This window comes from Oryctolagus cuniculus, chromosome 13, assembly GCF_964237555.1.
Source record: "Oryctolagus cuniculus chromosome 13, mOryCun1.1, whole genome shotgun sequence".
NCBI classification, from domain to species: domain Eukaryota; kingdom Metazoa; phylum Chordata; class Mammalia; order Lagomorpha; family Leporidae; genus Oryctolagus; species Oryctolagus cuniculus.
In genome coordinates, this window is record NC_091444.1 from 13,434,214 (window position 1) to 14,298,796 (window position 864,583).

Sequence of the window (864,583 nt, forward strand, 5' to 3'; positions counted from 1 at the left end):
CAGTTTGGCCCAGCACCAGCCCCTGAAGGCATCTGGGTACTGAAACAGTGGATGGCAGCTCTTTCTATCTTTCAAATGAATAAATAATAATAATAATAATGTTTTAAGACAAATAAAACATTACAGGTATGTCCCATTTCCTGAAGCTGATAGGAAAAAGCAACCTGGGGCCAGCATTCTGATGCAGAGGTTTAAAACACCATTTGTGATTCCAGGATGTAATATCAGAATGGTGGTTAGAGTCCCAGCTCTCCACTTCATTCACTGCTAATGTGACTCGGAAGGCGCAGATGATGGTCTAAGTACCGGGGCACCTGCCACCCACGTGGGAAACCCAGGAGAAATTCCTGGCTCCTGGCTTTAGCCTGGCTCAGCGCTGTTGTGGCCATTATGGGAGTGAACCACCAGATGGAAGATCTCTATCATATTGTTTTTCAAATAAATATTAAAAAAAAAAAAGTAAAGAAAAATAAAAGACAACCTATATAAAGGATGTAATAGTTGCTATTCTAGTCTTCCAGCCCCTGCGACTCTGCAAGGGTTATTGTATGAACATCGCTGCTCCAAGTACATCACCAGCAGTTCCTATATTCTAAAATTCAGAATTTTTCCACATTATCTAAAAGTGCTGGGTAAAGATGTTATTTTAAGGAAAAAGGAAGTAAAACTAAGAGCAAGTGACCTCTGCAGGCTTTTGGCTGTCACTACTACTTAGTGTTTATTTCACTCCCATACATAATAAAATTAAAGGCTTTGTCAGTAGATGGTGCTCTTCCATAGGCCCACCAATCAAGAACAGGTAACACTTTGTAGGCAACTCAGTTTTGGGGAAAAATACTCTTAGACTCCTATCACAGTAAAAAGATACAAAGTTATATTTCTTTGTTTCTTCTTGTTACACAAGGGGAAAATTAGATTATAATGCATATAAATCTTTGTCAATCTGATAATACATTTTCACATAAATATGGCATACTGATTTTCCTATCCTATTATTGTATGTATCTGTTATTTTATGGGAATGGCATTCATAATTTTTATTATGAAAATTTTATATACTGGAATATATAAAATTGATAGTACACACTGCTTAAATAATAGTATTAATCATTTAAGTGCAGGTTAAGAATGAGAACATAAACGTATCTTTTTTAAGGACTTATTTATTTGAAAGGCAGAGATACAGAAAGAGAAGCAGGGAGAGAGGTCTTCCATCTGCTGGTTACTCCACAAAGGGCTGCAAAGGCTGGAGTTGGACTAGGCCAGAGCCAGGACCTTCTTCCAGGTCTCGTATTTGGGTATAAGGGACCAAGTATGCAGGCCATCTTCCGCTGCTTTCCCAGGCACATTAGCAGGGAGCTGAATGGGAAGTGGAGCAGCCGGGAATTGAACTAACACCCATACGGGATGCCAGCACTGCAGACAGAGGCTAAACCTTCTATACCACAGTGTTGGCCCCACATTACTGTATCTAAACTACATCTATATGCTGGCTCTTTCCTAATTTCATCCTCCTCACTTCTTCTCCAAAGTATGTTTATGTTAAACATTTCCTTTTTTTTTTTGACAGGCAGAGTGGACAGTGAGAGAGAGAGACAGAGAGAAAGGTCTTCCTTTGCCGTTGGTTCACCCTCCAATGGCCGCCGCACCGCGCTGATCCGAAGGCAGGAGCCAGGTGCTTATCCTGGTCTCCCATGGGGTGCAGGGCCCAAGGACTTGGGCCATCCTCCACTGCACTCCCGGGCCACAGCAGAGAGCTGGCCTGGAAGAGGGGCAACTGGGACAGAATCCAGCGCCCCAACTGGGACTAGAACCCGGTGTTGCCGGCGCCGGCCAAGCATTTCCTTTTGTTTCATATATGCAGATACATAGACATAAATAAAAACAATGTTTTGGATGTTTTGAAAGGCTGAGAAGCAAGCATAAACCTAACAATAGCACCACAAATAAAAGAGCCTAGAAGATAATATAAACACCGTTGCTAGATCAATATCAAGCTGCAGCTGCCTAAGAGTTAACAAGAGACTTTTTTGACAAGCCAATGGGTAAAGTTATGCATTAATACCAGAAACCACTGGGTTCTCCCAGTGGGAGCAACCGACAGAGGTATAGTAGACTGACAGAAGTACAGTCAAAGTGAGTAAGCTTACTTAATATGACATAGCCCTAATTCTCATAGATGGCTCAAGAAAGAACATTTTTGTAAAATGAAATGAGTATCATCAGTTCAGTCAACCAGAAGAGTAGAACAAGTAGGAACCTCACTAGCACACACTTCCTAAACAGGGAGAGTACAGATAAGAAGGCAGATTCACTACAGCATTCTGTTCACCGGATATGCACTGGGTCACACTACTACCAGTGTGGACTACACACTCCTTATGCTGCACATCTGACAATTTGGGACCGACTCTCACCATCCTATAATGAATTGGCTTTCTTCTCTCCCATGTTAGAACTATTTCCTGTAGCCCATCTTCTCTTTATGGCTTTATTCTCCTTTTGGTTCAGTAACTTCATGACTAAGACTAGATTAGGGGCCGGCGCTGTGGCATGCTGGCATCCTATATAGGCACCGGTTTGAGTCCCAGCTGCTCCACTTCCAGTCTAGCTCTCTGCTGTGGCCTGGGAAAGCAGTGGAAGATGGCCCAAGATTGGGTCCTTGCACCCACATGGGAGACCCAGAAGAAGCTCCTGGCTTTGGATTGCCGTAGCTCCAGCTGTTGCAGCCATCTGGGGAGTGAATCAGAGGATGAAAGATCTCTCTTTCTCTCTCTCTCTCTCAGTCTCTGCCTCTCTGCAACTTTGCCTTTCAAATAAATTAATTAATTAATTAAAAAAAGACTACATTAAAGGGTAATTTGTTGACAACATGAAAATGGCTTTAGAGCCTGGCATGATGTAGCGGATAAAGCTGCCTACTGTGACACCGGCATCCAATATCAGCCATGGTTCAAATCCTGGCTGCTTCACTTCCTATTCAGCTCCCTGCTAATGCACCTGGGAAAGCAGTGGAGGATGGCCCGAGAGCTTGGGACCCTGCCACCTCTGTGGGAGATTCAGATGGAGTTCCAGGCTACTGGCCATTGTGGCAATTTGAGGAGTAAACCAACGGAAAAAGATTCATTTCTCTGTCTCTCTCTGTAACTCTGCCTTCCAAATAAATAAATCTTTTAGAAAACGGCTTTATTCTGTCCTCATACTTGATTGTGTTAATTTGAGAACAGAATTCTATTGTGGAGAATATTCTTTCAGAATTTCGAAGGTACTGCTGCATCTAGTGCTACTATTGAGAAGGTACACATAGGCCAGCGCTGTGGCTTAGTGGGTTGATGCCCTGGCCTGAAGCGCCAGCATCCCATGTGGGTGCCCATTCGAGACCCAGCTGCTCCACTTCCGATCTGCTATGGCCTGGGAAAGCAGTAGAAGACGGCCCAAGTCCTTGGATCCCTACACCCGCCTGAGAGACCTGGAGGAAGCTCCTGGCTCCTGGCTTCGGATCTACGCAGCTCCGGCCACTGCGGCCAACTGGGGAGTGAACCAGTGGATGGAAGACCTCTCTCTCTCTCTCTGCCTCTCCTCTCTCTGTGTAACTCTGACTTTCAAATAAATAAATAAATCTTTAAAAAAAAATAAAAGAGAAGGTACACATAATTCTACTCAACGTATGTGACTTTTTCCCTCTCTAGAAACATGTTTGTCCCATGTACTGAAATGTACTGACATATCTTGGGACAAGTTTCTTTTCATCTAATTTATCTAAGCATATGAATTGTCTTTTTTAAAAAATTATCTATTTTATTTGAAAGGCAGAGTTACAAAAAGAGAGACAGAGAGAGACACAGATCTTCCATCCGCTAGTTCACCTCTCAAATGGCTACAAAGGCTGGAGCTGGGCCAAACTGAAGCCAGAAGCCAGGAGCTTCTTCCAGGTCTCCCATGTCGGTGAAGGGGCCCAAGCATTTGGCCCTTTTCCTCTGCTTTCCCAGGCCCATTAGCAGGGATCTAGATGGGAAGTAGAACAGCCCTGAATTGTAATGGTACCCATACGAGATGCCAGCTTCACAGGCAGAGACTTAAATTGCTACACCACAGCTCCAGCCCTTGAACTGTCATTTCCAACTGGCAACTCATGTCCTTCAGTTCTGAAAATCTTGAATTATTTCAACAATTTTCCCCCTCCATTTTATCTGTATTTTCTTTCTCAAACACGTATTATTCAGATGCTGGTCTAGTCCTTTAATGTTCTGATCTTTATTTTACATTTCTGCATATTTTTGCTCTGGTTTTGTCCTTCAACTAGGTCTATACTCTGGCCTTCATTCTTTCAGTATCTGAGAGCTCTTTTTTTTTTTTTAATTTGAATGATTCTCTTGCTTAGTGGATTCTGTATCTTCAATTGGGAAAAATAGTAATTGTTTATTTCTTATTGTTTTCTTCTTCCTTTATATTCATTTTCCTTGAAGAGTGTGTGTATGTGTGTGTGTGTTGGAATCTATTTCCCCAAGTTTTTCCACTGCCCTGTAATCCTTGCCTCTCTGGCTCATGAGTTTAACAGTAACAGGTTAAAGGATGGACAGGAAGGTCAAAGAACACAAACGGTTCTTGGTGACTGCTTTACTGTAGGTGTTCTGGGTGTGTCACTAGTTATGGAATATATATGACCTTAGACTGTTTTCAGGGAATAGTCTTCTAACCTGCTACCGGAAGAGTAAAATATAAAAGCCAAGATGTTGGCCAGGATAAGGCCTGGCTCACTGCTGTCAGCATTCACAATGCATTTGATCATGTAACAGCACGGCACATGCCAGTCCAACTTTCTGTTGGGAGAAGGAAAGGGCAGGTATGCAGAAGCAATGGCATGTGTGATGGCAGGAGGGAATCCAATGAGGCGACCTCTGTAAGCTTTTACTCTAGAGCTCCTTGTTCTGCCTTTCCTTCACCCCAGTATCCAGAAGTATCTGATACTGCCAGTTCTCAGACCTTTTATGGATTCTGCAAGGTAAACCGAATTCTCATTTTTTCACCACTGCCACTTTCAATTGTATTTTGTAGATCTGATAAGTCAGTTAAAACTCATCCATATGCATTTTAGCTTCCAAACTTGTGTCATTCTTGTCACCTTTCTACTCACCTTGTCTTCACTGCCTTTAAAAAACAACACAACAAAAAGTTGAGGCAGGTGGTACAGTGGGTTAAGCCATGGGACACCCGAATCCCTTATCAGACTACCAGTTCAAGTCCCAGGTACTCTGCTTCTCATTCAGGTAACTGATAATGTGCCTGGGAAGCAGTGGAAGATGGTTCAAGTATGGAAGATCTCTCTGTCTCTATTTGCTGTCTTTCAAAAAGAGAGTATCACTTTAAAGTCAAAAACCAATTCACTTATTTTTAGTGGGATTTCAGAAAGAAATAAAATGATGTGTATGTTACCTACAAATACTTTCTCCATATTATTTTCTAGAATATTTAATATAAATCCTTTTTCCTTATATTTCAAACTGAAGCATAATTCAGGTATTTTGTATCTTGCATTAACTGAACCCTTATAACTTATATTTGCTAATTACCTCTACATAACACTATTGGGATTTTTCTGGGTAGGCAGATGATTCTTTACCTTTCTCTTACTGATTTTCCACAGATAAAGCAAGTCCATTTTCTTTTTCCACCATGAGTACATTCTATATGGCGTTTCAAATTTCCAGTGTCATTAAACTGGCGGCCACATATATCACATGGAAAAGGACCTTAAACAAAAAATAATGTTCAGTTAAAGTTTACACATTTACTAAATTAAATTTATAGGTATGTCATAATTTTATGCCTAATACTATTAGTTCATATATCAAAAGGCACTATAATTATTTGTTTATAGCTTCCTCTTCCCTTCCAGACTATTTATTCCTAGAAGGCAGATTATAATCATTTCTGTATCTCTAGAGGCAAATATAAGGCTTGGCATCTGATACACAAGATAAATGCTCAATAAGTTAATAAAGTAATGTGTTAATAAATTAATAATAATCATTTGCATACTTTGAAGAAAATAAAACTGCCAAAATGAGCTTATAACATTAATTTATTAACTTACTCAGCACTTACTATATGCCTGAGTTAATTTAAACAGCCAATTTCTAGTTTGAAATCATACTGGAACAAAGTAGAAATCACTACATATTAAATTTCTGAGAAAATGAGGTAATGAGAAACTTTGGAAAAATAAAGAGAGGACTTACTATTGAACTCATGGTTTGGCAATACATTTCTGTCCCTAATTACAACAAATTTTTAGTGACTCTGAGTAGACTGAAAATACTGAGCCATACTTCTGCTTAACCTTATAAAATTAAACCCAGATGTCTCATACTAATATCGACATGAGCAGTATTCTGAATTTCAACATGATTTTACCAAAGAAGCAACTGAAGAGAAGATAGAGTTCAACTGAATAGCAAACTACAAGGAAGATGAATGATGTGTAAGGAAGAAGCACAGTACATGCAGTTCCAGGAATCTGTCTATTTGGAAGAACATGTCTCTGAATTTGGAAGAATAAACTGCATAAGGACTTCTAATAAAGAATTAATCATAACAGCACAATGAAAAGACAATGAGAAATGTGCATACTGGAATTCAGAAATATACCTATCCATAAGCAAAACTGCTTACTACAGTAGGTTTGGGGAAAGTTCAACAGAGGATCTCTAAACGCATTTCATATTAAGTATCTTTAATATATTCTTATTTAAAATGTCAAAGATTTCAATTTCCATGGGATAGGAATCTTTTACCAATTTGTTAACTCACTCAACAAATATTTATTCTTAACGCCTATCTATCACTGTTTTAAGTACCATGAGAAATCCTTCTATCTTAACCCAATCAAAAAAGCCTCCAAGAAGTTGCAAAAAGGAGTATTTGCAGAATTGACGATAAACAGGTGAAGTCAGTAAGAATGCCAAGATGAGCATGTTAACAGGAAATGTGTGTAGGTGAAGAGTGAGATATTTACTAATAAAACTTTTTATAAACTAATAACTATATGTACAGCTGAGGACTCCTATAAAAGAAATGGAGCATTCTCTTTCACGTTGCTACTTATCAGAATTTTTCACAGAAATTAACAACTATTGTGCTTCCTTATATTGGCTATTCAGTTTTACATGCAGCAAAGGCTCTTTGAACCTTTATTTATGAAGCTAAGTTGTGAATTCACACTAAAGCCAATCTTCACGAAACTCTCCAGGTAGATTAGAATCATAACTTATGACTTTTTAAAGCCAATCTATAACATTTACATTTATAAATACTGATATATAAAAGATCTCTTAAATGTACTACTTATATAACTTTCCTTCTGACTTAACAACATATAATCCTAAAGTAGGTGGTACAAGTATGACTTTGAATGACCTAAATCAGTAGCCCTCAAACTGTGATATCTAAGTCAAGTGCACCAAAATCACCTGGGAATTTGTTGGAAATGAAAATTTGGGAGACATACCTCAAGCTTCCTGAATCACATATTCTAGGGATGGGACATGGCAATCTATTTTTGTTGTTGTTTTCTCTGATCTGTTTAAGAATCAGAGAGAGAGAGAGGGAGAGAGGGAGGGAGGGAGGGAGGGAGGGAGGGAGGGAGGGAGGGAGAGAGGAAGAGAGGGAGAGAGGGAGAGAGAGAGAGAAAGAGAGAGTGTTCCCATCGGCTGGTTCACTCCCCAAATACATACAATGACAAGGCTGGGTCAAGGCCAAGGCTGGAGGCCAGGATCACAATCAAGGTATCTCTGACTTGGGTAATAAGAGCTCAACTATTTGAGCCTACTATTGCCTCTCCAGGTCACGAATTAAATCCAGGTATTCAGATATGGGATGCAGGTATCTTAAGCTCTGGGGCAAATGTACAGCCTAGCAATTTGTTTTTTAATAAGCTCTCCAAGTATTGTAATGGACACCAATTTTGTGAATCATTTACAGAGATTCAAGGAAACAGATGCTTATGAACTGGAATGCAAAAGAAATGAAATACATAAATTCATATAAAAACAGGACATCATGGTTCTGGTGCTGTGGCGTAGCAGGTTGACGCTGTCTGCAGTGCCGGCATCCCACAAGGGTGCCAGTTCAAGCCTCACCTCCCTGCTAACATGCCTGAGAAAGCAGAGGAAGACGGCCCAAGTTCCTGGGTCCCTATACCTACACAGGAGACTCAGAAGTTCCTGGCTTCCACCTGGCCCAGCCCCGGCAGTTGTGGCTTTTTGAGGAGAGAACCAGCAGATGGAAGATCTCGCTCTCCATAACTATGACTTTAATATAAACAAATCAATCTTTTTTAAAAAAATCACATCATTAAATATTGTTAAATATCATTACTAAAATATTGCTTTGAATATTATATATATGTGTATGTTTGAGTACTATAAAATATTTATTGTAATATTCTATTTGATTCTATTTGGCCTAAAATGCAAAATCACCATTTTATTTCACAAATGGTATTTCTTAAAGGTATTAAAAATAATAATACTAAAAATGATGACATATTCAGAGAAGGGGAATGCAAATGATGTCTGGCTCCAGACCTGGTACTTTTACACAATCTCACATAATCCTCACAATCCTGTTCTACCCTACCATCAAGGAACCTGGAGCTCTGTGAGGCTGATCCTTTATCACACAACAGGTATTTAATCAGATGTAGAAAACAAGCCTGTCTATGAAGTCTTCTACTTCCATTTCCACTTCATGCTTTTTCTTTTACTAATTGTCAATCCAACCTAATAAACATCAACTCATTAAAAATTATACAAATTACCTAATCATTTGTGAAATAGTCGAGTGGGTTCAGCATTATAATGTAATGATTTATTTACTTGTTTGATTACCCAATGCACTGTAATTATTTTGGCAGGAATGGTGTCCCTAGATTCTAACCCAGATGTTAGGTATCACAATGTTAGGTATTTTCAGTTAATATATACGACCCTGAACATCACATTCCTTGGGTATTTTCCTCAGGAAGCTTTAGTTAACTAAAGGTGAGCTAAGCTTTATCACCTGACATTCTGGACCACCATTCATACCACCTCTCCTTACTGAACACTGGAGCATGATAGAAAAATGAATAATCTTTTAATAAGTCATAAAAGTCTTCTAGTTCAACCACTTCTCAGGAATGTCCTCTTCAACAACATTAAGCTGATCAACAGTTCAGTATATGTGTACTTTCACTAATGGGAAAGTAAATACTGTGCAAGACAAGTTATTTTAATTTGTAAGTTCTAAAACTTAAAAAGGACATAGAAGGAAGTATGTTAATAAAAAAACATCATACTTTGCTATGATGTTTCCACAAGACAGGACACAAATATTATCTACAGTTTTCATTTCAAAAGGGAAAAAGCCAGGGCTGGCACTGTGGTGCAATGGGTTAACGTCCTGGCCTGAAGCGCCGGCATCCCATATGGGCACCAGTTTGAGACTCGGCTGATCCACTTCCAATCCAGCTCTCTGCTATGGCCTTGGAAAGCAGTAGAAGATGGCCCAATTCCTTGGGCCCTTGCACCCATGTGAGAGACCCGGAGGAGGCTCCTAGCTCCTGACTTCAGATCGGTGCAACTCCAGCTGTTGCGGCCAACTGGGGAGTGAACCAGCGAATGGAAGGAAGATCTCTCTCTCTCTCTCTCTCTCTCTCTCCCTCCCTCCCTCCCTCCTCTCTGTGTAACTCTGACTTTCAAATGAAAAAAAAAAAAAAAGGGAAAAAGCCCACAAATTCTCCAATAAAAACTATTTTTCCTGGAACTAAAGTCTAAAGAACTTCCTCACATGCAACATGCAGTCATCAACATGTGTCCAACAACAGTTTTGGTAAAATCTGTTATTATATGATGGTTTCTTATAAATGCTGACATGAAGCTCCATAAAAGAACAGCTTAGGGTTAGTCCTGAAAGATAAGTAAGCTTCCAGCATTTATTAGCCTTTATACCAGAATTAAGAAAGATTTAGTATCCCCCTGTTGCACAATAGAGCCTTGGAAGTGTTTGAAAACAGCTACTTTATCTCCCTTTACCAAACAAAATATTTCAAGGTCCTTCAAACTTTTTCACATGACATAAATTTAAGACTCTATATGATTCATTCTTATATATTTTTCAGTATCAATATTAAATGGGGGGGCTGGCGCTGTGGCATAGGGAGTAAAGCCGCAGCCTGCAGTGCTGGCATCCCATATGGGCACCAGTTTGAGTCCTGGCTGCTCCACTTCCGATTCAGCTCTCTGCTGTCGCCTGGGAAAGCAGTCGAAGATGGCCCAAGTCCTTGGGCCCCTGCACCTGCATGGGAGATCCAGAAGAAGGTCCTGGCTCCTTGCTTTGGATTGGCATAGCTCCAGCTGTTGTAGCCAACTGGGGAGTGAACCAGCAGATGGAAGACCTCTCTCTCTCTGCCTCTCCTCTCTCTGTGTAACTCCAACTTTCAAATAAATAAATGAATCTTTAAACAAAAATATTAAATGAGGTATTCAGAAATAAATGTAATTTTCCAGATCAATTCAAAATCAGACTATTACCTTGTCTGATTCTGAAAGACATACCTGTATTAATATAGTCTGAAACTAAATTGGTTTTTGTTGGTATCACATTATTCATTCATACTGGGCCTAAACAGCCTCTGCTTCTGTCCTGGGCAGGCAACCAGACAGTTAAGCTCCTGGTGGAAAGCCCCCTCCCATATCAGAATGCCTGGGCTGAGGCACTGGCTCTGCTCTCAATTCCAGCTTCCTGCCATTGTGCATCCTGGGAAACTGGAGGTGATGACATAAGTATTTTGGTACCTACCAACTATGTGAGAGAACCAAATGGAATTCCTAACTCTTAGCTTCAGCCTGGCTCAGTCCCAGCCTTTGCAAGTACCTGGAGAATAAACTAGTGGATGGGAGCTCTGTTTCTCTCTCCATCTTTCTGCTCTCAGTTAAATAAACACACTTAAAAATATAATTTAAAAAGCCCATGCTATTAAGCCCATCTGTACAATAAGGAATTTGGTTTTTCTACCATTTTATTGTTCCTCAAGACCCAATGAATAAAAATCGGATCATTCTGCTAGGTTTGCAACTTGTATTTATTCTTAATTAATTTTAATCTATTCTGTTTTGACTTACTGTATGCCACTTTTATTTTTTACATTTTGATTTTCTGGTATATTAAATACTAAATACCCCTGCTAGTTTTATGGCATCTATAAATTCCATAAACATGCAGTTTTTATTTTTACCAAAGTGGTTAATAAACGCATTGCACAGGAAAGGGAGAAGGCTTCTACTTGAAATAACAATAATTCATTATTGAGATTAACTCTCATAAATTTGCCAGACTACAAGCCTCTAACATAGCTGCAGCAATAGGGAGAGAATTACTCAAACGAAATACTGAATTTCAAGTATACCAAGATTATTATATTTCCTGAAAAATGAAGTTTTTTTCCAAAACAAATATGCTCCATCAAAAACTCTCAAGCCTACCCAAAAATCAACTGTGGGTAACTGACATACTTGTCATCAAATTAATAGAATGTTCATCTCTAGAATTTGCAGTATGTATTATATATAGTTCTTCTCCCAATCTATATGACTTAATCTGCCTAAGCCAAACACCTAAGTTCACCAAGTGTGGCTCAGTAACTCCTGCACATTAAATATTTAGGTAGAAATCTAACAAAAGAAGCACAGGCTCAATATAAAGAAAATGACGAAATTATTTAAAAAGCAAAGAACTAAATAAATGAGGAGATATTTCACGTTCATGGATAGAAAGAATCAATGTCATCAGGATGCTAGTTCTTCCCAAATTCATCTATAGGTTTAATGCAATCTAGAACAAATCCCCAGAAAATTATCTTCTGCTGATCCACATATTGATTTTAAAGTTTATATGAAAGGCAAAATATTCAGAAAACACAACACAATATTGAAAGAGAACAAAGTTGGAGAACTGATGCTATCTGACTTCAAGATTTACTATGAAGTTAGAGTAATCAGACAGAACAAACAGATCAATGGAATAGAATAAAAAGTCCAGAAATAAAGCTACAATAATTGTCAACTTATGTTTTTGAATATGTATTTTTCATTAATTTCCATGTATAATTGTACATATTAATGGAGTACAGTGTAGTAGTTCAATATTGATAAATGTGTAATGATCAACAAAATAAGCATACATATCACCTCAATTATTTATCATTTCTTTGTGCTGGGAATATTCAAAATTCTCATTACTAGCTATCTTGAAATATACAACTAATTGTTATCAAACATAGTTACCCTTTTCTCTAGAACATCAGAAATTATTCCTCCTATCCAACTATACCTCTGTAACTGTAAACCATCCTTTCTTCATGCCTCCCTTCCCCACACCCTCCCATGCTCTGGTGTCTACTATTCTACTTTCTACTTCTGTGCGATCAACTTTTTGGATTCTACTTATAGGTGAGAACGTGACGTATTGGTCTTCCTGTGCCTGACTTCTTTCACTTAACATAATGTCTTCCACTTCCATCCATGCTGCTGTTCACTACAGAATTCCATTCCTTTTTATGACTGAATAATATTCCATTGTACATACATGTACATACATCTCTGTATGTAAGTATGGATTCATATTCCATGACATGTGTGTGACCTTCCAGGTCTCCTTATGGGTTCAGGGGCCCAAGGACTTGGACCATCCCCTGCTGCTTTCCTAGGCACATTAGCAGCAAGCTAGATCGGAAGTGGAGCAGCTAGCACTTGAACCAGTACCCATATGGTATGCTGGTACTGCAGGTGTGGCTTTACCCACTATGCCACAGTGCCAGCCCCAATATATTATCATTTTGACACACTGATTTCATTTCTTTTGGATACATCCAACAGAGGGACTGTTGGATCATAACAGCAAATGTTTTTCATAATGACTGCACTAATTTACATTCTTACTAACAGTGTATAAAAGAGCTACCTTTTCTCAGCATCTCTGCCAGTTTTTGTTATTTTTCTGTCTTTTGGTTAACTGATCTTTGACAAAGTGAAGGCAACATAATGGAGCAAAGAAAGTCTTTCCGACAAATGGTGCTGGGGCAACCGGGCAACCAAATGCAAAACAAACAAAAAGACAACTGAGCCTAAACCTAGACCTATATCCTTTGCAAAAATACACTCAAAATGGACCATGGACTTTAACGTAAAATGGAAAACTATAAAACTCTTAGAAGTTAATGCGAGCAAAAATCTAGATTTTTGTGTTTGTCAAGGAGGCAAACATATGAAAGAAATAGCTGACAAGACATATTAAAATTTAAAATTTGTTTTGAGAGACACTGTTAAGATAAAGATAAGTCAGAGATTAAGAGAATAGTTAGACATTTATTACAATGGCCAAAATTCACAGTTCAACAACACCAAATACTGACAAGGGCAAAAGAATGACAAGAATTGTCTTTCATTGCTGATGAGAATGCAAAATGGTACAGTCACAGTCACTTCGGTAGAGTGTTCAGTGGATTTATACAAACCAATTACCATCCAATTAAGCCTTCACAGTCCCAGTTACCTAAACAAAGGAAAACTAATGTGCACATAAAATCCTGCACACAAATGTTACAGCAATTTTAATCATAATTGCCAACACCTGGAAGCAAGCAAGATGTCCTTTAGGAGATGAATGGTTAAACACTAATCTATCCAGTCAATTAAATATTATTTAGCACCAAAAACAAATAATAGCATGACATGAAAAGACATGGAGGAACCTTAAGTGCATATTTCAAGTGAAAGAAGTCAATCTGAAAAATAATTAATGATTCCAATTATCTGAAATTCTGGAAAGGGCAAAACCAAGAGAGTAAAAAGATTATTTACTAACCACCAGAGGATGGAGTTAGGGGTGGAGGTGGGGAACGAACAAGGAAGCACAGTAAATTTTTAAGGCAGTGAAAAATACTCTGAATGATACTATAATGGTGGATACCCGTCATTACACATTTTTCCAAACTCAAAGAATGTACAATACCATGAGTGAATCCTAATGTAAACTAAGGACTTTGGGTGTTAATGATGTGTCAATATAGGCTGGTCATCTATAATAAATGTACCACTCTGCTGGAGGATGTTGGTAACACACTATGCATGTACAGAGCCAGAGAGCGTAGTACAGGATTTTTTGCTGTGAACCTAAAACTAATCTAAAAAATGAAATCTTTTAAAAGAAAAAGAGTAGTTCAACAGTAGCAGCATGGTGTGATAATCAAAAATTCCCATGACTACTTAAGAAAAAGGAAGCTGCTTACCCAGATGGAACTTTTCTTGATGCTTCAACCGTGCAAAGCGTGATTTGAAATGTTCTTCACAATATGTACACTTAAAAGGTTTATCTTGAGAATGCAGGATCATATGTTCCTCCAAGTGTGGTCTTCGAGTAAAAGATTTCTTACAAATCTAAATGAAAATGCATATAAAGTAAGAGAACCTGGATTAAGTATTAAAATAAAAAGCTCATTAGCAAAACAAAACAAAAAAAAACCCAAAAATGTAAGTAAAAATAATTACCAAACAGAAAATTTACCCAAAGTATACTGGAATTCTAATTGGGCAAGAAAATAAATCCTGGAGGAATTATATTAAGGAATTATTTTAAAATAGTACTAAAGATAGCTGATTTTCAACTCATTACATTTCTTTTTTTTTTTTTTTTTTTTAAAGACTGATTTTTCTATTTTAAAGGTGGAGTTACAGAAAGAGGGTGAGACAGAGACAATGAGATCTTCCATCTGATTCCCCAAATAGCCAAACAGCAGGGATGAGGCCTGGCTGAAGCCAGCAGCCTGGAATTCCATCTGGGTTTCCCACAAGGGTGTTAGGGACCCAAGCACTTGGGCCATATTTTGCTGCTTTTCCAGGTGCATTAGCAGGAAGCTGGATCAGAAGTGGAGCAGCCAGGACTCTACTCATATGGAATGCTAGCATCAAAGGTGATGGCTTAACCTGCTGCACCACAATGGCAGCCCCAACTCCTTACATTTCTAACAGGCCAACTTAATAATCTTTCTATCTTAATTCTAGTATCCATGTTTATATATATAGATATATATACATAATATATATATATACACACACATACATGCAACATATACATATATATACATAAGTATATTTAATTTTTTAAATTTCAAAGGTGAAACTAAGAGAGACAGAAAGAGATCCCCATTTGCAACAGCTGGGGCTGGGACAGGCTGAAGCCAAGAGTCAGAAATCCAATCCAGGTCTCACACACGCGTGGCAGGCACCCAAGTACTTGAGTCATTCACTACCTGCTGCCTTCCAGGATGCACACTGGCAAGACATCAGAATCGTAAGTTCCACATGGAATACAGGCATCCACATGGAATACAGGCATCCCAAGCAGCATCTCAAAACATCGTACAAAATGCCTGCTTCAAAATCTGCTTGAAATAATTTATGTATCAGTAATATAAAGTTTCATTATTGTTGCCATATATTTTCTTAGGAATATGAATAAGAAATCACAGAAAAACCATTACAAAATTTATCTCTTAAAGCAGTCAGAAGGAAGAAACAAATTTTAAAGAAATTTTACCTACATTTGATTTTACAACAAAGTGGAAGAGGCCACTATAACAACAACAATATAGCCTGTACTGTAAACCAGGAACAACACTACAGAATTCCTTGATTCTTTAACTTGGTTCTCACAATCATCCCATGAGGTAGACATCAGATTGTCATCATTTATAGCTGAGGATGGTGAAACTTAACAAGATGTCTCCTTATGTGGATTCAAATAATTAATAATCAACTTCAATTTCAAGAAGCTTAAATGAGAGAAGAGTGAAAATTTTGCTGTTTATATAAACTGAAACTTTGGAATAAAGGAAAGTGATAGTTGGTGCCCCTTTAAACAATATTCACTAAATATTGAAAAAAAAATACTTTAAGTGTATGGTAGAATAAAGATGTCCACAAATTCTTTGCTATTCCCCCACTGAAAAATAGAAGTCTAATCCTCTCCCCTTATTCTGTTCTGCTTATGATTTTTCTGACCAATATGATGTTGCAGAAGGGATATTCTAGGACGTCTGGGCTAGGCCACAAAAAGCCTTCTAGTCTTTGCCTTTCTTGGCTCACTCACCCATGGAACCTATCTGCCATACTAGAAGGAAGCATAAGTAGCTTCAAAATGGAGAATTCAGGCTCTTGGTCAACAGTCCCTGCTGAGATCCTAGTCATCAGCTAATACCAATTTGCCAGCCACTGGGAAGTGGCCCCAAACCAGACCAGATCATTCACCAGCAGAGAACAGAGTGGCATCAAATTACACTAGGTAGAACAACAGAAATACCTAACAAAGCTTTGACTCAAATTCAGAGTTTTGACCCATCAAAAGGGTGAGACAGAAAAAAAAAAAAAAGGCTGTTTAAAGCCACTAAATTCTGAGCTGCTTTGTCATAAAGCAATCAACAATCAGACATGGAGAGGAAATTCTAAAGTTTTACACTCTGATCAGCAAATTCAGTTTACCAACACAACTATAAATCCATGGTATATTTATTTCCACAAAAGAACTAAGATTTCCACTTCTCAGGCCCATCATCTAAAAACTACCCTATTTTAGGCTCAACTAACCAAAAAAATAAAAATCATGATAACATTGTATAAAAAGATGTGAATGGAATGGGAGAAGGAGCAGGAGATGGGAGGGGTGTGAGTGGGAGGGAACTTATGCTGGGGAAAAAGCCATTGTAATCCATAAAATGTACTTTGGAAATTATACTTACTAAATAAAAGTTAAAAAAAAAAAAACATTTGAGGAGTGAAGTAGAGTGGAAAAATCCCTCTCTGTCTGTCTTAATAAGTAAATGAAAATTTTAAAACAGTGATATGTCCTAAGTTTATCACTTTAGAACCTATACTTTACTTTCCCAAAAGGCAACATTACATTTACTTTGGTTTTCTACCACAAATTTAAAACTCTTACATCGCATTTCCAACTTTCACTCTTGGTCTTCTTGATGGAAATAAATTCTTGTGCATTTTCAGGATGAAATCTATCAAAGGGGAAAAAAAACCACATTGATCAGGAACAACTGTATTAGTTAACTTGGTATTCCATATGAATAGTTATTATAAGAATCAGATACTGGTTCTTTTCTTAAAATGACAGGCACACATGAGTTCCTTAAGACTACAGGTACCATTATCATTTTAAAAATTTATAATAATTATATCTAAGTTTATGAATAAGAAAGTTTAGTCATATTTTCAATGCATTTAGGAACCTAGTTATGTACAGATAATCTACAAAGTAATTCACTTGATTAGTTTTAGTCCAGATTTCTGTAAATTTAATTTTAGAATATGCAACATTGCACTAAATTTTCTTTCACAAACATTTGCATATATTAAAAAAGGCTGAATATAAGAAATAAATTTTCAAGATTTCTCAAACCATATATTTGACTAGATACATTTGCCAAAACCCAAGACAGAAAACAGGATAATCAAATGACAGAGGACTTCAAAAAGTCTGTGGAAATACGGAATTGAAAGGTAAGTTTATTTTGGTGCAAAAATTTCTGAAATTCATACATACTTTTCTCTTTTTTTTTATTTTTAATGAAATTTTTTTTTTGATAGGCAGAGTGGACAGTGAGAGAGAGAGACAGAGAGACAGAGAGAAAGGTCTTCCTTTGCCATTGGTTCACCCTCCAATGGCCGCCACGGCCGGCGAGCTGCAGCCGGTGCACCGCGCTGATCCAATGGCAGGAGCCAGGTGCTTCTCCTGGTCTCCCATGGGGTGCAGGGCCCAAGCACTTGGGCCATCCTCCACTGCACTCCCTGGCCACAGCAGAGAGCTGGCCTGGAAGAGGGGCAACTGGGACAGAATCCGGCGCCCCTACTTTTCTCTTAATACGCTTTTTCCATGAACCTTTTAAAAGCCCCTTACATCTTAAACATTTATATTATTGACTATTTTCTTGCTTCAATGTGGAAAAAAACTTTATCTCAATTGCATGAATAAAAAAATAAACTAACACTCAATGTTCTTTTCTTAATCTGTAGTCTCTGCAAAATGTTAACCAATGAAAGAGCTGGAGAGAAGCACTCTGCGTTTTTATCTTACTATATTATTTAAATTACAAAGTACAATACACTTTATTATGGAAGCAAGATAATACTTGCCTCTTAACATGCTTGGCTAAAGTCTTCTTGCTTGCATGAAGTTTATTACAATAAGGGCACTTGTGCTCCTTCTTATGAAAGTCTGTTTCACTACTGTGCTTCTTTCTGTGAACAGTTAGGTTAGACTTTGTTGAATAGCGCTGGTGACAAATATCACACTCAAAGGGCTTCTCACCTGTGTGAACACGAGTGTGGCTCTCATATTTGCCTACAGAAAGAGAGAAATTAAAATTAAATTCAGTGCACTTGCAATACGGTAAGTAAAATTTGAGAAAATAAAATCTCATGATTCAGCAAAGTTAATATACATACACAAACTAGAAAAAAGTTTATTTAAAGTTCTAAATCTGCTAAGTCTTAATGACTTACTGCTTTAAGCTTATTGCTCAAAACATACTTGTTTTAAAAAAACTAGGTCATTCAAGAAAAAAATTACTCGTGTTCATATAATTTAAAAATTATTTGGTTTGGAGAAATTTTCTGAAAACTGTTGGCAAATTCTATGCAGTTAAAACTTTTAAAGTATATATTTAAATTAAAATTAATCTTTAGCAAAAAAAAACTACTCATCATTTAAGACTTACTTTCATATTTTTTCCACTGTGTATATCCATGAATTGAAAGAATTTTTCAGATTTGATAATCCTTTTAAAAAATCATAAAAAATGTAAAATAATTTGCTTATATATTTTATAATATATTTTTCATTTCTTCTCATAGAAGGTAAGGTTATGGTAAGGGGACCAAAAATCTAGAATACTGTGTAAAACTTATACTTCACATTAATCCATTTATATAAGACTTTTCCAACTTATAAAAAATTAAGAAACAAGTAAATAAATTGTATTTGGTGACATGCTTATTAACAGTAATAACTGGGAAATAATATAAGCAGTACCCAAGAAGGCAAGAAAAGGTGAACAGGTATAATAGATAGATATTCAGAGTCATACTTGAGGTGAGATTTACATTATAGTATGAAAAGTCCTGTCCAAATGTTATAGGTATTTCCAAAAGAAAGAAAGAATTAATTTTAATATAAGTACTTCAAAGAGAAGTGTTATCATTTTAATAAAGGAAATCCTTTAAAAAAGGACATTTTGTCTTTTCATCTGCATTCTAATTTTGAATAAAAATCTTTACATCATTATTCAGAATACAAACTGCCACATTCCAGAAGTAGAATAGCTATCACATATAGCACATATCCTAGCACAGTATTCTCGATCCACACAATTTGGTTATGAATCCTGGGTTTTCAAATAGCAGGCTCTACGACCTTGGATAAGTAAACTATGCCTCAACTGGGATAATAGTATTTGCCTTATAGACCAGTTATAAGAATAAACAAATCCACAAACACAAAGCACTTTATAATAGTGCTAGACAAATAAGCTCTAGCAGAAACTGCAATGAATGACACTTTCAAATAAGAGTAAGAAAAACTGAAAAAAACACTATCCCGATGAAGATTAAAACCCTGCTTTGTCCTGCAAAACAAATGCATAAATAGTTTTTTCTTCAGGCTAAAACTAATGTAAAAGTATACCATTATAGAATACACTTAATGAAAAGCTAAATCTTGTATTTATCATGAAAATTAGAAAAAATCCAAAATATTCCAAGGTCACTGAGAGAAATGATAACCAAAATTACTTGTCTAACTGGGGCTGGCGCTGTTGCATAGTAGGCTAAGCCTTCGCCTGTGGTGCTGGCATCCCATGTGGGTGCTGGTTCATGTCCCAGTTGCTCCTCTTCAGATCCAGCTCTCTGCTTTGGCCAGCGAATGCAGTAGAAGATGGTCCAAGTACTTGGGCCCCTGCACCCACGTGGGAGACCTGGAAAAAGCTCCTGTCTCCTGGCTTTGGATAGGCCCAGCTCCAGCCATTGTGGTCATCAGGGAGTGAACTAGCAGATGGAAGACCCTTCTGCCTCTCCCTCTCTGTCTGTAACTCTTAACTCTCAAATAAATACCTTTTTAAAAAAATTACTTCTCTACTTAATATGGACACACTAATTCACTAGTTATAACTATATATAACTGAATTTAATAAGTAGTATTGTATTACTCAAAAATCAATGACATTGCACTTATCTCATAAACTGAGGAAAGAAAACCAAGGATTTTTTGTTATGTTTTTTTTTTTTTAATGGGGTGAAGGGGAAGGATACCAATCATAAGCAGAGAAAAAAAAGTATGAGATAGAATCTATTAGGTATTTAGGTATAGATCATACAAATAATGGTCTATGCAAATTTTTAAATGGATGTAGCCAGAACACTCAGGCATTATTTGTGAACTCTGTATCTGAGTTAGTAACACTTCATGGAGTTGTGAATAAATTATATGCAAAAAACTTAAAACATCTCAGCACATAATAAGCAGTAACAAATATTAGTCATTATTATTTTCATATGCATGACTAGTCACAGTACAAACACACAAGTAAATACAAATCTGAAGGAGTGGGCATTTGGTGCAGCAAATGCTGCTGTGGATACCACATCCCATATCACAGTGCCTGGGAATGAGTCTTGCCCCTGCTTCTAATCTAGTTTCTTGCTAGTGCACACTCTGCGAGGCGCAGTTGATGGCTCCAACTTTGGTACCTGCCACCCACATGGGTGATCTGGATTGTCAGATCTGGCTTTCATCTGGCCCTGCCCTAGTCATCACAGCCACTTGGGAAGTGAACCAGAGGACAGAAGATCTCTCTCTTTGTGTGTGTCTCCTTCTCTTGCTATAATTCTGCCTTTCAAATACACAAAAATAAATCTTAAAAAATATTAAGAAAAAGCAATTATTAATTGAAAAAGCAAAAATTAGATAAACCATTATAATAAATTCAGTAAGGAGACCAATGAAAATATGGAAACTTTAATAATTCATTATGCCATTAAGAATCTCTAAAGTGAAACAATTTTTACTAAGTTTTAAAGTCAAACTGTATGCACACGGGAATTATAGGCTCTGTTACATCCATGGATTAGAATTTCTGAATAATTATAGAACAGACAATTTCAAAGGGAATGCTGGACTCAGAAAGGCCAGGCAGAGATTTAGGGACTAGCAAGAACAAAGAACAAAAAGTTTTAAGCCCTTAAATCAATTGGTAGGGTTTATGTCTGTGTGTAACTACTAATCAGTAGAAAGAGTAAACATCTGTATCTACTTCTCCATTTTTATGGCATGGAGAATTCAATAATTATGCATAAATCAAAATGTTCACTTCAACCTATCAAAGTCTCAATCATATTCTGATTGTCAACAGAAAACACAAAGTACTAAGACATTCCATCCAGAGCATTTTTCTGAACTGAATCCTAATACAAACTGTGTCTCAAACTAAAGATATTTTCATAGTAACAAATTTGACACTGTGGGACCCACATCATGGTACCGCCTTTGACACTGGTATTCCCTATCAGAGGGCAGTTCCAGTCCCGCTCTGCCTTTTTTTTTTTTTTTTTTTTTTTTTTGACAGGCAGAGTTAGACAGCGAGAGAGAGAGAGAGAGAGAGAGAGAGAGAGAGAGAGAGAGAGAGAGGTCTTCCTTTCATTGGTTCACCCCCCAAATGGCCCGAAGCCAGGAGCCAGGTGCTTCTCCTGGTCTCCCACGCGGGTGCAGGGCCCAATCACCTGCGCCATCCTCCACTGCCTTCCTGGGCCACAGCAGAGAGCTGGACCGGAAGAAGAGCAACCAGGACAGAACCAGTGCCCTAACCAGGATCAGAACCCGGGGTGCTGGCGCTGCAGGCAGAGGATTAGCCTAGTGAGCCGCGGCGCCGACCCCGGCTCTGCTTCTGATCCAGCTCAATGCTAACATGCCTGGGAAGGCAGCAGATGGCATCTTGGGTACTTAGGTCCCTTCCTGACTCCTGGCTTCAGCCTGGCCCAGATCTGGCTGATGTGGCCATTTGGGGAGTAAACCAACAGGTGGAAGATCTCTCTTTTTTTCTCTCCCCCTCTGTCATTTAGCCTTTTAAGTAAATAAACAAATTATTTTAAAAAAATGAACTCTTGCTTCAGAACTTATTCACTTACACAGATCATACAAATTATCACTATTCACCTTTGTAGGAAGTTTCTAAAAAGAGAAACATCAGCACCAAGTAATTTCATTATAAATCTGATATTGCTAAATCTTAAATTCTATTAGAATCTATTCATACAACACACCCAAAAGAACACATAACTAAAATATTTGGCCTTAAGAACTGTTGTAGTGTTTACTAAAAACTAGGCTGAATCCATCAGAATGGAGTAAGGAGTCACATTTTTAAAAACGTACAAAACATTTTCTATCTCTAGAAGACAGTATGAATTTAATTGAAGGAAAGATTTTAGTTCATTGTAGGATCAATGGAAAAAATAAGTTATCCACATTTTCTCTCACCACATCTGTCATCTCACTATTTTGCCTTTCTACCCACTAGGTTTCTGGTATAAGGGGAAAGGTCAAGGGACTCTTATTTGCATGAGAATTGTCTGAGAAAAGGACAGCTGGTAGCCTAAGAAAAAATATAACTGGATCAAGAATCTCACTCAAAGCAATTATCAAATACATGAGAAAGATTAAAGATCCAAAGGAATGAAATCAAATTAGTAGATTATACAGGGCTCAAGTTATTATTCACCCATTTATTACTATTCACCTCTCCTAAGGCCACTCCTAGGCAGCCAAGTTAAACTTGTTTCTTGTGGGCCCAATGTAAAGTCAGATACCAACCTTTCAACTTAGTTCAAGTAAACAAGCACTTGCTGAAAACATCTCTGAAATAACCTTAAAATGGTTACTATCCAATAGTATGATGCATAAACTTTAAGCTCACAATCTTAACACAGATAACCACCACCAAAAATCTGGGTAAATGCCTTTAAGTCCTATAAAAGGAATGTGTGTGGTATAAGGAGAGGTAGTTACCAAACATTTAGAATTTTTCTTCTATATATTCTTTTCATTCTACCCATCACCAGTTCGTGTAGTCACCATCCAGTGTAGCTCTGCTCTACCTTAATCCCACATACCATCCCCTACATCACACATCTTCCTACCTCAGGCCATATTGTCCTTCTAGTTGTTTGCTACATGTTCACTCTTGTCTCCCTGGCTCTTTTCTTACTTTCTTTTTCCGATTTTCTTCTTGGCATTGAAGCCGGCATGATTTTTCTAAAACTCATGGAGGCTATTATTTCCTTTCCACAGCTTCTATCACTAACTGTGTAAAATCGCAACTATTCTGTTTAACATATAAAACATTAAAAAAAAAAAAATCCGACTCCCTCTTACCTGCCAATCTTCACCTGGTCATTTTCATTATGCCTCCTTGCCCGCCATGAAATTTCCGGAATATAACATATCTCAACGCTTTTTCACACGTTCACTCTTCTGCCTTATAAATTCCCCTCTATGCTTTCAATCTCAGCTCAAGTACTACCTGCCCTACAAAGGCTCTGAATCGTTAGTCCTCTGTATAGTTCTTGAAAAATTTTCTTCAGTGTACTAAAATTGTGCTTTGGCATGTACTCATTCAACAAATTCTAAAATTCTTGAGGCAAAATAATGTTAGATTAATAAATAAGAGCAGTTACCACACCTCAAACACCTAAATTTCATGTAATATTTTTAGTGACACACTAGAACTATCCCCCCCCCAAAAAAACTCAGGCAGTCTGACATCAACATAGCTCATGCTTTTTAAGCAGTGTAAGACACAGATAGATGGACAGACAGATAGATATGCTAATGTAATGGACATGAGAACGTACTAAAGAAAACTAAGCAAAAGTGACAAAGCAAGGGAGTGATATGGGGTAAGGGAGGTGGGAATAAAAATACTCTTTGTAAATAGACTTGGTATGGTAGACTGGAAACAAACCTATTATGTTACCTATTGGTTCTCTCAATTATCTACAATGAGCTTGGCAAGAAGGTTGTTCAATGCCTTTCTTCCAGTGATCAGCAACTAATCTTGAGCTGTGTTTCCACAAACTGTGTGTTTCTGAGACATTAAGTGTCCCGTGGTAAAATGATTTGAGGAAATGCTAGGTGAAGCAAAATTTCGAATTCTTTATTAGTGAACTTGGCAGAATGAGAATTATATTGTTTTCCCAATGTCACTTGAAAACAGAACCCCTCTCTCATAAAGCATCTCACATTCCTCAGGTTCAGTGAGACAGTTTGAGATCTATGTGCTGAACCTACGCAATGTCATTTGTGAACTCACCCCTGCTCACTCATCTCCAAATCAAATTAGGTCAATTAAGAGAATACAGGAAGTATGTGCTGGGTACAAATTTTAAGAAGTTGAATCTACTAGAAAGATGAAATGTTCTCAGGTACCTCAATCCAAAAAAGCTTTTGATTCCTTTCCACTACAAATACCCTCCTTGTGTCTGTTTATAATGCTAGAACAGCATTTACAGAGCCTGACTTATGAGGGTACTTCAAAAAGTTCATGGAAAAATAGAAGTAAAAGATGTTTATTTTGATGCAAAAAATGTTTGAGAGCCATGTGTAGTTTTTCAGATGAATTTTCCATGAACTTGCTGAATACCCCAAATACATATGCTCTTCCAAGTGACTAAGTTACTCAAAAAGTTATTTCATTCATTTTGTATAGAGCTTCAAAACAAAAATATTAATAATTACTGGACTTTTAAAAGTATTTTGAATCAGAAAAAAAATATTCAAAAAGCATTATAAAAAACAAAAGTTACCACTATGTCATAGTGTGCACTTAGCATATTTTGGTAACAAACAATTACTAATATATTATAAAATGAATTTCCACCTATAATAAGTAACTCAATACTGCAAGACACAAGGATATATGGTAAAGTGTGTAAGTAATTTTACAAAGTCAGATTGCACTACTATGTTCTTTTCATCACCGTATGTGGTAGAATACATTTCACAATTTTTAACTTCAATTTACATGGATATAGCCTAATTACTGCAGCTAAGTCCACCTTAAAATGGTTCATAGAAAATACTTCTAAACGCTACTAGGAAATACTAGACAACTTGAAATTAAATAAACACTAACACAAAACTTCAGGTTACAGACTACATTACTATATACTTTCAACTAATAGGGTAAAATCAATTTATTCATGATTTTTAATAATTAGTACTAGCAATTAGGTCACTTCCTAAAGACTCTACTTAAAGAATTAGATTACACTCAGTACAACTTAATTCTTCACTATCTATCAGTCTAATCTAAAACAGCCCAATTATAACTGTGGCAAATACTGGAAAATTAATGGCACAAGTATTTATAACTCATATATTACCCTTAACAAGGGGAACAGCATACAAATAAACTAAATATAGTATGATTTAATTCAATCTTTTATGACTCAAAAACATAGCACTTATCTCACAAATTTAATTGGCACATAAACCAAAGCTCTGTATGATAATAACTGATACTCTGGATTCTCTCATACCAAAGACATGAACTAATGATCTTTCATCTACTGTTGGGACATAAGAAAGATAAAAATAAGAGGCCAATATAAATATTTAAAATGAATTACTAAATCACAGCAAATTTAAAATAACAGGATATACTATGTAACGAAAACCAAAGCATTCTCCTTACTTAATCAGTCTTTTCAAAAGTTACTTTCAGAGTTTAGCTTTTAATTATCACCTTTAAAATATCCATGAAAAGTAAAATTAATGGTGGAAAACAAGCTCTGTTCCTTTCTTACCTATTCGGTCAAATGTTTTATCACATTTAGGACACTGCAGTATTTTTTTGTTACTGTTCTGAATGACTACTGGAGTCAAGCCCTCGTGAATATTTCCCACAGAATCACCAGCCTCAGGTTCCTCTTCTGCATCCTGATGCTCTTTTTCACTCTGGTCTTCAATGTCAGAGTATTCATCTGACATCTCCTCCTCTAGCTCATCTTCCTCAGCGTTATATTCACTTCCAGGGTCCTCAGAATCATTTTGCTCTGACTTCTCCTTATCAAAAGTTTCTTGATTCAAATTGTCTGACCCATCACCACTTTCTTGTTCATCATCACTGGTGTCATCAAATTTAACTGGACACTTTCGATTCCTTTTTGATCTTCTTGTGGAAAAACTTCTCTCCAGCATTTTTAACCCATGTTTTTTTCCTAATAACAGAGACCTATGTGTTTTAGCCAAATGATTCTCTAAAGACTTTTTATAACAAAAATGTCTACTACAGAATTTGCACTGATGATTATTTGATAGTCGTCCAGTTAATTCATTGAGTGTTTCTTCTGATGACTTCTCAGTTAGCTCTGACTGAAAAGCAGCAACATTTTCGTTATTCAGCAACTTTACTGCATCTATAATGTCCAGAAATTTTGCAGCCTCTAAAACAAGAGGTATTTCATATTTGTACACAAAAAATTCTGATGTGTAAAGAAATTCAAGCAAATGCTGAAAAACCGAATGTGTTACGTGATCCAGGGTGACAACATCAGTGCTTGGATTTTTGCTTAAACAGGCGTGAAAATAGCTACTGCCGACAGCAACGACTACTTTATGTGCACTAAATTCTTTTCCTTCCACTATGATGAGCAAATCACAGAAAGATGGTTGCTTCTGCCTATCATCATTTAAATACTTCAGCAAATTCTTATTATACTGCAAAGAACTCAAAAGCTTTCTCTGATCTGGAGAGGGAGGGAACTCCTGGTAGCAGTGAAGAGCCTCAGGGGTTGGTCTTTCTGCGGAATGTGTGTAGCTCACTGGGTCGCACTCCACTGCCACATTGCCTTCTGCAGAATCTTTATGATAGCCTAGATGGATCTTCTCGTCAAGATCTGAAGTAACCTTTCTCCTTTTCTTCATTGCAGTACAGCAATTCCAGAACAAGAAATTTCATAAGTGTCTTATGAGATTTATAAATGAAAACTAGATTGTCTTGGGTAACAGCTTCTGGAGGGGCGTGCCCAAGGGTTTCATGGTCTGCAAAAAAAAAAAAAAAAAGTCAAAGAGCCAGGTAAAAGAACCGCGGCAAAGCAACCCAGGCCGGTCCACGGCGCTGGCCAGCCGAGCCTCTCGAAACGATACCTACATTATGATAAAAATCACAGCCGACACTCATTCGTGGCTGATTTTGGGGCGGAGAACAAGGAGGGCCGGGTCAGAAAAGACGGCCAACAAAAGAATAATTTTAAAGACAGCCCGAGCGCACCTTCCAGGCCTGATTTATGAAGAGAGTTGGCAAAATCGGGCAGATGAGGGAGCTCCTCCCAAGACCCTCGATGGTGCAGGCTGAGGGGGGCTGCAGTCGTAGTTTGGGGGCTCCGGGATGGTGACAATAAGGCCGTGGCGGTCGCGAAATCGAGTCTCCCCAAGAACGGGGCTTTTCCCAGGCGGGCTTGGCACAGCTCCTCAGGGAGAGGGAGCGGAGCTCAGCCAAAACCGCCCGGCGGGGAGACGGCCCCAGGAGGGGCGCGGAGCGAGAGAGAAGCGGGGTCACCCGCAGAAACGACCCAAGGCAGTGCCAGAGCCTGCCCAGGCCCTGGCCGGGCGGAGGACGCACTCGCCGCCGACGAACCCGCTACCCTTCCCACCCCGTCTCCCCGGGCGGACGCCCCGCAAGTCCATTACCGGGAACACACGGCTCCCCCGCTGGCCGCCGGCCGCCGAGCTCCACTCCCAGCGCGCTCGCTCGAGCGCCTACCCACTTCCGGGTTCAGCCCCCCACCTCACCCCCTCCCCTCCCCGCGCCCCGCCGCCCGCACTGCCACCGAACACGTCAACGGCGCGCGCAGCCTCCCAGCCGCCCGGAGAGAGGCGCGCGGCCCTGCGCCTGGCGGTGCGCATGCGCGCGCACCCGTCCTGGCGCACGCGCCGTCAGTCTTCCTTGCTGCCCTGGAGACCGTGTCCGCGGCCGCAATCCGTTACTCCGGGTTTTCGCGGTGCCTTGGTGGCCTACTGGGACCGCGCGGGGGAATGCACGCTTCGAGGAGGGGGAGCGTCAAAGAGGGGAGGTCTGGGGGGCAGCTTGGGAGACACTGACCGGGGCGCTGCGGCGCTGAAGGCTCTGGTCGTCGCGGGCGTGGAGTTTGTAGGCAAATGGCAACCGCCGGAGGCCGTCCCGGCTGAGGCGCTGCTGATGTTGACGTCGTTTTCTGTTATTTTTCCCTTTTTCAAACAGGTTGAAGCGCGGTTGTTCCTCAGATGGTTTTGCTTTTTCTTTTTTTTTTTAATTTTTATTATTATTTTTACTGAACGCAGAAAACGTACATAGCAGTAGGACAGAAGAGGACGCCAAAGCAAAACGGACAGAAACACCCGCGCGGACGACGCCAGGAGCCCGTGTCTGAGATGGGCGTTTCTCACAGCCCCGGGCGGCCGTGATGGTGGCGGTCTCAGGACCACACCGTGAAGAGTAAAGTCGACTTTACAGACCTAAGATATACGGCCAAATAGGGCCGCTGGCGGAATTGGAGAAACCACCCACCGTTTCCCCTGCCCACCCGTCACTTGCCAACGGAGCTGGAAATGTGGAAGGGCCACCGTCTGCGAGGGAGAACTAGGGGGCGACAGTCTCCTGCAGAGGGAGCGAGAATTGAGTGAAACTTGCTTGCCTCAGATTTTCCTGGGAGTTAAAAGCTGTAGGAATTCTCATGACAATTCTTAGCAAAACAAAAAAAACAAACAAACAAAACAACAACATAGATTGGGAAAAGGATTCCTATCACCTGTGTGACTCATCAAGCTAAAACTGGCCACACTGAGAAGAGTAAATGTGTAAATGTTCAAAGAACATATCAAGTATTTTGATAAACAAAGCCTGCACATACTGGGATTATCAAAGGTGGAAAATAATGCTATATTTAAAGAAATAAATTGAAGAAAACACAAGCAGATAAAAAGGATAATTTAGAAGTGAACACACACGCAATTGTCTAAGTTCTTAATAAAACAGGCTGCAATAAGATTGAAAATAAATTCGAAGAAATAGAAAAAATAACAAGAACAAGTAATGAAATAGTGAACTGTTCAATAAGGAGAAATAATAGAGCAAGAAGAAATATGCTTTTGCTATCATTTGAACATGATTTGACTCCCAACTAATGTTGGACTTTAAACCCCAAAGTAATTATAGTAAAAGGGTGGAAACCTAATCCCATCAGAGTGTTTAGGAGGTGAACTCAGTCGAAGGTCCTTAGGTCATTGAGGGTGAAAAGTGGTTCTCTGGAGAGCATTGGTATATAAGCCAAGCTGGGTCCATACCCACTCTGCTCCCTGGCTGACTGATTTTCTGTCAGTGTTCTTCAGTTCTCTGTCCACCACCCTGGCCGGAGACCAAATCAGTGGAGCTGCCTAATCTTGGAAAGAACCTCTGAAAGTGTGAGCTAACTAATCCTTTCATTGGTTTCCTCAGGTATTTTGTTATTGTGACAAAAGCTGACTGATGCCAAAAAATAAAATCTGTGCTGCTATAACAAAATACCACAGACTGAGTGATTCATAAACAAAAGAAATGTATTTCTCACAGTTCTGGAGCCTGGGAAGTCCCAAGGTCAAGGCCCAGACTTTCAGTGTCTGGTGAGGACTTTTTGCTGTATTCTCACATAGTAGAAGCAGTGAAGGCCGTGTCCTAATGTGGAGGAACGACACAAAAGGATGTAAGCTAATTGCCTTGTTAAGGCACTGATTCACTCGCCAGAGCAGAGCCATTATAACTTAATCACTTTCAAAAAGGATGCCTGCTTAAAGCCACCACAAAAGGAATTGTTTCAGGGTAGAAATTTAGGGGGACATTCAGGCTATGATAAATGCCATATCAATGTTGTAAAGATATCTCTGAATTAATCTAAGATAGATCCAATTTTTTTTCAAGAGATAATGCTAAGAAAATAAGGAAAGCCACAGATTGGGAGAAGACATTTGACAAAGATATGGGTATATCTAGTAAAGAATTTATATCTATATTTTTTCAAATGAACTCATTGAGCTAATGAACATATGGGAAGATATTTTTAATTTGCATCTTGAGAGTATTACCACTATATGTCCATCAGAGTAATTTGATTTATGAAAACGCAATATCAAGGGTTGACGATGTGGAACAACTGAAAATTTCATACACTTCTTGTGGGAATATAAAACAATACAAGCACTTTGGAAAAGACAAATACTTTTTAAAAATGTTAAGCTTAGACCATACAAACTAGTCATTCCATCCTTATCAAAGAGAAAGGAAATGGTATATGCACACAGTCTTAACATACAAAAGTTCATAGCAGGTTTACTTGTATAATATCCAAACACCAAAAGCAATCAAAGTGAATGGATAAGCAGTGGTGTTCAAATGGAATATTACTACTTAACAATTAAAAAAAGAACGGTGCTAATGATGGAAGTAACAAAGGAGTCTCAAAATAGCTTTGCTGAGAAAAAGAGAAAAGGGATACATTATATGTGATCAAAACTATAAGTTACAACAGAATTCTAATCGGTTTGCTGTTTGGTGACAGCTAGAGGTAGAAGTAGGGAGGAGTCCTAAATTATAAAAGAACAACAACAAAAAAAACTTTTGTTCACTATTTTGATTGTTAATTGTTTCACAAGGATATATGTATGTCATTAACAGATCAAATCATACACTTTATGTATGTGTAGAATATTGTAGAACAAGCCTAAATAAAACCATTAAGAAATTCACAAAGGCACATGAACAGAGATAAACAATGAAGTAGAATACAAAATAGAAAATTCAGAAATCCATATCATAGAAAATTTTCCTATATAAAAGAAAACTTCAAATATGTGCATCTCAACAGATCAAAATAAATTCCAAGTGGATCAAATATTTTCATCTAAAAATTGAAACCATAAAAGTACTATAGCAAAGCACAAACTTTTAAATAATGGCAAAATAGGAAAGGTCTCTATGAAACAGAATTCAGAAGCAATTAAGGGGAAAAATTGTTAAATCAACCATATAAATTTTTTTAAAAATTTGCATGGAGGAGTTCCAGTATCAGTAATGGTGTGTTAAGTGATTCAAACCAATCTCCTGCTGAGAACAGCTAGGACAAAATGTTTTTAAACAAGAACTTCTGCTTTGAATGCATGGGAGAACTATGAAGGCTGTGTGATAGGAATTATAATGCTATGATCTGCAAGAAAAAAGCACAAAGCGATGATTCTGGCATTTGGGGTGAAAACAATATTACTAATGCCTGTGAGGTTAACAAAAAACGTGAAAGGCAAGAAATGTCAAATGGAATTGCATTTCCAGCATCTTGGGTTTTCTGTGTTGAACGGACTAATTTATGCAATTTTAGTAACAGGGGTAATTGTATCTCTGGAATGACTACTAAAATTTAAAGAATGTTTAATAAATGACCTATTAAAGGAGAGAAATGGAACGTTGGAAAAAGAATCTGAAAGAAGACTTGGAAGAAGTAACAGCATATAGGACATCTAGGGAGGGGGAAAAAAAGCAAGATTATAGATTTAACTCCAAATGTACAGGCAGATGGTTAGTCTTGTATTTAGGACACTTGCTACCCACATGGAGTGCCATCTCTGGCTATGGACTCCAGTTTCCTGGCTAATACAGACCCCAGGAAGCAGCACTGATGGCTCAAGTAGTTGGGTTCCTTCTTACCATGTTCAAAATATGTGTGCCTATAATAAATGAGTTATTTATTTATAAATTTTATTTGTATATACAAATGTTTATATTCATTATATACTGCTTTTATAATTATATTAAAATATTAGTAATTTTTATGCTCAATATATAAACATGTTAATGACAAAAACATAAATTAAGAATCTCAAATGTTTGGAAATGTATTAATATATGGGTAACCCATAGGTAATTAGCTTATAAACAAAAGAAAATAACTGTAATGGAGATTAGAAAATATTTTTAACAGAATAAAAATTTTCAAATATATGTTAAAACAAGTGTCTATCCCTAAAGCCATGTTTAGGCCGGCGCCACGGCTCACTAGGCTAATCCTCCACCTTGCGGTGCCAGCACACTGGGTTCTAGTCCCAGTCGGGGCACTGGATTCTGTCCCGGTTGCCCCTCTTCCAGGCCAGCTCTCTGCTATGGCCAGGGAGTGCAGTAGAGGATGGCCCAAGTGCTTGGGCCCTGCACCCCATGGGAGACCAGGATAAGTACCTGGCTCCTGCCATCGGATCAGCGTGGTGCGCTGGCCATGGCGCGCTGGCCGTGGCGGCCGTTGGAGGGTGAACCAACCAAAAAGGAAGACCTTTCTCTCTGTCTCTCTCTCTCACTGTCCACTCTGCCTGTCAAAAAAAAAAAAAAAAAAAAAAAAAAAAAAGCCATGTTTAAAGGGCAATTTTAACTTAAAAGTCACATAGCAGAAATGGAGAAAAGCTGACAATATTTGAGCTAGGCAGTCATTCAAGAAATTATTGGGGAGAATAAAAACTCCAAAGAGTGTAGAAGAATGGCAACAAAAAAGCACAGGCATCAATAAAATTAGAAACAGCTGTTTAATAGAGAGGTTCAAGAGTATTTTATAGGAATAGAAAACTAATAAAACTGATAGATCCATCGAAAGACTTCTCTTCCTATGTGCCATTTATTGAGCTATTCTCTATTCCAACCCACCCTCCAGGACCCTGCATTATGAAGCTGGGGCTGGAATTCATCTTCATGGTCTGGCCCCCTGTTAGATTCTGCCAATGGAAGAAAATAGAGCTGGAAATAAGGAAAATGGGTAAGTTCCATCCTGTTTGATTCCTGGTCCTATCAGTTTTCCCAGCCTCCTCCTTCACCCTGGCAGGTAGCTGCAATTAAACACAACTGGCACATTTTCAAACTCTTACATAACCATTCTCATGCCCTCAGAAACAGCAGCTGTAACAGGCACTGCTCTCCACGATTTGGGTATCAAGTCGTCGCATTCCTCCTCCAAGCTCAGAAAGTGAACATGAGCTAACCGTTGTCCCCTCACAAAGACCTGAGTTTCAACCCTGAGAGGCCCCTTTAGTGTTTTTTTGCCCTTTCAGTTCTTTGAAATTTAGTCATGAAGCACTTATATTAAAAAACCTCTGATGAAGATAACTAATAGGATTTCTCTTCACTGGGTTGTGGTTAAAACAACCTAAGAAGACTAATTAAAAAAGAAATAACTGCTCAGAATGAAAAATATGACATTATTATGGAAACTATAAAAATAAAAAGATAATAAAATAATATATTTTAAAAGGTCATGCCAATATAATGGAAAATTTGTTTGAAATTGGCATATTCCTAAAAAAAGCTCAACTTTCTCAAATTCACCCAGATAGGGATAGGAAAGATAAATTGTTCCATACATATTAAAGAAAATGAACCTACAGATCAAAACTCCCCTAGAAAGGAATACCAGGCCTGCATGGATTTACATAAAAATCCTCTAAAATGTATAAGGGAAAAAATGATCAATAAGTCTTACAAAAACTATTCCAGAGATGATAAAAAAGATAGTGTTTTCCATATCACTTTGTGATGCCACTATAACCTTGATGATAAACCCAACAAAGATATTATAAGAAAGGAAAAGTATAGAATAATATTTTATGTACATAAATACAAATACCAACAAATCAAATAAGCAGTAAAATAATAAAAAAGTATATAAAAGCATAATATGTTTTTGATCAAGTCGAGTTTATTCCAGGAATACTTGGTTTGTAATTTGAAAAAATCAGTTGTAATTAAATAATAAAATAAGAGGGGAAAGGCATACAAATTTCTCAGGAAATTCAAAAGTAACTTTTGATGAAGTTTAATAATGCTTTGAAAACTACTTAAAATACAATAGAGGGAAATGTCTTTAATCAGATAAATATTATCTTCAAAATATCTATGTGTACTTACTGTCCAAATTAATTAGCAATCATAACTAATTAAGGGGAAAATAGATGACTATCAGCAAGAAATGCTATTCTAGTATGCTGTTGAAGTCTCTGATTTGTATTTGACAACCTTCAATTAGTCTATTTATTCAAAAATATTCATTTACTTATTGCCAGAATCTAAGCATTTTACTAGTCAATTATGATCTTGTGTTAAGTGGGGTTAGTATAGTTCCCGTCTGAAAACTTTTTATCTGAATTTGCATTTGGACAAAAATGTCCCATAGAAGCAAAGGGTTAACAGCTGATTTGTTGTTTTCTCCATCTTCCAGCTACCTAGAGATTTGACCCTTCACTGAATTCTTTTCATCCTACCTCAAGGTACTTACACGGGAACAGAGATAAATGAAAGTCTGGCCAAAGATACTATGTTCTAGACCAACTACCTTTTCTAAGTAATTGTTATTGAAAATATGCTGGTATACTGACAAGACTCCAACATTGATGGCATCTTGAAACTTTCCCATTATTTTAGTCATACATCATTTATGTTAATGGTATGTGACGATAAAGAATATAACAGTTTAATCCACCAGAACCTATATCTACATTTTTCCTTATAATGGTAATATTTACTTTGATTTTGATACCCTTGAATTACCTGTTAGGTTTTACTTAATTCTATAAGCCAAGAATTGAAATATTTCAAAAGTTCTTAGACTTAATAGCGTGCTCTTTTTTCCCCCCTCTGACCTTCTGAATGTACAGTTTCCTTTCCTTAGAATATTCTTCCTTCAATATGTTATCACTTGACCTCCAGTTTGGTGAAGTTCCATTAATATTTTAGATTCAGATAGTTTTAGATTAGGCATTTTCTCCTGGGAGAAACCTACAATGCTCTATTTATTTTCTGTCACAACATTATATTTCTTATATTGCATGGTTGCTTGGCTAGCTCACATATAGCACTAAAAAGTATATCTTTGAGGACAGGAGGCATATTAATCCCATTGTTACTGTAATCTTAATTACTAATAAAATGTCTAGATTCTGATAAGTCAATAAATACTAATGGATAAATAACCTAGTTAGAGATTGTCAGGTATATGTTATTGAAAAGCCAAAAGGGTACCATAATACTCTTTCTTGCTGAATTTGAGCTCCTGTTTTACCTTTAAGCTAATGTAACATCTAAAGTTTTACATTAGTGGGATCAAAATTTACCATAAATCCTGATGTGATATTTACTCTTGCTACTGACTAGTTATGATTCAAAGTGATACAAAGTCTGTTTATTTGAAGTAGGACAATGACAGTTTTATAAAACAGGGACTCAGATGTCATAGCAGTCAAGAGATTAACAGTGATCTGTGCTGAGGCCAAAACTGGAGGGCCTACAGGCTCCTTGAGGGTGCTCTGTGAGTGTCAGCTGCCATACATCAGGAATGAGGGCAGCTTCTAGTGATTTGGGAGAAAGACATTTACTCTCTGATCTTTAGAGCAAAACCAAGTAAGGAAGGCATAGTTGTAAGGTGGCATTCAAGCTCTTCATCTCATAAAACTGTCATAAAGAAAAATACAATGGGAAGAATCACCATGTTCTTAAAGTTATGTAATCATGAAATGTACGAAGCTTGTATTCTTCAAATAAAAGGTTTCTTGGGGAAAAATAATGCCACCTTGATGGGATTGAATTGGAATCCCCTGGCATGTTTCTAACTCTACCATTTGGGGCAAGTCCGATTGAGCATGTGCCAAACTGTACATCTCCTCCCTCTCTTATTCCCACTCTTATATTTAACAGGGATCACTTGACAGTCAGGACAAAGGCAAAAAAAAAAAAAAAAACCTAAATGAAAGATCTCTATGAGTGAGATCCCAGCGGAAAGAATGGGCCATCAAAGAAAGAGGTACCGTTCTCTGAAGGGAGGAGAGAACTTCCACTTTGACTATGACCTTGTCTAAATAAGATCAGAGTTGGTGAACTCAAAAGGATTCCATAGCCTTGGCAACTCATGACAAGAGCCTAGGGTAAATACTGATTCCATAAACAAGAGTGTCAATTATTATTAAGTCAACAATAGGAGTCACTGTGTACTTGCTCCTTATGTAGGATCTCTGTCCTAATGTGTTCTACAGTGTGAATTAATGCTATAACTAATACTCAAACAGTACTTTACACTTTGTGTTTATGCGTGGGTGCAAACTGTTGAAATTTTTACTTAATATATACTAAATCAATCTTCTGTAATTAAAGATAATTGAAAATGAATCTTGATGTGAATGGGATGGGAGAGGGAGTGGGAGATGGGATGGTTGCGGGTGGGAGGGAAGGTATGTGGGGGGGGAAGCCACTGTAATCCAAAAGCTGTACTTAGGAAATTTATATTTATTAAATAAAAGTTAAAAAATATTGAATAAATGGAATAATGCAAAATACAGTGTCTTCAAAAAAATCTGACCCAGAGGCGAATGTTTGGCCCAATGGTTAACATGTTGATCAACATGTCCAAATCTTATATAGGAGTACCTGGGTTCAAGTATGGGTTCCACTCCTGATTCTAGTTTCCTGCTAATGCATACTCTGGGAAGCAACATATAGTAGTTCTAATAGTTTGGTGTCTGCCACTTCTGTGGGAGACCTAGATTGAGTATCTGGCTCCCAGCTTTGGACTGCTCTAGCCACAGCAATTGTGGGTATTTGGAGAAGTGAACAAGAGCATGGGAGCTTGTTTTCTCTCTCCCTCTGTCTCTCTGTCTACCTCCCCAATCAATGAATCCATTAGTCAATAAACAAGTTATTCTTAAAAATATGACTCATAGAATCGAAAATGAATCTTGATGTGAATGGAAGCGGAGAGGGAGTGGGAGAGGGGAGGGTTGCGGGTGGGAGGGACGTTATGGGGGGGAAGCCATTGTAATCCATAAGCTGTACTTTGGAAATTTATATTCATTAAATAAAAGTTAAAAAAAAGACTCATAATTTCATTTGAAACAATAATCTCCAATATGACTAATATTAACCATGTGCTCTGTGATACTACTTTAAGTTTATTGGCTCTTTTAATCTTCACAAAATACCATGAAGTAGGTATTCACCATTCTTTTAAAGATTTATTTATTTGAAAGAGTTACAGAGAGAGAGAAGGAGTGGTAGAGAAACATAGAGAGAAAGATAGAGAAGTCTTCCATCCACTGGTCCACTCATCAATTGGCTGCAATGGCCAGAGCTGTGCTGATCCAAGTCCAGGAGCCAGGAGCTTCCTCTGGGTCTCCCATGTGGGTGCACAGGCCAAGGACTTGGGCCATCTACCGCTGCTTTTCCAGGCCATAGCAGAGAGCTGGATTAGAAGTAGAGCCGCCGGGATATGAACCAGTGCCCACATAGGATGCTGGCACTGCAGGCAGTGGCTTCACCTGCTACACCACAGCGCCAGCCTCCTTCACCATTTATTAGGTATTATGTTTACCTTGCTAGATGTCTGTACCTCATTTTCCTGATTTGAAAAACAGAATGTTAGTAATAGTGCTTACATCATATGGAACTTAAATAAGTGATTCATGAGTCCCTGAAAACAGTGTCTAGTGCAAGGAACATTCTCCATAAAGCTAATCTTTCATTGTGATCACTGTTTCCTACACAACTGCTACTGTAAACAGCTGTTATTATTGCCACTTCATAGATGAGGCAAAAAGATTGGGAAAGTTGCCTAAGGCATATCACACAGCTGCTGAGTACCACAGTAAGAATTCAAATGCCAGTCTTTCCACACTGTTCTTACTTTTGCTATGATGTCTGAATTATTTCCATTTGACTTTAAGATACACACCAAAATTCTGAACAAAACCTTTACAATTCAAACTCCAGTTTTCTCCAAATCACCCATCATGCTTCCCTCTCTGTTGCTCCAGCCACAATGGCTTTCATCACTTCTTACAAATCTTCTCTCAAAAGATGATGGTGTAGCATCCCCTCTGTTTGTGGCATTCACACACTCACATATTTTCATTCTTTTTGATATCTGAGTTCATCTCTTCTTTAGGGAAAGTTTGTTAACTTCTCTGAGTAGGCTAATCACCCTGTTATCTGCTCTCATAAACCACCTGCCTCTCTTTCTAGCACTTAATATTTTAGTTTATTTTTATTTTAATTTTTGATAGTGAGAGTGGACAGTGAGAGAGAGAGAGACAGAGAGAAAGGTCTTCCTTTGCCGTTGGTTCACCCTCCAATGGCCACTGTGGCTGGTGCACTGTGGCCGGCTCACCACGCTGATCCAAAGCCAGGAGCCAGGTGCTTCTCCTGGTCTCCCATGGGGTGCAGGGCCCAAGCACTTTGGGCCATCCTCCACTGCACTCCCGGGCCATAGCAGAGAGCTGGACTGGAAGAGGAGCAACCGGGACAGAATCCGGCACCCCAACCGGGACTAGAACCCGGTGTGCTGGCACTGCAGGCGGAAGATTAGTCTATTGAGCCACGGCGCCGGCCAATATTTTAGTTTATTAATGCATCTTTTGATAAATATGTTTCCTCCACTTGACATGAGAGACACTCTGCATTGTGAATGTGACCTATTTAAAAGATGAAGTAAAATGGGTAAAGAAAAGAGTAAAAAGGACATAGTAACAGGTTAAAGAGTAAAAGCAGTAAGATGAAAGCTTAGAAAGTGGGGAGTTACGACTTTAAGAAAAGGAAAAAGTAGAAACTAAGTAAAATGAAGAAAATTTATAAGTAAGTAAAGTAAATAAATAATGTAAAGGAAGTAGAGATAAAACTTGCACTCGACAATACAAAAATGTTGAATTGGGATGAGGAAGGCATTCAAGGGGACAAGAACACACTGTCCCCAGCAGTGCCTGCCTAGGCTGGTTCCAGATGGGAGCTTCCCAAGCGAGGTGATATCAGATCAAAGGAAGTGAGGGAGTGGGAAGGGTGCCAGAATTAGGCCATGGGCTATAAGAGCTTTAGGAAATGAAGATAAATATTGTGTGTGTATGTGGTGGTGATGGGGTGGTCAGTAAAAGACTTAGATTGATTTACTAAGGACAGCAAATGTTTGGCAAAGTGGTAACACAAGATGAAAATATCATTTCTTAACAAAATTCTTTATAAGGAAGACACCTGTAAGTCCTTAAAAGAACATATTGAGGAATAATTAAGAGACAGTCTCAGTTGGACTACCAGACATTCATTTTGCTTACAGTGTGCCAGGTATATAAAAGAAACATCAGAGCAGACTTCCTTAGGAGAACAGAGAACATTTTGAATGGCCATGCTGTGGTGGAGAGAGGAAAGCCAGAGAAGTGGATATTTCTGGGAAACAGAGACATTAGAAAGAGACCTCAGGATAGGTGATGCCTGTGCCTGAGTTGACAGAGAGTCACTGATTCATAGCAAGCAGAAATAGAGCAAGGGGTCAATATCTGTAGAATTTTGTGGACGGAGTTCAGTTTTGGAGTCAGGTTGATTTGTATTCAAAACATACCTCATCATTAAGAGTTGGCTCTTAATATTTTTCAGACTAAAGTGAAAAACACAGATGTGGTCAGTGTTTCAGTTCTTTTGGAAAAATAATTTTACTAATATTAACATTGCTTACACTGGAAAAAAGTACAAACTGTGTTTTGAAGTAGCATGAAATATTTGCCTGATTTTTTTTAAAATAAAAACATTTCTTGCTTATAGGCTATTGCAGTGGTCTATACCTTCATGATTGTCACAGTCTATACTCATTTTCCTTTGTCAGCAGGAGGAGTTCAGTATAAACAAATAAATAAATCTGGGACCCAGAAGCAGCTTATTTTGGTTACTATAAAAAGGGAGGGGGAGATGAATCGATGTATCTAAGCACTGAGCATTGATCCTGTCACGTGGCTCAAAAGTGTTTTTTTTACTTTTGTATTCCTCCTCTGTTCAATTTAGGACAGGATTCTATGATGCTTCAATTTTGTTTAACTGGTTTTTAAAAGCCTTTGTAATATTGAGCAACTACAGATCTTTCCAACCCAAACCTTAGTCCATTATAATACAAATGAAAGTTGTTTATATAGCAACACAATCCATTCATATAAAGAGGTATTGCTATATCTAATATATTTATTTTTTATTTTTGTTTTTGACAGGCAGAGTGGACAGTGAGAGAGAGAAACAGAGAGAAAGGTCTTCCTTTGCCGTTGGTTCACCCTCCAATGGCCGCTGCAGCCAGCACGCTGTGGCCGGTGCACCGCGCTGATCCGAAGCCAGGAGCCAGGTGCTTCTCCTGGTCTCCCATGCGGGTGCAGGGCCCAAGCACTTGGGCCATCCTCCACTGCACTCCCGGGCCACAGCAGAGAGCTGAACTGGAAGAGGAGCGACTGGGACAGAATCCGGCACCCCAACGGGGACTAAAACCCGATGTGCCAGCGCCACACGGCGGAGGATGAGCCTATTGAGCCACGGCGCCGACCTAATATATTTCTATACTAAATACATAATCCAGTATATATTATTTTAGAAAATATTTAATATATGCATATTTATATGGTCCAGTTTTGTCTTTTACTTTTCTTTTCAAAAAGCTACCTTAAAACTCTTTTACTTTTCTAACATTTAACCTCTCATTCACATTACAGAATTGGAATCCAGGAAGTATAATTTGTATTCAATAGGGATAAACATTAGTTCACATAAAACATAATAACATTTTTAAACATTTTAGGCAGGAGGCTTTGACTGTATCAAAGCTGAGATGCAGAAACACAAAATTTTTATGGATAAGTATTTTTTCCACTGGAGGGTGCAATTTGTCAGCATATCAAGATTTTCACAGTTCCCTTAATGAGTATAAATAATATCAGAGACCTGTTTATTTCCCAGATACTAACATAGAATGATGAGGATAGTTCATGAAACTTTAAATGAAACCTTACCAATAGAAATCTGGGCTTTATTCCACAATAAATTTAGAATTTGATTAGGATCAGGTGATTTATAAACTGAGCATAATCTAATTTTATTTCCTTTTTGGTACCATGTATAAACTTCTTGACTACTAACATTGCAAAAATGTATGCTAACAATTCATGAATAAGAATAAATACAGCCGGCACCGTGGCTCAGTAAGCTAATCCTCCACCTTGGTGCCAGCACACCGGGTTCTAGTCCCAGTCAGGGCGCTGGATTCTGTCCCGGTTGCCCCTCTTCCAGGCCAGCTCTCTGCCATGGCCCAGGAGTGCAGTGGAGGATGGCCCAAGTGCTTGGCCCCTGCACCCCATGGGAGACCAGGAGAAGCACCTGGCTCCTGCCTTTGGATCAGCGCGGTGCGCCTGCCACAGCAGCCATTGGAGGGTGAACCAATGGAAAAGGAAGACCTTTCTCTCTGTCTCTCTCTCTCACTGTCCACTCAGCCTGTCCAAAAAAAAAAAAAAAAAAAAAAAAGATTTTATTTATCTATTTCTTTAAAAGAGTTACAGAGAAGAGAGAGCTTCCATCCCAAGTGGCTGCAATGACAGGGGCTGGGCCAGGCCCAGGCCGGCTGCTCCACTTCCAATCCAGCTCCCTGCTAATGCGCCTGGGAAGGCAGCAGGAAATGGCCCAAATACTTGGATCCCCAAACGTATTGGTTGGCCCCACATCCCATCCACCTCCCTGCCAATGCTCTTGGGAAAGTAGCTAGGGCCCCTGCATCCACGTGGGAGACCCAGAAGAAGCTCATGGCTCTTGACCCAGCCCTGGCCGTTGCAGCCATTTGGGGAATGAACCAGTGAGTGGAAGGCCTGTGTGTGTGTGTGTGTGTGTGTGTCTCCCTCTCTCTCTCTCTGTAACTCTGCCTTTCAAATAAATAAAATAAATATTTAAAAAAATTTATTATAGCCTGAGGCAGGTGTTGTGGTTCAGGGGGTTGAGCCTGTGCTTGGGACACCTGCTTCCCATACCAGAGAACCTGGGGTCAAATCTAACCTCCCCGTCCAATCTGGCTTCTTGGTAATAACGTGCACCTGGGGGGCAGCAGAAATAATGGCTTCAGTGCTTGGGTCCCTGCCACCCACTCGGGAGACCAGGATGCAGCTCATGGCTCCTGGCTTCCACCTGGTTCCTGGCTGCTGTGGGCATTTGGAAAATGAACCAGTGGGTGAAAGATCTCTCTCTGTCTCTGTCTCTCTCCCTCTGGGGATGACGCTTGGTGTGGCGAGTAAAGCCGCTGCCTGTAGTACTGACAACTGACATCTAATGTGGGCACTGGTTCTAGTCCCGGCTGCTCCACTTCCGATCCAGCTCTCTGCTGTGGCCTGGGAAAGCAGTAGAAGATGGCCCAAGTCCTTGGGCCCCTGCACCCACGTGGGAGACCTGGAGGAAGCTCCTGGCCCCAGGCTTCAGATCAGCCCAGCTCTGACCATTGAGGGCATCTGGGGAGTAAACCAGCAGATGAAAGACCTCTCTCTCTCTCTCTCTCTCTCTCTATGCCTCTCTCTCTCTCTGCCTCTCTGTAACTGCCTTTCAAATAAATTTTTTTTTAAATCTCTCCTCCTTCTCCTTATCCCACTCCCTCTCCCTCTCTGTCACTCTGCCTTTCAAATAAATAAAAATAAATATATTTTAAATAAACAGAAAGATGGTGCCAGTGACGTGGGGAGGAGCCTGGCAGGGTGTGGGGACCCAGGCCTGGCTGCCCTGTCCTCCCGGGGCGTCTCCCGGAGTCCCCTCTTCCCAGCATCTGCAGAAACCCCGCAACGGGCACGTGTGATGTTTCCGCCCCCGGCAGCCCATCCCGGTCTCCGCACACGCAGTTCTTTTAGGACTGGTCACATAGGCCCCTCCTGCCCGGCAAGCACCAGAACCACAGGCCCGCTGGGGGGAAGCAGGTGCTCAGATGAAGCATGCGGTCTGGGCGCGGCCTAGACCCAGCGCGCCTCCCTTGCCAGCTAACTCACTGCCAGCATTCAGAGAGCCAGGCTCCCGGACGCTGGCCAAGCGCCCGCCTTGCAGGCGGTCCTATCTAAGGACAGCAGTCCCGGGCCAGTGATGTCAGCTCCTACACAACCCCTTCCGTCCTTTTCCCCCAGCAATTTAGCATTGAAGGAACTGTGTTGCTTGTCTACACAGACTGTCCCACAGTGTGGATTTAGTTGGTCGTATCCCTGGAATGTCCCTTTACATTTCCCCTCACCTCTTGTAATCCCTGTAAGTGAGTAGTTCTAGAAGCAATCAGATTCTAGATCCCTCCTCTCATTAGGGGCTGCGAAAGGATAATATCGTAATTTGATGGGTTTACTTCTATTAATAATTATTTGCTTTGCTTCTATACAAAGCAAGCTTACTGTGTGGTTCAGTTCCTACGTGAAAGGCAGCTTAGATATTCCTCTCCCCAGTTTTCAAGATGACGAGTTGGTTTTCTTAGGAACCTCCAAGGGTGACTGATGAGCTTTTTTCTAAGCATGATTTTACAGCCTCGTGGGTTTAAGCGTAGCCGGTGTGTTTCTCTCCATTGTGTTCGTGTGTGTTTGGCGCTCAGGCTGCCCCACCCTCAGCCAGGAGAAGCCCCCTCAGCATCGCGGAGCCCCTGTGCCGCTGACTGCGGGGCCCCCACAGCTCTCTCCAGGCCTTAGCTCAGATGCCTGAGCCTGCGCCCGGTGTCACACGTTTCTCCTGGGAGTCCCCCTCCCGTTCAGTGGGGAACAGAGCCGGAGCCAGAGGGTGGTCCTTGCTTCCAGGCCTTCTCGGATTCAAAGCCAAGAGTTACGCTCTTACTGTCTCCTATTGGGTTTTGCCCTTGTTTATTTTCAAGAATATTTCAAGTTTTTTTTTTTAAAAAAAAAGAGCTCCCCTTCATATTCGGAAGAGAGAATTGTCACTTCCCAGTTTCTACCCTGCTTGTTTTATTTGACTCCCCCTGGTTTTATATTTGTATGTCGTATGCTCCACACTTTGACTCGTTGTGGCATTAACATAATCATCATTCGCCTTATCCTAAACTATATGTCATCGTTTCCAAACAGCAGTAACAATACTGATCCACTGAGTCAGCTAAAGTCAGCCGGCTGCCTTCTTCCAGGTCTTCCGCCCACAGGTATATTGTGCTAGGGCTGCACATCAGGTTCCGTGAAGCCATCAAGCCACTTTGCTTTTGCGTAGTTGTGCTCCCAACAGGCCTAGGCAGGGAGAATGGGCTCCCTCCCTCTCCGCCCCTCTCTGTAGGGACCCTGGCACAGCATGTCACCCCCCACCCTGCCCCCATTTCCTCTGGGGTGCCCTCCAGTGTTCACACCCAGCTTGGAAGTTTCTTGGCCATCAGGAAGTGGAGTCTGGCTTCCGGAGGTGCCCAGGCCCTCACCTGGTTCCCTCCCGCCTCCCCCCCAACCAGGGGATTGCAGGCACAGACGTGGCAAAGGAAGCCTCGGACATCATCCTCACCGACAACAACTTCACCAGCATCGTCAAGACCGTGATGTGGGGGCGGAACGTCTACGACAGCATCTCCAAGTTCCTGCAGTTCCAGCTCACTGTCAGCGTGGTGGCCGTGATCGTGGCCTTCACGGGCGCATACATCACTCAGGTGAGTGGGGCCTGGGGTGGGCTCAGATGAGGGAGACAAGGCAGGGGCCGGGGAGTGCGCCGTACACCGGGCGTCCCCACGATGTCGGAGCTCCCGGGCCGACTGTCTCCAGTGAAGGTAAACTGTCCACCCTTCATAGCTCTGATGTGTTGACCAGCACCGTGGGCACCAACACGAGAGTGCACCATGTCCGTTCTACAAGAACTGCCGTGCCAGGGCGGAGTCGCCAGCCCCATCTGCGGCCCGGAGGTTAGGTGCATTTCTACAGCACGGCCAGATTGGAAGTCCAGGTGGACAGTGGGAACGAGGCCACCCAGCTGGAGGGCGGAAGGGGGTCTCCTGAGTGGGCAGGGGCCGCTCCTGGGGCAAGCTGAAGGGACCGCACCTTCCTCCCACCAGGACTCCCCGCTGAAAGCCGTGCAGATGCTGTGGGTGAACCTGATCACGGACACTTTCGCCTCGCTGGCCCTGGCCACCGAGCCCCCCACCGACGCACTGCTGAGGCGGCGCCCCACGGCCGCAACAAGCCCCTGATCTCGCGGACCATAATGAAGAACATCCTGGGCCACGCCGTCTATCAGCTCGCCGTCATCTTTTTCCTGGTCTTTGCTGGTGAGCCAGGGCCGGGGGCTGGGGCAGCGGTGGGGGTGCTGGAGGGAGATGGAGGCCAAGAATGGCCCCTGGAAAGAGGGTGACACAGATCCGGAGTGATGGCGTCACCTGCTGAGCACTGCCTGCCTTGCCGCTGCCCAGCGCACTGAAGAATTTCACAAGGGTGGGTTTTTATACCTTTCCATCTCGCAAGAACACTGTGGCTCAGGTCATACAGACGATGAGTCTAGGACGAGTCTGTAGGGGCCCTAAAATGCAAAACTATGTCAGCCCTACTGTGGTCGGCTTCATTTTCACCAGAAGGCAGATAGATACAATGGAACAAACGAGAAGATCCAGGCAGGCAGGCTGAGTGCAGGGCTGGCTGTTAAAGTAGGCAGGAGCCAGGACGGCTCAGCTGCTGCCCACCTGGGGTGCACACGAGCCATGAGCTCCCTGGGTAGCCATGCCAGCGTGTTCTCACTCAGCCTGCCCTCGACCGTTAGGTGAGAAGTTCTTCCACATCGACAGTGGGAGGAAGGCCCCGCTCCAGTCGCTGCCCAGCCAGCACTACACCATCATCTTCAGAACCTTCGTGCTGATGCAGCTCTTCAACAAGATCAACTCCCGCAAGATCCAGGGCGAGAGGAACGCGTTCGCCGGCATCTACCACAACCTCATCTTCTGCTCGGTGGTCCTGGGCACGTTCATCAGCCAGGTGAGGGCCCATCGGGAGTGGGGCGGGGGGCGGGGACCACAGGCTGGGAGCCAGGACACCCTAAGTACTTCGGAGAGGGAGTAAGGGAGCAGCTGGTGGGGCTGCGGCCGCAGGACAAGCACTTGGGGCTCCCAGTTAACCTCCTCTCGCACCTTGCTCTAGAACGGGAGCCCAGTGTGCCCAGTGCTCCAGCCCAAGGCAACGTGTTGCATGCAAATAAGACAAGATTTATCCTTTCGTTACCTTCCTAAGTACACGTCCATTCCACAAAGTGACCAGGGGACAGTCAGGCTGTTTTACCCACCTCCGTGCCTCCTGGCAACGTAGCGTGCGTGTAAGCAAGGTGTAGGCTTCCTCCTTGCCCTCTGGGGGTACCAGGGACTGGGAGCCCCCTGTCCAGCCACAGCCTCAGCAGGGTCCCTCCCTCGCTGCCCCCCCTCCACGCTGTGCACTCTCCTGGTCGCCCACTGGCTTTAGCCCCAGGACGCCCCCATGCCCCTGCTCTGACCTTACAGGAGTCAAGAGCACAACACGTGTGCCTGCCTGCCCGTCCAGCTGCTCTGTGGACTCTCCCTGCCTCCCCTCTCCCCACCTCCCCGCCTCCCCACTTCCCCTTCCAGGCTTCCCTCTCCTCCCTCAGTGAGCCAACCAGAACTCCCGGCGAGGGCAGGGGGAGCCATGGCGTCTGGGGCCTTGTCTAGAGGGCCGCGGCTCTCTGTTCTAGGTTCTCCTTGTGGAATTTGGGGGCAAGCCCTTCAGCTGCACAAAGCTCAGCCTGTCGCAGTGGCTGTGGTGTCTCTTCTTTGGGATCTGAGAACTCCTGTGGGGCCGGGTGAGTAGCCGCGTGCCTTCCCCACGCGTTTGCACGGCCTGCAGACCCCTCTCCTCTGTGTGAGACTGGACCAGCACCCGCAGGGTCTCCCAGCTCCCCTCAGCCTCCCCTCCCCTCTCCTCACCCAAGTCCTCAAGTCCCCTCCGTCTTCCGGGGTAAGAGCATCAGGGGCCACATGTCGGAAACTCCAGGCCTCCTCTCTAACCGAGCTTGGGCACAGGCAGATCCCTTAGCTTCGCTAAGGCGGGCGTGGGACTTTGCGGTGGAACTCAGCTGTAGAAAAACGAAGGGTCTGGGGCCACATTTGATGCAGCCCACCTGCCATATCAGATCACCCGGCTTCAAGGCCTGGCTCCGCTTCCGCCAGTGCTCGCCCTGGGAGGCCGCGCATGATGGCCCAGGTACCTGGACCCCTGCCACCCAAGAGGGAGACTTGGATGGAGTTCCAGGCTCCTGGCTTAAGCCCTGCGTTGCCCGACTGGTTGCACACATTTGGGGAGTGAAACAGTGCATAGAAGAGATATCTCTCTTTCTCTGTCAAATAAACGATATTTTTTAAAAAAAAGATTGATTTATTTATTTGAAAGAGTTACAGAGAGAGAGGGAGCGAGATCCTCCATCCACTGGTTCACTCCCCCAGATAGCCACAGTGGCCAGGGCTGGGCCAGACTGAAGCCCGCAGCCAGGAGCTTCTTCCATGGCTCCCATATAGGTGGCAGGGGCCCAACACCTGGGCCATCTTCCTCTGCTTTTCCCAGGCCATTAGCAGGGAAGCTGGGTCAGAAGTGGAACTACCGAGACAGGAAGCTGCGTCCATGTGGGATGCTGGTGCGGCAGGCGATGGCTTTCACCCCCTGCTCCATAACACCGCACCCAGTCCTTGTGGTTTCTAATCGAGGCTCTTAGGAGTAGGAGAGTTCTTCCTCTGTGTGTATTGGAACACAGCAGCGGCCCGGGCCCCAGGCTGCCCTGCTGCCGGCCCCTTGTGTCGCTCCCTTGCTGCCGGTCCCCCGTGGGGCCACCCCCGGGCCTTGATGCCACGCAGCAGCTTTCCTACGGAAGCCCCCAGCCTCTTCCAGCATCGCAACACAAAGCCCAAGTGTTCCTCCCTCTCAGCACGTGGTGCCAGCGCCACCTGCCCACGCCCCCAGCTCGCCCAGTGACTTGTTCTGAGTCGCACATAGTCTGTTCGGGCGCTGCACGCCGTGGAAGCGTGGAGTACCCCCTCCCCGAGGCTGACCACACAGGCTGCAGTGGGAGTGGGAACCCAGAAGATCCTTCTCACCCAGGCCTTTTCCCTGCGCCTTGTCCTTGGGCATACCACGTGCCCAGCTCCTCCCACATCCTCTCTCCCCCGGCTCATCACCACCCATGGGCCGGCCCCCAGGAGGTGGCCCCCACGAGGTGACGGCTCTTCTCGTCCTCAGATCATCTCTGCGATACCCACGCAATCCCTGAAGTTCCTGAAGGAGGCAGGGCACAGCACCACCAAGGAGGAGATCAGCAAGGACGCCGAGGGGCTGGATGCGATCGACCACGCCGAGATGGAGCTGCGCCCAGGCCAGATCCTCTGGTTCCGGGGCCTGAACCGGATCCAGACCCAGGTACTCCGCTCGTGGTCTCTGCTTGCCCCGGGGGAGGACACCACCCCATGCTGGGAGAGGGTGGCGGGCGGCCGGCATCTCTCCCTGGGCCATGGCAGCCCCAGCTCCCGAGCTCCAGGACAGAGATGGGGGTTTCTGCGTGGGCAGCCGTGGGAGGCAGGGAGTCCGGGGGCCTGGGCCCTGGGACCTTGTCTGCCAAGCCTGCGAGCTGCGGGCTGGGGCTCGAGTGCTCTCTGCCGCCCTCTGTTGGATGGGCAAGCTTCCTGCAAGCACTGGACCAGACCCCAGGGTAGAAACTGGGCAGTGTCCCTGCCCCTGCGGAGGGGGAAGTTAGATCCTGGGCCAGCATCCCCCGCAGGCTGCGTGGTGCCCCCGCGCTGCCGTTACGGGAATCGCCGTTCTCTGGAGGGAGCTCAGGAAAACCAACTCATGCCCTGACCTCCCACTCAGACCTCCCGCCCTGTGACAGCAGCGTCCCCACGCCCCAGCGTCTCTTGCAGGATTCCAGCTTGCTTCTCCAAAAGGAAGAAGCTGTCAGTTCTTCAAACCTCTTCCCTTTTTGCCATTTCTGAAGTGGGATTAGGAAGCGGCTCCTGCTGCTGCTCCCAAGACCCTGCCTGTCACCTCGGAGTGGCTTCTTTCCCGCCACCTTCCACGCAGCAGCCGAGGCTGCCTTCTGGATCGGGCTGGTCCATTCCGCCTCTCCCTGTCGTCACCTCACACACCTTATTGTGCCGATCCCAAGGTTCCCCATCTTGGGCCTGTCTCCCTCTGCTGATATAAAAAATCACGCTCAGCCTCGAAACTGGCCTTGCAGTTGGCTCAGAGAGGTCCCCGGTGCGGCCTGCCTCCCAGCAGATGCAAACATCTAGCCACACACCCAGCAGGACCGGGCCTCCCACGGGCAAGACCGCGGATGGGGAAGTGGACGAGGGCCGGGAAGGGAGCCCTGCGGCTGCTCTCCCCTCACTTGAGTCCTCCTCCCAGAGAGGGGCACCCCAGCAGGACCTGCACAGGCCCCTGGGGGTGTGCACGGTTCCTACCGCAGCCGCCAGCTGCCGAGTCCGTCAAGTGCCCCTAGAACCTGGTGCCCGCGGCTCTCATCTCTGCCCCCCATGCTTTTGCAGGGGTCTACTCTTTTCCAAAATAACCTTTCTTTGCTTTTCTTCCCTTCAGGAACACACGCCTCCTCTTCCATTGCGTGGTTGTTTTCCTAACTAGGAGCCCTTCACGGCAGTGCCTCCTCGCTCCCTCCTTGCCCGTCTCCTCTCCCGGGGGGCTAAGGCCCCCGGGTCCTCCTCTCCCTCCACTGCCAGCCTCTGTCCCCTTGACCGTGCACCTCTCTGTCTGGTGGCACTGGCTGCCTGGCTTTGGCCTACGACCTTTCTCTGTTGGAGCACCAGGCAGTCTGGGACACAGAAACAACCGGCCAGGGATGCTGCAGTGACCACAGCCATGCCACCCCCTCGGGCACCTGCCCCTGTGAGCAGCTGTGTGTCCCCTTGTGGCTCCAAACCCTTGGCCCCAGGAGGGTGCTAACAGGATCCCTGCCAGCCAGCTGCTTCTCACTGTCGTGGTCCTGCAACCCCTGGCGACTGGAGGTGGTGCCAAGCTGTTATCCAGTCCTGGTTCTAGATTATTCTCCCTGAACTCTGAAAGCTCTAGAAAGCAGAAGTTTTGAGAAACTTAAGGGCTAGAGTCTTGGGAAGGTGAGCTGGTGTCCAGTTTCACTGTCGAGGTTGGGACTCAGCTGCCCGAATGAGTACTGAGTTAGGGGGTCTCTGCAGCACCCTCCCCCCCCCTTGGAACTGGAACCTCCCCTGTGCCAGACCTGCCCTCCCGCAGTTCCCTGGAATCCGAATCCAGAAACCAACCCAGAACATTTCACGGCTTCTCAGGAAGCTTCATAAATGCAAAAATACTTCAAAAAGTTTGTGGAAAGTGGAATTAAAAGGTAACGTTTATTTTGGTGCAAAAAATCTTGTTATCCATGCATCATGGTTTTTTCATCATTTGCATTTTCCATGAGCTTTTTGAAGACCCCCCCCCCCTGCTGCCATGAGAACAACCCTTTGGTCACAAGGTGCCCGCTCTCTGGCCTCCACTCCCGGGGAGGTGCGGCGGGCGAGAGAGGCAGCACCCTTCCCCATGCCCCGGTAGATGACCCTGGGCGTTAGGCGTGTGGGCGCGCCAGGCACGATTCCTGCAGGTGCACGACAGAGCAGGGACTTCCCTCTGGTTTGTGCCTTGTTCCCTCCGGTCAGGGGTGACCACGGCAGATCAAGGCCATTGTTGGGAAGCGAATGCGTTCACTGCCCTGCCCATGAGGAGACGTTGGCACAGGCCTGGAGCCTCGGCTGCCACACCCCGGGCTAACTGCTGGACGCTCAGGAACTCCAGCGCCTTCCCTGGCCACAGGCACATGGGCCCTGTCCCCCTCAGCCTGGGGAAAGGGATCCCAGGAGACTCCGTAATCCCAGGAGTCTCGGGTTCGGGCGCCTTTCCACTCCGGCCGCCTCTTTACGGCCTGCCACACCCCCTGGGTTTTTTCCTGAAACACGTGAGTTATTTCCCTGGAGAACCTGCAAACAGAGGCTGCGGTTGACTTGGTGCAGGTGCTAGGTCAGGACGATGTGCAGGCTCCAGGCCCTGCCTAGCGCAAGGAGGGCTGGAGTCGGGGCAGCCCGCTTTGAGCTCTGAAGACGCAAGGACACCTGCACACTTCAGATGCCCAGCACTGCCGGGCTCTGAGTCCTGAGGGGGATTTGGCTCCATGGTAACCGTTCCTTAACTGAAGTGCCATATGCAATGAGCACCTCCCTCCCCTCATCACTGCTGTGTGTGAGCCCCTCTCCTTCTCTCTCTCTCTCTCTCTCTCTCTCTCTCTCTCTCTAGCTCCTGTGCCCTCCCCAGCCCCCCACCGCCCGCCCTCGCTCTCCTACCCTCTCTCTGACTGTGGAGCAAAGCTGTCTCACTCTCTGATTCTTTGCAGATCGAAGTAATTAACACATTCCAGACGGGAGCCTCTATTAAGGGAGTCCTAAGGCACCGGACCATGGGGCAGCACCTTGACGTAAAACTGGGTCCTAGCTCGTCCTATGTATCGGTTGCGCCAGTCAGAACCTCCCCCACCACTTCTGTCGCTGCTGCCGCGTCATCTCCTGCTGTGGGCAGTGAGTGAGAGTCTCTTACGATGCATGATTTGCTAAGATGACCACAAGAGAGCACGCGGCCTCCGCCCTAACCCACCGTGGTTAGCTTTTCCTTTTGGTTTTTCCCTTTGACCTTTGACCCAAGGGAAGAAAAGACAAAAGTCCCACTCTAAAACCAGGCTGTGTGCCCTTTGATTATTATTTTTCAATGTTGAAAAGCTATTAAACCTTAAGCATTTTAAAGACCAGAATCCTGTTTTCCGCCTGTGCCTCTGCATCGCTTGTTTCTTCCTTTCCTTGTGTTTTTGTTTTGCTTTGCCTCTTTGTTTTCTTTGTGTTGTTTTCGGGGTTTTTTGGTTTTTGTCTCTTGCTTTGTTTGGCTATGTCACTGCTCCTCTACTCCTTTTGAGTCTAAACTCTCCCTCCTAAGCTCAGACGCAAGGTGAGGCTGAGTGGACACCCAGGAAGTCTGTTCACTTGAGGGTGACGCGGGGATCACTTGAGGAGGGGCACGCAGAGAGCCACCCTGCCCGCCCCTGGGTTTTGACCACTGCACCTGCTGTAGCCCAGCCAGTACTGGGCTTGCTCAGACAGCCCTCCTGCTGGCACGCCCCTGGCAGCCAGAGGCAGTAGCCTGGCAGCAGCCAGACAGCCATAGCGGGGCAGGTAGCTCAAGGTGGAGGGTCCCGGACCTTTTACCTTGCAGGGCCCATAAATAAAGCAAGCTCTCGCTTTAAGAATCTACTGGCTCACTTCTGGGCAGGTGGAATGATCAAAACAACGTGTTTTACGTCATCGACTAAGCTGTTTTTTTTAGGAGTTTCTGAAGAGCAGCCCTTTTGCTTCTCCTCTCCTCTGTTCGATTGCTTCGCCGGTAGCCAGCCCTTCCTGTTTCGTTTGCACGTGCAGTCTAGGAGCCGCTCTGCCAGCCAGCCTGGCGCTGCAATGCCATCCGCTCTCGGGCTCAGAGCAGGTGGTCCCGGTGGTAGATTGTCAGATCCTGGCTGACGCTGTGCTCTCCTCTTCCTGGTCACTGGGCCTTTTCCCGGAGGGGAACGCAGGAAGGCAGCCAGCTCTTCCCCGACAGGGCCATGAAGGAGTTTTTCGGTACTAAGTCCCGCGTGGGTCTTCCCAGATCTGCGTGTCGAGTCGAGTCCGCTCCTTCGGCCACCCCGCCCAGCCCCGTGCCCAACCCCGGCACAGAGCCGCAGGAAGAGCCTTTGCATTGTCTGTGGCTTGCCACATTATGAACCGGGCAGGTTGACCAGAGTTGGATTCGTTTAGATTTTTGAGCCAACCATAAGTGTTCTGGTGTCAGACTTGTGGGGGTGGGGCTTGACAGAGACACGTGCTGCGTCCACAGGCCCAAAGGCAGGCAAGAAAGAACAAGAGAAGTATCAGCCTGCAAGTATCCAAGAGCCTCCCCCTCGGGCCTCCCACGTTCCTGTCTTAATCCCGCCTCTCTTCCGCATTTGCTCTCCCTGCTAACTGTTCCTTCCCTCTCTGGCGGGAAGGGTGAGTGTCGGGAGACTGAGCGGGAGGGAGCCCGCGTGCTGGCTCCAGTAGACGCCTGGAGCACAGGCAGGCCGCCCCGGCCTTCCTCCTGGGAAGTGGGGGAAGTCAGGGTCAGGCATTTTCCCATTCCGGATCTTACTGGTTGGAATATCTGTCCCACCCTCACGGGACGGCTGTGCAGGGCCTCCCTCTCCAGGGAGAGCACAGGCCTTTCCTTCCCTGCTTTCTGGAAAGGAAGCAGAAAGCAGCCGAATTCCAGCCGAGGAAGGGGGGTCTCCATCTGACCCCAGAGAGTGCCCGGGCACTGCTCGGGGCTCCTGGGACAGGAGCAGGAGTTGTCTTCAAGGAGCCCCCTTCCCGAATGAGCAGGGAGGGCGGGGGATTGGCTCAGTGGGCAGGACTCAGAGCTTGCACGATGACCGCCTGCTGCGTTAGCCCTGTCCTGCCTCCACTGCTGTCCCCGCACCACACACCATGCTGCAGGGAGTGTGGGGACCTGGGGCGGTGATGTCCCATGGGCGTCCCCTTCTCTCCTGTCGCCGGCCAGGTGGGGGCCCTAGCTCTCTGACGCTCAGCTTCCCTTACAGGTGCCTGGTGTCCCTTTAGATCCCCGAAGGTCTGCAGTCTAGGCTGGATGGCTCTTCCTTGTTCCCCCAAAAGCCTCTCCTATCTTTTCCATCTGATCATCCCCAAATCACTTTTTATCTCCTATAACAATGCTTGGCCACCCAGCAGGTGAGAGGAAAAGCCAGCAAGCAGGACTCCAGACCCTCTTCCCAACCCCAGTTTGTTTAAAAGTCTGTTTTCCACAATGGATTCCCATGGACTTGTCTCAGGAAGGTCTCACCTGCGTCTAAAACAGAAGTAGGAAGTCTGACGTCACTGACGCTGAGGGCGCACACCGTCCTGTAGTGCTCCCCCTAGAGGTTCTGAGATCCCAAAAGCAGATGAGCAGGGCGGGCTGCACTTCTGCAGCAGGTGGGAGTGCTGGGGCCTGTCCATCTGCCCGGGTAGCCCCCCGGGGCCAAGAGAGAAGGCGTTGGTTTGGGCCCACCTGACCCCACTTGCCTCGCTCTAAGATCTGATGTGGAGCCGTGGGAAGCGGGAGCTTGCTGGACGCCAGTGGAGCTTCCACTCCCCCGGCTCACCGGGATCCGGAGCAGAGGCATCGTGCAGGTACAGTCCACCCTCGGGTGCACAGCAGGAATCCTAGGAGGGCGGAAACGTGGGTCCTCAGTCCTGTGCAGTCAGGGGCGCATGTGGCCCGGTTCCTTGAGTCTTCCTAGCAGAGGTGTTAAGCTGCTTGATCCCACTGAGTGGCAAGAAGTCCTTGCCACGTCCCTGCTGAGTGGGGCTGCAGGCCGTGGTGGGGCGAGGAAGAGCAGAAAACTTAGCCAGTGGACGTGCAGTTTCTCCAGGGAGGAGGGACCAATCGTACTGACGGTGAGCCTTCTTTGCCCAGTATTCTGTAAGGTTCTACACAGTGGCAGAAAGCCCTAGGACAGGAGATTCAGCTAATTTATTTGGCTTTCTTTTTAAAAGATTTATTTTCCTTATTTGAAAGATAGAGTTAGAGAGGGAGAAACACAGAGAGAAAAGTCTTCCATCTGCTGGTTTGCTCCCAAAACAGCCACAACAGCCAGAGCTGGACCAGGCTGAAACCAGGAGCTTCTTCCAGGTCTCCCACGAGGGTGGAGCACTTGGTGCATCTCCTGCTCCCCCAAGTGCATTAGCAGGAAGTGGGATCAGAAATGGAGCAGCCCGGGACTCGAACCAGCGCCCATACGGGATGCCAGCATTGCAGGTGGCAGCTTAGCCCGCTAACGCCACAGCGCCGGCCCCCGGGCTGACTGTGCTCTGCTGGCTCCTCCATACTCTTAGGTCCTCTCCATGAGTGTGCTCTGTCTGAGCAGCAGCAGAAGGAGAGAGATGCCCTGCCCCAGTGTTCAGCACTTCGCCCCGCCCCGCCCCAGCCTCAGCAGCTTCCCCTGCAGAGGAGACCAGGATCAGCCACCTCCCCGCAGCTACAACTGCCCTGAGACCACGCCCCTCCAGGTTCTCTGGCATCCAGTCCTCTCCCCCTTCCCTGATTCTCCCAGCCCAGGCTCAGAGAGAGGGAGGAAGAGTGAGCGAGCGAGCTACAGGTGAGGACAGCGGAGCTGCCCAAGGAGCAGATCCTGGTCCCGGACATCAGTCCACTCAGCTTCTCCCTCTGGACCCTGGAGTGACCGAGTCCCTTCCTGTCGGTGCAGGAGGACAAAGGCTGACGCGGGCTGGTGCAGTCCCCTTGTCCGCCCTCTTGGATGCGCCACTGGCGTGCAGCACAGCTTCCTGGGCATCCTCTCTGTCTCTCGCGAGCCCCATCGTCTCCCTCCCCCTGGCTTGTTTCTGTTTTTAGTGCTGTGTCTGTTGAGAGACTAGAGAGGACTGGGGTACATCGCGTGGAGCTGCACCGTTCTCCCTCCTGGCCCCGTAGAAACCTCGGTGTAGTTGCACAGGCAGGGAGGCTTCCTTGAGGAAGGGTCCTGTGGGAGAGGGGCTGCCGAGGTCACCTGCTGTTGCCAGGCTACCTTCTGCCTCTTCTTTTTTTTTTTTTTTTTGACAGGCAGAGTGGACAGTGAGAGAGACAGAGAGAAAGGTCTTCCTTTTGCCGTTGGTTCACCCTCCAATGGCCGCCACGGCCGGCGCGCTGTGACCAGCACGTTACTGGAGCCAGGTGCTTCCCCTGGTCTCCCATGCGGGTGCAGGGCCCAAAGACTCGGGCCATCCTCCACTGCACTCCCTGGCTACAGCAGAGAGCTGGCCTGGAAGAGGGGCAACCAGGACAGAATCCGGCGCCCCGACGGGGACTAGAACCCGGTGTGCCGGCGCCGCAAGGCAGAGGATTAGCCTAGTGAGCCGGGGCGCTGGCCTACCTTCTGCTTCTAAACTGCCATCTGGCGGGGCAGAGGAGGCACCAGCGCAGGGGGAGCGCGGCCTCCGCTGGGGCGCCTGCAAACATCCGGGAGAGCTACCATGGGCCTGAGTCCTCGCCTCGTCCTCACGGGATGGAGAAGGGGGAGCTGGGGGTGCCCCGGCCCCTGGCTGGACTTGGATTTCGAGAACCAGGAGCTGGCGGGCCTTCGGAGCAGGCTCCCGGGCGCTCCTCCTGGGGGCAACTGCTGCTTTCAAAGCCATCAGCCAAGGGTTGGGCGAGTGAGCATCCAGAAGCCTTGAGGGAGCCCCCGGGCCCTTGCAGCAGGACCCCAGAGCACCTGCCCACAGGGACCAGAAGCCCCGCACTTCCGGGGCCTGGGGGCCGGCCCGCGCATCCCCTTTGGCTCTCCGGTCTGCCTCTTACCCGTGCCCCATTGTTCATCTGGTCTCTGAGACGATCCCAGCCTTTCTCAAATATTCTTACCTTGAAAGATGTGTATCCAGAGTGGGGGAGCCTGTGGCATTGACCGACTCACAGGGGGCAAAAGGTCGACCCCGCAGCGCCCCCTTGCCCTAGCCTTCCTCCTGCAGGCCCCCCCCCCCCGCCCCGCCCTGAGCCCCCTGCCAGCAGTGGGTGCGGCTGCCACGGGGGAGAGCCCGGTGCCTTTTCTCCCCAGCGCTGCCCTCCCCACCTGCCCCTCAGGAGCTGGGGGCTTTTGCGAGGGGGTGTCTCAAGTGTTCCTCCCTGGGACAGGTGGGGGCACATGAGAGGGGGCCCCCGACTTCATTCCCGTCCCCTGTAATAAATGAAGCCCACTCCCCTCCCCCCGAGAGCGATGGGAAGAAAGTGGAGGGGGCTCGAGGGCGTGTGAATCCCGCTGGGGGAGGAGGTGACCTGAGCCGCCTGCTCCAGCCCTTCCCAGACCCCTGCTCCCTCTCCCCACTCTCCTGCGCTGTCTGTCGAAGGCGGGACCAGCAAGGAAGCCACGCCCACTGCACCCCCCCCCCCGCCCCGCCCCGCCCCGCTGCAGAATCCATCCTAGTAGGGAAGAGAAAAAGCACACTTGGCTTTGGTTTTGTGCAGGTTCCGTGCTTCAGCGATTTTTCTCTGTCTTCAGTACCCACAGGGGGATAATAAACAGCTCACCCAAGGTGTAAGGTGTTCACATAAATATTTATTAAGTACATCGGAAGATTTAATTCTGAATTCTGTCAAGTCTTTTATTACCTCAGATCATTCTAAAAAGCAAGCCAATAAGAAGCTCGGGGCTCCTCCTCGACCATTTCTGCTCCTGAGACTCGTGCCTGACAGGTGACCCGGGAGAGCTCATGTCTAGGTTTTTAAAGTCAATGGTTTCTGTGTGTGTGTGTGTGTGTGCGTGTGCTAGTTTCCATAGGAGAGAAAATACAGAAATATTATGCAAAAAAACATATAGTCTTCTTTAGTTTAGAAATTGATATTTTTGAGTCAGCCATATGTCTTGTATTTGAAGGATTCACAATCCAGTGCCGTCACGGAACCCGGTGGAAGGAAGTGCGCACCTAGCTCTTGACACGAGGGGTGACCTCATGTCTCTGCCGTTGGTTTCAGAGCCAGCGCACTGTATTTCCTTTCGCCAAACAGCCATCCTTGTACTTAGGGGGAAAAAATCTGTCGGGTTCTAGACTTTTTTAATATAAATTTTGTTGATATGGAATGAAGTAAGTTTCAGTGTTTATGTGCATGTTGTTTTTTTTTTTTTTTATGTAAGTTTTTTCTATTGAGTTTCAGCGATCCAATTGGCAGTGAGCAGATATGGCACAAGTTGCTAACACTTCTCCCCAAAATGGCGCTTTGGGTTTGAAAGGGTCTGACGGGGAGGGGAGAAAGTGCCATCCTCGCATCCTCTCCCGTGAGCTTAGGGAGCCCGGGCTGGCCGGGAGGAGCGCAGCCTGGCCCGCACAAGCCACAGGCTCCTGGCAGCCGGCCGTTAGAGCCCGGACCTTCTGCCCGAGGTGTGTTTCTCAGAGAATGGCAGGCAAAGTGCTCCCCAGGCCAGCACCACCTCCCAGTCCCTAGGATGCTCCGGTCTGGGGTCCGCTGCTTTTTATGGCTCTCTCACTTCCTGTTCCCCTGGGAGTTTTCCACGAGTGAGTCTTTGTGCGCGCACCTGATTTGAGGCTCCTTCCCTCCCCTAGAAAGGTTTTGTGCTTTGTGCTGGGTCGGGGACAGCGGGCTCAGCCTCAGGGCAGCAGTGACTGGTCCTGGCCCAGGGCTGAGCCCTTCCCGTAGGGGTCCCCCATCTTTGAGGGGTCCAGGGAGGCTTCATTACTTGGCTTTCTTCCCCCAGAGTGTCAAGAGGGGAGAGTCTGCCCAGTTCAGTCTGAGCGATTCCCTCACTGCCCAAAACCCAGCGAGGCTGGGCACACTCGCATGCCCCCTCCTGGGACCATCCCCCTCGGCGCACTTCCTCACCTGTCCCATGTGGGGACCACATGGAGGCCATGGTGCTGAGGAACGCCCCAGAGTAGACCAGGCCCTCGGTTCCGCGTGGCTCCATGCCAGTCCTGTTGCCCTCCCACCCCTGCCATCGGGCCTGCTGTTCCAGGAGGCGGAGGGAGATGAGCCCCCCGTGCCCAGTCGGCCCGGGGCTCCTGTCTTGTCCGTGTGTGTGTGTGTGTGTGTGTATGCCACGTGTGCATATGCCCTATGTCCATGCCAACCTGTGTGCGTGTGCTCTTGGAATGCACACACAGGTAGAAACTTGGAGTTCCACCTTGTCCTTTTTGTTAGCTAGTAGAACAAGCGCTGGTATTTTTGTACAAAAGAGAAAAACACAAGGTTGACTCTTGTGGCCTGCATGACACAAACAAAGGACGTGTGCCCAGTGTTTGCAGTTCAACTGCAGCTCAGCACCGGCCTGTATCGCATCTTGGTATCTTTAAGCTCTGTGGACAATATTTCGCATGTATTTATATGGTTCTTGGGGTGGGAGGGGGGTGCTATATATTGGCAGATGTGCCATTCAAGTGTGGTGTTCCACTGAGAAGGGAAGAAGAGCAAAGGAGTTTTCAAAGGGATTTTTTTTTTTTTTTTTTGGAACAAATAATTCTTGCTGATGAGCAGAAACCAGTACTGCCATGCACTGAGAATAAAGGCCCGTGCCCACTTGTAACTGCGCTGTCCTCCCTGTGTCACCGTCTCTGGGTACGGCCACCGCTCGTCGAAGTTGAGGAGGGAACTGCCCTAGCCACCCCATCAGAGCAGGTGCAGGCCTCGGCCTGTCGCTGGGCACGCACGGCCCTGGCTGCCACCCTCGTTGTTTTGTAGATTGGGCTCGGCTCTGCCCGCGTGGTTAGAAGCCATGTCTGGGAGCAGGGACGCCGGAGCTTCTGGAAAGGTAGGGGCGAGGCGGTCTGGGCAGGCCTGCCTCTCTTTGTCCGTCGCGCCCTGGCTCTGATGCAGCATGACGGGCCCAGGTGACAGCTGCCTCCTGGAAGGTCATCTGTGCTCCGCCTTCCTGTAGCTGTCACCCAGGCGCACAGTCAGGTCGCCGCTCTGCTTTGAAACATCAGAGACAGGAAAGGGCCGTGTCCGCCCCCTCCAGCTCTTTTAGGAAAGGACCCCTGTGAGGCCTTGTCCCCGCTGGCACGGTGCCTGCTCCTCTTCTTCACACCAAGGGCTGGGATAGAAAATAAATAAATAAATAAATAAATAAATAAAGCTACAGGCAAAAGTAAAAATTTTTGTGAAAACGAGCTGGGGTTTATTTGCTCCCAGGAGTTGCAAAATCATCACAGACAGAACTAAGGTCCTTTCTGCTGAAGCCCCGCCCTGTGTCTTCCGCTCTCAATGCCGCCTGTCTCCGTTGGGCCTCAGTCTGTGCCTCTCGGCTCTGCCAAACAGAGGCTCCCACGGCTCCCCGCCTCCTGACCCCAGCACGGGATGTGGAAGCCTCGGGAGTATCCCGGGAGCCAGCGCCCGGCGCAGCGGGTTAGACCTCCGCCGCCTGCAACACCAGCATCCCAGACCAGAGCACCGGTTTGAGTCCCGGCTGCTCTGCTTCTGGTACAGCTTCCTGCCGATGTACCTGGGAAAGCAAATACCTGGGCCCTTGCCACCCACCTGGGAGACCCGGGTGGACTTCCTGGCTTCCGCCTGGCACAGCTCTGGCTGTTAGCAACCATTCAGGGAGTGAACCAGCAGATGGAAACTCTTTGTCACTCTGCCCTTCAAATAAATTTTTTTTTCCAAAAAAGTATTCTAGCAGAAACAACCATACCCCTAAGACTAGTTCAATGGACAGTCAAATCCACTCGTGGGGGCGGTCATTTGGCACAGGGGTTAAGACACTGCTTAAGGCAGCCACACCCAAGCCTGGATCTGCTTCCTTCCCTGGGAGGCAGCAGGTAATGGCTCAGGAACCTGGGTCCCTGCCCACCATGTGGGAGACTCCGATGGAGCTCCAGGCTCCTAGCTGTTGCCTGGCCCAGCCCTGGTTGGTGCAGGTGTTTGGGGAGTGAACCAGCAGATGGAAGATCTCTGTCTTTCCCTCCCTTTCAAATAAAAACTTTTAAACAATTTGTGAATTACAAAAAAGAAGGCCAACTTGGCCCCTCGGCCAGTGGCCAGTCCTGTGTGTGAAGGAAGGAACATGCCCCCCCCCCCCCCCGCTCACATGTAAATGAACGGGTGTGGCTCTGTGCTGATAAAATAAAAAAACAGGCAGTGGGCCGGATTTAGCCCACACACGATAATTTTTGCTGACTCTGGGATGGAATAAAAAGGCCCCAACATATTTTAATGAGCGTTCTAGGTGATAATAGTGTAGGATTACAATATTTGAAGAAGCAATGATCAAGCATCGGTTGAATATGATCATATTTATGAGATCTGATTTATCCCGATTGACAAGTAAAATTTCACTTGTTGATCTATCATCACTGATAGCTTTGGGATCCGCAAGGAGGGAAGGCCTACACTTCCGGGAATGGAGAGGCCTACTTCCGGGGAAGAAAGTCCTTGTCAAGGTCCCTGCGGGTGCCTAAAGGTCAACCAATGAGGATCAGACCCGCCTCAACCTTTAACCCTCACGCCCTGAATCTATAAAAGGAGCTCTCCCAATCTCTGATGCGTGACTTCCCTGGCCCCCGCTCTGTTGGGACCGGGGAACCTCACCTGGGAGCGGAACCCCAGTAAAAGCCTGTGAATTAATTGATTCGTCTGCCTGGGAAGATTTGTTGCGTGCCGGACACCTTACAATCATGAGACTGTAAAACACAAAAGATAAATAATTTTAAAGTAAACCCAAAAGGTAGGTTTCCTTCAGGGTAGCTAACTCATGGTTGCTTTTGCAACATTAACAATTAAAGACAAACAGTGAAATCATATCTTCAGAATGCTGAGAAACTGTGGGGCCCCATGGGCTGGCCAGCCGTGGGGCCTTCATGTCAAGGTCGGTCTGATAGCTGTTGCTGTGTTTTTATCACAAGGCTAGTTTTGGTAGGGCAATGCTTTCCAACGGTCCGGACTTTCCAGAGGAACTGAGCCTGTCTCGTAAACAAGATGGCACTGAGGACTATGCAGTGAGCCTGCCTGCTGAGTGACACCTCATCTGATTGGCCCAAGGACGCGTGCACACTGCATGAACAAACAGCGGATTGGAGTGTTCCGTGCATGGACTTGAGCCCACTTGCAATTGGCCGGATTTTGTATATAAGCTGTGTGCCCAGGAAGGAGGGGTCCTTTTTTCATCTCCTCTCTTCCTCCCTCCATTCTTTCTCTGTCGCTGTTATTTTCTTAATAAAAGTCTACTGAAGACCGATTAGCTGCGAGCAGCATTGTTCCTTTGCAGGCAAGTGTGGGGAGCAACTGGGAGTAACTCGGACTAGACTGAGTTACTGGAATTAAGACTTATTCTATGCATCTGCTCTCCCACAATATGGCACTGGGAGAGGAGGAAACAGCTTCTACACAGCTGCCTCCAGTTCAACCAATAAACTGTAGGACCTGCTCCTGATTGGAGGAGAGCAGCGTACTCGGCGTGTGGGTAGCAGAGTTGGGATTGGTGGAAGAGGACTATAAAGGAGGAGAGAGACAACATGCACAGGGAACATCTACCTGAGGAACACCTGTGCAGCCCCCGAGAGAGCCGGCCGGTGGTGTGCTGCTCCCCCGCGGAAGTGGGGAAAGTGGCTAGGGGGAACCGCCCTTCCACGGAGGTGGAAGGGACGGTAGCCAACCCGGGAAGAACCAGCAGCAAACCCGGGGAGGGCCGAGCAGACAAAAGAACAGCGCAGGGTTTAGTGTCGTTCCTCCATAAAGAGGGGGAGCGACATAATGGTGCCGTGACTCGGATAGGAAGCCTAGGCAGGGTTTAGTGTCGTTCCTCCACGAAGACGGGGAGCGACAGGCAAGGAAGGTACAAGAAACATCACTGCTAAATACAAAATTCTACCATCAGGAAACACCTCTTCAAGAATGTAGGCCGAATAAAGCCGTCTGCAGGCAAACAAAAGCAGAGGTTTCTATCAAAAGAATCCGCACAGAAGAAACTTCTGAGAGAGAGAGAGTTCAAGAAGAATAAAAATAAAAGGAAGGGCACAGATTCAAGTAGGAATGGTGAGCGACTCAAACAGTAAGCGTAGAGCGAATCTGAGTGCTGAGAGTGGAGAAAATGCAAATGACAGTGTCTAATTTGTGTGGGGATAAATATGAAGCTGCAATTAAAATCTTTGGTAACTACAGTATCTACGTTGGAAGGCAGATAATCAGAGTTTAAGTATATTGAGATCGTTATTGTTTGGGAAGAGGTTAAAGATATTGATTATCTGGGTCGGCCGGTGCTGTGGCACAGCAGGGTAAGCTGTTAGGAAAAGGGAGCCCTTGTCTCCTCACACAGGGTACCAAAATGTTAGGAAAAGAGGTGCAGAACAGAGAGGAGGCAGTGTATGAATTTACAGCCAGACCAAATTTATTCAGAGAAAATAAATCCGTAGAGTGGGTGATCAGCTGCCTGCCCACTGATGGAGCACGTGGCAGAAGGCTCTGACCCCCGGGGGCCGGGCCTTTTTAAGGAGGGCTAGGGCTGGGGCTGGGGCTGGGGCTGGGGGTGGAGGGCAGCAGGTGGAGGGGAATTCCTGGAACTGGGTGGGGCCTTGGGAACCAGGGAAAGAATGCAGGGTGGGGTATGAAGGCAATAGGGTATGAGACCCAATTGAGATTCAAGGGCAAGGAATACATTCCACTGCTTATCTATGTTTTGGGCAATGAGCAAAAATGTCCTTGTTCCATCATAAGCCACCACCTGCAGCACCATCATCCCATAAGGGCTCTGGCTGAGTCCTGGCTGCTCCACTTCTGATCCAGCTCCCTGCTAATGTGCCTGGGAAAGCAGCGGAAGGTGGCCCAAGTCCCTGAGCCCCTGTCACCCACGTGAGAGACCCAGAGGGAGCTCCTGACTCCTAGCTTCAGCCTGGCCCAGCCCCAGTCATGGCAGCCATATGGGGACTAACCCAGTGGATGGAAGACTGATCTGTCCCTGACTTTCAAATAAATAAAGAAATAGATCTTTTCTAAAGAAAGAGATATTGATCATCAGGAGTCTTTAAGTTACATATACATGTTAAGATTTCTAGGCAGACACTAACAAACTAGCTACCATGTCATTTCCAAACTCACAGAAAGGGAGGAAAAAGAAAACACAAATGAATAGGAAATGGGGAACTTTAATAATAAACTTTAAGAATATGATAGAGGAAACAAGAATTGCTACCTTGTCACTTTGCATCAATAATCTTCATAATTTCATGTAAAATAGGTGAGAGAGGCAGACACAAAGCAGGCAGTAAAAACTGTAGGTTCTATCACTACTTTAACTGTACCTAAAACAAGACTGGAGCTTATACAGGCTACTCACACTCATTTGTTTATTTTTGAAGATTTACTTATTTGAAAGGCAGAGAGACAGAGAAAAGAGTGATCCTCCACCCACTGGTTCAGTTCCCAGATGACTGCAACAGCTGGAGCTGGGCCAGGCTGAAGCCAGGAGCCGGGAACGTTATGCAGGTCTCCCACATGAGTGGCAGGGGCCGAGCACTGGGGCCATCTTCTGCTGTTTTCCAAGGTGCATTAGCAGGGAGTTGGATCAGAAGCCGAGCAACCAGGACTTGAACAGGTGCTCTAATATGGGATGCCAGCATTGCAAGTGGTGGTTTAACCTGCCACACCACAACACCAGCCCCGCCATTCATATTTGTTGAAGAATAAATTAAATGGGTGAAAGTATTGATTCCAATATAAAGATGATCAGGTCGAGGTTCTGCTAAAGAAGAAAAGAGCGTGTCAGGACGCGGCTGAGGCTCACCTGCTGTATTTGGGGACTTTGTGGTTCTGAGCAGAATTCCACAGCACTTTTAAAAGTTTGTGGAAACTGTAATTAAAAGATTACAGTATTTTAGTGCCAAAAAAACCTGACTTGAAATCCATTCATTCAGGGGTCTTAAAGAAGAACATGAAAAGACATAGTATGAAAAAATTGCATGGATTTTTAAAAAAAATGTTGCACCAAAATAAACCTATCTTTCTGGGGGCAACACTATGGCACAGTGGGTTAAGCTGCTGCCTGCAATGCTGACATCGCATGTGGGTGCTGGTTCGAACCCCAGCCACATCACTTCTGATCCCTCTCCCTGCTAATGGCCTGGGAAGCAGCAGATGACCCAAGTGCTTGGGCCCCTGCACTCACGTGGGAGACCCAGAAGAGGCTCCTGGCTTTGGCCTATTGTAGCCATTTGGGGAGTGAACCAGCAGATGAAGAGATCTCTCTCTGTAACTCTTCATAATAAACAAATTTTAAAAAAAAACTATCATTCCATTTTCCCATGACCTTTTGAAGTCCCCCTGTGTATTTTGCCCACTCAGCTTTCACATCTGTAAAAATAAGGTGGATGACGACACAGAATAGTGCCCCTTAAATGCTGGGTGACCACAGGGGCCCAGACACAGAGCTTGGACCATATCCGGGTATCTGTAATGCAACTGCAGCCTCTGCCCTCTGCCGCGAACCTTCTGACCCGCAAGCCCATCCCTCACCTGGACTGAACCTGTGAAATGGGCTGACTGGGAGCATCCAGGAATAACAGGTATTCTAATGGGAGCTTGCTGGCTGGGGCACGTGGGTTAGCAAGTATCTCAGGATCTCATGGAATTGGGGCTGTTATTGTCCCCCCTTTATCAGTGCCAGGGTTGAGGAGCAGAGGCGCTGTCTTCCCCAGTGCCACACAGGTGTGCCATATATGGTGACTGGTCCCTGGGCAAGGGCACCTCAAAGGCAGTGCTATGGGGAAAGGGTGGCCTGTGCCCAGTTAGGGTTTGGATTCTGGCTCTGCTTCCCACTGTGCGACTGTAGAGGAGACACACAACCAGCTTTGCCTTCTGTTATATGGGAGTGGTCTGACTCATTTCCTCAAGGTTGTTGGGAAGGTCAAGTGGAATCACAGGTGAGGGGCTCGAAAAACCTGCAGAATGCATCCTGGATCTTGGGCTCGGAAGGCCTCAGCTGTCCCTGCTCTGGCCAGGCGCCTGTGCGCTCTGTTTGGATGACGCGGCAACCGTGGGAGAGTGGGCAGATGAAAGCTGACCTCCTGCACCCGCTCCCTGCCTGCCCTCTGCCCACTCCCTGCCACCCAGGCTCACTACACTGTGTTCAGAAAGCCCGGGCTGCCTCCCTTCCCCTGCCCGCTGCGCCTGGCCAGGTCACCTGTTGAGCTGTTTGCTGTGGACTCGCAGCCCTGACCTCACCTCCGTGCTGCTGGCCGCTGCTCCGTGACCACGACAGGCTGAGCCCCTTTCCTCCCCCACCCCGTCGTCCCTGCCTGTCGCAGTACTGCACATCCAGTTGCTCTCCTTCCTCCTCCTCTTATTGTGATGAAGTCTACCAGGAATGAACTTGACCCCAGGAATGAACTTGACCCCATCAGGCATGTTAAGTACATTCACTGTTGTGCATCATCTTCCCAAACAGACACTCTGTGCCCATTAAACGGCAGCCCCCATTTCCCCCTCCCGCCAGCCCTGTACCCTCTGAGTTGCCCTATCCCAGGTCATTCATATACATGGGATTAATGGTGTTTGTCCTTTTGTGTCCAGCACATTTCATGTTTTCAAAGGCCATCCGTGTCGTAGCAGATGCCAGAATTTCCTTTGTCTGTTCATCTGCCCGTGGAGCTCTCTTTTCTCCTATTCACTCACTCATTCACTTTATTTGAAAGCAGAGAGAGAGAGAGAGAAATAGACCTAACATCTGCTAGTTCACTCCCCAAATATGCCCAACTGCCTGGGCTGGGCCAGGCCCAAGTCAGGAGCCAGGAACTCCCATCTGGGTCTCCCCTGTGGGTAGCAGGGAACCCACTACTTGGGCAGTCACCTGCTGCCTGCCAGGGTGCACGACAGCAAGGAGCTGGGTTGGAAGCGGAGGTGGGACTTGTCCCAGGCACCCTGAGGTGGGATGTGGATATCCCAGTCAGCGGCTCACCCCGCTAACCACGATGCCTGCCCAGCTCTCCTCTCTTGAATCAAACTTCCAGGGTGGGCGTTTGGCCCAGCAATTAGACACCACTTGGAACACCTGTGTCCCATATCAGAGTGCCTGTGTCCAGCTCTACTTCCTGCTGATGCACCCCCTGGGAGGTAGCAGGGGACGGCTCACTGACCCCCTGCTGCCTAGGTGGGAGGCATGGACTAGGCTTCGGCCTGGCCCAGCATTGGGGGAACTGAGGGCATTTGGGGAATGAACCAGCAGATGGAAGTTTCTCTCTCTCTCTCTCTCCCTCTCCCTTTCTCCCTCTCTCCCTCTCTCCCTCTCCCTCCCTTTCAGAATAAATAAAGGAATAGACTGGATCAGATGTGTTTGGGCATTATCATAATGTGCAGTAATAGGGAGAGAAGCGCCTCCTTGCCTGAGGCAGGTGCTGAAAAGATCACTGTGGGGCGGCGTGGCTTGCAGGGCATGTGGGGTGGGGGGATGTAGGCGCCTGTGCTGTTTGTGAAGCCGCCTGAGGCTGCCTCTGCTCCCGGGGCTCCTCCCTCACAGAGGTCTCCTGTGCTGGGCAAAGGTGGCCACTGGGACCTCAGCCTTGCCTCCGCCTGCCTTCCCCCTGGATCCCCTGCTCTCCGCGCTGTAGGATCTGGAGACAGAGAGCAGCCGCCTTCCCTGTGTTTATACTTTGGGGGCTTTGTTTGTTTTGGTTTCTGTATTGTTGCCCTGGCTTGGATGCACTTCAGTGCTTCTGTAGGCACTGGGCTATAACCTAAGGCCTTCTTCACGCGGGTGTGTCCGCCTTCTTTAATTAGACTGGGGTGGCCTGGGACTTCCCCCGGGAAAAGGCCTTCGCCCTCCCCTTCTGTTTGGTCTCCTTTGTTCCTCTTCTTCTCTGCCCCTCAGTCCACCAGGAGCTGCACTGCAGCCACCTCTGTCTACACCACAATCTGTACCTCCAAGGCGTCCCAGTGGAAGACAATGATACACACACTTAGCGTGTCTCATCGTCGACGCTGGGAGGAAGTAGGAGAAGCCGTAGGAATCCTCTGAGCTCATCGGGACAGGAATTCCCCCGTAGCAGTGGCCTGGGTGGGCCTGCAGGGATCTGCTTCACACAGGTTGCTCCTTTGTTCTCTCAGTGCCGCTTAACTCTGCCTGCACATGGGACCTCGGTGCAGGGAGCCTGTCTCAGATTCGTCCTGGCTCCTCCTGTGGTGGCAGGGCCTTCGCCGAGTGAGTCATTCCACCTTTATGTGTTATAAAATCTGTCGAAGGAATGATAGCGTCAGAGCTCTTACAGGGGCGTCACGAAGATCAAACAGCAGAGCCCCGGAAACTGAGTTCTTAACACAGCCTCCGCCTCCTTTCATGAACTCCGCCTTCTGCTTGGTCTTGCTGACGGCGGCTTAACCGGGGGCCTCAGGCAGACGGATTCCCCAGATCCTTGGAAATCTGTGAATGGCAAATGCCTGGGCTAAAGCTGAGAGAGAGTGAGAGAGAGAGAGAGAGAGAGAATCTCCCATCTGCTGGCTCACTCCTTAGGTGGCTGCAACAGCCAGCGCTGAGCCAGGCCAAAACCTGGAACTTCACCTGGATTTCACACTTCATTGGCCTGGGCTCAGGCACTTGGGCCAACTTCCACTGCTTTCCCGGGCTGGGGAGCTGGAGCAGAAGTGGAGCAGCCGGGACGAGATCCAGCACCCGTTTGGGATGTGGGCATTGTAGGTGGTGGCTTTACCTGCTGCGCCATGACCCTGGCCCCCAATCTGCATGCTCAGGAAGATGGATTGGGAAGGACTTGGGGACCTTGTGAGGTGCAGGAGCTTGGCCAGCAATGGGCAGCCCTGGCCCCGTGGGCAGAGCTCAGGTGGGCCCGGGCTGGGGGCTCATGGCGACGCTGATTTGGCAGACTCAGCCCTGCTTCCCCCGCACCCCTGGCCACACTGGGTGGGCTTCCGGTTTTCTTCCTTAGCTATTTCTTAGGCCGTAGTGACTGAGGCGGCTGTGCCAAGCTGACAGCCAAGTGCGGCTGCGAGCCCATAGGCACCTTTTCCTGGGTTATGGAAGGATGAACATAGCCCAGGGCTGCCACGCTCATCCAGCAAAATGTAGAGAGGATTTTGTCTCCCAGCCACCTCCTTACAGGCCACACTCCCCGCCGCGCGCGCACACACACACACACACACACACAATGGTATAGCAACTCTGGAAAAACCTAAGGAAGCTCCCGTTGGCTCAGGGTACAGGGCTGAGCCCACTGCAGGGTGCGAGTGAGTGGCCTCCTGCAGCAGGTGAGGTCGCTGGGCTGCAGGGTTCTTTCCAGAGCCATTGAACACACGCAGGTGAGCGAGTCAGGGAGGTCTCTGGCCCTCTGCTCACGCTGCACTCAGACTTCCTGCGTGCTTTGCTTCTGCTCTGTCCTGCCTGTCTGGACTGCACAGCGTCTCTGTGCAGTGCCCAGCACAGTGTGTGACACGTACTTAAGTATAAGTTCAGGGCGGTTGTATTAGACTTTTCCCAAAGCCCCCTCCAAGGCTGATTCTTGGCCTTTGATGAGTTGTTTGATATAATCAGTAGGAAAAGCAGGGGACCTGCTTCCTAAAAAGGCCAGGAACTTATTAGCTAGTGCGTTTATTAGTGACGAAACTCTGATGCGTTAGGTTTGACTGCCTCCTAGCCTGTGGCCGTCCAAGGCTGACCCCACTCTGCCCTGAGAAGGTGGCAGGCCATAAATGGAATGTAACCTGCAGTGGTGCCCAAGTTGCTGCTTCTGGGCATAGCAGAGTCCTGAGCGGCTTGGTCTCCCTGCCATCTCCAGGAGGAGCCACACTGGCACCAGCTCAGCAGGGAGCCTCCAGGGGGGCTCTCGTGCTCTGCTGAGAGCTGTCCTTGAATCTGAGTCGGAAAGGGAATTCCTTGGCGACAGCGCCTGCGGGGAGGACTTGGTAGCACGTTGGCACTTCCCGCTGTTCCACTCGCCCATTTGGAACAAGAGCTGAAAGGGACCTGACCAGGGAGGGAATGGGCAGCGGGACAGCCTCCGTCCTGGGGAGAACGGCACCTCCACACATCACTTCTGGGGTTCCTGACTCACCTGCCTTCTTGCAGGCAAACCTCAGAGCCTTTGGAGGCCCATGGCTTTTCCCAAAGCAGCTTGGCTTGGGCCTCTAGGTTTGGTTGGGTGGGCTTTGGATTAAATAGGACCTGATCATCCTGCCGATGGGGCCTTCCACCCCGTGCTCCCCAGGGGGAGCGGGAACTGTGCAGACTGTCCGATTCCTTCCCGCGCTGCGTACCCTGTTCTTAGTTCTGTGGAGCCCAGCCCAGCCCAGCCCACCCCTTCTTAGGGCCAAGCCTCGTGCTTGGTCTCTTGGAAACCATGGCTACCGTCTTGGAAGCTCCTATGCCAGAGCTGTGCACTCACACCTGCACGCTCTCCAGCACGTGTCCCCAGAAGCAGGACAGCAGCCTCCGCCTGCTCAGAGCTGCTACAAGGAGAAGGTTCAGAGACCCAGCCCCTAGGGGATCCTCTCCCGAGCCGGGTAGCAGTGGTGTCTGCTGGGAGTCCGGGCTGGGGTCTATACCCGGCTTCCTTCTGCTCCCTGCCTCTCCCCCATCTCACTGTCACTTCGACGGCTGCTGGCGGAGGTGGGTATCTTTTGGCGTGCGCCAGCTTTTTTTCTTCTCTTCGCCTTGACATGTTTGTCCTCCTTGCTCTGGCGCTACTTTTTAAAGCCCCGAGTTGGGAGTCCAGGGAGCTACAGTGAGTAACTGCAGGAGCCCAGGGGAAGAATCCCACAGCCTTAGATGGTGAAGTTCCCATGGCTTCCCTGCCCGGGGCTGCCTCCCCCATGAAGCAGAGGCCTCTGTGTCTCGGGCTGGCCCTGGAGGAGGGAGGAGAGGGAGCAGGCCGGCCTGTCCTCAGCTTCCCCTTGGCTCTGACCACCCTCCACTCCCCCACCCGCTCCCACTTGAACAGGATTGTCCTCTGGTGAGAGGCATCTTGCTAATTTGGAACAGCTGGTGGGGGGGGGTGGAACAACTGTTCATACTATGCTGGGAGCTTGGCTGAGGGTCCCAGATCCTGCCTTTTGTTTTCCATCCTCAGGAATCTTCTCCTACGCCTCCCCTTCTCTGTTACGGCTCCTCACCTCTGGGTCCGCACTGTGAGAAATTTGCCTCTGCTTCAAGCCGAGTTAGATGCTGCATAAATCCATGGATAGCCATGGTTTCCAAGAGACCAAGCACGAGGCTTGGCCCTAAGAAGGGGTGGGCTGGGCTGGGCTGGGCTCCACAGAATGAAGAACAGGGTACGCAGCGCGGGAAGGAATCGGACAGTCTGCACAGTTCCCGCTCCCCCTGGGGAGCACGGGGTGGAAGGCCCCATCGGCAGGATGATCAGCTGGCCAACTTCTGCAGAAGCAAATGTAAGAGGGAAGCGGGGCTTTCGGGCTTGAGCGAAGGGTGCTGGGTCCCGGCCCGGGCGGTGCCTGTGGTCGGCGGCCGTCCTCTGTCCTGCCAGCGGCTCGGGAGCCGGTTGGTGCGGGCGGCGGGATGACCTGAGGCGTGACGCGCCAGCCGGACCATGGTCCACCTGACTGCCCTCCTCTGCAAGGCCTACCGTGGGGGCCACTTAACCATCCGCCTGGCCCTGGGTGGCTGCGCCAACCGCCCCTTCTACTGCATTGTGGCTGCTCACAACAAGTGCCCCAGGGATGGCCGTTTCGTGGAGCAGCTGGGTTCCTATGATCCACTGCCCAACAATCATGGAGAAAAGCTCGTTGCCCTCAACCTAGACCGGATCCGGCATTGGATTGGCTGCAGGGCCCACCTCTCTAAGCCTATGGAAAAGCTTCTGGGTCTTGCTGGCTTTTTCCCTCTGCATCCTATGACGATCACAAATGCTGAGAGACTGCGAAGGAAGCGAGCGAATGAAGTCCTTTTGGCTTCTCAGGAAACAGAGACAAAGTCTACAGAAACAGAAGCAAGCTGATTTCAGTGAGCATAGCAGTGAGAACAAGGTCAAGGTTCTCTTAAAACACTTGTGCACAACTCTTTATTTTGTTAGATTTGAAGGTCAATAAATGAAGTTTTCTGGAAAAAAAAAAAAAAGGAAGCAAATGTAAGAGAAATAGCATGCGAGGGCCGCGGTGGCTTGGCTCAGCTGGGTGAGGATGCCCCTTGCCGCCCCTCCTCGGCTCCCTCTGAGTCCTTGGGTATTGTGGTGGGAGGAGTTAGGAGGCTGCACCCAGGGAGTTGGATTTTAGCCTGGTATACGTGTGCCCTACCCAAGTTCCGTAGGCTCAGCACGGGGCCGAGGTGGGACGTCAGCGCCATCTTGCAGCGTGTGGTTGGATAGGTCTGGCTTTTCGTGTCCCACTCTTGCTCAGTCAGCCTCCTTGGGAACCAGGGTCAGATGGTAGCCTGGGGTATCTGCGCCACCTGCTTGGTCTCCCAGCCCCTTCCTCCTCCTTCAGGCCACTCCCCTATTCATGCTGTACTGGGAGCTTGGCTGAGCGTCCCAGATCCTGCCTTTTGTTTTCCATCCTCAGGAATCTTCTCCTACGCCTCCCCTTCTCTGTTACGGCTCCTCACCTCTGGGTCCGCACCGTGAGAAATTTGCCTCTGCTTCAAGCCGAGTTAGATGCTGCATAAATCCATGGGTAGCCAGGTGAGCTCCAGATGGCCTTGGGAGAAGGTAAATGGACTCTGTGTGCCTCGGGATTATCATCCAGGACCCCAGGGACACAGAAGGGCTCTGTGCTGCTACCAGCCAGGGTGGCCCCACACGGCCCGGCTCGCATATCCTTGCTCCTTCTGCTATTAGAGCCAGTGGGCCTGGGGCAGAGCTGATTGCTTGTAGAAATAGAATCGCAGGTAAGGAGAACTAAATCCCATCCAATTACGCCGTCCCCGGAGGGCGGTAAAAGAGCATGTGAGAGAGAGACAGGTTAGAGTGTGGGGTAGGGATGTAGATGGACCCCAAAGATTAAAGCTGGGAGCTTGGGAATGTGGTGTGGAGAGAAACGAGAAGAAGCAGTTCCGTGCTTCAGAAATAAAATAATATGGAAAAAGTCTTTTCCTGCCACTTCTGCAGCCCTCCTCGCCACCACGGCCGCCACGCCGCGGCTCTCCCAGGTTTCTCCTCCAAGGCGTCGCAGTAATAGTGAGATACTAGGAGGGGTGGTGGTTAGAATGGACGGAGATTCCCTTGCCTCTTCCTCTCTGCTCCTCGGCCAGCCCCACTGCACCCCCAGCCCTTTCAGTCCACCAATGTCAGGGCCCACAGAATGGCAGGGGCTGGGGATGGAGTGAGTGCCGGAGGAATGGTGCCACGCCTAACCGGGGCATGCGGCAGCTGGAGCCCTGCCTGGGACTTCCATACTCTTCCTCCCCTTGGAGACAGGAGCAGAGAAGGGCGGCGCCGTCACAGATTCCACACGTTGGGCAGGTGCTGGGGCTGGGGCTAGGACAGAGAGGAGATCCCACCTTTCTGCTCACTTGGAAGACAAATCCATAGCGCCCTCCCCTGAAAGGCTCTGTCAACAGTGGCCAGCTGGGCTGAGTCAGCCCTCACCTGCCCTTTTTCTGTCTCCACAATGGGCCTGCAGCCGCCACCAAGAATCCAAGCCTATCTAAATAGGTGCTCTTTATATATAGCTCGTGGTTCCTGGAAGCTTGCTCTGCCTCAGCCTTCCGAAACACGCCTGTGTCTCTTTGTCGTCTTACGTATCCCCAAGTCACGAGTGGCCGTTTAGCTTGAGTTCATACTGGGAAGAGAAGCCCTGGTTCTCTGGAGTGCTGATGGGCCGGTAGCTGGTGTCTTGCTCTCAGCCTACTCCCAGCTGTCCACGACTGCCCGCCCTGTCCCCCGGGTCCTCCCACAGGGGCTGGGGCGCTGATGGCAGTCAGCTTGCCAGGTTTAGAAATGATGCCTGCTCTGCTCTTTTGACCTCAAGGTGCTGCCAAGGCTGATTTCTGTCCCAAGACCTGATTTTTTCCAGCAAGTCTTTATCAGCTAGCTGGGGCTGTCAGTTAGGCCTTTGACCTCTCCTGAGGTGGCAAAAGAGAGTCGGCAGCATCTCCAGGCTCGCGTCCCTGTGGGGTTGTTGTCCATATACTTTCTCAGCCGTGCTGGCACGGGGGAGATACTCAGCTATCACAGGAGATGGGAAGAACTAGACGGGTCTGTGGGATTTGCTCTTCAACACTGCCCTAACTTTATCTGTAACTGGTTGGTGGTGGGAGGGTTATTTTGTTTTGTTTTGTTTTGCAGAGGGAGCTGGAATTAGATGGGGAGAGAGGGACAACAAAGTCCCCCCATGTCTTTTGGATTGCAGCCAGCTGCTTCTGCAAGGTCACTCTCTCTTCCACACTGTTTAGTGATTGACATCCTAGAGCACATTTGTCAAGTCAGGACACACTTTCAGCTTTGGGGTCTGTGTGTGTGTGTGCATGTGTACACGTGACAGAATGTGTGTGTACGAGTATCATAGCCACATGCGCTGGTGACTTTTTTTTTTTATTTAAAGATTTATTTATTTGAAAGGCAGAGTAACAGGCGGAGAGAGAGAGAGAGAGAGGGAGGTCTTCCACCCACTGCTTCACTCCCCAAATGGTCACAATGGCTGGAGCTGCGCTGATCCAAAGCCAGGAGCCAGGAGCTTCCTCCAGGTCTCCCAGGCAGGTGCAAGGGCCCAAGGACTTGGGCCATCTTCTACTGCTTTCCCAGGCCATAGCAGAGTGCTGGATCGGAAGAGGAGCAGCCAGGACTCAAACCGGCGCTCATATGGGATGCTGGCACTGCAGGGGCATCTCTACCCACTACACCACAGCGCTGGCCCCGGGCTGGTGACTTCTGTTCTCTTGTTCTTCAGCTGACATGGCCTGGAGCCCAGTTCATGTTTTCTTATTGCTTTGATTTTCAGCTAGGTAGGAGAGCGGACAAGGCAGAGGGCGTGGCGCCTCTGATCACCCCTACCTCCTTTGCCAGAACCACTCCAACGAGCCAAGTGACAGAGCTGTGGAGACAGGCTGTGTCCAGGGAGACCCAACCTTCCTTTCAGTGGCCCTTCAGCCTCTGAACCTTGCACGCAGGCCCCTGTTGCTGGCCAGGGGTCCTCACCACCCTGACTACCATCTGAAAGTCGTGCACCTGTACCCTTTGCCCCCGCTCCCTGAGGAGGGGAATTGGATGAGTGCCCTCTGCAGGTGTGGAGGAAATGGGCCCCTCCAGTGTGCCCTCGGGGTTGTCCCCCATGAGCCTGGAGCCCGGGTGGCACTGCTGCCCACAGGAGGTGGTCCTCTCCCTGAAGGGGAGCAGATGAGCAGGAGCGTGGGAGGGAGGCTGCTGGCTGCGGGGAGCAGATGAGGTGAGCGTTGGCCCTTAGGGAGCCGCACAGAGGCGGGTCTGGCTCCAGAGTGACCAGGCCTCTGTGGCCCAGGGCCACACCTTCCCAGACTCCTCACCCACTCTCCCCTTCCCGGCTCGGCCGGAAGCTCCGTTTTCTGGCTATCCATTCTTTTCGTTCCTGAGAAAGTTGTGGTAGCTGAGTTTTTTTTTTTTTTTTTTTTTTTAGCTTTTTAGGGGATTGGGAAAGGAAAACTCTAAAAGTAAAATAATAAAAAACAGCCCACTGTGCCATGATAGGCACATAAATAGCTTCCCCGGTAGCCAGGCTGCACACTCACTTTGCCATAGCAACCTAGAACGAGTGTTTATAACAGCCTGTCGACCGGCTGGAAAACAGCAGCTGCCGCAGTCTGCAACCCTTCTCGGGCAGCTGCCCTGGCCTTGGCCCTGGCCTGGGGGCAGTGGGTGGGCGCTCCCTGGAATGGTGAGGGGGTGGGGGATGAATGGGCGGGGCTGGCCCTCTGCTGGGGGTGGGGATGGCAGACTTGCAGGGGCCGGGCAGTAACATCTGGGGAGCTGTGAGTGAGCTGTGGTGTCGGGTTTCTATTCTCCCTCACTTGTGTGCTGCCTCTCCTCCTTCTGAGCTCCCTGAACCTGAACGGGGCCTGGGTGTCCCTGAGATCCTCGCGAGGCAGCCGGCTTTAACTTCCTGAAGCACTCCGGGCTTCTGCCGCGGTCTGTTCCGTGACCGCCTCTCCCATGTGTTTGCCCAGACTGGCAGGCGGGCTGTCCATGGGAAGCACTGGGGTCCCCCTGGGGAGGCAGGGACCAGCCTCCAGGAGGGTGGAGGGAGAGGGAAGAGGGGAGGGGAGAAGCGCGGAGAGCTTGCTGTGCCTTCCGCCTGCAGCCCCTACGGACAGGGTGCTAGCTGCTGGGCTGGGGCTCTGCCCTGGGCTTGGAGAGCCTCACGGGGCTGAGCGCAGAAATGCTGAGCTCTGATCTGCAGTGCTGGCAAAGCGGGAGACCGGGAGCGTAGGCTCCTCTTGTTTAGGAACCTGTAGGCAGGCCCATCCCCAGGCCTCTTGGGGCTTTCACCAGCCCTGCAGGAGATGCCCACTCTGATGCCCCCTGCAGGTGCAAGGGAGCATGACCAGCCCCCTTTCTAGAGCCCTGGGCTGGGGCTGGCATTGTGGCACGATGGATTAAGCCACCACCTCTGACACTGGCAATCCGTATCAGAGCACCAGTTCTAGTCCTGGCTGCTCTACTTCTGATCCAGCTCTCTGCTACTGCCCCTGGGAAGGCAGCAGATGACAGCTCAAGTGCTTGAGTGCCTGCCACCCACGTAGGAGACCCAGATGGGATTCCTGGCTCCTGACTTCAGCCTGGCCCAACTTCTGTTGTTGCAGACACTTGGGGAGTGAACCAGCAGGTGGAAGATCTCTGCCCACCTTTCAAATAACTAAGTACATCTAGAATAATAATAATTAAAAAAAAGCCTTGGGCTGGCACCAAGGCTCCTGTCTGTGGAGTGTGACCCAGGAGGAGGCCCTGTGGGCAGAGAGGTGATGAGCTATTAGGGAGTGGCCCTGGCGCTTGCCCTCAGTGAACACCAGCTTCTCAGCGTGGAGCCCTTGCTCGTTTTCTGTGATGTCCAGGAAAGTCAGGCTGAGCAAAGCCTGGAACAGGCAGAAGTGGGGAGGGGTCTCTGTCCTTTGATAGGTGAGCCTGTCATGGAGTCAGAACAGTCATGGGCGCGGCCAGGTGGGATGGCCAGGTGCGACAGCCTGTGTAGGCTGGTGTTTTCCTGCTTCCTGTCCTGCTGAGCCCCTGGGGACAGAGCAGCTGCCTGGGCCCTCCCTGGTGGGGGATGAGCTGTGGCCTCCCGGGGCTGAGGTCTGGGAGCAAGCAGGTCCTGCCTCCCACAGCCAGGGGAGAGTGACCCTCCTCTCGCTCTCCTGGAGCAGGACACAACTCCTCTGAAATTTGTTTCTAAACATAACCCAGGATGCCGTCCAGCTGCTAAAAAGCCCCTTTGTTCCCTTGGAACCGAAACGTGGAAAAACCACAGCCGCCCCAAGAAAGGCAATCTGTGTAGCCTGAGGGCGTGCCCACACGGAGGGCGCGCGCCGCTGCCCAGGCTGGGCGTCCTGTCTGTGGCCCGTGGCTTCCTGTCCCAGTTCCGAGCAGAGAGGAGCTGATGCCCTCGCTGGCCCTCCTCCTGAGCTCTGCCCCTCATCGGGCCAGGGAGCAGGGGGAGCCTGCCAGCGCCCCTCGCATGAAGCGCCCACTGCCACCTGAAGTCAGCTCCTGGCCTCACCCTGTCCGACTGTCTGAGCTTTGCCTGCTGTGAGCACCCCATGTCCCCTCTGAGTCACAGGACGATTAGTGGTGACCCACGCCTCTCAGAGGATCTGGAAGAGGGTGCCTTCCCCGAGGCCCTGGGCCGCAGGGACTGCCCATGTCATCTTGATGACATCGACGCTGTCCTAGGACGGAGACCCGGGGGTGACGTTGCCCTCCGGGGATGGTTCCTACTTCCTCCCTACTCATGCCATGGAGCTTCCTGGGTCTCTGATGTGGGCTGGATCTTTTTTTTTTTTTTAAAAAAAGATTTGTCTATTTACTTGAAAGGTAGTTGCAGAGGGAGGGAGGGAGGGAGGGGAGGAGAGAGAGAGGGAGAGAGGGAGAGAGAGAATCTTCCATCTGCTGTTTCACTCCCCAAAAGGCCGCAATGACTGGAGCTATTGGAGCTGGGCCAAACTGAAGCCAGGAGCCAGGAGTTCACCCAGGTCTCTCATGTGAGTGCAGGGGCCCTAGGACTTGGCCATCCTCCGCTGCTTCCCCAGGAGCATTAGCAGGGAGCTGGATTCCTAGTGGAGCAGCCGGGACTTAAACCGGCGCTGTGGGCTGCGGCTTAACCCCCGTGGGCTGGATCTTGCCAGGTCGTATGGGCAGGGGCTGGCTGGCAGGCTTGCGTGTACCCTCTGAGGGCTTGTCCTTCTCCCTGCCTCCTGCAGGCGTCTGGTCACAGCTGATGAGCCCCGCAGCAGCTGTCACAGCATGTCGTCGACACTGTGGAGCTGTCAGCCTCATGTCACATTTCCTTTTTGCTTTCTTGATCCTCAGGTGCAGAGCGAGTCCCATTGTGAATTCGTAGCCAGCGAGTGCCATTGTGTGAGGCCCTTCCTTTGCCTCCTGTTTCTGTTCCCTTCTCTGCCCGTGGACAGCAGGCTAGTGTGCTACTGATCGCAATACGTCCTTTAAAATCCATGGCACTGCTTTAGATGCATGTGTTTTTTTTTGACAGGTAGATTTTTTTTTTTTTTTGACAGGTAGAGTTATAGACAGTGAGAGAGAGAGACAGAGAGAAAGGTCTTCCTTCCGTTGGTTCACTCCCCAAATGGCCGCCACGGCCGGAGCTGCGCCGATCCAAAGCCAGGAGCCGGGTACTTCCTCCCAGTCTCCCATGTGGGTGCAGGGACCCAAGCACTTGGGCCATCCTCCACTGCCTTCCCAGACCACAGCAGAGAGCTGGACTGGAAGAGGAGCAACCGGGACTAGTACCTGGTGCCCCAACCGGGACTAGAACCCGGGGTGCCAGCACCACAGGCGGAGATTAGCCAAGTGAGCCACGGCGCCGGCCTGATGCGTGTGTCTTTAATTGATATAAATACAAGCCAGTTTTCCGCCACTAGGCACTGTGTTCTTGAGATCACAGTACTATCACGTGTGTGTCGACTCTTGTTTCTAACTGTTGCATGATATCGCGTGCTATCTAGCTTCATGTTTTACCTGTCCAGCATGGGGAAAGTGCATCCCCGGGGGCTTCCAACTTCCTGTCACCCCAAAGAATGCACAGTGAGCATCCTTGCCCCTGCTCCTTTTCGGGCCCTGTGCAAGCGTTTCTTTGAGGATTGCATACAGGAGTGGATCGCTGGGTCAAGGGTGTGCATAGGCTTGACCTACTGGGGAGCACCAGGTGGCTGTGGGGCGGGGCGATGAATTCGGGATCCCCGTGGCCCAGGGGTTCAGCATGACCCATTTTCTCCAGCTAGATGCTTTGATTCTGGTACAACATCTCTGCTGCTGAACTGAAGCTGCCCTTAGGGTAGCAGACTTGGGGAGGGGGAGAGGGAGAGGGAAGGAGCCTCCTGCCTGGGAACCACCTGCTAGCAGGAAGCAGCCTGCCCTTTTCTGTATGTAAGAAATAAGTGCCTGGAGCTGGCGCTGTGGTGCAGCGGGTTAACGCCCTGGCCTGCAGTGCCTGCATCCCATATGGGCGCCCGTTCTAGTCCTGGCTGCTCCTCCTCCAATCGAGCTCTCTGCTGTGGCCTGGGAGGGCAGTGGAGGATGGCCCAAGTCCTTGGGCCCCTGCACCCCATGGGAGACCTGGAAGAAGCTCCTGGCTCCTGGCTTCGGATTGGCTCAGCTCTAGCCGTTGCAGCCATCTGGGGAGTGAACCAGCAGATGGAAGACCTCTCTCTCTCTGCCTCTCTCTATAACTCTGTCTTTCAAATAAATAAAATGAATCTTTAAAAACAAAACAAAAAAGCAAGTGCCCACCCAGAGACTCGCGTGTAGGAACCAGCTGAGCATCAGCACCCCGTTCCCGGGCCAGGCCCCAGCGCGCCATCCTGTGGTCAGGGCACGGGCCTGGCTTGGGTGCCGCAGCCCCCACTTGGCTTCCTGGCGAGGGTGTGGCTGCTGAACGATGATGACAAACGATGCCACCCACCTCCTGAACTTTCGCCAACGCACTGAGCCTCTGACCTTCTTCCCATGCCTGCACAGGGCCCCGTGGCCTGGAGAAGGGCGTGTGCTCTGCTCTGCTGCCAGCCAGCAGGCCTGGGAGGAGCAGTCAGGGCGAGGCAGGCACGGCGGGGGCGGGCAAGAGCCGGGGGCCGCAGTGAGGGTGGCTGCTCTGCCCGAGTGACGGGAATCGGCCGGGGTGGCTCTAGGAAACAAGGGGTCTGTAATGAGGGGAGTGGAGCGACCCCTGTGTGGGGTTCCTGCCTTCCGTGAGAGGGGCCGGCCAGGGAAGGCTCAGGCCGGGCAGCCTGCTGTGGACAGGGCGTGGCCGTTGTAGAAGCGTGGGAGTGCTTGAGAGAGGAGCAAGTATAACCACCCCAGGTGATGCACAGGAAATAGCCCTGCTGGAGTAGGGGCGAGCACCTGGGGCACACAGGGTTGCAAGGCCAGGGCTGCGAGGTGAGAGTGGAGGAAACGCTCACCCCCTCTCCCAGGCTCTCCTGCTGGGGTCAGTGCAGAGCTTAGTACCTCTGGCTGGGGTGGGGGGACGAGAGAGGGCAGGGTGTGCGCCCTGATCACCTGGGTCTAGCTCTGCTCCCACCTGGGTGGTCCCCTGACCTATTGCAGAGCCTTTTAGGGGTCAAGTGCGAAGGGCCCGTGGGGTTATGTGGACCCTCCCATCAAGGTGTAGGAAGCAAATGCACGGCTTGGTTTCCATCTTCCTGCAACACTGTTTCTTGTACTGGAGGCAGGTCAGCTTGGGATTTGGGTGAGGGCACAAATCCTCTCTCTGAACCTGTCTGTCCCTGCTATACTGGGAATGTGGGGTGGGCGTTGTGGTGCAGTGGGTTAAACCTCGTCCCATGTCAGAGGGGCAGCTTGAGTCCCAGTTCCCCTGCTTCTCACTTGCTCCCTGCTGACGCACCCTGGAAGGCAGTAGATTTGGGCTCAAGTGCTTGGGTCCCTACCACCCATGTGGGAGGCCTCTCTCTGTAACTCTGGGTGGGGTTCCAGGTGCCTGATTTTGGCCTGGTCCAGCCCTGGCTCTGGTGGGCATTTGGGGAGTGAACCACTGAATGGAAGAACTCTCTCACCTTTTCTCTTTTTCTTTGTCCTCTGCCTTTCAAGTAGAAGAAAATAAGTAAACACATTTTTTTTTGACAGGCAGAGTTAGTGAGAGACAGAGAGAAAGGTCTTCCTTCTGTTGGTTCACCCCACAAATGGCCACTACAGCCGGCGCACTGCACCGATCCGAAGCCAGGAGCCAGGTGCTTCCTGCTGGTCTCCCGTGCGGGTGCAGGGCCCAAGCACTTGGGCCATCCTCCACTGCCTCCCCAGGTGCATGAGCAGGGAGCTGGATCAGAAGGAGAGCAGCTGGGGCTCAGATCCACGCTCATGTGGGTGCTGATGTCACAGGCAGCGGCTTAACCCCACTGCAGCACAACACTGGCCCCAAACTTTTTTTTTAAAGTGAGAACGTTCTTCTAGGGTTGGTCATTGGTGAGGATTCAGTGAAACGGGACAAGTGTTCAGAAAGTTCATGAAAAACCTATGTGTGAATTTCAAAAAAAAAAAAATTCTTAACTAAAATAAACTTAGCTTTTACTTCCATTTTGCCATGAACCTTTTGAAATACCCTCATCTATGCAATAATGATGGCAGGTATTGCACTTGGACCAACCAGTATGTTAGGTAGCAACACACACACACACATACACACACACACAATTTCTAGTTTTTACATCAAGTGCCTACTGTGGCACCTGGCGCATAGTGGGTGCTCAGCACGACAGGCCTCACATCCCACCCCTCTGCAGGGAGGGAGAGGTAGGACTTCTGGAGAGGAGCGAGGCTCTGGGTGAGAAACAAGGCGAGAAGTGTGCTGAGGGCCCGACCCTTGCTCCGTGTTGCAGGGTGCTGGGTCTCCCTCCCCGAGGTCTCCCTGCCACTCTCACCTCCTCCTCGGCGGTGGCCAGCGTGTCCTCCGAGTGCTGCCAGTCTGCTCCTGGGCAGAGGCCCTCAGCGCCAGGAGCACAGGGCAGGGTGGGACTGAGCGGCCCCCGCCTGCAGCCCGGAGGCCAGGGCTGACCGGAGCCACTTAGTATTCCAGGCAGGTCTGTCTGCAGCGCTGCACCAGCCTGCAGCCCTCGCCCCCGGCCCCCCCTGTTGCTGTCTCCCCTGCCTCCCACCACAGTCAGTAGGTGCCGGTGGAGGGGGAGATCCGTGGCGTGGGCTCCGCTCCTGTAGTCAGCTGTGCCTGCGTCTGCTACAGGGAGATGCCCTTTGCTTCTCCCCGGCTGGGGGCCAGTGTCCTCCTTAGCACCCTGGGGAGCATCCATGAGCAAGGGACTCCTTGGACAGAACTGCAGGGACAGGGTCGCACTGTCGATGACTTGCTGGCACAGGGCGTGACGCTCTAGTCTAGGGAGCCCAGCTGCAGGCTGGGCTGTCGGGAAGGGCAGGGTCTGGGTCGTGGGCATCTCGGGAGTGGATGAAAGCGGCACGGGGGCTGTTCTGCTCTCCCGGGTCCAGGACTGGCATAGCTGATTCCGAGAGAGAGAAAGGAAGGGCAAGAGCTGGCTCCTCCTCTCAGTGGGGGTGGGGAATCTCCCGTGCCCTAGAGGTGCCAGCATCGGAAAGGGCCTCTTAGGTGTTTGTCAGAGAACGCAGGGGTCCAGACTCAGGGGAGAAGTGAAGCGGCACACGGATGGCGTGGGGCAGTCACAGCCGCTGACTTGCCAAAGACCAGCCCACTTTTCTTTTAAGATATATTTATTTATTTGAAAGAGTGACAGAGAGAGAGGTCTTCCATTCACTGGTTCACTCCCCAGATGGTCACAACTGCCAGGACTGCGCCAGGCCAAAGCCAGGAGCTGCTTCCGGGTCTCCCACACGGGTGCAGGGGTCCAAATGCTTGGACCATCTTCCACTGCTTTCCCAGAAGCATTAACATGGAGCGAGATTGGAAGTGGAGCAACCGGCACTCAACAGCGCCTGCATGGGATGCGGGTGCTGCTGGCTGCGGCTTTACCCACTGTGCAACAAGACCAGCCCCCAAGACCAGACCACTTTTGATCTCCGTGGAGCTGTTTTCCCCTGTAACATGGGGGTCCCCGCAGTCCTCCCTAGAATTCACACGGCATTGCCTTCCCATGCCGTCTGGGATGACATCTCTCAACTTTGGAAGGAAAACCTTAAAATGGGCTTGTGGGCAGACAGCATCACGTGGGGACGCAGTGTCCTCCCTGGGGGGGCAAATGCTAGAAACAGGGAGTGAGCACATACCTCGCCCGCCCGGAACGCCCAGGCCGAGGGACTGACCCGGCCTGGTGTTCCCCGGCATCCAGCCTGGCCTGGCTCGGGCAGCGGCGCCGCCGTGAGTGTCTGCGGATTGCTCTTGGGCAGTTGCCTGATAAGGTCAGGGGCCAGGCAGTGGCCGGCAGTGGCGGGGGATGCACATCCAGCTGGGCTCAGAGCGCGCAGGGAAGCCTGGGCAGTGACGGGGACTCCTGCAGAGCCCACCCTGCGCCCAGCCCGGCCATGCGCCGACCCTGCTGTGTGTGCTGACCTACTGTGTGTGGGCCCCTGCGTCAGCCCGGAGCTGCCACATTCCTCGCTGTCTCCGCGTGTGGAGCCCCACCCGTTTGCACCTTAGGTGACTTCCCCGTCACCTGCCTTTGTGCGTGGAGGGCCCTCTCCTCTCTGGTGGCCAGAGGGACCCAGACCCTGTCAGTTCTTTTCCTCTAGTGACCCAGTGGTGACTGTGAACGGATCTGCCTTGGGATTTTTCCCCTTCCTGGAGTCGGGGGGAGGGGAGGGAGTGGGAGCTGCCCTGCTGAGCGAGCGGGGGCGGCACATGAGCATGCAGGGACCGCCCTCTGCTTGTAGGTAACAGCGGCTGGAGAGCAGGCCAAGCTTTGTCCCCGCCCTTGAGCGTCCTGAGCTGGACCCTGGGCACCTTTCCTCAGAGAATCCCCAGCCCCATTTCTGCCGGTAGCCTCATTCAGCGAAGGCTGGGGCTCCTCTTCCCCCTGCATTCGAGTTGGGAGGACCTGAGCTGCAGGGAGGCAAGTGTTCACTTAGAGGTGCCTGGGAGGCAGTGCACCCAGCTCTGATGCGCTGCTGGACCATCAACCAAAGAAGCTTAAATGAGGGCCTACTGTGTGCAGGCTCTCCTCCAGGCACAGGGCACAGAGCAGCCAGCGAGAGAGACCAAACCTTTCTCTGGGGGCCTCGGCCGTGGCAGCCATTTGGGGAGTCTGTCTGGGCGTCCTGCAAGCTCTGAGTCCTGCCCACTGAGCCAACCCCCCGCCCTCCCTGCGCATTCGGGAAGGGGGCTCCTTGAGGACAACTCCTGCTCCTGTCCCAGGAGCCCCGAGCAGTGCCCGGGCACTCTCTGGGGTCAGATGGAGACCCCCTTCCTCGGCTGGAATTCGGCTGCTTTCTGCTTCCTTTCCAGAAAGCAGGGGAGGAAAGGCCCGGGCTCTCCCTGGAGAGGGAGGCCCTGCACAGCCGTCCCGTGAGGGTGGGACGGATATTCGAACCAGTTCAAGATCTGGAATGGGAAAATGCCTGACCCTGACTTCCCGGACTTCCCAGGAGGAAGGCCGGGGCGGCCTGCCTGTGCTCCAGGGGTCTACTGGAGCCAGCACGCAGGCTCCCTCCCACTCAGTCTTCGGACACTCACCCTGCTGCGTAGCATCAAGGCCTGGGGGTGGCCCCACGGGGGACCGGCAGAAGGGAGCGACACAAGGGCCGGCAGCAGAGCAGCCTGGGGCCCGGGCCGCTGCTGTGTTCCAATACACACAGAGGAAGAACTCTTCCACTCCTAAGAGCCTCGATTAGAAACCACAAGGACTGGGTGCGGTGTTATGGAGCAGGGGGTAAAAGCCATCGCCTGCCACACCAGCATCCCACATGGACGCAGCTTCCTGTCTCGGTAGCTCCACTTCTGACCCCGCTTCCCTGCTAATGGCCTGGGAAAAGCAGAGGAAGATGGCCCAGGTGTTGGGCCCCTGCCACCTAGATGGGAGCCATGGAAGAAGCTCCTGGCTGCGGGCTTCAGTCTGGCCCAGCCCTGGCCACTGTGGCTATCTGGGGGAGTGAACCAGTGGATGGAGGATCTCACTCCCTCTCTCTCTGTAACTATTTCAAATAAATGAATCAATCTCTTTTTTTTTGTTTCTTTGTTTAATATCATTTATTTGAAAGAAAGAGAAAGAGAGATATCTCTTCTATGCACTGTTTCACTCCCCAAATGTGTGCAACCAGTCGGGCAGGGCAGGGCTCAAGCCAGGAGCCTGGAACTCCATCCAAGTCTCCCTCTTGGGTGGCAGGGGTCCAGGTACCTGGGCCATCATCCATGGCCTCCCAGGGCGAGCACTGGCCGGAAGTGGAGCCAGGCCTTGAAGCCGGGTGCTCTGATATGGCAGGTGGACTGCACCAAACGCAGCCCCAGACCCTTCGTTTTTCTACAGCTGAGTTCTACCGCAAAGTCCCACGCCCGCCTCAGGAAGCTCAGGGATCTGCCTGTGCCCAAGCATGGTTAGAGGGGAGGCCAGGAGATTTCGACGCGCGGCCTCCGATGCTTTCACCCCGGAAGACGGAGGGGATTCGAGGACTTGGATGAGGAGAGGGGAGGGGAGGCTGAGGGAAGCTGGGAGCTCCCGCGGGTGCTCGTCCCGTCTCACACAGAGGAGAGGGGTCTGCTGGCCGTGCAAACGCGTGGGGAAGGCACGTGGCTACTCACCTGGCCCCACAGGAGTTCTCCGATCCCAAAGAAGAGACACCACAGCCACTGCGACAGGCTGAGCTTTGTGCAGCTGAAGGGCTTGCCCCCAAATTCCACAAGGAGAACCTAGAACAGAGAGCGGGCGGCCCTCTAGGCAGGGCCCCAGACGCCAGGGCTCCCCCTGCCCTCGCCAGGAGTTCTGGTTGGCTCGCTGAGGGAGGAGAGGGAAGCCTGGAAGGGGAGGTGGGGAGGCGGGGAGGTGGGGAGAGGGGAGGCAGGGAGAGTCCACAGAGCAGCTGGACCGGCAGGCAGGCACACATGCTGTGCTCGTGACTCCTGTAAGGTCAGAGCAGGGGCATGGGGGCGTCCTGGGGCTAAAGCCGGTGGGCGACCAGGAGAGTGCACAGCATGGAGGGGGGGCAGTGAGGGAGGGACCCTGCTGAGGCTGTGGCTGGACAGGGGGCTCCCAGTTCCTGGTACCCCCAGAGGGCAAGGAGGAAGCCTACACCTTGCTCGCACGCACGCTACGTTGCCAGGAGGCACGGAGGTGGGCTGGAACAGCCTGACTGTCCCCTGGTCACTCTGTGGAATGGACGTGTACTTAGGAAGGTAACGAAAGGATAAATCTTGTCTTATTTGCATGCAACACGTTGCCTTGCGCTGGAGCACTGGGCACACTGGGCTCCCGTTCTAGAGCAAGGTGCGCGTGGAGGTAAACTGGGAGCCCCAAGTGCTTGTCCTGTGGCCGCAGCCCCACCAGCTGCTCCCTTACTCCCTCTCCGAAGTACTTAGGGCGTCCTGGCTCCCAGCCTGTGGTCCCCGCCCCCGCCCGGCTCCCGATGGGCCCTCACCTGGCTGATGAACGTGCCCAGGACCACCGAGCAGAAGATGAGGTTGTGGTAGATGCCGGCGAACACGTTCCTCTCGCCCTGGATCTTGCGGGAGTTGATCTCATTGAAGAGCTGCATCAGCATGAAGGTTCTGAAGATGATGGTGTAGTGCTGGCTGGGCAGCGACTGGAGCGGGGCCTTCCTCCCACTGTTGATGTGGAAGAACTCCTCACCTATGGGGCGAGGGCAGGCTGAGTGAGAACACGCTGGCATGGCTACCCAGGGAGCTCATGGCTCGTGTGCACCCCAGGTGGGCAGCAGCTGAGCCGTCCTGGCTCCTGCCTACTTTAACAGCCAGCCCTGCACTCAGCCTGCCTGCCTGGATCTTCTCGTTTGTTCCATTGTATCTATCTGCCTTCTGGTGAAAATGAAGCCGACCACAGTAGGGCTGACATAGTTTTGCATTTTAGGGCCCCTACAGACTCGTCCTAGACTCATCGTCTGTATGACCTGAGCCACAGTGTTCTTGCGAGATGGAAAGGTATAAAAACCCACCCTTGTGAAATTCTTCAGTGCGCAGGGCAGCGGCAATGCAGGCAGTGCTCAGCAGGTGGCGCCATCACTCCGGATCTGTGTCACCCTCTTTCCAGGGGCCATTCTTGGCCTCCATCTCCCTCCAGCACCCCCACCGCTGCCCCAGCCCCCGGCCCTGGCTCACCAGCAAAGACCAGGAAAAAGATGACAGTGAGCCGATAGACGGCGTGGCCCAGGATGTTCTTCATTATGGTCCGCGAGATCAGGGGCTTGTTGCGGCCGTGGGGCGCCTCCTCAGCAGCGCGTCAGTGGGGGGCTCGGTGGCCAGGGCCAGCGAGGCGAAAGTGTCCATGATCAGGTTCACCCACAGCATCTGCACGGCTTTCAGCGGGGAGTCCTGGTGGGAGGAAGGTGCGGTCCCTTCAGCTTGCCCCAGGAGCGGCCCCTGCGCACGCAGGAGACCCCCTTCCGCCCTCGAGCTGGGTGGCCTCGCTCCCACTGTCCACCTAGACTTCCAATCTGGCCGTGCTGTAGAAATGCACCTAACCTCCGGGCCGCAGATGGGGCCGGTGACTCCGCCCTGGCACGGCAGTTCTTGTAGAACGGACATGGTGCACCCTCGTGTTGGTGCCCACGGTGCTGGTCAACACATCAGAGCTATGAAGGGTGGACAGTTTATCTTCACTGGAGACAGTCGGCCCGGGAGCTCCGACATCGTGGGGACGCCCGGTGTACAGCGTGCTCCCCGGCCCCTGCCTTGTCTCCCTCATCTGAGCCCACCGCAGGCCCCACTCACCTGAGTGATGCAGGCGCCCGTGAAGGCCACGATCACGGCCACCACGTTGACGGTGAGCTGGAACTGCAGGAACTTGGAGATGCTGTCGTAGACGTTCCGCCCCCACATCACGGTCTTGACGATGCTGGTGAAGTTGTCGTCAGTGAGGATGATGTCCGAGGCTTCCTTTGCCACGTCTGTGCCTGCAATCCTCTGGGTGGGGGGGGAGGCGGGAGGGAACCCAGTGAGGGCCTGGGCACCTCCGGAAGCCAGACTCCACTTCCTGATGGCCAAGAAACTTCCAAGCTGGGTGTGAACACTGGAGGGCACCCCAGAGGAAACGGGGGGGTGGGGTGGGGGGTGACAAGCTGTGCCAGGGTCCCTACAGAGAGGGGCCGAGGGGCCGAGAGGGAGGGAGCCCATTCTCCCTGCCTAGGCCTGTTGGGAGCACAACTACGCAAAAGCAAAGTGGCTCGCTGGCTTTACGGAACCTGATGTGCAGCCCTAGCACAATATACCTGTGGGGGGAAGACCTGGAAGAAGGCAGCCAGCTGGCTTTAGCTGAGTCAGTGGATCAGTATTGTTACTGCTGTTTGGAAACGATGACATGCATTTTAGGATGAAGCGAATGATGATTATGTTAATGCCACGACGAGTCAAAGTGTGGAGGGTATGACATACAAATATAAAACCAGGGGGAGTCAAATAAAACAAGCAGGGTAGAAACTGGGAAGTGAGAATTCTCTGTTCCGAATGTGAAGGAGAGCTTGTTGGTTTTTTTTTTTTTTTTTTTAACTTGAAATATTCTTGAAAATAAACAAGGGCAAAACCCAACAGGACACAGTAAGAGCGTAACTCTTGGCTTTGCCTCCGAGAAGGCCTGGAAGCAAGGAACACCCTCTGGCTCCGGCTCTGTTCCCCACTGAATGGGACGGGGACTCCCAGGAGAAGCGTGTGACGCCAGGCGCAGGCTCAGGCATCTGAGCTAAGGCCTGGAGAGAGCTGTGGGGGCCCCGCAGTCAGCGGCACAGGGGCTCTGCGATGCTGAGGGGGCTTCTCCTGGCTGAGGGTGGGGCAGCCTGAGCGCCAAACACACACGAACACAATGGAGAGAAACACACCGGCTACGCTTAAACCCACGAGGCTGTAAAATCATGCTTAGAAAAAAGCTCATCAGTCACCCTTGGAGGTTCCTAAGAAAACCAATTTGTCATCTTAAACTGGGGAGAGGAATATCTAAGCTGCCTTTCATGTAGGAACTGAACCACACAGTAAGCTTGCTTCGTATAGAAGCAAAGCAAATAGTTATTAATAGAAGTAAACCCATCAAATTAAGATATTATCCTTTTGCAGCCCCTAATGAGAGGAGGGATCTAGAATCTGATTGCTTCTAGAACTACTCACTTACAGGGATTACAAGAGGTGAGGGGAAATGTAAAGGGACATTCCAGGGATACGACCAACTAAATCCACACTGTGGGACAGCCTCTGTAGACAAGCAACACAGTTCCTTCAACGCTGAATCGCTGGGGGAAAAGGACGGAAGGGGTTGTGTAGGAGCTGACATCACTGGCCCGGGACTGCTGTCCTTAGATAGGCCCGTCTGCAAGGCGGGCGCTTGGCCGGCGTCCGGGAGCCTGGCTCTCTGAATGCTGGCAGTGAATTAGCTGGCAAGGGAGGCCCGCTGGGTCTAGGCCGCGCCCAGACCGCATGCTTCATCTGAGCACCTGCTTCCCCCCTGGGGACCTGTGGTTCTGGTGCTTGCTGGGCAGGAGGGGCCTATGTGACCAGTCCTAAAAGAACTACGTGTGCGGAGACCGGGATGGGCTGCCGGGGGCGGGAACATCACACGCGCACGTTGCGGGGTTTCTGCAGATGGCAGGAAGAGGGACCCCGGGAGGACAGCGCAGCCAGGCCTGGGTCCCCACACCCTGCCAGGCTCCTCCCCACGTCACTGTCACCATCTTTCTGTTTATTTAAGATTTATTTATTTTTATTTATTTGAAAGGCAGAGTGACAGAGAGGGAGAGGGAGTGGGATAAGGAGAGGGAGGAGAGATTTTTTTAAAAAAAGATTTATTTATTCAAAAGGCAGTTACAGAGAGGCAGAAAGAGAGAGAGAGAGAGAGAGAGGTCTTTCATCTGCTGGTTTACTCCCCAGATGCCCTCAATGGTCAGAGCTGGGCTGATCTGAAGCCTGGGGCCAGGAGCTTCCTCCAGGTCTCCCACGTGGGTGCAGGGGCCCAAGGACTTGGGCCATCTTCTACTGCTTTCCCAGGCCATAGCAGAGAGCTGGATCGGAAGTGGAGCAGCCAGGACTAGAATCAGTGCCCACATAGGATGTCAGTTGTCAGTACTACAGGCAGCGGCTTTACTCGCCACACCAAGCGTCATCCCCAGAGGGAGAGAGACAGAGACAGAGAGAGATCTCTCACCCACTGGTTCATTTTCCAAATGCCCACAGCAGCCAGGAACCAGGTGGAAGCCAGGAGCCATGAGCTGCATCCTGGTCTCCCGAGCGGGTGGCAGGGACCCAAGCACTGAAGCCATTATTTCTGCTGCCCCCCAGGGTGCACGTTATTACCAAGAAGCCAGAGAGGACGGGGAGGTTAGATTTGATCCCAGGTTCTCTGGTATGGGAAGCAGGTGTCCCAAGCACAGGCTCAACCCCCTGAACCACAACACCTGCCTCAGGCTATAATAAATTTTTTAAAATATTTATTTATTTGAAAGGCAGAGTTGGGGGGGGGGGAGACACACACACACACACACACACACACAGGTTCATTCCACTCACTGGTTCATTCCCCAAATGGCTGGGTCAAGAGCCAGGAGCTTCTTCTGGGTCTCCCAGGGGGTGGAGGGACCCAAGCCCTTGGGTCGACCTCTGCTCACTCAGGTGCATTAGCAGGGATCTGGATCAGAAGTGGAGCAGCTGGGACTCAAACCAAGCCCTTATGGGGTGCTGGCATCGCAGGCGGTGGTTGTACCCACTGCGCCACAGTGCCGGCCCCTGCAGTAAATCTTAACTACGAGTACAACCATATGCTGAGTCCTAATGAGTACATGAATACAAGAGTTGTCTTCAGGACGCTCGACACAGGATTCCACAGGATTGGTGGTTCTCAACTTTTGAGTGCATCAGAATCAACGAGAGGGCTTTTATAGACACATATTTCTGGGGCCAGGGTTGTGGCACAGCACATTAAGCCACTGCCTGCAATGCTGGTGGTTCGAGTCCCGGCTGCTCCACTTCCAATCCAGCTCCCTGCTAATGCACCTGGGAAGGCAGCAGGCAATGGCCCAAACACTTGGATCCCTGCCACACACATGGGAGAAAAGGATGGAGATCCTGGCTCCTGGCTTCAGCCTGGCCAGGACCTGGCTGTTGCGGCCATTGAGGGAGAGAACCAGCAGATGGAAGCTGTAGACTGAGACGTGAGTGATGATATTTACTGGATTGTGATTTGGACAAATAAACTACAAAAACAACACTTAGGAGCCAGCTGGGGCAACGCGAGCAGACTGGCCACGTGATAGTAAGGGTCAGTCTTGCTAGGCAATAACGGCGTTATCTTTCCTTTAGACACATTTTATGGACACACACTCATCATGAAGGGACATGGTCTGGAATTTTTATGGATGAAATGACACTGATGTGTTGGCTTGGCTTCAAAATAGTAAGTAATCTGGGAGCAGGCTGCTGGCCTCGGAGCTGCACCGGCCGGTCCCCCAGCAGAGCACCTCTGGCTCCCGAGTCCGGCTTCCTGCAAAGCAGACCCTGGAAGGCTCGACGGACCGCCTGGCTGCTGCCACCTGTGTGGGAGACCTAAACGGGGCTCCTAGGGCCCAGCTGTGGCCTCATCCAGCCCTTGTTGGTGCAGGCATCTGAGAGTGAACCAGAGGACGGGTTTTCTTGCTCTGCCTCTCAAAGTAAATAAACAACAACAACGATAATAAAAACCTCAGGTGTGGACAGTGGAAGTGGGTGGCACTGGCCACATGTGGATCGTTGAAGCTGCCAGACAGATATGGGGGTTCGCTAGCAAACTCTGCTTTTCGGCGCACGCTCACACGGAACACGGCTGTAGCCCGGCACACGGCACATGCTCACACGGAACACAGCGGCAGCCCGGGCACGCGGCTCACGCTCACATGGAGCACGGCTGTAGCCCGGGCACGCGGCGCATGCTCACACGGAACACGGCTGCAGCCCGGGCACACGGCACATGCTCACACGGAACATGGCGGCAGCCCGGGCACGCGGCTCACGCTCACACGGAACACGGCTGCAGCCCGGGCACACGGCGCATGCTCACACGGAACACGGCTGTAGCCCGGGCACGCAGCTCACGCTCACACGGAACACGGCTGCAGCCCGGGCACGCGGCTCATGCTCACATGGAACACGGCTGCAGCCCAGGCACACGGCGCATGCTCACACGGAACACGGCTGCAGCCCAGGCACACGGCGCATGCTCACACGGAACACGGCTGCAGCCCGGGCACGCGGCTCACGCTCACATGGAACACGGCGGCAGCCCGGGCACACGGCGCATGCTCACACGGAACATGGCCTTTCTATAGTCTGCCCAGGCGGACATCACCATGTTTCAGTTGCTCTTGCTGTCCCGGGTCACGATCCCCCGTGACTTCCCTGCCTGTCCCTGATCCGTCAAGCCTGGCGGGTCTCCCGTCACACGTGTTAGCAGTGGCCAGGTAGGTGGGTGGGAGAGACGTAGTCAGGGGAAGGAGCACACAGAAGAACAGGAAGCAGCTGGCCACCGGAAGCGTGTCCCTGCCTCCCGACGGGGACGGTGGCTTGCCATGGGACAGGGACACCGCGCTGACCTTACCATGGCAAAACCAACGTCTGCCTTCTTGAGGGCTGGCCCATCATTTGTGCCATCACCGGTGACAGCCACCACCTGCCGCTGGTCCCCAACGGTGCTGTCAATGATGCCTGAAAAGCAGACACGCGCCCCGGTGAGCTCGAGGCTGCCTGGCGGCTTCCACCCGGCGCTGCCTCCCCGCCCCCGCCCCCGCACGCCCCTCTCCAGCCTCTCTCCCTTCCCCCTGCTGGAAGGAACCTCCCAGGGCTGTCAGCTGCGGCTGGGAAAGGCTGTCCTTTGCCGAGAGGAGAACAACACGGGAAGGATTTGAAGGCAGACAGCTGGGAGTCGCCTGCACCACTCTCCCCCACGAGTGGGCAGGCCGGGAGGGGTCCTGTCTCCTCGGCCTCACACGTCCCTTGTTGTATCCCAGAAGTGGCCCTGCCCTGATCCGTTCCCAGGGCTACCAGCAAACAAGACGTGAGCAGGCTTCAAAAACCCAACACAGCCGCAGGATCTGGCCACCGATCTTTGGCTGCTTGCTCTCCCCATCCGCCTGGTGCTCTCGGGACAGGACACAGCCCCCTCCTGCCTGTGGCCGCCGGCACCAGCTCACCTTTCACCAGCGTGTGCTTGTCTGTGGGCGAGGACCAGGCCAGGACCCGAAGCTTGGGCCAGATCTTGTCCAGCTTCTCTTGTTCTACCTGCCAACGCCAGACACACCGTGGCTCAGCCAAACACGCAAAGCCACCTGGGAAGATCTGTCTGTGCCACACACACTGAGCTCTGAGAGATCTGGGGCAGACAGGGAGCGCTTCTCCCGGCCCTGGAGGAGGTGACGCCAACTTAGTCTCCAAGGACAGAGCTATGGATGGCGGCCGCCGGGGTCAGCTGCTGGCTCTGGTGGCTACAGTGCTGCTTCGGGGTCTTAGGTTTGATTTCTACATAGACCAGGAAGCTTTGTTCTGCTCCACACCTGGGCCACGGCCTCTCACAGCCTGAGCCACTGGGGGCCACATGGCAGGGGCGACGGAAGAAGCCGAAAGACACAAAAAGTTGGCTTGTGAGCGATGCCAACAAGAAGGAAGACAATGGCCTGTTTTGACAAGTGAGTGGCTCTGGGAGAGAGGGACACTGGACGTGAGTTTAGAAACTGGCCGCCTTCTCCCAGTGCCCCTGATGCCTCAGGCTGGTGCCTCCCACCCAGGACCCACCTCCAGCCCAGCCTTCGCCCCCAGGGAGGCCTAGGTGCCTCCCACCCAGGACCCACCTCCAGCCCAGCCTTTGCCCCCAGGGAGGCCCAGGTGCCTCCCACCCAGGACCCACCTCTCCCTTTTCATTGCGAATGAGTCGGTTGAATTCTTTGCCTTCTAAGCACAGGAAGTCATGGCCAGGTGTCAGGATGCCACATTTGGTGGCGATGGCTCGGGCTGTGTTGACATTGTCCCCGGTCACCATTCTGACAGTGGTGCCAGCTCGCTTGCATTTGGCGATAGCTTCTGGGACCTGTGGGGGAGTGAGGAAAGGAGAGGTGGAGGTGGCAGCAGTGGCCTCTGGTGCCTCCAGTGTGGACAGCAGAGAGGCCGCGGACACGCACTGCCCCGGGCATGGGCTAAGTGTGGGTACTGCTACATCCGGGGTTTCCTCACTTCCGTCCACCCACGACGGTCACATTGGGATGGGCCCTCTTGTGCCAGGAGATGAAGGGGAAGTTTGCGGGGCAGGGGTACAAGCTCACCCTTGCACTTACAATCCGGGCTCCTCGGCAGGGCAGAGATGGCATCGGAGACCACCCAGCAGCTATCTGTCCCACACCCTGACCCACTGAGCCATGCTCACCCCCTCAACCCTTTGCACGATCCCCTCTCACATCCCTGGGCCACGCCAGCGAGGCTCCGTCTGCCTGAACCTGCCGGCAGCCCAGACGTCATCAGCTCCCTAGGAGCCCGGAGAGCGCTCAGCGCCCAGGGGATGTGCACCATAGGGGTGTTGGCTGAAAGGTGGTGGCAGAAGTCAAGGCTGGTGTTCCAGCTGATTGCACCAATGGCGTGTCTGCTGATAGCTCCACTTCTCCCTGACTCGCACGCCATAAACCCCAGAGTGCTGCCTCCCATCCCCCACCACCCCAGAGCAGCTCTGGGGAACTGGAAGCCCCGAAACACCTCCCGTTGTAGGCGAGAGGCAGCCGATCACCCACATCTTGCTTCCCACTAGGTCACGGCTGGGCCTGCACATGGTCCCCACCACCCTGCCCCAGGCCAGGCCAGCGCCTCACCTCTGGGCGCACGGGGTCCTTGATGCCCACGACGGCGATGCAGGTGAGCTCGGTGAGGACCTCGGCCTCGTTGTCCCAGGAGGTCTCGGTGTCGTCGAAGTCCCGGTAGGCTATGCAGATGGTGCGTAGCTCCTCGCAGGCCATGGGTTCGATGACGCTGCACACCATGTCGTCGCGGTCCTTATTCTTGAATGGGACCGCCTCCCCCTTCTTGTCCAGGATCCGATTGCACCTGGGGAGGCGCAGGGTCAGGAGGCGCCCCCCCCCCCACTCCAGGCTGCTGCCATCCCCGCCAGGCGCTCTGGCCGCTCGGCTTTATTCCTAATGACACCGCTTCGCTCGGCTTTATTCCTAATGACACCGCTTCATGGCCAAAGAGCTCCTCTAGCCGCCACCCTCTTTTCAAGGCGTCCAGGATGCGTGTGTGTGGGGCAGTGCCCGGGGGGCAGGAGCTGTGACTCTCCCGCATCATCTGTGCTCTTGTTTTTTTGTTCAAAGATTTATTTATTTATTTGAAAGGCAGAGTTACAGAGAGGCAGTGGTGGGGTGGGGACAGTTTGTGGGGGTGGAGAGGAAGTCTGGTTCACTCCCTAAATGGCCACAATGACTGGAGCTATGTGGATCCAAAGTCAGGAGCCAGGAGCTTCTTCCAGGCCAGGTCTCCCACGTGGGTGCAGGGGCCCAGGGACTTGGGCCATCTTCTACTGCTATCCCAGGCCATAGCAGAGAGCTGGATTGGAAGTGGAGCAGCCGGGTCTCGAACCGGCGCCCATATGGGATGCCGGCACTTCAGGTGGGCGGCTTTACCCTCTATGCCACAACACCGATGCCATCACCCATTCTTACTATATGGGAGGGCACATCTGAGTCGCCAGGGGATCACCTGCTCTTTGGAACCTCTTAAAACTACCCCAACTTTTTCAGTTCCTGCGATCAGAAGACTGCTCGGTGCTTAGGGGGCTGCTGCATGAGGACATGTGTGTGAAGAGAAGGTACCTGAAGCCCACTTGGGCACTGGCTGGTTCAGACCAGCTGGCCCCACATCCAAGCAGGGTCAGCTTTCCATGGCTTATGGACATCTGGTCCTTGTCACCTTTTAAGTTAATGCAACTTGGGCCGGTGCTGTGGCGTAGTGGGTAAAGCTGCTGCCTTCAGTGCCAGCATCCCATACAGGCACCGGTTTGAGTCCGGGCTGTTCCTCTTCCGATCCAGCTCTCTGCTGTGTGAAAAGCAGTGGAAGATGGGCCCAAGTCCTTGGGCCCCTACACCTGCGTGGGAGACCCAGAAGAAGCTCCTGGTTCCTGGCTTCAGATTGGCCCAGCTCCGGCTGTTGAGGCCATTCGGGGAGTGAACCAGCGGATGGAAGACCTCTCTCTCTGTCTCTCTGCCCCTGTAACTCTGCTTTCCAAATAAATTAATTAATCCTCAAAACAAAACAAAAGCACGCAACTTTTCTTCATCAGAATCACAGACGGGTGTGACAGGGAATGATTTCCACCACAGGCCGTGTGCACGGCACCTCACCGGCACAGTGTCGTTTCGGGAGAGCGTTCCTCTCCCTGGGTTCGGATGGCGAGCTGGAGGCTTCGCTGTCTAGGGTGCATCCTGGCCGTGCCACTGTTGGCTGTCATCACCCTGAGCAAGCTGAACTCCCCTGGGCCTGGCTTCTCCCCTGCACAGAACAGGTCAGAACTGGCCCTGACCTCACTAGGGTGAGGACTGAAGGCCACGGGCCACGCAGAGTGTGGGAAAGCAACGGCTGGCCGAGTAAATGCCAGCAGGCTCGCGGGGCTGTGCGGGGCCGTGCGGGGCCGGGGGAGGGAGGCAGGGGGCGGTGCTCACCTGCGCAGCATGATCTCCGAGGCGCCCTTGCTGTACATGCGGAAGCCGCTGGCGGGCTTCCGGACGACCGTGCTCATGGACTTGCGCACTGAGTTGAAGGTGTACACCTTGTAGAGCTGCTCCTCGGGCACCTCGTTGCGCACCGCCTGGTAGTCCTGCTTCAGATCTGCGACAAAGCCAAGCAGAGCACACTCGGTCTTGTTGCCCACCTGCCGCGGCAGGCCTCCCTCCTTCTCCGGAGGCTGAGGGAGAGAGAACACACAGGGCACCGTTGAAGACGCCGCCGGCCGGGGCTGGAGCACCAGGCAGGGGAAGACCTCCCCTGCAAATCTTGCACGATCACACCCGGAGTGTGGGGGCGAGGAGTGGGGCGGCTGCGGTGGTGACGGGGGTGGGGGGGTCTTTGTGTTTCCGAGAGCACGCAGCACGGTGGTCAGGAGTGAGCCTGATTCCAGGGCCATCCGGGATTTCCCAGCTGGCTCTAGCTCGTGTCTCACCCTGTGTGGCTCTTATTCCCACACCCGCCCTTTGCTTCTGAAGTGCGGAATTTACTGATAGGTCCGATCCTGCTGCCAGCGTGAGTCCCTCCCGAGAGACACTGCCTACACGTGGCTGCTGGGCTCTAGGTTTTGACGGCTCCTCCTCAGTGCTCCAGCTACCGCCCCCATGTGGCGCCCCCCATCCCTAGTGTGCACGTGGAGGAAGGACTTACCAGGATCTTGGATGTGTAAGCGCTGTTGATGGCAATGCCGTTGACAGTGAGGTCCAGGACCTTGGGCAGGAAGACGTCCAGGCTGCGCACCTGGTGGTAGTGGGCGCCCCCGATGTAGGCCTGCACCACGGTCATGTGGTTCATGGTCAGCGTGCTGGTCTTGTCGGAGCAGATGGCCCTGGCGTTGCCCATCGTCTCACAGGCGTCCAGGTGCCGCACCAGGTTGTTGTCTTTCATCATTTTCTGCAAAGGGGAAGAGACGGGAGGTGGCTGACCGGACTCTCCCGGATACAGACCCAGGGGCGCTGCCTGGCCAGGTTCCCGCCCGGAAACCTGTTGACTCTCTTAGGATCCTGCTGGGTTATTTACATGCTGATGCAACCAACTGAGACGCCCACCGTGGCAGAGGGCTGGGGCCAGTCCTCCCACCAGGGGCTCACGACTCCCTCCCCTTGTGTCCGGTCGGCCCTGCCGCACCTTTACAGAGTAGGCCAGGGAGATGGTGACGGCCAGCGCAGCCTCTCGGGCACGGCCACCACCAGCACGGTGACGCCGATGATGAAGAACTTGACAAAGTACTGGATATAGACGGGGGTGCACTCGGCAAGCCACGGTCTGCGCTGGATCACGAAGTTGTCGATCACGAAGTACAGGATCAGGATGACGACGGTCACGACGGACATGATGAGACCTGTGCGGGGAGACGGGTCACGGGAGGCTCCAGGGCGCCGGCGCCAGCCATGGCCTCGGCTGCCACTTCAAGGACATCACAGCGGGAGGGGGAGGCCCCCGCTCTAAAAGACACAGGCTCCTGTCTCAGTGCTGCTGGCTTCTGTTCTCTGGCCACGCTCCTCGCTCAAATACGGGGCTTGGTCTGCCTCCTGGAGCAGCCTTCCACAGGACCCACTCCACCCCACCTGAGACCGCCACACTTCCCCTAACAACGTGCTGACCGTGTCTGTCCACTGCCTGGCAGCTCGGCGACTCCGACTTCTCCCCCACCTGCCTGTGAGTGCTGGGGTGCTAGCCCATTCCTGGTGCAAATGAAGCCCTTGGGCAGTGCCTTTGACCATGCAAACGTTTGTACAGCGCCCACCTGTGGCCAGGCCAGGCCCTCCCTGCAGCTCTGGGACGCAGGTGACTGTTAGCCCCTTTTTAAAGAAAGTAAGGCTGGATGGTCTGCCGTACTGATGCTGGTGAGTGACGGTTTCCCGGGATGTGGGTGGCCCCAAGCCCACAGGGATGGTTGATCACCTCGCACACGGAGGTCCCTGCAAGAACTCGCTGAGGGTCAGCCAGCAGCTGGCCGCTCTGAGCGCCGGAGGGGCCACCATCAGGGCCCACCTGTGCCCGGCGGGGGCACAGATCTGGGGAACGCTCTGCTGTAAACCGTGCTGGGTCTGGGCTCTACTGTCCCGAGCCCTGACGGGACTCCGGGGCCCCAGAGCAGGGCTCGCGTGAGCAGTTCGACTCCAGCACATTCCTGGTACCCTGCTGGGTTAGGGAGGGGGCTGAAGGGAGGAACCCGGCCGCCGAGGGTGAGGGTGCAGAGTTTCGGGGGGGGGTGCTTGCTCTGCAAGGGGTGGGAGGCACAGCACCTGCCCACTCTATTCCTGGCCATGATTGAGTTTCGTCCCTGGAGAAGAATAAGCCTGTGCCGGGCTCAGTGATGTCCTGCTGTTCGTCTCATCCACGGCAGTCAGAACCACAGCGCCAGGACAAAAGGAGGGGTGAGGCCGGGACCGCGCAACAGAACCTCCCATGATGCTTAGCACGCTTTCTCTTTGCGCTGCTGGCTATGTGCGACCACTGGCCAAGTGAAACGTGGCCTACTGTGACCGAGGGACTGAGCTTTTGCCTTTTTCATTTTAATCCATCCCAGTGGACATAGTCACAGGTGGCTGGTGGTTGCTGTGGCCTATGCCACGGGTCCAGTGGAACATGGCTCCCCAGGCTCATGCAGAAGCTTAAACCCTGAAGCCTCACGTAAGCAGTGAACGGGTCACTGATGATGGGGGCCCAGCAGGTGGGGGCCACCCGGGAGGGAGTTCTCAGGGGCAGGGTTGGTTATCTCAGCCCAGTCGGCCCAGCTTCTCGGCTCACCATGTGACCGCACCTGCACACCCACTCTGCCCCGGCCTGCCTCCCCCTGACCTTGAGCTGTGACCCTCCAAACTGTGAGATCCGCCGCCTCCTGCCCCACACGCTGCTCTCGGTGAGTCATACAAAGCTGACCCGGTGCGCCTGGTGAGCCGGCAGCAGGGGGGAGGCCCGGTGGAGGCAGACCCGCCGCACAGGCGCCTCAGCGAGAGCCCCATGCGAACAGCACACACAGAGGTGTGCCCGATGGGAGGGCGGGCTCAGAAAACGAACTCCTTCTTCTCCCTCCCCCCACTGGCCCTGCCCCCCACTGCTGAAAGAAGGTGGGGGGACAGAGGCAGAGAGCGCACACACAAGGCTGGTGTGGGGGAAGCCACCTGCTCACCCTGCACTCAGAAGTGCATTAGGCGACCTCCGGACAGGGCCCCTCCGACCCTGCCCTCTTCCTCTAGCGTGTCCGCTGCCCCGGGCTCTGCCACGTGCTGCAGCTGCTGCTCGAGGGAACAGCTGAACTTCTGCCCACGGCAGCCTCTCCTCGCCTTTGGGACGTGGAAGCCAACACAGGGCAGGAGAGCAGGCGTCTGTCTGCCTTCCCCTGAGGGCCGCTGGCCTCACACACGGGGAGACGCTGCTCTCTCAGAAAGCTCAGGGGGTGTCCAAGGCGCGGCAGAGACAGGGCCCCAGCCAGTCAGACCCCACCCGGCTCACTGGCTTTCCTGATCTGGTCGGCCAGGTGCCTCGGCTTGCCCTGCAGCACCGAATTCTCCTTCTTGTGCACCTTGCTGGCCTTCTTGTCCTTGTCCTCGTTGTCAGGCCCCTCCTGGTTGTTGAGTGGCTGGATCTCCAGGGCCACGCTGTCCTGGTCTTTGCTAGGGTGCACAAACAGGACACGTGAGCGGGCAGGGGGGCAGTATGGAGCAAGGGGCAGGCAGGCAGGAAGGGGACAGCCCCCAGTGTCCTGACGTCTGCTCTGACCACGCCCGGCCTGTGCTGGACACGGAACCTGCCGTCAACCCCCTATTAGGGCCCGGGGGTGAGCGTCTAAGCACTGGAGCGGGGGTGCTTGAGGGTCTTGGATTTCTTTTCCAGAAGCAGCTTCCTGGCAGCCCCTCAGAGCCCCAGGCCAGGTTGAGTCCAGCAAGGCCATGCATTGCGGCCCTGAGTGCCGATGTCAGTAGCCATCCTGCCTGGAACCCAGGGCTTAACATCTCAGACCCTGGATTATCTTCCAGCTCCTCGTATGAGCAGATGGAGGGGGGAAGGAGGACCCCTCCCTGCCCTGCCTGACCAAGGCCCCCCCGGGGGGTCCGTGTTTTGGGGGAGAGGGAAGTCGCTGGTGTGAGGGGTGTCCCTGGAGTAAGAGAAAGCCGGGACTAAGACGGACGCGGAAATAAACGCACTTTGCTTTTAAAAGAAGAGCAAAGGAAAACCAGCAAAGACGGACAGCTGTGTTTGGCCCTGGTTCTCCAATGCAATGCTTTTTATTTCTTTTTCTTTTTCTTTTTTTTTTTTTTTTTTTTGACAGGCAGAGTGGACAGTGAGAGAGAGAGACAGAGAGAAAGGTCTTCCTTTGCCGTTGGTTCACCCTCCAATGGCCGCCGCTGCAGCCGGCGCACCGCACTGATCCTGGCAGGAGCCAGGAGCCAGGTGCTTTTTCCTGGTCTCCCATGGGGTGCAGGGCCCAAGCACCTGGGCCATCCTCCACTGCACTCCCTGGCCACAGCAGAGAGCTGGCCTGGAAGAGGGGCAACCGGGACAGAATCCGGCGCCCCAACCGGGACTAGAACCCGGTGTGCCGGCGCCGCAAGGTGGAGGATTAGCCTATTGAGCCACGGCGCCGGCTCGCAATGCTTTTTATTTCTAAAGACGACGGTGACGTGGGGCACAGAGGAAAGCAACCCCGCCCCTGGCGCTGTGGTCCCTGCGTGGCTCAGCCCGCACTGACGCCAACCCGCCAGACACATTGTCACGCCCACACACACCACGGAGACACGGTGCAAACACGGCGACCGCAAGAGACACACAGCAGACCAGGAGGAAGACAGCCTGGAGAGAACGCAGAGCGAGGTGGGGGGAGGCTGTAGCCCAGCGCCCCTCGGAGACCAGCAGAGAAGCCCCCGGTGAGGAAGCCAGCAAGAGGAGGGTGCAGGGACTGCCCACCCCGACTCCCTCCACCGGGAGGACCCTGGAAGTCTCCCGACTCCAAAAGGATGGCCCTTGGTGTTTAAAAAGAAAATCCAGCTGAGGGCGATGAAGCAGAGTTAGGCACCCGGGAAAGAGCAGATGCTCCCGGTGCCGGGTGAGACCTCGACGTGAGGCTCCAGGAGCCAACAGAGGGCGCTCTTGCCGCATCTTAGATTGAGCCTGGGCGCCTCCCCACCCCATCTCTGCACCTTCCTCTGGGTGAGGCGTCTGGGCCGCAGCAGCAGGTAACAGGTGTATGAAGAGGGGAAGGGAGAAGGCGGATGGCCTGAGAGGTCTGGTTTGAGCGTGGACAGGTAGAAATGGCAGATGAGTGTGTGGAGAGGTTACCTTTGTTGCGATTTTCAGGGACTCCTTGTTTTTTACCTGTTTGAACTAGAAAGAACAAAGTGGGGTGGAGACCCAAAGTGGCCAGGAAGAGATCCTCTGTCCAGCCGGCTGGCCTTGCTCCGAGCCCAGAAAGGCGCCAGCCACGGGGCTGGGGGGAAGACGGGTCACAGCCGGGCCTTCGTTTGATCCCCATGGACGCGGCGGCTGTCCCGGAGCCTGGGGACACTGACCAGCAAGGTCACAGCCCAGCCACCTGCTCCGGGAGTGTGCCCGGGCTGAGTCGCACCGCTTGGGAAAACGGGGGCGGCAGGGTGTCGGGGAGAGGGGTGTGAGCGAGCGGTCTGCGCGGATGGTGGCGGCCCGGGGGGTGGGGGGTGAGGGTGCAGGAAGCTTCCTCCTTATCCGTGTGGTGGGTGCAGGAAGACATGGTCTCTCCGGAAAGCAGTGGGCTGCCCTGAGCGGCTCCGGCCTCTGCCCGAGAGAACTCTTCCTCCTCCTGCGATTCCTTCCAAGACCGGCCTAACCTCGCGGGGCCTCTGCGTCCGCTCTCCCACTGACAGCCCCTGGATCGCCCTGCCCGCCCCAGGGAGACAGCGCGGGCAGGAGGACGACGCGGGGTGGGTGCTGGGCCCACAGGGCCTGGCCGGCTCACCTGGGCAGGCTCGAGCACCCGTCCCTTTCCGACCCAGCCAAGGCCCGACGGCAGCCTGCCCTGGGCGCCCAGCGCCAGGAGCTGGCGTCCATCAGAGCGGGGCTCTTCCCGCCAGGCGTCCGTCCAGATGAGCCCCTCACTCTGAGCCCCCCTCCCCCGGGGAGGCCCCTTACCTTTCTTCTTCTTCTCCTCCTCGTCATCCTCACTGGCCTTCAGCAGAGTGAAGATGATCCCGGCCTGCGAGTTGACACCCACAGCGGTCACCACCATCCGGCCAGAGCCTTCCTTGACGTGGAGTTGGGCTTCCAGATCCAGCCACCACGTGGTACCAGACACCCACGGCCCACCACGTTAGTAACGCCCACGAGACACAGAGCACCCGCAGGAGGCAGACGGAGGCGACCCGGAGGGTGCGGGATGGAGCCCCAGGAAGGGGCAGGGTCTGGACCCGCCCCAGGCAGGGGTCCTACCTGAGGGCAGCCTGGGGTCTTTGTCCAGGGACTTCCCGACGTGGTTGGATGTTGCAGGTGATTTCTCAACAATGTTGCAGTGGATTTGTTTCTGAGAGTAGCAGCGTGGTGGGGGCAAGAGGCGCGGAGTCACCACACAGACCCCGGGAGTCGGGTGAAAGCAGGCTTGAGGCGAGCAGCCCGCAGACTCGTTTATTTCAGTTGGTACAACATATGTATAAATACACATACATAGTGTGTGTCTGTGCAATGTAATGTACATGCATCTGGTATAACATAAGTGTTCAATGTTAATTTTACTGCACTGCAAATTACACTTGTTTGGAGGAAAACTTGTTTTTGTTAAATGTTTTTTTTTTTTTTTTTTTTTTTTTTTTTTTTTTTTGACAGGCAGAGTGGACAGTGAGAGAGAGAGACAGAGAGAAAGGTCTTCCTTTTTGTTTGGTTCACCCTCCAATGGCCGCTGCAGCCGGCGCATCGCGCTGATCCGAAGCCAGGAGCCAGGTGCTTCTCCTGGTCTCCCATGGGGTGCAGGGCCCAAGCACTTGGGCCATCCTCCACTGCACTCCCAGGCCATAGCAGACCGGGACTAGAACCCGGTTTGCAGGCGCTGCAAGGCGGAGGATTAGCCTATTGAGCCATGGCCGGCATAACATCTTATATAGCCAAGACCAGCCAATCTAGTCAAGGGGCGGTCTATGCCCCAACCAATCACAACCTGTTGCCAGGCAGCTTCCAAAGCCATCCAATCACAGCCTGTTGCCAGGCAGTTTCCAAAGCCATTCAATCACAGCCTGTTGCCAGGCAGTTTCCAAAGCCATCCAATCACAGCCTGTTGCCGGGCAATTTCAAATCCATCCAATCACAGCCTGTTGCCAGATAGTTTCCAAAGCCGTCCAATCACAGCCTGTTGCCAGGCAGTTTCAAATCCATCCAATCACAGCCTGTTGCCAGGTGGGTTTCAAAGCCATTCTTGAGTAACTGCCTCTGCTTGCCAGTGGCCACCTTGGCATGGCCTTCTCATGCCACCACAGTCGGACTCCCAGGTGAGAGAGCTCTCGTCAATCTTCAGGTCATTCCCCTGGATCAAGACTCCGGCAGCAGGTCACCTGGCGCGCACAGGGAGCAGTGACGGAGCGGGAGCGAGGGCGGGGGCCGCCCCCAGCGCCTCGGCGCCCGCTCAGCCCTCCGATCACCAGGGAGCACCGGAGCCCCTCCGAGCCAGCTTCAGCTCTGTGCAGAGCAGGACAAGACCCCTGCCTGCAGTGGGCGACCCCAGCTCCCGCCGCTCTCCCTGTACCTTCCCAGGCCTGAGACTCACGGCGCTGGCCCCCTCGCTAGAGTGTTTTTAAGTCTGCACTACTTGAAAACCGTGAGTAGCTGGCTTTTTTAGTCTCAAGTCTTAGATATTTGAGGCCAAAAGAAAACCCAAAGAGCTCACCATCATGTAATTTCCCAGGCCGAGTCCCCTAGATACTGACTTCTCTCTATCCTTTGGAGTTTTCTGGTGTTTGTTTTGTATGTAATGTTGTTGTAATGTAGCAGAATGAATAAATAGGCGAAAGTATATTTACTTGATTTTTCTGGAAGAAGTCACCATTTTTTTAAATTATTAAGTGATCAAAAAAGAGGTCAAAAGAAGAATAAAATTTCATGCCACATGAGATTTTATAAAATTCAGAATTCAGTGTTTACAAAAATTTTGAAGAAATATAGTTCCATACATTAATTTACAAATTGTCTCCAGCTGCTTTTGTGCCAGAGTGGCTGAGATGGAATAATGATATCAGACACTACGTGGCACACAAAGCCTAAATATTTATTATCTGATCTCTTACATTAAGTTTGCTGAGCCCTGGCTTGTATTGTGGATTGAATTATTAATCTCTTATTAACAGAGCTTAAACTTCTTATTTGGTGTAGCATTATTAAGCCTTTTTACTGTAGTGTAAATGTAAACAATATTATCTAAAAAGTAAAAACAGGAAGAAAAGGTGAGAGAGGGAGTGTCGGGAAGAGACAGGGGAGGGATGGAGGGAATATCATTATATTATTAGAATTATATCTATGAAAAATATTGAATCTGTTAAAACTAATTACAATTTTAAAATAAAATTCTAACAACAAAAAATAAAAAATATTTTATTAACAGAGCTGAGTGTGGTCATTCTCAATCAAACTATGAATTCAGACAGACTCTACTCTGTTTTAGGCCCTGGTGGATGCAGATTTGATTATGGTCAGAAAACTACCTAGTACCCATCTTTGATTTGCAACAAAATTTATTTCATCAATTCTAAGTACTAATCCCTCCCACACACATTTTAACCTTTCTGATCCCCCATCAACACTTTGTCATAGTTTAATTGGTAAATAGTTTTGTTCTTTTTTAGTGATATGTAAATTAATATGTACTTTATAATTGATGATGTCTTAGATTAACTGGAAACTGTAATTCATTCAGAACAATAGTGAATATATTCTTGCTTTGATAGAAACATATGATTTTGGGTAAATGTACCCACATCCCACATGAGAGTGCCAGTAAAACCCAGTACCGAATCTTGACTCCAGCTTCCTGCTATTGCAGGGGAAGCAGCAGTAATGGTTCAAGTGATTGGGTTTCTGCCTCCCATGTGGGAAACCTGGATTGAGATCCTGCCTCCCAGCTTCTGCCTGTCCCAGGACTGGCTGTTGAGGACATCCGGGGAGTGAATCTACAGATGGGCTCACTCTCTCTTTCTGTGTGTGTGTGTCTGTCTGTCTCTGTGCCTTGAAATTGATATGATATACGTACACACACACATATACACATAGTTTTTAGTCTTTTTTTTTTTTTTTTGAAAGGCAGAGTGGACAGTGAGAGAGAGAGAGAGAGAGAGAGAAAGGTCTTCCTTTGCCGTTGGTTCATCCTCCAATGGCCGCTGCGGCCGGCGTGCTGCGGCAGGCGCATTGCACTGATCCGAAGCCAGGAGCCAGGTGCTTCTGCTGGTCTCCCATGCAGGTGCAGGGCCCAGGCACTTGGGCCATCCTCCACTGCACTCCCGGGCCACAGCAGAGAGCTGGACTGGAAGAGGAGCAACCAGGACAGAATCCGGCACCCCGACCGGGACTAGAACCCGGTTTGCCAGCGCCGCAGGCGGAGGATTAGCCTATTAAGCCGCGGTGCCGGCCAGCTTTTAGTCTTAAACCGTGAGATACTTGTTTTTTGTCAAATAACTTTTCCTTAGACATTGATTTCAAATTAACTCTTTTTACTTTTGGTTAGGGAAAAAGCTTTTTTATTCATTGTTTTTTCAATTAAAATTTTTCGGTGAAAATTTGCTACCAATACTCTTACATATTTTTCTTCTGTCAAAATGTTTCTCAAGAAGCCTGAATGTGTCAAAAATATTCTTACTATGATTATAAATGTTTTTATATATTTGTAACTTCTGTTGGCATGTTAGAACGGTATAACTAAGGTTGTCTATATCTTAATGTTAATCGGTTCTAATACTAAGTCTCATAAATAGCAAGTCTACAACAGAATTTGGAAGGCATGATGCAAGCAGGAAAAATAACTACCCCAAACCAATGGAACTATTTCCTGCTTATCTAACCTTTCAAGGGCACTTAGCAGTTAGAAGAAGATCATAAGCACAGACAGATTTCATGATTAGAAGGTTCATTAGTAAGAAAGTACAGAATACTAATCACAAGACTTTCATTTGCACTGACAAGGTCTGACCTAGCTAGCATTCATCAGTGACAGTGGAATTGCTCCCTGGTGGTATCAGCCACAGGGAAAGCAGAGAAAACATGTTCTTCATGAAAGAATTCATCAAAAGTAAGCAGGACTGCATCACACACCATTGCTTCCAGAGCTCCCCAGAGAGTAGCTAGCATCTTCTCTGAATCCGTTTGTTTGGTCTGTAAAATTCAAAATGCTCAGGGGAACTTTGCATGTTAAAGTAAGTTTAAACTTTGGAACCCTGGAACAACCATCACACGAATCTGAACCTTAAACAATCTAATGGACCATGAGTAGGTGCTTTGGTCAATTCAAATCCATAGCTATAGGTAGCAATCATGGATGACATAAGTAAATATTTCCATTTAAATATTGTGACACCAAAAAGATTACTATGTTACTATTAATTGAAATTACAAATTTTAAATCTGGAAGGGGATTTTTATATTTCAATTATACATGTAAATTTAATGACTCTTTTTTCAAATGTGATAATTTTCAACATCATCTAAAAGCATTTTACAAAGAATAATTGAGTTGTGCTAGGTGTTGTACAGGACAAAACCAAGCACTGTCAGTTTTCCCATCTGCAGAGAACTTACTGCTAATTTGTAATGAATTAGCAAATATACAAAGTAAGAGATAACTGTGTAGAAGCACAAATTTCTCAGACTAGATAATGAATCTCTTCTGAAAAAGAGCATTCTGTCTTTCTCTCTTCATTTTTCTCTCCTTCTTTATAAATAACTATTATAGTTATAAACCTCAAAGTTTAAAAAGAAAAGTGTGTATGTTACAGATCAAACAGGGTTTGCCTCCACAAACTCATGCAGACATTGAAACCTCAAAGTCTAACTTAGTGGTTGAAGGATTAGGGTAGCAGCTTGATCCAATTGTGGTGTCTGATGGTGGAGCCTTTGACAAGTGATTGAATTGGACTAGTTTGACAGGTCGAAGCCCTGTGATGGTCTCATGGTGGCTTTCAAAAGAGAGACACATGAATATGGAGGAAGTGTGTGTTCCTTGTGCTTCTCTGCTTCCTAGCTCACATGTGAACATCCACCTGTCTCTCTACCATCCCCAGCCTCCCCAGATGTCTGAACCAATGAGAGCACCTGGTCTGGACTGTGATTCACCAAACTCTGAGCTGAATAAACTTTCTTCCTTCTTAAGAAACTCCCTTCAGGCATTTTAGTTAAAGTAATAGAAAGCTGACTAATACAGTACAAGAAGGCACACTCTGAAAAACCTCTAATTTACCTGTCTCACAGTCACCCAAATTTTCTTGCTACAGTGAAATAAGGTTGGTTTTCCTTTTTCAATTCTTGCAATATTTTTTAAAGATTTATTTATTTGTTTGAGAGGCAGAATTACAGAGAGAGAGAGAAAGAGAGAGAGGGAGAGAGAGAGAGAGAGAGAGATCTTCCATCTGTTGGTTCACTCCCCAGATGGCCACAAAGGCTGGAGCTGAGCTGCTCCAAAGTCGGGGGCCAGGAGCTTCTTCTGGGACTCCCATGTGGGTGCAGGGACCCGAACACTTGGGCCGTGTTCTACTGTTTTCCCAGGCCATAAGCAGAGAGCTGGATTGGAAGAAGAGCAGCCAGAACATGAACCAGCACCCATATGGGATGCTGGTGCTACAGGTGGAGGCTTAGCCCATTATGTCACAGCTTGGCCCCTGCAATATTTCATAAATTAAAGAATACATATAGTACTTCCTTTCTGTAACATAAATGGTGCAAACACACCATACATACCATTTTCAGGTTGTTTTTTGAAAGTAAGAGTTACAGAGAGGGAGAGACAGACAGTGGTATTCCATCCACTGGTTCACTACCAAGATAGCAACATCTACTGGGGCTGGGCAAGGCCAAAGCCAGGAGCCAGATGCTTCTTTCGGGTCTCCCACGTGGGTGCAGGGGCCAAAGCACTTGGACCATCTTCCACTGTCTTCCCAGGCACATTATCAGGGAGCTGGATTGGAAATTGGAACAGCCAGGACAGGAACCAGCACCCACATGGGTATCCCATGCGGGTATTGCGGCTACACCACAATATCAGCCCCCTCACATTGCTTTGTTATATTTTTAATAATATCACGATATCTTCATGATCAAGTTTATGAAGATATTATTTATCTTTCTTGATAGATATTATTTAACTTTTTTATCTATTAAATATTCACGTTAGACATTTTAACCAGTTTCCTTTTGATGAACATACAAGCTTTTCTAAACTTTTATGACTACAGTGAAATCATGAAAGATCTTGCATACAGAACATACATGTTTCAATTTAGGAAAGATTGATACAAATATATTCATTTAGTGGATATTTCTGAGTGAAGGAGAGCAAGAGCTCTCCTTAGATAGTATAGGGATATAAACTTCAGGGTGGTTTGTACAGTAATAAAGGTATGATAAGGGTATGAGAGAAAATAGTATGGAACTACTGAACTTAACGAAAAGTAATGAAAACGGTGTTTTAAAGAATGTTCTGAGTATAAGATCTTTCTCCTGGCACCCTGTAGTTGCCTGGAATTTTGGAAAAAAAAAAGATGTTTGATACTTTCTAGGTAGAATAAAGCTCATTTTGTGATAGATTTAAGTAGGCAAATGGCTACATAAGGGAATGCAAAGTAGTAGAAAATTAGGGCCTACATTTTTGGAGACTAATTTAGATGAGAGAATCTGGCTAGTACCTGATAATAAATGTCAGGAAAAACTCAGAGTGGAAAAACCCATCAAAAGCAGAGTTGGTAAAATTATTTGGTGAATTTTGATTCTAGGGAACAGGCTACATGATGTTTTCCCCAGATATACTCTGTTGTGAGTTTGTGAATTGTGATGAACATTTATGAGCACCATGTACTTCTGTCTATCTAGAGAAACATAATTACATTTTTTTTGTCATATGTGGTACTACTATTTTTTCAGTTTTTCATTTGCTTTTCAGTTAGTTCAAATATATTAACATTTTTCTTTATAATATTCATTTTGGTATTAGTTGTAGAGTTTGTAAACTTTATAAGGTTTGTAAATTCCCTCTAAATCACATAGTCACATCTATATCCTATTTCATGTCATTTATTACTTTTTATTTTTTATTTAAATCATTCATCCATTAAAACTTTACCTTGATACATAGTGTGAGGCAGGGCAAAATCTTTCGAAGACCATTTTCAATCCTCCTGTGGCATTGTTTTCTTATGTTTCCAAATTAATTCAGTGAATTCATTTCATCTCTGTTTTTTAATAAATTAAATATTTTCCTAATTTTAAAGACAGTACCAGTCTCTTTTTAGATAAATAACATTTTCATAAGACTGATTCCCCCTCTTTTTACTCATTTTTGAATATGAATGGTTGGTATTTTTTTTTTAACTCCATGATTAGTTTATTTTGAGCTCTCTTTCCATGGCTACATTCTGTTATGTCACTTTCAGATTTTATGTAGGAGGGTTGGTTTACACAAGTTATTACCATTTGGGTGATTTAGCAACATTTGGGCTTTGAAAGAAGGCTTATGTAGTTAGAGCAAAGGGACACTATATTTGCTCTCTCTTGAATCTGTTGATATATAAGATAACTGAATACTAGCTTTCCTATCTAATGTGTTTTTAAACCCAGCTTCCATTATGGACAGATCTGTGGCTCTTACATCCTTCCAAAGGGAATAGCCTGCTGTCTCAAGGATGAACTGCACCTCTTTAACAGGTAGCCCTGTCTCTCTCTCTCTCTCTCTCTCTCTCTCTCTCTCTCTCTCTCTCTCTCTTTCTCTTTGTGTGTGTGTGTGTGTGTGTGTGTGTGTGGTGTTATTGTTTTGGCTATGATATGATTTTTCTTTCCTTTGGGTCTCCTGCCAGAGCTTCTTTTGATGCCACTGATCTGCATAAATGTTTTCAAATGAAATGATTTCCACCTGTCTTCCATTCTGCCCAGCTGGAAATCTGACCTCTATGTTGAAATTTTAAATGATTTCCCTAAAATATCACTATAGCACCATTTATAAAACTACCAAAAGACAAACTTCATGCTGTTTTTCACATAGTATTTTATCAGAGAAATAGTACAGTGACTAAGTGCATCAATTCTTTATATAAACTGATTTGCTTTCATAGTTCTGCATGAACATTGTGGAACTTTGGGAGATACACCTAATTTCTCTGTTTTGGTATAATATCATGTGCCAGGTGCTTCTCAACTTATGATGGGAGTTATGTTCTAATAAACCTACTGTATGTTGAACATACTATAAGCCAAAATGTATTTGATATAGCTAACCTACTAAACATCATAGCAACACAACGCATTGTAGAGTGTTCTTGGTATCCCTATGTGATCATGTGGCTGCCTGGGAGCTGAGGTTCACTGCCACTGCTTGAAATCAAGAGTGTCTTACCACATATGTCTGTCCCAGGGAAAAATCAAACTCCAAAATTCGAAATATAGTTTTTACTGCGTGAGTAATGTTTTTTCACCAACGTAAAGCCTAAAAATAGAACATTGGGGGCTTTCTATAATTGCCTGATATATAAGAACATGTTATTTAATAAATAATTATCTAATTAATGAAGTTAAAAAGATAGTATGATATTTCAGGACTGGTTGACATCAAAGCTTGAGTTGTTTTGTTTTAAAAGATTTATTTATTTATTTATTTGCTAGAGTTGGGGGGGTTAGAGAGAGAGAGAGAGAGATCGAGATCTTCCACCTCTGGTTCATTCTCCAAATGCTTGCAAGAGCCAAAGCTGGGTCAGACCAAAGCTAGGAGACAGAAACTCCATCTGGGTTCCCCACACAGGTGAAAGAAACTGTTACTTGTGCTATCCTCTACTACCCTCCTAGATGTAATAGCAGGAAGCTGAAAAGTGGAACATCCAGGACTCAGACTGACACTCTGATTTGGGATGCTGGCATCACAAGCAGTGGCTTAACACAGCTTAAGAATGTAGGCCCCAAAACTTGAGCTTTTAATGATCTTTCTTCAAAGTATCTCCTTTACTTTTGCTTTGGCAAATGATACCACTTTGTCTAGGCTGGGAGTGGCACATATTGACTATCTCTTGTGTCCTTTAATTTAAGAGTTAATCATTATGTCAGAAATTTCTTAAAATTTACCCCACAGAGCTTTCTTTCCTGTTGCACATGCATGTGTGTTTCGTGTGTGTGTGTGCTCAAATCATTTCACTTGGGGCCAGCATTGTAGCATAATGGGTTAAGATGCCACCTGCAATGCTGGCTTCCCATATGGTGCTGGTTCTAGTGTCAGATGCTCTACTTCTGATCTAGCTCCCTGCTAATATGCCTGGGAAAGCAGCGGATGATGGCAAGTGCTTGGGCCCCTGCACCCACGTGGAAGTACTGCATGAAGCTTCTAGCTCCTCTCTTTAGCTGGCCCAGCACTGGCCAACACTGCCATTTAGGGAGTGAACCAGTGGATGGAAGATTCTCTCTCTCTCTCTCTGTCTCTGTCTCTCTCTCTATGTACACACACACACACACACACACACATCACCCTCTCCTTCGCAGTAACTCTGCCTTTCAAATAAATGAGATAAATCATTAAAAACAAATAAATAAAGCATTTCAGTTACATAGGAGAGTTAGATTATCTTCCTAGTTTATTCAATACTCTCTTGTGCTTATATTTTTCTCCTATTCATGATCCTTTGTTAGTTACCAGAACTTGAATTAAGTTAATACCTAGAGCTACTCATGTTTTTAGATGATTCTGATTTCTTTACTTATAGTAGTGAAATCTTTCTGGGTATAACTCATAGTGAACTTAGTCATCCACAGTTTATTCATACTAAATCAGAAGTCAGCATGCTTTTTCTGAAAAGGGCAAGGAAATAAATGTTCTAATCTCTACAGGCCATATTGACTCTGTTTCAAATGCTTCATCATTGTAGTATGAATGTAGTCATAGGTAATATGTACATGAACTAACATGGTTGTACTCAAATAAAACTATTTATGAGCTCATAAATTTTATTTTCATGTATTTATGTGCCATGAAATATTAGTCTAATTTTATCACTATTTAAAATAGAAAAATCATGCTTAGTTTCAGGGTTTTAAAAAATTTATTTTATTTATTTGAAAGGCAGAATTACAGAGAAGGGGAGGCAGAAAGAGAAATCTTCCGTCTGCTAGTTCACTCCTCAAATGGCCGCAACAGTTCAGGGCTGGGCCAGGCTGGAGTCAGGAGTTTCATGTGGGTCTCCCATGTGAGTGCAGGGGCCCAAGGAGTTGGGCCATCCTCGGTTGCTTTCCCAGTTGCATTATCAGGGAGCTAGATCAGAAGTGGAGCAGCCTGGATATGAACTGGCACCCATATGGGATGTGTGTGTCACAGGGGTGGCTTTACCATGCCAGCCCCTAGTTTTCAGGCTTCAAATAGGCTACTGAGTGTGTTCTACATACCACAGATTGCACTCTGCCCAGCCCACCCCACCCTAGTTGCCTGTAATCCTTATTATCCTGCTTATCCTGTTTTATCCCTCATAACATACCTAGAATTACCCTTCTTAAATTTAAACCGCTAATCCGATATCACTCCTGTACTAGTCGAGTTCTCCAGAGAAAAAGAGCCAGTTGGAGACTGCATATGTTATGGGAATTGGCTTATGTGAGTATGGAGGAGAAGCGCCATGATGTGACTGTAGCAAGCCGGAGTACCCAGAGAGCAAGTGGTATAATTCAGATCAAACTAAATGGCCCAAGAACCAGGAGCTCTGATGAGCAAGAGTGACAGAAGATGGGTGTTTCCACTCAGAGTGACTTTGTCTTTCTGTTCTTTGTGAGTTCTCGGTGGATGCCCACCCAAATTACCGAGAACAATCTTCCTTGTTCAGTCTATTGATTCAAACACTGTTCTCTTCCTGGGAGCCCAGCTCTGCTCCTGATTTCAGCTTCCTGCTAATGTACACTCTGGAAGACTGGCAGGTAGTGGCTCAGGTAGTTGGGTCCCCACCTGTTATGTGAAAGACCTAGATTGAGTTCCCGGCCCTGGTGTTGGCCTGGTCCAGCCCAAGCCACTGCAGATATTTGAAGATCTCTCTCTCTCTCTCTCTCTCTCTCTCTCTCTCTTTCTCTCTAACAAAATGAAAATAAATAAATAAGAATCTAAAACTGATTTATGGATATTGGTAGTGGTCCTGTTTCTAATTAATATAAATTCCTACTCAGAAATTAAAGTGTCTAAGGCCTTTTTACTCTCTATGCTCATTCAATTATCACCACCACAGAAAAGCAGAAACAGGAACACAATCATTCCTGGTCTAAAGCCTTTAGTTCCCTATAGTATTTTATCCCCATTTTTTGCTATAAATAATGATTGCATAGAATTTGTGTGAACATTCCTCCTGACAAAGTAGGACAAAACAGTACAAAGGCATCCATGGGCTGTTCTGCTCTTGGAAGAGCCTGAGTTGATGTCCCAGGTGAATAATCACAAGGTACAAAAGCTTGCTGAATTTCTGGGAAGCTTTTTATCAAATGCACGTGCTGGTCTCTCTTCCCATGAACTACATTTGTATCTATAAATAAATGTATCTAGCCTCTCTGTGGAACAGGAGAAGATATATGAAACTGGGAGGCTGAAGAGGGTAGCGTGTAGTTTGAATCAATCACTGACCAAAGCCCTCTCACACCAGCACCCCTGGAACATTTGGAGGTCTGAGGACATTTCTGTACCAGGTGCTTATTACTCAAAAAAAAAAAAAAAAAAAAAAAACAAAACCTTTTCAAGATCTAGCTTTATCTCACTGGGTTTACTTGTAAGTGGCAATAAAAACTATCAGCACACATCACTCTTAGTATTTCTTTAGGACCTTGATAGCTTTTGTCAATTGAAACACTACCTCAAAACTTCTAACCCACTAAGAAAAAACTCAGAAGAATTTTAGAGCAAATTTTTTATTTACCAAATGATTCTTTGCTTTGCCATTTCGGGGGTGAACTAACGGAAAGGAAGACCTTTCTCTCTGTATCTCTCTCTCTCTCTCTCTCTCTCTCTCTCTCTCTCTCACTGTCTAAATCTGCCTGTCAGAAAAAAAGAACACATATTTCCTTTAAACTTTTACATAACTCAGCAACATACATACATTTTTAACATTTCCAATAATCTTGTGGAGAAACTTTTTTCAACAGGGACAAATTGTTTTACACTCCTCAATGTACAATGATTTGTCTAATTGGATTTTGTTGTTTAAATTTAAAAGCCTGTTGAAGATACTCAACCCTATTATGAGTTCTTAATTACATTTTTTTCCTTAGAAATATAATGAGCATTTCCTTGTTTTCATTGTCTGTATCCGTTCCTGCACTTGATAGCAGTGTCCTAAATTCTCTGGGGAGCTGTCACTTTTCCATGTGGCATAGTTTTGTACTACTTCACTGCAAATACAGGCAGGTCACTCTGATTCTCCCTGCACTTCAACAGAAAAATAGGAAAAACCGTAAGAATTCACCAATTTGAGTTTGGATTGTCCTGATGAAATTATGAATGATTCTTTTTGTCTTGACTGTGCACCACCATGGTTGCATTCTGTTTAAACCTGTTACCTTCTCGTCTGTTCTATCCTTAAGTGTTCTTCGTTTCTTAAGGTGACATGCCACTTTTAATGTAAGAACTCTAAATGCTTAGATATAAATTTAGCCAAGGGAAATATTTTTCAAGAGTCAAAATCTTTCAACTGTGCACATTCTGGTTGGAAATGAGTGTTAATAATTGAAACAAGGATCCTGCAACTGAATGTATCTGATTACTGGCAAATGGGGCCAGTTTTGCAGAAACGAGGGCTCTTCTCCTCTTCTTTCTGTCAATCAATGGCCTAACTCTGGCTTGCTCAGCTACAGTCATTAAGCAACTTCAAACCAGAGGCTCACTGTTATAGAACTGCTGGCACTTCTATTCAATGGTAAAAACTGGGAATTGGAATATTGCTCTAGATTCTTGTTCACTTTAATTCCTATTGTTTTTTCTTTTTTTTTAAGCAAATTTGATCTTTTGTGCACCTGGGCTTGCTGATTTTTCTTCCCCTTCTGGGCCAGGGTCTAGTTCAGCAGCCTGGAGTTCCCTAAGAGTATCATGATTATGTCATTATTCTCTTCATTGTGATATACACCCAGTGCCTTGCAATATGACTAGCTGAAGTTCTCTTATTTTTTATTTTTCTATTTTTATTGATTTGAAGGGTAGAGTGACAGAAAGGGAGAGGAAGAAGGAGAGGGAGAGGGAATGAGAGAGAGAGGTGTCTTCCATTCACTAGTTCACTTCCCATATGACTGCAACAGCCAGGAATGGGCCAGGCCAAAGCCAGAAGCCTGGAGCTTCTTCCCGGTCTCCCATGTGGGTGCAGGGTCCTGAGCACTCGGGCCATGCTCTGCTGCTTTCTCTTGTGTGTCAGTAGGAAGCTGAATCTGAAGTGGAGCAGCAGGGGCTCAAGCTGGCACCCCTTTGGGATGCCTGCATTACAAACAGCAGATTAACCCACTATGCCCCAGCTGAAGTTCTCTTCTAAATGGACCAACTTGGAATCTCTGGACTCCAGGCATTTTTTATTCCTTATTTAGCACTACCACCACAGGATACCAAGTACCATATAATTTGACAAAAACATATGCTCTGCTGTGTATTTTATTTGTCCATCCCCTATGTTTCTGCAGATGCTTTTCATAGCAAAATCTTCTTATGTATGTAACAATAAACTTAAAATTTCATCCTTTAAAATTTTCACATGCCTAGCATTGAGACTTGAAATAACTTCATATTTCTTTGATTCTACTGTTTTCATTAAATATCCCAGTTGGCGAAACTCAAATCCCGGGAATCATCCTGGATCCTCTCCCTCCCACAGTCTCCACTTTCAGTCAATAGCTGAGTCATCTCAGAATTTCACGAGCTGATCCCTCTTTTTGAAAGTCTCCAGTACCCCAATGCAGGCTCTTGCATCTCTAACTGGAAAACTCTAACCTCCTAACTTGATTCTGCTTCCAACTGCTTTCTTTCAAAGCTGTCTTCTTCATGGAAGAATGATCATCAATTTATATACCTTGTTTGACTTTCTGTTTAAAATTTGAATGGTCTTGGGAATTGCTGAAGCAGGTTGGCTGCATCAGAATTCCCTGGGAATATTTAAAATGCAGATTCCTGGCCCTACTCCAGAGATCCTAATTCAAAATTGCCAAGTTTGGAACTTCTCTACCTGATTGTGTTCAAATTGCTTACCTTGCCTCTTCATGACTTGTTCACTGTTTTCCTGCTGAGCTTCATTTCTTATCATTCACTAATGTTCAATCTACGTACAGATTATCTATATGTAGATCCCTATACTCATGATAACATCTCATGCTCCCATACTTGCCTTATGGAATTCTCTTAGCCTAGACTCTAGAACATCCCCATTTCTCCTTTGATGTAGCATAGCTGAATAGGAAGTAGAAACTTAGTAAGTGTATGATAAATTGTTAACATTAACTAACTGAAATCACTATCTCTTTAATTCATTAACACATAAAAACCAGTATGTTTTCATGTTAGGTTACTAAAATAGTGAATCAACATTTTAAAGAAAAGTCAAAATTATGGGAAATATCCATAGCACCATTATCATGTGGCAAATGGTTCCATGCTGAACTTTTAAGGGTATTTAGTTTCAATAAACTCTTCTATCCTGAAATCTCTTGGTATATAAACACAGAACATTTACTGTCATACATTTATGCTTAAAAGAATGAGAAATCAAGAGGGCACAACCTTTCAAGTTTTCAGATACCCAAAGGAAAATGGAGAGACCAATACTTGATGCCTTGCTCTGTTTTCAAAACAAAACAACCACTGTCAACATCTCAAGCATTGGAGCTGGAGGAGATAGGGCAGATTTAATATTGTTTCAGTCTGATGTTGCATAAGTACCTAGTACTGACTTGGACTGTTTCAAAAACAGAGATCAGGATAACAACTCTTTAACTTACTGCAGAATAATGCAAGGAGAGTGAGAAAGTATCAGCTATTTTCTATTTAGGTCATTCTTATTAGTGTTCAATGTCCTATAATACCATATATAAAATGTGTACAAATGGAACACCTTAAAAATTCATGGAAATTCATATTATGAAAAATGTGTAGATATATTTAAATTTTTTTCATGAAAATAGACACATTTATTTTATTTTTTTAAACTTTTATTTAATGAATATAAATTTCCAAAGTACAGCTTATGGATTACAATAGCTTCCCCCCCATAACATCCCTCCCACCCGCAACCCTCCCCTTTCCCACTCCCTCTCCCCTTCCATTCACATCAAGATTCATTTTCGTTTCTCTTTATATACAGAAGATCAGTTTAGCATACATTAAGTAAAGATTTCAACAGTTTGCTCCCACACAGAAACATAAAGTGAAAAATACTGTTTGAGTACTAGTTATAGCATTAAATCTCAATGTACAGCACACTAAGGACAAAGATCCTACATGCGGAGTAAATGCACAGTGACACCTGTTGTTGACTTAACAAATTGACACTCTTGTTTATGGCATCAGTAATCACCCTAGGCTCTTGTCATGAGCTGCCAAGGCTATGGAAGCCCCCTGAGTTCACTGACTCTGATAATTTTTAGACAAGGCCATGGTCAAAGTGGAAGTTCTCTCCTCCCTTCGGAGAAAGGTACCTCCTTCTTTGATGACCCGTTCTTTCCACTGGGATCTCACTTGCGGAGATCTTTCATTTAGTTTTTTTTTTTTCCCCAGAGTGTCTTGGCTTTCCATGCCTGAAATACTCTCATGGGCTTTTCAGCTGGATCTGCATGCCTTAAGGGCTGATCTGAGGCCAGAGTGCTATTTAGGACATCTGCCATTCTATGGGTCTGCTGTGTATCTCACTTCCCATGTTGGATCATTCTCTCCCTTTTTATTCTATCAGCTAGTATTTGCAGACACTAGTCTTGTTTATTTGATCCCTTTGGCTCTTAGTCCTATAATTATGATCAATTGTGAACAGAAATTGATCACTGGGACTAGTGAGATGGCATTGGTACATGCCACCTTGATGGGATTGAATTGGAATCCCCTGGTATGTTTCTAACTGTACTGTTTGAGGTAAGTCAGCTTGAGCAAGTCCTGAATTGCACATCTCTTCCCTCTCTTATTCCCACTCATATTTAACAGTGATCACTTTTCAGTTAAGTTTCAGCACTTAAGAAGAATTGTGTATTGATTACAGTATTCAACCAAAAGTATTAAGTAGAACAAACAAAAAGAATACTAAGAGGGATAACATATCAAGTTGCTCATCAGCAGTCAGGGTGAGGGCTGATCAAGTCACCATTTCTCATAGTGTTCATTTCACTTTAACAGGTTTCCTTTTTGGTGCTCAGTTAGTTGTCACCTATCAAGAAGAACAAGTGGTATTTGTCCCTTTGGGATTGGCTTATTTCACTCAGCATAATGTTTTCCAGGCTGGCGCTGTGGCTCAATAGGCTAATCCTCCACCTAGCGGCGCCGGCACCCCGGGTTCTAGTCCCGGTTGGGGCACCGGATTCTGTCCCGGTTGCCCCTCTTCCAGGCCAGCTCTCTGCTGTGGCCAGGGAGTGCAGTGGAGGATGGCCCAAGTCCTTGGGCCCTGCACCCCATGGGAGACCAGGAGAAGCACCTGGCTCCTGGCTTCGGATCAGTGCGGTGCGCTGGCCGCAGCACGCCAGCCGTGGCGGCCATTGGAGGGTGAACCAACGGCAAAGGAAGACCTTTCTCTCTGTCTCTCTCTCTCTCACTGTCCACTCTGCCTGTCAAAAAAAAAATAGACACATTTAAATCCATTTTTTTGTGAGCTGTTTGAAGTACTCTTATATTGTATGATCACCCTGATAATGTGTATATTCTCTCTCTCTTCTCTTCTACCTATTGCATTATAGTTATCCCCAACTTTTAGTCTCTTTTATAAGATTCTTTACATTTTCCCACGTAAAGCCCTTTCCGCTTTTATTTTCTCTTTAACACAAAAGAAAATTTCCTGTCAGGGTCATCAGTGACTTCCTTGTCTCCAAAATAACAGTCAGTGCTCAGTTGTCATCTCACTTGACTTGTCAGTAGTAGATGACCCAGTTAATCACTCAGTTCTTAGAGACATATTTTATTCTCTTTCTGTTCATTGGTTGATTCATCTCAGTGTTGTTCTTCCAGATGTACTGACCTAGTAACCTAGGTGGGATGCAGGTTAATCCTTGCTGTTCATTTTTTTTTTTTTCACTACTCTTACCCCATAAGTGTTGTCATCTCTCCAAATAGCTTTAGATACCATAATTATACACATTTATATATCTAACCCAGTATTTTCTCATAAGGTCCTGACTAATATATGCAACTATTTATTTGACATATCTATTTGTTTATTTAATAGGCTACCAAAAACTTAACATGTAAAATCTATAATCTTGCTTTTTTTTTGATGGCCAGTGAAGGGTACCAAATAGAAGAAGCTATATGTAATGAAGTTCTAACCATTTTGAAGAAACTGTTAATATGTAATTTTTTTTTTACTTTGAGCAAGAGATTGCTTTGTTTTTACTTTCGGGCTTAAGACCCCAACATAGCTCCATTATCATGATTCTTGTTAGGGCAGATATTCCCATGTGTTACATCTGATATCCTCATGATTGCAAGTTTCTAGCTTGATGCTTAGTGTTAAGCTGTGTGAACTCACCCTTAGGCAGGTTACCTTCCTTGTGTGAATAATGATTCCTATTAGTCTTATCTCAGTGTCCCCTTGATTTATCTACTCATAAACCAATATTTCATTTTTTTCTTTTTGTTAAATTGAACTGAATCTGGCCTAAAACTGTCTCTTACTTAGCAAACTGCAATTTAAGTATGTAAACATTATGTAACCTAAGAGTCTATTCTTGTAACAAATAGCTGCATCCCAGCCAACCACAGCAGATGAGCTTCAACAAATCAAATCACATTCATATAAGGCAAATAACGTATCACATCATGCTCATTAAGACAAATAGCCATCTATAATCAACAAGGTTATTTCTGTGTATTACTTCTTTTCCCTTTCTGTATATTCCCCCTGCTCACATTACTGGATGAAGCTCCATGAACCTCTCTTGGTTCTGAATTCTGCCTAATCCATAAATTGTTTACTCAAATAAACTCTGTTGAATTCAATTTGTCTAATTTCTTTTTTTGTTAGTAAAAAAAATACCACTGTTCCTCAGGAGTATAGACAAAGGGCTATAAACAATAACCAAATCTCAAAATGTCAACTTCACTCATATACTTTGCATTTTTTGTATTCTATATGCTAGTTACCATGAATGACAGGAAACATGATATTTGTCTTTTTGGGATTAACTTATTTTACAGAGCATAATGGCCTCTTGTTGCATTTAGTTTGTTGTGAAAGACAAGATTCCAATCTTTTTTATGGCTGAGTAGTATTCTGTCATGTATACATACCACATTTTCTTTTATCCAGTCATCACTTGATACATATTTGAATCATTTCCATATCTTAGCTTTTGGAAATTAAACTGCTATGTACATGGGGGTACAAACTATTCTTTCATATACTGATTTTATTTCCTTTGGGTAAATTCCCTGGAGTGGGATGCCTGGATCATGTGGCAGGTCTATTTTCATGTTTCTGAGGAATCAACATACTGTCTTCCAAAATGGTTGTGCTACTTTACATTGCTGCACATTTTGTATTAGGGTGCCTTATTCTCCACATCCTCACCAGCATTTGTTATTTTTTGATTTTTGGATAATAGCCATTCTAACTAGGGTGAGGTGAAATTAAGTGTGGTTTTTATTTGCATTTCCTTGATACCTAAGACCTGAAACCAACAATTTACTAGAGGAAATCATGGAGGAACCACTGCAAGACTCAGACTTCTTGGATAAGACCCCAGAAGCATAGACAATAAAAGCAAAAGTAGAAAAATGAGATTACATTAATCTAAGAAGCTTCTGCACAGAAAAGGAATAATCAACAAAGTGAAGAAGCAATGAACAGAATAGAAGAATATATTTGTAAACTATACACCTGATAAAGGATTGATATCCAGAATATTTAAGAAGCTGAAGAAACACAACAACCACAAAACAAAAATCCAGTTAGGAAATGGGCCAAGGATATGAACACACATTATTCAAAGTATGAAACACAAATGGCCAACAGACACATGCAAAGATGTTCATGATCACTTTGTCTAAAATCTAACTTCTTTCTCTTTCTTTCAATTACTGTCAGATTTTTCCCATAATTTTGTACTTTCTGTTCATTCCAAAATGGAACCTATATCTGTGCACTGTGGTAGTTTGAATTTCCAGTTTTCATTGATAATTCTCTTTCACCCACATTTCGTTTAAGCATTCAGAGCCAACGAAAGAACTGGAATTGGTCCTCTCACATGAAGCCAAATATAAGTAGTGTCTGTCCCAAGAGAATATTTCACTTTTTGCTTTTGACCTCACTAATGTATCTCTGTAAATGTTACATTTTGTCCTTATGTGTGTGTGTGTGTGTGTGTGTGTATGTATATATGTATTTCATTGTGTTTGATTTAGTGGTGGAGGTGGCTGTTGTTACTTATCTGGGAATCTTTATTATGATCTTCATTTCTTTTTAAAAAATATTTATTAATTTTATTTGAAATGCAGAGTTATGGAGAGGCAGAGGGAAAGAGAGAGAGAGAGAGAGAGAGAGAGAGAAAAGAAAGAGAGAGAGACATCTTCCATCAGCTGATTCACTCAAGAGATGGCTGCAGTGGCCAGAGCTACGCCAATCCAAAGCCAGGAGCCAGGAGCTTCTCCAGGTTTCCCATGCAGATTCAGGGGCCCAAGGACTTGGGCCATCTTCTGCTGCTTTCCCAGGCCGTAGCAGAGAGCTGGATTGGAAGTGGAGCAGCTGGGACTCGAACTGGTGCCCATATGAGATGCTGGCACTGCAGCCAGTGTGCCACTGCAGCACTGTGCCACAGCACTGGTCCCTGTTCTTCATTTCAGGAAATGACATTACTAATAGCCCCAAAGCCAAAGCTGGATAAAAGTTACAGCTTTCTTGTTCCCATTTTCTCTACACAGTTCCTTTAGATCTATCTAGTTTGCTGCTGTCTTTTTTTTTTTTTTTTTTTTTTTTGTCATCCTCACTCTCTCTGATTTGGTTCAGTTCCTCATCATCTCTCTGGTGTACAACAACAGTATCCTTCTCACTGATTTACATGCTTCCCATCTGTCCTTTTCCAACCACTGTCATGTTCACTGCTGTTATCCTTCTAAGCACAAATTTGATTATCCAATTACTTAAAACTTATTAATGATTTCTATTTCTCATACTGAAAGTGAAATTACCTTGATTTTGTGAATTTGCTTAAACTTATCTCTGACATCTTTTCTTCATACCCATGTTTCTGCAATATCCTAATATTTGTTCTTCCTTAATCAGCCAACGTGCTTTATTTCTCTATTTCTATATGCAATTTATTTTCTTGAATTGCCCTTAAACTCCACTCTCCCCCTATTTTTGTTATACTCTATGTTATTTGAAGCTACTATAATAAAATATCTTAGAATTAATAATTCATACATAATAAAATTATTTCTTACTATTCTGGAGGCTGGAAATTTGATCAAGGCACATGCAGTATTTGGTGAGGGCCTGTTCTTCACAGATGACATCTTCATTGTGTCTTCATACAGTGGAAAAGGCAGGCAGTCTCCTTTTGGGGTCTTTTACATGGGTACTACTCCCATTTGTGAACCAGGAACCCTTATAATCCCCTAAACGGATCTGCCTCTTAAACCTATCACATCAGGGATTATGTTTCTTTTTTTATTTGTTTGTTTGTTTATTAAGGTATACAAATTTCATAAATATGACTTTAGGAATATGGTTATTCTTCCACCATACCTGCCTTCTCACCCACATTCCCACACCCCTCCTCCTCCCTCTTCCCTTCCCATTCCCATTTTATATTAAGATTCATTTTCAATTTGTACACAGAAGACCAACTCTATAAGAAGTAAATATTTCAACAATATGCACACAGATGCACACAAAACTTCTTGAGAACTAGTTTTTCAGTTAACTCAATACAACTCATTGAGGACAGAGGTCCTGCATGGGGAGTTAGTGCACAGTGACTCCTGTTGTTAATTTTACAATGAGCACTTTTATGTATGATGTTAGTGATCACCAGAGGCTCTTGACATGAGCTGCTTAGGCTATGCAAGCCTTTTGAATCCACAAACTCTGTCAGTGTTTATATAAGGCCATAAGCAAAGTAGAAGTTCTCTTTTCCTTTAGAGAAAAGTACATCCTTCTTTGATGGCCACATCTTTCCACTAGGGTCTGACTCACAGAGGTCCTTCATGTAGGACATTTTTTTTGGCCACAGTATCTTGGCTTTCCATGTCTGAAATGCTCTCACAGGCTTTTCAGCCAGACCAAGGAAGCCTTAAGGGCTGATTCTGTGGTCAGTGTTACATAAAGTGATTGTCATTCTATGAGTCTGCTCTGTGGACTACTATGGATTAAGTTTCAGTATATGAATTTTGGAGGGATACATTCAGACCATAGCATTCTCATACTTGTGCTTAAAATGTCAATTTAAATATTACAACTTTTGTGAAGAATTCCCTGTCTAGCTCCAAGTCTGACATATCGTTGTCGTTAACTCATTTGTTTAAGGACTATATTCCCTTGAATTTCTATATTCAGGCTTATTGTATACTGTTCCTACATCATTCTTTGTATAGTATGTTCTCCCAACTCCTCCTTGCCTTTGATAGTTTTGTGTTTGGAAGCATTAATTTTCTTTGTTTCTTTTATTGTGACATAACTAAAAACACCCTAAGAGAAAGTTTCCCAATACTATCACAATCCTACTCCTGGAGCTATTAACTGTATCTCCAGTTTATCATTTGTTCTCATGTTGTCCACTTGTTAGCCTTGAGGCCCTTATAGGAGACTTTTACAGTACAGATGGAAGGCCAAGTTGGTTCACTATGTAAAATTTCCAGAATGAGATTGCTGCAAAGGGCATGAAGGGAAACAAAATAATAGTGATAGAAAGGGAGACTATAAAGTATTATAGAAATAATGTTCCAGAAATTAATGAGGAGGCCATGGCCCAAACACTACCGCTAACTCACCCAATGACTCTGAATAATTGCTATTCAATTATCTCAATTCTTAACTGACAAAATGAAGGAAATAAAGCTGTGGATTACTCCTGTCTCTGCAATCTGAAATTATTTATGCTAATTATTCAACTGCTCAAATTAATTATTTGCATATTAGGAGAATTTTATTTATTTATTTATTTATTTATTTATTTATTTTTTGACAGGCAGAATGGACAGTGAGAGAGAGAGACAGAGAGAAAAGTCTTCCTTTTCCGTTGGTTCAGCCCCCAATGGCTGCTGCGGCCGGCGCACTGCGCTGATCCGAAGCCAGGAGCCAGGTGCTTCTCCTGGTCTCCCATCCGGCACCCCGACCGGGACTAGAACCTGGGGTGCCGGCGCCGCAGGTGGAGGATTAGCCTAGTGAGCTGTGGTGCCGGCCCAAGAGAATTTTTAAAAATACAATTGTTATGAAATCTGCAAAAGACACATTTTTTATTTTTTATTTACTGAAGGGCAGAGTTAACACACACACATACATGCACGTACACACACACACACAGACACACACCCAGAGATCTTCCATCTGCTGGTTCACTCCACCAAATGGCTGTGATGGCTAGAGCAGGGCCAGGTGGAAGCCAGGAGCCAGGAACTTCATCCAGGTTCTCACATGTGGGTGCAAGGACCAAGGATTTGGACCATCTTCCACTGCTTTCCCTTGTACAGCAGCAGGGAGCAGGATTGGAAGTGGAGCAGCCAGGACAAACTGGCACCCATATTTGGATGCTGATGTTACAGGCTGCAGCTTAACACATTATGTCACAATGCTGGCAACAAGACAAATGACTTGAAATGGATAAACTCCCCCTGGAGCAGGGAAAAGTCTCTCTCTGACCATCAATGTATTATAGCTCACTTTAGATACATGGGCAAAATGTCTGTTATAAAATTAAACATCTGACAGAACTCTAGAGTTTTATATAAGTCTGATCATGTAAGTTGCATTTTAAGTGCAACAAGTGACCAGTTTTAACTAAGGCTGCATCTTAGCAGTGACACCAGTAAGACAAAAGGGCATCCCAATGTATATTTCCATGAAGGGTCCAAGAATAGTATAATTTTAAGAACTTGAATTTAATCTAAAAAAGTGTCATATTTAAAATAAGTATATTTTAAGAAATAAACAAACATGCTTGTATTCCAGAAATCCCAGATGATATAATACTATGAGCACGGTATTAAATGGGCCCTGGGTTTATGGATGAAAAACTTTCCATGGAATGGTCTCCAGAAATAAACCCAGCATCTCCAGAACTCTGTCCATTTTACGCAGCAGCTTAATTTTTCTTCTCTGTTGGCCTTACCTTATCAACAACAGAAATCCTACTGAGTTGTGAGAGTAGATTTTACGAACAGAAGCATTTAATAGTCTGTGAATTGTGTTCTGAAACTAAATGTGACCATATAGAAATAAAGGATTTCATTTTACATTTTATGTATTTGTTTTTTAAAATTTATTTTAGGATTTCTTTTAAAGATTGCCAGATGGTCAAAATTGTGTGTTCAAGATAGTTACCAGAAATAAACTCCTCTATTAAAAGTGATAAAAGACTCTAAGCTACTGCAGGCCCTTCAAGGAGGCAAGGTTAAGGGAAAAGGATGGGTAGAAGAGTCCGGTGTGGGGGATGAATCCAGTCCAGTTTGAAAAAAAATCTGCACCAGGTTTGAAAACCCACCCCACCCTCCTGGGTAAGTAGGATGCTAAGAAGCACAACTGCTGTGAGTCTAAGTCTGTGTTCTCTGTGAAGGAGCTCTGGGAGGGTGGGACAGAGATGGCACCCAGGGGCTCTGAGGCACCCACATCTTCCTGAGGCAGACAGGAGGCAGGAGCCTGACTGTGGTCAGACCACCAGCAGCACACCAGAGCCCATGGCGCTTAAGCAAACTAGCTGCCTTCTCATCTTCTACCTCAGTTTCTCACTGCTCCTCTACATACAAAGTAAGCCTTTTCCGTTTATTGAACTTTCAGCACTTTGCCTGGCTGATTTCCAGCTTATTAAATCTCCCGCTTAATAATTTGTATTGTTCCATGTTCTACAATGCTACAGTGCTCAAAAAAGTTTTTATTTCCTTTTTGTGTAAGATTCTAGTGTTAGATACATCAGTGTTATCACTCAATATAAACAGCTTTATGATGCTATGATTTCTAATAGGCATTGAGTTATAGAAAAATATTTTCTTTAACCAGTTTAGTGGTGAGCAGGAGAACAAAATGGCCATGTAGAAAAGACAATATTTTGTTGTATTTACACTTTTACAAAATAAATTTGTCGCTTTATAATGGATATCTTTTGTGAAGGAAGTTATTCGTAAGTGGTATTGCATTTTGTTCTCACATACTGTGTATTTATGTTCACTTTCAAAAACTGTGTCTCGCAACATTTTTTTCTCATAATCTCAGAAATAGCCGCAATGTTTCCCAAAGGATAAGTGTTCAAAATGTCTCTTTTGTCAGAGAAATGGGCTTCTGTCACTATGTGCTTTTGTTTCATAAATGAAGATACTATTTTCCACAGACTGCCCCGAATAGAAACAAGAGCAATGTTTCTGGGATAATCTTGTCAGATGTATGACAGGGAGGAAAATCAGAGGAGACCAGACGGCCTCAGCTGGGTGTTTATGAGGACAGTAGCTATTGAACACGTTCACAAGGAAGACAGGGAGAATGTGTGCCCATCAAAAGGGCTGTGTGATTTGTGTTTGTTGAATCTGAATATCAATAAGGCAAAGCATAGAGCAGCTGCTGTTGAGCAGGATGACTTGGCATTAGCACAGTGTTTTGCAATCTGGGTCACCTTCTGTGGCTGCCCCTGTGAGACTGTGATTTGCACAATTGATAGCTGATTATATATCAGCTATTGGCTGAATACAGGGGTAGATGCTATCACTACATGGCTGAGGACAAGTACAGACAAACCAAGGCAAACCTGGCAATACACATGCACACATAGGATTTTTTTTTCTGAGATACATTTGCAAAAGAATTGTTATTTAAGTAGTTATTCACCTTCCTTGAAACTTCTGGTGGGCCCCATGCAGTAGGAATTTGGAAAGAGAAGTGTTGTGTTGAGCTGTGTACGTACAAGTGGGAAGAGAGTAAAAGAAATAAGACACATAAAATGAATAGTGAAATGAGTTTGTGATGTGTTTATAGCAGTTTTGTCATTTCAGTGCAAGGTTTGTCAAAATTCCTAGAGTTTGCTTTTAAAGAGATTAATATGTAACCTGAAAAGCATAAATTTCTTTTTTAAGGAAATGATGGCAATGAACTGATAATTATGTACATAATTTTTTTCTCTGTGGATGATTTTGCTGATAGACTCTCTAAAATATTCTGTAATCATTTGATATATTCTTCCACACAATATTTTATTATTTTTATAAAATAGAATTTGATGCCATTTTTAAGGAGGGCACAAATTAATTTGAGTTATTTTATTTGCTGGTAAGACAATATGATATTACCCTTCCAATAAAAGCACTTAGTTGAGACTTTTTTAATGTGTTTTGAAGCCTGACTTAAAAACTTTCAGAAACCTGATATCAGCCTTTATTTCTATTCTCATCATTGAGTATTGTTGACATAAGTCCTATGCTCCAGCCAGATGAATACATATTTAATAGTAAAAATGACTCCCATGTTAAACCCTTTATATGTGCTACATTCCGTATAATTCTTACAACAACCCATAAGATAGATACAACCACACCCACTGCATTTTACAGAATGGGAAGTCAAGACTCAAGTCGCTAGACCAATGTGTCTCAAACTTTAATGCACACAGAGAGCAGGAATGCTTGTCTAAGACACAGCCTTTCAGTCCAGCTCCACATATTTCTTGTGTGTAGAGGGGATCTTAGGCGCCTACCATTTAATGAGATCTCGGTTTCAAGTGCAAGTGATCATGAACTCTGAACTACAGAGTCTTCATAGAGAACTCCCCAGAGTGATGGTAGGGATCATCAAAATAGTTAAATATAAACATATCTATCTCGTCAAAGAGATCATTTTGGAGAAAAGGTCAGCACCCATTTTATGAGTGTTATGTTGTTGTGTTCCTAACCACCCTGTCAAGTAGAACTTATCAATACTCCATTCTGCGGATGAAGACACTGAGCACATAGAGGCTTATTAACTTACCCAAGGCCACACGACCAGTGAATCATGAAACTGAGACTTGAACTTAGTTTAGCTCTAGAGTCTGTGTTCTTAGCTTCTATGTCCTGACTCACAGTCCAGTCCAGCTCTCTGCTGTGGCCCAGGAGGGCAGTGGAGGATGTCCCAACGCACTCGTATGGGAGACCAGGGAGAAGCACCTGGCTCCTGGCTTCGGATCGGCACAGTGTGCCGACCATACTAGCCATTTGGGGAGTGAACAAATGGAAGACCTTTCTCTCTGTCTCTCTCTCTCTCACTGTCTATAACTCTACCTGTCAACTAAATAAATAAAAAATAAGAGCTCTAATTTTTTGCTTTTGATGTTGTAGAAGAAAATTTTATTGGTGTTAGACTGTCCTGTGGTCCATTATTTTGGGGATATTTTAAATAATGAGAGAATTTTATAAATAAAAACCTTGATATAAGAATCTGTTGTGAAGAGTTTTAAAGATCCTTCCATGTCAGAACAACCATGAATTAGAAATGTGACTTATAGCTGTATTACACTATTATTTTGCAACTTACTTTGAAGATAATTTGAATATTTCAAATGTAAATGCCACCTCTAGATTAATTTGAATGCAATTATTTTTAATCCCCAACCAAATCAGGGCCATAGCATGGAAATGAAATGTGGTTTGGCAAAATTATTATCAGAGTTATTTGAACAACTTCAGAGTTTGAAGTGCAGTCTAGTCTTCTAGAACCCACTATGAAGCACCTGAATTTGACTGGAGTTATTTTAGATAATATTTTTTCTAGTCTACCCAAAATTATAAAGAACAAATAGAATCTGCAAAAGTAAAAAATCTAATATCAGTGCCATTATCAAGAAATAATTGAGTTTACTGAAAAGAACAGAGAAGGTTGATGTTATTCATTATGGAGTGATCACCTACTCTTATTTAAATTCCACGTATATAGAAACATTTAAAACTTTGATGTTCACTGTACAATTTAATATCCTCAAAGCAATATGAGAAAAAGATATCTTTGCTTCTTCATAATTAACACAAGTATCTGGGCCGGTGCTGTGGCTCACTAGGCTAATCCTCCACCTGTGGTGCCGGCACCCCAGGTTCTAGTCCCGGTTGGGGCGCCAGTTCTGTCCCGGTTGCTCCTCTTCCAGTCCAGCTCTCTGCTGTGGCCCAAGAGTACAGTGGAGGATGGCCTAGGTCCTTGGGCCCTGCACCCACATGGGAGACCAGGGGGAAGCACCAGGCTCCTGGCTTCGGATCGGCACAGCGTGCCGGCTCAACACACCAGCCATGGCGGCCACTTTGGGGGTGAACCAATGGAAAAAGGAAGACCTTTTTCTCTGTCTCTCTCTTTCTTACTGTCTAACTCTGCCTGTCAAAATATAAAAAAATAAAATTAAAAAAACACAAGTATCTCATCATCTTAGAGTGAAGAAGTCTCTACCTTATGAAATTTACCCACATTTTTCCAGAATAATTAAATTTAACTTCTTTTTCAAGATATTTTCCTTAGGAAAATTGGATTTTTCTGGAGAATTACATACTTTTATCATTTTGTGATTCGAACAAATAATCATTCATGATCTTACAACATCAAATTTTGAAATTTAAGTAGACAAGAAAAGTCAGAATTTTTAGTTTTATTTTCATTTTTATTGCTGATTTGTCAGGAAACTCTTTAGGGCCCAGTTTTTTCCTTTGATAAATGACAGTGAGAGGATTATTCATCCCCTTACACCATTCTTGATTCACAATAGATTAAACCCCACTGTCTATACTTATATTGCCCTTTACATTTTTCTTCTATGGTTGTATCAAAGTTCGAAAGCATGATGATTTATGTTTTACCTATGAGATCATAGAACATGCCTGTAGGACTCTTTGGCGTTTTAATTTTATTTTATCTTCTTCATTTTTTATTTGGGAGCAAGAGAGCAAGAGGGAGAGAAAATCTTCAATTCTCTGGTTTACTCCCTAAATTCTTACAACAGTTGGGGCTGGGCCAGGCCATAGCCAGAGTTCTGGAATTCCATTTGGGTCTCCTACATGGCAGAGACCCAAGTACTTGAGCCATCATCTGCTGCCTATCAGAGTGAGCGTTGGTAGGAAGCTTGAATTGGAAGCAGAGTTGGGATTTAAACCTGGACACTCTGGTATGGAATGTAGGTTTCCTAAATTGGGTGTTAACCACTGTGACAAATGCCGACTTTGAACCCTCAGTCCCCTGGGTGTTTTACTAACATACATATCCTAAGTCAATGAGTAGCTACTTCATAACTCAGGGTAGTAACTCAAGGAATAGTTATTAAATGAATAAATTAGTAACAGAATTTTTATAGGACTTTAAATAAGGTTCATTTTTCCTAATGACATTTTTAAAATTATTTTTAAAATTCACACGTTGTTTAACTTTTGTAGCACACTTTAGTATTTTATAATGGTTTAAAATTTACAGAAAAATTGAAAAGATAGTTCAGAGGGATCCCATATTCTCATATCCATTTCCCTGATCGCTGGCATCTTGCATTTGTGTGGTAGATTTGTTCCAATTCGTGACTGAGTATTGCTACATGATTATTAACTATTGTTCAGTTTGTCCAGATTTCCTTAGATTTTACCTAATATCCTTGTCCTAGTCCAATGTCCTAATCAGGATATCATATTGTATTTAGTTTCATATATCCCTGGATTCCTCTTGGCAATGGCAGTTTTAAAGTGGTTTACTCTTTGTGCTGTAAAGAATGTCCCATTGTACAGATGTACCATAGTTTATCCACCCACCTACTGAAGGGAGTCTTAGTGTCAAGTTTTAGATTAGCCTCCTAGGCTGTAACAAAGCACCACAAACATTGTGGCTTCAAACAACAGATATTGATTCTCTTGTCGTCCTGGAGGCTGGAAACCTGAAATCAAGCATTCACAGAGCCTGTCTCCCTTGCCAGGAGATGCCGGTAGGAATTGTCACTTGTCTGTCTCTAGCTTCTGGTGGTGGCCTTCCACCCTTGGTGTCTTTTGCTTGGAAGCTGCATTATTGTGGTCTCTGTTATCTCATGATGCTCTCCCTTGACCTGTCTGTGTCTCTTCTGCCCATCATATAAGGACATCAGTCATATTGGTTTAGGGCCCACCCTAACAACATCTTCTTAATGTGATTACATCTGCAAAGACCCTCATTATAAATAAGGTCACATTCACAGGTACTGAGAGTGTGCCCATAGTGTTTGAGGTTCTACAAGGTGTCTAACATAAAAAGAATGGGCTGATTAAAGCAGAATAAACTAAGAGTGTGCCAGGGGTTTCAGTATCATGTCTGTAACATATGTACAATAATTCTAAGAACTAGCTATTCTGAAGACCATGAAGACTATTGAGGCACAAGATAGCTTAAGTGATGTACCCTAAAACACAAGGTGATACAGTTGAGATTTAATTCAAAGTCTGTTAGTTTCTAAGCCTCATACAGGCTCAGAAAATCCAAAAGTTAAACATGCAGCAATTTTCCAAGCTAGGTATTAAAATATTGGTGGTGTGAATTCAGACAATGCAGAAGTAACTGCATCACAGAATTTTACAAATTCTACAAATCAGAATTTTTATGTATTGTTTTTAGAAAAAACTAAATCTGTATAATACTAATTATTCCTAGATAATACTCATTTCCCTTTCAAATTTCTTCAAATTCAAAATGTTTATAACTTCAACTGCCATACCATTCTCTATGACCAAAATCTTCAGGGGCAAGAATTGCTGCTATGTACCCTAGAATAACCTTGTCATGTAGTCTTTCCAGTTCTCTGCATAATTTTCCCAATAATTCTCAGATGGATGATTCTTTTCTCTAAACTTGTTTGAACCTTTTAAATAGGTATGTATTAGGGAAATTAGTGAGTGCAGGATGCTAACAAGGCTGATCTTATGGGTTCAGCTTAGTACAGTTCGATTTGCTATACAGGTAATCTAGCTAAAATAATCATGTCTAATTGGATGGTCTCAAATTTGTAGTGTTGAACAAAAGGAGACAAAATGTAATTAGTTCTTGAGAAATTAAGCTTCCCTACTGGACAAATCCGATTTGGGTTAGAGGCAATGTTTTTCACACAGGTAATGCATTACTATGATTTTCTATCTGCCTTTAATCTTAGTTATCAATTAAACTTTATTTTTATGTAATTGAAGAAAAGTAAAATACTTTTACTTACCATTAATTTTTTAAATAAGTAGGATTAATAAATGCAGTTTCTAATTCTGGTGCAGCAATATTTTTTTGTGCATGCATAAATGCATCAAGGAAAATCTCTATGGTTCTAATTGTTCACTTTTTTCAAAAAATTTCATTTTAGCTATACAAATTTCATGTATTTCTTATATACAGATTCAAGAATATAGTGATAATTTTTACCCTACCCTCCCTCTCACCCACACTCCCATCCTTTTCCATTCTCTATCTCTTATTCAAATTCTCATTTTTTGCAAATATATATTTTCACTTAAATTTATACTCATAAGATTAACCCTGCACTAAATAAAGAGTTCAACAGATAGTATGAAGGAAAAAAAAAAAACACTGTTCCTCAACAGTTGAGACAAGAGCTATTAAAAATCATTGAATTTTGGCCAGCGCCATGGCTCACTTGGTTAGTCCTCCACCTGCAGCGACGGCACCCCGGGTTCTAGTCCCAGTCGGGGTGCCAGATTCTGTCCCAGTTGCTCCTCTTCCAGTCCAGCTCTCTGCTGTGGCCCGGGAAGGCAGTGGAGGATGGCCCAAGTGCTTGGGCCCCTGCAACCGCATGGGAAACCAGGGGGAAGCACCTGGCTTCTAGCTTCGGATCGGTACAGTGCGCCCACCGCAGTGCGTTGGCCTTAGCGGCCATTTGGGGAGTGAACCAACGGAAGGGAGACCTTTCTCTCTGTCTCTCTCACTGTGTAACTCTGCCTGTCAAAAAAAATCATTGAATTTCAAAATAACCATTTCACTCTAATACGTTACATTTTAGGTGCTCTATTAGCTACCACAGATCATGGAAAATATATGATATCTGCCCTTTTGGGACTGGCTTATTTCACCAAGTATAATATGGTTTTCAGTTGCATCCATTTTGTTGCAAAAGATAGTATTTCATTTTTTAACCAATGAGTAATATTCCATAGTGTGTATATATATATATATATATATATACCATAATCTATCCGGTCTTCAGTTGATGGACATCTGGGTTGATTCCACATTTTAGCTATTGTGAATAGAGCTGCAATGAACATGGGGGTACAGATGATTCTTTCATATGCTAATTTCTTTTCATTTGGGTAAATTCCTAGGAGTGGGATGGCTAGGTCATATGGTAGGTCTATATTCAGATTCCTGAGGTATGTCCATACTGTCTTTCACAGTAATGGCACCAATTTGCATTCACACCAACAGTGGATTAGGGTAGCTTTTCCCCCACATCCTTGCCAGCATTTGTTGTTTGTTGATTTCTGTATGAGAACCTTTCTAACAGGGGTGAGGTGAAACCTCATTGTGGTTTGATTTGCATGTCCCTGATGGCTAGTGATCTTTAGTCTTTTTTTAAGTGTCTGTTGACCATTTGGATTTCATCTCTTGAAAAATGCCAGTTCAGGTCTTTTGCCCATTTCTTAATAAGATTGTTTATTTTATTGTTGTTGAGCTTCTTGAGCTCTTTATAGATTCTGGATATTAATCCTTTAGCAGTTGCATAGTTTGAAAATATTTTCTGTAGGTTGCCTCTTCACTTTGCTGAGTGTTTTTTATTTTTTGCAGTGCAGAAGCTCCTAAGCTGGATTTCCTCTCATTTGTCAATTTTGACCGATTGCTTGTGCTTTTGGGGTCTTTGCAAAAAGACTTTGCCTGTACCAATGTCTTAAAGAATTTCTCCTTTGTTCTCTAGTAATCTTATAGTATTGGGTCATAGTTTTAGGAGTTTGATCCATTTTGAGTAGATTTTTGTGTAAGGTGTAAGGTAGGGGTCTTGTTTCATACTTTTGCACATGGAGATCCAGTTTTCCCAACACCATTTGTTGAAGAAATTGTCCTTGCTCCAAGGATTGATTTTAGCTCCTTTGTCAAAGATGAGTTTGTTTTGGATGAGCAGATTGATTTCTGGTGTTTCTATTCTGTTACATTGGTCTACAAAACTATTTTTGTGCCAGTACCAGGCTGTTTTGATTATTACTTCCCTGCAGTATGTCTTGAAATCTGGTATTGGGATGCCTTCAGCTTTGTTTTAGTTATACATAAGATTGCTTTAGCTGTTTGGGGTTTCCTGTGTTTTTGCATGAATTTTGACATTGTTTTTTCTATATCTGAGAAGAATGTCATTGGTATTTTGATTGGTATCACTTTGAATCTGTAAATTGCTTTAAGTAGTATGGCAATTTTGATGATACTGATTTTCCAATCCATGAACATGGAGGATTTTTCCATTTTTAATGTCTTCTTCTATTTATTTAATATTTAATAAATTTCACCATAGAGATCTTTGCAATATATTTAATTATTTTATATCTATTTTGAATTGCATTATCTCAGAAGTTCTTTCTCAGCTATGGCATTGTCTATGTGTGCAATGACTGTTGATTTCTGTATGTTAATTTTATACCCATGGCCGGCGCCGCGGCTCACTAGGCTAATCCTCCACCTAGTGGCGCCAGCACACCGGGTTCTAGTCCCGGTCGGGGCGCCGGATTCTGTCCCGGTTGCCCCTCTTCCAGGCCAGCCCTCTGCTGTGGCCAGGGAGTGCAGTGGAGGATGGCCCAGGTGCTTGGGCCCTGCACCCCATGGGAGACCAGGAAAAGCACCTGGCTCCTGGCTCCTGCCATTGGATCAGCGCGGTGCGCCGGCCGCAGCGCGCCGGCCGCGGTGGCCATTGGAGGGTGAACCAACGGCAAAGGAAGACCTTTCTCTCTGTCTCTCTCTCTCACTGTCCACTCTGCCTGTCCAAAAAAAAAAAAAATTTATATCCTGCCACTTTGCCAAACACTTTTATGAGTTCCAATAGTCTCTTAATGGAGTCTTTTATATCCCCTATATAAAGAATCATATCATCTGCAAATAGGGATAGCTTGACTTCCTCCTTCCCAATTTGTATCCCTTTGATTTCTTTTTCTTGCCTAATGGCTCTGGTTAAAACATCCAGGACTATATTGAATAGTAATTGCCAGAGTGGGCATCCTTATCTGGTTGTGGATCTTAGTGGGAAGGCTTCCAACTTTATGATTCAATAGGATGCTGGCTGTGAGTTTGTCATGTATTGCCTTGATTATGTTGCGAAATGTTCTTTTTATACCCAATATGCTTAAGGTTTTCATCATGAAAGGGTATTGTATTGTATCAGATGCTTTCTCTGCATCAATTGAGATAATCATATGGTTTTTTGTTCTTCAATTTGTTAATGTGATGTATCACATTGATTGATTTGTGAATGTTGAACCATCCCTGCATTGCAGGGATAAATTCCACTTTTTTCCAGGTGAATGAACTTTCTGATGTGCTGTTGTATTTGATTGACTAGTATTTTGTTGAAGATTTGGCATCTATATTCTTTAGGGAAATTGGTCTGTAGTTCTCCTCTTTTGTATCTTTTCAAGCTTAGGAATTAAGGTGATGTTGATTTCATGGAAGGAGTTTGGGTGGATTCGCTCCTTTTCAATTGTTTGGATAGCTGGAGAAGAATTGGAGTTAGTTCTTTAAATGTCTGGTAGAATTCTATCCATTTCTTCTAGGTTTCCTAATCTTTTGGCATATAGTTCTTTGTAGTAATTTCTGATGATTCTTTTTATTTCTGTAGTATCTGTTGTCACATTTTATTTTTCATTTTTTAACTTTTGTTTAATAAATATAAATTTCCAAAGTGCAATGTATGGATTATAATGCCCCCCCATAAGCACACTCCCACCCACAACCATCCCATCTCCCACTCCCTCTCCCATCCCATTCACATCAAGATTCATTTTCAATTATCTTTAATTACAGAAAATCAATTTAGTATATAACTAGGTAAAAATTTCAACATTCTGCACCCACACAGAAACACAAAGTATAAAGTACTGTTTGAGTACTAGTTATACCATTAATTCACATAGTACAACACATTAAGGACAGAGATCCTACATGGGGAGTAAGTGCACAGTGACTCCTATTGTTGACTTAACAGTTGACACTCTTATTTAAGACGTCAGTAATCACCCTAGGCTCTTGTCATGAGTTGCTAAGGCTATGGAAGCATCTTGAGTTCACCAACTCTGATCATATTTAGACAAGGCCATAGTCAAAGTGGAAGTTCTCTCCTCCCTTCAGAGAAAGGTACCTCCTTCTTTGATGGCCCATTCTTTTTGTTGTGATCTCACAGAGATCTTTCATTTAGGTCATTTTTTTCATTTTTAATTCATTGATTTGGGTCTTCTCCCTTTTTTTTTGTTTAGTTGGCCAATGTTGTGTAAATTTTGTTTCTTTTTCAAAAAATCAGCTCTTCATTTTGCTGGGATTATTGTATAAGACTTTGAACCTTCATTGTAGAAGGACTAAGGTATGGTCATGATGTTGGTTGCTGAAATAGATTGATGGTGAAGGCTATTTCAGTGTAAGTTTGTCATTCATCTGTGAAGGATCATTCATATCAACACCAAAGACCCTCTTTATTAGGAAGTAATAAAGTAAATGAGGTTGCGGGCTGTGGGAAGTAGAAAGGGAAAGGTTGTATTTCTCCAAAGGCACAGAGAATTGTGTAAGAAAATGGTAACTAAATTACTTTCCATAATAAATCATATGAATTTTAGGGCCAGATGATAGCAATATAAATAGCAGATGAGAAAAGATATTGTACAACTTGGCAAAACACTTCAGGCTCCAGGAAAAATAGCCAGTGAAATATCACTTTCAGTGTGTTGTACAAAAGACCTAGGTATGGGAATGTTAAATTCTTTATTTTAACTCATCTATGCTTCTGCTTATAAAGTTTCTGTCTCTCAAAACTTCAGTAAGATTCTATTACTTTTATACCCTTGTGGGTGGAGTGATAGAAAATGGTAAAAATGAGCTCTAAATGGATATATGGACTCATATTTGCCTTTCTGCTGACACCAATGATCTGGAAACAAGAGTTTTTGAGAAAGCTCAATCTAGAAGTCTAATATGGTAATCAACAGTGAGGTGAGAGGTAGTCCATGGTGTGTTGAAATGTTGTGTGCAAAGGTAGAATATAGTTGATTGACTCAGATGATGACACTCCTTCTCCCATTTCATCAGGAGGGATAGAAGGAAGGCAGGAAGGGGAGAAATGGAGGGAGAAAAGAAGGGAGGAGGCAGGCCAGGCCAGAGGAAACACATGCTCTGGTTAAGTAATGAAAGAGAATCCTTTAGGTAGAATGGAAACTTTCTCAGTATATCTTAATTTTTAACAATCACCAATTAATTTTAATTTTGGTTATTATTTGAATTTGAGCAGAATAGTTCCTTTTTATAAATATTTTTGGACTGGACTGTATGTTGTCAAGACTTCTAAACTAGTATTATGGAGTCATCATGTCTCCTCTGACACAAATTTCACTTGAGAAAATATAGGCCTGCCCCTGCTCTCATTGTAGTGCAGCACAATTCCTAGCTTCTCAGCTCCTTCATGCTCCTTACAGAGTTTTTTTTTTAATTAATTTATTTATTTGAAAGTCAGAGTTACACAGAGGGAGAAGGTGAGGCAGAGAGAGGTCTTCTATCTGCTGACTCACTTCCCAATTGGCCGCAACAGCAGGAGCTGCACTGATAGGAAGCCAGGAGCCATGAGCTTCTTCCTGGTCTCCCACATGGGTGCAGGGGTCCAACCAGTTGGGCCATCTTTCACTGCTTTCCCAGGCCACAGCAGAGAGCTGGATCAGAAGTGGAGCAGCTGGGCCTCAAACTGGCGCCCATATGGGATGCCAGCACTGCAGGCAATGGCATGAACATGATTGCTTGTTTTCTACAGAGCAAGGAGGAAGACTTCCTCTCAAAGGGGGTGTGTTTTTCCAACAGCAATAGCAACAACTTAGTTCATTGAGGATCAAGTGTTTGGAATTGTGTATGTTTAGTCAGACTCTGACAAAGCACCTGCTCTACTTACAAATAGTGCCATTATCCTCATACCAGTTAAGTGATTTGACCAAGTTGTTACTCCTATTAAAGCCACTTTACATATCTTGATAACTGCAAGTCTTAAAAAACAAAACATGTACTGATTGATCACTTGGAAATTTATCTCTGTTATAATGTAGAATGTTTTGGACTTTTTACCCTAATTATCCTAATTATTAAAGGACATATGTGTAATAGAACATAAATTTTGAAGCATATTTGTGTGTAATATAATATGGTTTTTTAAAATTAATATTCATGAGTAGTATAGGTTATTAGTGCTTGAAGAGAACTGAGTTCTTGAATGAACTTTAAATGTATTCTACAGCCCTCTGATTGTATGAAGAAATACTGATATGGTTCTCATGTTTGCATTATAATTTTATAAATTTTTATTTATGTCTGTAAGGCAAGTGCATATAATTATCAGAAATAATGGATATTTAATTTGGTTATTTAAGCATTTGACTCATTTATCTTCAGTTCAAGGTAAAAGGATAATTATTTTTAATTCTATTAATTTCTACTACATAAAATGTTGGGTATTTATTTCACAACAGAAAAAGAAAATTCTTAAAATAAACTTGGTTGAAAATTTAAATAATGCATAACATTTATATGCCTTTATGAAATTCCAAAAATTCGTATTTGTGTATATATTTGTGAATCACAATACAGATGAAAAGGATAAGTAAAATGAATTTCTGGGATATGGCCTGACTCAACAAAGTTTATTAGGAAATCAAATATAATATCACATATTATATTTTTAAAATAAGGGGGGCAGAATTTGAGAATAAAGGGCTAAGTTCTATCAGCCTTAAGGTGGGAATACATAGGTGGTTCTGGCTTTTGGAATTGTATAATAGCATTACCTTACTGTGACCAGGCTAGTGTTTTGCCCCAAGTAGGCCACAGCAGCACCAAAATTTTCGCTTCAGAGTTTGTCATTTTGTGAGTTAAGACTCACCCAGAAGTTTGCTGAATAAAAGACAGTTTCACAATAAACCCTCAATCCATCAATATAGATTTGCTTTCATTCTTAAAGTAAGGACTTTGAGCAACAACACCTAAAATAAATCAACTGTGGAGAGTTTGTCTTCAAGTATTTGAAATTGATTATGGTGGGTGATACAATACAGTCTCTTACTCTGCAGCAGGCTGTACACATTGGCTTCTCATTGTGAGGAAGCTGGATGCCAAGAAAAGAAGATGTCAGAAGCGTCACAAGGCAAAACTCAGAATCAGACTTACAGAGATGAAAACTACACTGTGGGACATGAAAAGTACATTTAAAAGAACAAATGGGCAAATTGTATATTGAGGACAAAATTAATGAATTGAAGACCTACTAATAGAAACTATCTAAACCAACCACAAAGAGAAAAGTAAATTTGAAGGATAAAGCAAAGTAGAGCAAACAAACCACATAGATACCAAGCCAACATCGACAACAACAAAACACAAAGCATAGTTTGTGGGGTCAAAAAACTTTACATACTCATGACAAGAGCCTAGGGTGATTACTGATGCCATAAACAAGAGTGTCAATTTGTTAAGTCAACAACAGGAGTCACTGTGCACTTACTCCTCATGTAGGATCTCTGTCCTTAATGTGCTGTACATTGTGATTTAATGCTATAACTAGTACTCAAACAGTATTTTTCACTTTGTGTTTCTATGTGGGTGCAAACTGTTGAAATCTTTACTTAATGTATGCTAAACTGATCTTCTGTATATAAAGAGAATTGAAAATGAATCTTGATGTGAATGGAAGGGGAGAGGGAGCGGGAAAGGGGAGGGTTGCGGGTGGGAGGGACGTTATGGTGGGGAAGCCATTGTAATCCATAATCTGTACTTTGGAAATTTATATTCATTAAATAAAAGTTAAAAAAAAAGACCTTTACATGTTCTAATATATGTGTAACTGGACTCCTGAAGAAGGAGATGAGGAAGAAAAAAATCTGAAAAGTAAATGCCAGACTTCTTTAAAGTGGATGAAAACTGAACTCACAGATCAAAACAGGTCCACAAATCCCAAGTATGAGAGACATAAAGAAAACAATACCAAGGCACATCACAACAAAATTGATCAAAATCAACGATACAGAGAATATCCTAAAGGCAGCCAAAAGAGGGAAAAATACAACTCACAAAAGGACCATGACCAGAAGGACAGCAGATTTCTTCCTGGGTCAATAAGTAATTCGTACAACATTTGATGGAAGTTGATTATATCATACCACTTGTGTTAAGTATTTATATGAAAGGCAGAGTGACAGAAAGTGTCTTCAGTCTGCTGGCTCATGCTCCAAATGTCCACAAAGCCATGGATGGGCCAGGTTGAAGCCAGGAGCCAGGAATTCCATCTGGGTCTCCCATGTGGGTGGCAGAGACCAAAGTACTTGAGGCATCATCTGTTGCCTCCCATGGTATGCCTCAGCAGGAAGCTGCATGAGAAGCTGATGTGGGAATCAATCTTGCAGATTCCAATATTGGATATGCATGTTCCAAGGTTAAACCTAACCCACTGCACCAGGTACCTACTGCACCAGGTATGAGGACTGCTGATTTTGTGTCACTGAATTGGACAATTATTCTGCATTTAGATTTGTTTCTCTTAACTACCATACTTAAACAATCCATAGACTGGTCAATGTAGTCACCATTGTGTCATTCCATACAAAATTGTTTCTGTCCTTTCCCACTGCTGTTTACATTGAAAATATTATTGGTGGTTGATATTATAGTTTAGTTCATAGGTTTCAAAATGTTAGGATAAGATTCCTACTAGATAAGGAAAAAATGGCTCTCAACCAGTGTGGTGGGTATCAGAACCCTCAATGATCGCCCCCAACCCCACTCATATCCTTGTGAAATCCCTTGTTCTTGAGTGTGGGCCAAACTTAGTAACTCGTTATTCAAGAATAAAACATGGCAAAAGTAGTGAGATATCTCTTAAGAGATTATATTACAAAAAGACTGTGGCTTCCATCTTGGGTACTTTGTCTTTTTCTCCTGCTTGTTTGCTTGCTCTGAGGAAAGCTAGCTGTTATACTGTGATCTTCTTTGTGGAGAGAATTCCATGGCAAAGAACTGAGGCCTCAAGCCAACAGCCAGTGAGGAACAGAGACCCTCAATCTCATGGAAAACAGAGAGCCAAATTCTGTCCTCACACTTTAGTTCTAGTCAACAGAATGAGTACAACATCATGAGAGATCCGATTCAGAGGTTTCCAACCAAGCTGTTGCTAGATTCTTGACCCCCAAGAAGCTTCAGATTAATAAATCTTTGTTGTTTTATTTTATTGGGGGTGGCTTGTTATGAAATGGTAGATAACTGACAGACAGCCCAGCATTGAGGAACTCTGTGTAAGTTGAGAATATGAAGAGAGAGGGCTCAGATGTTTTCTTTTTAATTAATTAATTGTTAAAGTATTTGAGAGGCAAGCACACACACTCATACAGAGAGAGAAAAAGAGAGAGAGAGAGAGAGAGAGAGAGAGAGAGAGGTCTCATGCTGATTCACTCCTTAGATGCCTCAGACGGCTGGGTCTGAGCCTGTCCAAAGACAGGAACCTGTAGTTCAATCCAGGTCACCCATGTGTGCAAGAACCCATTTTGCTGCCTTCTATTCTAGAGACAAGCTCCGTGACTTCCAAGGAAGGCTGTAGGTTACCTAATATTCTTCAAAGCATTTCTTTTCTGATTCAGACAGTCAGAGTGCATTCTGTGCTTGGAAACAAAAATCCTTTTTCAGCTAAGTTGTGACTTATTGAGTGTTCCATTATTTCCCCCACTGACTTGTTCTAATACGTGTGCACGCATCTGTAGTTCTAAATGAAGTCTATCTCTTCTCTTTTCTTCTTTTGTGCGCCCCTATACCAATGCCATACCACATTAATTACCATAAATTGTCAGTACTCCATTTATCCATTTCTAAAACTGTGAAGCTAAAAATATTTTACGTGGTTGGCAAATGGATGTGGCCAATTATCTTTATAATTCTATCTGCTTTTGTTCTTTTCACACTTTGTTCTATGTGCATACCAGTTCTTAATTATTATATATTTCTGGCAAACTACCTTATAATTATTCCATTTTCTTTCTAATGATGTCTTTTTACTATGAGACTGTTCTCTTCTCTATCACCCAACCAGACACTGCTGATGCATATGATGATATTATGATGATTTTCAACCCTTCCTTTGTGTTTTCTGATAATCTCATTTTCCTGTGCTTCTCATAGATTTAAATAAGTTTTGTTTCATTTGATTCATTCAGTATTTCTCAGTATTTCTGAGTATTTGCTATGTAGGATTTTTAGGCTTACATACACTTTCTCTCTCATTAAACATGGATGCTAATTATCAATACATTAAAGACACCCATTTTGTGTGCATGGCTCTCTGGCAGTAAATGCAAATGCATTTTTAATTGTAATGGACCCTCATTAAGAAAGAATCTTCTTTAAAATAAATGCTTTTCTTTTTTAAAAAATTTATTTATTTGAAAGGCAGATGTAAAGATCAAGAGATCGCGAGATCTTCCATCACTGGTTCACTACCACAATGGCCACAACAGCTGGTTCTGGACCAGGTAAAAGCCAGGAGCTAGAGATTCTTCCAGGTCTCCAACAACATGGGTTCAGGAACCCAAGGACTTGGGGCCATCTTCCACTGTTTTCCCAGGTGCATTAGCAGGGAGCTGGGTTGAAAGTGGAGCAGCTGGGACTCAAACCAGAGCCCATATAGGATGCTAGCATCACAGGCAGTGGCTTTGCCATTATGCCACAATGCCAGTCCCAATAAACACTTTTCAAAATGGACAAATACATTGTGGACATTTATAATCTCTCTCCCTCTCGCTATTGCTATCTCTTTTTTTTTACATACTTGGCATTTTTAAATGCTATTCCAAATTTGCAGATTCTACACATTTACATTTGTTACACCTGCCACTCTGCCTTCCAAATAAATACAAATTAATTAAGAAACATTTAAGGGCTGGCTCAGTGGCACAGCGGGTTAAAGCCCTGGCCTGTAGCATCAGCTTCCTGTATGAGCACTGGTTTGAGTTCCAGCTGCTCTATTTCCCATCCAGCTCCCTACTAATGTGCGTGGGAAAACAGCAGAACATGCCTAAGTGCTTGGACCCCTGAACCCATGTGGGAGATCTGGAAGAAGCTCCTGGCTCCTGGTTCAGATCAGCTCAGTTCTGGCTGTTGTGGGCATTTGGGGAGTGAACCAGCGGATGGAAGACCTCTCTGTCTCTCTGTCTTTACCCCTCTGTATAATTCTGTCTTTCAAATAAATTTTAAAAAAAAATTTTAAATTTCATTCAGTTGACTTTTGTTTTAACAGTCATAAGAGCTTCATGACACTGTTGGCTATTAATGTATGATATTTTCATTCTATATAAAAGCAGAATTACCTACAGAACTTATAACTATTTTGGGAAGCCTCATATATTGGTTTATTGGTTTGTTTCAGTTCTTAGAGTTCTTAGCATGCAAGTGCTAAATACAGCACACTTCTGGATGCTTGTTTTTATTCATTTAAACTTTAGGTCACATATATATATTTATGTGCATTATTCAATCACACATGTGTATATCTAATATTTTCAAGTTTCATCCTATTCTGGTTATTGTGGCCATTTGGGGAATAAACCAGAGGATGGAAGATCCACAATAGCTGGGACAAGGCCAGACTGTATCTAAGAGCAAAGAGCTTCATCCTGTCTCCCACATGGGTGGCAGAAGCTGAAGTACTTGCTGCTTTCCCAGGCTCATTAGTAGGGAGATGGATCAGAAGTGGAGCAGGGCCAGCACCGCGGCTCACTAGGCTAACCCTCTGCCTTGCGGCGCCGGCACACCGGGTTCTAGTCCCGGTCGGGGCACCGGATTCTGTCCCGGTTGCCCCTCTTCCAGGCCAGCTCTCTGCTGTGGCCCGGGAGTGCAGTGGAGGATGGCCCAGGTGCTTGGGCCCTGCACCCCCTGGGAGACCAGGAGAAGCACCTGGCTCCTGCCTTCGGATCAGCTCAGTGCGCCGGCTGTGAAAAAAAAGTGGAGCAGCCTGAACTTGAACTGTCTCACATAAGGGAAGCCAGTGTTGCAGGCAGTGGCTTAACCTGCTGTACCACAGTGCCAGCCCCTGGGTTTAGGTTAAATTGAGTCTTTCAGGAGGAGTGATTTTTCATAAATGGTGTGAATGATATGTGCTGATACTTACAAAACTATGAACATCTTTCAATATGCTGGCAGGCTTCAGGATTCTCAGTCCCTTTTTCAGTGGTCTGTAGATCCTGTCTGGGTACCTTCTAGGCTTGAGTGATGCTGTCACTGGATTGTGTCATCAAAATCTGAATCCTAGACAAGCAAGGTGAAAACCAAAGCAATAAATCCGAAGAGCAAGGCTCAGAAAGAGCAAGACTCAGAAGTGAAACAGGGGCAGCTTTCAGTCTGGGCTCTCCAGCCAGTGAGAACTGCTAAACTATAGATATCACCAGGCCTGATGGTGTGTCTTTTCACAGGACAAAGATGTGTGGCAATGCAGAATTTCTAGATTAAAGTGTGGGACCAGACACAAAAGAACTCAGTAGCACTGAGGTGCACACCTCATCATGGCAAACTGCGTAGCATGTATTTTCCTGATAACGCAGTGACTCCATCCCAAGCCTTCTTATCTGTAGCACAGCATTGCGTCATAGCTGCTGTGTGTCTGGGCAGCTTTAGTTTAGTCACCTGCCCTTCTTCTGCCAGTATGACTAGGATTTGTTGAGGAAGATATTTGTTGGACTGTATTGATTCTGAATTAGATTTTCTTTCAAGTGTGACATGTGATTGGTGATCTAACCTTATTTCTGTCTGAGACCTGGTGTACCTCGGATGATCTTAATAAAGTACTGTGTCTTTATAAAGACAAAAGTCAGGTGTATCGTGAGATGCACGCTGTGTAGCTGAAAGGCAAGCTGCTTTCCTCTCTGCTGCTATTTCTAAGAAAGAAGGCTTCTAAACTCTTCTGATACTTTTTTTTTTTCTTCAGTCAAGATACCATCCTTCATTAATATATTTTATGAGCAGAAGAGGGTTTTAAAAGTGTGAGCACCAGACTGAAAAAATTGGAGTTCTAGGACTGCTAAACTACATACTAGAAAATACAGATTGTTTAATCTCTCGGAATGTTTCTCCATGCAAAAGGGGGACGTAAATAATGTTCATAGATAGAGTAACAAGAAACACATTTGCACAGCAGAGAACAGCATGGGTTCTAGATAACTGCTGGGATTCAACGTGCCGCCTCTATTTTACAGATGTTTGACACCAGAATTCCCGTTACATGACTCAGTTTCCTCATCTGTAAGACAGGAATAATGATGGTACTTATGCTACTTTTTTAAAAAGATTTATTTATTTATTTGAAAGGCAGATTTACAGAGACAGAGAGACAGAGAGAGAGAAAGAGAGACAGAGAGAGAGAGAGGTCTTCCATCTGCTGGTTCACTTCCCAGATGACTGCAACAGCTGGAGCTGCGCCGATCTGAAGCCAGGAGCCAGGAGCTTCCTCTAGGTTTCCCACACGGGTGCAGGAGCCCGAGGACTTGGGCCATCCTCTGCTGCTTTCCCAGGCCATAGCAGAGAGCTGGATTGGAAGTGGAGCATCTGGGACTCAAACTGGCACCACATGGGATGCTGGCACTGCAGGCGACGGCTTTACTACGTTACAACGCTGGCCCCACACTACTGTTTTTAAGATGCTTAACTAGCAACATAATGGCAAATGATTTAGAACATATGCCTGCCTCATAGTAATCACTAAATTTTAATTTCTATTTATATTACCCAATTGGATCACTGAATATCATGTTTTCTTCTTTCAAAATTGCCTTCCCAAATATTCTGAATTTAGTTGTATCTCTGGAAAAGAGAAGAGTGACAGGCATCAAAAGCGAATCTAAGCCATTTAACATTGAGACTCCATTCATTTGACATTGGACCCAAGGCTTTTGAGAACTGATCTCTAAGGAATCCAGTCTCCCCTTTGATTGACTTCTCTCTTTATTCTCCAATTCCATTAGGTGAGTTGTTTTGATCACCTCAGTATTTGGATCTTCTTTTTCAAAAGGATTTATTTGTTTATTTATTTGAAAAGCAGGGAGAGAGAGAGAATGAGAGAGGGGGAGAGAAAGAAAGAGGGGATGAGAGAGAGAGAGAGAGAGAGAGCCGTCCATCCACTGGTTCCCTCCCCAAATGGAGGGCTGCCCAGGCTTAACAGAAGCCAGTAACTCCATCCTGGTCTCCCACGAGTGGAAGAGGCTCAAGTACTTGGGCCATTTTCTACTGCCTTTCCAGGATACATTAGCAGGAAACTGGATCATAGTGGAATAGTTGGTATTCAAACTGGCATTCCAATATGGGATGCCAGCACTGCTAGTGGTGGCTTAACCTGCTGTGCCACAACATTGGCCCCAGTATCTGACTCATCAAATCCTGAACTCTAGCGTCTGGGTCCTGTGGCTTGTTTCTCTGCAGCAAATACATGGACCATCTGATATGTCACCACATATGTGCCATGATCTCAATTCTATCCTCTGTTTGCACTCTGACCAATTCCTAATATGCAAGCTGCAGTCCTTGTCTTCAAGTGGTTTTCTTAATGTTGGTTATCTGTCCCTGATTGTATCTTTCTAGACTATAAAAATACAAGCTGTGCCATGACACAGGTATGAAATGTCGTAGGGAGTTAGAGTCTACAGGACTTGGTGATTATTTAAATGTGATGGGAAAAGGAAAAGATGGAATCAAGGATGACCCTCAGGATTCAGGTCAGCTTTGTGCCCAGCACTCCCATTAACTTCTAACCGGAGCATGGAATTTTGTAGGGAGCTGGATTGGAAGTAGAACAGCCGGGACTCAAATCATTGCTCACATGGATACCGGCATCACAGGTGATAGCCAGAGTCATTGTGCCACAATGTCAGCCACAAATTTCTCATCTTTAATGATGTTATACCATGAAAAAGCATGTTGTATGTCATTCACTTGGTCTGCAGAATCCTATATATCCATTGTCATTCATTTACTAAAATGAATACCAGTTCCAAATGAATAGGACAATTATTGCTAAGAAGAGAAGACTTTATATTCATTTTTCCTGTTAATTGTTACTTTGAAGAGTTATACTATTAACAGTGCCACTGTTAAACATTGTTCAGAAATATCTTTAATCTAGCTTTTTTTTTTCTCCTCCACATCTCCATCAAGTAGCAATTTGGATAAGCATTATCATCCTTAGATGAAATATGATGAAGTTCATACCCTAAGAAAATAAGGGACCTCTCTTTTCTAGATTGATGATGGAGCCAAAACCAAAACTCAGATATTTTGATTCATGCTATCCTTGGATAAATTATATATCATTTTTGATTTCTCATAAATATTTTAGCTAAATTTATTTTTGTTTTTACTGTAACATTAAAAGAGAATATTATAGGAGTGGACACATGTACTTAGCCACTAGCTACGATGCTGATTAAGAAGCTCACATGAGGCCGGCACCGTGGCTCACTTGGTTAATCCTCCGCCTGTGGCGCCAACATCCCATATGGGTGCTGGGTTCTAGTCCCGATTGCTCCTCTTCCAGGCCAGCTCTCTGCTGTGGCCCGGGAGGGCAGTGGAGGATGGCCCAAGCGCTTGGCCCCCTGCACCCGCATGGGAGACCAGGAGGAGGTACGTGGCTCCTGGCTTCGGATTGGTGCAGTGCTGGCCATAACGGCCATTTGGGGAGTGAACCAACAGAAAGAAGACCTTTCTCTCTGTCTCTCTCTCTCACTGTCTATAACTCTACCTGTCAAATAAATAAATAAATAAAGGAGCTCGCATGAAGAAATAAACAAAATGGAAACAGAAAAAGCTGATAGAAAAGATCAACAAAATCAAGAGTTGGTTTGTTGAAAGAAATAAACAAAAGTAGATACTATTGGCCCTACTAATGAAAAGAAAAAGGGGGGAGGGGAAACCCAAATTAATAAAATCAGAGATGAAAAAAGGACATATTACAGTGGATACCACAGAAATAAAAAGAATCATCAGGACTTACTATAAACAGTTATGTGCCAACAAATTGGAAAGTCTAGAAGAAATGGATATGTTTCTGGACAATCTACCAAAACTGAGTCATGAATATATAGAAAACCTAAGTAGACCAATAACTAAGATGGAGATTGAATCAGTAATAAAGACCCTCCCCAAAAGAAAAGCCCAAGACTTGATGGCTTTACTGCTAAATGCTACCAAACTTTTAAAGGAGAACTAATTCCAATTCTCCTCAAACTATTCAAAATAATTGAAAAGGAGGGAATCTTCCCAGTATCCTACTAGGAGGCCAGAATTACCTGAATTCCAAAACCAGAAAAAGATCTAACAAAGAAAGAGAACTAGATGCAAAGGTCCTCAACAAAATACTAGATAAACAAATCCTACAACACATTAGAAAGATCACTCACCCAGACCAAATGGGATTTATCCCTGGTATACAGAGATGGGTCAACATATATAAGTCAATAAATGTGATACATCACATTAATAAGCTGAAGAATAAAAGCCATATGTTTATCTCAATAGATGCAGAGAAAGCATTTGATAAAATACAACTTCATTTCATGATAAAGACCTTAAACAAACTGAATATAGAAGGTACATACCTCAACGCAATCAAGGCAATATATGGCAAACACACAGCCATCATGATACTGAATGGTGAAAAGCTGAAAGCATTTCTGCTAAGATCCAGAACACACAAGGATACCTACTGTCACTACTATCATGATATTGAATGGTGAAAAGCTGAAAGCATTTCTGCTAAGATCCAGAACACACAAGGATACCTACTGTCACTATTGTATTCAATAGAGTTCTGGAAGTTTTTAGCCAGAGCCATTAGTTAAGAAAAAGAAATCGAATACAAATGGGCAAAGAGGAAGTCAAATTATCCCTGTTGGCAGATGATATGATTCTATACATAAAGGAACCAAAAGACACACTACATTAAGAGATTATTGGAACTCATAAGAGATTTTGGCAATGTTGCAGGGTGTAAAATCAACACACAAAAATCAATAGCCTTTGCATACACAACAATACTGTGGCTGAGAAAAAAGTTATAAGATCAGTACCATTTACAATAGCTACAAAAAATCTGAATAACTTGGGATAAATTTAATTAAAGATATGAAAGATCTCTACAATGAGAATTACAAAATTTTAAAGAAAGAAATAGAAGACACAAAAAATTGAAAATTCTTCCATGCTCATGGATCGGAAGAATTAGTATCATCAAAATACCCATACTACCCAAAGCAATTAACAGATTCAATGTGATCTCAATCAAAATACCAAAGAGGTTCTTCTTGGATCTGAAAAAAATGACCCTAAAATTCATGTGGAATCACAAAAGATCCTGAATAGCTAAAGCAATCTTAAATAATAAAGATAAAGCTGGAGGCATCACAATATCTGATTTCAAGATATAATATAGGGCAGTTATAATCAAAACAGCTTGGTATTGGTGCAAGATTAGACATAATGATAATTTGAACAGACTGGAGACCATAGAAATAACTCCACACATGTACAATCAACTAATTTTTGACACACAAGATAAAATCAGTCCTTTGAGAAAGGAGAGTCTCTTCAACAAATGGTGGTGGGAGAATTGGATCTCTGAATGCATAAGAATGAAACAAGATCCCTACTTTGTATCATATACAAAAATCACTCACAATCAGGGATCTAATCCTAAAATCTGAAACCATCAAATTACTAATGGAAAACGTAGGGAAAATGCTGCACAACATTGGCTTAGGCAAAGATTTCAGGATAAGACCCCAGAAACATAGGCAACAAAGGAAAAAATACACAAATAGGGTTACATCAAGCTATAAAACTTCTGCACACCAAAGGAAACACTTAACAACAAGGCAACTGACAGGATCGGAAACAATATTAGTCATACATGTGATAAAGGATTAATATCCAGAATTTATAATGAACTCAAGAAACTCAATAACAACCAAACAAGCAATCTGGTTAAGAAATGGGCTAAGGATATGAACAGGAATTTTTCAAAAGATGAAATACAAATGGCCAACAGACACATAGAAAGATGCACAGGATTACTAGACATCAGGGAAATGCAAATGAAAACTACAATGAAGTTTCACCTCATCTCAGTTACAATGGCTATCATAAAAAATTCAAAAAATAACAAATTCTGGTGAGGATGAGGAGAAAAAGGTACCTCAATACACTGTTGGTGAGAATGTAAACTAGTACACCCATAATGAAAGATAGTATGGAGATCCCTCAGAAATCTGAATATAGACCTACCATATGACCCAGCCATTCCACTCCTGGGAATTTACCCAAATGGAATGAAATCAGTATATGAGAGTTGTCTGTACTCCCATTTTTACAGCAGCCCAGCACATGATAGCTAAGATATAGAATTAATCCAGATGCCCATCAACTGATGACTGGATAAAGAAATTGTGGTATACATACTTGATGGAATACTATTCAGCTATAAAAAGAATTAAATCCTGTTTTTCATAGCAAAATGCATTCAACTGGAAACCATTATTGTTACAGAAATAAGCCAGTCCCCAGAAGACAAACACTGTATTTTCCATACGTTGTGGTAACTAATATACAGAGTACAAAAAAACTAATGCATATGAGCAAAAATTACATTTTGAGATTTGATTAATGTTTATAGTCCTTGTTTATAATCTTGAGGAACAGTGGTTTTTCTACTTGCTATGTTGAATTCTTTGTTTAGTGGAGGTTTAAGCTTGTGATTATAAAGAAAATTGGAAGTATGTCACTGTAAAAATTAAAAGAAAAATAAGAATAAAAGGAGGAGGGAGAGTGGGAATAAAGGAGGGAGGGAAGTATGGTGGGAAGTATTATTATGCTCTTAAATCTGTATATATGAAATAAAAATATGTTATTGAAAAAATTAGAGGAAAAAAGGAAGAAGAGTGGTTCGAGGGAATGAGGAGGGGAAGCAAGTATGTTTATCTTCTTAGAATTGTATCTATGGAATATATGAAATCTATTATATTTATGTTAATAAAAATTTTTAGAAAAAGAAACCATGTCCCACATTGGAGTACCAGAGTTCAATAACAGGCTTTGGCTCTCGACTTTAGCTATCTGCTGATGCAAGCCCTGGGATTCATCTATGATGGCTTAAGTGACTGGGTCCCTGCCACCCATGTAGGAAACCTCAGTTGAGTTCTTACTTTTCTTTCTCTCTCTGTGTGTGTCTCAACCAAAAAAAAGGAAAAAGTCTATGTACTTAACTATAGTTTCTAAAGGAAACTTTTGGGGTTAGGATAGCAACTCACACCCATGTATACATGCATACACATACACATAAACACACATGTATACATATGGGATGAAGGAGAGAGAGCGAGCGGGAAGAGGTGCAATTACCTACATGAATGACTGCTAATCATCTGCAAGTTTGCATCAAGTTTACTTCACAACTTTTATCTTGGACTAACTACTGTGGCACCTGAAGAATTATTTTTTTTTCCAGTCAGCTTCTTAATGGCTTTGATTGTTAGTACTAACAATAGGTAAACCCCTTACTTTCATCTTAAACTTAAAAACAGTCAGATACTTCACATCCTTGTGAATATTTGCCCAATTTGCAAGGTTTATATCTTAAAGAATATGATACAGACAGATATAATGAAGGTGCTGTGCTACTCATTTCAGAAACTTTTGTTTGGTATCTAATAAGAAAGAAAACCAAGAACTAAGCAAACCCTCAATGTTTTCAGCTCAATTCTGGAAATAACTTCATTGCTGAATTATAGAAAGTGAAACCAAAATGAATGAATGCAAAAAGGAAGTGCAGTGCATAGTCTGCTTGTTAGTGAAGAGTGTCTGAGAGTGGACGTCAGGGAATGTGAGCAGAGGGCAGGAAAGAACCAGCACAGCAGACCCAAGGACATGTCTCAGAGCAGGGAGATTCAGACTGGTATACAGCAGGCCATGCAGTCCAAATGTAGGGGGATGATGGCTCTCAGGCTGTCTGAAGGACGTTAAATTGTTGAAGAAGTCATGCAAAATTCCCAGCCACTGGTGAGGAGAAATCAGGAGAAAACAAGGGCATATTTGAAGCATTAGAAATGAGAATCATCTCAATTTCCTGTCCCAGTTTTGGGAAAACCTTATCTCACAGTGGCCAATCCACGCTACCCAATACATAAAAGGCGTGGTGCTGGGAGACAGAGTAAATTTTCGGAGACTGAGACGCTGTCGTATCCAGATGGTAGCAGGCTATATTTTTAATACAGTATTGTGTGGAGCAACCAGGCTCTGGAAAGGGAATTTTGTGCTTGTTCAAGACTTGGGCATAGAAACCTCAAGGGAAAAGGATAAAAGAAGAAAGAGAAATTGGTCATTTGCTGAATTCATTTGCACTGAAAGGAAAATCACACAGAAAGGCGTGATGTAAACACCCAAACTCAAATAGAGCCAAGTCTTACTCAGTGCTTTCTTGCCATCAACAGTCATTTTCTCTGTGAACAAAAGCTCCCAGGTGCTCATTTCTAAAGCAGGGCAAATGGTATTAGCTATTACAACTCAACGAATGATCTGTATTCCAGTCACATCGTGTTGCCAGTTTGTTTCTTGGCAGCACACTGAAAAAAATAAACTTGATTTTTATGGTAAGGCCACTTTTTTCTATTACTGAAAAAAATACAAGTTGGGTGTAAAAATTTGGGTCCTTTTACCTTTATTTTATTTGTTCCATTCAAATTTTTTCTTTTGAGTCTGAGTATTACCTAAAGGCAAAAAACAACAAAAATCTAAATTCTATTAAGCATTTTTGTTGCCGTGTAGTTTACACACATTATCTTACTCTAAAGGTTTCATTTTACTTAGTTCTCATAATGCTGAGTAGTGAAAGCTTTAAGTCCAGAGACAGAATTGCAGGGTTCGAGTTGCAGACCTATTTCTAAGAAGTCGAAACCTGCATCAAATTATTGTCTTGGTCACTCATTTTCATAACTGTGAATGACAATGTTGAAAATTACTTCACAGCTTTGGTGTACAGGTGAAATTCCATTAGTTTATCAATATTTACTAACCAAATAATGGATAGAAACACTATGTGAGGCCCTGCAGATACAAAGGAAAATAAGTTATGGTTTTAGCCAATGAGGTCTTGAATGTGATAGGGAGACAAAAATGTGTGTAAATAACATTAGAGAAAAAGACAGGAATTGCAAGAGCAAAGAGAAGATCAGCATGCATGTGACTCAATTATATTCAACCCAGTGGATGTGCAATAAATACAGATTTTTTCCTTTCATTTAAAATGTTTAAAAGATTTATTTGTTATATTTGGTCAGAGTCACAGGAGCCCGTGCTATGACATAGCAGGTAAAGCTGCAGCCTGCAATGCCAGCATCCCATATGGGCACCAGTTCGAGTCCCAGCTCCCCACTAATGCACCTGGGAAAGCAGGGAAGGTGGCCTATGTGCTTGGTCCCCTGCACCCCATGTTAGGGACCCGGAAGAAGCTCCTGGCTCCTAGGTCCGGGTTGGCCCAGCTCTGGCCATTGTGGCCATTTGGGGAGTGAACTAGTGGATGGAAGACCTCTTTCTCTCAGTCTCTGTCTCTCTCTCTCTGTCTGTAACTGTGCCTTTCAAATAAATAGATAATATTTATTGAGTCCACATGGCTTTCCAGTACATTTTTAAAAACCTCACAGAGATGAGTTCATTTCATCTTTGCAATAATCTCTTGATGTATATAAAGATTTATATATATTATATCTATTATATAGCATATAAATATATTAATATATGATTTTAAAATATAGAAATGTATTTTATACATTTATATATTTATATATAGATATATAAAGAAACTCAGAGTTACAGAGCAAGAGGGAGAAACAGAGAGAGAGTGATCTTCCTTCTTCTGGTTCATTCTCCAGATGGCAGCAATGGCTAGGGCTAGGGCAGACTGAAGCCAGGAGCCAGGAGCTTCTTCCAGGTCTCTCATATGTGTGCAGGGGCCCAAGCACTTGGGCCGTCTTCTGCTGTTTTTTCCAGGCCATTTGTGGGAGTGGATTGGAAGTAAAGCAGCCAGGAAATGAACCAACAAAATCTAGAATGCTGACATTGCAGGCAGCAGCTTTACCTACTATGTCATTATTCTGGCCTCTTTAAATTATTTTAAGATTTAAAAACAAAGAGCAAACATTTCCATGAACTACTACTGGCGGGTGGATGGCTTACACTTATAGATGACAGTTGCTTGTTAATCTAACAGAACTTGAGGAAATGTGGTTCAGTGGGAAGGGGACCTAGAGATTTTATTGGCTGCTGGTCCATCTTAATTGCATGAAATGGGAACTTTCTGAATCCTCTCTACCTGGCCCTTCCCCCTTACCAACTACATGATCTTGAGCAAATTACCTTAACTCTCTGTTCTATTTCTCATCTTTAAATTGGGAATAACATTAACTTCTACATCATGAGGTCATTGCAAAGATGAAATGAGCTCATCTCTATGAGGTTATTAAAAATGTACTGGAAAGCCATGTGGACTCAATAAATATTATCTATTATTGCCAATGTCATCTTTAATGTAATTATCACTGTGCTATGGCATTTTTTTTTGTAAAATAAGTAGCATAGTAAAATTCATCCCTTAATTATACTGTGAGGATTACATTTTAGCACACCTGATAAAACAGGGCCTCAGCGAATGTGAACTATTCTGATGACAGTGATTACTAAGAAAAATACTTCCTTATATATTTAGCATTTCACAATAAATATTTGCATAACTATATAAAGCTAAAAACATACAAGCATTCAAAACATAATTGTGGGTGTACAGATATGTGATATATATGTATATGTATTTTATATATTCAATGGTGCTCACAATTACACAGAGATAAACAGGTGAGATTGTTCTATTTCCAGCATTATTCAAGTTTCATGGTTCTTTCATTAGAGTTCTATGCACTTCCAGACATGATGTGTGAATGTCCTAGAGTGTTTTTGTGACACATATAAGTTCCTAGTGGATAGTGGACTAGCAAGGTGCTTCTCTTTAGTGGTTTCTGCATGCCTGTCTTTTGTTTCTTCCATTGCTTTCCTCCCTCCTTAAGAATAGCACTGGAATTCATACATTTTGAGACAATTTGAGGAAGTTAGTAGGCATGCCAGCCAAGTTTAATGAAGAGATTATAGTCTGTGTTCAGACTGGAGTTTTTAAGGACATGAATATAGGTCCTCCATTTCTACTCTCTCCCTGCTTCTGAGCAATTGCTGGGTGGAGGGCTCCTTGGGTGTGGAATTCCTGAGAATCCTCCAGGGACTTTATCAGCACAGTGTTATCAGACCTAAAAGCTCTGTGGGTTCAGGGCATAGGAAAGTCCCCAAAACTGCCCCCAGCAGATGGCTTGAACCCAGGGGCAATACTTTAAATATGAAAATTCTGATCTTGCTTTCAAGGCCATCATAGCTGGTTCCTGCTCTAGTCTTGTAATGTCAACATTTTTTTTTTAAAAGATTTATTTATTTGTTTGAAAGTCAGAGGTACAGAGAGTGAGAGAGACAGAGATGGAGAGATCTTTCATAGCTGGTTCACTCCCCAATGGGCATAACGACTAGGGCTGGGCCAGGCCAAAGCCATGAGTCTGGAATTCCATCCAGATCTCCCATGTGGGTGGCAGGGGCCCAAGCACTGGACCATCTTTTACTGCTTTCCTAGGGACAGTAGCAGGGAGCTGGATTGGAAGTGGAGCAATCAGAACCTGAACTGGCACCCATATGAGATGCCAACATCACAGGGTGTGGTTAACCTGCTGTGCCACAATTCCAGCCCCCATTCTCCATAAACTTTTTAAAGTACCTCCATATATACCTATATACTTTTTTTTTTTGTCAGGCAGAGTGGATAGTGAGAGAGAGAGAGACAGAGAGAAAGGTCTTCCTTTTGCCATTGGTTCACCCTCCAATGGCCGCCACGGCTGGCGCGCTGCGGCCAGCGCACCGTGCCAATCCGAAGCCAGGAGCCACGTGCTTCTCCTGATCTCCCATGGGGTGCAGGGCCCAAGCACTTGGGCCATCCTCCACTGCCTTCCCGGGCCACAGCAGAGAGCTGGCCTGGAAGAGGGGCAACTGGGACAGAATCCGGTGCCCTGACCAGGACTAGAACCCGGTGTGCCAGCGCCGCTAGGTGGAGGATTAGCCTATTGAGCTGCGGCGCCGGCCTACCTATATACTTTTATTTATAATATATTTAGTATATACTTATATGTATATTAAAGTAGATGCATTTACACAAAAATTCAGGGACAAAAATGAAGTCAACTTCTACAACTCACTACTCTAATCCTGTAAAGAGGTAATCCAGAGTTTTAGATCTGATTTTTAAAAAAATTCCTTGATGATTTGCAAAAAGTCCTCCATCAGGTCTTCAAGAAGATGGATATGAATTCCTTCGATTGCTCAGAACTTAGTGTTTCTTGCCTTTGGCTCCCTAGCATCGAGTAAATATCTCTATGACCTCCCACTCTGTCTTACTTATCTGTATTTCTTTTTCCTTCTCAACACAGGATCTGTTAATACAGTAAAGCCATGTATTTTTTTTTGTATCCCTATTCTTAACTCAGAGTAAGTAAGATGCTTTTTGCAAGTGTGTTAGATTTTTGGGCAATCATTCTGCCTATTACAGAAAGTATGAATGATTGCATTCCAATTATATTACATTCCTAATAAAAATAATGTTTTATTTTTTAAACTGATTATATCTAGTTTGAAGGTAAGGACAATTTCTTTAATTGATAAACATTATTATTCACATACTTCATGCATGCATTGTTTTTCTATATTGAATACTAAACAACAAAATTAAAATTTAAAAAAGAAAGCAATGCACCTTATATTCACTTTGACATTAAAATACTAGAAAAATGCTGGTATAAAAAACCAAAAGTATAAATATTGAATGAAAAAATCCTTTAGATGAGACTTAATCTAACTCTGAAGTATTAAGCACAATGTTAAGAAAATGCCCATTGATTTTGACACCATTCTTTTATAAACTCTAGAAGCTATTTGTTGACTCTGGCTTAAATTGAGAAAATTTAGCAATTCATAAAAGAAAATATTGTTTTTAAACTCAGTGTTGAATGTTAAGTGGAAAAAGCATAAATTAAAAATATGTTTACATGAATCATATATTCCTTGATCTCTATACAGACATAGAATTTTTCAAATTTTTAGTGAGTTAAAATCCACTTACAATGAAATACATAGATAGTAAGTATGTAATTCAATGAGTTTTCACAAATACAAACCTTCATATAAGCAACACTACAATGAAGATAATAGAATAGTTCCATGACTCCAAAATTTTCCCACACACTTGCTTCTAGTCCATCTCTACCTCCCACACATAATTGTTTTTATGATTAGTTTTGTCTATGAACTTTCCATGCAAATAAAAATGCAGAAGAAAAGGATAACCATAATAATTTTCTTCTGATGTCATTTCCCTTCAGCCTGAACAATTGGATATGCTGGTTACTGACTTATTCCTTCAGCTTTGGTTATCTGAACATTTATTTTTCTCTGTCTCATACTCTCTCAGTTTATTTGAAAGATATTAAAGATAGAGACACAGAGAGATCTTTTTTTAAAAAGATTTATTTATTTATTTGAAAGTTAGAGTTACACACAGAGAGAAGGAAAAGCAGAGAGAGAGAGAGAGAGAGAGAGAGAGAATGAGAAATCGTCCATCCTCTGGTTCACTCCCCAGTTGGCCCCAATGCCTGGAGCTGTGCCAGTCCAGAGCGAGGAGCTTCCTCTGGGTCTCACAGGTGGGTGCAGAAGCCCAAGAACTTCGGCTATCTTCCATTGCTTTCCCACACCATAGCAGAGAGCTGGATGGGAAGTGAAGCGGCCTTTACAAGAGCCAGTGCCCATATGGGATGCTGGCACTGCAGACGGCGGCTCTACCCACTATTCCACAGCGCCGGCACCAGAGAGATCTTTTATCCGCTGATTCACTCTCCAAGTGTCCACAACAGCCAGACCTGAACCAGACTGAAGCCAAGAATTCAGAACCCAGAACTCAGTCTGGGTCTCACACCTGGGTGTCAGAGATCCAAGTACCTGAACTATTGCTGCCTCCCAGAGTCTCTGTGTCAGCAGGAACCTGGATCAGAAGCAGAGGAGCCTTTTCTCCACCCACAGCTTAATAACTCCGTGAAGAGGCGGCACCGCTGCTCAGTAGGCTAATCCTCCGCCTGCGGCACCAGCACCCCGGGTTCTAGTCCCGATTGTGGCGCCGGTTCTGTCCTGGTTGCTCCTCTTCCAGTTAAGCTCTCTGCTGTGGCCCAAGTGCTTGGGCCCTGCACCCACATGGGAGACCAGGAGAAGCGCCTGGTTCCTGGCTTCAGATGTAGCGGCCATTTGTGGGGGTGAACCAGCAGAAGGAAGACCTTTATCTCTGTCTCTCTCTCTCACTCTCCAACTCTGCCTGTCAAAAAATAAATAAATAACTCACTCCATGAAGAAATCCCAGGAAATCATAGTTGTATTTTGTGTGTTTTAATTATTTTAAAAGACCCATACTTTTTCACTGTGTTCAATGCCTGAAAATATTTAACCTTATATAATCCCATCTTGACTTAGTTGTCTACATAAGAAGGGCAAGTCCCATACCAGCTACTCTGCCTTGGCCAAAAATAGACTTTTATGAAAGGCAGCTGTCTTTTAAAATTATTGAACACTTGCTAGGAACTTAACAGAAAAGTAAATTGGTTAAATGATGTGTCTGGAGTAAAGAAACAGGAAATTTGAGAATAGATAAGAAAAGTGTGTGCAGTATCAGTGATCACAGTATGATCATTTATGTTGGCTTGAATAATCACACAAAAGTATTTCGCACCTACTTAGCCAATCAAAAGAACCAAACTAGTTTTCAATCACAATATGTTGAATATTTTATGTATTCTTACGTTCAGCACTGTTGTAGAAATACACACTGCTGATTATTTTATCATAACTGTTTTGGAAAAAGCCTGGAATTTGTATATAAGTAGGATGTCAACACAATTCATCCAAAGACACAATTTCAGAGAATTTTTCTCAGTTCCAAAACTATGCATTTAAAAAACCAAAATAAACATATGGAAAGAAAAAAAATTGCTGAGGGTTACAAAAATGCACACATGTGGAAAAAAGTATCAGAAGCAACATTTAGCTTATTTAGACCCCCTATGAGTGGAATTAGTCTTTATGACTAATTCAGACAATAAAATGAAATGAAGAAGCATTTGCATCAACTTCCGTATCTGAATGCCTGCTTAGGTTTTTCTGAATGTTTTTAACTAAAAATATCCTTCAAGTGCTGTGAGTTCAGTTATTCAGTTTTTCAAAGTATCTTGATCTGATTTGAGTAATTAATTAGATGCACTTTTATTTTTGTTTTGGGTGTACACTGAGTATCCTGGAAATGACAAACACTTATTTTAATAATCTAAGTCATTTATATTCAAATAAAATGTTTAGAAAGTGATAATTGTTCCTATACCAGACACTCTAAAAGGATGATCTTGGTAGTGAGCTGAGGCAAACAGCAGATTATATTGTTTATCCCGATTTCATGTGTTTGAATATTAGCTATTGATTCACAGCATTGTTCTACTCAATGAATTCTTGCTATCATTTTTTATCTAAGGAAGAAACCTGGGGGGGGGGCATTGCGGCACAGCAGATTAAATACTGCTTTTTATACCTGCATCCCATATTGGAGTGCCAATTTGAGTTCTGGCTGCTCTGTATCTGATCGAACTTCCTGCTAATTCATTCTGAGAGGGAGCAGGTGATGGCTCAAGAGCTTTGGCCCTTGGCATCATTAAAGGAGACTTTGATGGAGTTCCTGGCTCCTGGTCCTCTGACCTGGCCCAACCCTGGCTTTTTTGGCCATTTAGGGAATGAACTGAGAAGATCTCTCATTTTTCTCTCCTTGTTTCTCTCTTTCTGTCTTTGTCACTGCCTTTCAAGTAGATGAAAAATAGAAAAATTTTTTTTAAAAGAGAAGGAAACTTTGATACATCTAAGATATTCTTTGAGGTAGGAGGAGTTTCAGGTTATCATTGTCATCAAATTCATTGTGTCATTTTTTTATCACATGAACTCTGGGTCAAAAAACTCTGGTTTCAAACTATTTCAAAATTAGATTTACATATGAGTCTGTTAGAATATAAGAATTAAAAAGCATATTATCCAGTTAACAAATTTTCTAGTTATTAACACACAAGGCAAATCAATACAAAGAGATGAAGAAGTCTGAGGAAATGAATATTTTGAAATGCAAATCATATTTAATTTATAAGCAGTTGGTCATTTTCACAAAAAAATTTCAAATTTAATGCCATATTAGAATTTTAATTAATTGAATGCCTTTGAAGACATGAATGAAATTATGATATCAAAATGTGACTTTTCAAATATGATGCTATATTACAATCTAATAATGTAATAAATCATCAATACAAAATTATTTTATGTATTTAATTTAATTTATACAAAAGTATATTATTGGGAAATTCTATGAAATGTCTAACGATGACTTTAATATTATGAGAATATTTTTACTTATAATTTTTAACATACCCAGTTTGATTTTGAACAAATAGAGATTTGATCACCAATTTAAGAATTGGTTAGGTTATCTATTAGTTTATATTCTCTGAAAAGTATAAACAAAATAGCATAGATGTATTTATTTCTTGCAGCATATGTTCCCTCCCTCCCTCCTTCCTTCTCCCCTTTTCTTCCTACCCTTCCTCCCTCTTTCCTTCCTTCCCTTTTTTACCCTTCCTCCTTCTTTCCTTCCCTTTTTTACCCTCCCTCCCTCTTCCCTCCTCCTCTCCTTCATTCCTTCATTCCTTTCTTTCCTTTTCCTTCCCTCTCAAATTAGTTACTCCCCTGTCAACCCCACAGTGTTTCCAGCAACATAGAAGCATTTAAAAGCGCAACTTTCTTGGGGAGGAGGAGATTATGGCAAATGGATTAAATAAAACAACCCAGCACCTAAGCTTTTGGTGGTTACCATAGCAATAATCATGATGGGGGATTTTTCAGCCGCAAGTGGTTTCTATAACAACATGATAGGGTGCTTAGAAATAGACCTGAAGTAAATAGATTCCACAAGGGTCTCTTAACCCCTTTTATACCACAGGATTAGTATCCTCTTGGAGGGTAAATATTAGTCGACTTATTTTATAAAAGTCTTGAAAATATTGCTTTTATTTTTGTAAAGATTAAGCAGTTAATTATTCTGTGACTATTCAGCTTTTGTGGATAGGGTCTTAGCTCTTTCATTTCTGGAAATAGCTGATAGCATCCTCACTCCTGCTTCTGCACATGAAGTTGAAATAGTCTTAAAGCTTTATCTTTCACAGGACTCATCAAACATGAGGGACCTACTTGAATAGTCCACATTATCAATTCTATTAACTCTCATGGATCACCCAAGGCTCTTGCTTTAGAAAAACTGTGCACATGCTATTATTGTACCTCTTGGGCATTCCTGGAGGTGAGTGTCTTTTTTGCCCTAACTGATAGAGCACAGATATTCATCCATTGTTATGTTATTCAGTGTGCTTCAAATTAGGCACAGTGCCTATTTAACTTATAATTCACTAGATACTATGATAGAAGTTAGTTAGAATTTTTCTGAATTTTCTAAGATTTAATAGTGAAAAATGACAAGAAAACAAAGGCTCCCATTTCATTCATAAGCATCATTCCAGAACCCTTGTCAGTGAAGAGCAAGGCAATATGCAAGAGACTTGTGATACAAGAGCAAGAAATTGTTCAAGAGACAGAAATATGGAAGGCTCAAGTTCAGTCAGTTACACTTAGGGAGACAGGAATTAAGCTTGCTGGTTCAGTACAATAATGAATTATTGATTAGCAACTGTATGCTGGATACTGGAGGTATACACAATAATTACAAATGGACTTTATTTTAAAAACTAAGTTATTCAAATAAAATGCTTTGTGTTACTAGACAAGTCATAAATTCACTTACTAAATTCATTGACTTAAAATTAATAGAGTGTATGATTGAATTTATTCTTGTCTTTTCCTCCATTAATCTCCCGAGCGTTTTAAGTGTAAAGGCAGAGCCATAATTGAGAAAGGCTGATTTTCTCTAATGTATGGAATGTAACGATAGAGCTAGCGTTTACTTGTGTTCTTTTCTATTCCGTTACGCTGCCAATTCTAATATGAGATATTCTCCTCCAAGTCTAAGAAGGGTATCAGCATCTGTGCATCTCTGTTTTCAAACAGGACTGCAATATTTTCACTTCCTTAGTGTTTCCTGCTCAGTGATGGAGTCTCAGAATTCTTTACACAGGCACTTGCCTTAGCCTTCTGGGGTCGAGTTTGCTAGATGGGTCCCTAAGCGATCAAGACTTATTTTCCATGTGTGTCATGTGGCTGTGCAGATGAGCTGAGGCTTGTCTGCGTATACCAAGGTCTTGCTCAGAACTGCGTGTGCCCGAGCACGCTGGGCAAGGAGCCATTCACAAACTCTTCAAAATCTTATCCAGACCAAAGGCACAGTGGTGCTGTAGCTGTTGTGCTCAGTGCCATGTGGCTTTATCTGATAAAGAAGAAAATGAAATATATTTACAGTGTCTTCTAAGCTTTCCAGTAACCACAGCAACCTGGGTTTTCCCAAAATTTGCTCTACAACTTGCAGTGACCTGAGAGAAATAAATCATTCCTTTTCTGTTCAAGTGTAGTGAACCATGAAGTGAACAAAACAAATTCCTCTGGGGTAAAACCAATTAACCAGTAAAGGCAACAATTAGCATGTATTTATTGGTGGTTTGGGAAGTAGCATTAAAAGTGTGATCAAAATTGAAAATGTAGATCATAGACACAGGCATTCTGAAGAAATAGGTCCTAAACTTAAATAATTTATTTGATAACTGTAAAGGCAAATCTTCATATATATGAAACAACAATTTAGAAAATATATAGATAAGTATAAAAAATCATGTCTTAATAATGAAAAGTTCTGTGGCTGCAACAAGAATGCAAAATTATGGGCAATAAGAGTAGGCATTTAGCTTAGCAGTTATAATGTCCATTTTCCATATTGGAGTGCCTGGGTTCAAATACTAGCTCTGGCCAGATTCAGGTCAGACACTGTGCTTAGGTGTTAGGCTACATAAACAGCACCCAGAGGCTTTGAGAACCTCTGAGAGACAAAGAATTATCTGGACTAGCAGCCCTTGATTTCATATGTGAAGACATTGCAGATCAGAAATTGTATGTTAAAGCACTTAGCAAAATTCCTATTATATATGGGTACAGAGTTCTTAAGATATATTCATAAGAATATTTCTAGGTAAGGCCATGGGCCTTGTAATGAGAAATTAATACTAGAATAAGGATATTGAGGACAGGTTACACCAATGAACTTCGCCCATAAACAATCTTCTGAACTAGAATAAAGAATTCGTGTTGTGGAGAGTGAGTTAATGTGAGTTAATTGTGGTAAGTATGAATTTGACGATTTTGCTGATGATGGACTTGTACATCTTATACATCTTGTACATCTTAAAACTCCAAAAACCGAAAAGCTCTCTTTCCAGCCTTGTACAGTCTCATTTCCCTTGCATTTATTCAGTCATGCACTTGGTAAGGATGCACTTACAAAGCACCAACCATGTATGCATTATTCTGCTGGTCAATAGACAGGTAACAAGATCTACGCTCTTTGGGCCCTGCATTCTAAAGAAAGGCAAATAACAGTTGGCAAAAAATGAGTTTATGCCTGATTTTTACAAGGAAATTTATGTATATTATCTCTTTTGTTCTTAGCAATCGTAATGATAGTCAGCAGCAACAGTAATAATGCCTGAAAATGCTCACTTTGTACCAAGCACTGTTAGGCATTTTACTACATCAATTTAATCATCACAACAACTCTATGGGATAGTTGTCATTACAAAAACGGAAACTGAGGAACCTAGGTATTATTCTGATAAAGCTCACATAGTCAGCAGTAGGGTCAGGATTTAAATGCAACCTCTGGAGCCCATGCTCTTTCCCACTGTGCCATATATGAGGGACGTTCAAGAAGGTTGTAGAAAAGGGAGTTAAAAGATGAAGTTATTCTGGTGCAAAAAACATTGAAATCCATTCATAAAAGGGTTTGCCAAATGCATGTCATGAAAAAACTAAATAGTTTTCAAAGCATTTTACACCAAAATACGTTTGCTTCCTAATAGTCTATTTCTAAAATTCCATTTCTTTTTTTTTTAAGATTTATTTTATTTATCTGACAGGCAGAGTTACAGTGAGAGGTAGAAACAGAGAGAGAGGTCTTCCAGCCGCTGGTTCACTCCGCAGATGGCCGCAATGGCCGGAGCTGCGCCAATCCGAAGCCAGGAGCCATGAGCTTCTTCTGGGTCTCCAACGTGGGTGCAGGGGCCCAAGGACTTGGGCCATCTTCTACTGCTTTCCTAGGCCCTAGCAGAGAGCTGGTGGGAAGAGGAGCAACCGGGACTAGAACCGGCGCCCATATGGGATGCCGGCGCTTCAGGCCAGGGCGTTAACCTGCTGTGAGCCATAGCGCCAGCCCCTAAAATTCCATTTCTCCATGAACTTTCTGCAATACCTTCATATTATCTCCCTTTAAAAATGAAGGAACTGAGGGTCATTGGCAATGATTTTCCTAAAGCCACAGAATAGTACAGAGCAGGGCTAAAATTTAAATTTCTGATGGACCGTAAAATTGTGCTGTTCCCATTGCTTTAAATTAGCCTAAGTATTTGGACCGCATGTACAGAAATAACTGTATATAAGACAGCAAATACCTATTTTTTTAGATGCCTTAGAAATGCACAGGAAAGGAATGGCTTTAAAGAGCTCCTCTACATCTTATTTTTACTGTTCCATGTGGATTCTGTCCTACAGTACATCAAAGCAAGTGATTTAACTGATGATTTGTTCTGTGTGATTTTATCAAAAGAGGCCAAAGCAAGAATTTCACAGCAAGGCTTAAATGAGAGTTCAGGTTTTCTTGCTCGCTCATTCATTATTCAACAAATGTCTATTGACTGCCGACCCTGTGAAAGCCATCATGGCTCTGTCCAGAATAAAGATGTGCCCTCTGGTACCAACCCTGAAATGAAATGAAATTTTACTTTCTACAGAAATCAGCCTAGAGCCAATTAAGAAAAACACTTTGTTTTTATAAACTAACTTCTTAGACATGGACACTTGGACTATTTCTTTCTTTCTTTCTTTCTTTTTTTTTTTTTTTTTTTGACAAGGCAGAGTGGGCAGTGAGAGAGAGACAGAGAGAAAGGTCTTCCTTTTGCCATTGGTTCACCCTCCAACGGCCGCCGTGGCCAGAGCGCTGCGGCCAGTGCACCGCGCTGATCCGAAGGCAGGAGCCAGGTGCTTCTCCTGGTCTCCCATGGGGTGCAGGGCCCAAGCACTTGGGCCATCCTCCACTGCCCTCCCAGGACATAGCAGAGAGCTGGCCTGGAAGGGGGGCAACCGGGGCAGAATCCGCCGCCCTGACCGGGACTAGAACCCGGTGTGCCGGTGCCGCTAGGTGGAGGATTAGCCTATTGAGCCGCGGCACCGGCCAACACTTGGACTACTTCTAGAGCTATTGGTTATACCTTCTATTCCTCTTCAGCATCATTCCATTAGTAAGTATTTATTAAATCTTCTGTATGACATTTTTCCATAGAGAAATATCAGAGACCATTCATTGGATGTGTGGGGGAATGTCGAATTTTATGTTCACAAGTCCTTTATTATTTCCCACTTTTATTTTGGCAAAATTAGGCTGAATGTATAGTGAAGGTAGGATTAAAATAGAAGGCAATATGCTTTTTCATATTTAAAATTTTTATTTTTTTATTTTTTGAAAGGCCAAGAGAGACAGAAACACACACACACACACACACACACACACACACACACACTGAGAGAGAGAGAGGAGATTCCATCTGCTGGTTTACTCACCAGATGCCCACAACAGCTGAGTCCAAGTCAGAAACCTGACTACATCTGGATCTCCCACATGGTGACAGGGACCTAAGTGCTTCATGCCTCCCAAAGTGTGCAATAGCAGGAAGCTGGAATGGAGAGTGGAGCCAAGATTTGAACTCAGACACCCCAATATGGCATGTGGGCCTCTCTAGAGATGGCTTAATCACTTTGTTAAAAGCCCCCCCTTGCCTTGCTAAATTGAAAAACCTTCTCCAAGCCACACATACCACAGCTGAAATATTTTCTTTCTACCCCTAGCCATGACTTCCCTCTAGTCCCAGCGCATCTCCCAGTAGTTTGAGTGAAAAATAAACACAGAAAATCCAAGGCCCAGAGTGATGCACCTAACTGTGACTCCTACCATGTGTGTTCCTTGGGAGGACACAGGAATTGCTCAGCATAGCTCAACATGACCCAAGGTAAAAAGAGGTACTTTATCCAGATAGGAACAGCCATAATAGTTCCACCCACTCCTCCATCCTTACCTCCTACTGACACAGGATAAATTTGATTCTTGAAGTTATTATCAGTAAGAGAGACCTAGAGTCAGAGATGATTAGAGAGCTATAAAATTAGTTTAGTAAATCTTAAGACAAGATTTAACATAGTCATAATAAGATATCTAAATAAAAAATAAAATGAAGGATCAATACAGACACATAAACATTTATATGTACAATTTTTAGAGGAAAGAGAGACTTTTTTAAAGACTTATTTATTTGTTAGAGTTACAGAGAAAGAGGGAAAGACAGAGAGATCTTTTAAAAATATTTAATTATTTATTTGAAAAGCAGAGTTACACAGAGAGGAGAGACAGAAAGGGAGAGAGATTTTCCCATCTGCTGGTTCACTCTCCATACGACCACGATGGCTGGAGCTAGGCCAGACCAAAGCCAGGAGTCAACAGATTCTTCCAGGTCTTCCACGTGAGTACAGGAGCACAAGCATTTGGGCCATCCTCCACTGATTTCCCAGGTACATTAGCAGGGAGCTGGATTAGAAGCAGAGCAGCTGGTAATCAAACTGGTGCCCATATGGGATGCTGACATTGCAGGAGGTGGCTTTACCTGCTATACCATGGTACCAGCCACTATATGTACATTTTTATGGGCATACTTTACCAGAAAAGGGTGTCCTTAAGGTAAGAACCATGGATTTGACAATGAATACAAAGTATCCATTGAGCATTGTTTATGAACAAATAGATGTTAAAGACAGTATAAAGATAAAACAGGGGGCCAGCGCCATGGCACAGTAGGTTAATCCTCTGCCTGCAGCACCGGCATCCCATATAGGCGGCAGGTTCTAGTTCCAGCTGCTCCTCTCCCCATCCAGCTCTCTGCAGTGGCCTGGAAAAGCCATGGAGGATGGCCCAAGTGCTTGGGCCCTGCACCCACATGGGAGACCAGGAAGAGGCTCCTGGCTCCAAGCTTTGGATCGGCATAGCTCCGGCCGTTGTGGCCATTTGGGGAGTGAACCAACGGAAGAAAGACCTTTCTCTCTGTCTCTCCCTCTCACTGTCTGTAACTCTACCTCTCAAATAAATAATTTTTTTTTAAAAAAAGATAAAACAGATTCTGAACAGGCAAATCCTTGTCACAACTGTCATAAGCCAACTGTCATGAGTCAAGACTTAAGTGGATCTCAGATTTTATGGAAGGGATATGTGTCATGTATTGTGTTAGAGCCTTCATAGACTGTCAATGGAAGGGTGTATTTGAGCTTGTTGTTTTGGTTCCAAAAACAAAATTACTGGGAGAGTGTTGTGGCATAGCAGGTAAAGCCACCACCTGCAATACTGGCATCCCATATGGGCACCCATTACAGTCCCGGCTGCTCCACTTCTGTTCCATCTCCCTGCTCATACGCCTGGGGAAAAGCAGTGAAAGATAGCCCAACTACTTGGCTCCTGCTACCCACATGGAAAACCTAGAATAAACTCTTGGCTCCTGGCTTCTGCCAGGATGTGATCCAATGAATGGAAGATTCTCTATCTCTCCCTTAAAAATAAATAAATAAATCTTTTTAAAAAATCAAGGAAAGAGGAATGCATACTATTTACAACAATCTTGCTCTGTTTCATTCATCTGCATTAGTACATTTGAGAGTATAATTAAGCTAAATTATCAATAAGACCATTTTTTCAAGAATTTTAATTATTAAAAAATACACATGCAAATAAATAATCAAGTTAATTTTTACTTCTTAGTGAACAAACAAATAAACAAAAACCCACTTAATTAATTTAGCCCTAGAAATCCCTAAGAGCAAGCATTGACATAATCACCTTTGATCATTACTTAAAATATTTTATTTTCTGGGGCAGGTGTTTTGCAAAACAGTCAAAATGCCACTTAAGATGCCCACGCCCATGTCAGAGTGCCTGAGTTTGAGTCTGGCTTCCGGCTAATGGAAACCTTGGGAAATACAGAAATGCTTAAGTAGTTGGGTTCCTGCCACCCACATGGGAGACTTGACTTGAGACTGGGACCCTTGCTGCAGTCTGACCTAGCCTAGGCTGTTGCAGGTTTTTGGAGAAGAAGTCAAAGAATAGGAAATATTTTCTGTCTGTCTCTGTCTGCTTTTCAAGTAAAGTAAAAATACATAAATTAAATGCATACATATTTTATTTTCTGCCATTTACAAACTGCTATCCTTAAGCTCCAGGACTCCTTGTTCCTCTCCACGGGAGTCAGGAGGCGAGACTCACTCAGCTGAAAGAGCTCCCCCTGTCCTTTACCCCCAGTAGGTCTACCTTCTGGGTCTTTAAATTGGAATTCCTCTCAATCTTTTTCTTAGAGGATTCTGCTACTCTTTCAAAGAAAAGAGAAAGGGAGGGAGGGAGGGCAGGAAGGAAAGAAGAAAGGAAGGAAAGAAGGAAGGAAGGAAAGAAGGAAGGAAAGAAGGAAGGAAAGAAGGAAGGATGGAAGGAAGGAAGGAAGGAAAGTAGGAAGGAAAGAAAGAAAAAAGGAAGGGAGAGAGAAGAAGACAAGAAAATTACATCTAAAACCCACTAATGTAGAACTTCCTATATTAGCCAGCAGATGGCACACTTTACTGCTAGGAAACAATTTTGCAGTCAATGTAGATCTGAAAATTACAATTCACATCCAGTAAAATTTCCTGTTTATAAAAGTCTCTTATGAAAACTGGAAACAAAATTCTCTATGGACTTCTCCCTGGCAATTAAATTTCTATTATAAATTTAATAACCCTATTAAGTTTCTGATGTCTTCTAGTAAGTCTTGTTCTAAAGGTGTTACTATGAATATTATTTGATTGTTCACTCAGGTACTGACAATCTGGTACCGACAATCTGCTAGATATAATTAAATATATGATGTGTATGTTTTCAACTATGGGTACAGAAATTAGAATAATCATAATCCATACTTTGCAACACTATCATCATTAGTCTTTGCATAGCGTACTTTTACCATACTCGTTGATTAATTAGCTGAATAATAAGGTAAATTACAGTTCCTTTTTATGTTTGAAAAATAAAAATTTCTTTTCATCAGATTATTGGTTGTCATGTACAGTCAACTGTTGCATCAGTCACTAAAATCCATTTCATGGGCTGCATTCCTTAGAGCAGCTGTTGGTGTCTCAGCTGTGGACACACCTGCAAGCCTATGTAGAAAATGGTGGCAAGGACAACAGTCACCTTAGGGGAGACACAGTAAGAGAATACAGCTGATGGATGATCTGATCTGGACTAGTACTAAAAACCATTCAAACTGCACTCAGAGACAAATTGATGAGAAGCAGGGTGTGTGACCAAAGCATAAATCTATCTACTTTGCTTTAAATATATTTTTAGAAAATTCATTTTATAATGCTTTGTCTTTTGGGAGGCAGAATTACAGAGAGAAAGAGATCTTCCATCCACTGGTTCACGCCCCAAAATGGTCATAACAGCTAGGTCTGGGCCACATGAGCGGGGCTGGAAGTGGAACAGCTGGGTCTTGAATCTGCACACTGATATGGGATGCTGGCTTTGCAAATGGCAGTGTAACTTGCTGCACCACCATGTGGACCCCTCTGTAATGCTTTAAAAGTCCCAAAGGATTGTAAAGGAAGCAGAGATAAGCCCTCATTTTAAAGATTTATTCACTTGAAAAGGAGGGAAATAGAGATCTTCCTTCTGCTGGATCACTCCCCAAGTGGCCACGACAGTAGGGGCTGGACCAGGTTGAAGCCAAAAGGGGCCAGGAACTCCGTATGGGTCTCCCACTTGGATGATAAGTACTCAAGGACTTGAGCCATCATCTACTGTTTCCGGTGCATATTAACGTGCATCTGGACTGAAGGTGGAGCAGCCAGAACTTGAAGTGCCACTCAGAAATGGGATGCAGCATCATGGTGGCTCCTGCCTCTGAAATATTCCTTTTATTGCCCCAGTTCCTGCTTCTTCCTCCCAATGTGCATTCTCCAGAATTGACTACTTAAGAATTTCTTGCTATTTCTTCTGTTTTTTTTTATTTGTTTTTCAAAATAATAGTGGTTTCTTTTTTCAGATTTCAATGTTGACATAAACTATGGGAAGCCTACTATTGTAAAACTAGATTTAACTCTCTTGCACTTCTAAAACACACACATACACACACACACACAGAATTCTACTTCTCTCAATAGTAGGTCTATATTTTATTTATAGTTACAGTTGTTATAATGTATTGGTTTCTTCAATTATATATTGATTTCACATTACTCATTACTTTTTATTCATTTCAATTACACATGTTGACTTCACTTACTTTATTGTTTAAATTTCAGCTTTCCCTAGAATTACTAGCGGTGAAGTTTGTTTTGCTTTGCTTTTCAAAATGATCTGTTTAGTGTTCTATTACCTTTATCTGGGACTCTGTCCAGCTTTCTTCTTGGAGACATCCTTGTTGGAGGTCTGCTACAGCACGTGCTTCAGCTGCCAGACATAGAGGGCCACCAGATCTTGGACTTGTAACCTTCAGATAAGAGCCAAAATAAACCTTCTTACTTCCAAAGAAGCTCTGCTTGGGCATTTTAGCTGTAGTAATGAAAATCTGACTAAAACTAAAAGATTGCACTTTAGGATCACAAAAAAGGCAAAGATGCCCACTCTCACTGCTTCCTTCTACAGAGCATTGGAAGTCTTAGCTACAGTCATCTGATCAGAAACGTAAGTAAAATACCTCCAAATAGGGAAATAAGTGAAAAAAAGCTGTGGGATATTATTTTTGGTTAGTGGGGCCAATGGTTTATCAATTTTATTTACTCTTTCAAAACATCAGCTCTTCCTTTCACTAATCTTTTGCATGTTTTTAATTTCGGTTTTGGGGCCAGCGCCATGGTGCAGTAGGTTAATCTTCCACCTGTGGTGCCGGCATCCCATATGGTTGCTGGTTCAGGTCCTGGCTGCTCCACTTCCAATCCAGCTCTCTACTATGGCCTGGGAAAGCAGCAGAAGAAGGCCCAAGTCCTTGGGTGCCTGCACCTGCTTGTGACACCAGGAAGAAGTTCCTGGCTCCCGGCTTTTGATTGGTGCAGTTCCGGCCTTGAGGCCATTTGGGGAGTGAACCATTGGATGGAGGACTTCTCTCTCTGTCTCTCCCTTCCTCTGCCTCTCTGTAACTCTGCCTTTCAAATAAGTAAATAAATCTTTAATTTCAATTTTGTTTATTTCTTTTCTAATTTTCATTTTTTCCTTCTTCCAATTTTTTTTCTAGATTTTGAGATTCATTGTTAGATCATTTACCTGATGAATTTCCAGTTTCTTGATGTAGATACTAACTAATTGCTAAAAATTTCCTCTTGACACTGCCTTTGCTATATCCAAGGAGTAGTTAATATGTTGTGTTGTCATCTTCAATCATTTCTGGAAATTTTCTGATTTCCCTTTGATTTCTTCTATCCTGCTCATTAAGGAACATGTTTGTGTATTTTCTAGGTTTTCTTGTGTTGTTAATTCCCAGTTTCATGCCACTGTGGTCAGAAAAGCTACATGGTACAATTTCATTTTCGTTTAATTTGTTGAGACTTGTTTTATGGCCTAGCATATGGTCTATCCTAGACAATGTTCCACACACTGATGAAAAGAACATATATTATGCAGCTATGGGATATAACAGTCTGTACATATCTACCAGGTCCACTTGGTCTGTAATGTAGATTAGCTCTGTTGTTTCTTTTTAGATATTTTGTCTGGTCCGTCTTTCCACTGATGTAAGTGGGATGTTAAAATCCTTCAGTATTATTGTATTGGAGCCTATGTCTCCCTTTAGATCCAGTAACATTTGGTTTAAGTAGCAGGATGCCCTAGCATTAGATGCTTATACATTAACTATAGTCCCATCTTTCTGTTGAACTGATTATTTAATTATTACATAATGCCTTTCTTTGTCTCTTAACAGATTTTGCTTTAAAGTCTATTTTGTCTGATATTATAATAGCTATTCCTGCTCATTTTTCATGTCTGTTTGCATGGAAGATCTTTTTCCATTCTTTGACTTTCAGCTTGGGTGTATCTTTGTTGCTGAGGTGTGTTTCCTGTAGGCAGCATACAGATAGGTATATATGCATTTCTTGGTATGTATACTGTAATTCAATATAATGTTAAAAATATTTTAAGCCAAAGGGTGAAATCTTCATGGCATTAGATTTGGCAATGGTTTCTCGAATATGACACCAAAAACACAGACCACAAAAGCAAAAATGGACAGATACTTCATAAATCTCAACAACTTCTGCATAGCAAAGGGAAAACTTAAAAAATGGAGCAGGCATTTGACACAGCAGTTAAGGTGCCACTTGGAACAGCCACAATTCATATCAGAGTGCATAGGTCAAGTCCTGACTCCACTTCTGATTCCAGTTGCCTGCTCATGGATGCCCTGGGAAGCAGCAAATGATGGCTCCAGTTCTTAGTTCCCTGACATTCTCATGGGAGTGTAATGGAATCAATGGAGTGGAAAGCGATTAAGATCTCAGCTAATTATGATACAAGGGTAGAGATATTATGTACCCTTGAGGTAGGGCAATGTAGGTGTATTGCTGCTGTCTTTCTAGCTGAAAGTAAACAGTTTCTGGTCTTTGATAACAGATATCAAAAATACTTGGTTTTTTTTAACCAGGCTTAAAACAAGGTTGAGTCATTTTCTTTAGTGGAGTTGCTTAAAAGGAAGTAAATATAAGAAAATAATGTATTAGATGAAACCACATAAAAAGTTTCCAGACTTTACTACATCGATTTCCTTGCCACAGGATTTAAAATGTTAACAGTAAAATGTACATAATTACAAACTGTTGCCGTGAAGATAAGAAATACTATTTGTGATATACCAGGCACAATTAGTGCATAGCATAACATGTTCAGTGAATAGTCAGAATTGCGTTTTTTATTCTTTCATTTTCTTTATTATTTTTTGAGCATAAAGTGGTGGTTGCAATAAAGCAGTCACAAACCAAGTTGTACTATTCATGTAAATGTTAGTTTCAATTTAACGATGAACTCAGAGATGGTTTTATTGCTCATCTCCTGGTATTCCACAAAACCTTCCATGAAAGAATGTGAATTTCTGGTCTGTGTGTATAGGAAGGCCGAACAGCTGCTTCAGTTTGTCCCATTGCTTGATCAGTGCCTGGGAAGAGATATGGAAGAGATCATCATCTCAACCCAACCATTTTTGTTGTGAGCAACTATAGGGGAAGTTTTGATAAATGAGAAATTAAAGCTCATCATGAGACTGTAATCAACTGGACATTTCATTAATGCGTGTATTTGAAGTGGCACAAGAGTCAGAAAGAAAGAAATTCCTTAATCTTATCCTCAACTGTTGTAAATTTAATTTTAATTTTTTTTTACTTCCTTGTAGATTCCTTTTGCAATGAAAATGTCACCAGGTGCCTCTCAAATTCTTGCCCAAACAATTCTACCTGCAAGAGTTTTCCACAAGACAGTTGCCCTTGTTCAGATGTAACCGACAGTTTGGACAAAGACTGTGACGATGTGAAAGATCCTTGCTCCTCCAATCCCTGTCAAGGAAGTGCCACTTGTCTCACCACCCCTGGAGGAAGAGGCTTCCTCTGCAGATGTCCTCCAGGGTACAGCGGGACAACCTGTGAAACTTCCACTGGTTCCTGTGGCGTGAGCTCCTGCCAAAATGGAGGTATTTGCCACCAGGGCCCTGTACAACCCACCTGCATCTGCCCTGCTGGATATGCCGGAAGATTCTGTGAAACAGATGAAGATGAGTGTGCCTCGAGCCCGTGCCACAATGGGGCAATGTGCCAGGATGGAGTTGATGGCTACTCCTGCTTCTGTGTGCCAGGATATCAAGGCAAGCACTGTGACTTGGAAGTGGATGAATGTGCCTCGGGGCCCTGCAAGAATGAAGCCATGTGCCTCAACGAGATTGGAAGATACGTGTGCATCTGCCCCCATGATTACTCCGGTAAGTGCTCACTCCTCAGTCCCAGATAATGTAATTAGCTTTCTCATCTTCAACGTGGTGAAGTAGAGGTGATATTTTTTGTACCATTCAATCGTTTATGAAAATGGCCAAGTTATTGACAGGAATCAATCACTTGATAGAAAATCACTTGATAGAAAACTTCCTGAGCTACTACAAAATCCATTGACTCCACTCTAAGTGATTGTCTACCATTGCTGTTTTAAGTGGGGTGCTACATGATTTGAAGCTTAGATTCTGGTTTCTTAAGGCTAAATCGTATTCCATTATTTTACATAGCACCTTTTTAAAATCCATTCACCTGCTGATGGATATTTACGTTGTTTCCATATCTTGTATATTGTGAATAGAGCTGTATTGAACATAGGAGTGCAAACATCTCTTCAGCATCCTGATTTCACTTCTATTGAGTATATACTCAGTACTGGCATTGCTGAATCATGTGGTAATTAGTCTTTTAAGGGGCCTCTATAGTGTTTTCTAAAATCACTATCTAACTAATGTTCCCACCAACAGTATGCAAGCGTTCCCCTTTCTCTATATCCTCAAAAATACTTGTAAGGTGATATCTCATTGTGGTTTTATTTTGCATAGCTCTGGTGCCTAGAGAGGTTGAGCAATTTTCTCATGTATTTCTTTGCTGTTTGTAGTCTATCATTTGAAACAACATGGATGAATCTAGAGGTCACTGTATTAAGTGAAAAAAGCCAGGCACAGTATAAGGTACACTTATGCATGTAAGTGTACTCTCACTTACATGTGGAGTCTAAAATAGTCAAGCTTGTAGAATTAGAGTAGAATGTTGATTACCAGATGCTATTGGGGGAGGGTGAATAAAGAAAAGGAGAACAGTGGCCAACAAGTGTAGAGTCACAGTAAGGAGAAATAGGTTCTGATGTTTTATTGCAAAACATGGGGGCTCTAGCTAATAGAAATGTATCATATATTTAAAAAGAACCATGAGAGAGGATTTCAAATATTTTCACTGCAAAAAAATGATAAATATTTGAGGTGATAGATATACTAATTAGCTTGACTTGTTCATTCTAACCTACACATGTACAGAAATATCACACTATGCCCTACAAATATATACAATTTTTATTTGTCAATTAAAAATAGAATAAAGCCTTAAAATACATTTAGCTTTAGTTTAGAGTTAATGAATTACTTGGAGACTAGCAGGCTTCCAGGACTGAAAATTTCAGGTTTCTGCATTGGAATATACTCCTTTCCTCCTACCTCAACTCTGCCTTCTAACACCCAAAGCCTGACATAGCACCGTACTTGGAAGGCAGTCTACCAACTGGTTTCCAGGACGAAAGTGCATGTGTGATCAGTGAAGGAATACCATGTCTAAAAGAGTATGGAAAATCAGATAAATCGTCACTTTATTAAGAAATAAGCCATCTCTTTCATTTCTTGACAAGAGAAAACAAGAATGCATCATATTTTTCTATTATTTATAAGTCAGTTCCTCGTGGAGGTCAAGTCTTTATGATGACCATCTCTCTTCATCTGCCTTACTTTTTGGACTTTCCATGTACTTGCAAGGGGGCAACTGACCCCATCCATGCTTTCTCACATTCATACTGCTCATCACTCTCCTGGTTTCCTGACTCCTATCACTGAGACGTCACTCACATTAATACCATTTTCCTTGTATCATTTGCCACTTTTGCAGTTGCCTGTGATATTTGGCTTTCAATTTGCCTTATCTCATCCCTTTCATACATACCTTTTTATTTTTTTCCCAAGTTTGTTATGAAATATAATTATATGGAAAGTACTCCTCTTCAAAATTTGCATGAGAATTTCTCAACATTATTTTGCTCATATAATACTAACATTATGGAATATTTTTAAAAATAGACATATATCTTTGTTGTTGTGTTAAATTTCTTCCCTTTTCCACATACCTCACCTATAACCAATCTTCAAAATCTGTTGTTTTGGCATCTAAGTTATCTTCCAAAATGAGTTAATTCATTCTGTTCTCAGTGCTTTGGCTCAGCACTTCCTCACCTTCTGTGTGTAACACCATGCTACCTCTCGAATTCTCCACTTCAGCCTTTACCTTCTCCAAGTTCTGAACACTGCCTTTGGAATAATATCTCTAAAACAGATCTGTGCCACAACCTTCTGAAGAACCTTGAGATCTCCCTACTACACAGAGTATAATTTTAGGTTTTCATTGAAAGGCCACCACAGTTTGTTTCTGACATTAGCCATATCTCTACACACCATCCCACCAAGGCATTCTATTTCCTCAAATCAATCATATTCATTTTAAAAAGTTATTTATTTGTTTTCATTTTATTTGGAAGGAGAGAGAGAGAGAGAGAGAGAGAGAGAGAGAGAGAGAGAGAGAAATATCTTCCATCTGCTTGTTCTGTTCCTAAATGCCCAGAATACCCAGGGCTGGGACAGAGTGAAGCCAGGAGATTGGAATTCAATCCACCTCTCCAATGTGGGTGGATTGAAATACCTCAGCCATCATCTGTCGCCTCCCCGAGTACACACTGAATTAGAAGCATAGCCAGGACTTCAATCAGGCATTCTGATGTAGATGCAAATGTCCCGGTCAGTTACGGTCAGTTACTTAACCACTGTGCCAAGCAGCTGCCCTATATGCCAAATGCCCACCCCAACTTTATTTTTATTCAAGGATTTCCTTCCCCTTTACAATGTTCGCTCTACGAAGCTGTCCTCTGCTTCCATGTCCTAGTTCAAGTATCACCTAACTTAAGAAGCATGTCCAGGCTCCTTTTCAGCTGTAATAATACTTTCACATTGCTGCAGTAATTATACACACTAAGTCCAAGCTAGTTGCAGTTTATTGAAGGACTTCTTATATCCTGTTTTTGTCTCCCCTGATTAAAATATTAGTTTCTGAAATACAGATATCCTCCCTTGTTTGTATTCTTTAATTTTTCAATATGCTTTTGATGTCAGTTATGTGCCCATGTGCTACGAGGAGATACTCTTCCTCAAAGAGCCCCACTCAATGTTTGTGAACAATGGTTGCTTAATAAATTATTACTAGGTTGTTCCAATTTTAAAACTTTTTTATGCATTTCTGGGCACATTGCCTGGTAATGATACTGAGGAAGCTGGGCATTAAGCTATTTTAATTTACCTTTTTTATTGCTCTGTTTACTTTTTGATGGGAGAATGCTTATTAAATGAAAATTATCTTATCAAGTACTATTTAATTACCAACACTATTCTAACCATTATGGGGAATACTAAAAGGAGTTTAGAAAACAATATTCATATATAGAAAGCTCCTGGTTTAAGTGCCATACTATTGCTCTCCATTTTCTTCAGGGTTGCAACAATTGAATTTCCAATAAATATATTTTTGATTTAAATTTTAGAAATAAGTTTCTATGGGACTGGTTTTGGATTGTTATTGATTATAATGGCCACATTTAAAATCCATCATAGTTCAGTAAGAGTATTTCCTATTTTCTGTTGCATTTTCAATGTTATAAATAATTATTAAAATGAATAGATGTGAGAACAAATTTATGTTTCAGCCATTTTAACTAAAGTATTCTTCTGAAGTAGTCCTTTAAGTGCAAACACGCAGCTTGGAAAATAGTTTATAGTGTGTGCATTTTCTTTATATTTTAATTTAGCTGAATTATAATGAGTCCTTTCAGTGGTCTAAATGTAGGCATACAGGACAGCAAGGTATAATCCAAATGAGAAATATAGTAAAATACCATCATAAGGCATTTCACTCTACAATGAATTTATTTGTACCGTGGGTTATATCATATCTCTCCTGGGCCCAGTGATGGTGGCCCTTTCTCACTATTACACTCCATATCCACGATGAGCATGCCTTCCTTGTTATCGTGGTATTGTTCCCTATTTGACTATATTCTTCCCTTGTTTTCTAAGAAATCAGCTTAATTTTATTATTTAGGTTTTCGGTTGACATATATGACACTCACTTGCAAATAGAATTTAGATGAGAGACTCATAAAGCAGTAAGAATCAGGTCTGTTATTAGCTTGGTGGGCTTGCTCAGGTACAAAGGTGCAATTGTAGGCTTGCTCACCTGACCTCTGCGTTGTGGTAGCTCATCCGTGGTTCTCAGCCCTGACTACTCATTAGCAGAGAGAGGTGACGATTCCAGTTTCTAGCTAGGACTGGGACTCAGACATTAAGTGCATGTGAGATTAATTTGGAAACTTTTCATGTACTGCACCATCATTTAAACATACAAGGAGGTTTGCCTACTGCCTTGCTATCCCAGGATTACTAGTGTTTGTGGCAGCTCATGTCAATTAATAAGAACCCCAAAGAAGGTCTACGGGACCAAGGGAAAAGTCGACACTGAGAGGGGGAGAAAAACACCCTCGGCAATCAGCTTGGATGTACCGGAGAGCCCCTACTCAGTCTCGCCTCCGGCTGAACCCTGGAAACTGGATTGCAATGACCTAGCTGTTGGGTGCTCTGTCCGGATTCAGAGCGATCATAAAGAACTTGGCTTACGGGAAAAAGCCCACGTTCCTCTGAGCAGATCAGCAAGAAACGGTGATAAATTGAAAAAGACATGCAGATAGGAGGGGAAAAAGAACTGCAGCCCACGGACGGCACCATGTGAATTCTCCTCTGTGCACTTCACTGTGCATCAGGAGCGGTGATTCATGAACTGCAGAGATGAGCTCAGAGGGAGCCGCTGGACCGCCCTGAGCATGGGCTGTGCGTCAGCGAAGCACCCGCTGAAGCCGAGAGCCAGTGGCCGTACTTCTTAGTGACAACGTGACCAGCTCTGAGCACGTGACTGCTTTCCATTCAAGCTGATGAGATGAATCCTTGTGTAATCGAGGTCTTCCTTAAATGAGTTAGATTGATCAATGTACATTTTCCATATTAAGATGCCCGTAAGATTAGAAAGACAGGCCTGTAAGAAGATAGTGAAAGGCCACTTGGTGAATGACAAAGCAAATCCGTGTGGGAAGTTATCTTATTTCCTCTATTACAAATGAATCTTTGGTACCAAACTAATCTTTTTAAAAATATGAAAAAAAACAAGATTAAATTTAATTTTAATGTACATCTCTATTTCAGAAATAAAATATATTAAAAATAAATTCATAGTCAAGAAAATGTATTAGTTCATGGAGACTAGTGCATGGAGGCCAGTTAGTACATGAATGTTAGTTATAAGGCCATTGCAAATATTCAGGGTGTAAGACATTAGGACCTGCCTGGCCTGGGAGAGTGAACTTGGCCATGAAGAGTCACTAGGAAGCAAATTCACTGAACATTGATCAAGGCCAGGATATTTTCTAACTTGTTTTATTCTAGGAAAACTTGAAATCTCTAATATGAAAAAAGATTCATTAAAAATTGAATTGCCACTTCTAACTTAATAAACTTATGGCATAGGTCACAATGCCTCTTCAACTTTAGTATCATCGGACTCACATGGGTAGCTTCTTATTAAAACACAGTTTGATTCAGTGGATCTGAGGTGGGATCCAAGAGCGTTAATTTGGAACAAGTTTCCATGCGATGCCTGTGCTGCTGGGTCCCGGGCCATACTTTGAGAAGCCACAGGGGACAGTTATCTGGATTTGCTTGCAATACCCTTGGCTCTTATTCTTGAGAACCTGAGACAAGAAAGACAATTCAATAAAAGGTAGGCTTTTACATAAAGCACTCACTGCTAGTAACTGTCCTATATATGTGGTGCTATGGTTGGAATATTTGCCCCTCCAAAATACACGTATTAGTAACTTAATCGCCAGTTCCACAGTTTTGGGAGGTGTCTATTGGCAGGCATTTAAGTTGGATTAATGCCATAATAAAAGGGCTTTCTGTAGAGGGTTAACCCCCTTCCATTCTTCTGCCTTGTGAAGAACGGCTTCCCCTCTGGAGGATGCAGTATGCGAGGTACCACCTTTAGTGCAGGAACCAGGCCCTAAACAGACACCAAAACCAGCACACTGATCTCCATTTTTCCAACCTTCAGGGAAACAAAGTTCTAGTTTCATAAATTACCCAACCTTAGATATTCTGTTACAACAGCACAAATGAACTAAGACTCATGATATGGATAAAAATTATTTATTGAATTTGTTATCATTAATTTGTTCAACACATATATATTAAGTGCCTGTAATGGATCAGGAATTAGTCTATATTCTGCAAATACAGGAGTAAAGAATAGTAATGAAAAAGAGGGAAGAGATAGATGTGTATAATGTTAAGTAAGCAATAGAAAACATAATAGGTGGTGATAACTGAGGTAAAGGAAAGTAAAACAAAAAGGGGACTCAGAGATTGAATTTCAGATAGAATGACCAGAGAAGGCTTCATTATGAATAAAGTTAAGGAGGTGAGGAAGGAAGCAAAGCAAATGTGCTGTGGAATAACATTCCAGGCAGAGAAACAGTAGAAGCAAAGTCCCTGAGATAATGGAAACATTTACTTGTGGATAATTGGTTTCATGACTCCCTGTGGGTACCAGAATCTGTAAAAACTCAAATCCATTCTATAAAATTGGTATAATATTTGCGTATATCTATGGATATCTTTCATATACTTTAAATCACCTATAAAATACCTTTAATACCTAATACAATGTAAGTTCTATGTAAACACTTGATATACTCTGGGAATAATAAGAGTCTGTACAATATTTAATAGATATGCAACTTTTTCAAATATTGTTAATCTATAGTTGGTTTAATTCATGGATGTGGAACCATGGATATGGAGAGCTGACTGTGCTTGGAATGTTTAAAAAACAGCAGTAAAGTTGGTGTGACTGGAGCAAACCCACACAGAGGAGAGGTCAGAGAGACAGTAGAGGCAGACTGTGTGGGGAAACTCGGAGTCCTTTGCAAGGACTTTGGCTTTTACTCCAAGTGAGATGGTAACTTCTCGGAGACTTTTGAGCAGAAGACCGAAATGATTTCACCCATATTTTTGACAAGATCACTCTACTTGCTTCATCAAAGATACACTGAAGGGAATGATTAGGGAGGAATGATGGTGTTCAATGGAAATTAACACAATAACACAAATGGATTGTTTTGTACAGAGCAGAGTGAAATAAGTTTCAAATTTTAACAATAACACCTCCTCTGCTTAGGATTTTAGCGAGAAATGAACACTGTAGGTTCATGGATCATGCAAACAAAATGAAAACATGCCTGCCTCAGTCTGCTCTCTACTGCCCTCTGATGGCAATGTCTAGACTATTCAGAACAGCTCTTTAGAAAGCTTATAGCAAGAATGTGATCTTCCTTAGTATTTATACCAACCATGTTGTCATGCAATATCTTTCATACGCACGGCTGAAACTAATCCCACCTGCCTTAAGTAACTTATGGTTAGTCATTTAAAATTTCCTATCATGACTTCTACTATTTTATACTTTTCTTGAGCCTTCTTCAATAGCCCCCATTCATTCTGATGCTTAAATCTAGGAGGTATGATGTTTCTAACTGACACTGTCATTATAACAGAATGTTTGTGAAAACCATAATTTGAGTATTAGAAAATGTAAAGATTTAAATCTAGACTTGATATTCTTTCTTCTAATATGTTTTGTTCAACTAAATCACTTTGGTGGTATCTATTACAAATCATGGATAATTTAATGGTAATGAAGGGTAATTTGTGGAAAACAAAGCTATTATGTATTATGAAATATAATCTTATTTCATCAGAAATATTATAATTATTTTATAAAAGGAAAATGTGTTTCTACCTGCTCTTAATTATGAAGTTGTTTTTGTGGTGTCATACAAAGAACATTAAACCCTTACTCAAGCTTTTTTTCAGAACCAGAGTCATTTGAAATAGTTTTTATGAAGATGTGAAGTTTCTGGCTTTGGAGAAACATTTGTTTAATAAATGTATAAGGTATCAAATGTTATTCATTCATTAAATATTTATACAGGCAATGCACTGGTCACTGTGCTGAGCCTTGGAGATGCACAGATGACTAAGACAAAATTTATGCTGACAAAGCATTCATGTTTATTCAGGGAGCAGATATGTAAACAGAAATTACAGTCTGTGAATAGAGTATTGAGGAAGCACAAAGGAAGGACCCAGTAGTGTGGCATGGAATCAGGAAATGCCTTCCAGAAAAAATGGCCTGTTCTTAGAGCAAAATTCACCTCTTTCAGGATGTGAAACTGGAACTCTTATCCACTGACTACATTTATTATTCTTAGTGGAATAATAACGGCATGTTGAATACCATGGCAGAAGGGCTGCAGCGGTGTCATGAAAGGCATGGCTACAGTGTGAATGTGTCTTCCCAAATCCTTATGTTGAAATCCTAACCCTGAGGTGATGGCATTAGGAAGTGAGTCTTTGAGAGTTGACTATGTCATTGGGGTGCAGTTCTGGAATTGGATTTGTGACCTTATAGAGAGATCCAAAATGGAGGCCTGGCCCCCTCTGCCACATGAGGACACCACAAGATGTGTGTGAGTGACTGCCGCTTCCCATTGTCCTGTCTCACTATCAATAGTGGGTGTGTGCAGATCTGAACGTGAAGACAAGGAACAGCAGAATACCTAGTAATATGAAGACTGGATGTAGTGGAAACATTATGGAATTTAAGGCGCAAAACAGGGTTCCTGTCCCAGCTTTGGAGTGTTCTAGTAATGTGGTTTTGATGAATAACAATAGTTCTGAGCTTCTATTTCCACACTCTAACATAAGCACGATTATATGACCAACCTCTTGGTCATGGTCAAGCTCAAGAAATAATTTAGTGAAAATTTTTCATAAACTCCTTAAGCTATGAAAGTGCTCATTGTCAGTATTACTGACAGGTTCAGTAGGACTTTGTTATCTCAACGTGACTATAATTTCTATAAATACTAAATTAATTTTCTTGGCAAATAATCTTCAGTTACTGTTTTTGGAAGAATAAACATAGACCTTTTCTTCATAAAACATTACCTTGAAATTAAGTAGCTTCTAATGAGCCACTAGTTGGAGTAAATCACAAACTGGCTTTATATTAAAAAGTAGTATTTTACAACCCTAAAGAAAAATGAATATTAAAAAATGTTTATGAAAAAGGACCACTGAAGCACATAGTAGCATATCACATTTGAACAATAGATTCCTATGGAAATAACAAGTGTTTTTTTCCTGTACCAAATACTTTTGGTGTAGCAGATACTCTTACAAGCACTTTAAAAGATATTTAATTATAATAATAATGATGATCCTATGAGGTAGTTACAATCATTGTTCTCATTTTACAGAGAAGGAGGTTGAAATAGGGAATGGTTAAGAAACTTCTTCAAAGTCACATCGCTAATCTAGGTGGCTATGCTATGTTCTCAATCCAAAATGTTTGGCCCGGGAATTTGAGTTTTAGCCATTCTATGTGCTGCCTTTCTAAACTAATTATTTAAAAATAATGCAAAACATTGACCAGTGCATTGTAGGATTCCAATGAAAGTACATTTAACAACAACTTTGTTCTAAAAATGACTTAATTATTTCTACAGACTCAAAAGCAACAAGCTGTGTGTGCAACAATTCTTTATAAGTAACAGCTGTTCTGCTTTGTGCACCTTCCCACAAACATACCTAATATTAATATTGATTACAATTAGCAGGAAAATTATTTTGGGTAATCTAACACTTGACAAGTGCTTTGGTAAATAAAGCATTACCAAATAGCTAAAATATTAACACTTTGCTGAAACGTATCTGTTGTTCTGTGCTTTTTTTAAAAGGTGTGAACTGTGAATTGGAGATTGATGAATGTTGGTCCCAGCCCTGTCTAAATGGTGCAACTTGTCGGGATGCTCTGGGTACTTATTTCTGTGACTGTGCCCCTGGATTCCAAGGAGACAGCTGTGAGCTCAACGTGGACGAGTGTGCCAGTCAGCCATGTCTCCATGGAGGACTATGTATGGATGGTGGAAACAGGTATGTCTTCTTCTATAATGGGGCAATTGGCTTAGAGGGAACTCACTGGCCAGAAACTAGGAAGGCACCTGAGAAAATCTCTGGGAAAATGAAATCAAAGGATATTTATTTTGGTGTGAAAAATTTCTGAAATCCATGTACCAGTTTTCCATATTATACATTTTCCGTGAACAAATATTGTATCATTTTGGCAAAATTAGAAATAGCAGATCTCCAGCCTAAATAATGAAAAGTTGAGACCCAAGTTTGGTGAATAGGGAAGAGGCTCACTGACCTCAACTACAGAGATTCCAGAAAAACAAAGAAAGACCACATTCCCAGGGGACTGACTGAGGGAAATATTGAGGGGAGAATGGTCAGAACAGAACAGAGATGCCATTGAGCAATGAAGAGAGAGAACAGACATGCAGCTAGTATGTCCCTACCCTGCCAGTGACTCCTGCATATTCAGGGCTGGTGCCCGACTGGCGAGCACCATCTTCCTGGTAAAGTGAGAGAAGATGCCACAGCCTTTGCAGCTGACAGCTTTCACTGAGGGAGAATTTCATGGTCCTCATGGGGGAACCAGCATGGAGCTGAGCAACTACTTTAATCTGTGAAGGGAGAGACCATACTGCTTCTCTCCTCTCCCCAAATCATAGCACCAGTCTGAATTCACTGAAGCCACCTTTGTCCTGACTTGGGGAATGGTAGGCAGCTCATGTCAGGGATGGGGTGGCTTGCAAGATGGAGAGAGAAATCCCTGCAGCCTGTGACTGTGAGAGTTCTGGCATAAGCCACAAAGCTGAGGAGTGAGTACACAAGTTGTGGCTGGGTTCCTGTGCCTGGTCTAACTACAGAAACTCAATTTCCTGCGCACTGAGAGTAGATCTCATGGAGAGTTTGGGGGACACATCACAGAGTGGGTCAGTGTTCTCTATGGTTCACATGCATGGGGTATGCAGGCACTGTGGACTACCTTTAGACTGTGAATCAGCTGGTTCACTTTGGCAGGGAGAAGGGCTGGGATTATGAACACATAGCCCTTCTATTTACTGACTATAGCCAGAGGTGCTATGCTCATACTACTTGGATGTCACTCCAGACACTTGGCCTACCCACAAATGATGACTAGAGGTCCCTGTCCCTACATAGCACACACCCCTGGAAATCCAGTATAAGTCTCAGGCACTCTATTGATCCAGAGAGGCACATTTCCAAGAATAAAACCTTCAATCCATAATAATAGTAAAAACAATTCTCCCAGAGGATATAACAAGTAATCTCCAGACGTATAAGTAGCAATGTAGAAATATAAGAAACATGGTCAAGGAAGGCAATATGACTGTCCAAAAAGAATGCATAATACGTTAATATTGGACTTTGAAGAAGGGGAGAGTGATGAGATGTTTGAAAAGGAATTCAAATGAATGATTGTAAGGTTACTCAAAAACACAGAGAAACAGGTACATGAAATAAAGAACTCTATACATGACATAGATGAGAAAGTCTGCAAAGATGGATACTGAAGAAAAATCAGACAGAAATATTAGAAATAAAGTATTCAATAAGTCAAATAAAAATGCAGTGGAAAGCATTAATAGCAGACTTGGTGAGTCAGAAAAAAGAATATCTGATCTAGAAGACTGGTCTTTTGAAATGTCTCAGTCTGACAATTAAAGAAGAATAAAATGGAAGGACCAAACAAAAATTTGGGGTCTATGGGATACTATCAAATGACCAAACATGTGAGTCTTAGGAGTTTCTGAAGGAATGGAAAAAAAGGACTTTGAAAACTTATTTAGTGAAATCATAGAAAATTCCTCCAATTTGGAGAAAGATGCAGACATCCAAATACAAGAAGCACATAAAACCCCAAATAGGCATGATCAGAAAAGATCCTCACCACAGTACATTATGTGAAACTTTAAAGTAAAACACAATGAGAATTTCCTAAAATATACTATAGAGAAAGGCCAGATCATTTTAAAGGATCTCCCATCAGATTAATAGCTGATTTCTTAACAGAAACCCTACAGGCCAGGAGAGAATGGAGAGATACAGTCCAAGTCCTAAAAGAAAAACCTCCCAACTCAGAATAATTTACCCAGAGAAGCTCCCATTCATAAGTGAAGATGTAATAAAGACCTTCCAAGACAAGTGAAATTGAACGACTGTTACCAGCTGGCCAGACTTACAAATGATACTTAAACATGTGCTACACATAGAAACAGAGCAATGTTAAGGGAAAAGTTTATGGCTATAAATGTCTACATACAAAAATTAGACATATGAAATAAATGATCTAAAACTGTGTCTCAAAGACTAGAAAACAAGAATAAACCAAACCCAAAATTGGTAGAAGGAAATAAAAATTAAAAATTAAAGAAATCACAAAGTGAAATATATTATTTGAGTACTCGTTATAGCATTAAATCTCAATGCACAGCACATTAAGGACAGAGATCCTACATGAGGAGTAAGTGCACAGTGACTCCTGTTGTTGACTTTACCAATTGACACTCCTGTCTATGGCATCAGTAATCTCCCTATGCTCCAGTCATGAGTTTCCAAGGCTATGGAAGCCCTCTGAGTTCTCCGACTCTTATCTTGTTTAGACAAGGTCATAGTCAAAGTGGAGGTTCTCTCCTCCCTTCAGGATCTCTGTCCTTAATGTGCTGTGCATTGAGATTTAATGCTATAACGAATACTCAAATAATATATTTCACTTTGTGTTTCTATGGGGGTGCAAACTGTTGAAATCTTTACTTAATGCATACTAAACTGATCCTCTGTAAAAAAAAAAAAAAAAGAAAAAAAAAGAAAAGAAAAGAAAAGAAACTATCAACTCCCAACTTGACTCTCACTGGGATTAAACATGACAATAGGTCTGATCTGATTTCATCATCATTAAAAAAAAATCATCTATTATTTTTCACTTTATGTTTCTGTGTGGGAGCAAACTGTTGAAATCCTTACTTAATGTATACTAAGCTGATCTTCTGTATATTAAGATAATCAAAAATGAATCTTGATGTGAATGGAAGGGGAGAGGGAGTGGGAAAGGGGAGGGTTGTGGGTGGGAGGGACGGTATGGGGGGGAAGCCATAGTAATCCATTATTCGTACTTTGGAAACGTATATTCATTAAATAAAAGTTAAAAAAAAATTAAAGAAATCAATAAAATAGAAATAAGAAATTGTACAAACTGTGCAAAAGGTCAGTGAAATGAAGAGCTGAGTTTAAAAAAAATAAAATAAAATTGAGGGGTTGGCATTGTGGCATAGCAGGTTAGGCCACCACCTGCAATGTAGGCATCAATATGGGCACCAGTTTGTGTCCCAGTTGCTCAACTTCCATTCTAGCCCGCTGCTAATGTGCCTGGGAAGGCAGTGGAGGATGGCCCATATAGGAGACCTGAATGAAGCTCTTGGCTTCTAGCATTGACCTGGCCCAGCCTGGGGTCATTGCGGTTATTTGGGAAGTGAGCCAGTGGATGGAAGATCTTTCTCTCTCTCTCTGTAACCCTGCTTCTCAAGTGAATAAATACATCTTAAATAAATAGATAAATTTAAAAAATTGATAAACTATAGGCCCAACCAACCAACCAAAAAGGGGAGAAAACCCAAATTAACAAATTCAGAGATGAAAAAGGAGATATTAAAACTGATACCACAGAAAAACAATCACTAGAAATTATTGCAGATGTCTATTTGTCAACACATTAGAAAAATCTAGAAGAAATAGACTTATGGACACACACACACATCTACTAAATTTTAGGCATGAAAACATAAAAAATCTGAATAGACCGATAATCAAGGGTGAGATTGAATCAGGAATAAAGGACCTCCCAATAAAGAAAAGCCTGGGACCAGATGGCTTTACTGCTGAACTTTACCAAATTTTTATGGAAGAACTAATCTCAGTTCTCCTTGAACTATTAAAAAAATGAAGAATTCAAACTCATTCTAAGAGGCTAGCATTATCTTAATTCCAAAACTAGAAAAAAATACAACAAGAGAACTATAGACCAATTTCCCTGAGGTACTTAGATGCAAAACTCCTCAACAAAATACCATCACATTGAATCCAGAAACACATCAGAAAGATCATTTCACTCCAAGTGGGATTTATCCCAGGGATGCAGGGATAGTACAATATATTCAAATCAATAAATCCTTTCAAAATAACAATTTTTTAAAAATTTGAAATAGAAGGAACATACCACAACAGAATCAAGACAACATACAACAAACCCACTTCCATCATCATATTGAACATAGAAAAGCTCTAAGTATTTCCACTAAGATTCAGAACTGGACAAAGACACCCACTCTCACCACTACTATTCAGTATAGTTCTGGAAATTCAATCCTGAGGCTATTAAGAAATAAAAAGAAGAAAAATTCATAACAAATACAATTTCATTCATAGCAAACAAAATTTCAAAGTAAATCATTCTCAAAAAGAGAACAGTAAAGACACATGTTCTTCGGATATAGCCTACAAAATAATAGGATTTTACGTGGAGTGAGGTGCTTGCACACTTCTTTTGTAAACTGTCTTGTCTCTTGTTGTACCAAAACAATGCTCCATAGGGATGTGTCAGTTCCTGGCGACAGGTATTTGGCCAGCATAGAGACATACAGACCAGAATGGATTTTTCTAGGCAAGACCTCCAGAGGAAAAGAAATAGGCTCTCCCACACATGTTTTAATATCACCAGAAAGCATCAGGACAGAAATTGCACAAGGCTTTTTATTTCTTTTTTGAAATGTCAATCAAAAAACTTGCAAACCTTGCCACCTTTTATTCTCATTTGGATGTGCCATGAATAATTGCTATATTTTCTCATTATCTCTCTTGTTATCTAAATTTTGAGAAGATAATCACAAAGTTGACCAATCTTACTGACTTTATTTTTTCACAATAAAAATTAACATATTTGCCATGAAGGAAAGTCAGGAACTATACTCATAAACAGGTTCTTACAGACCCAATGATTTGAATGAAGTTTCTAATTCCATGAACCGAGGTCCACTAGCCAGCCAGCTGAGCCCTGGTGGACAGGGCTATTGTTGGTGAGATCTTCCATATTGTATTTTTAATTAAGAAAAATATGGAATAAACAATTGGAATAATGATTTCTAACTAGAAATTAATATGAATATTATAGTCCTTTGGTAACATTTGTTATTTCCTTAGTAAGACCTAATATCTGCATTTGGTGGTCTGTACATGATTTTACATTCTTAGGGATACCATCCCCAAGATTCTCATTTTATCTATGCTGAGAGTGCAGATCTATGTTTTACATTCAAACTCCTTGAAGAGACCCCACCTAAATTAAAAGACCCCTCTGAATAAATTTTCCCCATCAAATTTGTATTTGAGAGCTGTCAGATAATCTCACTCAATCAATGAATAATTAGAAGTGGCAAGATCAAAATGTTCTTGTAACTTGAAAATAGAAGGACATTGTAAGTGGTTGTTTGAGGGCTTTTCCCGAGTTTTTTATAATCTATTGTTTCATTTTTCATAAGGGACCTTATTAGTGGGCTCCGTCTATAAAAGAGTGTCAGGATGATATAAATCAATCTCTACCATCTTGAAAAATATTAAGTTTTATTTAGTTCTATTTGGTATCAATGTGTTCAGTACCTTGAGGTCCTTGAGATACTGTGTGTAATATTTAAATGTATGTGCGTTTCATTATCACAGTAACCCTGGGAGGATGTAGGTACTATTATCTTCAATTTATGGTTGAATAAATTGAAGTAAATAATTATGATTTCCAAATAATTTTGCATGAAGCTCTGTTATAATTTTTAAAATAATGATTAAATGTTAATATGGAAACATGTAATACTGTCGGACTATACAGATAATTCCTCAGAGTTTGAGGTAAATATTAAGATTATGCACTGGGTTTCAGATAGATGGACAGATAAAGATATAGGATAAAGATATTTGATTCCAATGTGACCAAGAGTTGACATGAAAATCTCATTTACTCTGCAGCTATACCTGTAATTGCATGGGTAGTGGATACACAGGGACACACTGTGAGACCTTGTTGCCTCTGTGTTGGTCAAAACCTTGTCACAATAATGCTACATGTGAGGACAATGTTGACAACTACATTTGTCACTGCTGGCCTGGTAAGTGACAAAATGCTTTTTGCCATTTATTATTATTATTACTTAAAATAGAAACAACTTGGTCATAGAAAATGAAACTAAAAATTCTCGTTGTTAAAGATTTAAAACCAATCCTTTCTTCTAATCATCGTTGCTCAATTGTATTCTCCAGTGCCTTCACATACTTAGGGACGCATTATGCACTATCTAAAGAACATTACCAAACAGAGGAGGAAAAAATCAACCAAATATGAATCATAACTAGAAATTAGACTTAAGTGTTCAGGTGATACATGAACCAAAAGAAAGCGATATATAACCCTTAGGTTACAAACCATCTGTCAGTATTGACATTAATCTTGGTAAACACCCTGTTTGACCAATTGTTTAAGCTAATTTTTTTTTTTTTGACAGGCAGTTAGACAATGAGAGAGAGAGAGACAGAGAGAAAGGACTTCCTTTTCCGTTGGTTCACCCCTCAAATGGCTAGTATGGTCAGCACGCTGCGCCGATCCAAAGCCAGGAGCCAGGTGCTTCCTCCTGGTCTCCCATGCGGGTACAGGGCCCAAGCACTTGGCCCATCCTCCACTGCCTTCCCGGGCCACAGCAGAGAGCTGGACTGGAAGAGGCGCAACTGGGACAGAATATGGTGCCCCAACCGGGACTAGAACCTGGGGTGTCAGCACCGCAGGTGAAGGATTAGCCTAGTGAGCCGCGGTGCCGGCTTAAGCTAATTCTTAAGAGGATTTCATTGATACGAATGAAACAAATATACACACCAATTCTCTCTTCTTTTTTTGTTCCTTGATGGTGAAATAATCAGTTTAAGAGTTTTCAAAGTCTAGCTGTATATACCTACTGACAATCTTCCTCCCTCTTTCCATTCATTTTTCATCTAAGGACAGTACTAGGATTGACTAAGAATCATGGAAACTTGAGTCAATCCAATCAGTCATAGTTTCTACTTGAAAAACATCCCATTGCTATTCCATTATTCTCTGGTTGAATACATTTTACATGTGAAAAGAAACCCTAAAAATGCAATTCTGCAGCTTGGAAATCTCTATATGCCATGTCTTTTACTTCCAGATAATGATTGGGGAATATTTGCTGTCTTTTGGCCATCAACTTGACTTAAATACTGAAAATTCTCCAAAGGATACTGCTCACATTGTTGTCAGCAGCCAACATTAATGAGAGGTCTCCACTAAGAGGCAGATTTGAAGGAAATGCTTTGGGAGTAGAATAAGTTCATTATTACCAGAGGGAACTTGAGGGAGTTACCTCTTACTATCAACTCTTCGTTTGCATAGCAGGGACCAAATGCCATACTTGTAGTATTGTTGTGGGAGGTAAAATTATAAAAACAGAGCTTAGCACATATCAAGTACTCTCTTCCCCCAGAAAAAAAGATAATGATTAGTATATGCCAGTTTCTGTTCTCAGGGAGGGAATTATTTTTGAGAAGTTGTTTCTGTTCCACAGAGGGTTTGTAACAGAGTTAGGCAGTCCACAAGATCTTTCTTAGGAAACAAAACAACAAAACTCTGTTTGCTCCAGTCACTCATGAATTCAATCATTAAAGCCATGTGGGTTTCAATGCCTGGTCCCTTATTCTAAGGAGATTAACTCCTGAAAATGGGAAAAACAATGTGTACAGTACAATTTTTGGTATAATAAGAAGCTATAATAACTTACACAAAAAGGGAATAAATGGAGAAGTACAGGATGGCTTACCCAAAGTGACACCATTTTAGAAAGCTTGAAAGATGACTTACCACATACCAGAAATGCACTCCTTAGCAGCGTAACTTTGTACAAGTTCCTTTACTGCTCTGAGCCCACTTTCATCATCTGCAAAGCAAATATGATGATAATAGTATCTACCTCATAGAGTTGTTTGTATATCAACCCAGTTATACATCTATAAACCTGCTGGCCCAGCCTGCACCACAGTAAGCATCTGATAAGTGTTAACCGGTTACCAAAATTAGGAGATTGGCTATTTTGGGCTTTCTGGCTAGCACATAGATGCCTACAGTAGCACCTATTTAAAGAAGCAAGAGAGGAAGAATAAGGAAATAAGCAAGAAAGGGTCTCAGGCACACAGAGGAAAGAGTGTGTCCAATCATTAAACTTGGAGTGATTGTTAAAAAATACTATGTAGAGCTGGTGGTGGGCAGATGGAAATGGGAAGTAAAACCAAAGCCAGATCACAAAGCTACTTGTCTGCCTTGCCAAGTCTGGGACATGGTAGTAACATATCTGCTATGTTGATTTAAAAATCTCTCTCTAGGAGGCAGATGTTGTGGTACAGTGGGGTAAGCTGCTGTTTGAGATGCCCACATCCCATATCAGAGTGCCAGTTCAGGAGGCAGCTACTTTGCTTCTGACCCAGCTATCTGATAGTGCACCTGGGAATCAGCAGATGATGGGCTTGAGTTCCTGCCTATCACATGAGAGACCCAGATGGAGTTCCTGGCTCCTGGTTTTAGCTTGTGCTGACCCTGGCAATTGTGGGCATCTGGGGAGTGATGGAGCTCTCTCTCTCTCTCTCTCTCTGAGAGAGAGACTCTGCCTTTCAAACACATAAATACATAAATTTTAAAATCTGGCAGTTTTGTAGGAGGTGATAAAGGAAAATAAAAAGTAAAATCAGTAACCTAGTGAGAAGATTCAATGGTCTCTGTTAAACAGAGATGTACCTGTTTTCCAGAACTAGGGACGTGCTGGTGCAGGTCTAGTAGAAGAAGGATGGATAGTCACGAGCATCATGGAGCAGGTGGAAATGATGTGCAGACGCAGACTTAGGACATTTCTGCCTCTGGGTATCTCACTTAGCTCACTAAATTTCAAAACATCTTTGTATCTGATTCTCACAGTTGTATATAAAGAGGTTATTTAACACTACAAACTTCTGTATGATCTAAAAAAGAAGAATATTTCCTTGGATCATGAAACTACTGCCTCAGAATGCAATAGCAAGAATCCATTACTATAATTGCAGGTTCTCATTTCAAATGTAATTAATTACAAGAAGTGTCAGTCACCTTTAAATGCTTATCTTGAAAGTTTTTCTGATTCCCAGATGTGATTGGATTTGTTTAAAACAAACAAACAAAGATAGTATAAGAACCCTGGAGACTTGATTCAGTACCATATTGCTTCATTGTACAGTTTTACAGAAAATTTTGTAACTATTGACTATGGCCTTGACTGGAGGAGTCTATTTATATATATGGTTAAAGAGAACAGAAAATAAAATCCCCACAGGGCTTCAGTGGTGGGGACAGAACTTGCAAGACCATAAATCAGAAACTTCCTAACGTTCACAATTGGAATGAGATAATGTATGAGCTAGAAAAGCAAAAAAGGATTTATGATGGTTCTAAATTAACCTGGCTTGTGTATGAGTCTTGAGTCTTACAATGAGAAGAAAATTAAAAATAATCCAAACTTTTCTCAATAAACCTACTGTAGCACAACAAATCCAACTTATAAAATCTGATTGTAGCAACTACTATTTAGTGAATACTTGTGTAACCTTAAATATGTAATAAAGTACTTAAAAAGAAGTTCAAGTTGAAGAGACTCTCAAGGGTCCTTTCAAGAATCACTACACAGGATTGTGAGGGTCTCTATCTGGTAGGTTCTTTTGATCTTTTTTATAAACTGGGTTTCTTCTTTAGATGGTTAAGAAAAGTTCAAGAGTAATGTGTGACAAATACAGAATTTATATTATGGCTATTATTTGACATTTTAAGTTCACATTATACTCCCAAGATTTGCTTAGGAATGGTGAATTCTCTGGTTTATCTGCTAAACCCAGGTTTAAAGTCTAACTTGCTTCATTTTCAACAAATATCTAGTACTATTTGGTTCTTATTCAGTCAGTGTTTGAGGGTCTGCCTCTTACATATTGCTCAGCATATGTTGGTAAATAAAGTAAACACAGTCCGTGACCTGTGAAGCTTATTGCCTGCTAAAAGAGGCAGCTACACACAGAAATAAGTGTGCAGTTGAAAGTTATTGTCAAAGGAATGAAGGAAAAGAATTGGGACATGACAGAAAACAAGGGGACCATTTAAAAATGTTTGTTTATTTGAAAGGCAGAGTGAAATAATCAATAGATGATAGATAAACAGATCAATTGGCAAAGCTCATCAATACCCACAACCTTTAGGCAAAGCTCATTAATGCCTCTTTCTCATAATGGAAAGATATTTTGCATATACGTACATCTCTCAATGTCTCACATAATAATATGACAATAATAGTTGATCCTATTGTCTGTCAGCATTATCTTAGCATCCTAATAAAGTTTACATTTTGGGTCTAGCATTGCACACATTATATAATAGTCTTAGAAATAACTCAAAAAGGGAAAAGATATGAAATGATCAAGAAAAACATTCAAAAATGTCAAACTCAATAATAAACTGGAAAAATTGTGAACTAAAAGAGATTATTTCTTATTTAACTAACTGATAAAAAAAAAAACCTCTGTATTTGGTGATAGCAATGTCATAAGGGTTTGGAGCCACATGCACATTCACTACTGGTAATAGGTAAATGGTACAACTGCTTTAATGACATAGCCACTCCATTGACCATATTACATTTCCTGTAACTCAGCAATTCCACTTCTCTCTGTAAACCTTACAGTTATTATACTCAAACACTTGCATAAGCAGGCATATATAATGGTATTAATTGCACCTTTGCACCTGTGTAATAGACAAAATATATAAAGCCAATAAGAGGATGATAAAAACTATGGCACACCCATATGTGGAATGGTTGGCAGTAGTCAAAAATTAAAAGTTAGGTATGTCTCTAACATGGATAGATCATCCAAGGGAATTAAAAAAGCAGACTGCGGAAGGATGCATATATAAAGCAATTCCAGTGATGTTAAAACACACACAATGATAATAGAACTGTTTACTACAGGTACCCGTGCATGTAAAAGCAAAGAGACAGAGGGAGGTGTTGTGGCGTAACGGATTAAGCCTTGTCCTGCAATGCCAGCATCCCATATGGTTGCCAGTTTGAGTTCCAGCTGCTCCACTTCCCATTCGGCTCCTTGCTAATGCACCTGGGGAAGCAGCAGAAGATGACCCAAGTCCTTGGGCCCCTGTACTTACATGGGAGACCTGGGTAGCTCCTGGCTCCTGGCTGCAGCCTGGACCAGCCCTGGCTAGTGTGGTCATTTGGAGAGTGATTCAGCAATGGATGATCTTCCTATTTCCCTGTCTCTCTGTGTAACTCTCTCTTTCAAATAAATAAGTCTTTTTAAAAAAATAAAAGTAAAGAAATAGTCTGGGCATAGAGCTTTCTTTTATAGTTAATATTTTATTTTTTTTTATAAAGTGGTAAATCCCTTGCTTTATTTTTACTTTCTTTTTGTTCCTGGCCCTCATATCATTATCTAACTAAATATATGTAAATATAAGATGTTTATTATTCAGCTTCACTGAGTGTTAGGAAATAACTATTTAGTACTACTGTGAGTTTCAGTAGTAGAATTTAGGATTGCCTATGTGGATACTGCTGACAACTCTGCTATTTTCTTGGAAAATATTTTATTGTTTTCTTGGAAAAAATTTTAAAAATTGGAGTATTTGCAAAACTGGTCAAAATATTTGAGTTAAATCAAGATTTTCCAGAAGTCTCATCTTATTTCAAGCCTTATTATTCAAATCTTTTAATGCTTATTTTGGTGCAAAAATTTGTGCAATCCGTGTGTGTAGCAAGCTGTAAAGATTTCGAAGACCCCTCGGATACTGGTCAAAAGTGTACAAGTGATTCCACTGTTGCTATGCGTTACCAGGTGGGCGGCCCCTGACCAGCTCCCCCTGCCAGCTGCTGGAGGGCGGGCAATGATGGCAGCACAGTGGTCAGCCTCCTGTCAGGCACAGGCGGTACTGTGTAAGAGCTTTCACTCAGAGCATCCCTGGACGTCTGTCCCGCAGGATACACAGGTGCGCAGTGTGAGACCGACGTCAATGAATGCAGCAGTAACCCCTGCCGGCCGACCGGGGACTGCGTGGAGCTGTCCTCGGAGCAGCAATACGGACGCGTGGCTGGGCTGCCGTCCTCCTTCAGCTACGGCGAGGCCGCAGGCTATGTTTGTGCCTGCCATTCCGGATTCACAGGTGAGGCCCAGGAGGTGGGAAACGACTTCCTGGCATTTTGTGACCCGTGCCTTTCCACTGTTGCTGTGGTGCGCAGGGTCCCCCTTGTGGTCATGAAAAATGAGTGTGTTTCCTCAAATTTCGAGGAGCAGGATAGAAGAAAAGAAAAAAGCCACAAGAGGCTACCCTGGAAACTGAGTCGCATCTAAATGCTTTACCTTCCAAACACAAAATCTCAGAGTGTTTTGTTCTCAAATTTGGTGATGATGTTAAATTTTATATGCCACTCGAATTTGCTAGAGAAAGTTGTGTGCTTTTGTTTACACTGGAGGCAATTATCTACTGCAAGTAAGCACCAGCTACTTTGTAGCCAAAGTTGTTCAATATATTTCATGTAAATCACTCTAGCTTTGTTTTGTAGCCTTCCTACTCTAAAACCCAGAGGAAATTTGTGTGTCTGCTTCCCAGTGATTAGGTGTGTTGTATCTACTTCATTTCAGAAAATTTGAGGCAGGGTCGGATTTGTTCATGAGTAGCAACATACCCACACTGGCATAGATATCAATGAGGAAAGTAATCACAATCTTGACTTCTATCTTTATATGTGATATGTCTTTATCAGTAGATTAAGGGAAAATTGGGAAAATAGATAAGGAAAATTTCGTTTATGATTGGGGACTTATTTTTTAAATTATTAAGTGTTGCTTTTAGTTTTAAAATTGAATAATTTTTAACATTTTGCCACATTCACTTCAACTGTGGGCATTATGCATGTGCATTTATACTATTTTTATTGCAAACAGATACATTAATATCACAAAGTGTGGGACTTCTGAGAAAAGTAAATGAAGAATAGGAATAAAAAAGAAGCAAATAACATCTAGAACTCCCTTTGTTTTGTTTTAGTTTGGATCTTTGACTCGTGGCAGTATTTGTTGTAAGGTTGCTATAGAAGATGTTTATTTCCTTTTTCACTGTCCTTTCACATAGAAAAAAAAAACCTCTCCGTGTCAATATCATGATAAGTGATATTTTCCCTGAACAGCTTCTAGCTTGCATGCCTTTTCCCTACATGTTTAAAAGTCAGGCTAATAAATCTTGATAAATGGTAAAGAGTGTGAAATAAATCTTGTAATGCATCATATTTCCCAGCCATGTAGGCTGCTAGAAATGAGCATAGGGTCTGCAAACATGTTGGTCTCTCTGGAATATGTCCACGTATTTACCCTACTCCTGGGAATATTTGAATTTCCTGTCTCTGTTTCTTACTATTTCCTCTCTTTTTCTTATTTCTTCCTAAATTATTTGATTTTGGTATAGTGTATGCATTTTTGTCAGCTGCTTTAAATTCTCCTTGTAACAAGGTTGGGGAGTTATAAATTGTTTTTTTAAATATTGAGTTTAAGGTTATAAAGAGGGGAATTCTATCAAAGTCGAGGCTGTTGTTAATATTGCTTCATTAAATAAAAGAACACAGTGACCAATGGACTTGCAAACCCAAACAGGAGAGGCTGTAGAATGTTCTAGAAAGTGTGTTGCCTTGATTTATGAATTGCTATCAAGAAACACTTTAGAAGTATAGACGCCCTGGCTGCTCCCAGATCTCTGCAGTGTGTTTTTCACTCATGTGAATCCCAAAAATGGGTTCCCGCCATCCACTGTCCTTCAAATGGTGATCCGGGGTGCTGGGCTCTTCTTTTTCCCTTTTCCCCCTCTCTTCAAAGGGAGGTTTCAGAATTTACCTTGCTTATCTGCAGCAAGGCACTAGGAAGGAAGGAAAATGGAACGTTGCACCTGAGGGTTATTGGGTCAAACCTTACAAGATCTCTTTGATCTGCTTTCTGTGGGTCGAAATTGAGCCACACAACTATACTTAATTCAGCAAAGGCTGGAAAATCTAGATTTACTGTGTACTTAAATAAAGAGAAGGTAGGCTTTGTGGACAGTTATCCAAACAGATTCAATGCAAGCTGCAAAATCCCCATGGGAAACAGGATTAAAAGATAAGTTTATTTTCAAAGAATTTTGAAACCCACTTTTATATAATGTGCATTTTTTGTGAACTTATTGAAGATCCCTCATAACTAGAATTGAAGTGTGTTTCCTGTAAACAGCACAGTAAAAAGATGTTGTTGAGCCATGCCTTCTACTTACTCAGTCTGCCTTTTAATTGGTATATTTAGAGTATTTACCTCTATTTAATTTTTAATACATTAAAGCTTATCTGTCATATTATTATTTGTTTCATTTCATTTCTTTTTTAAAAACTTTTATTTAATGAGTATAAATTTCCAAAGTACAGAATATGGATTACAATGGCTTCCCCCCCATAACGTCCCTCCCACCCGCAACCCTCCCCTTTCCTACTCCCTCTCCCCTCATCATTTTTACATTTCTCTTTTCTTGACTTCTTGTGAGTTACTTGACTATTTTTTAGGATTTCATCTTGCTTTATTTAGTGTTTTTGGAGATACTGCCTTTTGTAATTTGCATACTATTTAGTTTAGGTATGATTTATCACAGCCTGTGGGTATCAACATTGTACCATTTTGAGTGAATTATAGAAATTTTACTTCAATTGAGGTCCTCTGAGACTCCCCATTTAAAGATATCGTTGTCTTGAAGATCAGATGTAGTATTATAATTTTTATTTTAATAGCTAGATATGATTCAGAGAACTATTGAAGAGAAAGATAGTTTATTGTCTTTTAGCTGTATTTCTGCTTTTTCCATTCAATTTTTTTCTATCTTTATGTGCTTTAAGATTCTTTTGTTCTTTTCTTCTTTTTAAAGATTTTCCTTAGCCATGCTTTATGAGTAGGCATGCTAGTGGCAATTTCTATTAGTTTTTCTTTGTCTGAGAAAATCTCTATTGCCATTTATTCCTGAAGGATAGTTTGTTAAATATAGAATTTGTGGTTGACAGTTCTTTTCTTTCAGCATTTGAAAAATTCCATGCCACTTCCTTCTGCACTCCACTGCTTCAAATGAGAAATTCGCTGTCATGGAAATTGGCATTCCCTATAGGAAATGATGAATATGTCATTTCTCTCTGGCTTCTTTCAGTACTTCCTTCTTTGTGTTTAGTTTTTGGAGGTTTATTTATGATGTACCTTGGTGTTTGCTTATTTGGTTTTATTCTATTTGGGATTTATTCAGTTTTTCAAATCTGTAGATTTGGATGTTTTGCCAAATTGGGGAAATTCTCAGCAATATTTCTTTGAATATTTTTTCTGCTCCACTCACTTCTGGACTCTGATCATATGGATTTGGGTTCTTTTGTTATTTTTCCACAGATTCATGATGTTCTGATTAAAGGTCTATTTTCTCTCTATTTCATAGATTGGGCAACTTCAACTGAACATCAAAGTCACTAATTCCATCCTTTTTCATATCCTCTCTCCTATAATGCACATCTCTCCTATAAGCCTATTTCTTAAATTGTTTTTTATTAATTCCATAACTTCCATTTTGTTCTTTGGATAGCACCTATTTCCTTGATAGTATTTTCTATTTTTCTTTCATCTCAAGGAAATTTGTATTTTTTTATTAAATCATCTTTATAATGTTTGCTTTATATAATTCCAACATTTGATTCATCTCAATATTGACATTAGTTAATATTTTCTCATTCAAACTTCAGATTCTTGTTACAATAAATGACTCACAATTAGTATGCTCATCATTTTGGATATTATTTAGGAGATTCTGAGTCTGGCTTTAATTTTTAATTTAGCAGTCAATCACCATTTTTAGGTTTGGGTAACCGGTCCTGGCTTACTTACTTACTGTGAATCCATGGAACAGTTAATCTTCAGAGACTTTGCAGTGTCGTGTTGGTGCATTTGCTGTGATGGGCTTCTCCCTGCCTCCAGGGAAGGAAAGATGTCCCAGCATGTCCTAGGTTGGGGAAGAGAGCCTCCGCAGCAGAGGGGGTAAGCGCTCCTCTTCCTCTGGTTGCTTTTGATTAATAGGACTCTGGTTAACGCCCCTTGCCAGTTCTTTCAGCACTCCCCATGTGTTGTAGGCCTGACTTGGAGAAGGAATGAACCTTCTCTTTCTTCTGTTGCTCACTAGGAGTGAGCAAACATCAAGGCCAGGGCACCTTCTTAAGTTGTGCTGGAGGTTGTCAGGTACCCTGATGCGTTATTGCTCTTCTAGTCTGCAGAATTCTCGCCAGCTCATCTTTGCCTCCTAACTCTTGGAGTTCTCTTGGATTTTTGTCTGGGGGTAGTTAGTGGTGGGACTTGGTGGGGAAGAACAAGAAGAGAGACGAGAACACCATCTTGCCCACACTGGAAGTTCCATTGTGACAGCTTTAAAAAACACTTAAATGTTGTAGCATAAGATAGTTACTTTCATGAATGGCTTTAGGTAGAAAAGCAGGTGCTAACTTTCTCTTCATTTACCCTATAGCCATGAAAACACAAACATCATTTAATATAATCCATAAGATGAATGTATGTATTATTAATGATTAGTAAAGAATTTACTACTTCCTTTGCCTCCCTCTTCATCGTGTATGGTTGGACATTTATCTTTATTTTATCTCTAGTTGTTATATATCCATTTTATATTTTTTCAGATGGAAAAAGCGCAACTTATTTTTCACAGACTGTGTATATTCTCATGAAAAATGTGGTTTTGTATAGTGTTTTAATGACAAAGCTATATTCAAAGAAACCATTCAAGTTGTTAAATATGCATACAATCCACTGCCTGTTTTTAAAATTATACTGAAGAATGTGTTTATTAGTCTTAACTATGTGTGTAATCATCTTCTCTATTAAGACTATTTACACATGTAATTAAATTATTTAACTTTTTAATAAATAACAAAAGTGTCACCTAACAGAGCAAAAAATTAATTCAGAGTCTCAGAAGATAATACTCAGGACAATAGAAAGAGCTTGAGACCATAGAAAGTGAGAAATGGTAAAACCAAGGGCACACAGAGGCAGAGAACCCTAATGGGAAGAACCGAGGCCCCCTGAAAAAGGATTAGTTTTTATTCAGATTTTCCTCTGGGATCCTCAGCAGGGAAAACAAGGTAGCACAGCTCAGAGAAGGCAAAATCTCAACCAATTCTATAATGAAGAGAAGTCTACAAACACGTTTAGTTATATTAGTAATTAGAATAATGGTTACTATTTTCTAATTCCCTAAAATCATTAAACATTTTCTATGGCAAAATATCTTCACATCCTGTCCTGTTTGTGACCATATCTGCAACGCTCAACTTAAAATGAAAGTGGAGATCAATACATTTACTTAAAACCATACTTGCAAAAAAAAAGCTTATCTATAATTGGAGAAGACTTTAGTTGAATAACACTGTTGAGTTCATTCCAAAATCAGTAAATTATCTTTATTTTGTATGACCACCCTTGACTGCTGCTAACAAGAATGTTGGCTGCTTCTCTCTATTATGTTTTAGCTTTTTAGTTTGGGGCACTGTGCTCAGTTCTGGGGATGTAACAATGAAAATACATAGCTTCTTCCCAAAGGAAACTGGAAGAGCGTGAGGGAAAAGAAGCACAAATAACAAGACAATGTGATAATTGTGGAGCCATAAAAAAGCACAATGAGACCCATCAGTAAAGATCTACTGATGCTATTTATGCCAGATAGAGTTCAGTGGAAATTATTGGAAACAAAATGTTTGGAAAAGTTAGCATTTTTAAAACAAATGATCATATTACTTCTGAAAATTATAAAAGGATCCCATGACCTGTATACTTGCCCTTGAACCATCCTGTTCTAAGCAACGAAGCAAAATTGGAAAGAACTGAGTAATGTTTTTAATGTTCACTTTTTCTCTCTGTTTATCAAACTGTGGTTATGATAACTCCTTGAACAAGTTTCCAAATTGTTTTGTAAGCCAAGTCCAATTTTCAGTTCTGACTTTCACTCACCAACTCCAATTAGCATTTATTCTAAGAGGAACACCATCACTGGGATCTGGAATGCTACGCTGGTGCCTCTGAGGCTGAGAGTTTGTTCTGTTTCACCCATCTGCTCTGTGTGTGCAAAGAACTGAGTGCAGCAGGGGATCCTGCAAAGTCCTGGCTTCAAACCTCAGGCAGAAATAGCGGGGTTCTTAACAATAAACACCCCGGCGTGAGCCACCTGGCAAAGCGATGCACACAAGGCTCTCGTTCTCAGGTTCATCCGCCTCCAGCACAATGTTGCTAAAAATGAAGTGTGAGTTTTCCTTGAAAACTAAATCCTGTCACTTTACCTAAAGCCAACTGAAATAGCCATATGAAGCCAAACGTGCATCATCCAAAATTTCATGTAGTCGTGAAGCAATGAGACCTATGGAACTGTCAATATCCCTTGTCTGAAGAGAAATGTTCAATAGAATTTGTTCACTTGCTGACTTAACACTTTAGGAGATACATTTATTTCTTATTTACAATTTCAAATTTGAGAATATAGATCCCAAATAATGTAAACATATAATTTGAAACACATCTAAAATTATACCTCAGAAAGATCAAACTTCGCTTCCATATGTATTTATTTAATAAAATATTTACTAGTATCTTGATAGATTCATCTAATTCATTCACCTTTGCCTTTACCATGCATATTAACTTTTATAAATGAAACTATTCATAGTATGTATTACTTTTGATAATTTTTATTGTGCTATGTAAGTTACAATAATTAGGATAGGTGATAACCTTCTTATATGTAGATTAATTTTGAAAATCATGTTTATTCATTGCTTACTACCAACTTCTACAAAGGTATTATAGCTAGTAGGGAAATTGAAAGGCAGTGATTAGGAAGACAAAATACAGACCAGAACAGAGATGAATGTGCTATGAGACCTTCACGGCAGAGATAGCCATGGTATGAAGGGCCTTGGCTGCTTTGTCAGGTGAGCATTCCTTTGTTGACTTGAAGTGAGAAAAGCTAGGGAAAAGTTCTTGAGTGAACAACCAGCAGACAGATGCCAAGTCTCGAATTCAAGTCTACTTGTCAAAAAGTCTTGGAACAACAACAACAAAAAGTTGTCTAAAACAAAATAATAAGAGTTATAAAATCATCTCACTGTCGTACCTTGGATGCTGTCCTTGTGACTTGGAAGGTGTGAATGGTAGGTCTTCATACCAGGATTCTTTTCCTGCAAGAGGGGTGGGCCACCCATATGCAGAAGAGCCTTAATGAAAGTGGTATTTTCTGATAATATCCAGCTGTGTGTTAAAGTAAGATGGTGAAGAAAATGTTCAGAAAAGATGTTGAAGATCACGGGAATAGTGTCCACCATAGCCTATACGGCAAGTTCTCACACAATATGGCCAACCATGTTTCTGCCTCTCCTGAGCATGCTCATCACAGTCAATTGTGCATCTGCTGTTCATAAGGATGCCTAAGACCACCCAAAGTTGTCTGTAAGCATACAAATGTTTATGAAGGACAGCACTCGTGACTTCTTCCTGACCCAAAGATTAGGTTATTGCTGGTATTGTTTGATCACAGTCTGTCCTCTGACATTAACACAGAAGATATTTCAGAAATCTTATACGACAAACACAATCATCTGAAACTTCAGTTCTCAGCAACTCAGGTACCATCCAAAGGAAAGCACCCAAAACCTAAGACTAATCAACACTCTCTTATAGAAGCATTGAATACCTCTTTCCCAAAAGAAATTCTGTGGCCTACTGTTGGAAAAACTCACCCCTCCTTCTAGAGTAGCTCTTCTCATCTGTCTCTAGTCATTGTTTAAGCAACAGTTCCAGAAGAGGTGTAATCAGGTTTGCTTAAACTTCCCCTAAAGTCCATCAGGAACAATTTCACCATGATTTACGAGTCTGCTTACCTCAGTAACTCACAGAAGTCCCAGAATCCCAGGTAAACCATCAAGCCTTGGTCTCTTCCTCCCAGATTCTTTCGCCATTCCCTTAGTTCATGCAATTTGCCATTCCTTTCTGAACTTCCCACTATCTATATTGATGATCTCAAGACTTATACCCTAGTTACCAATATCCTCACATTCTATGACTATTTACTTCACCTACTTGCTTAAGGTTAAACCTAGCTATATCTTTAGGACACTATTTCTTTTGCAACTCTCTCAAACAGTGTCATATATTCTTACAAATTCTGCATCTGACTTATATGAAATGTCTTTTCACTTCATTGCTGCATCTTGGCAGTTAATCTTCCCTCTTCATTCAAAGTCCCAATTCATTTTGAAGCAAAAGTCCCTGGACAATGCAGATTATTACTTCTCCTTTTTCTATTATTCTTCCTAACTTCTGGTACCTTTTCCTCAGTCATTGGATATTTTAATGTCTTACTCTTACCATCATTCTTGGGATTTCCAACCCATGTAGAAGATCTGCATAAACACCGTTATCTTCCTTCTTTTCATGACCTTGTTTAAAAGGACTTTGTCCACCATCCCACCGCTTCTGTCCACTCCTTTAATCCCAACCAGACCTTATTACCATCATAATCTCAGTAGAAACCTCACTTAATCCTGTTCTCAGCCACTGCCTCTATTTTCCCAGTTCACTTATGCTCCAACACTTTTTTTCATTACACCTAAGTTTGTAGTCTTAAACATTTTTCTTTAGTCATTGTCTCACTTACCTTCTGCTTGGGCTGAGATTCCATGGTCCAGCATTGTAACTGCCCCTTGCATATACCCTCAGTTCCCCTGATTGTGTCTCCCTCCATTATACTCACCTAGCAAAAGCACAATTATGATTAAACCTAACTGTCTACCTTCTCACTTTTAAACAATTTGAATGTAGCTATTGAAAAATTCACAAGCCACACACTGAGCTGAGTGTCACTTTAAATGTATGATCCCAAATCACCAGGGGGCATTTAGCACTAGACAACAATCCTTTTATAGCTGTACTTCCTAAGATGACATTTTTAAAATTTTGTTTTTCTTCCAACTTCCAACATCCCTCTGTTGATATCAAGTTTCTAATTTTTCTCAGGGAAAAGAATTATCTTATCTTGCCTCCACCCAAATTTCTGGTATTTGATTTTGCAAGCTCTTATGATAACTTGTTACTCCTCTATGAATTCAAGCAGCAAACATAAAACTCTGGGGTTAGAAAAGAAAGTGCAGCTTTCTTTTTCATGAGCATTGGATTTATATCAATTAATCTTGACTCAGTTTCCATAACATTGATACTGTATGGATCCAGATGGTACTGCACAGTCAGGTTTGTGTCACAACTAAGGATCACTGAGTTGGGGGATTCCTGTTTTTATAGCAAGAGCAAGAAAGCTGGTCTTTTTCCCAGGGAGACACTACTTTATCCTTGAAAGTTACTCACTGCAAAACAAGCCCCAAGAAATGGTCAAGGTAAGGAGCAGTGGGGGCTGTGCATTCTTGGCATTCCCAGCAAGGAAGTACAAGAATGTGCAGGGCCTATGATGGATTATCTCTTCCAGCTCTGTCTTTTCCACCTGTCTTCGGCTGACGTTGAATATTCATACAAATGTGTCACCCTGCTTCTGACTGGTGGAGACCGGGATTAAATCTATCCAATTTGCCTAATACAATTTGCATTTAGTTAAGGATACTACCTAGACAACTCTCAGCAACAGGATGAAGTCAATTTGTAGTACAGACTTCCATTCTACTGACTATGGTCCTGGACTCAGCAAACTGCAGAAGTGTCCTAGGGACACTAGAAGGCCTTATTGTTGCTCCCCCTCTTCGTGGAGGAACGACACAGGACCCTGCGCTGTTCTTTTGTCTGCTCGGCCCTTCCTGGGTTTGCTGCTGGTCCTTCCTGGGTTGGCTGCCGATCCTTCCACCTCTGTGGAAGGGCGGTGCCCCCTGCCACTTTCCCCACTTCCGTGGGGGAGCAGCACACCGCCTGCCGGCTCTCTCGGGGGCTGCTCAGATGTTCCTTCAGATAGATGCTCCTGGTGCATGTTGTCTCTCTCCTCCTTTATAGTCCTCTTCCACCAACCCCAACTCTGCTACCCACACGCCAAGTACGCTGCTCTCCTCCAATCAGGAGCAGGATCAGCTCCTGCAGGTCATCACTCAAGTTGGTGAGAGGCAGCTGCGTAGAAGTTGTTTACTCCCTTCTCAGCGCCATATTGTGGGAGAGCAGATGCATAGAATAAGTCTTAATTCCAGTAACTTAGTCTAGTCCGAGTTGCTCCCAACAGTTCCCCCTTTCTTTTTATTTTTTGGCGTTGATACGTGGCACACACTCTGCTCTACTTGCTAGAGTTGCCCACAGGTGCTTACAAGCCCTACCAATCAGGCAAACTGAATCCGAGTCCTCTCTTCGCCATGTTGTGAGGAGGTTTTTAGGCGCTGATGCGTGCCTGTGTTCGGTGCCCTGCATGCATGCTCTACTCGAGCTGCCTGCAAGTGCTTATCGCCTTAATCAGGCAGACCGAATCCAAGCCCTCCCATTGCCGTCTTGTGGGGAGACTTATTGGTGTTGATAACGTGCCTGTCTTCAGTGACCTGCAGCGGCTAAGCTGCTAGCCGCCCGCAGGTGCTCATCGCCTTACTAATCAGGCAGACCGAACCCAAGCCCTCTCATTGCCATGTTGTGGGGAGGCCTTATTTCTCTCTATTTCTCTACCTCTGGGCATTCCTATTTCTCCTATTTTACTTCTATCTGCCAGCATTCCTATTTCTCTCATTTTACTTCTAAACTTCTGTTTCTCTTATCCCTGTGGCTTCCCGGCGCCCGCCCCGAAGCAGCTTCTTGGCGCCTCGCCCGCGGCAGCTTCCTGGCTCTGCGCAGCTTCAGCCCGCGCTTATCTTATCTGCGCGGCTTCCCGGCTTCGCGCGCGCTCTGCGGTCTCTGCGCCCCTTTGCGCCCGCACCACGGCCCCGCACTTCCTATCTACTCGCGCCCCGTGCGCTCTCTCCGCTTGTGCCCCACGCACTTTCTCTGCACGCGGCGGCTTCCGCGAATCACAGCCTAGCTCACGTTTCCGCCATCGGTTGGTTTAGTTTTCAGTCTAAGTTCCCCGGGCTAACCTGACGAAATCCAACCTAGCTTACGTCTCCGCCTTTCGGTTTGGCTTCCCCGGGCTAATCTGATGGATTCTAACCTAACTTACGTCTCCGCCTCTGGTTTTAGTTTTTCACCTTTTGTTCCCTGGGCTAACTTGATGAATCCCAACCTAGCTTATGTCTCCGCTTCGGCCTGCCCCCGCGGCTTCATTTTCCCTAACATATTTTTCTCTACCTGGTATGTTTCCTAACTTTTCTTCCAACAATATTTCTCTCTCATTTCCCTGGCTTCTCCCCACAGTCCGTATCCGAGTCTAAGTTTCTTCTAGCTTTCACTTTCACTTTTAACCATAGATTTCTCCTAACTTCCCCGCCATAGTCCGTATCTGAGTCTATGTTTCTTCCAGCTTTCACTTTCGCTTTCAATCCTAACTTCTTCCTGCACTTTTTCCGTCCGGCTTTTCCCTACACTCTTTGCTAGTCTCTCTCTCCGGTATTTTCCCACTTCTTCCCGCTTCTTCCCTCCTAGGTTTCCTATCCGAGTCACGGCACCATTATGTCACCTAGGCTTCCTATCCGAGTCACGGCACCACTATCCCTCCTAGGCTTCATATCTGAGTCATGGCACCATTATGTCCCTCCCCCTCTTTGTGGAGGAATGACACAGGACCCTGCGCTGTTCTTTTGTCTGCTTGGTCCTTCCCGGGTTGGCTGCCGATCCTTCCACCTCTGTGGAAGGGCGGTGCCCCCTGCCACTTTCCCCACTTCCGTGGGGGAGCGGCACACCACCTGCCGGCTCTCTCGGGGGCTGCTCAGATGTTCCTTCAGATAGATGCTCCTGGTGCATGTTGTCTCTCTCCTCCTATATAGTCCTCTTCCACCAACCCCAACTCTGCTACCCACACGCCGAGTACGCTGCTCTCCTCCAATCAGGAGCAGGATCAGCTCCTGCACGTCATCACTCAAGTTGGCGAGAGGCAGCTGCGTAGAAGTGTTTACTCCCTTCTCAGCGCCATATTGTGGGAGAGCAGATGCATAGAATAAGTCTTAATTCCAGTAACTTAGTCTAGTCTAAGTTGTTCCCCACACTTATTTCAGCAGTGACAATGTAGTCTAAAGCCAGTCTATTATTCATCTGACCCATGCCAGTGTTTACATTGGTTTAGACTGGCCTACTGATATTCAATGTCATTACTGATGATTATAGGGTCAATAGGTGAGCAGTCCTATCCCCTAAAAGAGATGCTCCTCCATATACAAACATATCACACAAAGTGGTCTACTTCAGTGCAGTTTGGAATTTGTTGTTAAACTTGATTTAGACCACTACAATGTTGGTGTGATCAATTTGATATACTGAGCAGCGTCACTGAATAGTTGTAGCTTTGATTGCCCTCTGTGGCAACACCCAAAGCTGCAGAGACATCAGGATAATCATATAAATTTACTTCATTAAGATCGAAGCAAGCGTGTCAAGTCTCTGGATATGTAGATGATTCAGAAGAGGCTAGTTTCAGCAACTGCCATTGGTGGTGTCGGGCATAGCAGGTAGTTTAGGATGAGCCAAGTCCACACTTAGTTTTCTGTTTTACCAGGTGGACAGGCATAACAAATCCTGCAGTGAGTTTTAATTGTCAGATATAGCTGCTCTTAGATTCAGCTAGGACCTATGATTGCTTTGTCAACCTGCAGTGCCGAATCTAAATGACAAGATGACATGCATTGGCTCCCTCCACTGAAATCCTCAGGTCTAAAATATTCTTTCCTCAAGTAGTGCAATTTTTCTGCTTCCATGGCACTGGAACTGGTGCGTCCCATCCTAGAAACTAAAGTTTGCCTTTCCTCTAATCATCTGCTTGTACCAGTTCCTTGCAAGCAGAGAGGTCAGCTGTGAACAGGAAAATTTCATTGAAAAAGTATTTACCAAGATCTATTATATTTTGCAGCTTAGTCCACTTGGGTCACAAAGAGAACACTGTGTGAATACCATATCCAATCAATTGGCCATTACACTTATGATCTAGGACCATGTTAATAATGAATCCAAGTAGCTGAATTAGAAATAAGTTTGAAACTTAATATCCCATTCAGATGAAGCTGCCATGCCGAGTTTGCAAACAAGGTAGCATTGGAATTTTCATTAGGGGAAAAAAATACACTTTTTTGCCTTGAATGGTCAAGGCAAAAGCTATAAAATTTGAAAACAGATTTTTATAACCCTTTCCCCTTTCATCTTGATTGTTACTGAGGAGACGGCCAACAGTAAATAAACCTTTTGTGGACATAGTTAATTTAATCTCATAATGATTTTGGTCTGCCTAAAATTCCAGATGGAATAGAAAGGTCTTCGTTGTGGACATCATTTGTCTGAGCTTTGAATACTACTTGACTAGGTAGCCTCCAGCACATTGCCTTTTGGCAGGAGCCATGAGGCTTGCTGCCATATTGCTATGTTATTTCCTTTCCTCATCCCTCTCAAAGGAAAACTAGCCACAATCAAGACTCCATTTTGGGCTGCTTGTTTCAGTCCTATACCCTGTTATTCAATTCCAGGCTGATTCACAGGTAGGGCAATGGGGTTCCTTTGCTTCATCCTATCATCCTCATTTGAATGAAAGTCTATAGATTTTTCTCCTACCTCTGCATCCATACTGAAGGAACCTTGACATTTTTCTACAAGAAAGCCATGTCTGTCAGCCTCTCATTTTTGTTGCTTAACCATCGGGTCTGTTTTAGTTTTACACTATTTCTAAACTAACGAGTTACTTTGTTACTATTTCATGAATATTGTCAGAGACAAAGGACTCTATTACCCATAGCACAGCAAGCTGCAGGACCATTCTCTTCATGTAGGTTCCCTTTCATGAAGTCTTACAAGGTGTTTGAAATAGGCCAATTCACAATAGTTAAGATATGGAAATCAATCCAGATGTCCATCAACTGATGACTGGATAAAGAAATTATGGTATATATACATTATGGAATACTACTCAGCTATAAACATAATTAAATCCTGTCTTTTGCAACAAAATGGATGTAACTGTAAAACATTATACTTAGTTAAATAGTCAGCCTCCAAAAGGCAAATACCATATGTTTTCCCTTATCTGTGGTAACTAACAGAGTACCAAAATGTAATGTATACAAGTCAAATTGACATTTTGGGATTTGATGATTTTTTTAATAGCCCTTGTGTCTACAGTTGAGGAACAATATTTTTCCCTTATTACTATTGTTGAACACTTTACTTAGTGTAAGGTTAATAAGTACAAAGTAAACTGAAAGCATATCATTGTAAAAATTAAGAAAAGAGGCCGGCGCCGCGGCTCTCCGCCTTGCGGCGCCAGCACACCGAGTTCTAGTCCCGGTCGGGGTGCCGGATTCTGTCCCGGTTGCCCCTCTTCCAGGCCAGCTCTCTGCTGTGGCCAGGGAGTGCAGTGGAGGATGGCCCAAGTACTTGGGCCCTGCACCCCATGGGAGACCAGGATAAGTACCTGGCTCCTGCCATCGGATCAGCGCGGTGCGCCTGCCACAGCGCGTCAGCCGCAGCGGCCATTGGAGGGTGAACGAACGGCAAAAGGAAGACCTTTCTCTCTGTCTCTCTCTTTCTCACTGTCCACTCTGCCTGTCAAAAAATTAAAAAAATTAAAAAAAATTAAGAAAAGGAATAAGGAAGGAAGAGAATGGGTGGGAGCATTGCAGGTAGGGAGGGTAGGGTAGGAAGTATCACTATGTTTCTAAATCTGCATATATGAAATACATGAAATTTATATACCTTAAATAAAATTTTTGAAAAGGAAATAGGCTGATGTTTGATATGAATGTAGTGGATTTGCAACAGAGATGTGGTAAAATAGCTTAAAGGATCTAATGTTTTCACAGCAAGCAGTAAGCTAACCTACTTTTTGTCCCAAGGTAAGTTGCAACCTCATCCTCAAATATTTCATGCTGCAAAAACCAACCCAGAGAAATGGCCTAGGTAAATTTTGGTTAGTTAGGGGCTTGCATTCTTGCCTGTTTACTCAACAAGAATTTGCAATGATACTCAATGCCAGTGGCACATTGACTCTCCCAATATCTACCTGTTTACCTGTCACTCACTCACTTGCCACATCCCAACACCTGCACATAATTTACCTACTTTCCTAATGCAACACTCCCACCGAAAGTTTTCCATTTATGTAACAGATTCTGTTCCTTCTCCTTGACTCAGGGAACTTGTCTTTAGCAATTATTTCTTCTAGATATTGAACCATTGCTTTCCCATGCTACCCTAAATCATTCTGATTAGTTTTCCTATCTCCCCTCTAAGAAAAAGATGCTCCCTGGAGTGCTTACGCTCTTCTAGTTATTACCCACTTCCTTATTTCAGCTTCTCCAAAGAGATGTCTATATGTATTACTGTCTTTGCTTTCTCACATTCAATCAACCATCTCCAATTAGGATGTTCTTACTTCTATGGTGAAAACTTCCTTATCAATAATTTTCATTTTGCAACTTTGAAGCTTATTTTTCAGTCCTTATCTTATTAGTCCTCTCAGTGTTGTTCTTATCATTACTATCTCCCACCATCTATACAGGATTTCTTTATAATTTCTTAACAACTCTCTCCTTTTCGTCCTAGTCAGTTTCATTCTAATGGCAGCATATCCTGTATTTTCCAATTTCTAATAATGAAGTCCCCTAGAATTCAGTCTTCACACATTATTTTAAGTCTTCATTCATTTCCTGGGAAATCATATGTTACCTCTTGACTTTAAATTTCTAAAAGTTATTTAAAACATCTAAATTCTTATCTCCAGCCTTGGGTTTCCTTCCTGAACCTTTCCATTTAGATGACTAAAATGATTTTTCAGACATTATGCTCCTCAAACAAAACTTTCTATTTTCTAACCTCATGAATTCCCAAACAAAATTCAAGCTGCAGCAAAACAAGCAAAAGCAAAAACCTATGAAACAATAACAGAAAGACTTCTTATTCTTCCCCATCTCAGTAAATGGTAAGAACATAGTCACCAAGTTGGTCGCATCACAAATTGAAAATAATGTTTGATTTTTCTTCAATATTATAAATCATATTCATCTACTAATTGGTGACTTATCCTTCAAGAATTCCAAGCATGGCCATGCTTCTCAATCTTTCCCATTTCTACTCTAGGGCAAGACACTGCCATGTTTCTCTTTGGTTACAATAGCCTGACTTTTTGGTGTGCATTCACTCCTAGCTCCCTAAGTCAGTTTCTTGCACATTGATTGGAGTAAATTTCAGTGATCATATGAGTCTTCCATGCAAACAATCCATGTGACCACATCATATTCTGAACAAAAGCCATATTTCTTAACAACTCTACAAGCCCTACTATGGTCTGCTCTTGGTTTTCCCCTCCAGATTCACTTCCTGACTCCTCATTCTCTTTACTCTAGCTAGACTTAGTTATTGAAATTATATGACCAACATCTTGGCCAAACTTCTTCTTTGTCTGGAGGACTCCAAATCTTTGCACAATAGTTCCTTTACCTATTCTAGATCTTTGTTCAAATACTATTTTTCTAGAAGGTTTTCCAGACCTTGCTAAATAAAATGACACCTCTTTCTGATACTTACACCATGTGCTATTTCCTTACTATAACTAATTTCTTCATGTTACTGTTTACTGTCTGGTCTTATGCATGTGTGTGTGTGTGTGTGCATGTATGTGTGTTTGTGCAAACACACAAATACACAATTTCTGCTTAGTTTTAATTCTATCTCATCCTGATAGAATTGTTTACTATTAAAGAAGTTTTGAGTATCTTGTTGACTACTGTAGCTTCAGGGACTAACACAGTGTCATGTCCATAATAAGCAGCCTAACAAATATTTGTTGAATATAAAAATGTTGAAATCGCTCAGGCAGAGGAGCTTCGGTCGAATCTCAGGACTCAGTGCCAAGTATTGATCACCAAACCACAGGTAAAGTTTTACCCTTAGCAGCTAAAATCTTTAAGGAGCTTTAGAAAGATTCTGTCATTCTCTGGGACAAGGTATAATTAGTTGAGGCTCAGAATTCTTACTCTAATTTTAGTCTATGCCAATTTTGACAAATTAAGTTTTCTGTGCCCAGTGACACATCATAATTTGAAAAATGTGTTCTCCTTTTTTCTGATTGATCTTCAATTTTCAGGAGCATCTAACACCTCATCTTTAGTTTCTCAGTTCTACTTTCTTCCATTTCAAGAATTTGAAGATTTACAAAGAAAATCTCAAATCTATTATATCTTTTTATTTTTGTGAGAAGACCTTTTATTAAAAATGAAATCCCTTAGGATTTCATTTACCCCACTGTTATTATTTCATGATTTCTTTTTTATGGATCATGTCAAATCTGCAGAAGTTATTATTTTGCAAATGATTAGAATCATTTGTGCATTAAAGTATGATACTGATTACACAGCTGAAGGCAAATTTGGCCTAACTAAATGGCTGCTGTTACCCCTGGCACTATCTTTGAGTCAAGTGTGAGTTTTCAGTTCATTAGATTGTGACAAAGTAGTTCTACCAATTAGATATTTCAGTAGAGCTGCCCTCCTTTAATTAGCTTCTCCAGGCAGAACCACTAGGTTTTGTTAACAAATAACATTGTTTTTTCCATTTTGACATCCTAGTTTATCTCCTGTAGCATAGGGAAGAGGGGAGAGTCAGGTGCTAGATAAGATAAAACTATGTATGAGTAGGACCTTTTCAATACTCTTGAAACCCCAGTACTTTCCAAGTGTCACACAATGACTTTAGTCAGGTGTTGAAGTTTCTAAATATTCATTCAAAGCAAAGTTTTCTCCTGGCTACAAAGTGAATTTTTATTTAAATCAGATTCACTGCTTAGAACAAGATGTATCTATTATTGAACTCTTCCATGTAGTTATGGCTGTCTTACAGATACACATTAATCTGATTTACTCCTATCTTTCTCCATTTTTTTTTCTGACTCACTCACTCACTCACCCTTGCTTTCAGTTATAATGGATCATAATAAATACACTGTATGAAGGATTATCACATCTAAAACTATCCAACTCTTCCTGATGAAAAGGGAAGAAAACTCACTTTTGATGTCTCAGGCATGCCTCAGTGTTCACGTAAGGCTCATTTTCAATCCTTCTCATGGTATTCTGATCTGAATATGAGAGTCTGAATAAAGCATTTTCTAAGCATTAGATACACCCTTTCATATATGTTTATTACCTTCAATAAACTGTCTTAAAAATTGCTCTTCTCAAAGTAGCAGCTTACCAAGGGGCTGGCATTGTGGCATGGTAGGTTAAGCCATTTCCTGTGATGCCAGAATTGCATGTGGGTAACAGTTCAACATATGCTACTAGAGTAGGCATTTGATACAGTGGTGAAGACACTGGTTGGGAAGCCCACATTCCATGTCGAAGTGCCTGAGTTCAAGCCCCAGCTCCACTTCCAATTCTGGCTTCTTGCTAGTATGAACATTGGGAAGCATCAGATGATGGCTTAAGTACTTGGGTCCCTGCCACCCATGTGGGAAACCTCTTTTGATTTGCTGGATCTTGGCTTTGGTCTGGTCAGGCTCTGTCTACTGCAGGCATTTAGGGAATGAACCAGTGGATAGAAGATTTCTCTCTGTCCCCACCTCTCTGCCTTTCAAGTGAAAATAAATAAATAAATAAATGCTACTTTCTTTTGAAGGAGGCAAATAGTACCAGTGTAGGTGGTAACGGAGGAGAAATTTAGTTCAATAGAGGAATAATCTTCAAATAATTAGAACAGCTTGTAAATGAACAAGCATCCTTATGAGAAACAATTCTAGAATTATTTATAAATAGGAAGGCTGAGATCCTGCATTGAGTGTTACATTGGAATGTATGACTTCTTGGGTTCTTTCCTACTAATATGTATGTAAAATGAACTCTGAAGACTAATGTCCTAGAGGAAATTATAAACGTGTGTAATTAAACTCCACTTTCTAATTATCAGTGAAGATGACTTTAGAGAATCCTTAAAAATGATTTGTCAAGCTCATTGAGTAAGTACTTTAAAAAAGAGGGGAGGGCAAGAGGATTGGGGGGAATTAGGGGAGTGAGGGAAGTGTGGTTGTCTTCTTGGAACTGTACCTATGGAATGCATACAGTCTGTTCTCTTTTTTATATTAATTAAAAATAAAAAATTTAAAAGCCTAAAAAAAGAATGATAGAATAAGCTTTTTAATTTCTCTATTCATAAAATATTTTATTATAATTTAAGATCAGAATAAGTTTCAGAAAATAAAATGTTTATGTTCAAGTCTGTTCCTTCGCTTGAGTGAACTTTGGCAAATAGTAAAATGCCTCTTGCTAGTAGTACTAACATAATTTTATTTAAATATAAAATTGTTGCCTAGATAACTGTGTGCCTCAAATTCCACAACAGAATTAAGATTTCATCTTTCATGGGAAAGTTTGTGTCTTTGATATCCTTCAGTGTATGTACACCTCATTTTTTATTTAAATATTTTCATTGCTTTGATGATTTAGTAAACAGAAAAACTGCAAATGAATATAAAAATGGCCTAATTTTCCATTTAACACCTGGGTCCTGCAAAGCTCAGGGTGATTAAACTGCAGACAACATTCCTTTTGAGTCACCTATGAGACTAATGTTCTAAAATATCATCAAAAGTTTGTGCAAAGAGAATTGTTTTGAGGTGGGAGGTTAAACAGAGGCCAGGGCCTCAAATTTATCTATTTCTTTGAGTGTTTTAACCAATGATCTGGCCAAAATCCAGCACCATTCATTATATCTTGTCTGTCTCAGTCACCCTTGAAATTTTAATAAGGCCCTGTATTTCTTGTCTTAACCCACTTTCATAATATTTCTTGGAGCAGCCATCCAGCTGTGGTCATTCACTTTAGAAGTAGCTGGATTTATCTAGCAGCTCAGGGCATCTCTGTATCTCTTGTTCCCCCACAGAAGCAGGAAGAAGCTCAGGGAATTTGTTCCAGTGAAAGATTTGAATAGCTTAGACAAATAGGCAAGAAAATCCAAATGAGATAATCCAATTTCACCAGCATTTCTCATAGTGCACTCATTAGGAAAAATGATAGAAGCAAGCCCCAGACAAGCACTTAACTTCAGCCGTAGTTAATTCTGTTAAAGCCCCCAAAGGTAAAATACTACAAGAAATGAAAACACTAGGAAGCTTTACCCCAAGATACTCCCCAGATCATCTGAAGCCTGTTTTGCCTTTGAACCCTCACAGTGGGCTCTTGTGTGCTTTGATCCATCCTGTCTGAGCACATCACCATGCCAGGCTACACAAAGCGACCCAGCAGGATGGACAAGGCCCAGGAGCCAGCACGAGAAGCGTGTGTCTGGTGCATCTCTCCTCCTAGCACTGTCCTTGGTGGTGAGGACTACTTAGCACACAAAGCATGTCTGTAAAAGCCGTGGGGAAGGGGACCAAAATCCTCAGATCCTTCCTGTTCTTCGTGAAGGATATGTTTCCTTCTGTGATCCCAATATCTTGTCTGACAACTTTTCCTACTTGAATTATTACTCTTAGATCCTGAAAAATCCCTCATTGATATCATCTCTGTGAATGTTCATTTGAGCAATGGTTCTCCGGGGCCTTCAGCCACCTTCTATTAAACGTGTCCCTCATCCTGGTTTATTCTCTTCTTCTTTTACTATTTTAGCCTGTTCAATCATTGTGCATTGGAGAAATAAGAGAATTTTCAGAAATATGTTTTAATACAGAAATAAGAGGGCCGGCGCCGCGGCTCACTAGGCTAATCCTCCGCCTAGCGGCGCCGGCACACCGGGTTCTAGTCCCGGTCGGGGCGCCGGATTCTGTCCCGGTTGCCCCTCTTCCAGGCCAGCCCTCTGCTGTGGCCAGGGAGTGCAGTGGAGGATGGCGCAGGTGCTTGGGCCCTGCACCCCATGGGAGACCAGGAAAAGCACCTGGCTCCTGGCTCCTGCCATCGGATCAGCGCGGTGCGCCGGCCGCAGCGCGCCAGCCGCGGCGGCCATTGGAGGGTGAACCAACGGCAAAGGAAGACCTTTCTCTCTATCTCTCTCTCTCACTGTCCACTCTGCCTGTCAAAAAAAAAAAAAATACAGAAATAAGAGGACCCTAGAACATATCTGGACATCCTTCAATTTCTCAGGCTATCTGCATAATCACCATCTCCTCCATACATCACAGGGAAATTTAGATTATAATGAACATGCTGATGTATAAATATAATCTTCTGATTTCACTTGTTCAGAATGAAAAACTGTGTCCTTCTGGTTTTTATAGTGATATCTCACAATGCACGATTCAGGCATCAACTCAATCTGTATATATGCAGCTAAAAATGTTTCCTTAATAATCCTAAGAATTTTTGTTCTTTGTGATAAATCTAGCAGAAATGCACATTTTTAATTTGGTCACACTAAAAAATGATTAAAGACTCAAGGGGTTATATATATAGCCTTTGATTTGTCTCATGGCAGCATAACTCATTGCAATGATGATGATGAGTATTATTCCTCTCTTAAATTAATATGAGAACTTTCCACAGCAGCTTAACTAACATGAAAAATTTAAGAAATTTACACACTGATTGGCAAAGTCAACTACATACCAACCAGTGAGATAGTTGAACTCCTTGAAAATGTTCTGCACTCTTTAATGGGATGGAGCCAAGTAATTTATGGGCTACAGGGAGAGAATTCTTCCCTGCAAATGTGTTTGATGCTTTCCAAATGGCTCTCCTCCTTCAGGCCATAGGAAGTTTGGTCCCAGATGTAATTTTCAAATGTGTGTGGTGCACCTAACTGTGTGCTTGGCTTTTCTTTTTATTTAGCAAAGTGAAGTGAACCTGTCATGTTGATTGGGAGTATGGACCATGGAGCTGGATTTCTTAGTATAAAAGCAAGTTATTTTCTCAGTTCCTCCATTTCTTCATCTACCAAATATGAACAGTAACTGTAATCTAACTTACAGAGTGGCTATAAATGGAATAAATTAGTTAACTTATCCAAAACACTTAGAACAACACATCATGCTGAAAAAGGACTATATGGGATTTGCCATCATTTCTTGGGTGCAGGCGTTGTGGGCTGCTGATCATATTTCCAATACTTTATACCATGCCTGGAGCAGACTTACTAACTGGTAAAATATGTGAAAAATCAGTGATGAATGAATGCAGTGAAAAAATGTTGCTTCTTTTAATGAAACATAGGCATTTCAGTTTAATAACTTGTATAATAACTTATTTATTCATTGGAACAAGAAAGTATATCTCAGGATACATCCTATAATGATTATTCAAAAATGGCAAGATATTTTTGAAAGAAACATTTGTGTTTAAAGTAGCCTGCTTTAAGAATCAAGAGAATCTGGGGCCAGTGCTGTGGTGTAGCAGATAAAGCCACTGCCTGTGGTGCTGGCATCACATACGGGTACCAGCTTGAGTCTTGGCTGCTCCACTTCCAGTCTACTGCTCCTGGGAAAGCAGCTGAAAAAGGCCCAATACTTGGGCCCCTGCACCCACATAGAAGACCCAGAAGAAGCTCCTGGCTCCTGGCTCCTGGCTCCTGGCTCCTGGCTCCTGGCTCCTGGCTCCTGGCTCAGGATCGCTCTAGCTTCAGCGATTGTGGCCATTTGGGGAGTGAACCAGTGGATAGAAAATCTCTATGTCTCCTGCTGTCTCTTTTGATAACTCTGCCTTTCAAATAAATAAATAAATAAATAACAGAATCAAGTGAATCTATGTATCAATTCATCAATCAGAAGCTATAAACTAGAATATATGTCAAAAACCAAATTGTTACTGAAAATGAAAATCAGATACCTACATATATATGCAGATGTACAACAAAAAAATTGTGATCATGCATTCAACAAATATGTATTACATGTAAACTTTGTGCCAAGCACTGCTGCATGCCCTGAACCTATTAAATAACTGCCTTTGCCCTTGTGTAACTTACATTCTAGAGAAGGTGAGAGACAAGAAAGGTGAGTACGTAAGAATTCAGAGCACTCATTGCAGCTTTTAAACCTCACTAATCTCTCAAGATGAGGTTTTTCTCCAAGTCAACCATCCTATATATTATAAATGTTCTTCTATAACAGAAGTTCAAAGCTGGCTTCTGTCTTCAGGACTCTTAAGGCTAAAGCGGTTTGGGACAGAACTCTGATATGAGGGCAGAACTCTGGACCTGGGTTCCAGAGTCATTCAATGACCTAACTGGGTCCAAAATCACATTTTGACAATTCTTGGTGCTCCTATGCTATTCTGTTGCTGTCCCCAGCTCACCCTGAATCTCTGCACCTCCCTAGCCTGTGCAGGAACTGGATCTTCAGTAGTCAACACCTGAGATAACAATAACAGCTGTGAAGTTTCCCTATGAACACAACACAAATGGTTGATATTTGGGAAAGCTATTACTGGAGATTTCCCAGGCTTCACTTCTGAAATGTCACATCATCTCAGACACAAGGCGCTCTGACCTACCACCCTTTCTGTGTTCTGCCTCTTACAACTGCTCTACGTGACATGGATCAGCATAGAGGAGTCTTGCAGGACAGATGATATACAGAATTTCTACATTCAGTATTTCTTCTATGTACAGAATTTCTCTATTTCCAATAGAATCGCTGTTTAAGTTCCTCTTTGTAAAATTGTCCCATATTCCTTATACAAAGACCGTTTTTATAAATTTCAAACTTGTATTTATGAAATGCATGAAATTTGTATACCTTATATAAAGGTTTCTGGAAGAAAATAAATACATAAATAAATAAATGAATGAATAAATAAGTAAATGCATTTCAGCGTTTTCAGTGGAAAGAAATCTCTTTTGCCAAACTGATAGGCTGCTTCCTTCTATTGAACAATATAGACTGAACAAACTCTGATATTTCTCTTTTCGTCTTGGCTGCCATGAAATACAGAGTTCTTTTTTTATCTCTCTGAAGTCAGTAGGTTTCCTGAGCTTTGGCGTTCAGGAACATTTACTCTCCCCTGGATACATCTTCACGCTGCTAAATTGCCCTTGTCTGCATATTTTTTATTTTGTTTTACTGACTACCAATGTAATTGGAATTTTACTTCTCAGCATAAGCTGCCAAGTATCCTTTTGGCAAATAGAAAGAGAATGTACTTGTATAAGCAAAGAAATACTTCTGAATGATGGCACCTGACTCTTAATACCAATAGAAGTTTGTATAAACAGGGGCTGGTGCTGTGGTGTAGTGGGCTAGGCCTCTGCCTGTGGCCCCAGCATCCCATATGGGTGCCAGTTAATGTCCTGGCTACTCTTCCGATCCAGCTCTCTGCTAATGGCCTGGGCAAGCAGTGGAGGATGGCCCAAGTGCTTCAGTCCCTGCACCCATGTGGGAGAACAGAGGAGGCTCCTGGCTCCTAGCTTTGGATCCGCCCAGCTCTGGCCATTGGAGCCATTTGGGGAGTGAACCAGCAGATGGAAGACCTTTCTGTCTGTCTCTCCCTCACTAAGTTTGTAACTCTGTCTCTCAAATAAGTAAATAAAAATTTTTTTAAAAGAGTATATAAACAGACTCAAGTAAACCTTATGGAGAAATCACAAATTGAGGCCCTTAGGCCAGGTATGGCTTATTTAGTAGTTCTAATCCTTTTAGAACAAAATTATTTATCAATATTTGAAAGTTAGATTTCAAATACAGACCTGGATTTCTGGTTTCTCTTAAATAAAAGTAATGGCTTACAGTAATGAAGTGCTTATCTGACAGCAAGGGACTCACTTGCCACCCTTGCCTCAGTAGTTGAACCAAAACAAAGCACGCCTCTCCTCTTGGGACACACACCTGGTATTTGTGGCATTTCAGTTTATGACCCTGGCCTTAATTCTGAGTTGGGATCCTATTATCTTGAGGTGGTGGCTACATCTTCAATTTATTTTCTCCTTTCTGTAGGTTTAGTCGTTGCTTGAAGTTAATTATTGCTGATGAGTCCCACAGGTCCCGAGAGCTTCCTGTGAAGTCCTCTACATTGACCATAAAATGCAAAAATGAGAGCTGACATACATTTCACTGTTGGGCAGCTCTACCAGCACTTTTACCTAAATTATTCCCCAAAGCATTTCACACTTAATTGTTTAGCACTTGTGGGTAATAAGGACATGAATGACCACATTTGCATATTTATATTGCTCATTTGCCCTGGGTGCAGTCCTCAATGTTTGCAAAAGATGAGCGCACCACCTGTTCTCTGTCAGTTATCCTTTCTCTTGTTAAAGATTCTTGGAGAGAAAAAAGTAAAGATAAACTAATCTCCTTTGTTAAAAGTGGAGAGACTTTTAATCCGATGGGACTTGCTCTGCTCTTCAGAGGGTGAGCAGGGGCCTTTGAAGGATTTCCTATCTGCAGAGTTTCCAAGGGGGAAACTCAGTTACTCAGCTAAGCTCATTAATTCAGGTAACTTGTTTCTAAAAAGAGAATTTTCCTCTGAAATGCTGAGATTGGAGGCCCCCCACCCCACATCACAGCTTCCAGCCTCTCAGACAAACTTACTGTGAATTCTTTGTACAATGTATTGAATTTTAATTGTACAGTTTACATTACATTTGTTAAAATTGCTATTGATTTTCAAATAGTAATTTTTTAAATAAAGTTGAGGATTGTTTTTTTCCAAAACAATATATTTTAGGTGTAAATAGATAAGCATTTGGGATTTTCGTTGCAATTCTAGCAAAATTGTATGCCTATAATATTGGACATTGAATTGTAGACGAGGAAGTAAGATTTCTAGCTTTCCTTCCTTCCTCTCAGGTCTTTCTTTTTATATCCCTTTACTCTCCAGGGTGCCAAATTGAACAGGTTATTTATAAGAATAATAATCATTATAAACTAGAATGTATACATTATTACACTATTAAAATATACCATCATTGTCATTACAATTGTCATTATTATTGCAATTTTTAGACCACCTTTCATTCTCCTATACTGCAGTGGACAGTAGAGAGAAAATGTGTAAAAAAAAAGACCGCTTAGAGGCAGAAGCACGTTTATAAAATATCTCCAGAATTCCTATTAGCTAATATTCATATTAATCACTTCTGTATGAAAAAATCAATAACATGTATGGTTCTCTTATTTTTAGTGACCCAAAGAAGTGTTGATTGCTTTTTAAAAAGGTGTTGCCACAATCGGTAATAATTGGGAAAAAATATTCTCTTAGGACTTGAAATTTTAATTGAGTTAGATTTGGTTATCTTGATTCTTCTCTGAAAGGAACTATCAATTTTCCAGCAGGATTATTGACCTAAAGCAATTTGCAGAATAAATTCTAGCATTCACATGTTCATTTTACCCCCACTAGTAAGAGAATGTTTTAAGAATGTGGAGTCTGAAATAGGTGACCTGGGTTTAAAGACCAGCCATTGCTACATTCTTGCTGAGTAACTCAGAACAGAGTACTTAATCACTCCTGCTATAGTCGATCTAATAAAGATCAAATGATGTGATCAGTGCAAAGCTCCTAAAACAACTGTGGCAAAAAATGAAGGGCTGTGTAAATATTTATAATTATTAGTTGATATATAAATATGTGTGAATATTTGCTATTATTATTTGACATCTTTGCATCTCTTCTCGTGCTGTTTAGAGCTTAGAAGCTGTTTTGTGAGATCCCAATTACCAATCTCTCTGTCAATTACTTATTTATTTATTTATTTGAAAGGCAGAGTTACAGGGCGAGAGAGACATGGAGGGAAAGGGAGAGAGAGGGACCTTCCATCTGCTGTTTCACTCCCCAGATAGCTGCAAGGGCCGGGACTGTGCCAGGCCGAGGCCAGGGATGCAGAGCTTCTTCCAGGTCTCCCAAGTGGGTGCAGGGGCCCAAGCACTAGGCCCATCTTCTGCGGCTTTCTCAGGCTCATTAGCAAGGAGCTGGATCAGAAGCGGAATGGCCAAGTCTCCAACTGGCAGCCATATGGAATGCTGCTGTCGCAATGCCAGCCCCTCTCAGTCAGTTTAGTTTCACACTCTAGGCAAAGGAGGCTTGGTGCACCAGATATCTTGCAAATCAAAACAACAATAACAGCAACTTTGAACTTCCTTTAATAATGGGTATCATTAAAGAATGTGGAAGTAGCAGCAGATGGGACTGAGAAAGGGAAGAGGAGATGCTAGAAAGGAAATTAAGTCACCACATTAGAAATACATCTGTAAAAATGTGCTTTAAATAACCAATAAGAAAGAACATTATAAACATGCATGGTTGCCCAGAGGAGACAAATTGCTGAATAGACCACAACTATCTTGCCACATGCCCTCACTTGGTATAAGGAGTAGGCACAATGCTTATACGTAAATTTGATACAATGCCCTAGCAAAGGAGGTTGCACTTGGCTGCTGAGATTCTCCTGAGCAGAAGATAGACTAGCAGGGCCAGAGAGCACACTTGAATGTTTTTCATAGCTCAAGTTTGTTCAGCTACTCCCAGGTCCAAGAACTAACTCAACAAACAAGCAGATGCTGAGGCCAGGCGTACTGGATTCCCTTCACCAAACACAAGATGACCTTGTTTGGTTTACCCACAAGGTTCCACTGCCAACACATAAAATGCAGTAAGTATAAAAAGAAAGTTTTAATTTAAGAACAGGAACCTTTTGAATGGTAGATAGGAAAATAGCAAATCAAAACATTTTAAATGCCGCCCCCACCACGCCCCATAAATAGGACAGTCGAAGAGAACCTCTACTTGCTAATCTGATCTCTTTTAAATGGATAGATTATCTGTTAAAACTATCATTTTCTGGCTTGGGCCCTTAAGAATATTTTGTAATAGGTCTTAACAATGAGGTTATACAAACATAGTCACCCGGCAACTGCAGATCCATATACTTTGGGACAAAATAAAAAAAAAAATTGCTAAGAATTGTTGAAATACTTTCCCAGGAAACTATTTCTCCAGGCATGAGTTGGAGGAAGAAACAGTTTCATAACAGACAGCACAAAGTAGGACATGCCAATCGCAATTAGAAAAAGCAAGGGAATTCACCTACAGACCAGAAACACGATTCCTTTTATGGCATATTAGAAACACCCAATCTTTCTCAATAGTGGTATTAATCAAACAGCTAACATTCTGAAATTCCCTTAAGAGGCTGTTGCAGTGGAAACAAATTTCCTTCTAGTGTGGTATCCTCAGGAAAAAAACCCTTATAAAATCATTTGCCTTCTTGGCCTGTCCACCCTCTATAATAACTATTGATCCCACAGGCTAATTTCAACCAACTTTGATGGAGGGCCAAAGGGTCTACCGCTACACGGAGCCTCATAAATTTCTTGCGGTTTCTTCTGATCCCTTCCGAAGAGTTGTTTAATGGTATCATTTTGAAGAGTATAAAAAAGCAAACCAAGTTTCTGCTGTGAAGTTGTCAGTGTAATGGAAGATGATTGCATCAGAAGAAGTTCAAATGGAAAAAGAATGTTTGTAGTTGCCTTGTAGTTTGCTGTTAACAAGCAAAGTGAGCACCATATATAACTCCACAGACTGGCAGGCATCCTCACTTCTGATAGCTGCATCCTGAAACTTCCTAATAAATTCTACTCTTGGGTTTTGAACATTCAAGTGACTGACTTCTTGTTTATTGGAGCTGAACCTAACCAGGGCTCAGAAATGTATTGCCAGAATTGAAAGGCTTTCTGGGAGCCGCTGGTGAGTTAGGCTGTGGGTGAAACACACAAGAATTTGGAAACAGGTCAAGAAGGAAGCCATAGACTCTCCCACAGAAGCACATACCAGGGTGACTACTCATGTTTAAGTCTAGGATAGAGACAGCCGAGAGAGCAGGACTGGATGTCATAGGGGATTGGCCTATATGGCTTGCAGCTGAAACTGGGAAGTCCCAGGGCAAAAGCCTGTTTTATTTTGAGAAATGTATTCAAGAAGCTATGAGAAATTAGGGAGAAGCCGCATTGAGAACTCACAAGATGGATGTAGGATTTAGCATCCCACAGGGCCTGAATTCCAGGGAAAAGGGAACTCCAGACACACATTGGTTTCTCATCATATGCAAGGAGACATATCAGCATGGTGCTGTTAGGAGCTGAGGTCCTTGGGTTCTTCCTCTATTCTTGTTCAGCACCTGAGGTGCTGATTGTTCACTCTGGTGATCAGGCAAATAAGCAAAACACACATATATACACACAGTTATAATGCATATTATATATATACATACATGTTACATAAATATAACACACATATACATGTATATATGTGCACACATATATATAATTCTCCACTTGGAAATAAAATCCTTTACATCTTTATCTAGCTCAGACCTCACCAACTGCATGGCTAGATGTGAAAACCTGTAGGTTAGCAGGATTATAATTTTAAACACCTGGAAAAAGGCTAGGGCTGGATAGAAACTGACACTCTGAAGATAACTCAAAGAATTCATTTCCAGAATTTTCATATTCCAACCTTTTTACTTGTACATACTCTGGGAAGTAAATCTATAGGTTGCACAGAAAACATACAGAATTAGAATTGTTTAAGGATAATGTAAAATAATTAATGTCAACTTGAGAATTGGACAGATCATGATGCATATATTTAAGTTTGGGGAGAAAATGGTTCAGATGAACCCAAATACATTTTCATGCTAATATTTGCAGTTTTTCCAGTCAGGGAAAATAATTTCTCATGGTACCATTACTAAGTATTCATTTTTCAGACTCTGCTAGTGATATTGTTGACCCCAAGAAAGGAATCAAGGAACTAAAAGGGAAAAGATAAACAGCATGAATTGGTTTTTTCATGAAACTGCTATTTCATAAAATATGAAACATGAAAGTATGGAACTCTAAAGCCTCACTTAAATGAATCAATAAGAGTACAGAGAGCTTATTATAAAATATCTCCTAAAAATACTGCAGAATCAAATATAAGATGTGCAACTGGATAGAAATTTCAGACCTTCAGTGGACCAGTCAAGCTGTCCTCACAAGGAAATTAAGCGTTGTTTGAAATTAAAAAGTCTAGGGGCCGGCGCTGTGGCGCAGTGGGTTAACACCCTGGCCTGAAGCATCGGCATCCCTATGGCGCCTGATCTAGTCCTGGCTGCTCCTCTTCCAATCCAGCTCTCTGCTATGGCCCGGGAAAGCAGTAGAAGATGGCCCAAGTCCTTGGGTCCTACACCCACATGGGAGACCTGGAAGAAGCTCCTGGCTCCTGGCTTCAGATCGGCGCAGCTCCGGCCATTGTGGCCAATTGAGGAATGAACCATCGGATTGAAGACCTCTCTCTCTCTGCCTCTCCTCTCTCTGTGTAACTCTGACTTTCAAATAAATAAATAAATCTTAAATAAAGAAATTAAAAAGTCTAACAGAGATGGGAAAATTCATTTTCTAAAACTGCCACAACAGTAGCTATGAAGAGAATCAGATTACAAACACAGGCTGCTTTTAAATTTGGCACCTGAAGAAATAACATCCAGGGAAAGACACTGTTTCCTAGGGAACATACGTGTATGTGTGTGGATAAAAGTATGTACTTTGTGGCAGTGTCCAAATCGTAAACTAGATGATCAGATTGAGGCTTTATTTTACAACATAAATATAGTTAGGGCTGTAAACTATTAAACAGGACTTTGTTTCCACAGAGTTAAAATGTACAGGCAGGGCGAGTATTTGGCAAAGGAGTTAAGATGTCAGCTGGGATGCCTTCATTGCCATATGAAAATACCTGAGGGGGCTGGCACCGTGGCATAGGAGGCTAAGCCTTCGCCTAAACAGCTGGCATCCCATATGAGTGCCGGTTCAAATCCTGGCTGCTCCTCTTCTGATCCAGCTCTCTGCTGTGGCCTGGAAAAGCAATGAAATATGGCCCAAGTGCTTGGGCCCCTTCACCTGCCTGAGAGACCTAGAAGAAGCTCCTAGTCTCTGGTTTTGGATTGGCCCAGCTCCGGCCATTGCGACCATTTGAGGATTGAGTCAGCAAATGGAAGATCTTTCTCTCTGTCTGTCTCTCCCTCTCTCTGCCTGTAACTCTACATCTCAAATAAATAAATAAAATCTTTTTGCTTTAGAAACCTTTTATTTAAGTTATACAAACTTCATGCATTTTATAAATACAACTTTAGGAACATAATGATAGTGATTCTTCCCACTGTAACCACTGTCTCACCCCTACTCCTATCCCTCTTCATCTTCCTTCTCCTATGCCCATTCTTATTTTTTACTACTTAATTTCAATTAACTTCATACACAGAATATTAACCCTATACTAAATGAAGAGTTCAACAAATAGTATTTTAAAAAAACTGTTCTTCAATAATTTTTTTATTTCTCTTTTGATTCCTTCTATGACACGCTGTTAATTCAGGAGCACATTGTTCAGTCTCCATGTATTGCATACATTCTAGAGATTCTTGAGTTGTTGATTTCCAGCTTCATTCCATAGTGGTCAGAGAAGATGCATGGTATGATTTTGAATTTTTGAATTTGCTGAGACTTGCTTTATGGCCTAGCATGTGGTCAATCCTAGAGAAAGTTCCATGCACTGGTGAGAATGCATATTCTGCAACTGTAGGATGGAAAGTTCTGTAGATATCCATTAGGTCCATTTGTTCTGTAGTCTCAATTAACTCTGTTGTTTCCTTGTTGATTTTCTGTATGGTTGATCTGTCCATTGCTGAATGTAGGGTATTGAAGTCCCTCATTATAATTGTTTTGGAGTCTATGTCTCCCTTTAGATCCATTACTTTTAAATAGCCAGGTGCCCTGTAATTGGGTGTGTATACATTTATTATAGTCACATCTTGCTGTTGAATTGATCCCTTAATCATTACATAGCGCCCTTCTTTGTCTCTTTTAACAGGTTTTGTATTAAAGTCTATTTTGTTTGATATTAGGATGTATACAGCACCAGCTCTTCTTTGGTTTCTGTTAGTATGGAATATCTTTTTCCATCCTTTCACTTTCAGTCTGCATATTTCTTTGTTTTGATGAGATGTGTTTCTTGTAGCCAACAAATAGATGGTTTTTATTTTTTAATCTGTTTAGCCTGTCTGTATCTTTTAATTAGAGTTGAGGCCATTTACATTCAAGGTGACTATTGATAAGTAACAACTTGGCCCTGCCATTTTTTCATAAATATTCCTATTGTTTACTTTGGATTTCCTTTTTACTTTTACTGGGAAATTTTTTGCCTTCACCTTTCACAGTGATGACCATGTTTCTGTGTTTCTGTGTCCAGCACATCCTTAAGCATCTTTTCTAAGGCAGGATGGATAGTGACAAATTCTTTCAATTTCTGTTTGTTATGGAAGGGCTTTATTTCACTTTCATTCCTAAATGAGAGTTTTGCTGGGTACAGTTTTCTGGGTTGACAGTTTTTCTGTTAAAACTTGGAATATATCTCTCCATCCTCTCCTAGCCTATAGGGTTTCTGATGAGAAGTCGGATGTGAGTCTAATTAGAGATCCTCTGAAAGTAATGTAGCATTTCTCTCAGGCACATTTTAAAATCTTTTCTTTATGTTTTACTGTGGAGAATTTGACTACATTGTATGGTGGTGAAGATCTTTTCTGGTCATGTCTAATAGGAGTTCTATATGCTTCCTGTACTTGGAAGTCTCTCTTTCCCCAAATTGGGAAAGTTTTCTGTAATTATTTCTCTAAAAAGGCCTTCTAATCCACTCTCTCTTTCCATGCCTTCAGGAACTCCAAAGACCCATATGTTAGGTCGTTTGATAGTAACCCATAGATCTCCAACACTGTTATTTAGTTTTCTAATTTCTTCTTATTATTATTATTTTTTTTTTTTGGTCTGACTATGAAATTTCCAGAGATTTGACTTCTAACTCAGATGTTCTTCCTTTTGCCTCACCAAGTCTGTTGCTAAGGCTTTTCACTGCATTTTTTATTTGTTCTTTTGAATTCTTCACTTTCAATATTTCATTTTGATTTTTCTTTAAAATCTCAATTTCATGGGAAAGATTTTATTTCATGTCATGTACGGATTTCTTTAGTTGGTGGTTTTGCTTCTGATTACTTCTAAGTAATCCTATGATCAATTTCTTCAATTCCATTTCTGGCATTTCTTCAATCTCTTCCTTTTCACATTCTTGTATTTAAGTGTTGCTGTGTTCCTTTGGGGCCGTCACGTTGTCTTCCTTATTCTGGTTTTTTGAATTGCTGCTTTTATTTTTAGGCATTTGTGGAGATACTTGCTGTTTTGTTTTGTTTTGTTTTTTCCTGTGATGGTTTTTATCTTTGGACTATGCCTCTGTGGCTTAGTGGAGTGTCTTCTTTCAGTGAATACCCTGAGGCATGTGCTGGATGTGACCAGGAAGCTCTGTGCTCCAGGGTGAGGGGAGTGTCCAAGGTGACTTCCAAATTGGACACCCAAATTTTTTAATCAGAGGGGATGTTTGTTCAGCTCCGTTGACATAGTCTCACACTCATCTCCTCTCCTTCAAGGACACAAATGCCTGGGTACTAGCCACAGGGGGTCCAATATTCATCCACATTGCCATAAGAACCACACAAAGGATCCATGCAGGCCTTGGTGTGAGCAGAGATCCTACAACAATGACCCTCACCAGGGAATCAGGAAGCCTTGAGCATGTGGAGCCACCCACAGTGACTGCCCCAAGACCCAGCCACACCCTTCATCTTCCCATGTAGCCACAGTGTTTTCACAGCTCTAGCACACAAAACTTCCATAGTCAGGAGCACCCAGCCCCCTGTCAATTCTCCCAGACAGACTCAGGAGTCTCGTCTTGGCTGGTTGCTGGGCCCACAAACACTAGCTGGTGCAGCAGTTATGTATGTCCAAAATGGTGCCTGCTCACTCTGCTGGTGCTGGGTGGTCAGGGAGAGAGAAATGTCCCCACCTTTTCCCCTCTAGGTTAGCAGGTATACTGTCTTCCTCAGGGCTCCGAGCCAGATTCAAGGCAGGCTCTTCTCGAAGCTTTATCATCAGTGGCTTGGGCTGCTCTGCTCTCCAAAGCTGGTGCTGAGGCTCTTGGCTGCTGGGGTCCTCACCTGTGCATGTCCACACCTCCCTTGTAGGTCCACAATGTCTCTCTAATTTGTGTGGAGTTAATTCTGTCGTTTTCTTCCTAACTCTTCCTGGAGAGTGCACTCTCTCCATGTTTTTTACACTATCTTCCCCTAGACCAGAGCAGTAAGCTCCCTCCTTATTCCACCATCTCGGTGCCTCTCCTCCAGGCCATTATCATTCCCTGTGATCTCAACCTGCAACGCTGGGCTGACTTCTTTCTTGAATGCTAGTCTCCAGAGAAGATGAATTCTATGTAGGTTTATTGAGGAACAGTAGTAGGTTAGATCCAGATGTAGAAACTAAAATCTTTTTTTTTCTGTCAAATTAGTTTTATTTCAAATTGAGGAAACATATTTTGAAAAAGCACTTTCACTTTTTTTGTTTTTTGTTTTTATTGTATTTTGATATATTCCTGAATGTTTGCGACATTTTCCAAAGACATTTCAAAGTATTATTCATATAATCTAAATATAAATCTGCCTACAAGCTACAATAAGAAACTAATACATCATAATAGCAAAATTAAGAAATATATAAAAATAATACATAAATGTTCTATATTTCTGAGTATAAAAATGCTAAGAATATTTAATTCTTATCAAATCTAAAGTTTTTTTCTGTATTTATTTATTTTTTTAACTTTTATTTAGCAAATATAAATTTCCAAAGTACAGCTTATGGATTACAATGAGTTCCCCCCTATAACTTCCCTCCCATCTGCAACCCTCCTAACTCCTGCTCCCTCTCCCATTCCATTCACATCAAGATTCATTTGCAATTATCTTTATATACAGAAGATCAATTTAGTATATATTAAGTAAAGATTTCATCAGTTTGCACCCACACAGAACATAAAGTGTAAAATACTGTTTCAGTACTAGTTATACCATTAATTCACATTGAACAACACATTAAGGACAGAGATCCTACATGAAGAGTAAGTGCACAGTGACTCCTGTTGTTGAGTTAACAAATTGACACTCTTGTTTATGGCATCAGTAATCACCCTAGGCTCTTGTCATGAGTTGCCAAGGCTATGGAAGCCTTTTGAGTTCACCGACTTCAATCTTATTTAGACAAGGTCATAGTCAAAGTGGAAGTTCACTCCTCCCTTCAGAGAAAGGTACCTCCTTCTTTCATGGCCCGTTCTTTCCACTGGGATCTCACTCACAGTGATCTTTCATTTAGTTTTTTTTTTTTTTTTTTTTTTTTCCAGAGTGTCTTGGCTTTCCATGCCTAAAATACTCTCATGGGCTCTTCAGCCAGATCCGAATGCCTTAAGGGCTAATTCTGAGGCCAGGGTGCTGTTTAGGACATCCACCATTCTATGAGTCTGCTGTGTATCCCGCTTCCCATGTTGGATGGTTCTCTCCCTTTTTTATTCTATCAGTATTAGCAGACACTAGTCTTGTTTTTGTGATCCCTTTGACTCTTAGACCTATCAGTATGATCAATTGTGAACTGAAATTGATCACTTGAATTAGTGAGATGGCTTTGGTACATGCCACCTTGATGGGATTGTATTGGAATCCCCTGGCACATATCTAACTCTACCATTTGGGTCAAGTCCAATTGAGCATGTGCCAAACTGTACATCTCCTCCCTCTCTTATTCTCACTCTTATATTTAACAGAGATCACTTTTCAGTTAAATTTAAACACCTAAGAATAATTGTGTGTTAATTACGGAGTATTAAGTAGAACAACAAAAAAATACTAAAAGGGATAAAGTATTACGTTGTACATCAACAGTCAGGACAGGGGCCAGTCAAGTCACTCTTTCTCATAGTGTCCATTTCCTTTCAACAGGTTTCCTTTTTGGTGCTCGGTTAGTTGTCACTGATTAGGGAGAACATATGATATTTGTCGCTCTGGGACTGGCTTATTTCACTCAGTACTCTATAGAATACTATACAGCAGTAAAAAACATTGAAATCCGGTCATTTGCAACAAAATGGAGGAATCTGGAAAACATCATGCTGAAGGAAATAAAATCTTAAAAAAAAAAAAAAAAGAATATCTGAGTTCGAATCCCAGCTCTGCTCCTGACCTCAGCTTCCTGCTATACACACCCTGGGAGGTAGCAGAGTTTCTGTCAGCCACCTTAGAGAGCTGAATTGGACTCCTTCCTCCCAGATTCAGCTGGGGTCCAGTTTACCACCAATGAAGATCTGGGAAACAGCAGTGATGGCTCAAGTCACTGGGCTCCTGCCACCTATTTGGGAGACCTGGATTAGTTCCTAGCCATTTGTGTATTGAACTAGTGGATGGAACCTCTCTCTGTCTATCTCTTTCTCTCTTTGTGTAATTTTTAAAAATCCACAATAATGCTCCCAAGATCAATTTTGAAATCCCACTATGTTCTCACTACATATAAAAAATGATTAGACAGCCTTTCTTAAAATTTCCACAAAATATATGATTTTGGTGGTATTTTATGCCTCCAAAATATATATGTTATAGATATTATGAAAGTAATTATTTTCATACCAATTAGTATAATAAATTGTAATTTGCATTAATTCTTTGTAATTATCTACCATAGTTAATATAATCACATCATAATCAGTATGATAACTCAATCAAATGATAGAATTATTAAATGAATGTCACTGAAAAAGTCAAATAACTAATGTCTATTTTGTTTGTTGCCATTCCTTTTCAAAGACTGTTTCCTGATTTCAGTTTTATTGGAATCACTTTCAGCATAGGGCCCCATTTCTGGTCAATAACAGGTTTAACTGTCAGTTTCTGTTTCTCCAGATGTAGAGATAACATTTTTATTCAGTGGGGAGTCTAAGCCATTCACAGAAATTCCATACCAGGAGAGCAAATATATTTGGTTAAAATGAGATGAAATATCTTCAAATCATATCTCTATGCTTTATGTCTTGGTTAGTTCCTAAGGCAACTAGAGAAATAAATAACTCTGATTTACTAAGCAATCAAACAACATTGTTTACACCATTTAGTTTTCATATCAACCCTGGGGTGTACTTACTGTTATCAGCTTTGTAGCGGGAAGGAAGATTGGGCCCCAGAGGTTAAGTAACTTGCCTGAGGCTACAGTTTCCACATGAGGCTGGAATTTGAACACTGCTGCTAATGGATGTCTCTGGAGCATATGCAGCAGAAAAACTATTCCAGTTCCTTCATTTAAAATGATCTAATAAATTTTATGCAAACCAACCTTCCTCAAAATGATTGGTGAATGCAGTAATTTTTCTAAGAGTTTCTTCTGACCCCCAAGTAATGTATGTTCTGTCTGAAACTATTGGAAGCTCTGACATTTTTTGTACATGGAAGCAGTAAACAAATTATTCATAAGATAGAAATATTTTCCCACCTTAAGTGCTCGCCTGTGGTGTGTTGCCTAGAAGATTGTAAGACATGTACTGAAGCAGTGTAAACATGAACAGAGACTATCTGGAAGCAAAGTCCCTTGTTGGGACAGGAGAGAAATATTGTATAAAAATAAATGAGGTGATTCCGCAAGTTCCACCCAGATTCCATCCAGCTCCGTTTTTAAAATCTTTCAGGAGCCGCAGGTCTCCTCTCTGTTCCAGCCCCTCCTCCATGCCCTGATGCCCCCTGCCTCCTTTGGCTGGCAGAGTCCTGTGGGTTCCGCACTCATTCCCAACACTCATACACGTGCAACTGGGATGAGCTTTCTGTTCTTCACCAGACACCAAATAATTACACGGTAAAAATGGGGTTTCGCTGATGGTTCAGAGATTAGGTAAAGAGATCCTATGTTCTTGATACCCACCCCCGCCTGGGATATGGAAACCTGAATGAGGAGACAAAACAGCATGGATGTTGCTTGCCTTCAAGTTGAGTTGCCATGTGAGGGAAATACTAAGTTTGTGTAATGTAGACAGCAACACAGAAGGACCTGGACAAATAGGGTAAGCCCATAGAGAAAACCAAATCAGAGAAAAATGGAGAGAGAGAGAGAGAGAGAGAGAGAGAGCGCAAAGCTTCGCGACATTATATTCGGGTAGGTGATGAACAAGTGGACAACCTGGACCAGAAATTTGAGTCATGAACACATACTGCTACCGACAGCAGGTTCTTTGGCTCACTTGCAAATAGAAATTGACAAGAGGCCAATGTGCAACCGACAAGGATTATTGGGAGCTTATGCTTAAATATAGGGACACAGCAGCTGGTTCCTTGCCAAGAGCCACAGGAGTTTTATGGGGCTGGGAAAACATGGTGCTCCCCTCAGCACATAGCACTTAAATCTGCACCCGGCCCAGAGTTCTGAATCATCCTGGGCACACAACACCTCAGTTTGTATTCAGCTTAGTGTTTTGCAGAGGGGCTATTGGGTTTTTTGTTTGCTTGCTTGTTTGTTCACATAACTCACTTAGAATGGCAGCGTTGCTTGCTGTCACCATCCGTAGAAGGTAATATATGGGTCACATTGCACTATTCTGGATATACAGTTGGGTAAGTCCCTAACACGGCAGTAGGGAGTCTTTTGCGGTTTGGGTCCAGATACTCCTGATATGGAGCTGGAGGTGGACACAGTCAGGTCAGGAGATTGACACATGTCAGGACAGGCAGGGCTTTGACTGAGGCCTGCTTCTATCATGTCTCATTGCCTCTTCCCTCCTTTAGCCTGTTACTGCCCCCAGAATTCCTCAGCCTGTGTTCAGTCATTTTGGCGTCACCATGTGGTTGCAGGTGTCTTGGCACATCCAAGTAGACCTACACATTCCAAGTATGAAGTCCAGAACTTAACCACATCTTGAAGGTCCTGGGCCCTACGTGCCAGCTGGATCTTGAGAAAAATTAGAGACAACTCTGTGTTTTCTAGATACATCCTCTGCCACTTCCGAAATGCCTGACTTGGTCCCACTTTATTACTCTCTGTCCTACAGTAATCCAATTTCTGTTTCCATCACTTTGCTAAGACTGATTTTGCCAAGGTCAGCAATAACAGCAACTTATCTTCAGTTCTGATATTTGACTCCTCACAGCATTTATTATCATCAGTAACTTATTCCTTGGAATATTTTCTCCCTTGTCTTTCACAATGTTTCTCTCTCCCAATCATGTTTTGTTAGAGGTTAATCAACCCCTACATATTGATGTTCACAGCTTTCACCTTCAGCCTATTTTTCTTTGCTATTTACCTATGAGTCATTTATGCTAAATATTACACTGAGCATTTTAAGGAAGAAAGTTGGCTTTGCATTTGGAAGACAGTAGATCATTTTTTAAAGATTTTTAAAAAAGATTTACTTATTTTGAAAGTCAGAGTTACACAGAGAGAGATGGAGAGGCAGAGAGAGAAAAAGAGGTCTTACATCCACTGGTTCATTCCCCAATTGGCCGCAATGGCTGGAGCTGCACCGATCCAAAGCCAGGAGCCAGGAGCTTCCTCCAGGTCTCCCACGTGGGTGAAGGGGCCCAAGGACTCGGGCCATCTTCCACTGCTTACACAGGCCATAGCAGAGAGCTAGATCAGAAGTGGAGCAGCCAGATCTCGAACCAGCACCCATATGGGATGCTGGCACTGCAGGCGGCAGCTTTACCTGCTATGCCGCAGCACCGGCCCCAGGAGGATAGATCTTAAAAAGGCAAAATTGAAGGAAAGAAAGCATGTTGTGAGACTACATAGATAACTGATAAAGATGCAGACTGGCTATAAATAAAGATACAGACTAGGTATAAATAGTGGCGATGTCTTTAGAAGATAGAATCAACAGAACTTAGTGAAACATTAAACACAGCTAGGGATGAATAAGCATGTTTATAATCAGTTTATACCATCTGACCCATACTGAAGTCATTCAACAAGTTAGCAAATGTAGGCGATGGCAGAAGATTTTGGAATAAACTGCTTATTTCAGATTAGAAAATATTGAATTTGATAAGACTGTCAAGAAAATAGTTAAAGAAATAGTTTTGTGTCCAGAGAAGGCGTCAAGGCACTATGCATATAATTCCCTTGGTATGATATTCTGCAAAGGAGGAAATTGCAAGGAATGTCCCCAAGAGGTGGGATTAGGGAATTACATTGGTAGATACCTATGTAGAAATACATATGTATACACATATACATCATACATTATATATGTGATATATATTTATGGGTATATCTATTTTTTATGAGTCAGAAAGCACTTAAGACTCCATGACTTTATTTCTTCTTTTTTGAGATTTTACTTATTTATTTGAGTGTCAGAGCTACAGAGGGAGGAGAGAGAGATTTTCTATTCACTGGTCCACTCCCCAGATGGCAGCAGTGTCCAGAGGTGGGCTGGTCTGAAGCTGAGAGCAAGGAGGTTCCTCCAGCCCTCCCACATGGGTGCAGGAGCCCAAGGACCTGGGCCATCCTCTGCTGCCTTCCCAGGAAACTGGAGCTGGGAGCTGGATCAGAAGTGGAGCAGCCAAGATTCGAACCAGCGCCCACACAAGATGCCGGCACAGCAGGAGGCTGCCCAAGCTGCAGTGCCACAGTGTTGGCCCCAAAGCTCTATGTCTTTCTGCAAAATGCTTTCTCCCCTTGTGATGCCCTTTTTATCATCTGTCACCTTCAGGACACGATTCAGAAGTCATCTCCTGGAGAATCCTTCCTTGCTCTGCCTCCTGCAGTATCCATCCCCCAGCTCTTTGATGCATTTCTTTTCCGCATTTATGACAACTCTGACATAGGTTGCACTTAGGATTCCTTACTACAACTGTTGATTACTTTAGTTGTTACTTTCCCACAAAACAATGGCAGCCCGAGCTGTCTTTCCAACTCAGTGCTTGTGACAGTGACGGCTTTACCGGAAATGGTGAAACAGGAAGCCAGCGCAATGGAACCGGGAAGAACATGTTCAGAGAAACAAAGGAATCTGCATTCTGACTGTATTAGTCTGCTTGTTTGGCTAGATTCTTTCATCTCTTTGGGTTTAGCTTTCTATAAAATGGATCTTACAATGCTGCTTTCCTTGGAGAGTTACTGTGATGTATTAGTTATCTACTGCTGCGTTGCAAATTATCCCAAGACTCTGAGCTAAAACAAAGTAATTGATTACCCACAGACCACGCGGGACATGGACTGATTGGGGTTTTCTATCTCAGGATCTCTCACGTGGCCTCAGACAGGGTGTTGACTGGGGATGCAGTCTCATCTGAAGGCTCCACCTGAAGCTCACACCTGTGGTTGGCAGATTCTAATTCCTTGAAGATGGTTCGACTGAAGGCCTCAGGTCCTTGATGGCAGTGGGCTGTAACAATACAAGTTTATCCAAAGTCAGAGAGAGAAAGTCTTCTGGCAAGACATAAGTCATGATCTTTTGTGACGTAATCATGAAAGTGACATTGTGTGCCCCTGACTGCATACTACTCAAGGGAAGAGGATTGCCCAAAGGTGTGAATGCCAGGCGATGACCACCGCGGCGGCCACTTAGAAGGCTGCCTATCACACCTGAGGGGTAGGTCAATCAAACTACACATTCAGCCGAGGGCCTAAGACACAGCAAGTGCTCAAACAGCTACTTTAATTTGATGGGTAAATGAAAGATGCATGGATGGTCCTGCAGTGAACCCGAGTTACAGCTAGATGGCAGTGCAGCCTTCGCGGCGCTCGGTAGTGAAGGTGGGGTTGAAGATAGAACAGGCACCCGCGAGCAGAACCAGAGTTCAGAGCATTTTTCAACTGAGGAAACAAAGACACATTTTTAAAATCAGAAATATTAAAGTCCTAACTGAACCTGTTTTGAGTCTCTATTGCTCTTACAAAACCTATTCTGTGTTTTTCCTCCAGAATAAATGATAAAATATTCAAACAAAACAAAAAGCTCACCCCTCACTTTGCTGAACAAGGTTTCAGAGCTGTTTGTCCTGCCCGGATTTAAGTTTGCTTTTTCTTTTAATATTGGATCTTAGAAACTTAGAAGCATTTGTATGTCTGTTTTTGAAGTAAAATATCTATTAAATTTTTCTAAAAGTGCAGCAAACTTATTGCTGAAAACCTGGAAAATTCAGAAAAGAAAGAAATTAAAAGCAATTCTAATACCACACAGAAACAATTTGATATATTTCTTCTGCTGCTTTCCTCTCTCTCTCTCTCTCTCTTCCCACTCCCCCTAGTATGTCTCCCCCTCTTTCCTCCTTCCCACCCTCCCTGGAAAGGGGAAGAGGGAGGGAGAGAGACAGAGAAACAGACACAAACTCACACTGAAATTGAAATTATGTTTTATATACACATGTGTGTGTGTGTGTATATATATATATATATATATATATATATATATAGCTTTGCATCCTGTTTTAATCACAAAATTATATAAGCATTTCTGCATTTGCTGAAACAGTTGTAAAAATATAATTCTGGTAACTATATAGCTCTTAAGAAAATCTCTGGTTTTGTAAATCAGAGGTAAAATTTAAATGAACCAGTCTGATGAATGAAATGAATGAACGGACAGAGACCAAATGATAACTCTGCCTCTCCCAGCCACCAGCACTGCATGCGTACTCAACCTTCCTTAGATCAGCTTCCTAATATGTAAATATTATGTTTATATAATATTTATATTATATAAACTACCTTTCAGAGTTGTCAAAAGGATAAAATGATCTGATGGTCAGGGCCTAATACAGTAGCTCAGTTTTAGCTGTTACATAATAAGTATCCCATTTTGTTTGCAAACAACTTCTATCTAGTAGCTACAATATTGTTTCATCTCTTATCAAAATGATTAAATCTGATGACAAACCTCAAAAGAAATTATGTGTTAGGATCAGTAAGTGTGTAATTAGGTATAAGTAAATATTTAATAATATTGGATGCTATTAAATTATTAGCTTCCAGATTTTACCCACCATTCTAAGAGAATTTCATTTCTAGAAATGGCATCAGATTTTTTTTTTTTTTTTTTTGAGAGGCAGAGTAGACAGTGAGAGAGAGAGACAGACACTGCTGCGGCCGGTGCACCACGCTGATCCAAAGCCAGGAGCCAGGTGCTTCTCCTGGTCTCCCATGGGGTGCAGGGCCCAAGCACTTGGGCCATCCTCCACTGCACTCCCTGGCCACAGCAGAGAGCTGGACTGGAAGAGGGGCAACCGGGACAGAATCCGGAGCCCCGACCAGGACTAGAACCCGGGTGCCGGCGCCACAGGTGGAGGATTAGCCCATTGAGCCGTGGCGCTGGCCAAGGATCAGATTTTATCAAACTGATATTTAACGTCTACTAAAACAATCATGGCTTGTTATTACATGGATGGACACTACTGACACATTTTCTAGTATGAAATAATGCATTATTTTATTCACTTTACTAATTAAATTTATGTGCACTGGTGTTTAATAAATAGTATACATGCACATCACTTATTTCATCTTGTTAATAAAAGCTGTATATGTTCAAATATTTTTTATTTTTCCTACCTGTCAAAATGCCATTATTGTGGACCTGCTCATTTCTTACTATATCTAATAATTGTTCAATTTATTAAAGACTTTCTTCTACATTTTTTCTATATATATTTTAAAGAGTTTGAATTTGTCTTTAATAAGATCATACCTAGATGTCTTTTATCACATTTGGAATTTATTGCACTTTAAAAATCTAACATTTAGTGTTGTCAATTTTGGAAAATTCTCAGCTCTTGTATCTTTCACTCTTCCTTTTTATTACTTTCTCTCTTACCTTTTGATTAGACAGATGTTCATCCATACTATTCCGTCTCCCAAGTCTCTTATCTGCTCTTTTTAAATCTCCTTTTGTCTTTAGCTACACATTGAAATTTTCTTTGTCTCCTTGTCTTTGGCTATTCCATTATTTAATTCACAATGGATTTCTTACTCCAATAAGTATATTTTTTATTTCTAGAAATTCGTATATTTTTAAACTTTTGAAAATCCTTTAATAGTTTGTCTTATTTCTAAATTCTTTTTATTTTAATATAATATGTGATTCTTAAGTATTTGTAATCTTCGTTGTATTTATAATAATTTGTAATAACTTGTTCTGATTCATAATTATAATTCTTTGCTTTCTCACATATTCAGTTTTTTTTTTTTTTTATCATTTGCTCAAACTCCTTTGGATTTTATCTTGAGAATTAATTGAAGTTTGAGCCCAAATTCTTGCAGAAGGTTTCCCTTTCTTTTCTGGGTGACTAGGATCCACTTGAAATTTTTGGCATGTCTTTCTTTTTTTAAGTCACACATTAGCATGAATCAGGATTGACACAAAAGTGTGTGTTAGTAATTCTCAGGAGAAATTTATTTACTTTTATTGACTACAGCCAAGACAAACATCTATCACCACAAACTCACACCATTAAGTAACATTTTAAGAAATCTGTTATAGCTACTAAGGGTATACAATGAGCAGATCACAACTAAATACAGATTTGCAGTTTTAGAATTGACTCCTCCTCTTTGTAACTCACAACTCATGTTCCCTGATATCCTCAGCTTGATTAAAACTGAAGCTCTAGTTAAGACCATCAGGACTCATAGATATTGCAATGCACCATCAGCTTGCACATGGTTTTATGAGGTATGCTTTATATTTTCATCTGGCATTATATGTACTATCTCAGAAGCTTTTTTTTTTCATCTCTAGTATACAAACTTGTCAGTGGAAGTTAGATATTTATGCTATAAAATTTTTCAGTGTAAAATCTCCTTCTTCCTGCTTCATAGTTTTTACTTTGTAATCTGCTTTGTCTGAGTTGAGTAATTTTCCACCCAGGATTGTTGTTGTTTAATAATATGAACTGACTCATATTTTTAAACTTTCTGCTTATAACACAATTTTTTTCTTTTTTTCTTAAATAATATTGTAATGTATTTATAAATACATTATATTCTCAAGGTCACAGAAAATGCATCACAATTCTACGACAACATTCTCATAAATTTTTACGTTAATGAGATATTATTACAAACAGAACTGATTGAATGTAGTTCATAGATACAATTATAAGAATACAATGATACATCCCTTCCTTCCTTCCTTCTTTCTTTCTTTCCTTCCTTCTTTCTTTCTTTCCTTCTTTCTTTCTTAATATTTGTGATAACATATTTTCAATTTACATTGTAGTCAAAGGCTTAATACTCCACTAAATAAAAAGTCCAACAAATAAAAAAGTAAGAAGACCATAGTTCAGCGGGAATGTAAAAGGAAAGGCCTAAATACAATAATCAAATGAAAAGAAATCCATTTCACTCATATACAGTAAATTTTAAAATAACCACCGATCATTAAAACTATATATTGATTAGACAAAGATATAAGATATAAAACAAAGTTTTGCAAAGCTATGTTTGCAGCAATACTGATAAAACAGGCATTTCTTTCCATTTTTAGTTTTTGTTTCTTGATTTTTTCTATTTTTCTTTTTAAATTCTACTTATAAGGGAGAACATGCATTATTTGTCTTTCTGTGTCTGTTTTATTTCACTCAACATGGCGTTCTCCAGTTGCACCCATTTTGATGTCAATGGTAGAACTTCATGTTCTTTTTGTAGTTGAATAATATTCTATTATATAGATTTTTTTTTCTTTATCCATTCATCTGCTGATGAACACTTTGGTTTATTCTATATTTTGGCTATTGTGAACAGTGCTGCTATAAACAGGTATCTTTTTGATACAGGGTGTTCATGTCTTTTGAGTATAAACCCAGTGATGGGATTGCTGGATCATATGGAAAGTCTGTTTCTGGATTTTTAAGAAATCTCCATACTGTTTTCCATATTGGCTGCCCTAATTCACATTCCTATCAACAGTGTAGAGGAGTTCTCCTTTCCCCATCTTTTTGCCAGAATTTGTTATTCTGTCTTTTGGATAATAGCCATTTTGACACAAATGAGGTCATATCTCATTGTGGCTTCAATTTGCATTTTCTGATAGCTAGTGACGTGAAGTTGAGCATGTTTTCATTTATTTTATTTGTTGGCTGTTTGCTTTTCTTTTTTTTTTTTTTTTTTTTTTTTTTTTTTTTTTTTTTTTCCTCAGGCAGAGTGGACAGTGAGAGAGAGAGACATTGAGAAAGGTCTTTCTTTGCCATTGGTTCACCCTCCAATGGCTGCTGCGCTGATCTGAAGCCAGGAGCCAGGTGCTTCTCCTGGTCCCCCATGGGGTGCAGGGCCCAAGCACTTGGGCCATCCTCCACTGCATTCCTGGGCCACAGCAGAGAGCTGGCCTGGAAGAGGGGCAACTGGGACAGAATCCGGCTCCCCGTCCGGGACTAGAACCTGGGGTGCGGGCGCAGCAGGCGGAGGATTAGCCTAGTGAGCCGCAGCGCCAGCCTGCATTTCTTCTTTTGTAAGCTGCCTATTGAGGTCCTTTGTCTGCTTTCTCACTGGTCCTTTGTCTGCTTTCTCACTTTTTTTGCTGCTGAGTTTTTTGAGTTGCTGATATAAATTCTAGATATTAATCCCTTGTCAGCTAGGTTAAGCTTGCAAATATTTTTTGCCATTCTGTTGGATTTCCACTATAATGATAGTGTCCTTTGTTGTATAGAAGCTTTTGAGTTTGGTATAGTTTTATTTGTTTAGATTTGCCTTTGTTGCCTGTGCTTTGGGGGTCTTATCCAAGAAGTCATCACTTACACCAATCCCTTGAGTGTTTTCCCTACATTTTCTTCCAGCAACCTCACAACTGCAGATCTTAAATTTAGGTCTTTGGTCCATCTTGAGTTGATACTTGTATATGATGAGAGATGCAGACCCAATTACTTTCTTCTATATGCATACATCTAGCTTTGTCAGCATCGTTTATTGAAGAGATTATCTTTTCTCCAATATATGGTTTGGGCATTTTTTGTCAAAAATCATTTGCCTCTATGTACACGGATTCATTTTTTAGTTTCTATCCTGATCCATTGATCTATGTGTCAGTTTTTATGCCAGTAAAATGCTGTTTTCATTACTGCAGCTCTGTAGTATGCTTTGAAGTCAAGCATTGTGATGCCTTCACTTAATTTTTTTTTTTTTTTTTTTTTTGGCTCAGAATCACTTTGGCTATTTCAGGTCTTTTGTGAGTCCATATGATTTTTTTTTTAATTTTTTTTTTTTGACAGGCAGAGTGGACAGTGAGAGAGAGAGAGACAGAGAGAAAGGTCTTCCTTTTGCCGTTGGTTCACCCTCCAATGGCCGCCGCGGCCGGAGCGCTGTGGCCGGCGCATCGCGCTGATCCGAAGGCAGGAGCCAGGTGCTTTTCCTGGTCTCCCATGCAGGTGCAGGGCCCAAGGACTTGGGCCATCCTCCACTGCACTCCTGGGCCATAGCAGAGAGCTGGCCTGGAAGAGGGGCAACCGGGACAGAATCTGGTGCCCAGACCGGGACTAGAACCTGGTGTGCCGGCGCCGCAAGGCGGAGGATTAGCCTATTGAGCCACGGCACTGACCTAAATTTATATCTAAATATTTGACTTGGAGGGAGATTGTTGTGAGTGGGATTTCTTTCCTGATTTCTCTTTTGATCAGTTCATAATCAGTGTATTAAAAAGCCAATTTTTTGTGTATTATTTTGTAATCTGAAATTTTACTGGGTTAGTTTCTCAGTTCTAACTGCTTTTTTAAAACATATTTATTTATTTATTTGTTTATTTATTTGAAAGTCAGAGTTACACAGAGTGGGGGGCACACATACACACACACAAACACACACAGAGGGGAGGGGGGGTAAAGAAAAAGAGAGACTCTTCCATCTGCTAGTTTACTCCCCAGATGGCCACAACAGCTGGGACTAAGCCAGGCTGAAGCCAGTAGCCAGCAGTTTCATCTGAATGGCAGTGTCCCAAGCACTTGGGTCGACCTCCCCTGCTTTTCCCAGGCCATTAGCAGGGGGTTCTATAGGAAGTGGGACATGTGCTGGTGCTCATATGGGATGCTGGTATTGCAGGCAGTGACATTACAGCTCTGCCACAAGCCTGGACCCTCTAACAGCCTTTTGGTGGAATGTTTAGGTTTTTCCCATGTACAACGTCATATCATCTGCAAACATGGATATTTTGATTTCCTCTTTTCCAATTTTGATGTCTTTTATTTCTTTCTCTTCCCTAACTCTTGCTAACACATCTAATACTATACTGAATTAGAGAGGTGAAGGTGGTCATCCTCTTCTTGTTCCAATATGAGGGGAAATGCTTTCAGTTTTCCCCTATCCAGTGTAATATTGGCTATTGGTTTCTCATAGACAGCCTTCGTGATTTTGAGGTTATGTTCTTCTATGCCTAATTTGTGGAGGGTTTTCTTTTATCATGATGGGATAATCTTAGCAAATGATTTCTCTGCATCTATTAAGACTAGCATACAGTTTCTGTTTTTCATTCTGTTGATGTGATTTATGACATTTATTGATCTGTGAATGTTAAACCATCCTTAAATCTCTGGGATAAATCACACTTGATGGTGATGTGTGATCTTTCTGATATGGTTTTGGTGTCAGTTTGCTAACATTTTATTGAGAGTCTTGGCATCCATGTTCAGTAAGGATATAGAGCTGTAGTTTTCTTTTCATACTGTGTCTTTGTTTGGTTTTGGTATAAGAGTGATGCTGGCCTCATAAAAATAGGTGGGCAGAGTTCCATCCTGCTCAGTATTTTGGAATCATTTGAAAGGTATTGGAGTTAGTTCCTCTTTAAATGTTTTATAGCATTCAGTAGTAAAGCCGTCAGGTCCTGGACTTTTCCTTGGTGGAAGACTTTTGATTAACGCTTCATTCTTATTGCTTGTTATGGGACTGTAGATTGGTTATAGCTTCATGACTTAATCTTCATAGATTGTATATCATTATATATTACATATACAGGAATTTTTTCATTTTTTAGAGGTTTCCAGTTTATTAACATGTAGTTTTTCATATGTCTTCAGAATACATATCACATGATCTTTTGTATATCAATGGTGTTGGTTGTAATTTCTCCTTTTCATGTGTAATTTTATTAATTTTTTTCTTTATTAGTCTGGCTAACCATTTGCCTATTTTGCTTATCTTCTTAAAAAACTAGCTGCTTGTTGGCTGGCACCGCGGCTCAATGGGCTAATCTCCGCCTTGCGGCGCCCACACACGGGGTTCTAGTCCCGGTCGGGGTGCCAGATTCTGTCCCGGTTGCCCCTCTTCCAGGCCAGCTCTCTGCTGTGGCCCGGGAGTGCAGTGGATGACGGCCCAAGTGCTTGGGCCCTGCACCCCATGGGAGACCAGGAGAAGCACCTGGCTCCTGGCTTTGGATCAGCATGGTGCACCGGCCACGGCAGCCATTGGAGGGTGAACCAATGGCAAAGGAAGACCTTTCTCTCTGTCTCTCTCTCTCTCACTGTCCACTCTGCCTGTCCAAAAAAAAAAAAAAACAAAAACCAAACAAACAAAAACAAACAAACAAAAAAAAAACACTAGCAGTTTGTTTTGTTGATCTTTTGTATTTTTTTAGTTTCATTTTCATCCATTTTCGTGCTGATCCTTATTATTTCTCACCTTTGCTGACTTGGGGTTTGGTTTATTCTTGCTTTTCTGTCTTTGGGATACATTATTAGATCACTTGAGGCATTTCTCTTTTTTAATGTAAGTAAAATGCTATAAATTTCCCTTTTAATACTGCTTTTGATATATCCCACAGGTTTTGATGTGTTTTCATTTTCACTTATTTCAAGAAAGTTTATGATTATCTTTTTAATTTCTTTTTTTTTTTAAGATTTATTTATTTTAAAGATAGAGTTACAGAGGCAGAAACAGAGAGAGAGAAAGAGATCTTTCATCTGCTGGTTCACTCCCCGAGTGTCCACAACAGCCAGAGCTGTGCCAATCCAAAGCTAGGAGCTTCGTCCGGGTCTCCCACATGGGTGCAGGGGCCCAAAGACTTGGCTCATCTACTGCTTTCCTAGGCCATAGTAGAGAGCTGGATTAGAAGTGGAGCAGCCAGGACTCGAACTGGTGCCCATATGAGATGCTGGATCTGTGGGTAGTGGCTTTATCTGTTATGTCACAGCACCAGCTCCTACAATTTTAATTTCTACAATGACCCATTAACCATTCAGTACCATGTTGTTTAGCTTCCATTTGCTGCAAATGTTCTATTCTTATTGTTGACTTCTAGGTTTATTCCTTTGTGGTCTGAGAACATACATGGTATGATTTCAATCTTTTAAAATTTACTGAGTATTAATTTGTGGCACAATATATGGGTCTATCCTAGAAAATGTTCCATGTGCTAGTAAGAAGAATGTGTATTCTGTAGTTGTTGGGTGAAAAGTCTTGTAAATGCCTGTTAGGTCCCTTTGCTCAGCAATATGGTATAACTCCAATACAGCTTTATTGATTTTCTGTCTGGATGATCTGTCCATCGATGAGAGGGGTGTTGAAGACATCACTACTATTGTATTGAAGTGTTTCTTTCATTTAGATCTAATAGTATTTGCTATTTATGCCTGAAAGGTCTTTTGTTTAGTGCTTATACATTTTTGATTGTTATATCTTCTTGCTGAATCAATCCTTTTATCAACATATAATGTCCTTCTTTGTGTCCTTTTACAGTTTTTGATTTAAAGTCTGTTTTATCTGATATGGAGATAGTCACTTCTCATTGTTGCTTTCTATTTGCCTGGTTTTTTTCTAGCCCTTTACTTTTGGTCTATTTGTATCTTTATTTGTGAAGTGATTTTCTTGTAGGCGGCATATAGTGGGTTCTTGATTTTTTTATCATTCAGCCAACCTAAATCTTTTGGCTGGGGGATTTAGTCTATTTACAGTCAAGGTTAGTATTGATAGAGCTAATACCTGTCATTTTGTTGATTGACTATTGATTAAACCTGTTCTATTAGCCAGTTTGGTATTGTCATGTATTTTCATGGTCCTTACTTCTACTGTAGGGCTCCCTTCAGAATTTCTTCTAAGGCTGGTCTGGTGGTGGTGAATTCTCCCAGTTTTTGCACATAAGAGCAGAAACTTCTTCACCTCCAAAGGATAGCTTCCCTTGATGTAGTATTCTTGGTTAGAATTTTTTTCTTTTTAGACCTTGAATATGTCATCCCACTCTCTTCTGGCATGTAGGGTTTCTGCTGAGAAGTCTGCTGTTAGTCTAACTGACTTTCCTTTATATGTAATTTGACACTTTTCTCTTACTGTTTTTAGGATTCTCTCCTTGTCTTTAACTTTTTTTAAAAGGTTTATTTATTTATTTGAAAGACAGAATTACAGAGAGACAGGAGCAGAGAGGGAGAGAGAGGTCTTCCATCCACTGGTTCACTCCCCAAATGGCCACAATGGCTGGAGCTTCCTCCAGGTCTCTCACGTGGGTATAGGGGCCCAAGGACTTGGACCATTTCCTACTGCTTCCCCAGGCCATAGCAGAGAGCTGGATCAGAAGTGGAGCAACTGGGACTTGAACAGGAATCCATATGGGATGCCGGCACTGCAGGCAGTGGCTTTACCCACTACAACACAGCGCTGGCCTCAGTCCTTAAGTTTTGGCAATTTGATGCAGTATACCTTGGAGAAGATCTTTGTTGGTTGAGTCTGCTGAGTCCATTGAGTTTCCTGTACCTGGGTGTCCAGATTTCAACCTACTCTTACTACTATTTAGTTTACCAGATTCTCAAAGCCTTTTTTCCTTCTAGTCTCCTTGAGGAAGCCCTGTAATGTGCATCTTTGGTCCAATATTTCAGGTAGACTTTCTTCATTTTTTTGAAGTTCTTTTCGCTTTAACTGATTGGGTTATTTCAAAAGTGTTATCCTCCAAATCTGAAGTTTTTTCCTTCACTTGGTCTATTGTGCTGCTGAAGCTCTCAAATATTCTGTTTCACTAATTGAAGTTTTCATCTCCAAAATTTTATTTGATTCTTCTCAATGATTTCTCAGTGGATTTACATTCATGTTACCTATTGATATTTTCATTTCTTTTGGCTTTCTATTTAAGCTATAAGAACTATGTGTCCGCATTCCACAGTTTTCCTCCAGATCAGGATCTAATTCTGGAAAACTACTGTGCTCTTTTGGAGGTGTCACTCTGCTTTGCTTCTTCATGTTTCCTCTGTTCTTACACTGACATTTATGGATCTAGCATTATAGTTCCTTCTTCGTGAAGCAGGTTTTATTGGAAAAGAGTTTATGGTTTATATGGAATATAGAGTATGACTTGGCTTGTTGCTTTGGCTTTGGTTCTAAGTAAGCCCAGAATTGTAACCTCTGAGTGATTTCCTTTGCCTTATTCAGTCAGCTGTATCTATAAGTGACACAGTGGTCTAGTCTCAGCAGTTTGTAGAGGCAGAAGTGTGACTTTGAGGTGAATGTGGGCTTCCTGTGGTATATATCTTCAGCCTCCAGGGAGTTTGGTGTCAGTCACACTATATAGTGTGATAACCAGGGCCTTGATCTTGGTGCTGAGGGACGCAAAAGGAGCTGTCCCCTTGTCCCACGGTCAAGCCTGAGTGATGCTTGGGCTTGTGGAACAAATAATTGTGGCTCTAGGAGTATGTACTGCTGGTTGACCCTTCTTCAGGTCCTTTTGGGAGACTAAAACTAGTAGTACTGGAGTTTGTAACACCAACAGCCCTAGTCCCAGGACTGGGGGGTGCAAACTTACTCTGCTCCTGTCCTGCAGGGTGAATACAAGATATACAGGAGGCTTTTCACTGGCAAAGAGGAGGAATACAGACAGGATCTTCCCTAGATTCCAGTGTGTTTGAGTACATTAGTATTGATCATAACAGTCCTGGTGTTGCAGGGTACAATGAGATTGTTACCCAGATTTCCCAGGGTGGGAACCAGGTCTTGGGGATAGGGCAACCACCTGTCCAAAGCAGAGCAATGCAGATAGAGCACTCCAGATACAACAAGTGCAAAATACAACAAAGATTATAATCCCAACATCAACAGTCCCAATTCTGTGCAATGCACGGTTAAAGCAGTCTTCATTTCTCAGTGCATAAAGGATATTGCTAAAGTTTGTACCTGTGAGCTAGGAGGTATGGAGGGAACTTCCTCAGGATGAGTCCAGATGCTTTATGGGCTGTTGCTGGTGCCAGCCCCAAACAGCTGAGGGAGACCCCCCCATTCACATAGAGTGAGTGAGCACAGTTCCAGGGCTTCTGCTCAAAATTCCCACAGTTTCAGGATACAGGGGTATGCTTTCCACTTGGTAAGTTGTCCTGACTCATGATCTGGTTGCTTCTGGAAGCAATGGGACAGAGATCAGCTGCATGACTCTACACAACCAATTGAGTCTGACACTTTGTGGAAGTGAGGGGTGGGGAGGAGGTAATGTGGCTTCCCTTTTCAGAGCCAAGTAGTTGCTCAGATCCCAATCAGATCCCCAGCCTGGAGTTAAAATCAGTGGGGGTGCTGTAGAATTCTCTCTCAGTTAAAGCTGCAGGTGGCATGACACGCACTTCTTATAAATTGCCTTGACTTGGGAAGATGGCATTTCCCAGCCTGCAGTTGGCTGGGTCACTTGACTAGGCACAACAATGTGACTGTCCTCTTTCCTCAGTGTCCCACGTAATCTCTGCTGTATTCTCTCAGTTCTCCATGGAAAATTTTTACCACGTTTCCCTCTGGAAACACAGTCCTTCCTTTGTTTTTTTTTGTGGATGATGTCAGTGCAGCTTCTCACTCTTCAGCCATCTTGGATTTCCCTTTTTTCGTGGGAGTAGAGTAGACCTAGACAAGTTGCTATGACACAACTTTTAAATCTCTGTGTTTTAATTGTAAGCTTAACCATTTATATTTATTTTCATAATGCTTCTTTTGTTTTGTTTCCACTTTTTCATTTTCTGGTTTGCTGATTGTTGTATGTATTTTTCTTTTTATATTATTATTCTGTGGACTTTTATCTTCACCAATGTTTTGGAATTTATGTGCCTTATTTTTATCCAATTATTTTAAATTTAGATTTTAAATAATTTCTCTAATAATCGAAGTCAAAATTAAATCATGCCACTATTCAAGACAAGGATCTCACAGTTTATACTGAAGCTGCAGCTCTCTATGAAAGCTTGATCTTTGGTGCATAATCATGAGTTTGGGAACAGATCATTATCACACAATTATTTTTATGTTCAAAATTTTATGTTTGAAATATTTTATGTTTCAAAATTTCATTTTGAAAAATAACTTTGGATAATTATGACATATTTTATGATCTCTTTTTTCAAAATTATTTATAGATAACTTTAGAATGAACTTGTATTAGTGCTTATGTCCAATTCTTGAACAATCTGCCCTCTAATCTTTTTCAAAGCCAGGAGCCAGAAACTCCATTGGATTCTCTCACAAGGGTGTCAGGAATCCTAGTTCTTGGACTATTATCTGCTGTCTTCCCAAGCACATAAGGAGGAAGTTGAGTTGGAAGTAAAGGAGCCAGGACTCTAATTGGACTTTGATATGGATTGCGGGCATATAAATGGCACCTTAACCTGCTGTGCCATAATGCCCATCCCCACAGTTGATTATTTTCATCACTTTCTAGATAAATGTTTTTTCATTAACACTGACTGAAATATAGTCATTCATTTTTATCTGCAGTCTCAAATCTTATTCAGCTGGAAAAAAATAAACATATTATTAGTCTTTGAAGTTGCTTTGATTTCTCTCTGAGATATACTTAAAATATTAAAGTCCAGTTTCCTATTTGCTAGTCCTTTTGTTTCTAGAAGAGCTTCTCCGTTTTCTTCTCTTATCACACATAGGATTTTTAAATATTTTGTTTAGTAAAGTACAATAAATAAAAATAAAATAAATCAAACCTTAGTATGTAGTTCAATGAAGTCTCACCAACTAAACATATCTGCGTAAGCAACTCTTAGATCATGTATATTTCATTATTTGCAGGACAAATTTTTCATTTTTCTGTCTCCAATACAGATTTTAATAGCACTATTGCAATTCTAGTTTTAGTTTATCCTTATTTTTATGACATTAATCTGTATTTCCTAATCTCACCCTGTTGCCTTCTCATTTTACCCTTTTTTCCTTACATCTTTTTACTTCATTTCCATAGAAACCCACTTTTTATGCCTATTATTATGAATATAGTGCAGTCTAAAAGGTTCTTCATGCTCCTTTATTAATCACATTTTGGCCTTTTTCCCTTTAGTTTTTTAGAGTTACATTCCCTTTCTTTTGTGGAGCACTAAGGATGCATAATGGACACACACACACACACACACACAATATATGTTTGTCCTACCACCATGCATTCTCTCTGTACTCCTTCCTAAAAGAACTCTGAGTCTTTAATATCCTTTTTTCCCAGATGCCATGCACATTAGAATAAGCTGATTCCACTCAGTTCCAAAGAATAACCCTGGTCCCTCCTCCTTCCATTTAGAAAAGGAAATGAGCAAGGTTTTGCTGATGGCTTCTAGGATAGTTCTCATTTTTTTTTTTTTCTCAAGGAAAACCTATCAGAAACTAGTGAGTGTGAAATCATGTACATAAAGTGCCACTTGCAGCCATTCTGTAACTGTGAAAATAGGCTTTGGTGAAACAGAGCAAAGAGATGGTAGATACCTGAGTTTTTGACCTTGATGAGTCTTGAAGTCAAACAGCCCTGATGTCTTTCTTTAACACATGTTACAATTTACAAGTGTCACTTGTTTTCTGTAGTTTGAGGCCAAATCATCCTAACTCATACATGACTACCATCTGATGTTGGATGTGGTGAGTTTCTCTCTCTCTGTTTCTCTCTTGCTCATCTGTTTCCTTAGCAACTGCAAAGCCACACTCTGTGTTTGCCAACAGAATAAATGTATGATCTGTCATTGGTCTTGTTCATTGACTACCCTGGGGCATAGTCAAAGCCCCAACTCAGGTGTCTATAGGAAGACAATACCTACTCTCTTTCTTGTAGTTAACAACCATCTGTTCTTTTTTTTTTTTTTTTCTTCCAGGCAGAGTTAGACAGTGAGAGAGACAGAGAGAGAGTTATAGACAGTGAGAGAGAAACAGAGGAAAGTCTTCCTTCCGTTGGTTCACTCCCCTAATGGCCACTCCTTATCAGACAGGAGAAGCCTGGCTGGTTTCGCCCCGCCTTAGAGGAAGGACGTTTATCAGGTAGAAGGGGCAGGACCTCCTGGAAGGTCATCAGGATCCGGGCAGGGCAGGACGTTTGAAATGCAGATACTGGCTGCACCTGGAAGGTTATCTGGACGACTTTGAGATGAGGATGCTGGACCACTGTAGATGTCAATTCCTTAAGCCTTTGTCACACACACATAAGCTCATTTCTGACTTCCTACCTAATAGCTTGTCAATTAATATATGAAAAGCAATTTAAAAAAAGCCAAGTCAGTGTTTGCGTGCTACAACATGCCAAAATTTTTTTTAACCTTAAGAATGTACTAAGGTCAAAAGCAAAAAAATGATTAGAACAAAAGACAAAATGTGGAGGGAAATTCTTTATTCTATATTTAATATGTTCTTTCTATTTTATGAAGAGCATAATGGAATTTATTGAGCTAATGTGCAGAATATGTTGAGATACAGGGTAAGTTAGAGACTTCAGGTTTGGGTCAAATTGCGATGTTAAAAACATATTTTGGTGAAGTGTTTCCAGCCTTCTATCAAGAAATCAAATAACCAAGAGCCCAGTTCCTGAACTACATTGGTAGATAAAATGGGAATCTTTCCATCATTCAGGGCTTCTTGGCCTTTTTTGGACTAAGTGGCCCTTTGAATTTCTTATGAAATATTTTTTAAAAGATTTATTTTATTTATTTGAAAGACAGAGTTACAGAGAGAGGTAGAGACAGAGAGAGAGAGAGGTCTTCTGTCCTATGGTTCACTCCCTAGATGGCCGCAACCATATAGGATGCTGGTGCTTCAGGCCAGGGTGTTAACCTGCTGCACCACAACAATGTTTAGCCCCATTGCTAAAATATTAACCCAGGTCTGTGGAGCGCCATTATCAGAACTTCCTGGGAGTGCTTATAAAATGCAGTGTCTGGGTCCAGGATAGATTTGCGGAATCAGAGCTTCTAGGGATACGCCTTAACAACCTACATTTTTAAACATACTTTGCCCGACACAAAGAGTTTCTTACTCTATTAAATTTTAAGTAGTCTGTATTGTAAACCCTCTCAAGAAAAACACAGTAACAATAAATCACAAAATGCCAATATCCCTTTTGAAATGATTTTTAAATTTGTATTATCCATCTGTGTATACTTCAGACATCTGTGAATGCCGGGTTCCTAACTCTAGTGTTGTGTGAAGACTTCAGTTGTCTTTCAATGCAGTAGCCTCATCTTTATGCAGGATAGAGTGAATACACATCTATTTCATTTAGGAAATGGGTGACAGTATCACACACATTTCATCAAAGATATACTCAATATATTATACTATCTATTACTGTATAGTACTGTGAACATTATATAATACTGTGTATAACATACAGTTCTGTTATGTAATTCTAGAAAGTAAAGACGGAAGGCAGTATTTACACTTCACGGTCTTCCAGCACAGTTGAAGAAAGGAAATCACAAATATTGAACAATCAGTAGTAACAATGTGATGCAGTCCCTGCTGGCCTGAGCTGGGCTAAGCCTCCGATGTTCAAGGACAAACAAGTGAGAGACCCAAGTGAAGGCTTCCCAATAGGGTTAAGTACCCACTGAGCTGACCCCAGAAAATAGGATTTTGAATAAGTAGAGAAAGAGAGAGACAGATAGAAAGACAAAGGAAAAGACAGAGGAAGCGTTGAAAGTGTGTTAATTTTTATACTACTAAGAATGTCTTAATATAGACTATGTATGTACTGGCAGTGGAAAGTAATTCTGGGAGATAAATAAAAGCCAGATTGTAGAGGGCCTTGAATGTCATACTTTACCAAGTCAGTAATTTACTTGGCCTTTGACATCATTTTTGTACTGTGCACAAGAAAATGTTAATAAATTTGTGAGAAATGACAACCAGTGCTGCTAAGGAATGCAAAGCCGATTCTTACCACGGCACAGAGAAAGAAAACAGTACTTGGAATAACAACACATCCAACCCAATACGAAGCCGATTTCTGTAATTCACCACAACTTAAGTGTTTAATCATTCACTTTTGACAAGAGGGAAAAAAGAACTAAGCAAAAGCAGAGTCGTTTCTGATGATTTACTGATCAAAGCCAATTAGGATAGCTCTGGTTGAACGGGGTTGAGTTTCTCTGAAATTACTTTTCAAAGTAATGTCAACAAGACTGAGCATGTGCAATGCTGCACTTTCTGTGTGTTAGTCCATAAAGTAACTAAAAATCAGCTACCTACATTCACTGAGCTTCAAAGTGTGACTTTTGAAGTGCAAAACAAGCATATTGGAGAACTGAGATGTGAAGCTTTCTACAGCTATTTTGTCTTTCGTTTGAAGATATTAGAATACTTTTCACACAATGGACTGAATGAAATCTTCCTCTGGGCTCAGTATTTTTCATCTGCGCTACCATATGCTACTGAAAAATAGAAGGTCTAGAGAGTGTTTGTATATGTGTCTCATATCACAATTTAAATATGTGTAAAAGTAAAGAACAAAGGAGTGCATACATGGTTATGCTGTACACAAGTAAGCAATCTTAATATCCAAACAAATCACCAACAATCACGCCACATTTTTCTGATATCATTAAAGACTGGAGTGGCCCACATAAAAGAGCTTTCAACATAAAACATTTTTACAATTATTATCAGTAATTTCTTTTTAAGCATTTCAGATTAAAATATTTCAAATATGCATTACATACTTTCTTGCATTTCTGGATTTTAATATTGCATGCAACTTAATTTTTTATTGATAACTTTTATTTTTGATTATTGTCCTATGCTGTTTAGAAAGTGATTTTACTCTCATTTTCTATGATTCCAAACTTCTATATTTTTAATGATATCTTATGCTAGCTCAGTGTGTGATTTTCCTCAGAGGCAATGTGCTGTATAGAAAACACTCATTTCAGGAATTAGACAAAATGATGCCAACCACAGCTTTGCTCAGTTTTGCCACCTGTGAAATGAAGGTAGGATGCACTGAAATGAGTGACACCCACATAGGTGAAGCCCTCACCAGGATATATGACCCAGGCGGGGAACTTGGTTGGTGTTACTTTCTGTCCACTCACATTCAATGTGAAGTTGTCAGTTGGCATTTCTTATTGTGGAAATTCACATGGAAGACCCCCTTTCTTTTCTTTTCCTTTTTTTTTTTTTTTTTTTTTTTTTTTTTTTTTTTGACAGGCAGAGTGGTCAGTGAGAGAGAGAAACAGAGAGAAAGGTCTTCCTTTTGCCGTTGGTTCACCCTCCAATGGCCGCCACGGCTGGCGCATCGTGCTGATCCGATGGCAGGAGCCAGGTACTTATCCTGGTCTCCCATGGGGTGCAGGGCCCAAGCACTTGGGCCATCCTCCACTGCCTTCCCGGGCCACAGCAGAGAGCTGGCCTGGAAGAGGGGCAACCGGGACAGAATCCGGCGCCCCGACTGGGACTAGAACCCGGTGTGCCGGCGCTGCAAGGTGGAGGATTAGCCTATTGAGCCGCGGTGCCGGCCGCCTTTCTTTTTTGATGATTCTATTCCAGTGAAGCTGAGATATTTGATAAACAAGCTTATTTAATTGAGTTTAAGATAATAATGAATTTGGGCCTGACAGTTCATCAGTTTATAATCTCTGTCTGTAAGCACAGAAGCACTTTGAATAACTTTTGGCTGTTGATTATGTTCAGAGTTGAGATTACCGTAAACTGACTTCAAATATTCATAGGCAAATGTACTTGAGAGACAAGCTTATTTTGATGCACAAAAAATGAAATCTATGCACAGTTTTTTCATATACATATTTTCTTGAGCTTTGTGAAGGCTGTTTGTATAGTGAATGCCATTCAAGAACATGAGATTTAACTGTAATCTACATGGGGAAACTGTGGATATCATAAAACCTTAGTATCCTCTTAAGTAAGTAAAATTAGAGAAGACAAATGATGGCAGGACCAGTGGCATTTATAAGTTCCTATTGTGACCTGGAACTACATGGTTCAAACAATTCCTCTTGCACGCCCTACAGAAGCCCTCCCGGGATGCTATTCCTTCTCTTTTCACAGATGTGAGAAACTGACAGGATGGGGAAGCTGCTGGGTCTTACTTTATTCAGTATGTTCCCACTTAGAGAATTCTTTACTTATATTGTTTAATTAAAATTATACATGAAATACATTCTTACTTAGAAATTACGACAAGGTCTCAGGCGGAAGAATTGATGGGGCACTGAACTCCGAAACTCACCTTTTCTTAAAATCCCATTGCAGCATCCGTGCCGAATGGCAGCCCTTTCTGCATTCGCGCATCTCCAGTGTCAGGAAACATAACTCTCTCCTGAGACAGCTGACTCTGTGAGTGATCAGCATCGACCGCTGTACTCGGCATAATGAGCACACACCCCGCGTCGGGTGGCATCTCGCCGTTTGTGCCAGCCTTCACTGGTGGGAATAAATTAAACAGTTTCAGGGCATGGACCTTCAAGTTCACATAGACCCTTCAGATGTGCCCTGGCATCTGCTCTTCTCTTGGTTATAAATATCCTCACTTCCTTCAAGAATTTCTCTAATGACATCCTTTTAAGTAAACTCACTTTCATATTAGCTTTCCTGAATGCAATGTGTATCTTTTATCTCTTCCTCCTAAGTTAAAAAATCTCTTATAAAATCTGAGGTTAGAGAGAGATTGTCATTTCCTTTGCCCCACATACTGTCGTCCTCCATAACAGCCCCAATGCCATCCACATTTTGGAAGCCACACCACTGTAAATCTGGATTTCGAAACAAGTTGGGATAATAAATAGGTTAAATAGATGATAGATATATAGACAATAAATCATAAACTGCCTTATATTCTGTAAGTATTAATGTTAATTACTGATATTTGTTTATTATTAGTTGAAATCCAATGTTTCCGTCTGGTAAGCTATGTCTCTTTCAGCCAGTTTTGTAGTTAAGTCTCAAGTGAAAGGAGTTAACTATTCTCAGCCTAGGAAAATCTGTTTTCTTTGGTTGCCACAAGAACCTTGGCTTATTTGCTTTGTGCCTGTTCTATTCTATTCTATTACTTCTGTCCTATCCTGTTTCTCTAACCCTCATTCATTTCTCCCCTCCTTATAAAATCATTGCAATATACTATATATATAAACTGATTTTCATATAATCATATGTCTTGTTATGGTTTGTTTATATGTACATATATATGTATATGGCATTCTAAATTTCTCATTTTTTTCTGCCTTCTTCTATTTGATACCATATTATTGAGCTCTGTCCACAGGTATCCATATAGATCTACTTCTAACTTTAGAATATGTATCCACAATGTAAATGTCATAATTTTTTTAAATCCATGTCCCTACTCTATATCCTGTTTTTATACACCATCCCTAGGTTGATTTGTTTGCATTTTAATAAAATTTAAGGACAGAATGAACAAATTTACATTTCTTTTGCTGACAAAATTCTTTTAAAAGTCCATGATTGGGGCCGGCGCTGTAGCGTAGCAGGGAAAGCTGCCGTCTACAGTGCCGACATCCCATATGGGTGCCGGGTTGAGTCCAGGCTGCTCCACTTCTAATACAGCTCTCTGCTATGGCCTGGGAAAGCAGTAAAAGATGGCCCAAGTACTTGGGCCCCTGCACCCACATGGGAGACCTGGAAGAAGCTCCTGGCTCCTGGCTTCGGATTGGCGCAGCTCCAGCCGATGCAGCCATCTGGGGAGTGAAACAGCGGATAGAAGACCTCTCTCTCTCTCTCTCCCCCTCTCTCCCTCTCTCTCTGCCTCTGCTTCTCTATAACTCTGCCTTCAAATAAATAAATAAATGTTAAATAAAATAAAATAATAAAAGTCCATGATTCATGCCTGTCAGTGTCTTTTTGGATCCTGACAACCACAACATCATCAGTAACAAAGACAATACCTGATCAAAGATCAAATATTTAGGAAAAATGCCTTCTGTATTTTTATTTAATTTATTCCCTAATGCAATCCACAGAAAAAATATTGAAACTAGTTTGAATGACTAGTATCCTCTAAGCACTGAATTATCTCATTTTGTCAGCAGAAAAATAATTATCTCATAAGCATTATTATGCCCACATATATCAAGAAAGAAGAAAATATCTGAAAGATGCTTGTTAGTTTTCCACAGTCCTCATAGCCTAGTAATAAACAGGTCATTTGAAAACCAGTTTTGTCTGACTCCCTGTTTCTGTTTATTCCACTTCATTACCCTGTCTCCCTGAGAACTACTAGAAACTCCTCCACAAACTGATCCATAGATCAGAACTCTGGGTGTGCCGTGTCTCTTCATCATCCCACCATCACTATCTAACCCCCACGTGTTAACTATTGCTTTAGGTCCAAAGGCCCTTTGGTTCAGCATTCCCCACTGCTCTAAACTTGGCCAGACTGTGTGGCCCATGATGTAGGATTCTGTCTGCTTTGGCGCAATATCATGTCTCCATATACTTAAACAATGGCAGGCAAAGTGGGGTTTCAGTAAAGAAGAGTTAAGAAGAACGAATGAAGAAATGCAGTATTAAATCCGTTCTGTCTTATCACCTGGCTTCCATCACAGCTTGTCTGACCTTTGGTAGACTTAGATAGACTCAGATAAGGCATTCACGACTACCTCCTGGTACAGTTAGCACCCCCCCCCTCCCCCCCAGGAACCATTTCCACCTTTTTAGAGGCTTCCAAGAATCAGGATCTCCACCGCAGGAAATTGCTCTAATGATGAACTGTTTAGGCACAATGGTCCTTCTGGGAGCCTTAGATGACCTCGCAGCTGCCCTTCTGCCTACGTGAGAATTCCACAGGCCTCCAGTCCCCCTCTGAGAAAATGTGAAGGGATAAAAAAGAGTCAAGCACCAACTACTCAAATACCTCACATAGTCATTCTGTTCTGTTGCACGAAATTAAATGCAATTGGATTTGAAGCAAGTAGCACAGTTATTCTTTCATTGAGGGTGGAATTTTCAATCTGAGCGCACAACACACGAGCAGTTGTCCCTCAGTATCCACAGGAGATTGGTTCCAGGAACCCCTGGATAGAAAACTCTGCAGATGCTTGAGTGTCTCATGCAGAATGGAAGAGTATTTGCACATAGCCTGTGAAATCCTCCTGTAGACTTTCAAGCAGCTCTAGATACCTCTAATGTCTAGCACAGTGTAAATCTACGTATATTGCTTTAGACTGTATTATTCAGTAAATAATAACAAGGCAAAAAGGTTTTTACATATTCTGTACAGACACAGTTTAAAATGTGTGTTTTGGATCAGGCTGAGTCCCCAGATGTGGAACCTGCAGGGACTGCGGGCAAAACGCAGCTCTCACCTCAGTCTCTCTGACGAATACTTCTGCTCTTTTTCCTTAACTTTTCTCTCCCTTACATTCTCTGCATAGACATTCAATAGAGTTGAAGTGGCCATGAATTTCTGATCCATTATTCAAAAGCAAAACAGAAAAAAGATAACACCAAAACCCAGCATTTTCATTGTGAAGAGAGAAGAAACCATGCCCTGATCTTCTATAATAGGAAAAACATTGTTCTTAAAAGGTGTTATACTTCTTCTTATTGCTCCAATTAAGTGAATTCTAGTAGTTGTCTTATTAGACTGTTAATAAATTTTCCTGAATTGGCCAAAATGCCAGTCTGTACTTTGATTTCTCAAAACTGATTTTTCCAAGATAATGGAGTCCATGTCAGTGTTGCAATACTGTGAGCTTCCATTAGTGTGGCATAAAAGGGGGAAGTGCCACGTGCAAAGCAGGGAGAGGATCTAAGAATATAAAGTCGGTCTGGTAAGCAGCACAGATGAGACTTACAGTAAGCCTCACTGATCCTGCTTGGGGAGGGGAAATGAGTCAAAAATAAGTCCTCACACTCGCTACCTGAGCAGAAGAAGGTGGCATTGAAAGACGAGCTTACACTATCAGAGATGGCACAAAATCGTCAGAATCTTGCGCTGTCAATCCTGTAGATGTTTGGATGGACATCTCTTTTCTTTTCCCCCTAAGAAAATGTTTGGAACCTGGACACGTGGTTTTCCCATTTTAATGGCAATGTTCATAGGTAACTCATTCTTTTATTACTACTTATATAAGCTAATAGATATGTTATCAGAGTGTTAAAGGTGTTTATTTAACAATATTTAATGCTGTAACATATTATTATTGAATGAAAAGAAAAACTTTTGAGTACACTAAAGTGGATATACTCATGCTTTGAGTCCTTGGCTTTTACATTTAATTTCCTCTTAGATTTCTCAGTATAAAAATAAAGAAAACACCCAAGTTGATTAAAACAGATCAAAATGAAACTTACTTATTAGTATATAAGTCTGTGTAGTACTTTCAACTAAATATTTCACTACCCATGCCTTTTAACAAAGTGAGAACAATGCAAAAGTCAAAAGTCATTCTCATAGCCAATGACATTAATATTTAAAACATAAAGCCCATCTATACCTGTGTTTTTGTTATTCATTAATATGAGTGCTTTTCATAAAGTTCATGAAAATGTGAACTTTGAAAAAACTATACATGTATTACAAAATTTTTAGACTAAAATAAACATCTTTTAACTAAAATTTTCCATGAACTTTTGAAGGAAACTTGTATAACCTATTTTGATGAATTTTCAAAATATACTAGCAGAAATGATTACTTTTGAAACACAATATGATAATAGAATTAGATACCCTAATGAATTTTGGAAAAATAAAACAAAGTGATAGTTTTTATTTACTTAAGTGAATTGACTTCACATAAAAAAGAGTAAACTTTAAGTAATACACCTCATACTGTAAACACTTGGACATAAACAATCATTTCATAGTTAACTAAAATACCTAATTAAGAAGAATGAATGTCACAGGTAATCCTACAATATTGACTAATCCTTTTATCTTGATTGACAGCAGATCCTGTTTTTACCATGCCAAATAACCAATACAAATATTTCAATGTTTTTTCCAACTGTTAATGAAAATATTTGACCTTATTTTACAATGGAGATGTCAATAAACTTTTTTAAAAGTCAGTATGAGTACCATAAATAGTATAAATCATGGTTTATCATACATAACTATGTTTTTCATTCTTCAGACTTTTGATGCTAATATAGGCTTTTTTGCCTTCTTTTTAATGATGGTCAAATTTAAAACTAGCCTCCCTGTTTATATTTAAAGAAAGGACATAATCAAATTGCTAGCATTTATTTTGTGAGAGATCAAATGCATAAATTTTAGGAATTATAAGAAAAAATACAGCAAGCAAATAGTAAAAAAGTGCTTTCATGTATAATTTTTGTGGGACAAAGATAAATAAAAGAAGGATACAGTAAATTATAAGGAAGTTAGAGTCCTTTTTCAGGCCCTCATAGTTTTACGTGTGGGCAATTTTAATAGCTGGCTTGCTGATCTTCCTCTCTCTGTTGCTACTTGTTTCTGTCTGTGTTACATATTCCTGTGGGACAGATCTTTATTTGAAATCACGTTGGTCTTTTATTCAACAATCACCCATTGCTTCCCACTGCCAGAAAAATAAATAAGTAAATCAATAAAAATGAAATAAATTAGTAAAAAACTTGTAAGTTCCCAGACCTTCTGCAGTCTAGCTACTTCTTACCTCTAACTTGGTTTTCCGACATAAATCCTCCACGCCAATCAGATCACAAAACTCATTGTCAACTCCCTATGTCTCGGGCTTTTTTGCAGGAAAACATTTTGTTTATATGCTGACTTAGGCATGCAGTGACCTCTTTATCAATGTGATCTGTACTTGAAAAGCTGGTGCATTGAGCTCTGTCCCCACAAGACCTTCCCAGCCCATCCCTAAGTGGTATGATTTTCCAGGCGCTTCGCAGCAGCTGTTACTTCAGTAGTTCACCGCGTAGATAGAGTCCACAACATACTGCATAGTGATAGCTCTTCAGCCTTGCTCTTAGTCAGTCGCTTAATGTTTCACAAATGGTCTTACTCCATTAAACGCATTGAAGGAGAACTAGGTACTACTCCATGCTATCCACAGTACTTTATACATTATAGATATATAATCAGCATTCGTTTATTTAATTTACAAAATTGAGTTATCTGTAAAGATTTATCATTCTCTCTCATTCCAAGTCTTCTCCTTAAACTGCTAAATATGCTGTGATATTGCCAAACTTGGATCCTCACATACTGCTTACATTCTGTGGGAACCTGCTATATACAAAGAATCTTCACAGACATTTCTCATTCCATTGTATTGTAAGCATACCGAGGTCAGGTCTGTACTTTTTTCTTCACATCTCACATAGCATTCTGTGAGGGTGTGATACAGAGTAGATGTTTTGTAAATTTGAAAGAATGGTAAATTGAAGTTTCAATGAAGGGGTCAAGCTGTGGTTGCTGTCAGGCACCAAAGTTAATTATGAATAATATCAAAATGCAGAATGTCAAAATGCAAATAATGGGCTTCAGGCTTTTGACCAGCTGACACTGCTTTCAGGGTTCTGTGGAAATTCTTGAGGGCAGTTTCCAGCAGTGGATCTGTAAAGAGATTGCCTTGGAGAGACTGACCTCTGTGTTCAGTTGCAGCCTACCTCTGATTTAGAGTTGGCAGGTATGATCCAGTCCCAAGCAACATGAAAGTAGCTTCAGAGACAACTCCAGTGTCACCTAAACTTGGGAAGCGGAGGAGAGGAAGCTGTGGCAAGGCAGGTTGGATTTTTCAGCTGCTTGAGGAGTCTTCAGATGCAGGAGGATGACACCTAACCTGAGAGAGCGAAGGAATAGGAAACAAGGGAGAAATCATTTAGGTCTTCCTTCAGGACAGCCTGAAGTTGGCTTTGCCGAGAAAAAAGTTTGCATTCTAAATTGCATTGACACTTTTGATCATTATGTGTGATGGGATATTCTATTTACTACATGTTTGTAAAAATATTTATTTATCTGAAAAGCTGAGCAACCAAGAGAGACTCTTTCATCTGCTGGTTCACTCTCCAAATGGCTATAACAGCCAGGTCCATGCCAGGCCAGAACTAGGAGCCAGGAACTCCATCCTGGTTTCTCACATGGGCAGCTGGGGCCCCAGCAGTTAGGCCACCCTACCAATGCCTTCCCTGGCGCATTAGCAGGAAGTTGAGTGGGAAGCAGAGTAACCGGGACTTGACTCAGCTCTCTCAGATATGATGCCGGCATTGTTAGCAGTGGCTTAACATGATTTTTTTTTTATTTTTTATTTTTTTATTTTTGACAGGCAGAGTGGACAGTGAGAGAGAGAGAGACATAGAGAAAGGTCTTCCTTTTGCCATTGGTTCACCCTCCAATGGCCGCCACGGCTGGTGTGCTGCGGCCGGCGCACCGCGCTGATCCGAAGCCAGGAGCCAGGTGTTTTTTCTGGTCTCCCATGCGGGTGCAGGGCCCAAGCACTTGGGCCATCCTCCACTGCACTCCTGGGCCACAGCAGAGGGCTGGCCTGGAAGAGGGGCAACCGGGACAGAATCCGGTGCCCCGACTGGGACTAGAACCCGGTGTGCCGGTGCCTCAAGGCGGAGGATTAGCCTAGTGAGCCACGGCACCGGCCTGCACTATAGGTTTTTAAGAGTGATGATGACACTATTTTTGAAATGTGAGCAGAAAAGTCATGAGATCTTCTGGAGATTTTAATCTAGATGCAAGGAAATTCTTCTCACTAATTCTTACCTCACAAGTTGTCCAATATTCCTCTTAACTGCTTGACACAAGTGAATGTAACTTGTTCAAGATCACACAGTCTTGCTGGAATTCAGATCCAGTGTGATCCATATAGGAGCTTTTTGATTAAGTCTTAAATTAGACATAAAGGTAAATGGGAAAGCCAATATAATACATGAGAATACTCTAAATTATCAATATAATTTAATACTCTAAATTTCAAATACAATAAATGAAAATACTCTAAATTATCAATTAAAAATAGAGTTTCAGATTGTATTTTAAAATCCTAGTTAATTTAAGGTCGAATTGCAGAAGCGCTCTTTCTAAACCTCCACTTTCGTTAAAAGGAACTGGAATATAGACCCTGGAAATCTTAGAAAGTCGTGGTGAGCATGAATATAAACATATAGAAGAAGGTGTGGGGAGAACCCAGAAAGAGCTATGCATTTGTCAGTTTTTGTTTTCACTATTCATTTGAATGCTGTTGGAAAAGCTCATTCTTCTCACCTTGATGAAGTCAATCCTAATAATTCGGTTATTGGATATTAGATATACTTCTTTGATTTGGAAGTAAGGAAAAGACTAAATGACAGTGAAGTCAAAACTATAAGCAGGAGCTTGTTACGGAATAGATGTCACCATTCATGGTAGAATTCCATGTTAGGAGCAAACGCCTCCCTTTCACTGTAGAAGCACTCCATGGTGAGAGCCTTCTACCAGCCTTACATACTGCAGACATTTGTTTAAGGAGTTGTGGGGAACTATAAATATGACAGAAGACAAAATCTTTATTCCTGGGGCTAGTGTTGTGACATAGCAAGTAAAGCTGCCACCTGCAACACCTGCATCCCATATGGGCACTGGTTTGAGACTGGCTGCTCCACTTCCAATCCAGCTCCCTGCTAATGTACCTGGGAGAGCAATGGAAGATGGCTCAAGTGCTTAGGCCCCTGACACCCATGTGGGAGACCCAGAAGAAGTGCCTGCTTTCTGCCTTCAGTCTGGCCCAGCCCTGGCTGTGGTGGCCATTTAGGGAGTGAATTAGCAGATGGAAGATCTCTTTCTATCTCTTTCTGTGTTTCTTCCTCTCTCTAATTTTGCCTTTCAAATACATAAGCAAATCTTTTTTTTTTTTTTAATAATCATTGTTTCCAAGTAGAATACAGTGAAATTAGCCATGCAGGGCATAACTGGGAAAGGAGCCCTCAAGCAAATCACATATGTCTAGCATTACCACTAGAACAGTCTTTCCTTTTTTGTCCCATTTTTATGATATCCAGTGCTGCGTGTGTGTGTGTGTGTGTGTGTGACACTTCAAGTTACTCACTGGATTTGGCATGTTATTTCTAAGAGAAAAATTCAAAGCCTGCCATGACGCGGGTCTCTTCACAATAGTTGTGGAGTAACATCATCCATTTCAGTTTTCCTCAAACACTATTTACATTCTGCTCCCTTACACTCCTAAACTTGAGTTAGCCCTGCACTTCTGCAAGGTTATGCGTGAAAATTATATGAAAACTCCTTTTCCGATCTATTTGTTATATGTGTAATTATAACTTAGTCTTTATTTGTTTAACAGGAATACACTGTGAAGAAGACATCGACGAATGCTCTTCAAATCCTTGTCAAAATGGTGGTACTTGTGAGAACTTGCCTGGGAATTATATCTGCCGATGCCCATTTGATAATCTTTCTGGAATCTTTTATGGAGGAGAGAACTGTTCTGACGTGCTCCTGGGCTGTGCCCACCACCACTGCCGAAATAATGGCATATGCATTCCCCACTTCCAAGATGGCCAGCACGGATTCAGCTGCCTCTGTCCATCTGGCTATACAGGGTCCCTGTGTGAAATCATCACCACATTTTCGTTTGAGGGCAATGGCTTCCTGTGGGTCACAAGTGGTTCAGATCCCCCCGTGGACTCCGTGTGCACCATAGCCCTCAGGTTTCAGACTGTTCAGCCAACCACACTTCTGCTTTTCCGAGGCCACGGGGACGTGTTTGTCAAGCTGGCGCTTCTGAAAGGCTATGTTCACTTGTTAGTCCAAGTCCGTAATCAGTCCAAGGTGCTTCTGTACATTCCCCACAACACCAGCGATGGGGAGTGGCATCCCGTGGAGGCCACGTTTGCAGAGGACGTGACTCTTATCTTAAAGGACAGCTCCTGCAAAGACGAATGCATCGCTACAGCTCCATCTCCATTTCTAAGTCATCAGTCAATCTGTGCTTCACACGACTCCTTTCTGGGTGGTTTCCCAGTGGGCGCCACCAACAGGACCATCGCCCTGCTGAACATCTCTGATATAGCGCCCACACCTTCCTTTGTAGGCTGTCTCCAAGACATTAAAATCGATTTGCATCACATCACCCTGGAGAACATTGCACAGGGCTCTTCACCGAATGTCAAGGCAGGCTGTGTGAGAAAGGACTGGTGTGAAAATCAACCTTGTCAAAACAGAGGACACTGCACCAACCTGTGGCTTAGTTACCAGTGTGATTGCTACAGGCCCTACACAGGCCCCGACTGTCTGAGAGGTGAGAGAAGGCTGGGTGCCCAGGAGCGCCCTGCCGCAGAGCAGAGCAGTCACAGTAGAAACAGCCGGCCGGCTACTGTCCGTTACAAAATATAATGACCCCTCAGGACGTCCGCTGCTGGTTGCCACTGTTGAGGACAAGGAAGAGGGCAGCGATATGCATTAATTAATTTTGAGTGGATTCATAGGACATGAGTTTCACTCATGCAGAGAGCTAAATAAGCACGTAGCTCCTAACCAAATGAATTTGAAGCTTGTCAATGCTATGTACTGGCATAGTATCTTGTGCACAGTAGTTTCTCAGTAAATATTCACTTCCTTCCACTTTTTCAAGTATGTAATTCATACTTGCTCCAAAATCATGCTTAAGTTTAGTGCATTTATAAATCTTATCTTATTCACACTATCTTTTTTGGAATTGCATTGGAGAAAACGGATATTCTTCGTAGGTTTTTTCTTTCTTTTAAATATTTATTTATTTGAAAATCAGAGTTACCTAGAGAGAGAAGGAGAGGCAGAGAGAGAGAGAGAGAGGTCTTCCATCCACTGGTTCACTCCCCAGTTGGCCACAATGGCTGGAGCTGCACTAATTGGAAGCTAGGAGCCAGGAGCTTCCTCCAGGTCTCCCACACGGGTCCCAAGGACTTAGGCCATCTTCTCTTGCTTTCTCAGGCCATAGCAGAGAGCTGGATGGGAAGTGGAGCAGCCAGCTCTCGAACTGGCACCCATATGGATGCCAGCACTGCAGGCGGCCGCTTTACCTGCTACACCACAGTGCCGTCCCCCTTCTTAGGTGTTTTAAGAAAAAAAAGGATGAGGGGAGGGAGGGGAAGGAGTTAGAGAGGGAGAAGGGGAAAGAAGGAAAAGAAGGAAGAAGGGAGGGGAGGGAGGGAGAAAGGCATGAAGGAGGGAAGCAAGGGAGGGAGAGAGGAAGGAAGGGAGAAAGGAAAGAAAGAAAGATAACAACAGTAACACTTGGTAGATGCCATAAACAAGTTACCTAATTTCTCTACCTAATCACAGTGTGCAATGTACTTCAAAATCCTTAATTTTCAACAACATTTCAAAGATTGCTGTTGATAGTGAGCAATGCATACCTGTTTCTTTTAATTATTATTATCATGCACTAAAAAAATCTGTGAGGTAATTGTTACAGACTGCTTTGAAGTTGAGCTGTAATTTATTCCAAGATTTCAGAGTAAGCTGAAATAGGACAACATCTGGTAAATAGTCTTCCCTGTTTTATATGAAGTAAAATTAAAACCAGTCTTAGCCAAGCCCTGGGCCATGTTCAGATGGCTAAGAATTATTAGAAACTATTCACGGGTTTCCCCCCACGACAGCATTCATTACAAATCGTGGCCCTGTTTGACAATGAGGTATGGCATCTCGTAGCTCCATGTAATATTTTAAGTGGAGTGGCAAGTTGGTTAGTGATTTTTTTAAGGGAGAAAAGGGGAAATTATGCTGAGGCAATGTTCACTTTTTTTGAAGAAAAATTTAATTGACCTAAGGCAATATTTTTACTACATATACAAAATAACAAACAGATGCGGATTCATTTTGACCGGCTTCCAGATGCAGTGACCCATGAGGTTAGTACTGACCATGGAGATGCTGACTGTCCTAGCAAATAGACTGAGGGGATTCAATCCAGTGGCTTCTGGCTTGCTTTATTTTTTATCCAACTTGGGAAAATAATTAACTTTTTTTAAACCAAGTTGCTGAATTGGTTACCCACTACATCCCCATTTCCTTATACCCCATGCTACGTGGAATTGCTTAATCCACAAGAAAATGTTTGGCTTCAAATGATTACTTTAGAGGGAGGGAGTTCTGTAAGATCTTTTTTTTTCCCTCAAAAATTCTCTGTATATTTTTAAGGAAAAATTATATTTTTCATGTCACCTCCTAGCCAAAAATTAGAATACTCTGTATGTGTGGTTATCTATGAGAAATTTTTCTGTGGAGTTTATTCCTACTACAAAAAAAATGCTAAGAAGCAGTCATGAGAACAGGGAGTCTTTCTGTCATTGCACATGTATATTCAAAAGAGCAGCAATGCACTGAAAAAAAAAGGCAAGCTTCACCCAATTTGTGGTTTTGCTCAGTGTTCCACAATCATGATACACATTGCAATAAACAAGCAGACTAGGCACAGGATTTCCTTGGTTGGCTAAACACAAAAGACACAGAGATTTCCAAAGTGATCTTTTTAAAAAAATTTATATAATCTCTCAATGAGGAGAGTTCTGAGAAAGATTTCCCTAAGTTCAATTCCCAGTCTGTCTATAAGGTTATCTCAGCACTATCTTTTATCCGTAGCTTGCTTGGATTATAGAGTTTCCAAGATAATTGTCCAGAATAAATGCATCATGTACCCCTTGTCCCTTGGACAGCATTTGATTCATAAAACCCATTTAGATATGTCTGCTCTTCAGGCCTGTGCTCCGTCTTTGAGAATTTTAGCATTTTAGAATTACATTTCTTTAGGATAGAAGGCACTTCATTCCATGACTAACTTTTTTGCACCATTGTCCCAAACTCCAGTTTAACCACCAGGAATGGAGAATTTCACTTGTCTTAATAAAAATCTCACAGATGCTTTCTCCTTATATTTAGCTATGATCTGTCCCTGAATTTTATTCATGGACCATTTTGTAATTATTGAAGACACACAAATTAAAAAAAAAAGTTAGACTGTCTTCCTCTTGAAAATATTTAAATATTTAAGAAAAGTGTCTGGAACCATCCAAGCTGCATATTCCAAGGTGTACCCTAAGACATAGTTTCAGATACTTCATCAACTGCCTGCTTGTGTTGGAATAAACGTGCTAATCCACATTCCTTCTAAAATGTGGTGGTGCCTGAATGTACTTGAAGACTCAGCTGCACAGAACCCTAAACTCCCTCATTCTACATAATGGTCTTCTCTTTTGGTAGCCTCATTTCACGACTGCCTCACTTTGAGTCATTGTCACTCATGCCAAAGCCCTGTTTCTCTCACCGTAAACCTATGAAGACATATTTAGATCTAAGCACCTTTTGTTCATTCTTACTAAATTTCATCTTGTAGAAACCCATCAATAATTAAAGCTGGTCAGAATTATTTCTCACCAGTATATGCTGTCCCTCTTCATGACACAACACATATGGAGCCATACCTTCCATGTCCACAACCTTGTCATGTGTGGCTTCAGGTGTTTTTAAAATCATGTCACAAATCGTACACTCTGACTGTGTGTGATTTCTGAAGAATAGGACTGCTGGAGAGTCAAGCTTCTGAGAAAAAAATACAGAACAGCCCTGCATTCTGTCTTTTAATCTGGATCCACAAAGTGAGGCTGCAGGCGTCTTGGGGTGACCTGCAGTCCCCTACCACCCCTGAGGTTGAGTGATTCAGTGCAAATCCTCAAACCTCACCAACTTCAAGAGCCCGATTTTCTTATGAAGCATTTTATCTCACACGAGAGTGCTGCCGTACATTCAGAGATGTTAACCCCTTCAAAGGGTTATTTTATCTAACAGTATGCTTTGAAAGCTACCTGCAGTTGCCTGGAGCAGGTGGTCTCCAAATGCAGATTCAAAACGCAGTGTTCCTGTAGGAAAGCAAGTGTGAGATCTGAAAATGTCGCCTTTTATTCAGGAGGCCTTCAAACGCAGATAGCTGCTTCAGCAAGTTTCACCATAATTCAGCTCAACTAAAATATGTCTTACGTCTGCCCAAGCCTTAACTGGACTATGTGATGACATTCAAACATGCTGTAATATCATCCTTTTTCTGGTTGAGCCTGGGATGTAAAAATGTGAGGACAGAAATATCATCTGGACATTGCTGTTGCCAAGGTCATCATTGATGTTCCATTTCTCCAGTGTCTTAAGACTCAGGTTTTGGACCTCTTGTTTTCTGTCCAAATATTCACTCTCACAGCAACCTCATAAAGTCTTATGGCATTACTTAGTTTATCTACAATGACAAATTATTACTGTCGCTCCCCCTCTTCGTGGAGGAGCAACACAGGACCCTGCGCTGTTCTTTCGTCTGCTCGGCCCTCCCCGGGTTTGCTGCTGGTTCTTCCCGGGTTAGCTACTATCCCTTCCACCTCCGTGGAAGGGCAGTTCCCCCTAGCCACATTCCCCACTTCCGCAGGGGAGCGGCACACCGCCGGCCGGCTCTTCTCGGGGGCTGCACAGGTGTTCCCTCAGCTAGATGTTCCCCATAGATGTTCCCGGTGCATGCCGTTTCTCTCCTCCTTTATAGTCCTTCTCTGCCAATCCCAACTCGGCTGCCCACACGCCGAGTACGCTGCTCTCCAATCAGGAGCAAGTCCTACAGTTAATTGGTTGAACTGGAGGCAGCTGTGCGGAAGCTGTTTACTTCTCTCCCAGCGCCATATTGTGGGAGAGCAGATGCATAGAATAAGTCTTAATTCGAGTAACTTAGTCTAGTCCGGATTGCTCCCCACAATTACGGCTAACACAGAACATGTTTCCTGAACCTCTGTGTCAACTGACTACTAGTCAGTTCCACCTGGGTCACTAATAGGGCATCCCAATTTAGTTTGGACCTGTACTTCTCAAAATAATCTCCAGTGTTCTTCCCATCTCTGCAAACAAGAATTCAGACATTTAACTGCTTGGGTCAAAAACCTCTGAGATGAACTTGTACCAGAGAATTGTATTCGTTCTACCATCAAATGTTTTGAGGGGCATCATTCAGCCTAAAGTTTAAGATACCAGTTAAGATGTCTGCAACCCATGTTAGAGTGCCTGGGTTCAATCACGGCTCTAGCTCCTGATCCCAGCTCCCTGTTAATGAAGATCTTGGGAAGTAGTGGTAATGGCTTAAATAATTGAGTTCCTGCCACTCACATAGGAGTCCTGGGTTGAGTTTCTAGCCATCTGGGTGCCTTTTTTTTAGAGGAGGGGTGCCATTGCACATTAGTATGAGTGAACCAGCAGATGGGAGCTCACTTGCGCACTCTCTCTGCCTCTTAAATAAATACATAATTAAAATTAAAATACATACATTTTTGAAAAGCCTTTTCCTGCTCACTGACTCCATGATACCTATGATCCAAGCTATCATTATTTCCCTCTTGAATTACTATAATAATGTGCCCACTTTCATTGGATTTTTGCTCCAATGTCACCTTTTCAGGGTTCTTCACTAATTATTATTTTAAAAATAAAAAACTCACAATTCTAGTCCTGCTCCCAAATCCCCCTGTTCCCTTCCTCTACCTGATTTACTTTATACTAATGAATTCTCACCTCCTGACATATTATATAATTTCCTTCCTTGTCTGTATCTGATGTGTCTCCTCCAACTAGGAGGTAAGTTTTAGGCAGATAGGAATTTTTGCTCTTATATATCCTCAATGTTTTAAAATGTCACATTGCCCTGTTACACATCGCAAGAGTTCTGTTGAGGTGAGGCACATGTCAATAGTATGGCCACATCAGTGTAGTCCTAACTCCTCTAAGGACAGAAAACACTGGGTGGGCTCATTACTCAGCTTTGCTCCCTACTACTCCTTTGTCTCTTATGCCTCTCTACTCCCAACCATTGCAATAGAAGGAGGCAGCTTCTTTGTTCCACTGCTTGCCTCTCATTATGTGAAGTGTCATACACAAAGTGGTTTTGCCAATCTAATTCTTGATTTCTGTCCTTTCCTAAAAATAATTTGGTTTAAAGACCTGTTTGCTTCAGCATGCCTCCAAAGAGCAAGGATAATGATTGCTTGAATGGTCTGTTGATAGATGTCATATCTGTAATATGTTGCTCTTGCCCAAATATGTCTTCCCCCAATTTGGAGTGTAGGTATGCCTGTTGTTCTACCGTCTGAACCCATCTTTTTCTCCTTTGTGATCAACGGGCCTCAACTATTAACTACAAACTGAAATGATATCACTTGGGGGATAAAACAAACTCGGATGTTCAGAAAATGAGTCCAAACTGTTATTCCATGGAATAACCCTGTCCCATGTATGTATTTATACAAGTGAACAGATGTTCATCTCCCATTCCTTCTTACTTTTGAGTCATAAGATGTTTTTTCTTTTGTTTCTCATCTTCGACCTGGACTCTGAAGAGTATGTAGCAGGCAGATTCGGCCAGGATGACTCAACTGGATATGCTGTCTTTAATCTTGATGAGAGTCCCGGAGAGAACTTCAGCATCTCTATGTTTATCCGAACTCATCGACCATCAGGCTTGATTCTAGCTTTGGAAAACAGCACTTATCAATATATCCGTGTCTGGCTGGAACATGGCAGACTAGCAATGCTGACCCCAAACTCTCCCAAATTAGTAGTAAAATTTGTTCTTAGTGATGGAAATGTCCATCTTATATCTTTGAAAATCCAGCCAAATAAAATTGAACTCTATCAGTCTTCACAAAACCTCGCATTTATTTCTACTCCTACATGGAAAATCCAACGAGGGGATGTGATCTACGTTGGCGGCCTGCCTAGCAGACAAGAGACTGAAGTTAGTGGTGGGTTCTTCAAAGGATGCATCCAAGACATACGATTAAACCACCAAAATCTGGAATTCTTCCCAAATTCAACGAACAATACTTCCCGCAACCCAGTTCTTGTCAACGTGACCCAAGGATGTAGTGGAGACAACATCTGCAAGGTAGGATTATTCATACCAACTACAGTGTGCTGTAAGACGAAACTTATTTCACTAAACTCATGACTCATGAAAGTAATTCTGAAGACAATGTAACTGACCCACCAGTAATAGAATAATGTTTCATCTCTATTTTCACAGCAAAGCTGGGGGATACACCTCGATGCCTAATAATGTGACCTTGATTTTATGGCATCAGGGTTGATTTAGCCAACCCCAAAGAACTCTAGCTGCAGACTTCTAGCCCTACAATTAAATTACTTAGCAATAATAATATATTAGCTTCTAAGCTTTTAAATTTATTTATTTACTTGTCTATTTACTTATTTATTTATTGAAAGGCAAAGAGCCAAAGAGAGAGTCATATGGAGGGACTGAGACAGACACAGAGAGATTGCCAGTCCGCTGGATCACTCCCTAAATGTCAGCAACAGCAGGGGCTGGACCAGGATAAGCCAGGAGCCCAAACTCAGTCTGGGTCTCCTTCATGGGTATCAGGATCCGAAGTATTTAGGCCATCACCTGCTGCCTCCTAGGATGCATATTAGCTGGAAATTGGAATTGGAATCAGAGAGAAGACTCAGCCCCAGGCACTCTGATGTGGGATGAAGGTATCCCAATGGCATCTTGAACAACCTGTAACTCCTAAACTCCTAATGGCATCCCTGAGGTTTAACTGAATTAACTCTTCTTGTAGGATACCTTTAGCTTCATCTAAGATGACCAGCTACTGTTGTTATAAACTTTTATTAAGTCAACAGGAAAAAAAATCTGGGCAATAACTTCTTGCAGTAGTTGGAGTTCAAATCCTCTGAAATATAACTTCTCAGAGCCCATGTTTTACTTGACATATTTTGTGTGCCATAAATTCCACATGACCTTTCAAAGGAAGGAAGTAAACATTTTAGGTTAAACATTTTTTGAGCTTCGGTTCTTGCAATATACTAGACTTGGTTTTAAATACATAAAAATGGAGGCAGGTGTGGTGGCACAGCAGGTTAAAGCCCAGGCCTGCAGTGACAGCATCCCATATGGGCACTGGTTCCACTTCTAATCCACTTCTGATCCAGCTCCCTGCTAATGCACCTGGGAAAACAGATGGCCCAAGTGCATGGGCCCCTCCACCCATGTGGAAAAACTGGAAGAATCTCCTGGTCCCTGGTCTCAGATCAGCTTAGCTCCAGCCATTGTAGACATTTGGGGAGTGAACCAGCAGATGGAAGACCTCTCTCTCTGTCTCTACCTCTCTCTGTAACCATGCCTTTCAAATTAAATAAATAAATACAAATGAATCATTACAACATTGCTATAAGAATACTTCCACTGCCCCAGGCTCTGTTTTCCATGGATTATTCCATTCATTTCTGTTGAAGGGCTATTGTATAAGGCAGACATTATTACTGTTCTTATTGACATTATTTACAGATGTAAAAGACCAAGGTTTAGAAAGATTCTATAAACTAAATCACTATTAGTGGTAGATATGGGATAAATAAAGTTTGGGCTCTAAGAAGTGTCCTCTTAAATACTTTTATTTTGAATATTTTTGTGAGTGGCCATGTGAGGACTCAAATACTAGTGATCTGTCTGATGCAGAAGCAGAGTAACTTTTGGGTGGGCCATCAAGGACCAGTGCAAAGGATCGGGTACCCACCTTCTGCATTTCATTTCTTGATGGGATATTGGACAAGTAGAGGGCCTCTGCTCCCTCACCTGTGGAAACTGGAGTAGTGATCTCTACCCCAAAAGATTGATTAGTACGTGTAAAATTGCCGAGGCATTTGTAAATTACAGATAACATTGTCATTCTTCACAAATCCTTGTGTTACAGATGAATTTTTTGTATTTTCTATCTGGCTCATCCTCCCCACTCTCTGTCTCTCATTTACCCTCTCCCCCCTCCATCCTGATTTCCTAGAAAGGAGTTGACATTGGTAGTAGGTGGTTTTCTTCTGTTCAATTAAAAATGGATATTGAAATGATAAAATGTAAAGATTTAGGGAAATCAGCACCTAAAAATAACAGAGAATGTGATGTCACCTCTTCATATCAAAGTGCCGGGATGTTCTTATACTTTTGATTTTCTTTCCATTCAGTCCAAGCCCTGTCACAATGGAGGCATCTGCTACCCACTGTGGGATGACTTCTCTTGCTCCTGTCCGGCACACACAACTGGCAAGGCCTGCGAGCAGGTGCACTGGTGCCTACTCAGCCCGTGTGCTCCTGCAGCCCAGTGCCAGGTGGTATCTCAGGGATTTGAGTGTAAGTAGAGTGTACACCTACCACTCTCCCAGTGAAATGGGGCATTCGGCTGTTCCCAGAGGAAACTCAGAAAGAGCATACAGACAAGGCCTGCTCATGAGACTGGCGGTTGTCACTCACACGTGAGCAGTGACATAGGCCCAGTATTTGCAGAGGAATAAACAGCACTGGCCTATTGTCTCCTCCTGCCTCTGGGTGTCTGGATGGGAAGCAGATGTCATAGCTATGCACAACCCAGACCCGTGATCACGTAACACTGATTTCCAAGGAAAGCATGGATGAGCCACTGTCCTCATCATCTGGAGCTCCCCTCCCTGTGAAATGGCCATCTCGGCAGGTTTCCCCGAGGTCTTCCTGTGACCTTGTGTGTGAAGAGTGCGGCACAGCCGGCCCTCGGCTGGGGGTTGCTGAGTGTGTCCCTCGTTGTGAACGGTTCTCCTGCCCATCTTCACTCCCACAGGACACAACTTCCCAAATCCAACTTCCTTCCAAATCCCACGGGAATCCTGTAGTTGGCGCGCAGAGCCCTGCCCTAACCACACTGCTCGCATGGTCTGTCCTCTCTCCTGCTTCCCAGCGTCCTCTGTCCCGTCTATTGGCAGCTCCTTAGGTCAGCACTGAATTCTGAACTCTTCCTTTACTCAAAGACTTTGCCCCTAATTTTTTCTCCAGCACCACCAATTTTTCCATCCACATGTAAACATGCTACTAAGTTTCCTCACCAAAAAAAAAAAAAAAGAAAAGAAAAAAAGAAAAAAGAAAAGAAAAAGAAAAGAAAAAAAATTTGTTTGCCTTGATTTCCCTCACCTCCATCCCCAGAGCTGCCATCCCACACAGTGAGGAAAATAGAACCCTCTGCGGAGCTGTCCTCAAAATGCCTCCTGTGTCCGACCCCATTCTCACCGGGACGGGTGAGGCTGCAGCACAACACCCACACCCCTGTGCCTTCACCCAGAGCTTCAGGGTGGTCTTCTTCATCTACTCAGGTTTCTACCCACATGCCCTCGCCTCTGGCTTCATTTTTCTCAACATCCCTTGCCATTCCTTGGTATTTTGTTCCAGTCGTATGTGTGTATGTTTGTCATCAATTTTCTCACTAGAATGTGAGTTTCTCAAGGCAAAGAGAGTTTCTATGTGGTTTCTCACATTGCATTTAACCCTTGGAATACTATACAAAGTGGGTAAGGTGTGAGTAAATATTTGTTAAGGGAATAAGTTCATTATTACTTGCCTTTGAATGTACTGAATATTTTCACTTAACTGCTCTAGATATGAAGTACAAAATCTGCAAAAGTGCGTAAATTGCATTAGGAAACACTGCACTAAAATAATGGAATGGGCCGTGCCATGGCTCACTAGGCTAATCCTCCGCCTTGCAGAGCTGGCACACTAGGTTCTAGTCCCAGTTGGGGCGCCAGATTCTATCCCAGTTGCTCCTCTTCCAGGCCAGCTCTCTGCTGTGGCCAGGGAGTGCAGTGGAGGATGGCCCAAGTACTTGGGCCCTGCACCTCATGGGAGACCAGGATAAGTACCTGGCTTCTGCCATCGGATCAGCGTGGTGCGCTGGCCACAGCGCTCCGGCCGCGGCAGCCATTGGAGGGTGAATCAACGCCAAAGGAAGACCTTTCACTCTGTCTCTCTCTCTCACTGTCCACTCTGCCTATCAAAAAAAAATATATATATATATATAATGGAATGGAATTGGAGGATAGAATGACTTGATATCAGTAGTAACATCTTATTTACTCTGGGTCCCAAATTGACTGAGGAAAGAGAAAAATATATTTACTCTTATACTTCTATATTTTAAAAAAACATTAAAGAGTCCTATATTGAGTACATTGCACTGTTTATATACTTGGGGAAATTTTCTTTTTTTTAAAGATTTTATTTATTTATATGACAGAGTTACAGACAGTGAGTGGGAGAGACAGAGAGAAAGGTCTTCCTTCCATTGGTTCACTCGCCAAATGGCTGCAATGGCCGGAGCTGTGCTGATCCGAAGCCAGGAGCCAGGTGCTTCTTCCTGGTATTCCACGTAGGTGCAGGGCCCAAGTACTTGGGCCATCTTCTACTACCTTCCCAGGCCACAGCAGAGAGCTGGATTGGAAGTGGTGCAGCAGGGACTCGAACCGGCGCCCATATAGGAGGATGCTGGCACTGCAGGCGGAGGATCAAGTTACCGGGCCACTGCACCAGCACCTTGGGGAAATTTTCTAGAAGACTTTGTGGACATTTATATCTCATATTTAAGAAATGTGAGCTATGCGTACATACAATACATGATTACTTGGCATAAGGAATGTAATCTAGTTTCTAATATGGCACAGGAATTTAATCACGATCTTCCCAACATTATGTCTCTGAACTACTTACTTAAAATAATTTAGTAATTATTAATTTTATTGTTAATCTTTTGATAGAAATACCAAAGTTGTTAGTTCCAGGTGCATTCCACAGAGAGGTTCAAACCATTTTGTACATTTTCACAGGGAAAAAAGAGTAGGGTTTCTTTCCTTTTTTAAAAATAATTTATTTATTTATTTATTTGAGAGACAGAGTAACAAACATAGAGAGGGAGAGACAGAAAGAGAGGTCTTCCACCCACTGGTTCACTACCCAAATGGCTGCAATGGTGATCTGAAACCAAGAGCTTCTTCCTGGTCTCCCACATGGGTACAGGGGCCCAAGCACTTAAGCCATCTTCCAGTGCTTTCCCAGGCCACACCAGTGGGCTGGATTGGAAAAGGAGCAGCCAGGACTTGAACCAGGGCCCATATGGGATGCTGGCACCACAAGCAGGGGCTTAACCTACTATGTCACAGCACCAGCCCCAAGAGTAGGATTTCTAAACACAGAGCAGCCCTAGAACAACAGCCCTGCTGTACACCTCTCTTCAGTCTACACAGAAAGTACTGTGGGCTCTGGACACACACAGGTCAAAAAGAAGCAGAGTGAATGTCTACTGCTATCACAGTGCTGCTGCAGAAAGAGCCTGGCCCTGGCATCCAGAAGAGTCCTAGTAGCATTCTTTTGAAAGCCTGACTTATCTTAGTGAAAAGAAAAAAAAACGAATTGGAGATCCACAGTAAGAATTGTAAATCAGTTTCTTAATTGACAGATGTGAACCCCAGAATCTACTTTTGCCGTTTTGCATAACTTTAATTTTATGTGGTCTTACAACACTGTTGTATTTCCTTTTCAAATGAAGTATATTGAGACCAGAGTTGACCCAGCTGCACACTCTCAAAGGTCAGGCTCGTCCTTCATCCTGCGTCCCCCGTGAGGACCTCAGTCATTCCTCTCCGTGTCCTACCATGGTTTAAAGCATGACTTACACACTGACACCTCACTCGAGAGACCAGCGTGTTTATTACATCAAAGCTCCCTGAAGAGGCCGGCGCCGTGGCTCACTAGGCTAATCCTCTGCCTAGCGGCGCCGGCATACCGGGTTCTAGTCCTGGTTGGGGCACCGGATTCTGTCCCGGTTGCCCCTCTTCCAGGCCAGGGAGTGCAGTGGAGGATGGCCCAAGTGCTTGGGCCCTGCACCCCATGGGAGACCAGGAGAGGCACCTGGCTCCTGGCTCCTGCCATCGGATCAGCGTGGTGCGCCAGCCGCAGTGCGCCGGCCACGGTGGCCATTGGAGGGTGAACCAACAGCAAAGGAAGACCTTTCTCTCTGTCTCTCTCTCTCACTGTCCACTCTGCCTGTCAAAAAAATTAAAAAAATAAAAAATAAAAAAATAAAGTGTATTTCCTTATTAAAAAAAAAAAAAAAAAAGCTCCCTGAAGAAAAGACAGAGTATAAATGTGGTTGTGTGTGTGGTTTGTACTCGGATCTCTAGAAGGGAGCTCAGGCTCTCAGCAGTGGTAGTAAAACGGGTCTCTGAAGCAATTTAGCCAGTATTTTTCCTTCCAGTGTTGGACAGCCAAGGGCAGTTGTCATTTTAGTATTGACTTAAAAGCATATAATGGGCCAGCGCCGCGGCTCACTAGACTAATCCTCCGCCTTGCAGCGCCGGCACACCGGGTTCTAGTCCCAGTCGGGGCGCCGGATTCTGTCCCGGTTGCCCCTCTTCCAGGCCAGCTCTCTGCTGTGGCCAGGGAGTGCAGTGGAGGATGGCCCAAGTACTTGGGCCCTGCACCTCATGGGAGACCAGGATAAGTACCTGGCTCCTGCCATCGGATCAGCATGGTGCGCCAGCCGTGGCGGCCATTGGAGGGTGAACCAACGGCAAAGGAAGACCTTTCTCTCTGTCTCTCTCTCTCACTGTCCACTCTACCTTCAAAAAAAAAAATTTAAAAAAAGCATATAATGAGACACTTGCTGTTATTTCATTCTCTAAACTCCAATTTCTCCTTAATTTTCCATTCCAAATCAAGTGAAATTTTAATCCCATCAACCAATACACTTGAATAAAAACACTTGGATGATATGTTTTCCTCTTGCTGTGGTTTCTAATCATTATCTCACTCTCCAAAATAAAGGATGGAAGTTACTTTTGTAGACTATTCATTTCATAATTTTCCTGAGCACTTACTGTATGCCATACAATATTCCAGGCATAGTGCTTTGAGGCAAACCTAAACAGAGAAGATCCTGGAGTCTCACCAAGTTCGTGTTCCAAGCTGAAAGATAGTTAAGGGGCCTGCCCACAAATAAATAATTCTCACATAATTTCATATGATAATATGAGCCATGAAGGAAATAAAAGAGAGGATGGGCTGGAGAGCGGATGCAGGGAAGAAGGTGTTTTAACCTGGGGAGGCAGAGGAGAACTTCTTAGAGGATGTAGCACGTGGACAGGTATCAACATCAAGGTCGGGTCAGGTACGGAAAGATCTGGGGGCAGAATAATGCAGGCCTAAGTCACAGCAAGTGTAAAAGGCCTGGGTTGGGAGCAAGTCTGGTGTCTTCAAGGCATGGCAAGCAACTTCTCTGGCAGTGGCATGTAAAGGAAGAAGATGTGTAGAAACTGAAGTTGGGCAGTTAGCCAGGAATCAGAGCAATGGACTCTTGTGGGTGGTATTTGGAATCAAGATTTATTTCTTTACATGATGAAGACTAATGGAGGTCTCTTGGGCTTAGGAGAGGTTGTGCTATGGATCTGCAGAGTCATAGAAATAAGGACACCAAGAAATAATTAGCCAACATGATAGCTGATGGTGGTTGGGTGCAGTAGCCGACAAATAAGGAATTACAGTTTTATAAGGTCAATTGCTATTGAAAAATGGAACAAAATGAGAACAAAATTGACCACTGGATTGAACAACACCCAGGTTATTGTGACCTTGAGATGGGTTTCAGTGAAGTGACTGGGACAAAAGCCTGAATGGCCTGTGTTAAAGAGAAAATTGGAGATAAGAAAATGGAGACTATAAGAAAATAAAACGATGATGAAAAGTTTTGCTGGTAATGAGAACAGAGAAATAAGAAAGCAGCCAGGTGGGAGGGCAGTGATTTTGGGACTTGTGTATATTTTCACTTTTTAGGATGGGGACAATTAAGCACATTGTTGTACCGATGAGACAAACCAAAGGGGAAGGGGGGTCGTGCAGGACAGAAAAGGGATGAACATAGGAACAATGGCTTAAAGAGGTGAAAATGAACAGGAACCAGTGCTGAGCTGAAAGGGTTGACCTTGAATGAAAGTAAGGACAGTACATCCATCAGATCAGGATGGAAGTGGAGTGGATCCTGACACTGCAGGGACAGATTTGCTGAGAGCTGAGACCATTCTTATTTTTCCTGTTTCCTCGTGATGGTGTTGTGCATGGTCGCGCACTGAGGCAAGATTAGTTGTCTTAAGAGATAGTACTGAGTTAATGATCTTGTGGAGTGTGAAAAACCCTTTTTGCAGAGAAATGCCGTAAGATTGCCCCAAAATGCTGGGCTCACATGTAATACGTGTGCATAAAATGAAAGCGATTAATGTGTTTGTGTATTTTTACCCCAACTCCCTGAAACTACCTGGATATGGGAACAGAGCCGGTAGCTTGGTGCATAATTGGAGTTTGCCAGAAGAATGATCAGTCATTTGGAATGCTGATTTTAAATGCCAACAGGACAGCTTAATCAGAAGCCAGACTCCACTGCTGCCATGCTGTGTCACCATAGCTGGATTTGTAATTTTTTTTTCTGCTCAATCTCTTTATGTGTAAAGTAGGTAATCAGTGGTTTTTTGTGGGAGGAAATTCAAACTAAAAATTGTTGTGCATTAGTATTTCAATGGGAAAAGTATATGGTCTATATGGTCGGGATTTTAGTATCAGATCATCTAGGTTTGACACTTTGGCTATATTATTTATCAATTACATGACCATGGGCAAATTACTTAACACCATAAGTCTCAATTCCTTCTTCATAAAATGAGGATAACAATAATAATAATAACACCTATGATCAAGAGTGTTGGGTTAGAAATAATATAAAAGCAGCTAGCAGGGTCCTAGCTTACATCAAACAATCAATGCCTCGTGTCATTAACACAACATCATTATTATTAGTGGAAGTAATTAAGCAAACATTCTCAATATAACAAATTTGTTCATTAACATTTCTTTCTTCCTAGGTATTGCAAATGCTGTTTTTAGTGAACAAAGTGGTGAAATACTATTCAAAAGCAACGGGAACATTTCCAGAGAACTCACCAATATCACATTTGGTTTTAGGACAAGAGATGCAAATGTACAAATATTGCATGCAGAAAAAGAGCCTGAATTTCTTAATGTTAGTATCCAAGAGTCTAGATTATTCTTTCAGTTACAGAGTGGCAACAGTATTGATCTGCTGAGTCTGACAAGTGTGCAGCCTGTGAACGATGGCACATGGCACCAAGTGACCCTTTCTATGGCAAACCCACTGGCCCAGGCCTCCAGGTGGCACATGGAAGTGGACAACCAAGCACCTTTTGCAACCAGTTCAATTGCCACTGGAAACCTCAACTTTTTGAAGGATAATACAGACATCCGTGTGGGTGGCCCAGCTATTGACAGCATGAAGGGCATGCAAGGGTGCCTAAGTACAATTGAAATTGGAGGCATTTATCTCTCTTACTTTGAAAATGGCCAAGGTTTCCCTCCTAAACCTCAGAAGGAGCAGTTTCTCAAAATCTCCAGAAATCCAGTGGCTACAGGCTGTTTGCAGTTAAATGCCTGCAACCCCAACCCCTGTTTGCATGGAGGAAACTGTGAAGACGTCTATTACTCTTATCACTGCTACTGTCCCTTGGGATGGTCAGGGACACACTGTGAACTCAACGTTGACGAATGTTTTTCCAGTCCCTGTATCCATGGCAACTGCTCTGACCAGCTGGCAGCCTACCACTGCAGGTGTGAGCCTGGATATACCGGTGTGAACTGTGAAGTGCATATAGACAACTGCCAGGGCCATCAGTGTGCAAATGGAGCCACCTGCATTAGTGAGACTGATGGCTATTCTTGCCAGTGTTCAGAAAATTTTACAGGAAAATTTTGCAGGTGAGTATAAAGTCCCTTTGAACTTCGGTCTTTGAAGCTATGCCCTCCATTCTCCTCATCACATAGGAAAGTTCTTCCCTCTAGGTAAACAAAAGTACTGTGCTGAAGAGGGCTAACACTGGTCTTGCAAAGATAGAACCTCTCTTACTGGGATGTACTAGGGTAAGAATGCCAGGGTTTCAATCAGACGTCAGGCAAGATGTTTTCTTAGTCGTGTTTGTTAGAATATATCTTAGGAGCAAGAGCGCCCAAGTTTGACAGCCTTAAGGCCTCGGGAAACAAATATGTTGACAATAAATCCAAAGGCTGGATTTTAGTATTGTTAGGGAAGATATGAGTTCCACTGCTAAAATAGCCCTCTGGGTTATTTCAGGCAGGTAAATATTGTCAGATCCTGAAAAGACCACATTAAAGTACAGTGTTCAAAAGGTGAAATTAGACTCTCAGACAAATATAAGATGAACATGTTTGGATGATTTTATCATTAATTAATGAGGGGCATAGTAAGATATAAGGATATAATTGTTTAAAAGACAATCTAAAGGATATGTGTGTATGTGTGTATGTATGTGTGTGTGGACATGTGTATGTGTATGCATGTGTGTTTGTGTGTAAAGACAAGAATAGGAAATGCAGAACTATTTGATTTACTATCAAGTAAACAAATCAGTGTTTAAAATCTTTTCCAGAATGTGACAATGGAATTGTACGCAAAATTCATTTGCATTAGTATCATTTCCTACAACTTACAAAGTTGTACAGATGTTACTTCCTCTGAGGTAAAGGACTCCTTTGCCAACATAACTGGCCTGTTTAAAAGTAAGAGAAATTCAGGATGAAAATCAGTATTCCACAGTGACTTTGGATAAGTAAAATAAGCGTGTATGCCCTAGTAGCTAGTTCACCAGAATGTTTTTCTGCCTACTTCATCAAAGTCAAGTTCTCAAAGACTGAACTTCTCAAAAGTACCTACTAATGAGATTCAGAAATTATTTATTGAAGCTAAGATGTATATAAAGCTTCATATTTGCATTGCTAATTGACCTCTTTCAAAGCTGGTTGACATTTTCGGCTCTTTTGAAAGTCCTTATGATATCTCTTTAAAATAGAATTGATTAGTTCTGGTGAGAAGAGATTCACCATCATATAGTCTCCTTTCTCCGTTTTAGCTACAGCACACACAGCAGGACAAAATTCAATTCCCTTCACATTTCCTGAAGACTTATGATGCATATCTTACCGTGCACATGTGCAGTGTGGGTCAAAGGTCATTCTTAAAATCCTGTAAACACCAGTCTTTTCAAGCCACTGGATTTGCCTGCAAGAAGTTCTGCTTAGCTTCTAATGATGTGTTCTGCATTGTGTTAAGGATTCTTTACTATGTACCATTGTGTGGCTATCCAAGAGAGCCATACTCTGAATTCACACGCAGCTCCTATTGAGGGCTCTGCACAACCTCCCGGAGAGCATTTGGCTTGCATTCTGCGGCACTATGAATCATTAGATAGGAAGCAGCAAGTCTTGGCAGGGTAACTGCAGTTCAGCTCTGAAAGCCAACAGAGAAATCACATGAGTGCTTGGGTACCAGAGTGTTGTCCTTGCTTTCCTGGCCTTTATAGAGATGCAGTTTTCCTATGGCCTTTGTTGATTTATTGGCAAAGCGGCAGCAAATCTAGCGATAGTATGTCCCTTCCCAGCACTAAATTTATTGCCATCCCATGGCATAGATCTTATCTCACGAATAAAAACTGCGTAGAAGTGCAAGATGGATAGCCGTGCTTGTTACACACCCTGCAGCAGGAGCCTTCTGCGGGAGAAAGTGAGTCCTGTATAATGCAGTGCAATTACGCATTTGTCGCTCCTCCAGCCTGGGAACTTAATTAGCTTGGCATCGACTGCATATATGAACTTTGCAAAACGTTTCCTTGAATGAAACGAACAAGACGAACAGCTGTGGCTGTCCTTTTATCTCTCTAGACACAGCAGATTACCCTCGGTGGTCTGTGGGAATGAGAAGACAAACCACACTTGCTACAACGGAGGCAACTGCACAGAGCTGCAGGCGGAGTTCAAATGTACTTGCCGGCCCGGTTTTACTGGAGAATGGTGAGTCACACTAGATCTTGATGGAGGAGAATTCTGGGTAAAGAACAGAAAGTTCGTTTTCTCCTGTGCTTTTTCATCTCAGTTCCCATAGGAAAATCTAGGCTGACATGTGGGTCCAGGCAGAGTCAAACAATAAAAAAGAAGAAAAATGACAGTGTAGGTCAAAGTAGAGAACACTTTATCAGCCAAGACTTCTAATAGGGAAACATGGTTTTTAAACAGTATAGTGTAATTGCTATTTTTCTTTCTTGCAAGTACTTCAAGATTCACAGTCCCCACCCAACCCCCATTAACTCTTAACACATGATACAAACACAACTGCTCTTGAAGTAAAATAAATTCACTGAAAGGATCGCCTGCTAGAATTACCCACAAGCCCAAGTCTATCCTCCTTACCCATAGGATGCTCCCTTCCACAGAGAAACCTTTCAGCTCTTCTTTACCCACTGCAGGAGCTGTCAAGGGATACAACCTAAGACCTGCAACAAATGCAGGTGAATCTGGATATGCCTTTGACTAGTAGCAGGTGAGGACAAGGGAGAAAGTGCCTGCTCCACATCTGTGTTCCCCAAACAGTTACAAACCAGGGCTCCACTGGGTAATGATATTGCATACATAGATAATAGCAAACCATCTATTTAGCACTGTGTCATGCACCTTTCAAATATCACCTAATTCTTATTGCTCTGCAAGGCTTTATTATTTTTTATTATTTCTTATTTTAAGATTTTATTTTTTCTATTTTGCATATGAACCGAGGCTGAGAGGGTACGTGACAGATTAGATGCCAGTCAAAATGTATGCTTTGGTAGGATTAAAGCCTCTGCTTATCTATAGGATATGCAGACACAACTACATGAATAAATTTTGCTCACTACAATTAAAAGAAAATGGAAAAAGTGCTTCTCCATTTCGTATGTCATCCTGGGTAAGATGTGTTGGTCTCTAATCAAATGTCCTACATTGAACAAATTAAATAAGTTAGTCAAACACATTTGTCAGAGATTTTGACTGACTTATTTTTTCCTATAAAAATAGGTGGTAAAATGATGAGTATATTGCAGTTCATTGTAATTACAGTTTGAATCGACTTGAGTTTCCCTTTTTCAGCTGGCTCTTTTGGCATCACAGATGAGCTCTTTTGCCGATTTTATGAAACAGCAGGGAATTTGGGTATCACTGCCTTTTCCCCTTATAGCAGTCAGTGACCAACCTTTCCTTCACAGCCTGCCATCCCTGGTTGGCTTCCAGTGGCCCCTGCAGTCCACGTGTATTTGCATGGAAGGGAGAGAGCCCTCAGTTACATTCTACTTTCCGTCACATCAATTTCTCCCATGCAATTTATTAGCTCAGAGCCTACACAGCTGGCCTCCATTTCCATATAACTTCAAAATATTGCAGATATTTTCTTGCTCTAAATTTTGAACAATTCCTTAACTTGTTTTACATGCTGGTTGTTTCCTGGCTTAACCTCACTTTTTCTGCTTAACAGCGCTATATACAGCACTCAAGCGAAGTCTTGGATTATTTTTCTTTGCTTAGACATAGTCACTATTTGTAACAAATGTTTCTCTTCCTTCTGATATTTATTAATTTAAAAATTTGGTATTTAAAATCAAATTATTGATTTGGAACATAGAAAGTAAAGGAAGTTCAGAGTTTTCTTTCCTCTCACAGGAGAATTTTCCTTGGCATAAACTTCTCTGGTGCAAAATAGCTTCTAGAACAGTGAACCTGTGTTCCGTAGATTCTGCATTTTCAGAGTTCTTAATGATGCACTATTAATTCCCTGGATGCTCATGGACTTATTTTGACTCTCTGTTAACTGACCCCTAGTGAAAGTTCCAAAGACACTTATTATGCACGTGTATATGTTGCTCACTGTTTAGTTCAAAAGAGAAATAGGTGAGAAAGTGAGAAGGTATAGCCAGATGAAGACTAGCACACATTGTGCAATCGCCCAAGGCCCAGGGAAGTGAAACATCCACAGAATCCAAGAATATTGAGAAACTATCCTGTAATAAACTGCCTTCTCTCCTGCCCGGTTAATCCTCCACCTGAGTGTTGTCCTGGCGGGTTCTGAGTGATGGATGGTGTGAGCACTGCAGCCCACCCAGGACACTGAGTGCTTGGCAAGCTCCCTCAAGTTGTCAAGTTTTGCTCAGATCTAATCAGGGAAGTCTCCTTCCAGCCCAGAAGCATAAGCCAAAAAAGGAAAATAGAATGTCTCAGCTATGCTTGGTATTCAACAGGATAAGGAGTTGTTTTTCTTGGAAGATGTTTTCTTTTTCCTTTATACCTTCAGTGGATCCCTCCTTCTCACTACCTCATCCCCTTTCAATTGGAGCCTTGTGATTAGTCTCCATTCCAGACCTGCAAGCTTCACTTTTTAGAAGGTGAGAGAAAGAGTAGGGGGAAAAAAATCAAGATTATTTATATCAAGCTTCAACATTATAAGTTAATCTATGAGATTCTGCAAGCTAAGATTTTTGTATGAATTTCCTAGAATAAAAGAGATACCTCACTTATTGCTGTATCTCTAGGTCTTAACAGAGTGGCACATGGTGAGTGGTAAGTGGTCCATAACTACGAGGGCACTTCAGAAACTTCATGGAAAATGAAATTAAAAAATAAGTTCATTTTGGTGCAAAAATTTCTGAAATCTATGCAGTTTGTTAATAGTATGGATTTCCCCATAAACTTTTTGAAAATCATTCATATGGATGGATTTCAAAATATTTTACACCAAAAGAAATGTGTCTTCTTATTCCTTTTTCAATAATTTTTTTAAAGTACTGTCATATCTACCGACTGAGTGGTTGATGAATTAGTCAGCAAATTTACAGAAAAACAAGTTGTTGGTAGAAAATTGGGTGAAAAGTGATCATGTTCCAAGGAAAAGGAAAACTTCAGTTTATCTTCGAATTGCTGTTTCTTGTTTTGAAAAAAATGTGGAGTTTGAGAGTGATTTCATCAAAATATTCAGCATTAATGCTTAGTCACTGGAAAACAGATTTATTAGAATCTAATTGCCTACTTTGCTTCAGTTAAGAAAATAGGCTTTCAAGGAAAAGCAATTCAAAATCTCCTGCAAACAGACCATTTCTGTGTGTCTGTTTTTGGTGGATTTCTCCACTTCACCCACGGGCTCACTCAGATGCAGGAGACTCCTCAGTGTTCTGCACACTTCAAGTTGGCAAAATACAGCCTTCGCGTCAAGAATTTGGTGCACTGGTTGCTGGCGATTCCCACATTTCATATTGGAGTGCTGGGTTCCAGTCTCAGTGCTGCTCCTGAGTTCCACTTCCTGCTGATGCCCATCCCGGGAGGCAGCAGTGAGGGCTAAGTACTGCGTCCCTGCCACCCATGTGGGAGACCTGGCTTGGGTTCTGGCTCCTGGCGCTGCAGTGAACATTTGAGGAGTGAACCAACAGACAGGAGATTTCTCTCTCTGTCTCCTCTCTCTCTCTCTCTCTCTCTCTCTCTCTGTGTGTGTGTCTGTCTGCCTTTCAAATAAGTAAAACAAGCTTATTTAAAAGGCATCTTTGCTCTCATGGTTCCTGTATGCACCTAATAAATTCAACATTTACAAGGTGGCAAACCAGCAACACACTTGAGGGAGGAACTGGGTTGTGCATGGCCCAGCTTTCTCCTGGTTTATAAATATTTGCACCTGTTTCTCATTCTAATTCATTCTATGTGTGCACAAATTATTTCTATTAAAACCAAAATTTGGGAAGGGAATCTTAAGGAACAACTCCCACATTATCAAGTGCCTATAAATTGTGCGGGAACTGGTAGATAAGACTGTGCTGTTCTTGGTACATGAGAAAAGGTTTTTTCTCTCCCCACTTCCAGTGCATTCACTCAACAGGGCTTCTGCTGTTTCTGCTTGCTTGCCAGGTGTGAAAAGGACATCGACGAGTGTGCCTCTGACCCGTGCTTCCACGGAGGCCTGTGCCGAGACTTACACGGCAGGTTCCAGTGCATCTGTGACGTGGCCTTCGCTGGGGAACGCTGCGAGCTGGACGTAAGCGGCCTCTCCTTTTATGTGTCTCTCCTCCTCTGGCAGAACCTCTTTCAGCTCCTTTCGTACCTCATCCTGCGCATGAACGATGAGCCCGTGGTTGAGTGGGGTGAGCAGGAAGATTATTAGCATACTTTGAACTTTCCTAAATGTAAAAGCCATTGGACTGCTTTAACTCATTTTGAATCTCTTTTTAAAAGACAAATAACAAGCCATCTTAAAAAATGAAAATAAGTTCAAAGCCTGTTTTAAACATACCACAAGTACTTTGTGTGTATATAGAATATTTTCCTATCCTAACTTTAAATATGAAAAATTATCATTCTTCACATAGAAATGTCTTATTATTGAGGGCATTTACTGAAAATCTATTATCTTTCCAAACACTTCCACATTTGAACAGCTACTGCAGTGAAAATTAATGAATTACTCCTCTCCCACCACACCCATGTATGTGGGTACGTTCGTTTTCTAAATTGCTGTCATTCATTACGATCCCATTTTCATTTATGCACTTCATTCTCGTCTGCATTAATGATGTGAGAATCTGGAAATTACTACAGATTGCTTTTATATCTAGCTGTTTGTTTACAAGGCTATTCAAATTACTCATTGCCAATTCTCTGATATGTGATCATTATATAAAGAGAAAGCAAGGACTTCCATCACTAAACATGTAGGAAAAGAGTGATCTACTGTCAGCGCTCAGACTGTGCTTCACAAAGCCTTCTGTCATCAAACAAAGCAGCATGTAACCCTTTCTCTTTTTCTTTTTCCTGAAATAGTTTTACATTTCCTAACAACTAGACAAATTTTTTGTTAATTCCTTATAAATTTACAGGTTTTTAGCTTTTCTATCAAGTGGGCTAACTGGAATTGCTTTTTAACATATTAATGAAAAGTAAGGACTGAAGTTTATGCATATGCTGAAAAGCATATATTCTGAAACTGAAAGTTTATTGAAAGTGTATTTTTCTATAATTTTCCAGTAAATTTATCCTCTTCAGGTCATTAAAAAGTCATAAAAACACAATGCCTGTCATAATCAAACATTTTTTCAAACATATACCTCAATTAATGGATGTACATAATATATCCACAAGACATGCAGAAATTAATATATCTTGCTTTAGTAGAGATTGTAATGTAAAAACTGGAAAAAGTATATTTTCTAATGTTTTTATTAACTTCAGAAGCATAATATCGTTTATATTAAACATTTTTGTGTGGTTGGTGTAGTTGTATGCCTTCAGAGGAGGCACCATTTGTGTTCAGGTAAAGGGAAAATACATTGATCCTATGAATTCAGAATGCAACTAAAATAATTGGCTGCTGAATGTCGTTTTGCAAGTGTGTCTATGTCTTTAGGAGCTGCCCTGGTTTGAAAATGTGAACATCATATTCGATACTCATTTAGCCCTAATTTCTTTAAGAAAGCCTTTATTTCTGTGGAAATGACCAAGGTAAACCTAAATCTACTATTCAAACAGAAGAACAAAATAACACTACTGAAGCAAAGAAAATGCATTCCATTTTGCTGTGCAATGGCAATAGATTTTATACAGCAAATGCATATGCTACAAAGTGCTGGCAGGTATTCCAAACTGGGAGCAGCTAATTTTGAAGTCTTTCCTCCATACTCGTCCATCTGCCTCACATCTAAGGCTACAGGTGCCATGCTGCTGCTTCTAATGGTCTCCTCCAAAGCGAGACTCGGGACAAAAGATTTGGGCTAACCCTTCCCAGCAATATTTGCTTTCAGAAGTACTTGCAATAAGGATGAAATAGATGATAGCCAAAGACTATAGGGATCATTTTCTCATTCATACCCTTTTAGGTGTAGAGTAATCATGTCCTTACAGTCCATTCCAAACATAAACTGCTCTCCACCAAATACGTTGTAAAAATATTCACTCATATCGTCTTCTTTTGTATAGTCCTCATGATTCTGTTGTCACTGCAGTTGTTAGTTGCTTTTCTATTTTCCAATTATCTTATCATGAGATATCTGACTTAATAGAAAATACTCTCTTTTATCTTTATTCTCTGTATTTTCAGCTGCATTGTATGCGACTATGGCTTCTATACATTTGCACAGAGAAATAAAATCTTTGTTTCTGCATTTTCTATTTGTCATCCTCTGATGATACCTATCTTCATTTGCTTTGATAGTGACTTGCATGGTAAGATATCCACAAGCCAGGCGTGTGTGTGTGTGTGTGTGTGTGTGTGTGTGTGCTGTGATCCCTTTCCACAGATGTAAACACCTGTGGCATCAAGTAAACACCTGTGGCATCAAGGTCAAGGGCCCAAGTACTTTTCCTCCTTGCAAGTAATCCTATAGTTAGAATTGCTGACAACCCTAATTGCTCTCAGTATTGGCTTATGTCATCCCTGCCAAAGCTAGCCATAGTTCACCTCGCCCTAAGGAAGAGCAACCTCTCATCCAAGTGACAGAAATTCACACAAACTCCTCTGGACCTAGCTCCTGAAGCAGGGCCTGTGTTTACTTGAATAAAAACTGGCTTCATTTTGCTCATTTTTCATGTTAACATCTGCACTAAACAGGGAAATGTTTAGCTCTGGGGCATGGCTCTTCATCCCTTGAGTGTGTGTACAAGAGGGGTGGTTCCTATCACCTCCCTTTTTGGAGAATGGGGAAGTAAAGAGAACTGACAAGTTTAGAGGAATTCAGTGCTTTCATAGTGTGGACAGGCAACTGAATTCAGTGAACACTACTGAGAACTTACACTGGGCCAGGGACTGTGCTGAGACCTTTATAAGTACATACTCTTCGAATTATGGTTTTTTTTTTTTTTTAAGAATACCAGGTCTCAAAATATCTCATCTCCTAAGCTCTTTGATAAATTTTGTTGAAAGACCCTTTGTCCAGTTCTGTGTTTTAAAATAGAAGTTACTCAGCTTTAATTTTTGCAAAATTAAAAGTGATACTTTTTCTGGAAATGGTGCTATTGGAGTTTAGAGATTTAGGTTGGATACCAGGAGGAAAAAGAACTCCGTTTCTCAATGGCCAGTATTATGGACTCATACAGACTCTATTTCATGTCTGCATTTTTTACTTATTCAGCAAATGCTTAATGAATGCCCACTAGTGTCGTGGCCTATGCTAGGATCTGGGAGTACAGCTACAAAGTTGACATGATGTTCGCTCCCCACTAGCTGGCCGGCTCATAGAAGACGTGGCTAAACAGAAAGGACAGATTGTGGATGGGCGTTAGGGTGGATCTTAGCACCAACGTGCCTAGAGCTTAAAGGTGGATATAGAAGGTCTAGGAGGTTTCGTAAAGCATCGGCTGAGATTCCGGGGTAAACGGAAGCCAGGCCGTGGAAGGAGGAGCCAGGGCAGTGGAGGTGATTCAGGTGGGAGGGGTGCAGAGGAGGGGCAGTGTGCCCGGGGCAGGAAAGGCCTGAGATTCTGGTGCGACTGAGGCCGTGCAAGCTCACAGAGGGAGCCCTGGTCAGCCATGCACAGACTTCGGTTTTCATCCTAAGAGCCACGGAGCACCTTTGAAGGGCTTCAGACAGCAAAGGGGTATGATCCCATGTGCACTTCTGAAAGACCACCTGGGCTTCTCCTGAGAGGATGGATTCAAAGAAAGGCAAAACTGGGCTGAGAAAGGTGCACTTAGGAGGCGGTTGCAATAAGACAGACACGAGGAAAGAAAGTCTTCACCACCTTAATTTGTCAAAAATGAGGTGGACAGGGGACTCGATGAACAAAGTTTGAGGCTGTAAGAACTTGTGATTATTTGCAAGAGAGTATACTAGGTCTGAGGGCATGATATGTTAAATTTGGTGAATATTATTTTTAAAATTGTTGATTGGATAAGTGAATGAATGTAAGTCTCTATGTGAGACCCAAATTATTAATTCCTCAGTCTGGAATTCATGAAATGATATCTGGGCTGGTATATAAATCTGGGATTCATATTACAGCTTTGTCAAGTTTCGTATTCCATTCTCCATATGTGACACATTTGTATTATTGGTCTACTTCTCTGTTAACAACATTGCCTCAAACACAGCAACTTATTATCTCCCAATTTCTGTGGAACAGGCACCGAGGCTCAGCTTTGCTGCCTCCTCCACTGAAAACGTCATCAGGTTGCAAGCTGTTAAGTTGTCAGCCAGGAATGTGGTCACAGCTGAGGCTCAACAGGGCAAGAATCCACCTCCAGGTGTACAGAGGTTGATGGTGGAGTCTGGTTCCCTGTGGCTGTGGACTGACCATTTCAGTTGCTTTGCAACCGTGGACCAGAGGCAGCTCTCGACTCCAAGAGCCAGCTCCAGTTCCTTGCCACATGGGGTTCCCCAACCTGACTACTTCCTGCTTCCAAAACAGAAATGGACAGAAAGATTCCAGCAAGATGAACATTCCATCCTTATGCAACACAGTTGTGTAATCAGGCACATGTAATCACGTATCTCACGTTACCTGTATCAGGGTCTGTTGGTTGGAGGTCACAGTTCCCAGCCACACTCCAGGGCAGAGGGTCACACAGGATTAAACAGCAGGCAGGGAGGCCACGTCTGTCTGTCACAGCATTTCTCCTTCTCTCCCACTCACTCCCTGTAACTGCGTTCTGTCTATGTTCCTCAGATCCGGCCTCCAAGCACCAACAGTCCATCTGGTGGATTTTAAATTTGCATTACTTTTAAAATTCCTAGACATTTTTAACCGCCTTACGCATCGACTTTTCTGTTTGCATCTTGTTTGTTTTTTTCATTCTAATGGTTTTTCCTTATTTTACTTTTTGTACTTAGGAAACTATGAATAGTCTTCTCAGACTGCTCCGATACCTCAAGCTCCTGGAGGTCTCATCCTCCTATTTTTGTTTCTGCTGAGTTCTGACAGCTTTTCCCTGGGTGGTTTGCAATTTTTGTGAGTGGACACACTTTAAGAGAATTTTTTTCCTGTGGGAGTCTTTGTGTTCTGAGCTGCAGAAATGTCCCTGACTATAGTCTTGGCTGTAGTCTTTTGCTGGACAGTCAGGAGTTTCATCAGGCAGTGCTGGGTTTTGGGGATTCCCATAGCATGTAGAGATTGAAATTTGTCTCCCAGTCGATTTTCTGGAAGCCTTTCATAAATACGACCCAAACTGCGTCTCCAGCCTCATCTCTTACCTGTGTGCTCACAAACTCCACTCCTGCCACACAGCACTTCTCTCCTCCCTCACAGCTTTCTCACATCTTGTCACAGCCCTTCATTTATGTTTGGATCATCCCTCCTTGCAGGCCCTTCTCTTCCCTGCCTGGCAAACTCTGTCTTTCCTAAAATCCTGAAGCTGATTGGATACCCCAGGGATCCTGCCCCTGACAGGTGCAGGAAAATCTTACTGTTTTGTTCCTGATCTTCCCTTCCGGTTTGACCTTTCCTGGTGCATGCTGTTTGGTAAGTTAATCAGCCATGTCTGCAAGCAAAAACCACATTCAACAATAAACCTCGCAAGAGCAGAGACCATTTAGCACATCTGTACAACAGCTTTACAGATGTTTGTAAAGGAATCATCTCCTACAGTAGCACGTGGAGTTCATAAGTAATTACAACATTTTCTGAATTGAATATTTAGATTTTAATAAGGATAAATATTTCAGGATGAGGCTTGCCAGGATATACTAACTGAGAAAACACTTAGTAACTAAGTGAGAAAATGTAGGATTTTTGGTTATACAAATAAGAATTTATTCCTAGTGGCACAGCAAGATCAGAAGAGCAGTGATTACATCAGCTTGCATTTAGTGTCCCTTTAGCTATATCAATGCAGTTATAATAGTTGCTTTAAAATCTGCATGCTAATTCCAACCCCTGGGTCATCTTGTGATTGGTCTCCACTGATAAAACTTTCTCTTGCATGTGGTCTCATTTTCCTGTTTCTTTGTCTAGTGATTTTAGACGACATCCTGGGTGTTGTAGATTGTATGCTGCCAAGACTATGAACTATTTTCTGTTCCCCCAAAACTATTATTCTGTTTTGGCAAGGAATCAATTAACTGAATCAAACTCACAACTCTGTAGCAGTCCCCGTGGTGTATCACAGCTGGATTCCTGTTCCATTGCTTACAGTCCACCCCACACATGCGTATCTCAGGGGTTGGCTATGGATTTCAGCAGACTTCGTTTTCAGAGTTTGAGACCCCACCCCTGTAGCTCTCTTTCCAGATTGTCGCCTCGCTTTTTAGCTGCAGTTGTGGACCCCGCCTCTTCCCACATTCTCTAGGACTAAGACTGCAACTTTCTCTCCTAGTTTTAACCAATGTGGTGTTGACTGAGGGCTGCACTCAAAAAAAGGGATCACCCAGTGCCCTCTGCTTTTGTGGTATAAATTCCCCTACAGTTTAATGAATACTTTTGCTTTTTCACCCATGTTATTTTGTTATTGTTTCTGGATTTTATACTTGTTCTCTATTCAAGGGTTGGTCTAATAGGAACTACTTTGTTGTTTCCAAAAGTGGAAACTGTAATTTTACGTAGGGTATCTTAGGATGCATGAACTTAAGAATTTTGTCCCAGAACAAGGGATGTAATTTTCCTTCTGATTTCAACATGGACCAGGTCACTTTAAAAGAGCAAGATTTACTTCTGGACACTAGATTCAAAGGAGAACAATTGGTGCCAGGATCTACAGCAAGGTGTTATAGGAACAGTGTAAGGCTAAAGGGATGCTTTTCCTGGGAAGAGAGGACTTAAGGAAATCATTAAACTTCCTCCACATTCTTCCATGACCATCCCGAGAATACACAAGCAATTTTGTGCGATATAGAAATAAGACAAAGGGGTTGAATCTGTCAGATTTCAAGTCAGTAAGAGAAAGCAAATTAACATCAGAGCTATTCCATAATGTAATGAGTTGATCTGCACCTAAGTGAACTCCCATCCCTGGGAGCACTTCTATAGAATCCGAGTGACAATATGTCAGAAATACTGTGGTAAATACTTGTTTACTGATTGAAAGAGACACATGCACCTTACTATTTTTAAGCATCTATGCTTAGCTAATTTAGCAGAACTGGTATGAAGTTTCTCAAGTTTATGGCGTGCATTAATCATGGTAGCAGAATTATGGAATGGACTAAGAATGACATTTGCATTTCTTTCAGTTGAAAAAGTATAGTGTAGAAGGATACGTAGTTGGCCTTTTGGAGAAAGGGAGGATTGGGAAGGATAAATCCGAGTTTCTCAGATCATGAATACCTTGGACCTTGTTTTATTGGAGAAAGTTTTGAGGATGAGAAATCTCCCTCAGAATGTATTTGTAGATACACTGATTTATTATGCTGCTTCATCTGAAGTTGAAAATCTAACACTACCAGCTCTGCCCCATTTACCACCTGAAAGGCACCTTTATCGTTCAGGGCAAGGTTAGGCTGAATCTGGACACGTTTCCTGTGCTTCACAGGTGTACACAAGCTCTTCTGAGCAAATCTCCAGGTCTGCGTGGCCTCCTTATCAATTATGTCCAGACACGACCTCCAAAAGAATAAAGGCACACAGCCAGAAAAAATGCAGAAGCTGGGACAGTTCATTTGCATAGTGTTTTTCATTTTAAATCATATGGTAAAACAATCATGCTAGAAAAATCCCTGTATAAATTGGAGATCTCCCTTATTGGAAGACTGAGTAAATGCTCTTTCAACTACTACACTGAAATACTTGATACCAAAATATTAGATTGAATCACATGAACCTACATATATTTGACATTTTTACTTATTTACGAAAATGACAATTTCACATGATTCGATCTATTATATAATAAATGCCTGATAGATACAGGAAGCTGCTCCTAAATTTTGAGTTATTAATGCAGACCAGAGAAAGAACATGTTTAAAGGATTTCAAGAATCATATAAACCAACTTATTTATATAAAAGATGATGCAAAAAATCAAGGTCTTGGAGATCAAATGACTTACTTAAGCTATCTGATGATTCAGGTCTCCCAGTGCACAGTTCAGTTCTTCCCACTGAGCTAACCTTACACAGTGGACTCCCTATCACACTGGCCTGTGAGTGTGAACGAGATTCTCAGAATACTTGAGAGCTCTTCACAGTTCCGACATACATGACCCTGTGTAAAGAATAAAAATATGTAAAGCCAACACCGTCACAATATTCATCAGAATGTGATCTCAGTCGATGACATAAAAGGTAACTTAAAGCAGGTACCATCTCTGAAGCATCATGAAAAATGTGAATTATAATTATACAGTCCTAAGATCTTAGAGGGCATAGGGGATAAGACTGAGTCTGGTTTGATTTTGTAATTGAAAACTGAGATGAGTGAAGCTTTCATTTCAAATGATATTAATATATATTCACAGTAACCTTCTGAGATGAATATCATAATGCCCATTTTATAGATAAGGAAAATGAAATTTAGAAGGGTTAGGTGTCTCGGCCACAGTCTCACAGAAAATAGGTATCAGAACAAGGTTCAGACCTGGCAGTGTCTAATTCCAAGCCACATGTCTGTTAGTATGCAACACTCACTTTAGCCGCAAGTGGTACAAATCAGTTTCTGAATAAGTTACTCACATCAGCTTGTGACTTAATAAGAGACATGCTTTGCTATAAACTTTCTCATGTGGAGTTCAGAAAAATAAATATTATGAGACTAACCAAATTATAAAATTTTCCTATTTCTACCACCAAAATAATTACCATGAAAAGTAGGAAAAAATAGATGCTACAGTTGAAAAAGGGAATAAATGGCATGCAAGTCACACATATGCTATGCTGTTTTAATGTAAAAGGGCATCCCCTATCTGAAATCTAGTGTTTTTTTTCTCTTATAATAACTCTGAGAGGCATTTAATAAAATAAAGATCACTAGCTATATTTATTATTATATTTAAAGCTTTAAAGGTTGGCTGAATTGCTTATGGCCAAATACTCAGGAAGTTTTAGATCTTGGCTTTAATCAGGTTTTCCGGTTTCAAACCTAATGCTTAAGAAAGGGTTGGGATCTATCAGGTCCTAGAAAAGGGATCATGGAATAAACTAGCAGGGTTCCTCAGCAATTGGGGTCCCCAAAACATGGCCAACAAAATTGAGTCATCATCAAGCATGGCTTGGAAAACCAAATAGGAGTTCTTTTACAATTCAGCCCTAAAACTTTGCTCCTATAGGCTAGTTGCCTCATCTCTGAAAGGAAACAACACAGATGGAGATGAAATGGGGGGAAATAAAATTTAAAAGAAAAAAAAAACAACAGAGGGAGAGGATTTGAGGTATGGGCAGACTCATGTCCGCCAGTCTAAATTGAAGGAGCATATGGATGGTGGATTGAGGGAACCCACTGAGTAAGCCCCATAATTCCAGGATGCGGGCATTCACTGAGTGAGACCTAGAAATCCCAGCAAGTGATAGGAAATTCACCTTCACACAGTAAAAGAATAAGCTGATAAAACTCATTAACCCACGAGTTAAAGCAGAAGATAAAAATTAACTCTGCGAGGACTTGGAGTCATTTGTGAATGACAGAGAAATAAATGGTTTCTGAGAGGGTTAGAGTTATGCCTAATCATGAAAGCTGATGTCAAGGACAAGGCTGACTGGCCCACATCCTCAGGCTTTTGTTGCAAACCAAGCACTGGCCAATGGCACAGTAGTCTTCCTCTGTATGGCAATCGCTTTGTGCTCTGAATTTGGCCTGCAGGAAAGAGGCACCCAGAATGACATTCTCTTCAAATTATAATTTAAAAAAGCACTGTCACTTATCACTGAGTTTCTACTAATTAGCATTCAGGAGGGAATAAATATAGCACTAGACATTTCTCCAAAAAAAGATGTACACATGGCCAACAGATACATGAAAAGATGCTCAACATCACTAATCATCAGGGAAATGCAAATCAAAACCACAATGAGATATGACTTCACACATGTTAGGATGGCTAGTATCAAAAGATGAAATAAAATAAAAGATAGCAAATGCTGGTGAGAATATGGATAAATTGTAGTCTTTGTTTTCTATTGGTGGGAATATAAAGTGGTGCAGCCATTATGGAAAATAGAATGAAGTTTTCCCAAAAATTTAAGGATATAACTATGATATGATTCAACAATACCAGACGGGGGTATTGAAATCAAGAGATCAAAGACATAGCTGCATTGTCATGTTTGTTTAGCATTATTCGTAATAGTCAAGATACAGAAATAACCTAAATGCCTATTGAAGAATGAATGGAAAATAAGTCATATTGTAGACATGTAATGAAATATTATTACTACAACCTTTAAAAAATGAAAGCTTGATGTGCTACAATATGGATGAACTTGGAGGACATTATTACACTAAGTGAAATTAGCCAATCACAGAAGGACAAATCTTGCATGATTCCTCTTTCATGAGGAGTTTAATAAAATTCATAGAAGCAGAGAGCAGAGTGGTGGTTGCCAGAATTGGGAGAAAGAAAGAGAGAGTTGCTGTTGAATTAGCATAGATTTTTGGTCACATGGATAATTTCTGGAGATTCATTGTACAACATGTTGCCTGCAGTTAACGGTACTCTTTTGTGTATTGAAAATTTGTTAAGAGGCTAGATCTCATGTTAAGTGTTCTTAGAACCATCAAAAAAAGTCACTTCAGAGGAGTTAAAAACATTTCACATGGAGAAAAAAATAAGCAACAGTTTTGAAATGTTATTTTGATGCACTATCCGGCACTGAAATCATGTCTGATTGAGCTCACTAATCTCTTTTCCTTTCATCTTTTCACACATTATTAAGATTTCTGCTTCACCAAGTATAATTAATGCTTTTCATTTCTTAATGTGGGGTCATTGCTGCAGGCTTCAGAGAAGTCATGTAACACAGACTTCCACCTTCAGAACATATTTTTCATGTGTCCAAAATAGAACGGTAACCGGCTATATACAGACTGGAGCTCTGGATGGTAGATGCAACCAACTGAGCTGGCGCTAAGCCATAGACAACCATGGGAAATAATCAGGTTGATGTTGCCACTGAGTTGACTAGCTAACCAAATCATACAGCATTTTTGTTACATGTCAAATCAATTTCATCATCTATCACAACCTCCCTGAAATGATTCCTGCCTTGCTTCAATACCAGGCTTATGGCAACCAGTGGTTTAAATAATGTGTTTATTCATTCACCCACCATTTATCCAGGGCTTACTCCAAGCAAGACTCTGAACCAGGCATAGTAAACAGACAAAATTTGCACAATACATTTGTTCCTGACTTGAAAGAGCTTGGGTAAGAGAACTGAGTCCACAGTTCCACACAAAGAGTTCTCCAGTTTGGAAATCAAGAAGATACTTGAAATGTGCTTGTTATTATTTTTTATTATCCAAACTGGGATAGTTTGAGAGTGAAAGGGACACTATTAATATTTAAACTAGGATAGCAGCCTAAATTGATATTGTTGTGGCCAAACTGGTATGCTTCCCACAGTTGTGACCACCCTTAAGAATGCATGTGTTGTATTTCACTTAGTAACTTGATACACTTCAATTCTCATCAAAATACAGTTGAAGTCTAACAGCTCATTCCAGAAACCAAGTCTACATGTTTCAAGTCAATTAATATAGGCCAAATCGCTCAAAGCACATGATAAAATTGATTACACTTTTGAAAGCTATTGTTTTCTTGATTTATTTCAGTTTTTACTCAAGGAGAACTTTGACATCAGTTCCATGTATTAAAAATAGGGTTGTGATCATCCAATCTGACTGCTAGTATGCAACTAAATACCATAAAATGTTCTAGTTTAGCATAATATAAATTTAGCTCCTCTTCATTTTAATTTTCAAGATTGGAGGGTCTATTTATTAAGAATTATTTTTCTTCAAGAATTAGATTACCTTTAGGAAATGAAGATCTAGCTTATTGAATCTGTTTGAATCTTTTTTGTGGGAACAAATTGATGGTATGTAGAAAATCAGATTCACTGCAGGAAGTTAGTATTTGGCCAAGTCAAGATTATCTGACTTGAAACTGATCCTACTTTAACATTATTTCTACTTAAAATTTTTAAGACTCATAGATTTGTTCATGGATTGTACACATATAATCTTCCTAACCTTCATAAAACTAGAAAAGGTTCTTTATTTCTAAAAGATTATATAAAGACTATAGCTATTATCTTTCCCTCAAAGTATAATTACTGAAACACAGATTTGTTTGCTGTAACCTATAGAAATTTATTGGGACCTAAATGTACACAGGAAGGAAGCAATATATTAATTATAAAATCTGAAAACAAAAAGACTATTTATAATGAAATGTATTTGGTCATTTGGAAAGTGCAATGGAATTTATTTTAATTCAGTTCCATAAGTAGCTATGTATACATGTTTCCTCTGTCCAGCCGCATCCACGATTGTTTGATAATCCTGTGCTGTTAACAAGACAATTTTATCACAGAAAACTGATATGCTTCTATACTTACTATTCAAATGGGCAGATTACCTTTAATACCTGACAAATGACTGAAGTCACCTTGATTCCTGAAGCTCAGGAAAAAGAAAAACATTTTAAAACAAATATGTCCCTGGAAATTTTTCAATAGCCAGCACCATGTTAGGTATATAGTAGATACAAATATTAACTAACTGACTGATACAAAGGAATGAGGCAAGTTCAAAGAGGCAGTTGTTGAGGTAAGTTCAAAGAGACAGTTTCTATCTCTGAGAAGCGTGTGTGTATGCGTGTGTGTGTGTGCGTGTGTGTGCTTTCCAGTTCAGGAGCTGGCACACAAACTTTCAGATTCTGAAGTGTGCAACATTGTAGGGTGCTTCATTTGTCTGCCCATCCTCCATCCTAAAAGGAAGATAGAGAAAATATCTGTTTATTTTTATCACTTCAGTGGCTGGCAGCCACGTCTGGCAGAGTCATGCATCAGTACCTACTGAAGGAATAAAAGAATGGATAAAGGAATGAATAGCGGGTGATGGTCACCAAAGAAGAAGTGATAACATATCCAGGAGTGAGGATGGCACAAAAAAGTTGAAGATAATTTGATCCAGGACTTAATGAACGAACAGGAATCTTCTTAGGAAAACCAAAATCATACTTTCCCTTTTCATGTTTTTTGATTTTGTGTGTTACTTAATTGTTAGATTGTTTATTCATGAAGAAATTCATTGACAAGGAAAATAGTGTGCCTGTCAGCAAAGAGAGCTCAGAAGGCCCCTGGTTTTACTTATCGTTAAGAGCCACAGTGTGTTTATAATTATAATTAGCCTTGGTTGATATTGGATCTTCATTATATAATTACATTTTTATCTTTGTGAGGAAAGAGAAAGGAAAACCTGCAGAACAATTGTGAAACCCATAGACTTCCTTAGGGTTCACTGAGCAGGCTTACGGAGAAGAGAAAAGGATGGAATTTAAGGCACTGGCCCTGAACGAGAACCAACATCGAGAGAGATCGTTGGAGAGGCCTGAAGCAATGAGAGAGCAAAATACCTCACAGAAAAATCAGCGATGCTGGAAGAAATGGGTCTCAGGGATAGAGCCGGAAGGGTTCCCAAGTAGAAAGAGTCTACAGCAGACACAGGAGCCCAGGGACCCAGTGGGAGATTTCTGCATTTGCCCCAAATGTGTGCCATTATTAAGGCTAAAACTTATCAATTTTCACAAACCTAATTGTCAGACAAGCCTGACGAAGAACGTTCCAAATGTTTGCCCCTCTCCAAATTCAGTTGAGCCTGAAGGGTTTGTGCTGTTCACTCCCACCTCATCATTGCCAACTCATCCTCCCTCTAAGCCACCTTCATCTGTGGTAACTACTCCCCGTGGGATAAGCTGACATTCTGGACTTCTAGGCTAGAAATTCAATGTTTTCTCTTTCATAAGTCCCATGACAGTGCTGATCGCTGCTGGAGTCAGAGCCTTCTGCACACTGCCTGCAACTAAAGAGTGCCAGCATCTTCCCTAAACAACCATTTCCTCCTCATCTCTGTATGTCTGGGTAGGACAACGCAAGAGGAAGAAGGGTGGGAGTAACTGAAGCATAATCTATAAAACCTGCTGTGATAATTTCAAGGAAGCTATAAAATAGTTGTAGAGAAAGAAGAAACTACAAAACATACCCCCAACTAATCAATCCCTAGCTTTTGTTACTGAGTAATAAGCACAGTATAAATTCAAGGAAGTCTGATCACCATGGAATATATTGCAAGAGGGGAAGTTTTCATGGAGGGCATGGGAATTAAACTAGGGAATGAAATATGAGGAAGATTATTTATAGGATTGAAAAAGGGAAAGCATTCAAGACAGAAACAAATGCTATGAGTGAAGACAGGACTGTGGGGAAAGGGCTGAGGTAGGTGCAAAACAGATACCAGACAAGCCCAGTTGCAACAGGCGGAGTGCTGGAAAGTAATGAGATGTGAGAGCGAATGAATTAAGGGCAAGGGCTAGACTGTGGATGAAATCGCCAAAGCTCCTGAGAAAACCCAGCATCCAGCCAAGAAGGAAGCCATTCCATAGTTTTGTGATTTAGTTATGTGCCATGTCTTCCTCTGCCTTGTTTCCTATCTGTTGTGATTATGCCTTGGCTGCGTACCACAATACCATGAACTGGCAGCTGGTGATCCACAGAAGTGCCTTTCTCACAGATCTGAAGGCTGGGAAGTCCAAGCTCAAGGGAACAGTTGATTCAGCGCCTGTTGAGGGCCTGCATCCTGTTCCATTGATGGTATCTTCTCTCTGTGTCCTCTCATGGGAGAAGGGACACTCCTGTGGGCTCCACTGTCATGACCAATCCCCTTTCAAAGCTCCTATCTCCTAATAGTATCCCATAGACTTAGAGTTCAACCTAGGAATTTGACAAGGAGAGGACACAAGACCTTACACCAAAATGGTAGCTTCTTTAATGATGTTTATCATCGAACTCCCTAGTGATATATTATAGACTTATTCTTCCATATTGGGACAGAAAACAATACATATTGTTCATTGTTCTAGAGTTTTTTAAATAATTCTATGCAGACAGGAAGTTTTCATTGAGCAGGATTTTTTGGGAGTTTGGGATTTTTTTAAGCGAACTTATTAAATAATATTCTTTGGCCCAAGTTTTAGTTTCTGCTCATTAAAACTTTTCTCTAGGCATAGTTATGCACTAAGTCTTGCCGTAAGCTCTTTTTCAAAGTTCCATCTGAATCTTTGTAAAGTTCTTATTCATTAATTAAGGATTTTCAGACCCACAATCATCTCCCTATTTCTCTCAAAGGACCAAAAACATGTTTTGGTCTGGGAAGGTTTGCGTATAATCAGATTAAGTCTCCCTTCGGTAAAAACTGAGCAAATTCCCTGGATCAGTACCAGAAAAAAAAAAGCAAGAAAGAAAGAAAAGAAACTATGGTGCAAATAGCCTGATGTTATTGTTCATCATCTAAAAGTTCATAAAACTAACCAACTGCATTTAGTTGGCTTAAAAAATATGCTAATTATGTAGATCAATACACATTGTTTCCTATACTGAGCAGTAGAAGGGTTTCAATATTTCTGATCAGTGCAACCTATTTTCAGAGCTAAGTCAGATGATGAAAAAAGACCTTTAACTGCCCAAGGGGAGTCAGCCCAGTGCACAAGAAACCACTCCAGCACAGTCACATGACTGATGTTCTTAGGGCCTCTTTCCATCAAGAACTGTGCCTTCCCCGTCAACATGTGACACCTCATTTCATTCCTATCAGCAGTACTCTCTTTATCTCCGCTTTACGGATGCAAGAATTGAAGCCCAAAGAAGTTGTCAGTTTGTCTAACATAAAATCCTCATTGTTTTTCCCCTCTCATATATAATCCTACATTTCTAACTTGTAAAATGCAACATTTAAAGATTATTTTTAAGCAGATCACCCCATTCTAGAAATGTTAGCATTTCTTAACTGTTTTAAAATAGGTACCTTGACCTATCATAGTTTAGAAAAACACAAGCTTGTCATGAAACCAACTACGTTGAGGGAACTCTGTGGAATTTTCTTTCCAGGGGGCAAATGAGGAATGCAAATGAGAAAGCGATTGTAATTCTATGGCCCTAGTGGCTTCCAGTGTCTATTTATTTTTACCATTCAGTCCTGTGAATGTTAAAGATAATCACAGCTGGCAATATGCAAATTATCTTAATTTGCAGTGTCTTCAGGTTAAAGGTTATATGTGTTTGGCTGGTATGACTGCATTGCCACTTCATTACCAAAATGGATGCTCTTAAATTATAGAAACCAACATAAGCACCTTGACTTAAAAAAATGTATTTGCAGAACCCTAAGTAATGGCATCGAGCTTCACTCTCACCTTGTGAGGTGAGCTGTAGCGTTGCAGCTTCTGGGTGCAGCTGTGCATTATTAGTCTTCTGCTTTGAAACAGAAATGGAATATTTCACAGAACGCCACCAGGGCACTGCTCCTTGCGGGGAAAAACGTGAGCACCTTTGTAAGAGCCACTCTGCAATGCAAAGGGCCTGGGGTGGATTATGGAGCTGTTGAGGTGATGCTCATGGACATAATGGCGAAGCATCTGAGTGGCTACCTCTTCAAATGAGATGTTCTCTGAGGGACAGCGCTGTGTGTTAACGCACATAGTTCCATGCGTGAGAACGGGACTTAGCAGGGACATCATCCTTGGCTCAAGTCCCCTTTAAAGATCTCTTCACTTTTGACTTATTCCGGTGATCACAGAGATCATAGCAGTAATAATTATCAGCTCCTAATCCACTCTCTTGGTTCAGAATGAGGCGGTCTAGATCAGGCTTGATATACGAACCTATAGAACCTTCTCTTCTCCCTGGCAGAAGTCCCAGGGCCCCTGGCTGCACCAGGAACTGCTCATGGATTGTGTTGATGAAAATCACATTTGCTTTACCTGTCAGCTCATTTGTCAGTTCCAAAGAACCTTGAACATCTATGAAATGCCTTGGACTCTGAACTTAACTGGGAGAAAAAAAAAGATTTTATTTATTTTAAAGGAAGAGATATGGAGAGAGAGAGAGGGAGAGACACAGAGATCTTCCATCTGTTGGTTCACTCCCCAGATGGCTGCAATAGCCAGAGGTAGGACGATCGAAAGCCAGGAGCCAGGAGCCAGGAACTCCTTCAGGATCTCCCACATGGGTACAGAGGCTTGCGCCCTTGGGCTGTTTTCACTGCTTTCCCAGGCACATTAGCAGGGAGCTGGATCAGAAGTGGAGCAGCTGGAACTCAAATCGGCACCCACATGGAATGCTGGCACTGCTGACAGCAACTTAACTCTGTGCCACAGCACTGATCTCATGTTATGTTCTTTGAATACAGCTTTCCAAATACAGAAAGTCATGGTCTTGTAATCATACATCGAGACAAGAGTCTATCAGGCCATGAATTGTAGGAGCCCTTGACAGAGAACATGCCAATTAGAATGTTTGCTACACAGATTAAAAACTACGTTCTTTAAAGAAAGTATATTCATATATAAAGGGAACATATTTAATGTATTTCATAGACAGAATATGCGCTTACATTTAAAAGTCGTGAGGCTCTTTAACATTGTACACATGTGTAACGTTATCTGTCTTGGCGGTGTGCCTGATAGTGTGGGATGACCGTGTTGCGTCTGACGCTTTCCAGGGAGTGATGTGCCATGTCTGTGCAACCGAACAGTCCACGCGTGTTTTAGAGGCTGCTGTATCACTGTGCTCAGCAGCTGGCATTTACTGAATTCAGGCAAATTCTACTTCGTGTAATCTATAAACAGTAATGCTCCTATACTTTATACATAGTGAAATACGTGTGCGTGTGTTCACATAAATTATCTTCAGGCAATTTTTTTTACATTGCATCTGTAAAAAAAATGGGAGCTTTTAAACTTTGTGTCTCAGAGCAAATACAGCTGCAGTTCTCCACCTGTGGGAAATGTCAATCCTTCTGGCAGTGGATAAAATGTGAAAGGCTTCCTTAGTTTGGCCCTAAATGTTCCCCTTTGTCCTAAAAATGTTATGGAATCCTTTAGGCAGGCAGAGGCAAAGGAACCCACATCGTCTGGGGAGCTGGAACTCGTGTTGAAGGATTAGCTACCTTTACTAAGAAATTAGGAAATAGATGAAGAATTTTTAATTATGCACCATTTCAAACTTTCTATCAAAGTCAAATTGTGCTGATGTTAGTCAAACCTAATCTAGGCATCGATTCAAGAACCTGCTGATGGAGTGAAAATACACGGAAACTTGTTAACAAGAAGTACAATTATCTACATCTCAGCAAATAATGCCAGAGTGTCATGTAATATGCTGAGCTCAGGCAGTCCTCAGCCAATCAGCATTTGTCTTTGCTTCACCGTTAATATTTACAGTTGGAAGCAATACATGGCTGCAATCGAAGTGCTGCACCTAAAAGGGGAGTTGTTGGCTTGATACCTTGTTTTCTGACACTGTGAAGCACTGAAACAGCTACCTTCTTAGCCATCGCCTGATAGCACTGTGCTGAAACTGGAGGGTAGCACATGGCTGTTTTGTAGAAGCAGCAACCCTGGGAGATTTTCTGCATCATTTAGTTGTTTTATTTCTTCATAGACATGCTGAGTGTTAAAAGCATGGGACTGGAAGTTGTGAATGATGAGTTCTTTCCTTTGTTCTCCAGCTGAATTGTTCAGGGTCTGTGCAGGGGCTGACTAGACAGCTTATATCCAGTCCTCTATTGTGAGCTGCGCACCTTAGAACTCACGAACGAAACTCTTGAGCCCATATACCTTTTTTAAAAAAAATTTATTTGTCTTTTATTTATTTGGAAGGCAGAGAATGGGGGAGAGAGAGAGAGAGAGAGAGAGATATTCACAGAGACAAAGAGAGACGGAGAAATCTTCCATCCACTGGCTCCCTCCTGAAATGCCTGCTCCAGCCTGAGTTGGGCCAGGCTGAATCCAGGAGTCCGGAACTCAATGCAGGTCTCCCACACAAGTGGGAGGGGCCCAAGTGCTTGAGCCATCATCTGCTACCTCCCAGGGTGCACATTAGCAGGAAGCCAGAATTGAGAATGAAGCTGGGACTAGAACCAAATATTCCTTTATGGGCTGTGTGTGCCCAAATGATGTCTCAACCACCTGTACCAAATGTATGCTCCCAGCATACTTCACTGAAGCTTTTTTCTCCCATGCAAAACCCTAAAAAATTAAGCAAACATTGGTAAGCAGAGAAGCGTGACTGGTGGTGTAAGCAGCGGGCATCATAAGGGACCTGCAATATAAAATAACGATTATTACTCTTCCCTCAGTGTGTAAATATGCCAACTACAGGTAACAGCTGAAATTATGGGGTAGATTTGGGGTTGCATCTATATAGTGTGCTACATATGATGCAGCTGTGTGCAGTAACTGAACTGGGATATTGGTCATTGGGATACCATGTCTGTTGTTTACTAGCTACTGATCCCGTACAAATTCTTGAATCATCTTTTTAACAAAGACAGTGAACTCCATATCATTATATTATTGTGAAAATTAGAATGAGATAGATGTAAAATGCCGGAACCCTATTGCAACTTCAGCTTGTAAGCACTTCTCCCTCTTTTCCTGTGTACCATCTTCTCATCTCAAAGTATTTTTACAGGCAATCCTATTCTAGAAAACGAGGTAGACATGGGAAAGAGTGCACGCATAATCAAAGACCTTGGTATCTAAGGTTGAAGTAACCTGAAGCTAGGATAGGAACCCTTGAAAACAGTTGTAAATACATTTTGTTCAAAGAGAACAATGAAACCATTTGATGGGAGACCACTTCCGAGAACCACTTTAAGAACAGATCTCCCTCTCCTGTAGCACGGTTTCTGCTCAGGTCCTGCCCTTGCAGGACGGGGGCTGAGCGAGCCCTGTCCCGCTCTCTCTGTGGCCTCCTCCCGCGTTGCTGCGTCTACCTCGCGGCAGATGGCTTCCTTTCACACCCAGCACTGTCAGTGGAATGTAAATGCATCTCCTCGCAACACTGAAAATACCAGGCTGAGTGTTTAATCTGCGCTGTGCAAGCAGGATGACCCTGAAAAGAACACGAGCACGAGATCGCGCGGAGAGTTGGCATCAATCTTTGTCAACAGGAGCGGGGAGGGCTCTTCAAGCCTGGCGACTAATCACGCGTTCTCCCTGCGGCTCCTCACTCCGCCCCGCCCTCGAGGGCAAGCAGTCTAAATGGTGATTGAACAGAAAAGTTATAGGCCCAGGGGAAATATTTTTTAAAGGGGTGGGGGAGTGTTATTCTGGGGTGTGGGAACAGAAGAAGGAGTTGTTCTGTGCCACAAAATTGAGGAGGCTTAGTTTACAGTTTGAGTTCTCAATGTTAGGTCTCTTTGGGAGTTAATAAATTTCCCTGTTTCAGATCCTTGAGGTTAGTAAGCAGAATATACTTTTAGTAATTACTTGAAGTTCTGAAAAAAGTATGTAAATAATTTAAATGTCAATATGACAAAGAAAATGAGAAAATACAGTGATCATCAAGGAGTATCTAGAAAACAATCCCTTGGACTTTGAGAATGTTAACAGAATTATAGAACTAAATGTAGGAGCTCTTTAGCTAGGTTATCTCAGTTCTTGTGTATGCCTCTGAGCAAGGGTAGGAAACTGAGAACGCAATCTTCATTTTATTAAAATGTCCAGTGACTTAAGAATCTTTATATCGTTTGTCATTTAAGTTTTTGTACCAAAGGAACAGAGTTCATGGCCCTTCTAGCTCCCATTCTTTTTTGGCTCAAGATCTCCAAGACTATTATTTCTAAAGGGGAGAGAGAGATTTGGAATATCAAAATGACTATGGGGCCGGCGCCGCAGCTCACTAGGCTAATCCTCCGCCTTGCGGCGCCGGCACACCGGGTTCTAGTCCCGGTCGGGGCGCCGGATTCTGTCCCGGTTGCCCCTCTTCCAGGCCAGCTCTCTGCTGTGGCCAGGGAGTGCAGTGGAGGATGGCCCAAGTGCTTGGGCCCTGCACCCCATGGGAGACCAGGAGAAGCACCTGGCTCCTGGCTCCTGCCATCGGATCAGCGCGGTGCGCCGGCCGCAGCGCGCCGGCCGCGGTGGCCATTGGAGGGTGAACCAACGGCAAAAGGAAGACCTTTCTCTCTGTCTCTCTCTCTCACTGTCCACTCTGCCGGTCAAAAAAAAAAAACAAAAAAAAACAAAAAAACAAAACAAAACAAAAAAAAAGACTATGTGTATATCACGTAGACTTAGAGCTCCAAAAGTATGAAAAACTCAGCTATGTTATCTGATCTAATTTCATGATAAGCTATCAAACTCTGTGCTAAATTGATACACAGCGTGATTTTTGTTTGGTAGCATTTTTAAACAAATAGGAAAGTGTTGTTAGGCCGCATTTGGGTCCCCTCCAAGAGGCATGCTCTGGACTGCCCAGTACTAATATAAACAACCACCTCCCAACCCCAACCCCCTGCCAGTTGTGATGTTGAGAATTTAGGGGGACTGTTACTTAAACCTCAGGCTTTGCGGTATTTCTAAATCCTTCTCATCTTAAATTGTATTGACTTTCGCCAAATGGCTCGCCTGGCATTTGACAGCCCAGCTTCTGAAAGGATGCTTTAGTTCGAGAACTAGATGCTTTTTCAGTAAAGCCTGAGAGTTTCATTCTTTGCTGATTGCCAGATACCTTGGTGTTTTCAGTTACTACAAGTGCACGGAGTTTCGTGGTGCTCACCGCAGATCTGCCCGGCCTCCTGGCTTCCCAGGGTCCCTCCGTAGGGTTGCACCAAATCTCCAACTGCTTCCTAGGGAGAAGGCTGTGCGGTGCAAGCCATCCCCTAAAAGCACCGTATGTGTCTTTCATCTTGCAGGCAGAGTTCGAAACTTAAAGTCTGCTAATTTGATGTAAACTGACAGTGACAACAGAAATAGCTACTTCTGAGATTATTTAAGAGAAAGTGTGGGCTATAGACATTCATCAACGAAACAAGAAGAAAAGGTTTTCATTTCTGTGTTTGCCTTTTAAAATAAGAATAGAGTAAATGGCACAATAGATTATATAAACAAGGACTTCAATGACAAGTTGTCAGAGTTAAAGTAATATATTTTACATGGGTGACTTGACGCCACACTTTATCACCTACACAAGGGGAAGCCAATTTGAGTCTGGTCAATAAAATACACCCTCTAGAGTTAGGCCCAAGGCAAAGCTGACACGGTGTGGCAGAGCCTGGTGATTTGGCATCGACTTCGACTGGGACACAGCAGGAGTTGGCACTGCCCCCATCTGGGGTATGTCCGACACCTAAGCTCTATGTGATGAATAAACACTTTCCCAGGTATATCAGAAGCCACGATACACTTAGTGCTGCCCTGCTGCAGTTCATGCTCCAGTAATTTAATGCAGGTCCATGGTATAAGTAGGGCTAGTGATCCCAAAGCTGGATTTACTGCAGGCTCACAACTGTTGAAAATTAAACTACATGTGCTGCAAGTTAGGGGCTACTAGGGTATCTCATTATAGGGGGCTATTTTTTCAGAGGTTGGAATCTTTACTGAATTACTGAGGGACTTATTTGAATGTGGACTGGGACCAAATAATTTTCTGATAAGTTGGCCATAAATCCTCAGTAAAAATAAGCTTGGTGTTCTCAACATATCTATTGGCTTTTTGATCATTTTTATGGCTTTCCGTTTGCTGGTCAAATTATCCTTATACCCTCCTAAAGCTCCTCTGACATGGATTAAGTCAACATAAACCAATAAACATTCATTACTTTGGCAACTGGTTTTGATTTGAGGGCAATAAATATGATGACACGGACTAGATTACCTCTGCCAGAGGACTATGTGAGAAGCCGCAGGATGGCGGAGACTGGGCCTCGTTTTCCTCCGTAATGTGAGAAGGCATCCACAGCAGCACTCAATGAGCTGAGTAAAGTTGGAGAAAGGAAAGGAATCTGACTGAGAAAGAGCCAAGGTGTGGCTTTTAGGTTAAGAATGGTGACGCCAGTGAGTCGCAAGAAAGTCCGTGAGTACCCAGTGTGCCTGATTCTGTGCTAGGCACTAGCAGGCTGGGGTAGGGCCAGATATGTGGGTGCACTAGCATGTGATGTGCTCCATATCCTAATGTCCTGCAGGGAGATACAGTCATCGATGGGAACAAGATTTATTTGCAACTCTGGTTGTTTATAGAGCTGCCCTGACTCTCAGGCTGCACCATTAAAGAGTGAATCTTCTAAACACAATGATTATGCCATTCCAACCCACATCTTCAGGATTTAATATACTGTCTGAAACTTTGAAGGCATTCAGAGAAAATTTATGTAGTGAGTGAATGTGTGAATAAATACATGAATGAATTTTACCACTGATGAATGCTCTGGGCTATATAGAGTTCTTATTATGGCTGGAGAAAATTTAATAATGCAAGAAGCAGAGCACTGAGCATTGCAAGTGTGTGATTCAATCATCAGTCACTTTGTGCAAAGCACTGCGGTGTTTATCATCGGAAAGTTCCAGGGATAAACAGAGAATTTGGCTCAGTTCATAATGAGCGACAGCAACACATTCAAGAGCATACTCCATGCCATGCGGTTCTGAGGTTCGTGCTTGCCCTGGACGCTGCTTTAGACGACATGGGTGGGGGGGTGAGTCCTAATGTGTATTGCTCAGCATCTCATTCCAATATGAGCTATCTGAGGCAGAGTGACTGTACAGAAGAGTTTGTGTGTGATCATTGTTCTGGAGGTTCACAGTCCAAGATCAGGCAGGTCTCACTGGTTTCTTTGGCCTCTCCTGGTGCCATTCGTGCTGGTGGAGTTCCAAGGTGGCCCAGGGCCTCACATGGCAAGAGACCAGTGTGGGGAGGAACTCTGACTAGACTGTTACTGGAATTAAGACTTATTCTATACATCTGCTCTCCCACAATATGGCGCTGGGAGAAGGGAGAAACAGCTTCTACGCAGCTGCCTCCAGTTCAACCAATAAGCAGCAGGACCTGCTCCTGATTGGAGGAGAGCAGCGTACTCGGCGTGTGGGTAGCAGAGTTGGGATTGGTGGAAGAGGACTATAAAGGAGGAGAGAGACAACATGCACCAGGAACATCTATCCGAATAACACCTGTGCAGTTCCCGAGAGAGCCGGCCGGCGGTGTGCCGCTCCCCCGCAGAAGTGGGGAAAGTGGCAGGGGGAACCGCCCTTCCACGGAGGTGGAAGGGACGGTAGCCAACCCGGGAAGAACCAGCAGCAAACCCGGGGAGGGTCGAGCAGACAAAAGAACAGCGCAGGGTCCTGTGTCGTTCCTCCGCGAAGAGGGGGAGCGACAGACCAGGAACATGCATAATTCTCTGTATGTCCCTGTCACCCTGTGGTCTCTCTCTTTCTTCTTATAAAGTTAACAGGATTCAATTATGGAGGCTCCACTTTCATGGCATAATCTGATTTTACTCATTTCCCAGGCACCTTTAAACAGTACCATCGGATTAAGCTTTACCCTCTTAGTACGATTAACTATGACTTTGGGTTAAGACTCTTTGAGGGCCCAATCATGTTCAATCCATAGCATGCGGACTTGCTGGGGGAGTCTTTGCCAAGGGCAGACAATTTGAGCAGCGCTGTAAAGACAGGAGAAATGTGACTGAGTAAATCCCACATTCCAAGACAGAGAACACGCACTCGCAGGAGCAGACGACTCCTGCTGGGGAGGCAGCAGGTAAAGAGGGTTGCTTGTTGGGAAGCAGGAGCTAGCTGGGCTGTCACTGACAATAACTCTCACGAGGAAATGGGGGCCCATTGATAAAGGGTCTTAAATTAGCAATTTAAGGTTATTTCCATGAACTTCCAAATCAGGTAAGCAGGGTCATTCCTTTTCCTGTAGAGTTAGATGAGGGGAAGAGAGTATGGCTACATGACAATTTAATTAACTATGTGAAAGACAGTTATTACATAGCCCAGGATTCTTTTCTTTTTTAAAAAAGCATTTACTTTTATTTTCTATGAAAATCAGAGGGACAGAGATAGCGAGAGGTCTTCCATGCACTAGCTCACTCTGCAAATGCTTGAACAGCCAGGGCTGGGCCAGGCAGGAGCCAGAACCCAGCACTGCATCTGGATCTCAGACATGGGTGCCAGGGCCCACCACGTGCTTGAGCTGCCTCCCAGGGTGTGCCTGAGCAGGAAGTGGAATCAGAAGGAGAGGAGCCAGGACTTGAACAAGGCCCTCTGATATGCAATGCAAATGAGAGCAGCTACAGGAAATGCCCACCCTTATCCCAGGATTCTGACTGTGGGAACGCAGCAGAGAGAAATTTCAGCAGCGTGGTGGGGAAGCTGATATCAATGAGTGCGGCTATAGATGGTGAAGAAGAGCGCCCTGATGGAAAACTGCAAATGTTAGCAGCTCACGGTGCTGAGTGACTTACATCTTCTGGGTTGCTAGTTAGTAACCACCATTTCCTAAACTGAAGAGAAGATATAAACGGAGATGGAATGTGCTTTTCGAAAACCAAAATGGACCAAGAAAATGCCCTGTGATTAACCTAGCTGAGCCAAGAGACTAATTCACTTGCAGACATCAAGACAAGGAATTGCAGACCCTTGGCTGGCAAGAGCAGGGGCCATGAGGCTCATTCCTGGGTCTCCAGCCGGCCTTCTGCTGATACAAAGGATGTGATCAATACTTATTAGTCAAAAGCAGGAATAAAAGTGGCCCTTTCTGAACTGTGTCACAGCACATTCCCAGATGTCAGTATCATTGACCTCTGGCCATAAAAGTCAACAGGAGGAAACTTGTATTGCTTGGGCTGATGTGTGAAAGGCTACTGATTTACACTGGAACAGACTTCCAGAATGTATCTTTAGGCTGGATTGGTTTGTTTTTCCTCTCTCTCTTTCTGACGTATCCAAAGGAAGTTTCCACAGTAGCTGCTTCAGTGCAAAGTCCTCACGATGACCCCTTTCAGGCTGTCAGTCCTGCACTGCGCGATCTCAGCCCAGCACGGGACCGCCCCAACCAGCACCATGGCAAGGAACTGTAACTGTGAGGTGAGACTGATTGAGAAAGACACTGTGTTGGGCTCTTTTCTTTCTATGAGGAACTTCAAATGCTGTCATTTTCAGTCTGAGCCCTTGGAGGGGACAGGAGCTCATCATCGTGGTCCTCCCAGCCATCCCAGCCAGAGCTTGCATGTCGTCTACAAGATGGGGCCAAGGGGAAAAACACTTAGTGCGCAGTTTAGATTCCCTTCTCTGGGCTGGTCCCAAGGGTCTGCGGCTCCTTGGCAAGGTGCCCCGGGGGCACCCCTACACACAGCCGTCCTTTCTTCAGCTCCCGAAACCACTTGTTTCCTAAAAGAAGTCTCTGGCAAAATGCCCCCCTCTCTGTGCCAGGACACTGCCTAGGCCCTCTCTTTTAGCTTTTTGGTGACTGATTTTCTCCCTCCTAACTGTAAAGTAGACAGTGTATTTATGGTTGGAAATTGGCTACTGTGTCAGTATTAATTTTAAAAACAGAGTTCTGGCACGTGTTCAATATTACTATGGAAACAGCTGTTCCTAACAATTCACTGATAAGATATAGTTCAAGGACGCAACTCTGTGTGGGAGATTTTCACCATCCACCGAGTTGAGGATCTACTTGTTGTGATAGTAATTCACGAGAACTGCTCTCCAGAGTCTTAGAATGTGGGATATTCCCCCCCACCCTTTTTTAATTTGATGAATCAAAATTAGAGAGATGTCTTTGTTTTACCTTCAGTATGCATTTGGAAGGTAAGTATTCAGCTGGCATTTTAAAAATGTTTAAAGTAATTTTTCCAATAATCATTAATTCTCAGAATAGTCTTAATTGGTTTCTCATGTAACACTAAGCATACACACACACATATTTCAGAAACTCACATATTGAACATTACCTGCAGTCAACTTGCATATTCAAACATTCTAACTTCCCATCTTAAATTGTCTCCACTCATTTCTACAAAACCAATGAATAACTGAATTCCGAGAAGATCTCAGAGTAATTCACTCCACTGAAAGGTTTGCCAAGAGGCACTTTTTACCCCCAGTGTTACCACTGGTGTTAACCACAAGCATACTTCTGCCCAGCAGGTATGAGAGAACGAACCTAAAGGTCAGTAATAGTAACAATATCAACGCTTGAATTTCTTCACTGGAAGGGAAAACCTGAGAGTTTTCCTTGGAAAAGGAGCAGGAAAGTTTCTCAAAAACTCCTGTTATGTGGCACGTTTTCCCAGGCTCCTTCTTTTCTGCTCATCGGCTCTACATTCTTCCCAGAGATGTCATTGGCCCTAAATACTACCACACGCAGCTGTTGATGGTGAGGACAGAAATTGTGTCATTTCTTTTCCTTTTAAGACTAGCCAGCTCATTTTGCATTTTCAAGATTAGATGAACTGTTCAGCAAACACTTAGTGAGGGAACAGTTGATCCCAAGGGACCCACATTGCACAACCTCCTGCCAGCTATACATCAGTGCAGTGACGGTGGGAATGGAATGGCCCTCAGGATGTTCAAGTTGGGCTCTGCCTGCTGACATTCCACACAAGTAGATTGCAGAGGTTCAGAAATCCAGGCAGGGCCATGAAATCAGCCAGGGAAGGGTCACTCTGGATGGCCAGAAACCAGAGCGACAACCTGGAGCTGTGTGTGATATTAGTTCTGGCATTCTTTGAATGTGGACAAATTCAAAAACAAAACAAATACAACACAGCTACTATCAACCACATCTGCCACATAGAATTCATTCAATAAACAAAGATCTTTGTAGCTCCCCTTCCCTCCTGCTAACACGGGATCACGCTGTATGTCGGGACAGATAGCCAAGAGCTTCCTCAGTCTGCCTCAGGACCACTTCTGCCTACACTGGTGGAACCAAGGAAAGACAGTGGGGACTCCAGCATATTGGATTTGCTAACGTGGACTTGAGTGATGGATCCAGCTCTCATCCTGTGCCCACGCACCACAAGAAACCCTGTATACCTCAGAATGCTGCATCCTTGGAACAATTCTAAGACATGGAAATCATTGTTCCTGTTCCCAGGTGAGGAAATGGCATGTATAGGCCAAGTACACAAAGCAAGTTGAGAAACTGGATAAATCCATTTCTGTCTGCTTAGCAAGTATGTGCTGTTTCCAGCATCCCTCAGTAATACTGCAAGGTGCGAAGGGAGTTCTAGTTTATCTTTCATAAACAAACAGAATTAGGGACCATGATAGATGGTATGTTGATGGCCGCTAATATTTTTACATCGCATGTAACATGTGCATTTTTTAAAAGTTCGCATAATGAATGAATACAGATTGCAGCACAACTTTTTTTTAGAAAAATAATTGTGCCTGGTGTTTGTGACTGACGTAGAGTATGTCTTTTCAGGAAAATGTTGTTTGAAAGTGCAATATCAGAACCTCAACTCTCCCAAACAGATCTGGCCTGAAATCTCATCCCATCAGCAGTTCATATGTCACAGTGGCCTCCATTATCAAAAGATCCATCCCAGTGTTGTATATTTTAAGCACAGCTAAAGAATAGCAGAGCAGAACAAGCCTTTCAACCATGGGGATTCAAAAGCAAGGGCCCTGTAGAGGTGATTTCAAAACCCTACTCACTCGGCTTCACTCCAGAGCTTAATGACGCGCCCTATGTGATACAGTCAGGGGAACTGTTTCATCCAAACCTTTCTACGAGGCTTGGAATTGCAAAGTTAGGTTTGTAGGTTGGCTCCTTCCATAATGCTGCAAGGTGCGGAGGGAATTCTAGTTTATCTTTCATAAACAAACAGAATTAGGGATCACCATAGATGGTATATTGATGGCTGCTAATATTTTTACATATTGAGAACTTACAATAGACCAGGCTTTTGTGGGTTTCGCATTCATTGTGTTTTAGCCCTGCCCTTTTAAACAGATGTTAATATCCAGTTTTGAGGAGATGGATATGGGTCACTGAGAGGTCAGTGTTCATACAAGTGAGGGCAGCAACAAGCAGCCAGCTCCGCCCGGCCTCTGAAGTGGAACTCTTGACCTTTTCCTTACACAGCCAGGGCTGGCAGAGGTGGGCCCGAGTCCCGTGCCTTGAATTTCTCTTTCACGCTCACCACATTTTCAAGGACAGCAAAGCAACTGTAGGCAAGTGCCTTGGCTCCTCACAGGTTACAGGGAACAGATCAGCCCTCGGTTCTACCAAAACAGTGGAACCTCAAGTCCCTTTCACTCTCGAGTTGCATTGGAGCCCATGAGAGGGTCTGCGTGGTCGAAGCTTCCCCAGTGTAGTCAGTCTCTGTCCAAGTGAGGTGAAAACAGCCCAGAAAAGTTAAAAAATAAACAGGGGCAAACCAAATGATTCCTCCCTTGTTGGTGTACGTGTGGATGCTCCCAACTCACTCTTCCAGGAGAACAGCCATTTCTTCCCCAAGATAACACAATTTGCTGAACAGATTAAATCACACGTAGGAATAAGGGTGTGTGTTATCTGAAGGTCCCCAGATAATACCAAGGGTTTTTGCTGGTTAGAGTCCATCTGCCCTCTGGGTCCCAGACGTTTGAGCTTTCAAGGCCAAATCTGTGGCTCTGTTCAGTTTCCCAGCCCAGAGTTATCTTTGTTGATACAAGATGTAATTACTCACAAAAGCATGAGCACAGAGTATGGATGGGGAATGCTCCTTCTAGTCGGGGTAAGCTAATTTTCTCAAAAACTACTGAATTCTACAAAACTCTTGATTGTTTTACTCTGAAAGCTCCAGGCACTGGAGGATGAAAGCTGTCATGACCCAGAACTTTTCACAGTAAAATGAATATGGAGAAAGAGAGGAGTAATTATTTCCAACTTTCTACAGTGTCACATCCTCTAAGGTTTTATGGGCATCAGAATCTGGCTTTTCCCAAACCCAGACCATAATCCTTCTATGCCATCCTGCTTCTCCTTCGTGTACCCAATCTATGAATCCTGTCCCAGGCCACAGCATCCTCCGATGTGGAATCAGCAGCCATCTTCAGTTTTCCTCTGCTCCCCGCCATCCCCACACAGTCTGGCACAGAGTGAGGCCTGCCTCAGCGTTCTCACTCTGCCATTCTTCTTCAAATCTCATTTCTTGCCTAAATTTAGATGTAGGTCCTTTCCAATCATGACAAGCAAGGTAAACTCTTTTTTCTACCTCCAGTGTCTTACCCACTCTCTCCCTCTCCCATCTCTCACCCTCTCACACATCTACAGTGTCATGCTCTTCCTTAAATATCATCACTGGCTCCCAATTGACTACGGGACAAAAATCTCAATTTAGTGTGACATCAAATTTCTTGACAATATTTGTCTCCTTTACAGATATATATTCACAACTCTTAATTCTATCCCAATTATACTTTGGATCATAACTTTGTGCCCACTGAGTGCTCCCCAAATTCTAAGGACTTTTGTATCACTTTGTCTTTTTATTTCAAATTCTTTCATCAAAATGGAATTTCTTTCTTGGGATGTAAATGCACCATCATGCTTCATGCCTCATTCCAATCTTATCCCACTCACACTTTGTTGTTGTTGTTTTTGAGATTTATTTATCTATTTGAATGGTAGAGTTACACAGAGAGAGAGAGAGAAAGAGAAAGAAAGAGAGATTTTTCCATCCACTAATTCACTCTCCAAATGGCCACAATGGCCAGAGCTGGGCTGATCTGAAGCCAGGAGCCAGGAGCTTCTTCTGGGTCTCCCCACCATTGGTGCAGAAGCCCAGACAGCTGCTTTCCCAGGCACATTAGCAGGGAGCAAGACAGGAAGAGGAGCAGCCAGGACTCCAACAGGTGCCCACATGCGATGCCAGCACTGCAGGTGGCAGCTTTACCCATCACACCACAGCACCGGCCTCCTACCTACACTTCTATACAACTATTTATGATAGCATCATAATAATACTTTTAATGCATTAGGATTTTTTGTGTGTGATCACGTGCATGTCTCCTTTTTTCCTATCCCCAGGATCTATTTTTTTTTTTGTATTTTTATGTCCTAGCTCAGTAAGTGCTCATAGCAAATAATCAGTGAGCATTATTAAATGAATTAAAAGACTGAGCTCATAGTAGATTCAAGATAGCAATATAAATACATTTACCGTATTGTGTTCATTGTAAAAGGATTAAATCAAGACATGGGAAATAAGCAAAGAGTAAGAATAGCATGGGTATTTAAACCCTCTAGAATGTTAAGTGAAGATTCCCATAGCAATAGGAGATCGGTTTGTAATGGGACATGAGTCATTTGCAATACAACTAAGAAGGTAAAATGATTTATTCCTGCTTTCACTCCAACAGAAATATTTCTATGAAAATTGGTTAACAAACTCAAGTAGCAACTGCTCCCTCCTGTCTTTAATAGTTCTGTGCAACTCAACTGCAGTTTGATGTTGCCCGTGGCTAAACTGGCACAGTTCAAGCTTGTCGAAGAGCTTTGCAAGCACACTGGAATACGCATTAAACAAACTCGTGTGTAGCAGTGACACCCCTGAGAGTCAGGATCTAGCTCCTCCTCTGATGCCCTACCTGCAGCTTTCTGTCACTAGATGTCTGGGTTCAGCATTGAGCTCACGTATTTTTACAACCATTCAATTGTCACATCAAATACATGTCAAAGGGATGACTTTGGAAACTTCCTCCAAGACCAGCACATCACAGTCCCTCAGGATCTTTATCAGATTTGACTAATTTAATTTGCTTCCTTCACCCCCTGCATCCCACAAAAAGAACTGTAAAGTAACTATTTCTGCAGCCCCAAACCAGGACTTCCAGCAAGGGAGGGAAGAGACCATGAATAATATATTAGAACTATTATCTATGCCGTGTCATCCTTTGCCCGTGATGTCCACACGAATGATCTCAGTACTGAGTTCCCACCGTGCCTAATTCATGCCACACTTTCTGATTATATATGGTAGATGATAGATGTATGACCACTTTCACCTGACAAGGCACAAAGGAAACCTGGCTTTCCTACAGTACCTTGGTCTTTCTACAGAGGGGGCTGGGACCAGCTTGCTCTGGTGGGTCTTCCTCCCAGGGTAGTTCCGTTGTGCTAAATGTTTACCTTTGCTCTACAATTCACTGCCCAATTATTTCAATCCTTCCAGCTGGCAGATGGCTTGATTTCTGACATGTTCACCGCCGTTGGCTCAGTGACGTTTGCCTTGTTGCTGATCCTCTTGCTAGCCGCCCTTGCTTCTGTCGTTGCCTCCAGCAGAAGAGCAACTCGGGGAACCTACAGCCCAAGCCGTCAGGAGAAGGACAGCTCTCGAGTGGAAATGTGGTGCAGGACGGCACCCCCTTCGATTGAACGGCTGATTTAGGGGCTTTGTGTGCCTTTGAGAGCGAGATGCACGTGCTGTGAACAAGATGACTGTCCTGGAGGGTCTTTGTTCCTCACCTGGAGATATTCATGTACAACTGGATTATCCTGGAAATGGGACAAGGATTCTCTTGAGCGTCTTGAAGCCTTTCACAGTGGTTCAACTTGACACCATTGTTTTATTAACATTATGTTAGCCAATCACAAAGCAACATTTGTGCCAATAATCTCTGATGAGCAAAAACATCTTCCAGGGAACACTATCTTCTGAGAAAGGCTCCAGTGGCTGTAGTTTAAACACTTTACAACCTGGGGATAATGTTTTAGGATGCCCTTCAGTAGGCAACTGCCACCTTTTCTTACAAAGAAACAATGGCGGGAGGGCCAGAATACCTTTTACACTCCCTCTTATCATGTGTTGAAAGCTTTTTTAGTTGTATTCCTGTGATGAAATGGACACTTTTGTCCTTCAATCATTGATCCAGAGAAAACCATAGGAATGACCTTTGGCTTAAAAAGTGACCCACCAGCAACAAATAAAAATTGAAATGTTTTTATTCTCCTTTCTGAGAATTTTTTGCATTTTGAAACATTACGTGGGATAAAACTCTAGAGGCATTTGAAGAATCTGCTTACAAATTAGATCTTTTAACTAAATTAGCTCAGTTACATTTAAAGTCATTGCTTTTTGTAAAAAGGTTGTGTGAGGTCAAATTTTTTCCTAGATAGAAATCAAGAGAGTAGGAAAACTCAGATATTCAATAGTGAAAGATCAAGCTCTCTCCTTCCAAATGCTTTTTAATAAATCAGTTTTAAACAATGACATTGCCTAAAGGTAAGAGCCCCAGAGTGAGGTGAATTCACTTTAAATGTATGTGTGCCAAGCTATCTCTGAGTATGGAGAGAAAATACTGGGCCTTAGATTTATATATTTTACTACACATTATTGCTTACATTCCAGACATATTTTTGAATTGCATATATATAGTAGAACTTAAATAAAGTTTTAAAATACATGCATTTGTATTTTGGGCACATGCTTGAAGCTTTTCATTACAAAATTATAAAGATTACTTATCTATTTGAAAGGCAGAGTGACAGAGAGAGAGGGACAGACAGAAAGAGAATCTTGCATCGGCTGGCTACACTCCAAATGCCTGCAAGCAGCCAAGGCTGAGCCTAGTAAAAGCCAGGAGTCAAGAACTCTGTCTGGGTCTCCCACCTAGGGGGCAGGAACCCAAGTACTTGGGCCGTCATCTGCTGCCTCCCAGGGACATTCACAGGAAGCTGGACCAGAAGAGGAGGAGCTGGGACTTGATCTCTGGCATTCTGATGTGGGATGCGGGAATCCCAAGCAGCAGCTTAACCCTCAGAGCCACAGCCCCCGTGCATAATGACATGGATTTTTAAATCTGGTGTAGCCTAACCCACCATTCTCAACCACGCTAGAACATCGTTCCAGCAACGTCCCCAGTCTCCTCCACATCACTAGTCTTCCCACTGCACTGGCCTCTTCCCATTAGCACGGAACATGATGCTGATGTCTTTCATTGCCGACATCTCTCTCCCATTTCTCAAGCCCCCCTTTCAACAAAACATCTATAAAAGTTTCATATATTCTCTGTCTCCCCTACTTCTCCTCTCCCCTCGTGAATTCAAACTAACTTGTCTATTCTTTCCATCACTCGGTGATGCCCATATTATCAAACACAGTGACCAGCCCATTCTTCAGCTTACCCAGCCTTTCAGAGGAAGTTGAACCAATTATCAGTTCTCCTGAAATGCTTTCCATGTGACAGGACCCCATTCAATCCTGACTTCCCTTTAAATTCAATGTCTATGCCCTCTCAATTGCTTTTCTGGTTTCTCATCACTGTGAACTCAGTTTTTATCCATACATTTATCATCACCCATTAGACCACATATCTTTTTGCTATTTTCTCAGAGCAGGATTTAAGGTATAAGAAGAAAAGAGCTCTGTTTTGTTCTTTCTGTGCAATATCTTTTGCCTAGAACAAGCCTAATTCATGCTGAAAACACAGTATTTTGGGGATAAATGAACATATCATGAATGAATGCTGCTCAAACTTGTACCTGCCACCAGCAAAATCCCAAAATATCCAGCATTTGTGTGGGCTGACATAGAATGTTTTGGCTACTAATCTCTTTGTAGTGGATCTAGGGTCTTAATCTATGGCTTTCCCTCCATACTAATATTGCTATTGAGTGCAAATTCAAGGAGCTGGGTGTTTCTGGATGTCCACATGTAGAGCATGTCATGAGACACATTCATTTTTGCATCCCATTGGAGTTACAACTTTCTTAAATGAGGTTTATAGAGAAATGGTAAAAGAGCTTTTGCTGAATGGAAAAAATAAGTAGCTGAGTTTACAAAACACAAGCTAAAAATATAGAGAGTATGTGTTGATCCTATTAGGATGATCCATGTAGGATGAAAGAGGTAGATATCAAAAGGAATACATTAAGTTTGGAAATGATGTCAAGAGGCCAGCACTGTGGCATAGTGGATAAAGCTGCTGCCTGCAGTGCCAGCATTCCATAGGGGTGCTAGTTCAAGTCCCGACTGCTCCACTTCCGATGCTGCTCTCTGCTGTGGCCTAGGAAAGCAGTAGAATATGGCCCAACTCCTTGGGTCCCTGCACCCATGTGGGAGACCCAGAAAAAGCTCCTGACTCCTAGCTTTGGACTGGTGCAGCTCCAGCCATTGTGGCTAATTGGGGAGTGAACCAGTGGATGGAAGACCTCCCTCTCTCTCTCTGCCTATGTAACTCTTTCAAATAAATAAATAAATTTTTTAAAAAAAGAAAAAAGAAATAATGTCAAATTAAACAGGCTCTTCTTAGTTTAGGATTCTGCATGGGAATCATATACAATTGAATCAAAAAATGAATGCATGCAACATGAATAAATGAAGGGTTGTATGTGGACACTGAAAACACATACATGATAAGGAGGTAACTTACAGGATTCCAAGGTGAGCCAAATATCTGCATCTTTGGACAAGTTAAATATTCAACATCTTATTCTAGGAATACTTCAAAATTAGCCCTATGCAACATTTGTATGGAATTGTCCTTATTTTATTTTTTTGATAGGCAGAGTTAGACAGTGAGAGAGAGAGAGAGAGACAGAGAGAAAGGTCTTCCTTTTTCCATTGGTTCACCCCCCAAATGACCGCTATGGTCGGCTTGCTGCACCAATCCGAAGCCAGGAGCCAGGTGTTTCTTCTCCTGGTCTCCCATGTGGGTGCAGGGCCCAAGCACTTGGGCCATCCGCCACTGCCTTCCTGGGCCACAGCAGAGAGCTGGACTGAAAGAGGAGCAACTGGGACAGAATCCAGCGCTCTGATCGGGACTAGAACTCAGGGTGCTGGCGCCGCAGGCGGAGGATTAGCCTAGTGAACCACGGTGCCGGCCTGGAATTGTCTTTAACAAGCTAGAGCTCATGTTGAGTAGACAAGTATAGTATTTGCATGACCAATGTGAGTGCAATTTTCAGATCAAGTGTATTTTTATTTTTGACAGGCAGAGTGGACAGTGAGGGAGAGAGAAAGAGAGAAAGGTCTTCTTTTTCCATTGGTTCACCCCCCCAATGGCCGCTGTGGCCGGCGCGCTGTAGCCGGTGCACCGCGCTGATCCGAAGGCAGGAGCCAAGTGCTTCTCCTGGTCTCCCATGGGGTGCAGGGCCCAAGCACTTGGGCCATCCTCCGCTGCACTCCCGGGCCACAGCAGAGAGCTGGCCTGGAAGAGGGGCAACTGGGACAGAATCCGGTGCCCCAACCGAGACTAGAACCCGGTGTGTGGGCACCGCAGGCGGAGGATTAGCCTAGTGAGCCGCGGTGCTGGCCTTCAAGTATATTTTTGCAATGTATGATGAGATTGGTTTCAGCAACCCTGATCAAAGGCAGCAACAATTCTACTTGTTCTCATTTGCAATGCCACATTGCCACCTGTCCCATCAGGAGGTAGAATCTGTCTACCTTCCTCATGAATTGGGGCTGCCTTTGTGACTTGCTCAGGCCCCCAGAATGCAAAGGAATTGGTTCTGGGTCACTTACAGGCCAGATGAAAGAGGCCAGCAACTTCTGTCTTCTGTCTCTTGGAAGGTGACTCTAAGATTGCCTGACTCTGAAGAAACCTGGAATGAAACATCGTGTGGAGACAGAGGCCCAGTCATGCCAGCTGCATTCAGCTGTGCCGACTGAGTCTGGTTCCCACCACCCTACCCACTGGATGCAGTCACATAGCAACCCATCAGAGACCAGCAAAGGAATAACACAGAGAACTCATCAAATCTTGAGAAATACTAAATTGCCGTAAGCCACTGAAGGTTAGCATGGTTTGTTATGTACTGGCAATGACAGATAACTGAGACCTAATTGTCAATGAGGCAACTTAAGAAGATGGCAGGAAGGTACTTCCCTGCTTCTCATTTCATTGCATCCATAACTGCTGCTCTGCTCTGGGAATTGTCGATTATACAGCAATGGCTGGCACAGTAGCAATAAGGCAAATCCATGCATCTATGCATAGTGTTTCCATAGCATGCATTTTCTATGAATTTTTAAAAGATATTTCCCATGTGTGGATTTCAAATTTTTTTGCACCAAAATAAACATATCTTTAATTCCATTTTCCATGAATTTTTGGAAGTTCCCTGATATATTTGATTTCTCTCTGAGTGGCAAATAAAGGTGAGAATCCATTAAACCTAAGACTGGGTTCAGGTAGCATTGTGGGTCACAGGCTGCTAGTGCAGTGGCTGCGGCTCGGGGTTGGGTGTGAGGTGGACGCAGCTGGCCTGCTTCCTGCCCTGGGTGGACCCTGGCCCTGCAGCCCATGCAAAAGGTGCATCTGGTGTGTGTTTACGAGTGACAAGAAGGCTCCTTCAAGTGGTTTCTCATGTGGCTTCTATAGTCACTGAAGTGCAGAGAAGCAGGAAATGACAAATGACTGAACTTAAATCAACTGTCAAATCTGCCACTATTTACTCCTTAAATTACTTATTTAATAGGCCCTCATAGTTATCTTGTAAGACACAGAGGCAGGTATGGTCCTAGAGACTGGCTCTGGTTAGCTGTAATTACTGTTACCACCAGTGAGTACCAGTGGCAGTAATGGAAGAGTAATAGCGGCAGGATGTAGTAGAACTAGAAGGATGCTAGAATTGACAGTCATGCTTGTGATGAGGAGGATGTGGGGGTGGCACCATCCTCAGAGCTCTTACATTCCTCTTACCACCCCCACCTACATTATGTCCCCCTCAAGCCGCACAACAACCCTTAGCAGGAAGAGCTTTTATTTTGTTTTGAGAACCTTTGCAGAAAAGAAGCATAAGTTTAAATGCCTAATTGGCCGTATCCAGGTGACCTGAGCTTAATCTGAAAAATGGGACTCCCTCCTCTCTAGTACAAGTATTTTATGATACTTCATAGGGTAAACTGATAACTGCAGTAAACACACACTATTCAGCACAGACTCTCATGATGCAGGTAAAGTCCAGGGGCAGCAGGTAAGTGATAAAGAGAGACAACGTTGTAATCGCATCCACACTTCTACCTCCTACTCTGTGTGCCAAACAAACCTAGTAGGCCACTGGTCTCTTTCTTCCCAGCCATCCCATGATGTACCTGTGAAAGAAGCAGGCTTCTTGCAGGGAAAGATACTTTCACATCATCCCTGTACCTCCGCATTGACCCAAAATGGACATTTCACCTGCTGAAGAAATTACTCCTTCTGTAAGACTAAAGTCAACTGTACATACTACTTGCATCTTCCCAACTAAATTGTCAGAAAGTAAATCAAAAGGTCTCATGTCTCTCAGATTTTCAAGTAACTGATGATACAGAATTTTTTACAAAACTGTTTGCTTTACAGAAATGATGGAGGAAGAAAAGGGAGAGGGAGAGGGAGAGGGAGAGGGAGAGGGGGAAAGGGAGATGAAGAGGGAGAGGGAGGCAGCCCCGCCTTTTGTGATTACTCCTTAAAGCTCTTGTTAAAGAAATGCAGTCATCTATCACCAACAGCAAGCGAGATTGGCTCATGTGTAGGCTTTCAATCATTTTTCCGGCGATGATTGCCAAGCCAACTTTCACCTGGTTTTCACCTGGTTTTATGCTGAGTGGGAGTGGGGAGCAGAAAAAGAATGATTCAAACCATGAAGCTTACCTTAATTCTAGAGTGAATGTAACTTTTCAAATTTCAACCTGCTTCCAGTACAAGTGCAATTTTCACTGCCACGCATTGCACTGATAGTGATGACAAAAATGCATGCTTCCAATTTAAACCCATTCTTCTGCGATTTGGTGCCTGGGTTTTGCTTTATGTGGTTTCAGACACCTGGGAACAACATCCATCAAATATATTCAATAGTGCTTGCGTGAGGACAGCTGCTCTGAATGTCAGCCACAGGGGCTTCCAGTGTGTGGGGCAGTAAACTCCCCTTGAAAATTGCTTTCAAGTCTAGGTCCCACAGCTCTAAATGCAGCACAGTATGGTCCTAGAGACTGGCTCTGGTTAGCTGTAATTACTGTTACCACCAATGAGTACCAGTGGAGGAGGTACCAAGCATGAGGAGGCCCTCATGCTTTGCAGCTTGAGGATCCGAACTCAAAACTGAAGCTCATTCATGACTATAATAGGGCAAACCCTAAAGAGAAACAGCTATAAGCATACTTTAAAAACTTATGGAAAGGATTCAAGATCACTGAACGGTGATTAGCTTCAGTGTCATCAACCAAAGATTCCAGAAAAACAAAGGAAGGACTGTGTTCCCAGGGGACTGATTGAGAGAACTTTTTAGTGGAGAACTGACAGAACCAGAGACTTTGTAGGGCAGCGAGGAGAGCAGACAGACACCCCAATAACATTGGCCATGCTGCCAGCCACTCCTGCATCTACACTCCAGGTTCCCAGCTGGGAAACACCATCTTTCAAGAGAGAAGGTGCGAAGGTGCCACCACCCTTGACCCCTGCTTCAGGAGCTGACTATGGTCCAAGCAACTACATTGCTCCAAAAAGGGAACCACACTGCGTCCTTTCTCTCCCCTCAAACCAAAGCTCCAGACTCAGTTTTCTATGGTAGAGCCACTATTGAACTCTGTTCTGATTCAGGGGACAGCACCTGTCCTGCTGCTACCAGAAGCCACCAGAGTCATAGATAGGGTAATTCACAGGGCAAAGAACACATCCTCTGACCCTATGACTGTGGGAGTCTGGCACATGGGGACAGATCTCTATGGGGTCAAGCACTACAGGTGCTATGGACAGTGTGTGTGCCTGGGTGGGTGAAGTGCTCTGTCACTGTGATCTTGCTCTAATCAGCTAGTTCACCCCAGTACAGTGGAAAGCTGGGACTCTGAACACATCAGTTGGTTCCAACATCCCCTACCCCCAATAACTGTGTGCAGAAGGGCCCAATTATGCCCATCTTGAATGTCACTCTGGACTCCTGCCCCATACAGAAAACAGTGGCTGGAGCTTCCTGGTCCCACCAAGTACATACCCCTGAAACTCAAGTATAAGTCTTAATCACTCAACTGAGCCCCACAGGCACATTCCATGAATAAAGATTTTTTTTAAATGCTCCAGAAAAGATAGAAAAAAATATATTCCCCAGATGTGCAAAAATCAACGTAGCAAAACAAGAAACATGGACAAGGACGGCAATATGACTTCACAAAATGAACATAATAATATATTAATTTTGTACTGTGAAGAAGGGGAGATTGAAGAAATGAAAGAAAATAATTCAAAGGCATGATTGTAAGGTTACTCAATCCAATCTAGAATACTTTACACAATGAAGCTCTCATTCATAATGAAGGTGAAATAAACATCTTCCAAGACAACCAAAAATGGAAAGAATTTGTCACCACCCAGGCAACCTTATACATAGTACTTAAGGATACACTACGCATACAAACAGAGAAGAACAAACAGCATCCTGAAAGAATGGGAGAGCAGAAAACCTCCTGGTAAAAGAAGAAAGGAAATTCAAAACAAATGACAGGAATATTGATAGAGAAGTGTCAGGACTAAGTCATTGCTTATCAATAATAACTGAATTTAAATAGACTAAATTGACAAATTAAAAGATAAAGACTTGCTGAATGGACAAAAAAAACCCATCTGTATATATGCTGCCCACAGGAAACATAATTCACCAATTAAGATACAGAAAGAAGGAGAAGGGATTAAAAAAAGATTTTCCATGCATATATAAATCAAAAGTAAGTGAGAGTAGCTATACTTATATCAAACAAAATAGAGCAGGGACAAAAGCTGTTAAAAGAGATAAAGAAGGTCATTATGTAATGATTAAGGGATCAACAAGAATATTTGACTACCATAAATGTATACGCACCCAATACTAGGATACCCAGTTTTATAAAGCAAATGTTAATGGACTTAAAGGGAGGCATAAGCTGCAACACAATGGTAGTAATGGGAGACTTCAACATCCTACATTCATCAATGAACAAATCAACCACACAAAAAAATCGACAAAGAAACAACAGAACTAGTCTATACTATTGACCAAATGGACCTGATAGATTTGCACAGAACATTCTATTCCATAGCCACATAATACACATTTTTAAAATCCATTCATGGAACATTCTATAGGACAGGTTATCTACAAGATGCTAAAATAAGTTTCAACAAATAAAACAAAAAATTGAAATCATAGTATCTTTTTTGAAACCAATGGAATTAAGCTGGTAATTAACACTATAAGAAACTCTAGAAAATACATAAACAAATGGAGGCTGAACAACATGCTCCTAAATAAACAGTGATAGAAAACAAAATGGAAATTTAAAAAATTCCTTGCAATGAATGAAAATGAAAACACAACGTATCAAAACTTATGGGGTAAAGCAACAGTAGAGTTAAGAGGAGAATTTATAGTAATTAGTGCCTATATAAAAAAAACTAGAATGGTATCAGATAAAATGATCTAACAGTGCATCTGAAGGACCTAGAAAAATAAGAATGAATCCACTTCAAAGTTATTAGAAAGAAAGAAATAATAAGAATCCAAAAAGAAATAAACAAAATAGAATTAAAAATCTATACAAAAGATCTTTGAAATTAAGAGCTGGTTTTCTGAAAAAATAAACAAAATTGATAAACCATTGGCATAAATAACTAAGGAAAAAGGGAGAAGACCATATAATAAAAGCATAAATGAAATAGGAGGTGTTGCAACTAATACCACAGAAATTCAAGGAATCATTAGGAAGTATTATTAAAAAAAAAAAAAAAAACTATGTGTCAACAAATTGGAAACTCTAAAAGAAATGGATAGATATCTGGACACATATAAATTGAGGTACAAAGACATACAAAATCTGAGAGGACTAATAACCAAAGGTGAGATTGAATCAGCAATAAAGAACCTCCCAACAAAGAAAAGATAGAGTAGATTGCTTTATTGCTGAACTCTACCAAATTTTAAGTTAGAACTAATCCCAATTCTTCTTTATTCAAAACAATTGAAGGGATGGGGACTCTCTTAACTCATTCTATGAGAACGGAATTATCTTAATTCCAAAACCAGAAAATGATACAATAACTAAAAAAAGAGAACTATGGACCATATCCCTGATGAACATAGATGCAAAAATCATCAACAAAATACAAGCAAGTCAAATCCAACAACATATGAAAAATATAATCCATGCAGATCAAGTGAGATATACTCCAGTGATGCAGAGATGGTTCAACACACACAAATCAATAAATGTGATATATTACATCAACAGAATAAAGTATAAATATCATATAATTATCCCAATAGACACGGAAAAAGCATTTAATAAAATACAGCATCCTTTCATGATAAAAAAACTGTTGGAAATTGGGTAAAGAACATACCCAACACAATAAAGGCAATATATGACAGATCAACATCCAAAATCATATGGAATTAGAGGAAAGCTAGAAACCTTTCCACTAAGAACCAGAAACGGACAAGGATGCACACTTTCACCACTATTATTCAATACCATTTTGGGAGTTTAATCCAGAGTCACTAGGCAAGAAAAATAAATCAAAGGAATTCAAATTTTAAGGGAGGAATCAAATTATCCCTGTTTGCAGATGACATGATTCTTTATTAGAGGAACCAATAAACTCCACTATGAGACTATTAGAACACAAGAGAGTTTGGCAATGTTGCAGGATGTAAAATCAACCCACCAAATTCAATAGCATTCTTACACACTAACAATGTTCTGGCTGACAATGAACTCCTAAAATCAATCCCATTCATGGTAGTTCCAAAAAAGTTTAAATACCTTGGGATAAATTTTAACCAAGGATGTCGAAAATTTCTACAATGCAAATCATAAAACATTAATAAAAGGAATAGAAGAAGACACAAAACATGGAAAAAGATCTTCCATATTCATGGATTAGAAGAATTAATATCTTCAAAATGTCCATACTATAAAAAACAATTTACAGATTCAAAGAAATCCCAAAATTCCAAGAACTAGAACAGAACTAGAAAAAAAGTCCTAAAATTTATATGGAAACACAAATGATTTCAAATAACCAAAAGATCAGAGGCATCACAATACCAGATATCAAAACATATTACATGGCTGTAACCATGTAATTATAACCAAAAAAGCCTTGTACTGGCACAAAAATAGACATGTTGACCAATGGAAGAGAATAGAAACCACAGAAATTAACCCACACATCTACAGCAAACTAATCTTTGACAAACAAGCAAAAACCATTCCTTGGAGAAAGGACAACCTCTTCAACAAGTAGTGTTGGGAAAACTAGACTTCCACATGCAGAAGTTTGAAACAAGACCCCTACCTTACACCCTACACAAAAATCAACTCACAGTGGTCCAGCATTTAAATATAAGACCTGAAACCAACGAACTCCTAGAGATAAACACAGGGGAAATGGTGAAAGACATTAGCTGATGCAAAGACTTCTTGGATGCGAGTCTAGATGCACAGGCAATAAAAGCAAATATAGACAAATGGGATTACATCAAACTAAGACGCTTCTACACAGCAAAGGAAACAAGTAACAAAGTGAAGATGCAACTAACAGAACGGGAGAAAATATTTGCAAACTATGCATCCAATAAAGGATATATATCCAGAATATATAAGGAGGTCAAGAAACTCAACAACAACAAAATAAACAAGCTAGTTAACAAATGGATAAAGGATATGAACTGAAATTTTTCAAAAGATGAAATATAAATGGCCAACAGACACATAACAAAATGTTCAATAAGGCTCACTAACCATCAGGGAAATGAAAATAAAAACCATGAAAATGTATCATGCTACTCCAGTGAGAATGTCTATTATCCAAACATCAAAAACTAACAAATACTGGTGATGTTGTAGAGAAAAGAGTGTCCTAATATACAGTTGGTAGGAATGCAAATTGTACAACTGTTATAGAAGACAGTACAGATTCCTCAGGAAACAAAAAGAAACCTAGCATATGACCAAGCTATTCTGTCCCTGGGAATATATACAAAGGAAATGAAATCAGTATATGAAAGAGATACCTGCACTTCTGTGTTTATAGTAGCTCAATTCACAATAGCAAAGATATGAAATCCACCTGGGTGTCTATCAACTGATGACTGAATAAAGAAAATATAGCATATATACACAATGGAATGTGACTCAGCTACAAAAAAAAAATGAAATCCTGACATTTGCAACAAAATGTATACAAGTGGAGATCATTATGCTAAGCGAAATAAGTCAGCCTCAGAATGACAAATACCATGTTTCTCTAATGAAAATTAATATAAAATTAATATAAAAATATGTGGCCATTGTATCATTGCTTAGTTACAGGTAATGCTTCACTGAATCAGCTATGTAAATGGCAATGCCGTTCTCCCCCCACAATATGATAATTGTCATGAATCGCTCATTCTGTGATATTAATTTGTTCTCTACAAAACATATGTATTCATTTAAGGTATAATTTTTTTTTCTTTTTTTTCAACTTCTATTTAATAAATATAAATTTCCAAAGTACAACATTTGAATTATAGTGGCTTTTCCCCCCGATAACCTTCCTCCCACCTGCAACCATCCCATCTCCCACTCCCTCTCCCATCCCATTCTTCATCACGATTCATCGATTTAGTATATACTAAGATTTTAACAGACTGTACCCATGAAGACACACAAAGTACAGAGTACTGTTTGAGTAGTAGCTTTACTGTTAATTTGCATAGTATAACACATTAAGGACAGAGGTCCTACATGGGGAGCAGGTGCACAGTGACTCCTGTTGTTGATTTAACAATTGACACTCTTATTTATGGTGTCAGTAATCAGCCAAGGCTCTTGACATGAGCTGCCAAGGCTATGGAAGCCTCTTAAGTTCATCAACTCTGATTTTATTTAGACAAGGCCATAGTCAAAGTGGAAGTTCTCTCCTCCCTTCAGAGAAAGGTACTGCCTTCTTTGATGGCCTGTTCTTCCTGCTAGGATCTCACTCACAGAGATCTTTCATTTAGGTCTTTTTTTTTTTTGCCACAGTGTGTTGGCTTTCCATGCCTGTGAAATTCTCATGGGCTTTTTAGCCAGATCTGAATGCCTTTAGGGCCGATTCTGAGGCCAGAGTGCTGTTTAGGGAATTTGCCATTCTATGAGTCTGCTGTGTATCCTGCTCCCCAAGTAGGATCATTCTCTCCTTTTTAATTTTATTAATTATTATTTGCAGACACTGGTCTTATTTATGTAATCCATTTGGCACTTAATCCTATCTTTTTGATCAATTATGATCTTAAATTGATCACTTTAACAAGTAAGATGGCATTGCTACATGCCACCTTGATGGGATTGAATTGGAATCCCCTGGCATGTTTCTAGCTCTACCATTAGGGGTAAGTCTGAGTGAGCATGTGCCAAACTGCACATCTCTTCCCTCTCTTATTCCCATTTTTATATTTAACAGGGATCACTTTTCAGTTAAATTTAAATGACTAAGAATAATTATGTGTTAATTAAGGAGTTCAACCAATGGTATAAGCAGAACAAAAAAATACTAAAAGGAATAAAATAGTAAGTTGTTCCTTGACAGTACAAGAGCTGATCAAGTCGTTGTTTCTCATAGTGTCCATTTCACTTCAACAGGCTTCCTTTTAGGTGCTCAGTTAGTTGTCACAGATCAGGGAGAACATATGACATTTGTCCCTTTGGGACTGGCTTATTTCACTCAGCATGATGTTTTCCAGATTCATCCATTTTGTTGCAAATGACTGGATTTCACTTTTTTTATTGCTGTGTAGTATTCTATAAGGTACATATTCCATAATTTCTTTATCCAGTCTTCTGTTGATGGGCATTTAAGTTGATTCCATGTCTTAGCTATTGTGAATTGAGCTGCAATAAACATTGAGGTGCAGAAAGGCTCTTTTACTTGCCAATTTAATTTCCTTTGGGTAAATTCCAAGGAGTGGGATGGCTGGGTTGAATGGTAGGGTTATATTCAGGTTTCTGAGCAATCTCCAAGCTGACTTCCATAGTGGCTTTACCAGTTTGCCTTCCCACCAGCAGTGGATTAGTGTCCCTTTTTCCCCACATCCTTGCCAGCATCTGTTGTTAGTTGATTTCTCTATGTAAGCCATTCTAAGCAGGCTGAGGTTTAACCTCATTGTAGTTTTGATTTGCATTTCCCTGATGACTAGTGATCCTGAAGATTTTTTCATGTGTATGTTGGCCATTTGGATTTCCTCTTTTAAAAAATATCTATTTAGGTCCTTGGTCCATCTCTTAAGTGGACTGTTTGTTTTGTTGTTGTGGAGTTTCTGATCTCTGTAGATTCTGGTTATCAATCCTTTATCAGTTGCATAATTTGCAAATATTTTTTCCCATTCTATTGGTTGCCTCTTCACTTTCCTGACTGTTTCTTTTGCAGTACAGAAACATCTCAATTTGATATAATCCCAACTGTTAATTTTGGCTTTGACTGTCTGTGCCTCTGGGATCTTTTCCAAGAAGTCTTTGCCTGTGCCTATATCTTGCAGGGTTTCCCAAATGTTCTCTAATAATTTGATGGTGTCAGGTCGTAGATTTAGATCTTTAATCCATGTTGAGTGGATTTTTGTGTAAGGTGTAAGGAGGGGTCTTGCTTCATACTTCTGCATTGGAAATCCAATTTTCCCAGCACCATTTATTGAATAGACTGTCCTTACTCCAGGGATTGGTTTTAGATCCTTGATCAAATATAAGTTGGCTGTAGATGTTTGGATTGATTTCTGGTGTTTCTATTCTGTTCCATTGGTCTATCCATCTGTTTCTGTACCAGTACCATGCTGTTTTGATAACAACTGCCCTGTAGTATGTCCTGAAATCTGATATTGTGATGCCTCCAGCCTTTGTTTTTGTTGTACAAGATTGCTTTAGCTATTCGAGGTCTCCTGTGTCTCCATATGAATTTCAGCATCATTTTTTCCAGATCTGAGAAGAACATCTTTGGTATTTTGATTGGTGTTGCATTGAATGTATAAATTGCTTTTGGGAGAATGGACCTTTTGATGATATTGATTCTTCCAATCCATGAGCGTGGAAGATTTTTCCATTTTTTGGTATACTCTTCTATTTCTTTCTTTAAGGTTTTGTAATTCTCATCATAGAGATCTTTGACATCCTTGGTTAAGTTTATTCCAAGGTATTTGATTGTTTTTGTAGCTATTGTGAATGCGATTTATCTTAGAAGTTCTTTCTCAGCTGTGGCATTGCCTGTGTACACAAAGGCTGTTGATTTTTGTGCATTGATTTTATATCCTGCTAGTTTGCCAAACTCTTCTATGAGTTCCAGTAGTCTCTTAGTAGAGTTCTTTGGATCCCCTAAATAAAGAATCATATCATCTGCAAAGAGGGATGGTTTGAGTTCTTCCTTCCCAATTTGTATCCCTTTAATTTCTTTCGCTTGCATAATGGCTCCAGCTAAAACTTTCAGTATTATATTGAACAGCAGTGGTGAGAGTGGGCATCCCTGTCTGGTACCAGATCTCAGTGGAAATTCTTCCAACTTTTCCCCAAAGATGCTGGCCATGGGTTTTTTATAAATTGCTTTGATTATATTGAGGAATGTTCCTTCTATACCCAATTTGCTTAGTGTTTTCATCATGAAAGGGTGTTGTATTTTATCAAATGCTTTCTCTGCCTCTAATGAAATAATCATATGATTTTTCTCCTACAGTTTGTTAATGTGGTGTATCACATGCTTGATTTGCGAACGTTAAACCATCCCTGCATACCAAGGATAAATCCCACTTGGTCTGGGTGGATGATCTTTCTGATGTGTTGTTGCATTCTATTGAACAGAATTTTATTGAGGATTTTTGCATCTATGTTCATCAGGGAAATTGGTCTGTAATTTTCTTTCTCTGCTGCATCTTTTTCAGGTTTAGGGATTAAAGTGATGCTGGCTTAATAGAAAGAATTTGGGAGGATTCATTCTTTTTTGATTGTTCTGAATAGCTTGAGAAGAATTGGAGTTAGTTCTTTAAATGTCCGGAGGAATTCAGCAGTGAAGCCATCAGGTCCTGGGCTTTTCTTTGTTGGGAAGGCCTTTATTACTAATTCAATTTATGACTCGGTTCTGGGTCTGTTTAGGTTTTCTATGTCTTCATGGTTCATTTTAGGTAGGTTGTATGTGTCCAGGATTCTTTCTACAACTGATAGATTTCCCTGTTTGCTGGCATACAACTCTTTGTAGTAATTTCTGATGACTCTTTTTATTTCTGTGGTGTCTGTTGTTACATTTCCTTTTTCATCTCTGATTTAATTGATTTGGATCTTTTCTTTTTTTAGTTAGTTGGGACAATGGTGTGTCAATTTTGTTTATTTTTTCAAAAAACCAGCCAGCTCTTCATTTGGCTGATCTTTTGTAATTTTTTTTTGATTCAACTCTGTTGATTTCATCTCTAATTTCAATTATTTCTCTTCTCCTACTAGTTTTGGATCTGTTTTGCTGCAGTTTTTCAAGATCCTTGAGATGCATTGATAGCTCATTTATTTGGTGCCTTTCCAATTTCTTGTGTGGGCATCTATTGCTATAAGCTTTCCTCTTAACACTGCTTTTGCTGTATCCCATATGTTTTGATATGTTGTATTGTTATCCTCATTTACTTCCAGAAAGTTTTTGATTTCTCTTTTGATTTCTTCTATGACCCAGTGTTCATTCAGGAGTACGTTGTTCAGTCTCCATGTGTTTGTATATGTTATAGGGATTCCTGAGTTGCTAATTTCCAGTTTCATTCCGCTGTGGTCTGAGAAGCTGCATGGTATGATTTCAATTCTTTTGAATTTGCTGAGACTTGCTGTATGGCCTAGTATGTGGTCAATCCTAGAGTAGGCTCCATGTACTGCTGAGAAGAATGTGTATTCTTTAAGTGTAGGTTGAAAAGTTCTGTAGATATCTGTTAGATCCATTTGGTCTATAGTGTCGATTAAATCTGCTGTTTCCTTGTTGATCTTCCGTCTGGTTGATCTGTCTATTGCTAAAAGTGGAGTGTTGAAGTTTTTGCGTTTGTTGTTTGGCATTGTGGAGATATATTCTTCTTCTTCTTCTTCTTCTTCTTCTTCTTCTTCTTCTTCTTCTTCTTCTTCTTCTTCTTTTTTCCTGCTGTGGTGGCTTTTCTCATTATACATGACTCTAGATTAAGTGGACTGTCTGCTTTTGGTGAATCTCTAGAGGCTTGTGGTGGGTGTGGCCAGAGAGCTCTATTCAGTTCTTCAAGGTTAAGGGTCTGCCAAAAGTGACACACTCAGGTTTGGCGTGGTAAATCTTCTCTCTCTCTCTCTCTCTCTCTCTCTCTCCCTCTCTCTTTTTTTATTCAGAAAGGAAGTAATTCTGCTCAGCTGAGCTCTTCTCCTTGATGGCAATCAGTGCCTGAGCGCTAGCCCCAGTGAGTATATTTGCTCTGTCCCAAGGACCACACAAAGATCTGTGCAGTTCTCATTGTAAGCTCAGATTCCCCTGCAATGTCTCTCACCAGGTAGCCAAGGCTGCCTGAGTTTGTGCGTCTCCCACTGAGACCACTCATGTCTCAGCCACACCATGAGTTCTCCCACACACCCTCAGTTTTTTTTTTTTTTTTTTCACAGTCCCGGTTCATAAGCTCCACACATTCACCAGGTCTTAGTCTCCTGTTATTGCTCCCACCAGAGTCAGGTTTTTCTGCTTGGCTGAGGGCAGGTGCAGCCCTGAGCTGGTGTAGCTGTTACATATGTCCAAAATGTCGCCTGCTGTATTGTCTCACTCGCCTTTGTAAGGTGTGTGGAGAAAGAGAATCGTGTCCGTACCATCCGTTTTATTTTTTTCTCTCCTCTAGTTAGGCTGGTGTACTTTCCCCCATGGGGCTTCAAGCCTCGTTCCCTCTAGGCTCTTCCTGCCACTTTTCTGCCAGTGTCTCGGGCTCCTGAGGGTCTGAGGTTTAACCTCTTTCCAGTGCTGGTGCGAAGGAGAAGATTCTCAGCAGCTGGGCTCCTGAGCTGTGGGCGCCCATGTCCTCCACATAGATCCACATGTCCCTCTAATTCTGGAAGAGTTTCCTCTGCAGTTTTTCCCCTAACTCTTCCCTGAGACTACAACTATCTTTTCCTGGATTATCAGTGAGTTCCCTCACTATTCCACCATCTTGGAGCCCCCAGGTATAAATTTTAATTGAATGTTGCAAAATATTAAAGCATTGTAAAATAAAAACAAGTATTATCAGTTTGAATATTACTGAACCATTTTTGAATAGAATAAAAGGCCAAAAAATTAGAACAAATATTGACTCTGGGTGATGTGGGGTGTCAATGTTGACTGGGTCATAAAGAAACTTTTTGGAAAGACAAAATATTCAATATTTTAATAGCTGTGGTTACATATTGTGTAAACTGTTGTCAAATTTCATTGACCTAAATACCTGAGATTTATGTTTTCTTTAAGAAAGTCAAATTCTGATAAAACCAGGAGGCATTGGTCACACCTAGAAAGTCAGAGCCACTAAGAACACCCAGGGGAGGGTCAGGGCAGACAGTGAGGGGTAACAGCCACGGTAAACCACGGAAGCTCTGCCTGCCGGCTCTTGTCCACAGCCACCAGCTCAAGGAGTTTGACTTCTACCACCTCACACAACGGTGAGGCCTTCGTTTAGTAAATACAGTATCAGAGAAAGGGATTTCTCTCCACCCAGAAAATATCAGGACTACTTGCTCGAAGGGACTAGGAATTCTTTCAGAAGCAGTATCACATAACCGGGAAGCACTGTTGAAACCCAGGCACGTTTTCCTGTACCCCATCCCTGCAAACCAAAACCACATCCTGGGATGTGGGGGGAATGAGCAACAACAACCATTTAGTCGTCCATAAGCCAGCCTCAAGAGCCATTTCCTTTTCGTTTTGCAACTCAAAGCCCATGTTTCCCATTGCTCATCCAAAAAATTTGAGAACCAAATAAGTTGATAAGTGGTGTTTGGAATATGGCAGTAGATAAGGCAAATGGCTACCAATTATAGCCCCAGGGACCATGAGTAATAGGAAGCCTTAAAAGCTTAAAGATCTTGGCTACAAGTGGTAAACTAGGATGACTTCCGTGATCTTTGGGCATTCAAGTTGATTAGTTTTTCCACGTGTGAGAGGAAGGCTGAGATGGTCAGCATCTATCTACTGGAGGCTATATGGTTGGTATTGAAGGAGCTCCTATGGGGAAGATTCCCCTAGGGTAAAGCTTGAAGACTTGGCACTGTTTCTTCCCACCAGGCGTTTTGTGCTTCTTGATCCTGTAGGCGTCCCAGAGACCTCAGGGTCACTGTGGGAGCTGTTTCCCTGGGGGGACTGGACTTGTTGCACTTCTCTCAGTTCCCTTTCCAGCGCGGCTATCTTGAACTTTTCCAAGTTCAGCTGCTTCTGGAGCTCTTCCGCTTTCCCCAGGGACGGCCGCAGAACTCGGTTTTTGACCAGAATGGCCGCAGAAGGTCTCTTTTCTGGATCAGGATGGATCATTTCCTTAAGCAGATCTTGGAAGTCTTCAGAGAGTTTCTGAGGGATGTCTGGAAGGTTACCCTCGCGGATGTGATGCCACGCATCTTTAAAGAAAAGAACTGAATTTGGACCCTAAAAGTTCATGGGAAATAGAATTTAACGATAAATTTATGCTGGTACAGAAAAAATGAAATCACACACACATTTTTGTCATACTATGCATTTTTCATGAACTCTTTGAATATTCCTCATATACATGTTATTAAAAGTCTCCAAAGTATATGGCTCCAGAGCACTGTTTTGACTCCACCCCTCATGTCATATATTTGGACATGTCATTAGTCAATTCATTTTGCTACGTGTGCGACATCCAACTTCATATATTAACAAAAGCCTTTTTTTTTTGACAGGCAGAGTTAGACAGTGAGAGAGAGACAGAGAGAAAGGTCTTCCTTTTCCGTTGGTTCACCCCTCAAATGGCTGCTATGGCCGGTGTGCTGTGCTGATCTGAAGCCAGGAGCCAGGGGTTTCCTCCTTATTATAGGAGGCAGGCATCCACCAAATAACTTCCAGTCAGCTTTCCCATAACAGAGATTGCTAAAAAAAATATTCTTTTTTGTAAAGGCAGTCCTTTTCTAACAGCTGCCTTTTTTCTGAGAGAGAAAGACAGAGCTCTAGCACTTCCACTTGCTGGTTCTGTCACAAATGCCCCATCAGCAGGGGCTGGGCCATAGCTGAAGCCAGAAACCAGGAACACAAGCCAGAAGGCCCACTCAGGTGATAGAAATCCAATCATCAAAGTCATCAGGGCCGCCTCCCAGCATTGGTGCATTGCTGCATTAGTGGTAGGCAGGAGTCAGAAGCTAGAGCTTGGGATTCTACTCAGGGGCTCAGATGTGGAATGTGGACATGTCAACTGCTGGGGTAAATGCCTGCTCCATTCTAAGACACACTCTAAAAATAAATGCTCTACCTTTGAATAAGTTGGGGGACTGTTTAGTTTTTCAAAAATATAAAGACTTAAACACCAACCATGAAGAGTAGGTTTAATCTGAAAGTATTTTTTCATAAAGAAAAATACTGTGAAGCCTAATTTTAATCTTAAGAGTTTAAGACTTAATAAGAGCTTTCTTTAACTGAATTTCTAAAATTATTACATTTCTTAGGTTCAGATTATAGACAACCCCACATGAGCTCAGGCTCAAATTTTCCTAGAACTTGCTCTTTTTCTAATGCATTGATGTTTCATTCTCAGTCAGGCAGAAAGAAACTAGAGCCTCTCTTGACTAGTGAGCTGAATGGACACTGATTCCAACTCAGCCTCCCTCTGATGCCAAATACTGATTTAATTCAAATATTGAATCTGCAGTACAAGACTTGTGCCCCAACCTGAAGAGGGCCATGGCTAATCAATTTTTTAATTATAGGCTATTTGTTTGAAGCGTCTAATGGCCATGTTCACTGATGAGAGGAAACACCAATTATACTGTTTTATTTAGCAATTATGACACTGGTAAAAGCAGAGGAATTGTCATGGGAAAAAAAGAATAAAGAAAACATCATTTACAAATAGAGGGTAAAATGGGATAGTGTCATCCTAATTGATAGAGGCTACCTTAAATCATTTGAAATGAAATACAAATTAATTATACCACCTCTCCCTTAAAGAATTGGCCACACATAGCCCCAGGAAAAAATTGCATATATTTAGATTTACTGGGGTACCAATGATATATGTGGATATTGTTCTGACTTTCTGAAAGCATTTCAGCAGACTTAACATCTGCCCCTAGAGTTACTGCACTAGGAATGAGAATATTATAACAGACCCATAGGTTTCATAAAAATAGATGCAGTGTTGCCTTACATAGTTAAAATCTGTATAAAAGCTATTCACTGTTTAAATAATATCCACAGATTATTTTAAAAGGAATGAGTGGGTCTCCTCTCATCAGATATTTGTTTCTAAGTTCTTTGATTGAGAAGTACATACTGGAGATAAAAGACATTTCAGGATGTCAAATCAATTCACAGTTCAAACTTCTAAGTAGATCCTGTTCTTGTTCATGAACGAATTTGGCCAAAATTAACCACTTTCTATGAAAGTCTGCTGATAAGAGGCTAGGCAAACACACTTCCCATCTTTAATCAATTATTTAGACAAAGTAAAAGTGGATTTGGGGATGCTGATTATGGTTCATCGTAGTTCCAGTTAGATATATGAAAAAGCTCAGTTTTTAAAGTCAATTTATTGTCTCACAAGACTATTACAATTCTCTCGGCTGCCATGAAATGCCAGTCAGGATGCAAAGAGTCATTGGAAAGTCCCAGTTCTCAGGGTTGATGCTTATAACCGAGCCAGTATCATCCCTCTACACAAACAGCTCTCCTTGTTAAAACACATTGTGGCCATTCAATATTTGAAGCAATAATTAAGTAGAGCAGGTAGTAATAAAAGTGAGCTTTCTAACCAGCTGTATTTAATCAATGCTTAATTTAATCCAACTGGGTGCTGTAACTTCTGTTTCCCACTGCGTTTCTAAGTGGCATCCTCTTTTCCAGGTCATACTCCCCTGCGGCTTATTAGGGAAAGCCTCATTAATTCCAAGTCCCATCCAGTCCTTCTGAGACTTCAACCCATGCAATGTTCTTGGTGAGACGTCCATTTTTCTCATCTTAATGAGAAATTTTTAACAACCTCTACTCTCCTCTTTTAAGACAGTAAGATACAGGATACAGGACACCACCCACTGGTCCCCCTGGGATGCCTAGTATTGGAGGGTAGAGAAGCCTGGACATTCTATTACTGAAGTCCATTGGAGTTCCCTAGCGTGAGCTGGCTTTTGTAGGTGCCTGGTTCTTGTTAGGAATGGCAGCCTCCAGGCCCCACTGGCGGCCTGCAGGAGCTCCCATCAGCCATTCTCTCAGTGGGGGTGTCCCCTGATCCCATAATGGGCCAGCAGGGACTGTTTCACTCAGTATTGTTCCCCTCCCCTGACCTCACAGAGCTGTTTCTCCTGAGCTCCCATGGAGCACTAATAGGGCCACGTAGTTTCCAATGCTCAAGTCAGTTCGGCCTCCACCATTGTCATACTCAGCCCTCCTCAGAGTCCCCCCTCAGTTCCAGACCACCTATCCCAAGCAAACAATCTATACCCTTGGAGAAGTCAAGCAAAGCTCTCTACCTGTTCCATGGCATGGCCCAGTCTCAGGACTCACAGAAGAGCCTTGCTACCCCAGCATTCTTCATGGTAGCTCTCATGGAAGCCCATGTAGCTCTCACTAATGGCCTGCACAAGTGATGCTGAAAAGCCAAAAAGTGCCATCTGCACATGGATGTCTTTGGGAAGCTTTGGCCATTGTGCCATAATATATCTTATTATATATCAGTTCCTCCATCCAAGTTAAATTCTATGCCTTCAACTTCATCACCTTTTGTGACCTGGGAAGACAAGTGGGAACGAGCTTTCTCTTTCATTATTGACTTTGCAGAGTTTTCAGTTTTGAGTTTCAAATCCTGTCCATCATTTTCTCACTGCTTCGTCTGTCTAAAACTGAGCTAGCTCATGATTTCTGGATCTCTCCCTAAATTCTATAACTCTGTCCACTGCCCATCAGGTCACTGAAATTGAATTAAACTCAGACACAGACACAGGGTGCTCACTGTAAGGTCCCCTTTTCTAACACTAACTCCTGAGTCATTCCTTTGCTGACCAACAGTTTTAAGTACAACAGACTCTGCAGGCTCTTAGCACTTGCTTGTCTTAGGTAATGTTGTTCAAAACCCAAGTTTTCTGATCCATTCAAGCATATCTGGAACATATAAACCTCATTAAAACAGCTAAAGTATGATCACACTTCCTCACATTCATTCTAAGCAGCAAACCTGTTGGTTCATTCACATATATTTTGCTGATATAAAAGATATTGGAGGCCGGCACCGCGGCTCACTAGGCTAATCCTCCGCCTGCGGTGCCGACACACTAGGTTCTAGTCCCGGTCGGGGCGTCGGATTCTGTCCCGGTTGCTCCTCTTCCAGGCCAGCTCTCTGCTGTTGCCCGGGAGTGCAGTGGAGGATGGTGCAAGTGCTTGGGTCCTGCACCCCATGGGAGACCAGGAGAAGCACCTGGCTCCTGCCTTTGGATCAGCGCATCGCGCCGGCCACATAGGCCATTGAGGGGTGAACCACCAACGGCAAAGGAAGACCTTTCTCTCTGTCTCTCTCTCTCACTGTCCACTCTGCCGGTCAAAAAAAAAAAAAAAAAAAAAAAGAGAGAGAGATATTGGAGTAACAATATAATGAAATTTCTTCATTTGGTGTCAAGTACAATAAAATTAATTATAATAAGATATATTATTGGGGGCCGGTGCTGTGACATAGTAGGCTATGCCTCTGCCAGCAGCATAGGTATCCCATACAGTGCCAGTGCCAGTGCCTGTTCTGGTTGCTCATCTTCTGATCCAGCTCTCTGCTAATGGCCTGGGAAAGCATTGGAAGATGGCCCAAGTGGTTGTTCCCCTGCACCTTCGTGGGGGACCCAGAAGAGTTCCTGGCTCTTGGATTCAGATCAGCCCAGCTCTGGCCATTGCAGCCATTTTGAAAGTGAACAACCAGATGGAAGACCTCTCTCTCTGTCTCTCCCACTCTCTGTAACCCTTCTTCTCAAATAAATAAATCTTAAACAAACAAACAAAAAGACATGTTATCTGAAATTTCATCTGGGAGGAGAAATAGTGGTGATAGAGATTATCCAAAACAAATAGAGGACACAGACATTTCTGGAAGAACTAAAGAAGAAAGAAGTTTTTAATGTGCAGGACAACAGAGCAGCAGTGTTGGCTGAAGTAAGTGGGTACCTGCCACACCCATGGGAGACCTGGCTTGCCTCCTGGTTGCCAGCTTTAGCCCTGGCCTGGCCTCAGCCCTGCCCTGGCTGTAAAAGGCATTTGGGAAGTAAACCAGCAGAGAGCCACTTATTTGGGTCTCCCTTTCAAATAAATACACAAATAATTTTTTTAATAACAATAATTTACTCATTTAATCAGTCAGGGGTATCAGAAAATATTGATCCTTGGGTATGCAGATCTCTTAAAAGAGTAACAATAATCTCTTAAAGATATCAATATTTCCCTATACTTTGAGAACATTTACCTATAACTCACACAGAAATTACTACAGGGTTTTAACCTTTAGAAAGAAGTTCCTGACTGCTTTCTTGTGCTTTAATCCCTCACATTTCCAGCATAACATCTCAAATTGAGGCTTTTACTAAACTACTGCTAAACCCAACATGATTTCTTTTCATTTTGGGCTTTGCATTTATAATTAGATATAAAGTAGGCCATTTCCAAAGGAAAGACAGTTTCTTCTTCATGTTTATGGAGGCTTAACCAAAAGGAGTAAGATCATTCCAAAGCTGGCATCTTGAACCAGTGATGTATTCTGCTCAATTTCATTCAACACTAGGCTTCTAAGAATCAGCTCTGACTCTGAGGCCATGTTAAGAGCTGAGGACCCCAAGATGAACAAAACAAGTTTCGTATTTTCAAGGGATTAAGCCCGAAGAGGTTAGACTGGCTATCAGGATCAGTGCAGAAATCAGTTTAATCCTTGTTCATGAAAATTAGTCACTGACTTTAGTTTTTCCTCTGATTTCTAACAGATCTGGTGGGAGCAATAGACACAAATTCGATGTTTATTTGAGCTTCTTGGTGATATGAGGTGAAGGGAGTGGACAGATAAATAAACATCACAAAACAATGGGGTAACTGTGACAGAAATTGTACCAAGAGGTTACAGTTTACCAGGAAGGTGGGGGATGACAAAGTAAGGTTATAGTCCTGCGAAGTTTTAGCTTCACTCAACTCAACATATTCAGAAAATGGGTCACTTATCCACTGTGGATTTCTGGAATCCCATCCTGTCCAAAATATGGACAATGCTTCCTTCAGTCTCTGAACATGGTTCCTGATTGGCAGTCTCAAGCTTATGTGTCTTGAAGTTGTAAAGCAGCAAAGTTTCTGCATGTGATTCACTTCTCTAAATCATCTTCAATGGGAGCTGATTTCCCGTTCTGAAATGCATCTACAGAATGACTTTACTTTTACCTCTGTAGCGTATCAGAGTCACCACTTGTATGGACTGTGTTTCAGGATTTGTTAGTTTGGGAGTTCTGGGCTGTGTGCTTGTATACAGAATTTACATATACAATATGTAATTCGAAACCACATGAAACAAATGCTCATTTGATCTGTCTGAGTAGTAGTTTTACCGTTAATTCTCATAGTTTTCAACCCAGATCCCCAGGCAGACAAAAGGGTGCTTTGCTATTCCTCTGGATCAGGGAGCAGAATTGTTCTAGTACCAACTTGATAGACCAGCCATTACTTTAAAGGCCTTAATTTCTTGTACACACCTTTGTTGGCAATTGCTGTGGTGGAGTGAGTGAAGCTGCCACCCACAGTGCCAGTATCCCTTATGGGCACTCGTGTGAGTCCCGACTGCTCCACTTCCAATCCAACTCTCTGCTATGGCCTGGGAAAGTGTTGAAGATGGATTAAGTCCTTGGGCCCCTGCACCCATGTGGGAGACCCAGAAGATGCTCCTGGCTCCTGGCTTCAGATTGGCACAGTTCCGGCTGTTGTAGCCATTTTGGGGAGTGGATGGAATACTCTCTCTCTCTGTCTCTCTCTGTCTGTCTCTCTTTCTTTCTCTCTCTCTGTCTCTGCTTCTGCCTCTCTGTAACTCTGCCTTTCAAATCAATAATTAAATCTTTTAAAAAATGAAATTGAATGTTTATAATGAGACTAAGTGCCAAAGGAGAACTAACCATAAGGGATACATTTGTCTATGGAGGAGATAAGTGTTCTCACTAAAGATTCACTGCGATATTAACTGATCTTCCTCTGTAAACAATAAGAACTCTGGACATAATCTATGAATTAGTGGTTTCAGATGTATGACAACAGGCAGCCAAGGACTTGGATCATGAGAGCAAACAAGCACAGAAAGCCCTTCAGTTCCATAGACTTAGTGCCTGGTGGCCGCCCTTAAGGCTACAGCAATGCAAGCGGGACCCAGTCACAGCCTGGTATTCTCCCTGAGTGGAAGAGACGGACTGAATGTGAAGAGGCCACAGCAGCTAGAATTTGTGAAGTAGATGAACTAGATCTGCACAACTGTGTGAGGGAACTATCTGAGACCACGAAAGGACTGCAGGAGAAAAGAGAACCACTCCACGATCTCACACGGAGTTGTGAACAGCCTGTGTTCTTGTCAGAGTGGAAATATCTCTCAATATGGTGACACTGAGACGAGTTCTCCAGTTGACATTAACTCAGCAGAAGGCCCATTGCAATAAAGTTTACTCTCAGTCCACAGTTACACAACTTGTAAGCTTTGGAGGACCATCACAAGTTGTAAACTATTTAACTGTGTCTCCAAATAAATTTTTAAGGTTCTTTAAAAGAAATTCTAATATCCAATAATAATTAGTAACAAAATATTAATGAATCCTCAAAAAGGAAAATAGGCCACTTGACCATATTTTAAAAAATCAATAGAAACAGGTAAAGAAAGGGCAGAAATATATATGGAGATAAGGACCATTAAACAGCTCGCACAAGTCTGCAAACAGGTTACAGTGAGAAAATACATTTGAAGATATTAAAAAAACCCAGTTTGTATTTTTGGAGAAAATTATGATACCTTAAACTGGAATATACTGGATATCATTAATGAGTGATCATGACAGTCTTAAAAGCAGCCAAAGATAAAAGACACTACCTACAAGGTATGGTTTACAGCAGAATTCTTTAACAATCTATGCAAGCCAGAAGACTATGGAATGAGATATTAAGGTGCTAGAAGGAAAAATAACTACTAACTTGCAATAAATTCTTCTAAAATTGGATGAAAAAAATGCTAAAATAATGTTTTAGAATAATTGTTGAGATCATTAATTGTCAACAAACCTGTACCACAATGAAAGAATAAAGGAATTTCTTTAGGTAGAAAGAAAAATTATGTATATGCAAATAACAATCTACAGAAGGAGTACAGAGAAGTGGTAATTAAGTTAGCATATTTAATAGACTCTTCTTGTTTATTAATGTCTTTGGAAGTAATTGTTTCAAGCAAAATAAGTGTGTTTTAAATATACAAAATATTTGGATGTAAGATAAATGACAAGAGTACTATAAACAGAATTAAGAATTTGATGTATATTGATTTCAGGTTCTTACACTATATGTGAAATAATATATTTTGAAGAAAAACTCTGATATGTTAATGATACATATTTTAAGCCCTAAACAAAATTTGAAAAAGGGATATGTCATAAAGTATGAGTCAATCCAGAAGCAGACAGAAGACAGGAAAATGACATAAAAAAACAGGTTGAACAATAGAAACACAGTAAATTTAAACTCATTCATAACAATTATTACACTAAATAAAAAATGTAAAACAACTGAGTGGAAGGCGAAGATCATCAGGTTGCACCAAAAAGGAAAATTTTGAAATTCTGATTTGAGTTCCAGGCTCCCAAGTGTGGTTCTGGCCGAACTGCAGTCATTGAGGGCATTTGGGGAGCTAACAAGCAGATGGGAGCTCTTGGCCCCTGTCTCTCTCTCCCAAATAATGTAATTTTAAAATTCTTAGCATTTTATTCCAGACTGGTTTTAAATATATAAAACAGAAACTGTGAGGTAGTAACAAAGAGTTTCCATATGCCTCTCACAAAATTAAAAATGAGTTAATTGCAATAGATCAAAATCATACTTCTATTAACTTAAAAAATATATGGAATTTTCATATAAAATAACACTGATGAGTGTTATCAAAGCAACTTGCAAATTATACAAGAATGGGGGCCGGCACTGTGACACAGCAGGCTAAAGCCCCAGGGAGCTGTGGCACAGCAGGTTAAAGCCCCAGCCTACAGTGCCTACATCCCATATACTGCTGATTGAGTCCTGGCTGCTCCACTTCCAATGCAGCTCCCTGCTAATGTGCCTGGGAAAGCAGCAGAGGATGGCCCACGTTCTCGGGCCCCTGCACCCACATGCGATTCCAGGAAGAAGCACCTGGCTCCTGGCTTCAGATTGGCGCAGTTCCGGCCGTTGTGGCCACTTGGGAAGTGAACCAACGGAAGGAAGACCTTTCTCTCTCTCTCTCTCTCTATCTCTATCTCTATCTCTCTCACTGTCTGTAGCTCTTCCTGTTAAATAAATAAAAAATCTTTAAAAAATAATTTTGATACCTCCATCACAATTTCCAAGAAAAGCATTTATTTTTATACTGAATGATCCTTTGTTGCATGTGTTTAATCACCCATGTCTTAACTTTAATTATTATTTGGTGAGAAATATTGGTTAGCTTTTTTCTGGCAGAAGAGTTTAAGTCGCTAATTGCAAGTCTTTATCAGTTGTCATTTGCTTAGAAATTCAAAGAATTGTTTTAAAGTTTTTCAATAAGAACATCCCTTGTATCAGAAGCCTGTAAGACACAAAGCAGAGCATTTCTCCCTAACATCTGTTTCACAAATCAGAATTTTTGCCTGATGGATTGTGTCTAATTTTGCCATTTATCAAACCTTAGAAATCTTGGCTCTTCCTTTAATCATATTTTCAGTATATCAGGGGGAGCTGAATGACATGCTAAATGGATAGTATCATTTTTTTTTCTTTCCCAAAATCAGTGCCTACATTAAAAACTGGAGTTACACAAAGTAATTTGCAAATTTTAAGTATTGTTTTTAATTATAGAAATGTTTAAATGGTATTACTCTGAAAGAACACAACTATGAAACACTCTCTATATTTATAGCAGGCTTGATTTTAAAACAACAAACTAGAAAACTGAAGAAAGTAATTTGACTTGAAGGATGGTTTTGAACATGAGGAAACCAAAACTGAAACCAGACATTTGTAGATCTGAGAAATCTTTAAAAGCTCACGGAAGATACGTATTATGAAAAAACTACTCATGGATTTTAATTTTTTGTACTAAAATATCTTTTTTATTTCATTTTCCACGGACATTTAAGTTCCCTCGTTTTCTGTTTAGATGTTTTCACCAGCTTTGGGTGTCAGCACAGTGGCTCCAAACTGAAAACCTCACCCGTTATTCCTTTCTTTTCAGTCAGGATGGATCTGTCCAAGCACACGCCTTCACTTACCACGCCCAGTGCATGGGCAGTGAGCCCTTCCCCAGGTCTTCCACACACACAAGCAAAGCCAAGAGGAGGAGGAAGAAGAGCAAGAAACCTCAGAGCACATGCATACGAAAGAGAACATGTACATATTAGGAAGAGCTGGAAAGTGTGACAAACTAGAAAAGCAAAAGAAAAGGAAGCTAAATATTAACTTAATCTTTGGAATTGTATCAAGAAATTCTGTACTCAAGGTTTGAAAAAGAAAACCTCACATAGCATATTTCATCAAAAACAGGCTGTCCAATACTTGGAGACAGAAAAGTTGCACGGGGAGTGTGAGTTAGGCATGCCCTTCTGCTTACAACGCGGGGGCTGAAATCAGACTGTAGGTTGACATCCCAGATCATCAAAGGCTGCCATGGGACCTGGTGGGTATCGTTGGTCTTGTTTGTACCTTCGTTTCTTCATCATTACACAGGGCTAATTTCAGTATGAAGGACTAATTGCAGAAACCTTAGGAGCATGGATCAGGCGTCTGTTAGTTTTGTTAAGTAATCCAGGTGACTCTAATGGAAAACTAGATTTGGGAACCAGTGGGTTAGATAACACCTAAGATTTTGTAGTTAGAGTTATATACTCCTAAATCATGAATTCAAACCAAGGTGGGCAGTTAGGAATATTTTCTATCCTTCAAATTGTGTGGCAGCCACATGGACATAGAAATTTCAATTCTTCATTGTAAAAACAGACACTTTTATTTTACATATTAATGCAAAAAGAGCCAGAGAAGCTATATAATAAATTGAAATCAATGGCAGGGCCTGGGAAAGTTTGTTCACTTGGAACCTTCCACAATACACTATTTTATTTTTGTGCTATTAATGCTATATTTTCCATGCATGGGCAAATTTCTGTATGTCCTGTGATTCATTCTGTTTTTTCCAGGCAATGAAATTGTTGGGCTCATTACATAATACTCTAAATAGGGTATTTCTGTTCATTTACACCTAACAATCCAAGTGGGCTCTGTCGCTCCCCCTCTTCGTGGAGGAATGACACATGACCCTGCCTAGGCTTCATATCCGAGTCACGGCACCATTATGTCGCTCCCCGTCTTCGTGGAGGAACGACACAGGACCCTGCACTGTTCTTTTGTCTGCTCGGCCCTTCCCGGGTTTCCTGCTGGTTCTTCCCGGGTTGGCTACCGTCCCTTCCACCTCCGTGGAAGGGCGGTTCCCCCTGCCACTTTCCCCACTTCCGCGGGGGAGCGGCACACCGCCGGCCGGCTCTCTCGGGGGCTGCTCAGGTGTTCCTTCAGATAGATGTTCCTGGTGCATGTTGTCTCTCTCCTCCTTTATAGTCCTCTTCCACCAATCCCAACTCTGCTACCCACACGCCGAGTACGCTGCTCTCCTCCAATCAGGAGCAGGTCCTACAGTTTATTGGTTGAATTGGAGGCAGCTGTGTAGAAGCTGTTTCCTCCTCTCCCAGCGCCATATTGTGGGAGAGCAGATGCATAGAATAAGTCTTAATTCGAGTAACAGTCTAGTCCGAGTTGCTCCCCACAGATCCCCCTTTCTTTTTATTTTTGGCGTTGATACACGCCTGTCTTCGGTGCCCCGCGGCACACACTCTGCTCTGCTTGCTAGAGTTGCCCACAGGTGCTTACAAGCCCTACCAATCAGGCAAACCGAATCCGGGTCCTCTCTTCGCCGTGTTGTGAGGAGGTTTTTAGGCGCTGATGCGTGCCTGTGTTCGGTGCCCTGCAGCGCATGCTCTGCTCTGCTAGAACTGCCTGCAGGTGCTTACAAGCCCTATCAGTCAGGCAAACCGAATCCAAGCCTTCTCATTGCCGTATTGTGGGGAGACTTATTGGTGTTGATAACGTGGCTGTCTTCGGTGACCTGCAGCCGCCAGCAGGTGCTTATCGTCTTACTAATCAGGCAGACCGAATCCAAGCTCTCTCATTGCCATGTTGTGGGGAGGCCTTATTTTTCTGTTTCTCTATCTCCGGGCATTCCTATTTCTCCTATTTTACTTCTATCTGCCAGCATTCCTATTTCTCTCTTTTTACTTCTAAACTTCTGTTTCTCTTATCCCCGCGGCTTCCCGGCACCCGCCCCGAGGCTGCTTCTTGGCGCCTCACCCCAAGGCGGCTTCCCGGCTCTGTGCCGCTTCCCAGCTTCGCGCGCTCAGCGGTCTCTGCGCATCTTTGCGCCCGCACCACGGCCTTCGCGCCAGCCCCGCGTTCTCTCTATTAGCGCCCTGTGCACTCTCCCCATTCGTGCCCCGCGCGCTCTCTCTGCGCACGGCAGCTTCCGCGAATCACACAGCCTAGCTTACGTTTCCACCACCGGTATTCAGTCTAAGTTCCCCGGGCTAACCTGGCGAATTCAACCTAGTTCACGTCTGCGCCTTTCGGTTTGGCTTCCCGTCTTTTGCTCCCCGGGCTAATCTGACGGATTCCAACCTGGCTTACGCGTCCGCCTCTAGTTTTAGCTTTTTGCCTTTTGCTCCCCAGGCTGACTTGAAGAATCCCAAGCTAGCTTACGTCTCCGCCTCAGCCTGCCCCCACGGCTTCATCCTCCCTAACATATTTTTCTCTACCCGGTATGTTTCCTAACTTTTCTTCCAACAATATTCCCCTCTCACTTCTCCTGGCTTCTCCCCACAGTCCGTATCCGAGTCTAAGTTTCTTCTAGGTTTCACTTTCGCTTTTGACCTTAGAGATTTCTCCCAGCTTCCCCCCGTAGTCCGTATCCGAGTCTATGCCTAGGCTTTCGATAGCTTCTTCCGGCACCTTTTCCGTCCGGCTTTTCCCTAGGCTCTTTGCTAGTCTCTCTCTCCGGTATTTTCCCACTTCTTCCCGTTTCTTCCCTCCTAGGTTTCCTATCCTAGTCACGGCACCATTATGTCGCTCCCCCTCTTCGTGGAGGAACGACACTAAACCCTGCCTAGGCTTCATATCCAAGTCACGGCACCATTATGTCACTCCCCCTCTTCGTGGAGGAATGACACATGACCCTGCCTAGGCTTCATATCCGAGTCACGGCACCATTATGTCGCTCCCCGTCTTCGTGGAGGAACGACACAGGACCCTGCGCTGTTCTTTTGTCTGCTCGGCCCTTCCCGGGTTTCCTGCTGGTTCTTCCCGGGTTGGCTACCGTCCCTTCCACCTCCGTGGAAGGGCGGTTCCCCCTGCCACTTTCCCCACTTCCGCGGGGGAGCGGCACACCGCCGGCCGGCTCTCTCGGGGGCTGCTCAGGTGTTCCTTCAGATAGATGTTCCTGGTGCATGTTGTCTCTCTCCTCCTTTATAGTCCTCTTCCACCAATCCCAACTCTGCTACCCACACGCCGAGTACGCTGCTCTCCTCCAATCAGGAGCAGGTCCTACAGTTTATTGGTTGAATTGGAGGCAGCTGTGTAGAAGCTGTTTCCTCCTCTCCCAGCGCCATATTGTGGGAGAGCAGATGCATAGAATAAGTCTTAATTCGAGTAACAGTCTAGTCCGAGTTGCTCCCCACAGGCTCCACTTCTGCATTTGTAAAATTAAGATATGAACATCTTTCTTGGAGAAACAGACCAATCCCAGGGAAGGTGGCAGGGACAATGTTAAAACCAAAGGGTGAGCCAGTGAGTGAGTGAGTGAGAGAGATACTGCTGAGCCCTGCAACTGCAAGAACAATATCTCTTTTCTTATTGTCAAACTTCTGCAGCTTCTAATGAAACAAGAAAGGTTCAGCATATTATTCCCAGAAATCTGGTACCCCACAAAATAGGCTGCGCTTATTTCCGTTAGAACCAGCTGTTACAGATGGAACCCTCACTGCCTCGAATGAGAACTTCACCCTTATGGTCCCTGGAAGATTCTTACATCTGCACTTGACTATATTTTGTCCCCATCTCCAAACATTAAAAGAGAGTCAATAGACACAGTTTTTTGACTTGGATAGTCCTGCTCTGATGTAATTTGTGATAGTCTAACTACTTATCTGTTCTCCTAGGAATTCACAGCCTAATACATTCAGTTAACTATACACAAAAGAAATAGTATCTGTCAGAATGTGTCAGAGGCATCTAGTCCTCTATTCCTGCTGCGCAGTTACAAAGCCAAGAGATGGGGGGAGTAGGTTCCTCCTGGCAGTTCTTGGGACGCTGCAAGACCTGGCCAGTTACCAAAGAAGAGTCAGCACCACGTGAGATTTGATCGTGACCACTTTTATTTTGTAAGTGCATTGTCGGGTACTTTATGGTCATGTAGAATTCATCCAAAGTTTATTTTTTGCATATCTTAAAAATTCTCAAAGCAATACTTTTATATACAATGTCTTCCCCATAGTAGTCAACTTTGGAGATAATTGATACTGTAGCCTCAAGGATGCAAGAACAATGAAGCAAATCTCAATGCTGGATGGGGTGCCACAGACAGCTGTTACCATGTCAAGCAAAAAGCTCAAGATTTTCAGTCCTTTGACACAGCTCTTCACCTACAACAAAATAAATAAGGTTTGGAAAGTTCACTGTTGAACTCCTCATGGGCTTTATGCATTCTAAGTTGTAGAACTCATGCAGCTCAGTGGTTGCTGTTGGAGGCACAACTATAAGGACTAAATCATACCAGATTTGAGAAATCTAGGTTTGGTGAATGATGACTAAATGGCTCTCAAAATACTCTGTGGAAGTTACACTGTCTGAAGGGTGGTGACGTGAAGCATGGGGTGCATTTATCATGCACAGTGTTCTAAACCTGTCCTGTCCTAAACATTGAATGGCTAACCCAAGAGTGGATTCGTTCATGGATCTCAATAAAGCTCTCATCTGAGAACTGAGATAGCACAGTGATGAAGGGACAGCTTCATCGTATCAAAGAGGTAAGCATTTCTGACTCTGCAACCTTTTAAGATAAAAAAAGATTGCATATTTTCAGTTACTTCATTTAACGAAAGCGGCTTGAAAAAAACATAGTCTTCTGCATATAAAGCATTCCATTAACATTACTGTTCAGTACCTTGTTTTATTTTTTTGGTATATTTGCATCCAGAACTACAGATTTTCCACAGTGCTTTCTGCCTCATTCAAGTATAATAAAAAGTATAAATCTATAGAAGCTCTAAGGTTAAACAAACTGTACATCATACAAAAATTAACTTAATTTACAGACAGTTAAAAAGTATTGGCAATGCCCTTTATAAATCTTAGCAAAGATTCATCACAAAGGATAGTACAATCAACATATGTGGTCATCATCATACAAATGCCATATGGATTGATGTGGTGCAGAACTGTGCATTTGTTAAATGTACAGGTGTAGAGTCAGCACTTTGTACCATACACGTCTTTTAAGGTAACAGTATTGTCAACACTAATCTAAGGTACAGGATTTTCTTATTGCATATTTACTGTTGCTGAGGCAATTAGTTATGATACCATGATGCAATATCCATAATTATTTTAAATAAAAACATTTCTTCTGGTAACAATATAAAGAATACATTTTCTTTCCTACAATCAAACAGAATGTTGCTACATACAGTTTTACACAAATACTGAAAAACATGACCTTAAGGCATCTGCCAGAGAAGCAGATGTGCAAATCCACCCAAACTAAATTATACTAGAAAAAATATTGCACAAAATCCTATTATTTTCAAAATAAAAGATGTTCCTGTCTAAATGTACACAATTCCCTATTTCTAGGCCAAATCATAATATTAACTGATTTGTTCAAAATCATTCCGCCTCTTAAAGAAGGGCTAAGAAACAAACACTAACAATGTTCCTGGGCTTGACACAGGGATGATGTTAGTACTGACACAGGGTTGGTAAAAATTACTTCCCACATTAAGAAGTGCTTCGTGGAAAAATGTGATTGGAAAATTCATTTCACATTTCTAATTTTATGTTCTGATTTGCAAATGTCTTCTCAGATTCAGAGTCTTTCACGTCCAGCAAAATGGAATTCACACTAGAAAATTTATTCCTGAAAATAATCAATCTTTTCCTGAAGGCAGAAATAGAGAGTGAAGGTCTGACTGTGGGAATATTCACAGCTTTCTCCTCTTGGTCAGGAGCCTACTTCTTCACCTTATTTAAGAAAACAGCAGATTCAGTAGCATTCCTGGGTCCCAGCATTAGGATAGTACCACAGAATTCTCATAACAGTACTGTCATGCATTTGAAAAGGGTGAAAAGAATGTTTCAAGATGAAAATATTAAACACTGGAGTCTGATCCACACCTTTGGTGATGCCTAAATGGAGCTATGTGGCCTAAGGACTGCCAAGGAGCAAGACTCCTTGCACAGAGGGCCCTGCGCAGCCCGGTCATGGAACAAGGAATCAGAGAAGCAAGGACACCCAGCTCCCACGAGGTCCTCTGAGTCTGTCCCCTGAAGGCGGATATCGATCGTAGCAGCATTCTTATACTTAGCATGATTATTGAGAAGTTAATACAATTAGATATGGTACTACAGTTCTCCACTTAGAGAGCATACTCCAAATTAAGCAGTTTATAAACATCTTTTTTTTTTTTTTTTGGTGTTAGAATCTTGGGCTAATAACTTGAAGCCAAGTACCTCATCATTATTGCCATCATTATTGTTGTTATTATTACTTTAATAGAGACTTGCAATTCCTTTTCCTCTTCATTGATTCCTTCAAAGTAGGGACTGTAGCAGTTATTTTATTTTCCCACATCCTCAGTTACGCTACCTTCAAGATGACTTTACAAGAAGTAAATAAATATTCTGTGAATGGGTTATTGTTTAATCAGGGAAAGTCACGTTATATTTTGGTGCCTTTCTACGATATGCTAAAGCAGGTAACCATCAACATATACTACCTCAGCCACATTTTCACTTATGGAACCCAAAGCCCCTCACTCACCCTCTACTTCTCTATTCCCTCAACTACAATGGGTACAAAACCTGGGGGCAGAAGGACAAACGCTGGCGAGTTCAAGAATCATGAGTTGCAGAAAATACTATGTACCAAAGGAAGTCTTAGTGGTCCGACAATTCCGCTATAGAACAGGTATTGCTTCTTTGTAAGATAACTTCTAACAGTAGGACAGCTTATAAATATTTAGCTTAGTTTCAACAGAAAATATGGGCATGGTAGAAAATAAGATTAACACTTTTGCTTGCTTGTTTCAGGACTTACCCTAACTCTACTGCATTCTCCACCATGATACTGTGAAATTCAGTTTATGAGCAGACTTCAAATACTCAAAGGTTTAATGCTTTAAATACTAATATATGCTACTAGTCTTCTGGATTTTTTTCAAGAATAATACACAGGGCTTTTGTTTTTAATGTAGAATAAAATAGTTGAATCTGCATGTTAAAGTAAGGCACAAATTGCTCTAAAATACCATGAGACAATTAGGTTGTGAGTGGCTACATATTCTTAAACCAAAATAGTATCACAACCAAACATCTTATGAGGTGATTAAAAAATAGCAAAAGAACTTAGATTTCTGAGGCCATGTGTCTATTAGGCATTTAATGGACTAAATCCCAAGTCTGGTCAATGCTAAACTCTTGAATATCTCATTCCTGAGACTATGAGTTGTGAAGAGAGAAGAAACGGTTCATTTCAAACCTCAGATTAAATGTTGTTTTACATTCTGTTCACAAATTATGAAAGAATATTTGCCAAGCAGATTAACAACCACTAACCTTTTTCCCTTCTCACTTAAAACTGTAAATTATATACTTTGGTTAAGCAAATTGGAATTTTGAAATGAGCAGATAAAGGCAAACTTTGACAAGAACCTTGAATCTTACTTCTGTGTTTAAAAATAAAGATTAAACATTTTTCCCCCAAGTATACACAAAAGCCATCCTTAAAAGGAAACTAGTGTTTCTCTTCCTTTATAATCACAAATAAATCATTGTCCCAAATAAAACATGTTTGTTTAGATTTCAGAATGTAGTTTTTAAAAATTATGCCAATTTTTTTAAAAGACTGACTTGAACAGATATTTTTAAGTAATGTTTTCAACAAACCCCCTTCCAGGACTTTAACTCATATTCTTTGAGTAAACATTTTAGTGGTACAATCTTACTGGGGTTCTTGAGTAGTTTCTCAAACACCCTTTCTCTAAATATAATATTTTTAAAATATTCATGAATGTGGATGGACAGAGCAGATACACTGGCATACATATAACAGACTAACCATAACACACCAATCATAACATCACTAGGGTTTCTTTTCCTTACTACACCTGGCAATGTAGCCTATCATGAAGCAATCTTAATTCCTTCCCGAGGAATTCTGAAGCTTAATAGTGAATTTCAGGGAGAAAACACAAAATCTCATACAGAATTCCACTCCATTCACACAGACACCCCTCTGCCCTGACGGAGGGGAGGCACGCTGCCTGCTTCTGACACGTGGGCTGCCTGCTCAGAGCGGTTCCTTACCCAGGCTCCATCAGGCGATGCAGAGGGGAAGAGTGACTGGATAACAGGGGAACCTGATGAACACCACCTCGGTCAGTGGCCAACGTCAACACCAACACTCACAGATCACTTAGGCAGAGCGCACCCCAGACATGAGGTGATAGAAATGGCACTGCACTTCTCTGATCTTCCTACTTCAAAAGTATAATCTCAGTCTAATCTTGAGAAAAATATCAGACAGATTCTAAGAGAGAGGTACCCCACAGATACAGCTGACCAGCACTCCTCAAAACTGTCATGGTCATCAAGGAAACAAGGAATGGACGTCTGGGACATTGCCAAAGCCAAGAGGGCTGAGTCTATGTGACGACTTCATGGAATGTGCTGCCCAGGAGGAGATCCAGGAGCAGAACACGGCATCGGGGGACACCTAATGAAAGCTCAGTGATGTGCGGTTCACCTGTGTTGGTTCAGCAATGGAGGCAAATGAGCAAAAGGAAGGCGAGAAGCTGGTGAGAGAGCAGCCGCTGCAAGGAGGGGCGGCTCTGGGACCTCAGCACTACCTTGTGGGCTTTTTCTTTTTCTTCCATAAATCTAAGAACTTCTAAAATACAAAGCGAATTATTTAAAAAATTACATTGGGGATAATGACATGAAGCATTTTGGCAAACAATTATCAGTTAAGAGACAAGACGTGAACTTTCTTATCTGGAGAGTTTATGTCGCATTGGCTTTTTAGAGGTGGGCCCGGACCCCTACTTACAAAGGCTAAAAGAGAGACTGTGAACCTTTCCTAAGTGTCTCATTTGTAAACAGAAGTCATTAACTTCACATTGTAATTCAGCACTTCATACATTTCACTGAGTGACAGGTAAGTTTATACCTTTATACTTTTTGGAAAACATGGCTGCAGAGTCCTAATGTAAGCAAATTAAATATTTCCATAGGAGAGCTTTTCAACCTTGCAAAATGAATTTTGACCTTGATTCCATGAATAGAAAAAGGCATTATTGCTCTTTAGAACATTAATAACTCATCTTTCAAACTTCACATGTAATTTCATAAGTTATTTAAGTATGCTCAATATAGCTTTATGATTAAGGCAATTAGTGGGCTAACAGTTTCATCAGCTTCAGGCTAGTTTTGATCAGTTCATGCCCAACCAGATTAGTACAATACAGTAGCCACTGGTTATGCATAAGGGTTATATATGCATACTTAGTTTAAATAAAATGACTGGCATTAAGCACCAAATGCTGGGAAATCATATGTTCAATACATAGTTTCAACAAACACACAAACTAGTACCTGATTTCATAGCACAGTAGAAGAATTTGCTTTACACTTAAAAATTAATGGATAACACGTATCCATGAGATGAGTAAGTGGGGGAATACATGTTCCGAACACACACACACACACAAAATTAAATAGTAAGAGTTGCCATTCCTACAAATAATTCTGCTTACTCTACAGATTACATGGAATCCCCAAACACCTACGTAGAAGAAGCTTAGATGCAAACGACTGACCCTTGATTGGTGATTTAAGCTTGGTTTCCACTTGTATTTTCCTCTGAAGTGCGTGAGCCCTGTTGGATGTCAGACGTCATGTGACATAAGGACACGACTTCGTGGAGCAGTCCACTTTCTTCCGAAGTCTCTTTGGCTTCTTTTCCTTCTTTCTCCCAAGGAACAAAAGTAGATGGACGTCGCCCAATGCTGGGTGCAAGTGGATCATCGGAAATCTGGGGTAGTGTTTCCTTCTCTGTTCTTCCCTGATCAGTTTGGGAAACATCAGGCAGAGCTGGCTGGGGATCCGAGCCTGACGTGGCCGCTGGCTTCCCCGCCGTGGCAGGGCCACTCACGCTGTGCGCATTCTCCTCTTTCAGGATGAACAGAGACTCTGCCAGACCGCTGGAGGAGACCCGCTTCCGCGGGGAGGGAGGCAGCTGCTTGCCATGGAGGGCGCTGTCGTCCTGTCCCAGATGCCAGCCTGCTTGATCACCAGAACCCCCACACAGGAGGGACAGGTTGTTCTCACTGGGAGCGTTGGATTTATTCTGAGAGAAGAAACAGGAAATTCAGAAAATTTCTAACAAAATGAAAGCATTCGGCTTTCTATGTTGAAATCAACGTTAATATCGTTCAAGGCTGGCAACCTGAAGCTCCTCCCAGAGGGACTCCAGCATTGACAGTGAATTTAACATCCCCAAATGGCAAGGTTGACAGGAATGCAATGGCATGGGCAAACGAAATCCTAAAATTCATGCAAAGTTCTGCAGTCTCCTGCAATCATACCATGGTTGCCACCAATCATACTTTCACTGTGTGTTTAAAGTATTCAGAACAATTTGTCTAAAACATTGTTCATTTTTGAAATAACAGAATGAAAAAAAAATTTGAATGGATACAGTTATTCAATTTCTTGAAAACCCAGAAAATAAAGGGGAAAATGGGAACATTTTGGATTTTAAAAATCTGAGAAAACACCTATAAAATTAGTTCATAAGAAAATATTGCAAAAAAAAAAAAGAAAAGAAAATATTGCATGACAGAAGATTTCCAATTACTGACAATAACCACTAGAACAGGATAAAGTGAAGGGGAAAGGCTGGACTTGCATTACTAGTAACAATTCTTAGTGATTACCTGTTACCGTATTTTGTGGTTTTGACACCTGTTTAGAGGTTAAGTGCTTCTACTAACTAAGATTGTAAGATCAGGTGATCACCGCAATGGCAAGACTGTCTTTATTTAATTGCAGAAACTGAGAGGTCTACTCACAGTAGGTTTGTAATCAATATCATCCATTGATTTAAAGAAATCCAAGCTCTTGGCGGCTGCCAGCTTTCCTTGATCTGAACTGTGAGTGCTCAAAGTATCAAGGATCTCGCCTAGTAAGTCCATTTCCCCTGAGTAAGGAATCTTTTCTCTCATGTCAGCAGAGTCGTCGCTTTCATAAAAATAAGCAGGAGCCTCTTCGCCATCTTCAGAAGATAACCTGGAGGAAAACAGACACGTAGTAGCAGGTGTGTAACCAGCAGCCTCTCACCAATCCCCTTCAACCAATGAGAGTGTTTTAAAATCCAAACAGTATTTCCGTGCAGCAACAAGAAAGTCGACAATTGGCTTGTAGGCAAGACCTCTGCACACCGATGCTGTGCTAATCCACATACTTGGGATTCTAAACATACAATTAGCTTATGGCATCGCATCACCTGGAAGAAGCAGCAGGGCCTTTCCTCCAGTCTAATTCTGTGGGACTTGGGAACTTGGCCTTGGAACTATGAGACTGCACACTCGGAAAGTTTGCTGTAGCCCACATTCACTTTCAGTGTTTTTATATGGCGTTCCTTTCCTTTATTCACTTACTTTTAGAGAGGAGTACATATTCCTTTTTCTGGTAGACTTAATGGAGAAAAAGGAATGTATTTTTTTTTATATATTCATATATCTTGAAACTGCCAAACTTTTGACTTATACTATTATTTCTACAGTTGATGTTTGATACTTTGTAATAAATTTTCCCCTTCTGATAGTACCCTGGGCTCCTCCCAGATCCAGTGTGTTTCAGCTGTGGCTGCTCATCCTTCCTGATGGCACCCTGCGCTTTTCAGCATGAGGGTGACAGCCTAACTTGGGCGGCTCCTGTCACTCCTTTACCACCGCCCCAGGGATCCTGTCTGATACGCGGCCTTTCGGGAAGAAGGCACCTCTGCGCTGTCTGGCTTCCCTGTCCAAGGAGCATCCCCCGAGGATTCTGAGCAGCACTGGGCCTTTTCCCGCATACCGCAGGCAAGCAAGCAGCACCCGAGCTCCTGCGTGCGGCGTGCGTGTTGCTGGAGACCACTCTGCAGCTCCCAGCTCCGCCCTTGGGTCACACCCTTCGCAGGACGCGGCAGTCACTACTTACTTGCTGGCTCTCTCAATGTCATCCTCAGCATCACAGAGAGCACCATCCAGGCTCTTGAGGGGCCGTTCTAAGTGAGCCTGGAGGGAGAAACTGGCAGTGAATTGGACTGTACTCTGAAGTCAGTGTCTTCAGCAAAGAACAAGGTGATTTCCTAAGGGACACGTTTAAAAGAAACATGCACTCGGCGTTTCTGCATGTTATCCAGGAATCTGACAGACTGGGACAGGAAGACAAGCAGGGCATCAGGCGATGTTTCTCTCAACATTTACTGGAATAAATTAATTCAATCAATAAATGATAATTAATAAATGAATTTGCATATGCACAGGGCAGCCACAAGCTCTCAGTCCCTGATTTAGGGATACTTGCTTTATCATCAAGCACCCCCATGGCGGGCCCTATCGCTTACTTTGAACAACTATTGCTTTGGTCCCAACCCACTCTCTCATCCCACCCAAGCATTTTAGAACAGTGCTTTCCTCACCTTAAAATGCATATGAATCAGAGTCATGTAAAAATGCAGTTTCTGGTTCTGGGCTTTGGGCCTGAATTTCTGCATTCCTAACAAGGTCTTGGATGAAGTCAGTGCTGCTGGATCTGGGAGTGACACTTCGAACAGCACCCCAGTCCTAGACAACCTATCATTTCACCTGGAAGTACTTCATTATGTATTTTTAACAAGGATTTTTTTAAACACAACATTAATATCATGATCATACCTAGCAAATTAACAGTTGTTTGGTAATCTTAAATTACTCAGGCCATATTAATATTTTCCTCAAAATGTTTTAAATCATTTGTTTGTATCCAAATCCCAAAAAGGTTGATCTGTGGTTGATGTCTTTCACTTCTCGCTGGGAAAACTGTGGGTTCCACCTTCCCACTCCCTTAGACCGGCAGTGCCTTTAGCGCGGTGTTCTATCCTCATTTCCTATAAACTGGCAGCTTCACCTGGAGGCTTAGTTAGACTCAACTTATGTTCGCTTTTCCTTAGTTTTTTTTTTTTTTTTTAAGATTTATCTACTTATTTTAAAGTCAGAGTTACACAGAGAGAGGAGAGGCTGAGAGAGAGAAAGAGAGAAAGAGAGAAAGAGAGACAGAGAGAGAGAGAGAGAGAGAGAGAGAGAGAGAGTCTTCCATCCGATGGTTCACTCCCCAGTTGGCCGCAATGGCTGGAGATGTGCCGATCCAAAGACAGGAGCCAGGAGCTTCTTCCAGGTCTCTCACACGGGTGCAGGGGCCCAAGGACTTGGGCCTTCTACTGCTTTCCCAGACCATAGCAGAGAGCTGGATCGGAAGTGGAGCAGCTGGGACTAGAATCGGTGCCCATGTAGGATGCTGGCGCTTCAGGCCAGGACATTAACCCGTTGTGCCACAGCATCAGCCCCTCCTTAGTTTTTGGCAAGAATATGCCACAGGTGTTGACACATGCTCTTTTACTACATCCATCAGTAGGTACATAATGATTAGATAGCTCATTTTTGTTGGTACTAGGATTGGCTATTAGCTTCAGGTGCAGTTGGCAGATCCATTCATTACAAATTTCCTTATCAATGTCTCAGGATAGTTTTAGCATCCTATGATAACCACTGGCTAAAGCCATGATTTCCTTAGGGACTTTTCTGATAGCATTCCTTCTGTATCTATCTGCTGGCATTCTGTGGGTTTGAGGAATGTTATTAACCATTTGGCTTTCCTGAAATGCGGTGTGAATAGAGGCGCAGGATGAACCTTTGATTCTTTTCAGAGTTAAGAGGTTGTGACCTAAAATCTCCAAAGCTAAGCCAGGAGGGTTTTTTTTTTTTTTTTTTAAAGCATTATTTGTACATGTTTGGTGTGACTCAATCAAAGAATCCAATGGTAGGGAGGGAGCACAGGTGAAATTGGAACCAAAATAAGATTGACCAATGTTTACAAGTGTTGAAGCGACATGAAACGTATTTGGGGATTTTCATAAGCGTCTCTTTACTTCTGCATATGTTTATAATCTATTTTTAATGACTCTGTCATTGATTGGTGGCAACCCTCCCAAAGTGACTCCCACATCCTTGACACGACCTTAGGAACTCTTCAGTAGGCATCTTGCTTTTGGCATTTATTATGTCTTTTCAATTCATCTGCACATTTCCTGCATCAGACCTGGAATGAGGCATTCGTTCTAAGAATGCTGGCTCCACTCTGTGGGAACTTACAGGCCGGAGTCTGGCTGCAAACCACTCTTTTGAGGGGGCAGCAGCAAACTTGAATTTGGACACTTCAAGCATGCCTGTGAAGTCTTGGGATTCAGATCTCCCAGTCTAGATAACTGTCTTCTTTTGCTGCAGTCATAAAGAAATTTCTAGAACCTATAGGAGTGATCCCTCCTCCAGCCTCTTAATGCCACTGCTCTTGAGCGGCAGCAAGGAAGGAGTGCAGGGAAATGTCCTTGTCCCCCACAGGGGATGTGCAGTAAGCGCCCCACAGTGCAGTGATAAGAAATGTACTTGGGATCTACAACTGCAGCAGCACTTTACTGTAAGTTTAAAGGACATGAGTTAAATAAAAATTTGCAAAATGACCTGGGGTAGGGGGAGGGAAACACCACTCACACCATCATTTCTTTGGGAAGAATATATTCCACCTCCTTCCTCCAAAACTCACAAATTACATTACAATCCTTTATTCTAAGGACAGGTCATTATCATTACACTGAATGCTGAGTGTGCTTAGCATTATGCCAGTTAGTGGATCTTGTATTTAATGTCTTTGCTTAAAAATGAAGCAAAACAAAAACCAGACAAGACTGTTAAGGAGTTAAGAATTTATGTTGCTATTTGTTAACATCATTACAATTTAACATCTAATTTCAAAAGATGAGCCAATCAATGCATGACAACATTTAAATCTGTAGGGGACTTATCGAAGTGCTGTTGACCAGGGCTAGGTTCTAGGAATACAGAGTCAACCCCCTGACATTTGGCAGCTCAGAGTCTAATGAACCCCACAAGAAATCTGGAGGTAAACTCAAGAGAGGCTTTATAAGTTGCCCAAAGTCACAACCTTAACCAAAATAGGACCAGAAAAGAGAGCTGATGTCATTCTCTGTTTTGTTCTGTTACAAATCTCCCCACCCCCACCTTATTCATTTTCTCGCCCAAAAGTTAGTCTACAGTTGTCGCCAAGTTTGTAAATCTGAAAATCCAGGGGGGTGGGGTGGGGTGGGGAGAGAGAAACAGAGACAGAGACAGGGAGTTCTTCTACCTGCTAGTTCACTCCCCCGATGCACCCAGCAGTCAGGGCTGGGCCAAGCTGAAGTCAGAAGCTTGGAACTCAATCAGGGTCTCCTATGTGTTTGCAGGGACTCAAGTACTTGAGCCACCATCTACGATCTTGGTGGTTATGTCAGGGGTTCTAGATCATATATTATGATAAAAATGCTTTTGATCCTTGGAAAATCTCCATTGTACACTTATTACTGTTAAAATTTATATCTGCAAGTAGAATATTTTCAAAAAAATCCCTTGGAATGGTATGCATATTTTAACAATATGGATTATTCCAATCCATAAACACAGAATGTCTTTCCCTTCCTTTGTGTCCTCTTCAATTTCTTTCATCAAAGATTTACAGTTTTCATCGTAGAGATCTTTCATCTCTTTGGTTAAAATTATTCCCAGATATTTTGTTTCTTTTTAGCTATTGGGAATGGGATTGCTTTCTTGATTTCTTTTCCAGATGATTTACTTTTAGTGCATAACAACACTTTGACTCTTTTTACATAGCAACTTTGCTGAATTTGTTTATTAGTTCTAAAGGCTTTTTGGTGGAGTCTTTGAGATTTTCCATACATAAAACCATGTCATCTGCAACAGTGACAAGTTGACCTCCTCCTTTCCAGTCTGGATGCCATTTAACTTCATTTTCTTGCCCTGTTGCTCTAGGTAGAACTTCCAGTAGTATGTTGAATCAAAATGGTGAAAGTGGGTAGCCTTGTCTTGTTCCAGAGGATAAAGAGAAAGCCTTTAGTTTTTTCCCATTTGATGTGATGTTAGTGGTTGCCTTACTATGCAGTCTTATTATGTTAAAGTGTGTTCCTTTGATACATAGTTTGGTCAAGTTTTTATCATGGGGGATGATGAATTTTATAATGGCTTTTGTGCATCTACTGAGATGATCACGATTTGGGTCCTTCATTCTGTTGATGTGCTATACCACAATTATTCATTGTGTATGTTGAACTATCCTTGCATCCCTAGATGAATCCCACTTCATCATAGTGAATTATCCTTTTGCTTTGACTTCTTGTACCTCTCCCTGCCCAAGTGGCTGCCAGCTGCCATTTAAGCCACATCAAACAACTGCTTATTCCCACACAGAATTGCTGTCACTCCACTGTACATAAGGTACCCTTTATCATAAGTTCCTTTCTCTTCTTTTTCTGGAAAAATTCTGTTTGTATTCTTCAGCATCTAGCGCAGATATAACATCTGTCAACTTGCTCTGTTCCTGATGTGCTGTCCTGTGTGCCGTGTACCTGGCTGACCCCAGGAGAACGTGTCTGCCAGCACCACTACCTGCAGAGCTCTCCAGAGTGGGGTCTGCATTTCCTACTCCTTGTGCCCTTTGTGACCTGCTGTATGCCTTCCCAGCCGGGAAGGCAGTAGTGTGGATATAAGAGGAGCTTAGTGGTGTGTGTAGATTAAAGAGATGCTAACTATTCAGAGAAAAATGAGACGTAGCTGCTGTGTTACTCTTGGGGAGTGGATAGTACAGCTTTCAGTAAGTTCTCAATGAATATTTGTTGAAGGAAGGAAAAAGGATAAATGGCATTCTGTTGTCCTTCATCCATCAGGTCCTGTACTACACTCGATCTTAGCCAAAAGGCCGAGAAGCAATTCATCCATCAGGTCCTGCAAGCCCAATATCTGCCCCTCCTCATTGTGTGCCATGCGTTCTACCCATGACCTTTATTCAGGCCCTTCTATCTGCCCTGATTCATCCCACCACAGGACCTTTGCACACCATGGTTCCTCAACCTGAAAGGCTCTTCTGTTTATCCTTGTTACCGTCTCCACTGCCTGTCCATCATACATACCTTTCTTCATTTAATAATGTGCAGTAACAGACTACCCCATATCTGAGCCTCTATTAACCTTCCTTGTGAAATGCTGGTCTCTAAACAGCCTACAGATTAATCTCAAATGCAAACCTTCTCGTGATAGACCCCTATTGAAATAAATCCTTCAATGGCTCCTTACAATTTACCTTTGCTAGGAGGAATCTGGCTAAGGCAACCTCTCTGGAGACTTCACCTGCCACACGGAAGTTGGCCCCAACAACCCCAAACCATCTCATGGTTCTGTGGTTCTCGTGTCTCCTGCCTCTGTTCCACTCATATGCTGATCAGTTACATCTTCTGCCTCTTTTCCACTCATATGCTGATCTGTTTCCAGAACTTCTCCCTCCCAGGCTCCTTCTCTCTTTCTAGTCATCCTTCACACCTTGGCACAGGAGTTCCTCTTTCAGGAAACGCACCCTCAGTCACCAATCCATTCACATGTCCCCCCCATGCATTCCAGGAACACCTCTATGAACCACCATCACGAGGTCTACCTCGTACCGTACAGGAGGCACTTGAAGACATTTCCTTGCTAATTTATCTCTAATGCGTTTAGAATGTAGTATACTGTGTTGTCCCCAGCAGTTCCAGAACAATTTTAAGAGACTCTGAAAGCAGCACAATGCTTATGGGGTGTCCTATCACTGTGAATGTTGTCTGAAAGGTCCTGTGGAGTTATCCCACACAGCACTGTTCATCTTTCAGTCTTTATCTTGCCAGGGTATAACTGGACACTACAGCCAAGGACTGATTTGGAGTGGTTAAGACAAGCACTCGTACAGAACGAAGGTTGTATTTATGAATATACTTATAATTGTTGTATTTATGCATATACTTATAATTCTAGTCCAATATTTCTTATGAAGACCTCCAGAAGTAAATTCTGTGGCCCTACCTGTTCAGAGGCTGCATGGCTCTAGATTTACAAATAAATTCAAGAAGGCTTGTGTGTTCAGTTATCTTTTTTGTTTTTCCAACATAAATAATCAGACTGAATCTAATGAGAACAGCCTTCTTTTTGTGACCAAGAATAACCTTTGAGATAATTCTGATCACAAGTGGGAAGAATATAAAGAAAATTCTAAAAGACCCAGAAGAGAAATACTTCCTTTCACTCCTTTCAGGGAAATAGTGGGTGCAATTGGGAACTTTTTCCCCAGGACTTTCTGTACCATTCATGATTTCATTAGAGCTCTGTAGAATCAGATTTTATGGAGGATTTCTAGTTAATTCAAATACTTCTTGTCCACTGAGATGCAAGGAAATTTGGTCTAGCAGAGATGTAGTTACTATGAGACAGATACACATCAGTGGTGTATCTGTTGCCTTTTCCGTATTTGTGCCTGCCTGTGTGTCTATTCTTTGGATTGTCTTGAACCATCTTACATGTTCCTTTACTAATCAATGAGCTAAATAAAGCATGACTCACAATTTTACTCTTTCATGTAGAATTATTCTTCTGAGTAGCCAGTTAATGTTTTCTGAATAAATGAATATCTGCATACTGTAGCAGGTAGTTTCTATTGAACACTGAGTGAACTAATTGATAAGAAAATATAAAATTTAAAGAAAATATACCAACAAATTGACACAAGGCACAGAGAGAATCATGTTTGCTCATCAGGAGTTAAGGAAATGCCAACTGTGTAACAGGCACTAGGCCATATGCTAGGATACAGTGATGACCAAGAGCAGGGTTCCATGCCCTCATGGACATTATATTCTAGCAAAGGAGTCATGAATTAAATTAAATATTCTTACAAACAAGCACAAAAGTTAGGACTGACATTAACTTTTACTAAGCTGTTATAAAAGCACTTAACAGAAATTCGACCTAGTTTGAGAGATTAAGGAAAGTTCTTTCCCTAAAAGTCGTCTGAGTTTAGCTTTGAAAGATGCTGTTAATATGTGATGAGAATATATAACAATATGTGCAGTGGTTCCATGGTGAGACAATTAGGACAAATAAAAGGGAAGGGAAGACAACTACTGGTGCACTGTGGATTAGAACTTGTGTCTGTTGGTGCATGGGAGTCTATACACGGACCCATTAAGACTTGCAATTGCCCTTTTGATCACTAGATGGCAGATATATACTAAGAAGGCAAAAGGCTGGATAAATTAAAATTCATGGGGGTTTACCGAGAGGTTGAGGAGATGAGAAATCTAGCAGGGAAATGTGAGATAAGAACTTGGTAGGGGGAAGGCAGGCAGGCAATAGACCCAAGACCTGCAAGTTCAAATAATGAAGGCCAACAGACAGCCCTTTAATCAACAAGTGCCTCTGAGGACCCACTGAAGCTGTTCTGTTCACCCCCTGAAATAAGGCAGCAGCCACATCTCAGATCTATCTCTCTGTACTTTCAGTTCTTTTAGTATTTCTTCAGTCTACAAATATGCACTGAGTACCTACTGTATGCATGCGACTGTCTTTCATGATGTGAGGCATACAAAAGAAATGAAAAAGATGCTCCTCCTTCTCAAAACATTTCAAAAATGGAGTGAAAATACTGAACTACTATTGTACATATTAATGCAGGTACAGATGAAAGCCTCTTATTCCCCACTGTGTGAATGTAACTGACTCAACTTTTTTGATCATACAGGAAAACTTATATAAATGATTAATCACAATTAATGTCAAATAATTACATCAAACCAATGATAATTAAAGTCAATTATAACACCACCAATAATGGAAAAGTAGGTCCAGTCAGCACACTAACATTTTTAACAATACAGAAATGTGACCACAAGCCATAAGCAATATAGGTGAAACAAGGATGTGCAAAGTTTCTGAAGCGCACAGGTCTGCTAAGCCACAACATCCCACAAGCTAATGCAGAGGCTGTGAAAATGAGCAATGCTCTTGGGAGCTGGTATTACACAAAACAGGGGACATATTTGGATGTAAAACGTATCATAAGAAAACAAAGTAAGTAAACTTTTATATCACTTTGATATAAAGAATTAAAAATGACATGAGGAACTGGATGTCACATGTCCTCAACCAGATTCCTACTAGGTTCTCAAATGCGAACAATTGTATAATGAAATTTAGGTGTGTAAAAATGTGAGTACACATCTAGCATGTGTGAAAATTCATGAAGTAAACACTCTTCTTAAAAGTGGGGAAAAGTGCTAAGAGTGAAAAAAATACCAAATTAATGAAAAAGAAGGTCATTAACATGGAATGAAATTCATCAAAGATATCCTAGTGGAGAAGCTGCCACTATAGCTATTACTTAGTATTACTGAATTAATAAATAGGCTGAGAAAAAACAATAGGTAAAAGTGTTTTACATAAAACAAAAAATATAAGAACCAGAAAGTGACAGAGATAGAAGGACTGTGTTACAAAACCATAGAACTTAATGTTTGCAGAGACCTCATGAATTAAGCTGACTTAGCCACAACAAGCAAGATAAATGCATCCTTCATGCTACTGAGGCTTCCAGGCCGTGTTTATCAGACAGTGGATGGTGAACAGTACTCCCCTGATGCACCAGGGAGCCGGGTCAGCTTGCAGTTACCATTCTCATCAGCAGATGGCAGAGAAATACTACGAAGGCAAAACACTGGATGAGTTTAAATTCTTAGGAGGTTATGGGTGGGGTGGAGGATAAGGGATAGGGGCAGATGAGTGAGAAAATACAGGATTTTGGAAATCATAAAATGAAGATGTTTGCACCTATGAATTTTTTGAAAGTAGGTACAATCTGTGCACCCATTTTAGAGTTAAGGCATCTGAAATCCAGAAGTGTTCACTTTCTTACTCAAGTCTACAGTAAACCCTTGGCCTTACGCATTTTGCAGGCTCACACGAAAATACATGCATGAAATAACAGCAGAATTATACAGCATTACAATGACACATCTCAGAGATGTAAAATTTGAAATGAGCTTTAAAAACACAGGTGTTTTAATTGTGGGGGTGGTAACTGAAACACAGGGCTAAGTGATAAATCCCTGAGGGATCCGTATTTCATAGACTCAACTTTACTTCATTTAAACCCTAAAGCAAACTTTAGCGAACATCTTCCCTACTTTACATGTCAGGGAGCCAAGGGCTTAGCACAGTGCAGTGCCCTGGCTAGTTGAGGCGACTAGCAGTGACACAGCTGAGACTAACCCGCGTGTTCTGACCACGCGGATGGCAATGCTCATCACCACAGCTGTGGTAGATGCAGAACTCCCCAGAGACGCATGAGAACCAAACATCCGAGAGAGACTTCCTAGCACTGGCAAGTGAGCCGCATCTCGGGGCAGGTGGCAGCTGCAGAAGGACACGAGAGCCAATGTTCTAGGCAGAGGAAGTGTCAGCGTGACGGGGACAAGAAAGGAACACAAATACACTGAAAACAAGTCAAAGGAGGAAACTGGAAGGATTAGCAAGGTAGGTATGCGGCGAAATCTGAGGATGTCGGCTGATGGGGGCTCTTATCCCTTGGCTAAAGAAAACAAGATTTCATAGAAGCATGAAAGTCATATTCTTGAGCAGGAGCATGCTATGTGAGACCGAATCAGCAGGGAAGACTTCCAAGTGGCCCGACTCAGCCAGCGACCCTTGTTCCAATGCTCCCATTTTCTTTTTCATCTTCACTCACTCCACTCTCTGCCACTTAGCTGTCACCTGTGCACGCCCCTTTAGAAACACAGTATTTCATTCAAAGTCCACCCCTATCTTACCAAGTCCTTGAGATCAAGAATCATATCCTTTATTGCTCTTGTTTCTAATCCACTTCCATTTAAAATGCAGAGAATTGCTAGAGAATATTACTCTCACCTTAACAATAATAAAAAAAAAAAAGCTGGCTAGTCCTTCAAAAATCTTAATTGTTCTTGACCCTATCACACAGCTGAGCTGCAAGGCAACCAAGTGAACGGAATTGCATACATTACAAGGCCTCCAAGGGGAGAGAGAGACAGGATCGATTTCACCCTTGGCAAAGCACAGGAAAGAGGCAGCTGCTGTGTGAGCAGGTACGAAGAAATCTACTGAAACTTTAATAAAGCCTTAAAGGCCATGTGTGGGCTAGCATGTCGGTCTGGAACAGCCAAGAGTCACAAAGACAAGATGGGTATGACCTCACATGCTCTCTGCCACATATAAATTCCTCTAATGTACCTGCTAAGTCAGGCAATGTTATCACCCAGTGCTCATGAAAAAGACTGGGGACAGAGACTGAACGGAGCTCCCCTTGATTGTTCAGGTCTGCAGAAGGTACAGGCTACTGCGCAGGGACAAGCAGGAAGCTTCAAGTACTTTTCTAGAAAATTCATTTCAGTGAAACAAAAGCCTGAAATTGGCAACAAATTCATTCCCAGACTGATGGAAGCATCAGCTCTCTCTGCTCTGGGAAGGGACAAGAAACTCTCAAGCACAGCATCCAACACGGAGAGGAAATGGAGCTCTACCAGTGCTGGGCAGGGGCAGGTTATCCTCGCCCAACACCAGACCAGTCACAGATATAACAAAGAGCCAGGTGGAGAGGGGAAGGCACAGGAGCTAGATGGACCAGGGCACAGAAAATCCTTCAGGCTAAGGTCAATGAGCAGCTGAGTTTCACTGCTGTGGAGGGTAGAAAACATGGGAGAGACCCTCCCCCCATGAGTATACGGCACAAGTGCACAGGGACTTCCACTAGAGCAGGGTGAGAGCAACACTGAGCAAACCTTCTGGTACCTCCACTCCAAGCACAAGGTAATAGCAGCCGACTGCAGATAATGACAGAAACAACAAAGTCCAAATCCAGACAGACCTCTGCTTGGCTCAGTCCCTTACACTAAAATGTTAATGTAAGAACAGTCTCGCCCATTTCTGGGGGAAACACTACTGAAATTTTCTACATAGGAGGCTCCCACATTCAGTTAAGAATTATCAGACATGAAAAAGATCAGGGGAAAAGGGAGGGACACGCATACTTGAATGGATGGGGTAAAGCAGAGAGGGCATCTATTCTAGACAAAATCATTTTTTAGCAATGATATAAACGACGAGGAATTCTTGTGATGGGCTCATCACCAGATGAGGAAAGAACCACTGAACTTCAAGACAGGCCAAATAAAGTTTATCCAAATGAAACACAAAGAGAAAAGAGGGCAGGAAAAATGGAACAAAGAAAAAAAATCAACAAATAAAAAACAGAACAAAGCATCCAAGAACAGAGGAATCCATCACCCAGCCCACTTGCTTCGGTTTCCAGTATGTGGCTGGCACTTATTAGTTCTGTGTGACAGCTTGTTATGGCCGTTGATAGAATGGAAGCAACATCACCCAACATATATGAAACTTCTAATGGGTGTTAGAAGAAAAATTCTTATAACTACACCAGCTCTAATCTCCTCCATAACTCTACGGAGGAAGACTTAACTATTATCATCTTACAGATCTGAAGGCTAAAGAGAATAAGAAAATTGCTCAAGTTCACAAACCACTCAAGTGGCAGAGCAAGAGCCCCTCAAGGTCTGTTTACATTAACAGCCCCAGGGTTTCTCTATTTAGTAAGGAGTGTGAGGGTCAAGTAGTCAAAGGGGAAAGTTAATTTAAAAAGGTCACTGAAGGAAAAGTCTTGATTGTAAACAATGGTTCTTCCCTAAGAGGAGATAAGTGATCCTGAAAACCGCAGATGGACAGAACTACCACACAGTCGGTGTCCAGAGAGTTGGTGTTGAATTGACTCAGGTGAACTCTCTATTATGGGGTGTCCAACTCGACCATCTGGTGCCACTAACTGCAACAGTGGAAGTTTTTTTAATTTGGCTGGGGTCTGTTATAGACTTTATAGAAATTCCCTCACTAGAGTTTAGAGACAGAACCTCAGAAATCAGAGCTGGGGCCTGTGCTGTGTTGTAGTGGGTAAAGCCACTGCCTGCAACACCGGTATCCCATATGGGCGCTGGTTTGAGTTCTGGCTGATCCACTTCTGATTCAGCTCCTTGCTAATGACCTAGGGAAAAGCAGTGGAAGATGACCCAGGTACTTGGGCCCTTGCCACCCACATGGGAAACCCTGAGGAAGCTTCTGGCTCCTGACTTCTGCTTGCCCAGCCCTGGCCATTGTGGCCATCAGACGAATGAAACAGTGGATGAAAGATTCTCATTCTCATTCTCTCTCTCTCTCTCTCTCTCTCTCTCTCTGTGTGTGTGTGTGTGTGTGTGTGTGTAAGTGTGTTTGTATCTGTTTCTCCCTTTCTCTGTAACACTTTCAAATAAATAAGCTTCAGAAAAAAAAAAACACAAAAAAAGAAATTGGAGCTGACCATTTTAGAGTCTTTTCACTAAGGATAAATTAGGAATTTATTGGTAAAATACTGCATCAAAATCATCCCCAGAAGAATTCAAATTCTCGGTTGTTGATCAGACACTATAGAAAACCCCACCCAACAGCAGCACTCTCTCAGGCATTCTAAGACTGTCTCCCGCTGAAGCTAGTAACAGGTGGAAAGAGATATTACCATTTGCCTGTGTTTGATGCAACACAGCTGTGAACTGTTAACACTTGTAAACCAACTTTTAAGGAATACTCAAGTCAAGTGATCATATCCATTATATTATCTAAAATATGTCACCCAATTATTTTTCTGGTCTTTAATATTCTGAAATGTAAATTTCACCAAAGGTTTCGCATTAATTTTTCAGAACCAAGAGATTACTGATTGAGGTAGATACAAGGAGTTTCATAAGACTGTTACATAGTATTCTCAGAGCAAAAATAAACCTGTAACTCTGATAGATGGCAAGTTATTTACAATTTCACATATTTGTTGGCAGAGTTTCTATGTAAACATTTAAAAAAGTTCCCTGAGGGGCCGGTTCTGTGGCACAGTGGGTTAACACCCTGGTCTGAAGTGCCAGCATCCCATATGGGCGCTGGTTCGAGACCCTGCTGCTCCTCTTCCCATCCACCTCTCTGCTATGGCCTGGGAAAGCAGTAGAAGATGGTCCAAGTCCTTGGGCCCCTGCACCCATGTGAGAGACCCAGAAGAAGCTCCTGGCGTTGGATCAGCACAGTTCCGGTCATTGTGGCCAATTGGAGAGTGAACCGTTGGATGGAAGATACCTCTCTCTCTCCCTCTCTCTCTCTCTCTCTCTCTCTCTCTGCCTTTCCTCTCTCTCTGTGTAACTCTTTCAAGTAAATAAATAAATCTTTAAAAAAAAGTTCCTTGAAACTTTTCAAGTCCACTGTATTTTCAATGAAACCAGAGAATGTGAATCCTTGAACTAACATTAAGATGATTTTTCTAGTTGATATAAATAATTTAATAGTCAGCATTAACAGAACCAGGTAGCCAATAATTTTGATAAATTATCTTTTCCAAAAGCATACAACTAAGGATTAAAACTATCTGATTAATAACTATAGCTCCATTTTACTTCTCAGATGTATGAACATATAATGGAGAGAAATGTATGTGTGTGTGCGTGGTGTGTGAATGTGTGTGTGTTGTGTGTGTAATGATTAAAATGATTACGTGTTAAATGTGGCAAGATTCTTAATAGAAACTACAATTATATTTTGGTCTCAGAACCAAATAATATTCATTTGCTAAAGTTTTGGTAACAAATGTCAAAGACACTGATAAAGGCAGCAAGGGAACAGTCTTGTGCAAAATGACTAGTATCACACCGGAATGTCAGAAAAACCATGAAGAATTTTCAGAGAAGGCTGCAAACACGGTAGTCCTGTTTTGTAATAGGCATGAGCGTAGAAGCTAAGTTAGGATACTTATGCACTATGCTAAGTATTTTCTGTTGTATTTGGAAATATAACAATTGGCAACTGGTAGCAATGCAGTTCCAATTATAACGTGATTCTATTATATTCCTGTAGTTATCCATCTATTGACACTTCTGGCAATTTCTCTCTCTTGAAGGACAATAATGGGCAGCAACAATTACTCCACAAAGACAAGACTGGTTTTCCCATTCATCTGCATTAGCATTGATCTCTAACAAACTTTAACAGCAGTTGTATACACGAAACCAGAGAAAATCATCATTTCTGTATACTATGAGGCCCATTTAACTGTATACAGGGGATGTTTCCTGTTCCCTTTTTTAATTTGTAAGAGCTCTTAAAAACTAAATAAATGTTTCAAAAGCACCCATTTTTAGTATAAAAATTCTTTTACTGGGCAGGACACAGGAGGAAGAATATAAGTGACGTGATGACTACTGTGAAGTCCAGGGTGGTGATGCTGGATTTGTCTTGGTTTCAAGATGACATGGCCATTTGTGACACAAATTTGAATACGTAAAATTATAACACTAGAAAGGGACATGACAATTTTAAAATGTCTCAAAATATATATAAATAAGATCTTCCAATATGTATTTTAATATACTAAGTATTATTGTTCAACAGTTAACCATTTTCAAAATGAAGTCTCAGCCAGTTCCTAAAAGGAATTGGTTTTGAATTATTCCTTTAATAACATCCTTGGACAATTTTATGACAATATAATGTCTCAATGTATTCTATTGTGTTACTAGAAAAGCTACCACAAAGGTGCTTTAATTTTGTGTTGGCTATCTTCTGTTAAGGAAAGTACTGAAAATGGCCACTAGAGGGCAGCATTGCAATCCATAACTGACAATTTTTTTGCAAACAGACTTAACTACAAACAAATTTGACATCTTGGAAATTAACAGTATTTCAACAGAGAAGTAACATAGAAAATGATTTTTTCAAGTTGGTAATATAGTGCCCATATTTTTCAAAGTAGAATCAAAATACCAATTTTTTGAATTACTGGCATTACTATCAATTTGACTAAACAACTATGTGAAAGAATGACCATGGGATGGTCACTGCTAAAATGTGTTTTCATTTAGGCAGTATTTTTAATGGGCAGTTGCTAATGGACACACATTCACTTAACTTATTTTAAAGAGTTTTATCATTTCAAACTTTCTAACAGATTTTATTACTTTAATCCAATATTTTAATACTTGGTAACAACAGTGTCCTCAACAAAGAACAAAATTTAACAAAGTGCTAAAATTATAAAATTAAAATATTGTTTCTTGTAATGTTTTGATTAAATGTATTTGTCTTGTTTTGTAAGGCTTACTTGACAAAATAATTCAGCATTCTTTACAATTATCTATTTCTATTTCTATCACTCCCATTTCAGGTCACAATTATCTTTCTCACCTTGTGATTTACAATCACTTTTTTCTTGGTCAGAAACACATGGCCGCTTCCCTCAGCAAACAGGGACTATGCCTTTTTTTCCTAATAAATCAAAGTTACTCAATGGATTACATTTTTCCCAAAGATCCTAACCAGTATACCATTTCCTGAAATCTATTCTATCATCTCAGCAAAAAAATCACTGTCTTTAATTACATTCATTTTACTCCTGGAGTCTGCCAAATTCCTATTAAGGAAAGTTTGTCATAAATATGTTGCATGAACCATAACCTTGTTGGTGTGGATATCCCATTTTTTATTATATTTAAGAACTAAGTAATTTAGGATATTGTACATTTTTATCTTTTCTTATAAGTTTCAAAGAAAATTCCATTTGAAGCATTTTAAAAAAATGAGTGGTCATACTTTTAAAAAGTTGTTAACCTACTGAAATTTCATTAGGTACTTATACAACTAAATAATAGTTTGAAATGTTACTTACAAATCTTTGCATTCTAAAAAAGTGTATTTATGTTTTGGGCATATTTTTAAGGGATGAAAATATCAACTTTAAAATGAGAGTCAAGCTATTGTATCATATACCACAGATGCATTAGAATGATGTATAAACTATAAAATACATAAAGACCTTCAAGACAGCAGTTTCATTTTTAAGTGTGCATATCACCTTCAATAATGAATACAAATGGAAACACAGATATTTTATAATGTAACCATCTTTCTTATTAGTACACTGCAAAGGTAACAACTCATATCTCAAACTATTAGTCTGTGTATGGTTACATGAAATAATAGAGTAAGTATCCACCAGTTTCTCTTATTAGTAGAAATTATGACCATTAAACATATTTCTATTTGTACACACTGTGTTTGGGTTAAAGTCTTGACTACATGCCAAGTGTGAGTATATGTCAACAGTCACACATCACAGACAAATGAAAAATAACCTTCCATTCATATTTTCTCAAATTGCTTTTACATAATTAACTGGATAGCTTGAAAATCTGAGTGAATCACCATTTGTTCTAGACATGAAATAGTTAAAAGTGATATGTGAGCCAGGATTTTAATAGGGCTTAACAACAAAAAGCTTCAACCCTCCACTTTCACTAGATTTGTTGCAGTGACTTTGCCTTGCTTAGGGCCATCCATCTGTTAATGTTGACTGGTAATACAGCTAAGCGCTCGAGCTTGTTCACTGGTATATGTGTGTAGGTGTGCATGTGTCTCATGAAGGCACACACACACATGCACAATATAATTACTAGCTTCAGCCAAGAAATGATAATACTATTAAAAATGGAACAGGATCATAGATTTATTTAAAGATCTTACTATTAGAAAATTCTAATAAATGTTTACAAGTAAATATTTTTAAACATAAGTTCAGATGGCAGACTTAGGAGTCGAAATATTGTTCACTTAAGTCTTCATTTCTACAGTAAAACTGATGAAAGAAGCTAAGGATGTGGTCAGGATTAAAGCTGCTTTGCACCATGACCAGTGGCAGTATTCTCTCTGGACCCAACCATCCCTGTTTTCAATAAAACCAGAGGAGAATCCTTTCCCTGGAGTCCTGTTAGGCTGGGGCTGCTGTTGGAACTGTCATCTCCACACAAAAGGGAACAGGGTTGGGTTTTACAAATGTGAAGCCTAATTGGGAGATCTTCATGGCTGTCCCCTTGACATTTATTTAAGCCTCATCAACAAAACGGGAAGTAACCATACTAATTAGCACACCAGCACACAAATTGCTATTTGCTGGGGGTGGACTGCAGGTTCACAATCTATTACAAAAATAAGCTAAGCAATGGGACACGGGCTTAAAACAAAACACATTTAGACCTTTTTAAAAATTTCCAGTAGTACCCAGATTATAAAACCTTACTTTTAAAATTCCTAGAATTCAAATTAGCATAAACCATTTTCATTTTTAAAAATCAGATGAAAATAAAGTCTTTCTTTGACAAGTCTAGGTGGAAACTGGAAATGTGACGTTCTTTACACAGCTGAGATTCACTTCTGAAATGCACTAATCAAATGGATTAGGATGGCAAGAGAACAGTTCACATTCTTTACTCAGACCATTTTACTGACAATAAAATGACATTCTCAAGGTCTTATGAGCCTATAACTAAGAGATTTCTCAGTACAGTAAGGTGCATATTTCTTTTCAAATCATATACTGAGATCTACAGTCACCCCTACTTAAAGTGAACCAGGATAAGTTGGGGGCTCTCTGTTGCTTTAGAGTCAGGACAAAAGAAAGTCAGATGGTGCCATTGTTAAAAGACACATGGAGGGATCGGTGCTGTGGCATAGCCGGCAAAGCCACCATGTGCAGTGCCAACATCCCATATGGGCGTCGGGGCGAGTCCCAGCTGCTTCACATCCGATCCAGCTCTCTGCTGTGGCCTGGGAAAGCAATAGAAGATGGCCCAAGTGTTTGGGACCCTGCACCCACATGGGAGATCTGGAAGAAGCTTCTGGCTCCTGGCTTTGGATCAGCGCAGCTCTGACTGTTGTGGCCATCTGGGGAGTGACCCAGCAGATGGAAGATCTTTATCTCTTTCTCTCTCTCTCTCTCTCTCTCTCAACCTCTCTATAATTCTGCCTTTGAAATAAATAAATAAATAAATAAATAAGTCTTTTATAAAAACACACACATGGAGCCCAAGCAGTATGTATACATACAAATGAAGAGCCACCAACTGTGCTATTATGTTTTACACATGTTTTATCTCTGAAGCCAACAGCGTCCTAGGAAAATGACACGTATTGTTATTGCCATTTTACAAATGTGGAAAGCAAGGTCTGGGGATATTTTGTTTGGCTCCATGTTGACTGTTGATGTCTTTTCCAAGTCAAGTTGTGCCTGGCTGTGCCCTCCACAGCCTTGTCTCTGACTCCCCCGCCTTCCCAAGCATACCACCCTATGCAAAGGCTGGGCAGTACTGCATGGGGACCCAAGATCTGGAGTCAGTCCATTGGCCTCTGAAGTCCTGCTCTATTTAATACCTGTAGAACACTGGGAATATTTCTTAATCGTTAGGTTCACTGTTTCTAAATCTGAAAAATAGGGATAACGATTGGATTGCTGAGAGTTTAAAATGAGCCACATAATTCTCTCTCTCTCTCTCTCTCTCTCTCTCTCTCTCTCTCTCTCTCTCTCTCTCTCACACACACACACACACACACACAGCCGGCTGTCCCGAAAACTGTCCATCTTCCCTAGGTACTCCAAGGCTTCCTCCAGTACCCTTTCATAAGTTCAATTCCATAAACCTTGAGGTTGGCAACTGGTAGTAAGAGCGCGTGAATCACCTGGTCAGCAAGTTCCAAGGCCCCTACAGAACACTGCTTCCAGGTAATTAAATTTACCACATGGCGACTCTTTTAGGAGAATTTGCTTATCTGATGAATCAGATGGTTGATGGGACCTAGAACAAGGCTCCTCTTGGCACATTTATGCTGAAAAACTGAGGTGACTCTTCCATTTTCATGAGCTTTACAGAAGGAAGAAATGAGTGTATTTTACACATTTTACTTACTTATCTATCTATCTACCTATTTATTTATTTATTGCTGATTCAACTCCCCCGTGCAAGCTTGGTCAACACTGAGGAAACCAAACCATGCTGGATGGAGAGAATAATGAATCTGATCATTCTGAATAATAAAAACTACATAAAAGAGACCAAAAACAAAAACCCCAACTTTTTTCCCCTAAAACAGAGATCTTTGCCTCTATTGGCTGTCTCTACTGGGGACCTCAACCAGAATGTGAACTCACAGGACGTCATATTCACCTGTGCACACACAGGCTCTACCTCACTTCCTAAAGTGGGCAACTTCTGAGTGACCTCAACACAAAAACAAAAGAAAACCTTGTTTTGACTGTTAAGCAAGGGAGTGGGCTTAACAACTTCTTATTACACTTACTTTCTCTCTGCCTTAAGTATTACCTAACAAAGCTTAATCTTTGTCTATGATTCTTTTGTAAATGGCCAAATTATGAATCAATAATTTCCCTAAATATTTATTGATTCTGACTTTAACCACATCTTACAACTTCTAGAAATACTTAGATATTTAATTGAAAATCTTAATATGTTCATATTTGGAGAACTGGGGGTAAGAGGACTCACTAATTTGGTAAATAGCAAAAAATAGTAATGTTCCTGCCTCCAGTATCAACTTTCTCTCTTCCATAACATAACAGATTATATTCAATTGAATCAATGGAACTGGATTCTCTGCAGAAAGTGAATCAAGGCTATTTCTTCATTATCAGACTGCAGAGAAAAGGTGGTAGCCAGTGGCCGATCCCTCCTGATTTCTTTGTGCAACATGCAAACTGTGGATTGTACCCTTTTTTAAAACTTGTGTTAAATGGCTCAACTCTCATGTGGGAACTAATGATAATCATAAATTTACCAAGTTTCAGATTTATTGGCAAAGACCAATCCTTTAGGAAATCACAACTATAGATTTTTTGGGGGGTTTTTGCAAAGATGATTTTTTCACAAATAGCATCATAAGGCAATGGGAAGTAGTTGGTATGAGACACTGTCATGGTCCCTGAAGCCTCTTCTCTGAGAACTGCTTCCCTTGCTCACTCTTCTCACTTGACTGCCATCCCAGTGTCCTCGGTAATGTGGTTCTCCCCCTGCTGCTCCAGTTGGAGTTCACTGAACCAAGGATAAGCTCTGGTCCAAGGGAACCAACTGTATTCTTCCCAAGTAATTAGATTTTCAAATGAATTGTCCATTTATAGTACCTGCTTCAACTGGAAGCCTACAAAAGGTCTATCAGGGCACAGAGAAACAGAGAAAACCAGTCTACAGAATGCACAAAGAATAAACAAGAAATCACTCAGGTGCTGATAGAGGAGCTGGGGTAGAGAGGAAGACAGAAGGGGAAGGAGAGGGAGAGGGAGAAGGGAGAGGAGGGGAGGACAGGGAGAGGGGAGAGGAAGAGAATGAGATGGACAGGGAGAGGAGAGAGAAGGAGAGGGACAGAGAGAGAAGAGGGAAGGGGGACAGGGAGAGGAGAAAAGGCGAGGTGGGAAGGGAGGGGAGGAGAAAGAAGGTGATGCTCTCCTCTGATTTTTCTTCCAATCTTATGAGAGGCCTACATACATTTTAGTATTCAGATGTTCCAAGAAATACCTGTATCCTCATGCTAAATATCCTAAATTATTATTTAATTTATGTGAGTTTGCTAATACCATAAATCACTACAAAAGTAAGTAGATAATTCAAATCAAGGACTAGATGACAATTCAATTTGAATACTGCATGCTCTGGTTTTACTAATATGCTGCTGGCCACAAACTGGCTTTCATTTCAGAGCAATATAACTATCAGCTCAAAGAAGTAAAATTAGTATTGAGATAAAGCATGGTTTCTAGGAGCCTTGCAGTGCATAAAATTCAAAGGCAGAAGGAGCAGGAAAAACAATTGTGAGAGGGCTAAAAATTTAACTCTTTGATAAGTATAGATGTGAGCTGAAAATAAAATGATCAAATTCATTTAGCGGAAACAGTGGGTAGGCATTTAGCCTAACAGTTAAGACATGAATGCCCCACCTCAGGGCACTTGGATTCAATTCCCAGCTCCAACTTCTGCTTCCAGCTTCCTGCCAATGAAGACCCTGAGAGGACACAGTGATGGCTCAAGTACTTGGGTTCCTGCCACTCACATGGAAGACCTGGATTGAGGCGCCAGTCCCTGGCTCTGACCCCGACCTTGCTATCACAGCCATTTAAGTGAATGAGCCAATGTCTTTCTTTGTCTTTCAAAACATGCATAAGAAAACAATCAAAATATTAAATTATAGATAAATATTATGAGGTAAAAATTATTGAACATTTGAACCTTAAAAATTTTAGCTGTTGGATGGGTATCTGGCATACTGGTTAGAATGCCACTTGGGAGACCTGCACCCCCCATCAGAATGCCTGGATTGGAATCTCAGCTTTATTCCTGATTCCAGCTTACTACTAATACCCACCCTGGGAAGCAGCAGGCTCAAACAGTTCGGTCCCTGCCCCCAAAGTGGGAGACCTAGATGGAGTTCCCTGTTTCCACCTTCTGTGCATCACAGCCCTGGCTTTTGCTGGCTTTTGCTGGCATTTGGGGAGTGAACCAGCAGATGGGAGATCTTTGTCTCTGCCTGTTTGTAGGTATGTGTTCCTGCTTTCAAATTTAAAAAAATTCTTAAATTTAAACAGCTGTTAAAATACATATATACATATATATACCAATTGATATAATGGGAAACATGTACAGAAAGAAACATATATAATGGGCATATGTATTTCCTGAAGCTCAGATATTTATCCCTTGAAAATTTAAGATTATTTTTGAAATACTATTAACATCTGCATCATAATTCTAAATATGTCAGGTTTAACAAATTCATATACACCAAGTAGGAATATATGTTAGAATTCTTTATATAATAAACTCTATTTCTCCCAATTCTTGTTAGTTATCATTTCTCTCACATCTACTTGAAAATCATAAAACGCTGACAAATAGAGATAACAGAATTAACGATATTGTAATAAGTGAAGGCCCTAAGAATTCAGAGTATGTTACAATGCATGAAACCTATTATCTCAAAGGGTTTTCTGTAACCTAATAAAATTTTCTCTGTCAGAGGATCTGTAGCTAATAATATTGTATTGTATTCTGGAAATTTTCTAGAGGAGTAGATTTTAGGTGCTCTTACCACACCAATAAATAAATAAATAAATAAATAAGTAGCTCTGAGGTGATGGATATGCTAATTTTCTTGAGTTTAGTAATAACTTTATGTCATACATGAAAATCAAAACATCATGTTGTATACCTTTGAACACAATACAAAATAAATTTTGTTTCTGGTAATTAATACAAAAAGTTAGTAATTTATTTGGTACTAAATTATAATAGAAATTCCACATCATAATAAAGAAAAGATAGATTTAAAAATTAAAATATGAGGAGCTGAAACTAGTTCTCTTAATGTTGCCATTATGAAAGGCATTGCTCTGATTTAAATGATTTCTTTTCATCTTAAAGTTTGAAACAGTAACAGAAGTAAGAAGGTACTCATAGGCAACAAAAATCTCATTTTATTCACATAAAATCTAATCAGTGTGGTATAAATAAGCTAAATGTGTTAACAGAAAGACAATATATATTTTTCAAAAGCTTTTAGGATGTTAAAGCTTGAGAACAGACAAGAATTGAACCTAACTAATTATGAGGGAAAAAAAAAAAGAAAAATCAATGGCAAATCCATCATTAGTTTACAAGTTAACACATGTTCTCCAGTTAACAGCAGTGGCCAGAAAAGGTTTCTACACTCACGCCATAATTACTTTATTGAAGGGCTTACTTGTTTACATCACACAATCAACCATTACCACCATGCTATAATGAGGCAATTCTAACCTATAAAAACACTGGCTGAATACATGGGACATCAGAGAGGCGTATTTTACCAAAGTAGTCCAGTGAGGGCAGAGACTTTCTGTTTCTCCTTCTAGATAATCCTTGGTATCAAGAAAAGTGCCTGGCACCCAGTAGGTAGGTACTGAATGACAGAATGAGTTTTCTGTACAGTTTCACAGGCGCTTTCCCACTGTTAAATACCACAATGGTTGGAATCCTGGGTCCCTCCAGAAGCCATGTTGGAAGCGTATTCCAACTGTTAACAGTACTTAGACATAGGATTTTTTTTTTTTTTTTTTTTTTGACAGGCAGAGTGGACAGTGAGAGAGAGAGACAGAGTGAAAGGTCTTCCTTTGCCGTTGGTTCACCCTCCAATGGCCGCTGCTGCCAGCACATCGCGCTGATCCAAAGGCAGGAGCCAGGTGCTTCTCCTGGTCTCCCATGGGGTGCAGGGCCCAAGCACTTGGGCCATCCTCCACTGCACTCCCGGGCTGTAGCAGAGAGCTGGCCTGGAAGAGGGGCAACCGGGACAGAATCCGGTGCCCCGACTGGGACTAGAACCTGGTGTGCGGGCGCCGCTAGGCGGAGGATTAGCCTAGTGAGCTTTGGTGCCGGCCTAGACATAGGATCTTTAAAGAGGGGATTAGGCCTTGAATGCCCCACCCTCGTGGTATAAAAGAGCAAGCTGGGTCCTCTCTTATTCTCCCTACCTTCTGCCTTCCACCATGGGATGATATAGAAAGAGGGCACTTGCTAGAGAGGCCAGTGCTTTGATCTTAGACTCCCCAGCCACTAGATATGTGAAAGATACAGTTCTGTTCTTTATAAATCACCCAGTCTCAGGCATTCTGTTGCAGCAGCACAGAATGCCTAAAACAAAGACACACAGAGGCGCTTTATTGTGACGTTTCTGCATTGCTTGCCCAGCCGGGAGGCCCGGTGAGCACTGGAGATGAGATTTTGTCCTCTGCTACTCTATGAGACTTAACACAAGTGATTTACCACTCTAGTTACCAACTTTGTCATCCGTAAACCTATGATAAATGAATCTTTGCAGCTACTGACAGTTGTATCACTTTTTAACTATAATCTACTTAAGAATTCATTTTTAAAGCTAATTTTCTAAGGCGACTTAAAATACTATTTGAAAAACACATATTTTGCTTTGTTAACCTTCAGAAGCATACTTACTGCACTAAACTGGAGACACACAGCTATGCTTCTGAACACTGCCGCCGGGACAACTTTCGGAGTAGCATCAGCAAGTGAGCATAAGCTTTCAACGTTTACGGCAGAAAAAGACACGCAGAGGTCTGCAGTTTACGGCAGTCAGACTCCCAATTCTTTGGTTTTACAATGGTGAGAAAGCAATATGCTTTCAGTAGAAACTGTGCATTAAATTCTGAATGTTGGTCTTTTTTAGGGTTAGTGGTATGTGGAACAATATTCCCTCGAGAAACCAGAGTTCCCAGACAGCCATGTGATCTGGAGTGCAAGCGACCAAAACTACACAGTGCCCTGTGCTGCCAAAGTTAGAACGCTCGGGAGGGCAGTGTGCTAAACGCGTTTTTGACATATTTTCAGTTTACATGCATTGTAAGTTGAGGAGCATCTGTGTTCTGTGTTCATCCTCTAATTTCTATAGACTATTTTAATGGTTATATTCCCATGGATGGATGAGTTTCATTTTATTTTCGTCATACAGGAAACTGCACATTTCTTGTTCATCAACAAGCTGTTTACACTCTATGAAAATCATACATTTAATTCTCTCTTCCCTCATTGTAACTAGAAACTCTATGAGGACATGACTTAAGGTACAGATTGTGTATCCCTTATCTGAAATGTCTGGTACCAAAAGTATTTCAGATTTCAGGAGCTTTGGGATTTTGGAATATTTGCATATACATAATGAAGTATCTTGGGGATAGGCCCACGACTAAAAATGAAGTTCACTTACGTTTCATATACACTGAACATGCATAGCCTGAAGGTGATTTTAAACCTTATTTATAGGGCACCTGCACTTGGACTGTGATGCAGCATAGAGGTCGGGTGTGCAATTTTCTACTCGTGGCATCATGTCGGCTCTCAAAAATTCATGGATTTGGGAGCACTTCAGATGAAGCTGACATCCAGAGCACAGTTTCTCAATCCCCTTACAGCATTCCAGATTCCACTGGCTCCTCTCCTTGACCAAAATGCAGGTTTTCTTTTATAAGGTGGAAAAACTTGGGTCCAAAATTATTGATTGTAATTATATAATTAAAAAGTGGAGGTAAAAAGGGTAAGCGATCTTACCTGCGCAAGCTTACGCTTTTGTAGGTTTTCTCCCTTCTCACCATGTAATGTGTAAACTGGTGTATACTGCACAGAACCAGAACAGGTACCATAATCTTCCTCATTTTCCTACACATGACAAAATATGCAAATAATTATTTAAAAATACTCCTTTTATTGCTACAGTTATTTGATTACCAAAGTATCTCACATGCATGCAAACAATAATACTGAGTTTAAAGGATCTATGTAGAGAGAAGATTCATTTTTCTATAATATGAATTAATCACCCCCAAAATAATCTTTGATTATTATGAATAACTGAGATAAAGTTTATATGAAGATAATATGCTCTTCATTACTACATTGGCAATTTGAAGTAGTATGTTTTCTCTAAAGGTAAAAAATTCAAAATATAATAATTGTTAATAAAATCTGTAGAGATCTAATGCTTAATCAACTCAAACACACCCATAAGTATACACATACATATTTATATGCCTGCAATATTTCTAGAATCAAACACAAATTTTCATACATAGTCTTTTGTAAATTAGCAACATTCTTTAATTTAAAATAATCACTGTCAGAAAGAGTCTATGAAAGCAAATGATAGCATTTCTGGATTCGTTCTACAACAAAATATCTTTTAAAAATATTTCCCATCTTGAAGCAAGAACTTCAATTGTGATATCAAGGCAATCAACTTTATGAAACCATACATCCTGTTAAAGCAGCTTTGAAGACCTCCACATTCTCTGATAAAACATGCAAACAGTAGAGAGAGTATTCAGGGGATGCATACAGAATGGCAGGGTTGCCAGCAGGACTGTTTTGAAAAACACATTCTTGAACAAAGGGATAAGCATATTTCAAAGTCACTAAAAACATAAAACTCATATGATTTGTAAAGCCTAAGCTTCAGACTAACACGAGGATCCAGGTAAAACGAAGAGGAGAGGAGAACGCACCTTATGCTTTAGCTTACTCTTCACTTCCTTCAGGCCCAGCTTCGCATGATTTTTTGCCTAAAAAATGATAATAAATGTGTCCAGGTCAGGGCGGTTCTATAACCATATAAAGAGTAAGTATATAAATATCACATTTAACTGCAGTTGCTAAAACTCCTGTTATATAGAGAAAAAATTGTAATATTCACTGTATTTTCAGGAATACCATACCCGTTACTACCCTCTTAGACCTAAGTGAGTTGGTGAAAACATGGTTAGTTTTCATTTGCAAACAAATATCATACAGAGGGTAACATGAGCAGTTTTGCCTCCTCAGCTCTAAAGAAAACAAGGAGAATTCACCAGATTAGTCACAGCCACTCTTAGTTTGGAACTGTGCCAAACACAGAGAAGTGACAGCACGACCCAGCAGCAAGTTGTTTGAGAAAAGAAACTCAAGCAACTTTCCAAAGCATTATGAAAGTGCTTCTACAAGTAGAAACATATTTTATTAGCAGGACAGTCTTAACGTTATGGTTGTTTCATATACAGTCTTGCTGGTAAACATCAAAAGTCATTTAACAATTTAAAGGCTATTCTCATGTTTCACCTGGAAGCCAGCTCCAGCCTTTCAGGGTGGTCGTGCTATGAACTGCGTGGGGCATAACTCATCTAAAGATAACTAGGAGCAGGCATTTGATGCAGCAGTTGAGATGCAAGTCGAGACACCCATATCCACAGCGGAGTGCCCGGGTGCCTTGGTCTGATCTTGGCTCCTCCTCAATCCCAGATTCTAGCCAATGCGCACTCTGGAACCCAGCAGGGGACAGATCTCCGCCACATACTGGGAGACTACACTGAGTTCCTGGCTGCTGGTCCAGTCTGGTCCACTCCCACTGTAGAGGACACTGGAGGGACTGAACCAGAGGATGGAAGAGCTCTCTGTCTCTGTCTCTTTGCCTTTCAAATAAATAATAAATAAATAAATGTTTCTTTAAATCTAGCTTTTGCTCCACTTAAATTCCCAAACACAGTAGCCAAAGTAAAATGAGGAGAGGAAAGGAAACCACATGTGTTTTGTGTTTTCTAATTATATGACTGTATACTGGGTGTTTAGAGTATATTATCTCATTTAGTTACAACAACTCTATGAGATTAGTATTACAATTTTTTTAAAAAGATTTATTTACTTGAAAGTCAGACACAGAGAGAGAAGGAGAGGCAGAGAGAGTGAGAGAGGTCTTCCATCCACTGGTTCACTCCCCAATTGGCTGCAATGGCCGGAGCTGCGCCAGTCCGAAGCCAGGAGCCAGGAGCTTCCTCTGGGTCTCCCACGCTGATGCAGGGACCCAAAGACTTGGGCCATCTTCTACTGCTTTCCCAGAGAGCTGGATGGGAAGCGGAGCAGCCGGGACTCAAACTGGTGCCCATATGGGATGCCGGCACTGCAAGTGGCAGCTTTAACCACTACGCCACAGAGCTGGGCCCAGTATTACAATTGTTATCACATCCTACAAGTAAGGAAGGTGACTCAAGAAAAATAAGTCTGTAAAGTCCAGATTCAAGTCCAGGTTTATTTAATTATAAAGTTCAACTTCCTTTATCAAAGAAGAGGAGCAATTAAGTTTCCAAAAAGACATATACTGAATTTAAGCTTTACCAAAAAGAAGACCTCCGGATCCTCAGTATTGACACAGAACCTGGGTACGTGCAGACTCAAGACTCTGAATGGAAAGCCCTTGTCCCTAGGTAACCATCCTGCTTTCCCTGAGGTCCTCTAGGAGGGGAAATACATGTCTTTCCCAAGCTCCTGAAGGGGGAGGCTCTTATCTCTTCTCTACAAGTTTCTCTGGTATCCAGGACACTATCTGGCATATATCAAATGCATCAGAAATATCCTGAACTGAACTACATAACTATTAATTGTTCATGAATCAAAACCAAATCATATTATACATGGCAAAAGAAAATCAGATAAGTTAATTATATAACTCATGGTTCTTAAAAATTGGTAAAATATTTTCAAATCAATTATTTTATTTGTAAAGAACTGACTTGAAGAGTTCTATATTGATCTCTGTATTTTCATTAGGTACAAATGGTAGATTACCAGACAAAATGCTGCAGCTACCATCTCCTAGAATTTTTATCTATCCTTGCTTTGCTCACATTTGACCATTTTTCTAGTTTACCTAGATATCTTCTAATCCATCTGATGACACTAATCTTTCAGATGCTCCTTAATGTATATAGTTGAATCTACTGTTAGGTTTTGTAATTCATGCACTGATTCACTTAAATATGTATTGTGCTAAATGGAGTACAGGTTTTTACCCAGCCTTTTCAACTTACAAGCTGAACTCAGTAACAAGTACTCTACAAAAATGCACCAAGAAAATGACTTTGACTAATACTTTAAGATACAAAGTCCTAGCAAAAAAACATGACATAAAAACCTTTTAGCAAAATCCAATATGCATTTCCCTTGGTTGTAATTATTAGACGCACAAGACAGTGTGTGTGTCAGCTCTGCTTTGCTTTACATCATCTGCAAGTACAGAAAAGCACAAGTACAGAAAGCACAAAAAATTCTAAGCACAGAGATAAGTATAGAAATGTTATAAACACAGAACAAGCTCATAATTTACTTCTACAAGCACATATTCAGTACTTATGCACAGAGCAGAGATAGGGACACAAATACAGGACCAGGGCAGTATCTCCTTTCCAGTACCCATTGTGACCCCAGCTCTAACTGCAATGATGAGTACTAGGCCTTGTCCACGATAGGCACACAAATAATTTTGAATGACTGAAAAAGTGGCAAACACATGGCTCCTACTTTTTAAAAGTTCACCATTTTTAGAAAATCAAGGTAAATCAATTCTATTAAACTCACACAACAGAATTTTAGAGTTCTGTTCATAGCAGTTTGTGGCCAAAGGAGAAATTTTAGCATAGAGAGTTTAGGAAACGAGCAGGTACAACTATGGATATCACAAAATGACTTATTTACCTTCCTCATACCTCAACTGCTGTATGACATGATCACAAGGCAAGTGACAAAAGTGAACAGGGCTGGGCATTTATCATAGTGGTTAGGACACAGGTTGAGGCTCTTGCATCTTTTGTCAGAGTACCTGGTTCACTGTGTGGCTTCACTCCTGATTCTAGCTTCCTGCTGATGCTGACCCTGGGGGCAGCCATGATGACTCAATAGCTGGACCCCTGACAGCCACATGGGAAACCTAAATTGAGTTCCTAGCTCCTGGCTTTGGCCCTGAATCAGGCCATTGCTGGCATTTGGGGAGTGAACCAGTAAGTGAGAACTTTATGTCTGTCTGTCTCTGTGCCTCTCCAATAAATAATTAAAAAAAATTTTTAAAGGTAATTAAGTATATTCTAAAGACCTTGAGTTGCCTGAAATCCATTTAATGAATACTTCTAAAAGCAGAATTTTTAAAAAGTATATTAATTTCCTTTTATTTAAAATGGACAAAGACATAGAGAGATCTTCCATGTGCTAGTTCATTCCCCAAATGCCTGCAATAGCCACAGGTAGAACAGGCCAAAGCCAGGAGCTGGGAACTCAATCTGAATCTCCCACGTGTTTGAGTGAGCTGTCACCTGGTGCCTCCCGCCGTGTGCATCTGCAGTACACAGGGATCGTAAGTGGAGCTGCTACCTGAATCCGGGCACTCTGATAGGGTATAGAGGGTTCCAAGTGCTGTCTGAATTGCTATGGCAAGTTCCTGTTTCAGAATTTTAGATTTGGAGTGATTTTATTGCCTTTCAGAGAAGGTTTTAGAATAAAAGCACCTATAGATTAGGATAAATTTTTAAATAACGAATAAGGTTTTGAATATGCGTGATTTATTGTGATTTCTGAAAAACATGAATGAGATAAAGGAGAGAAAGCACACGTTTGGCAAAACAATGTAATTTCTCTGAGACTGAGGAACTTCGAGTGCTCACTCCAGGAATAAAATGAGGGACTGTTATCTATGAATCTTCTTAAGAATATTAAATGAATATGGGAACATGGCTCAACATTAGTTTGGTTTTTCACATGGCAGATGTGTGCTATTTCACTGTGAAAAAAATCTCTTCAAAATCTTATCCTAAATCAACCTACCAGATGGTGATCTACTCAGAGAGGTTCCGAAGCAAAGTTGGAAAAAACCAAACAGACAGCAGAGGCAGGTATTTCGAAGGCAAAATGATTAACTCTTCCTAGTTTGCTTTTTTGATGAAATTTCAGAAAGTTTGGAATTTGGTAAATTGTGAGTCAACTCTGTAGCCTAGCTTCCCTACCTGAAATGTAACCTTTGAAATATTTTTTTTAAACAGAACGTGTAGCAGTATGGATGAGGGAACTTCAAAAACTTGTGGAAAATGGAACTAAAAGTATGAGTTTATTTTGGTGTAAAACATTTTACACGCAAAAACTTTTTTTTTAAAGTGGAAAATGTGAATTATGAAAAAATTATGTATGAACTTAAAAACTGTTTTGTCTCAAAATAACTTCATACCTCTAGTCATTTTTCCACAGACTTTTTGAAGAAGCCTTAAATATCACAATTACAAGTCAAGGAAAGCACGTAAGTTCTAAACTTTCATTAAAATATATTTTATTTTTAACTCCCTCACAACAATTCATTTATTGAGAAAGAATTTAAAAATAAATTGTTACAAGATCCAAACTACTGCTCTGAATATTTTTAGAAATACAGACTAGGGGACAGTGTTATAGCGTGGCAGCATCCCATATGAGTGCCCACTCAAGTTCCAGGAGCTCTGCTTCCAGTCCAGCTCCCTGCTAACGCGCCTGGGAAGGCCGTGGAGGACGGTCCCCGTACCTGGGCCCCTGCTGCCCGCACGGGAGGTCAGGTGGTGTTCCAGGCTCCTGGCCTGGCAGGGCCCATCCTGGCTGTCACAGCTATTTGGAAGTGCACCAGCAAATGGACAAGATCTCTCTGTCTCTCTGTGTCGCTCCCTCTTTGATACTCTGCCTTTCATATAATAAACAAAAATAAATCTTTTAAAAATCTAGAGTATTTGTGACTTATGGAATTTAAGAAAAAAGTCAGTTAACACCACATATTAGCTTCTTGAGAGAAGCTCAGCTAGTGCAAGGCAGACTTGTACACAGGCGAAACAGGTGCTGAAACCGAGCTCCCTTAGTCCTGTGGGGCACAGAAACAGATATGTGAACGCTTTAGGCGGGGTCGGCAGAGCTTTTTTCAGGAGAACTAAGGCCTAAGCTCAGTCTGACAGGATGAACTGGTGTCTATCAGGTGCATAAAGGCCAAGAAATGGATGTTCCAAGCAATAGGAATGGCTTGAGCAAGCATCAGAGTGCAACAGACAGCATCACACATCCCTGGAAAGGGAAAAATAGACCAGGACACAGGAGAGGCAGGTCTTAGCTGTCACATTAAAGAGATTTTTTAATTTATTTATTGATACTGTTGTCATTATTAATATCTTATAAGTCCCTGAGAATCACAGAATAATTTTAATTGAAGAGAATCAATGCGTCTTTAGTGGAAGACATTTTGCTTGTATCTTTCTATTCCTACTTGAGCCTCAGGTACATAAGAATTTAAAATATGCTGTTAAATGAAAGAATCAGGACCCAGCATTGTGGCATAGCAGGTAAAGTCATTGTAATATCAGCATCCCATATGGGCACTGGTTTGAGACCCGGTTGCTCCACTTCCAATCCAGCTTCCTGCTAATGCACCTAGGAAAGCAGCAGAAAATGGCTCAAGTGCTTGGGCTCCTGTACCCACGTGGGAGACCCAGAGAAGGCTCCAGGCTCCTGGCTTCAGCCTGGCCCAAACACAGCCATTGCGGCCACTGAATGAATAAACCAGAAGATGGAAGATCTCTCTCTCTCTCTCTCTCTGTCTCTCCCTCTCTCTCTCTCTCTATGACTCTGCCTTTCAAACAAATAAATAAATCTTTTTAAAAAGAAAGAGAGAGAGGGAGAGGGAGAGGGAGAAAGGGAGAGGGAGAGGGAGAGGGAGAGGGAGAGGGAGAGAGAGAGAGAGAGAAAGAGCAAGCAGATAAGTTTATTTAAAACAATGAAGGAATAGAATTTTACAAAATATAATTGCATCATATATTGTTTCAATTGGCTGTACAATGTGGTTGATATACTAAGAAAAAAAATGAAGTATTTTTAGAGTGCACAAAGGAAGCATCTTCTCTGTGCAATAATTGTAATAAAGGACTTTGGTCAATATTAACTCTCAATTTAAAAAAAATCCATTTTTTATAGGGAAACAGAAAATATTCTGAACTCATAGGTCTATCATCTGGGAAGATATTCTATCATTTTATCAATAGAACTTTTAAATATCAAAAGAACACTTACAAATTTATATGCTGTCCGTACAGCAGGTGTTGCTTTGGTCATTGCTGTGTTGAACAGTGCACCTCCTTTCTGCAAAAGAAAAACAGAAATATTTTTTCTAAAACTTTTAGCCCAAGTACCCTGAAAACAAAAACCTGGGCTGCCACTGTAGAACAGCAGGTTAAGCTGCTGCCTGAGATGCCAGCACCCACATGGGCAATGGTTGGAGTCCTGGCTGCTCTATTTCCATTCACTAATTCACTAGGAAAGCTGCAGCAAAAGACCCAAGTACTTGCGCCATTGCCACCCATGCTGGAGACCAGCATGAAGCTCCTGGCTCCTGGATTTGGCCTGATTCAGCCCTGGTCATTGTGGCCATCTGGAGAATAAACCAGCAGATGGGCGATTCGCTCTCTCTCTGTCTCTCTGTCTCTCTGTCTCTCTCTCTCCTTCCCTCCCTCTACCCCACCATGTGTGTGTCTGACACAGAAGATCTCTCTCTATAATACTGAATTTCAGGCCGGTGCTGCGGCTCACTAGGCTAATCCTCCGCCTTGCAGTGCCAGCACACCGGGTTCTAGTCCTGGTTGGGGCGCCGGATTCTGTCCCGGTTGCCCCTCTTCCAGGCCAGCTCTCTGCTGTGGCCCGGGAGTGCAGTGGAGGATGGCCCAAGTGCTTGGGCCCTGCACCCCATGGGAGACCAGGATAAGTACCTGGCTCCTGCCATTGCATTAGCATGGTGTGCTGGCCGCGGCGGCCATTGGAGGGTGAACCAACGGCAAAGGAAGACCTTTCTCTCTGTCTCTCACTCTCACTGTCCACTCTGCCTGTCAAAGAAAAAAATACTGAATTTCAAATAAATAAATAAATAAATCTTTTTTAAAAAAGTAATATTACAGAAACTATAAAATCCCCATCAAATCCTACTACTGTACCTAATTCCTTATTCTAGGATATAAGGTGACAGGGAAATCTTGCTTTTCAAAACAAGCCATTTATGTCGGGACAAATGCTTTCCATTTTAAACTTAATTTTATGAATATCAACAAACTAAGCATAATATAAAAATATTTAAGGTATGAGAAGATACACAAGCATTTTCAATGTTACAAAAGTAACGTAAGTATAAATAGCATGCTGTCGCTGAACGTTTCTATGCTCCATCTTGGAAGGACAGTAATTACCTTTACTGTGTGCACCCATTGTTGGTATGACCTCGGGTTCCCTGAAACAGACAAAATTTAGATGCAAGGAAAATGGATAAAAATAAATTCATAAGCCAAAATTCATCAACAACTGGTATTTCCTGGCAATTTTTAATTTTATTTTATTTAGTAGGCAAATTATCAATGCTATTAATGAAGCACTGGTATTATAAGAACTAATAAATGGCTCTAATTCTTAGGAACATTTTTTAAATAGACGTTTTTTCTTCATTCATACATGAAGCTAATATATTATCTTCTTTCATTTTAACATTAGCTTCAGAAGGTGAAACATAACTTCTCTTTTGAAATACTACATTATTATGCTTTTAGCACTGATTTTTTAATATCTTATGCTTATGTTGTTTTATAAAAGTTTGCCTCTTTTACACAGTTAGGTTCTCTTTAAAACAGTATTTCAGGCTGGCGCCACGGCTCACTAGGCTAATCCTCCACCTAACGGCTCTGGCACACCGGGTTCTAGTCCCGGTCGGGGCAACGGATTCTGTCCCGGTTGCCCCTCTTCCAGGCCAGCTCTCTGCTGTGGCCAGGGAGTGCAGTGGAGGATGGCCCAAGTGCTTGGGCCCCGCACCCCATGGGAGACCAGGAGAAGCACCTGGCTCCTGCCTTCGGATAGGCGCGGTGCGCTGGCCGCAGCGCGCCGGCTGCAGCGGCCATTGGAGAGTGAACCAACGGCAAAAGGAAGACCTTTCTCTCTCTCTCTCTCTCTCTCTCTCACTGTCCACTCTGCCTGTAAAAAAAACAAAAAAACAAAAAAACAAACAGTATTTCAAGTACATAAGAAAATATTTAAAACTAGAAGGAAATTTAGAAATACAAGGAACCTCAGGATAAAAAAATTATTATTAAATTATTACTAACACATATTAATAGCTAACAGTTAAATTGTAAGATATTCTCTACTTGTCAACTTAGATATTTGAAAGATATTATCCCAGGAAATGTGAAGCAAGTCCAGAGTTGAGTCTCTGGAGTACCATCATTATTAAAAAGCTCAAATGCTGCCAAAACTGCAATAATAAAATCTGATAATCAACATATTTGATTCCAAATAAAAATAGTCTAGTCAAATCAACATGTTTGATTCCAAATAAAAATAGTCTAGTCAATAAGATATCAGAAGGCAAAAAAGAAACACAAACAAAAATAATGTAATCTTTCTTGTCAGCTGATTTGTTAGATGTCAATGATCTCCCTTGCTCAGATATTTAAGTATTCCCTAAATCATAAGAGTGAAGTCACAATAAAAAACAGTCTTTGGTGGCTACTCTGGCACTATCCAGTACCAAGGACTCCTAGAACAGATAGTGCTTTCCTCTTGTTTGTGTGTGTGGGGTTTAAAAAAAAAAGCATCACCTTGCTGATACAAAAGGGAGGCAGAAGGAGCCTTGTCCAAGTTTCCTGCCTTTGCATCAGGAGTCAACACCAAGCAAAAAGTGTCCTATCTCTAGATTCACTTCAATAATCAAAACCTTTCGCTAATTTAAAAAAGAAATAACACATATTCTGGAAAACATCTCTTACTACCCTGCACTGCATTGGCACCTTTTCCAGAGGAAGAAATACAAAGGAAAACAATACTTTTACTTATCTTACGAAATGTCTTATATGACTTAAATGTATTATAAATGTCTACTAATACTGGTCTTTAGTTATCTTATGAAATGTCTCTCTTATGAAAATGTATCTCCCTAAAATAACCTAAGGAAAAATAAGCTGCATTGTTTATGTGTTTCAGGTAGTATTTGGCATGATCAAATTTTTGAAATTATATCTCTCTTGAAAAATGATGAAAAATTCCAAATTGTCTTATCAATTTATGTGAAAATACTTCCCCTTTTAATATTCAGATAATTTGACCTGAATTTAAGAAAAGTTGTATTGCAAATGAAAATAAATACAAATATATTCTTAATTATCTAATTCTTTAGTTGCTTTTTCAAAAACAATCAAATGTGTTTCTCTAATATACTCTTTGCACTACTCATGTCCTCTCTTATTGCCTTGTAACCTTTATGGTTTCTTCCTGTTACACATTTCTGGTATTTTTTTCCCCCATTTTCCTCTTAAGTTAAGGTTGAAAGTTCTGCAAAGATCTCATGAAAGAAATAAGATGTATTTCCCTAACAGTCTTGACTGCAAGGACTCAGTTCATGAGACAGAAAACAGTTTTTTTAAAGTCTGCTTGCATTCAGAGTCTTTAACCATGGTTTTTAAATTCAGACATGAACATAGATGTTCTATATCTTGTTGTTCTTCATTATGCATTTTAATTAGAACCACAATAATTATGAAGTTCCACACACTCATATTCATTTTATAATAAGCATAATTGTTACCAGCAGAAATGGTGTACAAACTACCACTGCAATGGTGAGAAAACAGATAAAACTCTGAAATTCCCTAACTATTTTCGATTAAAGGAACATAATATTTTTTTTTTTGACAGGCAGAGTGGACAGTGAGAGAGAGAGATGGAGAGAAAGGTCTTCCTTTGCCATTGGTTCACCCTCCAATGGCCACTGCGGCTGGTGCGCTGCGGCCGGCGCACCGCACTGATCCAAAGGCAGGAGCCAGGTGCTTCTCCTGGTCTCCCATGGGGTGCAAGGCCCAAGCACTTGGGCCATCCTCCACTGCACTCCCGGGCCACAGCAGACAGCTGGCCTGGAAGAGGGGCAACCGGGACAGAATCCGTTGCCCCTACCGGGACTAGAACCCAGTGTGCCGGTGCCGCAAGGCGGAGGATTAGCCTAGTGAGCCACGGCGCCGGGCCATAATTGTTTCTCTTCTACCTTTTTGGGGGCTCTATGTGTGAAAAATACATGAGACAGAGACAGGAACTTTGCTTTTAGTTAATCAGAGTAGGGAATGCTTGGGGACTCTTCTTGTTGACTGGATGCTTTTCATTGAGAAGATCTCTTACTTTAAGAGAGCAATGCATTGTAGTTATTAAAGCAAGAGTCTTGAAGTCTGGTAGACATATGTTGAGTTCAGAACCTGGCCATTACATCTGTGTGACCCTGAGAGAATTAAGCTGAGTGCCCCAACACAAATGGGGTAATCCAACTGCCTCATTGGGTGCTGGATGGATTAAATGAGACAGAATCTGTAGAGTCTTGGGAGAGTTTTCTGTCACAGAAGAGCTTTTCTAATACTATGAGAAAATTATGACCAAGAACAGTTCACTTTTTCGAAGAAGAGGTCTAAATCTTGACATATATTTTATTTCACAATTTTCGGCTAGGTGACAAGTTTTGGAGTTGATCTTTAGGAACTATTATTGGAAATATGACAGTCTTATACGAACACACACACACACACACACACACACACACACCCCTAAAGATAGCTATCTTCTAATTAGCAGTTAAAAGAAAATCTCTAGGGGCCAGTGTTGTTGCACAGCCGGTTAAGTTGTCAGCATCCCATGTGGGTGCTGGTTTGAGACTCAGCTGCACCAATTCCAATCCAGCTCCCTGCTAATGTGTCTGGGAAAGCAGCAGAAGATGGCCCAAGTGCTTGGGCCCCTGCACCCACGTGAGAGACCTGATTCTTGCTTCAGCCTGGCCTAGCCCTGGCAATTGCAGCCATTTGGGGACTGAACCAGCAAATGGAAGATCCTTCTGTTGCTTCTTCTCTCTCTGTAACTCTGCTTTTCCTATAAGTGAATAAAAACATCTTTTTTAAAAAACAGAACATTACTGATCTTTAATTAGACTATTCATGTTTTTATTTAAAATCCTAGTTTTACTCTATCTTCTTCTAAGAATAATCTCTGTGTATCCATAAAATAATCTAAAATACAACTAAAATAATAGTATTTGACAGGTATAATTTTAAGGTACTTTCTTGCTGTACGGATATTAATACTTGTTAAACTAGAAAAGCTACCTACCTCTATTCTATAACAAAAGTATCTGGTCCAATGGTTAAGACCACAGGATTTAACTGTATAAAAGGATCATAGTTCTACCCCATTACTGTCACAGATGTCATCTTCAATTCTACAAAAGCTACTAGCCCCACAGGTCATAAAGATAATGAGACAGCAGTTATGTAAATACTCAATAGATGCCTCAAGCAATTTGTCCATGAGCTGCCACTATTTTGCTTGTCTGAGTTTGTAAAAAAAGCATTACTTTAACACAAAAGCACCATTGAAGGTAAATTTTTTTCCAGAAGCTGAGAAAAGCAAGAAGCTGAATGATCTTGCTGAGTCAAGTAAACTAACTTTTTTTTCCCCAAGTCAATGCTTTCAATTAAATTTTGTAGTTATCCAAATAAAATTCTACAACTCCTAAGTTCATTTACACCTCTTTTAATGAACCAAATATCTCAATCAACCATCTCAATACCTTCTGTATGCTTTAGAAAAAAAATTCTTTTAATTTGAAAGGCAGAGGCACACACACACACACACACACAGAAAGAGAGAGAGAATCTCTCATTCACTAGATCACTCCTCAAATGTCAGAGAGCGAGAGAGAGAGAGAGAGAGAGAGAGAGAGAATCTCTCATTCACTAGATCACTCCTCAAATGTCCAAAACAGCTGGGGCTGGGCTAGGCCAAATCCAGGAGCCAAGAACTCCACTCGGATCTCTCATGTAGGCAGCAGCAACCCAAAAACTTGAGCAGTCAACTTGCTACCTCCCTGGGCGCATATCAGCAGGAAGCTGGAATCTGGAGCAGAGGCAGGATCTGAATCCAGGCACTCCCAAATGGGATGTGGGCATCTCAACTACTCTCTGGTTTTTATACTTTTAAGATATGAAAAGGAATCTCATTGAAGAATCAAACTAAATTTTGTGAAATCTGTAGGTAAGTACTTCTTAGTTTCTGTCTTTTTGTGCTTTATTACTCAATTCTAACAACTATTTATTCACATATGCACTAATTTTTCTCTTCACAACAAACCTACAAAGAGGTAAAGATCATACTATTCTATCAGGTCAACAATGAACATATCAAGTTATAGAGGACAGAAATCTTTGTTTATTTAGTTTACCCAGTATCTAGAACAGTGCCTAGGACATGGTAAACTCTCAGTAAATAGAGGTTGAATGGGTGAAAAAGATATTTCAAAGACTCAAGCAAAATTCTCTGCAAGTCAAACAATGCATTAGGAAAACAGTAAACAGAATATCAACTTATAAATCAGTAATTTCCTAGGTCATTATAACACTGAACATTTATATTTGAAGGACTAGGTTTATTTATGGAATGGTAAACTTAAAATTTTCCTGATGCTGCAGTGTTCTACACTGTAAAAAAGGCCAGGACTTCTGTGTAACACACTTATTTTAAATGTAGAATGAGCTATGGTGCTCAAACTTTTTTTTTTTTTTTTTTTGGATTATTGTATTCTCCTACTTCAGTCGTAATTTCAAGTAATGGCTACAACTAGTCACTTTCTGGAAGATTAGTACTGTTTAGAAGGAAAGATGTGAATTCATTGGATCTCTGTGTTTTTTATCTCCAGCAACATTGATAGATTGTCCAAGCCAATAGCTACTGATTCATGAGCTCATGTTAAAGCCTCTGTAACAGATATATCAAGCAAAATAAATTAATATCACAATTCTTAAGGTGAGAAAATATACTGAAGATATTACACATTCAGGAGAAAACAGTTGTTTGTGAAAGAGATTATATCAGACACAAGTGCAAAAATCAAGCATGACTGTTACTCAGAAATTCAATAACCACACTTTACCTCCACAAAAGCCTCCTGAAGTAATCTCTTCTTCAAATACATCAGAAAACCCCCTTCCTGCATTTAGTTTTGCTAGTCGACCATCAATAAACTGAAATTAAAAAGTTTCATGTTAGTTTGTTATTTGTTCCTCCAAGCTTACATTTCTACTTATAAAAATATCACTAGTAGGGCCGTAGCTGCGGCTCACTAGGCTAATCCTCTGCCTGCGGCGCTGGCACACCGGGTTCTAGTCCCGGTCGGGGCGCCGGATTCTGTCCCGGTTGCCCCTCTTCCAGGCCAGCTCTCTGCTGTGGCCAGGGAGTGCAGTGGAGGATGGCCCAGGTGCTTGGGCCCTGCACCCCATGGGAGACCAGGAGAAGCACCTGGCTCCTGCCTTTGGATCAGCGTGGTGCGCCGGCCGCAGCGCGCTGGCCGCGGTGGCCATTGGAGGGTGAACCAACGGCAAAGGAAGACCTTTCTCTCTGTCTCTCTCTCTCACTGTCCACTCTGCCTGCCAAAAACAAACAAACAAACAAACAAAAATATCACTAGTAGACTATCTCATGCCCAGCACACATGTACTGATACATGGTGTAGAGACACAAACACAATAAGAAAATTCTCAAACAATGGAAAGCAAGTGTTCAGTGAAAAGCAGTTAACCAGTGAAACCACAACTGTACAGAACAGACCCTAGCTTTGTTCAGAGGAAACCACAGAGTACAGCAGTAAAGGGCACCAGCTCCCACAGGCTGCTCTGCCCACAATCTCTGGAGAGGCTGTGCATAAGAGGCCCCATTGCCTTGTGAGGCCATTGGGATGCGTCCTCTCTCACAAGACCCATTTCCCCAATAATTCAGTCACTGAACAATAGAATAAATATGACTCTCACAATAACTGATGAATCAGAATTACTATTATTAACTTAAATAAGTAAACACATAGTGATTTGACATGCATATGGCTATCATAAACAGTATTTTTCCATGTTCTTAATAAAGATATTGGAGTGGGAAACAAAAGCTATCATAAACACCTGGAGATCTTTTTCAAAAAGGAGCTGCCCTGGAGAGTATCTCCCTTCACCTGCTCTGCCCCATTCCTACTTGTTTAATATACACAGCCTGGTGGTATCTACACTGGCCACGACAAATATCCCTGAGTATTTTTATATGAACAACCCTAAGTGAAGATCAATGACATGTTCTATGTACATATGTATTACTAGAATGAGGTTACTCCTTAGATTCTCGATCTGTGGCATTTGTAACGTGATGAGTTGAGGTCACTCCATTCATTGTGAAGGTGAAGTATCTTTACAAATAAAGATATAGGAGCCAGCAGACGTGGCTGCCTGCAGTGCCTGCATCCCATGTGGGTGCCAGTTTGAGTCATGGCTGCTCCACTTCTGATCTAGCTCTCTGCTCTGGCCTGGGAAAGCAGTTGAGGATGGCCCAAGTCCTTGGGCCCCTGGAGACAAGTGGGAGACCAGGAAGAAGCTCCAGGATCCTGGCTTTGGATGGGCCCACGTCCGGCTGTTGAGGCCATTTGGGGAGTGAACCAGAAGATGGAGAACCTCTCTCCATCCCCCCATCTGTCTCTCTGCCTCTGCGTCTCTGTGACTCTGTCTTTCAAATAAATTAATTAATCTTAAAGAAAAGAATAAAGATGTGTAAGAGGCAGGGGCTAAAAGGAAAGATTTAGTTGCTTTTTGCAGGGTAGATTTGAAGATGTGAGGAATTAATACAAAATGTTCATTTTACCCTGGAATTAATGAACCTTGACCTCAATATTTTTACTCTTGAATATTAATATTTAAATGGATTAAAGTAGCTTGATTTTAAAAAACAAAAAAATCTCACACTTTGCCTTAGTTTTCTGTTTGAAAGGTTAATGGGCAAACTAATTAGGAGGAGCTGTATAGAGCAACACAATATTCCCCAGGTAATAATTTGAGATAATTAATAGCAGAAAGTTATTCCAGTTATAAAATTTTGAGGCAAAAATCTCTTACTAAAATTAAGAAAAAAATGGCAAATTGATCAATAGATTCCAATTCAAAATCAGGTTTAACCACCTTTTCATTACCATAGATGGTTTTTGACAATAATGTGAGGTAGGGTTATATAAACATAGCATCAAAAGACAGAAGTCTTGACTTTTTTAGACCATGGGTTGTCTTTCATAAAACCAAGAACTCTTTGAGAATAGATGCCAAAGATTATCCACTTTTATCCCCTCACTGTCACTAGCCTGCAAAAGGACTCCACAAGTATAAATGAATATGGGGTCTGGGACACAAAGGGCCTGCATCATGACTCTGCCAGCTGACTAGTTGAAGATACTCAGCAACTTATCTCTGAGACTCTGTTTCCCCTTCTAAAAATTGGGGATATAATAAAAACACTGAGGGTTTGAGAGCTAATTAAAATGATATAAAGTTCCTACATTGCGACACAGAATTAAAGCTAAATTATAAAGTTCACTTTCCCTATTACCACCACTTTTTCCATCTCTATCAATCTGTGAATTTCCTAGGGGAGAGATTACTGTCTTTTTCATGTATGCATCTGTATACATTTTGAATTGGATAAATGTTGTTGAAAGACTGAAATCTGTTGAAATAACTGAAATAATGCTAGATATCATAAACTTTTACCTGGTTTTAGGGTTGAGTAATTATAATGCACACAATTAACTAATTCTATCTTGAGATCAAAGCTAGTAATTTATAATGCTGGTGTTCTTGTTATACAATATAAGTGATTAATCTGAAAATAAGGATTTTGACATTCATACAAAATTTTCACTTGCACACATTTTCAACAGCATTATAAATCAAATTAAGTGTATAATTTGATGAACTATCATTTTTTAAAAATAAGGTGGCAGTAAAATGATAAATACAAAGTAATACATTACTGACAAATAGAAAAAGTTAAGGTATCCTTTTAAATATGCTTTAAAAGATTAAAACTAAAGACTTTTTAAAAGGTTTTCATCTTCGTGTTTACTGGAAATAATCCATCAATTTTATTAAATGAGTGGAGAAGTTCAAGTCTAAGAAGAGATAAATCCCAAACTATTTACTGAGTATGCATTTTTGAGCGTGAGTAACTACTTTTTGTTACTCAACCAGTGATTTGAGCCAATAGAAATTAATCACTTGGTACATGCCATGTGTTATCAGTGACTCTGCAAACAATCCTGTCAGTGACAATCAGAGACTGACTAATGTACAAACTGAACGAAAACGTTTGTTCTTAAAATGAAAGATTGGTTTTGTGTACACACACACACATCTATTATAAATACCTACACACAAATATGGATATCCACGAATAAGCATAAAAGCAGCATTAATGGAGAAGGTTGAGAACAGTTCCCCTAACTCCTTTGTCTATTTGTGATTCAGTAACAACTTCCCTCTCCCTGCGCCAACTCCCAAGTGTAGCTGGTTCAGGGCCATACCACTCTAGTAACTGGAGCTTTTCAGAGTAAACGAAAGTGATAAGAACATTTTTAGCTACTGCTACACAGGAAGAATTTTGAACTAAAAAAAAAAAGCTCTGTTGGAAAACCTATCATTCTAGACTATAATGTGCCCTATCATTCTGCTTGATTAATACTTACCTATATTATTTAGCAATGAATACCCTTAGGTAATTGGAAGACATTTGTTTTAGAAGAATTAGTTTGTCATTGTAAAAACGACAAGAGTAGCATTGTTGCTGTTGCTGTTGTTGTTGTTGTTTTTGACAGGCAGAGTTAGACAGCGAGCGAGACAGAGGGAAAGGTCTTCCTTTTCCGTTGGTTCACCCCACAAATGGCCGCTACAGCAGGTGCATTGCACTGATCTGAAGCCAGGAGCCAGGTGCTTCCTCCTGGTCTCTCGTGCGGGTACAGGGCCCAAGCACTTGGGCCATCCTCCACTGCCCTCCTGGGCCACAGCAGAGAGCTGGACTGGAAGAGGAGCAAATAGGACAGAATCTGGTGCCCCAACTGGGACTAGAACTCAGGGTGCCAGTGCTGCAGGTGGAGGATTAGCCAAATGAGCCATGGTGCCAGCCAGAGTAGCATTGTTAATAACAATTAAAGTGACACAGATATACAATTTGGTTGCAAATAGATTTTTAAAACTTGTGTTAAGATGACAAACGTTTACATAAATCTTAATATTTTTCTTTTTATTCAAAAAGAAAAATAAAAATTAGAAATAAATATACTAATGACACAAGAACATAAATAATTTGAAATCTCACAAAAATTCATGAATATAATTCCACAGTGAGGATTGTAAAATTTTATTATAAAGTTGATTTTTAAATGAGAATATATAATATTTTTTTTTGACAGGCAGAGTGGACAGTGAGAGAGAGAGACAGAGAGAAAGGTCTTCCTTTTGCCGTTGGTTCACCCTCCAATGGCCGCCACGCCGGCGCACTGCCCGGTATGCCGGCACCGCAAGGCGGAGGATTAGCCTAGTGAGCTGCGGCACCGGCTAAATCTTTTAAGAGAAGAAGAATTAAGAAGCAGAACATCTGGGACTCAAACTGGCACCCCAATATGGGATGCTGGCTTAAATTATTTAATGTCTGAAAGTTCATTTATTCTTGGAAGTGTATTGTTGTCCCGTCAGTGTTATTTTATTAGTTCTAATAATAAATTGCACCAAAGGGCTCTTCATAGTCTTCGATGTGTTTTTCTGTTCATCATGCTGTGGTAATATAATTTAATATATCAAGGCCTCACTGACATCTGATTATTTAATTTCTGAAATGGCATAAAAATGACATATTTTTCTATTTATTCATATACTTAATATTCCTGGTTTGGGCTCTTAACTGACCTACTGTATTCCCATGTGTTATAGCAGTTTGTGTTTATCTGTAACCACTAACTGAATTCAGCCCTGCAATTAGCTGGCATCTATAAATATCTGTTGATTTAATTTATTGTAACACATTAGTGGAAGTTTCACTAACCTGTCAGGGTTAACTGAAAACTTATAAGAAAATATTTAAATTAGACTACTTATTAATTTTTTTGCCCAAAGCATTATATGGAAAAGTGAATTTTAAAGATTCGTCTGAAATTAATGTATTTTAAGAGCAATTTTTAACTGAATTTTTTTCCTTCAATTTTCTCAAGACTTCTGGTTTTAAATACTATATTTTCCCTAGTTCTGGAGACTGCAGGATCATTAATTTAGCTATCTTTGTACCACAGAAGTGTTTCTAATATGAGATCTCTCTTTGAGATATGTGATTTTTCCTCCAGGCTGAAGAAGGGGTTTAGGGGTGCACATTTGTCTCCTGTGTTGCCCGAGTATCTCTGCTGCTGTGTCAGCTCAAGCTACAGCGTGCTGTCCTCCTCCCCAGTTTGACCCTCTTCCCCCAGGTTTTTTTTTTGTGAGCTGTTTTTTAAATCAAATATTTTTTTAAAGATCATAATTCTGAAATTCAATTACTGTCTTCCCGAGAGTTTTCATGGATTGATTGCAATTAAATGTTTATGTAACAAATGTCTAGACTATTAAAAGCATTAAAACACTGATAATAGCCTAACTCGCTTTAACTTTTTAAATTAAATATTGTAAATGTACTGATAGGTGAATGATTGAATAACTGTGAAAATCATATAACTTATCTAGTTGAGGAAATTTATAATGTTCTTTATAATTTTTGGAAAGACATTTGCTATCAAGTCTATTCTTTATATCACAATTTCAAGCATTCATTTGATATGTGATCATATTTTCAAAATCAATTTAAATGGTGAATGTTAATGTTCATATAGCAATATTGCTTCATATGAAGTGTACTTAAAGAAACATAATTTCTTTAAATTGACTCAATTTCCTATTAAGATGACTATTTGAAGACAAAAATACTTTGGGAAACCCTGGTGATAAAAATATCAGGGAAAAGGCCTGCGCTGTAGCACAGCAGGTTAAAACTGCAGCCTGCAGCACCAGCATCCCATATGGACACTGGTTCAAGTCTCAGCTGCTCCACTTCTCATCCAGCTCACTGCTATGGCCTGGGAAAGCAGTAGAAGATGGCCCAAGTCTTTGGGCACCTGCACCCATGTGGGAGACCCAGAAGAGGCCCTGGCTCCTAACTTCAGATCAGCTCAGCTCTGGCCATAGTGGTCATTTGGGGAGTGAACCAGCAAAATAGAAGATCTCTCTCTCTCTCTCTCTCTCTCTAGATCTACCTCTCTCTGTAACTCTTTCAAATAAATTAAAAAAAAAAAATATATATATATATAAATAAATATCAGGGAAAAGAGCAGAAGCAGTTTTACCTCTTGAAAACACTTTTGTAAACAGTTATACTACTGTAAGATCACATTTTTTGCAATTGTTGACTTGGAGGGAGTTAAGAGCATTGGCCTTAAGAATTATATATAATTGATCTTAAGAATTATATATTCTCGGCTGGTGCCGCGGCTCACTAGGCTAATCCTCCGCCTTGCGGCGCCGGCACAGCGGGTTCTAGTCCAGGTCGGGGTGCCGCATTCTGTCCCGGTTGCCCCTCTTCCAGGCCAGCTCTCTGCTGTGGCCCGGGAGTGCAGTGGAGGATGGCCCAAGTGCTTGGGCCCTGCACCCCATGGGAGACCAGGAGAAGCACCTGGCTCCTGCCATCGGATCAGCGCAGTGCACTTGAGTGTGAACCAATGGCAAAGGAAGACCTTTCTCTCTCTCACTGTCCACTCTGCCTGTCAAAAAAAAAAAAAATTATTTATTTACCTGAAAGGCAGAGTTACAGAGAAGGAGAGGGAAGAGACAGGGATCTTCTATCTGCTGGATCACTCCCTAAATTGCTACAACTACCTGGGTGGGCTAGGCCAGGCTGAAGCCAGGAGCCTGGAATTCCATCCAAGTCTCCCATATCAGTGGCAGGATCCCAAGTACTTCTGCTGCTTTCCCAGATGTGTTAACAGAGAGCTGGATCAGAAGTGGAGCAGTGGGGCTCCTATATGATGCTGGTATCGCAGGCTATGGCTTAAGCCACTGTACCACTAACACTGCCCTCTTACCACCCCACCTCCCCACTCCAACTTGCTCCACTTCTGATTCAGATCTATCCCAGACCTGGTTGTTGTGGCCATTTGGGGAGTGAGCTAGTGGATGGAATATCAAGCTCTGGATTGATATCTTTCTCTCTCTCTGTCACTCTGCCTTACAAATAACTATATATTTTTTTTTTTTTTTAGACAGGCAGAGTGGACAGTGGGAGAGAGAGACAAAGGTCTTCCTTTTCCGTTAGTTCACCCCCCAATAGTAATTTGCCAAAGAATTTAATCTGTTCAAATTAAATGATCAGACCCAAAATTAAACTAACTGAAACATTCCATAAATACTTAATTGAAGGTTTGATATATTACAGATATTGTACTACCTGCCTTAAATACAGAAATAAATGAAATAGGCAAACATCTATGGCCGGAAGAGGAAGGGATGCATGAAATAAGAAACAAAATAAATTATGCAGCACATTAGAAGCTAATGAGTGACAGAAAATAGAACAGATTTACATCAGGGAGGTTGGAGAGTGTGAGGCAAGGAATTTTCTGTTTTAAATGCATGTTCAGGGTAGGTCTCACGAAGATGCCATTTGAGCAAAGATTTTAAAGCAATGAGGAAGCTTCATGAGAGAAAAAGATTCTGGGCACAAGGGCAACCAGAGAAAATAACTGTGCTTAGCTAGGAACAGTCAGTTCCAAGTGTCTGGAGAAAATTTAATCACCATGATGACTATTCTCACTCTAAATTAATAATCTCCAACCTCAAACAGGAAGTGAACAATGCCAACAATTCTATTTTTGTCCATTCACCCTCTCCACTTATTTCATGGTTTCGTATCTTCTCTCCCCTTAAATGTCCAACCTTTACTCTCACTGTTTCTCAGTTGATGATCTTGCTTCCTAATTTCACTAAAATCAAAAACCCTGAAGCAAACAAAAGAATTCTCTTAAGCTCTAAGTGCCACATTTACCTCTTTTCTCCATCTGTGATCTCATTCTCTGCCCGAACCCTGCTAAACATGAGCTGTCTGTGCTCTGCAGAAAGACCAACTTCTCCTCCCTTCTCCTGGCTAAAGGCTTCTCTCTCAGCAAGGTCTTCCCAACAGTCTTCCCACTGGACATCACTGACTTTTCCAGCCAAGGCCATTTCTGTTTCTCTTTATGATCACACTCGAAAAAACTATCAGTGCTTTTGTCTACATGACTTTTCCTCTCATGTTTTGATCACATTTTGTCCCTCATCACTTCACAAAATAGCATTTTCTTTTTTGACAGGCAGAGTGAACAGTGAGAGAGAGAGAGAGAGACAGAGAGAAAGGTCTTCCTTTTCCATTGGTTCATCCTCCAATGGCCGCTGCGGCCAGCGCACTGTGGCCGGTGCACCGCGCTGATCCAAAACCAGGAGCAGGTGCTTCTCCTGGTCTCCCATGGGGTGCAGGGCCCAGGGACTTGGGCCATCCTCCACTGCACTCCCGGGCCACAGCAGAGAGCTGGCCTGGAAGAGGGGCAACTGGGACAGAATCCGGCGTCCCGACCAGGACTAGAACCCGGTGTGCCGGCGCCGCAGGCAGAGGATTAGCCTATTGAGCCACAACGCCAGCCACAAAATAGCTTTTTCTGAGGCTACCATATTCCTTTGTTCCCAAATTCAGTGGGAGATCTCTAGTCTTTATTTTAACTAATCTGTTGTGAGCACTTGACAGTGTTTTTCCCTCCCTTCTAGGTATTTTTTCGTGACTTAGCTGTTTAAGTCCTCTCCTGATTTCTGTGCTACCTCATGCTCTTCTTTGATAGTTTGTAGCCCCAGAACCTCTTGTCATTTCTATTCATACTCACTACTCTGACAATCTTACCTGGTCTCCAATCTGATGGCTTTAAATACCATCTTGACCCCAAATTTATAATCCAATATAATTTTCTCCTCTGATTCATTTACTCATTTTCCTAATCAATATCTTACATGGATGTCTAATAGATATCAAATTCTAACATACTATGTTCTTCTGCTCACAATCTCCACTTCAGTCAAATAACAGCTAGATCCTTCCAGTTTTCCAGATGAGAAATCATGGATTCAGCCATGATCTCTCTTTTTCAAACTGTACATTAAGTACCTCAGAATATCCACTGGTTTATCATGAAACTGGATCCATCATCTGCCCACATCATATTTTCCATTAATCATTTCCAAGCTGCTACCCATCATCTGTAGATTACAGCAACAGTCTCCTAAACTTCATTTGTCTCTGCTTCTATTTTAGCTCATACCTTCGGGTACTGTTTAATTGCCACGTTATCCATGCAGTCTATACTGATGATACTAGTTGAAACTGCAATCCCACCCTTATCTCTGGTAGCCCCATTTACCTTATCTGTTTCACAGTACTTAGCACCATTGAACGTCTTTATAATTCATTTCTTATATTTACTGTCTATCTCCCTCCCATTAAAAATAAAAGCCTCACAACGTCAGAGACTCTCTTCTGCTTGTTCTTTGATGCGCCCCATCCAGGGATATACAGTAAGTATCCCACCCATGCATATACAGTAATTGCTCAAATTATGTTTTAGAAACAGGGAATGAAAAAGGAATACTTGAATAAGTGTTTCTAAAAGTTTAGTGTGCTTTTTAAAAATAATATTTCATTAATAATGTAGGTTCCCAGGCCTTCTGATTCAGTGATATTTGATGATGACATTCAAGATTATGCATGTTTAACAAGCTCTCCACATAACTCTAATGCAAGTGGCTTGAGACCATACTTGGACAAACATTGCCTGAGGTACAACTTGAAATTGGTGAACAACGTAGGCTGAAAAAAAATACATCCTTTGTCCTAATAAGTTATCTCCCCTTGTTCATGCCTTCTTTTCTGCCATTAACTCACCAAAGACACCACATCTTCCTTATGTCACATTTTATTTTTATTCTTTTTTTAGGATTTATGTATTTATTTGAAAGTCAGAGGTACAGAGAAGGTGAGGTGAGGCAGAGTCAGACAGAGAGAAAAGAGAGACAGAGAGAGGTCCTCCATCGGGTGGTTCACTCCCTCAAATGGGTGCAAAGACCAGGGCTGGGCCAGGCCAAAGCCAGGTGCATCTTCCGGGTCTCCCATGTGGTGCAGGGGCCGAAGGACTCAGGCCATTTTCCACTGCTTTCCCAGGTGTATTAGCAGGCAGCTGGATTGGCAGTGGAGCAGCCAGGACTGTAACCAGTACCCGTATGGTATGACAGCGCTGCAGGCAGTGGTTTTACCCACTACACCATGATGTCAGCCCCTATTTTTACTCTTTCACCATATTAAGAATTATGTACTGGGGCTGGCACTGTGGCACAGTAGGTTACTCCTCTGCCTGTGGCGCCAGTATCCCTTATGGGTGCTGGTTCTAGTCCCGGCTGCTCTTCTTCCCATTCAGCTCTTTGTTATGGTCTGGGATAGCAGTTGAAGATGGCCCAAGTCTTTGGGTCTCTGCACCCACGTGGGAGACCCATAAGAAGCTCCTGGCTCCTGGCTTCAGATTGGCGCAGCTCCGGCCATTGTAGCCATTTGAGCAGTGAACCAGCGGACAGAAGACCTTTCTCTCTGTCTCTCCCTCTCATTGTCTGTAACTCTACCTCTCAAATAAATAAATAAGTCTTAAAAAAAAAAAAAAGAATATGTACTTGATGCAATTACCATCTCCCATCCATTCATATCAAGTGTTTTCCAACACTCCAAAATTGCTGAATCTTTATTACTAGTAATGCATTTGTTGATCTTAGCTATGGATTATATGCTATGAATAACTATCATGAAAATGATTAATAGGAAAATGCAGAAATTTATAGCATTTATTATTTATGGTAAAAGCTTTTAAAATCCTTCAGCATCTAACATAAAAGGAACACATTTGGCTTTTGTCCCACTCCTTTTATCCAACATCTTACAAAGTCAGGGAAAAGTGGGTCATGGCATAAAATACAGAGTAGGTTCAGGATCTCACTGAATATCCACTTACATACATTACACCACTATGAGACTTCAAGTTTAAAATTGGAAACACCATTCAATTTAAAATACAGTAACACTTGAGCGCCTATAACTTTTGTATTTTGAATTAATTTCATTATACTAAATTTTCTAAATTCTTCCTCTCATAAACTGTCAGAACATTTTCAGGCCTATTCTTTATAACAGGGATTCACTCAGCAGCTCTAACTTCATTTCTTTGTTTCTCAGCAATATTAAGTGCCTGGTATGCATAGATATCAGGATACAAAAACACAGTGTAATCCTTGTTGTTACAGAGCCCACAATTCAAGAAGGAGATAAACAAATCAATAACTATTCAAATTCTAAATTCTAAAAGGAGAGAAATTAATGAAAGTATAGTAGGTCAAGAATCTGCAAAAGGGACATCTGAGCTGAGTCTAAAAGAATGACCAATTTGGGAGACAGAGAAAGAAAATACTCAAAGCAGAAGAAAAATCATAAGCACACATGCATTTTTTCAATCACGTATTCCTAGAGGGACAATAAATCTTAATGGTTGCCTAGATCCAAATACTGGCTCAACTGCATAGTAACTGCTATATAAACTGTCAACAAGTTATTTAACTGCTCAGTAAACTGGAGTGTAACATGAAAAGTGGCAGTAATAAAGTATTAATGACATGAATAGTCTTGAGATTAAACTAGACTAGATAACGCATTCAATTGCCCAGCAGGGATGGGCTAGCAAGGATGGATCAAGACTGCTCCAGGGCCAGTGCCGAGGCTCACTTGGTTAATCCTCCACCTGTGGTGCCGGCATCCCATATGGGCACCGGGTTCTAGCCCCTGTTGCTCCTCTTACAGTGCAGCTCTCTGCTGTGGCTTGGGAAGGTAGTGCCCCAGTGCTTGGGCCCTGCACCCGCATGGGGGACCAGGAAGAAGCACCTGGCTCCTGGCTTCAGATCAGTGCAGTGCCGGCTATAGCGGCCATTTGGGGGTGAACCAATGGAAGGAAGACCTTTCTCTCTGTCTCTCCCTCTCATTGTCTGTAAGTCTACCTGTCAAAAAAAAAAAAAAAAAAAAAAAAAAAAAAAAGACTACTCCAGTGACCACCCTCCTCACAGAGACAACAATTACAGAACTATTTAAGTTGTCTCACAAGAGCTATGGAGGCCAGGTAAGAGACCACAGTGCATGGTCTGAGTACAGTTGTAAGAAAAGTTACACTGCAGAAAGCAGGACAGAAAGTGTTGCCCATATCACCCCTCCCCAACTCCAAGTGGCACAGACTGGAGAGAGACTCCTTACCTCACTTGGAAGAAGGAGAGGCAAGGAAGTCTAGTCCTTAGACTTGAATGTTAGTGTCATGTTTATTGCAACAAAATGCATAGTAATACAGGGGCTCAGGACCCCATGGCCCCTGCTCCACCCCCAACTTCCAGACTGATTATTTGTTCCTTTCAAAGCCAAGCAGCTAGGGGATCCTTTTCCTAACTTCCAACAGAAAGCATAGCAACAAAAGTAAGAAAACAGAGGAGGGCCAGAGAGGGAGCTCAAGACCTTGCTATGTGGAGCTCAGAGTCAGCTTACCTCCATGAGACACAGTACCTGTTGAAACTCAAAGGCCACTACTCCCAGTAGAATGCTCCCATTTGAAGTCTTCAGACTTGTCTCAGCATCAAGGAGAGACCTGCACTCCAGCAGGATGTACTCATAATAGCATATATCACCATCTGTGGGCCTAGTGGGCATCCCAAGACTCTTTAGGACCCAGTGACTATAAGACCTAGGTGTAACCCACTCTACTGCCAGTGTTGATGGTGGAGCTGCCTTTATTGCCCTCCTCCAACATTGGGCAGACAGCAAGGAACCACAGGACTATGTCTTGGGACTCAGTGCCAGGCTGGGAAAGCCAAGCACAGGGAAGATCCCATGGGTCCCTTTCCCTAGGTGAGTATTTGTGAAAGGAGTATATAGATTTGTTCCAGTGTCAGGCAAGGACCTGCACCCTCATTGGATGGATTTGTTCAGTGTGAATCACTACCAGCCTCACATAAACCTGGCATGCTCTCTTAAGATTTCACAAGGCCAAATGACTGTGAGATCCTTGTGAACAATGCAGTGCCTGGCCGGGTTTCCTCTATCACCTTTCTTACAAGCACAGACAGACAAGAAGTAACTATTTTGGGACTGAGTTCTAGGTTGATAAAACCCAACACAGAGCAGATCCTAATGGTCCCTGTCTCTGTGTTAGTGCCTGCAAATGGAGCCCTTGGACTTGCTTTGGCATCAAATGAAGTTCAGTGGCCCAGCTGATCAGTCTTGTACCCCAGCCAGCAACACTAGTGGCTGGAAGAACAGCATCAGGTAGTGAGTCAACACTCAGCAGCAGACAGACTCAACAGAGTAGGCTTTGATCCTTCCCCCAGGTTGTGTTCTTCGTGAACTGTGAGTTCCAAATGCAATCTACCATCATGACATTGGTATCCATAGGGTTAGGCATCTGGACCTATCCCAGTTCCAGAGACTGCAGGGATGGCCTACTCCCTTTATAGGTACCTTCCTATTTCATTATGAACAACACACTTACTATAGATCTGAGAGAAATCTGACATGGGAATAGAACTCAAACAATGAAAATGCCAACAGCATGCCTGTAGCAAATCTTGACATAGAGGGGTATCTAGTACTGAAATATCAGAAGTGTCCACAAGTTCAGAGAAAATAATTAGAGCCACAAAGCCAGATAACTAATGTTTCAATGCACATATGACATTGTATACCAAGAAATGTCAAAAACTTCCAGGGAACCATAACCTAACTTAAGGAACTAAACAAAGTGCCAGAAAACCACCATCTAGGAATTGAAATTTTCAAATGTTCAGATGAAGATTCCAAAGCAGTTGTTTTAGGAAACTCAACAAATGTCAAGAGAACACAGAAAACAATTTAATACTCTAAAAGAGAGGCTTGACAGAGAGATGGAAATATTTAAAATCAAACAGAAATCCTTCAAATGAAAAGTACACTAAGCAAAATTAAAAACATAACAGCATCAATAGTCAACAGATTAAGCAGATGAATCAGTGAGCTTAAAGACAGACTATTTGAAAACACACAGTTAGAGAAGGAAAAGTAAAAATGAATCCACGGGAATGAAGAAAGCTGATGGGAAATTTGGGACAGCATGAAAAGAGAAAACATCCAAGTTACTAAGGGAACAACAGAAAGCATATTCAAAGAAATAACAAAAAACTTCCAAAAGCTACAGAAAGATACAACTACACAGGTACAGGAAGGTCAACGGTCACCAGTAAGCTTCAATGAAACCAAGTCTACTCCAGGATAAAGATAAAGCAAAGACTCTTAAAGCTACAGAAGAAAAGAAATTAATAAAACATGCAAGGGTCATCATTCATCTGACTGCAGGATTCTCAACAGAAACTTTACGGACAGGAGAGAGTGGGATGAGACTTCCACAGGACTGAAGAGGAAAATGCCAACCAGGAATGCCGTAACTAGTAAACTTGTTCTTCAAACTAAAAGGAAAGGGTATATGTAAGAAGAAAATATCAGAAGGCAGAATAATCATTGGTAAGAGTAATTATACAAATTCAGAATGCATTAATATTGCACATATAGTGCTAAACCATTTCTTTAGTGTGAAGTCTTAAAACCAAAACAAAGTTAGTAACTGTTAAAACGCTAAGAGACAGACAATATAGAAAGAGGTAAATGTGACATCAAAAATTCAAAATGTGGTAGAGAGCTGAAGTGCTTAGACAGCAGTTAAGATGCCAATTGAGTGTCTGCATCCTTTATCAGAGCACCTGGGCTCAAGCCATAGCTCTGCTCTGGATTCCAGCTTCCTGCTAATGCACAGCCTGGGAGGAAGTAGTTGATTGTTCAAGTAGGGAGTTCCTGCCATCCATGTGAGGGACATGGATTGAGGTCCTTGTTCCTGACTATAGCCTGGGCAAGCCCTGGCTGTTGTGGGCACTTGGAGAGTGAATCAGCAGAATGGAAATGTGTGTGTGTGTGCATGTTGTGAGTCTGTTGTGAGTCTTTCTCTGTCACCATCTCTCAAATACATAAAATTAATTTTTAAAATTCAAAATTTGGGGAAGACTGGAGTACAAGTTTACCACTAAACATTTAAAGAAGAAATAATATCAATCCTCCTAAAATTATTTCAAAAAATGGGAAAGGAGGGAATTCTTCCAATTTTATCCCATGAAGCCAACAATACCTTGATACCAAAACTAGAAAAAACACAACAGAAAAAGAAAGCTACAGGTCAATCTCCTTAATGAACATACATTCTCAAGATCTGCAAAGATATTCAACAAAACATTAGCAAACAAAATGCTATAGTACATTATAAATACTATTTACCAAGATGAAGTGAGATTCAAGCCAGGAATAGAATGATGGTTGAACACACACAAATCAATTAACACGACACACCATATCAACAACAGAATGAAGGACCAAAATCTATGATCATCTCCCTAGGTCCAGGAAAGACATTTGATAAAATTCAACATCCCTTCATGATAAAAACTCTGAACAAAGTAGGTATAGAAGGAATATACATAAGAAGCCAACTGCTAATATCATACAGAATGGGAGAAAGTTCAAGGTTTTCTCAGATATCTAACAAGATAAGGATGATCATTTTCATCACCCTTATTCAACATAGTTCTTTATGTCCTCATCACAGCAATTGGACAACAGAGAGAAATAAAGATCAACCAAATAAGAAAGTAGGAAATCAAAGTGTCACTGTCTTTAAACATCAGCCTACTTTGCATCACATTCTAAGACTCCAGCCTAGTTATTAATTGTTGATGTGGCATCTTGTCAGATACTTAAAGATTTTTTAAATTTATTTTTCAATTTAATACGGTAAAGATAAGAGGGGGCAGGCAGATAGTAGAGATGCCCACAGCGAATGGGACTGACCGGGCTGATGCCAGGAGCCAGGAAATTAATATATTCCCACACAAGTAGCAGGGACCTAAACACTTGAGCCATCACTGCTGCCTTCCAGGGTTCACATTAGCAGGAAGCTTGAGTCACAGCCAGAGTTGGGTATCAAGCCCAGGTATCCCAACATAGGACACCGGTGTTTTAACTGACATCTTAACAATTAGTCTAAATATCAACCCTTAGATTATTTTAGAAAAAAATCAATGTAAAGAGAAAGAAGTCAAAGTATACCACTACAGAATCATCAAATCATGATAGAAGACTGAAAGGGAGAAAGAAAAAGGGAAAAGATCTACAAAAACCATCAGAAAACAATAAATGGCACGAGTAAGTCTTTACCTAGGAATAATTTATTAATTTCTCAAATGTAAATAAATTACATTCTCCAACTAAAGGACAAAGAATGACTAAATGAATAAAGAAAAGACTTGTCTATAAGCAGTATACAATTAACTCACTTCAACTTTAAGAAGACACATGGCTTGAAAGTAAAGACAACACTTATTCCATGTAAATGAAAAAAGAAAGTAGGGGTAGCTATACTTAACATCAAATAAAATAGACTTCAAGTAAAAACTGTAAGAACATACAAAGGTCACAATAAAATGATAAGAGGGGGTGATTCTTCAAGAGGATAAAACAATGGTGAATATATGTGCATCTACTAACAGAGCACCTAAATCTATAAAGAAAATATTGACTGACTGACAGATAAGATAGAAAAGAAAGAAGTGTTTTTTGTTTGTTTGTTTGTTTGACAGGCAGAGTGGACAGTGAGAGAGAGAGACAGAGAGAAAGGTCTTCTTTTTCCATTGGTTCACCCCCCCATTGGCTGCTGCAGCCAGCACGCTGTGGCCAGTGCACCGCGCGGATGCAAAACCAGGAGCCAGGTGCTTCTCCTGGTCTCCCATGCAGGTGCAGGACCCAAGCACTTGGGCCATCCTCCACTGCACTCCCAGGCCACAGCAGAGAGTTGGCCTGGAAGAGGAGCAACCGGGACAGAATCTGGTGTCCTGACCAGGACTAGAACCCGGTATGTGGGCGCCGCAGGTGGAGGATTAGCCTATTGAGCCGCGGCGCCAGCCAAGAAAGAAGTTATGCGCCAGCCAAGAAAGAAGTTATTAATGGCAACAAAATTATAAAAGTATTTCACTTCATTCTTCCATTTCAACAATGGATAGATCATTCAAAGAGAAAATCAATAAGGAAATACTGGACTTTGACTATACTTTAGACCAAATGAACCTAAAAGACATATATAAAACATTCCATACTAAAGCAGTAGAATACACATTGTTCTCTAGTGTACACTAATCATATGCTGGGCCACAAAGTCTTAAAGATTTTTAGAATACTGAAATCATATCAAATGATTTCTCTGACTATAGTAGAATAAAACTAGAAATCAGTAGGAGGAATAAAATTTGAAAAGTCATAAATATGAATAAAATAAATACCATTCCTGGACAACAAAGGAGTCAAAGAAGAAATCAAGAGAGAAACTGAAAATGCCCTGACATAAATGAAAATGGCAATCCAAGATGTCAAAATGTATGAGATGCAAAAAAAAGCAATTCTAAAAGAGAATTTGCATATCTCAAAACTGACTCTTTCTTTGACTTAAATATTACTTTTTCAGTAATTCCTTTTCTAATAACTCAATCTACACTAGCCATCTTGACAGTATCTCATATCCTCTGAACTTTTCACTTGATGATATTTTTTCTTATTTATTTATTTTTAAAGATTAATTTATTTATTTGAAAGGCAGAGTTACAGAGAAGAGAGGGAGAGAGAGAGGCATCTTCCATTCACTGTTCACTCCCCAAACGGCTACGATAGCCAAGGCTGGGCCAGGCTGAAGCCAGGAAACTGGAACTCCATCCAGGTCTTCTATGTGGGTGGCAGGGGCACAAGCACATGGCTCATTGTCTATTGCTTTCCCAGCTGCACTAGCCAGGAGCTGTATTGGAAGTGTAGCAGTAGCTGGGACTTGAGCCAATGCTCACCTGGGATGCCAGTATGGCAAGTGGAAGCTTAACATGCTAAGTCACAATTCCAGCCCCTTTATTCATTACTGTTAACCTATTCCCTTCACTAGAAATATTAACTCTAAGAAAAATTATATGGGTTAAATATCAACTGCTCAAGGTAGTAGAACCTGACACAAAAGAAATAATACATAATTGCTGGAGTGGATGAACACATAAAATGCCTCCAACATAATACAGAAAGAGGAGTTAAGACTTAGTGAGGGAGAGGGCAATCAAGGAAGGCTTTCAGGAGGTGAAGGGAGATATGAAAAAGAGATAAACTGCACTATACAGTGTAAATGTTAGAATTCATGGCATGAACATAGAACTAAGGGAATAGAAAGGATAGAAGAATGGGCACAAAGGTTGACATCTGAACAGGCTATGGAGGAATGACACAAAGCACATACTGGGATATGGGGTAGCATATGCAAAGCCTTACATGGGAGAGAGATATTTGAAGGACTATTCAGAGGGATTGGATATTACAAGATGTAGGAAACTGGGCAAGGATCAGAAGCCTAGAAAGAAACCAGGCTCCTTACACGGCATGATACTTAGAGAAAAGCAGCAGAACCAAGATATCCACCACACCTTCCGGATCCCAGCCAAGACTTCACAGAGCGACAAGCACCACTGTGACAAACAATTGTGTGTCTAGAAACCCAAAACCAGAGCATGAAAATGGTAAACTCAATTGGAATCTTAATTTTACTTAAAGATGAAGATGGGAGAAGGGTAATTTAAAATGTAATTCATTTAAAATGCCTTCACTTTAAAATAAACACTGCTCTATTGCAGTACAGAAGGCACAATGTACATGGATGGTTTGGGAAGATGCAGACAGCTTCTTAAAGTGTGCTGGTCAGTGGATTTCGACAGCTGCCTCCCCATACTTTTATAAAAGCTCTTTTCTGGGCCGGCACTGTGACGCAGTGGGTTAACGCCCTGGCCTGAAGTGCCGGCATTCCATATGGGCTCTGGTTCTAGTCCCGGCTGCTCCACTTCTGATCCAGCTCTCTGCTATGGCCTGGGAAATCAGCAGAAGATGGCCCAAGTCCTTGGGTCCCTGTAGCCGTGTGGGAGACCTGGAGGAGGCTTCTGGCTCCTGGCTCCTGGCTTCAGATTGGCCCAGGTCTGGCTGTTGCAGCCAATTGGGGAATGAACCATCAGATGGAAGACCTCTTTCTCGCTGTCTCTGCCTCTCCTCTCTCTGTGTAACTCTGACTTTCAAATAAAAATAAATAAATCTTTAAGAAAAATATGTATTTTCAAAACTGTTTTTTAAAAAAAGCTCTTTTCTAACATGAGGAGCATTTTTTTGGAAGGAAAAGTTTGAGAAAAGCACATTTGGATTGCTTTATGGAAGTCAGGAAACATTGGAGGAACACTAGAAGAAATTTACCCAATTTGTATCTCCCTACCATTTTCTACCCCAATAAAGATACAATTTGGACAGGCAGAGCTATTTTGGCAAAAAAATCTGAGTTCACTCTAACACAAGTTTCTTTACAAAAAGCTAGGTTTCTGGTGAAGAGGGCTTACAATCACCAAAATCACACGGATGTATAGTTTTAATTTAGGCTCGTGCATTAACATGCTAAATTCAGTCATGATACTCAGCCATGGGAAATGTATAGTAAAGTGAGAAGAAACTTCAGTTCTACGGGCTTTAATGACAAACAATATACACAAGAAAATTGTTTCCTACACTGTGTTAATGTGGTATGAGGTAAAGGTAAGAGACCTGACAATAGTGGCTTAAGTCTTTGTAAAGCTTCTTGCTGAAAAATGATGGTGATGTCAGAGTTGTGGATTTAAGGATCTGTTTCTGGGATTCCTTCCAAATCCATTATCTAGAGAGGAATTCTTCTAAATGGAACCTACTATCACACGACTAAGTTTTGTTTATTTCCAGTATCATGGAATGTGAGAGTCAAAGACAACTCAAACTTAGTGATCATTTAGTCACACTCACATTGCAGATGCAGAAACTGAGGCCCAAACAAGAAGTCAACTGTCAATGAAAATAGCTTTTTACTGGCTAACCTAGAACACTAAAAATATCTATGTATTCACACAACACTTAAGTTCAATATTTAAGTTAAACATTAACAACTTAAATAATTCATAGTTAAAATAATAATGATAAAACAAGGACAGCTGGTAACTGATGTTCTGTCAAGGGAATCAGCAAACTGAGGGAATCTAGATGGATGGGTGTTGATCAAAGGGCAGAAAGTTTCGGTCAGAGTCAGTTTTCTGGATCTATTGTATAGTATGGTAAGCATAATTAATAAAAGGTATTATATATTTAAAATTGCTAAACAGATTTTATTTTAAAAATGTTAATTTTAATTTTTATTTAGTTTTTAACAGATTCAAAGTGCTACTAAGAACATACTGATATTCCCTTCCTCCTCTCCACTTCTCCTCCTCTCTCCCTCCCACTCTTCTTTCTCCCTCAAGGAATAGATTTTAAATCTTACTATAACACAATAGTTGCATGAGATAATAAGTATATCTAACTTTTGTCATGAATGGCTATTAAGATTTTTCTTCTATAATCAGTGACAATAATTAATTACATTAATAGATTTTTACGAGCATTTGCTATTTCCTTTCTCTGAGAAATGTAACCTGCCCATGAAGTAGTAACTTTTATATATTTTGCTATAATGGGTTGCAAATATTTATTTAAAATTTTGCATGTTGGTTTATGAGTAAGACTGGCCTGTAATGTTCTCTTCTCATCCTGCCTTAGGCTTTGGAATCAAGATTATTCTAGCTTTATAAAATTAACTGGAAATTGTTTCCCTTTTGACATATTTAAAACAGGAATATTTTTGGAATTTGAACTGGAACCATTTGATTCTTGAACATGTGGCAGAACCTTCCTACCTTACACAAAGCATACAGTCAATACTGTTTCATTCACATATTTAGTGCTTCTTTGGCTCTTTCTCCTTCTTTGCATCTAAGACCTTCCATCCTGTATCTTATGTTTGAAAAAAATTTCAGGGCCAGCATTGTGGCAAAGCAGGTAAAGCTGTCACCTGTGATGCTGGCATCACATATGAGCACCAATTCAAGTCCTAGTTGCTCCACTTCCAATCCAGGACAATCTTCTTTATTTATAGCCAAATGATGAGAGGCTTTAATTATATCTGTAGAATCCCTTCACAGCAAAACCTAAATTAGCATTTGACTAAATAGTGGGTGTGGTGGCCTGCCCAAGTAGATACATCAATAAAACTAACAAAAGAAGCAAATTCATTTTTATGGGAAAATGTCTTCATGTCACTCTTATAATTGAAAGTAGTTTTAGTTGACATAGGCACACTGAAGGCATCATGCCAGTATCTTCTGCAATCCATAGTTGCTGATGTGAAGTCAGATGTTACTACACTACTTTTTTGAAGTAATCATTTTAAAAACTTCCTCTTTCATTAATGTTTTAGAGCTGAATAAACTGTGTGTGTATGTAGCTTTTTATTTATTCAGTTTGGGAATGCTGGACTGTTTTTTAATTTATTTATTTACTTGAGAGGTAAGTTAGAGAAGGAGAGACAGAGAAAGAGGTCCCCCATTTGCTGGTTCACTCCCCAAATGGCCGCAACAGCCAGAGCTGGGCAATCTGAAGCCAACAGCCAGGAGCTTCCTCTGGGTCTCCCATGAAGGTGCAAGGGGCCGGAGCACTTAGGCCATTCTCCACTGCTTTTCCAGGCCATCATCAGGAGCTGGATTGTGAGTAGAGCAGCCAGGACCTGAACTGGTGCCCATATGGGATGGTGGCACCACAGGCGGATGCCCAACCTACAGCACTGGTCCCTATCGGACTTCTTAAATTTGTAAAATGGTGTATTTTATTAGCTCTGACACTATCTTTTTAGCTATTGTCTCTGCTCCATTTTTTGTTCTCACCTATTAACTGATTACAGGGATGTCTGGCATCATTACTCTATACTCCATGTCTATTAACCTCCTAAAATTTCTATTTCTTGGGCTCTCAATATCATATGCTAGATAATCTTTTTCAGATGCACCTTCATCTCAGAAAATCTCCCTTTACCTAGATATGATGTGTAGTCGATATGCTTCCTTTACTCAGGCTTATTGCTTGATTCTTAAAACAGGTTTTGTATTCTTTAAAGCTGCTATACCCTGAACATCACTAAAACTTGTTTCTTCTTTCTTTCAACATACTAAACATGGGTATTTTATAATCTATTTATTTATTTTTAATATTTTTTGGACAGGCAGAGTGGACAGTGAGAGAGACAGAGAAAGGGCTTCCTTTTCCATTGGTTCACTCCCCAATGGCGCTGCGGCCGGCACACCGTGCTGATCCAAAGCCAGGAGCCAGGTGCTTCTCCTGGTCTCCCATGCGGGTGCAGAGCCCAAGCACTTGGGCCATCCTCCACTGCACTCCCTGGCCACAGCAGAGAGCTGGCCTGGAAGAAGAGCAACCAGGACAGAATCTGGCACCCCGACCAGGACTAGAATCCGGGATGCCGCCACCGCAGGTGGAGGATTAGCCTATTGAGCTGTGGCGCCGGCCACAATCTATTTCTTTAGAATTCCATATTTCAAGTCTCTGTGAATCAATTTTTATCTTTGTTTCTGTTGGCTCTAATTCATGATTTGTTTCTTTGGTGTTTAATGTTTTTAATTAATTAACTTATATAAAGGGAACAGATTTCAAGTATTTCTCATACACAGTTTTAAGGACATAGTGATACTCCCTGCTCCCTTCCACAGGCCTCTTCCTTCCTTTTTCTTTTAATTTTTTCAATGTAATACTTTCAATTCATTTCATGATCACAAGCTTAATATTACACTAAAGAGAGAATTTAACAATCTTTAAGTAGAAAATGATCCTCAGGAGTATAGACAAAGGCTATAAATAATAATCAAATCTCAAGATGTCAATTTCACTTAGAAACATTATTTTCTTCTGTACTCTGTATATTAGTTACCACCAATCAGAGAAAACATGATATTTGTGTTTTTTAGGACTGGCTTATTTCACTAAGCATAATGATCTCTAATTTCATCCATTTTGCTACAAAATACAGGATTTGATTCTTTTTATTGCTGAGTAGTATTACATAGTGTACACATACCATATTTTAATTATCCAATCATCAGTTGATGGACATTTAGGTTGATTCTATATCTAAACTATTTTGAATTGAGCTGTTATAAACATGAGAATACAAATAAATTTCACAAGCTGATTTCATTTCCTTGGGTAAATTCCAAGTAGTGAGATGGCTGGGTCATACAATAGATCTATTTTCAGATTTCTGAGGAATCTCCATACTGTTTTTCATTTTCCCACCAAAGTATATTAGGGTACCATTTTCTTTTTTGGGACTGGCTTATTTCACTAAGTATATTGTTTTCCAGCTGCATCCATTTTGTTGCAAGCAACATGATTTCATTTTTATCCACTGTGTAGTATTCCATGGTGTATATATACCCTAGTTTCTTTATCCAGTCTTCAGTTGACAGATATGAGTTGATTCCATATCTTAGCTCTTGTGAACTGAGCTGCTATAAACATGCAGTACATATCACTCTTTCATATGCTGATTTTATTTCCCTTTGGTAAATTCCCTGGAATGGAATGGTGGATCATATGGTAGGTCTATATTCAGATTTCTGAAGTATCTCCATACTATCTTCCACAGTGGCTATACCAGTTTACATTCCTAGCAGCAATGGATTAGGGTACCTTTTTTCCTACGTTCTTGCCAGCATTTGATGTTTGTTGATTTCTGTATGAAAGCCATTTTAACATGAGTGAGGTGAAACCTCAATATGGTTTTGATTTGTATTTCCCTGATAGCTAGTGATCCTGAGCATTATTTTCATGTGTCTCTAGACCATTTGTAATTCCTCTTTTAAAAAAATGCCTGTTCAAGTCCTTTGCTCATTTCTTAACTGGATTGTTTGTTTTACTGTTGTTGAGTTTCTTGAGCTCTTTATAGGTTCTCCATATTAATCCTTTATCAGCCACATAGTTTGCAAATATCTTCAGCCATTCTGTCGGTTGCCTCTTCACTTTGCTGAGTGTTTCTTCTGCACTACAGAAGCTTCCCAATTTGATGTAGTCCCATGTGCCAATTTTGGCTTTGATTGCTTGTGCCTCTGGGGTCTTTTCCAAGAAGCCTTTGCCAATGCCAATGTCTTGCATGGCTTCCCCAATGTTCTCTAGTAATTTGATGATATAAGGTCACAGATTTAGATCTTTGATCCATTTTGAGTGGATTTTTGTTTAAGTTGTAAGGTACTTCTGTATGCTGAGATCCAGTTTTCCCAGCGCTATTTGTTGAAGAGACTGTCCTTGCTCCAGGGATTGACTGTAACTCCCTTGTCAAAGATAAGTTGGTTGCAGATGCATGGGTTGGTTTCTGGTGTTTCTATTCTGTTCCATTGGTCTAGCATCTGTTTTTGTACCAGTATCAGAATGTTTGATTATAAATGCCTTATAGTATGTCTTGAGGTCTGCTATTATGATGCCTCTGGCTTTGCTTTTGTTGTTTAAGATTATTTTAGCTATTGCAGGTCTCCTGTATTTCCATATGAATTTCAGCACCATTTTTCTAGATCTGGGGAGAATGCCCTTGGTATTTTCACTGGTATTACACTGAATCTGTATACTGCTTTTGGTAGCATGGACATTTTGATGACATTGATTCTTCCAATCCATGAACATGGAAGATTTTTCCATTCTTTGGTGTCTTCTATTCCTTTCTTTAATATTTTGTAAATTTTATTGCAGAGGTCTTTGATGTCATTGGTTAAATTGATTCCAAGGTATTTAACTGTTTTATGGTATTGTGAATCAGATTGATCTTAGAAGTTCTGTCTCAGCCATGGCATTGTCTGTGTATATAAAGGCTACAAATATTTGTATGTTAATTTTATATGCTGCCACTTTACCAAACTCTTTTATGAGTTCCAATAGTCTCTTAGTGGAGTCTTTTGGATCCCCTATATATATCTTCATGTCATCTACAAATAGGGGTAGTTTGATTTCCTCCAGTCCCACAAGTATCCCTTTTATTTCTTTTTCTTTCTTTTTTTTTTTTTTTTTTTTTTTTGGACATGCAGAGTGGACAGTGAGAGAGAAAGAGAGACAGAGAGAAACGTCTTCCTTTTGCCGTTGGTTCACCCTCCAATGGCCGCCGCAGCCGGTGCGCTGCGGCCGGTGCACCGCGCTGATCCAATGGCAGGAGCAAGGTACTTATCCTGGTCTCCCATGGGGTGCAGGGCCCAAGTACTTGGGCCATCCTCCACTGCACTCCCTGGCCACAGCAAAGAGCTGGCCTGGAAGAGGGGCAACCGGGACAGACTCCGGCACCCCGACCGGGACTAGAACCCAGTGTGCCGGCGCCGCAAGGCAAAGGATTAGCCTATTGAGCCGCGGCGCCGGCCTTGATTTCTTTTTCTTACTTAATGTCTCTGGCTAACATTTTCAGAACTATATTGAATAGTAACAGTGAGAGTGGGCATCCTTGTCTGGTTCTAGATCTTTGTGGAAATGCTTCCAGCTTTTCCAAGTTCAAAAGGATGTTGGCTGTGGGCTTGTCATATATTGTTTTAATTTTGTTGAAGTATGTTCCTGCTATACCCAATTTGCTGAAAGTTTACCATGAACAAATGTTGTATTTCATCAAATGTTTTCTCTGCATATATGCAATTGATATGGTTTTTGTTCTTCAATTTTTTAATGTGATATATGATGTTTATTAATATGTGTATGTTGAACCACCCCTGCAGTCTGATAACAAATCCTACTTGGTTCTGCGTGGATGATCCTTTTGGTGTGTTTTGGGATTCAATTAGTATTTTGTTGCAGTTTTTGAAACTGTGTTCATCAGAGATGTTAGTCTTGAGTTCTCTTTCTTTGTATCTTTTTCTGGTTTAGGAATTGGGGTGACGCTGGCTTCATGGAAGGATTCTGGGAGGATTCCCTCTGTTCCAATTGTTTTGAATAGTTTGAGAAGAACTGGAATTAGTTCTGCTTTAAAATTTTGGTAGAATTCAGCAGTGAAGTTATCCAGCCCTGGTGTTATCTTTGTTGGAATTGTCTTTACTACTGATTCAACCCTTGTCTTGGTTACTGGTTTTTTAGGTTTTCTATGTCTTCTGTGTCACATATCTGGTTAAGTTCTACATGTGTAGAAATCTATCCATTTCTTCTAGTTTTTCCAATTTGTTGGCAATTAGCTGTTTGTAGTAAAATCTGATGACTCTTTTTATTTCTGTAGTAACATTTTTATTTCTTTAGCAATATATAGAGATATTCCTTTGTAATATCTTTTTTCATCTCTGATTTTATTGATTTTTGGTCTTCTCCATTTTTAGTTGGATCATAGTTTTATCAATTTTTAATTTTTTTTTCAAGAAGCCAGCTCTTCATTTCACTGGTCTTTTGTATGGTTTTCTTGATTTCAATTTTGTTTATTCATTTATTTTTTTTTTTTTTTGACAGGCAGAGTGGACAGTGAGAGAGAGAGAGACAGAGAGAAAGGTCTTCCTTTGCTGTTGGTTCACCCTCCAATGGCTGCAGCGGCCGGCGCGCTGTGGCCGGCGTGCTGTGGCTGGCACACCGTGCCTATCCGAAGGCAGGAGCCAGGTGCTTCTCCTGGTCTCCCACGCAGGTGCAGGACCCAAGCACTTGGGCCATCCTCCACTGCACTCCCTGGCCACAGCAGAGAGCTGGCCTGGAAGAGGGGCAAGCGGGACAGAATCCGGCGCCCCGACCGGGACTAGAACCCAGAGTGCCAGTGCCGCAGGTGGAGGATTAGCCTATTGAGCCACGGCTCTGGACAATTTTATTTCTTATGTAAATTGTATTATTTCTTTCCTCCTACTAACTTTGGCTTTTTTTTTTTCTTGTTTTTCTAGGTCCTCGATATGCATTGTTAGATCATTTATTTGATGTCTTTCCAATTTCTTGAATGTGGGTACTAATTACTATAAACTTTCCTCTTAACACTGCTTTTGCTGTATCACATAAGTTTTGATATGTTGTGTTGTCATCTACATTTGTTTTTAGGAATTTATTTAATTTTTATTTTTGATTTGTTCTATGATTCATTGTTCAATCAGAAGCATGTTTTTCAGTCTCCTTGTGTTTGCATATTTTTTACAATTTCTTATTTTGTTAATTTATAGCTTAATTCCATCATGGTCAAAAAGATACATGGAACATTTTAAGTTTTTTCTTGAATCTGATGATACTTGTTTTATGGTCTACTACATGATCTGTCCTAGAGAATGTTCCATGCAGTGATGAAAGGAATGTGTATTTTGTACCTTGGGATGAAATGCCCTGTTATATCAATTATATCCATTTGGTCAACAGTGTAGATTAGCTCTGTTGTTCCTTTGTTGATTTTTTTGTCTATCCACTGATGAAAGTGTGGTGGTGAAATCCTCCATTATTATTTCATTGGAGCATATGTCTCCCTTTAGATCCACTAACTTTTGTTTAAAATAGCCCAGTGCCCTAGCATTGGTACATGTACATTTACTATAGTCACATCTTCCTGTTATATTGATCCCTTAATCATTACATAATGCCATTCTTTGTCTCTTTTAACAGTGAGATTTCCCTTTGGAATTTTAGCTGGAATTCTTTGATGTCTGGATGAAAGTGGGCTGCTCTAGGAGAAATGAGCTTGCTTCTTCCTGGGGTATGGCGGCAGGAGCAGTTTAGGATTACTTTCAACTTGGCTTGAGTTTTATCAGACCAAGTCAGAAATTATTAATCCAGGTTTCAAGTTACTGCGGAGTTTGGCATGTGATTACTTCTTAATGACTTTTGTTCCTTCCTTTCCATGTAGTATTAATGGACTGGAGCTAAGAGTTTCTTTATAGATTCCCAGGAAATAGGTTACAGGAAGGTATATCTTTTTATTTTGTTTACTTTTACACTAAATCTTCCCAGATTCATGGGATTTAGGTCTCATATTACATTTTTCATCTTGGAAAGTGAGTTACTGGCCACTGTCTTCTGTGCCCCTCCCCCCAAGAAATATTTTTTAAAAATTATTTATTCAATAGGGAGAGACAGACAGACACAGGCAGAGAGCACTCTCATATGATGGTTCACTCCCCAAATGTCTACAGTGGCCAGGTGTGCGCAGGGGCAAAGTCATCACAAGAACCCCTTTCATCAGCTGCTGCCTTCCAGGGTGTGCATTAGCAGGAAGCTAGAGTCAGGAGCTAGAGCCGGGAATTAAACCTAGGCACTCTAATGCAGAGTACATTATCTTAGGCTAAACACCTGTACAAAACGAAAGTTTTTTAAATCCTGCATTTTAAAATGTTTCAGAACACAATTATCTCTGAATCCTACCTTATCATAATATCAGAAATAAAGCTCACTTTTATTCTTTCTTTAAGAATATACATGTGCTCCTGGATCCAAGTCCTGTCGATTTTGAAACACAAGTGCTGGTAAGTATGGAGAGAACCTAAGTAGTTCTAGAACTAAAATAGATTAGACAATCATAGTCACAAATAAGAATCACTGATACCTAATGAATATTTCAATATTCTTTCAGCCATGTCAGCAGCACCTCTGAGGACTCATTGTTGTTAACACTTATTTAGCAATTGATTCTTTTTTAGAAGTTTGTGAAACTTTGTCAACAAGACTCTTTTAAATCCTTTCAGGGCTCTCTTCAAGTATCATTTTCCTTAAAGTAATAAATTGATACTGAGTTTTAGAAGAAGGTTTGTTAGTATACGTAAAGCCATCCAAGTCGGCCATATAATGGGTTCTCATTTGTTAGACCATTTCCATATTTTATAGTCAGCCTTTTCCTTTTTAATCAAGTTATACTTTTTAAATCTCATATATTTTACTTTTAAATGTAATTTCTCTCACAATGAGGCAGAAACTAAAAACTACTGAGCGTCTACAGAGAGCCAGGCACTATGCTGAGAGTGTATGCATGTTAATTCACATGAACTTTTTCACAGATTGGTGAGGTAGCTGGTAGGATTTCTATTTTAAAGAAAAAGAAACATGTACTTATGAACAAACTGCTGTTAAATGATAAAATTAAGCTTTAACCTAATCTGCATTACTCCTAAAAAATTAAGGCCTTTGTAAGCATGCAAAAAAAAATCTACTCTGTTTAACTAATTTTATCAAATGGTAAGAATTTAGTTAAATAATTTCTTGAAAAAGCAAAGTAACAAGTTAGATATTCTACCCCTCCTCCCCCATTCCTGGTTTAATCCTTCAGTCCTGTGTAATTTGCTCTTCCCAGCTCAGCTCTGATAATGAGGTGGTACAATCTCTTCTTGATAGATAAAAATACAAAATATGTACTAACACTACACTCAGCAGACAAGCAGTGGGTGACTAGCATGGTTCTGAACTGTGCTATACTTGGGCACTTACAATGTGCCATCACGTGATTCTCCTAGCAATCCTGAGAAGTCATTCCATCTATGCTGGAGACCTCAGGACAGGAGTTCCAAAAGTGGCCCAGATGTTGAAAAATTCACAAGATATCTCTGATTCTGAAATCTATGTCCCATGGTTCTGGGGATAAGATGACTCTAAGCCTTTCCTTAAGGTAAAACTCCACTTACTAAAAGCTAAGTTCCCAGTGAGTATTTTCAAATTTCATATCTTTTAACTTCTTTGGAATATAGACAGTAACATTAATTTGTTGCCATGTTGATTTCTTTACTGACCTAATTTGAAGGTTACCTTAAGTTATATGGTTTCATTCCTTCTAACAGTCTAAAGAAATTTCTATTAGATTGCCAGCTTCTTAAAAGCATTACTGAGCTTTTTAAATTCATGTCTGTATCTTGGCCCCAAGCACAGTTTATGACATAATATAGGTCTTCATTAAATGCTAAATTCTCATAGCTAATGGCGCTTAAAATTTTCATGTGGAATAAGAAAAGCAAGTGTCAAAAACTGAATGTAAATTTGTAAATAGATACTAAGACAACCCAATTTAAGGCACTTCTGATGGTCATACAGTGGGATGAAATTTGCAGTGCATCTAAAATTTCTGAATTCTGATGTCAGGCTACTGCCTTTTTGAAGTGGTAGTTACATTTTCTTAGCTAAAAATAAGGATACACAATATAATTATGAATTTTTTATGAATTTTGAATTGATGATTATAAAAAGTATCTTACAAAGCTTAAAAAGCTAAATATTCATTGAAAAATTATATTATAAGCAGGATAACCCTGAGATTGTCTAATAAAAGAGTTTACCATGTCAATCCACTGTTACAAAACAACTGTTTCTAAGATGCCCTATATAAAACTAGTAACGTTGCCTTTTTTTTCTTGTGAATGCTCAGTGAGAATTTCCTCAGTGAGATCTTAAGTTTAACAACTTTTAATGAGGAATGATTATATAATAATATATTATAATTATTTTATATTTCACATTATTTATTCATGTTTTATAATAACATTATTGCATACTATTTCTATAGTAGCTATAGAGTTGTAAAACAAAGAAAAATTCCTGAAACTCTAGGTAAGATCATAGTAAGAGCTTAGACACAGTTTTACAGTGATAGAAATGCGTGCTATGACAAAGTTCTGTTACAGGAAAAAATGTGGAGGTCCGCTCTCACCTGCTTAAAAAGTTGGAGGTTCACTGCAGTTTCCAAGAACTGTTTCATCACACTTGAACGGTGCTTCACAAAACTCTCCTCACAGAAAGTGATGGGCTCACCCTAGACAGAAATAACAATTTTCAGGGCATCAATAAAAGTTCAGTCAGGGAAAACCATGCTCCTTAAAGAGGCACACGGACTGTTACAGAGAAAGTGTAAGACACAGAACCAGTGAACACATAATAATAGGATTGCAGATGAGTACAAATATTCCTCCACTGGAAACTCTCTACTATAGCTTCTGTGCTAATTATTATCAATTAGCGTTCTAAAGGTTGTTAGTTATGTAGAGAAAAATACTCTTCAAATTTAAAGCTATATTTCCAACTGAAAAGTTCAGACTTCCTATGCTATAAACAAGCACTTCTTCAGATTGAGGGAGTGGTAGGGAGGGGATAGAAAATTTCAAAGCAAGGAAAAATGGATGAGACTAAAGTCTATCTATGTTTTCTCAAGAATTACATATAATGTACTTATTAGCAAGCTGAATTAAGCTGGACGAACTGTACTCGTTAAGCTTTGAGCAATTTATTCTACTCTTTCAAGACTTGGAGTAAAGAGAAAACTCAAATTGGCTATTCATCCATTTGTGATTACACAAACCACAGTAGGGCTTTGAACTAACCTTCAAATGATTAACAGCTTGTTTACAAAGAATCACTAATAACAGAAGACAAACTCCTGATGCATCAGAATTTTCCTTTAAGGAAAGAAACTAAGCTTGATTAATAATGATTTGAAGTTTTTTATACTCCAGAAGTCTTGATTTGAGAAATACAGATATAATGGACAAAGAAGGATTCAAAACAATGGACTTCAAGATTTCTGGATTAATGATCAGATGATGATATATATCATTTATTGGAGACTGGAAATATATTAAGAAAACCTAGTGAAAAAAATGATAAAAATAAATTTTGGCATGTCTTAAGTCATATTCTAAGCAACACCTGAGACAGATTCTTTTTCAACTAATTTGTTGGAGGATATTGTCCAGGAAAACGGTAGTAAAGGAATAGGACAGGGCAGGGGAAGAAAGCCAAGCAAGCACATGATTGCAACTGGAGATTAGCAAAAACCTAATTTCATGGGAAAGCATGAACTGTACTACAGAGCTGATCCCCACATGAGGCAAGAAGGCCAGCCAGTTAATGCTCATACCATTGGCCATGGTCTTCCTTGGTGGAAGAGATGGAGGGAGAAGGGGAATGAACACAGTGTTCTTCCCAGTTAAGCACTTCCATTTAGCCAAGGGCAATTCAATGAAAAGGGCACCAGTCAGTACAGTGGTCTGGGCTGGGCATCAACAACATCTACTACAGCATGGAGAAAGGCAAAGTGTTTGAGGAGCACGTGGAGATATACAGCACACAGCTAAAATCTCAACTAGACAATTTTTCATTTGATAAGTACTTAAGAATTAACTGTATAGAACTGAGTATTAACATTAAGGTGATCACACTGCCTACACAGAAGGATTTATGCATCTGAGCAATATTCATCTCTAACCTAGTTGTTACTGTGCTTTTTGCTGATAGAAAAAGTAGGTAAATAAATGTGATCTGGTGGAGACAAAGAATAATCAGGCATAAACATAAAACAACAGAAAAGAATAACTTCATGAGAGAATTCTGACACAAGAGAAAACGAACCACATATTTTGCTCCATGGAACAGTGAGAAGGCAACAGAAAGTAATCAAAACCAAAATCATTTCAGTAGAACATCAAACAAAGAAACATAAAAAGATGACAGGAAACCTAATTTCTGTAAACAGACTTTCTAGAAAGGAAGCACCAACAGCATTTTCCATTATATTTAAATGCTAACAAGTAATACTGCCATTACATTAGAGAAGGCTTGGTAACATATAAGGTACTACACAAAGAAGCTTGCTAGGTGGTCTGTAATTAGTAATGGCAAAAACATCAACATTCATACTTAATTTACCTTTTAAAACATATAAATTGGAGGAGAAAAGACTATTATCTGTAGAATACTGTTACACAGTAATTTGCATAGTGACTAACAAATGGGAAGGGAAAGAGCCATGTGCTAGGATTGGAACGTTACTTTTACCCAGTGGTATCCAAATACAGCTCTCCAGCTGATTGGAGGAGACAAATGACTTGGCCCATGTCATGCACGTGATGTAACCCACAAAGCCTTGGATTATATTTAATAGAAAGAAGCTACTTCTCTCTCCTCTGCCACCTTTTCTTTCTTTGACACTTAAGAGTCAACTTGAAAAAAGTTCATGGAAAATGGAATTACAAGATAAACATTAAAAATAAAAACTTTACTTCTCTGCATAATCTCCATCAAGATCAAGACAATAGTGTAAGCAATGGCACCAGCAGTTTAGTCCACCCTTAAAGAAGCGAAGGTCCTAGAAAGTTAACTATGTCAATGCATTCTTTTTCACATTGTCAACTGAAAGAAATGGGTGCCCTTGAAAGATTTTTTTAAATTAGGAAACTAAAAGAAGTCAGAATGAGAAAAGGGGGACTATAAGGTGGATACCTAATGACTTCCCAGCCAAACTCCTGCAACCCTGCTTGTGTTAAATGGGAGGAAAGAGCAGGAGAGGGAAGACTCTGGTGAAAATTTGCTAGGCATTTCTGCTACAGCTTTTGCCAACCTTCCCAAAAGACGCTCCTAATTGGTGGATGTTATTGTGCTTTAGCCTTCAACAAAGTCAGCAAGTACAATGTATAGACCATCCCCAGGAAACTCCATCATGACCATTAGTTACTCTTTATGGGTCTGCCTTTGGCTTTAGCTGGACCACTACTACCTTTTAGTAGCCACCACTTTGATCTTGCTGTTTTCGGGACTGTATGGGGAAAAAACATGTTTGTTCTATTGTTTCAATTCTTAGGAGGAAGGCTTCAGGAAATAGAACCAACATGTTTTAAATTTCCACCGAAAGCTCTGGTGTTGTCTGCAGCTGATCAGAGTACAACTGTTTGGGTACTTTTCAAGCAGAAGTTTTCAGTCAGAATTGTATAAGCTGTACCAACTGAGATGTCTGTGTTCTTGACAATTATTTCTTCTGTTAATCAGCATTCTTTCCTACTCATGGCACAAACATAACTCATGTTTTCTTTGCAAGTTGGTAGGGATTGTCTGCCACTACAGGCTCCGTCTTCAACCTCATCTTGTTCCTTCTTAAAATATGCTATCTGGGGCCAGCACTGTGGCACAGCAGGTTAAGCTGCTGCCTGAAATGCTAGTGTCCCATATCAGAGAACTAGTTCAAGTCCCTGCTGCTCCTTTTGATTCCAGCTGCCTAGTAATACCCCCTGGGAAAGCAGCAGCAAGATCCCCAAGTATTTGTGTCCCTGCCACCCACATGGGAGACCGAGATGGGGTTCTAGGATCCTAGCATGGGCCAGGCCCAGTCCTGTCCATTGTGGCCATTTGGGGAGTGAACCAGTGGATCAAAGATCACTTTTTCTGTTTCTACCTCTCTCTCTCCCAATCTGCCTTTCAAATAAATAGTTCAATATTGGTCCATAGTTACCATACACTTTTGTAAAGCATTAATGATTTCACCATTATTACACATAAGCATCACCATCAATTTTATGTTTCTTCTTGCCTCAGTTTGTTCTTGCTTCAATTTTAACAGTTCATGTTGGTCTGATCCGAGTTCTTTTCAAACTGCTGTCTAATTCTTAGTAGCTCAAACCATATGCTGTGTAGACATGCTATAACATGTTAGTAGTTTATTTTGGTGCCAAAAAAGTTTAAATCCAAGTACAATTTATTCGTAATCCACATTTTACATGAAGTTCTTGAAGATTCCTCCTATTTTTCCAGCTTGTAATAAGAGTTAATTTTATATATCTTATCTGCGAACTCTGTATGTCTGGAACTAAATTCTTATTCATCTTTGCATTCCCTATAGTAGCCAACACAGTACCTCACATTTTAAATGTTCAGTAAGTTATCAGTTATTATTTGAATTATATTTACAGAATAATTCAATCACAAGTAGACTATGGATGAAATACAGCTGTTTTTCTACCCTAATATTATGTCAGCTTCAGAATTATTATCATTGCTGTTTTAATATAACAATTTTGTTTGTTTTTGGCACTGGATTTCATTCAACTTCTATATTATACTCCAAAATGGAAAATTTTGCAAGAATAGGAAAATACTTATAACATTGACTAGATCTTATGCTATAAAGATGTGACTGACTAATAGAGTCCACACTGAAAAAAAATGAAGTATTAGGAAGAATGACACTGTACAAAAATGTGAAATATAATCCAAAACACCAACATTAAGCTCATTCAACTCCTTAATGCACCTGGACTTCATAGGTAATATCACCATTACATAAGGAAGATAAACAAAGTAGGCAAAAACAGCTGCATACTGACAGCTTCTTTGAATTTTAAAATCTCTGAAAGACACTGTCTTGGGAATATTCAGGTATGTGCAGTTTGTCACAAAAATAATAAACTGTTACTCATATTATAATATTATAGAGCAGTTTTCTTCCAAGTGTCTCAATGTTATTATTATGTAAGGTATACGAAGTCTACTTTAGTAACCAAGAAAACAATTACTTTCTTCCACACTACAGCATGATGTCACTAAGAAAAAAGCCTCATATTCAAACTGTACATATTAATCATTAGCAGGAAAATCTTCTCTTTGTAAATATTATACTATTTTATCCCAAAGTTACTAGATCTGTCTTGAAAAAAATATAGCTACTTACCAATATTATATTTGTCTATGACTCATCAACTTAAGATGAGAAAGAAACCTGACTTTTCTAAATTGGACATAGCAGCTTCTAGCATTTTGGCTAAGTTTGAACACTTAGAAAAAATTAAGATTACATATTAATTTTGTACATACTATGAAAACAATACATTTTTCCCATAATTCAAGAAAGCAAGAAAAGCACTCTCTATTCTCATGAAACATATTACCAATGACATAAATATGAAAACTTTAGTATCAAAGATCTATCCTGGCTGTCTTATAGCTATGGAGAATTTTTGCTGAAGCAACTCAGCAAAAATCTCATCCTGTTAACTGAAAAAAAGAGCAAAAAGTGGCATCAAAGCACCTTTTTTTTCGGTCAAAAAGCCAGATGTATGCAAAATATTTCTTTAGTAGCAACTATTTCCAAAGTCAAAAGATCCACCTGTACTTGAGCATGGATAATGAGAAGAAGGGATGTCTAAACTCTTTTTGTAACCATAAAAATCTGAGAAGTGAGTATGTGCTGCTTTTCAAGTTAGATTTTTAAAACTATCAAGTTGACAGTTACAAATTTCTTAAATGGAAGTGTGATGCCAAGACTTAGTGACCAGCCTCTTAACTTATAGATGCCAATCCTGTGTTTAAATTGCTTGAGTTTATCTGATAGAATTAAGAAAGAGAGAACAATCCAACATGGGAAGCGGGATACATAGCAGACTCATAGAATGGCAGATGTCCTAAACAGCACTGTGGCCTCAGAATCAGCCCTTAAGGCATTCGGATCTAGCTGAAGAGCCCATGAGAGTATTTTAGGCATGGAAAGCCAAGATACTCTGGCAAAAAAAAAAAAAAAAAAAAACAACAACAACAACTAAATGAAAGATCTCTGTGAGTGAGATCCCAGTGGAAAGAATGGGCCATCAAAGAAGGAGGTACCTTTCTCTGAAGGGAGGAGAGAACTTCCACTGTAACTATTACCTTGTCTAAATAAGATTGGAGTTGGTGAACTCAAAATGCTTCCATAGCCTTGGCAACTCAAGACAAGAGCCTCAGGTGATTACTGACGCCATAAACAAGAGCGTCAATTTGTTAAGCCAACAACAGGAGTCACTGTGCACTTACTCCTCATGTAGGATCTCTGTCCTTAATGTTCTGTACACTGTAATTTAATGCTATAACTATTACTCAAACAGTATTTTACACTTTGTGTCTCTGTGTGGGTGCAAACTGTTGAAATCTTTACTTAATTTATACTAAATTGATCTTCTGTATATAAAGATAATTGAAAATGAATCTTGGCCGGCGCCGTGGCTCAACAGGCTAATCCTCCACCTTGCGGCACAGGCACACCGGGTTCTAGTCCCATTCGGGGCGCCGGATTCTGTCCCGGTTGCCCCTCTTCCAGGCCAGCTCTCTGCTGTGGTCCAGGAGTGCAGTGGAGGATGGCCCAAGTGCTTGGGCCCTGCACCCCATGGGAGACCAGGAGAAGCACCTGGCTCCTGCCTTCGGATCAGCGCGGTGCGCCGGCCGCAGTGTGCCAGCCGTGGCAGCCATTGGAGGGTGAACCAACAGCAAAGGAAGATCTTTCTCTCTGTCTCTCTCTCTCACTGTCCACTCTGCCTGTCAAAAAAAAAAAAAAAAAAAAAAAAGAATCTTGATGTGAATGGAATGGGAGAGGGAGCAGGAGTTGGGAAGGTTGAGGGCGGGAGGGAAGTTATGGGGGGGGAAAAGCCATTGTAATCCATAAGCTGTACTTTGGAAATTTATATTTATTAAATAAAAGTTTAAAAAATTGCTTGAGTTTAATCACTAAGTACAACAATATTAATTACTGATAATGTTTTAAATGAATATAATACAAAAAAGTCTGAAAAACAAATCTTCCAATTTGTCAAACTGAAGCCCTGATTACTAAGCAATCTTTATTTTGAAATGATTTATTTTATCCATTATCAAGGCTCAAAGCAGCCCAGACAATCTTGGGTGACCCTAAGCATTCACAGGAAGAAGCCTGAGTATTACGTCTAGGTTCTACAGATAATCAACTGTATGCTTTTGATACACTAAGTAATACTTGAGTATTGGCATTAATTATTGGTTAAAAAAAGTTGACTTTTATTTTTAATAATTTGTGACACAAATGATACACAAAGGTATAACTAAAGACTTTATTAATTATTTAAAGTAATCCTCTTTTCTGGAGATCAAAGGAGAAACACCTTCTTAGTTAGGCTAAAGCAATTTTCCTTATCAAACTTACTACTTCTAAAATTTCATTTCAATAATAATAGCTAACATATAGAGAACATTTACATCAGGTACTACTCTTTGTACATTATGTGAAATTATTTTACTGTGTAACACAACCCAGAAATATCATTGCCTTTTTGACGTTCTGTTGTTGTTTACAAATGAGGAAACTAAAATATGAATAGGCTAATTTGCCCAAAGTCATACAACTACTCTGTCAGGAGGCGAGCTGGAATCCTGTGTGCTTACCACTTTTCTTTATTTAGCACATTAGACATTTCTTTTGGATTTATTTATTTATTCATAAGGCAGCATGTCAGAGAGAAAGGGAAGACAGAGAGAGAGATCTCCCATCTGCTTGTTTACTTCCCAAAAGCCTTGTACCTTCAGGTCATCTATCAGTGGCCAACCCGCAGGCTGCTACTTACTGGGGTCCTTTACTCCTCTCTTCAGGTGAGACTGGAACTTCCCTACATTTGGTCTTCTCAACTCCGATCTAAGGCAAATGCTGCAATCAAAGGGATCTTTCTGATACACAACAGTGACACTTCATCACCATGACAAATGATTTTAAACAATAAATAAAGTTAAAACTCCGCAGACTGATACAGAAACACCAGTTATGACTGGTTCTACCAGCTTTTACATGAGTGAATCATAAGCTCTTTTGGTCCTTGTCTTTGAGAGCATGCTGAAAGACATGGGCACTCTTGCCATAAAAATGCACATATTCAATAGGTGTCTCCCGGGTCTCCTCTGTTTCTGAGGAATTCATAAGTATAATTCTCTTTTCCCATTTTCTGAGGTCATTTTCTTTACTTTTACCACAGAAGAAACAACTACAACAGACTCCATCACCATGAACTCCTGGAGGGCACAAGCTTAATCTTCTTGATTTCTCCCTCTGTCCAGTCACCCCAGAGAAGGCCTATCATAGCAGTGCTCACCACATCTGTCCCTCAAATTGTAGACCCAATACCCACAACACATCTTAGCAGAGTAAGAAATACTTTCTTGTATAGTGAAGTGCTACTACTTTAGATTATATGTTATAGAGGGGAGAAAAATCAGGCAAATCAAACCTTCCTTTCAATACCATATATTCATTCTTGCTGTTTGCAGTAATGAGACAAAGAAGGAACAAGATGAATTAGAAGACTGGAGAGAAGAGGATGAATTAGATTTAGCAGTGCCAGTTTCCCCAGGTAAACAAAAATCAACAGAAATATGCAGCACAAATGCCAAATCAGTTCTCCAATTCATATATATTACATACGATAAGACAGATCGTATATAATATATATGCCACCTGTTGTTTAAGAAGATTTTCAAGATTTTTCATATTAAATTTAGTCTTTCTATAAGTGTACATCAAATGTCTTTGAGGCAGCAAGGGAAATTTCTCCTGTGTTCTCTGAAGGGTCACAGAAATGCACTGATAATAGGCAAATGGATAGGAGAATGGCATGCAACTTTATTGAATGGGCACAAGTGCATGGAAGCCATATGCCATACAAAACTCAGAGTCAGATGATTGAAGCTGAAACATCCTCTCTATATGAGACAGGAAAATGAGAGGCGCTACAGACAATTTTAGAGAGGTAATGATTTTTAGGAGAAATGAATCAGCATCAAAAAGAGATAGCAGCCCGGGACACATTCCTCCCTGCTCTGGGGAAGGTGAGGGGCATTAATTCCCTGAGCAAGAGCTGTCTTGTGATTGCCAATAAAGCCTCCTGGGCAGTCTCTGGTGCAGTCCTCAAAAGAATCAAGAGCACTCTGTTTGCAATGGGGACAACTTGTCGTTTCTTCTCTTCTCTGGCAGTGAAACATCTTTGCTTATTTGGTGAGATTCCACTACACTTGTTCTCCTTCTGCAAACGGAACTGTCTTCAGTCAGATACGGGAACTTCAGAGAAAGCCTTGACCCAAGTCGTTGAGAGACAGATGGGGCTTGGGGAGGTGGTGAAAGTCAGAGGGGCCTCAGCTCTGAGACTGCTTCCCCATCTCAGTGTGCCAAAGCATCACACTTAAGGCTACAATTTAGAGTCCCAACAGCTTCCAGTTACCATCATTTAGATTTGAAGATACAGGTGTTCAAGAAATATATCTTCAGAGTACATGAAATGATAACAGAGGCAAATCAGAACAGAAGCATGCCACACTGGAGCAAGTGAAGGTCTTGCTCACCTTCACTTGCTGGGAAACTTAGCAAAGTAAGTTAAACTCTATGAGTACCATTTTCATCATGTTTAAAAGAAAAAGAGTAGGATTTTGAAGGCTTGTAAAGATAGATGATAGAATTTACCTGAAAAATATATGAATGTCTGGCATTAAATAGGTACTCAATGGTCAGTTAAAGTTTAATAGTAATGAAAAATTATGAACTTCAGTAAACATATAAGTAATACAACAGCATGTAAAAAGGAGAGGAAAAGTGTTAAAGATAATAAACATAACTAATTCATAGTAAGGGTCAGTAGGAACGACAGGTTCAAGAATCAGGAAGGAACTAGATGGCCATTAAAACTGAGAAAGATAAAAGACCTACAGGGAAGAAAGAACATTAAAAATAAGGGTTTAGAAGGTTGAGAAACTTGGGACATTTGGAGCCTCGGGCAGAACTGTCTGAACTGAGGTCAAAGTTCAGGAAAAAAGTGAAATAAGACAGTGTACCCTTGTGAGGGCCTTGAATGCCAGGTGATCAGATGGCCCCTGAGACTATGGCCAGTCACAGGCCTAATCTACATTTTTAATGCTGCCAAATGTAAGGGACATAATTGATCATTTTTATGCATATAAACAATCATAAACTTTAAAAATTAATGTCTAGTGAAGTAATTCATTTCCATTAAAAACCGTTTATTAATTTTTCCTTTTCAATTGTATTATAATAGCTAAAGGATAGTACTGAAATATATAAATGTGTTTAAATATTTGTGAAAAAATAAAATTAAATGGTAAATTTATTTTGGTGCAAAAATTTTAAATTTCTAAAAGCTCTTCCATAATACATTTTTCTATGAAATTCTGAACGACCCTTGTGTTTACAAAAAGGTCAAAACCATGAAATAACTGTAAGTTCTATAATTGGTCTCCATTTTTTACACCTCTCAAAAAACACATTATGATATGTCTATTATGTAAATGACCAGTGAAAGTTCTAAAATAAAAAATAAGCATTTTAATAAATATGAAAGAAGGTAATCTATAAAGATATCAGCTTTAAAAGTGTTCTAACCACAAATGAATGAATCTCTAAAAACTACCTCTTTTCCAAATAAGTAAACAACAAACTGTCAAACACATTCAGTGAACTTTAAAAAGTAAGGTTTTAATTCAAAAACTGAGTCAGAAGAAATGTAAAGGTATACAAAATGAAATACTATCTCTTAGCTCCCAAAATACACTTGCAGTGCCAAAGAGAGTGAGAGAGAGAGAAACATCAAATATATTTTATACTGTAGATAAGCTAACACATTTATAAAAAGATGTGATAAATAAAAAGGAAACATCCTATGATGAAATTATATATTTTCCACAGATATTGGAAATTCTGCTTTCCAGATGCTTTAGAAAGAGACTGAAAACCTTACACCTCCCATTTGCATAATGAAACTCAAAATAGGAGAAAAATAAGCTATAAAATCCATAATAATTAATGTTGAAATGAGATTTTAATAATTTTACGCAGCCCCTAACACACTAACAAAATTTCAATCATTTAAGAAAATGTTCTTTCGGCTGGCACCGTGGCTCAATAGGCTAATCCTCCACCTGTGGCACCGGCACACCGGGTTCTAGTCCCGGTCGGGGCGCCAGATTCTGCCCTGGTTGCCCCTCTTCCAGGCCAGCTCTCTGCTGTGGCCAGGGAGTGCAGTGGAGGATGGCCCAAGTGCTTGGGCCCTGCATCTGCATGGGAGACCAGGAGAAGCACCTGGCTCCTGGCTTCGGATCGGATCAGCGCAGTACACCGGCTGCAGCACTCTGGCCGCAGCGGCCACTGGAGAGTGAACCAACAGAAAAGGAAGACCTTTCTCTCTGTCTCTGTCTCTCTCTCACTGTCCACTCTGCCTGTCAAAAAAAAAAAAAAAAAAAAAAAAAAAGAAAATGTTCTTTTAACTCCAGTTTGCTCCTTTCCTCAAATCTGAAATCCTTCACAAATTTTAAAAGGAACATGAAAGAAAGATTTAGCTTACAAAGAATTAGTAAATATGGCAAAATTGAAGAAAAGTGATCTTATTTTCTCTCCTGTACTATAAATTTGCAATCAATTTTTTCTCTAATTACTTCCTTAAACAAAACTAATCACTATACTTATCCTTTACACTTATTTTTACATTTTAATTGAATATGAAATATGCTGTACTGTAATATGGATGCTTGGTTTTCTGGTCTTTTAAAATATGAGGTCCTTATGACAAGGAAAACTTTTTAAATACTCCCTTATGTGAGATATGCATACTATGAACAGGACTATGATTTCTATAACTCTTTAGAAATATACACCATATTTCAAGAAGATTAGCATGTAAACTTAGTCATCTGTGATTATCTAGCGAGGGGAGCTGATATACTCGCACATTTTAAGGACTCCGTCCAATAACTCAATAACTCTTTAGAGGTATAACAGCCACTGAGTAGGAATCATTAATTCTGTAGTCAGTTTAGAAAGGATATACTCATTTACATTTGTCTGGTACTTCATAGTTTATACCAGGGTTTATACAACAACCCTGAAAGACAGGAAAAGTTTAAGAAGTCTCATTTTACAAATAAGAAGACAAAAGTGTAGAGACTAAGGAAATAGTAATCAAATTCCTATGAAATAGTAGGTCTTATAACTAATTCAAAGTTTGTATCCCTTACAACTTATTAATCTGGTCATGGAAGAATAGTATAATAATGTCCATAAAATGAGCCTAACATCCTTTAACCTGTAATTCAGACAGAAAACCAAACACATTTTGATTTATCCCTTTTTAGACCATCTAAAAGCTTGGCTACAGTTCTATCACAATAATCACCTCTCAGGTATGAAATAAGAAAAGTAAAAAAGTAAAATGAGCTAATATGCTAAATAGATAAACCCACTTTAGAAAATATTATGAATCAGGATGACAACAAATTTACAAGTATTGAAAAACTTTCAAGTTTTCTGAACTTTCACTTTATACTTGTTATTTCTAAACACATTAATGAATTAAACTGGTGAATTTCTTTATGATCTTAACAAGATGATATAAGTGCTTTTAAATGAATTAACATAATTCTTTATTATTAAGAGGTAAATATTCCACTTTTAGAACATTAATGTGATATGAAAAGAATGTGGGAAACATTAATTAAAGATAACTAAGATAACAAAAACACAGTCAAAAGACTGAAAACGTAACATGTTGTAAAGTACATTATGTCGGATTTTAAAAGATCATCACAAGACTTTCCGAAGGTGTGATATTAAAATGATGGTTTCTTTTTCTACCTCATTCAAAAAGCCATAAAAAAATTAAAGTACTGATGAAATAAAATGCTTACAGGTTTGTATCTCAGCGCATCTCTGTAGGATCCAAACAAAGCAGCCTGTGCCCTGAGAAAGGCCCTAGCTACTCCATCACCAGTAGCTGTAGACTGCTTCTTCAGTTTATTTTTCAAGGCCGAGACCTGCATGACAGAGAGGAACAGTTAAATTAACACCTCAGAAATTGGTACAGCGAGGTACGAACCCAATCAGCAGGCAAACCACAGTGTCTGCAGGTCAGCCAAAAATCCATCCTCCTCCCTGATAGCTTATCTTTTTAACTGCCGCGAGCACCTGCTGGTCTGTTAATTGAAAGGAAAGCAGGAGAAGATAGTAACATGCTAATGCAAATTGGTTTATGCTCTCTTTTTTTTCCCAAGGCCTCTTGACATAAATAAGCTTTAATTATTTTACTGTAAACTGCTCGTGAGCCACTTTTCTGCAGATTTTTAGCGATTACAACATGTGTCTACTTGTTTTGAGATGAGGTTGGTTGGGTATCGTTCATTTCTGCTACATAAGGTTATTTGCTATGGGTCCTTCAGGATCTCTCACCACTTTTATTTTTGGAAGCCTCATTTTCATATGTAACTTTCTAGTCATTAGTTAAGTAGCATTTTTATTATAAGATTAGAAGGGGGGAGAGGAGGTAAATTAATTGAGACCATACCATGAGTGGAGATTGATGTTATGCAAAGATACACTGTCTCTTTTCATCTTCACAACAGCCTTCTATGAAAAGCATTTATATTTCCATTTATGAGTGAAGAAAAGGGGCACAAAGATGGGAGTTAATCTGCCCTCACTGTGTGGCTAATAAGTAGTGAAGCAGTAATTTAAAGTCAGTTTCGTCCAGTTTTTTCCACTTCCACATGCTGGGTTTGAGTTCAGTTTCATTGCCTCATGCACCAGTAATTATATTAAAGTACTAATATTTTTAAGTCAAAGAAAAGCATTATTTAGGAATTTGCATAATTTTTAAAGGCACTAACTTCGTTACAATTGTCTACACACTTTCTATCCTTTAATTACAAGTGCTCTGCATCTTTTTATGAATAGACCTCATCTAGATGAATTTTTAAATGAGATCATACTCCAGAAATAAACTCTTATTTTTCAAGGTGAGCAGGACACATAAAGTGTTCCTATACATTCAATTCACTTCCTTTCACACAAATTATAAAACTACAGTTTGTATGCTTAAAACTAGTGACTATTTACAAGTTGTGTAACAAATCTGTTTTCTTAAGAAAAAAACTCATTAAATTCTTGTTGAATGGATCCTTTAAAAGAGCATGCTCTGATCCTTATGAAACTACTAGATAATAAAATAATGTCATTTCTCTTTTACATACAGATGCAGGAAGGAATGTTTTTATTTCCTCATGCAAATAGTCTGACTACTCTTGTAGATGATAATTGTAATTGAAGTGTCAACCTAATTAACAACTAAACTTTGAATAATGCTAATGAGAAATGAACACAGCATCAGAGGAAAGACCAGCGCTACAGGTGATAAACCTTCACAGTAGTGACATTTTCTAGTGTAAAGTCACAGTTACTGTGATCTGATCAAAGAAACAGACCCCCATTGGGTCCAATTATAACCATAGTTTTGAAAAAATTATTGAGTTATGATGTTGATAATCTATGCAGAAAGGCCTTTGCAGTATAGGTCTTTTCCCCATAGCTGTGATCTTTTCAATTTATATCCAAGCTCCATAGATTCAGATAAAAGTTTAGAGCCTAATTCATTTAGGCCACAGACTGCAAAAACCAGAATTCATTTAAAAGAAAGTTAGGTACCCATATATTCAAACAATAATACAGTTAAAGAATGCAAAAATAAATCTTATGACAATACCTCCTATTCTCATTTGTAATAATGCTATTTTTTTAAGTTTCACATGCCTTTAAAGAAAAAATACAGGGATGACTACCAATACATGTGTTTAATGGCTACCTCCCCAAAAAGGATGATGATGGAAGGAACGTATCTTCAGTCTTTGAAAGTATTACAAAATTAAATGGTTGGGTTTTTTTATAAATTTACTTTGAAAAATAAAAAACAACTTTAAAACTAATGCCTTATTAGCTTTGCAAAAGAAAATTTCTCTAAGTGTATTTCTTGTAAAATTTAATAATTTTGCCTTAATTCAGCTCAATTGCCCAAAAGTCAAGGACACTGTATCTGTATGATAATTATAACACACACTCATAGAGTGAAGACATGTCCTTAGCCTTTATTATATCATAATATCATAATTGCTGCTTTAAGTTTTCTGGAGGCCTGATCACATTTCCACAAGCCCTTCCTAATCAAATCATAAATTTGCAGCCTTCATTTATAAAATTAGTCACTCAGTGATAGTTCTGAGCTCCCCGTGGATATGTAGGAAATAGGAAAGAAAAACCAAATATTTGTTCTAGACTATTCTGTACATTTATTGACATGAACATTTGAATCACAACTTCTCCAAACTGAAGTTTAAGTGTAAAACAGATATCATATTTAAGAGATTTATTACAATAAGATAAAATAAAACAGCTCAATAACTCTGTATTTATTACACATGGAAACATCATTTTGAATGTAGGGTTAAAAATATATCATTAATTTTAACCTATTTCTTTTAACTTTTTAATATGCCTGCTAAAATACTTAAAATTAATATGTGGCTCATACTATATTTCTATCACACGGTGCTACTGTACATGAACATACTATGTATGAGTATTCTCTTTGAAATAAATAGATGAAACTAATACTACGTAGCAAAAAATATGCTTTTGCTATTTCTACATCAATCTAACTTTCACAAAGGGCATTAACAGAGCTCTCCCTTGACTCATGTTGGTGGGCTTCCAGTGTCATAAAGTGAGGGTGTTTCCCTCTCAGAGACCAGAAGAGCAGATAGAGGAACTGTGTTTCTATGTGCCAAAATGAACGTCCAAAAATAAAAAAAATGTTTTTAAAAATCAGCTTTAGACATAAGGATACTATCTAACATAAAATGATGCATCGACTTTTTGGTTTTCTTGGCCTTTACATCACTGGAGTAAATTATCACCAGTTACCATTGCCCTCTGCAATGCTAATTAGCTTTTAGCAGTTTTTATCCATTAAAGAGAGAGAGAGGGAGAGAGGTCATCTTTCTGTACCTTTTCAATACCTGCTCTGAGAAACATTATTTTCTGCCTTACATTCCAAACTTCTAGGTTCAGTTATTAAATAAATGTGCATCTTCCCATGATTCACAAAGCTTAGACTCACATCATCCAACTATAAATTCAGAAAAGCATTTGGAACCACAGTGAGATGGTTATCACCACACAATCTTAGTAACACAAAAGGTATCACTTGTTTTCTCTTCTTATTCTTATGAAAGTATGCTGGTCTCACCCTCCAGTAGCTAAGGATTACTGATTTTATTGTTCTTAGACAGTCTTCAACCTGTGAATGATCTATTTTTAGTCTAAGTAGGTATTAGACTTGACCAAAAAAACCAGTCAACTGGCAAAAAGAAACTTCAGAAGTACACGCAATTTCATCGCTCTTATCCAAGGTTGAAATTCCTTTCATACAAGGGGAACCTGGCCCTCTGCGCAGCCCTGTGCGGAGAGGACAGCCTGGATTTCAGCACAGTGGGAGTGTACTGCAGCAGGAATAACACTGCCGGCCCCTCCCCACTACCCTCTTAGCCCTGCAGTGACTATGAACGAGGGAAGGAATTACATAAGTAAACAGAGCAAGTAGGTATAAATTAAGAGTGCAATCGATGTGCACTTAGTCTGAGTAATGAAGTAATTATGCCAACCGGGAGTAAGTCAGGAAGCTCCTGCATAGAAGGGGGATGAGTTTTCAGAGAAGTGACAGATTTTACTCTTCTATATGCATCTTGCAATAAAAATTTATTAATTACCACAGAAGACATTCCCCCCTACAATGAGCTCCACTAGCCCACAAAAGGCTGGCTTGAGTTTACAGACTTGTAAGAATAGCATCTCCGGGCTGTGGCTGTGGCTTAGCGAGTGAGGCCACCGCCTGCAGTGCCAGCATTCCATTGGGCTCCGGTTGGAGACCCAGCCACTCCACTACTGATCCATCTCTCTGCTATGGCCTGGGAAGGCAGTGGAAGACGGCCTAGATCCTTGGGCACCTGCACCCACGTGGAAGACCTGGAGGAAGCTCCTGGCTCCTCGCCTTGGATTGGTGTAGCTCCAGCTCTTGTGGCCATCTGGGGAGTGAACCAGTGGTTGGAAGACATCTCTCTCTCTCTCTCTCTCTCTCTCTCTCTGCCTTATGCCTCTCTGTAACTGTGCCTTTCAAATAAATAAATAAATAAATCTTTAAAAAAAATGAATAGCATCTCAGCTGGTTTCACTTTAGCTTCTAAGTAGCATAGATGGTTGTCAGTCTACCAGCAGCTCCTCTCCCTTTGGTAAGGAAATCCTGAATGTCGACAGGTATATGGTTAATCCGACTCTACCCCAACACCCCCTGAGGCTTGATGTGGCCATATTACTGGGTTCACCTAAACTGAAAGTGAACTGAAGAACATGATCACTTTCAGGCTGCATCCCTAACAGGGATATGAGAACCCTCCCCTGAATTATTGCCTTACTTCAGGGGCAAGGTATACAAACAATAGTAAGGCACCTACCTTAAATCTAGAGAATGTTATTTGCTGAGGATAGCAGAGTTGCCCCATACATAGCTCTGGATGACTTTCCCCTGACTTATGACACAATAGAAAAATAAACTTCAGTTCTGATCTAAGAATGGGTGTTTTGCTCTAACAGCAGCTGAGCTTGTAGCCTATTAATATACCACCCACCACAGAAACAAACAGAAGAAAAAGACATATAAGGGATATGAGATAAGAATATTGACCAAGCTTCTGATTGTTTCCACAGTTTCTCACAGTTGTGCACCTGAAATCCAATCCCCAGCGCAACTAGTGGAGCATCACGCTCCTTGCTGGAACGTAAGAAACAAACATCAGGCCGGCAGCCTTTACTGCGAGACTGGTGCAGGGGAACACTTGGGCTCTCAGGAGTCTGTGCATCATCACACGAGACAATCCCTTGCTGCACCACAGAGACACACACTTTGTCACACTTTTTCTCCCTGCATCAACTGCCCCGGAACAGGCCCATCCTACTTAGTCAACCTTAATCTAAACTAGGATTCCCCTTGTTTCTCTTTTCACTGTACCCTGACTCTTTTCTTTAAAATTTGTAATACTAAATCAATGTTTCACACCATATAAGCTCCACAAAATCAAGGTTCACCACTGTATGAGTATATCCAGCTCTTAGCATAATAAAGACATATAATAGGTGCTTGATAAATACTACTAATGATTTAATGAGTCAATGAATTAACAACCTCTTCCAGGCACACTTCTGCATTTATTGCTCTAGTTTACCCAATCAGAATATCTGCCATAGGCCCCAGGAAAATAATTTATTTAAAAGTTCATGAAACTATTATGGTATCAGGAAGATTTGGGAACCACTAATGTGACAAAGCTCAGTATTACACACACAACAAAGATTCTCAAATATACAACAATCAAGAATATAAAGGACAAGAATTGGAAGTAATGTTAAAGGCCAAAATCAAGGTTTACATTCTATTTAAAAACATTACCAGTAGGAAAAGAGAGAAGCATGCTGTTAAGATAATATGTGGAGTGGGGGAAGGGCCAGGCATTGGAGAAAAGGCTAGGTAATTTAGTTGGAAATGAAAAGCCATGAGAAAGCCATGGAACTTCATGAGCACTTAAAATCACTAAAAGTAACAAACGATAAATCAACTTTAGAATGGCAGAAGTACAGGGACATAAAAGGGGATTACCAAAGCCTGGATCATTGTGGGAGGGACCGATCCTCTTATTCAGCTGAGAGAAAAATAACAAAAATGTTTTCAATGTTTGGAAGCATAGTTCAGATTTTGGATTTTTGGTTGTGTTCTTTGGTTTAGTTTGCTTTGGTATTTAAAGCATATGTTTTTAAAATATACTTCAAGAAAGCATAGGAAAAGTAGCAAAAATCTGTAATAGCTTGCCTGAAAACAAAAAAATCTGTTTTGAAAGTAATCACATCTCTGAAAGAAGCTATTTAAAAACTGGTGAGTTCCCACAGATGCTCCGGGTGCAGACACACAATGAAATCTCTCACAACCGGGCTTCCCTTACCAGAGATAGGAAAGAAAAGTCTGCACTAACAAGTAAAAAAACTATATTTTCAATATGCTTCCAGGATTCTTTTTGTTATTATAAATAACGAAGGAAAATATTCTCATAAAATATTCTAGGGAGTAACTGTTAACAGGGACATTAAAAAGCAAACTTCCATTACAAAAGATAAAAAGGGTGTAATTATATTTGCTTTCAACAATCATTTATTGATCACGTACTATGTACAAAGCACTGACTGGAACTATGTGGTGAGGGCAATGCACTATGTGATGCCTGAATTCCAGCAGCCAGGGACTGAGAGTAAGGACATGACTGCTTCTCCAGGGACAAAATGAAAGCAGTATTTGTCTCTTGGAATCTGCTCCATGAGCTCAATAAAATTTCCAAATAATTCTAGATGCCAAATTAAATTGTGTTATCTTTTCTAACCCTCCAACTCTAGAAATTAGTTAGGGACTTCAACTTACACTAAGACTTAGAGTAGAGCTCTGGCAAACCTGGAACTAATAGCAAAGTCTCTGGGGCCTTCTTTTTCTTTAGAACATCTATTGTGACAATGTAACATGTTCAACCTTCATGTTGGATTAGGGGAAATATTCAGTGAATTAAGTAGATCTATTGATAATCTGCAAGGTTTTAAGAACTGCTTGCTTTTATGTTTTAATAATTTTTTGAAAAGTTGATTTAAAAATTATCTGAAATTGCCAATTCTTTTCCAAACTAATTCCCAAATAAAAGAATTCTACTGAATGTATATATACAAAAATCTTTGAAGGTCAAAGTTTTGGGGGTTTTCTCTGCTTCTTTAGGTTTTCTATAACTTTATTGATTCAGAATAATTTTTGTCTTTCCTTTTCCTATTACAATAAAACAAGTAACATACTTCTTCATACAACAATTGAAAGCTTCACTATAATTTGCCTAAGGTTTTATATAAAACCATTTTACAATGAGGTATTTCTAATGTCTTGGTAATTAAAATTGTTTTATACTAAACACAGTTATCCTGTAACATTCTGTGGTCTACAATAAATTGTACAAGGACTTAAGTCCACAATATTTTTTATACACTCTTATGTTATTATAACATAATTATTATAACATAATATTATATAACATTTTCATCTTCATAGAAGATGAAAATGAAGTTTTCAAAACAGTGCTGAAAAACCTAATTCAAATCAAATAAATCATGTTACTATTTTTTTAACAAGATGAGAATGGCAACTAAGCTCGTAGTTAGAGTTACTCATTACACTGCACATCACGTTTACATGGGAGGAACTAGGTTTTAGTGCTCAGGGTGTAGGTCTGCAAATCATCCTATATGAACTAAAGTTCTAGAAACAGCATCAACAGGATACTTTCTATGTTGATTTCCTTATCCACAAGAATTTTAAAAACATTGCCCTACCTCATAGAATATTATATTTTTGCAATCTAATGAATTATAATCATTTAAAAACAATAAAACCAATACAGAGCAAAATTCACCTTCCTATTGTAATGAGTATTCTAATGTATGTAACTTTCAAATGTCAACTCCAACCTCATTTATAGGAATTAGTTTATAATTTTTAATTCAATATTCATGGGGATAGATTTCCTACATCTTACTTTAATTTTAATCATCAAATAATTTTCTAATAATTGTTACCCTATTTATTAATTTTGAAATAACAACTTTCCAAATTATTTTTAAAATGATAAAATTAAAATGAACAATAATGCCTTAGAAATACAACAGTGCAACTTTTTTGGTAATTAAAACTAAATGTGTGTGTGTGTGTGTGTGTGTGTATATATATATTTGGAATAGGAAGTTTCAAAACTGCATTTTTTAAATTAAAATGAACTCAATTGAGATTTCAAATGTTCTATTTCATTCACTTGGTTCTTTTTGCCATTGCTCATAAAAATAATACAATAGAACTAATTTTGGTTACTTAACCCTAAAACTTATTTTCTTACTTCAAAACACTCATGCTACATGTTTCAAGATGCCTATTTGGTATAGCCACTAAAAAAAAAAAAAAAAAAAAGAAACAGTCACAACATATACAGACAAAAACTACAGAAGTATAGTTTAATGGATCTACTGCTTTTTAAAGTGACCATATGTAATAATCAATATTGTTAAAATAACTCCCAATAAATATTTGTTTTCTTTTCTTTTAATGATCCAAATGTATAGTGAAATGATGAAATCGAAAAACAAGTGTTCTTGTCAGAAGACAGGAAGAGAGGGTTTTTCCCCCCTCCTTTAAGGAAAACAAAGGATTCCTGAAAGCTCTGCCCTGATTTATTTCTCCAATTTTAAATACCTTAAGAGTAGCGGAACTGCTACTGGCATGGTAGTATTTCTAACAGTCAATAAATCTAAAATATTATGTGTGAATATTGGAATGAAGCCATTAAGAAGATTACAGCATGCAACACAGCAGAGGGTCCACAGGAAAAAAGAACTAGTAATTCAGGACAACTGTGACCACTGACCTTTGAACAGCCAAGACCACTGGTCAATCTGACACAATAATAGAGTGCACATGCATAGAAAGTCATCTAGCCTGCAAGGATAATTTAAATGCTTTGGTGAATGATTTTAAAAGGCCTTCCATTTAAATCTCAGTTTGCTTATTAAACAATCAAACAATACCAATAGTAATATTTTTCAGGCTTTACTTATATTTAATTAATTCAAACCACACAAAAAATCCAGTAAACTATTTGTAATTTTAATCCATGTCCTTTAAAACACTTACTATTGTAAAATATGATGTGACACTTCATCATATTTCCTCCAGAACTACAAGAGATAGTTTTGGAAAACTGATGAAAAGCTAAATTTATCAGAGATGGATTAAACCACCTAAAATATTTTTAGAAAATTTCTAGAACTTACTAAATGGTCTGGATCCATATCAGAGCTATTTTGGGGTGTCCATTCTTCAGATCTAGCTATAAGTGTGTGGCCCTTAATTTCAAGCATACATATAACCTATTTATACCATCTTACAGTGTTCCTTTCTTTATATGTTCAGTATATCGATTACACTTACAGTACTATTTATGAGCCATCTACAAGATGGTCCCTTTTATCACTTAATATGTTTAGACTTCTACATTATGTTAATACTACCTAACTTCTCCACCTACTTAAATGTTTTAATTAGCAAACTGATTTGGTTACAAATATAGTACTTCAATTAAAAAAGAATCACCCATCAAAAAGTGAAATTTCAAAAATTTTGCTGAATCATCTCAGAGAAGCTGACTAGAAAAATTTTAATATTATATCCAGAAAGCCTGGTCTTTCTCTTTCCTTCTCTTTCTCTTCCTTCTTTTTGTTTCTTTTTAATAAACAATCCTTTCTCTTTAGGGCACTAACATTAGAAATACAGGCATAAAAGAAAAGTATTCTCAAAAGTTGATTTTGTTTTCATAATTATTTCTCTATCTAGTGGGGAATATTCTGACGGGTTTCTAAATGGGTGATTTTAATCATTCCTAGAACTTTCTGAAAAATTTTATAATGAGGCCATATAGTAATAACGAGCTGAAAAGATAACATAATTGTTCATTGGCCTGAGCTTGTACTTGCTCATACATGCATAAATTTTACTACTATAAGGTAAAGTAGTTCAATTCAGCATGCTTCAAGGACAGCAAGTATTTTCGGTTAGGTATGAGCATAAATAACCTGGTTTCAACTTGAAAATCATATTTTTGCTATCAATAGCCATAAGAACAACAAATGCTAGTATTGCAATATTTTTTCTGAGTTTGGGATTCTTAAATCCATTTTCTCAAATTCCTTAATAACGGCTTTTAAAGTACTTTTAATACTACAGAAAAGCATATTTTGAAAGTTCTTTATTTCCCAATTTTAATATCCTTTAAAAGAATGAATGCTTTGATTTCTTTAAAAAGTTGAGGTATTTTTAACTCAGAATTATGTTTAAAAGGTAGTTTTAAGTAGCCATTAAAATACACAAGGACAGAGCACCAGCTCGAGTTTTTACTCTGCATTAAGAAACACAAATGCCAAGAATGCACTTTTGGAGACTATTTAACGTGAAATACAGAATATGTCCCTTTATAAGCTGCACACACACACACACACACACACACACAAACCCTCTGCAAGATCAAAGACCAGAAGAGAGCTGGCACTTAATTTATCAGCCTTTACAGACAAAAGACAGTTTTCGTCATTTCAAAAGGATCAGATGTCTTTTATGACAAACTGGTTTGCAGTTTAATTTACAAATAGAATTCTAAGTAAGCAGTCTTTGCTCTGCCAAAGCAAATGACAAACAGTGTAGGTTTTCATTCTCGCAGCCCTCAGCAGGATAGAAAAGATTAAAATAAAACTGAAATAATTTAGAGAAAACAAATAAATGTTTCAGAAAGTTGAGTGAGATCAAAGCCAGAATTTTCTGACCCCAACTGTACAAGCATTTCTTATTATATTGACCAGTGCCATCAGATCATTAATTAAAAGGAAAAGCGCTGGCAGGTGGCAGGGAAGCAAAAGCCGATAATTGGCCCCCTTCTTCTTCTTGCCTTCAAAAACTCTCTCATTCTTTTGCAAGACATGCCACCAGGCAGACAGAAATGCCTACTTTGTAATATAATGATTAAGATGAGATGAAGAGACTTACATTTAAAGAAACTCTGCCTAATGAATGCAACTAGCTTTTTAATTATGATTCTACTTTTCCAATATGGAATATGTTTCATTCAAATATCAACTGCCAAAAGGTAAAAAATATTAAAAATAGAATCTATATTGATTCCTCTCACACCCCTTGCACACACCCAACCCTTTTATTTCAGATAAAAAGTAGAAAAAGAATAACTCTTAGTAATTCAAGAGTCCAGGAAAACACATATATGTTCACTGTGAAATACCCTTCAGACTTACCACATCACTTGGTAAGTTGTTCAAGTCATTAAATGGTGATTCTAAAGTGTTTGTGTCAACATTTAACATAACCACATCTTCCAATGACTTATTTTTCACTCTCTGTTTAAAAACACAATTTTGAGAAAAGTATTAGAATATTTTCCTTATAAAACTATTATGAGCTTGGAAACACACATTATTTTAACACATTAAATTTGAGAAAAGAAAAAAGGGAGAGATTCTTACATTTTAAAGAACATACACATCTTTACCTTATGAAAACGCCTGACTAAAACCCACTAAAAACAGTTGGTAAAAATGCTTAAAATAGAATATTTGCTCCTCTAATCTTTAATTAATTTAACTGCCAAAGAAATACCGTAAGTCTTACTATGAAATAGGCAGTTCTATCAAACTTAATTGAATTAAATCCCATGCTAAAGAGATTTGTGCCCAGCTTTATACCTACTGTGGGATAAATCACACTACCTGGATAACACAAGTCAACATCTATGGATACCATATTAAACTACGTTTTACAGCAATACATTTTTTCTCTTTGTTTCCATACCATCAACATTGAGGTTGATACCTTAAATTTGAATGAGAAATAGAAAGGATAGTAATATGGAATTTGTTAGTAATATTCCTCAAATGAATGTCAAGAGAAAGAATCAAATTTAATGGCCTATCAGATTTGACTAACTTGTCTTGTTTGAAAGTTGTCAAAACAGTGACATTATCTCGATATGTTCAAATGTGACAGTAAATTAAAATTTTACCAAAATTTTTAACCCTAAATAAAGAAACTACTTACAGTTCATTTTTCCCAATTAAACTAACATGTATCCTAAAACAAAGCATATCATTCTATTAGTCTTCAAAAAATTATACCAAATATTATTCCTCAGTGATGAGTAAAGTGCTCATTAGTGAAAACATATCCATGAATTCAGAATTCCATCACTATATAGGTCGACTAGTAGATCAATAATTAATTATAACGTAGTATTCTAAGTGCCATTCTCATATAATAGTCATTTTCTAAATTATGACTCAAATATCATAAAGTTTACATTGGCCATGACAATTGCTTTTTACTCAGTCATGACTAGAATTTCTCTGATCCATCTAGAATTTAAAATATCTGCACTTTAGTGTTGAATATGTTAGGGAAATATGCGTGGAAATTTCTGTGTATTAAGAAAACCATTATGCCTCCAAAGTATGCAGTCTCAGAAGGACAAAGAATTCTAAATATCTATCCTGTTGAAGACATTATAGTTGTTATAAAGCAAAACGTAGAAGATGGTCACATAAAATGTTAACAAAGAATCACTTACAGTGATAATATTAATGCAACAGCAAAAACATACAAATATACTAATTTCTTTCAATGTATATACATATACATAAAAATATTTTAACAAATAAAAATGTGGTAATCTTTAAATTATAATAGCAACCTGTAGGCAAAAACATTTATATTCATGGAATTTATACGGAAAATACATTATGATTTTGATATACATCTTCAGTTTTAATTTTCTCTTATGACAGAAATTATAAAGACAACGCAGGAAATTAATGTATTTTCTAAGGAGTGAAATGAATTAGTTCAAATATCTGAGGACAATAGCCATGTTCCCTCAAGACATCTTGTGAACAAACTAACAATAAACTTTAAATAGAGGAAATTGGTATTAATATGAGATGTGTATATTTTTAAGGTTGCTCTTAACTTTTAAAATGTCTGATAATAGCTGAACATTAAATTTTGACTACTCAATAACAATAGAAAATGTATTAATCTCCAATCAATAAACTGAGCCTCTAACATGACAATTCTACATAAACAAACAAAAGAATAGTATGTAATTTAAATATTTTTAAACAAAATTTACATTAGTGTCTACATTTTACTGATTTCTTTCTCTCCACTTCAGGTTTTAGCTACTTTTTAAATTTCCTTTTTTTAAAAAAAAAAATAGTTATTTGAGAGGAGAGTTACAGAGAAAGGGAGAGATATAAAGAAAGGTTTCCATCCAGTTGGTTCACTCCCCAAACAGCCACAAAGCCAGAGCTGTGCCTATCCAAAACCAGGAGCCTGGAGTTTCTTTCGGGTCTCCTGCAAGGGTGCAGAGGCCCAAGCACTTGGGCCACCTTCTGCTGTTTTCCCAGACCATTAGAAGAGAGCTAGATTGGGAGAGGAGCAGCCAGGCATGAACCAGTGTCCACATGGAATGCCAGCACCGCAGGCAGAAGCTTAGCCTGCTATGACACAGCTCCAGCTCCAGGCTTTAGCTATTTTTAATGCACCTTTGTCTCATATTTTATCTCATAAAATTAAGAGATATAACATTAAGAGTAAGAAAATATGGGAGTGCGTGTATGGATCAGTGGTTAAACTGCCACTTGCGGTGCGGGTATCCCGTATTGGAGTACCCGGGTTTGATTTCTGGCTCCATTCACAATCCAGTTTTCTGTCAATGAGCGTCCTCGGAATCAGCAGGTGATGGCTCAGGTTGGACCTCTGCTTACCTAACTTGGAGACCCTGATTAGTTCCTGGCTACTGGTTTTGGCCTGGTCCAGCCCTGGCTGTTGTGGGCATTTGGAGAGTGAACCAGCAGATGGAAGATCTCTGTCTGCCTGTCTACCTTTCTACACCTGCTTTTCAAATAAAATGAAAGTAAATAAATAAATTGTTTAAAAAGTGATAAAATATGAAAAAATTACTTGCTTTTTTCCTTTAAAAATAAGAAAATACTACTGAAAATAAACTGAAAGGATATTATTAAGACCAAGAGTAAAAGTTGTTAAAGTTGGGAAGTCCTTCTCACACCTTCTCCATCCTTTCCATATAATGCAGCTACAAATATACAATATTGCATACTAATGCAAAGAAATGACACAGTGGGGATCAGCACTGTGGTGCAGTGGGTTGAAGCCCCGGCCTGCAGTGCTGATATGCTGTATGGTTGTCAGTTCAGGTGCTGGTGCTCCACTTCCCATCCAGTTCTCTACTATGGCCTGGGAAAGCATCAGAAGATGGTACAAGTCCTTGGGCCTCTGCACCCCCATGGGAGACCTGGAAGAAGCTCCTGGCTCCTGACTTCAGATCGGCTCAGCTCCAGCCATTGTGGTCATTTGGGGAATGAATCAGTGAATGGAAGACCTCTCCCTGTGTCTACCCCTCTCTCTATCACTCTGTCTTTCAAATAAATAAAACAAATCTTAAAAAAAAAAAAGAGGAAAGAATGAAAGAAATGACACAGTGGCTGCAATCATATTATTTTTTGAAATCGCTCCAACATTTTATTTAGAGTCCTTTATTTATTAAAACAAATAAGACAACCCTTACATTTAAAGCATCTACTAATTTATTCCTATTTCCATACATGACCAAATCTGTTTTGAATTCATCCCTAAAATCTAGTTTTCAAGGAGAACAAAATTATCTTACCTTTTCTTATAGAAGCAAATTTAAATTTTAGAAAGACATTTCTAGCCAATTTTTATTCAAATATACATAAAAATAACTGAAAGATTTCAAAGAACATTAATTTCATATTTTCAAACAACTAAAATCTACTGAAACTGTCTTAGCCAAGAGAGATAAAAGAATATTTTGATTCTTCCTATAAAAGCAAAAAGAAAAAACAAAAGTGGTTGCAATTCCCAAACAATATGAAGAAAACTGGTCAGCCCAGTTTCACTTATTAAATATGTTAATAGTTATTTCCACATTTTCTTTCTTTTTTTTTTAGATTTAAAAGCAAGATTTATTAGAGTCACAGACCTCCCGTCAGAGTGGCATGGAGGGTGCTCCAAGGGAGGCAGAACCCGAAGGGGCTGGTGGTAGTGGGTTTTCTAAGCACAATTTTGGAGAAGAAAAAAACTTGACAATCAGCTACGAGGCGGGGACAAAACCCATCAAAAGACCTGATTTACAATCTTTTATCCTACTTTGCTTGCTTGTGATAAAATAAACAGTTTGATGATTTTTATAAAATAAAAAGGCACAATACAAATTCAAGTGAAAAAATCTACTACTGACAACATAAGAATGGAACTGCAGGATGTACATCATCTTAGAATAGATGAAGAAAAAACTCCTCAAAGTTATCCAACTGGTTTAAAGGAGTTCCTAAAGTTTCTAGTGCACCTTCTCCTGCTAAACCAAGTAAAACTTACCAATAAGATACTTGGATAAGTCCAGAGCAGGAAAAGTACAGATGTCAGTAAATTTAATCATGATTCTAAATATTCTCATTTAATAACAGGAGCCAATTTAAAGTCAGAACCTACTTTTTCTCCAAGGCAATAATTTCAGGAATAAATAATTCTTAGCTTTGCCCTTTAAAAAAGTACTAGTTTTCTTTATATGTCCAAAAAAAATGCAGTAAATGTAATTGAATATTTAAAACACGCACCCCTTCTATGGTACTTAGGAAAAGCTACCCAACCCAGACTTCAGTAGTAAAGCCAAATTAAACCTACTAAAGAAATTCATTAAAATGTATCCTTTACTAATGATTAAACAAATTTTAAAATCTTGCCTGAGGCATACTGCAAAAGAAAAAAGTATTCAACTCTAGATCACAGGTAGAATTTCACAAACCATGCATTTTATAGGGACATGACTCTCTCACAATACGATACTCAAGAGTTTGAAAATCTATCATCAGAATCTTTGACTAAAGTAAGGACTTGTAGTAGATACAGTGACAGCACCTAATAAGAAAACAAAACTTAACTAATTTAGCTTGCTCATCAGTAGCTGGGTTAAAGTGCAATCTGTATAACTGGCAAACAGAGAAATTCATTAAAATAAAACTGAAATCATCTAACATAATTATGTTTTTCCATGGACCCAAGTCTTTTGTTTTCATGAAAGTCTTTGGCTTGATTTTTTAGATGCTAATCTTACAAATTCTCTCTACAAATCTTACTGATTTCTAGTTGAAGATGCGTAAAGCTCAGGATGTTTCACTACAAGGATAACTTGAGTGACAAAATCATTTTGGAATGATGTGATGAGAATGGAAAAATAATACTAAATTTTATATCCTTCATCAAGATTGGAAACTAAACTGTAAAAAAACTATATTCTCATAAAAAAGGTTTATGACTAGCATATTAACCACATTTTTGAAAAAGCAGACTGATAAATTGGAGCATAATGAAGTTTTTAAAGTGTTTCTCTTTATGAATCATAACTATGGTAAATTTTGACTTTCAAAATACCAAGGTCTTCAAAAAATGCATGGAAATGCTGTTTTGAAGAAAACTGTGAATGGATTTCTAAAATTTTTTGTACCAAAATAAACGTATCTTTATTTCCACTTTTTAATGAACTTTCTGAGTAGCCTCTGAGAAGCCTGAAAGAGAGATAAAAGATCTCAAATTGCCACAAAAAAAAAAACTGGTTTATGAAGAACTAAGATTTTGAGAATTTAAATTTAACCACATGACTTCCACCAAATATAACCTATTCTCTAGGGTTTCACACCACTGAAAAGGGTAATTTAGTACAGTAATTAAATGAGACCATTTTAATGTTACCTTTTTATAAATGATCATTTCTGTATACTCTGAATATGAAGTCAGCCATTGCTTGGTAATACTCAATTAATATTCTTTCAAACAAAACAGTTTTAACTATTATTTTTATGAGCTAATTTTATCACTATGTACTATGACAAATCTGAAAAATACTCACCTCTATGAGGCTGGAGTGTATTCCAATCAGGTATGGCATTGGTGCACTAAATTAAAAATACATATGTATAGATTCATATATTTAATTAAAACTCAAACAAGAATGTAAGTAATCCAAAAGTTTAAAAAAAATTAAATGTATTAAATTCTCAATTCCAGTAGTACAATGCATGACAGACAATAAAATTTATTCAACATATAAAACTTACATTAATCTCAGAGGCCATTAATATGTTTAAATTAAGATTAGTTTCTATAAAAAATAAATCAAACCCATTTCTAATTAAATCAAGAGTTATTAATGCCTAAGAACAAATTTTTAAGAACTTCACAGTGTAGGTCATAGTGCAAGTTAAATCTTTCCAATGTACCTCACAGCAGGTATATCCTAAAAGATTATCAAATTTATTAACATTTTTTTGTGAATCTTTTTATTCAACTAAATTATTATTTCTATGACTCTCTTAATAAGTCTTCACTGATCATACCTAGCATGTCATCCAATATCTACCGAGTCGGTCAGTGAGTCAAGCCAGCCAGCAAACATTTGCTGAGACTTACTGTGTGGTGGGCATTGTAAAGGTGTAAAAACAAACAAGTTCCTCCCCACTGGGCTGTCTTTCCCCTCAGGTATCTTATTTTTAGTTAAATTTTGTAAATTCAGGTTCACTTTTATCTTTATAAATAAAATTTTTAATAAAACACAAAACATTCAAAGTATAAGAAAGATTTTGCATTAATTCAATACATGATATTTGGAACATGTCAGATTTGGGGACGGGGCTTCAGAACAATAACAAACAATATAGATAAAATATAATCCTTGGTGAATATTATTAACCAACAGAAAATACGGATAGTAAATAATTTTAACATAGAAAATCAGAATCACTATTAATTTCAGAAATATTTCTTATGAAATGCAAGAAGGAAATTACTCACCTTCTCATGTCATTCCTAAAATATTTTCTAACAGTAAAATATGAGCATTGATAAATGTCTACAGAGGTGGTAAAGTTATGTGAATAAATGGTATTTTAAAGTAAGACTTTTTGGCAATTATTTTATAGACACTGTTATGCTCTATTAACAAACCTTTTCCATTAATGCAAACAGATAATCCTCTTTTTGAAAGGATTTGCATAATTTTCTAAACATCACTGTCATTATTAGAACAGAGCTGCCCAAACTTCTGTGTGTTCACTTTGCTATTGAGAACCAGTTAATAGATAAAACCTCAATGACCACCCAAAAAGATCGATAGATCTGAAAGTGACCTCAAACACTTCCAAATTTCTTTTAAAATGACTAAACACTAAACTGTTTATTCAGAATTCACAAAAGAACAGTTAAAATTCTGTTTTTACTCTTTATTAACCTGTACATTCTAGGTTATTATCTCTAACTGTATTAGATTCCCAGTTATCTTTGTCTTTTGTGGCTTTGTTCCTTCCTATTTCTTTTATTTCTATGCAAAAGACCATCTGGAATTGATTTGATATTCTGGATATTCCATTCTACTGAAAGTTGAGAACTATTTATAGGTCTTGATATCCTTAAGACCTAACAGATTTTCTAACCTTCAAAAGGAAACAGGAGGAACAACTGTGGACTGTTCAACTTGTACTTAAATAAAGGAAGGCCAGTTACTGCCCTAGTTCAAGTTCTCATCCCTGGAATTCCTTCTGGGACTCCACTGAATACATAAAATGTAAGTCACTAACTAGTTTTGGATCCATGACAAGATTTGGACAACTTTGACAAAACAGGCAACCTTGAAGATCTGAAATATATTACGCATTCTCTACAACTAAAATAGAATAACACAATTGAAGTCCATGTTCAAACTTCCAATCTGCCCCTACATTAGGTTATTCTCCCCACAGGTTTGTAATAAAGAAAGCTATATCTCAAATATCAAAGCATAGTTTAACAGATGTGTGTTTCTTAATCAAAGTAATAAAATAACAATTATTGTAGTCCATCACACAGATTTGGGTTGATAACTAAGATTATATAACTTAGAGTTTGGTAAAATTAGAATCCTAACTGCTATTATTCATTTTGAAATCCTGGGAAACATATCTAGAAAAATGCCTTTATAATCTTATGAAAGCTACTTATCTTCTGAAATATAAAAAGGTTATAGAAAGTATTAAGTTAGAATAAAAAATTGAATGAAAAGCTCTGATCCAGAACTTTATTTAATAAAGAAATCCGAAATTTTGTATGAGATTCCTGGGCCTATCTATGTATTTTTCACACACTAATTTCTGACAAAATTTAAAATGTATAGCTGTTTGAACTTTAAACATTAATCGAGAGTATAATTGCCTAAAACAATTACAATGTTTTACAGTATATGGAGTTGAATCAGTACTTATTTCTTTCTCGCAATAACTGGATTGTGTACACCCCTAATAAGAAATAAACTGAATCTCATGAAAAGCAGTTTTGCAACCTTAGCTGAGATTTTCTAATTAGATGTAGGGTATTACTAAGTCAGGAAGAGATCCTTGGAAACACAAATGTTTTATCATCCATGTGCAAAACTGCCCCACATCTCTCTGTCAATGAAGTTATTTTCCAGATAGTCTACAGAACACCTATGACTGTTGCTGCTTCTTCTTGGTATTAATTAATCTTTACTCAAAAGCTGTCTCTTTTTATCTTCTTACAAAGAGACCACCCATAACATAGATGAATGCAGCAGTCTATTTGGCTATCTAAAGAATATAATTCTCCATTTTTTAAAACCTATTCTCTTAGAATTACATGGAAATAAGGGTTAGACAAATAGCTAAAATAAAACGAATGACTTAACCATTCCCTGAACAAATAATAAGTGATTGTAATTTTACTGGTCCTTTGGTTACAGTACCTCTGTGTCCATGTCCTCAGTAGGTTAAGAGTACCCAGCATTATTATAGATATGTCTCATTAAGTACTCTTATTTTGATTGATTAAGGGAAGAATATAGATGCCGTCATTGCCACTGAGAAGCCTTCCCCATCCGTGGTTCTTTTGTATGCTTCTGTACAGTGCTTATAGAGCTGCAGCATCCTCTTTGCTTTGTGTGTGCACGTAAGCATGTATATCTGTGTGTGTATTTCCCTGTGAATGCTGCAAGGGCAAGCCCTAACTCTTATTCATTACACTACATATTAAAGGCTTAGCAAATAAATGTTCATCAAATGTTAGATGGATGGATGGATGGATGGATGGACCAACAACAGAGCAAGGCTTCATCAGTGGACCAAGATGCGATATTCTCCCACGGTCACAAGATGGCATCATGGCTCTCCAGACTCTACCATGCCAGAACCACCAGGGGCAAAAACAGAAACGCTTTGTGGAACTAGTATTACTTCCAAATTTGGAAAGTTCCAGTCACTTGAAGAATTAGCAGAAGTATAACTATTGCTTTCAAACCTTCCTGGTGCTATTTGGTGCTATTTTGAATTGGAATTTAAAAATTTCTCAAAGACCAGGCGATTGAAGAGACAATTTGTATTATTTTTCTGCCTTTTGCATACAGATCAGTATGACTCTAAATTCACAGCTGCAAAGGGAAGCAGACCATCTTCACTAGGAAATAGTTCAGTTCATGAATTTTTCTAAAAATGGAGGATGATTGCCAGTGTCTTGGATGACCATTTCTAAAAAAGAAAGTTTAAAGTGCCCATTTCCTGGGACAGCAGTCGCGGTGACATCAAGGTTTAGGAAGTTTCAGGCAACTAACTCCTTGTCGAAGTAAAACTGCTCTCCTCTCTGGACCAGAGACTGTCTGGCATGGAGGCTGTTAGAACTCATCCTAAAGGCTATTTCAGATGTTAGAAATCAGAAGGGAAATTCCAGGGATTGAAATATGGAACAAACATCGTTACAGTGGAAGCAACAGAAAAAAGAAGGGATTTGACAGAAGGGATAGAAAATATCAGAAAGACAGCTCTGGAGAGAATTAGTGCACAACTGCTTGTGTTATAAAAATAGTTTCTAAATGATATTTTAGTTCTCTGTCATTCATTACAGAGAACTGAATTTAAAGGTATGTTACCTCTGAAGAGGTTAGAATGTTTTAACAGACACATTAAGATGGAACTAACATTATAAATGAGAAAACATAACCCTAAACCTCATAATTAGAATTGTTAGTTCTTGACCCATTAACTTGATCTATATTTTAAAACATCATATGTTCACAGATTTTCAAATACTTTCATTAAAATGTCTAAAAAATAAGTTTCAAATACTGAACACTATGTGCAAAGATCTGCATATGTTAACAAGAATAAATCATAGTCCTTGCCTTCAAAGATGCTAAAGCATTGTGGCATTGACCAATTTTGTTGGTAAAAGAAAAATTATTAAATGAATGACAAAGCAGCCTCTTTACAGATATAACTTTATGATAGAACTAAACTGAACTCTCATAGTTTGACAATGGTTCCTCTTTTCTGGTTTTCCAAGAACAGAACAGCAGTAACTGGGTATTCACTTCACAGCATTACCAATACTATTACCATGCTGTGGAAACCCACAAAATATTAGTAGGCCAATTAGTAGGCTATTTGGCCAAATACACTTGTCATTATAATCACTTGTTCTGAACAGGTTAGTCACACAAAGTTAATAGAAAACACCTATATAAAAACTTAAGACATTTTAACCCTTAAATAGTTTAAAATGATCTGTCTCTCATGCAATAAGGACACTGAAATATTCTCAAAGAATATTAGTTGTAATACAACCAAATATATTAAGATCCAAGTGATTTCCTTCTGAGTGACTACGTGTGCACATACATGGTTTGGAGAGGGAAACCCCATCAAACTACTGAAGACTCAGGCCACACCTCTGAAGATACCATTTCAACCCCAGGCCTGAGGAAGGTCCCCAGGCTGCCTCTCAGAAGTCAAATTCATGTATAGTTTCACTGTAACTACACAGACTCTTCCAGAGGAAGGGAGCTAGCAGGGTTCTGGAGGCCTGATGGATTCCAATGGGCAGAGATCACCCGGCCTCGTCTCTACTGCCACGGCGCTCTTCAGAATCACTCCCAGTACCTTCGCTGCCGCTTTCTGTAGTGACTGAAGGCTGAGACTTTGACTTAAGCCAGAAACTCGGGAAATGTTGTACTGAAGGCAACTCCTTCGCCAGTATTGGAATTCAGAACGCTGCTGACGAGAGGGCTAAAGGAAAATGTGCCTGAGGAAAAAGTCACAAAAGCCTGGTTTCCAGCCGACTCGTGGACAGCCTTGGCTGCTGACACCTTGGATGCTAGGTTCTCTGACACCTTATGTGCTACACAATTTTCCTAACCACAAACTAAGATTATGCTTGTCTCTATTCATGCAATTATAGTTGCCTAATGACTGCAGAAGAAAATAACAGAATCTAAGAACTCTGTTTGCCAAAAACAAATGCTGTTTGCTCCATTTGCAAAGAACTACTCTGTCCTTCATGAATGCATTCTTCAATGTTATGAATCTCTATGTCAAGTATATGTGATTTCTTCCTTATGTACACCAAATTCAGGTATTTGCGTTCCTCTAACAATGAATCTGGATTGTAAGGAGTCTGGCAGAAGCCAGCTTACCAGCAGTAGTCGAGCAGGTGTGGAGGAAGCACAGGGATGTATATGTGCTGCCAGTACATGGGGTACAGCAGAGCAGCGGATCCATGCAGACAGGCAGTTAACTAAAAGTTGTAAAAGGATAACAACAATAAGTAGCTGCCCTCCCTCCAAAAACAAAGGTATTGTTCAAGTTATCAAAGATGAATTATAATCATAAAATAATGTATGTAATGACATAAATCATTTTGTCTTGTCCCATTCTACATGTAAAGACTGTTGTCCGAGAGACATGCCCCCCCCCCAAATATATAAACAGCAAAAATAACTTCTTGGAAATCACATGCAGGTAGCTAATAGTTATCTGAAAATACAGAGCTCAGGGGTGAACCTCAGAACATAGATAAAAGTAAAACTGAAAAAATAGGTGAGCAGCTTAGAAAATATTGCAGGAAATTACAATTTGTGCAGCACAGTTTTCGCATCACTCAGATTAATATAACACGATTAAATATGGAAAGGAAGAGAGGCTGAAAGCTCCTGAGGGATATCATTAGGGCAAATTGCCAAAGAATGAAACATGAGCCAGTCAGGAGAGTCTGGAAGCTGCAGTAATACCAGGGGACTTGAATGTTCGACAGTTGGAGCTTCAGTAATGTGTGAACTGCAGGTTATGGTATCAAGAGACTCTGTTCACTGACACATAGAATGTCACTATTGACCAGCAAACTGCCCAAGCTTGACAGCTGGGCTATAGGAAGCCAAGTATATCATAATTTCATATTTAAACTGTGCATTCCAGATTAACATTTTGTTTCCTAGCTTTTTATCACAACAGCTGCAATTGCATTGTTGCTATTTTAAAGGTAATTGCCATTTTAATTGTTTTGTTTTGGCAAGCAGTTAATTAAACATTTTTTAATCCTTAACAAAGAGTTATCATTTTTTTCTTGTCTCCTACTGATCCTCATCAGAATTCTTATAATGTAACTTTTTTTCCATTACAAACTGTACTTCTGTAGGTCTAAAGTAAATTTTAGCATGTAAAGCATGAATTAAATAAGCATTGTTTCTCTTCATTTTAGTTTTGCTACAGTCTATTTGAATGTTACCTATTAAATCATTTATTCAGCTTGAAAACTAGAATTTTAAAAACTATCTAAAAATGAACCAGAGTTTCTATAAACTAGTATTTTTACTTTTATTATTATACATTATTATACAAAGAAACTGAAACAAACACATGATGACCAGGATTAATTTAAATGAATGCATACAAATGATCCAACTCTTACTAATAGCAATATTTATCTACTTTAAGTCTAAAACAATCCCATTAAATAAAATAATGTAATCAAAACCAAAAACATAAAAATGTTCACTGCAAGTATGCTCATATTTGTCATATGTGTCATATTTTTCCCAGATACGATTTTAATCAGTCTTATATGGCAAACAATGTATTTGGATTCTATTGAGAATTGTATCACTAAAGGAGTTTAGTACCTTGCACTTATCAAATTTTAATGGCTTACCACAGTATCCCTTTAATAAATACCATTTTTAAATTTCTTAATTAGAGCATACAACATGCCACTAGGAGGCATTAAAATACTTCTATTTAACAATTACAGGCCATGGGCTTACTTATGTTTTAAAGCTGAACTACAGGGAAATGAAAATAGGGTTGATCTAACTCACTGTGTCAAATTCTCCATGAGCTTTCTGGTATTCCCTGGCTGTAAATTAGTCATCTTTAAAGCTGTGTTAACTCTTTCCACCCCTTCAGTGTAATCTGATGGACTGAAAGAGTTTACAAAGCTTTGAAAGACAGCTCATTATTCAATTCTCTGCACAAGATGAGTTTTAAATTAGCTCATTGAAAACGCTTTATTTTAAAAAAAGCCAAGTTTTTTTTTTTTATTACAGAGAAATAATAACAATGTAGCAAGTGAAAAAACAGTCTCAGATTAGGAATTACTGAAAGGGTGCCTTTCTTCACCAGGCAGCCTTAGTGCAGAGCACTCCACTAAATGCTATGCAGGTACTTTCCCTACCCCTTCACAGTCAACTTTACATAAAATTATTTGCTAACAAGGCACATCATCTTAGGAATACGACTGCTACTTTGAGGATAGGTTCTGTCATGACAGCAGATTCATAAACTTCTGCCATGTCCAGGACTTCACAGCAGGTCATCCCTACTGGTCAAGATGCACTAGCAGGGGGCTGGCATTGTGGGGCAGCAGGTTAAGCCTCCACCTGTGACTCAGGCATCCCATATGGGTGCTGGCTCCAGTTCCAGCTGTTCCATTCTGAACCAGCTCCCTGCTGGTGTGCTGGGAAAGCAGCAGAATTTGGCCCAAGTGCTTGGGTCCCTGCACACAGGTGGGAGACCTAGAAGAAGCTCCTGGCTCCTGGCTTCAGCCTGCCTAACCTAGGTGGTTGCAGTCATTTGAGGAGTCAACCAGCTGATGGAAGATATTCTCTCTCTCTCTCTCTCTCTCTCTCTCTCTCTCTCTCCTTTCTGTCTCTCCCTCTATATATAACTCTGCCTTCCAAACAAGAAGGAAGCGCTACAAAACTTTTTATATATGAGGAATAGGTGTCGGGGTGGGGAGCCTTTATTCTGCCAAGGGCCATGTGGGTATTTATATTATGCACAGGCCATATAGAATTAGCAGCTTAAAAGCTAGCCTGCTATAGATGTTTTGAAGTCCTGCCTGTGGTTGCCCTGCAGAGCCACACCCGATGATTCTGTGGGACTTATATGGCCCCATGGGCCAGATGATCCCCATCTGTGCTTAAGCGATCAGACTGAATTTTTAAACTATAGGGCTGGCTGTTTGGTACAGCACTTACATCAGCACTTAGGATGCCCACATCTCAGAGTGCCTGGTTTCAGTCCTGGCTCCTCCACTTTCAATCCAGCCTCTTGCTAATGGAAGTAAGTACATGATGGCGCAAGTACCTGAGTCTCTGCACCCAACTGGGAGACCAGGATGGAGCTCTGGCTTCAGCCTGGCCTAGCCCTAGCTGCTGCAGGCATTTGGGGAGTAATCAGCAGGGGAAAAGTCACTTTCTCTCTCTCTCAAATAAAATAAAATAAAAATTGTTAAACAAAAATAAAACTGTCAGGTTTAGCTGGAACTATAATGAATTTGCTTTTGTCAGTAATTGCTTCTTAACTGGGAGATATCTGAGTGGATATTTCCAAAGAGGGTAGAAGAAAACCAAAGAAGATTCCCTACAACCACCCAGGGGCATTTCATTATATAAACTGAGGAAATACTGTTATAGCATATACTTTGCAGCAAAGATAAAAAAGTTGCAAGTAAAGTAATATACAATAAAGAGGCCAGTGCCGCAGCTCAATAGGCTAATCCTCCGCCTGCGGCACCGGCACACCGGGTTCTAGTCCCGGTCGGGGCACCGGATTCTGTCCCGGTTGCCCCTCTTCCAGGCCAGCTCTTTGCTATGGCCAGGGAGTGCAGTGGAGGATGGCCCAAGTCCTTGGGCCCTGCACCCCATGGGAGACGAGGAGAGGCACCTGGCTCCTGGCTTCGGATCAGCGCCGTGCGCTGGCCACAGCGGGCCAGCCATGGCGGCCATTGGAGGGTGAACCAACAGCAAAAGGAAGACCTTTCTCTCTGTCTCTCTGTCTCTCTCTCACTGTCCACTCTGCCTGTCAATATATATATATATATATATATATACACACACAATAAAGAAAAAGCTAGTAGGCAACTAAACACATTTATACTGAAATTGTATAAGACTGTTAACAATTTAGTACATCACAGACATAAACTTAGGGCTCTGCCACTAAAAAGCTGGAATCTCTGGCACATCTGCTGTTATAACCAGGTCTCGGTTTCCTAACCTTTAAAATAAGAAGTTTAAGCTACATGATCTGTACACATTGTTTTCCACAGATCAAACACTCTTCAATCTTTTGCTTTTTTAAATTTATTTTCACTTATTTCAGCTTGGCCAGGCCAAAGCCAAGAGTTAGGAATACAATCGAGATCCCATACATAGGTGCACAGACCCAGCTCCTTGAGTCAGAGCCAGGATTCAAACACAGGTACTCTGACACGGAATGCAGTATCCCCACCACTAGGTCAAACACCCACTCCCAACACTCTTTATTCTTAGATTCTTAGATTCTTCATTCTTAGATTCAATTCTAGCTTTTGATGTTCTATAGTACAGTTTTTTTTTTCCACCCAGGTGGCTAGTGGAATATTTCAACTGAACAATACTTCAGATATACCTTCAAAATATACCTAAAGATCACCTTTAAGTGCTATAAAGCATATTAGTTGACTGTACAACTGGAAATATAAAAATCTGCTTAACCGCAAAATTGGGTAACAGGGACAGAGCAGTCAACAGGGCAAAGTTCCCATTTTCATGGAGTTTCCATGTTAGTAGGAAAAGTGAACAAGAAACAGAATGAGCATTCCTCATCTGAGAATCAAAAACCTGAAGCACTCCAAAGCCCAAAATGCTTTTAGTGCCAACATGATACCACAAGCAAAAAATCTCACATCTGATTTCACATGACAGATCACAGCCAAAAAGCAGGTACACTAAAAACACTGTAGGAAATTACCCCAGCCTATGTGTACATTTGAAATGTAAGTCAATTTCATGTTTATTAGACTTGGCTCCCAAACCCAAGATATTTCATTGGGCATATGTTAATATCCTCAATCCAAAACATCCCAAATCTGAAACACTTCTCATCCCAAGCATTTGCGAAGCAAGCTGTCTCGTATGTCACTGAAGAACTCTGAAGCAGAGCAAGAGGACACAGAATGATAGAGGGGCTGTTTTAGAGAGGATTACAGAAAAACTGATGTGGTGCATCTGAACCAAGACCCACCTCAAACGAGAGAAAACTGTTGTGCATTTGGGGAGAAGAGTACTTGAGGCAAATGGGAAAAGGCATGCAAAGGTCCTGAGGTAGAACCCTGCTTGCCATCCTCACAGCACAAAGAGGAAGCCCAGCAAGCTTAGACTGGAGGGAGGCAGCAAATCAGGTCAGACAGAGCTGGCTCACAGACTGAAAGGCTCCTGGGACATGAAGAAGACTTCTAATTTGTTTTCTGGATGACACATTCCATACCACTTAGTAGAGTGCTGCCACAGCATTATTTACCTGGAACACTTCTTCTTCTTCTTCTTCTTCTTTTTTTTTTGGACAGGCAGAGTGGACAGTGAGAGAGAGAGACAGAGAGAAAGGTCTTCCTTTGCCATTGGTTCACCCTCCCAGTGGCCGCTGCAGCCGGCACGCTGCAGCCGGCGCACCACGCTGATCCGAAGCCAGGAGCCAGGTGCTCCTCCTGGTTTCCCATGCGGGTGCAGGACCAAGCACTTGGGCCATCCTCCATTGCACTCCCAAGACACAGCAGAGAGCTGGACTGGAAAAGGGGCCACCGGGACAGAATCCAGCGCCCTGACTGGGACTAGAACCTGGGGTGCCGGCGCCACAGGTGGAGGATTAGCCTAGTGGGCTGCGGTGCCGGCCACCTGGAACACTTAAACTATGCATATACAGGAAAATAAATCCATATTTTAGAATTTGGGTCTGTGGTGTAAAATACTACAAAGAAATTAGATCAATTTACAAATCAAGTAAGAAGAATCTAAATGCTTTAAAATGACTTATGAGAAACCAAACTTATAAACTTAAAAGGAAATGATAGATATAGTCTTCCTTTAGATAATATACCTCAAGATGACATGTCCAGTACATGACAGTAGGGTTCCACACTGCTTTTTTTATTATATACCATTTTTTTTTAATTTTTTTTTTAAGAGAAACAGCTTTTATTTTTGTTTGCAACTTGTAAAACTGAGTTATTCTGACGTAAAATACCAATAACTCATCCAGGACCATGACACCTTCTGAGAATGCCACATACCTATTTCTAATGTGTCCAAGTGACAGCCCATCCCAGATCCGCCCAGCGCAAAAGAAGCAACAATGGATCACTCTTGAGTATGTCACCTTCCCTGGCGACAGCCACCAGAGTAAGGCGGCCCACGGAACACAGAAATACCTAAGCTGCTGTCTGGCACAGGTGATTTCTGCTTCCCCACTTCTCAGCTTGTACACGATCCCCTAACCTCACTTTCCTTCTTCTTAAAGGGGCTGATTTGGATTGACTGGAGAATGGTGTCCATTACCTAATGGGTCATGAGTAGAGTTAGACAGTGAGAGAGAGAGAGAGAGACAGAGAAAGATCTTCCTTCCGTTGGTTCACCCCTCAAATGGCCGCTACGGCCGGAGCTATACTGACCCCAAGCCAGGAGCCAAGTGCTTCCTCCCAGTCTCCCATGCGGGTACAGGGGTCCAAGCACTTGGGTCCTCCTCCACTGCCCTCCCGGGCCACAGCAGAGCTGGACTGGAAGAGGAGCAACCAGGACTAGAACCCAGCGCCCATATGGGATGCCGGCGCCGCAGGCAGAGGATTAGCCTAGTGAGCCATGGCGCCAGCCCCTCCACACTGCTTTTTAAATATTCAGCTAATTGCTTCTCTAATCCTCCAGGTGTTCAACATGAAACAGAAGAGTCAGAAAAAGAACTTCCGTGTTTCTGTTACAGCCCACCTCTGGCATTATACTCTGGAAACTTAAGGAATAATACATTGCTGTAACTTTCAGAGAAAAATAAATTTATCAAATAAACATTTCAGGAAAAAAAAAAAAAAGCTCCTCATCTTTAAATAGGAGGCAGGTGTTGTGGTGCAGAGGGCTGAGCTGCTACTTGGGATGCCCTCATCCCAAATCAGAGTGCCTGTGACTGAGCGCTGCCTCCAATTCCGCTCCAGCTTCTGTGAATGCACACCATGGGAGGCAACAGGGGACGGCTCAAGTTCCTGGGTCCCTGTTACTCACAAGGAAAGCCTGAAAGGAGATCTCAGCTACTAGCTTAGGCCTAGCTTTTGAAGGCATCCGGAGAGTGAAGAGCAAATGAGATTACCTATCTATCTATCTCTGCCTTTCAAATAAATGTTTTAAAAACTTACTTTTAAATAGAATAACTAAAATCATTTTCATAATGCATACTAAATAAATTGAGCTGATACAGTTAGAAGAACTCATACAAAAGAAAAAGATTGGAAATATTTATCTCCTACATACTTCACTTATAAAATATATATATATTCATATATGGGAACCATATAAAGAGATGAGAATCAGGGCCTATAAAATCAGACAGATAAACTTCGCAATAAAGGTCAGCAATAGTAAACTTAGTCATAGTAATAAGGAAAGATAGAAAGTCCAGTTTCAGGCCATCAGGTCTAACCTGGGTATTGCCACATTTATAGAATGCTTGTCATATGCGAAGCACTGTCATGACTGTTTGAAGTACTCAGATATAACTCTCACAAGAATCATATGAAGAGGCACTACTGTCAGTATCCTCATCTTACAGACCAGGTCACTGAGGGAAAGACTAACCAGCTACCCGTGATCACATGGCTCATCAACAGCAAAGCCCAGATACTAATCAAAGCATGTTGTATCCAGAGAACAGTAACATCTATTTTAAAGTGCCTTTTGACATACAAAGATTTGAAATTTCCATCATTATGAGTTTTTGAATAATGTCTTTTGACTGAAAATATTTTATACTCATTATATAATGAAGAATGCATCTTTGGACTGACCAGTCAAATAAACAGGAACAGCTGACCTTTGTGTGAAAAATGCAGAGGTCTATGACAGACAGAGATCCAATTTACAAAACTTTCCTTAGGCATCATGGTCTCTAACTTGAGCAGGAAGCCACAGAACAGTTTCTCTCAGAAAATGTCAAAGGATAAGATCATGATAAAAAACTCTTTATCATGTCAACCTGCATCTGCAAGTACACAGAAGTTTAAAACCAATGTTCTCATTGCAATATGAAATCTGATGTATTCCTGTTCTTAAACTATATGTATTAAAGTCAGCCTAATAGTAAAATTAAGCCATGTTTTAAGCAACTAAATAAGTATGTATTTTGCAGAAGGAAAAAAATCAAAAGCACATATATCAAAGTCCCGGGGACAGCAGAAAAACACTCCATCTAGTGCGATGCCCACAGCGCTGACAGCACAATTCTAAGCAGCACACCTTGCAGGGAAAGTTCTTGCATTGACTCACTGCTACTCTCATTAATTTCAGTCTCTTATTCACCTATCCACAATGCCTCACTCTTATGTAGAGATCCTACTCATTTCAACTTGAAATCTATATGAGTTACTGAGTGGCAGGTTTATATCTTCTAAGAATGTGTGTACGCACAAAACTGAATGCTTAACTGAATAAACAGTTAATTCATAAATTTAACCACTCTAAATAAGTACAAGTATACAGAATAGATTCCTGCACACCAAAATGTGGTAAAAATCCTGACAAAAGAAAAAACATTTCACAGAAACCAAAAAGAAAGCATGTTTAAACCCAATTTATATTCACATTTAGGCCAGGGCAAGTGTTTGGCACATGGTTGGCCCACCACTTAGGATGCCTGCATCCCACATCAGCACATGGGTTTGAGTCTCACCTCTGATCTCCATTCCATTTTCAGGCTAATGTACACCTGGGAGATAAGGAGAGTACTGATGACAGCTCAAGTAGTTGGGTTCCTGATATCCACATGAGAGACAAATATTGAGTTCTATGGGGATGAACATACTTATAATGATATGTATGCTCTCCCCTGGTCTACCCCTGGCTCTCTGGGTTTTTGGAGAGTGAATCAACAGGTGGGAGACCTCTCTCTATCTTCCTGTCTATTTTTGCCTCTCTGACTTTCAAATAAATAAGTAAAATTTATAAAATAAACAAATAAAGTATAGGCCAAAAAATAATATATCAGAGGAGTATTTGAAAATATGAAGTTATGCCAACTGTAAAATATTCTCACTTGAGCAAAACTCTCATATTCAAATCAGGTGATAGCATAAGGAAATGTTTGGAAACACAGCAATTTTTATAACAACGATGATATTTGGTTGTGTTGTTTTTAAAGTAGAATTCATTTTTAGAGCAGTTTTAGGTTCACAGAAAAACTGAACAGAAAGTACATTTTCAATATACACTTTGCCCCTACATATGCTTAGCTTTCCCCATTATCACTATCTGTCACCCCCGTGACACCCTGGTACAAGTGATGAACCTACACTGACACATCATTATCACCCAAGTCCATAGTTTGCATCAGAGTTCTCTCTTGGTGTTGTACACTCTATGGGTATGGATATATTTTTAATTATATTTATCTACCATTATTTAGTAATATATGGGAGAGAGTGAGGGAGGGCATTATGGTTATCTTCTTAGAATTTTATCTATGATACATGAAATTCATTCTCTTTATATTAATTTTTTTTTAATTTCTGTAAAATACTCAAATAGAAATTTAACAAAATATACATAAATCTATACAAGTAGATTACAAACCGTCATGAAAGTAATCTAAGAATTAAATAAATGGAGAGACACTCTATATTCATAGAAAAGAAAATTCAATATTGACAAGATGTCAATTCTTCCCAATTTGATCTTTTAGGTTCAATGCAATCTGAATCAAAATTCTAGCAAGTTATTTTGTGGTTATCAGCAAGCTGATTCTAATGTTTATAAGGAGAACTGAAAGACTCAGAGCAGCGAACACAATTTGAAAGAGAAGAGAAAAAGTGAAGCAGTGACATTATTGAACTTAAAAAACTAACTACAATCAATACAGTGTTGTAAGAATGAAGATTCCTAGAAACCTAGAAATAAACTTGCCATATGATACAATAATACCATTACAGATATATACCCAAAAGACAGGAACTCAAAGTATCAAAGAGATACCTGCAACACTATGATTACTTCAACATTGTTCATAACAGCCAAAACATGAAATCAACCAAGATGTCCACTATCAGATAAACAGATAAAGAAAATGTGGTAAATTTGAATAATGAGATATTATTCACCTATAAAAAAGAATGAAATTCTATCATTTGCATCAAAATGGTTGCAACTAGAGGACAGCATGTTGAGTGAAATAAGCCAGACACAGAAAAACAAATACAGCAAATCTGCTCTTATTTAGGGGAGCCAAAAAAAGAAAAAAAATCCAAAAACAAAAAAGAAATGCCTGTGTCAGTTTTGTTACAACTTAAATGTTTTATCAAACTTTGTTTTAAATCTTTGTCAAAATGTAAAGAATGATATACTACTGTAGATTTAATGATCTGTGACTAAAGTTCACTGTATATGAGTGAAACTGATATTCCTACTGAACTATGGTCTTTTTATTTGTTGAGCTCTTTATTTACTGGAGCATTAAGCCTTTGACTATTAAGTAAATTGAAAACACTATCTCAAATTTTTAAAAAAAAATTTCTAAAAAGACAGTGTTGTACTGAAGAAAAAATAAATAGATCAACAGAACATAACAGAGAACCCAGGGGCTGACATCATGGCGTAGGGAGATAAGCCACCACCTATGATGCCAGCATTCCATGTGGGTGTCGGGTCGAGTCCTGGTTGCCCCATTTCGGATCCAGCTCCCTGCTAGTGCCCTAGGAAAAACAGAAAAGGGTCCAAGTGCTTGGGCCACGGTCACCTACATGGGAGACCCAGATGAGGCTCCTGACTCTTTGCTTTCGCCTGGCCCAGCCCTAGCTGTTGTGGTCATCTGGGGAGAGACAGGAGATGGAAGATCCAACTCTCTCTCTCTCTCCTTGCTCTCTCTCTCTCCCCCTCCCCATGTAACTCTTTCAAATAAATAAATCTCTTAAAAAATGAACAGGCCAGAAATATATTAATATAATTATTATCAATCACTCTTTTACAAAAAAGAAAAGGCAATACAATGGAGAAAATATGGTCTTTTCAACTAGTAATTCTGAAACAACTAGACATTCACATGCCAAAAAGGAATCAAGTGGCTTATATGAAGTCACCTGGCCTATTGGTCAAGTAGTCAGGACGGAAACACAAATCTCTAACTCTAAAGTCATTAATAGAATCATACTAATAACACATCTTCAGATAATATTTCAAATAGCCAATAAATAAAATTCAATTGGCTAGAGCTATTTTTTAAATTTTTTAGTTACATTTGAAAAACACAATTTAAAATCTCTCATCAGGAACAAAACCAAACTGACTGTAAACCACTAGCAATGGAAAAGGAGACAATCATAACTAGAAAGCAATCATAAAATAACCTCTAAATCTTTGTAAGTGTAGTTAATAAATCACAGATAATTTATAAATCAACTTCAGTTGAAAATAACTATACATATATACATTTCAATGTTAAAACTGTAATTATAACCTTCCCTTATATATGCTTAACATACATTTGTGTGTTTACTATGCGTATCAGATATAAACACATACATTATACATAAATGTGTGTGTGTGAAAATGAATGAAAATGCACTGGTAGTAAAAGACATCAAGCCCTTCCCCCCTTAAAAGCAGACACTAAACAAATACTTGTTAAAGAGATGTCCTGTGAGTGTCATTCTACACTTTTCCTTTTCCCTATGTCTTCCTTATCTACTTTCAAGTGGACACTATGTCCAACAGGCTTTTCCTTAGAAATGTATTCTAAAATCCAACCTCACTTTCCTCTATGGCCACTGTCCTAATTCAGGAGCTATTCACCTCTTCCTTTTATTCCAGTAACACTCTTTGAATTGGTCTTTTCTAAGGTTTTCCCTACTCCATTTCTTCTCTTATAAAATGCCAATAGTGTTATTTTCCCCCAAAACAAAGTTGGTTTTATATCATGCAGATTATTTTTGTCCCCATAATCTACTGGATAAAATCCAAATTCCCTAATTTAGCAAAAATGATTCTTGACAATCTGGATACGCTTTATCTCCCCAATTAGATTGGTAGTGTGACCTTCTCTCTCTCTCTCTATCTCTCTCTCTCTCTCCCTCTCTCCCTCTCTCTTTAAACACACACACATAACATAAATATATCCTAGATGTGACAGAAATTCTTTTCAAGAATGTGGTATTATTTTAGTTAACTTTTTTTTTTTTTTTTTTTTTTTTTGGACAGGCTGAGTGGACAGTGAGAGAGAGAGACAGAGAGAAAGGTCTTGCTTTTCCGTTGGTTCACCCTCAACGGCCGCTGCGGCCAGCGCACTGCGGCCGGCGCACCACGCTGATCTGAAGGCAGGAGTCAGGTGCTCCTCCTGGTCTCCCATGCAGGTGTAGGGCCCAACCAAGTGGGCCATCCTCCACTGCACTCCTGGGCCACAGCAGAGAGCTGGCCTGGAAGGGGGGCAACCGGGACAGAATTCAGCGCCCCGACCGGGACTAGAACCCGGTGTGCCGGCGCCGCAAGGCGGAGGATTAGCCTATTGAGCCACGGCGCCGGCCTTGTCTTCTTCTTTTTTTTTTTTTTTTTTGACAGGCAGAGTGGACAGTGAGAGAGAGAGACAGAGAGAAAGGTCTTCCTTTGCCGTTGGTTCACCCTCCAATGGCCGCCGCAGCTGGCGCGCTGTGGCCGGTGCACCACGATGATCCGAAGGCAGGAACCAGGTGCTTCTCCTGGTCTCCCATGGGGTGCAGGACCAAGCACTTGGGCCATCCTCCACTGCACTCCCTGGCCACAGCAGAGAGCTGGCCTGGAAGGGGGGCAACCAGGACAGAATCCGGCACCCCAACCGGGACTAGAACCCGGTGTGCCGGCGCCGCTAGGCGGAGGATTAGCCTAGTGAGCTGAGGCGCCGGCGGGCCTTGTCTTCTACAGAGCTCAGGATTGTGAGGAGATGGGAGAGGGAGAGGAAAAAGGAGGCGGGATGGGAGTTGGGTGGGTGGGGTTATGGGGGAAAGAACAACTATATTCCTAAAGTTGTATCTATGAAAAAATGCATTCATTAAATAAAAAATCTAAAAAACAGGACACTGCTCAGGATGACTTAAGTGCTCCATAAATCAATAATTATTCAACAAATGAACAAATGAACCCTTTCAAAGGGAGAAAGCAGTACATATTCTACTTAGTATCATATGCAAAACTAGGGGTTGGTGTTGTGGCACATGGTGGGTTAAGCTGCTGCTTTGTAATGCGGGCATCCCATATTGGAATGCCAGTTCCAGTTCCAATCCCAGCTGCTGTGTTCCCTGGCTATCTTTCAGGTAATGCACCAGGGAGGCAGTAGACGAAGGCCCACATGACTGGGTATCTACTACCCATGTGTGATATCTACAAGTATTTCCCAGCTCCTGGCTTTGGCCTAGCCTATCCCTGGCTCTTGTGGCCATTTGGGGAACAAACCAGCAGATGAAAGATTTATCTCCTCTTCTCCCTCTCCCTCTGCCTCCTCCTCTCCCCTAACCTCTTTCTCTGTCATTCTGCCTTCCAAATACGTTAAGATTATAAAATAGAAGATCCAAACAAAAGATAAGTGTCAGGACTAAAAGTACTATTAAAAAATGAGGGAGCTATTGTGGGATAACTGATTAGACCTGCAAACACAAGGGAAAACTGTGAATTTACTAATGGTGACTGGAATAAAAACTGAAAGTTGCTAGGGAAGGGCTGCTACTTTGAGGCAGAAGGCAAAGATGTGCCTGGTTTCTGAGACAGTCATTCTAAAAGTTCTGGCTCACTCCAAAGTATTTATGTTGAAAATACATACTCTGGAGTGAGACAGAACTGGTTTAGCCACTTACTAGTTCTATGCACAATTTACCCAGTCTACATTTAAAAATCCTCATCTTCATCTGTCCACAGTGGATAAACAAATGCACTAACCCCAGAGTAAGTTATAATTAAATTAATTTAAATAAATTGCTCAGAAAGGTAACAGATTCACAGTATGCACTATCCTATATATAGGTGATATTCTTGCTACTGTCACCATTATCATTTGATGTTAAGGGAGAAACTGCTAACATTCAGTACATGTGACTTGAAAATGATTTTTGTGGGAAGTGATAGCTGCCTAATCTGAGGCAGTGGGGAGCTGCAATGGAGAGTAGGTATCAGGACAGACAAGACTAAGGAAATAGGAGATATAGGGTTGAGGTAGGGGAGAAGATGAGAGGGACAGGCCATTCACCAAATCATCCCTATATAGTATGAAAAGGAGACTATGAGGGGAAACGATGGCGAGTTCCACGTGGAAATGTTGAGTGAGACTTCCGCAATGAGTTAGACTGCAGAATGTAACCTAAAGAAGCTCATCAGAACAGAAAAACCTGACTAACTGAAAAGCAGAAAAAAAGTAGTAGGTAAAATCATGTAAATATAGAAAGTACATCTTAAAATAAATATACTGTCCTCAACCATAGTTTAACTAAAAAAAAAACAAAAATGTATACAATTTTACTTAATATTGCTAATCACAATCACAAAAAATTAAGTCATGATTCTCTATAGAAAACACTACAGTAACTGAAATCATCTAAGGCCACTTTTGCATAGGGACCAGGTTACAGGACCAAGAGGAAAGACAATTTAATACACTTGCAAATAATTCCATAATTGTTATATTAAAAACTCTATGAGTTAAAAGCAAATTGTTTACTTTTAGAAGATAAATGAACTAAACCAAAAGGCAGAAACATGTGATTTAATTTTAAATGAAAAACAGCTTTTAGCATCACAAGAGTTTGAACATAAAACATCTCGAGTTTTCCTTTCTGAAACGTCTCTTCCACAAAGCCCCAGAGATCCCTTCCCACAAAGTGCTTCCTGACAGCCTCATCAGTCCCATCTCCACACTCCAGTCACAGCCACTTTGCATTTAAGGACAACACAATATTCAGAACTGCAGTACACACATCTCACAACACAGTGGTAAGTAGAACTGCTAGCTACAATTTCAGGTGACATAACTGGCTGCCATGGACCTTGGAGAGAATTAAAAAATCTTAAAACTGATCCCAGAATATCTCTCCAAAAGATCCTGCTAACAACCTCTAACTGCACCACCCTGATGCAACTTCAAAGCACAGGGACAAAGACGCACGTCACTAGCCTTAACTCGCGAATGAGCTGGGGTCCTCTTTGTTCTTTCACCAACTGTGTAATCCTTAATATCCAGAAAGATTGTGCTCCAGTTCCGGATTCAGTGCTGATACAAGCAGCACCATTAGGAAACAAATGAGGAATACAGATAACCCAGACGGAGAGGTTGACATCCTCCGGACTCCCCCGCCATCCAGCTAGACCGATAAACCCACATTGTAAGAGCTGATTTTCTGGGGATCACAAGATTTCTTTCTGCATCTGCCCCTGATGGCATTAATGAGAAGGAGAAAAAAAGCATATGCTAAATGCCTGGGGGCAACTATAACAAAGGAAGAAATTATAGTTAACACAATTCCAGCACTCACCACGTACTGCTTGTTCTAAATATTCCAGAAATAACAGGCACCACACAATCAACCTTGTAACTAATGGGCTTAGACTTTACAAGGGTGATGTTTACCAACTAAATGTTGGTCAAAACTGTAGCTAACATTTAGACATCTGCTTTATGGAGAAATATCCCTTCCACCTGCTTCTATGGGCCACAAAAATACACTCTAGTTAACATATTACTGACAGGATGATGAGAAAGCTCCTGTCAGAGGCCGGCCAGCCGGGTGTTTGAGACAAAATGCACAGCCCCAGCTGACTAGTTAGAGACAGTCTGTGAGGTACAATTATAGAGGCATGTGACAAGGCTTCATGCCTGACTGATTTGAGAACCAATGACATGGCTATCCTCCCTACCCATGGTCACAGAACAGCGATAAGTCAACTGATACACACTTGTAATACCATGATTTATTCCTTTGCTTTCAATACATAAGACTGATACAGTGTTCTGCTAGTCTACCAAGATTCACTTGGGGCTTACACACTGAGGTCCTGCCTACAGCATGCATAAAATCATGTTCTTATTCAGAGCTACCAGAAACCCTTCTGGATACGCATTAAGCGTAAACTACAAACCATCAAAATAAAGACAAAACTGATGATGTGCCGATCCATTAAACTCAAACATGCAAAAATACAAAAACAGGTCCCGACACCATTCCACATTTTAATATAAGAAGATAAAACCATTAAATTGTTTAAAATATAAGATTCTTCATTTTTTTGCTTACATAGCTTAAATTTGACTTTTTAATTTATAAGTTTATAAAGATTCCAATTATAACTTTTAACTACAAACAGCATCCAACAAAGGGACTGTCTCTACCAAAAAAATCACCACCAAAATCTGCAACAAGCTGTAAGGTTGGCACATATTATACTACTACAATACAAGAAGTTATTTTTGTTCCAGAGTAAATAATACAGGCAGATACAACTCCTGAAACCACAACAGAATTATTAATGTTAAGATACTTTAACTTATATTATATTCTTCCAAAAAGTTTTGCTGTAGATTTGAAAAGTGAGTAAAATGCAGTTTCTTACATTAATATTAAATACATCACAATCTTCCTGGTAAACAGAAATATAAGAAATTTATATTTTAAGCACAAAACTTAACAGCAGTTAATTCATTGGGGATTTCAGAGATTTTCTTAAATTCTTTTTGAAAACCAGTTCATCTCTCATTTATTTATTTATTTTGACAGGCAGAATGGACAGTGAGAGAGAGAGAGACAGAGAGAAAGGTCTTCCTTTTTCTGTTGGTTCACCCCCAAGTGGCCGCTGCGGCCGGCACGCTGCGGCCGGCGCACCGCGCTGATCTGAAGGCAGGAGCCAGGTGCTTCTCCTGGTCTCCCATGGGGTGCAGGGCCCAAGCACTTGGGCCATCCTCCACTGCACTCCCGGGCCATAGCAGAGAGCTGGCCTGGAAGAGGGGCAACCGGGACAGAATCCGGTGCCCCGACCGGGACTAGAACCCAGGGTGCCGCAGCAGGCGGAGGATTAGCCTATTGAGTCGCTGCGCCGGCCTCATCTCTCATTTATGTTACAGCACTAATCTTTGATCTGACATGCTACTGAGCATGGAATTTATAGCAAATAAATTTTAATGTATTTCATATATAAAAGAATTGTTCAAGATAGATGCAAGTTAAGCAGATTCTCCCACACAGGAAGGGTACATGGGATCACAAAAGAGAACTTGGATTATGCTTATTTTATCAGTCCCACTGCCTAGAGAGTAACCAAAACAGAGATGGTAACTTAGAGGTGACATCACAATCAAGTTTACATGAACTGTCATAAACAACTGGTACTGAGTAGACCTTGGACACAGGAAAGAACTCCCTGAATAACACTAAGCCTTTAGGATAACAAATTTTTTTTTTAAGTTAAATATTAAGTTAAAGGTTGGTCACATTACTTCTTGCTCTAAACTGCAGATCCAGACTATTATAGTTAGTAATCTTTGAAGATTTTTCCTCCACAGACATGTTTTTTTTTTTTTTTACTATGTACTTCATGCCAGTTTGATATAAGAACCGAGGTTGCCTGGATTTTGCTTCACTTAATTATGAGCTTATAATCCTTAGAAAATGCATGGCACATCATATTTGCCTAAGAAATAATTATATTAATTAATCCTGATAAGAATTAGTTCCTGGGCTTCTAAGACAGCTTGTACTATTTTTAATATTAAAAATAAAATCCATATAGAAATATCCTTTATTACAATGCTAAAATGTTTAAAAAATGAGGAGGAGAAGAATGATTTTACTTCAATGCTAAGTTTGAAATAGTATAAAAGCAAATATGTAAAAGTACCAGATGATTTAGAGTGAATTTCTCAACTCTTTAATATGGGGAAGAAAAGACAAATAACTACTCACTCTTTTAAATTTATATATTTTTTCAATATTTTTTAACATACAGTTTCAATATTTCAACATTTTTGGAAAGTTAGCATATCAATATTACAAGGGAAACTCTCAAAATTGCATTTTTTTAATTGAAAATAACCCAAAAATTAGAATCAGAAGACTCAGTTTCACATCACCTGACTTCAATTATTTGTTTGACCTTGGGGTGGGCATTTTAATATCTTTCCCACCGTTGAGTACTAATTAAACACATCCTGGGGCCTGAGCTGAGGTGTAGCTGGTAAAGCTGCTGCCTGCAGTGCCAGCATTACATACAGGTGCCAGTTCGAGTCCTGGCTGCTCCACTTCCAATCCAGCTCTCTGCTATGGCCTGGGGAAGCAGTAGAAGATGGCCCAAGTCCTTGGGCCCCTGCACCCATGTGAGAGACCCAGAAGAAGCTCCTGGCTCCTGGCTTCAGGCCATTGCAGCCAATTGGGTAGTGAACCAGCAGATAAAAGATCTCTTTCTCTCTCTCTGCCTCTTCTCCCTCTGTGTAATTCTGACTTTCAAATAAATAAATAAATCTTTGGAAAAAAATAAAAAAACCAGATACATCCTAAGAAATCCTAGAAGTCCTCCTTTGAAATGGTAGAATAAGATTTTTATTTCTACAATAGGAAAATAAAACATTACAAGTCTTCATTTTTTAATCAATTAAACCAATGTTGGGAGAAGCAACTTCATATAATATTGAATAATCTTAATATCAGAAAGATTATTCAAAACTACATTTAAATTTGAATTAAAATTTAAAGTTGAAAATGCTAATTTTTAATGATTAAACAAGAAAAATTATGAAATCTAACAAGATATTTTTGAATATTTTTCTATGACCCAAGAAAATCCTCTAATCTCATTGCCTTTACCACAGTAATGACAATCATCCAAAAGAACACTTTAGTGAGTGTCCTACAACCTGTGACTTTTAATAAAGGCTACTTTGACTGTTAAGTTATTATCAGTCTGAAGAGCTCCTCCAAATGAGGACTATTATCAAGTCTACTTCCAAACCACCACTTGGCAACAAAGATGAATCCCCCCATTACCAGGTTAGGACAGCAGCTATTATCATGGCCTCTTGATTTCTTTCAAGTAGCTCCAGTGGAAAAAGCTACAAGTGAATAATAAAGATTTCATAATAGCTCTTAAGAATTCTTTATATGGTAGAAGGCACTAAAATGAACTCTGGAGAGTTAAAAAGGAAAAAAAAAAAAACCTCTCATCTTCTGATAAGAAAAAATAATTAACCTGCCTTAATGCATCTGAGAAGGCCTTCTATAAATCAGACTTTTGTACTTCGAGAGCCAGATTAAAACCATATATCTGAAAAGTATGTAGACATTGTCTGGTAAGCACACACAGCACATTTCTACATCTGCAGAGGTTTCGGCCTCTTTGTGGGACATCAATGCATGCTACCTGAAAGGAAGGCGAAGTACTCACAGTGCTTAATTTGCTAGAGGTAATGACGATGCGCCTTTCGTGCAGCATACTGGCGTACAGCTGCAGCATGTTGTTCACGTCCACAGCAACAAAATATTCTGTAAGATTTCTCTGCACAAGTGAAAAGCAACTGCGTAAGTCACAGCTCTTGGTGAATAGGAAGGCAAACTTTTTATACAGCTAACCAAAAATGTCATAAAGTTCAAAGGATATTATTATTTTTTAAAAAAAGCATTCATTAAATTAAATTTAATACCATTCTGCTGCCATATAAATCATGTAGTAGTCTCTTATTACTTGGATCACAACCCTTTTTTAGGAAAGTGCTTCTCGGAGTATGATCAGAGAGGGGTACACTTTCCCACCTTGCACAAGCCCCTCCTTCCAAGTAGTTGAAAAGTCTTTGAGCAGAAGTTGACTTCTTGGGCCCTCACCTGGACCTGCAGAATTATAATCTGCAGAGTATCGCCCCAGGAATCTTCCTTTGAAACATGCCCAGTGATTCTCATACACACTAAAATTTGAGAAATTGCTACCCCCAAAAATCTATTTGTATCTGTCCATGTTTGCCATAAACTCTGTAGGCAAAACCACTAAATGATACCAGTTACTATAATCAGTCCTTCGGTTCTTCATTAGGGAAAAATCCCTTGCTTATAACGCACATCAGGCTTGCTTCATATCACTACATCAAAGTACAATTCAGTGATGTCCTAAACTGATTCCTTCCATTAGCACTTGAAATTGCTTCCCACCCAAAAGAACAAGATAGGGACAAAATACACTGACACTGACTTTTAGATCCTCTTCTTATTATTACTTATTTTTAATCTTCTGCAATCAAACTAAAGCACATCAGAAAGCAACAAAGTAAGGGGCTGAATTAGATAATCGAATAAATTTGGAATATAGTACCAAGTAAGATTATGAGTAGGTGGGCTAAAACTTTTAGTTGGGCAAGAAAACAAGAAATCCAACTGCTTCTTCAATTTCCAAAAAGTCGAATCTTTACCATGACAAAGTGGTAACCATGGCAGCGCATATCAACAGAATCTATATCTGTGAGTGATGCTGAATTTTGGGGGAAAAGGTTAATTTCCTATTTTCTGTATTTGAAGCCTGCTTTTACCACCCAATTCAACTCTTCACAGACAAAATCACTTTTATGGTATTTGATGATAGAATTTTTCTTTTATCTCAAAAACAAATAATTTTTAGATGGGAGATTATTTCTCAGTCAATAAGGCTGCCTATGTTTATATCCTCACTTCTTCTTTTCCAAACACAAGACTTTTACAAAATAAAATACATCAAAGGAGATGCAAAATTATATATTCTCAGCAGTTTTTCCTTAGAATGCTTGTTTCCTTAAAGCTTTCAAAGTAATGTTTTTTTTGAATCTGTGGCATTTGTTAAGTCAAGTTGGATGTGAGTAAATTTAAGAGAAATGTAAACAGTAGAGAAAAGTAGACGGCAGTAAGATTAACTTTGTATTAGAAATGCTGAGGTGAATGGGCCAGTCACACAAGTGAAGGCATGGTCAGTCAGGCTTATGGAATACATAACAGGGTGCCCAGCCCACAGTGTTCAGCAGTCACGACTTCAGGGTCTACTCTGCGACTGAGAGCTTTGATGACCTATCTCAGAACTACACGAAGAGAAACTTGATGCAAAGTCTTTTTACAGGTGTTATCTATTCATCTGTATTGAAACACCATTGGCAGTCCTAGTTTGATGCTAGAAAATTTACAATTATCTTCTTGGATGTTATTAATTCCCCATGTGCTTTGACAAAGCAAACACTCAGTAGGTTTGAAAACATATTTGGAAAAATGGTAGGATTCTGCAGTAAATAATATGCATATCGGAAATATTGTTTTCCTGTTGGTTCTACCCCTCACTTTGATTGGATTATTTCTACTGATTCATTTCTGTTTTCTAAAGGGATCTGGAGAAAAAAATATGTAAAAAAAATTTCCCTTTCACATACTTATCAAAAAGCATAAAATGTATTTTATTACTTCATTATCTATGTAAGCTTTTCTATAAAATATAAATTTGTAATAACTACTTAAACACTGAAAATAATTCTAGTATAGATAATTAGGGCTCTAAAGAGCATGTGAAATTCAGAAATTAATTTTTATAATACTTTCACACCTTACAAAAGAGGTATTACCATAAATTAAAATCAATAAATTAAGGATATCTAAAATGTGAATAGTTACACACAAGGAATCTAAAGTACTCCTGCCAGTTCACTAAAGTGACTACTTGTATGAAGACATTTCCCATTGCTAGAATTCCTCTGCACAAGTAGATGCCACCTGCTGAGACCTGCTGGATCAGACACTGGGGAGTATAGAACCTGATTAGATATACATGATCCTAACTATTCCAAACCACAGAAATACATTTTCCCTCACCATTTTCCTTGTCTACAGCCAGATTTTAAGAAAGGTGTAAAGGGGTAGATACAAAAAGAGAAAAAAGATAATACCATCATTCCTTATTTCTTCAGTATTTCTCAATAACACAGGTAATTACTATGTATCCTATTTCTCTATACAGAAGTTCATAAAAACAATGAGACCAAAATAAAGTAGAAAACAGAAAAACTTACACTCTCAGGTATTGTGGGGAGTCCAGTTACGTCAGGGGTAATGAAGTAGGAATGCTGATCAACAGAAATGAATCACATAAGAAAAGGAGAGTTAAAATTTTATGACATACATAAAATCCTCATGTAACTGAGGATAAAGACAAGAAAAAATACTGGCTAAATTAATAAGTCCATAGCCTGGCACAGGATTTGCTGAATTTGAGAGATCTGTAAGATGATGTGATTTAATAGCTTTAATAGTTAGGTGTCAATTAAAACTAATTCACTGAAAAATTGAACAAAATTGAAATAACGACTGAACACCAAAAAGGAAACCTGTTGAAGTGAAATGGACACTATGAGAAAAGGTGACTTGATCAGCATTGCCCTGACTGTTAATGAACAACTTAATACATTATCCCTCTTAGTATTTTTTGTCTGTTCTACTTAATACTACTGGTTTAATTCTGTAATTAATACACAGTTATTCTTAAGTGTTGAAATTTAACTGAAATGTGATCCCTGTTAAACATAAGAGTAGGAATAAGAGAGGGAAGAGATGTACAATTTGGGACATGCTCAAGCTGACTTGCCCCAAATGGTAGAGTTAGAAACATACCAGGGGATTCCAATTCAATCCCATCAAGGTGGCATGTACCAATGCCATCTCACTAGTCCAAGTGATCAATTTCAGTTCACAATTGATCATAATGAAAGGACTAAGAGTCAAAGGGATCACATAAACAAGTCTAGTACCTGCTAATACTAACCGATAGAATAAATAAAAGGGAGAGTGATCCAACATGGGAAGCGAGATACACAGCAGACTCATAGAATGGTGGATGTCCTAAACAGCACTCTGGCCTCAGAATCAGCCCTTAAGGCACGTGGATCTGGCTGAAAAGCCCATGAGAGTATTTCAGGCATAGAAAGCCAAGACACTCTGGCAAAACAAAAAGACTTAAATGAGAGATCTCTGTGAGTGAGATCCCAGTGGAAAGAATAGGTCATCAAAGAAGGAGGTACCTTTCTCTGAAGGGAGGAGAGAACCTCCACTTTGACTATGACCTTGTCTAAACAAGATAAGAGTCGGAGAACTCAAAAGGCTTCCATAGCCTTGGAAACTCATGACTGGAGCATAGGGAGATTACTGATGCCATAAGCAAGCGTGTCAATTTGTTAAGTCAACAACAGGAGTCACTGTGCACTTACTCCTCATGTAGGATCTCTGTCCTTAATGTGCTGTACACTGAGATTTAATGCTATAACGAGTACTCAAACAGTATATTTCACTTTGTGTTTCTATGTGGGTGCAAACTGTTGAAATCTTTACTTAATGTATACTATACTGATCTTCTGAAAAAAAATTATCAATTTCCTACTTGACTCTCACTGGGATTAAACATGACAATAGGTCTGATCTGATTTCATCATCATTTAAAAAATCATCTATTATTTTTCACTTTATGTTTCTGTGTGTGAGCAAACTGTTGAAATCTTAATGTATGCTAAACTGATCTTCTGTATATAAAGAGAATCGAAAATGAAGCTTGATGTGAATGGAAGGGGAGAGGGAGTGGGAAAGGGGAGGGTTGCGGGTGGGAGGGATGTTATGGGGGGAAGTCATTGTAATCCATAAGCTGTACTTTGGAAATTTATATTCATTAAATAAAAGTTAAAAAAAAAAAAAAAAAGAATCCTGGAAAAAGTTTTAAGGTAAAAGAGGGTAAACTGCCCCAGGATTTACATATGTGTGTGTGTGTGTGTGTGTGTGTGTGTGTTTATTTATATGAATATCCACATTCTTAAAACACTTTGAGTTTACGTAGACTAGAAAATAAAGCTTTCTACCCCAAACATATATCAAAATCTATTAAGATTCCTGATTTCTTGTGGCAAATCACATCAAATCTCTTTGGTAAACATTAACCAGTATATTATTTAGAAAGCAGAAATGAAACACAATTTTTCAAAGCTTGAAACTTCTTAAAATATTGTTATGCTTTCCAAACTATAAACCTCTTACATTCAAAGCAATACAATGATTCATGGAAAGATTTATATAAAAAGCATCTTGTGCCTATGCATTCATGTTTCCCACAAAATTCCCAAATCAAAGTGCAATCTAATCACGAAAAGATGTTTTATTTTCTGTTCATATTAGTATCCAAGATAATTTTAATATATCAATCACATAAATATATATTTAATATTGATTTATAGTTAAATATTGGAAATACCTGAGAAACGTATTTTCTAGTCATAATTAGTCAGAACAAGGCTAGTTAGCATGGATGCAATGCATAATTTTCCAGGGTGGAAAAAACCATGAGATAAATCATAAGATCTTCAGATCTCTGAAGATCGTATGATCAAAAATGTGATGGAACTCTCATGCTATGGATGTACATTGATATTACTATACTGAAAATGGAGAATATGCACAGTATGGTCTCCATTTGCTATTTTGATTGGGAAGGGTTTTTTAACAGTACTGTCTTTAACTGAACTTTGCTTTAAAAGATAGTATAAACAGAAAATATACTCCAAAGTATTTTCAATAAAAAGCCAAATTTACCATTTCCCAAAGGACTGAAGCACATCTTAAAATCATAGTGAAAGAATAAATTTTTCCCAATTTAATAGTGATTTTTAGAAGCCAATGTCCTTTTAACTCACCGGTACTAATGAGGGCTGATCTTTCAGAACTTGCTCACTGGCAAAAAATATATCTTGGTTCTTTATAATATATGAGAGAAAAAGTATATTTTACTTTTGTGGGGGGAGCTTACATGAAAAATTCCTGTAAATTTGATACAAATGTAGCTACTTTACTGAAAATACTTATTACTATTACAAATGTTATTTTAAATGTTGTTTTGCTAATGTTATACTAGAAAAATCCTAAACAAACCAATTCATATTGTGAGAGTAGATAATGCTGTGATATTTAATGATTTTGAAATATATTTTCAGAAAGAATGCTTATATTAAATGTTAACTTTTCATAAAATCTCTGATATTCTACTGGCCACTCTCCACTTGTGTTGGCACAAAAACTTTTGTGATTCCATGCTTTGATTTGGGATCACAAAACTAAAAATCTGTTAGTGGTGGAAGACAAGTGTTCGAGTCCCAAATTTGTCACTCCCTAAAAGCACAGAACCAGGCACGTTATTTTAGTCATCTGTTGAAATTATTAATGAACTTGACACAAAGCTAACCAGTTGATTTTGGCAATACTTAAAATACTGCAGGCTTGAAAATAAGGGTACAAGATTTGAAAGCTCACATGGACTTTATGCAAAAGTCTAAATGATCAATAGGTATATATAAAAATGCTGAACATCAATCATGGAAATTAACAATAAAACTACATGGCATTATCACCTTAACCCAGTTAGAACAGAAAGGATACAGAGAAAGTGAAACTCTCATACATTGTTGGTGGGAATTCAAATTAGTGCAGCTATGATGGGGAACATTAAGGGGGTTTCTCAAAAAAATAAAAACAGAACTATCATATGATTCAGTAATCCCACTATTGGGTATAACTAAGAAAAATGAAATCAGTATATCACAGTGTTATCTGCACTCTCAAGTTTACTGCGGCATTATTCAAGTGGCCAAGATACAGAATCATCCTAAATGTCCATCAACAAACATGGATTTTAAAGTGAGATATGTAGCCATAATGGAAAATTTTTCAGCCATAAAAAGGAATGAAATCCTGTCATTTGTAGCAACATGGATGAACCTGGGTTTTTCATGATATATGAAACAAGCCAGGCACAGAAGGACAAATAGCACATTATCTCATTCCTATGTAAAATGTAAAAAGATTGACTGAACAGACATAAAGTAGTAATTATCAGAGGATAAGGAGAGACTGGGCAATGAGTATAAAACTACAGCCAGACCTAAAGTTGTACTCATGAAATTTGGGTTCGTTAAAAAATAAATTAAAAAAAATCAAAATATTTTAAAAAATAAAAACTACAGCCAGATAGAAGCACCTGTTTCTGGTGTTGTATTACACAATGTGGCACCCCAGTTAGAATGGCTCACATACAGAAATCTACCAACAATAGATGCTGGAGAGGATGTGGGGGAAAAGGGACACTAACCCACTGTTGGTGGGAATGCAAACTGGTTAAGCCACTATGGAAGTCAGTCTGGAGATTCCTCAGAAACCTGAATATAACCCTACCTTACAACCCAGCCATCTCACTCCTTGGAATTTACCCAAAGGAAATGAAATTGGCAAACAAACAAGCTGTCTGCACATTAATGTTTATTGCAGCTCAATTCACAATAGCTAAGACCTGGAACCAACACAAATGCCCATCAACAGTAGACTGGATAAAGAAATTATGGGACATGTACTCTATAGAATACTATACAGCAGTCAAAAACAATAACACCCGGTCATTTGCAACAAGATGGAGGAATCTGGAAAACATTATGCTGAGTGAATTAAGCCAGTCCCAAAGGGACAAATACCATATGTTCTCCCTGATCAGTGACAATTAACTGAGCACCAAAAAGGAAACCAGTTAAAGTGAAATGAACACTATGAGAAACGGTGACTTGATCAGCCCTTGCCCTGACTGTTGATGAACAACTTAATACATTATCCCTCTTAGTATTTTTTTTGTTTGTTCTACTTAATACTTTTGGTTGAATACTGTAATCAATACAGTTATTCTTCAGTGTCGAAAACTGAAAAGTGATCCCTGTTAAATATAAGGGTGGGAATAAGAGAGGGAAGAGATGTGCAATTCGGGACATGCTCAAGCTGACTTACCTCAAACGTTAGAGTTAGAAACATACCAGGGGATTCCAATTCAATCCCATCAAGGTGGCATGTACCAATGCCATCTCACTAGTCCCAGTGATCCATTTCTGTTCACAATTGATCATAATGATAGGACTAAGAGCCAAAGGGATCACATAAACAAGAATAGTGTCTGCAAATACTAGCTGATAGAATAGAAAAGGGAGAGAACGATCCAACATGGGAAGTGAGATACACAGCAGACTCATAGAATGGCAGATGTCCTAAACAGCACTCTGGCCTCAGAATCAGCCCTGAAGGCATGCGGATCCGGCTGAAAAGCCCATGAGAGTATTTCAGGCATGGAAAGCCAAGACACTCTGGCAAAAAATAAATAATTAATTAATTAATTAATTTAAAAAAAAAACACCTAAATGAAAGATCTCCGCCAATGAGATCCCAGTGAAAAGAACAGGTCATCAAAGAAGGAGGTACCTTTCTCTGAAGGGAGGAGAAAACTTCCACTCTGACTACGACCTTGTCTAAATATGATCAGAGTCGGTGAACTCAAAAGACTTCCATAGCCTTGGCAACTTATGACAAGAGCCTAGGGTGATTACTGATGCCATTAACAAGAGTGTCAATTTGTTAAGTCAACAACAGGAGTCACTGTGCACTTACTCCTCATGTAGGATCTCTGTCAATGTGCTGTACATTGCGATTTAATGCTATAACCAGTACTCAAACAGTATTTTTCACTTTGTGTTTCTATGTGGGTGCAAACTGTTGAAATCTTTACTTAATATATGCTAAACTGATCTTCTGTATATAAAGAGAATTGAAAATGAATCTTGATGTGAATGGAAGGGGAGAGGGAGTGGGAAAGGCGAGGGTTGCAGGTGGGAGGGAAGTTGGGGGGGGGGGATAGCCATTGTAATCCATAAGCTGTACTTTGGAAATGTATATTCATTAAATAAAAGTTTAAAAAAAGAAATTCATAAGTAAAAAAAAAAAGAATAATATATAGGGGCCGATGCTGTGGCATAGTGGGTAAAGCTGCTGCCTGCAGTGCTAGTATCTCATATGGGCAACAGTTCGAGACCCAGCTGCTCTACTTCTGACCCTGCTCTCTGCTATGGCCTGGGAAAGCAGCGGAAGATGGCCCAAGTCCTTGGGCACCTGCACTCCAGTGGGAGACCTGGAAGAAACTCCTGGCTCCTGGCTTCAGATCGGCGCAGCTCTGACCATTGCAGCCAACTGGGGAGTGAACCAGTGGATGGAAGACCTCTCTCTCTCTCTGCCTCTCCTTCTCTCTCTGTGTAACTTTGACATTCAAATAAATAAATATATCTTTTTTAAAAAAGAATAATATATATTTCAAGGTGGCTAGAAGAATTTTGAATGTTCTCATCACAAAGAAATGACAAATGCTCAACTTGATGGAAATGCTAATTTCCCTTATTTGATCATTTACATAATTATATACATTATTAAAACATCACCCTCTACCCTATAAACAGCTAAATTTATGTGTCAATTTAAAAGGAAACAAAATTTATTTTTCAAAATCTATAAGAAATAGTTTAATTATATAAACAGTTATTATACACACTAGAGCACATCAAAAGCTTGTAGAAAATGTATTTCTAAAAATGAGTCTATCGGTGTACAAAAATGTTAAATCCCTTCACTGTGTTTTCATTATATGTATTTTCTATCAACTGTTGTAAAGTTCCTCACAAAAATGGGACATAATTACTAAAACACCTTCAACAAGATTATTTCAAGCACAATGAAAAATATATTCTCCACGAGATGAAAATTTCAATTCACTATCCACTAAAAATGGATAGCTCTTGATGGTATGTCTCAATATACTTCACATGATTACCCTAGGAGCTTTCTACACTTGATCTTAGCCAAAAGGCTGAGAAGCGATAACCAGGAGCTTTCTGAAAACTTGACTTACCTAATTTCTCAAATGGAAAAAAGGATCATGAAAGAAGACCAACTTTTTTGCTTAACATCATTACATATTTAATGACTACTATTTAATCCAAATTTTCTAGTCTTGTTAAAGATGAAAGTCCTCAAGTCTTTATAATTCTGACTGGTAAAGATGAAATGTTCCAATACCCAGTACTTTTGAGATCTATTTTATAGGGCATTTCTTTAATCCTGAGAAGATGGGTGCTAGGAATGTTTTTACTTCTCATTTATACTGGACAATAGTAGCCTCCTACTGGAACTTATATTTTTGTTAATTCACTTAACAAAACATCACAGTCATTTTATAAACACAAGGCTTTCAAAAAAGATGACTTCTTTTTGAAAAATTCAGGGATTTTTCATTTTTGTCCTTGGCCTTTCTGCTGTGTTTTCTCCAGCCGTAAACCTTGGCTTCCCTTGGCTCCAGTGATGCAGGAATCTGTGTTTCTCCTTACCTGCTTTTCCCTCTAATTCTTTTACTGCTTCTCTTTTCTTCTTCCACAAAGCCTTTTTGTTAGTCTCCACTTAATGCTATGTTCTATCCTATCCTTTCAACAGCTACAATTCTATCTGCAGATGACTCCAAATGGGTTAAAAATTCCAGGCTACCCTTAGCTTTCCATTCCCTATCTCTCCAAAAGACTGCTAAACATTTCCACTTGGGAAGGTACAACAAAACGGGGTACAGGCTGGGCTGATCCTCCGCCTGAGGCGCCGGCACCCCTGGTTCTAGTCAGGGCACAGGATTCTGTCCTGGTTGCTCCTCTTCCAGTCCAGCTCTCTGCTGTGGCCCGGGAAGGCAGTGGAAGATGGCCCAGGTCCTTGGGCCCCTGCACCCGCACGGGAGACCAGGAGGAAGCACCTGGCTCCTGGCTTCAGATCAGCACAGCGTGCTGGCCAAAGAGGCCATTTGGGAGGTGAACCAACGGAAAAGGAAGACCTTTCTCTCTCTCTCTCTCTCTCTCTCTCTCTCTCTCTGTCACTATCTAACTCTGCCTGTCAAAAAAAAAGGGGGGGGGGAGGGGTACAAAGCAGCAGTAACCACAGCAAAGAAAGCACACTTGAAGCTGGGTGAGAGAAAAGGTTCTAGAGCAGAGAACAAGAGACAGGTAGTCTAAAAAGAAGTTTCTGTGTGAAATAAAAACATGCATTCACTCTAGAATGCTGAACAGAACATTGTGACCAAAGTAGAGGATCACTCTGGGAAAAAATGAGACAGAAAAATGAAATAATGAGACAGAAAATGAAAAGTTAGAATAAAGCTGAGAACTGGGTGGTCCTGACAGCCTGATGAAAAATTTGGACAAATTCTACTGTAAGTGAAACCTGTAGACCAACCATTAAAAAAAAGTTATAAAAAGTTTTCAGCAAAGGACAGAATATAGTTTAAGGAAGTTTAATTTAATAGTCGTTAGTAGACTGGACGAGTAGGAGACCAAGGACTATGTGAAGTGCTAGGCACTTGAAGTAGGCTGCTGACAGCGGGAATTCAAAGAATGGAATAATGCATGTGAACACTATTACTAAATGACTTAGAGGAGGAAATTTAGGCAAGAAAGCTGCCAAAGACAGAATATAATAAGGATAACAGTTTCCTGATATTGCAAAAATGCAAAAGACTCAATAATATTACTTTATATATTTCTACTTTTTCTCTCCTTTTCTTGTATCATTAAATTTTTTCATCTTTATTGAAGCAGTTTATTATTATTTTGGAAGAAATAGGGTCCATATGAATAAATTTCAACATTCTATTCAGAATGCTAAATTATTGAAGAGTATAGTAGGAAATCCATCTTTTATTATCCCAAACTTTGAACACTTATAAAATCCCCAAAAACACAAATGAGTTTTTAGATATAGATGTCAAACGGAGAGTTTCACATGATGAACTCTAATCATATTTCCAGTGCCTTGTGATTATATTAGATATACTGAAGCACATGAAAAGAAAGAATTGTTGATCCAGAATTTTAATCATAAACTGATGCATTATATGCTATTTTCTGTTCTTATTCAGCATTGTTTTCATTTTAGTAAAGGTAATGGTGTAAATGTACCTGCTTTTCTTTATTATGCACATATTTCATCTGAAAACCAGTACTCCTCATAACCGAAATACCCTCACAAATTTGGTTACTTTTAATATATAATAATTTTTTTAATTCTTTAACTTAACAACTATCGAAATACACACCAAATATATCCAAAATGACAAATAGTTACAGCATGCACCAATATTATTACTAGTTGTATAATTCTTAGTGTTGAGCTTTTTCTGGAGGCAGAGGTAAACTAGCAAAGAATTTCTTGAAAATTTAAGTGTTCTTAAATGAGAAATTGTTATGAATTAAACAATTACAGATTGAACACTTACCACACTCAAATTGACAGGAGTGTTTGCCTTTGGTACTGGGTGGTTATAGAGCGTTTTAAGAGTTTCATTCAAATCATTTTCCTAGAATAAAAGAAAAAGTACATTTTAGAAATGCAGTATAGGGACCAGCGCTGTTGCACAGTGGGTTAATGCCCTGGCCTGAAGTGCTGGCATCCCATATGGGCGCCGGTTCAAGTCCCGGCTGTTCCACTTCCAATCCAGCTCTCTGCTATGGCCTGGGAAAGAAGTAGAAGATGGCCCAAGTCCTTGGGTCCCTGCACCCACGTGGGTGACCCAGAAGAAGCTCCTGGCTCCTGGCTTCAGATCGGCACAGCTCCGGCAGTTGCAGCCAACTGGGGAGTGAACCATTGGATGGAAGACCTCTCTCTCTCTCTCTCTCTCTCTCTCTCCTCTCTCTGTGTAACTCTTTCAAATAAATAAATAAATATTTTTAAAAAAAATAAAGAAATGAAGTATATACCAAGCTAATGCAATTGAAACTACTTGAAAAAATCCATTGTGTTCTCCTATTAAGATGTATTTTATATAATACTATCAACAAAAACATTTCAAAGAACTGAAATTGAAATATTTAAATTAAGGGGCAGTGTTGTGGCGTATTTGATAAAGCCACCACCTGCAATGCCAGCATCCCATATGGGTGCAGGTTCATGTTCCAGCTGCTCCACTTCCAATCAACCCCCTCCCAATGGCCTAGGAAAAGCAGGAAATATGGCCCAAGTGTTTGGATCCCTGCCACACATGTGGGAGACTGGGATGAAGCTCCTGGCTCCTTACTTTGGCTTGGCCCAGCACAGGCCATTGAAGCCATCTGCAGAGTGAATCAGTGGATGGAGGATCTCTCTCTCTCTCTCTCTGTCACTCTGACATCTGAATAAAAAAATAAATCTTTTAAAAAATAAATATTTAAATCTAGTATATACAGAAAATATATTTAAAACTCTGCATAAAAATGGTAACACATTTTAAGTATCAACATTTGTATGGAAAATTTATTATAAAATATACTAATGCTAAAATACTAAATATACTAAATATAAATATACATACACTAAAAATACAAATGCTAAAATGTTAAAAGGAAATCATCTAACTCATCAAGTTGAAGAAGAATAATGAGATGGAATTAAAAATAGTAACACAACTTTTTATAAGATTTGGAGTATTCTCATTTTTCATTTTCATTTTAAAATTTCAAAACTAATATTTGAGGAAAAGATACAATTTAAACAAGACTACTGCACTAAAATACAATGTAGAGGGTATTCTAAACATATCTTTGCTATGTAGTTACCAGTCACTACTTAACCAATAATAAATGGGATTAGATAAAATACAGCCAATCTACTTTTGGATTTGTACAATAATAATGTCCCTTTATATACACTTCATGTTTTCTACATCACACAAACAAAACCAGTAATAGTATAGGAAGTTAATTTACAAACATTACTATTTTTATTTTCTCTGAATTTTTAGGTTGATGTATAACCCAAAGGGAAAGACAATTGCTTAAAGAAGGCAATAATAAGTTATAAGGAATCTGGATAGAAGTTACACAGCTTCTCATGATTTTTCTTACATGCCTTCTTGATACAATTATATCAAAACTTAATAAATTATGTCTCTATAAATGCTTGCAAAAGTATGAACTCAAACTGTCTATTAAAATTCTCTTCAGAATGACCCAAAAGGCTACATTATGCAAACAATTTTTCTCTTGGCCTTTTAAACAATGAAATGCACCATAGGCAATTGTGCATCAGGGCAAGCGTTTTGGCAAAGACAGCTACCTAAAGCCACCACTTGGGATGCCCCCCTATCCCATACTGGAGTGCAGGTTCAAATCCAGGCTATTCCACTTCAATCCATCTCTATGTTAATGAGCCTGGGAAGTAGCAGCTAATGGTTCAAGTGCTTGAGTCCCTGCCTCCCACATAGGAAACCCGCCAAGGAGTTATAAAATATATAAAATTTATTTTAATATCAATCTAGATGGCCTGTAGAACTCAAGTGAAAATGAGAAGAAAGAAAAGTATTACTATTACAAATTTACTTCTGGTTATTAATTAATACCATAAACTTAACAACATTTTTCCTCATATTAAGAACACACATGTAGGGGCTGGCACTGTGGTGTAGCGGGTAAGGATGCTGCCTGCTGTGCTGGCATCCCACATGGGCACTAGTTTGAGTCCCGGCTGCTCCACTTCCAATCCAGCTCTCTGCTATGGCCTGGAAAGCAGTGGTAGATGGCCCAAGTCCTTGGGCCCCTGCACCCACGTGGGAGACCCAGAAGAAGCTCTACGCTCCTGGCTTCAGATTGGTGCAGCACTGGCCATTGCAGACATCTGGGGAGTGAACCAGCAGATGGAGGACTCTCTCTTACTCTCTCTCTGCCTCTGCCTCTCTGTAACTCTGCCTTTCAAATAAAATAAATAAATCAAAAAAAGAAAAGAACACACATGTAGTTTCCCCTAATTTCTCTCTTGTTTTGGAAAGCTAAAATTGTAGGGATTAGTTGATAGCTATTGGCTTTTGTGTATTATGGTAGGATTGATGGCCTCAAAAACAATATCTAGTATTAGTTTATCTCTAAGATTTACTGAAGTACGCAAAACTTGAGTAAACAATGTACTCAATGTTAATTCTACATGTATCCTCAGAAAAACAAATTATCAAGAATAACAATTCTAATTTCAGAGTTTTCATTGCAAAAGACAAATAGCTTTATTTCAAGTTATTTCTTAGGAAAATGGGTTACTATAACTTCAACATAAAATTGTTCAAGTATAAAATACCATTTGATGTCAATTTCACAGAATTAAGCAATCAAATATAGAGAATGAAATATTTACACACATATACACAAACAACTGAGTTTTTGACAAACATTTAAAACTTGCTATTACATTATAGTAATTCAATTTGATTGACAAGTTAGAACAAATCACATAACCAAAACTCTAGTTATATTTTCATTTCCAGTTACTACATTATACCACTTTTGGATTATCTATGGTAATGTTAATTCTAAGGTGAACAAATTCTCCTTTACTTGGGACCACTACAAATCACTACTGATCTGAATATGGTAAGAATGAAAACTAGGGGTCAACGCTGTGGCTCAGCAGGTAAGCTGCGATCTGCAATGCCAGCATCCCATATGGGTGCCAGTTTGAGTCCTGGCTGCTTAACTTCTAATCAGCTCTCTGCTATGGCCTGGAAAAGCAGTGGAAGACAGCCCAATTCTTTGGGCCCCTGCAACCACATGGGAGACCCAGAAGAAGCTCCAGGCTCCTGGCTTCAGCCTGGCCCAACCCTGGTTGTTGTGGCCATTTGGGGAGTGAACCAGCAGATGGATGATCAATCTCCTTCTTTCTCTCTCCAACTCTGACTTTCAAATAAATGGAAACTAATTCCTATATGAAAATAGAAAACTGCTTTAAATTTACATAAAATTAGGGACTTTTCATGCCACATTTCCTCCTTATCCACTACTTTTACTTTTACTTAATTCAAAAACATATTGAAGAGTGTTTTTTGTTTTTTTTGTTTTTTTGGTTTTTTTTGACAGGCAGAGTGGACAGTGAGAGAGAGAGACAGAGAGAAAGGTCTTCCTTTTTCCGTTGGTTCCTTTTGCAGTTGGTTCACCCTCCAATGGCCGCCGCAGCTGGCGCGCTGTGGCCGGCGCACCACGCTGATCCGAAGGCAGGAGCCAGGTGCTTCTCTGGTCTCCCATGGGGTGCAGGGCCCTAGCACTTGGGCCATCCTCCACTGCCTTCCCGGGCCACAGCAGAGAGCTGGACTGGAAGAGGGGCAACCAGGACAGAATCCGGCGCCCCGACCGGGACTAGAAGCCAGTGTGCCGGCGCCGCTAGGTGGAGGATTAGCCTATTGAGCTGTAGCACTGGCCTGAAGAGTGGTTTTAATATGATTTAAACTGTTACCAAAGTATAAGAACTATTATTTCTCTATAATTTGTCTTACTGTAATGAATAATTCATTCTAAGCAATTTTTATGGAAAATGCTTACTCACAACTAACCTAATCCTAAAAGTCTTTAAGAACACATTAAAGATTTCAGCTTGTTTACTTAATTCATTAATTTTTATTCTTTAGTAGTTTATTTTCAAGTATAATCTTAGGGCCAGCATTGTGGTACCTAATTAAGATGCCACCTGCAACAACAGCATCCCATATGAAGGCTGCTTTATTTCCAATTAAGCTCCCTGCTAATGTGCCTGGGAAAGCAGAGGAGGATGCCCAAGCATCTGGGGCCCTCCCCCTCACATGGAAACGCAGATGAAGCTCCTGGCTTCAAACTGGCCCAGCCCTGGCTGTGAGGCTATTTGGGAAGTGAACCAGCCCAAGTTAAAACATCAAAGAATGAATGATTAAGGAGTAAAAATTACAAATTATCCCAGAGAAATCTGGTAGTTCAAAAATACACCAGTAAAATACACAGAAGAAAACATGAAAAAAGAAAGAAAACTTCACATCATTGCATTTGGCAAAGATTTCTAGGATATGACAACAAAATGCACAAGTAGCAACAAAAACATATAAATGTGTAACAAAATATGTAAATGGGACTTTATCAAGTAAAAATTTTTTGTATCAGGAGCAGGCTGTGTGGCTCAGAGGGTTAAGCTGTCATATCAGAGTGCCTGGGATGGAGTTCCCCTTCCACTTCTGATCCAGCTTCCTGCTAATGAGCAGCAGACAATGGCCCAGGTACTTGGGTCACTGTATTTAATTCCGGGCTCCTGGCTTCATCTGGGCTCATCCATGGCTATTTGCAAGCATTTGGGGAGTGAATTAACAAATAGCTCCCTCTCTCTTTCTCTCATTCTCCTCTTTCTCTCCCTACTGCTCTGAGTTTTAAATACATATAAAAAAATAAAGTTTTCTATCAGAAGAGTACGAAGATAGCAACCTGCATTGAGTGTAAATAATTGCAAAATAATATAAGGGATTGATATCTGGATATTTAATTCCTATTACTCAATAACAAAAATATTATCAAAAATGGATGAAGATTTAAGCAGACATTTCTCCAAAAAGAGAAATACAAAAAGACAATAAGCACATTAAAAATGCTCAATATCAATAATCATCAAGAAAATGCAACTCAAAACCACAATGATGCACCACTTCACACTAAGACGGATATTATCAAAAAGAAAGAAAGATAAACAGAAAATAACAAATGTTTACAGGAATATGAAGATATTGGAACCCTGTATATTACTGGTAGGAGCATAAAATGACACAATGACCATGGAAATGGTATGGTAATCATTAGCATTTTGGTGCTGTCCTACAACTCTACTTCTAGGTGTAGACCCAGAAGGAAGGACACACCGGACTGGAACAGAGAGTTGTGGCATCATCTTACCAGCAGCATCATTTGCAACAGTTACAATATGGATACAAACCAAGTATCCATTTACAGATGAATGCATAAACACACTGTAATGTATACGTGCATACAACAGGATATTATCCAGCAATAAAAAGGAAGGACATTCAGACACGCAGCACAAAATGGAAACCCTGAGGCATCGTACTAAGTGAAATAAGCCTGTCATGTAAGCATGTATATCTTATGATTCCACCTATATGGAGTACTTAGAATAGTCAGACTCATCCAGGCAGACAGTATATGCAACGATGGCTTTCAGGGACAAAGGAAGAAGAAAATGGGTAGTTACTCTTTAATGAGTACAAAGTTTTAGTCTGGCAATGTGAAAAGTCACTGATGGCTGCAGAATGTACTTAACGTCATAAAACTATGCACTTAAAGATGGTTAACCAGGTATATTTCATATTATGCATATTTTACCACAATAGAAAAAGGGAGAAAAAAACATAGCTTACCAGTTCCTTAGCCAAGTAATCTGCCAGAGTATTTAGAAGCTTGTAATACACTTCAAACCATGGCAGGTAACTGCAAAAAATAAATTTTTAATGTGTACATACACATAAATACATGAAATTCAGAATCAAGAAATAGTAAGATAAAATAAACATTAAATTTATAAGATTTTATACAATTTGACCCTGGAAAATGGAAAAGAACTATACCTATGTTCTCTTTCTCTCGCAGTAAAATTTCCATATTATCTATATGAATATTCTTAGTTTTCATAAATCAGAATCTAAAGTTCTATTATAAAAACTGTTCATTACACACTTCTATGTTCTGTTAGAGTATCTAAAATCACTTAGTACAAACATATTAGTAATCATGGCAATTATAATGAAAAAATAACCATTTTGAAAGATAGCTTATTTAAAAATTAATTTTAAAATATTTTAAAATAAAAGAATTACAGTCATGTTTCCCTCAACCATGTCTGTCATCAGGTGTGAATATCACAGACTATACTCACATACATTAATGGCTACAAAGTCACTAACCAGTATACAAAAGTAGTTTATTCCATTTATAGAAAGTAGAATTAAAAGATAAGTTTATTTTTGCACAAAAAGGGAAGTCATGTAAGTTTATAATATTCATTTTCGATAAACTTTTTTGATTTTACTTACTTCTTACAGAAAAAAACAAACAGTTTTTAATTCCATTTTTCCATGAAATTTTGAAGTACTCTAATAATCTGATAGGACCACATATAAATGCCACCTATTGTGAACCAAAATGTCAATGTATACTGCATAATTTTTTTCTTATTAGATATTACTGAATTAAGTACATAATACAACTACATGTTTAATTAACCAATTCTCTGGAAATAATATTTAATTTGAATGGCAAAATAAAACAAATATCAATACAAATACAAGAAAGCCATTATTTCATTAATATGAATTAGAGATCATATGATAAATAGAATAAGGCATACCCAGAAAAAGAAATACAAGATGTTTTCTCATCTTATAAAGGATTAATATCTAGAATATATAAGGAGCTCAAGAAACTACTCCACAACAACAAAATAGACAAAGTATAAAAATTGTGTGGATGTCATATTATTTGGTATAACATATTGCCTCAGTGAATTATATCATGCACATGACAACGTACCCTTTATCCCCACTTTATGATCATTGTCATCACTCTCACACAACATATCTTGAAACCATATCCCTGTTTTCAAGAAAAAATCGTATATATGTGTGTAATAGCTACATAAAAAATGAATATGGTAAAATGTTACCAATTGTTAAATCTTACAATCTTTATAAATAAAAATTAAAAACTGGTTTTAGGTATACAATACCAGATTTCAACACATGCGACTGGGCTGTTATAATCGAAACCAGCTTGGTACTGGCACAAAGACAGACACATAGATCAATGGAACAGGACAGAAACCAGAGAAATTAACCACATACCTACCACCAACTAATCTTTGAAAACAAACTAAAATCATTTCCTGGAGAAAGAACAGCCTCTTCAACAAATGATGGTGGGAATACTGGATTTCCAGATACAGAAGTTTGAACCAAAACCCCTACCTTATGCCCGACAGAAAAAATCAACTCATAATGGCTCAAGAATCTACACTTAGGACCTGAAACCATGGAAGTACTAGAGGAAAACATAGAGGAATGCTGCAAGACAGTGCCCTAGGCAAAGTCTTCGATAAGATCCCAGAAGCACAGGCAGTAAAAGCAAAAATAGACAACTGGGATTGCATAAAGCTAAGAAGCTGCTGCACAGCAAAAGAGACAATTAACAAATAAAGAAGCAACCAACAGAATGGAAGAAAATATGTGCAAACTATCCAGCTGATAAAGGATTAATATCTAGAGTATATAAGGAGCTCAAGAAACTACTCCACAACAACAGAACAATCTAGTTTGAAAAATGGGTAAAGGATATGAGCAGCCATTTTTCGAAAGATGAAATACAAATGGCCAACAGGCACATGAAAAAATGCTGATAATCACTAGCCATCAGGGAAATGTAAATAAAAACCGCAATGAGGTATCACCTCACCCCAGTTAGAAGGGCCATTATCCAAATATCAAAAATAACAGATGCTGGCAAGGTTGTAGAGGAAAAGGCAGAATATAATTTCTTTAATTCATAGGCATTTCATATTCATAATAGCCTGAAGAGATTGCTACACTTTTTCTTTTTAACTTTTATTTAATAAATATAAATTTCCAAAGTACAACTTTTGAATTATAGCAGCTTTTCCCCCCATAACCTCCCTCCCACCTGCAACCATCCCATCTCCCATTCCCTCTCCCACCCCATTCTTCATCATGATTCATTTGCAATTATCTTGATATACAGAAGATCAACTTAGCATATACTAAGTAAAGATTTCAACAGACTGCACCCACAAAGACACACAACAAAGTATAGAATACTGTTTGAGTAGTAGTTTTACCATTAATTCGCATAGTACAACACATTAAGGGCAGAGGTCCTTCATGGGGAGCAGGTGCACAATGACTCCCGTTGTTGATTTAACAATTGACACTCTTATTTATGGTGTCAGTAATCACCCGAGGTTCTTGTCATGAGCTGCCAAGGCTATGGAAGCCTCTTGAGTTCAGCAACTCTGATCTTATTTAGACAAGGCCATATTCAAAGTGGAAGTTCTCTCCTCCCTTCAGAGAAAGGTACTGCCTTCTTTGAAGGCCTGTTCTTCCCACTGGGATCTCACTCACAGAGATCTTTCATTTAAGTTTGTTTTGTTTTGTTTTGTTTTGTTTTGCCACAATGTCTTGGCTTTCCATGCCTGCGAAACTCTCATGGGCTTTTTAGCCAAATTCGAATGCCTTAAGTGCTGACTCTGAGGCCAGAGTGTTGTTAGGGCTTTTGCCATTCTATGAGTCTGCTTTGTATCCTGCTTCCCATGTAGGATCATTCTCTCCTATTCAATTCTATCAATTATTTGCAGACACTGGTCTTATTTATGTAATCCCTTTGACAATTAATCCTATCTTTTTGATCAATTATGATCTTAAACTGATTACTTTAGCAAGTAAGATGGCATTGGGACATGCCACCTTGATGGGATTGAACTGGAATCCCCCGGTAGGTTTTTAGCTCTACCATTAGGGGTAAGTCCGAGTGAGCAAGTCATTGCTACTTAAAGAAAACCTGTATGTGTCATACAGTTAAGATCTCTATGCTCAGACAAAATGGGACCTAACCCATTCAGGGAACTTGCTGGTCTTTTTCTATCTTGCTTGCAAGGAGCTTTAAATAAAGCAAAATTTATTGATATTCATTCAGGTGTTATGTGTCTACCTATGAATCCTTTATTCTAATTTTCTCCTTATTAAATAATATGAAAACTTTTTTACCATAACTCCTTTCTTATTCCATTATAAAAAATGAAAAATACAATACATATCTTATAATTCAAAGTAAGATAATTTTTTTCTAAACCAAATAGTCACAACATCCCTTTAAATGTTCTGCTTTTATTTTCTTCACATTATCATTTTTCACTGGTAATCTTCCACTTTCAGTTTCTTTTTTTTTTTAAGATTATTTATTTGAAAGGCAGAGTTACAGAGAGGCAGAGGCAGAGGCAGAGAGGGAGGGAGGGGAAGAGAGAGAGAGAGATCTTCCATCCTTCCATCCGCTGACTCACTCCCCCAAATGGCTGCAATGGCCAGAGCTGGGCCGATCTGAAGCCAGGAGCCAGGAGCTTCCTCTGGGTTTCCCAGAGCAGGGGCCCAAGGACTTGGGCCATCTTTCACTGCTTTCCCAGGCCACAGCAAAGAGCTGGATTGAAAGTGGAGCAGCCGAGTCTAGAACCGGCGCCCAGATGGGATGCCAGCACTGCAGGAGGCAGCTTTATCTGCTACGCCACAGTGCCGGCCCCTCAGTTTCCTTTAAATTGTGAAGATACATCAGAACCCAATTTTCCACTAAAAAGCAAATTTATACAGACAAATATAACTTACCCGTATGAGTATTTTACTTGTTTTGTGAGTGATAAACTGTATTAATCACTTCAATATTTCATACTTAGTTTACTTTTAAAAACTTAACAGTTCTTACTTGTGCGAGGTACTTTGGCATCCATGTAATTATTACTATTTGTAAATGTCCAACGATACAAGCTTTTACTGAATTTCATTCTGGTATCAGCCTTTTATTTCATCTGTAAGTTAGACTAATATTATTTGAAAACACGCTTTACGCTTATGGGATAGTCTCACACTCATATCTAAGGCTCCAACATAATTTATTATTTTATTTGGAGAGTGTAACTCAGTAGTAAGCTACTAAGCCTACAAGGAAGACAGAGTGGAATCTAAGAATTGGGGCCGGTGCTGTGGAACAGTAGGTTAATCCTCCACCTGTGGTGCCGGCATCCAATTGGGCGCCAGTTCAAGTCCCGGCTGCTCCTCTTCCCATCCAACTCTCTGTTTTGGCCTGGGAAAGCAGTAGAAGACAGCCCAAGTTCTTGGGCCCCTGCACCCGCATGGGAGACCTGGGAGAAGCTCCTGGCTCCTGGCTTCAGATCAGCACAGCTCCAGCTGTTGTAGCCATTTGGGGGAGTGAACTAGAGGACGGAAGACCTTTCTCTGAGTCTCTCCCTCTCACTGTCTGTAACTCTACCTCTCAAATAAATAAAAAAAAACTTTTTTAAAAATCTAAGAATTATAGAATTTATATTAAAATAATTAGAAGGCGAAAGCACTGTGCATAGCAGGTTGAGCCTCCTCCTGCGGTACCAGCATCCCATATGTACGCCAGATCAAGTCCCAGCTGCTCCACTTCCAAACCAGCTCCCTGCTAATGTGTCTGGAAAAGCAGTGCAAAATGGGCCCATGTATCCCATTCACGTGGGAGAACCAGAAGAAGCTACTGACTCCTGGCTTTGGATCAGCCCAGCTCTAGCCATCGTTGCCATTTAGGGAGTGAACCAGCAGATGGAAGACCTCTCTCTCTGCTCTTCCTCTTTCTGTCTGTAACTCTGCCTCTCAAATAAACCTTAAAAAATTTTAAATATTAAAAAAAAAATTGGAATTATAGGGAAGAAAACTTCTGAAGCTGTAAGTATATGTATGACAGTTTGCCAGGTACTTGACACGTGCCATCTCACTTCATTTTTACACTAATGCTTTGATGTACAATTGACTAAGCTAAGGCAAAGCAACTTATCTAGGGTTGCAAGGCTACCACATGGCCCTTTGGATTAGAATTCTGATCAATCTGACTCACAGGTCCATTGCAGATCATCATCACCCAGTGGAGGAATCTACCTCACAAATATCTAGCTGTGGGGGCAGGCCTTTGGCACAACACCTTACATCGCCAATTAGAATGCCCAACATATCGGAGGGCCTGGCTTGGAACCACCTTCCTGCTGCTGCGCACCCTGGTAGGCAGCGGGTAATGGCTCATGTATCAGGTCTCTGTCACCCACAAGAAGATCCAGATGGGGTTTCAGGATGCTGTCTTCCTTGTGGACAAGACCTGGCTGTGTCAGCATTTGGGGAGTGAATCAGTTGATGGGAGATACCTAATCTCTCTTCCCCATACCATTCAAATACAGTTAAAATCTAAAAACTTTAAAAATAAATAAACCAAAATACCTGAGCTTTGAATAAATATGTCCAACGACTAGATATTTTCAGGCAAATAAATAAACCACAACAAGATTCTTTTTAATTTCATCTTAAATCAGCCTACTTATAACTTCTATCCACTAAGCAAATTAAATTATATATTTCAAAATTTATTTGTATGTGTGTTTGGATGACAATACAACATTACCTTTATTTCTTTTAAACTATAATTTTTCATATTATCAAATTTTCAGATCTGTTAATTTGATTATTTCACCTAACCTTTTGGTAATGCTTTTCACTTTTAGATTTTGGCATTTTTGTGTTCATTACTACAAATAAAAATTTTGAAAAAGACATGGTCTATAACATGGCACGAAGTGCCTACTAAAGTAATATAAATCTACTATCAACACTGTAAGTAGGGTATTTTAACCTAATTGAAAGATTGAAAACTGCACTTTCTAGCCAACTCTTTTGTCCACATAGAATCTGTCTGTGAGACAGTGGGATAGATAGGATCTGGACATTTAGCCTGAGAATTAGTAAAAAATTTAGTTAAAACTGACAGGTGTCACATGAGAACACCTGGGTTAAATTCCCAGCTCTGGCTCTTGAATCCAGTTTTAACCTTGGGAGGCAGCAATGATGGCTCAAGTAATTGGGCTCCTGCCATCCAAGTGAGAAACCTCTATCAGGTTCCCAGCTCCCAACTTGAACTTCGCCCCAATCCCAGCTGTTGCTGGCATATGAGGAGTGAATCAGCAGATGCAGACATTCTTTCTAATGAGTAAATGAAAGAAAAAATAAATACTGCAATATATTATTTCAACTATCTCCTCAGCTTCCCCTGCTACACCAGTACGATCTTTCTCTTCTGTTGCTAGTGTAGTATTTATTCTATCCACTAATTACTAATATTGAGAACATTTACAACATTGATTGAGCTTAATCTTAGAGAAGATCAACTTACATCTTTTTACATCTCAATACCCAGTATTAGTGAGAGATATTCAAAATAATGATGGTCAAAATTACTATGCTAGAAACTTATGAATAAATGCTTGATGTTAATTTGTCTACACTCAATTCAGTTTTTAGTATAACATCTGGTTTACTTCACTAATGGAAACATCTCTCAATGCTGGGATGGCCTTTGGTTGATAGTTCTTCTGCTGTAGATTTTTTTTTTTTTTTTTTTTTGACAGGCAGAGTGGACAGTGAGAGAGAGAGACAGAGAAAGGGCTTCCTTTTCCGTTGGTTCACCCCCGCCCCCCAGTGGCCACTGCAGCCAGCGCGCTGCGGCCGGCACACCGCACTGATCCAAAGCCAGGAGCCAGGTGCTTTCTCCTGGTCTCCCATGCGGGTGCAGGGCCCAAGGACCTGGGCCATCCTCCACTGCACTCCCAGGCCACAGCAGAGAGCTGGACTGGAGGAGGAGCAACCGGGACAGAATCCGGTGCCCTGACCAGGACTAGAACCCGGTGTGCTGGCGCCGCAGGTTGAAGATTAGCCTAGTGAGCAGCAGCACCAGCCCGGCTGTTGATTTTTAGCATAGCTATCTGTGATTGTATGAATGGAGCTGAGTGGAGAGATACTCATCATGTTAATGCCAAACAAGAGTATATAACCAGTGACTATAGTAATCTCTAGGTAGACAGGAAATGCAACTGCCCAGTATTTTTGAGGCCAATAGGTCAAGCCTAATGGCCTTAGCCAAGATTGAGGAATAAATGCACACACGAGGTAAAGTATGATGCCAAACTGGGAGCTTAAGAAAAGAACAAAACCATATATGGCTTTCTGGCAATGACGACAGTGAATCTTCCACCTTTTTCCCTGTCACTTTAGTCAGTTGGGGCTCATGTCCACAACTAAGCCACCTCAACACAAGCACTGACCAGCAAGTGCAGACCAGGAAACCGCAGTCCGGAGTGGGGTGGCAGGGGATGGGTAAAGAGGAAAAAGTGAGGGAAAGACCATGGTGTGATGGTGTGCCTAGTATGATCTTTCACTATTAAGAATGGAACATAGTTACATATAAATGGGCCTTTGCAAATGTGGACTGGTTGTCAGCAATAGCAATCTCCTGTTAAAGAGTACATTTCATTTATTCTTTTTGATGATCACAATACCTATACAAAGTAGAACTACTCTGTAGCCTGGTTGTGCTCCTAGAAATATCATGGACTTTAAAGGACCCTTTCTGTTGCAAACAGTTCTGATGCAAACTGGCTACTACAAGCTGCAGGCATATTTTGCTTGGTCAACAGTGCTGTTGTTATTGATGTTACTGCTACTTAACTGAATAAGTTGCCAACTTCTAAATTTGAGATAATTCACCTAAAACCTGAATTTCTTGCTCCTATAATATCAAAAGAACTGCAATTATACCCACAGGGTTTTCACTGTGCAACAAATGCCTAGAGCTCATTAGTGGCTTATGTCTTTAGATATGCTACACGCTACCTGGATCACTATTCTTAACCCTCTGGTCATGTACCTAACTTGTTTCTCTTATTTGAATCCTCTACCTAGTCCTTGTGGGCAACTAAATTCACAACCCCTGATATGAACAAACTAGTCAACAGGAAATCCAACTGCCCACTTTCTTATATAACAAGAATGTGGCCCAGGGTACACAAAGTAGAATAATATAATTCCAACATTGTAACTAGCTTCCATCATAAACTCTAGGTGTATGCAGTAACAATAACATCTCAATTTTTAAGAAAAGCATGCTCAAAAATTTTCATTTGAATATCAAGTGTACATAAAACAAGTACTGTAAATTGTATAAGCTTACCTTGTTAGCACGAGGAATGTTATTCTCATGGTTTTATTTTTGTGCTTTGTTAGGTAATTTTCAAACAGTATATGAGTTCAAAGCAATTAAGTTTTAAATAATATGTAAATTATCAAATTGATTTAGTAAATTCAAATCATATTCACTAAATCTTATATTACCACAGAGAGTCAAAATTATTTTTTTTAATCAACCACAAAAAATCCTAGGAAGTTAAAAAAAGTATTGAATATATTATAGTGACTGAATAAGACATTTTACTTGAATTTTAAAAACTAAAAATGAAATTTCTTTAACAAAGAATCACTATGACCCTAAAACCTTGCAAACATATAGAAGTAAAAAACAAATATATTAGGATCAATTATTTTAAAACAAAAGACAGGAAATTAAAGTTCAATTGCAAGACTGTTTCCTTGGTTTTCAGTGAAGACATGAGGCAAAAGACAGATGTGTATATAAAATCATGTGTTTTGTGGCAGTAGGAAGACTTCCCCACACTTGTACTTCCACTTACAGAGCTGATAAAACTTTTACATTCAAAAGTCAAAGGTTAAATAAAGGAAAGGAAATGGTTTTTGTCAAATAGTCAGGTAACCACTAACAGTCTAAGTGATCAGCAGGAACCTAACTTATAGTAATCAAATAAAACTAAGGAAACAGCCTTTCCCTAGAAAAATGTCTAATGTCTAGAGGCCATTTTTCTGTCTGGAAAATTGACACAAAATGTGTAAAATTGAAACATTCTGCTTCTAAGGGATTTACCCAAGGCAGAGTGTGACAGCTTCACGTTTGGTGTGAGTTAAAGGGGGTAGAGGACTACAAAGGACCTAAACATAAATCTGTCTTCCTTATTAGAGTACTTCATTTTGAACCCGTGGCGACAATTTTATAGTTGTAAAATTACGTTAATCAAATTAGGGAAAAAAGTATTTCTTGCATTTTTATTTTTATTTCTTGCATTTTTGCTAGCATATGAAAGTAATTTTAAATGCAAACAATAGCAAAATTTAAATTAATAATATTTTGAGTATTTTGAAATCTTGTTAGACTGAGGTAGACATCACAGAAATAACTGAAGCAGAGAGCAATAATTCAGTATTAAATACCAACTTTAACATTAAATAGACCTAAATTCCAATATCTCCTCACAAGAGAGTGAATGAAATGAATAAACATAAAAATATTAAATCCTAAAGCTTACAACAACACATGGTTTTATAGCATTGTGAGTAGAATTCTGATGTTCTCACTTGGAATTCAAAGGTTAACCTAAATTACTTCCAAGTCTCAGTATCACCCAAGAGTAAAGTGGCTTTTACATATTTTACACAAACTTTCAGCTTAGAACTCTAAGGAATACAGGAGTTTTTTTGAATAAAGTATCTAAGTAACTTAGCAAAGCAGCTGGCCATAAAACAAACACTAAATGATGTTCCGGGTTATATTACCATCATCATTAGTATCATCACTAACATGTTCAATCTAGAAGTTTCTGCTATTCAAGAAATTCAAGGAGCAAAGTTATTTTTTGCTTATTCCAAAGAAAATGCTCTACCAATTTGTACTTTATTTCACTTTGTACTAAATTATCTTAAACTGCATATCATTTCACTATGACTACTTTTCTAAGGACATAAATTTTAAACTGTTCAACCTCAACAAAAACTTAACAAAAAAACTTATATATGTTTTTCTTTTAAAGTTTTTAATCATTAAAACAGACTGACCCATTACACGGTAACTTACAAATGAAAAGTTTTTTTGTGAACTTACAGTTGACAGCAAGAGAAAAAATTGTTTAGGACATTGTAAAAAAGGAGAAACATTAATTAATTTCTATCCAAGAATCCTAATTAATATGCTACTGAGAATGAAGGCTGAGTAATCAATTACCCCATAAGAGAATACTTAAAAATGAAACATGCTTTAATATAAATGCACCAATTTTACATGAAAGAGGGAAACTCTTTATTGAAATTACAGAAAAACCCTAATATCTGGGTCTGAGATCGTCACAGTCACCTCACTAGAATATTTTATTTTTCCAAAGGTCATTTTTTCACCCTGAAATCTCAGATTGCAACAGTGCACCACAACACTACCCCCTGCCCACGGTTAGTTCTGCACAGCTGTGATCCACTGACAGTCAAGCTCTGCCTATGCTGGATTCCACATCCTACAAACTTCACCATGAGGCGCAACCGAAAATTCATAGAAAATGTGTATTCTGAAAAAACTATGCATGGATTTAAAAAAAAAAAAAAACTTACCTCTTAATTCCATTTTTCCATGAACTTTCTGAAGTACCCTTGGGTATATTTTACCTGACAGGAGATGACCCAGCAAAATCCCCACTAATATTTAATATAATATCTGTTGTTTCATATTTACAGTTTCTGAGCTATAGAAACGACAGTAACTCAGAATTTTAGAACAGGAGAAAACTGATTGAAACAATTTCCACTGATTGAAAGAAATGGATAAAGGCTAAAGTACAGGGCCAACACTCTGACACAGCAGGTTGGGCGATCACCTTTGATGCTCACATCCCATATGAGGGCTGGTTCAAGTTCCAGCTACTCCACTTCCAGTCCAGTCCCCTGATGATGTCTCAAGTACGTGGGCCCCTGCATCCACACAGGAGAACTGGATAGAGTTTTGGGCTCCTGACTTTGGCCTGGCCCATCCCAGTCATTGGTGGCCATTTGGGAGTGAACTAGCAAATGGAAGTGCTCTCTCTCTCTCTCTCTCTCCTCTCTCTCCTCTCTCTCTTGATCTGCAACTCTGCATTTCAAATAAAATAATCTTTTTTTCAAAAAAGGCTGAAATATATAAAATAAACAAAATTGGGGGTTTAATCTACTAGAATGTACACAATCAGATTAATATGCAATTATTTGTTTTCTAATAGCATTTTTTTTTTTTTGGACAGGTAGAGTGGACAGTGAGAGAAAGACAGAGAGAAAGGTCTTTCTTTACCATTGGTTCACCCTCCAATGGCCGCTGCGGCCGGTGCGCTGTGGCTGGCGCACTGCGCTGATCCGATGGCAGGAGCCAGGTACTTATCCTGGTCTCCCATGGGGTGCAGGGCCCAAGCACTTGGGCCATCCTCCACTGCACTCCCGGGCCACAGCAGAGAGCTGGCCTGGAAGAGGGGCAACCGGGACAGAATCTGGCGCCCCAACCGGGACTAGAACCCGGTGTGCCGGCGCCGCAAGGCAGAGGATTAGCCTAGTGAGCCGTGGCACCAGCTCTAATAGCACTTCTTAAAATATATACCCATTTATATATGCATATAATTTGATTCCTTATAAGAACATCACATACTATAAAATATCATTAACATTTCTCCAAGTCAGGATATATATTTGTGCATAATTTTTCCTAAAAGATACATAACACTCGATCATATTAAGCGTCATTCATTCATTTATTCAGCAAATATCTATTAAATCTATTAAGAGTTCCTTATGTGCCAGGAACTGCTGCCGACACTAGGACTGTAAGAGTGAACAAAAACCACCTCTGCCCTTGTGGAGGTAACATTCTGTTTGGAGGAAGAAAAGTCATGGCACAAAGGGGTTATTGGGGAATGTACCATAACACACCTAATCAACTGCTATTGAGACACAGTCACATCACCATTTTGTAATTTATGTTTTTTCAATTTACAGATATAATTGTATTTATTACATAAAACATGATGTTCTGAAGTACGTATGACTACATCTAGCCAATTAACATATTTTTGCTATTATAAAACATGTTGTAATATATAACTTTGTTCATACTTCTCTGTTTCGTCTTGCGACTATTTCCAGGATTTAAATTCCTACAACTGAAAGCATTGAGTCAAGGAGTATGAGAGTTCCAAAATCTGATACATATGATTAGATTTCCCTTTAAAAGGTGATGCCATCTTATAGTCCTACAGATAGTAAAGATGTGCACTTCTTGTGATATTTTAAAAACATTTCCATTTCTGCCAATCTTGATAGCCTTATTTCTCATATCTCAGTAAGGCTGTGAGCATCATTTACAGGTGAATGTACTATCCACATTTCCTCTGTAACTTATTCAGATGTTTTACTTATTTTTTATTGGGCTCTTTTTTATTAACTTGTAACAATTATTATGTATCTGGCTATTAACTCTGTTACAGTGGTTGTAAACATATTTCTAGCACTTTATTTTTTTTGCTTTAAAGTTTCTTTATAAATTTGTCACCAAACAGAAGTTTTCATTATTGTGTATTCAAATACACCAGTCTTTCAGGTTTCAGGATTCCATGTTAGGTATGTAAAAACTTTGCCTGCCACCATCATTTGCTTAAAAGTCAACAGTATATATTTTTTTAAACTTTTATTATTTATTTGAGAAGCAGAGACAGAGGGCATGCACATCCATTGGTTCATTCCCCAACAGGCCACAACATCCAGGGCTGGACTGAGGCCACAGTAAGGAGCTAGGAACTCAATCCAGCTCTTCCACACTGGTGGCGGGAATCTAATTACTTTAGCCATCACCAGGATCTTGAAGAGTCAGTATTGGCAGGAAGCTACTGTCAGCTGGCAGAATTGGGAATTAAACCCAGTAACCCCAATATGGGATGTGGGCATCTTAACCATTAGCCAAAACATTAATTTTATTATTCAAGCACATTCAGAATTTTCTATAATTAAAATTGTATCATTCCTTTCAATAATTACAAAGACAAATATAATGTGGTGAAAGACCATCAAAATGGGTGGAAAACCCAGGACCCAAAACATCATTATTCCTCTCACTACAGCATTTACAGAGATTTTCCAAACACTAATTATAACTTAGGAATAGATATTTACTTATCTACAACAACTTTCTGAATTGCTGAATTCCATAATATCTGAATTCTCTGTTTAGTCTTAATTTATAGTCTATGCTCTAAATTAGCTGTTCTCAAAGAACACCCCAGCACACAGACTACTGGGATAGTCTCAAATGTGCCAAGAAAAACAATAGAGAGAAAGAAAGATTTGTTCATGTGTGGGTCGGTATGTACAATGAGAGAGAAAGGGAGAGTGAGCAGAGATATGCCTGTTAGCAACCGATAAATCTAGGTGATGTTTATGCAAGAGTTCATTAAACTATTGAAACTTTTCTATAAACGTGAATGTCTTTTAATGAAAAGTTTCCAAAATTCATAGAGAAAAATAAGAAATCATACACAGCTTTGGTTTTCTTCCAGGATAAATCATCAGGCACAGTGCCCCGAATTATGCTCCCCTTCAAGCTGTAGCTTTTGAACCCGAGCCTGAAGCACAGTGGTACAAGGCACTCTCCCAACCACTCCCCACTCTGTCATCCCTGTGCCTTTGCCCTGCCAACCTGTTCCAAGTTAGAAAAATCAATCTACAAATTTAAAGCATAATGAGCTTTGAATAAAATATGTTTTAAATACAATTGTTATTGAAATGGAAGATTTATGCCTCAAGAAAGAATGAAGGCATATTAGCATTATATCACTTTATAAAGCAGTTAAGCATTTACTTTTGAATAAAGACTGAAAACAAGTTCTCCAGATCTAAGTTTGTCCTGAGTAAATGAATAACTTCATTCTCAATGAATAATAAAAACACAGGTAAATAGCCAATAGAGAAAACAGCAATTTTATATCAAAGTTTTCTTTGTAATATGTTAATTTATAGATCAAATGTTATTGCTTTTCCTATTAGCATCTCTATAGATTCTAGGTTGACCAGTACTCAATATGACTTGTTTAGAGTCCTACTTTTTTTTAATTGGATTTTTTTTTATTTGACAGAGTTAGACAGTGAGAGAGAGAGAGAAAGGTCTTCCTTCTGTTGGTTCACCCCCCAAATATTCGCTACTTTTATGGACCACATTTCAATGCCTGCTTTCAAGACTTACTACAAGGACAATAACATTTAGACTCTTTCCTCCTCAACAGCGAGTCCCTGGGGTGCAAAGTCTGCAGGCAGGAGATGCTCTCACCTCCTGCTCATCAAAGCAGATGACGTCAGCCATGAAGGCAGGACAGGAAGGACCTGTGGAAACCTACAAGCTCACTACACAGCTAAAGGCCTGCTATGAAGTTCTAACTTTCTGCAGCCACTGGAGAGTGCAGGAACACAAGTAGCAGATATTCCACTTCTCAGAAGGAATTAGAAATATAAACTTTATATAAAACTTCCTAAAGCTTATAAGGTTACCAAAAGGTTTTATATTTTTTAAAATACCCATTGGGCTAGACAAAAATATCTAAACAGTTTTTTGCCTAGAATCAGAGTTTGCAACCTTTGCATTTAAGTAGCAATTCACTTTCAAAAATATATGTTCTGGGGCCTTGCTGTGGCATAGCCAGTAAAGCCGCCATCTGTAGTGCTGGAATCCCAGCTGCTCCTCTTCTGATCCAGCTCTCTGCTATAGCCTGGGAAAGCAGCGGAAGATGGCCCAAGTCCTTGGGACTCTGCACCTGTTTGGGTGACGGGAAGAAGCTCCTGGTTCCTGGCTTCGGATTGGCAAACCTCCAGCCATTACAGCCAACTGGAGAGTGAGCCAGTGGATAGAAGACTTCTCTCTCTCTCTCTGCCTCTCTCTCTCTGTGTAACTCTTTCAAGTAAATAAATAAATCTTAAAAAAAAAAAATACAAGTTCTGGTTCATTGATAGAAAAGGGCATACTATAATTTAATTGAATTTTGTGCAACCTATATAAGGTGCAAAACCCACATTACTGGAACTCATATAAATATTTAACTTTCAAAAATCATCCACAAAAAAAATCATTAAAAGAATCAGGTCCTTCAAGCAAAATTAGAGTATGTTATTGGTAAGTCTTTAAGCCCAACGGATTCTGTATATAGAAAGGAGGGAGTTTACAGCCATACCACCATGAACTTGCCCCATCTCATCTGATCTCGGAAGCTAAGCAGGGTCAGGCCTGTTCAGTACGTGGATGGGTGAAAGTAAGGAAAATTCTTTTTCAAATTACTTGGATTTATAAAGGAAAAAAACGAACTATAAGAAGTGATTTTTTTTCTTGCATCCCATATATAAAAAATGCGAGAGAGAGAGTAATCTACTTTGCATCAATTTTGTTTTTTTTTAAAACAACAAATACTCACCTAAGGATGCATAAACAGATTTTGCCTCCTGATGTGAGCCTGCAGAATCCAAATCTCTGTTTACTTTCAATGTCTGTCAGTACAAAGGTAAAGTGCTGGCCAACTTGATTTTGAGACACCCTAAAATATAGGAAGATTAGGAAATACAAAGCCTTTTATGGTAATTTTCTTGAAGAAAAACAAGCAAAAACATATTTATATGTGGCATTCATTTGAGTAGAAAATGTATAAACTAAATCATTAGTCTCATATCATAATAAATTATAGTATCTTGTTTGTAATTTATTTCCATTTTCAAAACCAAAGCTGAATTATTATGGATATTATATTTTGGTTGTCTGATGTCAAGATTATAGCCAGAAAATATGTGCATATATTTTTAAATATAAATATTTCATCTAATGATTTATCTTGCCTCTTACACCTCAGTGTGACACATATGACAGTTCAAGATTAGCTAAAAATCTTTAAAGCTTAGCCAGTGAGCTTTTTTAAAATACAAATTATATTCTTACTTTGTACTTAGAAATTTATTCCTTAACATGTTAGTAGCCTTCAAAGAGAATTCCAAGAAATAATACCAAGAGTATTTTGTGTGGTACTTTATTGGGTGAGAATGTCAACATAAGAAGCAATTAAACAGAATTGGTGGAGGCTGCCATTAGAAGCTGCAGCAACATGATTTGCTATCTAATCAGGTTTAGTGTAATTGGGGAAAGCGAGGCTAGGGTTGAGCAAAAGGGCTCAGTCATCATGTCTAGCTTCTTATTTCTGTAGTTTCAGTAATAGCATTTTGATAGCCTTTGGGATATTTTATGACTGCATTTAGTCTTATGAAACCTTAAGGTAAACTATCTTATGACTTCCTGGTAAGGAATTATATAATCCATAATACTTCAGCTTTGGTTTTGAAAATGGAAATAAATTACAAACATTATACCAATACTACAAACTGTTTAGCCAGGAAATCTTGCATCTCAAATGATGAGTATTTTTTAAAATATAATGTTAAGGAATAGTTCTTTAAAAACTTTTATGAACTTCAAAAAAATCACCAACAACTAATGTGCCCTCCACTGTCCAAGGTTTATAATAACATCTTTTTATCTTTACTTCCTTTATTTTATCATTATTATCAATTGGAAAATTGTAACTTGGCAGGGGTTGCAGGGAACACAATTGATTCCCCAGAAATAAGGTAAAAGAAGGAATATCATTTACCAGCAATATTTATAACTATTCATCAGCCAATCAGGTGGAAGTCTTTGTTTTCAATATGGTTAAAATATTAGACTTTCATTAATCTTTACTTTAGCAAAATATTTCCCTAAAATAAAATTTCTTTTATCTACCCCTCATACCACACTTTTAAGAAAACTGATAATAGGGTGTGAAAATTACATGAAAAACAATAAATGATGTTATTATGCTCAAAGGGCTATATATTCTATTAAATCTCAACTACACAAAAGTAGTTCATTTAGTATTTGTTCAGTAAAATACAAATATAATGAGATTTTCAAACTGCTAGCAGGGTTTCCCTATAGCCTTCCACAATATTGCAGTATTTCTATAAAGCTATTCTTGGAAGACATCAACCCAGGAGTGTTACAGCATCACACAGATGGTCTTTTCAATTAGGGTGAAGTGAGACAGAAACCAGGATAGATATATCTAATTTTAAAAGACACAATTCTAAGGACATCAAGGACATATTAATATTTTTCCTTGTGCTTACAATGTGTAACTGATAGATAATGCAAAGAAATAGATGTTACTGACAATACATTTCAGACTTTTCCTAAATGGCCACCAGAGAAAACAAAAGATATAAATGATTTAAAATGTTTCTTCACTACAAATATTATTTAATTTTGAATCTCTAGCCCTTTTTGTTAGAAGCAACGAAGAGAACACACATTTCATTTTATTTTAGAAAAAAGCACATAAAGTCATTTTATAGTGTGCACTAAAATGAGCTAAAGTTATTTTAAATAATGACTTATACTATACCTTTCAACGTCAAAGGGGAAACAGAACTTTGGCACAGTCTGTAGTACTTCCTACAAATGCAAATAAAAAAAAGCTTTAGAACATTTTTAAAAGATGTAGTTAAAACTTTTTTAAAGACATTTTCTATGAAAAAAAGTTTTTTTTCCTTGAGAAAAATAGCACAGGTTCCTAGACTAAAATAATTGATTATTAAAAAGGAATTACGTTTGGGCTTTGGCAGATTGCACTGACAATGCCACAGGAGCCCCAGGAGGGAAAGGCCTGGCCTGAAGGGTATTAACACCCTTCACATCCCCGCTGGGATTCCCTTCAACAAGGCCATATGGATTTTACAAGAAGCACCGCACCATATGGGTAAGCCACGGCTGCTGCTACTTGTACTACAGACTAGCCATAGGGACTTCTGACAGATCCTGGCTCAAAAATATAAATGTTGTTTCAATTAAAATGCAGGCAGAGAAAAGGGAATGAAGTTGGCAGGAGAATGAATTTACTGAGAAGTCTACCACCACCACTATGTCCTGTAGACAAATGCTTTAAAAAAAAAAAAAAAAGATTTTCTATAGCTAAATAAATACAATTACACAAGTATGTTTCAACTCTTGATACTAAGTTTTATCTTAAAACATTCTCACATAAATGTGTACATAAAAACAAAACTTTAAATTAAACCACAGCTTCTATTCTATGTGCTTACACTTAAGATTTGCTTAATATGAAAATCAATCATCAAATTAAACTTAGAAACTAATCTGATTGATTTTAAAACTTCAGTAACTTTATAGTCATTATAAAATAATCGTAAAACCTTTCAGAGAGCATATGCACCAACAATTATAACAAAATGCTAATAACTGTCAACCACTTGCCACCAAATAAAACTATCTATTTTGCTACACATAGAAAATATAAAATTAACTCTGACTCAAAAGTTAATTTTAGAATTAAGCACAATATTATACAATTTCAAAGCCAGGAAAGCTTACAAGGCAGAAATTTATGAATGTATTTCCTATTAAAAAGAAATAACAGCAAATATCTTAATGTAGCAGCATTCTCAAAAAAATACCTTATCTACCACCTCTACCAACACAGCTTACATAAAAGGAAATCAGGATCTGAATATTTAAGCTCTGTTTATACATATAGTATTGAGTGCTTTAAAGTAGAATTTCTTGCATTCATTTAAAATAAAGATTTTAATAAGATATCAATTAAAATTAAGACCTTGTAAAATTCTAGTACCAACACCTAAGAAAGCTTCAAGAGCCTTAACTCACAGAAGCAGAATGAAAAGCACCATATAAATAAACATTTTTTGCCCTTTAGGGCAAAATGCTTTCTATGAACATGCACCTTCATAAGTATGGGCACAAACTCCATATTTAGAGAGCCCTAACTACTTTACTACTGACAATATTTTGTTAAGCACAATTAAAGGAGTCATTAAGCTTGAAATAAATTAGTTAGGCTGAAAAAGTGTTCATTACCAATGAGAACAGTTCATTTTCATTTCACCACTGCTTAATCTTTATCTTGTGCTGCTAAAGTAGAGCCATATACCATATTTACTACACATACGAACATTATTCACATATCCTCCTGCAAAACTGACCACATAATTTTGATAATAAAGAATATACATGTAAATCTCAACATTTGTCTCTAAATATGTCCAAAGTAGTAATACATTTCACATCAATTTTAAGACTCAAATTAAGAAGAATGCATCTCAGTTAGTTGCTCCATCTTTCACACCCTCCCCCTCCCTTCTTCCACAAGCAACACACATGCACACACTTCTGCAAAACAGCCTCAGCTCGCTTCCCAACTGGCAGAAGCATCCCTCAGGGGACAAGTCTTTAAACCTCCGCACTCTTTAAAATTCAACCAGCCAGCAGGTCTATAGACTAGTGTATAAACAGTATAGACAAAAAAAAAATCTTTTCTCAGCTTATGTCGGTGACAAAGCAGCTTGGCAGCTGACTGTTTCTCCCCTGACAGTATAAGCTGGGTTTACACAGATCAATAGCTGGAAGTCCTACCTAGCTCCCAGGACACGGTGTTCTTCCTTAATTACAGGTGCTATTCAAACTGAAGTTAAAAAAGAAAAAAAGAGAGATTGGAGAGAGGAAAAGAATGCAGGCAAATCGCTTTATTGGGTCCTTTTAGCAATAGTGTTAATTGAAGATTATACTTCAGCATTTTTGGGGAAAGACTGGTATTTCTTTCACACACATGTTTTCTATAACACACACACACAATTCTGCATTGGCATCCACAGATTATATGAAAATTTTAAGATAATACAACAAATATCCAGAAGTTATCAGTTTTCCCTTTTTATACAGGTTTCTAGGTTTTTTTTTAAGAAATTTCCTCAGCCAAGAAAAGTGATTTGTTTCCTAATACAAAATGTATTATTGCTATAAAAAAGAAGACACTGACTAGTACAAGTCCAATGATAAAAAGCATAAATAACAAATAGATTATAGAATTGTGAATAACAAAATGCAAGGAATAATCATACATATTTCTGCATATGCCCCACAAACAACACATCCATTATGATATTAATCACTGGAAAAACAACTGATGAAAATGTATACATTGGCTTTTTTTGGTACCATATCAATATATATCTACTAATAAACATTAAAATGAAACTTATAAGAGTATGCTGCTAATGATAGAAGAGTATATTAACGTTTTATCTCTTGAGTTCAACAATTAGCACTAAAATGTATATACTAAAAATAGAAACAATTTTTAAAAAACAATCTACTTTTAAAAATACTAAAATGTATAAGTTTTACATCCTGATCAAAATTGAACAACTGTGGAGGTCTTCAAATTTCTCTGGGGAAAATCGAAGATGAAGTGAGGAATGCCACTTTTTATATAAGTAGTTGATTTTCCTTCTCCCCACTTCTCTCACCACCTTCTAGGAAATATAGGTGTTCTCAGAAGTTCCGTATCTTCCTCTTTCCACCTCAACAAGCTATATTTGTTCTGTTAATTTCATCTATACCCTACCTTCAACTACAATGATTACATCTCTTAGTCTTATAATTTAGACATTTCTGTGAATTCAAAGATTACACATATCTAACTGCTTTCTGGCCTCACTTTCTGAATGTTCCTAGATACCTCAAATTCAGAATGCACAAAACTGAAGTCACTTCTTCCTTTCAAGTCCTTATCATCTAGAATGGCAGCACCAACCACCAGTTAGTCACTGAAATCAAAAACATGATAGCCGTTTAGACCCCATTTTACTTTCTTGAGCCCCATTTCCAACCATTTACCAAGTCCTTGAATTAAATTTCTTAACTATCTTGCTATTGAATTTCTCAAAGGAAGGAAGGGTGGGAAGGGTTGGAAAGAAGATGAGAAAGTATCAGAATCACCGGCAAGCATTTCTCAAAACATATTTGGTTGCCGATACTGTAAACCCACACAGATAGTTAGCCCTGAATGTTTGAATAGCATCTATAACTACAGAATAACTGTATCTGTTTAATGAGGCTTAATATATATAAGGAATAGTTGCACTCCCATAGCAAGAAGTGACAGGTAGCATTGCTGAGGGACCATTTGATTCAGTGTCCTTCTGCAGGACTTAAGGGTCTTCACTTCTGCTCGACTGTGCTGAGTCTGTTGGCTTTGTCCTCGGCTACCTCTGCTCATGTTCAGAAAATGAGCTGCCCAGTTCAGCTCATCACACAAAAACACAGCAGTACAACAGTGATTGATCAAATCTCTTTTTCTGAGTCTCTTCTTATCAGCGAGGAAACCGTTCCCAGAAGTCTAACTGCTGACCTTCCCATCATATCTAATTAGCCACAAGGTTACAGGCCACTCCTACCTATACTAATTACCATCAAGGGAAATGGCTACCTGGATTCAGCTTAATCTAAGACTTGTTCATGGAAGTCAGATTCAAATCCATTCACTTTCCAATAACCAGGAAACATGAATATATAAAGAAGCCTGAAATGAACTGATGTTCTCAAGAAAAAAATGTAATATTACATAATGTCATAATTCCATTCACATAATTTTACTCAGAATACTTTTACAAAAACAAGAGTGACCTGCCAACGTTAAACTTTCCAAAGCTATGGATTTTTTAAAAAGATAATTAACTTTTAATATTTTCTCTGCAAATAAATGAGAATAGATACTATTTGTTCATTAAATCTACTTAGACTTTACAGAAGGAAGTATAAAAAAATTCTTAAAAGAAACATACACTAAGCTACTTGGCTAAGAGAAGCCTGCAAAACACAGAACTGAGATATCCAACTCTCGTGCTGAGATGTTCCAGGCCATCACAGCAAACTTTCAGGGACAGTACTAGGTATTTTAAATCCTCAAGGGAAACGTCACAGTACAGAGTGCTGAATCAGGGTGGGGAGACAGGCATTTAACACAGTCATGAGAGGTCTGCATCTCAGTCAGAGTGGCCAGGTCTTAGTCCCAGATCTGCTTCCAGCCTGGTTTCCTGCTAATGTGCACCCTTGGAGGAGCAGGCGAAGGCTCAAGCATTGAACCCCTCCCACCTTCGAGGAAGACCTGGTGCGGTTTCTGCCTCCTGGCCTCAACTGTGGCCCAGGCTGCTGCGAGCACTTGGGGAGTGAACCAGTGTATGGAAAATCGTTTTCACTCACTTGGTCTCTCACACTCTCTCATAAAAATAAACAATCAAATAAATAAAAATTTTCAAAAGTTAGGATATATTTTATTCAACGGGAGGATTACATTTTTGTGGTAAATTACAGAAACAGCCTCTTTAAATATCATCTCTTTTTTCGATTTAGGAGTATTTTAAATTTGGTGACTCTGTTTTAAACCTAGATCCAGAAAATAACTCTCAGGATAACTGTTCTCAATGTGGGATATTTTTTCTTGGCTTGTATTTCCATGCACTGTTTCAGTTAGAAATAAATTTGTCCTTTACTCTCCCTCCTTAAATTAGGGAAAGTACTGTTAAGTCTGTAAGTTCCAATTCTAAAATCATTGAGATTTTTAACAATGATCAAGTTCTTAATCTCTATCAAATGTTAAAACAAATTGACATTAGTAAGAAAATTTAAATGACTGCTATGAAATAAATACATTCTTCTATGCAAAGAACTGAACTGTAGAACGCAAATTTTAAGGATTTGTGTTTCGTGTGTGTCAGTCATACAATGACTGATGATGAGACCTCTGCAATCTAAAATAACTTTAGTTTGATATAATCCAACAAAAAGTGTATATTAGAAGCAGAACAAAGTAACACTACAAAGAAATAAATAATAACATATATTTATAAGATAAGTGGTGTGCTTGGCAAATAAGACATAATGTATTACTCATTAATTTATGATAAAGGGAAGTATTTAAAAAGTATGCAGCAGGGTTTATATATAAGCAAAAGGATTTGTATTTTTATTTTTTGGTCAAAAATTCTGTTGCAAACTGCCTTTAAATTTTTATTCGCATGCATGCACACAGTCAGGCATCTGCACGGCTCTCAGAAGTTCCTGCCATTGATGGCTGTGGCCGCCGCACACGTGTCCTCTCTCTGAAGGTGCATTTTTGTGTAATCCTCACTTTCCCACAATTCAGTTGGGTTTCGTATGCAACTTACTGCATCTGGATTTCTGTACCACACCTTATAGTCTGAGGTTTTAATTAAATATTCAGAACAAACTTTTTTGATCCAAAAAAAAATATATAGGCTTTAAAGCAAAGACTTCAGTAGCAATTACCCATCTTTATCTAAGAAAAATCAACTTAAGAAGAAGACTTTTTATTTAACCCTGATAATCATATTAAACTCCCCAATCTTTCAGACTAATATATCTACTCTTCGTCTCATTTACTCCAATTTTAACTAGTAATGTTTTACAGGTCAATGGAAAGATGGAATAAAACAGGACAATGTCTACAATGTTTATTTGCATTAACAGATAATAAGGTATTTAAAACATATAAAAAACAATAATTTAAATAAATATAAGTGAAATTGAGATAACTAGGATAACTCTTCCAAGTTTTAGAGAGAACCCAGTTTTCCATCAGTCAATTGATCAGCTCCCTTGGTTCCAGAGAGCAGCTGGATGCTGTAGAGAGTAAAGAAAATACAATTTTTGATTTTTAGAACTATAGAGATAGATTTGATCATTAGAAAATAAATGAATGTACACAGGCACACATGCATGAGGTAGCATATCAAAGCAGTCAACTGCACCACGTTCTGGAGTCAAGCCGCTAACATTCACATTCAGGCTCTGCAAGCGACTGCCTATGTGCTTCAGGTAATTCATCTATAAACAGAGCAAAAGTCAATGTATGTATCTCACAAGATTAAATGAGAATTTATTGGGAAATTTATATAAGAATTAAGTGAAAATAAAATAAAAATCCATGTAAAATGATTAGGACAGTGTCAAATACATAAAACCCTCTGAACTAGTGTTGTTGTTAATTAACCACATTTTAATAACTCTCAAGTGTGATATGAATTCCAATAAAGAAGAGATTCATTTATGCAACCAATATTTTCTGAGTTATATACAACATTAACAGCCTATGTCTTGATGTCAAAATGTTAACCTACAGAAATATGAAATAATGGAAAGTATTATATGAAATAATTTATCTGCCTTCTTTGAAGATTTTTCTTATATTTTATATAGGTTATATGGATACAGATATAGATAAATGTATGGATAGAAATTTGAATATATTCAACTACTTCTATTTAACAAAACACAACAGATGCAAACATTGCTACACAATGTATATAAATGACTTCAATACAGAGAAGAAGCCTGCTATACTCGCTACTTTTCTAATTAAAAATGTCTTCAAATGACCATGCTAACAGACATGTTTCCTTTAAGGGCGAATTTATTAATAAAGTTCCCTTTTCATTAACATATTTATTCATTAATCTACTTGATAAAGATTAATTACCAACTCTATATAAGGCATTAGCCAATGTGATGAATGAAGTATTTCTTGCTGTCTTCTTCAACCTAAAATTAGGCCTTTCTTTCAACTTTCTTGGCAAAAAAATTTCACTAAAAGTACCTGCGAAAACATACCCTGCTTACAGATTTATACTTTCTATTTAATTTTGAAGACTCTTTGCTTTTGTTCATCTACTTTACATGTTTCCTCAGTCGTGTAGACTACCTGCTTCTGAAGCACACTGTTCCTTTTATTGCTCACAGGCAGACGACAGACCGTGCGCGATCCTCCTTCTCACCACATTCACGCATGCTCTCCAGAGCAAACACTTGAAAACTACGTCTCATGCAGCTCTGAGTTTGCAAGTTCCAGAGCTGCAAATTATGATTATTCTTTTTTTCTGGTTCTGTCTAGAACCTAATTCAAAACTATACTTAAACTGTCTTACAAGTGAGCACTCTTGATATAAACCATTAGGAGACTTATGTTTTGTCTTGTGTGATGTTTTATAGAAACAATAGGACCCTTAGTTTTAGAATACAATTCAGGGATTCTAAACTTTAAAATGTCTTAAAAATACAGCTGCAGGTGGCTCTTACATTCCAGGACCAATGGCATACTTATTAGTTCTCTAAGCCTTGAAGATTTAATAACATGTAATGTCACCAGTAGAAATCAGAAAAATAGTCTATTTTTAAAGTTTGGAAAAATCACAATTGAGGGGCTGGCACTTTGGCATAGTGAGCTAAGTGTCACCCTGTGATGCCAGCATCCCATAAGGGCACTGGTTCTACTCCCAGCTACTCCTCTTCCAATCCAGCTCTCTGCTATGGCCTGGGAAAGCAGTAGAAGATGGCCCAAGTGCTTGGGTCCCTGCACCATTATGGGAGGCCAGAATTCAGATCTGCCCAGCTCCAGCCATTGCAGCCATATGGGGAATGAACCAGTGGATGGAAGACCTTTCTCTCTGTTTCTACCTCTCTCTGGCTATAACTCTACCTCTCAAATAAATAAATACAATCTTTAAAAAAAAAATCACAATCAATTATCCACCTAACTATTTGGAGGCTCTCTCTACAGGAATTAAATAATAATTATACAATTATAAAAAATAGATTGTTGTATGGAGACTATTTTTAAAAGTATAAAGTCTAATCAGTACTAACTCATATATTTATAAACACAATGTAAAATAATATAAATAATATCTATATTCAATTTATAAATACTTAATGTGGGAATAGCAACCACAGATAGAAACTCCAAAAAAAATGAAGTGTAGAAGGAATGTACATCAAAACAATAGAGGCCATATATAACAAGCCAACAGCTAACTTGCTACAGAATGAAGAAAAGTTGACGGCTTTCACTCTAAGACCTGGAACAGACTAGAATACCTTCTTTCACCACTTTTACTCAACATAGTACTGGAAGTCCTAGCTAGAGCAAGTAGACAAGAGAAAGAAATAATGTCCCTCCAACCTGGAAAGAGGAAGTCAAATTGTCACTGCTTGCAACAGACATGACATTATATATATATATTGAATGACTATATATATATATATATTGAAAATCCAGAGACTCCAATAGAAAATTATTCTCACTAATGAATAAATTCAGCTAAATAGCAACATATAAAGTTAACATTCAAAAAAATCATTAACAATGTCACAAACCAATAGCAGATTATCTACAAAAGAAATCAAGAAAACAATCACATTTCTAATAGTTAGAAAAAATAACTAAAGCCTAGAATTAAATTTAGTGAAGGAGATAAAAGATATCTATAATGAAAACTTTAAAACTGATTAAATTCAAGAATCCACAAACAAATGGAAAGACATTAAATATTCATGGATTGGAAGGATCAATATCATCAAAATAGTCATACTATCCAAAGTTTTTAGAGATTCAATCTCCATCAAAATACCAAAGACATTCTTCAGAGTTAAAAAAAAATTACTAAAATTTGTTTGGAACCACAAAGGCGCTGAATAGCGAAGCTGAAGGCACCACACTAGCTGACTTCAAGATATAACAAAGCTACAGTAATCAAAACAGCATCATAAAGGCATAAAATAGACACATAAGACCACAGAATAAAATAGACCCCCTACAAAGAAACCTAGGTATCTACAGTCAACATACCTTTAACAACGGGGCATTGTAATGAGCAACAAGAATTTTTGGATCAGGCCACAAAAACACAGGAAAGAAAAGCAAAAATATATAAGACCTCATCAAACTAAAGAAACTCTGCACCCAAAAAAAGGATACCATCAACAGAGAAAAAGAGGTACCCCACAAATCGGGAGAAAATATTTGCAAATCATGTATCAGATGATGATAACAAGTAGAATATATAAAGAACTCCGGGTCGGTGCTGTGTCCTAGTGGGTAAAGCCACAGCCCGCAGTGCCAGCATCCCATGTGGGTGCCGGTTCAGATCCTGGCTGCTCCACTTCTGATCCAGCGCTCTGCTATGGCCTAGGAAAGCAGTAGAAGATGGCCCTAGTCCTTGGGCCCCTGAACCCACGTGGGAGACCCAGAAGACATCCTGGCTCCTGGCTTTGGATCGGCACAGCTCTGGCTGTTTTGGCCAATTGGGGAGTGAACCATCAGATGGAAGACCTCTCTCCCTCCCTCTGCCTCTCCTTCTTTCTCTGTGTAACTCTGAAGTTCAAATAAATAAATAAATCTTGGAAAAAAAAAAGAATATATAAAGAACTCAACAGCACATTATCAAAAAGCAAAAGATAACAAGTGGTGGTGATGATGTGGAGAAAACAGAAGCCTTTCATATTGTTGGTAGGAATGTACATTAGTACAGCCACCACGGAAAACAGAATGGGGGTTCCTCAAAAAACTAAAACTAGAACTACCATATGATCCAGTGATTTTACTATTAGGTATATATTTAAGGTATTCGGTATATATATAAGGAAATTAAAAGTCTATCAAATAGACACCTGCACCCCCATGTTTATTGCAGCAATATCTGATTAATCAAGAAATGGAGGGGGTGGTGTTGTTGCATAGTCATACATAGTTGGTAAAGCTGCCACCTGCAACATCGTCATCCCCTAGTAGCACCACTTTAAGTACCAGCTGCTGTACTTCCAATCCAGCTCCCTGCTAATGTGCCTAGGAAAGCAGTGGATGACGTCCAAATATTTGGATCCCTGCACCGACATGGGAGACCAGGAAGAAGCTCCTGGCTCCTGTCTCCAGCCTGGCCTTGCCCCAGCCATTGAGGCCATTTGGGGAGTGAACCAGCATATGGAAGGTCTCTCTCTCTCTCTCTCTCTCTCCCTATCTCTCTCTCTCTCTCTCTGTAACTCTGCCTTTGAAATAAATAAATAAATCTTTTTAAAAAATGGAAACAACTTAGGTATCAATCAACTGATAAAAGGATAAAGGGAATACAAATACAGAATGGAATCCTATTCATCCAGACAAAAGGATGAAATCTTTTTTTTAATTTTTTTTTATTTAAGGCAAACACATTCCATGTACTTCATATATTCAGATTTATGAGCACAGTGTTACTTCCCACCCCACCTTTCCCACCATTTACAATGATCTACTTTCAGTTTATTATATACTCATAAGCTTAACCCAATACTAAGTAAAGAATTCGAAACAAGTCACAAGAAGAAAAACACACTGTTCCTGAACAGTAGAAATAAGGACTGTAAACAGTCATCAAATCTCAAAATGTCAGTTTCACTCATATATACTTTTTTGGTACTTTATTAGTTATCACAGATCAGGAAAAACATATGGTATTTGTCTTTCGGGGACTGGCTTATTTCATTAAATATAATGGTGTCTTGTTGCATCCATTTTTGCAAAAGACAAGATTCCATTCTTTTTTATTGCTGAGTAGTATTCAAATATATATATACATATATATATCTCAAATCACACATTTTTTTATCTACTCATCAGTTGGTGGCATATGGGTTGATTTCATATCTTAGCCATTGTGAATTGAGAGCTACAATAAACACAGGTGTACAGATCTTTCTTTGATGTGCTGATTTCATCTCCTTTGGGTAAATTACCAGGAGTGGGATTGCTGGGTCATATGGTAGATCTATTTTCAGCTTTCTGAGGTATCTCCATACTGTCTTCCACAATGGCTATACTAGTTTACATTCCCACAAACAGTGGATTAGGGTACAAAAGAATGAAATCTTATCATCTGCAACATGGATGAAACTGAAGATCCCTGTAAGTCAAATAAGCCAAGACAAGTTCCACATGATCTCACTCACAGGTGGAGTCTAAACGGTTGATCTTGTAGAGTCTAAAAGTAGAATGGTGGTTGCCAAAGGGAGAGTCGAGGAGACCGGATGGGGAAGTTGGGGAGAGGTTACCTACTGGGTACTAAGTTATAGTTAGATAGGAGTCATATGTACTTGTGGTCTGTTGTGTAGTAGAGTGACTAGAGCTATTAATAACATACTATAAAATTCTCTAGATAAAACAAAAGGATTTTGAATGTTTTCCCCCATAAAGGAATGTTGAATGTTCCAAGAAATAGGGACATTTACCCAAATTGAACATAATGTATACATGTATCAAATATTATGTGGCATCCCATAAACACATTAATTAAAAATTAATAAATTAATAAAAATTAATAAAAAGAGGTTATATAGGTATTTTAAACACAACATGTGATTAGTCAGCAGCCAGGTCAATGAAATTAACAGTGAATTAGAAAGTTCTAGTTGTTATAACTGTTATGATCAATTGAAACAAGTGTGTGTCTAATATCTTTAAGGGTTTATTCAACTTTTGAGTTCCCCTAAAGTCTAACATCACTTGCTCCATGAAAAACAACTAAACTCATATTAAATTACACATTTTAGTACCACAGAAATCAATTTCCACCATAGACATTTCAAGAAAATGTGAATTAAAAGTGTCTTTACTATCTTTCTAAATAAAGACATGATAAAATACACGGCTTACTCTACACCAAGTTCTGATCCAAGCACTTGACATATTATCTCATTTAATCCATATAACAACATATATTTTATTCCCTTTTATATGTGAAATGAATAAAATTGAAGCACAGAAAGGCTAAGTAACTTGTCCAAAGTCACATAGGCAGCAAATGGTAGAAATACGATTTGAAACCACAGCCTAAAGCTTCAATCCATATGCCCTTCCTTATGTATTTTTTATTTTGTTTTTATCCAGGTTACAATCTATCATCTCAGAAGAAGCTCCAGGCTCTTGGTCATTGTGGCCATGTGAGGAGTGAACCAACAGATAGAGGATATCTCTCTCTCTCTCTCTCTCTCTCCCTCCCTCCCTCACTCCTTCCTTCCCTCTTCCTCTATGTATAACTCTTCCTTCCAAATAAAAATAATTAAATAAATGAACAAAATAATATGCCTACTTGATCTCTATTACTGGATATTATCCATATATATATATGAAGAGTTAAAATTATACAATACTTCATATTCAATGTTCAACCCAATGACTAGAAAATAAAGAAATGGAGTGTAAAAGTGTGGTAGGAGGAGAGAACAATATGGAGCCACAAAAGTAAGTGTTATCTGCCCTAGGTTGTTCTATTCACTTGCAATTAAGTCCTGGGACAAAAATATAAAACAAAAATAAAAAATAAAAACAATGCTGTTGATATCTAAGCTTGTTACTACTGAGATATTAGATCTACAGTAAAAACATACATTTGTCAAACTCCTTTAAGTAATAGACTTATGAATAAGAACTTAATAGTGATTTTTTTCCTCACAGATGTGCAAAATACCAAGTAATTAAATTTGAAGAATTTTACTTAAAATCTGGCACAAAATCATGACACATTAAGAACAAAGACATACCAGACCAAGTAAGTACTAGAGTAACACAGGAAAGAAGAGGATAAGACTGGTTAATGATAATAGAGAAAGAATTGAAAGAGTATTTCATTATCTTAGTGTAGGAATCTGTAGATAGGGCAAAGCTGTCTATATTTGATGCTCAGATGAAGACAGAAAACTGATACTAAGTCAGTAAACACCCTGGAGCCAGCTGCTACACTTTTAGCAATTCTATTCACTACAGTTTGACAAACTGACCCCTCCCTTCCTCCCTCCCTCCCTCCCTCCCTTCCTCACTTCCTTCCTTCCCTCCTTCCTTCCCTCCTTCCTTCCCTCCTTCCTTCCTTCCTCCCTTCCTTCCTCTCTCTCTCTCTCTCTCTCTATCTCTCTGTCTCTCTATCTCTTTCAATTAAAAGCAGGAACTAAGTTTTCGTAATTAAACAAAACCTTATTTAAGTTTTATTTAGTCAGGAAGTCAATAATCCAGCAGTTCCAAAGTCTCTTCTGTATTTTGAGGTTATCTCAAATTACACAAGAGTTTTCCTTTTTACAAAAAATACATAGGTCCTAAATTTTAAATTTTAAGTCCTAAGTGAAGTGTTTCTTGAAATTCTAAACAGAAATATCGTGAGCTATTATTTTTCAAACTTATTCTGCCCCACCCACTATAGAACACCCACTTCTTGGAATAAAAATTTAGTTCATGCTCCCTGCTGATGTAATCTTTGGCCTCTTGCTGAGATTATAAGTGAAGGTGCCAATTTTGTTCCTATGTCTCATAATGGAGAAGTCTTTCAATAAGAAATTGAAATATGAACACTGGTTCTTTTTTCAAAAAGAAAGCCATCAAACAGCCCTCACCAAATAGCAATGCGTTTTGGTCACCCCTCGTCTAGTCCACTTTGGCACAAGTAATCTTAAAAAGAAAACTCAATTTCCTGAGTCTCTTGTGAAGGATTTTACTCAATAAGCCAGAAGCTATAAACAGAGTTACTTGATAAACTTTCTCAGTTAAGAATTAATAATTCTCCTGAATAGACTATCTCAGAACTTCTATTATTCTTTATATTATGTTACTGAAATATATGGAAAATGAGTAATTAGAAAAACAAGAATGACTTATCTGTAAAAGCAGATTAAGTAAATTCTTTATAGTCCGATTCAAACTTTCATCAGCTAAAAAGCAAAACTAAAATAGTTCTTCCTTTCACTCAAAATGTTCTGGAAAGTACGATGTCCATTCAACGAGTCTATCACTTCCTGCCCTTGAGTCTTCTCAGGCCACCAGAGACCTCTAACTTCCACATTGTAATAGCATGTTTTTTTCTTAAGCACAGCTTCACGAGAAAGACTGAAATGACTATTTGCATACTCGAACAGGTAGGTTCTACAAGAAAGGACGTGGAATTTCCTTGCCGATACCCTCCAAGACTTGGAATTACATTTTTTATACTTCACCATATTTGAGTTTTTTGCAATATATGATACTTCATTCATTGATTCAACTTGTGCTTATTAAGTATAAAACTTGGGATTCCGAGACAAAAGTTTTCTGTCCCTTGATCTGAGGAAACGAAGGCTTTGACTAATCTCCTCCCATGGAAAGTATCTTCCCTGGATATCTGTTTCCATTTTTTCTAGTTCTCCACCTAGCCTTGTCATTTCTTTCCACCATGCTTCACAATTCCTTCTCCACAAGTCTTCTCCATGGCATCCCCAGCGTTCTGCCTTCAGCCCTTCCCTCTCCATGGGGAATCTACTCTCGCTGATAAACACCATGAACATAAGCTTGGGCTGTCCAGCCAGAATGCTCGGTTCAGAGTCCAGTTCAGCTACTTGATACTTGTGTAAAATCACTTAAGTAAGTTTTCCTCTTTGCTTCAATTTACTTATCCATGAAAATAATGAGTACTGAGGATTAGATGTGTTGATTTCTATGGTACAAATCATGTCCCATTCAATTCCTAGAATGCTATTATTCAGAGACATAGTGTAAATCATTAAACAGCATGAATGTTGAGGCTAGACCGCCTTGCTTCAAATCAACATTCTGCCAGTGGATAGATGTGGGAACATGGGCAGCTGACAAGGCTTCTCTGTGCCTCAGCCTCCTCATCTAAAATGCAAGATCATCACAAGTATCTACTTCATAGAAGGACGGTGAGAATTAGATGCATGAACAAGTATGAAGCCCTTAGAACAACATTCGGGAAGGTTTTTCTTAGTGCTGCTGACATTCAGTTGACCCCAAGCTGAAAGGTTTTTCTTGCAAATATCAATCTGATACTGTAAGAAGGAAGTGTATCACGTCTAACATTTATCTCATTATCTTCTTCCAAACCTCCTCTCCCTTAATTAATAGCATCCCCACTTACCTAACTTCCTAATCCAGAAATCTTGGTTATACTTTGCTCTTTACTTTATTAAAGATCTCTCAAAAGATGCAGGAAAAAAGTATTTGATAAAATTCAAAATAATATAATATCATCTCATATCTATTAGGATACTCATTATCAAACAAAGATAAGTGTTGGCAAGGAGGACATAGAGAAACTGGAACTTTTATATACTGTTGGTGAAAATGTAAAATGGTACAGCAGCATAGAAAATAGTTCCCATGGGGCCAGCGCTGTGGCTCACTTGGTTAATCCTCCGCCTGCGGCACTGGCATCCCATATGGGTGCCGGGTTCTGGTCCCAGTTGCTCCTCTTTCAGTCCAGCTCTCTGCTGTGGCCCAGGAAAGCAGTGGAAGATGGCCCAAGTGCTTGGGCCCCTGCACCCGCATGGGAGACCGGGAGGAAGTACCTGGCTCCTGGCTTCAGATCAGCTCAGCTCCGGCCATAGTGGCCATTTGGGGAGTGAACCAATGGAAAGAAGACCTTTCTCTCTGTCTCTCAAAAAAAAAAAAAAATGCTTTAAAGAACAAAAAAGAAAAGACTTCCCTAAAAAATTAAAAGTAGAACTACTCTATGATCCAGCAATTCCACTGAAGGGTTTTTAATCAAAATAATTAAAATCAGGAGCTCAAAGGAATATCTGCATTTCCCACATTCACTGCAGCATTAATCACAGTAGCCAAGATGGGAAAGTAGTCCAAATGTTCATCTATGGATAAAGAAAATGTGGTACACACATAGAATAATATATGATCCAGCCTTATCTTGCCAATACATATGAACCTTCGGGACTATGCTAAATAAACAAGCCAGTCCCAGCAAGGCAAACTTAAATGAGGTATCTGAAACAAAGTCACTGAATCAGAAAGTAGAATACTGGCTGCAGGGGGAATAAGGAATGATGAGCTACTGTTCAACAAGTATAAAGTTCAGTTATCCAAGATGACCAAGTAGGTCTGCTATGCAACAGTGTGTTTGTGGTTAGCAATAATGTGCCATACACTTAAAATTTTGTTAAGAGGTGGATCTCATCTATTCCTCCACAAAAATTATCCTCCAAAATGATTTTTGGGGGCAGTGTTGTGGCATAGTGATTAAAGCCGCCACCTCCGACACCAGCATCCCATATGGGAAACAGTTTGAATCCTGGCTGCTCCACTTCCAATCCAGCTTGGTACTAATTTGCTTGGGAAAACAATGGAAGATGGCCTAAGTGCTTGGGCCTCTGCACTACATAGGAGACCTGGAAGAAGCTCCTAACTCCTGGCTCCTGGATTCCATCTAGCTCAGCCCTGTGGCCATCTGGGGAGTGAACCAATGGATAGAAGATCTCTCTCTGTGTCTCTCTGTCTTTCTTGCTCTGTGTGTGTGTGTGTGTCTTTTCCTCTCTCTTTATGTAACTTTGCCTTTCAAATAAATAAATCTTTTTTTTAAAAAGGGTTTTTAAAATTTCAAGTCGATTCCCTTTCTCACTTTCTCTCTGAGCTTTCTCTAGTTAAGGAACAGTTCTTTTACACAATTGCAATGGCCTTCCACCTAATTTCCATGTCTCAAATGGGTGTGTTTTATTTTCTTATCCAAAAAACCTACAATATTTTCCAAAAATGAAAGATAGATGGGATTTGGAGACCCCTTGCTGATACTATCACTGATAGTTACTGATTTCCCACAGATGCACACCTGTCTATAACTTGCCCCCAACGGTCTCTGCACCCTGATTGTCAAGCTCTATACATCCCACATTCTAGCTACACTAAATTAGCAGTTATCTGAAGAAGCTCTTGTGCCTAATATCGTATCTGGCCCCCAATGCCATAAGGCTCTACAACTTGAAGTTCTTTGATATTACTCTTCCTCCTTCATATTACATATCCCATAAATAAGTAAACTTTTTTCCTGCTTTAACCACATGGATGGTAATGTAAAAATTTTAAACTGTTAAGATTTGTAATGCAAAACATAATAAATGATCCTAGCTGGCAAGCTAACAACAATAACAATCTAAAGGAAGAGCTAGATATATCATCTCTGTCTTACAAACCAAAATATCCATAAGGGTCACAGGGTACAATTATCAAATTACATTTCTACTTATGGATTTAAGGAAACAGGCGGGGTTCTACAAAAAGCACATGTCTTCCAACACCTCTATGTCTCTCTAAACATTGAGTGGTAAATCCATTGATAGAAGTATAAACCACATCACCATGCTTTCCTCACGTCCAGTCAGAGGTTTCATACAGCACTGCTTATAAGATATTCCTACCAGAATACCTGGCATATCCAAAACTGAAACATCACCCTCCTTCAAAACATAATCCTCCTCTCCATGCCCTATCACCATACTCTCAGGCTAACCTTCTTCTAGTCTAACTTTCCAAAATTTAGAATCAAGGAACGACCTTTATTTTACTTTTAAAAGGAATTTTATTTATTTATTCCTTCATTCATTTATTCATTCATTCATTCATTCATTTGAGAGACAGAGAAACAGAGATGGAGAGACAGACTAAAGCCCACAAAGGCTAGCACTGGGCCAGGCTGAATCTAGGAGCAAGGAACCTGCATGAGTGGCAGGAAGCCAATTTCTAGAGTAACCACTACTACCACCCAAGGTCTGCATCAAAAGGAAGCTGGAGTCAACAGGCATCGAAGCCAGGTATGAGACATAGCAAAAGTTAGTAAGAGACCCTGTGTCTACATTTTGCAAAAATGACCACTAGACTTGCATTGTTGTTTTATTTGGTCAGATAAGCCACAGGCAAAGCTACATGTTATCAGTTAGTACTAATTTATCAAGATAGAATGTAATATTTTCACTTATCTGTAAAATATATATGAATAAACAGTTAACTGTGTATTTGAATAATTATGTTAAAAAGTAACAAAATAATTCACATTTAGATAAAGCATTCATGATCACAACTAGCTCAAATATTAACTATATATCATGTAGTTAAGTTTTAGAAATTCAGTCTGTTTTCAAAAGGTCAAATATTGTATACTATTTAAAATATTTCTATGAAATATTTATACCTAAATTATGCCTTTAAGACTTAAAATGTTCCTGGTTTAATCAATTTACACTGCATATATGTGTTGAAATTACTATATTGTATCCTATAAAAATGTGCATGTATTATATGTTAATTAAAATTTTTTTTAAATAAGCAGTGGTTTTTCTACTTACTACTAGTTGAGTTATTTAAAGGAGGGTTAAGCTTCTGTTTATAAAGAAAACTGAAAGTATTTCATTGTAAAAATTAAAAGAACAATGATTAAAGGAGGATGAAGGAGTGTGTGAGTAAGGAAGGGTTGGGTGGAAAGTATCATGCTCTTAAAACCGCATATATGAAATACATGAAATTCGTTTCCTTTATATAAGTAGAAAAGTAAAATAAAAACTTTAAAAATACTAAAATTACAATTAAAAAGACTTAAAATGCCAAACATATGAGAGGTCTATTAAAATGCACATAATTTATGTGAATCAAAATGAAAATATAGTAAGTAGTACTATTCATCTGCACTCTTTTAGTTCTCGCTTAATGTACAAACGCATTCCTTTTTTGCAAACACAGCAGCTGGGAATAAAAGGGAAGGTTTCAAATGATCATTTTCACATCATATTCCATCATCTTTTCAGCAGTTTCTCCTAGCCTTTCTTTGAGCTCCATTCTTTTACAAGAGATCTCTTTTTAGATCAATCCATATTTCCATAATCCACACTGCTGTTTCCTCCTCTTCTCCCCAGGGTGGACTAACCCCCACATCAAGAACTGTGCCTTACAACTGTCATTAAGCCTTATAACAATAACATGATAACAAAAGAACGGGTGGGGATGAGGTTTGCTGGTACCATATGTTGATTAAGTTCAATATTTTCAGCTAATACAGAATATTTTTAAAACTTAAAAAGTTTAATAGTGGAATGCCATCATGTCATTTGTGTTTCAGGGTTGGATTTTATACATTAATAAGCAACCTGGCAATATTCCCTTTAAGGAGCTTATTTATTAATAATATACTGCAGTGGGAGGGAAAACTGTATCACCAAACAGAAAGACGAGATGGAAATTTACAGTTACTTAACTCATGCTTATTCCCCCAAACACCCTCAATTTAAATTTATATTGTAAAAAGCCCTTTTAAAGCTGTACACAGTTATAAGAAGTAAAATTATTTCAGAGTAACATTCCACCTGAACAATAACATTACGCCTATTCCGAAAGACCATTTCTATCAAGTAACAGCTAAACATTCTTGTTTCCATCCTTTGTTTCCCAGTTAAGCAACCATAACTTCCTTTCAAACAAAACAAACTGAAATGTAAAATTCTGAGCTGCAGAGAAGCTTCCATGCCACACGATATTCCTCTGTTCTCCTGAATCTGGTACAACTGCTTCTGGACCATCAGCTATGTTATGACACCGTGAAAAAATAATTTTGCCACTGTTTCCCTCAAAAACTCCAAACCCTCTATGGAACTAAATTCCAATTTTATTTTTGTCAAATGTTTACACCTCAGCAAAAGTAAGTTTGTAAAACCACATTTGCTTCTTTCAATCTGCATCATATATTATTATTGAATTTCTATAGGTTGCTGAGGAATGCCAGACTGCCCACGTTTGGTCTGAATCATTTTCATAGTTAGAATATAAAAATTATATAAAAACTGTTACAAAACCTCATCTCAAAAGCTCAGTCAATTAAAATCTGCTCATTCTTTAGTAAAATCATAGTGTCATTTGAGCAGGGTATCCAAATACAATTTTATTATCTAAAATGTATACAAATACATTCTTTTCAAACACGAGTTTCCTAAATCAAGTAATTCTGCTTTTCAGGAATTAATACAAATATAAGGCAAAATTTCTACAATATCACTAATTTCTCCAAATTAATTTCTGTCTGCAATAAAATTTCTAAAGTTTAACAGTAAAAAATATAAAACCAGAATGCAGAGAAAACAATGTGATCATATTTTGCCTTAAGCTTCCTAACACCACCTGCAAAAGAAACAAATCAACAAATTTTTCTTCAAAAGTGAAGAAAAAGATAGAAAAATGTAATTATGAAGATGATCTAAGAATGATTATTATGCACTTTCTCACTGTTTGCACTCTGTAACATTTTATTTCAATTCTTCTTTTTAGGCCTAAGAATAACCAAAAAGATAACACTTAGTGTATCTGCAAAGCAGACTGATGAGAAATACCTGATATTTTAGTGTTGCTACAATAGATCACTGATAACAGTTTTGGAATATGAAACAAAGTAAGCTGCCATCATCTCTTTATAAAATTTTATTTCATTAAAAGTTCAGAAATCAATCTAAGAAAAGTGATCATACATATTTACTCATAGACTAGTCTAATAAAAATTTATGATCGCATCAAAAATTGGATCAAGACATTCCTTTCTCATTTCATTCTTTCCATTTGGAACAATAATAGTTAATATAGAATACAATCAAATTTTTTTACTGTGTCTGATATAATCAATTAGTTGTTTAGAATTAGAGAATCAAAACCCAAAAAATCTAGTTTTTAAAAAATCCACAATTGTTAAATGTATTAGTATTTAATAAATTAGTTATAAATAATATAGATATTTTTTACGTGATGCAAGAAAAAAATTATAAAATCCTCAGGTAACAATATCATGAAAAATTCTAATTGTCCTGACTAAATTTGTTTTAAATCAATAAAGAAGATTTTTCCAATGATGGATATATAAAAGATCTTTTTAAATTAAAAAACCACAATTTTCCCAAATCATACAGATAAACCAATACACATTGCTGAAAATAAAGGAAATTAGTATACAGTACTGAGTAGATTTGCTCTAGTGTCAGCTACCAGCTGGCTGCCTGCAGTTACAGAAGACTTATGGAAATACAGCTGAAGGGTAAACTTTAAAATGCTCTATTTACTGTATAGTGCATAGTTTCACCCACTGTTCACTCAAAATTGTCATTCAAACTGTTTCCAGATTATATCTACCAAGAATTGTTTAATTAATGGAATTTTTATTACTGCTGTAACTAAAATTATCACGTGACATATGAGTTTTTCTAAAAGCATTCATAAATGCATTTTAGCACATAGCACAAGGGCACATACTAAGTTGTCAATATATACCGAAACTTAATTGTCTTTACCTTCTATAGAAATGAGAAGGGGAGATGGGCATGCAAGGCAGGCGTTCATCATAAACAGCCATGGGCCCACTAAACCTTACTGCCACCTGACTCCTCTGGTAAGCTACACATTTTTGTTCATACTTTAATGAATCCTTATTATATCTATCATAATACCAGTTAGAAATATTTCTCAATTTAAATTTATCATCACTCTTACATCTATCCCTCTTAGATTTCTTTGCCTCCTATTTTTCCAAGATATTAACATAATCTAGAATGATATCCCTCACCGAACTTACTATTCAAAAACAGTTATTCAAATCTTACATAGGCCATCCACTTTGCTACATATAGAGACTGAAACATGAGGAATGTGTTCCCTGTTTCCTTTAAGAAACACACATATAAGGGCTAGCACTGTGGTGTAGTGGGTTAAGCCACCATCTGCACCACCAGCAAACCACATGGGTGCTGGTTCAAGTTCCAGCTGTTCCACTGCCAATCCAGCTCCCTGCTAATGCGCCTAGGAAAGCAGCAAAAGATGGTCCAAGTGCTTGGGCCCCTGTATCCATGTGGGAGACCTGGAAGAAGTTCTACCTTCCTGCCCTCAGCCTGGCACGGTCATGGCCCCTGCAGCCATCTGGGGAGTGAAACAGCAGATGAAAGGTCTCTCTCTCCCTCTCCCTCCCTCCCTCCCCCTCTCTAGTCTCTGTAATTCTTTAAAATAAATCAATCTTTACAAAAAGAAAAATAAAAAGAAGCATACATATAGCACAGAGAAAGATAGAGACCTTTTAGAAAAAATGAAAACAAGAAATGCAATTGTGAAATATAGAGGTATACAAAAGAAGCTATGAAACCAGACAGGTTGTGTAGAGGCTCAGAAACACCTCCAAAGAAGGACTGATTTTCAAACTGAAGTTTAAGAATAAGTAGAACTGAACTGAAGGAGCAGAGAAGCAATACAGAAAATGAAGCGAAAATAGAAATGCCAGGGGAGGGAGGTGGGGAAGGAGGAAGGATGGCAAGCAGGCAGACAGGCCTGAAAGAAAACTGGATCAAGGGTGGGCACTGTGGGCACGTGGTTCAGTGTGGGCAGCCTGCATCCCACACAGTGTCTGATCTGCATCCTGGGAGGCAGCAGGCATAAGGACTTCAGTTCCTCCACCCACATGGGAGACGCAAATGGAGTGCGAGGCTCCTGGCTTTGGCCTGGCCCAACCCCAGCTGTTATGGGCACTTGAGAAGTGAACCAGCAGATGGAAGATCTGTATGTGTGTGTGTATTTATATGTGTGCATATTTACATGTGTGCGTGGTGTGATTCTGCCTTTAAAATAAATGAAAATAAACTTTTTTTAAAGACTGGGTCTGGGTCAGAGTGGGAAGGACATTTGGCCACACCTTCTCTGCAGAGTATCTACTCCAGTGCTTCACACAGACCTTACCTCCTACAAAAAATCCTGTCAAATAACTATTATGTCATTCATAGCAGGAGATACTTTTCTGATAGCAAAATGCATGTGCTGATCAAAAAAAAAATTCTAATTCATCAACTAAATGCAAGAAGCAGCATTCTCAAGTCTCTACTATCACTCAACCTCACCTTCAAATCATGAAATAATACTGTCATTCTGACTTTCCAACACTATGGAGTGTCACACTCAGTAATTAAAACTATAAATGGTAGGTGGTGCCCTCCACTCTCACCCTAAGAAAAAAACCAACTTAAGAAAAAATGCCATGATCAAAGAATAAGGTTTAGAGACTGCCTGTGTTGCACTCCTAACCCTCCAGCGTCTCTATGGGAATATCAGTCAGGCCTTTGAGGCCAGAGAGGCAGATGGACAGCTCACTAGCAATACCAGTCCAATCTTCCTTCCCCGAATGGAATCATGGAAGGCAAGGATGACAAATCACAAATATTTACAGTCTTAATATGACAAACAGGCACCTTGCAAAAAAAGACTCAATGAATAATTCTGTTCTTTAAAAAAAAAAAAGATTTATTTTATTTATTTGAAAGTCAGAGCTACAGAGAGAGGCAGAGACAGAGAGAGAGGTCTTCCATCTGCTGGTTCACTCCCCAACTGGCCGCAACGGCTGGAGTTGCACCGATTCGAATCCAAGAGCCAGGAGCTTTTTCTGGGTTTCCCACGCAGGTGCAGAGGCCCAAGAAATTGGGCCATCTACCACTGCTTTCCCAGGCCATATCAGAGCTGGATCAGAAAAGGAGCAGCCAGCACTAGAACTGGCAGCCATATGGGATGCCGGCACTTCAGGCCATGACTTTAGCCTGCTGCGCCACAGCGCCGGCCCCATAATTCTAAGTTCTTAAGCCACCTAAAGCTACATGAAAATTGTCTAACTTCATTTGTTCATTATTTAGTAAAAGTTTTCATCTCAGATATGACTAATAATCAAAACAGAACCAAAAAGATCTTTAAAATAATACAGCATTATTTTATAAATCTTTCAACTGTTCTATGTATCTGTGTCATCTGTTCACTCTATCTATATAGCATATCTAAAAATACCACAAAAATGTTTTATATCTATGAGGCTATATGTCTTATAATGCAGAAAGCTTTTGGCTTCTTCTGTTAGTGTAAACAGTTTCCTATCTCTGGAGAGTATCAATACACTAGATTATAAAGTCTCAGAATTAGAGAAATATTGTTCTAGGTGGCTTATACAAAGAAATGTACCTAAACTGAATATTCTAAGAAGTCCTATAAATCAAGGAAACTGAACTTCCAATATTTCAAATGAGCTGGCCTTTTAAAGTAATTCTAAGAGCTTAAATTCAAGTTTACAAAATTAAGGTAAGTTTTAGCAAATTCATCAGATTTTATAATTTTGGTTTAATAAAAATAGCTGTGTCCTCTCTAATTTAGCAATGTTTAGTGTACCTCAAAAGTTTATGGAAATGGAATTAAAACATGAGTTTATCTTGATACAAAACATTTTTGGAATCCATGTGTAGTTTTTTCCTAATGCACATTTTTCACAAACTTTTTGAAGATCCCATCATACAGTATAAGCCCACATTTCATTTAACTTGGGTTTATTGTTCCCAGATGTGTTCAGCCTACTTAACAAATAAGTGAACATGATATAGTGTTTTAGTTATGCAAAATGTAAATTTCTAGCCAAGTAAATTTAACTTCAGCCATAATTATATAGCATAGCATATTGCTTGCACATAATTTCCTAAATCCATAATAATCAAAATGTTGAGCTGATAATTGAGTCAATGGATGATTTCTATGACAGAACACTAGAATATTGATTACTAAACAAAAGTTAAGTTCATATGCTTTTTATTATTTTTGTATGCTATAAAAAGAGTATACTTTTGAGTCATGTTAACAAATGTGGTCATTTTTCCTATTTTGCAGACATAAAAGCAATGTGTGCAACTACACAAAGCAGTGTAATCTGTGTTCACAAGGTCTGGTAATCTGTAAAAGTGCTTGTGCATGACTCAAAGCCCTTGGTTTTCACACCTCAGAGATGAACTGTTTTGCTTTTCAGTATTTTCTTATCAGAGTTAGAAGTACTACAAACAGTGCTATGGTTTGGATGCTGAGTGACCCTCAAAGGCCCCTGTCTTAAAGGCTTGTTCCCAGGGTGGTGCTACTAAAAGGTGGAGGAACCTTTTTCAAAAAGACCTACCTTCAGGTAGGTCTTATGGGAGGTGATTAGGTCACTGGGGACATGTCCTTGGAGGTAGTTCTCAAAGCTGCAAAGGCCTGAGTCTGGGCCCACCACTCTCTCCTTGCCTTGCAGCTCTTCCTGTGCCCTCCGCGTGTGCTCTGTCAGCTACGGTGGAGACTCTGCCAAAGCTTCCACCATGACCTTTGAACCTTCTGCCTCCAAAACCATGTGTTAAATAAACCTGTCTCTTCTACATAAGTAGTTTGTCTCAGGTAGGTATTTTGTTGTAATAATAGAAAGAATACTCTAGGCCGGCGCCGCGGCTCACTAGGCTAATCCTCTACCTGGCGGCGCCGGCACACCGGGTTCGAGTCCCGGTCGGGGCACCAGATTCTTTCCCAGTTGCCCCTCTTCCAGGCCAGCTCTCTGCTGTGGCCCAGGAGTGCAGTGGAGGATGGCCCAAGTACTTGGGCCCTGCATCCCATGGGAGACCAGGAGAAGCACCTGGCTCCTGCCATCGGATCAGCGCGGTGCGCAGGCCGCAGTGCGCCAGCCATGGCAGCCATTGGAGGGTGAACCAACGGCAAAGGAAGACCTTTCTCTCTGTCTCTCTCTCTCACTGTCCACTCTGCCTGTCAAAAAAAAAAAAGAAAGAAAGAATAAGTGTTTAAGACTACTAACGGCAATGGTGTCAGAAAAAAATAGCAATATATATACTTTGTATTTCAAAGAAAAAGAATAGTTTGACCTAAAACAGAAGTTCCTGGAGGGTTTTTTTTTATAACCTCTGGAATCATTTATATTCTTGGAAATTAAAGACCAGGAAGAGCTACAGGTGCTCTGTGTATATTTCTCACCCTTGTGTTTCAAACCTTTCCTCCAACTGCCTACTCCCTAACCAGCCTTCTCAGTGGATCTGACTGTTTCAGTAATAGTAGTCAAAAAAAAAAAAAAAAAAAAAAAAAAAAAAAACAACAACAACAAAACACAACTATTTAACTCTTACCATAGGCTGGACATCATACCAGCCACTTTATATGTGACTCATTTTATTTTCTTTTTTTTTTTTTTTTTTTTTTGACAGGCAGAGTGGACAGTGAGAGACAGAGAGAAAGGTCTTCCTTTGCCATTGGTTCACCCTCCAATGGCCGCTGCACCTCCGATGGCAGGAGCCAGGTGCTCTCCCATGGGGTGCAGGGCCCAAGCACTTGGGCCATCCTCCACTGCACTCCCTGGCCACAGCAGAGAGCTGGCCTGGAAGAGGGGCAACCGGGACAGAATCTGGCGCCCCGACCAGGACTAGAACCCGGTGTGCCGGCGCCGCAAGGCGGAGGATTAGCCTAGTGAGCCACGGCGCCGGCCTTATTTTCATATCTTTCCAAGACTGCTGGGAGATGGTATCATCCCCAAGCTGAGGCTTACGTAAGACATTTACTTGAACTAACACTACTTATAAGAAGCAGAAGTAAGATCTGAAAGGACATTTGTCTCACTCAAAAGCCGTAAGCTGTATTGTTCTTTCTGTTTGGAATTCTGTACCAAACTCTTCACATTTTAGCTGTCCCGCCCCCAAATTATCATATTTTTTCTATCAGTATCTTTACATTGAAAAGCAGTATATCATTAAATCCAAAGGCATTCAGTAATATGAACCCATTATCCCTTAGGTAGAACTACCACACAGGATTTTTGGTCCATGTCAGGTACTGGTGTATGATATGTTTGGTGGAGGCAATAATAACCCACATTATAGGTACTGGTTTATTATATGTTTCCTTCTTTTGCAAATGAAAGACCAACAGAACAACCTATATCACATTTCATTAGTTCTTGGCCTTTTTTTCTTTTTTGATAACAGTGGAGGGTTTTATATGTGAAGAAGTAGCAGATGAAACTACAAACTAAATGGGGTTGAATTTTGGCAAGTTTGCTTTGTGGAAGAGTTGGTCCTTCTAATGGACTTGAGAATGAGATATAACAAAATCAGTATGTCACGAAGATAGACTCTCGTGGGTGACATTTCAGTATTGATTGGTTGCTGTCGAAATGGGAGACAAGGGAATTAGTAGTTCACTGAGAAGCAAGTATATAAAAGAGTTGGTTACATTAGGAATGGAAAAGAGTATGTGTGTAAAGCAGAGAAAAGAGATTGAATAGGTTTATGTTTGGGACATGAGGGAGAGTGGAAAAGGTGATCAGTTCTATTTTTATAACTTCAAAAATGTTGAATAATTTTCCATAAGAAAGAGCTTTAGAAGTTTGAGAAGGACGGAGAGTTTTGCATCCTAAGAAAATATAAAACTGTGAATATTAAAATTGAGGATTACCATAGAGGTGAGAAAATCTTCCATATTATAGGCAAAGTGAAATGTCACCACAAAACACACCAAACGCTGGAGTAAGGGAGAAGATTTATTGTTGGGTGGGGAAACCCGATAGGCTGCCTCCCCGGTGCAGTCTGGACTGGGAGAACAGGTCTTACACAGCTTTGCAGAGGTGAGGAAGTGGGAGCAGCAAATCCCCTTATGGTGGGCGTGGAGCTGACACCTGTGGTTGGGCCATTTGTTCACCTGACCTCTAGTAAGCCAGGCTGGGTTAAGAATGAAACTTATTGTACAAAATAGCGAAAGGGCCAGAGCCTAAGATGGTGCCACAGATAAGACCATACCATTTTATTAACACAAAGATGTTAGTCAGTAAACCAAGGAAGCAAGTCTGTCGGAATTGAGGGAACTTGAACGATTTTCATAGCTATTTTTAAAGTCGGATATGTCAAATAAGATCACATTTTATTTCATATTAAAAAAAACTGATACTTTAATATATCTCAGAGGTCTGCAGTGAATCTACCACAGAGTATCACAAAATGATTCTTCAAAGCCCTTGGTATGCAAAGCATAGTATCTTCAGATATAAAGTGAAGTAGTTAGACAAAAGGGTATCTGAAGTTCCTTTCAGCTCTATCCTTCAAAAAGACTGTAAGAGCTGCCATGACCTAGAATCCTAAAGGTTATGAATGTTCATCACCAGTAAGGGGTTAAGTGCTTTCATATTTCATGAAGTATGTGAGGGCTCATTGATGTTCCTCTGATCCCACGAATTTCAGAAACAGAGCAACAATTCAGGCCCAACTAAAAAAAATTCCAAGCACCATTTTATGCATCACAAAGAGAAACAGCAATAGTTGTTCTCACTGAAAAATCTTGTTATAGCCACACCGGACAAGTACATTATCACTCTTAATGTGAAACCACAATTTGGAATCTCCACATTTAAAAATTCTCAGGAGCAGCTTCTAAGGTAGAAATTAAAAACAAAAAGACCTGAAAGGTGACAGGTTTGTGCATGGGCCACTAGTAAACAAGTAGTTGAGAAGATTAAGAAAAGAATAATATTTCAAAACAGTAGAATGAGAGAGCAAGGTTCTAAATGTAACTGTACAACCCTTGGGAACATAAGGCTAAGCTTCTTGTTTCTAAATCATGTCTTCACTGTTGAGACTTCTTTTATGTGCTAAAGCTATTTATAAATCTATCCTTTCTCCAACAAACTAAAAACAAATTAAGAGTACTTACCCTTTTTTCATGTGAAACCATGGTCAAAGTTACACTAGAACTAACTGATATCAACCATGCTCATTTAACTAACTTTTCAGTGGACATTCTAATTTTTTCAGATTTACTTTCACATGCAAAAAATTATTCTTTCACATATAATCAAAAATCCTATAGCTCTATTTGTATATATATAAATAAATTAAAATATATATATGAATAAACTGCTTTAACTCCATGCTTTTATCAATTTTAATTTTTGTAAATTGTAAGAATGTTCCTGGGCTGGCACTGTGGTATAGCAGGTAAAGCCACCTCCTGCAGTGCTGGCATTCCACATGGGCACTGGTTCAAAACTCAGCTGCTCCACTTTCAATCCAGCTCTCTGCTATGGCCTGAGAAAGCAGTGAAAAATGGCCTAAGTCCTTGGGCCCCTGCACCCCTGTGGGAGACCCAGAAGAAGCTCCTGGCTCCTGGCTTCAGATCAGCTCAGCTCCAGCTGTTGTGGTCATTTGGGAAGTGAACCAGTGAATGGAGGATATTTCTCTCTTTCTCTCTCTCTCTCCTTCCCCCTCCCTCCCTTCCTTTCTCTCTCTCTCTCTCTTTCCCTCTCTCTCTCTCTGCCTCTCTGTAATACTATCTTTCAAATAAATAAATAAATCTTTAAAAAAAAGTTGTTTATCTGTAAACATCTATAGCATAATTTTAAATGAGAAATTTTATCCTGTTCCTTTAAATGAACAGTAGAAGTATTTCTATCAAAACTTAACTATATTTCTATTTCAAAATGATAAATTTATAATATGATTTTTTAAAATATTTCATCATTTTTATCATTCAAAATTTTAAGCACTCATAGAATACTGTAGTTTAAAACAAAAAAATAATAAATTCAACCTGTAGTCTCTGACACTATGTTTTTAAGAAAATATTCATACATAAGAATTATTTAAAAATAAGAAAATGTTGACAATTCAGTTTCTAAATGTAAATCATTCACATATTACAGTTATATTTACTTCTACATAGATAGGAATAACAGTGAATTCAGTAAAGATTTAGTATTGTCAAGTTTCCTTGATGCATAAATTTTTTAAAATTTCCAAATACATATTCTATATGAAACTATAACCATCCAATCTCTAATAGTTTCAATATAAGAACAACTTCAGTATTAATTTACTTGGGAACTTTAAAAGATCTCACACATGCCCTTTTGTTCCTCATAGTTGATCAAGAGAAAATAACTGTAACTACTCAGATGTAGTAATAGTAGTAGCACTAATAGTAGTAATCATCATTATACTCCAATTTTAAATGTTTTTTAATTATGTGGTTCCAACCTGGTCTCCAAAGTCCTCTGGGAATTTCCACAATATCACAGGATCTGTAAATAATTGACACAGATCATTAAACAGAGGCACAGGAACACAAGCAACACTCTTGTTAAAGCACTCTTGAAATTGTCATGACCATGATTTTCAAATTTTTCCTTAAACACTGACAGTCTGTAAGGTTCACTTCTTTTATCAAATTTAATATTTTTATCTTTTAATGGATTTAATGACCTTAAAATCAGGGACAAGTGAAATGGATAACTTGATCAGGCTATTTAAATATCAACATTATTTCTTTCACTTTTTTATTTATATATCTTATATTTTAAGATTCTGAATACTTAATTTTCAATTCTAACTACACTTGCAAAAACCATAGGTTCTAATTTTAAAAAAACTGTAAATACAGTAAATATATACTCAAATCTATTTTAACTTGCAAAACAAGACTAAAGTGCAGCACTTTAAATTTAATATCTAACTATATAGTCATATATATAACAACATTGTTTCACAAATATTAACACCAGTTTTTTTATTTTCATTACTTTTCACATTAATTCTCTTCTACCTGGGATAATAAAACAAAGTTATTAGTTTTAATTAGCATTAGTAAATATTTTGGTCATGTATGTATTTTTTAATTGCTAAAAATGAACTTCTGAATACTTCAAATCTATTCTAAAGGGATAGTTTTATTAGATTAATATTACTTCTGAAAACACTTTTGGAAAGTCCAAGATAAAACTTCCACACCAGTTACCATCAAGATGACAGGGTATGAACTCCACTACAAGGAAAGGATACAGTGGATCAAAATAAAGAGTTATGCTTTCAAAAGAGCTATTCCACTATTTATGCAATTCCATGTGGTTTTTGTCATAACATAAAATTCAAGGATGCATAATTTCAAATGTTTTAATTTTTTTAAAGATATATTTATTTATTTGAAAGGCAGAGTTACAGAGAGGCAGAGAGAGAGAGAGAGATCATGTATCCACTGGTTCACTCCCCAGATGGCTGCAACAGCAGGAGCTGGGCCAATCCAAAGCCAGGAGCCAGGAGCTTCTTCTGGGGCTCCCAAGTAGGTGCAGGGGCCCAAGGACTTGGGCCATCTTCCACTGCTTTCCCAGGCCATAGCAGAGAGCTGGATCAGAAGTGAAGCAGCCGGTCTCAAACCAGCACCCATATGGGATGCTGGCACTGCAGGAGGAGGCTTTACCCACTATACCACTGCACCAGGCCCTATCAAATGTTTTAATTCTAAAACTCAATATATACCTAGCAACATTTTAGCATGAGCTGGTTCCTCTTTTATTTTTACTTGCAACAATTTTTTCAAATATTTTCCTTAAGTTGAAAATAAAGCATGTTTTCTGCAAGTAAACTTTTTTACTTATTAAGAAATAAAGGGGAGGAGCCAAGATGGCAGTATAGCAACAAGATGTTCTGAGTCTCACGGGGAAAACAGATAGCTAATAAGGAAAGGGGATATGGGCTGGTGACAGAGCTGTGAGAGTTTCGAGGGGAGAAGCCCAGGAGTCCGGCAGAGACTGAGCAGGACCACACAGAAGGAACAGAGTCACTGAGACACAGCAGAGGTGCGGTGGAGAAGCCCAACGGGGCGACTGACGCCATGCTCTGCCCCTCCTGGGGCGGACCAGGTGAGTCCACGGAGCTGCAATTAGAAGTGAGCAGGAGAGCCGGCGAACTGTGAAATTCCAAGAGGGAAGAGTAGAGGAAAAGACAGAGAACTCAAGCATACCCCTGCCCATTCACATCTCCCCCTCACCCCAGTGGACCTGCAGTCGGCTGGGAGAAGCCATACTGTTTCCATCTCGAATGCAAACACGATGCTACTGGATTTACCTTCCGTGCACACGCCCATCAATTGTGGGGCCACTTCACCACACACCCCCAACCAGAAACAAGGATCGCAACATTTCAGAGTAATTTCCCCTCACCACCACACGACCTGTACGATGGTTTCACACACCAAAGCCCACCTCAAGTAGGTGGGGCTTAGCACACCAGAGCTCTCATATCTGCTCCATCACCATTCAGAAGTGAGCAGGACTTCCAGAGGCGGGGCTACGTATTTCCACTGGCAACACACCGACACATGCAGCTCATAGCAGAGGGGACTCTTGCCACAAGCACCAAGACACATATTAAAGATAAAAGGTATTGGAAATGCAGAAAAACAAGGGGAAAATTTTTAATAAGACTAAGGAAGGTAGTATTAGCCCCAGAATGGAACATGACATCAGCTCTTCAGTAACAGAAGCAGAAGAAGCAGGGATTGAAGATATGCCAGAAAAAGAATTCAGAAAGTTAATCATCAGATTACTTATAAGCAATCAGAAACACACTTATCACCTAAATGAAAAGTGCTGCCAAGAAATTGAAATGTTGAAGAGAAATCAGAATGAAATTATAGGTATGAAGAATTCAATAGAGCAAATAAAAAAATACAGTGGACTGCCTCAAAAACAGAATAAATGAGACAGAACGAATATCAGAACTAGAAGACAAATTTCTGGAAATAACACAGTTAGACCAAGCATAAGAGGAAGAAAACAGGAAAATGAAAAACATAGTTGGAGATCTGCAAGATTCTATCAACATACAGATAATAGGAATTCCAGAAGGCATTGAAACAGAGAAAGGATTACAAAGCCTTATTAACAAAATGATAGCAGAGAACTTCCCTCTTCTGGAGAAAGAAAAAGACATCCAAGTTCAGGAGGCACACAGAACTCCCAAGGAAAAGAACCTCACTTCGACACATAGCGGCAACTCTCCTCAGTAACACATAAAGAAAAGATCCTAAGAGAAACGCCAAATCACATTCAGAGGAAATCCGATTAATCTCAACCAGACTTCTAATCACAAACCCTAAAGGCAAGGAGAGAATGGTGAGACATACTGCAAGTCCTAAGAGAAAAAAACTGTCAACAAGATTACCGTGCCCTGCAAAACTCTCATTTATGAATGAAGGAGAAATAAAGATCTTCCAGGGCAAACAGAAATTGAAAGAATTGGTAAGTATATGCCTAGCCCTAGGAAACATGCTCAAACATGTGCTACACACAAACACAGAAACAGGAACATCACTGGAAAAGTAGATAATTACCCAGCAAAAGAACAAATAAAATCCAAAACAAACTACTTACAGAAACATGGCAGGGCAAAGTCAGTACTTAACAATAGTAACACTAAATGTAAATGGTCTCAGCTCCCCAGTTAAAAGACACAGACTGGCTAAATGGATTAAAAAAAACAACACCTATTTGCTGCCTATAAGAAACACATCTTACCAACAAAAATGCTCACAGTCTGAAAGTGAAACGATGGAAAGAGATAATCCATGCTAACAGAAACCAAAAAAGAGCTGGTGTGGCCATCCTAATATCAGACAAAATAGACTTCAACACAAAAACCATTCAAGAGAGACAAATAAGGAAACTATATAATGATCAAAGGATCAATTCATCAGGAAGATGTGATCATTATAAATGAATATGCACCAAACCACAGGGCACCTAGCTATTGAAAAGAAATGTTAAAGAATTTAAAGGGAGAGATAGATCCAAATACAATAGTGATGGGAGACTTCAACCCCACTCTCAGCAATAGACAGATCAACAAAACAGAAAATCAGTAAGGAAACAACAGAGTTAATCAACACCATAGACCAAATAGACCTAGCAGATATCTGCATAACCTTCCACCCTACAGAAAAAGAGTACACATATTTCCCTCTGGTACATGGAATTTTCTCTAGGACTGACCACATACAAGACCATAAAGCAAGTCTTAGCACTTCAAAAAAAATTGAAGTCATACCATGCATCAAATCAGACCACAATGCAATGAAGCTGGAATTCAACAATTGAAGAATTCCTACATCATATGCAAACACATGGAGAATAAACAACATGTTACTGAATGAACAGAGGATCATAGAAGAAATTAAAAGAGAAATCAAAAAATTTGTGGAAAAAAACGAAGATGACAATACAACATACCAAAATTTGTGGGATACAGCAAAAGCAATGTTAAGAGAAATGTTTATAGCAATTGGTGCCTACATCAAGAAACTGCAAAGGCACCAAATAAATGAATTGTCTATGTACATCAAAGACCTAGAAGAAAAACAGCAAACTAAACCCAAAATCGGTAGGAGGAAAGAAATCATTAAAATTAGAGAAGAAATCAACAAAATCGAAACAAAAAAATACAGAAGATTAGCAAAACCAAGAGCTGGTTTTTTGAAAAAATAAACAAAATTGACACACTATTGGCCCAACTAACCAAAAAAAGGAGAGAAGACCCAAATCAATAAAATTAGAGATGAAAAAGGAACTGTAACATCAGACACTACAGAAATAAAAAGAATCATCAGAAATCACTACAAAGAGCTGTACGCCAACAAACTGGGAAACTGAGAAGAAATTGATAGATTCCTGGATACATACAACCTACCTAAACTGAACCATGAAGACACAGAAACAGACCCATAACCGAGACAAAAATTCAGTCAGTAATAAAAGCCCTCCCAACAAAGAAAAACCCAAGACTATATGGCTTCACTGCTGAATTCTAACATCTAAAGAAGAACTAACTCCAGTTCTTCTCAAGCTATTTAAAACAACTGAAAGGGAGGGAATCCTCTCAAATTCCTTCTTTGAAGTCAACATCACCTTAATCCCTAAATCTGGAAAAGATGCAACAGAGAAAGAAAACTATAGACCAATTTTACTGATGAACACAGACACAAAAATCCTCAACAAAATTCTGGCCAATTGAATTCAGCAGCACATCAGGAAGATCATTTACCCAGACCAAGTGGGAATTATTCCTGGTATGCAGGGATGGTTCAACATTCACAAATCAATCAATGTGATACATCACATTAACAAATCAAAGAACAAAAACCATATGATTATCTCAACAGATGCAGAGAAAGTATCTGATAAACATCCTTTCATGATGAAAACTCTAAGCATTTTTTGTCTAGAAAGAACATTCCTCAACATAATTAAGGCAATTTATGACAAACCCATGGCTATAGTGTATTGAATGGGGAAAAAGTGGAAGCATTCTTACTGAGATCTACAACCAGAAAAGGATGCCCACTCTCCATTGCTATTCAGTATAGTCCTGGAACTTTTAGCCAGAGCCATGAGGCATGAAAAAGAAAAGGGATTCAGATCAGTAAGGATGAAATCAAACTACCCATATTTGCAGATGATATGATTATACACATAGGGGAACCAAAAGACTCTACTAGCAGACTACCGAAACTCATAAAAGACTTTGGAAAATAGCAGGATATAAAATCAACACACAAAACATAACAGAATTGGTTCACACAGACAATGCCATGGCTGAGAAATAACTTCTAAGATCAATCCTATTCACAATAGCTACAAAAAAAATTAAAAATCTTGGAATAAATTTAACCAAGGAGGTCAAAGATCTCTATGATGAGAATTACAAAACTCTAAAGAAAGAAACAGAAGACATAAAAAAAATGGAAGAAACTTCCATGTTCATGGATCGGAAGAATCAATATCATCAAAATGTTCATTCTCCCAAAAATAATTTACAGATTCAATGTTATATCAATTAAAATACCAAAAACAACTTCTCAGATCTAGAAAAAATTATGCCAAAATTTAGAAACACAAGAGGCCTCGGATGGCTACAACAATATTGTACAACAAAAATAAAGCTGGAGGCATAACAATACCAGATTTCAAAACATACTACAAAGCAATTATAATCAAAACAGACTGGTACTGGTACAAAAACAGATGGACAGACCAAAGGAACAGAGTAAAAATGCCAGGAATCAATCCAATCATCCACAACCTATATATATACCTATAGGTGTATGTATACACACACACACACACACACACATATATATATATAAATTTATTTATTTGAAAGAGTTTCAGAGAGAGGTAGAGACAGAGAGAGGTCTTCCAGCCACTGGTTCACTCCCCAGATGGCTGCAACAGCCAGAGCTGCACCAATCCAAAACCAGGAGCCAGGAGCTTCTTCCAGGTCTCCCACTTGGGTGCAGGGGCCCAAGGACTTGGGCCATCTCCCACTGTTTTCCCAGGCCATAGCAGCAAGCTGCATCAGAAGAGGAGCAGCCCAGACTAGAATTGGCACCCATATGGGATGCCGGCACTTCAGGTCAGGGTTTTAACCCACTGAACCACAGTGTCAGCTCCAAAAACCAACTTATATTTGACAAAGGAGATAAAACCATTCCCTGGAGCAAGGACAGTCTCTTCAACAAATGGTGCTGGGAAAACTGGATTTCCACATGCAGAATAATGAAGCAAGACACCTACCTTACACCTTACACAAAAATCCATTCGAAATGGATTAAAGACCTAAATCTACAACCCAATGCCATCAACTTGCTCGAGAGTCTCGTGGAAACCCTGCAAGACATCGGCCTAGGCACAGAGTTTCTGGAAAAGACCCCATAGGCACAGGCAATAAAATCAAAGATTAACAGTGGTATTAAATCAAATTGAGAAGGTTCTGTACAGCAAAAGAAACAGGAAAGTAAAGAGGCAACCAACAGAATGGGAGAAGTCATTTGCAAACCATGCAACTGATAAAGGATTAATAACCAGAATGTATAAAGTGATCAAAAAATCTCAACAATAGCAAACAAGCCAGTAGAGAAGTGGGCAAAGGACTTAAACATTTCTCAAAAAAGGAAATCCAAATGGCCACCAGACTCATGAAAAAATGTTCAGGATCACTAGCAATCAGGGAAATGCAAATCAAAACCACAATGAGGTTTCACCTCACCCCAGTTAGAATGGCTTTCATACAAAAATCGACAAACAACAAGTGCTGGCGAGGATGTGGGGAAAAAGGTACCCTAATCCACTGTTGGTGGGAATGCAAACTGGTAAAGCCACTATGCAAGACAGTTTGAAGATACCTCAGAAATTTGAATCTAGCCCTGCCATATGACCCAGCCATCCTACTCCCTGGAATTTACCCAAAGGAAATGAATTTAGCAAATAAAAGAGTCATCTCAAACTGCATGCTTATTGCAGCTCAATTCACAATAGTCAAGACATGGAATCAATCTAAATGCCCATCAACAGAAGCCTGGATAAAGAAACTATGGGATACGTACTGTATGGAATACTACACAGCGGCTAAAAAAGACAAAAATCTGGTCATTACAGCTAAATGGATGAATCTGGAAAGCATCATGCTGAGTGAAATAAGCCAGTCCCAAAGGGACAAATATCATATCTTCTCCCTGATCTGTGACAACTAACAAAGCACCTTAAAGGAAACCTGTAGAAGTGAAACTGACACTGAGAAGCAATTACTTGAACAGCCTTGCCTTGACTGTCAAGGAACAGTTATTTCATTTTATTGATTGGTTAATTTTCTTTTTTTTCTCTACTTAATACCATTGGATGAACACCTTACTTAACATAGAATTAATCATAGATGTATTAAGTCATTTGAATTAGATCCGTGTTAAAAATAAGAATGGAAATGAGAGGAAGGAGATGTACAGATTGGCAGACATTCCTACAGACTTACCCCTAAGGGTGAAGCTGTAAACTTGCCATGGGACTCCAAATCCCACTTAGCTGGATGGCACTAATCCCATCTTATGTGATAAAGTGATCATATTAAGTATGGAAATGAACATATAGATAGGACGATAAGTCAAAGGAACATATAAATAAGACCACGTTCCTGGTAATAACAATAGATAGAATTACTGGGGCTGGCACTGCGGCATAGTGGGTAAAGCCACCACCTGCAGTGCCACCATCCCATTTGGGTGCCGGTTCGAGACCCAGCTGCTCCACTTCCTATCCAGCTCTATGCTATGGCCTGGGAAAGCAGTAGAAGATGGCCCAAGTCCTTGGGCCCCTGCACCTATGTGCAAGACCCAGAAGACGCTCCTGGCTCCTGGCTTTAGATGGGCGCAGTTCTAGCTGTTGCAGCCAATTTGGGAGTGAACCAGCAGATGGAAGACTTCTCTGCCTCTCCTTCTCTCTCTGTGTAACTCTGACTTTCAAGTAAATAAAAAAAAAAATTTTTTTTAATTACAAAGGAGAGAAAGTTCCAATATGGGAAGCAGTCCACACAGCAGACTCATAGAATGACAAATGCCTTAAACAGCACTCTGCTCTCAGAATCAGCCCCTAAGGCATTCAGATCTGACTGAAAATACCATGAGAGCATTTCAGGTATGGAAAGCCAAGACATAGTGCCAAAAATGGTTCTGCATGAAAGATCTCTGTGAGTGAGACACAGTGGATAGAAGGGGTCATCAAAGACAGATGTACTTTTCCCTGAAGGGAAGAGAGAACTTACACTTGGCATATGGCCCTGTCTAAAAACCAATGGAGTTTGTGGACTCAAAAGGTTTCTGTAGCCTTGGCAGCTCATGTCAAGAGCCTTGGGTGATCACTGATGTAATAAATAAGAGTGTCAATTGTTAAATCAACAACAAAAGTCACTGTGCACTTGCTCCCCATGTTGGATCTCTGTCTTAATGAGGTGTACTATGAGAATTAACGGTAAAACCCATCTTCAAATAGTACTTTATACTTTGTGTGTCTGTGTGGGTACAAATAATTGAAATCCCTACTTAGTATAGAGTTTGTCTTCTGTAAATAAAGTCAGTTAAAGACGAATCTTAATGAAAAATGGAATAGGAGAGGGAGTAGGAGGTGGGATGGGAGTGGGAATGGGAATGGGAGGGCAGGAATGGGGGGAAGAAACACTATATTCTTAAAAGCTGTACATATGAAATTTGTTTCCATTAAATAAAAACCTTCAAAAAAAGAAATAAAAATTTCCATATAAATTAAGTCCTTTAAAACATCTTATAGAAGAAGAATGTATAACACATTGATGATGGCAATATTAAATGATTTTAGGCTCACATACAAAAATGCACACCTTTCCCAACAAAAGGGAAATACATTATAGATCATCTAAAAATCCTCAGATATCAATGTGCTGTAGATAACTGTGTTCAATTTAAAAACATATACATATGTTTACATGGCAGTTCTAACAAAATGATGGATTTGTTTAGGATTTAATTTTATTTATTTAAAAGAGTTACAGAGAGAGGTAGAGACACAGAGAGAGAGAGGTCTTCCATCCGCTGGTTCACTCCTAAAATGACCACAACAGCTGGAGCTGAGCTGATCTGAAACCAGGAGCCAGGATCTCCCTCCAGGTCTCCCATGTGGGCCATCCACCATCTCTATCCCAGGCACATTAGCAGGGGGCTGGATTGGAAGTGGAGCAGCTGGAACTCGAATGAGTGCCCATATGGGTACCAGTGCTGCAGGCCACTGCGCCACAGTGCCGGCCCCCAAAATGATGGGTGTTTAATATTTGAATCTCAAAAAACAGAAGTATATGATGGAGTCTTCGTGAAATATTAAGCAAAAAGTATAATATAGAAAAATTAATAAAAAGCTAATAGTGACATAAACAAATCATCAAACAGAAATATAGACAAGTCCCTTCCCATAAATAATGCTATTCAAAATACTCTTAAAAAACAACCTCAGCATTATAGTTACCATTTGAGAAAACGTTTGTGTTTTACATCTATTTCTTAAAACTACAACACTGCTGGTGTTACATAGGCCTTACAGTTTCCCCTTACTGTTTGAAGCATGTACCTGACTTTCCCACATCCCTTACTCTACCTTTTTTTTCTGTATTGTGTATTTTTTTGTTTTTAACAAACAAAGAACAAGTGAGTACATGAAGATATCATCCACTGGTTTAATCAGACAGTAGAAAACAACTCATATACTTTCACTAAATAAGTTTTATACTTCAGCACTCAAAAATTTGTTATAATCATATGCATCCAAATTTCCAATGGGATTTAATTTAATTAGGCCTAAACTGTTAGATTTTGACTACATCTTGAAACAGCTTTGTAGAAACTTTTCAGAATTACTGCAAAAGAATAAACAAAAGAGATCTGGTTGGGGGCAGGGGACATGGTTCTTTGCAAAAAGGCTGAATTTTCTGTTCTTTGTTGATTACTTTCCAGATATTCAATCTGACTTAGCCATAGGTGTTGCCTTTATGAGTGAAAGGAGGAGAGCTGCTGATGGAAGCATCCGCACCAGGAGTGGCTGAGATACACTGTGCCTCTCTTCTTCCAGGGCCTCCCAATGATACACGGAAACTCCGTGTCTTCATTTATAAAAAAGCTATCATGCCAACTATCTGGAAACCACATAAATATGAAAGAAAGAAACATGAAATGTAGTTGATCTCTTATATTTTTTTTTTTTTGGACAGGCAGCGTGGACAGTGAGAGAGAGACAGAGAGAAAGGTCTTCCTTTGCCGTTGGTTCACCCTCCAATGGCCACTGCGGCCAGCGTGCTGCGGCCGGCGCACCATGCTGATCTGAAGCCAGGAGCCAGGTGCTTCCCTTGGTCTCCAATGAGAGTGCAGGGCCAAAGCACTTGGGACATCCTCCACTGCCTACCGGGGCCACAGCAGAGAGCTGTTCTGTCGTCAGATGCCACGGGGGGGTGGGGAGGGGGCGGGCTCAGTGGCCCGCATGCTCCTGGAAGATGGGACGTTCAGGGTTCGAGTGGTGACCCGGGACCCTGAGCAGAAGGCCGCGAAGGAGTGAGGTGCGGAAGTAATGCAGGGGGACCAGAATGACGAGACGAGCGGTGCGGGCCCTGGCCGGGGATCATGCCGCCTTCATCGTCACCAACTACTGGGAGAACTGCAGCCAGGAGCAGGAGGTCAAGCAGGGAAAGCTGCTGGCCGATCTGGCCAAGCGCCTGGGCCTGCACTACGTGGTGTACAGCGGCCTGGAGAACATCAGAAAGCTGACGGCAGGGAGGCTGGCAGCTGGCCACTTTGACGGCAAAGGGGAGGTCGAGGAGTATTTCCAGGACATAGGCGTTCCCATGACCAGCGTGCGGCTACCCTGCTATTTTGAGAACTTCCTCTCCTACTTTCTGCCCCAGAAAGCCCCGGATGGAAAGAGCTACTTGTTGAGCCTGCCTTTGGGGAACGCGCCCATGGATGGCATGGCTGTGAGCGACCTGGGTCCTGTAGTGCTCAGTCTGCTGAAAAACCTAGAAGAGTACGTGGGCCGGAACATTGGACTCAGTACCTGCAGGCACACGGCAGAGGAGTTCGCGGGCCTGCTCACAAAGCACACCAGCAAGGTGGTGCGGGATGCCAAGACCACTCCTGAGGACTACGAGAAGCTTGGGTTCCCTGGAGCCCAGGACCTGGCCAACATGTTCCGTTTCTATGCCCTGAAACCTGACCGCGACATAGAGCTGACCCTGAGACTGAACCCCAAGGCCCAGACGCTAGACCAGTGGCTGGAGCAGCACAAAGGGGACTCCGCCCAGCTATGACCTACCCAGCTCAACCCCAAGCTCGGGAGGGAGGCACGCAGGCACCATTCGTCCTTTCTTGTGTTACAAAGAAAATATATTTTTAAATAAAGCCATTGTTCTTACAGAAAAAAAAAAAAAAGAATCCGGCACCCCGACCGGGACTAGAACCCAGTGTGCTGGTGTCGCAGGCGGAGCATTAGCCTATTGAGCTGTGGTGCCGGCCTTTTGATCTCTTATTTAATAAGAGATCTTGTTATTGTATAATAACAATATACAAATTTTTATCAAAGCAGTAAATTTGGAAGGTGAATATTTAAATTATTATTTGCTTACTATAACAAGGATTCCTAATCCATGAATAAGGCTTTTGAAAAGACAAATGTAAGATAAATTCAGTAGTGTTTTATTTTCATTCCCAGATACTTCCAATTTCTGGTCCTTTACTGAAAATAAAAATTAAAGCAATATAGAAAGCTAGTGTGGGGGATAGCACTGTAGCTGTTAAGGCACCCACTGCAGTGCCAGCATCCCATATGGGCACCAGTTCATGTCCTGGCTGCTCCACTTCCCATGCAGATCCTTGCTAACATGCCTGGGAAAGCAGCAGGGGACAGCCCAAGTATTTGGGTCCCTGCACTCATGTGAGTACCAACATGAAGATCCTCAAAACTTCAGCCTAGCCCAGCCCTGTCAGTTGGAGCCATCTGGAGAGTGAACCAGTGGATGGAAGAACTCTCTCTCTGCCTTTCCCTCTCTCTCTGTAACTCCTCCAAAGAAATACAGAAATGAAGAAATCAAGAAAGAAAGAAAGTTAGTGTGGTTCTACTGAACTACAAAAACACAAGAAAAAATTTTCTAACTGGCATGAATGAATAATTTTTACTTAATTCTGTGGATTCAAAGATGAAATATTTTTAAAAGTATTCATTTACAAAACAGCATTTCAGAGATTATATACTTTTGTGTGTTTTTTAAATTTTTTTTATTTATTTGAAAGACAGAGTTACAGAAAGAGGTAGAGAGACAGAGAGAGAGGTCTTCCATCCGATGGTTCACTCCCCAGATGGCTGCAATGGTCAGAGCTGTGCGGATCTGAAGCCAGGAGCCAGGAGCTTCTTCCTGGTCTCCCACATGGGTGCAGGGGCCCAAGGACTTGGGCCATCTTCTACTGCTATCCCAGGCTGTAGCAGAGAGCTGGAACGGAAGTGGAGCAGCCGGGTCTCCAAGCAGCGCCATTATGGGATGCCAGCGCTTCAGGCCAGGGCTTTAACCCACTGCGCCACAATGCCGGCCCCTTGTGTTTCGTTAATTATTTATTTATTTGAAAATTGGAGTTAGAGAGAGATCTTCCATCTGCTGGTTCATTGCTTAGATAGCCACAGTGGCCAGGGCTGGACCAAGCCAAAGCCAGGAGCTATGAGCTTCATCCAGGTCAACTACATGAGTATCAAGAGCCCAAACACTTAGGCCATCCTCTGCTGCTTTTCTTAGGTCTCTAGCAGGGAGATGGATGAGAAGTGGAGCCCCTGAGACATGAACTGGTACCCATATATAAGATGCCAAAATCATAGGCAGAAGCTTTATGTGTTGGGCCCCAACACCAGCCTCGAGACAATATACTTTTGGAAAAGTAGAAGGAAAAATAATATCAGTGTTTTGCTTGATTACAGCTTTCAGCAGTTGATTTACATACAAAAAATTATGTGTGAGGAAATCAAGGCCAAAACGAGGAGGAGTATACTCAGTCACACAGCTGGTCACCATCAGAGACTAGCGCTCTCTTGTTGAGATGTCTGCAGTGTCTATTTTAATAACCAATACATATCACATTCTGGGGCCCATTTAACTTAGTCAATTTATTTCTTTCAAAAGTATAGGCAGCACTCAAGGAAAAAGGAAAAGCCCCTGCCCTGCCCCACCCATTCAGAGACAACCCAAGGACCCTCTAATCTTGTGCACAAGACTGCTTCAAGGTCTACCTTAGAAACATGTGAACTCAGCCAGGAAATTCACTGCTTAATAAAGTCAAAAAATGTTGCTAATTAAAGGTATTTCTTGGATATAAGTGAGCAAAATGTGTAATTTTTTTTCAGAAATGTGTGATTTGTATTATTTCACCTATGGAAATACAATGATGAACTTAACAAAACTGAGACAGAAAAAGAAAAGCACCACCCAAACACGCAATAGAATTTAATGCATGAAATAACACTAAAAGGACACAGTGCTATGGGAGCATACCACAGAAGTCTAATCTCATCTGGACAGTGAGTGAAGGCCTCATAAACTTAAATGCTGGTTACATAAGTTAAAGATGACTCAAGCTGTGAAGTTCAAGCTGTGAACATTCAAGAAGAATGTTCTAGACTGAAGGAAAATGAGACACATGAAATCTTGGAGGTTAAAAGAATGTAGATTATATCTCAGAAACAAAGAAAATCTAGCATCTTGAATACAAGACAGGTGGGAGAAAATATAAAGGGACAAAATATATTGGCAAGTGAAAGAACTGAAACATGCAGGGGATAAATGAAGTGAGAAAGAACAAGATAGAACAGACAGGGAGCCGGCATTGTGGCCTAACGGGTAAAGCCACTGGCGGCAACGCCAGCATCATCCCACATGGGCACCAGTTTGGGTCCTGGCTGCTGCACTTCCAGTCCAGCTTTGTGCTGATACGCCTGGGAGGGCCAGAGAGGTTGGCCCAAATGCTTGGGCCCCTGTGCCCACCTAGGAGATCTGGATGAAGCTCCAGGCTCCTGGCTTTGGCATTACCCAGCCCCAGCCATTATGGCTATTTGGAGAGATAATGGAGAGATGGAAGATCTCTCTCTGTCTCTCTCTCCCCTCCCCCTTCTCTCTGTAACTCTGTCTCAAATAAAAAATGAAGCTTAAAAAAATAGACAAAATGGTAGGAAGACACAGCTGGGATTTGTGTGGTGAAAGTCAAGTGGAGAAACCTCCTCACACAAACGCTAGAAAACACTGAAATGTGCTGACTGAAGAATGAAACTCTACTTAAAGACAGAAAGCCACATCATTCAAACAAGTGAGAAAGAGGAGGTAGACTTACAATTATGGAGTTCGAGGACAGATAGGTAGCTCGTATAAAGGAAATCTGTTTAAGAAAGTCTGCACAAGGCAGAACCTAGGAAAGGTAGACAGAAAAACTAAGCTACATGGATGTGTTTTATTTTTTAGATTGGTTCAGATTTGAATATGCTTAAATGCTGATGGGATTTAATGAACTAGCAGAGTCATCCAAAGGGGTGGGGTAGGAAAGATACTACAGAAGGCAGAAAAAGAGAAGCTTATAGATCAAGACAGTGATGGGGCCGGGATTGTGGTGCAGCAGGTAAAGCCAATGCCCGCAACATTGGCATCCCACAAGGGTGCCAGTTCATGTCCTGGCTGCTCTACTTCTGAACCAGCTCCCTGCTCATGGCCTGGGAAAAGCAGCAAAAGATGGCATAAGTGCTTGAGCCACTGTCACCCATGTGGGAAATCTGAATGAAGCTCCTGGCTTTGGCCTGACCCGGTACTGGCCACTGTGTCCACATGAGGAGTGAACAGGCAGATGAAAGAACTATCTCTGTCTCTCCCCCTCTCTCTCTCCATAGCTCTGATTTTATAAATAAATAGATTTCTTTAAAAAAAAAAAAGTGAGATGAGTTCTGGACCAGAGCTGGAGTATGCATTCTTCTGTTACTGGGAAAAGAGAAGGATACAGAGACCCAAATCCAAGTCAATTTGTAGCAATGATAAGAGGTTTATGTAAAAGCCACAAATATTTTCTGCATAATAGGAAGCTTACTAGAGCAAAGTTCCCTGTTAATGGAGGGGTTGCTGGGTTTAAGGAAGAAGTAAAATAAATGACAAGAGGATCCAAGATGGATAAACAGTGAGAAGATGCACTCATTTCAGCCACCAAAAGTTACCAAAAAAAAAAAAAAAGAGGAAGTTCCACTTTCCCAGGGGACTGATTGAGAGACATTTTCAGTGGAGAACAGAGAGAATAGATCACAAAATTCTTGGAGCAGTGAAGAGAGCAGATGGATATACAACAGCCAGCTGCACACTGGCAGCAAATCCTATGGCCAGAGCCCTGCTACGTGGTGCCAGCTCCCAGGGCAAGGTGAGAGGGGGCTGCCACGGCCTGTGCCACTAGCAGTTTTGATTGAGGGAGAAACTTCCACAGCCCCCGCTGAATCTGAGTCTGGCCTGGGAAGCTGGTGGGGGTCCACTTTCCTCCATGAAGAGAAGCTACCTAGCTTCCCTCCCCTCCCCCAACGAAAGCAACAGACTGTTCGATGAGATGGAACTGCAACCCATCTCTGTCCTGACTTGGAGAAACAGCAAGCAGCTTGCTCCAGGGAAGGAGCAGCTTACATCCTGGGACAGTGGGAGTTCTGAAAATAGGCCATGGAGCTGAGCAGACGTAGGCTGTGGTTCTAACGTACCAGCCCGGCTGGACTCCAGGAACTCAGATCTCACTGAGTACCAGGGACAGATCTTGAAGAAGGCTTGGGATCACACTACAGACTGCATCAGAGCTCTATATGATCCATATGCCTGAGTAGGTCAGGTGGTGTGAGCTCACTCTGGGTTGGTTAAACTTGGCACAAAGAAGGCTAGGGCCGGGGACACACCAGCTAGCATCAACGTCCCCTCCCCCTACTGACCACAGAGGAACTCGACTATGTCCAACTAGGGAGTCATTCTGGACTCTTGCCCCACCCACAAATGGCAGCCAGAGTTCCCTGATCCCAAGGAGCACACACATCTGGAACTCTTGTATAAGCCTCAGGCATTTCCTCAAGCCAAAGAGACACATTTCCAAAACCAAAGTTTCAGTAGAGACAGTAACAAGTAATTGCCCAGATACATAAAACTCAACACAGAAATACACTAAACTGGACCTGCACTGGGACACAGTAGGTTAATCCTCCACCTGCAGTGCTCGCATTCCATATGGGTGCTGGTTCTAGTCCCAGCTACACCTCTTCTGATCTAGCTCTCTGTCATGGCCCATGAAAGCAGTGCAAGATGGCCCAAGAGCTCAGGCCCCTGTACCCACGTGGGAAACCCGGAAGACAGGGAAGAAGCTCCTGGTTCCTGGCTTCGGATCAGCTCAGCTCTGGCCATTGCAGTCATCTGAAGAGTGAACTAATGGATAGAAGACCTTTCTCTCTCACTTTCTGTAACATGCCTCTCAAATAAACAAAATCTTTAAAAAAAAAACGAAATACACTACACATGAACATGTAAGGCAATATGACTCTCCAAAAGGACACAAACACATCAATATCAATATTGGACTGTATAGTCAAGGAGATTCACAAAATACCTGAAAAGGAATTCAAAGGAGATGGTTTTTTTTTTTAGGACTACTCAAAAACAGAAAAGCAGTTATATTAAAAAAGGAAATCTATATATGAAGTGTATAGAAATTCTGCAGAGTTAAGTATGAAGAAAAATCAAACAAGTATTTTTTTACAAACTACTCATTTGATAAAGGATTAATATCCAGGATACATAAGAAGTCAAGAACTCCTCAACAACAAAATAAAACAATTCAATTAAGAAATGGGCAAGGTATATGACCAGACATTTTGCAAACAATGAAATACAAATTGCCAACAGACATGAAAAGATGCTCAGGATCACTAGCCATCAAGGAAATGCTATTAAACCCCCAATGAGGTTTCACCTCACCCCAGTTAGAACAACTGTCATTCAGAAATCAAACAACAAATGATGGCAAGGATGTAGAGAAAAAGGTACCCTAATACCCTAATACGCTGCTGGTAGGAATTATGGAAGACAGTATGGAGACTGCCCAAAAAACTAAAAATAAATCTTCCATATGACCCAGCTATTGCACTCCTGGGAATTTACTCAAATGAAATGAAATCATCATATGAGTTACCTGTACTCCAGGTTCATAGCAGCTTGATTCACAATAGCTAAAAAATTGAATCAACCCAGTTGTCCATGAACTAATGAACAAACAAGAAAGTGCAGTATATATGCACTATGGAACATTACACAGCCACAAAAAAGAACGAAATCCTGACTTTTGTGACAAATGGATGCAAGTTGAGATTATGCTTAATAAAATAAACCAGACCAAAAAGGACAAATTTCACATTTTCTCTGAATTGTGGTAGTTAATATGTACAGAGGACATTAAAAAATTTACTGTGTATGAGACAAAGTGTCAATATGTTTAGTTTTTCCTGCTACTTTTTTCATCTTAATGCACAAACAGAACAGGTTCAATATAGTTTATAAATACAATTCTAAGAAAACAATAACATTCTCTCACCCCTGCCTTCCTTCTTTTTCAGTTTTTGAGATAATATTTTAATTAATATTACAAAGGGAAATTGCCATCTTCTGATTATTTTTTTTAAATCCTATATCTACATTCCTGCTGAACAGTGGTCTTTTCAGTTTTTACTTGTTGAACTCTGTATTAGGTGGAACATTAAGCCTTTGATTATAAAATAATTTTAAAATATATTATCTTGAAAACTAAGGAAGCAAGAAAGAAAGAGGGAAGGAGGAAGACAGGTATCATTACATTCTCAGAATTGTATCTATGAGCTACAGTAAATCTTTTCTTTATATCAAGTTAAACATGTAAATCAAAAACTGCTGAGTACTCAGTTTAGTAGTGTGTCCAACCTGGCATTTAATGGCAATAATGTGGGATTTTCCCATCATTATCCAAAACCTAGACAAAAGAAATAATTGGTAGATTCATTCAGAGATGCAGTTTCTGTCAGTTACATGTTATGAAAACAGAAAATAAACAGAATAACAATTATAGGTATAAATTACTTGTCTAAAGCTAATAAAAAAGTGTTTTTCTGATAAAAAAATTCATTAATATTATATAACGAATTATGCAAATGCATTTTAAAACAGGATATTTTCAGTTGAACACCTACTACATAAATCTTGACTGTGGGATCAAGAAATTAGGTAAAATAAATAAATGGAAGCTCTTTTAGAATGATGAAATTATGTATGGTCTTCTACCCATGAATGATGATGCTTTCTTTCTCTGATCAGAGGTACTAGAGAGAGCAAATCAATATCCTTCTCCTACCCTTCCGCTCTCTTTACGATGACACTGAAAGAACAGTCTCATTTGTTTCTCCAAGTGTACTCTATAAATATCACTTTCAACATGTGCTAATGTAAAACAGATTGAAATACATGGATCTAAATAACTAATGTTAAAATTATAATTATTACATCTATTAAGATAGTTTGCAAACCCATTAACTATTGTAATTTTATATCTAGCTTGACTGCAAAAATTAAAAAAGTCTTATGGAAGCATCTCACTCAATTTAGGAATTTAGTGAAGCCAAACCAGAGATTAAAAAAAAGAAAAAAAAAAAAAACCTTTCTATCTTACTATTGACATGCACAGCAGCAAAACGCAGATTTACAGCAATGGGGAAGTATACACACAGATGCTATTAATCCCTCCATGTCTATACGGCATACACAAATACACTGGTAATCCATGATGTGTTTTTGTACCTCAACCTCAGATATCTGAGAAAATACTTTTCATTGTGCTTTTTCTTAGAATGCTTTATTTGACAGTGTTCAAGCAGTTAGTACCAGTTTGAACAACCAGATAAATGCACAAAGATCTATGAATGTAAAAATATTGATGGTCTCTGTTTCCATATACTTATTTATTTATGTTTTCTGAATGAGAAAAGTCCTTGAAGATTCTTTCCTACCACACAGACTTAGGAAATTTAAACTGTATCTTACATTTTCAGCTAGTAAACTGCATTCAAGACTTGAATCCAGGCATCCTTGCTTCTAACACGACACCTGTCTAAAATACACTGCTACATACAAAGCACACTACAATTTTGTTACTTTGTTGATCTTTGATTTTATTGTTCATTTATTAGGTAGTAGTTTAAAGTACAAGTCTAAAAGTTAATTATCTACAGGATGACATGTTCAGCAAGACAAATACTGAAATATTTTTGTAAAATAATGACATAAGTCATACCGATTTCCTCTAAACACCACCAGGGAATTGGAATGCAAGGAAACCTAAATGGTATTAATCACTAGTAGTACTCAAATCAATTCACTTTACATTTGAAATTCTTTATTGAATCATATTTGATTTTACATAAACAAAATGCTTAGGGAAATGAAAACATGTTAAATGTTTTACCTTATAATATTGTGAAAACAGAGCTCACACTCCTATTTGTTGTGTTTCAAAATGTCTATGAAGGTACTTCAAAAAGTTCATGGAAAAAGTGAATTATAAGATAAGCTTATTTTGGTGAAAAAGTATTTGAAGATCCATTTTTTTCATAATACAAACTCAGAAAATCAAAGTACACCTACTATAGAATAACTGGTTCTTTAATGAGTCAAACCATAGAAACAATTTAATTGATGAGTCAAGCCTTTTGAAAATGCTTCTTTCCAGAATGATATAAAATTAGCATCACAACTTGAGGAAGCTCTTTTTGCTTACATTTTAGCAAATTCTAACTAAGGTAATGAAAATGGAATTTCAAAGAATCTTATCATATAATCCATAGCATGTTAGATATATCATTTTTTGCTACATCCATCCCTTTTAAACAAGACCTATTATAATAAAATGAAAACCCTCATCAATCACCTGATAGAGTAATCCAAACTTAACCAAACAGGGCTAATGGGTGAGAATTGAATTGAAAACACCTTGACAAAGAAAGCAATTTCTTTTCTTCGCACTCTTCTAAAGCTGTGGGTGATCATGGTAATCGAACCATCAACAGTGAGGGGCCATCTGTCCCAAGGGCCCTTCATGAGAGTTTCAAAAAAACACCAAAAAGGGGGGTGGGAGGAATAAATGCAGTACCACAGATGTTCAATCTTGATTAATCTATGACAAAGAATTTACAGCTGAGAATCAATGTTTTGACATTTTTCAGATATCAATCAGTGATAGCCAGCACACACACACACACAGGCACAAATTTTTATAAGAACAAAGGGGAAAAAGTAAAAAAGTTAACAGGTTGATGTAAAAAGATGATTTGTCTTACAAAACCTGCTATACCTTTTAGTCAACTGATAGGATCATCATATTCTAATGAAATATCTTTTATTAGGAGTCTTAAAAAGAAAGAAGGCAAGAGGCCATGCTTTAAGTTAGCTTCACACAGCTGTTTCCTATAATTCTTCCGAGAGTATGTAATTAAAGACATACTTTATTAACAATATTTAATATATTTAACTCTTTGAATTGAAATATTTTCAAAAAATATAGCCTTCACGTGAAAACCCAGAAATGTAAAAATAACTGCACCTTTCATAATTTCATTTTATTTACATTTAAAATAATTTTCATATTATACCAAATGACAATTGTGAATGAAAGTGCAAACTGTGTCAAAACTTTTCTTATTTAATATGTAGATAGTCTGAAATACAGTAGACTCCCAGTACTCCTGGATGTTTCCATGAGAATACGCTAACACTCATAAATAGAATTATACTACTTATAAAAATGAATCATTATAAAAATGAAAATATTTGTAATTTATATTAAGATTACTAAAACACTTAAAAACTAATTTTAAAATGAAAAATACAACTACAAAATATTAAAAAGCCAAATTAAACCATGTATTGTGTTTTTAAAAATCTCAAGTTATAATCATACTAAATGTAGAATAAACTTAAGATTCAAACAGATAAATTTACTAAGAAATTCCCTGTGAATGCAATAATTGTTTATCTTATTTATCTTGTATCTAGAATGCTTAATGATGAAACCTGTGATGCCACACAGATGCAATCCTGGGCACATGACAGAGGCAAGAATACATGCCACCTGGAAGGAAAAAACATGGATTTGCTATTCAAGATTATCATGGAAAACCTGAGTATCTGTGACCATTACCCACCAGAAAAAAAAGATCAGAATTATGACATTTATTCTGCTTTAGTCACTCCTCAAAGGGAAGAAGAGACTTAAAATGTTTAAAGAATAAAATAATAATTCAAAATATGAGCAGGCAATGAGAGAGTTTTTAAGGCAAACTAGAACTTTAAAAATATAATCTAGAAAATGTAATGCTCAATTAATAAAATGGTAGATCTAATACAACTGAAGAAATAGTGAACTGAGATAGACACAATACATATTAAACAGAATAATGCAAAAAAAAGAGAAATAAAATGAATAATGGAGGATAAAAAAAAATCAGAGACCAGGATGGTAAAATACATCCATATATAGTTCTAAAAGATAAGACCAATGAAACTGGTGTGTTCGGGAGAGGGGAGGATACAATTATAAGAAATAAAGACTGTTTTTTTTTTCCAAACTGGAAAAAACATTAAATCTGCAGATTCAGAAATCACAACAAAGCCAAAGTCTCAAAATACAAAAAGATATGGATATTTTTGAAAGCATTCTAGAGAGGAAAAGGATAACAAGAAAAATACACAAAATTACTGACAGCGGACTTCTCAGGGGCAGTGATGGAAGCAGGAGGACAGTGGAATGATGAATTTCAAACCTGTAAGAATGTATGGGGGCCAATGCCGTGGTGTAGTGGTTAAAGCTACCATCTGCAGTGCCAGCATCCCATATGGGCACCGGTTTGAGTCCCATCTGCTCCACTTCAGATCTAGCTCTCTGCTGTGACCTGGGAAAGCAGTAGAGGATTGCCCAAGTCCTTGGGTCCCTGTGCCTGCATGGGAGACCCAGAAGCTCCTGGCTCCTGGCTTTGGATCAGCACAGCTCTGGCCATTCTGGCCATCTAGGGAATGAAGCAGCAGATAGAAGACCTCTCTTTCTCTCTCTCTCTCTCTCTCTCTGTAACTCTGCCTTTCAAATAAATAAATCTTTAAAAAAAAAAAAAAAAAGAATGTATGTTTGCCATTCAAAAACTTTATAAACAAAAATGTGGCCAAAGTTAGAATATGTCCAGAGAGACAAAACTGAAAGATTTACCAAGAACAGACCCTTACTAAAGGAGTGTCCAAAGCTTGTAACATCAGGAAAAAAGGGATAATCATCCTAAAGTATAAAAAAAAAAAAAATTACACATTTTATGCATGCAAACATATACATATATATATATACACATACACACAAACACACACACATATATATCTGTATGGGTATGCACATATATATATATAATGTTTACTGAAACAGTGTCCTGAAAATAAACTAAACATTTGTGGGGAGCAGGGCCCATCTCCTGTAACATGGCAGGGTCCGTTGCCTGGGAGACAAATAAGTACTAAGACTGTGGACAAATAAATACTGAGGACAAATACTGAGATTACCGAGACTAGACTAAACTACTGGAACTGCTAAGACTAACTCTATGCATCTGATCTCCCACCATATGGCGCTGAGAGGGAGTAAGCAACTTCCACACAACTGCCTCACCAATTCAACTAACAAGCTGCAGGAGCTGATCCTGCCCCTGATTGGAGGAGAGCAGCATGCTCAGCGCGTGGGGAGAGAATGCCAGCAGAGTTGGGATTGGTGGAAGAGGACTATAAAGGAGGAGAGAGACAACATGCAGAAGGAACATCTGAGGAACCCCTGAGAGAGCTGGCCGACAGTGTGCCACTCCTCCATGGAAGAGGGGAAGCAGCAGGGGTGCCACCACTCCGAGGAGGCGGGGGGGGGGGGGGAGCGGGAGCAAACCCAGGAAGGGCCGGAGAAAGAGAACAGCGCAGGGTCCAGTGTCGTTCCTCCACGAGTGGAGCGAGCGACAAACATTCATTAACATTTTATTTCATCATTATTCTATGAAAAATACAGTCTTCAAAAAGATTAGAGTCCTGAAAATGTTATATTTATTCATCTGAAAAAAATCTCTAAAACATAGCACTAAGTGAAAACAAGGAGATAAGATGAGGGCAGAGAAATAAGGGGGAAGATATAAAGCATAAACTGCCTTACAAGTCATGAAAAAAAATTGACTTGCACTTTAGGAAAAGAAAGTTTGAGTAGAGAGGTAACATAGTCTGAAATATGTCAGCAGGATCACCCTGACTTGTGTGTTGAGTATAAATCAAAAGGCTACAAAATAATGAACTATGGGCCAACATTGTAGCATAGCAGGTAAAGCTACCACCTGCAGTGCCAGCATCACACACAGGCACCAGTTCATATTCTAGCTGCTCCACTTCTGACCCAACTCCTTTCTGATGGCCTGGGGAAAGCCACAGAGGACAGCCCAAGTGCTTGGGCCCCTGCCACCCATCTAGGAAACCTGGAAGAAAATCCTGATTCCTGGCTTCAACCTTGCTTAGCTCTGGCCTTTACAGCCATCTGGGGAGTGAGCCACTGGATGGAAGACATCTCTCTCTTTCTCTTTCTCTCTCTCTCTTTCTAACTCAGATTTTCAAACAAACAAATAAATAAATATTTGAAAAAATAATAAATCTAGTTATAGCCACTTTAATAATTTGGATAAAATTAAAATGAAATTTCCAAGAAAATAATTTGAATTCAAGCCAAAATTAACATTTGGGATTGCATCAAATTGAGAAGTTTCTGTACTGCAAAAGAAACACTCGGGAAAGTGAAGAGGCAACCGACAGAACGGGGAAAAATATTTGCAAACTATACAACAGATAAAGGGTTAATAACCAGAATCTACAAAGAGATCAAGAAACTCCACAACATCAAAACAAACAACCCACTTAAGAGATGGGCCAAGGACCTCAATAGACATGTTTCAAAAGAGGAAATCCAAAATTAAAATGAAATTTCCAAGAAAATAATTTGAATTCAAAGCCAAAATTAACATTTGGGATTGCATCAAATTGAGAAGTTTCTGTACTGCAAAAGAAACACTCGGGAAAGTGAAGAGGCAACCGACAGAACGGGGAAAAATATCTGCAAACTATGCAACAGATAAAGGGTCAATAACCAGAATCTACAAAGAGATCAAGAAATTCCACAACATCAAAACAAACAACCCACTTAAGAGATGGGCCAAGGACCTCAATAGACATTTTCCAAAAGAGGAAATCCAAATGGCCAACAGGCACATGAAAAAATGTTCAAGATCACTAGCAATCAGGGAAATGCAAATCAAAACCACAATGAGGTTTCACCTCACCCCAGTTAGAATGGCTCCAATTCAGAAATCTACCAACAATAGATGCTGGAAAGGATGTGGGGAAAAAGGGACACTAACCCATTGTTGGTGGGAATGCAAACTGGTTAAGCCACTATGGAAGTCAGTCTGGAGATTCCTTAGAAACCTGAATATAACCCTACCATTCAACCCATCTCCTTGGAATTTACCCAAAGGAAGTTAAATTGGAAAACAACAAAGCTGTCTGCACATTAATGTTTATTACAGCTCAATTCACAATAACTAAGACCTGGAATCAACCCAAATGCCCATCAACAGTAGACTGGATAAAGAAATTATGGGGCCAGGCCGCGGCTCAATAGGCTAATCATCTGCCTTGCGGCGCCAGCACACCGGGTTCTAGTCCCGGTTGGGGCGCCAGATTCTGTCCCGGTTGTCCCTCTTCCAGGCCAGCTCTCTGCTGTGGCCAGGGAGTGCAGTGGAGGATGGCCCAAGTGCTTAGGCCCTGCACCCCATGGGAGACCAGGAGAAGCACCTGGCTCCTGGCCTTGGATCAGCGCGGTGCACCGGCAGCGGCGGCCATTGGAGGGTGAACCAACAGCAAAGGAAGACCTTTCTCTCTGTCCCTCTCTCTCACTGTCCACTCTGCCTGTCAAAACAACAACAAAAACAAACAAACAACAACAACAACAACAACAAAAAAAAAACTTGATCTCTCATCCAGTTTGAAGCCCCTCTCTCTGGCCATCATGGGTCTGGTCCACGTGCTTTGAGAAGCAGCGCTGGGAACTGGGGGAAGCAGCCTGCCTCTCATTCTTTCCATCTTGAGTTCCTGGGTGAACCAACGACATGTACTCTATAGAATACTATGCAGCAGTCAAAAACAGTGAAATCCGGTCATTTGCAACAAAATCGAAGAATCTGGAAAACATCATGCTGAGTGAATTAAGCCCATTTGTCCCATAGGGACAAATATCATATGTTCTCCCTGATCGGTGACAACTAACCCAGCACAAAAAGGAAACCTGTTGAAGTGAAAGGGACACTATGAGAAACAGTGACTTGATCAGCCCTTGTCCTGACTGTTGATGTACAATTTAATACATTATCCCTTTTAGTATTTTTTGTTCTATTTAATACTATTGGTTGAACTCTGTAACACACAATTATTCTTAGGTGTTGAAATTTAACTGAAAATTGATCCCTGTTAAATACAAGAGTGGGAATAAGAGAGGGAGGAGAGGTACAATTTGGGACATGCTCAAGCTGACTTGCCCCAAATGATGGCGTTAGAAATGTGCCAGGGTATTCCAATACAATCCCATCAAGGTGGCATGTACCAATGCCATCTCACTAGTCCCAGTGATCAATTTCAGTTCACAATTGATCACACTGATAGGTCTAAGTGTCAAAGGGATCACACAAATAAGACTAGTGTCTGCTAATACTAACTTATAGAATAAAAAAGGGAGAGAATGATCCAACATGGGAAGTGGGATACACGGCAGACTCATAGAATGGCAGATGTCCTAAACAGTGCTCTAGCCTCAGAATCTGCCCTTAAGGCAGTCAGATCTGGCTGAAGAGCCCATGAGACTATTTTAGGCATGGAAAGCCAAGACACTGTGGCAAAAAAAAAAAAAAAAAAAAAAAAAAAAAAAAAAGGACCTAAAAGGACCTAGATGAAAGATCTCTGCGAGGGAGATCCCAGTAGAAAGAACGGGCCATCAAAAAAGGAGGTACCTTTCTCTGAAGGGAGGAGAGAACTTCCACTTTGACTATGACCTTGTCTAAATAAGATCGAAGTTGGCAAACTCAAAAGGCTTCCATAGCGTTGGCAACTCATGACTAGAGCCTAGGGAGATTACTGACGCCATAAACAAGAATGCCAAATTGTTAAGTCAACAACAGGAGTCACTGTGTACTTACTCCTCATGTGGGATCTGTCCTTAGTGTGTTGTCCAATGTGAATTAATGCTATAACTAATACTGAAACAGTATTTTACACTTTATGTTCTGTGTGTGTGCAAACTGATGAAATCTTTACTTAATAAATACTGAATTGATCTTCTGTATATAAAGATAATTGAAAATGAATCTTGATGTGAATGGAATGGGAGAGGGAGAGGGAGATGGGAGGGGTGTGGGTGGGAGGGGAAAAAGTCATTGTAATCCATAAACTGTACTTTGGAAATTTATATTTACTAAGTAAAATTTTAAAAAAATAATTTTAATTTTAAACACTAATAGGACAGGGATTGAGACATGCATGGACAGTCTGTGATATACCAGCAGGAAAGGAAGCAGATTATAGATACAATAGTGACTAATCCACCCTTCTGAGACAGAATTCAACCCAAGGTCATGCGGTCTAAGAGTCAAAGGGAAATTCTATCAAATTATAATGGATGTTTCATGAACTTGATCTGACCCAGGAATCTCGGTGCTCTGGTTAGGAAAGGACAGTGTTTAGTAAAACTAAATGGTCAGGGCCAGTGCTATGGCATAGTGGGTAGGGCACTGGCTGCAAGGTCAGCATCCCATGTGAACACTGGTACCTCTTGTGGACACCAGAATCCCCTGTGGATACCTGTTTGTGTCCCAGCTGCTCCACTTCTGATCTAGCTCCCTGCTGGTGGCCTAAGAAGGACAATGGAGGATGGCCCAATTGCTTGGGCCCCCACCACCCAAGGAGGGATACATGGGTAAGTATCCTGGCTCCTGACTTTTCCCTGCCTACGCCCTGGCCATTGTACACACTTGAGGAGTAGGCTAGTAGATGGAGGACCTCTCTCCCTCTCTGAGACTCTTTCAAATAAATAAAACTTTAAAAAAAAAAAAAAAAAACTTAAGGCTCTCTACTTCTGCAGAACTCCTGTAACACAGATGATGAGAAACCACCTCCTCACCCACTTTGCAGAACTGTAATCCACACTGTCAAGGTTCAAGTGACATTCAAATTACAAAGAGCTGGGGTTAGCACCGTGGCTCACTTGGTTAATCCTCTGCCTGTGGTGCCGGCATCCCATATGGGCATTGGGTTCTAGTCCCAGTTGCTCCTCTTCCAGTCCAGCTCTCTGCTGTGGCCTGGGAGGGTAGTGGAGGATGGCCCAAGTGTTTGGGCTCCTGCACCCGCATGGGAGACCAGAAGGAAGCACCTGGCTCCTGGCTTCGGATCGGCACAGTGCCAGCCATAGCAGCCACTGGGGGAGTGAACCAACGGAAGGAAGACCTTTCTCTCTGTCTCTCTCACTGTCTATAGCTCTACCTGTCAAAAAATTTAAAAAAAACTACAAAGAGCTATGAATGGCAGTCCAGTTGCCAAGAGATGCAACAATTAAACAGGGTACACTTCAAACAGTTTGAAGTAAGGGAAAGCGTCACTGTCAGCATCAACCTGTCCTAAACATTCTAGATGGAACACTAAAACAGGACTAGAGAAAGACTAGCGGTGTGGAAATGGCTGCAATAAAACATCACAAGCAGAAAATAGAGACAGCTGAGATATATAAGCAATTCCTCAGCACCTATGAGATACTCCTGAGGGACGACAGAAATATTAAAAGAATGAATGCTTAAGTGCCTGTGCCCCTACACCCACGTGGGAGACCCGGAAGAAGCCACTGGCTCCTGACTTCGGATCGGCCCAGCTTCAGACACTGCAGCCATTTGGGGAATGAACAAAAGAATGAAGACCTTGCTCTCCATCTGTCCCTCTCTCTATAATTGTAGCTCTCAAGTAAATAAATAAAATCTTTAAAAAAAAATGAGACAGAGAACCAGAAGGTCTCAGGTAGACATTATCAAGCTGGCAACCAAGTCTAAATATCAATATGATGTCATCGTCACCCTAAAATTAGAAAAGCATGACTTATAAGTAACACTTTTAAAGTATATGTAAAAAAATTAGAAAAATCTTAATAACACAATAAGCCTAAGCAGTTGCCACAGTTGCTTTTCCCAGGTCTTTCTTGAACTACTATGAATGAGTAAATGAAAGAAGTAGTGCTATGAACAGATAATTCATCCTGTTTCTAATTAAATACATTGTATTTCTAATTTCTTCCATGAGGGTACCCAGAAGTTTCCTTGAACTAATAATAGGTGTATGTTATTAACCTGTAAGGTCAATATTATGCTTTGTAGATATAGCACTGATACTGGCAACCAGAATCATTTCCTTGAAAGGAAGGAAATCTATTAGTCTGAACATGTATTACCAAGTTACGGTGATGACATTTAAAAATACTTGTCTGTGTATTATTTCAAATAGGAAACAGTGGCCTGGTTTTGGAGCCACATGGGCTGGATTCTACTTCTAATTACATTTCAAGAGCGGACCCAGTAATTTTCACTAGGACAACCTGTCCTGTGAGATTCCAGGTTAAAGTAACTGATAATACAAACCATAGCCATAAGGGGTTTCTTCCCACTGCAAGTCAGACTCCATTATGTTCCACTAAAACAATTACCTTCATTTATCTTCTGCGCACACACAGGGACTGCTCCAAATCTCCTAGCTTACCTGCTCAGGTGTCAATAAACTGAATGGGTCAAGCTTCTTCCCAATGTCCAAATAAATGGCTGATAAGAGAATCAACCATTTACTCTCTTATTGAAAAGTCTGTGGGATGATGGGAGATGGAATGGGACATCTTCACTGTAATTTAAAACCAACTGTTACTGAAACTCTGTTACCCACCCTTCACAAATTATTTCCTCTATATAAGTATAGTGTTGTCAACTCTTTCTGCTCTTAGAAATATATCAGGGGGCCAGCACTGTGGTGTAGCAGGTAAAGCTGCCACCTGCAGTGCCAGCATTCCATATGGGCACTGGTTCATGTCCCGGCTGTTCCTCTTCCAATACAGCTCTCTGCTACAGCCTGGGAAACAGGAGAGGATGGCCCACATCCTTGTGCCCCTTCACCCATTGGGGAGACCCAGAAGAAGCTCCTGGATCCTGGCTTTGGATCGGCACAGCTCTGGCCATTGCAGCCAACTGGGCAGTGAACCAGGGGATAAAAGACCTCTCTCACTCTCTCTCTCTCTGTCTCTCTCTCTGCCTCTCCTTCTCTCTGTTTGTAACTCTGACTTTCAAGTAAGTAAATAAATCTTTAAAAAAAAAAGAAATATATCAGGAACATCATTTTAAAATGTGACCTCCTTAGTGAAATAAGCCAGTCCCCAAAAGACAAATACCATATGTTCTCCCTGATCTGTGGTAACTAATAGACTACCAAAAAGGTAATCTACAGAAGTGAAACTGACATTTTCAGATTCAACAATTGTTTACAGCCCTTGTCTTGACTGTTGAGGAACAGTATTTTTTTCTTCTTACTATTTGTTGAACTCTTTATTTAGTGTAGGGTTCATCTTATCAGCATAAAGTTAACTGAAAATATATCTTTGTAAAAATTAAGAACGGGAACAGGAGAGGGAGGAGGAAGAAGGTGGCAGTGCAGAAGGGAGGATAGGGTGGGAAGTATCATTATGTTCCTGTATCTGTATATAGGAAATATGTGAAATTTGTATATCTTAAATAAATTTTTTTTATTTGACAGGTAGAGTTATAGACAGTGAGAGAGAGAGAGACAGAGAGAAAGGTCTTCCTTCCATTGGTTCACTCCCCAAATGGCCGCTACGGCCGGCGCTGCACTGATCCAAAGCCAGGAGCCAGGTGCTTCTCCTGGTCTCCCATGCGGGTGCAGGAGCCCAAGCACTTGGGCCATCTTCCACTACCCTCCCAGGCCACAGCAGAGAGCTGGACTGGAAGAGGAGCAACTGGGACTAGAACCCAATGCCCATATGGGATGCCGGCACCACAGGCAGAGGATTAACCAAGTGAGCCACAGCGCCAGCCCTTAAATAAAATTTTTTGAAAAGGATTGAAAGCAGAAAAAAAGTGACCTCTTGATCCCACCTCTTACCATAATAGATTTCAATTCTCTAAAAAAAAAAAAAAAAAAAAACAAACAAAAAAAAAAAAACAAACAAAAAAAAACCCTCCTCCTCAAGTGATTCTGATATGCAGCTTGGACTAGGAATCACTGTTGTGATCTTTCTTTAAAGAAATTTTTTTCTCAAGCTTCTTCAAAGGCTACAGTATCTGAAGCTGAACCCAAAACTTGAACATCATCTATATAATACCAATATAACACTCAAAAAGTTTCTGATTTTCAAGCATTTTGGGGCTTGGGGGATTTTAGATTAGTGTTCAGCTGAAGAAAAGCATGCAAATATTCCAGAATCTGAAAAATTCTGAAATCTGGTCCCAAGCATTACAGATAGGGGATACTCAGCCTATAATCTGTTATAGATGTTCATAATCATAGCTAAAACAAAACTCTGCACCTCTCAAGTCCAATATAACCCCTTATCCAGTACCTAAAATTGAACTGTTTTCATCTCATTCTACTAAATGGAAACCAGACACCAAAGCAAAAATTCTCCAAATCAGACTTAACATATTTTTTTCAATCTCTATATCTAACCAACTGCTACTCACGTTAGTTCTTCCTTTGAAATATAGCATGAATCCAGTCATCTGTTACCATTTTCACCATTTGCCTAATGAGTCTTTCTGCCACTCAGCTCTTCTCCACCTATTGCTATTAAATTAATCTTCTTTAAAAAGTTTTTTATTATATTTCCTTTCATAGAAGAATGTACTATGGCTCCCCATTGCTTACATCAACAAAACCCAATTCCTCAAACCACATACATATTTAATGTAACAAATAAAAAATATTCATAATTTAATATAATAACTCTACATATTCATTTAAGACCAGTCAGTATAGAAAACCTCTGTACTTTTTTAGACTTATTTATTTGTTTGAAAGGCAGAGTTACAGAGAGGCAGAGACAGAGAGAGAGGTCTTTCATCCACTGGTTCACTCCCCAAATGGCTGCAATGGCCGGAGCTGCATCAGTTCTGAAGCTAGGAGCTAGGAGCTTCTTCCAGGTCTCCCACACAGGTACAGTGGCCTAAGGACTTGAACCATCTTCTGCTTTTCCATAACAGATAGCTGGATATGAAGTATAGTAGCCAGGACTTGAACCAGGGCACTTACAGGATGCCAGCACTGCAGGCAGTGGCTTTACCTGCTACACCACAGCACCAGCCTCAAACTTCTGTACTTCTTACCTGAATCCACCTCACCCATCTCAGTGTATTACCCACAAAACTCCAATGCAAATTTTCTATTCAGTCCCGACATCCCATCTTTCATGTAAAGTATATTTCCACTTTCAGGGTTTTACTCATACTCTATCACATGCTGTATCTCTTTCCCAAAATTCTTTGTTCTCTTTTCTACACTTCTCCAAATTCTATGTATCATTATGGGTCTGTGCTGTCAGGCCTTCCTCAAACATGGCAAAGACACAGACTGTACCATTTCCAGGCAATACCTATGATTTGAACCTGGTATTTTAAAAAATATATTCTTGTTTTACACTGTTATTTAAATATTTATTTGTGTCTCCTCACTTAAATAAAGCTCCTGTAGGCAAAAATTGTGTTTTATGTTCTGGAAGTGTACTTTATAAAAAGTAGCTGCTTCAGTATTTTATTCCATTTGTTTTTCATTCTCTTTGTTCAATGAACACAATATAGTGCATATGAAATTCTTCTCTATCATATAAATTTCAGGATAGATTTCATGAATTTAAGTTATTAATTCTAATTTGCTGATTTTGAGACGTGTCCAGCCTACTCTGATAGCAATACAATCAGTTCTGATTTAAAGGTAATATAAAGGAAGCAAGTATTTATGGACAAGAAAGAGAGTCAAGAGTTCTGCCTTTATATGTGTTCATATATATTTTCCCTAAAGATAAGAAGTAAATCAGCAGAGTAAATGCATTACTAACTAAGAAAGTATTACACTTCAAGAAAGAAATGGGCAATTAAATAGTAATTATACAGAACAAACAGTAATTATATACAATTTATCCCTAGACATTTACTAATGATGTGGTTTTAGTTGGTCTTCATAAAGCAAAGAATGGTATTTCTCAAATATTTTGGTCTCTGGGCTGATTAAAACTTTTTTAAAATTTTATTTAAGTTTTATAACTTTCAAATATTTCATATATACAGATTTAGGAACACCATGACACTTCTCACTCTACTCTCCCTTCCACTCATGCTCCAATCCATCTTAATTTATACTTTTAAATTATCACTGAGGTCATCAAATAATTTTTGCTTGCATCATTCAAATTATGTTTACTATATTAAAAATTAACACTTAGAAATTTGTAAAACACAGAAATTCCCAAGTACACATTTCATTAGTCATCAAAGTGATAACTTCAGGCTCTGAAGCCTCAAAAATAGTTCACCATATACTTGTGAAAAGTCGAATAACATATCAGTATAATTATGAAAATCGTTTTAACCTCACAACCACTGAGATTTCAAAGACCCTCACAGACCCCTGCACTACACTTTGAGAACAACAGGCACAGCCCATAGGATTTACAGAAAAGTAAAACAATGTTCAAATGTAGCATGAAATTAAATAAAAACATTTTGAGGACTTTCTTTAAAAGCTGAGAGAAAATAAGATACAATTATTTATTTGTTACACAAACATAATCTCTTTTCATAGATTAAGAGAGAATGGGGAGATTTCAAGGTTGAATGTCTTTAGAGTGCACAGATAGGCCGATAGAGCAAGCAAGCGAGCAGGAAGGAGTGCAGTGAGCCTAGAGGAGACAATAGACAACGAAGGACAAGCAGGAAAGACCCCATGCCTCTCCAGGAGACACCACATGCCGTTCATCTCCATCCTTGTGGAACATGCACTCTGTGTGGACAGAGATTTTTGAGTTTTCAAGAAGTCAAAATTTTTATGAAAACAAATCACTTGATTTTTACATTAGGAAAAGAAATTGAGCATCTAATAATAAACATTGTGTGACTAAAATAAGGTTTGTCAGCAACCCTTTATTTTTAGTCATGGGGACTTATATTAGAAAAGGAAAAAGTTCTTTAAAGCTAATCATATGTTTAAAACAAAAACATATACTTGAAATTTTTTAATCTGTTCTGACTTTTAGACTCAAGATAACTATTGTAACCTAAGTTCATTTAAGTGTTCCACACTCAATGAGATAATCCCTCCTAACTTTTCTGACTCTAAGGCAAGATTTTAAAATAAGCATGGATATTATTGACAAACTATTTTCCTTAGACCCAGAATCAAATTAAAAAATATGTCAAACACTGATTGTTCGGCCAGCGCCGCGGCTCACTAGGCTAATCCTCCGCCTTGCGGCGCCGGCACATCAGGTTCTAGTCCCGGTTGGGGCGCCAGATTCTGTCCCGGTTGTCCCTCTTCCAGGCCAGCTCTCTGCTGTGGCCCGGGAGTGCAGTGGAGGATGGCCCAAGTGCTTGGGCCCTGCACCCCATGGGAGACCAAGAGAAGCACCTGGCTCCTGCCATCGGATCAGCATGGTGCGCTGGCCACAGCGGCCATTGGAGGGTGAACCAATGGCAAAGGAAGACCTTTGTCTCTGTCTCTCTCTCTCACTGTCCACTCTGCCTGCCAAAAAAAAAAAAAAACACTGATTGCTCTATCATAATTAGCACAATATACACATTACAGAAATTCAACATTAATGAGATGTCTGATTTTGGGAGGTATATTTTCAAAAGAAAATACAGTCTCAAAATAGAGTTTTCCACTTTGAAAAACAGCTTAGTGAAACTCAAAAATGTTGATATGACCACATAACAACTCAATGATTCAATATAATGGACAATGAAACTTCAAAGAATGTTATCCAATAGGGAGTTTTGAGGAAAAGTAGATACTACTTTATTTTGGTCACTTCTTAAACGTGTTTACATCACAACTTTGGAGAAATAATGACAAAAGCAGACAGCCAAAAAGATTAAAACAGGTTTGTAAAGGAAGAGAGTAGGGAAAAGAAGAAATTATTTCATGTGGTGTGGGGAGCAGCCCGGACTGGACTGAGTTACTGGAATTAAGACTTATTCTATGCATCTGCTCTCCCCCAATATGGCGTTGGGAGAGAAGTAAACAGCTTCCGCACAGCTGCCTCCAGTTCAACCAATAAACTGTAGGACTTGCTCCTGATTGGTGGAGAGCAGCGTACTCGGCGTGTGGGCAGCCGAGTTGGGATTGGCGGAGGAGGACTATAAAGGAGGAGAGAGACGGCATGCACCAGGAACATCTATGGGGAACATCTAAGGGGAACATCTAGCTGAAGGAACACCTGTGCAGCCCCCAAGAAAGCCGGCCGGCGGTGTGCCGCTCCCCTGCGGAAGTGGGGAATGTGGCCAGGGGGAACCGCCCTTCCACGGAGGTGGAAGGGATAGTAGCCAACCCGGGAAGAACCAGCAGCAAACCCGGGGAGGGCCGAGCAGACGAAAGAACAGCGCAGGGTCCTGTGTCGTTCCTCCACGAAGAGGGGGAGCGACAATGTGGAACAACAGAAGAGTCATACATTTGTACAAATAACTATTAAGAAATTACATTTGAAAGTTAAGATAAATTGAATGACTCTGTGTGTGTGTGTGTGTGTGTGTGTGTATACATATATTAACACCAGGCTATCATCCAAGAAAGTGAGTAATTAATTTCCATTTAGATTGTTGAGGGATTATCACTTGAAGTTTATAGCCTCAGGCAGTATACAATTATACACTCAGTGAATTCTTCAGAAATACCTGGCATAGGAGTGAAGAGACAGGGTTCTGCAACAAGCATGTCATACGCTGCTTCAGAACTCTAAGAAATGGTGCTACACAGTTAATCTTGGTCATCATATAAATGTGTGATCTTTCTCAAGTCACTTCATTGTGTGGCTCAGCTTTCTTCTCTGTAGTAATAATAGCAATGCTCACCTTGAAGGTGTTGGTAAGACAACTGGGATATACATTCATCCATCCATCCATCCATCCATCCATCCATTCATCCATTGTTTATAACAATGCCTAACTCACTGGGAGCCTTGTATCAATACTAAGTGTCTTTAATACCCATTACTGTTTGGCAAAACAGGAAAATGCAGAGATACATATAGATGCAGAAAACTAGTCATGTTGAATGCAGAAAATGCATTAGCCAAAATGAACGGTTATTTTTATTTGTTTCTCTTCACATAAACCTACCACCCCAAGTCTGGTCGCTTGTTTTATATCTGATCTTTCTAGATTTCTGTCTTTAAGAATAATTCCTTGTCCAATTTCCATATTTGTGGTCTTCAACTATATATTAGTTCAGAACTTAGAGCACTGCAAGACAGCGCATCATTCATTTCTCCCTTTGTATTTTCTGTTTCACCTCCTTTCTCTTTTCTTTAACTCTCATCACATAGTTTTCAACTTCATCTCCTCTCCCATTTCCACACCATTTGCAGGAAAACTTCTCCTCCTCTTCCTCTTCCTTTCACCCCCCTCTCTCTCCTTTTCTCATTTTCGTTCAGAGTAAAAGTGAATCTGCTTGCCCACATTTACACATGGTTATTTTAAGGAATAAGTCACATATATTAGCACAGCCAGTCAAGATGCCCAAATATATAAAACCTTAATTACTGTCCAAGACTGTTATCTGACTGACAGGAGAAGAGGATGCAATTAGTACAGGTTGGTAGATCCAAGCAGGCAAGTGACACAGTGATTAACAACTTAACTTTCATCAGTTCTAATTGGATCGTAATTAAATTCCCAGCACTGGTTAAGACCGATGTAAGATCAGAAAGAAGTCTCCAGATTCCTTGAACACTTGCTCCTCCCTGTACATCACTGAGTACCTGAAGACCTGACTAAAACAGAACATTCCAAAACACCACAAACCAAATGGGAGCGTCTTCATATGTCCCTGAATGTGCTCTATCCTACTTTTTCGCTTCTGTTAAAATACACTAACCTATTAAATAAGGAAATTTGGGGAAATCAGTTAAGTAAATAGATCAAGAGGCTTTTTGAAAATCATCATATAGGCCAGCACTGCAGCTCACTAGGCTAATCCTCCGCCTGCAGCGCCGGTACTCCAGGTTCTAGTCCCGGTCGGGGCGCCGGATTCTGTCCTGGTTGCCCCTCTTCCAGTCCAGCTCTCTGCTGTGGCCCGGGAGTGCAGTGGAGGATGGCCCAAGTCCTGGGGCCCTGCACCTGCATGGGAGACCAGGAGGAAGCACCTGGCTCCTGGCTTCGGATCGGCACAGTGTGCTGGCTGTAGCAGCCATTTAGAGGGTGAACAAACGGAAGGAAGACCTTTCTCTCTGTCTCTCTCTCTCACTGTCTAACTCTGCCTGTCAAAAAAATTTAAAAAAAAAAAAGAAAGAAAATCATCATATAACGTGGCCGAAGCTGTGGCTTAGTGGGGTAAAGCTGCCGCCACAATGCCAATATCCCATATTGGCGCTGGTTCGAGTCCTAGCTGATTCACTTCTGATCCAACTGCCTGCTAAAGTGCCTGGGAAAGCGGTGGAAGATAGCCCAAGTTCTTGGGCCCCGTACCCATGTGGGAGACAGAAAAAGCACGTAGATCCTGGCTTCAGCATTATTAATTAATAATATTAATTATATTAATTAATATATGCATTATTAAACCTTAATATAGACCATAAAGAATTGATAAAAATTACAAGTGACGGATAGTCTAAGCACCCTAAGTTGATCATTACCCAATATATACGTAAATCAAAACATCATACTGTACTTCCTAAAAATGTGTATATAGTATGTGTCAATCAAAAAATAAATTTAGAGGTAGGCATTTGGCATAGCAGCAAAGATGTCAGTTCAGACACTGCAACCTATGTTGGAATGCCTGGTCATGTCCTCAGTCTGCTTTTGATTCCAATTTCCTACTAATGCAATGCTGGGAGGCAGCAGGTGATGGTTTAAGTGTTTGCGTCCCTGCCACTCACATGGGAGACCTAGTTCAAGTTCTGAGCTCCTGGCTTTGGTGTAGCCCAGCCCAGGCTCTTCAGGCGTTTGAGGAGTGAATCAGGGGCCAGCGGCTCTGTCTCTTTGTCTTTCAAATAAAATGAAAATAAATAATTTTTAGAATGTTTTTAAATAAGTAAAATTTTAAAATAAATAGAAATATTATGCTTCTGTTGTTTCCTGCATTTATAGCATATTCTGCAGCACAGTTTTCAAAATAAGAAGTTTAAGTCAGAGCACAAATTCAGGAGCATGCCTTATTATTAGAACCCAATACTCATCTTTGACAGTCCTCTACTTCACCTGTTTTTACAAAACAGCATGCAGACCTCGATGAACATTTCTCCTCTTACTCTTCTATCGTACTGAATGCTTTTTCACCCTTACTGGCTTACATTACGGTCAGAGGTTAAACTGCCAACCCTTCACCCTTCAGTAAAGTTTTTTTTTCCTCTTTCATAAACAGGTCTTTCATTCACAGTGTGCAGAAGTCGGATTAGCTCCTCTCTTCCAGAACAAAAGCTATGTCTTTGTCTCTGTTGTTTGGGCATGGAGCCCCTACATCAGAGGAAGCTGCTCCTACTCAACATGCACAATAATGATATTGTGAGGCCCCAGAAAGCCTGGCCTCTCCATGTCTAGACTCTCATCCAACCAGAGAGCCAAAGAAAATCCTGTCAAGCACTCAGCTGAAAATTAACTAAGGTATCCTGTTGAGAACCTGATGAAGATGTTATTTGACCATAAGGTAAAACTTTCCATTGGTTAACATAAAGATAAGAGAAAAACTTTCAGAACTCAATGCCTTAACAATCTTGGTCACCAATTCACACATGGGTCAGTAGATGTATTTTACTAACATACAACCCTTCCTCTATACACTCTTAAAATAATACACAGGATTACTGATAACATTCTAAGCTCCTGCATTTAAAAATCTTCCCAACTGAAGGAAACATTCAAAAAATTACAATAGATTATTTCTTTTCAGTTGCTACATCAGATATTTCTTATTAGAAATTTTACTGTTATATTTATCACTGAAGGAGGACTGATCAAAATGCAAAGTCAAAAGAAAACTGTCATATCTTTGTATATTCCTTAATATTTGAAAAATTTTAAATGCTGAACAAAGGAGAAATAATAAATCAAAAGCAAGTACTCACTAAAATTTAGAAATTGAACTGAAATAGTAACTAAACCAAGCCATACTTTGGAAAACTATTTGTAAAAAATGGTTAGCCTATAAAATGTTAAACATATTACATAAATTTAAATTTGGTCATATGATGGCAGTAAAAGAATTCTCTAGGGTATGTTAAGTTATGGGTGAATTCATGAATATTTATAATGGCTGTGCAGAGGACTGCAATTCTTCAAGTATAATTTTATAATTCATATCCCTGGCAACAAGCAGTATTGAAAACTATATTATATATGCCTGCAATCACCTTAAATAAGCTCATTCTGAAATCTAAAAGGGAATGCTTAAAAATAGATATTTTTATTAGCATGGAAAGAATAATCTTTCACCTTTTTCAAAACTGACCATATATTACACTAACAACTTCTAAAATAAACTTTGTATGACAATCAGAATAGTTCAAAAGAGGGAAAATAGACAGCATTTTAAAAAAGATAAGTTTACAACCATAGCATATAGTATTCAGAATTAAAGAATAAATCATTTGTTGTAAACTCTATACAATATAAACTGATTCCCCCAATTTTTACAAGAAATATAAACATGACTTTTTTTTTTTACCTATAATGATGATTAGACTGAGCTTCAAGAATTCATGGCCAAGAGACTGGATTAAGATGACACAGTAGTGAGGGAGTTTCCTGTTCCAGTCTAGGAGAAGATAGTTTTTAAAAAGTGGGAAGAATATAAAGGTAATTGAAAATGAATCTTGATGAAGAGTCGGATGGGAGAGAGAGTGGGGGATGGGATGGTTGTGGGTGGGAGGGAGGTTATGGGGGAAAAGCCACTATAATTCAAAAGTTGTACACTGGAAATTTATATTTGTTAAAAAAAGTTTTTTAAAAAAAAGTGGAAAGAGTGCAGTCTCAGGGAAGAGCCCAGGAGGAAACAGCAGAGGAAACTCTATAGAAAGGGGAAGGACACAGTGGACCTACATGGAGGATGTTGATGCCCACAAATCAGGACTCCAACAGTCGCAAGCCTACACACCAGTGTTAGAGAATGAGGAGAAACCAGACTGCAGCAGCCCAAGCCACTGGTGAAAAAGCTGCAGGAAGAGCCTACACGGAATCCAACCTAGAAGCCCTATAGGGGATAGTGTACCCACCATACTAGAGAACAAAAAGAAACTTGGGGCATGTTTCCCTCTCCCTGATCACCCTGTAATGGTGTCTGGTAACAAGCAGATAGAGAGCAGATGCCATTTTGGACATAAGTAACAGCTGCACCAGCCCATGTCCACGCCAAGCAATCAGCCAAACAGACACTCCCAAGTCTGGTGTGGAGAACAGAGGGCTAGATGCTCGTGACTGTGGGAGGCTTATGTGGCAGGACTGTGAAAACACTGAGGCTGCATGGGAGGACTCAGGGTGTGGCTGGGACTTTGGGAAGTCACTGTGGGAGGCTCCACACACTCAGGGTTCCCTGGTTACCTGGAGAGGGACACTGATGGGAAATCTGAGCTTACACTGATGACTGCATAGATCCTTTGTGTGGTCCTTGTGGCACAATGGATGAATAATATCCCCACTGGGGCTAGCACCCAGGCATTGGTCTCCTTTGAGGAGAGACCAGCTGAGTCTATGCCAACAGGCAAGAACAAACCTCTATCATGCCAAAAATGGGAGTGTCACCTAGAGCTTCCCTTCACCCTGAAGAACTAAACAGAGCTCCTGGCCACACCAACCACATGCCTCAAGGTATTCACTGAAAATAGACACTCCACTAATCTATAGAAGAATAGTACAAAGATAAAAGCAGCTCAATTCACAATAGCTAAGACCTGGAACCAACCCAAATGCCCATCAACAGTAGACTGGATAAAGAAATTATGGGACATGTACTCTATAGAATACTATACAGCAGTCAAAAACAACGAAATCCGGTCATTTGCAACAAGATGGAGGAATCTGGAAAACATTATGCTGAGTGAATTAAGCCAGTCCCAAGGGGACAAATATCATATGTTCTCCCTGATCAGTGACAACTAACTGAGCACCAAAGGGGAAACCTGTTGAAGTGAAATGGACACTCTGAGAAACAGTGACTTGATCAGCTCTTGTCCTGGCTGTTGATGTACAATGTAATACTTTATCCCTTTTAGTATTTTCTCTTTGTTTCATTCTAGTACTTTTGGTTGAACTCTGTGATTAACACACAATTATTCTTAGGTGTTTAAATTTAACTGAAAAGTGATCGCTGTTAAATATAAGAGTGGGAATAAGAGAGCGAGGAGAGGTACAATTTGGGACATGCTCAAGCTGACTTGCCCCAAATAGTGGAGTTAGAATCATACCAGAGAATCCCAATACAATCCCATCAAGATTGCATGTACCAATGCCATCTCACTAGTCCAAGTGATCAATTTCAGTTCACAATTGATCACACTGATAGGTCTAAGAGTCAAAGGGGTCACACAAACAAGTCTAGTGTCTGCTAATACTAACTGATAGAATCAAAAAGGGAGAGAACAGCAAAGTTTTGCTGTTTTCGGGGTTTTGTTTTTTTACCTTTTTTCTTTTTTTTTTAATGGAGTGTGCTAGATGTCTCTATAATTTTGTTCAAATTACTGCAGAACCTGGAAAAGCTGTTGCTGCTATTGATACATAACATACTGCTATTACTGGTCTTTTTATATAAATACATATATATATATATATACATATATATAATTGAATTTTTGGAAACTTTAGCTGTGCTGTCAACTTTGAGAAAAGTATCCCAGTTTACCGTGTTGAGTTGGCATTGTACAGAAATTAACAGCCATATTGGTCTAGAAACGTTAAACTTAATTTTTTTTTCCATTTGTAGAGGGGTAACGCACTGTATTAAATATGTAAGGTCTTATCTACGTGGGTTTGATTACAGAACTAATAAAGTATTCTCTAAATAATGAGAAAAAAAAAAAGGAGAGAACAATCCATCATGGGAAGCGGGATACACAGTAGACTCACAGAATGGCAGATGTCTTAAATAGCACTCTGGCCTCAGAATCAGCCCTTAAGGCATGTGGACATGGCTGAAGAGCCCATGAGAGTATTTCAGGCATGGAAAGCCAAGACACTCTGGCAAAAAAAAAAAAAAAAAAAAAAAAAAAAAAAACAAACAACAACAACAACACAAAACCTAAATGGAAGATCTCTGCGAGTGAGATCCCAGTAGAAAGAACAGGCCATCAAAGAAGGAGGTACCTTTCTCTGAAGGGAGGAGAGAACTTCCACTTTGACTATGACCCTGTTGGAATAAGATCGAAGTCGGCGAACTCAAAAGGCTTCCATAGCCTTGGCAACTCATGACTAGAGCCTAGGGAGATTACTGATGCCATAAACAAGAGTGTCAAATTGTTAAGTCAACAACAGGAGTCACTGTGTACTTACTTCTCATGTGGGATCTGTCCTTAGTGTGTTGTCCAATGTGAAGTAATGCTATAACTAGTACTGAAACAGAATTTTACACTTTGTGTTTCTGTGTGGGTGCAAACTGATGAAATCTTTACTTAATATATACTAAATTGATCTTCTGTATGTAAAGAGAATTGAAAATGAATCTTGATGTGAATGTAATGGGAGAGGGAGCAGGAGATGGGAGGGGTGTGAGTGGGAGGGAAATTATGGGGGGGAAGACATTGTAATCCATTAACTGTACTTTGAAAAATTTATATTTACTAAATAAAAAATTTAAAAAAAATAAAATTATAAAAAATCAACAAAATTTAAACAAAAAGAATCAGCAAAATGAAGAACTGTTTATTGAAAAAATAAACAAAATTGATATACCATGGCCCAACTAACCAAAAAAAGAAAGAAGACCCAAATCAATAAAATTAGAGATGAGAAAGGAAATGTAACAACAGACACCACAGAAATAAAAAGAATCATCAGAAATTACTACAAAGAGCCAACAAACTGGGAAACATAGTAGAAATGGATAGATTCCTGGACACATACAACCTACCTAAATTGAGTCATGAAAACACAGAAAACCTAAATAGATCCATAACCAAGATGTAAATTGAAACAGTAATAAAGACCTTCCCAACAAAGAAAACCCAAGGACTAGATGGCTTCACTGCTGAATTATACCAGACATTTAAAGAAGAAATAATTCTAATTCTTCTCAAACTATTCAAAACAATTGAAAGGGAGGGAATCCTCCCAAATTCTTTCTATGAAGCCAGAATCAACTTAATTTCTAAACCCAAGAAAGACACAACAGAGAAAGAAAACTACAGACTAATTTCCCTGAACATAGACACAAAAATCCTCAACAAAATTATAACCAATCAAATCCAACAACTCATCAGAAAGATCATTCACTCACGCCAAGTGAGATTTATCCCTGGTATGCAGACATGGTTCAAAATTCACAAATTAATCAATGTGATACATCACATTAACAAACTGAAAAATAAAAACCAAATGATTATCTCAATAGATGCAGATAAAGCATTTGATAAAATATAGTACCCTTTCATGATGAAAACTCTAAGCAAACTGGGTATAGAAGGAACATTTCTCAACACAAGCAAGACAATTTTTTTTCAACAGGCAGAATTAGACAGTGAGAGAGAGAGACAGAGAGAAAGGTCTTCCTTCTGTTGGTTCACCCCCGAAATGGCCACTACAGCCGGCATGCTGCGCCAATCTGAAGCTAGGAGCCAGGTGCTCCCTCCTGGTCTCCCATGCGGATGCAGGGCCCCAGGACTTAGGCCATCCTCCACTGCCCTCCCGGGCCACAGCAGAGAGCTGGACTGGAAGAGGAGCAGCTGGGACAGAACTGGTGCCCCAACCAGGACTAGAACCCGGAGTACCAGTGCCACAGGTGGAGGATTAGCCTAGTGAGCCACAGTGCCAGCCAATCAAGACAATTTTTGACAAACCCATGGCCAGAATCCTATTGAATGGGGAAAAGTTAGAAGCATTCCCACTGAGATCCTGAATCAAACAAGGATGCCTACTCTCACCATTGCTATTCAATATAGTCCTGGAAGTTCTAGCCAGAGCCATGAGGCAAGAAAAAAAAATCAAAGGAATACAAATTTGGAAAGAGGAAGTCTAGCTATCCCTATTTGCAGATGACATGACTCTATATATAGGGGATCCAAAGGCTCCACCAAGAGACTATTGGAACTCATAGAAGCAAAGTACCAGGGTATAAAATCAGTATACAAATCAACAACTTTTGTATACAGAGACAATGCCATGGCTAAGAACTTCTAATAGCAATCCCATTCACAATAGCTACAAAAAAAATCAAAAACTTTGGAATAAATTTAACCAAGGATGTCAAAGATCTCTATGATGAAAATTACAAAACATTAAAGAAAGAAATAGAAGAAAATAGAAAAAAATTGGAAAACTCTTCCATGTTCACAGATTGGAAAAATCAATATCATCAAAATATCCATTCTTCCAAAAGCAATTTATAAGTTCAGTGTGATACCAATCAAAATACCAAAGACATTCTTGTCAGACAATGAAAAAAGACTCTGAAATTCATATGGAAACACAGGAGACCTCAAATAGCTAAAGCAATCTTATACAACAAAAACAAATCTGGAGGAGTCACAATATACTACAAGGCAGTTATAATCAAAACAGCCCGGTACTGGTACAAAAACAGATGGACAGACCAATGGAACAGAATAGAAATGCCAGAAATCAATCCAAGCACCTACAACCAACTTACATTGACCAAGGAGATACAACTATTCCCTGGAGCAAGGACAGTCTCTTCAACAAATGTGTTGAGAAAACTGGATATCCACATGCAGAATTATGAAGCAGGAACCCTACCCTATACCTTACACAAAAATCCATTCAAAATGGATTAAATACCTAAATCTATGACCTGATACCATCAAATTATTAGAGAACATTGGGGAAACCCTGCAAGACATTGCACAGTTCTTGGAAAAGACCCCAGAGGCACAGGCAGTCAAAGCCAAAATTAACAACTGGGATGGCATCAAATTGAGAATCTACTGTACTCCAAAAGAAACACTCAGGAAAGTGAACTGGCAACTGACAGAGTAGGAGAAATTATTTGCAACCTATGCAACTGATAAAAGATTAATAACCAGAATATATAAATAGGTCAAGAAACTCCACAACAACAAAACAAACAACCCAGTTAAGAATTGGGCAAAAGACATAACAGACATTTTACAAAAGAGGAAATCCAAATGGCCAACAGATACATGAAAAAATGCTCAGGATCACTAAGTATCAGGGAAATGCAAATCAAAACCACAATGAAGTTTCACCTCACCCCAGTTAGAATGGCTGTCATACAGAAATCAACAAACAACAAATGCTAGTGAGGATGTTGGTGGGAATGTAAACTGGTAAAAACCACTATGGAAGACTGTATGGAGATACCTCAGAAATCTGAATATAGACCTACCATATGGCCCAGCCATCCCACTTCTGGGAATTTATCCAAAGGAAATGAAATCAACAAATAAAAGAGTTATCTGTACTCCCATGTTCATTGCAGCTCAATTCACAATAGGTAAGACATGGAATCAACTTAAATGCCCATCAACTGAGGACTGGATAAAGAAATTATGGTATATGCACTCTTCAGAATACTACACAGCAGTTTAAAAAAATGAAATCCGGTCATTTGCAACAAAATGGATGAATCTGGAAAACATCATATCTAGTGAAATAAGCCAGTCCCAAAGGGGAAAATACCATATATTCTCCCTGATTTGTGATACCAAATAGAGCATTTAAAAGGAGATCTGTAGACATGAAATTGACACTTTTGAGAGGCAATGACTTGAACAGTCTTTGTCTCGACTGTCAAGGAACAGGTTTTTTGTTGTTGTTGTTGTTGTTCTTCATACTGTTTTTTTAAATCCTTACTTAACATAGAATTAATTATATATGTATAAATTCAATTGAAAATAGATATCAATAAAAAATAAGAGTGGTAAAAAGAGAGAAAGGAGGACTTTGCAACTATAAAACTGTATAGTCCTGCATACATTCCTATAGACTTACTTCTAAAGGTACAGTTTAAAAACCAGCCATGGTACCCCAAATCCCATAAAGCTGGGTGGTAAAAATGCCGTCTTAAGTGTTAAAGAGATCATATTAGGTTCTAAAGTGATTATACAGATAGGATTAAGTGTTAAAGGGATCATATAAATAAGATCAAGTGTTGGGTAATAATAAAATATATAGGATTAAAAAGAAGAGAATGTTCCAACATGGGAAGCAGTCCACACGGCAGACTCATAGAATGACAATTGCTTTAAATAGCACTCTGACCTCAGAATCAGCCCTTAAAGTATTCTGGTCTGGCTGAAAAGCCCATGAGAGAATTTCAAGCATAGAAAGCCAATACACTGTGGCAAAAAAAAAAAAAAAAGTCCTACATGAAGGATCTCTGCAAGTGAGACCCCAGTGGAAAGAAGCGGCCATCAAAAAGGATGTACTTTTCTCTAAAGGAGGAAAGAACTTCCTATTTTCTTCTGGCCTTGTCTAAATACTGATGGAGATTATTGACTCAAAAGGTTTCCATAGCCTTGGCAGCTCACGTCAGGAACCTCAGGTGATCACTGACATCATACATAAGAGTGTTAATTGTTAAATTAAAAACAGGAGTCACTGTTCACTTACTTCCCATGCAGGACCTCTGTCCTCAATGAGTTATATTATGAGAATTAACTATAAAATTTATTCTCAAACAGTTTTTGTGTCTGTGTGTGTGCAAATTGTTGAAATATTTACTTAGCATACAGTTGGTCTTTGTGTATAAAGTTAATTGAAAATGAATATTAATGGAGAATGGGACTGGGAATGGGAGACAGAGAGGGAGGGGGAGGTGAGGTGGAAGTGCAGGTAGGAGGGCACATACAGTGGGAAACATCATTATATTCCTAAAGTTGTAATTATGAAATTTGTACTCCTTAAATAAAAGGTTTCTTTGGGGGGGGGGGGGAATTTGTGACCGACAAACAATAAAATAAATTTATTTTAGTAGGAAAAAAAATCAAAGTTTATCCATAGCAGATTTTCTGGGTTAGAGGAATATATTTTATGTCACATAGAAAATCTAAGCTTAGCAAAGAAAAATCCTAAGAAGACAAGGAAGGGAGGAAGGAACGAAGGAAGGAAGGAAGGGAAGCAAAAGGGGAAGGGGGAGAGAGGGAGGGAGGAAAAAATTCAACAAAAGTTAAAAACATTTGGGAAAAATGAAAATAAATTTCTCCTAAATCTATGATATATGAATAATAAAAAAATTAACAGAATGCTACAAAACCCAAGATAGCAGAAGTCTATCATGACCAGAGTTAAATGTTTTCTGTCTCTAAACTATGCCATAAGTAAAACATTAGGAAATGAAAGGACATTAACATAGCTAACATCTCAAAGCTGACCTCTGTTCTGACAGCTTTGGAGCTATGCACAAGCTCCAATCAAAGCAATACCCAATCTACCCCTAGACCCAGACAGAATAGAGCTATCCTTCGTCATACCAAAAGAAACACACTGGCCTCTATCACTGACCAATCAAAAGAAAGCCACATATGCTGTGGACCAGAGGCCCACAAAAGAGCTGATCACACAGCTTATTCCCAACTGTGAACTATAAGATACACTGCCTTCAGTACCTCAGAGTCTAAAAATTAAGCAACAGCTGCCTGGCTCCTTGCCAATAAACATTTATATTTTTCTACCAAAAAAGATCATCAATCAACCATGAATCTTAAAAATTAATAGTACATATACATTAAAGATACAAGGGAAATGCCTGGGGGGAAACACCTACTAATGTTAACAATAGTAACTTTTAGAAGATGGTATTAAGAGTAATTTTTATTTTCTTACATTTCTTTATCTTCCAAATTTCCATTAATGAGTATGTATATATACATATTGATATATATTGTTTATATGAAAGTATTAGACTATTATCATATCTAATACAAAAGCTATTGGGGATGCAACACCGGCATCCCATATAGGTACAGGTTTGAGTACTGGCTGTTCCACTTCTGATGCATCTCCATGCTAATGTACCTGGGAAAACAGTGGAAGATGGACCAGGTCGTTGGGCCCCTGCACCCATGTGGGAGACCTGGATGAGGCCCTTGGCCCCCGGATTTGGCCTGGCCCAGCCCTGGCCATTGTGGTGATTTGGAGAGTGACCAGCAGATGGAAGATCTCTTTCTCCCTCCCTCCCTCCCTCTCGCTCTCCCTCTTCATAACTCTGACTTTCAAATATATAAAATAGAGCTATAAAAAATAGAGGCCATCTTTGTGGTGTCACAGATAAAGCTGCAACCTGCAACATCACTATATCATATGGGCACAAGTTCTAGACCTGGCTGATCCACTTCTGTTCCAGCTCCTTACTAATGTCCTGGAAAAGCAGTCAAAGATGACCCTAGTGCCTGGGTCCCTTAACTCACATGGGAGACATGGAAGAAGCTCCTGGCTCTTGCCTTTGGTCTGGTCCAGTCCTGGCTGCTGCAGCCATTTGGGGAGTGAACCAGCAGACAGAAGAATTCTCTGCTTCTCTCTCTCTCTCTCTTTGTTAACTCTTTCAAATAAATAAAAAGATATTCAAAAATTAAAAAAAGAATTGCTCTGTCAGATTCTCCCTGACCTATGGCATGGCCCTATGAGACAATCCTTTAAAAAATAAAAAATAAATAAGTCAGTTATTTTATTAAGTACTGTAACTTTGAAAAGAATATAACAAAGCATTCTCATTCAAAATATTTATATATTATAGTCACTTCTTCCAATAAAATGAAAATCAAGAATTTCAATCAAAAAGGTTGACATTGGAGGTGAAGGATGAAAAAAAAAAAATTAAGAGGGATTCCAAGATGGCAGAATAGGGAAGGACATATTGCTCCAGGGATAAATAGTTATATAAAAAAAGTGGAGAAAGTACATTCTCAGGGAAGAGTTAGAAAGAAAACACCAGCAGAAATTCTACGGAAGGAAGAGGATCGGTGTGGTAGGTGCAGACATTCAGCACGAGCACAGACACATCACACGACCACAGCAGCCAAGAGCCAGAGAAAGAGCCAGATTTGCAGAATGAGGTGAGATCAGACTGCAGCAGCCCATGTGACTGGTGATACAGCCAGAGGGCGAACTTGGTATGAGCACTGCCTAGAGCCTTAAGAGGGATAGGGTGTCCACTAATCCACTGAAAAAGGGGGGCGCACATTTCTCTCTCCCCATCTCCCAAACAACAGCACCAGGCAACTGGTTGAGACAGGGCAGGTGCCATTTGGGACAGAACCAGCACCTGCAGAAGCTCTTGGGCATGTACCCAACAACTGGCCAGGACAAGACTCCATCTTCTCAGCAGTAGTGGCAGCAATGGTTGAGTGCATGCACTCGGCAACTGGTGGGGAGAAGCCAACATTGTGAAATGAGTACAGGCTAAAGCTAGAGGCTCTTCTGCATGTGTGTGACCTGGGAATTCTACCAGAGGGAAAAATTCACATTCCCCATGGACTTTGAGTCTGGCTGGGAGGATTGATAGGGGCTGGGCACACATGTAGGACTAAAAGGTACCCCCAGCCTCTCAACGTATCACAGCCTGTGGGACTCAAACTCCCTAGGCAGAGCACTCACAGGCTCTGGGAGTGTTTCTGCCTCTCTGTGGGTGGGACAGGCTAGTGGGGTAGAGTAGATTCTCTCTACCCAAAGACTGCGGGAGCCTTGTGTGCTGAGACTACGGTAACTCTATGACTGCATTATAGGCTACAGGGTATAGCTGAGTTTCTGGGCAATCAATGCGAGTGGTAACACATACTCAGAGCTCCCTGATTGCATGGGGTGGATCACTGCAATGGGATACATGTTCATACTGAGGACTGCACAGATCCTTTGTGTGGTTCATACAAGTAGTGTTGTACCTGAGTGAGTGCAAACAAAGGAGTACCACACATTGATAACATTTGATGGTCCTTTATTGCCAGCGGTGGAGAGTAGGCTCGTGCCCTAAAGAACTCTTTGACCCCAAAGCCCAAAGCAACAGGATTTATAAAGGCAAAAACCACAAATTGGGAAGGGAATACATGGTTGCTAGGATCAGGAGAGAATATATGGTTACCAGGATCAAGCTGACCTAAAACATATGCAAAACTAGTATCAATTATAATCTTAACAATACCAGTTACAATCTTAACAATTTCAATTATAATCTTGACATTAATCCAGGTATTGGCTTAAATCATATGTAAGACATAGACAAATTACATTTTTATCATCAGCCCAGGTCCAGCCTATCCGATTCCAAGCTTGAACAATCATGCTAAGGGGTTTCTATGCTCTGCCAAGTGTGATGCAGGTTGCCAGGTGTGATGTAGTGGACTGCTATTGTCCGAGTGTTTTAGATCATAGTTTCAGACCAGAGTCTCCCAGTGCGGGGTGGGGAGACGGGCAGGCTTTCTCAAGATGGAGTCTCAGGTGCTCCAAAGTGGAGTCCCTACTCTCAAGGTGTTACTTCAATAGTGAGGCTGAGTATTGCACCCACTGTGGGATAATACCCAGAAACTGATCACCTTGGAAGAGAGAAGTGAGGATGTGATTATGCCAACAGAAGTGACCAAACCCTCCTTTCTTGCATGTCACCCTGATACCCAATTCACATTAGAGCACTGACCAGAGCTCCTGAGCCACACCCAGAACATACTTCAGGGTATTCACTGAAAGTGCAGACACTCCACTCAATCACAGAGGCACAGCTTTCAATTAGACTCACAGCAGACTTCTCATCTGAAACCCTACAGGCTATGAGAGAATGGAGAGACATACTCCAAGTGTTCAGAAAAAAACTCTCAACCCAGAATTCTTAAATTCCTGAACCAGAAAAATAAACAACACAGAAAGAGAGCTACAAGTCAATATCCCTGATGAACAAATATGCAAAAATACTCAACAAAATACTAGCTAATAAAATCCAACACCACATCAGAAAGATCATTCACCTGGACCAAGGGGGATTTATCCTTGGTACACAGAGATGTTTCAACATTTACAAATCCATCAATGTGTTACATCACATTAACAAACTGAAGAACAAAAACCATATGATTATCTCAATAGATACAGAGAAAGCATTTGACAAAATACAACATCCTTTCATGATGAAAACTTTAAGCAAATTGGGTAAAGAAGGAACATTCCTCAATACAATCAAGGCAATTTATGACAAATCTATAGCCAGTGTCGTATTGAATGGGGAAAAGTTAGAAGCATTCCCACTGAGATCCAGAACCAAACATGTTGAACACGGATGCCTGTTGCCCTCCAGCCAAGCTACCTGCTTTTAAATTACCATGTGATTTAAATCTCCATATTTGGAGGGATGATTTTTATTGTTGTTGTTACTGTTTTGTTTCAGTTTTTGTTTATAATAGCTGATCTTCAGTCTTTAAAGTATAGCACTAAATAAATCAATTACAATTTTGAAAGATGAACAACTGATATAGTAAAGTAGTTTTAAGGATTATCCGAGAACACATATATGTGAGGAAATAAGCAGAAAAAAAGTAAGAGATGTGTAGCTTAATCTGGAAACTTGGGTCCAGTGTGCAGGTGTAGCAGGTAAAGCCACCACATGTGACACTTGTCATCCCACTTGTTCATATCCCATCTGCTCCACTTCTGATGCAGCTCCCTGCTAGTGGCCTGGGAAAAGGCAGCAGAAGATCACCCAAGCATTTGGGCCCAACTACCCATGTGGGAACCACAGATGAAGTTCCTGGGTCTTAGCTTCAGCCCAGCCCACCCATGGTCATTACAGCCATCTGGACAGTGACAGAGCAGATAGAATATCTCTATAAATAAACAATATCTTTTATAGAGGTTTTTTAAATTTTATTTAAGTTATACACATTTAATGTATTTCATAGACACAGACTGAGAAACAGTGATACTTCTCACCCTACCCTCCCTCCAACCCACACTCCAACACTTCTTTCTCCTCCCTCTCCCATTACCACTCTTGATTTTTGTAAATATCTTTCTGTTTACTTAATGATTATAAGGTTAACACTGCACTAAGTAAAAGAGTTCAACAAATAGTTTGAAGAAAAAAACACTGTTCCTCAACAGAGACAAGGGCTGTAAACAATCGTCAAAATGTTCATTTTGTGTGAATACAAAATCAATTTCACTCCTATAGATCGCCTTTTAGGTACTCTATTAGATACCTCAGATAAGGGAAAACATACAGTATTTGTCTTTTGAGGACTAGCTTATTTCACTAAGTAATAATGGTTTCCAGTTGCAACCATTTTGTTGCAAATGACAGGATTTCACTTTTTTAAAGCTGAGTAGTACTCTATAGGGTCTATATACAATAATTTCTTTACCCAGTCTTCAGTTGATAGACATCTGGCTTGATTCTGTATCTTAGCTATTGTGAATTGAGCTGCAGTGAACATGGGGGTACAGATACATGGGGTTACTCTTTCACATGATGATTTCTTTTGGTTTGGGTAAATTCCCAGGGATGGGATAGCTGACTCATATGGTAGGTCTATATTCAGATTTCTGAGATATCTCCATATTGTCTTCCAAAGTAGCTGCACCAGTTTACAATCTCACCAACAGTGGATTAAGGTATCATTTTCCCAACATTCTTGCCTGTATTTGTTGTTTGCTGATTTCTGTATGACAACCATTCTAACAGGTGAGGTGAAACTTCATTGTGGTTTGATTTGCATTTCCATGATGGCTAGTGACCCTGAGCACTTTTTTCAAGAGTCTGTTGGCCATTTGAATTTCTTCTTTTGAAAAATGTCTGTTTAAGTCCTTGGCCCATCTCTTAACTGGGTTGTTTGTTTTGTTGTTGTGGAGTTTCATGATCTCTTTGTAGATTCTGATTATTAGTCCTTTATCAGACACATAGTTTGCAAATATTTTCTTCCATTCTGTCGGTTGCCTCTTCACTGAGTATTTCTTTTGCAGTGCAGAAGCTTCTCAGCTTGATGCAATCCCACTTGTCAATTTTGGTTTTGATTGACTGTGCTTCTGGGGTCTCTTCCAATGTCTTTGTCTATGCCAATGTCTTGCAGAGTTTCCCCAATGTTCTCTAGTAATTTATGTTATCTGGTGGTAGACTTAGGTCTTTTATCCATTTTGAATGGATTTTTATGTAAGGTGTAATGTAAGGGTCTTGTTTCATACTTCTGTATGCAGACATCCAGTTTTCCCAGGACCATTTGTTGAAGAGACCGTCCTTGCTCCAGGGATTGATATTAGTTCCTTTGTCAAAAATAAGTTGGTTTTAGACATGTGGATTGATTTCTAGTTTCTTTTCTGTCCCATTCATCTACATGTATGTTTTTGTGCAAGTATCCAACTGTTTTGATTATAACTGCCCTGTAATGTGTCTTGAAATCTGGTATTGTGATGCCTCTGGCTTTGTTTTTGTTGTATAAAATTGCTTTGGCTCATTGGGATCTCTTGTGTTTCCATATGATTTTTAGCATCATTTTTTTATATATCTGAGAAACACAATACCTTTTTTTAAAAAAATCGAATCTTACTTAACTTTTGATTCAAACATTCATACTTTTGGCATGTAGTACTGCGTTTAGAACAAAGTAGGCTGTCAATTAATGTCTGATGAAGGAGTGGGTACATGAATGAATGAATGGATAGGCTGACCACAACAAGAAAAGGAGCACAGTAGAGAAAATACACAGGATAAATGTAGGTGTTTCATTCTTCAGTGGCATAAAAATCCACATAGAGGGGTCTGGCATTGTGGTATAGTGGATAAAGCTGCTACCTATGACACTAGCATCCCATATAGACACCAGTTTCTGTCCTGGCTACTCCACTTTCCATCCAGCTTCCTGCTAATGGCCCTGGAAAGCAGTGGAACACTACCCAAGTGTTTGGACTCCTGCCACCCATGTGGGAGATAAAGATGAAGCTCCTGCCTCATGGCTTTGGCCTGGCCCAGCCGTGGCCATTGCAGCCACCTGAAGAGTGAACCAGTAGGTGGAAGATCTCTGTCTCTCCTCTGTCTTCTGACAGAAACTCTTTCAAAAAAAAATAAATCTTTTTTAAAAGCACACATACAGATTGAAATGGACAAAGCTGACATATTATCTAAAGAAAATTCTGCCTTATCTATACTTAAAGTTTAGAATTCAAGATACAGAATCTCAAAATATTTTTACATCTCGAAATCCTAATTTGTTTCTCCTTGATTACAGAACCAAATAATGCATTCAAGTATCAGAACTATATCTGTTCTACCATACATTCTGCAAAATACATCAGCTCCAAAGGAAGGGTTTTATAACACCCTCTAGTTTTTGACAAGAAAACTGAAAAATTAAATTTAAAATCTAATCTGAGCATTATCTCAGAGCCTTTACCACTACATTCAAAAGAAATCACTACTCTAAAGCCTCTTTTCATGAGTTCTTCGGTATATTTCCTTGATTGAAAATAGTAATCTGAAGTTTGCTTTGTAGTTTATGCTCATTTTAGTGTAAGCTATGTGACAGTCAAGTCAAAATAGCTATTCAGACTTTATTAATTTTAATAGGTATTTATTAGAAAACAAAGACTGGAATAACTATAAAACAACCCTATCTCTAGAATATGCAACCTGTAAATTAAAACTTTTATTGAATTTGAAGAGCAAATTTGAATTAGAGGAAACCCAAAATACCTAATCCAGTCAATTATTCATTCATTTTGAGATTAAAAAAGATTAAATGTTTCCCCAACTCTTAAATCTTAAATTGAAATGAGAAATTCCATACACATCATGGAAGTCCTCTGTGAGACAGTGATGAACTTCCTACCACTCTATAAAAATCCATACTGAATTCCTGTTACAGTGTGATATGAGTCATCGGCTTTAAGGCTCTGCTGAGATTGTGTGCCTCTATCTTCTGTTGGCTATATTGCTGTTTTACCGCCCCCTCTGAAAACAGCTGATTATACACCTGAGCCTCTGTTTCTCTGAATGTCTCTTTCATAAATGAGATTTTTCTATACAGTTGTCCCTCAGTATCCATGAGAGACTGGCTCCAGTACCCCCATGAATAGCAAATCCAAAGGTGCTCAAGTCCCTTATATAAAATGGTATTTGCATGTACATTCCATACAACCTCCTGTATACTTTAAGTCATCTCTAAGTAACTTAAAACACCTAACACACTGCAAATCCTATGTAAACAGTTGTTAAACTCTATTGTTAGGGAATAATGGCAAGAAAAAAAAGTCTGTACATATTCAGCAGAGACATAATTTTTAAAATATTTTTGGTCTTTGGTTAGTTGAATCCATGAATATGTAACCCATGGATGAAAAGTTGACTATATTAGCATTCAGGAAAAAAATCAAAAACCTGTTGCTAGCTCTTTTGAAAATCTAAGTAGTCTTCTAGCTGCATGTGCAAAAGCCTCAGTCCAAATCATCCTTCACTTTTTTGTCCCTTGATACCATCAGCCCTTGCCTACCTCCAAACCTACTCCAGTTGTTCCATCTATACACACGGGGCCTGTTAGAGACAATGCTTATAAGTTATAGGCAGCATACCTGCAACTTCTTCCTTAGAAAAATGAGAGAGTCATAAGGATTGGATGTACGCACCACCCATCGCTCAATTCCTTGACAATGACTTCAAACTAACAGGTCCTTAACAGCCACTTTTTCTTTTCTTTTTTTTAAACTTTATTTTTTAAATTTTATTTAAGGTATACAAACTTCATGCATTTTATATGTACAAATTTAGGAATATAGTAATTCTTCCTACACTCTCTTCCCTCCCACACTGTCATGCTTCTTCCTCCTCCACCTCCTATTCCCACCTTATTTTTTTACAAGGACTTAGTTTTCATTTAACTTTATAATCAAAAGATTAACCTTTTACTAAGTAAAGAGTTCAACAAATAGTGTGAAGAAAAGAGAAAAAAAAAACAAAACACCATTCCTCAACAGTCGAGACAAGGGCTGATCAAAATCATCACATCTCAGTGTCAACTTCACTCCCATAGATTACCTTTTAGGTAATCTATTAGTTACCACAGATAAATTTTTCAAAAATGAAACTTTCTCAAAAACGTAGATTTCACTTCCACTTCTGTCTTTAAATAATCTAAAGTATGTCCCATGGACCCAGTTTCTCAATCAATAGCTCCAAAATACATGCTGACAAACATTGAAAAGCAATTGTTTTTAAAATTTGTGGACATGTGCTAGCAACATTCTGCCTGAGAGGCATGAAAAAACTGCAAAGACCCCTCTAAAGAGGATTTTGCATTCTTCACTAGACTTCATCTCCATCTACTATGTATTACAGGAAGGTCTTCTACTTAATCATTACAATGAAAATGCAGCCATGATCCTTAGTTTTCAGAGCTTTCATTAGCTAGATGTTAAAGATCTTCATGGGGCAGGCACTGTGTTGCAGCAGGTTAAGCTGCCACCTGAGATGTCCGTAACCCATAACACAGCACCAGCTCAAGTCCCAGCTACTCTCTTTCTGATCCAGCTTCCTGTTAAAGGATCTAGGAAGCAGCAGATGCTTGGTCAAGTACTTGAGTTTCTGCCACACATGTGGGAGATCTAGATGGAGCTCCTGACTCCTGGCTTCAGCCTGACCCAACTCTAGTTGTTGTGGCCACTGGGGAGTAAACCAATACGTGAAAGACGTCATTCTCTTTTGTCATTTTCTTTCTATCTCTCTCTCTCTGAAACTCTGCCTTACAAATAAATGAATTAATCATGTTTCTTTTTTAAAGAGATAACTTGAAAAGCCTCAAGATTCTAACTATGTTAAAAATGATGAATTTTAAAATAAGTACTTGGAATTCTGTATTAAAAAACAAGCCTACCTTCCTCCCTTGGTTCAGTCACAGGTTTCTTTTTAGTCTAAGTAGAACTGTGTGTTCCAATCACCCAACCTTTGGGAAAATAAAGCAATACTTAGTTCTAAAGGCAGGACTTCCAGTATTTTGCTGAAACTGCACTGAAAACAAAAGGGATGATGTGCAGACCACACCTGGCAAGTAGATAACCTCTTCCAGCAGGAATCTATTACCTCCACATTTCCCCTCAACTGCTTTTACACTAAAGTCTCATGTGCCTATTTATTACATTTCTTATCCATTCTGTGGCTGGTCCAATATGAATCACCATACATGAGAGTTATATAACAGGATAGAAGTAGTATGATGTAATCACAAATTTGAAAGGCTATTTTTGTTACAACTTATTTGCAAATACTGCTGGATTTTGAGTTCAAGATTTTATTCTTCATATAAATCTTTTTATTTCAAAACCAAAGATTATCAACACTAAATCCACTCAGGGAGTCATAGACCCTAGTCACAGTAGTTCCCTCTTTCCAGGGAGCTGCAGCCATACCCAGGGTGGGTCTCAGTAGCTACAACACTCTTGGTAAATCTGACCTGAGCCCAAAGACATGACCTAATCCGGACCAGTTTCCCTCTCTTAAAAAGCCTGGGTTGTGAGCTATGAAACATACAAAAAGAGAGAGGTTGATGGGGAGTTGTTTGTTTGGCAGAAATATGGCACAATATCATCAGAATGACCATGGAATGTAGTTACTATATCTTTTCCTCCAACCATGTGTAGATAATGTCCAAGAAGTACTTTTAAAAAAAATTTTTATTTATTTGAATGTCAGAGTTACACAGAGAGAGAAGGAGAGGCAGAGAGAGAGAGGTCTGGTTCCATCTGCTGGTTCATTCCCCAACGGGCCACAACTGCCAGAGCTGCACCAATCAGAAACCAGGAGCCATGAGCTTCTTCTGGGTCTCCCACACCGGTACAGAGGCCCAAGGACTTGGGCCATCTTCTACTGCTTCCCAAGGCCATAGCAGAGAATTGGATTGGAAGTGGAGCAGCCGGCACTCGAACCAATGCCCATATGGAATGTTAGCACTGCAGGCAGTGGCTTTACCTGCTATGCCACAGCACCGGCCCCCAAGAAGTGCTTTTATCATCTCTATCTGCTTCCAGCTGAAAGTAACAGACTCAGTTTATCTTTTCCTCTATACTGAAAATCCAAATGAATATATGAAACAATTTTCAGATATCCATATTCTGGGCCATAAAAGAAGTCAAAATAGATTTAGAAGAATTCAAATCATTCAATAAATATTCTCTGGAACTGTATATTCAAAAAATAACATAAAGGTCATTGGAAAACTTCCAAATATTTGGAACCTAAATAACACATTTCTATTTACCCATGGGTCAAAGATAAAATCAGAAGAAACACTAGAAATACACTGAATAAATGGGAAAAAAAAAAGCTGATAAACTGGATAAAATTAAGGGCTCCTTTCTGTGAAAGACACTGTGACTGTAAATCAAGAGAATGAGAAACACCAACAAAGACTAGGAAAAATGTATTATAAAGTCATTATATCCTGGATGTATGAAAAACTCTCAAAATCAGTAAAAAGAGAACAATTCAATAAAGAAAATGAAAAGATCTGAAAACATACTTCTCCTAAACAAGGTATACAAAGGGAAAATAAGCCAATGAATTCAATCTAATAGTGCATAATTGGGTCTTAAGACACCTCTACCAACTTATAAGAAACCAGATCTTTACTTCTACATTAGAATGTGTAATGTGCTAAAATATTGCTAAAAGTTCCCTTTCATTACCCTAGGGAATTTTCTACCATGGCATTCAATTTTATTCAGCAAAGCCAATCATTATAGACCTAATGTTTATTTAAGTTGGGTTGGGTACATAACCTGACTATGAGCACCAGAAAAGTTAAGTGCAATTTTATTTTACTAAGTTATAGTGGGGCTCATTCAAAATGAGCACAAAGTTGAAGAAGGTAAAGGAACTAGTCATGCAGTTATCTTAGGAAAGGGTATTAGAGGAAGAGTAAATAAACAAAGTGCAAATACTTAAATAAGCACTACTGAAATCTTGCAGGAAATGCAAGAAGGCAGGTGTCAACTGCCTGGGTTTGAATCACTGCTCTACTTCCAATTCTAGCTTCCTGTTAATGCACATCCTAGGAGACAGCCCTGATGGCTCAAATAGTTAGGGTCCCCTTGACCCACACTGGAGATTAGGATGGAGTTACACTCCTGGCTTCAGCCTGGCCAAGCCCTGACTGTTAACAGGCATTTGGGGAGTAAATTATTAAATGGAAGGTCTTTCTGTATCTCTTTTACATAAATAAATTAAAATTAAATTTTATAAAAGATATATAAAAAGAGGTATTGGAGCCAGATTAGATAGTGCTACATGGGTGTCTGAAATTTGAATGGTTTGAAAACATAGAGTGATCTTGTGGGGAGGGTTGCTGTGTGCAAGACAACTTTTTTGGGGAAGACTGATTCCTGGAAAGTTGAAGTTTGAAAACAGAAGTTACTAAAAAAACATGTTATTATATCCAATGTGCTATGCTATCTTTAGTGAGAATTACCAAAAGTAAGATGAAATCGTCACTTTGGTGAATAATCTAGTTGAAGAATTAAAACAAGAAAACACTTTAAAAATGCTTAAACTGCAAGGAGTTTTAGGGTAGTCTATATTTCATTTAACAAAATTCAAGAAACAGAAAATAACTTACGCAAAGTTGAATTACTAGTTACTGGTTCAGGTAGAACTAGAAATAAGTTATTTCAGATTTGAGGTTCAATACAACAATGATAGGAAAAACAAGCTCAAGAAAAGAAGACAGTTAGAAAGCACTTTGGCAAAATAAATCAGCACTGACACATTAACTAACTTGCTTTTATGATTTACAAAGACCTGCCCTATAATTTAAGAGGACTGAAAAGCAAAAGTGACACCTACATTGATAAGTCACTCTAGTATTCCAAAAGATAAGGAACCTTCTGAGTTCTGATAAGAAAGCATTCAAAGCTTTCTGAAAAGACTGTATTTCCCCCCAACAAAGACTCTACTTTCTGGAATTTCTCAAGCCTAGGAAATGAAAGGGTAAGGCAAGCCAATCATTATCCTACGAGTTGATAGAGCTAGCTTCTTTCAAACCAAAATCAAACACCACTGGCTGGTAAATACCAATATCTCCTGCCAAAAAGTCCTCTCATTGAAGTAGCAGTACCTCAACATACCACAAGACAGAGCAGTCAACACAATGCAAGCAAATAGGACACACGCTCAACACTTCCAATTTCACCCAGCCAAGGATATACTTCTTAAATCACCATATAAGCTGGTTACAATAATGCTGTCCGGATTTACAGATGCTAACAGGGTAAATAATTTCTAGAAAAGTTTGAAACTATTAACGTTATATAATGTAGATTATTTTTAATGGCAGACTCAATATCAGCAGTAGAGCAAGCTTACTTTGAGGATGTGCCAGTATATAATCTTCACACATTTCACCACAACAGTTCAAACCTAATTATAAAATTGACAATTTACAATGTATACAGACTGAAGTAACACAAAAACACAGTTTTTATACTTTCACTGAAGATTTACTATTTGTAAAAACTTTCAACATAGCTTCAAAAATCTAAAAACCAGAAAGTTTACAATAATATATCTATACAATCTGACCAGATTAAGAACTTAAATTTTCAGTTCCATGATCTTCTATAGAGAACAGAGAAATAATTTCAGTCCCAGCTCTCCTAATTCATAGCTTTGGGACTTTAGATGTGACAGAACATCTCTGACCTTTAATTTTCTCATCAGTGAAATGGAGACAGTTGTTCACTTTAACATGGTTGTTTATAAATTCAAAATTACCTGAAGATAATGCATGCAAAAATCCCCACTGGCTTTGTACATTACTCTACAAATTTAAATTAGATAGGGAATTATTAAATACAACGGCATTAGTTCAAGCCTTAGTAAATATAACCAAATTCAGTACAATCTTTTACAAATTTCCCCAGTAATTTTTTTCACTCAAAACATTCAATAAAAATTCACAAAAAGGTTGTTTTTAAAAAGATTTATTTATTTATTTGAAAAGCAGAGTGAGAGAAATGCAGAGGCAAAGAGAGAGAGATCTTCCATGTGCTGGTTCACTCCCCAAATGGCCGCAACAGCTGGAGCTAGGCTGATCTGAAACCAGAACCGAGGAGCTTCTTCTGGGTCTCCTATATGGGCACAAGGGTCCAAGGACTTGGGCCATCTTCTACTGCTTTCTAAGACCATGCCAGAGAGCTGGATGGGAAGTGGACAGTCGGAACTCAAACCACAGCACACACGGGATGCCAGCACTGCAGGGGGCAGCTTTACCTGCGATGCCACAGCACCAGGCCCCACAACATGTTTTGTGCTATCTACTAGAGGAAAATGGTTTCACAGTGGTAAATAACTATAAACCAGGCTGGCGCCGCGTTTCAACAGGCTAATCCTCCGCCTAGCGGAGCCAGCACACCAGGTTCTAGTCCCTGTCGGGGCCCGGATTCTGTCCCGGTTGCCCCTCTTCCAGGCCAGCTCTCTGCTGTGGCCCAGGAAGGCAGGATAGCCCAAGTGCTTGGGCCCTGCACCCCATGGGAGACCAGGAGAAGCACCTGGCTCCTGGCTCCTGCCTTCGGATCAGCGCAGTGCGCCGGCCGCAGCGCACCAGCCGTGGCGGCCATTGGAGGGTGAACCAACGGCAAAAGGAAGACTTTTCTCTCTGTCTCTCTCTCTCACTGTCCATTCTGCCTGTCAAAAAAAAACCTATAAACCAGTCTATCATATAACAAAACTTTTTCATCATTAGTATAATAGTAAGATAAAGTGGCAGAAGCTTATAATTCAGTACAACTTTTGTATTTTATTATATTACCTCTGTGTTTTGTCATACATGACACATTTATTGAGTACTCCTTTATATAATACTCTGAAGACTTTTGTAACAAAAAGCAGAAAAGATATCATCTCTAGCGTTAGTAATCATATAGTCTAGATGGCTATAATACTAGATATTCATATAATACTAGATGTTCATAAAAAAAACTCAAATTAAAGTGATAAAACACCGCTTTTTGCTATGAGGCAGTAACAGGCACAAACTAGTCAGCCCACCATAAGCAATGTAAAATAAAATAAAACATTTGAAATAAATATTTTTATATTTGAACAACAGGAAAGTCAGGATTGTGGTCCTTGAGAAAATGAAATTACATGAGTGCTATGGTCCCCCTCATTTTCTATCTGAAGGCACATTCAGGCAAAAGAGCAGAAGTCCTGCTGATCATAGGAAGCTGGTTGGTGCAGCAAAACTCATAGGAACATAATGAACACAGCAGCTCCAGACATCTGCATGAGGGTTATATTAAGTCTTTGGCCTAATATTATGTTGTACATGTACTGGTGACAAACTATAAGCCTGGAAGAGAACAGTGCCATGGAGTCTCTGAGAGACAAAGCATGCAGACAAAACCATGAACACACAGGGAACTCAACTCTCAACCCTCAACTGCTGCCTGACAATCCCACAGGTATCATCTTTATTCAACTCTTGAGAGCAGAGGAACTGACATTTTGTTCCAGACTACCTTTTACAGGATGTTCATTTGATATCCTGTTCTCCATACAGGTCATAAAACAGAAAACTTAAATTCTTAATCAAGAATGTATAAACACTAATACTATAAACTTTCTGACTGACTTAAAAATGTAAAATAGGGAAAGTATATCAGGGTACTTTTAAGCTATCAACATGATATTAACATAATTAAAGCAAAGGCAGATCAGCTTATAGTCTTTGATGACAGAACTAGTATTTACAACCAGCAGAAAACAAACAGGTATGCTCAACCCTGGATACCAGCCCCACACTAAAGCACTGATGAGAGCTCCCTGGACAAACACACAGCACACACCTCTGAGTATTCAATGGAAGACCAGACGGTCCACTAAGCCACTTGGGCACAGATCAAAGATAAAAGCCAGCAGAGGGAAAAAACCAACAAGTATCACCACAAATGCCTAAAACTAAATGCAGAAACACAAGAAACAAGAATAAAGAAGACAACATGACCCCACCAAAGGAACACAACGACACTTCAACACTGGAATGTGAAGACGAAGACTGATGAAATGCCTGAAATGCAGTTTGGAAGATGAACCACAGGCTTACTCAAAAGCAAATCTACAAATTAAATATATCCATATATGACATGAATGAAAGCTTTTCCCATGAAATTGAGATTTTAAAGAGAAATCAAAATGAAATATTAGAAATGAAGAATTCAATAGATCAAATTAAAAATATGGTAGAAAGCATTAACATCAGACTCAGTGAGGCAGAAGAAAGAATATTTGATCTAGAAGACAAATCTTTGGAAATTTTTCAGTCAGACCAAAAAAAAAAAAAAAGAAGAAGAAGAATTTAGAAAAATCAGTGTTGGAGATTTATGGGATACTATGAAATGAGCCAACATATGGGGTATTAGGAGTTCCTGAAGGCATGGAAGAAAGATTGGATTAAAAGCCCTATTTAGTGAAATAATTGCAGAAAAACTGCCCAAGTTGGAGAAAGAAAGAGACATCAAAGTACAGGAAGCATACAGAACTCCTAATAGACATGACCAGAAAGGATTTTCACCATGACACATTGTAGTCAAATTTTCAACAGTAAAACATAAAGAAAAGATTCTAAAATGTGTACTAGAGAAACGCCAGATTACTTTCAAAGATCTCCAATTAGACTCACAGGTGACTTCTCATCAGAAACCCTACAGTCTAGGAGAGAAGGGAGAGACATAGTCCAAGTCTTAAGAGAAAAAAAACCAGTCAACCCAGAATACAGTACCCCACAAAGCTCTCATTTATGAATGAAGGTGAAATAAAGACCTTCCATAACAAACAGAAATCACAAGAATTTGTTACCACTTGTCCAGCATTACAAAAGATGCTTAAGGATGTGCTACACCATATGGTGGAGTCAGAATCATGCCAGAGAATCCCAATACAATCCCATCAAGGTGGCATGTACCAATGCCATCTCACTAGTCCAAGTGATCAATTTCAGTTCACAATTGATCACACTGATAGGTCCAAGTGTCAAAGGGATCACACAAACAAGACTAGTGTCTGCTAATACTAACTGATAGACTCAAAAACGGAGAGAACAATCCATCATGGGAAGCGGGATACACAGCAGACTCATAGAATGGCAGATGTCCTAAATAGCACTCTGGCCTCAGAATCAGCCCTTAAGGCATGCGGATATGGCTGAAGAGCCCATGAGAGTATTTTAGGCATGGAAAGCCAAGACACCCTGGAGGAAAAAAAAAAAAAGACCTAAATGAAAGATCTCTGTGAGTGAGATCCCAGTGGAAAGAATGGGGCCATCAAAGAAGGAGGTACCTTTCTCTGAAGGGAGGAGAGAACTTCCACTTTGACTATGACCCTGTCGGAATAAGATCGAAGTCAGTGAACTCAAAAGGTTTCCATAGCCTTGGAAACTCATGACTAGAGCCTAGGGAGATTGCTGATGCCATAAACAAGAGTGTCAAATTGTTAAGTCAACAACAGGAGTCACTGTGTACTTACTTCTCATGTGGGATCTGTCCTTAGTGTGTTGTCCAATGTGAAATAATGCTATAACTAATACTGAAACAGTATTTTACACTTTGTGTTTCTGTGTGTGTGCAAACTGATGAAATCTTTACTTAATATATACTAAATTGATCTTCTGTATATAAAGAGAATTGAAAATGAATCTTGATGTGAATGGAATGGTAGAGGGAGTGGGAGATGTGAGGGGTGTGAGTGGGAGGGAAATTATGGGGGGGAAGCCATTGTAATCCATTAACTGTACTTTGGAAATTTATATTTACTAAATAAAAAATAAATTAAAAAAGGATGTGCTACACAAAATCACAGAAAGATAGTCATCATTATTAAGCAGTGTGAAGGCAGAAAATTTCCCAGTAAAACTACAAAGGAAATCAAAGTAAACAATAGGAATATTTATGGAAAAATGGCAGGGTTGAGTCATTATTTATCAATAGTAACCTTGAATGTAAATGACCAAAAAGTCCCGTTAAAATATACAACCTGGCCAAATGGATTAAAAAACAAAATCAATCTATTTGCAGTATACAAGAAACACACCTCACCAACAAAGATACATACAGATTGAAAGTAAAAGAATGGGAAAAGTTATTCCATGCTAATGGAAAGCAAAAAAAAAAAAAAAAAAAAAAAGCTGGTGAAGCCAACCTTATATGAGACAAAATATAGACTTTCTATAAAAGCTGTTAAAAGAGACAGAGAAGGGCACTAGGTAATGATTAAGGGATCAATTCAACAGGAAGATGTGAAGACCCAAATCAATAAAATCAGGGATGAAAATGAAATGAAAAGTAACAACAGACATCACAGAAATTAAAAAGAATCATCAGAAATTACTACAAAGAGCTGTATGCCAACAAACTGGAAAACCTAGAAGAAATGGATAGATATCTGGATACATAAAAATCTACCAAAAGAGCCATGAAGACTTAGAAAACCTAAACAGACCAATAACCAAGACAGAAATTGAATCAAAAATAAAGACCCTCCCAAGAAAAAAAGATCAGAGCCAGATGGCTTTGCTGCTGTATTCTATAAGACTTTTAAAGAAAAACTAATTCCAATTCTTCTCAAACTTTTCAAAACAATTGAAAGGGATGGAATCCTCCCAAACAACTTTATGAAGCCAGTATCACCTTAATTCCTAAACCAGGAAAAGATACAACAAAATACTAGCTAATTGAATCCAACAGCACATCAGGAAGATCATTCACCCAACGTGGGATTTATCCCTGGTATGCAGGGATGGTTTAACACCTGCAAATCAAGGATTAACATCCATGATCTATAAAGAGCTCAAGAAAGTTAACAACAAAATGAACAATCCAGTTAAAAAATAGGCAAAGGACTTTGTGGGGAGCAACCCGGACTGGACTGAGTTACTGGAATTAAGACTTATTCTATGCATTTGCTCTCCCACAATATGGCGCTGGGAGAGGAGAAAACAGCTTCTACGCAGCTGCCTCTTGCCAACTTGAGTGCTGACCTCCAGGAGCTGATCTTGCTCCTGATTGGAGGAGAGCAGCGTACTCGGCGTGTGGGCAGCTGAGTTGGGATTGGCGGAGGAGGACTATAAAGGAGGAGAAAGAGAACATGCACCAGGAACATCTAAGGGGAACATCTAAGGGAACACCTGTGCAGCCCCTGAGAGAGCCGGCCGGCGGTGTGCCGCTCCCCCGCGGAAGTGGGGAATGTGGCAGGGGGAACCGCCCTTCCACGGAGGTGGAAGGACCAGCAGCCAACCCGGGAAGGACCAGCAGCAAACCCGGGGAGGGCCAAGCAGACAGAAGAACAGCGCAGGGTCTAGTGTCGTTCCTCCACGAAGACGGGGAGCGACATAATGGTGCCGTGACTCGGATATGAAGCCTAGGCAGGGCTTAGTGTCGTTCCTCCACGAAGAGGGGGAGCGACATAATGGTGCCGTGACTCGGATATGAAGCCTAGGCAGTGTTCTGTGTCGTTTCTCCACGAAGACGGAGAGCGACATAATGGTGCCGTGACTCAGATATGAAGCCTAGGCAGGGTTTTGTGTCGTTCCTCCATGAAGATGGGGAGCGACATAATGGTGCCGTGACTCGGATAGGAAACCTAGGACGGATTAGGAAACTTAGGAGGGAAGAAACGGGAAGAAGTGGAAAATATCGGAGAGAGAGACTAGCAAAGAGCCTAGGGGAAAGCCGGACGAAAAAGGTGCCGGAAGAAGCTATCAAAAGCCTAGGCATAGACTCAGATACGGACTACAGGGGGAAGCTGGGAGAAATCTCTAAGGTTGAAAGCGAAAGTGAAAGCTAGAACAAACAGACTCAGATGCGGACTGTGGGGAGAGGCCAGGAGAAATGAGGGAGGAGTATTGTTGGAGGAAAGCTTGGGGAAACATACCGGGTAGAGAAAAATGTTAGGGAAATTGAAGCCGCAGGGGGCAGGCCGAGGCGGAGACGAAAGCTACTTTGGGATTCTCAAGTTAGCCCGGGAATAAGGGGCGAAAAGTTAAAACCAGAAGCGGAAACGTAAGCCAGGTTGGGATCCGTCTGATTAGCCCGGGGAGCAAAGGACGGGAAGCCAAATCGTGGGGCGGAAACGTGAGCTGGGTTGAATTCGCCAGGTTAGCCCGGGGAACTTAGATTGAATGCTAGTGGCGGAGACGTAAGCTACGCTGTGTGACTCGCGGAGGCTGCCGCGCGCAGAGAGAGCGTGCGGGGCACAAGTAGATAGGGAACGCTGGGCTGGTGCGAGGCCATGGTGCAGGCGCGAAGCCGGGAAGCCGCGCAGAGGAGAGAGGCGCGGGCTGAAGCGGCTCAGCCGGGAAGCCGCCGAGAAGCAGCCTTGGGGCGGGCGCTGGGAAGCCGCAGGGATAAGAGAAACAGAAGTTTAGAAGTAAAATGAGAGAAATAGGAATGCTGGTAGATAGGAGTAAAATAGGAGAGATAGGAATGCCTGGAGATAGAGAAATGGAGAGAGGTGAGGCCTCCCCTCAACATGGCAATGAGAGAGCTTGGATTCGGTCTGCCTGATTAGGGAGGTGGTGAGCACCTGCGGGTGGCTAGCAGCTTATACGCCGCAGGTCACCGAAGACAGGCACGAATTAACATCAATAAGTCTCCCCACAATACCGCAATGAGAAGGCTTGGATTCGGTCTGCCTGATTAAGGCGGTAAGCACCAGCAGGCAGCTCGACCAGAGTATGAGCTGCAGGTCACCGAAGATAGGCACGAATCAACACCAATAAGTCTCCCCAAAATACGGCAATGAGAGGGCTTGGATTCGGTTTGCCTGATTGGTAGGCTTGTAAGCACCTGCAGGCAGTTCTAGCAGAGCAGAGCATGCGCTGCAGGGCACCGAACACAGGCACGCATCAGCGCCTAAAAACCTCCTCACAACATGGCGAAGAGAGGACCCGGATTCGGTTTGCCTGATTGATGGGACTTGTAAGCACCTGTGGGCAACTCTAGCAAGCAGAGCAGAGTGTGTGCCGCGGGACACCGAAGACAGGTGCGTATCAACGCCAAAAAATAAAAAGAAAGGGGGATCTGTGGGGAGCAACCCGGACTGGACTGAGTTACTGGAATTAAGACTTATTCTATGCATTTGCTCTCCCACAATATGGCGCTGGGAGAGGAGAAAACAGCTTCTACGCAGCTGCCTCTTGCCAACTTGAGTGCTGACCTCCAGGAGCTGATCTTGCTCCTGATTGGAGGAGAGCAGCGTACTCGGCGTGTGGGCAGCCGAGTTGGGATTGGCGGAGGAGGACTATAAAGGAGGAGAAAGAGAACATGCACCAGGAACATCTAAGGGGAACATCTAAGGGAACACCTGTGCAGCCCCTGAGAGAGCCGGCCGGCGGTGTGCCGCTCCCCCGCGGAAGTGGGGAATGTGGCAGGGGGAACCGCCCTTCCACGGAGGTGGAAGGACCAGCAGCCAACCCGGGAAGGACCAGCAGCAAACCCGGGGAGGGCCGAGCAGACAGAAGAACAGCGCAGGGTCTAGTGTCGTTCCTCCACGAAGACGGGGAGCGACAGGACTTGAACAGGCATTTTTCAAGAGAGATTCAAATGGCCAAGAAACACTTGAGAAAATGCTCAGGATCAGTAGCCATCAGGAAAATGCAAATCAAAATCACAATGAGGTTCACTTCACCCCAGTTAGAATGGCTCTCGTATAGAAATCAACAAACAACAAATGCTGAGGATGTGGGGGGAAAGGTATCCTAATCCACTGTTGGTGGGAATGTATACTGATGCAGCCACTTTGGAAGACAGTATGGATACACCTCAGAAATCTCAATACAGACCAACCATATGATCCAGCCATCCCATCCCTGGGAATTTACTCAAACGTAAAGAAATCAGCATATGAAAGAGTTATCTGTTCTCCTATGTTTATTGAAGCTCAATTCACAATAGCTAAGATACAGAACCAACCCAGATGTCCATCAACTGAAAACTGGATAAAGAAATGGCATACATACACTGTGGAATACTATACAGCAGTTAAGAAAATGAAATCCTGTAGTTTGCAACAAAATGGATGCAACTAGAAATCATTATACTTAGTGAAATAAGTTAGTCCCAAAAAGACAAATACTATATGTTCTCTCTGACCTGTAATAATTAATAGAATACCAAAAAAGTAATCTATAGGAGTGAAATTGACACTATGAGATACAATGATTTTGAATAGCTCTTGTCTTGAATCTTGAGGAATAGTGTTTTGGTTTTTTTTTTTTTTCTCTTTTCTTCATACTATTTGTTGAACTCTTTACTTAGTGTAGGGTTAATCTTATGAGTATTAAGTTAAATGAAAACTGATCCTTTTTTAAAAAAAAGAATGGAAATAGGAGATAGAGGAGAAACAATGGTGGGAGTGTGGCTGGGAGGGAGGGTTGGGTAGGGTGTGAAGAACCACTATGTTTCTAAATTTGTATATATGAAACACATGAAGTCTGTATTCCTTAAATATTGTTTTAAAAACATATACATGAAATCTGCTTTCTTTATATAAATATATAAATAACTTTTTAAAAGAATGTGTATCATTAGTTAGCTTGATAATTCAGAAAAATGGTATGAATAGCCAGATTTTCAATAAGTATGTGTCACTAGGATTGAATTTTATTTCATTACCCTGTTTATTTTAAAAATTCATCAAAATAGATAACTATTAAAAATATACATAATATTTTATAATCCATTAGAGCTTATTATTAAAAGGATAAATTATACCTCAGACTGAAATTGAAAAAAAAACTTAATAAATGTAGTACATCCTTCAAAAACCTTAATTTTCACTGTTACTGTTAAACAATTCATCCTCCCATCTTCATAGTGAAAAGTGCTCACTGGTGTACTATGACTATAACATTAAACACAGAATAAATAGACACACGTACTACACATATACTATATACACATAAAGCCAAAGGACTTATTTCTTCCTGTGAGTTTTGAAAGGTGTATACTTGCAATTTGATTAAATAATAATAAAAATAACCACTAGTTTGAAAGCATATTCCTTTCTATTCATATTATTAGCATTATTGATGGGAACATTATGGTAGAAAGAGAAAGCAGGCTATAATTGTTCTCATTTTGAACACAAAGTTACCGAGCCTTAGGGATGTTAAGCTGAAACTCCCAACTCAGGTTCTTCCAATTCCAGTGCTAAGTAAGAGTTCTGCCACTCTAAACCAGCATGAAAACAGCAGAGAGCAAAAGCAGTGAATAAAAAGCAGGTCTCACCAAAGAAACCATACAGAGAACATTGTAGTCCATGTCACATTCTAAGGGTTAAGAATGAGAGCCAATGATCACCTCAACTCTAGGAGCACCCACTCCAGCTTCCTCCTAACATTGCACACAGCATTTTTACCCAGAAGTGTCATGCAAATACTGTCATTTTCCATATGTCACAATATAAATGAAGTTAAAAAACACTGCACTGAGAACTCAGGAATTTACAAAGCAGGATTTAATAAGTTTTATTAAATTACCTATAAAAGTTTATATCAATGATTTAACAGAAAGTCTCTTCAAAAATAAGTTCTACATTACTTAAAATTTGAATCAAAAAAGTTTAGGTGAGAGTAATGTCATGACTACGATGGCCTTGAATTTGTTACAGTTTTTAACCATTCCCATATTGAAATATAGCTTCCCTAGTCCAAAATCCAAAATGATGCACAATTTGAACATTTTCAGCACCAGCCTAACACCACAAATGGGAAATCCCAAACCTGACCTCATGTGATGGTCACAGTCCAAATTCAAATGCACAAAAATATTGTAGAAAACTACCTACAGGCTGATACCAGTATAAATATTGTATAAAATTATCGTTGAGTGTATATGAAACATAAATGAATTTCCTATTTAGACTTGGGTCTTGCCCCCCAAGACATCATTATGTATATGCAAATATCCCAAATTGTGAAAAAATTCTAAATCCAAATTACTAGTCCTAAACATTTTGAATAAGGGAGACCAACCTGTACTGAGCATGGGTTTAGACAGCCAGTTGCCCCACACCTGACAGCTGGCACTGCCCTTGTTTAATAGTAACCTTAATCTCACCTCACTGTCATTCCTTCAGAGTTGACCAACCCTTAGTGTTACTCCTATTCCAATAACCTTGTAGTTCATCAATAGCGACTCCTAGAAATTTGGAAACGTACACATCCATGGCATTCCCACTCTGCTGCTGAAGTTCGTGATTTGAACAAACTGGAAGACTTTGCTAAAGCAAAGTCACATTTGTAACTTCCAAGACTTGCGTGATCCTTCTGGATGCCACTAAGTCTTCAGGTAGGGGCAATCAAACTTTCATTCTCTGCTAAATCTCCTTTTGAAAGTGAAACTAACTCACCAGCCCAAAATATTTCTATCCTCTTTGCTCCTGACACTTCTGCAATATTTAAATAGGGAACTTGGAAGTCACCATGTAACCATCCTTTATCATTCCTTTCTTCTAAATTGGACACATACATCAAACTAGGAGGAAAGATATCAGTCACACTTAATTTCTGTTAAAGTGAGCATGTCCTTTTTCATACAACTAACATCCACAATATAATACAGAAATCAATCCAAATTTTAAATCTATACAATGTTTTACAGTGCAATTTACAAAACACTTTTATAGCATTACATATTTTACTCTCATAACAATCCTTGCAATATGCGATCCAAAAAATCATAAATATGAAAATTAAAATTAGTAAAAGTTACAGGACTCTACTAGAGTGGCGAAGCCAGGACCAAAGGTCTTACTTCAGCTCATAGCCCAGCATCTTTCCTCAAATGAGATATTGTGTTTCATCCAGGTGAGGATTTCAGACTTTATTTAGGTCTATGGAAAAATCATGGCAGCAATTCATTTACTTTTGTTCCCGGTGAAACAGAGATCCACCTATTCACATCAAAGGGTAAATACTAACTTCATTAGAGTCTGCTGCTCCTCTATTAATTGTCCTCTTCAATAGAAAAAGAAAAAAGGCTCAAAAGTTCTGCTCATTGTCAGAACAAGAAAGAGCACAATTTTTTACAAATAAGACATAGTATTTCATTAAATAAATTAAAAAGGTAACCAAAAAACTTACATAACCAAATTAACTTACATAACTTACAGAACCAAATTAAAGAAATTAACATAAAATAATAAAAAGGTAAAATATAACTAAACAATAAAAACCTTAAAAATTAGGCTAAATATTTTAAAATTATATAAAAATATTAAACATCTACTAAGTGAAAGAAGAAACACCAAACACACCAAAAGGTGAAAGTGAAACATGAAATAAATTCCAAATTCCATAATGAAGGTATTTGCACCACCTCCATGTGGGTGGCCGGAGGCTGTACACACAACCAGCATGCCTCCTTTGGCCCAAACTGCTGGTTACGGACATGGGGGCGGCAAACAGGGCCTTTGGAGAAGCAGCAACACTCTTGTCCTGGGCTAAAAATAGCAATGTGGGAGGAAGACACCTCTCAGAGATCCCACGGAAGTGCAGCTTAGTCACCTTCTCCCACCCAAGTCAAGTAGGAGCACCCATCCTCAACTCCCCCAAACCCAGCCACTTAATAGTAATACTTTTTATGCTTTGAACAAATTAAATTCAGCCATATTTAAAAGAAAAATCAACTCTAATCATATTTTAAATAGTTTTAAATTTAAGTTATATATGTTTAATCTGTCATATGCACTACATACAATATAAATTTATACCTTTTAAAGAATGATACCCCAGGGCCAGCACTGTGGCATAGCGGGTAAAGCCACCACCTGCAGTGCCGGCATCCCATATGGGCACCAGTTCAAGACCTGGCTGCTCCACTTCTGATCCAGCGCTCTGCTATGGCCTGGAAAAGTGGTAGACAATGGCCCAAGTCCTTGGGCCCCTGCACCCACATGGGAGACCTGAGGAAGTTCCTGCTCCTGGCTTCCGATTGGCTCATCTCTGACCCTTGCAGCCAACTGGGGAGTGAACCAGCAGATGGAAAACCTCTCTCACTGCCTCTCTTCTCTCTCTCTCTGTAACTCTGATTTTCAAATAATAAATAAATATTTAAAATAAAAACGAGTTAAAATACCCCAAAAATATAAACTGGAAGGCATGCCAAACATAATTGATTTAGTATGCAACGCAGCAGTGTTCAGTGACTTCAAACACAATCCATACTTGGACCACTCTTTTGAATATACAAGAAATGAAAGAGTAGTAGTAAATGATACCAGGCTGAAGGCAGAAAAGCTGATACTAAAGCTATCTCCTGTATTCTTTTCATTATGTATCTGTAAGTAAAACAGCCTCTCAATCTGGACAAGAACAGAGGGAAATAAGTCAAAAATAAACTGTAAGTAAATGGGTTTAATAATGGGCTTAATAATGAAATTTGGACAACTACATCAGCCACAAAGTTCAAATTTCAGAAAATGACATGTTAAGCATTACATTGTAGATTCAATTATGTCAACTATCAAGCTAAAGAGAACAAATATTTATAAATCCAAATTTTGCCTCTCAACTAGCATTCAGTTTTAGTATTTCTGCTTTTTAGGGTAAACATTTAATATCACTAAAAAACAATACAGTAAGCATTAAAAACATGGATGCTAGTATTTTTGCACATAACAAATCTAGGCTTACTCTTTCTTCTTCAACATGTCTATACTTGCATTCAGTGAATGCAACCAACACAAATCTTGATGAAATGGTGCTGCCCTTTACTGTCAATGATTTTCCAGCAGGTATTCATCACCAAAATCACGCCCTTCATGCTACAACTGAGACTACAAAATTTAGGACTCAAAAGCAACATTTTAAAAGCTAACATTATTTTCTAAAATCTCAAGAAGTCAATCTCACTAATAGTAAGTAAACAAAAAATCCTATTTTAATTTACATAAAATAAAAATAACTAAGACCTTGACAAAAATTGCCCAAATTTTAGAAGACTTCCTTTTCCAAAGAACATACCCAAATTACACTTTAGGGTCCAGCACTGTGGCATAGCAAGCAGGTAAAGCCTGCTATGGTAAATGCCAGCATCCCATATTGGCGCTAGTTCGAGTCTCGGCTACTCCACTTCTGATCCAGCTCTCTGCTATGGCCTGGGAAAGCAGTAGAAGATGGCCCAAGTCCTTGGGTCCGCACCCACATTAGAGACACAGAAGAAGCTCCTGGCTCCTGGCTCCTGGCTTCAGATTGGCATAGCTATGGCCATTACAGCTATTTGGGGAGTGACCCGGCAGATAGATCGATCTCTCTCTCTCTCTCTCTCTCTCTGCCTCTAACTCTGCCTTTCAAATGAATAAATATATCTTTTTTAATTATACTTTAATCTCCAAAAATAAGCCACTTAAGAATCCATTCTGACCCAATTCCATCAAAGCTTATTGAAGATCAATGATACTCACACTTCTAATACATAGACCCTGATGATATAGTGGTCCATTGTATTAAAACACACATGACCTTACTTGTGCTTCACTTCAATCAATGTGTTCTATGCAAACCTGTAAAGTACCTTCAAATCATATTGCCCAAAAAATGCCTGAATTTTACAACTACTCAGGTAGCAAAGTTTTTTTAAAGAACTGCTTATAACATTAATTAATGATAAATTTTAATATTTAATACACCCTTACACCAGTGCAATTCTGCTACCAAACTGAGACAAAACTTGTAAATGACTAATTTCTGGAAGTGTATACATCTGCCCAAGACCATCAGATGTACTAAGCTGATAGTTGTGTGCTCTCTTTCAGATTAAACTGATAAATGAGAAGGAACTGAAAGAGGAAAAGGCTCTATCTGATCTTTACCAGCAGTGCCGCCTAAGTTACAGTTTGTGGTTTATCAACAGCTCTATTTCAAAAAAGTGTTTTTTAAATAAAGCACCCATTGCTTGTGATGATAAAACTCAGCAGCCTTTCAAAACCCTTTACATTAAATTTTTTAAAGACAAATTTTCAATGGGCATGGCAATACAGAACAATCTTTCACTAATTCCTCTTTAACAACAGAATATAACTTGGAAAGTAATCATCAAACACCATTCGTATGCAAGACACCTTTCCAAAATCTGCAACAGATCCAAAGAGGTACTACTGGTCCTCAAAAGGCTAAAATCCAAAAGGCTAAAATCCAAGACAGCACAGTTCAGGACACAGGACCTTGTACAAGACAGAATATAATGCGGGGCTGGCACTGTGGTGTAGTGGGTAAAGCTGCCACCTGCAGTCCTGGCATCCCATACGGGTGCCAGTTCATATCCCGGCTGCTCCACTTCCAATCCAGCTCTCTGCTATGGCCTGGGAAAGCAGTGAAAGATGGCCCAAGTCCTTGGGCCCTGGACCTACACTGGAGACCTGGAAGAAGCTCCTGGCCCCTAGTGTCAGATCGGCCCAGCTCCAGCTGTTGTGGCCATCTGGGGAGTGAACCAGTGGATGGAAGAGCTCTCTTTCTCTTTCTCTTTCTCTCTCTACCTGTTTCTCTGTAACTCTGGCTTTCAAATAAATCTTTTTAAAAATTTAAAAGGCAGAATAAAATGGCCACAGACAGAAACCAATACAATGACTCTTCAGCGACTTTTTATATTTTTACTCCTTCAGCCTCACTCTCACATGTTATTTCACCTGTGAATTAAGTTGTTACATCTTTAAAGAAGAAATTAATTAAATTACAATTTCTAAACCCTCAATACCCTCACAATTTCCATCCCTTTTCTTTAAAATTCAGCCGAGTACCTTCATTAGTCCTTCAACAATTCAACAACTATGCACTGAACATATACTATGGGTCAGACCCTTTTAGGTTTAGAGTTAACAAAATGAAACCGAACAACCCCACTGCAGCAGAAAAGTGATTTGTTGGTCTTCTTCATTAAACATAAATAAATATTTATATCAAAAGCAATTGAGTCCTTATTCTTAATTATGCAGCCAACATTTGGCACATGAAATAAAATTTCCACTTATTTTAGGAAAAAACAACCACCTGCCACCCAATGGAGAGCTGACAGACGATTTGTGTCTCCCGCCATCACACGAGCACCCTGAAATCGCCCTGACCCTCCTCCTGCTGCAGTCTTCCAAACACGTGCAGAGCCTGCACTCACAGCCTGCGCCCCACTGACTGGAAACTGACACTCCCCGTAAGAACGCCATGTTCACAAGTGCACGCCATCTGTGCCCTACATACAACTGATGCCCAAGAACATGCCCTGAGGAATAAGAGTGCTAGATTCTTCCTGGGGTGTTTAGTATTTTATTCCCATGGTCCTCTGGTGTCCGTTAAGAATTAACACGAGGGCCAGCGCCGCGGCTCACTAGGCTAATCCTCCGCCTAGCGGCGCCAGCACACCGGGTTCTAGTCCTGGTCGGGACTCCGGATTCTGTCCCGGTTGCCCCTCTTCCAGGCCAGCTCTCTGCTGTGGCCAGGGAGTGCAGTGGAGGATGGCCCACGTGCTTGGCCCCTGCACCCCATGGGAGACCAGGATAAGTACCTGGCTCCTGCCATCGGATCAGCACGGTGCGCCGGCCACGGCGGCCATTGGAGGGTGAACCAACGGCAAAAGGAAGACCTTTCTCTCTCTCTCTCACTGTCTACTCTGCTTGTCAAAAAAAAAAAAAAAAGAATTAACACGAGGGCACTTCAAAAGTGTGTGGGAGGGGCTGACACTCTGGTATAGCAGGTAAAGCTGCCACCAGCATTACCGGCATCCCATATGGGTGCCGGTTCAAGTCCTGGCTGCTTCACTTCTGATCCAGCTCTCTGCCATGGCCTGGGAAAGCAGAAGAAGATGGCCCTAGAACTTTGGCAACCTGTACCCAAGTGGGAGACCCAGAAGCTCATGGCTCCTGGCTATAGATGGCTGCATCTCTAGCCATTGCAGCCATCTGGGAAGTGAACCAGCAGATGGAAGACTCACTCTCTCTCTCTCCCTGTCACTCTGCCTTTCAAATAAATAAACTATTTTTTAAAAATATGGGACAATGGAATTAAAAAATAATTCACACAGGAGCCAGTGCTGTGGTGTAGCGGGTAAAGCTGCCGCCTTCAGTGCCAGCATCCCATATGGGCACCGGTTTGAGACCTGATGCTCCACTTCCCATCCAGCTCTCTGCTATGGTCTGGAAAAGCAGTAGAAGATGGTACAAATGCTTGGGTCCCTGCACCCACATTAGAGACACAGAAGTTCCTGGCTCCTGGCTTCAGATAGGCCCAGCTCCAGCCATTGTCGCCATCTGGGGAGTGAACCAGCACCCATATGGGATGCCGGCACTGCAAGCAGTACCTTTGTCCACTATGCCACAGCACTGCCCCCCCCCAATAGTTTTTAATTAGTCTCTATAAAACATCTAATTGGAAGTCTAATCAGAGAAGATATATTTATAAATAAGTTTCCAGGATATCATAGCCTTATTTCATTAACTGAGAAGTTTAAACCAAAAAAAAAAAAAAAAAAAAAAAAAAACAAAAAAAACAAGTCTTCATGAAACCGACTGAATATAAATGCTCAGACTAAATACACTTAAATACAATTAAAGCTGTTAATCACAAATTACAAACCGAGGATCAATAGACAGGGAAAGGCGATAAAACCTAATGGAGATTTTACAGTTAGAGGTCCATGTGATCCTTAGGTTAGTGATCTTTCCACCACAAACTGCATCCTTTTAGTTAATTGGAATTTGCAAGGCTTTCTTCAAAATTAAAGAGTTCTCTTGAGGGATGGCTATCAGGTTCACACCTCACTGTGAATTACCTTAATCAGATAAACACACACACACTCACCTGCCTACCTATTTAAAGAAATTATTTAATGAGTGGTGAGAAGAGGGGTAGTTTTAGAAGCAGTGTGCCTGGAACAGCCCTTGTCTCACTGCAGGCTGGAAGCAGCGAGCTCAAGGAACTGTAAACGGCACCAGGACAGTCTCCCCATTAAGGGGCTGCACTAGGTGCTCTTGCAGGACACCTCACTTCTATTCTGCTGTTCACACACACTGAGTCCTAACCTTCAATAAAATTCTCCATCAATCTATTCAACACCACCTTTGCAAAGGTCCACAAGGCCAATCACAGACCCATCACAGAAACACGGACCAAGACGTCCCTCTCTCTCTACAGATATATTGCTACCTGAACTCAACCAGCTTTTAATTCATATAAACCAAGAGTCTAACTATGCTCAAAGTCAACATAACAAAGGGGAAACCATCCAGCCTAATATAGGAATGCCATAATATCTCACAAATTTCTCACAGCTTTCTAACCCAAGCAAAATCAAACAATGAGAAATCCTCCGGGGGGGGGGGGGGCTAATGTTGTAGTGCATCAGGTTAAGCCACTGCCTATAATGAAGACATCTATATTAGAGCCCCGGTTTGTTCCTGGCAACTCTACTTCCTTTCCAGCTCCCTGGTAATGTGCCTGTAAAGGTAAGTGATAGCCCAAGTGCTTGGGCCCCTGCCACCCATGTGGGAGACTAGACAGAGTGCCTGACTCCTGGCTTCTTGAGGAGTGAACCAACAAGTGGAAGATCTCGATCTCTCTCTCTCTCTCCCCCCACCTTTCCTTTCAAATAAATAAATAAATAAATAAATCTTTAAAAACTAAACAAACTTCTATAGCTTCTATAACATTACTTTAGTATAAACTTTTAGAAACTTAAGATTTTGAAAGTAGGAAGTTTTTGAATGTTGCATGTTAAAAATTATTCCAGGAAGCAAGGGCTACTTTGGAAATGATTGAAAATCAAAGAGTATAAGGTGAAGCTATAAAATATGATGGTCATCTCCTTAAAGAAAATGCATAGTGCTGATACCATATATCTAACTTAAAATGTATATTGTTAAAGGTGAATTATCGGGCCGGCGCCGCGGCTCACTAGGCTAATCCTCCGCCTAGCGGCGCCGGCAAACCGGGTTCTAGTCCCGGTCGGGGCGCTGGATTCTGTCCCGGTTGCCCCTCTTCCAGGCCAGCCCTCTGCTGTGGCCAGGGAGTGCAGTGGAGGATGGCCCAGGTGCTTGGGCCCTGCACCCCATGGGAGACCAGGAAAAGCACCTGGCTCCTGGCTCCTGCCATCGGATCAGCGCGGTGCGCCGGCCGCAGCGCGCCGGCCGCGGCGGCCATTGGAGGGTGAACCAACGGCAAAGGAAGACCTTTCTCTCTGTCTCTCTCTCTCACTGTTCACTCTGCCTGTCACAAAAAAAAAAAAAAAAAAAGTGAATTATCGTGTCTAACCTACAAATCAAAAATTTAAATTTAGAAGAAAAGAAAGGATTATATTATTTAACCTAAGAAAAATTTCCAAATGAGAGAATATTATCAAAAGTGTATCTGGGGACCTGGCACTGTGGCGCAGCAGGTTAAGCCACAGTCCGTGATAACGGCATCTCATATGAGAGCCAGTCCAAGTCCCAGCTGGTCCACTTCCGATCCAGCTCCCTGCTAGTGTGCCTAGGAAGGCAGCAGAGAATGGCCCAAGTACTTGAGCCCCTTGCATTTAGGAAACCCAGAAACTCCTAGTTTTGCCTAACTCAGTTCAGCCACTTGAGGAGTGAAATCTCTCTTCCTCTGTGTGTGTGTGTGGGGGGGGGGGGGTAGTATATGTGTGACTGCCTTTCAAGTAAAATAAATCTTTAAAAAAAAAAGTATATCCAGGGAGCCAGCACTAGGCCTAGCAGTTAATATACTCATATTCCATACCAAAGTGCCTGGATTTGATTCCCAGTTCTGGCTCCCTACTCTACCTTCCTGCCAATACAGAGGCAGCAGTAAGGGTTCAAGCAAGTGCATTCCTGCCACCTCTGTGAGAGACCTGAATCCAGCCCTGGCCATTGTGGTCATTTGGGGAGCTAACCACCAAATGGGAATGTGCTCTTGCTTGTGCTTGCTTGCTCTCTCCTGTTAAATTAATGAAAATAATAAAGTTCATTATATTGCAAGGTAACAAAGTTCTAAGAAAAAAGCTGAACAAGTATGCTGCAATGTGGCCACACAGCAGTGAGCAACAAGATTCGGAGTGTGCACTGCTGTGAAGAAAACCGCGTGCGATGCCTCTGGCTCTCACGTGTAAAGTGAATCACCAACATGGAAAACAACAGTCGTCTCGGCTTAAGCTGCAAGAGTGAAGAACGTGTGAACAAACGAAAGTACCTAATGAGATGTTTTAATCAAAATACTGAATTATGAACAACCAACAGAACTGAACAATGAGATCTGATTTGCTTTTCACACTTGCAGGCATTTTGAGGGAGGATGTAGTGCCACAGGCCAAATACAAAATTACAGATATTCTTTTTTTTTTTTTTTAAAGAATATAATGGACTTTTGGAGGGATGCAGGAAGAAACAGTGTGATAGTTCTTTTTTTATATTTTTTAGGACTTATTGATTCACTTGAAAGCCAGAGTGACAGTGACAGAGGGAAAGACAAAGACAGACATCTTCTATCCACTGGTTTACTCTCCAAATGCCCCTACAACAACCAGAGCTGGGCAAGGCCAAATCCAGGAGCCAGAAACTCCATCTGGATATCTCATGTGAGTAGCAGGAACCCAAGTTCTTGGGCCATCATCAGCTGCCATCTCCCAGGAGCATCAGTACAAGGGTGGGTCGGAAGGCAGGACTCAACCTCGCACTCTCATACGGAATGTGGGCATCCCAAGTGACAGCTTACCCAACTGGGCCACATCACACACCACCATGGTAATACTTCAATACATGTATATAATATTTAATGACCAGATGGGGTAACTAGTATATCTTAAATATTTATTATTTCTTTTGGAAATTTTCACAATCCTCTGTACGAGCTATTTTTCAATACACAGTTAATTGTTGTCACAGAGTCACCCTATTGTGCTACTAAACATTACACATTCTTCCTCATATCCAACTGCAGCCATGTACCCCTTACCCACCCTCTTTCCATCTCTCCTCTTCCCCTGACTCTGCTAGGTTCTGGAACCACTTCTGTACCCTGCTTCTATGACATCAACTTTTTAAGTTTCCACACAAAAGTGAGAACATGTGGTTTTAGTCTTTGTGCCTGAATTATTTCACTAAAATTAAAACAAAAATGGTATATCTGAAAGATACAGTTCCAAAGGATCATATTAAACTTTATTCCCGGCTAGCAAACATGAGAGAATATTTTCAAGTATGCTTCAAGAATCTAAGCTATAAAGTTAATACTTTCAGCTCAGATTATTCTAATGTATCATAGTGCATCTGCATTGAAAGGGACTCTGAGCTCTGCTAGGAAGACAAAACTACATACAGCAAGAACAACTATCAGGGTAAACACATTTTACTCACAGGTTTCTCCATGTTGGGCAACACTGTAACATCTCTTGAACCACTTTATTTTATGAGTTCATCAGGGCCCTCCTTTCTAAGTACTAGGGTTTTGTTGACTTTAGGTGTGTGTGAATTGTTGGAGATGGGTTTTAAGGTAATCTTTTTTTTTTAAGATTTATTTATTTATTTGAAAGTCAGAGTTACACAGAGAGAGAAGGAGAAGCAGAGAGAGGTAGGTCTTCCATCCGCTGAATCACTCCCCAGTTGGCCACAACGGTCGTAGTTGCGCCAATCCAAAGTCAGGAGCCAGGAGCTTCTTCCAGGTCTCCCACGTGGGTGCAGGGGCCCAAGGACCTGGGCCATCTTCTACTGCTTCCCCAGGCCATAGCAGAGAGCTGAATCAAAGTGTAACAGCTGTGACTCAAACCAGCGCCCATATGGGATGCCAACACTGCAGGCAGCAGCTTTACCCACTATGCCACAGTGCCGGCCCCTTAAGGTAATCTCGTAAAGGAAAAGAAAGGAGATATGGGTACTCAGGAAGAGTTTAGACACAGGGTGTCCCAAAACTGTCCAGTCCTGGGAAACGAATTATTTTGAAATAAAGTACACAAGGACTCAAAAAATTGCAACAAAATAAACTTAATCATTTGATTCCATTTCTGCACAAACTTTTTCAATGACCCTCATTTGATCATACACCATGCTGTCATACAAGCACCCATTTACGATCACATCTAAAAGCTGCTCGCTGTGCTGTGATTTAATCAGCATTCATTCATTCAATAGCCAGTATAAAGCTTGGCTCAGTTACTTGTGTTCATTCCTTAGATATTCATTAAACATGCCAGATACCATAGTAAGCGTTTTCCTAACACAAATTAATAAATCGTGATCCACAGAAAGCTTACTTCACACGGGACAGATGTTTACATGTGTGTATATGATTACAAGTGGCTATATTAGATCTGTAAGAATGCTTTCATATATAGAAGCAAAACGCTGTGTGTTCTAGTGTAAACAGTGTCACTCTAGACAAAAAGTTAACAAATGCAAACATGAGCTTAGAAATACCTATTATGTGCAAGACATGGGAGAAATTAAGAATTCTTTGGCTTGGGTTCTGCTTTAAGAAGACAGAAAAGTGGTTACACTGTTAATGAGAACTAGAGATAGGAGGGGGTAATTTGTTACTGGGTTGCATAGGCTGATTAAAGTAGAAAGTCTGTAGCAAAGGGAAATTTGTCTCTAAGAGAAATTATAGAGAAGAATAAAAATAAGACTTGCTGCTAATAAGCAGCACTGTTAAATCAAAGATTCACTGAATGTACAGATGTCATCCCTGAAAAAGTGGAGTGAAGGAGAGGACACCTGGTGAGTAAGGGCATATAACCACAGGAGGGAAACCCAGTGATGTTTTAGGTGGAATTATGCTGGATTCATTAACTACAGGGAACACACCATGTTTCTGTTTTAGAAAGAACTGTGTGCACCCCACATATATTATACCCTCATACTTCCTCACATGATAAGACAGCCTGCACTAGGAGGTCACTGTGCAACAAGAGGCAGCAGAGAAGTGATTAAAATAGACTCTGGAGCGGTAAGTCGGACGAGTGTCTTCATTTCTTTGTGCTTCAGACTCTGGATGTACAACATGGAGATAAACATTTCCTGCCCATAAAACTTCTCTGAGGCTTACACAGTGAGCACCTGAAAGACACACAAAAGTGCGCCTGGTACAGAGTATTAGCAGCAGCTGCTGATGCTATTTGGAGCAAGCTATCAATGAAACAGAAGAGAGAAAGCTGGACTTGCAAAGCAACTGCCTAAAAGAGAAACCTTAGAGGAGGTACCTCCAACCCTCTACTGAGGAAGCATCACTTTTCATTTCCCTGAAGTCCTGAATCACTCTGAGGAAAGCGGGGGTAGTCTGGTAAGAAGTTTTGTTATTAGAATTGAGGAGAGGCCATCGCTGGGGCCATATTTCCCTGCCTGCTAGGAAGTAAGAAACACAGCAGAGAGAAGAGTGACAACAGCAATCAGCATGGAGATCTACCAGGAAGAATATTAGGTCTGCATTTTGGCACTTTCCTCTGGACAGCTGAAGTACAATTTACCAGAAGGTTGTCTTGCAAAGAAATCTCCACACAAAAATGCTGCAGCCAGAGGCTGGCATTGTGGTACAGTAGGTTAAACCACCGCCTTTGGCACTAGCATCCCATATATGCTCCAGTTCAAGTCCAGGCTGATCCACTTCCGATACAGATCCCTGATAATGCCACCTGCAAAAGTGGTATAATTATCACCCATGTGGGAGATTCAGATGGCGTTCCAGGCTCCTGGCTTCAGCCTGACCCAACCACAACCCAAGCCATTAAGCCTATTTGGGGAGTAAACCGGCAGATGGGAAAATTAATTCTCTCTCTCTCTCCTTCTCTCCTTCTCTGTCACTCTGCATTTTAAATAAATAAAACAATTTTAAAAAAAATGCTACATGGAATGCATGGAATACCATCAAAACCATCTCTACCAACCAGCAGGGTACACCATAGAGAAACATCATCAAATTCTCCCACAGTAATTTTTAAATCACAGAAGCTCTCCAAAAAGAAACTAAGCCACTTTCCAGAGTTTTCTAAAATAGGTTGTCTTTAAAAAAAAAAAAATCAACGTAATGTCTTTGAAACAAAACCAAATAGCAATAGATCAAAGATCATAATCTTACCAGAACTGTTACATCAGGTTATTTCAACAACTAATACCATTTCAAACCTTCCAGGAGCAGGTATTGTAGAGCGGCAGGTAAGGCTGCCACCTGCAACACCAGCATCCCATATGGGCGCTAGCTCTGCTTTCAATCAAGCTCCCTGCTAATGACTTGGAGAAAGCAGCAGAAGATGCCCCAAGTACTTGGGCCCCTGTTATCTGTGTGGGAGACACAGACGAAGCTCCCAGCTCCTGGCTTCGGCCTAGCGCAGTACTGGCCACTGCAGCCTTCTGGGGCATGAGCCAGTGAATGGAAGATCTCTCTATCTCTCTACCTCTCCCTCTCCCTGCTACTCTTTCAAATAAATAAACCTTAAAAAAAATTATCTAAAAGTTAGTAACTTATCTCTGAAGATACTTAGGATCTAAACTACTCAAGGTAAGCCAAAGAATTTTAAATTTCTCTAATAAAAAATAGAGAAGCATGCCAAACACTTCAACCTATTATTACTAACTTTAGTTCAAACCAAATTATTTACCCCAAATGTGTTTTCTCACACAGTCTTCAAAAATAAATTAATATTCTGAGCAATCTTTGACAATGGGCTTTTCAATTGATTTCCAAACGTCTATTCTTGGCCAACTGTGTGCTGAAGCCATCATGATAGTCTTGGCACCCACCCCTCTACCTCTGTCCCACCAATGTCTACTTCAAGAATGGTTAGGCCTATGGCAACACAGACCACTGGGATTCAAGGAGAGGTTTTCTGGGAGATTTTGTAAAGAAACCTTCTGGCTCTAGCGAGAGCTGTGAAAAGCCAGTGTCTGTTGCTCTCATGGTCATAAGCAAAACAGCAGAGGTCCAACTTCTGCTGACAGTCATATTACAACCACAAAGAACCCAGCCTTCTACTGACGCCACTTCTGTGGGCGGCAGAGCTCAAGGTGCAAAAAGAACCTGGATCTTTGAGGACCAGCCTCTGAGCTTCCTCTTACAGAAACCAAGTCTCTTTGTTGTTTAAGTCACTTTAATATTTTACCCCAAAACATCTTAATGTACACCTTTTGTTTTCACTCTATAACTACAAAAGAATTTCATCCATGCTCATTTAAATGTTAACAAAAAACATCCTACTTTTTAACAGGTGGTTATACATATCAAAGTCTTATAAAATAGGTTATCAACAGTTAGTAGGAATATTCCAATATCTCTTAAAATAATTTCCATAAAATTTTCCCTTTAGTATTCAGCAGTAAAGCAGATAATTGTCAAAATATTATAGAAACATCAAACACTCAAAGTGACATAATTTTTTTATTTTTATAGCCTTCTTGATACATTACTTTTCAGGGTACAAAAATTCCAACTTTTTAGTCCCTACAATATTGGTCATATTCATACTGTTTATGTCACAATCAAAAGAATGAAGATTTGGGGCTGGCACTGTAGCATAGCATGGAAAGCCGCTGCATATGACAACAGCATCCCATACGGGCACCAGTGCATGTCCCAGCTGCTCCACTTCCAATCCAAATCCCTGCTAATGGCCTGGGAAAGGCAGCAAAAGATGGCCCGAGGCCCTACATAAAAGACCTACAAGAAGCTCCTGGCTTCGGCCTGTTCCAGCCCTGGCCATTACAGTCATCTGGGGAATAAACCAGCAAATAGAAGTGCTCACTCGCATGCTCTCTTTCTCTCTCTCTGTTGACTCTGAGTTTCAAATACATGAATACATTTTGTAACAAAAGCAGAAAGGTTAATGCTTCTTATATGGTTTAAGTATTTCCAATCTGCTGCCAATCAGCCATTTAAAATGAGTTAACTATAACCTATAGAGAAGCAGAACTTATTTATTTTTTCCATTTGTTATATTTCCAACTTTACCTGAATAAACTGTTAAAATAGAAACGAGGATGTTTTTCAAATGTGGTGACTTAAACAGCGGTAATTTAAAAAATTTAAAACGGTAATTTAAAAAGACCAGAAGATTCCAGCTGGAATCATGAGCTCATGAAAAGTGAAGAAGGACAAAGGGAGGAAGAAGGGATATGACACTCGGAGGTCTTTATGAAATGGTCACAATGCCTCTGACACAGGCACACGTGAGGTGTTTCATACGGCAAATCATTTCTTTCATCAGACCATTTTGGCATGTATTCAAAATTATAGTGAGTTCATGCTTTCCGAATAAATTCAGCCTGTGTTACAAACACTTCAGGTGAGCTTTACTTCACACCGTATTTGGTATTTTCAAGATTAAATCACACTGGGACCAGCACTGTGGCACAGCAGGTTAAACCAACACCTGCAACACTGGCATCCCATATGGGCACTGATTCAGTTCTCAGCTGCTCCAGTTTTGATCCAGCTCCCTGCTAATGAGTCTGGAAAAGCAGCAGAAGATGGCCCAACTGCTTGTGTCCCTGCCACCCATGTGAGACCTGGATGGAACTCTAGGCTCCTGGCTTCAGCCTGGCCCAGCCCCCAATGTTACAGCCATTTGGGAAGTAAACCAGCAGATGGAAGATATCTCTCTGGCTCTCCTTCTTTCTCTGTAACTCTGCCTTTCAAATAAATAAATCTTTTATGGTATTAAAAAAAAAGATTAAATCATACTATAACTGCACTACAGAATAGTGTTAAATCAGAGCTAAGATGTAATGTTTCCATTCGAGAGTCTATTCTGCAAAGAGCATTTGGTGGGACCTGGTAAGACTGCAAATGGATAAACTTCCCTACCTAAAGGACAACAAAAGATAACCTCTTTCATCAGTAGAGGCTCCTTACAACCTGGGATCACTCCTTGCCAGTGACAAACCTGGCCACAGCTGTAGTTCCATGAGTCCAAGAAGTACAGCAGGCGGGGTTAGCAGAGCCAGGATGTGACTTTCTACCTAAAATTAACCATGCTCATTTCACCACAGCTGGGTTGGGCTCCTCTATTTCAAAGGTATGCAGCTCCAAATGGTTTAGCAGTATGTAATTGCTGGCTAGTTCCTGGAACACAAAGTCAGCAGACTTTCCGCCAAGGCTTTAGGATGGCCACCTAGTCTTGACAAAACCCCACACTTAATCATCATTACTACCTAGAGTCTAAGGACACCGCAAATAAAGTCATGCACACTGGAAGGAAATAAGCATGAAGAGACAGTATTTATTCTTTCCTACTACCCCTCTCCCCCCAGCACACAAATGCAGTATGACAAAAGTAGGGAAGAGAACTAACAAAAATCACAACACTAAAGTATTCTCATCTTTTCAGGAAATCATACAGATCTGACAGCTAAAAACCTTTCCAAGTAATCTCACACTATAATTTACCCTCCCCTGAAAGTGCTGTGCTACTGGAGAAAATCCAATGGAGGGGATACTTACACTCTGCATCTTGGATCACTAGAACAGTATGCGTACACGTGGCTGGCGCTGTGGTGTAGTGGGCTAAGCCTTGGCCTGCAGCACCAGCATCCCATCTGGGTGCCGGTTCACGTCCTGGCTGCTCCTCTTCTGATCCAGCTCTGTGCTAATGGCTGGGAAAGCAGTAAAAAGATGGCCTACATGGGAGACCAGGAAGAAGCTCCTGGCTCCTGGCTTCAGATCAGCTCAACTCTAGCAATTGGGGTCATTTGGGAAGTGAACCAGCAGGTGGAAGACCTTCCTTTCTCTCTCTCCCTCTCTCTCTCTCTCTCTCTTCCCCCCCCTCTCTAACTCTACCTCTCAAATAAATAAATAAATCTTTTTAAAAACATTTTTAAAAAGGGTATCGGTATAACTCCTACTAGTACTGGCACTGACATTTTTTTAAAAAGGGGGGGGAGCTAAATTTTCAAACACAAATGAAATAAAACAGAAAAACATGCCCTTATACCAAAGTTAACAACTCAATCAATGAACAAAAACTTGAACTGTAAGTTATATGAGCTTAGCACACAGCTGAAATTCAAGCCACACAGATAACATTCAATTATTTCTACAACCCCAGCATCTATTTTATTACCAGCAATCTGAGACATTTGAGGCAGAATACACATTCAGTCCTATTATTTCCCTTGATACTATCATGTTCCAGCAGTGTACAGTACTAACTGGTTTTGACAGACTCAATCAGCTATTTTAAGAATTAAAAGCACACACATACCTTCATTTTCAGAGGCATGACATCTCACTCTCAGTACCAAGTCAAAGGTTCTTTCTGGATTTTCCCTGAAAGAAAAAGAACCTTGTTGTATTTACTTCCTGTGACAAATAAGCAAGCGTTTTCATAAGGCTTATATTTGCTTAATTCCTAAACAATTCTTCTTGTCTCTATATATTCCACGTACGTCATTACAGATTAGCAGAAGTAACTATGAAAGTGCTCTCTCGGTTTAGCAACTTAAGGCAGATGAGACTTGGAGTTCTGAGACTCGAGGCAGAGCATTAAATCTCTGACATTATTTTCTTGCCTGGCAAGTGCCACATCCATTTCACAGAATAACTGTGAGGATTACAAACCAAAAAAATCTATGTGAAGGGCAGACAGCTTAAGACAGTGAAGATGCCACCTAAGCCCTGGTTTGAGTTCTGGCTCTACATGTGATTCACTTCCTGCTCGCACGCACTCTGGGAGGCACAGGTGATGGCTGAAGTGCTGGAGTCCCTGCCATCCATGGGGGAGACCTGGATTGAGTTTCTGATGCCTGGCTCAGCCGGGCCTAGCCCCTCGCTATTGTGGGTATTTGGAAAGTGAACCATCGGATGGGAGCTCTCTCACGTTCTCTCTCTCCCTCTGCCCCTCAAATAAATAAATATTTTAAAAGCTTACACATATAACTACTTTGTAAAATATTAAGTATCCTATCAATGCAAAGCATTGCTTTTACCTAACTGAAGCAAACTGGGAAGTTGGTGTGTCCCTGAGTGTCTTTATTTCCTGCCAACAGAGTTTGAAACAGGCTTTCAAGCCTCCCTCAAAGGACTTGCAACGTAAGCAAAATGTTGACTACCTGGTCCCACCTGCCAGCACCAAGATCACCAAGGACATTCATAATGCTCCATAAATGTGATACTTTGCATCTACTTTTCTTAAGTACGTTACTATTCTAACCCACGTCTAAAGCCGCAAACTACTCGGGCTGAGACTCACCCCCCACACACAAAAAAAAGGACTTGCTTTACATCCATTATCTTTGGGGACACTGCACATCTACCTCCACATTCAATTTTCCCAGTGGGAACTGGAAGGTTGATTGAGCTTCATTCAAAACTTCTCACACACTTAACCTCTTCACTGGTTAAATGTCACAGCCCGCACTGAAATTGCCTCAGACACTTTCTTTTTCCAAACTTAGTTCTGTTTCCAACCCTCTTTCCAGCAGGAGACACAAGAGGAAGAAGCAACGTCTGACACCACAACATCCAAATTCTTAACGTCCTCGGTCCGGGCATCCTGAACAAGACCTCCTGTCTTGGGACGCTGCCCGTTTCTAATATGCACTTCCTTCAAGAAACCAATGCCAGCTCTGACTTCCAAATCAATGCTGATTTAAAGCAAAAATATTACAAGACATGAATGTAGAGCCACAGAGAATGACAGGCCACCTAAAGTAATTTACAAATCACTTTTCTTCGGCCTTCCCACTATTAACTTGTTCCGATGGGCATAATCTAGATTGGGTTGACTCCTTTTCTCATAATACAATTTGTCAAAAAGTGTCCCTTTTATTCACTTAACCCACTCACCGTGCTGCCAACCACTGAACAAAGTAATCCTGAATTACAGAATTTTTCCATTTTCCTAATGTTCTCCGGAACCTCGCCTTAGGTGTAAAAGTCAAATCCTGATTCAGTTCTACCTTGCGATATGTAAAAGGTCTTTTACGGCAACCCAAATATACACTACATTCGTGGAGCATGCGGTGTAGACAGGGTAAGTTTCAGGCGGAAAAACAGAAAACTCATGCCCCGAGGTACCTAGGAACAGAATGACCCACCGGGTTCTTCAAACCGCTTTCTCCCCGCACCTCCTGAGGTTAAACCACCACCCATGCGTCCTTTAGCCCCCACATAAAAATTCCATCTAATCAGGTCCCATTAGATGGAGGCACCGGCACAGCGGCTCCATCCACAAACACGGGAGGGCAACTGACTAAGAAGAAAGAGCAGACATCCCACACCAAACGGGTAGAGACGCCGAGGGGAGAAACGGAGATCCTAACGCTAGCAAGGCGCTCGAAAGAACCGCTGCACCGCGACCCCACGCCACGCGCAGACCACCGCGCCGGCGGCGCCCGGCGCCCGGGGAGGAACCGGCGCCCGCGGCGGACACGGTCGCCGCCGCCCCCGGGATGCGGGCGTCGCCCCGGAGCGGCCGGCAGGAGCCGCGCCGACCCCGCCGGGCCGGGGAGCGGGGCCGCCCAGGCTTTGCGGCCTAGCGCTGCCCCGGCGGCCGGCAGGGGGCTCGGGCCCGGCCGCTGCGCTGCGCTCCCGCCCGCGCTCCAGTCGGCCGCCCCGGAGCCGGCGGAGGCGCCGAGCGAGCCGGGCTGTGGGGGTCGGGGGGCGCACTCACTTGGTCCTGCAGTCCATCGTTACATGTCGGGGTGCGGCCGTCCGTGCCGCCCAGCGCCGCCCGAGGGTCGCGCCGCCCCCGCCCCGAAGAAGGCCGCTCACAGCGGCGGGCGCGCCGGGTCCATGTCGGCGGCGCCCCCGGCGCTTCCCCGCCTCCCTCCCCACCCCCCAGAGCCTCTCTGTGACAGCAGCGGCGGCGTGGCCACCGCCCCCGTCGTCGCCGCCGCCGCCGCCCCCGCCGCCACCCAAGCTGGGCCTCTCAGTTCCTGCGCCCCGGCCGCCCGCGGCGGCTCCTGCACCTTCTGCAAACCAGGAAGTCGCCGGGAGGGGGAAGGGGCGCTCGGGGACGCGCCCGGCGGCTTCACCTGGGCCGCTCGGCCCGCCGACCGGAGCCTGCCGAGGGGGTGGGTGTGGGCGCCGTGGCTCCCGGGGACGGCCCGGGGGCTCAGGGGGCGCGCAGGTGCCTGCCCGGAGGGCTCACGTGCCGCTCTACCACCGTCCCCGGAACGCCAGGTGCTCGCTGTCCTCTGCACGGGACCAACCAGCCGGCTTCCTGGCAGCGTCCGGTCCGAGCTCCCCAGGCCGTCAGGGCTCAAGAACTACACCCCTCCTCAAAACAGCCAAGACCCTGAAAAAGTACCTGGACTCGCGGTCTTCCCCCCACCCCGCAAGGCGTGCGCACAGAATGGGGTTCGCTTGTTTCCAGACTGCAAATGCGGAGTTCAAGTTGCTCCTGGCTCCAGCCTCACTCCAGCTGCAGCCTGGTTACCGCTGTCTGAAATCCAGAGCTGCCCCCTCCTGCTTCAGGAATGTTCAGACACGTGCACCTGCTAAATAGCCTTGTGGAGCAGCAAAAGGATGGCGCTCCGCCCGCCTGCACAGATGGGAAACAGACATTGCTGCAGCACGGCTGCAGCATAACCTGAGACCAACTGGTGGACACAGTCCACGGTTGCAGGCCCCGGAGGTCCACTGGCAGCCCAGGGAGCCCGGGGAAGGCACGGCTGGAGAACGAGAGTGGGAGGGGCCAACCCGCAGAGCACTTGTCAGGCAGGTTGTGTTCTCTCTTCAGCAGTGCCACTCCTCGGCCAAGGCCAAGGCCGTGGGTAATGGTGGGGCTGGCATTCAGGCCAGGTCTAAGTGATGCGGACTGTTCACTTGTGCTGCTCAACTCCCTGCCCTGAATGCAGGGCCTACTGAGAAGGAAGGACTTGGGGTGGACACTGCAAACCCGGCCCAGGGCTGCGCCTAACAGAGAGCTTCCTGGGGAGGCCTCTCCTACCTAAAGGTGTTTTTGATCCAAATGGAGGTTGTTGCGTCAGACGTTACTCAGCCAGAAGGTAAGACGATGAGAGGAGAGCAAATGTGGTATAGATGTAGGAGACATGAAAGTCAGACAGGGAGTCCTGGGAACTGAATGAAGAACTTAGAAAACCTGAAGTTACACTCAAGTCCAGTGACCTTATTGCTAAAGCTGGCTGTTGTCAGCGGAACTAGACATACTGCAAAGCCTTGGAACTGTGAGACAAAGAATGAGGACAGGACATAATTGGGGAACAACAGCAGCAATGTACTTTAGCATATTCTATCGTAGCTTGACTTGGAGCGAGACACTCAACTTCAGTTTCTCAGTTCCTGCATTTGTAAAATGGGAATTATTACTTGTATATCACATGAGCAGTGTGATGTTCAAGTTAAAAGTACTTCAAATTTGGAGTGATCTTTGAGAAATTATTCTGCGAATTTCAGTTTCACAATCAGGCAAACTGCACCACATAGTTTTTTCCCAAATAAAACTTTTTTCCCAAATAAAACCTAAGAAGTTACCATACTCGAAAACCTTGAAAATAACTCTTTAAACTGTAAAAGCCACTTCTGCTCCAAGTGTGATTGTTTGTCTTAAACTTCCCTTTTCATTCTAATTAACCCTCTAAAGAAAGGAATCTTACCTAAGGTGCCTACATCATGAGTTTTTAATTTGGTATGAGGAAATAATAATACATTGTTGGGATTTTTAAGTGACAGTTACACTCTTGAATAATTAGAAAATTGTTATTTATTCAATGCAAATCCTTTTACACTACCTTTGAGGCAGACCATAATGAAGATGTTCTGACGTTACTAAAAATATGAATACAGATGTGCATGATTTACATACATACTTTGCTAAAAACCACTGAAAAAAGAATTCAGTATTCACTAATCACAGTAATATGTTTAATGAAACCAGAGGCATAATTTTAGCAACATTCATTTCATGTGGAACTTTCCCTGTGACTGATAAATAGGAAGGACAAACCTCCAAGTAGGTTTTAGATCTTTCCACGCTCCTATTCGGCAATAACATTTCCAACTTGGCAATCAATAGTAACATTTTTCAGTACCACAATAGTCAAAGAACAAGCTATTTGTCGTCGAAAATGTCATCAGACTTTAAATGGTTTATGTGGTTTGGTAAAGGATATCTATTCTGCATCTCTTGGGTATGTTGGTGACTGAGTTGCTGATATATCTTCAATTGCTGAATTTGCTGCCACTTAACACAATTCAATTAAAATATGCTAACGTGATTGTGATTTGTCTCTCTTTTTAAGATGTATTTATTTATTTGAAAGCAAGTTACAGAGGGAGAGAAGTCTTCCATCCACTGGTTCACTGTCCAAATGGTGGCTACTGCCAGGACTAGGCCAGGCTGAAGCCAGGAGCCAGGAGCTTCTTCTGGGTCTCCCATGTGGATTCAGGGGCCCAAGCAATTGCGTCATCCTCCATGGCTTTCCCAGGCCCTTAGCAGGGAACTGGATCAGAAGCAGAGCAGCTGGGACTTGAACAGGCGCTCATAAGGGATGCCGGCACTGCAGACGGTGCCTTAACCCGCTATGCCACAGTACCAGCCTCTAGATTTGTCTATTTAAACTATATTTTAATATACGTGTCAGATTAGAATTGTTATGTTTATCCAGTAATTGAACCATTTATTACTTATTTATTGTTACGGTGTGAGTTTCATTTGCCTTAGATTCCAGTTTTCTTCTGAATAGAATTTGCTTGGTGTTAGTAGTCTCATTTCTTCCTTTGACATTTGAACTTCTATTATGTTTCAGATTTACCTAACAAATGTCGATTTTGGTCTTTAATTTAGTCTAATCTTCTTTGGCTCTTAGATCAATGGCATCAATTATAATTGCTGATAAATGTGAATCCATGTCTTTGTTCTTCCCACTGTGTGTCTCTGGATCTATTTATTTTTCTCTCCCTTTTGCCTCTTTTAGGATTTGCTGAGTGTTTATGCTTCCATTTCTGTTCCCCTGCACACACACCTTCTAGTTTGGAGAGTATGAATGCTCTTGTTGTTTGTTTAGCTGTTATCCTAAAAAATTTTAACAGACAAATTTTAACTGATTGAATCCAGAGTTCACCAAGATACCCGCCTTCTCCCAAACAATACAAGGACCTTTAAAACCCACTTCAAAACTACAAAACATTATGAATGCTGGATTTTTATAAAAAGACTTATTTATTTATTTATTTATTTATTTAAAAGGCAGAGTGAGAGAGTGAACGAGAGAGAGAGATCTTCCACCTACTGGTTCACACCCCAAATGCCTGCAACAGCCAGGTCTGGACCTGAGACAGGAACTCTCCCATGGGTGGCAGGGGCCCAAGTACTTGGACCATTATCTGCTGCCTTTCCAGGCCATTAGCAGAGAGCTGGATCAGAAGCAGAGCACCCAGGACTCAAACCAGTGCTCATATGTGATGCCAGCACTGTATGTGGTAGCTTATCCTGCTGTACCACAACGCCACTTTTTTTTTAATCATTTAAATACTACTTTTTTAAAATCATTTAAATATAAATACTTTTTTAAAATCATCTAAATATAAAGAACCTAGGCATAGATTTTATTTTAATTCATTTTTCTTGATTTTCTTGACTGGATTTGTGACTTCATTAGTTCTGGGAAATTCTGAACTCCATTCTCTGGCCCCTGCCCCCTGGCCTTTGGGACTCTGATTATACAGATATTCTACCCTCCATGTCTCTTTACCTCTCTTTCATAGTATCTTTCTCTTTTATCTTTGGGCTGAATTCTGGGTAATTTTACAAATATCTTCCTGTGCATTAATTCTTTCTTCAGCTTTATCTTATCTTCTGTTATAGTCATTCATTTAATTTTTAATTTATACTGCTATTGCTTCTATTATTACTTTATATTACTATTACTTCTAAATTTAGTTTGGATTATTTTTTAAATTATTTTCTTTTATATGTTTAGCCTCTTCTTAATTTCTCAAAATATTTAATATACATGCTTTAAGTTCTATTTCTGAGAATTCCAATATTTAAGACATTTGTGGGTCTGATCCTACTATCTGATTTTCTTTCTGCTGGCTTTCAATTATGATCCCTTGTTTTCTTCTATGTGTGGTAATCTCTTTTTGTGTTAGCTGTCCCTTGGCACTTTATATGTGGAAATTGAGTGATGTCTGAAATGAAAATGAGCACACTGGAAAGGAAGATCATTTGCTGTTGATAAAGTCTTGAGCAAACTGACAGTTCAGGACCATTTCATGCTAAATTCTTAGCTTGAAAATTTTCAAACCATCCATATGAGATCTGGCTTGTACCTAAGAATCCTGTGGGAAATTCCCCCACCCTTTGGCTCTCCTCCCATGTTTGAGTCAACCAATTTACCTTGGATCCTTTTAGGGAGTCAGCTTTAGGAGAGCTACCCTGTTGGATTTCTCACATTAGGAGGGGCCTTAACCCCATATGGCCATGACAACAGGTTCAACCAGCTTAGCAAATACTCTTCTGATGAAAGGTGCCCTGGCAGTTATTTCTGCTTAACCCTATTTGCCACTCTCAAGTATTCTGAACTTGACCGCCTGTTTTTGAATGAATTTTAAAGATTTTTAAGTATTTAATTCTGAATTTTGAGTTGATTTTCATCTTAACTAGATTATCAGGATTGCCTACTTTTGACTACAGTATCATGTAAAATGCACTGAGAGTGACTCTTTATCCACTTAGTAATGTCTGCCTTTCTCTAGCCATACCCAAGTAGTCCCTGACATAGGTGTCCTCATGTGTTAAGTGTATAGGGAAGTCCAATTTCAAGCCACTACTGAATTTATTTATTTATTTATTTATTTATTTAAAAGGCAGAGTGAGAGAGTGAACGAGAGAGAGAGAGAGCTTCCACCTACTGGTTCACACCCCGAATGCCTGCAACAGCCAGGTCTGGACCAGGCCGAAGCCAAGAGACAGGAACTCTCCCAAGGGTGAGAGTTCCCAATGAAATTCAAAAGACCACATTCAAACAGATTTGACAGAGAGATATATAAAATCAAAACCTTCAACTGAAAAATATACTAGGTGAAATTAAAAATGCAGTGGAAGGTAACCATAGCACAACAGATCAAAGGCAAGAATCAACAAGCTTGAAGGTGGGCTTTTTGACACCACTCACTTGGAGAAAAAAAGAAAAAGAATCAAGAGGAATGAAGAAAGATTACACAAATATGGGAGAGCGTGAAAAGAGCAAGTATTCCAGCTACTATGACTCAAGAGGGACTTGAGTTAGCCAAAGGTGTGCAAAACATATTCAAAGAGATAATGAGAAAGATTCAACTATCCGGGTAAGGAGAGGTCAAAGGTCACCAGAGAGAGTCAACCTAACCACGTCTATCCCAAAACATATAATCAAGCTCTCCAAAGTTAAAGACAGGATTCTTTAAGCTGCAAGGGAAAAGAAACAAATAACATAACAGAGACCTTACAGGCCAGCAAGGAATGGGATGAGAGTTTTGTAGTACTAAGGAGCAAAAATATTGGCAGAAAAGAATACTGTATCTAGCAAAGCTATTCTTCGGATATGAGGATGTGATAAAGACATTCCCAGACAAACAAGCTTGAAAATTGATCAACAGTGCTGTGTTATGAGAAACATTAGAATTCTTCAAACGGAAAAAAAAAAATGCTGAAAGAAAACAGCAGAGGGTAGAAAACTCACTGGTAAGATTTACTATACCAGGGCCAGTGCTGTGGCATAGAGGGTTAAGCCACCACCTGCAATGCCAGCATCCCATATGGGTGCTGGTTAAAATCCTGGCTGATCCACTTCTGACCCAGTGCTCTGCTAATGTGCCTGGGAAAGCAGCAAAAGATGGCCCAAGTTCTTAGGCCCCTGCACTCAACATTGGAGACCAGGATGAAGCTCTTGGCTCCTGGCTTCTGTCTGGCACAGTCCTGGCTATTGCCACCATTTGGAGAGTGAACCAGTGGATGGAAGACTTCTCTCTCTTTGCCTCTGCCTCTGCCTCTACCTCTACCTCTCTGTAACTCTACCTTTCAAATAAATAAATCTTTAAAAAAAAAAAAAAAAAAGACTATACCAACAAATCCAGAATGCTCTTAACATGCAGTGTAAATGCAGTGTGTAAATCATTTATATCTTTACTGTGAAGATTTCAAAGTTGTAATTCCTATACTAGAATGTTGAGACAGGCAATATGGAAAGAGGTCAAATATACCATTAAAAATTGAAAAGATATGGAGGAATGGCTCACAGATGTAGAGTGCTTTGTTAGGTTTTCTTATCTGTTTGGTTTTTTTCTGTTCCTTTACCTATTTTTATAATCAATGTTAAGTTGTTATCATTTCAAGATATCTCGTTAGGGCCAAAAGAAGTTTTTTGCAAGCCTCAAGGCAACCACAAAGCAAAACCTATACATAGAATTACCAAAAATAATAAGCAAGGAATTTTTGTACACCACTGGAGAAAATGATTTAGCTACAAATGAAAATTCCAATTTAGGGACAAAGAAAAAACCTGCATCAAAAATACAAAAATATCAAAATGACAGTAATAAAATATTATATATCAATAATTACCTTAAATGTCAATATACTTATTTCTCCAATTAAAATGCATAGAGTGGCTGAATAGATTAAAAACAGGACCCAACTATATGCTGCTTACAAGAATCATTTCACCCCTAAGGACAGACATAGAATGAAAATGAAAATATGGAACAAGATATTCTGTATGAATGGAACCCAAAAGAAAGCAGGAGTAGCTATACTTCTATCAGAAGAAATAGATTTTAAATCAAAAAACGTTAAAAAGAGACCAAGAAGGTCATTATAAAGGGTTCAATCCAGCAAGAAGAAATAAACACCCAAATCCATAAGGAAATATTAGTAGACTTAAAGAGAAAAATAGACTAGTAGTAGATTTTAACACTGCACTTTCAGAAATGGACAGATTATTTATACAGAAAATGAACAAAGAAGCAGCAGAGTTAAATTGCACCCTAGATCAGTTGGGCCTGACTTTCCATCCAACTGCAGAATGCAAATTCTTTGTCAAATATTCCAGCTACTGTGACTCAAGAGGGACTTGAGTTTGCCAAAGGTGTGCAAAGCATATTCGAAGAGATAATGACAGAAAACTCCTCAAACCTAGAGAAAGATTCAACTATCCATGTAAGGAAAGGTCAAAGGTCACCAGAGAGATTCAGCCTAACCACGTCTATCACAAAACATATAATCAAACTCTCCAAAGCATGTGGAACATTTTCCAGTATATATCATATGGTAGATCACAAAAACAAATCTCAACAAATTTTAAATAACAGAGACCATATGGAGTATATTTTCTGATAACAATGCATTAAAAATAAAAATCAGCAAGAAAAACATTATGGACCACACAAATATATGAAATTAAACAACTCACTCCTGAACAACAAATAGATGGAGGATAAAATCAAGAAGGGAATCTAAAAATTTCTTAAATGAAAATGGAAATGCAACATACCAAAACCTATGAGATACAGTGAAAGTTGCACTATAGGGTAAGTATACAGAAACAATGCTTGCATCAAAAAAACAGATCTATCTCAACTTTTTGTTGCAATTCAAGGAACTAGAAAAACATGACCAAATCAAATCCAAACTTTATAAAAGAAATGCTAAAACTCAGAACACAAATAAATGACATGAGGATTAAAAATTACAACAAAAATTAATGACATGAAGAGCGTGTTCTCTGAAAAGATAAATGCATCACTTCTTGGCCTTTTGGCTAAGGTCACATGGGAAAAGATAAAGGAAATTGCTAAACCCTTAGTCTGACAAACCAAAAAAAAAAAAAAAAAAGAGAGAGAGAGAGAAAAGTTTCAAATACATAGAATTGGGGATAAAATGGAGACAGTACCACTGACACCACAGAAATACAAAGGATTGTTAAAGGTTAATATAAACAATTATATGGCAACAAATTCAATAAAGTAGAAGAAATGGAAAAATTCTTGGACACATATACCTTTCTCAGATTGAAACATGAGAAAATAGAGTGCCTAAACAGAGCAATAATGAGCAGTGACATTGAATCAGTAATAAACAATCTTGCATCAAAAAATTTCCAGGATCAGGTGACTTCACTACTGAATTCTACTGAATTCTACCAAATGCTCAGAGAATTAATACCATTATTAAATTAGTTCAAACAATTGAAGAGGAGGAAATTATTCCATATATTTTCTATGAAGCCATTGTCTGTTACCAAAACCAGACAAGAACATAATAACAACAAAAAAGAACTATAGGCCAATATCCTTGATTAACCTAGATGCAAAAATCCTCAACAAAATATAGCAAATTGAATCCAATGGCATATCGAAAAGATCATTCACTGTGATAAGTGGAATTTGTCCCAGGGATACATTGATGGTTCAACAGATACAAATCAATAGATGTGATACAACACATGAGCAGAGAGTAGATACAGGAAAGGCATTTGATAAAATTCAAGATTCCTTCATAATAAAAACTCTGACAAAATTAGATATAGAAGGAACCTACCTCAGGCCCAACATTGTGGCATAGCCGATAAAGCCTCTGCCTGAGACACTGGCATCCCATACAGGCACCAGTTCAAGTCCAGGATGTTCCACTTCCAATCCCTGCTAAAGCACCTGGGAAAGCAGAGAGGGCTGCCCAAATCCTTGGACTCCTGCAACCTTGTGGGAAACCTGGAGGAAGCCCTTGGATTCTGGCTTCAGTCTAGCCTGGCCCTGGCCATTGCAGCCATTTGGGAATAAACCAACAGATGGAAGATTTCTCTCTCTCCCTTTCTCTCTCTCTCTCCCTGTCCCCCCCCCCACCTTTGTAATGCTGCCTTTCAAATAAATAAAATGAATTTTAAAAAACAAAAGAGAAGGAACCTACCTCAACACAATAAAGGCCATATATAACAAGCCAATAACTAGCATAATATCAAATGGGGAAAAGCTGAATGCTTTGCCCTAAGATCTGGCAAGACAAGGATGCCCACTTTCACCATTGTTATTTAAAATAGTACTGTACTGGAAGTCTTAGCTAGAGCAGCCATGCAAGAAAAAGAAATAAAGGACATCCAAATTGGAAAGGAGATGTCAGACTGTCACTGTTTACAGAAGACATGATCTCACATAAAGAAAACCCCAAAGACTCCACCAAAAATCTGTTCTAACATAACCAAATTCAGCAAAGTTGCAAGATATAAATTCAGTGTACAAAAGTCAGTAGCATTGCTACACACCAATAATGAATCATATGGAAAAGAAATCAAGAAAGCAATCCAATTTCCAATAGCTACAAACAAAATAAAATAGCTGGGAATAAATTAAGCCAAAAAGGTGAAAGATCTCTACAATGAAACTATAAATTCTTGATGAAAGAAATTGAAGATGACACAAGGAAATGGAAAGACATCCCATGTTCATGGATTGAAAGAATCAATGTTCCTAAAATGTGTATACTATTTGAAACTATCTATAGATTCAGTGTAATACCTATCAAAATCTCTAAAACATTTTTCACAAAACTAGAAAAAACATTTTTAAAATTTGAATGGAAACACAAAAGATCCCCAAATACCCAAAGTTATCTTGAACAAAAAGAATAGAACAGCAAGCATTAACTACCTAACTTTAAAATATAATTACAAAGCTACAGTAATAAAACATCATGATATTGGAAAAAAAAAAAAAACAGAAACATCTATAGACTAATGGAACAGGATAAAGATCCTAGAAGTAAACTCACACATCTACAGCCAACTGAACTTTGACAGAGGCATCAGGACATGATTGGAAAAATAGTAATATTTTCAATAAATTGTGCTGGGGAAATTGGATATTCACATGCAGAAGAGTGAAACTAGACCCCCTATCTCTCATCATGTATGAAAATCAGCTCAAAAAGTTTTAAAGACATAAATGAGAGAACTGAAACTTTGAGACTAATAGAAGAAAACATAAGAAAAACACTTCAGGACATTGGATTGGGCAAGGATTTTCTGGATCAGTCCCCAAAAGCACAGGAAATAAAAGTAAAAATAGACAGCAAATGAAGCAATCAAGAGAATGAAGAGATAACCTATAGAATGGGAGAAAAATTCTGCAACCTATACACCTGACAAGAGATTATCTAGAATATATAAAGAATTCAAACAACTCAATAGCAAAAAGCCAGATAATTCTATTTAAAAATGGGCAATAGATATAAACAAACATTCCTCAAAGAAAGACATACAAGCAGCCACCAGGTTCATTGCAAAAATGTTCAATATCACTAATTATAAAGGAAATCTAAATCAAAACTACATGGAGATACCACTTCAATCCAGTAAGACTGGTTATTATCAAAAAGACAATAGATCACAAGTGTTGGAGAGGATATTGTGAAAATGGAAACCTTGTGCACTGATAAGAGAGTGTAAATTAGTAAAGCCACTGTGGAAAACAGTATGGAGGTTTCTCAAAAAGCTAAAAATAGATCTACCATATGATCCAGCAACTTCACTCCTGTGTATTTATTCAAGGGAAATGAAATCCATCTATTGGAAAAACATCTACACTCCTGTGTTTATTGAAGCACTATTCATAATAAACAGGAAATGTTAACAACCTTAGCATCCATTGATTGCTGAATAAAGAAAATGTGGTACATATACATAATGAAATACTACTCATCCATCAGAAAGGATGCAGTCCTGTCATTTACAACAGCAGGGATTGAATTGGAATTCATTATGTTAAGTGAAATAAGCCAAGCACAGAAAGATAAATATCACATGATCTCACTCAAATGTGGAGATAAAACAGATGATCTCATAGAATAGAATATAAAAATGTATTTGTGGTTACCAGAGGCTGGGGAGGGAAGGGTCGAGGGAGGGTTTGGGAAAGGTTGACTGATGCATAGTAAGTTATAGCTAGATAGGAGTTACAAGTTCAGGTGTCTATTGCACAGTAGGGTGAAAATAGATAAAGGTATTGTATGTTTCCCCATTAAAAAAAACCTAGAAGATAGGATTTTTGGGTGTTTCATTATAAAGAAATGCTAAATGCTTGAAAAGAGAAATGTATTTTCCTTGATTAGATATTACACAATGTGTACATGGAATGAAACAGCATATAGAGCCCCATAAATATATATAATTTTTATGTCTGTTAAGTTTTTTAAAGTAAAAAATTAATGGATAAATAAAAACCAACTCAATTAAAATGTCATCTTACAATTTGTAAGAGAAAGAAAGGGGAAAGACTTAGATAAATTTCAGTATCTTTATTATCAAATCTGAACATATAATAAATATAAACATAGAATAAATCTGAATACTAATAATAAAATCCAAGCGGTAAATACTGATAATTATTAATCTTGCTGTTAATTTTTCAGTAGAAAAGATAGTTTAGACTCTCAGAAATAATACAGCAAAAGATATTCTCCTTTTCCCTTTTTCAGTTGATTTGCCCAAGGTTGTAGACTAAATTCTCTTACCTCTGACCAGCTTCTGCTAGTTCAGCTTTGTCTTTGCTCCTCAATCTGTCAGACATTGGAAAACCTAAAAGAGTCCTTGGAGTTAAGAGCAAATATTACTTGAAGAGTGTCACCAACAGACTGTAACCAGTCTCAAATTTTCTTCAGGGATTCTTTGAGGGATCTTACTCGGGCTTCAAGCAACAGGGCAATGTTAGTATAACCCTGTGGCTCTGCCTAAGAAATAATTTCCTAACCACACCCATCAGATACTTCACATAAATAAAAACATCTTCCCTGTATGGTGGCCCTGGTCACACCCATTTAATACTCTCAGGAGAATGAGTAATCATATCCAATGAGCAATGACACTAAAATTTGCTGAAAGGACACACACAAGAGCACCCAATGTGATGCTAATAGCCCAAGAAAACCAGCAAACCCTATAAGCAACCCTAATCCTAATGTAAATAGGGAAATAATCCGAACAAATTCCTGTGTGCCAAGTTCTAATTTCTTAAAACTCAAAGTAAAAACTAAGTGAACATTCTGTGTAGTTATATGTGATTGATTCTAGGGGAGAAAAAAGCAATGTGCCTGCAAATAGAATTTAGTCAGATACCAGGTATAATTCCAGAAGGTCCTTTGAATAATCAACAGAAACTCAGAGCTCCAAAATACTTGACAGCCCTTTTCTTAAAATTGCCAAGAAGGACAAGATAAAAATAAACAATGACTGAAACTGTCCTGGGCTTCGAAAGTACAGCCATCATCTTACCCCTCTCCTGATGGTTCTGATGCCACAGACCCAAGACGTAGGCAAGCATCTAGTAAGACAACTTCCCAGGCCGGCGCCGCGGCTCACTAGGCTAATCCTCCACCTTGCGGCACCGGCACACCAGGTTTTAGTCCTGGTCGGGGCGCCGGATTCTGTCCCGGTTGCCCCTCTTCCAGTCCAGCTCTCTGCTGTGGCCAGGGAGTGCAGTGGAGGATGGCCCAAGTACTTGGGCCCTGCACCCCATGGGAGACCAGGAGAAGTACCTGGCTCCTGCCATCGGATCAGCACGGTGCACCGGCCGCAGCGGCGGCCATTGGAGGGTGAACCAACGGCAAAGGAAGACCTTTTTCTCTGTCTCTCTCTCTCACTGTCCACTCTGCCTGTCAAAAAAAAAAAAAAAAAAAAAAAAAAAAACCCACACACAACTTCCCCCTTAGAATCCCAGAGCAGGAAGGAGCAGCAGAATGACAGCTCTGTGGAAATGATGAAGATCTTAGTTCCGTGGGAATTTGTTTGCTTGCTTTGTGAGAGGGACTGCCTCACCTGCCTTTCTTCATTCACGATGCACCATCCCATCTGCTAGAGACTGCCAATCAGCACAGCTGGGCTCGGCAGGAATGGGAAGGAGGCTCTCGGACCCATGATTCAGCCTGACACTCTGCCTGTGACTTCATAGGATTCGTGCACCATTGGGGACTGACTTCTCTTTCTGACTGCTTCACAGCTGCTTCCTGGGTCTTTCCTCCTCTTCTCTCTTGAACTGTCTATGGATCAGGAACATATCACATTAATATGTTCATTGTGTATAGTGATTGTACCATCTTCACACTGTGGCTACTCAAGAAAATAGCAAAATAGGTGCCGCTTGTCATTATGCGGTAACATAAACAAAGCTATTGACCTATTTATTTACCTCTATGATTTTTAACACAAACATGTTTTGCCTCCTCTAAATAAGCAGGTATGGATTCATAAGTAATGTTTGCATTAGAATTAGAAGGAGGGTTTTAAATCCAGTGGCCTACTATTGAGTTAGAAACGACTCACTCCAGCAAACCAGCTGGTCAAACAGCTTCTAGTTTGTGAAAGAAAAAGAAAACCCAACATTGAGTCACTATATCATTTCATGCACAAAGACTTTGTGCATACCAGAAAGACAGGCTTCACCGCATTTGCATTTATCCTTTTTTATAGTCGTCGTCATTTTGCCAAGCGCTTTATGATCATTTTTATTAGCTGGGTTTCTCGATAGACCTGTGAGATGTAGACTAGAAGGTAAAACAAGTACTATAAATGATGAAACAGGAAGCTAACTCTCCAGGGACATTTTATTTCAAGAACGCCTGTATGGGAGAATGTACTTTCCCAGATTTGCTGAGGTACCCGGAAACAGACGTCAGCAAGCAGAATACAGCTGAGCCATTTTTCAAAGCCATTTTCTTCATAGAACACACGTCTACCTTCCTCCCCTCTGTATCTGATTCTCTTTCCTCTCAAAAGTCAGCAAAGCTCCAGTGGGCCCATATTTCAATTCTCAAGTATTCATTATCATATAGACTCTCCCTTGTTGATACCTTTAAATACGGATTACAGGCAACTAAATTTTGCATGATCACATCTTCCTTCAGATGTTCTTTGTCCAAGTTGTACAATTTTAAAAACAATTTATATAAGAAATTAAGAGATGTTGGACTTTTTATTATTATTACTCCTTCATTTTATAGAGGTAAAATCTAAAGTCGAAAGAATCTTGAGTGTATAGGGAAACTGATATTCTATTTCCCTAAGATGAGAAAGCAAAATTAAAATATAACTATGAACATTCATAAAAGTCAAAAATAAACCTCATACTGTGATTCTTTATTATCTTATATTCACTTTATTATATATTTGTGCTTTGAGACTTCATTTAAATGCAGTTTACAATGCTTACAATAAAATCACTCCTGGGAAAATTCTGTGACAGAGTTTTGGTTTGGTTGGGTTTGGGTTTGGGTTTTTTGTTTTGTTTTTCTACAAAAACCGAGGGCCTATAGGGGAGGAAAAGACCAAATGAAGATAAACAAGATAGGCAAGGTACATATTGTAGGGAATATATGCCAGAGACAAATGATATGATGGATTTCAGCTGACAGGTACTTTATGATGAACTTGGCCCCTGAACCAACATTCAGGTCTTTCATCATTTCTGTTCTCTCTTCCTCTACTAATGACACCATGGGGACCCCACCCTTAATGACATTATCTCACTTCAAATACCATTAACATATGATTTTGTGGATTACGTTCCCAATATCTGCATGTGGGAACACACCCAAAGCACAGAGTTCCTGAACTGAGTTGGAGAACCTGATGCATGTTCTCTTACTGGTGATGAAGGCTGCACTAAAGTTGGAAAATTTCAACTTCTTTGCCTAAGCTAGTTATCATTTTTATCACTAGTGATTACATAATTCCTACCCTCATGGAGTTTATAGTCTGGTTAGTGGGGAACATTGGTAAATGTGTAAATATATATAAATAATCACATTTCTGATAGAAACGAGGGCTAGGGAGGAGCCTCCCAGCTTAATGAGGCCAGGACAGGACAATAGAATCACCGGAGTGACTTGCAAGAGCGCGCCAGCATAACCTGAAATTAGATATTAAGTTCTGTGAGCACAAGGGAACATGTCCCCTGCTGCATTGGGTGCTGCTCTTCCCGGCCCTGCATGAAGCTCCGAGTGGATGAGGGTGAAGCCTCTGTTGACTCACTTTGCCCCAGGGTAGGATTTGTCTCTGGTGTGTGTCTATTCACATGTTAGGACAGAACTTCTAGGGCTGAGATCCTCCGTGCAGTTTTTTTTGTTTTGTTTTGTTTTTTTGTTTTTTGACAATCACAGAATTCCATTCAAATGGCAAGTTTATAAAATGCATTAGTAAGTGCTACCAAATACGAAGGCATACATGCACTCATACATATACTCAAGTCATCATGAAAGAAGGCAGCAAATATGTCAAAGGCAATTTCACTGTTGCTCTGTCTCCCCCTTTCAGTGGAGGCATTCAAAGCACAAAAAATAAGTGATGAAATTGCAAAGTCTGTAATGACACATTGAGCCATTCTCTGACATTATCACACCACCTTGTGCTACAGTGCCCTTTAAACCTCTCTCAGCAAAGATGGTCACATGACTACTTCAACTATTTCCTCAAAATGCAATCACTCTGGAAGGTACATACAAAAAAGACCTGCTATGGGGTTATATTCCTGATGAGACTATGTAAAATGAAAAAATGCATTAATGCCCCAAACATCACAGTGCAGCAGCACTACACCTTAGAGCAGTGGTGGTCTCCCCTGTTAATGGCTGCTGACCAGCAGCTGCCACTGCTGATGCCCAGCTTGACAAGAGATCGCTAGACTGGGAAAAGATCAAAACTCGAACTCTGAATTACTGTTTCTAAAATGCTTATCACTTTCACACCATCGTCAAGTTGAAAAATCCTAAATGGAACCATCATGACTTGTGGACTATCTGTATACACATCCCTGGCCCTTAAAGGGCCCCCCATCATTGATTTCCCTACTTTCCCAAAGCAGCCAGGATGCACCAGCCAGAAAGTTTTTGAAGAAAGAATTTAATAGAAAGTGATGTCAGCAAGGTGGTTGGACCCTCACAGAAATGTCCATCAGGACTACCAGCCATGCGGGAAGATGCCCGCACAAGGGCAAGCTGGGAGATGGTGGCACCTGGGCAGAGCACAGAAGTAAGAACGGATGCATGAGGAGAGCAGGGAGGACAGTTTCACCTTACCTGTGTCTGCCTTCCTCCAAGCTCGCAGATAGCAGCCCAGGAGAGGCCTTTGCATGGGGAAAGGGCCTGTGAGAAGTGCCCAACTTCCCTGCACACCCTACCACCAGGACCATTCCAGTGAACCCAAAGCATGAACCCATGCCTTGAGGACTCGGTCACGAGACCCGCACCTGTAGCCCCAGACTCCATGCCCACACACCAACAACAGGAGGAGTCACAGTTCCCTAAGCTTCAGGCCTGTTCCAGTGCCAAGCCAGTCCTCCAGACCCAAGCTCCAGGCCAGGCCTTGAACCTGGCTGGCCCCTGGAGCCCAGGACCACACACACACACACACGCTCACTCACACCCCAGCATGAGGCTGCACTCACAGGCCCAGACACCAGTCCAGTCGCTGCAGATAGACTCCAGGCTTACGCAACACCAGGGCAGCTCCTGCGCCTCCAGGCTCCAGACCTTCGTGTGCTATAAGGACTCAATTGCATTCTTCTGCATGAGAAAGTCCAACTTTTTTAACACCAATAATTGAAGAGAGTACCATTTTCCAAGTAGTGTTTGTGGCCTCTTTGTTGATGATCAATCACATGTAAATACATGGACTTTTTTATGGGCTCTCTATTCTCCTCCCCTAGACTATATGTCTGGTTTTGAACTATGACCACACTAACCTGATTATTACAGCTTTGTAGCACATTGTGAAATTAGGTAGTATAGTGCCTCTGGCTTGTTCTTCTTACTCAAGGTTGCTCTGGTTATTTAGGGTCTATCTCAATTTACTTCTGTGCTCTGGTGTAATTTTTTTTTTAAAGATTTATTTATTGGGGCCAGCACTGTAGCGCAGCAGATTAAAGGCCTGGCCTGAAGCGCCAGCATCCCATATAGGCGCCAGTTCTAGTCCCGGCTGCTCCTCTTCCGATCCAGCTCTCTGCTATGGGCTGGGAAAGCAGTGGAAGATGGCCCAAGTCTTTGGGCCCCTGCACCCATGTGGGAGAGCCAGAGGAAGCTCCTGGCTCCTGGCTTTGGATCGGCACAGCTCCAGCCATTGTGCCCATCTGGGGAGTGAACCAGCAGATGGAAGACCTCACTCTCTGTAACTCTCTTTCAAATAAAAAAAAATATTTATTGAAAGAATTACAGAAAGGCAGAGGCAGAGAGAGAGAGAGAGAGAGAGAAAGTCTTCCATCCGCTGGTTCACTCCCCAGATGGCTGCAATGGCCAGAGCTGTGCGGATTCGAAGCCAGGAGCCAGGAGCTTCTTCCGTGTCTCCCACGTAGGTGCAGGGGCCCAAGGACTTGGGCCATATTCCACTGCTTTTCCAGGCCATAGCAGTGAGCTAGATCGGAAGAGGAGCAGCCAGGACTAGAACTGGCACCCATTTGGGATGCTGGCACTTCAGGCGGTAGCTTTACCCGCTACACCATAGCGCCGGCCCCAGGTGTAATTTTTAATAAAATTCTCTTTCACTTCCAAAGTCTCACAAGTTTGTACAGGAGGTTACGTAGTCTTCATGGGCATAGTTGTCCACATCATGGGTGTAGTGTGAAAGCAAGAAAGAAAAAAGGAGAGACAGGAAATACTGTATAATATTTTGACAGCCAAATATGTGCCAAGAGATTTACTACCAGTTTTGCCTGTATTTTTTATTTCCTCCAATCATTGATTGAAGCCAGGTTTTCCTCCCTCTCCTACAGGGTGGACTCAGAAAGATAACTTTCATGAAGTTATACAAACGGGCTTCAAACCCAAATATTCCTAGATTCTAAACCATCAGAGCACATTATTTTACTAGGAGTAGTAGAGACCAAATAAGCGAGTTAAATTGTAGCAAAAATAAAGAAATGGATTCCTTAAATTCCTAAAACCCAACCAGCACTCTAAATTTCTTCCCCATTATTTTTTCATAGCAACTCTCCATGAGCTCGGTTAATGACTTGATTGTTAAGTATCTTCAGTACACCTGTGGCCAGCACAAGCCACCAAGATTCAAACTAATCCCTAAACAAGAATGCCACCTGTCAACATCCCAAAGCAGCATATTTCTTCTCAAGTATTAATAGCCCCGGACTCTGCAGTCTGCTACTTAATGGGAGAGTCATATCTTACTCTGCCTCTTACTATGGGATGGAAGAGGTGTCAGCGGCATATTCCTACCAGCTTCCAGGCCTGTGCTCCTGCTCCAGCTGCTTTAGGTCTTCTTCAAGGCCCTACTCAGATCCTACTTCTCTATAAAAAGTCCTTCCACAGGTTGAGTTCATAGTCGTTATTCTCTCCATTGTAATCCCAGCGCACTTTTGACCCATTTCAAGCTGTTCAATACTTAGTTGCTCTTTGCTTTGTTTCTTTTTAGCATACAGTAATTTAAGCATGTCCAACTCCAAATGCCTTAAGGGCAGGAACTACGTATTCTGTGTGTGTGCATGTGTGCTTGCGTCTGCTCTGTAATTCCAAATACAAACAGGAAACCATTTGGAATTCAGTATTTACTGACTGGTTAATACAATGATGTGACAACCAGTAGGCCAAGAAAAAGAATGGCAACCTGACCATCTTTGTCATCCTGGAGCTCTTCAGATTGCAGGTTGTACTCTGTTCCGGGTGGGTTCTCCTTTAAAACTCTGTCTCTTTGAGACTTTGACAAAAGGCATTCAGCTCATAATGTAAAATTACGTTTCAAAGAATAAAAAACCTAAAAGATGAATTGTAAAGAATATTTAACATGTATATAAACTGAAGGATTTTTTTCTGTTAAAGATGAGTTTAATCCTATAAAATCAAAGGGGCTTAGAATTTAAGACCTTAGTGAAGTATGTTATTATTCTAATAATTTGAAGGAAGAGAGTAATAAAGATTTATCAGTAAAGTACAGGTTAGAAATTTCCCCCCACAAAGACATCAGATTAACCTACCTTATCTAATACACAGTTCTGTGTCTTCCAGACTCTTCTCCTGGTCACCAAACTTTATCAAACCTAACACCTATTCAACAAACATTTTGAGTACTATTTTTCCTGCCTTCTAGGTACTTAAATACTACAATTTACGAACAGCATAGACTTATTTCTGTTTTTAGAAAACAGTTTAAAGATGCATTGTCTGTGACTTCCGTAAAGCAATGAGTTGCAAGCCTCTCAGGATCGTACATCATCTTGGCCCACCCCTTCATCACACCTCCAGCCTTCAGGCTGATGAATTATTTTGCAGCAGATGTGGCAACTATAGAGGTGGAGCTGTTATGAGCATTTCTGGTGCGAAGTGGTGGGGATTCCCCCTGCTGTTCTCTGTGGCTGACTGGCTCCTCTTGGGGTGTTGTTAATGAAATTTAGTCTCCTATCACACAAGCTTCCCAACTTGCAGCAGCTACTCTCTCTCTCTCTCTCTCTCTCTTTCTCTCTCTCTGTTTCTTATGCATGATCATGAGTTCACGGAGAGAGTAGTTAAGTTTTGATGTTTAAGACTTCAGGAAACTGACACATTCCTCAACAGAACTTCAGCCAACATAACCAAGAGCAATCTGCATTTGCCTTGGCATAGTGCTTTGTTGCTTAGGCACAAAAACCCAACCCTTCTCTCGCTGACATACCAAAGGCTACATTTTCTTCGGCTTTTCACTATGTCACATCTTTCCCTCCCTTTGTAGTTGCATTTAACCTGCATTCTCCCTGCAGCACAACATGAAGGGCTTAGTAATCATGATCTCTCACCATGCATTTACACAAGTAGGTCCATCAATTAACACATCTCCTGTACACCTGTTACCTAGAGCGCTCAGTATCCACATTTAGAACCTTTACTGATGTATTCTTCTATTGAACAGCACATGGGGTTTTATATTTGAAATTGACAGGATGAAGACAGTGTTTTATCCCAACATCAGACAAGTTAATCATGCACAAGCAAATATATCAGACGCCTGGCATATTCCCAATAATATGTCTCAAAATTCCACCCCTAAAACACATCAGTACCTAAATTCATAGTTTCCAGACTGAAAAACCACCACTTGTAATGCCAACTTTTTTTCTACTAAATGTTGTCAGACTTTAATGTTTTTGTGGAAGTTTTTATAAGTGTAATACTTAAAAAAAAAAAAAAAAAAAAAAAAAAAAACAGGATATTGAATAGCCTAGAAAGGAAACAGGAAATCATTTTAAAAGGAACAAACTAACTTTTGAAATTGATTTACATAATTTGTGAGTTCATAGAAACTTTAACACCAAGCCTGTCTTGGACTTCATCTTTCCATAAATCTGCGTTGTAGACTCACGTTTCCACCAAGCCTGTGCCTGAAGACCAGTTCATAGATATATTTGCTTAACTAACACCATGTTAAAATCTGAAACAACACAAAATAATCTATGTGAACCAGTGTGCATTCAGCTTCCCCTCTCAGCCCCTAAGAAGGTGGGCTATGTAAAAATATATGGAAAGACTTCATGGGAAACCTACACATCTTCAAGAATAGAGGCTTCTCTTTCTTTTTTCAGTCTTGTCACATCAAGCTATGTAAGACTACAAATTTTTATTTTTTATTTTTTTTTATTTTTGACAGGCAGAGTGGACAGTGAGAGAGAGAGAGACAGAGAGAGAAAGGTCTTCCTTTGCCGTTGGTTCACCCTCCAATGGCCGCCGCTGCAGCCGGCGCACCGCGCTGATCCGATGGCAGGAGCCAGGATCCAGGTGCTTTTCCTGGTCTCCCATGGGGTGCAGGGCCCAAGCACCTGGGCCATCCTCCACTGCACTCCCTGGCCATAGCAGAGAGCTGGCCTGAAAGAGGGGCAACCGGGACAGAATCCGGCGCCCCAACCGGGACTAGAACCCGGTGTGCCGGCGCCGCAAGGTGGAGGATTAGCCTATTGAGCCACGGCGCCGGCCCTAAGACTACAAATTAATAAGTAATGCCAGTTTAATAAGTAATACTTCTAATGCCAGAAAATTAGAAGTACATATCTGTTTAGTTCAGTTATTAGGTACGAGGGTGTGAAAGAAGGGCCATTTAGACACACTCTCTACATTTGCATATTGGCAACCCGGATGGCTTAGTCACACACTTAGCAGAGACAACAAAAACCACAGGAAACAAAGCTAGTCCTCCCATCACCTTGTTGTCCATTTGCTCAAAAGTCTATAAGCTCAGATGGTTTACAACTATCCAGAGTGTCAACGACACACATCTATAGTAGTAGCTATAGTCCCCATGAAAGTGAAAGGGACAGAGGTGCCCCAGGGGATGAGCAGGGTACGTGGGAGATGTGTAGAGTTGGTTAGCTTGAGAACAACAGTCGCCTTGGTGAGGGAGGGAGGCAGTTGCTGAAGATACCACACAGACGGAGTCTAGAGAAGAAACACTCTGCGTTCATTCCCCTTTTCTCAGATCTCCTTTTGCAGCTTTCCTTGGGTTGGATCCAACAACAAACCAGATGGCACAGGAGCCCATCCAAGTCAGTCTCCCAGGGCAGCCTGCAGAATGAAGAAGGGTGGGCAAGTGATACGGAGCGGCAAATAGAAATTTAGACCATCGTCCACTTTTTGGTGTTCAGTATGATAGAACTATCTTATACCCCTTTAAAGTAAGCAAGTTATAAACTGTATATTCAAAACCTAAATGTACTAAAATAGGAGCAAGATGGCATTTGTTTATTTAATTTCATCCTCTGCTTTGCCCAGCATAAAGGTAGGCTCTGAGGGAAAACAGTGAAGAAGACAAAAACCTTGTCAGCCAGCTTTTCCATGTTCTGTTTCTTTGGGCCTCAGTTGGATTCATGTCCAAGACTTGTCCTTTCCATTCCTGTTCTTCATGTTCCACACACTCATTCAAATCACCCAAAGAATGTCAAGTATCATGATATCAAATATCTAGCCTGATTTTCTCACCTCAAGGCTTCCTCGGGTAACAATTAACTAACATAAAATTATACGGTATAACCAAACTGTCATTAACTCTCATTCTCTCAGTGTTCCTATCTTTTAAATTGAAATAATATTGTGTATAAAGTCATTGGGCATGTTGCTGAAACAAAGAGATTCCCACCCACACTCTCCATCATGCTGTCATTTTTCATTTTAATTTTTTATTAACAAAATTTTACCAGACATAAAATTGCACATTTTTATGGGCTACTATGTAATGTTTCAATATATGTATACAGTGTGTAATGTACATTAAGGGTAAATACATCTGTCTCCTCAAACATTTGACATTCCTCTGTGGCATAAACATCCAAAATCCTGTCTTCTAGGTTTGTCTTCTTTTTATACAGAAATATACAGTATATTAATATTACCTATAGCCACTCTGCTGTGCACTCATTAATTTAAATCAGCACCCATTAATCAAATTCTCCATCCTTCCCTTCTCTCTCCCCAGCCTGTGGTAATGCTAATATTTTTTAATTTTATTTAAGTTATACAAGTTTCATGTATTTCATATATACAAATTTAGGAACATAATGGCACTTCTTCCCCTACCCTCCCTCTTGCCCATATTCCAACCTTTCTTCCTCTTCCCTCTCACATTTCCACTCTTAATTTTTACAAATATATATTTTTGGTTTACTTAATTATCAAATAGTTAACCCTATACCAAGTAAAAGATTTCAACAAATAGTATGAAGAAGAAAGAAAAGAAAAAAAAAATTTAAAGATTTATTTATTTATTTGAAAATCAGAGTTGCAGTGAGAGAGGGAGAGTCAGAGATAGAAACCTTCTATCTGTTGGTTTACTTGCCAAATACCTGCAATGGTCAGGGCTGGGCCAAGCTGAAGCCAGGGGCCAGGAGCTGCTTCTGGGTCTCCTGGGTGGGTATCAGGTGCCCAAGCACCGGGGCCATTTTCTGCTGCTTTTCCCAGGCCGTTAGCAGGGAGCTGGATCAAAAGTGGTACAGCCAGGACAACAACCAGTATCTATAGGTGAGGATGGCACCTCAGGTGGCAGCTTTACCTGCTACGCCTCAGTCCCGGCCCCACAGTTATGCTTTTAACTTCCATGAGCTGACCTTTGCTTTTTAGACTCCACATATGAATGAGATTATGTGATACCTGTCTTACTATGCCTGACTTATTTCACTTAGCATAATGAAACTTTCATTCAAAATGGAAGGAACAAATGGAAGAAAAAAGAGACATAATGGCTCTGTTTATTGAAACACAAAAGCAAGAACCAAAAAACATATCTCCACTCTTTCCTCAAACCCTACTATGATGATTGCAAGAGGAAAAATGGCATGAAGCACACATACACATGCACACACTCTAAGAAAATAGTGCCAGCATACGAAAGAAGAAATCTTCTTACAAACTGAAAAGGGGACTGGTAGAGTAGTACCATGAAAAGCTGAAATCCAAGCATTTATGTCCATGAGATGCAAACCAGTTCTCACCACAGATTTGTGGAAATACAGAGGAATTAGAAGCAACGAGTCCCTCTGGAGACAGGGTTGTAGATGAGGCTATATAGAGGAGTTGAATGTCTTTTAATGTGAGTGGAATTTCCATCCTAATCTATCACATTCCCTGCAAACAAGTCTTCTCAGAAGATGCTTGTACTTTTGAGCAACTAAACCCCAGGCGCTCCCATTCCTCAGGCACAGCTCTGAGATAGAGGGGAGAGAAGAAGGAGAAGACTCCCTGGACATGTAAGGCAAGTTAATAAAAGCTGACATATTGAAGGTTACACTCGCCACCTCCTTCCCCCAAAATATTAGTCATAAAACTTCTATGCACAAAATGAAAAATTCTTCCACAGGAAAAATGATTAGTCTAAGATAAAAGAGCTACAGGTACTCTTTTGAGCCCCCACAAAGTGGTCTGATGGTAAAGTCCTCCCCTCCAGTGGGTAAGCTTCAGCCTTGCAGCAGTGTTTCACCCCTAAAATAGCAACAACAATTGGTACTATTAGTCAGCGTGTTGTTACTACAGTGAAGTACTTAACACAAGCTGCTTATGGAGAAAGGAGGTTTATTTTGGCTCAGAGTTTTGAAGATTCCCAGTACAAGATTGTGTAGACTGCACTGGTTCAGACAGCTTATGGCATTGGCAGAGAATCACATGGTGATCTAGGAATCAGGGAGCAGCTGAAACCAACCTAGGCTTTTATAACCAAACTTCTCATAAGAATTTCCTTCCAAAGGCATACCCCAAATGACCCAAAGATCTTCCATTATGCCCACCTCCTAGACACCGTAAATAGATGTCTCAACCCTTAATTCCTTGACAACATCAGTAGACTTTGGGAACCAAGACTTGCATACTTGGGCCTTTGAGGGACATCCAAAAACTAGTATCTAAGCTTTAGCAGTTGAATAGCAAAGGATCACCCAAACAGCTGATGAAAATCTCTAACATAAAGGATAGAGACAACATAAATAAAGGAACAAAGAAGAATCAAGCAATAAAAGATTGTAAAGGCCTATAATTATTATACTGTCAACTATGAAAAATAATTTGAGACTCCAGAATCAAAACCAAACTTTTTGAAAAAGCATTCAGGGGGCCGGTGCTGTGGCATAGTGGGTAAAGCCGCCACCTGCAGTGCTGACATCCTATATGGATGCCAGTTCGAGTCCCACCTACTGCACTTCTGAGTCAGCTCTCTGCTATGGCCTGGGAAAGCAGTAGAGGATGGCCCAAGTCCTTGGGCCCCTACACTTGCATGGGAAGACCTGGAGGAAGTTCTTGGCTCCTGGCTTTGGATAGGTGCAGCTCCGGGTATTGCAGCCATCTGGGGAGTGAAACAGTAGATGGAAGACCCCCCCCCCTTCTCCTTCTTTCTGTATGTAACTCTGACTTTCAGATAAATAAATATATCTTTTTTAAAAGCACATTTTAAAAATAAGACAGAGCTCTTAAAAGTAAAAATTTCCAAAAATAAAAGGTAATTAGTAGAAAGATAAGACTTGGTCAACACCGCAACTCACTTGGCTAATCCTCCACCTGCGGCGCCAGCACCCAAGGTTCTAGTCCCGGTTGGGGCGCCGGATTCTGTCACAGTTGCTCCTCTTTCAGTCCAGCTCTCTGCTGTGGCCCAGGAGGACAGTGGAGGGTGGCCCAAGTGCTTGGGCCCTGCACCCGCATGGGATACCAGGAGGAAGCACCTGGCTCTTGGCTTCAGATCAGCACAGCACGCCAGCCGCAGTGTGCCGACCATAGCAGCCATTTGGGGAGTGAACCAATGGAAAAGGAAGACCTTTCTCTACGTCTGTCTCTCTCTCTCTCACTGTCTAACTCTGCCTGTCAAAAAGAAAAAAAGAAAGAAAGAAAGAAAGAAAGAAAGAAAGAAGGAAGGAAGGAAGGAAGGAAGGAAGGAAGGAAGGAAGGAAGGAAGGAAAGAAAGGAAGAAAGAAAGGAAGGAAGAAAGGAAGGAAGAAAGAAAAAAGAAAAAAAAAGAAAGGACTAAAAAATGCTATAAAATTCTATGAAAATTATTTCTAACCTAAAATTCTATACCCAATTGAACTATCAACTATCTAGTATGAGACTAGAATAAAGACAATTTCTGAAACACAAGATCTTAAGTTTACCTCCTATATTCTTTTCTCAGGAGCTATTACAGAATGTGTCTCAATGGAACCAAGAAAGCATAAGATATGGGATCCAGGAAACCAGGAATACAATGGGGAAAAGCAAAAAGAATTCCTAGCATTATGGAGAACAGAACTATCAAGACAACAACAGTCAGCATACATGTAGAACAACCAGAGTAAAACAAGATAAAAGGATCTTGGGCTGGTGCTGTGGCTCAATAGGCTAATCCTCCGCCTGCGGCGGCACTCCAGGTTCTAGTCCTGGTCGGGGCACTGGATTCTGTCCCAGTTGCTCCTCTTTCAGTCCAGCTCTCTGCTGTGGCCCGGGAGGGCAGTGGAGGTGGCCCAAGTGCTTGGGCCCTGCACCCGCATGGGAGACTGGAGGAAGCACCTGGCTCCTGGCTTAGGATCAGCGCGGTGCGCTGGCTGCAGCGCACTGGCCGCAGTGGCCACTGGGGGGTGAACCATCGGAAAAGGAAGACCTTTCTCTCTGTCTCTCCCTCTCATTGTCCACTCTGCCTGTCAAAAAAAAAAAAAAAAAAAAAGATAAAAGGATCTAAGAACAGTGTCCCTAAGAGCAATGTAAAACTGACTGAATAGCTAATATCTATGACCATGTTCAGAAGAGTATTAGTTTTAAAATTGGAATTAGTAGGTAATTGACACAAAATATAAGGAAATCAAGATGTGGGAAAACTGTTTATATCAGGAAGAAGAAAAAGCATGTGAAACAAGATATAGTCATTACAGTAAGCTGTGTGGCTCGGCTGTAATAGGTATATTGTCATTATCCTGCACATTATCTAAAAATGGTCCTATCATACATAAGGGAGGTGAAGGGAGGAGAGGTTGTGATGGTGAGAGTGGATGGAGGAATCCTGTACAAGAGAGAAAAATCCTCATTTGGGGCCAGTGTTGTGGTGTAGCAAGTTAAGTCATATAGGTGCTGATTTGAGTCCGTGGCTGCACTTCTGATCCAGCTAATGTGACTGGGAATGCAAGTGCTTAGGCCCCTGAACCCACAGAGGAGACCCAGATGAAGCGTCTGGCTTCAGCCTGGCTCAGCACTGGCCGTTACAGCCGTTTGGGGAGTAAACCAGCAGATGGAAGATCTCTATCTCTTCTCTCTAATTAACTCTGACTTTCAAATAAACAGATAAATCAGCATCGCACTGATCCGAAGCCAGGAGCCAGGTGCTTTTCCTGGACTCCCATGGGGTGCAGGGCCCAAACACTTGGGCCATCCTCCACTGTACTCCCGGGCCACAGCAGAGAGCTGGCCTGGAAGAGGGGCAACCGGGACAGAATCCGGCACCCCGACCAGGACTAGAACCCGGGGTGCCAGCGCCACAAGGCGGAGGATTAGCCTAGTGAGCCGCGGCGCCGGCCAACAGATAAATCTTTTTAAAAACGAAAAAAAGAAAATAAAAAAACTCATCTACCCTAACAGGAAGTAAATGAGTAATGCCTCAGGTAAAATTCCCAGAAGCCAACTCTGAGATTGAAAATAGCATCCTGGAAGTTTATTAGGGAATGAGAAGAAGCAAGATTAGGCACAGGAAGAAGTTGGGTTGCAATGGAGATGTAAAGGAGGCCTCTGCCACCCTGCAGGGAGCTCTGATGCTGGGTGATTCTGTTATTTATCACAAGGTGGGACAAAGGAGCCGCTCATTTACACGCCTGTGTCCCTAACTCAGAGACTGCAGGCCTCTGGGAGGAGGCTCTGGTCCCGCAGAGGCACTTTCTTCAGCAGATGTAATTTCTGCAGACAACTGACAACTGACAGCAGCTCGCTGAATCAGCCATTCATTCCCAGAGGTGCAGCTCATCACAGCGTCCATTGGTAGCAATATCCAAAAAAATTAAAATTCAGAAATTTCAGACAGCATACTTATTAGAATTAGGAAAATACAAGGGTATGACAAAAAAGGTCATAGAAAATAAAACTAAAAGTTGTTTATTTTGGTTTAAAGTTTTTTGAAATCCATGTATAGTTTTTCCTTAATACACATTTTTTTCATGAACTTTTTGAAGACCTCGTGTATACCAGATGAAACAGTTAAAAAAAAATAGAGGTGCTGGATGGGATGGGAATAGGGAGTGGGGAGAAATGGAGTAGATCCACTGTTTTTCATTACAAGGGTAGAAGCATGAGCACTATAGGACTCTGAAATTAAATGCTTTAAGGTCAAAGCCTTGGCCTTTTTTTTTTTTTTAAGTGTAGCTAAGGAAGTAGCCATTAAGATGTATATCACCATAATGATCATGGTCCTTAATCCTATTAGGACTAGAGGTCACGGGTGTAGAAAAGGATAGAGGTGGAATTTGGGAAAGAAAGGAAATGAGTAATTTAAAGCATTCTGCATAATAACACGGAAGGCTAATAACTCCTTTCAAAATGAGCAATTTGAATATTCTAAGTAATAATGGGAAAGATTGCCTCCAAGGAAGGCAGGGTAGAGAACCTTGCCAAGGAAGAGGCAGTTAGGAGAGTAGCTTTCTCCTGAAGGTTGGAGAGGCCGTCCTCTGTCACAGCTAACGTGATCACCGTTTGGCTGGGACCCTACTCAGACTCAAGCGCAGGAAGCCAAAGGGACAGCATTTCACGTCCCTTCTCTACCCTGCCTTGGGATGATAGTTGGAGGACCAAAGCCTATCTTGGCAGTTATTCTAAAACCAAATACCCATTAGGGACATTTATTGCAAATCAAAGAATCTAAGGATGACAACAAACCCTGGTGAGTAGCCTTAGGTGAGTAAAGACTTTACACAGAGCTCAAAAGAAACAAGCCCTCTCTCTGGTCCTGTGGTAGGAACATCAAAGACTTAAGTTAGAAACTGAGAGCATCCTTGGGGTGGTTCTAGATAAACTCATCAATTTCTTGGAAGTTTGAACATGAGAAGTTTTGCTTGAACACATGGTCCCTTGAACATGGGGTTGGGTGGCGGGGTGCGGTGTCCATCTAAGGAATAGTTTTAGGTTGTTTCCTTTCTATGCTGTTACTCCCTCTCCTTTCCCTTGTCTTCAGTAGAGTTTGGCATCCTATTGCTGGAGGCTCTTCCGAGACTGTAGGCCCTTCTGTGGTCTCTCTCCTCTCACCGAGGAGACTACCATGACCCTCAGGGATGTGCTGTCGTCCACTATCCTGCAAGGCCTCCAAATCCACTCCAGTGTCTGGGTTTAGACAAACGCTGTACTTGTTCATTCTGGTGAGGCAGGATGGTTCTGGGCCACTGCATCTCTCAGCCTTCAGAATATCCTATCCATATCCAATTTGAGCTCCTCAGCTCCAAAACACATTTGGAGCTGTTTTCCCCAGGGAGTTTGGGAGTAACCAGTAATCTCTAAATTTAGCATCAGTTAGGTTTTCAAACAGGAAGCAGATGGCGCTGTCAAATTAGGATAAAATTCAAGGAGGATTAATTTACAAGGGGACTAATTGCAAAGGTGTGGCAAAGCTAGAAAGCTACAGAGTATAGTGCAAGGACTCGTGGCACTGCTGTCCCACCTCTAAGGCCCAAAGGATGTAGACAGAGAAAGATGATCAAAACCCAGGAGAGAAAATTAGTTTGAGTAGCAAAAGGACCTTGAGAGGAAGGACACAGCCAGCTCAGGGAGTTTCACAGGGAGTTAAGGTTAGTTATCATTCTCCAGTCTCCTATCAGGGACACAAGGTTGGATAATGAAATGTTTTTTAAAGATATCATTTACAATAATAACACACTCATCACTGCCTAAGAATAAATCTAACAAAATATATTAAAGAAGTTTTCACTGAAAACTACAAAGTAGGATGGAGAAAAATTTATAAAAGACACAACTAAGCAGGGAAACACATCAAGTTGATTGATTGGGAAATGCAATGCTGTTAAAATGTTAATTGTCTGTAAATTGATCTCTATATTCTGTGTAATCCTAATCAAATTCCAAGAAAGATTATACTTTATGGAAATTAACGAGCTTAATCTGAAAGTAATGGAAATGCAAAGCATGTAGAATAATAGTGGTTGAAACAAGCTTGGGAAAAAGGTCTAAATTTAGAGGATTTATAGCCCATATTTCAAGATTTACAGTAGAGTTACAGTTATTAAGACATTCTGGTATTGGCTCAAATATAGACAAATAGACTGAAATAAACAGGCTCATATGTATATGGTCTCTTGATTTACAACAAAGATGCCAAAGCATTAATTCACAGGGAAAAAAAAAGAAACTCCTTTCAATAAATGGTACTTGTTATATGTATAGCTTGATATATATACATAGTTGAATGTAAGTCAGAAGAAAATTAACTTTAACCCTCCTTCACATCATACATGGAAATAATTTGGGGGTCTGTAGCTGTGGTGCAATAGGTTAAGTTCCCATGTGAGTGCCAATTCAAGTCCTGGCTGCTCTACTTCCAATCCAGCTCCCTGCAAATACACCTTTGAAGGCAGTGGAAGATGACCAAGTGCTTGGGGTCCTGGCTGGCAGACCCAGATGAAGCTCCTGGCTCCTGGCTTCAGCCTGGCCCAAGCCTGGCCTTTGCAGTCAGGACTGAGCCAGTAGATGGAGTATCTCTCTCTCCCTGTCTCTCCCTCTCTCTGTAACTCTGCTTTTCAAATAACTAAGTATTTTGAAAACATAATAATAATAATAATAATTTGGGATGGTTATAGCCTTAAATCTGGAAGGTAAAATGATAAGGCTTCTAATAGAAAATGTCATTGAATTTTTTACTGATTTGGTATACACAATGATTTCCAAAGGAAACACAAAATCATAAAAGAAAAAAACGGTAACTTGGAGCTTATTGAAAGCAAGAATTTATTTTCTTTATTAAAAGATTATTAAGAATAAAAGTCAAGGTATAGATTAGAGAAGAATACACACATATGCATGTTGAGGGTACTTCAAGAAGTTTGTGGAAAATACAATTAAAAGATAAGTTGGGCCGGCACTGCGGCTCACTAGGCTAATCCTCTGCCTTGCGGCACCGGCACACCAGGTTCTAGTCCCGGTCGGGGCACAGGATTCTGTCCCGGTTGCCCCTCTTCCAGGCCAGCTCTCTGCTGTGGCCAGGGAGTGCAGTGGAGGATGGCCCAAGTACTTGGGCCCTGCACCCCATGGGAGACCAGGATAAGTACCTGGCTCCTGCCATCGGCAGCGCGGTGCGCCGGCCTCAGCGCGCCAGCCGCGGCGGCCATTGGAGGGTGAACCAATGGCAAAAGGAAGATCTTTCTCTCTCTCTCTCTCTCTCTCTCTCTCTCTCTCTCACTGTCCACTCTGCCTGTCAAAAAATAATAATAATAATAATAAGTTGATCTGAGGGCAAAAAATTTTGAAATCCATGCATTTTTTCATAATATGTATTTTCTATGAACTTTTTAGAGATCCCTCATATATGTGGATTTCAAAAAATGTTTGCATCAGAACAAACTAATCTTTTGTTAACATTTTTCCATGAACTTTTAAAAGTATCTATGTGTGTATTCATTGGCATATATGTATATATCTGACAAGACTATAAATATATACATTATTATATGTAACATATACTTAAATCTCCATCTGACATATATATATGGCTAATAATATATATATTATCCATCTGACACATATGTATATATATATATCTGACATATATTTCTATATTTGACAATTGACTCATGTCCAAAATGTTTAAAAATCTAATGCTAATCATAAAAAAGTCCAATAAAATAGACAAAAGTCTTGAACAGGCACTTCATAAAAGATACCCAAATGGATAATTAGTATATGACAAAGAGGTCAACATTATTATTCATCAGTGAAATGCAATGCAAATTAAAACCAGAGAAATTTCACAATATGGCTACTAAAATACTTAATGTATAGAAAGATTCATAATACCAAATATTGGAAAGGATTTGGAACAAGTGGAACTGTCACATACTTTGGGTGGGAATTTAATTTGATGGAAACACTTGGAAGGATTCTTTGGCAGAATTTACTAAAGCAGAACTTGTACACTATTCTACAATATACAAATTCCACTTCTAGATGTACACCCAAGATAAATGAGTATACATGTTTACTGAAAGACATGTACAACAATGTTCTTAGCAACTATATGTGTAAGAGCCCAAACCTGGTAACAATCCAAAGTCTTTTTTTTTTTTTTTTTTTTTTTTTTGACAGGCAGAGTGGACAGTGAGAGAGAGAGACAGAGAGAAAGGTCTTCCCTTGCCGTTGGTTCACCCTCCAATGGCCGCCGCGGCTGGCGCGCTGAGGCTGGCACACCACGCTGATCTGATGGCAGGAGCCAGGTGCTTCTCCTGGTCTCCCATGGGGTGCAGGGCCCAAGCACTTGGGCCATCCTCCACTGCACTCCCGGGCCACAGCAGAGAGCTGGCCTGGAAGAGGGGCAACCGGGACAGAATCCTGTGCCCCGACCGGGACTAGAACCCGGTGTGCCGGTGCCGCAAGATGGAGGATTAGCCTAGTGAACCGTGGTGCAGGCCCAAAGTCTTTCAACAGGCATCTATATTAATAAATTTTGTACATCACCATAATAGAATGCTACTCAGCAATATAAAGGGTAAACCCCCACTGCATTGCAACAACATGGATGAATCTCATAGACATAATATTGAACAAAAGATGGTAGATACAAAAGAGTCTATTCTGGGTGGTTCTATAATGTCTATAATGGGTGGTTCCATTGCCATAAAGCTGAAGAAGAGGGGAATCTAACCTATGGTGACAGAAGAACTAATGCAGATGCTCTAAGGAAAGAGTATTGACTAGGAGGAGGAATGAGGGAAGATTCTAGAGTGCTGGAAATATTAATCTAGATCTAACCAGTGATTGCTTGTGTATATATATATATATGTGTGTGTGTGTGTGTGTTGGGTTGTTCTCTTAATTTTCATGCATTGAATCATATGTAATACCTCAGTTAAAACATTAATAGGATTGCTTTTTCTAACTGCCAAAAAGTAGACATTTTCCACATTTTCTAATTATCATACAGACATCACTTTTTTACAATTTAATTATTTATTTGAAAGGTAGAGTTACGGGGGTGAGGGAGTACAAATCTTCCATACATTGGTTCACTCCCCAAATAGTTACAACAGCCAAAAATGGGCCAGGCAGAAGCCAGAACTCCATCTAGTTCTCCCACATGGATGGCAGGAGCCCAAGTACTTGGACCATCATCCACTGCCTTCCCAGGCACATTAGCCAGAAGCTGGATGGGAAGCAGAGCAGCCTGAACTTGAAGTCCCACTCATATGGGATGCCAGTGTTGTAGGCATTGGCTTAAATTGATGTGCCATAATGCCAGCCCCAACAGCACTGTTTAAGACCACAGAAGAGGCCAGCACTGTGGCGCACTTGGTTAATCCTCCACCTGCGGCGCCAGCATTCCATATGGGCACCGGGTTCTAGTCCCAGTTGCTCCTCTTCCAGTCCAGCTCTCTGCTATGGCCTGGGAGGGTAGTGGAGGATGGCCCAAGTGTTTGGGCTCCTGCACCCGCATGGGAGACCAGGAAGAAGCACCTGGCTCCTGGCTTCGGATCGGCACAGCGCCGGCCATGGCGGCAATTTGGGGAGTGAACCAACGGAAGGAAGACCTTTCTCTCTGTCTCTGTCACTCTCTCTCTCTCTCTCTCTCTCACTGTCTATAACTCTACCTGTCAAATAAATAAATAAATAAAAATTTAAAAGAAGACCACAGAAGAGTTCAATTTTTAATGATAGGTATGTTCCAAAAACATCTTTTTACATAAGATTCACAGTTGGTTATAAAAGTACAATAGTACATAAATCATGAAAGGGGAATCCATGGTCAGGTTAAGCCTTGATTGATTCAAAACAAAAAGATGAGAGGGAATGAAGAAAGGTAAGAAAGAACTCCAGAACGGTCCGTTAGGACTCAGGGAGGCATCTTTAACTGCTTACTTTAAGGATGAGACTCAACCTGGTGAGGGAGAGGCCAGTGAGCGGTGGCAAGTGCTGACACTCTTTCTGCTCTTCTTCTGGGTTGTCACAAATCTTAGATGATCATATGAGGCAGACAGAACAACTGTAACTACAGTCTGAGACCATACCTGCAATGTGCAGTCAGACTGCAAGAGTTTCCAAGGGGAAGTTTCTAGGACCTCCCAGGCCAAAGTCACTTCCAAGCTGTGGTGAAGATGACCAGACTGGGCAAGATATACCCCTATTTAACCTCAAGTTTTATTATCAACAAGTACCACTTAGCCAAGGCTGTCCCCACCTTCCCAGGCAGGCTTCATTTTACCTTGTTATCTGTCACTTGAATTCTTCCCTCCGTGATTTTATCTTTTGTCTGGAGCACCAACCTCTCCCATGCCAGTGCCCCTCCCAAGACTTTCTCCTACGATGAAGCTGCTCTGCTTCTAACTACTGTTTATCTCATTTGCATGTAACTTTTCTCATTTTCATCTCATTAACTTGGGGAACCAGCCTCTACAAAGACAACTAGAATACATTAATTTTAATGAAGCCTTCACTGAAACCTAAACCATCATGGTTACTCAGCTCACCTTATCTCTGTGGGTTCAAAGAAAGTAAGCATTCTGGAGTTTCCCCTAAGCTCGTCTGTTTCTCTCCCAGCCTTGGTAACCTATTTATAGGAGCATCCCCCTGGCTTCCCACATTCTCTTTTCAGTAATTAAACCTGATACACTGTTCTTTCCCATTCCTTCTCCCTCTGACCATGACCACCAGTTCAGCAAAAACCATCTGCAATAAGCGATCTCCAGGCAAGAAGCTCTGAGCCAGCACACAACACTGAGTTCCACAGTTCACCTTGGATGAGCCCATAATGAGAGACAAGCATGGCCAACCCAGGAGGAGGAAAGGGGATTTTAAATAATTCTTTCCCCTTCAGAAACCTTGTATGTAAAGTATACAAACTTCATGCATTTCATAAGTACAACTGTCGCTCCCCGTCTTCGTGGAGGAACGACACAGGACCCTGCGCTGTTCTTTCGTCTGCTCGGCCCTCCCCGGGTTTGCTGCTGGTTCTTCCCGGGTTGGCTACCATCCCTTCCACCTCCGTGGAAGGGCGGCTCCCCCTGCCCCTTTCCCCACTTCCGCGGGGGAGCGGCACACCGCCGGCCAGCTCTCTCGGGGGCTGCACAGGTGTTCCTTCAGATAGATGTTCCTGGTGCATGTTGTCTCTCTCCTCCTTTATAGTCCTCTTCCACCAATCCCAACTCTGCTACCCACACGCCGAGTACGCTGCTCTCCTCCAATCAGGCGCAGGTCCTACAGTTTATTGGTTGAACTGCAGGCAGCTGTGTAGAAGCTGTTTCCTCCTCTCCCAGCGCCATATTGTGGGAGAGCAGATGCATAGAATAAGTCTTAATTCCAGTAACTTAGTCTAGTCCGAGTTGCTCCCAGTTGCTCCCCACATACAACTTTAGGAACATAGTGATTTTTCCCACTGTACCCGCCCTCCCACCCTTCTTCCTCCTCACATATTAAATGTATTAGTTACTTTCTATTAATCCTTTTGAAAAACAAAGATATATACATAATATATACATATATATATTACACATACACACATACACACACCCCAAATCACTCCCTAATTTTTCTTTTATGTAATGTTTTCCAATTTTATGACTCATCTGTTCAACTGATATTATTATCTAGGACTGACACTGTTGTAATGACCAGAGTATTAATACACTCTACTTTAAGACGGATTTTAAATATTTCCTGTCTAATCTGTACAAAAAGAACATAATATTCCTAATTTCAAAAGATCTTGCTAGGTGAGTCTTTGTTACAGCAAACACACTGCCTCAGGGTCCCTGAAGAGGATCTGATTTTGCTGAGACTGACTTCAACACAAAACTCTGAACTCAGATAATCCCCACGCAGATGCTACCCTGTTGTTGCTCTGGGGTTTGGGAGTCGGCCCTGGAGGCTGTGGTCGTATTCTAATTTCCTGGACTTTCAGTTATTTCTCATGCTTCTCTTTATTATTTCTAGTCCTAATCCACATGCTTAATGTTTCTTTGTGGGATTACAAAAGGCTCTCTTCTAATGAGAAGGAAAGATGATAAGAGACACAGATGAAAACATTTGGGAGCATTGGGCCAAGGTGGAGTCCAAAGAACACAGAGTTTCTGCATTGATTCTTGAGTTTTCTTCTATCTACTTAGGTGATCAAATGAATCTTGTCCGAGTTTAATTGAAAAACAAACCTACCAGGGTCAGTTTGTGTTGCAGTGGGTTAAGTGGCTACTTGGGATGGCCACATTCCATTTCTGAGCGTCTGAAATTGAGCCCCACCTCTGCTTCTGATTCCACTTCCTGTTCATATACACCCTAGGAGGCAGTAGATGGTGGTATATGTGTTTGGGTGCCTGCCACACACATGGGAGACCTGGATGAACTTAGTTCGTGGCTTCAGCCTGGCCCAGCCTCAGCTGTTTCAGGTATCTGGGGAGTGAACCAGAGGACGGATGTTTGTCTCTCTCTCCCCACCCCCGCCCGCCCTTACTCTCAGTCCTGCTCTCTTGCTCTGCCTTTCAAATAAAATGCTTTTTGCATCTAAAACTCTCTATGTGTTCTGTGCACACTACTTCATTAATCAAGCCATGTTTTAGAAGCGTAAGTAAAAGAGGCTCAAGAATTATTGGGTCAGGCATTTAGGGCAGCAGTTAAGAAATCACTTGAAACGCCTGCATCCCATATGGGAGTGCCTGGGTTCAATCCCAGCTCCAATCCTGAGTCCAGCTTCCTGCTAGTGAGCACCCTGGGAGGCAGCAGATGATGACTCAAACACTTGGGTCTCTGCCACCACATGGGAGAGCTGTATTGAATTCTGGGCTCTGCCACCCACGTGGGAGAGCTATAATAAGTTCTGGGCTCTGCCACCCACATGGGAGAGCTATATTGAATTCTGGGCTCTGCCACCCACGTGGGAGAGCTGTGTTGAGTTCTGGTCTCCTGGCTTTGACTTGATCCAGTCCTTACTGTTGTGGGCATTTGGGAAGTGAACCAGTACACGAAATTCTCTTTCTTTCTGTCTCTGTCTCTCTGCCTGTCAAATACAATGAAAATAAATAAAGATTTTTAAACATAAGATATATGATAGTAGCTAACATTCATTAATTGAATAATAATCCCACGTATTGGATGTTTTCACTGGCCAGACACTGTTGTAATGCTTCACTTTTGTTCAGTTGTTTAGCATCCACAGTCTATTTAGAGATACTACAGTATACTGCAGATGAGGAAATTGAAATGCCAAGAAGGTAAACAACTTGCCTAAACTCAAATGGAAAAACAATTAGCAGAGACAGAATTCTAACTCAGTCATTTGGGCTCCAAAGTCTGGTTTTAACTTTAGTGTCACGTGCTCCTCCTAACAGCAACCCTCTAAGTTAGGGACGATCGTTACTCCCATTTTCTAGATGCGGTCATTGAAACTTTAGAAGGTAAAATCATTTCCTCTAGAACATATAGTAGGGTGTATGATCCTGGACACAAAGGAAAGTGTTCTGGTGACAAAACCCACACTCTAACTGTGACAGTGAGATGCCTCCTATGGCACTTTGACCTATACTGGTCTCAGATACTGCCATTTTTCTCAGCCCTGGATGTCAGGGAAGAAGCAGACCCTTTAGTTCTCATTCTCATGGCCTCTGAGCAAAACTAGAGCAGATAGAAACTGTGCAGTGAGATTAAGGATCTAAACACCCAGGTTTAATTTACCAGTCCTATGTTTCACATTCCTCATTTTGATACAACTTTCCAATGTGTAATTTCTTTGAATTTCGATTGTTTTCTATCCTACTAAGTTAGCCCTTCAATGTTTTGATCTTCTGAACCTTTGATTTATCTGTGCTTTTAAATTGGCATTTTAAAAAGTAGAAACAAAAGAAAGCCTTCCCAGAGATTATATTTTCATTGAAATTTCTACCAAAGTTTTCTGGGCCACTCTAGGAATATGGAAGGAGCAGACATTCTTAAATTTCTCTCCTTCAATTTCTTTTCCCTCTTCTCTATTTGTGGCCCCCCTTTTCCTTCCCATCTTGCTGTCTTCATTTTGCTATTTCCCCTCATCACACCAGTTCCCTGCAACTGATTCTGTGAGTCAGACAGAAGAATTTCTGGCTTGACTTCTGACTAATAACATTTCTCTAAGGGGATAACTTCCTCTTTATTGTGTTTTGGCTTCTTGGTCTTAAAGATGGCCACAATAACACAAGAGATACTTCTACCTATCTCTGTGTGTGGCATCAGTAAAGTGGTATTGTCCTTTATAGATGAAGAATTCATCAGGTAAGCCATGCTGAAGCTTCCCGGGCTGCCTCTGCAGTTTGTAATTTTCCCTTTTTAGTTTAGCCTGGAGCAGGATGGTGATCCTACTCAGTAAACTGTATAAGACCAAAGCTCCATTAGGTTATCAGGCCAGAATACTGCTATTTATTTTATTTTATTTATTTTATTTTTTTATTTATTTTTTAAAGATTTATTTATTTGAAAGGCAGAGTTACACAGTGAGAGAAGGCGAGGCAGAGAGAAAGGTCTTCCATCCGCTGCTTCACTCCCCAAATGGCACAACAGTCAGGGCTGTGCTGATCTGAAGCCAGGAGACAAGAACTTCCACCAGGTTTCCCACGTGGGTGCAGGGGCCCAAGGGCTTGGGCCATCCTCTACCACCTTCCCAGGCCATAGCAGAGAACTGGATTGGAAGTGGAGCAGCCAGGATTTGAACCGGCGCCCATATGGGATGCTGGTGCTTCAGGCGGCGGCTTTAACCATTACGCCACAGTGCCGGCCCCACTGCTATTTATTTTCACATAAAAATATGATGAATTGCAAGAACTTGAATTAAATTTATTTAATTTAAATCCCTTATCCAATGACACTTCACTCTTTGCTTCCTATTGTAGCCTCTTTCTTAAAAAAGAAAAAAAAAGAATTTAGGTTTCATCAAAGGATTTAAGTTTTGAGTAAGACACCAAAGCACTGTGAAACCAACCAACAAACCAAAAAACCACTACAGGCATTCTTCAAGGTTTGGGTACACCCAATAGACGTACTAAATTTGAGTCCTTCAAACAGTTTTTGCTCTCTCAAGTGAAGTTCTAGAAGTTCTCACTTTCTTTCTGCAGATTCCCTTGGTAAAAAAAAAAATTTTTTTTAATTTTAAAAATTCAACTTTCTGATAGGCAAGTAGGAATCAGGGAACTTTGATCCTATTTTTTTGCCCCTTTCTCCATGAGCCAAACAGTAAATTTTCAGATTCAGCCATCGTTTGCTGAGCCCACAACGTGCAGGCACAGTTTGTCATTTAGAAACCACACAAGCAAGATTAGGAACCTCCTCTGATACGAGATGTTGATTTATACCACATTATTCCTTCTTAAAACTCCTCAAAACTATAATTAACTAAATTATTAATGTAATTATGTAGTTGGTATCAATTTCCCTCCATGGACTATAAGCTCCATGAGGCCAGGGTTTCTATTTAAATGTTAATTTTTGTAAACCCAGGATCTAACCCAGAACCAGGCACAATACTAGAGACAGTAAAATTTTGCTTGAATAAATAAGCTGACAAAAGCAAACAAAAATTCAGAGGTTAAAGCTGTCTATGACCATACTTTAACTGGCAGAGTGGTGACTAGAACTGAGGTCTGTAATGCCAAGAGGAGTCCCCCTTCTCATATACATTTATTTCCACTTACATTCACCACTTAATTTTCAAAGGTGAATTGAGAGAATACAAGAAAGAACATAGAAACAAAAAAATGAAGCTTCTGGGTTTACAAAAAGTGAAGTGAATGTTTTATTTTTTCTGATGACCTAAACTCTAGGTCACGATCAAGTCATTTGTAGATTCTTAAAGAGGAACTCCAATCCCTTTAGAACATGGCCTTGGGACTTGCACTATCTGTACCCATGGAACAAGGTGCAGATGGTCAGGTTTCCCACCATACACTGCCCTGAACAAAGTAGGTCAGCAGAATACCAAAAGCATTTCACTCATCAGTGCCCTCTTTTCTGCTATTGGGTCATAATCACAGCAGGTTCTTTGAACCTTAGGCTGGCTGGCTACGCAGATCTTAGATTTGAAAGTGGAAATGTTGGAACTGTAAACATCAGTACATTCAAAATGTATTCTTAAAACATTTTGCCAAAATATATTGACAACATTCTTTCTTCAAAATAAATATATTCAGGCTGAGCATTGTGGTGTAGCGGGTGAAGCCACTTCTTGGGATGCCTGCATCCCATATCAGGGTGCCAGTTCAAGTCCTGGCTCCTCTACTTCTGATCCAGGTTCCTGCTAATGCTCCCACATGGGTGATTCTGATGGAGTTACTGGCTCCCGGCTTGGGCCTGGCTGTTGCAGGCAACTGGAGAGTGGACTAGGTGATGGAAGATCTCTTTCTCCATCTCTCCCTCTCTTTGTCACTCTGCCTTTCAAATACACATTTCATTGAAAAAAGAGGAAAGAAAACTTTCATAGTCGAGAAAAAGAAATTTGATTTAAAGTTTCAATAAATAATACACGATAAAGTCTGCTTTGCTTTATGGCATAAAATCTTTCAAAGTCATTCAGGATTAATCATCATTGAAATCTCCTGCATCTGTGGGCCAGAGATAAACACAACAGTAAAACACACCCATGAGAGAATTTGGGAGAAAAAACCCTGTTCCACCGTTGAGGGGTAAGACTCTCATTCACAGTAATAATTGCCAGAATAGAGGGTCATTTTGGAAGAAATTTATGTTTCTTGGACTTTCTGCTCCAGCTGTGTATTGATTTCCCGGTGCTCTGTTCCAAATCTCAGCTCCAGCTCCTTGCCAACGGGTGGTGGGGCAGGGTCTTGAGGGGGTGGAGGAGGGAGGAGTAGGAGGTGAGATTCATCTTAACTTTGAAAAGCTCAGAGCTGACCTGCCTTTGCTGGGGCGATGCAGGCATTCAGACACGTTGATTGACTGCAGCTCCTCCCTGCTTCTGGTTTTTTTCCATGCAAGAGAAGACAGGCTGTTTTTGCAATAACCTTTCTCACTTCTGCCCACACTGGTGGCTCCATTGCATGCTTTAAATCATTGTCTTCATGAGGTTTAAGTAAACCTCCTTCCAAAGCTCTTCAAATTCAGTGTCATATTGTAAATCACATGTGGCTTTTTCAATTGCCTGGGCATTATTTTGAAGATCTCTATTTTTTTTTAAGGCAGCAGATTTGTGGCAAAAGCTTGGCCGAATTTTCTATTTCCTTTGCCAGACTTTTTTTTTATTTTAACTGCAGAATTTCCATTCATCTCAGCTGTAGTTGAATGGGTGTGTGTGCTCCTGTTCACTAATCCTTCCATTTCATTAATTATGATCCTGTCGTCCAGACACTTCTCAGGGACTTAGGCTGCCTCACAGTGACTCCCAAGTAGGTTCAAACTGTGTGGTCTTTTAAAGCCTAGCATGATGAAATGAAGTTGTGGCCAAGCTTCCCTCCGACTTCTGTGAAATACCTGAACTTTTGGACCGCTGTCTTCCTCAGCAGGGCACGTAATCCAGTTTGCATTTTTTTCTCTTTCTGTTTCTACAGCTTCCTACCATGCCCTCTAGATCCTCAAGACCAATTCAAGCACCATTAATGGGACCATGGTAGTTTCCAACTCTGATTCCCGTTCCTATTCTTCCCTTTGTTGGATGCACATATGTCGGTGGGCTAATTGTGCAACTTCTTTGAAACCAGACAGATCCAGGTTGGAGCACCTGTTCTGCCTTCGGTGTTTCCTTGTTCATTGTCTTACATCTCTCATCTTCGCTCAGCATCTTCATCTATAAAACTGTAACATGACAGGTTATTAGGAGGACAAACATGACCATCATGTCCAACTCATAGTAATTGTGAGTCCGTTAGTTCCATTCCTTTTACTCTATGATTTACTTTAATTGTTTTATGTAGTTCAGTCCTAGCCTTCAATAAAATCTTCAAAGGAGGAGTGTCATATATGTTCCTTCTGCAACCTACAAAAAGCCTGTTCTGGGGCTGGCACTGTGGCACAGTGGGTTAATGCCCTGGCCTGAAGCGCTGGCATCCCATATGGGCACCGGTTCTAGTCTCGGCTGCTCCTCTTCTGATCCAGCTCTGCTAAGGCCTGGGAAAGCAGTAGAGATGGCCCAAGTCCTTGGGCCCCTGCACCCACGTGGGAGACCTGGAAGAAGCTCCTGGCTTCTGGCTTCAGATCGGCACAGCTCTGGCCGTTGCAGCCATCTGGAGTGAACCAGTGGATAGAAGTCCTCTCTCTATGTCTCTACCTCTCTCTGTAACTCTGACTTTCAAATAAATAAAATAAATCTTTAAAACAAACAAAAAGCCTGCTCTACATTGAGACATCTGGGACCTAAGGGAAAAAATAATACAATGGAATAATTACCAATCTGCTCCCTGAAAACACTTAACTAAACTGTGGTCTGAGCCCACAGACTCTGGGCGAGGTGCTCTCGTGGAGAGATGAGGCCCCTCGTGTTGACTAAGAAGCCTGCGTGGCTGTAGGCTGGGTCAGTCCAGACCCTGGAGCCACCTGCCTGCCTCCACATGGATGGCCTTGTGCTGAACGGCTGTGCGACCTTGGGCTGTGTCTCTGTGCTTTGGCTTCCTCTTCTGGGAAAGGACAGTGGCAACTACCCAATAGGGGTGTTGCATTAAGTGACTTCACACACACACACACACACACACACACACACGGTATGGAACATAAATGCCATATCAGTATGTTTGCTGCTATTATCATTATATCATTATTAATAGTGGTGATTATTATTATTATTACTGGAACTGGTAGCTGTTGTTATCTCCTGCATCAGTGCAGTAAATGGAGTTTGGGTAGGATAATGCCCCTTCTGGAACCTTATTTTCCACACTCTACTCTCCTGACTTCAGTTTTCTAATGCAGGAGATGAGGCTCATTCTCAGACATTTTTTGAAAGTCACCTTAGGTGAGCTCCTAATTGTAGAGAACTTAGCTCCATGGCAAGAACCAAGAAGCTTCCTCAAATGCAACTGTTATTTCCCTCATTATTATTGTGGTATTTTATTTTATTAGGTAAATTATTGTTTTCTTTCCTGCCAACAAAGAAAAAAATCGTAGAAACTAAATAATGATGGGTTATCATGTATTCAATATTCAGATAAAGAGCCAGCAAAAGTGTCTTAAGATGATGAAATACATTAGTTTTGCAAAGTGTAGGAATCTCAAAATAGCTAATCTTCTGTGGAGACTTCATGGTTTGGGAGGTGGAGACTGTGCAAAGATTTGCCAAGGTCATTCCATTGGCTGTCAGGGTTTTCAGGGTCAAGGGTACATTATTTTCATTGCCATCAGCACCAACAAAAGCTACTGGGAACTCATGACTGTATCATTGCTTCTTCCTTCCCTAAATATCTGGCTATAAGATATTTGAACCAGGAGCAAGCACTGTGGTGTGACAGCCTGCGTGGAAGGCCCACATACAATTTCTGGGTGCCTAGTATTGAGTCCCACATGTGATTCCAATCCAGAATACTGCTAATGCACACCCTGGGAGATAGCAGATGATGGCCCAAGTGCTTGGGTTTCTGCCACACCCTTGTTGGGACCTGGAGTTCCTGACTCCTGGCTTTGGCTTGGTCCTGCCCTGACTGCTGCAGGCATTTGGAGAGCAGACAGAACTCTCTTGTGCACACACTCTGACTTTCCAATGGAAATAAACAACAAATAAATTTTCAAAAATACTTTGAATAAACCCAAATAAACTAAACTATCTGTGAAATATTAGTATCGTCTATTCTCAGGCTTCTTCACTTTAAATATAAAAAAAATCCAAACACAGAAATTGCACAGAGGATTTCTTAGTTTTCAAGGTTCTTCCTTTTTAACTACAGCTGTACACGATTTTCATTCCATTTCCTCTGAGTAACCATGAGAAAAATCTCTCCTTTGTTTTCCTCTGGTTCTAAGACCCTGGGGAATAAGTTGAGTTTTTGGGATCTTGCCAGATATATGATAGGTCTACAAGGAAAACAATGAGCAATCTTTTCTGTTTGGAGAGACTGAATTCAGAGACTACTGCCCTGCCAGGTTAGACATAAAACCAGCGCTCTCTCCGCTCCATCACCCCCTCTTCTGATTAGCTTTCCTTTGAAGGTTGACGGAGATGAGTTAGAGTATCTTTTCTAATGCGGATCCAGTGGATGTGGGGGTGTTACAATTTACACAGAGAACTAAAAACTTTGTAAGGCCGAGTTCTAAATCATCACTATCACTGAGTTTAGTCTAGTGCCACTGGCCTCATCAGACACATATTTCTCCCTGTCATAAGCGATTTTTGGCCAGCTTATTTCAAAGTCTTAGAACACAACTGTTTCCTTTTCATTCCTACACATTCTTCAGTATTAATCTAAATGGCTTTTTAAAAACTGTGCCTTCCTTTGTTGCCAAGAAATGCAGCACTGTTCATTCCTCTTCCTGTTTCCAAACATATGGCGCTCATCTTCTTGTCACTACAGGGAGGAGTGGGCCGATTATCAGATCCAGAAAGGGCTCTCAGAGCAGGAACGTGTGCGGTAGAGAACACTACGAGCGCATTTGCAAAGACTTTGTGTTAGTAATCATAACACTTACACTCCTGTGCTGCCCCCAGGTAGCTGGGACATGGCTGTTGCGTGCAGAGGAGTGCCCACCAACAGCACAGTGCTAAAAAGGAATTCTCCCACTCTCCTACTGGTCACTTGCCAGCATTATCTTGAAGTAATGTGAAAAAGACTCTGTGTCTGCAAGAACAAATGAATTCTCCCCCTTTAAGTAAACCTAGATGTGATTTTCTAGATGAACTGGTGCTACCACCTGAAACTTGAATCATTCAGTTTCTCAGCAAAGCTACTTTGACAAAATCAGATTAAGAGAGAATATAATCATTTGACCAAAACACTTTTACAAAACTGTCTTTGAATCTCTCCCTGTTTTAGAACAGTGCCTGTCGACTTAAAATTTCTCAATAACTCCTTGTTGAATTGAATAGAATTAATATCAAGCTCCCAGAAATCACTACAAACACTCATCCTAAAGAAACACTCTTCTACTTCAGGCACATAGAAGTAGACTAAATTTGGTGTAGATAATAAAAAAAATATGGATAAGAAAAAGAGATTTCAGGCACAATTACATTAACCAAATACAATTACTCTTTTTTAAAAGATTTATTTATTTATATGGGAGACAGAGTTACAGACAGAGAGGGAGAGATAAAGAGGGAGGTTTTCCATCTGCTGGGTCACTCCCCAAAAGGCATCAACTGCTGGGTTTGGGCCCATCTGAAGCCAGGAGCCAGGAGCTTCTTCCTGGTCTCCCATGTGGGTGCAGGTGGCCATATTCCACTGCTTTCCCAGGCCATTAGCAGGGATTTGGATCAGAAGAGGAACAGCCGGGACATGAACTGGCACCCTTATGAGATACTGGCACTGTAGGCAGAGGCTTAACTTAGTATGCCACAATGCCAGCTCCAATCACTCTTACTATTTCAGCAAATAATTGCTTTTAGAACCTAGTCTGAATTCAGTGTTAAGAATTTCAAAATTGGGAAAATTGTATACAAGCCATACCCTGATATAATCCACAATTTCAACAAAAGTGTAATGGACACATGTTGCAGAAGTTTTTAACTACTAGAGGCAAAATCATTTTCTAACTCAAATTTATGAAGACTGGTGAAAGTGAGATTTCTCCCGTGAAAAATACCTTGAACTGAAATCAGGAGTACCCATGTTTTATTGGGGAATAGCACCTAAGAAGGAAACAAAGAGAAAGCGGGACTGGGTGGGCTCTGTCCATCAGAAAGCATATCTGGCCAACTTTCTACCAGTCCAACCGGGAGCTCCAGAGCAAAGACTGTCCCAGGTGTGGAAATGGACTGAACTATGACTGCTGTTTTGCTCAGGCATTGACCCAAGGCCTTGCCAAGAACAGTGTGAACTGGACTAAAAGCTGAGGTGGATCCAGACAAAACTAACAGCTGGAGGACAAGAGCTAGCCACACCCCAGTGAGACCTTTCTTGAAAATGAGTCTGGCCAGTGCCTTCTTGTCAGCCACAAAAATGCTCTCTTACGTTTTCTTCCAAAAGAAAAAATGTTTTGCCCATTGAGAAGAATTTAACCCCGGAAGTATTTATTCTTGAGCATGCCATGATTAGGTCTCTATATTGTCATGTAATTCACTAAACAGGCCACCACATCCCAAACAATGTTTATGTGACTGTTCAGTGTGACACTGACATCTTATTGGATAATAGTTTTCAAATATTGGAGGGTATTTCTTCCAATATGTATGCAATTTACAATGGAAGGACTACAAGCACAATACATATTTAAGGTTAATCTGCATTTATATATATATATATATATATATATATATTTGCCCTACACTTTGTTAAGTCTAGACTATCAGCAAAATGATAAGTCCTGGGACCAGTACCGTGGCTCAGTGGGTTAAAGCCCCAGGCTACAGTCTACAATGCTTGGCATCCCATGTGGGCACCAGTTGGAGTCCGGGCTGCTCCACTCCCAATACAGCTCCCAGCTGATGTGCCTGGGAAAGCAGCAGAAGATTGCCCCAAGTGTTTGGGCCCCTGCAGCCACATGTGAGAGCCAGAAGAAGCTCCTGGCTCAGTCTTGGCTATTGCAGCCATCCGGGGAGTGAACCAGGGGATGGAAGATTCCCTCCCCGCCCCCCTTGTAATTCTCCCTTTCAAATAAATAAGTAAATCTTAAAAAAAAATAAGTCCTGATGTTTAGTAGCAATCAATTTCTGTTATGTAAATTCCCACACCCCAGAGGATTCTGAGCCACCAATATGATGCCTCTCAGCACAGAGTTGGGAAGGGATGCACACATTGCTAGGTAAGGTTTCCTCCACATTAATACAATAAAAATAGATAGCTTCCAAAGAAGGACGTGCTTTTCTCTGAAGGGAGGAGAGAACTTCCAGTTTGCATATGGCCCTGTCTAAATACCAACAGTGTGTGTACTCAAAAGGCTTCCATAGCCTTGGTAGCTCATGTCAAGAGCCTCGGGTGGTCACTGATGTCAAAAATAAGACTGCTAATTGTTGAGAACAACAGGAGTCACTTACTCCCCATGTTGTACCTCTGTCCTTAATGAGGTGTACCATGAGAATTAATGGTAAAACCCGTCTTCAAATAGTACTTTATACTTTGTGTGTCTGTGTGGGTACAAACAGTTGAAATCTCTACTTAGTATAGAGCTGGTCTTCTGTATATAAAGTCAATTAAAAACGAATCTTCATGAAAAATTAAATGGGAGAGGGAGTAGGAAGTGGGATGGGAGTGGGGTAGGAGGGTGGGAATGGGGGGAAGAACCGCTATATTCCTAAAAGCTGTACAAATGAAATTTGCATTCATTAAATAAAAACCTTTTAAAAAATAGATAGCCCCAAAGACAAAGATAACTGTTGTATTACAATAAGAGCATAGTATAGTATAGTAAAATAATTAGTGAATTTTTTAAAGATTTATTTATTTTATTTGAAAGAGTTACAAAGAGAGAGAGAGAGGGGGGTCTTCCATCCACTGGTTCACTCCTCAATTGGCTGTGACAGCCGGAGCTATGCCGATCCAAAGCCAGGAGCCAGGAGCTTCTTTCAGGTCTCCCACATGAGTACAGGGGCCCAAGGACTTGGGCCATCTTCTAATGCTTTCCCAGGCCATAGCAGAGAGCTGGACCGGAAGTGGAGTAGCCGGGTCTTGAACTGGTGCCCATATGGGATGCCAGCACTGCAGGCGGTGGCTTTACCTGCTATACCACAGCACCGGCCCCAGTGATGAATTTTTGATTTGTATTACCTGTGTTTTAACATAATTTAATTAATCCCATTATGCCCCATCAGCTATATGTAGGACATCTAGAAAAATTTAAATTAAGCAAGAAATATACCACTTATGGTAAATTTTCACCTCTGTCAATTTTGTTGAAATATTCACAGAGTTGGAATTTAACTTTTAATAATGCCCATATTTAATAACCAGCTCATAAATTCTTGAAAATTTACCAATAGGTGCACATGAGCCAACTCGAACTAACTATGGCAAACCACTGCAACCCAGAAATTTCCCTTTTAGGTACATGCCCTGCCTAGACTAATTTGAGTAGGTATACACAAGGACTTGGGCATAAGAATATTTATAATAGGAGAATGTGAAAATGGCATGCTAATCCATACATAGGAAAGTTGATAAAATAAAGTGGGATTTATTCATATGATGTGAAATTAAACCAGGGGCCGGCGCTGTGTAGTAGGTTAAGGTGCTACTGGCATCCCATTCAAGTTCTACAGCTCCACTTTCGATCAGGCTCCCTGCTTATGCACCTGGGAAAGCAGCGAAAGACGGATCAAGTACTTGGGCCCTTGTACCCATGGGGAGACCCAGATGAAATTCTTGGCTCTTGGCTTCCTCCTGGCCCAGCCCTGGCCTTGGCCATTTGGAGAGTGAACCAGCAGATAAAAGCTCGCACTCTCTCTCTCTCTCTCTGCCTCTTCCTCTCTGTAACATTGCCTTTCAAATAAATAAAGAATTCTTTAAAAAAAAAAAAAAAAAGAAATTGTAGTTTAAAAAGATGAATCAGACTCTCCTATATCAGCATACATCAATCCCTAAATAAGACACAAGTGATTTCATGCACTATGATAGCAATTGTGTAAAAATGTTAAACATACATAGTTCAAATCTATTTTATGAAAATATACACATGTAATTAAGGTGTAAAAACATATAAACATGAAGCACACAAGTTCAGCACACAATTCACCTCAGGGGAAGGAAAGAGAGTTGGATAAGGAATTTAACTGTATCTGTAGCATTTTATTTCTTTAAAGAGAAGATGATAAAAGAGAAGACAGCCAGATAATCTGAACAGTAATCATAAAAGAAAACAAACAAACATTATATGCCCTGATAGAAGTATACAGACATCTATGAAATATTCTTGTTATAAAAGAGAGCATTCCATATCTGATTAGGTGTCTATATCCAAATACCAGTTTATTGGAAAAGAGGGGAGAATGGAAAAATATTAAATGGAGCAACTGGGATGCAATTAGCAAAATGTAAAGTGTGAGTTTCTATGACAAATAGATTATAAACAAAAAAATAGAGACAGGGATAAAGAATTCAACAGAGTTTATAGAACTACCAAGCAATGTAATGTAGGAACATAACTTTGGTTCTGATTCCAGTAAATTTACAAATTATGAGGATAAAGAAGGAAATTTGAACAGAGAGAGAATGCCCAAGGATATTAAACAATTACCAATAATTTTTAGGTCAGATATAATATTGTGGATATATTTTAAAACAATCCTTACATTTTAGAGATTGATTCTAAAAAGTGTGGACAAAGCGATATGATGTTTAGGATTTCCTAATAATCTAAGGGAGTGGGAGAGTGGATAAATGTGTAAATTTTGTTTCTTTTCTTCTTGCTTATAATCTTGTATAAATAAGGATTTTTCAGGGAAGAAAGAAGAAAAGGAAGACTAAAAATGAAAGTAACCAAGCAAAATGTAAACACCTATTAAATGTAGGTGGCTTGACATGTCTTATAGCTAATTGGGTGTCATTTTACTTTCTATGTATTTGATGACTTCGAAACATTACATAATTTAAGTTTTTAAATGATTTAAATTTTTGTAAATATCTCTATAGCACCACAAACATAAAGTATAGTCAGACTATATTTTAAATACCAGGATCCAGCTTCACAGCAGGGAGACAGATAAGTTATCAGCAGGGAGCTGGGGGCTTCCACAGCCTGCTGCTCATTCGTGCCAGACACTTTTGATTTACCCTCCTCCCAGATTCCCCAGGCCCCTACTCAGATAGTGGACCACTACTATCTAGTGCCATGAACCAGAAATTAACCCCTCACATTCACGTCCATGAAAAAGGCTTCTTCTAGCTCTACACGGAGCAGCTCGACTGTTACACTGTTGAATTTCCCTTCCAATTATTTCTGTGAAAGTTACAAGATTCGCTCACTGAAAACAGTGCTCGGTCCCCAGAGCACCCACCGCGTGACTTGTCTCATGTATGGCGAGAGTGTTTTCGTGTTCTGTTGTTTGCTGCAGTGTTTATGAATGTGGGTATTTGGGTTGACCGTGATGGCCTACCATCGGAGATTTTCCATTACTTCTCACACATTTCCACAGGTATCCAGCCATGTTCTCAAGAACAGAAAATTAACACATCCGTGTGTTACTCTGAGGTGTTATCAGGCCACTTTCAAGCTCTTCGGAGTGATAGAAGCATTCCCATGCAATCCACGTACTCCTATTCATTAACACTTGTTAAAGACTGTACAACTTGCAAAGGAGAAGCCAGGGGTCTTCAGAAGAAGAAGTTAGGTCTCTTCAAAATTAAATTAATAAACTAGAAAATAATATTAGAGAACAGCTTCCACATCCTTCTGAAGACATTATGCTTGATTTTTTAATGTAAACATTATTTTTCCTGAATGTGGAATCCCTCCCTTGAGCAACAAGTTCAGGTTTATTTTTTCCAGTAAAAACAAAACAATTTTCCACTAATCTACAGATGTATGAATATCCCTTATCGCCACGTGAACATCCACAAGCACACAGACCATTGGGTCAGGCTCTGGGATAAATTTACTGGACAGACCACATGCAGTCATTAAAGGGTGTGAACTTTGAAATCAGAATGGTCATGTTCAATACCAGCTGTATCATTACTATTTCATGGGCCTTCTGTCTCTGTCTCCTTTTTTGTTCTGTCTATAATGACAGTATTTACCTCACAGGTATGTGTGTAAAAATTATTTCTTATTATATGTGAAGCACCTAGAACAATGCTTGGCTTAAAACAAATCCTATGTTAAGCATTCGCTATGCTTACAATGACTCCAAATGACCAAAACTATTTTACAGATGAAGTAAGTAACTTATTTAAGATTAAAAAATTAATAATAGTAGATTAAGTGTCTGTTTCCAGGTTCTGTCCAAAGTTTCTGTCCAAAGTTTCTACTAAAAACTGTCTTCTTTGTGTTACTAAGCCCCTATGTCAATAAGAAAGATGCATATTTATAACAGGGCATGGAATTTAACTTAAAACTCAAGTAACTGTGTAATATTTCAGAATAAGAGAAGTGAAAATGAAGAGACACAACTGTCCAGTTTATTATATATTGAGAGATTCTGATCTGAGATTAAAACAGATGCGGAAAGAATTAGATTGAGATATTAGATAATTAACACATTCATGTACATTTCAAGTTATGTTTGTTGTAATTAGTTAAGAAGTGGTATCTCACATACTAACTACAAATATTAATTGTTCCAGGATTAAAGATAAAAGGTATTGGAAATAACAATTCCTCTTAAGTCATCATGAAAAGGAAGGTGTATCTTGAAGGAAGTGACATACTTAAAAGCAATTAAAATTGTGTTAAAAGCCATCTTTAAACTTAAATAACAAAAACGTCTAACAGCATATTGCTATGGATTGAATCGTGCCTTCCAAAATGATACGTCGAAGCCCTAACCTTCTGTGAATGTGATCGATCTCTTTAAGAGATGGGGTCTGCTATCATTCAGATGTGGTTTACGTAAGTATTGGGGCCGGCGCCGTGGCTTACTTGGTTAATCCTCCGCCTGCGGTGCCGGCATCCCATGTGGGCGCTGGGTTCTAGTCCTGGTTGGGGCACCAGATTCTGTCCCAGTTGCTCCTCTTCCAGTCCAGCTCTCAGCTATGGCCCAGGAGGGCAGTGGAGGATGGCCCAAGTGCTTGGGCCCCTGCACCTGCATGGGAGACCAGGAAGAAGCACCTGGCTCCTGGCTTCAGATCAGCACAGCACCATCCGTAGTGGCCATTTGGGGAGTGAACCAATGGAAGAAAGACCTTTCCCTCTGTCTCTCTCTCTCACTGTCTGTAACTCTACTTGTCAAATAAAATTAAAAAAAAAAATTTAAAAGTAAGTATGTGCCCCAAAGTTTCCTGGGTTGTAAGTGCACTCCCCAGTGAGGTTATGTGGGAGTCGATGGAGCCTTTAAGAGGTGGGGCCTTATGGGAGCCCTGCCCTCAGAAAGGACCATGGTCTCCTGGAATGCGTTCTTGTGTGTTCCAGGGAAGAAGCTGTTTAAACACCAGAGCCTGATTGCTGAATCTCTCACTGGCTTCCTGTCTGGTCATGTGATCTCTGTTTCTCACACGTGATTCCCCCATGATGCCATCTGCTGTCAGACACTGAACCAATGAAGTTCCTGGTCTTGGTCTTCCAGCCTCCAAAACTGTGCCCTAAATAATTTTTTTCCATCAAAATTTATGTATCTTCAGATACCCAGTTATAGTAACAAAACCAAATTCAGGGTCTGCAGATAAAATCACCTTAAAATGAGGTTATACCGGCTGGCGCTGTGGCTCACTAGGCTAATCCTCCGCCTTGCGGCACCGGTACACTGGGTTCTAGTCCCGGTCGGGGCGCCGGATTCTGTCCCGGTTGCTCCTCTTCCAGGCCAGCTCTCTGCTGTGGCCCAGGAGTGCAGTGGAGGATGGCCCAAGTTCTTGGGCACTGCACCCCATGGGAGACCAGGAGAAGCATCTGGCTCCTGGCTTCGGATCAGCGCGATGCGCCGGCTGCCACGCACTGACTGCAGCAGCTATTGGGGAGTGAACCAACGGAAAAAAGGAAACCTTTCTCTCTCTCTCTCACTGTCCACTCTGCCTGTCCAAAAAAAAGAATACACATACACAAAGTATACTTGAAGATCTAAGAAATGACCAAAGGTATTATTCAGTATTATGTGCTATTTGCCATTAAACATCTAGCATTCATCAAATAAATATTAGGCTGACAATAATAGCCTAGTAATAGGCACAACATTTTTTAAAAATCAAACAAGAAAAGAAAAACTGTTGATAGAAATAATGTAATCACTTGAAGATAATTTTTTAAAAGAGAAGGCTTTAAATATCCCTAGTTAATGAAAATATAAATTAACATTGAAAGAGTAACTTGGACTTGAAGAATGAAAATTTTATCAAAGTATCTTCCACAGAGCATTGTTAAATCTTTTAATAAATCATTTGAGAAGCTGTTAACATTTTACTTGCCTCCTAGGGCAAAAAGAAAGAAAAATATGATATTCTGTATACCTTGAACGGGCATCAGATTAGATCGGTCCTTTCTTTCTTGTGCTGCTGCACCTTATCTGTAGACAGACATCCTTTAGTGCAGTAAGCAAATGCATATCATCTCTTTGTTTATATACATCACTTAGAAATGCATGTTCACTCCTTGCAATGAACATAAGTGGGGAAAACATAAATGTTGTAAGCATAAAAATAGACTCCTGAGGTTTGCTTTTAGTCTTGCTTTATATTTGTAACACTCTGCCTCAAATTAGTTCTTTAGTTCCCCATCAATGAACCAGTGATAGAATGCGTCTAAGATTTTTAATGAAGAAATAGAAAACTCACAATAATAAGAGGGGGAAATTGTAAATTATTATCTCAGGGATCTAGTTATAAGCATGAAGATGGTTGATTCAGGAATTCTGAAGGGTAGAACAATATAGGGGCCGGCGCTGTAGCGGAGTGGACTAAGCCTCCTCCTGGAGCGCCAGCACCCGTGTAGGAGACCTGGAAGAAGCTCCTGGCTCTTCTCTTTGCCCTGGCCCAGCCCCAGCCCCAGCAGTTGCAGCCACCTGGGGAGTGAACCAGCGGATAGCGGATGGGAGACTTCTCTCTCTGTCTCTCCCTCTCTCTGTAACTCTACCTCTCAAATAAAATAAAAATATTTTTTAAAAAAAAGTGTTTAAAAAAGAGTATAAATCCAAAACCTACACCACTCTCATTTCAGCAAACACTACAGTCTCAGGCAAAAACAGATGTGTATAACTCTCCTGTGCCACTTCAGACACCAGGCGTTTCAGTATATGAAGCATATCCTATTCTTGGAATTGACATGAGGAAACATCATACTGTGGTCCTTCAGCAATGATGATGAAAAGGCCAAAAATATTTAACCTGCTTTCTTTGTTAAACAGAAATAGAGGCGTATGATTGATTAAAAAAAAAAAAGCTTTCATAACATTTGAATACAATTAATTCAACCTCTTACATTTCAGCATTTGCATGGTATTTTTTGTGAATATACATACACACATATATACACAAACAAGGATACTTCAAAAAGTTGTAGGAAAATGAAATTAAAAGGTGTTCATTTTGGTGCAAATAATTTTGATATCCATATATGGTTTTTTCATAAGATGCATTTTCCATGAATATTTAAGGATCTTTGGTGTGCATAGATTAAAAAAATTTTTTTGCCCCAAAATAAACATGCATTTCAGTTCAACTTTTCACAGAATATTTCTTTAAAAACATTTTTATTTATTTATTTGAAAGGCAGAGTTACAGAGAGAGAGAGAGAGAAGGAGAGACATACAGAGAGAGAGATTTTTCCATTCGCTGGTTCACTCCCCAAATGGCTACAACAACCAGTGCTGGACCAGGACAAAACCAGGAACCAGGAGCTTCCTCCAGGTCTCCCAGTGGATGCAGGACCCAAGCACTTGGGCTTTCCTTAACTGCTTTCCCAGGTGCATCAGCAGGGAGCTGGATCAGAAGTGGAGCAGCCAGGAGTTGAACTGGCACCCACAAGAGATGCCAGTGCTGCAGGCAATAGCTTTACAGGCCATGCCACACTGCCAGTCCCTCCACAAAATTTTTATGTACCCGTGTGTGTGTGTGTGTGTGTGTGTGTTCTTAGCAACACTGATTTTACAAATATTTGCCATTTACTGTGTTGGGTCCTTCAAGAAGCAGACACTGATACAGGGTTTGATTTGGGGAATCACACCAGTGAGAACGATCCAAGGAGGGGACCACAGAACTGGGTCGCGAGAGCTTCAGTGCTAAGTGTTCACCTGTGAAAGGGCAGAAGGAAAGAAAGTTTGACAGGGAGAGCCGCGAACCAGGAGACAGAGCTGGCAAAGTCTCAGCCAACCCAGTGCAGAGCTGGGAAAAAATATTGCCTGTTAGAAGAATTTTCTGTTGGGAAGAAATGGCAAGGCCTGAGTACCTGCTTAATTATCAGTTCCTAGATTGAGGCTTCCAAGGAAGTGCCTGGCTTTGGTCCAAAAATGAGGTGTATCCTCAAGGCAATGCAACTGGAGGCTGGCCACTAACTGCATCTCTTTAGCTAAGTCACCCTTTCTCGTGAAGACAAATCTGAGCAACAGATGGCTGCTACACAGAGGAAAACTTGCAGCTCTCCTGCCCAAATGACTACAGCCTTGAACCACACCTGTCCCTGTCCTACATCCCCTTTCCAGGTACCCCAGTATTTTCACTCTGAGCCCTCTGGAAAAGGTGCCATTGGTGCTGTCTCCTGGAGAGAACTCACCATCATCCCCTCTAAACCTCTCCCCATGGTCTCTCACTCAAAAAGTTTAGAGAAAAAGTGTATTATGAAGAAACTATGCATGGATTTCAAGTTTTTGGAACCAAAATAAGCTTATTTTTTAATATTATTTTCCATGAACTTTTGAAATATGCTTGTACACACTGAGAAGGATGGAAGCTTACATAAGTTCTCAAAAAAATATGATTATAGTCAACAATTTATAGCTTCAAAAGGCTTTGACCAAACGTTCATCATTTTTTCTTTAGATAAATGTGTAGTCCAAGATTCTAACAAATAGCAAATAATTTTATACCCAGCCCACATACAAGTTACAGGAAGAAAACGCTTCCTGCTTCCTCCATTGCCAACTTATTTGTTTTGTTTTAAATTTTTATTTATTTGAAAGACTGAACGACAGACAGAAATCTTCCATCTTCTGGTTTTTTCCCCAAATGCCTGCAACAGCCAGGCCTGGGCCACGCCAAAGCCAGAAGCCTGTAACTCAATCTGTTTCTTCCACATGGGACCCAAGTCCATACACCATCACTGACTTCCTCCCAGGGTGTACAATAACAGAAAGTTAGAACTGGAAGTGGGAATAGGACTCATACCCAGACACCCTGTTATGGGATGCTGGCATTCCAAGTAGTGACATAATTCCTTCACCAAATGCCCACTCCTGTTTCTTTATTTTGACATATATCTACTTGCATCAGCACCAAAATAATTCTGTATTTTTAAATACATTGAATTAGCATTCTGTTTTTGAAAGAATGCCTGACTTTAGTAACCAGAGTGGTTTACTTCTTATGCAAGTGAGTCACACCCAATCTGCACTCCATTCCTCAAAATTATCAGAGGAAAAAAACCCTCACTTTAACATTTATTCAGTAGTTACTTGGTGTCAGGGGAAATTATCCCATGACACTGGAATCACACATTTCCCATATACCGTTATGATTAATAGTCTGACTTTTAAAACCAAGCTGTATTTTTAAGATCCTTTATAGATTTACTCATATCCCCCCCTAGATTTTAAAACTACAGATAGAATAGGAATAAACCATCCATCTTTTTCTGATTATTCCAAAAATAATCACAGATTTAGAATTTAGAGCATCCAAGCTGTGTGCTAAAGTAGAGCTCAATAGAGGATTGAGAAAATAATGTGAGTACATCCACAAAATGTGATGTACTATCAAAGCATTTTTAAAAATGTTTTATTTCTTTTCATTTTATTTGAAAAATCAGAGACAGAAAAACGGACAGAGAGAAACAGATACACAGAGGGCGAGAGATCTTCCAACTGTGGATTCACTCTCCAAATGCCTGCAACAGCCAGGGTTGGGCTACTCTGAAACCAGGAGCCAGGAACTCCATCCAAATCTCCCAAGTGGGTGTCAAGGACCCAAGTACTATGGCAATCACCTACTGCCTTCCGGTGTGAACATTAGCTGGAAACTGGATAGGAAACGGAGTCATCAGGACTTGAGTCAAGCACTCAGATATGGGATGCAGGTATCCCCAGCAGCAGCTTAACCACTGTGCCACACTCCTGCCCCACCAAAACATTTTTAATTTTCTTGTCCTTTTTCCCTTTCTTTTTTCTTTCCTTCTATCAATCTATTGCTTTTCTTGAGTAGAAATTGCCAAATTTTGTTCATTATAACATACGTAATACTTGTACAAATCAAACAATACCGTTGTTGCATTTGAGCTGACTTTGCCCTTCTGCTGAACTTTGAACTTTGCCTCAGACAATGGAAGGCAAGAAGGCCCTTGCCTTGGGGGGGCTTTGCCTTGGAGGAAGTTTAACAATAGCTTTTACTTGTCAAAGCTGCCATTCCCCTTGAAAATTAAAGAACAGATAAGCAATAATGTGCAGCCCAATTCAACTTAACCACGTGCCACATGTCTGCCCCATAAAAGCATTTTTAATTGTCTTTCTTTCCTTTTCTTTCTTGCCTCCTCTTTAAGTGGATTCCTTTCCTTGAATAGAAACTGCCAAATGTTGTTCATTATGGCACGGATAACACTGTGAGAGAGCAAAGCCACCACACTGTTGCCTCCGAATTGACTTTGCCCTTCTGCTGACCTTTGAACTGTGCCACTTAGTGATGCAATCACAGGGCAAGAAGACCTCTGCCTTGAGGAAAACAGAACAACTCCTTTCATTTGATTGGACAAAGCTACTGCTCTCCTCTGTAGGTAAAGAACAAATTTGCATTAGACACCTCCAAGAAGGAATAACCTGGACCCCGGTTCCTTCCTACTCTGGGAGATTCTAAGACTACAAGAGCTGTGAGAAAACAGATGAGTCTGAAGGCCCAGCCATAAAACAGGGTGGTGAATTCTTGGAATCTGTTTACCCTGAGGTAACAAAGGAGTAGATAAGCCAGGCCCAGCAGAGAGGAAGGGGAAGCGCAGGCCTCCGGAGGCTGACGTCAGCACAGGGAAGTGAGTGACTGGGACTCCTGACTCCAGGCAAGTGTTGCCCTTCGAATCACTTTCACTGCTAGGGCTGCTTTGGGCTGGAGAGAGTAGGGGGCGGTGGGGAGGACAAGGCCTTGAGGAAAATTTCAGCTTTCAGGTTTTCACAGAGTTTCACTACAACAAGAGAAAAGACCCATGATAAAGTTAACTCAGTAAATACTTGTTGAGACAGTTACTGAGTTGGCTAAGTGTGAGACAGTACACTTGGCATGAGGGGATATAATCAGGTTTACAACAATAATTGAAAACCAAAATTGAGCACTAGCCTGAGGGTTCTTCCTATCTACAACTGGGCTATGCAATAATATGTTGCCACTAGTCACACGTACCCACTTGAATTTTAATTAACAAAACCTGTTACCTTTAAAATTCAGCTTCTCAGTTACCTATCAACATAAGCACATATCAGTTCTCTATAGCATGTCCTCACCATCACAGGAAGTTCTATTGGACAACACTGGAGTAGGATAGAGGACGGGCAGAGCTTCACAGCCGTGTAAGCCACCCGTTCCCTGTTGCGACCACTTAGCTCTACTGTTGTAGCGTAAAAGCCATCATAGGTAAGAGTGAACAGAAGATCATGAGTATATTCAAACAGAACTTTGTTTATAAAAATAACCAAAAAAATCAGATTGTTCTGTGGACCATAGCTTGCTGAGCCCTGGAGAAAAGAACAACTAACTATAGTGTCAGACCATAACATGGGAATAGAAGACGGCAATTCAGACTCTTTATGGATACATTATCCATAATAACCAATTTTTGCTTTAAGCTACCAACTTTTTGGTATTTTTTTTTTTGCAGTAGGAATGGATACACTTATTCATTTTAGGACATTAATACCTTACATGGACAACTTTCTGAATGTTTGCATGTATATCATATTTTATATCTTCCAAAATTCATATTTTCTACCGAGCTTTTACCAACTTTTCCACACAAATATGTCAGTTTCTCCCCTACAGCGATAAACATCTAAAAATCTCTCTGACTGCCCATGAATTCTAAGCATCTGTTAGACATCTCTCTCCCTGAGTAGATAAGCAACCTTTTCAAGGACAGCGTTTATGACTTTCCAACCTTGAATCCCCAGCACCTTTGGATTCTCTTAGGCATCAACAAATGTTTGTTAAATTAGCATAGAAATGACTTGATGTTTTTATCAGCCCAGAGCCAAGCATTTTATACAGGTTTTGTGTGCTAGATATTTTATAATGCTTCTTGCTTGCTTAGCCATTGCTTCCTTACTGACAACATCTCACACTATTGTGCCTGCACAAAGTTTCATGAGCCATGAATTTCTACACATTGTGTTTGCTTTTTCATTTACTTCATAAATGTCACACTCTCAAGACAGACCAGAGTTATTGTTTTCATGCACATCTACTTTTTCTAAAAAAAAAAAAGAACCAAAAACTGTATGCATGTTTATTTTTCGAAGTAGCATGATTTACATCTTGGCATCCACTGAAAGACAGTTGTGTTTGCACCTAAAATTGCTATAAATATATTTTAAGTGAATATAATTTAAATATTGAGTTTGCATTTTTATGCCAAGGAATTGTAGTGAAAATAAGGGAAAATAAGTTATTTATTGTTTAATATTGCAAATGTATCATTAGAAATTCTCTTAACAAAGTAGAAATGATCATAGTAACAGATAATAAAATATTAGCAGATTAAAGTGTGTTTTCAAAAGAAATAATATAGATAAATGATAATATTCATTTTTACAAGAGAGAAATCCATTCTATTGTAAGGAATTGCATTATGTTAAAAATCTAGATAAGGGGCTGGCGCTGTGGTGAAGAGGGTAAAGCCACTGCCTGCAGTGCCAGCATCCCATATGGACGCCGGTTCAAGTCCCAGATGGTCCACTTCCGATCCAGCTCTCTGCTATGGCCTGGGAAAGCAGTAAAAGATGGCCCAAGTCCTTGGACCCCTGCACCCACGTGGGAGACCTGGAAGAAGCTCCTGGCTCCTGGCTTCGGATTGGCACAGCTCCAGCCACTGCGGCCAAGTGGGGAGTGAAGCAGCGGATGCAAGACCTCTCTCTCTCTCTCTCACACACTGCCTCTCCTTCTCTCTCTCTGTAACTTTCAAAAAATAAATAAATCTTAAAAAAAAAAGTCTAGATAACCAGATTTATTTCTACTATTGAACATATAAATAGCCTCTACGCTACAACTAGTGTTTCTTAAAACTGATTAAAGTTCATTATCTGTTTGATATAAACTTAACATGTTAATTATATGTTAAACAAGATAAATAAAAGAGCAAAGAATAGAGTTTGATTTTCATTTTAAGATATACATTTTTTTAAAGATTTATTTTATTTGTTTGAAAGACAGAGTTCCACAGAAAGAGGAAAGAGGAGAGGCAGAGAGACAGAGAGAGGTCTTCCATCCACTGGTTCACTCCTCAACTGGCCACAACAGCCGGAGCTGCACCAATCCGAAGCCAGGAGCCAGGAGCTTCTTCTGGAACTCCCACATGGGTGCAGGGGCCCAAGGACTTGGGCCATCTTCTACTGCTTTCCCAGGCCATAGCAGAGAGCTGGATTGGAAGTGAAGCAGCTGGGTCTCAAATCGGTGCCCATATGGGATGCTGGCACTGTAGGCAGCAGCTTTATCTGCTATGCCACAGCGCCGGCCCCAAGAGACACATTTTGAAAATAGGTTTGGTTCTTATTTCAAAGCAGATATCAGAAAAACAGCCCTTCAGGGGCCAGTTTTGTGGTGTGACGGGTAAAACCACCGCCTGTGACACAAACACCCCATCTGGATGTGTCCCAGATGACTCAGCTCTCTGCTGATGTATCTAGGAAAGCAGCAGAAGATGGCCCAGCGTTTGAGGCCCTGCACCCACGTGGGAGAACTGGATGGAACTCCTGGTTCCTGGCTTCGGCCTGACCCAGCCCTGGCCATTGTGAATATTTGGGGTGTGAGCCAATTAATGGAAGATCTCTCTCTTTCTCACATTCTCTCTCTCTCTCCGCGTGTGTGTGTGTGTCCCTCTCTCTGTAACTCTGCCTTTTGATAAAAAATAAATCTTTAAAAAACAAGTGTTCTGCCCTGGGGCAGGCATGTGGCTCAGTAGTTAAGACATTACTTGGGACACCCACATCCTGTATGGGAGTCTCCTCTGCTTTCCAAGACAGCTTCCGGCTCGTGCACACCCTGAGGCGCAGCAGGAAATTGTGCAGGTAATTGAATCCCTGTCACCCATGTGGGAGGACTGGACTGTTTCAGGCTCCTGGTTTTAGCCTGGCCCAGCCTCAGCGATTGCAGATATTTGGGGAGTGAACCAACAGATGGAAGGTCTCTCTGTCTCTCTCTCTCTCTGCCTTTCAAATAAAATAAAATTAAAAATTTTTAAAACATCTTAAGTCCCTAGAAACATTTGCTGATTATAGGGGACAATATGCTTAACTGTGGTGTCTGTTGCTTCCAAATTACCAAGCACTGTTGCTCTTTTTTTAGAAGGCAGTGACAAAGTGTAAAATTTTGTTTCCCTTTGTAGAGGACAGACATGCTCCATTTCAATGAATAAATGTACGCATTACTATGGTATAACTAGGCCCCTAGAAATTTTATTGAAGTGGCAGATCCCTGCATTTTAGTGGAATTAAAATGACACACAAGTATTTTTATCAAGGCATCTTGCATAACTGCCACTACATGGACACTACATAGGTCACCGGTTTTGCTTCTATGCGGTGATGAGAAAATGAATGACTCTGTGGACTTAGTGGTGTGGAACTGGTGAATTGTCAACCACTCTTGAGCAAGACAGTGAAGGTGTTCTGCTGTCTTTCGGGTGAAAGTAAGCCTGGAGTTTCTGATTACTAGTGTAGAGATTATGAGCATAGAGATCACCTCAGTGGCTACCTTCATGTGCCAGTGGTGTTCATTCGCTTCTGAAAAAACATGCTTGAAGCAATGACTCTTCACTGATGCCATAAGTCAATGAAAAATTGATTTAAATATTATATGAAACACTTAAAATATGGATGGGTCAGGCCAAAGCCAGGATTCAGGAACTTCTTCTGGGTTTCCCATGTGGGTACAGGGGCCCAAACATGTGGGCCATTCTCCACTGCTCTTCCCAAGCCATTAGCAGGGATCTGGGTCAGAAGTAGAGCAACTGGGACACAAACTGGGACCCACGTGGGATGGCAAGGTTGCAGGCATCAGCTCTACCTGGTATGCGACAACACCGGCCCTGGGCTGAACACTTTTCATGGAGCCAATGGCAAGTGAAAACTTCAGGAAAATGTAATGCCTTAATTATACTGACGTGTCTGTAGCCAATTGTGATACTTTTAGCAAATCCAAAAGGGGAAGATTCCAGTGTTGTTCTCGAGGTCTTAGAGTAAAGCCGCACATGTTAACAATAACAGTCCTCCTTTGAGGTACCACCCTTGATTTGACCTGTCCCTGGCAGAGAATGGAAGTCTGACTGGAACATCAGGTGGCAACGCGGCTCCGCTGCTGTCAGTAGCTGGGGTTGTCTGACTCCCTAGTCACAGTGCCTGGCGCTCTCAGTGCCATTCCGTTATCCACGCGGAAGTGAAGTATGTGAGTCCACACAAAGCTGACCCTGAAAACACAAGAAAATTGTACTAGCCATTGATTTTCATGCCCAACTTGCTTGTGTCTTTTACTCGGCCACCCCTCCCTCAATCTCTATTTCTTTTTTTTTTTTTTTTTTTTTTTTTTTTTTTTGACAGGCAGAGTGGACAGTGAGAGAGAGAGACAGAGAGAAAGGTCTTCCTTTGCCGTTGGTTCACCCTCCAATGGCCGCCACGGCCGGCGCACCGCGCTGATCCGATGGCAGGAGCCAGGAGCCAGGTGCTTCTCCTGGTCTCCCATGGGGTGCAGGGCCCAAGCACCTGGGCCATCCTCCACTGCACTCCCTGGCCACAGCAGAGAGCTGGCCTGGAAGAGGGGCAACCGGGACAGAATCCGGCGCCCCGACCGGGACTAGAACCCGGTGTGCCGGCGCCGCAAGGCGGAGGATTAGCCTAGTGAGCCGCAGCGCCGGCTCAATCTCTATTTCTTTCCCATGAGGAATGACTGATTATTCATTGACTATGAGAGAGAAAAATCCAAGCCATACCTGAATGTATCACCCTATACTTTACCGGCACAAGACAGAAATTCAAGGCTGAGACTTTACAGCCCACCCAGGGTTGTGAGGTTGGTGTTTGGCCTAGGGATCAAGTCAACCGTGTCCCGTGTTGGCGTGTTTGTTCGAGTCCTCCTCTCTGCTTCCAGTCTCAGCATTCCTGCCAGTGTGCACCCTGGCAGGCAGCTGGTGATGGCTCAAGTAGTTTGGTCCCCACCACTCATGCAGAAGAGTTGAGTTCCCAGCTTAACCAGTACATGGGAGCGCTTTCTCTGTCAGACTCTCTAATAATGAATTTTTTTAATAAAAAATAAAAAGCATGGGTAAGGGTGTGAAGTGAAACCTTTCAGTCATTTATCTTGGTGTTTACTTGACCCTGGAGGAGAGAGCTTTTTAGGCCAATATCTGTGTTTTTCTTTCCTTGAGGAGTCACCTTCCCTCCCAGGGCCGCTCTGGGCCTTATCCCAGCCTCTATGGGAGCTGTCAAAGCTGGGATGTTGGCTGGTGCCTCCATACTATGCACCACAGGTTTGAAGGTGATATATCTTCCTGTTATTGTGAATCTGGGCTCTAACAACTTTGAAACTTTGGTTCTTAAGAAAAGAATGCTTCCTCTAGGTACACAAAAATAGTCCCACTAAACTGAAGTAGACTACCACTTGGATATGTCAGATTCTTCATGCCTTTAAGCACACAAATGAAAAAGAGATTTCATTATTTGTTTTGATTAATGAACCCGATGATGATTATCATATTTTAAACAGAGAAGGTAGATCTGATTGCTTTTTTGGAATTTATCTTTTTTTCAATGTGTGTGGCATATATAGAAATACAATTGACTTTTTAAAAAACATTTATTTATTGTGTTTGAAAGTCAGAGTTACAGAGAGAAGGGACAGAGAGATCTTCCATCTGTTGGTTCACTCCCCAGATGGCCACAATGGCCAGGACTGGGCCAGGCCGAAGCTGGGAGCCAGGACTTCTTCCAGATCTCTCACATGGATGCAGGGGCCCAAGAACTTGGGTCATCTTCTGATGCTTTTCCCAGGCCATCAGCAGGGAGCTGGATCAGAAGCGGAGCAGCTGGGACACAAACCAGTGCCCATATGAGTTACCGGCATTGCAGGCGGCAGCTTTACCCACTATGCCACAACGCCAGCCCCAAACCTGCTGATTATTGAGTAAAAAGAAGCACTGAGGATAGTGGGGTATAAAGCTGTATGGATGGAAGCCAGCAAAATCCCTGCAGAGGGGCGAGTATTGTGACACAGTGGGTCAAACCAGTGCTTGGGATGCCTGCATCCCATATTGGGATGCCAGTGAGAGCCCTGGTTTTACTCTGCTTCCAAGCCAGCTTTCTGCTACTGCTGTAGGGAAGACAGCAGATAATCCACCAGTCATCCCTGCCACCCATGCGGGAAATCTGGATGGAGTTTCTGGCTCCCAGCTTCAGCCTGGCCCAGACCCAGCTGTTGTGGGCCTTTGCAGAGTGAACAGTGAACAGAAGATCTCTCTCTCTCTCTCTCTCTCTCTCTCTCTCTGCCTCCCTCTCCTCCTCCCCAACCAGTGCTCTTTCAAGTAAAAATAAATGAATTGTAAAAACAAAAAAATAGAAAATCCTGGAGAATCTTCAGTTTTCAGTGTTAAAAATGAGTGGAATTTTTTAGTTCTAACCACATGGAGTTCCGGGGGGGGGGGGGGGGGGGCAGATTAACCCTCCAATGTTAAACAACTTGGAAGCTGGGTAGTATTGCATGGAACATAAACATTGGTTGCTGGACATCGGACAACAGACAGCACAGACTGATCATCTCTGAGAGAAAGGAAACAGAAGAGGCAAGCCCTATGATGACTGCCAGCTTATTGTCCAAAGGAGCTTCCAAATTTAGTGGGTGAAGAACCCCAACCAGAACCTGGCAGTCTTGCTGAGTTGTGAAGACTCAGAGAGAAGCCGAAACAGCCAGAATGTTCTGGTGAATTCCAGGAGGGAGAGCAGTAACACAGAGACAAGGCCCTGGATCTGCTCTAGCAAAGCTTAACGAGAAGACTCAGAAAGGTCACACTGGCTACAAGTAACTTAGCAGCATTCTAGAACAAAAATCCAACCAGAATTAAGGGAATGCAGCAATATGTAACGTGAATAGCATAAAGCTTACAATGTTTGACATGTAATCAAAATTTTCCTTAGGAACAGAAAGTATAGTCTCTGGGGCCGGCGCTGTGGCTTAGTGAAGTAAAAGCCGCTGCCTGCAGTGCCGGCATCCCACATGGGTTCCGGTTCAAATCTCGCCTACTCCACTTCTGATCCAGCTCTCTCCTTATGGCCTGAGAAAGCAGTACAAGATGGCCCAAGTCCTTGGGCCCCTGCACCTGCATAGGAGACCTGGAGGAAGCTCCTGGCTCCTGGCTTTGGATCAGCGCAGCTCCGGCCGTTGCAGCCATCTGGGGAGTGAAACAGGGGATGGAAGACCTCTCTCCCTCCTCTTCCTCTCCTTCTCTCTGTGCGTAACTCTTTCAAATAAAACAAATAAATCTTTAAAAAGTAACTAACTAAATAAATAAAAATTAAAAAGATAGAATGACAAAGTTACAGTGAGATTCCATCACTAAGAAAAAAAATTGGTTCCAGTAGTTATATTGTTGGTAATAGTGTTGGAAGTATTATTCTCTCTGTATATTGTGGATAAAGAAAATATGAAAACATGTGATATTCTAATTATACCATCTTTCTTGACCTTGAGAATTGGAATTCTCAGCAGGACAAAGGCTAATATGTGGAAAATTGAAGACATACAGATTTAAGTCCCTGAACTGGAAATATATATGCACTCATGATATATGAAGATTATTAAAAAAATTTATAGAAAACTGAATTTTTAAAAGATAAGTTTATTTTGATGCAAAATCAATTTTAGAATCCATGTATAATTTTTTTCATAATTTTGTGAGCTTCTTGAAGATCCCTCATATTTTGATGGAAAAACACATACACTATTCGGTCCACTGAAAAGTCACAGAAGTAATGATCATACCAGTAGCCCTACGAACTCACTGAAAGGGAGCCTTGGCTGGTTCCAAGTCTGGGGTCCAACATGTTCTAGATAAGTGTGGAACACTTCATCATATTAAATAACAAAGAAATCATCAGAAGTCAGTAGGGTTATGTCAACTGGCCTCAGGCCATTTAGGACACTAGACAGCAAGAATAATAAATAATAGCAACAGTGGCTTGAAACATAGCCAATATATTTAAACCTGTGTATTTGTAGTAGATAAAATAACCCAAGGACCTAATTGATCACTACTGGGTGATACTGTGAAATAAATTCATAATTGTAAAAACTGATAAATTACTTCCGTATATGAACTGTAACACAGGGTAACTATAACAGACAGGTAGAAAAATGCAGGAAAAATGCAATGAATCCCTGTCCACTCACCACCCAGCTCCAGCATTCATGCACTCAGGGCAACTCTCCATCCATCGACAGCCTATTTACACCTCCAATCACATTATTTTGTAGAAAATGCCAAATACCATAAATATTTTAGTACTCATGTTTAAGGCATATAAACTGTATATAAGAACAAATATAATACTGTGAACACACCTAAAGCAGAATACTTTCTTAGTATCAGCAAATAACAGAGTTACTGTTAAAGTTTCTGTTGTCTCTTAAATGGCATATTCTTTTGTTAATCTATAGGTTTCCCCACAACTCCCTTTACCACTCTGAAATTTATTTGTGGGAGAAATTGGGCTTTTGTACTTCCTATAAATTGAAAATTGGATCTAGAGATTTCAGCAGATTCAGTTTTTTGTTCTTACCAAGACACCTTATAGATGGGGTTAAATTCTCTTAGGAGACACAAAAACATTTGATTGTCTCTTATTATGATATAAGGAGCTGTTAATGCTTAATGTCTACCTCTATTAATTTACTAGAATATTAATACTCCAATTATATAACCTTCCTTCTTTATTTATTTCTTAAAATATTTCTCTAAAAATATTTGCCTCATGTTTTCCACAATAAAAGCTTGAGGCAATTTTTTTTTAAGGACAAAAAATAGAACTTAAAGTGATAGAAGACAAAGCAATCCTAAACTGTCAAATCCAGGCCTCAAATCCTTCAGACATAAAGGTATAATTTGTTCACTTACATAGTTCACATAATTCATTAAAGATATAATATTTTAGGGGCTGACACTGTGGCACAGGGAGTTAAGCTGCCATCTGCAGCATCAGCATCCTATATGGGTGCCTACCAGCTGCTCCGTTTCCAGTCAAGCTTCCTGCTAATGTGCCTGAGAAAGAAGCAGCAGAAAATGGCTCAAGTACTTGGGCCCCTGAATCCACATGGGAGACTCAGTTGGAGTTTCTGCTCTTTGCTTCAGACTGGCCCAGCCCTGGCCATTGTGGCCATTTGGGAAGTGAATCAGTAGATGGAAGATCTCTCTTCTCTCTCTTTCTCTTTCTCTCTCTCTTTCTATCTCTCTTTTTCTATCTCTCTCTCTTTTCATCTCTCCTTCACTTTCTGTAATTCTGACTTCCAAATAAATAAATCTTAAAGAAGATATAATATTTTAGGAAGATAAATTTCAAATAGTTTATCTACATAAATGTTTCATAATAGTTCCTTCTAACTACTTGTATTAGCTTTTTGATACTACAAAGAAGCACCTGAGGCAGGCTAGCTCTATAAGGAAACAGGTTTACTTTGGCTCACAATTTTGGAGGTTCACAGTTCAAGATCAGGCAGGCCCCATGGTTCAGCCCCTGCTACTGATATTCTTGCTGGCAAAGTCCTGATGTGGCACAGAGCATTACATACAAGAGAAGGGGAGCACATGTGGTCTGTCCATGGCTATGTCTGTCCTTAAAAAGCCACCAGGATTCAATCATGGAACCACACCTTATCAGCCTAATCCAGTCTAATCACTTCCTAAACACCATAACTAGATTAAGTTGCCACACTCTCATTTCCATTACCATAAGGCTTTGTGCACAAAACTCCTTAGTTCAGGACAAAAATTCAAAGAATAGCTCTACTGCATGAGAAAAGTCTTCGCTATTTTTTTTTTTAAGATTTATCTATTTATTTAAAAGTCAGAGATACCCAAAGAGAGGAGAGGCAGAGAGAGAGAGAGAGGTCTTCCATCAGCCGGTTCACTCCCCAATTGGCCACTACAGCTGGAGCTGCACCAATCCAAAGCCAGGAGCCAGGAGCTTCTTCCAGGTCTCCCACGCAGGTGCAGGGGTCAAGGATTTGGACCATCTTCTACTGCTTTCCCAGGCCATAGCAGAGAGCTGGATCGGAAGTGGAGCAGCGGGACTTGAACCAGCATCCATATGGGATGCCAGCACTGCAGGCGACGGCTTTACCTGCTATGCCACAGCGCCAGCCCCAGTCTTCGCTATATTTACACATTTACCTCAACTAAGTGAACCAGCGGATGGAAGACCTCTCTCTCTCTCTCTCTCTCTCACTCTCCTCTCTCTGTGTAACTTTGACTTTCATATAAACAAATACATCTTTTTTTAAAAAACTAATAGATTTTATTTTCTGTCGTTGTTCACAAAATCACAGTCAAAATATTTGGTATTTTTTCACAGCATGCACCATTATTGCGTACCATCAGAAGGAAGCTGCTGCTCTTCCAGTTCATAAAGAAAGGAGCTTTGGGTTTGTGTTCTTCCTGAAGAGCACCGTCTTGGTATCTTGCACTTCGCTGGCACTGGCCAAAGCCACCTCTACAAAAGCTGGAGGAGGAATGTGTACTCTTCTGCTTGGGAAGAATTTTTGCAGCATATCATTAGTGTTTCAAGTGAAAAAGAGCAAGAGAATGAACTGCTTCTTTCTATTACTTCCATTATGTTTAAACACTTTATAGTACACGTCCATTAAAAAAATACTTCTTTTTTTTAAAGAGGAAGTCGAAAAAAAGATAAGGAAGGAGGTGGCAAGGAGGAGACAAGAGAAAAAAAGATATTAAAAAAAAAAGACCAGGAAGGGAGAGTGGCCATATTTTTCTCAAGAAATTGGCATTGTGCCCGAAGTGGGTGCATTTTTGTAATCACTATGTTCCTCTTTAATTAAAACTCTTTCTTTTTAGTTTCTCCCATTCCAATAAAAATTTCCTTTGTTTCATATTGATCCCTTCTGGGCCCCAGCACTGACCTAAAAAGTGTCATTGACCTGGCAGCCATCCTGACTTCTGTCCTCGTACGGAAAACAATCAGGGGATTTGGAAGTTTTGATTGTGTGCTTTCTGTTTCAAACATTAGATAATCTCATGAATATCATTCTGGAAGTTGGTTTACCCACTTAGCAATACCTTATGGGTCTCTCAAGTCAATAGATGATATCTAGATCATTTGGTTAAAGTCATTTAATATACCACAGTAAGAATGTATTATTACATTTAACTATTTCTCATAGGTAAATCATAAGGTTCTTTCTATTCTTTTATTACCATGATGAATGCCACAATACATTTTTTTAAAGTTGTTTAAAAGTGGGTTTGGTGAGTTAAAGAGAGTATGTCTTTTATTTATTTATTTATTTTTATTTTTTGACAGGCAGAGTGGACAGTGAGAGAGAGAGACAGAGAGGAAGGTCTTCCTTTGCCGTTGGTTCACCCTCCAATGGCCGCCGCGGCCGGCGCGTTGTGGCCGGCGCACCGCGCTGATCCGATGGCAGGAGCCAGGAGCCAGGTGCTTTTCCTGGTCTCCCATGGGGTGCAGGGCCCAAGCACCTGGGCCATCCTCCACTGCACTCCCTGGCCACAGCAGAGAGCTGGCCTGGAAGAGGGGCAACCGGGACAGAATCCGGCGCCCCAACCGGGACTAGAACCCGGTGTGCCGGCGCCGCTAGGCAGAGGATTAGCCTAGTGAGCCGCGGCGCCGGCCGAGAGTATGTCTTTTAAATTATAGACATTATTACCAGCTTTCTTTCCAAAATCCTTGAAACTTACAGTCCCGCTACCCATAATACCTTTTACAGTGTCCACTTTGTCACTTATGTCTTACCAACAATGGATGTTGTGATCTTTATTAGATTTTTGCCAGCACATAGGAAAGATTATAAATTATCAAAAAAATCCATATCATCATCTTTTTTGTTTTTTTCCCTCAAACTAAATCCACAATCTATTTAGGTCTCTAGCATCAGTAGCTGGTCCGCACCATGAGGCCAGCATGTGGACAGGACTTAAGCTATGGTTTTCTTTGCTCTACCCTGAGGTCCCAGACTACCAACAGGAAATTCTACATTGGAATCGTGCCACCAGGAAAATGCATGTTGTACAGGTTAATACCACCATTGTCATATATGAAAGATTTCTTGATATTCACTGGAAACAAAATAATAGAAACACAAATCTCAGGGGTTGAAGGAGCTATCTGATGCTTGAATCTTGTCTACAAAATCCCTACAGATTTGTTATTCCACCTCTGCTTAAATTCCTCTAATGATGGGGAACACACAAAAGCAGTCAGCCTATTCCATAATGAGAGTAACTTTTATTGAAGATTCGTTCAGTGCCAGACACAATTGTAAGTGCCCGGCAGGAAGTATCTCATTTAATCCTGACAAAAACCCTATGGGGGAGGATTTACTATTGTACCTATTTCACAGAATTACCCAAGGCACAGATCACACGGCTGGCAAGTGGTGGCTGTGGATTTGAAGTCAATGGGAAGCCAGACCCAACCTCTACACCCTACTGCCTCCCAGAGGCAGGTCTATAAAACTGTGAATGCCAACCTTTTTTTAAAAAAAAAAAACCTGAAAATTTCTCTCTATGGTTTGTTGCACTGCTCTACTGCTGTTATTCTTCTTATTTCCATAAATTCTCCTAAATTCTTTTACACATTAAATTACTATAAAATTTATAATATTCATGAGGTTCTCTGTTGGTCTTTAGTTCTAGGAGCTAGATCCCAAGTCAAGCCAACCGTTAGACTTTATAGGAAATGGGCTAAATTTTCAGGAGGATGTTCCCAGCTTAAATTAAAACATAAAATATTAATGGAAAGGTGAGCATAGAGCCATTATGTTTTCAAAGTCTCAGTCAAATCCATCAGTGCTGTTATAAAGAATGCCCCAAATACCGAAGGATGTCTTCCTTTAAGAGCACAATGACAGATGAGAGTGCCGCACTTGTAGGAGAAAATGTAATAAACTTCCAATTACAGGAATTTAAAGATAATAGAGAGTACATTAATAAGGCTAAACCAAAAATTTCCTCACTTTTTACAAGAGGATGGATTAAGTAGAAATTCAAATAGAAAACAAAAGCAGATGGCATAATGGAAGTAAAATAAATCTGTGATGAACATCTGGTATGTCAGTCAAAGTTCAGCAAGAATATGTTAATATCCTCTGTCTCTCTCTTTCTGTCCCTACCTTTCCTTGTGTGTGTATGCGCATGTGTGTCTAGCTCTCAAATAACAAACGAAAACTTTTTAAAAAGAGCTCATATAGCAATATTCTTAACTTCTTCCTTGCATTTTCTCACTGCCTTCATCACTTTTAAGATGAAAGATACCAATCCAACTACATATTGCTGTCTAGCATTGAAATGATCCAGAGCTGAATGATAACATGTCTCCCAAACATTAAACAAAAAACTAATGAAGAACAAGTAGCTTTACTGGATGATTATTTATTTTTAATTCCATCTGCATTTAAAGTAATGAACCATTAAGATAATAAATTATAAATTAAATATCTGAATATCACTGCTATTGGTTTGCTTTGAACTTGATTGTAATTATTAATTGAAAAAAACTCAGTCAGATACTATGACTTTGGAAATTTTTACATTCAATTTTTTAAATTTATGTGAAATAAAAATATGGACTTTATTTTAATGAAAAATGCATATTTTTATTTTTATTATTTATTTATTTGAGAGGTAGAGTTACAGACTGAGAGAGAGAGAAACCAAGACAAAGGTCTTCTATCCGCTGGTTCATTCCCTAATTGGTCACAATGGCTGGAGCTGGGCTTATCCGAAGCCAGGAGCCTGGAGCTTCTTCTGGGTCTCCCATGCAGGTGCAGGGGCCCAAGGAAGTAGGCCATCTTCTACTGCTTTCCCAGGCCACAGCAGAGAGCTGGATGGAAAGTGGAGCAGCCAGGACTCGAACTGGCACCCATATGGGATGCTGGCACCTGAAACACTGGCTTAGCTCACTAGACCACAGCACCAGCCCCAATACATATATTTTAAATTCCTTAACAAATATACAACAGATGAGATGTAATTATTGAAGTCTCTAACTATTTCATGAATTTTTTTAAGATTTTATTTATTTTATTTGAAAGGCAGAGCTACAGAGAGGCAGAGGCAGAAAGAGAGAGGTCTTCAATCCCCTGGTTCACTCTCCAAATGGCAGGCTGGAGCTGCAGCAATCTGAAGCCAGGAGCCCAGAGCTTCTTCTGAGTCCCCCACATGGGTACAGGGGCCCAAGCACTTGGGCCATCTTCTACTGCTTTCCCAGGCCACAGCAGAGAGCTGGATCGGAAGTGGAGCAGCAGGGACTCTGCCAGCACTGCAGGGGGCAGCTTTACCCACTATGCCACAGCGCTGGCCCCTATTTCATGAATTTTTAATGAATTTTCCTATATTATATATGGAGGACTGGCTAGCTTTGAATATACTTATAAAAATTTCCCTCTTTTTTTTAGAAAATTTTTAGTTAAAAATACACATAAGACTGTTGAAAGTTGTCCTACACATTTTATCTGATATCCTTTATGTGGTGATCTGTTCAAGTCTTACCTGTTTTTCAAGTGGTGTCTCTTTTTATTCAATGCTTTGTAGGCAGTTTTTAAATGTGTGCTTTGGAAAATTTTACTATGTACTAAGTGAACATATGCAAACCCTAAGATCTAGCAACTCCACTCATCTAGCATTCTACTCAACAGAAATATATGTATCACCATGAGATGCAAATAAGAATTTCTATAGCCACATCATTCATAATAGCCCAAAGCAGAGGCCAAATGCCCCAACAGTAGCTTAAAAAAAAGGAGTCTCAATATATCTGAGATGCTGCTGTGTGGCCAGATGGTCCTTGCTATGGTCTGAACAGGATTTGTCTCCTGAGTTCATGTAAGCATTTAAAAACCTAAAGATGTGAGTACATGATACTAAGAGGGTGGAAACTTAATCCAATTACAGTGTTTAGAGGTGGTTCCTTTGGTTATTAGATTGGATAAGGTCATTGGGGAGGAGTCCCCGTGACCGAATCCTGGTGGCTTTATAAGGAAAGACGTTAACAGATACACACGCTCCACTTTGTCATGTGATGTTCTGCACCAGCTTCAGACTGCCAAACCGGTGGGTCTGCCCAGTCTGGGTCTCTGAGCCTCCTGACCCAGGAGCCAAAATAAGCCCTCTCTCCTTTGTGTGTAGCCTGTCTTAGATACTTCCTTGTAATCACAAAGTACAGTCTTGAGGGATAGCGCCACAGCAGAATCCCGGCACTGGTTTCTGCTACTGGCAGTTGGTCATTCGGAAGCAACAGAAGCTTGATAAGTCATGCATGTGGTAGTCTACCCTGCTGGCTCCACAGAGAGTTCTCTCTTCCAGCATGGTCACCTCATTTACACGCCCATCATTCCGGAGTCATCACTGCTAAACCATCTTGTCTATTTGATTCCGCAGAGTCCCCCACATGGTGAGTGTTCTCTGGTCATTGTCAATAAAAATCTTCATACTCTGTGCCCATTCCTATGTGTCTGCTACCTCTCTGCCAGACCTCTGTGGCTCCAGTCTTCTCTCCCTTTCCTTTCTGGCCCCCGAGCAGGTGGCCGGATCAAGACCTGCTGCCCACAGATTTCCCATCAGGTCACTTTTCCTGCCACTGAAAGCGGATAATCAGGTACATTACTCAGAGTTTCACTCATAAAGAAGATTCTTCCCCTTCACTGTCTCCCAAGACCACTCCAGAAATGTGGTTGCGATGCAGCGGCCTCTCATTTTCAGCTGATATTCATATAACAAGCTGACCCAACTGTAAACCGAGCTCAGACCTTTCCCTCCCTCTTCAGCTGGTCACGTGAAACCCCCCAGATGGCCACAGTGATGTGTTATGGAAGGGGTACTATTATTGCAACTGTGTGGGTAACATGGAATCTGAGAGAGCTGCTTGTTTTAGCCTGTTCAGGCTATTATAACAAATACACACAGACTTTGTGACTTCAAGGGGAAACATTTCTTATTGCTCTGAAAGCTGAGATGTTCAAAATCAAGGTGCCAGTAGATCTGATATCTGGTGATTCCTGATTTTCAGATGGCTGGCTTCTATTTGTCTCCTAACATGGAATAGAGCAGAGACAGAGGCGAAGCTTTCAGTCTCTTCCTCTAAGAGCTCTAATGCCATTCATGAGGGCTCCCAACTCATGACCTTGGCCTCTCAGAGGCCCACCTCCTAATAGCATCACTTCGCAGATTAGGCTGTCAACATTCAAATTCAGGGGCAAAAACATTCAGTCCATAGCACTGTTCCTGTACCTTACTCAGGTCTTTTGGACTTGCTTAAGCTTAAGCCCAAATGAGCCATTTCCATCTTAAGATTGTTGGAACATACAATTATGACTGTTGCTAGGCCCACCTGACTCTATGAGGTGGTGGGTCTGACCAGCTGATGCCCCGGGAGGCAGTAGTAGCTGGGTCCCTGCCACCTTGGTGGGAGATCCAGAGTGAGTTCCCAGCCCACGTTGGCCCACATTGAGGGTATCTGGGAAGTGAACCAGAGCTCTGTCGCTATGTCTCTCAAATATTAGAATAAATAAAAAATTTAAAAAGATAAATACATGAAAATTCATCTTGTTGAAAACTTCAGGAACTTGTACTGTGGCGTAGCGGGTAAAGCCTCTGCTTGCAGTGCCAGCATCCCATATGGGTGCTTGTTCAAGTCCCAGCTGCTCCACTTCCAGTCCAGATCTCTGCTGTGGCCTGGGAAAGCAGTAGAAGGTGGCCCAAGTGCTTGGGCCCCTGTACTCACGTGGGAGACCGGGAAGAAGCTCCGGCCATTGCAGCCAACTGGGGAGTGAACCATTGGATGGAAACCTCCCTCTCTCTCTGCCTCTCCTTCTCTCTCTGTGTACTCTTTGACTTTCAAGTAAATAAATAAATCTTTTAAAAGAAAGTTTATATCATGCATCTTTCTATACTTTTATTTTCCATTTATATTTCCTCTTCTTGAAATAATTTTTCATGTCTTTTGACATTTTTATTTATTTGTCTTGTTCTTATTGGTTTGTATGTTTATTACATTTTTTGGACAATAATCTTTGTCAGTTATATGTTACAAATATCTATCCAAGTTTATGACTTTTTACATTTAATGATATGTTTTAAAGAACTAAAGTTTAATTATAATGTACTCAAATATATTTATCATTCTCTTTATGTGTTGTGCTTTCTCTAGTTTGAGAAAATTTTCTCTAACTCAAAGGTCATGAAGTAATCTTATATAGTGTCTTAGAAAACTTGGAGTTTTGCTTTTCATTTTGAATTATTTTATTGAAAGAGAAATAAACATGCACTCTAATACTTTCATATTTTGAGTGATTAGTTCACATTTATTTATGAATACTTAAGTATTTATTTTTATAATTTTATCCTTATTCATCTCATTTTTCTTTTTCTTTCTTTTGCTACAGTATTTTGAATTGACTCACTTATTTGCCTTATACCATTTCTGACCAGTTTTCAAACTGCATGTTCTACTTCTATTCTTTTTGTAATTATCTTTGAATTTTAGTAAATGTATTTAACTATGTCTGTAGTTATTCAATAGTTTTTTCCTTCCAAATAATGTAAGATTTTTTTAATTAATCTGGCTTATTTCTCTTAAGGCTGATATCCTACTATTGATCATTATTTTAGCTTTATTTAATGGTGTTTTTCTTTTTTTGCTGCCATTTAAATTTTTAAAAAAATTTTGGTGTTATTCAATACCAGTAATTAGACATTATTAGTATCATAATTTCAGATAGTGAGTGTTTGCTTAGCTATACTCACAAATCTTCATTTATCATTACTTATCTCCCCTTCTCACATCTTGGCGTTCTGTGTAGTACATTATTAAAAGTTCCATTAGTATCTGCTGGTGGTACATATGTTGTCTTTAACTGAAAAGTATTTTTTCACCCTTCTCAAAAGATAACATAACTTAATATCCAATTCAAGGTTGACAGAGATTTTAATCACAATATTTTGAAAATATTTTGCTATGGTTGCCTTTTGGTTTTCATGGTTTGTTTCTGCTTTCACTCCTGCTGTGAGTTTAATTGTAATCTCTGAGTAATGCTAGTTTGCCTCTACTCTCTGGATTTTAAAGGACAGGCTCTCTGTTCTAATGTCTTGCACACTCCCTACAATGTTCATTAGTGCCTATTTCTTTTGCTTTATCCTGCTTGGGATTCATTGTAGTTTCCGCGTCTGAGATTTCTGTGTATTCTGTCAGGTACAGAGAAGCTTTCTTACTGCTCATTCCAACGATTCCTATTGTCTCCTTGTGGAACTCCATTAGATATGATAGTCTTCTAACATCGTCTGCCATCTCTCTTCCCTGTCTCCTTGCCTCTCTGTCAAATCTCCCACCTTTCGTTCTGTCTGGGCTTCATTTTGATAATTTCTTCATATGTGCATGTTTTTCACAATTTTCTAATTACTTTTAATTGCCTAATTTTTGCTTCAGTTGTGTTTAATCTGCTCTCTAGCCCACCCTTAATTCTGAACTCTGTTCTGTTTTTCATATGTGAATTTTCATTTAGCTCTTGTTTAAATCCGTCTGAGTTTTTAATCTTTTGGGTTTTTCCCCCCATATTTTCAATTCTAACTTTTCTTTCTTTAAAAACTTAAGGTATTATTTTACATTCTCTATCCAGTTATTCCATTATTGGAAGCTTTGGTTGTCAAATTCTTCTGTTTGGTATTTGTGTCTGCTGTTGCCATGACACCTGGATTCTTCCTGAGTTTTGTAATTTTGGGCCATGGGATCACGTTCAACAGTGCTTTACCTGTAGGAATCTTATGGGGCCAGAATTGAAGTGTATTCATTTGTAAACTCTCTAGGAAGAACCCACTTCTCTTTTTGCTTCTTTTAGGAAGTTGAGGTTCTACCAGCCTAGGACAAGTTCATTTAATCATCCTAACTTGTATTTTATCAGGCTAAGTAGGAAATACATAACATTTCACCCATAGCTTATGGGTAAGCAGCTCTGTCTATAATTTTTCAGAGGCGTTCAGATAGAGATAGACATGTATCATGCTTGCTGTCACTATATATAAATAAATATTATAATATATATTATATAAGGAAGATATATTTTATAGTCCACTCATTCTACTAAGGGCAGTGCTGTGGCCAGATTAAATCCTATGCCTTCCTCCCGTCTCTAAATCCCAAGCGTCATGGTTATCACGACCGAATTCCTCCACAGTGACACTAGTGCTGGAGACAAGTTACCACTCTGATGTTTAACTTGGTTTTCAGGTTTTGATACCTAGATTGCCCCTACTTTTGGAAGGCTCAGCCATGCATTTTAAAACTACACTTTCATTTTTCTATTTAGGTCTTTAGTGAGGGGACATTTTAAGACCATCTACCCTACCATACTCCGGGAAATGGAGGTTCCCCTTTTCTCATTATGAAGAGTAAGAAAACCTTTCTCTGGAGGCTCCCTGCAGGATTTCCCCTCGGGTGTCATTGGCCACACACTTGCGTAAATCAATCGATGGTGAGAAAAGTGGAGTTTCCAGAACTGAATTAAGGCTGGTGAGGATTTACCTCAGGGACACATGGGGGAGGACTGGAGAAATGAGACAAAACTGGGAAATAAGGTCTGTTGGGGGAGACAAAATAGCATGTCTGCCACATGGATAATTTAGGAGAGAGTGGGTAGATTAGCCCAACCAGAACAGAGTGCTTGACCGAGAGAGTAACAGGACACAAGACTGAGAAGGGATTTGAGGGGTCAACGTGTGGGAGTACTACGGATGCCTAGCTCATGAGTTCATATTATAGCCTGCACGCAAGGCTGTGACGAGGAGTTTTAAACCAGAAAATTGCGATTATAATGGTGCATATTATTATTTTGATAAGAATATTAAGAATTAACTGGGGAGGAAGAAACTAGAAGCCGTAGCTATAATTTGGGAAGCTTTTGTAGTAACTTAAGCATGAAATGATAAATGAACTAAACCATTTTGGACTGCAACAGAATTCAAAGGAAAAGAGACATGTTACAAAAGAAGAAACTGGAATTTGGTGACTTAATTGGATATGTTAAAATAAACAAAAAACAAGGATTTGGTACATTTAATTAAATATATTTGATAGTATATGGCTGAGTATAGATAAAAAAAAGTGCAGTTCTGTCTTTTGCAACAAAACAGATGCAACTGGAGACCATTATGTTTAGTGAAAGAAAGAAGCCAGTACAAAAGAGACAAATATCACATCTTTTTGATATAATAATTAATAAAGAATACAAAAAAATTGTATAAGAATGAGACTGACATTTTATGGTTTGATTATTGTTTTTAGTCCTTGTCTCTACTCTGTGGAACAGTGGCCTGCCTGCTTCTTTTTATTTGTTGAACACTATGACTAGTGATGCATTAAGCCTGTGACTATAAAGTAATTTGAAATTATGTTATTACAAAAATTAAAGGAAAAAAGGGAGGAGTGAGGGGGGATTGAGGGAAGAGGGGAAGTATGGCTATCTTCTTGTAAGTGTATCTATGAAATACATGAAATCTGTTCTCTTTATATTAATACACATTCTAAGAAGACAACAGAGTATCCAGTGTTAGATAGTCCTAAATACAGAGTTTCCCAGGTAATGATCTTGGGCAAGTCAGTAGCCTCTCTGTTCTCCCCGACTTGTGAAATGGAGGGGACTATATATTTACTGCCTATATTAAAGTGCTAATAAATTACATGAAATAGTTTCCAAATGTATTTTGAAAACTGAGTAAATGATATAAATATTTATCAGGACATCTCTGCCACATACAAGGATTTAGTTTGGGTATTGCAGCATGAACAGATAGATACGGCTCTGTTCTTTAAGACTGTTGTAATCCACATGGGGTTGTCTGGCAAAGGGACATACAATTTTTCCTGTCTTCAGAAAGCTATGAAGAAGGATAACTGTGGGGTACCAGGGATCGCAACTAAGAGGGTTGGATACATATCCCAGCTACCTCACATGTAGGTTAAGGAATGTGTTTGGTGAGTGAAGTCACTCGCAGGCTGACGCTAAGTATACTTCAGTGAACTTAGAGGTTATAAGCCAGAAACAGGTGCACAGAAAAATGAGAGGAGTGTGAATTCCTGATCCCTACTTAAAGCACAACTGATCAGGAGAGTCAACTCATCACAAATGTCATCACCAATCACAACCATCAACAATGATTTTGCATGAGTAAAAAAAAATAGCATTTACCCATGTAGGAGAACCAGATGGAATTCTTGGGTCCTGGCTTCAACCTGGGCCAGCCCTGGTTGTTGCAGATTCTCTCTCTCTCTCTCTCGCTCTCGCTCTCTCTCCCCCCCACCCGCTTTTCAAATAAATAAAAACCTTTTTAAAAAGCTTTGTTTCTACCCTCCCACCTCCTGATTTATTAATGTAAAATTGACAAACACAAGTTTATGCAGTATGGTGTACAATGTGATGTTTTCATATATTGGGGTATATGTCTCATATATTTACATACATACAAATATATTTACATATATTTCAAATATTGGGAGATGATTAAATAAACCCAGTGAACATATGCATTACTTCACATCCTTGTCTTTTTGTAGTGAGACTATTTAAGATCTGCTCTCTTAGCAGTTTTTAAGAATACAACACAGGCTGGCGCCACGGCTCACTAGGCTAATCCTCCACCTGTGGCGCCAGTGCTCCCGGTTCTAGTCCCGTTGGGGCGCCGGTTCTGTCCCAGTACTCCGGGTTCACTGTCTAACTCTGCCTGTCAAAAAAGAGAGAGAGAGAGAGAGAGAGAGAGAATACAACACATTACTGTCAACAGGCACCATGCTGTACAGGACATGAAAAGCACTTACTCATCTCCCACCAACTGGAACTCTGTACCCTCTAATGCATACCTCCCCAGGTCCCCTCCTCCAGCCCCCAGAAGCCACAGTTCTACTCGGCTCTGAGCAGTGACTGTTTCAGACTGTTTGGATAAATGGCATCGTGCTGTATTTGTCTTTCTGTGGCAGACTTGTTCCACCAAGCATAATGTCCTCAAGGTTCATCCATGTTGATAGAGGATTTCCTTCTTTTCATGGCCATTTTATGAATACACCACATTTTCTTTCTTTATTCACCTGTTGATGGACATTTTTGATGCTTCCATGTCTTGGCTATTGTAAAATAAAAATGCTGCAATGAATATGGGAGCGCCAATATCTCTTCCAGATTCTAATTCAAGTCCTGAAGAAAAATATCCAGGAGTGGGCTTTTTGTATCACATAGTAGTTCTATAACTAATTTTTTGAGGACGATCCAAACTATTTCCCATAGGAGCTGCGCCAGTTAGCAATCCCAGTAAGTGTATTGTAAGAGTTCCTTTCTCTCCATTTCCTCACCAGTACTCAACCTATATATACTAACTACCTACACAGTGTGAGCTGATAGATATCTCACTGCAGTTTTGATTTACACTTCCTTAATGATTAATGATATTGAATCCTTTGAGGTACAGTTATAAAATAGAATCTATACATAGTGAAAATGGAATGTTCTAAGCTACTAGAATTAACATAGATGTCTCCCACAAAGTCAATGGAAAAATCAAGTTGTGTAGTTATATAAAGCAGGAAAACCATTTATATAAAGCTCATGTTACTGTTTTTAACGTAAGACACCATATATTATTGAGAAATACATGTATACATAGTGAATATATAAGGGCATGCAGAGTGTCTTAGTTTTTTCTGCTGCTAGAACAGGCATTTATTTTTATTTTACCTGAGACTGAGTAATATATAAAGAACAGACATTTATTTTTCACAGTTCTAGAGGCTGAGAAGTCAATATGAAGGCACCAGCTGATTGTGTCTGATGAGGGCTGCTTTCTGCTCCAAGACGGTGCATTCTTGCTGCACCCTCACGGTGCAAGAGTTGAACATCGTATCTTCAAATGGCTGAAGAAGAAGGGCCCTAATCCCGTGAATGAGAGTGGAGTCCTCCCAGGGGCCCTACCTTTTCATACCATCGCCTTGTTGATTAGATTTTAACACATGAATTTTGGAAGGACACACACATTTAAACGATAGCCCATAGAAATCTCAAATATAGGATAATCTAAGGTGGGGATTGGAAGTGCCTACTTCAAGTCCCAGCTACTCCATTTCCAATCCAGTTTCCTGATAATGAGCACCCTGGAAGGAGGCAGACGATGGCTCAAATATGTGAGTTCCTGCTGCCCAGGTGGGAGACCCAGATAGAGTTCCAGGTTCCTGGTTTCAGCCTGACTCAGCCCTGGCTGCTGTGAGAATTTGGGGAGTGAAGTAGCAAATGGAAGATTCTCTCTCTCTCTCTCTCTCCCCCCCCCGCCTTACAAGTGAAATGAAAATAAGTAAATGTAAAAACTTTTTAAAAGATTGTGTTAAGGCAATGGAATTGGTATTTTCTGCCACTTGTATTGAAAAATCATACTGGGTGGTGCCGCGGCACACTAGGTTAATCCTCTGCCTGCGGCGCCAGCACACCGGGTTCTAGTCCCGGTCAGGGCGCCGGATCCTGTCCCGGTTGCCCCTCTTTCAGGCCAGCTCTCTGCTGTGGCCCGGGGAAGGCAGTGGAGGATGGCCCAAGTCCTTGGGCCCTGCACCTGCATGGGAGACCAGGAGAAGCACCTGGCTCCTGCCTTTGGATCAGCGTGGTGCCCTAGTCGCAGCGGCCATTGGAGGGTGAACCAACGGCAAAGGAAGACCTTTCTCTCTGTCTCTCTCTCTCACTGTCCACTCTGCCTGTCAAAAAAAATCATACTAATACTAACCACAAAATTTCTTTTCAAATATTCCTCCTACCTAAAACAAGGTTTCCAATTCATAGCTCTTTTCAAAGTTATAAAAATTCTTTATCAGTATTCTTTATATTATTCATTCTCAGTTCAAACTTTGATTCTGTTATAAAATTTTTCCTCACCAAGAAATTTACAAAATATATCTCCCGCGGCCGGCCCTGTGGCGCAGCGGGTTAAAGCCCTGGCCTGAAGCGCCGGCATCCCTTATGGGTACCGGTTCTAGTCATAGCTGCTCCTCTTCCAATCTAGCTCTCTGCTATGGCCTGGGAAAGCAGTAGAGGATGGCCCAAGTCCTTGAACTCCTGCACCCATGCGGGAGACCTGGAAGAAGCTCCTGGCTCCTGGCCTTGGACCTGCACAGCTCTGGCCATTGCAGCCATCTGGGGAGTGAATCAGCGGATGGAAGACCTCTCTGTAACTCTGTCTTTCAAATAAATAAAATAAATCTTAAATACATACATATATATATATATATATATATAATCTCCCTATTCTAAATACCTTTTATTACTTACTGTCTGTAACTATTTATAGCTACTCAATGAGTATGTAATTTCAATTCTTACAGTCAAGTTGCTTTGGAAACATGATCAGTGACATCTTGAAATCTTAAACTATAATTTTGACTTACTGTATAAAAACTTCAGTTTTAAGTAAAGGAAAACACATTAATTGTGGACACATACAGCAAGTTTTTTGTCATTTACCAATAAAATTAGTCACATTCAAACAAGCTAAGCCTTCTGCCCTGAAGGATTGACGGTGAGAAGAACAGAACTATCAGCAGCTGGGAGCTAACATACAAACATATTAAAAACGGCCTCCCAGTTCACTAATAACAACACTTCTGGTATGTGCCAGGTACCATGATACATGTTTTGTATACAATGTCCATTTAGCCTTCATAATAATTAAGCTCTGAGGTTACTCACATTCCACAGAAGAGGAAACCCATACTTAGAAAGTTTAAATATCTTAGTGTCACAGAATCTGAAAGTGGACAGGTTAAGACTGGATTCCAGGACTTCATGCATTCAAATCCAGTGTTCTTCTCACCTGGCAGGCTACCACTGCAGAATTCATTCATTTACCATGCTGTGGGGCAGTCATGGTTCTTAACAGTAGGATGAAATGGTAGAGGGATCCTGGAATTTAGACCGGTAGCTGAGTTACACAACCATGTCCCCGAGGTATCACTACCCATTGCAGAAATCACCATGTGGGCATAGCATTTATACTTTTCAGTGCTTAATCAAGTACAAACCTTTGATTGTTCTGTTACTCTTAGTCTCATTATGTAATGCAAATTTAGCTCCCAACAAGGCTGTCTGAAATGTGTTATCAAAAGCGTCATCAGACAGAACTGTTGATGACATCCTTACAGAATTATACAACTCACACGGCACTAGCACAATGTAACTGCACATAGAAGAATCACATTGTGTGGGATTTCAAAGAAGCATCAATTTTACACCTGTAGAAAACCTAAAGGGGCTGTGCGTGCTGTGTTGATCACTGAGGCATATCACTCCTGCCCACCACTGGGAAGATATTAACATGCATCATACTCAGTAGACTAGTCAAACATGTCAATGTCATGGATACTTGACCTAAAACTCAGCGTGCCTTTCATTCTAGTCATGGAACAGTGGACATGCTTTTTCCCAGCACCATCAAGAGTGCGGCGAACAACATTCTGATTTGTATGTTGTATTTATGGCCTTAACCAAGATCCTTGTTACAAATGTGTTGGTATGTGGGCAGTCCTACAAAAACAGTGGCTACCCATACAGCTTTAAAAGCACAATATTGATCCATTTATTTTAACAATGTAAAAATTCTTGCTATTTCTTTCTGGAGACTGCATTGTTAATACTGAATATACACAAGAGTGTGTTTCATATCTAGTTACTTGCATAACAAAAGGGCTGGAAGCAATTAGCCTAGATATTTTATGTGACAGCGATTGTGTGCATGTAGTTCATAATTGGAATGATTGTTCAGGGTTAACAGGGCTGCACTTCACTGTCAACATATACTTGCTTCATTTGGCTTGTAGCCCATACCCTGTACCTACCATTAATTCAATCACTGTTTGGGGGGAACTTACTAAATAGATTGCCAAATAAAATCACAATTACCTTGTTATCTTAGTACGTTGTGTCTCAGAACAATAGCCTGAGAACTGATGCATTGGTAAAACTCAATATTGCTTTTGAACCATAAAATATCAGAAGAAAATACATTTGTGTTATTTCTTTACTACATAACTCAGTTGTGGGATTTTGCTACCATTATTCATTTGTCCATTTGAATGAGCTTTAAAAAATGTTTTTAGCATTTCCTTTGCAATTGTGCTACTGGAGATACAAGGATAAGCAAGTCAATTTTTATCCTTAAAGACCTCAGAGTCTAGCAGGAATGAAAAAAGCTGTAACTGTAAAATTATACAATAGGAAAGTGCAGATGTCGTCATGCTGCGGGTATGGGGGGAGCCCCGAGGAGGTGTGACCAGTCCAGCCTGCAGAGGAGATGAGAACAGTGAGCCTAGTAAGCTGTCAGGCAAAGCTCCCGAGAGGAGGTGACGCGGGGGCTGAGGCTGCTCTACCACTCTAGGAAATGGGCCTGATGGTTGAGGTGGAGACGCAGCCGGATATTGTCTGTCAGAACAAGCAGCATGTGCACAGCATGAACAATAAATCCCGAGCCCTAGTAGAGGGTCCTTAGTAGATCCTCACCATCTAGTATTTATATTACCAGACCATTCTGCTATGGCTCTAGTGGGGGTGGGATAGAGAAAGGACAATGAACTGGACTAGAACACCAAAGCAAAAAGAGAGGACCAATTTGAGGCAATTTTTACAAATTTGATATTTGGGGGACCGGTGCTGTGGTGTAAACGGGTAAAGCCACCACCTGCAGTGCCAGCATCCCATATAGGCGCCGGTTCAAGTCCCGGCTGCTGCACTTCCCATCCAGCTCTCTGCTATGGCCTGGGAAAGCAGTGGAAGATGGCCCAAGTCCTTGGGCCCCTGCACCTGCGTGGGAGACCCAGCAGAAGCTCCTGGCTCCTGGCTTCAGATCAGCACAGCTCCAGCCATTGTGGCCAATTGAGGAGTGAACCAGTGGATGAAAGATCTCTCTTTCTCTTCTGCCTCTCCTTCTCTCTGTGTAACTCTTTCAAATAAATAAATAAATCTTTTAAAAATGTTGATATTTCATCTACAAGTAAACCTGATGATGGTCTAGTGGGAATACATAGAAAGAGTTCAAGATCACTCCAAGATCTTGGATTAGAGGAACGGTTGGGCAAGTGTGTCTCTAAAACAGACATTATATGGAAAAGGAAGATTTACAAGGTAATGATCCAGCCATGACCAGTTTGGGGCAATTTAGCATGTGTTTGTCCAGCAAGCAGGTGGATAGGTATCTGGCAGACAGGTAGATGCATGTGTTTCTCTCACAAGCTTTGACCTTGAAGCAGAGTTCTGGGAGTCAACAGCATATGGTAATAGACTGAAAACCTGAGGATGGAAAAAGCTACTCAGGGAAGTATTTGTACAGTAAGAGCAGTGGGTTGAGGACTGCAGAACTCTGAGGAAAATTAACATCTAAGAAACTAGAAAGAGAAGCCCTTCAAGAAGTTTAAAAAAGAATAATCATAAAGATAACAAGTGAATATTAAGAATTTGGAATTTGCAGCTGGCACTGTGGCATGGTGGGTAAATCCACCTCCTGCAATGCCAGCACACTGTATGGGCCCTGGTTTGAGTCCCAGCTGCTCCACTTCTAATCCAACTCCCTGCTAATGTGCCTGGGAAGGCAGTGAAGGATGGCCCAAGTGTTTCCCATCAGCCCCACTCTGGCCATTGCAGCCCATTTGCTGAGTGAACCAGCAGATGGAAGGTTATTTCTCTCTTTCTGTAACTCTGCCAGGGCATAGCTCTGAGGGGCAGATCATCAACCACTTTAACAGCAGCACAGAGCTTTAGTCTGGTAAGTACTGCACAAGCGCACTGGATTTAGCAATGAAGTCATCCCTGACACTTTAAATTGGCAGTGGGGGTTGAAGCCAGCCTAGGGTTCATTAAAGAATGCTTCAGAGTGGACGAGGAGATGACACGGCAGATCACTACAGGTTACAGAGCCCTTCCACACTTGTCCGAGACAACACAAACAAAACGGAAAGATAAGAGCCACACACAGCAGCCCGGTTGGCCTGTAACACTGGTGGAGTGGCATCCACTGTGAAGTCAGCAGACATTTGCTGGGCTTGCAAATAGAAGGGCTAAAATTCCCAAAAGAATTTTTTAAGACCAGCTCTGTGAAACAAAGTGTGCTATTGGATGTCCGATTAAATGAAACAAAGATTCCCTATAGGCAACCTTAGGGGCATGTAACATTTGCTCTCAATCATAAGAATTGAGAGTGAAAATGCATTCTACGTGGAGCATGGCGTGTCATAACACACCATTCAGCGATTTGAAAAACATCAAATACAGAGTCCAAAAGGAACCGTATAACATAGGCAGTTCATGAACAAAAAAGTCTGTTGATAGCTCAGTGGCTCCAGCACTAATCTGTCCACTTACAGCTCAATATATTCATAATTCATTACAAGATACCACGTAAAGTCAGTTAGAGGCAGCACGGCCAGGGCTAGGATCAGATCATTTGATAATGCATGCATCTGTCTTGTTTGGCAGTAAAAAGAGCCCACCATTATTTATTAACTCAACATTTCAGATTTAGTATCTTTTCACTTAGATTCTAAAAATTATTTGCAATAATTAACATATTCTGTATTGAAAATTAATTTCAAATTTTCATATGGTATTTTAACTGGTAATTAGGAGTATGTGTTCGAGAATGAAGAATCACTGATTCATGTACCCATCTGAAAATTCATTATTTATTATGTACCACAATACTATGTGCAGAAGTACAGAGTGGGCACTGCAGGTGCACATGAGAAAATGAGAAGTTCCCTGTTATCTGCTTTATAGTCTGCGGGGGGAAATAGGGCCAGAGAAAGACAGAGACAGAGACTACATTTAAAAAGCTAATGCACAAATAATTGTTAAGATCAAAGAAACACTTTGGGGGCACAGCAGGTTAAGCTACCATTTAGGATGCCCACATCTCACGTCAGTGCTGGCTCCAGTCCCGCTGCTGCACACTTCTAATCCAGCTTCCAGCCACGCACCTGGGGAGGCAGCACATGGTGACTCGGCTGCTTGATCCCTGCCAATAGTGGAGACCCAGATGGAATCCTAGGCTGCTGGCTTAGCCTAACTCAGCCCTGGCTGTTATCGACATTTGGGGAGTGAACTAGCTGATGGCGATCTCAATCTCTCTCTCTCTGTCTCTCCCTCTCTCTTTCAAGTAGACAAATATAAGCTTTTCAAAAACATATTCATACTAGTTGTCTATATACTTATTTTATATTTATGTTTGTCCTATTTCATTTCTGTAAAATGCTGTTCACACTCTTAGTATCAATGTCATGGCCAATTAGTAGGTCCTAATCCTCAATTTTAAAAACAATGCATTTAAATTTAAATAAAGTTTAAATTATTAAATTAAAATTTAAGTTTAAATAAATTTAAACTTCTAAACTTCTTTGAGATTTTGATGGAGGGTGGGGGGCAAATGAACCTTACTCCTGGTGAACTTTTTTTAAAATTTATTTTATTTATTTAAAAGACAAAGTCACAGAGTCAAAGAGAGAGAAAGTCTCCCATCCACTGGTTCACTCCCAAAATGGCCACAACAGCCAGAGCTGGGCTGATCCAATCGGAAGCCAGAAGCTTCTTCTGGGTCTCCCACATGGATGCAGGGGCCCAAGGACTTGGCCATTTTCTACTGCTTTTGCAGTAGCAGAGAGCTGGATCAGAAGTAAAACAGCCAGGATTCTATCCGATGCCCATACAGGATGCCAGCACTGCAAGCAGTGGCTTCACCCACTACACCACAGCACGCGCCCTGAATTCTAATTGTACTTGCTCATGTTTTGGGATTCAAGTTTGGTGCCATCCTTCCATAGATTTCCCTAGCGTCTCCTTAGCCTTCCAGGTTATAAATTCTTCTCTCAGATCTCTGAACAATCTACAGATCCCAACTAATTCATTATTCCAACACAAAGTAAACAGATTTGTAAAATAGGATTCCAAGTTCTAATTCACTGAGATTGATCACAGGCCGGTAAATTCGTTTCAATCAGCTCCTTCTAAGAAGCTCAACAGGAACACAGGGTTGCATGTTAAATGAAGAGGGTGATGGTCTAAGGTCAGGTAGTCACTCTTATGTACAACTGAAGAGCTCACTTCTGCCCTCAAGGATCAACGCTTGCCCTCACTCCTCAGCAGTGAGGAGCACGGACAGAACTGCTACTCTTCAACTCTTGCATTTGTAAAAATTTTAAGAAATACTTATTGAAAGTCAGAGTCACAGAGAGAGGCAGCGAGAGAACGAGATCTTCCATCTGCTGCTTCACCCCCCGGGTGGCTGGCTGCACCAGCCAGGACTGGGCCAGGCCTACTGGGGCCTCCCAGATGCGTGGCAGGGGCCCAAAGACTTGGGTCATCTTCTGCAGCTTTTCCGAGGCCACTAGCGGGGAGCTGCATCAGAAGTGGAGCAGCAGGGACCGCAGGCCCAGGTCCCAGCCGCTACTCCACGCCCCCGACCAACTCCCCTTTTCTCGAACCCCAGGCTGGGGGTAGGGGGTGGCAGCAGTGCTAATTTAATTCTAACACCTGAAATTACCTCCTGGGCTTGTGCTAATTTTCTCAAAGTCAATTTTGTGGTTGCACCAGGGTAACTTTCATCTTTCACACAGGAAATATACTTTGAGTTTGGATTTTTGCAAATATCCAGCAAGATGAACACGGCACCTTTGCTTATCCCGTGTGAGATTTTCCTTTCTCGGCCCCGGGCTGGGGTGGCCCAGAGAACTAAGCCACGAAGGCTCCGCTTCCCACTTTCTCCGAGCCCGCTGCGAAATGCAGAACTGCGCGGGCCTACGGTGGATTTTGGTCACTAAGATCTTAAAGTCGTGGCGACTAGGCTACAGGATCTCAAATCTAGTCTTGACAAGAGGAAAAAAGTACACATTTCCCCCTCAGAAGAAAGCGAAACAGATTCAGGTCCAGAGACGGGGGAAGGGCGCGGCGTCCGGAGCCCCACCAGCTGCCCGCGAAGCCCCCTTTCTCGCGGCCGCGAGACCCTGCAGCCCGCCGGCCCGCGGCCCGAGCCCCGCACGCCGCGCCCAGGCCCGCGGCCGCCGTTTCCCGGTGCTCCGCCTCCCACGGGCCGGCGGCGGCCATGGCGAACCGGCAGGCCCGCGCGCTGGCGGGCGCCGCGCTCGGCCGGCCGCGGCCCGCAGCCCCGCCGCCCGGACCTCTCCGGGTGGAAGCGGGGTCCCGGCTGTCGCGCGGTTTAACTCTCTGCTCCGCGGCCGAGGGAGACCGCGGCGGCGCCGCTGCAGCCGACTCACAGGGCAGGCCGGAGACGGCCCAGAGGCGCCCGGCGGCCGGCGAGTTAACGGCGGCGGAGCGGCGGATCGCGGAGCTGCACGCGGCCGCGTGCGCGGTGAGAGTCCCCGCACCCGACCCCCACCCTCCCCGCCCGCTCCGCCCCGCGCCCCGCGCCCGCGCGCCCCGCCTCAGGCTCCCGGCACGCGCGCGTGCGCGCCTCCAGCTCCCGGCGTTTGCCGGAAACCCGGCCTCGGCTCCGCGTCCCAGGACAAAGGCCCTGCAGGGTGCTGCCCGGCCTGCGAGCGCCGCTCCGGTTCCGAGCGGCGTCGCGCCTCCGCGTGGGACCCACCCCGGCGCCGCCACCCCTCTGCGCGCGCGCGCTCTCGCGCGCGAGTCCGAGTGCGCGCGCCTGGCGCGAGGGAACCGGGCGTTCAGGAATCGATGGGGGAGAAGGTGGAAGAATTGGGAAGTCGCAAGAAAAATACGTTGTGTTTGCATTAGCACTTGAACAGTGCACCAGCCAATGATTTAAAAAAAATTTTTTTTTTTAAATTTTTACTGCTGCCCCGGAGGCGGCTCCTAAACCTACCTCCCTTCCCAGCCCCTGACACCTCAGACTGCGTGCGTGTTTATGTTTCCGTCAACCTTTACAAGCGATGGTGCGCCCGAAGGAGTTGTCTGACAGACGTAGGGAAGCAGTGCGTGGAGCAGTGCGTGGAGCGTCGGGCGCGGTGGTGAGCGGTTCTGCACAGGGCGGGTGTTCCCGCTGTGGAGCGAGCCGGCCCGCCGTTCAGTCCCTGCCTGCCAGGAGTGCACCTGGAGTCCCGCTGCTCCGCTTCCGGCCCGACTACCTGCTGATGCGCGGGGAAGCCGCGGAAAATGGCTCAAATACTTGTGCCCCTGCCGCCTGCGTGGGAGACCCGGGTGGAGTTCCCGGCTTGGCCCAGCCCTGGTTCTGGTCCTGTTTGGGGAGTGCATCTGCAGGTGGAAGAGCGCTGTGTGTGTGTGTGTGTGTGTGTGTGTGCGCGCGCGCGCGCCCCTCCCTCTCTCTGTCACTCTGCCTTTCAAATAAGAAAATATTAGGGGGAGGGAAGAGGAAGCTGTGGCCGGCGCCTCAAGTTGACTTTCTTGCCTCGTTAGTAGGCCGAGAATCCCTGTGGGCTCATTCATGAGTTGAGACTGAAGGGCGATTGGTCAGGCAGTGACTGGCAGCTTCTGATGGTTCCTGGTTATACTCTTCTTTTCAAAAATCACGTGTGTGGTCTGTCTCCATACTTCGAACAATTATGGTGGAGATGAGCCAGACGGTTCTCTCTTTACACACGAGGGACAGGTCAAGGTTTCTCAGCCAAGCAGGGGAAGGGGATTTTTCCTGACTCCACATGTCAGCGGCCTGGGTTCAGTGACTGTCCGGCCTCAGGGCAGATGGCCCCGGCCTTCCCCCCAAACCGTCACTGCCCCTCTGTTGCCACCGCCCGCCAGGCTCCTTTATTTGGGGGCAAATTAAGTTTGTGTGGGCACCGGCAAGCTCAGAGGCGCCTGGAAAGCAGAGCGCAGGCGCAGAGGCGTGGGGTAGCCTGGTAAGTGCCCTCACCAGCCGCCCAGAGCAATGACAAGTGAAGAGAAGACTGTTGGAGTGCCCGGTGTTTTTGTTTGTGTTCTCTTCTGAGTGTCCAAACACAGGCTTTGTAAGTGAAGAAGTGAATTCTAACCAACACTACATCATTCTGAAGTAGCGTTTAGTGAGCCCAGATTCGCGGAATATCCCGCAGGTCTCTCCTTAGACGGCGGCATGGCTGGTTGGGTTTCTGTGATGTCAAGTCCAGCTTTGCTGGGAAGTCTTGCAGGGAACCTAGACATAAACTTCATGTGTCCTTTTGCTCCATCCTTTATTCATGAAACTTCAACCAGGGTACAATATTCATCTATTAAATAAGATGCTGAAAAATTTGGACTCACACAAAAATCATGCAAGAAGACAGGCCAGTTTCGCGGGTGTTTTGATGAAAAGGCTTTCTGCAAGAAAAGGCGTTTCTGCCTTGTAAAAGGGTTACATAAAAAGTGCATGAGGAGTTTCTGCTGCAAACTCGAGTCGGAGTAGTATCACCCAAATGACCCAGATCCTCAGGAGAGACTTCATCCCCTGCACCTTCACCCATCGTACTTGGGATGCTTTGTGTGTGTGCCCTGTTCGATGTAGGTACAGTATGCTTCCTTGGCGTTTCAAAACATACAATAAAGGTTGCTTTTGATCAGCCCCGTGAAAGCAGTGGGCCTTAGTGTGTTGAAACAATGCTTTTTTTCTCTTAAAAATAGAACATTCCCCCCTCCCAAAAAAGGGACATATTGTAAAACGTGCAATGGAGTAACACATCATGAAAGTAAAGAAAAGTGTTCAATAATAGCAAAGGTAATACTTTTCTATAAGGACGGTTGGTTTTGATTAGCACCTTTTCTGTAAGTTTAAATCATTATCCACATATTTTAAGTACTGAAATTACAACTGCAACTTCTGAGTGAAAGTTCATTTTCAGCCTCTTAAGCTCTTAAAATCATTTAAATCACCTGTTATTAAGCTTGTTACCTAGAAACCAAATGAAAAATATCAGAGCAGTGGCACATAGTTATTGGATATAAGGGAGTTCTTGTTTTTCCATCAACTTCTCATTTTTCTCAAACTGTATATTTTCTCCTTTAGCCACATAAAGTTGGATTGTGTACAATGTCAGAATGCATTCAGCCTTTAATTGCAAGCACCACTAAAATTGCTGGGAAGAAGTTTGATATTGCTTAAAAGTTTTTTTGCAGTATTTTATGAGCAGAAATGATGGTGAGGAGATATGATGAATATTGAGATTAATGAATTGTTTTATTACTCCTCAGGCTGGCCAGCTAAATTACGTGGATCCAGCTACTGGCTACGTGGTGCTCACGCAGCTGGCCCACTTGCAGAGGGGCGAGTGCTGCGGCTCTGCCTGCAGACACGTGAGTACCAATTCTCGCATTACAGCCGCAGTCTGCGGTGCTTCTGAAACTTCGTAAATACCTATTATTTGAACAACAAGTCAAATAAAAAAGCGAAATAGACCTGGAGTGCACTTTTCACAAGCTACTTTAGCCAAGGACAATGAAGTCCTTAGTACCAACATAGGACCTTTAAAGTTAATGGAATTTTGTAATGTTTCACTGAGAACATCAGTTCCTTAAACACTGTGATTTGAAATTCATGGGAGCTCTTTATTGCAAGGAAACTTTTCATGAGGTTTAAAATAAGTTGTGCTCACTAGGCAGATGCAGAGAGAGGGCAGGAAAAGAAATCTAGAATGTTGCAAGGGGGATCCTAGAAAGCATTTCCTTCATTATTAGCCAAATAAAGAGAAACTTGCCCTAGATTGAGAGAGAGGTTTCCTTTAAATGATACTTTCTTTCACTCCTTCCTGGCTTCCTTTGCTTCCTCCCTCTGACCTTTCTTCCCACTCACCCTCTTCCTCCTCTCTCACCCTGTCTCCCTCTCTGGTCCTTTTCTGGTTTCTGTTTAAAATAATGGTGAACCTGAATGATCCAAATTTAGTGCTGAATAGCTCCTAAAATGTTTATTTCAATGGATAATTTCTATATTTACTGATTAAGGTGAACCATACTTACTCCTTCCCTTTTTTGAGCAAAGCATAAATGTCAAAGTGTTCTTCCCTATTTTTATTTTATTTTAAATGACATGGTAGTAAGGTAAATTGTTATAAAGTTAAGATTATAACCAGGTAATAAGTTCTGTTTACAGAACACTTTGTATGTTTTGTTGTTATTTCCTTAAGTTATTTCCTTAACTGACCTACTTTATAATGAAAGAATAGACACTAACTGCGTTAAGTTGTAGCTAGTATTGAAAAACTTATTGAAAAAGCTTATTGGCATGGGTAAATTGCTACCCTTGCCATTCATTGTTTTTAATCCAATGTATAAGACCTTTGCATCAACTGAGGACTTGAGGATTTTTTAGGAGTGCATTTTTGACAGTAAAATTCTTAAAGTTGGAAGGATGCTTTTAGGAAATGGTTCGTGGGCCTTAATTAGGACCATTTGCCTGAGGTTGCCATTATTCTCCTGTAAGTCTGCAGGGCCTGATAGATCAAATGATCTGTATCACCTTGTTAACAGTCTCTTTTGTTCATGAGAAGTGTACTCTTGCAGGATGATTATTAAATAATTCAATAATAATTTGTTTTATTTCTTCTACAGTGTCCATATGGTCAAGTCAATGTTAAAGACCCATCTAAAAAGAAGCAATTCAATTCATATTTTTATGTTTGAGAACAACTTCATACTCTGTTCTGTTGGACCTGTATTAAAAAATAATAATAAATCTCTGATCCAGACTTACTCTCTGTGCTGTTGGGATTTGAGCAGTAGTTTAAACTTAAATACTTACGTTAAAAGAACATCAATAAAATGAAAAGCTAACAAATGTTTGTGTGTTTTTGAAGTGACACATTGATAGTTATTTCTTTCTCTTTGCTGCATTATCAGACACATATGTTAGAGAAAGCAAATAATGACTGCTCCATGAAATGAAAGTAGCGAGCAGGTGACATTAGTAGCTCTGGATTTTTCTTAGCCTCAGTTCGCCTACTGTTTTCTCACCAGTATTAGCAACCCAAGGAAGGTGGCTGGCAGATAGAAGACTGCATTCTTCATTTTATTTATATCTTGAGCTTTAAGGAGATTGATATAATGCTATCTTGTGCAGCGGATGGGTACCCAAGGAGTGCCATCCCGTGTCCAGAAATGCTCTCATCTTCCATCTGTTCCTTTCAATAAAAACTTGACATCATCGTGACTTGGAGCTCCAGCCAGCCACTGAAGAAGACTGGCCGTGCCTGTCCTTTCTACCCTCCCCCACCCAGTCCTATTCCTATGTCTTTCGTCACTTCCCTAGCAAATCTCTTTTAACATACTAGTTTTCCAGCCCTCCCATTCACTGTACTGATACCCTGGGGTGTCAGTCTACAGGCCAAAGTCAGGAGTCACAGGGGCTGTTCTTCCCACACCTTCTCTGCCCTACCAGGGGTACAGCAGCCCCTGAAAGCCCTTTCCTAGCCCTGGGGAGTTGTTCAGTAAAGTAGAAGGCCAGCTTTGCCTGGATCTGACCTCGGTTTTTCTTCGGGGGAATCAGAAGTTTCCCCAAGCACCTCAGGGGGCCGCCTTGGACCCTGCCTGAGGCCAGAATGAGCTCTTAGAGAGCTTAAGCCCCCAAAGGTTCTGGTGCCTTCTGCCTCGTGCAATTCGAAACAAAAGCCCTTAGCTGGGAAACTAGTGAAAAGCCCAACAAGGTTGAAATCTCCCCCTTATTGTGATTTCTGTTTGTTTTGGGGTTTGTTGTTGTTTAATGTCGAATATTGAATTGTCTCCCAAAGTTGTTAGCTTTCTGGTACCCCAGCTGTGCTAGCGCAGTAAGCATGGTGCCCCTGGGTCCTGACACCTGACAGGACCTGACAGTATTCTTGAATGGAAAAGAGCAATGTCTGTGGCCGGGCACTGTCCACTCAGACATTATTCCGAGGAAGGGAGTGGGAGAGGGGGATTAGCACGGTGACCAGGAGGCAGTGAGTCTTTCCAGAAAGACACAGGGGTTCCTGGGGGCCGGTTTCCTTTTCTTCCTGGGGTCAGGAAGCCGCCAGCCAGGTGGGCGTTTTCCACCAGATGTGGGTTGGTGGGTGGAGGAGGGAGAAGAGAAGGAAGCTGGGTCTGAAACAGAAGTCATCTTGCTGGAGCTACAAAGGCAGGGGGAAAGGAAGTTCGTTTGCAGAGGCCGCGTTTTCAGAAAGCCCGGGGCAGGTGGAAAGGACCCATGGTAGGCGTCTTTCCTCCTGTCCGGGCACCACTTGCAGTAGGGAACTGGCTCAGCAAGAAAGGAATACGGCGGCGGCCGGTCCAGGACCCTTAGGTGGCATGCTGTGGGTTCCTCCTGGCAAAACCTCAAAACTTGCCGGCAGCCACAGCAAAGGAGCCAGTGGGGGTGGGGGTGGGGAGCTGGAGGGGAGGCGGTTGGGGGGCGCTCTTGCTCTTTCCTGCGCCTGGAGCTGCAGCGGAGGTCTGCAGTCCGCAGGAGAGATGCTTGCCAGGCGCGCTTCGGGGGTGGCAGTGGGGCAGGTGCTCCCACGTGAAATGCAATAGGGCCACATAAAGGGACCTCGCGCGTTGTAAAGGAACAATTCAGGTTTCTTATGAGCTGTGTACACACACACACACACACACACACACACACGTGGACTCTGAGACTTCCCAATTTGAATCTCCTCTGGTGCTGCTCCATTTTCAAGATTTCTGGAGACCCCTTCTGCCCCCAGCGTGCAATAAATCCAAAGATTTCTAGATTGTTTCTAACACGAACGGCGCATCCCAGCGGAAACTGTAGGGATCTTGTTGAGCGCGTTACCGGGGTGCGGGGGTGGGGACGGGTTCGCACAGCGCTGGAGCATCGCCTGGTCCAGGAAGGGGCCCTGCTCGCGGCAGGTGGATCGCGGCTAACACTCGCCTCCCATCAGGAGCCGCCCTGTCTCCACTGGTTATGCCAAGCAAAGAAGAGAAAGGCTTTTATATTTTCGAGTACAACGTAGAGCTCCCATATAGGTTGTGTTGGAACGGCGGGCCTTGGGATGCAGGGGCGCTCTCTGGGCATGGGTCTTTGTTTGGGCACAGCGACCCTCTCACACGCGCTCGCAAAGTCTGTTCCGTACACACGGTTCCACCGTCAGACACCCGGAGGGCTTAGATTTTTGTCCAGACGCGGGTGGAGTGGCAGTGGGCTTTGACGCCACGCATCCCCCCACCCCGGCCGGCCCGGAGGGAAGTTCGCCCAGCACTCCTTGCCCACACCTGCCATAGGCAGCGATGGCTTGAGTCTGCGGACTGGCCTCCTGTCTGGTGGCAGATTTAAAACCCGATTCTGCCACTGCCTCGCAACAATGCAGCAATTAAAAGGTACTCGGGGATACCCACGTTATCCTCTCCTCCCAGGAAAACAAGAAAGAAAAAGAAAGCTATTTAAGTGTGTGTGTGAGTGCGGGGAGGGGGGCGGGAGGAAGTGGTCTGCGCCGTCTCGGGCGCCCCTGTGGAGAGCCTGGTTTCGGAAAAACAGCTGTGGAGGAACCCGCAGCCGGCTTTAGGCGGGCAGGGATTGGCTGGTCCCTCGTGGGCCAACCTGCCCGGGCTTCTGGATGCCCCAGTGTGTGCCACGGTGTCCCGCGGCTCCCAAAACGTCGGGCTCACGGCCCTCTTTCCGGGACCACGCGGGTGGGTAAAAGGGAGCGTGAACTGGGAGCCACGGGAGATCCGCGACCACTACGTCTGAGATGCGAGAGCGCCTTGTTATCAAATACCTAGCCCAGCCCGTGGCCCCCAGAAAGGCTAAAGCCCGCCGCTGTGCTCAGGGATGAGTCGCGGGCACCCACCCCAAGCGTTGTCGGATGGGCGTAGCTGTCCGTCCCTGGCCAAAGAGCTGAGAAGCTGAATCCAGGCGGCCTGTCGGCTCCTGGCTGCTGAAACTGACCCAGATGGGGTGGGGTGAGGGGTCGGGAAGAGAGCGGAGGAGGCTGGGTGTGGGGAGCCGCGCGTGGGGGAGGTCCCTGCGGTGGGACTGATGAGCTGCGGGGACCGGCCGGGACGGCCAAGTGCGCGGGCGGGTAAAAGGACTCTGTCCAGGGTGCCCCGAGAGACGTACCGGGATTCGGGGTGGAAAGGGAAAGCCAGGGATTTCGGGGTCGCTGCTCCCGGTCTGTCCCTGGTCGACCCCCCGCCAAGTGTGTGGAGAAGCCAGGGGGGCGGCCGGCAGCGCCCGGCCCCACGTGCCGCCGCCAATCCCACGCGCTTGTCGCGGGGCGGGGAGGTGCGCAGGCGCCCCCAGCCCGCCGCTCCCCCGGCCCACGCACCGCCGTGGAGCCGCGATGGTGGCATGGGGAGGAGGGGCGGATAAGAGGGGAGGGCGGCACCGTGGCCCGGACCGGCATCCCGGAGCGGCCAATCTCACCGCACACACCCCCTCCTCGCCGGCGCCGGAACCTGGCAGGAGTCCCCCGCCTCCCCCTCTCCGACTGCGAGGGGCACACCGGGTGGAGAGTGGGTAAATCAGTAGCCGGAGGCCCGGCTGCCCGGTTCTCCCTCCACTTTCCAGCGGCCTGACCGAGCCTTGGGGCGACGCGGCCCCTGGGGAACCTGAGACCAGGTAACAACGGCCCTCGCCCCGTCCCGGGTCTGGCTTTCACCCGGGGAGCGCTTGTCCGCCCGGGTTTGCGTGCGGGATTCCTCCTCGAAGGTTACTTGCCACCCCCAGCCCCTAGCACAGGCCAGAGTAGGAGAGATGCCCCGGGCCCCGGCTCCGACCCCGTGGCAAAGGCCGCGCCCCAGCGCAGACCGCTTCCCGAAGTGCTGCGCTCCCGGCGCGCAGCCCCGGAGCGCAGAGAGCCCAGGAACGATCGGGAGGGGAAGGCGGGGATGCGGTGGGTGCGCAGTAACTGCCTTAGCCCAGTTTCCCGCAGGAGCTGCCGCCCATTCACCGTCTATGCAGGCACCAGCTGGCGGCAGCATCTTTTAGGTACAGCTCCAGGAAGGCAAAGGCTAGCTGCGGGGCCCGGAGCCCAGGGCGCGCCGCGGGGCTCTCGCTCCCGCAACCCCCTCCCCCTCCCCCGCTGCGCCCAAGCCTCAAGATGCTCCCAGCTTTATGAGGTTCAGTTACCGCGGAGTCCTCCATTAACACCTGCTCCGGTTACTGAGAGGCTGGAAGGGCCGAACACAGCCTCAGAGTCTGTCTGCGGGCACCGGCCGGTGCCTGTGCCCTCTGCCCACTCCCCTCTTCTCCCCCTCCCCATCTGGAAGCATAAACGGAGAATAAAAGACAGGTGGAGGAAAGTGAGGGTCAGAGGTGAGGGGTACAGGTCCTTTCCGACCGAGAAGGCGGGGAGGGAGGGGAGAGGATGAATTTTCATCCAACGGTTTGTTTTATTTTATTTGGGTTAACAGAAGAACCCTCGGCAAGAACGCGGGGACCGCCTGGCCCTCACCGCCGACCATCGCCTGCCGCCCTCCCTGTCTCCCTCCCTCGCGCAGGACCGAATTCTTGGGAGGCAACACCTGACGTCTGGACCTCAAGGTAATTTCCCGATGGGGGTCGCCTGGTCAGAGCAGCCCGCTGCCCCGAGTGCGTCGGGGCGGCTAGGACCCCCAGGGGCGTCCCGAGGAAGGCTCGGCGGGGCTGACAGTCGGGGGCCTGCCTGAGGTGTGCGCGGGACCCGGCGGATGGGAGGAGGCGCCTGGGGAGCTCGGGGCCTGCGCCCGGCTGACACGCGGCTTTTCTCTGCCAGCATCACGGCGCGACCGGCTCCGCGGCTCCAAGGATGCTGAACGGCACCGCTCTCGAAGCAGGTGAGTGAGACGCCAGCTTCCTTCTCCTTGGCTCTGCCCCTGTCCTGGGCCGGCGCGCGCGCGTGTGTCTGCACTCGCGTGTGCGCGCCTCCGCCAGCCGCTACCAAGAGTGGGGTGTGTTGGTCTTAAAAATTAAACCGCGCGTCGTAGGTCACAAAATAGTCTTATTCAGGGTCTCTTGACAAGCAGAATTCCTATAACGCGCATTTGTTCTCTTTTCGCCTTTCCCTCGGGATGCGGGGGTCTCCGGCGGCGCGGGACGGAGGTCAAGGTGCCACCGCGCCTCCAGCAGTCGGCGTGCGGAGCGCACTCCTGACCCTCGGCCGGGCGCCGCGGGAGCCCCTGGCCGGAAGTGATGGGTGGGAGGGGGCCTGAGAAGACCCTATTTCTCCCCCAGGCAGGCAAGGCTCAGCTGCAAACTGGTTTCACCTACATTTTTGTTGTTGCGCGTCAAATCAACGGACGCCCCGCGGGACTTCTCCCTTGCTTCCTGGGGGGCAAAGGGCGTGGCGCAGCGAATCTCAGGTCAAGGGGCTTCAGATTTCAGAAGCGCTGTGTTCTAGACTCGGCTGCACTGCATTGGGAGAAGAACCTAGGGGCCCAGGAGGACGGAGTTTGCGGGGCGTGAGCAACCCGCGGGAGGCTTTGCGGGCTAGCAGGGCTTTAGTGCGCGCGCCTGGAGCGCGCAGGAGCGCCGGGCCGGAGCCGGTCGTCCCCTCCAGGCAGTCGAGCTACCCCGGCCCGCAGCTCCGCTGTCTGGAGAGAGGCTCTCACAGTAGAACTTGATCAGTGTTGCGTCTGGGCGGCCGCGCCAGTCCGGACCCGCCAACCTCAGTGTTGGAGAATCGTTTGCTCCACAGTCAGAAGACCTCTCCTGGCCTAGACGGTCGCCTCCCGCGCAGTGCAACAGGGATATCCAGGGCAGGGTTGCGCAGCAGTGAGCGCAGTTCCCAACCCCAAGACAACGCTGACTTCCCCTAGGGCCTTGGGGTGCTCCCCAAAGTGTTCCAAGAGTTGCATCTTTCAGTCCAGATGGGGCTCTGGAGCCAGTTCATAGTGTCTAGAGGAAAGGGGAACCTTCCTTCCACAGGATCCTGGCCTCCAAAATTCACGTCTGAAGAGACCTTGAGTCACTCTGCTATCCAAGGTGTGCAAGTTTGCTGGCTTAGTTCCCCCTCTGCTGTCCCCTGGGAGAAGGCTCCAGTTCGATTCATTTCCCCTCTTCTGCCCTGTGGACAATTCACTGGGCCTGGAGCCCTTTGTCCAGGTGGGAGCTGGGAACAAGAATGCCGCAGTCTCGTTCATCCTCATGGAGATGCCAGGATCCTGAATGCCATCGAAGCTCCTCTGCCCCGTGGAGCCCAGACGTTGGGTGTTTCCTGAAGGTGACAACAGTAGCCCTAGAAGTGCTGGCAGGACTGAAAGTACAGAGAGCTGATGGGCTTTCTGTACCCGACTGTGAGGGAGGGCAGTGTGGGGCTGAGCATCTGCCCCACCGCTCAGAAGCGAGCTCTGAAGTCATAGAGGAGGCTGAGATTCTATCCTGGGAGGCACTCCCAGGAGCCCAGTGCACCTGTCCCATGGGTGGGTGGGTGTTTCTGTGTGTATGTAAAGCAAGGAGTCCAACTTTTATGGAACACTTGCTGGCCATTCAGCCTGGAGCTGGGGGAAGGGGGAGCACTTCCTGTCGGCAAACCCTGGCCTCAGCCCCTCCTGGGGAGAGGTGAAAAAAGGCAGCTACAAAGGTGCTCTTTTTATTTAAAATGCTTGTCATCCTTTGAGAGCCAGGAATAGGAGCAGGGAGCAAGTCCTAGGCAATCTCTCAAAAAGCTTAGGACAGTAATTCTGGGGGCATCCCTGCACTCCTCATGGGCTCCCTCCAAAGGCTGAGCAGGTGGGGAGCTGTAACAAGGACCCCACAAACTCCAGCAGCCCTCCCCTCCACCCACCAGCCCCAGCCTTCTGCAGACTTCCTGCATTTGCTGGGAAGGAGGAATCCTGGCAGTTTGCTTCTTTATGGGAAGTTGCAAATCTCCCTGGGTGCGGGAACTTACAACCCAAGTTTTATAAGAAAGAGTGGTCATGGCTAAGATTCAGCTTGGGGAGCTGAGTGCCCTGCCCTGCATGTACCTGACAGATGATGAACAAAGTCTGTGTAGAATGGATGAATGAATGATTGCATGGGTGAGTGAATGGAGGACTCCTTTGCTTGGCTTCCCTGGAGACTGCTCCCAAAGTTCTGGCTTTTTCCTGGAGTTTAACAACTTTCCCTTCATGAAATCTTCAACATTTCATCTCTGGCAAGAAGGGCAGGGTGTGCTTGGGTTGTTTTTACTTATTTATTTTGTAAAATGCTTCTTGCAGAGCAGCACCAACATCCAACATCCACCAAACTTGATCCCATTTAAGGAGGAGGGGAGGGTTTGGCTCCAAAACGTGACAACCTGGGAGGATGTCCTGGGTTTATCCAAGGACGTTCCTCTCCTACGGCCCGGCTGCTGGGTCTCCTGCTCCCGGACTGGGTGGTTCGGTGGCTGTTTGGTAGGAAGGCAACCCGCCCTCTTTGTGCGGGAACCTGCTGTCTGCGAAAGGGCCCCTGAGCCCAGCTCCCCGCCTGGCCCAGCCCTTCCAGTGCGCACGTGGGTCTGAAAAGCGCACTGACTTCCATCCAAAGGGGCTAATTACATTACTCACGGTAAATAGCCGCCCCGCTGTCAGGTGGGGCCGCCCAAGTGAGGAGGGGGCTGCCTCCAGCTTAGTTCACTCCATTGGCTTCATTTTTGTGTGAAATTGTGTTTTATGAGCTGTATTCTGGCACCCGGAGGACCTTAACAGCGTCCAGTCTGCAAATAACATTATTTTTGACCCTGAGAAAAAAGGAGGGGAAACAGCGGAGGCTTGGGTTTCCTGGAAGAGGCGGCTGGAGCGGAGCAGCAGGCGAGGCTTTAGGGCGGGAAGTCGGGCGGCTGCGCCCGGACGGCCTCCCCGCTTGCGGCGCTCCGGCGTCTCCTCCCCACCTCGCTCCCCTCGCTTCCCTCTTTCTTTCCTTCCTTTCCGCTCCCTCCTTCTCCTCCTCGGGCATCTCCGGAGATTTTGGCCGCTGCTCCTCGTCGGGCTCCCCCGGGTGGAGGGGAGCGGGTCTGCGGCCGTGCCGCCTCTCCGGAGAGCATCCAGGACCAGCCAGGACCCGAGCCCCGCTATTCCCGGAAAAGCGTGCGGGGAGGCGCGGGGAGCAGGGGCCCGCCAGAGCGGGGAGCGGCCAGGCGAACTCCCGTCTCGGGTTCTGGCGGGGTTGGCTCCCTCTGCTGCGCCGCGCTCCGGGACCCCGGGGGGCGTCGGGCCGTTTGAATGAATCCACAATATCGGGGTATTGTAGACACTTTAATGGGGCCGGGGAGGGGCTGCCGCTCGCGGGAATAGAGGGCGACAGAACAATCCCGGCTCTTGTGAGGAGAGGGTCTGCCGTGGGGCTCGTCAGTTCTCACCTTCCTCGCCTCCTCGACCAGGAGCCCGTTTCACGCGCCGCGCAGTGTGCGGTGCGCCCCGCGGTGCGGGAACAGCTCCCAGGAGCCCACGCGGGCGAATTCCCAATGGGACACTAGGGTCCCCAGCACTTTGCGCCAAAACCTGGGTCAGAGGGGAAAAACCACCCCAAGGTCAAGGTCCAGTTGCATACCCACGTGTGCAAGTCCACGTCCTGTTCCCTACCCTCTAACTTTTCAAAGAAAGTCTTTTTTTTTTTTCCTTTCCCTAAACCAACCTCCCGACACGCGGCTTCGGAGGACTCTGCAGCGCCTGGTAGGGTCTGGGGTCCTCCGGAGGGGGGAGGCGAGGAAATGAACTGTCAGACAGCTGCTTTTGACAAGCGACCGGGCAAGAGGTGGGGAAGACGGGAGCCGGCATTATCTCCCACTGCACGGCGGAGCTTGAATGCCAGCCCTGGGTTTGTGTATCTGGGGTGGTGGTCCGTAGGGCTGCGGCTATGGGGGTCTATAAAGGGGAAACCCCAAAGTTCGGGGCCGCTAATTCCGCGTGCCTGAGCCGGGGTCTGAGCTTGAACTCGGATCAAACAGGCCTCGTGGGCAGGGCGGGGACAGTAAGGGCTCCTTTCCCCTCTTTCAAACACGGCTGCTCTGGGAACTCTTGCAAGGACGTGTGGTGTTGTGTGTGTGTGTGTGTGTGTGCGCGCGCGCGCGCGCCTTGCGAGGAAGTAAATGCGCCCCCCCCCCCGTCTCTCCCCCACCCCTTTGTAATGTTTGTCCCCGCTTGCCCATCACCAGGGGGTTGAGAGGAGTATGACAGGTCTTTGTTGTCTGGATAAAAATCCGTGGCAGCTCCAGGGAGAGAACTCCTCCTACTAAATTATCAAAAATGGGCTGGCTTTAGTCTCTTAACAAATTGGACACAGCTCGGGCAGGAGCAGTCCCCAACCCAACCTACCGGCACTGGGAACTTTCCACGCAGCCAGGGACCGCTGAAAACAGCACTTCTTCCTCCCTCTTTGTATTCAAAACTATTTTCTCTCCGCACCAGATTTTGTTCCCCCCCCCCCCCCACGCTGCAGTTGTTTCCCATTAGTAACTCGATCTCCGCGAGCAGTGAGATTCGCTCTCTTCGCCTGCTTTCCCCGCCGCCCGTGTTTGTTTGTTTTTTGCACATCTCCTTCTGGGAGCTGGGGTCTTTCCCCCACCAAGCAGACCGATTTCCACTCCGTCTGCCTCTTTCTTCTGCCCTCGCTCCCTCGTGCTCTCCTCGGTCCCCGAGCGCCTCTGCGCTCCTCCCGCGCGCGCGCGCGCGCGCAGCCCTCGGCGGTCCCGGCTGCTGCTTCCCTCGGATGAGCTGAGAGCCGCGGGCGAGTGTATATGGAAATAGTGGGCTGCCGAGCAGAAGACAACTCGTGTCCTTTCCGCCCCCCAGCCATGCTCTTCCACGGGATCTCTGGAGGCCACATCCAAGGCATCATGGAGGAGATGGAACGCAGATCCAAGACCGAGGCACGCCTGGCCAAAGGCGCCCAGCTCAACGGCCGCGACGCGGTAAGCACGGGCCCCGCCGCCCCGGCTGCCGGGCGCCCCTGCGCACCGCGCGCTCAGCCGAGCGTTGGCGCCGTGGCCCGCCGCAGAGGGGGATGGCGGCTTGCAGGGTCGTCCGTCCACTAGGGCTGGCGGGAGAGTTTCCGCAGCCCGTCTGGGTCCGCGGAGCTAAGAAACGGTAGCCTTTCCATCTTGGAAAGTCTCCGCTTCCGAGGCCCCCTCCCCCTCGCCCCCAAGTTCTCTGCCCTCTGTCGCCCCGTTTCCCAAGCGAGGAGGACCAGCCGGGGGTGGGAGGAGGGAGGCGTCCTCTCTGGCAGACCCCAGGTGCCCGTGTCCCGGCAGCGTGGGCCGCGGCACGCTTCCTCGGCGAGGACCGCAGCCCCAGGCGCACGCAGGGCGCGGGCGTAGGAGGACGGCGCGCCGTGGAGGCAGGCAGGCAGGCGGGCGCAGCAGAGCCGGAGCCCAGGTGGCCTTAGCCTCGCGGCCCGACGACAGCACCTTGGAGCGGCCCCGGACGCGGCTGGGCCACCTCCAGCTCTCTGCGCGCGCAGGGCTCTGCACCCCGAGATCCGAGATTTTTCAGGCTCCTGGGCGTCCTAGCTCAGTCCCCTTGGACTTCGTTCAGCCCCCCGGGCCGGGCGGGTGTTCTGTGTAGCGGGAAATCAAACAAAAAAATGTGGAGGAACGCGGCGCCCGGTCCAAAGCCAAAAACCTTTGTAGTCCTGAAACGAGGTAACCAACGAACGCTGCGCCTCCTATTCGTAATACTAAAAGTCGCATCCTCTTAAGAGCGCCCGTTGGTAAATCTAAGTGAGTCCCTTAACTACTTACGAGCCAGCCGGGAGGGCGAAGACCACTCAGGTCTCCGGAAATGAAGTCGGCCAAACAGAGCTGAGCAGATCTTTGGTCTCGCGCCGGGAATTGCAGCTCAAACCCAGCCTGGAGGCTGTTCCAGGTTCTGGGTCCCGCCGGGTAAGCGAGGGCGGTGGATGTGTGTCCACGTTGGCAACAGTAATTCAGGGCAGGTCCCGGTCGGAGCAAAAGGCAAAGCCGGAGTTTTCCAGGCCTGCGAGAGAGTTTCCTCTGATAGTCCAACAAGCTTGCAGCTGGTTCCCGGGGGAAGGCCCGGCGAATACGTTCTTTTTCTCTTTTGTGGTTATCCTGCTTAGAAACAAACGAACAAAAAGCAGAAACCCAAACCCGAGTTTCACGGAGGGTCTGGGTTCGGTCAAGGTGACGCTGACCATCCAAGGTCTGTCAGTGGGCACCCAGGCGGGAAGTGGCACTTGGGCATTAAAGAGATGCTTGTTCTGGCCAAAGATCTCCTGACGTGATGGTGCCAGAGGGGACCGGACAGCGGCACTTCGCTGGGAGCAGCTACTTCACCCTCTCGCGGGAAACAGAACCAAGAGCTCCGAGAATTAGGGAACAGCACGATATAGCCACATATTGCTCTATCTCCACCCGAACAATGGAGAACATAGGCAGATAAGCTCTTCCTTTGTGTTTGACTTCAGAGTTGCTTATGAGTTTAGACAAATAACAATTATAATATTGTTGGTCTGTTTCTGCATAAAAAACAGTCTGGACAAATCCAGATTTATTGTCCTCTTCTCCAATCATATTTTCCGTTATTTTATTTTCTATGAGTGGAAAGCCACATTTTTTTTTTAAGCTGCTAATTATTCTGATCCGGGAACACTCACCGAACAGTGGACAATTCGCGGCTGTTCTTTCCTAAGCCAAGCTCAGGATGGGCAGGGTGATTTTGGGTTCCTAGTCTGGGCAGACGTCAAATGAAGGGAGTGGGCCTCAAAGGAGAAACTGGCCAGCTTTCTCCTGGCGTCTGTCTCTGCTCTGTTTGCCTTCCTCCCCATCCCCGCCGCTCCGCGTGCGCCCTGGGCTGGGCGGCCCCGGGGGTGAGAATCCCGCGTGGTGCGGCCGCGCCGCGCTATTGCTCAGCCGGACCGTGTGCTTGCCTTCCAGGGCATGCCCCCGCTCAGCCCCGAGAAGCCCGCTCTGTGCGCCGGCTGCGGGGGCAAGATCTCCGACAGGTATTACCTGCTGGCGGTGGACAAGCAGTGGCACCTCAGGTGCCTCAAGTGCTGTGAATGTAAGCTGGCCCTGGAGTCCGAGCTCACCTGCTTCGCCAAGGACGGCAGCATTTACTGCAAGGAGGATTATTACAGGTACCTCCCCCTCCCTACCCCTGCACGCCCTCCTCACGCCTTCTCGGGACACCCTGCGCGCCACGTGCGTGAGCTCAGAGGCCCCTCGCGGTCCTCTGCTTTCGCCCCTTCGGGTTGCGAGTATCCTCCCCGACGCCGGGGAAGTCCACTGCTTGTCTCTTCAAGTTGCAGCCCGGGAAGGGCGCTGGGAGGAGCGGCAGCGGCCCCCAGGCCTGCCGCGCTCCTGGTGGGTGCCTGGCGCTGCGGGCACCTCGCCGTCGGTTGGCAGAACCTGGGGTGGTCGGGGAAGAGGAAGTGGACCTATCGGTTCACGGAGACAAGAGTCAGTCTCTCTCTCTCTCGTTTTTTTTTTTCCGCTTACTACGAATTGGGCAAGCCCCGTGCCTTGGAGCTGAACCCGAGGTGCGGGCAGCAGCAACCGCGTTAGGATTCACGGGTGGTGGTGGCCGGCCTGATGCGGTCAGGTAGAACCGCAGCACAGGGCAACCGCAGCCGCGGGCGCGCTGATTGATTCTCCCTGATTATGTGTCTGGGGTGGCAAAGGACAGGATCGTGTGCGGGTGACCCGGCTCCGCTCCCGGCCAAAGCACCAGAGGTGGCTGAAATCCAGAGCGACGGTTCTTCGGCAAAAGCTTGGGGCCCTGTCTGTCTGTCTGTCTGAGTTCATCTGCGCCCGCGGCACCTTCCTGCATCCAGGGAATATTTTGCAACTGATGAAGCGTGCTTGCCTGACATCGCAGTTTAATATTCTTTCGCTAGCGTTTCGAGGAGGATAGCGCAGGCTTTGTGGTTTGCTTTAAACACACACGCACACAATCTTCACTTGACATGAAAGTAAACTGGGGCTTTTACCCAGCTCCTCCGACTTTATAAGGATTCCTTGTCTTGTTCACCAGGTCAGTGAACCCAGAGAAATAATGTCTAAGCGGGACCCCTACCCACCTCCCAGATCAACTCCCGGCTTCGTAGGCAGGCGGGAGAGATGGCCTGCCTCGAATCACCCAGAGCCCTGACTTGTTTGTTTCCTTCCAGAAGGTTCTCTGTGCAGAGATGTGCCCGCTGCCACCTTGGCATCTCCGCCTCCGAGATGGTCATGCGCGCCCGAGACTCCGTCTACCACCTGAGCTGCTTCACCTGCTCCACCTGCAACAAGACTCTGACCACGGGCGACCATTTCGGCATGAAGGACAGCCTGGTGTACTGCCGCGCCCACTTCGAGACCCTCTTGCAAGGGGAGTACCCGCCGCAGCTGAGCTACACGGAGCTGGCGGCCAAGAGCGGCGGCTTGGCCCTTCCCTACTTCAACGGCACGGGCACGGTGCAGAAGGGGCGGCCCCGGAAGCGGAAGAGCCCCGCACTGGGAGTGGACATCGTCAATTACAACTCAGGTGGGCCCCTACCCGCGCTCGCTCGGGGAACTCCACAGAGCTCCCTCGCCGGCCAAGGTCTAGTTGCCCACCGTGCCCCCGTGCGCGCCCCAACTCCTTCTCGCTCTGAGAGGAAGGGGAGGAGAAGGGAGAGGCAGCGCGCTGGGGATGTGGTGATTTCTCCCAAACAGGCAGAGCCAAATCCTGGTTGCCCATTAGTTAATGAGCCCATTAGTTTCTGGCTCCCAGTTGGAGCAAAACAGCCCCAGGGCAGTTCCTTTGTGGAAGCCAAATTATAGATCCTGGAGGAGGTTTTCCTAAATCCTAAAGGGGGAAAAAAAATCTTCAGAGCCCAACCCAGGTCTGTGTTAAGGGGGCAGAGGCTGTGGTCCCCAGCCCGAAGTTAATCAGGAACACAGTTGGCAGGAGTGTTGAACCACCCCAGCCCTGATCTTGGCCATCAGCAGCTGCTCGGAGGGAGTCCCTCTCCACAGCTGAGCAGGCCTGTGCCTTCCCCAGGTCACCCCCGGCTCACAGCCTGCATGCTAGACCATCCCGATGTCCAGGACTTGGTGGCCTGACCAGTTCTCTAGGTCAGGCCTGCTGAGGACCCCAGCTTAGCGGAATCTCAGGCTGCTCCTTTGTCTTCCAGCAGCCTTCTCTGGTCATTGAAAACACACGCAGGCAACAAGCCGAGTGCACAGCCTTTGTGCTTGTTTTTGGGGACATACCCAGCATTTATCAGTTTCCCACTGCATCCTGCGTGCGGATGGTCACGAGTCTTGTCAAGTGTATCCTTCTTGGGAGCCCCAGCTGCTGCGAATAAGGGTCGCAGAAAGCCTTGGCTAACTTTTGGTGTCCCTGCGGACCTGAACTGCACCAGAGGTGCCTGGGAATCTCAGCAAACAGGAAACTCAGGCTAGGGAAACCATTCCATTGGAAAGGATTTGGGGGACCTTGAGTTGTTAGCAGGAGCACTCAAGATACCCCACCAAACCATGGTCATCCCCAGAGCATGGATCTTGCCTCTTTTTCCCTTCCAGTCCCCAGAGCCCATTATATGGGTAACAGGAGAGACACAGTGTCTAATAAGTGAGATGATTTGCCCAAGGTTGCAAGACTGGTGGGAATATGGGAACTAAGAGGTGTACTTTGAGGGTTTTCAGGGGTAGAAAAGGCAGGATGAGGGGTTCTCTCCTAGGCTTGTGTTTCTCTTTCTAACTGCAGAGGACAAATCAGTGCTGGGCAAGTCATCCCATGGGTGCAGAGAGAATGGGGGCTACAGTACCCAGCAACAACCACACTTGTGCCTAGGGAACTCCTGCCAGGGTCGCTGGAGGAAGGGAAAGGGCTGGGCTGCTCTGTCCACACCCCACCAGAGCTGGCTGTGTGAGGGTGGTGGTGCAGCCCTGGGTTTTGGCGACCCTCTGCAGCAGCCAGTCCTCATGCTCGCCCCTGCTGTGTTGGGCCAGGGGCTCTGGTTAGGGGCCACTGTGCCCAGCATGCTTATTTCATCTCCTTTGATGCGTGGTCCCCCGGTGGGGCAGGCAGGGCACTAATTGTTCTTTATTAATAGAAGATGACATTGGAATCTTGAGCCATTTACCAAGGCCCTAATGCTCTAATTAGAGAGAGGGAGGGAGAGAGAGAGAGACCAACCCACTCAGACCTAAGTAGGGAGTCCTTTGGGAAAAGGGAGTCTCTCAGCCCCAGTGACATCTTAGAAAGGTGAGGTTTCTAACCAAATGGCGGTGAGCCTGGCATTTCCCTTACTTACTTAATCTAATTAGCTAAATTTGCTTTTGCCTGGGGTTTTATTTTATGTTGGAAAGATGTTTAGGAACAGTAGAATTTAACTTCTCAGAAGAAAACTGGAGTACAAATCTATTTCTTACAAAGAGCCATTTAGGTCTTTAGTTTGCAAATTAGTCTTGCTACAAGTTGTTGAGAAAGTTGGTGTGGCCCTCCCCAGGACAGAGGGAAAAGTTGCCGAGACCACTCCCCAGTGAAGAGCGTGTACGGCACACTGCCACTGACAGGTGGCAACTGGGTCCCTTCATTTACATCCACGCCCTCCTTTCTGGAGGTCTGAGTACACTGTAGATAGTTTTTTAAGATCAGAGGAAATAATCTAGAGGCCTTGGATTCAAGATGCCTAAGTAGAAATCAACCCACAGTTTTAAAGAAAAGGGCTTAAGAATTCAATGCCAATTTGTTACAAAAGTAGGGAAAGAAAAACCCTTTGGTAGATTAAAAACATGTTAAATGTAGAAAATAAAATGGACCCACAGTTTAAGTCATCCTTTTAGCCCTCTTTGGATTGTATGTTGCCATTTCCACTTAAATGTCAATGAATCTCCTAAGGGTAATGTTGATACTAGACAAAATGTAATTTGCATGGTGATACGTTTTCAGAAACACGCACACAAAGCATGTTTGTAGATTCAGAGACTCAGAGAAGACGTGAAATTTGGCAAATGCTGGTTAGTGCTTGGCATAAGGCAAATGCTTTTTAATGAGAATGTTCCTAATTTACTTTATACCTCTTTGTGCAAATTAATCAGGCAGATGTTTTAGAAAGAGACATGGAAAGTTTCTCTGGAATGCTGGACTGAAATAACACCCTTCCGGGGGAGAAGAAAATGCTAATATGGGTTAGGCACTGCCTATCTGGGTAACTTAGCATTAATCGAGCAACTAAATTTTTGGGACTTCTCAGAATCTTCTTTCCTTGGGGTCCCTTTTCCTTCGCAAACGTCTAAGGTTCCCGTTGGTTGTTAAATTAGCCTGGCACTGACCCCTAGTGGTCTCCCAGGGATCGGTTAATTCTCAGAAGCTCACACACCTTCACAACAGAAATTCACTTTAAGAGAGGGGACTGGGACAAATGCAATTTATATAAAATAAATAAAATATATAGATAGTCTCATTGATGTGAGCTGTGTCCTTACAAGTGTGTGTTTCAAACAGTTTTAAGAGAGTTATCATCTTGTCTCATATTTTGGGGGATAGGAGGAGCCTCTAAAATTTCAGAAATAAATTATGGAGAAACACAATCATTTGTAAGCTTACAAAATGCATTTATACATAAATCATTCAGGATACTGCAGTGAGTTACTCAGTAGAAGAAATACATTTCTCTATTAAGTTGCATAATGTAAATAACAGTCAAAGGAAAGTCATGGAGAGTGGTATCTGTTTAATAAAGCCCTTCTATGTTCTTACACACCCAATTGTGTATTCTGTGTGGAAACAGCCCTATATGATGTAATGCACTCAACTGCTTGGGTGAGTTTTAAAATCAACAATAATGGATAGAGTACATGTTCAGGGAGGCAATTACATCGTCTTACTACAATTATTTTTCATAAACTTCATTTCAAAGATGCATGATTTTATGGTTAGGTTGAGAGTCATATTCATTTCTGAGTCTTATCATGGGGGGTGGGATTCTGAGGGCATTATTTAAACACTAAGTGAAATCCTTTGTCCCAAGTATAATACTCAATTTGATGTATTGTTCAGGAAAGTTACATGTTATGCACATACAATGGGAATGAAATGTCAGTTGAAAAAGCTTCCTGTGACTAGCATGTGTTTCTCTGACCATTTTGTTGTGGTTGCGTTTATAATTTAGAAGTGAAATGGAGCTCAGTTTGCAGGAGATAAGTGCAGTGTTATGGTGGGTCGTGAGGTGCTGTTTTTATACATTTGAGGGTACGGAAGTGCAATTCTGTAGAGTATTTGAACTTGCCATCTGCCCACTGGGTTGAAATAGGATGAAATGTAAGTATCTCTGGGTGTAGCTTGTCATTTCTGGTGGGTTTACAAAGCCTGTGTTCAACATCTGAATGTGTATGCCTGACTTGGCTTCTCTTTAGAGATGACTTGATTTTGAACCAATAATCATTTGTAATTTTATCGATGAACAAATGGTTCAAAATCTTGACTGGAGTCTGTGGAGCTCCTGGTCCTGTGTTTGACCCGGGGGATCTCAAGGTGAGTGTGATACATGCTTTTCCCTTGGCTAAGTCCACCTGCTCCCTTGCCAGGTGTGTCTTTCAACTTGTGTATCTCACAGAAATACAAACCAAGGAGACCTTAGTTCATGCTTAGTTTCATTACATTGGGGAGAATTTAATGTTAAATGAATTTTGTGACCTCTTATAAAACTTTTTGTGGTTCTGTACATACACGACTTACTGAATGTATATGTGCATTTGCTGGGTATTTTTAAAATGATAATTCCAACCACTGCATAGCAAGCAGATAGCATTTAATTAAACAGGATGGAAGAGGCAAATTAAGAAATGTCTCATTTTTCTCAAGATTCAGTTTTCTTTCCCCACTGTGTGGCCTGATCAGGCTGATTTTAGATAATGCACTATAATGCTCGGTGATCAGATATGAATATATGTCAGATAAATATCTGAAGTAAGGATTTCAAGAAAAAAATGCCACGTACTTTAATTGGTGAGGTTGGCTGAATCAGTAAATAGCAAAAGGTTTTCACTTTGTAATCACATTTCCTATGCAGAGCCAGCAGGTTATTGGAAATGACCTTTTAAATGTGCAGCTTTATTTCCTGGGGAGAAGGACTTTCTAGCTGGTTTCAAAGGCTGACTTGTTTTCCTCTTGGTGCCAAGGAGGGCTTTGCCAGGGGAGAGAAGATGCCAGTCTCTGTCTGCCAGGCCAGCTAGCGGTACACACACACACACACACACACACACACACATCCCACTCGCACACATCCAGAGCAACAGGGCCTGGGGTTGAGCCCAGGTAGCAGCACTGTTGGGGCTGTGGGAAGAGTGAAGAGAAGTCCGAGATCACGCTCCTTCAGAACATGTAGAAGAATAACTCCAAGGAAAACTGTTCTCTTCCTGGTACATCTCTATGTTAACCAATGCTGGTTAAAGGCCCGCACAAATAGTATTCTTATGATTACATCAGACATGTGTGTTCCAGTCCTGTTCCAGACAGGTTCTAACTCCTTTCCTGATGGAGAGGCCTCTAGGAATATGAGAAAAGGCTAGGAACTGGAATGGACAGAGATTTTTTTTTTCTTAGTTGATGGTCTCTCAGAAACTTCTAGACTTGAGAGAGCTGAAATCCTTACTTGCCGTATAGCTCATGACAAGAAGCAGTGCCTTTAGCGGGTTTTGTCTCCTCTCACAAAATAAGGCAAGATATAGGGTCTCAAAAACCTCTGTGAGTCTGGCGTGGGGTGCTGACGCACATGAACTCATTATGAGAGGGGCTTCTTCGGTTCACTCTTGGAGGTCTCTCCCATGCCCACTTCCACCCCTTAGGGTTTAATTCACCTCCCAAGTCTTCTAGAAAAAAGAGAGGCTTTATGTAACATGCTTCCATTACTTAGACCTTGGTCAAGTGCACTTTCACAGCCTCCTTTGGCTGGCTTTAGCCATGAACTTCCTTCTGTCTGTCTAGATACCTCTCATGATTGGGTTGACAGCCACTGTCACCGTCACTTTGTTGCCATGGCAGCCTGTGCGTTTCCACTGAGCAGTTGTGTGTTGACTGTTACCGCGACAGGTTGTAACGAGAATGAGGCAGACCACTTGGACCGGGACCAGCAGCCTTACCCGCCCTCTCAGAAGACCAAGCGCATGAGGACCTCCTTTAAGCACCACCAGCTTCGCACCATGAAATCCTACTTTGCCATCAACCACAACCCGGACGCCAAGGACCTCAAGCAGCTTGCCCAGAAAACAGGCCTCACCAAAAGAGTCTTGCAGGTAAGACACCTCCATCGTTGGCTGTACACACACGGCCCCCTCTTCCCTGGTCAGATGAGATTTCCTGTACTGCTTCTTTCTAGCTTCTAGCCGTTATCTCCCTAAAGGGTGCACAGGCACTTCCTGGAGGGTGCTTAAGGAGAGACCCACGATGCATTTTGCTGTTTTGTTTTGTTTTGTTTTTTGAAACACAGCCGCCTTCTCTGTACACATGGGGAGGTGGGTCCCCCACAGTCAGCACAGCTTGCCTCACTGTTGTGCAAATGCACAACAGTGTTCTTTGCACAGCTGGGGCTGTGGCGATTCCTGTTCACTTTAGGCTTAGTGCACACACTGCTGAGGGACCTGCTGGCACTGTCTTACTTCCGCAAGTTCTTTGCAGCCTCACTCAACATACTGTGGACTTCCAAATTCAGGCAGATCTTTTTCTCCCTAAGTACCCCCAAAAGCCAAAAATAGGGTTAGTGTCTCAGCCACCAAGGAGAGTAAGTATTTCTCTTTCTTCACAAACCCTAGATAGAAACTGGATCCTGGGAGTGATTGTTGCTGTCCAGTTGTTCCTCTAAACTCCTTAGACTAGCAAAATGCAGCTAAGGCAGGTGCAATTGTGAGGCAGCCGTGACCTCCCTCAGCACTCCTTGACAAAAGGCAGGTGTTTCTGCCTGCCCTGCTGTTTGGGACAGGGGTGCTCATTCGGTATTAGTGACTTACTTCCTGGTGCTTTCCTGGCCTGCCCCTCCCCCATTCTCTAGGAGAACAGGTGAGGAATCAGGGCACCTTCTCCCCTCTTCTCCCCCTGTGCCTCCCTCTCCCCTGTGCGTCCACTTCAGGATCAACAGAACCAAGTGGCACTTGTCAGTCCTGGGGGGACAGTGCAGTTGACAATCGACCTGTAGTATTACTGAGGTTACTGGGTTTTAACAGAAAGGGCAAAAAAAGTCCTTTTGCTCGCAAGAAAAGGAAAGCATTTATAGTTAAATGGAAACACATATTTAAAAAAAAACACTTTAAAACAAGGGAGAGAGAAAAAAAAAGAAATACAAAAATCAACATCGGTAAAGAAATCAATTGGGATTGGTTTGCAGGTTTGGTTCCAAAACGCACGAGCCAAATTCAGAAGGAACCTTTTGCGGCAGGAGAATGGGGGTGTTGATAAAGCTGATGGCCCGTCGCTTCCGGCCCCGCCCTCAGCAGACAGCGGCGCTCTCACTCCACCCGGCACTGCGACCACTTTAACAGACCTGACCAATCCCACTATCACTGTAGTGACCTCCGTGACCTCTAACATGGACAGCCACGAGTCTGGAAGCCCCTCACAAACTACCTTAACGAACCTTTTCTAACATTGGTTTTTTTATTTTTTCATTCTTCCTCTTCTTTTTATTACTATTCTAATTATTATTATTTTATTATTTACAAGACTTTTTTTTTCCCTCCTTCTTCTAACCCGCAAGATATTTGGGGAATAAAAATAACAGCTTGGTGTGTAGCATCTGCAGCCACTTGGCAAATGAGTTTACAGTACTGTCTCCTTTAAGTGAACATATTTTGTCTACAAAGTGTATTTGGAATATATTTTTTTCTTTGATTCATTAGGTCTTTCAGTAGGTAAGGGGAGTTTTCGAATCATTCTAAGAAGTGCCTCTTAAAATTGTATGTTTCTTATTTCCAGAATCTCAAAGAAAAAAAAATGAGAATGGTATTATGACGGGCAAATAATCATACTCCCGCATCAATGATTAGGGTTATACTGAGTCAAAGAATGAAATTTCACTTCTGAAATTTGCAGTTGTATATGTGATTGTGGAATTTTGAAAACTTCACATTTAAAAAAATTTTACAACTGAAAAATTGTATTCAATATTCCTATTTCTTACCTGAAGTGTTAATTCAAATGAGGACTATGATTAAACCAAGTTATCACCTGTAGCAATTTTAAGTAGTAATTAGGTGGGAATCTACTCCAGGAATGTGACTTTTCCTTCTCTTTTCAACATGTAAAAATTACTTAAACACCCTGTGTTTCCATGGAAATTTCACATTAAATTTGAAATTCTACGCTTTTAACTTCGTAAAGCTAAAAAGAACAAACAAAACAAAACAAAATTCCAAAAAACTCTGAAACCATTCCTTCTAAATTACTTTTTCTGGGGGAAATGGAAATAAGCAAAACATAATTTTTTAAGAAGTCAAAATTGGTATAATTTAATCAAAAGCTATATTAATTGGCTTCAGCTGTACCATAATATTGTCTCTGGCATTTTATATAAATAATGTTTAAAGAATCCAACTTGGTAGACTAACGTCAACAATGAGAAATTTTTGGTTTTGTTTCACTTTATTTTATTTGGGCACAGGTTGACTTATGTGTTGAGAAAAACTTTTCCTATGTTAGGTATTGGAAGTTATTCATCCTGAAGCAGATAAACTCAAAAGCCTAGTGGATGCTGATCTGAATCTATTTCCTAGTTTACAGTAGCATTTTTTCTTTTCTTTTAATTTAAGCTAAAATCTTATTGGTCTGGGCAGTGGTGAATGTTCATCTATATGCTTCTGTTGTAGTTAAATACCAATTAGATGTGGATTTCCTAAAAAAAAATAAAAATAAAAAAGAAGTCAAGATATACGTCTTGCTTTAGTGGATTGTTAAGAATAACTTTGCACATAGTATCCACTTTTTGGACCCCTTAAATCTTCTCCGGTGGTCTAAGTGGCTATTTAACAGATTTTCAAGGTGTCCTTCTGGTTGTATAAATGTGTGGTTACATATTGACAGTTCACTGCCCACATTAAAGTGCATTATTGTAACTTTTGCTCAGGGTCTTTAGAAAATTAGCACAGAAAGTAGCTTATTTTTTAAAAAAAAAGATGATGGAAGAGATGTTAACACTGTAACAGAAGAAGGGTGTGATTGCCATTATATATTTAGCAAGTGTGGTTATCATCTTCTATGGAGCTTAAATCTTGACTTTTCATATTTCTATTACATTTTGGGCATTTACCACTAACCAGACCAAACAACCTTGGTAAAGCTGAGATCTTATTAATACACTTTTACAGGTAAAATATTGATACTTATAAATTTTGTTCTTTGACAGAACAATATATGGTACTATAGATCTACTTTATTAAGTAGACTGATTATAACTCAGTTCTCCTATGTGCCTTATGATATAACTTGGAAGTAAGTTTGTGAAAAATCAGGATATATGTGTTGTTTGTTAAATTAACTGTTTTAAGCCCTTTTGACACCTCACTAGTTTTGTACTGTTTTACCTCTTATTTCTGAAACTCTTTTTATGGTGTATCCTGTTAGAGGGGGCAAACATGTCATAGAAAGCAGTTGTGCACTCTTTCAAATATAGTGGATAAATTCAATAATCTTATATATTGAGCTTCGTGTTTATAGTACAGTAAGTGGTCTAGCAAAATTGTCCATGTTTCTTTGTTTATTGATAAATGCATTGTATAGAAACTATTTCCCCTAAATATTTATGGACCAAACAATTGTGATATATCCTATTAAATTTGTGTGAATAAACCATTTTGAATCTAAGGAGTTTTATTTCCCATCAGTTTTATTTAAATTTTACCTGTACTAGTGTGTTTCCAATGTCTGTATGTGAAACCTATTAAAATGGTGGAACAAGATTATTTTAAATATTCAAACATACAAATAGTTTTTAGATGTCCGAACTTCTGATTCATATTAAATGCACACACTGTTGCATATGCAGTATAATTCAACCTAGAAGTACCTTGAAATATATTTGCTGATAATAAACGTAATGCCCCACTGATTTGACTCAGTCCCATCTTTAGAATAAAAAATAAATTAGCAGAGAAAGTAGTTGCATGAAAAGAAAGCTTAAATATGATTAAGATTTAATGCCAGGTCTATTGAGCACAAATGGATATTTGTAAATCTAAATAGAATTGCAGACCCCTGAAAGCCAAGTTGCTCTGTAGTTAATAAATTGTCACTATGATTTTTTTCAGGGAGAACAAATCTTGGGGCATTACAGCCAAACATCCCGACGTTTGAAAATTCCCTAAAGTATTAAAAGAAGGGGAAAAGTTTGATCGGAAATCCACTGCAGTGAAGACAAAGACACTATTAGGTTATGATAATCATACATTTAAAAATTTATTGAGCCAAAAAGAGAGAGAGAGAGACAGAGACTTAAGTGTCATTTACTGAATGTTAACAAAACTTCTGTTCTTTACGGTGTCTAACACAAAATGAAGGCTTAAAATCATGTGGCTTAAAATGAAACCAGATAAACCAGGTGCAAACCAGAGCAACCTGGCAGTAATATGCCCACCCCATATTTGAAGAAAATTATTATTGAAAAAAATCCCACACATTTGTCAAGCACAAATAGTTGTAAAATAAAGTCCAAAAGACGTTCATTTCACTTGCTTGCTAATGTGTATCAGTCCTCTCTGTTCATGGCATTTTACAATTGTAAATTCAAAGAAGAGCTACCACTCATTTACGAGTCTAGGGATCAGACCCCAGTAACTTTAGTATTATTGTTTATTACTTCCTTTTAAAACAGAAATCTGTGCATGCACCCTTAGATCTGTCACCTCTAGTGTACATCTCTGTATGATGACTTATCTTTGCTGTTTCTTGTATGATAAATAGCTTTCATTAATAAACATTTTATTTGGTGCAAACATAGTTAACTTTATGTTAAACATAAGTTAATTTTGAACACTGGCCTTAAGAGGCAGCCCAGCACACTTACAACTTGTTGTGTATTTAGGACAAACTCCAAACAGTATAATGAGGTTACATTCTGGCAGTCTAGGATAAAATTATTTATTTGGTTCTTAACTTTTCATGACTTATTTTCTTTTGTTTCATTCCATTGACATGTACATTAAAAATAAAGAAACAAAGTAAACTGAAATTGTGATGAAAATAAACCTCAGAATAAGCTGTTATGTAAAATTCCAGCAACCTTTTCAAATTATTAGAGTAACATTTATAGATCCTCTGAGTTTACATGTTTGCTATGCAATGAGTGAGTTTATTGAAGTATACAAATATATACTGAGCTATGAAGAGATCCAGTCTTGGCATAGTTCATGGGTCCATACTGCAAACAAAAGAGCAAGTGAAAGCAAAAGAAGTATTTAGGAATGAGGTTTTTTAATTATTAAAGGGACTATTTGAAGAAAGAATTTTTTTTATTCCTAGTTAGCTTTATATCCAAAGCATATGTTAAACAAATTAACATATAAAATACTTTCCAGAAAATTTTTCATAACGATGAAATTTTTATTATATACAAATGAACCGTATGTAAATGATGTAACTTTTATGAGTGACAGACATTAAATATTTCACTTACACGTATTCTCAGAATTTTGAATGTTCTCTTAAATTCTTTCACTTCCTAAATACTTAAGAAAGAAATTTTAAAGAGAGAGCGACTTACTAACAAAAAAAGCAATTGCACGTGACAAGTAGACCAATGGAAAACATGTTGGTCTTGTCAGTAACTTGATGTTTATGCCTCATTGAAACCTCCTCTATGACCATCGCAGTTTAAATAGATTTTCCAATACTTTTCTAGCCAGTTGATTCCAATCTGTATCCTACAGCCTTGCCCTCTTGCCTTGTTCTGTCACCTATGGCAGTTTCATTTAGAAACACTTTGGAACCTCGCCTGGTTTTACAGACCTTTAAATATTTGTCTGGTATGTGAAATGCGGGAAGAGACCAAAGAGGGAAAGAACATAACTGAAATTAGACATCTGAAAAAAATGATACAAATTTGAAACAGGCACTTTTTTTTTTTTTTTGGTTAAAAAAAAAGAAAGGAAAGGAGCACTAATGAGTGGGAAGAGAAAAAAGTACGAGGTGGAGCGGGGCAGGCCAGCATGCTTGGGCGACTGCACACGTGTTGTTTGGCATGGCCTAGAAGAATTCAGGAAGCAGGGCACCAGACTTTCTTAGCTGCTGCCTTCCTCTGCCTAGGCTCGTCTAACTCGTGGCAAATGGATCTGGGACAGGAACAGCTTTCCTGAGAGTGCCTGTGAGCTTTGGTTAAATAGCCATCTTCATGCGGACTTACATAGTGGGTAGGTTTTTGATACCTCAAAGAAGGATGGAAATCTATCATTAAAGGGACCCAAAGCAAGCATCTTTAAAAGCTTGGTGATTTTTCATTGCCTAGAAAAGAAATTGCTTTATTTAACAAAATCCCAGCAGAACCCACTGTTCATAATTTGAAGTCAAAGCAATTTTTTTTTGTTATCCACACATATAAATAGCATTTTCTGGTGTGGTATACCTGCAAGGGGTGTTGTGGTGGAAAGCCTTAGAAATGGGAACTTTTGGAATGGAAATTTGGAGTCATGTCATTCTAGACTCTTAAAGAGATTATTAGGGATAATATTGCTGTTCCAAAAGAGAAATATAAACACATAATTTTGTATGAAGCTTTGCTATTTAATTTTTAACTATGTCATAAACAAGACTAGCTTTACTTATAGAGAGACTGTGTACTCTCAAGGTGATGAAATACCTTTTACATTTTATGGTCTTTAGACATCACGGTGAAATAAAGACACTAGGACTTAGCAGAAAGTGAAGAATTTTCATTGTATTTCTTTGAAGCCATATATATGGACAAGCTCTGGATTGGCCTTTTTGATCTGTTGTCTATTTTGTAGTAACTAGGACCCAACTCTGAATATTGAAATAAATAAAAATTCTCCCATGTAAAGCCTCAGCCCTTTGCTTTACAGCCCATGTCAAAAGTAAGAAGTGATTTTCTTTGTGATTTGCTTTATTGATTTTAAATGCTTTCATGATCTTTATTCTGCCCTCACAATATTTCTTTCAGAATAATATTATGGTTTACTTTATCTTTAAAAAAATTATGACTCTAAGTTAATGTATTATTTTGAATGCCCTGTGGGGAGGTTTCCTTTTTATCTTGCCTGGTTCCCTAGAAAAAATATACAAAAAAAAGTCAGAACTGTGCATGATATCCAAGGAAAAGTCTCTGAATATAAGTGCAATATTATTGCCACAACTAAATTTCTTTTTAACTGTGTTGCAAAAACAGATATCATTGCATATCGTTCCTCACTTGCAACATTTCCCTGTGAATATTAATATTGTTAGTCCTTCCTTATAATGCATCACATCGATAAATTTCTCTTCCCTTGGATTAATTTTTGCCTCTTTTGCATTGCATTTTATCTTGTGCTGAAGTGATTAAAAGCAGGCAAGAATGAAGATCCAGGTCCTAGCCATATGTAGAAAGCTGCTGGTGTGCATTTCTGTGTACTTTCCCCTCAACTATTAGAATGTCAGGAACATATTCCTCCCCTTTGGAACTTCCTGTTTACATCTTGCATGATCTTATAAATTATATCTGAAGAGTAACTGGATACCTTTTATGGTTATTTGAAAATAAAATTTGCTACAAATAAGATCTTTCAGCCTCTGTTGCCTCATATTATGCATGAAGTATTATTTTTTTCATACCTTTATATTGAACAGAAAATATTAACCCCAGAGGACATTCAAGTTGTTATTTATGACAAATACACAGAGATGAAGGCATCCAAAGGTGAGATTGCATTTACTTGGTCATCCTCATTCTGCTGCTTTTCCTTTTCCAAACATCGTAAAAGACTACCAGCTTTAACTTTGACATTCAAGGATTTCGACAGCTTGCATCACTTAACATAGTGTTTATTATTCAGTAAACTTTAATTCTACAGAATCAGTGCCCTTTATGAAATGTGATTTTTGAGAATCACAAAGGTATTTCAGGGCATCACGCAGCTGAAGCTGTTTGGATTCTGCAAGCAAATAGTTTTTTATAAGAGAAATATGATGCAAAACTATTTAAATATAATATTTATAGCATTTTATCTGATTGACCTAGATGCTGTATAGGAATTTTCAAGAACCATAGAAATCCCCCAGATGTTAGGATATCAGTAATTAAGTGGTGGTATTTTCTGTACTATACCTTGAGACAGCTTATTTGACAAACGCTTTGACGTAGTTACTTTTCTGTCTGAGGGGGATCTGGGGTGTTCTCCTGGATATTCTGATGACAAAGGGAGATTTCTGTTCCTAAGGACTGGGATACAGTTCTCTGTCCAGTCTTGTTAAATTCAGCATCCCGAGCCTGCGTGTGTCGCGTGTGTTTCCTGATACTCCTGAAATGATCTGTATTAACAACAAGACTAGTGACTTAAATTCGTTTTTAATTAAAAGCAAACAGGTAAATTAATGAAAATCATTGTTTCCAGTTGAGCTACTGTAATAGGGCTGTTTTCATGAGGCTAACCTGAAGCTATATTCCCCAAAGCTTCCCTGTGAATATAAGTGTAACATTTTTCCGTTTGAGTTTCCTATTGTCATTGAACTTGCCCATAACTATGCTTTGCTTTTTTTTGTACTAGACTTTTGCTGTTTTGAGCTTTTCTGTTTAACAAAGACTGACTAAGGCTTACATAAACAATCACAACTGAAAAGGCAATTTTTGTGGGAATGAGTAATTTAATGTACTTTACTGCTAGAAGAGGGGCAGTAGATGGGGCCAGTGGTGTGGCACAGTGGGTTAAAGCCCCAGCCTGTAGCCCTGCCATCCCTTACCAGTGCCAGTTCAAGTTCAAGTCCTGGCTGTTCCACTTCAGATCCGGCTCCTTGGTAATGAGCCTGGGAAAGTAGCGGAGGATGGCTCAAGTCCTTGGGCCCCTGCACCCATGTGGAAGACCTGGAGGAAACTCCTGGGTCCTGGCTTCAGATTGGCTCAGTTCTGGCCATTGTGGCCATCTGGGGGAGTGAACTAGCAGAGGGAAGATTCTCTCTCTCTCTCTCTCTCTCTATATATATATATACCTCTTTCTGTAACTCTTTCAGATAAATAAAATGAATCTTTAAAAAAAAAAAGAATAGGCACAGTAGGAACAAAATGTTCTTTGGAGAACATTTTGTCTTATATTGAACATAATGAATCTATTAGAGCGGCTGGATCTCAGTGAATTCATTAGTTAGTGAGTGTACATTTATTGACCTACCCATGGACAAGCACACCTATGCTGTGCAAATATTCATGTTACCTAACAGAGCAGGATCCTAGCTTGCAAGGAACATTTTACTACGTATGTGACTTCCGTAGCTTGAGTATCTGTTAAGTGGTGGATTATGAATCATTTGCTGTCAACACTGATACTTTCTGTTTCTCTGGAGTGCCATTTATTGGGACATTTCACCAATGAAAGTTCTCTCCATGGACCTTGGTTTTCTTTTGTCTTAGATCTGGGAAAACCAGAGAACCATTCTCTGTGTAGGAAAGATCCTCACTAGGTTGTCTGATTCAAATCCCCACTGTTTTTTTCTCATTGAAGCAGAAATCACCCAGACCAGTGTACACCATTGCTAGTTTGCAAACAATTGTGGGACTTCCTCAGAAAAGTACAGCTATCAAGAGTTTCCTTTCAGAATCTGCAGATTTACTCATTTTTTAAAGATTTATTTTATTTATTTGAAAGAGATACAGAGTCAGAGGGTGAGACAAAGAGAGAGGTCTTCCATCCACTGGTTCACTCCCCAAATGGCCACAACTGCGAGAGCTGTGTGGATCCGAAACCAGGAGCCAGGAGATGCTTCTGGGTCTCCCACGTGGGTGCAGGGGCCCAAGGGCTTGGGGCATCCTCTGGTGCTTTCCCAGGGTGCATTAGCAGGGAGCTGGATTGGAAGTAAGGCAGCCAGGACTTCACTCAGTGCCCATATGGGGTGCTGGTGCTGAGGCCAAGGCTTTTACTTTCTTGACCACAGCGCCGGCACTGATTTACTTTTTTTATTTTTATTTAAAAAAAAAAAAAACCATTGCTTAAGCAAAATCATTGCAATAATATGGCCACTACTGAAACCTCTTATAAATTGCTTCTGAATTGTTGGTGAAAGTTGTATTCCATTTAGAAAGATCACAATTCTTTGAAATGCCAACAGTTATTACTGCAGAGAATTTTCTACAAATGGTCGGTTTCTATTCAGTGCATCAGTTGCTCACCACCAAGCCTCCTAAGTTCTCTTTCATCTCCCTTCTATTCCCATCACACCACTGAAACCACTTTTTAAAAAGTTAGCAAGCATTCTCTGGTCACCCAAATCATGGCATTTTCTCTGTCTTATTCACATGGACTTTTGTGCTAAATTGTGCCCCCCTTGCTTTTTCAGGAAACTTCTCTTTAAAACTCTTCCTCCGCAGGCCGCACACCCACTGCTTCTCCCTGTGTTTCTGCTGAGGCAGAGTCGGCGGCACCACAGTCAGTTCCAGGCACTGCTCTCTGCTCGCACCCCACCTGCTTCCCCGGAAATGCTGTTGATGATGACTCCAAATACATTGTTCAGGACAATCGTTCTGTAATTGCTTGAAGGGCAATGTAAATTAAGTTGAATTTACCTTTTCTTCTCACCAGATATCTAGACATCCTCGCCTATTTATTTTATTTTATTTCATTTATTATTTATCTGAGAGATAGGAGGAGAGAGAGAGAAAGGGAGATCTTATCACTGGTTCATACCCCAAATGCTCGTGATGGCCAGGCCAGGTTGAGGTCAGGAGCCAGGAACTCTCCAGATCTCTCACATGGATCACAGGAATTTTTTTTTTTTTCTTGACAGGCAGAGTTAGACAGTGAGAGAGAGAGACAGAGAGAAAGGTCTTCCTTTTTCCGTTGGTTCACCCCCAAAGTGGCCGCTATGGCTGGCATGCTGCAGCCGGCGCACTGCGCTGATCAGAAGCCAGGAGCCAGGTGCTTCTCCTGGTCTCCCATGGGGTGCAGGGCCCAAGCACTTGGGCCATCCTCCACTGTACTCCCGGGCCACAGCAGAGAGCTGGACTGGAAGAGGAGCAACCGGGACAGAATCCGGTGCCCCAACTGGGACTAGAACCCGGGGTGCCGGCGCTGCGGGCGGAGGATTAGCCTAGTGAGCCGTGGCACCGGCCGCATCACAGGAACTTAATTACTTGAGTCATCACGCTGCCTTCGAGGGTGAGCTGAACCAGGAAGTTGGAGCTGGGAACTGAACCCAGACACTCTGATAGGGGATACGGGCATCTTCACTACCAGCATCAGTGTCTTCTGAGACCTTCTCATTTCTGTCCGTGATGTGCCTGCAGTTCCTCCCAGTCACCTGGACAGGAAGTCATCCTTCCCTCTGTCACCTTCTCCCTCCCCTTTAAGAAAAATGGTCTCATTTCCTTCTGCCACCAAATCCTCTCCATCCTTTCCATATTCTATGTCTCTGGTCTAGGTCTCATCTACCTCTCTTTTTGCCTTTCCCCTTTCTGCTGTATTCACTGGAGCTGTTTTCTCACCTTGTGGGAAGATGGTCTCTGCAGGAAGCCTAGGAGCTGCTTCAGATCCTGTGCTGCTTCCCTGACCCCACCCTCTGCTCCCCCAGAAAGATAGAACCAATAGTTAGAAGTCTTTAAAAGTGACTGGCACTCTGGTGCAGCAGTTAACGCCCTGGCCTGAAGTGCCGGCATCCCATATGGGCACCAGTTTGAGTCCCGGCTGCTCTACTTCCCATTCAGCTCTCTGCTGTCGCCTGGGAAAGCAGTACAAGATGGTCCAAGTCCTTGGGCCCTTGCATCCCCCTAGGAGACCTGGAGGAAGCTCATGGCTCCTGGCTTCACATCGGCCCAGCTCTGACCATTGAGGTCCTTTGGGGAGTAAACCAGTGGATGGAAGACCTCTCTCTGTCTCTCTGTCACTGTCTCTCTCTCTCTCTCTTTCTCTCTCTGCCTCTGCCTTTCAAATAAATAAATAAATCTTAAAAAATACAAAGTCTGGGTTTGTGGGCAGACCTCCGTGGGTGATGCCCCAGGTCATGGTAAAGTCGTGGTTCTTTCTGCGGACCAACCCCATGTGGCAGGTTGTATGGAGAAGCAGAAGAATCATGGACTTTGGACAGAGACAGACAGACCTGGGTTCAGCATCTTCCTCACCCACTGCAATCCTGGACCAGGCCCACTTCTGTCTTCCTGGAGTCGCATCTTTGGGGATGTCCTTGTGCCTGAGCCCTCCTGTGTCCTGCAACAAGAGTCATCTTTCTAAACGGCACCTCCAGCTGCACTTTGTTTTTCAGTAGCTTCAATGGATTCCCAAACACCTACTCTTGCCTGAGACAAGGCTCTTCATAGCATGACCCCGCCTTACTCTTCCAGTTTAATGTTCGCTCTTTCCCAACACTAACCCCTCACTGTCCACAGCACAGCTTGCTTTAATTCTCACTGACTTGCTTTGTACATAATGTCTTCTCCACTTTTCATCACTTTCTGTATGTCTTACACATTCTTTTTTCCTCCATTCTTTATAAAGAAAAATCTAGAAGAAATAAAATCACTATCTCCAAATACTGTTGATCATCTACAAAAACGTTATTCTACCCTCCTCTCCAGTTCTTTCTTTTGTTTTTGCTTTAAAAAAAACAAATTTATAATAATTTGGTTAAAGCTCATAGTTTGGTGTCTTGGATGTTATGAGTACTCAGTAAATGGCAACTGAATCTCCAACTTCCTCATCTTTCACTTTATCCTAATGGTGTCTCCATTAACACTTGTTATAATCAGTACCTTCCTTCCTTACCAACCCGTAACTCACATGGTATGTCCCCTCTCTCTGACATGAATCACATCAGCCTTTACTACGTTCGCATTGGAAATCTGTCTCCACCAGATGCTATGCCTTTCTTGAGAAAAAGGATGTCTTACACTCCATTGTCTTTTTGAAGATGTGAGGAGATTAGTAGTTTTCAATAAGCACTTGGAAATTTTGAATTGTGAAGCAGCAATGCCTTCGTAGATGAGCGGATAGGGTAGGCTGGAACAGTTGTTTTGATCAGAACTACACACCTTCATGATGGAGGTCAGGGAGAAGCTGGAGATGTGGGCCTGGCAGGACTTGTTCAAGTTGTGCTTTCCTTCTCTGAGGCCGATGCATGCTTTGTGAGGTTGACTCTTCAGAACGCAAGCAAGAGGTGAGCCATTTTCATCCTGCTTGGCAGCATGTAAGGCCCGTCATCGTTATGAACTTCTGAGATGCTGAGCTTTCCAGGGGCCAGTCCTGGTGCCTGCATGAGAAAGGGCAGGATCTCCCCTCCAAGTTGTTGGATTATGCCACTGTAGTCATTCCTCCCATGTTGTCTGAACTCTCGCCACTTTGGAGTTTTGAGAGGCACGTTCGGGAGGGCCCAAAAGGACTGAAGGAGCATTGAACAAGTCGCTCACGATGACAACACAGGCACTGTCGCTGGGTCACGATGCTTCCCCTGCAGAGACGTCTCGCTGTTGTTCTGCTCACTTGGCTGCTTTTCAGGGCTGAGTCTTGGCTTGGGTATGATTATGGACTGCCCCGGGCAGGCTTTCCTATGTATTTATAAGGCTCACTCTCACATTTCAGTAAGCATAAATATTTCTTTGGTGCCAGATTAGTGTTGAGCTACATTTTCTTCCCCCACTGGCAGCAAGTGCAAACTGACTCCACACAACCTCAAACCAACAGCATGACTTTTACTGGTATATAAACTCAGAGCAAAAATAAATTTTACACATCGATCAAAATTTGGCATCAAACCACGGAGGTGTTCACAGCCTAACTGTGGAGTGTTTGCACTGCTTCTACGGGTGGCTTCATTCTGGTAGAGGAGCACCAGCTTTCCCAGGGTGCGTGCTGTGGTCTCCCAGAGAGGCGACAGCTCACTGGCGCTTATAGATCCTCCTATTTTCCAACCATGGCTGTTGATGTTATACTCTGCATGTTAGAATAGGTATTAATTTCCTCTAGCTAATCACTGCCTATTAGACTATTGTCTTTAATAAGCATGCACTGAGATGTATGGAGACCACTAATTGGCCATCTCTGCCTTAATAAAATAAATATGACCTTTAGATATTGCTAGCAGTGAGAACCAATAATCATTGAATGAACTTCAAAATCAGAATTGGAACTTCTATAACATGATTCAGCTTGCAGATGGGAATGTTTCAACTCACTTGCTCTCAATTTCTTCATTTTTATTTTGTAAGTAGTAAATTTATTTATGATCTACCTGAAAAGCAGAGGAACACACACACACAAACACACACACACACACACACACACACACAGAGGGGAGTGGGGGGGAGAGCACTTCAAACTGCTAGTTCATTCCTCAAATGCCTGCGGTGGCCCTGGGTTGGGGATCAAAGCTGAGAGGAGGGAGCTCAATCCAGGTCTCCCTGTGGATGATGGGAGTCCATCTATTTTCTCCAGTGTGCCAGAATTAGGAGCCTGGGACGGGCATGGAATCCAGGCCCTCCGCGTGGGATGTGGGCATCTTAACCCGATGTCCTCACTGGTAGGACAAACACCTGTCCCTCAGATTCTTCCAAGAAACAAGCCTTGCTCCTTTTTTGAAGGACTGAATACACAAAACGAATGGGAATATGGCTCTTCTGGTAGAGAAGAGGATGTGGGGAGAGCCAAGTTGTGGTTCTACTCTCCCGTCTTTGACCCCTCGCTTTGGAGTCTGCGCATTGCTATACATACTTTGAAAATTACAACTTTGGATCCCATCCTGAGTTCCTGTTAAAGATTTTGGTAGGGGCTGGTGCCATGGTGCAGGAGGTTAATCTTCCGCCCACAACACCAGCATCCCATATGGGCACCGGTTCTAGTCCCGGGTGCCCCTCTTCCGATCTATCTTTCTGCTATGGCCTGGGAAAGCAGTGGAAGATGGCCCAAATTCTTGGGCCCCTGCACCCACATGGGAGACCAGGAAGAAGCACCTGGCTCCTGGCTTCGGATCGGCACAGCTCTAGCCGTGGTGGCCATCTGGAGAGTGAACCAATGGAAGGAAGACCTTTCTCTTTGTCTCTCCCTCTCATTGTCTGTAACTCTACCTTTCAAATAAATAAATAAAATATTTAAAAAAAAGATTTTGGTAAAGTGTACAGATGATCAAAAATGACCCTGTAGTGGCAGCCGGTTAGATCAGGAGCCTGCAGAAGTAGCAAAGTCGAGCTGAGAGCAGTGCTGATCTTGGTTTCATTTCTCTGAGGGACAGCTTATGGGCTGACCTAAACCCATGTTCCCAAAACTTATGAGCCTTCAGGGATTATCTGGAAGGCTTGTGCTGTGGTTTGGATATGGCTTTAGGATCCCCCAAGACATCATATATTGAAATTTAACCTCCATCATGACATTCAAGGATGACACTTAATTCTTTTTTTTTTTTTTTTTTTTTGACAGGCAGAGTGGACAGTGAGAGAGACAGACAGAGAGAAAGGTCTTCCTTTGCCGTTGGTTCACCCTCCAATGGCCGCCGCGGCCAGCGTGCTGTGGCCGGCACATTGCGCTGATCCGAAGCCAGGAGCCAGGTGCTTCTCCTGGTCTCCCATGGGGTGCAGGGCCCAAGCACTTGGGCCATCCTCCACTGCACTCCTGGGCCACAGCAGAGAGCTGGCCTGGAAGAGGGGCAACCGGGACAGAATCCGGTGCCCCGACCGGGACTAGAACCCGGTGTGCCGGCGCCGCAAAGCGGAGGATTAGCCTAGTGAGCCACGGTGTCGGCCTGACACTTAATTCTAACCACAGTGTGTGCAAGTGGGACCTTTGGCTGGGGGTTGGGGTTAGACAAGGTCACTGGGGTGGAGCCTCCACCTGGTGGCTTTATAATAAGAGGGAAGCAGACCACACTGACAGGCACACTACCTCTCTTGCCGTGTGAATGCTCTGGGCCACCTTGGGACCCTGTCGGTGAGAAGGTCACCACCAGATGTGGCCCCTATACCTAGCACTGCTAGAACTATGAAGCAAAATAACCTCTTTTCTTTATAAAGTTTTCTGCCTTTGATCTTTCATTGTAGTATTGAAAAACTGGCTAATACAGGTTGCTAAATGATGGGGTTCTGGCTCTACCCCCCCCACCCCCGTGTCAGAGACCTGAAATCCATTTTTTTTGGTAATTATGCCCCAGCTGATCAGGAAAGTTTGAGAAAACTCTGGCTTAGATACTTTTTCACTCTTAGCACTAACCTCTTTATCATCCATTATTTGTTTCCTAGTTCTCTGGCACGGGGACTTTCTTCAGATTGGCCAGGGTAGAGCAACTCTGAAAAGCAGGCATCTAAACACGATGGGGTCGTGGCAGTTATACAAAGGGAATTCACCCAAACGACGGCCAGGAATCTCCTGGAAGGCAGGAAAACTAGGGTGGCCCTTGGAAGACTGTGTTTCACAATATCTTTGTGGGGGAAACGTGTACTGGATACAACTCCTTATCTCTGCACCCCTCCAGTCTGGAGCTGCAGAGGGCATCACATGGCTTCAAACATGTGTTAGGTAGGAAGTCAGAAATGAGCTTATGTGTGTGACAAAGGCCTAAGGAATTGACATCTAGGTCCAGCATCCGCATCTCAAAGTCATCCCGATAACCTCCCAGGTACAGCCCAGTATTTGCACTTCAAATGTCCTGCCTAGATCCTGATGATCTTCCAGGGGGTCCTGCCCCTTCTACCCGATAACCATCTTTCCTCTAGGGCGGGGCGACGCCAGCTGGGCTTCCCCTGTCTGATAACTTCAGGGGGAAAACTCAGAAAGGAATTTTTCATATTTACATCCAACAAGTCCTTTGTTCAGAAGAAGGAGAGGGGGAGGGAAGGCAAGACCCTTCCCCTTAAAAACCCCAGCCTAAATGTGCACTACGCACTCTCTCTCAGGTCCTGTCTGGAGAGGTGTCCATCCATCCTTACAGATGTCCCTGCCCTAACAAACCTTGCTATGCTGCTTTCCCCTGCCCTCTCTCATGCCTGAATTCTTTCTTGCGTGAAGACAAGGACCCTTTGCTTCTCTGGTAACACGTGCAAGTCCCAGTGTCTCAGCGCGGTCCCTCTCTGCACCATTCCCTTACAACCCCTACCGGAAACTCCTGGGTCCCCAGGAGGTTCCAGACATCTTCATGTATCAGCATGTTGGGTCCCTAGCAGGAGGAGGCCTCCTGCTCTCCTCTTTGGCTCTGAATTGTCCTGGGCCTGGACGGGTCCCTTCATGAGACAGCCACACTGCACAGCTGATGCTGCTAACACTCCCAGAGAGAGTGAGAGAATGATCCCCTCTTCCACTCACTGTTGCCCTTTGCAGGTCCCTGTGGACCTGAGCAGCCCTTGTCGCAGAATCCTTCCCTCAACTTCTGGTAGCTTGTCCTATCCCCAGGCCTTGATCCCAGCCTACAGGACCAGCGTGGGTGAGAAGCCCTCTCTGCCTCTCCTCGCCTCCCCCAACATCTGCACACAATCCTCTTCAGCCCCAGACAGGGGTCCTCAGGCTTCCAACTCTCGCCAGGCTGCTTCTCTCAGGCCTGTCCATCTAACCAGATGTATTTGGATCTCAACGTGGGGGAGCCACATGTTGTCATGTAGATGGAAGATTGCTCAGAAAACCCCATTGCAGACAGTGCTTGAGGGTGGCACAATGAGAACAGAAAGATTCTAAGAGGCTGGAACGTTGGTCTGATCCTAAGAGATGACATTCAGTTTGGGCCCAGTGGAAAGGTACAGGGAGCTCCTGAATTCTGCCCACACAGGTGCGAGAGCCATGGTAGTGATGTGTAAATTCATTTTGCCATGGAGTGCTTTCATCAAATAAAAACCTTACTGACATTTTCAGGCAAGCAAAATGTGCTCTGCTTGATAAGGGTGTGGAGAACCTGGGGGCCCCTCCCTCTCCTTCCTCACTCCTCTCTGTGGTCTGTGGGGAGGTTCTGAGAAACAGCTTTGAAAACTCGCGGGCTCTGAGGTGGTGGAGGCCATGTGCGTGGGGAGAAAGAGAGAGAAGGGCTGAACTCGGCCAGGCGGCAGCACTTGGGAGAAACTCATCAACTTCAGTGCCAGGTAGACTCACTGGGAACCAGCGAGGTGTTGATGTTGCTAGCTCAGGTGTGGTGATGTCATTCAGGTTGAGTTAGAAGACACAGAGTAAATAAGATTGGGGAATTTGTCTCTGCAGGATGAACCACACAGGGACCGTCTGCTTTCTTCTCCTTTTTAAATGCACACATTTAAGCCTATTTTCTTTATAGTTTATTTATTTTCATTTATCTGAAAGGCAGAGCAACAGAGAAAAGAGAGAGCAAGAGAGAAATATTTTCCATTCGCTCATTGACTGCCCAATTGCCTGCAATAGACAGACTGAAGCCAGAAGCCAGGAACTCCATCCAGGTCTCCCACATGGGTGGCAGGGGCCCAAGTGCTTGGGCCATCTTCTGCTGCCTCCCAGACACCTTAGCAAGAAGCTGGATCAAACGTGTAGAGCCAAGAGTCTAACCAGGCTCTCCGATATGGGATGTGGGTGTCCTAAGCGGTGGCTAAATCTGCTGTGTCGTAGCTCCTGCCCTAGCATGTTATGTTTTCATACCACGGTGATCCTCTGAAAGCTATAATTTTGCATCTTATTTTGTCATTAATATTTTATCATAAACATTTTTCACATTATAAAGTAAGGACACTATTCTCAGAGAGTAAGATGACTATAAAAAGCTGTTTCTTTTCTTTGTTTCCGCTCTTATTATTTAATAGATTGTCTGACAGTCAGACCACAAAAGGTTTTATTTATTTATTTGAAAGCTAGAGAGAGAGAGAGAGAGAGAGAGAGAGAGAGAGAGAAATCTTCCATCTGCTGGTTTACTCCCCAAATGGCTCTAATGGCCAGGGCTAGGCCAGGCTGAAGCCGGGAGCCTGGAACCTCATCTTGGAGTCCCACATGGATAGAGGGGCCCGAGCACTTGGGCCATTTTCTGCTGCTTTCCTAGGCACATCAGCAGAGACCTGGAGCAGAAGCAGAGCTGCTGGGAATCAAATCGGCGCCCACAGGTGATGGCAGTACCACAGGCAGAGGTATGATCTGTTGTACCACAACACTGGCCTCTTTTAAAGTCAGACACACACCGATGGGTGTGGTGAAGAATTATGCAAATTAAAGAGGAGATATTATTCTCCTAGTAGTTAAAGAATTCTAGTAATATCAGGATGTGGTGTTTTCACACTGTATGTGTACTAGGAATAACTGGGACAATACAAATACTGCGCACAGTTAATTTTCCGATATTCTCTCCACGGTCCACAAATGAGATGAACTGTGAAACTGACTTTCCCAAACTAGCAGTGTGGTTTCAGGTTTGTCTCTTAACTCTCAGTCTAGAACCCAGTGCCTCGTCGTATAAATGAGTGACTTAGATGGTACAATGTCAATGTTTCTCAATGCTACTATAGCTTATAGTCACGCAAAATGGAGGTGATAATATCTAGCACATTATCTTATAATCGAAGAAAGAAAGAAATCAGGGTCCCAGAAGCTCCTTGTGGGTTTTCTACAGCAAGTGTTCTCAAAGTAGGGCCCTTTGGGAGCCGGCACTGCGGCTTAGTGGGTAAGCCACTGCCTGCGATGCTGCCATCCCACTTCTGACTTAGTTCCTTGCTAAGGCACCTGGGGAAACAGCAGAAGATAACCCAGTTTTCTGGGTCCTTGCCACCCTGTGGGAGACCAGGATGGAGTTCCTGGCTCCTGGCTTCAGCCTGGCCCAGATCTGGGTGTTGCTGGTATTTGGGAAGTGAGCCAGCTGATGGAAGATATCTTTCTCTGTCCCTCTGACTTTCAAACAAAAAAATAAAACCAAAAGACAAAAGGATTCAAGCAAAAAGATTGCATGCATCATCCATTTGGATTTCTTCAAATGAGGCAGAAAGAAAGGCAGGCGCCACACAGTATTTGCAGCCATAAGGATCACACAGGAAAGAAGAATGAAGCTTTTCTCTGGGTGACTGTATGATATGCTGCTTTTTATTCCCGAGAAAGCCAGGAGGGGATTGGTGGGATCCAGTGATGTACTCAAATGAAGGCCCAGCAGTACCGGCTGCTGTGGAGCCCAAAAGCTGGGAGGGGAAGGCCGAATGCCCCCAGATGCCTGCCCGCACTTAGAAATCACTCAGTAGTTGGGCTACTCTTCCTCCCTCTCTTTAGAAACCAGTTCTCCGTTCAGGTAATCACATTGCAGGAATCGTAAGAGAAGGGAAGGACTAGAAAGACAGAACATACAAAGAACTTTTGCTCTTTTGTGTAGCTTCCTAATGAAACTTCTGGTGATTCTTGGTCTACTGAGATCCCCACCCCTGCCCTATTGCCCTCTAAACAGCTTTTCCAGAATCCTATCCCTGTTTTTGTCTGACTCGGGATGAAGCCACACATCACCTAGGTGAAACGGAGGCTGATTCCAACCCGTTCTAGACAAGAGGCAGCATTAGAAGGGACACAGTGGCTCCTTTCAATGCCACAGGCATGGCTCGGGCCCTTTCATTCCCAATCAGGTCACCAGTAATGAGATCCCGGAACCTTTCCCCAGGGTCAGCCCCTGATACGGGAGTCAAGCTCACTGCAATTTGGGCTCATCAGATGGAACACATGAAGAAGGGAGGTGACAGCCAAAACCCTAAGCAAGTGCTGCAATGGTTACATGAAGGCTGCCTTGAAGCAAGGTTAGTGGGAGCACAAGGTGACTACGGTGTACAATTTTGTGTAATGTGGTCTAGCAAGGGTGATTTTCATCTTTGAAAAGGAGCAAAATAAAAGGAGTGAAGTAAAATATTAACAGAACAGAATTTGCTCCTCATTCACTCACTCGTCTGCACACGTTTGCTATACTCCAAGTCCTCTCCCTTTTCATTATATTTGAATGAGAGCGATGCAAACTCGGCTGAGCCTAATGGTGCACGAGTGAAACACCTGGGGTTTTCTAGAGCATTTGAGCTCCAAGTCAGATGGGTATTATGGTCAGCTCACAGCATTCACGTCAGTGTTTCCTGGTAATCCTGTGATTTCTCTGATCAAAGTAATCTTGCACCCTCTGCAACAGATCTGCTCCACAAGTCTCAAATCTGCAGTACCATTCCTTCCATGACACCTCCCAGCCTGACTGATTTTCTAGGGAATGGATTTCATGAAAAAAAAAATGGCATTAAAGGGCAAACTTCAGCTGGAATATATTTCGAAATCCATGCATTGTTTTTTCAAAATATCCATTTTTTTTCATGAACTTTTTGAAGGCCCTTATGTAGAATTCCTTACATGGGAATTATATCCGCTTCCTGCTGAAACATACCAACCTAGTCACGTCAGCATTTAGCCTCTTGGCAGAGATGGCTCAGGTAGTTGAGTCCCTGCCACTCATGTGGAAGACCTGGGATTGAGTTCTGGGCTCCTGACTTCAGCCTGGACCACGCTGTCTGTTGTGGGCATTTGGGGAGCGAACCAGCAGATGGAAGATTACCCGTGCTGGTTTCTCTCCTTTCTGACTTTCAAATGAATTAGTAGATAAATAAATAAATAAAAATAATACTAAAATATCTCGGATGTTCACTGGTGTCCTGATCACTCCAAACTCCTCCCTGCCCAACCTTTGTTATTTTAGGGAACAGCATAATCATTTATCCATTATGCAAACCTGAAACCCTGGGGTCATCCTTGACAGTCTGCCTTCTGCAATACCCAAAGCGTCATCACATCCTATCAGTTTCTACCTCCTGCGTATTTTCAGCCACTCTGCCCGCCCCATCCCATTTCTGTAGTCTGAGCTCACAGCTTTCTGTTTGGGGAACCACAGCTGCAGTTTCTAGCTTGTTCCGCCACAGTGGCTTCTGCCCCCTTCCATTCATTTTCCAGATTGTGTGATGTGTTCAAAACATCGTATCAGTTCCCCAAGCTCACCCCAGTCCTGATGTTTTAAATACTTCCTAGGTTTTTCTCCATAATTTTAGAAAGCCTATAATTTTTTGAGGGGGTGGGTGAAGATTTATTTATTTGGAAAAGAGAGAGAGAGAAAGAAAGAGAGAGAGAGAGAGAAACAGAGAGACAGAGAGAGAATGAGAATGAATCCATCCTCTGGCTTATTCCCCAAATAGAAGCAATAGCCTGGGCCGGGCCAGGCCAGATACAGGAGCCAGGAACTCCACTCTATCCTCCACATGTGAGGAAGAGGCCCAAGCACTTGGGCCATCATCTGCTGCCTTCCCAGGTGCATTGGCAGGAAGCTAGATTGGAAGCAGAGCAGCTGGGGTAGAACTGGCACACCCATATGGGATGCTAGCTTCACTGAAGGCAGATTAGCCTGCTGTGCCTCAGTGCCAGCCCCTAGAAAGACTACAGTTTTCAACATAGAAGGGAAGGTCCATCTTTTATTATGCTCCTCCTGACTTCCTGAAGTCCAGTGCCCCAGGCTCGCATTCTCTCTCCTCAAGGGCCTTTGCCCATGCGGTTCCCTCAGCCAGGAGTGCAAGTCGGTCCCTCTTCACCTGCTAGACGTATTCATCCTTTCCTTCCAGCTGCGAGAGCCCTTTTCTAGACATGCATCTCAGACAAGAGCAATTCTCCACTGTAAGGTTGCATAGCTTCAAGTGTCTTTCCTTTTGTACAGCTTATGACAGCTGCCATTTTCCATTTATTCCTGAGATTACTTAATCACGTCTGTCCTCCTCACTAGCCCAGGAGCTCAGGGGAGCAGGGACCATTTCTGTTTTGCACGTTATCCCTAGCATAATGCCAGGCATATAGCAGGCAGTCCATAAATATTTATTGAAAGAATGTGGATTGAATAAATGTTCAGAGAACTGTTTTAAATGCTCGAGGGCACTGGTTCTCAAACTTCAGCATCATAACAACCTGAAAGCTTGTTACAGCCCAGATCCCTGGGCCTCAACCCCAGAATTTCTGATTCTGTGGGCCTTGGGTGTCAGCTAAGAATTTGCATTTCTAACAAGTTCCAAAGTAATGATGATGTTGCTGGTCCAGGGGCCACAATTTGAGAACTATTGCTTCAGGGAATTAAATACTTACTTGGGATATGGTCACTGTCTTCAAGAAATTTACAATTTTGTTCTGGATAAAAATAGAGGATAAAAAAATTACAGTAAAATATACTATATATATATATTTAAATATCGTGGAAGCCAGAAATAGCTATGAAATTGACATGATCTAGTCTACTGCTGATGTATGCAATCGATTGCTGTATTAATTTTATGGCCAATAATTACTATTGGTGTTTATGGAAAGGAAATATCATTTCAGATTGAAATAATTATAGGGGTAATCACAAGATATGAAGTAACTCTTAAAGGAAATTTAAGAAGGATTGAGGGGTTGGATTTTCAGAGTGGAGTAAGAAGAGCAACATATGAAAGAGGGAAGTTAGAGCCATAACAGAGAGGAGAGAAACCCACATTGCTCATGGAAATGAATGAGTTAATTTAGCTGGAATCCAGGGGTCATGTAAAGGAAGAATATAAAATCAAGTAGGAAGTGGAGAAAAGAAAAGAAAGTATTGAGCAGGTAAGGCAATAATAGAAAAGGTAGGTTTGTGACGTGTGTGTGTGTGTGCGTGTGTGTGTGTGTGTGCGACCACATTCTATCTACATTGAGTTTCTTGTTCCCCATCCACTATCTGCCTCTCTTATACAGAAACAATTGTCCTGGAAAACACCTAAGGTGCCTTCAGTTTGGCAGCAGGAATTCCAAGCTAACATGTGCTCCATTCCACAGTCTCCAGTATGATGTTGACAGACATCAACAACTTGAACTGAAAGTGTCAAAATTTTTGTAATGCTTTATTTTTGGGTGATAAAAGCAGGTAGTGGTACAATGGATCATAGCTCATTAGGATTCCACTCTTTTATGAAAGGTGCTAAAAGCATCACTGATGTCTGAATAGATCAGCTATTGTACTGAGCCGTTTCGGAGATGAACCACAAAAACACTCAGAGCCACTGCAGCACACACTGCCCATGCCGTCAGGACTTAAGTCACAGGGAAGTACTGTGCCTTGGAAAGTGATACACTTTTGCTCATACTCACACCAGGTGATTGTCAAACACCACTCAGTCCAGTTAACCACCAGGAAACACATAGAAATACAGGCTGTGGACTTCTATACAGAGGAAATTTTTGATTTTAGAATATATATCACTTTTGTCAATCTAGTTAACAACAAAGGGAGAGATTCTTTAAAGATCATGATCTTCATTGAGAATAACCATTGTAACATATGTGTGCCATAGTAAATTGTGGATGTGTTCAGGGAGACAAGAGCTTTTAAAGATAAAATAAGAAAGATTACATACTTTTTTTTTTTAAAGATTCATTCATTTATTTGAAAGACAGAGTTACAGAGAGAGAGGACAGAGATGTTCCATATACTGCTACTTCCCAAATGGCCACAATGGCCAGGACTGAGCCAGGTTGAAGTCTGGATCCAGTAGCTCTATCCAGGTCTCCCACATGAGTCCAGGGGCCCAAGTATTTGGGGCCATCTTCTGCTGCTTCCCTGAGCTCATTTGCAGCAAAGTGGATCAGAAGTGGAGCAGCTGGGACACGAATCAGTGTCCATTGCATGGTGGCTTAAACCTGCTACGTCACAACACCGGCTCCAATGATTTTTTAAAAACAATTAATATATTTGAGAGGCAGAGAGACAGAGGAAGAGAGAGATAGGAGATAGAGACAGAAATAGAGAGCTGCACTGTTGGTTCACTCTGTCAGTACACACAACAGCTGGAGCTGAGCTGGGACCAAAGCCAAGGAGCTGCGAATGCAATCCAGGTCCCTTATGTTGGTGGCAGGATTCCAGTTACTTGAGCCACCTCCTGCTCCTCCAGGGTCTGCATTCACAGGAGGCTGGAGTCAGGAGGAGGCAGAGCTGAGAATGGAGCCTCTCGGCTGAACTCCCACTCCTCATCAGATTTTCTGGTTATTGTTAGAACAAAACAGCAAGTTAAAATTTCCACTTATTATTGGACAACATGAACAGGTGCAAACAAACATCAAAAAACATAACCCACAGACAAAAAAAGGGAAAAAAGAAATCTTTTTTCTTTGTCCTTTTTAACCATTTCATACAAATCAACTACTTACAGTACAGCTAAGGACATACATAACGAAAGTTACTGGAATGCTCAGAATAAGTATTTTTTGTTGGTATTTTTGCATGTTTTTTTGAGATTATAATAAATATGATCATCCCACGGGTAAAGTCAGAAGTGTGGCAGAGAACAAGGGCTGGTGTTGTCACCAAAATCATTAAAAATGGCTGCTTGCTAATGATATATACACAAATATAAAACGTAAATAAAATGCAAAAATACTTTACTTTTAAAGTTCTTTTATGGGGTTGGTGCTGTGGCATGCTGGGTAAAGCCTGCCTATGGAGCTGGCATCCCATATGGGTGTCCCGTGGAGTTCTGGCTACTCCAGTTCTTATCCAGCTCCCCGCTAATGTGCCTGGGAAACCAGTAGAAGATGGCCCAAGTCCTTGGGCCCCTGCACCTGCGTGGGAGACCTGGAAGAAGCTCCTGGCTCCTGGCTTCAGACTGGCCCAGCTCTGGTTGTTGTGGCCATTCAAGGAGTGAACCAGCAGTGGAAGATTTCTCTCTGTCTCTCCCTCTCTCTCTGCAACTCTGACTTTCAAATAAATAGTTAAATCATAACAACAACAAAAAAGCTCTGGGACCAGCATTTGTTTAGATCTTGAGATGGGAAATAGGGGGGAAAGGAGTCACAGTGACCTTGTCTCTTCAACTTTCGCCTTCGCGTTGCTGAGCCATCCTCGTCAATGTCGAGCTTCTGGGCACCAGCACCGTCAGCCTCGCCATCTTTAGCTGCCCAGTTTTCCAGCTGTTGTTTCATCCTCCTCATCTCCATCTCCATCCTCTTCCTCTACCTCCTTGTCAGCTCCTGTTCCCTGTTTTCCTTCACTTTCAGCCTCCACATCTTCATCTCCTGCTTTCACACGGTCTCCTGGGCTGTGGTCTTGGGAAGAGCCTACAAGGAGCTCTGACGGGTGTCAGGAGACCATGGTGATGGCCAGGGGAGGAACGATGGTGATGCCAACCAGGCCAGGGCCAGGGCAGTGGCAAAGAGTGATCCTACTTATTTTGCAAGTAAGGTTACAAGGACTTGTTGACAGATTGGATATGGAATTTTAAGAAAGGAATTGAGGCCGGGTATTGTGGTACAGTGGTTTAAGCTGCACCTACATCCCATATTGGAGTGCGTGGTTCAAGTCCCAGCTCCCCTGCTTCTGATCCAGCTCTCTGCTGGTGCACACCCTGGGAGGCAGCAGGTGATGGCTCAAGAACTTGGGCCCCTGCCACCCACAGAGAACTGGAAGGTGTTCTTGGTTTTTGGCTTCTGCCTGGCCCAGCCTTGGCTGTGGTAGGCATCTGGGGAGTGGACCAGCAAATGGAAGACCTCCCTTTCCTGTCTCTGACTCTATCAATTTGCCTTTTAAGTGCATGGATATAAATAAAATTAACATTTAAAAAGTATTATTCCCCAAATTTTAATATCAGTGACCAGAGGATTGAGATGCCATCAACTGATGAGAAGGGAAGCAGTGGGATGAGGCACCCCATTCTCTAACCGCAGACCTCAGGATCTTGGCACTGATGCAGCACCAGGGTCTTGGTTTTTGGACAAATGAAGTTTTTTGTTTTTGTTTTGGGTTGTCAGATGATCCTTTATTGAAACAATTCCTCTGTACTTGTTAACCAACTGGACATCCCACTGCACCACTGTTGATGTCATGATGTCACTGTTGATGTCATGATGTCATGAGTGTGGCAGCCATCAACATAGCAGCCCACAGATTGGGCAGTCCCCAAGATCTCGTTAATAGTTCCAGAGAGTTCTCTGGCTAAAGATCAGTGGCATATCTGCTGGGCAAAGTTGACAATCTCGTCGAAGGTGATGTTTCCACTGTGTTCGATGTTCTGCTTCTTGCTGTCTCTGCGGGATTCCTTGAGGGCTTTGATGATGAGGGCAGAGCCAGAAGGTACCACCTTGATCTGGGTCTGTCTGTTCTGAATGGTCAGTTTCACAGTAACCCTCAGCCCCTTCCAGTCACCGGTTGCCTTGCCGATATCATCACAAACCATTTTGGAGGCAGGCCCAGGGGGCCGATCTTGGGGGCCAGGGCAGACGTGGCGTCGACCTTGCCACCAGTGCACCACAGGTATATGACTTTGATCTGGTTACGCTTGAACTTGGGTGGCATGGTGGAGGCGCCTGGTCTACACGGATTCGGATGATCCAAGAAAGTTGCACCTTGCCCTTCTCTGAGCCTAAAACCAAAAGGCTAGAAGTCTCGCCGACCACACCAGATGTCACCAATGAAGTTTTGAAATAGCTGTTAGCCCTTCTCTTGGAGATGCTGAGTAAGCCGTGAGTCAGCAGTAGTTAAATGGTGTAAATGGCGCATGTGTGGTTGCTAGAGGGAAAGATATTGCAGGGACTGGAGAACTGACCGCAGCAAGAGGGGGACTGTGCTGGGTTGTGCTCTCTGGAAGGCTAGAGGGGGTGAATGTAGAGCCCCCAAAGGAACCTGGGAGATTTATCCGCATTAACAAGAAAGGAGAGGGGTGTGAGGCGCAGATGCTCCGGGCGGGTAAATGTCACGTGGGAGCTTGTGGTAATTCTCCACCGACGACTTCAATTTTCTCCGTGCAAAAGGAGGCAAGGTGACACCTGAGAGACTTTAGTATGGAGGTGTTGGGGGTTTGATGAAAGACAAGATAGGAAACAGCGGTCTCCACTGGAGAGTGAGCACAGACTTAGAAATGGTGGCAGGGTTGCCAGCCAGCCGGAAGGGCCTCCTTTAAGGTTCTGGTTGTGAATTTAAACAGAGAGTAGCCTGTCTCCAGCCACAATCCACCGAGCAGGTGCAGGCCCGGGTTAGTCAGGGGGCTGGAGGTTTGCCAAGCAAGGAAGACAAAGAAAGGGAGGGTGCGGGGAGTGAAAGGTCTGTTCGAGGGAGCAATGCTCTTGACGGACGTTGGAAGCTGAGCTGCTCCAGAAGCGTGATGACAGGAGGGCACTGTGGGGCCTTGAAAAGATGGAGGGCTTCGTGGATTGAGAGTCCCTGGACCGGCAGGGATCGCTGGAGCCGTGGTACCTGGTGCGAGAGCAAGTGGAGGCCAGAGAGGGAGATTCTTAAAATGCAGATTGTGTCCATGGTGTTGTGAGCCCTCAAATCCAGGGTGGAGAGAGGTCTTTGGTGAACAAACTCCATTAATTCACAGGAGGTTTAAATCATTCCTAAGAGTGGCCCCCACCCACAGCTGCAACCTCTGTTTGGGACGGCTTCCCTAAACAGAGGGCGGACTCAAACACATTAAAGTGTTTCTGTAAGTTGAGAACTGCTAAACCCACATGCCTGCGCCCTCTTCAACAGGTTCTCTCATGCTCTCCACCAATTCCCGACACCTTGGAGGTGGCACAGTCTCCATCGACGACGCGAGCCCATCCAGAGCTCTCAATCTGCTTAGACTTTGGAAACATTTTTATTGAATGTAAAGCTTGTGTACTTATTTTTTTCCTTCATGAGGAGGGAGCAAGGGAAGAGCAGGTGAATGTCATGTTTTTTAAATAGTCCTTAAATTCTGGCTGCAACTTTCAATTACGGCACGGAGCATAAAAGCTGGCACCTGGCAGCAGGTTTTCAACTGGCAGAGAGGCAGACAAAGACCTCAGATGGGAAGAGACAGAAATTTCCAGACAGCACAGGGAGATGGAAAAGTCCCAAACCAGGGCATTAAAAAAAAAAGTTGACCTTCCTGGGTGTGTACAATGACAGCATGAAATCTCATTCAGAATTGGGAGCCTCATACCTGGGGACACAAAAGGTAAGATTCAAATTTTCAAAATGGCAGAGTCGATATATTTTGAAAACTAATCCATGTGTGTCTAAGGTTGGAACTGTAACTGTCTCCTGGTTGATTCGTGGGCTGCATTGCCCTTGGCACGCTCTGGTCGCCTGTTCTGGGACACAATTCTTCTCCTTTCTGCCAAGACTGGGGGCAGGCGAGCTTGTTAGGGGGCTGTTACGTAGCGAAGCAGCTGACGCAGGTGCTCACGAGGGGTGGTTTGTCCTCAGCAGAGATTCCATTACCATTACGCCTTGTTGGGGTTTTTCAGCCTCAGGCCTTTTGGCAGGTCAATGTGAAAAATCATTAAAAATATAGAAAGGCCGATAGCAGGGCTTTTCTTTTTGATTTTTAAAGGCTGGAAACAGGCGCTGCAGACAGACCAACCAGAAATCAAAGTGAGGGGGGAAAAACCCAACTGCTTTTTAAGCAGTTGTTGTTGCTATTGTTACTGCAAACTGTTGACTGTGTGCTTCTGGTTCTGATTAAAGGTAAGTAGGTTTTAAAAGGAAATGCTTTGTAACCGTGGGGTCCACAAGCCCCAGATTCAAGACAGAAGGGAACAAAGATTGATTATTTCAAGCCTGCGTTGTTGACTGCGGCGCTAGGCACCCACAGAAGCGCTGGCGTAGCTTCTGACCGGCGAGCGAGAGCGGAGAGCGGTTGAAAGGAAGAAACGAGTCTTTTCAGAGCTGTGCTCCACGTGCTGGAGAGGAGGTAGCGGTGAGGAGCTCTCTCAAAGGCGAGGTGCAGAGCTGGCTCAGACCGGCTTAAGGGAAAATGGGACCAGAAGAAAACGCATGCAGCTGCATCTGAGGGCAAGAACAGGCCCTGGAATGAGGTTGGGGGCCAGGCAGCACCTCTTTCCCTCCCCTGCCATCCTCAGCCGCCTGGTCTTTTTTTTTTTTTTTTTTTTTTTTTTGACAGGCAGAGTGGACAGTGAGAGAGAGAGAGAGAGAGAGACAGAGAGAAAGGTCTTCCTTTGCTGTTGGTTCACCCTCCACTGGCCGCCGCAGCCGGCGCACCACACTGATCGGAAGGCAGGAGCCAGGTACTTATCCTGGTCTCCCATGGGGTGCAGGGCCCAAGCACTTGGGCCATCCTCCACTGCACTCCCTGGCCACAGCAGAGAACTGGCCTGGAAGAGGGGCAACCGGGACAGAACCGGCACCCCGACCAGGACTAGAACCCGGTGTGCTGGCGCCGCAAGGCGGAGGATTAGCCTAGTGAACCACGGCGCCGGCCTGCCGCCTGGTCTTTTACTCCTGCCTCCCTCTCCTCCTTCACCCCCTCCTCTCTGCTGCTGGTGGGTTTAGGCTGATCAGCCTGTGATTGACATGGCTGCCCCACAGCCCCCAGGTGTGCGTGGGCCGAGATCAAGGATCACAGTTGCCTCCTGACTCGCCCGTGTCACAATTCCAAAAGCCTGGGAGAGAAATTGATAGGCCCGGTGAGGCAGGGCTATAGATTGTTCAAACCCGATGGCCAAGTTGCTCCCTGTAGGTGCATGGACAAGCTCATTCTCTAGGACTGTGGGCTGGGGTGGCTCCCCAGGGATGGCAAACATCGAGGACTTTTATCATTAGGTTGATTTCAACGGGACCTTGGCAGGTGCATGGTTTCTGTACTGGTCTAGGGTTTTTTTTTTTTTTTTTTTTTTTTTTTTGGCATACCTGTGTTGCTACTGACATATTGGACAATCTGTCTCCTGAGCCTTGATAGGACTTGGGGAGTATCATACATCAGCCCAGCTCTCTCACAGGTGCCTTGCCCTTCTGCCATATTCTCCAGCCTTTTGGCTGACATGGCGTGGATGCATAGAGCTCACTGCCAACAAGCAAGGGGCTCATCACTTTCTGGGTCCTTCTCTCTTTAGTGCAATGAATTGGAATGATGGATGTGGTTCATTTTTATCTTTGAACACAATGATGCTAATATAGTAAATATGTATTAAAATATATCAATTATATTTTAAAGCATGTGAGGAAAGTGCAACATTATTTGATGTTAAGCCCATTCAGTATGTGTCTATGTTAGAGTAGGATAAACTAGAAGAAAATTTGTCTTCTAAGGGGAGATTTGTGAGTTTCACAAGTAGAAACTTGGAGGAGTGGCTGTGTCTTCCTGCATCTATTTGGACTCCTTTAGTAACCAATGTGTGAAACCGTGTCATGTGCTGTGAGTCAAATATTGCTCTCTGGGGGCTGTGAGATTTCACACATCCTCCTTTGTGAGAGTGAAGAGGGAGGGGGAGGTGTCTCTCTCCTTTCTTAATAGAATACATGTTTTCCTTAAGTAGACTTTGGAAGTAAAATTTAGGGCTCATTTTTCTTCTCCAAGTTTTGCATTCCTCTTGGCTCATGTATTTATCTTGCTAAGAAGCTTTTAAAAACAGAATGGTCCTTATTTTGAGACACCATCTTTCACCAAGAAGTAAACTGTGAATTCTCTGTAGTTCTTTCATTTAAAGTACTTGGAAGGTATTTGGTTTGTGTTTGCTGGTGCTGATGTGATTGTTTTTAAAATAAAGTGAAATTTTCCATTTTTATTTAAATAACTTTAAAGTATCTACCATGGATGAGTTATCAGAGTGTCTGTGAGGGCAGGTAGCTCTTCCTTCTTTTTGTAGCAGTAAACCAATATGAATATGTATCTAGCTAGGCATTATTAATATAAACTTTTAGATTGTGTATTTTAAAGAGTTATGGGGGGAAGGAGAGAGAGAGAGAGAGAGAGAGAGAGAGAGAGAGAGAAAGAAGATAGAAGGAAAGAAATCATTCTTCCATCCTCTAGTTCACTCCCAAGGCTGAGCCAGACTGAAGCCAGGCACTTCATCTGGGACTCACACCTTGGTGCAGGGGCCCAATCACTTGAGCCATCTTCTGCTGCTTTCCTGGGGATATTAGCAAGGAGCTGGATCAGAAGTGGAATGTCTGGGAATCGAACCAGAGTCCATAAGGCATGTCAGTGCTGTAGACAGCTACTTTACTCGCCATACCACAGTGCCGCCCTAATATAATCTTTCATACTATTGGTCCGTTAGCAATAGCAAATAATATTTTATAGCAGAAATTATCATAAATATGAAAATGGATTGACATAATGTTAGAATCCAGGGTGATAGTAAGGATATGCATCCCTGCTCTGTCACCATCTTTATGGGTAGATTTCAACAAGAGACCTTCTCAATATTTGAGAAAGAGAATGGCATCTATTGGTTGATCTTTTTAAGGGTGGAAGTCAGAAAAACACTCTAGTGGTTGGTGTTCAAGACCTGTCATCAGAGTGGACCGTCATGGAGGCTGGTGGGCTGGCTGTGTCTAAAGGTTTCCTTGGAAAAGCAATAGTTTGATAGGATTACTATAGCCCAGGATCTGGTCCTCCGGTTTGGAAGCAAAGCATCTTGAGTTTTGTTAACATCATCTGCCAGACCTTATCAAGCTCTTTGGGCCTGGCTCATGTTAACAAAACTAGTAACAGTAACAGCTAACATGGGGCCAGCAGTGTGGTGCAGTTAAATATGCAATGCCAGCATTCCTCATCAGAGTGCTGCTTCAAGTCCTGAACACTGCTTCCAATCCAGCTTCCTGCTAATGCACCCAGGACCACAGCAGGTGATGGCCCAAGTTCTTGGGACCTTGTCATCCATGTGGGAGACCCAGATAGAGTTCTCCCCCCACCCCTTCCCCACTCCCTTCCCCTCTTCCTCTCCCTCTCTGTCACTAAGCCTTTCAAATAAATAAATAAATCTCAAAAAAGAAAATAACAGTAAGCATCTGGTTTTATTAAGAGACAATTTATTGATTTCCAGAGAATATGCCCTTTCATTTGTTTATGCCATGTAGGAGTTCCAGTTTCTAGAATTAAGTTACCAGGAAGGACCTATTGATAATGGCACTCAGCTGGATGTTTGTGGAATTCCAGGGAGGGAGTTGCATTAATTTGAATGATATCTCAAAGATGACACTGTAAATCCTGCTGACTTCCCCTTGGTCCTCAATGGGATGTACTTGCTTTGTGACTCAAGTACTAGATGCAGTTTCTCTCTCTCTCTTTCTCTCTCTCTCTCTTTCTCTTTGTGATTTAGCATTGGATCAGCACTGTCAAATCCTGAATTTTGTGATTATACATTTTATGCAGGTAATGGCTCTTCTGATAAAGCATTATTAAGTCATAGCTTACATTCAATCATATTTTCTGGTAGCTCAGTGCTCAGTAAGGTGGATTGGACTTGAGGATTTCGAACATCTGTCAATAATGTACTTTGATAGGCAGAGAGAGAGAGAGAGAGAGAGAGAGAGAGATCAAGCTCATCCTCTAATTTATTTCCCAAATACTCACAAATGCCAGGGTGGGCCAGGGTTGAGGCTGGGAGCTAGATATTGCTGTCCAGGTCTGAAATAGGTGGCAGGAGCTTAATTAGCTTGAGCCGTAACTACTGCCTCCCAGGATCTGCATTAGCAGAAATCTAGAGTCAGGAGCCAGAGATGGGACTCAAACCCAGGTATTCCCATGTGGGATATGGGCATCGTAACCTCTAGGCTAAACACTTGCTCCCAATTACGCACTTTCAGGTCATACTTCAAAGTGGGATTTTTCCATGGGTGGCTGGTCTCATGGTAATAATAACTGTTATTTTTGAGCCTACAGTATATCACCGAGATAATATTATCGATTAGTTTTCCGACTGTGTGTTATAATACCAGTTTTAGAAGAGAGTGAACTGAGGTTTAAAGTTGAATGACTTGCCTGTGGTCACACAGCTTGATAGCAAGTTTGGAATTCAAAACCAGTTCTGCCTGATTCAAAGCTTATGCCTTCTATTGTTTTTAATGATTTATTTATTTATATTTGAAAGGAAAAGTCAGAGAGAGAGAGAGACAGACAGACAGACAGACACTGATTTTCCATCTGCTGTTTCACTTCCCAAATGGCCACAATGGCTGGAGCTGTGAAGATCTGAAGCCAGGAGCCAGGAGCTTCTTCCTGGTCTCCCACATGAGTACAGGGGCCCAAGGACTTGGCATCTTCTACTGCTTTCCCAGGCCATAGCAGAGAGCTGGATCAGAGAGGAGCAACTGGGAAATGAACTGGTGCCCATATGGGATGCCGGTGCCACAGGCGGAAGCTTAGCCTACTAGGCCACAGTGCTGGGCCCTGGACCAATTCTTAACTGATTGTTTTTTAGTTATTGAGACTTTGGAGCTCTTGACATTCTGGATATTAATCTTTTGTCAGACAAATAGCTTGTAAATATTTTCTCCCATTCTGCTAATTGTCTCTTCCCTCCATTGATGATTTCCTTTGCTGTGCAGAAGCTTCTTAGTTCGCTATAACTCTACTTATCTAGTTTTGCTTTTGCTGCCTACATTTTTGGGGTCTTATCTAAAAAAAAATCTTTGCCTACACCCATGTCTTATAATGTTTACTTTTTTTTCTAGTTCTTACATGTAGGTCTTTGAGCCATTGTGAGTTGGTCTTTGTATATGGTATGAGGTAGGGGTCTAATTTCACTCTTCTACATATGTGTATCCAGTTTTGCCAGTGCCACTTATGAAGAAAATTATTTTTTAGCTAGTGTATGTTCTTGGCAACTTTGTCAAAATCAGGAGGATGTATGTATGTGGGTTAATTTCTGAGTTCTCTATCCTGTCCCATAGATACATGTGCTACTTTTTACGCCAATACCATGCTGTTTTAATTATTATAGCTTTGTAGTATGCTTTGAAGTCAGGTATTGTGATGTTTTCAGCTTTATTTTTTTGCTCAGGATCACTTTGACAATTCTGGGTCTTTTGTGGTGCCATATGAATTTTAAGATTGTTTCCTGTTTCTATAAAGAATGTTGTTGGTATTTTCATAAGGATTGCATTGACTCTGTATATTGCTTTGGATAGGGTAGACATTTTAATAGTATAAAGACAAAGGGAGAGACACAGAGAGGCATCTTACATTCAGGGGCCTAAGCATTCAGGCCATCTTCTGCTGCTTTACCAGGTACATTAGCAGGAAGCTGGGTTGGAAGTGGAGCAGCAGGGATTAGAACTCATATTCTTGTGGGCTACCAGCATTGCAGGCAGTGGATTAACTTGTTGCACCACAGTGCCAGCCCATGAATGATGATCTTATTAAACAATGTTGACTAATTAAGATGAGATTTTGGTAATGGTGTCTTCATTGTTTATTTGTTTTTTGATATACTGATTTTTATTTTCAAGTATCTCTTGGAAAAAATTCCCAAGTTGTTACTGTTAATTTTAATTTGATTGATTTTATTTTAGTTCCCCCTGATGTAATATTTTATTACTAAAGTACTTCTAGAAGCTGATAGCTCAATTAACCAGACTTTTTCTTTTTTGTTTTTTTTTTTTTTTTTTTTTTGAACTATATGTATATCCACTGATCTAAGGTGTGGGGAGCAACTGGGAGCAACTCGGACTAGACTAAGTTACTGGAATTAAGACTTATTCTATGCATCTGCTCTCCCACAATATGGTGCTGGGAGAGGAGAAAACAGCTTCTACGCAGCTGCCTCTTGCCAACTTGAGTGCTGACCTCCAGGAGCTGATCCTGCTCCTGATTGGAGGAGAGCAGCGTACTCAGCGTGTGGGCAGCCGAGTTGGGATTGGCGGAAGAGGACTATAAAGGAGGAGAGAGACAACATGCACCAGGAACATCTATCTGAAGGAACACCTGTGCAGCCCCCGAGAGAGCCGGCCGGCGGTGTGCCGCTCCCCTGCAGAAGTGGGGAAAGTGGCCAGGGGGAACCGCCCTTCCACGGAGGTGGAAGGGACAGTAGCCAACCCGGGAAGAACCAGCTGCAAACCCGGGGAGGGCCCAGCAGACGAAAGAACAGCGCAGGGTCCTGTGTCGTTCCTCCATGAAGAGGGGGAGCGACACTAAGGTAAACTTTTCTCACAATTAGTAACAAATATAGAAGCTGACAAGGCAGCATTTAGTAAGATATCTTGTTGATAATATAGCACCATGCTGTTAAGTGATCCTAGGCACAATGTTTGAGGGTGGAAAAGTACATATCTTAGGACCATTTTTTAAAAAAATAAATAGGGTACTCTTGTAGTTCATGCATGGGAAGAATGAGCATAAATTTCTGGCTTGGTCTGGATGTCTGCTACTCGGGCCATGAGGACAGTTGTTTGCCAAGATCAGAGACCAGTGAGGGGAAGCAGTGAAGAAAAGGCAGTGAGGTCTGCCTTCTCTTGGCCATGAACTTGGGGAACCTTGCTTTGTTTATGTCTATGACTTTGCTCCATGCTTCTTCCAAATGTGGGCTATAGTTTGAAAATCATTTGGCCCTGGAACTCACGCATTAGTCTTTAAAGTCTTATGTTAATGGTACTAAGAGGGTACCGACTTAATCCAGTTATGGTGGCTCGAGGTAGGGTTTGGGTAGTGGTGAGGTTGGATTAGGTCACTAGGGTGGAGCCCCTCTGGCAAATCCCCCATTGGTGGAGTACTGATGGTTCTAGAAGCAGAGACACAGACAAACATGTGGGCTCCCTGCCTCTTACCGTGTGATGCTCTGTACCACCTTGGAACTCTGCCAGCAAAAAGATAACAAGGGAGACCTCTCGAGCTCACACCTCCAGATTTGTGAGCCAAAATAGCATCATTCTTTGTAAGACTAGGCTGCTCCAAATCTTTTGTTCTGATAATAAAAAGCTAGTGTATGGGGGTATATTTTTTGCCTCACAGTGTGTATATGTGGGAGGCATTAAGATTAGTAGCCAAATGGGCAAGAACTTCTTGTATAAGACCCTAGGGGCACAGGCAATAGAAGCAAAAATAGGCAAATAGGATTACATCAACCTAAGAAGCTTCTGCACAGCAAACACTCCATAAAGTGGAGAGACAACCAACAGAATGGCAGAAAATATGTGCACACTATGCATCTGATAAAGGATTAATATCCAGGATATATAAGGAACTCAAGACACTCAACAACAACAAAACAAAACAAGCAGTGGCATGAGAGGAGGGAAGTGCAGTTATCCTTTTAGAAATGTATCTGTGAAATATATGAAATCTGTTATCTTTATATTTTAAAAATATTTTTTATTTATTTGAGAGGTAGAGTCATAGACAGAGTAGGGGAGAGAAAGAGAGAAATGTCTTCCATCCACTGATGGCTGTCATGGCTGGAGCTGGACTAGTGTGAACTCAGGAGCCAGGAGCTTCTTCCAGGTCTCCCATGGGGTGCAGGACTCCAAGCACTTGGCCATGTTCCACTGTCTTCCCAGGCCATAAGCAGAGAGCTGGATCAGAGAGTAGAAACTGGGACATGAACCAGCACCCATATGGGATGCCAGTGCTTCAGGCAGAGGCTTAGCCTACTATACCACAGTGCTAGCCCCTGTTCTCTTTATATTAACACAAATTAAGAAAAATTCACAAAGCACATGAACAGGTATTTTTCAAATGATAAAATATAAATGGCCAACAGACACATAAAAAACTGCTCAGGATCACTAGCCACCAGGGATATATAAGTAAAAACCACAAAGAGGTTTCACCTCACCCCAGTTAGGATGGCTCTCATCCAAAAAAATCCAAAAATACAGGTGCTAATAAGAATGTGGAGAAAAGGATATCCTAATCTACGGTTGGTGGGAATGTAAAATAGTACAACCATTATGGAAGATAGTCTGAGGATTCCTCAGAAATCTGAAAAACAAATCTACCATATGACCTAGCCATCCCACTCCAGGGAATTTATTAAAAGGAAATTAAATCAGCATATGAAAGAGTTATCTGCACCCCATGTTTATAGCAGGTCAATTCATAATAGCTAAGATATGGAATTGGCCCAGGGGTCCATAAACTGATGACCAGATAAGGAACATGTGGTATATATACACCATGGAATACTACTCAGCCATAAAAGATAATGAAATCTGTTTTTGCAACAAAGTAGATGCAACTGGAGATCATTATGCTTAGCAAAATAAGCCAGACTCAAAAAGGTCAATGTCTTATGTTTTCTTTGATTTGAAGTAGCTAATAAAAAGAGTACAAAAAAGCCTTGATATATATGAGTGAAACTGACATCCTATAATCTGATTATTCATACCCTTATTTATATTCCTGTGGAACAGTGGCCTTTCAACTTCTTATGTGTACAGCTCTTTGTTTAGAAGAGCCATGAGTCTGTGATTATAGAATAAATTGAAACTACGTTATCACAAAACATTTTTAAAAATGGAAGGATCATTGTATTCTTGGAATCATATCTGTGAAATTATTAAAGTCTGTCCTCTATAAATTAATAAATAAATTCGTGGGGAGGCAACAGAAGGTGACTCAAGCACTTGGTCACCCGGCACCCATGTGGGAGACCAGAATGGAGTTCCAGGCTCCCCTGGTTTTGGCCTGGCCATTCTAGGAGTGAACCAGCAGCTGGAAGATCCCTTTTTCTCCCTCTATCACTCTGACTTTCAAATAAATAAGTAAATCTTAAAATAAGATTAACAGCCAAACTCTTTTCTGAGGTGTGGGACAACAGTGAGATGAGGCCAGGAAATAGTATTTCTTTTTTTTTTTTTTTTTAAGATTTATTTATTTATTGGAAAGGCAGAGTTACAGAGAGACAGAGGCAGAGAAAGAGAGGTCTTTATCCAGGGGGTCACTCCCCAAATGGCTGTGATGGTTGGAGCTGGGCCAGTCCAAAGCCAGGAGCCAGGAGCTTTTTCTATGTCTCTCACATGGGTATAGGGACCCAAGAACTTGGGCCATTTTCTACTGCTTTTCCAGGCTTCAGCAGAGGGCTGGATTGGAAGTGGAGCAGCTGGAACTCCAACCCGTGCCCTATGGGGTGCCAGCACTACAGGCAGTGGCTTTACCCGCTATGCCACAGTGCTAGCCCTCAGAAATAGCATTTCAAAATTCATTGTTCTCAGAAAATTCAACATTCTGTCTATAATCTCTTTGTCATGTCTAGATTTATAGAATAATTTCAGTATCTTAAGGAAAACAATTTTTTTGCTTGCATTCCTTATTTTTTCAGATTTTCCCTTAACACACTTTTAAAATAGCAGGTGCTGACTTTATGTTCAGGGAACTCTGTGGCTGCATCGTGTGACCTACTTTGTGAAAATATTTCTTTATCTGAAAGATTATTTCAAGACTTGAGTGCCATAATGTTCCTGGCTGGGAAAGATCCTCAGAGAGGAGCTGGCTCAAGTTTTTGTTTCTCAGTGGGCAAGCTGAGACTTGGAAGCGGAGAGGGGTTTGCTCAAGGCCATCTGAGAAACCGTGATGAAGCTAGGATCACATCAGCGACAGTCCTCTTTCCTCCAGCTCCATGTGATGTGGAATATCACCTCTTAGCAAGTAGCAGACTTGTGTGAGAGAAACACCTTCCACATTGCTCAGAATGCTACTTTCTACAGCACAGAGTTTGGGAAATGTTGAATGAGAGACCAAGCCCTCATTTGTTTAACATCCAAAATATGTGATATGAAACGCAAAGGGGCCGGCGCCGTGGCTCAATAGGCTAATCCTCTACCTGCAGCACCAGCACACCGGGTTCTAGTCCCGGTTGGGGCACTGGATTATTTCCCGGTTGCCCCTCTTCCAGGCCAGCTCTCTGCTGTGGCCAGGGAGTGCAGTGGAGGATGGCCCTAGTGCTTGGTCCCTGCACCTGCATGGGAGACCAGGAAAAGCACCTGGCTCCTGGCTTCGGATCAGCACCGTGTGCCAGCCGCAGTGCACTGGCCGTGGTGGCCATTGGAGGGTGAACCAAAGGCAAAAGGAAGACTTCTCTCTCTCTCACTGTCCACTCTGCCTGTAAAAAAAAAAAAATCAAAAGTTTTGCTGAAAAATAGAATTTCAAATGTTTATTTTGGGGCCATTGTTGTGGTGCAGTGGGTTGAGTCCCCATTTGGGATGCCCACATCCTATATCACAGTGCCTGGTCAAGTCCTGGCTACTAATTACCCATCCAGCACCCAGCTAATGTGCATCCTGGAAGACAGCTGATGGTGGCTCATGAACTTGGGTCCCTGCCACCCATGTCAGAGACCAGGTTCCAGGTACCTGGCTTCCACCTGGGCCAGCCTTGGCTGTCGTGGGTATCTGGGGAGTGAGCCAGTGGGTGCAAGATCTTTCTCTCTGCCCCTCTGCCTTTTTAGTAAATAAAAATAAATTGTAAGCCAAGTTTATTTTGGTGAAAAAATTAAAACACATGTAATTTTTTTGGTAATATGTATCTTCATGAACTTTTGATAACCCCTTATGTGTGTAGGTTTCAGGTTTTTTTTTTTTTTTTGCATCAAAACAAGCTTATCCTTTAATTTTATTTTCTGTGATGTTTTTGAAGCCCCCTTGTATGTGGAACCAGTAACACATGATGATTTATAGCAGGGAAGAATCTATGTGAGAGAGAACGAGCAAGGAACATATCACAAAATAAACATCATAGTTAAAAGGGTCATCAGTGCCAAAACCTGGACGACAGGGACCTCAGTGGCAGGCAGGTGAGGAGGAGAAAGAATTGGAGCCAGGAGGAATTGGCATCAATAGAAACGATCAAGGCATGTAACTGGTATGGACCTTTAGGGATGTGTCGATGACATCACAGAAAGCTTGGTCCAAAGTAATGTATGTGTTCACTTTGGCTCAGTCTGGAGGGGGTGTGGCATAGAAACAAAACTTTCCGGCAGTTGATTCTTGAAGTCAAGACGGTGACGGCATGATTCCTAATGTTATAATTTGGAACATGGTCCGAGATGCTGTCTGGGGCTGGCCTCAGGCCCTAACCACCTTCTCTCCATCTCTGTTCCTGGTCTTGCAGACTGATCCTGAGTTTCTGCTTCTGCTTGACCACTGTGACACCTGTGCCTGTTCCATGTCCGTGTCTATCCTCTGATGCATCATTTCTGGTGTGACAGTGAGCTTAGCAACAAATACAAGAGGTTCTGCAGATCCAGATCTGCCCCTTGAGTTCCTTCTAATTAAAGTAAGATATGTGGGAGCTTCTTAGTTAGGAAATTTATTTTTTATCTCTTACCAAGGAGGTAAGCCTTGTTCCTCATCCAGGCAGCTGCAGCTGCAGCTAACTTTAAATCAGAGATTCTTAATTGGATTTTACCTTAAATCAATTAACCAAATTTAATCTCTAATGAGATGAATTAATTACTAAGGAATAATTTTTTTTTTGTCTGATAGGATTACACTTCAGAGGACTGCAAACCTCTGTAATACTTAGACATTTTCCTCAAGTCCCTTCCCCACTGGGAAAGATTTTTGCTTCCTTGGGATAATATCTCCCATCTGAGAATCACACTCTAGAGTATTTTGGATTTTGACATGTGCCACCTGACTTGGTCTCTTGAGTTAGAAACCAAGACCAGGTCACAGAATGATTTTAGGGACTATCTTTGGAAACTTTATACCCTCTGGCTGACTTCTCCATGAAGGTATTGGGTAATTCATTCATCCAAACATGCAATACGTACCTATCTTCAATTAACACCTATCACATATATCACTGCGTAAGTCATATGGTATGAAGACATCAAGATAACCTACTGTGGAAGAGACACACAGAGCTGGTACCTATTCTTCCCAGGGCAGTGATAGATATTATGGAGCACTGAAGAGGTGAACCTGTATAGAAGGTGGGATGGGGATGCTTCCTGTAAGAGTTCACACCCACAAACAACAACAACAAGGCTTTCCATAGACCAATGGTTTAGAATCAGATTTAACCTGATCATTCCATATACCCATACCCTTGGGATTAGGAAGGGGAAAGTCAGCTTGCAGGGTGAGAAGAATGAGAAGTATTGGTCCTAGCATATTTGATGTTTATCTGAATCAGGCATGCTCTGTGCATGTGCTTTTAATGGTATATTGTGTGTGCATGATATTATGATTAATGCACACACATACATGCAGACATATACTCTCTCATTCTCCATTCCTGTCTTCCTGTCTCCATCCCTAGTCCCATTGAAGTTGTAAACCGTTAACTATCTAGTGTGCAAATTTCTGTATTTTGGCCACTAACAAATGATGCAACAAATTCCTTTTGTACATAGATTTTTTTTTCCTGAAAAGTGGAATTTTTCTAAGTGCAAAAATAAATATTTGATGTAGAAGGCTTAAGAAATAAAGAATGATGGCCAGTGCCACGGCTCATTAGGCTAATCCTCCTCCTGCAGTGCCAGCACACCGGGTTCTAGTCCCAGTCAGGGCGCTGGATTCTGTCCCGGTTGCCCCTCTTCCAGGCCAGCTCTCTGCTGTGGCCAGGGAGTGCAGTGGAGGATGGCCCAAGTGCTTGGGCTCTGCACCCGCATGGGAGACCAGGAGGAAGCACCTGGCTCCTGGCTCCTGGCTTTGGATCAGCGCGCCGGCCACAGCAGCCATTGGAGGGTGAACCAATGGCAATTGGAAGACCTTTCTCTCTCTCTCTCTCTCTCTCACTGTCCACTCTGTCAAAAAAAAAAAAAAAAAAAAAAAAAGAATGATGAAGAAAAACAACTAAGAAAACAGTCATACTCTATCTTCCAGAAATAGACAGTTTCCATATGTTGGTAACTGTTTCAGATTTTTTTTCTATGGAAGTGCATTTATGTACATGCACACACACACACACACACACACAGAGGTTTCTTTTGTGACATTGGGCACACCAAGTGTACTACTTTGTATCTTTTTCCCTCTCAGTTGATGTAGTGTTTGTGTTATACCATTATCACTAAATAATTCTCTTTGTTAAACATAATTGCCTTTTTCTTATGATTGTCAAAATAGTACATACTTATGTGTGTACATCTATGAAAAGCACATATTGCCATTGTATACACATATGTACTGATCGTAACCTAAATTTAAAATTTAAAATCTGTTATAATTACATTATCCATATAGATTACAATGCAAGTGAAATCACAATACACATTCTGTTCAGCAAATTGCATTTTTCACTAAATAATATATCTTTTTAAAAAAGATTTATTTATTTGAAAGTCAGAGTTACACAGAGAGAAGGAGAGGCAGAGAGAGAGAGAGAGACAGAGAGCGAGCGAGCGGTCTTCCATCAGCTGGTTCACTCCCTAGTTGGTCACAACAGCAGGAGCTGCGCTGATCTGAAGCCAGGAGCCAAGAGCTTCCTGTGGGTCTTCCCACACAGGTGCAGGAGCACAAGAAGCTGGGCCATCTTCTGCTTTCCTAGGCCATAGCAGAGAGCTGGATCAGAAGTGGAGCAGTCGAGTCTCGAACTGGCACCCATATGGGATGCCAGCACTGTAAGTGGCGTCTTTACTCACTATGCCACAGCATCAGCCCCCATTAAATAATATATCTGAAGTCAGTTTATATGGAACTATTCTTAAATGACTATATGAGGCCAGTGCCGTGGCTCAATAGGCTAATCCTCTGCCTTGCGGCACCAGCACACCGGGTTCTAGTCCCGGTCGGGGCGCCGGATTCTGTCCCGGTTGCCCCTCTTCCAGGCCAGCTCTCTGCTGTGGCCAGGGAGTGCAGTGGAGGATGGCCCAAGTGCTTGGGCCCTGCACCCCATGGGAGACCAGGAGAAGCACCTGGCTCCCACCATCGGATCAGCGCAGTGCGCCGGCCGCAGAGCGCCGGCCGTGGCGGCCATTGGAGGGTGAAGCAACAGCAAAGGAAGACCTTTCTCTCTCTCTCTCTCTCTCTCTCACTGTCCACTCTGCCTGTCAAAAAAAAAAAAAAAAGACTACGTGATATTTATTCACTAACAAGACATTAGTAATCAATATCAATTTATAACTAACCATCAATAGATGAGCATTTTAACTAACAACAAATGTTTTTCTTATAAAGAATACTGAAAGAATAACCACTCACATATCTTTGGTCACTAATAATTGCATTTCAGTAGGAGTAAAACACAAAGGTTGCTTGTTTAATCCCAAGTGTTTTTTCTTATAATTATTATGCCTCACAGAAAATAAACAGACCACAATTTTCACTAAGTGGTTTTCTTTAAATCGTCAAAACATACCATGTGTTGGATGGAGTTTTTAGAGGTCCAAATTAAGTACAGCTAATAAACATGATCTCACTTTCAGCAAATCATGATGACATTTCAACCGTTAGCCAGGTGCTACCATCAATGATAACTAAGGCTCCAACTAAACTTCCCTTAGATGAGAGGGGCGTGGCAGCTGAAGCAGAGACGGGGCTGGTTTCATTGTTAGCAGCAAGACAAGGAGCAGGTGACTAATAGGAGCAGCCTGGTGTGATGCAAAGCAACTGGTAGCAATCAATCAGTTCTTGCCGACTACTGGCTGTTAGAAGTTTTAAGACATACATGGGGAGATGCAGACCTAGAAACGATGGTCCCAGGACAGGTGCCATTCAAAGGGACCCCTTCTGCTGATGAACCCTGAGCCAGAGAGCAGTGCCCTGACGGATGAGTGAGGTCTTTCTGACCACCAGCTGTCTGCCTAAGCAATGCCTGGAGTCGCATGGCTGGGACAGCTACATTGTCAGGGAAGACTCAGTGGCACTTGTTACTGATAAATCACGTATTGGTTCAGTGCTGTCCTCAAATCAATCAATCTGGCACTGCATTGGGCCATCTGGCTTGGAATCATGGTCATATCCATTCTGTCTTTGGAGAAACTTGAGGTTCCTTGACTATTTTTCTAGTGTTGAAGTCCTTGGGGCTCACCTCTGGTGTTACAGGTGATAAATTAGAGCCAAACATTACTCAAAACACATTGTTTTAACATGATGGGATGTTCTTTTCCTTTCTTAAACAAATACTCTGTAATATCAGTAATGTACATTTTGTTGGCATATGCATAAAAATCTTAATGAGCATTTAATTAAAATTACCTTATATTTATTTACTTGTAAGCTTATGCAAAATGTTACTTGCATGATTAAAATAATAAAAGACACATATCTGAAGTGTTCCTATGCAAGTTTAAGATGGCATTAACGAAAGGTGGTTTATAAACTGGCGACATTCTCTGAAAACTACGTTGCTATGTCCATACGTGCTGCTCAGAGCTCTTTGATGAATGGTTTTTCTAATTATGATGACTGTGAAAGAGAAAAAGTAGTGAAAACATCTACTCTCTCCTGGTTTAAAAAAATAGGTTTTTCCTCCAGTAAAAGTAGAGACATTTTAGATTTTAGGACCCTCTTGGCTCCTAAACCTGAGTGCTGCTTGAAAAATGGCCCTCTCAACGTTTAGCCAGCAGCCCCAGCTTAAATCCACAAGAGAGGGGGCTAACAACAGTGCTTTAAGTGGCAGTCTGCCATTTCGGGAAATTGCAGGCTTTTGAAAGAAGAAAAAGCTAGTAAGCCATTTAATTCACCTCCTTGGAACTAGATGTAAGTTAAGGAAAAATAAGAGGGTAAGCAAAAAAAAAAAAAACAAAAAAAAAAACAAAAAAACAAAACAAAACAAAAAAAAAACCAAAAACTAATTCTGATTTTAAAACTTTTTCAACATCTGGTAGAAAAGGAATCTCTAGTCATAGCCCCCAGAGTAGCAAATTTTCAGAATCCCAACTCCTGTTAAACTGGGAAATAGAGATACGTTCTTTCCCCGGACACCTTGAGAGACAGCAGACAGCTAAGGAATGGGCAACTCCAACGTGCTTTAATGTGTAAGCTTTGGGGAAAAATATTTGACACTGGATCCCAAGTTTCTCTGAAGTGACTTGTGCTACACACACAACTAGTCCTTTGTATCACTATGGTCTTTCATATCTAGTCAAACCGGGTTTGTAAGGGTGAGAGCATACTTACGTCTGGATTAGTGTTCCTAAAGGGAAAGAGTAAACTTGTTTAAGATTCTATTCCAAGTTCAAGTCTGTGATTGCCAAGGTTGCACAGTAAAATACAGTCAAGGACCCTATGGGTGAAAGATATTCCAAATTCAAATACCCTTAAGACACACATAACAATGTTTTCAAGTATATCTGTTTTCTTAGAATATTAACATTCAACACATATTCACTGAGCACTTACGTAGGAGGTCGGGTGCTTAGGCACTGGAAATGCAAGACAGGAAAACCAGGCACTTCCTATGTTTGCAAGAAGTATAACCCATAGCAGTAAGTACACCCACAGATTTGGCTCCCACACTTCCTTGCCCTCTACCAGGAATCAGTGTTCTGTAAGGGAATCTGGGGCAGGGAAAAGCAGAGGTATGCCTGGAACGTTGTGTTGTGTCAGAAAGCAAAGCAATACAGGAAACTGATAGCAGCATGTTGAGAGGACACAGGGATTGCCCTGAAGAGGATCCAACCAACCAAATAGAGGAATCGAGTGCCCGAAAAATGAGCGGTCGTGCATTACAGCTCTGAGGGAGGAAGCATGTGTGAGTGTACAGGAATACTCAAAAAGGAGGCAGGGCTAGGGGAACTCTTGCATGCAGAAGAACGCCTACTAGCAAACGTAACAGAAATGATATGAGTTTAAAGACATCATTCTTCAATAACATATAGAATAACTGATTCTTGTAATGTTTGTCAGTGGATATTACACCCAGGTAAAATTTTGCAGGGAAGTCAGGTATTCACATGGTCTCTAGGCATTACCCACAGATTATGGATTAAAGCAAAGAGGGAAAAGTTTTCTTTACAATGGGTAAATCTGAGGCCGGCGCCGTGGCTCAATAGGCTAATCCTCCACCTTGCGGCGCCGGCACACGGGGTTCTAGTCCCGGTCAGGGCGCCGGATTCTGTCCCGGTTGCCCCTCTTCCAGGCCAGCTCTCTGCTATGGCCAGGGAGTGCAGTGGAGGATGGCCCAGGTGCTTGGGCCCTGCACCCCATGGGAGACCAGGAAAAGCACCTGGCTCCTGGCTCCTGCCATCGGATCAGCGCGGTGCGCCGGCTGCAGCGGTGGCCATTGGAGGGTGAACCAACGGCAAAGGAAGACCTTTCTTTCTCTCTCTCTCTCTCTCTCTCTCACTGTCCACTCTGCCTGTCAAAAAAAAAAAAAAAAAAAAAAAAAAAAAAAAAAAAAAAAAAAAAAACAATGGGTAAATCTGGAAGATACCATGTTAAAAATGAGATGAAACTTATGGTTGAAAAATTAGGGTAAACTCCCATGAAGTGTTCCTGATGCAGTGAATTGAAAATTCATATCCTCTTTTGTCCAGTATCCTTCAAAGAATGTTCAACCTGAAGGTACTCATGAGGTAAGAATAAAAATGCTCTATATTTGCTAGACAGTTAGCTGGATTCTTTATAAATGCCATGAAAGACAAAAGAAGACCTGGAGACTGGGCTTAAAGGAGACCTTCAGGTACACCGCCATTTGCAATGCTGGCATCCCATATATGAAGGCCATTTCAAGTCCAGGCTGCTCCACACCCATCCAGGCTCCTGGCTTTAGCTTGGCTGAGATCTGGCTTTTGTGGCTATTTAAGGAGTAAACTAGTAGATGGAAACATTCTCTCTCTCTCTTCCTCTGTCTTTCAAATAATTAAATCTAAAAAAGAAAATAAAACCACAATGGTCAAAGTCATGTCCTCTGGATTCTGTCTGCCAATCAAATTGATACACACATGCATGCACATGCTATGGCTATGAAGAATATTTGATAACAAGTGGTAAAATTGGAATATGGGCTTACTTTCGAGAAGGTTATTGTATAATATTACATTTACTGAGTATGATGATCATGAATTGTTTTGTTAGGAGAATGCCTCTGTTCTTAGGAGATACGTACCAAGGAATTTAGGCTGAATTATCATGCTTGCAACTTTCTTTCAAATTGTTGAGACAACATTTAAAATATATAGTTGTCTCTCAGAATCTGAGGGAGGCAGCGTTGGTTCCAGGATGCCCAACAGGTGGTCAGGTCTCTTATGTGTGATGGTAAAATATTTGCAAATAACCCATGAAATCCTCTCATATATTTTACATCATCTTTCTATTTTTTAGAAGATTTATTTAAACAGAGATTGAGAGAGAGAGAGAGAGAGAGAGAAAGAGAGAGAGAGAAAGAGAAAGAGAGAGAAAGAGAGAGAGAGAGAGAGAGAGAAAGAGAGAGAGAGAGAAAGAGAGAGAAAGAAAGAGAGAGAAAGAAAGAGAGAGAGAGAAAGAAAGAGAAATGGAGGTCTTCCATGGTTCACTTCCCAAATGGCCTCAATGGCCAGAGCTGCACCAATCCAAAGCCAGGATGCAGGAGCTTATTCTGGGTTTCCCAAGCAGGTTCAGGGGCCCAAGCACTTGGGTCATCTTCCACTGCTTTCCCAGGCCTTAGCAGAGAGCTGGATTGGAAGTGGACTAGCCAGGACTTGAACCAGCATCCATATGGGATGCTGGCACTGCAGGTGGCAGCTTTACCTACTACGCCAATAGCAATGGCTCCACATCATCTCTTGATTGCTTATAAAATCTGATACAACGTAGATGCTATGCTAATGGTGGCTTTGCTGTATTATTTAGGGAATATGACAAAAAAGTATGTATTCAGTACAGATGCAATTGATTTTTCTGAATATTTTTGGTCCACAGCTAAAGGGTATTTGAGAGAGACACAAAGCAAAAATACCAAAATGTTGAAAGTCAGTAAATCTAGGTAAAAAGCATATGAGTGTTCAGTATACTATTTCAACAATTAAAAAAATTATTTATTTATTTGAAAGTCAGAGTTAGAGAGAGAGATAGGAGAGACACACAAAGAGAGATCTTCCATCCACTGGTTCATTCACTCCCCAAGTGGCTGCAATGGCTGGGGCTGGACCAGGACGAAGCCAGGATCCAGGAGCTTCTTGAAGGTCTCCTACATGGGTGCAGGGGCTCAAGCACTTGGGCCATCTTCCACTGCTTTCCCAGGCACATTAACAGGGAGCTGAATTGGAAGTGGAACAGCCTGGACTCGAACAGGGACCCATATGTGATGCAGGGAAAGCAGACAGCAGCTTAACCTGCTGTGCTACAGCAGTGGCCCCATATTTCACCATTTTGTGTGTTTAAAGATTTCAAAATCTAACTTTGAGGACATAAGGGTTTAAGTCATTCCTTTCCTTGTAAGTGGACGTGTGAACTCGCCTGGACCTAGTGTGAATGGGTGGATCTTTCTCTCCTGCACCTCACCAAATTAGAGCTTTGGAGTTTATAAGCATTGTGAAGACTAAAAGTTCAGCCAAGATACAATCATTCAATTAAAAGGAACTGTGAAGGTACTGTCTTCTATTCTCTCAACCAACTGCAGGAGATTGAAAGACCATGAATGACTATCATGTTTGACTTTTCCCTTACAGCACTCAGAGGTTGATTCATGAATGTATCTGTTTACCCAACCAGAGCACTGTGGGCCTGAGCCTTGTGCAAGAGACACAGGCGGCCAAGGCAGGCGCCACTGTTGGGCCACCTGGGAGCTTTCCTCTCCTGCTGGGGAATGGTAGGGCACAGTGAGAACCATGGAAACACACGTCAATGCTTACTTAGTTGCTCCAATTTGGACTTTTCTCAGAAATCACATTTTTACTAACATTATAAGTTATATATATATAACATTATATATAATATATAACATATAATATATACCATGTATAATGTATATATAACATATTATATATTATGCAATTATATATAATATATAATATATACTTATATATATTTTACATATTATATAATATATATAATTATGTGCTATATAAGTATATATACTTATATATATTATATGTTATATATTATATATAACATTAATATATAATACATATAATATATAATATAATATAATTATATTCATTATATAATATATTTTATATAATTATATATACCTATATAATATATAATATATACTATATAATATATAATGCATATAAAATATATATTGTATATAGCATATATAATATCTATAGTATATAATATATGCATATATATAACATGTTTTATATATTATACCTGTTATATATAATATATGACATTATAAGTTATCTATATTATAATAATAACATTATTGTCAGAGAAACAGAGTACCAATGCTATTTGCAGTAGAAAAAGTACACGGGAACCTGGCACTCTTTGGGAATCGTCAGATGCCATCTTCTGTCGTCTACTGAGATGAAAAGGTGGCCTGGAGTGGACTATACAGAATAGGATAAACATCTCTACAGAAAGGTCTTCCAGAAATCCTCAGCTTTCTGATGACGAATTGCCATCTGCATACACAGAGTAACTTCTTAGAGAAGAAAATCTGTTACTGCAAGATAAAAGCCAAGTTTATCTAAAATGTTTAGCATTGTACTCCACATGGACATGGTCCTTTAAGAAGACAAGGATATTTCTAAGCTAAGTGAGTGGGATTCAGTGACTGTGGACATTGTAATATCTGTCACCTGTTGATCTTAGCCATGAGCCTAGCTGGTTAAATTGGTGTTCAATTAATTAATTCAATGAAAAATGTACTGAGCTCCTTTGAGATGTCAGCACTGTTCTAGACATTTGGAATGTAAAGAGAAATAAGATTATTTCCCCACTTTGGATGAGAGTATCAGTGGGGGCATGAAGGGAAAGAGGAGAAGGCTGTGTAAGTGAAATAACTCTAGCACAAGTATTGCTGTTCATTCTACAGAGGAAATACATTCAAAACATTTACCTAAGAGGAAGTCATGAAGTTAAAGAGCGATATAATTGAGGCAGAGAGGAAAGCATTCTGAGAGAAAGGAGCAGGGCAAGAAGGGGTGTGGGCTAGGGGTCTCCTGGTGTGTATACAGAGCTGGAGGGTGGAACACAGGCAGCATGGGAGTGAGGCTGGAGGTGTAGATGACTTTTAGGGCCTATGGTGTCTGGACCTGGTATGGGGGACAACTGAAAATTCTAGTATTCTACATGTGGAAACACAATGATCAGTTATATTTTGCTGCTCTGGCAAATATCACTGTAGACGTGAAACAGGTGATAGATGAGAGATACATTTGAGAATGTGGACTCCAAAGGACTTAGCAATAGATCTGTTATCAGGGATGAGGAGTTAAGAACAACTTTCAGGGCTGTAACTTGAGTGTCAGAGTCACTGACAGTGGTATTCAGTGAGGATAGAAATAGAGGTAAAAACAGGTTCAAGTCAAAATATGATTTTGCCATGTTAAGTTTCAGCCAATAATGCCAGCACCATGGCTCACTAGGCAAATCCTTTGCCTGTGGCGTCGGCACCCCAGGTTCTAGTCCCGGTCAGGGCGCTGGATTCTGTCCCGGTTGCCCCTCTTTCAGTCCAGCTCTCTGCTGTGGCCTGAGAAGGCAGTGGAGGATGGCCCAAGTGCTTGGGCCCTGCACCTGCGTGGGAGACCAGGAGAAAGCATCTGGCTCTTTGCTTCGGATTGGTGCAGCGCGCCGGCCGTAGTAGCCATTTGGGGGGGAGGGGGTGAACCAATAGAAGGAAGACCTTTCTCTCTGTCTCACTAACTCTGCCTGTCAAAAAAATAAAAAAAAAAATTTTAAAAATTTCAGCCAATAAATAATTGGGCATGTGGGGCCAGCATAGTGGCGTAGCAGATAAAGTCACAACCTGCATGCCAGTGTCCCATATGGGTGCTAGTTCATGTCTGGGGTGCTCCTTCTAATCCAGCTCCCTGCTAATGGCCTGGGAAAAGCATTGGAACATGACCCAAGTGCTTGGGCTGCTGCCATCCATGTGGGAGACCTGGATGAACTTTCTGGCTCTGGTCTTGCCCAGCCCTGGCTGTTGTGGCCATCTGGAGAGTGAACCAGCAGATAAAAGATCTCTCTCTCTCTCTCTGTAACTCTGACTTTCCAATCAATCAATCAATCAATCTTTGAAAAACAGTTGGGTACAAAAGTCTTCACAACTGTAGAATGATTTCATCTGAAGAACCCATGGATCATCAAAAAATTTGATCTGGGGCTGGCGCTGCGGCTCAGTAGGCTAATCCTCTTCCTTGCAGCGCCGCCACACCAGGTTCTAGTCCCAGTTGGGGCGCCAGATTCTGTCCCGGTTGCCCCTCTTCCAGGCCAGCTCTCTGCTGTGGCCAGGGAGTGCAGTGGAGGATGGCCCAGGTGCTTGGGCCCTGCACCCCATGGGAGACCAGGAGAAGCACCTGGCTCCTGCCTTCGGATAGGCGCGGTGCGCCAGCCGCAGCACGCCGGCTGCGGCGGCCATTGGAGGGTGAACCAATGGCAAAGGAAGACCTTTCTCTCTCTCTCTCTCTCACTGTCCACTCTGCCTGTCAAAAAAATTTTTTTTTGATCTGGTTAAGAGTTGATAGGGTGAAAGTCAATAAAATTCCATAAAGAGGGTACATAGAACCACAGAAGAATAAAGGCAGAAGCATGCCTCTGTGGATTGGGCAAAGGGCCCAGAGAAGACCCTGAATAAGCAGAGCCCTCACTTCTCCATGTGAGTGCCACCACCAGGATTGTTCTGGGGTCTTGTATGTTGTCCAAAGTCATTTAGCCAACACAGACTCTCTACTGTTCCACCATCTCACAGCTACATGGTTTCTGTCTGGACAGCTGATATATGAGAAAGAACATTGAAATAAGCAAACCTGGGATTGAGTCCTAATGCTGTATGAACTTGGGCATGCCACTTAACTCCTGAGTTCCAGTTTCTCATCGTGGAATGAAGATGAGTGCTGTGGAATGCTTACTATTTCTATTTCATGGGGTTAGTGACTGATAACATATTTGATAATGATTTATAAACTGCAAGGTACATTAGAAATGAAGAGTCTATTATTACAAATGGCACCATTGGAGTTTTAGAGCATAACTTGGCCTATATTCTTGGATGGGAGTGGAAACAGAATGTGGCAAATGGGGTCAGAGTGGATACAGGGACTTGCCTTATCTTTAGTCTTTTCTTTTTGATTGATAAATAATAACTGTATATACAGTATTGATAGGGCACAATGTGATATTTTGATATATGTATGTAACATGGAATGATTAGATCAAGTGAATTAACATGCATGTCATCTGGCATGTTTTTCTTGGGGTATGAACATTTAAAATGTACTCCCTTAGCAATCTTAAAATATAGATAACATTGTTACTAACTATAGTTATCATGCATCGCTTCTCGGCCTTTTGGCTAAGATCAAGTGTAGTATAGTTATCATGCTATGCAACAGATCTACAAAACTTGTTTCTCGTGCCTAATGGGAACGTTTTTGCTCTTTTGCCAACATCTAATTCCCCCCATCTCCAGGCTCTGGTAAGCACTACTCTACTCTCTACTTATTTATTTACTTCTTACTGACTTGTTTGTGTTCATTGTATATTTTGGATATCAACCCTTTATCATATGTATGGTTTGCCAATGTTTTCTCCCAACCTATCTGTTTTCTCTTCATTTTGTTGACTGTTTCTTCAATAAGTAGTATTGGGAAAACTGAATATCCACATGTAGAAAAATGAAATTGGACTATTATCTTGCACCAGATATAAAAATGGACTCAAAATGGATTAAAGGCATAGACCTAAAGCTGTAAAACTACTAGAAGAAAACATAGAAGAAATATCTGTGATATTGGTTCTGGGCTGTAATTTTTTTGGATATAGCTCTGCCCATACAGGTAACAAAGGTAAAAAGAGACAGAGATTACATCAAACTGGAGAGCTTCAGTCTTTTCTTCAAGTGAGGGCTTCCTTGGAGGACTCTTGAGCAGAAAGCCAAGAAAAAATGTCTAGCTTATTTTCTCCCATGCTGCAAAACACTCTTATACATTTGTAAGTCAAATTGTTTATGAGTTGAGCTGATTGGTGCAGTGTGTGAATGTAGTGGACTCTGTCAGGGCGCTACTCAGATTCCCTTAGACCTTTTTATGCCTCTACTGTTGCTGAGGGCTCACCTCCTCTACCTTGAACTGCTTTCCTCCCGCTCGTCTGTGTGCTTTTGTTTCGCACAGCCCCGTGCCACTCTCTGGAGCTTTACCTGGGGTTTACATTCCCCACCCTTTCCATTCCATTTCTGCAGTCCATAGCTGAAGATGAAAGGAATCTAAGCCAAGATCCTGCGCCTTGAGCAAGGGATAAACACTGGTACATAATTTACTCCCAGACTCCTTAGACTGTAGGATCAGGCTAAGGGTGGGACTTGGCCTCCTGTGAAATCACCCCTTGCTGGACTTCTGCCCTTTCCTGCTCTCTTCCTGGTATCTCCTGAGAGTGGTTCCTTAGTAAGTCACTTGCACATACTTCATCTCAGGGCAGGGTCTGCTTCTGGGGCAGACACCTGTCAGAGACAAATGCAGCTTGAGTAACTGAAGGTATTTCTCACCACAGATCCCTTTTAATATCAAAACACGTTAACTTAAAGTTTAGTTTACATATATAGTTTGATTTTTTTACTCATACATAGTAAATTTTAATCATAGATCACTAAAACTATCATAGTAAATCATTCTTAACAATTTGGTTTTACAGATATAGCACAAAGTTTGACAAAACAATTTTCAGCAATATTGATACATATACACATTTCTTTCTTCTTTTTGTTTTTGATTTAAAAAAATTAGTTTCCACATATGAGGGAGAACATGCATTACTTATCTTTCTGTGTGGATTATTTCACCCAGCATGATGTCCTCCAGTTGCAACCATTCTGATGCAAATGATAGAATTTCATTCTTTTTTATAGCTGAATAATATTTCATTGTGTGTGTGTGTACCATCTGATGATGAACACCCTGGTGATTGCATATTTTGGAATTTGTGACTTCTATAAACATGGTGATACAAGTATCTCTTGGATATGTTGTGTTCAACTCTTTTAGGGATATGTCCAGTAATGGGGTTGCTGGATCATAGGGCAAGTCTATTTCTAGATATTAAGAAATTTCCATACTGTTTTCCACAGTGGATGTACTAATCTACATTCCCACCAACAGTGTACAGAGTTCTCCTTTCTCCACATCCTTGACACTATTTCTCTCTTTCAAATAAATATATAAATCTTTTTTAAAAAAGGTAGAGAGTTACAGAGAGGCAGAGGAAGAGAGCGAGCGAGAAGTCTTCCATCCACTGGTTCACTCCCCAGTTGGCTGCAATGGTTGGAGCTGCGCTGATCTGCCTAGAAGATACCTGGGCCCTAAGTCTGAACACACAGTTTACTCCATACCCATGTACTTCGCATTCAATGTACTTGCATCAAAATGGAGAGAGAGAGAGAGAGAGAGAGAGAGAGAGCAAGAAACATTTTAACACAGTTTCTTTCATGTTAATTTGAATTATATGTGAATGTAGTTTTGTTTTTGCACCATTCTCGATTTAAATTCATTCATAGCCCTATGAAAGTTTTCATGTAATATAAAACATTGCAAGTTTCTTATGAATAATCTGCTCCTTAATAGGGGTTGGAAAGGAGTGTTTTCTAGTGGTAATGGGAGAAGCCTTCCTGAAAAGATTCCTGGGCAGTGTATCTAAATAAAGAAACAACTTTTTAAAAAATGACCATTTTGGTATTAAAGGCCATTTGAAAATATTAAATCAGTTCTCCTTGGACGCTTGACGGATGAGATGGTAGAAAACCATAAGTCAAGAAAGACAGTCAATCACTGTGTGACCAGATTCTCTGTGTCTCCCGCTATCTGCAAGATGGATTAAATAGTGATTTTCTTTAGGGAGTGTTTTAAGGACTGTTAAACACACTGTTTTCAGAGATGCTTCTCTGGTTCCATATCATTCCTCGGCCCCAGGAAAGGCAACTGACAGAGCTCCATCAGGCAGAGAAAGGTTCACAATCCTTGCTCCGAGAGCTGTTTGAGAACTCTCAGAAGAGATGTGGCCAACACTGCTTTCGTGTGATGACAGATGGGCCATATATTTCTCTACCAAGTTAGACGGTGGTTGTAGACACGCAGCTCCGGCCGGGAGAACGGCACCAGTTTCTTAAGAGGGATGGTGTGTCACCTTACAGAATGTGTGGCAACTAAATAAAAACAGTGTTACAGGAAATATGGAAAAAAATATTCATGTGCCAAAGGAGGATAAGACTAAAAGCAAAGCAAAGCAATTTCAGAAACAGCCTGGCCCTGAGAGTGATTTCACTTCTTGCCTGGGAGTTGAGTATGAAAAAGAAAGAGGCAGGCCATCCAATGTGCTGAGAGGAAAAGAATTAAGACCATCTGAGTTTCTGTGAGAGAAGAAATGGCCTTCCCAGAGCCGCTTACTGCTACGGGAGGTAGCTGCACAAACGTTTTACCGTTCAATAAAAGTTCCCAAGTCTGTGCTCGTTTCTGTTGTTTTAAACGTGCTGGTTGAATTCTGTACCTTGAAATAGCCTTTGTGGACTGCTGTCTGATCTGTGCGTGTTTCAAATGGAGCCAGTCTTGAGAGTGGGGTAGCAGCGTGGGTTTCGCTGAGCGGTGACAGGCACGTGAGCTGTGTCTCTAAATGATGCGTCCCAGGAAACCAGGGACACAATGGCGCAGGGAGAAGGAGATGAGGGAATGTTTGGGAAAGCTGGGAAGGAGGGAGGAAGGAATTGAGGAGATGAGCCAAAAATACGTCGCCATCCTTGCAAAGGACCCCGCCACCTCAGATCGCACCTTGTTAATCTGAAATCCCCTCTCCCCACATCCTCAGGGTCTCAGCAGACCTCTCATGCCTCTAGCTGTGTCCCTATTCATAGTCTGTTCTAAACCTTTGGCTTTAAAATTTCAAAGTGCTTCCCTTCAAGCTACATCTTGCAGGGGACAAATGTATCCAAATTCAGGTGATGGTGTGGAAACTGTATTTGTTTAAATAGACACTGTTTCCACGAGCATTCTCTAGACAATGGAGCAAAGAAAGCACAAAGTAGCTCTCTTCGTTGTAGGATCTCTTCCTGTCTGTGCCGAGAATGTCCAATGACCACTGCTTTCTCCTCTAAGAAGTTTATAATCAAGGCCAGGGCCCAGTTAGATTAAGAAAGGGGGCTTTTTTGAGTCTTAACAAAGTCATATTATTTCTTCCACCAATCCTTGCCCTCTGTAAAAAATAAAATAAAAATTTTAAGCCTGTTTATAAAAAATGTTTCCACCTATTAGGCTATAATAAGGAACAGGAGTTTTATTTAGCATGCAGGCAGAATGAATTTTATGTTTTCATTCTATCCTGCACACATGCGTAAGGCGTTCTGAGAAGCACAGACTTATTTCCCGATAATCATTTTTTTCTCCTCAAACATTAAGTGTTTGCCAAACCCTGACAGTGTTCAATGCCTAGCACTGTTTCAGATAGAAGAAAATGCACAGTGGGTGTGAGACGGAGCCTGCCCTCAGTATGCAGTGTAATTAATAGTCATTCAGACCTGTGGGGCCACGGGGAAGCGTTCTGCACAAAATTCAGGGGTGCGGATTCAGATGCCTCCACAGGTGAGTCAGGTGGTAACAGAGGTGTGCCTGTTAGCCTGTGAGGGCACCTGGGACTGCAGGGAGCTACGGTGCCATGGAAGACACTGAAATAATAAAAAAAACCTTGGAGCACTGACTGCACAGTGATATCAGATTTGGCGGATTCGGCCTACCACTACAAGTGTGCCACATCTGACACAGAAAAAGGGAATATTCTGTGATTATGTGAACACACTGAGGAGGAAGAAGAAGTGTATAAAAAGAGTGCTAGAAGCCTGGGGATTAACTAAGGGGCCTTGGTCAGGGCAGGTTTTCCAGAGAAACTCACGAGCTACAGTCTACTCAAAGGATGCGTTCCCACACTGGAGGCCCTAAAGTGGAGGAGCCATCCAAAGGCTGAACGGCTGGTTCCAGCTGGGGCCTCTGTTCTAAACCTCCCTCTTACACCATCGCTGTCTCCTAGCTGTTTCTCGCAAAGCTATGTTTGAGACTGGAAAAGCCAAGGACGTGAGATGGGGTGGAGGGACCCGGGAGCCAAGGCTGGAGGCAGGCGCTTTTCCTCCCTTTTCCGAAAGAGTAGACGAAGGCGCTGGTTCTGGCGTGGAACAGCTTCCACCTCGAGAGCCTCACCTAGTGGGTTCCGCTGCCAGCCGTGCATCGCAGCAGGAGGTCGCCAGGGACCTGGGTGTGCTCCTTCCGATTCATGATGATGAATCACATACACTTATTTCACTGTCAGAGAAAAATTTCCCAAGAACCTTCTGTGAGCATTAGGATGTCATTTATTTCAAAGGAAAGAAGGCTGCTGTATTTATCTCTCCGAAGGCCTGCTCTTCTCCAAACGTTAATTGGCCACGTTGGATTGATTTTTGAAAAATGATACCTTACTAAGGAAGAATTCTGATTTCCTGGAGCAATTATCTCCTGAGTATTTATCTTTCCAGTAAAAGCTCTTCGCCCAAAGACCTTCAGAGCCTTGTTCCAATGAGGGTTTTAGACACATATGAAAACAGCATTAAAAGTGAGAGATAGGGCTGGCTGTGTAGAGGATTCGAACTTTCTTTAAAGGAACTTTAGGTGTTGGCAATTGCCTGAATACCAGAGACTTGAGATAAATTAGCAAAGAGCTCTAGAAAATCAGACAGTGACTCTGACAAGTAAGGAGCTTGGGGTAGGCGGGTGTCTCAGAGGATGGCTTCCAGGTCCTGAGTGACTTCTGAGATACCCCCATTGGCAACCCAGCTTCAGCGTTGAGGGTATTCTCTCTCTCTCTCTTTCTCTTAATGAAAACCATTCCATTTTTCTTGACTTTTCAAGTCATTCACATGCTTCCTTAAAGCAAAAAAAAAATACAGCTTTTTATTGCTTCCAACCTACTATAGACCACACTATATCATATGAATTGCAAATGATCCTCTATATGAGTTAGCATTCTCTTGAAAATAGACATCCATATATTTCAATGGTCACATGCTAAAGAGAATCATAAAATCTTGTTTCCATTGTTTCAATTATAGTATCACTAATGTAGAAGTTGTGAGGATTTATAAGGAAGTTATTCAGGGGCCAGCTCTGTGGCATAGCAGGTAAAGCCATTGCTTGCTGGCATCCCATATGGGTGCCAGTTCAAGTCCCAGCTGCTCCACTTCGATCCAGCTCTCTGCTATGGCCTGGGAAAGCAGTGGAAAATGGCCCAATTCTTTGGGCCACTGCTCCTGCATGAGAGACCTGGAGGAGGCTCCTGGCTTAGGATCAGCCCAGCTCTAGCCATTAAGGCCATTAGGGGAGTGAACCAGCAGATGGAAGACCTCTCTCTCTCTCTGCCTCTGGCTCTCTGTAACTCTGCCTTTCAAATAAACAGGTCTTTTTTAAAAAAAGTTATTTAAAAAAATTCAGCAAGGGGCAGGATCAAATGAGTATAGTATTGTGAGGGTCTTCAAAGAATCCATAGGAAATGCATAATATAGAAAAGCTATGCATAGATTTCAAATTGTTTTGCACCCGAAGTTATCTTTTAATTGCATTTTTCTGTAAACTTTTTCAAAATCCCCTTATATCTATCAAAGTCATCCTTCTGAGTAAGATGTTAGGAAGAAATAAGATTAGTAAGAGATTTGATTCCTGTGCATTCAAATTCTACAATCCAAAGGCAGGGGGAATGCAACACATTATTAAAGCCTGATTCGTGAATGAGTGTTTGAGGGTGAACGTCATGTGAACTCTCAGATGGGGTTAATCTGGGAGGACTGCATGCAGGAGGTGAGCCATACTTATGAGTTGGAAGATGGTGAAAGCATTGTTGTTACAGTGAACGCTGGATCAGAAAACGCAATGTCAAGGGTCACTCTCAAAATAGCAGGTTTGCTTACCTTCTGCATAAAGCAGAGACTGATAATAAAGTCAAGGTAAGTTTAGGAGAGGCCAAAATAGGTTTTCCTATTTGATAGCAAAGTCTCATGTGTCTCGAATACTTTGGAGTTCATTGTGTGATTTTAGAGGTAGCTGCACTCCTCTTCTGAGTATATACCAAAGTAGATTTTTTTTATCTGAGAGTGAACTTAGTTCCCCAATTATTGATAACTTAGTTTATAACAAATTCATGTACAGATTTTATCATTACTATTTTGTAGTAGCTATGTTTCTAAAAATACATTTTCATAATAAAATTAAAACCCCTTTTACCCTTCATAAGTCACTGGACTTTGCAGAGCACTTTCTTCATCTCTCCATCAGGGTTTCCCCTTTGGGCTGAAGCCAAGCATGGAAAATTTCACCTCGCTAGACAGGCCTTTGTGGGACCCGTAAGCAGTGGGGAAGGGAGTTTAAATTTATATTTAACTTCAAATGCTTTTTACCACAAATGATATAATATAGGGTACTGAGCAATCAGTTTTAGGTATAATTGAGCTAGCCTGTTGGTCTGTTCAATTATTTATGAGCCACTTACAGATTTATTTAGGTATTTTACCATTCTCTGACCCCCAGAATTGGACATCTACAGGTTTTTTCCCTTTTTGAGTGTATAATAAGATGACTCGGTACCAGTTAAAAACATTTCCATGTTGCACAACAATAAGGGGATTGTTTATTGTGTGAGGTTGTTAGGAATTTCCAAAATACAAGAAGTGGGGAAATAAAATGACCCATATCTCAAATTTGCTCTCTATTGATATGATTTGAGACTGAATTAAAGAAATGGTAGGAGTAATATTGGGGGGAGAAATGCATTTGCTTCTTTTTTGTTTTCTCATTTAAGGTTTGAAAAAACAGACAACCAGGGACTTGAGAATTTGGAAATGCAAAGTCAAAAGTGATCAACTTAAATGGCAGTACTGGGAATTAAAACTGAGTTACAAAGACTATAGTACTGATTATTTACTTGTATTTATGTATTTGTTTATTCATCAATAAATAAAGTAAAATAAAGTCAAGACTAATATGCAGAAATTAAATCTTTTAGAAAAGGAGAGAAAAAGTGGAAAAAGTAAGATTCCATAAAGGAAAGTTGGTGAAAGTCTTGAATACTTACTATGAGATACAGAAGGCAGAGGCAAATAATGACTGTGATTGGGACCTGCCTTTTTGTTAGAGGTGTCCTGGAATTCTTTGGGAAGGTGTAGACAGAGCGAGGTCGTGGAAGTCATAAGTATTTGGAATGAAATGGGGAACAAGGCTAGTGGAGCAGTTGCCACTTATAACTGCTGGAAGGTGTGCCCTGAATCTGTCAGCAGGATTTCTGTCTGGGTTGAGTTGGATAAACAGCAGACCAAGGAGATCAAACCCAACTTATTTTTACTCTGGGTCTTCATCGGCCCCTGGAGAAAGTGACAATCTCACTTACATTATTTTGTTATTATGACTCTTTGGCCTTAATTCTGTTAACTTATTCAATCTAAGACTTAATATCGCAGTTTTCAGGCCTTATACGGGATTAGCACCTTTTTATGCCTATAGTTCTCCCTGAGCTGGCTACAGCTATCACTGCATCAATTATAATTTGATAATTTCAGAATTTTGGATTGTATGGTTTGTGGGATTTCACTTGTTGGATTACAGCAGAGCTCTGGGTAATTCTAAATGATGGAATCATTTGCCACAACCTTGAGAGGGCTAACTCTCTCCACATTTCCTTCCATATACTTTGCCATCAGGAAGCCCTCGAAGAAACTTCAGAATAAAAAAGCATCCAGCTAATCCCAAGGTATCAAAGTGGAAGAACATATCTTGCATGACCTTTAAATGGAGTTATTTAAATAAATGAGAGAGAGAGAGAGAGAATGAGAGAATGAGAATGAATAGCAACAATGAGAATGAATAGCCACAGCATAAAGGCAGGATTTAGGTAGAGGTTTTTTTTTTTTTTTTTTTTTTTTTTTTTTTTTTTTTTTTTTCTTTCCAAGGTCTACTGTGGGAATTTAATTTACAAAATGCATTATGAATCATCAAGAAAGGAGGGATAGGCATGCCACACTTCCCAAATTTATTTGAGATTAAAATGGGTTTTTGGCAGAACATTGAATAGAGTTGACATGGCGTATAACACACTTTGAGAAATGTTTCCCTATATCGATTGCTTAAAACTTTTGCCTCCAGAGGAAGCTTGCCTTAATTATAGGAAAATTCTTGCATTGAATATTTAAAAATAGCTAGAAGAGAGAATTTTAAATATTCTCAACACCAGGAATGATAAATGTCGTAGGTGATGAGTATGCTAACTGCCCTCACTTGGTCACTGTATAATGTATATATGTACAAAAATGTCACACTGTACCCCATAAATATTTACAATTATTTTGCATTAATTAAAAGCAAATTTCAAAAAAGGGAGCAGGAAGCTGGCATCATACACACACACTGGGCTTACCAAGTGCCCTTGGCTGTGAGTGGGCAACTTTTCCTTTTGCCCATGTCCGAGGGCCTGACTCCGCCTCTGGGGACATACTGAATGTCAACTTCATGGCTCTCCTGTCTCTGTCAAACTTGGAAGCCACATCATTTGGCTAATGGGTTTTCAACAAAAGCCAAATTGGCAAAAATCCAATCATCAAAGAATCAAGTCATCCAAGGACTGAGTTTTGAAAATGTACCCATTCTAGACATTCACTTCTTGTAATTAATGATAAACTTGAAAGATCTTCACGTTGCCTGAGGTGTCTTACAGTAGTTCTGGAGCATTTATAAGCATTCTAGTTGGTATATTTTCATAACTGCTTTTGAATACTTGATCTGCTCTGGCTCAGCTGCTGCTGCTGCTGTATATGGCAGTGCTGAGACAGGGTGGGGCCTTTGTGGGAAGGAGAGTGGGGAGTTGGGGTCTGCAGCCTGAGGTGCTGGTTCCAGGGGACCAGGGCACTGAGAGATGAGCCGGGTCAGAGGGTGGCAGAGATGAAGTCTACAGAAGGGGGAGGTGGGGTCAGAGGGGAGAATGAGGAATAAAGAGGAGGCAGAGGGAGGAGGAGGCCAGGCACAGAGGGCGGTTTGAAGTCCCGAGTCCCATGTACTGACATCAGGACTTGCCAGTCCATCTGACATCAGTTCCTGTGAATTTCAAAAATATGTCATTTTGAGGTAGGTGTTTAACATATGTGTTGAGATGCTAGTTAAGACACCCCTGTCAACTTTGTTAATATGCAGCTTTTAATTTTCCCTGATTGTGTCATCATGACGTTCCTCAGTGTGTTCAAATTAGGACTCAAATTAGGATGAATAGGCTTGAATTTTTCAGATTGGATCCATTTCAATTGAAATATTTAAATGTTATATCTTTATTGGGCTTATTTTCCGATTACAGCCTGATAGGTAGTTAAACGTCTTTTGTTGTCATTACTGAGATATTTGTAATCGGATTAGTAATTGTTGTAATTGCTTTTACTGATTGGTGCAGTTACACCATGAGAATTAGGATTAATCTTTTGGGCTGCTTTAATTGTTCCCAAACCTTGATTCAGAATCAGCTTTGGTTATGTTTTTGTAGCATAGTACAATGGAATACAACGGAGGTGTCAGTACAACAGTTGGAACCATACTTATTTACAACGAGGACTATTTATATCAGTGACTCTGGGGCAAGCTTTTCAGTTTTTAATTATACCCAAGGGAAATGGTGGTACTTAGCAATACATCAAACTTTGGATGCCTCTGGAGTTCATTACCATACAATAACTACATTTATCTGTCACACTTTATTGCTTACTTTCTGCTTTTCCAAGCCTCTTTATTGGCCGCATTACTTGGCTAGAACGGAAAGCAAAAGGGCTGTGTCATGGTAACGCAGGTTTCTTGTGCGGGTGGAGCACTAACCACATATGGGGCATCTTTTCTGTGCTTTTCAACTCCAAAGATGACTGGATTTTTAATCCAGATTTTGCCCATAAAAATAGGCTTGAAAGAAGTGTAGCCATGTAGAAATCAGTAATTGATTCCCTTTAAACAATAATTCTGAAGCTTTCTTTATGCTTAAGCAATAAATATTCATTAGGGACAATTAGAAAATGTAGATAAACACAAGAAAAAGTCACTAGAGATGATAACTGTAAACCTTCTGTTAAGTGGTTAGACTTTTTCTAGTAATATAGGGAAGGATGACAGAGTGCTTAAAATGGAATTAAGAGTATAATTTTTATTTCTCATACTATGGGAAAATATATATATAATGAAAAAACTATGGATTTCAATTTTTCTTGCATCAAAATAGGCTCATAATTTTTTTAATTTATTTTTTTTACTTTTATTTAGTAAATATAAATTTCCAAAGTACAGTTTATGGATTACAATGGCACCCCCCCAAAATTTCCCTCCCACTCACACCCCTCCCATCTCCCACTCCCTCTCCCATTCCATTCACATCAAGATTCATTTTCAATTATCTTTATATACAGAAGATCAATTCAGTATATATTAAGTAAAGATTTCATCAGTTTGCACCCACACAGCAACACAAAGTGTAACATACTGTTTCAGTACTAGTTATAGCATTACTTCACATTGGACAACGCATTAAGGACAGATCCCACATGAGAAGGAAGTACATAGTGACTCCTGTTGTTGACTTAACAATTTGACACTCTTGTTTATGGCATCAGTAATCTCCCTAGGCTCTAGTCATGAGTTGCCAAGGCTATGGAAGCCTTTTGAGTTTGCCGACTTTGATCTTATTTCGACAGGGTCATAATCAAAGTGGAAGATCTCTCCTCCCTTCAGAGAAAGGTACCTCCTTCTTTGATGGCCCCGTTCTTTCCACTGGGATCTCACTCGCAGAGATCTTTCATTGAGGTCGTTGTCTTCTTTTTTTTCCAGAGTGTCTTGGCTTTCCATGCCTAAAATACTCTCATGGGTTCTTCAGCCAGAGTGCTATTTAGGACATCTGCCATTCTATGAGTCTGCTGTGTATCTTGCTTCCCATGTTGGATCGTTCTCTCCCTTTTTTATTCTATCAGTTAGTATTAGCAGACACTAGTTTTGTTTGTGTGATCCCTTTGACTCTTAGACCTATCAGTGTGATCAATTGTGAACTGAAATTGATCACTTGGACTAGTGAGATGGCATTGGTACATGCCACCTTGATGGGATTGTATTGGAATCCCCTGGAATGTTTCTTTCTTTCTTTCTTTTTTTTTTTTTTTTTTTTTTTTTTTTTATCTTTTATTTAATGAATATAAATTTCCAAAGTACGTCTCATGGGTTACAATGGCTTTCCCCCCCATACCGTCCCTCCCACCCACCACCCTCCCCTTTCCCACTCCCTCTCCCCTTCCATTCACTTCAAGATTCATTTTCGATTATCTTAGTATACAGAAGATCAGCTTAGTATACCTTAAGTAAGGATTTCAACAGTTTGTTCCCACACAGAAACATAAAGTGAAAAATAATAGATGATTTTTTTTTTAAATGATGATGAAATCAGATCAGACCTATTGTCATGTTTAATCCCCCTGGAATGTTTCTAATGCCACCATTTGGGGCAAGTCCAATTGAGCATGTCCCAAATTGTACATCTCCTCCCGCTCTTATTCCCACTCTTTTATTTAACAGGGATCACTTTTCAGTTAAAATTTAAACACCTAAGAATAATTTTGTGTTAATTACAGAGTTCAACCAATAGTACTAGAACAAAAAAAAAATACTAAAAGGGATAAAGTATTACATTGTACATCAACAGTTAGGACAAGGGCTGATCAAGTCACTGTTTCTCATAGTGTCCATTTCACTTCAACAGGTTTCCCCTTTGGTGCTCAGTTAGTTGCCGGTGATCAGGGAGAACATATGATATTTCTCCCTTTGGAACTGGCTTAATTCACTCAGCATAATGTTTTCCAGATTCTTCCATCTTGTTGCAAATGACCGGATTTCATTGTTTTTGACTGCTGTATAGTATTCTATAGACTACATGTCCCACAATTTCTTTATCCAGTCTACTGTTGATGGGCATTTGGGTTGGTTCCAGGTCTTAGCTATTGTGAATTGAGCTGCAATAAACATTAATGTGCAGACTGGTTTTTTTGTTTGCCAATTTAATTTCCTTTGGGTAAATTCCAAGGACTGGTATGGCTGGGTTGTATGGTAGGGTTATATTCAGGTTTCTGAGGAATCTCCAGACTGACTTCCATAGTGGCTTAACCAGCTTGCATTCCCACCAACAGTGGGTTAGTGTCCCTTTTTCCCCACATCCTCTCCAGCATCTATTGTTGGTAGATTTCTGAATGTGAGCCATTCTAACCGGGGTGAGGTGAAACCTCACTGTGGTTTTGATTTGCATTTCCCTGATTGCTAATGACCTTGAACATTTTTTCATGTGTCTGTTGGCCATTTGGATTTCCTCTTTTGAAAAATGTCTGTTGAGGTCCTTGGCCCATCTCTTAAGTGGGTTGTTTGTTTTGATGTTGTGGAGTTTCTTGATCTCTTTGTAGATTCTGGTTATCAACCCTTTATCAGTTGCATAGTTTGCAAATATTTTTTCCCATTCTGTCAGTTGCCTCTTCACTCTCCTGACTGTTTCTTTTGCAGTACAGAAACTTCTCAATTTGATGCAATCCCAATAGTTGATTATGGCTTTGACTGCCTGTGCTTCTGTTTTTTTTTTCCAAGAAGTCTTTGCCTGTGCCAATATCTTGAAGGGTTTCTCCATTGTTCTCTAATAATTTGATGGTGTCAGGTCATAGATTTAAGTATTTAATCCATGTTGAGTGAATTTTTGTGTAAGGTGAAAGGTAGGGGTCTTGCTTCATGCTTCTGCACGTGGAAATCCAATTTTCCCAGCACCATTTATTGAATAGACTGTCCTTACTCCAGGGATTGTTTTTGGATCCTTGATCAAATATAAGTTGGTTGTAGATATTTGGATTGATTTCTGGTGTTTCTATTCTGTTCCATTGGTCTATCCATCTGTTTCTGTACCAGTACCATGCTGTTTTGATAACAACTGCCCTGTAGTATGTCCTGAAATCTGGTATTGTGATGCCTCCGGCCAGAACGAATTTAGTAGGAGAAGAGAAATAATTAAAATCAGAGAAGAAATCAACAGGATTGAATAAAAAAAATTACAAAAAATCAGCCAAACGAGGAGCTGGTTTTTTGAAAAAATAAACAAAATTGACACCCCATTGGCCCAACTAACTAAAAAAAGAAAAGACCCAAATCAATAAAATCAGAGATGAAAAAGGAAACGTAACAACAGACACCACAGAAATAAAAAGAATCATCAGAAATTACTACAAGGACTTGTATGCCAGCAAACAGGGAAATCTATCAGAAATGGATAGATTCCTGGACACATGCAACCTACCTAAATTGAACCAGGAAGACATAGAAAACCTAAACAGACCCATAACTGAGACATAAATTGAAACAGTAATAAAGGCCCTCCCAACAAAGAAAAGCCCAGGACCAGATGGATTCACTGCTGAATTCCACCGGACATTTAAAGAAGAACTAACTCCAATTCTCAAACTATTCAGAACAATCGAAAAAGAGGGAATCCTCCCAAATTCTTCCTACTAAGCCAGCATCACCTTAATTCCTAAGCCAGAAAAAGATGCAGCATTGAAAGAGAATTACAGACCAATATCCCTGATGAACATAGATGCAAAAATCCTCAATAAAATTCTCGCCAATAGAATGCAACAACACATCAGAAAGATCATCCACCCAGACCAAGTGGGATTTATCCCTGGCATGCATGGATGGTTCAATGTTTGCAAAACAATCAATGTGATACACCACATTAACAGACTGCAGAAGAAAAACCATATGATTATCTCAATAGATGCAGAGAAAGCATTTGATAAAATACAACACCCTTTCATGAAGAAAACTCTAAGCAAACTGTGTATGGAAGGAACATTCCTCAATACAATCAAAGCAATTTATGAAAAACCCACGGCCAACATCCTATTGAATGGGGAAAAGTTGGAAGCATTTCCACTGAGATCTGGTACCAGACAGGGATGCTCACTCTCACCACTGCTATTCAATGTATTTCTCGAAGTTTTAGCCAGAGCTATTGGGCAAGAAAAAGAAATTAAAGGGATACAAATTGGGAAGGAAGAACTCAAACTATCCCTCTTTGCAGATGATATGATTCTTTATTTAGGAGACCCAAATAACTCTACTAAGAGACTATTGGAACTCATAGAAGAGTTTGGCAAAGTAGCAGGGTATAAAATCAATGCACAAAAATCAACAGCCTTTGTATACACAGGCAATGCCATGGCTGAGAAGAAAACTTCTAAGATCAATCCCATTCACAATAGCCACAAAAACAATCAAATACCTTGGAATAAACTTAACCAAGGACGTTAAAGATCTCTACGATGAAAATTACAAAACCTTAAAGAAAGAAATAGAAGAGGATACCAAGAAATGGAAAAATCTTCAATGCTCATGGATTGGAAGAATCAACATCATCAAAATGTCCATTCTCCCAAAAGCAATTTATAGATTCAATGTAATACCAATCAAAATATTGAAGACATTCTTCTCAGATCTGGAAAAAATGATTCTGAAATTCATATGGAGACACAGGAGACCTCGAATAGCTAGACTCATACTTAATAAAAAAGATTTATTTATTTGAAAGCTGGAATTAGAGAGATGGAGGGAGAGACAGTGAGAGTGAAAGATATTTCACCCACTGGTTCACTCCCCTGGTGGTTGCAACAGCTAGAGCTGGGCCAGGCTGAATCCAGGAGCCAAGAGCTTTATCTGTGTCTCCCATGTAGAGGCAGGGACCAGATCACTTGGGCCATCTTCTACTACTTTCCCAGATGCATTAGCAGGGAGCTGGATTGGAAGTGGAGCAGCTAGAATTTGAACCCATGCTCATATGGAAGGCTGGTGTTGGCTTAACCTGCTACACACCAACACAGGCCCAAGCTCATAATTTTTTATTTCATCTTTTAAGAAACTTTTAAAAATACACTTGTATAATACATGGCATATATCTTTATATGAATTTTTTAACTTTTATTTAATGAATATAAATTTCCAAAGTACAGCTTATGGATTACAATGGCTTCTCCCCCCCATAACTTCCCTCCCACCCGCAACCCTCCCCTTTCCCACTCCCTCCCCCCTTCCGTTCACATCAAGATTCATTTTCAATTCTCTTTATATACAGAAGATCAGTTTAGCATATATTAAGTAAAGATTTCAACAGTTTGCACCCACATAGAAACACAAAGTGAAAAAATACTGTTTGAGTACTAGTTATAGCATTAAATCACAATGTACAGCACATTAAGGACAGAGATCCTACATGAGGAGTAAGTGCACAATGACTCCTGTTGTTGACTTAACAAATTGACACTCTTGTTTATGGCATCAGTAATCACCCTAGGCTCTTGTCATGAGTTGCCAAGGCTATGGAAGCCTTTTGATTTCACCGACTCTGATCATATTTAGACAAGGTCATAGTCAAAGTGGAAGTTCTCTCCTCCCTTCAGAGAAAGGTACCTCCTTCTTTGATGACCTGTTCTTTTCACTGGGATCTCACTCGCGGAGATCTTTCATTTAGGTTTTTTTTTTTTTCTTTTCCCCAGAGTGTTTTGGCTTTCCATGCCCATAATACTGTCATGGGCTTTTCAGCTGGATCCGCATGCCTTAAGGGCTGATTCTGAGGCCAGAGTGCTGTTTAGGACATCTGCCATTCTATTGGTCTGTTGTGTATCTTGCTTCCTATGTTGGATCATTATCTCCCTTTTTTATTCTATCAGTTAGTATTTACAGACACTAGTCTTGTTTGTGTGATCCCTTTGGCTCTTAGTCCTATCACTATGATCAGTTGGGAACAAAAATTGATCACCGGGACTAGTGAGATGGCATTGGTACATGCCACCTTGATGGGATTGAATTGGAATCCCCTGGTATGTTTCTTACTCTACTGTTTGAGGTAAGTCAGCTTGAGCATGTCCCGAATTGCACATCTCTTCCCTCTCTTATTCCCACTCTTATATTTAACAGCGATCACTTTTCAGTTAAGTTTCAACACTTGAGATAACTGTGTATTGATTACAGTATTCAAAAGTATTAAGTAGAACAAACAAAAAAATACTAAGAGGGATAACGTATTAAGTTGTTCATCAACAGTCAGGGCAAGGGCTGATCAAGTCACCATTTCTCATAGTGTTCATTTCACTTTAACAGGTTTCCTTTTTGGTGCTCAGTTAGTTGTCACTGATCAGGGAGAACATATGGTATTTGTCCCTTTGGGACTGGCTTATTTCACTCAGCATAATGTTTTCCCTTTATATGAATTTTGTAACAATTCAGATTGAACACATTGTGCCTTTCCACTCAACAGTATGTTATAAACATCTTTGCATTTGAATTAACACAGTGCTACTTGACCATTTGTTATCGCTGCATATTATTCCACTATTAAACTGACATGATATATACACTTACACTATCTCTAATTTTTTAAAAAATGTTTATTTTTATTTATTTGAATGGTGGTGTTATCGAGAGAAAGGGAGAGAGAGAGAGAGAGAGAGAGATAGATCGATCGATCGATCTTACATGCTCTGGTTCACTTCCCAAATGGCCACAATGGTTGGAAATGTTCCAGGTGGATGCCAGGAGTGCAGAGCTTCTTCCGGGTCTCCCACATGGATGCAGGGGCCCAAGGGCTTGGGCCTTCTTCTACTGCTTTCCCAGGTACACTAGCAGGGAGCTCTATCAGATGTAGCTAGCCAGGTCTCAAACCAGTGCCCATATGAGATGCCAGCATCTCAGGCAGCAGTTTACCCATTATGCCCCAGTGCCAGCTTCAGACATCTTTTTAAACATTATTTCTTTTCATTGTATTTGAAAGGCAGGGGAGGGGGGAGAGGGAGAGATAAGAGAGAGCTCTCTTATCCATTTGTTCAGTCCCCAGATGCTCTATTTCCAATCCAGCTCCCTGCTACTGTGCCTGGGAAGGCAGCAGAAGATGGTCCAAGTACTTGGACCCCTGCACCCATGTGGGAGACCCAGAGGAAGCTCCTGGCTCCTGGCTTCAGTCTGGCCCATCCCTGGCATTTGCGGCCATTTGGAGAATGAACAAGCAGATAAAAGACCTCTCTCTCTTTCCTCCTCTCTCTGTATCTCTGCCTTTCAAATGAATAAATAAATAAATAGGAAAAAAATAAAAAGGACACAGTCTGCACCATAGCAGAAATGCATGTAGATGAAGGGCTCTGGCACAGAGAAGGGGCAGATTCAGGTTTAGACTGAGATAAACCCATGGAACGCCAGAAAAATTGATCCAAAATATTCCAAAAGATGGTGTCTCACCCCCCCCCCCAAAGTACAAACGCCCACCGAGGCACTTAGAGAAGGAATCTCCCCCAGAGTCATTCTCATGAACAAACCCAGGCAAGACAGAGGAGAACTCGGATGGTATCTGAGGAGCAATCTGGACAATAATGCCAGTTTGAGAAGCAACCTTCTGAACTCCTCAGTTTCCAGGGCAGCTTGGGGTAATCGGCTTATATCCAGGCCTACTAGACTCATTGCTTTCTACTTGAACTTCCTCGTACTGATGGATTTATTAGTTAGTTTTTCATTACTCTCATGAAATACATGAGACACACTGCTTATAAAGGAAGGAGAAGTGTATTGAGCTCACAGATTTGGAGGTTCAGAGTCCAAATGGCACAGCTCGGGCTTTGTCTCGGGTCAGGGTGGAGGGCGGATGGTCCCACAGGATCACTTGGTGAAGCAGAGAGAGAGGCTGGGTCCAAACTTAGTCTTTTCTAAACCCTTCATAAGAACTACCTCAAAGGGGCATGACCCTAGTGACCTAGGATCCTCCCACCAAGTCCCAACTCCTATGGGTTCAACCCACTCCCAGTGACATCAACCTGGGAATCAAGCCTTCAACACATGGGATTTGGGGATTATTCAACACCCACACTCAGATCCACATCACAGCAAAGGACATGAGAAATGGAAAAAAAAAAAAGGCATACAGAGTATTAGTGTTAAGAATAAAACATATTTCTACTAGGGATAAATGTTTTTTTTTTTTTTTTCAATCTAACCAGATAAACAAAGGATACTTTTTAAAAGATGCCTTATTCCTAAGAGAACATATAAATAAATATGATAATTGGAGAACTCAAAGCATACTAGGATCCACCCAATGCAAGTCTTACTTACACTCTCCTTCCTTCAGAAATAGTGGTTTTCTGCCAGAAAAGTGGGGAGGCTTGGGTGGAGTAGGCAGGGTTGTAGGGAGGGACTGGTGACCTAGGCTCTCTCCTTGCCAGCCACCGGCCTTTATCAAATGGATGAGGCAGGTTTCAAAGGGCATGGGATTTGCAAAGATACTGAGGGTAAGAAGCTTGGTGACATTTAGACTCTTGGCTTCTGATGGTCTTGTAGGCTGCTGGGACCCACTTGAGACTGATGCTGCAGTCCAAGACCCTCACAGGAGAGGCAGAACACTGCTCCAAAGTACTCTAAAAGCTCACGCAGGTTCTGTGAACCAGCAGGGTGGGGCAGTGGGTGGAAGGAAGTGGAGCAGCCCAGACCTGGACCAGAACCCATATGGGATGCGGGCACCACAGGCAGAGTTTTAACTTCCTATGCCAGAGTACTGGCCCCTTTTGTCCTTCTTTTGCTAAAGACACAATCTCCACAAAGATAGCTCAGAATGTCAGTGGCTACCATGAAGAACTTTAAAATATTAAGTTTGAAAGGCAGGGTGACACAGACACAGAGAGATCTTCTGTCTGCTGATTCACTCCCCAAATGGCCACAACAGCCAGAGCTGGGCCAGGCGGAAGCCAGGATCCTAAAACTCCATCCTGGTCTCCCACATGGGTAGTAGGGACCCAAGTACTTGAACCATTGTAGTTGCTTTCCCCAGAGCTTTATCAGGAAGCTGGAAAAGACATGGGGCAGCCAAGAGTTGAACTGTTGCTCTAATATGGGAAGGCATCCTAACAGCAGCTAAACCTGCTGTGCCACAATGCCGGTCCTGGAATTGTTTTTTAAGGTTTATTTTATTTATTTGATAGTTACAGAAAGAGAGGGAGAGACAGAGCCTCCAGGCACTGGTTCACTTTCCAGATGGCCACAAGGGCCAGGGTTGAGCACGGCTGAATCCAGGAGCTTCATCTGGGTTTCCCAAGTGGATAGCAGGTGCCCAGACACCTGCTCAGGAATAGCCCGGACTAGAACCGGCGCCCATATGGGATGCCAGCACTGCAGGTAGCGGCTTTAACCCAGTGAGTCACAGTGCCAGCCCCAGAAATTATTTTTTAAAAAGAATTTGTCAGTGATCATTTTTGTACAACCCCAGGAAATGATTATAATCACCAAACCAAAGGTGAAACTGAGAGTTATCAAGCTACTATACCTTGATAGAACTAATCCTCAACATTATCTTTCCTTTGCCCTCATTCTTGCTCAAGAAGGATTAAAATATAAAATTTTATACATTCAAGTAAATTGTGAATTCAGTGATCCACCCATTTGAAAATTATTAGGCCAGCGCCGCGGCTCACTAGGCTAATCCTCCGCCTTGAGGCACTGGCACACCGGGTTCTAGTCCCGGTCGGGGCGCCAGATTCTGTCCCGGTTGCCCCTCTTCCAGGCCAGCTCTCTGCTGTGGCCAGGGAGTGCAGTGGAGGATGGCCCAGGTGCTTGGGCCCTGCACCCCATGGGAGACCAGGAGAAGTACCTGGCTCCTGCCATCGGATCAGCACGGTGCGCCGGCCACAGCGCGCTGGCCACGGTGGCCATTGGAGGGTGAACCAACGGCAAAGGAAGACCTTTCTCCCTGTCTCTCTCTCTATCCACTCTGCCTGTCAAAAAATAAATAAATAAATAAAATAAAATAAGAAAATTATTAGGCACTAAACTAGATGCCAAGTATGCAGCTTTGATCAAAACGGGTGAAATCCCTGTCCTTACAGAGCTCCTGATCTGGGAAAATCAAGCAGTAAGATTTTTCATTTACAAAGCTAGCCAGTCATGCCCAGATCAAGGAAAAGGGTGACATGTGTTAGGCAATACCTGTGCTGGCTTGTGGAGGAATGGTAAGGACAGTGTGTCTAGACTATGGGCCAAGGGAAAGAGCAGGCTACAAAAGGAGGGCCGGGGTGGTTCCCGATCATGTGGCCCCTTCACAGCAAGGGTAAAGGGGTACATGTCTATTTTTCTGGGCATAACTGAAAGCCATGGAGAGTTTAAGAAAAAGATAGTTATCTGGTACACATTTTTCACAGTGCAATCAAGATATAAGGTACTGTTGACAGATGGCAATTTGGTAGTAGTGAGCCAAGAAGTAGGTGACAAGTGTTTTGTTTGGGACATATTCCGAAGATAGATCCTTCCAGATTTGCTGATACCTTGGACATGCATTTTATAAAGAGAAGCAAGGAATTAAGAGTAACTCAGATTTTTGCCCTGAAAATTGGTTGAGATTCCATTAAGAGCAAATTTGGAGTTACAGACTAATTCTATTTTGGAAACATTAAATTCAAGGTTCTTTTTTTTTTTTTTTAATTTTTTGACAGAGTGGACAGTGAGAGAGAGAGACAGAGAGGAAGGTCTTCCTTTGCCGTTGGTTCACCCTCCAATGGCTGCCACGGCTGGTACACTGCAGTGGGCGCACCGCGCTGATCCGATGGCAGGAGCCAGGTGCTTCTCCTGGTCTCCCATGGGGTGCAGGACCCAAGCACTTGGGCCATCCTTCACTGCACTCCCTGGCCACAGCAGAGAGCTGGCCTGGAAGAGGGGAACCGGGACAGAATCCGGCGCCCCGACAGGGACTAGAACCCGGTGTGCTGGCGCCACAAGGCAGAGGATTAGCCTAGTGAGCTGCAACGCCGGCTCAAGGTTCTTATTAGACACAAAACTGGTGTCAACATGCAAATGAATATGACATTGTGGCTCATTGCTTGACTTGTAAAGTTGGAGTCTTCAGATAAATGGTATTTGGTTGAAAGTCTTGTGACAGCCAGACACTAGACTCAGAGAAGGGGAGGGCAGTGCCCTGGTACTGAGGTCTGTGGAGGGTTAGCGACAAAGCTGCCAGGATCGGCCAGTGACGTAGGAATTGTATGTGAAGATATTGGCAGATATTGTATGTGAAGACACGTCAGTGAGTCAAAAAGAAATGATCTGTGCCACATGTGCTAAGATGTCAAAGTAAAGTAGATTTTGCAACGTGAGAGAGACCTTTTCAGTGGTATTTCTTTGAAGGGCTGGGGATAAATGCCTAACTAAAATGAATTAAAAGGAGAATGGGGTAATTTAGAGCTGGGGAAATATAATTTTTTTCCTAGGAAATTGTAATAAAAAATGAATGATGCAAATGGATAGAAGGGACACCAGTCCTGGAGTAGCCAAAAGAAGGGCCTAGTCCACGAGCACTGGAGCTAGCTTCAGATGGACACAGAGTCAGCTAAGAGGAAAGGCACCGCACAGGCACTGAGGCACCTCGATTTAGTGGAGGGAAACGAGGCTGCTCCAGTTTGATCTGGAAATCTCTTGTGCATCCCTTAGTCCTATGAGCATGAGCTAGTACAGCTACTTTTCCAAATACAAGCATTAAAAATTTTCATCTACAACCTGAGGAACTGTCAATATGGCCAAAATTGTTTATCTGAAGGGTACCTTAGAACAAGATGGGAATATAAGTTCAAACATCCACTTATTTGCATTTTTCATTGGTATAAAATGCATAAAAAGATCAGATTTCAAAATGGTGGCCTTAAGATATTCTTTGGTCAAAGTAAAAGAAAAATGTAGGCTGGCGCCGCAGCTCACTAGGCTAATCCTCCACCTAGCGGCGCCGGCACACCGGGTTCTAGTCCTGGTCAGGGCACCAGATTCTGTCCCGGTTGCCCCTCTTCCAGGCCAGCCCTCTGCTGTGGCCAGGGAGTGCAGTGGAGGATGGCCCAAGTGCTTGGGCCCTGCACCCCATGGGAGACCAGGAGAAGCACCTGGCTCCTGCCATCGGATCAGCGCGGTGTGCCCGCTGCAGTGCACCAGCCGTGGCGGCCATTGGAGGGTGAACCAACGGCAAAGGGAAGACCTTCCTCTCTCTCTCTCTCACTGTCCATTCTGCCTGTCAAAAAAAAAAAAAGAAAAATGTAAAAGTGTAAAAGTATCACCTCATTAGATGCCCTTAAATCACAACTCAGGCCAATAGCCTTTATTGTACCATAACCACACTGTTCTTCAGCTACCCTAGGCTTCTCTGTTGTCCTCTGCCTTGATCTTTCCATCTGATCCATTCCCACACCCTCTCAGCCACTCCAAATCCCAACACTCAATTACTTCTCAAGTTTAAAGACCCCTCAAAACTGCGAAAAAACTCCTTAGGATTCATTACAAGTCTGGTCTCACTCAGAGTTGACGCACATTGTGAAAGGCTCCAGACAGGATACAGAACGATTTTCATGGTGATATGGACTAGTTTTAGGAACCTACAGGGTAGGACTCCTGGATCTAGACCAATCAGACCACATGTTAGTAGCAACTTCAGATGTGGTAGAACAGGCAGAATGGGAAATCTAAGGGTGATTTAAAAGACCCGAGTTGCACAGGAGACGAGAGGGGTTTAGAAAAGCTGCTGGCCAAGATCCTTTGCAGGCTGCCCCGTGCTTCTGTGAAATGGATTAGCCTCTTGAACATGTTTAGTCAGCATTTAGTAGACTGTGAGGCAAAGGTGATTTCAGCTCTCTCCTTTTTGTAACTGGTGTTAAGTCCCAAACAGAGGATTCTGTAGTAGCCATAACCTATAATGGTAAGCCCCATGATCAGAACCCCAGTCCCTGAACATTGTGAAAGAAGCTGAGAGCCCAGAGGAAATTAACTTACAGCTGTCCAGAGAATCCGCACCAGTCGGGGGAGGAAACCATAAGAAGAATTGCCGTACTCAGTTGTGGAGACTGGGAAGTCCCAGGATCTGACATCTGCAAGACAAAGAGCCAGGAAAACTGATGTCTCATCTCACCTTCTCTGGCCCTTATGCTGTCTGCTCAAGCAGACAGGCAGGAAGCAACATAGGGAGAATTCCTCCTTTTTCTGCCTCTCTCTTTTTTTTTTCTTTTCAGCCCTCATTCGACTTCACTGGGTCTCCCACCCAATCCAAACTCTAAACTCACCCAGAAACATCCTCGCAGACATGACCAGGAATGATGTCTAAATCAGTTACTCCAATGCGGCCATTCAGGTTGACATATAAAATTAGCCATCACACACATGAAGCAGCCACCGTTTGTCCACTCCAGTCATAAATCCCCAAGGGAGTCTCCTGATAAACACACATTTAGATACTTTGAACAGAAAGGACCTCAGAATAGAAACACCCTTGCATTAGCACAGAAGCTACAGACAAGAGTTCAAACTCGGTGCTCTGAGAAGGGAAAATTAAGCATGAAATTTCTCATTTTGCCCTTGAATTCCACAGAGAGTAGTTGTCTAAATACTAAAAGATAAATTTGGAATTTTAAAAAATTTATGTAGGTGCTATGATAGTTTTATCAACCTAAAGTCCTATTGCTGTTCCACATTCTCTGCCCAGGAGACAGCAAAATTCTCAGGTGATGGACATCTCTGAGACGACTCCGACATTTTCCATGTCTCACTCCTTAGCGCTCACCCTGGAACCTTCTCTCAAGGAATGCTCTTTCTTCCTCTGTGTGCCTCACCACTAACTTGACAGGGAGGGGTTTACTATGCAAATGCTTTCCTCACAGTCCCATCCTGGCAGCCCTGAGAATTCCCCTGTTCACAATGAGATTACAGCTCACTGGGACAATGAATTTACTAGCAACCCTGTGTTTAAATTAAGCCCAATCTAAAGATCTCAAAGAGATGCCATCTTCAGGGCAGAGTCAAAAAGATCTAGGCAGGATTATTGGGGCTGAACTCACATTAAGGGTCACATCGAGTCACTGAGATCCGACCCCAAATTGCACAAGGTTAAAAAAAATATTAGGGACCAACATCGTGGTGTAGCAGCTTAAACCACTGCCTGCAATGCTGTCATCCCATACGGGTGCTGGTTCGAATCTCAGCTGCTCCAATTCCAATCCAGCTCCCTGCTGATGTGACTGGGAAAGCAGCAGAAGATGGGCCCTAATGTTTGGGTACCTGTACCCACATAGGAGATTCAGATGGAGTTCCCAGATCCTGGCTTCTGTCTGGCCCAGCCCCAGCCATTATGGCCATTTAGGGAGTGAAGCAGATAGACAATCTCTCCCCGCCTCCCTTGTAACTGCCTTTTCAAATAAATGAATCTTTTAAAGGAAGGAAATATTAAAACCAAGAGTTTAAAGCTTAATACATAAAAGATTAAACATACCTTATACAGTTCTTATTACACTTGTATCTTTCCAGTTTTGTTCTTTTTTTAAAAAAAAATGGATGGAGATATAGGCTTTCATCAAGACCTGAGACCAATAAACAGAATAATCATTCCCATGTTCTTATTGTGCTAAGCCCAAATATTATTTTATTTCTAGTGCTTCTTAGCATAGCTTATCTTTACAGATGCACATTGGTGTTCTATGAAAATTTCTTTAATGTTACCCTAGAAGCTAAAGTTTAACTCAAAACAGTCAGCAATGTTTCGGACCAGTAGTTTTTTTAGTATTTCAGAATATTTGTATAGATATAATGAAGTATCTTGGAGATGGGTACAAAGTCTAAATACAAATTCATTTGCAGTTCATATATTTATGATAATAGAACTTGAAGCTAACTTTATACAATACACAAAAAATATTTTTGTACATGGAAGAGTTTGTGTCCTTTGTGTCCATTGTGTCCATTGACCATCAGACCTGTGTGGTTATATCAGTGCTGAAAATGTTTCAGATTTGGAGCATGTTGTATTTCAGAGTTTTGGGTTAGTGAACACTCAATCTGTATTTCTTTTCTTCACCTTCTTCCCATATCGGAATGCCTGGATTTGAGTCCTGGCATTGCTTCTGGGTCCAGCTTCCTACTAATGCAAACCCTGGCTTAATACTTAGGTTCCTGAAACCCATGTAGGAGTCCTAGACTGAATTCTTAGCTCCTACCTCTGGCCTGGCCCAGCCTCAGGTGATGTGGGCATTTGGAGAGTAGACCTGCAGGTGAGGGATCTCTCTGTCTTTCTCTGCCTCTCAAGTAAATAAATAAAAAAAATTTAAAAATTGTTAGTTTTAGTTTTATCTCAATACAAGAGGAATAATAATTCCTTAAAGGAAGGATTTATAAGAGTTAAATGCAAATCTAGATGAAAAGTGCTTTATAAGCTATAAATTCTTATACATGTGTTCTCAGTTAAATTATGTTATTTGACAAGAAATGTACCCTAGAGATGGTTTATGGTATGTTCATGACAATAGCCTGTTTAAAAATTATCCATCTGTGGTCCTAGAATAAGAAAACTGCAATATGATTTGTATTTTCTAATAGGTGTTTTCTTCTGTAGATTTTCCTACAGGGATAAGACCTTATGGATTAATTTTCTTCCCCTCCTTGCCTTCTGGGTATGGGACTAGGAAACAACAGGGAAAAAGGTTGACAAAATTCCCCTCCTCACAAAAGGCGTCATCTGGTGGGGAATGAAATAATTAAAACAAGAACACACTCTCCACCAGAGGAAATTTCTATGAATAAAACAAAGCAGGATCAGGGGGTAGGGAAGGCTTTAGTTACATATGTGGGGGGGGGTGCTATTGTAGATGGGTGCTGGGAGCAGACCCTGCTGGGAGTGAGGGCCCATCTGACAACTAAGTAAGATGAGTGTGAACCATTAAGATCTGATTGAGGAGGTTTTTGGATGGAGAGGAAAGCAATGGTAAGTTCTTCTTCTTTTGTTCTGGGAAGAGCAAAGATTCTGCTCCAGTTGGAGGACACATGCCATGGAGGGTCTTGTGGCAGAATAAGATGTCCCTAAGTCTACAATGGGGAGGAGTTTTTAATTTTTAAAAACATTTGTTTACTTATTTGAAAGGCAGAGTTAGAGATCTTTCATCTGCTGGTTCATTCCCCAAGTGGCCTCAATGACCAAGGCTGGGTCAAGCTGAAACCATGAGCCTGGAACTCCATCTGAGTCTCCCAAGTGGGTGGCAGGGTCCCAAGTACTTGCATCATCTTTTGTCACTTTCCCAGGCATATTAGCAGGGTGCTGGAAAGGAAGTGAGCAGCAGGGACTTGAACTAGCACTCATGGATTACTAGCGTTACAGTGGCTGCTTAACCCACTATACCACTGTGGTGGAATGAGGTGAAAAGGTCGTATCAAGATGGCCACTGAGGTGAAAAGTTCATGCCAAGATGGCCGCTGACAACAGAAACTGCCTGGCAACAGGCCGTGATTGGATGGCTTCGGAAACCACATGACAACAGAGGAACTCACATGACAACAGAGCCTGACTGATGATAGGCCATGATTGGATGGTTTCAGAAACTGCCTGGCACCAAGAGCCTGACTGGCAACAGGCTATGACTGGATGGCTTTGGAAACTGCCTGGCAACAGGTTGTGATTGGTTGGGGCATAGACCGCCCCTTGACCGGATTGGCTGGTCTTGGCTATATAAGCTGTTGTACCAACTGAAATAAATGAGTCTGCGGGCTGCTCGCCTCAGGCCTGCTTTCACCGGACTCCTGGGGTCTGTGTGGTGACTCCACACCTCTTGCCCCCACCACACTCCTCCTCTCAGAAACAAATCCACTGCAACATTGTTGAGAAATCAACTGCAACATACCACGAAACTGGCCTTGGAATTTTTATTTATAAACAATATTGTGCCTTTGTGAATCTGGTGTAAATTATTTCCTGCATGGTCTACATAACTCTTTTTTAAAATTTTTAAAAATTTATTTGAAGGACAGAGTCACAGTATCCACTTTTTTTTTTTTTTTTTGGTGACAGGCAGAGTTAGACAGTGAGAGAGACAGAGAGAAAGGTCTTCCTTTTCTGTTGGTTCACCCCCACAAATGGCTGCTATGGCTGGAATGCTGTGCCAATCTGAAGCCAGGAGCCAGGTGCTTCTCCTGGTCTCCCATGCGGATGCAGGGCCCAAGGACCTGGGCCATCCTCCACTGCCCTCCTGAGCCACAGCAGAGAGCTGGACTGGAAGAGGAGCAACTGGAACAGAATCTGGCACCCCAACCAGGACTAGAACCCTGGGGGCTGGCGCTGCAGCTGGTGGTGCCGGCCTGAGAGTATATACTCTTGACCAGCATAAAATGATGTGTCTGGGGGCCAGTGCCATGGCTCACTTGGTAATCCTCCGCCTGCAGCGCTGGCATCCCATATGGGCACCAGGTTCTAGTCCTGGTTGCTCCTCTTCCAGTCTGACTCTCTGCTGTGGCCCGGGAAGGCAGTGGAGGATGGCCCAAGTGCTTGGGCCCTGCACCCGCATGGGAGACCAGGAGGAGGCACCTGGCTCCTGGCTTTGGATTGGTGCAGCTCCGGCTGTAGCAACCGTTTGGGGGGTGAACCAATGGAAGGAAGACCTTTCTCTCTCTCTCTCGCTGTCTAACTCTATCTGTCAAATAAAAAAAAAGATCTGTCTGAACTTTAATTACTGAGTACTTGACCTTAACCTTGACTCGGACAGTTTTTATGTTTTTTTGAGCTCTGGTCCTTCCTGGAGCAACCAGCAAGTTGCTCTCTAGTGTTTGTTTTTGTTTGTTTGTTTTGGTTTTTCAGGATTCTTTTCCTTGTAAGACATAAAAATGTAGAAAACGTGTCCTAAGTGAGCTAAACAAAGAAACATTTGTCGATTCATGGAACCGGACAGACTGTGGGAAGCTGCTAAGTGGGTAATGTCAAACTCAGCGACTACTTCTGATCACTGCACGGCTCCACCTACAGGCTGCAGGAGGTGACTTCCTGGAGCCCTCACCTTTTTTTCCCCAGAGGCAGCACTTTGGAGTCTCAGCCCTCATTCCTTGCATTACTGGGGATGTTCCCTCTTCTTAACTGGCTTGGGTTATGGAAGGGATGGGAAGAAAAGACAGGAAGCCTCTTTCTCAGAAGCCTTAGCAAATATTACTCAAACCTCACTATAGTAAATTCGGACAGGGGTCTACTCCTGTCTCGACTCCGTGGCCAGTAAGATGGGATTCTCTTATTGGTGTGAACCAACGGAGCTCGTTTCTAGAGCTAAGGGTAGGATCAGTCGTATACAAACTGAATAGCATAAAATACGGGAAGGGGTGAGTACCTAAGGGAAAATCCGTGTGTATCGGCAGAAAAGTGGGGGTAGACTAGATGCTCAGAGGACTCCAAAAATTAAATTTTAAGCCAGGCTTGGTCAAACAATAGCCTGTAAGCCAAATCCCGCTCCTGGGCCATTCAGTATAGCCCTGGAGCTGAGCACAGCTTTTACATTTTTAAATGGTGGAGAAAACTTTGGAAGAAAAATAACACCTTGAGACACATGAACATTATGCGAAATGCAAATTTCAATGTGCATAGTAGAAATTTTACCGAACGCAGCCATGTTCGTTTGCTCAATCTTTGCCCATGGCTGCTTTTGTGCTCCAGTGACAGAGTGGAGTTGCTGGAGACTGTGTGACATGGAAGATCTCAGTTCACTCTGTTTTCTTTCTGGCCTTTGACAGAAAGAAGTCTGCTTGCCAGCCCCAAAATAACTCCTGAAATCCATTTAAATCCACTTAAGCACAAAAAGGGAGTTGATGGCTAACATAACTGAAAATTTCAGGTTTGGTATTCTTTCGGGATTGATTAGAAATAGGGGCCTCTGATATGGTCACCAGGACTTTTCTCTCCCTTTTTGCCTGCCTGTTCCATTGCTCTCACACTCTCTTCCTCTTGTGCCATCACCCAGCTCTGTGCTGTCCATCTTACCTTTGTTGTCAGGAGCACTCCCAGGTAATAGCAAATGTACCGCTAGCAGTTCTAGGCTTGCTTTATTCTTACAGAGTCAGCCCAGAGGGCTTGTGTTTCCCAAGAGCCTCGGTGAGAGCCCAGAGGGAGATTCTGAGACCTCTGCTTTGGATGACAGCACACTGACGGAATGCACTTCTGCGTCTCCAGTGACAGATTCTGAGTAGCCAGGTGGGGTGGTCTGCTGCTCACCTTGTATCTGGGGTCCTGAGACCAGACCACTGACAGTCCCTTGTAGGGAGTAGTAGACGATTCCCCCAAAGGGGAAGATGCTGGAAGACAAAAAGCATCTGAGTTCTGCAGACAACCTATACATTTCTTAACAGCCCATTTCTTATATTAATGGATAACAATAAAATCACCAATTTTAGTTCAATAAATTTGCTTTTAAAACGATTTCTTTTGTAGGTATGCACTCCTATGTGATGCCCGTGTCTGGTGTGGAAGAATTGTTTCGGACCTATTCTCTGGTAAGGAGTTGACATTATAAAGTAGATTTTTTTTCCCCCTAAAGCTGATTCAAGGGAATCTAGGTCTGCTTACCCATTCGAAGCAAGAAACAAAAGGGAATGTTTTCATAGCAAACAGCTTTTCTGAGAACAGTTGCTTGGGCAGGGTTTTGGAGCAATGGGATTTTGATGTGGTGGAAAATACATAAGGCCCAAATACCTGATGAAACTTGTCAACACTTTTAATTCTACATCTGTTGTTGATCACACTGTGGGACTTGTTAATATGTTTATGATCATGTTGCCACAATGGAAAACGCCAAGTTAAATTGTCATGTCTCGTCAGGTAGGGCACTGGTCCTTCATGTATATTTGATGACAACAATTCTACTGAAACATAGCTGGGTTATTTCATTAATGTAACTTACAGAAAACCTCCTTTTTGGTTCTGTTATTCTTTGTGCCCCAGGCATATGCAAGTAAAAGAATTCAAGACACTTAAGCCAAGAAAGTAGAATAGTAATTAGCTCCCCCATTAACAAAACATCAGTTTGTGTGAAGTGCTAGTTAGGTTTCCAAGGTTGTCATCTCTCATCTGGTTAGCAAGTGAACAGAAAGGCTGGCTTTTTGATATGGAATGTGCTAGAGTTCGGGTATTTGCAAAGCACCTCTAGTTGTTAAAATGAGCAAACACTGCAGGTGCATATTATTATATTGCAGTTAATGTTTCCCATCAACACTAAAGTGAACTTTTTAAAACAATAAATTAGAGTTTTTCCCCCTAATGTATAGTATGTCTGTCCTCCTCCCCATCACCCCTTAGCCTTCGAAAGATTTATGAATGAGATGCAGAGTTACCATCCAGTAAATTCTTCCAGGCAGGAACACATCAAACAGAAGATCTTGTATGATGTCTCACTTAAAATATTTAATGCTCCAACAAAATCACTAAATAAGACCCATTTGAACTCATCAAAGAAAACACAATGTAGTGTTACACAGGCAATTGCCATCTGTAAGTTTTATAACTGAAATGCCCCAGACTTCAGCAATTCCTGGCCTCTGAGGGAGCTTGTCTGCTCTACCCTCTCTACATGGATACTTAGTGCTGAGCATGGTGACTGGCATAGGATGAGTGCCCCATAAATGAATATATATAACTGTTTCTCTCCATGCACACATGAACTTCCATCTTGTTCAAATTTTATGCATTTGATGGGTGCTTCACAAAGTTCATGGGAAATGGATGAAAAGAAAAGTTAATTTTGGTGCAAAATAACTCCTGAAATCCATGTACGTGGAAAATGTATATTGTGAACACCAATGCAGAGATTTCAAAATTTTTTTACAGCAAAATGAATTTATCTTTTAATCCCACTTTCCCTGGAGTTTTGGAAGTTCCCTTGTATTGTAACTTCCACACTAACTTTCCTCATCCTTAAAAGCAGAATCTATTATGAGCTACAACATAGTGACTTTCATATCTAGCATGTACTAAATACCCATTTTGATGTGAAAATACACATTTATTGTAACTAAGATGCCTTACCCATAGGAACTAGAAAATGTGATATACAGTAGTATTCTGAACACCTCTTAATAATGGCATATTTTCTCATGAGAACTATTTTTTATTGTCTTCATTAATGATCTGGACAAGGTAGCGGGATTTAAGCAGATGGTACCCATAGCCAGTCTTTTATTTTCAAAGATTGAAAATGAAGCGAAGGGCAGGATAAAGTTGTAAAACAGCAAGTCCTGGGATCCCAAGTTGGAATACCCCCTCATGGTATTTGGCTGCTTTATCTGGGAATGATCTTTGACCCTGCATCTACTGGCTGGGAGATCAAGGGAGGAATAAGTCTCTCAGAAGGATAGTTAGCAAATGAATACACTGAGACGAATACAGAGAGTGAATTTTGGAGCCTTGACTCTGGGTTGCAAAAAGCAATAAGGCAATCAAAAGATCATCCATAAAACCAATACAGGCAGTAAGGACCATGGTCCATGGGGCAAAAGAGAAACAAATTAGAGTTTTTCTCCAAATCTATTGTATGTCTGTCCTCCGTCTCATCACTCCTTAGCCTTCAAGTGAATTATGAGTGATTTATATAGAAAAACATGAGGACAGTAGGACCCTGCCATTTCAGATTGAATTTTTTAAAGATTTATTTATTTATTTGAAAGAGTTACAGAGAGAGAGAGAGAGAGAGAGAGAGAGAGAGAGGTCTTCCATCTGCTGGTGCACTCCCCAGTTGGTCACAAAGGCTGGAGCTGTGCTGATCCGAAGCCAGGAGCCAGAAGCTTCTTATGGGTCTCCCACAAATGTGCAGGGGCCCAAGGACTTGGGCCATCTTCTTCTGCTTTCCCAGGCCATAGCAGAGAGCTGATCGGAAGTGGAACAGCCCAGTCTTGAACCAGCACCCGTATGGGATGCTGCCACTGCAGGCGGTGCTTTACCAGCTATGCCACAGCGCCGGCCCCCAGATTGAATTTCGAAGAGTTTTTGGTTTTGTGACACTTGAGATCCAGGGCAGTGCTCATTGTTTTATACCTGCTCCTATTACACCTGCCACCATGCCAGCACACGGTAAATGTTTAGTGAATATTTGATGCACAAATAAATGATTTTTAGAGTCAGAAGCCTTTGTCTCAAACTCTGCTTAGCCTTGGTATTGAGTTATGAAAAATATAAAGACTGGGAAGAAGCCAGAGTAACTAAGCATAGGGAGGAAACATGTTACTTTCATATTCGTGTCCTTGTCAGTGTTTCTCATTTGCAATATTTTTCACTTTTCCAAACTTCTATTTCTCTTTACATAAAGAGACGTACAACAGAATTCTTTAAGGAAAGTAGCTTCCAGGATCCATGTAGACTTTGAGTTATATGAATATGTACTTTCAATAATAATAATTTTTTTTAGATTTGTGTAACACCTTTCCACTAGAGAATACTGTTTTGGCTTGAGAATTTCCACATTTTCTGTAAATAGAAAAAATTATTCTCCTTTGTGGCAAGGACTTGAAAAAAGAATTATTCCCAAATAGGTCTCATTAAGACAACAAAATCAGTTGCTGTCCCATGAGCTTCTCTCTCTGTACCATCTTGCAGCACTCCCATCTGTTTTTGACTATTAGTGTAACAGTGAAAGCAATATTTTAAGTTACTGCATAGCAACAAGCTAATTTAGCAGACATGTTAGAACAATATGTTTTTATAAAAGTTTGCTTGTCAGAACTGATGGAGTTTGACTTAGAAAAATGTTAAAGGAAGATCTGGCAGTTAAAGCGAATGTTTACTTTTGTAATTAAAATCTGAAGAAGAAAAGGAAAATGTCATCGTAAATCGATGATTTAGAAAGAGGAACAGGCTCCTAAACGCTCATTTTGTGTGAAAAGGCCCAGCAATTAAATTTACTGTCAGTGAAATAATAAGATGGGGCTCACTTGTGCTCCTGGTACTATGCTAGATGCAAAGAATAATGTTCTGAACTCTTCTTCATTCCTTGACCTCTTCCCATAAAGCATAAGGGTTACCAAGCACCAAGCTAGTCTGTTACCATTTTTCAAGCTGCCTGAGCATTTAATATAAACAAACCTTGCAATTCTTTGCCGGCCTGTGGACAAAACCGTGCCAGGATATTTCATTTTGGCTCATGTTGGGACATAACAGTTACTTTCTACCTTCCAAATTATCTCCGTGAGTACCCTACATTTAAGATATGCAGATGTCTGGTGAACAGGTGCTGCCTGCAAAGCAAAGTGAAATGCGGAAAGTAGAATAAGATTTAATATCCAAATCACATCCAATTTCATAAAAAGATTTAAGGCAGGATGCTCATTTACCTCATTTGACAATGGAAGAAATAATGCCCACATTATGCCTATTTCCAAAAGATGCATTAAGAACCAAATGACGTAACGAAATGTTAGGTACCACACAAAGAGCAGACAAGGTGTTAGGGTTCTCAGGGAGCAGAATCTAGAAAGAGATTTATTATAAGATAATGGCTAGGATGAATACGGAAGCTGAGCAGTCCCACGATCAGCTGTCTGCAGGCAGGTGACCCCAGAAGATGAGCAGTGTAGGTGGAGGCTGCAGGCCAGGGCTGAGAGGGTCTATGCTATTCCAAGCTGACGGCCTGAGAAGTGCGAGTCTCGAGGGCAGGAGAGGATCAGTGTCCCTGCTCTGGTAGTGAGGCAGAAGGGGTAGGACAGCAATTCAGTTATCACACCATTTTGTTCTGTGGGACCCTCCACAGAACTGGATGGAGCCCGCTTGTACTGGGGAGAGTTAGGTGCTGTACTCAGTCCACCCATTCAGATGCTAACTTCCACAAACACCCTCCCAAACTGTGACATCACATTTTTTAAAAAGGCAGATGTCCTAAATAGCACTCTGGCCTCAGAATCAGCCCTAAAGGCATTTGGATCTGGCTGAAAAGCCCATGAGAGTATTTCAGGCATGGAAAGCCAAGACACTCTGGCAAAAGATCTCTGTGAGTGAGATCCCAGTGGAAAGAACAGGTCATCAAAGAAGGAGGTACCTTTCTCTGAAGGGAGGAGAGAACCTCCACTTTGACTATGACCTTGTCTAAACAAGATAAGAGTCGGAGAACTCAGAGGGCTTCCATAGCCTTGGAAACTCATGACTGGAGCATAGGGAGATTACTGATGCCATAGACAGGAGTGTCAATTGGTAAAGTCAACAACAGGAGTCACTGTGCACTTACTCCTCATGTAGGATCTCTGTCCTTAATGTGCTGTGCATTGAGATTTAATGCTATAATGAGTACTCAAACAATATATTTCACTTTGTGTTTCTATGGGGGTGCAAACTGTTGAAATCTTTACTTAATGCATACTAAACTGATCCTCTGTAAAAAAAAAAAAAAAAGAAATTATCAACTCCCAACTTGACTCTCACTGGGATTAAACATGACAATAGGTCTGCTCTGATTTCATCATCATTTAAAAAAAATCATCTATTATTTTTCACTTTATGTTTCTGTGTGGGAGCAAACTGTTGAAATCCTTACTTAATGTATACTAAGCTGATCTTCTGTATATTAAGATAATCGAAAATGAATCTTGATGTGAATGGAAGGGGAGAGGGAGTGGGAAAGGGGAGGGTTGTGGGTGGGAGGGACGGTATGGGGGGGAAGCCATTGTAATCCATAAGTTGTACTTTGGAAATTTATATTAATTAAATAAAAGTTTAAAAAAAAAGATTTATTTATTTATTTGAGAGGCAGAGATACAGAGAGACAGAGGCAGAGATACAGACAGAGAGAGGAAGAGACAGAGGCAGAGAGATCTTCCATCTGCTGGTTCACTCCCCAAATGGCCACAATGGCTGGGGCTGGGCCAGGGCAAAGCCAGGAGCCGGGAAGCTCTTCTGGGTCTCCCACATGGGTACAGGTGACCAAGCACTTGGGCCATCTTCTACCACTTGAGGAACTACTTTTTGCCAAGAGCTGTGAAGGGGGCTGAGATTTTTTATTTATTCTTAAAATTTGAGAGGCAGAGAGAGAGACAGTGAGAGAGCAAGAGCTTCCATCTGCTGGCTCACTTCTCAAATTCCTGCAATGGCCAGGACTCATGCAGGCCAAAGCTGGGAGCTGGAATCTCAACGTGGGCTGCCCTTCTGGGTAGCAAGGACCGGACTATATGAACCATCACTTGCTGCCTCCCAGAATTTGCATTAGCAGGAAGCAGAAATTGGAAGTAGAGTTAGGATTCAGACCCAGGATACAAGCCTTCCAAGCAGACTTTTTTTTTTTAATTAAAAATTTTTTTTAAGATTTATCTATTTACTTGCAAATCAAAGTTACACAGAAAGAGAAGGAGAGACAGAGAAAGAGGTCTTCTACCCACTAGTTCACTCCCCAGTTGGCTGCAATGGCCAGAGCCAGGCTGATCTGAAGCCAAGAGCCAGGAGCTTTTTCCTGGTCTCTCACATGGGTTCAGGGGCCCAAGGACCCAGGCCATCTTCTACAGCTTTCCTAGGCCATAGCAGAGAGCAGGATCGGAAGAGGAGCAGCTGGGACTCTAAGTGGCACCCATATGGGATGCTGGCACTGCAGGCGGTGGCTTTACCCACTATACCACAGTGCCAGCCCCCCAAGCAGACTCTTAACAACTGTGTCAAGTGTCCTCCCCAGAGTGAGATTTTAGACTACTTGCAAGCAGACAAGTTATTCTGCTACTTTCATGGATGATGGTTCAGGACAAGAGATTTCTGGGTCAGAGACAAAGGACTTTATTATTCACAGTGATAGTAGTAACCAGAATATCAACATTCTCCTTCTCCAATTTCCTGAGTCCCAGTTCTTACCGAGTGATGTGAAAAGGGTCAGCTGAGACCAGCATGGGTTGGAGGAGGAACCCTGAGCTTATGGAATCTGAAAGTTTTCTACTGAGTAGTAAATACGCCTGCCTTTTGTATGGAGGAAAGCATTAACTCTATCTTTTAGAGGTGTTCGCTCTGAAATATCCTTGAAATGATGTAGTCTGAAACAAAGGCCAACAGTGCCACTACTCAAAAAATATGTATAAATGTGATAAGCCCATGAGGAATTGTCACCAGCACTCCCATCCCTCACACATCCTTGTTTACAAACCCTACTCTTACTGGCCATTACCACTACTGTTAGAAAAATCCACTGAATTGGCTTATATAAGCCATACAGGTATTGGAAGCTTGAGTGCTTTCAAAATGGTCATACAATCCAATACCCAACCCCCTTTCACAACTCCCATTCCCTCCAAAGATGCTGCCTATGGCTTCCACCACGTTCATAGGCATTTTTTCCCACTGACATTGAACAAATGCATTACTTGCAAATTTGTACACCGGGAAAGTTATTTGGCCAAAAGGCAAAAGGGTCTGAGCAAAGAGTTTTTAAATTATACTGTAGGTAATGAGCATGGAGCTGATGAAGTCTTCCGATAATGGGAGATGAGAATTCACCAACTCTGTAAAAAGGATAATTAGTGATTTGGGGGCATGCTTTGCAGGCTTGGATTAAATGTATCCTGGATGAATTTGATTGTAAAAGCCTCACAGCAGGTCACCTTCAGCCTGCCATTGACTAGTAATGAGGTTGGATTTCTCTTGAAAGTATAACATGTTAACAGCTCAATGAGATTTTCTCCCCTAAAAGTTGAAAATGGATATTATAAGTAAAATTTCCTCCATCTTATTGCAAGTACAGGCTGAATTCTTTGTTAGTGGTAACATCTCTGAGAAAAGAACATTCTTTAGGAATCCTTAAGATACAAAGGAAATCGTACAGATTATACTGCGGGGAATACGTTTCAGCATTATTATTAGGCATACTGGAAAAAGCTGGCTAAAGAGCTTCCATTAGAAATTTCAATAGTACCAAAAATCAAGTAGACCTAGAAAAATCATTTCTCTCTTGATTGAACCAGACTCTGCAACATGGTTTAGGAATGAGCATGCAGTGAGTGGTCACCAACCAGTAGATCTGACCCATGGTCAACAGCAAAGCCTCCAGAAAAGCGGGACCTGGAGATGGAGCAAATGGCCACTGAGTAAGATCCTCCAGCCATCATCTCCCCCTAGAGATACAGACTTGAACAGCGAATCATTAACCAACTCATCTTTGTTAGAGCTGGAGAAGCCAGGTGACAGACTGCAATGTCTGTTCATGGCATAATAGTGAGAAGTCACATTGAAGAAGGTAGCAAGGAAAGAATTGCCCATGTCACCACTCTCCAGCTCCAAGCAGTGCAGCTTGGAAGGAGATGCCTCACTTCCCATTTAGGGGAGGGAGAGTGACTTAAGTAGAGATGTTAGACTTGGAGCTCACTGTCCTGCCCACTGCTGTAAAATCTCCATCTGGACATGGCCCCATAACCTGCAGACAAAGCTTCATGTGTATTACCCTCCTGTGTCCATTGCAGCACTACTCACAATTGCCAAGAGACAGAAACAGCATACGTGTCCATCAACTGATGAATCGACAAAAGGTGATGCTTACACAAGGTAGAATATGATTCAGCCTTAAAAATGTTGAAATCCTGTCATTTCTGATAGTAAGCCAGGCACGGAAAGACAAGTACTTCATGATCTCAAACAAGTTGATCTCACAGGAGTTTAAAATGGAATGGTGGTTACCTGAGGTGCAGAAGGGTGCCTCGGGAAGAGGGAGGGGAAAAGATTGATTGACAGTACTAAGTGATAGGAAAAAGAAGTTCTGGTATTATACTGCATAGTAGGGTGACTAAAGAGAAAATAATGTGGGGAGTGTGTGTGTGTGTGTGTGAGAGAGAGAGAGAGAGAGAGAGAGAGCGAGAGCAAGCATGCTAGAAGAGAGGATTTTGAATATTTTCACCAAAAGGAAACAATAAATGAGAAGTTATTTTTACCCCACACTGAACATTGCACAATGTATGCAGGTGTCAAGATACCACATGGGACCCTACACATACATACAATTTTTGTGTTATCAGTTGTTCAATAAAAATAAAGGAAATCGGATCTACATCCCTAGGCTCCAGTCACTGCACAGACCCGGAATTGCGCCTGAGAGGACTGATCTGGAAACAGTGGCCTTTTCCGCTCACATTCTTCAAGAGCTTCATTGATAGGTTCCCACTGCGATCCCAGATGTTTGAACATTTGACAAAGAGTTTCTCCACACAAAAAGACCGAAGAACTTGATGAACAGATACCTGCGTGAATGCTCCCATGAGCTTGCTCATTCCTTTGATCTCATATGTTACTATTTTATGGCCAATCCATTTCCATACGGCCCTTTTTACCACACACGTAACTCTCCACCCCATATCTTTGCTTGTTCCAGGTTCCCCCTGCTCAGGCAACCCCGCTTCTTCTTTTCACCAGTTGAGGGTTTATTTTACTTTCTCCTACATTGCCTTACATTGTGTTCATCCCATATAACTTCGCATTTTGCTTTCTTTTTGAAAGATTTATTTATCTGAAAGGCAGAGTTAGAGAGATGGAGACAGACAGACAGACAGACACACACACACACACACACACACAGAGGCACAGAGATACAGGAAGGGAGGGAAGGGGAGGGAGGGAGAGAGGGAGAGAAAGAGACTGACTGAGATTGCATCCTCTGGGTTACTCCCCAGATGGCTGCAATAGTTGGGGCTGGGCCAGGCCAGAGCAGGGCCCCTATCCGGGTCTCCCACATGAGTGGCAGTAGCTTAAGTACTTGGGCCATCTTCCACTGCTTTCTCAGGTGCATTAGCTGGGAGCTGGATCCGAAGTGGAGCAGCTGGGACTCAAAACAGTGCTCACATGGAATGGTTGGTGACTTAACCTGCTGTGCCTTAATGCCAGCCCCTCTTGATGCTACCGTGATTCCTTCTATTTATTTCCAGTCTCCCTTTTACATTCCCCAAAAAGCACCAGATGGAAACAAAAAAGAGAGAAAGCAGTTTCATCACTCCGAGTTCCACAAAACAGCTAAGATGAGTCTCATCTGTGCATGAGCCAGGCTCCTTGCTGTCTACCAACACAGGGCACCTTGATGTACATGGGAGTGGAGGTGAAGGCTTATAAGTGGGTTCTTGCAATATTTATAGGAGGTATTAATTCAATTTCCCTCTATTTTATAATTAAGATTTTGGTGCAGGGTCAATGCCAACTATTTTTAAAAAGACTGCTGTGTGTCGCTCCCCGTCTTCGTGGAGGAGCAACACTGAACCCTGCCTAGGCTTCATATCCGAGTCACGGCACCATTATGTCGCTCCCCCTCTTCGTGGAGGAACGACACAGGACCCTGCGCTGTTCTTTCGTCTGCTCGGCCCTCCCCGGGTTTGCTGCTGGTTCTTCCCGGGTTGGCTACCGTCCCTTCCACCTCCGTGGAAGGGCAGTTCCCCCTGGCCACATTCCCCACTTCCGCAGGGGAGCGGCACACCGCCGGCCGGCTTTCTCGGGGGCTGCACGGGTTCCCTTAGATGTTCCCCATAGATGTTCCTGGTGCATGCCGTCTCTCTCCTCCTTTATAGTCCTCCTCCGCCAATCCTAACTCAGCTGCCCACACGCCGAGTACGCTGCTCTCCTCCAATCAATAGTAAGTCCTACAGTTTATTAGTTGAACTGGAGGCAGCTGTGCGGAAGCTGCTTACTTCTCTCCCAGCGCCATATTGTGGGAGAGCAGATGCATAGAATAAGTCTTAATTCCAGTAACTCAGTCTAGTCCGGTTGCTCCCCACAGATCCCCCTTTCTTTTTATTTTTTGGCGTTGATACGCGCCTGTCTTCAGTGTCCCGCGGCACACACTCTGCTCTACTTGCTAGAGTTGCCACAGGCTCTTACAAGTCCTATCAATCAGGCAAACCGAATCCGGGTCCTCTCTTCGCCATGTTGTGAGGAGGTTTTTAGGCGCTGATGCGTGCCTGTGTTCGGTGCCCTGCAGCGCATGCTCTGGTCGAGCCTGCAGGGGCTTACAAGCCCTATCAGGCAAACCGAATCCAAGCCTTCTCATTGCCTTTTTGTGGGGAGGCCTTACTGATGTTAATTCGTGCCTGTCTTCGGTGACCTGCGGCGCATAAGCTGCTAGCCGCCGCAGGTGCTCATCGTGCTCATCGCCTCACTTAATCAGGCAGACCGAATCCAAGCTCTCACATTGCAGTGTTGTAGGGAGGCCTTTCTATTTCTCTATTTCTCTATCTCCGGGCATTCCTATTTCTCCCATTTTACTTCTATCTTCCAGCATTCCTATTTCTCTCACTTTGCTTCTAAACTTCCCGCGGCTTCTCTTATCCCCGCGGTTTCCCGGCGCCCGCCCGAGGCTGCTTCTCGGCACCTCGCCCCGCGGCAGCTTCACAGCTCTGCGCGGCTTCCCGGCGCCTCGCCCCGCTGGCGCCCGCCCCGCGGCGGCTTCCCGGCTTTGCGCCGCTTCAGCCCGCGCTTCTCTCATCTGCGCGGCTCGGCTTCGCGCGCACACTCCGCGGTCTCCACGCACTTCGCGCCCACACCACGGCCTCGCGCCAGCCCCGCGTTCCCCATCTATTCACGCCCCGTGCTCTCTCTGCACACAGCGGCTTCCGCGAATGTTTCCACCACCACCGGCATTCAGTCCAAGTTCCCCGGACTAACCTGGCGAATTCCAACCTGGCGGCCCACGTCTCTGCTTCTGGTTCCAGATCTTCGCCTCTTGCTCCCCGGGGTGACTTGAAGAATTCCAAGGTGGCTTAAGTCTTCGCCTCGGCCTGCACTCGCGGCTTCATCCTCCCTAACATTTTTCTCTACCCGGTATGTTTCCCTAAGTTTTCTTCCAACAATATTCCTCTCATTTCTCCTGGCTTCTCCCCACAGTCCGTATCCGAGTCCAAGTTTCTTCTAGGTTTCACTTTCACTTTCAACCTGCAGTCCGTATCTAAGTCTAAGTTTCTTCTTGCTTTCACTTTAAATCCTAACTTCTTTCCCACAGTCCATATCCGAGTCTCTGCCTAGGCTTTCAATAGCTTCTTCCGGCACCTAGGCTCTTTGCTAGTCTCTCTCTCCGGTATTTTCCCACTTCTTCCCGTTTCTTCTCTCCTAAGTTTCCTATCCGTCCTAGGTTTCCTATCCGAGTCACGGCACCATTATGTCGCTCCCCGTCTTCATGGAGGAACGACACTAAGCCCTGCCTAGGCTTCATTTCCGAGTCACGGCACCATTATGTCGCTCCCCCTCTTCGTGGAGGAACGACACAGGACCCTGCGCTGTTCTTTCGTCTGCTCGGCCCTCCCCGGGTTTGCTGCTGGTTCTTCCCGGGTTGGCTACCGTCCCTTCCACCTCCGTGGAAGGGCAGTTCCCCCTGGCCACATTCCCCACTTCCGCAGGGGAGCGGCACACCGCCGGCCGGCTTTCTCGGGGGCTGCACGGGTTCCCTTAGATGTTCCCCATAGATGTTCCTGGTGCATGCCGTCTCTCTCCTCCTTTATAGTCCTCCTCCGCCAATCCTAACTCAGCTGCCCACACGCCGAGTATGCTGCTCTCCTCCAATCAATAGTAAGTCCTACAGTTTATTAGTTGAACTGGAGGCAGCTGTGCGGAAGCTGTTTACTTCTCTCCCAGCGCCATATTGTGGGAGAGCAGATGCATAGAATAAGTCTTAATTCCAGTAACTCAGTCTAGTCCGGTTGCTCCCCACAGCTGTGTACTGGGGCAGTGAACCACCATGATGCTTTTCTGGGCCACGTTCAGATCTGCTCAGAAGAGGAATGCTCCTGCCTCTGTTGCCCATTTGGCAGAGCGGGAGATCCGTTTCTGCCAGGCAGTGTGGATAAAATGGGAGGGGTTACAGGAAGAGAAGCGAGGCCGAGTGCATTTGTCCATCCAACCAAGAGTTCAAGGAGGAGGAAGGTGTGATGTAAAACTTTGTTTTTCTCACTTTGGATACAGAAGAACCATGTGTGGATCTTACAAAGAAGAAAAAAGGAGAGAGATTTTTGAACCTTAGCCAGGACTCCCCAAATCATACTCTGTGTGTGTGTGTGTATGTGTGTGTGCGTGCATGTGTGGGGGGCAGAGAGAGAACAGGAATCTGCACTTTCAGTTTTTAAGAAAAATCGGGAGGTTCTTATTCGGAAGGTCTCAAGATCACATTTTAAGAAATAGCACGATTTTTGGAGACAGATAAACCCCATTTAGCAGCATGGACTTAATCACTCTAAGCCTTCACTTTCTGTCAAAGAGAAGTCATATTAACTTATCTCACGGGGGCTAGAGGGATGTTTAAAGAAATCAAACCTGTGTGGTGCCTGGCACAGGGTATATTTGGAAATATTTACAGTTTTGACATTTTAGAAGTGGTATTAGCTGTATCTATTTGAAGTAATCCTCCATTTGAAGTGGTAGGAATTGAAGAGTCCCCTTCCCATGAACCTGTGTGCAGGGAAAAGCTGAAACATCTCTTCTTTCATTTCTATATTTGTGGCAGGCAAAAGATCCTAGGTTACAAAATTTACTGGGGAGAAGATAATCTGCCTATTGTTGGCATTCTTGTCTACTGCTTTTTTTATTATTAACTTTCCTGGAAATAATAAAGCTGTGAATTAGTTTTAAAACTAGAAAGTAAAACTTTGGGACACCCTAGTGGTTCAGGACAGTGGATTCTTTAATAAACAAGGACTAAGGGGACATTCTGTGGGAGCACAATAGTCTTCTAAGATTGCCAAATCCCAAAGTTCAAGAAGTGACCCCAGACCTCACTGGTTCTTTATAACCTATTAGGAACCTGACACGTGACTCCAGGAAGCCTCTAGATCTACAGGAATGCCTCTCTGTGAGACACCAATTTCCCAACCCAGTCATTTGAAAAAGATTGAAGTTCTTAGGAAAAGTAGGATGAGTTTAACCTCACATAACCAGCTTCTAGTACAGTTAAAGGGATGACAGTTCTTCCAAATTTAGCTTCTAATAATTTTCATGTGCATTGCTTTTATAAAGCACAGTTTAAGTATATTTAAATTTTTGAATAGAAAGCTCCATTGTCTTTCTTTGCAAGATAAAGGAATATTTTGTTTTCTGTCTCTTGCTGTTTCCTTCAAGTTTGAGATACATGCCACTTTTCTTTTTCTTTCTTTTTCTTTTTTTTTTTTTTAAGGGAAAGAGTTTAATGGGGGAAACCTGACAGGCCAGAGGGAAGGGTGAAGAGGGAAAAAGAGAGAAGGGGAGTGTAAGAGAGAGATCAAGAGACAGAGAGAATTAAAAAAAGAGAGAGAGAGATTGAGAGAGACAGAGAGAGGGAGAGAGATCAGGAGATGGAGAGAAAGAGAGCCACATGTTCAGGAACAAGTCTGCTTAAAATTTGCTGGGGGCGGGCTGGGAAGCAAATCCCATTAGGATGGGGATGGAGCTGACACTGTTGGTTGGGCCATCTGGTCACCTGGCTTCCAGCAATGGGTGCAGGGGCTAGAGCCTAGGATGGTGTTGGGGTATAGATCGCACCATAGATAAGACTGCGCCATTTCACTAACATTCCCCTCTTTTGTTTTTTATAAAGCAGGAGTTGTATGGGATTACATTAGCCCCAAAATTCCAGGATGGGTAGAGGGAGATGATCTGTCTTTAGAGCTACTTCCTGCTGACATGGGGCAACAAGGTACTCTGCTGGCACGGGGTGATGTCTCAAGCCTTGATCTCCTGTGTGGGGAGCCGAGTATATCCCTGTAGCAGCATTTGGTTCACTGCCTGGTTGCTGAAGGCCTTGGATCGTTCCGTTATCACCTCCTGTAAATACTTAAACAGACACTGTAGTATAAAAGACAGCGTGAGAATAGCAACCAATGATCCTAAGAGTGAGATACAGGCCACTTTTCCTTGTGCAGTCTTCAACTTTCTCAGGTTAGATAACCACAACCTTTTTAGCTCATTTTCATAAGAAACCACCAAATCCGTTGGGTTACTATAGTTACTTTCCTATGCTATCTTAAGTATAATTGTTTTAATGAAGTGAAAGAAAGTGATATCTTCCTTTTGCTTATAAATACATTTTAATAAAATCTTTACCTGAAACTCTCTTTTAAATGTTAAAAGCCTAAATTACATTTATTTTACAGGATAAAGTAGAAATTTGAAAAAGATGAACAATGGAATCATTTGTTATTTCTAGAATTTGCTTCCTTGTAAGAATATTCATCCTGCAAAATAAATATATTTGGATGTAAATTCATCAACTCAGAATTTTAGTTGCAAAAGGTCATTGAAGAAATGAGTCCCTTTTCACAAAAGAATATTTTGTAATTCCAGCATATCATTTTTGCCATTTATTCTTTTTTAAGATTAATTTCTATTTATTTATTTCAAAGGCAGAGTTATACAGAGAGAGACAGAGAGACAGACAGACAGACAAAGAGAGAGAATGAGATCTTCCATCTACTGGTTCAGTCCCCACATGGCCCAACAGCAGAAACTAGGCTAGTCTGAAGCCAGGAGCCAGGAGCTTCTTCCAGGTTTCCCACTTGGGTGCAGGAGTCCAAGAACTTGGGCCATCCTCCACTGCTTTCCCAGGCACAAAAGCAGGGAGCTAGACTGAAAGCGGAGCAGCTGGGAATGGAATCAGTGCCCATATGGAATGCCAGCATCACAGGCAGCTGCTTTACCAGCCGTGCCACCGTGCCAGCCTCCCACTTATTCCTAAGCCTCATTGTTTACAGATATCTTAGTCAATCTACCTATTGATAAAAGTCTCCATCGAGATGGCTATGACAGTTTGGACATTTCCAAATTGTTACTTTCTCCACATTGTTTCATATTGGTAAGTTAAAGAAATATACTTCCATTGTTTAGTAACTGATTTATATATATATATCAATAATAATATAATATAATATATTATAATATCTCTCAAATAGAATAAATAAAAACGTTGTTAATGAGAACTTTATATAGAACTCAGTCTGGATCTCCCACACGGGGGCAGGGACTCAAGTACTTGAATAATCATCACCTGCTGCCTCCCATGGTGTACACTGACAGAAAGCTGGAATTGGAAGCAGAGCTTGGACTTGAACCAAGGAACTCTGATACGGAATTTCAGAAGGAGTTAAAGGACATTTAGGGTTGTTTCTTTTTTATGAAAATCCTCATGAACGTTGATTTGATTTTTCTGGGTATTCTTCATATTGAATTTTTTTCATATGAATGTTAAAAATAATGCCTCCTGAAATAGTCAAGGTAGACTTTTTTCTCAACCTATGGGCTTGAGCAATGTGTATTAATGGCTATGCTGTGCAAATGGAAGGGGTTTGAAATGAGAGCTGATGGTGATTTCTTTCACTCGCGGACTGTTCACCTTCTTTACAATTTTCCATCTTCCTTGGGGAGGGCTCCCATAGCTTTTACAGTGACCCATGACTTGTGTTAGGCACCTCCACCACCTTGTCTTTTGCCCTCGCAGAATGAGGAAATCATGATCCTTCCTGGTGGTTTCCAGATTGGTCCTTGGCATAGTTTTGCATCTTCTGCACCTGCCATTTCCTGGGCTTTTAAAAAACTACTTCACTGCAGAATAAAAGTAAGGAAAGAAGGGAGGGAGGGAAAAAGAGAGGGAAGAAGGAGGGAGGAAGAAGAGGATGGAGGGAGAGAGAGATAGGATGGAGGGAGGGAAATAAAGGCATAGGCTGATTTGGGAGGTCGCTGAAGAGGCCTCTAGATGCACATCACAGGATTAGACTGAGAACAGCTACTGCATGTCCTCAGGCAGCCCCTCTCTGAAAGCATATGGTCATTAACTGCCTAGAAGCGGGGCAACTCAGGGCTGGTGACTCAGGACTATGACGCCAGGCTGCAGGGGCTGCTTAGCTGCTGGGAGGTGCCAGAACCATCCATGCTATTTCTTTTTGTTCTGCAATTTCTCTGGGAAGCGGCAGACTATCTCTGAAAGCCAAGTGCATCTGAGACCAAATTTCCAGTGTTCTACAGAGCAGCAATGGTGACTTCAGAATAAAGTTCTAGTTGCAAACATGGAAATGGTGTTAAAAAATAAGTTTAGCAAGTGGGGAATCTCCAGGACACCTGAGGAGAGTCTGATTGTCACATGAAACAAGCCTTAGCCACATCTCTCTTGTTACCAGAACACTACCCAAAGAGTTATATAGTAAGCCATCATTGCAAGTTTGAGGAGAATGGAAGCTCACATGACGGGGAGTCCTACGCCTGTGAAAACTGTCTCAATTCCCCCAGTTCACACAGCAGTAACTTTGTATGATAACCTTCACATCTGACAGACCTGGATTTATGTATTTATTTTTTTCAATATTCATTCATTTATGCTGAAAATCGGAATTACAGAGAGGAAGAAAGAGAAACAAAATCTTCTATCTGTTGAGTCACTCCCCAGATGATTGCAACATCTGGGGCTGGGCCAGGCCAAAGCCCGAATCCAGGAGCTGCATCAAGGTGTCCCATGTGGGTGACAGGGGCTGTACACTTGGACCATCTTCCACCGTTTCCCCCCCCATTAGCAGGGAGGTGGCTCAGAAGGGGAGCCGCCGGGACATGAACCTGTGCACATGTGGGATGCTGGCTTCACAGACAGCGGCATTACCTGCTATGCCACAATGCCAGGGGTCCTGAGACCTGGGTTTTAATTGTGTCCATGCTACTGCATAGCTATGTGACCTTGAGTCCGTTTCCCTTTCTGAACTCCACTTTGAACGTTTGTAAAATGTGACTGTAAGAGCTGCCTCATGCCTGGGATTACCTCCTAGTTGCATGCGTTCCGTGTGATACTGTATTCAGGGATCTCAGTGCCTTACACCATGACTCAGTGCTGCTGTTTCCTGCCACATTAGAACACGACTTGTTTCCTAAGCAGCATTAAAAGCAAGAACAATGCTTTTTAAAATCTGTTGTCCAATGCCAATTGCTGATGGACATCTGTCTGGATGCCCTGTGGTGGAAGAGTGCCACCACGGGAGAGGCAATATGTAAGAGACCTCAGCAAGAATCCTCAGCCCAGGACAGATGCTGAGAGGCAGCCCGAGGGAGGGCTCCTCTACGTGTCCTGGAGAGCCAGACTCAAGCAGTAAATCCCTGTGTAACTGCAAAAGGTTGCTCAAATGGCATTCCACGCACAGCATCGAGACTATGATGTAAAGCACCATCAAACATTATGAGATCCCTCCCCTGCAGCACATAAACAAAGTGAGCTGGAAAACAAAACAGAAAGCCTGCATGATAATCCTCAGCCGCACCCTCCTCCATGAAGGGGCATTTTTAGCTCAGATGTGGGAAGCTGTGCCAAAAAGCTGAAGGCAGGCAGGCGGAGCCAAATTAGAACAGAGTCCACAATTTGTCCTCCCTTTGTAATTCACACAGCATTTCCAGGTCGACCACAAGCTGTCCAGATGTTGGCCATCTGACTCTTTATGGCTGTGCTCTGTTTTTTCCTTAGAGCTCTTTCCTTCCTTGTGCTCCCAGACACTTGGCATTTCTCTTGAAGTGGGACTTACATGGAATCAAGAATTAGTCATGTTCTCAATTCCTAGGACAATTCATCTCTTTAAGAGAAATGTTTTGCAGCCTACGGAGTCTAGGATTCAGTTTACATTGGAATTAGGAAATTTAGGCAAGCGATTTGACCACTTCGGAGTGAAACAGGACAGGAGCAGTTGTTGGATAAATTGCTGATGGGTTGTAGAAGCTCAGGCAAATGATTGGATTGGTGCGTGCCTCAGTTTCTGCAGGCCATAATACCCAGCTCATAGGAGAAAATATGATAATGTGTTTAAAACAATAGCCGTGGTTCTTGGTACATAGTTAGCTCTCAGTAAATGTTTGTTGTTTTGTCAATGTTATCTAATATTTAAAAAAAAATCTGCCCTGAGATGATCACTTCTTATGAGTTCCACAGATAAAAGCTTCCAAGACAGAGTCCACAAGGTGAAAAATTCTTTTGTATCAGTTTATTGGTGACTGCACTCAATAGAAGTTGACTGCAAAACAGGGTGCAGCTCTACTTTTGAGACCTAAACAACATGTATGTACTTGTATATCTCTCTATGCATGTCCACGTATACACAGATGAACATGCTTGGATATTTCAGTGTTGTAATTAGGGTCCTGAGAAACTTCACTGTGTTGTGGCAAGTGGAATAGTCTCCCATGACAAAAGCGTTTTTCTCTTTGACCTGGGGTTAGCCTCACTCACTCTACCATTTAAACAAAGACTTGGACACTGTAAGCAAAGAGTTGGAACTGAACTCTCCATATCAATTAGAAGGGAAAGGTTAAGGCAAAAAGATGTCTGACTGAGAACCACAAGTTGGAATGAGTTTAAGTGGAATGAGTTATTCAGAATTTTGAGCTTGTATTGATTTTTTAAAAATAATAAACATACATCACAAAATTCAGACTCTACTTAGAACACACGTCCTCCTCATTGAAGAAAATGGAGATCACCCTGAATGTAAAGTGCTCTAGTACTTTAGAGGAAGACAGGGACAGGTTTGCTGTACAGTAAAATAGGAGTTTCCCCTTTGGTGGTAAATGCCAACACATTTCAATAGAGAGTGTGCGCTCTGACAGCCCCAAAAATGATCTTATCTGGTGATACGTATGGGCAAACAACAGCTATGTCTGTTTTAGGCAAAGGAAAAATAATGAATGTAAATATGCAATGCTGAAAACATTTGCATTTGATTGCAAGCATATAATAACTTTCTAAGTTTTTAAATACACAGCACAGAAGAAGATGGTCTCTGCATCCAACGGACCATCCTCACTGCTTAGTTTCCTGAAAGCATGCACACACCCTGCCCTGGGACTGCCCTGTAGAGTGCGAAGAAGCCCAGGATAATTTTGTAAAACTCCTCACTGGACTGTGTTGACCACGTAGCTGGGGAACCACTCCATGGATAATATTGTACAATCTGCTCATAGGCCTTCTATCCGTATCAGACCTTCTTTGTGATGTCTTGAATCTAGATGTTTATGAATCAAGATTCATGTGTATAATTACCAGAATGGGGAATAACTGACATTTCACATTCAGAGTCTGGCTGTTGCCACTGTGGAATGCTTGTTCTTCTCCTCAGTTGGTGTGAAATAATGGAAGTTAGCCAAGTTCACAGTCCCTGAGCACTAACTGTACAGCAGCCCTGTGCCATGGGCTAGTGACCCACAGTGAATGCACAGCACAGGTCCTGTTCTCACTGAGCTGATATTGTAGTAGAGGGAAACAAAAAATAATAAACACTTAGAATGTCAGGAAATGATCACCATAAGAAAAAAGCTAAGGGTGATGGTGAGTGCGAGAATTCATATGAGTATGTTGAGTGTGCAGTGTGGAGTTTGAACGGGAAGTTAGAGATCGCCTCTCTAGGATTCTGTTTGGCTAAAGACATGAGAGAGGGAGAGGTGGTAGCAATCCTCATATCAGCCAGAGGGAATTCTAGGCAGAGGGAGCAGCAGGAGATGAGAGTATTTGTTTTCTGTGACTCACAGCTTGGTTTCTCTAGACAGTAGAGGTTGGTTCTGTTAGTTTTGTAGGCACAAACTCGGTGTCATGGGCTGCAGCGCAGGTGCAGGCAGGGCTGGACTTCTGGAGCCTCTCTAGGAGGAGCGACTCCTTGCCTCTCTGGCTTTTGGTACCTGCTGGCCCTCCGTGGTTTAAGGCCGCATCACTCCAGTCCTCAAGGCTAGCATCTTCGCGCTCTCTGTCCATCTTCGAATCACCTTCTCCTCTGTCTATGCGGGTATGTGTGTGTGAGAGGAAATATGTGATTGCACTGAAGGTCCATCCAGATAACCTGGGATCATCTCCCCATCCCCATATTCCTCGCCTAATCACATCCACAATGATTTTGCAACGTGAGATGACATACATGGTTTCCAGGGGTCAGGACATGAATTCCTTGGCAGGATGGTTGGGGGAGGGATTTTTCAGCCTCCTACAGTGAGACTGTGTTTGATATCTTTATATCTTTGAGGAACAGCAAAAAGGTCAATATGGATAGATCAGAATAAGTCATAGTGAGAGAAGAGATGAGATCAAGGGACCATGTTGAAGAGATCACACAAGATCTTGTAGACCATTGTAAGAAAATGACCTTTTATCTCCAATGACACAGATGGATGAGCTGGGTTGAGCAGAGAAGTGATGTGATATGTTATTCATATCTTAACAGGTGTATTTGACTGCTGAGTTGAGATTCATGTGTAGTAGGTCAAGGATAGATGCAGGAAGGCCAGTTAGAAGGTTTTGAAAATAATCCAGAGCCAGCGCCGCGGCTCAATAGGCTAATCCTCTGCCTTGCGGCGCCAGCACACTGGGTTCTAGTCCCGGTCGGGGTGCTGGATTCTGTCCCGGTTGCCCCTCTTCCAGGCCAGCTCTCTGCTGTGGCCAGAGAGTGCAGTGGAGGATGGCCCAAGTGCTTGGGCCCTGCACCCCATGGAAGACCAGGAGAAGCACCTGGCTCCTGCCATCGGATCAGCGTGGTGTGCTGGCCGTAGTGCGCCGGCCGTGGCGGCCATTGGAGGGTGAAGCAACGGCAAAGGAAGACCTTTCTCTCTGTCTCTCTCTCTCTCACTGTCCACTCTGCCTGTAAAAAAAATAAAATAAAATAATCCAGGCAAGAAGTGATGGTGGCTTGGATGAGGCCAGTGAGACACAGTTGGATTCCAGGTACATTTTGAAGGTAGAACCAACAGGATTTGGTGATGGAACACAGGTGAGGTATGAGTAACAAATGCTGATTGATGAATGAATGGACAACCAAAGTACAGACTGGAATATCATTCTGTAATTGGATAAGAATGAAATCCTATCATTTATGACAACTTGGATAAAACCAGATGAATTATGGTACACAAAATAAGACAGGGAAAAATAACTACTACTTGTTTCACTCATGTGTGGAAGTTTGGAAAGTTGATTCATAGAAGTAGAGAGCAGAATAGTTAAATAGGATGGAGAAGGAGGGAAAGAAGAAGGTTGGGTAATGGGCACCAAAATAGGACTAGTGTTAAGCAGCATAGTGGAGCAACTACAGTTTACAACTGACTACATATTGTATAAAGAACTAGAAGAGTTCAAAGGTTTCTACTACAAAAAATGATAAATATTTAAGGAACTAGAAATATTAATTGCCCTGTGTCGATCTTCACACATTGTGTACATGTATCAGTTATCAATCGCACTGTGCCCCATAAATATATACAATCAGAGAGAAAACAATTTTGCATGAAAAAATAGGGCGACTGTAAGTTTTTGAATTTGGGGCCAAGTCCCTTCACGAGTGGAATTGCCACTAACTGAGATGAGAAAGGCTGTGGGGAGCTGGTGGTGTGGAGACAATCAGGAGGTAGGCTTTGTGTGTGTTAGATTTGAGAAGCCCTGGATCCCTCAGAGGAAATTTCAGAAAGAAAAACAGAAAAAGGTACACACCTGGGATGTATGAATATGGTGAATAGGAGACTGATGATTTTCACAAGCTGTTGAGTATAGATAGTGGAAGAAGGTGACATCAAGTGTGGGTCTTGTGGTTTTCCATGGTTGAAAGGTTGAGAAGACGAGGTATTCAAAAGTGAGACTTGCAGGGACTCCATTTGTGACAGGAAGAAAGAGAATAGTACCAGGTAGAGTGAACTCAAGGTTTCAAGAAGGGAGGGGTAACTGGGCCAGAGGCTTCCTACATGGGAATGAAGATGAGAACTTGAATGCAGTGATTGTAAAAGAGAAGGGGACAGCAGGAACTGGAGAGATGAAGAGACAGCTCAAGATTTTTGAGAATTTACTGTCCAGAGAGAAGACACGATGAAGTCGTAGCAGAAGGAAGAGGGATTCATGGAAATTTTCAAAAAGGGAAATTATTGGTGAAAGGAATGAACTGAGAGGGCAAGGGAAATGGATGACAGAGGAGAGGACCAAGAAGAATGGAATCTCTTGCAGAAGTGGATGGGTTTGTAACTGGACAGTCAGTCTCTACTAGCACAGGGAGACGGAGACACTGACAGTAGCAGTTGAGCTTGGGAGTCTGATGAAGTTCTATTCTATGGGCTTTGAAACAGGAAATATCTGACAGCTGAAAGAGCACAGTGCATTTCATAAAAATGGAATAGTATGCTATAAATGCTTTAAGGCCTGGCTTCTGGTTTATTTGCTCAGAACCATTATTTTTAGTTTCGTTCATGATGGTGATGTATTGGTCTTTGCTATTATCTGGCTGAGTAATATAGACTGTATGTATATACCACATTTTGCTTTTCCATTATCTATTGACTTTGCATTATTATTTGGAGTATAACAAACAAAGTTGCTATGAGCATTTGTATATAGGTCTTTGTACAAACATATGCTTTTCTTTCTTATGAGTAAATAACTAGGAGTGCAATGGCCCATGTATGATTCTCTCTTTTTTTTTTTTTTTTTTTTGACAGGCAGAGTGGACAGTGAGAGAGAGACAGAGAGAAAGGTCTTCCTTTGCCGTTGGTTCACCCTCCAATGGCCGCCACGGCCAGCGCGCTGTGGCTGGCACACCGCGCTGATCCGATGGCAGGAGCCAGGTACTTCTCCTGGTCTCCCATGAGGTGCAGGGCCCAAGCACTTGGGCCATCCTCCACTGCACTCCCTGGCCACAGCAGAGAGCTGGCCTGGAAGAGAGGCAACCGGACAGAATCCGGCGCCCCGACCGGGACTAGAACCCGGTGTACCGGCACCGCAAGGCGGAGGATTAGCCTAGTGAGCCGCGGCGCCGGCCCATGATTCTCTTTTTCAAAAATTGCCAAACGATTTTTCAAAGTGATGGTACAATTTTATGTCCCCACCAGCAGTTCCTCTACATCTTCAACACTTGAAATAGCCAGTTTTGTAACATTTGCTATCTTAATGTAATGTTATCTCATTGTATTTTTAATTTGAATATCCTTAATGACTAATGATGCTGGGCAACATTTTATGGACATATTTGTCATTTATGTATATATTTTTTGTGAACACTGCATTCAAATCTTAAAATTTTTTTTTAAGATTTATTTTATTTTATTTTATTTTTTTAATTTTTTATTTTTTGACAGGCAGAGTGGACAGTGAGAGAGAGAGACAGAGAGAAAGGTCTTCCTTTGCCGTTGGTTCACCCTCCAATGGCCGCCGCGGCTGGCGTGCTGCGGCCAGCACACCACGCTGATCCGATGGCAGGAGCCAGGAGCCAGGTGCTTTTTCCTGGTCTCCCATGGGGTGCAGGGCCCAAGCACCTGGGCCATCCTCCACTGCACTCTCTGGCCACAGCAGAGAGCTGGCCTGGAAGAGGGGCAATCGGGACAGAATCCAGCACCCCGACCGGGACTAGAACCCGGTGTACCGGCACCGCAAGGCGGAGGATTAGCCTAGTGAGCCGCGGCGCCGGCCCATGATTCTCTTTTTCAAAAATTGCCAAACGATTTTTCAAAGTGATGGTACAATTTTATGTCCCCACCAGCAGTTCCTCTACATCTTCAACACTTGAAATAGCCAGTTTTGTAACATTTGCTATCTTAATGTAATGTTATCTCATTGTATTTTTAATTTGAATATCCTTAATGACTAATGATGCTGGGCAACATTTTATGGACATATTTGTCATTTATGTATATATTTTTTGTGAACACTGCATTCAAATCTTTTGTTTTTTTTTTAAGATTTATTTTATTTTATTTTATTTTTTTAATTTTTTATTTTTTGACAGGCAGAGTGGACAGTGAGAGAGAGAGACAGAGAGAAAGGTCTTCCTTTGCCGTTGGTTCACCCTCCAATGGCCGCCGCGGCTGGCGTGCTGCGGCCAGCACACCACGCTGATCCGATGGCAGGAGCCAGGAGCCAGGTGCTTTTTCCTGGTCTCCCATGGGGTGCAGGGCCCAAGCACCTGGGCCATCCTCCACTGCACTCTCTGGCCACAGCAGAGAGCTGGCCTGGAAGAGGGGCAATCGGGACAGAATCCAGCACCCCGACCGGGACTAGAACCCGGTGTGCTGGCGCCGCAAGGCAGAGGATTAGCCTAGTGAGCCGCGGCGCCGGCCTTATTTTATTTATTTGAAAGGCAGAATTACAGAGAGAGGGTGAGGGAAGGAAAAAGGGAGGGGGGGGGAGGGAGAGAGAGAGAGAGAGAGAATGAATGAATGAATGAATGAATGAATATCTTTCATCT

The 864,583-nt window shown here is 41.5% G+C and overlaps 6 protein-coding genes, 1 long non-coding RNA gene and 5 pseudogenes across 28 annotated transcripts in view; 8 read left to right on the forward strand and 4 right to left on the reverse strand.

The window, feature by feature from the left end:
* The window catches only part of ZBTB41 (zinc finger and BTB domain containing 41), a 49,551-nt gene extending 21,521 nt beyond the window's left edge, over positions 1-28,030 (reverse strand). Inside the window, exons 1-6 of the mRNA XM_002717682.5 lie at positions 27,844-28,030; positions 25,959-27,195; positions 18,237-18,444; positions 17,032-17,101; positions 14,327-14,474; positions 5,621-5,750 (exon numbers count right to left, since the gene is read on the reverse strand). Of these exons, the coding sequence (XP_002717728.1) occupies positions 5,621-5,750; positions 14,327-14,474; positions 17,032-17,101; positions 18,237-18,444; positions 25,959-27,078 (1,676 nt within the window). The 5' untranslated portion in view covers positions 27,079-27,195; positions 27,844-28,030. The remainder of the gene's footprint in view (positions 1-5,620; positions 5,751-14,326; positions 14,475-17,031; positions 17,102-18,236; positions 18,445-25,958; positions 27,196-27,843) is intronic.
* A 4,781-nt stretch (positions 28,031-32,811) lies between these two features.
* Positions 32,812-36,015, forward strand: LOC138844915 (uncharacterized). Its single transcript, XR_011381328.1, has 3 exons — positions 32,812-32,951; positions 34,407-34,455; positions 35,879-36,015. It is a non-coding gene; the product is annotated as an uncharacterized lncRNA (long non-coding RNA).
* Positions 36,016-42,223: 6,208 nt separating this feature from the next.
* Positions 42,224-51,751, forward strand: LOC100339668 (plasma membrane calcium-transporting ATPase 4-like; annotated as a pseudogene).
* An 18,841-nt stretch (positions 51,752-70,592) lies between these two features.
* LOC100345189 (small ribosomal subunit protein bS16m pseudogene) lies at positions 70,593-71,563 on the forward strand (annotated as a pseudogene).
* A 10,833-nt stretch (positions 71,564-82,396) lies between these two features.
* Positions 82,397-98,159, reverse strand: LOC100339414 (plasma membrane calcium-transporting ATPase 4-like). The gene is given in 13 exon segments (XM_070056214.1): positions 82,397-85,413; positions 86,139-86,940; positions 86,943-87,048; positions 87,448-87,639; positions 92,282-92,388; positions 92,874-92,961; positions 93,584-93,763; positions 94,533-94,764; positions 96,375-96,616; positions 97,087-97,329; positions 97,564-97,601; positions 97,604-97,842; positions 98,089-98,159. Coding segments are annotated over 12 exon segments (1,926 nt in total). The 3' UTR covers positions 82,397-85,413; positions 86,139-86,752.
* On the forward strand, positions 97,513-328,707 carry CRB1 (crumbs cell polarity complex component 1). 6 transcript variants are annotated; one of them, XM_051820434.2, is made up of 12 exons: positions 97,513-98,282; positions 175,037-175,615; positions 185,377-185,572; positions 191,576-191,715; positions 197,670-197,852; positions 267,074-268,030; positions 274,125-274,672; positions 276,766-276,931; positions 283,504-284,410; positions 286,388-286,516; positions 290,420-290,546; positions 322,597-328,707. In XM_051820434.2, exons 1-12 carry the CDS (start codon positions 98,261-98,263, stop codon positions 322,810-322,812), a joined length of 4,170 nt encoding a protein of 1,389 aa, XP_051676394.2. In that variant the 5' UTR covers positions 97,513-98,260; the 3' UTR covers positions 322,813-328,707. The 6 variants fall into 6 exon arrangements, with proteins under 6 accessions (XP_051676394.2, XP_069911160.1, XP_051676392.2 ...); XM_070055059.1 differs by lacking the exon at positions 97,513-98,282 and adding an exon at positions 110,183-110,289; XM_051820432.2 differs by lacking the exon at positions 97,513-98,282 and adding an exon at positions 126,459-126,710 and having other exon boundaries at positions 322,597-328,706.
* DENND1B (DENN domain containing 1B) lies at positions 313,030-655,859 on the reverse strand. 12 transcript variants are annotated; one of them, XM_070055063.1, is made up of 24 exons: positions 655,659-655,859; positions 641,418-641,482; positions 553,564-553,607; positions 523,652-523,701; positions 521,639-521,758; positions 506,070-506,139; positions 500,166-500,246; positions 493,702-493,761; positions 491,044-491,097; positions 488,421-488,531; positions 469,176-469,276; positions 463,578-463,623; positions 457,873-457,974; positions 446,757-446,882; positions 434,194-434,295; positions 403,537-403,627; positions 397,781-397,821; positions 396,618-396,686; positions 390,257-390,313; positions 389,307-389,414; positions 364,304-364,380; positions 363,175-363,391; positions 361,921-362,450; positions 313,030-313,396 (listed from the first exon to the last, which is right to left on the reverse strand). In XM_070055063.1, the coding sequence occupies exons 1-23, from the start codon at positions 655,712-655,714 to the stop codon at positions 361,935-361,937; spliced, it is 2,364 nt and encodes a 787-aa protein (XP_069911164.1). In that variant the 5' UTR covers positions 655,715-655,859; the 3' UTR covers positions 313,030-313,396; positions 361,921-361,934. The 12 variants fall into 12 exon arrangements, with proteins under 12 accessions (XP_069911164.1, XP_069911165.1, XP_069911163.1 ...); XM_070055064.1 differs by lacking the exon at positions 313,030-313,396 and adding an exon at positions 329,040-329,170; XM_070055062.1 differs by lacking the exon at positions 313,030-313,396 and adding an exon at positions 356,185-356,469.
* On the forward strand, positions 564,141-565,126 carry LOC108178142 (nmrA-like family domain-containing protein 1 pseudogene; annotated as a pseudogene).
* A 77,156-nt stretch (positions 655,860-733,015) lies between the features above and the next one.
* Positions 733,016-737,810, forward strand: C13H1orf53 (chromosome 13 C1orf53 homolog). Of its 2 annotated transcripts, none has more exons than XM_070055069.1 (3): positions 733,016-733,463; positions 736,232-736,333; positions 737,585-737,810. In XM_070055069.1, the coding sequence occupies exons 1-3, from the start codon at positions 733,197-733,199 to the stop codon at positions 737,654-737,656; spliced, it is 441 nt and encodes a 146-aa protein (XP_069911170.1). In that variant the 5' UTR covers positions 733,016-733,196; the 3' UTR covers positions 737,657-737,810. The 2 variants fall into 2 exon arrangements, with proteins under 2 accessions (XP_069911170.1, XP_069911169.1); XM_070055068.1 differs by lacking the exon at positions 733,016-733,463 and adding an exon at positions 733,470-734,332 and having other exon boundaries at positions 737,585-737,617.
* Positions 737,811-741,289: 3,479 nt separating this feature from the next.
* On the forward strand, positions 741,290-764,574 carry LHX9 (LIM homeobox 9). Of its 5 annotated transcripts, none has more exons than XM_002717678.5 (8): positions 741,290-741,566; positions 742,361-742,490; positions 742,702-742,762; positions 747,680-747,798; positions 749,782-749,984; positions 751,017-751,372; positions 756,908-757,110; positions 758,196-760,666. In XM_002717678.5, the coding sequence occupies exons 3-8, from the start codon at positions 742,735-742,737 to the stop codon at positions 758,451-758,453; spliced, it is 1,167 nt and encodes a 388-aa protein (XP_002717724.1). In that variant the 5' UTR covers positions 741,290-741,566; positions 742,361-742,490; positions 742,702-742,734; the 3' UTR covers positions 758,454-760,666. The 5 variants fall into 5 exon arrangements, with proteins under 5 accessions (XP_002717724.1, XP_002717725.1, XP_002717723.1 ...); XM_002717679.5 differs by lacking the exon at positions 758,196-760,666 and adding an exon at positions 761,110-764,574 and having other exon boundaries at positions 741,298-741,566; XM_002717677.5 differs by lacking the exons at positions 741,290-741,566; positions 742,361-742,490; positions 742,702-742,762 and having other exon boundaries at positions 747,102-747,798.
* A 19,153-nt stretch (positions 764,575-783,727) lies between these two features.
* LOC100338676 (large ribosomal subunit protein uL11-like) lies at positions 783,728-784,237 on the reverse strand (annotated as a pseudogene).
* Positions 784,238-809,899: 25,662 nt separating this feature from the next.
* LOC138845116 (U2 spliceosomal RNA) lies at positions 809,900-809,998 on the forward strand (annotated as a pseudogene).
* Positions 809,999-864,583: the final 54,585 nt, after the last annotated feature.

Excerpts from the sequence above, each read along its gene's own strand:
- DENND1B (XM_070055063.1), bottom strand. The coding sequence starts at position 655,714 with ATGTCTGACAGATTGAGGAGCAAAGACAAAGCTGAACTAGCAGAAGCT. Across the intron at positions 523,702-553,563 it reads CAGAGGACTTTGGAGACCAG|GAAGTACTACAGACTGTGCC; the intron begins GTTGGAACCACA and ends TTGCATTTGTAG. Across the intron at positions 488,532-491,043 it reads TCCCCACAATACCTGAGAGT|AGAAATCTTACAGAATATTT; the intron begins GTAAGTTTTTCT and ends TCACTTGTGCAG.
- C13H1orf53 (XM_070055068.1), top strand. The coding sequence starts at position 734,005 with ATGGTGCGCCCGAAGGAGTTGTCTGACAGACGTAGGGAAGCAGTGCGT. Across the intron at positions 734,333-736,231 it reads TTTGGGGAGTGCATCTGCAG|GCTGGCCAGCTAAATTACGT; the intron begins GTGGAAGAGCGC and ends ATTACTCCTCAG. Across the intron at positions 736,334-737,584 it reads GCGGCTCTGCCTGCAGACAC|TGTCCATATGGTCAAGTCAA; the intron begins GTGAGTACCAAT and ends TTTCTTCTACAG.
- CRB1 (XM_051820432.2), top strand. The coding sequence starts at position 126,641 with ATGGCGCTTAAGCAAACTAGCTGCCTTCTCATCTTCTACCTCAGTTTC. Across the intron at positions 284,411-286,387 it reads TTTACAGGAAAATTTTGCAG|ACACAGCAGATTACCCTCGG; the intron begins GTGAGTATAAAG and ends TTATCTCTCTAG. Across the intron at positions 286,517-290,419 it reads CCCGGTTTTACTGGAGAATG|GTGTGAAAAGGACATCGACG; the intron begins GTGAGTCACACT and ends CTTGCTTGCCAG.
- LHX9 (XM_002717677.5), top strand. The coding sequence starts at position 747,625 with ATGGAAATAGTGGGCTGCCGAGCAGAAGACAACTCGTGTCCTTTCCGC. Across the intron at positions 749,985-751,016 it reads TGCAAGGAGGATTATTACAG|AAGGTTCTCTGTGCAGAGAT; the intron begins GTACCTCCCCCT and ends GTTTCCTTCCAG. Across the intron at positions 751,373-756,907 it reads CATCGTCAATTACAACTCAG|GTTGTAACGAGAATGAGGCA; the intron begins GTGGGCCCCTAC and ends TTACCGCGACAG.